The sequence below is a fragment of the Tamandua tetradactyla genome, chromosome 7, assembly GCF_023851605.1.
Source record: "Tamandua tetradactyla isolate mTamTet1 chromosome 7, mTamTet1.pri, whole genome shotgun sequence".
In the NCBI taxonomy this organism is placed as follows: Eukaryota; Metazoa; Chordata; class Mammalia; order Pilosa; family Myrmecophagidae; genus Tamandua; species Tamandua tetradactyla.
In genome coordinates this window covers 97,838,425-98,895,425 of record NC_135333.1, presented here as the reverse complement: position 1 = coordinate 98,895,425, position 1,057,001 = coordinate 97,838,425, and the positions used below count along the sequence as shown (strand labels likewise).

The window sequence follows — 1,057,001 nt, the reverse complement described above, 5'->3', positions numbered from 1 at the left end:
TTTGACATTTTCAGTTCTGCCATGCTAGCAAGGACATTTTACATTATCAATAAATGTAACCATTTCATGTAAAGGAATGCAATATAAAATCATAATGAGTATGTGTCCAAGGTTTCCTGTTAGTATCTGTTGGCTACTTATTTATTCATTTTGTCAGTTACTACTAGTTCCCATTTTAAAAGTGAGGCAGGTATTAAAGGCTTATGAAAAAAAGTATAGACCCGAAACTTGAACTTGAGAAGTATTATCCATCCATCTTAATTTCTCTATTGGCAGTCGTCTGCTCAGTTTATACAATTACGTTTTATACAATACTGATGTAAAGGGAGAAATCGGAGACAAGGTCTTAAGTTAACTTTTAAAGATAGAAGAAAATGAAAAGTCTTCAATTAAACATGTGCATAGTTTTCAAGCCGTAATTTTCATAACAAAAAGTTCAGGATTTGATATAGTATGTTTTGAGGCTTTTGATCCTTTCGATGAAAATGATGCCAAAACAAATATTAAATGTGTAATTAAACCCTTATTTAGTATATCGTACCAATGAGCTGAAGTAAGATTCATTCTTTATTATATACAGGATCTGGATTATTTAAAATTCTATATTAAAAGCTACACACACTGCAATTTAAATGTTAAGGTTCTAAGGGAAGCATATTTTTCATGTGCTTTTGTGTACCAATTTGTTTTCTGAGTTTTCTTCCAGGTCAAATATCCTCTAACTTCAAGGGGAAAAAATCTGTTATTTGAATTTATATTTATGTACCTTTTAACAGTTTACAAAATCATCCAATAGGTATATCATATTTTACTATTTCTGCAGGTATACCTTAGATGTGGAAAATATTGAGAAACTAAGTAGCCATTTTGGAAAAAAGCAAAAAATAGATAAGGGAAGGAGGAAAAACGATATTTCAATTTTCAAACTACTTTTACTTTTGTTATCTATTTGCACAAACTATCATCCTTTATTCTCTTGGTAAGACAAAGCTATAAGTTTATGGAGCCTGATTTTTGAATGCATATCATTTTTTTGTTGACTCAAACTTGGAAATTAAGCTGCATTATATGAAAATGTTGCATTATATTTCTACAGCATGTAGTGTTATGCCAAGCATGAATCTAAAATAGCGTGTGTTCTTATAAACAGGATAATGTGTAAAAATCCCTTGAGAATAATCTCAAGGAGAATGATTTATCTTGAAACTCAACCCGATCTTACACTTGTTTACAGTTAGAATGGTTTTCCCTTGATAGTAATTTGGTTTTTGTGGCAAACTTTGGTATGCCAGCAAAGGTAGAATTGAAGATGTTAATTTTTTATTTGAGATTTTGTTTCCATGTATAATTTCATATTTGGCAACAGGTTTAGCATATTATAATCTGTTTGGAATAGTTTTTTTATTCCATAAACCTAGAAAAATTTGTTACACCTTAGAACCCAAATCCAGAAAAAGTTACACACTTGTGAAATGTGCAGAAAATGGTAAAGGCTATTAAATAATTGATATAAGAGATGTCTTTGACACAATTACTTTAAGGGCAAAAATTATTCTCATTTAGAAGTGTAAACTACTTTCACACAATCCAGGGTATTTTCAGTCCTGCTGATATACATTCACGTATGTCAAATATGTTTTGGAGTTACACATTTTAATATTTGCCACATAAAAACTTTCAGGTGAATGTATAAAATATTTTTATTAAAAACAAATTCCTTCTTCATTACTGGTGGCTTTCATGATTACCAAGGACAGAGCTGTTTTGTAGTTTTATTGTGAAATTTTCAAAACAACATATCTACTCCTTATAACCTGGGGTTGTGTTAATGAAAGTGAATGGGAAAAAATGTCCTTAATATTAAAAATCACTATGTAGCTAAATTAGAATGTGGCTTTGTGTGAATACATTATAATATATTCTCCATCCAATATACAGTTACTTGAGCTCAATATTCCTTGTGAATTCCTTAATCATGAAGATTTAATTCATGAAGGGAATTACAAATTTTCCCAGTGGTGGAAAATGCCGTATTATTATACTTCAAATGCCTATGTTGGGTAGATGTCTACACATACAAATTGTATGACACACAACCTCATATAGTACTATACACAATAATCACCATAGATGCTTAGATATATACGTTCTTTATTAATTCACTACATGCCTATTAATTAAGTGCTACCTATACCAGTCACTGTACTAGGTTTTAGAAACAAATTAAGACTCCAAAGACCATATGCGGTCCATTGAAAATTAAAATGAACATCTCAGCCAGAGAAAAAGTCAAAAGCTACTGTTTATTATTGACCCAGTAGGCACGAAGGATTGCATATATATTAACTCATTAAATCTTCACAAAACTCTAATAAAAGAAAGTGAGGCACAGAGAGGTTAAGTAGGTCATCCAACCTCACTCAGCTTCCAAGCTGAAATTTTACCCTAACAATATTTGACTACAAAGCCTATGCAACTCCACATGGCCTTTTAATTAGTTGAGGACTTTTTCTGTTACCACTATCTATTTGTTTTTTTCTTTTTGTTTGTTTGTTTGGTTGTTTTTTTGTTTTTGTTTTGTTACCACTGTTTTTAACTCCAGAGTTTTAAGTATTTTTTTAATTAAGTTTTCTGACTAACTAAAATTTATCTTTTTCATCTTGAAAGAGAATTTATATAACAAAAGTTATATTTTTCATTGTTTTTTACACTAAATTATAGAAGTGTTCCTATGTGAAAGGGAGAACAAAAGACAAATTTTCAAATGTTTTGAGGAAGAAATGTCCAAATTAGTTATCATTCATTTATTTAGTAAGCATTTATTGACATGCTCAGGGTGGCAGTTGCTGTGCTAGGGATTCAGTGGCAAACAGACTTGGTCTTAACCTTCATACAGTATTTAATACATCTGTATTAAGCAATTTGACCAAACGTGTTGTGAACCCATATAAAGGCGTAGTTATTTTGCAGTATCTTCTCTACTGTTATATTTCCTGCCTAAGACAATGCTGTGCAACATTTGAGGAGTAAGTATTTTCTGACAGTAGGATTCCCTTGGTTATACATTTATAGACCTCAGAAACCCCTCCAATATTTAAATTACAAGGCTCAATAAAACGAGTTCATAGGACTGTATCTTTCTTCACCAGTAGGTGCTCCCATACATTTAGCATGTTATCTTGAAGCCTGAGATATGTTAGGTTCTTAAATTAAGGTTGTGTAAAATGAGCCAGTATTGTACACTCAAAAGTATCTCTCTCATGTTAATACAAAATGCAGATAACTACAGCAAGAGAGTTTTAAAAAGCAAAAAACAAACAAGAACTACAATATTAGAAAAGTGAATAAACAAGGCTTCCAAAGTTAAACATAGTTTGAATTACATGATCTATCCCAGTACTTGTGACCATATGTAGACCCCAAGGTGAATTAATTGTTTGCCTTATGTGCTTTTGTGTGATTTAATACCTATGAAAAAGATTAGACAGCAATAGTGCAATGAAATATTGCTAATCACTAAATAATATAGATTTGGCTGTATCGTAAATTTATCCATATGAAATAGGGAGTGCCTTATATAATCAATATATTTTACCATATTTAATATATTTTATTTAATATATTTTATATATTGAATATGTTAAACATAATAATTAAAATTGATAGGGGCTAACAAACAAATGTACAAAACTAATTAGTCTCAGGAATCACATAAGATATAGGCAAAAGGGCTCCTGAAGTAGCATCTTATTGAGAAACCAATATAATGGATTTTTTTCAACATACAGATGTTGATAATTACAGGGTGACAAAGACTGACAAAACAAGTGTCAAAGTCCCTTGGTTAGGCTATAGGCCCTTGTGGTTGCACAATATAGGACAAGTTTCCAAGATCTCTCATAGGTGGGATTTAAATAAATGAGATTAATGTAATGTATGCCAAAGCAGATACATGTATTTTCCTGAAACAAAAATATGCCCTTAATAAGGCATACTTATTAAGTCAACCTAAAATGTCACGTTACACACACACACATCCAACCCTGTAGAAGTTTAATCCAAAAATAGTGTTTTGTTTGTTAAATGCTGCCAGAATGCAATATATCAGAAATGGAATGGCTTTTAAAAAGGTAATTTTTTACAGAGTGAAGAATGATATTATCCATATTTTAAAACCTCAACTTCTGGGTGACACCAAAGGGAGAGATGTTTATTTGATGCAAAATTTTTATTTTGAGTAGTACATTTCTTAATTTAACTTGTATGGCCAGTTTAGTTAACACCGTAAGTACATGGAATCTTGAATGGGGCATGAGATTTTGTTGGTTTGTCCTGGTAAGTATAATGTCCCAATATATCCCAGAGTAATTTGGGCAGTGAATAAAGAGGTATTTGCAAAGTCCCCTTGGGGGACTGGTAAGAAAGGAGGAAATATTCAACTTCCTCATTTGGAGAATTTCTGATGTTCCTACAAGCACTGGAGACAACCAAATCGATAGACTGAGCCCTTGATGTTGGGGTTTGCCTGTATGAAACTTATTCCTGCAAGAGATAGGCTAAGCCTACTTACAATTAAGCCTAAGAGTCACTCTCAGAGAACTTCTTTTGTGGCTCAGATGTGGCCTCTCTCTCTAAGCCAACTTGGCAGGTGAACTCACTGTTCTCCCTCCTATACGGTACATGACTCCTAGGAATGTAAATTTCCCTGGCAACGTGGGACAGAAATCCTGGGATGAGCTGTGACCCAGTATCAAGGGACTGAGAAAGACTTATTGGCCAAAAGGGGGAAGAGAGAAATGAGGCAAATTAAAGTTTCAGTGGCTGAGACATTTCAAACAGAATCGAGAAGTTATCCTGGAGATTATTCTTAGCATTTATATAGATATCCCTTTTTAATTTATGGTATATTGGAGTGGCTGGAGAGAAGTACTGAAACTGTTGATCTGTGTTCCAGTAGCCTTGATTCTTGAAAACGACTAATAAAGATATAACTTCCACAGTGTGACTGTGGGATTGTGAAAACCTTGTGTCTGTTGCTCCTTTTATCCAGGGTATGCACATATGAGTGAAAAAATAAAGATTAAAAGTAAGTAAATAATAAGGAGGACAAAGATTAAAATAAATTGGGTAATGGAAATACTAGTGGCTAATAAAAGGGAGGGGTAAGGGATATGGTATGTATGAGTTTTTTCTTTTTTCTTTTTACTTCTTTTTCTGGAGTATGCAAGTGTTCTAAAAAAATGATCATGGTGAAACTATGTGATGATTTGTGAGCCACTGATTGTACACCATGTGTGAAATGTATATGTGTGACTATTTATTCATAAAATATTTTTTTTTAAAAAAGAGAATTAAGTTGCAAGTTTACTGTCCTAAGGCCATAAAAATGTCCAAACTAAAGGATCTAAAGAAGGATACTTTAACTCAAGAAAGGCCAATTTCTCACAAAAGAAGGCATGTGGCTGGCGTCTGCTGGTCATTATTCTGGGTTCCATTGCTTCCAGCTTCTGATACCTGTGGTTTCCTCTCTAAGTGTCTGTGGGCCTTCCCTTAGCTCCTCTGGGACACAACTCTGGGTTCTGACTTACTTGGAATCTCATGGGAAGGCACATGGCACATCTGCTGGGCTCTGCATCTCCAAATATCTCTCTTTACATGTCTGCTCTCTCTGTTGGCACTCCAAGCATCTCAAATGTCTGCAACACTGGAAGCTCTGAACTTTCTCCAAAATACTTCCCCTTTTAAAGGACTCCAGTGAACTAATCAAACTTGTGATTAATTGATTATGTCTGATGCTTTTTTTATCTAGAGTATGAACAGATGAGTAAAAAATATAGATAAAAATAAACGAATAATTGGGGGAACAAAGGTTAAAATAAGTTGAATAGATTGAAATACTAGTGATCAATGAGAGGGAGGAGTAAGGGGTATGGTTTGTATGAGTTTTTTCTTTTTTCTTTCTTTTGCCGGAGAAATACAAAATGTTCAAAAAAAGATTATGGTAATGAATACACAACTATGTGATGATATGGTGAGTCACTGATTATACACCATGTATAGAATGTTTGTATGCTAGGAATGTATGTTTGTTGTGTACAATAAAAATATTTAAAAAAGAAAAAAGAACCATCTTGAATGGGCAGAATCACATCTCCAGCTAATCAAAAGGTCATACCCACAATTGGGTCTGTCACATCTCCATGGAAACAGTCCAATCAAAGCTTCCATCCCACAACATTGAATCAGGATTAAAAGAAACATGGCTGCCCCACAAGATTCAATCAGGAAAAAGGACATGGCTTTTATGGGGTACATAGCAGCTTTAAACTGGCACAAATAGTATAAAGATTTTGAGGGTTAAATAAATGAAGATTTTTTAAAATTCTTGTTTCATGGTGTTCAAAGCCCACCATGATCTGGCCCTAATCTATATCCTCTGCTTCCAAACAGCTGTCTCCTCATGTCCCTTCTTCCAGCCCCTTGCACCTCCTATGCTGAACATAACAGATGTTCCTTTACTTTACCTTTAATTACTCTGTTAAGTCAGGATATTCTTACCCTACCATCTGTATCTGTCAAATCCTTATCTAGTTTTAAGGACTTTTTAATTCTTTCGTTATATCACTTTTTCTTCTTTTATGCTTGCACAGTGCCCTATTTGAAACCCTGTCATCATGTTTATTATATGCAAACTTTTCTTATTTATACGTATTACTGTCATGGTCAGGCTCATGTGTCAACTTGGCCAGGTGGTGATACCCAGTTGTGGTAGTTAGATTCACTTGTCAACTTGGCCAGGTGAAAGTACCTAGTTCTGTTGCTGTGGACATGAGCCAATGATACGTGAACTTCATCTTTGGTTCATTACATCTGCAGTCAGTTAAGAGGTGTGCCTGCTGTAATGAATGATGTTTGATTTAATTGGCTGGTGCTTAAATGAGAGAGTTCAATGTAGCACAGCCCAAGCAGCTCAGCATACCTCATCTCAGCACTTGCAGCTCAGCCCTTCAGAGATGCAGAAAGAAATCACCCCAGAGAAAGTTGTTGGAACCCAGAGGCCTGGAGAGAAGGCCAGCAGAGATCATCCTGTGCCTTCCCACATAAGAAAGAACCTCAGTTAAAAGTTAGCTGCCTTTCCTCTGAAGAACTAACACATAAATCCCCTTTTATTAAAAACCAATCCATCTCTGGTATGTTGCATTCTGGTAGCTAGCAAACTAGAATACTAGTCATCTGGTTGGGAGAGCTCTGACCTGTCTGTTACCATGAGGACATTTCATGAACTTAAATCATGATTACCTTGGCTGCACCCACAGCTAATTGTGTTTGTAATCAGCTAAGGGGAGTATCTCCTGCAATGAGTGATGTTTAATCTAATCACTGGAAGGCTTTTAAGGAGGATTCAGAAGAAACAGTCACTCTTCCTGCTTCAGTTGGCAAGCCTCTCCTGTGGAGTTCATCCAGACCCTTCAATAAAGTCACCATCTTCACAGCCTGCCCTATGGATTTTGGACTCTTCCATTCCCATTGTTGTCTGGCCAGCCTCTCTTGAGAGTTTGTTGAGGAATTTCATCAGAGGTACAGCTTGTGGCCTGCCCTACAGACCTTGGACTCTGCATTCCCATGGTTACGTGAGACACTTTCATTTATTTTATATCTACAGATATCTCCTGCTGATTCTGTTTCTCTAGAGAACCCTAGCTAATACAATAACTATGTTCCCTACTCACTTGTTCATTCATTCATTCAAACATTTATTCTTTTGACACATAATCACAGAGGTCTTTTCAGACTGTTCAATCTGAAATAGTTCCCTAACCACTCCCTCTCCATCATATCATCCAGTTTTTAGTTTTCATTTTAACATCTCCTTTTATCTTACTTATCTGTGTATTAATTGGTTCTCCCTACTACCACTCCTATCCTCTTTAGACTATAAACTCTGTAGGCTAGGAATCTTGCTTGTTATATTTACTGCACTATGCATATCATCTAAAACAATACGTGGCACATAAATGCTATTTAAAATATTTGCTGAATAGGTACATGAATGACTGAAAGAATGAATAAAAATTGAGCAAATATGTGAATGAAAAAATGAGAATGAATCTATGAGAATGAATGAAATCACCAAGGGAGCACTATAGAAAATTATACTCTCTCTCCTTCACATGCTTACAGATTAAAACCATGCTGCTACACTGCTGTTTATAGTGGTAGTGTTCCTGATTATCAGTGGGTTGAGTTGACCTAAGGGTATGTCAACTGAGGAATGGAATGGGGAGCTGTGGTATATACATACAATGGATTACTGAGTGGTTGCAAGAGGGAATGAAGCTATAAGGTTTGCAACTAAGTGAATAAATCTTGAGGACAGTACGTTGAATGAAATGTCAAAAACAAAAGACAAATTTTAGCATGGTTCACTTATATGGACTAGCTATATATACACACTTGGAGAATTGAAATTGAGAGGATAGGTTATCAGGTTAAGGCCTATTTTGAAGATTTCTAGATGGTAAGCACTTACAGCAGTCACATCTATTCCTCAGTTGTAATTCTTATTTCTAAATTCTGAGATGCTGAGCTGTTTGTGTATAAGTTGGTTGACCCCTATAACTTCAGGTATTTGTGTAACACCTGAGACTCAGAGTTAGCGCTCTGAAGCTATAAAAGTCAGCATTACTCCTTACAGCAACCGTTTAAAAAGTTGAAAACATAATCAGACTTCAAGTAGAGATACGAATGAAGCTGATCTACTTAGAACTAAGGTAAATCACAATACAAGGTAAAGGATGATGTAGTCTATATTTCAAAATTTCAAATTCTACGTGAGACCAAAGGAAGAGATGTTTATTTCATGCAAAATTTATATTTTTGGCAGCACATTATCTAATTTAACTGGCATGGTCAGTTTATCTAAACACTATAATTACATGGAATTCTGAATAGGGCCTGAGATCTTGTTGGTTTGCACAGGTTAGTGTGATTCCCTGATACACCCCAAAGTAATCTGGGCAGAGAATAAAAAGGTATTTGCAAAGTCCACTTGAGGGACTGGGGAGAAAGGAGGAAATATTAAACTTCTCTGCCTGGGAACTTTCTGATATTCTTGCAAGCACTGAGGACAACCAATTTAATAGGCCAAACCCTCGACCTTGGGGTTCAACCCTATGAAACTGTTAGGCATGGGGTCGTTGAAGGATTCCACATGAGACAGTGAGTTAAAGCTTAATAGGTTTATTGAGAGAGAGAGAAACAGACTGACAGCAAAAGGCAGAGCAGGCAGGTGGGAGCAAGCAAAACCTGCTAGTGAAAGGAAAGGAAAAATTTCTCCAACTCTCTTTCGACAGCTTGTGGTTTTAAAGGAAAAAAATGCACCAAGAAGGATGAGGGGTGACGTATGACTGCAGGCATCACTGGGAGATATCAGGCAGGTGCAGATCATGACTCCATGCTCAGGGTTATCTGCTCTGTCCTCTGGCAGGTGGGGCATTGGTATGTTTGTGCTAATCTATCTTGTCAATACATCAGGTTCTGTCAGAGGAACTGCTGAGGCAGAGAAACTGAAGGGGCCCCCATGCCACAGAATCCATTTTGTATGTCAAGTTTTACTTTCTGAGACCTGACAGAAATTTATTCCAGCAAAGGAGAAGCTAGGCCCACTTATAATGTTGCCTAAGTGTCACCTCCAGAGAACCTCTTGTGTTGCTCAGATGTGGCTTTTCTCTCTTAGCCAACTCAGCAGGTGAACTCACTGCCCTCACCCCTGCATGGAACATGACTCCCAGAGGTGTAAATCTCCCTGGGAATATGGGACATGACTCCCAGAGATGAGCAGGGACCCGGGATTGAGTAAGTCTTCTTGACCTAAAGGAGGAAGAGAGAAATGAAACAAAATAAAGTTTCAGTGGCTGAGAGATTTCAAACAGAATTGAAAGGTTATCCTGGAGTTTATTCTTATGCATTATATAGATATCCTGTTTAGTTTTAGTTTATTAAAATAGCTAGAAAAAAACACCTAAAACTGTTGTATTATATTTCAGTAGGCTTGACTCTTGAAGGCAATTGTAAAATTATATAGCTTTTACAGTATGACCGTGTGGTTGTGAAAACCTTGTGGCTGATGCTCCCGTTATCCAAGGTATGGACAATTAGGTAACAAAATAAGGACAAAAATAAAGTAAATAATGGGGGGAATAAGGAGTAAAAAACTATTGGGTAGAATGCAATACTACCCAATAAAAAGAGGTATGAAATGTATGGGTATTTTTATTCCTTTTTCTGGAAGGTGATGCAAACATTCTAAAAATGATCATGGTGATGAATACATAACTATGTGATGATATTGTGAACCATTGATTGTATACTTTGGATGAACTATATGGTGCATGAAGAAATCTAAAAAAAAATTTATTTTTAATTGTATATGGTGCCTGCTTCTTTTCACTACTCCCTTCCCATTGAAAGTTGTACCTGGCTGCATTTGTTTAGCAGAACTTATGTCACTTGACTACAGTCTAGATGTCTACTTTGGGTAAGCATGTGTGTAGATGATGAAGGTCATCTTCCTGGCCTGTTTCAGATTGGATTTATTCCTTTGTGTTAAATATCTTATTCAAAGTACTAAATCATCTTTCAAATGCAAATACCATTGAAGGGTTAACAAATAGTCATATACAACTTAATGTATTTTCTCCCAGTATGCTTGGCTCAGATGAGAAGTTCTAGACTGTGTAGCAGCAGAATACATCTGAGAAAGGATGCAGACACATCAACTGGTAGAGAATGAGAAGTGAGGAGGTACCCAAGGTACATTGAGACTTCCCAAATTGCCTGGAATCTTGGATTCTATTGATCAACTGAATCAATACAATCTTCTTCCCCATATCACACCATAGAACAAATAATTGGATTACTTGACGATAGTAATATCTTGAAGAGTCCTCTGAGTGATACTGGTCCTATAGTCCTAAACCTTAATAGCTATAAAATTTAATAACTGCATTAGCAGTGAGGTCTCCATTTTTCTAGGAAACCCCTGAAAGAGGTTCAGGGCCACAGTTCAATTTCCCCAGTTCAGGAAACCAAGAGGAACCAAGAATAGCATGGGAAATACTGTGTCCTCTAGTGCTTTCATCTCCTTTTCTGCATCTGTAAATCCCAGAGAGATTTCTCTTTATTCATCTCAAGCACCCAGTGCCCTTTCACAAATCTCTCAGCCACCATCAAAAACACATTTCAGAGACAGCCAGGGTACAAGCTACTGTGGGAGAAGGGGCTGGGGTATCCGCATGGCTCCCTCTGTCACACACATGAGATTGGGGCTTGGGGGCCCTGGGCACCTGCCCTGAGGTAGAGGTCAAAGGTGGTCGGGGAGGAGGCCAGAGAGAAGGAGCTGCAGAGCACTGGGCACCAGGCGGCTGGAGGAGGTGGTGCCGGTACCACCACACTGTATTGTGCTCCCTGCTACAGCTCAGTCAGCAGAAGCTGGCAGAGAAGCTCACTATCCTGAAGGACCTGGGTGTTGGCGTGCTTACCCACCTCTATGACGTCAAGAAGTTTCTTCATTTATAAGATGAGTAGGACAGTGATTCCTAGCCAGCCATACACAATGGAAGGTTCTGAAAAATATACACATCTGGATCCTGAACCAACTTGCTGAATCAGAAAAAAACCTCTAAAGTGGTTCTGAATATAAGAACTACTGAAATGTGTAAAAGGCACATGGTGACCCGAAGACAACTCGTCTTTATCTTATTAACAAAAACCTGGAATCTGCTGTGAAATTCAGTCAGAAAATTCCCTACTGTAGAAACCCACAACAACAGTCAACGGCCTGCACAACTACAGAAAGAGGAATCAGGCATTACGTTATGGAATTTAAGGACAATGTCTATGAACTGCTGAACACTATTGTTGTTTGCCAAGTCTTCTTTGATTTAACAAATAACTACTTAGATTTGATCGTAACCTATACAACATTAATGATATTGCTGTCTCAAAGAAAGGAAGACAGTATTTGGATTATACAACTATGCTCACAAAAATGCCCCATGGAGCAAGTGACTGAGCATATCTACACCTTGACCAGATGATTGTAGATTATGAAGACCCTTTAAAGAAGCTGATGGAAGAATTTGTACCTACCATGTACATCTCATTAATGTACTTTCAGATATACTAATTTCTCTTCAGATAGTATATCCTTGAAGGAATCTTTCAGTTAATCATTGGAGAAATGCCCAGTTATTGAGTTTCAACAGTGCAACCAGTACAATGCCCAGTCCTGCACAGTGTGACACCATGACTTGTAAATTTCTGTCTTTGGGAGCAATGGAAAAATGGATTATCTTTGGCTTTATTTTGTGCTGTGGGATCCTAAATACTGATGCAACAGCACCAAACCTTTGGAAGCTAGCTCTTCTAAGTAGTTCTTGTCTCTCTCTCTTTCAGAATGAAGTTTTCTATATTCACGATGCTGCAGAAGACTTATTTGTAAATATTTGAGGCTATAATAATCATATTAATGACATAAGAGAATGACAAGAGGCAGTTGTGTTCCATGCTGGTTCAATGCCTCCCAGTAGAGAAAGGTACATGTTTTTAAGGTCTGCACTGAAAGAATTGGTTACTGTCCTTTCTGTTCAATCCAGCTTGCTAGGTTCCAAGGTACTTTTTGTTTTTATGGCATTATCCTTTGCCCATGATGAAATTATCTGACTACTTCATCATGCAAATGACTTCATAGATAAGCATATTGCTGAGTTAATATTTTACATGGAAGACCCTAGAGCAAATGTAAGGAAATATGGACCTGTAATGCAGAAGTATTATGTGCAGTACCTTTCTGGCTTTGATGCTGTCATTCTCAATGAAATTGTGCAAAATCTTTCTATTTGCCCGAAGATAATTCAAGCATCATGTCCTTTTTTTTTTTTTAACAATATGACTTCCCTAAGTGTTAAACAAGTTAAAAATGGGGAAATATTTTATTTCAGAGGAAAGAGATTAGATTAGTTTAGGTTACAGGCATATACTAGTGTCTCTAAGGCTTCACTTAGTCTTGCAGATCACAGAGAATTTGGAAGGTTGGAGTACAATCATTGTTCATACAAAAATGGTAGATTCCTTGCTGGAAATGTTGGTAGAAACATCAGATTTCTCTGTATTTTGCTTGTACAGTTATGATTTTAAGAAGACGTTTCAGCAGTGTTTGGAGCTACCCTCTCAGTCAAGATACTCCTTGCATTTCCACTGCTTTGCACTCATTTTCTGAGTTGCACACATGAATTGTGTCCTGAAGAGCAACATCATATTAGAGATCACAGCCTTTCCTTGTGTAATATGTTCCTGGATGAAATGTCCTAACAAGCTTGAAATCTCATTCTTAATATTTTCACAGAAATATGTACTGTTAGTGAGTGGTTATTGCCCAAGTATTGTGCCAAAAACATCAGTTGAATAGTGGACAAGACATCAAAGAAACAGACTGGTAAGAAAAAGGAAACTAAGAGGGTCAGGAGTTGAAAGCATGATTGAACACGCTGGTAGTAACCAACCTTGACAAATTGTACACTGTACTCTCTGAGTTATGTTTCTCTATAAATTGTTTATCAAATGTGATAGTTTGTGAACATACCTTTACCCCAAGAGAATATTTGACTTTACATCTGAAAATCTACTAAGTCTATTGTAGGGATGACTATGCATAATCAAGCCACACAGGAAATTGCAAAACCATCAGAGCTTTTAACAAATGTGAGAACCTACATGACGATGAGTCAATAGAAACTATGTGCAAATTGATAGTACAAGAGCATTCAATAATGTTATTCTTCAACAAACACAGGATTTAGACAGTCATGGAGAACTAACTGTTCTAGTTTGCTAGCTGCTGGAATGCACTATACCAGAAACAGAATGGCTTTTAAAAAGGGGAATTTAATAAGTTGCTAGTTTATAGTTCTAAGGCCGAGAAAATATCCCAATTAAAGCAAGTCTATAGAAATGTCCAATCAAAGGCATTCAGAAAAATATACCTTGGTTCGAGAAGGCCGATGAAGTTCAGGGATTCTCTCAAGTGGAAGGGCACATGGCAAACACAGTCAGAGTTTCTCTCTCATCTGGAAAGGCACATGGTGAACACATCAGGGTTTCTCTCTCATCTGGAAGGGCATGTGGTGAGCACGGTGTCATCTTTTAGCTAGCTTCCTCTCCTGACTTCCTGTTTCATGAAACTCCCTGGGAGGCATTTTCCTTCTTCATCTCCAAAGGTTGCTGGCTGGGTTCTCTCTGCTTCTCGTGGCTGTCATTCTTTTCTGCTCTTTCTGAATCTCTTTCTCCAAAATGTTTCCTCTTTTGTCGGATTCCAGTAAACTAATCAAGACCCACCCAAATGGGTGGAGACACGGCTGCACCTGTTCTGGTTTGCTAGCTGCTGGAATGCAATATACCAGAAGCAGAATGGTTTTTAAAAAGGGGAATTTAATGAGTTGCTAGTTTACAGTTCTAAGGCCAAGAAAATGTCCCAATTTAAACAAGTCTATAGAAATGTCCAATCAAAGGTATCCAGGGAAAGATACCTTGGTTCAAGAAGGCCAGTGAAGTTCAGGATCTCTCTCTCTCTCTCATCCGAGAAGGCACATGGTGAGCACAGTCACGGTTTCCCCCTCAGCTGGAAGGGTACATGGCAAGCACAGCTTCACCTGCTAGCTTTCTCTCCTGGCTTCCTGTTTCATGAAGCTCCCTAGGAGGCATCTTCCTTCTTCATCTCCAAAGCGCTGGCTGATGGACTCTCTGCTTCAAGGTGCTGCAGCATTCTTTGCTCTCTCTGAATCTCTTTCATTCTCCAAAATGTTTCTGCTTTTATAGGACTCCAGAAACTTATCAAGACCCACCCAAATGAGTGGATTCATGTCATCACCTAATCCATCTTAACAACCACTCTTTTTTTTTTTTTTTTTTTTTAAAGGAAAGACAGAGAGAAGGAAGGAAGGATAGAAGGAAGGAAGGAAGGAAGAAAGGGAAACATCTTTAAACATTTTCTTGTTTTATTGTATTTTGTTTTTTCCGTTTTTTTGTTACATGGGCTGGGGCCGGGAATCGAACCGAGGTCCTCTGGCATAGCAGGCAAGCACTTTGCCCGCTGAGCCACCGCGGCCCGCCCTTAACAACCACTCTTGATTAAATCACATCTCCAGAGAGATGATCTGATTACAGTTTCAAACATACAGTTTTGAATAGGGATTATTCTACCTCTATGAAATGGGATTTAGATTAAAACATTGCTTTTCTAGGGGACATATATCCTTTCAAACCAACACACCACCTAATCCATTTTAACAACCACTCTTGATTAAATCACATCTCCAGGGAGATGATCTAATTACAGTTTCAAACATACAATACCGAATAGGGATTAGAAGAAATGGCTGCCTTTACAAAATGGGATTAGGATTAAAACATGGTTTTTCTAGGGTACATACATCCTTTCAAACCAGCACATCAACCATTACAAGTTTATACACAATTGGTATTTGGAAGCCTTGCTAAGACAGATCAGCAATGGCCATTATAGCTTAATTCCCTACAATGAAAGCATTCGTGAACCTACCTACAGAAAGTGAATTAATATTCAATGCAGAGGAATACTCTGATTTATCAGAAATTAGGTCATTATCAGAAACTACTAGGCCCATATGGTGTGAAGTTCCTGAGTGAAAGCCTCATTTGGCATATTTCATCACAAGTTGCTGAACTTAAGAAACTTGTGGTGGAGAATGTTGATGTCCTAACACAAATGAGGACCAGCTTTGACAGACCAGAACAGATGGCTGCACTCTTTTAAAAGGCTATTATTGGCTGACAGTGTCTTGAAGAGGGTGACAATAATTGGCGTAATTTCATCCTTCTGATTCTTGACGCAAACAATGCCTTGTCCTACCATGTTCCTTTTCTTATAAGTTTACTTGAATATTTTAAGGATCATATTCCATGGGAAACTGATATGAAACTTATGATGAATGTGTATGAATAATCATTGCTGCTGGATTACCTAGGGAAATCATTCCTGCCTTGGTGGGAGCTGTGTCTTTGTACAAATCAGAAAACACTATTTCATAAGAAGAATATAAAATTACCTGCCTTGGGCGGGCTACGATGGCTTAGCAGGCAGAGTTATCGCCTGCCATGCCAGAGACCCGGGTTCAATTTCCAGTGCCTGCCCATGCAAATAGATAGATAGATAAATAAATAAATAAATAAATAAATAAATAAATAAAATAAAATAAAATAAAATTACCTGCCTTTGTGGCCATATTCTTGTCTACACTGGCCAGTTATGTGATGTCTCAGTAGAGTCCTGCTATAGAAAGGCACTGTGGCATCTTATGTTGCTTGGCCAAAGCCATCAACCAGATGGCTGCAGCTTTGTTTACAATTCACAAAAGGAGCATTGAATACCATCTTAAAGAATTTCTGGCACTTTCACCCTCTAGTCTACTGAAAATTGGCCAGGAGACAGATAAAACTGCAATAAGAAATAGAGAATCTATTTATTTCTTGCTAGATATGCTTGTTCAGGAATTCTCATTCCTGACAATAGATCTTTCAGATTTTCATTTTCCTTAATGTCTTGCTGAGAAATACACACCATGCTGTCTACAAGCAAAATGTTATATTCTGTGCATAAAATACCTAGGCATGCATTTTTGCTTCGATTTTACCTTTAAACGGTGGAACTATGTTGTCTTTAAGGCCTGAAAAACAGTTTCATGGGTTATAAGTTTCTTTCATACAGTTGTATTTTCTGATCATTGGTTTCTTTATGGTTGTGCAACAAAAACTTCGTTAATTTAGGTTGTACATGGAATTTTTTTCTTGATTTCTTCTTCTAATTGTTCCTTGCTGATGCATGTAAACAATACTAATTTTTTGGTATTAATCTTGTGCCCCACCACTTTCCTGAATGCATTTATTAACTCCAGGAGCTTTCTTGTGGATTTTATGGAATTTTCTGTAGGTAGGATCATCACAAACTGCAAACAGGGAATACTTTACTACTTCCTTTCATATTTAGATTTGTTTTATTTCTTTTTCTTCCCTAATTGCTCTAGCAAAACTTCCAGCACAATATTGAGTACCAGTGGTAACAGTGAACATCCTTGTCTTGTTCATGATATTAGAGGGAAATCTTTCAGTCTACCACCATCAAGTAGGATGTTAACTGTGGGCTTTTCATATATACCCTTTATCATGATGAGGAAGTTTCCTTCTATTCCTAGTGTTCTAAGTGATTTTATCAAGAAGAGGTACTGGATTTTGTCAAATGAATTTTAGTCATCAATTAAGATGATCATGTTGGTTGTTTTCCTTCATTGTATTAATGTAGTGTACTACATTGATTAATTTTCTTATGTTGATCCAAACCACCATGCCAGGGATGAATTCCACTTGATCATGTACATAATTCTTTTAAAGTGCTGCTAAGTTTGCTAGTATTTTGCTGAGGACTTTTGCATCTAAATTCTTAAGAGATATTGGCCTGTAGTTGTTTTGGTTTGCTAAAGCTGCCAGAATGCAATATTCCAGAAATGGGTTGACTTTTTCAGTGAGGATTTGTTAGGTTACAAATTTACAGTTCTAAGGTCATGAAAATGTCCAAATTAAGACATCGAGAGTAAGATACCTTTTTTGAAGAAAAGATATAGGAACCCAGGGTTCCTCTATCACATGAGAAGTCACAAAGCAATGTCTGCTGACCCTTTTCACCTGGTTCTGGTTCCAATGGCTGCCTCCAAAATGTCTCCGGGCACTTCTTTCTTTCTTAGTTTCTCCCAGTGTGTTTTCTTCTCATGCTCTCACTCTCTCCCTGTGTTTCTTTTTCTAGTTCATCCAGTTTTGAGATTAGGTCTCTGATTTGAAATCTTTCTTCTCTTTTAATATAAGCATTTAGAGATATATATATTTACCTCTTAAAACTGCAGTCACTGCATTCCATAAGTTAAGGCATGTTGTATTTTTATTCTCATTTGTCTCAAGATATTTTCTAATTTTGCTTTTGATTTCCCGTTTAATCGATTGGCTGTTTAAGGGTATGTTGTTTAATTTCCACATTTTTGTGAATTTTCCATTTCTCCCTTTGTTACTGATTTCTAAGTTCATTCCATTGTGGTTATAGAATATACATTGCATGATTTCAAAATTTTAAAATTTATTAAAGGGTGTATTCTAGTTTGCTAGCTGCCGGAATGCAATATACCAGAAACGGAATGGCCTTTCAAAGGGGAATTTAATAAGTTGCAAGTTTATAGTTCCAAGGCCGAGAAAATGTCCCAATTAAAATAAATCTACAGAAATGCCCAGTCAAAGGTATCCAAGGAAAGATACCTTGATTCAAGAAGGCCAATGAAGTTCAGGGTTTCTCTCTCAAGTGGAAGGGCACATGGCGAATACAGTCAGAGTTTCTCTCTCATCTGCAAAGGCACATGGTGAACATGGCATCATCTGCTAGCTTCTTCTCCTGGCTTCTTGTTTCATGAAGCTCCCCGGGAGGCATGTTACTTCTTCATCTCCAAAGGTCACTGACTGGAGGACTCTGCTTCTCATGGCTATGTTGTTCTGCTCTGCTCTCTCTGAATCTCTTCCATTCTCCAAAATGTTCCCTCTTTTATAGGACTCCAGAAGCTAATCAAGACCCACCCAAATGGGTGCAGACACAGTTCCCCCAACCCAGTTTAACGACCACTCTTGATTGTGTTACATTTCCAGGGAGATGATCTAATTACAGATTCAAACATACAGTATTAAATAGGGATGATTCTGCCTTTACGAAATGGGATTTTGATTAAAACATGGCTTTTCTAGGGTTCATACAACCTTTCAAACCAGCACAGGGTGTAAGGGTGACTCAGTGGTAGAATTCTCAACTGCCATGCGGAAGACCCAGGTTTGATTCCCAGCCCATGCACTTCCCAAACAAACAAACAAAAGAAACAAACAAACAAACAAAAATTCAACAAATGGTGCTGCAATAAGGGGATGTTCACATGGAAATGAAAAGAATGAAATGTGAGCCCTGCCACACAGTATATTAAAAAAAAGTTATTGATATTTGTTTTGTGACCTAACATTAGGTCTATACTCGAGAATTATCCATGTGCATTCAAGAAGAATGTGTATCAGGTTTTTGTTGGCTAATATGTTCTATATAATTCTGTTAGGTCTGACTAAATGTTCTATCCATTATTGAAAGTGGAGTATTAAAATCTATTGTGCTATTTTAACCCTTAAAGAGTCAGAGAAATATCAAAGGTGATGGTGGAGTTATACAGAAAAGGTAGGATTTAACAAGTGAGCATGATTGTTGAATCATTACATTGATTTTTTTTAGTGTTCTGTATCTTAGAGCAGCTAGAAATAAAAACCTAAAATTGTGGAACTGTAACCCATACCAAGCTCTGTAATCTATTCTACAACTAATTGTTGCAATGTGCTTTTAAATTTATTTTTTTGTATATATGTTATTTTTCACACAAAAAATAAACAAATATTTCTTCTAGCCTCCAGTGTTTTGGACTAGACAGAAGAAAAAAATGTGAAATAATGGAATCGTAACCCATAACAAACTCTGAAATCTGTTCTGTAACTACTCGTTGAAGTGTACTTTGAAAATCATCGTTTTTTTCTTTTCTTTGTATATATGTTATATTTAACAATAAAAAAGTTAAACAAAACAATTGTGCTATTTTGAAGTTGTTATGTACCCATAAAAGCCCAATTTCTTTTTTTTTTTTTCACTTGGGCAGGTCCCAGGAATCGAAACCAGCTCTCCAGCATGGGAGGTGAGAACTCTCCCTGTTGAGCCACCATGTCCCACCCAAAATCCCAGCTTCTTTTAATCCATTTTGGTGGGTGTAGACTTATGGATGGTAGCTTTTGGTTAGTTTATTTCAATTGAGATGTGACCAACCCATTCAAGGTAAGTCTTAATCCTTTTTATTGGAATGCTTTATGAGAGGATAAAGAGCAGAAAAAGCTGAGAGAGTTTGGTTAGGAAAGCCCTGGAGATGCTAAGAGAGGACCCACAGAAGCTCAGAAAGACGGTCACTGGAACCAGGAGCCAAAAGCAATGAAATGCAGGCGCAAGGGACCAGCAGACACCAACTATGTGATTTACCATGTGACAGAGGTATCCCGGCTGCTGGAAACCTTTTTCAGAGTCAGGTACCGTTTTGTTGATACTCTATTTTGGAAATTTTCATGGCCTAAGAACTATAATCTTATAGTGCTTTGTCTCTGCCTTCAAGTTCTTGTCTTCAAGTTCACTGACTCTTTCTTCTCCCAGCTCCAACGTACTCTTGAAATTCTCCCAGAAATTTTCCATTTCATTCGTTATGGTCTTAAACTCCAGTAATTCTGTTTGGTTCCTTTAAAAAATTTCTATCTCTTTCCTAAGATACTCATAGTGCTCGTTCATTGTTTTCCTAATATCTGTCCGTTCTTTCTCAGTATATTCCTTGATCTCCCTCAGCATTTCTAAGACCACTTTTTTTTTTAAGGCTTCATTCATTGTCCGCATCCTGGTCTTTCTCACTGGTGTTTTCTGGGTTCTTATCCTCTTCATTTGGATGGCCAAGAATATCCATATTTTCATTTGTCTTTCTTATATAGTATACTTTACATTTTAGTATTGTAAATGCTAACTGTGGGACTTACTCCCTGAGATGTCTGTTTCTTGGTTTTCTTACTAGCTGCTTCTAAGACAGAGATTTTCTTGAGCTTCTGCATACCTATCAGGAAAGTTTCTCCAAGGCTAATTCAGTGTACAGGGTTTTCTCTGACTTCCTGAGCCTGTGTCTTGTCCTGAGCTTTTTCTTGTTAGTTGTTTTAGAGTTCCCCTGTTTACAGGAGTTTGGCTGTTCCCTCTGTATTCCAGGAGGTCTGTCTCCCTCTCCCAGAAGTTTAAAGCCACTTTTGGTCCAAATTGTCTGTCTTTATAATTTCTTACAGTCCTTTCCTTGTCTCAAGCTGCTTTTGCCTGGATGGCCAATTCTGGGAGAAGGGCACACCCAGAGAGATCTTTTCCAATTTAATGTTTCTAAGCCAGCCCAAACAGGGCCATGGTCCCATGAAGAGAGTGCGGACCAGCTCCAAAGTGCTCTGGGAAGATGACAGAAAGGACTCTGACAGCTTCTTCCATGGCTCCCCAATGCTGAGCTTTCTTAGCCTGCCCAGCAAATGCAGACTTTCAACTGTTTCCCTAGCCCTCAGGAACTTTAGGGTCTTTAACTCTCCACAGCAGCCACTGTCTGGGATGGATTGAAACAATGGCTGCCCTTAAAGTCATGCTTTCAGCAATCTGAAGTTGCTAATTAAAAGCCATGATCAATGATTAGCTGTGCTCAGCCCTGGTCTTGAGGAAGAGGATTTTTACATCCCTTTCTGCCACCAGTGAGGTAGCCATGGGCTGGAAGCCACAGTGTGGGAGGTGCTAGTATCCAGTGCTAGAAGAGAACACTTTACTGGTCATTAATTTAACTTATCATCCTCTTCCTCCTGTTCTCCTTTGGATGCTATACAGTGTTTTTCTGGCATCTGGAATTTCCAAATAGCTGTTTCAGATAGTTCCCATCTGTTTAATAGTTGTTTTGAGGATTGAGTCCTGGAGCTCACTACTCCACCATCTTCCCATGAGCAATTTTTTTTTTAGTGCAATTGTATTTAGATATATTCACCCAGCTATTAATCTTTTCAAAGTATACAAACAAAGGCTCATAGTTCTGCATTCATCACAACAGTCTATTTTAGAACATTTTCAATACTCTGGGGAAAAAAGAAGAAAAAGAAAAAAAGGAGGAAGTCCCAAATATCCCATACCCCTCATCCTCTCTATCACTGTTCCCTAGCATTGGTGTGGTATGCCTGTTACTGTTGATGAAAGAATATTAAGAGATTACTGTTAACTATTTCCCATAGTTTGCAATAGGTGTGTATTTTTTCACATATACCACTCTATTATTAACTTCTTGGAAGAAATTTTTTTATATGTGAATTGTTAATCTCAGTCATTGTCCAAAACAAGATTTACTGAGTTACACAGTCTGTTCTAGTTTGCTAGCTGCCAGAATGCAATATACCAGAAACAGAAGGGCTTTTTTAAAAAAGGGAACTTAATAAGTACCTAGTTTACAGTTTTAAGCTGAGAAAATGTCCCAATTAAAACAAGTCTATAAAATCATCCAATCTAAGGCATCAGAGAAAGAGACCTTGGTTCAAGAAGACCAATGAAGGTCGAGGTTTTTCTCTCAACTGTAAAGGTACATGGCAAACATGACAGCCAGGCTTCTTGTTTCATGAAGCTCTCCCAGGGGCATATTCCTTCTTCATCTCCAAAGATCTCTGGTTGTATAGGCTCTGAATTTTGTCATTCTCATCATGGCTCTGTTCTCTCAAAGCTTCTCTCTGTTTGGAAGCTTTCTCCAAAATGCTTCTTCTTTTAAAGGATTTCATAAACTAATCAAGACCCATGTGGAATGGCCAGCACATCGCCCTTGTGATGATCCAATCAAATTGATTGGGTTATCTCCACTGAGATGGGACACACCCAGTTGTGGGTGTAAACTTTGATGAGAGGGAGATGTGACTCCACCCATTCCAGGTCTTGATTGGTTTTCTGGAATCCTTTGGAAGACGGAGCATTTTGGCAAGAGCTGCAAGAGAGCCACAAGAACTATGAGAACCCACATAGCCGGAGACCTTTGGAGATGAACAAGAAAAATGTCCCAGGGGCATTGTCTTGCTTCATCATGAAAATGAAACAAGAAGCCTGGAGAGAAAGCTAGCAGAATGTCTCCATGTTCGCCATGTGCCCTTCCAATTGAGAGAGAAACCCTGAACTTCATCGGCCTTTCTTGAGTGAAGGTAACCTCTTGTTGGTGCCTTAATTTGGACATTTTTATAGACTTGCTTTAATTGGGACATTTTCACAGCTTTAGAACTGTAAACTTGCAACTTAATAAATTCCCCTTTTAAAAAGCTATTCTAAGGGGAACAAATGTTAAAATAAATTCAGTTTGAAGTAGTGGCAAATGAAAGTGAGGGGTAAGGGGTATGGTATGTATAGTCTTTTTTTTCTCTATTATCATTTTATTTCTTTTTCTGTTGTCTTTTTATTTCTTTTTCTAAACCGATGCAAATGTACTAAGAAATGATGAATATGCAACTATGTGATGATATTAAGAATTACTGGTTGTATATGTAGAATGGAATGATATCTAAATGTTTTATTTGTTAATTTTTTTAATTAATAAAAAAAGTTTTTTAAAAAAAGCTACTCTGTTTCTGGTATATCACATCTGGAGCTTGCAAACTAGGACAGGGGTCAAGGATCTGTACATTTAAAATACTCTGCTTTAGCTGCTTGCATGGGTCTTAAGGGTCAATGACACAGATCTCTCCTTAGCAGCTGGACCATCTGTGTAGAGTTCAGATTTCAGAATTTGATGACATTTGAAATGCAGTTGATAAGGGAGTATCAAAGCCTTCCTCAAAGCTGTCACATATCCTTCACAAGCCATTAAGAAGGGTGTGTGGAAGAGAGTGTGACTGCTGAGCAATGATCAATAATCCAGTACTCATTGCCCTCAGTGATGGGAGTGGTGTGTGGAGGTATGAGCTGCCTCGGTGGTTGCATTTAGAAGTTCACATCTATTTTAGCATCAATTGGTATTAAACCTCCTACTCTTCCAGCTCACTGCCTCACTGAGTTGCATTCTAACCTCCCTATCTGTGGAATGCTATGTCCCCTTTCAATGTTCAGACTTCAAGTAATCTCTCAAACGGACTGTATCAACTTTACTTGCAAATTGGATCCCAATCATTGTTGCTGCTAAGTATCTGAAAATTTATTTGGGCATGCCAACTTAGCATTTTATTACATTGATATATGAGAACTGCATCTTCTGTGGGCCTTGCAATTCCTTATAATCTTGTATCTATCAGAAAAGAGATGGTTTCTTTTGAGATAGAGATGAATAAATAGAATTACAGTTAGGGAAAAAGCTAGAAAACAATTGTCACAGAAGAGAAAATGAGGTTAAATAATATACAGCATTGATAGAGCAATGTTAGAATGGAAGGGATTTGAAGCACATACTTTCATTTCTTTATTTATTCATTTGCTCATTTATTGACTCAACATTTATTAATTAAACATAAAGAATCAGACTGCTACTCACTAGGAAGTCAACAATCCTTGAAGGCACTCACAGTCTGAAAAATGGACATGCAATATTTCTAGTTATATATAAAATGAGAAGTGGAATAAAATGGCTGATATGTTTTTCAAATGTGGTACCTTGAAGTGTAAGCCTCAGGTTGGAATTGATGAAGTTGCATGGTTAGTGAGGAGCTAGACTGATGAAGTGACATGTGGCAATGACTGAGTTGGCTGTGCTGTACACTGGAGATCCTGGAACTGTATCCTAGAACGACATTTGGGATGTATGCATCATATGTGCTCACAGAGTTAGAACTTTATAGCACTTTATGGATATGCCATTGAACCAAGTATCTTTTGCAACTTTTGTCTAAAAATACTCTGCTTGTTTTGTGCCCAAAGGAGGCATCCACAACATTTTTTAAAAATTGCAGTGCTATAATAGAAAATAGGGACTCAAAGTCACAGTAGTAGCAATATACATTGTAATAGCACCTTATAATTTACAATCCTCATCTACATTTTCTCATTTAATTATGCCTTGATTTCATGAAATTTATAGTCAATATCTGTGGTCATTGGAGAATCCAAAGAAGAGTAGAAGATGGGATTTATTTGAAGTTTGGCAAATCATTGAAATGTAAACGTGATACAAGATCTCTTAAGAGAAGTTATCAGAATGGGTTTGGCCCAGTTGAGTTTATTCCAGAAGCCACTACCTAGAGCTATATAAAACAAAGAGTTGAGACAACTACCTTAGGTAAACTGGTAATCTTTACTTCTTAAATTTCTCAACAATTCCTCCAGAGAAGCTGTACATCTTGTTTGAAAACACAGAGTATGATGGTTAGTCATCCTGGAAAGGATGGCAGTGATAAATCAAAGGAAAATGCAACAAATATTTGCATTACAAAATTATGATAAGCAACAGATTGCCCAGTAGTGATTGTGCCACCAAACCCCAGATACCGAAGAGAAAATCTGGTATCAGTGAAGCTTGTGAGGAAGCACAGCAGGCAACTGAATTTTTAAAAAATATTCATTAAATCCTTCTTTTTGGCAGTTATCCCACCCTAGTTTTGTGAGCATTTGAATGTGTCTAGCTATCTCAAAAAGTTGGTTTGAAATTCTGTAGATAAAATTAATTTACTAAAATAAAGAATTAGATACCGGAAAACATACCTGACTGGAAATGATAAGATCTGGATTCTAGTCTTAATTTCTCTGACTATTGTTAATTTGAGCAAATCAATTCTCATTCTGATCCTCAATTTCATCACTTTTAAATTAGGGGATCTGACCAATTTATACAGCCCCATCTAATGGTATAACTTTTTCCTTTTGCATACCTCGGGGCCCTATATACATATATATGAGTGTGATAGGGGAGTGATATTAATGATTGGGACATCAGAATTTTATCATTCTCCAAAGCTGAGCACTCATTACTGCATACTGAGTAGCCTCACACTTTCTTTGGGGGAGATAAATGATCAATTGCCTTCCAGCTGGGAAAACCTAAAATACTCAGCAGTGATCAAGGAAAGGGAGGAATAACACGTATTGGATCCTTGTGGGCAGCGAAGATAGTAGATTGGCCAAAGAAACTCACAATAGGGACTTTTCCCACCTACCTTGTTATTTACTATGAACCACTCTTAGTTTTTTTTTTCTACAGTAATATGTGGCTTAACAAAGTACCAGCATGCTGACTTGTTAGAATCTTGTGATGCCTGAAGTCATGTTGCCAATTGCCCTGCTTTAGCCTTGGCAGAAGCAGGCACCAGACTTCTGCTTTTATATGGTTTGCATCTGAACAAAGCCTTTTGTTTCTCCCTACTTAGTTTTTCACAGGAAGAACAATTGTTTTTTTTTTGTTTGTTTATTTGTTTTTGTATGTGTGTGTTTCTTTTAATTTGAAGAAATCGTTCTGCGCTGCAGTCAACACCCATCCAGACATGCAGAGTCAAGTGCTTTGTCAAGTGCTTTGGCCAGTGAACATGTCAATTGATAGGGGAATTTGAGGCTAGGTAATTAAATGGAGAGGAATTCAGATATTTCACCTACTGGATTTTAAAAGAATTACTTGTTATGAAATACTTAAAAGAAATTGTGGCAAGAAGTGTGTATAAATGTTCAGGTTGCCACCACTTCAAGCGGTTGCTCACAACACAACCAAGGTGTGGCTTTTGTACCACAGAGGTCCTATCCTGCTGATTATTTATAGTTATTACACAGGAGGTGAACCCACAGTGCAAGCTGGAAAAATAGAGATTGTGAGAGTTTAAGGCAGGGAAAAAAAAGGGGGAGAGGCAGGGGCAGTGAATAAAAAAGGTGTGGTAGGGTACATGTGTAGTTCAGTGGTAGAATGCTCACCTACCATGCAGGAGATCTGAATTCAATTCCAGGTGCATGCACCCCCCAAAAAAGATAGATATGTCTACTTTCCAGAAACCTATAACCTCCAGATAATTGCTAGACCAGATAAATCCTGATACCCAGAGGGCCTAGCATCTCCAAGAACATCAACTAGTTCCATCTCCTGATCCCATATGATTGACACCCCTTTTCAATACGAAAAAGTTAGACTGGGCATAGCCCTAAAGATTGGGAGAAAGATCAAAGTAGAAGGTGGAGTTATAACAGAGAAGATAGGATTTAACAATTAAGTATTACAGCTGAATCACTTTATTAATATTTCTTTTTAGTCTCGTGTCTTGCAGCATCTATAAGGAAAAACCTGAAATTATGGAACTGCAACCCATACCAAACTTTGAAATCTGTTCTAGAATTGCTTGTTAAAATGTACTTTGAAATTTATTGCTTTTTGTATTTATGTCATATTTCACAATCAAAAAAATTTTTTTAAGGTGTGGTAAGCGTTCTGGTTCTGAAACATTAATGTCTGTGAACTATGCAGTAGATAAGATCTCTGTATCATTAAAACTTCCAGAAATCCTGTTCAGGTTTTTGTTCCTAACGATTGCTCTTGAAATGCACACCCTTAAGTATGCATTACCACAGACTTTTTGTTTTCCTACGTGTTTTAGTTTTCTAAAGCGGCTGGACTGCAATATACCAGAAATGGATCAGCTTTTATAAAGGGAATTTATTAAGTTAGAAGTTTACAGTTGGAAGGCCATAAAAATGTCCTAACTAAGCCATCCAAAGAAAGACATCTTGACTTCAAAGAATGGGCTGGATGATGTCTGGGTTTACTCTGTCACAGGAGAATGCATGTGGTTGGCATCTGCTGGTCTGTTCTTAACTTCTCACCGGATGAAACTTTGGATTCTGGCTTGCTTAGCATCTCATGGGAAGGAATATGGCAATGTCTGCTGAGCTCCTTTCCCAGCTTCTGATTTCAGTTTTCACAGATCCTGTGGATCATTCTGGTGTTTTCCTCTACATCTCCAAACATCTGCATATGAGCTTTGTGTTGGCTCTTTTAAAGACTCCAGTAAACTAATCAACACCCACTTTGAATGGGCGGAGTCACATCTCCATCTAATCGAAAGGTCACACAATTGGTAGTCTCACATCTCCATGGAAACAATCTAATCAAGAGGTTCCACACTAAAAAATAGGTCCAGCCCCACAAGGTTGGATTAGGATTAAAAGAGCATGGCTTTTCTGGGGTACATAACAGTTTCAAACCAGCACAACATGTAAAACTAAAATAAGCTAATTTGCAGTTTCTTGTAGCTGAATCCTTTTATATTAATCAGAAACACTGGTATGTTATACTATCATTAGTTGTTATTTCCAACATTTTAACTTCTTATTATATGATTTTTGCCATAAGAGGAGTCTATCAGAAAATAAATTTTGTTTTGGAAATACCATTGGACATCTAGATGGAGATGTTTGTAAACAGGTGGACATGTAGATTGGGAGCTTGAGAGAGCAGTGGAAGGGAGTTTATTGAATGCACATAGCAAGGATTTATGATTCAGGTCTCCTACAGACTTCCTTCCCCTCCCTTCATCGCAGCTCTATAGGGCTGGCCCACCCTGGATCTGAATTTTAGGGCCTATCATACCAAATAATCTTTCAATTTAACATGTAATATCATTAGAAGTAGAGAGGAGGAAATGAGTGAAGGCCAACCTATTAAAAAAGGTACGAAAAGCTACTTTGTCACAACTCATTCTATGGAGATAGCATAAGCATCAGAAATAAAAAAATAAGTAAGACATCGTCCCTGCCTCCCACCTGAGATGGTGGTCCTTAGAAGCCATGTTTTTTCCTATCATACCCCAGTTGGACCAAGAATGGCACTCAACTCCAGGTGCTCCAATTTGATGCTCTGGAAAATTTAAGACCCGAATTAATCTCAGAGCACCAGATGGAAAGTCAAAGGATGCTTGCTGCAGTGTTGCCTTGGTTTCAACATTCTTGCTGATGGTTGTTTAATTCACCCTGAATTCTGTGGGATAGTACTAGTATAATGTCCATAAATTCCTGTTTAAAATTGGAAATATCCTAAATGTCCATCAGTACAAGGCCTACAAGGCAGGCCTCTACTTTACTCTTTAATACTGTCTGAAAGTTGTTCATTAAATGAAAAAAAAAATCAAGAGAACAATGAAGATGGTAGCATCCCATGTGGAGAGAAAATTACTATGCAGGTGTGTGCATGTATGTGTAATGACCCACACTCTTCCGGAATCAGAAATATACAATGAGTATTTAATATTTTTTTCATTTAAAAAAAGCTTTAAAGAAATTTTCTTTTAACCTAGTTTTTGTCGATTTCTCTAACTTGTAGGTAAAGAGTTTTCACACAATGGTTGAAACGTGGGGCTATAAAACATCAAGCAGCTTTATATATATCATCTGTTTAGTAGGACATTGGACTAGCAAAGCATTAAGTTGAAAGGGCATTAATTTTAAAGAGTATGCAGGCATCAGATCCTGGGGGTTCTGGTACATATCCAGGTTCACTTCCTTATATATGAACAACCTCAGTTTCTAGGAATAATTGAATATAAATCATCCTCTTTGCTGTACAAATAGCTCTTCTGGTAATAAAACCTCTAAGGAACTTCCAATTTATAATAGCATAAAAGATTGATTGTTTTCAATAGCTAAGGCACATTTTCACCTGAAAATTTTTAACTTAGTTTGGATTTAATGGGATACGTGAAAGTTTGTGCTAACTTGTCCTTTATAAATGCCTCTAACTAATCAGTATCATTAATCTTTTATTTGACATGACAGAAGAAAATGATAGCAAGTTCAGCAAAGATATTTAAAACACCTAGCTACATATAGAATTAAAAATGTGTCATCTAGTTTATTCAAACCCCCAGGGAACTAGAAAATGATCTTATTTTTGTTTAAGTGTGTTTATCATACTCTACTGCCAGCATTTTTAAATTAAGGATTTCCTTTCATCACTAAAAGGCAACACTTGTGTCTAAATTCCATGTAGTTTTGAATAATACCTTAATAATATTAGTTTTTTAATAATTTTATATTTCTAAAGAAGTGGGCCAACTCAATTAATTATGATAGTCATTTTTAGTCTATTTCTACTGCAAAAAATTATACATTCTATACATGAAAGGCTATAGAGAAATGTATGATGAAATGAAAAAAAAAACAGAGTAAATACTATTGTTATCACACAGATTAGGAAACAGAATATCTCCAGCATCTCAGAAACCCCCTATATGTTCCTTCCAGATTGCTTCCTCTCCCCTACTCATAACTATTAATGTGACTTTATGATAACCACTTCCTTGATTTGTTATAGTTTCTTATTTACCACTTATGTGTGCATCCCTAAATGACCTAGTTTAGTTTTGCCTGTTTCTGAACTTAACATAAATGGATATACACTAATAATTTCTTTTGCATCTCAATTCTTTTACGTTTATCAGTATTTATGTATATCCATTTTTTTGCTCATTTTCTTTGCTGAGTAATGTTCCAGTGTTTCTTGGTTGTACTCTTGATAAGAAAGTATAAAGCCTCTTACAATCCTAAGAGGAAATATAACTTGGTGTGATCCTAATGATTGTGTCCAAAACTTTATTTGAAATTGTATTTTTATGAAATAGGAAGCTCTAGATCAGCATTGTCCAATAAACTTTCCATGTTGATGGAAATGGTTCAAAAATCATTTCTCTGTCTCTCTTTTTTCTCTAAGTTTTGCCTTTTTTCTTAATTTTCATTCTGTGAAATATTTCTGAAAGTTTTCTGGCCTTTAGAAATCTGCCACTCTTAATTAATTTCCAAAATTAAGAAAGTGACAGACAGAATAGAATCTCTCACTTACATAAAAAATACGTTGACGATATTGCTTGGCCTGATACTTCATATGGAATTCTTGAAACAGCAAAGCATTTACACTTCATATGGGAGAAATAACTGCTGAGCGCACACCCAGTATGCTTTGTTCCTGTTAGGCTGTCACTACAGCTGTGCAACAGGTGCACAGACTTTTTTTTTCTTTTTTTAAACAATTGAAAATATCCTTCCTGCCATCACCCACTTTCCAGTAGGTGGTCCTGATCCTTAAACAAAGCAATGTAATGAGGAAATTGTCTCTTTGGTCTCTGAATTCTGCTCATTAAGAATGATTCCTTTCCAAAATTAATTCTACAGAAGCAATTTCCATTTTGTATCATTGCAATGTTGAAACATAATCTACCGCTCGGTGCTTGGGCGAAAGAGTGTGAACAAATGTTCACAATTTTTAGAGGATTTTGTGAGATGTAGTTTTGAGAACATTAATAAAAAAAATTGAGGCAAACTTAGCAACAAATATAACCTAAAATGTTTACCTAAAAAGTTCAATTCCTTAACAGTATAAGGTGCAAACATAGCAACAGATTATTCTCTACATTAATTATGTAGGGAAGAATTTTTTAATTGATTTTTTAATTTTTTAAAAATAACAAACACAAACATTCTTACCATATGATCATTCCATTCTACATATATAATCAGTAATTCACAATATCATCACATAGTTGTATATCATCATCATGATCATTTCTTAGAACATTTGCATCAGTTCAGAAAAAGAAATAAAAAGAAAACAGAAAAATATTCACACACACCATACCCCTTACTCCTCCCTTTCATTGATCACTAACATCTCAATTTACTCAATTTATTTTAACATTTGTTCCCCCTATTATTTATTTTTATTCCATATGTTTTATTCACCTGTCAATAAGGTAGATAAAAGGAGCATCAGACACTGGTTTTAGGGAAGAATTTTAAAGTCAATGTATAACAACATTAAATAATAAGTTGTATTAGTTAGGGTTCTCTAGAGAAACAGAATCAACAGGAAAAATCCATAAATAAAATTTATAAAAGTGTCTCGTAACCATGGGAACAGAGAGTCCAAAATCCATAGGGCAGGCTGTGAAGCTGACAACTCTGAAGGAGGGTCTGGACGAACTCCACAGGAGAGGCTCGCTGGCTGAAGCTGGAAGAGAGACTGTGTCTCTTCTGAATCCTCCTTAAAAGCTTTCCATTGATTAGATTAAACATCACTCATTGCAGAAGATACGCCCCTTGGCTGATTACAAATGCAATCAGCTGTGGATGCAGCCTATGTGATCATGATTTAATTCTATGAAATATCCTCATAGCAATAGATAGGCCAGCACTTGCCCAACCAGGCAAATGGGTATTACCACCTGGTCAAGTTGACACATGAACCTGACCATGACATAAGCAGATACAGACAATTCCAAAATTAGTAAATACATGAAGTAAACAAGTACCTCCTCTCACATGGGCCCCTCCCCTGCTTAAATTAGAAAAATCTTGGGGAATGACTGCTATTAGCCTGACGTGGTCTAAATCACTGGGATAGAGTTGAATTGATACTACAATTGGCAACTCCTACTTGAAACAGGTAGTCAGGAGAAAAGTTCTACGAAATAAAGGATGGTGAATTTACCCGAAGTGAGATTAGAGTGTCAGGTATACAATGCTATTAATGTATTAAAAGTTGGGAGCAATGTAAAATTAACTTGCTTAATAATAGCAGATAATAAATTTGATTGGAAACAATGAGGCTATTAGCTAAGTGTGGTTTCCAAAACTTTGTACCTCTATTAATGTGAGTAGCTAAGAATTTTGGGCAACTATAAAATTGTGTCTCATCTTACAAGAAGGGATTTTAGAAGATTGGTAGCAAAAATGGAAATTTAAATTAAAATTTCAAGTTCTATTGGTGTGAAGATACAAAACATGAAAAATTTTAAAACTTACAGCGTAGAAAAATAAATATTCTTAATTTATAGAGAAAGAGCCAAAATGTTTTATCTTTTGGCATCTAGTGAGTCTTACCATTTGAGCTTTAATTCCACTACAGTATTTGGAAGCCATTCTTACTGAGCTGGCCAATTCTTCTTGTAGAGGCTGAATAGAATGATCTCAACCCTGATTGAGAGCACAGTGATTTCCAAAACAGGAAACAATCTGACTGGGACATATCAACATCTGACACAGCAATTTCCTTTTCTGAATACATGTATTTGTATTGAACTGGGGAACATTTCTGAACCGAGTTAGCTAGCTAGAAAACCATGCTTTTGGTAATTTTTCATAGTTTGATAGCATTAAGTGAGAGAAAGCATGAGCTGTAAGGACCTCTATTTTAACTTGATTCTCTTTCCTAACCTTTATTATTGTAGAATTATCAAGGGAAATGTTTGTGGTATAATGCATGCTGGAGCTCATCACAAAAATTAAATATGCACAGGAATTCTGTGATTTTTTATTAAATATATATCTGTACTAAGAACTGAAATTGATTATATATTAGAATGGGTAAGTAAGATAAGAACCTCCCAACCACTGAGCATTAATAGAGTTATTTCTAGATTAAATTCTCTCTTGTTTCCAGGATTGAAGATGAACACATTAGAGCTACAATGTTTGAATGATTTTGCAAAGCAAAGTGCCAACCAAGCTGAAGATTTGAGGTGATAAATGATAATTGTAGAACAGCACGAATTATGGTTCATTTTTCTATTTATCTCTTCTCTTTTAAAAATGCACATTTAACAATGTCTGAGTATATACCTGAAGAGAAAATATTTTTAATTATTGTACAGTTCAAGTTCTAAACGACCAGAAAACATAACGTAAACCCTTGCTGGTATGATATCTTCATAAGCAATCTATGTCAGAGGATTAAATTATGCCTTTATTTGAGATTTACCTCATCCCTTATATATATGATAAAATGGATAGTTAAATATGTTATGTTATATATATTGTAGTTGATAGCATTGAAAATTTTTTTCTTTAAACAAATATAACTGTGATTAATATCTTTCAACTATTCAAATATTAAATTCATAATTTAATAATTGATTAATAAGCAATAATTCATTCAGGGCTTTGGCACAAAACTGTGTTATTAAAGTAAAGCACAAACACATTTATTAATAAAAGCATTTATTGTCTCTTCCCTTCAGCCTCCAGGAGAAAGCAAAAAAAGAAATCACTGTATTCTAAAGAACAGAGAGACATTTTCATTTATGTACCAAGGGACAATATATTGAACCTCAAGTCCAATTACTTATTACACTAATGATCTGGAAAAACAGACAAAATTAAGTTATCTAATAAAGCTAAATTAAATTGGATAAATGTTAGCTAGTTTCTTTCTAAGTAGGCAACCTACACCATAAACATGCAAAGGTTAAACAATATAGACAGAGGCTATTGAGATAAGAAACCTAGGAGTAAGAGTAATTGTCACTTCGGTTCATTTGCCCTTCTTAAGTAGTGTGCCAGGCTTGCCTTCTCTACAGGTTGGGTCATTGGGGAATTGTCTGCATCATATCGCAGTACCGGAAGGCGCCGCTGTCTCTTTGAGCTGATTCTCACTAGGGTATTGTTGAAACCCCACGAAGAGGAAATCGGTCAATGGAAGTGTTCGCTCTGTATCACAAAGAACTGGTAATCAAGCTTGTTGGCTTCCATGCCCAGATTTCCCATTGATTGGCTCAGTGCAGCAGTCTAAAATAAAGGAAGCTTTGGCGCAGTATGCCAGCAGATTTAATTAATCTTCTTATGGGCTCTGAAATCCCTGGTTATGTGGCAAAGAGAATAGTATATAATGGTACATAACTGAGGTTTCTGGTCTCCAAGGGAAGAAAAGCCCCAAACTGGAAAGTCTTAACCCAGTGAGTGCATGTCTCAGTGATAACAGAGGATTATATTTAAAAATTTAAAAGGAAGGTAAATTAGCCTAGAAAATAATACTGAGAATGTATAACCGCCCGATGATCAGCATTAGGTTTGGCCATTTTAATTGTGAGAATCTGTAATTACCTAAAGGATTAGAAGTCATGAGGGTCTTGTTTGCAGGGTAACAATATTACTACCATTTCTACAGAACCTACCTTATTTTAAGCATTCTGTGGGGCAATGTACACACATTATTTTGTATAATTATTACAACAGCCTTGAAAGCTAAGTATGGTTTTCTTCTTAACAGATGAGCAAATCATGGCTTTGCAAAGTTCCTTAATTTGCCCAAGGTGACCCAGTTATTAAGTAGGAGAGTCAGCATTTAAACCCACATGTATCTTAACTCGAAATGTGACAGTTGCCACTGTGGGTCACCGAAGATTTGAAGTAGTGTGTTGACAAGAAAGAGTTGCTTTTTATATTAAAAATTAAGAACCAGTGTCAGGCAGTGGAAAGAGTAGGAGACCTGGGTTTTAGTTCCAGTTCTTTCACCAACTTGATATTGGATAAGTCACAAAAACAAGGGGACTGGAATGGTGCAGCTGCTGTGAAAGCAGTTTGGCAGTTCTTCAAAAAGTTAAGCATAGAATTATCATGTGACCTGGCAATCCCACTTTAAGGTATATACCCAAAAGAACTGAAAGCAGTAATTGGGAAGGATATTTATTCACTAATGTTCCTAGCAGTATTACTCCCAATATCCAAAGGGTGGAAGCAACCCAAGTGTTCATCAAAAGATAAACAGATGAACAAAGTGTGCTATAGACACACAATGGAATATTATACAGTCATAAAATGGGATGAATTTCTGATACATGTGACAACATTGATGAACCTTGTAGACATCATATTTTGTGGAGTAAGTCAGACACAAAGCAACAGATATTGTATGGGTCCACTTTTTGAAATAGCTATGTATGCAAATTCACAGAGACAGAAAGCGGAGTACAGGTTACCAGGGAGAGGTCAGGGTGGGGCCAGGAAAGGAGAATGAAGAGTTAATGCACCATGGGTGCAGAGTTTCATTTTGGGTTGATGAAAAAATTTTGATCATGGATGGTGATGATTGAAGTACAGCAATTAATGCCATGGAATTACATGCTTGAAAGTAGTTAAAATGGGAAATTTTATGTTGTACATGTTACCATAATAATAAAAATAATTAAAAAGAACAGGGTGCTTGGACACAGTGAGTAGACACAGCTGCTCAAATATCTTGTGCAATTCAAAGACTCAGTAAATTTAAATTTCCAAAGACCAAGAATATTACAAAATATTTTTCCCAGCAAGGGTAGGATCATTGTTACTTGAGTCACTGAAATGCTCACTGGGCAACCTACTTCTGAAGGTCCATATGAGAAGATCCTTACTTGGCTCAATGTGTTACATATGACGTAATGTTTTAACAGGCCCCACCTTGTCTGATGGAATCACTTTACCATCTGAGTACTGAGCTGACAGCTCTAAGAGGAATAGGAAAGAGAGCTGTACATGAAAGTTAGGGTCCTATTATGTCCAACACATCGATAATGAAAAATAACACTATCTATCCCCATTTCGCTTATGGTACTAACAATAGCGGGGTCTGTACTATGTAAAACAAGCAGCTATGCAGATAAAGCTCTATTTAGCAAGGAATTCTAAATCAATGAGGTGGTAAATCCAAATTATCTTAGAGCTCTTACTATCATCAGGCATATTTACACAGTGACTTAATTTAAGGAAGACTTCTTAAAACTTCTCCCATACAATGTGGATATGTTGGCATTTAGCCATGGTTAAAGAATGCTCAATGTTTTCTTTTCTATGTAGGTGGGGGAAATTGCTTTTCTACACAAACAACTAGAACATGCCCTCAATGTAATAATAGGGTGAACAGAAGTAAGTAAACTTCAAGTTTCTGTGGCCCTCCCCTCTCCTTCTTCCTGGTTATCTTTCTTTAGCTGTATTACTTATAAAATCAAGAAGCACATGCAAGGAAAAGACAGATGGTTGACACACAGGTTTCCTTGCCTAGTTTTAGCTCAAACTTCAGTTTTCTCACTTTGAAGTTATAAGTCAATTATTTCCCTTATAAAGAGTCAGCCATTTAAGTTTTAGTTTAGAAATACAGACCAGTTGATCAATATTTGCAATTCACAGTCTGCCTAAGAAATCTTCCCTAATCCCACCTAAGAAATTAAGATGAATAAGGAACATTGACCCTTTACATTTTATCTGTAGATTATAAACATAATTCAGCTCCACAAATATGTGCCCGATTCTGTGATAGGTACGTGGGGGCACAAAGCTAAAAAATGATGTTTACTGCTCTCACGAAGCTTATAGTTAAAGAGAAACAAGTCTCTGATAGTAGTAAAATTAATAATAATGCCTAACATTTATCTAATGATTCCTACGTTGCCAAACAGCACTATACTGTTTGAGATGTATTATCTCATTTAATCAATCCTGTTGTCCTGTGTGGTTGGGACTGTCATCCCCATTTTACAGATGAGGAAATTTAAAATTGGGGGAGGGGGGTTTAGTAACTTGTCCAGGATCACAGATGTAATGAATGGCAAGGACGGGTTCAAACTTGGTCTGCTGACTCCAGAAACCGTTTTCTGACTCAGTATCTTAAACCTCTCTGAAAGAGGAGAAACGTGAAGACCTTACATACAAGGACCCTTTGGTAACCTATGATTCTGAAAACATTGCCCCTCAATCCTATAAGGGGCACTCCAAGAAAGACAGAGACCTCTAGGCCGTCAAACAGAGTTGCACTGAGCTTTAATTTTTTAAAAAATTTTTCTTTCCTTTCATTTTATTCTCTAATTCAGGTATTTACAGAGCAAGGTGAGAAGCTGGAATTTCAAAAAATGAACATGGTCTCTGTCTTCACAGAGTTTAAACCCAGTAATTCATACCTAATCCAGAAACTTTGGATTTCCAAGAATTAAAAAAAAACCAAAATACAAACAAACAAATAAACCCTGCAAATATCTAAGCAAAAAAACTCAAGCATTAATATCCTTGCTGCTATGTTCATAATGTTGGAGTTCTTTGGAAAAACAAAATTGAGGCCATGGCACAGAACAATTAAGAAATAGATTGAGACAATACATTTTAACAGGTTCTAAAGCACTAAAAAAGAAAATAATAAGTAATTGGGAGAGACTAATCAGAATCTAGCCAGAGATTAAATATTTTTAAAATTTCTAGAGATTTAAAAATGTTTCAGTTTCCTGTGTGTCACAATATTTTCAAGGTATATCAAGATTTTACTCAAAGGAGTCTATGGGAAAAGCTTGACAGAGAAACATTGTCTTTCTTGAGATGAGATGCTAAAAGGTTGAAAATTCAGGGATGGAAATTAAGAATAAAGTCCAAGAATGAAGATAGAAAAAAGACTTACTGAATAGATTTTTGTTGCTATTCCCAGTAGAGAAGACGCAGCTTTCATTTTTTTAATGATGACTCCAAGTCATTGAGAGTTTTGTAAAAGGTAGAGAGAAAATTCTGCTTTATCTACAAGTTCCCTCAAGTAGTATTTAATGTGCTATCTGAGCACAATTTGCTTTATTTTTTATTTGATCCAAAAGCAAAACTAATAATGAATTGTTCTTTATTGTGCATAGACATCTCTGAGATATTAAAAAAACAATGTATTCTTTTAAAGTCAGTGGGTATAAAATTGCTTTTTCTTAAACCTATCAGAATATAAACATTTATATATATATATACTGTTCTCTTTGGCAGGCTCACTATATTATAATCAAGTTCAATCATAATCTCCTGAAGCCAGGACAAATAATTTTAGAAATGCTGTTTTGAGAACAGCCTTCAAATTCTGCATTATATATTTTTAAACTTATTATTTTAATTCAAGAGGGAAGAATTTGGGTTTAATTTTGGGAGTAGGACTGATGTCATTGAGCAAAGTCTTGTAAATAAGAAGAATTGCTTATAATACAAAATGAGATGTCTCTGAGGTAGTAAGACTAATTCTGATACGAGGCTTACGGAAAGTAGAGGAGTGATGATAGCAGAGACATGTTGCAACAAGGATTTGCTTGGTTAGCAATCCTGAAAGGTTGCCTACTGAGGGTACGTGATATCTGAGTAACCTGCTCATGGTGTACTCAGCAGAATATATAGTCGAATCTAGAGCCGAGCTTTTATTTAAGGATGTGCTCACCTAGGTGGAGCAATCACTGCTTGTCTGGGCTGGACAAACCAAAATGGCAGGTTTTATAGTGGGACAAAGAGAAAAGAGAAGAACGAGAGATTATGGTGGTGGGGCAGAAGGTTCTCTATATTTTTAGATTAAATGGATAATGTAAAACCCCATTTTCATTGAAAGGACTGAGGCCAAAAGTATTCTGTTAAAATAAATTGACAACTTACTCAAAATATATTTAATTTTGAAGAGAAATAAAGGATGGAACCATTTTTCCCCCTGTTTCACCTTTGTTATTGAATTAAGATCTCCAAAGTTAGTAATAAAAGCAATTGTTTATAAGCACCCTTCAACTCTCCCCCACTACCTTCCCTTTTGAAAAGTAGCATTTCTGCTGAAACTGTTAATGATAGATGCATTTGCTTTCATCAATTTAAAATACATACTTGAGAAACATTTGGGATGGTACTACCTTAAATTGGTACAGTGCTTTGAAAGCAAATTTCTTTCCTATTTCTCTGGTATGGAAGCACGACAAATATTTTCTCGTTTGTCACATGAAGAAATAAAGGTTCAGTAAGGGTAAACAACCCAATGAAGTCACCCATCTGAGAACTGACAGAAGCCAGATTAGAGTTCATGTTTTCTGCCTCTTAGGTAGGGGCTTCACCCAGTCCACTGTACTGCCTCTCTCTTGAAAGTTTGCACCAGGGACCATAGTTCTTAATATGTTACAAAGTAATTATTTTTTCCATCATGTTTTTTTTTTAACGTCTCATGATTATTTAGCAAGCACCATTTTGTTTTTTTGGTTCTTGATTGAAAACATCATTTTCTTAGCTGTGTCATTAATTCTTTCATTTATTCCTTTAACAAATATTTACTTACTTAACCTGAGTTATATGATTCCAAAAGGTTCAATGAAAATTGGAATTCTCCTTGTAATGTGGGGAATTAACTTGTTGTGAAGATACATACCAGGCAAGCTATCCCATAGGTCACTGAACAGAAAGCCTAACAGAACAAATTAAAATACTCAAATTAAGTTATTAAATTATTTTAAAACACACAGGTTGAAACTGGGGATAAGTAGGTTAACACACTTACAGTAGGTTACAAGCAGTAGGACCACACACCCGGATCCCTTATGCAATATTCATATGTTCTGTCTCTGTCTTTGCTGCATCAGGTTTCCCTGCTTATGATGTGGTTATAAGGACTAGAGTTGATTTTTCAGCTAGGGGGCCCACAAATGGAAGATGTGCAGGGCTAATGATACACACATGCTCTATCAGAAAAAGCAGGGGTGAGTAAGCCCGGCCACAATTGTAACTTGCCAATTAGCTTGCAGAATCACTATGGTTTTTATTTGTATTTTTTCAGAAGACCTCATGTGGGCCAGAATGAGATTATAATGCATAACATCATAATCCAGAGTGTCTCTATAAGTTTTGTTGCATTATATTTTCCATTAATTCTGTCTACCTCTGGCATGTGTTTTAGCTTGCTAAAGCTGCTAGAATGCAATATACCAGAAACAGAATGACTTTTAAAAAGAAAATTTATTAAGTTGCAAGTTTACAGTTCTAACACCATGAAAATCTCCAAATTAAGGCACAAACAAGAGGTTACCTTCACTCAAGAAAGGCTGATGCCATTCAGAACACCTCTATTAGCTGGGAAGGCAAATGGCTAATGTCTGCTGGGGTCTTTGGCTTCTGGACACCTCCATCATCTAGAAAGGCACATGGCAACATCTGTTAGTTTTTTCTACCAGCTTCTTCAAATGGCTTCCTTGGGGGCATTTTTCTTTCATCTTCAAATGTCTCTGGCTGTGTACTTTTTCCAAAATAGTTGCCTCTTAAAGGACTCTAGAAAGCATCCCCACCTTGAGTGGGTGAAGAGACATCAAAGGTACCACCCACAGTTGGTTAGGTCACTTCTCCATGAAAACAATAAAAAGATCCCACCCAGCAATATTGAATGAAGATTAAAGAACATGGCTTTTCTTAGGTACACAACAGTTTCAAACCGCCACATTCCACCCTCTGGACCCCAAAAAGATGTGTTCTTTCCATATACAAAATACACTGGTTCCATTAAAATATCACAAAGGCTTAACCCATTTCAGTAACAATGCAAAGTCAGAAACAGTACAAAATCTCATCAAAGTTAGCCACAGGCATGGTTTGTCCTAAGGCAAAATTTTCTTCTGGCGCTGGACCTCTAAAACTCAGAAAAAGTTATCAGCTGCCAACATAGAAAGGAGGGACAGTCATAAGAGTCATAGGATAAGTGTTTCCATTTCCACAGGGGAGAAGTTGGAGGAACACAGGGATCACTGGATCTAAACAGCTCTGAAAACCTGCAGGGCAAACTCCATTAGATTTCAAGGTCTGAGAGTCATTTATCCCCCGATTTAGAAAGTGGCACTCCCACCCTTTCCAAGGGTTTATGCAGTGCCCCAGCTCTCTCCAAATGCTGGGGTGAGAATTGCAACCTTGTAGACATTGGGGAGTCCACCTTTTTCTCACTTGACCCTCTCCATTCATCTGGGTAATACCTGGGCTTTCTGCCAACTCAGAGGCACATGCTCAACCCCCCTCAGAACAATGTGGTAGCAGCCAGATTCTCCCCATTCCCAAGGAATATGCTCAACCCTCTCCAAGACCTGGGGCGTTGAAGTGCCTGCTCTCTGCCTTCAGGGCAAGCTCATCCTCTTCAAGTACATAGGTGGGTCTGCTCTCCTGGCTTGAGGTTTCTTGGCTTCAGACATAGCATCCATGGTTCTGCCTTTGAAGTCTCTTTTCCTTCAGTCTGTCCCTTTTAGTCCAAATTGGCAGTGGTTCTGTTTATACAGATCCCACAAACAACACTCTGTTGGTTTTCTATGTAGCATGCATGGATCATAACCATCAGAAAATAGGACTTTCCACAAATCATGTCTGGATAACTCCATTTTCAATCTTGGCTTTTTCTGAAATGGCTGACTGTTCCATGTTCAGTTAAATCCTCACATGGGGCAGTATTCTTTGGGGTCTCCCTTTCTGGAAGCCTAGAATTTCTTAGACCATCAATTTCTGGCTTCTTTGTACTCAAAATTTCAGTTTTCAACTTATCTCTTTCTTGTCACATTTCACCATAAGCTGCAAGGAGAAAGCAGGCTGCACTTTCCACATTTAATTTGGAAATCTCTTCTGCTAAATCTTCAAATTTATGGCTTTTAAAGTCTGCCTTCCATGCAAACCAGTAGTCAATTTTGCTTAATTTTCTGCTACTTTAAACCTTTGATTGCCTTCCTTCCAGTTTGCAATAACATGTGTATCCTTTCTGTCTAAGGCCTTATCAGAAACATACTTCTTCTGGAGTCCACATTTCTGCCAACAGTCTCTTCAAAGCATTCTAGGTCTTCTCTATCAAGCTCCTCACAACTTTTCCAGAATCTTCCCCCTTATCCCTTTAAAAAGCTGTTCCAACATGTTTTATATTTGCAAACCACAGAAGGACCTTCTCTAATACCATGATCTGTTTTAATTTGCTAAGGCTGCTGGAATGTAATACACCAGAAACAGAATGGCCTTTAGAAAAGGAAATTATTAAGTTGCAAATTTACAGTTCTAAGGCCATGGAAATGTTCAAATTAAGGCACCAGCAAGAGGTTACCTTCACTCAAGAAAGGCTGATGCCATCCAGAGCACCTCTATCAGCTTGGAAGGCATGTACCTGGCATCTTCTGGTCTTTGTTCCTAGTTTTGTGACCTCCAGCTTCTGATGCTAAGCATCTGTGGGCCTTCAAGCATCTCCAAATATCCATGTCTCTGTCAGCTCTGAGACAACTGTTCTCTAAGCATCTGCATCTGCTCTCTCCAAAATGTTTCCTCTCTTAAAGAACTCTATTCCTAATTAAGGGTTATTAATTTACTCTCAACATCTCACATATTTATGACTTTTGCATATGTCACACATATTACTTCATGTGTTATGTATAAATAATGAGTAAAAGTGTTATGTGTTGCATGTTTGTGCTACAAGTGTTAAGACTCATAGCATGTGTTATGCATAAATATCATAAACTATTAATTTACTACTATCTCTGTTTTACACTTTTTGTAAGTTTCATCCATACCATCTGTTTCATTTTATACAGGAATTTGCATGTTACAGATTTAGAAAATATAATCACAACTTTTATAAATGTAAGATCACTAGGGAAGCAGATTCCATTATGGAATTTTGCATATAGCATCATATCAAATGAGATTTTCATAATGGTGAAAGGGGTTGTATTAGATAGGGTTCTCTAGAGAAACAGAATCAGTAGAAGATATCTATAAATATAAGATTTATAAAAGTTTCTCATGCAACCATGGGATGTAGAGCCCAAGGACTGTAGGGCAGGCTGTGAGCTGGAAGCCCCAATGAAGTTCCTCAATGAACTCCCAGGAGAGGCTGGCTGGGCAACCATGGGGATGTAAGAGTCCAATATCTGTACAGGCCATGAGCTGGTAGCTCCAATGAGGTCCTCAACAAACTCTCAAGAGAGGCAGCTGACTGAAGAGTGATTGTCCCTTCTGAATCCTCCTTAAAAGCCTTCTGGTGATTAGATTAAGCATCACTCATTGCAGAACACACTTCCCTTAGCTGATTGCAAATGCAATCAAATGTGGATGCAGCCAGTGTGGTCATAATGCAAGTCCATGAAATATCCTCATAGCAACAGACAGGTCAGCATTTGCCCGACCAGACAACTGGGCACCACTATCTGGCCAAGTTGACACAGGAACCTGACCATGACAGTCCACCCCTTGTCAACTTGGCAGCTATACACATCACCTTAAACCACACTTAATCTCTAAATAGAAAACAATAACAGATACATTTTTTTTCCTCGCCTAACAATACTCAACTGTCCCACATGCAACCTGAAATGCATTAAATCTCTCCAGAATAGGGTACAAATCCTTGGGTAATATTCACTTTTAAACTAGATGTCTTACAACTTAAATACTATAACATGAACAAAACAGCTATATCATATGATAAAGAAGATAAAATAAAGATGAAAACAAAGATATTTTATTTATGTGCAAGTATACAGATACTAATTACAAAGCAAGGAAGAAATGGTCACACCATTACAGTCCTCATTTCCATAAATGATCATGTGGTCATAATTCATATTTACCATTGCCTTCTTCCACCACCCATTCCATGTTCCCTTTATCCTCAGCAAGCACCTTAGCTGGCCATGGTTCTTTGCCTGGTGAGGTGGCCCAAATCTTCATTCCTGAAGTTTCAGAGCCATTAGTAGTCCTGCCTAGATTGGGTTGCAGTTTTTATTTATTTTAATCATGAGGCATGGTAGTACTAAGAGATACTCTAGGGGATCTCCTATATTCCAGGAAAACTCTTCTTTACCTCCATTATGCAGTTGCAGTCCTATTTCTCCCTGATAGTAAGGGCCAATCACTCCAGCCAATAAGGTAATTCCCTCTTGGCTTGTTGATTCAGGGGCATGAGTAGCCCAAAGTGACAGGTGGCAGTCTTGGATTCCAGTTCAATGGAATCATTGTTGTTTCTCCTACTGGAAGCACTCCTTATTCTGGAACTAAAACCTGTAGACCAGCAAAGCTCAAGACCACAGGGACAGGAAGGAAAAATTTCCCTAGTGGATCATTAGTGGTAATAGTGAGTGGTGCCACTCCCATTTCCATCCTTTAACTCCTGGACCCATAATCCTGGCTTTGGGAAAAACAGCACCATACAGTGGACAATGATTCAGAGCATACAAAGTCTCCTGGAGAACATCACCCTAGCCCTGCAAGGTATTGCCATCTAGTTGGCACTGTAATTGAGTTTTCAAAAGGCCATTCCACTGTCCTATTAAACCAGCTACCTCTGGATTATGGGGAACATGGTAAGACCAGAGATTTCCATGAGCATGTGCTCATTCCCACACTTTATTTGCTGTGAAGTGGGTTCCTTGATCAGAAGCATTGCTATAAGGAATACCACAACAATCTTAAGGGATTCTGTAAGTTCATGGATAATAGTTTTGGCAGAAGCATTGCATGCAGGGAAAGCAAACCCATATCTGGAGTATGTGTCTATTCCAATTAGAACAAATTGCTGCCCTTTCCATGATGGAAGTGATCCAATATAATCAACCTGCCAACATGTAGCCAGGTGATCACCTCAGTGAATGGTGCCAAATTAGAGGCTGAGTGCTGATCTCTGCTGCTGGCAGATTGGGCATTCAGCAATGGTAGCCAGGTCAGACTTGGTAAGTGGAAGTTCATCTTGCTGAGCCCATATATAACCTCCATCCATATCACCATGACCACTTTGTTCATGTGCCCATTGGGCAATGACAGGGGTTGCTGGGGAAAAAGGCTGACTGGTATCCACAGAATGGGTCATCTTATCCATTTGATTATTAAAACTTTCCTCTGCTGAAGTCACCCTGTGGTGTGCATTCACATAGGACACAAATATCTTCATGTTTTTAGCCTGTTCAGAAAGATCTATCCACATACCTCTTCCTCAGACCTCTTTGTCACCAATTTTCCAATCATGATTTTTCTCTTTCCCTGACCATCCAGCCAAACCATTAGCAACAGCCCATGAGTTGGTATACAAATGTACCACTGGCCAGTTCTCCTTCCAAGCAAAATGAACAACTCATTTTATTGCTCAAAATTCTGCCCACTGTGAGGATTTCCCCTCACTACTGTCCTTCAGGGACATCCAGGAAAGGTATTGTGCTGCAGCTGTCCACTTTTGGGTGGTACCTGCATATCATACAGAATCATTTGTACATCAAGCCTAAGGTTCTCTTCCTCAGTGAATTCACTATAAGGAACTCCTCAAGAGGCCATAGCTCTGGTCTGGGAAAGAGAAGGTAATATGGCAGAGTGCAGACCATGGGCATTTGGGTCACTTCCTCATGTAACTTACTTGTGCCTTCAGGACCTGCTCTGGACCTATCTTGTACATACCATTTTGATTTTGTGATGGAGTGCTGCTGTGCATGCCCAACTTTATGGCTTGGTGGATCAGACAACATCCCACTCATGATAGGCTGCTTGGGTTTCATGGTAACTTGGTGGCACATGGTTATGGTTAAACATTCAGTCTCTACTAAGCCCAGTAGCAGGCCAAAAGCTTTTTCTCAAAAAGAGAGTAGTTTTCTGCAGCAGATGGTAAGGCTTTGCTCCCAAACTCTATGGGTCTGCATTGTGATTCTTTCATAGGGGCCTGCTAAATTCTCCAGACAGTACCTTTATTTGCCACTGACACTTCCAGCACCATTTGCTCTGCTGGATTATATGGTCCAAGTGGGAAAGCAGCTAGTACAGCAGCCTGGACCTGTAGCAGAGCCTCCTCTTGTTCAGGTCCCCACTCAAAATTAGTAGCTTTTCTGGTCACTCAATAAATAGGCCATAATAGCACATCCAAATGAGGAATATGTTGTTACCCAAATCCAAAGAGACCAGCTAGGTGTTGTGCCTCTTTTTTTGGTTGTAGGAGGGGCCAAAATGCAATAACTTATCCTTCACCTTAAAAGGGATATCTCATCATGCCCCACACCACTGGACATCTAGAAATTTCACTGAGTTAGAAGGTCTCTGTATTTTTGTTGGATTTATCTGACACACAAATTCCTTACCAATAAGTCTAGAGTAGTTGCTACTTCTTGCTCACTAGGTCCAATCAACATGATATCATCAATATAATGGAACAGTGTGATGTCTTGTGGGAGGGAAAAATGATCAAGTTCCCTGCAGACAAGATTATGACATAGGGCTGGAGAGTTGATACACCCCTGAGGTAGGACAGTGAAAGTATATTGCTGACCTTGCCAACTGAAAGAAAACTGTTTCTGGTGGTCCTTACTAACAGTTATCAAGAAAAAAAGCATTTGCCAAACCAATAGCTGCATACCAGGTGCCAGGGGATGTATTGATTTGCTCAAGCAATGATACCACATCTGGAACAGCATCTGAAATTGGAGTCTCCACCTGGTTGAGTTTATAATAATTCACTGTCATCCTCCAAGACCCATTAGTTTTCTGCACAGGCCAAATAGGAGAGTTGAATGAGGATGTGGTGGGAATCACCACTCCTGCTTCAAATCCTTAAGAGTGTCAGGAATCTGGTATTGCTTCTGATTTACTATTTTGCTAGGTAGGGGCAGTTTTAGTGGCTTCCACTTGGCGTTATCTACCATAATAGCCCTCATGTCACAAGTCAGAGAGCCAATGTGGGGATTCTGCCAGTTGCTCAATATGTCTATTCCAATTATGCATTCTGGAACTGGGGAAATAACTAAAGAATGGATCCTCTGTGAGATAGACCTGAGCTAAATTCCACCAATCACCTGACTTCCATAAGCCCCCACTATGGTTGGGGACCAGAGTGAGGCTTTGGGCCCCCTGGAATTAATGTCACTTCTGAACCAGGGTCTAATAATCCCTGAAGTATCTGATCATTTCCTTTCCCCCAACACACAGTTACCCTGGTGTTCTAGTTTGTTAGCTGCTGGAATGTAACACACCAGAGATGGATTGGCTTTTAATAAAAAGGGATTTATTTTGTTAGTTCTTCAGAGGAAAGGAAGCTAACTTTCAACTGAGGTTCTTTTTTACATGGGAAGGCACAGGGTGGTCCCTGTTGGCCTTCTCTCCAGGCCTCTGGGTTCCAACAACTTTCCCTGGGGTGATTTCTTTCTGTACCTCCAAAGGCCTGGGCTGAGCTACGAGTGCTGAGATGAGGTATGCTGAGCTGCTTGGGCTGTGCTACGTTGCGCTCTCTCACCTGAGCACCAGCCAATTGAATCAAGCATCATTCATTGCATCAGGCACGCCTCCTAGCCGACTGCAGATGTAATCAGCAACAGATGAGGCTCACATGCCGTTGGCTCATGTCCACAACAACAGAACAAGGTGCTTTCACCTGGCTAAGTTGACAACTGAATCTAACTACCACATCTGGTAAAAGGCCATAAGTCTCCTTGAGGAAGGCTTGGAGGAATACTAACAGTATAATAAATTGTGGCAGTGTAACAGGGTCCTCCCCCAAAGGACCCTAGTCTCTTCCTCATTCAGGGGGCTCTGGGTCTGTAAACTCTCTCAAATCTGGAAATTGATTAAGGGGCCATGACTCTCTGTTTCTGTAATTCAAGTTAGACTTCTATTCACTTGATCTAGAACTCTTCTGCTTATAAGCTCTATAATAATACTTCTAAGTACCCCATGATCTACTAGCCAATGTCCCAAGTCTCTGCAATTGAGATTATTTTGTCTCCTGCTTTGAGTCTGCTGTCCATTATGATAGCCATGCCCTCCTTGTTTTTGGTGTTAAGTGCTGCCACCTGGTTTCTGCCAAATCCGGATCTAATCATCCCCATTGTGTTTTAGGATTCCAGCCCAGTGACAGCAGTTCCTTACAGTAACATCAGACCTACAGAGAAGGGCAACTACAGAGCTCTTTAGGGATAATGGAGCTAGTCTTACAAATTTATTTCTCACATTCCTGGTAAGAGGTGCATCCTCTGGACATTCCTGGAGTACATGAGCAGGCTTTCCATGATACATTCACTCTAACATTCCAATCTCTCTAAGTCATTGGATCCCCTCATCTGCATTATACCAGGGCAGTTCTAACATTTCAACCTCAAGTAATAATGGCCACCTTTTGATCCATGTTTCAGCCAACCATCCAAACAAATTGTTAATGCCTTTTCTAACCCCTCAAGCTATAACATTGAAGGCAGAATCTTTGCTTAGTAGGCCTACATCAATAAATTCAGCCTGAGCCAGCTTTATATTCTTCCCACCATTATCCCACAACCTTAACACACATTGGCACACATATTCCCTTATTTCTGTCTAAATAAATTGGAAAACTCATGCAGTTCTTTTAGAGTATAGAGTACCTTGTCATGGGTGACACTTTATAGCTCACCTTTTAGGGCCTGTTGGGACTTTAGTCTAGTTTATAGGTCTGATAGAAAAGAGGTTGTGGGGGTGGGTCATGAAAAGAATTAGGAAGTATCTTCCAAGCCAATTGCTTCAGGGCATTAGTTTGCAGTTTCATCTGATGAAACAAGATTTAATCACTCCAGGCAGAGGAGCAAGGGCTATTTCCCTGTGGGGGGTAATTACATGTTTCACAGGCACTGAAGGGTTAATACCTTCAAGTGGAGGTTGGGTGGCCAACTACTCAGGGCAGACTGGAGGTGGGGCTTCTATGTCCTTAGGGCAGAGTATTGCAGCATTATTTAGAAAAGGCTCAGCATGATCTAGGGTTTCCACAGCCATCATTATCAATCCATATATAACCAAACATTTTTCAGGGTCCCACTTATTTCCAATCAATGCCCTCACTTTAATGGCAGACACAATGCAAGGTTGAGATTTCCATTTACTTTGTAAAGTTGCTTCTCTAACAATGAGACTCTGAGTCTAATTTTCAGAGATCTCAAGTCTGCGGCTACAGGAAATAAAATTTTCCTTCAATACACTCAGAGACACTTTTACATCTGTCATAAGCTTCTCATTTAAAGCCTTTCCCTCATCAATGTATAGAACATATCTAACAACAACCAGCCAAAATCTCTATACCTTTTAATTCCACAAAACTCTGCAAAGGTGTCAAAAACATTATCGCCCAGAGCCTGGCTTCATATAAGCAAACAACCAGCAGAATCGAATAGTGATATTTTGACTATTTCTTTTGCCAGCTCACCCCATGGATTGGTAGTGTCATTCTGATTACAAGAAGCAGAGTGGCTTTGAGTCTAGTCAGAGTAGAAAACCAATTGAAAAACCATTTTTAAGATTCTGTTTCTTAAGAATCACTCCCAGTACCAAGCTGTATTAGCTAGGGTTCTCTAGAGATACAGAATCAACAGGAGATATTTGTAAATACAAAATTTATAAAAGTGTCACATGTAACCATGGGGATGTAAAGCCCAAGGTCTGCAGGGCAGGCCACGAGCTGGTAGCTCCAATGAAGTTCTTCAATAAACTCTCAGGAGAGGCTGGTTGGCTAAAGCTGGAACATTGTGTCTTTTCTGAATCCTCCTTAAAAGCCTTCTAGTACCTTACCTTCATGGAATCCCATGATACTGTGTCAAACTTTAGAGACATCCAAATCAATAGGCTATGCCCTCAATCATGAGGCTTACTCTTGTGAAGCTTATGTAGGTAGTGGAGAAGCTTAGACTACCTATAGGCATGCCTAAGAGTTACTTCTGGAGGACCTCTGTGGTTGCTCAGATGTGGCCTCAGTCTCTCTAAGCCCAACTCTGCACTGAAATCTTTGCTCTCCCCCCTATGTGGGACATGAGATCCAGGGGTGAAAGTGTCCCTGGCAATGTGGGAAAGGACTCCCAAGGATGAATCCAGACCTGGTACCATGGGATCAACAATTACATCCTGACCAAAATGGGGGAAAGAAGCATAATTAGTAAAGTAACAGTGGCAGAGAGAGTTCAAATAGAGTCGAGAGTCTACTCTGGAGGTTGCTCTTATGCAAGCTTTAGGTAGACCTTGCTACCTATCAAAACCTGCCAACTCCCAACCAGGACCATTATAGCCAATCCTAAAGACCACCTAGGGCAATATTTTAGATTCCACAAGGGCTCCATGGATTACAGTAACTCTCCAGAAACCTACAACCTCCAGATGGGTCCCTGGCCCAGCCTCTCCAGAACATCAGATAGTTCCATCTCCCTACCCCATTAGTGACAGATCCTTCCAATATCAAAAATTTGGAATTGCAATAGCTTAAACAACCCTAAAGAGAGATACAGAGAGATCAAAGGTGATGGTGGAATTATATATAGAAGATAGGACTTAACAAATGAATATTAATGCTGAGTCATTAAATTGATATCTCTTTTAGTCTCCAGTATTTTAGAGCAGCTAGAAGTAAAACCCTGAAATTGTGGAATTGTAACCCATGTCAAAGTCTGAAACATGTTCTACAACTAATTGTGGTGCTGTGCTTGGAAATTTATAGCTTTTTTGTATATATGCTATTGTTCACAAAAAAAAAAAGAAAGGAAAAAAAGTCTATTGTGATGATAAAAGAATATTAAAGCCCTCTATCCTACTATATTCTGGAGCAGCTAGAAGGAAAAATATGAGAGGATCGTATGGTAGCCCATGACAGACTCTGGGTTCTGTCCTGCAACCATTTGTTGAAGAGTGCTTTGAAAACTATTGCTTTTTTATTTCTTTGCTTTGTATATATGTTATGCCATACAATAAAAAAAGTAAAAAAAAAAAAAAAAGCCTTCTAGTGATTAGATTAAGTATCACTCATTGCAGAAGACACTTCCCTTAGCTGATTGCAATCAGCTATGGATGCAGTCAATGTGGTCATGATTTAAGTCCATGAAATGTCTTCATAGCAAAAGACAGGCCAGAGCTTGCCCAACCAGACAATCAGGCACCACCACCTGGCCAAGTTGACACATGACCCTGACCATGGCAGGGGTGCTTATAACATTAGATTGGCAGAAGATGCCAGGCTTCCCCTGTGTCTTTGTTTCCTAGAGCTGTAGTAAACAAAAGCCAGGTGGCTTAGAACAACAGAAATTTATTTTCTCACGATTTGTGAGGTTAGAAGTCCAAAATAACGGTGTTGGCAGGATCACACTTCCTTTGAAATCTGTAGAGAATAATCTATTCCATGCCTCTGTTGGCTTCTGGCAGTGGTTGGCAATCCTTGGCCTTCCTTGTCATGTGGCAGAGCTCTGCTTCTGTCCTCACAGAGCTGTTTTCTCTGTGTCTATGTCTTTTCTTTCCTTCTTATGAGGATGCAAATCATATTGTATTAAGAGCCCACCTTTCACCAGTATGATCTTAATTAAACTTGTCTAATTTTATCCATAAAAACCCTGTTTCCAAATAAGATCACATTCTGAGTTACTGGATATTAGGACTTCTACTTTCCTTTGGGGAGACACAATCAACCCATAACACAAGAATCAATTCAATTTCTGACATATGTGTTTTTTAAAGTGCAGTCTCATGACTATTATTACTGAGCTCTTTTTACCATATGATTTATATTTCAAACCAACACAAATAGAAATATGAAAATGATGTGGTCTCTGAATTTGAGTAACTCCAAGCAGAGGGAAATGAAAATCTATAAATAAGTAATTACTACCAGTATAAACGATGTCATAAAATAACAGAAGAGGAAATTTTATCCCTAAGAGAACAGCAAAAACCTGCTAAGAAGGGTCATTGAGATTGGATTTGATGAGTAGAAGTTTACAAGATGGTTGATTGAGGAGGAGAAAACAGGCAATACAAATCATGCAGTAAAGATATGGAGGGATAAAATAAGATATGGACAGGGCATGAGAGTGGTTAGAGTGTATATTGTCATAGGATTGGAAGTGAATATGAAAAGGTAACTTGTGACCATAGCAAGGAGGGACTCATATGACTTTGTTAAAGAGTTTTATCTTTAGAAAGTGAAGGATTATAAAAGAATTTGGGCATGGCATAATCAGATTTGTCTTCCCACATATCTTTCAGTTTGGGCCACAAAAATCAAAGTCTGTTCTTGGTTTCGACCTTGAAGCTTTGGGTAACCATATAAATATTTTTTCTATACACTCTCTAGCTCTGTTCAACAAGCATACATGACTCCCTATTAAGATCTTTTTATAATACCCAGACAGCCCTCCCTTTCTTCTGTCACATAAAGAAGCACCATTTGGTTATACTGCAGGTTGAAGTGTTCCCTCTTATATGTGCAAATCTCAATTATCCCTTTACATAGCCTGAGCCATATTTTTTCCATTACATCCTTGTGAATTAAAATATAGAATTTTTGAAGCATTAGCATAGAGATCATCAAGTCCAAAGTTTTCACTCCATTCCACACTAATTTCTTGTACACTTTTGAAAATGTTTTGCTTTTTTAGCTCTTAGTTATCTATTCTTATGTACAGATCTTTCATAGTTTTGTAAGTCTTATTGTCATGATAACGTTTTTATAACCATATACTTTTAGTATACTTACTTAATTTGAGAAGCAAAATGCTAAGAAATAATATCACTAACTTCCTATGCACCATGAAATGTCATAAGCATTAAAATTCAAACCACGCTTTTTTCCCTCATAATTATAAAAAGATTCATAAACAGTGGCTGATTTCAATTATTCTTGTCATAATTTTTGCAGCATATGGCATGGAATGAAAAACAAGAAGAAGCAGAGTTCTGGTAAGTTAGTTGAACCGAAATTGTAGGCAGTTCTGTACATTTCTGAAAAGGTCCTCTGTTTCATCCCCTGCCTGAACACATTGAAGCTCTCCTTTTGTTCTGAATGACATGTATTGAAGTGTCAATCAAGGTTGGGAAACACCCCTTTCACTGGTGCCTGGGAAACTTTAGGGCTTCTGAACTGAACAAAAGAGTTCTCTCCAAGTAAAAAGGCTCAAATGTTTGTTGTTATCCCATTCAGCAAGTCACTATTATTCTACCAACAATTTTTTTAAACACTTAAGTATTGTTAATGAAATAGTAAGAATTACGTAGAATTTGTCAAGTTTCAAACTTCATTGTACATTGGCTTTTTTCACTAGTAACATGTGTCAAACTAATTTTTATTTTAAGCTTTGAATTAAAAAATTATTATTTAAACAACCTCTGATGGAAGACTGTAAAATATGAAATTGAAATTGAAAATCAACTAATGATTTCAGGCTTTTTATAATCTGAAGTACAGAAAAAAAAAAAGGATTTTCCAGAATTCATAAAAAAAGTGAATAGTAAAATATACCACATAAACATTTTAAACTTCTGTTTAACTAAAATCCTGTAAGGAAATTTGGAAAAAAAAAATGAGAAAAAATTTATATCCTATATAACTGACAGAAAGCAACTTTTTCTAACATAAAATTCAAGAAGAAGCCTGCTTTGATTTGATGGTAGAGTGAGACAGATACTTTGGGGCTTTATCCCCCCCCCCCCCCGCCCCAGGAACTTTGAACAACCAGTAAGAATAGGCAGAAATATACTTCTCAAAGCTCAAAACAAACAAACAAACAATTAAAGTACTGCAGTAGCCAGGTGCATGCCAAATCAAGAAAGAGGCTACTTAGAAGTAGTAGGATCTTGTTGTGTCCTGGCTGGCCCCTCCTCATCCCTTACAGACTCAGTGCGGACCTGGCCTGCAAGGCCAATGCAGATCCCTTGGTCTGGTTCTGGAGGGAGCAGAGTAACCCTTGTGCACATACTAGGAGAATGTGTGCCTGGTCCAATATGTTTTCATGATGGCCTAAAGGACTTACCATCTCAGAACTTGCTCTGTATGTAGAAAGCAGCTCACAGAAGTCAAGTAGTTGCCTGGGGCAAGGGATAGCTGGCTGTAGGCCAAACCAGTGTGGTAAGGAAACAGTTTTTTAGGGAAGAGAGAACTTTCACATCAGTGTAAAAGGGGCAATTCCTAAGGCTACATGCATAAATGCCCAAGACAAGATAGATGCATGCACAGAAAGGATTAGGATGGGGTCCCTAAGCATGGGTCTCAAGCTATTCTTCAAACTCATTGTATAGATAAGCATTCACACAGGTCAATTTGCAAAGACTGGGAAAGTTGTTTTCTTTCATTCTCTCTCTCTCTCTCTTTTTTTTTTTTGGTTAGTTCCTGGCATTCAAGGAAAGCTCAGTCATAATGCCATTGGATATAAGTTTGAGAAACAGAGCCTCAGAGTTTAAATTTCAGGAACAACACCTTAAAATACTAACATGTCCAGGTTTCAACAAAAGATTATAAAACATATAAAGATTGTGAGGCATGCAACTAGGTTAATGGAACTTGAAGATAGTAAGTTGAATGAAATGTCAGAGACAAAAAGACACAATATTATCATGCCTCACTCATATGGACTAATTATAATATACAAAATCAGAGAATTTACATTGAAAGGATGGGTTATCAGGTTGGGGCCTATTGTAAAGGCTCTTAGATTGTAAGCTCGTACAGGAGTTACATCTATTCTGTACTTGTAACTGTTATTTCTAAATTCTGAGATACTAAGCTAGTTGTGTATAACTTGGTTTTTCCCTGGAACTTCAAGTATTTGTGGGACACCTGAGACTCAGAGTTAGAGCTCTGAAGCTATGAAAGTCAGCATTACCCCAGACACTAACTGTTTAAAAAGTTGAAAAAGTGGATTGCATATGTAGAATGGAATGATTTCTAAATGTTGTGTTAGTTAATTTTTTTAATTAATAAAAAAAAAATAAACAATTTGCATATAAGAAAAAAAATAAATCATTCCATTCATTTCCCAGAGCCTGCCCATGCAAAAATAAAAAAAAAAAGTTGAAAAAGTGATCAGACCTCAACTAGAGATATGAATGAACCTGATCTTCATAGGACTAAGGTAAATTAGAATACAGGGTAAAGGACAATATGGTCTATATTTTAAAACATCAAAGGAAGAGATGTTTACTTGGTGCAAAATTTATATTTCTGGTAGCACATTATCTAATTTAACCTGCATGATTAGTTTATTAGAACACCGTATTTACATAGAATCTTGAATAGGGAGTGAGAACTTGTTGATTTATACAAGTTTGTGTGATGCCCAATACATTCCAGAGTAATTTGGGCAGAGAATAAAAAGTATTTGCAAATTTCCCTTCAGAGATTGGGGAGAAAGGAGGAAATATTAAAATTCCCCACCTGGTGAATTTCTCTCAAGTACTGGGGACAACAAATTCAATAGGCTAAGCCCTCACTCAACCTTGGGGCTAGCCCTTATGAAATTTATTCCTGCAAAGAAAATGCTAAGCCTACTTATTTATATGCCTAAGAATCACCCCCAGAGAACTTCTTTTGTTGCTAAGATGTGGCTTCTCTAAGCCAGCTTGGCAGGTGAACTCACTGCCCTCCCCTTTACATGAAACATAACTTCCAGTGGTGTAAATCTCTCTGGCATTGTGGGACATGACTCCCAAGTGAGCTGGGACTTGGCATCATGGGATTGAGAAAAACTTCTTGACCAAAAGAGGGAAGAGAGAAATGAGATAAAATAAAATTTCAGTGGCTGAGAGATTTCAAACAGATTTGAGAGGTTATCTTGGAGGTTATTCTTATGCATTGATATAGATATCCCTTTTTAGTTTATGGTGTATTGGAGCGGCTGGAGGGAAGTACCTGAAACTGTTGGATTGTATTCCAGTAGCCTTGACTTTTTTTTTTTTTTAATTTTTGTATTAATCAAAAAAAAGAAATTAACACAACATTTAGAAATCATTCCATTCTACAAATGCACTCAGTAATTCTTAGTATCATCACATAGATGTATGATCATCATTTCTTAGTACATTTGCATCAATTTAGGAAAAGAACTAGCAAAACAGCAGAAAAAGATATAGAATGTTAATACAGAGAAGAGAATTAAAATAATAATATTAATAATATATATATATATATATAAAAAGGAAAAAGAAAAAAAACAAAAACAAAAGATACAAACACGCAAACAAACAAACAAAAAACCATATTTCAGGTGCAGCTTCATTCAGTGTTCCAACCTAGTTACATTACACTTAGGTATTATTGTGCTGTCCATTTTTGAGTTTTTGTATCTAGTCCTGTTGCACAGTCTGTATCCCTTCAGCTCCAATTACCCATTATCTTACCCTGTTTCTAACTCCTGCTGGTCTCTGTTACCAATGATATATTCCAAGCTGATTCTCGAATGTCGGTTCACATCAGTGGGACCTTACAGTATTTGTCCTTTAGTTTTGGGCTAGACTCACTCAGCATAATGTTCTCTAGGTCCATGCATGTTATTACATGCTTCATAAGTTTAGTCTGTCTTAAAGCTGCATAATATTCCATCGTAGGTATACGCCACAGTTTGTTTAGCCACTCGTCTGTTGATGAACATTTTGGCTGTTTCCATCTCTTTGCTATTGTAGATAATGCTGCTATAAACACTGGTGTGCAAATGTCCGTCTGTGTCTTTGCCCTTAAGTCCCTTGAGTAGATACCTAGCAGTGGTATTGCTGGGTCGTAATCCATTCTGCCATTCTATGTCTTTTGATTGGGAAATTCAGTCCATTAACTTTTAGTATTATTACTGTTTGGATAATATTTTCCTCTACCATTTTGGCTTTTGTATTATATATATCATATCTGATTTTCCTTCTTTCTACACTTTACTCCATACCTCTCTCTTCTGTCTTTTCGTATCTGACTCTACTGCTCCCTTTAGTATTTCTTGCAGAGCTGGTCTCTTGGTCACAAATTCTCTCAGTGACTTTTTGTCTATAAATGTTTTAATTTCTCCTTCATTTTTGAAGGACAATTTTGCTGGATATAGGAGTCTTGGTTGGCAGTTTTTCTCTTTTAGTAATTTAAATATATCATCCCACTGTCTTCTAGCTTCCATGGTTTCTGCTGAGAAATCTACACATAGTCTTATTGGGTTTCCCTTGTATGTGACAGATTGTTTTTCCCTTGCTGCTTTCAAGATCCTCTCTTTCTCTTTGACCTCTGACATTCTAACTAGTAAGTGTCTTGGAGAACGCCTATTTGGGTCTATTCTCTTTGGGGTGCGCTGCACTTCTTGGATCTGCAAATTTAGGTCTTTCATAAGAGTTGGGAAATTTTCAGTGATAATTTCTTCCATTAGTTTTTCTCCTCCTTTTCCCTTCTCTTCTCCTTCTGGGACACCCACAACACGTATATTTGTGCGCTTCATATTGTCATTCAGTTCCCTGATCCCCTGCTCAAGTTTTTCCATTCTTTTCCCTATAGTTTCTGTTTCTTTTTGGAATTCAGATGTTCCATCCTCCAGTTCACTAATTGTAGCTTCTGTCTCTTTAGATCTACCATTGTAGGTATCCATTGTTTTTTCCATTTTTTCTTCTTTGTCCTTCACTCCCATAAGTTCTGTGATTTGTTTTTTCAGATTTTCTATTTCTTCTTTTTGTTCAGCCCATGTCTTCTTCATGTCCTCCCTCAATTTATCGATTTCGTTTTTGAAGAGGTTTTCCATTTCTGTTCGTATATTCAGCATTAGTTGTCTCAGCTCCTGTATCTCATTTGAACTATTGGTTTGTTCCTTTGACTGGGCCATATCTTCAATTTTCCGAGCGTCATCCATTATTTTCTGCTGGTGTCTGGGCATTTGATCAGATTTCCCTGGGTGTGGGACCCAGCTGGTTGAAAGGTTTTTCTGTGAAATCTCTGGGCTCTGTTTTTCTTTTCCTGTCCAGTAGGTGGCGCTCGTGGCGCTCGTCTGTCTGCACGGCAGTCGGCCCGGGAAACCGCGCGTGGAGGCGGGGGTCGCTGGCCGCCGCGGCTTGGGAGAGTGCCGGTCCTAATTGCCCAGCTGGCCCGAAACGCCAAGCGTGACGGGAGGGCCCCACTATCCAACGTTCCCAGTCAGACCGGGGAGCCACGTGCGTGGAGGGGACCCCAGTCGCTAGCAGCCCCGGCTGGGAAAACGCGCGCCCCTCAGGTATCTCACCACAGCAGATTCTTCCTGCCCGTTCAGCTGTTCCAGAATGGAGTACGCTGTCTTTTTGGTCTCTGTCGTGACTCCGGGAGCTGTTTCGTATTGTTTCTGTTTCTTTAGTTGCTTTTCTGGAGGAGGAACTAAGACCCGCGCGTCTTACTAAGCCGCCATCTTCTCCGGAAGTCCTAGCCTTGACTTTTGAAGATAGTTGTATAACTATATAGTTTTTACAATTTGACCATGTGATTGTGAAGACTTATGGCTGATGGTCCCTTTATCTTTTGTGGCACACACAGAAAACTTCTGGAAGCGCAGTTTTTCTCTACCACTGCAGGGAGACTTTCTTATTCGGTTTTTAGATGCTAGCCTTTCTCTTTTAACCTTAAAATTGTGAAATGTAGCTGTTTTAGTTTCTCAGCTGCAAATATTGTACAGTGGTTGGTTTAAACAATGGGGCTTTATTGGCTCAATGTTTTGAGGCTAGGAGAAGCCTGAAATGGAGACATCAGCAAGGCGATGCTTTCACTCAGAAGATTGTCCTTCTGGCACTGGCTGCCAGGTATCCTTGGTCCTTGTGTCACATGGCAAGGCACATAGTAGTGTCTTCTTTTTCTTCCAGGTTCCATGAACTTTCAGCTTCTAGCTGCTCTCTGTGGCTTCTCCCTCCATCTAATTTTCACTCTGCTCATAAATAACTCCAGTAAAGGTTGATTCAGTTTGGCCACATTTTATACTGAAGTAACATCTTGAAGATATCTAAATTACAGTGGTCTACTCCCATCAGAATGCAGACCAAGACCAAGAACACAGCCAAACTGGAGTTCACCGTTCAAACCCTATCAATAGCATACACAAGAAAAACTGTATATTTCAGAGAATAACAATTAACATCCGCATTCAAAAAGAAAGAGATCATTGCCAATTTCTTTGAATCCCTCTTTGTTTCTCTCCCAGGTTACAGTCCCTTCCCTTCTCCTACCACAAGTAGTTGTGAATTTTGCATTCCTAATTTTTCTCACATTTTAAAAAGAGGTTTTGCCCCATGTATATAAAAATAACAATGTGTGTGTGGGGGGGGGTTTCTTTTTTTTCTTTTTTACATGGGCAGGCACTGAGAATCGAACCCAGGTCTCTGGCATGGCAGGCAAGAACTCCGCCACTGAGCCACAGTTGCCCACCCATCAATGTGTTATTTAATTGTGCCTGTTTTCAAACTTTATATGAATGGAATCACACTCTGTATTGTAGAGCTAGATTGCCTGGTTTCAAATCTGGCTCCTCCCCTTACTAGATATGTAAACTTGGGCAAATTACTTAACCTTTCCATGCCTCAGTTTCTGCATCTGTGAACTGAGTTATGAATAGTGTTTGCATCATTGAATTGTTAAGAAGATTAAGTGCACTCTTAGTCCTGTTCCAACGCTAGTGATTTTTTTTTTTTATTAACGGAAAGAAAGAAAAAAAGAAAAAATAAAAATAAAAATAAAAAAAAGAAATTAACACAACATTTAGAAATCATACTGTTCTACATATGCACTCAGTAATTCTTAACATCACATAGATGCATGATCATCATTTCTTAGTACATTTGCATCGGTTTAGAGGAACTAGCAACACAACAGAAAAAGATATAAAATGTTAATATAGAGAAAAGAAATAAAAGTAGTAATGATAGTAAAAAACAACAACAAAAAAAACCCTATAGCTCAGATGCAGCTTCATTCAGTGTTTTAACATGATTACTTTACAATTAGGTATTATTGTGCTGTCCATTTTTGAGTTTTTGTATCTAGTCCTGTTGCACAGTCTGTATCCCTTCCGCTCCAATTACCCATTATCTTACCCTGTTTCTAACTCCTGCTGGACTCTGTTACCAATGACATATTTCAAGTTTATTCTCGAATGTCTGTTCACATCAGTGGGACCATACAGTATTTGTCCTTTAGTTTTTGGCTGGACTTACTCAGCATAATATTCTCTAGGTCCATCCATGTTATTACATGCCTCAAAAGTTTACCTTGTCTTAAAGCTGCATAATATTCCATCGTACGTATATACCACAGTTTGTTTAGCCATTCTTCTGTTGATGGACATTTTGGCTGTTTCCATCTCTTTGCAATTGTAAATAACGCTGCTATAAACATTGGTGTGCAAATGTCCGTTTGTGTCTTTGCCCTTGAGTCCTTTGAGTAGATACCTAGCAAAGGTATTGCTGGGTCGTATGGCAATTCTATATTCAGCTTTTTTGAGGAACCGCCAAACTGCCTTCCACAGTGGTTGCACCATTTGACATTCCCACCAACAGTGGATAAGTGTGCCTCTTTCTCCGCATCCTCTCCAGCACTTGTCATTTTCTGTTTTGTTGATAATGGCCATTCTGGTGGGTGTGAGATGATATCTCATTGTGGTTTTGATTTGCATTTCTCTAATGGCCAGGGACATTGAGCATTTCTTCATGTGCCTCTTGGCCATCCGTATTTCCTCTTCTGAGAGGTGTCTGTTCAAGTCTTTTTCCCATTTTGTAATTGGGTTGGCTGTCTTTTTGTTGTTGAGTTGAACAATCTCTTTATATATTCTGGATACTAGAACTTTATCTGATATGTCATTTCCAAATATTATCTCCCATTGTGTAGGCTGTCTTTCTACTTTCTTGATGAAGTTCTTTGATGCACAAAAGTGTTTAATTTTGAGGAGCTCCCATTTATTTATTTCTTTCTTCAGTGCTCTTGCTTTAGGTTTAAGGTCCATAAAACCACCTCCAGTTGTAAGATTCATAAGATATCTCCCTACATTTTCCTCTAACTGTTTTATGGTCTTAGACCTAATGTTTAGATCTTTGATCCATTTTGAGTTAACTTTTGTATAAGGTGTGAGATGCGGGTCTTCTTTCATTCTTTTGCATATGGATATCCAATTCTCTAGGCACCATTTATTGAATAAACTGTTCTGTCCCAGGTGAGTTGGCTTGACTGCCTTATCAAAGATCAAATGTCCATAGATGAGAGGGTCTATATCTGAGCACTCTATTAGATTCCATTGGTCGATATATCTATCTTTATGCCAATACCATGCTGTTTTGACCACTGTGGCTTCATAATATGCCTTAAAGTCAGGCAGCGCGAGACCTCCAGCTTCGTTTTTTTTCCTCAAGATGTTTTTAGCAATTCGGGGCACCCTGCCCTTCCAGATAAATTTGCTTATTGGTTTTTCTAATTCTGAAAAATAAGTTGTTGGGATTTTGATTGGTATTGCATTGAATCTGTAGATGAGTTTAGGTAGGATTGACATTTTAATTATATTTAGTCTTCCAATCCATGAACACGGTATGCCCTTCCATCTATTTAGGTCTTCTGTGATTTCTTTTAGCAGTTTTTTGTAGTTTTCTTTATATAGGTTTTTTGTCTCTTTGGTTAAATTTATTCCTAGGTATTTTATTCTTTTAGTTGCGATTGTAAATGGGATTCGTTTCTTGATTTCCCCCTCAGCTTGTTCATTACTAGTGTATAGGAAAGCTACAGATTTTTGAATGTTGATCTTGTAGCCTGCTACTTTGCTGTACTCATTTATTAGCTCTAGTAGTTTTGTTGTGGATTTTTCCGGATTTTCGACGTATAGTATCATATTGTCTGCAAACAGTGATAGTTTTACTTCTTCCTTTCCAATTTTGATGCCTTGTATTTCTTTTTCTTGTCTAATTGCTTTGGCTAGAACTTCTAACACAATGTTGAATAATAGTGGTGATAGTGGACATCCTTGTCTTGTTCCTGATTTTAGGGGGAAAGTTTTCAATTTTTCCCCATTGAGGATGATATTAGCTGTGGGTTTTTCATATATTCCCTCTATGATTTTAAGGAAGTTCCCTTGTATTCCTATCTTTTGAAGTGTTTTCAACAGGAAAGGATGTTGAATCTTGTCAAATGCCTTCTCTGCATCAATTGAGATGATCATGTGATTTTTCTGCTTTGATTTGTTGATATGGTGTATTACATTAATTGATTTTCTTATGTTGAACCATCCTTGCATACCTGGGATGAATCCTACTTGGTCATGATGTATAATTCTTTTAATGTGTTGTTGGATACGATTTGCTAGAATTTTATTGAGGATTTTTGCATCTATATTCATTAGAGAGATTGGTCTATAGTTTTCTTTTTTTGTAATATCTTTGCCTGGTTTTGGTATGAGGGTGATGTTGGCTTCATAGAATGAATTAGGTAGTTTTCCCTCCACTTCGATTATTTTGAAGAGTTTGAGGAGAGTTGGTACTAATTCCTTCTGGAATGTTTGATAGAATTCACATATGAAGCCGTCTGGTCCTGGACTTTTCTTTTTAGGGAGCTTTTGAATGACTAATTCAATCTCTTTACTTGTGATTGGTTTGTTGAGGTCATCTATTTCTTCTTGAGTCATAGTTGGTTGTTCATGTCTTTCCAGGAACCCGTCCATTTCATCTAAATTGTTGTATTTATTAGCGTAAAGTTGTTCATAGTATCCTGTTATTACCTCCTTTATTTCTGTGAGGTCAGTAGTTATGTCTCCTCTTCCATTTCTGATCTTATTTATTTGCAACCTCTCTCTTCTTCTTTTTGTCAATCTTGCTAAGGGCCCATCAATCTTATTGATTTTCTCATAGAACCAACTTCTGTTCTTATTGATTTTCTCTATTGTTTTCATGTTTTCAATTTCATTTATTTCTGCTCTAATCTTTGTTATTTCTTTCCTTTTGCTTGCTTTGGGATTAGTTTGCTGTTCTTTCTCCAGTTCTTCCAAGTGGACAGTTAATTCCTGAATTTTTGCCTTTTCTTCTTTTCTGATATAGGCATTTAGGGCAATAAATTTCCCTCTTAGCACTGCCTTTGCTGCGTCCCATAAGTTTTGATATGTTGTGTTTTCATTTTCATTCGCCTCTAGGTATTTACTAATTTCTCTTGCAAGTTCTTCTTTGACCCACTTGTTGTTTAAGAGTGTGTTGTTGAGCCTCCATGTATTTGTGAATTTTCTGGCACTCCGCCTATTATTGATTTCCAACTTCATTCCTTTATGATCCGAGAAAGTGTTGTGTATGATTTCAATCTTTTTAAATTTGTTAAGACTTGCTTTGTGACCCAGCATATGGTCTATCTTTGAGAATGATCCATGAGCACTTGAAAAAAAGGTGTATCCTGCTGTTGTGGGATGTAATGTCCTATAGATGTCTGTTAAGTCTAGCTCATTTATAGTAATATTCAGATTCTCTATTTCTTTATTGATCCTCTGTCTAGATGTTCTGTCCATTGATGAGAGTGGTGAATTGAAGTCTCCAACTATTATGGTATATGTGTCTATTTCCCTTTTCAGTGTTTGCAGTGTATTCCTCACGTATTTTGGGGCATTCTGGTTCGGTGCATAAATATTTATGATTGTTATGTCTTCTTGTTTAATTGTTCCTTTTATTAGTATATAGTGTCCTTCTTTGTCTCTTTTAACTGCTTTACATTTGAAGTCTTATTTGTTGGATATTAGTATAGCCACTCCTGCTCTTTTCTGGTTGTTATTTGCATCAAATATCTTTTCCCAACCTCTCACTTTCAGCCTATATTTATCTTTGGGTCTAAGATGCGTTTCCTGTAGACAGCATATAGAAGGATCCTGTTTTTTAATCCATTCTGCCAGTCTATGTCTTTTGATTGGGGAATTCAGTCCATTAACATTTAGAGTTATTACTGTTTGGATAATATTTTCCTCTACCATTTTGTCTTTTGTATTATATATATCATATCTGACTTTCCTTCTTTCTACACTCTTCTCCATACCTCTCTCTTCTGTCTTTTCGGTTCTGACTCTAGTGCTCCCTTTAGCATTTCTTGCAGAGCTGGTCTCTTGGTCACAAATTCTCTCAGTGACTTTTTGTCTGAGAATGTTTTAATTTCTCCCTCATTTTTGAAGGACAATTTTGCTGGATATAGGAGTCTTGGTTGGCAGTTTTTCTCTTTTAGTAACTTAAATATATCATCCCACTGTCATCTAGCTTCCATGGTTTCTGCTGAGAAATCTACATATAGTCTTATTGGGTTTCCCTTGTATGTGATGGATTGCTTCTCTCTCGCTGCTTTCAAGATCCTCTCTTTCTCTTTGACCTCTGACATTCTAACTAATAAGTGTCTTGGGGAACACCTATTTGGGTCTAATCTCTTTGGGGTGCGCTGCACTTCTTGGATCTGTAATTTTAGGTCTTTCATAAGAGTTGGGAAATTTTCAGTGATAATTTCTTCCATTAGTTTTTCTCCTCCTTTCCCCTTCTCTTCTCCTTCTGGGACACCCACAACACGTATATTTGTGCGGTTCATATTGTCCTTGAGTTCCCTGATACCCTGTTCGAATTTTTCCATTCTTTTCCGGATAGTTTCTGTTTCTTTTTGGAATTCAGATGTTGTATCCTCCAAATCACTAATTCTATCTTCTTTCTCTTTAAATCTATCATTGTAGGTATCCATTGTTTTTTCCATCTTTTCTACTTTATCCTTCACTTCCATAAGCTCTGCGATTTGTGTTTTCAGTTTTTCTATTTCTTCTTTGTGTTCAGCCCATGTCTTCTTCATGTCCTCCCTCAATTTATCGATTTCATTTTTGAAGAGGTTTTCCATTTCTGTTCGTATATTCAGCATTAGTTGTTTCAGCTCCTGTATCTCATTTGAACTATTGGTTTGTTCCTTTGACTGGGCCATATTTTCAATTTTCTGAGCGTGATCCGTTATGTTCTGCTGGCGTCTGGGCATTTAGTCAGATTTCCCTGAGTGTTGGACCCCACAGGTTGTAAGATTTTTCTGTGAAATCTCTGGGTTCTGTTTTTCTTATCCTGCCCAGTAGGTGGCGCTCGTGGCACACGTTTGTCTACGGGATCCACCAGTAAAAGTTGCTGTGGGTCCTTTAACTATGGAAAACTCTTGCCGTAGGGGAGGTTTGGCAGCTGAAGTGTCTTGGAAGAGTGCCAGCCGTCCCGGGGGTCCGAACGCGGGGAGGGTCGCCGGCCACCACAGCATGTGAGAGCGCCCGACCAAATTTCCTAGTCGGCCCGGGGCGCCAAGCGTGGTGGAAGGGCGCCAGCTGTCGCAGCCCGGGAGAGTGCACTGTTCCCAGGTGGATCGGGGAGTCACATATTTGGAAGGGACCCCCTGGTCACCATTTTCCGCAGTCTGGGGATTTCTGACCCAACTCCTTCAGTTGGTCCGGGGGGCCTGGCGTGGTGGGGACGCCAGCCGCCGTGGCCTGAGGGGACCACCTGCCCAATTCTGCCAGCTGGCCTGGGAAGGAGGAAGGGAGGGACTCCGGCCGCTTGCCGTCCCGCCCAGGAAAGCTTGCCACCGCGTCCCTCGGTGTTCTCACCGGAGCTGGTTCTCCCAGACAGTCAGCCGTTCCAGGATGGGGTACGCTGTCCCTTTGATCTCCGTCGTGGCTCCGGGAGCGGCTCTGTATTGTCTCCACTCCCCCAGTAGCTGTTCTGGAGGAGGAAAGGTGAGGGCGGCAAGGCTGTCGAGGCTGGTGGTGGAGGAGCCCTTGAAGGCGGGGGAAGAGGGCACCGTGGTGGTTGGAGAGCCGCCGGAACAGGAGGGGAAGACGGGAGAACGCGGCGGGCCGGCGGAGAAAGAGAGAGGAGAAGGAGTGCGGGCGGGTCGGCTGCTGCGGGTAGTGATTGTTTTTTAAAAGTACTTGTTAAATAAAATAAATCCTATAACCTTCTGTGTTAGTTAGATTCAGTTGTCAACTTGGGCCAGGTGAGCATACCTAGTCTTGTTGCTGCGGACATAAACCAATGGAACATGAACCTCATCTGTTGCCAATTACACCTGCAGTGAGCTAGGAGGCGTGTCTGCTGTAATGAGTGACGTTTGACTTAATTGGGTGGTGCTTAAATGAGAGATTGCAATGTAGCACTGTTAAGCAGCTTGGCATTCCTCATCTCAGCACTAGCAGCTCAGTCCAGGCCTTTGGAGATGCAGAAAGAAGTCACCCCGGGGAAAGTTGTTGGAACCCAGGGGCCTGGAGAGAAGACCAGCAGAGACCATCTTGTGCCTTCCACGTAAGAAATAACCTCAGTGGAAAGTTAGCTGCCTTTCCTCTGAAGAACCAACAAAGTAAATCCCCTTTTATTAAAAGCCAATCCGTCTCTGGTGTGTTGCATTCCGGCAGCTAGCAAACCAGAACCCCTTCTATTTTTCATTTAACATTATTTTAGTTCACCAAGAGTGTAGTCTATTAATTTTCACTTCTCCACAACATTCTAGTGTATTATAATTCATTTATCTAGTTACTCCCATTGGCTATTTGAGTTGTTTCTAGATTGAGGCTATTATGAACATGCCTTCAAGAATTTTGCATGGCTTCTTATACACAAGCTCAAGAGTTTCTCTAAAGCATATACCAAGGAGTAGATATGTATGTGCATATTCAGATTTACTGCAAATTTGATTTTCAATTTACACTGCATTAGTAGGGTATTAGCAGACTTGAGTGGATATAAAGTAGTATCTTGTATTTTTCATTTGAATTTCTCTGATTGCTGAAATGGTTAAGAACCTTTTCATATATTTATTGGTCACTTGTGTTTCCTTTTTTATGAAAGAATTAATGTATTTGATGATTTATCAATTTATCATTTTAATATCTTTATTCTGAATAATTTATAGAAATTCTTTCTGTAATTTGTGTACTATTTGTTAATTTTAATTGAGCAAATAACTTTTCCTGAATGTTTGTTTTCTTCATTTTTTTGATGGTGTGGGTTTTTTTTTTACTTTATTAAAAAAATATTCTAGACACATGTGCAGTGTTTTGACAGAAGTTCTAAGTTTCAATGTAGCCAAATTTAACTATTGTTTCCTTTATGGTTAGTGCTTTTGTTTTGAAATCAAGATAAAATTCATATAAAATAAAATTTACCATTTGAAAGTGTACAAGTCAGTGATATTTGCTACATTCACAATGTTTTCCTTTTTTTTTTAACATGGGCAGGCACCGGGAATCAAACCCATGTCCTCTGGCATGGCAGGCAAGCGTTCTTGCCTGCTGAGCCATGATGGCTTGCCCCACAATGTTTTCAACCATTGCATCTATCTAGTTCCAGAACATTTTCATTACCCCAAAAGAAAATCCTGTACCCATTAAGCAGACAGTCCCCATTCCTCTTTCCTTCCAGTACCTAGAAACCACCAATCTGCATTCTGTTTTCATCCATTTATCTACTGTAGTTATTTCATATAAATAGAATCATTTACTATCTGGCTTCTTTATCTTAGCACAATGCTTCCAAGGCTCATCCAAGTAGCATGTTTCAGTACTTTTCCTTTTTATGGCCGAATAATATTCCATTGTGTGTATACACTACATTTTGTTTATCTACTCATCTATTGATTGACATTTTGGCTATTGGTTAGTGCTTCTGTGTGTTATTGAAGAAAGCCTTTCCTATCTGAGGTCATGAATGAATACCATCTCCTATATTATCTTTTATAATCTTCATGGATTTTTGTCTCTTATATTTAGGCCTTTAATCCACCTGAATTTCTTTTTTGAATAAGATGTGAAATGTTTGTCTTATTATGCACTTTTCCTGGAGCTGTTTACGAGAAAGTTCTTCCTTTTTTCACCTATCTCTACCTCTGTCACAGATCAAATTTCTACAAATGTGCGGGTCTGTTCTGAGGTCTGTCCTCACAGCTTTCTTTTTCCTTACATTTATATCTGTTTGATGCTAGTAAGTAGAAATGCAATTCAATTTTATATATTGATTTCAAGATGAAAATCTTGCTAAATTCTTCCTTATTATTAATAATTGGCCTATAGATATTTTAGTTTTTCTATATCAATAATCATCTGCAAATAGTGATGGTTTTGCTTCTTTCCAATATCAGTATTTCTCAATACATTTTATTTCTTTTTCATTTTTTCCCCTTGTTGCAATGGCCAGCACCTGCAGAACAATGGTAAAAAGAAGCACAAAAAATGGACATACTTTTCTCTTTTCTGAAAATACTTCTGCAATATCAAGTATATTTGCTTTATTTTGTGTGTCTGTGTGCACACGTGTAGATATCTTCTAAAAAAATTAAGTGCTGCATATATTCAAAAACTGTCTCCTCTTATTTGCCTTGACATGCCCGGACATGTCCAAACATCTCTTGTTCTTGCAAGCCTTGCTAATCTAACCCCCTCCCTAGCAACTCCTGAGCATATTTCACCACACCCCCTAACCAATCCACATCCTACATGGCTCCATACCAGCCGTCCATCAAAGTTTCCCCGCCCCCGTTACCTCCCCTTCACCAACCCTATATATTCCCTGTGTTTCCCCCTCTCGGGAGCCTAGCCTGTAAGCCTTGCCAGCCAGCTAGGTTCCGCGAGCCACCCCTGCAATAAACTGCTGCAAATATTCATTGCTCTCGGTTTATTGTGCTCGTGCGCCCTCCAGACCTTCGAGCCCCGTGGTTTTGGCTGACGCCGCTCTCCAGCCGACCCACACCCAAGGACAAGACCCCAGTGCGGTTGGGCAAGGCAAGCCCCGCGCCGCAGTTAAGGAAGCTGACTTCCGGGCCAAGATGGTGGCTTAGCAATGTGCGTGTTTTAGTTCCTCCACCAGAACAACTACTAAATAACCAGAAACAATACAGAACAGCTCCTGGGGCCACGTCAGTGACTGGACACACAGCATACCCCAGTCTGGACCAGCTGGACTGGGCTGTGAGCCCCCCCAGAATCGTGAGTTCCCCAAGCCACTGCGGCTGGCACCCCTCCCCAACAGGCTGCTTCCCAGAGGGGAAAGGAAAGCGACTTTACCAGCAGCAGGGGCTAAGCACAACCAAACATCAATTGTGGAATTAATTAACAAATTTTGACTACTAAAAAAGGCCCCCAGCTCAGGTGAACCTGGTCAAAGTGGAGGTTGCTCATTTTTGCCCCAGCACCAAGGGGACAGGGCTGACAGAAAAAGAAAAAAAAAAGGAAGCAGAGGTTTTTGTGGCTGTGTTTCTACAAAAGCTAGACGGCCTTTTGATACAGCGGCAGGACTTCTCAGGCTTCAACTGCCCCAGGCATAGGCAGAAACAACCTTGTTTGAGGGCTTGTCTGGAGCCTGTGCCTTCCCCAGGGGAGGGGTGAAGCCAAGCTCAGGTGGAATACCTCCCTGAAGGAATTCAGACACGAGGGCTTGGCAATTTGAAGCCATTAAAACCAGCCTACAATCTCTCCTCTGTCTCCACCATGCCCCCAGCAGGGAGAGTCTGCCAAAGTTAAAGATACTGCATCATCTTATGCTGGTGGAACCTGCAGGCAGACAAGTGCCACATACTAGGCAAGATAAGAAAAACAGAGCCCAGAGACTTCACAGGAAAGTCTGTCAACCTGCTGGGTCTCACCCTCAGGGAAAACTAATGCAGGTGACTCTTTCCTCCTGATAGGAGGCCAGTTTGGTCTGGGAAAATCTGGCTGGGGTCTATAATAACTACATAGACCCTCCTAAGGGTGGGGGGGAAAGGCACCATACAAGCAGGGTAAGAAACAAAAAAACAAGAACTGAAAAATTCTCCTCTTTTAAACAAAACCTAAGCTAGAGGTCCAGAAAAAGCTGAACTGAATGTCAAAGAACAGATAGACAACAAATTCATCCAGCAAGAAAACCCTAGGTAAAAGAAGTGAAAGCAATCTCCAGAATAAACTAATTAAGGTAATTAAATGCCTAGACACCAGCAAAAAATAACAAAACACAGTAGGAAAATTGAAGATATGGCCCAGTCAAAGGAACAAACCAACAATTCAAATAACATACAGGAGCTGAAACATTTAATTCAGAATATACGAACAGACATGGAAAACCTCATCAAAAACCAAATCAATGAATTGAGGGAGGATATAAAGAAGGTAAGGAATGAACAAAAAGAAGAAATAGAAAGTCTGAAAAAATAAATCACAGGATTTATGGGAATGAAAGACACAGTAGAAGAGATGAAAAAAACAATAGAAACCTACAGTGGTAGATTTCGAGAGGCAGAACATAAGATTAGTGAACTGGAGGACGGAACATCTGAAATCCAACAAGAAAAAGAAAATATAGGGAAAAAATGGAAAAATATGAGCATAAGTTCAGGGAATTGAAGGACAATATGAAGCGCACGAATATACATGTTGTGGGTGTCCCAGAAGGAGAAGAGGAGGAAAAAGGAGGAGAAAAAATAATGGAGGAAATTATCACTGAAAATTTCCCAACTCTTATGAAAGACTTAAATTTACAGATCCAAGAAGGGCAGCATACCCCAAAGAGAATAGATCCAAATAGACGTACTCCAAGACATTTACTAATCAGAATGTCAGAGGTCAAACAGAAAGAGAGAATCTTGAAAGCAGCAAGAAAAAAGCAATCCATTACATACAAGGGAAACCCAATAAGACTATGCGTAGATCTCTCAGCAGAAACCATGGAGGCGAGAACACAGTGGGATGATATATTTAAATTATTAAAAGAGAATAACTGCCAACCAAGAATTCTATATCCAGCAAAATTGTCCTTCAAAAATGAGGGAGAAATTAAAACATTTTCAGACAAAAAATCACTGAGAGAATTTGTGACCAAGAGACCAGCTCTGCAAGAAATACTAAAGAGAGCACTAGAGACAGATATGAAGGCAGAAGAGAGAGGTGTGCAGAAGAGTGTAGAAAGGAAGACTATGAGTGAAGGTAAAAAGAAGGAAAATTAGAAGGACATATAAAAGCCAAAAGGCAAAATGGTAGAGGAGGGTACTGTCCATGCAGTAATAACACTGAATGTTGATGGATTAAGCTTCCCAATCGGGGCACATGGACTGGCAGAATGGATTAGGGAATGGGACCCATCTCTATGCTGCCTCTACTCAAAGGACATGAGGGCAAGGACACAAATGGACATTTGCACAACAATGTTTATAACAGCATTATTTACAATTACCAAGAGATGGAAACAGCCAAAATGTCCATCAGCAGACGGGTGGCTAAACAAACTGTGGTATATACATACAATGGAATATTATGCAGCTGTAAGACAGAATAAAGTTATGAAGTATGTAACAACGTGGATGGACCTTAAGGACATTATACTGAGTGAGATTAGCCAGAAACAAAAGGACAAATACTGTACTGTCTTACTGATATGAAGTGACATTAGTGAATAAACTTGGAGAATTTCATTGATAACAGAGACCATCAGGAGATAGAAATAGGGTAAGATATTGGGTAATTGGAGCTGAAGGAATACAGATTGTGCAACAGGACTGAATGTAAAAGCTCAGAAATGGACAGCACAATACTACCTAACTGTAATACAATTATCTTAAAACACTGAATGAAGCTGAATGTAAGAATGATAGAGGGAGGAGGGCTGGGGGCACAAATGAAATCAGAAAGAAAGATAGATGATAAAGATTGAGATGGTATAATCTAGGATTGCCTAGAGTGTATACTGACAGTGACTAAATGTACAAATTTAAAAACTGTTTTTGCATGAGGAAGAAGAAAGGAATGTCTTACTGCAGGGTGCTGAAAATAGATGGTAATTAATATTTTAAAATTTCAACTTATGTATGAAACTAAAGCAAAAAGTGTTTATTTGGTACAAAATTTGTTTTGACTAGTGCATTTCCTAATATAACTTATGTAGATAGCTTGGTTGAACAACATAAGTACATAGAACCTTGGGTAGGACATGAGATTTTGTTGGTTTGTCCAGAGTTATGCCCTGATGAATCCCAGAGTGATTTGATCAGTGAGCAGAAAAGTATTTGCAAAGTCCCCTTGGGGAATGGTGAGAACTGGGGAAAATTCAACCTCCCCAAGTCGAATTCTTGATATTTTCACAAGCAGTGTGGACAACCAAAGCTAGAGGCTGAGCCCCCAGTCTTGGGGCTTAACCCCACAAAGGATAGGAAAAGCCTACTTAAAATTAGGCCTAAGAGTCATCCCCAAGAGAACCTCTTTTGTTGCTCATATGTGGCCTGTCTCTCCAGCCAACACAACAAGCAAACTCACCACCCTCTCCCTGTCTACGTGGGACATGACTCCCAGGGGTGTGGACCTTCCTAGCAACATGGAACAGAAATCCTCGAATGAGTTGAGACTCAGCATCAAGGGATTGAGAAAAACCCTAGAATGAGCTGAGACCCAGCATTATGTGATTGAGAAAACCTTCTCGACCAAAAGGGGGAAGAGTGAAATGAGACAAAGTTTCAATGGCTGAGAGATTCCAAACAGAGTCGAGAGGTTATCCTAGAGGTTATTCTTACGCATTAAGTAGATATCATCTTGTTATCCAAGATGTAATGGAGAGGCTGGAGGGAACTGCCTGAAAATGTAGAGCTGTGTGCCAGTAGCCATGTTTCTTGACAATGATTGTATAATGATATAGCTTTCACAATGTGACTGTGTGATTGTGAAAACCTTGTGTCTGATGTTCCTTTTATCTACCTTGTCAACAGATGAGTAGAACATATGGAATAAATATAAATAATAGGGGTAACAAATGTTAAAATAAATTTAGTTTGAAATGCTATTGATCAATGAAAGGGAAGGGTAAGGGGTATGGTATGTATAATTTTTTTTTCTGTTTTCATTTTATTTTTCTGTTGTCTTTTTATTTCTTTTTCTGAATTGATGCAAATGTTCTAAGAAATTATCATGATGATGAATATGCAACTATGTGATGATATTATAAATTACTGATTATATATATAGAATGGAATGATTACATATTAAGAATGTTTGTGTTTCTTTCATGTAATTGTTTTTCAAAATTTAAAAATCAATGAAAAAAATTTTTAAAAAAGTTAAGCAAGCTATTTTCAATACCTTGTTTATTAAGAGCTTTTATCAAGAATGGTTGTTAAACACTATACAATGCTTCTTCTGTATCCATTGTGATAGTATAGTTTTTCTAGATTAAATTTTAAATATGAATTAGATATTCTAATATTGAGCAAAACTTATATTCCTTGGGTAAAACGTGAACATGACTTATGACCTTAGTTATTCATTGCAGGACTTAGTTTGTTAATTTTCATTTAGAAACATTTGATTCTTTATTCATAGGGATCCAGCCTTATGGGAAAAAAGAAAACAAAATTCTGACATATTTATTTTCTTCTAATATTGTTCGGGGTACCCTTTATTTTTTTATCAGTCTTGCCAGAGTTTGTCAATTATTAATACTGCAATTTTGACTTTGTTAATACTCTACTATATCTTTCTCTTCTATTTTTATTTTTTCTGCTCTTGCATTTATCATATCTTTCCTTTTACATTTTTAAGTTTCTTGTGTTGTTCTTTCTCTACTTTGTTGAATTATATACTTATTTCATTAATTTTAAACTTTTTGTTTTCATAAGCATTTAAGATGATAAATCAGACCTTTATAAGCTCTGATAAGTTGTATTATATTATCCTTCAGTTCTAAGAATTATATTTCCTAATTTCCATTAGATTTTTTTTTAATCTTCCAAGAGTTTGGAATTATTTTAAATTATCTTTTTATTATTTTCTTCTTCATAGCACTGTAATCAGAGAATGTGATATAAGAATTTCATTCTATCTTGATTTTTAAAATCCCAATAGTTAGCCATCTTATTGTTCTTATATTTAGTTTCAACTATGTTTATCTTTTTCCTTTGTTCACCATTACTCTTGTACTCAGGCATTGCTGGGATCATTTTCTTTCTTTTACTTTCTTTAGTGAGTGTCTCTAGAACACCAAAGATAAACTAATGATGTTAAAAGTAGATAAAGAAAACCCAGATCACCCACCAAGGAATGAGAATTAGACTGACAGGTGACCCAACAGTAACGATGAGAGCCAGAAGACATTGCAATGACATCTTCAAAATGTCGTTAGGCAATAACTATAAAAATTAAAAGTCCATATCCAGTAAAACAATCTTTCAAGAAGAAGGTATTTGCATTTCAAATAAATAGAAACAGAAAATTTACTGTCAATAAATTCAATATTTTAAAAGATAATTTTCATGAATTAATGAAGGATATAAATTTTCAGAATTAAGATCTGAAAAATATCTAGTAAGATAAAAAAATCAATCCATAACTTCCTCTTTTTCACAGATCATTTGATAGATGTTTTTGTGTTTAGAATGCCTGATTTGTAAGAAGTCATGCTTGGACAAATTTAATGCAGTCATTGATAAGTGTGGCCACTATTTATATAGACCACATCTCTGAATTGACATTGAAGAATGTACAAATACTTTTTCTGTAAACTTTTTATTTTTATTTAATTTCAAACTTACAGGACAGTTGTCAAATAATACAAAACACATACAGAAAACTCCAACATAACCCTATTCCCTCAGACACCCAGATTTATCAACTTTCAATACTTGCCACAATTACTGTATCTTTTCTCTCTCTCTCTCTCTCTCTCTCTCTCCTTCTATCTATCTATTCATCTTATTATTTTCTAAACATTTGAGAGTAGATTGTATACATCATACTTCTTAAACACTGAACCCTTCCAGGAATGCATACAATTTTAACATGGGGAAGATATTTCACACGGTTGAAATGGTGTGAGCAAAAGCAGAGAGGCAGGACATCACAAGTTCTGCCCTGACAAGCTTGATTAGTCCAGAGTGACTGAAGGTCGAGTGTGTGGAGTGAAAGCAGAAAATAAGGTTGGAAGGATCGGCTGGGGTGAGGCTGTGAAGAATCTCAAATGCCATTCTAAGGAATTTAGACTTCATTTGAGAAGCACTGGAGAGCCAAGGAAAATTTTTGATCATGAGTGTGACATGATCAAGACATTGTGGTTTATTAGGTTGATTTGACATTGATGTGTGGGATGAATTGAAGAGAGGACAGGTTGGAGTCAGAGGCACCTTTCTGGGAAGATAACGAAATTCCAACAAACGCTTGAAGTTTGAGCTAATAAGGTTTTTTGATTTATGTGAAAACACATAAAATTTCTATCTTTAATATTTAACATTAAATAAACCAAAATATGTAGGCACTTTCAAAAAAACCTACTGAAGTTTTATGTTCTTTCCAAAATTCTACCATTTGTAATGAATAGCTATCCTTATTCTCCTGTTTATTTCAGTATGGACACATGGATATTTATTTTATTTTATAGGTTATAAATCTGTTCATTTGTAATATAACAGAATATGTACTTTTCGTTCATAGCTTTTTATAGTTTATAATGTGTGAGATATTAGTAACAGTGACTTTTGGGCCTTGTCACCAATATTGTGAGGAAAAGGAGAATTGTTCTTCCTTCCCTCCAATTCTTCTTTCTTCTTTTCTAATGGCTTATAACCTGTAAAATAAAATAAATATCCATGTGTCCATACTGAAATAAACAGGAGAATAAGAACTGCTATTCATTGTAATAGAAATCCAATAATAAATGTAGAAGGAATGATGGAAATTGAAAATCACTACTAGGCAACACCCAGTAATAATTCTTGCAGGCAAGGAATCACTGATGGACGCTAAAATCAGTGGGTATAAGGATGATGACAAAAAGATAGTTTGAAACGCTCAATGTATCCCCCCCATATTAACTACAAAGGATATAATAATAATAATAACAGTGAAGAAGTCTGGCAGATATCACCTCAACTACGTGATTGAAGTTAGTTAGCATTATTGGTCATGAGATATATTGCTATCATATAACTCCAGATATGATTCACTGGGAATGAAACAATACCACTGCTATGATTTCCCTGTCAGAAATACAAAACCTCAATTAAATCTTGAGATAACATCAGACAAACCCAAATTGTGAGACATTCTGTAAGTAAAAGGTAAATACTCTTCAAAAGTGTCAAAGTCTTGAAAGGAACAGTCACAGATTGGAGTAGATTTAGGTGACATTACAGCCAAAAATGTGTAATTCTGGACTGCATCCTCTGAAACACAAGAAGAACATTATAGGAACTAATATTAATTTTCTGATTTTGATAATTATACTATATTACATAAGTTGTTATATTAAGGGAAGCTGAGTATACAGGAACTCTGTTCTATTTTTGCAACTTTTTTGTCATTCTAAAATTATTTCCAAATGAAAAGTTAAATAGAAACAAATACACACAAATGTGTGTGTACCTACACATGCATCTATATTTACATCTATCTATATAGCTATATCCAGAATTTGACCACTTCTCACTACATTTATTGCTACAAGCCTGGCCTAAATCATGGAATCTCCTGACCAGCATCTTGCAGTAGCTACCCAACCAAATTAATCATTTTTAAATCCCACCTTTATCATGTTTCACTTTTATCCTCTATTCTACTCTACCAGTCTAAACTTTTCTTTCAAGGTCCTACCCACCTTTTCTCATTGGCATCTAGAGGTGCCATCATTGTGGTCTATGCAGAAGCAGGCGTGTTTAGGTGTGCCGTTGCAGCCAAGAAATCAGGATTTAAGGGATCATTTTGAATATTGAATCACTATATAGATATCCTTTCATGCTTCCTGGTATACTAGAGTAGACAGAGGGGAACTCCTGAAATCTCTGAATTGTAATCCAGCTGCCTTGATCTCTGATAATGGCTGACTAGCCCTTCTTCTGCCCCTGTGACTGTAAAAACCTTGCGACTAATCTTCATTTGTACCCAATTATCCAGTTTTTCAACTTTATAGTCTTGTAATCACTAAAGACGGCCCCTCATGTTTATTAATGAAGGGTCTTGGGTCAGCTCAGAACTAACCCACCCCAAATCTAAAGTTATCTTGATGACTGAGACTGGGTCTAACCAAAGTGGGCCCACCTGACATGTGCAGCAGCTTAGACTTTAATCTACAAGTCACTTATACCTCATTCCAGATTTTCTTTCATATGTTCAGTGACTAAGCATGAAATCAATTAATCTGTGCATGCGCAATAATCAGACCCCTTGGGGCCGCGGTGCTCATTATCCTAAACCCTGCCCATCTTTTCTCCAATAAAACTACCTGAATTACTGCAGTTCAGGGAGAAGGATTTTGGGCCACTAGGACATCTGCTTTCCTACTATGCCCCTAGTAATAAACTCTTTTTCTCATTGAAACCCAGAGTCTCAGGAATTGGTTATTGAGCACGTTGGGCAAAAGAATCCATGACTTTTGTCTGATGACACCATTATCTTGTCATTAGTTTATAGCCCATTAACATCTTCCTGTGTCCACATCTCTGTTTTAATCTTTATTGTTAATGTCAGCAGTTCAGTGATGTCAAATTAGGCCTAAAATAGACAGTATCTCAGGAAAAAAAAAGTATAGTCAACTCTTTTTCTTTTAAACTTTTTAACCACTTTAAAATATATAATTCAATAGTATTATATTCACAATGTTGTGCTACCATCACCACCATCCATTACCAATAATTTCTCATTACTCCAGCCAGAAACTCTGTATCTTTTCCCTTGACAATGCCACCCACACCCACTCCTGGAAACCTGTAATCTACTTTTTGTCTCTACAAATGTGCTTATTCCAGGTTTTTCATGTATGTGAAATTATACAATATTTGTCTTTTTGTTTCTGGCTTATTTCACTCCATATGATATCCTCAAGGTTCTACCATGCTGTCACATGTATCAGAACTTCAGCCTTTTTTATGGCTAAATAATATTTCATTGTAGGTATATACCACATTCTAGTTATTCATTCATCTGTTGATAGAAATTCGGGTTGCTTCTAACTGTGAATAATGCTGCTATGAACATTGGTGTACATGGTCAAGTCTTAATTGTTGTTTGAAATTCAAGAACAATGTTGCCAGAAAAGATATTTTTAGGTCAATCCTGAACATTTACTGAGAGCCAAATATTATGCACTGTGTCTGGAGGTGCATATATGGTGCATAAGACATGCTATCTACTTTCAAAGAGTTGAGAAGCTAGTGGGGAAGACATGTTTAAATAGGTAAATTCAAAGTAAACTAATAACTTTAGTGACATACCAAAAAATGCTCTGGTACAATGGGATTATATAAAAAGAGTCCTCCGTCTAACCTAAGGGTCAGGAAGTCAGGAAAATAATTTAGGATTGTCTCAAAGATTGGGTAGAATTTAGCTAAACAAGGGGTAGAATGGTTATAAGCTAATATAAGTGGGTAAAATATGATGTCATTTGCCCAACTGAGTCTCCTTGATCCATCTCATGGACTTAGATCAGACTTATTATCCTTTTTAAGATTTTATTTTCATTATTTTGAGGGATTTGGGGAATAAAAGGTAGTTTAATAGTATTTTTTCTACCAGAATTGCTTTTTCCCTTTGCACTCCTGCAGTAATTGTAGGAGTAGCTTGGCTTCAAAAACTAATTACAAATGTCACCTTTTCCTCCTGTCTAGAAAGCCTCTCTTGGTGGAGTCAACTGTGAAATAACTGTTTTCAGATCATGTCAAGGAGTCGAGAATGGAACATCTTACAAAGATGTGTGTGTGTGTGTGTGTGTGTGTGTGTGTGTGTATATATATAAAATGCCCTGATTCTACCAAATGGGGATCTCTGCTGGCAAACTGAAGTATCTAGATGTCCTATTTTTTACTGTAGCTATTTTACAAGGGAGGTAAAGATGAGCATATATCCATTAGAGAAGTCAGTGAAATATTCATTATATTGTTCCCAACTTAAGAAGACAACTTTACATTCATATTTTTATTGCTACAGGTTTTTTTTGAAATAGAATAAGGATGAAGAATCCAGAGCATCACTAATCTTTTGACTTCAGGCTATCTAGAGCTAAGGGAATTTGAAAAATGTCCACGTGGAGATAACAAGAAAAGAAAATGCTTGGAAAAAAAAAATAAAGATAGATAGTCGAAGGAAGAAACTCTAATCAACAAATATGGGGTGAGAATGTGCGTTGATAAATAAATAAAAGAGTATAGGCAGAAAAAGGTGAAACGTTCTCTAGTAAGAATAACTACTAAAGTTATATTTTGGTGATTCACTTCTATGATATTCAAAAAATATACACACAAACACACACAAAGAATGAGGTCCTAATGAATGACTATCCCAAATTGCCTATCAAGTTCAGTCCTGCACATTGAGAAAAAACACTCCTCTTGGAACTTGGCTCAAGATTTTGGCTTAAAACCAGCATGACTTAATAGTTGTAATTTGCATTTGAATGCAATTAACTGGGCCACTACTTTGGGGTGGTTAAGCTGTCTACAATATGCAAACGCTGCAAGCTGAACAAAAGTCTACAACACTGTAGGGAAGAAGTCTTTTTTACTGTGAATTTCCCTTAGTTATGGAACTCAGGTCCATTACCATAAATGCAAATTTAGATTTCACACTTTAGTTTTGCTAAGGGTGAACAATAAAATCTAGCTTTTATGCAATTGTTCATTCTTAATAAAGAAAATTTAGCTACCCATCATTTTCTACTTCGAAGAATAACTTCACCATTTTTGTAAAAGTGATTTGTGTTATTGCAAGAATTTAAATAATATAAAAAGATAGAAGAAAATAGAAAACTTCTTAAATTCTTTCCATTCAGAAATAACTCCCTCCAATATTCAAAATAAAAACAAGGAAATGTGAACAGGTAGTTGCATGTATATAGTTAAAAAGTTTGATTTTCTAGTAATGTTGTAAGGGGTTAAAAAAATAAGTTTACAAAGTCTAAACAAACTTCTTTTATTGTAAGGTATATTAGTACCAGAAGTATTTAAGTCCACCTTGTTCCTTTTCTGCATATATTCTACTATATGCAAACATGTACAGTGAAGGAAGAGATTTTCTGAGCCCAAAGGCAGATAAAACTCACCTTGGAGAGCAAAGAGCCCAGAACAGGGGCTCTGATTTCAAATCAACGTTGCCACTAACTTGCTCTGTAATGTGTGTTTGCGGGTTGGGTTGGAGAATGGGGAGATACGGAGGTGGTCAATTTTCTTCTTGGACCTAATTTCTTTATATTTAAGATGAAGAGGGTAGACTAGAATAGTTGCAAAATATCTTCAAATCTTCTAAATTAGAGGAGCCTGGCTTACGTTTGCTGGTTTACAGAAACTCGGGTGCTTTGGGTTCCTTCCTGATGTTTTAGGAGGCATTATCGTGTTGAAACATTCTGAGAACTATTACCAGTGGGCAGCAAATTATCTATAATGGAAATATCTTTTGTGTTGAAATCAAAGCATTGCATGTCTTTCTTCTGGTAACCACTGATTTATTTATTCAATAAATAAGCGTTAGCTGCCTTCTCGGATTTCCACAAATTCTCCCCTTTAGGAATTTACTACCTACTTGAGGAGTTAAAATGTGATAGTTACCACAATAACAAAAACATGAGCAAAATGCTATGGAGATTTGGCAGAAGGAAAAGTCGTGTGTCTGGTTCAGGGAAGAAATAAAATTAGGAAAATGTTGAAGAAAGGAGTGGTTTTTAGCTGAGTCTAGGAATATAGATATGATTTTAACAATACAAGGTTTTTAGGAAGGCATTTCACATGGAAGAAAATATGACCGTAACTGCACAGGTGCATATAATTTATGAAAATTAAAATAAATCCAATTTGATTGAAGCCTATGGTATATAATTGGAAGCAATGGCAGACTATACCAAAAGGTATGTTGGTGGAAGATTATGATGGGGATGGTGGGGGAACCGCAAGCCCAGCAGGAATATTTGGATTTTATAAATTTAGAATCACTAAGGTTTTGTTGAATAAGGATTTGGTGTGATGATCTAAATTTTGGTTTTGGAAGATAAATTTATTCTGTGTATATAAGGAAGCAGATGTTTTAAAATTAGGACACTCTAAATCATGAACAAAAAAGCCAAATCATTAGTGCCTGGCACTAATTATTATTATGAATGAACTTTGTGAACACCCGACACAGAACTTCAGCATTTGGGTTGGAGGACTCGTTCCACAACTTACTTGTTATTTGACTTTTCTCTTATGTAAAATGGAGATAATAATTGCATTTCTAGGGTCACTGAGAGAATTAAGCACAGCACATTGGCATGGCCCTACGATCATACCTCAATTTCATTCTCGGGGAAATTCCATGAGACAGAAGGAATCACGGAAGAATGGACATTTCTGACTGTGGCATTCAGTAATAGCTTTCTAAAGATTTTTTCAGAAAGATTTCTTAGGCAGTGGTTGTTGTCTAGGCATGCTCTTCCAAAGCCAGTTGTTTGCATTTGGGAGTGTAATCAGAACTTTTTTCTTTTAATCTTTCTCCTAGCAGCAAAAAGGAAGAGGCAAATAACTTTTAATGACTGATTAGAATGGGGAAACCAGAAAAACACAGGGTAGATGGCCTAGAGGGAGAAAACTGATGAGATAGTTGCCCTAACACACCTGGTGGCTTTGTTTGTGCTGCATGTTTAGGGTGTGCAAGGATATATCCTTCTTCCAAATGTACCTGACTTAAGCAGGTGCAGCTAAAGCATCAGTTATCTGCTTTTTTTTTTTTTTTTGGGTGCATGGTCCGAGAATCGAACCTGGGTCTCCCGCATGGAAGGTGAGCATTCTACCACCTGTGCACCCAGTATCTGCTTTTTATAACACTCTAAATTTACAAAGATATTTATAATAGAACTAACTTGTTTTAGCAAGCTCTATCATTAACATATGATATGCAAAGCTCGTTCAATCCGCAAAACAATGCAGTGAGGTAGAAAATACATTATTTATGGATAAGAAGGTGAAATATATAATAGTCTCATACCTTATTAACTCCCTTAATATTTAATGGCCCTTACTCTGCGTCGGACACTGTTTCGGGAGCTACAAATACATTAGTGAATAAAACAAATAAGATCCTGTTATTGTGGACCCATTTCTTTTTTTTTTTTCCTATATATATATTTTTTATTTCATGTTTTTTTTGTGTGGACCCATTTCTTATGGAAGAGGCAGACAATAAACAAAAACAAGAAATGAGAACTATATCAGCTGGTAATAGGGCTATGAAGAATTAAAATAACAATGTAATAGAGAGTAACTTGGGCTGCAGGGTCAAATTCATGGGCCTGGGACCAGTACAGTGACAGCTTTACTGTCCCTATTTTGAAATTCTTAGTTTTAGTTTTGGTCTTGGTTTTGTAAAATGAGACAATGTGCCATGTGCATGAGTAGAGGAGATAAGTGCAATATGTGTGTCTTCTGTTCCTTGCCACCACATTCACATATAGTGTTCAGGAGATCCCAAGAGCACAGAATTTGGGTGAATCCATGATATGTGGGAGTTCAGGGAGATTCAAAGCTAATATTGAGCAGGAGGTAAGTGTGGGATGTTTATGATTGATAAATGGGGATGCCGACAACCATGAGAGGCCATGCTTTCTTTAAAACCAGGAATTGTTTCAAATGCAGAAAGAAGGTAGTGGTGCTCCACAAAATACAATGACCAATGAACCCCATCATATCCTTTCTTACTTGTGCCGCTTGCATGTACTAGTTAACCATTGCCACTGAAAATGATGACATAAAAGGAAAGGCAAAGATAGTTCTTTTTGCTTTTTTGCTTTCAATTCTTTCCTACTCAACTGCGAGCAAAAGTAGAGAGTTCAGGTAGAATGTACATTTACTAAGAAGTGGAATAAAAACAGTTGGGTTAGTTTTGCATAGTGTTTACATCATTGAGAATGAAGTGCATATGCATGTATAAGTTCTGAAATAGACTGTGTAGTTTTGATCAGTTCACATAAGTTAAAGGTTCTTCTAATCACATTTGGAAGGCTCAATATGAATGGTGAAATTCATGCAAATAATTTAGAAGTTTAATTTTTCTTCACTTTGAGTGACATTGAACAGCAAATTAAAAAACACCATAAGTTGAGAGAGTGCACAGAAGAAAGGAAAAAAATCATTATATTTTAGTACGTTTAATAGCACTTTTATCCTGCTTTTCTAACAAGATGCCTTGCATTTTCATTTTGCACTGCACCCTGCAAATCAAAATGGCCCTTGTGGGGGTACTATTTCAGACTGGGTGGTCAGGAGAGGCTTCTCTGGGGAGATAACATTAAAACAATGCCTGAAGAACCAAAAGGAGGCAACCATGGGAATATCTGGGGAAAAAATATTCCAGATAAAAGGAGTAGCTAGTACCAAAGTCCTAAGGCAAGAAAGTCCTTTAAGTGTTCAAGAAATAGAAAGAAAATCAGTGTCACCAAAAGGAGTGGTTAAGGCATAGAATGCAAAAAATGAGGTCAGGGTTGGCAGGGGCCAGAATTTAAAGGGCCTTAAAATCTAGAAGAATTTATGCTATTTCATTTGGAAGCAACTGCAAAGTTTCAGGCAGAGGTATAACATAAAGTGATTTGTGCTTTAAAAGGTCATTCTTCCTGAGGTGGGGAGGCAAGAACAGATACAAGGAAACTACTTAGAAAGCTATTCTTTAATCCAGATGAGAGATGGTGGTTTGGACCAGGGTGATAGTACTGAAGACACAAAGAAGTCTTAGATACAGCTTAGAGTTCCAGTTGATAAAATATATGGAAACAACAACTTTGATAGCTGCATATTATTCCAACATGTATCATAATTTTTATAAACATGCTTTTGTTGAGAATGGCTACAATTTAAGTTCATCCTAAGTGAAGTCTATATCAGAAGAATTCCTCACCTTTCCAGGTGGAATGCAATATATTTTTACCAGTTTCTATTACTACACTTACGGATTTTCATATTTGTCACCCACACTAAAGTGTAAACTCCATGTAGGCAATGACAGTGTCCTAATGGTCTCCATATTACTAGTGCCAATCATTGTTTGCATATAGTAGGCACTCACTAAATATTTATTCAGTGAATGATTAGAATAAGATTTAAACTACTCTTGTGCTAAAAGTTCTTCCCTTGCAGTTTTCTTCAAATTAAGATAATTAGATGAGTTATAAGGAAACCCTTTTTCTTACACCAGTTATAATGGAATCTGAATTAAATAAAAAAAATAGGTAGTCAATTTTACAAATTTTGAAATTTGAATGAAAAATTACTGACACTGGGAATTTGAATTTTTGTAAATTCTAATTCAAATTACTGTTTCTTCCTGAAACAATGCCATGCGCAATATGTACCCAAAGCCACCGACAGGAATTATTCATCCTAATGTTTTGGCCAGAAGTTGTAGCTGGGAAGTTTAGGACTAAAGTTGGCTTGAGACTATTTTTGATTGATTTGTATAGTATGTAAATATTGTGCTGATTTAGTTGTTGATATTTAAAACTAAGGAGGCTTCACATAAAGATCTTATTTTCCCTTTCTCTTGAGAAGCAACAAACATGTAGCAAACAAGAAACCTGGCAGCACTGGGTCTGCATTCCAGCCGGGCAATACTCAGATGACCTGTGTCTTTGGAAGGGGCTTGTATTCTCAATTTTGACAGTCCTCACCCTTTCTGCTCCACTCACTTATGTTACCCACCTAGCTCCTATCTGCATTTGCATTTGTGATACCTCCTACTGAGAAATGTCCAACAGTACTATTTTAAATGAAAAAAAATGTTTTAAAGGACAAATAATACAAATTTCTCTTTAGTTTTCTTGACAAATTTGCTCAGCTTTTCTTGCCTTCCCTGCAGCTGTTATCAACTCAAGAGGCCAAATGTCCAGTCCAGATCCACCCAGGTATAGGATGGTCAGGACAGGATGAAATGCAGCTCTGATTTGTCGATGGATAAATATTGAGGTGAGGAAAGTCTTCCCCAAAGGATAGCCAGAGGAGAGTTTTGCCACTAATTTGGTCTTTAGAAGGATAGTCACCATCTCTGCCCACTTAACCCCCACTGTGTGTCTATAAGATTCAGGGCTAGCAAGATTGAGGGAAAGAATAAGTTTAAAACATATCTATATATATTCTGTCGGCCTTCGTTTATGATAAATACTTCATTGTTTGTCCAAAGTGTGTTGCTGTATCTCTGCTGAGTAGGATGATTAGATATGTGATTTTAGATAGGTATTTGGCCAATGCCTTTATTTTGATAGTGTGACTTAATCTATTGTACTGTTTTGTACGAACCCACATGTTTATATATAGAAATGTATGGCGCAGACCACAAAAGACACTTTTTGGAAAGCCAATAAAGCCCGTTTCCAAGAGCTATCTAATGGCATGTAGAAGCACAATAGTCACAAGCAGAAACCGGGTTTCTCTGCTGATAGAAACCCGGGATTGGCCGCTTTTTGAAGGCTGGCCAGACGGGAAAGAAAGTCACTTTAGGATTTACTACACAGCAGGTCTTGTTGGATATTCAGTTCTGGAAACACTTGGCAGTGCCAGGGTGCAGTTCATTTACCGGTGTACAAATGGTTTAACAGAAACGCATTGAGGAATTTCCGAGTAAATCATTTCCATATCCCACACCGCCTGGTAAATGGGCGATGACTGCAGAACAGCCCAGCTGCCAGCCCAGCGACAGTAGACAAACCGGGGAGCTAGTTTAGCATGAATGACTGACTCCTGGGAGGGAGGACGTTCAGTGGGGGTCTGGGGTTGGGGGGTCAAAGTCCAAGCTGGAGAGAGGACAATGAGGCTAAGGGTGGAAACAAAGCCGAATCAGAGCAGCAGCTGGCTGGTTCCTGGGGCTGCTTGGGAGAATTAAGCATTGATTTTAAAACGGACACAGGCACCAGGGCCAGCATTGGCTGCTTCATTCTTACAGGAGAGCCAGGAGGGCGCACGGGCTCCTCGCCCTCGGGCGTGGGCAGCCGCTGTCGGCATCCCTCCCCCCACTTGCCTCCCTGCCCAGCAGCGCCAGGCAGTGCCCAGCGGAGGGCAGGGCGGCGCGCAGCTTGGGGGAGGGCGAGGTGGGGCCTGGCTGTGCGGCCGCGGCTGACGCAGAGCGGGCAGAGGAGCCCTGAACGCCCCGGCGGGCGTGGAGTCCCCTCCGCCGCAGTTGTGAGGCCGCGTCCTCACCGGAGGGGGCAGGGCACTCTTACCGGGCCTCCGGGAGGCCGCCGGCGGCCTGCTAGTTCCTCCGCAGTCACGCTCGCCATTCAAGCTCGCCTCGTCTCCGCCCCAGATCTTGGTGGGTGAGCGGGGGAGAAGGGGCGGGTGCCCGCGAGCCGTGAATCACCTCCTCCTCCTCCTGCCTCAGCGCCGCCGCCACCTTTCCATTCAGTCGCCCAATATGGCTGGAGCGCGGCGGAGGTGAGCCGGCCGCCCCTGCAGTCCCAGCCTCCTGTGCTAGAGCGCCGCGGCTCCGGCAGCGCCTCAGCTCGACAGTGCCCAGGCCCAGGGGCCCGGCCGTCGCCCGCCGTCAGCATGTGGGGCACCCCGGACGAGAGCTCGGTGCGGGTGGCTGTCAGGTGAGGACGGACGCGGCGTTCGCGCGCGGGTTGCGGGCGCAGGGTGTGGGCTGGCAGTGGGCTGAGGGTGCGGCCACGACCTGCTGCGGGCCAGGGGCACTGGCTGCTAAGGTGGAGAGACCTAAGGAGCGGCCGGGTCGGGGGCCGGCGGCTATGGAAACTGCGGCAGCGGGCCTTGTGCGCACGGTCGACAGCTCCCTGCGGGACCCCGCCGCCCTCCAGCTGTCGGCGTCTGCAGGTGACCGGCGGCTGCGCGGCGCCAGGTCCCGGGGTGGGGGTGTCGGGACGTCGTAATTTCTCCCGGGGGAAAGCAGTCGCAGCTTCTACCCGCTGGGTCTCATACCCGAGCAACAATCGCCCCAGGTTTGGCCGCTTTGAGCAACCGCTGGTCCGGCTTTGCCTGGGGAGCTGCCTCTCTGCTGGGCTCTCTTTTTCTTTTTCTCTTTTTATAGAGTGTTGGTCATATGCGTACATGCACCTCCGGCCTTCCGAGCAGGAGACAAAGCATGAGACTGACAGCGCTTCTATCCGCAGGGCCTGCCATTTGCCTTGTTGGGTTCTAGACGTCTGTGCAAATGAAATGACTTAAGTATCAGGGTGAACTAGAGACGCACACGCGTGTGGGTATAGGAGATAGATCTGGTCTCTCAGATGTTGGCGTGGGGTTTATATTTAAGATAAACTTCATTGATAGCAAATATACAGAAGAAAGAACACTCGTTAGCAAATGGAAAGAAAGGGTAGATGGGTGGCTGGGTGAAAGAAACATCCTGAGGTTAAGCGGGTGGATACAATATAATAATAATGTTATATATGCCTGGGTATGAACTTTGAAATACTAGATACAAAGAAAATTGTTTTTTGGTCAATGACAGATACACAAGTATCGAATGTAATTTACACATTTTGATACATATGGAGAAGCAAAGCTCTGACAGTTGCTCCTGGAAAACTGCAACATCACCACACTGAAAATTTAATGAAGCATTCGTGGTAGAATAAGTGCGTTGCTTTCGTAGCTCTGGTAGTCCCTTGCTAGTTTACTTCTATTTATTTATACTTTCAGGATTATAAAAATAATTTGTCCTACAAAAAATTTGAAATTATTAAAAAAATCTTCCTCCTTTATAGTCTTTTGGAAAAATTATTTAAAAAATTCTATTATGGAAGCGTTTCTATGGGTATTATTATAATGACAAGTCTTGGTTAGGCCTAGAAATGACGTTTTATATATGTTGTGTTTTCAATCAACTTTAAGAATAAAATGAATTTGGAAGATTTTTTTTTCTTTCTCTCATTTTACAGATGAGGGAAATTACCACCCATAGAGGTGACATTTTTATGACTGTTTAGGATCATCTGTCATAACTTTTGAAGTTTTAATTTGGCATTCGTGCTTATTCTGAGGCTCCTTATCAGTGTTGCTGCTGCTTTTTAGGACTATTAATGCTTACTAATGACTGCATCAGGGCAGTGGTAGGGGAAGGTGAAAGACAGAAAACCCAATAAGGGGCAATTTTGTTACTCATTAGCAGACCTGGTCAGAGCAAATGAAGAAGGAACATAAAATATGAATGAAAACAGAGAATTTGCTATGGGAAAAGTCATTTTTACACTTTAAATATTTTTATCTGTGAATTTTCTAGTGTATTGATCAGTTTTTGATCATGCTACTAAATCTAATACTGCTTGCAATAGAAGGGAGCAGAGCCATTGATGAACCTAAAGTGATGGTAAATAAAAAACTTATATTTGGTTTTGGTATGCATGCTAGCAGTTTTAAAGTGAACGGTTATGTCTGGTTTTGGAGGGAAGGCCTTAGGAAAATTTTTATAGAACTTAGTAAGCCATGTTGTGCAGATCCAATTTGGTGAAACTGGGCATTTTTTCATGAAATACAGTGTTGTCCGAGGAGAGCTAATTTCTAAACCTACTATATAAGATAAAAATAGCTGATGTTCATATAGCACTTAAGTATTTATAAAGTGTTTGAACAAATACTGTTCATTTGCAAACAAATGTTTATTAGGCATATGTCCTTATCACTATTATCCCAATTTCTGATACCATCTGCCAGAATCAGTGTTGTGTGTTAAGATGTTTTATATCATGGAAAATCTAATTTAATCCTCACAACATTCTTGAAGTTAAATTCTGTTATTATTATGACCATTTTAACCAATGAGACATTGAAGGATTATGTAATCTGCCTACAGTTAAACTACAGTTAGCAAGTGGAAGAACCAGGGTTCCAACCTGGAAAGCTTGACTCTTCAGCCCACGTTTTTAACCATTAACACAGGAAAGAAGAATATGCTTCACAGAGATACAGCTTTAAGTCAATTAACTTTCCTCATTTTGTACTGGTTCAATTATAAGTGAATGGCCTTAACAAGTTGTTCATATCCTGAGATTGCTAGAAAAGTCAGAACTCAGAAAGAGGACCTGAATCTCAAATGTCTTAGAGAAAGATATTTAGAAGTCAACTAAATCCAACTTCCTCCATCCTACCCTCCAGTTTTCTATAGGCTGCAGCAGTAGAATAAATAAAGCAACACATAAACACAAAATCAACAGAGGATAAAAAATCAACAGAAGCATTTGACTTGCTTTTTCCCTTCTCTGAATAATGTAATAATAGGAAATGGAGTTGATTCTACTTGTAAATGCACAGGTGCTCTAGAAGTGCATGTGTTTTATTAGATGTAGAGATTTATCAGTATGTTAAAGCTGATGATTCTATTGTAGGTTCCTCTAAATAAAGGTGTGGGTCAAATAAAGCTTTGGGGAGAAGAAATTGAGCAGACAGTTTTTATTTAGGGAGAACAATTTTTATTCAATTTCCAAAAATTCCTTTTGGCAGGGTTTATCTGAGGTGTTCTACATCATTATGGTAGGTATGGATTTAGTCTACCCTAGTGCCCCTTTATCCAACCCCATGTAGTTATTGAGCATTTGAACTGTGACTAACCCCTCTGAGGAACTGAATTTTTAATTTTATTTAATTTTAACTAATTTAAATTTAAAAATTGGTCCTCAATTCAGCTACTGGAACACTTTAAATTTAAGTATTCTTGAAACAACTTGGTTATGTAAATCTACTTTTTCATCTGTACAGTTTATGATATCTCAATACTGACTAGAGTATTTCTGATGAAAATCTAGCATCCAAAATGAGATGTGTTGTAAGTCTAAAACATTCATTGGATTTTGAAGACTTAGTCTGAAAAAAAAAGAATGAGAATCTTTTCTTTGGATTCACTGATTTAAATAAATTATTAAAATTAATTTCTTCTGTTTCTCTTTCCCTTCATAAAATTTGGCTACTAAAAGTTTAAAAATTGCACATATGGTTTATGTTATGTTTCTATTGGATAGCACTGCTGTATAATTTAAAATCTGTGAGAAAGAAGTATAGAGTAAAACTATTCACAGCCACCTCATCATAGGCTAATCACATCAAGAAAATACCAAAATATCAGTGTCTGTTTTAGAGGAGTGATTTATATGTATGTGTATATGTTTAAGATATTTAACAGCAACTACCCCTCTCCCCCTTGGGATGCATAGGTGTAGAAAAGTACTGATTACTTTTGAATGGAGTTGAATGGATGGCTTAGATAGCTGTCATCAACAAAAATGCGCATTACAATATACTATATATTATATTCTTATTTATCTGAGTATGTGGTTGTGGACTATTCAGATAACTCCAAAGTATAACAGTGCAACATTTTGAATTCTAAGCTAAGACATGAGATGATGTCTTTACCCTTTCCTGTCACTGAAAGCTGACAACGAATTTCAAACTTTTTCCTTTTCAAGAATTAGCAACAGGAATTTTAGCTTGCAAAATGTGTAAAGTGCTGGATGAAAATGGAGATATAAAAGGGACCATTGTGTTTTCATGACATTGTTTGTATGTTGTTGTGAACTAGGATTTCTTTGCTTGACTTTGGCAGAGAACTCTAGATATCTTTGACAGTGAATTTGAATTAGAATGGAATATGGTCTAATTTGTGTTTCAATTTTACTGTATTTTCACCTTACTAAAACTCTTAAAAAGTGGCATTGTTCGTTAGGATTAAAGGTTGGATGTATAGTAAAGAAGCTCAGTTTCAGGGCTGTCTTGTGGCCTCTGTACTTTCTTATGCCCCATGTTTAGATGCCCACCTAAAGGTATTAAGTATTATAAAAACTTTGCGTGCACAGTTTATTATGTCTGTGATTTGTTTTAGTTGAACTCCTGGCACCATCTATATTGACAGGAAGGAACTATTAACATTTCAAACTTGACTTTCTCAATAATATGTTTGTTTTGGCTACTCATGTTACTAAAGAAGGAGCATTTGGGCTTTTGTGGTCTCCTTGTCCCATTCTGGTTATAATACAAATGTAGAATATTTAATCTATGTAAAAAGCCCTATGAGGTAGGGTGGACAGTTATTATTATTCCTAGTTTACAGAGGAAAAATTGAGTCCCAAAGAAGCAAGGTGACTTGTTCAAGGACTGAAACTGGAGTGCAAATTCAGGTTTCTATTTATTTCTATCACCTTGAACATACTTCAAAATGTTTTAAAAACATTTCACTTACTAATTTCAATGTAATAGGTGTCTTTCACACTGAACCATTAATATACATGTGAGGCAAATTATATGAAATGACTTAATTTTAGATAAGCAAGACCTTTTAGAAGCATTTATTTTATGAAAATTGGTGGATATCTAGTATTGGGTCATTTATTTTTCCTTCCTTCCTCTATGTAACAAATATTTATTAACTGCCTACTATATGGCAGATATTTTTCTACCAGTGGTGGTAGTAAATAACAAACATGACACATGGTTCCTGCTTTCATGGAACTTAGAACTAGCAATATGAGATTTGAGATTTTGAAATACACAAAATATGATGGAACTAACGCAAACTGTAATCTGTCACACAAAGTAGAAATGAAAAGCTATTGTTGTAGTTTTTATTTCACCCTTATTATTTTTTTTGTCAATAGTATTTTTCCTCAAGGACAATGATTAAAAAAAGTCTGTTTCTAAATATATTTCATATAGAAATTAAACTCCAAAACCTATGCATTAGGGACCTATCTATCTATCTATCTATCTATCTATCTATCTATCTATCTATCCACCTATCTATGTACACACACACGTATATATATGTATATCAGATCATACTTGATAAAACACATGCCCACTTGTATGTCTTTGTGTTTGGATCAGGAAGTAATGAAAATGAAAGAGAGGAGGCTAAAGAGCTAGCAGACAATGTTAGTTGAAAGTCAGTGCATTTATTCTTTTTATAAAATATGTTGATGCTTCTTCAGATACTGTTTATTAAGTTTATAAAGTATGGTAGATGTGTTTATTATTTGGAAGTTCAGATTTCATGTCTAATTATTACTACCCCTTGAGCTTTTACCATCTTACATGCTAATTGGTTAATATTTTGATGCATAATTATGGGGTAGTGAATGATGCACTAGAAATTCCAGTTTAGTGAAGCCACGAAAATAGGAATTATCTTGCCGTAATAACATAATTTGCCCAATCTTCCAATTCTCATCAATTTATCCTCAAGGAGGATGACTTGGAACATTCATTATTATGAATTTTTTTCCCAAGACCTGTTAAAACTCACCTGTATGACTATTTTATAAATGACTATTTTCCCTCAAAATTAGAGGTGAACAGACATCATCTGAGTTTCACATTAGGAAGAAAAATGTGTAAATGGAAATGTATGGACAAATAATAATAAAAAATATTTGTATACAGTGAGTGTATCATTAAAATAATTTTATTCAAAAACAAAACAAATTTATTACTGCTATTTTCGATGCTTCTCTCTGGGAAGCGAATTTATGAATTTTGTTTTTTAACTTGGTTTCCCAGTGGATTAACTATTTAATCTTCTTAGAGTGTTAAAATAGCTTGCTTGTGGCTCAGGCATAATTTGAAGGAAATGCCAATGAAGTGAAAGGGACAGTTTTCATGACACTCTACAAATATTATGAGATCTTTCTGAATGTTTAATAATTATATTTGAGAATTCCTTTGTGTTTTGCTGTTTGAAATTATTGAAAATTTATATACTGAACATAATTTTTAGTATCCTATATTTATTGAAAAATATATTTTAAACTTGAAGGAACCTGTAAGAAACTACTGGTCTAGGTTTCTGTAAGGTAGTTGAGACAATAGAGGCCCAGAGAAGAAAAGGGGATTGATAGTTTGAGGTCGCACGACTGGCATCACTAGTCTTCTGATGATTAATGCTGTAGATTTTCTAGGATTTCATGTTTTGTTTTCAGACATCCCAGCAATAGAATTATTAAAAACTAGTTTTAATCCCTTAAGGTCTCATTATAAAAGTTTAATTTGGCATTTTGATCAGTTCTCACCCTCCAACCCCATTTCAGTGCCCGTTACTTTGGCTTTAGGATTGCTTCAATTCTAGAAACTAAATTTTAATAAGCATCTCTTAGGGGCTGAAAGAGGGACATCAGTGATAGGAACATAGGTATATGTTTTGAGGTTCCTGGAATATTAAAATATGAAGAAATGCCAGAGTTGGTTTACAAAAAATGTGTAGACTTTTCAACATTTTCTTTTAACACATTAATGTTTTAACAACAACCACAAGAATAAAATGCTTGTATAATCTAGTTTGGAAGCAGTGTAAAACATCAAATTATGAGGTTTTGTTATGTTAGGTCTGAGATAGGTGGCTTTCCTGCCTCCCTTCCCCCTTTGGTTCTCAATATTTTTTTTTTTTTTCTGTTCTAACAGATTGGAGGATTATAGCAGATGCTGGTAATAATGGTAGCTTCACTAAAGTGTAGGTGGCTGGAGAGTCTGGGTGAGAGTGGGATGGGGTGGTGGGAGGTAGAAATTTAAGTGGTTTATAAAGATCCTCTTTTGATTATTATTTCAACTGATTAGTGATTCTAAAGCTTTTAAGTAATATCCTAGCCCTTCCTTATATTAGAAGCCCATTCTGGTCTGAAGGAAATAAAGAATGCAACCTGCTTTGACCTTAATTGAAGCCTGTGATCCCAAGAGTATCCTATACCCCTCTACACAAAGCCTTTCTAGATTACTCTCCATCAGGGAAATGTCTCCTTTTGGGGCTGTAGACCTTTCTGACATGATTCTTCTCTCTTTCCCTCTAAAAATTCCAATGGCAGAGACATATACAATATGATGGTTTTCACTGTCTGGCTTGAGATTTTCACAAAACTCAAAGAATATTTAGTGCTTTTCTAGATGGTGCTGATACACTGACAGAACACATGGAGGACATTGACATCATTGGATAGAAACAAGGAGATGCTTAAATGGCAGTCTGTAGTTTCTCACAGATAGGAGGAGAAGAGCTTGAATATCTGGATTGGAATGAAAGTTATTCAGGATTTAACCCCAGGATCAATCTACTTCCATGACACTCCTTCCACCTCCATCTACTTCTGTTAAGAGTGAGGAACCGAGAAAAATATTCAAACTTATTTGCCAAACTTTGGAAAACTCACCTAGGGGCTCAGTCAAGGACAGCTCAAGTTTTATTCCCCACTCTTCAGATCTCTACCTGGATAAGATTTTAGTTTTTGAAAGTGGATTTGACATTGTTCTCAACCTTGGGGAACTGTGCCTGTCAATTATGCACGATGACCTCACAGATCTTCGAATATGATGAAAGGATTGTATATTTTTTCAGAGTCTCTAGATATTCACTTTCCTTGAGATGTTTACAAAGTCACTTTGAAGTTGAAATAAGAAACTTTTTCTTTTGGCAGGCAGAAACAAGAGACATTGGGAAAGGTTAAGCTGTAGTTAATTATAATAAGGTAACACATAGGTATGTTTCTCCTCTCAGCTGTATTCCTTTTAATCTTATTTAGTTCTTTGGATCAAAATTCATTCATTTGTTATACTTATTGAATATCTACTGTAAATTCAGTCACATAAATGGGAGACATTAAAGTAATTAGAGGTGATGTGAAACGCTGGAAATATATCACAACCATTCTGTGGTTGGAAAACTATTCTGGTGAGAAAGCCACTGATAAACTCAGCCTTGGGTAGGTCATTGTTTCTCGGTTCTCTACCTACCTAAGTGGATTCAGGAAGGTATCAAAGAGACAATTATTTGAAAGCATTTGGAAAACTGTTTTTACACAAACATAAGACAGTAATATTATTAGAAATGATTTTGTTCATAATTGGGCATGTTGGTTTTATTCCAAACTAGCAATTAGATTAGTCATTCTCTGGAGTGCAACCTAAATAACTTCAGTTTGCAAAGTGCTTTAAAGGTGTTCGTTTCTGTTCTTTTGCTTTTTGAGTATCCATTATTTCTACCACTGTCAAGATTCAAAAATGTATATAAATACTTCCTAAGACTTTACCCTACCTATTCTCCCATTTTTCATTTTGTATTCAATATCTAAATTACATACCAGCCTATTCTGTTTTACCAAATTCCTCCTTTTTTAGGTGAATAGAATCCATCATTTCTATTCTTTACTTTTTCCAGTACTTCTCCTTACAGGGCTTAAATGGTGTGGTAGTTAGAGTCAGTTGTTAACTTGGCCAGGTGAAATTTCTGTTGCTGTGGACTTGAGCCAATAGCATGTGAACCTCATCTGTTGCTGATTACTCCTGCAGTCGACTAGGAGGCTTGCCTGCAGTGAATGACGTTTGAGTTAATTGGCTGGTGCTTAAATGAGAGAGCTCAACCTAGCACAGCCCAAACAGCTTGGCATGCCTTATCTCAGCACTCGCAGCTCAGTCCAGGCCTTTGGAGATGCAGAAAGAAATCACCCTGGGGAAAGTTGTTGGAACCCAGAGGCCTGGAGAGAAAGCCAGAAGAGATTACCCTGAGCCTTCCCACATAAGAAAGAACCTCAGTGGAAAGTTAGCTGCCTTTCCTCTGAAGAACTAACAAAATAAATCCCCTTTTATTAAAAGCCAATCCGTCTCTGGTGTGTTGCACTCTGGCAGCTAGCAAACTAGAACAAATGGATTATAGCCATGTACTTTGTGTGCTTAACAGTTTTGAGTTATACTTTCTACCAGTTGTTTAATCTAATATAAGAGGATGGTGACCAAACTGGATAATAAAAATGTGATTTTTCCGTCCAAATTAGCTTGCACCAGAATTCTGATACTCTGTTGTTGCTAAATACTTTTGCTTCCTTTCACCTCCCTTTGCAACAAGCTACTAAACCATGCTATGGATTAAAGAGTGCTTTAAGGGTGAACTGAGTAAAGGGACCAGAAGTAATAATTTATGACACGACATTTTTTAAATGAATTTACTTTTTCTATAAAAAATTTTTCTAAGACATTCTGCCGATTGGGCCCTGGCCTGCCATACTCATTGGCAGGACTATGTAAAGACCTAGCTGAAGGCTGTAAAGTGGAAGCACTTTGTTTAAAAGCTTGAAAGTTAGAAGCAGGAAGTAAAAGACTTTGCATGCCTAGCCTAATTATTTTGAAATCAGCTTTTAATTTTCTATAGAAGTTATTTTATTTAATCTTTTCCTATTATTAAAATAATATAGTCACATTAGAGAACATATTGGTAAAAGATAAAAACAGTCAACCATAACTTCAACCTATTATAATTATTCATGTTTTGGTATATATTTTTTCCGTCTATTTTCATATGTGTATGTATATTTTAAAAGTTCTTATACTCAGCAGGTGGCTGTACTTTTATGGTCAGATTTTTACCACTTTAGAATATAACAAGAATTTTTCCATGTCTTAATATTAAGGAATTATGTTTTGAGTAACATGCTTAATATTAGAAATCATCTGCTTTATTTTGATAATTCAGTTCAAAAGATCCTGGCAAGGGTGGTCCATGGTGGCTCAGCAGGCAGAGTTCTCACTTGCCATGCTAGAGACCTGGATTCGATTCCCAGTGCCTGTCCATGCAGAAAAAAATATATATCCTGACAAGCCTTTTTAAAAAATAAAGATATTGATTTCTTTTTTCTAAGGGTTTTTCCTGTCTCTTAAGATTCTTGGCAATGTTTCATTTCCACTGATGAGCACTGACTCCACATCTAACTATTGCCTGGAATTTTGGAGGGTGGAGCAATGTTTCTCACCCAGAATATGATTGTATGTTTTGGTACTGAGGATGCTTTTCAGAAAAAAGATTTAATGATATTTAATTTTAACGTTTCAGCTTTATCTGTATCAGGATATGTTAGAATAATACAAACATTTACCCAGCGCATTAGTCTTAAGACACTGATGGTAAAATCAAACTCAGGTATATAATCATGTCATGTTCCTTGAAATATCAGTGCATTTCTAAGTTCACAGACATTTTATGCAGACATTTTATTTGATTAACTTGTGGGTCATGCTTATTTGCATCTGTTCTGCCCTAAAATGGATGTTGGCAATTGCCGATTAAACAAGAGATTACAGAGTTCATGCCTGGTTTTTTGACCTTGCCATTTAAGGTTCCTTAATCCTAATGTGACATCTATGACATTTTAAAGTCTTGATTTAACTACTATATGTATATTTTAAAAATATGATGCTTTTGAATCTTAGTTTATTAGTTTGCCCTTAGATTGACAACAGATTACATCTGTTCATTATATTCTTACTTTTTCAACTGAGATATCTTCCTGTACCATATAGTCCATCCTAAGTGTCCAGTCAATGACCCACAATACAGTTGTGTATTCCTCACCACGATCAGTTTTAGACATTTGTCTCACCCTAGAAAAAAGAAATAAAAAGAAAAAAGATAAACCCCATACATTCTATACCCCTTACCCCTCCCTCTCACTGGCTACTAGTATTGCAATCTACCCAATTTTTTTTTACCCCTTATTGCCCAGCCTTATTTATTTTTTTATTTTGTCCTTATCTTTTACTCCTCTGTTCATGAAATGGATAAAGGAAGTATCAGCCACAAGGTTTCACAATCACATAGTCACACTGTAAAAGCTAAATGGGTATACAGTTGTCTTCAAGAATCAAGGGTACTGGAATACAATTCAACAGTTTCAGGTATTTCCTTCTAGCTACTCTAATACCTTAAAAACTAAAAAGGGATATCTATATAATACATAAGAATAAACCTCTAGAATAACCTTTGACTATTTGAAATCTTTTAGTCACTGAAGCTTTGTTTTGTCTCATTTCTCTGTTTCCCCTTGAGGTTAAGAAGGCTTTCTCAATCCCATGAAGCCAGGTCCCTGCTCATTCTTGGAGTCATGTCCCATGTTGTCAGGGAGATTTACACTCCTGGGAGTCAGGTCCCATATACTGGGAAGGGCAGTGAGTTCACTTGCTGAGTTGGCTTAGAGAGAAAGGCCACATATGAGCAATAAAAGAGGTTCTCTGGAGGTGACTCTGAGGCATAATTATAAGTAGGCTAAGCTTATCCTTTCCAGTAATAAATTTCATAGGGGTGAAAACCAAAATTGAAGGCTATTAAATTGGTTGTCTCCAATGCTTGCGAGAATATCAGGAATTTCCCCTGTGGGAAAGTTTAATATTTCCTTCTTTCTCCCTTGTCCCTCCAGGATACTTTACAAATACTTTTTTATTCTCTGCCCAAATTACTTTGAAATGTATTGGGCATCACACTAACCCATACATACCAAGAAGATCTCCTTGCTACTCAAGATTCCATGAAATTATGGTGTTTGAATAAAATGATGATACAAGTTAAATTAGATAGCGTGCTACCAAAAATGTAAATTTTGCACCAAGTAGACGTCTCTTCCTTTGGTCTCACAGAGAAGTTGAAGTTCTAAAATATAGACCCCATCATTCTTTACCCTGTATTCTGATTTACCTTAGTTCTACCCAGATCAGCTTCACTCATATTACTACTTGATGTCTGATCCATTTTTAACTTTTTAAACAGTTGCTGAATGGGTTAATGCTGACTTTTGTAGCTTTAGAGCTCTAGCTCTGCGTCTCAGGTGTGACGCAAATACCCAAAGTTCTAGGAAACAACCAAGTTATACACAAAGAGTGCAGCAGTATCTCAGAATTTAGAAATAAAAGTTTCAGAATAAATGTGACTGCTTACAATCTAGGACCCTTTATAATAGGTCTTAATCAGATAACTTATGCTCTCGATTTTAATTCTTTGAGTTTGTATATTATAGTTAGTCCATATGAATGAGACATGATAATATTTCTCTTTTTGTTTCTGACATTTCATTCAACATACTGTTCTCAAGGTTCGTTCACCTAGTTGCATGCCTCACAACTTCATTCCTTCTTGCAGCTGCTCAGTAATATGTAAATACCACATTTCCCCTTCTCCTCAGTCACTGTACCCTTAGGTCACCTCCTTCCATTGAAAATCACAAACACTGCTGTTGTAAACACCAGTGCTACAAATGTCCATTCCTGTCCCCACTCTCAGGTCTTTGAAGTATACACCTAGCAATGGGGTTGGCAGGATCATACGGCAACCCTATCCCCTAGCCTGTGGAGCTACCATGTTGCTCTTAGAGGGGCTGCAGATCTCAGCTTCCCTACCAGCAGTGACTAGGTACATCTCTTTCCCTACATTTTCTCCAGCACTTGTATCTCTCTGTTCATTTTAAACAGTTTTATTCACACATCTATAATCCAACCTATGTAAAAAATCAATAGTTCCTGGTGTAATCACATAGCCATGCTTTCACTACCACAGTCTATATGAAGACATTTCCTTTTCTTACACAAAAGGAAATTCTTACACTTACTGACATTTAATTTTGGCATAATGCCTTTGTTGCATTCAATGGAAGCATATTACAATGTTACTGTTAAGTATAGACCCTAGTTTGCATTGATTCAATTTTTTCTTGTGTACCATCCCATTTTCAACAACTTGCAATATTGACATTTGTTTGTTCTGCCTTGTACAAAAATATTTAATATATTTGTACATTTAATCATTATCATTGTCCATTCTAGGCATCACTAAGTTAAACCATCTCAATCTTTATACTCTATCTTTCCTTTTCATGTCATATGTACTCCCAGCCCTCCTCTCTCAACCATCCTCACACACAGCTTCATTCAGTGAACTTATGTTATTGTACTACCACCAGATAGTATAGTACTAACCATTTCGGGATCTTTACAATCATCCTGTTGAACATTCTGTACTCCTTCAGCACCAAATGCCCAATCTTGACTCTTTTTCTATCTCCTGGTAACCTGTGTTCTTAACTTTAATTCTCAAAGTTCATTTATTAATGTTATTCATATTAGTGAGCCCATATAGTTTTTGCCCTTTTGTTTCTGGCTGATTTCACTCAGCATAATGTTCTCAACATTTATCCACATTGTTACATACTTCATGACTATTCTGTCCTTATAGCTGTGTAATATTCCATTGTGTATATATACCACAGCTGCTTTAGCCACTCATCCGGTGATGGACATTTGGGCGGTTTCCATTGCACCTCTTGGCGATGAGGTCCAAATGTCTGTTTGTGTCCTTACTTTCAGTTCCTCTGAATATATACCTAGTAATGGGATTGATGGATCTATATGGCAGTTCTATACTTAGCTTCCTGAGGAACCGCCAAACTGCCTTCCAAAGTGGTTGTATCATTTTACATCCCACCAACAATGGATAAGTGTGCCACTTTCTCCACATCCTCTCCAGCACTTGTCATTTTTTGGTTTTTTTGATAGTGGCCATTCTAGTGGGCATGAAAGGATATCTCACTGTGGTTTTGATTTGTATTTCCTTAATAGCCAGTGAAGTTGAGTATCCTTTCATGTGCCTTTTAGCCATTTGTATTTCCCGTTCTGAAAAATGTCTGTTCATATCTCTTCTAGTTTGCTAGCTGCCAGAATGCAATATACCAGAAAAGGAATGGCTTTTTAAAAGGGGAATTTAATAAGTTGCGGGTTTATAGTTCTGAGGCCAAGAAAATGTCCCAATTAAAGCAAGTCTATAAAAATGTCCAAATTAAGGTACCAGTAAAAGGTTGCCTTCACTCAAGAAAGGCTGATGAAGTTCAGGGTTTCCCTCTCAACTGAAAGGCATATGGCAAATATGGCGATGTTTACTAGCTTTCTCTCCAGTCCTCTTGCTTCATGAAGCTCATCCAGGGACAGATTCCTTTGTCATCTTCAAAGGTCTTTGGCTGTGTAGACTCTCATGGTTCTCTAAAGAGGGACTCTTCCTCTTTTAAGGGATTTCTGTAAACTAATCAAGACCCACCTGGAATAGGTGGAGTCAAATCTCCCTCTATTCAAAAGTTAATATCCACAATTGGGTGAGCCACATCTCCATGGAGATAATCTAATCAAATTTCCAATGTACAGTACTGAATAAGGTTTAAAAGCAATGGTAGCTCCCACAAGACTGGATTAGGATTTAAGCATGGCTTTTCTAGGGTACATAAGTCCTTTGAAACCACCACAATGTCTTTTGCCCATTTTTAATTGGGCGGCCTTTTTGTTGTTGAGTTGAAGAATCTCTTTATATATTGTAGGTACAAAACCTTTATCTGATATGTGGTTTCCAAAAATTGTCTGCTATTGCATAGGCTGCCTTTTTGCATTCTTGACAAGCTCTTTGTTGCACAAAAGTATTTAATTTCGAGGAGCTCCCATTTGTCTATTTCTTTTTTCAATACTCGTGCTTTGGATATAAGGGTTAAGAAACCATACCCTATTATAAGATTTATAAGATATTTTCCTACATTTTCTAAAGTTTTATGGTCTTAGCTCTAATATTTAGGTCTGTGATCCATTTTTTTTTTTTTTTAGTTCATGCAAAAATTTATTTAAAACTGTAGAGTTAATTGGTGGGATACATGACTCTGTACAATCCCTTTCAATGATGTTTGAAAGGTTTAGGAGGCGAAAGGGTGAGAAAGAAGAAAGGTAGACCAGGAAATTTAAAGTGGGGGGATTATTTCTGTGCTCCCAGGCAGAACTCACCGAACCCAAGATGGAGGGAGGTGAGTGCGCGTGTGGGCTTTGGCGCCGGCCGCTTTTAAGGATGGAGGTCAGGTGACGTCTGGAAGGGGCAGTTCATTAGTTCCGGAAGTCAGGTTGGGAGGGGTGACAGCCTCCGCAGCTCCAGTTGCAGTGCCCTTCCCTGTTCCCCCGACCTAACATTCCAGCCTTTTTTGTGATAATAGGGCACCGAGATCTTTCTGGCTACTTCCTGCTGTAATAGGGCGGCATGGGGTTATGGCCGGAACCGTCATGGCCAGGGGAGTGGGGAGGCTGGCTGTAGGAATCTGGTGAGGAAGGCAGGTGATGATAATGATGCAGGAGCATTTGGTTGACTGCTACCCAGGATAGTTTCTTCATGCATCCCTGAAGGAAGTTGAGGAGGCAGGGAGCTAGGAGGAAAAAGAGACAGATTAGGATAGCTGGTCCTAGTAGTGGGAGGAGCCATGTCACCAGAGGAGAAGAAAACCAGCTTAAGGCAGAGTTGGTTCCTTGTTTTCTGTGGTAGAGATCGTCTCTTAGTTTGTTTAGGGTTTGAATATTTTGTTCCACCAGACCCGACTCGTTGACGTAATAGCAGCATTCCTCTTGGAGGAATATACACACTCCTCCTTTTCCGGATGTCAGCAGGTCTAAGGCCCGTTGATTTTGAAGAGTTACCTGGGCTAGTGAGGTGAGTTGGTGTTGTAGAGAGAAGAGGGATTCTGATATTGATTCCAGGGCTACCTGTAGTCGAGTTTCGAAGTTTTGAGAGGTTAAAATATTGTGTCCCAGCGCCTCTCCTGCTGTGGCTGAGGCTGTGACCAAAGCAGTTAGGCTGATGTCTACTAGGATAGGAAGAAAGGCAGCCCTTTTTTGAGCGAGGAGAGGACAGTAGCCAAGTTAGTTTGGACTCCCCATAGAGGGTCAGTTGAGGAACAATAGTTACCAGGACGCATGGTGTTCTAGTTTGCTAGCTGCCGGAATGCAACACACCAGAGACGGATTGGCTTTTAATAAAAGGGGATTTATTTTGTTGGTTCTTCAGAGGAAAGGCAGCTAACTTTCCACTGAGGTTCTTTCTTACGTGGAAGGCACAGGATGGTCTCTGCTGGTCTTCTCTCCAGGCCCCTGGGTTCCAACAACTTTCCCCGGGGTGATTTCTTTCTCCATCTCCAAGGGCCTGGGCTGAGCTGCAAGTGCTGAGATGAGGAATGCCAAGCTGCTAGGCTGTGCTATGTTGCGATCTCTCATTTAAGCACCAGCTAATTAAGTCAAACGTCACTCATTGCAGCAGACACGCCTCCTAGCCGACTGCAGATGTAATTGGCAACAGATGAGGTTCACGTACCGTTGGCCTATGTCCGCAGCAACAAGATTAGGTATGCTCACCTGGCCAAGTTGACAACTGAATCTAACTAACACACATGGTCCTGGGGCAGTGGAGTTAAGGTACTTGGTAAGAGTTCCATTACCCCAGAAATATTGTCCGTTGGGGGCATGGGTGGTGTTGTGGATAGTGACGTTAGTCTGGCACTTGCTATGAAGTTTTGTTTGAGGGCTTTTTATCCAGTGTAGTGAGGCTCCTAATTTGGCAAGAAGATCTAGCCCCATTAGTGGGCTGGAGCAAGAAGGCATTACTAAGAAAGAATGTATAATGGGGTACCCTTCTATTAAACACGTAAGCGGTCTAGTAGTTAAGGGGTGTGAAGGATGGCCGTCTAGGCCCATAACTGTGACCTGGGAAGGAAGGAGTTAACCTGAGTAAGGGGGGAGGACAGAAAAGGTAGCCCCTATGTCCACTAAAAAGGAGGTGGGCTTACCCGCTACCTTGATTGTTACCCTGGGCTCGACGAGGGTGATTGGGGTTGCTGAGGCCGGGGGTTGTCAGTCGTCGGTGGCCAGGCCCAGCACTGCCAGTAGTGGGTTAGGGGTTGGAAGGACGGCCCCTCCTGTGGCGCCGAGGCGAGTCACTTTTCCAATGTCCCTTTGTACCACAGAGAGGGCATGGTCCCTGGGCAGTTGAGGATTGGGGCACTGGCGGGACCAGTGTCCTTCAAGGCCACATTTGAAGCACTTTCCTGGTGGTGGATTAGTCGTAGCTGGCTTCTTCTCCGTTGAAGTGAGCCACAGAGCCGCAAGCAGGGATTGGGTTTGTAAATTCGCCTTTCGGCGGTCCCGGGATTCCTTTTCTGCCCTCTCCAGTTCATCACAAGCATTAAACGTTTTAAAGGCCGTGTTTACCAGGTCACGGATAGGGACCTGAGGACTGTCCTTAATTTTTCTGAGTTTACGCCTTATATCTGGAGCCGATTGGGATATAAAGTGTGTGGCTAAAACAGTTTTACCGCCTCCGAGTTGGGGTCTAGGCAGGTATATTGGGAGAGGGCTACTGTGAGCCAGTATAGAAAAGCGGCCCGGTTTTCATCAGGACCCTGGGTAATTTCCCTTAGCTTATGGAGGTTTACTACTTTATGTGAAGGTTTCTACATGCCGGCTATGAGGCAGGTAAGCATTTTGTCCCGTCTAGTCTGCCCGTTCCTCCCCGCTGGAGTGTCAACCTGATATTCCCACCGTGGCTCCTGGTCTGGCACAGCCTCGGCCCCTACCGGCATGGTGTGGTCGGTTATATGCACCTGGTTAGCATGAGCCCTGGCTGCACTGAAAATGCGGTCCATTTCGTCTGTAGTGAGGGAAGAAGAGCAGATTACATGAATGTCATGCCAAGTGAGGTCGTAAGCATTAGCTAGATACTGGAACTCTTTAGTATAGGTAGTTGGGTCGTTGGAGAAGGAGGAAGAGAAAGGCAGGATGGTGGCAGGAGTGCCGCGGGTGCGGAAGGGGAGAGAGGAGGGCAAGATGGTGGCTGGGATGTCGCCAGAACAGAAGGAGGAAGAGAAGGAGAAGATGGTGACTGAGATGTTGCTGAAGCAGAAGTGGGGAGGGAAAGACAAGATGGCGGCTGGAGCGCTGCTGGAGGGAGGGGAGGGTAGAGCGAGGGAGAGGAGGATACAAAGGGAGGGGCGGGAGTGCAGAAGGAAAAAAGCCTGGACATAAGGAATTTCGGCCCATTTGTCATTCCTGTGGCAAAAGTTGCGGAGGTTCATAAGGATATTAAAATCGAAAGTCACATCCTCAGGCCCATGAGAGAGGACCTATTGCCCATACTGACGGTCTCAAAGGAGAAAGGACTGGCCCAGGGGGTGTCGGCATCCCAACGCCCTGAGAGAGTTCTTGGAGCTCTTACGAGCGGGGGATTCGTCTCCCCAGGGGACGTCTCACCCTGGTTTGAGGCCCTTTCAGGTCCTGGACCTGAATTTGGGAGGGAAACGAGAAGCGGGGCATCCCCACAGCTTTTTGAGTCCCAGGAAAGGGAGTGAGGCTTGCTGGCGTCCCCGTTCACCTCAGCCCTCGGAAGAGAACCTGACGTGAATTCACGATTTTCAGAGAGTAATAAACGGACAGGCTCTCTTGGAATGGTGAGACCCGGCAGCAGGGCTAGGAGGGAGGGGACTTACCCAATCTGTGGTGGATGTAGTGGTCAGCCAAGAGATTCGCTGTCACTGGCCATGTGGAGGAAGGAGGAGAGAGGAAGCCGGGGTGCCTCTGGCCAGGCGGGCGGCACCCGTGCTCCTCTCCCGGGTTTCTGGCACCAGATGAAAGGTTTAGGAGGCGAAAGGGTGAGAAAGAAGAAAGGTAGACCAGGAAATTTAAAGTGGGGACGGGGGGATATTTCTGCGCTCCCGGGCAGAACTCACCAAACCCAAGATGGAGGGAGGTGAGTGTGCCTATGATCCATTTTTGAGTCAATTTTTGGGTGTAAGATATGGATCTTCTTTCATTCTTTTTCGTATGGGTATCTAGTTCTCCAAACACGATTTATTGAAGAGGCTGCTCTATGCCAGGTGAGTTGGTTTGACTGCCTTATCAAAGAGCAATTGTCCATAGATGAGAGGGTCTATTTATGAACACTTAATTCAATTCTATTCGTCAGTGTATCTGTCTTTATGCCTGTACCTTTGCCTTCTGTTGGTATGTACATTAATGGAATTACATTATTTTCCTTTTTATCTTTAAGAAAATAAGGGATACTTATTGATTTCTGGCTGCTTGTCTGGGTTCGTGAGCTGACTGATATGTTAATTCCTAAGCCGTTTAAATATATTGCTTGGTATATCATTAACTGAGCATACCTGTACTTATACCAACAATGTTTTTCCTAAGACCCCGAAAGTGATCAGAAGCATATTACATATATGTAATACCACATATATTTTATATATAACCTGTAAGAGAAAGTCTCACTATTTCCATGTGACAAATTATTTGAAGTAATTTTTTTTTTGTATGCTGTATGGTAGGTTCAGATTTCATTATTTTTCCATGTGACTATCCTGTTATTGCAGCACCATTTGTTGAATTTTTGTTTGTTTGTTTGTTTTTGGGAAGTACATGGCCCAGGTATTGAACCCGGGTCTCCCACATGGCAGGTGAGAAATTCTGCCACTAAACTACCCTTGCACACCCTTGAAGTAATTTTTAAAGCTTATTGAGGTGACAGAATTTCTTTGCTAATTTATAAAAGACATTTGATAAACTGTGCCCTTCTTTGTAGTTCATAACACAAGTTATTTTGCATGTTTTTTACTCATGTTAACATATTAAAAAAGAAAAATTCAATACACAGGCATATCTGTGGCTCTGTTAATTTTGTAGGACCTAACTCAATGGGACCTTTCCTGTTTACAGAGTGTAAGCTGCTGAAATCTTTCACTAGATGATTAGGTTTGTTTGCATTGAAAAACAAATTTCTGAGGGATAAATCAAAGTCTGAAACTTAAATGATTCTGAAAACAAGCTTCAGTTTTTAAAGCAAACCTTCACAAGTTAATTTCTGTGAAATGAAACACTGTGGTGACAGATGAACCTAGAAAATATGTGATAAAAAGTTGTGGTCTATTGGAGATGACTAAGAGAACCTTATTTGATTTCTTTGACAAGCAAGAGGCTCTGCTAAATAACAGCTATTAAATAATGAATAAATGTGGTAGAAATAGAATAATATAACTGAAGATGACTATCCTCCAAAATCATCAATTATATTCCCTAACTTTGTATCACAAAACAGATGCTTTGAATCGATTTGAGCTGTTTTTTATACGTTCTGATAAGATCTATATTCTCTATTTACCTGAAAAACAGATGTGACAACAGGAATTTGCTTCCAAATGCTCTCATCCTTGTTCCTTTTTTTGACTGTTATACATGTATAATTTCACATTATTTAATTTTCCTTTCATGATAGAATCTTTTTTTAATTAATAAAACCAATCAACATACAACATGAACATTCTTAATGTATGAACATCCCATACTTTGTGTGCAATCAGTGGCTCACAATATAATCACATAGTTGTATATTTATCACATGATCATTTCTCAGAACATTTACATCACTCTGGAAAAATAAATAAAAAGGGAAAAGAAAAAACTCATACATACCATGCCCCTTACCCCTCCCTCTCATTGACCACTAGTATAAACCTCTACCCAGTTTATTTTAACATTTGTCCCCCCATTATTTATTTATTTTTAATCCATATTTTTTACTCATCTGTCCATACCATAGATAAGGAGCATCTACCCAATTCATTTTAACATTTGTCCCCCCCATTATTTATTTATTTTTAATCTATATTTTTTACTCATCTGTCCATACCATAGATAAGGAGCATCAGACACAGGTTTTCACAATTACACACTTTGTGAAAGTTATATCATCACACAATCATCTTAAAGAAACATGGCTACTGGAACACAGTTCTACAGTTTCAGGCACTTCACTCTAGCCTCTCTAATACACCTTAAACTGGAAAGGGGTTATCTGTATAATGCGTGAGAATAACCTCCAGGATAACCTCTAGACTCTATTTGAAATCTCTCAGCCACTGATACTTTATTTTGCCTCATTTCTCTCTTCCTGCTTTCAGTTGAGAAGGTTTTCTCAGTCTCTTAATGTTGAGTCCCAGCTCATTCTAGGATTTCTGTCCCACGTTACCAGGGAGGTTTACACCCCTGGGAGTCATGTCCCACATAGAGAGGGGGAGGGCAGTGAGTATGCTTGCCATGTTACCTGAGAGATAGGCCACATCTGAGCAACAAAAGAGGTTCTCTGGGGGTGACTAATTTTAATTAGGCTTAGCCTATCCTTTGCGGGGATAAGTTTCATATGAACAAACCCCAAGATTGAGGGCTCAGCCTATTGATTTTGTTGTCCTCACTGCTTGCAAGAATATCGGGCCTTCTACAAATGGGGAAGTTGAATTTTCTCTCTTTCTCACCATTTCCCCAAGGGGATTTTGCAAATACTTTTTTATTCATTGTTCAAATCACTCTGGGCAAACCTACAACATGCCCTACTCAAGATTCCATGTACTCATGGTGTTCTGTTATATTAGGAAATGCACTAGTCAAAATATAAATTTTGTACCAAATAAACATTTTTTGCTTTAATCTCACACGTAAGTTAAAGTTTTAAACTGTGAATTACCATCTATTTTCAACACCCTTCGATGTTAACATTCCTTTGTTCTTCCTCATGCAAAGACCTTTTAAAATTTGTACATTTAGTCACTATCATTGTACACTCTAGGCATTACTAGATTATACCATCTCAGTTTTTTTCATGATAGACTCTTTTAAAATGAACTTCATTGGTGCAAGTAATGCTATTGGACTTTGAATTCAGATCCCTTCTATTCCACTGAGTCATTTCTAGGTAGTAGCAGTATAAAATTAACCCAGTGGAAAAATAATGTGATACCTCTTATTACTCAGGTCCAACTAGAGTAAAGTGGATGATACTGTTGCTGAGTTCCTTACATACACGTTGTAAAGTGTGACTAGTAAAAATGTAAAAAGAAAGCTGTTACATCAAGCTTTTTGTAATTAAATCAGAAGTTCCTTAAACAATATATTCTGATCTCTAAAGTGGAGAAATAGAAATGAATTTGTGAAGATAATAAATAGCTCCCATCCCTGATTATTCCAGTTTAGTTCAGTTCACGTCACTTCAGTGTATTTCAGTTTAGTTCAGTTCAATTGAATAGTTATTGAGCCCCACCCACTAAGATCAAATGCAATCAGTACACTTTCCTAGGCCCTGGGAGATGCAAAGTGAATCAGCTATGGCTTTTGCCCTCAAGAAATCACAGATGCAAGGTGAATCAGCTGTGGATTTTGTCCCTGAGGAACTCACGGTGTAGTTTCTTGTATGTCTACATAAGATCTCATGACTTGCCCATGAAACATACCGAAATGAAGTATGAATACGTTATATGTAATATTGGAGTTGTCTACCTCTACAACCATTGTGATCACCTTAACTTACTTTCTAAGAAGGAAAAATGACTCTTTATTTTCCAAAATAATAATGTAAACTCTTCTTAATGTTTAAAGTCCCATGACATCTAATTTTTCCACTCTCCTAATCTCTAACATAGCTCCATTCATTTATTTACTCTCCCTTCTTTCTCCTCTATTATCCTCTCTAATGCTTTCCTAATCTCCATGCTCATTCCATTTCTTTTAATCCTTCTGTGTGGATTCCATCCTGTTTTCTGTCAGCGTATTGGGAAGATTTATTGACAACTGCTTACTGACGCACACACGAGAGTGTGAGTGCATACATACACACATACGTGTGTACTCTCACACACATTTACATATTCTTCTTCCACACAGTTAATGGCTAGTTCGTTTAGAGTGGCCAGTTTGGATCTGAGTGAGGCAGGAAACTACTGTGGAAGGTTACCTAAATATGTTCCATTTCTAGGAATATTTTGGATAAATTTTAAAACTCCTTTTTAAACTGCATATCTTCTTATTTACCCATTTCGTCAATCCCAGTTTCCTTTGGGTACCAGGTCTGTTTTTACTTAGTGGGCAACTAATCTGTTTTATCATTCAAAGAACCAAAATACTTTGAACATTTAATATTGGTTGGGTCCTGCTATTATTATATCTTGCATGGACTTCTGGATGTCCTTGACAGCTCAATTTGCTGTGATCCAATCTTATTTCCATTAGCTGTACCTTCCAGAGAAGCCAGCTTTTATCTTAAGAAAGCAGGAGAAACCTGATTTTCCAAAAAGAGAATGGACTTTAACATCAGGACACTTATTCTAATCTGGTTCTCTCCTAGTTTTTGAAAATTGTTTAATCTTCCTGAGCCTATTTCCTCATCCATGAAAATGTGATAATAATAAATACCTCATAGAATTATTTCCTCCTAATTGTATTTTTCCTGATTAATTCTACCATGTTCTCAATTCTACAGTCCTTCAACAGATGTAAATATATTTATGTTACTTTATATTATACTTATAAATTGCCTTGTAAAAAGTTGTCTTTAATGTTTTGGATATGCTTTGTTTATTTTCTTCTTTCTCAAATGAATTTTGAATTATTTTAAAGAGCAAGTGTTGACCCTTTTATTTTGTCTTTGTCCTTCTCTGTCAAGTGCTTAACACTTCAGCAGGTGCATAAGATTTAGTTCTCAGCGCAGAGGAGAAATATATATAGTAAGCCTCTGATTATTCTTATGGAGACTTAAGTCAGCCTGTCAAGAAATGTTTGACTGCCTTTCATGTACCAGAATGGTGTTCTAGGTGTCAAGAATAAAGATGTGAACAAGACAAGTTTCCAAGTTCAAGGAGCTAACATTGGGTGAGGATAGAGACAGTAAACATCAAAATAAATAAGATAATTTCAGATACTGACAACTAATATGGAGAAGATGAAACAATATGCTTGCAAGTGATTGACTTTGATCAGAAGGAGACCTTTGAGTTGAGACCTGAATATTGAGAAGTGAGCCGTGAGAGGATCTGAGAGAAGAACATTCTAAACAAATCAAGACATGTTAACAGAATGGTGAGAAGAGTAGTATAGCCAGACAGAACAAATGAAAAACAGGATGGAGTCAGGTAAGTTCCGAGAGGTAGGCAGGAGTCAGAGCAGGGGTTTTGTAACCCAGGGCAGAAAATTTAAACCTTATTTTAATTTTAGTGGGAAGCTATTAGAGGGTTTTAGGTGAGGATGTGACATGATCTGGTTTACATTTCAGAAAGATAGCTCTGGTTGCTATATAGATGCTGAACTGTAGTTTAAGAATTAAAAAAATGTAGGTGGGTAGAGCAGTAAGAAAGCTGTTATTGTGTTCCAGGAGAGAGATGGAAGTGGCTTGGACTAAACAATAGTAATACAGATGGTGAAAAGGGGTTGGATTTGGGACAAGATGAAGGGGGTGAGGAAAAGAGAAGACTAAAGTAGGTTCCCAGGTTTGGGGCCTAAACACTTGGTGCCATTTTTGAAATGGGAAGTCTTTGAGGGAAAATCGAATTTTTGGATGGGATCAGTAGTTCTGCTTTGGCTGTGTTGATGTAGCAATGCTTACTGGACTACTGAATATATGAATTTGGATCATAGGGCAAAATGTCTGGGTTGAAGATAAAGTTTTGAGTGTCAATAGCATTTCGATGGCTGAAGCCAAGGGAATGGATGAACTCACCCATTCATCCATTGGAAGAGAGAAAATGTAGAGCAGACTTGTGGGGAAAGAGCTGTGGGGTACTCAAGGATGTAGAAGCTAATGAGAGAAAATCCAGCCAATTATACTGGAGCAGAACAGTCAGTGAGGTAAAAAAAAAAAATCAGGGAGAGGATATTGTTTTAGAAGTTGGTCAACTGTGTTGAATGTTGCAGAAAAGTTAAGTATGATTTGAACAAAAAAAGTTGACCATGGGCTCTGATGAAAGATAGATTATTGGTGACCCAGATAGAGCTCTTTTAGTGGAGCATTTGATTGGAGTGGATTAAGGAGAGAAAGTAAAGTGAGGAGGTAGATAGTGGAATCAATAACTCTTTTAAAAGACTTTGCTATAAATGAGGAGCAGTGAAATGGGGTGGAGAAGGACACAAGGTTAAGGGAGGATTATTTTCGTGGATAATAATGAGTAATGCTTCTGCCTTATAGAAATCCTGGAGAGGGGAAATTGATAATAAAGAGAGATCATTGTAGGAGTGAAGCCCTTGAGAAGGAAATGGCATGAGATTGAAGAGAGAAGTGCAGAGAATGGCCTTACATAACAGCAGGGACACTTCTACTTTAACAAGAAAAAAAAAGCAGAATCTGTGCATTTAAGTGTAGGTAGTTTGGTAGATCTGAGAATATGAAGATAAAGCAGTTCTCTTCTGTTTGCATCTATTTTACCTTTTTTTTTTTTTCTTTTGAAATGGAAGCTATCAACTGAGAGTGAAGGGTAACTGAAGTGGAGTGGAAGGAAATATTGGTTTTCAGAAGGCCAAGGAACTGAGAGATCATGGTGTTAGATGTGCCACCTTATGGGAACTTGAAATTGCCAAAAATGCTGATGGGAGTAGTGGTGGAGGAAAATAATTGAGGTCAGTGGAGGAGGCAGAATGACAGGGAAGGTGATAAAGAGGGCTTAGGGGTAGAAATGTCTGAGGCATGTGCTTCAGAGATGGGATCTTTGGAGAAAGAATGAGGAGATACAGCTTGGAAACTGCACTAAGGAGCAAGGAAGAAGCTTACTCCAAAGCACTGACCTATATGTGGTGTAGTAGGAAAAATAGCCATATTGAGAGTGCCAGTGAAAGTGTAGCCGCAGGGGCACATACAGGTAGGGGTTTAGGGTGAAATATTAGGAGAGTTTTCTAGTAAAAATAGTTCATATTTATCAAGCATTCACTGTGTATCAGAAGCAACTGTTCTAAGTCCTAAAACATATTAACTCTGGTGATCTTCACAATAATCCTATAATATAGGTGGTTTTGTTAGTTCTACTACGTGAATGAGGAAATAGAGAAATTACAGAGTCATACAGCTGGAAGTGTCAGGGCTGGAAATTAATCCTGGCAGTCTTGGCTCCAGCCAGTCTTCCAGGCTTCAGCACTTGATTATATTGCTGTTGAAGGACTGTGATTTCCAACACACAGTAGAGGTGCTCAGGAAGGAAGGGAGAGGTAGATGAGGGACCAAATTGGAGAATATACAGAATAGTATGAAATGAACATTTTTGTAAGATGATATGGGAAGCTGGAACTTCTGATGATGAGTTTGGTAAGTAGAAGTTTGAAGAGTTTTTCTAAGATGGAACAAGAAGCAAGTTGAAGATCTTAGATGGCTGGTTTTGCTTGTAGCTAGAGATGTTTTGTTAACTGGGATCAAGTAGTTAATGAAAATTTTGAGATAGCTAATGACCCTACTGAGATAAGGAAGAAGGTTGATAGATTATATATCTTTTGGTAGGAGTGACCTGTCGTTTATTGTCCTGTAGAGAGCTTGATGAACAGTCCTGGGTAGTGAACATTATATTGGTTAGTTTGTCTTTCTCACCCTAGTGTTCAAGAGTTGTTGCAGTTTTCATCATCTGATAATAAGACTACTCATTTGGCTGAAAGATTTGGAATCATATAATGGCACTAAACAGAAGATGGAAGTTGACTTTGATTGTAATACTACCATTTTCTTTTTTTTCACAGACTATTTGCACTAATTTTTAAAAATTTTTTATTTTGAAAATATTATCTGTTCACTTTAGAAAAAGAATCCACCATTCAGATAAGTAAAACCATTATTTTATTTCTATTATATGATAATATAATCTTGTATTATTTAAGTAATTTAATAAAAAATTGAATCATGTTGTATATAGTTTTCTATCATGTTTTTTCACTTCATATTTTTTATGAACATTTCCCTTAATCATTAAATTTTCTCTCAAAACTGATCCTTGATAGCTGGTTGTTGAGTGGACTTAATTTGGTAGGTTACAACTAGGAAATTTTGTTTTATGCTTCATACAGGCTTTTCTGATTTCCCTTTCTGATCTGTTGATTGCATCTTGAGTAGATCCCATTATTTTCAGGTTACTTTCCACTGTAAGCATGGCCTCATTTTCAGAAGTCAAAGTCCTGCCCTACCTAAAACAAAAGAGTCTGAACAATTCAGTGTTCTCTTTCTGTCCAACTCAGTCCTGACTGAAGACTTCCTGACCTACAGTGGAGGCTCATCCTGCCCACCTGACTTAGTCTGCCCAGATTGCTCTTCCAGGTCTTGGGGAGGCCTCTGAGGAAAAGAGTAAACTCTTTTTACTTGGTGCTCTTTGTACTTTTTTCTTGGCTGTCACTAGCTGGTCATTATGGCCAAAGCTCTGTGGAGAGATTCCTGAGGGGAGAACCTTCATGTTACATCCTCTGTAAAGAGAGAATCCCCTAGCTCCTGTATCTGCCTTACTCTCTCCTGTACCTCTAGCCTCTTACAGCTAATGTCCGTTGCTCTTGGTGGTTAACTCTTCTCGGTAGGATTTATACAAGACGGCCGCTCTTTATTCACTTGGGCAATGAGGAGGATCGTGTATCTGTGACCTGCCAACCTCAGAAATGCAGCTTGCTTGCTTAGTTAATGCCTTCCCTCTCTTTCCCTCCCTCTCTCTCTCTCTCTCTCTCTCTCTCTCTTTTTTTAAAAACTTCCTATCATCATACCAATTCAGTGAAAAACAGTCACCATTTCTTTGTGTTTATATAGAAACCTAGACTTATGATTAGGATTCTCTCACCCCTCCTCTCTGAGTATGGACCTGTCCTCTCTAAGATGGACATTTTGAAATTGTTCACTCTGAGTTCTGCAGAAGTAAGATGCCAGAATCTCTTTCTTACAGCTTTAAGTGGTTTTCCTGGACAACTCCCTCACTTGTCTTGATAAGGGAATACATCGTATTTCCTCATACTTAGGGTGCAGAAAAGAGAAAACAGTTTTCTTTATACCTATGAATTCCCTTTAAGGTATCTCCTTCGTCATTCTTTGGTCTTATCTTATATAGCACAAAAATGAGTGGTAAGGGTTGATAGTTGAAAGACCAGTTCAGCCACCCCTTGGTAAATCCTGTGGGGATGTATCTAGCAACATTTTTTTTCTTTTTGAGTTGAAATTTGAGATAGCAAGAAAGGTCTCATTCCTGTTACATGTTGTAACTGTTAGTATTTTATTTTATAAGTTAATGGTTTGAAAGATTTTTTATTTGTTTGCAAGACATAGGTCATATTTATTGCTTGAAAAGGATAAATCTTTTTATAATTAAAAATCAAAACAAAGCATAGCCTTGCATCCTTCTCTGATGCGTACAATTGTAAAATAGAAAAACCAATCTATTTAACTTAGTAAAGTGTAATCCTTGGGGGTCTGGGGGACAGAAACCTTTCCTAAATATTGAAGTTCCTTTTCTTCCTGTTCACCAGGGATGGTGTGGTCCTTTTTATAAATTTTGATTTGTTAATTTTTAATGTTTTTATTGTGAAAAATAACATCTATACAAAAAAAGGAGTAAATTTCTTTTTTTCTTCAGTTTTTTCATATGTACTATTTTAGTTTTCTGTTGCTGCAAAGCAATTTACCATAACTTAATGACTTAGTACAACAGACTTAGTACCTCAGGCACAGCTTGACCTGGTCCTCTGCTTAAGGGCTTATAAGCTCTCATCAATATGTCTATCAGGCTTTGGTCTTATCCAGCTGTTCAGTTGAGGAAGAACATACTTCCAAGCCATTCTGGTTGTTGACAGTATTCATTTCCTTGCTGATGTATGACTGAGGGCCCCAATTTTTTGCTGGCTGTTGGCCACTCTCAGGTCCTAGAGGCCTCCAGCAGTTATCAGAAGCCTCCCTTAGCTCCTTACCACGTAAGCTTCTCCAACATGGCAACTGCATGAAGCCCAAAAGGAAAGCCTCTAAATCTTGTCTGCTAGGGCAGACTCTTATTAGATAATGTTATGTAACCACAGAAGTGACATCAGATCATCTCTGCCATATTATAACAGTTAAAAAGTAGGTTATGGGCAGTGTGATGGTGGCTCAGGGACAGAATTCTTGCCTGCTGTGCCAGAGACCCAGCTTTGAGTCCTGTGCCTACCCATGCAAAAAAAAAAAAAAGAAAAAAAAGCTAAGTTATAGCTCCTGCCCATACTCAAGGGGGAGGGGATTACACAAGAGTGTAAACACCAGGAGGCCAAGGTCATTGAGGTCAGTTTAGAGTTTGCCCAGTACATGTATACAGCCATGAAATCATCACCACAATCAAGACAACAAATTATTTCCAAAGATTCCTCATGACCCTTGGCAATCCCTCTCTCCCCAGGGCAACCACTGATTTATTTTTCTGTCACTGTAAATTAGTTTGCATTCTCTGACATTTTAAGCCATATACTTTGTGCTCTTTTTGTCTGGCTTTCATTCAGCATAATTATTTTGAGGTTCAACCAGGTTGTGTGTATTAATCATTCATTCGTTTCCATTGAAAAGCAGTAAATTTCAAAGCACATAACTGCAACAAGTAGTTATAGAACAGAATTCAGAATTTGGTGCGGATTACAGTTCCACAATTTTATGGTTTTCCTTCTGGCTGCTCTAAGACATTGGAGACTAAAAGAAATATCAATATGATGATTTAGAAGTCATACTCATTTTTTAAATCCTATCTTCTCTGTTATAGCTCCACTTTCTCCTTTGATCTTTCTCCCAATCGTTAGGTGTATTTGAGCTTTGCCCATTCTAACTTTTTCATGTTGGAAAGGGGTTAACAATATGGGATGGGGGATGGAACTAGTTATGTCTAGTTATGTTCCAGAGGGGCTGGCCCCTTTGAGTTTCAGGACTTTTCTGGCCTAGGAGCCCATTTGGAGTTTGTAAGTTTCTGAAAAGTAATCATAGTACATGGAACCTTTGCTGAATCTCTGATGATGAGAACCCTATGTGTTCTTTAGGGTTGGCAGGAATGGTTTTGATGGGGTTTACCATGATAAATAGCACTATCTAGCTGAAGCTTGCATAAGAATAGCCTCTCCATTCTATTTGAAATCTCTCAGCCACTGATACCTTATTTGTTACAATTCCTTTACCTGTGTGATCAGAAAAGCATTGTCGATCCCATGGTGCCAGGGCCAGGCTCATCCCTGGGAATTATATCCCTTATTGCCAGGGAGACTTTTACCCCTGGATGTCATGTCCCATGTAGGGAGCAGAGTAATGATTTCAGTCGCAGAGTTGGGCTTAGAGAGAGAGAGAGAGAGAGGCCACATCTGAGCAAAAAAAGAGGTCCTCTGGAAGTAATTTTTAGGCATAACTCTACCGTAGGCTTTGTTTCTCTGCTTCGTATAAGGGTCACAAGAGCAAGCTTCAAGAGTAACAGCTGGGCCTATTGACTTAGGTGTCCCTAATGTTTGAGGCAGTATCAGGGGTTTCCTTGGTGGTAAAGTTTAATAGTTCCATATTTTTAATTTGAATGATTTTGAAGCAAATATTGTTAGTGCAATGTACCTCCTTCACAAAGGAGCTCGAATTACACCTCAAGGGAGTGACAAAAAAGAGGAACTGTTTATACTACAGAAATAGAGGTTAGAAGACCTGTTGCTTAGTCATGGTAGAAGGACTAGATGAATTAGTTGAGGCAAATCGTATGTTTCCTCTTGACCTTCTGTATAAAATCAGAGCTTCAGACTAAAGGATCTTCTGCAAGATTCCTTCTAGCTGTAAACTGTATGAATCAGTTTCCAAGCCATTCATACTATTAGAACTATACCACTCTATACCACAGATTACCCATGAAAATGTAGCTTTCAGAATAGATCCAGTATCATGCTATTCCATTTCATTCATTCATTTCTTTATCATTAATTCATTCACTTAACTAATACTCTGTTTATGGATATGAATCCCATATTGTACCAAGTTCACATATGAGGTAAATAATGTACCTTTTTTTTTTTTCAAATAAGGCAAAATCCCATGATTTGTTTGAGGAACTATTGTTGAGCAAATAGCAAATAAAATAATATATGTAATATCTAAGCACAGTAACTCTCACAAAGTTGATTCTTAGTAACTATTAGTTCCCCATTTGAAACAGTGCAATTAATCCAGTTGAACATAGCCAGGAGGCTGAACTGATTATGCTAAAGTTTTGGTGATTTGTGGGACCTCTAAATGCATTTTTAATATAGGACCATCATGTAATAATCACCATTTCTCATAGACATTTAGAAACTTGCTCATGTTACAAAATCAGATTTTCCTTTAACTTGTTAATGGCATGTCCTCATTTATGCTACTGTAGATGCTTGATATTTACCACTCATTGAGGAACAGTCTAAATTAAATGGCTTCAGTTTATAATTTCTGTTGCTCTTGTAGTTTTCCAGTATTTTCAAATTATACCGATATTTCTGTGTCCAGGTGAGGTACCATGATCAAATAATGGGATGAACAGACTGTGAACTGATGGGGAACTTCATAAAGCCCTATGTCATTTTTGTATATTAAGGATCCAAATAAGAGAAGGGGCATTTGCATTATTAGAGATGATTAATCAGTAATATGTGCTGTGTTTGTCATCATTTAATCTGTCACTTCACATATATGGGTCATTCCTACTGAAATGCTAACGGGAGATTTCAAAACTTTTCCCAATCATCTTTGTCCAGAGATAGATTGGACATTACAAAACTACTGTTTTTTTTTTGGACGCTATTCTAACCTTTGCTCATTTAGACCCTATGATCAGAAGTGGGACCAATTGGATTCCCACCAGTAGAACTGAAGTGCTACAGCCCTTGTCCTTCCATATTTGTGGTAAGATGTGTTGTTCCTGTCTTTTGTATCTACACCATTTTTTCCCTTCTGTCATCACCCTAGTACAGAGTTTTAATTATTTAATGCCTGAATAGTTAACATCAGTCCTTTAACTAATGATGTAGACCATGTGAAATGACCATTCCAAGAAGGAAACCTTCCTTGCAGGATAATATCACAATCAAATCTAGAGCCAGTTAGGATTGCTTTGTTTTCTATAGCCTTTCCCACCTTCACAGGTGAGAGGATGAAGGAAGCAATACTTTTTCCTTGTTCATTATATTTGCAGAGTAATGAAAAGAAGCCTCGCGGCACTGGTTTAAAAATAGCCAGCTTATTTGTTCTTTCCATAATATAGTAAATGCAGAGGAAAATTTAGTAAAATATGAAAAGTTACAATTGCCAGTATCTTTGATATTAGGAAATATCATTTTGACTGAAAAATTTGTATTTCTTGAAAGAATTTTCTGTCTTCTTCACTTGATTTTAGTATTAAGTGTTGTATTCATATTTCTTTTTTTAAATTTAGTCCTGTAATATTTTTAAATCATTCTCTCCCTTAATATTGTATCTTTTGGTGAGAAAAAACTTAAATTTCTCTCTTTTCACCCACCACTAGTTGCTGCCAAATATTGCTTCTTTCTCATCACTGCCTCTTATACTGCACTTCTCTCAAGTCCCTAGCCATTTACATTGCCTTCATTCTAATCTTGTTCTTATTATTATTTAGTGACTGATCTATTCATATGGTCTCTTAACTAATTATAGCAATAATTAACATTTGTATCACTCCTTGCATATTAGAAAGTGAATCCTTATGATTTTAATTTGAGCCTTTTAGGCAGCTGGTTGGTATTCTATTTTAAAGATGGTGAAACAGATTCTGTGAGAGTATAAGAGAATAATAAGTAAAAAAGCAGAGAATAAAATCAGATCTGACTTCCAATCACATGCTCTTTCTGTTATGCCATTCTGCTTTATTTTATGTCCTTCTCTAATCTATTTTGTTTGCATATCAGATTATTTTTTCCTAAAGCATAACTTTGAACATATCTGTAGTGATTGCTTTGTCTTTTTGCCCTTGTATATCTCTGCAACCTTGTAAACAACCTAACTTTGAAGTTAGGTTGTTTAGCACTTTTTCTCAGACTCCAGGACAGATGCTGTCTTTAAACACCATGCCCTTCTGAGGTCCATAGGCTCAGAAAGTCAGGATTGTTTTGTATTTTTTATTTTTCCATCTCTGGTATTTATAAACATCTTTTGCTAAATGAAATTAAACTTTTATCACTGGACTTTCAATAATTTGATTCCAAGAATTGAACTTTTGACCCTGCTTTTATTACTATTCCAATAATTTATACTGTCTTGTCATTCTCTATGCCTTCGTTACAGCCTTTACTAATGATGCTTAGTTCATCATTAAATTTTCCACTGAACAACATCAACAGCAAAACAACACTTGTAGTCATAGACTATTTAGCATACTCTTTTATTCAATTATTTATTTATTTATTTTTTATTTATTTTATTTATTTTTTAAATACCAAAAAACACCAAATGCAAACATTTCTATTTTGATCATTCCGTTCTACATATATAATCAGTAATTCACAATATCATCACATAGTTGCATATTCATCATCATGATCATTTCTTGGAACATTTGCAGCTACTCAGAAAAAGAAATAAAAAGAAAACAGAAAAAAAATTTATACATACCATACCCCTTGCCCTTCCCTTTCATTGATCACTAGCATTTCAAACTAAATTTATTTTAACATTTGTTCCCCCATTATTTATTTTTATTCCATATGTTCTACTCATCTGTTGACAAGGCAGATAAAAGGAACATCAGACACAAGGTTTTCACAATCACACAGTCACATTGTGAAAACTATATCATTATACAATCATCTTCCAGAAACATGACTACTGGAACACAGCTGTACATTTTCAGTCAGTTCCCTCCAGCCTCTCCATATACATCTTGAATAACAAGGTGATACCTACTTAATGTGTAAGAATAACCACTAGGATAACCTCTCGATTCTGTTTGCAATCTCTCGCCATTGACACTGTCTTATTTCACTCTTCCCCCTTTTGATGAGAAGGTTTTCTCAATCCCTTGATGCTGAGTCTCAGCTTATTCTAGGATTTCTGTCCCAAGTTGCCAGGAAGGTCCACACCCCTGGGAGTCATGTCCCATGTAGACAGGGGAAGGGTGGTGAGTTTGTTTGTTGTGTTGGCTGGAGAGAGAGGCCACATCTGAGCAAGAAAAGAGGTTCTTTTGGGGGTGACTCTTAGGCCTAATTTTAAGTAGGCTTGACCTATCCTTTGTGGAGTTAAGTTTCCTATGAACAAACCCCAAGACTGGGGGCTCAGCCTTTAGCTTTGGTTGTCCACACTGCTTGTGAGAATATCAAGAATTCAACTTGGGAAAGTTGAATTTTCCCCTGTTCTCACCATTCCCCGGAGAGGACTTTGCAAATACTTTTTAATTCACTGTTCAAATCACTCTGGGATTTATCGGGGCATCACTCTGGACAAACCAACAAAATCTCATGTCCTACTCAAGGTTCCATGTACTTATGGTGTTCAATTAAGCTGTCTACATAAGTTATATTAGGAAATTCACTAGAGCATAGACTCTTTTAAAAAAAGAAATTTATTGTGAGAAACAACATATATACAAAAAAAGCAGTGACTTTCAAAGGGCACTGCAACAATTAGTTATAGAACAGATTTCATAGTTTGGTATGGGTTACAATTGGACAATTTTATGGTTTTCCTTTTGGCTCCAAGACACTGGAGACTAAAAAAATATCAATACAATGATTCAGCAGTCATACTAATTTCTTAAATCCTAACTACTCTGCTATAGTTCTACTTTCTCCATTGATCTTTCTCCCAGTCTTTAGGGTATTTGGGTTTCTCCCTATTCTAAATTTTTATGTTGGAAAGAAGTGTTCGACAATATGGGATAAGGGGATGGAACTGGTTTATTATCTGGATTTCAAGATTTATTTGGCCTAGGAACCCATCTGGAGGTTGTAGTTTTCTGGAAAGTAATCATAGTGCATGGAAACTTTGTTGACTCTCAGATAAGCCCTAGGTGTTCTTTAGGGTTGCAGGAATGGTTTTGATTGGGGTTTGGCAAACCATGATAAATAGCAATATCTAGCTGAAGCTTGTGTCAGAATAGCCTCCAGAGTAGCCTCTTGACTCTATTTGAACTCTCTCAACCACTGATGCTTTAGCTGTTATAATTCTTTTCTCTGCTTTGGTCAGGAAGGTATTATCGATCCCACAGTAGCACAGACTCTTGTACATAGTAAGCAGTTCTTACTTTATTCATAACTGAATCCTCAGTGTCCAACACAGTGGTTAACTCAGAAGAGAGGTTCAATAAAAATTTTCTTGATTGATTCTCTACATTTTTGTTATAAATCAACACAAATCTTTGTAATAGAGTTTCTGATACCTGTTGACAATATTTCTTTAATGCTGGCTGAATTGATTTGCAAGCTGCCGGAATGCAATATACTAGAAATGGATTGGCTTTTAAAAAGGGGAATTTATTAAATTACAAGTTTACAGTTCTAGGCCTATAAGATTGTTCAAACTAAGGCATCAAAGTAAAGAGACCTTATATCAAGGAAGGCGGATGGGTCAGGAGCACCACTGTCAGCTGGGTAGTCACGTGGCTGGTATCTGCTGGTCCCTTGTACCTGGGCTCTGATTTCTTTAGCCTCTGTTTCTGTGGGGGTTCTTCACTTTGCTTCTCTGGGGCTGGCTTTCATCTCTTGGCTTTCCTTGGCTCTCTCCAGGTTCTGACTTGCTTAACATCTCATGGCAATGTCTGCTGGGCTCCAAGCATCTCCAAACATCCATGTCTCTGTTCTCCAAGTGTCAACATTTCTTCCATTAAGGGATTCCAGTAAACTAATCAAGATCCACCTGGAATGGGTGGAGTCACTTCTCCATCTAATCAAAGGTCACACCCACAATTGGGTGTGTTGCCTCTTGGTGGAGAGAATCGACTCCAAGGTTTCCAACCTACAGTATTGAACCAGGATTAAAAGAAACAGCTGCCCCACAAGATTGAATCAGGATTAAAACATGGCTTTTCTGGGGTTCATGATAGCTTCAAACTGGCACGCTGACCTGTACATCAAAAGACAGTTGCTTGCTCTCATATTCCTGTTCTTGCTCTCTGCCTACTGTGAAGTCTCCCTTTCCTTTTTTAAATTCAATTTTATTGTAGTAACTTATATATATAACATAACATTTCCCAGTTTAACTTCTTTCAAGTTTAAAATTCAGTGGTGTTAATTATATTCAAAATGTTGTGCTGCCATCACTACCATCCGTTACCAGACGGAAAATCCGTTTTCCCATTAGGCATGAATTTCTTCCTTATTGTACAGTGCTGTCAGGACCCCTGATTGTCAAGACTAAATGCATCTATTTGGTCTTTGGGTCTGTTTCAGTTTGTTAATACTGCTAGAATGCAGTATACCAGAAATGGGTTAGCTTTTCCAAAGGGGATTTATTAGATTACAAACCTATAGTTCTAATACCATAAAAATGTTCAGTGGCATCCAGAGTTCCTCTGTCACATGAGAAGGCACATGGTGTTGTCTGCAGACGCTTCTCTCCTGGGTTGGTTTCAGGATGGCTCTGTTAGCTCCTTGGGTCCTTCTGATTTTTCTTGGGGTGTTTTCTTTCTGAGATCTCTCCAAAAAGTCTCTCACTTTTAGGACTCCAGCAAGGGGCTGAAGACCCACCTTGACTGGGCGGAGTCATATTTCCATGGAAACAACCTAATCAAAAGGTCCCACCCACAATAGGTCAGCCCCACAAGATTGAGTAAAAGAACTTGGCTTTTCTGGGGGTACATAACAGTTTCAAAGCAGCATAGGGTCTTAATTATATTTATCTGGATCAGATAAAACTGCAGAGAATAAAGCTTAGATTCTTTGAGAGGCTTTAAAAGTATTTTTATTGTGTTTTAAAAAGTGATTTTCTGACTGTGTTTGCAGTACATAGGCATCAATCAAATATCAACTAGGTCTTTTGGCAATAAAGTACCAGTGATGTATTAGCATAGTGATAATTTTGGTATGCTTTCTGCAAAGCTGCACTTTTGTTGTTGAATAAGCTGTAGAAGAGAGAGTGAAAAGGACAATTGGATGAAACATAATCTTTATATTACTATCTCTAGCAACAGGAAGAATAATTTTATCTAAATCTTTGAAATATCTTAAGTAGAATGCTTTTGAATGTTTCTGCTAATATCCAAAGAAAAATAAAATATCAGATCAAATATCCATTTTTATTTTTTAATTTTAAAGGAGGTTAAAACATACAAGCCATGCTCCAGAAGCTATGCCAAGTTTTAAGCTGGTACAAAATGCTAGTTACTTTATTAAAGCGTTGTTCAATTCATTGTACATAACATATTTGTTTTCTTTTAAATTGCTTGTATAGTAGAGACATTTAAACTAGAGTACATCTGAACTCTTTGTGAAATAAATACATATAGTATGTTTTTGCCCATTTTATGGGTGTCTATGCATAGTTTACTAGCTTCAATAAATAGATTTATTAGTTTTCCCTTTATGACATTTGGTTTATCGTATCTGTCATTACTGTAGTCTTACATCTTTCTGTGGGAAAATAATTTTATGAGATTAATATTTACAGTTTAATATAGCTTTAATTCCATGTGTAACATTTGATTATCTTATTTATCATTATGGCAAAAAAGAGGACACTATCTCAGTACATCTTCATATCCTATGCTGTGTGTATGATTTTTTAGTTCCTATTTCAGAACTTGTCTTGAAGTAATTTAAATTATTGATTTCTTTTAGGACTTCAAAACTATTATCTGTCAGGATTGACTGTATTCTCTAGCAAAGAAGTAAGGTCTGACAGTAGGCATCTGTCTGGGACACATTTTCTTCTTGTCCCAGAAACTTCTTTTAAGTATTTTGCCTGGTCAAAAGGGACTCAAGTTATTAGGTACTGATGTTTAGTTTAAGTAGAAAAGCATTGAATAGGTAGGGGCATGAGGGAAGAACTGATAGATTGTTTTAAAAATCAGGGTAAGAACTGGGTATGTAATATAAGCTACTAATTTATTTGTGTAAACTAGAAACAAGGAATTTTAGGTAATAAACTCCTACAGGGTCAAGGTAATAAAATCTTAGTTATTATTTATGGCACCTTCTCAGGTGCCATATTTTTTTTTTGTATGCTGAACAGCAGGGGTCACATTTCATTCTTTTCCCTTGTGAGTATCCCTTTATTGCAGCACCATTTGTTGAATTTTCATTTTTTTCTTTTTTGGTTGTTTGCTTGCTTGTCGTTTGTTTGGAAAGTGTATGGGCCAGGAATTGAACCTGGTGTCACCTTCATGGCAGTTGAGAATTCTACCACTGAACTACCCTTGCACCCCCATATTCATTTGTAAAAGAAGTTCAGATGATTAAGGTTAAGATTGATGACTGACCTGAAAAATAGAGGACACATTCTTAAAGTACTTGCCAAATATCAGTCTTAAAAACATTTGCCAAACAGGTGTTTTCTAATTAAAAATTAAAAATCATTATGCAGGTCTCAAAAATGACTGAAGGGTGAATTTATATTTTACCTGAGAAATCATTTTTTCCTGGCTTTGTAAATGTGACCTTTTCAGCACTCTGGTAAAAAGTATGGGATTTATTAAAATCTAGAAGTGGTTTTTAGATAGCATTTTAAAGCAAAATTAAGCATCAAAGCAAAATTGAGGGCTTCCTGCAGGTCTGAGGCAGTTTTGAAATGAATATTTTTTAACTGCTGCTTGAGCTATTGCTTTATTTATGCTAGAAACACTAGTTATAACAAAAATATCTCTAATCGATTTTTGACAAATAAGTCTTTTCCATCAAACTGATGATAGAGAAGGCTTAAACATCATCTAGGTTTGTTTGTTTTCTTCTTCTTTCTATTATGGGTCATTATCCCTTGTCAAACATTTAAATATCTTAGGCAGAATGTGTAGGCAACAAGAAGGAGAAACACAAACCTTGATTTTCATGGGCATGTCATGTTGCAGTGTATCTGCAATTTAGATGTATCTATTAACATCCATTAGTCATTTTCATCTCTGAAAATATTTTTCTCTGACCTTAAGTTTATTGTATGATCTATGGATGTTAAAAATATAGTAGCATAAATATTATAGTTCTAGATAAATTTAAATGGTATTTGTTGAATTGCTTCTGTGTGAAATTTACTTCAGTGAATTAAAGAGAAGCAATGAAGGGCTGGGCATTTCACACTCCAGAATGCATTCCTATCACCTGAGGATATATATATATTTAAATATGTTTACTGAGATATCTTCACATACCATACAGTCCATCCAAAGTGTACAATCCATGGCTCACAATAGCATCACATAGTTGCATATTCATCATCATGATCAGTGTTAGAATATTTGCATCATTCCAGAAAAAGAAACAAAAAGAAAAATCCCATACATCCCATGCTCCTTACCTCTTCTTCTCATTGACAACTAAAATTGTAATCTCAATATTTTTACTCCCTAGCCCCCCCTTATTATTTATTTATTGTCCTTATTATTATTTTTTTTAACTCATCTGTCCATACCATGCATAAAGGGAACGTCAGCCACAAGTTTTTCACAATCATACAGTCATACTGTACAAGCTATATAGTTATATAGTTATCTTTGAGAATCAAAGCTGCTGGAATATGGTTCAACAGTTTCAGGTACCTCTCTCCAGACTCTCCAATACACCATAAACTAAAAAGGGATGTCTATATAATGCATGAGAATAACCTCCAGAATAGCTTCTTGACTCTATTTGATAGCTTTCAGCCACTGAAACTTTATTTTGTCTCATTTCTCTCTTCCTTCTTTTGGTCAGGAAGACCTTCTCAATCCCGTAATGCCAGGTCTCGGCTTATCCCCAGAAGTCAGGTCCTATGTTTCCAGGGAGATTTACACCCCCGGGAGTCATGTTCCACATAGAGGGGAGGACAGTGAGTTCACCTGCTGCATTGGCTTAGAGAGAGAGGTCACATCTGAACAACAAAAGAGGTTCTCTGGGTCACCTAAGGATCTTGTTAAAATGCAGAATTTAAATCAGCAGGTTTGGGATGGCATCTGAGATTTGTGCATTTCAAACAGTGATACCCATGTTGCTGGTCCATGGACTACACTTTGAATAGCAAGGCTATGAGATATAAATTCTATCATTAAATAACTGACATTTTAATTGAAGGATTAGCATGTACACACATAAAATATTTTAATACTTAAAGATTAGAAGTTATTGAGAGCTAAAAGAGACACAGAATATATATGTAGTCTGAAAGGTAGAAGGAAGTTGAGATTCTTATGGCTGGAAAAGTAATAGGGACTGAAGGAACAGTATAAGCTGAGTCTTGAAAGGAGGCAGGAATTGGTGGGAAGGCAAAAGAGTCACAAAGATAAGCCTCAATGAGAATAGGGTAGGGAGTACAGAACCGGGCAGAGAAGAGCATTCACCCTCTTACCTCCAGAGTATGAGACTTTGGGGGAAAGAAGGGGAGGGTGGGAACTCTGTAATTTGCTTAATTTTCTAACATTGAGGGATTTTTCTACTTATTTCTTTTGTTTATTTCTACTGTGGTGAGAGTACTGAGTACTGTTAAGTGCATTGTACGTACTTGGTGTGATTTCAGTTCCCTGAACTTTTTTAGAGACTAGCTTTATGACCCAGTATGGGATTTGTTACAGTAAAATGCACCATATACACTTGAACAGGCTATGTCTTCTACAGTGATCGTGTTCAGTATTCCATAAATGCCATCTAGGGCAAGATATTTAAAGTACTGCTTAAATCTTGTGTATCTTTTCTGAAATTTTTTTTGTCTGTTTTATCAGTTACTGAGAGAAGAGAGCATTTTAGAACTCTAATAATGGATTTATTGATCTTTGTTTTGTTCTGTTGACCTTTGTTTTATGTTTTTGAAATTGTATAATTGGGTTGAGACAAACTCAGTATTATTATTGATACTGAGCATACTTAGTATTCTCTACCCCATGTGCATAAGAGCCAGTCTGCGATGTTCAGGTTTCAAAGAGAAAAGTTTATTGCAATGTGAAGGAAGACTATCAGATGGGCAGTCAGCCTAAAATTTGTCTCCCTGAACTGCAGTAATTCTGATAGTTTTATAGCATCAAAAGATGGGCAGGTTTTAGGATAATGGGTATAATGGCTCAAGATGACAAATTTAGAAATGATCTAATTATTGAGCACGCACAGATTGATTACGTGCTCAGTCACAGGACATGGGAAAGAAAATGATGACATTAATATGATGATGGGCATGGTTTTTTGTATTATAATAATGTATAGGTCATTATATGCCTATATATTAGATCTAGTTTAGTCTAGTATGATAGTTTAGGGATTGGGAAGGGTTAGTTCTGGGCTAACTCAGGTTCCTTCATCGATAAACATTAGGGGCTGTCTTTGTGATCATAAGACTCCAAAGTTGTGAAACAGGATAAGGGAGTACAGGCGGAGCCAGGCACGAGGTTTTTACAATCACAAGATAGAGGTTATTTAGTTATATAATCATTATTAAAGATCAAGGCATCTGGGTTACAGTTCAATGAGTATTAGTAAATTCAGGTATTCCCTTTTGGCTATTCTACAATATACTAGAAAATAAGGAAAAGATATCTATATAATGCTTCAGTCATCCTTATTATTTATTAATTCTTAATTTCTTGGTTACATTATGTTTTCACGTTAATTGATTCTTGTATTAGTTTCCTATTGCTACTGCAAAAAAATTAACATAATTTTAGTGGCTTAAAACAATGCAAATTTCGTATCTTACAGTTTTGGAATTAAGAAGTCCAAAATAAATTTAACCAGTGTGACACCAAGGTATACTGGAGGCTATATGGGAAAATCTGTTTTCCTCGCCTTATCCAGCTTCTAGAGATTTATTCCTTACATTTCTTGGCCCCTTACTCCTTATTGAAAAGGAGTAGCATTTTCAAAGTTCTCTCTGTGTCCATTTTTACATTACTTTTTCTTTTATAGGGCCCTTGTGATTATATCAGACCCACTTGGAAAATCCAGGATAATCTTTCCATCTCAAGATCCTTAACTTAGTCACATCTGCAAAGTCTCTTTTGCCTCATAAGGTAACACGATCACAGGTTTTAAAATTTAGAAAAGGGACACTTTGTCTGTCTGTTACAATCCTTTTATCATTTTGAAATATTCCTGTGCGTTTTAATAATATTTCTTGCCGTAACTCTTTTTGCTTGAGATTCACTGAGTTTCTTAAATCTCTAAGCTAATAATATCTTTCATCACTTTTGAAAATTTCTCAGCCATTGTCTTCTCACATATTCCTTCTGTCTCATTCTCTCTCTTGCTTCAACTCCAACTAATAAAAAGAGAGTGTCTCATATCTTCCTATGCTCTGTTATTGTCTTTTCATTCTTTTTTGTTCTGTAATTCAGATAGATTTTCTTTTTTGTTCTTTATTAGAGAAGTTGTGGGTTTACAGAACAACCATGCACGAAACATAGGATTTCTATATACAACCTCACCAGCAACATCCTGCATTGGTGTAGAATATTTGTTATAATTCATGATAGAACATTTTTATAATTGTACTATTAATTAAAGTCCATGGTTTAGTATAGTATTCGCTATATTTTAAATCTATGGATTTAAAACAAATTTTATTCTGTTTCCATATATGCATTCTAACATTTCCCCTTTTAATCATATTCAGATATATATTTCAGTGCTGCTAATTGGATTCACAATGTTGAACTGCCATCACCATCATCCATTACCAAAACATTACCTTTATTCCAAATAGGAACCCTGCACATTTTAAACCTTAAATTCTCATTTCCTATCCCTACCTTGCCGTTTGATAATCTGTGTTCTAGATTCTGAGTCTATGAGTTTGCTTGTTCTAATTGTTTCAAACCAGTGAAATCATATGATATTTGTCATTTCGTGTCTGGCTTATTTCATTCAACATGATGTCTTCAAGGTTTGTCTATGTTGTTGCCTGTATCAGGACTTCATTCTTTTTGTGACTGAATAATATTCCATTGTATGTATATACCACATTTTATTTATACATTCATCTGTTGATGGACATTTGAGTTGCTTCCATCATTTTGCAATTGTGAATAATGCTGCTTTTTACATCAGTGTGCAAATATCTGTTTGGGAAGTTCTCTACCATTATTTCTTGACTATTTCTTCTGCTCCTTTCTCTCTTTCTTCTCCTGCTGGGACTCCCATGACATGTATATTGCTGCACTTGATGGTGTCCCATAGCTATTTTCACTTTTTTTTTTACATGGGCAGGCACTGGAAATTGAACCTGGGTCCTCTGGCATGGCAGGCGAGCATTCTTGCCTGCTGAGCCACCGTGGCCTGCCCACAATTTTCACTTTTAATATTTCTTTTCTCTTGCTGCTCCTCAGCCTGATTTATTTCAAGTGTCTCGTTTTCAAGTTGACAAATTCTTTCTTTTGCCAGCACCATTTTGCTCTTGAAACACTGCTGGGCATTTTTCATTTCAGTTATTGTGATCTTCAACTTTGCTAGTTCTTTTGGTTCTTTTGTAAAATTTCTATCTCTTTACTTAGACTCTCATATTGTTCATTCATTGTTTTCCTGATATCCTTTATTTCTTTCTCTGTACTTTCCTTCATCTTCTTAAGCATTTGTAAGGTCATTTTTTAAAGGCTTTGTTTGGTATGTCCACATTTTAGTCATTCATTTGTGTTTTCTGTGTTTTTATCTTCTCCCTTTGGATGGGCTGTCATTTTTCTGTTTCTTTGTTTGCCTTATACTCTTATTGCACACTGTGCATTTTAATATTTTAACTCTGGGGTTTACTCCCTGGGATGTCTCTCTCCTGGTTTTGTAACCAGCTGGTTGGTACTAAGACAGATTTTCTTGAGCTTTAGCCTTCCTATAAGGAGAGTCTGCCCAAGGCAAATATGGTTTGCAGAGTTCCTTTCTGTGCCTGTGTCTTTTCCTTGTTAGTTGTTTTGGAGTTCCCCTGTTTAGAGGAGTTTGGTTGTCCCCTCAGTTTCACAGGGGACAAGTCTCTCTCTTCTGGGGTATTAGAAGCTGGCAGGCCTCTGTCCCAGACTGTCTGCCTCTGTATATTTTTACATTCTTCTCATTGTCTCACACTGCTTTTTCTGGGAGGGCAAATTCTGGGAGGAATGTCACCCTGTTCTTTCCTAGGTAAAACAGGGCCAGGAACCCATACAGGGAGCACAGACCAGCTCCAAGGTGCCTTGTGGAGGAGGTCAGGAAGGGTACCCAAAGCTTCTCCAACAGCTCCCTAAAGCTGAGTTTTCTGGCCTGTCCAGCAAATGAAGCCTTTCAGCTTTCTGTCCACCACAGACCTGAGGAGACCTGCATCATTTGATCTCCACTGCCTACACCCCTGTCTGGGGAGAGGTAGGGTTGAAACAATGGCTGCCACTACCTTTGTCCACAGTGGGTTGAAACAATGGGAACCTCAGAGCCAGGACCCACTTATCTGAGTTTGCTAATCAAAAAGCCATGATCAGTGATTGGCTGTGCACACCCCTGATCTTTGGGAAGGAGATTTTTAGTTCCTTTCTCTCAGCAGCAGCAGGCCAGGTACTCTACCCTGAGGCAACTTGCCACAGGAATGGGGAATGGGTATTGGTAGGTATCACATGGAGAGAAAAATTTATATTTTTTACGATAATTTATCAGTTCTTCCCTCTGCTCTTCCCTGAATGTTATACAGTATTCTCCTGGCCTCTGAGGTTCCAAAATGGTTATTTCAGAGAGTTCCTGTGTGTTTAATAGTTGTTTTGGTAGAAGGACTGAGTCATGGAGCGCCCTACTATGCCTGGAACTTTCCAGATGGATGTTTTTAGTTGACCTGTTTTGGAGTTTCTTGACTAAGCTGCTATTAAATCTATTCAATGAGGTTTTTATTTTAGCTATTGAAGTTTTTTAGACTATCCATTCAATTATTTATTTAATATAATTTAGAATAGTTATTTTATAGTTCTTGTTCGCTAACCAAAACATCTTGATCATTCGTAGATCTGTTTCCATTATTTTTTTTCTCTTGATTATTGGTCACATTTTCCTGCTTCTCTATTTATCTTGAAATTTTTGATTCTATGATAGATATAGTGTATAAAACACCAATAAAGGGAGATTTTTGTTTGCTTTTTTTTTATAATGAAGTATGGGTTAGGCGAGCTTGGTAATCACTGTGAGTAGTATAGTGAGGCCATGGCCTGCTGCCTGCTGATTGTCAAGAGATTATGTAGGGGATAGTGTTAAAATGATCATTAGAGTACAGGCAGATTGTGGGGAACCTGGAACTGCCAGAGGGAATGAGTAAACTGTATAACCTTGAGCAAGTTACTTGGTGCCTAGGTTTCCTCTTCTCTAATGTGAAGTAATTATAATATGTAGGTTATCAAAACTCAATCAGTAACTGCCAGGACTGGCCATTCAATTCTGGTTTTAACTACTCAGAGTTGGGCCAGATCCCACAGGTTAAGGACAGTCCTCTATAAGATTGTACTTTAGGCGACAGTCACTGTTTTGGAGGCCACCTGAATTTCTGGTCAACTGGCTACAAATTTGGAAATTCCCACCACTCCCTTTGGTTTGATAATTCACTAGAACAACTCATAGTACTCATTGAAAGTGCTATAATTACAGTTATACTTTTTTTTATAGTAAAAGTATGCAAATAAGAAAAGCCAAAAGAAAAGATGCATTGGGAGAGGCCTGAGATGGTGTTAAATGTAAGCTTCTTTGGAGCAGAATCTATCACTCTCCTGACATAGTAATAATGTCTTTTCTAAACCTTGGAAACTCCTTGGATCTTTGAGTGTCCTGAGTTTCAATGGAGTCTTATGTATAGACCCATTAGAATAGAATGTATAGACCCCATACAATCAATGTCTAGGTGATGGGGCTCAATCTGTAACCTCCCACTCCTCTCTGAGGTTGGGGAGGTGGGCTCATATGAAATGGCTCAAAGCCTCAACCCTCTAATGACATGGTTAGTATTTCTGGTGGGGCCAACCTGTTACCTGACAAAAGTGGTAGATTCTTTTGCCTGATGTGCTCAAATGACCAATTCCTGAGACCTCAGAGTTTCAAAGAGGAAGTTTATTGCTGGGAGTGAAGCAGGAGATCAGATGGACCTATCGGCCCCAAACTCTGTCTCCCTGAATTATAGTAATTCTGATAGTTTTATAGTTTCAAAAGATGAGCAGGTTTTAGGATAATGAGTGCAAAGTTCTAGATGATATAATTAAGGGTGATCTAATTATTGGGTATGTGCAGATTGATTACATACTTAGTCACAGAATGTATATAAGAACATGGCTGCCTTGATATGATGATGGGTGTGATTTTTAGTATTATAGTGTGGTATAGTCTTTACAACTTAAAGACCCAATGTTCAAGCAACTGCGTATGTCAGGCAGGCCCATTTTGCTTAGATCCAATTTGAGTTATTGAGATAATTTTGGACTTGGAGTGAGTTAGTTCTGGGCTGACCCAAGACCCTTCATTAATAAACATTAAGGGGTTGTCTTTAGTTATCACAAGACTCTAAAGTTGAAAAACTGGATCATTGGGTACAGGGGAAGGTTAGTCACAAGGTTTTTACAGTCACAGGGGCAGAAGATAAAGGCTATACAATCATTATCAGAGACCAAGGCAGCTGGATTACAGTTTAAAGAGTTCAGGTATTTCCCTCTGTCTACTCCAGTATACCACAAAGCAAAAAGGAATATCTATATAATTCAGCAACCATAATCATCCCTTAAATCCTAATTTCTCATTTACAAGCCCCAACCTAGACCACAGTTGTATTTGGCTTCTTCCAGGCATCTTATTAGCATATGAACTATCAGGTATGGTTCTGGGCCTACCATAAAGAACTAGACACTCCAATCACAGGAAATTGCAAAGTTTCAGAGGTTACTTTTCCAGTTAATAACTGAGGACAAAGATAAACCAAAGTGTTTCATTATACTACACTAGCCCACAGAGTTATTATGAAGATTAAATAAATATGCCTGGCAGCTTATTAAGTGTTTAATATGTATTGGCTGTTATTAATTTGATGACCGAGAATAGCCTATTCTCGTGGTTACATGGTAGTTATTAATGTCTTTGATACACAGGTTTTCAGAGATGTGATGGCAAAAAACATCTGAGTGAGGTTTAGAGAGAATGAAGAATTAGAGATAGCAAGAATAGGCCACTCTTTTGAGATAGTTATAAAGAGGATTAAAGAAATGTGGTAGCCAGAGGGGACATGAGGTTAAGAAAGGGATTTAAAACATTATGATAATAAATAGTATTATAATGACAGTTATCTTCACAGTAACTAAAGGAGGTAAGTACTATTTTTATCCCTATTGTAAATATGAGAAATCTTAGAAATATAGAAAGGAATGCAATTATAAAATGTTTGTATACTGATAGTGGCTTAGTGAGGAGGAAATAATTGACAGTGTAGGAAGTGAAAAGGATAATTCCAGTAGCAGAATTTTTAAATAGGTGAGAAATGATTGAAGGCAGCCTACACATGGCTAGATTGAACAGGAAATATATATTCATTTAATAGAAGTGAAGTCAAAGTATGTGGATAGGTTTGGGAGTAGGTAAAGTTTTTTTCTGACAGCTTGTACTTTGTCATTGAAATAGAAAGCCAGGTAATTAGCTGAGAGTGAGGTTGGAGGTGTTGGAAGACAAAAAGTGAAATAGCTATTTTGGAGACCATGGGAGTTGATTAATTTGGGACTTGAATGGGCCTTTTGGTAGTGCTCAGGGCCCGTTTGACATTTGTGATCCTAAATGGAGAATGTGGAGGTGGAGAGGAGAGGCAGTGTGGAGCTCAAAAACTTTGAGAAGGTACAAAAGATGAACAAATTCAGGATGCATTAACATTGTAAAGTTAAGAAAGAAATAAAACAGTCTTTTCTCTTAAGTCTACTTGCCAAATTAAGTTATAGACACCTAGAAGGACACATAGCAAATGATAAATGACAAATGGGTCATCCAGAGTGCAGCTTTTTCCTTTCAGAGGAGGGAGTGAGCACTTTGGGCCACATGGGTGGCTCTAGTAAAGTGTGTGCTTTGATTGGTTGGTAAACCATGATGGATACAAGAAAGAATCTTTTGGTATTTCCTTGGTTTCAGCTGGGTGCTATTTTTTTAATTTAATCCAGAATCTTTGAACTCCCTAGCTGTTGATTCTGCTTCCCGTGTAGGTGGGTGGATAGCAAATGCTGATTTGTCTATTTCCCTCTGAAGATAAAGCAACACTACACTACAGAAAGGAATGAAGCTTTGAGGCATGCAATGTGGTGAATGAACCTTGGAGACATTATATAGTGCAAAATAAGCCAGAAACAGAAACAAATATTATATGGTCTTTTTAGAATATATTATAAGAAAATTGGGTGTAGATTGTAAACTCATAGCAATCACGTTTAGTCCAGAGCCATTAATGTTCTTTCTAGATTTTGAGATGCTGTGCTATACATAGGTATAATAACCTGCCATTTCCCTGACTTCCACTATCTGTGTGACACCTGAGACTCAGAGCTGGAGTTCTGCAGCTCTGAAAGTCAGCATTGCTACATGCAACAACTTAAAGAAACCAAGAAAGAGTTCAGGCTTCAGTAAGAGATAAGAATGAAGCCAGTAGGGTTAGGACTAAGGTGAATCAGAATAAGGGGTAAGGATGACGTTGTCTCTATTTTAGAACTTAACCTACTATATGAGACCAAAGGAAGAGAGGTTTATTTCGCCCCAAACCTAAATTTTCTGTAGCATATAATCTAATTTAACCTGTCTGGATAACTGATATTAAACAACCCAAACACTTGGAGCTCAAAAGGGAAATGAGGACTTGTAATTCTGTATAGCTTAAGATAATACCTGAATACATCCCAGAGTATGTTGGACTGTTAATTAAAAAGTATTGGCAAAGTCCCTTGAGGGGTGGGAAAAAATATATATGGAGTTATTAAGCTTTACTGCTGGGGAAATCCTTGATACTGCTTCAAATATTAGGGACTCCCAAGTCAATAGGCCAAGCCTTGATCTTGTGGCTTGCTTTTCTGAAGATTATTTGGGTTGCAGAGAACGTAAGTCTACCTGTAATTAATCCTAAGACTTACTTCCAGAAAACCTCTTTTGTTGCTCAGATGTGGCCTCTCTCTCTCTAAGCCCAACTCTGCAACTGAGATCATTACCCTCCCCACCCCACATGGAACATGACATCCAGGGTGATAGTCTCCCTGACAATTGTGGGACCTGACTCCCAGGGACGAGCCTGGCTCTGGCACTGTGGGATGACAGTGCCTTCTTGACCAAAAAGGGGGAAAGATATGTAACAAAATAAGGTATACTGGCTAAGAGAGTTCAAATGGAACTGAGAGTCTATTCTGGCAGGTACTCTTACACGAACTTTAGCTATATATTGTTAATTACCACCGTTTGCCAACCCCCAACCAAAACCATTCCTTTTAATCCTAAAGAACACCTAGGGCTCTATCTGAGAGTCTACAAAAGTTTCACATACTAAGATTATTTTCTAGAAGCCTACAACCTCCAGATGGGTTTCTAGGCCAGATAAGTCCTGAAACCCAGAGGGGCCAGCCTCTCCAAGAACATCAACTAGTTCCATCCCCCAATCCCTTATTATCGACACCTATTATTTCTAAAAGGTTAGAAAGGACAGAGCCCAAATACCCCTAAAGGTTGGGAGAAGGATCAAAGTAGAAGGAGGAGTTAAAATAAAGAAGATAGGATATAACAAATGGGTATGACTGCTGAATCATTATATTGATATTTCTTTTACTCTCCAGTGTCTTGGAGCAGCTAGAAGGAAAACCTAAAATTGTGGAAGATCTCCGATTCCGAACTCTGAAATTTGTTCTATAACTATTTGTTATAATGTACTTTGAAAGTTTTTGCTTTTTTGTATCTATGTTATATTTTATAATTAAAGATGTTAAAAAATCAACACTACAGTTATGCTTAAATGTGATATAATCACATTTTAATGACCTTGAAATGTGTTCAGTTTTGTTTTAGGTACCAAATATGTTGCATATTGTTTGAAAATATGTTGAAATTTAGCTATGGGTCTCTTTTTGGGGACAGAAGGAAGGGAAAAGTTAGAATGTGCAGTAATAATATTTTTTTACAGGATATGAACTTCAAATTTCTCTTAGACTTTATACAAATATTTGGAGTATTTTAAGCTTTCTTTGACTTGAACATGAAGGGTGGCCAGGAAGGGAATATGTAAAAACGTGCTTTTCATATGAACTAAAGGGGAGGTTTTTTCTGTATACAGTAGTACAGAATAAAATGTTTAGTCATACATATACAGTGGTGGGTTTGTAGTGTCCTGTTACTATTTTGTCCACTACTGAGTGAATTATTATTTTTCTTACTGCGTATTTTTTTTCCTATGGCCTATTTAAGAATGACCAGCTCCATGTTTTCAGTCATTTCAGTGAACAGGCCATCTTTTGTTTCAAACAGAGAAATGTCTGTTAGTAAGAAACATGTAAAAATAATGTGGGGCTTTTCTTAGTAGTTTATTTTGGAACTTTGTATTCTCTTTTATAAAGCAGTTGCAAGGAAAAATGTGTGTAGGTTTTGTTCCTTAAATGTTAATGTAAAGAATATTTAAAGAAATGTGTGATGCTCTTTCAACATTGCTTTGTTTGTTGACTGTTATGCATTAAATTTTTTCTGCATTTTGATGTTATTAGAAGACCACATTTTTTAGATATTTTTTACATAAACACTTTTTTACATAGATATTCTTAAAAACATAGCAATTATTTTGGTAAAAATACTTTTTTTGAAAATTGATGGGATATTTTTCTAAATCACCTTTTAATTTTTAAATAGCATTTTAATATTAAAGAAAGTAAAAAGTAATCTCATCTATAATTTCACCACATATGTACAATATGTACAAAATAATTTCACCACATATGTACATATGTACAAGTGTAAATTCTCCATTATATCTTTTAATGGCTAATCAATACTTTTTTAAATTTGAAAATTAAATTTTAATAAAATTTAATTTCCATAGGCAGATAATACAAACACTGTACATTTCAAATTTGTGTTGTTTCAGTAAGGAATGTACAATATTTTGAATACTACAGGTATTGCTGAAATAGTTTGTGGTATCTTATACTTAAATTGCCAAGAAAACTCTTTAGAATTACACTATTTTCTTGATTTTTTATTTATATAAAATTCATCTTAGGAACATGAAGGAGTCTATTCTGTTTTTGAAATTGTCAAAAATTTACCTGCAGAACTGTTTTGCATTGCTATTTATATCATGAAACTTGATAGTGGAAAGTACATTTAAGAAGAAGGTAATGTTAATGCTAAATTATGTTACCTCAAGGGAAAGAAGAATTTTTGTATTTAATGGACTGAGATGCCTACTGCATACTTCCCAACTGGTTGTAGATGTGGTTTTTAGTTAAGAAAAATAGTAACAACTCAGATTATTTTTGACACTACCTAAGGTAGTAACACTAATACTTAGAACATGTTTGTCCCTTCTTAAGTAAAAAATATCTTTTAAAGGAGCTGAAAAATGCCTTAATTATTCCATGTGATTTTTAATTTTCTAGTCTTCACCATTTTTCTGGCCTTGTTAACTATTAAGGTCAGAAATATAGGGTGATCTTTCACCATAGGTCGGTGGCTTTTATACATAGTGTTCAAGAATCTCCTAAGTGCTTGATAAATATGTGGACTCTAAAGCCCGTCCTTCTAGGAGTTCATATTTACAAATCAGCCTGTTTAATGTGCCTCCCAGGTGATTAAGATGCATGAGGTCCTTTGAGAAACTTTGGTTAGGTGGCTATTTTTCAATGTCAATTCAATTTCGTTATTATTCAACTTGAATTTCAACATTAACTTGACTTTCATTAAATCTTAAATAGTAGTCTTAATGGGTGTAAGACTTTGATGTTTAAGCTGAGATAGTTTTATTTAAAAACTTACATGAAAGTATTTTCTTTTATTATCTTTAGAAGTTAAAATAGTAATGGTCTCATTTTGAATTATAATAACATTGTACATTTGTATAGAGTTCTGCAGTTTGATAGTTACTGTTACATCTATTGCCTTTTTATCCTCATTACAAATTGTGAGGTAGGTAGGTATTATTGTTATTTTCATTTTATCTATTGGGAAACAGGCTGATGAAAATTAAATGTCCTGACCTAGGTCATGTCGTTATTAGGCAGCTGAGTCTGACTTGTACGTAGGTCTTCACTCCAAGATCAGTGCTCTTAAATGATATCACACTATTTAAACTCTTCAGAATTGAAGAATTAAAAAAACCCAAAAAATAAAACATATGTATATGTGCATGTGTGTTTCTGTGTAGACACACACACATATGTATATACATAAATCTCATTAGGGATGGTGTATAAGTTTTCTCATTAGAAAAGGTAGGATGCTAATTAGGTTTTAGCATATTTTGACAGTACGTGTACTTTATCTTACAAGTTCTAGACTGTGATTTCTGTTAGGGCATGGATTGCATTATTTATCTTTGTTTTCTGTTTTCTCATTGTCTAGCCTACTCTTTTGCACAGAGTACCCAGGTATTCACTAAATGTTTGATGAATGAACAATCAGGTAAATGAATGAGTTTTAATCTTTTGTGTGGAAAAGGAATGTTTGATGCTTTTTGATACGTATTCTTGTCTCAAAATGGGAAAGGCTCATAATATTGGGCTTCTGACTTTTAGGTGGGGATGACACACATTCATGAGTCATGATATATACGTAGTGCCAGTTCTCACGAACACATAAATGTTGAATAGTCCTTTGTGAAGAAACACAGCAGCCATAGCCAGATGGTAGCTTTATTTACTTGTTGTAATACATTGTGAAATGTTCTATGGATTTTAGAGCATATATAGGTTTCTTTTTTCAGTAACATATTGTATGTTACCAGGGCAGAACTACATTCTCAGTGAAGGTGAAATGGGTTCCTTTTATTTCAGAAGTTTTTCAGCACCCTGAAGAGGAAAATCTAAAGAAAATGTTTCTAAACCTAATGAACCTCTACCAAGTGGTCTGGTAGTTCAGAAAGATTTCCAACAAAGATTCCTTGGTGTTGTATTAAAGAAAATTTTTTAAATGTCTCTTAACTAAACAAATAACTCTCCTAAAAGGCACAGCCAGCTTCTTTTCTAGAGCCAGATTATTTCTTTTTGTCCATTTTTCAGAATGTCCACTATTTTAAAAAAATCAATATATTTAATTTTTCAGTTTTTTAGGTGTAAGAAGAATGAATGATTCAAATACGCAGTTTATTTTTCTGCATATTTGCAGTTTATAACTAGGTTGGCAAAGAAGTATATTGATAATGGTTCAAATGAAGTTTTAGATTAACTGGTTTTCATGTATTTGTGCAGTCTTTTTCAATATTGTACATAAAATTGATAAATGCATTCATTACTAATCCTGAAATCCCATTTTCTAAAGGTAAGTGTCTATGGAAGAATTTTTATTGTAAAAGATTTGAGAAGAATTTAAAAAGAAATACTTTAAACAATTCCCACAAAGACATGCCATTAATTGGCATTCTGGACACTGGTTTTGATAGTTTTAGGCACTTAGCCAAGAGTTCCTCCCGTGTACTTTCAGGTTTTCTGGCCACACTGAATTGCCTCAGTAAGTACCTATCTATATAACCATGGGAAATTAGCCATCACTTTCATTGATAACATTTTATTGTGAACACCCTTTAATCCTTGGTTTACTAAATTTTCATTTAAAGTTCTTCTTTCATTATTGGAAATCTTTTTTTTTAAAGACAGAAGTTACTGGGTAAAGAATTTACATTAAAAATTTATTTTCCTCATCACTTTCCAACCTACTATTCTTGTTTCTTTCGTTCTGGAAACTAGTCACATTCCTGTAATCCTTCTCTACTCTTGAGCTCTTCTGAAAACTGTGGTTTCCTAATCTAGCAATTATTCCTTGGAAATTTTCTGCTTTTCATACCTTACTATAACCTCTGGTCTTTTCCCGATTTCCTGTTGACAATTAATAGCTCCCTTTATTGTACTGAGAACATTTAGGATCCCTTTTGCAGAACTTTTTTTTTTTTAAAATCTTGTATTATTTTAGGAACTTGTCTCTGTTCTTTGAAATACAAGCTTCATAGGGTAAATTCTTGTCTTTTTTATCTTTGTTTCTCACTCATTGTGTTAATTATAGAACTTATCAAAAAGTGGGTTGCTCAATAAACATTTATTCTCTTGGATTAAATTAAAATTTTAGTCTAGTTTTCCATTAATATGATTCTATAAAAACCAATTTTTAAAGGCAAATGTCAGAAGAAACTTTCTAGGCAGAAGATAGTTTTTTTCCTTTGGTATAATTAGCCATTTTCTGTTTTAGATTTCTTTGGTCCTGAATTCTTCTGATGAACTCTCAGACTGCACGTCTCAGTTGTACAGTTCTCTCTTGTTTTCAGTCAGGGATAAGATAGTTCCCAGAGCTTCAGCCTGAGTCATCTTTTCTCTAATTCTGTACCAGTACTTGTGCTTGCCACTGTTAGCACACTGCAATAAAGTAGCAGCAGTGAACAGCCTCCCCTTCTAGCATTTAGAAGATTTTGAAGTTTCTACTCTCTTCATCATCTAAAATAAGGGATGAGCTTGCTTAACATCTAGATATGAATAAAGAAAGTTGTGAGCAGTGGAAAATAACTGTAAAGCCTTGGGGTTAGGAGAGTTTCACTATAATTAGAAGAGCACTTTTTAATATCAATTTACTTTCTTATAACTGTTTTCATTTATTAGCAAAGGAGGTCAATGTTGCTCTTTTATGTAGGAGGTGCAAATGAAAAATGAAATAAGTAAATAAATCTTTGCCTTTGATTCCATTAAGATTTGGCATAAATCAGTTGGGTTGGAGTCACATAAGAATATATTTAAATTCCTTTTACTACCAGTAAATAAATCCTTTATATCCCTGGTGTAAGAAATGTGAAATCCATCTTTTTCAAAAGGGCCAATTAAGTACTTCTAGGTTGTTATTAAGAAAAGCAGTATGATTTTCCATGCCTTTTATACATCAAGCATCTCAGCCTAATTCTGTCCTAATAGAAAATTTTAATATTTTAATTGCTGAAGTTACTGCAGTTTTCATGAAACGTATTTCAAGATCACGGGTGAAATCTTTGTTGGCCATGTGATTAAATAATAAATGACTTAATCCCAAAGCTTCGGTTTCCTCATTAGTAAATTGAGGGTACCCAGCTTGGGCTTTGTGAAGGACCTGCCTTTTCCTAGCCTAGGCTGATTTCGCAGCTCTCTTGGTTGGCTCCAGTAATGCTTCCCACCTGCAGGCTCAAGCATTCCTGTTTCTTGTTCAGTTGGGACTAATATTTCTATCGTGTCTCCCATTCTGTACTGTTCAGAGCAGATTAGGGTTAAATCATCTCATGACTGCTAGGCTCCCTTTTAGTCCTTTTGGCCATTTCTGCAGTTGAAGGCCTCAGTCTTCCTTACTTCTCTCTTCTGCTTTGTATGTTGCTGGTTTGGCTTTTCAGCTGCTAAAAAAAAAAAAGAACCTGTTGTCTTAAACAATGGGAATTTATTGGCTATGGTTTTAAGGCTAGAAGCCCAAAATTGAGGCTTCAACAAGGTTATGCTTTTTCCCTGAAGACTGGCCTTCTGGAGCTGGCTGCTGGTGATTCTTGGGTCCTTGGCTTTTCCATATACATGGTGACAGCTTCTTTCTCTTCTATGTTCTGTTAGACTCCAGCTTCTTGCTGCTACTCCCTGTGACTTCTTTTTTCTATGTCTGGATTTCATTTGCTTATAAGGACTTCAATCATATTGAACTTCATTCAGTTTATGCACACCTTACCTCATGATATCGTCAAAGGTCCTGTTTGCACACCCACAAGGCCAGAGATTACAACTTGAACATGCGTATTTTGTGGGGGGCATGATTCAGTTCCCAATAGTTGCCTTAGGCTGTCCCTGACTTTTAGCCTGTTTTATAGTGAATATGTACATGCAGCTAATCCTCTTGAGAGACAATGGGATATTTACTGCATTTTCTAGTTCCTTTAAAAATATTTTTTAATTAAGAAAGGATAAACATGTTCTAGTTATTAGTGTCACTATTAAATGGTGCTGAAATAACTGAGTTATTACTAGTTTTCATAACGAAATAAACACCAAAAGCAATTGGCAAATATGCAGTAGACATTTTTGGCCATTAAATATAAAAATTTATCTTTCCAATTCCATTTTCTACTTTATTTTTCTTCATTGCACTTATCCACTTTGAGTATACTATACATTGACTTGTTACCTGTTAGGCGGTAAACTCCTTGAGAATAGGTACTTATTTGTTTCATTCAGTTCTTCTCTACTTTTTGGCAGAGTAGGTGTTCACCAAATGTTTGTGGAATAAATGAATGAATGGGGCACCTAGATGGTGCCTTGGAGATATACTTACAATAGTGAGACTCTTACTTTTTCTTCATTAAAAAAATGAAGTAGAGGGTGCATGGGTGGTTCAGTGGTAGAGTGGTCGCCTTCCATGTGGGAGACCTGGGTAGGATTCCCAGACCATGCACCTAAAAAAAAAGAAGTAGCCGTAAGGAGAAGTTTTGATAACCTGGTTGACAAGAAACATTTTTAATGTGAGAGAGTTAAAAATATAGTAAATACAAATGCAAGATGCTAATAATTGGGAATATTGTATTTTACGTATGACTATTCTGTAAACCCACAACTTCTCTAATAAAGAAAAAATATTTAACAAATACCATTTCTTGAAGTTTATTTAACAGCAATAAGGTGATTAACTTATACTTACCATTTTTGAGCCTGCGAGTCTATGATAAAAATCAATTAAAGGATAATTTTTGCAATAGTTGCTTCTATTTCAACAAGTATTTATGGAGTTTATGGTGTTTTCAGACAAGGTAAGAAGAATGATTTTGGGGATTAAAGAGTTTAACTTCTAAATGGGAAATTAGATATATTTAAAGAAACAGTAAAGAACAGCGTATGGCAAGATAGGATTTTGCACAAAATGAGTCAGAGCCAATAAATACTTGGGAGATCAGAGAAGGAAAAAGTCAATGTGGACTGAAATGTTTGGGCGGTCACTGTCTGGACTTTGGAGAATGATGATGGATTGGATTTGTGGAAAAGGAAAACCTGTATTCATTATAGGTAAGGGAAAAAAGATGCTGAGGGCTTGGATAACCTGATAAGGCCTTTGGCTTTTATCATATTAAGTTGATGGTGAACATTGAAACATTTGTAGTAAGGAGGCAATCTGATCAGATAAATGTGTTAGCAATACCATAATGGGTGTTGTGTTGATAATGGATTGGGGCAAAGGGAGTGGCTGCAGCCAGACTGTAAGAAAGGAAAATAGAGAGGGGTGTTGTAGTAATTAATGAGAGAATATGGTGTTTTGAACTCAAGTAGAGTTAGTGGAGTTTTTTGTTCTTTTTTTTTTTAACCCCTTTTTCATGCTGTTTGTACAGTTTATTACTCTCTCTCTTTTTTCTCACCACTGATAAGCTTCATGCAGATCTCTATCATCACACATATCACACAGTGTTGCAATCATTTCATTTCAGGCTTCTACATTCTACTAGATTGTAATTGTTTTGTGTCTCTGTGTTCAGAATACGTAGGACTTGTAAATGAGTTAATGAACTCCTAAGCTGTTGGTTAACATGGGATGCCTCTGAACTATTTTCTGTCATAAATTGAGCTCTCAGAACATTTGATTACAGCCTTAAATATGGGGTTGGTTAATGGCTGTTCACATAAATATATTATCTGGTTCAAATGACTGTTACAAAATTAAAAAAAAATTTACATCTTGATAGTGTTTGTAAAAGCATATTTCCCACGTTTAAACTTCCAAGCATGTCTGTTCTGTTTCTTTCTCTCAATAGTTCATTTGTGCATTATTGTGTTTCTTGCATCTTAGTATCATAATGAGGTGTAAATATTCAGATATAGAGAGCTCCAAAATGAGCAAAACACAAAATTCGATGTTTAAGTATAATGGAACGAAGGCAAACATCTTACAGAAAGAAAAAAACCTTCTTAGTATTTTATCTTGGAATTCCGTCTCTATCAAAATGTTTCTTTCATGGTTTTCACTTCATGGAGCATCCATAGGTGTAGCAGTTTGTTTAGTCCTTAAGATTCAGAGCAAAGATGAGAAAGAGCCACTAACTACAAGATGTCTCAAAGGATAGACAAGAGGTGCATATCTGAAAGATACATTATAATGATGAAATATTAATATATTTTGGGGGTCTCTTTAAGTACTTCCAAATGATCTCATCTTAGCCTTATTACAACCTGTGTAGATAGGTAGAGCAGAGACTTGTATTTTTGCTGCCAGAGAAGGAAACATGCTATTGTCCCCCATCAGGAGCCTGTTTTTCCTTGTTTATATCTTTATGCATGAGTTTGTAAAAGAACTTCCTTGTGAACTATCATTTGATACTAAAAATAACTACTTTCAACTGAGAATAAATAACTTTTTTTGCAGTGGTATCTTTTGAAATTAAGAGTATAAGTTCCTCAAATCTTTTTGGAGTGCATATTTTGAGTAGTGTGTCAGTTACTGAGTTTGCAGCTACGATTCCAGTTAAAAGAAACCGTTTTTAGTTAATTTGACCTGTGGTTGCATAGAGACCCTTGGGAATAAATTTAAAAGTAAGAATATCCTATTAAATTTGTGTGGGTGGTTGCAAAACTTTGTATTATATGTCATGCTCAAAAACTGAGCAGTTTGTTCACTTCATCTAACATTGTGTTAAGTCTATAAGCTGAGCACTCAGCTATGTATATCGTTGTGGATGGTGTCTGCCTTTAGATTATTTTTGTTACAACTTGGTTAGATATGGCAATGTTGGAAGGGGTGGATTCCCTGTGGGCCAGTCAATCTTAAATGTTAGTGTGCCATGATTTGGGGAGGTGGGAAGATGTAGATCCCATTGTCCTACTTCAGGAGTTTATTTGGTAGATCTGCAATGAAACCCAGGAACCTAAATTTTACTCCATAAGCAAATGTTTATTGAGAGCCTAAAATACATGCTAAGAACTCCTCTGGGTATAGTATATCAATACCTGCTGTTTTGGAGCTTTCTTGCCGCTGACATGTTTGGGTATGTGTGTATTTGAGTGTGGGGGCACTGATGGGAAAAAGACAATAAGGTAATAAGATAATTACACAGTATGTGAGAAGATGACAAGAATTATGGGGAAATGGAGCTTGGTAAGGTGGATCTGTGTGTGTGTGTGTGTAGTGTTAAGAATAGGAGGTAGAGATAGGAGTGCAATCATTCCAAGCTGTCAGTGTCATTCTGCTATCCGTTTGAGCACATTTTGGGAAACATTGCTGTAGACATTATAATTAAAAATGGAGATTTAATGTGATTTTTCTTCAGTGGTCCTTCTTCAAATTAAAAAAAAATCCTTATTAAACACAAACATTATATGGTGAATTATAAAGAACCAAAGGATAAACTTTAGCAACTTTATTAGAATATAATCTGCAGACCATGCAATTTACTCAATGTAAATGTATAGTTCAGTAATTTTTAGTAAGTTTATGCAGTTGTGCAACAGTTGCCACAACCCAGCTTTTATATTATCCCCTCCCCCCGTTCCCTTGTGCTTGTTTTCATGCAGTTCCTGCTCCCATTTCCAGACATAGGCAACTACTGTGTGATCTTTCTGTCTCTATAGTTTTGCCTTTTCTTGATATTTTATATAAGTAAAATCCTATAATGTTTGGTCTTTTGAGTGTGGTGTCTTTTACTTAGTGTAATGATTCTGAGATTCATTCATATTGCATATTTCAGTGGGTCATTCTTTTTTATAGCAGAGTAGTATTTATTATATGGCTTTGCCTACTTTGTTTATCCATTAATGGATATTTGGGTTGTTTCTAATTTTTAATGATTATGGATAATGTTGCAATGAATATTTATCTTTTTGTGGACATATGCTTTCATTTCTCTTGGGTAGACATTTAGTGGTAACTGCATGTTCAACTTTTTAAGTAATTACTGCCAAAGAGTTTCTCATGTGACTGTACCATTTTAAGTTTCCACTAGCAATATATGCAGGTTCTAATTTCTCCATTTCCTTTTAACACTTGGAATTGTTAGTCTTTTGATTATATTATGGTGGGTATATTATGGTTTATCTCTTTGTGGTTTTAATCTGTATTCCTTAATCACTGAGGATGCTGGGCGTACTTTCATATGTTTATTATTCATTTTTATATCTTCCCAAAGAATACATTTTTTTCCTTTAAGGGAAACAACACGTATAATAAGGCCAAATAGGCAATAATTTCTAGTTTCCAATTAGGGTGACTCTAATCCTAGATCATCTCTCCTTGGCAGCACCCTTCCCCCTCCATGCCCTGGGCTTGGATAAAAAAACTTCTCTCACAACTCCTCTCAAGTTTTTTTTTGAAGTTAACCTACTCTTGAGGTGATTTCAGGAATTAAAATATAGTGGAGTCAATGCTTTTCAGACAGCATGTTCTAAACTATTCAGCTGCTCATGTCTTTCTGTCCCTTATCAAGAAGCAAATAACTTCCTTAAATAGATTGATTTATCTATATGAGGCAATGCCTTATAATATCCTCTGGTTCCTTTCCTCCAGATTTTCCAACCTGATTGATTACTTCTATAGGTCTAAAATCCCTTAACATTATATTTTTTCTTTCTGACATTTTATCTTACTTGAAGTGGAGATAATATATATATAATCCCCTACCTTGTGGTAGGCAGAATAATGCCCCAAATGTCCACATCCTAATCTCCAGAGCCTGTGACTATGATGTTTACATAATACAACAAAAGGAAATTCAGATAGATGGAATTAAGGTTGCTAAGCAGCAGATAAAAATAGGAAGATTATTTGGGTGGGCCCAATATAGTCACAAGGGTCTTTAAATGGGGAAGAGGGATGCAGAAGAGGAGGTCAAGTGATATGATTTGAGAAGAATGTGATCTGCAGTTGCTGGCTTTGAAGATGGAAGAAGAGGGCCATGAGCCAAGAAATGTAGGTTGCCTCTAGAAGCTAAAAAAAGCAAGGAAATGTATTCTTATCTAGAGCCTTCAGAGAGGAGCCCTACCAACACCTTGCTTTCGGCCCAATGGGTCACATTTTGTACTTCTGAAGTACAGGCATACAAGATGATAAATTCATGTATTTTTAAGCCGCTAAGTTTGTGGTTATTGCAGCACCATTAGGTAACTAATCCCTTATTAACTTCTATCAGATATTGGTTTGTAGCTATATAACAACATATGAATCACCGTTCTAAGAATCTAATTTACAATTTTCAAGGTTATTTTAAGATTGCTTATTTTTAATTTTCATCATATCAACCTTTGTTTATTGTGGTTATTAATTGGAAATGAAAATGAACTCATCACCTCACTCATATTTCACTATTAGCTCTTCAGTGTTGTTCCAAATGTAATGAGCCACAATCTGCAACCACCACCACCCCCAACCCCTCAAAAAAGGAGCAGTCTTATCTCAGAAGTAATCTATCCCTGAACTGGGGTAGATATCCAACTTTGAGACCTTGGTTATGCCACTTAGATGTTCCTGGCTTGAATTTTCTTCTCTGTAAAATGAGGGGATTATATTTTATGCCTTCTTTACCCTCACATTCTATGACATGATAATTCATTGCAGTTATATGCATGTATTTCTGTACAAAATCAGGTAAAATCCTTTACCTTTTTAATTCATAATTTGAGGAAAGGATTAGCTCTTAAGGATTTAATATAAAATTTTGTTTAGTAAGATAAATTGTTGAATCGTTCGTTTAATTCCATATTTATTGAATTTTTACTATTGCTTTACACTGAGGATAAAACATGAAGGCCCTTTCTCATGGTATCCATAGAGAAAAAACAACTGGGCAGAAAACTCTAATTAAAAACAACTGGGCAGAAAGCTCTAATTAAAACACTATGTATGGTATGCTATGGAAGCATAGAGTAAAGGGACTTAACATTTAGGAGCTCAGGACTGGCTTCCTAAATGAAATGGTGCTATCAAGAGGAGGGAATAGAGTAGGATAGATGGAGTGAGAATAGGCATTTTAGGATAAAGACAGAACATTTCTCAATCAATGGAGAAGGAGAGAGATTGGAGTGTTTGAGGGTGGAAAGATGTCAGCCAACCTCTGAAACTTTTGAGAGGTTTTAAATAGGGTAATAGTATTTTCACATGGATGTTTGTAAAAGATTGCTCTGGCAGGCATGTAGAAGACAGTTTAAGTAAATATAAATATGCTAGGAGAAAGAGGGATGGGAAGACAGGAAGTAGTGAGAGAACAGTAAGAGGATTGAAGGTGAGAAGTGGTATTGACCTGAACCAAGGCAGAAGCAGATGAAATGGACAAAGTAGCTTGAGAGGTGTTGCAAAGCTAAAATGAGCAGATCTTGATGATGGATTAGATGTGAGATAGAAGAAAGGAGTTTAGGATGACTCTGCATTTCTCATTAATGGAGCTCAGGAGTGGTGTGAGAAGAGCAGAGGTGTGGGGAGGACAATATGAGCAGCAAGGGCCTGTTGAATTTCAAGGTGATGTGGGACATCTGGGTAATATGTGGGCCTAGAACTCAGGAAAGACATTGAGAGGGAGATAAAGCTTTGGGGGCTGTTAACTCTCTCTCATCTCTGTCTATCTCTATCGCTATCTCTATCTCTATCTCTATCGCTATCGCTATCGCTGTCGCTGTCGCTGTCGCTGTCGCTGTCGCTGTCGCTGTCGCTGTCGCTGTCTCTGTCTCTGTCTCTGTCTCTCCATCCATCTAGTCATCCAGTTATTGTGAGAATCAAAGGAAACAGTACATGAAAGCACCACACAGATATTACTAAATCATCTGATGAGCAAGTGGTAGACCCAAATCTCCCAATTTCAGAATATGAGTTTTCCACTTAATGTTGTCTTAGGACAACATTGCAGAGGGGATTTAAGTAATAGATGGGAGTTGGACTTCCATGACCTTTGAGGTCTTTTAAAACAATGCATAGTGTATAATTTTTTGCTATTAACTTCTGTAAATTTGTAGAATCTTTGTGAACTTTGTTAATTTTGGATATCAGTGCTGTTTAGGTATATCAATATTGTTCTATTGTTAGATGTTTACAGAAAAAAACAGAATTAAAAAAATGCAAGCCAATGTTTTATTTTAATAGAATTATTTGCAAACAGGTTTGCCAAAAGGAATAAGGGGAAATTCTGGTATAGAAAGACATGAAATTTCCTTAAACATCTGGTTAAAGAAAGTAAAGTTTGAATTAGTTGAAATTCAATAGAATTGCTGCTTTAGAAAGGTAAATAGACAAAGACTGTGACATTTGAGGTGAAGATGACATCTGTATTGTGTTTACTCTGCCAAACGTACAGAAGAATTGACTTAAAAAATGGGGTTGCCTGACAGCGCCTGAGTATTGATTAGCATCTGAATAGGAGAATGAAAGGAGGTGAAATCAAGCATTCTAAATGAGGAGGACAAGAGGACTAATGGCTTTCTTGCTGATTGGTTTAAATTGTGGATGCTCAAATTTAGAATATGCCTGAACTGATCTGGGGACTGCTACACTTAATCCAATGTTATGTTACCTGTACTTGCTATACTGAGCTCAGTGTGTTACATGTTAAAAGCTCAGCGACTTTAAAAATATTTCCTGGTTCTGCATTGATAAAGTTGGATGGTTCAAAGTGAGGATTAAAGGAGATTATTTTAAGTAACATGAAAACCCAGTATGGTGATGAGCACATTTAGGTGTTTAACTTGTATCAATTCCATTCCTTCTCTGCCTTCTCTGTTATTTATTTGGGGAAAACATAAAAAAATTGATGTAATGGATTGCGTGGTGTACTCCCAAAATTCATGTCCACTTGGAACCTCAGAATGTGACCTTATTTGGAAATAGGGTTTTTGCAGACGTAATTAGTTAAGGTAAAAAATATATATATTGGATTACTGTGGGCCAGTGATTGGTGTTCTGATAAGAAGAGAAAACAGAGACACAGTCAGACACGCAGGGAGACCATCAGGTAAAGAAGGAAGCAGAGATTGGAATCAGGCTGCCACAAGCCAAGGACTGCTAAGAATTCCTGGCAACCATCAGAAGCTAAAAGAGGTAAGGAAGGATTCTTCCCTAGACTCTTTGAGGGAACATGACCCTGAGACACCTTGATTCTGGACTTACAGTCTCCAAAACTGAGAGGCAATAAATGTCTGTTGTTTTAAATCATCCAGTTTGTGGTACTTTGTTATGACAGCCCTAGGAAACTAGTACAGTTCCCTCAGTTAGTTTAATATTGCCTGTTTTAGCCTGGGCTTCCTAGTCAACAGCCAGAGGCAATATTTTGGAGCTAATAATTTACCTTGGTTACTATCTCAAAGTAGCAAAGGATGAAGAAAAAGGGAAGCAAGGCAGAAAAGATGGGATGGCAAATACAAGGTGATATGTCACTGAAGAGAAAACATAGCTAAGTCACCAGGGATGTCACTGGACAAGCCATATGGAAGTACTCATTTCAGAACAGTCTGCTGAAGGGAGGAAAAGAGACTAATTTATCTATATCTTCCTGTTTCTTGCCTTTCATTGGTTAAACATTTGCCCTCTGCCCTACTGAGTTTGGCTTCCCTGCCTCTCTTGGCATCTACTGGGAAGCTAGATCTTACAAACTACGAAACAGTTCTTCATCTGATTCTAGAAGTGATGGGAGGTGCCTGGGCCTCTGTGTGTCTGGTCAGGCCAGATTTGGCGCCAGAGCTCCCAGTGCTGGGAGTCCAGCCCTCCCTCCAGGCAAGGCTGAGAGGTTAGGAGATGATGTAGGTGGAGCTGAGAGAATCTGTAGATGATACCATGGATTCTTTATAAAACTATTTGTTTTGGAAACATTTTCCTTTAAAATATATAGTGATCTTTATATAATGAACATCTGATAGGGTTCCCTTGTAGTGTATCTATTTTTCCAAGATCTAAATTTTATTTTATGCTCTTACCAAAGAGTGCCAATGCAGGCTGTGCTGAATTCCCTCAGCTCTTCCTGCAAATGCTGTCAGCCAACCAAAGCATGAACTGCCTCCCTGTCCTGAACTGAGGATGTTCTGGAAAGAGTCATGCACTTCACTTTGGCCTTTCTGGTACCATTTTTTTTTTTTTTTTTTTTTTTTTTTTTTTTTTTTTTTTAATTTTTTTATTAATCAAAAAAAGAAAAGAAATTAACACAACATTTAGAAATCATTCCATTCTACACATGCACTCAGTAATTCTTAGTATCATCACATAGATGTATGATCATCATTTAGTACATTTGCATCGATTTAGGAAAAGAACTAGCAAAACAACAGAAAAAGATATAGAATGTTAATATAGAGAAGAGAATTAAAATAATAATACTAATAAAATATATATATATATAAAAAGGAAAAAGAAAAAAAAATAAAAACAAAAGATACAAACACACAAACAAACAAAAAACTATATTTCAGGTGCAGCTTCATTCAGTGTTCCAACATAGTTACATTACACTTAGGTATTATTGTGCTGTCCATTTTTGAGTTTTTGTATCTAGTCCTGTTGCACAGTCTGTATCCCTTCAGCTCCAATTACCCATTATCTTACCCTGTTTCTAACTCCTGCTGGTCTCTGTTACCAATGATATATTCCAAGCTGATTCTCGAATGTCGGTTCACATCAGTGGGACCATACAGTATTTGTCTTTTAGTTTTGGGCTAGACTCACTCAGCATAATGTTCTCTAGGTCCATCCATGTTATTACATGCTTCATAAGTTTAGTCTGTCTTAAAGCTGCATAATATTCCATCGTAGGTATACGCCACAGTTTGTTTAGCCACTCGTCTGTTGATGGACATTTTGGCTGTTTCCATCTCTTTGCAATTGTAGATATTGCTGCTGTAAACACTGGTGTGCAAATGTCCGTCTGTGTCTTTGCCCTTAAGTCCTTTGAGTAGATACCTAGCAGTGGTATTGCTGGGTCATAATCCATTCTGCCATTCTATGTCTTTTGATTGGGAAATTCAGTCCATTAACTTTTAGTGTTATTACTGTTTGGATAATATTTTCCTCTACCATTTTGGCTTTTGTATTATATATATCATATCTGATTTTCCTTCTTTCTACACTTTACTCCATACCTCTCTCTTCTGTCTTTTCGTATCTGACTCTAGTGCTCCCTTTAGTATTTCTTGCAGAGCTGGTCTCTTGGTCACAAATTCTCTCAGTGACTTTTTGTCTATAAATGTTTTAATTTCTCCTTCATTTTTGAAGGACAATTTTGCTGGATATAGGAGTCTTGGTTGGCAGTTTTTCTCTTTCAGTAATTTAAATATATCATCCCACTGTCTTCTAGCTTCCATGGTTTCTGCTGAGAAATCTACACATAGTCTTACTGGGTTTCCCTTGTATGTGACAGATTGTTTTTCTCTTGCTGCTTTCAAGATCCTCTCTTTCTCTTTGACCTCTGACATTCTAACTAGTAAATGTCTTGGAGAACGCCTATTTGGGTCTATTCTCTTTGGGGTGCGCTGCACTTCTTGGATCTGTAATTTTAGGTCTTTCATAAGAGTTGGGAAATTTTCAGTGATAATTTCTTCCATTAGTTTTTCTCCTCCTTTTCCCTTCTCTTCTCCTTCTGGGACACCCACAACACGTATATTTGTGCGCTTCATATTGTCATTCAGTTCCCTGATTCCCTGCTCAAGTTTTTCCATTCTTTTCCCTATAGTTTCTGTTTCTTTTTGGAATTCAGATGTTCCATCCTCTAGTTCACTAATTGTAGCTTCTGTCTCTTTAGATCTACCATTGTAGGTATCCATTGTTTTTTCCATTTTTTCTTCTTTGTCCTTCACTCCCACAAGTTCTGTGATTTGTTTTTTCAGATTTTCTATTTCTTCTTTTTGTTCAGCCCATGTCTTCTTCATGTCCTCCCTCAATTTATTGATTTGGTTTTTGAAGAGTTTTTCCATTTCTGTTCGTATATTCAGCATTAGTTGTCTCAGCTCCTGTATCTCATTTGAACTATTGGCTTGTTCCTTTGACTGGGCCATATCTTCAGTTTTCCGAGCGTCATCCATTATTTTCTGCTGGTGTCTGGGCATTTGATCAGATTTCCCTGGGTGTGGGACCCAGCTGGTTGAAAGGTTTTTCTGTGGAATCTCTGGGCTCTGTTTTTCTTTTCCTGCCCAGTAGGTGGCGCTCGTGGCGGTCGTCTGTCTGCGGGGCAGTCGGCCCGGAAAACCACGCGTGGAGGCGGGGGTCGCTGGCCGCCGCAGCTTGGGGGAGTGCCGGTCCAAATTGCCCAGCTGGCCCGAGATGCCAAGCGTGACGGGAGGGCCCCGCTATCCAACGTTCCCAGTCAGACCGGGGAGCCACGTGCGTGGAGGGGACCCCAGTCGCCAGCCGCCCCCGGCCGGGAAAACGCGCGCCCCTCGGGTATCTCACCGCAGTGGATTCTCCTTGCCCGTTCAGCTGTTCCAGAATGGGGTACGCTGTCTTTTTGGTCTCTGTCGTGACTCTGGGAGCTGTTTCGTATTGTTTCTCTTTCTTTAGTTGCTTTTCTGGAGGAGGAACTAAGACCCGCGCGTCTTACTAAGCCGCCATCTTCTCCGGAAGTCCCCTTTCTGGTACCATTTATTTCACTTTTGGCAAAAATAAATGGCTGACAAAAGGTGTGCAAATGCTGGGTTTGCTACAGAGAAACCAAGGAGTAACCAGTGGATTGTAAATGCAATTTTCCAGTGAGAGATCCTTCAAGGAAATGTTGAACCAACCCAAGGTCCCCTCCATTAATGCAGGAATAAAGGCACTCTACACATCGCTGCAAGTTGAAAAGGACTGACCAACAGTTGTATGAACTGGTGCCGGGGGAACGGTGGCTGAGGCAGTGTGAAGTTCCAGACATATTTATGTCACTGTTCTCTTCACTTCCATAAACACGCTCTGTTAATTCCCAACTACTTACTCACGACTGTGAGTTGGAAGTGCCCTTGTTTTTCCCCAGGTCCTGCTGATTCTTCTTTCAGGAGCCATTGTATCTTACCCTGTGACTTGAGCTTTTGTGGTTATTCCTATCTTTACCAATCTCTCTTTTAAAAAGTTACTGCATTTTATTTAGCATTTCATACACTCCTATGGATTTAGTACGTGTGTTTACATGCATCTGGGTGTGACAGACTTGTTTCTACAAGTAGATTGCAAATTCCTGTGAAGCAAAATTCATGTCTTAAATCTCCTCTGTATCCCCCACTGAGTTTAGTACTAGACCTATAGCAAATGCACTATAAAACATATTCAGATGATATCTTTTATCAACTGAACTCTCATTTTCTGGACTCAGGACCTGAACAAATATTTGATAAATTTTCAATGACTCCTTCAGTATCCAAGCTTTTGCTTATTTACTCTCCAAAACTTAAGAACCAAATGGGTTTGGAATTCCTTGCTATCAGAGCTTGTTATCAGAGCTTGCTATGGGAACTCTGTATATCCAAGCTCAGAAACTGAATTGATTTAGATAGCAAAGGATACTTGTCCTTCCGATTCATGCTGTGTTTCAGTGATGGGATCAGCATGGACTGTGTTACACTGAGATTCTAGCTTTGACTCCTCCCACCTAGACTCTAATCTCTAAATGTAACAATCATATTGTATCCCTGCTGTGAGGGCCATCAATGGCTGGGCAATACGTGTGACTGAGGAAACACTCATAGGTTTTGGAATAAAACATGCATTGGCTCAAATTCTGACTCTGGCACATAATTTCTCTCTGTTTCACTTTTCTCATCTGTAAAATTATGAAAATTATATTCACCTCTTATGATTCTTGAGCATATATGGTAGGAATTTGAATGATAAAAATCATCATTATCTCCATTAATACTATTAATTGTCTCATTCAATCCATATGAATGTATGCTTTCTTCTTTAGAGTACTTGGTCGGCTAGTATTTATTGAATAACTTCCATGAATTAGACACTAAAACTGTCAGACTTTATACATGGTCATTGTTTTGGTACTCTTTTTGATTTAGGTGAGTCTACGATAAATGCAATTTTTACCACAGTTTTGTGGAGGAACAAGGTTTAGATCTTGGGATTTCCTTGTCTTTACTGTTTTTCTTTGACTAAATCATAGTCTTGTAAAGACTACCTTTAAGAAAAGAAAGTTTAATATCCAGTAATCCAGTTTGTTGCTGTTTCCCCACCATAAACTTTAGTCTCATACCTCTTTCTTGTTAGCTTAAATTGAATGCTGTTGTCTGATTAAACCAGAATTTCTCCTTTCCATTAAAATTATATTTGTCATTAATTTATGTGAAAATGTAGGAATGCTCTGAATACCCATATTCTGTAATGGTTGTGTGGTAAGTGGATTGCACTGTCCTAAGAACCTGCCGTGTGCTAACATGATGGTAGATGTAGGAAGTGTGTGTCTGGGAGAGGAGATATAATTCGATGAACCAGAGATGCTTTGATAGAGCTCTGATACACAGTTTGGTTGGAAGTGTGTGCAGGAGAGAGATAAATGTACCAAATGAAAGTAAGGTGGGTGGGAGTGGGAATGGGTGAGATAGGGGAGAAAATGGAGGTGTTAAGCTGTCGAATCCAAGATTGTGTGACATCCCAACAAATCCAGGGGCTGAGAGATAGGCCACGTGGTGGAAACCACTTAAAATCTCTATAGTGTATAATCATCAATATGAGCTGAATCAAGTTATTTAAACTGCTGTGAATTAAAAATTTAAAGGGTTCCATCTTCACAATAATAGATACCTCAGAAAAAGTGCTTTGTGTTCCAAGAAGAATAATGGTAGGGATATGCTGGGAATTAACTGTCCCAACCAGAAGGAAATCATTCTCCCACTTGTCCCACTGGGCATATCTGGAAGCTAATGGAAAAGACACCTGATTATAGTAAATGTGTCTTACCCCTGTAAAGTTCTTTCATAGTTCAAAGTTCTTACAGATGTTATTTGGCTTATGGGGATCCCATGCTTGTTGCAATGGCAAGCAGAATCAATGAAAATAGATCCCTGGGGAACCTGTATTTTAGCTGCCAATTAGGACATCCAGCCAGTGTACCATGAAACATATTATTTATTAATTTATATCACATCTTGTTCCTTTGTAATTGATGATACTATGCTTTCTTAACTCTTGAATAAACAAAGGAAATTTCTGCATGTTAGGGATACATGAAATTCATTATTTGAATTGTGAAACATTGAAGACATATTAGTTATTATTTTGTGAACTATTTCTTTTTCTTTGTTGTTGGGCTATCAGGAGACTCAATATGTACAGAAATTTGTTTGTTTGTTTTTCTGTTTCCACATCTGCTCTTTATTGAACTCATCTAGCAGGTTGGCTCCAGGCCCTTCACACTAAGTTCTCAGACACCACCCATAGAGGTTTAGGAAGGTGTCATCATTCTGTGAAGTCCCAGAGCCTACCCAAGTCTCAAAGCCCTAAGTTTTATTCTCAAACCAGAGGGTTGAGAGAGGGAGACAAAACAGGCAGGCAGGAGAGTCAAGGCTCTTCAATGAAGGGTGCTGATCTCAAGAGAAAGCTCAGGTCTGGTAGTGTCTCCTGAGGGCACACAGAATCTGAAGGAAGGGTACTTAGGGGCTGGGTGGAGTGGAGCCCTGTTGGGATGAACAGCTCCCATCTATGTGGAGAATTTGAGGAGGCACTTGGTGTCAGGCTCCATGTTGCTGGTGGGGAAGTTGTGTCTGTAACATGGAAAGGGCTCCCCCTCTGCCCTGTAAGGAACTTCTTTGAAGTTCTAGTCTGCATCTGAGCGGTGCACAGGGCTCCAAAGGATGAACTTGAGGGAAAATGGGTCATCGTAAGGGTAGGGGAGCTCATCCTGCAGGTAGGTGAAGACAGGATGCTCGGTGTGACTATTCACCTCACACTTTTGGGCAAGGGTAACAGTGGACTGGAAGCCATTCCCAGTGTGGACATACTGGAGACTGTTGAGTATCTCCTCATACTGACAGTTCTCCTGATGTCCAAATTGGTTGCAAGGAAAGCCAAGAACTACCAGGTGCCTGGGAACGCGTCAGTGCAGCTCATTGAGCTGGGTGAGGTCCTGGTGTTTGTGCCTCAGAGCGAGGCTGCATTCTCACTCAGCACAGACCTATGCACTGAGATCTACCTTCTCCTCCTCCAGGCTGATAGTACTAAGGTTGTAGAAGGACTTGGCGGTGTAGGCCATGGTGAAAGGGCAGAATGAGTGTACATAGTTTTTAATTGAGTAAATATTGAGTGAAGAGAGTGAATTATTAGACATAATTTTCATTTAAAGTTATGTTTTGTCTTTTTTTTTTTGAGTGCATGGACCAAGAATTGAACCCAGATCTCTCACATGGCAGGGGAGAATTCTACCACTGAATTACCCTTGCCACCCCTTGAAGTTATGTTTTTAAAAATTGAGGAAAGTGAACTGATGAAAAAGTCTCAATTCTAACCAACTTAAAAGCACATAAATAATATACAGTCTGCATATTAAGAAATTCCACCTTTAAAAATTGGTTTAAAAATTCCCAAGTTCTACAGTGCAAAGCATTCTTACTGCTTACAAATTTCTATTGAAAAATGCCTTTCATTTCAGTATGTTTAGAGTTTTCCTAATTTTTTTAACTGGTAATATACCACCTTATTTAAAAAAAAATTTTTTTATTAATTAAAAAAATTAACAAACAATACATTTAGATATCATTCCATTCTACATATACAATCAGTAATTCTTAATATCATCACATAGTTGCATATTCATCATTTCTTAGTACATTTGCATCGATTTAGAAAAAGAAATAAAAAGACAACAGAAAAAGAAATAAAATGATAATAGAGAAAAAAACTATACGTACCACCTTATTTTAACCCCTATTATTATCCTGTAATGATTTTATAGAACACAGAATTATCATAGTGAGTCACAGCCTAAATTAGGCAGCAGTTTAGTTGGAATAGAATAGGGTTTTAAAGCCATTCTTGATTTCTTTACACATGTGTGTACATTAAACTTAAGAATTTCTTGTCATAGTTTTATAAGCATGTATAAATTGAAATATAGACTTGGCTGCTGTAGCAGATTCAAAACAACAGTTGCTTAAATGAAATATAAATTATTATGCTAGTCAAGGGCTAGTAAGGAATCTGCACAGTTTTGGTGACCTGGGCTTCTCTCTTGTTGCTTTGTTGTTCCTAGGATATTGATCTCATCTGTATGGATGGAGAATCCTATGTTTACATGCCTCTTCCTTTAAGAGTACTGACCTGGAAGTAACATGCATCATTTTTCTCACATTTTTTTGGTCAGAATTCTGTCACACAACCACAAGCAGCAAAGGATACTAGGAAATTTAGGAAGTTATTCATCCAGCTAAACTTCCCATTTCCGTGGGAGGAGGAGAATGCGTTTCTGGTGACACCTAACAGGCTATTTCTACATATACTCTTATTTCCCACCCCTGGAAATACCCACCCTCACCCCAAATCTCATTTATCACAAAGTTGTTATTCCTGGGTGATGCCAGTTCTCTCCTCCAAATCCTGATACAGCTTCTTATGGTTGGCATTCCCAGTTTAAAAGCAAATTCATCTGCCATCTGCCAACCCCCCACATACATATACTATAAATGGTGGGAAAGTCTAGTCAGGGAAACATATCCAATAGATGGTGGTGGAGAAGTAACATCAGACACCTCCGTTTGGAAAAGGAGAAGGTAAGAAATGCACCAGTCACTAGTTGATAACAATGGTTAAATCCTGCCTGTAGGAATCATGAGGATTTTTATCTTGGCAGTAGAAAAAGTTCTTTGTTAGCCTTTCTGGCAAGCATGCCCCCCTGCCTTCAGAGAGGAAATCCCTTGCTCTCCACGGCTTTGTCCTTTGGGAGGTTCTTTATTGTCTATTTATTATCCTCCACGGCCAGATGTAAAGTGGGCATTGGAAAGTTCGCCCTTTTCTTGAGGGTGGACAGCTTTCAAAATTGATTTCCTGCCGGAGCAGGTAAGGAAGCCTCAAAGGTTGTCTTTGGTTTAAACAATCCTAGGCTTATATAGTCCAAAATTTTGTGTAAGTAATAAAATTCCCTCAAAAAATTATTGATCTTTTATTTATTCCATTTAGCTCCAAGAACAAGAAACTCAGCCAAATGTTAATGTAGACATTGTTTATTTTGTTTTCTTGTCCTCCCTCCCAGCCCCCGGCTAAAAATGTGGTCTTTTGATTGTTGTCCTTTGTCCTCTGCAAATCCCCAGTTTCTTAATCAGTGACACTGACCTTGAGGCCATCTGAGATAATTTCATTGTCTGTCTGAGAACTCTTGGGGTGCCAGGCTTGTAGGCAGAGGCTGCATAGGCTGTGTCTTCTGAACTTCCTGTTTTAACTGTTTTATTTGGATGACAAAAAAATTTGACTTTTCAGTCCTATGAAGTCCCACGTTACCAAACTCAGTCAATTTAGATTTCATGCTGCAGGTGGTGTGAGCTTTGTTCAATAGAGCTGAATTCCTTTCCACATCTATTTGCTGGCTGTTTGATTTAAGCTGAGTTTTTCTCTCTTGAAGGACTTGGCTGAAGGAGCAAGAAGCAGTATATACTTACCAACATTCTGACTTTTTCCAATGACTTCCCTTTGAGCTAGAGCCTTGATTAGTACTTTCAAGGTCAGTTTCACTAAGTGTTTTATAGTGGCATAACAAGAGTCAGCAGCTTTTCATCGTGCTCTCTCTGTTTCTTCATTGTTAACTGCTCAACCTCTAAGACAGTGGTTCTGTCTGGGCAGCAACCATTTCCAGCTATCAAATTCTGTGTTAACTAGGACATAATTCCAAGGGCGTAAAATAGGAATTTACTTCTACCCCACATTACAGATGAGCAGTCTGGAGTTGATATGTTCATTGTGGTGGGGGACCCAGGACTTTTGTTGCTACATCATCCTTTGTGTTACCCTTGGCCACATGATCTAAAGTCATACACTACTGCCATTTCTGTATTCCAGCCAGTGAGAAGGGAAGAAAAAGGGAAGGCCCGTCCCAACTATTTAAGAACTCTACTATTCACGTTGACCAGAACTTAGTTACATGACCACGTCTTGCTTCGATGAGGCATAAAAAAATGCACAGGGTGACCAGGTAAAACTGTTAAAATGGGAGAATAGATACTGGAAAGCAATTAGCAATTTCTGCCATAAACATTTGGCTCTTAAAAAAAAAATCAAAATATAAAGTAGAACTTAATACAAATAAACCAAAAACCTGATTACCACACCAAACATGAGTAGTTGGATTGGATAATTGCAAAGTATAATATCCTGGGCATCAAAATATGTATTACATATAAAATTAGTTGCCTTTATAGCATTTTAGTCTGGTTTGAATAATTTGCCTTCCATTGAGGCTACCGTGGATATGCTTATGTATGTTACATTTGAAATTGTGTGCTTAAATGTTATTTCATCACCTGGGAGTCCCCCCACCCTCCATTAATAAATAATGAGATTTGAAGTACGGAGTAGACCTGAAATAGCACTGTCTCAAGATTTCCATCAAAGTTCCCCTAACTGAAGAGAGAAAAGGTACACTGTACTCTCAAATTAGAAATTTCTTTACAACCTCAAGTTTTATCTAAAATGTTAGTGGAAAGTTTGTATTCTACTACATTTTGCACGTCCATTCTATAACCATTTTTGTTTTTGATATTTAAAAAGTTTAAATTACTAATTTTACCAAATTAGTTGACATTCCTGCAATATTTTCTTGTGTCTTTCTTTCACATTGATGCATACTTCTTTGGGTATGCAGGAAATAGTTGAGAAGATTGTGTAAAACTCACACTACACTATATACTTTATTCACATTCATTAGTAGCCAGTGTTGAAATTAAAAGATAACAGAAAGGGTGGCAAGAGTTCTAAGAGCTACCTCTTTCCTTTTGCCCTCTTCCCTTCCTCCCAGTGGTTGCATGGCTCCTCAGCATACTGACTGGCAGACAGACTCTAAGGTGTCCCTCAGTGATCCTTGCCTCCTGGTGTTCTCCCCTTTTTGTAATCCCCCTCTGTGTTTGGGTAACACCAGTTAACTTGCTTTTTATCAGTAGGATATGAGAAAGGTGACGAGATGTCACTCTCATGATTGCATTGCATTATATGCGACTCAGTAGACTGTAGAAGAAATTTTCCTGCTGGCTTTGAAACAGAAAGCTGCTATATTGTGAGAGAGCCATGTGGCTAGGTACTCAGAGCGACCTTTAGTTCCTGAGAGCTGGCCAAGTAAGCAATGATCTCAGAACTGTAAGGAACTCTGACAACCTGAATGAACATAGATGAGGACCCTGAGCTCTGTTGAGAATGCAGCTGAACTGAAACCTTGACTTCAGCCTTCTGAAACTAAGTTGAGGACCCACCTATGCCTTGCTTGGACATCTCACCAATGTAAACTCTGAGATAATAGACGTGTGTTCTTGTAAACCATTAATTTAATAGCAATTTATTAAACAGTGATAGAAAGTTAGTACAGATGTTAAAGGTTCTATGTTGCGCATGAGGAAAAAAATCCACATTCCATGCTAACTGCTCCTTCCCCCCAGAGTATGACTGTCAACATTCAGGTCCTTTTTGTCCAAGGGTGGTAGAATGGGGATACAATCCAGAATCAGGTCTACAAGCTTTAATTTCTCTTGAGCATTCTTGTTTGGGCTCATCCTGTGAATCACTTATTCAAATACGATAGCTATGTGAAGCTGCTTGACCTTGACTATCTACAAACCTAAATGATAAGAAATGGTATTTTAATAGAATTCTGTCAATTGTGTCTGCAGGTAATATATCTCTTTTAAATTAATAGCCCTAGTAATCAGTATTAGGATTTACCTTAAGTTGAAAACCACTGCAAGTAAAAAAAAAAAAAAAAAAAGGAAGCATGTTTCTTTGTTGGTCACTTTATGTTTTATTCCTTTTTCCTTAAAATCCCAACTATTTTTAAGCAGTCTCTGAAAATACCATGTTCTCTGTCTTTATCATGACTATAATTTCTTACCTTTTTTTTTTATAAGTTGAGGCAATGTCTTCACCCTATTTTACTTTAAGGCCTTACAACTCAAAGGGCATTATTGACATCACCTGTAGCTTATTAGAAATGCACATTTTCAGCTTTCACTCAGGCCTACTGCATCCCAATCTGTATTTTTATAAGCTCCCCATGTGATTTGTTATATACACAAAAGCTTGAGAAGTACTGCTCTATGCTTCTCTTATGGTGTTTAAAAGAATCTGAATAAATTCACGTTGAAACATAGTTATATTTATATTTGCCTCATTTCCTGAATTAGGTGCTAAATTCCCTGGCATCAGGAATTTGAAGTTTATTAATCATTTCCCCTGCAACACCTACCATGATACCTTACAAATATAAGGGCGTGGTAAATTGTTTGAATCACCGCTAGAAGGATTTTTTTCTTCTGGAAAATTTTGATTTTCTAAGTTAGTCCCAAATGTCTGTTATTTAAGACATCATTTTGTTGATAAAGCAGGAACCTTTGTAATCAACTCATTGACATTCGATCTTTGCCGGAAATGGGAAGCTAATGGTTTAGATAATTTATTGTGGTTCAAAAATATCTAATGATATTTTTATTCAATTCCTAACACTCAAGTTATTTTCTCAGAACCTCCAAATGTAGTTCCTGACTCTTTCGTATTGTATCCATGCTAATGGATGTGATTTGTCGATTTCCTCTGACCTTTCAATTCAAGAAGAGGATTAAATGCGTTCTGTGCATTTACCGAAGATGCTTTATTTTCTGATGTTTCTCTGGTACAGTCATACACTAAAATGTCTTACAGAAAGCCAGATTTTCCTAGGTTCCTGCTCTTGACCACTTGGTAGGGGGATCTTTTCACTTCCCTCTGACTTCATCCTATGCCTTCTTATATTTTTCCCATTTAAAAACAATTTTAATCCAGTAGACCAAATTAATGAGACTTGCATGAGTGCATACAGATATGCTGCCTGACTCCTTATACTTCATGAAATAATATAACGCTCCATGAGTGATGTTTAGCTGAATTTCTAAAAAGCAAACTTTTTAATGTGTGAAAAGCAGGGCAAATGTACCGAAATTTAATGATTAGAAAGACAATTTTATTGATAGGTCATTTCATCCCAAATTATATTGTGTGGTGTATGTGTGTAGTGTGGAAATAAAATGTTTCAAATATCAGTCATACTTTTATTATTCATTCATTTTTATTGGGTAACATATATACAACATAAAATGTCCCATTAAACCACTTCCAAACATACAGTTCAGTGGCATTAGTTACATTTGCAATGTTGTGCTACTATTACTGCTATTCATTACCAAAACTTTTCCATCACCCCGAACAGAAACTCTGCACCTATTAAATATTAACCCCCCCCCATACCTGCCAACTCATGTTTTTATTTTGGCAATGAGATTACCTACAATTGTTCTTATGATCATCGCAGTATGACATTTTTAGAATTTTAGAGCTGGTATTTGTTGTAGATTGAATGATGTACCCCAGTTTAAACATGTTGCTAATATTAATCCACATTCCTGTAGGTATGGACCTATTGTAGATAGGATCTCTTCAAGACGGTGTTTTTAGTTAAGGTGTGGCTGACCTGAATGAGATGGGTCTTAATCTGGATTACTGGGGGCCTTATAAAGAGAACCAAGAAGTCACACCACTTAGAAAGGTGAAGACAAAACAGTGTGATGAGATGCAGAAAAACAAGCCAAGGAACCCTAATAGGTGGAAGCCAGTCCTAGGAGAAAGCAAGCCTTACTGATACCTTAATTTTGGACTTCTTGAAACCATGAGCCATTACATTCCCATTGTTTGTAATCCACTTTGTGGTATTTGTCATAGCAGGCTGGCAAATTAAGACAATATGTAAGGAATCTTTAGGATTATCTAGCTCTGCTCTCACCATACACAGGAATTTCCGCTACAACAATGGTTTTCAGACTTCTCCTTTTTTTTTTTTTTTAACATGGGCAGGCACCAGGGATCGAACCTGGGTCCTCTGGCATGGCAGGCAAACATTCTTGCCTGCTGAGCCAACTTTGGCCCGCCCAAGACTTCTCCTTTGGAACATAAATAAAAAAGGAGCTGAACTTGCCATTATTTAGATTGATGAAAGACTTCCTATACCTTCAGGTGACCAAGTAAAGACCAAAGAAAGGTAATTTGGTACAAAGTTGGAAATCAAGGCCAAACTGCACATATTAACTGAAACAAACCCCAAAATATATCATTTTAAAAGCAGGTTGCTGCTTTGTATAGGTAACACACAATATGGACATAATGAAGCTGCTCATTCCAATGCTGTAGAAACTTGATTTTCATAGGCTTGTCCTCAACAGAACCCTGGATTTCATGGATGGGCCTAGGGGACTGCTGGAGAGAGGAGAGTTTAGTGGCGGGAATTCTCTGTGCCATCTCCAGTAGACTGACTTTGTTTTATATTTTTTGTACATTGGGTTTTAGGGTTAAGTTTGTGTTTGGGGGGAAAGCAGGTGTTTGTAGGTAGTGGTATTATGTGTGTGTATTATGGTGGGAGGGAGCTGAGGTGAGAGGAGGCTGCAATGTTATGTTCGTTTGTTCAGCTGCTGGAATGCAATATACAAGAAATGGAATGACTTTTAAAAGGGGAATTTATCAAGTTGCCAATTTACAGTTCTAAGGCTGTGAAAGTGTCCAAATTAAGACACCAACAAGAGGTTACCTTCACTCAAGAAAAGCTGATACTAGTAATTCTTAACATCATCACATAGATGCATGATCATCATTTCTTAGTACATTTGCATCGATTTAGGAAAAGAACTAGCAAAACAGCAGAAAAGATATAGAATGTTAATATAGAGAAAAATAATAATAATAATAATAGTAAAAAAAGACAAACAAACAGACAAACAAACAAACAAAAAAAAGCTGATACTGTCTCAAACCACACTGTCAGCTAGAAAGGCACATGACTGGTGTCTGCTGGTCCTTGTTCAAAGTTCATTGCTTCCAGCTTTTAATGCCAGTGGTTTCCTCTCTAAGAGTCTGTGGGCCTTCACTTAGCTCCTCCAGGACACACCTAGGTTCTGGTTTGCTTATCATCTCATGGGAAGGCACATGGTGATGTCTGCTGGGCTCTACCTGTGCATAGGCATCTGTCAGCACTCCAAGCATCTCCAAACATCCATGTCTCTGCCAGCTCTGAATTTCCAAGTATCTGCATCTTAGGTTTCTTAAAAATGTTTCCCCTTTTAAGGGACTATAGTAAACTAATCAAGACCCAGGATGAATGGGTGGAGGCACATCTCCATTTGGTCAAAAGGCCACACCTGCAATTGGGCACATCACATCTAAACAAAAGTTTCCTCCCTGCAATGGTGAGTCAGGGTTAAAAGAAACAGCAGCACCCATGGGATTGGATCAGGATTAAAACATGGATTTTCTGGGGTACATAATAGTTTCAAAGTGGCGCAAATGTAAAAATAAAGTATAAATATCACTGCTCACAACTGCTTACAAAATTTGGTGTCAGGCTGTTGTTGCTATGCTAGAATCACTTGGAAAGCTGATTAAAAGTATAGATTCTAGGGTCCAACACTGGAAATTCTGATTCAGTAAATCTGGAGTAGGGCCTGGGAGTATGATTTAAAAACATAGCAAAACAAAATAAATAAACACACTGAAATTTACCAGGTGATTCTGCCAGGAAAAGAGGATGGGTCAATCAGTGACTTGCTTGTGAAGGATGAGAGAATTATGGAGAACTTCATGGCATTGTATTCTGGGTCAATATGGGTATCAGTAATGAGAGTGAAAGAGATAGTAACTGTGGTAGTTTGAATTTGTTATGTACTCCAGAAAAGGTATATTCTTTTAATCTAATCTTGAGGGGACAGATCTATTTTTTAGGTGGGGCCTTTTGATCAGGTTGTTTCAATGGAGATGTGACCCCACCCATTCAAGGTAGGTCTTTTTTTTTTTTTTTTGTATAAGAATGTTGATAGCAGCTTTCTTTGTAATATCCATGTGATGAATGCTACATAGCAATGACAAGGAACATATTACTGATAAAAAAAAAACGAATATGAATGAATTACAAAATCATTATCCTGAGTGAAAAACAAAAGAGTTCATTGGGAATGTAAAATGGTGCAAACACTGTAGAGAGCAATAAGATGATTCCTCAAAACATTAAATATTGAATTACCAAATAATCCAGCAATCCCATCCCTAGGTATACACCACCTAAAGAAAGTGAAAATAGGGTCTCAAATACACGCTCACACATCAACATCCATAGCAGCATTATTTACAAAAGCTGAAAGGTGGAAACAGACCACGTGTTCATCAAGAGATGAATGGCTAGACAAAATGTGATACATGCACACGATGGGACACTATTTGGGCATGGGAGATAATGAAGTTCTGAGACACGCTGCAACATGGGAGAACCTTGAAAACTCTATGCCCAGTGAAACAAACAAGACACGTAGGGACAAACATTGTATGGTGGCACTTATAGGAGACATTTAGAAATAGTAAATTTGCAGAGAGAGAAAGTAGAATAGAGGTTGTCAAGAGATGGGAAGGGGGAAAGGGGTGTATATGTTTGAATATGGAGTGTGTAAAAACAAAGGAAAGAGATATATACTAATGTATTATTGCATTGTGCTTCTGTTTATGCACAATTTAGGAAATTGCAGACTAATCTGTAGGGGCAGAAAGTAGATTGGTGGGAATAGGAGTGGTGGGAGGGATGGATTACAAAGGAGCATAGGGTGGGTGCATTTGGGGATGATGGAAATAGCCATTTTCTTGATTGTGGAGATAGCTTTACAGGTATATACGTGTCAAAATTCATTGAATTGTACTCTTTAAATATGTACAGTTCATTCTACATCCATTGTACCTCAATAAAGTTTCTTTATGAAGAAAGAAATGGTCTACTCCAACTTAAAAATCAGAGATTCTCAGATTAGATAAAAAGGCAAGATGCAACTGTATGCTATTGAAAGGACACCCACTTTAAATGAAAATTCCCAGAGAAGTTAAAAAGCAAAAGGGCATAAAGAGATATACCATGAATGTTCTGATAAAGAAAAAGCTTGAGTGGTTACATTAATTAGTATTACACAAAGTAGAATTCAGAACAGGAACAAAGAGGGGGCATTTCATGGTAAAGGAATCAATTCATAAAGAAGGCATAATATTCCTAAATATTTCAAAATACAGAAAACAAGAAATGATAGAACTGAAAGGAGTAAAGGACAAATCTACAAATCTATAGTTGTAAGTAGATATTTCAACTTTCCTCACTCAATAACTGATAGAACAAGAAACAAGAAATCAGTAATAATTGGTAAAGATGGAGCAACTGAACACTCCTGTTTTGCTGGAAGGAATGTAAAATAGTGCAATCACTTTGCAAAATAGTTTGTCATCCTTTTATAAAGTTAAACCAACACCATTACAGTCATAGATATCTACTTAAGAGAAATGAAAACTAGTATCCACACAAAAACTCACTGCTTTTATTCCTAATAGTGCAAAGCTGGAAACAGTCGAAGGTGAGGGGATAAATAAATTGTGATATATTCATACAATGCAATGCTACTTAGTAATAGAAAGGAGTGAATTAATAATCCATGTAGTAGCATAAATGGATGAACCACAGAAATATTATGCTGAGCAAAAACAGGCAAACAATATATACTGTATGGCTCTCTATATGTGAAACGCTGCAAAACACAAATCTAATTTGTAGTGCAGAAATCAGATCATTGATTCCCAAGGCCACAAGTTGGGTCTGGGAATTATCTGGAAAAGAGATGAAGAAACCTTTCAGTATGATGGAAATAGTTTCTACCAGGGCCATCCAACCGAACTTCAGTCAGTGGCAGAAATGTTTTCTAAGGTATACTGTTGCATGCATTTGAAATGTGAATAGTGCAGCCAAGGAATTGTTTGTAATTTTATGTAATTGTCATTGGTTTTAATTTAAACAGTCACTTGTGGCTAGTGGCTACTGTACTGAAGAGTGCAATATCCACCTCTTAATTGTGATGGTAATTACATGAATGCAAAACTTCTCATAACTACATTAAAAATGGGTACATTTTATTGTATGTAAATCATACCTCAATAAAGTTGACTTTAAAGAAAAGTAGAACATTTCCCAACTATCCTAAATTTCCTTTTTTTTTTTTTTATCAACATTCCAGCAAGGTACAGAACCATTGGTAGGCCCAAAGAAAAAGGTCAGAATCAGAAAGTGTAGCTTTTTAAACCTGTATGAGGCCACTGCTTTAGAGGCTGTGCTGAACTTGATTATGATCCACCAGGAAGACAAATGTCATTTCTTATCCCCCACCCCCACCCCCTCCGGTCAGTAAAAGCTGGTCTGGAATTCAAGGTGGGTCTTACTCAGCCTGCTGGAGTCCTTTAAGGGAAAGATATTTTGGATACAGCTGAGAGAAGTTAAGAGAGAAAGAAATCCCTCCAGGAGAAGCCAGGACCCACAGGAGATGAGAGAGCCATTTTGGAACCAACTCAGGAGAGAAGGGCCAGCAGACATGGCCAAGTGCCTTTCCATGTGACAGAGGAACCCAAATGCCATTGGTCTTTCTTCAGTGAAGATGTCCTCTTGTTGATGCCTTAATTTTTATGGCCTTAGAGCCATAAATTTGTAACCTAATAAATCTCCTTTGAATGGTCAACACATTTATGGTATATTGCATTCCAGCAGACTTAGCAAACCAAAAGAGTAGTGCTGAAACAAAAGGATTGTTGCCATTTCCTGAGGCTAACCCTGATCCAGTCTGTATCTTGTCAGGAAAAAGATGGCACATTCAGACAAGATAATTGGAAAGTGGTAGAGTGGTAGAGGTGGGCAGTACTATGGAAAACTACAGGGGATAATCAGCATTCTGGCACTAGCAACAATGAGGGGCCCCACTATACCACCTGGGTATAAGAAATGGCTGCCTGGTAGGTGCTGTGGCCTGACAGAGGAACATAGCGGCCAACAGGACAAGGAAACGGACCAGAAAATAAATGCCTTGACCTCATTCTGTTCATACCCTATAATATTTTCCTGATTCCTCCCTACAGACTAAACCAACTGGAAGCCTGGGGGCAAGATAGCCCACTTTTGCTGCTCATGAAAGTCAGTCTCCTAGAGCACATAATAAGAATAGATAAAAATCCATTTGGAGTGGAAACGGTGAAAATATTTTTGTAGGGATCTCTTCTGTACTTTTTGGTGTCATCTTTTATCTTGGGGGATCTGTGGGTGTTCATTCTAGAGGACAGTGTCTTAGCTTGGATGCCTAATTAGTTGGTGTCATAGCATTCATTCATAAAACATTAATAAATTTTAGGAACTCTTATGCTGGTGCTTCTGCCCAAGAGGATTACTGCATTAACAGAAGACAAATGCATTTCAAATGTCTTTACCTTTGTTTTGCCTGAACTGACCTTTTCTCCCTTCTCAGCCTGGAAAATTCTAATCATCCTTCAAAATCAAGATCAAATATAATTTCCTTTGTGAAGCTTTTCCTGTATCTCTCCCTTCCCCTCTGGCTTATCTTTTTCCCATTTCTTCTTTATAAATAATATTCCATTTAAACATCTAGTTTTCTTCCAACTATTTTTTTCTCTCTCTCCCTTAGCTACATGCCTCAAGGTTTTGTTTTGTCTTCTTTTAAATCTTTGCCTTACACATTGTTTGGCATTTCGTCAGTGTCCCACAGGGTTTTGTTGACTAAATGAAGCCTTTCTAAGGGCCTTGGCTAATGGATGTGCTGCCCCGAATAGCCTGGCAGCAACGGAAACTATATGAACACTTTGGACAATGGGCAGGTAGATCAAATAATCACTTAAAGTATTCCCTTTCATCGACCCCTCAGTTTTTGCAAGAGAAACTTTTCTGTTTCTGGGAGAGAGGCTATAGACCAAAGCTTTTAAGAGTTTCCAAGAGGTTTAATTACAGTGATGTGTATGATTGGACTTTTCCCTAAATCCCAAATTTGACTACTACTTAATTTTTTTCAGTCTAACTATACTATTTCAATGTAGTCTTCTGAATATCTGGTATTCGCCAGAGGCAGTGGTGTGATACCATCCCTTTGTGAAAGATATAAGTTTCCGCAGGACCAGACACCCTGCCTCCATCTTTCCAAGCACCGGGGCGAAAAACCACAAAGGAAAGGAAGAAAATTTATATATATATAATATAAAATCACTTGGTGATTAAAAAAAAATAACTGCTCCATAAATAAAACTCCTAAAGTCAAAAAAAAAAAAAGATACTAGTTTCCTCACTTGAGAGTTCACTCAATGTACTGCATCGTTAATTAAACTAAGGGAATATAAAGGTAGGACACATGTTTAGAGAAGTCAAGTGAAAATGGTACAACACCCTGTAACCTCATGTCTCCTGCTTCCTTTTCCTAGTTATCACAGTGGAATTGCACTTTAGGGAAATAATTGTTTTTTTCCCAAGTGGTGCTGCAAATGAAAGACTGAGCAGCCCAATTGTAACCACAAATTTTAATTATATATACTGTGTATTAAGCACTTCAATTGAAAATAGACATGTAGATGAATATCTTTTGGTGTTATTGGGTAAGAATAAATTTGAATCAGGTGGACCACTAAGGGATGAGGCAATAAAATGCATAGCAGTTATATAGATTAGGATAAGATTTATGGGTGTGTTTTTAAAAGTGTTTCCTCATTAATGGATTAATAAGTGAGATTCTCCTCTGTTACTTGTCTCCTCTGTCATTCACTTCAGTGTGTGCTTCCTGGTCACTGGTACACACTGCTATGCTTTATTGTTCTTAGGCTTTTTACAGAATGAGTAATCTCCTTAATAGAGTTACTGAGATGTGTTTCTTTCTTGAATGTCTTGAAGAAATACTTTTATTCCCATCAACCTTCATTATAAAGATCTAATTAAGAATAAAGGAGTTTCTTTTTGTGAACCTAAGTTATTATTTATGCAATGCTTGATCTCTTAGGAAAACAATTCAACAAGACCACAAATGCTCTAACAAGTTTCTGTGGTGTGTCAAAAAAACTCTTTTCCAAAAGAGAAGTTGGAGGATTAAAGTAGGGCAGATGCTTCCTTGATTTGGTGTCATCTAACTGGGAGGAACTTGAGGAGGGTCAAAAAGGGGACCAGAAATGCTGGTAATTTGGCTGTGGTGACAAAATGATCACTGTCCTAATTTTTAGGGAATGGAAGGAGGGAAATTTGTAAGATATAATTAACATTAAGAACTCAAATTGAGCACCTAATATGTAGCATACAATGTAATGGTCATTCAAGACAAAGGATAAAGAAAGGCAATGGATTTTACAGAGAACGGATTATTGCTGTTATGCAGAAAGAACAGTGGTGTTAACAAGATGCCAAGTGCTCTAGTTACAGATAGTTGCAAGTAAAAGAACCACACAAAGTGTGAATCAGGTCAGATTATTGAGTTAACTAGAGAACTACCACAATCTCATGGGGATGAGATCAGAATAACTCATGCAAAAAAGAAGATACAGTTCACAAAGATATGTAGGTAATGGACAGTTTGTCACATCTATGAAACTGTAGGTTAAAGATGATAGTACTTTCTAGCAGGACAAGAGGTCAGCAGAGGTCAACTACAAAAAGGAAGATATTTTGTAGTTACCCTTCTACTTGTGAGGAAAAATAACCTGACCAATAAATTAATGAAAGATAGACCTGCTTCTTGTGATGTTTTTAATAAAATGAGAAACAGAGAGATGAGACGGGTGAGGCTGTGAGAGAAAATCTGGAAAGTACTATAAAAATGACCTGTATTTAAAAATATAGATTTGATTGCCTGCATGCTTGGAATTAGATTATTTAGTGCTAGTCTAACTAATTTAGAAAAAAATATATAAGTGGCTGGACAAATCCTGGGAGGCTATAAATTACAATGACATGCATTTGTTTATTTTCCTTAAGTCAACATTTCTTTGGTAATTACAAATCATTGATTAGTCATTTGTCAACATTTTGGTCATGAGCTTTTATTTTATTTTTTTTACATGGGCAGGCACCGGGAATCGAACCCGGGTCCTCGGGCATGGCAGGCAAGCATTCTTACCTGCTGAGCCACCGTGGCCCACCCAATGAGCTTTTATTTTAATTTTAATTCAATATAAGGGCAAACTGTACCAAAATAAATTAAATCTGTTTTCTTTTTTAAGAACCCAATACTCAGGAACTTGTTTCTGGTCTTTTCTGAATGATATTTTCTTACTGGCTATGTGGAGATGGTAAAGATTATAATAATATTGAAAGAGTAAAAATTCTTATTTTGGGTCCTGTTGTACTCTATACTTGTACAGAGAGCAGGATATCCTTAAGTTAAAACTCTACCACTGGGCAGACAATGGTGGCTCAGTGGCAGAGTTCTTGCCTGCCATGCTGGAGACTGGGGTTCGTTTCCTGGTGCCTGCTCATGCAAATAAAAAAAAAAAACAAAACATTACAAAAAAGGTAAATGTATCCCTACCTTTGGAAGTGTAGTCAGCTTCCAACTATTTACATATGGAGAGCCATTCCCTCCTAGGTGGGAGTTTCTCAGGCCTGTTGGGTAATTGCCTGGATTCCATAGAAAAGAGCGCCACTCACCTTGTTGGCTTGTAAAGCCACTCTCCCACCCACACCCATGCAAATGGATGGATTTGTACATCATTCATGCTTCCAACATTATCCTTTCCATTAGCAAGGATAATAAACAAATGTGTAGAAGTTAGGAGATTAGTTTAAAGATATTCTGATTAAAACTGGCATTCTAAAATCCTCAGTTATCTCTGCAGTTCAAGTGGCACCCCCTTCTTCATGTTGAAATGAGAAGTATCTTAATGGCCAAATATGTTAGCCTCTGATTATAGTAATTTATTTAGAACTAATGAGGGACTGATTTCAAACAGTAGCCCTGTGCTCTTTTTTAGATAGTTGTATTTATTTTTATCTGTTCTATTACATAGGATTTGTTAAACTTCACAGAGTTACATGTGGTTTAGCAGCTATAAAGAAGGTAGAGTTCCAGGGTTAATGAAATAGCTTCCCAGACAGACCAGCATGAGTTCAGATATGAATTATGTTTGAATGTATACAGCACTAGGTTCTTGGGAGACCTGCATTCTAGGCCTGGTAATACCAGTTGTGTTACCCTAGGCAAGACTCTACCTCTCAGGACTTTAGTTTCCTGATCTGTAAAATCAATCATCATCTACTTATAGAATTGTTGTGAAAGTTGAATAACAAATATTTAAGTGCATCTAGCATATCACCTGGCACGAAGTAAGTTTGTGAATGTCAAAGTGCAGTGTAGTTTAGCAAAGGCAGGATATCTTTAAAAGTCAGATAAATAGTAATATGTACATATTCTGATCTTAAAATAATATTTTAGTTCGCTTATAAAAAATTCCATGAAGTTTATTGTATGATAGATATAAAAAAACATTAGATCCGTTGATATTAAGCAGCTATTTGTGTGGTTAAGACTTTTCTTCTCTTTCTCAAAGTAGGGAAAGACCTCAAATCAGCACTTTAAAACTCAAGTGTTTTTTACCTTTGAGTATAGTCTTTCTGTGTTGTAAAACTAAACTTGTTATTTGGGAATTGCTATTTTTATCATGCCAAATTGTGTAGGATCGTGATGCTCCCGAGAAGGACTGGGGTTTTCTTACAGTTCTCCCTCCCCAGCCCCACCATGACTGGGTCAGATAAGGTAGAAGAGAAGTTTGGAAAGAAGAGAGTAATGGTAGAGAGAGACCACTCATCACCAAGAACGTGTGGAACCAGACAGCCGAAGTTGCTGTTTTTATAGACCGTGGGTATAGCTTCATATGAGGAACCCTTTGTTTTATTTGTTATGATAGTATTTTGACACTTACCAAGCCAGAAACCAGAGAGTCAACTTTGATTCCTCTCTCCTGTATTTCCCATATGGAATCTATGTCAGAGAGCTATTAATTATCTCTGAAATAGCTCTTAAACCCACCTATTTCCTATCTTCTCATAGACCTTTTCACATTCTGATGAATTGAAAGGATTAAAGTTCAGGAAATCTAGATTAGGTAAGATTTATCTCTAAAAGATGAACTTGTTCCACATCTTTGGACCTCAGTTTCTTTCTCTCATAAATATGGATGTGGCATCAGGCTCTTTTAAGACTATTTCTTTGTTCTGTCTGTCTTGATCATTTTAAAGTTTTCTTCCCTTGTCTCCACTTTATCTCCTTCTCCATATAGGAATTTCTTAAAAACCTCGGTACAGTTAATAAGGGTACATATATCCTGGATGGTTCTCTTTATACTATGAATTGAATAGGACCAAATTTTTATTTGTCCTGTTTTCATTGTATTGCTGATTTATTTTCCTGCTTTGAAAACAGGTCTTGAAATTAGGAAGAGAAGACTGAATAGAAAGACCTGCAGATTCTGGCCTAGATAGAGTATAATGCTTCAGTCTTCCAAGTGTTGGGAGAGCTCCCAAGATGATATGCAAGATAATTAGCTGGGAGAGAAGAAAATAAACTTCTGTTTGTATTTATTTCTGTACAAAATTCAGTTTTGGGTTATAGTTCATAGTATATGACAAATCAGTATAGTAATACATGTATATCATTTACAAATGAATAAATATACGTATATATTGTAGGAGCATGCTTAAACATGCCAAACTGGCAGACGGAAATGATCGACAGTTTGTAGGACCACTGTTGAAAGGTTTTCAAGAAAACAGTCAAGATACATATTTTGTCCTTATGTTTTCATTTTTGCATATTATCATCCCTGGAAATAAAGAAAAAAACTTAAAACAACAACAGCAACAAACAGTATGCAGGTAGCAGAATGCATTTAATTTAGTGTCGGTTTCTTAATGGAATTGAGAAAAAGTATTGTTTGATCAGAGTAGGTTTATTTCAAGATTATTATCAATATTATTATATATATATTTTTTTCATAGCCAGGCAATAGGAATCAAACCTGGGTCTCCAGTATGGCAGGCGAGAACTCTGCCTGCTGAGCCACTGTGGCCCGCCCTAATTTCAAGATTCATTTTATTGTTCATGATTTTTGGGGATTGTTAAGTAACTCATATTGAAATTGATTCAATTTATTTAAATTTTTCAACTGAAGAAGCTATGGTTGATTATTACTTTGTTGTTCTTCAAAGATTTGGCCAGAAATGTTTAAGTTGTAATTCTTGTGGATTTTTTCCCATTTAGTTTATTTTCTGTTTATTTCTCACAGAATAAGACCACAGCTTGCCAAAGAAAAGATTGAAGGATGCCATATTTGTACATCTGTGACACCGGGAGAGCCACAGGTCTTCCTAGGAAAAGATAAGGCCTTTACTTTTGATTATGTATTTGACATTGACTCCCAACAAGAGCAGATCTACCTTCAGTGTATAGACAAGCTAATTGAAGGTTGTTTTGAAGGCTACAATGCCACAGTCTTTGCTTATGGACAGGTGAGTGTCAAGTCACTATGGTATGAGCTGTTACTTTTCAGAAGTGTCATTTTGACTGCTCTCTGATTTTTGATTCTTAAGATATGTTATTAAGGTTGAGCATTCATCTTTCTCTGTTCTTTAATTTAGACTGGAGCTGGCAAAACATACACAATGGGAACAGGATTTGATGTCAACATCACCGAGGAAGAGCAGGGTATTATTTCTCGTGCCGTTAAACACCTTTTTAAAACTATTGAAGAAAAAAAACATGTTGCAATTAAAAATGGGCTTCCTCCTCCAGATTTTAAAGTGAATGCCCAATTCTTAGAGGTAATAGTCTAATTATATCATTAGTTTCCTTTAAATCTTGTCCTTAAGACCAAAGGCCCTTATGATTATATACTCCCCACTTTCAGTGTAATACCTAATTTAGTACCTGGTACTCAATCTAGTACATAGTAGTTGATCAATGTTGTTTGAATAAAATAATGTAAATAATAAGAAATAAGTAGTCTTTACTTATAAGTGATGTTGGCATTGAAGATTATAAACACTTGCACAGGGTCCATGGACTAAAAGAACAATTAATATTGTTTACTTCATTATTTCTTTGTTTCCTATAATTACTGTTATAATTCAGGCAGGCTCACAAAGTGTTGGGAGCTCAGCAACTAAGACCAGAAAGGAGTGGGGGGGGGGGGGGGGACGGAGAACAGAAGGAATAATAGGATGAGGCTGTGGCACTAATCCATCTGCGGAAGCTTGTATCTCTGCAAGGGGAGCCAGGTGATCTGATGCAATGTCCAAAGGTCAGGACAGGCTTGGGTTAATTTAGGGCAGTCTCTTCTGGTGGGAGGGATATGAGAGGAAGAGGACAACCAGGATTTGAGCAATTTTTCAGTTAGGTGGTGGCATTCTAATTCTGGGTCGTTCGTCCAAAGAGTTAGATGAATTAATTATGTTGGTCATTGAGAAACATTTTGTTAAAAGATATATAGCACAAAATCTACAACAATTCAAAGTAATACTAGCATTGGTTTTAATGGAATCCTAGTTTGGTAAAAATCAAAGGGAAAGGACTATGTTTCTGTCAAAAGGAAGGTAAGTGATGATAGAAAAAGATAAGAAACAGTGTCCTTCCATCTTCCCTTTCTCTTTCCAAAAGGTTGTTGGTCATTGTGACTTTAAAGTATATTGGTAGAAAAATAGGTATGTGCATCTTCTTCTAAAGAGGCAGTTTGATTTTGTCAGCCACTATTAATACAGGAATATAAATATCATTGCTAACCTTACAAAAATGCTAACTATTAATTTTTAGATATAGTACTAAAAGTTGAAGGATAATAGGGAACATATTTTATCTCAGCTGGTAAAAATTCTTAAAATCTCCATTAGGTTTAGGATTTGTCTACATTTGGGACATATTTCTTAGCATTTTCTTGTATTTGTAAATATCTGCTCATCTCTTGTAAAGAGCAAGTAGAGCATTTTAGTTAGTCCTCAACCTATCAGTCATGAGTAAGCCATTTGCATTCTTACCCTTATACAAAATCTGTCATTTATTTACACTTGTGATATTTTCTCGTTACTTTTGTATCTTATTTTTTTTATTTTTTAAACTTTTTTTAATTAATTAAAACAAATTAACAAAAAAACATTAAGATATCATTCCATTCTACATATACAATCAGTAATTCTTAATATCATCACATAGTTGCATATTCATCATTTCTTAGTACATTTGCATCGATTTAGAAAAAGAAATAAAAAGACAACAGAAAAAGAAATAAAATGATAATAGAGAAAAAAGGACTATACGTACCATACCCCTTACCCCTCGCTTTCATTTACCACTAGCATTTCAAACTGAATTTATTTTAACATTTGTTCCCCCTATTATTTATTTTTATTCCATATGTTCTACTCTTCTGTTGATATAGTAGCTAAAAGGAGCATCAGACATAAGGTTTTCACATTCACAGAGTCTCATTGTGAAAGCTATATCATTCTTTCACCATCAAGAAACATGGCTACTGGAACACAGCACTACATTTTCAGGCAGTTCCCTCCAGCCTCTCCACTACATCTTGAACAACAAGGTGATGTCTACTTAATGCGTAAGAATAACCTCCAGGATAACCTCTCGACTCTGTTTGGAATCTCTCAGCCATTGACACTTTGTCTCATTTTACTCTTCCCCCTTTGGTCGAGAAGTTTCTGTCAATCCCTTGATGTTAATTCTCAGCTCATTCTAGGGTTTTTCTCAGTCCTTTGATGCTGAGTCTCAGCTCATTCCAGGATCTTTGTCCCACGTTGCCAGGAAGGTCCATACCCCTGGGAGTCATGTCCCACACAGAGAGGGGGAGGGTGGTGAGACTGTTTGTCATGTTGGCTGGAGAAAGAGGCCACATCTGAGCTACAAAAGAGGCTCTCTTGGGGGTGACTCTTAGGCCTAAATTTTAAGTAGACTTGACCTATCCTTCGTGGGGTTAAGTTTCATGTGAACAAACCCCAAGGCTGGGGGCTCAGCCTATAGCTTTGGTTGTCCACACTGCTTGTGAGAATATCAAGAATTCAACTTGGGGAAGTTGAATTTCTCCCTACTCTCACCATTCCCCGAAGGGGGCTTGCAAATACTTTTCCAGTCACTGATCAAATCATTCTGGGATTCATCGGGGCATCACTTGTATCTTATTTTGAAGACAGTATGTGTCATTTTGAAGAAACACAGAACATTTTAATGTTTGAAAGATAACCCTATACAGTTTGTGTTATGACATCCCTCGAGGCAATTCCTGCTAAAATTAATATTTCTATTTAATAGCTCTACAATGAAGAGGTCCTTGACCTATTTGATACCACTCGTGACATTGATGCAAAAAATAAAAAATCAAATATAAAAATTCATGAAGATTCAACTGGAGGAATTTATACTGTGGGCGTCACCACACGTACTGTGAATACAGAATCAGAGGTGACATTTATTATATAGTTAAAAATAGAGATTATTTGACTTTATTTATTTATTTATTTATTTATTGGCTTTATTTAAATTGTCAGCTTTGTTGGTAGTTTCTTAAAAGCAAGATATGAAATTTGTGTCCTTAAACATAAATGGAATTAAAAGTCTTGCCTTCTTTTCCTTATATTGTTTTATACTAGATTTCATTTTTTTTAAATGTAAGGGTTATGATAAAATCAGTATATGTGTAATAGCATCAAATAACTTACATGTTTCTTTCACGGCTAGAAAGAGTTAAACAGTTAAAGGTAAAGAATGAGAAGCACAATTTTTTTTAACCTTTTGCTGTCACCGAGGACTATCATAACTCCAAAATACTGTTAAAAAATTACAAAAACATATGTTTCAAAAGAGCCTGAGTAATTCAAGTTACTGTTCAGTTTGTACCAAAGTGTTCCACTGTACCAGTTTTGGAATGGAAGCTGCAAATGTCAGCAAATAGCAAACAAAGGAATCTCAGTGTTTTCTCCTATTTAAAAAATAATACACTATTGTATTGAGAAATTCAGCTCAAAAAGTGCCTGTAACTAAATAATAATATGAAAATCCATATCTTTTATATCTCTTAATATGATAGTTTTTATCTACTACGTCAGGGTCTTGATTAGGTTGAATTTTGTTTAAATATATTCCAAGTAAGGCGCTTCCTTTTTCCCCTTTTCCAGATGATGCAGTGTTTGAAATTGGGTGCTTTATCACGGACCACTGCTAGTACCCAGATGAATGTTCAGAGCTCTCGTTCACATGCCATCTTTACCATTCATGTGTGTCAAACTAGAATGTGTCCACAAATAGATGCTGTGAGTAACTAGTTCTAATTTTTAAGCATTCAGGCTTCATCTCCCTAAAAGCACATTAATCCCAAGAGAGTACATTTGAACCAAATTCACTTTGATCAATCATTCCTTTTGCTAATAAGATCTTCTCCTATTTAAATGTAACTGGCCAACTACATAAGATTTTGAAATAAGAAATTGGATTTATATTGGATGCCCCCAGAAAGCATGCTGTGGCCATATGGTGACAGAGTCACCTGAGGCCCTTTGCTTTTGGGGGCCATGTACTCCAAGGTGTCCTATCATAGTCATAAGCAAAGCCTCAATTGAAAGCAGCGGGTTCTGATCTTCCAGCTTCTACATGACTTTGTCTTAAGGTTCTAATTGTGAGCAGGTATTTTTGCATTTATATTTATTTGGCTACATGCTTGTTTCTTTGGCTGCCTGTATACATGGGATGAAGTCAAGATAGGGTTGGAGAATATTTATTATTACATTAATAAAACATTTTCAATTATTTCCTTCAATTGCAGGAAAATATGACTGATAATAAGATGATTTCTGAATCATCACAAATGAATGAATTTGAAACCCTGACTGCAAAGTTCCATTTTGTTGATCTCGCAGGATCAGAAAGACTGAAGCGTACTGGAGCTACTGGCGAGAGGGCAAAAGAAGGCATTTCCATCAACTGTGGGCTTGTAAGATTAAGGCTTTGTGCTGATAATATATTAGTGTTTTCTGTTATCCTGTTCTCTTTTGTAATGAATACCTCAAATGGAAATACTTCATGCACTGAGTTGAAAAATTAAAGTTCCAGTAAATTTATGAGCAATGCATTGAATTTCTGATCTCACTTTGCAGATTTTCTTCCTTTCACCTTGTAAGTTTTCTTCACATGTGCTAATTTACATGAACTCAATTTTCTGATACATGCAAAAAATTATATCTAGAAATTATTTAAAAAATTCTTTCCACATTAAAAAATATACCATCAAAATAAGCATTTAATATTTTACGTTTTCTATGGTATAAAACTTTTAAAAAGGAGCTTTTGGTTAACATTTTATGTCAGCTATTGATTGAATTTAGGAATATAATAAAATGTTTTTTCGTAATGATTGTTTCAAAATTGAAAGTTTTCTAGATTATATTAGCAGTTAACTTTAACAACATGCCACCTAGTGGTTGAGTGAACATGAAACTTTTGTTATATGGAAGAAAATATCCATGTAATAAATCTTTACTTCTTATTGTTTTCATTTAAAAGTTAGACATTTGTTCTTGCAAAAAGATCAATAGAATTCCTAAATTTCTGTGATGCTGACAATGTCAGGCATGAATTTTCTGCTTTGCTTCTCTCCCTCCTCTCTTGGGTCCTCTCCTGGATCTAGTCCTTTTTTGTTATTGCCTAATATTTGCTCTTATATGATTGCAACCCTTCTGTAGGGAAATTATCAACTGAAGTTGATTAGAGAGAACCAGACCTCCCAACTCTAATACTCATCTTGGTGCTCCTGCCACATGTTCAAATGTTGTGTCAAAGGTTGTCATTTTGATCCTGGACTTTGTGTGTTGTTTTGAATTTCTTAGGAGATAAAATCATACATTTATGCTATCAGGAAAAGCCATTGCTCCGTTTTCTTTTTCGGCATTAAAGTGTGTTGAGATATGTCTGGTCGAGTTTCACTGTGGCACTTCTTAAGGCTGTGGGCTTTCTGGAAAAGGAGACCGAGGTGCAGAGTGTTGCTGCTCCCACTCCCTGCATGATCCATTCTCCCTGGCAGAAACAAGGCTGAGGTGTTTGCATTACCGAAGGCTAGTGTGACCAACATTTAGGACCATGCTCATGCTGCAGGTGCTAGCTAGTTCAGTGACAGTGGGAAGAACAGGGGCGTGACAGATTGGATTGACTAGAGTTGTATAATTTCACTTAGTTTTAAAAAATGGGATGCTTAGAACATGGATTCACTGTATTTCTAAGAGCAATGCATTTGCATAGGATTATCCCCATTCAAAGAAACATACTGATATTTTTTATGGTTAAAGGAAACCCTGTTTTCCCACAAGGGAGCTCTGTTTTAAAGAGAAAATTTCATGAAGCTGTTAAACTATTTAGACATATTATTTCTTCTTTGTTTCAGGAGAAGAATTAGCAACACGAACTGAAAGTTTACCAGGGACACATATTGATGCCCTGATAATTACAGGAATGTTTAGAAGTTGTCAATATTATAACATTTCTATTTATAAAGAAAGTGTATGAATAGAAGTTTAAAAATATTTGTGAGTTATGGATCTATATACAATACTAAATTTTGAATAAGTAGCATCGATTTTTAGTAAATATAGACAACTTTGAAGTTTACTTTATATTGAAAATACAAATATGAAACATAACCAAACACAAATGTTCTCAGCTTCTGACATGTGTCTATGTTATTTTCTATAAGCTTCCTTTCTTTGAAAGTGTTGCATTTTGTAAATTTTTATCATTTCCTCCTTCTCTTTTAGCTGGCACTTGGCAACGTAATAAGTGCATTGGGAGACAAGAGCAAGAGAGCCACCCATGTTCCTTACAGAGATTCCAAGCTGACGAGACTACTACAGGATTCCCTTGGGGGGAACAGGTATGTATAAGTGATTAGCCTTCATATTCCTGAGTTCCCATTATTCATAAGTTTGTAAGTAACTTTGTAAGGTGATTCATAAAAGCTGATTTTATTATGATGTAAATTAATAGGATGGGAAACTAATTATTAAGTATCTAAAAATTTGTGAGTCATTTTGTATATTACTTCACATAGTCTTTATAACCTCCTTTGAGTTGGCTATGATTATCCCTGCTATAGCTAAGGACATTGGAATTCTAAGAGGTTGAGTAATTTCTTCAAAGTCACTTTATAAATGAAGTCCATACCATATACTCTTTCTACTGTGCCATGTTTTTTGCTTTATTCAAATTTTGGCAAAGAGTAGACAACAAATAAAATTTTGCTGAAAAAACTAAGTGCTATCTTCTTCATAACTGCAAAGTAATTTAAACCTTATGATACTTTCCTTCAATGTCTCCTAAAAATTTAAACAGTTTTTAGATGCTGAAAAACTTCTATTATTGTGAGTTGAATGAAATATGGGGTGTTTACAGTTTATTTACTTTGTTAGTTCCTCCTTTCCCATACTTAGCATAATTCTAATATGTCTCACCAGTTAAGCACATCTTTCTGGTAACACAATCTTTCCTATAAACATTAACGTGCTGGCTTTACAAGCAGAAACTGTTTTGGGATTTAAATTTAATCATAGAAAAATCCAACAAGTTATAAACCGTCACAGAGAATCTATTCTATAATATTTTCAACAGTATAATGAATCATTCTTACTTAAAAAAAGGTCATTAGATGCTATATAATGCTCTGGTAAGTAACTTGCAAACTTTTTTGAAAACTATTATTATTTCAGATATTTGAATAATGTTGAATCTATTTAAGTTTAAAATCCTTTGAGTTTAAAAATAAATTTTGCTTTATAAAATTCAGTATCACTCTTAGGTTTCTTCCTTCTATATAATTTTGGCATTGTTTCAACTCATTTCTCTTTTAGCATAGCCTGTGTATGGATTATTTTCCTTCCATCATTGCGTCATTCTTTTGTTTTGCTTCCATCATTCAGTCATTGTTCTTTTCAGTCTGGTCTTCAGTATCCCTGAGTCTTATTATAATACAACAAAAATTTCTGTTTTCTTTTTTGATCCAAAATACAACTTTTTCAAGCCCTTTCATGTATTTATTTCTTAACTGTAAGAAAAAGCAGAGATAATAAACATCTTCCTTCCTCCTTACAAGTCTCAATACTTTTGAAAGGTTGCTAACCCTGTAACCAGTTTGTGTAGCTAACCCTGTAATCAGTTTGTGTAAGTTATGTTCACTGTGGGTCTTGAATTACTCTCTTTTAGATAGGCTGCAGCTAAATAGTCTTAGTTCCACACCCATTTCCTGAATGGTATCCCCTCAGAAGAGATGCTTCCTTTTACTTCCCTCTTTAGTGAACTTTAATTCCTGATTAAAATTTTAGGATTGAACTTCTAGTTCAAAATCATTGTACTTTGTATAATCCCTGGAGAGCAAAATACATTCATTTTTATAAAGTTTTGACAAATTAAACAAGAGAAAATTTATCTGATATACTTTTTGAATTAAGCTGTATATATTTATATACATAATTTGCTGACTTTTTTATAACCTGTCTGGTTCTCATACATTCACAATATTTAAGATAGTCACAAGCTTATAGCAAAAATTTTGAAAAATATAGAAAAATATGAAGCATAAATTGTCAGTATTATTTCTATTACATAGAGGTATTTACTGCTAATATTGTGATGTATTTCCTTCCACATATATTGTATTTTATAGTATACTATAATATATAATATAAAATATAATGTATATAGCATAATATAACATTACTCATATTTAAGTGATATAATTTTGGTTTTTAAATAACCTTCTAAAATAAACTTTTAATGTTTGTTTTCTTTAATTTCCCATAAATTCAACTGTTGTTGAAATTTATATCTCTCTGGTTTTGTTTGTTTAATATATGACCTTTTTCCCTACAAGGGCTGTCTTGACCAGTTCCTTTCATTTATCACTTCATCATTCTCATTACATATTTGCTACTAGTCCATCTCAATGTATTATGAAAGACAAGCTTTCTTCTCCCTCCAATTTGATATTGTGCATGACTGTACTTGCACCATTTGTATGTTACCATGTGAATTTAAAACACCTGAATTGTCTATTTAATGAGATGACTTCATTGAAACTACAGCCAGATAAATACTATAAATATTTCTAAAATGCCTACTTTCAATTTCTGTACTTATTATAAACCAATACAAATAGTTTACAGATTGGCACTGGTCTAGGGTATGCACTTTGAGTTGCCTGGCTACTCTCATTTGACTACCTTGTCTTAATCAAAAGAGAAAGCTAAGGGTGCATGGGCTGGTTCAGTGGTAGAATGCTCACCTTCCATGTGGGAGACCCAGGTTCAATTCCTGAACCATGCAACCCCCCCAAAAAAACAAATATAAAAAAAATAAAATAAAAGAGAGAGCTAAAGAGACATAAATTAACTTTCTGATCCCCAGTAAATAAATATTATATGTGCAATTATCAATGACCCAAATACATGCCTAGAAGTATACTGATGAATAAAACTTTATGGTCACTTTTGTCTGGGAGTTTAGGGTCTGAGGCCAGGAACTAGTAAATTTCAATACAGTAATAATAATGATAATTATAATATTGCCCATTGGAATTTCATAGACAGACGTAATAGCTGGGGCATTACTACGTAGTCCAGTATCTTTGATTGATAGAGCCGTTTATTATGACCATAAAGTAGTGCTTCTCATTTTACCTGTATAATCTGGTCCAAAACATAATAAAAATGTCCTTTTTTACACTCTGGAATTTGGGTCATTCAATCACAAATGATGTTATATAATGGAACTTTAGGATGTAATAAATATTCTTCTTGTTCAGATGTGATTTGATTTTGTGTAGTTCTTTACTGACACTGAAAAGTCAGGATTCAAATGATTAACTAATAGGAAGAAGAATTTTATTATCCAAAATAATGGGTAAATAATGAAAGAAATACTTTTAGATATTCAATCTATCATGTTCTAGGTAGATTAGATTTTAGAATAATTATTCTGTGTGTACCATGTCAAAAATTTTATAAAGAGATGAAAAATAAATGTGCTTGTTATTTTCACAAGGCTTTATGGGTTAAAAAGGATAGTATAAATTCATTTTCCCCAGTTTTACCTGAGTAAACATACATTTTTTCCTAGAGATAGTTTTAAAGCAGGGAGGCTTTAAAATTTGCTTTTATTTCTAAGTTAGTAGCATCACTTTTGGCATTTTGAAAATATGCTGTTTAAAGGGCAGGATTTTTTTTAAATTTCAGTATTATTTATTTTAATTTAAAATGTGTTTGTACATTACTTCAACTGTAGAATAATTTGTTTTCATACATAAATATTTGGGGAAAAAACCTTTTAAAATTAAATCTTACCTCCGAGCAAGGAAACTTTCAAAGTGAATTACAACTATGAGATCTGATAATAAAGCTCAAGTGGTGATGGGCAAAGACTGACTAAAGGGCAGAAATTTAAGTGATTATTTTCAGTGTTTTATTTGCTTTTATCTGTAAACCTAATTATTCTTTGTAACTTTCAGCCAAACAATCATGATAGCATGTGTCAGCCCTTCAGACAGAGATTTTATGGAAACTTTAAACACCCTGAAATATGCTAATCGAGCTAGAAATATCAAGAACAAGGTGATGGTCAATCAGGACAGAGCTAGTCAGCAAATCAATGCACTCCGTAGTGAGATCACACGACTTCAGATGGAACTCATGGAGTACAAAACAGTAAGCCAATGAGTTTGACTTTGCATTTTGTGATACATCTAAGCCTGGCATGTCATGCACACAATGGCGCCTTTTGTGGTGGCTTGCATATATGTATCTCTGGAATCTCTTGGTTGATGAAATAATGGCCTATTTCCTTTTGGAGTAGCATTATCTATTTTTCCTTGTTGGTAGCCTTTAATGATAGTTGGTCTACCAACCCGACCAACCTCTTTTTCCAAAAGGCTTCCTATACAATCAGTTCTTTAATGATGAATACACTACAGAGGGCTGAAATAAAGGGAAAAAAAGATCTTTTTTTTTGCTTTGGGGCTGGTAAGGTAAAAGTGCTCTTCGTTGTAGAATTGCGTAGTTCTGTAATATCCTTAAACAAAAGTCATGTATTTTAGGCTCTTCTACCAACAGGGAAATATTTTCCTTTTCTAGGGTAAAAGAATAATTGATGAGGAGGGTGTGGAAAGTATAAATGACATGTTTCATGAGAATGCCATGCTACAGACTGAAAATAATAACCTGCGTGTAAGAATTAAAGCCATGCAAGAGACAGTTGATTCACTGAGAACCAGAATCACACAGCTTGTTAGTGATCAAGCTAATCAAGTTCTTGCCAGAGCAGGTATGTTTGTAGGGTGGGATGAGTGGGGGATTAACTTCCGGAGGGCAGGAAACATTCTTTGTCCTCACTAATCATTTTAGTTTCTTAGGCTGCATAAAGCAGTTACCATGAAATGGATTGGCTTAAGCAATGGGAATTTATTAGCTTATAGTTTGAGGCCAAGAAAATGTCCAAATCAAGGCATCACCTAGGTGATGCTTTCTTTCTAAGGACTGGCTGCCTGTGATCCTCGGCTACCCTGCGACATGGCAGGGTAGTGGCAGCATCTGCTGGTCTTTTCCTTTTTTTTCAGGGTTTTGTTGATTTCAGCTTCTTGCTTCCATGGCTTTCTCTCTTTTTCTCTGTATTCATTCTGTTTATAAAGGACTCGAGTAATAGGATTAGGACCCATTCTGATTTAGATGGCTCACACCTTAATTTAAATAGCCTCATCAGAAGTCCCATTTACAGTGGGTCCACACCCATAGGAATGGATTAAATTTGAGGACATGCTTTTCTGGGGTACTGCAGTTCTAAACCATTATACTAATCACCTAGAATAGTTGAAGCAACTCCTCAAAAAGTAGAATTGCCAAACTACACAATTTGTGATTTTATGTTAAATACCTAATAGTTTTTGTAATAGATTCTTATATGAATAAAACTTGACTTTTGCTTTGTCTTACTTTCTGCTCATGTAAATAAGGGTAGGAAATTCATTGTGAGAATTGTGTTTTAAAACATTTTATTATAATTCTGTTCCTATAACTTTGTGTTTTGTCTTTGGTTTTATTCAAGTCTTATTAATTTAAAGGAAATTCTTAATTTTATATTTTATCTTGCAGGTGAAGGGAATGAGGAGATTAGTAATATGATTCACAGTTATATCAAGGAAATTGAAGATCTCAGGTATAGTTCATATTATATATAATGTGTGCTTGGTTTTGCAATGCAGTAACATTGGGCTTATTGTTCAGTGGATCTTCACAATGGTCTTCAGCCTTTTGGTCTGGTTATCTTTAGGGGAATAGAGAGTTGCTTTTCCCATGATGTCACATTCCAAACTTCTCTTCTCCTCTCTCTTCCTATATTATCCTCCTACTCTTATTATTATGTACCTCATCAGGAGCTTACCTAACCTGACATACAGGACTGGCATAATTAATGTTGGTGAAGTTATCTTTGGTATTTCACTATCCTTTACCTCTCCTCCTACCATTTGGGAATAGATCAGTATCTACAAGTGACTTCCAGTGTTCTGTTCCCTTATGCTTCTTCAGCTATTCTGTATGGGTGGCTTATTGCATTCCTACCAATTTGCCTGCTTCTCTCTGGTACATACAGAGGTTCATTCATTCACTTGCACTTCTTGCAACATACCCTGAATGCTCACTTTGTGTCAAGCACCTTGCTATAGGCTGGGGGCAACCGTGACGTAAACAGGAGTTTACAGTTTAAGTATGGAGATATACAGAAATAATTACATACAGTAAATGGCCATGCCTTGTGCACAAATGTGGAGATCACTGAGCCCAGCCTGGAAAAACAGAGGTGGGAAAGGGTCTCTAGGACACTAATCTTTTCTGTAATATTTTCGAATTCCAAAATTTGTGTTGATGTTGAGGTATTTTATCTTAAGTAAAACTGTAGTAAGCTCCACGGACAGTATCTAAGTAGCTAAAATCTTACTTCTGCTATCCACTGTCAGAGGCTAAACAAGTGGGGAAGAGATCATCTTTCTGAGCTACCAGAACACTTCCCCATCTTGTATTTGTGTTTTTTTTCCCTCTCTCTTCCTCTGTCTTAGAGGTTCTTAGACTGAAATGGGTACTGTCTCTACAGTTTATGGCTCCACAAGGCCCACTGGATCCTTAAATGTTTAAAAAAGTACAAGCAAATACACAGACACCATGATGTGGATGATAAAGTTACCAAATAATGAGTTTCAGTTTTGCTAAAGCTGATGGAATACAATATGCCATAAATGGGTTAGATTTTTCAAAGGGGATTTATTAGGTTACAAATTTACAGTTCTAAGGCCATAAAAATGTCCAAGTTAAGGCATCAACAAGAGGATAACTTCAGTGAAGAAAAGCAGATGGTGCCTGGGGTCCCTCTGTCACGTGGGAAAGCACATGATGATGTGTACTGGCCCTTCTCTCCTAGGTTGGTTTCAAAATGGCTCTCCCAGCTCCTATGGGTCCCTCTGGCTTCTCTTGGGGTGTTTTCATAGTTTCTTGAAAGTCTCTTGGCTCTGAACTCTCTCCAAAATGTCTCTTCCTTAAAGGATTCCAACAAGCAGATTACGGCCCACTTTGAGTGGGCAGAGTCACATCTCCATGGAAACAACCTAATAGATCTCTCCTCACAAGATTGGATTAAAAGAACATGGGCTTTTCTGGGGTATATAAAAGATTCAAACCAGCATATAATGCTTTTGATTTTTTTCCCCCTCATCTCACTCAGTTTGCCCTGGTGTAGTTGCTGCAGTGCTTAAACCCTTCCTAAACCTGTTTCCCAAGATTTACCTTTTTGACAGAGACCCTTGGAACATTGAGTCCTGGTTCCCCCCAGCAGCCAATCTGGACTTGCAGTTTCTATTCTGTCTTGACAGTGCTCTTACCTGCATACTGCCAAAGCTTTGTTTTCAGACCATGTTTTTCCTCATGGTCATGTTAAAGAGCCCATCTTTAACATTCCTGGTCAGAGCCCATCTTAACATTCCCAGAGACACAAGAGATATCTCTGTTTATATATTCCTAGAGATCCTCTTCCTTTTCCTAGGCTGCTTCCCTTTATTCCTTTTATTTCCTTGGCACTGTTCAGTTGTGAAGGCTGAATGCATGCTCTGGTTCATGTGCTGCATTTCCTCTCCTCCACCTGTTATTCTCAGGCTACATGCAGGCTTGATCTTACTGTTGGAAAGTGGCTTGACTGGTGTCATTGTTTCCTGGAAAACTGCTGAATCATGTCCACCCCTTCTTATGGCGAAAAGCAGCATCTAATGTCTTCCTTCCATAAGATCTTGAGTCAAGATCATTCTTTAAGCCATTTAAAGAGTGGAGATGACACATAAATTCTGAGTTCCATCAGTGATCAGATCTTTCCTGGTGTAGGTTAATAGGTTCCTCCACTTTCCCAACTTTTCTTTGATCATCCTTTAATTATATTTTTCCCACCCCTGGGGAGTAGTCTTCTAGCATCCCAGGACTATAATTTACAATATAAAAATAATTTACATATGTGGTAAGCACAAATGAGCCCTGATTCAAGTTGGATTAGCAGGATTGAAATTCAAGCTTCTATTTATTAATAAGGTTTCTCATCATGGGCAAGTCACTTAATGTCTCTGAACTTCAGTTTGTTCATCTGTAAAAATGAGGTAATACCTGCTAGTCTCATAGAATTATTATAAGGCTAAAATAATAAAAATGTAAAAGGTCTTAAATTGAAAAACGTTTTAAAGGCCTAATGGGTTATTATCCTTTAGGTCCAAGTTCTTACATTCTGTCTTTATTGCTAAATCCCACATATCCATGAAAACTTTGTGTCTTTTTATTTTCAGTTTCTTAAACTTAATGCAAATGTACGTGAAATGGTAACCCTTGTAATATTTATATTTTGTGTTATTCTAATTTAAAATAATAGTAGTCACTTTTTAATAAATTTACATGTCATGTTTGTGAAATAGTAATAGTCACTAATTAAAAATATAATCCTTGTATTTTTTCAGGTTTAAAATTTTGCAGACATTTTTGAAAATATAGGAGAACCTAAAACTAAAATTAAATCACCCATATTCCCACCATTCTAAGAGTTAGTATAAACATTTTTGTGTATTCTTCACTATTTTTTCAATACATAGTTTGTAGCAAAATTGACATCAGAATGCATAATACTTTGCTATCTGTTCTTTGAAATGTAGTAACATGTTATGAGAATTTTTCATCATTATTAAATATTTTTGTAAAATGATTTTTTAATGACTCCATATAGGACTATTGTGTGGTTGCAATTGGTTTATTTAACTAATTCTCTTGTTATATAATTATATTGCTTCTAACTTTTTTATGAGAACAGTTATTTGTTAAATATAGTATCTAGTCAAATGAGCTTTAAATTCATTTTATCACTGATCCTCCTAACAATCCTAAGGAAGTATATATTTTCATCTCCATTTTTATTAAGGAAAGAGTGGAGGGTTTTAGAGACTAATGGCCCAAACCTCCAGTGAGTGACAGAGCTGAGATGCAAGCCCTCGATGCACCTCTTCCCCAGGAAGTCTGTGCACATCCCCTCCTCCCTCACTGTTTTGTCTCCTATTAAGTAAAATGCAGCATTTCACACCAAGTGGGTGGATGAGTGAGTGGGAAGAGAAGAGAGAGAGAGAAAGCCAGAGGGAAAGAGAGAAGTTATCTTTACAAAGTCTACAGAAAAGCAGGTTCTGCTACTGTAGCTTGGACTTTGTGGAGGTAAGCTCCAAAGTTTTCAGCTTTTATCAGCATCAGGATTAAAGAAGTATTGAATATGCTTCTGCCAAATGCGAACTTTTACAATCAGGTAAAAACATCCTCCCCTTCTCCCCAAAACTAAAAAAAATAACTATCAGGTTATTATATTAATGAGCCAATTAAAAGACAGGACATACTTGTTTTAACTGATTTATTATACTTTAATTCAATTATAACATTCCCTATATACTTTATTATGTATCCAGGCTTTGTACTAGACATTGAAAATATAGAAAAATATAAAGTATTGTTTGCACTTTGCTATTTTTGATAATTGTGAATTTTGACTTTGAGTTTTTATAGGTAAGCTTAGTTTTTATACTTAGGCTGCCCTCTTGATATAAAAAAACCACAGCATTATATTCAGAATTTTCTTTAAAACAATTATTAACTACACACAGTCTACACACAGCTACTTAAGCATTCAGAAATAATGTAATTGTTGTTTTACTCACATATGATACAAGATCTACGATAAAACAAATCATTAAATGTATAAGACATGGATCTGAAACATATATTCACTGATTGTATGTATAATACTCTATTTCTAGCTGATATCAAGAATGTCATTAATTGGTAGACAATGAACAAACACTGAACTGACTGTATCTTCCAGAATTTAGTAGCTGCAAATATTCCAGTATCTTCCTCTGAAATATCTGAACATACGGCAAAAGTGCCTAGTAATATAGTATTCAGGCAGATACGGCAGATATTATTTACTCCTTATACCCCTCTTTGAATCATCCTTGTGCCAAATTGACATTGAAAATACTTTATATTTAAGTTAATAATCCTGATTTTTGAAATTAAATAGAAGTAAAGGGATTGACCTAGAGGACTTTATGAATACCCTTTAGTCCTAAGAATCCTGCCCTTTTTAGGAACTCATCAATCTGTGTTCTCTAATATTGCTGACAGTCCATAGATTATTCTCCTGTCTTTATTAGGTCTGATTGAGCAGACAAAAGAATATCTTCAATGATCAAACTTAGGTTTCTTTATAGACATTGTCTTTTTCCATGCCATATTCAGGAGCCAGATGTCTGCTAGCTAGTTAGGGGCAAGGTAGACTAACTATTCCTTGCAAAGTTTTGGAAATGCTGTTATTGCATGACGAATGATGAAGTGAAAGAAGGGAACCATGCTGCTTGTGTATTTTATGTTTAAATAATGGGCTTACAGAGCAAGGGCAAGTGATGCACACTGTCTAGAATTGAAGTAACCTAATTATCACTGACACCTGAAGATGTAGTATTTTGTGCATTGAAGTACTAGGTTGATAATTATTCATTCAGGGAATTATAAAAATATACTAAAAATTAGTATTTGTGACTGCCTGCAGCAATGTTGAAATACATTTCAGAAAACTTTTTAGCATGCAAAACAGCTCATTTTAAATGTTCCCTGTTTAAATATATTTTACTTACTAGGGCAAAATTATTAGAAAGTGAAGCAGTGAATGAGAACCTTCGGAAAAACCTGACAAGAGCCACAGCAAGATCACCATATTTCAGTGGATCATCAGCTTTCTCTTCTTCTATATTATCCTCGGACAAAGAGACAATTGAAATTATAGATCTAGCAAAGAAGGATTTAGAGAAGCTGAAAAGGAAAGAAAAGAAGAAGAAAAAAAGGTAGTGTTATAAAATTTCTACTTAATAAATCCTTACTTTTTTCTTCCTTTTAAGGATATTTTAAGTTGCAATTAGAATCAGTATTCATAGCCTCATAAGTATATTAGTAAATGAAATAAATTATTTAAATCAGCACACAGTTACAACTCTACATTGTTTAAAGGTTTATCTTTTTTTGTATGTAAGAAAAATCAGTTTAATTGAAATAATAGTGATGAATTTTATTCAGGCTATTAAAGGGTAAAATTACCCATAGAAAGTATTGAATATTTCTTCATATAGCTGCTTTTGCATTCCATTCATCTTGTTTTCTGCAAAGCTTGCTGTTTCATTGCTAATCAGTGTTTTCTCCCTCTCCCCCTGCCATTTTCTAATGCAATTAAGCAGTCTCATGAATCTTCTAATTCCTGTCTGAATTAGTTTAACTAAAGGCTAAACTAATCCATCAGAATGTCATTTAATACCATTTGGCCTCTTCAGCATTTTCTGCTGGGCTTCTAACTTAGTTATGTGGAAGTTGTTTCTGTTGTTTGAGGCTTTCTGAATCTTCCAACAAGGAGTTACTCAGCACTCTTCTAGGCTTTCTCTTCCTTGCATCTGAATAGCTCCCTTTGAAATCACCTGGGTGCAAAGAAGAAGATGAGAATTTTCCTCATATATTTCATATATGAAAATATATGCGTGGTTATATATTCACAAATTCTTTATATGTTGATGTGTTGAGTCTATGGTGCAGTCAAATTACTAACTGAGACTATTTTGAACATGCCAGCCAAATTAAATTTAAGCATTTTTGGCTAGATATTCAAAAGGAAGCAGAGCCATCTTATTTGCCACAGGGGTAAAGCATTGTAGAATTGTAGTTGGTATTTAATATACCTGCTGCTTTTGCTCAGTTTATTTAGAAATTTATTTAGGCAACCAGGCATGTTTTCCTTGAACAGTCAGTTGATAGAAGTCTGCTATGTGTCCTTGAATTAAAAGAAATGATTAAAATAATTTAAACATGGAGTTACACATCTATGCTTAGGAGGCATTGCAATTGTAATTGCATGCTTAAGATATTAAAGTCTTAGTAGGTGTTTTTCATGGATGGCTGATTATGGCAGCACTAAGAAATGCTTAATGATTAGCTCTCCCCTTATGGAGGGCAATTATTACTGAAATAATGATCTCAGAAAAAGTTGTGATTAGTATTGTTCAACATACTGCCTTAATTAATGTGAGATTTTGCACATAACATCATTTACTTGTAAAATTCAATTCTGTAGCTGGTCAAAATGTCAAGAGATATGACTTGTTTTTAAAGGTTTAGGTCCTTTATGTTCATGAATAATAAGTAAGTATAAGAAAGGGTATAATTTTCAAGGTCATGAACTGAATCTGCTCATTGCTTTGAAGTTAAATTTAGAGATGTTACCTTAATCAGCTGTGTGATGTGAATAATGAGAAGTAAATAGAGATCCCAGTAGAAATCCAGAGGCTGTTTTTGACATTTTTATAATGGTGACTGGTACCCCAAATTAATACCTTTGATTCAGGTTATTTTGTATAATAATACAGTGCTGTAAGCATTTTTGACTGATAAGCAGTACTAAAGAAAAAAAAATTAATTAAAATTTATTCTTATTGCATTATTATAGACTCTTTATCATTTTAATTAAAACAAGTTATTTCAAAGTAAAAAATTATGACTATTTCATAAATAATGGTAGCTATAATAATTGTTATGATAAAAATAATTATAGTTATTTCTACTAAGAAGAACTCACCAAACAACTGTATTCAAATGTAACAATCTAAGTTAAGAAAATAAATTATCTCCTAAAAAAAATTTTTGAGATAAAAAATTTTTTGAGAAAAGAACAAGCCTAGATAAGAAGTGAAAAAGCTTAGAATGAGAAAAAACAAATGAATACTTCCTAAAAATGAATGCTTCATAAAAAATGCTTTATAAACCATTTTCACAAACATGCTGTACTGTATCTTTACAAAATGGAAACTGTATACTATAGACTATAACTATAAAAGTCTTTAGAGCCAGTTTATGAATTTGTTGCTATGTATATATAATACATATAATTTGTTTTACTACAGACTAGGCAAACGTTTTGCATTAAAAAATGAAAATCTGTAGTTTTTTACTCAGCTTGATAAAACATTTTGTTCATCATGCTTAGATTCCAGTAATTTTTAGCAGAATACTTTGATTTCAATTATGAATTTTTCAAATGTAGATAAGGTCTCCTTAGTCAAAGGGTTTGCTGCACGTTGAAACTAGCAAACTACAGAGTTCCACAAGTGTTTAGAATGACAATAGCTTCACTAAACTTAGCATTCAGTTTTCTATAGTAATTTCCTGGAGGCAATAGCTCCTGTCTGAATGCATTGATTCTGGTTGAGCTGTAATGCATGCTTCATTTTATCTATTTTATTTATCAGAGAGGGCATTGCAAAACTTGCTTCTGCCTCACCAACTGTACACATCCAACTAGTTCAATTAAAAATTAATTGTTTAGAACTTGGGACTAATTTTTCTTTAGAAATTGTTGCAAATAAATACATGGTGACTAGGATTTCTAGTTTACTCACTGAAATAATCTTTATCCATTTTATAATTTTAGGGATGAGAAATTCAGGAGAGAATAGAAAAAGGCAATTCAAAAGGGAGTAAGAAAAGGCAAAAAGGAGGAAAGAAACCTTCCTTCCCTATCATGGGTGTAGGCCAGCCTTTCAGGAAGAAAAAAAAGTGAATTTCTCTTAGACATTCTTGTCGCCGTCTCCTGAGGTGTTCCCTGATACTTTGATCAGTGCCTCCCGATGCGGTGCAGTTGTCCTGTAATTTTGCCCTGTCCCAATGTACTCCCAATTTTAAAATTATCTATCTTCTTCTCTTATCTCCTTAAATTCATACCTTTTTTTTTTTTCAAAACACTTAGATGATGGGGACAAAACCATCTGACTAAAGGAACTTTACCAATGAAAATGACTGAAACGAATAAGCTTCCTTTCTAGGGATGTTTGCAATTTTGAAAAGAGATTGACATTAATCTAAATGACAAAATCCTGCAGCATAACCTAATGAAAAAAAAAAAAATCAAGCAGTATACGGAATAGCCACTTCTTGCCTCTGTCCACCTCCCCACCTTTTTGCTGAGATTTACGAAACCTATCTGGGGCTTTACCTTTCAGTTTAGCTCTCGTAAACTCACCCATCTTTCATGGCTGCTTCCTTTCCTTCCCACCAAAACCACACATTCTTTAGAAACACTATGTGTTTTCATTTACTTTGTTTTGTGCTGGTGTTGATTTTTAGTTGTCATGCTACAGGGCCTCTGACAATGTAAGAGTTGGTAGAAGAGTGGCAGCTGAGTCATATATGTAAGTCAGAAACTACCCTTGTGTTTAAGGAGGTTGCCACAAATCCTGTTTTGTACCAAATTTCAACCTCTTCTGCATCTAAATCTTTGTCAGCTCTACAACCAGTAGCTTATATGTGGAGCTTTAAGGTTTGCTCTTCTACCTTTCTGTCCTTATTTTCTGATTAGCTGTTAAATAACCCAAAGGTGTAGAGAGTAAGAAAATAAAGGAGCATCATGGATCATGGATGACCTCCCTGGGTTATCTGTCTCTGAATAATTAGATAGACACATTGCTTCTTTTTTAGTTACATAAATGTTAGAATCATTGGCAAGATTTGTTGTAATCACTCTTTCTCTCTTTTTCCCTATGTAAGAAGCCTTGTAATAGAATTAAAAGAAATAAAACTGAACTCCTCTAGGTTATGGAGAGTTTATTATTAGTTTCCTCCTCTGCCTCACCCACTATCTTTTTGAACTATTGATTGCAACGTTTTTAGAGGCAATTAGGGAGGCAATTGTTTTCGTTTGTAAGCTGTCAAGATGCAGTATACTTAAAACAGAACAGCTTTTAAAGAGGGAATTTATTAAGTTGCAAGATGACAGTTCTAAGGCCTTGAAAATGTCCAAATTAAGGCATCCAAAGAAGGATAACCTTAACTCCAAAGAAAGGGCAGATGAAGTTCGGGGTTTCTCTCTCAGCTGGGAGGGCACATGGCAAAGTCTGCCAACTTTCTCTTCTCATTTCATAAGGCTTCCCCAGGGCTGCTTTCGTTCCACATTTCCAAAGGTCTCTGGCTGTGTGGACTCTGTTAGCACTGAGCTTTATCCAAAATGGTTCCCTCTTAAAGGGTTGCAGTAAGCAGCCCCACCTTGAATGGGTGAAGACACATCTCCATGGAAACCATCTAATCAAAAGTTACCACCCACAACTGGGTAGGTTACATCTCCATGGAAACAATAAAAAAGATCCCACCCAGCTATATTGAAGGAAGATTGAAAGCATGGCTTTTCTGGGGTGCACAACAGTTTCAAACCAACATAGCATCTAAAGTTTTAAAGTAGTGTCTACTTATCAGCTCATGTCAGCTAGCTATACATTTTATATAGCTTTCTTGTGTAAGATAAAAATTTTTCATACTGAAAATAAAAAATTTTGGCTCTTTTCATAAAGTCATATCCTTTGAGCCATTGTAGCTCAGTATCATTGGTATAAGCCTAGACAGCATACAAGTTTTTTCTATTTGCTTTATGGATAAAGAAAATTTACCATTCATATATTAAATCCCAATTTTTGGATATCTAGCTTTAAATGACTTGTAATATTAAAAAACCTCACACATCCATCGGACTGCACTTTATTTTGTATTTAGTGGCTTGGGATTGAAAGTCTAGAAACATACTGGTTTTTTAGCCATTAACTTTACTTTTTTTTTTTCCAGCAACTATACTGAGCTTTTTCATCCCTGGTGAATATCACTCTTATAGATTATTTCCCAGAGATTGCTAGTCTCTTCTTCTAATTGCAGTAAATGTAAACTGATTTCAGTAAATGAAAACATTCACAGACCAACAAACAACAAAAATTACATGTGAGCAGATACGTTGTAAAATGAAAATGAGAACTGGCTGGATGAAATAATTCCTACCTTGGACTCAATCTCTTCATTTTAAAACGTTAATAATTTTGAAAAGTACTTTTGGAATTCTGGGCAGAAGTGCATTGTATCAAGATTGCTATTACACTTAATAGAGCCTAATATATCTGTCCTTTCTTCCATATAGCGAATATTGGTATCAGTACATTCCATTGACTAAAGATCCCCAAGTTTGTATATTGAATATTTCAAAGTCCACACTGCAGATTTATAGTTTTTCTTATACATTTCTGCTCAAAAAAACAATCTTTCTATTGGAAAGTACTGCATTTCCTATATTATTGCCACCCTTGCCTTTGATTTGTCCTTTTGGTAGGTAGTTTTTACTTAATAAATAAAGTAAAACGTTTAATCCCAGTGCAATGAGATTTGATTTTTGATTAAACAAACCATATTCATCTGCCTGTTATACCATTTCATGTATAATTTTGAAGTAGGATTTCTGTTTTTATATTGATGTTTACATATAGTATATTAAAGTAGAAAGCAAGTTTTTAAAAAGTAGTGTTCTAGTATATAGTGTTAGTGGTATTTTCATATTATGGTATAAAGGCATTACTTTTTGAAGTTCTTTGAATGATGCCATTAAAACATCTTTTGAAAAGGTTTAAAAGGAAAAAGGATATTAATGAAAACTATCTTTTGGGGGGGAAGCTAAGAAAATTTATTTCAGATTTTAAAACTCCTACTACTTATCAACTTATATAAACAAAGATTGTACATTTTACTGCTGAATAATTTGAACTGATAGGCTGTATACTCTTCTTAGATATAATACTGCTTGTTTTTCTACTTACTTTTACTCATACAAAATGTATTGCCTTTTTACTGTGTATTGTCCTTTGATGATATCTTTTAACATTTATTTTAAAATCTTCAAGCTCATGTATCATTTTTACCTTCTTATCACTTTCACTTTTTACTGTCTGGTTTGTCCTTCATTGGCTTGTCCTTCCAATACTGTGCCTCGTGATTTGGAAGGCTACAGAAACTTGAGGAAAGCAGTCGAGAAGAAAGAAGGTTTGAATATTTTCCAGGTTTTTAATTAAAATGTCATTTAAATACTTAGTTGCCATTCACAAAAAAATGTGTTATATAATTATAGATTGTTTCAGACTCAATTAACTGGGTGCTCCTGAAAATAATAATGATTTTATAAACATAATGTCAGCAACAAACCATTACTTTTTAAGAATAAAAACCTCACTTGTTATGTGAATTAAAATTTAGGCAATTTTATGTGTTTTCAGAAAAAACTAACATAATTTTGATAGTGACTTACATTTTTTTTAAAGCTAAAAATGACCACCAAAACTTACCATTTGACTTATTACAAAAACGTCGATAATTTCCTATCTTTCAGAAACTTGTGAGCAGACTGGGAATTATGAATTGGGTGGGGATTGTTATTTTGTGGCCCTCTCTCTTCTCTCTCCTTCCTTACTTGGGATAACTTCGGTGGGAAAGCAGCATTAAAATGGCAATAAAGCAAAAGGAAACCGTGGCCTTACTATAGATAAGATTTAAAAGGTTTTCTCAATGTTGATTTAGAAAAACGTTTTTGCATTTTAAAATGTATTTGAAAGAAACATCAGAATTAGGATATTTTCCTTTTCCTTCTTTGAAACTTAAGCAAAATTTAGAAGCACATTTCTGAACTCCGTATATAATACAAATTTGTATTTTGCTGATTTGAAATTGTGGTTATTTATAGATCTAGTAGATTTCTACTTCTTATAAGAATATCTTTTCATCAGTTTTTCTAAGCAAATCTTTAGATTATAGAGTCAAAATTAAGAGAAAAAACCATTTTCAGAATAATATTATAGTATTTAGACACACCACTTTCAAAGTTTTCTCTCTTACTTAAAATAAGCCCTTTGAGAACCTTACTGAGTAACAATTAGTTAATTAATATTTTACTTTAAATATTAGGAAATGTAAAATTATATATATTTTAACTATTTTATAAATTATATTCTATAATTATATTCCATAATTCTATAACTTCTTTAAAGTATTCTATAATTAGAATATAATTTTAATTGTCTGTAGGTCACACCAAACCTCACCTAATTAGTAAACATTTGGGACATTATGTTTATCATTGAATTTAAAATAAGGCAGTGAAATTCTGAAATGTCTTCAATTTTGAAAAGTCAAAATAAGATTTATAGTTAAATTAGGGTGTACGGAAAGATTTTCCCACCTTGAAATATTCAAGTCCTTTTAAGTATATTTAGTAAATTGAGTTTACTTCTAAATTTTTTTTTTTTTTTTTGGTTTTCAAAGCACTCTTTAACAATCAGTCATAGGACAAATCCCAGAGTTTGTCATGGGCTACCATATCATCATCTCAGATTTTTCCTCCAAGTCTTCTAAATTTTATATGATCCCTAAAAGATAGCAAAAGCAGAGCAGTTTGGTATCTTGAGAGTGCCTCTGAAACGTAAATGTGCATGCAGATTGTCTGGGGATCTTGCCAAAATGAAAATTCTGATTCTGTAGGACTGAGGTGGAGCTTAAGAGTCTTCATTTCTAACAAGCTTCTGGTGATACTGGTGCTTCCCAGTCTGTGGACTGGACTTTGGTGCGGGATCTAGATCACTGGCCTGGGAGTCAGGACGCTCATTCTAGTCCCCTTAACTCAATTAACTTTCCCAGGCCACAGTTTCTTTTTTGGTTCTCAAATGAAGGGGATAAACCTCATGATCGATAACGTTCCTTCTGGCTCCAAGATTCTGATTCAGTGTATATATTGATATGGAAACTTAGATATCTTCCATTGCTGTTTAGATAGTTACTTAGGTATCAGTTTGTCAGAGTTTATTGAGAAATCTTGAATATTGGTGGTACAATGGTTACTAAATATCAACTTATATTTTAGAGTCATATGTCTTAAAAGTGATGTGTAAAGGTAAATTAATAATAAAGTAATAAAAAAGTCCTAAAGTTAGGAACTAATGATTTTTCTGCTTCAGATAGTGGCATGAACAACTTACAATATATATAAGTTAGCAACTTAATATATAAATTAACAACTTAATGAATAAAGGAAAGGCAACATTTGTTAAACTGGGTATTACTTGTAGTGTGTGGGGAAGTGGGCTGGGTCAGTGTTCAGAATAAGATGGTTGTGTATAGCTCTAAACTTGAATAAAAGGGGATTTGGGTTTGGAACTTGTAGTGTATGAACCAATAGTACAGAAAATTGTATGCTGCAAGAGTAGTATTGAGAAAGAAAAATCACATAGGGGATGGAATGGAGAGAGCTGATGGGACATGAGATCAAGGAGAAGAGCAAAACAGTGTCTAGTGCTTGCCTTTCCTATTCCTATGGCCGAACACATTCTCCTTCCTAGCTCTAAACCACAAGGGTAGCACTGTTTGAGTGGATAGTGCTGGCTTTTTAATGAGATGACTTTCTAAATTTTCAAGTTGAATTGTGTAATGATAGAAGATCAGCAGCCCTAGTATATTGTAAGTGATCTCAGAGAAGTATTCAGTACGTCACATGAAATTATGTGTGTGTGTCATAAAGATTCTCATTAGGATGGTTCCTAGTTTTCCTCAAATTCATTTTTCTATAACAAACTGATTTAACAACACTCATACCAACAAACCTGCTATGAGTTACTTGATTCCTCTCCAATTAGAGGATTGCTTTAGTGGTATTCCCATAGGTACTTTCTTCTCACTTCAGAGCTATGCTGTCTTCTGTGCAACTTTATCCATCCTTCAAATTGTGACATTCCATTCCAATATAACTAGGCTTGAGACATATGCATGTATGAAGTGAGGTGCTTATGCACAGTTACATGGATTTATTAATTCAACAAACACTTACAACACATTGTTAGGTGCCAGGTCCTGGATGTGAGTGATGTAATGCTGAGCTAAGCTGACATGGTCCCTGCCTTCATGAAGTTTACGGTCTAGAGAGGAAGATAGATGTTAAATAAATAAGCACATAATAAATGTAAATTATAAACTTCTGTTAGGACTGACAAAGGAACAGTACTTATATTCATTTTGTTTTCAGTACAAAATATCTGTGAGAATGGAGACCCAGAAATTAATATGAGAATTTGTTTGAAATATGAGAAAGTGTTTGATAAAAGCCATGGAGTGCCTCATTTAATATTGTGTCAACATTATTATATTTCTTTACGTTTGTAGGGTGCTTAGAATTCAACAAATATCTTTACATGTGAACCATTTTGAAAGGCCTTCAAAGCAGCATAATATATGCACTTTAGTGTGTGTGTTCAGCAAAGGATGTATCACCTTTGTAGGTGATACAGTATCAAGCTAATTGCTGAACATTTCCTTAGCAAAAAAAGTATAAATGAAATAGATTTATTCTTTCCTAAAATAGTTAAACTGATTGCAGCTTAGCATTTTAAGACATATACTATCCAAGGGAAAATGAGATAATATGTATACCTTTGCAGGCTACTTTTAATTCTTGAGCATTGCTTCCCAGGTTGTATTATCTACCACCTTGGGACATGTTCTTGTGCATTTTCTTCACACTTTATATGAGCTATTACTTTAAGATTAATATTTTAAACTTTCCAAAGGCTATGCTTAGTAAGTAAAACCACCAAAATTATTTTTTTTAAAGGAAAGAATAAGTAAAAAGAGCAAGTAAATAAGATTAAGTTCTTAGCTTAGAGGCTAAAAATAAGTTCCTCTATTAGGACAGTTATTTAATGTAGCACAGAATAGATGAAAGAAGTGGTAGCTGTTGTGAAACTATTCTGATAAAGCTTTTAAGCTTTTTCTAGGGAAATTTTATTCAGAGAATATTGCCTTGAGTATTCATTTTATTTTTAACGATTTTAAATGTTTTTATAGCACAAAAATAATATTTTATGTACAGATACATTTAAAGTTCACTTTTAAAATATTATTTAGCTTGATTAAATATTCTGTTTTAGTGAACCTTAGCGTATCTTTTGTGTATAATTGATCACGGTTGCTAAACTCAACAAAGAAACAGCATGATTTGGGTATATAAATGCTTTGCTCACTTCAAAGTCTTATATCTTTCCTAGGGCTGCCAGGGCTGAAGTAATTTAGACATAATCATTACCTGACACCAGGTGAAGAGAAGGGCTTCCAACTTTAGTGAGTCTGGTGGCAGGCTCTGGAACATCCTACCCCATTAAAGTTCAGCCTGAACTTAGGGCAGTTTTGGTGTGCAGAGATCCATTTCTCTGAGACCCTAATGGGAAACAGCCCAGCGCTGCAGGGATGGCCAAGCAACTAGTGAAAAGGAACCTGGGCACCATCCACTGATGGGTACAGCGAGTGTAGGCAAATTGATTGTGACCAGATTTATTCTGAATCTTTAAATTTATTCTTAAATTTATTAGGATATCGATAAGAATGCAATCTTTGTATCTTTGCATTTAGATGAGGAATGTTTTATGTATTCTTTGTTTTGATGTTTTTTTTCCCCTTTGAATTTAAATTGTCTTAGGTTTTCAATTAGTTATTACTGTGACTGGTTCTTAGTTCTCACCAGGTCTCATGCTTCAGTATGTAATCTATTCCTCAGTATTTCTGAATAACCTTTCCTTTCATGATATAAATTGCTATGTGATTGATTGGTGATTTTTATTTTCTTCTGAAGCATCAGACATTATTATGCTGCTCGGTGAAATGATCAACTCTTTTAGTTTGTTTTCACAAATAATTGGTGTTTATAAAAAAATCTGGGAGGAAAAAAGTAAAAAATTTTCTTCTCTGACTTACCACCAAACTCTTATGTTCCTTTTCTAGTGTGGTTGGTAAAGAGGATAATACAGACACTGACCAAGAGAAGAAAGAAGAAAAGGGTGTTTCAGAAAGAGAAAATGAATTAGAAGTGGTAAGTATGAAAAAATGAACCTACAAATCTTGGTGACTGGGTTGGATTGTTCTTGGTTGCTGATAACTGTGAACATCTACTTTGAAAACGGAAATGGTTACCCTGCAGACAGTATAAACTGATTCCATGAAGGCCTCTTTTCTTCAGAAACATGAGCCCTAAAATACTGAGAACTCTTTTCTTTTTTTTTTTAAATTTATTTATTAATTAAAAAATTAAGAAACCAAATAAAACATCAACATATATAATCAGTAATTCACAATACCATCACTTAGTTGCATATTCATCATTTCTTAGAACATTTGCATTAATTCAGAAAAAGAAATAAAAAGACAATAGAAAAAGAAATAAAATGAACACAGGAAAGAAAAAAAAAAAGATTATACCTACCATACCAATACTGGGAACTCTTAATGTTATGCATTGTGAAAGCATTTTGTGGGGGGATGGAATGCTATGAGAGAGAAAGTACTCTTTAAGATAAAATTATTTTGTAATAACTTTAAAATCTTGGAATGATTTTTGAACTTATTAAAAATGAGAGTTTTATGTTTTGGTATTTTGCCCTCAGAAAGTCCTTCCTAGTGAGGTGGTCAGTTTGCTTTGCCAGTATTGTGCTGTGAATTGTCACAACTCACATTTTAGGAAGAAAATCAAGAAGTAAGTGACCATGAGGATGAAGAAGAGGAGGACGAGGATGAGGAAGATGACATTGAAGGGGGTGAAAGCTCAGATGAATCAGATTCCGAATCAGATGAAAAAGGTACTTACTTTCCCCTTAATACATAAAATTCATTTTGAGGGAACTTGTTTAAACCAAACAAAGATTCTTAATGTTCTCCATCTCATCCTCGATGAGAGAATCTTTTATAACTGCTGACCTGCATATGCTCTCCATGACTCATGTGCTAAGAAATGGAGAGTTCCTTCCCTTACTGGATGTAGCCATCATGTGATTGCCATTTTTATTTAGTACAAATAACATCTGCAGTCTGTGACCATTGTGATGGTCAGATTAGAGAGTGAAGATACTCTTTATCTTGTTCAGATTTTTAATTTTCTGGTTTATCCAGAGCAGTTTCCTTATAGCTGCTTAGAGAATATATGTTATAAGAGATAGTTTTCAAGCTCTTGCTTGAAAGGTAGAATTATGATATTTGAACTACCCCTAAAATTTTCATTTTTCCTTTTATCAATAGCCAATTATCAAGCAGACTTAGCAAACATTACTTGTGAAATTGCAATCAAGCAAAAGCTGATCGATGAACTAGAAAACAGTCAGAAAAGACTGCAGACACTGAAAAGGCAGTATGAAGAGAAGCTAATGATGCTGCAGCATAAAATTCGAGACACTCAGCTTGAAAGAGATCAGGTGCTTCAAAATTTAGGTAAGAAATGAAAATGAAAGTTCCCACTAGATTGTCAAGATAGGTCTTTATATTTTCTTCCTTCAGAATAAATAAGTAACATTAGAAGCTACGTTGAATGTTAATTTGTATCATTATATTAAGTATTGTTATTTATTTTACTTTCATGCTGGTACTTATCTAAGCTATTTAATTATTTTGTCTAAAGTTGTGGTTAATTGTTACAATGGTCTTGATTTAAGCATGGACCATTTTTTAATTGAAAAACAAACAAAACTGCAATAATCGTTAAGCAGATTAAGTGTAGAATGATCAAAGATACCCGGGCCTTCTGAGTTTTGTATCTGGGGAGTAGTTCTTCTCTAAGGTTATGAGATACATAACCTTGAATAAAAATCTGTCTTTCATAAAAAAAAAGAATATATATATACACACAAATATCCTTTGATTGTTTAGGCTCAGTGGAATCTTACTCAGAAGAAAAGGCAAAAAAAGTTAGATCTGAATATGAAAAGAAACTCCAAGCCATGAATAAAGAATTGCAGAGATTGCAGACAGCTCAAAAAGAGCATGCAAGATTGCTAAAAAATCAGTCTCAATATGAAAAGCAATTGAAGAAATTGCAGCAGGATGTGATGGAAATGAAAAAAACAAAGGTATCGATTTTATTTTCCATTAAAGTTTGGTACTATGGATGCTTGGCCATTTGGGAAAAAAAGCAATTATTGTACTTCTTTCCATATTCAATAAAAAGGTAACCTGGTCTTCTTGCAAATATGCACTTTCTTTGGCAATTAGAGGTTGTTTCCTGTAGTCGTCCATCATCAAAACCTTTCTTCAGAGTAGCTGAAAATCATGTGGTTCAACAGGGCTTCTCTGACTTTGATGAATATTTCTCCTTTTGCAACATTTGTATAAGTTTAACAAAAGTGTAAAATCTATTTCTAACATGCAAAAAGCCCAAGTAATAGCATAATAAAGGCTTTATCCACTATCCAGCTATACTGAATTTGGTGTTTCTTTTTCCTATACTTAGAAAAGTACAAATTTTCCTTTCCTGATCAAAGAAAATATATGAATCTGAATCTGTTATCTGTTTTGTTTTGTTTTTAAGTGAGATCTTTTACTCTTAACACCTAACATTAAAATCAATGCAGTTTCTTTAAAATTGCAAACCTGGAAATGATTTAGGAAGTAAGTAGATTCTAAAATTTTGTAGTTGCTGATAATAACAACAATAGTTAACATTTGTTAAGTGCTTATTGCTACATATTAGGCACTATTGTAAGCACTGTACATATATTAGCTCATTAAATTCTCATAGTACTTCAAGAATCTATAGAATCTCCATTCAAAGTCTAGAGAGCTTAAGTAATTCATTCAAGGTCACATAATAAGCACCAAAAATTTATCCAAGTTATGGAAGATCTGAACATTGGCTATAAAATACATAAATAGAACACTAAACAATTAGATAGAAATATATTAGAATAAGTATTCTTATTATTTTATATAAAATTTATTTGTTCTATAAATTTATTATAGAATTCTATAAATTTATTATAGAATTTGTATTCTCCAAAAATAAGAATTGTCATTTAAATGTGCAGAAAAATTCCACATACTTCCATGTTAAGCATTCAGAATTCTAAGAATTTGCTTCCATTCATGTTATTTAATGAATACTGTAATAACATAATTCCAATATATGTATATGCCTAATTTTTTTAGGTTCGCCTAATGAAACAAATGAAAGAAGAACAAGAGAAAGCCAGATTGACAGAGTCTAGAAGAAACAGAGAGATCGCGCAATTGAAAAAGGATCAACGTAAAAGAGATGTGAGTAGATGTAAATTGTTATACAGCAATGATGTATACTGAACAACATTGTTTAATAAATAGAAGAAAGTTTCTCTATAACTATTTCATATACATTAAAGATGAAAAGTAAGCATTCATTTTATAATACGGCATTTTTTATAGTACATGGATTATAATAAATATAAAATTTATGAGTGTGTAATATAAATTTTATTAGAGGTTTACTTCCTAGATGGCAGGATAGAAGGAAATAGCAAGAAGAAGTCTGAGGAGAGTTTCATCACTAGAGATACTTAGAAATGTTTTTACAGACTTCACTTGAAGTTTTATTAAGGACGATAAAATTTTCATGTCTTTTGACTCAGGAATTCCACTTCCATGAATTCTGGCTAATAAAATAATCTCAAATAAGAAAAAAATTACTATGTATTAAAATCTTCACTTCAGAAGTATTTGCAATAGTAAAAGCTGTTTAATGGCTAAATACTATTGCATTATGTGGATATACCATGTTTTGTTTATCCATTCATAAATTGATGGACATTTGGATTGTTTCCAATTGTTAGCTATTTATATTGTTTTCAGTGATTACTTTTGAATGCCTGGTATAATTTCTTCATAATGTATGCCAGATTTTTTTTATTATCAATTCATATGAGATATAGAGAGACCAAAATCTTAACAACAAAACACTGGGTGGGACTTTTGAATTTTAGTCATAGCATTTGATGTCCATGTACTAATACAAAAATTTGAGTCTGGCTATTATACAAAGATGCTTATGTTCAGACTTTTTCTCTCTTTCATTTGTGCTCTGTGTGCAAACTGATGTTCTTTTCTAAGTTGGTCCTTGTCATACACAGCTTCAAATCCTTAGAGAACCAAGTTTGTGTATCATAGAAAAATGTGAATGAGCTTGAGATTTGATTTTTAAAAGGAATAAATTTAATGTGGTAATAAGTTTCAAACTATCTATTAGTTTTGGGTTTTGGTAGGTTCTTCTTTTTTTTTACTTATTAATTTTGCCTCTATGTGAATCATTGTGGCAAGCAATGGGGATATAGCCACAAGATAGAATACTTGTCTCTAAGAACACAATCTCATGAACTCCATGCATAAATATGAGAGGAATGATTTGTTTGAATTTGGGACACAAAAAGCCTGAGGGATTGTTCATTATATCTCAGAATTTAAGTGCTTGAAAGGGGTGACTGGGATCAATTCCAATTCATAACCCTTTCCCAAAGTCCAAGATTGAATAAATGACAGAGCCAGTGTTTATGTTTTTTCCCATTCCAGAATTCTTCCCTTAATTATATCCCTAATATATGGCTTAAAGTAACCCACAGTTAGTTATCTTCATCATTAGACTACCTGGAAACAAACTGATGGTCAAAACTATTAAACAGAAATGTTGTATTGTCCATTTACTTTACCCATGATAGTAGTATTTCTAGTTATTTTAAAGTGCTAGCACAATTAGTATATATTTCTCATTATAGTTAAAAGAATTTATGATTATTGTATATGATGTAGGATGCCTCTACTGAAAATATTCTAAACTGTATTTCTCCCAACAGTATGACTGACATTGATGGAATTGATATTATTTTCTTTGTCATCCTATTTGTGCCTCAGCCAGCAACCAAAACAATTTGTCTAAGAAAAATTAAATGAGACAATATTTGTACAGCACTTAGAACAGTGCCTGCACATAGTTAGCACTACCTAAGTGTTTGATAATATTGTTTGACCAGAGAGAGATGGCTATACCAATTTTTCAGAGAAAGAGATGGCTATACCAGTATTTATTCAAGTTTGTTGGAATAAAATAACTGTATCTGTTGCAATAGATCCAAGTTTACTGTTAACTCGGACGTGTCTAGGAACCCCTATAGACTTTGCAGGGGATGGGGTTGGGAGAGGGGGAAAAATGTTAATGTGGAGTAGAAAGTATTATGCCTTTCAGTTTACTTTTCAACTTATTCAATGTTATTTTGTAGCACCAATTAAGACTTTTGGAAGCCCAGAAAAGAAATCAAGAAGTGGTTCTTCGTCGCAAAACTGAAGAGGTACAGTAATCAAGTTGATCATTTGGGGAAAATGTTCTGATGTCAAAATAAATCATGTATTTTTATAGTTTAAGTGCATGAGTCAACCTCATGCTGTTTTTAGGTTACAGCTCTTCGTCGTCAAGTAAGGCCCATGTCAGATAAAGTGGCTGGAAAGGTCACTCGGAAGCTGAGCTCATCTGACACCCCTCTTCAGGACGTGGGCTCCAGTGCAGCTGCCACAGAAGCAGATACATCAAGGGCAGGAACCTCGCAGAAAATGAGAATTCCTGTGGCAAGGGTGCAGGCACTGCCAACGGCCACCACAAACGGAACCAGGTCACACGATTCTTCTATTTCCCCTGAAACAATCTTTATGGGCATTATAACTGAATACTGCACTTAAGTGAAAAACTGCTTATTATTTGGCAGTGCATAAACAAGTATGTTAAGTAGTTATGTTTTTTGTTTTATATGATTGTAGAAAAAAATATCAGAGGAAAGGATTGACCGGCCGGGTGTTTACTTCCAAGACAGCTCGCATGAAGTGGCAGCTTCTCGAACGCAGGGTCACAGACATCATCATGCAGAAAATGACTATTTCCAATATGGAAACTGATATGAATAGACTCCTCAAGGTGTGAAACATTGAAAGTAGACATCCCTCACCCCATCCAGCTGACTTAATTTTATTCTTCCAAATTGACTAAATTAGTATTTGCTAAATTAGTATTTACTGAGTTATTTTCTTTGTTTTGATTGTACTTTTTATCAATAGACAAATGTCATTTCTCAAAATCCAACCTGTTTTCTTAATAGCAACGGGAAGAACTCACAAAAAGACGAGAGAAACTTTCAAAAAGAAGGGAAAAGATAGTCAAGGAGTATGGAGAGGGAGATAAAAATGTGGCTAATATCAATGAGGAGATGGAGTCATTAACTGCTAATATAGATTATATCAATGACAGTATTTCTGATTGTCAAGCCAACATCATGCAGATGGAAGAAGCAAAGGTTTGTAAAATTAAGAAGTAAAAGTTTAATACTGTAATGGAAAATAGTTTTGAATTGTTTATCATTAAAAGCACTTTGAATTGTTATATGCGGGGACTTTTTCTTTATCATTTAAATCTGATTCTTAGGTTTTGCATGTATAGAACTCCCAACATGCTCTCCAAGGATTTAGAAAAATTTATACATTCCTAAGCAAGCTCGTGTTCTGCCAGGAACATAATCCTACAACTCTAGTTCCTCACCCCCAACATCACTGAATGCCCTCATCATATAAGGCAAATTCAGGAACCTGCCTTCGTCCTTCTTTCTGCCTAAAACAATTCTTTTTTACTTAACGCCAAGAGCATTGCCCTAACTGTGTTAGCCTAAAGTATAGCTGTCTCTGCTGATTTTGTGATAGTGTTTATTATTTGTACAATACATACCTCATTACGATATCCTGGTATCTTAATTATTAGGCTGTATGTTTGTTATGCTTAGCCATGTCTTATACTTTTCAAAATAGTCTCAATAGCTAATCTAACATTGTCAAATAAATACCTGAGTAATTTCTTTAGAGGCTTTTCCCTTTTGTAAAAGCATCTAGCTCAATGTAATGAACATCATTTGCTGGTTTGATGTAGGAAGAAGGCGAGACGTTGGATGTCACTGCAGTCATCAGTGCTTGCACGCTTACGGAAGCCCGATACCTGCTGGATCACTTCCTGTCAATGGGCATCAATAAGGTAAGATTTAACTACACTATTGTTTAAAACCTAAGTTTTGACTATTTCATCATAGTTTTGTTTATCTTTCTCTAGGAAATCTTCCCTCTGTAATGAGGAAGAAGGTTTATTTGGAAAAATATTCCTTCTACTTTTCAATAGTGTTAAGAAAAGTCAGCAATATTTAGATCACTTTTTCCAATACTTGTTTTGTTAGTTAGTCTTCTGTTAAGCTTATGTAAAGAACAGATTAACAACCTTAAGAAGAAATAATTCCCCTTTTGGTTTAACAAAAGAAAGAAAATATCTCAAAGTACAGACATACTTAGTGCTATAACCTTGGTTTAATACTGATTCTTTACAACTCAAAAGAAAATCAGAAGGGAAAAATACAGTTACAATCCCCCCTTTTGAATGTAAATGCTTTAATCTGCCTTATCTGGGTGATAATCATTTCTAACTCTTTTTCCCACGACTTTGGAACTGCATAGACCCTTCATGTTATGTTCTCTCATTTAATCTGTACACCATGGTAGGAAGTCGGTATTATTCATGTCGTTTTATGAATGATGAAATTGAGTATCAAAAACAAAAGGTAACTTGCCCACAGTCACCAAGCTAGTAAGTAGAGTAGACGGAGTTTGAACATAGTTGTATTTGATATCAAAGTCCATAAATCATATGCATTTGCCATTTGATATGGATCTTTGTGTGGTAGATTGTGAGTGTATAACCTAGATAATTTTTTTTTTTGGTGTTTTTATAGGGCCTTCAAGCTGCCCAGAAAGAGGCTCAAATTAAAGTACTTGAAGGTCGACTTAAACAAACTGAAATAACCAGTGCTACACAAAATCAGCTCTTATTCCATATGTTGAAAGAGAAAGCAGAATTAAATCCTGAGCTGGATGCTTTACTAGGACATGCTTTACAAGGTAATTGGACTAAGCTTTAGTTAAATAAATTGCATGGTAGCTTTGTTCTTTGAGCATGTTATACTCTACCTTTTTCCCCTATAGACTGATTGAATAGATGCTGTATTTACTTATGCTTCTAATAATTATTGTAATTATTCCTTCTTCAATTTGCATGTGTAAATTTTGGGGGAAGTAGTGATTGTTGTTCCTAGAAATAATTACTAACTTAAAAAGGCTTACCTAATCCCTTTAAGCAATTAGTTTTTATGGATAAAGAAAATCAATCAAATTTCTGAATTGGTTGTTTGAATTATTTAAAATATTAACCATTTCATTACTGTACTTTGCCTAACTGCCTTAAGAAATAAATTGATAAATGTTGCTATGGCATCTATTCTATGTATTTTATAAGTGGTACATAAGCTTGTTTTATGTGGGAGTTCTTGACACTGGATCCATTTTGATTGGAGTGTTGCTTTTTGTTTCCTTTTTGCTGTTATTTATACAGATCTAGATAGCGTACCATTAGGTAAGTATGTTTAGCTTTCTGTGTACCCTACAGCTGCATGAATTACTAATTGTTCATGTACACTAATTGTGGTACATCTTATTTAAGAAAAAAAACTTTTTTTGGTAGCCAACTGTTTTTTGCATGATATATTTTCAAATGTATCCATGACTACAAATATACTAAGTCTTTCGTCTTTATTAAAAATTTCTGATTTAAAAATCTTTATGTGTTTAAAGACGTATGCTTTAGTTAATTGTCTTTCAGTATTTGTGCTCCAGTTATGGCTCCAGTTTTATAAACTTTCTGAGTTCTTTCTCTTTCGTATAGGAAAAAATGGAATATATGGCCCTTTTTAATTTTTAAAAACTCTTAATTTGCATCTATTATTTTGACCTCATAAATAACTGTGAAATCAATTGAGTGTCTTCAGTATATATTTGTTCAGATCTCATCTACTCTTCATTTTTGTAAAATTAGGCACAAGTATTTCTGCTATAGTAAATTTAAGGAAACTTTCCAAAGGATTTTCTCTGATCAGATTGAAATAATATTTATAATAGCAGAGTAATATTTTCAAGTTAGAAGGGGGTTGGAGCTCATTGGGTATAGAGTTTTTTAACCTTTTCTCCTTCTCTGCAGCATTCATATAACCCACCACCAGTGGCATCTTTCCCAGTCCTTAGCGATTACTAGAAGGGACTGGGAGTATCCAGGGAATTTCATTGTTTGCATTTTTGTCTGAATGCTTATTTTGGAGAAGTTCTTATTTAATTAAAATTATTTTAAAATAATTTTTTTCTCTAATCACTCAGCTGTCAAAAGTTTTCCAAATTCTTATACTTAAGGAGGAGTGGGGGAATAACTGAAAGATGAAACATAATTGCCTATGTATAGTTAGAAAACTAATCTGCATTTCTTTTACATGTCAAGATGTTACACAAATAAGATATGAGCTGTTTGAAGTTTTTGATATTTATACTACATATTAATCTAAAAATAGCATCTCCTTGAGATAAGCTGAATGATAAAGATTTCGGAAAGTTAATTACTTTTGAGTTGCTCAAGCTATACCAGGGAGGTAGAAGAACTAGGATTGGTTACATTTAGAAACGTAGTTAGGCTGCTCAAACACCTGGCCTGAAGACTATAACTTTATTTTTTAAAAACCTTACATTATAAGCAGTGTTTTTCCATTCCATGTGTTATCAAGCATGTTTATTTTCTCCTTTTCCCCTTCCTTCTTCTCTTTCTTATTAGTAGCTCAACTTGTATTCTTAATTCAATCCATGATCTGTTTTAATTTGGAAAAAAAATTCACTGCCCTTTCTGTTTTCCTTTTCTGCAGAAAAGTATTAAACTGCTAATTTGATGAGCACTATTATTTTTCTCCAGTAGTTAGAAGCCCCACAGACTCATTGCAAACAAGTTTGAATTATATATAGCTAAAGAAGGGCTAAAAGCTGAGAGTGGTAACTCATTCGCCTGATGTAACTAATGTCTGATGGCAGAAATTTGCCCTTGGGATTGATTGGATCCATAATCCAGACTAGAGGAACTAGAGGAAAGTCATGGAAGGAGGGGGTAGAAAAAGGGAAACTATATCCACTGCTAGAAAGTCATAGATATATTGCTTAAAAAAAAAACCAACTACACATTTATTTAGCTCCAGTTTTATCTCAAGCATTGAGCTGGTCCTGGAATTCAGAGATTAGTAAGACACAGACCTTGCTCTCAGGAACTCGATGCCCTTCTGAGGGTGACAGACCATGCACAAGAGTATGATACATGCAGCGATGGCAATGCTTGAGACATACTCAGGGTAATGGGAACACAGATGTGGGGCCATCTATAGAAAATATAGAGTTGGTGATGGCTTTCTGGAGAAGGTGATATTTGAGCTGAAAGGAAAGAAATTAACCAGGTAATAGACTCGGTTGAAGATGGGGTGGGAGAGGAGTCACTCCTGACAGAGGTTCACCAAAGCCACTTCCATGTTTGCAGAGATGCTAGGAAGGCACACGGTACTCAGTTTATAATTGTTCTCAAACTAGGATTTACTACAGTGATGAAGTATGAGTGCAACTGAATCATAAGGAAAAAAGACACAGATGGAGTCTTGATGCAGGCTTCTTTATGCTCTCTCTCCCTTGAAAGTGAAGTGACATGTGTGATGTTTATGTGTAGGGAAGCTATTAGAGATAGCAGTCAAAGTTTTTATTGGAGACGGGTCATGTAGGACCCCTCTGCATAGCAGAGACAAGAAACCCAGACTCCCAGAAGGAAAGCATGTATTCACCATAAGCCTTACTGTTTGCACAGTCTAGGCACAGTAAACCAACTGTATCAGTCATCTGTTGACTGGGAACACCCTGAGAGCCAAGTTTCAAATGCCAACCAAAGGTCAGCCATGCAAGCAGACCTTCTGGCGGTAGCAGTTTCAGGGCTGGTAGGTTAAACTTGTTTTGCACACTACCTCCAAACTTTTAAAAATGAACCATTTTGCTTAAGTTCCAGTGAAGTTAAGGCTGTCAAACTTTACATTGGTATGGATGAAGCTTATGGTATTTAGAAGTTTTACGTTTCTGCCTTCATCTTGAATGCTGCTGTGATGAAAAAAACAGTTGTCCATGGGCTAGTTATATTCTCAGAGTTGAGAGTAGAACAGTGAGGTGATGGTGTGTCTAGATGATCCCTATGCTTCAGTCCTGCTGAGGGGTCTGACTCAGTGACTGGGTGGGGGCCTCAAAGCTGTGGCCAGGTTAGTTAGGACAAGACATAATTATCTCTAAACAAAGCATACATGCATAGGCAGGAGGGAAGTAATTTTTTTATTAAGCCTTCACATAGAATATTCAACTATCCAGCTTCATCATTCTCTATAAAAGAAAATACTGGCAAATCTTAGCCCACTGTTTTTTTCTTTTTTTTCTATTGTGAAATACAACATATATGCAAAAAAGCAGTTAATTTTCAAAGCATACCACAACAAGTAGCTATGGAACAGATTTCAGAGTTTGGTATGGGATACAATTCCACAATTTTAGATTTTTACTTCTAGCTGCTCTAAGATACTGGAGGCTAAAAGAAATATCAATTTAATAATTCAGCAATCATATTTGTTTGTTAAACCCTACCTTCTCAGTATAACTCCACCATCACTTTTGATCTTTCTGTCCCACTTGTTAGGGGTATTTGGGCTATGGCCATTCTAACTTTTTCATGTTGGAAAGGTCTGTCAGTAATATGGGATAGGGAGATGGAACTAGCTGATGTTCTGGAGAGTCTGGGCCCTCTAGGTTTTAGGACTTATCGGGACCAGGGACCCATCTGGAGGTTGTAGGTTTCTGGAAGGTTACTCTAGTGCATGGAACCTTTGTAGAATCTTATGTATTGCTGTATGTGTTCTTTAGGATTAACTGGAATGGTTTTGGTTGGGGTTTGGCAAGTTATGATAGGTAGCAATGTCTAACTGAAGCTTGCATTAGTATGACCTCTATAGTAGCCTCTTGGGTCTATTTGATCTCTCTTAGCCACTGATACTTTGTTGGTTACACTTCTTTTCCTCTTTTGGTCAGGATGGCATTGTTGATCCCACAGTGCCAAGGCCAGACTCATCCCTGGGAGTCATCTCCCACTCTGCCATGGAGACTTTCATCTATGGATGTCATGTCCCACATAGGGGGGAAGGCAATGATTTCACTGGCAGAGTTGGGCTTAGAGAGAGATAGGCCACATTTGAGCAACAAAAGAGGTCCTCCAGAAGTAACTCTTAGGCATACCTTTATGCTACCTACATAAGCTTCACAAGAGCAAGTCTCAAGATAAAGGGCTTGGCCTATTGATTTGGGAGTCCCTAAAGTTTGACACAGTATCAGGGGATTCCCCAGTGGTAAAATTTAATAGTTCCATATTTTTTCTCTCATTCCTTCTCTCAAAGTCCCTTGAGGGACTTTGCCAATATTTTTTGATTATCTGCTTACTATATTCTAGGATATATCCAGTTTAGCCCACTTGCCATTATTTTACGAACTTTTTTTCTCTCACACTGACTAATTCAGTCACTTTAGCACTCAATCACCCATCTGTGGAGCAAGTCCTTGAGCCTCCCTTTCAGGCTGGGCTTTGAGATTCACACTGCGTTCACGACCACCATCTTCTTCACTTCAGAAAGTGAACTCCCCTTGTGTAGGGTCCTCTGTGGCTCTATTTTAGATGAGACTGTCAAGTATTAATTAATTCGTATAAAATTCCTGCTAAACAGTGTGGAAGAAAGTAAAAATCAGTCAAGAATAAACAATTAGTTAATCATATGCACAATCCACCTGTATGAGACAAAATTTAAATATGAAAGGAGATCAATCTTACAAATTTTTCATTAATATTATTTATAATATTGTCCTTAGTTTTGTGGATGATTTTATAATAAAATGTATATGTTTTAAAAACCTGAGCCACTGATATTTTGAATAGTTTACCTTCTTGTGATGGTTTTATTTATGGACTTCCTACTAGTTTTATATGTTAGCTGTTTTTTTCTTTCCTTTTTACTAGGCTGCTAGAATTATGCTGAAATAGCAGTGACTCATTTGTATTGGTTCACAAAGCTGTTGCATGCAAGACTATTGTTTTTGTCTTCTGTGTACTTGTGAATGAGCTGCATGCTGATGTCTGACTTCTGAATACCTTCACATGTACACGTACACACACAAACACACACACACCACTTGAAGGCATTTTTCCATTTAAATAAGTTGGAATAATTGAGAAGTACATAAAAAACATTTATATTTATACAATTGTCATAGTTGGCTTGGCACGTGAGAGGGAGCTCATGTAACATTACTTTTTAATCTTATATAATTTTACTCAGTGGATTTTCTTGTGCTTGGATGGCATGAGATAAATGTATAACTGAAAAATATATATACAACTGTATAGGTTCTGATAAATGCATGACCTCATTCCCATCCTAAGAATGCTATTCGTTGTTTTAAATTCGTTGTCCTATTTTGACTGTGTTTTTCTATGACATATACCCAAAGGTGTTCCTCAGTAATATTTTTTCTACAATTCTGTCCATTTCCATTCAGTTACTAAAACCAAAGTGTGCATATTGAGACTTTGGGCTGATGTTTAGTATAACAGAAGGATTACGATCACCATTTGAACTCTTGATACATCAATAGTAATTATATTTTGGGCATTTTTTTTTTTATAGAAAATGTAGAGGATAGTACTGATGAGGATGCACCTTTAAACAGCCCAGGATCAGAGGGAAGGTAATAGAATTGACTTGTTTCTGTAATTCATTTAATATTTTTATGTTGTTGCATAAAGCAATTATCATAAAGTAGAAATAATTTTGAGTTCTATGGCAAAGTGAATTAGCACTAAGAGCAGTAATCTGGAAAACAAAGTCGTGCTTAACTATCCCAAGTATTTTAGAATAAAATATTTGGGATAGTTAAAGAAAGAAAAAAGAATAATTTTTTAATTAAGAAAGTGACATTTGATTTTATATATTGTCTTTCTGTGTTTTCCGTATACATATAACTTTTTCTCATAGCTGTAAACATAGAGGAGATGCGATTTTCTATAACAAGTCCCCTTTTAATCTTGTGGTTAATTATTTATTTGCTTATAGCACACTGTCTTCAGACCTTATGAAACTCTGTGGTGAAGTGAAACCTAAGAGCAAGGTAAGGAGAATTGAAAATACCAAGCAAACATTCTTTTTCACTGTTCTTTATTACTATTTAACTCAAAGGCCTTAAGTTCCACTCCTAATAGATTAGCAAGCAGGTATTCTTTTTAACAAGTTCTCCCATATGTAAGAAATTTAAATCTTTATCATATTCCTCTTTAATTGGTAATTGAAGAAAAGTTAAATTGAGAAACTCCTCCTTAGTGAATTTAGGCTTTAGTGTATTCTTGCCTTTTTTCACTAGGTAAGTTGTGATTAAGGAGACTGGTTCTTAGGCTGTTGTTAACTAAATGATCAACCCTGTAGTGGCATACAGTTGCATACAATATCAAATCATTTAAAATTGGCAGAAGATTTTGAAATTTTATAATTTTAATGTCTCTTTTTTTTCAACTTGTATCATGAAGTGATTGAATAATAAGTCAACTCTTGATCATCAAGCTATGTTGAAAACTTGTAAGAATGTAATGCATATCTGTGGGATTTAAAAATATATAAATGATACATGCTGCTAAACGTGTAAGATTCATGGTGCATGTTTCAGTTTGAGCACGCTAGCACTTGATGCTAGATGAATTAACTATGCATCTTAAGATGTTTGAAAATAAAGAATTCTTAAAGTGCTTAGTCAGTATTTGTTGAATGAATGAATAGACTCAGGCCCTGAAAGAATACTACTGGCAAATGGATGGGATAGATTTAAGACCTATAGTGGCTAGTCAGATAATGTAATGAGAATTTGGTTGTATGTAGACTACTGAGGATAAATGTAGTTAGCTGGACAGTACTTGCCTCATCTAAAACAAATAGCCACCACTCAACTCTTGCTTATTTTTCCATGGGCAGTTGTGAGCTTAAGGCTACCAGATTTTCTGGTTTTTCAAGAGAAGCTAAGGATTTTTACATAGAACTTCCCGCTCTTTAAAATACTTTTAAACTGCAGATGCCTGAAGGAATTTCATATATATACATTTACTCATTGAAGAAATGAAATTGACTCTATATTTTAAATTTTATTTATTTTTAAAACTTTGACTTATATATTTTAAAAATAGGTTTGTACCAGCCATGTTAAATGCAGGAGATACAAAGTTGAATAAAACAGCGTCCCTATTCTCTTAGAGACATAATTTGGTGAACACCTTGATTATCTATCACCTTAGTGATTTCACCAACCAACTTTAAGCATTAACAGAGTAGTTATTTTGTTTTTAAGAGTGAGGAAAAAGTATGCTTATAATGAGTTTTAGACTCTAAGAAAATAACTTTTACCTCCCTCACCATGCTGCCTTGTGCTGTCTGGTGTGGAATTATCCAGCAGGCAAAATAAACACATAGTTAAGGCATCAGGGGAACAGGGTCAAAAATTGAGAACAAAAATTAAAAAACTGATATTTAATAAAGCATCTAAATATAGGAAAAATCAGAATTTAATTGAGCTTTCCCTGCAATTATCTTTTTTAAAAAATATTTTTATTGATAAAACTTAATGTACAAAAATGCATTGTTAACATACAAACATTCCATACATGGTGTACAATCAATGGCTCACAATATCATCACATATTTGTGTATTCTTCACCATGATAATTTTGAGAACATTTGCATCACTTCAGAAAAAAAATTAAAAATACAAAAGAGAAAAAGAAAAAAAAAAGGAAAAACTCATACATACCATATTCCTTACCCCTCCCTCTCATTGACCACAAGTATTTCCATTTACCCAATTTGTTTTAACCTTTGTCCCTCCTATTATTTATTTATTATCCATAATTTTTACTCATCTGTCCATACCATAGATAAAAGGAGCATCAGATACAAGGTTTTCACAATCACACAGGCACATAATAAAGCTGTATAAAAGCTTTATCATTATACAGTCATCTTCAGGAAACAAGGGTACAGGAACACAGCTCTACAGCTTCAGGTACTTCCCTGTAGCCACTCTAATACACCATAAACTAAAAAGGGATATCTATATAATGCATAAGAATAATTTCCAGGATAACCTCTCAACTCTGAAATCTCTCAGTCACTGAAATTTTATTTTGTCTTATTTCTCTCTTCCCCCTTTTGGTCAAGAAGTTTTTCACAATCTCTTGATGCTGAGTTCTGGGTCAACCCAGGATTTCTGTCCCACATTGTCAGGGAGATTTACACCCTTGCAAGACATGTCCCAGTGTGGGGGGGTGGGGAGGGCAGTGAGATCACCTACCATATCAGCTTAGAGAGAGAGGCCACCTCTGAGCAACAAAAGAGGTTTTCTGGAGGTGACTCTTAGGCCTAATTTTAAGTAAGCTTAGCCTATCCTTTGCAGGAATACGTTTCATAGGGGTGAATACCAAGATTGAGGGCTGTTGATTTGGTTTTCCCCATTGCTTGCGAGAGTATCAGAAATTCTCCACATGGGGAAGTTGAATATTTCTCCCTTTCTTGCTATTCTCTCAAAGGGACTTTGTAAGTAGTACTTTATTCACTGTCCAAAACATCCTGTGATCTACTGGGGCATCACACTAACCTAGGCAAACCAACAAAATCTCATGCTCTATTCAAGATTCCATGTACTTAGGGTATTCATCTAAACTGACCATACAAGTTAAATTAGGAAATGTACTACCCAAAGTATAAATTTATCCCTGTAATTATCTTTTCGTTTGATTTCTTTTTGTTTTGTGTTTAATAACATATTGAAGGAGCTGACCATGAGTGGCAGGATAGCACAGTAATGTTGGAGGCAGATTGCTTTGAATCTGGTTTTACCACTTACTTGCTGTGTGACCTTGGGCAAGTTATGTAGCTTCTCTGTACGAGTTTCCTTATCTCTGATTCGGGATAATGATAGTGCTACATTTATGCTAATATGCTTAAGTGATGATTAGCGGCTGGCACATAATACATTCGTACAAATGTTGGCTATTGCTATGTCCTCTTAAGGTCTTAATCTGGATATAGCTCTGCTTTGTCACTATTTTACATGCTATGTTTCACACACTTGCTAGAAAAGACACACTAAATGTTTTCACCTATTTCAAACTAATATTAAATCTCTGTTCCTTAAACATCTTCTTATGCGAAAGTTTGCTCCTGATTGCTTTTCCTTTCATTCTCTGACTAGGCGCGAAGGAGAACCACTACTCAAATGGAATTGCTGTATGCAGATAGCTGTGAACTAGCTTCAGACACTAGTACAGGAGATGTCTCCTTACCTGGCCCTCTTACACCTGTTGCAGAAGGGCAAGAGATTGGAATGAATACAGAGACAAGTGGTACTTCTGCTAGGGAAAAAGAGCTCCCTCCCCCATCTGGCTTACCTTCTAAGATAGGCAGCATGTAAGTCTGGCCCAGCTACACTAACTTCCTTTCTTTTGGCTTTTTAAAAAAATATGCATTTTGCTCATTTCTTATTTCTGTTTTTTAAAACTTATGTAAATGAGATTTCTGGTTTTCAAAGTAATTTCTGTTAGGTGTTGTCTCCCCTAATTTTTTAAATATACAAAATCATTTTAAAATGAGATGTTTTGTTGAATTACTTGTCTTGAGTCTAAGTTTTAGGATCATACTTAGGTTTATGATTTTTTTATAAGGGCTGAATTATGAATTCCAGACAGAAAGTTTATTTAGAAATACCTAAATTAGATTGCTGTGAAAGCCATTATATTAGACAGACATTTTGAAGAGTTACATTTTCTCTAAATTGCATCTGTTCTAGTTTTAAGAGCCTGATTAGGATAGTAAAACTTTGCTGTCCCTTTTTTTTTTAAAAAAGAGAATTATCAATTAAAAATTTAAAACATTTTGAAACTTTCCTAATTCTATACCTAAGCACAATATTTGGGATGAGGGTGTGTGCAAAGTGTTTCTACTGGTATTATTAAAGACTTGAAGGAGGGAATAATCTCTTTCCCATTTTTGTTAATATGAATTAAAACATTCCATTCAAAACAAATCTTATTTAGAATTTTTCTCATTACTGTCTTGAAGATTAAGAAAGATTTCCCTACACAGGCCAGTGTGTTTGTATATGTTCTATGGGTGTGATAGTGTGTGTACATGTGTGTTTATGTGTGCATATTTTAATAGTTAAAATTAGGTCATTCACTCAGAGAGAAATTTAATGATATTTTTCAGACTAACCCTCAGGTATGCTCTAGCAGATGATTTATGGAATGAATATATTGCAACATTGAAGAATAAAAAGAAAGTAGGACATACTGTATGACCCTACAAGTTAAAAAAAATAACAAACTTTTCCCACTTGAAACATTCTCTGTTTCCCATAGTATTCTTCAGTTTATGAAGGTATTTCTGTTGTCTTCCATTCAGTGATTCCATCTGCTACCTTTAGTTTCAAAATTAATTTTAATTTTAATGATGACAACTTCCTTGCATGTGCTTGAGGTGGCCTATGTAATTAACTGTTGGATTTGCTGTTAGAGACTGCTAACCAGTGTAGCTTATGGCTTCAGTGCTTTTCTGGTAAGATGAGCATAAAAGAAATTGTTTTGGTGAAGTCAGTGATATAGAAACAAGGACAGAATTTAGGAACCCGCATGTGTTCAGCATTAGTCTGTCAGGTGAATAGAGACTTTTGGAGCCTCAAGACTTAATCTATGGCCTGGAATCCAGAATCAGGTAATACCTTCTTTTTTGCCTTTTGTCATTTTAGAAATATACTCCTCAGATTGTAGAAATATGTTTTAGACTTTGTATTTTCATATGTCTTATTTTGGAATTTTCATAAATTCAAATGCTTGTGTGATTCTCTACAAATTTGAGAGTTGGCCACAAGCTTGGTGCAGTAACTTTTATAAGCCATTTTGTGCTTTGCTTTTATTGCATGAAGTAAATAATGTACTGAAATGGCCCTAATTTAAATGATTCAGAAATTCTAAAATGTGATTTCTTCTGTTTAGAAAAATAAGTCCACAAAGTTTATAATTAATTTTCATTTTTTAAAAGAAATCATCATGTAAACCCATTCTGGGGATCTTTCTGATTTCCTTAATTATTTTATCATATTAATATTACTAGCCAAGAAGAGCAAAGATATATATTTTTTTCAGTTAAAATCCATTAGCATCATACATGAAAATTATAATTTTACATTTTATATAAGACTCTTCCATATTTGTAATTTATAATAAGATAAGGATAGTTTTATTATTAAAATTTACATAGTTACTAATAATACCTAAAGCCTAGAAATAAAGTAATTTTGTGTTACCACTTATAATACTGTTTTTTATTATTTCTAAATGTTAATTCATTAAATCTTGTTTCTCATATTCTGATACTTTAATATTTTGTTCTTGAAAACTAAGGACAATTTTTTGTCAACTGAAGCAATTTTAATCAAACTTAAATATAACTGTTTAAAATAAAATACTTATTATAGCTGTTTGGTAGTATAGGTTTGATGTTTACATTTAAATATAATAATTTTCCCATATTTAATTAGATTGCTAATTTAACAATAAGATATATAGTTGTCAAGATTTTATCAGCTAAAAATAACATATTTTTCTATCTTAGCTATTTTTTGCTCCCAGGTAAAACTTTCTTAAGTTCCAGTTATAAAACTATTAAAAATTTTTGTTGAATATATTCCAAATGAAATTATATGAATAAATCTTAAATTGAATGATTAAAGAATTTCTTTCTATTTTAGTTCCAGGCAGACATCTCTATCAGAAAAGAAAGTACCAGAGCCTTCCCCTATATCAAGGAGAAAGGCATATGAAAAAGCAGAAAAATCAAAGGCCAAGGAACAAAAACAGTAAGTTACTAAAGCTTTTTATCTACTAGCCTGACTAGAATGTCTACTGTACTTAGATGCTAAAGGACAATAGTGGAATTATTTTCCAGATTTAGTCTGGCACTGTGGTTACAACTGATTTGACTATTCAAGACAATCAAGTGAGCTGTTGATTTGGATAAGTGATTGTCTAATTTTCTTGGTCACACATATACCTATAAAAATATTTGAGCAATTTTCCCCATTCATGTATACTTAATTATTTCTAAATTGTAAGTGTACATTATCGTATGGGTCAAGACACACTTGAGATGAGGCTTTTTGTTAAAGATAATGAATTAAATCTACATTTCAAATAGTCTTCTGGAAAATTTTGAAATTAATTTGACTGCCATCTGATGAAGTTGTCATTGACTTTACCTATTTCAAGTGACGCATAAAGCTCCTGTTAGTCTTAAGGTGTCTTAGCTGTGTAGTTTTCACACTGTTCTCTTATGTTTAAATTGTTGGTATTATCCTCATTTGTATCTTAGTAGCAATCTTTTAAAAGCCATTTTTGTGTTTTGTGAGGATTAGTTTATTTAATACTAGCTACATAATATAGTCTGATGATTCACTTAACTGGGCCACATGTGAATTGCAGCGATGCGACATGCAGAAGGTTGAATGGGTTGGAGCCACTGTCATGCTGTCCTGTGGCACACCCTCTCCTCCCTCAGCTTATCTAAAGTGCAGCCTCTGCAATGTGTATCTCTTGGCATGTCCCCTGAATGCGAATATCAATGCCAGTCTGCATATAAACATTAGTAAAGCTAATTTCTCTAATTTTAAAGTAAATATAAAAGTTCTCATATCTCCTCACTCATGCCAAAGCACACACAATCCGCTTTGACCTCTGGTTTTGCTCACTTGAATATTGTGGAAATGATCCTTCTTATCAACCTTTCTTCTTTTGTTTAAAGATGCAGTTTGCCTGTTTGTAGTGAATCAAATGTTTTAAGACTGTTTGGAAGATTTGGGATGGAGCAAACGAGTAATTTAAACATAAATGAAAGACTCAACAGAAAACAGAATAGTCAAATCACTCTTGAGCTCTTAGGGTGTCTTTCTCTGTAAAGTAGTAGCTTGGTCTCAACTCTAAAATTTTAGAATTTTAAATTCAGCTTCCTTTATTCTGACTTCCAATTTCAGCAGGCACAACTTTTTCTTTAGTGCCATCTTGTGGCCAATGTAATAAAATCCAGAGTGCATTTTCCTTTAGTAAAAAAAAAGGAGAGGAAGGAAGGAGTTCTCTAATGAAGTTTTTTTTTCTTTTTAAAGCATGTTTCTTGTAGCCTTCCTAACAAATCATAACTAATTAAAGCCACCTATTTAATGTTCTCTTTTTCTTGTAGCTCAGATTCTGGAACCTCAGAGGCTAGTCTTTCACCTCCTTCTTCCCCACCAAGCCGGCCCCGTAATGAACTGAATGTTTTTAATCGTCTTACTGTTTCTCAGGGAAACACATCAGTTCAGCAGGATAAGTAAGTCAAAATGGAAAATAGTCTCAACTATTTATACAATACTCTGAGCTTTTCCATGCAGTCTGTAGAAAACATTTAAGCATCTCTTTGTCTGGGAGATGGAATCTGACATGTGAACTCTTGTCATATTTTATGTATTTTTTTCCAATGGGAAGTGAACCATATAGCCAAAATTAGAGAAGATTATTTTCCTGCTGAACATCATTCCCTGTTGTAGATTTACATTCCTATGCTTTCAGCACTTGTCGTGCCTTTTCTTTTACAAGTAAAATAGAATTGAAATATCACTGAGATGGCCTGAATTTAATTTTCTGGGATCCATCAGCATCTAAGAGCCCGCAAATGCTTCTAATCCAGAGTGCCTGTGTTGAAAGAGGCAAATTAATTTACCTTTGATGGATATAACATCTTACAAAGATAATTGTTTTGTATGTAATATGTGATCACTTGGTTATTCTAGTAAAATATACCACAAAACTTCAATAATTCTGTTCTTGGAATAAAAGACCATCTTTAGTGGGGAGATGATGGGTTGTGGGAGGAAAGAGGTTGGAGGGCTATGGAAAATGTAATTTTCATTAAATTTAAAGTAAAAAAAAATATTCCCGCATCAAACCAGAATCTCTTTTGCAAGAATTCAATACTGATAATACTACCATAAGATATTTATTAATTCTCACCTGTGTACTTTGATTTTGAATTGTAACATTGTGGGTGTACGTACTTGATCTTAGTCCCCCTCCCCATTGTTTGTTTTTTGTGCTGTTCTCTCCCTCTGTGTTTCAGTGGTGTCTGAAATGTATAGGATGCCATTTAGGAAACTGTCTGGCATGTTTAGATCTTGCTAAATGGCTTCATAAACTTAGAAAAATATACTATCTTTTTTTGTTCTTTGCATGGCAGTTTCCAAGAATCAAACCTGAGTCTCCAGCTCGGCAGGCGAGAATTCTTGCCACTGAGCCACCATTGCACTGCTCACTATCATTTTGAAAGAATTTTTAACCTATTTAATTTATGGCTAAAATTGTTGACTCGATTTTAATCTATTACATAGTAGATGACATACCCTTTTAAATTGACATGACTTTTTAAATTGATATAGATGGGTAAATATTTTTGTGTGTTATTGAAAAAAAGGCTCTTTAACATTGTTCATTTAATTGGGAAAACAGAACAACATTACAAATGTCTCTGGGAAGTCCATTTTCATTAATTATATCAAGAATTATTAAACTTTGTCTATCTTGCAGTCACAGTTATAAAAATTTCCCATCAGTCTTTTGGTAATATGGACAATCTAGTCACAGTTCCATAACTTTTACTAAAATATTTTATGAGCTATCAATAAATTGACTCGTCACCTTTATAAGCTGAAATTTAGAATGATTGCCTCTTCTATACCTTTCAAAACTCCCCTTCCTCTTGTAACACTATCTTTGGGGCCCCCTTTAAAACCACATTTTTTCCCAGCAAGAATTAGATACATACATTGTTCCTGCTCATATTTCAGACTGGCACTCATTCTATCCTCATTCTACTCAAGCCTCTTATGGAAACTAAATGGATTTTCTTAATAACCAGACTCACAGCTAGTCTTGGAGACCCTAGGGTAAGTCTGACAGGAGTGGCACACCTATTTTTATAATCCCATTAAAGTCCCCCAACTATTGCTGAGGGTTCCCTAGTCAAATGAACTCAATGTTTTTTAGGAAAAGTTAAAACCAAAGGTTATTAAATTTTGAGTAATCTTATTTTCTATGCAAACATATGTTATATCCATATGACTTTCACTTTAGAGCCTAAATCTAAAGTAATAATTAAGATGAATAAAATTTGTTAGTAATTGTTGAAGTAGGAAAATTTTTCTAGTACCAGTCTGATTAAATATAAAGAAACTCAAAGTAATATATTTGATGTGCTCAGCATTGTTTCCCTCCAGGGTTTAACTTTTACAGGTGAGGATAGGTTCTGTGTATCGGTAAGAGTTGAAAAGTCCCTCTCCTGCCGCCTCAAGTCTTGGTTGAAAACATAAGAATCAAATATTTCACCTGACTTTAGATACATTTAAAAATTGCTAATATCTAGAGGAAATAGAAAAGCAAGACACTATAAAGGAAATGTTTGTTGTATTTCTGTACTCATACTGTTTTGATTTTCGGTTCAAACTCAGTGTCTTTACCTACTGACATCTGTATTCTGTCTCCTCATAATTCTAACTCTTTCACTGTAGGTCTGATGAAAGTGACTCCTCTCTGTCGGAGGTACACAGGTACTTTCTATCTTTCCTACATTCTGGCCTTTCATTGATGCTCTAAAATGCCTTCCTAGAAATTCTAAGCCAGTCTCATTTTTGTTGCATGCATTTCTTGTTGTAAACCATATAGATGCACTAATATTTTAAACATTAAATTTAATAGATTTTTGTGATCATGTCTTTTCAACAAGAAGCGTTGGCAAACATTTTGTGTGTGATAGTACTAAGAGCTGTGATTTTTGTTTTCTGTTTGTAATCTAAATGTTTTCTTTAATAGAAATTAAGTTCTGTAAACACTGATGTCCTAGGAAGGTTGTACCTTAATAATTAAGTATTTCCATTGTCTCAAAGTGTGGAAGATGAATAAAGTACTTTTTGTTGCTGGTTTAGCAATTTAAAATTAAAAAGTTTATGGCAGTTTATATAACGAGAAAAAGGTGTGCTAAAGAATAAAAGAATATTATTGTACCAAAAATAAAAGGAATAGAGAGTAAAGGGTTTTGGTTTTTTTTTTAATAGTGAGTAACTTTTGCTGATAGATTTTTTAAAATAATGTTATTTTTTCATGTCATGGATATTTTTTGGACCCTTATTTTCTCTCTCTCTCTTTTTCTCTCTCATTCCCTCTCCCAACTTATCATTTTGTCGCCTCCCTCTTTGCATTTGTCTCCCCTGTTTTATGGCCATTTTGCTGATCATCAGCAGATCCTCCCGAAGGTAGGCAGGGGAGGGAAAGCAAATTAATCTCATTCACAATATTGTAGAGATTTGCATGGAACAAAAATGTGTGTTTTTTTCCCTTTTTGGATCTGGTCTGTTTTGCAATATTTTATCCTTAACTTAAAGAAACTATTTTAAAGTTGATTTCTATATTTCAACATATGAATAGGTTAATTCTAATAGAGAAGAAATACCATGGAGGTATATTTTCAATTTCAATATTTTCCATTATCTTTGATATAAGACAATCTTTATAAAACATTAACCCTAATATTCAGAACGTTTATAAACATTTTCAGTAGCTAATTATTAAAATGCAGCAATTGAAGTTGAGATTGTTTTTCTTCAGAAGACTAAATAATTAATGATATTAAAATGCATGAGAATGAAAAAGAGCTATCTTGCACTCCAGAAAATGATTGTGCCCTAAGTCACTGGAAGCAAATGCTTATGTATTATTAAGACCTTTGATACATTGACAGAATTTTGTTGGATGTTATATCATCAGAGGCACATTTAAAAGATTCTTAAGATAAAGCTGGTAATCTAAAGGAGGGATATTTTTGCAAAGTATTGCATAATTGCATAACTGTTCAGCTTTTTCCCTTAGGATTGTTTGCGTCATTTAATGCAGATCAAAAACATCTCTTAGACCATTAACATGAATTTTTTCTTTATAATCACCTTCTTGAAATATATATATTTTTCCTGTTTGAGAAGTTACAATAGCAACTGACTTCATTAAATTAGATCTTTTCAACATTTGAAGCAATAATTGCAAATTTGAAGTCTTTTCTTCTTAGCTATGACCCTTTATGTCTATAGGATTTCAAAATGGCAGATGCAGAGTTCTGAGCAGGGTTTGCTCCCATTTCAATTTTAATCTGGTTAAATTCGTAAGATTACAAACGAGTTACTAAGCATTAATTTCAAGAATCTCAAATTGACATATATATGCAAATAATAGCATTGTACTTTGTAATTATATATCTAGTCATCAATAATTTCTTTGCTTTTTATAATTATTTTAACTAGACTAAAAATAAAGCTTCTTTTAAAAAAATTTGGACCTAAATTTACCTCCTTTATTCATTATTCTTCTATCAGCCCTCTTGATGTACATCAGAATTAGTCTAAGAACTCTTTTTTTGTGACAGCCCTTTAAATATTCAGATTGCTATTTTATCCTCTCTAATTAGTGTTCTTTTATCTACCCAATAGTTTTTGTTTCATCATCTGTTCCTTTCGTAATATAGTTTAAGTCCTTCATTCTGCTTCCACTTTGTTTTGGAAAGGCTCCAGCTTTTCAATATCCATCTTAAAATGTGGCATCTAGAACACATTGTATGGCCTAGACAAAATACAGTAGCTCTATTATATCCTTCCTCCTGAAATATTTATTTTCACTGATGAGATCTTTGATAGAGTTGGTGAAGGAATCAAAAATTGCCGATTTATTGACATTGTATTCAATGAACAAAACCCTTTAGGTTTTAATCCTAGGCTACAATTGAACCCTATTCTTATTTGGAGTATTGCTGTCTATCTTTGACTTAAATTTCATGTTTAAACTATGTTCAATGACTATTTTAGTGCTAAATAGGTTCTTAAAATGAATTGAGTTTGTTTCAGTCATTTTTTCCAGGTACAATATAATATCCACCTCTATATATCAATTTAATAAGCATGTTGCCTCTGTCTTTAGGGCTAGGAATAAATTGATTGCACATTGTAGATCTCCTTCCAGATTGACATGACTCTTGAGGTATGATTCTTTGGCCACCTGTGGAACTATCTTACTGCAACAGTTCCATAGTTACCCGTGTCCATTAGGATAGCATTTGAAAAGCTTTTTGGAGTCAACATATACTGTGTAAATGACATTCCCTTAATTTGCTGCCTATTAACCTAAAAAGGGCTCCCTCTATGAGGTTGGTAAGCCCATGTTATCTCCCATTGATGAGCACTTTTAAAAAGTGTTTATAATGATTTGTTTAATATTTTTCTCTATGGGAATCAACATGAAGTTTCACTGATCTGTAATTTCTGGAATCCTTTTCAGAACATTGAGTCACATGTTTTTGTCTCCTTTTAATCTTTGTGATTTCTTAGAGTACTGACAATGATTTTGCCTTCACGATGGCATATAAAAACTCTATAATTATTAAAAAATGGAAATACTTGAACTCATTGAATATGTCTCCATTACTGTCTCTGACACATACTTTGGGCTTACATTTCTTCTTAATCATTTCTGTCCCTTGTTTCTTGAAGATTATTCTCTCTCATCCAGAAGATGGAAACAAAACAGTTTTTACTGTAACCCTTTACTTTTCCTAATATGATGCATTCTATCTTATATAATGTACATATTTCAATATAATTTTTCTTCCTACTCTGAACACAGGTATAAATGCCTGATATATTTATCATGTCTTAGTTCATTCTCATCTCTAGACTTCCTAACACAATTATTTCCTTTCAGATCCTGTCTTAAACTCTTTTAAGGGTAGGAACACTGTTTTGATGATCTTGATATTTTGATATTTCCATAGTACATAGCTCAGTGGCATAAGGCAGCAATTCCAGAAATACTATATTTATATGAAAGCTCCCTTTAGAGCCTCAGGGTTTTTAAAAAATTCTCTTTCCTTTTCATCATCATTGTTAGAATTTTATTCTTTGAGTTTTTAATCTTTTTGAACTATCCTTTCTTTAAAATTTCTGTCCATGTAATCATTCTTATCTTTTGTTTATATTTTGTTTGAAATCTGCTTTCTTAGTATTTAGGTGCTAAGTGTTATATTTTATTCATGTCCTTTTTTTTGATATGGAATCACAGTTTGTAGTATCCACCATTTCTACTTTCTTCTTTGTCACAATTCAGTACAAACACTCCCAATATGCGTCATTAAACAGTGGAGAAATAAAATTGTTAATATGAAAATCCAGAATGCATCATATCTTTGCTCTTTGCAGAATGCAGCTGCCAGCAGATGCTTAATTAGTTGATGCATCCATCAGTACTATTATTGTTTCATATCGTGGCTCTGTCCTTTTGCTTAAGAAAGAGACTGTATCGCTTAAGGAGCAGTCTGTATTTTATTACTGTTTACTCATAAATATTCTTAGAGTCAGAAAAGATAAGTAAAATTAGTCTCATGTTATAGCTATTAATATGCTTCTGATGTGAATCCTATTTTTGTTTGCTTGTTTTTCACCCATCTCAGGGGCATAATCAATCCATTTCCTGCTGCAAAAGGAATCAGAGCTTCTCCCCTACAGTGTATTCACATAGCTGAAGGGCATTTAAAAGCTGTGCTCTGTGTAGATGCTACTGATGATCTCCTCTTCACTGGATCAAAAGGTACTAATCATTGTCAAATGTGGATATTTCACAGTTTTCTTTTTCTTTTTATGATTACATTTTTAACAGACTTAAAAAAAAGTCATTATTTATGAGCTGGTAAAAATCTGAGAGATAATCTGGTTCAGTGCCTGATATTTTATAAAATCATTGCAAGGTTGGGAAGAAAGTAAAAGTTCTGTTCATGTTTAACATGACCACAATGTTGAGAGAATACATCTTCCTTCAGTATTTGAGCACCTATTGCACCCAAACCTGGTATTGCAAGTTGTGTAAACATTTATAGAACACTCTTAAAATGTACAGTGTGATAGAGATAATAAGATGGGTTCAAACCACCATTTCTCCATCATTTACTATGTACCAGGGACTGTGTTAGGCAGAATACAAGTTATAACTCATTTAATGCTCAAAACATCTCCAATGAGATACGTGTCACATCCTCACTTTTCAAATGAGGAAACAAAGGATTCAAGAGTTTAAATAATTTTCCCAGTGACAACTAGCCAGTAAGTTGAAGAGCCAGAAGTGGAAACCTAGGTCAACTCATCTCTGAATTTGTACTCTTAACCCATGTGGTACAGTTACACACAAATAGAAATTATCGATAAATACACACAGGCTAAGAGCTTTGGAGTTTCAGAAAAGGGAGAGATTATGCCCAGCTGTGGGAAGGAAGGAAGGCTCTGTCAAGGATGAATTTAGGATGAACCTAATAGTATGGTTTCAAAATTGACAGGTGAGGAATCACAGCCAAGATTACAGAACAGCATTAGCAAAGATGTGGAGGTAAATCTGGAGTATGTTGATTGTGTGGAAAAGTATTATAGTATATGTGAGAGAAATGGTAGACAATGAGACTAGAAAGGTAAGAAGAAACACATGCAGGAATTCGGGAAGTTAATAAAGTTTTTTCGCATTTAGGGATGTTGCAAGATTCAGTTCAGTCAGCTATTTACTGTTCATTTTCTGTGCGGGAAGTATGGCAATCTAGTTAGATCTTAAGAATTGATGGTGGATATGACTGAAAGGGAATGTGTAGTGCCATGTATCCCAACGATTGCATTTATGACTATAAATAAGTTCTCACATGAACTATTTCAGTAGTTCGATAGTGGACAAGGAGTCAATGATAGAGGGATATAGGGGAAAAGTAAAAATGATTGCTATAGCTCATAGTTAACAGGCAATTAGATAGTGCTAATAGTCATAGTTTGCTAACCCCCAGTCACCATTATGCCTATTGTCTCTTAAGAGCACCTGGGGCTCTAAGTGAGCCTCTGCAAAGGTTTCATGTACCAGGGTTGCCTTCGTGGAACATATAATTCCCAGAGAGTTCCTGGGTCAGATAAATCCTGAAACCCAGAGGGATTAGCCTCTCAGGATTATCAGTTGATTGCATTTCCCTGTCCTTCAGTGTGGACATCCCTTCTCAGCATGAAAGAGTTGGAACAGGCATTCTCCAAGGATCCCTATAGGTGTAAGAAGAATTAAAGGAGAGGGAGGAGATATAAGAGAAAGTGGGGTTTAACAAATGAGCCTGGCTGCTGAATCACTACATTAATGTTCCTTCTAGCCTCCAGTGTTTTGAAGCAGCTAGAAGGAAAATTTTGAGATGATGAAATGGTAGTCCATGACAAACTCTGGGCTCTGTTCTGTAGCTACTTGTTTAAATGTGCTTTGAAAATTATTGCTTTTTCCTTTCTTTGCTTATTATATATATTTTACAATTAAAAAACGTTAAAAGAAACAATGGAGAATGTACATGGAAATATTATGTGTTCAAGGGACATGATGTATAAATTTACTCTCAAATGTTTAGAAAATAGATAGATAGATATATAGCCAGATAGATATATGATAGATAGATGGATAGCAGGTAGAATGATGTGGCAAATGGTTGGCAATGTTAAAAGTTGGTTTATCTGGGTATTTGGGGTGGTAATACGTTGGAGTTCTCTGTACGGGTTTTGTATTATTTTGTAGCTGTCCTGTAATTTTGAAATTACTTCAAAATTAAACTTTTTAAGAAATAAAAAAAAAAGAATTGTGAATAATGGTAATGAATTGCCCAGTTAAAAAAAAAGTCAATTCTGTGAATGTAACAGAATTGTCTAATGATTCATATTAAATCATAAGGATAATTAGGTATTTAACATGTCAGAAAGATGCAAGATAATAGTTTTATGGTTATGTTTTTGATTAAAAATAAAAATAAAATCCATTATCAGTGAAAGAACAGTGTATGTTTGTTTCAAAGTGAGGTGATTACTGCGGCAAGCGGTAGTGTGATTAAAGCAGAATGTTTTGAAGAGGCTTATTTGAAATGGCTATTTTAATATGGGGCAGTTTGAAGCAGGACTCTTTTGATATGCCTTTTTGAAAATTTTACATAATTATTGTTGATATCACACAATCTGCACAATAGATATTCCTGACTTTCATCCCATTTTAACATCTTTCATGTACTTGAAGCTGCTGAATTAGGATGCCTGGTACAAGTTAACGGAGTAATTACTCAATTTAAAGTCTCATTTCCCACATGTTGGAGAAAACTGTTTAAATAATTTTTATTGTTTAGAGAATCTAATGTTTATCTTAATGGTATATATATTTTCTAATTTGTTTTAGATCGTACTTGTAAAGTATGGAATTTGGTGACTGGGCAGGAGATAATGTCACTGGGGAGTCATCCCAACAATGTTGTATCTGTAAAATACTGTAATTATACGAGTTTGGTCTTCACTGTTTCAACATCTTATATTAAGGTGTGGGATATCAGAGATTCTGCAAAGTGCATTCGAACTCTGACGTAAGTAACTTTAAGACTAACAGCATAAGGACTGAATAGTGTTTTGTTAAATATAAGAGAAGAAAGGATTGTGAATGTATTTTTATTTATTTGTACCTGTCTATTTCCAAAATGATACTAAATTGTTTATGATAAAACTCATAAAATAAAGGAGGAAAAAATATCGAGAGAATAAAAGATAAGAGCCAGGTATTAAACAGGAAGGGATAAACCATATTAGAAGACTTCAGTCTATGACTCAGTACACATTTCATGTTTTTGCCTCCCAAATAGTAAGGTGTTATTGCATTTTCATACTACTTATTACTGGCTGGAGTTAAATGACTTATATTAGTAGCTTCAAATGAATTCCACTCCTTTGAAATGGCTGAGAATCAGCATTGTAAGCAATTAAAAGGTACTTGTTACCTTTAATTAACAGATATTGAATAACTAAGAGTATTTTTTTTTAGTATTGACTCTGCTTTACTGTTATTACAGATTTCAGAACTGCAGGTTATGAAGGACGATAGAGGATAAGTCTGTTTTCTCTTTATTTGTGATCATGTCTATCTTTAAAATGTAGAGCAAATAATGATTCTTTTGATGAACTGTTTTACATATTCAAAATTGAGGTGACCCCTGTATTAGTTTAGATGAGAGAAGAGAGTATGGTAGAGGTTAATTTTTACTAATTTGTAGGGAGAGATTATTAACTTTTAAGTGCTAATTTATAATTTGAGAACTACTAATTATTTACTGTACTGAACATATCAATTGAGGGAGATTTTATAGAAATACAACACTATAGTATAAGTTAGAAATGTTACAATCCAGTTGGATCACTAAGGTTAAATTGGAAAAGATTCAAGTTAACTTGTTGTTTTAGAAGTTAGCTGAGAAAATGTTTCAAAATTTAAAAAGATTATTTAACATCTAGAATTTATGTGAAGAAATGTAGGTAAGCTATGTTTGTCTTTAGTATATAGTAGATGCACCGTACATGTGATTGGGTTGAAGTAAACAAAAATGGCAAATAATTAAAAAGGTCTCCAGTTGTATTTAATCCAAGGGACAATTCTTATCTATGAAAGGAATATTGGTAGGTTTTTTCCATAGGGCTCTTCCAGAAACTGCAGAAAAATGAATTATTTTTGTGACCCTGTATCACTATATAGCGTTTTCAGCTTTGATGTCTAATCTTTTCTGTTTAGAATGTTTCAGTCATCTCTAACTCAGGACCTGGATGGAATTCCTAGCATTATAATAAAATTAAAATTTTAATAAAAATTAAAAGCTTTAAGCCATTTTGTCTTGTTATTAAAATTCATCTATTTGCTTATTCAGCAGACATTTATAAATGCTGGCTATGTGAGAAGCGCTGTTTTGTGCAGACTGTGACAAAAGGATGCAGTTCCTGATGTTGCCTCGGCCTGTTTTCAATAGGAATTCAAGAGATTCCAGGCATAACTCATGTCTGGATACATGACATTTTTTTGCTTTGTTTTGTCTCTGTTAAGGTCTTCAGGTCAAGTTACTCTTGGAGATGCTTGTTCAGCAAGTACCAACCGGACAGTAGCTATTCCTTCTGGGGAGAACCAGATCAATCAAATTTCACTAAACCCAACTGGCACTTTCCTCTACGCAGCTTCTGGAAATGCTGTCAGAATGTGGGATCTTAAAAGGTAGGTATTTTGAGAAAATGTACTTCTTACATAGCAAGTACAACTTTCAGACATTAAAATCGCATTGATGCTTATGAGATTTAGTTTTTATAAACTGAGTTGGTATATAATCATAGGCTTTCCTATTAAGCTCGACACCAGTAAATATTTCTTCTGTTCTCAGTTTCATTAGCAAACTCACAATTTTCCTTTCTTTTAATCTCCATTGCTGGGGGAAAAAAAACAGAATGAAAACCTTAGATCGCCTTAAAATGTATTTACAAAGTATGTTGTTTACTAAGAAGAGAGGAGGGTTCTTACCGTAGTTTCATCAGTACCCTTTTAAAAAATTGTTTTTTGCAACATAATTCAAACATTTTATATCTCATTTTTCAGTTTATAAATTTGCTTTAATAACTTTGGATAAAAATCCTCACAGGGCTTTCAAAAAACTATTATATCCTAGAAGCCAAATACATCTCTGTATCCCAGCAACTTGATTTGAAGTAGGACTGGGAGCAGAGGTTCATTGTCACCCCAGAAAATTGACATCACCTGTTTTCCACCAGCCCAATACCTGTTCTGGTCTTTTAAATATATTTATGCTAATCGATGAAATGGACTACTATATAGTCCATATGTTCTCTCATATACACACATATGTGTATACATGATGTATATATGTGCACATATATATGTATATGTAAGGATATATGTAACATGAATATTCATGTAGGTGCATAAACATTTATTTCTTGTTGCTGATCTCCTTATTCCTCCTCCCAGGCCTGTTTCTTTTATAAGTGTGTGTGTGTGTGTGTGTGTGTGTGTGTGTGTGTAAAATCTTACTTTCTCCCTTGTTATTGATTCTGTAATTACATTAGCGATACGGTTGTTTTAATCAAATTCCAGATTGGCTCTAATAACATCAGTCATATATGTCTGTCATGTCAGACAATTAGATCTAGGTTTACCTCTACTTAACGTTAGAATTAAAAATTAGTCTTAGCCATTTTTCAGACTTTTGCTACTTTTATTTTAGTCCATTTTGGAATAACTTACCTAGGATTCCCCTCACCTCCGTCATAGAATATGTTAGTTTGACCATTTTGATTCTAATCTGAACAGAGTTTCATAGAGGTGAAGCTAAGTATGTAGACTATTTATGTTATGGCTTAGCCCTAGCATGCAAATAAATATTTTCAAATGAAATTACTATCTTTCTTTTTAAAGGTTTCAGTCTACAGGAAAGTTGACGGGCCATCTAGGTCCTGTTATGTGCCTTACTGTCGATCAGATTTCCAGTGGACAAGATCTAATCATCACTGGCTCTAAGGATCATTACATCAAAGTATGTATAATGGGGTTGTTGGATATATTCTTTTCTCTCTCATTAAATATTAGATTTGAATTATTCAGACTCATCTAGGACCCTGTTAATCAGTTTTCACTTTTCTAACTTTTACTTTTCCTTTCTCATCTTTTCCTCACTCATTTCAAACTATTATTGCCTTATTATTAAATTAGATATTCTCATTTTTCATAGAAAACAGGTTGAGAAGGAGTTTTTTTATTTTTTTAGTGCCATCACCAGCTAATGTTGGTCATCATCTTTTTTTTTTGGCTTTTTATTTTGAAATAACTTTAAACTGACAGGAAAGTTGTAAAAATACTATAAAAACAATGCATAGAATTCTAACATACCCCCCCATCCAGGTTCCCAAATTTACCACCTATTAGATTTTTGTCTTTTGCTTGCTTGCTTCACTCTTTCTCTCTCTCCCTTCCTTCCTTCTTTCCTTTCTCTCTCCTTCCCTCTGTCCTCCCTCCCTCCCTCCTTTCCTCCCTTCTTTCATGTTCTTTCCTATCTATCTGTCTGTCTGTCTGTCTGTCTGTCTACCTACCTACCTACCTATCATCTATCATCTATTACCATCATTTCATATTCACCATTTCTTAGTGATAATATTAATGTCAACAGAATTGTATGAAATTAGTAGATAAAGAAAGGAAAGTTGCATAGTTTGATTCTGTAGATGTTAATCGTGAGACACTGGCATAACATCCACATATAGGCCAGAGCTCAACCTAACTTATGACTAGAGATATAAGTTTGGGAGCTATTCAAATAGAAATGGATGCTCATGGAGTTAGAGTGTGTGACACGTCCAAGGCAGAGAGATATTGACTGATGACTCAACCATGGAGAATATCTATAAGAAACAACAAGAATAAGAAGAGGATACAGTAAGAAAGAGAGACAGAAAGATAGAAAAGAAAATATCTAGAGGAAAGGAGTCATCAATTGTGTCAAGTGCTACTGATAGAATAGAATGAGGACTTGGGAGAACTGAACCTTCCAATTTAGAGGTGGTTACTCAGGCTAAACTTTCTTCAAAATAGTAGGGACTGAAGTCCTTATAAGGAAAGTTGAAGAATGTATGTATTCTTTCTAGAATTCATTAAAAGATGAGAGACAAGTTAACGACTTGAAAATAAAATGGTTAAAGGGAGAGGATTTTGTGTTCAGGAGATCTGAGTATGTTTACATGCTCGGGAAATGGGCTCAGTGGAATGGGAAGAGTGAAGGGGACTGAAGTGGTGACAATTGATGAAAGTGGTAGGAGGAGTTAGAATCAGATTGTAGGTGTGAGTCTTGGAAAGAGGTAAGTACACTTTAGTGTCTGACAAAAAAGGACAGGTAAGAAGGTGTTTCAAGATAACAGGAAAATTCTGACATGGAGTGGAGGATCCAAAAAGTTTATTTTGGATCACCTGGGCGTTTTTAGGAAAGTGTGAGGTCATTAGCTAAGAGAGATGAGAGCAACTAAAGAGAGTGGACAAGGCTTTGAACAGGAGCTTTACAGAATTTGAGGTGAATGTCAGGACTGCAGAACTACCAAATAGTGATTAAATAATTATATTGTTTACTTGAATTTCAACTAGATAGATTATTATTATTATTGAATATATCATTTGTGCACCCATATGTGGAAAAACTGATTGCCTTTTTAAAAAGCCTACAGACAGCTAGACATGTGACATACAAACAAAATTAATGTGAGAATATAAATATCATGCATACTAGATGAATTTAATTAACTTGGTAAAATAGTATAACAAAACAAACCCTGTCTCTAAGATAGATGTATATGTCGGTTTCTAGGAATGTACCCATATAGGTGCTTATTCGTAAGTTAAATGAGGATGTCTGCTTTCTTTTTGCTTTTTTTCAGATGTTTGATGTAACTGAAGGAGCTCTTGGAACTGTCAGCCCCACCCACAATTTTGAACCCCCTCATTATGATGGCATTGAAGCCTTAACCATCCAAGGGGATAACCTATTCAGTGGGTCAAGAGATAATGGAATCAAGAAATGGGACTTAGCTCAAAAAGACCTTCTTCAGGTGAAGCAGAATGTTTTCATGATGTGGAGGGGGCATTTCAAACCACTTAAAGAATATCTGTCTAAATTTTCATTGTTTAGGGACTGTATTAATCAGAGCTTCCTCTTAAAGAGTGTTTCATCATCACCTACCAGAACTACTAATTAGGAAAATGGTGGCCATGCTTTTAATTCTTTCCCTTTTGTGACATGAAGATAAATTCAATATTTTATAATGTCTGCCAGATAAGAGGAGAATAGATACTGACAAGAGTAGAAAGGTGTGGAATTACCCCATTATGCTTACTAAATGAAATCAGATTTGGAATGGAACAGTTGCAGTTTCTCATTTTCTTTTGTTTTTGTGTTATGTGCATGTTCCAAGGAGAACCAAGTTTAGCCAAAGGCAAGAGTAGTGTAAATGCTACAGGGGCATTTTTGTATATCCAAGAGTGATGAGTTTATCATTTCCTGCAGAATAATAGTTGGGTTCAAGTATTGTCAAAAAAAAAAAATCAGATATTGTGATTTTTTTTTTAATTCCCAAGGGAAGAAAATTAGTTGGCAGATGAAATTGTTCTCCCTTTCAAACTTTTCTTTATATATGTATGGGGTTGTATATGTGGCAGCTACTACCATTTTTCTCCTTGTAACCAAAAGATGAAAATAAAATACAGTCATATGGTCTAATCTTATAATTATTGTTTGTTCATTTATGAAAATACATGGTTACCTCTGTTCTCTACCAAAGGGTTAGGGTGGTGAATTTATGAGACAGTTCCTATAGCCTATATACCAGGTTGTAGTTCTCAAACTTGTTTTACTAATAAATACATTCTGGGGAAAGGTGAGATGTTCACCTGGCCATGAAAAAGATATGGCATTTGAAGAATTTGGTATGCTTTTCAGGTCTTTTAGATTATATAGATTATTAACATTGTAGGTCTTTAATACTCATAATGATAATTAGCAAGGCAAATTGAAGAGCTTTATTTATTTCTTTAAACTGTGAGTGACTCTTAGAAAATGAACTTTGATAGTTTGCAGGTCATTCAATATTCTAAATATTGAGGTTTATCAATAAAAGTTTGTAACTTATTTGGTGTGAAAATATCACTTTGGAAGATTTCCTTTAAGCTGCTGATTTCTCTTTTTCCTCTCAGCAAGTTCCAAATGCACATAAGGACTGGGTCTGTGCGCTGGGAGTGGTGCCAAGCCACCCAGTTTTGCTCAGTGGCTGCAGAGGAGGCATTTTGAAACTCTGGAACGTGGATACTTTTGTACCAGTTGGAGAGATGAAGGGTCACGATAGTCCTATCAATGCCATATGTGTCAATTCCACCCACATTTTTACTGCAGCTGAGTAAGTTTTTCCTGCATGATTTTTCCCTATACCGGTTACTTGTGTTTATATTGATTAAATATTGTAAATTGCAGTTATGTAGAAACAAAGCATATGAAATCCTTTTATCACAGTCATTCTAATGTCTCTTTTAAGATATTTATGTTTTCTGATGTACACTGTGGACACTGAATCTAGGCTCCCCAGGTCACATGACAATATTTACACTTGTATTAGGGCTCTACTTATAATAGGAAGTCTGCTGCCAGATCTTGCCCTGGTGCTTTTAATAAAAAAAAAAATCATTTGTGAATGACTGATTTCTAAGGATTTTTTAAAGGAAGGTAACAGATTTGCCATTCTTTGCCTTATAGTCATAGGAAATTAATGATTTAGAACAAATCTCTTTGTACCTCCTTTTTCCTTCATTTAAAGTGTAAGTGCATAGTAATAACCTGTTTCATCCCTATTTTGGAAGGCTGGGTTGATTGATTCATTTGCTCATTTCTTGATTCATTCACAATGATTCGCCAGTGAACCAGGCACTATACCAGACTCTTGGAACTAGAACAGTGATAGAAAATAGATCCTAACCCAGTTTATATTCTGTGAGACAAAGTAGAAAATGAATAAGTAAAATATGGTAAATGGTAATAAGCTCCGTAGAGAAAAATTAAGCATGAAAGGAAGATGGGAGTATCATGAGGTGGGAGAGTATAAATCAGGTGATCTGGGAAGGCCTTGGTGTAGAGGTTATTTTTCATATAATTCTTGAAGGGGTGGAGAGATATTGGGGCCCCCCCCCCAAAAAACATGTATATAAATACTTCCGAAAGGAAAGCATATATTCTATAACGTGAGGTGTTGGTATTATCCAAATAAAATGCAATTTCTCATAAATATCTTTTTTTGATTCAGTCTACCCCAAATGCACAGATACCCTTATTTTATTTGGGAACTTCTGCTTTACTTCTGTGGCATCTCTTATTATTTGTGCTGTTTCCATTCACTTCCCTTTTTCACATAGATTTACTTTAATTTATTTTTAAGCTACATCAAAATCAATTGAGGTTTTTTGTTTGTTTTGCTTTTCTAAAGTACTTATTTTCTGAGCTTTACAGATGCTTTTTTTAAGATGTATTCCTTTGTACACGGTCATCACTTTTGTCTCTTTCCTTCTAAACTTGTTGAATCTTTGATAATTTCCTAGAAATGACTTGATTTCTGAAAATCACTGAAAGATTTGGGACACTCAAAAGAGTTTTGTTAATCATGGAGGCCTGGTGGATGAGATATGTTGTTATTGTACTTAACCTCTCTTCCCTGATGTGGTCTCATTTTAAAGATCTAAATTTTTTTTCTCAGTTTATCCAAGGTGCATCATGTAAATTATTTTCCATATGTTATCAAATATTTATATTTCAAAGAAAGATTTATATTTACTATATTTACATTTCATAGAAAAATAGCCAAAAGAATCAGAAGGGCTATTTTAAAATAAGTTCTATTTATTTGTAATTTAGGAAACATTTGTATAGTGCTTACTCTTTGCCAGGTATTGTTCTAAGCACTTTACAAGCATTTACTCACTTAATCTTCATAATTCTAGAAGGTGAATACTAGTATAATCCCTATTTTTCAAGTGGAAAAACTGAGACACAGAAAGCATAAGTAACTGGCTCGGGTCCCACACCTAGTAAGCAGTAGAGCCAGTATTTGGAACCAGGTGGTTTGAATGTCCAATTTAAAATCTGTACTCTTTATCCCCCTTGCTGCTTCTGCAATATGTGTCTTGGTTCTATTTCTCCCATAATTTCAGCATCTAAACCTACGTTCTGTGTGTCTCATCTGGTAACAGTATCTGGGCTCCTCTCTAAAGTTTATGATTCCACTTGAACACTTCCTCTTCCTTTGTCCTACACAAGGACATTGATCTAGAAATCCTTCTGCTCTTTCTCCTTCATCATCAGTTTCCCCCCTCTACCTGATCATTCCCATCAGTTTTTCTTTCTCCTGTCTTATAAAACATTTTATTGACTCTATTTGCCCTGCCATTCTCTACACCCTCTTGCAATAAAATTCCTTGAGGGAGTTATCTATCTACCCTTTCTCATCCCTTTCTGCATATAGTCCACTCCAAACTGATTTTTTTCCACACAAATTCATGAAATTTGCTCTTATCAAGGTCACCTATGATTTCTAAACTCATGAAACCTACTCTTGTCAAGATGACCTATGATTTCTACATTGCTAAATCCATGGTTTAATTGACATTCCTTTATCTTCTGCGGCATGTGACACAAATATTTACTCTCCTCTTCCTTGATACATTTTGTTCACTTGATTTCTAAGACAACTCCCATTCTCTGATCACTCCTGCTCTGTCCATTGTAGGTTTTCATTTCCCCCTGAGCTTAATGTTAGAGTGCCCTAGGGCTTAGCACTTGGTAATCTTCTCATATTTCCTATGTTTTTCCACTTCTGCTATATCAACATTACTAAAGTTATATCTCCAAGCCAGACCTTTCCCAACCAATGACTCATAAATCTAACTACCCATATCACATTATCTGTTGGATGTCCAATAGGTGTCACATACTTGGGGTTATTTGAAGTCCTTGGATATGTGGATTTGTAGTTTTCATCAAATATAGAAAAATTCCAGCCTTTATTCCATCAAATATTTTTCTGTCATCCTTCTTTCTTTCTAGGACTACAATTATACATATGTTAGACCAATTAATATTGTCCTACAGGTCATTGAAGCTCTCTGTTCTTTTTTCCCCCAGTCTGTTTCATTGAACAAGTCACTTGAAATGGACTACCAAAAGTCTGAAGCACCTTTTAACTAGTCAAGTTCTATGAAAACTCTACTTTTTTTGCCTTTGTTTTTTTTTCCAGAAAATTGGAATAGTGACATTGTGTTTAAGCCATGACAGATGCTTAGTGTGCAGAAACAAATTTTCTCAGAAATACTTTTCTTCTTCCATGTTCTGTGGTGGAGTGTTAGTCTATTTGTTAATAGTCTCCTATCTTTTCTGTGGAAATGTTCTGATTTCAACCAAAGATAATTCTAAAAACTGTTTCCAGATTTACCAACTCTCATCAACAGCCCCAGGCCCCTCTCATCCCAGAGGCCTCAGTGTGACCATGCGCTGGGCTGTTGTACCTGAAGACCTCTGACCATATGGTGTATTTCATGTTGTTTTCGGAAATAATGAATGCAGGCCCAATATAGTGGTTAAGGGATTGGGCTATGGAATCAGACTGCCTGGATTCAAATCTTAACTTTGTGAACTTAAAGTTACATACATTTCTGGGCCTCAATCTGCTGAAAAGGAATAATAGCAGTACCTATTTCTTGTTGTAGTTAAGGAGACTTATGTATGTAGAGGCACACATACGTAAGGTAATGTATGTAGAGGCACACAGCAGTAATATCTCACACATTTTCTCCCTTTTTTTTTGGGTGGGAGAGGAAAGGCAGATTCAAGAGGCATTTGGCAGTTGAAATCAGTGAGATTGGGGACATGTTGGGATGTGGGATGTAAGGGGCTGAGAGATAAGTGATAAGTAAGTGCCATTATTATGTATATAGCTTTGATACACTTATTGGACAATGTCTATTTTTTACTTACATTTATTAAAGACGTCTTCAGAAAATGTTCCCATTTTCTAAAAGCTATTTATTTTTCTGCCTTTGTTCACATCTTCATTTTTAATTTATTATTTTGTAGTGATCGAACTGTGAGAATTTGGAAGGCTCGCAATTTGCAAGATGGTCAGATCTTGGATACTGGAGATCTGGGGGAAGACATTGCCAGTAATTAAACATGAATGGAGCTCATCATAAACTGAATACTGTGATAATATTCTATATGTTCTTTATGAAAAATAGTGCCCTACATTTATTAGGCAAAAACTTATGATTGGGATTAACTGGAAAATATATCTGAATCTAATTGCTGAATAGAAGTCATATTCTAATAAAATTGTATTTATCCTGTGTGCTTAATTTTGATATCTGTTGAAACATATATATCCTACAGTTGAAATACTGCTTGATTCGCACTTTTAGTGTGGCTGGATTTTTGTGTGTAGCTATATAAAACACTTAAAATTATTTAAATTACAACATGTCTGCTGTTGTGTCAGTCAAAAAATACACCAGGAATACAATGCTGACTACTGTTAACTCCTTCCTATGGCCTTTTCAGATGATTAACATATGTAAACATATTAAGAATGTTAGTCAAATTGAGGTCCACTTGCTTGGTATTTAAACTGGCCTATAAAGGGTTCCCAAACATCAAAGCTCTTTTAACGTAATGGGAAAAATAAGATATGAGATTATTATTGAGGAGTTTCATAAAGTGGAATTGACCTTAAACTACTGATAAAGAATGTTAAACAGTTTGTATTAATGTTGGCATTTACATGTATTGACCAAAGTTTTGCAGCTGTGCTCTATTCCATGCTCAGGACTAAAAAGCTGTTAAATTGTTGTTTATTAGTGTTGTGCATACAGTCTGTGGTGGGAAATATTTCTGATGTCCTAACAGAAATATATTTTGATCTGTTTTCCTAAGGAGTTGTTTCTATCATCATCTTTTAATTTCATTTTTTATTTAATAGTAGTGTTTCCTTTCCCTTTTATCTAGTTTTTTTATATGCTGCTAAATATATTTTAAATACACTATGTTTGCAAACCTTGGTAGCTAGGACGAGAACTATATCACCTGCGATGGGAAAAGCTATGTAAATAGGTAGATTGTAAAGAGAAAAAACCTTATGTTGTGCCTGTATGAATTTTTAAATGCTGTAGATTGGATTTTAAAAAAGGATGTATAATTTACTTGTCTGCTCAGAATATTAATTTGTAAATTCTGCAAATTTAATTTTTATGTAGATGGTATATAACATTTGAAAATATTGTCTTACGTGATGTTTTTTCCTAAAAATATTTGCTTGTAAATGAAAGTGTAGCTAGGGCTTAAATAAACGTGTTGCTCTGAATTGATTTTAGTCTGTTGTTTTTTTCCTAAGTGTAAGAAAAGGCCAGTGTTTGTAAAATCATTTTTTTATCTGTGATATAAAAAAGGTAAACTTTTGGGTGCATGGGTAGTTCAGTGGTTAGAATGTTTGCCTTCCATGCAGGAAACCCGGGTTTGATTCCCAGACCCTGCACCCCCCCGCAAAAAAAAGATAGATTTTTTAAATGTCTAACCATTCATGTATTTTACTTTCTTTATTCACTAGACATGAAATAATCTTGAAAATTTTAACCTGTAACTTGATCTTGATGAACCAAGGAATCTTTCTATTTGAAAGAAGTAAACTATATAGTTTATGGATTCAAATGTGGGTGGTAAAATAAAAAAAGGGACTGTTGTCATAAATATTAGGACAGTGTCTACTTGGTTACATCAAGGGGAGAGAGAAGGAATGGAGACTGACAGGTGTCCTGGGAGGTGGGATGGGAAATGGGGCTGGAGGGGAGTGAGTTTGGCATTTCCTGAATGGGAGCAGGGGTGGGAGGGAACCCAAGATGTCAGTCATGGTCAGAAGCACTTGATTTCAGAGGTGTTGTTTGTGGAAAAAAATGTGTATCACAGAATTGATGAAATGTGGTACTATATATTTTGGGGGAGTCAGCCAGATAAAACAAAAATAGTGACAAATGCCTACTATACCACATCGGGTGGGAAATGGGATTCCAAAACCCTCCTCCTATGCTTTTGTGTTTGTTAGATTTAGGAAAAGCAGAGACCACATTTCTCAGAATTTCCTTCAGCTTGGGTTTCATATTTGACCTTACTTTCACCAAGCAAATGAACCCAGACAAGATGTGGAGTGAGGAAGAATTAGTGCACTGTTAAAGAGGCTTTCGTTTTTCTGGTGGTAGCAATTAGAGGGGTCCCAGCAGCTAGGACTAGAGGTGGGTGTTGAGAGGCAGGGCATAGGGCATGTTTTTTTTCTCCTGTTTCACATAAAGGTTTTTTTCTTTTTTTAGGGCAATTATAGGTTTACAGAAACATTATGCAGAAAGCACATAATTCCTATATACTGCCCACTCCCCCACCACACACACAATTTTCTATTATTAACACTTGGAATTAGTAGGTAGCTTTGCTACAATTCATGAAACAATATTGTTATAATTATTTACACTCATAGCTTCATTCCACTATTTACATTAGGATCCACTCTGTGTTGTGCAGTTCTTTGGATTTGTATGCGTGCATGGTGACTTAAATGTGACTTAAGATTTCTCTTTTTTTCCCTTTTCAAATATACAATTCAGTGGTGTTAATTACATACACAAAATTGCACCTCCATCCTCATCATCCTTTGCCAAAATTTCCCATGACCCCAAATAGACACTAACTCCTCATTCCCCTCCCCAACTCGGCCCCTGGAAACCTGTATTTTAATTTCTGATTATATGAATATTCATATCCTTATTCTATATGTGAGATTATACAGTATTTGTCCTTTTACGTCCGGCTCATTTCACCCAACATGATGTCTTCAAGGTATGTCCATGTTGTAGCATCCATCAGAACTTCATTCCTTCACTCCTTTAAATACACTATTGTGTGTGTGTGTGTGTGTGTGTGTGCGTGTAAGCCTTCTTATGTTTTAATAGTCTCCTTAAATGCTACTTTATTATTGCCACTTTCTCTTTCCTCTGGCAGTTCTAACTTTCCAGGAGCCCCCTACTAATAATTTTTATGTTTTGTTATCCTCTGTTTGCTTGGCACCCCTTAGGTGTGCTAATGTTTTTCTTTGCCTACTCATGGTTGTTTACCCTGGGTGGCCAGGACAGGCTGTCCACCCACAAGTGATGGGGCTGCAGCTTTCCCTTCCTGTAATTTCCAGCAATTGCTAGGCATCTGTGAAAGCCTCTGTTGTCCCTTGTCACCCAATTGTTGATAGCTTTCTCCCATATGTGTAGCTATTCCAAAGTCTGCTGAACCGGAATATTTGCATGCCCTCTAGGACAGAAGGCATCTGGAAATGCCACCTCCAAATTACAGATCAGCTATTTCAGACAACGCTGTTAGACAAACAGTTTCTTCAGGCTGGTGTTTCACCCAAGGAAGTTGGAGGGGAGAATATCAGAGATATATTTTCGTGCTTCCTCATCCACCACAGCCATTTAACACAGTCATTGAAAAATACCAAACATTAACAGGGTGCTGAGTAGCAGTTCTAATTTCAGTTCTAATTTTAGGACAAGATTAACCTGCATGATCCAGGAACCTGGCTAGAGTATTTATTAACCTCTGATTAGACTATCAGACAGTTTTTATAATTATTCGGCCTCTGCCAGAGGCAGGCAAATAGTGTCTCCACAAGCCTCCTCAGCCGAGACGTGGCTGGGGAGATTAAAAATGTAATTTATAGCTATTTTAGCCATTAATTGAAGGATCTTAAAATATCTTTTTTTCTTGACTGATGAGTGCCTTGTCCCATCCTGTTCTCATCTCTTTTTCTGGACCTTCTTCTATCTTTTCCGTTGCCCACCTTTGCTTGCCTGCCATTTGGAAAACACCTTGCTGGGTGTTGATAAGGTATCTCCACAGAGGAAATACACTCTGAGCATTATTCTGATACATGGGGTGGGAGAGGGATGCGAGATTTTAACCATTTGAAGCGGCTCATCACCAAGTGAGGGCTGTGTACTACATGTGGCAGAGACTACTAATTTCGTTCTCTACCAGCCCTCTGCCACTTCTTTTGCTAACAGAAGCCCTAGAATTTTAGCTGAACACATGGCTGCCCAGTCAGACTACATTTCCTATCACATTCTGGCCTTCTGATTTGAGTGGAAGTAATATATGCGACTTCTGGTCCAATTTTCTTTTAAGTGTGCTTAACCTCCTCCTCTTTCCCCTTTTCCCTTTTGCGGCCTTGACCATGCAGATGAGGACAACATCCTGGGTATGGATGTTGGATAGTAGAACAACGTGATAGAAGGAATCAGTCCTTGCATGGCCTTGTAGAACAGAGGTAACCCCCCCCACCTTTTCTTTTACATGGGAAGGCACTGGGAATCGAACCCGGGTCCTCTGGCATGGCAGACAAGCATTCTTGCCTGCTGAGCCACCATGGCCTGCCCAGTAACCCCTTTTCTTGGCTCATCACCAGCCTCTACACTTGGGGTCAGCAAACCTCTTCTGGAAAGGACCAAATAATAAATAGTTCAGGCCTAACAGGCCATATATTGTCACTGTCACACCTTCTTCTTTTTATTTCCTCCCCCTGCCTCCCCCACCCCCACCACACCCTTCTCATTTTTTCTCAACCCTTTACATAAATAAAAACCATTCTTATCTTGAAGACTATAGAAAAATAGACTGAAACATACAACAACTGTTAAAGAAATTGAAAAAGAGATCAGGCTTTAATTAGAGATGAGAATTAAGCTGATTTGGTTGGGGCTGAGGTAAATCAGAATACCTGGGTAAGGAGAACATTGTCTGTATTTTAGAACTTCACTTACTTTATGAGATCAAAGGAAGAGAGGTTTATTTTGTCTAAAACCTAAATTCTCTATAGCATATAAACAAACTCAACGTGTCTGGATACCTCATTTAAACAACTCAAAAACATGGAGCCCAGAATGGAAATGAGGGCTTGTAATTCTGTATAGCTTAATGTAATGCCCAGATACATCCCAGAGTATGTTGAGGAGATAATTAAAAAGTATTGGCAAAGTCCCTTGAGGGATGGTAGAAAAAGTATGGAACTACTGAACTTTCCCACTGGGAAAACCCTTGATACTGTATCAAATATAAGGGACTCCCAAGTCAGTAGGCTAAACCTTTGATCTTGAGGTTTGCTCTTGTGAAGCTTATTTAGTGGAGAAGCTAAGCCTACCTATAGTGATGCCTAAGAGTTCATTTCAGAGGACCTCTTTTGTTGCTCAGGTATGGCTTCTCTCTCTCTAAGCGCAACTCTGCAAATAAAATCATTATCTTCACCCCCTATGTGGGACATGACATATAGGGGTGAAAGTCTCCCTGGCACCATGGGATTGACAATGCCTTCCTGACCAGAAGTCGGGGAAGAATAGTAGCAAATTGAGGTATCAGTGGCTGAGAAAGTTCAAATAGAGTTGAGAGGCCATTCTGGAGGCTCTTCTTATGCAAGCTTCAGCTAATTGCTATTTACCATGGTTTGCCAAACCAAAACCAAAACCATACCTGCCAACCCTAAAGAACACATAGGGTCTATGTGAGGTTCTACAAAGGGCCTATGCACTATAATTATGTTCCAGAAACCTACAACCTCCAGATAGGTTCCTAGGCCAGATAAGTCCTGAAATCCAGAGGCACCAGCTTCTCCAAGAACATCAACTAGTTTCAAGCTCCTATCTCACATTATTGACAGCCCTTTCCAACATGAAAAAGTTAGACCGGGCATAGCCCGGATAAGTATAAAGATCGGGAGAAATATCAAAGGACAAGGTGGAATTATAACAGAGAAGATAGAATTTAACAAATGAATATGACTACTGAATCGTTATATTGATATTTCTTTCAGTCTCCAGTATTTTAGGGCAGCTAGAAGGAAAAAGGTGAAATTTCAAAACTGTAACCCATACTAAACTCTGAAATCTGTTCTATAACTTTGAAATTTATTATTTTTTTGTATATGTGCTGTTTTTCACAGTTAAAGAATAAAAAGGCTGGAGGTCGAATTTGGCTTATAGGCTATAATCTGCCAACCCCTGTTCTAGACTGTTATACAGGAGACTAACATTTGTCTAATTTGAGCCACCGAATTTTTTAAAAAGTATTTTTATTGATACATCTTCACACACATACATTCCATACATGGTGTACAATCAGTGGCTCACAATATCATCACATAGTTGTGTATTCATCACTGTGATTATATGTTTAGAACATTTGCATCACTCCAGAAAAAGAAATAATAAAAAAAACCTTATACATACCATACCCCTTACCCCTCCCTCTCATTGACTACTAGTATTCCCATCTACCCAATGTATTTTACTCTTTGTGTCCCCCTATTATTTATTTATTCTTTATCCATATTTTTTTTGCTCATTTGCCCATACTCTGCATAAAAGACACAATAGACACAGGTTCTCACAACCACACAGTCACTTTGTAAAAATTACATCTTTATACACACAATCATCTTCAAGAATTAAGGCTACTGGAACACAGCACAACAGTTTCAGGTACTTCCCTCCAACTGCTCCAATACACCATAAATCAAAAGGGGATATCTATATAATGCATAAGAATAACCTCCAGGATAACCCTCCAGTGTTGCGGAATGTCACAAAAAAGAAACCGAGGTGGACATAGGGGAGGGCCAGATGATGGCTGCTTAGCATGTGTTTGTGACTTCTCCAGAGAAGCAGGTGGGGGTATGTAACACCCTTAACAGGTGTCTGTGATTTCCTTAATAGGCAATTATCCATTCTCCCTGCCTCTCTTTGCAGACTTGATGTCATGTGGCTTAGACTCGGGCTATTACAGGCACTGGCAACTGACTTTGAATTGGTAGCTAGTGACATAAAAATGTTGGCATTTTTATGCTGAATTCCTTTGGTAGGGTGGTGGGATCTAAGACCATTCTCCATGGTAGCAGTGGAAGAAGTTGGAGTGTTGGTGTCAATGTTGTGAGCTGTGTGCCTATTAAGGAAAGCAGCAACCAGTTCTGAGGTATGATTTTGAATATTGTTCCTGGTCCATGTAGTCTCCAAGACCTCATTCTCTGCCTCCTCTGGAAATCATACACATTGTCTAATAAACTTTTCTAAATTACCTTTCTGTTTGAACTAGCAGATTTGGTTGCTGTTGTTTGCAACTAAGAACGCCTACTGATTAACTGAGGCAAAGGCCAAGACAAATGATAAATATCTACTGGAAATTGAATTTCCTTTCCCTAGAAGTGACATAGATAATAGGAAGAAGAGAACAAATGACTATTGACCATTTTCTTGTTTCTTTACATGTTCACTTTAAACATCTCCTTAGATTAAAGCAGCCTTATCTATTTCACATTCCTTTGAGAGATTCACAGAAAAAAAAATCTCCCAAAGGGTTCTGAGATTTCAGGTCCTTTCATGCAAAGATTTTTTTCTAGTAGATTATTAATACATTATTAATGTTTTCCTTAAGAAAGGCATGTTGGAGTCTCATATGCCCATTCCTAGATGACTAGTTTCTTGGATTGAAAATGATTATATCTCAATCCCTTGCTTAAAGCTCCTTTCTTTAGTATTGTTGCTTATTGCTCCACTTGAGTTGTCCATAGGTGAGGAAAATCTTGCCCTTAAGTATCATAAATAATGCAAAGGTTGTAATCAGATTTCTTCTTGAGACTTGTGCTGGTTTGAAAGGATTCATATACCCTAGAAAAGCCATGTTCTAATTCCAATCCAATTTTGTGGAGGCAGCCATTTCTTTTAAACCCTATTGAGCACTGTATGTTGGAAACTTGATTAGATTAGCTCCACAGAGATGTGACCTGTGGGTATTAACTTTTAAATAGCGACATATGACTCCACCCATTCCAGATGGGTCATGATTAGTTTACTGGAATCCTTTCAAAGAAAAAGCATTTTGGAGAGAGAGATAGAGTCTTGAGAGAACCAAGAGAACCACGAGAGCCCTTACAGCCAGAGACCTTTGGACAAAGTCCCTGAGGGAGCTTCATGAAACAAGAAGCTTTCTGGAGAGAAAGCTAGCAGATGTTACTATGTTTGTTTCCAGTTGAAGAGAAACCCTGAACTTCATTGGCCTTTCTTGAGTTAAGGTATTCTCTTGTTGGTACCTTAATTTGGATATTTTTATAGACTTGCTTTAATTAGGACATTCTCACAGCTTTAGGACTGTCAACCTGCAACTTAATAAATTTCCCCTTTTAAAAGCCATTCTAGTTCTGGTATATCACATTCTGGCAGCTAGAAAACTAGAACACCCCCCTGATTTTTGCCTTAGGGAAAGTATTAAATAGGTTGGAAAGACTTCCTCTGTTTTGCAGTATAGCTGATAGTCCCTGCAGGGGCTAGCTAGGTGAAAAATAGCTAATTGCCCCCAGCACTGTGTGAGCAATAACATATTGGGAATTCATTTGAATAATTAAAGATTCCCACCTTCTGGCAGAAGATAGGGAAAAAAAAGGATGGGTGCTATCTGGACATTGATGTGCATTGCACTTGGTAGGGAATTATGGTAGTGAAAACTGGCTGGCCTCTATCTCTTGGTATCCTGAAAATCTGTTTTCTTGCAAAAGAAAAAAAGGAAAGAAAGAAAAAGAATTGAAGTATAATCTAAAGCAGAGAGGGGAGGCAGGCACAAATTGAGCAGACCTTAAATGAAACACACATTAGTCCTCTCTAATTTAATTCAGAAATTCAGCACACCCTACAATGTCAATCTGATTCAGAGAAAAAAAAAAACAAAAACACAGGAATGGTCTAATTAGACTAAGCACATTCACCTGAATGGCTTGTTAAACAGATCACTTGGCCCCACCACAGACTTTGATTCAGAAGGTCTGGGGTGGTGACCAAAAATTTGAATTTCTAAGCTATTCAGGTGATACTGATGCTGAAGAAGGGTCCACACTTTGAGAACCGCTGGTCTAGGTCTCTCCTATTCCTCTTTGCTGTGGTTCAGGAACCCGGTCCAGGAACACAGGTTTAAGCCAATCAAACCTGGCATTCCCTTGACAGTTATGATTGGTCTAGCTCCAAACTCCTGACCTAGCCTCCTGGGTTCCTAAGTCTGCCTGAGAGGAGAAGGATTCCTATTCCTTGACTGGAGCAGTAGCACCTGCTCCTGGAGTGATCAAGTAAACATAATGCTCCAACTGTTAATAGAAACCATCTATGACCACAAAGGAATGCAACTTTGGAATGATTATAACATTGGAACCAGTAAGTCTGCTAAAACCTGGAACTACCCATTATGTAAGACAAAAATATTCTTATTTTAAAATAAAGTATAAAATAAAGTACTCTTATTTTAAAACATGTATGAGCTGGGATTTCTTTCCCAATCCCTGAAAACCCCCTCACAGGCACAGTGTTATCTAGGAAAGATCTACCTACACATGCAGTTCAATAAGAGGCAGAGTTTGTCTGAAGAAGTTTGAGGACAAGTAGAAGCTTCTTAAAGTTACTTTAGTTGGAAAGGGTTGAATTGGCTTTGATTTATCTTAATTTCAGGTAAGCAGAAAACGTAACTTCCCTTTCTCTCTCACAGGTGAAACTTGCATTTCAGTTGATGGAAGTCAGAGTAGGAATAAAAATAGGAAGGAGAGGGAGAAAGAGGATTCTCGACAGAGTAATGAGTGATAAATCAGGGGGCAGATCATTGCAAACCTTGCGTGCTAAGTTAAGAAGTTTGAATTTTTGTTCCCTGTGGTGAAGTCAACAAAGCTTTGACAATTTAGCAGTGACATATTACTATGGAGGCCTGTGGAGAATGGATTGACGGGGACAGATATTGTGCACAGGGAAATTCATGTCAGGCTTTGGCATTAGCCAGGTGAAATATTTCAAGAGTATAAAGTAAGGCAGCCACCTCTGAAATGGAACAGAATTCAGGATATGAGTGATAAGGGGTTCTTTCAAGGATTGTTGGGATGCAGCAATAAGGGAAATGAAAGATCCCATGGATCTATTATGGATTAATTAGATATAGTGCCAGGGTATGAAGAAGATAGAGGTAAAAACCTAGGGGTCATCCTTAATAACTCCTTCCCCTTCATTTTTCCTGTGTTCTATTTTCTACCAAGTTGCTCACATCTCTTAACCTTCCTCCATCTCAACTGCTGCTACTACCCACCATCATCTCTCTGACTTGGATTCTGCCATATGCTACTCTTTAGTTTCCTCTTCTCTACTGTGATCACTTCTCTAGCCTATTTCCCATTGTTCTAGTTTGCTAGCTGCTGGAATGCAATATACCAGAAACAGAATGGCTTTTAAAAGGGGGAATTTAGTAAGTTGCAAGTTTACAGTTCTAAGGCTGAGAAAATGTCCCAATCAAAACAAGTCTATAGAAATGTCCAATCAAAGGCATCCAGGAAAGATACCTTGGTTCAAGAAGACTGATGAAGTTCAGGGTTTCTCTCTCAAGTGAGAAGGCACACGGTGAACACAGTCAGGGTTTTTCTCTCTGCTGGAAGGGCACGTGGCATGGTGTCATCTGCTAGCTTTCTCTCCTGGCTTCCTATTTCATGACGCTCCCCAGGAAGCATTTTCCTTCTTCATCTCCAAGGCACTGGCTGGCGGATTCTCTGCTTTGTGGTGCTGCAGCATTCTCTGCTCTCTCTGAATCTCAAGACCCACCCAAATGGGTGGAGACATGCCTCCACCTAATCCAGTTTAACAACCACTCTTGATTAAATCACATATCTAGGGAGATGATCAAATTACAGTTTCAAACATACAATACTGAATAGGGATTAGAAGAAACTAATTTTGCCTTTGCAAAATGGAATTAGGATTAAAACATGGCTTTTCTAGGGTACATACATCATTTCAAACCATTTCAAACCCAGAATGATCTTATCCAAAACAAACAAACAAACAAACCAGTCACTCTCTGCTTAAAGCAATTTAGAGGATTTACATGTTTCTGGGGAAAGACAGAAGGCTTGGGGTTTTCTATGACCAGGACTCCACACACAGCCATTCCAACCCATCCATCAGATCTTATTTCAAACATGACTGCCTTATTGAGTCAAGATCCCCGATTGCAGAGCAAATTCTTTTTACAACTAAGAGTAGTGTCCCTTTCTTTCACATAAATTATCTCAGTTACTGTTTCTTTGATCTGTGTGCCTTCCCACTTGACAGCCATCTCCTTGAAAGAAAAGATCTGTCTGATTTTGTTCATCCTGTATTCTCAGCATTTGACACAGTCCCTGCCAAATAATAGGAGCTCAATAAATGCTTGTTGGAGGTAAGAATGAATTTGTTTGGGGGCAAGATGATGAGTTTTCTTTTGAATTTTAGGGCATGAGATGCTTACAAGAAATCCAAAGGGGTATCTGGTAGCCATTTTACAAGACGGCAGATTCAAAATGTCAAAAGTGGAAGAAGTTGACAATACTTGGTTGAATATTTGAAATTGAGCTTCATAGCTTTGTTCACAAATAAGCCGTTACCATTATTAACCTAATCTGCCAACAAGATTTTCTACTGGAGATAGGAAAATGTCAAGAGTAATTGGATTATCTGCAAAGAAACATGCTGATAAAGTTGGCAGATATTTCATACTTCTAAAATGTAAAGGAAAAGTTTAAACAGTGTAATTCTGTCATTTAAATGTTTAAAAATATAATGGAAAGGAAAAAGTCATGTCTCTAAAGAATTGCGCAAATAATTGCAAATTGTGGTTAAGGCAAACACTAAGGAAGAAATATTTAACTTTATCCTCTGTACTGGAGGTTATTACTGAAATACTGGGAAGAATTCCAAATGAATTAATTTCTACTCCTTTAAATTATGATATGGCTTGAGAAGAGTGAAGGAGATGGCAAAAGTGTCAAAAATCAAGCAAATGATCTCACAGGAGGATAAAATATCCTGCTTGGAAAAAACACTTTCTGTTCTCTCATGTAAGATTCATGGGAAATGAAAAAGTCAGAGAGGAAATGCCATTTTATCATTACTGACAATGAATACAAAAGAACTGTCAATATTTGAAATCTTTAAAATTATTTTCTTAAAAAAATATTTTCTTCACCAAAGTCATTGCTTGCAAACTGAGAGGGCACTGACTAAGGTTATTTGGTGATGGAATGAGGGCAGATTGGAGTTCAATTATGAAAAATCCCACTAGATCCATTATCCGTTATCAAGATTTAATTATAAAGTATTTTAGTGGAAATTTTCACAATCAGTGGCTGTCACTTAATCAGAGGTATTGATAAAACTTAAGAGTAATCCTTTGATTGGTAAATTATTTGTAAGCACTACACTGCCAGTGAAGAGAAAATGATGTGCTTACAGATAAGATGAGCATAATTTATAAGTTTAGTATCAAAAGTTTCCTATATATGAATATAACTTTTATGTGAAAATTCCATGAATTAAAAGGTTAATTCATATTGGCCTTCTGAGAATGAAGTACATATTCAGTCTGAAATCTTAAAATTTTTGGAAACCATATCCTTTGCTAAATAACAGGGAATAGAAGATGCACTGGAAAAAGAAATAAGACCTTAGGAAGATAAGCTAGATCTCTGAGGTCTGAAAGATTAAAATTAACAGGTGACTCAATAAAAAAAGCCAATATGTAATTTTCACAACATAGATTGCTTCTTATCCTCTTGCCTAGAAACGTACTTACATACAAGATATCAGTTCTATAAAATATTTATAAAGCAACATTTATTAATCACATTCAATATGATTTGTTTCAAGTGTCATAGCTAATTTAAATAATATAGGCAATTCTGTTATAACACCACACAAGCATTCTTAAAGTTCAATAAAATTAAAAGCCTTAAAGTGCAAACAGAGTTGGAGCAGACCATTCTAAACCTATGGGACTTCGTAACCAAAGCAATAACAGAAACAATTACAATCCTAGTAATAAACAGAAGCCCAAGGACAGCTCCTCTGGCATTTGGTCCCAGCATCCTGTGAGTCAAACATGGCAGCATTATACCTGGTGCTTTTGCCTCCTCTTTGAAGAAGTAAGATCTTACTGGCTTTTGCTTCTAATAGAGAGCAGTTTCATCAAAACAGAACAACTGATTTGGGGTGTAAACGTCATCATTCTTTAAAAAATATATAATGGAAAATGTCTCTGTAATGTATTTTGCACTTACAGCTTCACCAAATAACTTGATGAAAGGGTTTCAATTCTTGAAGTCATTAAGTCAATTACTATTGCACCAAAGAAAAGCACTGCTGTGGGATTTGTGACTTTTTCCTTACGTCTTCATATAATGTTAAAGTCTCTCTTTAATTGCGGAAAATTAATTATAAAATATGTGTTAGCCAACACCATTTCTTTGTTATATTGTCATTGTCCCACTATAGGTCCCCTCCCACCAATATGAGACGATGCACATTTAAGGACCGTGACTTACAGCAGAACAGACTGCAGTTGTCATTTGTTGGTTGCTTTCCCGATAACCATACCACTGAAAGCTTTTTCAACTACAATACGTAGTTTTAAATACTGCAAAAAATTACTTGACTTCTTTCCAAAGAAATGATTATAAAACCCTAAATTGGATACAAAATCTTTAAAATTCTGATAAAAATGTGCTTCAAGACATTAACCTTCCTGCAAATATGGGCCAATATGTTCAATATCACTTTCAGATGGGTTTATCATACTCGAGGGTTTTTATGTTCATAGAGGTCTTGAAAACTAATCATCTTGTTTTATTTAATATTAGCCAAGGGATGGTGACATCTAAATCAATATTTTTAAACCTATTCTTAGCTAAATGCTGCAAAGATGAAAACTAAAAATCCTTAATAAACAGTTTAAAAAGTACATAGGTGTTTCCCTTCTCTTTAATATGATTGACTTCATTATATTACAGTTTAAGAAAGAACTCATTTAAAGTTTCAAACATATCTGAAAGATACATCTTATCATGAGATATATCTTATCAATTTTTTTCATTGATTAAATAAAAATTTTGATAATATATCTAATCATGAATGAGATATTTCTAAATAACATTCTTCAGAGAGCCATTTTACCATTATGACCCCAAATTCTCTTGGTTATTGGAGTAATTCAGTAGAAACTTGAGTGGTTTTTCAAACAATAGGTTCAATAGGTTGAAATCAATTTGATGGCTTGAAATGAATTTATTTTTTACAAAGAAATTGGATGTCATCTATTAAGATAGAAACTATGAGAGCTTCTTTCTTCTTAATGGTAAGTCATTTGGTAAAGCCTGTGTTTGGTTTTATCTACAGGTGTGACTAGGTACAGTTGGTATGTAAAATGTATTTCTTACAATGGGTTATGCTCTAAATAATTTTGCTGGACCCTGAGCAAAACGGCACTTGAATACAGCCAAAGACAGCTGATCAGACTCCTGGGAGAAGAAACTTAATCAGATAAATTACTGTTGATTTATTTGGTGAAATGAGGACCCTCAGCTGTCTGGCTTAGAGTCTTAGCAAACTTAGGCCCAGGCCACATTCCTGAGCAGAGAAACCTCACCTCCCAACCTGGGTTGCTGAGCTGATACCAAATTCTCTTTCTGTATTTCTTACTATAAGGATATAAGCCCAAAGTGATACAATATCAGCACCAATGTGCATTAATGAGAACACTTTCATTAAGCCTCAATTAAAAAATGCTTTGCTAGTTTACAGCCTTAGTTTATACAACAAGGAACTATTTGGAATCTAAAGCAATAAATCCTTGATTTATGAAATCATTAAAATGTTCAAAATGTCAACATGTAAGTAATGATTAGTTACGTAATTTTATTAATATTACCATGCAGAAGGTATTTGACATTGACCTGTGAAATTCAATAACTTTGCAACTTATCCATAATGGAGAGTAAAATATATATTTCTATCAATGTTTCTTTCATATCAAACTCAAAAGAGCTTTTTACAAAAGTCTACTAGTGACATCTCTTTTGTAGCCTTTTTTTTTACGAAAGTAAAGAATGCTGGTGTTTTGCTGTTTAATAAAGTTACAAGATTACTAGAGTGATTAAAATGGCACTTCTGTATATAGTACAAACCCTATTATTAATTATGTTAATACTAAGTATTTACCTCATTATTTCTGCCTCTAAAAATAGTACATGAATTCATTAGTTGTGAGGAAATATGACAAGAGATACTTTCAGGTTTTGAGTTCTATGCCGGTTTGAAACTGTTGTATACCCTAGAAAAGCCAAATTCTCTTCATTCAATATTGTAAGGTAAAACCCATTGATTAGATTATATTCACAGAGGTGTGACACACCTAGTTTTGGGTGTGACCTTTTGGTTAGATTACTTCACTGGAGATGTGACATACTCGGTTGTAAGGTATGGCCTTTTTATTAGATGGAGATGTGACTCCACCTGTTCAAGGTGAGTCTTGATTAGTTTATAGAGTCCTTTAAAAGGGGAAACATTTCTTTTTTTTTGAGCGCAGCAAGAGAAAAACAATTTGTTGGATACAAATAAGGTTCAATAAGACCAGTTTCTGATTTCTCATCAGAAACCATGGAGGTGAGAAGGCAGAGGTATGAAATATATATATATATATATATATATATATATATATATATATATATATTTTTTTTTTTTTAGCTTTTTTTATTAATTAAAAAAATTAACTAACACAACATTTAGAAATCATTCCATTCTACATATGCAATCAGTAATTCTTAATATCATCACATAGATGTATGATTATCATTTCTTAGTACATTTGCATCAATTAAGGAAAAGAATTAGCAAAACAACAGAAAAAGGTATAGAATGATAATATAGAGAAAAAAATAAAAATAATAAAAATAAAAAATAGAAAAAATATATAAAAAAGAAAAAAGGAAAAAGAGAAAAAAACAAAAAACACAAACAAAACAACAACAAAAACTATAGCTCAGATGCAGCTTCATTCAATGTTTTAACATAATTACATTACAGTTAGGCAGTATTGTGCTGTCCATTTTTGAGTTTTTGTATCTAGTCCTGTTGCACAGTCTGTATCCCTTCAGCTCCAATTACCCATTATCTTACCCTGTTTCTAACTCCTGATGGTCTCTGTTACCAATGACATATTCCAAGTTTATTCTCGAATGTTGGTTCCCATCAGTGGGACCATACAGTATTTGTCTTTTAGTTTTTGGCTAGACTCACTCAGCATAATGTTCTCTAGGTCCATCCATGTTATTACATGCTTCATAAGTTTATCCTGTCTTAAAGCTGCATAATATTCCATCGTATGTATATACCACAGTTTGTTTAGCCACTCGTCTGTTGATGGAGATTTTGGCTGTTTCCATCTCTTTGCAATTGTAAATAATGCTGCTATAAACATTGGTGTGCAAATGTCCGTTTGTGTCTTTGCCCTTAAGTCCTTTGAGTAGATACCTAGCAATGGTATTGCTGGGTCGTATGGCAATTCTATATTCAGTTTTTTGAGGAACCGCCAAACTGCCTTCCACAGTGGTTGCACCATTTGACATTCCCACCAACAGTGGATAAGTATGCCTCTTTCTCTGCATCCTCTCCAACACTTGTCATTTTCTGTTTTGTTGATAATGGCCATTCTGGTGGGTGTGAGATGATATCTCATCGTGGTTTTGATTTGCATTTCTCTAATGGCCAGGGACATTGAGCATCTCTTCATGTGCCTTTTGGCTATTTGTATTTCCTCTTCTGAGAGGTGTCTATTCAAGTCTTTTTCCCATTTTGTAATTGGGTTGGCTGTCTTCTTGTTGTTGAGTTGAACAATCTCATTATAAATTCTGGATACTAGACCATTATCTGATATGTCATTTCCAAATATTGTCTCCCATTGTGTAGGCTGTCTTTCTACTTTCTTGATGAAGTTCTTTGTTGCACAAAAGTGTTTAATTTTGAGGAGCTCCCATTTCTTTCTTTCTTCAGTGCTCTTGCTTTAGGTTTAAGGTCCATAAAACTGCCTCCAATTGTAAGTTTCATAAGATATCTCCCTACATTTTCCTCTAACTGTTTTATGGTCTTAGACCTAATGTTTAGATCTTTGATCCATTTTGAGTTAACTTTTGTATAGGGTGTGAGATACGGGTCCTCTTTTATTCTTTTGCATATGGATATCCAGTTCTCTAGGCACCATTTATTGAAGAGACTGTTCTGTCCCAGGTGAGTTGGCTTGACTGCCTTATCAAAGATCAAATGTCCATAGATGAGAGGGTCTATATCTGAGCACTCTATTCGATTCCATTGGTCGATATATCTATCTTTATGCCAATACCATGCTGTTTTGACTACTGTGGCTTCATAATATGCCTTAAAGTCCGGCAGCGTGAGACCTCCAGCTTGTTTTTTTTTCCTCAAGATACTTTCAGCAATTTGGGGCACCCTGCCCTTCCAGATAAATTTGCTTATTGGTTTTTCTATTTCTGAAAAGTAAGTTGTTGGGATTTTGATTGGTATTGAATTGAATCTGTAAATCAATTTAGGTAGGATTGACATCTCAACTATATTTAGTCTTCCAATCCATGAACACAGTATGCCCTTCCATCTATTTAGGTCTTCTGTGGTTTCTTTTAACGGTTTTTTGTAGTTTTCTTTGTATAGGCTTTTTGTCTCTTTAGTTAAATTTATTCCTAGGTATTTTATTCTTTTAGTTGCAATTGTAAATGGAATTCGTTTCTTGATTTCCCTCTCAGCTTGTTCATTGCTTGTGTATAGAAATGCTACAGATTTTTGAATGTTGATCTTGTAACCTGCTACTTTGCTGTACTCATTTATTAGCTCTAGTAGTTTTGTTGTGGATTTTTCCGGGTTTTCGACGTATAGTATCATATCGTCTGCAAACAGTGATAGTTTTACTTCTTCCTTTCCAATTTTGATGCCTTGTATTTCTTTTTCTTGTCTAATTGCTCTGGCTAGAATCTCCAACACGATGTTGAATAATAGTGGTGATAGTGGACATCCTTGTCTTGTTCCTGATTTTAGGGGGAAAGTTTTCAATTTTTCCCCATTGAGGATGATATTAGCTGTGGGTTTTTCATATATTCCCTCTATCATTTTAAGGAAGTTCCCTTGTATTCCTATCCTTTGAAGTGTTTTCGACAGGAAAGGATGTTGAATCTTGTCAAATGCCTTCTCTGCATCAATTGAGATGATCATGTGATTTTTCTGCTTTGATTTGTTGATATGGTGTATTACATTAATTGATTTTCTTATGTTGAACCATCCTTGCATACCTGGGATGAATCCTACTTGGTCATGCTGTATAATTCTTTTAATGTGTTGTTGGATACGATTTGCTAGAATTTTATTGAGGATTTTTGCATCTATATTCATTAGAGAGATTGGTCTGTAGTTTTCTTTTTTTGTAATATCTTTGCCTGGTTTTGGTATGAGGGTGATGTTGGCTTCATAGAATGAATTAGGTAGCTTTCCCTCCACTTCGATTTAAAAGGGGAAACATTTTGGAGAAACCTCAGATGCAGATGCTTGGAGAAAAGTTGCTTCAGAACTGACTGAGACACAGATGTTTGGAGATGCTTTAAGTGCCAACAGAGAGAGCAGATGCCTAGATACCTGCAGAGCCTAGCAGTTGTCACCATGCCTTCCCATGTAAAGCTAAGCAAGCCAGAACCCCGAGTTGTGTCCTGGAAGAGCTAAGTGAGGCCCACAGACACTTAGAGAGGAAACCATTGGCATCAGAAACTTGAAGCTGTTTGAAACCAGATGCCAAAGGACTTGTAGACACCAGCCATATGATTTTCCAGCTGACAGAGATGTTCCAGAACCATTGATCTTTCTTCAATCAAGGTATCTTTCTCTGGATGCCTTAGTTTGGACATTTTTATGGCCTTAGAATGGTAAACTTGTAACTTAATAAATTCCCTTTATAAAAGACAGCCCATTTCTGGTATATTGCATTTTCTGCAGCACTGAAAAACTACATCAAACTATTTTCCCTTTATCAGAGCTTGCCATTTTAATTTAAGCATCTTGCTCCATTTCTTCTTGTAGCCCTGCTACTTATTTCAGATAACTATCTTAATTGAATATGTAAACATGCCCCAGGAGGACTCTGTTACCCTGATGGGGAAATTGAGGCTGAGAATTTTTTTTTAAGGCTAATTATGCAAGTCAATCCTATCTCTTTATGGAGAGCTCTACTCATCTGTTACCTGCTGGATTGGGGTCAAATGGGGAAAGAGGTAAGGAATGATAGAGGGCTCATTGATCTTATGGTGAATTCTATTAAGCCAATGCTGTCCATTTTAATTAAGAAAAATTTATAATGGCCACATTGAAAAAAAAGTAAAAAAGATAAGTAAAACTAGTTTTTAAATTTCTTTTCTGTTTTGCATGGGTAGGCACTGGGAATCGAACCTGGGTCTCCGACATGGCAGAAGAGTACTCTGCCTGCTGAGCCACCATGGCCTGCTTGGTAAAACTAATTTTAACAATATATTTTAGCACAATATATTCAAAGTATTATTTCAACATGTAACAATGTAAGATCATTCATGAGGTTAATTACTAACAATTAATTATTAAAATTACATTCTTTTTTATTTTCTTCTAAATTTCTTTATTTTAATTACACAAGTTATATATATATATATATATATATATATATACACACACACACACACATTTTCTTTAACAATGTTAAATATACTGATGAAACTTAACTCCCCTTGAAGCTACCAAATCAAATCCCAGTGTCTGCCCTAGAGGTAGTAACTATTATCAATTTAATGTGTACCTCTCCAGATACTTTTTTTTAAACTTTTTAAATAGACTTGGTGAGTGGTGACCATTTATCAAGAAGCATCATTTCCATTTCCTTTATCTCTTGTGCTAACATTTCACTTATTTGGAGAGTTTTGTAGTGTGGGGCCATAGTAAAGTTTGAGTATTTGGGGTAGTAAGTCATTTACCCTATTTAACTAAAAGAATCAAGTTTGCTTCTACATTATTGTGAGGTAGGAAGGCAAGAGAAGGGGCTAGGAACCCTCTTCTCACTTGAGAAGGCACATGGCGAACATAATCACAGTTTCTCTCTCATCTGAAAGGCACATGGTGAACACAGTCAGGGTTCCTCTCTCATCTGGAAGGGCACATGGCAGACATGGCATCATCTGGTAGCTTTCTCTCCTGGCTTCCTGTTTCATGAAGCTCCTTGGGGGGCATTTTTCTTCTTCATCTCCAAAGGTCACTAGCTCGTGGACTCTGTTTCATGGTGCTGCTGCATTCTCTGTTCTCTCCAAATCTCCTTCATTCTCCAAAATGTTTCCTATTTTATAGGACTTCAGAAACTAATCAAGACTCACCCAAATGGGTGGAGACATGCCTCTACCTAATTCAGTTTAACAACCACTCTTGATTAAATCACATCTCCAGGGAGATTATCTAACTACAGATTCAAACATACAGTGTTGAACAGGGATTATTCTGCCTTTACGAAATGAGATTTAGATTAAAACATGGCTTTTCTAGGGGACATATATCCTTTCAAACCAGCACACTTGCATAAGAGCAATCTCCAGAGGGCGGGCCATGGTGGCTCAGCAGGCAAGAATGCTTGCCTGCCATGCCAGAGGACCTGGGTTCGATTCCTGGTGCCTGCCCATGTAAAAAAAGAAAAAAAAGAGCAACCTCCAGAGTAGCCTTCCAACTCTATTTGAACTTTCTCTGCCACTGATACTTTATTAATTACACTTCTCTCCCTGCTTTTGTTCAGGATGGAATTGTTGACCCCAGAGCACAAGGTCTGGATTCATCCCTGGGAGTCATCACCCACGTTGCCAGGGAGACTTTCACCCCTGGATGCTATGTCCCATATAGTGGGGAGGGCAGTGGTTTCACTTGCAGAGTTGGGTTTAGAGAGAGTGAGGCCACATCAGAGCAACAAAGATCCTCCAGAAATAACTCTTAGGCATGCCTATAGGTAGTCTAAGCTTCTCTACTGCCTACATAAGCTTCACAAGAGTAAGGCTCATGATCGAGGGCATGGCCTATTGATATGGGTGTCTTCAAAGTTTGACATGGTATCATACTGGTAAGGTTTAATAGTTCCATATTCTTTCTCCCATCCCTCGGGGGAATTTGCCAATACTTTTTGATTATCTGCTTAATATGCTCTAGGATATATCCAGGCATTACAATAATCTATATAGGATTAAAGGATCTCTCTCTTATTCTGTGCTTCCTGTGTTTCAGTTGTTCAAATGAGCTATACAGATAGGTTGAATTAGATTATGCATTACAGAAAATTTCAGTTCCAGATCAGATAAAACTTTCTTCCATCGGTCTCAAAGAGTATGTGTGGTTCTAAAATATAGACACTGTCTTCCTTATCCCTATGTTCTGAATTACTTTAACTCCAAACTGTTTGGCTTCGTTCTTATCACTACGTATCAGGTTGTATATATAAAACAACTTCTCAAAATCTTGAAATAATAATCACCACTCTGAACTTAATGTGTCTGCTCTAAAAGCTTACAATCTAGGCCCCTGTTTTCTTATAAGCATTTTCTAAAGGTGACCATACCATTCTTGTTCTTTTGTTTCTGGCTTATTTTGTCTCAGCAAATGTCCCACATGTTCATTCACATCGTTGCATGTCTCAGAAATTTGTTCCTTTTTGTAGCAGCACAACCTTTATTCATAAGTATACACCATCATTCACCAACCTACTTCTCTGTCAGTGCATCCTTCACCCACCTGCATTCATCAGGCATCATGTAAAGGGCCCAAAGTCCACAGACCATCAACATTCTCAATTTCAGATAATTTCATTGTTCCCAAGAGAAAGAAAACAAATAAACACACGTTCGCCAAATAGAAAATCTAAACCTCCTCTTAACTCTTGTCCCTCCCCCCATTATTTACCTCTGCTGTTGCTGTGGTAGTGCTGATGGTTTCCTTTTGAACATAGTTCATAGCATGCAATAGCAGTTTCCCCCTGTACCCTGGACTTAAACACTCTTTGTACAACAATCATATATTTGAAGTAATTCTTGTGGGAACTAATTCATATTTCTAGTGTTAATCAGTGGGACACATAGGTTTATTTATACAACCCCTTTCAATCTTGTTCATCTTTGTTCCAGTTTGCTAGCTGCTGGAGTGCAATATACCAGAAACAGAATGGCTTTTAAAAAGCGGAGTTTAATAAGTTGCTAGTTTACAGTTCTAAGGCCAAGAAAACATCCCAATTAAAGTAAGTCTATAGAAATGTCCAATCTAAAGCATCCAGGGAAATACACCTTGGTTCAAGAAGGCTGATGATATTCAGGGTTTCTCTCTCAAGTGAAGGGTACATGGCAAGCACAGAGTTTCTCTTTCATCTGGAAAGCACATGGTGAACACAGTCAGGGTTCCTATCTTATCTGGAAGGACACATGGCAGACACGCGTCATCTGCTTGCTTCTCCTGGCTTCCTGTTTCCTGAAGCTCCCCGAGGGGCATTTTCCTTCTTCAGCGCCAAAGGTCACTGGCTGGTGGACTCTGCTTCTCTTGGCTATGTTATTCTGCTTTACTCTCTCTGAATCTCCTTCATTCTCCAAAATGTTTCCTCTTTTATAGGACTTCAGAAACTAATCAAGACCTACCCAAATGGGTGTGGATATGCCTCTACCTAATCCAGCTTAACAGCCACTCTTGATTAAATCACATCTCGAGGGAGGTGATCTGATTATAATTTCAAACATACAATACTGAATAGGGATTAGAAGAAACGACTGCCTTTACAAAATGGAATTAGGATTAAAACATGACTTTTCAAGGGTACATGCATCATTTCAAACCAGCACAATCTTCAATATGGTAATATTAGTTATAGATCCACTAGAGAACTACCTTCACTCCTATCTATTCCCTTACATTGGAGTTCAACCTCATTAGCTAATGGTTCACCCATCCCTAACTATCATGTACCTCTAAATACCCTATAATATGTATTATAAGCCTCTGATTATACCTTTATGCTGGTCATAAAAGTGTAATCATACAGTATCCTTTAGTGCCTGGCTAATTTTACTCATCACTAAAAGGCTCATTCACCTTGTCATGTGCTTCAGGACTCATTTTGTCTTACTGCTGCATAATACTCCATATATACGTGTATATATATTATAGGTATATATATATATACAGGTATATATATATACCTGTTCTAGTTTGCTAGCTGCCAGAATGCAACACACCAGAGACAGATTGGCTTTTAATAAAAGGGGATTTATTTTGTTAGTTCTTCAGAGGAAAGGCAACTAACTTTTTTTTTTAGTTTTTTTTATTAATTAAAAAAATAACTAATACAACATTTAGAAATCATTCCATTCTACATATGCAATCAGTAATTCTTAATATCATCACATAGATGTATGATCATCATTTCTTAGTACATATGCATCGATTTAGAAAAAGAAATATCAAGACAACAGGAAAAGAAATAAAATGATAATATAGAGAAAAAATAAAAATAAAAATAAAAAATACAAAAATATATAAGAAAAAAACAAAACAACTATAGCTCAGATGCAGCTTCATTCAGTGCTTTAACATAATTACATTACAATTAGGTAGTATTGTGCTGTCCATTTTTTTTTTTTTTTTTTTTAGAAATCATACCATTCTACATATGCAATTAGTAATTTTAACATCATCACATAGATGCATGATCATCGTTTATTAGTACATTTGCATCGGTTTAGAAGAACTAGCAACACAACAGAAAAAGATATAGAATGTTAATATAGAGAAAAAAATAAAAGTAATAATAGTAAGAACAAAACAAAACAAAACAAAACAAAAACCTATAGCTCAGATGCAGCTTCATTCAGTGTTTTAACATGATTACTTTACAATTAGGTATTATTGTGCTGTCCATTTTTGAGTTTTTGTATCTAGTCCTATTGCACAGTCTGTATCCCATCAGCTCCAATTACCCATTATCTTACCCTGTTTCTAACTCCTGCTGAACTCTGTTACCAATGACATATTCCAAGTTTATTCTCAAGTGTCGATTCACATCATTGGGACCATACAGTATTTGTCTTTTAGTTTTTGGCTAGACTCACTCAGCATAATGTTCTCTAGGTCCATCCATGTTATTACATGCTTCATAAGTTTATCCTGCCTTAAAGCTGCATAATATTCCATCGTATGTATATACCACAGATTGTTTAGCCACTCGTCTGTTGATGGACATTTTGGCTGTTTCCATCTCTTTGCAATTGTAAATAATGCTGCTATGAACATTGGTGTGCAAATGTCCATTTGAGTTTTTGCCCTTAATTCCTTTGAGTAGATTCCCAGCAATGGTATTGCTGGGTCGTATGGCAATTCTCTATTCAGCTTTTTGAGGAACCGCCAAACTGCCTTCCACAGTGGTTGCACCATTTGACATTCCCACCAACAGTGGATAAGCGTGCCTCTTTCACCGCATCCTCTCCAGCACTTGTCATTTTCTGTTTTGTTGATAATGGCCATTCTGGTGGGTGTGAGATGATATCTCATTGTGGTTTTGATTTGCATTTCTCTAATGGCCAGGGACATTGAGCATCTCTTCATGTGCCTTTTGGCCATTTGTATTTCCTCCTCTGAGAGGTGTCTATTCAAGTCTTTTTCCCATTTTGTAATTGGGTTGGCTGTCTTTTTGTTGTTGAGTTGAACAATCTCATTATAAATTCTGGATACTAGACCATTATCTGATATGTCATTTCCAAATATTGATTCCCATTGTGTAGGCTTTCTGCTTTCTTGATGAAGTTCTTTGATGCACAAAAGTGTTTAATTTTGAGGAGTTCCCATTTATTTATTTCCTTCTTCGGTGCTCTTGCTTTAGGTGTAAGGTCCATAAAACTGCCTCCAATTGTAAGATTCATAAGATATCTCCCTACATTTTCCTCTAACTGTTTTATGGTCTTAGACCTAATGTTTAGATCTTTGATCCATTTTGAGTTAACTTTTGTATAGGGTGTGAGATATGGGTCTTCTTTCATTCTTTTGCATATGGATATCCAGTTCTCTAGGCACCATTTATTGAAGAGACTCTGTCCCAGGTGAGCTGGCTTGACTGCCTTATCAAAGATCAAATGTCCATAGATGAGAGGGTCTATATCTGAGCACTCTATTCGATTCCATTGGTCGATATATCTATCTTTATGCCAATACCATGCTGTTTTGACTACTGTGGCTTCATAATATACCTTAAAGTCAGGCAGTGCAAGACCTCCAGCTTCGTTTTTTTTCCTCAAGATGTTTTTAGCAATTCGGGGCACCCTGCCCTTCCAGATAAATTTGCTTATTGGTTTTTCTATTTCTGAAAAGTAAGTTGTTGGGATTTTGATTGGTATTGCATTGAATCTGTAAATCAATTTAGGTAGGATTGACATCTTCACTATATTTAGTCTTCCAATCCATGAACACGGTATGCCCTTCCATCTATTTAGGTCTTCTGTGATTTCTTTTAGCAGTTTTTTGTAGTTTTCTTTATATAGGTTTTTTGTCTCTAAGTTAAATTTATTCCTAGGTATTTTATTCTTTTAGTTGCAATTGTAAATGGGATTCGTTTCTTGATTTCCCCCTCCGCTTGTTCATTGCTAGTGTATAGAAATGCTACAGATTTTTGAATGTTGATCTTGTAACCTGCTACTTTGCTGTACTCATTTATTAGCTCTAGTAGTTTTGTTGTGGATTTTTCCGGGTTTTCGACGTATAGTATCATATCGTCTGCAAACAGTGATAGTTTTACTTCTTCCTTTCCTATTTTGATGACTTTTTCTTGTCTAATTGCTCTGGCTAGAACCTCCAACACAATGTTGAATAATAGTGGTGATAGTGGACATCCTTGTCTTGTTCTTGATCTTAGGGGGAAAGTTTTCAATTTTTCCCCATTGAGGATGATATTAGCTGTGGGTTTTTCATATATTCCCTCTATCATTTTAAGGAAGTTCCCTTGTATTCCTATCCTTTGAAGTGTTTTCAACAGGAAAGGCTGTTGAATCTTGTCAAATGCCTTCTCTGCATCAATTGAGATGATCATGTGATTTTTCTGCTTTGATTTGTTGATATGGTGTATTACATTAATTGATTTTCTTATGTTGAATCATCCTTGCATACCTGGGATGAATCCTACTTGGTCATGCTGTATAATTCTTTTAATGTGTTGTTGGATACGATTTGCTAGAATTTTATTGAGGATTTTTGCATCTATATTCATTAGAGAGATTGGCCTGTAGTTTCTTTTTTTGAAATATCTTTGCCTGGTTTTGGTATGAGGGTGATGTTGGCTTCATAGAATGAATTAGGTAATTTTCCCTCCACTTCGGTTGTTTTGAAGAGTTTGAGGAGAGTTGGTACTAATTCTTTCTGGAATGTTTGGTAGAATTCAGATGTGAAGCCGTCTGGTCCTGGACTTTTCTTTTTAGGAAGCTTTTGAATGACTGATTCAATTTCTTTACTTGTGATTGGTTTGTTGAGGTCATCTATTTCTTCTTGAGTCAAAGTTGGTTGTTCATGTCTTTCCAGGAACCCGTCCATTTCCTCTAAATTGTTGTATTTATTAGCGTAAAGTTGTTCATAGTATCCTGTTATTACCACCTCCTTTATTTCTGTGAGATCAGTAGTTATGTCTCCTCTTCCATTTCTGATCTTATTTATTTGCATCCTCTCTCTTCTTCTTTTTGTCAATCTTGCTAAGGGCCCATCAATCTTATTGATTTTCTCATAGAACCAACTTCTGTTCTTATTGATTTTCTCTATTGTTTTCATGTTTTCAATTTCATTTATTTCTGCTCTAATCTTTGTTATTTCTTTCCTTTTGCTTGCTTTGGGATTAGTTTGCTGTTCTTTCTCCAGTTCTTCCAAATGGATAATTAATTCCTGAATTTTTGCCTTTTCTTCTTTTCTGATATAGGCATTTAGGGCAATAAATTTCCCTCTTAGCACTGCCTTTGCTGCGTCCCATAAGTTTTGATATGTTGTGTTTTCATTTTCATTCGCCTCGAGGTATTTGCTAATTTCTCTAGCAATTTCTTCTTTGACCCAGTCGTTGTTTAGGAGTGTGTTGTTGAGCCTCCACGTATTTGTGAATTTTCTGGCACTCTGCCTATTATTGATTTCCAACTTCATTCCTTTATGATCCGAGAAAGTGTTGTGTATGATTTCAATCTTTTTAAATTTGTTAAGACTTGTTTTGTGACCCAGCATATGGTCTATCTTTGAGAATCATCCATGAGCACTTGAGAAAAAGGTGTATCCTGCTGTTGTGGGATGTAATGTCCTATAAATGTCTGTTAAGTCTAGCTCATTTATAGTAATATTCAGATTCTCTATTTCTTTATTGATCCTCTGTCTAAATGTTCTGTCCATTGATGAGAGTGGTGAATTGAAGTCTCCAACTATTATGGTATATAAGTCTATTTCCCTTTTCAGTGTTTGCAGTGTATTCCTCACGTATTTTGGGGCATTCTGGTTCGGTGCGTAAATATTTATGATTGTTAGGTCTTCTTGTTTAATTGTTCCTTTTATTAGTATATAGTGTCCTTCTTTGTCTGTTTTAACTGCTTTACATTTGAAGTCTAATTTGTTGGATATTAGTGTAGCCACTCCTGCTCTTTTCTGGTTGTTATTTGCATGAAATATCTTTTCCCAACCTTTCACTTTCAACCTATGTTTATCTTTGGGTCTAAGATGTGTTTCCTGTAGACAGCATATAGAAGGATCCTGTTTTTTAATCCATTCTGCCAATCTATGTCTTTTGATTGGGGAATTCAGTCCATTGACATTTAGTGTTATTACTGTTTGGATAATATTTTCCTCTACCATTTTGCCTTTTGTATTATATATATCATATCTGACTTTCCTTCTTTCTACACTCTTCTCCATACCTCTCTCTTCTGTCTTTTTGTATCTGACTCTAGTGCTCCCTTTAGTATTTCTTGCAGAGCTGGTCTCTTGGTCACAAATTCTCTCAGTGACTTTTTGTCTGAGAATGTTTTAATTTCTCCCTCATTTTTGAAGGATAATTTTGCTGGATATAGGAGTCTTGGTTGGCAGTTTTTCTCTTTTAGTAACTTAAATATATCATCCCACTGTCTTCTAGCTTCCATGGTTTCTGCTGAGAAATCTACACATAGTTTTATTGGGTTTCCCTTGTAATGTGATGGATTGTTTTTCTCTTGCTGCTTTCAAGATCCTCTCTTTCTCTTTGACCTCTGACATTCTAACTAGTAAGTGTCTTGGAGAATGCCTATTTGGGTCTAATCTCTTTGGGGTGTGCAGCACTTCTTGGATCTGTAATTTTAGGTCTTTCATAAGAGTTGGGAAATTTTCAGTGATAATTTCTTCCATTAGTTTTTCTCCTCCTTTTCCCTTCTCTTCTCCTTCTGGGACACCCACAACACGTATATTTGTGCGGTTCATATTGTCCTTGAGTTCCCTGATACCGTGTTTGAATTTTTCCATTCTTTTCCGGATAGTTTCTGTTTCTTTTTGGAATCCAGATGTTCCATCCTCCAAATCACTAATTCTATCTTCTGTCTCTTTAAATCTATCATTGTAGCTATCCATTATTTTTTCTATGTTTGCTACTTTATCCTTCACTTCCATAAGTTCTGTGATTTGTTTTTTCAGTTTTTCTATTTCTTCTTTATGTTCAGCCCATGTCCTCTTCATGTCCTCTCTCAATTTATCGATTTCATTTTTGAAGAGGTTTTCCATTTCTGTTCATATATTCAGCATTAGTTGTCTCAGCTCTTGTATCTCATTTGAACTATTGGTTTGTTCCTTTGACTGGGCCATATTCTCAATCTTCTGAGCGTGGACAGTTATCTTCTGCTGCTGGCGTCTTGGCATTTAGTCAGATTTCCCTGGGTGTCGGACCCAACAAGGTTGTAAGTTTTTTCTGTGAAATCTATGGGTTCTGTTTTTCTTATCCTGTCCAGTAGGTGGCGCTCGTGGCACATGTTTGTCTGCGGATCCCACCAGTAAAAGGTGCTGTGGGTCCTTTAACTTTGGAAAACTCTCGCCGTCCGGGAGGTTCGCTAGCCGAAGCAGCTTGGAAGAGTGCCAGCCGGCCTGGGGTCCGAATGTGGGGAGAGTCGCTGGCCGCCGCAGCCCAGGAAAGTGCCCGTCCGAATTTCCTAGTTGGCCCGGGGCACCAGGCTTGGCGGGAGGGCGCCAGCTGCAGCGGCCCGCCTAGGAGAGTGCACGTTCCCGGGGAGTCACGAGTTTGGAAGGGCCCCCCCCCAGTCTCCGTTCTCCGCGGCCTGGGGATTTCCAATCCAGTTCTCTCAATTGGTCCAGGGGTCGCGCGTGGTGTGGGCATCAGCCACCGCGGTTTGAGGGGACCGCCTGTCCAATTCTCCCAGCTGGCCCGGGGAGGGGAAAGGGAGTGACTCCAGCCGCTTGCCGCCCCGCCCGGTGAAGCCCGCGCCCCTCGGCGATCTCACCAGAGTAGGTTCTCTCAGCCAGCCAGCCGTTCCAGGATGGGGTACGCTGTCTTTTTTTATCTCTGTCGTGGCTTTGGGAGCTGTTCTGTATCGTTTCTACTCCCCTAGTAGCTGTCCTGGAGGAGAAACTAAGATCCACGCGTCTTACTAAGCCGCCATCTTCTCCGGAAGTCAAGGCAAATAACTTTTAACTGAGGTTCTTTCTTATATGGGAATGCTCAGGGTGATCTCTGCTGGCTTTCTCTCCAGGTCTCTGGGTTCCAACAACTTTCCCTGGGGTGATTCCTTTCTGCATCTCCAAAGGCCTGGGCTGAGCTGCTTGTGCTGAGATGAGGTATGCTGAGCTGCTTGGACTGTGCTACATTGTGCTGTCTCATTTAAGCACCAGCCAATTAAGTCAAACATCATTCATTGCAGCAGGCAGGCCTCCTAGCTGACTGCAGATGTAATCAGCAACAAATGAGATTCAGGTATCATTGGCTCATGTCCACAGCAACAGAACTAGGTGTCTTCACCTGGCCAAGTTGACAACTGAATCTAACTACCACAATACCACATTTTGTTGATCCACTCATCTGTTGATGGGCATTTGGTTTGTTCCCATCTTTTGGAGATTGTGAATAATGCTGCTATGAACATCAGTGTGCAAGTATTTGTTTGTGTCATTGTTTTCATATCTTCTGGGTATATACCAAGTAGTGCTATTGCTGGGTCATATGGCAACTTGTTATTTAGTTTCCTAAGGATCTCCAAACAGTCTTTCATAGTGGCTGTACCATTATACATTCCCACCAGCAGTGCGTAAGTGTCCCAGTTTCTCCACATCCTCTCCAACACTTATAATTTCCTGTTTGCTTAATAGCAGCCATTCTTAATAGGTGTGAGGTGGTATCTCATTGTAGTCTTGATCTGCATTTCCCTTATAGCCAGTGAAAATGAACATCTCTTCATGTGTTTTTGCATCTGTATTTGGTCTTCAGAAAAATGCCTATTCATATCTTTAGTCCATTTTATAATTGGGTTGTTCTTTTGTTGTTGAGTTGTATGATTTCTTTGTATAATAGGAAATCATACCTTTGTCCAATATGAGATTTCCAAATATTTTCTCCCATTGAGTTGGCTGCCTCTTCACCTTTTTAACAAAGTCTTTTCAGGTGCAGAAGCATTTGATTTTGAGGAGTTCCCATTTATCTATTTTTTCTTTTGTTGCTTGTACTTTGGGTGTAAAGTTTAGGAAACTACCTCCTATTACTAGGTCTTGAAGATGTTTCCCTACATTTCTTCTAGAAGCTTTAAGGTGCTAGTTCTTATATTTAGGTGTTTGATCCACTTTGAGCTAATTTTTGATCAACTGGTGGAGAATTGACATCTTAACTACATTTATCCTTCCTATCCATGAGCAGGGAATGTCTTTCCACCTGTTTAGATCTCCTTTAGCAATTTTATGTAGTTTTCTGTGTACAAGTCCTTTATGTCCCTAGTCACGTTCATTCCTAAATGCTTGATTCTTTTAGTTGCTATTTTGAATGGAAATTTTTTCTTAACTGACTCCTCAGCTAGGTCATTGGTTGTGTATAGAAATGTTACTGATTTTTGCACATTAATTTTATATCCTGCCACCTTGCTGAATTTGTTTATTAGCTCAAGTAACTTTGCTGTAGATGTCTCAGGATTTTCCAAGTATAGTATCATATCATCTGCAAATAATGAGTTTTACTTCTTCCTTTCCAATTTGGATGCCTTTTATTTATTCATCCTGCCTGATTGCTCTAGCTAGAACATTTAGCACAATGTTGAATAATAGTGATGACAGTGGGCATCTCATCCTGTACCTGATCTTAGAGGGAAAGCTTTCAGTCTCTGTCCATTGAGTACAATGCTGGCTATTGGGTTTTCATGCATTCCCTTTATCATATTGAGGTAGTTACCTTTGATTCTTATCTTCTGGAGTGTTTTTATCAGAAAAGGATACCAAATTTTGTCTAATGCTTTTTCAGCATCAATTGAGATGATCGTGTGATTTTTCCCTTTTAATTTGTTAATGTGCTGTATTACATTAATTGATTTTCTTGTATTGAACCATTCTTGCATTCCTTGTATAAACCCTACTTGGTCATGGTTGTATAATTCTTTTAATGTGTCCTTAGATTTGATTTACTAATATTTGATTGAGAATTTTTGCATCTATGTTTGTTAGGGAGTTTGGCTTATAGTTTTCCTTTCTTATTGCATCTTTACATGGTTTTGGTCATAAATGATATTAGCTTCATAAAATGAGTTTGATAGGGCTCCTTCATCCTTAAATTTTTGGAAAAGTTTGAGCAGGATTGGTGTTAGTTCTTTTGGAATGTTTAATAAATTTTCCATGTGAAGCCATCTGGCCCTGGGTTTTTCTTTGTAGGAAGATTTTTGAAGACCAATTGAATCTCTCTACTTATGATTGGTTTGTTGAGATCTTTTATTTCTTCTTGAGTCAGTGTAGCTTATTTGTGTGCCTCCAAGAATTTGTCCATTTCATCTAAGTTGTCTAGTTTGTTGGCATATAGTTGTTCATAGTATCCTTTTATGATTTCTTTTATTTCTTCAGGGTCTTTGGTAATGCATCCCTTCTCATTTTGGATTTTGTTTATTTAGATCCTCTCTCTTTTTCCTTTGTCAGTCTCGCTAATGGCCCATCACTTTTATTGATTTTCTTGAAGAACCAACTTTTGCTTTTATTGATTCTTTCTGTTGTTCTTTTGTTCTCCCATTCATTTATCTCTGCTTTAATCTTTGTTATTTCTCTGCTTTTATTTGCTTTGGGGTTAGTTTGCTGTTCCTTCTCAAGTTCCTCTAGGTGTGCTATTAGTCCTTGATTTTTGCTCTTTCTTGTTTTTTAATATAGGCACTTAGGACAATACATTTTCCTCTCAGCACAGCCTTTGCCACATCTCGTAAGTTCTGAGAAGTTGTATTCTAATTTTCATTCATCTCCAGATAGCTACTGAATTCTTTAGCAATTTCTTCTTTGACCCACTTGTTGTTTAAGAGTGTGTTATTTAATCTCCATATATTTGTGAATGTTCTCATTCTTTGGTGGTTATTGAGATCCAGCTTCATTCCAGCGTGATCTGAAAAAGTGCTTTAAATAATTTCAGTGTTTTAAAATTCATAAAGGCCTGTTTTGTGCCCCAGCATATGATCCATTCTGGAAAATGTTCCATGAGCACTAGAGAAGAATGTATTTCCTTGTGCTTTGGAGTGCAATGACCTATATGTGTCTGTTAGGTCTAATTCATTTATCAAGTTATTTAACTTCTCTATTTTCTCATTGATCTTCTGTTTGGTTGTTCTATCTATAGAGGACAGTGTTGTATAGAAGTCTCCTATTATTGTTGAAACATCTATTGCTCCCTTCAGTTTTTCCAATGTCTGTCTCATGTACTTTGGAGCTCCTTGATTGGGAGCATAAACATTTATGATTGTTGTGTCTACCTGGTGAATTGACCCTTTAATTAGTATATAATGTCCTTTTTAAATCTCTTCTAGTGTCTTTACATTTTAAGTCTATTTTGTCTGATATTAGTATAGCTACTTCTGCTTTCTTTAAGTTACAACTTGCCTGGAAAATCTTTTTCCATCCTTTTGCTTTCAATCTATTTGTTTCCTTGTGTCTAAGATGAGTCTCCTGTAAGCAGCATATAGCTGGATTATGTTTCTTAATCCATTCTGCCAATCTGTGTCATTTAAATCATAAATTTAGTCCATTAACATTCAAAGTTATTACTGAAAAAGCATTTCTTGAGTCCACCATCTTATCTTTTTTATTTTATTTGTCAGATCTATATATTATTTCCCCTCTTTCTCTTTGTATTCTTTAAATTACCCTTAGTGGTACTCTTCAATTCTGTGCCCTCTTCCAGACCTCCCTCTCCTGTCTGTTTTTTTTTACAGCTGACAGAACTCCTTTTAGTATTTCTTGTAGGGCCAATCTCTTGTTGACAAGTTCTTTCAGGACTTCTTTGTGAAAACTTTAATCTCCTCTTTGGTTTTGAAGGACAATTTGGCTGGATACAGAATTCTGATTGGAAGTCTTTTTCTTACAGGATCTTGAATATATCATATCACTGCCTTCTTGCCTCCAGGATGCTAGTTGAGTAGTCTGAACTCAGTCTTATTTGGTTTCCCTTGCATGTAGTAGATTGTTTTTCTCTTACTGCTTTCAGGATTTTCTGCTTCTCTTCAACATTTGACATACTTATCAGTATGTGCCTTGGGGAAGGCCTATTTGGATATATTCTGCTTGGAATTGTTTGGACTTCTTTGACTTGTATATTTATGTCTTTTATGACAATTGGGAAGTTTTCCTCCATTATATCCTCAGCTACTCTTCCCAGCCCTTTACTCCTCTCTTCTCCTGCTGGGACACCAATGATTCTTACAGTTGTGTGCTTTGTTTTATCTATCATTTCCCTGAGTTCCCATTCAGTTTTTTCCATCTTTTTTGACATTTGCTGTTTTGAGACTTCGAAGTCAATTATCCTGTCCTCTACATCACTTATTCTTCCTCTGTCTTTTCAAATCTTGTGTGCCTCTGTCTCTTCAAATGTTGTGTGCCACTAGTATGTTTTTTATTTGGTCAACAGAGTCTTTAATCTCTGTGATTTCTGCTATTTTTCTATTTATTCTTTCAAATTCCTCTTTGTACTCTTCTACTGCCTTCTTGATCTCCTTTATGTCATTTGCTACCCCACTTATTTTATTAAGTAGAGTTGTATGAACATCTTTGATTATTTGTTCCAATGTCTGTGTCTCCTCTGATGCTTTAATTTGGTCATTAGGCAGGGCTATATCTGTCAGCATTGTGATATGCCTAACGATCTTCTGCTGCCTTCATGGCATGTAAATATCTTGATTGATTTACTTTGGGAGTTGATTTCTTTCAGTAGTCTAAGTCCTTGTGTTTGCAGGATGGTTGTACAGCAGGGTGCAGGGTTCAGGGTGGGGCACTCAGTGCAGTGACTTGTTTCAGGGCAGGTATAGGCACAGATTGGGGATGTTACACTGATGGTTGTGAATGTGGGCACACAGTGGCCAGGGAAGATATAGCTGTGCAGGTGACCAGTCTGGGGGGCAAAACCCTGGTGTGCGTTGGTCTAAGGCATGGGGACCTTTCTGTGCATACATAGAGCTGTGGCAGCAGGTCAGCTTTATGCCTTCATTGATTGGGGGCAGATGTGACCTGGCTGTGGAGGTTAGCACTTTCTCAGAGCTGGGAAGTATGGCTGAGGTCCATGTACATGCGCAGTTCTAGGACTGCTGTAAAGTACAGTTCCCAGAGCTGAGTGATGTGATTATTGGCTGTGTGCATGTGTGGGCCTAGGAGTGCCATAAACTGATATGTAGAGCTCAGGTGGGGGGGTGCGGGGTGAGGCTGTGCGACACTATGGGCAGGGGTTGGGGTAGCCTGGGTACGGAGGTTAGTGCCCGCAGCCTTTATGCACTGGCAACAGTCTGCAGGGAGCGGGGAGGGGGAGATAGTGCTCAGGAGGTGTGCAGGAGAGGTGGGTTGGGCTGCACTTGGGGTGGGGGTGGGGGGCAGCTACGTGCACTGGGAGCTGGTGGGGTGGGGGTGCCTGAAGCATGGGGAATGGGAGCAGGTGACAGGGTTTGGGTGCATGGGATGAGTTGCTGGTCACAGGGCTGTGCTGGTGAATGTAGTGTGCCTAAGGGACATGGCCTGGCTTAATTCCTAGTCCCAGGCTCCCATCCATGCACTCCCGTGGGCTCCATGCCTCCGCACCAGACTCCAGCTTTCTGCCTCTCAGTTCCTTGGCCTCTGCAACAAGGGCAGCCCTATGTGGTGCAGAGGCTCTCTTTGGTACACTATATTCCTGAATCACCACCTCAGTTGCCCTCCTGTCATTCTCTAATTTTTAAATGGAGAAGAGCTAGTCTTGAGCTACTCTATTTGCCATATTCCTGGAAGTTATATTCTTTTAGTATTAAAAAATTGTGCAGTTACACTGGCAGTACATTTCAATTCAAATGAAAGTGCCTACTTCTCTGAAAGGAGAAAGGCAGTGGGATTAGAGGAAATTGTCTGACCTAGGCCATTGTGGCCATTAGTCAATAGGCCTGCAGAAGCCTTGGAATCTCATTTCTGCAGCTGTAATGGAGAGTATATAAGTCCCCACTCATGGGAGATTGTACCTATTGAAAAAGGAAGTGCTCAGTAGGGAGCAGTGCTTTTTTTTTCTTTTTCAATTAAAGGGATGAAGGGATGATTTTGTAACTGAAAGTCAAATAATTGAGTATTTTTGTTTTTTCCCTTTTTCTATTTCCACTTTTCCTTCTTTGTAACTTGAGGTTTCCCCAGTAGAAAGGAGGAAAGTATCTGACTTCCTAAATTATCTTAGGGAAGGAGGGACCAGAGAGGTGTTCCAGTAGGGTATCTGCATTTTCTGCCTGCAAAACTATTTATTTTTCATTTTCATCTTCCTGTTTTCCTTTATTTGGGGAAAGGGGGAAACTTTGCTTGATTTACTGTTAAATTATTGCAATATACTTCACTGCCAAAGACTGCTAATCTGAAAAATGGAAAACTGAATTTACTTATTTAATAACGATTATACATCTATGCAGTTGCATGCCAGTATAAATGCATTATGTTCCCAAGTATTTAGGAACCTAGGAGAGCAGTGTTTATTAATTCTTAGTAATTCTGCATTACAAGAGGATAAGCTTATATATAAAATTGATTTACCCATGTATTAGTCAGAGTTCGCTAAAGAAACAGAACCAACAGCAGGTATCTGTAAATATGAGATTTATAAAGGTGTCTCACATAACCATGGGATGCAAGAGTTCAAAATCCATAGGGCAGGCTGTAAAGCTGGCAGTTCTGATTAAGGGTCTCTATGAACACCACGGGAATGGCTCACTGGCTAAAGAAGCTGCAAAAATTCTCTCTTCTACCTTAGAAGTCTTCTACTGATTGGAACAAATCCAACTGATTGGATTCTCTCATTTGCGGGAGACACACCCTTAGTTGATTGTAGTTGTAAATCAGTAAGCCATCTGTCAACTTACTGGTGATTTAATAAACCAGCTTCTGGTTTATTAACCAGCCATGAAATACCCTTACAGCAACAGTCAGGCCAGTGCTTGCCTGACCAGACAACTGGGTAGCATCATTGGCCAAGTTGACACCTGAACCTAACTATCACAGCCCATTATAGGGACATGAAATTGGTATAATCAATCATAGCAAAATATAACTATGATAGAATTAAGGTGATTTATTAATTAATGTAATTAAATAAAGCATAGAATTGCGCTGAATGAAGCTCTCACAGAATCTGGGGGCACTGGGTTAGCAGTGGCTATCCCCAGGGATGGGTCTTCCATTCAAGCTGACCACCCACAGTGGTGTGTGGGGCCAGCAATGTGATCTGTCAGGCCAGGTTACTCTTTTCACTTCCCATCTGAGAAAGGGCTCTTGAGTGCTGATTTTCCCACAAGGTCTGTTTGATCACGTGACTCTTTTTTTTCCTGGTTAAATCTGGAGTTTTTATTCCTTATTGGGATCATGTGACTTTTTAATTAATTAATTTCTTAGTTAGGGATCATGTGACTTTATACCAAGATTTTCTTCAACTGTTTGGCAAAAAATGAGAGTCAAAGGTGAAATCTTGCACATTTCAGGCATTCAGTTCATTTATGTATCCATTCATTCAAGCATACTTTGCTCTAGAGATATAAAAATGACTCAGACATAATTCTCTCACCCTAAAGAAGTTGTGATTTACCAGAGGGCAGTAGATAAGTAAACAAGTACTTGAAGTGCTATAGATAACTGTGGTTAATTCTACCTTGGAAGAGGGAAATGGGAGTGGTCAGGAAGATGCTTTATAAAAGAGGGAACCTTGAGAGCCTTAAAACTTTATAGAAATTTGTTCTGCAGAAAAGGGTAGGGATGGGGAAGGGGCAGGCCGAGAAGTACACCTGCCTTAAGCAAAGGACAAGAGGCTGGAAATGGGTTGCTATGCTTGGAAGAACTGGAAGCTGTTGTTTACAGTGAAACATAGCTTTGTATGTCATGTTAGAGAACACGAGTTCTATCATATACCTAATGGAGAGCCATCAACAGGGTTTATGCAGGGGACAAACAGGGTCCAATTGGGCTTTAGAAATATTCTGAAATTACTGCAGAGGATGGATGGGAAGGTCCCTCCTCTGTCCCCGTTATCTACCATACTCATCTCTTGATGGATTGCATTAATATTAAACTGGACTTTTACACTAGACTATGAACAGTATGAGGACAAATTTTGCATGTCATGCATCTTTGCATTATTAGTGCCTGTCACAGAATAATATTGAAAATAACAACATCTGAAAATTATTTTAGATGTTGAAAATAACATCTAAAAGTTATGATTATGTAGGGGGACATAATCATGATGGTGTTAGTAATAACAATAGCTAATATTTGTTGAGCATTTATTGTTTTCTAATCACTTTAGATGTACTATTTTAATCCTCACAACACACTATAAGGTAGGTATTCTAGAAGGCCATTGATAAATGTAGAATGAATGAAAAGATTATGAATGTGCTAGCCAAGTTCTCAGACAAATACTCCTTCCTCAGGATGGCCTTCTCTGTCTTGTTCTCCTTTCTACAATCATTGTGTTACAATTCTATGTAAGCACTCTTTTTTAAATATTGATTAATCTTAACATACAAACATTCTTAATATACAAACATTCAATCCATACAAGGTACAATCAGTGGCTCACAATATCATCACATAGTTGTGTATTCACCACCATGATAATTTTTTAGAACATTTGCATCACTCTAGAAAAATAAATAAAAAGAAAAAAAAACCTCATGCATACCATACTCCAAACCCCTCTCTCTCATTGACCACTAGTATTTCCATCTACCCAATTTATTTTAACCTTTGTCCTCCCTATTATTTGTTTATTTTTATCCATATTTTTACTTATCTGTTCATACCATAGATAAAAAGAGCATCAGACACAAGGATTTTACAACCACACAGTCACATTGTAAAAGCTATATACAATCATCCTCAATAAACAAGGCTACTGGAATACAACTCAACAGTTTCAGGTATTCCCTCCAGCCACTCCAATACACCATGAACTAAAAAGATATATCTATATAATGCAGAAGAATAGCCTCTAGGATAACCTCTCAATTCTGTTTGAAATCTCTCAGCAACTGAAATGTTCTTTTGTCTCATTTCTCTCCTCTCTTTTGGTCAAGAAGGTTTTCTCAATCCCTTGATGCTGAATCTCAGCTCATTCTGGGATTTCTGTCCCACGCTGCCAGGAAGATCCACACCCCTGGTAGTCATGTCCCACGTAGACAGGGGGAAGGTGGTGAGTCTGCTTGCTGTGTTGGCTGGAGAGAGAGGCCACATCTGAGCAACAAAAGAGGTTCTCTGGGGGTGACTCTTAGGCCTAATTTTTTTTCATTTCTTTTTTTGATGTTTTTTAATGTGAATTATAACATATATTGTAGAGAGCCGCTTTCCGGGTTTGGCCTAGTGGACACGCTGCAGCCTGCTCTAGAGTTCCCCCCGCCCATCGAGTGAGCTAAGATGGCGCTCACATCCTGCTTTTGCAAATGACGCACACGCCCACCAACCCTATCTTCCAATCACCTCTGTATACGTGGCACTAACCTATTGGGTTTGGGCACAGTATATAAGAGGTTACCCGGACGGGGTGGGCGGAGACGACCCACAGGGAGCCGTGCCTGACGGCCGCATAGAGGTCGCTCCCCCGCGGGGTATCCTGTCCCGCGCGGAACCTGTAACAGAGAATGCAAGCTTAACTCCAGTAAAGGTCTGTGCTTACAACTGCTACGTGTCTTGGATCTGTGTTTCTCACCAGCGCGGATTTGTCTGCGTCTGTCTCTCTCTCCCTCCTGTTCCCTCCGCCGGCCGGGGACCAGAAGCTGAGCGAGAAGTCGCGGACAAGTGGTGGCCCGTACGGGGAACCCTTCTGCTGCCTTTTCTCGAGCTGGTGAGGACGCGCATCCTGAGCTCGCAGCGGACTTCCCGCGTTTGATCACCGCGAGAAGGTGAGTGCTTCTTATTACGTGAGAGTTAAGGGCTGTGGGCGTTCAGGTAGCCCCAGTGACTCGGAAGAGCTCTCCGAGTGATTAAAGACAGTGCCGACTGCAAGCATGGGGCAGTCAGGAAGTTCACCTTTGTTAGCTCCCTTAAAGACCCTTTTAGCGGACGGCTCCTGTGAAAGTGAGCCGCCCACTTGCAAGCCGCCAGAGTCAGACGTTAGTTCGGACGACTCTGACTCGGAGTCAGATAGTAATGAGACCGAGGGTGCAGACGCGCCTCCGCCGATCGATTGGGGGAGGCCCCCTGTCTCACCCACGCAGCCTTCCGCTCCGCCAGCGCCCCCGGGGATGCAACAGTTTCCGGTGAATGGTTTTGGTGATCTCGCCAAAAACCCTCACCACGGGCTCCCTCTGGTGGCCGAATCAGGTAATTACAGTGGCCCTCCTTTGCGAGACCCGGAACCCCTTACAGGCTGGTCGGGGGAGGGGCAGTTACAGCCGTACCCCCCGCCTGCGTACGCGAGCCCTCGAGACCTTACGTCACCAAGTGATGGAGGGAGACATTTCTGGAAATGGAACCCCTTTTCAGCCTTTAGACCTTTCGGTATGATGGGTGGTTGCCAGCCGCTTAAGCCAGAACCAGTCTCAGAGATGTACCCGGTTATTATCAATCCCCAAGGTAATAACCAGTATGAGCCATATGATTACAAAATTTTAAAGGAATTGAGGCAGGCTGTCCATCAGTATGGCCCCAATGCCCCTTATACCCTGAACATGATTGAAAACCTCTCCGCCCTGAATCATACACCCGCAGATATTTTTCAGCTGGCCCGTGCTTGTTTACCACAGGGCCGGTATATAGATTGGAAAGCATGGTTTGAGGAGCTAGCTGAGGAACAAGCCGCAAAAAACGCAGCGGGGAGACATGGTGGGTGGAATGCAGATATGCTATTGGGGAAAGGTGCCCACTCCCAGAATCAAACAGGGTTCCCTCAAGAAGTCTACGCCCAGATTTTCCGCTGTTTCGTAGGAGCCTGGAAAAAGCTGACAGGTGAGGGAGAGGCTCAAGCCTCACTCAGCAACATACATCAGGGCCCCACAGAACCCTTCGTGGATTTTGTAGCCAAAATGCAAACTGCGGCTGAGAGAATTTTCTCAGATCCAGGAGTGGCAGAGACTGTAGTTAAACAAATGATATTTGAGCAGTGCAACAAGGAATGTAAAGTTATCCTAGCACAAAACAGAGGGAAAAGCTTGACAGAATGGGTTCGGCTCTGCAGGGATGCTGGTAGCCCGTTAACTAATGCAGGTCTAGCTGCCATGCTAGCCAGCTCCTTACAAGTAGCTGCAAAGAAATCCAAAGACCTAGGAACAAAGCCAAGAGGATGTTATCATTGTGGCCAGTTGGGACACATTAAGAGAAACTGTCCCAATAAAGGCCAACCACCTGCCACTCAACAGTTTGGTAGACCATATGCGGCAACCAGGCTATGTGGCCGTTGCCACAAGGGACCCCATCGCGCAGAAGACTGTAGGTCAGCCTTCAATGCGCAGGGTGTGCACCTTTCTGGCCGTCCTGAACAGGACCCAAAAAACGGGCAGAGGGGGTCCACCCTTTCGGTGGACCCCCCTGCATGCCATCCGGCGACACAACACCCGTCCAAATTCGCGCATCCCCTGGATCAGCAGGACTGGACCTCTGTGCCACCTCCAGGCTTGTACTGACCCCCTCCATGGGTGTCCAGTTGATAGGGACCTCCTTTAAAGGGCCCTTACCAACGAAGACTGTTGGGCTTATAATAGGGAGGGCATCCACAGCCCTGAAAGGACTAACAGTCATACCAGGCGTTGTAGATTCAGATTTCACAGGTTACGCCCAAGTTATGGTACAATCTCAGCAAGGTACTCTGGTCATTGCAAAAGGTGATAAGCTGGCACAGCTCTTGCTCTTACCCAGCTTACATACATTCTTTCCGAGTAGACCCAGACAGAGAAGAGATAAGGGATTTGGGTCTTCTGGAGAAGTTTTTGAGGGCCTCCATATGTCTCTGGAGTCTCGACCCATGCTGACTATTAAGGTACAAGGCAGATCCTTCTTGGGCCTGCTAGATACCGGGGCCGATCGATCAATTATAAGACAACAAGACTGGCCCTCCACCTGGCCGACGTGCAAGGCGGAGGACACCATTAGAGGAATAGGCCAGGTCTCAGCACCCATGCTGAGTGCCACTGCCCTCCACTGGGCAGATGAAGAAGGACATCAAGGCAGTTTTCAACCTTATGTACTACCCTTGCCTGTGTCCTTATGGGGAAGAGACATTCTAGCCCAGATGGATGTTACATTGACCAGTAACTGCTCTCCGGCCTCTAAGCATCTCTTAAAAGGAATGGGATATGTCCCTGGCAAAGGCTTAGGAGCCTCATTGCAGGGACACACCATGCCCGTACAGACTGCTTCCAATTTTAATAGACTAGGCCTGGGTTTTTCCTAGGGGCCACTGAGGGGAGACTCCCACCCACACCTATAAAACTAAAGTGGAAGACCAGTACCCCAGTGTGGGTGCCTCAGTGGCCCTTACCAAAAGAAAAGCTGTCAGCATTGCATACTCTAGTGTCTATACAGCTAAAAGAGAGCCATATCATTCCCTCCACATCGCCTTGGAACACACCCGTATTTGTCATAAAGAAAAAATCAGGCAGATGGAGATTGTTACATGATTTAAGAACCATCAATAACTGTATGGAGCCTTTAGGACCTGTTCAAATGGGGTTACCCCTCCTCTCAGCTTTGCCAGAACACTGGCCCATTATCATCCTAGATCTTAAGGATTGCTTCTTTTCCATCCCACTTCACCCTGAAGATACTCCAAAATTTGCTTTTACTGTGCCCTCTCTTAACCAAGAGGAGCCCTGTCAACGCTTCGAGTGGACGGTCCTGCCCCAGGGCATGACTAATAGTCCTACCATGTGCCAGCTGTATGTTGCTACAAAGCTAGCTAGCACTCGGCAGCAGTTCCCCCAAGTGAAAATCATCCATTATATGGATGACATTCTCTTAGCCCATAAAGACACAGATCTTCTTAAAACAGCTTTATCACATTTAGTCCTTAGTCTTAGAGAAGCCAACCTGGAAGTGGCCCCTGAAAAAATCCAGATGACAGAGATTACCACCTTCCTGGGGGCAAAAATCATGCCTCAGCATGTTTCCCCCCAAAAAGTGTCTCTCAGAGTAGATGACATACATACCCTTAATGATCTGCAAAAGCTTATGGGAGATATCAATTGGGTTCGTCCGTACTTAAAGATCACCAATGCCAAATTAACACCTTTGTTTGATTTGCTAAAAGGAGATTCAGACCTACACTCGCCCCGGTGTCTCACCCCAGAGGCGAGGCAAGCACTACGTCAGGTAGAACAGGCGCTCAGTAGTGCTGCTTTAAAAAGAATAGACCCCCAAAAGCCATTCGAAGCCTGCTTACTGCCAACAAAACTACAGCCCACGGCAGTGCTATGGCAACAGGGACCATTACTCTGGGTCCACCCTGGAATTTCCCCTAAGAAAAGTTTAGAGCATTTTCCTACAGCAATTGCAGAGTTGGCATTGGAGGCCATCAAGAAGGCCATACAGCATTTTGGCCAACAGCCTAAGTACCTCAGAGTACCTTACTCTTCTCAGCAACTTGAGATACTTACTGGATGTATAGATCAGTGGGCCATCCTCCGATGTACCTTTTCGGGAGAAATTGATAACCAATACCCAAAAGATCCCCTCTTACAATTCGTCACCCGTCACCCAGTAATCTTTCCTAAGGTAACTTCATCTAAGCCACTAGTGAACGCCCTCACCGTGTACACGGACGGTTCCAGCTCCGGTTCAGGAGCATATTGCGTAGAAGGAGGTTCTCCTAAAACTGTGTTCTTCCAACCACAGAGACCTCAATGGGTAGAATTACAGGTCATTATTACAGTCCTGAAAGAAATTACCGATCCCCTAAATATTATATCTGATTCGATTTATGTCGTAAATTCTGTAAATATTTTAGAGACGGTGGGCATTATAAAATATTCCTCCTCAGTAAGACCATTCTTTATCAAACTTCAAGAGACAATATGTGCCAGACAACATCCTTTCTACATAACTCACATTAGAGCGCACACAGGCCTGCCAGGCCCCATGGCACAGGGAAATCACGTAGTGGATGTGGCCACTCGACAGCCACACATCTTCCCTGCGCTGACACCGTGTCAACAGGCCCAAGAGTTTCATACTAAATTTCATGTCAATGCAAGCACCTTAGTCAGACAGTTTCACATACCGCGTGCAGCTGCCAGAGATATAGTCAGAGCCTGCAATAATTGTGCAGAACAGAGGGTAGTCCCTTCAGTTGGAGTTAACCCTAAAGGTCTCATCCCGGGAGACATTTGGCAAATGGATGTCACCCATCACTCAGAGTATGGTAAAGTTAAATACCTGCATGTGTCAGTGGATACTTGTTCTCAAGTTTTATTTGCCTCTGCCGAATCAGGAGAAAGAGTCCACCAAGTAATTGCACACTGCCTTGCCGCTTGGGCAGCTTGGGGTAAGCCGAAAATATTAAAAACAGATAACGGACCTGCTTACACCAGCAAAGCCTTCCAAAGATTTTGTGCAAATATGGAAGTGCAATTAAAACATGGTATCCCTTACAACCCTCAAGGGCAAGGAATCATTGAAAGAGCACACAGGTCTCTTAAAGACTTGCTCAAAAAACAGAAAGGGGGAATAGGCCACGGCCTGTCCCCGAAGGCTCAACTGTCTGTAGCCTTATTTACATATAATTTTTTAAATGAAAATGCACAAGGAATGACACCTGCCCTACAGCACACCACTCCGAGTCCTCCACATAGAGGTCTAGTCCGTTGGAAGGATGTCCTGTCAGGACAATGGCAAGGCCCTGACCCAGTGCTCAGCTGGGCCAGAGGCTCTGTTTGTGTTTTTCCCCAGGAGCCAGGACGTCAACCAGTGTGGGTTCCGGAAAGACTGGTGAGAACCGTGACATCGCCCGAGGAGGCCACGGAGCTGTTGCCTAAAAAACCAACAAGCCTTCAACCTGAACCATCAGATCAGGCCTCCAACTCTGCTGATGACGGCGGCGACTGACGAGATAGCAACGAAAGCGCCGGTCACCCTTCGATTGTTTAGAAGGGGGACCAGTTTTAATAACCCCCGTTGCCTTCGACCTTTCCAAACTGGGCGAGACTGTACAAAGTCTGTGGAACCGAGTCACCTCATGGTTCTCTTGGCCCAATTTGACTACTTGGATTCTCGTGGCAGTGGGACTATTAGTGGGCTTAGTCACTGTTAAATGTTTGTTAGAACGCTTGTTCCAGACACAGCAGCAACTACGTGTTTCTACCATGTTAGCTATGTCTTCCCAGTCAAATGTGGGTGTGCGTCCCTCCTCGATAGATAGCCCGTCTGAATCACCTGGGGCAAAGCTCTTGTCAGCAAGGTTTGTTGCAGGCTCCCTGGCCACTACCCGTGTTTAGCTAGGCACCAGAGGCTGTTAATTTTGCGCGCCTAGCCGCCTCGACGGTGGAGCTGCGGCCGCAGTCCTGGCCAGACTGGGCTTGGCTCTAGCCATTGCACCGAGGCCTCCGCAGCGTTTCCTATGCCCTGGCTGTCGCTCTCATAATCCCCGCTTGACCCAGTTGCGAGGCGAAGCACTGCAGGGAGGAGTCACGTGGTATCCAGTTCACGGACTCTCCGGTCTCTATATGAGGTGAGCATTCTGGTCGGTGCCAGAGGTTCAGCCGCAAGATGGCTGGAGCCTAGTCCAGACTCCCCAAAGCACCAAACTATGTTGTGAGCCACTCAGGCCCACGGGAGCACCATCATCAATAGAGACACTGGGTACAAGAATACGGTCTACGGACCATGCCTCTTATAAAAACAAAAAGGGGGAGATGTAGAGAGCCGCTTTCCGGGTTTGGCCTAGTGGACACGCTGCAGCCTGCTCTAGAGTTCCCCCCGCCCATCGAGTGAGCTAAGATGGCGCTCACATCCTGCTTTTGCAAATGACGCACACGCCCACCAACCCTATCTTCCAATCACCTCTGTATACGTGGCACTAACCTATTGGGTTTGGGCACAGTATATAAGAGGTTACCCGGACGGGGTGGGCGGAGACGACCCACAGGGAGCCGTGCCTGACGGCCGCATAGAGGTCGCTCCCCCGCGGGGTATCCTGTCCCGCGCGGAACCTGTAACAGAGAATGCAAGCTTAACTCCAGTAAAGGTCTGTGCTTACAACTGCTACGTGTCTTGGATCTGTGTTTCTCACCAGCGCGGATTTGTCTGCGTCTGTCTCTCTCTCCCTCCTGTTCCCTCCGCCGGCCGGGGACCAGAAGCTGAGCGAGAAGTCGCGGACAATATATTATAAAAGAAATACAAAGCAATATTTTTTAAAGTACACTTTAACAAGTAGTTACAGAATGGATTTCAGGTTTTGTTATAGATTTCTATTCCACTCTTTCAGATCCTACCACTTTTAACTGACCTTTTTATTGATTTAGTGCTTTCCCTCTTACTGAAATTCTTTTAACTGTTTTCTTTTTTTGAGCTTTGAGAAAGATGTTTCTGCCAGTTCTTGCTGGTCGTTCAAAGCTTAGGGAACCAACTCCTGAAGAATCTCACTCCACCTTACTGATCCCATGTTAAGATTTTAAAAAGTATTTGGGGAACAAATACTGATTCTTTTAATCAATGTAAGAGTTTTTCAAAGTTCAGTTTTTTTTAAAGTTATTATCAAACCAAAGCAACATACAAACATGAACATTCTTAACATGCAAACATTCTGTGTATGGTGTACAATCCATGGCTCACAATATCATCACACAGTAGTATATTCATCACCATGATCATTTTTTAGAACATATGCACCACACCAGAAAAAGAAATAAAATAAAAATAGAAAAAACTCACACATACAATGTCCTTTATCCCTCCCTCTCATTGACCACTAGTATTTCCAACTACCCAATATATTTTAATCTTTGCTCCCCCTATTTTGTTCCTATACTCCTTACCACTCCCTTTCACTAGCATTTCAATCTTCTCAATTTATTTTAACATTTGTTCCCTCTATAATTAATTTATTTTTAATCCATGTTTTTTACTTATCTATCAATATCATAGATAAAAGGAGCATCAGACACAAGGTTTTCACAATCACATAGTCATATTGTGAAAGCTATATCATTATACATTCATCTTCAAGAAACATGACTACTGGAACACAGCTCTAGAGTTTCAGGTACTTCCCTCTAGCCTCTCTAATACACCTTAAACTGAAAAGGGGATACCTATATAATGTGTAAGAATAACCTCCAGGATAACTGCTCAATTCTATTTGAAATCTCTTAGCCACTGACACTTTATTTTTGTCTCATTTCTCTCTTCCCCCTTTGAAGTTTTTTTCAATCCCTTGATGCTGAGTCCTAGCTCACTCTAGGACTTCTGTTCCACATTGCCAGGGCAGTTTACACCCCTGGGAATCATACCACGTGGGGGGGGGGCAGTGAGTTTACTTGCTGTGTTGGCTGAGAGAGAGAGAGGCCACATCTGAGTAACAAAAGAGGTTCTCTGGGGGTGACTCTTAGGCCTAATTTTAAGTTGGCTTAGTCTATCCTTTGTGGGGTTAAGTTTCATATGAACAGACCCCAATACTGAGGGCATGGCCTATTGATTTGGTTGTCCCCACTGCCTGCAAGAATATCAGAAATTCCCCAAATGGGAAGCTAAATTTTCCCCCTTTCTTGCCATTTCCCCAAGGGGACTTTGCAAATGCTTTTTTATTCACTGTTCAAATCACTCTGGGATTTATTGGGGCATCACTCTGGACAACCCTACAAAATCTCATGCCCTATTCAAGGTTCCATGTACTTATGGTGTTCAATTAACCTGTCCATGTAAGTTATATTAGGAAATGCACTAATACAAAATATAAATTTTGTACCATCTAAACATTTTTTGCCTTAGTCTCACACATAAGTTAAAGTTTTAAAAATATAAATTACCATCTATTTTCAACACCCTGTAATATTGACATTCCTTTGTTCTTCCTCATGCAAAAACATTTTTTAATTTGTACATTTAGTCACTATCATTGTACACTCTAGGCGTTCCTAGATTATACTACCTCAGTCTTTTTTGTCTATCTTTCCTTCTGGTTTCATTTGTGCCCCCAGCCCTCCTCCCTCTATTATTCTCACATTTAGCTTCATTCAGTACACTCACATTTTTGTGCTACAACTAGATAGTATTGTGCTATCCATTTCTGTATTTTTGCAATCAATCCTGTTGCACAATCTGTATCCCTTCAGCTCCAATTACCCCAAATCTACACTATTTCTATCTCTTGATGGCCTTAGGCCTAATCTTAAGTAGGCTTAGTCTATCCTTTGCAGGCATAAGTTTTGCAGGAGCAAAACCCAAGATTGAAGTCTTGGGCCATTGATTTGTTTGACCCCACTGTTTGTGAGAATATCAGAAATTCTCCAAATGGGGAAATTGTCTATTTCCTCCTTTCTTCCCATTCCCCCCAAGGGAACTTTGCAAATACTTCTTTATTCACTGCCCAAATCACTCTGAGATTTGTCAGAACATCAAACTAACATGGGCAAACCAACTAAATCTCACACCCTATGCAAGATTCCATGTACTCATGGTTTTCAGCTAAACTAACTATACAAGTTAAATTAGGAAATGCACTACCCAAAATATAAATTTTGCACCAAATAAACATCTTTTCCTTTAGTCTCCCACAGAAGTGGAAGTTTTAAAATATCGATGATATCATCCTTTACCCAGTCTTCTGATATACCTTAGTCCTATCCAGATCAGTTTCATTCATATCTTTACTCAATGTCTGATCACTTTTTCAACTTTTTAAACAGTTCCTGTGTGGGGTACAGCTGACTTTCATATCTTCAGAGCTCTAACTCTGAGTTTCAGGTATCACTTAAATACCCAAAGTTTCTGGGAAAGACCAAGTTATATACAAACATCTCAGTGTCTCAGAATTTAAAATTCCACAGTTATACCTCCTAAATATATGTGACTGATGTGAGAGCTTACCATCTAGGGGCCTTTACAATAAGCCCCAACCTGATAACCCATGCTCTCAACTTTAGTTCACCAAATATTCATATTATTAGTCCTTATGATTGAAGCATGATAGTATTTGTCTTTTTGTTCTTGACATTTCATTCAACACAAGCTCTTTCACCTAGTTGCATGCCTCACAACTTCATTCCTTCTGGCTCAGTAGTACATTGCATATATACACTATAGTTCCGCCTTCCATTCCTCAGCTGTTGTACCCTTACACCATCTCCATTCACAGTGGACTAGGAACACTGCCACCAGAAACACCAATGTGCAAATGTCCATGCATGCCCCCACACTCAGTTCCTCCAGTTACATACTAAGCAATGGGATTTCAGGATCATGCAGCAACCCCACCCCTACCCTCCTGTGGAACCATCACACTGCCTTCCAAGGGGCTGCACCTCTTATTTCCCCACCAACAGTGAATAGGTACATCTCTTTCTCCATTATCCCTAGCACTTGTTTCTCTCTGTTCATTTCTTTTTCTGGGGGGAGGGGGGTTGCATGGTCCAAGAATCGAACACAGGTCTCCTGCCTGAAAGACAGGCATTCTACCACTGAACCACCCATGCACCCTCTCTATTCATTTTTAAGCAATTTTATTTACACATCATATAATGCAACCTAAGCGTATAAACATGACTTTGCCACCGTATTCTATCTGAAGACATTTGCTTTCCTTCCACAAAGAATCCATACCCCTTTCCCAATTCCCATGTCTGTTGACATTTAGTTTTGTCATAATATCTTTGTTACATTCAGTGGAAGCAAATATGTAATACACTCTTAAATCACCCTATAATTATCCTTCTTTGTACTTTCCCAATTTAGTGAATTAGTCTGAGAGACCATGCAATAGCCCAGGTACAAGACAATGGTGATATATCAACAAAAGTAGTGGCAACTAGGATAGAGTAAAGGAAATTAATTTTCATGAAGACAGCTATGAAGAAATACAAAGCAAATACTAAACTCAAGAAGTTTAAAGTTTTCTTAGGGACTTTGCTCACTTGTAAAAACAATTTGACTCCCCATCCTTCGTAATCCTGATTCAGTAAGTATGGGGTGGTGCCTGGGAATCTGTTTTAAGCAATAACAACAACAAAGTCTCTAGATGATTCTGATGAGCAGCCAGGATTGGCATACATGGTCACAGAAAAATAAGAGTCTTGTAGTCATTGAGGAAGGCATCCTCTGTCAAAGTCGTGTTTATATTGCTGCTTTTCCACATAGGTAGGAAGAAAAGTCCTGAGACTCACCTACCCCATTCATTTCATATTTCCAACAGGAAAAAAAAAGAAAAAAATCTTAAGCCAACTTTCTTAGTAGCTTTGTGAACTAGAGCTCTGCAAACTCCAATATCATACTAATTGGACTTTATGAATACAAACTTTTGCAATTATTAAATAAGTAGTCCTTAATATAGATAAAATGAAAGTCTATCATTTACTGTTTTGTAAGCCTTGACATTTAGATGCAATTTTAAATAAAGTGCTGTCTTGACATCTTTCAGCTTCACAAGGCCCCAAAGCCACAACCACAAAAAATCTCCCCAGCTCACCAGATATAGCCTTACCCAGAGCAGGAAAGACTCCCCATCTGGCTAAGTCCTCTATCAGCCGGACCAGCTGCATTCCACCTGATCCTCAATCTAATGAGTTTCGCTTCCCTGCCAGCCTGTGAAAACAAGCCCTACCCTCTCATCCTCAGAAGCCTGCCTTCCACAGCTCCTTCTGGTTCCTTCTGCTCTGGAGCACAAACCCCGCATGGCCCTGTGTGGTGTGAAGGGTCCTTCTACCCTGCATTGTGAACATATGTGACTAATGAACTGCTGCCAGTCTCACCTGTCCAGGGTGGGGTGTCTGTGTTGGCCATCTCATTTCTATCTAGCGTGAGAGATCCCTTCTTCACCAGTGGGGTGAGCAGCAGTCATCAGCATGTCTTCTTATAAAAATTGAAGAAAGAACCTACATTTTGAGATCCACGTGAGGCCATCAAGGGAATCTCTGTAGTGTAAACCTGCTCTGGAGGAACCAGACTAGGTTCCTCTCAATGAATAATAATTGAAGGTAGCAGTGAGACGGGGCATGTGAAAAACACAACTATCATGAAAGTAAGTATGAATCTCCCTGTTATGAATTATTTCAATATATAGAAGTACTATGGTAATATATCAAACATTTATGACTCTTCTACCTTCCTGCCAAGTTTTGCTTCAGGATCCCTTCCTTTCATTTTTTAAAATGTGAAATACAACATATATACAAAGAAAAGAAAGAAAAAGCAATAATTTTCAAAGTACACTTTAACAAGTAGTTACATTACAGATCCCAGAGTTTGTCATGGGTTACTAGCCCACCGTTTTGTATTCTTCCTTCTAGCTGCTCCAAAACACTAGAGTCCAGAAGAAATATCAATATAGTGATTCAGCAGTCACACTCATTTGTTAAATCTCATTTTCTCTGTTATAACTCCCCCTTTTCCTTTGATCCCTCTCTCAGTCTTTACGGATCTTTAGGCAATCCATGTTCTGACATTATTTTTTTTATCACATAGTTGTATATTCATCATCATGAATGTTCTGACTTTTTCATGTTGAGAATGGGTATTGCCCTCATAGGTAAAGGGGATGTAATTAGATGATAAACTTGCAGGGGGCTGGTCCTTCTGGGCTTTAGGATTTGTCTGGCCTAGGAACCCTCTAGAACTTATAGGTTCCAGAAAAGCAAACTTAGCACATGAAACTTTTATAGTGTCTCAGTTCAAGCCCTAGGTGTTCTTAACAGTTAACAAGAGTGATGTTGGTTGCGACTTAGCAAACTGTGGCAGTTAGCACTATCTAACCGAAACTTGCATAAGAGTAGCCTCCAGAATAGCTCTCAACTCTATTTGATCTCTCTTAGCCACTGATGCCTTATTTCATTACACTTCTTTTCTCCCTTTAGGCTAGGAAGGTGCTGTTGATTCCGTAGTGCCAGGGTAAGAATAATCACCAGGAATCATGTCCGATGCTGCCAGGAAGACTTTCAACCCTGACTGTCATGTCCCACTTAGTAGGGAGGGTGGTGATCTTCCTTGCAGAGTTGGGCTTAGAGAGAAAGAGGCCATATCTGAGCAACAAAAGAAGCTTCTTGGAAACAACTCTTAGGCCTTGTTATAGGTAGTCTTAGCTTCTTCCCTACAGAAATAAGTTTCCTAAGGGCAAGCCTCAAAATCAAGGGCTTGGTCTAATTTCTTGGGAGTCTCCAATAGTTGAGAGGGTGTGCTGGTTTGAAAGGATGTATGCCCCCTAGAAAAGCTATGTTTTAATCAAAATCCCATTTCATAAAAGTAGAATAATCCTTGTTCAATACTGTATGTTTTTTTTTCAAATTTATTTATTAATTTAAAAAATTAAGAACAAACAAAAACATTAAAAATTAACATAAATACATAATTCTGTTCTACATATATATTCAGTAATTCTCAATATCATCACATAGTTGCATATTCATCATTTCTTAGAACATTTGCATCAATTCATAAAAAGAAATAAAAAAACAACAGAAAAAGAAATAAAACAATAACAGAAAAAAAGATTATACACACCATATCCCTTACCCCTCACTTTCATTTATCACTAGCATTTCAAACTAAATTTATTTTAACATTTGTTCCCCCTATTATTTATTTTTATTCCATATGTTCTACTCATTTCTTGACATGGTAGATAAAAGGAGCATCAGAGACAAGGTTTTCACAATCACACAATCACATTGTGACAGCTATATCATTATTCAATCTTCCTCAAGAAACATGGCTACTAGAACACAGCTCTACATTTTCAGGCAGTTCCCTCCAGCCTCTCCATTACATCTTGAATAACAAGATGATATCTACTTAATGCATAAGAATAACCTCCAGGACAACCTCTCAACTGTTTGGAATCTCTCAGCCATTGACCCTTTGTTCAAAGTTATTTTTTGATTGGCTCAATTCTTTGTGCATAATACTGCATAGAATGAAAACTAGAATGTGATCAACATATTAGATTTTCAACAACCGTGTATGTTGCTTACCTATATGCCAGTACTAACCTATTAATTTAATCTAGCTTTATATCACTGCTTAGCAAATTCATAATTCTGTGTACCCAGGTCACTTCACACTTCCACACTGTTATGCTACATAATTTCAATAGTAATTCTTTTTCAAAATCTTGACTCCCTGTTGAATTTTTAAAGGGCACGTGAAGTATTTCATTTCCATTATAAATCTTCTAATGCATAATCAAGATGCAGATGTTTCTAAAATGACTTTAGGATTGTTTCCTCTATATAAGAATATTAATGTCAAAGAAACAAATGATCACTGAAGACATGCCTCCAATTATGAATCCAGAAAGAATTTTCTATGGTATGAATTTTCACTTACCCTACAAATGCTGGTGGATGAATAAATCATTTTGCATGACTCTTCAAGAATATCATCTACAGCAGTAATTATCTGGGGCTTTCTAAAGAGGCTTTATAGTCTGGTAAGATCCTGTCAGGTGGAGCAATGGATGAAGACACTTCTACTTACATTAAATGTATATCATAAGTTCTCTCACATTGTATCATCAGATTATCTTATGAAATGCTTTGCTGTAAAGGTGACACTGATATTCTCTCCAGTATGACCTGGCCCATATTGAGGAAGTAGTCAGGATGACTAAAAACTCTCTTAGATTTATTGCAAATGTTTGTTCTTCAATGTGAGTTCTCTAGCATGTTTAAAGGATAATTCAAGGGTGGAAATCTCTTCCATATTCAAAACATTTATGGTACGAGTTCTCTCAAGTAATCTAATGTCTGTACTTTGAAGCCTTTCATATATGGCATTTATAGGGTTTCACTCCAGTTAGAATTCTCATGTTGTATAAGTTTACAAAATAAACTAGGATTTCCTCACCTATGTGATATTCTTATGGTACCTTTCTCTTGTGAATTTTCTCATGTTTTCTAAAGCCATAACACCTGGTGAAGCATTTACCACATAGCTGACATTCACAAGGTTTCTCTCCAGTGTGAATTCTCCCATGTTTTCTGAGAGAAGAACTTTCAATGAAGGCTTTCCCACACTGATGGCATTTATAGGGTTTCTCTCCAGTGTGAGTCCTTTCATGAACTCTCAAGGATGAAAAATCTCTATAGGCTTTCCCACATAGATTACATTCATAAGGTTTCTTTCCAGTGTGACTTCTCTTATGTCTTCTCAGGTGAGAATGTTGACCGAAGGCTTTTCCACATAGATTACATTCATAAAGTTTCTCTCCAGTATGAATTCTCTCATGTACTCTAAGGCTAGAGCACTGAGTGAAGGCTTTCCAACATACATGACATTCAATAGGTTTCTCCACAATGTGAATTCTCTGGCTGAAGTGGGGTTTCCTTTCCTTGTGAGTTAATACATGTTGAGCCGCTTTGGAACTGTGAGTAAACTCTTCAGGCAATTTGCTACATAAAATGCCTTTCTTTTGAGTATGAGAATTCTGCTTCTGAATTCTGCATTTGGAAAAATCCAACTCCTTCTTTCCACAGCTCCTCTCCTTGATATAACATGGAAGGTATATCTGTTCTACAGACCTGATATCCTACTGAGAGAAGATCACAGATATTCTCTAGCATCACATCTCTGAACAACTTTATCTGGGATGTGTCCAGCAGGGCCCACTATTCCTTGGTAAAATCTATAACTACATCTTTCAACTTTGTGAACTCCTAAAAGCATCAGAGACATTGGGGTTCAGAGAACGCCATCAGTGACTGCATTGTCAACAGCTTCAGCAGACAACTGTTTTCCTCTGTGTTTTCCTTCACAATTAGGTAAGCAGTGGATGCTGCAGCCCGAGCAGTCCCAGTGCCACGTGGCCGCCTCTGGGGTTCCTGCGGGAAGTGTCTCTCAATACTGTATGTTTGAAACTGTAATCAGATCGTCTCCCTGGGTGATGTGATTTAGTCAAGAGTGGTTGTTAAACTGGATTAGGTGACGACATGTCTCCACCCATTTGGGTGGGTCTTGATTAGTTTATTGGAGTCCTATAAAAGAGGAAATATGTTGGAGAATGGGAGATTTGGAGAGAGCAAAGAATGCTGCAGCACCACAAAGCAGAGAATCCATGAGCCAGCAACCTTTGGAGATGAAGAAGGAAAACACCTCCAGGGGAGCTTCATGAAACCAGAAGCCAGGAGAGAAAGCTAGCAGATGATGCTGTGTCCACCATATGCCCTTCCAGCTGAGAGAGAAGCCCTGACTGCGTTCGCCATGTGCCTTCTCACTTGAGAGAGAAGCCCTGAACTTCATCGGCCTTCTAGAACCAAGGTATCTTTCCCTGGATGGATGCCTTAGATTGGACATTTCTATAGACTTGTTTTAATTGGGACATTTTCTCGGCCTTAGAACTGTAAACTAGCAACTCATTAAATTCCCCCTTTTAAAAGTCATTCTGATTCTGGTATATTGCATTCCAGCAGCTAGCAAACTAGAACAAAGGGCATCCAGGGTTTTCAAGATGGGAAAGTCTAATAGTTGCATTTTTTTTTTTTATTCCTTCTGACCCTACAGGGACTCTTCTAATACTTTTTAATTATTAGCCCACCATAGTCTTAGATGTATCTGAGTATTACTTTAAGCTATACAGAATTACAAGGCCTCATTCCCATTCTCAACTCCAGGAGTTTGGGTTGTTTAAATGCGCTATCCAGACATGTTGATTTAGGCTGTGTGTTATAGAAAATTTAGGTTCTCGTCATAATGAACCTCTCTGCCTTTGGTCTTATATAGTAGGTGAAGGTCTAGATACATACACTATCATCTTTTACCCTATATTCTGATTTACCTTAGTCCCAGCCAGATTGGCTTTTTTTTTTACCTTTAATTAAAGGCTGATCTCGTTTTTGGTTCTTGAACTGTTATTGTCTGTACCTATGATAACTTTCAGGGTCATAGCATTCCATTTCAGGGTCTTAGGTGTCTAAGTTCCAGGTAAATACCAGCTATACACATGTAGCGCAGTGCCTCAAAATCTAGAGATACACTTATAACTTCAGAAGTAAGTGTGGCAGCTATAAGGGCTTACAATTTATGTTTCATAAGTATTTACTTAAAGAGACCTTACCATAATTGTTCTTTTGTTTCTGGCTTACTTTGCACAAGACATTGTCCCCAAGGTTTATTCAGTTCCTTGTGTGGCTCTTGACATTCTTCATTTCTGTAGCCAAACCATAGTCCATCAGATAAATATATCACAGTTCACCATTCTGCTTCTCAGTCATTGTACCCTTCAGTTCCCTCCATCTATTGGGCATCATAGGTGATGTCCAAAATAAAACCATGACTTACATCATCCTCACTTGGATGTACAAGCAGCAGAATTCTTAATTTAGACAATTAGACCCATAGAAGACAAAGAACCATCAAACACAGCCTCATCAGATATCAAATAAAAACTGCCCCTTATCACTTGTCCCTCCTCACCAATTAGTTGCCATGGTATTGCTGTGGTACTGTTGATGTCTTCCTGTTAACTATTGGCCATAGCATACATTTTAGCTTTCACCCTATACTTCCCTACTATTGACTCTTTGTCCAATATCAAACCTTTGAAATAGTTCACACAAGAATTTATTTATAATTGTAGATTTAATCAGTGGGATACATGGCAGTATACATCCTCTTTCAATCATATTCATCTTCCATATGGCAATGTTACTTATAATCCCACTAATTAGTTGCCATGACTTCTATCAGTTCCCTTGCATTTAAGTTCAACCTTATGGGGTAGCTTTTTCCCTATCTCTAGCTTCTGTATACCTCTAGGTCTGCTATACTCTATAGTATAAACTCTGAATTTACCTTTTTCAGAGTCACAACAGCAAAATCATACAGTATCTGCCCTTTTGTGTCTGACATTTCACTCAGCATTATGTCTTTAAGGTTCATGCATGTTGTTATATGCTTCAGGACCTCATTTCATCATACTGCTGCATAATATTCCATTGTATGCATATACCACATTTTGTTTATCCACTTGTCTGTTGATGGGCACTAGGATTGTTTCCATCTTTTGGCAACTGTGAATAATACTGCTATGAACATAGGTGTGCAAATGTTTGTGTTATTGCTTTCAGCTCTTCTGGTTATATTCCAAGTATTGGTATTGCAGTGTCATAGGACAACTCAATATTTTAGTTTTCTGAAGAATCGCCAAACTGTTTTCTACAGTGGCTGCACCATTATACATTTCCATTAAGTGTTCCATTTTACCACATCCTCTCCAGCATTTGTACTTTTCTGTTGTTTAATTGCAGCCATTCTTATAGGTGTGAGGTGATATTTCATTGTCATCTTGATTTGTGTTTCCATTATAGCTAATGAAAATGAACGTATTTTGGGGTGTTTTTTAGCCATTTATATTTGCTCTTTGAAAAAGTGTCTATTCATATCTTCTGCCCATTTTATAATTGGGTTGTTTGCTCTTTTGTTGTGGAGCTTGTTCTAGTCTGCTAGCTGCCAGAATGCAATATACCAGAAATGGAGTGGCTTTTAAAAAGCAGAATTTAATAAGTTGCTCATTTACAGTACTAAGGCCAAGAAAATGTCCCAATTAAAATGAGTCTATAGAAATTGTCCAATCTAAGGCATCCAGGGAAAGATATTTTGGTTCAAGAAGGCCCATGAAGTTCAGAGTTTCTCTCTCAAGTGAAAGGACACATGGCAAACACAGTCAGAGTTTCTCTCTCATCTGGAAAGGAACATGGTGAGCAAGGCATCATCTGCTAACTTTCTCTCCTGGCTTCCTGTTTCATAGAGCTCCCCAGGAGGCATTTTCCTTCTTCATCTCCAAAGGTCTCTGGCTTGTGGACTCGCATGGCTATGTCATTCTTCTCTGGCTCTCTCTGAATTGCTCTCATTCTCCTAAATGTTTCCTCTTTTATAGGACTCCAGAAGCTTCTCAAGACCCACCCAAATGGGTGGAGACATGTTGTCATCTAATCCAGTTTAACAACCACTCTTAATTAAATCACACCTCCAAGGAGATGATCTGATTACAGTTTCAGACATACAGTATTGAATAGGGTTTATTCTACCTTTATGAAATGGGATTTTGATTAAAACATGGTTTTTCTAGGGACATATATCCTTTTAAACCAGCACAGAGCTGTGTAATTTCTTTATGTACACAAGATATAAAGCCTTTATCTGATATGTTGTTTCCAAATATTTTCTCCCATTGAGTTGGCTACCTCTTCATCTTTTGACAAAGTCCTTTGAGGCACAGAAGCTCTTGATCTTAAGGAGTTCCCATTTATTTATTTTTGTTTTCACTGCTTGTGCTTTAGATTAAAGTTTAAAAAGCTACCTCTTATTACTAGATCTTGAAGATATTTCTCTACATTATCTTCTAGAAGTTTTATAGCATTGGTTCTTACATTTAGGTCTTTAATCTATTTTGAATTGATTTTTGTATAGAGTGTAAGGTAGGGGTCCTCTTTCATCCTTTTGGCTATTGATATCCAGCTCTCCATGCCCATTTATTTGACACAGTATTTTGTACCAGTTCAATGGATTTGGGAGCCTCATCAAAAACCAGTTGTCCATAGATTTGGAGGTCTATCTCGGCACTCTCAATTTGATTCCATTGGTTGATATTTCTATCTGCCAGTACTATGCTGTTTTGGTCACTGTGGCTTTATAGTAAGCTTTAAAGTCAAGTGTTAGTTATCACACTTTGCTCTTCTTTTTTAGGATGTCTTTAGCTATTCAGGGTCTTTTTACCTTCCAAATAAGTTTGATAACTAGCTTTTCCAACTCTTCAAAGTAGATTGTTGGGATTTTGATTGGTATTGCATTGAATCTGTAATTTGGATAGAATTGACATATTAACTGCATTCAACCTTTCTATACATGGCATGGAATGCCTATCTATTTAGGAAATTTTAAATTTCTTTTAGCAATGTTTTATAGTTTTCTGTGTACAAGTCTTGACATCACTGGTTGGACTTATTCTCATTTATTCCCTGATTCTTTTGGTCACTATTTTGAGTGGAATTTTTTCTGTGATTATCTTGTCAGATAGGTCATTACTTGCGTATAGAAACATTACTGATTTTTATACATTAATCTTGTATCCCACCACTTTGCTGAATTTATTCACTCAAATAGCTTTGTCATAGATTTCTCAGGGTTTTCTGAGTATAGGATCATGCCATCTGAAAATAATGTAAGTTTTACTCCTTCCTTTCTGATTTGGATGCCTTTTATTTCTTTCTCCTGCCTAATTGCTTAAGATAGGACTTCTAGTACAATGATGAATAATAGTGGTGACAATAGGCATCCTTGTCCCATTCCCAATCTTAGGGGGGATGCTTTCAATCTTTCTCCATTAGGTATGATGTTGCCTATAGGTTTTCATATATGCCCTTTGTCATATTGAGGAAGTTTCCTTTGATTCCTATTCTTTGAAGTGGTTTTAATCAGGAAAGGATGCTGAATGTTTTCATTTTCAATTTATATGATCATGAGATTTTTACCTTTCAATTTGTTAATGTGCTATATTATTTTGATTGATTTTTCTTGTGTGGAATCACCCCTTGTATCCTGGAATAAACCCTACTTGATCATGATGTGTAATTATTTTAATGTATCTTTGGATTTGATTTGCTAGTATTTTGTTGAGAATTTTTGCATTTTTTTTGCATTTTTTCAACTACAGGAAAATTGGCCTGTAGCTTTCCTTTCTTGCACTGTCTTTTTATCTGGTTTTGGTATTAGAGTGAAATTAGCTTTGTAAAATAAGTTAGGTAGTATTCCTTTTTCCTCGATTTTTGGGAAGATTTTTTGCAGAATTCGTGTTAGTTCTTTTTGGAACGTTTGATCAAATTCCCCTGGGAAGCTGTCTGGGGTTTTCTTTGAGGGAAGATATTTGATGACTAATTGAATCTGCTTATTTGTAATTGGTTGTTTCTTCTATTTCTTTTGAGTCAGTGTAGGTAGTTCACATGTTTTTAGGAATTTGCCTATTTCATCTAAGTTGTCTAGTTTGTTAGCATATAGTTGTTCATAGTATTCTCTTCTGAGTTTTAAAATTGCTTCAAGATCCATGGTAACAATACCCCCCTCTCATGTCTGATTTTTTTTGTTTGCATCCTCTCTCTCCTTTCTCTCTGTCAGTCTAGCTAGGGGTCCATCAATTTTATTGATTTTCTCAAAGAATAACTTTTGGTTTTATGGATTCTATTTTTTTTTTAATTCTCCAGTTTGTTTATTTATACTTAAATCTTTGTTATTTGTCTTCTTCTATTTGCTTTGGGGTTAATTTGCTGTCTTTCTCTAATTTCTCCAGGTGAGCAGATAAATTCTCTATTTTTGCTCATTCTTGTTTTTTAATAAAGGCATTTAGGGAAAAATTTCCCTCTCAGCACTGCCTTTGCCACATTCCATAAGTTCTGATATGTTGTATTCTTATTATTATTCATCTGTAGATATTTGCCAATTTATCTAGCAATTTCTTCTTTGACCCACTGAGTATTTAAGAGTATATGGTTTGATCTCTATATATTTGTGAAAGTTCTGGTTCTTTGATTATTATTAATTTCCAGCTTCATTCTTTTGTGATCAAACAAAGTGTTTTGAATAATTTCAATCTTTTTTTAAATTTATAAAGACCTGTTTTGTTCTCCAGCATATGACCTATCCTGGAGAGCATTCCATGTGTACTACAGAAGAATGCATATCTTGCTTTTTTTGGATGTAATGATCTCTATATGTCTACCAAGGCTAATTCATTTATTCCATTGTTTAGATTCTCTATTCCCTTGTTGTTCCTTTTTCTGGTTGTTCTATCTGTAGTGTAGAGTGGTATAAGGAAGACTCCCACTATTATTGTTGAAACATCTATAGCTCCCTCCAGTTTTGCCAATGTTTACTTCATATACTTAAGAGCTCCTTGATTGGGAGCATAATATTTATGACTGTTATTTCATCTTGGTGAATTGTCTCTTTTATTAATATGTAATGTCCTTCTTTGTCTCTTATGACATCTTTACATTTAAAGTCTTTTATCTGATATTAGTATAGTTCCTCCTGCTTTCCTTTGTTAACAGCTTGCATTGAACATCTTTTTCCTTCTTTTCACTTTCAATATATTTGTTTCCTTGGATCTAAGATGGGTCTCTTGTAATAAGCATATAGATGGATTATATTTTTAAATTCATTTTGCCAATCTACATCTTTTAATTGGTGAGTTTAGCCCATTAACATCAAAATTATTACTGTAGAAGCAGTTCTTGAATCTACCATCTTATCTTTTGGTTTATAGTAGTCAGATCTATGTATTCTTTTCCTTTTCTCTCTTTTTATCCTTTAAATTACCCTTACTGGTACTCTTCAATTCTGTGCCCCTTCCAGAACCCAACCCCTGCCTTTTTTTTCTTTTTTTCCAGCTAACAGGAATCCCTTTAGTATTTTTTGTAGAGCTGATCTCTTGTTGATTAGTTCTCTTAGTTTTTGTCTTTGAAGATTTTAATCTCTCCTTCTCTTTTGAAGGATAACTTGGTTGGATAAAGAATTCTTGACTTGATGCCTCTCTTGTTCAGGATCTTAAATAAATTATACTACTGCCTTCTTGCTTCCATGGTGTCTATTGAGTAGTCTGAACTCAGTCTCATGTGGTTTCCCTTGCATGTAGTAGATCGCTTGTCTCTTGCTGCTCTCAGGACTTTCTGCTTCTCTTCAACACTTGACAGTTTGATTAGTATCTTGGAGTAGGCCTATTGGATTTATTCTATTTGAAGTTTATTGGGCATCTTTGATTTGCATCTTTTGTCTTTTATAGGAGTTGGGAAATTTCCCCTGATTATATCTTCAACTAACCATCCTAGCCCTTCACTCTTCTCTTCTCCTTCTGGGGCACCAGTGGTTCTTATTGTGCCTCTTTTGTTGTCCATCATTTCCCTAAGATCCAGTTCTGTTTTTCCCATCTTCTTGTCATTTATAATTTTGTGTGTTCTAGCTCTATTGATCTGTCTTCTAGCTCACTTGTTCTTTCTTCTGTTTCTTCAACTCTGCTGTCATGTGTCTCTAGTATATTTCTAATTTGGTCTACTATGTCTTTTGTCTCTGTGAGATCTGCCATTTTTCTACTTAGTCTTTGAGTTCTTTCTTTTCTAGTGTTTTCCTGATATCCTTTATTTTATTTTATCCTTTTTTATTTTATACGTTATTTGAGTAGCTATTCCATATTCTCTGTCCCCTCGGGTGTTTGATTTGGTCATTTGACTGGACCACTTCTGCCTGGATCTTCATGTGTTTTGTGATTTTCCATTGTGTTTGGGGCATTTGATTAGATTAATAAGGTTATTTTGCAAGTTCATTTCCTTCACTTGTCTAAAGTTTTGTATTTACTTGGTTTTGTATTGAAGGTTCCCTTTTGCATTTAGTTTGTCAGTAATTCCCGGAAAAACCAAGGCCTGAATCTCATGTAGGGGGTACAATTTTACTTGAGGGTTTATTAAAAGCTATTCAGGGATGCGTGGGAGTTCAGGGGCAGAATGCCCACCCAGGGAGCCCCATGTTTGAGTCCTGGCCCATGCACCTCCAAAAACAGATAAAATAAAAAATTGCAGTAATAAAAAATGCCTCAGCATTAGTAGGCACTGTAGTCAGAAGGAGACACCCCAAGATATATTGGGTAAGAACTCAGACTGCTGCCTACAGAAGAGAGAAAATTAAAAAACGAATAAAAATAAGAGTAAATACACACACACACACCAGAATGGCCATTATCAACAAAACAGAAAATGACAAGTGCTGGAGAGGATGTGGAGAAACAGGCACACTTATTCATTGTTGGTGGGAATGCCAAATGGTGCAACCGCTATGGAAGGCAGTTTAGCGGTTCCTCAAAAAGCTGAATATAGAATTGCCATATGACCTGGCAATACCATTGCTAAGTGTCTACTCAAAGGACATAAGGGCAAAGACACAAATGGACATTTGCACACCAATGTTTATAGCAGCATTGTTTACAATTGCAAAGAGATGGAAACAGCCAAAATGTCCTTCAACAGATGAGTGGTTAAACAAACTGTGGTATATACATATGATGGAATATTATGCAGCTTTAAAACAGAATAAAGTTATGAAGTATGTAACAACATGGATGGACCTTGAGAACATTATACTGCGTGAGACTAGCCAAAAACAAAAGGACAAATACTGTATGGTCTCACTGATATGAACTGACATTAGTGAATAAACTTGGAGTATTTCATTGGTAACAGAGACCATCAGGAGATAGAAATAGGGTAAGATATTGGATAATTGGAGCTGAAGGGATACAGATTGTGCAACAGGACTGAATATAAAAACTCAGAAATGGACAGCACAATACTACCTAACTGTAATACAATTATGTTAAACACTGAATGAAGCTACATGTGAGGATGATAGAGGGAGGAAGGCTGGGGGCATAAATGAAATCAGAAAGAAAGATAGATGTTAAAGATTGAGATGGTATAATCTAGTAATGCCTAGAGTGTATAATAATAGAGACTAAATGTACAAATTTTAAAAATGTTTTTGCATGAGGAAGAACAAAGGAATGTCATTACTGCAGGGTGCTGAAAATAGATGGTATTTAATATTTTAAAATGTCACCTTATGTGTGAGACTAAAGGAAAAAATGTTTATTTGGTACAAATGTATATTTTGACTAGTGCATTTCCTAATATAACTTATGTAGATAGTTTGATTGAACACCATAAGTACTTGGAATCTCAGGTAGGACATGAGATTTTGTTGGTTTGCCCAGAGTGATGTCCCGATGAATCCCAGAGTGATTCGATCAGTGAGTGGAAAAGTATTTGCAAAGCCCCCTTCGGGGAATGGTGAGAATGGGGAGAAATTCAACTTTTCCAAGTTGAATACTTGATATTCTCACAAGCAGTGTGGACAACCAAAGCTATAGGCTGAGCCCCCAGTCTTGGGTTTGTTCATATGAAACTTAACCACAAAGGATAGGTTAAGTCTACTTAAAATTTAGGCCTAAGAGTCACCCACAAGAGAGCCTCTTTTGTTGCTCAAATGTGGCCTCTCTTTCCAGCCAACACAACAAGCAATCTCACCACCCTCCCCCTGTCTACGTAGGACATGACTCCAGGGGTATGGGCATTCCTGGCAGCGTGGGACAGAAATCCTAGAATGAACTGAGACTCAGCATCAAGGGATTGAGAAAAGCTCTAGAATGAACTGAGACTTAGCATCAAGGGATTAAGAAAACCTTCTCAACCAAAAGGGGGAAGAGGGAAATGAGACAAAGTGTCAATGGCTGAGAGATTCCAAACAGAGTTGAGAGGTTATCCTGGAGGTTATTCTTACGCATTGAGTAGATATCACCTTGTTATTCAAGATGTAATGGAGAGGGTGGAGGGAACTGCCTGAAAATATAGAGCTGTGTTCCAGTAGCCATGTTTCTTGAGGATGATTGAATAATGATATAGATTTCACAGTGTGACTGTGTGATTGTGAAAACCTTGTGTCTGATGATCCTTTTATCTACCTTGTCAACAAAGGAGTAGAACATATGGAATAAAAATAAATAATAGGGAAACAAATGTTAAAATAAATTTAGTTTGAAATGCTAGTGATAAATGAAAGCAAGGGATAAGGGGTATGGTATGTATAATTCTTTTTTTCTCTGTTTTCATTTTATTTCTTTTCTATTGTCTTTTTATTTCTTTTTCTGAATAGATGCAAATGTTCTAAGAAATGATGAATATGCAACTAAGTGATGATATTGTGAATTACTGATTATCTATGTTAATGTTATATTTCATTTGTTAATTTTTTTAAATTAATAAATAAATTAAAAAAGAGTAAATATACATAATATATAAATGAAAATAAAAAATAGCATGACTGAAAAATATATTAGGGTGGGCCACAGTGGCTCAGCAGGCAAAGTTCTTGCCTGCTATGCCGGAGACCTGGGGTTCACTTCCCGGTTCCTGCCCATGTAAAAAAAAAACAAAACTAGGCAGATGGGGAGTTTGCCATTTTGCACTTACCACTTAGTCACAGCAGGTGGCACTCCTGAAGCACCTCATCCCCTCAGGCCTGCCCCTTTTTGCCTTCTGGGAAGATGGCATGCATGCAGGGGGAGCCAATCACAGTGCCTGGCAGAGTAGCTGATCTCAGTGTCTGGCGTCCAGCAGACCCACTGTTCACTATGCCTGATGGGATGGCCATTCTCAGCACCTGGCAGGGCAACTGATCCCAGTGCCCAGGGTTGCAGCTTTGTGCGGTGGACGACTAGGCATGCCTCTGGGTTCCCCATGGGTGCTGCTGGCTTCAGAGCCAAATACAAGTTTTACCCAGCCAGCAGCAGGGGCAGGCTGGAGCAGAGGAATAGTCGGCTTCCTCGGGTCTGCACTGCCCACCCACCCCTAGTGTGGATCGTGGCCCATTAGACCCACCCTGCTCTCCCTGTCCTGATCGCCCAACATCTCTTCTCCCTGAGAAATATTGAAGATCCTCTCTCACCCTCTGGGGCTGCAGTTCTGGTTGTTTTTAACCCCGTGCCCTATCTTGTTCTATAGAGCAGGGGTGAATCCAGCCTACTCTACTCCACCGTCTTACCCAGAAACCTTCCTTTCCTTTATAAAAAAAGGAATACAATATTTAAAATTAATTGCTCTTTGTAACCTTCTATAATTCCATTCCCATCCTTTCTCCAGAGGTAACCGCTGTCTTGAAGACGACATGGGTTTATATCCATAAACTATAGAAAGCACTATTTTGTGTGATTTCAAAGTATTTTTCTAGTTCATGATGTTTTTGAGATGCTTTTGTGTTAATTTATGAAGCTCTAAATTCATTTTCACTCCTGTCTAGTATACCAGTGTATACATATTAAACAATTCATTTTTCTCTTTGAAAAAAATACTTGCCTTGCTTTTAGTCTGCTGGAAATCCAATATTCTGGTAATATAAGTAATGCTGCAGTTACTATCCTTGAACATTTTTTCTTACACACATTAATGAGAGATTCGTTAGGTTATGTATTTTGGGCTGGAAGGAACGCACACATTTATATTTACTAGTTATTACCAAATTACTGTCAGGCATGATTGTATCTCTGTATCGTGCAGCAGTAATAATACTGTTTCTTTTGGAAGAAAGATCAGAGATGTGACAGATATAAATGGCCCATCAATTTTTATTGTGCTTTAAGTTTATGGGTTTTATATATAAGAGAGCAAATTGAGAGATAACCAAATATGAGATTTACCTTTACTCACTTAAAAAAATTTTGCTTCCTATTTCCTTTTTTGTTGACAGGGCATAATAAATAAATTGTTGATTTTTGAAATTGTATCAGGCACTGAGCTAAAATTTACACTTACTTATATGACCCTTGTAACAATCCAAGCGGTGGGTCTGGTTGAGTTAAAAGGTGACAAAAGTGAAGCTCAGAGAAAGTTAAATAAATTGCTCAAGATGACACACATGTTAGTTTCAGAGCCAAGACTAAAATCTTGGGCTGTCTGACTCTGAGCTCTGTGTCCTTCACTACTGTGCAGGAAACTCAGCTAGCTAGCAGATTTTAGAGACATTTTTAGAAATCGGAGCTGCCCCATTTTGGCTGAAGAATTTGAATCTAGTTTATTGAAATCTTTGTATTCGATCACTTCAAATGCTGCCTGCATGATGCAGTACCCTTTTGCTGAGTACTTACTATGTGCTAGGTACTCTGCTAAGAACTTTATATGTATCTTATTGAAACTAGTCTTCAAAACAATTTCATGATGCTGTCATATAAAAAATAAAAAGAAAATTATACCAGGAAATGTAGAAAAATGAAGCCTAACGTTGAGTTCTTACTAAATTGGATGGAAGGACTCTGCTTCTTTCCATGGATAACTGCTGTAAGAAGTTAGTAGAGCAACTCCATTGTTATTATGCAGGTAATTCATGTATTCAGTGAACAATTCTTGAGCTTTTACCTGTGGTGTGTGTGGTGTTTGAAACATGAATGAAGTATTGTATTGTGGTGATTTGAGGCTGTATGTACCTGAAAAAACATGACTTTAAATTTAAGCAATTCCTGTGGGTGCGGACCCATTGTTGGCAGGACCTTTTGATGAGGTCACTTCAGTAAAGAAGGTGTGGCCCACCTCAAGCAAGAGGAGTCTTAATCCTATTACTGGTGTCCATTATAAGAGAATGAAATTCAGACAGAGAGAGAGAGAGAGAGAAAGCCAGGGAAGCCAGAAGCTGAGATCAAGGAAACCTGGAAGGAAGGGAGAGAACAGCAGATGCTTTGCCATGTGACAGAGGAGCCAGGGTTGCAGGCAGCAGTGCCAGAATACTGGCCTTCGAGAAGAAAGCATCAGCTTGATGACACCTTGATTTGGAGTTTCTCTTAGCCTCAAAACGATGAGCGAATGAGTTCCCATTGCTTAAGCCAATCCATTTCATTTGTTTGAGCAGTCTAGGAAACTAAAACAGGTATGAACTCGTACAAGATATTTTAATAGAGTTGATAAATCCTGAGTCCTTAGAGTCAACTCTAAGAGAAAGAACAAGGTACTGAGAGAGTTGTGGGAACAACAAGGATCTCAGTCTTACTGGGGAAGTCAGGGAAAGCTTTATAAACATAGGGAGTCTTGGGCAAGAAATTGAAAGTATTGTGCCAAAGGGTTATGGAAACATACCACAGCATTTTATGGTGCAGGTATTTTAAAGCATTTCTTAGGGAACAACTTACTGCATGCAATCCCCTACTCTCTCATTGTCCCACAGCTTTGGCCAAATGCCAGATTGCCTACACCATGGCCAGTGTTCAAGTAGAAAGGGGTTCTAACCCCATAACTCTCTACATTTTTATAGGGTCAGAGGAGCAGAGGAAATCCTTGTGACTATATAACAATATTTGTTATAACTATATCAAAGTGGCTGGGGAAATGACTGTATTAGACAGAGGTGCCTCTGAAGCCCAGCAGCAGCTATCATTAGGTTTCTTTTGAGTTGACTCAGAGCTGCTGAGCCAGCTCTCTACTCCTAGGGGAGGGAGCAAGCCTGAAGGTCCATTGAGATCTATCCTGCAATGGAGGAATGGGAGTTTAGAGGGGTTCAAAGGGCCTTCCTGATAGAGGGGAAGTCATGTAACAAGAGTATAAGGGGAACTGCAAGTGCTTTGTCATGTCTAAAGTATATGGCATGAGGTTAGAGAGGAATAGGCAGCTGAAGGTAAAGGGGCATGTAGAAAGGTCATCCTGTAGAAGCATATCCAGAAGGCGATATATGCCTTATTAAAGTATTTGGAATTTACCCTTTAGGTCAGTGGATCCTCTTGTGTAGTCTACATCAATGACATGAGCTAGGGTGGGCTCTGGTAAACTGGAGCTCAGGGCATCCCCAGCCCACCAGAAGTAGGTGGTATTTGGCTTCATATTGTTGCCATGTGGAAATTTGTGTCTAGTGTCACTAAAGCTTTGGGCTTTTCAAGAGGAGCCAGAAATCTGGATTGGTGTGCAAAATATCCCAATAATAAATGTTGAAAACTAATTCACCTTTACTTTAGTCTTGAATGTATGGACTAAACAGACTGGATTTGTCTTTGTTTCTGATCCCTGTGTAGGATTGAAGAGGTCATGTGGTATTTTAAGAGAGAGGCTGACGAGCTCAGTTTTGCCTTTTATTTTGGTAAAAATGAACAGAATAGATAGAAGGAGGCTAAATATAGTCAAGAAGAGCAATTTTGAAGCTTTTAAATTGAAAACTGAGCAGCTCAACTAAAACAAAGGCAGCAGGGATAAACTTGAGGGATGTTTAGGAGAGAGATTTGACAGGAATTGATGACCAATGGAATGTAGATATTGAAGAAAAAGAACTTTTAAATTTCCAATTTGGATGACTAGTTAAGCAATCTTTCCAGAGTCCAAATAGGAAGTGAAGGATCAATGCTGGTTCTTTTTGTATATAGTGAGTTTGAAGTGTCTGTGGGACTTTCAAATGAAAACCCTATAGACAATTGGATGAATTCTGAAGTGCAGGAAAGAAATCCAGCTTGGAAATATAGTACATATTGGGAGTCATCAGTGAAAGGCTCATAGTCATTCTTTCAATAAATATAAATATTTTTCCTCAATGTGCCATGCCAGTCCTTATGCTGTGGATCCAGTGGTTAACTAGACACAGTTGGTCTCTGTGCTTACAAAATCTGCAGTATAGTGAAGCAGGCAGACAGAAAAACAAGAAAGCATACACATATAATATATATAAATTATGATAAATGTTAAAGAGGAAATACAGTCCATATGAAGACCAGAGATGATCTGGGAAAAGAGTAGAAGTCACAGTGGTCACATGAAGCCTGGAGCTGGGAGGAAGGCAAGATGAAAGGACAGAATGTTGAATGATGTGCTGGGTGGGAGGAGGGTTGAGGACAGAAGGTAAGATGGAAGGACAGAACCTGGCGATCACCAGGTTCTGAACAGGTGAAAGAAGAAGGAGCAGAACTTCAAATTGGAGTGTTCCAGAACTCAGTGCTTAGACTTCTCCTTTCTGTCTATCACCATTCCCTAAGTGATCATTCAGTTTCATGTATTGAAATACCAGGTAACCTTATGATTCCCAAATTTGTATCTCTTGCTTAGACATCTCCCTTGAATTTGAGACACATGTACCCAGTTTTCTATGATGCATCTCCAACGTATGTCTGAAGGCATTTCATATTTAGCATCTCCAAAAGCAAACTTCCAGACATTCTGTAATCCCCCCTTTACTTGATCCTATTTCACCTGCCATCTTCTCAAGCCCAGTAAATGGTAGCACCTCTCTTCCAGTTGCTTAGGCCAGAAGTCAGTTAATCCTGACAATTCTATCTTCAAACACATCCATAATCGGTCTAATTTCAAATTACCTCCACGACTAACCTGTTGGTCAGAGCCCCTAAAATTTTCATCTGGAATATTCTGATGGCTTCCTATCTGGTCTTCCTGCTTCTCCCCATGAATCCTTCATTTTATTCCAATACAGCTGCCAGAGTTATCCTGTTAAAAGACAAGTTGAATCAAGTCACTTTTCTGCTAACTCCCTTCCCCTCACTAATGGTTTCTCATTTCAGTCAGCATAAATGCTAAATTCTTTCCACTGGCCATCAAATACCCATGTGATTTGTCCCTGGTTACTTCTGTTTCCTACTTCTCTCCTCCTTGCTCACTTGGCTCCTAATTTGTCCTGGACGTTCCTGTCTCAGGGCCTTTGAGCTTAGTGTTGTCTCTATCTGGATTAATTGTCCCACAGAAATACACATGACTTAGTCCTTTTCTTCCTTCAGGTTTTAATTCAATATCCAGTATCACTTTTCTTTTTTTTTTTTAATCTAAAATCACAACCCCAAACTGTTTAAACTCCTTGTCCTAGCTTCCCTGATTTACTTTTTTTCTTCTTATCAGTTATTTTCTAGTGTACTGAATATTTTACTTATTTCTCTATGTCCTCCTTTAAGATGTTAACTCATGCAAACAGAGATTTTTGTGTTTCATTTCCTGCTGTATTCCCAGAACTTATAAGAGTGCCTTGGACATGGTAGGCCCTCAATATCTATTTTTCAAATGAACGAAGTTAGAGTTAGAGGACCAGTGGATGAGAAACCAAGCAAAGAGACAATTTCAAGGAAGGATGGTTAACCATCTCAAATGAACACGAATGTCAAGTAAGATAAGGACTTAAATGTGGATTTTGGATTTAGCCGGGAAAAAGCCACTAGCAACTTAAGTGAGAGTAGACAGGGGAGGTTGTTAGTTGTCACAGTGATCTGAGTCATAAAGAGAGGTGAGGAAGTAGAGGCAAGGCAGGTAAATGTTTGTGAATCAAGTCAGAGAATTAGGGCAATAGCTAGAGAGAGTTAGTGAATAGAGCAGAACACAAGAGACTTGAGAAGGTCTTTATGTTTCTTACACATGGTGAAATGTGGTCTGTCAGCTTTGATTGTGCTGGATTTTATAATTGCTCACATTCTCTGACTTGTATCTGTGGTGTAGTAAAGTGGAGTGAAGTTCTTGTGTCAGTTCTCATCTCATTCCCATCTCTTGCCCAGTATTTCAGAAATAGGTGCATACGTCTCAAGATTTTAAGGCTTCCATTTAGGATTTTGTCTTTGATTGTTCTCCAATTTTGTCATCATATAAATGTTATCTCAATATACTCTTTAACCCCTTAAACTGTTTCTTATGCTCATTTTTGTGTGTTCCCTGGTCGAGGCTTAAGTGAATTGCCTCTATAATTCTTTGTTCAATTGAAGGACTTGGGTTGATTTGACACCTAATCAAAAAAAAAATTACTTACTGACAATTGCTCTTTTTGGTCTCTTGTGCCAGAGGATACTTATTTTTGCCTAGATTGATCATGAAAAGTTATTTCTAAATGTGGACATATGAAGATCGCATACTAAAATCAGATCCGACTGCTTTTGTGGTGTATAATATTTTCATTGAGAGTTTCATTGACTTTTGTCTGTTTTGTTTGCTCTTTTACTCTTTTATATGTCTAATACCCCATCTGTGCAGCCAGGCTGTAGTGTTGATAATACTGCTCTAGATAATAGAAATCCATTACATTCATCAAAGGAAATAAAAAAAAAACTGCTCTCTGAGCTATAGAGAGGAACACAAGTAGGAATTCAGTCTCTGACTAAGAATCAGCATGCATTTTTTTTTCCAAAGAAAGAGAGAAGAAAATAATACAAGTCAGAAAACTTGACCTCAGAAATGTGTCTCGTGCTGTTGCATAAAATAAAGCCCCCACAGCTGGAAGAAAGGCTGTCAATAATCCTACAGAGCAGATGGATTTTGTTCTTTCAAGGGAAAATAGAACCTGCATCTTTATTCCTAAAATATCCTGCAGTTGAAGTAAGCAGGGTTTATTTTCACCATCACCGTTTTCTATTTCAGACTGATATTTCTAACAAGCACTCGAAGTCAGCAGGGACCTCTTAAAGAAATTAGCATTAAAATGCAAAAGCTCTGTGTCATCCACCCCATAGGAAACAGTGATTTTTTAAAAAATTCAATCCATTTCCATTTCCTTTTTTCCTTTGGGCTGCTTTAAATTTTTAAAATTTTAATTCTTTGTCACAGTAATATATGTACATTAACAAATCCTATTTCACAGAGGAGCTTATAATGAAAACTAATAAATTCTTGTCTCTCTCTAGAGCACCCCCCACTCCCTCCCCCCAGTCTCCAAACATACTCAGAGGCACACTCTTGACAATTTCATAATTTCTGTTTTCATCTTTTGGTGATTACCTCAATGACACTATATATATGATTATATCTTATTTTTATCTGTTTATTGTTATGGGATTATTTTATATGTTTACATTTTTTATACTAAAACTTTGATTTCATAGTAGGGTTGAGGAGTGAACACCGATGAACTGCAAGTCCACATGTGGAACCATAATATTTGTTACATTTAAATATGTTTTTGAGTTGCTGCTTATGTTTATTATACAAAATGTTTATATTCCTCAAAAATTATGCTAAAAAATAAAGCAAGGAAATCATATGTCACTCTTCCAGCTTATTGGGTGTTCATTTATCTTAGTCATTGGCAGTGATACCAATCAAAAGCAATAGGTTCTCTGCCCAATTCTCTCAAATGACCAATTCCTGAGACTTTGGGGTTTCAAAGAAGAAAGAGCTTATTGCTAAGCGTGAGGTAGGAGATCAGATGGCCATTTGGCCTAAAAATCTCTCTCTCCGAACCGCAGTAACTCTGAGAGTTTTATAGTATCAAAGGATGGGCAGGCTTTAGGGTAATGAGCACAATGGCTCTAGATGATGTAGAGGTGACCTAATTATTGAACATGCGCAGATCGATGACATGCTTAGCAAGATAGTGTAGGAATTGGGATGGGTTAGTTCTGGGGCTGACTCCAGTTCCTGCATTAATAAACATTAGGGACTGTCTTTGGTGATCCTAAGACTCTAAAAGTTGAAAAACAGGTTAAGGAGGTAAAAATGAGGGCCAGTCACAAGGTTTTCACAGTCACAACATAATGGCTGTTTGGTTGTAACATCATTATCAAGATCAAGGCAGCTAGGCCATAGTTCAGTTATTTCAGGTATTTCCCTCTGGCTATTCTAATATACTAGAAAGTAAAGAAGAAATATCTATCTAATGATTCAGTAATCATAATCATTTGTTAATCCCTAACTTCTCCTTTACAGCTAGAAAATATTCTAAACTGTTGTCAGAAGCAATTTACGGAAAGGAAAGTATTGCCCTGAATAAATTTGCGTGCCAACATTCTCTTCATCCATTTAGCCCTTTACCGTCTCATAGACTGACCTACTGGGTTTAGAAATTTTCTCTGTTAATCTAGCATTATGTTTTCCAGAAAAGGGGTGGGAGACATAAACCAAAGATTTATTTTTTTCTAATTTTTTAACTTTAGAGATAATATAAACAAGACCGTTCTTCCCTGATAGGTGATATCTCAATTCTGCAGTTTCCCTTAAATCATGTAGATTTTTTTAAAAAGAGGAAACCTGCTTGCAAAACAAAACAGAAGCATAAGAGAAGTAGATTAGTATCCTAAAGGAAGCAGAATAGGTGGTTGAAGATTTAAAGCAAAACCAATAGGATATCAGCAGATCTTTAGACTTAATATGCCAACTTCTGATTGATGGTTTAGATTTTTTTTAATGTGTTTTAAACTCGCCAGTGCAGAACTGGTTGAAGCAAGAGAGACTGAATTCTAGGAAACCCAACCAATTAACTTCATTTCCATTTACTTTCTTGTTTTGTAGACAAAAGTGATATATAATAAGATACATACAGTTAAATAAATATATGAGTTATTTTGACACCCATAAAATAACAAACCTTCTAGATGATAAAAATTTTGTATTATAGTTTTGTTGGCAGCAGTTTTTCTTTTTTAATGGTGCATAAAGTATGGTGCATCTTACAACTAATGGTATCTTAGAATTGATACAATATATAATTTAAAATTTTTCTTTGTATCTGTGTATATATATATAATAATGTACTCATTCTAATTCCTAATATAATTTATTTGTGACTTCTTACTGTAAGTTTATATATTTTATTGGTGCTTATGCTGTATCCCAGAAAAGCCATGCTTTAATACTGAGTCAATTTGTGGAGGCAGATGTTTCTTCTAATCCTGATTCAATGCTGTAGGCTGGTATCTTTTGATTAGATTATCTCCATGGAGACGTGACATGCCCAGTTGTAGATGTAACCTTTTGATTAGATAGATGTAGGTGTGACTCCACCCATTTCAGGTGAGTCTTGATGAGTTTACTAGAATCCTTTAAAAGAGGAAACATTTTGGTGAGAGTCAGAAATGACAGTCTAGAGAAACAACGGAAGCCTCAGAGCCACAGAAACTTCACAGCAGAGCTGACACAGATGCAGACACATGGAGAACAGAGACACGGATGTTTGGAGATACTTGGAACCAAGCAGATGTTGACATGAGATGTTAAACAAGCCAGAACCTGGAAAGAGCCAAGGGAAACCAAGAGATGAAAGTCAGCCCTGGGGAAGCTAAGAGTAACCCTGACAGGAACAGAGGCTAAAAACATGGAGTCCAGGAGCAAGGGACCAGAAGGGGACCAGCGTACCTTCCCAGCTGACTGAGATGTTGCAGATGCATTAGCCTTTCTTGAATTAAGGCATCTTTCCATGGATGCCTTAGTTTGAACATTTCCATAGGCTTGGAACTGTAAACTTGAAACTTTTTAAATTCCCCTTTTGAAAAGCCATTCCAGTTCTGGTATATTGCATTCTGGCAGCTTCCAAACTAGAACAGTGCTTTTAAAAGATCTTTGAGGGTTCAGTTTTTATTGCATTTCACTTCTGTATTTATTCTTTTTCTTTGGACTCTGTTATTTTTCTGGGGTCTTGGACTACTCTGTACTTTTTCTCTATTATATAATAAATACATTTAGGGCAACATAGTTTTCTTTATGCATTAGTCTGACATAATCTACTGACTGATAAATACCTTTGAAGTGAAGAATGAAGAATTTCTTATTTTTAAGTCTTCATAGTTTTCAATTTTTTTTGTTTTGTCTTCTTCTATATTCAAGAATTTTTATTTAGAAGGTTTTCCCCTGGTGGATAGCTGATGATGATAATTGGAACATTTGTTACAGATAATTTTGTTCAACCCTTATTCTCATGCTAGAATTAGTCCTCCCACATTCTGTCCTCCAAGTTGCTAGGGATCCAGGGTAGTGATAGGAACCTCATCTGGCCCTACTTTCAAGGCTTAACAGTTGAGATCCTACTTTATGCTAAATACTGTCTAGGGTCTGGCACATTCCTTCTGGTACCCAGACTATGAAATATTAGTTTCCTGGCCCTATAGAAGGCAGAGCACTTGTGGTGGGGGGGCATCTGTCTTTATACATTATTAAATGTACTATCTCTCTGGAGGCAATCAGACTCTGTTGTTCTAAGGCTGTGAAAATGTCCCAATTAAAACAAGTCTATAGAAATGTCCACTCTAAGGCATCCAGGGAAAGATACCTTGGTTCAAGAAGGCCAACGATGTTCAACGTTTCTCTCTCAGCTCGAAGGGCACATGGCAAACATGGCAGCATCTGCTGGTTTTCTGGTGGCTCTACCAAAAAGGGACTCTCTCCAAAATGTTTCCTATTTTTTTTTCAGCTTTTAAAAAGGGGAATTTATTAAGTTGCTAGTTTATAGTTCTAAGGCAGTGGAACTGTCCAAATTAAAACCAACGTAAAGAAATGTCTTATCTAAGGCATCCAGTGAAAGATACCTTGATTCAAGAAGGCCAATGAAGTTCAGGGTTTCTCTCTCAACTGGAGAGGCACTTGGGGAACATGGCGACATCTGCTAGCTTTCTCTCTAGGCTTCTTGTTTCATGAAGCTCTCCTGGGGACGTATTCCTTCTTCATCTCCAAAGGTCCCAGCAGTGTGGACCCTCTGCTTTATGGCTCTTGCCATTTGTCATCATTCTCTGCTTTCCCAGAATCTCAAGGCTTTTCCAAAATGCTTCCTCTTTTAAAGGATTCTAGTAAAGTAATCAAGACCCACCTGGAATGGGTGGAGTCTCATCTCCCTCTAATCCAAAGTTAATACTCACAATTGGGTGAGTCACATCTCCATGGAGATAACCTAATCAAGTTTCCAACCTACATTATTAAATAGGAATTAAAGGAAATGGTTGCTTTCACAAGATTGATTAGGATTAAAACATGGCTTTTCTAGGATATATAAATCAAATCAGCACAGACAGTATATACTTTTTTTGTCTGTTATACCTACTCCAATTAAGTTTATTTCTCACTTTTTCCTATCTTACAGAAATAAATTTAGTCTCTTTTTAATTCTGTAAATACTAGATTGTATTCTAGTGTACCCCGTACTCTTATTCTTTCATTTCCTTATATTTCTTATACAGATTACCTTTTATTTTTTTATTGTGGCAACATTTATATACTATAAAACTTGCCACTTTAACCATTTTAAACTGTATAATATAATGGCATCAGTTATATTTACAATGTTTTGCAACCATCACCAACTCCATTACCAATTTTTTTTTTAATCAATCAAAGCAGAAACCCTATACTAATGTAGCCCAAAACTCCCCGTTCCCTCACCCCCAAATCCTTGGTAACTTCTAATCTACTTTCTGACTCTATGAATTTGCTCATTCTAGATATTTCATATAAAAGAAATCATACAATATGTAACCTTTTTGTTTCTGGCTTATTTAATTTAGAATAGTATTTTCAAGGTTCATCTATATTGTAGCATGTATCAGAACTTCATTCCTTTTTATCACTGAATAATACTCTATTGTGTGTATAAATCATATTTTCTTTTTTCATTCATCAGTTGACAGGCACCTGAGTTATTTCCACCTTTTTGATACTGTGAATTACTCCACTATGAACACTGGTGTGCAAGTATCTGTCTGAGACCTTGCTTTCAATTTAGTTGGTATATGCCTAGGATTAGAATTGCTGGGTCATACTATGATGGTAATACTATGTTTAACTTTTTGAGAAATTGCCAAACTGTTTTCCACAGCAGCTACATCATTTTACATCTCTCCCAGTACTGAGGGTTCCAATTTATCCACATCCTCCCCAAACTGCTTTTTTGTTGTTATCTTTAATACTAGCCATTCCTGGTGGATGTGAAATGGTATCTCACTGCAGTTTTGATTTACATTTATTTAATGACTAATGATGTTAAGCATCTTTAATGTGCTTATTAGCCATTTGTATATTTTCTTTGGAGAAATGTCTAGCAAAATTCTTTGCCAAACTTTTAATTAGATTTGTTTTCTCTTTTAATGTATTCCAGTAAGCAACTCCACCTTCAGTGGTGGAGACACACCTCCATGGGAATCATCTAATCAAAAGTTACCACCCACAATTGGGTGGGTCACATCTTCATGGAAACAATCAAAATGCTCCCACCCAGCAATACTGAATGAGGATTAAAGGGCATGGCTTTTTTGGAGTCCACCACAGATTCAAACTGGCACAGACTCCTATCCGTCAAAAAAAAGAAACTTTAACAAAGCACAACAAATAAAGTGGGAATCATATGCCCATTCCTTTTTTAGTATGTAGATCATGTTTTCCCAATTTGGGCTTGTATTTTTTAAGTATAAAATTATCTGTTTTATTGTCTGTTCATTTGTTTTGTTTTGTTTTTTTCTCTCTGCTTTATTTTGGATAGTTCATATTCATACAGTAATACCAGAGTAATACAAATCGTAATGTGAAATTAGCATTGGGTCAATTTTATGTCTTTCATTTCTCTCCTTATCAGATTTATATTTTACTTCACATACTTGAAAATTTGGAACATCTTTATAATATGTGTTAATGTCCTCCCTAGTTTCATAATTGCTCTAATTTCTGGATATGTTTCCATTGATTTATGATGTCTTCTTATAGGTAATATTTTTTTGTTACTCTTTACACTGTTCTGATATAGTTTTTGAATGCCGGACATTGGAAATTTTAAGGTGGTGGTGGCCGTATATATATATATATATATACTTTTTTTTGGTGCATGGTCCAGGAATCAAACCTGGGTCTCCCACATGGAAGGTGAGCATTCTACCACTGAACCACCCATGCACCTGATATTGTTTAATTCTGTTGTATATAGTGGGTTTTTTCTTGCATAAATTAAAATCAATTAGAATCAGTCAGATCCTTTAAGAGTTGCTTATAAGCTTTGTTAGGGTAGGGCTGAGCTGCCTTTAGTGTAGGGCCAGTTCAGCCCCATTACTAATGCTACATCTTTTGAGGGTTATCCCTAATGCCCCATGTGTTGCAAATCTGTCTTTCCACACTAGCTGGCCTTGTGTGGACTCTGGAGAATGTTCTACCTACTGCTTCGCAGTGATTCTTTCCCTGGCTGCAGATAGTTTTTTCTGATGCATACATAGTTCAGGCAAAAACTTGAAGCAATTCAGACTTCCAAACCTCTTTTCTCTAGCTCCCTCCTCTTTATTATGTTGTACTACAAACTCTAGCTGTTCTGACCTCTCAGATCTCTGATCTCTGTTTCCTCAATTCAGCGGGATTGCTGGACTCTGTTTGGGTTCCCCTCTTTATGCTGTGGTGTGTACACTGCCTCTAGGCAGTATATTGATGCATTTGTAAGGTTTATCTTGTTTGTTTACCTTCTCTGAGGAATCACTGTCTTGTGCTCATTTCGCAACATCTGAAAACTGATGTCTCATGTATTCTGTCTGTTTTTCTGGTTGGTTTATGATGGACAGAGGATTTGGTCCCTGTTACTGTGGACAATAGAGATTCAGATATGTTTACTAATTCAATTTTAGCCCCAACTTTGAATTCAAGCCACATCTACCAACTACATAGTTAGAAATTGTTTCTATGCTTAATCTAAATTTCCAGAATTTTTTTGGTGTTTTGGTAAAATTAAAGGATATTCTGAGGCAGTTATTTCAAAATGAACTAGGAGTTATCCTCAGCCACATTCAAAACTGCAAGTAAGGACTGCTATGTGACAGAGAATCACATAAAGGGGCTATGGATACTAGTAGGAGATTTCCCTTTCAGAAATGTACTGACAGCTACTCTCATCTATGAACCTCTCATGAAACATGCAGACTTAACAATGAGATTGCACAATGCTGGCCAAAGAGTCTCAGGGTTTTTTTTTTTCCTAGCAGATGGTGGAAATAACCACTCTGAATGGTCAACCCCACAAGACAGCAAGAGAAAGGAAACGTTGTTTCTAGAATTTTTAGAAGCAGTCTTTCCCTAGTATGGTTTTGGTTCAGACCTAATGTTATATTCATATTATTTTGTTTTATTTGCTATTTTCATGTCTTATTTACTGAGTACCCTGTGTACTTTATATTGGTGTGGAGACAAAGCAAAAAGAAAAATGTGTTCTTTTTTCCACTCTATCACTTTGCATCTTAATCACTTGACTGAAACTCAGCAGTTGAGGAAGAAGTTACAACTAACTTTAATTGTCCTTTATCATTTGTAAGGTCCCCTGTCTGATATCCAGATAATACATATTTTGTATAATAGGGTGTTTCATTGTAAACCAGTATTGAAAACAAATGCTATTTGATGAGCATTTTTTTTTTGAATTATTGTTAGAACATTTTTTTTGGAATTATTGCTCAGCTGGTAATCACTGGTCTGTTTTCATCCCTACAGAGTTGTGTTTTCCAGAATGTCATAAAATGGAAGCCTGTAGCCTTTTGGAGTTTGCTTTTTTCACTCAGTACAATGCATTTGAGATCAATTCATGCTATTGTGCATATCAGTAATTCTTTCCTTTTTTTTAATTGTTGAGTAACATCCTAGCGCATGTGTATCATAGTTTGTTTATACATTCCTAACATTGTCTATTATTAATATCAGCACTTCAGTTTTCATTTGACTAGTGTTTGTACATCTTTAGATCTGTATATCTTTTCCCATCAATTTCCTTTTTTCTTATATGGGTTGTTTGTTTAATAATGGGTTTCTTTGTAAACAGCATATCATTTTTTTCTGTTTTATCTTATCTGATTATCTCTATTACTTAATCGGGATTTTTATCGATCAGGTTTCTACTTGGAAATGCTCAAAAATGCAATCAATGCCAGGCAAAAAATAAAGATAGAAAGAAAGAAGCAATAAAAGACTATTCCTTTATTTCCCCTTTCTTCTGAGGCCTTAAAATTCTCCAGATTGGGAATATTCCTCCAGTAAACTTTCTTCAATTTAAACTAGAATTAAAAAAAAGAATGCAATTGAATTAAACTCAAATGACATGAATCATTTATTTAGAATTTAACCTTGTCTTAAATTTTCTTGGGCTTTATTCAGAGAACATTTTAGAAAATGTATTGAATGCAAATTAGAATCTTACATTTTAGAAAATGTGTTGAATGCAAATTAGAATCTTACTTAAAAAGAGCTTAGAGAGAATTAACATAGCAGGGCATAGGATTGAATATGATACAAATTTACAATTTATAAATTATATTATAACCAAACCAAAATCTGACTAAGCAATAGAGGACATACGCAGCTCCTGAAAAACAAATAGAAACTGCATTAGACCTAGGATGTGAGTGTTTTCATGCCCTGCGATGCAACTAGCAAATTCATATTGTGCCGAAAGCTGTTTGCTATTCACATACCTTGGAGTTTTAGTTTAACTCCTTTGTTGATCCTCCCTGACATAATCTTCATACAGTTTGCTTCAAAGATTGGTAGTATTTGTATAAACATTATTTATAGTCAGGGTCAGAATTCAGTGATGGTCTATACTGGGTTTACATGTGGAAGTAATTCTGGGCATGGAAGGTGTTACCATAATTGGCATGGAAGGTGTTACCATAATCTGCTAAGGCAAATGGTTAAATTTTTTTTTCTCATACAGATTGCCTGGGATGGAGAGTATATGAGCTTCTTCCCAATTCTAAACTCTAAATGGCACTCCATAACTGTTTTATGGGTAGTAATTTATTTTTCAACTTGATCTTCATTTTCCTTCATTAGCACATTGTCATGCTCCCAATTAAATGACAATTCTTGATATACAACCCTCTCCACATAAATGCCTTATAGAAAGAACAGCTACATTAAAAAATATATGTATGTAATATATTATATTTTATATATGGTAGCTAATAAAGTATGTTTAATATAGAAGGTAATTTTTTTAAGTGACACTATAAATTGATTTAAAAATGACAAATCTTTAATTACAATGCAGAAAAAAACTAAGGACAGATTATGATTTAAAAATAGGTATACAATGCATATTAATTGGAGTCTTTAATTGTCACATCACTTGTTGACCAAACACCTCTTAATTTCTTGTTCTAAAGTTAAATACATTTCTTCATTTCAATGAACAGCAGATTGAGAGTTGTCATATCCAACATTAACCCTTTCTGATTTGTTTTAGATTTATATTCTAATGATCAGTGATTTGAAATTCCATTTAAAATTTCCTTCTACTGCAGTTGCTGACCTCAACAATGACAGTGAATTTTTAAGTAGTTTATTACATAATGAAAACTCAAGAATAATATTCTGCATTTAAATAATCTTTCCCTATTTAAAATATCTACTTTATGTTCTTTATTTTGGTCCTTGGATATATTATATGTTTAGAGAAAGTATATAGTCAGAAAAAACAGAATCATTAAAAGAAGATTTTTTCCAAAGCTAGATTATATCAAGATTTTTAAAATTAGCTCCATGCATGCAGATGGTTTGAGTTGTGTTTTTTTTCCCCCCCAAATCCTGGTTAAAACAGTTGTGTTGGAGACATCTGGGGAAGATGGCAGATTAGGGAGCTCCATGACTCAGTCCTTCCAACAAAAAAACTTAAACTTGCAGGAATATGAAACAACTATTTTGACACTCTGTAGGCCTTTGGAACACTGTACAGCATCTATGGAAGAGTGGGAGGAAGAGGCTGATAAAATATGGACAGGAACAATAAATTGCTCTTTTCTTGTGGCAGCTACTGGTACCCAACCTGATTCTAACAGCAGGCCAATGAGGACTGCAATCCCTGGCTAGCTCACTGGTGACAGGGATGTAAAAATTCTCTTCTCCTAGAGTAGGGTTGGGTTTTTGATTAGTAAATGTGTATCGCTGGGGCCCAGCCCTGAGGGCAGCCATTGTTTCAATCTACCCTTGACAGGGGCAGAGTTGGTAGAGATTTAAATACATAGCACTGCCTCAGGGTAGCAGAGGACAGTTCCCTGAAGGGCTACATTTTCTGGGCAGGCCAGGAAAGCCCAATTTTGGGGAGCTGTTGGAGAAGCTCTTGGTGCCCTTCCTGATCCCTCCACAGGGAATTTTGGAGCCCATATGGGCTTCTGTCATGGAGCCCTAATGGGAAAGACTGATTTGGGAAAGTCTTCTCTGGGGTTACCTTCCTCCCAGAATTTGCCTTCAGGCAAAAGCAGCATGAGTGTATGAAAGGAGTGTAAAAATCTATGGAGGCAGATAGTCTGCAGCAAAGGCCTGCTGGTTTCAAACAACCAGGAGAGAAAGGTCTGTCTTTTGGGAAACAGAGGGGAGAAGCAAACTTGTGTAAGCATGGGAACTCCAAACAATTAACAGGTAAAAGCCTGGGACTAGTCACAGGTCCAGAAGACAGAGGAAACCCTGCACATCGCATTCACCTTGGGCAGACTTTCCTTATAGGAGGGCTGAAGCAAAAAACAAAACAAAACAAATAAAATAAAAAGCCAGCTCTGCCATCATCAACTGGTTACAAAATAAAAAACCAGACCTCTCAGGGAATAAATCCTAGTGTTAGCATTTTAAAATATTAAAATACAGAGTGTACAATGAAAGAGTGCAAGACAGACAAATAGGAAATGAAGACCCATCCAAAGGAAAAGGATAAAATACAGGAAACACCAACAAAGAAGATGAAAATGTGGGCATACTAAACAAAACCTTTAAAAAAATGATCTTAAAAATGCTCACTGGGATGAAGGAAAGAACAGAGAAAGAACTTTCAGGAAAACAATGAATGAGCAATATGAGAAACTATGTAGAGAGACAGAAATTTTACAAAGGAACCAAACAGAATTACTGGAGTTGAAGATGATAATAACTGAAATGAAGAATGACCAGGATGGTTTCAGAAAGAGCAGATTGGTACTGGCAAAAGAAAGAATCAGTGGTCTTGAAGATCAGATAGTTGAAAGGAGTCAGGCTGAGGAGCAGAAAGCAAAAAGAATTATGGAAAGCAGAATACCCTAAGACACCTCTGGGACACCAAGAAGTGCATCAATATATGGATTATGGGAGTCCTAGAAGGAAAAGAAAGAGAAAAAGGGTCAGATGGGATATTTAAAGAAGTAATGACAAAGAACTCTCCAAACTTAGTAAAGGCATGAATAAGGAGCCCAGAGAACACCAAACAGGATAAACATGAAGATTTATATACCCTGTCATATATTGGCTACATTATTGAATGCAAAGGTCAAAGAGTTCTGAAAGCAGCAGGAGAACAGAAACAGGTTACAAGGGAGTCCCAATTAAATGGAGTGCAGATATCTCAGAAACCATGGAGTCAAAAAAGTGAGTGAGTTGAAATACTTAAAATACTGAAAGAAATAGACTAACAGACTACCATTCCCAGTGCCTGCCCATGCAAAAAAAAAGAAAGAAAGAAAGAAAGAAAAAAGACTACCAGCCAAGAGTTTTATATCTGGCAAGACTCTTTCAAAAATGGGAGAGATTAATATATTCTCAGATAAACAAAAGCTGAGGGAGTTGATCACCACCAGATCTGTCCTGCAAGCAATGCTAGCGGGAGTTCTTCAGGTTAAAAGGAAAAGACAATAGGCAGTGGTTCAAAGCACTAAAATAAATAAAGACCTATGGTAAAGATAACCATTTGGGTAATTATAAATGCTAGTATTACTGTATTGTATTTTTTGGTATGTAAATCTACTTCTTAATTTCTACAGATGCTAGAATGCAAATACATAAAAAGTAATGATAAATCTATGCTTTTGGACATACAATGTACAAAGATATAAGTGGTGACAAGTACAAAAATGGTGGGACAGAGGAGTATATGAAATGTATATGTGCATGCTATTGAAGTTAAGTTGGTATCAAACCAAATGTGATCATTATATATTTAGGATGTTAAATTTTAACCCTATGATAACCACGAGGAAAATATATGGAAAAAAATCCAAATAGATATAAGAAGTTACTCAATATGGTACAAGACAAAAAAAGCAAGTAAATATAAAAGTAGTCATTAGTGGAAAAGAGGGACAAAACAAAGGGTATGACTAAGAAAGCTTAAATGGCAAAGGGCAGAAGAAAGTCCTATATTATTAGTAGTGACTTTAAATATAAATGGATTATACTCTCCAGTCAAAAGGCAGAAATTGGCAGAATGGGTTAAAAAAAAACAGACCCAACAATATGCTCTCAGTGAGAGACTCACCTTAAATTCAAAGTAGGTTGTGAATAAAAGGATGGGGAAAAAAAGTACCATGCATGTAGTAATAAAAAGAGAGCTAGGGTGGCTATACTAATAATAGACAAAAAAGACTGTAAATCAAAATAAATTTTGAGAGACAAAGATGGTTATTATATACTGATAAAAGGAACAATTCAACAGGAAGATATAACCATTATAAATATATATGTACGTAACAGCCGAGCCCCCAAATATATGAAGCAAATATTAACAGATTAGAAGGGAGAAATTGACAGTTCTACATTAATAGTAGGAGACTTTAACACAGCACTTTCATTAATGGATAGACATCTAGTTAGAAGATCAATATGGAGGTATAGGACTTGAATGATACATTAAACCAAGTAGACCTGGCAGACATATACAGAACACTGCACTCAATGTAAAAACAGAATACACATTCTTAATGCATATTCTCCAGGATAGATTATATGTTAGGTCACAAAACAAGTCTCAGTAAATGAACAAATACCAAAATCATACAATGTATATTCTCTGACCACAACAGAATGAAGCTAGAAAGCAGTTAACAGGGAGAAGAGGGAAATTCACAAATACGTGGAAATAAACATATTCTTAAACAACCAATGGGTTAAAGGGAAATCTGAAGTGAAATTAGGAAATCTCTTGAGGTGAATGAAGATTAAAATACAACATACCTAAATTCATGCAGAATTTTGATGCATAGAAGGCAGTGCTGAGAGAGAAATTTATAGCTCTAAATGTTTACCTTAAAAAATAGGTTGACTTGAACTCTGAGACCTAATCACAAAACTGGAAGAACTTGAAAAAGAACAGTAAACTAAACCCAAAGTGAGCAGAAAGAAGAAAGTAGCAAAGATCAGAATGGCGATAAATGAAATAGAAAGCAACAACAACAAAACCCCAATAGACTCAACAAAATCAAAAGTTCTTTTCAAAGCTCTTTTTCAAAGAACCAATAAATTGACAAACCTTTAGCTAGACTGACAAAGAAAAAAGGGAAGGGATAAAAAGAACAAAAATCAGAAATGAAAAGTGGGGACATTAATATTGACCCCACTGAAATAAAAAGGACTATAAGAAGACACTGTTAACATCTATATACCAGTAAGTTAGATAACCTAGATGAAATGCACCAGTTCTTAGAAACACACAAACTATATACACTGACTCAAAAATAAATGGATCTCAACAAACCAATTACTAATAAAGGATTTGAATCAGCAATCAAAAACCTCTCCCAGAATAAAAGCCTAAGATCAGATGTCTTCACAGAGGAATTCTGTCAAACATTCCATGAAGACCTAACTCTAATTCTGCTCAAACTCTTCTAAAAAACTGAAAAGGAGGAAACAGCCTCATTCATTCTATGTGGCCAACATCACCCTCATACCAAAACTGGATAAAGATACCATAAGAAAAGAAAACTACAAACCAATATCTCTTATGAATATGGATGCAAAAATCCTCAACAAAATACCAAACTGAAGCCAAAAGTTTATTAAAGAATCATGCACCATTATCAAGTGGGATTTATCCCTGATATACCAGTTTGGCTCATATAAGAAAATCAATTAATGTAATATAAACATTAACAGAATGAAGTACGAAAAAACACATGATCATCTCAATAGATGCAGAAAAGACATTTGACAAAATACAGCACCCTTTCTTGATAACAGCACTTAGAACACTAGGAATAGAAGGAAATTTCCTCTACATGATAAAGGGGTTATATGAAAAATCCACAGCTAACATCATACTCAATGGTAAGACTGAAAGCTTTTCCTCTGAGATCAGGAACAACTCAAAGATGCTCACCGTCACCACTGTTATTCAACGTCATACTGGAAGTTCTTGCTAGGGAAATTAGTGAGAAAAAGAAGTAAAAGGCATACAAATTGGAAAGGAAGAAGTAAAACTTTCCCTATTTGTAGATGATAGGATCCTATATCCAGAAAATCCTGAAAAAAATCCATAAGAAAACTTCTAGAGCTAGTAATTGACTTAAGCAAAGTGGTGGGGTACAAGGTCAACAGCCCAAAATCAGTAGTGTTCTTATACACAGCAATGAACAATCAGAAGAAGAAATCAAGAAAAAAATTTTTTATTCACAATAGCAACTAAAAAAATAAAATATGTGGGAATAAATCTAACCAAGAGTGTAAGGGGCTTGTACACAGAAAACTCTAAAGTGTTGCTAAATCAAAGAAGACTTAAATAAAGGGAAGGGCATTTTGTGTTCATGGATTGGAAGACTAAATATCAGCAAGATGTCAATACTACCCAAAGCAATTTATAAATTCATCCCATCAAAACTCCAACAATGTTCTTGGCAGAAATGGAAAAGCCAATCATCAAACCTGTTTAGTAGGTTAAGGGGCTCCAAATAGCAAACGCTATCTTGTAAAAGAACAATAAAATTGGAGGACTCACACTTACTGATCTTAAAACTTATTATAAAGCCACAGTAATCAAAATATAACAAGGTACTGGCTCACGGACAGGCATATAGATCTATGGAATTGAATGGCCAAATGATTTTTGACAAGGTGGTGAAGAACTCAGTTGGGAAAGAAGAGCCTCTTCAACAAATGGTGCTGGGAAAACTAGATTTTCATTTGCAAAGAAATAGGAAGAGGACCTCTACCTCACACCAATAACAAAAATCAACTCAAAATCTACCAAAGATCTTAATATAAGAGCTAGAACTGTCAAACCCCTAGAAGAACATGTAGGGAAGCATCTTTAGGCCCTTGTGTTGGTCAATGGTTGCTTAGATTTTACACCCAAAGCTCAAGCATCAGAAGAAAAAAATAGAAGAATTGGACCTCATCAAAATGAAAAACTTTTAGGGTAGGTCTCGGTGACTCAGCAGGCAGAGCTCTCCCAGGTTTGATTCCTGGTGTCTGCCCATGCAAAAAAAAAAAAGTGAAATAAGACAGAAACAAAAGAGAAATATTGTATGATCTCACTGTTTTGAAATAATTAGAATAAGCAGACTCATAAAGTCAGAATCTAGAATATAGGTTATCAGGGGATGGGGCGAGGATAGGAAATGGGAAGTTAAAGCTTCAAATATACAGGGTCCCTACTGGGAATGATGGAAATGCTTTGGTAATGGATGGCGGTGATGGTAAGACAACATTATGAATGCAGTTAAAGCAGTGAATATATATATATATGTCTGAATATTAATAAAAGGGAAATGTTGGATTATATATATGGTAACAGAATTTTTTTTTAATTCATGAAACTACATAAACAGTAAACACTTAGTTAAACCATGGATTTTAATTAATAGTACAACTATAAAAATGGGTTATCATCAATAGTAACAAATGTTCCACAACACTGCAAGGTGTTGGTGGTATATGGAAATCCTGTATTTTATGCATGATTATTCTGTAAAACCACAACTTTTTAAATGAAAGGAAAAAAATTAAAAAACCAGCTGTGTTACTATTTTCATTTCTATTTGGGGCACTTATGTGAATGTTTCTCACATTTTCCTAAATATGATAACATTTCAAAGGTATCATAACAGCGGCATGACTATAATTAACTGATTAAATTATGGTAATTCATTTCATAGTTATTTTTTATAATGTTTTAATTCAGCCTCTCACTCATCCAAGCTCATTTATTGCATGCCTAGTTTGTCACTGACAATGGGATAAGGAAAACCAGTTTTTTTCCAAAAGAATTGACAACATTTTCCACACTTCTGTTGCTCTTAGGATTACTAGATAAAATATATGACAAACCCAGTTGAATTTGAATTTCAGATCAACAATGAATAATTTTTTAGTATGATTAGTCCTCAAATATTACATGGGCATACTAATTGAAAAAAACAGTTGTTTGTATTTGAATTAAGCTAGGTGTCCTGTGTTTTTATTTGCTAATCCTGGTACCTCTACTTGGTCCAATTATTTAGGTCCAATTATTTAGGTCATCAGCAGTTTTTAGGGAAGAACAGAATTGCATGGTGATTTAGAATTTGGATCAAGCTCTGGATTTTTTATTTGTGAAAGCGTGTCATTTTTTAATTTATGGGAACTTGAGGGGAATTACTTTCCTCATGTATGAAATGAAAATAAAGATAAATACACAGGGTTGTTGCAAGGGTAAAATAATCTGTATAAGGTTCCCATCATAGTGACTGTATTCATTAAACAATGTTTTAGACCCATGATTTAAAACTACTAAAGTGCATATGTATAAACACATGTATAACAGAAAATCTAAGCAATACTTAATAATCACATCCTAGTTTCTCTTTTTTGGGTTTTCCCTTGACAATCTCTCTCATGGCTTTCACTGTCGTCTCCATATCAATGACCCTCAGAAGCTTATCTTAACCTGTGACTTCACTATTTCAGTACAAGATTTTCAACTTCCTATTGTGTGGCTTCCAGGATTTTTTTTAAACCTAGGATTTTCGACATATTGTATCTAAACTTTCCTTACCACAATTTTGCCAAGAATCTATTCCTTGTTAAATTTATAGCCTGTCACTCCCATTTACGTATCTTATACTTCAGTAAAACTAAGCAATTTACAGTACAGTCCTGTCCTTTCAGAAATGTTCCATCTTTATAATCCCTTTTAGTCCTAGCTTTTCCATTAAATACTCCTCCATCTCCTCAGCTGGAAGTTATCTATAGCACCACCTAACCCCCAGATATTTTGCCTACATCTTCATTATAGCTCATCATTTTTTTTCTTTCATCACTTTTATAATATATATAATTTATCTATATAATATATTATATATAAATATATAAAATTTGTTATATTATATATATATATATATATATATATATAAGACAAGCAAATCCTGCCTTCCCATCCTGTCTATAAGCTGCCTATGGGGCAGAATCTGTTTCTTTAATACTTTTTATCCACAAAGAAGATAACATAGTTTCTTTCATAACATAGGTACTTAACAGACATTTATTAGTAAATATGTGGCAATTGTCAGTCAGTGCATTTAAGGGATGCTAAGTGATGACAGACAGATATTGAAATATAAGGTGTGAGGATTCTATTTTGTGGTTAAAAGCCAATGATTTTAGGAAGATGTCAACATGAGTACTGTCTGTGATGCCTTCTTTTTCTTCCCTCCCTCTCAGGTTGAGGTAGGAAAACTGGCAACCTCTGGTGTGTTCAATTGAGGCAGTAGATTCTATTGAGGTATCTGGAAAGGAGAGAAGATTCAGAACTTTATTCCCCTTTGGGTTAAACAGAACCTGAGGAACTAGTATAAGGAGACTAAGGAGAACACCTGGACTGCCTGCTAGAACAGAGTAGGTGCTCCAAAATGCTTTCTATTTCGTTTTCACATGGGCAGGCACCGGGAATCGAACCCAGATTTCTGGCATGATAGGTGAGAACTCTGCCACTGAGCCACCACTGCCCAAAATGTTTTTTTAAATTGAATTTTCTCCTTGATTCTTCCTTCAAAGTCCATCGGATCACTGTTTCTGTGGGTGAAATTGGTGTGTTATTTGTAGTGTTAATTATAAACATTGCCATCACAAGGTTCACTGTGTTATACGAGTCTATATTTTAACCTCTAAGTTCCCTTCTGGTGATATACATGACTCTAAACAATTCCTCTCAACCACGTTCATCTCTAAATCAGCACTATTACTTCTAATCCCAACAATGAGCTACTGTCACTTCTATCCATGGGAAGACAGGCTTGGGCTCCACTATCAAACTGTGACTCCCAGAGGGGAGTATTTGTGTCTGATTAATGAGCCCCACTTTCCTTGCCCCTCTGCTGAACTTATAAAATTATTTTTATAGAGAAATAAAAAAAAATCTTCCTAATAGGAATCACCAGTTGCTGATTTAGATTTTACTGATATTTGTGTCCTTTGATCTTCAAGGTAGCTAGCACTGTGATACAGAGTCCATAGTTACAAAAATTTCCATTTATAGCAGAAACTTTTGTTTACTAAAAAGTTAGAATCCCTTCTAGAAAAATCCAATTATTTCTAGAAAAATCCAATATTTCAACAGAAGCATAGCTTTAAAAAAGCTATAAAATTATTCTGCCACAATGCAATTACATACTACAAGCAATATATTATTAGAGACTAAAGTTTGTTTCTCCATGCAGTTCTAAAGTTCCAGGTGATTCCCTTTTTAGAACAAAATAGAATTGGAAAGAGAGGAAAACACTCTCACCACCACTTGTTAACTTGTTTGAATTGAGTTTATAGTATCGCTGGAGCTAGAAGCCTCTGTATTGCTCAGCTATACATGTTAGAGTCTTAGTCATAGAGAAGGGGGTTGAGAGCTCCCTCTAGAGGCCATCTGGTTCAGCCTTTTCAGTTTACAAATATAAATACCAAAGTCCAGAACCACTATAGAGACCTTGTCCAAACAGTGAATTGTTAAAACAAGAGTAACGTCCAAGTCTCCTGACTTCCAGTTTTGAAGGAACTTCTACTATTCCAAATGGCCTGTGCTGCTTTATGACCATATGGAGAATGTTCTAGCAGAGTACATGTATGTTACTTTAGCCATTGCCCAGCTTCTGACTGGCTAAATGGAGCTTGAGTCATGCTTGTACTGTGTTTCAGTCTAGTCATTTTCATGTGCTGTCATGTTGTTCAGGAGCATATGACAGTGGCATTTTCTTTGATATTTTCCCCTTCCAAATTATAAAGCTTTTGAAGCTTGCTACCTGTGAGTTTTGAGTGTTCATTCACAAACATGGAGGAAATTAATGGATTCCTATATACTGCACATAGCTTTGTCCTTATGTAAGATATCTCATTAATATGTGTTAAATATCCTAGGTTTTCATCAAGTTTATAGAAAAAGATTAGATTCAATGGCACACATGGAGTATTTGCAGTGAGGAATAAGGTTAAAAGTGACAGTGCCACTTCCGGAGAAGATGGCGGCTTAGTAAGATGCGCGGGTCTTAGTTCCTCCTCCAGAACAGCTACTAAAGAAATAGAAACGGTACAGAACAGCTCCTGGAGCCACGACAGAGACCAAAAAGACAGTGTACCCCATTCTGGAACGGCTGAACCGGCAGGGAGAATCCGCAGCGGTGAGATCACCGAGGGGCAGGCGCTTCCCTGGGCCGGGGCGGCTGACGGCCAGAGTCCCTCCCTCCTTCCCAGGCCGGCTGGGAGAATTGTACAGGTGGTCTTCTCAAGCCGCGGCGGCTGGCGCCCCACCCCCACGTGCGGCCCCCCGGACCAGCTGGGAGAATTGGATTGAAGGTCCCCCAAGCCGCGGAGACCGGTGACCGGGGTCCCTTCCACACACATGGCTTCCCGGTCCAGCTGGGAACATTGGATAGGCACTCCCCCAAGCTGCGGAGGCCGGCGACCCTCCCCACGTGCGGATTCCCGGGTCGGCTGGGAGATTCGGATCGGGACTCCCCCAAGCCGCGGCGGCCGGCACCCCCCTCCACGCGCGGATTCCCGGGTCGGCTGGGAGATCCGGATTGGCACTCCCCCAAGTCGCTTTGGCTGGCGACCCTCCCCCACAGCGAGAGTTTTCCAAAGTTAAAGGAGCCACAGCATCTTTTACTGGTGGGACCCGCAGACAGACGAGCGCCACCTATGGGGCTGGATAAGAAAAACAGAGCCCAGAGATTTCACAGAAAAATCTTTCAACCTGCTGGGTCCCACACCCAGGGAAATCTGACTAAATGCCCAGACACCAGCAGAAAATAATGGATCACACTTGGAAAATTGAAGATATGGCCCAATCAAAGGAACAAACCAATAGTTCAAATGAGATACAGGAGCTGAGACAACTAATGCTGAATATACAAACAGAAATGGAAAACCTCTTCAAAAACCAAATCAATAAATTAAGGGAGGACATGAAGAAGACATGGGCTGAACAAAAAGAAGAAATAGAAAATCTGAAAAAACAAATCACAGAACTTATGGGAGTGAAGGACAAAGTAGAAAAGATGGAAAAAACAATGGATACCTACAATGATAGATTTAAAGAGACAGAAGCTAGAATTAGTGAACTGGAGGATGGAACATCTGAATTCCAAAAAGAAACAGAAACTATAGGGAAAAGAATGGAAAAATTTGAACAGGGGATCAGGGAACTGAAGGACAATATGAAGCGCACAAATATACATGTTGTGGGTGTCCCAGAAGGAGAAGAGAAGGGAAAAGGAGGAGAAAAACTAATGGAAGAAATTATCACTGAAAATTTCCCAACTCTTATGAAAGACCTAAAATTACAGATCCAAGAAGTGCTGCGCACCCCAAAGAGAATAGACCCAAATAGGCGTTCTCCTCACTTACTAGTTAGAATGTCAGAGGTCAAAGAGAAAGAGAGGATCTTGAAAGCAGCAAGAGAAAAGCAATCCATCACATACAAGGGAAACCCAATAAGACTATGTGTAGATTTCTCAGCAGAAACCATGGAAGCTAGAAGACAGTGGGATGATATATTTAAATTACTAAAAGAGAAAAACTGCCAACCAAGACTTCTATATCCAACAAAATTGTCCTTCAAAAATGAGGGAGAAATTAAAACATTCTCAGACAAAAAGTCACTGAGAGAATTTGTGACCAAGAGACCAGCTCTGCAAGAAATACTAAAGGGAGCACTAGAGTCAGAAGCGAAAAGACAGAAGAGAGAGGTATGGAGAAGAGTGTAGAAAGAAGGAAAGTCAGATATGATATATATATTACAAAAGGCAAAATGGCAGAGGAAAATATTATCCAAACAGTAATAACACTAAATGTTAATGGACTGAATTCCCCAATCAAAAGACATAGATTGGCAGAATGGATTAAAAAACAGGATCCTTCTATATGCTGTCTACAGGAAACACATCTTAGACCCAAAGATAAACATAGGTTGAAAGTGAAAGGTTGGGAAAAGATATTTCATGCAAATAACAACCAGAAAATAGCAGGAGTGGCTACACTAATATCCAAAAAATTAGACTTCAAATGTAAAACAGTTAAAAGAGACAAAGAAGGACACTATATACTAATAAAAGGAACAATTAAACAAGAAGACATAACAATCATAAATATTTATGCACCGAACCAGAATGCCCCAAAATACGTGAGGATACACTGCAAACACTGAAAAGGGAAATAGACACATATACCATAATAGTTGGAGACTTCAATTCACCACTCTCATCAATGGACAGAACATCTAGACAGAGGATCTATAAAGAAATAGAGAATTTGAATATTACAATAAATGAGCTAGACTTAACAGACATTTATAGGACATTACATCCCACAACAGCAGGATACACCTTTTTCTCAAGTGCTCATGGATCATTCTCAAAGATAGACCATATGCTGGGTCACAAAACAAGTCTTAACAAATTTAAAAAGATTGAAATCATACACAACACTTTCTCGGATCATAAAGGAATGAAGTTGGAAATCAATAATAGACGGAGTGCCAGAAAATTCACAAATAGGTGGAGGCTCAACAACACACTCTTAAACAACGAGTGGGCCAAGGAAGAAATTGCAAGAGAAATTAGTAAATATCTCGAGGCAAATGAAAATGCAAACACAACATATCAAAACCTATGGGACGCAGCAAAGGCAGTGCTAAGAGGGAAATTTATTGCCCTAAATGCCTATATCAGAAAAGAAGAAAAGGCAAAAATTCAGGAATTAACTGTTCACTTGGAAGAACTGGAGAAAGAACAGCAAACTAACCCCAAAGCAAGCAAAAGGAAAGAAATAACAAAGATTAGAGCAGAAATAAATGAAATTGAAAACATGAAAGCAATAGAGAAAATCAATAAGACAAGAAGTTGGTTCTATGAGAAAATCAATAAGATTGATGGGCCCTTAGCAAGATTGACAAAAAGAAGAAGAGAGAGGATGCAAATAAATAAGATCAGAAATGGAAGAGGAGACATAACCACTGACCTCACAGAAATAAAGGAGGTAATAACAGGATACTATGAACAACTTAACGCTAATAAATACAACAATTTAGATGAAATGGACGGGTTCCTGGAAAGACATGAACAACCAACTTTGACTCAAGAAGAAATAGATGACCTCAACAAACCAATCACAAGTAAAGAAATTGAATCAGTCATTCAAAAGCTTCCTAAAAAGAAAAGTCCAGGACCAGATGGCTGCACATGTGAATTCTACCAGACATTCCAGAAAGAATTAGTACCAACTCTCCTCAAACTCTTCAAAAAAATCAAAGTGGAGGGAAAGCTACCTAATTCATTCTATGAAGCCAACATCACCCTCATACCAAAACCAGGCAAAGATATTACAAAAAAAGAAAACTACAGACCAATCTCTCTAATGAATATAGATGCAAAAATCCTCAACAAAATTCTAGCAAATTGAATCCAACAACACATTAAAAGAATTATACATCATGACCAAGTAGGATTCATCCCAGGTATGCAAGGATGGTTCAACATAAGAAAATCAATTAATGTAATACACCATATCAACAAATCAAAGCAGAAAAATCACATGATCATCTCAATTGATGCAGAGAAGGCATTTGACAAGATTCAAGATCTTTTCCTGTTGAAAACACTTCAAAAGATAAGAATACAAGGGAACTTCCCTAAAATGATAGAGAGAATATATGAAAAACCCATAGCTAATATCATCTTCAATGGGGAAAAACTGAAAACTTTCCCCCTAAGATCAGGAACAAGACAAGGATGTCAACTATCACCACTATTATTCAACATTGTGTTGGAGGTTCTAGCCAGAGTAATTAGACAAGAAAAAGAAATATAAGGCATCAAAATTGGAAAGGAAGAAGTAAAACTATCACTGTTTGCAGACGATATGATACTATACGTCGAAAACCCGGAAAAATCCACAAAAAACTACTAGAGCTAATAAATGAGTACAGCAAAGTAGCAGGTTACAAGATCAACATTCAAAAATCTGTAGCATTTCTATACATGAGCAATGAACAAGCTGAGGGGGAAATCAAGAAACGAATTCCATTTACAATTGCAACTAAAAGAATAAAATACCTAGGAATAAATTTAACTAAAGAGACAAAAAACCTATACAAAGAAAACTACAAAAAACTGTTAAAAGAAATCACAGAAGACCTAATTAGATGGAAGGGCATACCGTGTTCATGGATTGGAAGACTAAATATAGTTAAGATGTCAATCCTACCTAAATTGATTTACAGAGTCAATGCAATACCAATCAAAATCCGAACAACTTATTTTTCAGAAATAGAAAAACCAATAAGCAAATTTATCGGGAAGGGCAGGGTGCCCCGAATTGCTAAAAGTATCTTGAGGAAAAAAAATGAAGCTGGAGGTCTCACGCTGCTGGACTTTAAGGCATATTATGAAGCCACAGTGGTCAAAACAGCATGGTATTGGCATAAAGATAGATATATCGACCAATGGAATCAAATAGAGTGCTCAGATATAGACCCTCTCATCTATGGACATTTGATCTTTGATAAGGCAGTCAAGCCAACTCACCTGGGACAGAACAGTCTCTTCAATAAATGGTGCCTAGAGAACTGGATATCCATATGCAAAAGAATGAAAGAAGACCCGTATTTCCCACCCTATACAAAAGTTAACTCAAAATGGATCAAAGATCTAAACATTAGGTCTAAGACCATAAAACAGTTAGAGGAAAATGTAGGGAGATATCTTATGAAACTTACAATTGGAGGTGGTTTTATGGACCTTAAACCTAAAGCAAGAGCACTGAAGAAAGAAAGAAAGAAATGGGAGCTCCTCAAAATTAAATACTTTTGTGCATGAAAGAACTTCATCAAGAAAGTAGAAAGACAGCCTACACAATGGGAGACAATATTTGGAAACGACATATCAGATAAAGGTCTAGTATCCAGAATTTATAAAGAGATTGTTCAACTCAACAACAAAAAGACAGCCAACCCAATTACAAAATGGGAAAAAGACTTGAACAGACACCTCTCAGAAGAGGAAATACAAATGGCCAAAAGGCACATGAAGAGATGCTCAATGTCCCTGGCCATCAGAGAAATGCAAATCAAAACCATGATGAGATATCATCTCACACCCACCAGAATGGCCATTATCAACAAAACAGAAAATGACAAGTGCTGGAGAGGATGTGGAGAAAGAGGCACACTTATCCACTGTTGGTGGGAATGTCAAATGGTGCAACCACTGTGGAAAGCAGTTTGGCGGTTCCTCAAAAAACTGAACATAGAATTGCCATACGACCCAGCAATACCATTGCTAGGTATCTACTCAAAGGACTTAAGGGCAAAGACACAAACGGACATTTGCACACCAATGTTTATAGCAGCATTATCTACAATTGCAAAGAGATGGAAACAGCCAAAATGTCCATCAACAGACGAGTGGCTAAATAAACTGTGGTATATACATACAATGGAATATTATGCAGCTTTAAGACAGAATAAACTTATGAAGCATGTAATAACATGGATGGACCTAGAGAACATTATGCTGAGTGAGACTAGCCAAAAACTAAAGGACAAATACTGTATGGTCCCATTGATGTTAACCGACATTCGAGAATAAACTTGGAATATGTCATTGGTAACAGAGACCATCAGAAGTTAGAAACAGGGTAAGATAATGGGTAATTGGAGCTGAAGGGATACAGACTGCGCAACAGGACTAGATACAAAAACTCAAAAATGGACAGCACAATAATACCTAATTGTAATGTAATTATGTTAAAACACTGAATGAAGCTGCATCTGAGCTATAGTTTTTTTGTTTGTTTGTTTGTGCCTTTTGTTTTTTTCTTTTTCCTTTTTATATATATATATTTTTTATTTTTTCTCTATATTAACATTCTATATCTTTTTCTGTTGTTTTGCTAGTTCTTTTCCTAAATCGATACAAATGTACTGAGAAATGATGATCATACATCTATGTGATGATATTAAGAATTACTGATTGCATATGTAGAATGGAATGATTTCTAAATGTTGTGTTAATTTCTTTTTTGTTTTTTTAATTAATAATAAAAAAAAAAGTGACAGTGCCTGCCTTCAAAAAGCCTACCATAATATGAGGTAGAATGAAGAAATGTTTAGGTAGAAGATATATAATGTGCTTTTGTAGCTCAGAGGAAAGAAGGAAAGATTAATTTCAAAGAGAGGATCAAGAAAACCTTCCAAGCGGTGAATTTGGGAGGTCTTGTCATTTGAGAAAGATTTCAAAAGGGTTAATGGAACACATTTTAGTTTGGGGAAATAGTCTATATAAGCAAAAAATTTCATTAAGTTTTTTAGGAAGAAAACAGATCAGCATAGCAAGAAGTAGATGAAAGAAGTAGTTTTATAACACCCATGCGCGCACACACACACGCTGCATACAGTTTCACATGGAGAGATGCAGTGGTGTGCCTGGGACAGGCAGTGGTTGCTGAATTTTCAGGAATTTTGTGAACTGGTTTTTAAATATAGTCATTATTAAAATTATATTATCTAAACAAAATTAAAACATTAGAAACAAGGTTAGTGTGCTGGTTTGAGAGGTTGTTTGTACTCTAGAAAAGCCATGTTTTAATCCTAATCCCATTTTGTAAAGGGAGCTGTTTCTTCTAATCCCTATTCAGTACTGTATGTTTGAAACTGTAATCAGCTCATCTCCCTGGAGTCTCATCTTGATGTGATCTTGACGTGATCTTGAGTGATCAAGAGTGGAAGGTAAAATGGATTAGGAGGAGATGTGTCTTGGGTCGGGTAGGTCATGAATAGTTTCTTGGAGCCCTATAAAAAGAGGAAATATATTAAAGAAAAGGGAGATTCAGAGAGAGCAGAGCAGAACAACATAGCCATGGGGAGCAGAGTCCACCAGCCAGTGACCTTTGGAGATGAAGAAGGAAAATGCCTCCTGGAGAGCTTCATGAGACCAGAAACCAGGAGAGAAAAGCTAGCAGATGATGCCATGTTCACCATGTGCCCTTCCAGCTGAGAGAGAAACCCTGAACTTCATTGGTCTTCTTAAACCAAGGTATTTTTTGGATATCTTTGATTGGACATTTCTATAGACTTGTTTTAATTGGGACATTTTCTTGGCCTTAAAACTGTAAACTAGCAACTTATTAAATTTCCTTTTTAGAAAGCCATTCCATTCCTGGTATATTGCATTCCAGTGGCTAGCAAACTAGAACAGTTAGTATATTCTCAACATGAATCAATTTCTAATCATCTTACTACATCTTGCTATTATCTATAATTTTGAAGTTATTTTTATCTATTGTATCTCTATGCTGGAAATACTACACGATGGTATGCCACCACGCATCTCTTCCCAATTCAGTGTTCAGTGAAGTCATGTCAGTTGCTTAAAATCACCCATGGCAGGAATATTTACATCATGAAAATTGGCAAGGCTACAAATCAGGGCTTGATTTATTGTTTTGTTGAATCTCGACTTTTGAATGTGATGGAGAAAACATAATAACACAGATTAAGCTTAGAAGTATTTTGTTTCTTAGCCATTATGTTGTGAATAGCACAAAAATTGAGAAATTATTCTTGTTTTTCTCATCCAGTTCAGGAAAGCTGACCAAATCATTGATGAAATGAGAGAAATATCAAAACAAGTTTTTGTTCTTTCACTTTCTTCTTACTCTTTAGCTAAAATGGAAACATCAACCAATACATATGTTAGAAATATACTTATCAATAATATGAGTGACCTCTGCTGAATTCAACAGCAGTCAACTATTTATTTGTAACCTGAAGTTGTCAAAATTCATTGAATTACAAACATTGGCTGGCTATGGAACCAAGATTTTGGGAAAAATCAATGAAACTAGTCTTTGAGAAGAAACTTGCTTTAGAAATGACAAAATATCATGTAAATTATTTGCAAATCATGTGCTAACATCCAGTAATTCAATTCAATTTATAATAAACTTATGCATGTAGATATGTGTATGCATTTCTTTTTGAGAGCTTGTTGTTAAACACTTAACAGTGATCACTGGCAAGAGGAGCAAATTAGAAAAGTAGCATGTTTTTCTTCATTTAATCAGCAACCTTTCAGCCTTCGTATGGATCAAACATATCAAACAGTAGTAGAAATTTGTCTCCCTTCTCCCATGACACAGTTTCAAGTCATTTATAAATCATCTAGCAAGTATTTATTGATCACTCATCATGTTTCAAGTTTTTAAAAAAATGTAGGGAGACAGTATTTGGACCAATAAAATATTCATTTATTTACAGTGCAAATGAGAAACTTGACTGTAATAAAAGATTCTTGTCAGTATTTGGAAACTGATTTTTCAGGAAGTGGAAATGACATTTAGGTGAAGGTATGGAGGCTCACCAATGACAACAATATACTATCATTTGGTAGTCAGTGTGCATGTTTTTGGGGGAAATTTTAAGACCATTTACTGAGTTTAGTTAGTAAATACAGCTTTTAAAGCACTCTTACCTCTTGTGAAAGTACCAGTAGATCCAATTAGTCAGATGAGGACACTGAACACTGACTTAAAAAAGTTTTAAGGAAAATTTTAAATATACGCGAAGCTAGGCAGAATAGTATAATGATTCTGCTCACCTCCCCATCATCTAGCTTCAATTTTAAAACTCATGGCTGATATTCTATCTATAACCCATCTTCTTGTAGTAGAACAGAAGAAAAGAAAACCTTTCACAAGGTCTTTTCCAGCATTCTAATGGTGTATAATGGAACCTACTGTTCAAAGTAGGTGATGCTTGATAATAATAAAAAGGAGTTAAAATGCTTTATGATATAGCTCACATTTTCAAAATAGGCCAGTATAAAAGCATATAAAATTTAGCAGATTTTCTTACATACTTATTTGGATTTCAGAACTCAGCCTACTATTTAAGAGAAATCAAGGATAAAACCCTTCTGACTAGCATCTAAGGAGGTCCATCCATACTTAAAGAGTCAAAATAGTGGCTAATTTACCGTCATAAATATTTCCTCATTGCTTTTGAGGCAAGTTTAATATTGACATTGAACCTAATTAGTAAATGGAAAACTGCAATGACTTTTGCTCTGTCTTTGCATTACAATTCACACGAATGGCCAGTGGCTAAATAACATGCTTTTATCAACAATCAAGAAGCAATGTGCTCAGAAAATCTGTGCACTTTGGGCTGCAAATACTGAGATGCCGCTTCCCTTTGTTCTCCAAAGGGAAAGCCTTTTAATAATCAGAAGAAGAAAGATTAAATAAGCCTAAATAGCTATTTACTTTTACTTTGCTAGAAGACCAAGGGGAAAATACTGATGAAGATTTGTTTTTTTAATTTTAGATTTAGGTTTTAAAATTTAGGCTTTCCTAGATGTTGCCAAGACACATCTCTCTGTACTTTATGAACAAGACTGGGACCTCTGATATGGTAGGTACCTTTTCTTATTCATTTAGGCATCTCCAGAAAATGTGAAAGGATATAAAGATGAATAAATGATGCTGGATGTTTCATTCGTTGAGCTAAGGAAAGACTCTCATGCATTCTCCCCAGCTGGCTTAACCTACAGTATCTCTTCATTCTAGTTTCTTTCCCAGTCTTCTGGGATGTAGTGTGGACTGCTAGCAGCAGTCCCATTAAAAGGGTGAGCTTGTGAAGTGTGGATACAGAACCGTGACTTCTCCCAAGGCAGAGGGCTGGCCTTTGGAGAATAATAGAGGCTATGCTGGAAGCGGCATCTCAGTATTTGTAGCCCAAAGTGCACATCCTCATCCCCCACACCTAAAGACTTCCCTTCTCTCTTAAGTGAGCCTGTAGACCACTGGTTCTCAAACTGTGGCCCCTGGACCAGGAGCATTAGCCTCATCATCTGAAAACTTGCCAGAAATGCAATTCTCCACTCCCACCCCAGATCCACTAAATTTAAAACTCTGAGATAGGGCCCAACAATCTGTATTTTAACAAGCCAGGCAATTTCATGCAATCTAAAGTTGAGAACCACTACTTCAGAGCCTTATGCCATGATCTAAAATGGGAACCATTTCCAAATAGGTTGGGTAAGGCTACAAATTTGTATGCTCAATTGAAAACCATGGAGCTCTTTAGCAAATTAAAGGCTAAGCTTTCTTTAATAGGAAATGATAAACCGAACATTTCTGTTTCCTAACTTTATTTGACCACAGAAACCACAAGGATTTTCTTTTCTCTTTTTTAAAGACTGGCAGAAATTGTTCACCAAAACCCACTTATTTTTCTTCTGGGTTATAAGGTTTGACATTTTCTAGCCATTCTCTAGTGATCTGACTAGGTTTGATCCAATGAAATGTTGGTGGGTTTGCTACGTTCTACTCATAGGTCTGGTTCCCTAATATTTTTCACAAATTATCCACCCTGTTCTCTCCTTTGGGCCAATACCCTGAGAAACTTTGGAAGCCATCTATTAAAAATGGTTTAGTCTCTGTCAGTCTGAGTTCCTGAATAGGGCTATGAAGACCCCACTCCAATACCTCTCTGGAAATTGTTTTAGATGGTTTGAATGAAAAATAAACATGTTGTGTTTGAGGTATAAAAGGAAAATTTTCCACTGATGGCAATACTTGACCTGGAGATATCAAAACTGGCAGCTGTGTTTCATTGCTATTAGTTCTAACAAGCTGAAGCATATGAAAAAAATCATGAGATCTTACTGCAAGGGAGGGCAGAACTTTAGTGGGCCTAATTGAAGATTCTTGACCGGTGGGCTTTATGTTAACCAACTACATATAGAGTTATGGACTTACTCCCTCCTGTCTAGAATGCTGGCTTTCAATGCTTAATTACTGTAACCATAATGAATGCCCTCTTTGTAGGAATTGAAACCCCCTGACTTTTCTTCTTAATGAACTTCAAATTTCACTGGTGTGTGATTTCTTGCCTGGTATGTTAACAGACTCAATTTTGGATGAATTTATTTGGTTAGTTGGTTCTTATTTCTTTGTTTACTTATAGTTCTGATGATCTTTTTTTTTTTATCTGAGCATTGTATAATTTTGGATCAATGTGCTGCAACAATTAACTTACACTAGCCAATAAGAAGTCCTATTGCTATCTCATTAGGACACATGAGGAAAACTCTGCTCTGGGTATTGCCACACTTACGTATGTAACTAGGGGAAGAGGACAGACAGAATCCTGAGTTTGAATCCCTGCTGTGTTGTTGTTAACTGTGGGACCTCGAATAACTTACTTAATAGTTCTGAACCATAGTTTTTTTCTTTATAAGAAGAGATAATACAACTTCATTGGTTTGTGGTGAGGCTTGGAAGAGCACCATATGCTAAGAGCCTAGCACAGTAATTTGTACTTAGTAGGTGCTTAAAATGTTAGTACCCTACTTATCTCTCTGATTAACCCGTTTAAAAAGAATTTTATTGAACCAATGCTGATCTTCTCAAAGGTAGGGCTCGGCCAATGTAGATGTTTACTTCAAGTCTTATTTGTAAAATGGGATTCATTGTTGAGAGTCAAATGATCAGCTTCTTCTTTTGGCACTCAGTACATTCAATGAAGAATTGATGTTTTTCTAGACATTTTGAATGAATCCTAACAACTGCTGTACTGTTTACTCTCTTTTTTAAGTGCAATTTTTGTAATAATGAACATCCAAAATAACCCATCCCCCCATTATTTATTTATTTTTTGTCTTTATTTTCTTCCTCATCTGTCCATATACTGGATACGGGGAGTGTCAGTCATAAGGTTTTCACACTCACATGGTCACACTGTAAAAGCTGTATAATTAAACAATCATCTTCAAAAATCAAGGCTACTGGATTACAGTCAACAGATTTAGGTATTTCGTTCTAGTTATTCTAATACACTAAAGACTGAAAAGGGATAATTTATACAATGCATAAGAATAACCTCCAGAATGATCCCTTCATTCTATTTGAAACCTCTCAGCCACTGAAACTTTATTTTGTTTTCTTTCTCTTTCCCTTTTTGGTCAGGCAGACCTTCTCAAACCCATGATGCCAGGGCCAGGCTCATACCCAGGAGTCATGTCCCATGTTGCCAGAGAGATTTATATACCCCTGGGAGTCAGGTCCCACATGGTGGGGAGGGTAGTGAGTTCACTTGCAGAGTTGGCATAGAGAGAGGCCACCCCTGAACAACAAAGGAGGTTCTCTGGGGGTGACTCTTAGGCATAATCATAAGTTGTCTTAGCTTCTCCTTTCCAGAAATAAGTTTCATAAGGGCAAGGCCCAAGATCAAGAGCTCAGTCTATTAAATTGGTAGTTCCTAAATGCTTGTGAGAATATCAGGAATTCCCCAGGTGGGGAGGTTTAATATTTCTACCTCTTCACCCAGAACCTCAAGGGGACTGTTCTAGTTTGCTAGCTGCCTGAATGCAACACACCAGAGATGGATTGGCTTTTAATAAGAGGGGATTTATTTTGTTAGTTCTTCAGAGGAGAGGCAGCTAACTTTACACTGAGGTTCTTTCTTATGTGGAAGGCACAGGATGGTCTCTGCTGGTCTTCTCTCCAGGCCCCTGGGTTCCAACAACTTTCCCCGGGGTGACTTCTTTCTGCATCTCCAAAGGCCTGGGCTGAGCTGCAAGTGCTGAGATGAGGAATGCCAAGCTGCTTAGCTGTGCTAAGTTGCGATCTCTCTTTTAAGCACCAGCCAATTAAGTCAAACTTCACTCATTGCAGCAGACACACCTCCTAGCGGACTGCAGATGTAATTAGCAACAGATGAGGTTCACATACCATTGGCTTATGTCTGCAGCAACAAGACTAGTTGACAAGAATAGAATTTGTCAACTGGCCAAGTTGACAACTGAATCTAACTAACACAGGGACTTTACAAAGACTTTTTTTAATTTTCTGCCTAGATTTCTCTGGGATATATTGGGGGATCACATTAACCTGTGCAAATGAGCAAGATCTCACTTCCTGCTCAAGTTTCTGTGGAATTATGATGTTCAAATAAGCTGACCATACAAGTTAAATTGGATAGTGTGCTATTGAAAATACAAATTTTTGCACCAAATCAACATCTCTTCTTTTGGTCTCACATAGAGATTGACGTTTAAAATGCAGTCAATATAATCCTTTATTATATTGTCTTTTTTTAAAAAAAATCTTATTTGCCTTAGTCCTAACCAGATCAGCTTCATTCATATCTCTAGTTGAAGTCTGATATCTTTTTAAGCTTTTTGAAAATTGCCATGTGGAATAATGCTGACTTTCATAGCTGCAGAACTCTAGCTCTGAGTCTCAGGTGTCACGCAGATAATTGAAGTTCTAGGGAATGACCAGGTTATACACAAGGACTTGATATCTCAGAATTTAGAAGTAATTGTTACAACACAGGAATAGATATGACTGCTGTAAGAGCTTACAGTCTAAGAATCTTTACAATAAGCCTCCCCCTGCTCTTAAATTCTATTCTCGAGTTTGGACACCATAATTAGTTCATATTAGTGATACATTATAATGCTTGTCTTCTTCATTTCTAGCTTATTTCATTCAACATATTATATTCAAGGGTCATTCACCTAGTTGCATGCCTCACAACTTCATTCCTTCTTGCGGCCACTCAATATTCCATTGTACGTATATACTACAATTTCCTCTTCCATTCATAGTCGACCACTCAATATTCCATTGTATGTATATACTACAATTTCCTCTTCCATTCATCAGTTGATGTAACTTTAGGCCACCACCATCCATTGCAAATCCTGAGTGGTGGTGCCATGAACACCAGTGTGCAAGTGTCCATTCATGTCCCTGCCTTCAGTTCTTCCAAGTGTAAACCTGATAATGGGGTTGCAGGAACATATGAAACCCTATACTTAGACTCTGTGGAACCATCTCATTGCCCTCCAGAGGTGCTACTTCCCTACCAACAGTGAATAGGTTTCCTCTCTCTCCACATATTCTCCAGCACTTTTAACTTTCTGTTTATTTATTTATTTGTTTGTTTATTTATTTACATGGGCAGGCACCAGCAATCGCACCTGGGTCTCCGGCATGGCAGGCGAGAACTCTGCCACTTAGCCACCGTAGTCCACTCTCTCTGTTTATTTTTTAAACAGTTTTATTCACACACTATGCAATCTCCCCTAAGTAAAAAATCAGTGGCTCCTGGCATAATCACATAGTTATCTATTCACCACAACAATCAATGTGAGGACATTTCCATTTCTTTCATAAAGGAAGAAGAAAAAATGGGAGGGGGGGGGTGAATAAAAAATAAAAAGAAACAGCAATAACACCACTAGGAATCTCATCCCTTATATTCCCCTCTTACTGATATTTAGCTCTGGTGTATTATTGCCTATGTTACATTTAATGGAAGCATATTAAAATGTTACTGTTAACTATTTTATTCCATATATGATCCCATTTTCAACACCTTGCAATGTTGACATTCACTTGCTCTCCCTCATGTAAAAACTATCTTACATTTGTACACTTAATCACCATCATTGTCTACTCTACATTTCACTAAGTTGTCTAGTCCTAGTCTTTGTCTTCTATCTTTGCTTCTGGTGTCATATGTGCTCCTAGCCTTCCTCCTTCAAACATTCTCACCCGCAGCTTAGTTCATTGTATCTACAATATTGTGCTACCATCAGATGAGATTATGCTGTCCATTTCTGTATCTTTATAATCAACCCTTTAGAATATTCTGTACTCCTTTTGCATCAAATGCCAAATCTCTACTTTCTTCTTATCTCCTGATAACCTGTGTTCTCAACTTTAACTCTCAGTGTTCACTCATTAATGTTAGTGAGACCATACAGTATTAGTCCTTTTGTTTCTGGCTGATTTCAATCAACATAATTTCCTCAAGCTTCATCCATGTTGTTGCGTGCTTCATGACTTTATTCTGTCTTACAGCTGTGTAATATTCCACAGTTTGTTTATCCACTAATATGTTAATGAACATTTAGTCTGTTTCTATCTCTTGGCAATTAGGAATAATGCTGTTATAAACACCAATGTGTAAATGTCTGTTCATGTCCCTGCCTTCAGTTCCTCTGCATATATACCTATTAACAGAATTGCTGGATCATATGGCAATTCTATACTTAGCTTTCTGAGGAGCCACCAAACTGCTTCTCTGATTGGTTGCACCATTCTACATTCCCACCAACAATAATTGTGAATAAGTGTGCCTCTTTCTCCCTACCCTCTCCAGCACTTGTTGTTTTATGTTTTTGTGATAATGGCCATTCTAGTAGGTGTGAGATGAAATTTCAATGTGGTTTAGATTTGTATTTCCCACATAGCCAGTGAAGTTGAGCATTATTATTTCCTTTTCAGAAATACATATGTTTTTTTTTCTGTTTCAAAGATCTCTTTATTCATGTGCCATTTAATACATTATATAATTGCACTTAATCTATAGTACTGTTTAATAACTAAGTCTAATATTCTTTCATTATGATCCTTTCCTACAGATATTCCAACTCTTGCATATTTATTATTCACTTTAAATTTAAAATGAACTTTTCTAAGAACAAAACAAAGTACAGTTAGTGATTTCCATAAAATTGATTTAAGAAGAGTTTATGTTTTTACAGAATTGAGCATTCCTATTCCTTATTTCAATTAGTGAAGTACTCTTTTATACTTTTAGAAGTACTTTACATTTTCTTCATATAATGTGTCAGTTAGAAGATGTTATGTAACCCAGAAAAGCTATGCTTTAATTCTGATGCAATCTTGTGGGAGCAGACATTTCTTTAATTCTCTTTCAATATTGCTGGGTGGGATCATTTTATTGTTTCCATGGAGATGTGATCCATCCAATTGTGGGTGGGACCTTTTGATTAGTTTGTTATCATGGAAATGTACCTTCATCCATTCAAAGTGGGGTTGCTTACTGGAGCCCTTTAAGTGAGAATCATTTTTGGAAAAACTTTAGAGCTTTGATAACCCATGACCATAGATCTTTGGAGATACAGAAGGAAGGCATCCCCAGGGAAGCCTTCTGAGATGACAGGAGAAATGTAGCAGAGGTCACTACATATGTTTTTGAGTCATTTGCATTTCCTCTTCAGAAAAGTCTGTCCATGGCCTCTGCCTATTTTTTAATTGAGTTGTTTTTATTTTTTCTTGTTGAGTTGTAGGATCTCTTTCTATATTTTGGATAGTAAACCCTTATCTGAAATGGGGTTTCCAAATATTGTCTCCCATTGCATAGGCTGCCTTTTTACTTTCCTCACAAAGTCCTTTGATGCACAAAAGTGTTCAATATTGAGGAGATCTCATTTATGTATTTCTTCTTTCATTGCTTGTATTTTGGGCGTAACATCTAGGAAACCACTTCCTATCACAAGATCTTTAAGATGGTTCCCTACTTTTTCTTCTAAAATTTTATGTTCTTTTCTCTAATGTTTAGGTCTTTGACACATTTTGAGTTACTTTTTGTAAGGTGTGAGATATAAGTCTTCTTTCATTCTTTGGGATATGGATATCCAGTTCTCTAACTGCCATTAATTGAAGAAACTGCTGTGTCCCAGATGAATTGACCTCATTGCCTTATCAATGATCAACTGTCCATAGATGAGAGTGTCTATTGCTGAACACCCAATTCGATTCCATTGGTCAATATATCTATCTTTCTGCGAATATCATGCTGTTTTGACCACTGTAGCTTTGTACTATTCTTTAAAGTCAGGTAGTGTGGGACCTCCCATTTTATTCCTCTTTCTCAAGACATTTTTAGCTATTTAGGAAACTCTACTCTGAATAAAATAAATTTGGCTATTGGTTTTTCTATTTCTGCAAAGTCAGTTGGGGTTTTAATTGGCATTGCATTGAATCTATAAATCAATTTGGGTAGAATTGACATCTTACCCTTAGCCTTCAAATCCATGAACATTGTATGGCTTTCCATTTATTTAGGTGGTCTTTGAGTTCTTTCAGCAATTTCTTGCAATTTCCTGGGTATGGATCTTTTGTGGCCTTTGTTAAATTTATTGCTGAATGTTTGATTTTTTTGGTTGCTACTATAAATGGAATTTTTTTCTTGATTTCCTCATCACATTGCTCATTATTATTGTATAGAAACATTACTGATTTTTGTGTGTTGATCCTATACCCTCCCTGTCACTTTGCTGTATTCAATTATTAACTCTAGTCACTTTGCTGTAGATTTTTTTTTGATTTTTGACATATAATATCATGTCATCTGCAAAACAAAGAAGTTTTACTTTTTCCTTTCCAATTTGGATGCCTTTTATTTTTTTATTTGCCTAATTGCTTTACCTAGAACTTCCAACACAATGTTGAATCACAATGGTAACAGTGAGTGTCCTTGTCTTTTTCCTGATCTTAGAGGGAATGCTTTCAATCTTCCCCCATTAAGGATGATGTTAGCTGTGGGTTTTCATATATCCCTTTTTTTATTTAGGCAGTTCCCTTCTATTCAATCCTTTGAAGTATTTTTATCAAGAAAAGGATGTTGAATTTTGTCAAATCTCTTTTCTGCATTAATTGAGATGATCATATGGTTTTCCCACTTTGATTTATTGATATGGTATATTGCAGTAATGAATTTTCTTGTGTTGAACCAGCCTTGCATATCTTGGATAACTCTCATTTTGTCACGGTGTATGATTCTTTAAATGTGCTGCTGGATTCAACTTGTGAGTATTTTGTTGAGGATTTTTGTATCTATGTTCATTAAAGAGATTGGATTGTGTGCTGGTTTGAAGCTATTATGGACCCTAGAAAACCCATGATTTAATCCTGATTCAATCTTTTGGGAGCAGCCATTTCTTTTAATCCTGATTCAATATTGTAGGTCAGAAATTTTGATTAGATTATCTCCACGGAGGTGTGGCACCACCCATATTAGATGGAGATGTGACTCCACCCCTTCCAGGTGGGGCTTGATTAACTTATGGAATCCTTTAAAAGAGGAAACATTTTGGAGAGTTGGGAACAACAGATTTCTCAAAGCCAACAGAGAGAGAGCCTACAGAAATGACAGAGCTGACAGAAACTTCAGAGGAGAGCTAACACAGGTGACAACACTTGGAGAACAGAGACATGCATATTTGGAAATGCTTGGAGACCAGCAGCCATCACCATGAGATATTAAGCAAGCCAGAACCTGGGGAGATCCGAGCAAGGGAAGCCACGAGATGAAAGCCAGCCCCAGAGAACCAAAGTAAGGAACCCAGACAGGAACACAGGCTGAAGCAATGGAGCTCAGGAGCAAGGGGCCATCAAGGGACTAGCATGCCTTCCCAGCTGACAGAGGTGCTTCAAACACATTGGCTTTCTTGAATTAAGGTATCTTTTCCTGGATGCCTTAGTTTGGACATTTCCATTGGCTTAGAACTGTAAACTTGTGACTTATTAAATTCCTCTTTTAAAAAGCCATTCCAGTTCTAGTATATTGCATTCCAGGAGCTTTCAAACTACTACAGTCTGTAATTTTCTTTTCTTGTAGTATCTATGTTTGGCTTTGGTATTAGTGTAATGCTGCCTTCATAGAATGAATTATGTAGCTTTCCTTCCTCTTCAAAATTTTTCCTTCCTCTTCAAAATTTTTTTTGAATGCTTGGTAGAATTCACATGTGAAGCCATTTGGTTCTGGAATTTTCTTTTGGGGGGAGTTTTTTGATGATTGATTCAATCTCTTTACTTGTGATTCATTTGTTGAGGTTTATTTCTTTTCAAGTCAATATTTATTGTTCATGCTTTTCTAGGCAGTTGCTCATTTTATCTGTGTTGTCTAGTTTGTTAGAATACAGTTGCTTATTGTATCCTCTCATTTTCTCTTCATTTCTGTGGTGTCAGTAGAAAACCATTTCTGATTTTATTTATTTGAATCCTCTCTCTCTTGTTTTTTTGTCAACCTAACTAAAAGTCCATCATTTTTATTGACTTTATCAAAGAACCAACTTCTGGTTTTGTTGATTTTATTAAGTTCTTAATTTAATTTATTTTTGCTCTGATCTTTGTTATTTCTTTCCTTCTGTTTGCTTAGTGGTTAGTTTGCTGTTATTTTTCTAGTTCCTCCAGGTGAAGAATTAACTCCTTGAATTTTGCTCTTTCTTCCTTTTTAATGTAGGCGTTCAAGGCAATAAATTTCCCTCTTAGCACTGTCTCTGCTGCATCCCATAAGTTTTGATATATCGTGTTTTCATTTTCATGTGCCTCGAGATATTTACTGATTTCTCTTATGGTTTCTTCCTTGACCCACTGGTTGTTTAATTGTGTGTTGCTTAGCTTGCATATATTTGTGAATTTTCCCATCTTCCAACTGTTATTGATTTCCAACTTCATTCTATTATGATCTGAGAAGGTGTTTTGTGTAATTTCAACCTTTTAAAATTTATTAAGATTTAACATATGGCTCAACATGTGGTCTATTCTAGAGAGTGATCCATGAGTACTTGAGAAAAATGTGCATTCTGATTTTGTGGTGGGTAATGTTCTGTAAATGTCTGTTAAATCCAGTTCATTTATTATGTTATTCATTATCTCTGTTTCCTTATTGATCTTCTGTTTAGATGTTCCATCCATTGATGAGAATAGTGTATTGAAGTATCCAATTAGTATTATAGAGTTGTCTACTTCTCCTTTCAGTATTGTCAGTGTGTGCCTCATGTATTTTGGGGCACTCTGGCTCAGTGCATAAATATTTATGTTTGTTATGCCTTCTTGATGAATTGTCTCTTTTATTAATACATGTGTCCTTCTTTGTCTCTTTTAATTGTTTTACAAATTGAAGTCTAATTTGTCTGATATTAATATAGCTATCCCTGCTCATTTCTGGTTGTTGTTTGTATGAAATATTTTTCCAACCTTTCACTTTCAACTTATTTTAATTTCTGGGTCTAAAGTGAGTCTCTTGTAGACAGCATATAGATGGGTCCTGTTTTTTTGTTTTTTTTTTTGCCAGTCTATGGCTTTTGATTGGGGATTTTAATATATTAAGGTTTAATGTTATCACTGTAAAGGAAGTACTTTCTTCTACCCATTTTGTCTTTTGAATTTTATATGCCATATTTTATTTTCTTTCTCTCTATTTTTACCTTTACTAACAATATTCATTTCTACACTCCAAACCATTCTCTCCAGTCTTTTCCTGTGTGCCTGTAGTGTTTCCTTCAGTATTTCTTACAGAGCAGGTCTCTTGTTCACAAACTCTCTCAGTGTCTATTTATCTGAAAATACTTTGAATGCTCCCTCAGTTTTGAAGGATAGTTTTGTCAGGTATAGAATTTTTGGTTGGGAATTTTTCTCTTTCAGTATCTTAACTATATCATACCACTCCCTTCTTGCCTCCATGGTTTCTGCTGAGAAATCTGTATGTAATCTTATCAAGCTTCTATGTATGTGATGGATTGTTTTTCTCTTGCTGCTTTCAGAATTCTCTCTTTGTCTTTGACATTTGACAATCTGATTAGTGAGTGTCTTTGAGTAGGTCTATTTGTATCTGCTGTGTTTGGGGTATGCTGCACTTCTTGGATCTGTAATTTTTATGTCTTTCATAATAGATGGGAAATTTTCAGTGATTATTTCCTCCATTATTCTTTCTGCACCTTTTCCCTTCTCCTTCTGGGACACCCATAACATGTGTATATTCATGTACTTCATGTTGTCACTCAACTCCCTGTGACCCTGCTCATGTTTTTCCATTCTTTCCCTATCTTCCTTTTGTGTATTGGACTTCAGATGTCCTGTCCTCTAGTTCACTAGTCCTTTCTTCTGCCTCTTCAAATCTGCTGTTATAAGTCTCCATATTGTTTTTCATCTCTTCTATTGTGCCTTTCATTCCCATAAGTTCTGCCATTTGTTCTTTCAAACTTTCAAGTTCTTCTTTATGATCACTAAATTTCTTCATATATCCTTAATCTCTTTTACCGCATCTTCCCTGAACCTGATTTGATTTTTGATTTGATTTAGAAAATGTGGTTGAATATCTTTAATTAGTTATTTCAACTCCTGTGTGTTTTTTGAAGTGTTAGTTTGTTACTTTGAATGGGCCATATCTTTGTTTTCCCTAGTGTGACTTGTAATTTTTTTGTTACTGTCTTGGCATCTGATTTTCTTGATTAGTTTATTCTGGAGATCATTTTCCCTCTTTTATCTAAGATTGTCATGTTGATTGGTATTGTTCTCTATCTGTGCTTTGGCATTCAATTCAACTTATTCTAGACCTCTAGCATAGCTTCTAACCAGTTTTTCAGCTTTTGTTTTCCTGGTTCTTTCCCTGCCTAAAAGGAATCTTTTTTTTGAGGAGGGTTTCCCCAGATATGATTTCCTCCAATCAGACTTTCCCAGACCAGGCAGTCCAGGTCTCAGAAGGAGGGTATAATCAGTATCAAGTTCCCTTGAGGATGAGACATAGCAGGTTGTCAGACTTTCCTGAGAAGCCTCTAGACTTTGTGCTTTTCCTATCCTTCCAAGCAGGTGGCACTTGTTAGCCTGCAGTTCCCCACCAGAGAAAATTTGTGTGGTGTCTTTAATTCTCAGCAGACTGTCCCTGCCAGGGGTGTGGGTGAGATAGAGGCCTGGGTAGAAGGGAAGCTAAGCTGTTTCTATTTTCCAGCCCCTGGGATCTGAATTCTTTGAATGAGAGCTGCCACTTGACCTGGGCCCTGCCTTTTCTTGGGGAAGATGTGCACTTTAGGGAATTATCTTCTTCACTTGACTCCTTACTTTGTCTCTTAGACCTATCTTAATTCTTCCCTTGCCTGGGTCAGCGCTGATAACTGAAAATGCCTGAAACTTTCTTTAATGAGCTACTTAGAATAGTTTTTAAAGAGAGAGAGAGAAAAAAAAAGAAAGCCCTTTTCAGAGCTAGTTCCAAGCCCCAAGGCTTGTAAGTCAAAAGTCAGAGTTAATTCCAGCTCTGTGTGACTCTTTATTTGGCACGCAGTCCTCTTTCCATTTTCTGAGCTGGGCCAACTCCAAAAGCCTCTGTTTCTTTTCTTGTTTTCCCATAAGCCCCACCCCCTCCCTGCCAGGAGAGACCTCAGGGTTCCTTGCCTGCTTGCTCTGGGTTTATCTGTGCTTGGAGGTCATATTCAGCTGTCCAACTGTGTTAATTAAAAGTGCAGTAAGAAGCTAGATTGAGTTATCTTCCCTTGCTCCTAGTAGAGGCTGCTTCTTATTCCCATCAGGAACTGTCTCTAAGACAGTCTGCTGTGCCAGTGAGTGAGGGGTGCCAGCCTCCATAGTTTGGGGCTTTACTTATAGTTCTATGCAGTGATCTCAGCCATTCCACCCATTCCACACTGGTGTATGTTATATGTCAGGTTACAGAGGTGTCCCTAACAGTTGCTCCAGATGTTTCCTGGCCATTTACTAGCTTCTCTAAAGGATGAACTAAATCCCATACCTCCCTGAACCGCCAGGTTCCCATTTACTCTTTCTCTCTCTCTCTCTCTCTCTCTCTTTTTTTTTTTTTTAACATGGCTAGGCACTGGGAAATGAACCCGGGTCCCTGGCATGGCAGGAGAGAACTTTGCCACTGAGCCACCATTGCCCACCCCCCATTTACTCTTATACATGGATTTGATGAACAAGAACATTCATTATTTAAGGAAACCATGGATTTCATCAGAGGTAGGAATTTTTAGAAAACAATCACCAAAGGTTATATATTTAGTAGAGGCCTTTTTCAAATTATGCTTCTAACATTATAAAATTGGCATACCCTGTTGATTACCTACCCAACACAATCACTCCTTTCTTCATTGTGAAGAGAGCTACATTTTTTTCAACAATCACATACGTAAGCATTTATGTGAAGTTTAACATGATATCATAGAAATAAAATTTATATATGCCCACAGATGCACATTGAGTCATAGCACAGATTACAAAGGAAAGCAAAAACAAAGGAAACTAATTGGCAGCTATATACAGTTGGGCACACTTGGATCTTGTAGAAAGTCTTTACAAGTAACTATCTTATATCAACAGAAATCTGATCTCCAATGTTGTCCTACAAAAGGGTTACTTAAGCATCCTCCTAGAGAATGTCTGGTAATTGTTTTGGTGATTGCCACACTCTTTGAATGACTTCCTTATATGCTCTTTTGGCCACTGTAGTCTGTATATCTATGTCCATATCCATAGTTCCCATAGTTATACCTACTATAATCATATCCATTACGGGCACTATTGTTTTGATCACCACTATGGTCACTACTACAGTTTCCACATCCTTGATCATAATAGTTATTAAACTCTTGGTTCTAATTTTGAACCAGATCTTGTCCACCCACTGCAGCCCCTCTTTCTCCTTTCTGTTGTTACTGATGCTGCCTTTATACCTCTTTGGATAGTGACATTTATTATGGGAATTGGCTCACATGACTGTGGGGATTCACAAGTCAAATTCTGTACGGCAGGCTACAAGTTGGTAACTCTGAAGATTTTGAGGAATTCCCCAGGAGAAGCTGGTTGGCTGGAAAGAGCCATCTAATTCTTCCTTCTGACTACTGAAATCATCAGTTCTTCCTTTAAAACCTTCCTCTGTTCGGATAAGATTTCTATCATTGCTGATGGCAATCTCCTTTGTTGATTGTATATAAAATCAGTCATAGATTGAACAAATTGACTAATGATTTAAATCTATGAAATATTCTCACAACAATCAGGCCAGTGGTTGCTTGGCCAAACAACTGGATGCCATATCCTAGTCAAGCTGACACAGGAACTTAACCATCACAGTCTATATATGTGATAAGACAAAATTATCTTTCATTGGTGTTTGTATCCATGGGAAGTTCAATATTTTCAATCCCTCGAAATGCTCCAAAATATTCTCCAATTTGTCCTTCAGAACATGTGGGCTCAATCTGCCCACAAAATTTTTGAAGGGACATTTCTCTCACTTTTGAAGCATTAGCCCCTTTGGGAGTTTACCAACTTGCCATCCAGTTTCTGTGGTTTCAGTTCCAAAACCTTATGAACACCAGCAGCATCTTTGCAGAGCACAAATCCAATTCTATGTGTTCTTTTAGGGATAGGATCTGTTTTAATTGTGTCATCTATAACCCCTCCAAATTGAGATAAACATTCAAATCTTTCTTATTTGTATTTTAGTTCAAGATTCCAGTAAACATTTTTTTTTTTTATGTCTTCCTGCTGTTTCTTGCTTGTCTTGATCTTGGATTCCTCAGTGAATTCCTCTATGTTGCTGTACTTGTTCATGTCCTCCACGGTGCTAGAATAGACAGCAGGGTGGTGCTAGTTCACAGGACAAGTTGGGGCAGCAGTGCTGGCAGAGCATTGAATGGAACTGGATTTAAAATAGCATCAGATGAGAAAATTATACTTTGTTTGAGTGGTAATGTGGCAATCTCATGCCTCTTTCCCCATAACTGTTTGAAAGGAGGGCATGTGTACCTGTTTTGGCAGTAACCTAAAAGAGGAAGCCTGTTAAATGCTTCCAATAGTTTCCCTGATGAAGATATAAGTTTTGGAAGAAAAAGCCTTTTTGCCTTTGCTTTGTCATTCCCGACAGGGATACATTTTATTTGAGCCTTCAGTAGTAATTTTGGCATCATTGGAGAACAAGCCTCAGGAGAACAGCTGCTGTGGTAGGTTGAATTATGTACGGTAATTTAGACATGATCTTAATATTAATCCACATCCTTGTGGGTAAGAACCTATTGTAAATAGGACCTCTTGAAGATATTATTTTTAGTTAAGGTGTGGTCCAACTAAATGAGGTTGGGTCTTAATCCAAATTACTGGAGGCCATATAAAGAGGCCACAGGGAGAAGCTGGAAGCTGAAAGTCAAGGAACCCATTTGCATTTTTAACTTTTTACAATTATATCACTAAGTATTGCTGTTCAAGAAAAGAACATATGCATATTAAAATCTCTTTCATGCACCTATAAAATAGAATACTTATGAAATGTCCGCAACATCTATACAAGATATCGCTTCAGGATTTATTTATCATTAAACATCCCTTCAAAATAAGATTCAGTACCAATTTCAAAAATAGAAAATGTCTATTTGACAATGAGCTTTTAGCAGAATGTTAATAGTATGCATGGTCACAGGCAAACACAGAGAAAACATTAGTGGAATGCTACAGATTTTTACCACGGCTGATTAAATCAAAATACCCTTAAACAAAATGCCTCCTGGCATAGCATTCATGGTGCCTTTTACAAACATATTTCTATCATTGTGCCATATCAGTTGGTTTGTATTGCTTTGGGCATCAAGAAAGGGAAAATTGACCAAAGATGGCTGAATTTATAAGCACATATTGTTTACTTTTCATGAAATTTGGAGATTGTTGACTCTGGAGTTGGTTCAGTGACTCAAGGAGACTGTTTCTTTCTACTCTGCTGTGTTGGATGTTCTTGGCCGTTGCCTTAGAGCACCAGGCTGCTATGATAAACACCACACAATGGGTTGACTTAAAAAGTGAGGATTTACTGGCTAAGAGTTTTAAGGCTAGGAGAAGTCCAAAATAAAGGCAATATCAAGGTGACACTTTCTCCCCAAAGTCTGTATCATTCTGGTGCTGGCTGCTGGCCATCCTTGGGGTCCCTTGGCTTGTATCTCTTCATTGCAATGTCCTCTCCTTTCTCTTCTGGGTTCCTTGACTTTCAGCTTCCAGCTTCTCCCTGTGGCCTCTTTATATGGCCTCCAGTAATTTGGATTAAGACCCAACCTCATTTAGTTGGACCACACCTTAACTAAAAATAATATCTTCAAGAGGTCCTATTTACAATAGGTTCTTACCCACAAGGATGTGGATTAATATTAAGATCATGTCTAAATTACGGTACATAATTCAACCTACCACAGCAGCTGTTCTCCTGAGGCTTGTTCTCCAATGATGCCAAAATTACTACTGAAGGCTCAAATAAAATGTATCCCTGTCGGGAATGACAAAGCAAAGGCAAAAAGGCTTTTTCTTCCAAAACTTATATCTTCATCAGGGAAACTATTGGAAGCATTTAACAGGCTTCCTCTTTTAGGTTACTGCCAAAACAGGTACACATGCCCTCCTTTCAAACAGTTATGGGGAAAGAGGCATGAGATTGCCACATTACCACTCAAACAAAGTATAATTTTCTCATCTGATGCTATTTTAAATCCAGCTCCATTCAGTGCTCTGCCAGCACTGCTGCCCCAACTTGTCCTGTGAACTAGCACCACTCTGCTGTCTATTCTAGCACCGTGGAGGACATGAACAAGTACAGCAACATAGAGGAATTCACTGAGGAATCCAAGATCAAGACAAGCAAGAAACAGCAGGAAGACATAAAAAAAAAAAATGTTTACTGGAATCTTGAACCAAAATACAAGTAAGAAAGATTTGAATGTTTATCTCAATTTGGAGGGGTTATAGATGACACAATTAAAACAGATCCTATCCCTAAAAGAACACATAGAATTGGATTTGTGCTCTGCAAAGATGCTGCTGGTGTTCATAAGGTTTTGGAACTGAAACCACAGAAACTGGATGGCATAATTTGAATGTTAATTTTGCCTTTTTTCTCTTACTATACTTTTTATTAATTAGACCACAGACATGTAAAATTATTTAAAAACTCATATTTCATTTTGAAAAGGAGACTTTTCAGTAAAACCTCTGAATGAAAGTAGCAGCATATTAAGAAATGTTATGATTTTCTTCTGTTTAAAAATAATATAGGACTAGTGAAAATGGAAGTCACTTGAAAATACATATCTCTTTGGAAATACACAGGAATGCAACAGTTTGTTCTTACTTTAATATTTCACATCTAACCAGCAAAGGTTGCCATGGTCACCCATTTGTGTTAGCACAACATCTCAATTTCTGAATTAACTATATAGGACTCATGTAATTTCTTTCTTTTGTGGCTTTTCTTATACCTGATTGACAATGTTCTGCATGCTTAAGTATGTGGCATCGCATAAACACACAAGATTTATATAATTTTATAGGTCATATTTATAAGTGATCCATTGAAATCCTTTGGGGAGAAATACCCTGCACAGTTACAGAGCACTGTTACAGAATGGCCAGATGTCAACAGATTCTTGGACACCAGAGATATTACAATTGGTATTTAGTGTAAGTAAATAAATGAGCTAGTTCCATGTGAATTAATAATAGAGAATTTAAAATATAATGATCTAGTGTTACTGATTACTCCTACTTATGCTTTGATTTTTTTCTCTCATCATTATATATCCATGTCTTTCTATGACTTTTTGGACGATTGCAGGAGTCCTTGTCTTTTACACATTTCTTGGTACCACACCTGAAAATGGTCAGAAATACATGGATGTGATTTATATAATTTGTGTTAGAATTATCCTCAGACTGCTAAAATTTCTCATTATGCTAAATTACAGAATATGGGGGAACAATAAACAAATTCAAAAATTGTGTTCCTTTTTGCTCTCAAGTCTCAAATTAATTTTTTTTGCAGGGGCAGGCACCGGGAAATGAGCCCTGGGTCTCAGGCATGGCAGGTGAGAACTGTCAGTCTGCTACCATTGTCCGCCCACAAGTTAATTTTTAAATGTATTTTTAAAAGTTCCTATCATAAATTCAAAGAGTTGGGGAACTGAAAAATATGATAAAGTGTTTACCTATGTGACAAGTTTTTTTTTGTTTGTTTGTTTGTTTTTTGTTTTTTTTTAATTTTGGTTCCGGAAACATTTTAAATAGACTTGGTGAGTGGTGACCATTTATCAAGAAGCATCATTTCCATTTCCTTTATCTCTTATGCTAACTTTTCACTTATTTGGTGAGTTTTGTAGTGTGAGGGCATAGTAAAGTTTGAGCATTTGGGGTAGTAAGTCATTTACCCTATTTAACTAAAAGAATCAAGTTTGCTTCTACATTATTGTGAGGTAGGAAGGCAAGAGAAGGGGCTAGGTTAATAGTGATGCTATGACTTTGGATGACCAGCAGAATAAGAAATGGGGTTGTTTAGAATGATTGAGGGGAAGAAAATAAGTTGGTTTCAAGTATGTTCTAGAACAGTAATTCTCAAAGTGTGGTCCCTAAACCAGCAGTATCAGCTCCCCTGTTATTTTTTAGAAACATAGGCTCTCACATCCCACACTAGGTCCCCTGAATCAAAACTCTGGGGGTTGGCCCTAGCAATCTCTGTTTTAACAAGGACTATAAGCCCTAAATGTGAGAACCACTGTGCTGGAACAATCAGTGTCTCATTCAGGTGTACATTTTTTGGTAGTTAAGTGGAAATAAAGGTTTAGAATTCCAGAGTGGGCCTGGGATGAGAGATTCAGGTAGCCAAAAATGTCGAGGTAGGTGAGAGCCTAGGGAAAATATCGAGAATGGGAAGAGCAGAGCACCAGAGAAGTACCCCAAGACATCAGCAACTAAGGGGCATGAAGGATGAGTCACTTCTGGATCAGAGCTGGACAGCGGCCCCTATGCATAGCTTCCTTTGGGTTCTAACTCCTTATGTCTTAAGACAGCTTTACCCTCTAAGCCCTAGATTCTGGGTATCTACAATTAAAATAGTTTTAAAATGAGCATATTTGTTTGGAATATTTTATCTCCTGAAAAATTAGGCTTGTGAAGCTAGAATGGGGAGAAGGAAAATTTCTAAGTTTTCATTTCCTTGGTTTTGCCCACATGTTGAACTCATTTATTTTGGATATGCTTTCCAAGCCTAGTTTTGTTTGTTTGTTTGTATGGATTCAACCCCCCCCCCGAAACTGTACTGCATTATTTTTCTAAAATTGTCAAATTAACAAATAGACTCAGTAAAAGAAGACTGTGAAGAAATTTTAGTAATTATCTTGGAGTCATTCTCTACTCACTTCTCTTGTGTTCATTATCTACCCATGAAATAAGTTCATTACTTTTGACTTTTTTATATGGTGAGTATTTTTGTCATATTACCTAGAGGAACATTTACTTAAAAATAAATGTACATGTTTTAAATGAATACTTATACAATATAAATATTCTGGATTATTTCAAGTAAGGTCACTGGCATGTTCCATTGTTATTTATATCAGTCCTTCTCAAACTTTAATTTTCAAAGGAATCATCTGGAGAGCTTATTAAAATGCAGATTCTGCATCTCCAACAAATTCCCAGGTGACCCTGATGTTGTTAGTCCATGGGTCACACTTTGAGTAGCAATGCTTCAGATAAACTGAACTGATGAAACTGACGTAACATACATGAACTTTGACAGTATCACCCAACTCTTCCCTTTCCCACAGGCCCTAAAGAACAGATGTTCCCCTATCAGCGAGGCAGTAAACCTTAGCTTGAGAGAAACAGTAGTGCTGTCAGAAGCTATGGCCAGTAAGAAAAACAACACCATCATACAAAGCTATGCCCAGGAGAAAAACAAAATGTTGTAGAAGCTTGATAGGCCAGTTTGTAATCCTTCATTGAATGTATACGCAGTCAACCACACTGCACCAGTGCCTCAACCCCACCTCCCTTTGTCCTCTGGTCAGTGTGGACCATCATAGAAAGGAATTGCTGCCTGTCCTCCCAGCACTGAGGATGAGGACACCAAATGAGTCCCCAATAAATACTCTATCTTATTTGCCAGGCTGGATTTGTCTGCGTCATTCTTTCGTCTGTCACACACTTCAGTTCAGTGGAAAGCTGTCTTATGACACAGCCTCTTGCCTTACTCAGAACAATTGAGATCTTTCAATTCCATGGAATATTCTGAAGCCATTTAGAAGAATGAGATGGAGGTACAAAATTGGAAAAATCTGCAAGATGTGTTGTTTGAATAAAAAAGCAAAATGAAGAAATGTTTATGTTGTAAATCCATTTGTGTATTTGTATATGCCACGAAATATTCTGGAAAATTATATAATAAACTCTTAATTAGATTTTGCCTTTCAGAAGGGGCAGTGAGGACCTGGGATAGGGAAGGACACTTTCTTTTATGGTGTCTAACTTAACTTTTTTTTCTTGTTTCTATTAAAAAATATTTAAAACATACATAGAAGTGTGGAGAGCATTACAAAGCAAACTAACCTCTCAAATATAACAAATGTTAATATTTGGTCATATTTGCCTCAGATCTCTGTTTTATCCTTAACACATGCTATGTTGATGAAATAATGGAAGCTCTGTTTTTTACCCCTTATTGACCCTGATTCCCAGAGCTAACACCATTGTGAGGTCATTGTGGATTTTTCTCAACTTTATTATTATACTTTAATTCCATTGAAAACCTTAAAATATATTCTAGGTTTATTTGAAAACGTTATATAAATGGGGTCATCCATTTGTTTTCTAATTGTTAACACAGGTGTATTATTCTTTTAATAAAAATATGTGTAATAAAAACAAAAAATCAATAAAATAGGGTCTACCAAAACTTTGGGATATGACCATTTGTGACAAAACACACAGCATCAACAATCAGGGGAGTTATGTTCTTTAAGGCAAATCACCACTAAGCAGCTTGTGACATTGGGCAAGTCCCTTGATATCCTTGGGACACAGTTTTCTAAAATGTGATCTAGATGCTCCTCCATCTCTTTAATTTCTAACAGTCCAATTGTTAAATATTTTGATACAGACTTTCTCTGTCCTCAGTTTATAATTGAGATCTCAAACTCTCATTCAGACTCCAGGAAGCCAGCAATATACTGTGTTTGTTGCCGCTTGAGTGCTAACCAGCTTCAAGAACTGTAGCTTTTGATTTGATCTCTGGAGTAATCCCAGTCAGGTGACAGTCAGACAGACATAGAGGAGGAGATGGTCCAAATGTGAGTGACAAATACACCCTACAATGGTTCTATGAGATGATATCTGTTCAATACTTGATTGGATTTTGTTTTCAAACTTTTTCCAGATTGAGTCATGAGAGATTTTAGTTGTGGCAGCAAGTAGTTTTATGAGCAGCATTATTACCATTGTAAATGTTTAATTTACAATGGTAGTTTTATTATATCGTTGTAAATAAACATGTTGGGGTGTGAGAAGATACAGATGCAATCAACCAGTCAAGGGAGCCAGATTCTAGCCTTGGCTGAAGAGGTAAGAAAAGTAGTGGGTCAGCTATAACTTTCTGCTGCCAGCATTCATTTCAAAGAGAGATATTTACAGCAAGATTATGAAATCAATAAAAGAGCTGAGTGCTTTCAAGAGCAGTTTAAAATTTTGAAAAGGGTGAATGGAATTTATTCCTTTGTAAAATGCAGATCTTACAGTAAATGTTTTCTAGAATATATTCCAAGAAAGAAAGGGTATTTTATGATGTTTTTGCAAGAAAGAATCAGGAAGATAGGCTTTCATTCAAAACAGAAAATGAGACTCTCGTGATGTACATTTCCTTGGGTGAAAGATTTAGTAGTAACACCCACTTTTTTTTTCCTCGGGTACAATGTATTTCTTTTTTTTTTTTTTTTTTAAAGTTTTTAGTTTTATTAATCCTCTGGTGAAATATCTGCACAATCACGGATCAAGTCACTGAAGAATCTTTACTCTTTCTTTTTGCCAGCTCCAACATTGGCCTTTGCAGTACCCCTGACCTTCTTCATTCTATTCTTGCGTTCCTTTCGCTGTTTTCTTGAGGTCTTTTTCTTCTCATATAGGCCATGTCTTGCAAGTCTGTGTTTGGGTTCATTTTTCTTTGCATAATCCAAGGAATCATAAATCATGCCAAAGCCAGTCGTCTTGCCACCACCAAAATGGGTTCTGAATACAAATACAAAGATGACATCTGGTGTAGTCTTGTACATTTTGGCTAGTTTTTCCCGAATTTCTGTCTTAGGTACCATTGCCTTTCCAGGATGAAGGACATCAATGACCATTTGTTTCCTCTGAAGTAGTCGGTTGGTCATGAACTTCCTGGTCCGGATAGTTACCGTGTCATTCATGATGGTGGGTGATCCTCAGGCAGCCAGGGAGAAAAAGAGCACAATGTATTTCTATACAATTTCACCAGTCTGTTTGAAACATAAATGTCAACTTTTCTTTCCCTGTTTTGATGTGAAGAGAATAAAACAACTGTAGTAGTTTTATGTTGCTATGAAACAAATAACCTCCAAAATCAGCTGTCTAAAAAAAACAAACATTTACTATTCCAAGCAGCTCTGAGAATCAAGAATCTGGGCTAGGCTTACCTCCCAGTGGTTCTGACTCAGAGTCTCTCAAGAGGTTGAGAGTCCAGATAGGGACTGGGGCTGCCTGCAGTCATCTGAGCTTGACGGGAACTGAAATATCTGTTTTGAAGATGGCTTGCTCCATGGCTACTGGCAAGACGCCTCAGTGCCTTGATGGCTACTGGCAGGGCAGGTGCCTCAGTTACTTGCCCATGGATCTCTCTATAGGGGAACTGGAGCATGGCATGGCAGCAGGCTGCCCCAGACCAAGCAATGGGAGAGAGAGAAAAAGGAGGACGTTTTATGTCTTAGTCTTGGAACTCACAGGCTGTCACTTCTCCCATACTCTATTCATAGAAGCCAATCACTACCACGTATAGTTAATGCTCCAGGGAAAGTAAATTATTCTCCACCTTTTGCAAGCAAAAGGATCAAAGAATTTGTGGATGTGTTTTTAAAATACTGCAATAGTAAAATTAATGAACAAGTTCTCAGCATTTTAAAATAAATTACAAGATTGCAAAGAAGTACAACTTTTTAAAGCTGTCAACATATTAATTTCCATAGAAAAATTTTAAATTGCTAATAATAACTAATATTGGCTAAACACTACTTGTACCAGACACTGCTTTTGGGTTTGCACATCATCTATTTTATCCTTCCCCCAATTCTAGGAGGGAGGTTCTCTTATGATCATGCTTCATCAAAATTAAAATCCTGTGAATTGTCGCATGCACCATTGTTTTGTCTACCACTAAGAAAGAAAAAAAATGCCAATTAAACTATATCATGATGGCTTTTTATTTCTCAGAATTTGTATTTTGTACTTTATTAAAAATATAGGTTTCTAGACTTATTTGGACTTAAAAAAATTGTATATCACTACTGTGCATACCCAAAATGAAAAACAGAAGTGAAATAAATTGGTATTCATAAAACTTGTTCACATTCATATTCCACTTCTTCTGAATCACTAACAGATCAAAATTATGTCCTCTTTTTCAGGCAGCTTCGTTAAGAATGTTGAAGAATGCTCCACTGTTGCCTTTAGGATATTTTTCTAAGCTGCTAGTGAGTATAAGTTATTTAAAACTACATAGCTGGATAAGTAGTCCATTGTTTTATAGGCTGTGTAATCAAAAGATGTTTCTAGATTTTTAATTATAAATTTAATAATTTAAGGTAACTATCTCTATATTAAAAGCTTTCCCTGCCATGTTCTGAACTAAAATTTGTATTTCTTCAATGTATATTTCTTTTATAGTTTCTGTGGTTCCTTTCTCTTTTTATAAATAGGAAGAGGAACAGGAACAGGGGTGAGGAAGAAGAGCAGGATGTTTTGGCAGAAGTATTTTATAGGCTTTTCTCTATTATTACTTAAATACAATTTAAAAATTTTGAAATAATTATAGGGAAAGTTTATTCAATGTTTTGACATTGAGACATCGGAGAGACACAAGATATTTGGATTTTGTAATACATGAAAATAAAGAACAATAAAAAGAGCCCTTATTTGTTATTGAATTGACATGATCATTCCAGCTTGAATATTAATTATCGAATACCGTCTAAAAAATTACCAATATTTTCATAAAATTAAAGATGAAAACGAGAGTTTATGTCAGGTTGTAGCTATGCAGTCTGAAGATTTAAATTTTGTGTTTGTTTTTATATGTTATGAGTTCTGTTTAGATTTCAGAAGTCTCAGGGTTTCAGTAAAATCATGCTCTTTAAATTATTTTGAGCTTTGCTTTAAATGGAAGGAAAGATTGCAAAAGAAGCCTATGTTCCTAAAATACCAGAGTTAGGAGAGTCAGAATGATTGACATTGCTATGTTCACTACCCTAAATAGTAAAACTGTCCTTCCTCTTGTAGATTAGGAGTTTCATCTGCCTTAGTTTTGTTGGAATTAGTAAAGAACACAGGGAATTTTCTGATGTGGCATTTATTTTGTAGAAAGAAGGCACATGGATTTTGAGTCAGAGATACCTGAGTGCCCATTCTGAGCTATATATTCTTAAGGTGATTTCTGAAAACTTCATGGGCTTCATCATTCTTATATGTAAGTCAATATTGTTAGTATTGGGAGAGGCAATTCTCCATGGGCTCTGAGTGTCTCTGAATACTCTTGCTGGGTATACTAAGAATTCAAGACTCTGAATGCTGTTTACTCAGGTCATTTCCCAGGGTTGGGTTTGCAAAGGACAACCTTGAGGGATGAGGTCATTCTCCCCAGTAAAGAAGCAGACATGCTCATTATTCACTATAAAAGTGGTGGATTTGTCACACTCAGTATTCTCTTCTGTAATATAACCCAGTACATGTGCAGGATTCATGGAGTCCACCTGTGTCCCCACACCCCTGTGGGGCTCGGGAGACACAGTGAACCTATGTAACATGATGCTCATGCTCCTTTCTTTGCCATAATGAAGTCTTTTGTCTCTGATCTAGGAGTTTTATATCTTCTGCCAGTATCCATAAAACAGTACTAGGTTAACTTATTAAGATAAAAATCACAGAACTTGATAGTGAGTATCAGAGAAAATATATCTGTAGCCCATTCAGTGGGTTACAGTTCTTACTATCCTAATTTACTTGATGCTAAATTTTCCCATATTTTCATGGAGGAACCATTCAAGCTGAGTACCTGGCCCTTTCAATACTTCACCATCATTCTCTTAGTACTTCCTTACTTTCCAGTGTGATAAGATTTTCCAAAATCAGCTGAAGGGATACAGATTGTGCAACAGGACTGGATGTAAAAACTCAGAAATGGACAGCACAATATTACCTAACTGTAATACAATTGTGTTAAAACACTGAATGAAACTGAATGTGAGAATGATAGAGGGAGGACAGCTGGGGGCATAAATGAAATCAGAAAGAAAGATAGACAATAAAGATTGAGATGGTATAATTTAGGAATGCCTAGAGTATATAACAATAGTGAGTAAATGCACAAATTTTAAAATTGTTTTTGCATGAGGAAGAACAAAGCTATGTCATTACTGCAGGGTGCTGAAATAGATGGTAATTAATATTTTAAAATTTCAACTTATGTCTGAAACTAAAGCAAAAAATGTTTATTTGGTACAAAATTTATATTTTGACTAGTGCATTTCCTAATATAACTTATGTAGACAGCTTAATTGAACACCACAAGTACATGGAACCTTGGGTACGACATGAGATTTTGTTGGTTTGTCCAGAGTGAAGCCCCGGTGAATCCCAGAGTGATTTGATCAGTGAGTGGAAAAGTATTTGCAAAGTCCCCTTCAGGGAATGGTGAGAACGGGGGAGAGTTCAACTTCCCCAAGTTGAATTCTTGATATTCTCACAAGCAGTGTGGGCAACCAAGGCTGTGGGCTGAGCCCCCAGTCTTGGGGTTTGTTCATATGAAACTTAACCCCACAGAGGATAGGTCAGGCTTACTCAAAATTAGGCTTAAGAGTCACCCCCAAGAGAGCCTCTTTTGTTGCTCAGATGTGGCCTCTCTCTCTCCAGCCAATACAACAAGCAATCTCACCACCCTCCCCCTGTCTGTGTGGGACATGACTCCCAGGGGTGTGGATCTTCCTTGCAATGTGGGGCAGGAATCCTAGAATAAGCTAGACTCAGTATCAAGGGATTGAGAAAAACCCTAGAATGAGCTGAGACTCAGCATCAAGGGATTGAGAAAACCTTCTCAACCAAAAGGGGGAAGAGTGAAGTGGGACAAAGTGTCAATCGCTGAGAGATTCCAAACAGAGTCGAGAGGTTATCTGTTATTCTTACACATTAAATAGATATCACCTTGTTAGTCAAGATGTAGTGGAGAGGCTGGAGGGAACTGCCTGAAAGTGTAGAGCTGTGTTCCAGTAGCCATGTTTCTTGATGATGACTGAATAATGATATAGCTTTCACAATGTGACTGTGTGATTGTGAAAACCTTGTGTCTGATGCTCCTTTTATCTACTTTGTCAACAGATGAGTAGAACATATGGAATAAAAATAAATAATAGGGGAAACAAATGTTAAAATAAATTTAGTTTGAAATGCTAGTGATTAATGAAAGGGAGGGGTAAGAGGTATGGTATGTATAAATTTTTTTTTCTGTTGTCTTTTTATTTCTTTTCCTGAATAGATGTAAATGTTCCAAGAAATGATCATGATGATGAACATGCAACTATGTAATGATATTGTGAATTACTGATATACATGTAGAACAGAATGATCAAAAGAGGAATGTTTGCATTTGTTATATGTTTTTTGGTATTTAAAAAAATAAAATTAAATTAAAAACTATCAAGATTTTCCAAGATCATTTCATACATTCTTTGTCCTAGACCAGGAAATTAGTTTTTCTACAAAGAGTCCAGATTCCTTTTAGTGGAAAATGATATTTAAAAATGAAGATTTGTATGTTAGGTGTTGTTGTTTTTAAATTTTTAAATTTTTAAATTTATTTATTTATTAATTAAAAAAATTTAGAACAAATGAACAAAAACAACATATCATTGCATTCTACATATATAATCAGTAATTCTCAATATCATCACATAGTTGCATATTCATCATTTCTTAGAACATTTGCATCAGTTCAGAAAAAAGAAATAAAAAGACAACAGAAAAAGAAATAAAATGACAACAGAGAAAAAAAAAGATTATACATACCATACCCCTTACCCCTCACTTTCATTTATCACTAGCATTTCTAACTAAATTCATTTTAACATTTGTTCCCCCTATTATTCATTTTTATTTCATGTGTTCTACTCGTCTATCTTAGGTGTTGTTTTAGTGAGGGTTCTCTAGAGAAACAGAACCAACAGAAGAGATTGTAAATATGAGATTTATAAAGATGTCTCATGCAATTGTAGGAATGAAAGAGTCCAAAATCTGTAGGACAGGCTGTGAAGCTGGCAGCTCCAATGAAGGGTCTGGATGAATGCCACAGGAGTGGCTTGCTGGCTGAAGAAACAATGAAAGAGTGTCTCTTCTTTCTTAAAAGCTATCACCTGATTGGATTATCTCGTTGTGGGAGATGTGCCTTAGCTCATGTAGAAATAATCAACCGCAGATGCAATCAACTGACTGATGGTTTAATACATCAGCCTTTTGGTTTATTAACCAGCCATGAAATATCCTTGCAGCAATGGTCAGGCCAGTGCTTGCCTGACCAGACAACTGGGCATAATCATTTGACCAAGTTGATGCCAGAACCTAACCATCACAGTCCACTTCTTGTCAACTTGGCAGCAATACATATCACCTTGACACATGCTTAATTTCCCAATAGAACAGCATAGCAGACATATGTTTTGCCTAACAATACTCAACTGTCCTGTGTACAATTGGAAATGCACTACGTCTCTCCACAGTAGGTTGCAAGTCCTTAGGTAACATTCACTCTTAAACTTCATATACTATGACTTAAAAACTATAGCATGAACAACAGAATTTATGTCATATGACAAGAGGAAAACGCGATATTTGCTTATATTCAAATGCAAACATACCCATAACAAAACAGGGAGGAAATTCTCATACAATTATAGTCCTCATTTCTGTAATGGGTCACGTGATTGTAATTCATATTTATCACTACCTTCAACTACCCATTCCCATGTTCCCTTTATCTTCAGCAAGCACTTTCACTGGCGGTGGTTCATTGCCAGATGGGGTGACCCAAACCCTTATTCCTGAAGTTTCTGGGCCATTAGTAGTCCTGTCTGGATTGGGTTGTTGCAGTTTTCCATTGACTTTAATCACAGGACATGATAGTACTAAGAGATGTCCTAGAGGATTTCCTGTATTCCAGGAAAACTCTTCTTTACCTCCATTGTGTAGTTGTAGCTCTGTTTCCCCTTGATAGTCAGGATCAGTCACCCCAGACAGAACATTAATTCCCTGCTATGCCTGTTGATTCAGTGACATGAGAAACCCAAAGTGGCCAGTGGCTGTCTTAGCTTCCATTTCAACAGAACCATTGTTTTGTCTCCTGGTAGGAGTACTCCTCCTTTTGGAACTAAAACCTACAGATCAGCAGAGCTTAAGATTTCAGGAACAGGAAGCCAAAATTTTCCTAGTTGATCACTATGGGTGATAGTGATTCCACTCTCATTTCTACTCCTTGGTTCCTGGACCCATGAATCCTGGCTATGGGAGGAAAAAACACCATAGAATGGATGCTGATTCATAGCATGTACAGCCTCCTAGAGAAGATTTCCCCAGCCCTGCAAGGTATTGCCACCTAATTGGCAGCATAATTGGGTCTTCAATAGGCCATCCCACCATTCTATCAATCCAGCTGTTTCTGAATGATTGGCAACATGATAAGACCAAAGAATTCCATGAGCATGTGCTCATTCCCACACTTCATTTGCTGTGAAGTGGCTTTCTTAATCAGAAGCAATGCTGTGTGAAATAACATGATGGTGGATAATGCACGCCATGAGTCCGTGGATGGTAGTTTTTGTGGAAGCATTGTGTGCAGGGAAGGCAAACCCATATCTGGAGTATGTATCTATTCCAGTTAGAACAAATCACTGCCCCTTCCATGATGGAAGTAGCCTAATGTAATCAACCTACCACCAGGTTGCAAGCTGATCACCTTGGGGAATGGTACAATGTTAAGGCCTAAATGTGGGTCTCTGCCGCTGACAGATTGGGCACTCAGCAATTGACCATAGCCACGTCAGCCTTGGTAAGTAGAAGTCCATCTTGCTGAACTCATGCAAAACCTCCATCACTACCACCATGCCCGCTTTGTTCATGAGCCTATTGGCTAAGGAAAGAGGATGACTTGTATCCATAGGACAGGTTATCTTACCCACTTGATTATTAAAACCTTCCTCTGCTGAAGTCACCCTCTGGTGTGCATTCCCATGGAACACAAATATCTTCATGCTTACTCAGAAAGGTCTGTCCATGTACTTCTTCCCCAGACTCTTTGTCACCAATTTTCCAATCGTGCTCCTTCCAAGTCCCACACCATCCAGCCAAACCATTGGCAACAGCCCATAAGTCAGTCTACAAACACACCTCTGGCCAGTTCTCCTTCCAAGCAAAATGAACAACTAGTTGCACTGCTCGAAGTTCCACCCACTGGGAGGATTTCCCCTCGCCACTGTCCTTTAAGGACATCCCACAATGGGGTTGTAGTGCTGCAGCTGTCTACTTCTGGGTGGACCTTGCATATCATGCAGAATCATCTGTAAGCCATGCCTGAGTTTTCTCTTCCTCAGTCAATTGACCATAAGGAACTCCCCAAGAGACCAGAGCTCTGGTCTGGGAAAGAGAAAGTAAATGTGGCAGGAGTGGGGGCCATGGGCATTTGGGCCACTTTCTAATGTAACTTATTTGTGCCTTCAGGACCTGCTCAAGCCCTATCTCTTATATACCATTTCCATTTTGTGATGGAGTGCTGTTGTTCACGCCCAACTTCATGGCTTGGCAGGTCAGACAACACCCAGTTCATAATAGGCAATTCAGGTTTCATGGTAACTTAGTGGCCCATAGTTAAGTGTTCAGTCTCTACTAAGGCCCAGTAGTAGGATAAAAGCAGTTTCTCAAAAGGAGAGTCATTATCTGTGGTGGATGTAAGGCTTTGCTCCAAAATCCTAAGGGTCTGCATTATGATTCTCCTGTAGGAGCCTGCCAAAGGCTCTAAACAGCATCCCTGTTTGGTACTGACACTTCTAGCACCATTGGATCTCCTGGATCACATGGGCCAAGTGGCAGAGCAGCTTGTACAACAGCCTGGAAAAGTTGCAGAGCCACCTCTTGTTCTGGTTCCCACTCAAAACTAGCAGTTTTTCTGATCACTTGGTAAATGAGCTGGAGTAGTACACCCAAATAAGGAATATGTTGTCTCCAAAATCCAAAGGGGCCAACTAGGCATTGTGCCTCTTTTTTGGTCATAGGAGGGGCCACATGCAACAACTTTTCCCTAACCTTAGAAGGGATATCTTGACATGCCCTACATCACTGGACACCTAGAAATTTTACTGAGGCAGAAGGCCCCTGTATTTTTGTTCAATTTATCTCCCATCCCCTGACATACAAAGGCCTTACCAATAAGTCTAGAGTAGTTACTACTTCTTGCTCATTAGGTCCAATCAGCATGATATCATCAATATAACGGACCAGTGTGATGTCTTATGGGAAGAAGAAAGGATCAGGGTCCCTGCGGACAAGATTGTGACATCAGGTTGGAGAATTGCTATACCCCTGAAGCAAGACATTGAAGGTATACTGCTGGCTTTGCCAGCTGAATGCACACTTTTTCTAGTGGTCCTTACTGACAGCTATTGAGTAAAAAGCATTTTCCAGATCAATAGCTACATACCAGGTACCAGGGGATGTGATGATTTGCTCAAGCAATGATACCACGTCTGGGACAGAAGCTGCAATTGGAGTCACCATCTGGTTAAGTTTATGATAATTTACTGTCATCCTCCAAGACCCATCTGTTTTCTGCCCAGGCCAAATAGAGTTGAAGGGGAAAATGTTGGGAATCAACACCCCTGCATCCTTCTGTCCTTAAGAACGGCACTAATCTCTGCTGTACATCCAGAAATCCAGTATTGCTTCGACTCACTATTTTGCTATGTAGTGGCAGTTTTAGTGACTTCCACTTAACCTTTCCTACCATAAGAGTCATTACTCCATGGGTCAGAGAACCAATGTAGGGATTCTGCTAGTTGCTGAGCATGTTGATTCCAACTATGCATTCTGGAACTGGGGAAATGACCCACTAGACCCACTGTGAAATGGACCTAAGCTAAAATTCTATTGATCGCCTGACCTCCATAAGCCCCTACTCTAGTGGACCAGAGTGACATTTTGGGTCTCCTGGAGTTAGTGTCACGTCTGTGCCAGTGTCCAATATTCCCTGAAATATCTGATCATTTCCTTTTCCCCAGTGCACAGTCACCCCGATAAAAGGCCATAGGTCTTGTTGGGGAAGGCTGGGAAAGGTTAATGGTGTAAATTTTGGGCAGTGCAAAGGGTCCTTTCCAAAGGAAAGGAACCAGCCCTCTCCTCATTCAAGGTGCTCTGGGTCTGCAAACTGTTCCAGTTTGGGAATTGATTAAGGGGGCATGGTTCCGTTTTTGTAATTCAAGCTAGTCCTCTGTTCACTTCACCTGGAATTTGGCTTATATAACTCAAACAAGAATTTAGTAGACTGCCCATCTTTTACTTCTAGGTACCACCCCATGATCTACTAGCCAATGCCACAAGTCTCTGCAAGTCAGGTTATTTTGGCTGCTTCTTTGAGTCTGCTGTCCATTATGGTGGCCTCACCCACTTTGTCTATGGTGATGAACTGTCACCACATGGCTTCTATCAACTCAGGATCCGATCATCCTCATTGTGTTTAAACATTCCAGCTCAGTGACAGCAGTTCCCACAGTAATATCTGACCAACAGAGTAGGGTGACTGCAGAGTTCTTCAAGGATGATGGAACTAGTCTCATAAATTTATTTCTCAAGGCTCTGGTGAAAGATGTATCCTCTGGACATTCCTGGGGTGTATGAGCAGGTCTTCCATGACAAATTAACTCCAACATTCCAATATCTCTAAGCTTCTGGATCCCCTAATCTACATTATAGCAGGGCAGTTGTGGCATTTTGACCTCAGGTAATGTCAACCACTTTTTGATCCATGTTTCAGCCAACCATCCAAACAGTTAATGCCCTTTCTAACCCTTCAAGTTACAACACTGAAGGCAAGATCTCTGCTTGGTGGACCCAAATCAATAAATTCAGCTTGATCCAACTTTATATTCCTTCCACCATTATCCCACACACTTAATATCCATTCCCACACATAGTCCCCTGATTTATGTCTATATAGATTAGAAAATTCATGCAGTTCTTTTGGAGCATAGCATACCTCCTCATGGGTACACTTTGCACCTCACCTTTTAGGGCCTGTTGGACTTTAGTCTGATAATAGGTCTACTACTCTGGTGGGGATTGGTCATGGAAAGAAATAGAAGTGTCTTTCAAACCAATTGCCTCAAGGAATTCCATTGCAATTTCATCTGATTAAACAAGATTAGTTGTTCCAGACATATGAGTGAAGGCTGTTTCCCCAGGGGAGGCGGTTACAGGGTTAGCAGACACTGAACAGTTAATATCATTGGGTGGAGGTTGGATGGCAGACTCCTCTGGGGAGACTGTAGGCTGGGAAGCTGTTTCCTCTTTTTTTTATTAAAAGAATGATATTTATTTAATTATTTAAAGTAAAAGATATTTATGGTTTACAGAGCAGTAAAAATAAATCAGAATTTGAGCACTGGAAATACACTCTGAAAAAAACTCCTGATATGTATTATTTTAAAAATTAAAATGTAAATTAAATCTTAAATTGGTACAGTCAAGATACATTTTCCTAGGACATCATGATGAGTGAAGTAAGCCCACTTCAAAAGGACAAATACTGTATCATGTTACTTATACGAAATAAGTAGAATATGAAAATTCATAGTCAGAAAACAGAATGCAGTTTCCAGGGCCGGGGAGGTGGGGGTGCAGTGCCTGGCGTAGCGGGGCTTGGGCATGGGGCAACGGAAAGGCCTGGGTAGCGGCGGCGGCAGTGCAGCACGGGAACCGCATACCTGAATGCTTCAGGCTCTACGTGTCACCAGAACAAACACTTTAACAAACACTCAAGGTGCACAACACAAACAGTGAACGCGAATGTAAACCATGGACTCCAGTTAATAGGACAATTACAATAATATTGTCTTACCAATTATAACAAAGATGCCACACTAATCAAACTGTTAATAACAGATAAAACTGTGAGTGTGTGCAGAGGGGTAACAGGAACTGCACTCTCTGTGTCATTTTCCTGTGTATCTACAAATCCTCTAATAGAAAAAAGATGCTTCCTGAAGTTACTTTCACTGATGCAATGTAATCATGTAAAATATAAATCTGCAATTGCATGCCTATTTCTATAAAGGTACACAATTTATACCAAACATATATTTTTTAATTTTAAAATTTTTTTAAAAACTAACAACATACAAACATGAACATTCTTACCATATGATCTTGGTATATAAACAATAATTCACAATATCATCACATAGTTGTGTATTTATCACCATGATCACCTCTCAGAACATTTGCATCAATCCAGAAAAAGAAATAAAAAGAAAAAAATCTGTATATACCATACCCACAACCCTCCCCCTCACAGATCACTAGCATTTCACTCTACTAAATTTATTTTAACATTTGGTCCCCCATTATTCATTTATTTATTATTTTTTTTTGACTTTTAGGCCTAATTTTTTTTTTATTAATTAAAAAAAGAATTAACAAAACAATTAGAAATCATTCCAATCTACATGTACAATCAGTAATTCTTAATAACATCGCATAGTTGCATATTCATCATTTCTTAGTACATTTGCATCGATTTAGAAAAAGAAATAAAAAGACAACAGAATAAGAATTAAAACAATAATAGAAAGAAAAAAAAACCAAAAAAAACAAAAACAAAAAACCCATACCTCACATGCAGCTTCATTCAGTGTTTTAACATAATTGCATTACAATTGGGTAGTATTGTGCTGTCCATTTCTGAGTTTTTATATCCAGTCCCGTTGTACAGTCTGTATCCCTTCATCTCCAATTATCCCTTCTCTTTTTTTTTTTTTTTTTAATTAACGGAAAAAAGAAATTAACCCAACATTTAGAGATCATACCATTCTACACATGCAATCATTAATTCTTAACATCATCACATAGATGCATGATCATCATTTCTTAGTACATTTGCATTGGTTTAGAAGAACTAGCAACATAACCGAAAAAGATATAGAATGTTAATATAGAGAAAAAAATAAAAGTAATAATAGTAAAATCAAAACAAAACAAAACAAAACAAAACAAAAACCTATAGCTCAGATGCAGCTTCATTCAGTGTTTTAACATGATTACTTTACAATTAGGTATTATTGTGCTGTCCATTTTTGAGTTTTTGTATCTAGTCCTGTTGCACAGTCTGTATCCCTTCAGCTTCAATTACCCATTGTCTTACCCTGTTTCTAACTCCTGCTGAACTCTGTTACCAATGACATATTTCAAGTTTATTCTCGAATGTCCGTTCACATCAGTGGGACCATACAGTAATTGTCCTTTAGTTTTTGGCTGGATTCACTCAGCATAATATTCTCTAGGTCCATCCATGTTATTACATGGTTCATAAGTTTATCTTGTCTTAAAGCTGCATAATATTCCATCGTATGTATATACCACAGTTTGTTTAGCCACTCTTCTGTTGATGGAGATTTTGGCTGTTTCCATCTCTTTGCAATTGTAAATAATGCTGCTATAAACATTGGTGTGCAAATGTCCGTTTGTGTCTTTGCCCTTAAGTCCTTTGAGTAGATACCTAGCAATGGTATTGCTGGGTCGTATGGCAATTCTATATTCAGCTTTTTGAGGAACTGCCAAACTGCCTTCCACAGTGGTTGCACCCTTTGACATTCCCACCAACAGTGGATAAGTGTGCCTCTTTCTCCGCATCCTCTCCAGCACTTGTCATTTTCTGTTTTGTTGATAATGGCCATTCTGGTGGGTGTGAGATGATATCTCATTGTGGTTTTGATTTGCATTTCTCTAATGGCCAGGGACATTGAGCATCTCTTCATGTGCCTCTTGGCCATCCGTATTTCCTCTTCTGAGAGGTGTCTGTTCAAGTCTTTTTCCCATTTTGTAATTGGGTTGGCTGTCTTTTTGTTGTTGAGATGAACAATCTCTTTATAAATTCTGGATACTAGACCTTTATCTGATATATCATTTCCAAATATTGTCTCCCATGGTGAAGGCTGTCTTTCTACTTTCTTGATGAAGTTCTTTGATGCACAAAAGTGTTTAATTTTGAGGAGTTCCCATTTATTTATTTCCTTTTTCAGTGCTCTTGCTTTAGGTTTAAGGTCCATAAAACCGCCTCCAGTTGTAAGATCCATAAGATATCTCCCAACATTTTCCTCTAACTGTTTTATGGTCTTAGACCTAATGTTTAGATCTTTGATCCATTTTGAGTTAACTTTTGTATAGGGTGTGAGAGATGGGTCTTCTTTCATTCTTTTGCATATGGATATCCAGTTCTCTAGGCACCATTTATTGAAGAGACTGCTCTGTCCCAGGTGAGTTGGCTTGACTGCCTTATCAAAGATCAAATGTTCATAGATGAGAGGGTCTATATCTGAGCACTCTATTTGATTCCATTGGTCGATATATCTATCTTTATGCCAATACCATGCTGTTTTGACCACTGTGGCTTCATAATATGCCTTAAAGTCAGGCAGCGCGAGACCTCCAGCTTCGTTTTTTTTCCTCAAGATGTTTTTAGCAATTCGGGGCACCCTGCCCTTCCAGATAAATTTGCTTATTGGTTTTTCTATTTCTGAAAAATAAGTTGTTGGGATTTTGATTGGTATTGCATTGAATCTGTAAATCAATTTAGGTAGGATTGACATCTTAACTATATTTAGTCTTCCAATCCATGAACACGGTATGCCCTTCCATCTATTTAGGTCTTCTGTGATTTCTTTTAGCAGTTTTTTGTAGTTTTCTTTATATAGGTTTTTTGTCTCTTTAGTTAAATTTATTCCTAGGTATTTTATTCTTTTAGTTGCAATTGTAAATGGGATTCGTTTCTTGATTTCCCCCTCAGCTTGTTCATTACTAGTGTATAGAAATGCTACAGATTTTTGAATGTTGATCTTGTAACCTGCTACTTTGCTGTACTCATTTATTAGCTCTAGTAGTTTTGTTGTGGATTTTTCCAGGTTTTCGACGTATAGTATCATATCGTCTGCAAACAGTGATAGTTTTACTTCTTCCTTTCCAATTTTGATGCCTTGTATTTCTTTTTCTTGTCTAATTGCTCTGGCTAGAACCTCCAACACAATGTTGAATAATAGTGGTGATAGTGGACATCCTTGTCTTGTTCCTGATCTTAGGGGGAAAGTTTTCAGCTTTTCCCCATTGAGGATGATATTAGCTGTGGGTTTTTCATATATTCCCTCTATCATTTTAAGGAAGTTCCCTTGTATTCCTATCTTTTGAAGTGTTTTCAACAGGAAAGGATGTTGAATCTTGTCGAATGCCTTCTCTGCATCAATTGAGATGATCATGTGATTTTTCTGATTTGATTTGTTGATATGGTGTATTACATTAATTGATTTTCTTATGTTGAACCATCCTTGCATACCTGGGATGAATCCTACTTGGTCATGATGTATAATTCTTTTAATGTGTTGTTGGATACGATTTGCTAGAATTTTATTGAGGATTTTTGCATCTGTATTCATTAGAGAGATTGGTCTGTAGTTTTCTTTTTTTGTAATATCTTTTCCTGGTTTTGGTATGAGGGTGATGTTGGCTTCATAGAATGAATTAGGTAGTTTTCCCTCCACTTCGATTTTTTTGAAGAGTTTGAAGAGAATTGGTACTAATTCTTTCTGGAACGTTTGGTAGAATTCACATGTGAAGCCATCTGGTCCTGGACTTTTCTTTTTAGGAAGCTTTTGAATGACTAATTCAATTTCTTTACTTGTGATTGGTTTGTTGAGGTCATCTATGTCTTCTTGAGTCAAAGTTGGTTGTTCATGTCTTTCCAGGAACCCGTCCATTTCCTCTAAATTGTTGTATTTATTAGCGTAAAGTTGTTCATAGTATCCTGTTATTACCTCCTTTATTTCTGTGAGGTCAGTAGTTATGTCTCCTCTTCCATTTCTGATCTTATTTATTTGCATCCTCTCTCTTCTTCTTTTTGTCAATCTTGCTAAGGGCCCATCAATCTTATTGATTTTCTCATAGAACCAACTTCTGGCCTTATTGATTTTCTCTATTGTTTTCATGTTTTCAATTTCATTTATTTGTGCTCTAATCTTTGTTATTTCTTTCCTTTTGCTTGCTTTGGGGTTAGCTTGCTGTTCTTTCTCCAGTTCTTCCAAATGGATAGTTAATTCCTGAATTTTTGCCTTTTCTTCTTTTCTGATATAGGCATTTAGAGCAATAAATTTCCCTCTTAGCACTGCCTTTGCTGCGTCCCATAAGTTTTGATATGTTGTGTTTTCATTTTCATTCGCCTCGAGGTATTTGCTAATTTCTCTTGCAATTTCTTCTTTGACCCAGTCGTTGTTTAGGAGTGTGTTGTTGAGCCTCCACGTATTTGTGAATTTTCTGGCACTCTGCCTATTATTGATTTCCAACATCATTCCTTTATGGTCCGAGAAAGTGTTGTGTAAGATTTCAATCTTTTTAAATTTGTTAAGACTTGCTTTGTGACCCAGCATATGGTCTATCTTTGAGAATGATCCATGAGCACTTGAGAAAAAGGTGTATCCTGCTGTTGTGGGGTGTAATGTCCTATAAATGTCTATTAAGTCTAGTTCATTTATAGTAATATTCAGATTCTCTATTTCTTTGTTGATCCTCTGTCTAGATGTTCTGTCCCTTGATGAGAGTGGTGAGTTGAAGTCTCCAACTATTATGGTATATGAGTCTATTTCCCTTTTCAGTGTTTGCAGTATATTCCTCACGTATTTTGGGGCATTCTGATTCGGTGCGTAAATATTTATGATTGTTATGTCTTCTTGTTTAATTGTTCCTTTTATTAGTATATAGTGTCCTTCTTTGTCTCTTTTAACTGTTTTACATTTGAAGTCTAATTTGTTGGATATTAGTATAGCCACTCCTGCTCTTTTCTGGTTGTTATTTGCATGAAATATCTTTTCCCAACCTTTCACTTTCAACCTATGTTTATCTTTGGGTCTAAGATGTGTTTCCTGTAGACAGCATATAGAAGGATCCTGTTTTTTAATCCATTCTGCCAATCTATGTCTTTTGATTGGGGAATTCAGTCCATTGACATTTAGTGTTATTACTGTTTGGATAATATTTTCCTCTAACATTTTGCCTTTTGTATTATATATATCATATCTGATTTTCCTTCTTTCTACACTCTTTTCCATATCTCTCTCTTCTGTCTTTTTGTATCTGACTCTAGTGCTCCCTTTAGTATTTCTTGCAGAGCTGGTCTCTTGGTCACAAATTCTTTCAGTGACTTTTTGTCTGAGAATGTTTTAATTTCTCCCTCATTTTTGAAGGATAATTTTGCTGGATATAGGAGTCTTGGTTGGCAGTTTTTCTCTTTTAGTATTTTAAATATATCATCCCACTGTCTTCTAGCTTCCATGGTTTCTGCTGAGAAATCTACACAAAGTCTTATTGGGTTTCCCTTGTATGTAATGGATTATTTTTCTCTTGCTGCTTTCAAGATCTTCTCTTTCTCTTTGACCTCTGACATTCTAACTAGTAAGTGTCTTGGAGAACGCCTATTTGGGTCTAATCTCTTTGGGGTGCGCTGCACTTCTTGGATCTGTAATTTTAGGTCTTTCATAAGAGTTGGGAAATTTTCAGTGATAATTTCTTCCATTAGTTTTTCTCCTCCTTTTCCCTTCTCTTCTCCTTCTGGGACACCCACAACATGTATATTTGTGCGGTTCATATTGTCCTTGAGTTCCCTGATACCCTGTTCAAATTTTTCCATTCTTTTCCCTATAGTTTCTGTTTCTTTTTGGAATTCAGATGTTCCATCCTCCAAATCACTAATTCTATCTTCTGTCTCTTTAAATCTATCATTGTAGCTATCCATTATTTTTTCTATGTTTGCTACTTTATCCTTCACTTCCATAAGTTCTGCGATTTGTTTTTTCAGTTTTTCTATTTCTTCTTTATGTTCAGCCCATGTCCTCTTCATGTCCTCCCTCAATTTATCGATTTCATTTTTGAAGAGGTTTTCCATTTCTGTTCGTATATTCAGCATTAGTTGTCTCAGCTCTTGTGTCTCATTTGAGCTGTTGGTTTGTTCCTTTGACTGAGCCATATTCTCAATCTTTTGAGCGTGGACAGTTATCTTCTGCTGCTGGCGTCTGGGCATTTATTCAGATTTCTCTTGGTGTTGGACCCAGCAAGGTTGTAATATTTTTCTGTGAAATCTCTGGGTTCTGTTTTTCTTATCCTGCCCAGTAGGTGGCGCTCGTGGCACACGTTTGTCTGCGGGTCCCACCAGTAAAAGGTCCTGTGGGACCTTAAACTTTGGAAAACTCTCGCCGTCCTGGGGGTTCGCTAGCCGAAGCGGCTTGAGCCGGCCCGGGGTCCGAACGCAGGGAGGGTGTCCGAACGCAGGGAGGGTTGCTGGTCGCCGCAGCCAGGGAAAGAGCCCGTCCGAATTTCCTAGTCGGCCCTGGGCAACAAGCATGGCGGGAGGGCGCCAGTAGCAGCGGCCCGCCCGAGAGAGTGCACGTTCCCCGGGAGTCACGGGGTCACCGTTCTCCGCGGCCTGGGGGTTTCCGATCCAATTCTCTCAGTTGGTCCGGGGGCTGCGCGTGGTGTGGGCGCCAGTCGCCTTGGTTTCAGGGGACCACCTCTCCAATTCTCCCAGCCGGCCCGGGAAGGGGGAAGGGAGTAACTCCGGCCGCTTGCCCCCCCGCCCGGTAAGGCCCGCGCGCCTCGGCGATCTCACCCGAGCTGCTTCTCTCAGCCAGCCAGCCGTTCCAGGATGGGGTACGCTGTCTTTTTTATCTCTGTTGTGGCTTTGGGTGCTTTCTGTATCGTTTCTACTCCCCTAGTAGGTGTCCTGGAGAAGAAACTAAGATCCGCGCGTCTTACTAAGCCGCCATCTTCCAGGAAGTCCTCTTCCAATTCTTCACATATAGCTGAGTGAACAGTGCCAGTAGGTTAAGAACTGCCCAGGATCCCTCAGCGGCAGAGCTTGACGCTGAACCCAGATCTCAGGCTTTCATGTTCACGCGGTCTGCAGATCGGCTGCCTTCTACCCAATTCACGGAGCTTCTGGAACCCTCATTTATTTTTAATCCATATGTTTTACTTGTCTGTCAATAAGGTAGATAAAAGGAGCACCAGACACAATGTTTTCACAATCACACAGTCACACTGCAAAAGCTGTATCATTATACAACCATCTTCAAGAAACATGGCTACTGGAATATAGCTCTACATTTGCAGGCAGTTCCTTCCAGCCTCTTCATTACACTTTTATTAAACAGGCGATATCTATTTAATGCATAAGAATAACTTCTTGACTCTGTTTGGAATCTCTCAGCTATTGACACTTTATCTCATTTTGCTCCTCCCCATTTTGGTCGAGGTTTTCTCAATCCCTTGATGCTGAGTCCCAGCTTATTCTAGGAATTTTGTCCCATGTTAACAGGAAGGTCCACACCCCTGGGAGTCATGTCCCACAGAGGTGGAGGGCAGTGAGTTTGCTTGTTGTGGTGGCTGAGAGAGAGGCCACATCTGAGTAACAGAAGAGGTTCTCTGGGGGTGAATCTTCGGCCTAATTTTAAGTAGGCTTAGCCTATCCTTTGCGGGGTTAAGTTTCATATGAACAAACCCCAAGATTGGGGGCTCAGCCTATTGCTTTGGTTGTCCCCACTGTTTGTGAGAGTATCAAGAATTCTCCACTTGGGGAAGTTGAATTTTCCCCCTTTCTTGCCATTCCCCCAAGGGGACTTTGCAAATACTTTTTTGTTCACTTAAACATATTTATTTCAGTCCATTTCTTACCTCCATCACTGGTGGAGTCACCAGGAGAGGACAGTGCTCCAGCTCCCCGTGGCCTCCTTCAGCCTTCAACCTTCTGCCAGGACCCTCTCCTGCAGGGCTGCTCCTGGGTGCTGGGGCCTGACTGGGGGTTCCCTCAGCACTCAGGAGATCAGAGAGTTGGAGGCCAGGCCCGCAGAGGGACAGCGCAGAGCCTTTCTGTCTCACCACGGGGTCTGCCTCCAGAGTCTCACACCACGGACCAGTCGAATTCTCACCTGAAACACTAGCTGAATGGGTATTAGCTTCTTTTGCTCCTTCCACTGAATTCTTGGACCGCCGTTTTGACGCTTTTGTCATCAGTGACCTGGACGCTTTAGTGGAAACCTCAGTCTCTGTTTCAGCTTTGGAGTCTTTAAAGAATCCATCTGACAGCTTCTTGGATACCTCCCCTGAGCCAGTAGACTTTCTCTCGAACCTCTCACGCTCTCGGCTCTTGTCCCTGTCAGGGTCTCTCGAATCCTCCCCGTTCTTCCCTGTCCATTTGTCCTTCTCTCAGTCTCTTTCCTTGTCATGGCCGTGCTCCCTGTCTCGGTCTTTCAATTTCTCTTTGTCTTTCCCACCCTCGTTTTTCCTCTCCATCTCCTTTTCACGCTCGGAGTCCTTCTCCCGCTCTCTGTTGGCCTTGTCTTTCTCACGCTCTCGCTCCTGCTTGGCCTTGACTTTACTTTTTTCTTTCTCTCCTTCTCTGTGCTTGTCTCATTTGGAATCTTTATGTCCATCTCTGTCATTTTCCTTGGTCTTTTCCTTTTCTTTGTCTCTTTTTCTCTTGGTTTGCTCTCTTCTTTCAAATCTTCTTTCTGTTTTTGATCTCTGCTTGTACTTCTCTCTTTTATTTCAGAGTTTCTTCTATCCTCTTTATCTCTATGAATTCTGGACTCCTCTCCTTTAGCATTCTTATTATCCAGCTCTTGAGATTTCGGCATCAATAAGGATTTTCCTTTGGCATCTCCCTTCTCTCCAGATAAAACTCTCTTTACTGCATCCTCACTGGAGAGCTCGGTGATGGTGATAATGTCGTGCAGGTAGCGGAAGGGGGGCTTGCTCAGTAGCTTCTCCGTCAGAGGCGGCCACCGAATCACCTTCTCCAGCACCTCCTACGTGTGCCTCACCACCGCTGCATTCATGGCGGCGCCCTGCGCCCCTCAGCCGGCCCTGTCGGGCCTCCTCCGCACTGCCCAGCCGCCCCGGCCGGTCGCCGCGGGGGGTCCCCTCCCACCAAGCTGTTTCCTCTTGACAGGGTGGAAGTTGGGAAGCTCTTTCCTCAGGGCAATCCATTACAGGTCTATATTGGTGATATTTTGAGTATCTCTCTTACCAACTAACCCCTTGGACTGTCAGTGCCATCTTGATTATTGGAAACAGAGTCATTAGTGCCTCTGAGTCTAGTCCAAGCAGAAAATCAATCGTAAAAACCCATTTTTAAGATTCTGTTTCTCAAGAACCACTTCTGGTACTGAGCTATGTCAGTGAGGTTCTCTAGAGAAACAGAATTAACAGAAGAGACCTGTAAATATGAGATTTATAAAGGTTTCTCATGTAACCATGGGAATGAAAGAGTACAGGTTGTGAAGCTGGTGACTGCAATGAAGGGTCTGGATGAACTCCACAGGAGTGGCTCACTGGCTGAAGAAGCAGTGAAAAAGTGTCTCTTCTTCCTTAAAAGCCATCACCTGATTGGATTATCTCATTGTGGGAGATACGCCTTAGTTCATCGAATATGTGATTAACCACAGCTGCAATCAACTGACTGATGATTTAATAAACCAGCCTTCTGGTTTATTAACCAGTCATGAAATATCCTTGCAGCAATGGTCAGGCCTGTACTGTCCTGACTAGAAAACTGAGCATAACCATTCAGCCAAGTTGACACCAGAACCTAACCATCATAGGTGTGTTCATTGCTCCTGGGATGTCTTTGTTTCTAGGTCCCATAAGCAGACCAAGATAGTGAGCATGTATACATGTATATCTATGTTATTGTAACTATCTACCTATATGCTATCTATATGTCTCTTTATTTATCATCATCATCTATCTATTCACAGTATGTTCATGCTGAAATCTCCAGATCCATTCCAATATCCCAGTGTTCATTCTAGTTTTTCTCCTTTCCATATTTATAACTCCTTTATCCAAAAGTGAGAAATCTGGTTCCCATTATTTCTAGAATATGTAGTTATATGCTCAAGCCTATAATAATCAAAACCACTAGAAAAAGCAATTCTACTAACTAGCATGCAATGTTTATATATCGTTCATTATTTGAAATAATTTCTATATACAATAAAATGTATATATCTTGTTTGATTCAATGAGTTCTGAAAAATGCACAACTGCTAAGCCACAACATTATCTAGATATGGAACATTTCCATCACTCCAGGAGGTTCCCTTGATCTCTTTTGCAATGGCTAATGATTTTTTTTTCACCATAAATAATGTTATAACCTTCACCACCACCCACAAACTGAAAAATAGAAAGAGAAGGAAGAGAACAATACACATGTCAGCTATCTGACAAAGTTGGCCACAGTCAGGCTTCCTGACGTGGCCCCCCATGAATTTGCAGCCCACCTTTTCTTTTCTGTTTTTATTTGCAGGGGCAGAATCTGATAAACTCAGGAGAGGAGAACAGCTGAGATTTCTGTACTAATTTCATTTTCCCAATCTCAACGACACAGTAAGTTACTTCTCCTCCTTTGGAAAGGCTTAAAAAATCAGAAATAATCCGCTCATATATATTTTCCCTCCCTGGGTATGGAGAGGAAGCTCTTTCCTTTCTATTGAAATATGAAGAGTATGATGAGAGAACTCATAACAATTACTTTCTTCTTCTTTTTTTTTTTTTTAAATTTTTTTTATTAATCAAAAAAAAGAAAAGAATTAACACAACATTTAGAAATCATTCCATTCTACAAATGCACTCAGTAATTCTTAGTATCATCACATAGATGTATGATCATCATTTCTTAGTACATTTGCATCGATTTAGGAATAGAACTAGCAAAACAGCAGAAAAAGATATAGAATGTTAATATAGAGAAGAGAATTAAAATAATAATACTAATAATATATATATATAAAAAAAGGAAAAAGAAAAAAACAAAAACAAAAGATACAAACACACAAACAAACAAACAAAAAACCATATTTCAGGTGCAGATTCATTCAGTGTTCCAACCTAGTTACATTACACTTAGGTATTATTGTGCTGTCCATTTTTGAGTTTTTGTATCTAGTCCTGTTGCACAGTCTGTATCCCTTCAGCTCCAATTACCCATTATCTTACCCTGTTTCTAACTCCTGCTGGTCTCTGTTACCAATGATATATTCCAAGCTGATTCTCGAATGTCGGTTCACATCAGTGGGACCTTACAGTATTTGTCCTTTAGTTTTGGGCTAGACTCACTCAGAATAATGTTCTCTAGGTCCATCCATGTTATTACATGCTTCATAAGTTTAGTCTGTCTTAAAGCTGCATAATATTCCATCGTAGGTATACGCCACAGTTTGTTTAGCCACTCGTCTGTTGATGAACATTTTGGCTGTTTCCATCTCTTTGCAATTGTAGATAATGCTGCTATAAACACTGGTGTGCAAATGTCCATCTGTGTCTTTGCCCTTAAGTCCTTTGAGTAGATACCTAGCAGTGGTATTGCTGGGTTGTAATCCATTCTGCCATTCTATGTCTTTTGATTGGGAAATTCAGTCCATTAACTTTTAGTATTATTACTGTTTGGATAATATTTTCCTCTACCATTTTGGCTTTTGTATTATATATATCATATCTGATTTTCCTTCTTTCTACACTTTACTCCATACCTCTCTCTTCTGTCTTTTCGTATCTGACTCTAGTGCTCCCTTTAGTATTTCTTGCAGAGCTGGTCTCTTGGTCACAAATTCTCTCAGTGACTTTTTGTCTATAAATGTTTTAATTTCTCCTTCATTTTTGAAGGACAATTTTGCTGGATATAGGCGTCTTGGTTGGCAGTTTTTCTCTTTTAGTAATTTAAATATATCATCCCACTGTCTTCTAGCTTCCATGGTTTCTGCTGAGAAATCTACACATAGTCTTATTGGGTTTCCCTTGTATGTGACAGATTGTTTTTCTCTTGCTGCTTTCAAGATCCTCTCTTTCTCTTTGACCTCTGACATTCTAACTAGTAAGTGTCTTGGAGAATGCCTATTTGGGTCTATTCTCTTTGGGGTGCGCTGCACTTCTTGGATCTGCAAATTTAGGTCTTTCATAAGAGTTGGGAAATTTTCAGTGATAATTTCTTCCATTAGTTTTTCTCCTCCTTTTACCTTCTCTTCTCCTTCTGGGACACCCACAACACGTATATTTGTACGCTTCATATTGTCATTCAGTTCCCTGATCCCCTGCTCAAGTTTTTCCATTCTTTTCCCTATAGTTTCTGTTTCTTTTTGGAATTCAGATGTTCCATCCTCCAGTTCACTAATTGTAGCTTCTGTCTCTTTAGATCTACCATTGTAGGTATCCATTGTTTTTTCTATTTTTTCTTCTTTGTCCTTCACTCCCATAAGTTCTGTGATTTGTTTTTTCAGATTTTCTATTTCTTCTTTTTGTTCAGCCCATGTCTTCTTCATGTCCTCCCTCAATTTATTGATTTGGTTTTTGAAGAGTTTTTCCATTTCTGTTCGTATATTCAGCATTAGTTGTCTCAGCTCCTGTATCTCATTTGAACTATTGGTTTGTTCCTTTGACTGGGCCATATCTTCAATTTTCCGAGCGTCATCCATTATTTTCTGCTGGTGTCTGGGCATTTAATCAGATTTCCCTGGGTGTGGGACCCAGCTGGTTGAAAGGTTTTTCTGTGAAATCTCTGGGCTCTGTTTTTCTTTTCCTGCCCAGTAGGTGGCGCTCGTGGCGCTTGTCTGTCTGCACGGCAGTCGGCCCGGGAAACCGCGCGTGGAGGCGGGGGTCGCTGGCCGCCGCGGCTTGGGAGAGTGCCGGTCCTAATTGCCCAGCTGGCCCGAAACGCCAAGCGTGATGGGAGGGCCCCGCTATCCAACGTTCCCAGTCAGACCGGGGAGCCACGTGCGTGGAGGGGACCCCAGTCGCCAGCCGCCCTGCCGGGAAAACGCGCGCCCCTCGGGTACCTCACCGCAGCAGATTCTCCCTGCCCGTTCAGCTGTTCCAGAATGGGGTATGCTGTCTTTTTGGTCTCTGTCCTGGCTCCGGGAGCTGTTTTGTATTGTTTCTGTTTCTTTAGTTGCTTTTCTGGAGGAGGAACTAAGACCCGCGCGTCTTACTAAGCCGCCATCTTCTCCGGAAGTCCAATTACTTTCTTCTTAAATAATAGTTATTAACATACATGGTATTTTAAGGAGCACTCAATAGAGCTTTCTTAAAAGCACAAACTTTTCTTATTCATCTTTGAATTCCCCAGCATCTACTATAGATCCTTGTACAAAGATGCTCAGAATATATTATTTAATGTTTGAATGGATAGAAGAATGAATGAACAAATCTTGCCTTCAGTGTCCTCTGTTCTCCCATTTATTTTCCTTTTTAAGTATTACTCACCTTTGGAAATGGTCTACATAGGTGTGCACCCAGCAATCTTAGTATCTCATCTCAAAATGAGTAAGTTAATTCAAACCCTTTAAAAATGTTTCTATATTGTATAGTAAGCAGTCAGTCCCTTTATGACATCAGCTTATTCACATTTCTTTTATAGTTTTTATACAAGTTGTTTCTAACATACAAGTTGGTTTACAGTGTTTTTTTTTTATGGTTTCCTTTCTCCACTATTTTTTACTTTTTTTGAAAAAAAAAGTTGAATCAAAAAGAAACACTAGAGTTATTGTAGACAAGTATCTCACTCCTCCAATTAAGGATCATAGTTTGACCCATGTGGACCAAACATCTGGAACAATTTTGGCCACAGATGAGGGGATAATCACTCCTTTTTCCAATCCCCAAACTAAGTGTTTGTTTGTTTTTTACATTAGTAAGGTGCTCATAACTCTTAGAGAAAAGGGTTTCCAACAAATTCCCTTTGGTCTACTTGAAATAACATTGCATAATAATTGGATATTATCTGGGCTGTTTTTATAGCCCTCTGCTATTGATGCCCCTTTGCTTGAACTGTTTCATATAGCCTAGCAGCAGAGAACTATCTTGTGGGAGGTGGGGAATGGGAAACAAAAAGTTATTTTCCTACAGTCCCATAGTCAAGCTTTTTGCCAGGACCCAGGATCACCATTCCTCTCTCTTTGTGAAGAGAACACTATTTTTGTGAGGAGAACATCTTTCCATTATACCTGGGATGATGATCAGTGATGACATCCAGTTATAACATTTCATTTCTTGTTTCTCATAGCAAGCAGGCAAAAAGTTCTCATTACTCCGAGCAAGATTTTAGATCATCTCCAGTTATGCATCACTTCATGGTTGTAATTTTCCTAAGTTTCCTTTTGGAATGGTCTGTCTCAAGTCTTGCAGTACCATATTCTTTATGTGTTACCTGTGCTGAAGAAACTATGACCAAATGGCAAATGACCAAGGAGTATCCTGGCCTGACAAAGCAGGATCCTTCAGGGGTCTCCTGACACTTTACTTTCATGCTATCTAATGATAGGGGGAAGATGGATGCCACACTTTAGAAGAATGGTCAATCATTGTATTGATTATCTAATGCAAATTGAATAAGGGGGATGATCTTTCTTTTGCTTGGCAATAACATGGTTGAGGAAAGTAATGACACTTCATATGACAATGATCATAGGTTAGAACTGCCAAGTATGTTGATTTATTCTATACCAGCAGCTTCGAGACCACCATCCACAAGTTTAAACTGGTTAGTTATTTATGTAATATATTTGTCTTTTTACTGAGTTCATTTAACTTTCAACTCTGTGGCTTCTCTATCTTCATTGGAACATTATATAATGGCATAAAGTTTGTTTGATCCTTCGGTCTTCTCTAATTTCCAACCTCTCTACTCTAACTTCATTCTCAGCCATTTATCTTGCTTCCAATTACATGTAAGAAAATTAAAGCAATCAGAGGAAAACTTTCATAAACACCTAGCACCCATCTATACTGTTATCCAATCTACCTTCTGCTCTGTCATTATAGATGGATTATCTATGCTCCTTTCTAAAGCCAGTTTCTCCACCTGGGCACTAGATTACATCTCCTCTCATGTATTCAAGGATATCACTCCAGAAATTCTTTCCTCTTTTTCTTATATCACTAATTTCTCCTCTAGTGGATCGTTCTCTTCAGAATACAAGCATGATATTAATACTCTCCATCTTTAAAAAAGTTATTTTGATCCTACTTTGCCAGCTACTGCCTCATTTCTCTACCCACTCCTCACTTATTCAGTAAAACTTCTTAAAAATATAATTTATATTCACTGTTTTCAATTCCTCTTTCCCACTCTCTTACACTCAGTACAATCTTAATTTAACCCCAGTTCACTACCCATTACCAAATCTGTTCTTGTCAAGATCTCCTGTGATCTCCATATTGCTAAATCAAATGTTAAATTTCAATCCTGTTTTTCACCATTTAGCAGCATTTAGCAATGCTTATTGTCCTTTTTTTTTCTTCCTTGATATGTTTAGTTGACTTGGCTTCTAGGAAAACATATTCCCCTGGTCTGTATTTCAATTTACTTTTCACTCCTTATAAATAAACTTTGATGGTTCAATCCTTCTCTCTAACATTTAATGTTGAAATACTCAGTGACAGTTCTTGTTCTTTTTCTCTTTCTGCACTCATTGCCTTGATATATTCATCCAATCTCAAATCCTTCAAAGTCATCTGTATTGATAAGTCCCTAAGTTATATCTCTTGACTAAACATCCATCCTGACCCTAGATTTTAAAAATCCAACTGCTTATTTGGATGCCTAATAGACCCCTTAAACTTGTCCAAAACTGAACTGATCTTCCCTCTCATACCTGATTCAATTGAAGTCTTCCTTCAAATTGAAACTCTGACCTTACAGTTACTCAGATTAAAACACTGAAATCATTCTTGATTCCCTTCTCTTACATGTCACATCTAATCTATCTAGGAAAGCAGTCAACTTAAATACATTTAACAGATCTCTGCTTTGTATCCCCTCTATTGCTACCTCCATGCTTCAAGATTTCTAATAAGTCTCCTTCCTTGCTTATGTTATTGCTCTCCTTTGGTTTATTTTAAACACAGCAACCAAAGTATTCCTTTAAACAAAGACCAATTCACTCCTGCTCAAACTTTTCCCCTTGCTCCCCATTATCCTCAGAATAAGAGCCAAAACGTTGATCATGACTAACAAGGCTTTATATGATCTGGTGGCACATTTCTCCTCTAACTCTATCTCCTATTGTTACTCCACACTTACTGTGTACAGACACATTGGTCTCTTTGCTCTTTCTCAAACATATCAGAGACTCCACCTTCAGGCATTTTCATTGATTCCCTCTTCTTTGAACTTTCTTGTCTTAGATATCAGCATGACTAACTTCCTCAGTCTCTTTTAAGTGTTTGCCCAAATTTCATCTTTTCAATGAGTCCTATCCTGACCACCATATTTAAAACACAAACTTTCCCACCAAGGAACTCCTATCTCTGTTCTATTTTTATGGCCTTTTTAAGTCTGAAGCATAGCATTTTACTTACTTGTTATGAGTATATTATTGTGTTTTACTCCCACCATGTAATGTCCACGAAGGACGAGGTATTTTTCTCTGTTATATCCAGTGACTTATCACTAGCACCTGGAATGGTGTTTAATACATAGTAAATGTTTAATGAATGAATAAATGAATGAATAAATACCTCAGACTATACAATTCAAAGACAGTGTATTTGTCAGGCTATGCTAAATACTATGATAAATACCTCCAACATTTTAATGGTTAAATAAAATAAATGCTCATTTATCATGCATATCAGAGTCTAATGCATATTTATGGGGGTACTTTTCTCTACATGTCATTCAGGGACCTAGATTTCATTTACACAGGGTCTTTTCCATCTCTAGAACTGCTCTGTCCAATGCAGTAGCCACTAGTCACATGTAGCTATTTAGATTTAAATTAATAGCTTTTTAAAATTAGGAAGTAAGTCATTCAGTACTCCTAGGCACATTTCAAATTTGTGATAGCCACATGTGGCTAGTGGATATTGTATCGGGCAATTGTCTTTTAGAACATTTTCATTGTCATAGAAAGTTCAACTGGACAGCGCTATCCTAGAGCCTTGGGTCTTCTATTAGATCCTTTACATCCAGCTGGAATGAGAATAATAAAAGCATGGAGAAGATATACATTCTTTTTAAATCATCAGCCTGGCAGTGATGCAATTCTCTGCCCACATTTCATTGGCTAATCCCACATAAAAGAGAGGCTGGGAAACTGCTGTCTGGTAATGTGCCAGGAAGTCAGGAACTCAGATTTGGTATGCACTAGCAGTCTCAGCCACAGAAATCCTAGTGCTTAAATTTGGCCCAAATAATATTTATTTGCACTGTTTTATTTCAGCCAGTAAGATGGTGTTATTAACTAGGACTCCATAGACTTGGAGGTCATGGCTCTTACAACATTGCAATTTATATAATTTTAATTCAACTGACACCCATACTTCCTTGACTCGGTATTATAATTGTCCAGTCTCTCTTCTATTCTCAGAGAAGTGGTTTCATGTGATATCTTCTATCTTATTATTTGTTTCAATCTATGGACTGCCTTTTGCTGCTATTACAATGGAACTGCTTAGAGCCATCCATAGTTGAAGATACTCACATATAGTCAAGTCTCCTTCTGCAAATATTCTCCTAGTATGTGGTTGGGTATTTTTAATGATTAGAGTTTTGGTTGCTTTCAATATATGGCCAATTCTGGCATGAACGGAAATTTACATATCTCTGTCACTTGCCAGCAGCTGAACCAGGCTTGCATTCCAGGTCCCATGCTTGTAGGTAGCTGGTGTAATTTTGGGTAAGTGGTTATAACTTCAGCCTTGAACAGTTAAAGCCTTGTAGTGGGATTGTGGGATTTGTGTTGGAAAAGAAAATATCAACTTAGGACCACTTTATTTCAAATAAATATAGGACCTGAAATTATATTTCCTATGCCCCCATTCAACTATATATTCAATGTTTCTCTTTCTCTCAACCCCAAATTCTTCCCTTTGTGTCTTGGATCTTATGTACTTAACTGATACCTTGATCCATACTGGATAAAAGCAAGTTTTCATTTAATCTATCCTGATTTATTCAGTGAGTTATCATCAAATTCTTCCCTAAAATTGTGTCAATAAATGTATGGGAAAGTTTCATTTTCATACTATATGCTTAATTAGTATTTTTCTAATTCATGACTATTATCCCAATAAACTTCATTTTCATTGCTCTTAATACTCATTAATGATAACATCACTTCTGCTAATTTTGCTTTAAAAAAGAAAGTTTCCAGATGCCTTATTTGGATTTAACTTGGTCTTTTCATGGTGGACATGCCCAAATATATACCTCTTCGTTAAGGAATTAGTTTCTATTTACAGGAAAGGATAGAGCAGGGAACTAACATTTCCCGACATTATATTACAGCTGATCCTTAGATGACTAAGTCTGTCTGGTTGGCCATTAGATCTGGTTTTCTTACTTCTCCAAATTTTGCTGTTTTTACAACTAATCAAATGCAATAACAGTTGCTGCAAGCTATAAAAAATTGTGATGATATAATAGAAAAATAAAAATGTCTGGGCAAATAAGAAGTTTCTTCTTGCAAATTGGTTTCCACCATTTAGTTTGAGTCATTTTAGCTCTTTATTTACATTTCCTAAGCAATCACAGCCATTTTCAAGTGCTGTGATTCAGAATACTGATGCAAAGGAAAGCAAAAGAACAAAAAGTAAAATCTAAAAATGGTAAGCTACTATGTTCCACTCACTGGCCTCTCCTCATCAGATGTGTAATGGGCAGTGGAAAATTAAGTATGAAAGCCCTTGGTGTTTTCCCAAAGGACATCATGATGGAGGATTATGAGCACTGGAAATGAGGGCCAGTAGAGATGAAGAGTCCACTTTGCTCTCTAAAGCAGTGTGCTTAAAGCTCCTGGGAGCCGATGGCTACTTTGAAGGTAACTTCAGCCCTCCCCTAAGAAGCAGTTTCTAATAGAAAGGTAGAGAGCAGGAGTGCTGATGCCATCAAGACGGTACTTAGAGTGACAGCATGGCCTAGGGGGAAAGCACAGGCATTGGAGATAGGCATACCAGAGTTAGATTTTTGTTTCAGTCACTTAGATGTTTAAAGATAGAACAGAGCTTCTCAAACTTCAGTGTGCACATGACTCACCTGGGACCTTGTTAAAATGCAGCTTCTGATCCTGTGGTAGAGTCCAAAATTTCACTTTTCTAATTGGCGCCTAGAAAATGCCAACGCTGCTGATTTGCAGACTACCCCTAGAGAAACAAAGGGCTAGAATAGACTGCTTAATCTCCAAGTTTCAGCTTCCTTCTCTGAAATTTAGAAAATAGTATCTAATTACAGAATGGAGGTTTTGATTATAAATAATATATGTAAAGGATCTAGCACAGTGCTTGGCACATAGTACGTATTCATTAAATGGTAGTAATGTGGAATTTTTCCCCAACTAATCAACTTCATGTGCTTTGGCTATTAAAGCAAATAAGCAATTCAAATGTTTGGTCATTGTTATACCAGTGACTTATCACACCAACAGGGATTTGGCGCAGGAAGCTTGCATTGTTAATATACTTAATCGAGTTTATTTTTAAATGAATATCTAACTACCTGAAAACACTAGTTCTCTCTCTCTTTTTTCTCGTGACTAAAATAATTCAGAGTAGGAGAAAAAATATGAAACAAAGGATAGAATTAGCAATTCCCTTGATTAATATCACTATGGGAAACTTTTAAAAGGAATAAATAAGACTGCTTGGGATATTAGATGTGATCTTCAAACAAATTAATGTATAGTGTATTAAAGAAACTTGTTTGTAGACAGGCTGAATAGTCTTGATATGCTAAAAATAAAGACACAATGAAGCACCAGAAGAGCTTCCAGGGTCTCATGGCTATTTTTCCATTGGTACTAAAATTCTTTGTATCTCTTTTACATTTGAAAACTCTAAGATTTTACCACTTTGTGTAATTTCTTTGGTAACTGTTTCAGATTTTATAAAGTTAGACTTTTGAGATAATTAGGAGTTCTATTCTGGGTAAAGTACAGGAGTCCCATAATTACCCACTGAAATCCAGGGTAATTATCTACACTTGTGCCTCTTTTCCCTGTGGCCCAGCAAGCTTGCCTTTTTATGATATGGCAAGTGCCTAAAATGTTCTCTCAGGAGGAAATGGCTATGATGAGGCCTGCTTCTTTCCTCTGCAAGATCAATACAAAATGTCCAGGTTACTTTACCACTGTCTGTACATCCTGAAAATGACTTTGAGTCGATTTTATGAGCAGATGAAAATTTTAGCAATAAAATATGTACATGGTAAAATGATAAGAAGATATTTCATTCATAAAAAATTTAAGAGTTATAATTTGTTTCCTTGAGTGGTAGTTTTAAAAATTAAATGGTTAAAATTTTATTTTTCAGAAAAGAACTTCTCTTAAAAATATAACTAGTTATAGCAACTTGTTTTCTTTACAGTCAATTTTAAAGTAGAATAATAAATTCTAAAATTAATATGAGATAGCATTCCTTTTCTAAGTAGTACAAAGCAATTTTGTGTAAATTTTTGTTCAAAGCAAGTTCTAAGTAGTTCAGAAGCTTTTCTAAGTAGTTCAAACCTTCAAAACATATTTGGGATATAACTAGGAAAATGACATTATTATCTCAATTTCAAATATAGAAGAGAGAGAAAATTTACAATGGCACTAGAGTCTAAAGGTGACTTAGAAGTATTTTTGCCCTGGATTTCTCTACTATCTTACTCTCTTGTCAATGCAGAATTGGTACAGCTAAAATGAGATTGACTCCTTTGATCCTAAAAGATATTTAAGAAGTTGATCAACCAACAAATTTTTATTAAGCAATGTCTATGTGCCAGGCATTTCATTTGGGAAGCAGCAAAATTGGCAAGCAGCAAACCAACATGGTTCTCATTTTCAGGGAGTTTGCAGTCTAGCAGGGAAAGAAAGATGTTAATCAAATAATCATAATTTGGAGCTTACAAGCAAGGACTGACTGATGATCTACACTTTGGAGTTCTTGGTACAAATAGTAATTGAAGCTCAGAATAAATGAGATTAGCTGTACAGTGATCCTGAATCCTGATATGTCAGAACAATTTAGAAAGGTATACAAAAATTCTGAAGATCAGGCTCCAACCTAGACCAGTTAACTCATATGACCCTCTGGGGGAGGCAGAATTTCTTAAAACTCCCCAGGTGGTTGCAAAGGGTAGTTAGAATTGAGAACTACTGGTTGAGAAGAGAGAAAAAAAGCAAATAAAAGTTATTACTAGGATTTTCAAAGAGCAGCTTTAAAGAGGAGTTGGCATATTAAATGTCAAGAAAAATGATTTGATCAATGGAATAAAGGAGGGGTTCTACTCTATCTTGGCTTCCAACTTGATATGCATGGAATTCAGAATTCTGACATTCTTCTCCAAGCATCAGAATGACAAAACAGTTTTACGGGTTTCCAACATGAATACTGTTCTCGTAGTTTTGGCATTATGTACTGAGAAGACATCTCTGTGCTTGAATGTTGCTGCTTTTCTACTACAAAAAGACATCTGGACTTGTCCATATCAATACCTGTCTGAATATAACCCTCGCTCATGGTATGGCTTCTCCTACTTCCCATTTCAGATTTTATACTCATTCTCTAAAGACATTGGTGTTTTTAATTTCAGGGCTAATAGGCATTGTTACCTATGTACAAAACCCACAGTGGAACATAATTTCTGTCTGAATTTAAAGAAACCCAAGTTCAATTCAGTAAGTATTTTTTATTCTGAGTATTTACCACTGTAATAAGTCTAGGAAGTGGAGAAGGATAGAGAAGGGAGGAAAAATCAAACACTGTTGTGTTTGGTGACCTTACACTTTTTATTTTATTTCATTTTAAAAACATTTTTATTGTGAAATGCCACATATATACAAAAAAAGTAATAAGTTTCTAAGTATACTACAATGAATAGCTATAGAACAGATTTCAGAGTTGGTGTGGGTTACAGTTCACAATTTCAGGTTTTTCCTTCTAGCTGCTCCAAGACATTAGGGATGAAAAGAAATATCAGTGTAATGATTCAGCAGCCATTACTCACTTGTTACATCCTATCTTCTCTGTTATCACTCCTCCTTCTCCTTTGATCCTTCTCCCAATCTTTATGGATATTTGGGCTATCCCATTCTAACTTTTTCATGTTGGAAAGGGGTGTTGGTAATATGGGATGGGGGATGGAACTAGTTGATGTTCTTGGGGAGGTTGGCCCCTCTGGGATTCAGGACTCACCTGGCCAAGGAACCATCTGGAGGTTATAGGTTTCTGGAAAGTAATCTTAGTGCATGAAACTTCTGTAGAATCTCAGATACAGCCCTAGGTGTTCTTTAGGGTTAAGAGGAATAGTGTTGGTTGGGGTTTGGCAAATTGTGGTAATATAGCAATATCTAGCAGAAGCTTACATAAGAGTAACCTCCAGGATAGCCTCTTGACTCTGCTTGAACTCTCTTAGCACTGATACCTTAGTTTGTTACATTTCTTCTCCCCTTTTTGGTCAGGAAGGTGTTGACAATCCTGCAGTGCCAGGGTCAGGCTCATCCCTGGGAGTCATGTCCTACATTGCCATGGAGATGCTGGATGTCATGTCCCACGTAGTGGGGAGAGTAATGATTTTCCCTAGAGAGAGAGCTGAGCCTAGAGAGAGAGAGAAGCCACATCTGAGCAAAAAAAAAAAGATGTTTTCTGGAAGTAACTCTTAGGCACATGTTCTAGTTTGCTAGCTGCTGGAATGCAATATAACAGCAACAGAAAGGCTTTTAAAAAGGGGATTTTAATAAGTTGCTCGTTTACAGTTCTAAGGCCGAGAAAATGTCCCAATTAAAGCAAGTCTATAAAAACGTCCAAACCAAGGGACCATCAAGAGGTTACCTTCACTCAAGAAAGGCCTATGAATTCAGTGTTTCTCTCTCAACTGGGAAGACATGTGGTGAACATGGCAACAGTCTGCTAGCTTTCTATCCTGGCTTCTTGCTTCATGGAGCTCCCTGGTGGCCTTCTCCTTCACCTCTGAAGGTTACTGGCTGGTGGACTCTGTGGTTCTCTCATCATTCTGTTATGGTTCTGAGGCTTTCTCCTCATTCTCAAAAGGAACTCTTTCCAAAATGTCTCCTCTTTTATAGGATTCCAATAAAGTAATCAAGACCCATGTAGAATGGGTGGAGACACATCTCCATCTAATCAAGGTTAATACCCACAATTGGAGTGAAGATAACCTAAACAAGTTTCCAACCTACAGTACTGAATTGGGATTAGAAGAAACAGTTGCTTCCAAAAGATTGATTAGAATTAAAGCATGGCTTTTCTAGGGTACATAAATCCTTTCAAACCAGCACATCTATAGGTAGGCTTAGCTTTTCCACTTCAGAAATAAGCTTCATAAGAGCAAGCCTTAAGATCAAGGGCTTGACCTATTGACTTGGGAGTCCCTAATATTTGAGTCAGTATCAGGGGTTTCCCCAGTGGTGAAGTTTAATTGTTCCATATTTTTTCTCTAGTTCTTCAAGGGACTTTGTCAACATTTTAAAATTATCTGCCCAAAATTCTCTGGGAAATATCTGGGTATTACATTAAGCTGTACAGAATTACAAGCCCTCATTCCCATTCTGGGCTTCATGTGTTTTGGTTGTTTAAATGAGCTATCCAGACAGATTGAGTTAGATTATGTGTCACAGAAAATTTAGGTTTTGGATAAAATAAACCTCTCTCTTTGGTCTCACACACTAGGTAAGGTTCTAAAATACAGACAGTGTCATCCTTTATCCTATATTCTGATTTACCTTAGGCCTGACCAGATCAGCTTTGTTCTTGTCTCTAATTGAAGCTTGATCTCTTTTTTGGTTTCTTTAACAGTTGTTGTATGTAGCAAGGCTGAGTTTCAGAGCTGTAGAACTCTGAGTCTTTGGTGACACGCAGGTATCCAAAGTTCCAGGGAGATACCAGGTTATGCATGTATAGCACAGCATCTCAAAATCTACAAATAACATTTTCAGCTCCAGACTAAATGTAACAACTACAAGAACTTACAACCTAGGCCCCAATTTTCTTATAAGTATTTCTAAAAGAGACCATGTAATATTTGTTGTTTTGTTTCTGGCTTATTTTGCACCACATAAGGTCCCCAAGGTTCACTCACCTTGTTGCATGCCTCATGACTGCATTCCTTTCTTTAGCTACATAATATTCCATCATATGTATGCACCAATTGTGCTGGTTTGAAAGTGTTGTGTAAAGCCATGTCCTTTAATCCTGATTCAATATTGTAATGTGGAAACCTTTGATTAGACTGTTTCCAAGGATACTGACCCATCCAATTGTGGGTGTAGCCTTCTGATTAGATGGAGATATGGCTCTGCCCATTCAAGGTGGATCTTGATTAGCTTACTGGAGTTTACTGGGTTCATTTACTGGAGTCCTTTAAAGGGGAAACATTTTGGGGGAAGCTCAGTCATTGGAGAATGGTTGCTTCAAAGCCAACAGAAACACAGACGTGTGGAGATGCTTAGAGTGCTGACAGAGCAAGGAGACATTAGACATGGATGTTTGGAGATGAAGAACCCAGCAGACATCATCATGTGCCTTTCTATGAGATACTAAGCAAGTCAAAACCCAGAGTTGTGTCCCAGAGAAGTTAAATGAAGTCCCACAGACAATTAGAGAGGACACCACTGGCATCAGAAACTGGAAGTAATGGAGCCAGGAACAAGGACCAGAAGAGCCAGCCACATGCCTTCCTATGTGACAGAAATTGGCCTTTCTTGAGGCAAGTTATCTTTATCTGGATATCTTAGTTTGGACATTTTTATGACCTTAGAACTGTAAACTTGTAAATCAACAAATTCCGTTTTTAAAAGCCATTCCATTTCTGATATATTACTTTTCAGCAGCATTTAGCAAACTAAAACACCACAGTGCACCATTCTACTTCTCAGTCAATGTATCCTTCAGCCACCTCCATCCATTGGGCATTATGGATAATGTCCAAAGTAAACAGCCCATGTTTCACATTGTCCTCACTTAGTTGTGCAATCAACACTGTCAATTTTAGACAATTTTCATTGTTTCAAAGAGAAAAATAACAGAAAAACAGACCCTCACCAAATGGAAAATCCAAACTTCCCCTTAACTCTTGTTTCCCCCCCCACCCCCAACTATTTACCCCTAGTATTGTTAGTGGTAATGCTGATGTTTTCAAGTGTGTAAATGTCTGTTTGTATTACTGCTTTTAGCTCTTCTGGGTATATATGAATAGTGGTATTGCCAGGTCATAGGGCAAATAGATATTTAGTTTTCTAAGGAACTGCTACACTGTCTTCCATGGTGGCTGTACCACTATACATTCCCAAGAGCAGTGAATAAGTGTTTCTATTTCTTTACATCCTCTCCAACATTTGTAGTTTCTTGTTTGTTTAATAGCAGCCATTCTTATAGGTGTGGTGATAGCTCATTGTAGTTTTAATCTGCATTTCCATTATAGCTGATGAAATGAGCATCTCTTCAAGTGTTTTTAAGCCATTTGTATTTGCTCTTCAGAAAAATGTCTTAATATCTTTCGTCCATTTTATAATTGGGTTGTTTGCTCTTTTGTTGTTGAGTTGTGTGATTTCTTTATATCTATAGGATATCAAACCTGTACCTCCTTTGAGGTACAGAAACATTTGATTTTGAGGAGCTCCCATTTATCTATTTTTTCTGTCACTACTTGTGCTTTAGTTGTAAATTTTAAGAAGCTATCTCCTATTACTAGGTCTTGGAGGTCTTTCCCTATTTTTCTTCTAGAAGTTTTATGGCATCGGCTCTTATATTCAGGTCTTTGATCCACTTTGAGTTAGTTTTTGTGTAGGGTGTAAGTTAAGGGTCCTCTTTTATTCTCTTGGCTATTTATATCCAGTTCTCCCATGCCCATTTATTGAAAAGACTATTTTGTCCCAGTTTAGTGGATTTGGGGATCTTTTCGAAGATCAATGGACTGTAGATTTGATGGTGTATCTCCACACTGTCAATTCAAATCCATTGGTCAATAAGTCTATCTTTGTGCTAGTACTATGTTATTTTGACAACTGTGTCTTTATAATAACCTTTAAAATCAGGAAGTGTTAGTCCTCCCAATTCGTTCTTCCTTTTAAAGGATATTTTCAGTTATTCGAGGTCTCTTTCCCTTCGAAATGAATTTGATAACTAGCTTTTCAATGTCTTCAAAGTAGATTGTTGGAATTTTAATTGGTATTGCATTGAATCTCTAGAACAATTTGGGTAGAATTTTCATTTTAACTATATTTAACTTTCCTATGCATGAGCAGGGAATGACTTTCCACCTATTTAGATCTTTGATTTCTTTTAGCAATGTTTTGTAGTTTTCTTTGTGCAGGTCATTCACATCTCTGGTTAAGTTTATTCCCAGATACTTGATTCTTCTACTTGCTATTGTGAATGGATGTTTTCCTTAATTATCTCCTCAGTTAGGTCATTGCAGGGGTATAGAAACATTACTTATTTTTGCACATTAATCTTATATCCCACCTGTGCTGGTTTGCGACTATTATGTACCCCAGAAGCCATATTTTAATTCTAATCCAATTTTGTGGGGACAGCCACTCCTGATTCAATATTGTAGGGCAGAAACTTTTGATTAGATTATCTTTCCTAATATCATGCCATCTGCAAATAATGAAAGTTTTACTTCTTCCTTTCCTATCTCTATGCTTTTTATTTCTTTGTCTTTGTCTAAGTGCTGTAGCTAGAACTTCTAGTTCAATGCTGAATAATGGTCATGACAGAGGGCATCCTTGTCTTGTTCCCGATCTTAGGGGGCAGGCTTTCAGTCATTCACCACTAGGTACAATGCTGGCTATAGGCTTTTCATATATGTCCTTGGTCATATTCAGGAAGTTTCCTTTAATTCTACCTTTTGAAGTTTTTTTTTTTTTATCAGAAAGGGATGCTATACTTTGTTGAATGCTTTTTCAGCATCAAATGAGATGACCATGTGATTTTTCCCTTTTGATTTTTTAATGTGCTGTATTACATTGATTGATTTTCTTGTGTTGAACCATTCTTGTGTTCCTGGTATAAACCCTACTTGGTCATAGTGTATAATTCTTTTAATATGTCTTTGGGCTCCATAGCTAGTATTTTGTTGAGAATTTTTGCATCCATATACATTAGGGAGATTATAGTTTTCCTTTCTTGTAGCATCTTTATCTGGTTTTAGTATTAGAGTGATGTTAGTATCATAAAATGTGTTAAGTAGTCCTTTTTCCTTAATTTCTAAGAGTTTGAGCAGGATTAGTGTTGATTCTTTTTGGAATGTTTGATAACATTTCCCTGTGAAGCCATCCGGTCCTGGGCTTTTCTTTGTAGGATGATTTTTGATGACTGATTGAATCTCTTTACTTGTGATTGGTTTATTGAGATCTTCTATTTCTTCTCAAATCAGTGTAGGTAGTTTGTGTGTTTCTAAGAATTTGCTCATTTCATCTAAGTTATCCCCTCGTTTGTTGGTGTATAGTTGTTTATAGTATTGTCCTATAATTTTTTTTATTTATTCAGAGTCCATGATAACGGACCCCCTCTCATTTCTGATTTTGCTTATTTGTATCCTCTCTCTTTTTCACTTTGTCAGCCTGGATAGAGATCCATTGATTTTACTGATTTTCTCAAAGAACCAACTTGTGGTTTTATCAAGTCTATCTACTGCTTTTTTTTTTTCTCCAGTTCATTTATTTCTGCTTTAATCTTTGTCATTTCTCTTCTTCTATTTGCTTTGGGGTTAGTTTGCTGTTGTTTCTTTCATTTCTCCGAGTAGTTAAGTCCTGGGTTTTTGCTTTTTCTTGTTTTTGATAAAGGCATTTACAGGAATAAATTTCCCTCTCAGCACTGCTTTTTGCCATATCCCATAATTCTGTATGTTGTATTCTCATTTTTATTCATCTCCAGATACTTATCAATTTCTGTAGCAATTTATTCTTTGACCCACTGGTTGTTTAAGAATATCTTATTTAATCTCTGTATATCTGTGAAAGTTCTGATTCTTTGGTGGTTATTGATTTCCAGCTTCATTCCATTGTGATCAGAGAAAGTACTCTGAAAAATCTCAATATTTTAAAATTTATTACAACCTGTTTTGGCCCCAGGACATGATCTATCCTGAATAATGTCCCAGTAGCACTAGAGAAGAATGTACATCCCAGTGTTTTGGGGTGTAATGATCTATATCTGTCTGTTATGTCTGATTCATTTATCAAATTGTTTAAATTCTCTATTTCCTTGTTGGTCCTCTGTCTGGTTGTTCTATCTATAGAGGAGAGTAGTGTATTGAAATCTCCCACTATTATTGTTGAAATCTCTATAGCTCTCTTCAGTTTTGTCAGGTTTTCCTCATGTACTTTGGAGTTCCTTGATTGGCAGCATAAACATTTATGACGGTTATTTTGTCTTGGTGAATTGTTCCTTTTATTAATTTGTAGTGTCTTTCTTTGTCTGTTATGACATCTTTACATTTAAAGTTTATTTTATATGATATTAATATAGTTCTCCTGCTTTCTTTTGGTTACAGCTCGCATAGAACATCTTTTTCCATCCTTTGACTTTCAATCTACTTGTATCCTTGGGTCTAAGATGGGTCTCTTGTAAGCACTATATAGAGGTATCATATTTCTTAATCCATTCTGCCAATCTGTATCATTTAATTGCTGAGGTTAGTCCATAAATATTCAAAGTTATTACTGTAAAGGCTTTTCTTGAATCTATCATCTTATCCTTTGGTTTTTGTTTTGTTTGGCATGGGCATATCCTTTGGTTTTTATTTGTCTGATCTATATGTTCTTTTCCCTCTCTCTCTTTTTATTCATTAAGTTTCCCTTACTGGTACTTTTCAATTCTGTGCCTTTCTCCCGACTTCCCTCTCCTGTCTTATTTTTTCAGCTGACAGAACTCCCCTTAGTGTTTCTTGTAGGACAAGTCTCTTGTTGACAAATCCTCTCAGGTTTTGTCTGTCTGTGGTAATTTTAATCTCCCCCTCACTTTTTTTTAAAGCTGCATAAAAGCTTTGTTGGTTATAACTCTCAAGACTGTCTAATTGCATAGCACTTTTGAAGGCAGCTGGCATTTTGGTGGTGACATCTCAGTAGATGGTTGGCATTTTAGGAGCAGCATCTTGGTAGATGGTTGGTATTTTGGCATATTAGTAAGTGGTTGGCATTTTGGCATCTTGGTGGTTGGCATTTTGGTAGTGGCATCTTGGTAGATGGCTGGCATTTGGTATCTCAGTAGTGAAGGCTGTACCTGACTGTGGCTCACTAGATGGGTCTTGCTCCTGTCTGTGTGCCCACCCATGGCCCACTCCCCAATCCTCACTCCTGCACTCTGTGGCACTGTGGAGCAGCCAGCTGACATGCCCCTTGGTTGGGGCTGTGCCTTTGAGACTCTGGTGGCAGTGGCAGCAGAGGGTGTGGGAGTGGCACAGGTAGAGGCAGCAGGGATGCACACACTCATGCACACACCCACTCATGCATGCACCTGCACCAGCACTCTCCCTCACTTTTGAAGGACAACTTAGCTGGATAAAGAATTCTTGATTGCAAGTCTTTCTCTTTCAGCATCCTAAATATATCATATTTCCGCCTTCTTGCCTCCATGGTGCCTGTTTACTTGTCCAAAACTCAGTCTTATGAGGTTTCCCTTGTATGTAGTGAATCAGTTTTCTCTTGCCACTTTCAGGATTTCCTGCTGCTCTTCAGCATTTGACAGACTACTTAGTATGTGTCTTGGAGTAGGCCTATTTGGATTTACACTTTTGGGATTTTGTTGGGCTTTTCTGATTTGCATCATTATCTTTTATAATGGTTGGGAAGTTTTCCCTCATTATCTCCTCAATTAATCTTCTGAGCCTTTTACTCTTCTCTTCTCCTTCCGGGACACTGATCATTCTTATATTTGTGTACTTCTTGTTGCTCATCACTTCCCTGAGATCCAATTCCAATTTTTCCATCATTTTGGTCATTTTTTCTTTTATGTATTTGAATTCAATTGTCCCGTCCTCTAGTTTCCTTCTTTCTTCTGCCTCATCAAATCTGCTGTTGTGTGCCTCTAGTATATTTTTTATTTGGTCTAAAGTATCTTTGATCTCTGTGATATCTGCTATTTTTCTATTTAATCTTTCAAATTCTTCTTTATGCTCTTCTAGTGTCTTCTTGATATCCTTTATGTCATTTAGACAACCCATTGAATATGTTTAGGAGATTTGTATGAATGTCTTTTATTAGTTGTTCCAAATTCTGTGTTTCCTTCAGTCTTTTAATTTGATCATTTGCTGGGCCATATCTGCTTGTATCTTCATACACTTTGGAATTTCTCCTGACTTTGAGATGTTTGATTATCTTCATAGGGTTGTTTTGAAAGTTGAGTTTCTTTAGTGATCTAGGATTTTTATTTGCTTGGGTTTGAACTGAAGGTCTCCTTTTGCACTTGGTTTGTCAGTAATTCTCTACAAACCAAGACCCAGATCTCACGCAAGGGATGCATCTCTACTTGAGGATCTGTTTAAAGTTAAACAGATAGGCAGTCTACTAGACTGCACTTTCTGTTTCTTCCTAGCAGATGGTGCTCTTGGGCCTTTTCTTCCCCTCAGGCCTGCCTCTCCCAACTGTGGCAGCTAGCTGAACTGGATGGAGACCCAGTACAATTCTAGCCAGGTCTGCTGGTCACAGTGCCTGCTGAAAGCCACCAACCCTGGTGCTGGAGGCTGGGCACTGTGTACCTCAGCAGTGATTCTGCTTGTGGGCCCTATGAATCTGGTGCCTTCCAGCCTCCTTCTTGGAATGAACTTGGGCAGTGGGACTGGGTATTTCACCTGCCCACATGGGAGGCATGGGGCACAAGGACATGCAGCTCAGGATAAAGTCATGGGATATGGGGCATGGTGTGGGGTCAGAGCACTGGGGTCAGGGGCATGGCTCATGTGCAGGCTGTGAGGTGGCATCGAGGCACATGGCAGGGGCATGGCATAGGGGCATGGGTGTGGTGTGGCATGGGGGTGTCAGTTGCAGGGGTATGTGACATTGGGGCATACGTGCATGGGGTGGGGTGTGGGGCACCAGATCATGGGGGCATGAGGCACAGCATGGCTTGCTTCTTCATCCCTGCCTCTCTGTCTGTACATTTCTGAGGACTCTGGGTTTCCACGTGGAAAGGGGAGCAGTAGTCTCTGTGTACTATCTGGGTGGCCTCTACGAACAGGAAAAGCATGTCTGCTGGCTTTTGCATTGCCAAAGGGAACCACCTGCTGTAGAGCTGAGGGGGCTGATTTCCCATGCTAACTGTGGGGACAGGTACTTTACTGGGTGCCTTCCCTTGTTCCTAGAGGAGTCATGACTGATTAAACTCACACCATACTCTCTGTCCCAATCCTCCTCTTTTTCTTCCAGGGCCACCCTATATAGTGTAGACCCTCTCAGGTCCTTGCACCCTGGACCTGATCTCCTGGCCATTTTTCTGTCACTTCTCTATTTGTTCCATGGAGCAGGAGTGAACTAGGCCAATACTATCCTGCCATCTTCCTAGAAGTCCTTCCTTGCAATTTTGATTTTATTCTTTTAAGGGTTCCTGGATATTTGGATAAGATTTTCCCATGATATTTTTTCATGTCTATGTAATACTTTGCAACCTAAACAAACATTTGAGGATTTATGGATTATTTTTGAAATGCATATTTACTTTCATTTCCTCCTTAGCTATCACTGATAAATATTTGTATATACTGGTTTTATGCCCAGAGTTTCCTTGAGAAGCTAAGAAACATTCTCTATTTGGCTGGTAACAGACAAAATTTTCTAGAGAGTAGTCCATATAAGTATATTTTCCATATAAATCTCAGCATATATATTCTTTTTCTTTTTTTATTTGAGGATTTTTAGTTTTACTGAAAAATCATGCATAAAACACAGAGTTCCATATACCACCCTTGCATTACTGTGGTACATTTATTACCACTGATGAAAGAACATTCTTATTACTGTACAGTTAACTATAGTTGATGGTTTACATTAGGGTTCACTGTTTTTGTTGTACAGTCCTATGTTTTTTTTTTACAGTACTATGTTTTTTAAAAAATTTATCCTAACAATGTATATACAACCTAAAATTTCCCCTTTAAACCATTGTCAAATATATAATTCAGTGCTGTTAGTTACATTCACAATGTTATGCTGCCTTTACCACCATTCATTATCAAACCTTTTTGATTATTGTAATGACTTTAATGTATTTAAGATGATGGGCAGAGAATGGTAAACTTGCTTTTAAAAAGAGTCCAATTTTCTTATATTTATTATTTTAAATTTATAAGTTCAAAGGAAAATCATTTTCCTTTTCAATGTTTTACTTTAATTTACTGACTGTTGTCTGTAACTTTATTTTCAGCAATCAGTTGTAACATATCAAAAGCATGTAATGACCTTAGTAGAGGAATTAAAAGATTATCTATGATTATAGATTAAATTTTGCCTTTTAGTGAAAGTCAGAATTACAGGAAAAAGTATAACAAGGAGCAAAATTGCTAATGAACTCTTCAGTTATAAAAGACTTTAGGCAGTGCTTGGAATATTAAGGAATATTTGTACTCACAACATTTAAAAATTATTCTACATCTCTTTCTATAATACATCATCTACAAGTAGAGCTATTTTCATGCACCAATAAGTAAGATTGTAGCTCTTCTCATTAGTCAGTAATGAAGAATGACCTGGGCATGGTATTTTCCTAGGAGACATGCAGAGCAGAATTGATGATATACAATTTCTGTTCTGTAGAAATTAACATTAGAGATGGCTTCCTGGGGGACTGAGGGCTACATGTGGCTTAGTGATGGGTGATTTTTGGCTTGCATAATGTTTTATAAATTTGAGATCACTTAAAATCAAATGATTTGAAAATCAGTTACCTGATAAATGGGCAAATCTAGCACAATGTGTTTGTATTTCTTCCTGGCCACAGTAGGTTGGTACTGAGAAGTTGCTGCTCCTTTTAGGCAAGGCCTTTTTGCAATCCCTGTCATTTACACATTGCATTTCTCTGTCCTACCATCTATCCTCTTAACTCACTTAGTCTTCTATCTGATCCTGTAGGCATATACTCTTCTACCTTTCATCCAGGTCCAAATCAGAGATGATCTGATTAATTCAGCATCAGCCAATTACTTGTACAGCCCAGCTGCCCCATGAATCTGTTTTGTTGTATTGTTTTCAATGAATGCTAGCTTGTGTGAACACTGTATAAGGACATTATATATATATGATCACATTCACTCCTTATAACAAACCCATAAGACAAGTTTTGTCATTGCCTAATTTTAGAGGCAAACTGAGGCACTTGGCTCAAGTAAAGTAACTTGCCCAAGATCATACAGGGAGGATGCAGCAGAGCCAGTCCAGGCCTGAGGCAGACAGTCTTTGCCACAGGGGAAATGGAGTGTGTTTTCCAATCGTTTGTTTCCAGAGAACTACCTTCTCACATTCCAATCACCCCAAACCATAAAGCTACTTTCTGTTAACACCAATTCCTAGGTAATGCCTTTAGAATTAATTTTCATTTTAATCAGAGGAATATGTACATTTGTTTAAAACTTAAGTGTCCAGTTTGTACTGCTCTTGGGAGGTTGCCTCTTTTTTCTCTATGTTTGTAAATAATATGCTCATATTTCTATTTCTTCATTTGTCAGTTGTAATCATTATCTATTGACTTCTCTTCCTAGTAGATGAGGATTTAACCTCTTATCCCACCTCCCTTCCACATCCTAGAGCTAACAGTGCCTGTTATTTATTTGCTCAAAGTTCTATTTCTTTGATTTTCCACATATTTGTTCTTTTTTAATGCTTACCAAATCTTTAAGCATCTATCAACTTTTTGTTTCAAATGTTCAAACTCACAAAGTAACCTATCATTTCCATTTTTTCCCCCAAGAGACTGCTTTCCTGCAGCCCTCTGTCTGCTGCTTTAAGGTAGTTGAGCTGCTCTGTAGTCTGGGGTGCAGGTCTCCTCTTCAGCACTTCTGTTTTGCATCATCTCATTCTCCTATTCTGCATCCTTGACCTGAATCCCATGTCCTCCTTTTTTCTGGGTTTATCCTATCATTTTTCTGAATCATATCTCTTTGCAGTTTCCTAGAAAAGCTTTCAGAAGAAATTGCAGGGAATATTATGGACAGGTCTAGTGGCCATCTTCCAGCTCCCCCCTCCCCATCCCACCTCTTTTTCTTTTGTGGGAATATTTTGATGTTTCCCTTCTGCAGCCTGTGAGAGACATTGGATCTAATGGGATGGCTTGTCCATACCTTAAGCCAGAAACCATTTCCAGCTGTTTCTCAGAATGGGAAATGTACACAAAGATTACTTACATGCTTTTTGCTCAATGGTAGGGCCCTTCCAGAATGTATAAATACTCATTCCTGGGCAGTACAGCTATTTTTCATCTCCTATGTGAAGCAGCATTTATGAAACCAGAGCCATCAACCGCTGACCTCGGCCCTCTCTGACCTCCCTAGGAGACCAGTCACAACAGGACATAGCACAAAGGGATCTCTTCCCCTGCTCTTTTGGACCCTTTGTGCTATGTAAGTAACAAAGCAGTCATTTGCTGAAAGTCTTCATTGTGCCTGAACCTGTGTTTCTACAACATACCACGTAGCAACTCATTCTAAGGGAATTTATTTTTTGAATTCTTGAATGTTTGAAAATATCCTTATTGTATCTTCATACTTCCTTTTAAGTCTGCATATAGACTTCTATGTTGGAAAGTTTTCTTTTAGAGTTTTAAAATGATTGCCCTTATTGTCTTTCCCATTCAATGTTGCTATTAGACATCCTATGCTATTATAATTCCTGTTTCCTTTTAGATGACTCCCCTATGTATCCTGTTTTATAGGTTTGGGGATCTTTTCTTTAACTCAGGTATTCTGAAGTTTTCTATTGTGTTTTGGTGTGTGTGCCATACCTTCCAAAAGGTGGACACTCAATGGATTTTTCAATTTGGGCACTTCATCTCGTTATTCTGGGAAGTATTTCTTGTATTATGTTTTTGATAATTTTCTCTCTTTCGTTTTCTTGTTCTGGAGCAGTTATTTAGATGTTAACCCTTTCAGTATAATTTTCTTACTTTCCTTACTTTTCTCCCTATTTTGGAGTGATATTCTTGTTCTTATATTTCAATACTTCTATTGAAACAATTGTCTTATTTAACCATATTTAAGAAAAACAATTTCTCTCTCTTGCATGGTGTTTTTTTTTCCTTCATTAATTCCCATTCTGGTTTTATGGGCATGATATGTTCTCTTACTACTCCAACAATATGATTTTATAGGAGCTTTTCTCTTTTTCGATTTTTTTTTTCTGCTTCAAGAATTGTCATGATTTCTTTTTTTCTGGTCCATTTTTTTCCCTTTTTGTTTTGGTCTCTCTCCTTCAAGTTAGAGCTTTTATTCAAATGTCTGTTGTTTCCTTAGCTGTCTAATCATATTTAAGTGTGAAGTACTAAAAATAACTTTGGAAAAATTGAAAATGGAAATAGGGTTTCTTGACTGGTGGGCTTCACTGTCAACCTCAGGGGACCACCACATACCTGAGGGGCTTCAATTTCACCCCAAAAAGAACTTAGAGTTTCCTGCCTCTTATAGAGAGAATAGCAGTTGTTCTCACAGCAGGCTTGGGGCAGGAGGCTGAGATACCCACAATTCTTTATATAAATACTCTCTCCTTTCCCTTGTTTTCAACTTGTCATCTCAATTCAGTCCTGAATGTTTCCTGAAGTCCCTGGAATGGAAAATAAATTTCCTGTGAAGGCTGTGGTGACAGGAGGGAAAAGGAGAAAGATTTCTCTAGCCAGGTTCATTAACATGGCTAAATATGTGATTGATAAATTCAGACTTTTTCATTTTCATAAGAAGGACCGACACATATTGGGTGTGGTGTTATATAAGTGAGTCATGGTAATCAAGATGGAACTGACTTTTGTGAATACAATTTAGAATTCATTGTTATATAATAATGTGGAATCATGTGCCTAGATCTCTGTTTGATGAATTTCATAAATTCACTATTTGTGATCAATATGAAAGAGACAGAGAGCATTAAATAAGATCATAGGATATGACACTGTCAATTCTATTCACTAAACTGTTTAATTTATGAAATTTACTTAAATTAATTTCATAAATTAAACAGTTTTGCATTTTAGTTTTTTCATGTATTTGGCTTTGATTTGTCTGGAGATATAATGATTATAAACTTTGACTAAACAATATTCTGAAAGTAAAAACAAAATGGAGTACATATAAATAAATCTATCAACTGTACTTTTGGGGGTAAAAAATTCCTTTGAAAGATTTACCTAATGCAGATAAATTCTTATACATGTTACTCACATAAAACACAAAAAAGTGAAGTCTCCCATAATTTTTGCAAGATTTTCTAATAAAAAGCTGTATCCGCTTTCACAATAACAATGCAAGAATTATGATCTTAGTTCCTACTCAGCATTTAAAAACTTCTCCCACCCACATCTGTACTCCAAGAATTTGCTCATTGTATCTGAAGTATGTTGCCAGCTGGAATACTTACAAAAGAATAAAAAGTTTCTTAAGATATGTATTCTTGAGGCGGGGAGGGTGAATGTGGGAAGACGGCAGAGTAGGGAGCTCCAGGACACAGTCCTTCCAACAAAATAACTATTAAATAGGCAGGAACTGTTTGAAACTTCAGAGGCAAAAAGAACACTGTACAGTATCCAAGGAAGCCTGGGAGGAAGAGGCTGATAAATTGTGGCAAAGAACTATAAATCATTCTCAGTGTGGGCAGTTACCGGTGCCCTATCTCACACTCTTGTGTCAGGCTGTTGTGAGGTCCAGCACCCAGCTAGCTCCCTGGTAACAGAAAGGGACATAGAAATCCTCTTTTGCAAGACCAGGGGTGGGCAGAGCCAATCACTGATCATGGCTTTTGATTAGCAAATTCAGATCACTGGGGGCCTGACTCTGATAGTGTCCATTTTCAAATCTGCCCAGACAAAGGCAGCAGCAGCTATTGCTTCAACTCATGCCGGAGAGGGGCAGCAGTAGAGGAGATTTAAGGATGCTGTGTTTCCTCAGGGCTCTGGGGGACAGTTAGCTAAATGGCTGCATTTGCTGGGCAGGGCAGGAAAGCTCAACTTTAGGGAGATGTCAGAAATGCTCTTGGCACCCTTCTGATCTCCTCCCTGGGGCATTCTGGGTTGGTCTGTGCCTTCCGTGGGTCCCTGGCTCTGTTTCAGCTGGGAAAGACCAACTTGGGAATGTCTTCTCTGATACATACCCTTCTGTCCAGAATCTGCCCTCCAAGCAAAAGCATTATGAACCAATGAAAAAAGTGTAAGAAACTATATAGACAGACAGTAGGGGCAAACCCTGCAGGCTTCAAATAACCAGGACAGAGTGGTCTGTCTCATGCTAAACAGAGGGGACTCCAAAAGAAATAACAAGTAAAATCCCAGGATAAGATACAAGTCTAGGAAGACAGAGAAAACCTTGTGCACTGCATTTGCCTTGGATAGACCTTCCTGATAGGAGGGCTGAAGTGCAAGAAAATTGGTCTTATCACCAGCTGGTTACAACATAAAAAAACAGACATCATAGGAAATATATCCCAGAGTTAACATTTTAAAATATTAAAATGTACAGTGTACAATAGTAGAGTACAAGATAAACAAATAGGACATAAAAGCCCATCCAAAGGAAGAGAATAAAATACAGAAAACACCAACAAAGAAGACCAGAAAGTAGACATACTGAACAAAGCCTTTAAAAAAATGATGTCAGGCCAGAGACCCGGGTTCTATTCCTGGTGCCTGCCTGTCATGGTCAGGTTCATGTGTCAACTTGGTCAAGTGGTGGTGCCTGTTTGTCTGGTTGGGCAAGTGCTAGCCTGACTGTTTCAATGAGGACATTTTATAGAATTAGATCATGAGCCATTCAGCTGCAGCTACAGCTGATTCCATTTGTAATCAGCCAAGGGGAGTGTTTTCTCCAATGAGTACAGCTCAATCTAATCACTGGAAGCCTTTTAAGGAGATTCAGAAGAGACAGGCTCTCTTCCTGCTTTGGCTGGCAAGCCTCTCCTGTGGAGTTTGTCCAGACCCTCCATTGGAATCGTTGGCTTCACAGCCTGCCCTGTGGATTTTTGACTCGCCTTCCTGTGGTCACGTGAGATACTTTAATAAATTTTATATTTGCGAGTGTTCCCTGTTAATTCTGTTTGTCTAGAGAACCCTAACTAATACACTGCCCATGCAAAACAAACAAACAAACAAACAAACAAAAACCTCAAAATGTTTAAGGAAATAAAGGAAAACACAGATAGAGAACTAAAGGATATAAGAAAAACAATTAATAAACAATATGAGAGTCTATGTAAAGAGATAGAAACTTTACACAGGAACCAAACAGAACTACTGTAGTTGAAGACCACGATAACTGAAATGAAAAATGCCCTGGAGGGTTTGAAGAGCACACTGGAATTGACAGTAGAAAGAATCAATGACCTTGAAGACAAAACACTTGAAATGAGTCAAGCTTAGGAGCACAAAGAAAAAAGAATGACTAAAAGTGAAAATACCCTAAGATACCTCTGGGACACCATCAAGCATACCAGTATATGCATAATGTGAATTCCAGAAGGAGAAGAAAGAGAAAATGGAGCAGAAGTAATATTAAAGAAATAATGACAGAGAACTTCCTGAACTTCTCAAAAGATTGTGATCATGCATATCAAAAAGCAATGTAAATAAATAAAAAAAAACAACAAATAAAAAACCACAATATACTACATAAAAGGGAGTCGCAATTAGATTGGGTGCTGATTTCTTATCAGTAACCATAGAGGCAAGAAGGCAGTGGGGTTGAATACATAAAGTGCTGAAAGACAACTGTCAGCCAAGAAATTTATATCTGGTAAGATTTTCTATCAAAAATGAGAGGAAGAATGTTTTATTTGGTTTCTTAATTTTTTAATTAATAAATAAATTTTTTAAAAAATGAGAGGAAGATTAAGACATTCTCAGGCGAATAAAAGCTGAGGGAGTTCATCACCACTAAGACCTACCCTACAAACAATGCCAAAGGGAGGTCTCTAGGCTGAAAGGAAATGGCACTAGACTGTGGTTCAAAACAGTGTAATGAAATAAAGACCTGTGGTAAAGGTAACCATTTGGATAATTATGATAATATTATTATTGTACTGTTTGTGTGTAACTCTGATTCTTACTTTCTACAGATGTGAAAATGCAAATACTTAAGAAATTATCAGTGATATTCTATATTTTTTGAAATACAATTTACAAAAATATAAGTGGTAACAAGTACAGAAAAAAGGTGGGTGACAGAGGAGTATTGGCAAACTATATATGTATGCTATTGAAGTTAAGTTGACATCAAGCCAAATATGATTGTTATGTATTTAGGATTTAAATTTTAACCTCAAGGTAACCACAAGGAAAATATATGAAAAATATATCCAGATAGAAATGAGAAGGCATGCAATATGGTATAACACAAATAACTAAGTAAATATGAAAGTAGGTATTAATGGAAGTGAGGGACAAGAAAGGTATCACTGACAAAGGCTAAATGGCAAAAGCAGAAGAAAGGCCTATGCTAATCAGTAATGACTTTAAATATAAATGAATTAAACTCTCCAGTCAAAAAGGCAGAAATTGGCAGACTGGATAAAAAAAGATGACCAACAAATGCTGTCTGTAAAAATGTCACCTTAAATTCAAAGATACATGTAGGTTGAAAGGAAAAAGATGGGAAAAAATATATATCATGCTGTAGTAACCAAAAGACAGCTGGGCTAGCTAGACTAATATTAGATAATATACATTTTACATAAAACAATTACAAAGGACAAAGATGGTAATTATATATGATAAAGGGGACAATTCAAAAAGAAGATATAACAGTTATAAGTATATATGCACTTAACAGCAGAGCCCCAAAATATATGAAGCAAATACTGACAGATTTGAAGGGAAAATTTGATGGTTTTACATTAATAATGGGAGACTGACTGTAGTTTACCACTTTCGATAATGGATAGAACATCTAGTCAGAAGGTCAATAAAGAAATACAAGACTTGGATGATACCTTAAACCAACTAGACCTAACAAACATACATAGAACACTCTACCCAACAAAAATAGAAAACACATTCTTCAGTGCACATGGATCATTCTTCAAGAGAAACCAAAATTCTTAGAACACTAGGAATAGAAGGAAAATTTCTCCATGTGATAAAAAGCATATATGTGAGAATCCCACACCTAACTCTGTACCCAATGGTGAAAAATGGAAAGCTTTCCCTCTAAAATAAGGAACAAGACAAGGATACCCACTGTCATCACGGTTATTCAACATGGTGCTGGAAGTTCTTGCAAGAGCATTTAAGCAAGAAAAAGAACTAGAAGTCTACCAACTTGGAAATGAAGAAGTAAAATTTCCCTATTTGAAGATGATAGGATCCTATATACAGAAAATCCTGAAAAAACAATTTTTACATTCACCTAGAGATAATAAATGAATTCAGCAAAGTAACAGGATCAAGACCAAAACCCCAAAAATAGTAGTGTGCTTACACATGAACAAGAATGATCACAAGAAGAAATAAAGGAAAAAATCCATTCACAACAGCAATAGCAACTGAAAGAATCAAATATCTAGGAATAAGTCTAACCAATGATGTAAGGGACTTGTATACAGAAAACTACAAAACATTGCTAAAAGAAATCAAAGAAGATCTAAATAAAGGGGAGGACATTTTGTGTTCATGGCTTGGAAGACTAAATATTATCAAGATGTCAGTACGACCCAAAGCAATTTATAGATTCAATGCCATTACAATCAAAATTTCAGCAACTTACTTTGTAGACATAGAAAAACCAATCATCAAATTTGTATGGAAGGGTAAAGGGTCCTGAGTAGGTAAAGCTATCTTGAAAAAAGAAGAAGAAAGTTTGACCAATGGAATAGAATTAAGATCTCAGAAGTCAGTACTCACATTTATGGTCAATTGATTTTCAACAAGGGGCAAAGAGCATTCAATTGGGAAATAATAGTCTCCTCAACCAATGTTGCTGGGAAAACTGGATCTCCATTTGCAATACAAAGGAGGAGTCCTACCTCACACCTTTGAAAAATATCAACTCAAAATAGATTAATGACCTAAATGTAAGACCTAGAGCTATTGAACTCTAGAAGAAAATGTAGGGAAGTATCAGTATAGCCAGGACCTTATGTTAGGCAGTGGTTTCCTAGACTTTACAACCAAGGCAAAAATAATAATAATAATAAATAAAAAATAGATAAATAGGACGTCATCAAAATTCAAAACTTCTTTGCATTGAGGGACTTCGTCAAAAAAGTGAAAGGACAACCTACTCAATGGGAAAAAAATATTTGGAAACCACCTATCCAATAAGGGCTTAATATCCAGAATATTTAACAAAATTCTATGGCTCAACAATAAAAAGACAAACAATCCAATTAAAAATGGACCAAAGGGCAGTGTAACAGTGGCTCAGTGGCAGAATTCTTGCCCACCATGCTGGAGATCAGGGTTCAGTTCCCAGAGCCTGCCCATGCCAAAATAATAATAATAATAATAATAAAAGAAAAAATGGACAAAAAAACTTGAATAGACATTTCTTCAGAGGATATACAAATGATAAAAAGCACATGAAAAGATGCTCAACATTACTAGTTATTAGGGAACTATAAATCAAAACCACAATGAGATATTAGTTCCCACCTCTAGAATGGTTAATATTTATAAAAAACAGAAAATTACAATTGTTGGAGAGGAAATGGAGAACTAGGAACACTCATTCACTACTGGTGGGAATGAAAAATGGTGCAGCCACTGTGGAAAACAGTTTGGTGGGTCCTTAGGGAGCTAAGTATGGAACTACCATATGACCTGGCAATTCTACTACTGGATATAAACACAAAATATTTGAGAGCAGGGTGTTGAAAAGTTATTTGTGCACCAATGTTCATAGTGACATTATTTATAATTGCCAAAAGATGGAAACTACCCAAGCATTCATCAACTGAAGAATGGATAAATAAAATGAGGTATATACACAAATGGAATATCGTTCGGCTACAAAAGGAATGATGTCCTGATACATGAGAAAACACAGTTGAACCTTAAAGACATCATGTTGAGTGAAATAAGACAGACACAAAAGGACAGATATATTATTTTGCTGATTTGAAACAATTAGAATAAGCAAACTCATAGAGTGAAATCTAGAATATAGGTTACCAGGTAACAGGGTAGGGATAAGAAATGTGAATGTAAGGCTAAAATGTACAGGGTACCTATCTGAAATGGTGAAAATATTTTGGTAATAGATGGTGGTGATGGTAGCACAATATTCTGAACCTAAATAGGAATACTGTAATTTATATATATATATATATAAATGCATATAAATTTATACATTTATTATATATAAATGCATATATAAAATATATATAATATATAAATGCATATAAAATTGATATATTTATATAAAAATAAATGTTATTAAAAGGGAAAGGGTTATATTGTATATGTGGTAGCACAATAAAAATTAAAAAAAATATTTGAAACTACACTACACAAACATTGATCCCTAAGTTAAAACATGGAATATAGTTAATTGCACAATAATAAAAATGTGCTATCATCAATGGTAACACTCCACACCAAAGCAAGGTGTTAAAATTAGACTAGTAAAGGGGAAATCCTGTATTTTATGCATGTATATGCACAACCTTTCTAATAAAGAAAAATTTAAAAAAGATATGTATTCCTTTTCAGTGTGAAGAACCATATTTTTAAGTTTTTTAAAGCTTAAGGCTAAGAATAACATTACTTTCTTCTAGAAGCTTTATGGTGCTAGTTCTTATATTTAGGTGTTTGTTACACTTTGAGTTAATTTTTGATTAATAATTTATGGTGTAAGATAGGGGTCCTGTTTCCTTCTTTTGGCTAATGATATCCAGTTCTTCCATGCCCATTTATTGAAAAGACTATTTTGAAAAAGAATAACAAAAACAAACAAAAAAGACAGTTTTGCCCCAGTTCAGAGGATTTGGGTGCCTTGTCAGGAATCAGTTGACCATAGATTTGGTGGTCTATTTCTGCACTCTCGGTTTGATTTCACTGGTTAATGCTACTATCTTTGTGCCAATACCACACTGTTTTGACCACTGTGGCTTTATAATAGGTTTAAAGTCAGGGAGTGTTAATCCTCCCACTTCATTCTTCTTTTTTAGGATACGTTTAGCCATTGGTGGTATCTTTCCCTTCCAGAATTTGGTAACCAGCTTTTCCAAATCTTCAAAGTAGGTTGTTGGAATTTTGACTGGTACTGTGTTGAATCTGTAGATCAATTTGGGAAAAATTGACATCTTAACTATATTTAGCCTTCTATCCATGAACAGGGAATGTCTTTTAAATCTACTGTATTTAGATCTTCTTTGATTTCTTTTAGCAATGTTATGTAGTTTTCTGTGTACAAGTCTTTTACGTCCCTAGTTAAGCTCATTCTTAAGTACTTGATTTTTTTAGTTACTATTTTGAATGGAATTTTTTCCCTAACTGACTCCTCAACTAGGTTATTGCTTGTGTATAGAAACACTATTGATTTTTGACATTAATTTCATATCCCACCACCTTGCTGAATTTGTTTGTTAGCTCAAGGAACTTTGCTGTAGATTTCTCAGGATCTTCCAAGTATAATATCATGTCATTTGCAAACAATAAAAGTTATACTTCTTCCTTTCCAATTTGGATGCCTTTTATTTCTTTCTCCTGCCTGATTGCTCTAGCCAGAATCTCTAGCACAATGTTGAATAATCTTGATGACAATGGGCATCCCTGTCTTGTTCCTGATTTAAGGGGGAAAGCTTTCAGTCTCTTTGCATTGAGTACAATGCTGGCTATCAGTTTTTCATATATTTCCTTTGTCATATTGAGGTGGTTACCTTTGATTCTTATCTTTTGGAGTGTTTTTATCAGAAAAGGATGTTTATCAGAAAAGGATTTTGTTGAATGCTTTTTCAACATCAATCGAGATGATTATTTTTTCCCTTTTGATTTGTTAATGTAAGAATAACATTACTTTTACATTTTCAATTTAATGAAATTAAAACTATTAAAATGTTTACCACAAGACATAAAAATTGTTTTTAGTACATATATTAGCACCATACCCCTTCACAAGGGGTAAAAGCATTTACTATTATTATAGGTGGAACTATCAAACCTCAGTCTATCCCATTACTCAACTTTTCCCCTCAAAATGTAGAAAGGTATTTGGGTTGATTCTGCCAGGTAGGTGGTCAAAACAACTGGTCCATACATCGTGTAGATACTTATCAATTTAGGTACAAGCTTGTTATTGGTTGAATTGTGCCTCCCTCCCCAGAAAAATGATGTATGCTGAGGTTCGAACCTCTGGTCCCATGTATTGAATGTGATCCTATTTGGAAATGGCATCTTTGAAGAAGATATTAGTTAGGATTAAAGTTAAATTGGATTAGGTGGGTCTAATCCAATAAGACTGGTGTCTGTATAAAGAGAGGAAATTTTGACGCCAGTAGGAGATATGATGGGAGAGAGATGACTATGTGATAAAGGCAGAGATTGAGTTTTGGATTGCCAGCAAGTCACCACCAGACTCCTGTGGACTTTGGAGGAAGCATCACCCTGCCAACACCTTGGCTTTGGACTTCTGGTCTTCAGAGTTATGAGACAATAAATTTCTGTTGTTTAGGCCAAGTCCAAGGTGTTTTGCTACACCTGCCCTGAAAAATTAAGATAAAGCTACATAATCAGGCTTAACTAGCTGTAGACTACAGTATTTGCTCAACACAATTCACGATGAATGGGAGGTAGTTACTACTATCCCTCCATATGCAAAACACACCATTTTCATATATAGATTACTGCTCTGAATAAGCACAGCAATCCTGTAATGGACATTTCTAGCAAACTAGAAGTCAGAGCTGGTAAGCAGTGTTCTCAAATTAACATGATTACTAAATGATGACACATGGATTTGAGTCTTTGTCTGATTTTAAATACTGTATTCTTTCCATTATTTTGTGCTGCTACACTTGAACATGCTGTAGACTGACAAACTTTTAAAACACTTTATGTTGTCTCTGATTTTATAAAAATATATAAAAGAGAAAGTTTAAGAAATCTGTGAAAATTTCCACATTTGTATTCATAAGTGTAGACTAAAGGGAAATATTCAGAGATTAAAATTTTTAAATGATATTGCAAACATTATGACACAAATCATAAGATGAGGTAAAAAAGAAATGTATTAAAAACCAATTAAAATTTTCTTTAACAGCGGGACAACCAATTCAATAGGCTGAGCCCTAGATCTTGGGGCTCACTCCTATGAAGTTATTCATAATTATGCCTAAGAGTCACCCCCAGAGAGCCTCTTTTATTGCTCAGCTGTGGTCTTTCTCTCTCTCTCTAAGCCAATTGGGCAGGTGAACTTACTGCCCTACCCCTACATAGGCCATGACTTCCAGTGGCGTAAATCTCCATGGCAATGTGGGACCTGGCTCTCAAGGATGAGCCAGGACCCAGCATCCTGGGAATGAGTAAGCCTGCTTGACCAAAAGGGGGAAGAGAGAAATGAGACAAAAAAAAGTGGCTGAGAGATTTCAAACAGAGTTGAGAGGTTATTCTGAAGGTTATTCTTATGCATTACAGAAATCCCTTTTTAGTTTGTGCTGTATTGGAGTGGCTAGAGGGGAAGTACATGAAACTGTTGAACTGTATTCCAGTAGCCTTGATTCTTGAAGAAGACTGTATAGCTTCTACAATGTGACTGTATGATTGTGAAAACTATATAACTGTATAGCTTTTATAGTGTGACTGATTGTGAAAACCTTGTGTCTGATGCTCCTTTTATCCAAGGGATTGATAGATGAGTAAAACAAAAGAAGGGTAAAAGTAAATAAATAATTGGGGGAGATAAAAGGTAAAAACTGGGTAAATTGAAATGCTGTGGGTCAATGAGAGGGAAGGATAAGGGTATGGGATGTATGAGTTCTTTTTTTCCTTTTTATTTCTTTTTCTGGAGTAATGCAAATGTTCTAAAAAAGATCACAATGAAGAATATACGCATATGTGATGATATTGTGAGTCATTGATTGTATACTATGGTTGGACTGTAGACATTTCTCAATAAAATATTTTAAAAATTGGCTTTAAAAAACTCTTTCATAAAATTTGTGCAATAATTTATATTCTCCCGTCCTTACCACATAATTGCATAGTTATTGTATTAGTTTGCTAAATCTGCCAGAATGCAATATACCAGAAATGGAACAGCTTTTAAAAAGGGAATTAATTATGTTACAAGTTTACAGTTCTCTGGCCATGAAAATGGCCAAATTAAGGGCACCAACAAGAGGTTATCTTCACTCAAGAAAAGCTGAGGCCATATGGAACACCTGTCAGCTGGGAAAGCACATGGCTGGTGTCTGCTGATCCTTATTCCTGGTTCCATTGCTTCCAACCTCTGGTACCAGTAGTTTCTTCTTTAAACATCAGTGGGCCTTTGCTTAGCACCCCTGGGACACAACTCTGGGTTCTGGCTTGCTTAGCATCTCATGGGAAGGCACATGGCGACATCTGCTAGTCTCTGCCTGTGTCTAGGTATCTACTTTTTCTGTTGGCCCTCCAAGCATCTCCAAACATTCGTGTCCCTGTCAGCTCTGAAGCAATTGTTCACCAAGCATTTGCATCTGCTCTGAACTCACTCCAAGATGTTTACCCTTTAAAGGACTCTTGTAAACTAATCAAGACATATCTTGAATGGGTGGAATCACATCTCCATCAAAAGGTCACACCCACAATTGGGCATATCTCTGTGAAGATTATCTCATCTAGTTTCCATGCTGCACTATTGAATCAGAATTTTAAAAAGTTGAAAAAAATAAAATAAAAGAAACAGCTGCCCCTACAAGTTTGTATGTAACCATGAATTTTATGTAACTCCTAAACTCATAAACCATTTGCATCAATGTATATGGTAGCAGCAAAAACTATGCTATATTTAATAATTCTAAATAAGCATTTTAGTAATCTGTTAAGTGCTGAATTCGTGCACTGCTAAGATGCAGCTTGTAGTATGGCCTACTCTTTCTTCTTGGCAGAAAGCAGAGCTAGTTGTCATGCCAATAACCAATTCTTTCAGAGTTTGTGGCCTAACCCTATATGGGAAGAAAATAAAAAGAGTGTAGAAATAATCAGCCTTCTTGAAATAATCTGAAATATTACTACAATTCCTAGGTATATAGATTTTCTACTGTGATTCAAAACCTTTATAAACCTTACTTAAATTAGAGACTATTTTCTAGTCTTATGATGGTGCAAAAGAATGGTTAATAATATTGTTGTCATCAAATATCTTTTGTATTGATCAACTATTGTGCCAATGATTAAAATCTATGGATAAAAATATTCAACAATTGTCTAATTAATAAAATATGAGGAAAATATTGACAGGATAAATTCATGCTTTAACCAACCAAGTCCATAAATTTATGAGTTTCAGAAATTCCTTCTTTTTAATAGGAACAAAAGAGACAGTGCTATAATTCCTCACTGAATATTAAAGGTTCAATATTCTCTGCAACTGCATTCTGCCATTTTTGTAACAATAGAAATATAACTTGTTTATTCATGTTGAGTAAGTAACATCAATTTCACTGTAGCCTCATTTGGTTTCTTATAAAATAGGTCTGGATGGCTTTGATTAGTCACCACAGTTATTCAAAGATGGCCCAAAAGCCATCTGTGAAGGTGACTAAATATAATTCACAACCAATAAGCACCGCTGGTACATCAACAGTATAGAAAGTGATGTATAGAATAAAATAGAAGTATTAGATAAGGTCTTAAATTCACAACATGGAAAGAGTAAACTTAACTAACATGACAGAACTGTGGAACACCTTAGAACATGGTGTATGGTTAAGTTATAAACCATAACATAGACCACAAATAGTGTACAGATTCTAAGAAGGGAAAGGTCATTTTGGGCTGAAATAGGATATATTTTATGAAGGAGGGCAGAACTAGCACTGGATTGTGAATGCTGTTTAGAATTCAGTTTGATAGAGGATAAAAAGGGATAGTTAATTTGATTACTCAACACTGCTTTGATCAGATGTACTGTAGAAATTTAGATATGGTTAAGGAACAATTTTTGTTATATAATAAATTATGTATTATATTTTGCCAAATATATGCCCCCCCATAAATAATCATTCAAAAAATCATCAGGTCCTATATGCGAGTCCTTGCAAAGCTTTTCAGTATAGGAACTGTTTCAATTATTTATTTTAGAAGTACAGTACAGTTTGAGAAAGACACAGTATCTTGAAATGACTTTAACCAATGCTGCTTCTCAGTGGTCCCCCTTTAAAATCAGTAAAAAAAAGTACCAAAAAATAGGCTCAAAATCAGCAATTATTTCTGGATGTACGATGCCACATTTATAAGTGTTACATAATTGAAAATAGTAACTGTGGAAATTATGAACAAAAACCTTCAAGTCTGATTTCTTCATAAAGTCTTAACGTTATACAAAAGATTCTTTTGTAGCTTGAGACAGCTTCCAGTGAAGGTATCATATACCAAATCGAAAATAGTTTTATCTCTAACTACTTAAATGAAATGAAAATATACATTCTGAGAAAATGTGTTGGATGTCTCAAAAATTTTATTTTAGCAATGATAAGGGCACTGACAGCAAAGCACAACATTGTGAATTTATTAATATCATTTGAATTGTATACTTGAAAGTGGTTAAAATTGTAAATGTTACCTCAATAAAAAATTTTAAAATATGAATGTTTGAATAAAATTCAAATTAATAAAATTCAAATATCAACATGGAAATCAGTGGGACTTACCAATCAATATTTTACTCTAACCAAATTAGTAAATCTTGAGTAAATATTTGTTTAATTCAAATGGGACATATTAATTTTTTAAAAATGGCTCTTCTCATTGGGAAAATTTGGACTTAGTATCTCTCTCTATGAGAGTTTATGTGATATTCTATAGTCAGCCTCAGTAAATGTCACTTATTCACTGCCAGTATGAAACCAAGACTATGGGATAATGAGTTTTCATTTTTAATTCCAGTATCTTTAATTAATGACTGTATCATTATTCCCAAAACATTCATTGCACCAAACATAATTCTACATTTTTTTGTCCATGCAGCCTCAATTCTTCTGAGCATAATTTAAGAAGACCTAGACATAGTTAGAATTATGTCTATAAACAAAATATTTTATCAGAGCCAGTGATTTCTCACATTAAAAGATAGGTTGATTTCAGACCCTCAAAGTTATGGAATAGACAAGACATTCCTTTGGGGAAGAGCATTAAGAATCAATTTCAGGAGAGTCAAATTTATAATTTTATATTGCCATGATGTGGATTTTATTTAGAGCAGTTTAAACTTATTTTTCTTTGGTACTTAACATAGTCCATGGATATAACCATTATATATACATATTTTACCTTTTGACATTGACTTTGGAAGATGTGGTGGTTTGGAAATGCATATGCCCCAGAAAAATCATGTTCTTAAAGTTAATCCATTCCTGTAGGTGTAAACCTGTAACCTTTTGATGAGGTTACTTCAGTTAAGGCATGGCCCAGGGTGGGTCTTAATATTCTTACTGGAGTCCTTTATAAACAGGATTAATACAGAGGCACAGAGAGAAAGACATGGAGGCAAGCAGCTGAAAGCAATGACACCTAGAAGAGAAGGGAGACTCCAGCAGATGCTGCCATGTACCTTAACATGTAAAGGAACCAAGGATTGCTGGCAGCCGGTCTTTGGGAAGAAAGCATCACCTTGATGATGGTTTGAATTGGTCATTTTCCCAGTCTCAACTATAGGTGAATAAATTCCTATTGTTTGTGAATAAATTCCAATCCATTTCATAGTATCTGTTTTAAGCAGTCTAGGAAACTAAAATAAATTTTGGTCCTGGGAGTGGGGTGCTGCTATTGCAAATATCAAAAATGTAGAAACAGTTTTGGAATTGGGTAATGGATAGAGCCTGGAAGAATTCTTTGTAAGCTGCTTTATAGAAAAGGCCTAGATTGCTTTAAAGTCTGTTGTAGAAATATGGACATCAAAGGTACTTCTGACTTTTTTTTCTAAACAGAAAAAATGAATGTGTTATTGGAAAGTGGAAGAAAAGCAATTCTTGTTTTAAAGTGGCAAAGAATCTGTAAAAATTGAGTTCTGATGTCAGATAGAAGGCAGAATTTGAGAGTAATGAAGTTGGATATTTAAGTGAGGAGATTTCAAAGTTATTTGTGGAAAATGCAGCCTTGTTTCTCCTTGCAGCTTATGGTAAAATGTGAGACAAAAGGAATAAGCCTTTTGAACTCCTGGACACAAAGAAAGCAGAAATTGATGGTTTGGAAAATTCTGAGCATCTGGAAAGCAAGTCCCCAGAGAATAGTGCTCCATGTGAAGTTTTACTTGAACATGGAATTAGTCAGCCATTTCAGTGCAAGTCAGGATTGGAAATTTAGGTATCCAGAAAGGATTTGTGGAAAGTCCTTTTGTCAGATGGTTTGGACTCCTATATACTACATGCAAAATCAGCAAGTTTTTTTCTGAGATCTATATGAATGAACTTCTGCCAGTTTGGACTATAAAGGAGAGAAAAGGGACAGATTGAAATAAAAATCACATTTTAGAACCATAGAAGCTGAAATTTGGGCTGAAGACATCTTCTCGGGTCAATACAGCAAGTTCACCCACGTGTGTGGAAAGTGTGAGTAAAACCCTGGCACTTGGAGAAGTCTGGCCTTCTACCCATTGTTCCAGGACAGTGTTGTCATCCCAGTCTTCAGAGAGGGTGGAGCATATTCCCTGGGGATTGTGGAGGATCTGGTAATCAGCCCAGTGTTCTCAGAAGTTTGAGCCTTCACCCCAGGGTTCAGGGGGAGCATGGCATTGAGCAACCACTTGGAAAGGGTGGAGCTACCTACCATTCCATCAGGCCTGGAGGACAAAACATCATTTCATAGATGACTCTCAGATCTTGGAATATAATGGAGTATGCCCTGCAGGGTTTCAGAATTGTTTGGGACCCATGATCCCTATTTTTCCTTCCAATTTCTTCCTGTGGGAATGGAAATGTTTATATTATGCCTGTCCTTCCTTTTATATTGGAAGCAGATAACTTGTTCTCTAGGTTTCACAGGTCCATAGCCTGAAGGGAATTGTAGCCTGGGATAAACTACACCTACAACTAATTTTGATAAGACTTTGTATGAGTATTGTTACTGAAATGACTTAAGTCTTTGGAGATAGTGTAATGGAATTAACATATTTTTTTATATACAAAGAACATGTCTTTTTGGGGCCCAGAAGGTGGGGTGTGGTGGCTTGGAACTGTACATGCATCAGGAAAACCATGCTTTAAAAGCTAATTCATTCATGTGGGGTAAACCTGTTCTCAGTTGGACCTTTTGATGAGGTTAAGGTGTGGCTCTGGATGGATCTTAATCCTTTTACTGGAATCCTTTATAGATGAGATGAATACAAAGGGAAAAAAGGCCATGGAAGCAAGAAGTTGAAAGGAAGGAAATCCAGAAGAAAAAGGAGATGCCAGCAGGTACCACAGTGTGCCTTGCCATGTGGTAGAGGACCCAAAGATCACTAGCAGCCAGTATTTGGGAAGAAAGTATTATACTGTGATGATGACTTGATTTTGATACTTTCCTGGCATCAACTGTAAGCAAAAAAATTCCCATTGTTTCAGCCAACCCGTTTCATGGTATCTGCTTTATGCATCCTAGGAAACTAAAAAAGAAGATAGCATATTCTATAATTATTTTAACTTATTACCCTATTCAGTATATCTGAAACAATTTAAAAATAACTTTAAGCTCTAAAGTACCCACAAAAGAATTTTCAATAAATAATTGAAATTTATTATTTCAATAATAACTATCTAGAGGAAAAAATAAGACATCTTTCCTTTTGCCACTTGGATTATTTAAATTCTTAGAGCAGTGAGAAAGCTACCTCTGAAAACATTCCAACTGCTTCATCTGACATATTATGAACAAATCTCCAACCCTCTAGCTCAAATCTATTTTATGCTCCTGTTCCACATAGCCATCTTATAATCCTCTGTTCAGAATTAGAGAACAGGGTGTAAATGCAGTTTTGGGGCAAATTAATGATACAAAAGGTGTGTGCAAACAGATAGCCAAGTTTATAATCCAAGCTGCTGCCTGATCTGTGAAGATTTTGGCAAGCAAGGGTTAAGATTCTCAGAAACTCAGAAAAATATTTTCATGGTTGATTTACCACATACTCCTTTTCAAATCTCACTTAGTTTTGAAAAGCCTTATCCCTGGTTTCCTACTGTGGTCCTAGAACTGATTCAGGACTTTAAAGGGGGTTCAATCTGTTTCAGGTATTTGAGTTCAATGTATTGCCTCTTGTATTCATGGACTAAGAAAATTTGAACTGTTAGACATGCTATCAAACACAGGACTTATGCCCCAAAGGATACAAATGGATTCTACATGAGCTTAATGGCCAGTGTATAACTATGGACAATTCCATTCTCATCAAAACTTTTAGTAAAAATAATCAAACATATTTCTACAGTGCTTTTGCATTTTCCAAGCACTTACCACATACATTATCCTGACTAATCCACACAAAAATCCCTGAGGAAACTACTGTATTCAAACTATTTAACCACTGAGTACAGCAAGGACAGAAGAAGAACATGCCAGATAACTGAAGAGAGAGTGGGCATGTGTGCAAGTGCGAAGCTGAAGGGATTAGATTGTGTGTTGGGGGAGGGTCCTGCCAGGTGAGGGGATTTGGACCTAACCTGACAGCAGTGGAGAAACAATTAAGGATATTGAGAAGAGGGGTAATGTGAGGTTACTTATATCATAAGGAAATCACTCGGAGCAATTTATGTAAATAATCTCAATTTTTTATGAACAAATCAACTATTACAGGTGAGAAAAGAAATGTCTGCTTTATTTTTAATTTCTTGAATGTTAATTATTTTTTCACAAGCTCATTGACATTCTAAGAGTAATTTCTTGATTTGCCCTTTGTAGAAAAGCTTGATGAACTTTCTTGAAATTAACTGCTGATTATCTAATTTCATAAGGAAGTGTTGCTATTAAAGATATTACTGAAATATATTTAGTGAATGTAAGTTTTCAGTTATGTAAAGTAAACATTTTAGAAAACTTACTCTGTTCTTTCGTCAATGTATAACCTGACATCTGACCTTCACCACTCTCCTAAAAATTTTCTGGTCAGCACCACAATAACTTTCTTGTTTCCAAAGCCAATGAGTGCTTTCCTGTCATCACCTTAGTTTCTTAGCAAATCTGGCAATTTTCTCTATTTGCTTCTTGAAACCCTTTTATTAAAATGTTTGTAGATTCACAGGATTAGCTCAAGAAACTGGTAACAATGGTTGATTCTGCAGAGTGAAATTGAGTGGCTGGGAAACAGGGGAGGCAGGGAGAGTTACTTTGCACTGTAACATGTATATATATCAACTATTCAAAGAAATCATATTGTTTTATGAAAAGGGAAAAGGCAATTAAGATGTAATTTCTTGAGATGAGATGGTTTTAATTCTATACTGTATATATTTTAGTCATTGTATTGAAGGAATGGAATATAAAACCAATTCTAAAATTTAATATCTCTCTCACCATTTGTTTCATGATTCTGCAACTGACATGCTTATAATAATTTACATCTCTGTATTCCAAATGAAATTCTTTGTTCAGAGTTGCTCATCTTTCTCTGAACATTAGATTTTGTCTTACAAGACAAGAATTCATAAGATATGTAGTCCAACATCAGTTTGGTGACTCCATGATGCTATCAGAGACCCAACTCTTCCTATCTTTCTACTCAAATATCTTTAACTGGAAATTTTTTTGCTCTTATGTTTGTTGCCTCATAGACACAAGATGGTTGCCCCATTTCCAGACATTGTGTATGCAGGAAGGGAGAAGAACAAATCATAAAACACATTCTAGCCAAGTTGGTCCCTTTTTAAAAATTTTACGAGAAACATTGTTGAATAAATTCCATTTACTTCTCATTTGTTAACTGTGCCATGTGGCCTTTTCTTGATACAAAATGACTGGAAAACTGAATATTTTTCTCTGGGCATGTTTCTATTTCCTGAACATCCCCCTCCCTCCCCACCACCTAAGAGAGGGTCTATTATTAAGGAAAAAGAGATAAAAGTTGTGATAAATATAGGGCACAGATGATATGTTATTATTCAATTAATTTATTTATTCACTAGATTTGCATTAAGCAACTACTATGTAAGAATATATTTTTAGGATACACTAGATAGGACAGGAAACAAAACAAAAAGCTTTGCTTTCTAGGACCTTACATACAAAAACATTGAATTGTTTTTGTAGGTAAAAAATAGTTGAATGTACCAATTTCAAATGGCTCAATATGCCAATATTATCTAAGCATTTTACTTACTATGAATACATAATTATTTGAAGGAGATGCTTCTCTATAGCAGAGGTTTGTAGGCATTTTAATTTATCAGGTAGACTATTTGATGGTGTAGTTGAGATACTCTCAAACTAGTTCAAGTAAGATTTATTATAAGGAAACATTAGTAAAAGACATCTATAAAGAGCCCACATTCATAATTAGACAAAGCCTCATGAGGACTAGTGCTGGAAGATGATATTGAATTCAAGGTGGTCCAGGGAATTCAAAAGCAATAGTTTGTCTTCATTCCAATATTCTGCTAAACTCAAATCAAGCAGAAGGAAGGGAAAAAAAAGATTAGAGCAGTGATAAATGAAATAGAGAATAGAAAAATAATAGAGAAAATCAATGAAACCAAAAGTTGGTTCTTTGAAAGAAACATTAATAAAATTGGCAAATTTTTAAGTAGACTGACTGAGAAATGAAAGAGATGGTTTGGTTTACACACCTCAGTTCTTATCTTATTTAGCATCTGGTTGGCAATGACTTCTTTTACCATAGCTTCTCTGATCTGAATAGATACCCTTTATCAGGTTCAAGAAGTTTTCTTATAATCTTATTTTGTTGAGTGTTTTTATCAGGCAAGGGTACTGGATTCTGGCAAAAGTTTTTTTCTTTTTTTCATCTATTGTAATAATCATTTTTTTTTTTTTCCTGTGCTCTATTAAAATAGTGTTTAGTTTCTTTGGCTACTCAAGCAAATAGCACGCAATGGGAATTTATAGGTGCACAATTTTGAGACTGGGTTAAGTTCAAGTGAATGCATTATAAAGGCAATACTTTCTCCCCAAGGACTATAGGGTTCTGGGGCTGGCTGCTAGTGTTGGTCCTCAGTTTTTCTACATTATGGCAATGCACATGGTCGCCTCTCCTGGCCTCTCTCTCGTCTTCTGGGTTCTGTTGATGTTCAGCTTCTGGCTGGTCCCTCCGTGGCTTTCTGTCTTGCTATTCCACTTATAAAAGGACTCCAGTAATAGGATTAACACGTATTCTGACTGAAGTGGGCCACACCCGATCAAAAGTCTTACTTAAAAATGGGCTCTCACCCATGGGAATTGGTTAAGTATAAGGACGTGTTTTCTCTGGGATATATTACTTCCAACCTCACATATAGTCTATTACATTGATTGATCTTTACATGTTGAATCACACTTTAATTTAAATTGGGATAAATCCCACTTGGTCATGGTATATAAACTTTTCCTTATGCTGCTGGATTCAGTTTTCTAGTATTTTGTCAAGGATTTTTGCATCTATATTCATAAGAGATATTGGTCTGTAGTTTTTCTTTTCTTGAAATATTTTTGTCTCACTTTGGTATCACAGTAACATAGTCTTAAAGAATGAGTTAGGAAGTGTTTCTTCTATTTTGTAGAAAAATTTGAGGGTTTTTATTAATTATTCTTTAAATGTTTTGTAGAGTTCAGCAGTGAACTCATCTGGTCCTGGGCTTTTCTTTGTTGGAAGCTCTTTGATTACTGACCCTATCTCTTTATTTATTATTGGTCTATTCAGATTTTCTGTTTCTTCTTGAGTCAGATTTGGCAGTTTATATAGTTATAGAAATTTGTCCATTTCATCTAGATAATCTAATTTGTTGACATAAATCATTCATAGTATTCTCCTATAATCCTTTTTATTTCTGTAAAGTTGGTTGTGATGTCACCACTTTTATTTTTGATTTTAATAATTTGAGTCATCTCTTTCATTTCTCAGCTAGTCTACTTAAAAATTTGCCAATTTTATTAATGTTTCTTTCAAAGACTAACTTTTGGTTTCATTGATTTTCTCTATTATTTTTCTATTCTCTATTTCATTTATCACTGCTCTTATCTTTTTTTCCCTTCCTTCTGCTTGATGTGAGTTTAGGTTGTTCTTTTTCAAATTTCTTAAGGTGGAAGTTTAGGCCATTGATTTGAGATCTTCATTCTTTTTTTCTTTTTAATGTGGGTATTTACAGTTATACATTTCACTCTAAGCACTGCATTCACAGCATGCTGTAAGTTTTGATATGTAATGTTTTTAATATTCATCTCAAAATGTTTTCTAATTTCCCCTGTGATTTCTTTTTTGACAGACTGGCTATTTAGAAATGTGTTGTTCAATTTCTACATACTTGTGAATATTCCAAATTTCCTTCAGTGTTACTGTTTCTGATTTCATTCCATTGTGATCAAAGAATATACTTTCTATTATTTTGACTTTTTAAAAATTTTTGAGACTGTTTAATAATATTTGATGGTAAGATCATAGGTTAATTATGATATTTTTGTTTGAGATAAAATTTTACCCCAAGCCATATTCCTACATATGGGTTTACTTTCTTTCCTTTTCTGATCTCTCAGAAACATTTTTGATATGTGCACACATTTCTCAGGAGTTGAATATTTTACTTAAAGAAAAGTTGTAAAGAAATCATTAAAGGAACCACCTCACAATCATGGGATAGAATTTCTATATATTTAAAATATCAATTTTGTGTCTTGTATGCATTACTGAAATTCTATGGCATTGTCCCTTCTTAAGATTTTACTAGGATTAGAGTGCTACAAATCCCACTCTGTGAAGGGGCTAATGCCCATGCAAGAACTGTGATGATCAGTAATTCTATGCCTTCTTGCTCTATAAGGCCAGACTAGGAAAAGTCTATTCCATGGATATTGTCAAATTTTAAGAGTAAGCCAGATTCTAGTCAAGAAAAGCCTTTTGAAACCAATTCATGAGGAGAATATCACTGATACAATGTAACTTAAAACTTACCTTTATATAATAAGTTTTTTTTTGTAAAAACACATCTGTAGCTTTAATTCTAAATCATCTGACGTTTTAAAAAATAACTTAAAGACATACATTGTGGAAATTAAATAGTTCAGGAGACTTTATGATAAAAAATTCTTCTCCTCATCTTCATTCCCACCACCCAAGGAAATATTTTATTTTCAAAAATACTTTATTCTTTTAAATTTAGAATGATTACTTTCATGACTCCAAGTAACATGCCAATACTTTTATTTTTTTATTCTTGTGTCAACTTTAGAAAATGTCTGATTTCCCATCTATAAAAAATAAAACCTGTATATCACTTATACTACATTTTCACCCTCCCTCTCTTCTGCTTAGTGTTTGAGGGTTAGCTTATTTTTAGTTCTATCGGTTAGCTTTGCTAACTTTTAGTCACATATTTCTACTTATTGTTCATCTATTGTGGCCAAAATCTTGACTCCCTACTCTATAAGAGAGAATATGAATGCAGTGTACCTGTCCTTGCTTCTGTTTCCCCTCTCCTCTTTTAAATTCTTCTTTCTAGCAGTTACAATACATCTTGAAAGTATTTAACATTTATATTATGTTCTGGTCTCACAACTGGGATTTTCATAGCTTTGTTTACTGGCTGACTCAAAAACTTGAAAACCTAAAATAGGCATTTTCATGATTATGACTATGTAAATAGTACTCACCAGCCTTAGCACTATTGATTGTATTTCTAACAAGGTTAAATAGATTCTCTTTTCTTATATTTAGCCACATGCTTAAATTTTACCACATGCTTAAGAATCATAGTTTCATTTGCTTTGTGTTTGAACCAGAACTTTATTGCAAACTTTTACTCTGTTCCATACTAAGAAATTCCTAATTGTCTATTTTCTAACTTTTTTTAATAAAAAATTTTCTCTCTTGTAAATTATACAAATTATACTATTTAATTATATTACTATACCATCTATTATACTTTATTTTTTCTGGGAGAACACTTCCTGAGTAATTTACCCTCTTGAACCAATCTGAATCAGTGGTCCAGCTATGCCTGCTACACAGCTGTCTTCTTAGGACTAGTCTATACTGTTTTCCTGAACTGGATTCCTGGCTTCCTCCTCCTCCTTCTTCCTCCTCCTCCTCCTCTTTATCTTCCTTTCCTTATTCCTACTTTTCTTTTTCTTCCTTTCTGTTAGAAAGGAATTTTGATTTACCCTCTAAATTGATAACTAGATTTGAGTTTTAGGATAATACTTTGTTTTTAAAAAAGTAAATATGGTGTTAAACATTGGCTGAGGTGTAATTCCTTATTTTGAATTTTAGAGAAATATCTGTGGCAGCCTTTGCCAGGCAATACTATTTGGGAATGTGACTTTCTGAGTCTTCATTACTTTTCCTTCATTAAAAAATTTGTTACTCATTTCACTTAATTATATAGCTATAAAACAGATCATCAGTAAAGAATTAATGAAACTTCTTAAAAGTTATCATGAATTGAACTTCTTCTGTTTGCAAGTGTTAATTATTTTGCTCAAGAAAGTATATATAGTTTCTTTCCTCCTTTCCATAAACCCTGAAACTAGGTATTATCTCTGTTTTATATGTAAGGAAACTGAAGGTTAAATAACTTAACCAAGGACAAATGCCTAATAGGTGGCAAAGTTATGATTAAACCCATGTCTCACATGCTCTGTCTTATAGGCAAAACTGCTTCCCTCCATTCGGCTTTTGCTGGGAAAGGGTAACAAAGATGGAAGGCTATTAACTTGGCCTATCACAATGTACAGAAACATCAAAGCATGTTGAGAAATTGCTAACTATTTTACTTATTCTCTAAACTTATAGCTCTTAGAGTTATTTAAGTTTTACTTAGCAACATGGATGACTGAAGTAGTCATAAAAGACACAAATAGATGGTTTAATTTAAAAAAGAACACAAATCTGATTTGGAATATTTTAATCTGAATAAGAAATAAACAAGAACTTTGCATACAATCACCACATGAAAATTGTCATGTCATAGTTTTCATATTCAGATTTAGATCTTCACATTAAATGACCAGATAATAATGTAAAGGGTATTCAGTTTCTTAAATAATAATGGTAAAAATTGATAAGGAATGTTACACTGTGCTTAGTACCCATGTGCTAAATATAAGATAATTTCAATGTGGATTTTCTTGAGACCAGTGACTGTGAATATGAAGTAAGTATATGTACTGGCTCTACATGTGGAAGAATGCTAAAAAAAAAAAAAGATTGTTGATTGTTGAATGTATAGAAATGTAGTTTATGTTATTCATGTATCAGCCTCAGAAATATTGTTCCTTAGGACAAAGTTGTAGGTAATAATGAAGTGAAAGAAAGGAATCTGTGCTTATCGATATTGTGTTTTAGCTTGAAAAGATTAAGCCCAACATTAGGCTACCATATGGAGTTTCTTGAAAAGTAGCATAGTCTCATGATTTTTCACATTGTCTCCCTAGCAGGTATCACCACAGTCAATATTAACTTATTTCCTTAAGTCATCATCAAGCCAATTTCCCATTCATTATGACCTGCTCCAAAGTTGCTATGACAACAGCATCACACTTATAATAAAACGACTGGTTAAAGCTAAGCCTATAAGCAGTATGAAGCACTTGTAGAAATACAGTTATCTATTTAATTTTGAAAGCTTCCAGCTGTTTCCATAATTTGAATGAAACTTATTGAAATCCAGATTGCTCACAGGATTGAATTTGTGAACCAAGAATATACATATCCTATAAATATGGTGTAGAAGCTAATAATATACTCCCAGATGCTCAGTATTCAGATTACTTATTGTAATTTAGAATTCAGTATTTTCATGGCACAAGTTATGGTATATATTCACTGTGGTGAATAAAGGAGAAAAGGAAAAAAATAAATGGTAACACCTTAAAACTCTCAAAAAAGTTGATCAGGTTTTCCAAAGAGAAATTCATCCTATTTAAAGCTTTCTGCCAATAATATGTTATGAGACGCTCTCTTTTCATCTCTACATATCCACCTTTTAAATTTAAGTAGCATAAAGGTTAATTCCTGAAAACCCAATTACTGAATTAACAACACATTTATTTACTCAAGTAAATTTTGAAGTTTTCCTAATATGAAGATAGAATGATAAGTAAGTTATTTTTCTATCATCTAAGAGTTTTCAATTCAGTTAATTTATCTTCCCCAGTTTGTGAAATAAAGCAGAAATGTAGAAAAGAGAGAAGGGATTGTGGCAAAGACCAAGAATCTTATGATTTATCAGTATGCTGGTTTGAAAGGATGTTTGTACCCTAGAAAAGTCATGTTTTGATCAAAATCCCATTTCATAAAGGTTGAATAATCCCTATTCAATACTGTATGTTTGAAACTGTAATCAGATCATCTCTCTGGAGATGTGATTTAATCAAGAGTGGTTGTTAAACTGGATTAGGTGATGACATGTCTCCAACCATTTGGATGGGTCTTGATAAGTTTCTGGAGTTCTATAAAAGAGGAAACATTTTGGAGAATGACGGAGATTCGGAGAGAGCAGAGAATACTGCAGCACCACGAAGCAGAGAGTCCACGAGCCAGCGACCTTTAGAGATGAAGGAAAACACCTTCTGGGGAGCTTCATGAAATCAGAAGCCAGGAGAGAAAGCTAGCAGATGTTCACCATGTGCCCTTTCAGCTGAGAGAGAAGCCCTGACTGTGTTCGCCATGTGCCTTCTCACTAGAGAGAAACCCTGAACTTTATCGGGCTTCTTGAACCAAGGTATCTTTCCCTGGATGCCTTTGATTGGACATTTCTATAGACTTGTTGCAATTGGGACATTTTCTTGGCCTTAGAACTGTAAACTAGCAACTTAAAAGCCATTCCGTTTCTGGCTTATTGCATTCTGGTAGCTAGCAAACTAGAACAATCAGACTTAGATTAAGGGAAGTTATCAAGTTCCACAATGGTTAAACGATTCATCTCTGAGGGCCATACAATTGTTACTTGAAACTTTATAACACCATTTTGTACTGGAGAAGGTTTAGAACTGCCATCACAGAAATTGTACAGGTGAGAATGTGCTTCAAGTTCCATAGGCAATAGAGAAAAAAATACCTTCTTAATAGTGATCTTGTTTGCTTATAAATGGCACAAACTAGTTGTATCAACACTATCTACTTATATTCATTTCACTGTAATGATCACGTCGGTGTCTATCAGAAATACAGAAAGTCTCCAAGATGAAATCTTTCCTATTTCACTTAAGGATTAAAAATGGTGCCTTCAGCACATTTGTTATTCAAAGTACCTAAGGATATTCATTTCATTTTCCTCTCTTCAATAATCAACAATACATAATGTGAACAGTTCCAAATTTTGGGGATTAGAATAAAAGTGCCAAACTCTTATGATCAGATGTTACGAAGGCAATAATGCTTTATTTCAACTGAAAACAAATGTGTTTCCCAGATTCCCCTTGGAAACACATCTGTTTTTTTGCCCCTGTGATTACATTGAATCACGAAACCCCACTTCATAACAGCCTACACAGGCAAATTCAACTCCATAAAGCATCGGTAAAGAATGTGGATTCTACCTGAGGATGTTGTCCGTAGATCCTCTAGAGTCTATAGCACAATGCTTACTGAAATGATTGTCTTATGTTTAGCAAATGGGTATGAAGAACAGAATAACCTTCCTTTTAGGGTGTTCCTTTAGTATAAGAAATTGAACATCTTTCAGTGGGCGAAAGGTGTTATGCTGTACCATACTTAGGACTACCTGGCCAAAAATCCCCATTAAACTTTTCCAAACTCCCTCTCTAGGAATTTTTCTCTAGCTAAAATCTATCTCAACCACATGTCTACCCTCTGTTTCCTAGCTCTCTCCATTTTTGCTGCTTCTAGTTATTTCTGAATTTTATATATGCCCTAGCTCTCTCTTCAGCTTCTCCTCCCTTACATTCTCCCACTAATCACCCAGTTCAGCAAGTAAAGCCTCCTATCCAAAGTCAACCAACTTTATAAGGAAGCAGAAAGCAATAATATACAACTATTTTTGTTGTATTTTGAGAGATTATAACTATTTTCTTGGCATATTATCTAGAAAAATGTGAACATAGGTAAAAAATATGAAAATGACATCAATAAAAATATGAAAATTATATCAACTGGAGCTATTTCTAGTCCCATTTTCTGTAATGCATGATAAATTTCAAGTGGTTTTCTCTGTGGAAAACATTTCAAACCAATTTTCTTCATTTGAATAGCAAAACAAAGTATGTTTTACCTTTCTTCCTGTGCTAATATAGAAAGCAGCCACACTCTATTTTTCAAACCAATAAATATAAAATGATTCATCAATTTGTGGGTAACTTGTACCAAGAGCCAATGCATAACTGTAGAAGTCCTGTATACACTCTTTCATTTGTAAGTACTGAAATAAATTCAAACTAGTTTTAGTGAAAATGGAGAATTGATTAGAATGTTAGTAGGATGGTTCATACAGTTGAAGGACAAGCTACTGGAATCTGGGTAACTCTGAGAAAACTCAGTACTTGAAAAAGGAATTGACCCTCAGCGTTCTTCACATTTTGCCTCCCGTTTATGCCACTCCATGATTGAAATGGGGACATGACTGCTAGGAAATTTGGCATCACATTTTTATAGCTTGTGTGGAAAGCCAAAAAAGGAGGCCCGACCCTGCTAATTCCTCTTTTAAAAGACCAGAGATAGTCTCTGGTTTGTCCAACTCACGTAGCAATCAAACCTGAACCAGTCACTCTGCAGTTAAAGGCAAGAATGTAATGCTTGGCCCGGGCACACTTTCACCCATGCAGGAAGGGAAGCAGGGAGCTGTTACAATCTAAGTAGCGGAGGTAGTTGTGCTAGGCAGACAAAACCATAATTAAGAGAGTGATCACACTTATATTTAGGTTATGATCTTATGCTTATTAATGGCTCAAAGTACATTGTTTTAAAATTTTACAGTATAAGGCAAAAGTACTAGTTTGTGGAAAATGTGGAAGATTAACTTTTTAATGTGGTATATATGACTTTTTTACTTTGTATTCCAAACTGAGACAGATTTGTGTATTTTTTTAATAATGCATTTTTAAATTACCATTATCAAATCACGCTATAATTTACCTTCTTTACTCTGTATTTTCTTGTCAAGAGAATCCTGCTTGTGGTAAAATAGATCATATCTTGAAGTACTAAATGTGTAAATCCATCAGTGTCACTGAAGTGTTCATGTATTACTTTAGGAGTACATACTTGCAACAGTATTAGCTGTCATGCAGACAAAATAGCCTATATTCCTGAATTCTGGAATGATTGTCACTGGTATGGATAAATTTGTAGGTGAATTTAGAAAGATGCTTATATACATAAATTTAGATTCATTTGCGAATGATGATGGGAACTCTGGAATCCTATGCTGACACTATTTGCCAGAAGTAGACATGAGGTGTCTCACATTTGGCCTGGGAATGATTTACCCATGAAGAAGGACTTTAGAAATGACTCAAAGTATAAAAGAATAACAGTAAAGAATTAAGCAGAAGTAATTAAACCTTTATCTGAAAATAGTATTCTACTTCAGTCTTTAATACATTATTAGTTAATTAATGTATTAGACTTGCTTACAACTTAATTACACTTAATTGGGACAGAATTTGGAGAATATTTTGCTGCTCTGAGCAAAATATCACCACTTGAAAGGATTATCTTCATATTTTCAAACAAATTAGTATCATTTTAAATAATAGCTACAGTAACTAAAACAATGAGTTAAGGGAGAAAAGGCAAGTAAATAATTTTTAATTTAACATCTATTCTCCATGCACTCTACTAAGTACTTAAATTTCCTGTCTCAACCTCATATGTATCTAATAGGTATATTTTCATTTCCTACTCAAATATATAGGAATGAAGGCTTTAGAGATCAATTTATCAAAGGGACATACTAAGTGGAAGAGCGAATATTAAAAATATATTTGCAAATAATCTATTTATTCAACTAATATTTATTGAGAATCAATTAAGGGCCATGTAGATTCTAATGGCTAGGCATAGAGCAGGAAAAAAGAGACTGAAATCTTTGCCTTTGTGGAGCTTAAGTTAGAATTTCATCAATAGAGCCTTAGTTATGATGTTTGTTTAGTATGGACATATATCAACTGATATGCCATCTCCTTCATCAAATCACTTCCTAGCTTTTTACTAGATTAGTCCCAAACTGAGAAATCCCATGCTCATGTCTTCTGCGCTGATTAATAGAGCTCTTCCATTTCTTTAGCATCTATTTAATTTCTCTCCTGGCTCCCAATAAGAAATGAGAAACAGAACCAGCAAGCACCTATTTGGTCAACCTCACTAATATTCCTGCTGAAGGTCTGATTCTTAATTTAAACCCTCCTAGTTTTGAATGAGTCCTGTTTTATAATTTCACTAAGGTGAGTTGTAAATCCTAATTTTGGCTAAAATTTGAACAAATAATAAGCCCAGTTTGATTCTATGAATTCACCCCAACAGAGCTTATTTAGCATAGTTTTAGAAGAGGCTGATTATTTCTTAAGGTAAACTGCAAGAAGAGGTCCCTTTAATTCTAGTTTATAGTTTTCCTTCAAGTTTAATGAAATCATACAGATGTGACCAAAAACTTCTGAAGGAATTGGGGAAGTAGATAAAATGCAACATGTTGACCAATTCTGCCTTGGGGAGAAGAGAAGTTTTCCCAGTGACAACTCTAAATGAGTGGGTAAGGGTCTGACTCTGGAGGTGGGGTTAAGGGCATTCCAGGCAGAGAGGCTAGTGTGAGCAGAGCTGAAGATGATGAATACTGAGTACAAGAGGAGCTGATCCAATGAACAAGATATAAAAAGGTTAAATTACTTGACAAGAGTCACATAGTCAAGTCATGGCAAAGTGGTGAGTAAAACCAATCTGTTGATTCAAAGTTTAGTGTTTTTTTCCTGCTAACCCATTAATTTTTATGTGATTTTTTTTTTAGTGTTTAAATTATCTAGGAATTTCTAATCCAATAGCAAAAAATAAAGCAATTCCCTTACCACCATTAGTTTCTCCAATTTAATTATAGTGCTGTTAACTAAAGGGATGCTAAAACAGTATATTACTTGGAATTTAATTCATACGGCCACTAAGTTTCTATTAGGTAACTGTGAACCTCTTTAGGGTATTTTCTAATAGACTGTTTAAAACTTACTTAATCAGATACATTTTTAAATGACATTTAAGACCACCACTATGAATGTAAGATGTGATTCTTTCTTATTGGGTATATAGGTTAAATACTATACTCTGGAAACAGATTGTCTGAGTTTGAATTCTGACTCTGACCCTTGCTGCCTGTTTTAGTTTCCTAGGCTGCTTAATGTAGATACCATGAAATGGTTTGGCTTGAGCAGTGGGAATTAATTTGCTTACGGTTAGAGTTGGGGAAAATGTCCAAGCATCATCAAAGTGATGCATTCTTCTTGAAGACTGGTTGATGGCTATCCTTGCCTCATCTGCCGCATAGCAAGGCACATGGTGGTGTCCGCTAATTTCTTCCTTCTCATCTGGGTTTCATGCTTTCAGCTTCTTGCTTCTGTGGCTTTCTCTCTCTCTGCATTCCATTTATGAAGAACTGCAATAAGAGGATTAAGACCCATCCTGAATAAGGTGGGTCACACGTTAACCGAAGTAGCCTCACCAAAAGTCCTACTTCTAATGGGTCCATACCCACAGGAATGAATTAACTTTAAGAGCATGTCTTTATGGGGTACATACAACTTAAAACCATCACACTGGCTTTTTTACATTAGACAAGTTACTTAACTTTCTGTTCCCTAGAGTTCCAAACCAGCTGTTGGAGGGCTTGGGTCAGGGCAACCCAAGACCAAAGAAAACATCAGGCATGGCATTAGACATGAATTTTATTGGGACTTACAAACAGGAGAAGATTCTTTCCAATGGTAGCTTGCAGGGAAATGGAAATTAGTGCTCGGTACTACCTAGTAAGTTTCCCCCAATAGTGATGAGAATTTTGCTTGCTTCATGTCCTCACAAAATTTTTTGGAGTTTATGTTTTGAATTTTAGCTATTCTGGTTGGTGTTTAGTGATATTTCATTGTAGCTTTATTTGTATTTCCCTGATGACTAAATTGAGCATTTTAATGTTATTGGCCATTTGTTACCTCTTTTATGAAGTACCTGTTAAAATCTTTGCCCATTTTTATTTTGATTGTTTTTCTTATTATATCAATAATTTCTTTATAAATTCTGGATATGAATCCCAGTTCTTTGCTGGATATATGATTGCAATATTTTCTCCCACTCTAGGTTGCCATTTCATTTTCTTTATGGTTATGTTTTCAGAACAGAATTTTGAATATTTTAATACAGTCCAAATCATTAATTTCTTCCTTTGTGGTTAGTACATTTAAAAATCTTTACATGTCCCAGGTTGTGAAAATATCCTATGTCTTCTAATAGCTTTATTGTTTTACTTTTTAGATTTAAATCTATAATCTATCAGGGACTAATTTATGTGTATAATGTGAGGCTGATGTCTAGATTATATTTTTCCCAGGCAGCTATCCAATTTAGTGAAAATTATCTATTGAAAAGGCATTATTTTCCCAAATGTGTTGTACTGTCACCTTCACCATAGTTCAAGTGACCATATATGTAATGTGTTCTATTAGTCTGTTACTCTACTATTTTTCCAATATCTTACTACTTAAATTGTTGTAGCTTTGTAATATATCTTCATATCTGGTAACATAATTTCTTGAGCATTTTTGTTCTTCAAGAATGTCCTGATTTGGGCCCTTTGCATTTTTATGTGAATTTTAGAATCAGTTTGTCAATTCCCATGAAAAAACCTGTTGATTTCACATTGAATCTAAAGATCAACTTGAGAGACACTAGATACAAACGACATATATTATAAAATTCTATTTATACGAAATGTATAGGTTAGGTCATGGTGTCCAGTTATTTAGTCAGGCAAGCACTGGCCTGATTGTTACTGTGAGAAAATTTTGTGAATTTAAATCACTAGTCAGCTGATTGCATCTATGGCCGATTACATCTACAATCAGAGAAGGACATTATTTTTAGCAATGAGAGAAGTCTCATCCAATCATCTGAAGGCCTTAAAGGGAGAACTGATTATTTAAGCATTCAAAAAGAAGATATGCTATCTCTACTTCAGCCAGCCATCATCTCCTGGGGTATTCATTGAAACCTTCAGCAAGGTTGCCAACTACCCACCTGCCCTACAGAATTCAGACTTGCCATCATGAGTCAACCCTAACTAATACCAGTTGTAAGTAGTAAGAGTTTTTTATATGTTCTAGAAACAATACTCTTATCAGTTACATATTTTCCAAATATTTTCTTCCTTTCTGTGAATTGTCTTTTAACTTTCTTGATGGTATCATTTGACAATCAAAAAAATTTTTAATTTTGATATTGTCTAATCCATTTTTATTTTTTTCTTTTGTCACTTGTGCTTTGCATAGCTGAGAATCTGTTGCCTAACCCAAGGTCATAAAAAGTCATCCTATGTGTGCTGGTTTGAAAAGATTATGTACCCTAGAAAAGTCATGTTTTAATCCTGATCCAGTCTTGTGGGAGCAGCAGTTTTCTTTTAAACCCTATTCAATGCTGTATGGTCAGAGCTTGATTAGATTATCTCATGGAGATGTATTTTGGAGAGATTGAGAATGTGAGAGAGCCATAGGAACTACAGACCCCACACAGCCGGAGACCTTTGGAGATGAACAAGAAAAATGCCTCCAGGGGAGCTTCATGAAACAAGAAGCCTGGAGAGAAAGCTAGCAGACATTGCCATGTTCGCCATGTGCCTTTCCAGTTGAGAGAGAAACCCTGAACTTCATCGGCCTTTAGTGAGTGAAGGTAACCTCTTGATGGTGCCTTAATATCGACATTTCTATGGCTTTGCTATAATTTGGATATTTTCACAGTCCATACTGTAAACTAGCAACTTAATAAATTCCCCCTTTTAAAAGCCATTCCAGGGCAGGCTACGGTGGCTCAGCAGGCCCTGCAGTGTCCGAGAACCCGGGTTCAATTCCCAGTGCCTGCCCATGTAAAAATAAATAAATAAATAAAAATAAAAGCCATTCCATTTCTGATATATCACATTCTGGCAGACTGTAAACTAGAACACTGTGCTTTCCTATATGACTTTCATAGTTTTAATTCTTACATTTAGGTCTATGGCCCATTTTGAGTTAATTTGTGTATGGTATGAAGAAGGGTCCAACTTCATTCTTTTTCATGTAGCCCTTCAATTGTTCCAGCTCTATTTGTTTTAAAAACTATTTTTTTCCTTATTAAATTTTCATGGCACACTTGTCAAACTAATCAGTCATAAACGTGACAGTGTATTTCTGTATTCTTAACTATACTCCATTGATTTATATGTCTATCCTTATACCAGTACTCTCTTGGTTATTTGGTCATTGTAGTAAGTTTTGAAAGTGGGAATTGTGACTAGTTTGTACTTTTACACAATTATTTTGGGTATCGTATTAGTTTGTTAAGCTGCCGAATGCAATATACCAGAAATGGAATGACTATTATAAATGGAATTTAATAAGTTACAAGTCTATATTCTAAGACTGAGAAAATGTCCAAACTAAACCCTAGCAAGAGGTTATCTTCACTCAAGAAAGGCTGATGATGTCCAGAACACCCCTGTCAGCAGGGAAGGCATGTGGCTGGTATCTGCCGGTCCTTGTTCCTGATTCTGTCGCTTCCAGCTTCTGATGCCAGCGAGTTCCTCTTTAAGCATCTGTGGGCATCACTTAGCTGCTCTGGGACAAAACTTAGGGTATCATCTCTTAGCTTAGCATCTGCTGGGGCCAGAGATATCTTCTTTTCAGGTTCTTGTTATTTGTTTGTCTTTGCTTAGCAGCCAGATTATTTCTGTCTCAAAATCCAGATGTCTACATCAGCTCTGCTCTATCGGCTCTGAAGCTTTATCCAAATGTTTCCTCTTTTAAAGGACTCCAGTAAATTAATCAAGATGGTCACATCTCCATTTAATCAAAAGGCCACACCCACATTGATAATCCCATCAAAACTTTCTGGCCTCTGAGTGTCTCTCTTAGTTATAGGCAAATTCTGTTTGTTCTAATATTCCTTGGCTTGATCCTATTACCCTTAAGGCTATTTTTGGTCTGGTAGGCCAAAGTTATTTTATCCATCACATATGTTGCTGTCAATGTGTGCCTAGGCACAATTGAGAAACATTTCATACCAAAAATGTCTTCCTTGAAGACAAAGTCATATACATAGAGGTTACTCCTAAATGTATTTTTGTGTGTGCCAGAGGGCCTCCGGTGGTGGGGGTGGGGGTGGGGGTGGGGCTTCTCCCGATTTTAAGAGTTATAGAATCTGGTACAGGAACCCACCCTGTGATCCTTCCCATGGACTGGGTATTGCCATAACCTACTTTTTTTTTTTTTTTCATTTTCTTTAATGTTTTCATCCAGAAAAACAAGGTAAGAAACTGTTTTGGCATATATACTATAATATGCTGGGTGAGTACTAGATAGCTTTCTATCTTTATAACCTTCATTATCAAATTTATAGTTGATAATGATTCTCAAATTCAATAGAACAGGGTTTTTAGGGTTGATCTGGGGGCGATGGGAGAAATGTTCATAGCTAACCTCCCAAAATGGGTTCCTGAAAGGAACTGTAACCTATAAAATGAAAGCCAAAAGACATAGCCACGTTAGTGCTCTTCCATTTAACCACCATGAGGGTTTTGGTTGTTTCACTAAAGCATATGCAGTTAAATCACTCCTCTAACTGTGGTGTCATGTTTCTTGTCTCCCAGGCCATGGCATTTTTCCTTTTAGCTGCTATTGGATAAACTACTTCTATTTGAAGATTTAGTAGAGTGAACATTTTTTAATTAAATGGTTTGTACTTATGGGGAGAACAAAGGAATACACCTAACCAAGGAGTCTTCATGCTAGTTCAACTCCAGACACCAAGTATGGTTTTAAAAATAAACACAACCACTGATCTAATATTAAAAATAGCAAATTTGGGGTGCACGGGTGGTTGAGTGGTAGAATGTTCGCCTTTCATGTGGGAGACCCGGGTTCGATTTCCAGACTATGCACCCCAAAGAAAAAAAGCAAATTTGTACATTTCTGAGTATTCAATGAAAGAAACATTGGTTAAAGTACCTGGCACACAGAACGCACCTAATAAATGTCAGTTGATTCTCAAAATGAATGATTTTGTCAAATAAAAATGACAACTATATCCATATATAACCACTTTATAACAAATGCATAAATTATTTCACAAGTCTTTTTAATGAATAGTATTTCATTCTTAAGAAGAGTTTTCTTAGCAAGATTGCTTTCAAAATACTTTAAGGCACTGAAAAAGATACCAACATATCTTATTTTCAACACACTGAAATTAATGAAAAGTATATCAAATAAATATATAAAATAAATAAGATTACTTTCATAACAGCTTATATAATTTTTTTGAATGCTCTATGGCGGGATCACATTTCATTATTTTTCCATTTAGTATCCCATTATTGCAACACTATTTGTTGAATTTTGGTTTATTTGTTCGTTTTATGGGAAGTGCATGGACTGGGAATCAAACCTGGGTCTCCCACATGGCAGGTGAGAATTCTACCACTGAACTACCCTTGCATCCTCTATGTATAGTAATTTAATAAATAAGTTAGAATGTCTAAAATTAGAATTGCATTTCTATCTATTATCCCTAGCAACAACTTTCAGGAAACGGAATGATGACAGTTTTGAAACAACTGTTTAGTTCAAAATGTTATCCACACCAAAGATGAGTATCTTCAAGTTTTTCCTCTTTGGGTAAATTCAGTTTCTTTTCCAAAGTCAACATGTCTTGAATATTACAAATATTTAATTAACGTATATATATATATTGTTTTTTCACTAGATTTACAACTTTTTAACTTTCAGGCAAAAAAAAAGCTTTAGAGGATGATGCTCATTCAGGAAAACTTTGAAAATATTACTCACGTTAATGAAAGTTTTTAGTTGCAAAGCTGAAGTTTACTGCTGATGACAACTTTTTATAGCGCCCTCTCCTTGGGGTCCCTATAAAGAAACACAAGAAAACCTCAAAACCCATGTCTGATTAAATAATTATAACTGGAAAATTCACAAAGGAAGCTTTTCTGTATGTACACAGAGACCATTCCCAATGAGAGGTCCCTATACAGAAATATATGGAGTCATGTATTGATTACATTTATGCAAGTGAAAATTGTAAAATGCTTCATGACAGGTCTTTATGAAACATTTTCTTAGAAATTCCTGCACATACAATCATCTCATGTTATTTTCTATACCTGAAGGATAAGTTCATTGATTTTATCCTCCCCTCATGTTTTTGTAAAGAACACAATTATTTTTATTTTACTATAGAGAGGGATCTAAGACTGCTGTAAATATTACTGACAATACATATTGATTTTCTATATGAACCTGTTTATTTCTGAGGGATCAAAAGAAAGGACTTTCCTTTTTCCTCCCTTCCTTCCCAAAAAAAGGATGGACTTCTGCCATGTGGAAGGTTGGGAGCTAGGAAAGGAAGCATTCTCAAAATGAACTGCAAATAAAAAAATACACTTTTAAGCTAGGTTCTTCTAGTTATGTGTATATTTCCCTTTCGTTATTCCTGAGCCTGTAAATAAAAACCTCATTTAAATATTCCAGCCTTGTCTCATCTGTGCTATAGGAGAAAAAGCACAGGGCTATGTCATGATTAGTTCACAGTTAAAAGGGAACCATCTTTCTACGAGGAGATTATGAGAGTGAGGATCAAAACTTAGAGGTCTAACAGACCCATTTCAGCAGAGAGTCTTCCATGATGGCATTTTGTTTTAATAATTACAGATTTGACAGACAAAAGTGCCTTATGGATATATGAGTGAAAGCTAAAAGGGAAAATTCTCCTCTTCCTCTAAGTTTCTCTTAAGGCATCAACATTTTGTTTGATTTTACATTTTGAAGAATCCATTTGTTAGCTCTTTTGGCCTTCAATTATTTCACTTTCCTTCACCAACTAAGCACATCATGTTCAGCCACTGAGCTGGCCCATATTGCTGTAATATCAAATACCTCAACAATTTCATTTTTATGAATTTAGCATCTGCTCTTGGGAAGGCAACATCATTATAAGAGAGATTGGTCACTTGATTAAGTTCAAAGAACAATGAAGACTGTACCTTGGCTACGTACTAACCAGAGTGACTACAATATTCTAAAATAAATATAGTAAAGTAATATAATTATAAGGAATCATAGCTCTTAGAGAACCAACTTCATAACTATACTAGTCATCAGTCAAGGTTTTCGAGAGAAACAGAACCAACAGGAGACATATTATTATTATCATTATTATTATTCTTCAAGACATGTTTTGAGTATTTTGCAGCAAAATGCTCTCTAATTATTGGATGATTTTTGTTTATTGAAAATAGTCCAGAACTCTTTATTGCTGAGGGCTTATTTTTATTGTAGATGGACTTTCCTATTAAGAGACTTTTTTACAAATTTTTCTTGTCATACTATTGTTAGGTTTTTCTAGCATTTTTGCCAATAACATATTTTAGCACAGTGTCTGGACTTGAAGTCAAAATTCTCCAAAAAGTTCTAATTATTTTAAATGGAGAAAAGAACAAGGCATGACTGATGGCTTCATGTCCTAAGATAAGTTGTTACATTATATTAATGAAATTTAGAACAATGCAAGTGTTTAAAAGTTATCTACTCCTGTTCTTAAACGTTAAGCTGCAAAAAAAAAAAAGAAAAAAAATTCATACTTTTTAAGAAAATTAACATTCAGCATTTAGCTTTATTGACAGTGGTCTCCTGATAATGACTTCCCAAATCACCATCTCACAGGAAATTCAATGGGATAGTATTAATTTGCAGCTACTTAGAATATTTCACTAATTACTGTATGTTACTATGGAAACATATATTCCTGGAGGGAAAAACATTCTTTTTCATTTAAACATTAAGCTTATGTCAATCTGCCTGTCTTTCTGAATTCTCACTGTCAAGAGCACAAAATCAGTAGAGGCTCTGTGGCATATTATGGAATGTAATGGTTAGTTAGGTGTGTTTCCAATTCATATTTTCTATTGCAAGCTCTACCCAGCCAAACTTATATGCTTTTCAATACAGAGAGTAATAACTGTGTTAGAAAGAAAATATGTTTTAATCATTAATTGACAGCAATTAAATAAGGCACAATAAGCAGGACATCCTGTGTTCATCTTGCACTAAGGAGAAGGTTAAGAACAATTCATATATATATTTTTTACATGTACTACTGTCACAGTGCAGTGGTCCTGCACAGGTCAAGGAAGCATGCAAGATGGGATTCTTGTATGGGAAAATATTCAAGTGAATTCTTCCTGGAATTTAAAGCTCACTGTTTGGGAAGAAGTTAGATATCTAGACTTTAGCATTATAGATCATTATTTTAGGATACTGTGCTGGTTTAGAGGACGTTTGTACCCTAGAAAAGCCATGTTTTGATCAAAATCTCATTTCATAAAGGTAGAATAATCCCTATTCAATAGTGTATGCTTGAAACTGTAATCAGATCATCTCCCTAGAGATGTGATTTAATCAAGAGGGGTTGTTAAACTGGATTAGGGGAGATGTGTCTCCACCCATTTGGGTGGGTCTTGATTAGTTTCTGAAGTCCTATAAAACAGGAAACATTTTGGAGAAAGAGATTCAGAGACAGCCAGAGAAGAATGACATAGTCAAGAGAAGCAGAGAGTCCACTAGCCAGTGACATTTGGAGATGGAAAAGGAAAATGCCTCCCGGGGAGCTTCATGAAACAGGAAGCCAGGAGAGCAAGCTAGCAGATGATGCCTTGCTCGCCATGTGCCCTTTCAGCTGAGAGAGAAACCATGACTCTGTTCGTCATGTGCCTTCTCACTTGAGAGAGAGACCCTGAACTTCATCGGCCTTCTTGAACTAAGGTTAAAACGTGGCTTTTCTAGGGGACATACATTCTTTCAAACCAGCACAGGCCCCTATTTCTACTAAAATGAAATCACTCTACTTGTGCTCTGGATCCTATCTTTTCTTTCTTCTTCAAAGGTTTCTGTCTGTTACCTCCTCTAGTTCCTCCATCAACTCTATAGTGATTAATTTTCATCAGCACAGAAACATCCTACAGTATCACCCATCTTAAAAAACAAACTCCTCCCTTGACTCCCACAATGATGTCTTTTTTGCTTCTCAAACATGTCAAGGCCCTTCTGCCCACCACTTGCTCAAATTCATCTATCTTAGCTTGGAATGCTTTCCTTAGTTCTTTGCTTGGTTGATCTGTTCTTCTAGCTCATATGTCAGCTCATGTTTCCCAGAGAGGCCTTCCCTGATCACCCTCTCTCTCATGTGCCTGCTTCCTTCAATTACTATCACTTAACATTGTTTATTCTGTTTTATGAAATTTTGATACTGACTTACTTAGGCATTTATGAGTAACTTCCTATCTAGTTGTTTACTCCACTAGAATGTAAGCTAATAGGGCAGGTATGCTCTAAAGTCTTATTTACTTCTGTATCCACAGCCCATAGCACATTGCTTGGCACACAGTAATACATTACTCAACGTTATGTACCAGGCAGGAAGAAAGAGTAGGGATGGGGATGGGGGGGGGGGGTAGGAGAGAAACATCTTCCCTTCCAATTTCCTTCCTTTTTTTGTGAAACCTCACAAAAAGGGGTACTTTTCCTGCCTTGCTCAAGTGCTGCTCTTGCCACTGTGAGAAGAGTTCCTGATATTACTGTGCCCTACACCTACCTTTCAGCTCCTGTAGCATTTCTTTGATTTCTCAGTTCACATATAAGTTCTGTTTTTAATAACTTCTCTGATTTATGGAAAAGTATTTCTTTATAATTTCACATGCTTTCTGGTATAATTTTTCAAGTGTCAGTTTTTCAGTGCCTGTTTATTTTATTTTTTAAAACCAGGCTGTTTGTTTATTTTTCTTTTTTGCAATCGTTTTTGGTACATCCCATATTGTTTCTTTCTGTTTAAATTCTTGTTACCTATATTTCAGTGGGGTTTATTTTTCTTGAACCAATTGTTTGCTTATACCCAAATGCATATTCTTTTCTGTCTCTTCTCTTGCCCTTTTTGGAGAGTAAGAATTTAGTATTCCTTCATTACTTTGTCTTATTAAATTCTATATCACTGACTCATTTGCTGGTCCATTTTACTAACCAAGTGCTCCTGAAGGAAAGGAAAATAAAAATACATGTTTAGGCTTAAAGTCCATTTTGGTTAATAAGATCACCTCTGATATCACAGATTAATACAATTTCAGAATTAAATAAGATCTTAGACATCAATTACCACAAAACATTTCCAGATGTGTAAACGTCTTCTAATATGCTACAATAGTGTAAGAATAGAATTAATGCCTGTTGGCTGCTCTATCTCCCATGCCAAGCATGATGCCTGGCATATAGTAGATGCTCATTAAACATCTGTTGAATGAATACATGATAATTTCCGTTTGGGTAATACAATTTTTAAGTTTAGAAAAATAGCATATTTTACAACCAATAATTCCAGTCTTAGGGATATACTCTCAGAAACATTTGCAAATGTCCCCGGAAAGACAAACACAAAAATGTTCATAGAAGCCTTTTTTTTTGAAAAACAAAATACCGGAAACATCCACAGTTGGAGAATGGATAACAAAGTGTTATATATTAATTTCATGGAATGCTATATTACAGTGGTAAAAGTAGATGAATTATAGATACTTCATTAACATAGGTGAGTTTCAAAAATATAATTTCAAGGGAGGAAAAGCAAGTCGTGGAGGACTGTAAAAGAATTACCCCATTACAGGAAGTTAAAAATAAAATTTATGCAGTGGGACCCATACCTATACATAGAAAATGTATATACAGGTGCTTAAGAATGGTAGACAACAAATTCAAAGTTATGTTTTCCTGCTGATGGTGGGAGTGAGTGCTAAGAGTTCATTCAGGAAGACTAAACGGGTTTGATGATGTTACTTTATTAAACTGTGTGCTGGGTAGAGATATCTGTTATATATTTTTATATTCTTCCATCTGCCTTAAATATTTCAGAATAAATGTTTAACTCCCATGGATTGAAATAAAATTGAACAAGAAAGAAGATATTCTTCCTAAAAGAATTTGAATAGGCTCATTGTATATTAAATAGATTCCTCAAAGACATGTTATTTTAATAATATATGAAAAATAATTAAGTGTTGATAAAATCTTAGATTTCAATAGTATAATCTGCTATTCAATACTTTTTTCAAAATTATTGCATTTACTGAAAAGTTCAGTAACTGATGATTAAGTCCCTGTAATTGCTTGTTGAAAGAAAACAACTTGAAAATGTTTAGAGCAAAATGCAAATGTGCTTGAAAACCGTAGTAAGGAAGTTTTTTTCTGAGAGATTTGAATATAATTTGAATTACAAAAGTTCAGGTTAAAGGTAAGTTTTACATTTTTTAAATGTCTATACATTCAATAGTAGGTATTCTAAATTAGCTAGAAATATTAGTCTCATTTAGTCCTCATTAACAACTGTCATTATCACATTTTACAAATGAAGGAGTGAGCAAGGGCACACATCCTTCAACAGGTGAAGCTGCTCACTCTTAAAGCCCATACTCCCAACACTGCGTTAAACTTCTAAGAGGAGCTGTGAGTTTCCCTCCCATCCCTGATAATTCGGCAGAATAGAAAACGTCATTTTAAAGCTGTTTCAATCGTGGTTTTCTGACAAGGAGAGAGTACTGCGTATTCACTATGTGTCAGAAAATTGCCTGTGGCATCTCACAAAATTTTCATAAACAACTTCATAAGTACTGTTGTTATCCTGCTTTATAGATGAGGAAAATTAGACACACTGAATGGAGATAACACTCCCAACGTCTCATACCCAAGCAGCAGTAGAGTTAAGTCTATAAAACTGGATTGGAACCTATTCAATTTGTCTTTTAAACCTTGTACGTCAGCCCTAAAACACACGGCTTCCAACAAGCAAAAGGAAAACAAAGCAAAAAAAGAAAGAAAAACTAAATTGGGGGAAATGGAGAGAAATGAAAGAGCTCCTCCTGTACGGAGTGGCAGGTGGCAGTTACCACGATGGTTAGACTTAATGGATACCAGTTAAGCTGCCTGCTCTCCATCGCCCTCCGGAAACCGCGCCCGCGGCCTTCGGGGACTCGCCGACGCCGGGCGGCCGAGAGGTTAAAGGGCGCGCGAGACGGCCGGAAGGGTGCGCTTTTCTCAGGATGGAGCTGACGCAGTACCTGCGTTGTACGAGCCCGGCTCCGACCTCCTAGACTGGACTCTGGCAACTTCCCGTTCGGTTTCGCCCTACCCTTTCGGCGCTGGGTCCTGTTCGTGACTCTAATAGAGTGTGCTGCTTCTCGGTTAGAGGCCAAGGTTCCAGGCACTTAGGACGCACACAGAAACGCGGCTAGGGGACATTAGAGGGGTAGCTGGAATCTCTTCTATCTGCGCTGGCCTGGTCGGGTCGTTTTTAAGTTGCAGACTCTGACCTCGTGGCCACGAGGCAAGTGAAGGCCCCGCCCGTCCGGCACTTCCGGTGGGTCCCACTGGGGCCTTCCTGGGCTGGAGGTGGGGGGGAAGGTGGAAGCGGAGGTGGGAACTGGGCAGGTAGAGTTCCTACGGTGGCTGGGCAGTGGAGGTGGGGTGGGATAGAAGGTCGGTGCCTTTTGCTTCCACTCTTATTTGAAAAGAGGGAGTCGCGGGTTGGAGGTGTGGGGGCAGGCGAGGAAACCCGACGAAAGTGCGCAGAGCGGGTGTGGGACTCCCGGAGAGTCCACCCGGGTTCAGGCCCGCCCTCTGCGGGGACTGACTCGGGCCCCTGGCTCCCTGCCCGGGACGCCCAGGCCCGTCGGTTCTCCAGGTCTAAGCGCGCGGGAGTTGGGACATGGGGCAGCGCGGCACGCGTGGGAGCCTTCTGCACCCTTGTCATCTGTCCTTCCTACCTTCCCGCATGTGCATGGCAGGCCGAAAGAGGGACGTCCCCACTCCATTGCAGAGTCCCATTGGGGGAGAGGATAGACTTTATGCCCAGAATAACAATAAGGCTGGTGGGGACCCCAGCAGCTGCCGTCTCTCGATTACTCCGGGGCAAAGGCGAGAAAGATATTGCGTGAGTGGTCAGTTTCTGGAAGCGGGGAAAGTTCCAGGAAGTATAACCCAACTCCAGGAACCCGCTGCTCAATCTCCCTTTCTGGCTTTTTAGATCCTCTTTGAGTTATCTCACATCTGATGCTTTTAAAAGTTATGCGTCTTCCATGTAGGAGACCCGGGTTCTATTCCCGGACCATGCACCCCCCACCACCACCACCAAAAAAAAAGTTATGTGACTAACTAATGAAAAAAACGAGCCACAGACTGGGAGACAATATTTGCAAAACACGTCTGATAAAGAACTTGTTCCCCAAATAATCAAAGAATTCTTAAAACTCAACAATAAGGCACAACCCAATTTAAAAAGTGGTTAAAAGAGCTGAACAGAATTTCAGAAAGAAGATGGGCAGATGGCAAATGAGCATATGGAAAGATGCTCAACATCTTTATCATTAGGGAATAGCAAATTCAAGCAACAGCAAGACAAACCTCTAAACATCTATTAGAATGGCTAAAGTAAAAAAAAATTGACACATCACCTGCTGGGGATGTGAAACAACAGGAGGTTTCTGAGGAAGTCACAGACACAGCAGCTGGCTCCCAGCAGTCGCCCACCCTACCCCTTCCTTTTCTATTGTGTGCAGATGTTTCATTTCTGGGGGTTGGGGAATATTAGTACTAGTGTAAACTCTACTGGGCACAAGTAGCCAAAGCTGCTTATCCAGATCCTCTCCCCCTAGGTTGTATAAATACCCTGACTTCAGGCAGCCCAGATTTGTAGCTCCTTTTCCAGGCAAAGTGGGGCATACAGAGCTGCCATCAATGGGCCCTGACCTGAGCCATTGACCTTCGGAGGAGACTGGCCACATGGGATCTCTTCCTGTGTTCTTTTGGATTTTTTTGTGCTGTGTAAATAATATAGAGGCCATTTGTTGAAAGTTTCTGTTGTTCCTGAGCCTGTGTTTTCACAGTGTACCATATCTCATTCCATAGCAAATACTCAGAATGATACTGACACTTTGGAAGACAGTTTGACAATTTCTCACAAACCTAAACATAGACTTACAATATAATCCATCAACGTTCTCCTCCTTATTTACTTAAATGAGTTGAAAACTTATGTCCATGCAAAAATCTGCACACAAACGTTTATAACAGGTTTATTTACAATTGCTGCAAGTGGGGAGCAACCAATATGCCCCTCATTAAGTGAATGCATAATCTCGGTATAATCGTGCAATGGAATATTAGTCAGTGATAAAATTCAAGGTGGGCCTTAATCCTTTTACTGAAGTCATCTATAAAGAGAAGAAAAGGCAGAAAACATTGTGAGAGCTCAAAGCCAATACAGAAAGAGCAGAGAGATGAAACCAAGTGGAGAAAACACAGATGCTTGGAGGCAGAAAATGCCCACAGAGATGCTAAGTGATGATATCTGGAGTTTGCCCTGGAGAAGCTAAGATGCTAAGAGAGGAAAAAACATCCCAGGAATACCCAGAAGGACCCACAGGAACTGAGAGAGCCATTTTGGAAACCAACCCAGGAGAGATGTCACCATGTACCTTCCCATGTGACAAAGAAACCCCAAGCGATAGGCCTTTCTTGAGTGAAGGTGTATCCTCTGTTGATGCCTTAATTTGGACATTTTTATGGCCTTTGAACTATAAATTTGTAATCTAATAAACCCTCTTTGTAAAGGTTAATCCATTTGTGGTATAGTGCCTTCTGGCAGCCTTAGAAAACCGAGACAGTTACTAATAATGTATCTATATTGATTGATCAAATGTAACAAAAATACCGCACTAATACAAGATGTTAATAGAAGAAGCTATGTGTGTGTGTGTGTGTGTGTGGGAGGTATATGGGAACTTCTGTAAGTTAAAAAATGCTCTAAAATAAAGATTATTATTTTTTAAAGTTATGTGATTTTCTCACCTTCATTTTTGGAATCTGAAAATAATTGACAATTTAATCTTCAGTCTAAAGCATTTTCCTGGTAAATGGTTAAAAGTATGTATTTACTCACTGAGCACTGGAATGACACTCATACATTGCACGTTGTGGAAGATGCAGCTAGAGATCTTTTTTCAGAAACCAAATATAGCTGAGAGGTGTGCTGAAATCCATTAAATGGCATATATTAGTATGTGATTAAGTCAATGAAATAGGGGCAAGGAAGGAAGAGATTATGATGGTTTCCTGTGCTTTGAGAACATGCCAAAAAAGGCAGGGACTTGAACACCAGGACAACTGGAAGGATTTATATGGTAGAAGTTGATCCAAGCAAGGGGGAAGATGGCCTAAGCTGAGAGGTGGCTGAAAGTATAGTGTGCTCCAGTGGCCGTGAGGAGTCTGGTCAGAGCTTTTTCTTGGAGGTATAGTGCAGACACAGGTTCTGCCTCTTCTCTCTGCTCCAACAATTATTTATTTTTTTTTGTAAACCTTTTTGCTCTGTTCATTTCTTAATAGCTATAATCTCTGTCCAATCAATAGTAATTTTTCATCAAATCCATAATTACCTGCATGGTTATTTATAGATTTTGTAAAAGTCAAATTGTTAATCCTTATACAATCTGCATTATTTCCTGATACAGAAGATAAATGTAGTAAATGGCTCACCCTGAGCAAAAGTGTTTATCAATATTCTCCTAGGAACCTGACTTTTAGTATTTCTTTCTCAATATTTTCCCTCAGTATTCTTTATGGTAATAAGGTAATGCTGTGAGGAGATAGAAGCTAACTAGAGGAGATTCCTGCTTTGGAAGACCTTTTGATTGATTTGTGAGACATATATACACAAAGGAGAAAAATTTTAAGTCATACATTCACAATAGTATAGTGTAGATTGAACATTAAAATGGTGAAGTAGAATAAAAAAATAATCAGAGGGAAATGGATTTCAGGATGCTAAAATAAGTCCTGTATATGGCTTTCTTTTCTATAACATGCATATTGGCTCTCAAATAATTTGAAAAATTCAAGGTAGTTTGTGTCAACAAAAGTTTTAAAATGAAGTTGCCTCCCTGAATCAGATCAATAAAATCAGTAGGCTGACTTAGAGCTCAGCTGTTGTTAAACAGAACTCAGCTATTGTTAGTGAAATGTGGTAGAATGGAATTGGAGAGATTTTTTTCAGACATTTCTTAAGGCAGAAAACAGGCCAGCTGAAGTAGGGTCTGAAGGATACCAATCAATTACGTGACTAACAGGTGCATTACCCCAATATTCAGTAATATTTCCTACCTGCTCACATTTAATCACTCTTTTTTTATAGGCCCCCATCCCAATTTCCCTCAACCAACCATCAAGGTCAGTAAATCCTCAGGCTATAATGTAGGCCATGGTATTTCAAGATATTTTATTTTTTTTAATTGTGTGACAATGTGATGTTTATTCTTTATTTGCTACAAGCATCTTTTTGAGGAAATTATAAGGAATACCATGAAGCGATACACTATTACTATCAGTATTTGAGAAAAATTTCTGTTGAATAGGCTGGAGGTTTGCAAAGTGTGGTCCTTGGACCAGCTGCAAATTATTAGAAATTTGTTAGAAATGTAAATTCCCAAGCCCCACTCTGTTCCTACAGAATAAAAATTCTGGGAATTCTACAAAGGTATTAATATTTCTCTGTGATTCTGATGCTGTATAAAGTGTTAAAACCACTGAAATAGGCCATAACCAATGGAGAGTTCTCAAGATGTGGGCTGTTTACTATTGCAACAGAATAATCTTGGATGTTTGTTTAAAATGCATTTTCTGAACCGTGCCCTTTCTTCTTCACCCATGCTGAATCTGAATCTTTTATTTTGGGGCTTGTAATCTATACTTACAACTAGCCCATCAGCTGATTCACACAAACCCTAAAGTTTTATAATCCTTATTACAATAGTCATCTATTTATGTAACTGTATAGATACATATACGTGTATGTGTATAAATACACATGTATATTTTCAAATGATGTTATCTATCATTTGTTGAGACACATATTACATACTCAAAAAATAGGCAGAAGGATGGAATGCAAATATTGGCTTCATATCCCCTGGGAATAACTGAAGATTAGGCTCATCCTCACCTTGGTAAGAAATAGTTTTTCAGTTGCAAATAATGCTGCTTCCAGGTTTAATGTGCCATCAGTAATACTCAAGAACCTAGCTCTATTTCTTACTAGGTCTGTTACTTAAGCCTCAGTTTCACCATCTGTAACATGTAGTCCAACAATTATCCCTCACTGAATTTCAGGTTTTAGCTTAAATGTCATCTCAAAGAGATGTTATCCTCACTATCTATCTACTCTGAAGAAGCCATCTATAAGCTGCTTAGGACTTACTATCTGCCATTTACCTTATTTATTTATTTATTGGTTGGTTGTGGATTGAGTCATATCCCTCATAAAAGATATGTTTGGATCCCAACCCCTTGGTGCTGGGGGTGTGAACTCATTTGCAAATAGGACTTTTGAAGATGTCTTTAGTTAAGGTGGGCCCCAGCTGAATGAGGAGTGGGTCTTAATCCTATATAGTTGAAGTCCTTATAAGCCAAGCAAATTGAACATGGAAGGAGAAGCCGTGGAGAGCAGCCAAATGCTAGAAGTTAATGGATCTTGGAAGAGAGAAAGGAGAAGACACTGCCATGTGCATTGCCCATGTGACTGAAAAGCCAAGGAAACCCAAAGATGGTCTGCCAGTTAGAAGATACTGACCCCAGAAGGAAGCAAATCTTCTAACCTCTGAAAGTGTGACCCAAAAAATTCCTGTTGTTAAGCTATACCCAATGTCTGGTATCTATTTTAGCAGTAGTAAAGGAAACAGTTGGCATTATGGTTTCTGCTGGGACATATGATGCATGCTGGAAGAGACTTTGCTTACTTTTTCATTCCTGTATAATCAAATTTAGAGCATAGGAGACATTAAATAAATAATTTTTTGAACGAAGGATTCATTAATGAGATAACAAATAGCCTGGTTCAGAGCCTGGTTATGGTAATAGCTCAACAAGGGATTGGACAATAATGAATGATACTGCAAGTAAATGTGAGGTACCAAGGGGCACAATGGAGTTACCTGGCTATGGTGAGACAGAGAAGCTTATGTTTGCTTTTATGCAAGATTTAGTTTCAAAATATATTTCATTTTCCATTTGTGAAGCTTTCTTGTTTTCAGCTGTGTACATTCTTTTTTCCCCTCATAAATTGTAGGTTGGTGAAATGTGATTTTTTGTTAGACTTATTTTGCTAAACTAAATTTTCTACATATGTGCGTATAAATACTTTGTGAATGAATGATGACGTGAATGTACAGACTTTTGATGATATTTAAATTGCATCAGAATTACTTCTGTTGGGCTTGGAAGTTCCTCCAAAAACACGCATTTTTTTTCTTTATATTAAGAAAGCTCTTAAAAACATAAACACTAATGATATTTAGATCCTCATAATACTTATTAATATAACAGCATAAACTTTGTTAAAGAAAACAATCTGATAGATGGGAGAGGGGGAAGTTGATGAAAGATAAAAAGAGGAGAGTTGTTGAAGCCATGTCCTTGCTTAGGAAAGAGAAATGAATTAGTACAGAAGTAGAAGGATATACTTTAGATTGGAATTGAGAGAGTTCATCTATAGTAATAGGAAGGAAGTTAGAATGTGTATCTGTGTCAGAAAGTTGGCCTAGAAATGGTGGCAAGGGCTAGAGAAGTTCTCTTCTGCCTTCTTTGCTGCAACTTCCTCTTCTTTTTGCAGGTTTCCCCATGATTGTGAGTTTGGAGAAGGATATATTGAAGATTTGAAGATAGAATAATTGTCTGGGATAGTGAGACTGTGGTTGACATGGAGAAAATGTTTGACAGGCAGCATTAGGACCTACTTGAGGTTTGGGTGTCATAAATTTAAGGTAAGCTGCTGGCTCATCATGGCTTTCTCCATCCCAGTTCAACTGTATGGATATAGTTTAGAGTGGTAAGTGAATAGGATTGAATAAGATGAAGTGAATTAGGGGCAGGAGAATTGAGATTTCATAAAATATATAAGACTAAGAAGATTTTGTTACCCCAAAAATCATCTGTGTTGATCTCCTTCTTTTGTATAGAAAACCATTGCCTCATATTTTCAATTAAAAAACTATAGTCCATCAGAAAAAATATTTTAAAGCCACCTTATTTAATTTTCAAGTGTCTTTTATTATAGATTTTTTATCATACACAAATAAAATACAAATTTGACATTCTATGTGTGATATGTATTAAAATCTTGAAAAAATGAGTTTAATTTAAACCATCAGAGTACACTTCATGAATGAGCTGAAAAAATTTGGCAGTTTGTGTTTATATGAGAGAAGAATATTTGAAATACAAACTATATTAATTTATTAAATAGGAAGAATTAATTATACTTTTTAAAAACTGTAGATGCCACCTGCCATGCTGGAGACCTGGGTTCGATTCCTAGTGCCTGCCCATGCAAAAAAAGCCCAAAAAAAACCAAAACTGTAGATGAAGTTATGATGTCTCTTTGTTCCTTTGAAGAGTTCACTGTCAAAGATTCTTTGAATCTGATGAAAATGAGTCTGACCCTAAATATAAATTATTCTTTTCATATTCTGTCATCTCCTTAAGAATTTTTCAAAATATAGTCTCTCATTTCATAATCTAGGACATATTCATTCCACTGTGGACAGGAAATAAACTTTGCATGATTTTAATCCTTTTAAATTTATTGATGCTTGTTTTTTGGCCTAGTGTATGATCTATCCTGGAGAGTATACCATGTGAATTTAAGAAGTATTCTGCTATTGTTCAAAGGATTGTTCTATAGATGTATGTTAGGGCTGTTCATATATAATGTTGTTCAAGTCTTCTGTTTTCCTGTTGACTTTCTGCTGACTTGTTCTATCTTTTATTGAAAGGAGAGTATTGAAGTCTAAATATATATATTTTGAATTGTCTGTTTATCTCTCCAGTTCTGTTGGTTTTTCCATTATATATTTTGGGACTTTGTCATGAAGTACATACTGTGTTTATAACTTTTATCTTCCTGATGAATTAACCTTTTTTATCATGAGAAATGTCCTAGAGACTCTTAAGAATGGACCTGCAGGACATAGAGAACTCAAAGAAGTGTCCCTGGTGGAATAAGCAAGGACTACAGATATTCATAGAGAAAGCCACTGGATCAGAAGCTAAAAGCGACTAAACCTGAGAGCAAGGGACCAGCAGATGCTAGCCACGTGCCTTCTCATGTGACAGTGGAATCCTGGATGCCATTGGTCTTTCTTCAGAGTCAAACTTTAGCAAACAGAAACAGATTTTGGTGCCAGAGAAGTGGGTTACTGTAATTTGCAAATACCAAAAGTGCTGTAATGGTTTTATGAATGGATAAGGGGAGGGTTCTGGAAGAATTGTGAGACGGTTCATAGGAGAGGCCTGGATTACTTAGAAGAGACTGTTGGTAGAAATATGGACCCTAAAGATACTTTCCATCTGCCTTAGACAGAAATGATGAAGGTGTCATTGCAAACTGGAAGGAATGTGACCCTTGTTTTAAAGTGGCAGAGGATTTGGAAAAATTGAGTCCTGGTGTTGAATGGAAGTTAGAATTTGAAAGCTATGAGCTGGGATATCTAGTTGAGGAAATGTCTAAACCAAATGTGGAAAATGCAGCCTGGCTTCTCCTTGAAGCTTATAGTAAAATGCCAGAAGAAAGGAATAAGTTGAGAATTGGAGTCTTGTACAAAAAAACAAACAAACAAAAAACCCCCAACAAAACAGAAATTGATGGTCTGGAAAGGTCTGGGCTTCCAGAAAGTGAGACCCCACAGAATAGTGCCCCACATGAAGATGTAACCAAACATGGAACCAAAAGCCATTTTAGTAAAGCTAGGTTTGGAAATGGAGTTATCCAGGAAGGATTTGTGGTAAGTCCTATTTTCTGATGCTTGGGAGCCTTGTATGCTTCATGGAAAACCAGTAAATTTGTTGTGGAATCTGTATAAACAGAACCACTGCCAGTCTGAACAAAAAGGGACAGATTGAAGGAAAAATAACTTCCAAGGCAGAATTGTGAAGGCTGAGTTCTTGAGCCAAGAAACCCTCAAACCAGGAGAACAGACTTACCCATGCATATGGAGAGGGTATTTTCCCTGGAGTTTGCAGAGGTGGACCTTCCATTCCATTGTTCAGAAAGAATGCTGCTGCCCAAGAGAGGGTGGAACACACACCTTGGGAATGGGGGAAAGCATGGCCATTGTTCTAAGGGGGTTGAATGGGTCCCACCCATATGTTTAAAGAGGGTAGTGCTAAGAACAAGGTGGTCTCACAAATGAGTGAAGAAGTTTGAACCCTTACCACAGTGTTTGGAGAGACCAGGGCTGTTTTCAGGAGTAGTTTTGAGGCTAGACTTTGAGGCTCATCTCAACCCTAGGAGAAGTCTTTTTGGCAGCCTCTTTCCCCGGTTGTCTTTGGTAAACTTCTAGTTGGTTTGCTATTTAGGTTGTTGCTCTCATGGAGCTTTCAGGCTCCTCTAATTGTTTTTCCCCAACATCTTCCTCGTTTCTGAGATTTCCTTTTATTTTGAAATTTACCACACTCTGTTCCAAATAAAAGTCGGTTCCCTTGGGGAAAGCTTCAGAATTCTCTTACAGTCTGTCACTCTCCTGGGCAAAAGCTCTTTACTGCTGCTCTGGAGCTGAGGGTTGGTGATAGTGGCCTGCTTCCACTGGAGTGACACATCAGTTTTATGAATAGGGCACTAAGTGGCAGCAATAGCTTCTCATCTTCTCAGGATACCTCAGGATGTGTTGAACCTCCCACCATATGAACAAGCTGGGGTGAAGGCTATCAGTGTCCCAGTATTCTCACTGTGCCACACTTGGGATGGGGCTCCCTCTTTACAAATAAGGGCTGGGTAGAAGAAAAGAGCACCATACCTCTCAATTTCTTTTGCCTGGACTGGAGATTCTGCTACACAAATACAGGGAGAATGAGAAATTCTCCTGGCTTGCGCCTTCTTGGGAGAACCTGTAGCCCTATACTGAGAAACGGAGGGAGAGTGAGAAACGGGGAGAGTGAGAAACAGGGAGAGAGAACTGAACTAGTGGGATTTGGGATATGGAAGGAGCAGATCATGGTTCAAATGACATGGACTCTATATGTTCTCATTGAGATTTAGAGGATTTTCTTGAATAATTTTTCTTCATTTGTTATATGCTCTTAGGAAAATGTTCGATACTATAATTTTTTTAAAAATAAAATTCACCAGTTAATGATTGTTTCACTGGGAGAGAGTCTTCAGAGCTCCTTACTCTACTCTTAAAGATGTTGACCCATGGATGACGATTTTATAAGGAGAAATGGAGATGATGGCATGAAATAGAAAACATGATTGTAGATATTTATTAACTAAATATTGACAGATCATATATGTGTGTGTGTGTATATATATATATATATATATATATAAGATCAAGAAGAAAAATTTGCCAATTGAAACCCTCAAGTGATATGTCATTTTAGATTGCAAATTTTTTTAAACAGTTTAAATCACCATCATTTTAATACTTTAATCCTTGCAGGCATGGAATTTTCTTAAATGTATTATATAATTCCAAGCCACATTGAATAGACCATACTATATTTAATTTTTCTTTATGATTAGTGGTTTTTCATTATGAATATAAAGTATTGCAGAGTACAATAACACAGTAATATTCTTAGACTTACTGAAGGGATCCAGGCACTTGTGCTTATATGAGATAAATTTAGACAACTTGGCACTTTGTCAGCCAAGGGCATACAGCCCTCAGATATGTTATAGAGATGTTCTATTTGACTTACATGTGTTGAAAAATTTGAGTGTGTTGTCTGAGTTTAAAAGTTGGGAGATTTCATGTAAAATTTAAATTCTAACTTCTTTGAAATATCTAAAGATCTGGATAGTAATTAGTTTTCATTTTCATTTGGCTGCAGTTGGCTAGTGCTGAGCCATAGTTATCCTCTGTTTCAGTTTGCTAGCAGCTAGAATGCAATACACCAGAAACAGAATGGCTTTTGAAAAGGGAATTTATTAAGTTGCAGGTTTACAGTTCTAAGGCCGAGAAAATGTCCCAATTTTTAAAACAGGTCTATAAAAATGTCCGATCTAAGGCATCCAGGGAAAGATAACCTTGGTTCAAGAAGGCTGATAAAGTTCAGAGTTTCTCTCTCAAATGGAAGGTGAACACAGTCAGAGTTTCTCTCTCATCTGGAAAGGCACATGGTGAATATGATCAGGGTTCCTCTCTCATCTGGAAGGGCACATGGCAAACATGGCATCGTCTGCTAGCTTCTTCTCCTGGCTTCCTGTTTCATGAAGCTCCCTGGAAAGCATTTGCCTTCTTCATCTCCAAAGGATGCTGGCTAGTGAACTCTGCTTCTCGTGGCTATGTTGTTCTGCTCTGCTCTCTCTGAATCTCTCATTCTCCAAAATGTTTCCTCCTTTATAGGACTTCAGAAACTAATCAAGACCCACCTAAATGGGTGGGGACACACCTCTACCTAATCCAATTTGACAGTCACTCTTGATCAAATCACATCTCCAGGGAGATGATCTAATTACAGTTTCAAACATACAATACTGAATAGGAATTAGAAGCAATAGCTGCCTTTACAAAATGGGATTTTGATTAAAACATGGCTTTTCTAGGGTACACACATATTTCAAATAAGCACATCCTCTTTAGATGGGGCATGTTTTTCACTTTGCCACCATTTCCACCCCTTTTACTGCTTATACAGGTTTCCTTCACTCATTCACTTGCTGTGATAGGTTGAATTATATACCCCAAAGAGAGACATATATATTTTTAAAATTTTATTTGAATATAACTTCAAATGTACAGGAAAGCTGTAAAGATAAAAGCCTCTAAGTGAGGCCTAAATTTTTTTCCCATGAGTAAGTATATACTTTTTGTGATTTTTAACTTGGCCACTTAGAGGCCTTTTTACAATTAACTTATGCCTTTTGTGTATTACATATATTTTTATTATTACAACTTATACCTTTTTTTTTTTTTTTTTTTTTTTTTTTTTTTTTTTTTTTTTTAAAGGAAAGACAGAGAGAAGGAAGGAAGGATAGAAGGAAGGAAGGAAGGAAGAAAGGGAAACATTTTTAAACATTTTCTTGTTTTATTGTATTCTGTTTCTCCGTTTTTGTTACATGGGCTGGGGCCGGGAATCGAACCGAGGTCCTCCGGCATAGCAGGCAAGCACTTTGCCTGCTGAGCCACCGCGGCCCGCCCACAACTTATACCTTTTTTATTACAAACCTCAATGAGGTTCTAGATTGCTGAGTTCTTTAAAAGGTGAAGTGTTAATAGGCTTATGATTGATACCTTTAAAACAATGCTATTGATAAGTTAGACACAGTTTTTCCACTATATTAATAAATTTTAAAAGGTGGACATCTTGATGTTTAAGAGTGGAAATTTATAAGAATAAGATAATTTGCATTTTATCAGGTAGCAAATTTATGGCCATTTTCTGCCTCTCCACTTCTTTTCCACCATGGTTTAGCTACTAGACCTTCTTTAGGGACTAATATTATAGCTTCCCCATTGAACTTCCTACCTCTAGCTTTCTGTCATCAGTCTATTTTTCATGCTATGGCTACAGCGCTACTTCTAACCCCAAAAATCTGATTAAGGTAACTCATTCTGGGATTCTGTGCTGCCACATCTTCAAGAGCTATAACTGCAATTCCTTAACATACCCTACAAGATATGGTTCATGATGCCCTTTCACCCTTACCTACTAGTAAATAAGAGATCATCAAATAAATTTTCTGTGTTCCTCTTAAAATTCTTTAATTCACTAGTTCACTAACTCTCCATCAGTGCCCCACTTCAAAATAAATATTGAAGGGCATTTTGAGTTATTTTCATGACATAATCCCTAGCTTAAATTTTATGTTTATTAAACAACAGAGATTTTTTTGTATGGAGATATGTTTCAAACATCTTATTTAAGTATCCATGGCTGTGTTTTAAAATTACCTAATCATGTATTGTTTATGAACATTTCACTGGATTCTTCACTTTTATTTATGTTCAAGCAAAATAATAAGAATAAGGATGGTTCTAGTTGCTTATAAGCTCATTTTTCTGAGGACTTATAACATTGCATATACATTAAATACCTTGGAGAACACAAGATTCAAATGACTTTTGAAATTGTAAGCTACTATGCTGGTTTGAAGCTGTTATGTACCCCAGAAAAGGCTATGTTCTTTTAATGCATTCTTGTGAGGGCAGACCTATTGTGGGTGGGATCTTTTGATTAAGTTGTTTCAATTGAGATGTGACCCATCCAATTCAAGGTGGGTCTTAATCCTTTACTGGAATCTTCTATGAGGATACGAGAGAGATGTTTGGGGAGAGCTCAAAAATGCTAACAGAGAATGCACAGATGCTCAGAGAGAATGCTACTGAAACCAAGAACTAAAAGCAATGAATTCTGGGTATGAAAGATCAGCAGATGCCAGTCATGTGCCTTCCCATGTGACAGAAGTACCCCAGATGCCATCAGCCTTTCTTCAGAGAAGGTATCATCATGTTGATGCCTTAATTGAAACATTTTCATGGCCTTAGAACTGTAAATTTGTAATCTAATAAATTCTGATTGTAAAAGCCAACCCATTTCTGGTATATTGCATTCTGGCAACTTCAGCAAACCGAAATACTTAACAAAAATTTTTATGTGCTAAATCTTCGTCAGGAAGTATAGGCTCAGATCTGTTTCTGTAACTGATTATGAGGTCTTAACTGATATTAATGACTTTCTTTCTCTACGATCCCTTCTACATTTGCATGTCTTTAGCCAGGAGATCAGTTGGTCAGGTTTCTTGCTTGATGTCTTTTTGTACAGGCTGGCTAACTTAGTCTTCCTTAATCTTAATCATCAAGGAAATTTGTATAAGAAAAGCTGTGGGGAAATGAGACAAAATAAAGTTTCAGTGGCTGAGAGATTTCAGACACAGCTGAGAGGTTATCCTGGAAGTTATTCTTATGCATTATATATATAAACCTTTTTAGTTTATGGTGCATTGGAGTGGCTGGACAGAAGTACTTGAAACTGTTGAACTGTATTCCAGTAGACTTGATTTTTGAAGATGATAGTTTATATAGTTTTTAAATGTGACTTTGTGATTGTGAAAACCTTGTGTCTAATGCTCATTTTATCCAGGGTATGGACAGATGAGTAAAAAAAATAAGGGAAAATAAGTTATGGGGGTGGTGATGATGGAAGGGAGTAAAAGAAAATTGGGTAGATTGAAATACTAGTGATCAATAAGAGGGATGGGCAAGAGGTATGGGGTGTATGAATTTTTCTTTTTTCTTTTTATTTTCTTTTTCTGGAGTGATGCAGGTGTTCTAAAAATGCTCCTGGTGATGAATACACAACTACATGATGATATTGTGAGCCACTGATTGTATACTGTGGATGGACTACATGTGTGTGAAGATTTCTCAGTAAAAATAAAAAAAAAATAGCTGTTGGCTTTCACCTATAAAATCCCTGATTCAAATTGTATAGTAGTAATCCTGTTTCTCAGAGGTCATAACTGAAATTGCTCCATAAAGCAAGACACATAAAGTAGATTGAGGAGAGAGTATTGTAACTAGGAAGGGACATGCCTTTGAATCATAGCTTTTTCTGAAAAGAGAATATTTCTGGAGGAACTTCTCCTTCCTCAAAAAACATCAAGGGTCTTAGATGTCATTTTCCTATTGTGGATTGCTATAGGCTTCATATACCATTCATATATATCACTGACACTGCAAACACTACTAGATTGGCTTGGACATTAAGGTCAAGCAGCAGAAGCATTTTCATTACAGCTTGGACCAGCTGCAGGTCCTTTTTTTGTTCCACAAGAGATCCATAATAAATGAACTTGAGTATGTGACCCAAAAGTGTTATATTATGTCTGTAAAACCCCAAAAGTCTTCTAGGCTTTGTGCCTTCCAGATGGTAGGGAAAGAGGGGCCAAGATACAGCTAATCATCCGTTACTTTGCATGAAATAATCTAATATGACATAGCTCACTGGGTCCTTAGGAAGTGGTAGGGCTTAAATTTTGCAGGATTTAGTTCTCAGGTATTGACTAAGATATCTGAAATACCTTCTTTTCCCCCTGTTTTTCTTAAAAAAATTGTTTTGTTTTTTAGGTTCTATTAGTATGCCTATCAGCATTCTCAATGTAATGAGCCAGTGAGATGTTAAGTGGGATGGTGAAGTGGTCTATGCGATAATATGAGTAATATGTGTATTGCTTTCCTACTTCCATTTTCATTTTGACTTTAACCAGAACTTAGTGGTCATTATTCAGGCTTGATATTCTCTTTGTGAGGTTGCTATGTATTATATTAATCTATACACTGGGCATAGTAGTATTAGAAGGAGTCCTTGAGTTTAGCTTACTCTTTCTGGTTCTTATCTTGTTTTATCTTATAGTATGCTGGTGAAAGCAGAGTTATTATTATTCTATTTTGGTATTCAATGCTAATTCAGATGCATTAGTCAGAAGGACTGTGCATTCCTCGTATTAGTAATTACATATCATTTGCAGGTCATATATTGATTTGTTCCAGTAAGATCACATCTGAAGTTGAAGTCACAACCTAGTTTAGCTTATGGTTATTTGCTCCTATTCTTCCACACCCATATATCTACATATGCTAAACTGGATAATTAATGGATCTAAATCACAAGACTTACATCCTTTTAAGTTTTTATGATGGCACAAGTCCCTACAGTTCCCCAAGTAATGTTGTATTGTCATTTTGTTTACTCAATTATAGGCAAGAGGAGTGGCAGTGGGTTCTATATGGCCTTTCCTATCACAATAGCCTTTACTACATGGAAGTTAATGTGGAGGTTTGGCCACTTGCTGAAAATATAATTCAAGCCTTAAATTTAGGAACTAGAGTCCGAGTGAAGCCTGCGAGTCGAGCGGTTGTGTGGTTGCGTCTGGGAGACCGGTAGCGCTTGCAGCATGGCTGACCAACTGACTGAAGAGCAGATTGCAGAAGCTTTTTCACTATTTGACAAGGATGGTGATGGAACTATAACAACAAAGGAATTGGGAACTGTGATGAGGTCTCTTGGGCAGAATCCCACAGAAGCAGAGTTATAGGACATGATTAATGAAGTAGATGCTGATGGTAATGGTACAATTGACTTTCTTGAATTTCTGACAATGATGGCAAGGAAAATGAAAGACACAGACAGTGAAGAAGAAATTAGAGAGGCATTCCGTGTGTTTGATAAAGATGGTAATGGCTATATTAGTGCAGCAGAGCTTTGCCATGTGATGACAAACCTTGGAGAGAAGTTAACAGATGAAGAGGTTGATGAGATGATCAGGGAAGCAGATATTGATGGTGATGGTCAAGTAAACTATGAAGAGTTTGTACAAATGATGACAGCAAAGTGAAGACATTGTACAGAACGTGTTAAATTTCTTGTACAAAATTGTTTGCCTTTTCTTTGTAACTTATCTGTAAAAGGTTTTTCCCTACTGTCAAAAGAATATGCATGTATAGTAATTAGGATTTCATTCCTCCATGTTTTCTTCCAGTATCTTACTGTCATTGTCCTAAACCTTATTTTAGAAAATTGATCAAGTAACATGTTGCATGTGGCTTACTCTGGATATATCTAAGCCCTTCTGCACATCTAAACTTACATGGAGTTGGTCAAATGAGGGAACATCTGGGTTATGCCTTTTTTTAAAATAGTTTTCTTTAGGAACTGTTAGCATGTTGTTGTTGAAGTGTGGAGTTGTAACTCTGCGTGGACTATGGACAGTCAACAATATGTACTTAAAGTTGCACTATTGCAAAATGGGTGTATTATCCAGGTACTCATATACTATTTTTTTGTACTGCTGGTCCTGTACCAGAAACATTTTCTTTTATTGTTACTTGCTTTTTAAACTTTGTTTAGCCACTTAAAGAAAATCTGCTTATGGCACAATTTGCCTCAAATCCATTCCAAGTTGTATATTTGTTTTCCAATAAAAAAAATTACAATTTACCCAAAAAAAAAAAAATTTAGGAACTAGAAAAATAACCAGTGAATGGGATTAGGGTATTCCTAGAACTACTATGAGGCACGTTCAGGTTAGAATACCATTTATCATTTGGACTATATAGCCTCCACTCTGACCATGCTATGCAGTGACCTTCTAAAACCCTAGGCATTAGTGCTAGGTTAGAGCCTATATCTATAATTCTCAAAAGAATTTGAAATATTTTCCTTTTTTACCAAGATATAGTTGCACAGATAAATGGCCACAAATCCCTTTGGGAAAGATTGAGTTATATTAAATGAATTTGGGATCATCTCTCAGTGATATCCAGCCCTCCCTCTATTCAAGGGGCTCTGGATGTTTGAAGTGACTCAGGGCTTGGAATTGTGTGAGAGGCAATGAAATAAACATCATAACTTTGTCGTGCTGCTGTGCTCTAGACCTGAGTTCTGTTTTACAAGTCAATATGACCTTGGTGATTCCTTATTGATTTCATTCCTGAAATTTCATATTTTAACCATCATAGAGAACTTTTAAAGAATGTCTTCATGTTCTCTGTGATCTGATTACCACATCTGTGCTACTGCCTATTATGTTGATTATGCCACCTGGTTTCAGCCACTTTGGGCTTCAGTGAAGATTAGAAAACCCATTTCATTTACTGCAAATCCTGAATAGATAACTGGTCTAGAAAGAACGGCCAGTAATTAGCATTTAAAGATTCTGATGTTTTCTCACCAATGTCTTTTTACAGCAAGGGTGAAGGGAGAGCCATTTGGGTTCTAATGTATTAAGAATGAAGGGGTGAATGGGTGAGATGCACAGCCTGTTGAGCATTCCAATTTTCAAAAGAGTTGAATTCCTTCCTCTGCATTGCACCAAGACATATCTGATTTCTCTGTGTTATTTGGCATGCGCAATATTATTAGACAAGCTGATAAAATGCATAAATAGGTACATTGAATACAGTACCTTAGGTGCTTGCATTCGTGCTAATTCAACTCTCCCTAAATTATATTTGGATTAAGACCAATCCAAAATTGTCCAGATCTTTCATAAACCATTCCTATAAATATTTGTTTAGATTTAAAAAAATGAACATCAGTTAATGGAGTTCTTTACTTCCTTTCTCCTCTGTCTTTGTGTTTATTACCCATCCCATGTTGAGTTCTTATCCTGAGTACTGGAAGCAAAAATGAGAGAAGGGGCATGAATCGATTTATGTATTTCTCTTCTTAGACTGAGAGTAAGCGTAGCCCTCAGACAAAGAAGACTCTGTGGTGTTTCTTAGAGATTTGTGATTTTTGAAGTTTCCCTTTTCTTCCGATTTTTCTTAGATAGCAAGGTTAAAATTGTCAGTCTTTTACTTCTTCCTGATCAGTGCTCTAATGTGGACATAAGTGTTCTGTTGAGATGGTGTGAACTCACTTGGGGCAACTTAGAAACCCACAGGGTTCATTTTTTTTGTTTCATTTTCCACAATCTCAGTCAGTGAGAGATTTGTCAGCAGGTTATCTGAGGCCCTGAGTTATATCACGTTCCTTTAGGGAAAGGTTTTTGGATTGGAACATTTCATAAACTTCCTTGAAGTTATTCAGAGCCACTATTTTCCTTAACACTCTAAAAAGTCTGTATGCCCTGTATTTTTGTTAAAGGAGCAGCTATTTGTTCTGGCAGAGTTTCACCATCTCTGTGCTCATGGTCTGAAATGGTTGCACTTGATAGCCTAAGTAGTTGTTTCTCCACTTCATAGCAATAGCTGCTAGGTCCCCTTCCTAGTGTGATAAGTGGATTTTTATTTCCATTGGAGCAGTTCACATCAGTAAATAAATCCAAATCCCACATATTTCCCTCAGGATTCTTTTCCCTGAATTTGTACCCTGGTACCATTTTCTCTATTTGTAACATCCTTTAGTTGCAAATACTGGAAACCAATTTTTCTAACTTAGGCAAAAAGCAACTTATCCAAAGAACACCTGTTTGTTCCTAGAATTGAGGAAATCTGGGCTACCAGGGAAGATTAGGGAACCAAGTAACAGAAATTTTTAAACTACTAGGACTTATCTTTTAGTTAAGTCCAACTGCTTTCTGTTTCTATGAATCTTTGCTCCAAGTTCACATTGGCCTTTACTGAGTCATATCTTCACCTATCTTATGGCCATGGCAGGGGAGGAGTGGTAGGGGAATGGTCCAGTGATGAGAAGCCCCTCTAGACACATGTACTTTAGGAGTGGATCACATCTCCAAAGTGAAGTTACCAGGTAGAAAAACAAACAAAAAAGAATAACCACTCTATTGCTTCTTAGGGCTGCTATAGTAAAGTACCACAAATTGAGTGGCTTAAAAAATGGATATTTATTCTTTGACAGTTCTGGAGGTTATTAGGCTGAAATCAAGGTTTTGGCAGGGCTGTGCTCCCTTTGAAATCAGGGTGTTGGCAGGGCCATGCTCCCTCTGAAGTTTCTAGGGAATAATGTTCCTTGTCTCTTCCAGCTTCTCAGGGCCTGAGGTATTCCTTGGCTTCTGGGAACATCACTCCAATTTCTCTCTGCCTCTGTCTTCACATAGCTGTTTTCTCTCACCTGTGTCTCCATCTTTACTTGGCATTCTTCTCTTCTTATAAGTACACCAGTCATACTGTCCCTTTTCTTCTAAGGATACCAGTTATACTGAATTAAAAGCACCTCCCTCCCACTCCAATCTGACCTCATCTTAACTAATTACATCTGTAACAAACCAATTTCTAAATAAGGCCACATTCTGAGGTACTAAGTCTTAGGAGTTCAGCATTTTTGGTGAGGAGCCTCAATTGAATCCCCACTAACAAATGATTCAGCTACTCATAAAGCTTATTTTTAAGAAGGCTACAGTGGTATTTAAAATATGTGGATCATATAGTACATCAACAAGAATTTTCTTGTTGCAAACTGTGGTCAGTTCCTAAATAGAATTGTTGAAATGTGAAGAATGTCCAGAAAAATGGAATCCATGTCTATATAAAAATTACATAATTAATTTATGAAAGAGAATGTGTGGTTCAGCTAGTTTCTTTAAGCTTTAGAGGAGATGAAGCAAGGTGAATGAAATTAGGAACAAAAGTAAATGCTCTTGGGCGAGCTGTGGTGGCTCAGTGGCAGAGTTCTTGCCTGCCATGCTAGAGACCTGGGGGTTCAGTTCCCAGTGCCTTCCTGTGAGAAAAAAAGAAAAAGTAAATGCTCTTGCATTATAGGGAAAGATTTTTGTTAGACATATTTTTTTTGAAAAGAAATTCCTAAGGTTATTAATGGAGAAGAAAGAAGCTTCTCAGCAGGCAGATATTGAAAACAACAATAATCACAACAGGAGCTTCCAAAGGCATATAATTAGCTTATGGAAAAAAATGGTTTATACCAGCGATTCTCAACCCTGCTGGGTATTAGAATCATCTTTTTTAAATTAAAAAAGCCCCATAACTATCCCCAGAAATTTAATTGTAGGACCTAGTAGGACTGCTATATTGTACAATTTCATGGGACTTAATTCAAATTGTAATTACGTGTATTGTGCCTCTTGGAGTTGTGCAGTGTACAGCCAGCACAGCTAGAAATAGTGGCCTTGCATCAGCACTTTTAAAAGCTCTCTGGATTTTTTGTTTTTGAGTGCTCAGCCATTCTTGCCAACTACCCAGTCACTCTTAATCCTACACTCAGCTTTAGAGTACCTTTTTGTGGTTACTTTTCAAAGTTCTCTTTGTGTTAGATGTGATCTCACTTGTTTACAAATGCAGAAAGTAGAATTAGGAGTATTGAATAAAATTATTTGCTTCATCCTGCACCTCTGATGGATGACTTTTTAAGGGCAAGTGTAGAAAGAGGTGGATGTGGAAGCAAGTTAGTAATATTGAAATATACAAATCTGTTATTGGAAAACCTCTAATTTTGATTTATCTTCATTAAAAGCATATGGAGGGGGTAGGCAATGGTGGCTCAGTGGCAGAGTTCTTGCCTGCCATGCCAGACACCCTGGTTTGATTCCCAGTGCCTGTCTTTGTAAAAAAAAAAAGTCAGATAGAGGGCGCTGTGACGGTGGCTCAGTGGCAGAAGTCTCGCCTGCCATGTTGGAGACCTGGTGTGGTAGTTAGATTCAGTTGTCAACTTGGCCAGGTGAAGGCACTTAGTTCTGTTGCTGTGGACATGAGCCAGTGGTATGTGAACCTCATCTGTTGCTGATTACATCTGCAGTCGGCTAGGAGGTGTGCCTGCCACAATGAATGACGTTTGACTTAACTGGCTGGTGCTTAAATGAGAGAGTGCAACATAGCACTGCCTCAGCAGCTCAGCCTACCTCATCTCAGCACTTGCAGCTCAGCCCAGGCCTTTGGAGATGCAGAAAGAATTACCCCAGGGAAAGTTGTTGGAACCCAGAGGCCTGGAGAGAAGGCCAGCAGAGACCACCCTGTGCCATCCCACATAAGAAAGAACCTCAGTGGAAATTTAGCTGCCTTTCCTCTGAAGAACTAACAAAACAAATCTCCTTTTATTAAAAGCCAATCTGTCTCTGGTGTGTTGGATTCCGGCAGCTAGCAAGCTCGAACACCTGGGTTCATTTTCCAGTGCCTACTCATGCAAAAAAAAGCAGAAAACCTCGTATGTGTCCAGCACAATGCATAATAATACAATTATCATCTTGATTTACTTTATTTTCATAGTTTTTAAGGATAGATATGTATATTAATTTAGAAAAGGCAGGGAAATATGAAAAATACATTTTGATCGTTCATAGTCATTTTTTTTTTTTTTTTGGCATGGGCAAACACTGAGATTCGAACCCAGGTCTCTGGCATGGCAGGTGAGAATTCTGCCACTGAGCCACCATTGTACCGCCCTGCAGTCAAATTTTTTAAAGAGAGATTTATGGTTTTTCCATTTTGAGTTTTGAAATGTGTTTTATATATAATGCATTTGAAATAGACGATGAAGTGATACCACCAAGATATTGGGGTGAACCACTCCAGGGTTCCTTCCTACAGGAGAAACTTTAAATAACAGAATCTGGCAGAACCATCTTTCTCAAAACTCTGCAGTGACTGGACGAGAGCTGAATCAAGAAAAAGGCAACTTAGAAATGGGAGGAAAATTTCATGGTGCCCTTTCTGGCCCTTCTCCCTTCACCTCTCTGGTTTGGTATAGGGTCAGCTTGCACTTCCAGTGCTGTTCCAGTCTCAGTTCTGGATAGAGCAGAGGAACTCTTGTGGACATCCTAAGATTCATGCATATCTGTGCCAGTGTATCTGGTGGCAGCCTGAAGGACTGAACCAGGATGCTTGCTGTCTCAGAAGTTATTCTACATGTAAAGGTAGCTGGAATCCTGAGCAGCAGGAATTCTGTAGAACAGTCAAGTCACAGCTGCCTGGGATAAAGTGTTAACAAGGCTGTTTGACATATAGTTGAGCACTCAGGGCTGAGAAGGAAGAATTATTTCCTAGGAGAAAAGTGCCATTCAGATCTATATACATGGAGTAATTCCTGGAGTCACATGTGCATGCCCAGAACAACATGCATGTTTAGAAAAGACCAGGAAGGACTCTTCACTTTTGTTTTGCACTGTCATTTAAACTCATTGTTAGACATTTGCACAGACAAATCGCAAAGACTGGGAAAGTTTCTTTTCTTTTCTGTTTTTTTTTTTTGGTCAGTTCCTGGCTTTTGAGGAAATTTCCAACATAACTCTAGCTGGTCATGAGCTTAAGGAACATATGCCTCAGTGACTAAATTCCAGAGATAACACATTAAAATATCAGAATGTCCAGTGTACAACAAAAGGCATGCAGAGAAGCAAGCATGATGGCCCATTCAAAGGAGCAAGATAAAGCATTGAAAACCATTAAAGAGGATCAGACCTTGGATTTACCAGTCAAAGACTTGAAAAAAATTATCCTAAATATGCTTGCAGAGCTAAAGGAAAATGCAGGCAAAGGATTGAAGGAAAACAATAAATGAGCATGAAGAGATTATCAAAAAAGAGATAGAATAAGTCATCAAAAGGAACCAAACAGAGCTGAAGGCCACAGCAAGAGAAATTAAAACATTTTCTAGAGGGATTCAATAGTTCAAATTAGAGCTAGCAAAATAGAAAATCAGTGAACTTGAAGATAAAACAATCTAAATTATTCATCGGAGAAGCAGAAACAAAAAAGAATGAAGAAAAGTGATCAGAACCTGAGAGATCTGTGAGACACCATCAGGTGTACCAATGCACAAGCAGTGTGGGAGTGGAAAGAGTGAAAGGGGTAGAAAGCATATTCGAAGGAAATTACTGAAACTTTCCAAATGTAATTACGAACATTAATATACCCATCCAAGAAATTCAACAAACTCCTAACCGGGTAAACCCAAATAGGCTTATACCAAGATACTTTACAACCAGACTGTTGAATGTCAAAGAAGTAAATGATGAAATGAGGTCCAATATTTGTTTTTTAAAATTTCCCTTTTCCTGCAAAGAGGAAAGAATTTATCAGTCTAGGAAGAAATTGAATGAGTCCTGAATTGCAATGTTAACACTTATTCTAAAGGTAACATTTTATTTCAAATGTATAAGGTTTTCTTTGTGTGGATTGGGATGTTTGTCTCATTCTTAAACTTCCTGTAAAATGTGCCAGTTGCTGATTTGGATTTTTCCCAAATATTAATTAATTTTTTATCTATTTTTGGTTCTGCCTCTGAATTTATTATGTGCTTACGTTGGATCCTTAATATCTTGTTTTACAGAGGGCTGATTGTAAAAGTGTGGAGAGCTTACAGTTTGTGAGGTATTCAAGCTTCTGTCACAGGGAGTATGTATGAAGATATTGATAGTAATCAAACTCAACAGAAAGTAATCCTGAATACTGTAACACCATTCTATATGTGCTATGTAAGATTGACTTATTTTATAGGCGAACTGAAATGACTTTATTCTTAGTTAGGGAATCTCTGGAAGTCTGATACTGACACCTGGGCAAGATAAGAATGAGATATACTGGTTAGTGATTTACAATGTTCTGTTTAGTGTTTGTAATGGTCCTGGAGACACCGAAGCTTGGCAGTCTACATGGACTGATGTTTCACAACTTGTGTAAAGATTGGTCAGCCTGATTTGGTGATGTTGAACAACAGGGCATCAAAGTTCCCACTTAAATTTTTGCCTAGTCTCTCTAAAGTCTAGATGCATCCTGTACAACTAACTGAATGTCTTGCACCATTCAGTGATTGCTTGTGCTTTTTCTCCTGCCTTACCATGTTATTTACTTTTATTAAAGGCTTATATGAATATACTTTGGGGAGTCTTGTAAGTCTTTTTGATTTTTCTGACCCTGTATAATCCATACACATACTACTTGTAATTTTCTCCTAACTTATTAGGCCATCATGAATGAATACAACAGTTTACACAACAATTTACTTGTCTGTGTTTAAATCCATATTTTAATATTTGTATGCTATTTGTTTTTCATTTTTATTATTGCTAGACTTGTACTTTTGTCTATCAAAAGTATCTTATACTTTTTGAACTATAAGTTGTCTGTTTTTGTGTGAAATAAAGACAAATGAAGTATAATATAAAATACTAATATCTTTCATAGAATAACTGTATATGATTCGCATATTATAACAAATTGGAATAGCATTCATCTAGCATTAAATCAACTTTAACTTGGTTCCTGATTCTAAAACCTCCTTTTCATATTATAATGAAAACAAAGGAGGTAAAATAGTTTTATTGGTAATACTTCATAAAATGAAATCGGCTTTAATCTGCTAACAGAGAATGCTGATGAGTTTGTTACTATTACATTTAAACTTGTATTTCCAGACTTGTGCAGCTGCCTGCATTCTATGCTAAAATGTTATAATTGATCGATTAACTGATTTTTAGTGCTATGCATCAATTTAGTGCTGAGATTTTTTGTATTATCATAGAAATATATCTTAATCTTTCTTTCCTATAGAGTTGTTTCCATTTTTATCTTTAAATTTCATTTTTATTTAATGGAAGGATATCTTTCTCTTTTTATCTAACTTACTTGTATGCTCCAAAATTCTTAGCATCACATTATATTAGCACATTGTATGCTGCTAAAAGAACTTTGTCACCACTAATGAAAAAAGCTATAAATTGGGGGGAAAAAAAAAACTCTTTTGAAATAGGATGCTTAATTTTTCCACTTATCTGAAATATTATTTTGTAAATGTTGCAAGAGAAATTTTTTCTATAGACTGTAAACATTTGCAAATACTGTAATTTTTTGTCTTAAGTATTTATTTTCCTATGAAATTGTATATGGCTTAAATAAATAGGCCAATGTAGCATCTTTGCTTCTGTTTTACTTCTGAGTATATGATAATGTTCTGGGAGATTAGAATCTTTAAACATTGTTTTACCAGTGAATGATATAAGGAAAGGCAAGTGTTCTTATCTTGCAATTCATGGGTGTTCTTCCTTGCTTACTCAATATATATAAAATATTTGGAAAAGTTTGAATTAGCCAAATTAATTTTTTCTAACTTTTTTTATTGTGTGATATAACATATATACAAAGCAAAGAAAGAAAAAAGCAATAGTTTTCAAAACTCTTCAACAAGTAGTTACAGGACAGATCCCAGAGTTTGTCATGGGCTACCATATCATCCTCCCAGATTTTCCCTTCTAGCTGCTCCAGAATATAGGAGGCTAGGAGGAATAAATGTTTTTTTATCATCACAATTGACTTTTCCTTCTTTTTTATGAAAAATAACATATTCAAAAAGCAATAAATTTCAAAGCCCAGTAAAACAATTAGTTGTGGAACAAATTTCAGAATTTGGTATGGATTACAATTCCACAATTTTAGGTTTTTACTTGTGGCTGCTCTAAGATATTGGAGACTAAAAGAAGTATCAATTTAATGATTCAGCAATTATATTCATTTGTTAAACCCTACCTTCTCTGTATAACTCTACCATCATCTTTGATCTTTCTATCCTACTCTTTAGGGGTATTTGGGCTATGGCCATTCTAACTTATTCATATTGGAAGGGGCTGTCAGTAATTTGGGGTAGGGAGATGGAACTAGCTGATATTCTGGAGAGGCTGGGCCCTCTAGATTTCAGGACTTATCTGACCCAGGGACTCATCTGGAGGTTAGGTTTCTGGAAAGTTACCCTAGTGCATAGAACCTTTGTAGAATCTTATATATTGTCCTATATGTTCTTTATGATAGGCTGGAATGATTTTGGTTGGGGTTTGGCAAGCTATGATAGGTAGCAATATCTAACTAAAGCTTGCATAAGAGTGACCTCCAGAGTAACCTCTTGACTCTATTTAAATTCTCTCAGCCACTGATACTTTATTAGTTATACTTCTTTTCCCCCTTTTGGTCAGGATGGAATTGTTGATCCCACAGTGCCAGAGCCAGACTCATCTCTGGGAGTCATTTCCCATACCAACAGAGAGATTTTCACCGCTGGATGTCATGTCCCACATAGCAGGGAGGGCAATGATTTCACTTGCAGAGCTGGTCTTAGATAGAGTGAGGCCACATATGAGTAACATAAGAAGTCCTCCAGAAGTAACTCTTAGGCATACCTATAGGTAGGTTTAACTTCTCAGCTACCTACATGAGCTTCACAAAAGTAAGCCTGAAGATCATGGGTTTGATCATATTGATTTAGATCCCTAAAGTTTGACACAGTATCAGGGCATTCCCTCATGGTAAAGTTTAATAGTTCCATATTATTTCTCATTCCTCAAGGGACTTTGTCAATACTTTTTGATTATCTGCTTAATATATTCCAGGAGGTATCCAGGCATTACATTACGCTATACAGGATTAATGGCCCTCATTGTTATTCTGGGCTTCCTGTTTCAGTTGTTCAAATGAGCTGTACAGACAGGTTGAGTTAAATTATGTGCTACAGAAAATTTAGGTTCTCACAAAATAAACCTTTCTTCCTTTGGTCTTAAAGAGTATGTGTGGTTCTAAAATATAGACAATGTCTTCCTTACCCCTGTGTTTTGAATTACTTTAATCCCGACCTGATTGGCTTCATTCCTATCTCTGAATACCAGGTTATAGATATATACAACAGCCTCTCAAAACCCAGAGATAATAATTACCTCTCTGGACTAAATGTGTTTGCTATAAGAGGTTACCATTTAGGCCCCTGTTTTCTTGTAAGCATTTTCTAAAGGAGACCATACAATAATTATTCTTTGGTTTCTGACTTGTTTTGCCTCACCAAATGTCCAACAGTTTCATTCACGTTGTTATATGTCTCCTGATTTCGTTCCTTTTTGTAGCAGCACATTATTTGATCATATATACCACCATCATTCACCAGTCTACTTCTCAGTCAGTGCGTCCTTCGGCTACCTGCATTCATTAGGTATCATGTATAATGCAGAAAGTCCACAGTCCATAAACACTCTCAATTTTAGATAACTTCGTTGTTCCCAAGAGAAAGATAACCAATAAATGTACCCTCACCTAATAGGAAATCTAAGCCTCCCCTTAACTCTTGTCCCTCCTCCTATTATTTACCTCTGCTGTTGCTGTGGTACTGCTGATGTTTTTTTGTTAAACGTAGCAGTTTTCTGCCTACCCTGGACTTAAACAGTCTTTGTACATGAATCATACCTTTGAAGTAGTTCTTGCAAGAAATAATTTATATTTCTAGTGTTAATCAGTGGGACACTATAGGTCTATATAACCTCTTTCAATCATGTTCACCTTCAATATGGTAATATTACTTATAGACCTACTAGAGAACCACCTTCACTCCTATCTATTCCCTTACATTTGAGTTCAACCTCATTAGCTACTGTTCACCCATCGCTAGCTTCTGTGTATCTCTAGGTCCCCTATATTCTGTGTTGTAAATCTCTAATTTTACCTTTACTATGGTCATAAAAGTGGAATCATACAGTATCTGTCTTTTTATGTCTGGCTTAATTCAAACAGCATTTGTCCTCAAGGCACATCCATCTTGTCATGTGCTTCAGAACATCATTTCGTTTTACTGCTATATAATATTCTATCATATGTATATACCACATTTTGTCAATCCATTCCTCTGTTGATGAGTACTTGTATTGTTTCCATCTTTTGGTGATTGTGAGTAATGCTGCTATGAACATTGGTGTGCGAATGTCAGTTTGTGTTGCTGCTCTCAGCTCTTCTGGGTATATACCCATTGATGGTATTGCCAGGTCATAGGGCAACTTGATATTTAATTTCCTAAGGAACCGCCAAACTGTCTTCCATAGTGGTATACCATTATACATCCCCATCAGCAGTGCATAAGTGTCCCAGTTTCTCCACATCCTCTGCAACATTTGTAGTTTCCAGTTTTTTTCATAGTAGCCATTCTTGTAGATGTGAGGTGGTATCTCATTGTAGTCTCGATGTGCATTCTTTTGAGCCATCTGTATTTGCTTTTCAGAAAAATGCCTATTCATATCTTTAGCCCATTTTATAATTGAGATGTTTGTTCTTTTGTTGTTGAGTTGTATGATTTCTTTATGTATACAGGATATCAAACCTTTATCGATGTGTGATTTACAAATATTTTCTCCCATTGAGTTGGATGCCTCTTTACCTTTTTGACAAAGTCTTTTGAGGCATGAAAGCATTTAATTTTGAGGAGTTTCCATTTGTCTATTTTTTCTTTTGTTGCTTGTGCTTTGGGTGTTAAGTTTAGGAAGCTATCTCTTATTACTAGGTCTTGAGATGTTTCCCTACATTTTCTTCTAGGAGCTTTATGTTACTGGTTCTTATATTTAGGTGTTTGATCCACTTCAAGTTAATTTTTCTATAGGGTATAAGGTAAGGGTCCTCTTTCATTCTTTTGGCTATTGTTATACAGTTCTCCCATGCCCATTTATTGAAAGGACTATTTTGTCCCTGTTCAGAGGATTTGGGGTTCTTGTCAAAGATCAGTTGACCATAGATTTGGTGGTCTATTTCTGTGCTTTTGATTTGATTTGATTGGTCATTACTTCTGTCTTTGTGCCAGTACCATGTTGTTTTGACCACTGTAGCTTTATAATAAGTTTTAAAATCAGGAAGTGTTAATCCTCTCACTTGATTCTTCCTTTTTAGTATGTTTTTAGCTATTTGGGGTCTCTTTCCCATCCAGATGAATTTGGTAACTAGCTTTTCCAAGTCTTCAAAGTAGGTTTTGGAATTTTGATTGTACTGCATTGAATCTGTAGATAAATTTGGGTAGAATTGACATGTTAACTATATTTAACCTTGTTCACTATGAGCAGGGAATGGCTTTCCACCTATTTAGATCTTCTTTGATTTCTTTTAGCAAGGTTGCATAGTTCTCTGTGTACAAGTCCTTTACATCCCTAGTTAAGTTCATTCTTAAATACTTGATTCTTTAAGTTGCTATTTTGAATGAAATTTTTCCCTTAATTGTCTCCTCAGTTAAGTCATTGCTTGTGTATAGAAACATTACTGATTTTTGCACATTAATTTTATATGCCACCACCTTGCTGAATTTATTAGCTCATGTAACTTTGTTGTAGATTTCTCAGAATTTTTCAAGTATACAATGATATCATCTGCAAATAATGAAAGTTTTGCTTCTTCCTTTTCAATTTGGATACCTTTTATTTCTTTTTCCTGCCTGATTGCTCTAGCTAGAACTTCTAGTACAGTGTTGAATAATAGTGGTGACAGAGGGCATCCTTGTCTCATTCCTGATCTTAGGGGGAAAGCTTTCGGTCTCTTTCCATTGAGTAAGATGCTGGTAGGGTTTGCCATATATTCCCTTTATCTTATTGAGGAAGTTACTTTGATTCCTAATTTTTGAAGTGTTTTTATCAGAAAAGGATGCTGAATTTTGTCAAATGCTTTTTCAGCATCAATGGAAATGATCATGTGATTTTTTCCCTTTTGATTTGTTAATGTGCTAAATTACATTAATTGATTTTCTTGTATTGAACAGTCCTTGCATTCCTGGTATAAACCCACGTGGTTGTAGTGCATAATTATTTAAATGTGTTGTTGGATTTGATTTGCTAATATTTTGCTTATTTTTGCATCTATGTTCATTAAGGAGATTGGACTGTAGTTTTCCTTTCTTTTAGCATGTTTACCAAGTTTCATAAAATGATTTAGGTGGAGTTCCTTTTCTTCATTTTTTTTGGGGGGAAAAGTTTGAGCAGGATTGTTATTAGTTCTTTCTGGAATGTTTGATAAAATTCCCCTGTGAAGCCATGAGGCCCTGATCTTTTCTTTGTAAGAAGATTTTTGATGACTAATTGAATCTCTTTACTTGTGATTGGTTTGTTGAGATCTTCTGTTTCTTCGTGAGTCAGTGTAGCTTGTTTGTGTGTCTCCAGGAATTTGTCCTTTTCATCTAAGTTGTCCAGTTTCTTGGCATAGAGTTGCTCACAGTATCTTCTTATGATTTTTTTTTTTTTATTTCCTCAGGTCTGTGGTAATGATCCCTGTCTCATTTGTGATTTTGTTCATTTACATCCACTCTTTTTTTCTTTGCCAGTCTTGCTAGTGATCCACCTATTTTATTGATTTTCTCTAAGAACCAACTTTTTGTTTTATTGATTCTTTCTATTGTTCTGCCATTCAACTCTGCTTTAATCTTTGTTATTTCTCATCTTCTGTTTGCTTTGGGGTTAGTTTGCTGTTCTTTCTCAGATTCCTCTAGGTGAGTAGTTACGTCCTCGATTTTTGCTTTTCTTTTTAAATACAGGCATTTAGGGCAATGAATTTCCCTCTCAGCACAGCTTTTGCCACATCCCATAAGTTCTGATATGTTTTATTCTCTATTTCATTCGTCTCAGATAGCTACTTATTTCTCTAGCAATTTCTTCTTTGACCCACTGGTTGTTTAAGAGTGTGTTATTCAAACTCCATTTATTTGTGAAAGTTCTCATTCTTTGGTATTTATTGATTTCCAGCTTCATTCCATTGTGATCAGAGAAAGTGCTTTGAATAATTTCAATCCTTTCAAATTTGTAATGACCTGTTTTGAGCCCCAGCATATGATCTATCCTGGAGAATGTTCCACAAGCAGTAGAGAAGAATGTATATTTTGGTGTTTTGGGGCATAACAACTATGTATGTATGTTAGGTCTAATTCATTTATCAAATTAAGTTCTCTGTTCCCTTGCTGATCCTCTGTCTGGTTGGTCTATCCATAGAGGAGAGTGGATGGCTGGTTTGAATTTGATGACCCCAGAAAAGCCATGTTCTTTAATCCTCATTCATTATTGTTGAGTTGGAGCTTTTTGAGTGTACTCATGGAGATATGACCCACCCCATTATTAGTGGTACCTCTTGATTAGATGGGTTCCATGGAGATGTATCTCACCCCACTCAAGGTGGGGTTGCTTCCTAGAGCCCTTTAAGAGGGAACCATTTTGGAAAGAACCATGGGAGCTGATAGCCATGGAGCCCATGCAGCCAGAGATCTTTGGATAAGAAGAAGAAAACTCCCCCTGGGGGATCTTCATGACGCAAGAATCCTGGAGGGAAAGCTAATAGATATTGCCATGTTTACCATGCACCTTTCTAATGAAGAGAGAAATACTGAATGTCATTGGCCTTCTTGAACCTAGGTATCTTTCCCTGGATGCCTTAGATTGGACATTTCTATAGCCTTGCTTTAATTTGGATATATTCATGGCCTTAGAACTGTAAACTTGCAACTTAATAAATTCCCCTATTTAAAATCTGTTCTGTTTCAGGAATATTGCATTCTATCAGTTTGCAATCTAGAAGAGTGTTAGTGTAGTCTTCTACTATTATTTTGAAATGTCTATCGCTGCCTTTAGTTTTGCCAATTTGGTTTCATGTACTTTTCAGTTCCATGTTTGGGAGCATAAATATTTATGATTGTTATTTCTTCTTGATGAATTGAATTGATCCTTTTATTAAAGTATAGTGTCCTTCTTTGTCTCCTATGATGTCTTTACATTTAAAGTCTATTTTGTCTGATGTTAGTATAGCTACTCCTTTCTTTTGGTTAAAGCTTACGTGGAACATCTTCCATCCTTTCACTTTCAATATATTTGCATCCTTGAGAGATGAGTCCTCTGTAAGCAGCATATAGCTGGATTATATCTCTTTATCTATTCTGCCAATTTGTGTCTTTTATTTGGTGAGTTTAGTCCATTGACTTTTTATACTTTAAGTCACCTTTACTGGTACTCTTCAATTTTGTGCTCTCTGTTAGACCTTCCTCTCCTGTCTATTTTTTTTTTTTTCCAACTGGCAGAACTCCATTTAGTATTTCTTGTAAGGCCAGTCTCTTGTTGACCAGTTCTTTCAGGACATGTTTGTCTGTGAAAATTTTAATCTCTCCCTCAGTTTTGAAGGACAGTTTGGCTGGGTACAGAATTCTTGGCTGGAAGTCTTTCTCTTCCAGGATCTTAAATATACCTTCTTGCCTCCACAGTGCCAGTTGAATAGTCCAAACTCAGTCTTACATAGTTTCCCTTGTGTGTAGTAGATTGATTTTTCTCTTGCCACTTTCAGCATTTTCTGCTTCTCTTCAAGGTTTGACAGACCAATTAGTATGTATCTTGGGGAAGGCCTATTTGGATTTATTTTATTTGGAGTTTGTTGGACTTCTGTGATTTATATATTTATGTCTTTTAATAAGGCTTGAGAAGTTTTCCCCCGTTACATTCTCAACTAATCTTCCTAGCCCTTTACTCTTTTCTTCTTCTTCTGGGACACTGATGATTCTTATATTTGTGTGCTTTGTTTTGTCCATCATTTCTCTGAGATTGAATTAAAATTTTTCCATCTTTTTTGTCATTCTCTTTTTTGTATGTTCTAAATCAATTGTCCTATCCTCTAGTTCACTTATTCTTTCTTCTACCTCTTCAAATCTGCTGTTGTGTGTCTCTAGTATATTTTTTATTTAGTCTACAGCATCTTTAATCTCTTTGATAACTGCTATTTTTCTATTTATTCTTTTAAATTCCTCTTTATGCTCTTCTATTGTCTTCTTGATATCCTATATGTCATTAGGCATCCCACTGGTTTTATTTACTAGAGTTATATGAACAACTTTGATTAGTTGTTCCATGGTCTGTGTCTTCACCAGTATTTTAATTAGGTCGCTAAGCTGGGCTATATCTGTCTGCATCTTGATATGCTTAGTGATCTTCTGGCCTTCGAGGTATGTAAATATCTTGATAGGGTTACTTTGGAAGGTTTCCTTCAGATTCTAAAGCTTTGTATTTGTGGAATGGATGTGCAGCAGGGTGCAGGATGTGGGGCAGGTCAAAACAGTGCAGTGAGGAGTAGCTACACTAATACCCAAGAAATTAGACTTCAAATGTAAAACAATTAAAAGAGACAAAGAAGGACACTATATTAATAAAAGGAGCAATTCAGCAAGAAGACATAACAATCATAAATATTTATGCACTGCCAGAGTGCTCCAAAATACATGAGGCAAACACTGAAAACACTGAAGGGAGAAATAATAGTTGGAAACTTCAATTCCCTGCTCTCATCAATGGAAAAAACATCTAGACAGAGGATCAATAAAGAAACAGAGAATTTGAACAATACAATTAATGAACTAGAGTTAACAGACATGAACAGAACATTATACCCCATAACAATAGGATACACCTTTTTCTTACATGCTCATGGATCATTCTCAAGGATAGACCATATGCTGGGTCACAAAGCAAGCCCAATAAATTTAAAGAGATTGAAATCATACAAAACACTTTCTCAGATCATAAAGTAATGAAGTTGAAAATCAAAACAGTCAGAGGGCCAGAAAATTCACAAATATATGGAGGCTAAACAACACACCCTTAAACAATCAGTGGGTCAAGGAAGAAAGTATGAGAGAAATCAGTAAATATCTCAAGGCTAATGAAAATGAAAACACAACATATTAAAATTTATGGGATGCACCAAAAGTGGTGCTAAAAGAGAATTTTATTACCTTAAATGCCTATATTAGAGAATAAGAAAGAGCAAAAATCAAGGAATTAACTGTTCACTTAGAAGAACTAGAGAAAGAACAGCAAACTAACCCTAAAGCAAACAAAAGGAAAGAAATAATGAAGATCAGAGGAGAAATAAATGAAGTTGAGAACATGAAAACAGTCCAGAAAATTAACAAAGCCAGAAGTCGGTTCTTTGAGAAAATTGATAAAACTGATGGACCCTTAGCTAGGTTGACAAAATGAAAAAGAGAGGATGCAAATAAATAAAATCAGAAATGTAAGAGGAGACATAACCACTGACCCCACAGAAATAAAGTAGATAATGAGAGGATACTATGAACAACTAGACAACATAGATAAAATGGACAGTGAAAAGGGATGAGCAGCCACCATTGACTCAAGAAGAAATAGACGACCTCAACAAACCAATCACAAGTAAAGTGATTGAATCAGTCATCAAGTAGCTCCCCAGACAGAAAAATCCGGGACCAGATGGCTTCATATATAAATTCTACCAAGCATTCAAGAAAGAACTTGTGCCAATCCTGCTCAAACTCTTCAAAATGATTGAAGAGGAGGGAAAGCTGCCTACCTAATCCTATGAAGCCAACATCACCTTCATACCAAAGCCAGACAAAGATACTACAAGAAAAGAAAATTACTGACCAATTTCTCTAATGAATATAGATGCAAAAATCCTCAACAAGATTCTTGCAAATCAAATCCAGCAGCACATTAAAAGAATTATACACTGTGACCAAGTGGGATTTATTCCAGGTATACAAGGATTGTTCAACATAAGAAAATCAATTAATGTAATACTGTATCAATAAATCAGAGCAGGAAAACTACATGATCATCTCGATTTATGCAGAAAAGGCATTTGACAAGATTAACATCCTTTCTTGATGAAAACACTTCAGAAGATAGGAATAGAAGGGAATTCTTCAACATGATAAAGGGAATACATGGAAAACCCACAGCTAACATCATCCTCAAAGGGGAAAGACTGACAAGCTTTCTCTCTAAGAGCAGGAGTAAGACAAGATATCCACTGTCACCATTGTGGTTCAACATTATGCTGGAAGTTCTAGCCAGAGCAGTTAGAGAAGAAAAAGAAATAAAAGGCGCCCAAATTGGAAAGGAAAAAGTAAAACTTGCACTGTTTGCAGATGATATGGTACTATATGTCAAAAATCCTGAAAAATCCACTATTAGAGTGAATAAATGTGTGAGCAAAGCAGCAGGATACAAGATCAGCACCCAAAAATCAATAGTGTTTCTATACACTTGTAATGAGCAATTTGAGGAGGAAATCAAGAAAAAGAAATCCATTTACAATAGCAACCAAAATAATAAAATATTTAGGAATAAATTTAACCAAGGATAAAAAAGACCTATACACAGAAAAGTGTGGTGATGGGTTACAGTACATTATAGCACAGGTTGGAGATGCTACGCTAGTGCCTATGAGCATGAGATGCGGGGTTGGGTTGTGGAGGTGTGGTGCGAGGTCCGTGGGACAGGTGCAGCTCAGGCAGTCTTTGGAGAGCAGGAGCAGGGTGCAGCATGAGGGACACAGACATAGGGCGCGGCAGGAGGTATATGAGGGTATGGTGCAGATGCACGAGGGCTGATGCACAGACAGGGTGTGGGTGGGCATGTGGAGTGGGGGGTCATCGGTATCAGAATGTGGAGTAGGTGTTATAGAGGTTAGGGCACAAGGAGGGTAGGGCATGGGTGTTTCCTTGTACGGGTTCAGGGGGCCCGGAATGCAGATGTGCAAATGTGTGGAGGCAGGACATAGGTCACGGGGGTTGTGGGATGTGGGTTAGGGGTAGGTGATGTTGGGTGGGCAGAACCCTGACGCAGGTGTGCAGATGTGGGGGATTGGGGTAGGGGTGCATGCCTGTGCAGGATGGGGGCTGTGTAACACAGATGTGTACGTGTGCACCTGCCAGGTGTGGGAGCCAGGCGCTTGTGCTGGGGGTAAGGCAAGGGCATGCATGTGTGGGGGGCAGGGATTGGGTTGTAGGGATTAAGAGGTTGGTGCTTGGATGCATGGGCACCCGACAGAGGGAATGTGGCTTTGCACATGCAGAAGTCCGTGTGGTGGGGCCCTGGCATGCGTGTGTACAGAGCTCAGGGGCAGTGGGCTAGGGCTGCCACTGTGTGGACTGTGTGTGGTTGTGGCCCAGATGTGCAGGTCAGTGGTTCGTCAGAGCTGGTGGGTGTGGTAGGGATGCAGGGTGAGCATATGTGGGTCTGGGAGGGCTATATGCTAATGTACCAGTGTGCAGAGCTCAGGGGTGGGCGGGGGGAGGGCTTTTCTAACTGTGCGGACTGGGGGTGGTGTAGCCTGAATATGAAGGTGAGCCCTGCAGCCCCGATACACAGGTGACTTATAGATGGCAGAAAGGGGGAGATGGAGGTCGAAGGGCTGGGAGCAGGTGCATGAGTTTCACGAGGGCCAGGGCAAGATGTGCGCCTGCGCGGGAGAGGTGCGTCAGGCTGAAGCAAGCAGGGGGCATGGTGCGGGGATACGGCAGAGGGTTGGGAGATAGGGGCACTTCGAGCACTGTGGGGGTGTCTGGTGATAGGGTTTAGGTGCATGGGGTGTGGGGTAAATTGCGGGGCGCTGCGTGGGGTGTAGGGTAAATCGTGGGTTACTGCATGGGGCAGTGTGCATGAGGGTAGTGCATTCAAGGAATGAGGGTTGGCTTATTTCCTTGTCCCCATCTCCCTGTCTGTGTACTCCTGAGGGCTCTGGGCCTCTGTCGGAAAGGGGCACGTTAGGCTGTTTGCACTAGGTGGACTGTCTCCGGCTCTCGCCTCTCAATTCTTCAGCTTTTGTAACCAGGGCTTGCAAATCCCTGCTACGGTTTCTAACACCCCCTGTTCTTGGGTGACTGCATTGGAGGTCAGAAGGAAGCGGGGCAAAGAATGAGTCATCTAGCCTAAGTCCGCCTTCCTGGCCTGCTTGCCTCTGGATGTCAGCCCCCTCCAGAGCTAACTTCTCTTTCCTCCTTTTTAATGTAGGTGTTGAGGGCTATAAATTTCCTGCTCAGCACTGCCTTCAGAGCATTCGGTAAGTTTTCATACATTGTGTTCTTGTTCCTACTTGTCTGGAGATATTTACTGATGCAATTTCTTCTTTGACCCACTGATTAAGAGTTTAACCTCCACATATTTGTTTATTTTCTAATTCTCCATTTGTTACTGAATTCTAGCTTCATTCTGTTATACTCAGAGAAAGTACTTTGTATAATTTCAGTCTTTTGAAATATATTAAGATCTGTTTTGTGCCCCAGCATATGGTCTATCCTTGAGAATGTTCCATGAACACTTGAGAAGAGTGTGTATCCCGCTGTTCTGGGATGCAGTGTTTTTTTATGTTAGGTCTAATTCATTTAGCTTTTTTTTTTTTTTAGGTCTAAATCCATTAAGCATTTTGTTTAGGTTCTCTGTTTCTTTATTGATTCTCTGTTTAGTTCTATCTATTGCAGAGAGTGGTGTGTTGAAATCTCCAACTTTTATGGTAAAGTTGCCTATCATTCCCTACAGTTTTTTTCTGTGTTTGCCTCATGTGCTTTAGGGCACCTTGTTTAAGAGCTTAGATATTTATGATTATTATTTCTACTTGTTGAATTGAACCTTTTGTTACCATATAGTACCTTTATCTCATAATATTTTTACATTTAAAGTCTGTTTCATCTGGTGTTATAGCTACCCTAACTTTCTTTTGGTTAATACCTGTGTGGAATATCTTTTTCCATCCTTTCATTTTCAACCTAAGATGAGTCTCTTGAAAATAGCCTATAGAGGAATCATATTTTCTAATCCATTCTTTGTCTTTTGATTGGGAAGTTTAATCCCTTAACATTCAAAGTTATTCTGTAAAGGCATTTCTTGGTTCAGTCATTTTATAATTTGGTTTTTATTCGTCATATCTGTTTTTTTTCTTTCTTTTTACCCTTAAAGTTACCCTTACTAATATTCTTCAATTCTGTACCTTCCTCTAGACCTCTTTCTCTCAGGTCTTCTCAACCAGCAGGACCCTATTTAATAGTTTTTGTAGGGCTGGTTTCTTATTAAAGAACTATTTATCTGTGCATATTTTAAACTTTTATTCATTTCTAAGAACAGCTTAGATGGATGGAGAATTCTTGCTTGGCAATTCTTTTCTTTCAGTATCTTTAATGTATTGTACCACTGCCTTCTCACCTCCATTGTTTCTGATGAGAAGTCAGCATGTAGTCTTATTTGGCTTCTCTTGTATGTAGTGGATTGCTTTTCTCTTGCTGCTTTCAGAGTTTTTCTCCTTCTCTTTGGCATTGACAGTCTGATTACTATGTGTCTTGGAGTGTATCTATTTGGATTTATTTTGTTTATAGTATGTTGGGCTTCTTGGATTTACATATTTTTGTCTTTTATAAAGATTGAAATATTTTCAGGCATTATTTCTTTGAGTATTCTTCCTGGCCCTTTTCCTTTCTCTTCTCCTTCTGGGACACCCATGATGCCTATAGTTGTGTGCTTTGTATTGTCAGTCATTTTCCTGAGACCTTGCTCAAAATTTTTCATTTTTTTCCTCCATTCTTCCTTTGTTCAAGTTTGGTTGATTTGTCTTCTAGGTTGCTTATTCTTCTGCCTTTTCAAATCTGCTGTTGTGTATCCTCAGTATATTTTTAATTTCATCTACAGTGTTGTTTTATTTCTGTAATATCTGTTATTTTTCTCTATATTTCAAATTCTTTATGCTTTTCTGGTGTCTTATTAATATTGTTTATCTCTTTGTACAGATTTTCCTTTATTTCTTTGAATCAATTCAGTTTTGTTTGCATATCTTTGATTAGTTGTTCCAGATACTATATCCCCTCTAACTTTTTTAATCTGTTCCTTCAACTGGGCTATTTCTTCTTGAGTTTTAGTATGCTTTGTGATTTTTTTGCTGATATTTGGTCATCTGATTATCTTGATGGGTCTACTGTGCATGTTGATTCCTCTCTCTTGTTTAAGGGTTTAATAATTTAGTGTTATATTAAGGCACTGCTTTGACAGTTAATTTGTCCATATTTCTCAGCCAAAACAGGGCTGGGTACCCATGCAAGGGGTATAAACCAGTTCTAATGGGCCTGGAATAGGGTCTCGAGAGGCTCTGAAAAGCCCTGCCTTTCCCCTGCACTTTCCTTCCTGCTCAGCAGATGGCACTGTTCAGTGACTTAATCGTCCTCAGAATTTGTTTACCTCCTGGAACCCTGGTATTGTCTGACTGGGTGGGGCTATAATGTAGGGTTCCTGTACCCTCAAGTCACCAGCCAAAATCTGCCCAATTTGGGGCTGTTTCCTACTTTACTTGTGGCAGAGCATTCCCTAGCTATCCCAGTCTGCAGCTATCCCCAAGGCAAGGATCAGGTCTACAACTGCTGTTTCCCTCAAGGGTAGGGGAATAGATACCAGGACGAAACGGCTAGAAACACAGTCTCTGTCCATGTTTTCATGGACTTTTCATCCCTTACTGACCTGGACTTTGAAATGTTATCCCCTGTCATCTGGGTCTCCAAATAGTTGAGTTGAGTAGTTTCTCCCTGACAACTTCCTGTTTTTAGGGAAGATTTTGTGGTTCCCTCCCTGAACTTCCATGTTGGAAGCTCTTCCTTGCTGTCCTTTTGTATTCCACCCTTTCCAGCAGCTTAAGTCCTGCTGTGGTCCCTGTGGGCTTGGGGCTCTACATCTGGATATAGGCAGTGATCTGTCTCACTGCTGTGAGGGATTTTATAATCTGTATCCCCAGTAGAAGGTAGGAGACATCTCGGCTGCTGCCTTTGGTAACTTCATGAGCTGGGTGGGACCAAATGAGGAGGAGGGGAAAGGACTGGCCTGTCTGGGATGGAAGTTTCCTGGCTGATATTTTTCTCTTTTTTTAATTCAGCATTTGTGTATACCTTCCTCCAGAATTCTGAACAAGTGACAATTGTCCTTTATTTTTGGCTTAATCTCTGGGGAGAGGTTTTCAGTAGCTGTTCACATCATCATGTTGATGATGTCACCCTCTGGAATATTATTTTTAAGATATATTAACCCGAGCTAAGGAGACCTGAGCTGAATCTGGAAGTAATCTATTTTGCAGGGTAAGAAAGAGGTATTCCGCATCTATATAGGCAGTGAAGTGGGAATAACATGACTTATTTGGGTTTGGAACGTAGTTTTATACTTTCAAATATCTATTTAAAATGAAAATGGAGGGTGGTGAGTTGGTGACTCAGGGGCAGAATTCTTGCCTGCCATGCTGGAGACCCAGGTCCAATTCCAGCTGCCTGCCCATGCAAAGAAAGAAAGAAAGAAAGAAAGAAAGAAAGAAAGAAAGAAAGAAAGAAAGAAAGAAAGAAAGAAAGACAGAAAGACAGAAAGAAAGAAAGAAAGAAAGAAAGAAAGAAAGAAAGAAAGAAAGAAAGAAAGAAAGAAAGAAAGAACGAGAGGGAGGGAGGGAGGGAGGGAGGGAGGGAGGGAGAGAGAGAGAGAGAGAGAGAGAGAGAGAGAAAGAGAAAGAAAGAAAGAAAGGAAGTGGAATATAAATAAATTAATTAAAAGACATCCTATATGTTTGGAGCTAGGATCTCTATTGGGGAGTAGAAAGGATAGTGATCAGATCTCGTGAAAGGGTTGTTGTGAGACTTAGGACAAACTGATCACATTTTAAACAGGGTAACAACATGTTTTAGAAAAATCCTTGGAATGACTTCCAATTAAAGAAAAATGGAGTAAAGGTATGCTTTGCTGCTCTAATAATTGGATTCAACCAAAATTTATGAGAAGGACTTCCTAATGCAGCTGTATTGAGGCAGGTGGCTGAGAGTAGAAATTGTATCTCAGCAGATGTTTAAAAGTTGTTTGCATAAACTCAGGGAATGCATCAACAACACTTCCTTTGAAACACTCAGATCCTAGAAATGAGAAAATTGTCAGAATATTACATGAACTCAATTTGTCATCTATGCTTGTTTGAAACTGTTATGTACTCCAGAAAAGTGGAGTACATAAGCCCTTCTTGTGAGTGCAAACCTATTGTGGGTAGGACCTTTTGTTTGGGTGGACCTTTTGATCTTCCATGGAGATATGACCCATTCAATTCAAGGTCACTCTTAATCCTTTATTGAGAGACTTTTGGAGGCAGAGAAAGAAATGCCCCATGAGAATCAAGCAAGGACCCACAGAAGACTAGAGACATTTTGGAGAGAAGGATCAGCAGACATCACAGTTGTCTTTCCATGTGACAGAGGAATACCAGATGCCTGTGACCTTTCTTGAGTGAAGATATCCTCTTGTTGATGCCTTCATTTGTTTATTTCCATGACCTTAGAATTGAAACTTGTAACTTAATAAATCCCCATTGTTAAATGTCAACCCCTTTCTGGTATATTGCATTTTGGAAGCCTTAGAAAACTGTAACAGCATCACTCTACAGATTGACTGATAAGGAAGATGAATGAGAAAGTATATAATCGGATCCTTTTTTGCAAAAATTGAACTGTTGATGTTATAGTTTGTAGAAGAAAAATTAGGTGGTGTAGCTAGTGATGGGGGTCAACTGCTAAATCAAAACGCACACACACACATCTCCTAAGGAAGGGGCTTCACTTAGACAAAGGGAGACTGTTAGCTGTGTGCTGAGTAAGCCTTGGGGAGAGTATTGAAGGAAAATATTTGGAAACACAAACAAAATGCAAGCTACTCTCTGACGCAGCTTCCTTCTAGCATACCTCCCTCACATAATCAACCAAAAGCTGGCCTAGAAAAATCAGTCCCCATTAAAGAACTTGATACTAATCAGTAGAATATGGCGATGGATGATCACTCCAGTGATTGCATTATGCATATTACATAAAACTCCATTTTCTTGCAACTCAATCTAGACACTATTTTTTGCTGGTTTTGAAGAACCAAGATGCCATGAGTCCTACAGCTATAATGAAATCAATTCTGTGAGCAACCTGAGGGATGGTAGAAGTCGATCCTTTCCTACTTGAACTTTTAAATAAGAATGCAGCCCAACTGATACCTTGATTGCAGCCTTGTTATACCCTAAGCAGAGGACCTTTTAAGTCATGCCAAGATACTTGACGCAGAAAAATGTTGAGATAATAAGTGTGTATGTTTTAAGCTGCCACGTTTGTGGTAATTTATTATATACAATAGAAAACTAATACAAATGTGGACCCAGTTCCCAATGTCTGAAGTTTTCAGCCTCATGGGAGACCTAGACAAATAAAACAGTTAATTGAAACAGAATGTGGTAAAAGCCATGCTTGGGAAAGTTTAGGGATTTGTTCCCAGAGAAATGAAAGTTATTCAGTTTTACAGATCTCATTAGTGAAAAAATCTCTAGAGGGAGGTAAGGAAGCAGATCAGGGAGTTTTGTGATCTTTCCTCCAACATCTTGCTTCCCTTGGGACAGTGGGGAAACAATGAAATGTTTTAAGCAGGGGAGTAGTCAAATCTAATTTGAATGTTAAATTGATCTCTCCAGTACTTTTGAGAAACTTAGATTTGTAAAAGAAAGATTGGAGTTGGGAAGATAGACATAAATAAAATAGAAGATGAAGCCTAGAATTAACAAAATGGAAGTAATGATGAAAAGGTCACAAATGTACCTGAACACCTACTGTGGATACAGAATTGATTGGTTTTGGTGGCTCACTGAATTTTGGTGTTTGAGAAAAAGAAATGACACCAAGAATGCTGACCTATGTAACAAGGTGAGTGATGGTACTGAAATAAAATTTTCAAAAGGTGAGGGTGGGCCATGTTGGCTCAGTAGGTAAGAGTGCTTGCCTGCCATGTCCGAGGACCCAGGTTCAATTCCTGGTGCCTGCCCATGTGAAAAAAGAACTCAAAATTTTCAAAAGGTGAAATCATAACTTTCATATAGATATAAATGAGCACTTGTCAAAGATGTTTAAAGACTTACTGGCTCATTTAACTTGTTAACTTTTTAGGAAAACAGTAAGGTATTATAACTGTTTGAAAGGATAATCTGAAGAACAGAAACATGCAGGTAATCAGGAACACTGAAATAAATTTGCTAATAGATACAAAACCTATATAATATCCTACAAGTCTTAGTTTGCCAGAATTTTTATGACAGATACCATATGATGGGTTAGCTTAAACTGCAAAGGTTTAGTTTCTCATTATTTTGAAGACTAGGCAGCCAAAGTCAAAATGTTGACAAGGCCATTCTTTTTCTCAGAATTGGTAGCTTTTGGTGATGGCAATCTTCCATCACATGTCAGTCTCTTTCTCCTTTCTGGCCTCGAGCTTCTTCTTCTGGTTTCTGGTTTCCCCTGCTTAGTTGCTTGAATTTCCTCTTTTAGAAGGCCTCCAGCCATGTGGATTAAGGCCCACCCGATTCAGCTTGGACACACCTAAATAGGATCTTCAAAGATCATATTTACATGACTCCACACCCTGTCTCACAGTAACATATTCAAAGATATTTAAAAGTGGGTTCACAAAATAGGGATATGGATTAATACTTGAACATGTCTTTTTGGGTTATACGATTGAATTTCTAGCACCATAGTACAAAATATTAGTTTCCTTGGGCTGTCATATAAACTGTCATAACCTGGATGACTTAAAATGACACAGGTTTGTTCTCTGAGTTCTGGAGGCCAGAAGTCCTGTAAAGTTTTGGGTAGAGCTATCTCTGAAGGATTTAGGGAAGAAGAATCTTTCCTTGCTTCTTCTAGCTTCTGGTAATTTGCAGCAATCCTAGACATTCCTTGGCTTGTAAACTCATCACTGTAATCTCTGCCTCTCCTGGCACATAGCACTCTTCCTATCTGTCTTTGTCTTCATATGGTATTCCCTCTCTGTGAGTCTGTGTTTCTATGTCCAGGTTTTCCTGTTTTTATAAGAACACCTGTCACATTGGATTTAGGGCCTACCCTAATACAGTATGACTTCATCTTAACTTGATTAAATCTGGGAAGACTTTATTTCCAAATAATATCACGTTCACAGGTTTCACATAGAAATGAACTGTTGGGGGACACTATTCAACCCTATACACTAGTAGATGCAAAATTTATGATGGCCCATAGTATAATAACATATAATGTTGGGAATAATTTTCAATTTAAAATAGAAATAAAATGGGACAAAATCTAATTGTAATTCTATGGGCCAAGAATAATTACTAACAGTTATAGAATTCTAAGATAGTCAAAGTCAAGGGCATAGGCAAATGTACAGATCCCTGCAGAATCAGAAAACCCCAAAGGTCCATCCAGCTTTCCTTTAAAAGGATGCTCGGTAATGTTTTGAGCATTTCAAGTTTTTCAAAATTTCTCTTGGTGCCAAAAATGAGTAGGGGAGAAAATTGTATTCAGAAAGAATTTCAGAGCAGGAAAACCCAGGGTATCATAGTGACAGAAACAACCTTCCTTTTCCAGCAAATAAATGAGAAGGAAAGTAGGGTACATCTTATGTTTTCATTTTTTCCTCTCTAAGGTTCAACTTTATATGTGTTTGATGTGCTTGAAACTCCAAGTAGGTATGAGAAAATTGGGACCACTTAGCTTAAACATTTTGAAATGAAACTTATGAAACATTTTCCTTGGCACAGCCTGAGGGGGGTCTCTCTACAGGAGAATTTGTGCATTTGGCTCAGCACTACATCTAATATTAATGGAGTGAGATTGCAGATTGGAGGAGGAAAGAGGCTAAATATATGAGCCTGAGGCTATACTTCTAGCTCCTCATGGCCTGCAAATGGACTGTAGGGGATAGGGAAGTGACTTCGGCTCTCGTGAAAAGGTGCTTAGAAGATGAGGGGAGTAATGGAGACCCTAGACTACAGATGTGAGAATTTCAAGACAAGAGACCAATGCTATACCACCTTGATTATTTTATGGCACACTTAAGTGTTCTATGAGTAAAACTTGCAACTTAATTTCAATAAAAGTTAAAATAGAGCGCTATGGGAAAATAACAGCAGGTATACTTGCACACTCATTCTTTCATTAGGTATTTATTGAACGTTTACCTTGGTTAGTCTGTGGGCTTGTATTCTATCCCCTTTAAGAAGAATAACTACAGGAAAAAAATATTTTTGGCAAAATTATGTACCCATGTCCCTAACTTCTCCCTTTCTTAGTAGGAACACATTCCTGCACTATTACAGTTCACAGAAATTTCTTGAAAAAATTCAGCCATGTAATTCCTGCTAAATGTCAGGAGTTAGTCAACAAGAGTGACAACATAGACATGGTGTTCACCTTCCTTCCAGTCTAGTATGGAGAAGAAATCATTCAACATTGTAGTATAGCTTCATAGTGCTATGATAAGGTACTTACAAATGTGCTGGAGGAGCGTCTATGGCAGGCATTGAACCCAGACTTATACTCTACTGCGGACTCAGTAATATTGCCATTAGGGTACCAGCAATTTGCTTAGAAATTTTACACTTATGCAGCGGATATAATGTGCGGAATATTTAGATTAAACTACAATCCATTCAAAATGTGAAGTCTCAGTCCAGGTTAATCAGTTAACATGATGTAGGAAAGGAAACACTTCAAAGGTAGTGGCTCAAGCAAGTCTATAATCTCTAACTTAACCAATGTTTGAGGCCTTACTAATTAGTTTACCAATCTCAGGAATGGGATGTTGGTGGTGAAATTGATGAGTTGATAATTTGCAAGATAAAATGTTATAGAATTAAATGTATTCAAGATATGAGGATTGGCTAAAATATTTAGAAATATTCATGCATGAGCAGAGAGTAATAATGTAGCAACCCCTGTAACCTAGACCTTTAGGAAGTTTGAGTTCTAAATAGTCCTGGGTTTAGTCATTGACGCAGAAGGATTTCTTTTTATCTGATGCTGATTCTAAGGCAAAAGAATCTTTGTATTTTTGTGAGTGCCGTAAGTAAAACTTTCATGAAAGGAGGTGGTTGTAAAATTTACAGAGTCAGCAGAGATGTGGGACTCCCTTGAGTTTAAAAAACAGGCTGTATGAACTGTTTTGTTCCTGTTTGCTAAGGAGTGTTGATTTAATAAGTATGGCAGAATTTGGTCTGAGATTTGCTTTCCTTTATAACCTTGTGGCAAGGTTGTAGAGCAGTAGCTCATTCTTAGGCAGCCACTATTATTTTCTAAAAGGAACTTGTGTGAGTTAAGGGTAACACTAACTGATGTAGCAGATTAACCTAGAAATCTGTGAGTTAACACCATAGACATTTGTTTCTGACTCATGTAAAGTACAAATGGTAGTTGGAAATCGGGGAGGCTCCTGCTCCAGTCACTGAGGCATGCAGGGTCTTAGAGCAGGTGGCTTTCAAAGTTGCTCTTGGTGTCTTCATCCAGCAAGTAGAAGGCAGAACCTGTGTGAGGTTTTTAGGGCTTGGCCTGGTAGTGCCAAACATTATTCTGTCTGTATCCACTGGCCAAAATTCAGTTATATGGCCCCACTCAGATGTCAGGGGGCTAGAAAATGTAATCTCTGACCAGGAAGTTGCCTCCAATACCCTCTCCACTGTGAAAGGGAAGCACAAAATCTTTGCTGGGTAGGTATCCCTCTGTGTCACAGAAACTGATTAACTGCTTTAAGTCAGTACTCAATATTGACCTTAGAACTGTTCATTCTTGTGGTTTACCACAACACAAAATGTAGAAGAGCCCATTTCGTTTTTTTATATGATCAAGAAATATTGATGTCTGAAGCATAAGTGTGATATAACTAATAAAATTTAATCTATAAATGTGGCAGCCCCACCAAAGGGAGGGTTACCTTTTGAAAGAGATGCCTATTAACGCCAATGAGCCTATCCAAGAATTATTACAAAATAATTCTTATAATACAATTGTGTTTTTGATTCTTAAATTTAGGTAGTTTCCGTTTTATATGAAAATTTCATATAAAATTTTTTTCAAGAAGAGAAGTATGAATTCCTGATTAAGACACATGCAAGATATGACATTGTGCTCAAGTACTTAAAAGTAAATTATGGAGATTATAACTCCTGCAATGGTTAACATCCTAGCCTACTTGCTGATGAGTGTCTCACTGAAATCTTCCAATATTCCTGGTCAATTCAGCAACATGGTCCCATATATAAAAATGAAGAGTTATGTTACTGCTACCCCTTCAAAGCAATGAGAACATTTACAGTAATTCATTCCAAAATTTTTCTGGTTACTTTGCACTCATACTGATTAACTCATTCATATTCTAAAGAAGTAAAGTCTTGGTTTTTAAAATGGTCCAGTATTCAATATATCAAAGTATAGCATATATTTAATTATATAATTTGATTAATAGTGCTTTAGAGAGCATACTTGACATTTACTTGGGAAATTTGATTCCTTTGGGAAATGTTCACCACTTAGAGCGAAATATTACTTGATGTTAATGTTAAGTCCCAAAGCCAAAATTGCTTTTTCTTCAATAAAAAAATCATGCTAATTTTTATCCATTTTAAAAACTGAGAAATGATGAATGTTTGTGTGTGGTTGTTCAGCAAAGTCAGATATGATGTGGGATGCCCGTTTCACTGCTCAAGATAAAATGTCATCTCAGCATGGGGCAAAATTGCAACTGAAGTTTTGGGAAACTTTTATTGATATCTTTGTTTAAAAGGCAACTTCTTAAAATATACCTAGCTTAGAGTACTTACCAAGTTTTTATTTCCTTATTTTTTGGTAAGAGTAGTAATAGGACTTATTTTATTACATTTGTAGTGAATTGTCTTCAATTCCACAAAATAGTTTTCTCCTTACTAGATTTTATTAATGGAGTTCAGGAATGCCCATCCTTCTTGTGCATTTATTCTGCTATGTATCTCAAATGATAGATTGTAATTGAATTTATAAATATTCCTCAGAACATTGTCTTTATCACTGATGGAGGACAAGACAAAGAATCATTAAGTGAGACTTATTAATGGATGAAACACTGACTACGTGTGACTAGTTCTGCTGACCAGTTAGATGTGGACAATTAAATGGAGAGTTGCCAGATAAAATCCAGGATGGCCAGTTAAATTTGAATTTCAGATAAATATCCCATGATTTTTATAGTAAGTATTGACCGAGTTGACCTTAACTTCCCTTTAGTTTGACTAAACTTTAGACAGACTTCTCACTGATGCCAGGCCCCTGACCTCCTTCTCACTCATACCTTACATTATCCAGATTTTTTTTGGGGGGAGAGGGAAAAATTATTTGTAATTTCATGCTTCAAATTCATATAGGTATATTAAGTACTATATAAATTTATCATTAGGAGATCAGTATTAGACTTGGGGCAAAGTATTTCATCTGCATTTATTTGGAGAAATATGTCTTATCCATTCTGCTTATAAATATCAAAAAAGAGCTGCAAAGTTAGAAAATAGGGTATTTATAATCATTTTTAATCTAACCCCCCTACACACATTTAAACTCACTATTGGGTTAACTGTTTAGCATTTATCCTTAAGAAAGGTCAAACATGTTACTATTTGTGTAAGTGGTTCCCTGGGTTGTACTTATGACAGAAAAGAAAATACACTGGCATCGTGCAATAAATTATAGTAGTATCATAGGTTACAAAAATAGGTGTAAGTCAAAATGGATCTTTAAAGTTAGAGGGACCCTTTAATGTTCATCTTTGGGTTTAATTAAAAAAAAAGTCGCATACTGCATTTCACGTCTCTTAAAAACAGGAGGTATTTTAGCAGTTTAAATCCTTTTCAATTAACAATGTAAAACTTCTTATGCTAGGATTTACCTTGAAAAATAGTTTAAAACCAAGCCAGTTATAACATACATACACTGACACTTTAGCACAAGGGCAAACTTTAAAAGCAAATTAATCTGGACCTTTAAAATTAGACTATAGTATGGGTACAAGGGTAGTTCAGTGGTAGAATTCTCGTGTGCCATACAGCAAACCTGGGTTTGATTCCCGGTCCTTGCACTTCCCAAAAAACAAACAAACAAACAAAAAACCCAACCAAACACAAAAAATTCAACAAATGGTGCTGTGATAACGGGACACTCACATGGAAAAAGAATGAAATGTGACCCCACCATACAGCATAGAACAACAACAATAAATTAGGCTATAGTATAAAAAAGTCCATGGTTTTACATTCAGCAAATTCATACTAAAATACTCTGTTTTTGTGGAATAAAGGCCAACAACATTTTGCATATGCTACAAGTTTATTACATGGCTTTCTTCCCTAGATACATAAAACTTTCACATTATACAATTTGCCACTTAATGCTAACCTCTACAGGGATAATTTGAAGCCAGATCACTGTCACTAGTTTATGCAGTGCTAGAATACAGAACATGTATTTTGAAAGCCAGTCAGTGGTCACCAAATACTGTTTCTATAAAAAATGGTTTTTGGAGCATTTATTGGTAGACAGTTATTTTCTGTATGTAAGAACATTGGGTTATAGCGCACATCATTCTAGTAACCCCCTAGTGTCCTTTCCATGTGAACCATTGTAGAACTTATTACAATGTACTTAACTATTCATTAAGGAAAATTCACATTTTCTCTTGGCAGTGCATCATCAAGTAGTTCACATATTACTTGTTTAGCTGTTTGTAGGACATTAAACTTTAAAATATTGAACTAGTTTTCAATCCCTCTATGTCTTAGCTAGATGTCTGTAATCTAACTAGTTTACAAGTAAATCTACTGTTCCATGAATGTTAATTCTCCCAAAAAGCATTAGGAAAAGATTTCTTTGTCATTCTCCAAATCTAAACTTCAACAGTTTCACTTGAGTTATTTAGTTAAGAACAATATCAAGTATAATCATTAATAATCTACTTATTTTAAGTTGCACTGATACTACTGTTACCTCATAATACCCACTGTGCTGGTTTGAAAGGATATATGCCCCCTAAGAAAGCCATGTTTTAATATAAATCTCATTACTTAAAGGTAGAATAATCCCTACTCAGTACTGTGTATTTGGGACTGTGATGGGATCATCTCCCTGGTTGATGAGATTTAGTTAAGAACGGTTGTTAAACTGGATTAGGGGATGACATGTCTCCACCCATCTGAGTGGGTTTTGATTAGTTTCTGAAGTCCTATAAAAGAGGAAACATTTTGGAGATTCAGAGAGATTCAGAGAGAGCAGAGAATGCTGCAGCACCACGAAGCAGAGAGTCCACCAGCCAGCGACCTTTGGAGATGAAGAAGGAAAACGCCTCCCGGGGAGCTTCATGAAATAGGAAGCCAGGAGACAAAGCTAGCAGATGACGCCGTGTCTGCCATGTGCCCTTCCAGCCAAGAGAGAAGCCCTGACTGTGTTCGCCATGTGCCTTCCCAAATCAGAGAGAAACCCTGAACTTCATCGGCCTTCTTGAACCAAGGTATCTTTCCCTGGATGCCTTTGATTGGACTTTTCTATAGACTTGTTTTAATTCTCGGCCTTAGAACTGTAAACTAGCAACTCATTAAATTCCCCTTGTTAAAAGCCATTCCATTTCTGGTATATTGCATTCCAGCAGCTAGCAAACTAGAACAGATTTTGGTACCAGGAGTGGGGTGCTGCTGCTGCAGTTTGCAAATACCAAACATGTTGGAACAGCTTTTTAAATGGATATGGGGAAGATTCTGGAAGAGTTGTGAAAAGGTTGATAGAGAAGGCCTAGAATGCTTTGAAGAGACTGTTGGTAGAAATGTGGACTCTAAAGATGCCTCTGATGAGGCCTTAGACAGAAATGAGGCACGTGTTATTGTAAACTGGAAGGAAGGCGATCCTTGTTTTAAAATGGCAGATAATCTGGCAAAATTGACTAGTGGCTTTGGCTGGAAGGCAGATTTTAAAAGCCATGAACTTGGATATTTAGCAGAAGAGATCTCCAAATTAAATGTGGAAAGTGCAGCCTGGTTTCTCCTTGCAGCTTATAGTGAAATGCGACAGGAAAGAGATAAGCTGAAAAGTGAACTCTTGGGTACAAAGAAACCAGAAATTGATGTCCTAGAAAATTCTGGGCTTCCAGGAGAGGAGATCCCAGAGAATAGAACCCTGTGTGAGGATTTAACCAAATGTGAAACCAGTCAGACATTTCAGAGAAAGCCAGGATCGGACATGGAGTTATCCAGGAAAGATTTGTGGAAACTCCTTATGTCTGATGGGCATGATCCAAGGCTACTGCATAGAAAGCCAACGAGAGTGCTGTGGGACCTGTATAAACAGAGCCGCTGCCAGTCTGGACTGAGGGGTTCAGAGAAGGGACACATTGGAGGAAAAATAACTGCAGAGGCAAAACCGTGGAGGCTGAGGTCTGAAGTCAGGAAGCCTCGGGCCAGGAGAGTGGACCCACCCAAGCCCGTGGAGAGGGTGAGTTTGCCCCAAAGGCAGAGAATGGGCCTTCCACCTCATTGCAGTGGAAGAGTCATGCCGCCTCAGGCCTTGGAGAGGGCGAAGCACGTTTTTTGGTGTTGGGGGAGAGCCTGGCTGCCACCACATGGAGGGGCTGAGCGTGTGCCCCGGAGATGGCAGAGAGCCCGGGTGCGGCTCCAATGCTTGGAGAGGGTGGAGCCGAGAGAAAGGTGGTCTCCCCAATGTCCCCCAAGGTTGCATTCAGAGAGAGGCAGGCGTAGGCATTTGGAAAGGGTGGGACTGCCACTTTCTAAAGCCCTGAGGATAAATGAGTCTCAGACTTTGAAATCTAATGGACTTTGCCCTGCAGGTTTTCGAAACTGTATGGGTCCAGTGACCCCTGTGTTCCTTCCTCCCTATGGAAATGTGTACATGTATCCTACGAATGTTCCTCCTTTATATGTTGGCAGCAAATAACTTGTTATGAGTTTTCAAAGGTCCAGAGTAAATGGAGAGAATTTTGCCTTAGGACAGACCATGCCTGTAACTGATTTGATGAGATTCTATACTGTCTCTAACTTGATACTTTGTTTGTATTGCTACTGAAAGGTTTAAGGATATCTGATATTGTTATGAAATTAATGTATTTTGTATATGGGAAAAACATGTCTTTTTTAGGGGCCAGAGGGTGGAATGTGCTGGTTTGAAAGGATATATGCCCCCTAAGAAAGCCATGTTTTAATATAAATCTCATTACTTAAAGGTAGAATAATCCCTACTCAGTACTGTGTATTTGGGACTGTGATGGGATCATCTCCCTGGTTGATGAGATTTAGTTAAGAACGGTTGTTAAACTGGATTAGGGGATGACATGTCTCCACCCATCTGAGTGGGTTTTGATTAGTTTCTGAAGTCCTATAAAAGAGGAAACATTTTGGAGATTCAGAGAGATTCAGAGAGAGCAGAGAATGCTGCAGCACCACGAAGCAGAGAGTCCACCAGCCAGCGACCTTTGGAGATGAAGAAGGAAAACGCCTCCCGGGGAGCTTCATGAAATAGGAAGCCAGGAGACAAAGCTAGCAGATGACGCCGTGTCTGCCATGTGCCCTTCCAGCCAAGAGAGAAGCCCTGACTGTGTTCGCCATGTGCCTTCCCAAATCAGAGAGAAACCCTGAACTTCATCGGCCTTCTTGAACCAAGGTATCTTTCCCTGGATGCCTTTGATTGGACTTTTCTATAGACTTGTTTTAATTCTCGGCCTTAGAACTGTAAACTAGCAACTCATTAAATTCCCCTTGTTAAAAGCCATTCCATTTCTGGTATATTGCATTCCAGCAGCTAGCAAACTAGAACACCCACAAAGCATAAAACAAGTGAGATGAAGCCTAATCATATTTTCTACATTAGCAGTTTTACACAAAAATATAGATAAAATAAATGAATTTTTCTCAGACCAGTTGACAACTAGTCTTAAATGTGATGCCTAAATTTAAACGTTAGTCATTATTTCCTTCTCAGAAGGGTTAAAGGAAACAGGAACCCAGTGGCTTGGTGGTTTAGGAAGAACACTTGGTGATGGTGGCTCACTATATTTGGCTTCAGCATGGTTCTGACTAGTTAAATTTTAAAAGTAAGCTGAAACATGATAGACTATAGTTCCAATTTTCATTATTTGGAAAATGTACTTTGTTCTTCCCCCTATTTTGCGTGGCCTGCCATACAGCTGTTGATATGTTATAACTATGTCCTCTTTCTTTTTTTCTTATGAGCAATATTCATCTGGGAATTCTGCTCCTTGGTCTTATAATAGTTATTGTTGGTTCTTGCTAACATTTCTAGATTGGGGAACTGGAATATGATACCTCTCTCCACCACCCATCCTTAGGCTCTTTGTCACCTTTCAGTCTGCTTTTCATGTTGCAGGATTTCTACTACCTGTCCTCTTCCTTGCTGCCAGGCCCCAGGATGATAGGTGTTGCCTTCTGACAGATCCTTCTTTTGTCTGAATACAGAAGTTTTCATGATCCCATCTGCTGAGTTCAGCCTAGGAGCTGAGGCCAATTTCTGAGTTTCCTCAGCACACAAGTTTGAGAGATATCTTAGCGACTTCAAACTGTGACAGCAGTGTATTCCCACTCGACAAGGAGGCCTCACTCCCCTCCAGGGAGAGGTGAGGCAAGGAACGAGCAAAGCCCAACAGCCTTGACAAACAGCTACTGAACACACCAATGTCCGCCGACCCGACCACTCTTTTCTGCCTCTACGGACAAAATATCCAGGTTCTTGAGAGCTCTTAACTAGGGAGCTTCTTCTCTCCCTTTCAGAGTCCAGCTGGCCTAGTCACAGTAAAAGAAAACATTCTGAGCCAAATTGTCCTAATTGCAAACTCAGTAAATAACTCACTGATCCCAGTGGTTCTCTTTTAACATCCCCAAGTAGTTTCCCAATAGCCCACCCCACCCCTTAAAAACCCTGCTGTCTTTTGTCTAAATGAAGTTAAGTTCAAGTCTTCATTCCTTGCCGCAGTAGTCCTTGAATAAGTTCATCCTTGTCTGTTTTACATCGTCTGGTGCAATTTTTTCCTTTGAGAGTGTGTATGTAAGGATGCATGTGACATGCATTTTTTCTTATTCGTTCTTTGTCTGAAATACCTTAAATTGTTCCTTATTTATCTGAATTCAAACTTAACTAGACATCTGTATTTTTATTTGTGGACTCTGGCAACTCTAAATTATGAGATTAGCAATATGGAAAGTCCATATTCCAATTTTTCTTTTTATGTGCATATTAAATACTGTTTAAAAAAGGTGGTGATCTTAGGTGAAACCTTCTTCAGGACATAATTAATTCTGAACTGAGAATTAGAATGGTTTGGTATTACCAAGGTTTTGTGAATTTTTTTCTGAAGTCTGTAACCCAAAATGTTGAGACACACTTCTGTTTGGAAATGAGAAACTCAGGGCACTTAAAGTGGGGGTGGGGGAGGGATTGGCATGACCCTAGATCATTGGTTGTTGATACTGTTTGTAGATTGTTGGTACATGGCTTAAAATTTTAGAGGTTTCACATTAGTAGCTCATAGATCAGGCTTAAAATCAGACTTGAGTCAAGCTACAAAGCTTATGATATGACTTTGGGTGTTAGTCTTACCCATAAAATAAGAAAATGAATATAGCAATGATAATCCTATTCTGAGGATTAAATTAATACTTGTAAAATTCTTAGCATAATACTGAACAGATTCAAAATGCTGAAATAATGGTAACTTTATTCTCTGTAGATTTTCAGAATCAAGGGATCAAATTTATGTTTTGTACTAAGTTGCATATTTATTTACTTAAAAATAAACATGCAAAATCTTGATCTACTAAGGTAATTTCAGGGAAATATTTTATTTGCTGGATAAATTAGGCTAAGAAATAGGGACCAAGAAAGCTATTTTCTATTCTAGAAGAAGGAAGACCACTAACAATTTTGCTTGCAAGGTTTTTTCTTCCCTTTAAAGTGTTCTCCCCTCTATTATTGCCAGAGCTCTGTATTTTTACCCATACCACTTTTGAATATTCAATATATGTCATCAACAAATGTTCATGGTCCATAGGCTAAAATGTTGAATTTATGTCATCAGTAATAATGATAAATATAGAGATCTATGGTGTTTCATTGCAAAAGAATTGCATTTCCAAATATTCAGGAAACTGTGAGAGTTTTCATCTTCTAATTCTAATGGTATACTTTAAATATTTAGCTATTTTAATGGGATTTAAACAATTATTTAAATTGTATTGCTTTAGACATGAAAGTAATATATTTATTATAGAAATATAGTATTATATATGATGATTGTAGTTAACCATAATATACACTTGCAATAAAATTGATATGTTATGCTTATGTGTTTTTTCAAGTATTTCAAGCTATAATAATCTGATGACCCAAAGTCTTAGAATCTCAGCATATGGAATTGCTTTTCTCATAGTAGCACCCATTGGGTTCTGGTTGGATTACGTGGTCACATTGATTAAGGCATCATTCTGATTTGTTGGCTGAGATTACTCATTTCATAACCCTCGTTTTGGGGGGTGAAGAGGCTCGATGACTCAGAAGAAGCCAAATTCTCTTTAATTTCATAATTGAATCCTTCAGAGATTTTTGTCACCTAATTGGCAAGGTAGAAGATTTCCTTTCATTTACGGGAAAGTGTATTCATTAATTCATGAGCTAGGTGCTGAGGATAGATGGACACAATATTCACTCAAACAATTTACAGTTAGAGGGAGATGAACCACTAGTGTATATGGTGTAGGAAATAAGTGTGAATTTGGAAAGGGAGGAGAGATAAAGGAGAAGGCCAGGGAAGTCTTCTGAGTGGTCAAGCTTGAGCTGAGACTTGGAAGTGAGAATAGGCAGTGTGCCACAATGCAGTGCCAGTCACTTTCAGAGGGACACGAAGGACTGGAGCAGGTTGAGGGATCTCCATAAAGAATGACGCTTTTAGGGCTTAAAATAGAACAAATGGATGAATTTTGCTTAGATCAAAAGAGTTAGAATTTTTGGATCCATTTAAAATATATTCCATCACATCATCTTTTTTAGCTGATTAGATATAAGGTTAGCAAAGATACATGTGTCAGCATTTAATATGTACTAGGCACTGTGCTTGAGCTTTACGTGTATTATCTCATTTAATCCTCGCTATAGGTCTTTGAAGTATGATTATTCTCATTTTGCAGATGAGAAACTTGAAGTTTAGAGATGTTAAGAACCAAAGTCAAGATTGAAACCCAGGTCTGTCTGACTGTTTGACGTATAATCTGATTTGCCCATTTTTGTATAACTTTTCAATTCAGGGATGGTCGGTTGGTTTTCTTTACATTAAGAAAGTAGAGTAGATTTAAAAAACCAACAGAAGTTCTTAAACATTGAACTGTCAGCATTGTCTTCTAATCTCTTTCACCCAAAGGAAGAAAATATATGCACTGAGTCACTTACTTAAAGCAGGCATATAATTTACTCATATCCACTGTTTCAATGGAATTATCCTATAGAGAGGAGAAAAGAACAATAGAGTCAAATATTTCTCTATTGTCATAGTCGCAGAAAAAATGAATTCACATGAAGTGCCAAAGTACAAATGGTTGGCCAGTACAATCCATTTTTTTTAAATTTACTACCACATCTTTTGTTTTGTTTTGTTTTCCTTTTTCCCCCCCATCCCAAGAGTTTGGAAGCTTTGTTATTAAGCATGTTTTATAGACTTGTGAGTAGCTGAAGCTGTTTGCAATAAAGATAGGAGGTCAGGGAAGAAAAATGGGAATTCGATAAATACATAGCTAATTGAATGTTAAGACCCAGAAGCAAGGATAGTGTTCTGATTTAGTTTTTTACTCCATAAACTGCATTGTGAGTCCATCTGTGAAAATTTCATTCTTTGGTTGATATTCTTAGAGTAGTCTTCGCTATTTCCACCAGAGGGCAGTAATGACTTCTATTAAATCTTTGGTTATGATGAATATTCATGAGGCTGATCAAACAGTGAGAAGAGTGATTAACCCAGTCTGCCCTTAGAGCAGGATTCATTTGCTATCAAATCCCAATATAATACAAAGCAGGGGCATTATAACAACAAATGTAGAGGTACAAGGGTTTTAAAATTAAAGTTATAGATGGAATAATACAACTCCTATAGTTTATTGAATTGGAAGACTATTCAAAACTCTGTTATGACTAATTCTGAAAGAAGCCATCAACAGCCTTCAGCGAGATTTGTAAGTTGGCACAAATTTTGCGTCCCATGAAACCACAAAGAGATCATCTTTCAAACCAGAAAAACAGGTAGGAATATGGCATTATATCTGAGGAGCTCAAATATCTAAATTGCTTTGCTTTGTGCTATGGAGTAAGAAGTCTCTTGTTCATAATTCCATTTGCCTTTAATTCCACTAATGCAGACTGGTTTATCTGGAAGCAGACATTGAGATGGAATTGTAGGTACGAGATGCAAAAATTGGGCAGAACAAGAAGTTGAACTGTGATACAGGCCTGGAAAAGTTTTGGCCACTGGCTGCAAGGTTTGGAGCAAGAATTGTCCATCAGTATCCTGTGACAGGTTGAATGGATGAGGTGTCCTCATGAATCCCTTGCTTGGGCTGAGGAAGATCCTTGAAGGAGCTGTTGGGTGAGGATTGTGCTGACCAAACTTCCTCATTTGGTTGGCAAGTTCTTCCTTGAAGAAAAATTGAGGTGGTGCATCCCTGTATCTACATCACTCAGCTTAGTTCATCAGTGGAACGTTACCTGTTGAATCAAGTTAAAATGTATTGTCATTAGAGTGATTGCAAAGGACATTTTACAAAGTTAAACTACAAAAATTACCAGTATGTTATAGTGGCAACAGCATAGGGCTGAGAAATTTAGGTTAGTTGTCTGTTTAAACTGGATAAATCCCTTAATGTCTGTTTTTTTTTCTTTTCCTCATTTGTAAATCGATGAGGAGACTAAACTAAGTAACTTTTAGGATCCCTTCCAGATCAAATGTACAATTTTTAAATGTACTTTTCTTCTCTATTGAGTACTGGAAAGAAGCCTCTTCCAATCATGACAGATAAATCTAGATTTTTGGATGTCAGAAAAAGTTGGTAAAGGGGCTCCCTTTATGTCATTCTGAAAGACTTGCCTTCAATGGAGCCATATGCAAGCTTCTTAGATAATAGTTCTGTTTTGTCATGGGGATAAGTTTGCTTTTTAATAAAATTACGTAGCTTAACTGGGCAAATCTACTCATTTTGTGTATGTGGAATGAGAAGTCTAGGTGAGTTAATTAATTTACTGAAAATTACACAAATAAGTTAGTGGCAGAGCCAGAATTCAGATCCCATGATTCCTAATCCAGTCACATTTCATTTTGTCAACGTGTCAGCCAGGCCACATACTCTTCCCAGATATCACCTGTAGTCAGCAACATCAATACAATACTAACGTCTATAGAGAAATATATGACAGTGTTTATCAAACACATCAATTTCTTATTTGTAGTAATATTTTTTATGGTAATTTGCCCTCAACTTTTCTTTCAACTAATTTCTCTTATTCACTATACTCTCTGCCCCACAAATACCCATTCTTTCAGCAGGTGATGACTCAATCTAGAAATCCACCCCATTTCTGACTGTTGGCTCTTTGCTTCAAGGCCCAGCTCAAATTGCTGTTTCCATTCTGTTTTCCTTTATCTGGTGAGAAAGAAAGTTTTAGGTGGTGCATTTAAAGTCACTCTAGAACAGATTTAATGGAACTCTGCATGAATACTATTAGTGTGTGAGGGAAAGGGGAGAAAAATAGGAGCTAAAAGAAGGGAGCTAGGTAAGAAGGTAGATAGTTAGGGAAATTTTGAGTTTTACCTCAAACCCACAGTGTTTATAATAATTAACTCTTAAATAGGTTATTATGTTATACACTGTGCCTAAATGATCACATTTAATCATAACAGCCTCCCACCGAGGTGGGGCACTGTGTCCCATATTACAGATCAGAAAACTGAAGCTAAGTACTTTGTTAAGTACTTTGAGCCAGATGAAACAGGACCTTCCTTCCCCTCCCTCCTTTGCTCCCACTCACTCTCCCGACTTCTGTCCTTCCTCTTCCTTTTTCTTTCCTCCTCCCTCCTTCATGTTCTTCTCTTCATTCAATATTTAAATACATATTCTTTGCAAACACTGCAATGAATATCTGACCTATATTGGATTGTGATGTGTGGGAAAGAAACTTTAATTTCTTAAACCACTGAGATTTGGTGTGTGTGTTGTTGTGTGTATGTGTGTTTTATGACAGCCTATTCTTGACTCATAAAAAAAAATGGTTAAAAGTCTGTCCTGTGACTTAATACATCATAAAATTAATATACAGGAATTCATTTTTTAATATGAAAAGCACATTTGAAATGGTGTCGTTATGTGATACATGACAGCTCATTGCAGTATTCAAAGTTCTAAGACATTTCCTATGTTATGTGTTTACATATAAATTGCAATTTATTTTAATCTGATACTTTTATTTGTATTATATAGACAGCTTCAGACTTCTCATTTCTAATCATTTTTCTCTTTCTATCTGGACTGTCTCTTAAAATTGTCTTACTGTTTCTTTTAGTCTTGTAGCTGTTTGATCTTAATGTTTCTTTAATTTTTCTTCATGATTTTTAGAGTTTTTAACCACAGGTTAGGCATTTTTATCTTTCTTAGAACTTGATTAAGTATACGCTTAACATGAATACAGTTTTTCATTGAATAAATAAATGCTCTGAAACTCATATTCTTTTTTTTAACTTTTTTTATTGTATAGTATAACATATATACAAAGCAAAGAAATAAAAAAAGCAATAGTTTTCAAAGCACTCTTCAACAAGTAGTTACAGGACAAATCCCAGAGTTTGTCATGGGCTACCATATGATCCTCTCAGATTTTTCCTTCTAGCTGCTCCAGAATATAGGAGGCTAGAGGGCTTAAATATTATTTTATCATCACAATTGACTGTTTCTCCTTTTTTTTTTTTTGAAAAATAATATATATACAAAAAAGCTATAAATTTCAAAGCACAGCACCACATGGGTTACAATTTTACAATTTTAGGTTTTTACTTCTAGCTGCTCTAAAATACTGGAGACTAAAAGTGATATCAATTTAATGATTCAGAATCCATATTAATTTGTTACATCCTATCTGCTCTTTGTTACTCCACCATCACCTTTGATCTTTCCATCCCTCTCTTTAGGGGTGCTTGGGCTATGGCAAGTCTAAATTTCTCATATTGGAAGGGTCTGTCACTAATATGGGGTAGGGACATGGAACTATCTGATGTTCTAGACAGGCTGAGCTAGGTTTCAGGACTTATCTGGACCAGGCACCCATCTGGATGTTGTAGGTGTCTGGAAAGTTACTCTAGTGCATGGAACCCTTGTGGAATCTTATATATTGCCCTAGGTGTTCTTTAGGATTGGCTGGAATGGTCCTGGTTGGGGATTGGCAGGTTATGAAAGGTAGCAATGTCTAACTGAAGCTTGCATAAGATCCGTCTCCAGAGTAGCCTCTCAATTCAATTTGAACTCTCTCTGCCACTGATACTGTATTCATTACACTTCTTTTCCCCCATTTGACCAGGATGGAATTGTTGCTCCCACAATTCCAGGTCTAGATTCATCCCAGGGAGTCATCTCCCACGTCGCCAGGGAGACTTTCACCCCTGGATGTCATGTCTCACATAGTGGGGGAAGGCAATGATTTCACTTGCAGAGTTGGCCTTAGTGAGAGTGAGGCCACACCTGAGCAACAAAAGAGGTCCTCCAGAAGTAACTCTTAAGCATGCCTATAGGTAGTCTAAGCTTCTCCACTACCTACATAAGCTTCACAAGAGTAAGGCTCATGATCAAGGGCATGGCCTATTGATTTGGGTGTCCCTAAAGTTTGACACAGTATCAGGGGATTTCTTGATGGTAAAGTTTATTAGTTCTATATTCTTTCTCCCATCCCTCAGGGGACTTTGCATATACTTTTTGATTATCGACTTAATATACTCTAGGATGTATCCAGGTATTACAATAATCTGTACAGGATTAAATGACCTCTTTCTTATTCTGGGTTCCCTGTGTTTCAGTTGTTCAAATGCGTTATACAGATAGGTTCAATTAGACTATGCACTACAGAAAATGTCAAATAAACCTTTCTTCCAATGGTCTCAAAGAGTATGTGTGCTTCTAAAATATAAACAATGTCTTCCTTACCCTATGTTCTGAATTACTTTAACCCAAACCTGTTTGGCTTCCTTCTTATCTCTATATATCAGGTTATATATATAAAACAACCTCAAAATCCAGAAATAATAATCACCACTCTGGACTTAATGTGTCTACCCTAAAAGCTTACAGTCTAGGCCCCTATTTTCTTATAAGCATTTTCTAAAGGTGATCATACCATACTTCTTCTTTTGTTTCAGGCTTATTTTGTCTCACCAAATCATTGCATGCCTCACGACTTTGTCCCTTTTTATAGCAGCACAACCTTCGTTCATAATTTACACCATTGTTTGCCAACCTCCTTCTCCGTCAGTGCATCCTTTGGCCACTTGCTTTCATCAGGCATCATGTAGAGGGCCCAAAGTCCACAGTCCATCCACATTCTCAATTTTAGATAATTTTATTGTTCCCAAGAGAAAGAAAACCAATAAACACACCCTCGCCAAACAGGAAATCTAAACCTCCTCTTAACTCTTGTCCCACCTCTCATTATTTACCTCTACTGTTGCTATGGTAGTGCTGATGGTTTTCTTTTGAACATAGCGCATAGCATGCAATAGCAGTTTTCCCCCTGTACTCTGGACTTAAACACTCTTTGTACAAGAACCATATCTTTGCAGTAATATTTGCGGGAACTGATTCATGTTTCTAGTATTAATCAGTGGGACACATTGATCTATACAACCCTATCAATCTTGTTCATCTTCAATATGGTAATATTACTTATAGGCCCACTAGAAAACCACCTTCACTCCTATCTGTTCCCTTACATTGGAGTTCAACCTCATTAACTAATAGTTAACCCATCTCTGGCTCCTATGTATCTCTAAGTCCCCTTCATTCTGTATTATAAGCCTCTGATTATGCCTTTATGCTGGTCATAAAAGTGGAATCATACAGTATCTATTCTTTTGTGTCTGGTGAATTTCAGTCAGCATTATGTCCTCAAGGCTCATCCATCTTGTCATGTGCTTCAGGAAGTCATTTTGTTTTACTGCTGCATAATATTCCATTGAAGGTATACACCACATTTTGTTGATCCACTCATCTGTTGATGGGCATCTGGTATGTTTCCATCTTTTGGCGATTGTAAATAATGCTGCTGTGGACATCAGTGCAAATGTCTATTAGTGTTGTTACTTTCAGCTCTTCTGGGTATGTACCAAGTAGTATTATTGCTGGGTCATAGGGCAACTTGATATTTAGTTTCCTAAGGAACCACCAAACAGTCTACCATAGTGCCTGCACCATTAAACATTCCCACCAGCCATTCATAAGGGTCCCAGTTTCTCCACATCCTCTCCAACATTTATAGGTTCCTGTTTGTTTAATAGCAGTCATTTTTATAGGTGTGAGGCGGTATCTCATTGTAGTCTTGATCTGCATTTCCCTTATAGCCAGTGAAAATGAGTATCTCTTCATGTGTTTTTGAGCCATCTGTATTTACTCTTCAGAAAAATGCCTTTTCACATCTTTAGCCCATTTTATAATTGGGTTTTTTGTTCTTTTGTTGTTGAGTTGTATGATATCTTTGTACGTACAGGAAATCAAACCTTAGTCCAATGTATGATTTCCAAATATTTTCTCCCATTGAGTTGGCTGCTTCTTCACCTTTTTGCAATGTCTTTTGAGGTGCAGAAGCATTTTATTTTGAGGAGTTCCCATTTATCTATTTTTTCTTTTGTTGATTGTGCTTTGGGTATAAAGTTTAGGAAGCTACCTCCCATTACTGGGTCTTGAAGATGTTTCCCTACATTTTCTTCTAGAAGCTTTATGGTGCTTGTTCTTATATTTAGGTGTTTGATCCACTTTGAGTTAATTTTTGTGTAGGGTGTCAGATAGGGGTCCTCTTTCGTTCTTTTGGCTATTGATATCCAGTTCTTCAATGTCCAATCATTGAAAAGACTATTTTGTCCCAGTTCAGAGGATTTGGGGGCCTTGTCAAAAATCAGTTGGTGGTCTATTTCTGCACTCTGAATTCTATTGCACTGGTCAATTCTTCTACCTTTGTGCCAGTACCATGCCATGCGGTTTTGAGCATTGTGGCTTTATAATAGGTTTTAAGTCAGGGAGTGTTAATCCTCCCACTTCATTCTTCTTTTTTAGGATGCTTTTAGTTATTTGGGGTCTCTTTCCCTTCCAGATGAATTTGGCAGTTACCTTTTCCAAATCTTCAAAGTAGTTAATTTTGATTGGTACTCTGTTGAATCTGTAGATCAACTGGGAGAGAATTGACTTCATAGCTATATTTAGCCTTCCTATCCATGAGCAGGGAATGTCTTTCCACCTATTCAGATCTTCTGTGATTTCTCCTAGCAAAGCTATGTAGTTTTCTGTGTACAGGTCCTTTACATCCCTCGTTAAGTTCATTCCTAAGTACTTGATTCTTTTAGTTACTATTTTGAATGGAATTTTTTCCTTAACTGACTCCTCAGGTCATTGCTTTTGTATTGAATACACAAAATACTGATTTTTCCACATTAATATTACATCCTGCCACCTTGCTGAATTTGTTTATTAGCTCAAGTAACTTTGCTGTAAATTTCTCAGATCTTCCAAGTATAGTATCATATCATCTGCAAATAATGAGAGTTTTTTACTTCTTCCGTTCCACTTTGGATGCCTTTTATTTCTTTGTCCTGCCTGATTGTTCTAACTAGAACTTCTAGCACAATTTTAAATAATAGTGGTGACAGTGGATATCCTTATCTTGTTCCTGATCTTAGGGGGAACTCTTCAGTCTCTCTCCATTGAGTATGATGCTGGCTATCGGTTTTTCATATATTCCCTTTATCATATTGAGGTAGTTACCTTTGACTGCTGTCTTTTGGAGTGTTTTTTGAAAAGAATACTGAATTTTGTTGATTGCTTTTTCAGCATCAATCGAGATGATGATGTGATTTTTCCCTTTTGACTTATTAATGTACTGTATTACATTAATTGATTTTCTTGTGTTGGAACATCCTTGCATTCCTGGTATAAACCCCACTTGGTCATGGTGTATAATTCTTTTAAGGTGTTATTGGACTGGATTTGCTGGTATATATATATATATATATATATATATATATATATTTTTTTTTTTTTTTCACATGGGCAGGCACCGGGAATCGAACCCAGGTCCTCTGGCATGGCAGGCAAGCCTTCTTGCCTGCTGAGCCACCGTGGCCTGCCCTGATTTGCTAATATTTTATTGAGAATTTTTGCATGTATGTTCACTAGGGAGAGTAACCTGTAGTTTTCCTTTCTTACCGCCTCTTTACCCAGTTTTGGTATTAAAATGTTATTAGCTTCATGTAATGATTTAGAAAATAATTTTTTTTGGAAAAGTTTGAGCAGGATTGGTATTAGTTCTTTTTGGAATGTTTGATAAAATTCCCCTGTGAAGTCATGCAGCCCTGGGCTTTTTTTTTTTTTTGTAATAAGATTTTTGATGACTGATTGAATCTCTTTACTTGTGATTGGTTTGGTGAGGTCTTCTGTTTCTTCTTGAGTCAGTGTAGCTTGTTTGTGTGTCTCCAGGAATTTGTTCATTTCATCTAAGTTGTCTAGTTTATTGACATATAGTTGTTCACAGTATCCTCTTATGATTTCTTTTATTTCTTCAGGGTCTTTGGTAACGCATCCCTTCTCATTTTGAATTTTTTTTTTTTTTTTTTATATCCTCTCTCTTTTTCTTTGTCAGTCTCGCTAGTGGCCCATCACTTTTCTTGATTTTCTCAAAGAACCAACTTTTGGTTTTATTGATTCTTTCTGTTGTTCTTTTGTTCTCCCATTCATTTATCTCTGCTTCAATCTTTTTTTCTCTTCTTCTATTTGCTTTGGGGTTAGTTTGCTGTTCTTTCTTGAGTTCCTCCAGGTGTGCTCTTGAGTCATTGGTTTTTGCTCTTTTTTGTTTTTAATATAGGCATTTAGGGCAATAAATTTCCCTCTCAGCACAGCCTTTGCCACATCCCATAAGTTCTGATAAGTTGGATTCTCATTTTCATTCATCTTCAGATAACTACTGATTTCTCTAGCGATTTCTTCTTTAACCTACTGGTTGTTTAAGAGTATGTTATTTAATATCCGTATATTTGTGAATGTTCTCATCCTTTGGTGGTTATTGAGATTCAGCTTCATCCCGTTGTGATCAGAGAAAGTACTTTGTTTTGTGCCCCAGCATATGATTTTTCCTGGAGAATGTTCCATGAGCAGTAGAGTAGAATATATATTCTTGTGCTTAGGGGTGCAGTGACCTATATATGTCTATTAGGTCTAATTAATTTATTAAGTCAGGTAACTACTCTATTTCCTTGTTGATCTTCTGTGTGGTTGTTCTATCTATAGAGAGTAGTGTGTTGAATTTCTATTACTATTATTGTTGAGACATCTGTGGTTCCCTTCAGTTTTGCCAATGTCTGTCTTATGTACTTTGGAGCTCCTTGGTTGGGAGCAAAAACATTTATGGTTGTTCTGTCTTCTTGGTGAAGGTGAATTGAACCTTTAATTAGTATATAGTGTCCTTCTTTGTCTCTTATGATGTCTTTACATTTGAAGTCTATTTTGTCCGACATTAGTATAGCTACTCCTGCTTTCTTTTGATTACCACTTGTGTGGAAAGTCTTCTTCCATCCTTTCACTTTCAATCTGTTTGTATCCTTGTGTCTAAAATCAGTCTCTTGTAAGCAGCATGTAGCTGGATTATGTTTCTTAATCCATTCTGCCAATCTGTATCTTTTAACTGGTAAATTTACTCTGTTAACATTCAAAGTTATTATTGGAAAGGCATTTCTTGAATCCACCATCTTATCTTTTTATTTTATTTGCAGATTGATATATATATTTTCCTCTTTCTCTTTGTAGTCTTTAAATTACCCTTAGTGGTACTTTTCAATTCTGTACCCTCCTCCAGGCCTCCCTCTCCTGTCTTTTTTCAGCTAGCAGAACTCCTTTTAGTATTTTTTGTAGGTCCAGCTCTTGTTGAGATTCTTTCAGGACTTCTTTGTCTGTGAAAACTTTGATTTCTCCTTCAGTTTTAAAGGACAGTTTGACTGGGTGTAGAATTCTTGACTGGAAGTCCTTCTCTTTCGGGGTCTTGATTATATTATTACCACTGTCTTCTTACCCCCAGGGTGTTAGTTGAGTAGTCTGAACTCAGTCTTATTTGGTTTCCCTTGTATGTAGTAGATTGTTTTTCTTTTGCTGCTTTCAGGAGTTTCTGCTTCTCTTCAACATTTGACAGACTGATTAGTATGTGTCTTGGGGAAGGCCTATTTGGATTTATACTGTTTGGAGTTCATTGGGCTTCTTTGACTTGTATGTTTATGTCCTATATGAGGGTTGGGAAGTTTCCCCCCATTATATCCTCATCTACTCTTCCTAGCCCTTTACTCTTCTCTTCTTCTTCTGGGACACCAGTGATTCTTACATTTGTGCACTTTGTTTTGTCTGTCATTTCTATGAGATCCAATTAACTTTTTTCCATCTTTTTTGCATTTGCTTTTTCTTCAAACTCAGTTATCCTGTCCTCTATATCACTTATTCTTTCTTCTGTCTCTTCAAATCTGGTGTTGTGTCACTCTAGTATGTACTTTATTTCATCAACAGTCTTTAATCTCTGTGATATCTGCTATTTTTCTATTTATTCTTTCAAATTCCTCTTTATGCTCTTCTACTGTCTTCTTGAGCTCCTTTATGTCATTTACTACCCCACTTATTTTATTAAGTAGAGTTGTATGAACATCTTTGATTAGTTGTTCCAATGTCTGTGTCTCCTCTGGTGTTTTAATTTGGTCATTAGGCAGGGCTATATCTGTCTGCATTGTGATATGCTTGTGATCTTCTGCTGTCATCATGGCATATAAATATCTTGGTTGGTTTACTTTGGGAGTTGATTTCTTTCAGTAGTCTAAGGCCTTGTGTTTGTGAAATGGTTGTATAGCAGGGAACAGGGTACGAGATGGGGCACTCAGTGTGGTGATTTGTTTCAGGCCAGGTATAGGTGCAGGTTGAGGATGTTACGCTGATGCTTGTGAATGTGGGTGCCCAGTGTCCAGGGAGGATGTAGCTGTCCATGTGCACTGGTCTTGGGGGGGTGGGGTGTAACCATGGTGTGCACTGGTTTAGAGCACAGAGCTGTTTGTGTGCATGCATAGAGCTATGGCATCAGGTCGGCGTTATGCCTTTGTGGATTGGGAGCAGATGTAACTCAGCTGTGCAGGTCAGCACTTTCTCAGAGCTGGGAAGTGTGGCTAAGGGCCACGCATGGTTCTAGGACTGTTGTGAAGTGCAGTTCCCAGAGCTAAATCACATTATTGGGGGCCTGTGCACATGTGTGGGCCTAGGAGTGTCTTAAGCTGATGCGCAGAGCTTGGGAATGGGATGTGGGGCTTTGTGACACTATGGACAGGGGCAGGAGTAGCCTGTATATGGAGGTTAGTGCCTGTACCCTTTTTTGTGCTGGCAACAGCCTACAGGGAACAGGGAGGGGGAGGCAGTGCTCAGGAAGGGTGCAGGAGCAGTGGGTTGGGCTGCACTTGGGGTGGGGTGTGGGGCAGGTATGTGCAGTGGGGGTTGGTGGGGTGGGAGCACCTGGAGCATGGGGAATGGGAACAGGTGACCAGGTTCGTGTGTGTGAGGTGTGGGCTGAGTCACAGCTCATGGGGCTGTGCTGGAGAGGGTAGCACGGCCAAGGAATGCGGCCTGGCTTATTTGCTAGTCTCTGGCTCCCATCTGTGCACTCCAGTGGGTTCCTGCCTGTGCGTTAGGCCTCCAGCTTTCTGCCTCTCAGTTCTTCATCCTCTGCAACCAGGCTGCCATATATGGTGCAGAAAGCTCTCCTAGGTTAGCCGCACTCTGGAATTGCTGCCTCAGTCGTCCTCCTGTCCTTTCTCTAATTTTTCCTTGGAGCAAGGCTAATCCCAAGCTACTCTATTTGGCCATCTTCCCAGAAGTGAAACTCATATACTTTTAATAAGCTCTTTATTTTGTGCATTAAGTTCCAAATCAGTGATGTATGTTTAAAATTATATGGTTTGGGCATTCCAAAAATTGATGTAAAATATTAAGGAAGTGCATGCTCAGAAATGAATTCATTTTTTTAACCTGAGATTGCCAATATCTATACTTTTTGAGGAGTGACTTTCATGTTACCACTGGGAACTTACCATTTTATTGGCAGGTGTGAGCATATGAAAACTCACTTGATTTAAGTTGGTTATTCAATAGCTCTATGAGATTTTTACATGAAGAAGAAATAAAAGAACAAAAAGTGGAAACACTGCAAACTATACTGAATGTTACTTTCAATGCTTAATAAATAGAAGAATAAAGGACTTTAGAGATTTACTGGATGACTAATTGTCAGAGTAAATGGTTTCCAGGGCAAATTCCACTGACTTTGTTCATTTAATTCAGGTATTGAATAAATTATTATTGATACCTACAGTTGTGTTCTAGGTATTGGCAATGTAAAGATCAATAATACACTGAGTCCAGCCTCAAGGCATTCTTGGATGGAGTTAGTGGGAGGCAGATTTGAAAAGAAGCAATTACTATAGAATAGCTAATATTTCTAGTAGAGGAAGCACAGGTGCCTTATTCAAAGAAAAAACACTTGAGCCTTCTTGGGATTAACAGGGAAGCTTAACGAAGGATGGCCTGATGACAGAAATGTTAATAGGGAGTTTTAGAGCAGCATGTACATCTTAGACTGATAAAGCGATATGAATATCTGTGTGCAAAACCAGAAAGCATTGAGTGTTTAGGAAACTCAAAAAGTTGTGCTTGAAGTATAAAATAAGAAGTGGGGAGAGGATGCTGGGTGTAAAGGTTGAAGATGGAGAAAATATAAGACTTTGTAGGTAATACTGCAGACATAGAGCTTTTTCCTAAGGATATGGGATGTTATTGTGTGGTTTTAAATTAGGAAGTCATGAGATCAGAGATGCATTTCAGGAATATGATTCTGTCAGGGTGTACAGGATGGATGGAAGGAGCCAAGGATGGAAGCTGGAGGGTGGATTAGGAGGCTTTTGACCTAGTCCAGGTAAGGAATGAAGGTCTAAGACAGGGACAGAGGAAAAAAAGAGGAGGGGCTAGAAAGAGGACATATTTAGGAGATAGAATTGACTGGATTTGGTATCTGATTGGATATAACTAGTAGGAAGGAAAAGTAATCCAGAATAATTGTCAAGTTTCTGGATTGGTTAATTGGATTATTAATCTTTTTATTTATAATAACAGGATGCTGGGAACATGGTAGGTTTAAGAGTTTGAATGTTTCTTTTCTAAGACATTTGAACCAATCTGAAGTTCTTTTGGAACAACTAAGGGAAGATGTCTAGTAATCAGATGGACAGATTTGTTGTAGTCTGGGGGAAGTTCTAGGCTGGAGATAAGAATTTCAGAGTAAATAGTAGCTGAAGTCTTGAAAATGGATGATATGTCTCCCAAGTTAACATGCTCATTCACTCATTCAACAAATAGTAAATATTTAACACATTCTGGGAATCCTTCAGTCTACTTATAGAGTCAGTAAAACAGAGATCCCTGAGCTTTTAAAGCTGGGAGAAAGATAGTATACGATAACTATGATATGTTAATAAAATGTATGGTGCATTAGAAGATAAGTTATGTGGAATAAGATAAGTAGATCTGGATAAGAGGGATGGGAAGCTAGAATGGGGGTAGGGTACAGTTCACAATATCTTACAGGATGGTTAAGTAAAGACGATTTCAATGGGGGAAGGAGGCAGGCAAAGTGATTAAAGGGGTGAAGAGTGTTCTGGGCAGAGCCAATAGCTGGTGCAAGAGTTTAAGGCAGAAGTTCGTCCAATGATCATCAAGTAAAGTGCAGAGAGCAAGGAGAGTGATGGTAGAAGAGATCATAGAATTTGGTGTAGAAGTGTGCTCAGATCAAGGCCCTATGTAGGCCAAGAACCTGGACTTTGAGTCTAAGTGAAATGGGATATCACTAGAGTTTTTAGAGAGTGATGATATGATCCAACTTATGTTTTAAAATGATAACTCTGGCTTCTTTGTTGAGACCATAAACTGTAGGCAGGTCAAGAGTTGAAGCAGGAAAACCAGGTAGCAGGCTATTTCAGAGTTTCTGATAGAAGATAAAATTCTGGCAGTAGAAATGGAAAAATCTGACAGTAGAGATGGAGAAGTGATTGGATTCTGGATATATTGTGAAGGTAGAGCCAACATAATATGGTGCTGGATTTGTAATGTAAGAGGAAGGGAGGATTCCAGGATGACTCCCAGCTTTTTAACCTTAGCGTGAGGAGAAATGACATTACCATTTACTGAAATGGAACAAGGTTGCTTTTTTTTGGTAAGGGGAGCAGGGGGTAGGGGAAGAAAAAGGAGTTTGTTTTGGACATGTTAAGTTTGAAATGTCTATTACACATCACATGTAAATGTATGAAGGCAGCTAGATAATATAATCTGGATTCAGAGGAAAAGTATGTTCTAGAGTTCCAAATTTGGAAGTTATCAGTATATAGGCGGGCTTAAAGTCATGAGGTTAGATGAGCTGACCAAAGAAGGGATTATGGATAGAGCAAAGGATCAAGGCATGAGTTCTGGGGTACTCTAATATTAAGAATTTGAGAAGAAGTAGAAAACAGTAAAGGAGATTGAGAAGGCAGGACAAGTGAAGTATAAGAAAAACCAAGAAAGCATGGACCCTGGAAGCTGAATGAAGAGGTATGTAAAGGAGGGAGTGATCAGCTGTGTCAGCTGCTACTGATTACTGTAAGAACTGAAACAGATTACCAAACTTGCTTGGTTTATATGACCCTTAGTGTATTAGTAGTTTTTTTAGTGTCTCCCCTAGGCCAAAAGAAATACTTGATATTTTTGTTTGTTAGGTGGTCAAGTCTAAACAGCTTATTAACTGTCAGTGTCCTGTCAATTTAGTAGCCATTGGCTACTACAAATAACCACAATTACATCTTAATGTGATGTGTGCATCTTTTGGGTACTGCACCAGCTTCTTAAACCTTGGAATCTTTTCGAATACCATGACCCTCATTTCCTGTTTCACATTGATTTTTTTTTTTTTTTTAACATGGACAGACACGGGGAATCGAACCCGGGTCCTCTGGCATGGCAGGCGAGAACTCTGCCTGCTGAGCCATCGTGACCCGCCCTTCACATTGATTTTTGCATAGTACTTTTTTATCCTCACAAACACCTAAAACCCAGCTTTGTAAAGATACAGTGTCATAAAAAGAATGTAGAGCAATCTAATGTTGAAATTGAGTTACCTTGAGCTAGTAGTTTATGGAGTATAGCAGTTAAATGTGTTTTCTCCCCAAAATTTCCAGTAGCCCACAAGGTCCCTATAAATTTGCTGTGGTATCTTGGGTTGCCTTAACACACAGTTTGATGTGCAGAGAGTTTACCATTGGATTTTGCAATGGGAGTCATAGATAGGGAGACCATATATTTTTATTGTCCAAACTGGGACAACAAATGTAAAAATGGAAGGGGATACTATCATTAAGCTGAGACACCTGGTATAAACTCAGATTGGGGTAGAGGTGACAGGGAACTCTTAGTTATGTAGTAATTTAGGTAGGATAGTGGAGTATAAACCTTTGAGTGGCTTTAAGAAAAAAAATGGGAGAAAGGAGGTGGAAATAGTGAATATCAAAGAAAGCAAGCTGAGACCACACCCTAGTATTTATGGAGCTGATGGATGAAGAAAAAACAAAAATGGCCGAAAGAGAGAAGCAGGAAGAAACCAAAGGAGAAGAAAATTGCAAAGTGAACATATTTGATAATATCAAATGCAAGGTGCAATAAAATAAATGAAATAATTGAAATATATACATTGTATTTGCCATCCAGATAAGAACAGTTTTCATAGAATTTTAGGAATTAAGCCAGGATTCAGTGGATTGAGATAGATAGAAGAGGTAAGGAAAGGAAGCAGTGTGTATAAAGATTTCTCTTTATGGAAGAGGAGACTCAGGCAGTAGATAGAAGAGGTTGCTTGAAAGAGGTCTGCATTATTTCAGGATGCAAGACAATTGAGAATCACCTAACTTTTCTTTTCTTTTTTTTTTTTTTTTAACATTTAGTGGAATGTGATTGCTCATCTTTGAAACTGCTTCCTAACTTTAAAAGTGCTTTGGATCTTAGGATTTATTCCCATGGGAAGAGTAATAAAAACATTTCAAGGCCCATTTAAACTCTCATCTCTTCCATAGTGCTTTCAGAAGTCCTCTGAAATTTTCACTTTATTTCATTCTTTTTGAGGCTTGATCATTTTTGTTTTCACATTTAGTCTTTGATCTCTATTTTTGTAAGTCTGGTCTTCCAGTAACTTTGGAGACCTCCTGAGTTGGGTTCCTCTCAGCATATGCCAGGAAAGCTCTAACCCAGGACATTTGTACTTGCTGTTCACTCTCCTGAAACCCTCCCCTGGATATCTGGAGTACTCCCTCCCAGCCCCCACTCCTACTTCAGATTGTGTTTAAATGCTTCTTCTTAAGGAGATGGTAAGCTTATTTGAAATTCAGCTTTCTCTTCCCTCACATACCTATATCCCCATCACCCTTACCCTGTTCCATTTTCTGCTTTAGCCTTTTCTTTTTCTGGCATATTGTATAATTATTTATTATGTTTAGTGCTCATATTCTGTCTTATTTCAAATAGAACATAACCTCTACCATGCAGGGGTTATTATTTTTGTTCTGTTTTGTTCATTGATGAATCCTAAGGGCCTGCCACATAGAAGATGCTCAAGAAGTCACTTGCTGGGTGAATTAATTTGTTCATTATGCATCTTCTTCAGGCAGTAATTCTGTTCTGCAGCCTCAGTGAATCCTTGTCAGTTTCAAAGAACTGACATATATAGGTTCAAAATCTTAAAAGTTCCATAAATTCTCAAGGCAATGACAATTGTTTCTTTTATCCTTTAGTGTCAGGGTACACTTTTCTGTCTAGATTGACTAATCAATGGCTTTTCTTTTTTATAAGCCTTAAATGTAATGCATGTTGAAACTACATTGACTTCTTTCATGTTCCACATTTTTATTTAGCATTTCTTTCATTTTATCTTTGTATTTGTTCTTCATTGGTCTCCTTATACTTTTCATACACCTCGTTGCTTCACAATTCTACTTGAAGATACTGGATTAGAAAATAAATTAAAGTAAATCAACTTGTTTTTCTTTTCCCCAAAGAAATGGACAACTTTCTGCTGTACTCCAAGGGGTGTATAGCAAGAATACAAGTATGAATTCAAAGCTAACACTAAGAATCAGCATGTTCTTTTAAAAGTAGAGGTCAGAAATGCTGTTTACTGTGCCTGAATCATGTGAAACTGCATGAGAAAATAAAGGATGTCAACAGTTTTACAGAATAAGTAAATTTTTTGCTCTTTCTTATAAGGAAAAACATCCTCACCTTTATTTTTAAAATGTCCTGGCTTGAGGTTAACAGGATCTATTTTTGCCATCAAAAATATCTATTTCTGTCTGATAGTTTTTCACAATCAATGGAAATCAGTAGGGCACTCCTAAAGAAATTAGTGTTAAAATGTGAAAGTCCTGTAACATCTCCTCTATGATAGACATTGATTTTACAAATTCAATTTAATCTGTTTTTCTCTTTCATTTCCTCAGTTTATTTCTGGTTTCTGCTTACAGTTCAAGACATTAAATACTTTTGTGTGGTCTTGTTTTTGTATGTATATATATTTTAATATATTAAAGATAAAACATCTGGTATATGTTTTTTTAGTCACTTGCATAAACATATTTTACATGGCTGTCAGACCTGCTTAGTCAGTAGAATATGTTAGCTACTGTTTTCACTCACACCACATTCTGCATATCCTTTTTAAATCATGAGTTTTGTAGTTCAGTCCATCATTTTTTAAGCTTTTTTTCTAATCTCATGTTACGATTTCCAGGAAAGAAGCAAGAGTCATATGCCAGGGATCATCATTTTTTCCCTTCTTCTTGAGAGAAAGTGGGGAGAGAGGGAAAGGGAAGAAAATGGAGGGGAAAAGAGAAAACAGGAATGAAAAAGTTCTTTCCTTTATCAGATGTCACTGTTCTGAGGTTTCCCTGGAATTGTATATATCATTTTAGGAAAGAAAACCTACCCACAAGATTAATAATTATAAAGAACATTTTAAAGAGGATAATCAGCTAGCAAATTGTAAATTTTTGGTTATGTCAGCAAGATTTAATAGTTGTCAGGTTTTAGACGGTAGCTGACTGAGAAATCAGAGAAACTGAGTCCGAGTTTAAAATTTTATTGTCCTGGGGCGAGGTTCCCCAGCCCAGGTGCTCAGGGTGTGAGCCAAGGAAGTCACGCCCCGCTAGGAGCGGCAGGGTTAGATATAGGCTAGCTAGTGGGGGTGCTGACGATGCCTACAGGACCTCCTGTGGTAGGTTAGGAGTTTCACGTGCTTTAGGGCCGGGGGCATAGCTACAGGCTATGGCCAGGGGGCATAATTATGGGCCGTGTGCAGTGGGGGCCCTTTGTTTGTCAGGGCAGGTCCTGATTGGCTGAGTTTGAACAGCTGTATGCCTGGATATTCACAGGTTTTAGTTCAGGTGGGGGCCTTCCAACCAGAGGCTACCGGGCCAGGCCTTACATTCCAGCCTTTTTGATATAATAGGGCGTCATAGTCTTTCTGGCTACTTCCTGCTGAGTGGGGGCGTCGTTGGGTAGGGGGTTTTAGCTGGCCGGTGCTTCGACTGGAAGGGGGGCATAGAGGTGTAGCAGAATCTGATTGACTGTCACCTGAGAGAGTTCCTTGAAACGCTCTTGTAGGAACCTTAGAACAAAAGGAGTAAGCATTAACAGTAGGCAGATAACTAAAAATGGGGTAAGTATTGGGGTTAGCCATGACAGGACAGGGGAGTTCCACCAGGAGGATGATTGGACAACAGCCTGCTTTTCTTTAAGGTCTTTTTGCAGTTTCGTCAGGACATTGAGGTTCTCCTCTACTAAGCCACTTTTGTTGATGTAACAACAGCATTGTTCCTGCAGAAATAAACAGGTTGCGCCTTTTTCAGCTGTTAAAAGGTCAAGTGCTCTTCGGTTTTGTAGGGTTACCTGTGCCAAGGAAATGATTTGCCTTTGAAGGGAGGCAAGGGACACCTTTGAGGCACCGGTGGCTGCATTCAGTTTGTCCTCAAGGTCTGCCATGGCTGTCAAGCTATGGCCTAACACGCCCCCTCCTACACCTGTGGCAGCAGTTGCAGAAGCAAGAGACAATCCTACAAGTACAGGTAGAAAAATCGCCCACCTGCTACGAGGATCAGGGAGAAGAGACAACAGCTCAGCTTCCCCATAGAGGTTTAGCTGGGGAACTAGAGTTGCTGGGATGCAGTGTAGGGGAGAGGAGGAGTTTATGGTTTTTATAAGGGTACCGTTGCACCAGAAGAAGTGTGTTTCCACATGGATTGTCTTTTCCACCGTGATAGTTGTGTTACATGTGAGGTTTGATTGTGCTGCAACATAACAAATGCTGAAGCTAGAAAAGTGGCTTTTGAGCAGAGGGACTTGAAAGGAGTGAAATTGCTGGTTGTGCCCATTCTGTGCACTGGTATTAAGGGCTTCTGGTAACAGGGCAGCTGCCCAGAGAGGCTTTTCAAGGGAGGCACAAATGAAGCAGATAGAGACATTAAAAATGTGAGTGGTATTGAGTGTGCTTGTAATTAGGTGCAAAAAAATTTTTCCAGGTGAAGGGGTTTCAGGGTTTTGCAGATTGCAAGATTTGTTGGACCTGGGTTTCGCCTTGCTGGATTATATCTTTGATTTCCAGCAGAGTGTCTACTGGCTCAGCAGTTATAGGGCAATAGCTTTGGACTATAGAGCCATTTTCCCTGTAGGCGAGACCACCTGAGATCTTTATAGACCGCTGCCACTTCACCCTTTTCCCATCTGGGATTCCATGGGTCTCCTATTCTTAATTCCAGGGATTGGTTGGGGTGGCGGGTTAATGAGCAATCCGGGTTTGGCAGCAGTACGGGCCCCCCATACTGGCTACCCTGGTAGCATCTGTTACCTGCCCAGGGTATGGTTATTCTGCAGGAATAGTAAGGACACCCTCCATATGTTTCCGGCCACCTGCGGCAGTAGCCATGTTGGTGCTTATAAAAGAAGCATAGCATAGGTGTGTTCTTTGTTCCCTGATTGAGGCGGCTTTTACCCTGATCAATGATAATAGGAATAGGCTTTTGATACCCTTCTACTGGACAAGTAGCTTGGGCAATAATTTGACAGTGTTCTGTGGACCCTGTGACCCAAATTTCTTTTATGGTGAATTTCCAGGCATACACCTGCGTGTCGGGTCAGTGGGGCTTACGGATGGTGAAGAGGAGAAGAGTGAGGAGAAGAATTGTGTGGGAGCCCATGATGGCGTGTGAGGCGAATTCGGGTGGGGGATAGCGTGGTGGTCTTCCACCGGTCTGATGAGGTCAGTGAGCAAAGCTTAAGACGAGACAGATGGATCCACACGCTATGTCCCAAGAGTTTTGCTGCTCTAGGGGTGGTTAGTAAGACTATATATGGGTCTGACCACCTAGGTTGTAAAGATTGCAGCTTTAATTCACGGAGTAGGACGCTGTCACCTGGCCATAAAGTTTTGCTGGGCAGACGTGTAGAATTACCTATTATAACTGGTAGGGCTCGGTCCGCATGCTTCTGGAGCAGTTCCCTTAGTAGGGAGAGATAAGGTAGGTATGTTGCTAGGGGAGGTGGATTAGTAAGAAGGTTGGGGAGAAGAAACGGCCTGCCATACAGGAGTTCAAATGGGCTGAGGCCTGTGGGCTTCCGCGGGGCAGCACGAATGAGAGTTAGCACCAAGGGAAGAAGTTCGGGCCAAGAAAGTTTTATCTCAACTGCTAGTTTGGTTAGGTGGGTTTTGACGATCTTGTGTGCCCACTCTACCTTTCCTGACAATTGTGGGTAGTAGGGGATGTGGAGCTTCCACATGATTCCCAGTGACCATGTTACGTGCTGAACGATGCAAGAGATGAAAGCCGGCCCGTTGTCGGACTGGATGGTGTTGGGTAAACTGAACTGTAGAATAATTTCCTGGAGTAGAAGGAAAGCGGGTGTTTCCGCAGTCTCCTTGGTGGTGGGAAAGGCTTCAATCCAACCTGAGAAGGTATCCACAAAGGTTAAGAGGTAGTGGAATTTTTTGTGAGTGGGCATGTAGATGAAGTCTAGCTGCCAGTCTTGTCCAGGGAGGTGGCCCCATAACTGGTGAGTGGGTAGGCCTGGTCGGAGGGCACCTTGGGATGTAGTTTTAAGGCAGGTAAGACAGGTCTTGTGTGCCCTCCTAATAGCCTGTAGTAAAAGGGGGGAGGAAAAGAGCAGTTAGAGAAAGCGGTGAAGTGCCTTTGGCCCGATGTGCAGAGACTGGTGGATTTCAGTAACGAGACGTAGGAGTTGGAGCTGAGGGATAGCAATCTTTCCCTGGAGGAGGATCCACCCTTCCTGTGATATAGTGCCTCCCTTTTTTAATAGGTTTTCTTTTTGAGATTCAGTGTAGTGTGGTTGTGTTTTTGTTTGTAGAAAGAGTATAGTAAAAGGTTGGGAGGGTGAGGTAGTAAGAGACTTGGCTATTGCATCAGCTTTAGCATTACCCCTTGATACTGGGGAGGTTTGTGCCTGATGTCCTCAGCAATGAATAATTGCCGCTGCTCCTGGGAGTTGCAGCGCTGCGAGCAAATCTGAGATTTGGCTAGCATTTATTATGGGAGATCCTCTTGTGGTGAGAAAGCCTCATTCTTTCCATATAGCTGAATGACAGTGTGCAATAAGGAAAGCATATCTCGAGTCTGTGTAAATGTTTACCTTTCTCCCTTTTGAGAGGGTAAGGGCATGTGTGAGTGCAGTCAGTTTTGCTTTCTGTGAGGTATATCCTATTGGGAGTTTTTTGGCCTCTATTATTGCAGAGTCTGTAATAATAACGTAGGCAGCTATTCGTTGTCCCTTGGCTGTGATGTTGGCACTGCCATCTATATACAAGGTAAGGTCCAGATGGGGAAGAGGCTGATCTGAAATATCTGTGTATGGTTTGGCTAGGCTGTCTGACACTTCTACACAGGAATGGTTAGGAGGGGATGCCATAGGCAGGTCCGGGAAGAGGGTAGCCAGGTTAAGTCGTGGTGAGGTTAAAAGGCTGATGGCTGGGTGTTCTATGAAGAGGAGGTGAAATGTTTGGATGCGTGAGGGTCCTAGGTGTTCTAAAGATTTGTGTGTAAGCAGATCGGCTAGCTGATGAGGTGAGAAGATGGAGATTGGTTGGCCAAGGGTGAGTTTAAGTGCCTCATTGGTAAGGTCTGCAGCCACCACAAGTGTGCATAGACACGGTTGCCATCCTCTAACCATGGCGTCTAGTTGTTTGGACGAGTAGGCTGCAGGTTGGTGCTTTGGTCCTAGGGTCTGTGCTAAGACCCCAATAGCTATTCCCTGTTTTTCAGTTGTAAAGAGGTAAAAGGGGCATTGGGGGCTCAGTAGAGACAACAGTGGAGCCGCTGTTAATGCCACAACCAGAGAGCTGAAGGACAATGGTTGGTTGAGAGAGCGGCCCAGTTGGTGTCTCCCTTGCTGCACCATAAAGGGGCTTGGCTAGGAGTGCAAAGTTGGGGACCCATTGATGCAAGAATCCCACGAATCCAAGGAAGGATAGGATTTCATTAGCCATGGTGGGTAGTTGCAGAGCCATAATGGCTTTGCGACGGTTGACAGTGATTTGCTTGGTGGTAGGAATTATTGTTAGCCCTAGGTAAGAGACTGAGGCTTGGCTTATTTGGGCTTTGGCAGGAGAAACCTGATACCCTTTTTTGCCTAAAAAGTTTAGGAGGGTAGCTGTTTGTTGCTGAGAGTGGGATAGGGAGGAGCTGCAAGGAAGAAAGTCATCCACATATTGCAAGAGAGCACTCAGTTGAAGTTTGCAGCTGAGTAAATCAGATGCAAGAGCCTGCCCAAAAATATGGGGGCTGTCCCTGAATCCCTGGTGGAGGAGGACTGTCCAAGTGAGTTGCTGGGACAGGTTCGTGTGGGGATCTGTCCAAGTAAATGCAAACAGAAAAAATGAGTCTGGGTGTAACGGAATGGTGAAAAAGGCATCCTTGAGGTTTAGGACCGTAAAGTGAGTAGTTTGGGGAGGAATCTGTGACAGTAGGGTGTAGGGATTAGGAACAATGGGGTGGAGGGGGACCACAGCTTTGCTAATGAGGCAGAGGTCTTGGACTAGATGGTAGTCCCCATTTGGTTTCTTTACCGGTAAAATGGGGGTGTTGCATGGAGAGTTGAATGGAATAAGAAGTTTGCACTTCAATAGGCGGTCAATGATAGGTTTTAGTCCTAACCAGTGAGCTTTGGAGATTGGGAACTGGGGCCATGATGGAAAACAGGAAGACTGTTTGAGTTTAATAATAACTGGAGCATGATGTGTGCCACTATAGGTTTTGAAGTGTCCCAGACCTCGGGGTCAACTATGTCTGGTGGGAGCGGTGGAGATAGACCTTTTTCTGGGATGAGGGCTGCTAAGAAGAGTCCCGCCCCTGGGGAGGGGGAAGGAGGGCCAAATTGGACTGAGGCTCCCAATTTTTGAAGAATATCCTGATCTAGTAACGGAGTTGGGCATGAGGGCAAAATGAGGAAGGAGTGAGAAAAGGGGGTTTGGTTGAGGCTGCATGACAGCAGTGGCATTTGCCGCGGTTGGTAGGGTTTGCCATCAATACCAATCACCGAAACCTGGGAGGGGTTGCTAAAACTGGAATGAGAGGGCAAAACTGAATAGGAAATGAACTTACCTGCCACCTGTAGCGTTACCCTGGGCTCGGCGAGGGTGATAAGAGATGCTGAGTCTGGGCTGCATCAGTCGTCCATCAGGCTGAGGAGTTCCAGCGCTGGTGCCTCGTCTGGTTGGCCAGCTGGCACTCTGCATTGAGGTTCCAAGGGCGAGCCAGTTTGCCGGTTTGGGCAGTCACTGCACCAGTGCCTGTGCTGCTTGCACTCTGGGCACCGCTTGGTGGGTGGCCTGGGGTGTGGACACTGGTGGGACCAGTGTCCCTCCTGGCTGCACTTAAAGCATGCTCCCGGTGGAGTGTTTCTAGCTGCTTTCGGTCGACCCCTTCTTCCTGGTTGCTGAAGCTTTGCTGGCCTCAGGGCTGTTACTAGGGCCTGGGCTTGTAAATTTACTTTTTGGTGGAGGTGGGCCTGCCAGGTGGCTTCGGCACTGTCCTCCTGGCTGTTAAAGACTTTAAAGGCCATGGTCACCAGGTCACGGATGGGGGTTTGAGGGTCATCCTCGGCCTTTTAAAATTTCTTTTTAATATCTGGGGCAGACTGAGTTATAAAGTGGGTAGCTAGGACCATGGCTCTGGCTCGAGATTTGGGGTCTAGCCTAGTGTGCTGAATCAGAGCTTCAGTAAGACGATTTAGAAAAACTGCAGGGTTTTCTGAAGCTTCTTGGGTAACCTCCCAGAGTTTATCATAGTTAACAACTTTTTGGGCTGCCTTTTCTAATCCTGCTAAATACATTCAACCATTTTGTCCCAGCGCTTGTGGCCAGCCCCTCCCACCTGATAGTCCCAGTTAGGCTCTTCCATGGGAACTGTGGTCTCACCAACCGGCATGTTAGGATTGGACAGGTGCAATTGATCCACATGCACATGGGAGGCAGCTATGATACAACTGCACTCATCCGGGTGAGAGTAGAAGACAGGATTACATAAATATCATGCCAAGTAAGGTCATAAGCCTGGGTTAGTTGATGGAATTCTTTAATATATGCCATAGGATTTGCAGAGTAGGACCCCAGGTGTTTTTCTATAGCCGCCAGATCAGAGAGAGAGAAAGGAACGTGAACGCAGACCATGCCCTCAGATCCCGCGACTTCACGAAGGGGACAGAGAAGTGCAGAAGATGACGCCGGGGCAGATGGTGGCACTGGAGGGTCATGTGATAGAGGACAACAGAGTGTGGAAGATGGCGCCAGAGGTCACATGGTTAGGGGGGCGCTTGGACCATGCTTTCGGCATCTGCGGCTTTACGTGAGGAATTAAGGAGCGCGGAGGGTGGCGCCAGAGCAGAAGACGGTGCTGGAGGGTCATGTGACCAGGTGTGGGAGCTGACTGGGGAAGCGAAAGGTTCCAGGCATAGGGAGGGGGTGGGGGTTAGTAGGAGGGGTTGACGGAGAGGCAAGCTCTTCCAGCTCATTGGAGAAAACAGAAGCCGAGGATGAGGGAGGAGTAAGGGAAGGAGCGGGTGAGGGTTTCTTTGCTACAAGAAGGACTTGAGCAGTATTGCAAGTAGCGCATAAATGGGTCCGGGATCTTCGATGCCAGAAAGCCTGGACATATGGGACCTCCAACCATTTGCTGGTCTGTTGGCAGAAAGTGTCCAGATCAGAGAGGACCTTGAAATCTAAGGTGTCTTCGGGTGGCCAGGCTGACCCGTTCGGGAGAGGGTCTTGGGGCCAGACTATAGTAGACAGAAAGATAAGCTGTTTCGTTTTTTCATTTAGCCAGATTGTGGACTAAACATCCGAGCGGGGTTTTTGGGTCCATACGAGACTCCTGGTTGCCCATAATTTAAGTCAAGTCCGAAAATAGGCAGACCAAGTCGTGGCATCCCAAGGCGTGGCCGGAGTATTGGAACGGGGTCCTGCTGGGGGACTGGCAGGGAGGAGTGAGAGTGAGGACATCTCCACACCCCACATCCCTGGAAATGGCAGGAAACTGAGAGGACCTCCAGGCATCCCCGGAGGAAAACTCAGTCAGAGAGGGGTTCCTGACGAGGCCGCGATTATGGACAGGTCCCTTCAGATGGCAGGGACAAGACTGAGGTATGGGCAAGGGATGACTCATTGACTCGGAAGGCACAGGTCAGTAAAAGTCCACTCAGAGAACAGGCTAGCCGATGGGCAGTGGAGGGGGTCCCAGGTCCATCTGGCAAGGAGGAGTCAGTTCCCCCGGGAGGAGTTTCACAACCCCTCCCGGGTTTTCGGCACCAAAATGTCAGGTTTTAGATGGTAACTGACTGAGAAATCAGAGAAACTGAGTCCGAGTTTAAAATTTTATTGTCCCAGGGTGAGGTTCCTGGGTCCGGGTACTCAGGGTGCGGGCCAGGGAAGTCACACCGCCCTAGGAGCAGTGGGGTTAGATGTAGTCTAGCTAGTGGGGGTGCTGATGATGCCTACGGGGCCTCCCCTGGTAGGTTAGGCATTTCCCGTGCTTTAGGGCCAGGGGCATAGCTACAGGCTGTGGCGGGGGTGGGGGGGGGGTGGTTGTGCATAACTACGGGCCGTGTGCAGTGGGCATAGCTATGGGCCGTGTACAGTGGGGGTCCTTTGTTTATCAGGGCAGGTCCTGATTGGCTGAGTTTGAACAGCTGTACGCCCAGATGTTCATGGGTTTTAGTTCAGGTGGGGGCCTTCCAGCCAGAGGCTACCAGGCCAGGCCTTACAATAGTATTTATTTTTCAATATTGAATTAGAGCTATAAACTTGACTGCATGCTCACTTCTGCTATTTGCTATTTTTTCTTTCTATTATAGTAGCACTCAATTTAGATACTAGCTTTTGGGATATTCACCATATCTTATACCAATATTCAAGTTAAATTGATTAAATAGCCTAATATTTAATTCATTCGCTCCCTACACATCCTTTACTGTTGTTAAAAAATAATAATAAACAACACATAATTTCACAACCCAAATAATATAAATCTATTATTTTGCAGTCTCCTGTCAATGTGAATGTAATTATAGCACTCAAATTCTAAAATGTACTTACTGGGGGAAGTGGTGAATTTCATTAAAAATACTAAACTTGAAAAACACGTAGTCAGGACACCTGGTTCCCATGTGGGTCCAGTCTAGGTGCTGTCTTTGGCAGATCTAAGGGCCTAACAGGCAGGGGTGGTGTCTTGGGAAGCCTCGAGTTTTCACTTGCTGAATCATAAATCCACAGGTCTGTTAACAGAGGTTCCCATGGATTCATGGATTAAACATGTGTTTAGTATCTATTTAATTTCTAGTGATAAAAAATTAACGAATAAAATGGTTATTGAAAAGTTGTACTCCCTTTTAAATTGGAACAGTGTGATAACCTCTGTACTGAGTGGATGATGAAAAATAATGAGAAGTCAAGATCAGAGTTGATTAGAGGAACAGGCTTAGGAATTGGATGCTTGGTCAATTTATCACTCAACAGTGGCTTTAAGCATTTCAAAAAGTTTTTATTCTCATATTTTTGCATTTATACCCATAAAACATTATTAATTCACATCAGAGGCAAAATAAATACAGATGGTAAAATGCAAAAAAGAATTGTAATAATTATAATTCTTCACACTCACTTAAATATATTTCCTAGATCTGTGGATTGCATCCATCAGATCAAATTCTTATCTAACTTTAGGATCCTTTGCCCAAAATCAGTTGATCATAGATATGTGAGTCTATTTCTGGACTTTCATTCCATTTCACTAATCTATTTGTCTGTCTTTGTACCAGTACCACACTGATTTGATTGTTGTCATTTTGTAGTACAGTTTGAAATTGAGAAGTTTAAGTCCTCCAAACCCATTCATCTTTTTCAAGATTGTTTTGTGCACTTGAAAAGTATGTGCAATCTGTTGTTGTTGGGCGAAATGTTCTTCAGACGTCTATTAGACCTAGTTGGTTTATACTGTTGTTCAGGTCCTTTATTTCCTTATTGATCCTCCAGTATTGAAAATGTTGTATTTACATCTCCAGTTATTATTGTAGAACTGTTTATTTCTCCCTTCAGTTTTGTCAATATTTGCTTTGTAAATTGGGGCCCTGATGTTAAGTGCATATAGGTTTATAATTGTTCATTTTTCTTGTGAGTTGACCCAGCTTATTGATGTATAGTGTCCTTCTTTGTCTCTTGTAACAATTTTGACTTAATATCTGTTTTTTCTGATATTAATATAACTATTTCAGCTCTCTTTTGATTACTATTTGCATGAAATATTCTAGCATATCACTTTCAACTTTCATGTGTGTTTGCATCTAAGATGAATCTCATATAAACAGCATATAGTAGGATCATGCTTCTTTACCCATTTTACTGTGTGTCTTTATTTACATTTAAGGTAATTATGTATAAAACATGATTTACTTCTGCCATCTTGCTAATAATTTTTTTGTAAGCCATATCTTTTTCTTGGTCCCTCCTTTCCACCATTACTTTGTTCCTTTTTATATAGATGATCCTTTGTAGTGAGTCATTTTGAATCACTTATCCTTTCCATTCATGTAGATGTTTTATATATTTTCTTTATGGTTGCCATGGGGATTACATTTAGCATCCTAAGTCTGTTGCAGTTTGGTTTGTGTTGACTCCATCCAACTTGACTTCAATAGTTGATGTATTTACTATACCTATATACATTTGTCCTTCCATTTTATGTTGTTCTTGTCACAAATTATATCTTTCTGCATTGTACAACCACTAAGAAAAGTTTTCTCTTGTTTTGTATGCATTTGAATTTTATGCCTGATAGTAAGTAAAAGACAGCATTACAGATGAAAAAAAAATGCAATAATGATGACATTTATATTTACCCTTGCTTTTATTTATACCAGAGATCTGTATATCTTCATGCAGTTTGGAATTACTATCTAATGTTCTTTCCTTTCAGTATAAAGGAACTTGTTTAGAATTTCTTATAAGTCAGGTCTAATGGCAATGAACCCTCTCAGTTTTTATTTGTTTGGAAATGCCTTTATTTGTCTCAATTTCTTCCTCATTTTTTGAAGAACACCTTTTCTGGGTATATTATTCCTGGGTAACAAATTTTATGTAATCATGCTTTAACTATATCCTTCCACTGCCTTCTGGCTTCCATGGTTTCTGTTGAGAAATCAGTTTTTAGGGATCCTTTATATATTATGCTGTGATGGTTATGTTCTGGCATTTACTTGGCCAGGTGATCATGCCCAGTTGTCTGGTCAGGCAGGCCCTGGCCTGACTGATCCTCCAAGAATATTTCATGGCTGGTTGGTAAACTGGAAGGCTGGTGTATTAAATCATCAGTCAGTTGATTGTGTATGTGGCTGATTACATCTGGGGTCAACTAAGGGGCATCTCCTTCCAATGGATGATCCAATCAGCAGAAGACTTTTAAGGGAGAAGAAAGACTTGTTCATTGCTTCTTCAGCCAGCGAGCCTCTCCTGTGGCATTTGTCCAGACACTTCATCAGAGCTGCACAGCCTGTCCTATGGATTTTGGACTCTTCCATTCCTATAGTTGTGTGAAATACCTTTATAAATCTCATATTTACAGATCTCTTCTGTTGATTCTGTTTCTCCAGAAAACCCTAATACAGCTTGGTACCAGGAGTGCTTCTTTAGAAACAGGATGTATTAGTTAGGGTTCTCTAGAAAAATAGAATCAACAGGAAACACTCACAAATATAAAATTTGTAAAAGTTTCTCATGTAACCGTGGGAACACAGAGTCCAAAATCCACAGGGCATGCTGTGAAGCCGATGATTCCGATGGAGGGTCTCGATGAACTCCACAGGAGAGTCTTGCTGGCTGAAGCAGGAAGAGAGCCTGTCTCTTTTGAATCCTCCTTAAAAGTCTTCTAGTGATTAGATTAAGCATCATTCATTGCAGAAGACACTCCCCTTGACTGATTACAAATGGAATCAGCTGTGGATGTAGCTGATGTGAGCATGATTTAATTCTATGAAATGTCCTCATTGCAACAGACAGGCCGGCACTTGCCCAACCAGATGAACAGGTACCACCACTTGGCCAAGTTGACACATGAACCTGACCATGACACAGGATCTGAAAAATGGGTTTTTACAATTGGTTTTCTACTCTGATTAGACTCAGAGGCACTAATGACTGTTTCCAATAATGAAGATAACACTGACAGCCCATGGGGTGAGTCGGCAAGAGAGATATGCAAAATATTACCATTAGATTATGCTAATTGTGTGCTTATATGAGGCAAGTCTCTGAGAGAGTGTTTTTGACACCTTTACAGAGTTTTGTGGAATTAAGTGGTATAATGATTTGGCTGGTTGTTTTTAGATTTTCTGGATACAGTGATGAGGGAAAAAGATGAGCTGAAGGTGAAAAATTGGTAACTTAAGTGGTGTATGAATGATGTAAAAGTTTCCATGTTTGCCCTGAAAGAAAATCTTATTTCCTGAGGTTGCAGACTTGAGATTTCTTTAACACAGAGCCTCATTGTTTGATTTGCAGATTTACAATGTAAAATAAAATTTCAACCTTGCAGGGTGTCTACTATTAAAATGAAGGCTTTGATTGGAAAAAAATGTGGAGAGCCAGGAGCAATCAATCAGGCCCAAGCAGGAGCAACCAATCAGGCCCAAGCAGGGAAAGTCTCCACAACATTGGGGTGGAATGCCCCCAAGAGTTAAACAATAACCAATGTTAGGAAACTGGGAGAATGGGATGTTTTGGCAACAGCTAACAGCATTTTTCTGCTTCTATGATATACTTGCTTGCTAGCAACTGCAAAACCACAACATAATTTTAGCCTTTATAAGCACACCTTGAAATCCTCTAGGTGCTGCTCTCTGAATCTTCCTTCTTGGAAGTTTCTGGGGCAGTCGCTGGCCGGCTAATAAAGACTCCAAATTGGCTTGCAGTTTTGAATTATGTGGTCTCTCTTTCGATGCACCCCACAACAAAAAATGGGCTCCTGAAATGTGGGATAGTGATATATGACTTGATAATCATCTGGTGGGGAGATGGAATCCCTGAATCTGCTGAGCCTTTGCTAGATAGACCTGTAATGGACTGCCCTGAGGAAGGAGCTTCCCAACCTCCAGCCTGCCTTGAGGAAACAGCTTCCTGGCCTCCAGTCTGTCTAGAGGAGCCTGCCATCCAACCTCTACCTAAGGAGATTACACCTTCACTGCCTGCTAACCCTGTAACCACCTCCCCTAGGGAAATAGCTCTCACTCCTCTGTCTGGACTGACTATTCCTGTTTTACCAGATGAAACTGCAATGGAATGCCCTGAAGTAATAGGCTTGACACCTCTTTTTATTTTCATGACCCAACCCCATCAACCCTCTTTTCTTCAATACCTATAACTAGACTAAAGTCCCAACAGGTCCTGAGAGGTGAGGTACAAATTGTGATCCACGAGGAGGTACACTATACTCCAAAATAACTGTATGAGTTTTCCAATCTATATATATAGACAGAAATCAGGGGAATATATGTGGGAATGGATATTAAGGATATGGGATAATGGTGCAAGGAATATAAAGTTGGGTCAAGCTGGATTTATTGATATGGGCCCACTAAGCAGAGATTCTGCCTTCAATGTTATAGCTCAAGGGGTTAGAAAGAACAGTAACAGTTTGGATGGTTGGCTAAAACATGGATCAAAAGGTGGCCAACATTATCTGAGGTCAAAATGCCAGAACTGCCATAGTGTAATGTAGATGTGGGGATCCAGAGGTTTAGAGAGATTGGAATGTGTGTTAGTTACATTCAGTTATCAACTTGGTCAGGTGAGCATACCTAATCTTGTTGCTGCGGACATAAGCCAATGGTACGTGAACCTCATCTGTTGCCAATTACATCTGCAGTCAGCTGGGAGGCGTGTTTGCTGCAATGAGTGATGTTTGACTTAATTGGCTGGTGCTTAAATGAGAGAATGCAATGTAGCACAGCCTAAGAAGCTCGACATTCCTCATCTCAGCACTTGCAGCTCAGCCCAGGCCTTTGGAAATGCAGAAAGAAGTCACCCCGGGGAAAGTTGTTGGAACCCAGGGGCCTGGAGAGAAGACCAGCAGAGACCATCTTGTGCCTTCCACGTAAGAAAGAACCTCAGTGGAAAGTTAGCTGCCTTTCCTCTGAAGAACCAACAAAATAAATCCCCTTTTATTAAAAGCCAATCCATCTCTGGTGTGTTGCATTCCGGCAGCTAGCAAACTAGAACAGAATGTTAGGATGGATTTATCATGAAAACCTGCTCAGACACCCCAGGAATGTCCAGGAACGTCTTTCATGAGGATCTTGAGAACAAAATTCATGAGACTAGTGCCATCATTCCTGAACAGCTCTGTAGTCTCCCTTCTCTGTATGTCAGATATTACGTGGAAACTGCTGTCACTGAGCAAGAATCCTTAAACAGAATGGGGATGATTGGAAGCTAGGTTGGCAAAGCCATGTGGTGACAATTAATCACCATAGTCAAGGTGGGCATGGCCATTATAATTGATAGCAGACTTAATATCTGATTAATATCAAAATAATCTGATTCACAGAGATTTGTGGTGTTGGCTAGTAGATTATGGAGTACCTAGAAGTAAAATAGATGTGAAGTTTACTAATTCTTGTTTGAGCTGTATAAGCAGAAAAATTCTAGGTCAAGTGAACAGAAGTCTAACTTGAATTATAAAAACAGAGAGTTATGGCCCCTTAATCAATTCCCAGACTTGAGACAGTTTACAGGCACAGAGATCTTTGAGTGAGGAGAAGGCTGATACCCTTGGGGAAGGACCCTTTTACACTGTCTAAAATTTACACTGTTAACCTTCCTCCCAGCCTTCCCCAAGGAGACCTTTTACCAGAGTGACTGTCCATTAGGGAAAATGATCAGATATTTTGGGAATTATTTGACACTAGTTTAGAAGTGACACTAATTCCAGGAGACCCAAAATGTCACTCTGGTCCACCAGTGAGAGTAAGGGCTTATGAAGGTCAGGTGATCAATGGAGTTTTAGTTTAGATCCATCTCACAGTGGATCTAGTGGGTCCTTGGACCCATTCTATGGTCATTTCCCCAGTTCCAGAATGCATAACTGGAATCAACATATTCAGCAACTGGCGGAATCCCTACATTGGTTCTCTCACTTCTGGAGTGAGCACTATTATGGTAGGAAAGGCCAAGTGGAAGCCTCTAGAACTGCCCCTATCTGGCAAAACAGTGAATCAGAAGCAATACCATATTCCTGGAGGGATTGCAGAGATTAGCGCCACTCTTAAGGACTTGAAGGATGCAGGGGTGATGATTCCCACTACATCCCCATTCAACTCTCCTATTTAGCCTGTGCAGGAAACAGATGGGACTTGGAGGATAACAGTGAATTATTGTAAACTTAACAGATGGTGGCTCCAATTGCAGTTGCGGTTCCAGGGGTGATATCATTACTTCAGCAAATCAACACATCGCCTGGTACCTGGTATACAGTTATTGATTTAGCAAATGCTTTTTTTTCTCAATAGCTATCAGTAAGGAATACCAGAAGCAGTGTGCATTCAGCTGGCAAGGCCATCGGTGTACCTTCACTGTCTTGCCTCAGGGATATATCAACTCTCCAGCCCTATGTTACAATCTTGTCTGCAGGGACCTTGATCATTTCTCCCTCCCACAAGACATCACAGTGCTCCATTATATTGATAATATCATATTAATTGGACCTAGTGAGCTCAGAAGTAGCAACTACTCTCACTTACTGGGAAGGCATTTGTGTGTCAAGGGATGGGAGATAAATTGATAAAAAATACAGGTGCCTTCCACTTCAGTGAAATTTCTACATGTCCAGCGGTATGGGGCATGTTGAGTTATCCCTTCTAAGGTGAAGGAAAAGAGGCATAATGCTTAGTGGGCCTCTTGGATTTTGGAGACAACATATTCCTCAACTGGGTAAACTACTGCAGCCCATTTTTCAAGTGACCAGAAAAGCTTCTAGTTTTGAGTGGTGACTGGAATAATAGGAGGCTCTATAACATGTCCAGGCTGCTGTGCAGGTAGCTCTGCCACTTGGGCTGTATGATCCAGCAGATGCAATGTGCTGGAAGTGTCAGTTGCAAATAGGGATGCTGTCTGGAGCTTTTGGCAGGTCCCTATAGGAGAATCACAATGCAGGATTTTGGAGCAAAGCTTTACCATCTGCTGCAGATAACTGCTCTTCTTTTGAGAAACAGCTTTTAGCCTGCTACTGGGCCTCAGTAGAGACCAAAAGCTTAACTGTGGGCGTACACAGCAGCACTCCATCATAAAATGAAAGGTATATAAGAGGTAGGGCTCAAGCAAGTTACATGAGGAAGTGCCCCAAATGCCCATTCCAGCCACATTACCTTCTCTTTCCCAGACCTGAGCTATGGCCTCTTGGGGAGTTCCTTACAGTCAGTTGACTAAGGAAGAGAAAACTCAGGCATGGTTTACAGATGGTTCTGCATGATATGCAGGGACTACCTGGAAATGGACAGCTGCAGTGCTAAAAACCCTCTCTGTGATGTCCTTAAAGGACAGTGGTGAGGGAATCCTCCCAGTGGGCAGAACTTCAAGCAGTGCACCTGGTTGTTCATTTTGCTTGGAAGGAGAACTGGGCAGAGGTGCATTTGTATACTGACTCTTGCACTATTGCTAATGGTTTGGCTGGATGGTCAGGGACTTGGAAGGAGCATGATTGGAAAATTGGTGAAAAAGAGGTCTGGGTAAGAAATATGTGGATAGACCATTCTGAGTGGGCAAAGAACATGAAGATATTTGTGTCCCATGTGAGGGCTCACTGGAGGGTGACTTCAGCAGAGGAAGGTTTTAATAAGTGTATAAAATGATCCATCCTGTGGATACAAGTCATCTTTTTTTCTCAGCCACTCATGCCACTGCCCAGTAGGCTCATGAACAAAGTGGGCTTTATGCATGGGCTCAGCAACATGGACTTCAACTCACCAAAGCCAAGCTGGCTATGGCCACTGCTGAGTGTACAATCTGCCAGCAGCAGAGACCAACCCTCAGTCCCCGATATAGCACCATTCCCCTAGGTGATCAGCCTGCTACCTGGTGGCAGGTTGATTACATTGAACTACTTCCATTCCATCCGGTATGGGTTTGCCTTCATTGCACACAGTGCTTCTGCAAAAACTACCATCTGTGGACTTACAAAATGCCTTATCCACCATTATGGTATTTCACACAGCATTGCTTCTGATCAAGAAACCCATCTCAGAGTAAATGAAGTACAGGAATGGGCACATGCTCATGGAATTCTTTGTTCTTACCATGTTCCCTATCATCCAGAGGCAGCTGGGTTGATAGAATGGTGTAATGACCTTTTGAAGACACAATTATGGTGCCAGCTGGGTGGCGATATTTTGCAGGGCTGGGGCAGTGTTTTCCAGGAGGCTGTGTATGCTCTTAATCAGCATCCACTGTATGGTGCTGTTTTTCACAAAGCCAGGAATCAAGTGGTGAAAGTGGGAATGGTACCATTCACTATTACTCCTAGTGACCCACTAGGGAAGTTTTTGTTTCCTGTCCCTGAAACCTTAAGCTCTGCTGGTCTACATTTCTTAATTCCAAAAGGAGGAGTACTTCTACCTGCAGACACAATGATTCCATTAAACTGGAAGTTAAGACTGCCACCTGGCCACTTTGGGCTTCTCATGCCACTGAATCAACAGACACAGAAGGGAATTAATGTTTTATATGGGGTGATTGATAGTGATTATCAAGGGGACATAGAGTTGCATCTACACAATGGAGGTAAAGAAGAGTTTTCCTGGAATACAGGAGATCCCCTAGGGTGTCTCTTAATACTATCATACCCTGTGATTAAAGTCACGGAAAAACTGCAATAACCCAATCCAGTCAGGACTACCAATGGCCCAGAAACTTCAGGAAAAAAGGGTTAGATCATTCTACCTGGCAAAGAACCATGGCCAGCTGAAGTACTTTCTGAGGGAAGAAGTAACATACACTGGGTAGTAGAAGAAGGTAGTGATAAATATGAACTATGACCACGTGACCATTTAGAAACAAGGACTGTGATTGTATGAATATTTCCTCTCTGCTTTGTTATGACTATGCTTCATTTGTATATAAGCAAATATCTTGTTTTTCTCCTATCATATAAGTTGCATTATTCATATTTTCGTATTTAAGTCATAGGATATGAAGTTTAGAAGTGAATGTTTAGAAGTTAATGTTACCTAAGGGCTTGTACTCTTCCCTGGAGAGATGTAGTGTGTTTCTGGTTGTATGCAGGACAGTTGAGTATTGTTAGGTGAAACATATGTCTGTTATTCTGTTCTGTTTGGAAATTAAGCATCTTTCAAGGTGATGTATATGGCTGTCAAGTTGACAAGGGGTGGGCTGTGATGGTTATGTTCTTCAGCTTGGCCAAGTGATGATGCCCACTTGTCTGGTCAGGCAAGCACTGGTCTGGCCCTTGCTGTAAGGATATTTTGTGGCTGGTTGATAAACTGGAAAGTTAGTGTTTTAAATCATCAGTCAATTGATTGCAACTGTGGCTGATTATATCCGTGATCAACTAAGGCACATCTCCCACCAGTGAGATAATACAATCAGTTGAAGCCTTTTTTTAATTAATTAAAAAAAATTAACTAACACAACATTTAGAAATCATTCCATTCTACATATGCTATCAGTAATTCTTAATATCATCACATAGATGTATGATCATTTCTTAGTACATTTGCATCAATTTAGGAAAACAACTAGCAAAACAACAGAAAAAGATATAGAATGATAATAGAGAGAAAAAAAATAAAAATAATAATAAAAATAAAAAATAGAAAAAATATATAAAAAAGAAAAAAAGGAAAAAGAAAAAACACAAAACACAAACAAACAAACAAAAAAACTATAGCTCAGATGCAGCTTCATTCAGTGTTTTTACATAATTACATTACAATTAGGTAGTATTGTGCTGTCCATTTTTGAGTTTTTGTATCTAGTCCTGTTGCACAGTCTGTATCCCTCCAGCTCCAATTACCCATTATCTTACCCTGTTTCTAACTCCTGATGGTCTCTGTTACCAATGACATATTCGAAGTTTATTCTCAAATGTCGGTTCACATCAGTGGGACCATACAGTATTTGTCTTTTAGTTTTTGGCTAGACTCACTCAGTATAATGTTCTCTAGGTCCATCCATGTTATTACATGCTTCATAAGTTTATCCTGTCTTAAAGCTGCATAATATTCCATCGTATGTATATACCACAGTTTGTTTAGCCACTCGTCTGTTGATGGACATTTTGGCTGTTTCCATCTCTTTGCAATTGTAAATAATGCTGCTATAAACATTGGTGTGCAAATGTCCATTTGTGTCTTTGCCCTTAAGTCCTTTGAGTAGATACCTAGCAATGGTATTGCTGGGTCATATGGCAATTCTATATTCAGTTTTTTGATGAACCGCCAAACTGCCTTCCACAGTGGTTGCACCATTTGACATTCCCACCAACAGTGGATAAGTGTGCCTCTTTCTCCGCATCCTCTCCAGCACTTGTCATTTTCTGTTTTGTTGATAATGGCCATTCTGGTGGGTGTGAGATGATATCTCATTGTGGTTTTGATTTGCATTTCTCTAATGGCCAGGGACATTGAGCATCTCTTCATGTGCCTTTTGGCCATTTGTATTTCCTCTTCAGAGAGGTGTCTGTTCAAGTCTTTTTCCCATTTTGTAATTGGGTTGGCTGTCTTTTTGTTGTTGAGTTGAATAATCTGTTTATAAATTCTGGATACTAGACCTTTATCTGATATGTCGTTTCCAAATATTGTCTCCCATTGTGTGGGCTGTCTTTCTACTTTCTTGATGAAGTTCTTTGATGCACAAAAGTGTTTAATTTTGAGGAGCTCCCATTTCTTTCTTTCTTTCTTCAGTGCTCTTGCTTTAGGTTTAAGGTCCATAAAACCGCCTCCAATTGTAAGTTTCATAAGATATCTCCCTACATTTTCCTCTAACTGTTTTATGGTCTTAGACCTAATGTTTAGATCTTTGATCCATTCTGAGTTAACTTTTGTATAGGGTGTGAGATACGGGTCTTCTTTCATTCTTTTGCATATGGATATCCAGTTCTCTAGGCACCATTTATTGAAGAGACTGTTCTGTCCTAGGTGAGTTGACTTGACTGCCTTATCAAAGATCAAATGTCCATAGATGAGAGGGTCTATATCTGAGCACTCTATTCGATTCCATTGGTCGATATATCTATCTTTATGCCAATACCATGCTGTTTTGACCACTGTGGCTTCATAATATGCCTTAAAGTCCAGCAGCATGAGACCTCCAGCTTCATTTTTTTTTCCTCAAGATACTTTTAGCAGCTTTGTCCGCCGGCCCGCCGCTCGGCGCCCACGCCCCGCAGCAGCCGACCCGCCCGTCCTCCTCCCCCCTCTTTCTTTGTCTGCCGGCCCGCCGCGCAGCGCCCACGCCCCGCAGCATCCGACCCGCCCGCACTCCTCCCCCCTCTTTCTTTGTCCGCCGGCCCGCCCGCCCTCCTCTCCCGTCTTTGTCCGCCGGCCCTCCTCTCCCCTCTTCCCCCTCCTGCTCCGGCGGCTCTCCAACCACCACCGTGCCCTCTTCCGCCTTCACCAGCTCCTCCGCCACTGGCCTCGACAGCCTTGCCACCCTCACCTTTCCTCCTCCAGAACAGCTACTGGGGGAGTGGAGACAATACAGAGCAGCTCCCGGAGCCACGACGGAGATCAAAGGGATGGCGTACCCCATCCTGGAACGGCTGACTGTCTGGGAGAACCAGCTCCAGTGAGATCACCGAGGGGCGCGGGCTTTCCTGGGTGGGACGGCAAGCGGCCGGATTCCCTCCCTTCCTCCTTCCCAGGCCAGTTGGCAGAGTTGGACAGGCAGTCCCCTTGGGCCATGGCAGCTGGCGCCCCCACCACGTGAGGCCCCCCGGACCAACTGAGAGAGTTCGGTCGGAAATCCCCAGACTGCGGAGAACAGTGACCGGGGGGTCCCTTCCAAACACGTGACTCCCTGGTCCAGCTGGGAACAGTGCACTCTCCCGGGCTGCGACAGCTGGCGCCCTCCTGCCACGCTTGGTGCCCCGGGCCGACTAGGTAATTCAGCCAGATGCTCTCCCGTGCTGCGGCAGCCAGCGACCCTCCCCACGTTCGGAACCCTGGGCCGGCTGGTACTCTTCCAAGACGCTTTGGCTGCCGAACCTCCCCTACGGCGAGAATTTTCCAGAGTTAAAGGACCCACAGCAACTTTCACTGGTGGAACCCGTAGACAAACATGTGCCACGAGCGCCACCTACAGGGCAGGATAAGAAAAACAGAACACAGAGATTTCACAGAAAAATCTTTCAACCTGTGGGGTCCAGCATCCACGGAAATCTGACTAAATGCCCAGACGCCAGCAGAAGATAACGGATCACGCTCAGAAAACTGAAAATATGGCCCAGTCAAAGGAACAAACCAATAGTTCAAATGAGATACAGGAGCTGAGACAACTAATGCTGAATATACGAACAGAAATGGAAAACCTCTTCAAAAACGAAATCGATAAATTGAGGGAGAACATGAAGAAGACATGGGCTGAACAAAAAGAAGAAATAGAAAAACTGAAAAAACAAATCACAGAGCTTATGGAAGTGAAGGATAAAGTAGAAAAGATGGAAAAAACAATGGATACCTACAATGACAGATTTAAAGAGATAGAAGATAGAATGAGTGAATTGGAGGATGGAACATCTGAATTCCAAAAAGAAACAGAAACTATCCAGAAAAGAATGGAAAAATTTGAACAGGGTATCAGGGAACTCAAGGACAATGTGAACTGCACAAATATACGTGTTGTGGGTGTCCCAGAAGGAGAAGAGAAGGGAAAAGGAGGAGAAAAACTAATGGAAGAAATTATCACTGAAAATTTCCCAACTCTTATGAAAGACCTAAAATTACAGATCCAAGAAGTGCAGCGCACCCCAAAGAGATTAAACCCAAATAGGCGTTCCCCAAGACACTTACTAGTTAGAATGTCAGAGGTCAAAGAGAAAGAGAGGATCTTGAAAGCAGCGAGAGAGAAGCAATCCATCACATACAAGGGAAACCCAATAAGACTATGTGTAGATTTCTCAGCAGAAACCATGGAAGCTAGAAGACAGTGGGATGATATATTTAAGTTACTAAAAGAGAAAAACTACCAACCAAGACTCCTATATCCTGCAAAATTGTCCTTCAAAAATGAGAGAGAGATTAAAACATTCTCAGACAAAAAGTCACTGAGAGAATTTGTGACCAAGAGACCAGCTCTGCAAGAAATACTAAAGGGAGCACTAGAGTCAGATACAAAAAGACAGAAGAGAGAGGCATGGAGAAGAGTGTAGAAAGAAGGAAAGTCAGATATGATATATATAATACAAAAGGCAAAATGTTAGAGGAAAATATTATCCAAACAGTAATAACTCTAAATATTAATGGACTGAATTCCCCAATCAAAAGACATAGACTGGCAGAATGGATTAAAAAACAGGATCCTTCTATATGCTGTCTACAGGAAACACATCTTAGACCCAAAGATAAATATAGGTTGAAAGTGAAAGGTTGGGAAAAGATATTCCATGCAAATAACAACCAGAAAAGAGCAGGAGTGGCTATACTAATATGCAACAAATTAGATTTCAAATGTAAAACAGTTAAAAGAGACAAAGAAGGACACTATATACTAATAAAAGGAACAATTAAACAAGAAGACATAACAATCATAAATATTTATGCACCGAACCAGAATGCCCCAAAATATGTGAGGAATACACTGCAAACACTGAAAAGGGAAATAGACACATATACCATAATAGTTGGAGACTTCAATTCACCACTCTCATCAATGGACAGAACATCTAGACAGAGGATCAATAAAAAAATAGAGAATCTGAATATTACTATCAATGAGCTAGACTTAACAGACATTTATAGGACATTACATCCCACAACAGCAGGATACACCTTTTTTTCAAGTGCTCATGGATCATTCTCAAAGATAGACCATATGCTGGGTCACAAAGCAAGTCTTAACAAATTTAAAAAGATTGAAATCATACAGAACACTTTCTCAGATCATAAAGGAATGAAGTTGGAAATCAATAATAGGCAGAGTGCCAGAAAATTCACAAATACATGGAGGCTCAACAACACACTCTTAAACAACAAGTGGATCAAAGAAGAAATTGCAAGAGAAATTAGTAAATACCTAGAGGCAAATGAAAATGAAGACACAACATATCAAAACCTATGGGATGCAGCAAAGGCAGTGCTAAGAGGGAAATTTATTGCCCTAAATGCCTATATCAGAAAAGAAGAAAAGGCAAAAATGCAGGAATTAACTGTTCACTTGGAAGAACTGGAGAAAGAACAGCAAACTAATCCCAAAGCAAGCAAAAGGAAAGAAATAACAAAGATTAGAGCAGAAACAAATGAAATTGAAAACATGAAAACAATAGAGAAAATCAATAAGACCAGAAGTTGGTTCTATGAGAAAATCAATAAGATTGATGGGCCCTTAGCAAGATTGACAAAAAGAAGAAGAGAGAGGATGCAAATAAATAAGATCAGAAATGGAAGAGGAGACATAACCACTGATCTCACAGAAATAAAGGAGGTAATAACAGGATATTATGAACAACTTTACGCTAATAAATACAACAATTTAGATGAAATGGACGGGTTCCTGGAAAGACATGAGCAACCAACTTTGACTCAAGAAGAAATAGATGACCTCAACAAACCAATCACAAGTAAAGAGATTGAATTAGTCATTCAGAAGCTCCCTAAAAAGAAAAGTCCAGGACCAGATGGCTTCACATGTGAATTCTATCAAACATTCCAGAAAGAATTAGTACCAACTCTCCTCAAACTATCAACATAATCGAAGTGGAGGGAAAACTACCTAATTCATTCTATGAAGCCAACATCAACCTCATACCAAAACCAGGCAAAGATATTACAAAAAAAGAAAACTACAGACCAATCTCTCTAATGAATACAGATGCAAAAATCCTCAATAAAATTCTAGCAAATCGTATCCAACAACACATTAAAAGAATTATACATCATGACCAAGTAGGATTCATCCCAGGTATGCAAGGATGGTTCAACATAAGAAAATCAGTTAATGTAATACACCACATCAACAAATCAAAGCAGAAAAATCACATGATCATCTCAATTGATGCAGAGAAGGCATTTGACAAGATTCAACATCCTTTCCTGTTGAAAACACTTCAAAAGATAGGAATACAAGGGAACTTCCTTAAAATGATAGAGGGAATATATGAAAAACCCACAGCTAATATCATCCTCAATGGGGAAAAATTGACAACTTTCCCCCTAAGATCAGGAACAAGACAAGGATGTCCACTATCACCACTATTATTCAACATTGTGTTGGAAGTTCTAGCCAGAGCAATTAGACAAGAAAAAGAAATACAAGGCATCAGAATTGGAAAGGAAGAAGTAAAACTATCACTGTTTGCAGACGATATGATACTATACGTAGAAAACCCAGAAAAATCCACAACAAAATTACTAGAGCTAATAAATGAGTACAGCAAAGTAGCAGGCTACAAGATCAACATTCAAAAATCTGTAGCTTTTCTATACACTAGTAATGAACAAGCTGAGGGGGAAATCAAGAAACGAATCCCATTTACAATCGCAACTAAAAAAACAAAATACCTAGGAATAAATTTAACCAAAGAGCCAAAAAACCTATATAAAGAAAACTACAAAAAACTGCTAAAAGAAATCACAGAAGACCTAAATAGATGGAAGGGCATACCATGTTCATGGATTGAAAGAGTAAATATAATTAAGATGTCAATCCTACCTAAACTGATCTACAGATTCAATGCAATACCAATCAAAATCCCAACAACTTATTTTTCAGAATTAGAAAAACCAATAAGCAAATTTATCTGGAAGGGCAGGTTGACCCGAATTGCTAAAAACATCTTGAGGAAAAAAAACGAAGCGGAGGTCTAGCGATGCCAAATTTTAAGGCATATTATGAAGCCACAGTGGTCAAAACAGCATGGTATTGGCATAAAGATAGATATATCAACCAATGGAATCGAATAGAGTGCTCAGATATAGACTCTCTCATCTATGGACATTTGATCTTTGATAAGGCAGTCAAGCCAATTCACCTGGGACAGAACAGTCTCTTCAATAAATGGTGCCTAGAGAACTGGATATCCATATGTAAAAGAATGAAAGAAGACCCATATCTCACACCCTATACAAAAGTTAACTCAGAATGGATCAAAGATCTAAACATTAGGTCTAAGACCATAAACAGTTAGAGGAAAATGTAGGGAGATATCTTATGAAACTTACAATTGGAGGCGGTTTTATGGACCTTAAACCTAAAGCAAGAGCACTGAAGAAAGAAAGAAAGAAATGGGAGCTCCTCAAAATTAAACACTTTTGTGCATCAAAGAACTTCATCAAGAAAGTAGAAAGACAGCCCACACAATGGGAGACAATATTTGGAAACGACATATCAGATAAAGGTCTAGTATCCAGAATTTATAAACAGATTATTCAACTCAACAACAAAAAGACAGCCAACCCAATTACAAAATGGGAAAAAGACTTGAACAGACACCTCTCTGAAGAGGAAATACAAATGGCCAAAAGGCACATGAAGAGATGCTCAATGTCCCTGGCCATTAGAGAAATGCAAATCAAAACCACAATGAGATATCATCTCACACCCACCAGAATGGCCATTATCAACAAAACAGAAAATGACAAGTGCTGGAGAGGATGCGGAGAAAGAGGCACACTTATCCACTGTTGGTGGGAATGTCAAATGGTGCAACCACTGTGGAAGGCAGTTTGGCGGTTCATCAAAAAACTGAATATAGAATTGCCATATGACCCAGCAATACCATTGCTAGGTATCTACTCAAAGGACTTAAGGGCAAAGACACAAATGGACATTTGCACACCAATGTTTATAGCAGCATTATTTACAATTGCAAAGAGATGGAAACAGCCAAAATGTCCATCAACAGACGAGTGGCTAAACAAACTGTGGTATATACATACGATGGAATATTATGCAGCTTTAAGACAGGATAAACTTATGAAGCATGTAATAACATGGATGGACCTAGAGAACATTATACTGAGTGAGTCTAGCCAAAAACTAAAAGACAAATACTGTATGGTCCCACTGATGTGAACCGACATTTGAGAATAAACTTCGAATATGTCATTGGTAACAGAGACCATCAGGAGTTAGAAACAGGGTAAGATAATGGGTAATTGGAGCTGGAGGGATACAGACTGTGCAACAGGACTAGATACAAAAACTCAAAAATGGACAGCACAATACTACCTAATTGTAATGTAATTATGTAAAAACACTGAATGAAGCTGCATCTGAGCTATAGCGTTTTTTTTGTTTTTTTGTTTTTTGTTTTTGTTTGTTTGTTTGTTTGTTTTACTATTATTACTACTTTTATTTCTTTTCTCTATATTAACATTTTATATCTTTTTCTGTTGTTTTGCTAGTTCCTCTAAACCGATGCAAATGTACTAAGAAATGATAAGCATGCATCTATGTGATGATGTTAAGAATTACTGAGTGCATATGTAGAATGGTATGATTTCTAAATGTTGTGTTAATTTCTTTTTTTTTCTTTCCGTTAATAAAAAAAAAAAGATACTTTTCGCAATTCGGGGCACCCTGCCCTTCCAGATAAATTTGCTTATTGGTTTTTCTATTTCTGAAAAATAAGTTGTTGGGATTTTGATTGGTATTGCATTGAATCTGTAAATCAATTTGGGTAGGATTGACATCTTAACTATATTTTGTCTTCCAATCCATGAACACGGTATGTCCTTCCATCTATTTAGGTCTTCTGTGATTTCTTTTAACAATTTTTTGTAGTTTTCTTTGTATAGGTTTTTTGTCTCTTTAGTTAAATTTATTCCTAGGTATTTTATTCTTTTAGTTGCAATTGTAAATGGAATTCGTTTCTTGATTTCCCCCTCAGCTTGTTCATTGCTAGTGTATAGAAATGCTACAGATTTTTGAATGTTGTTCTTGTAACCTGCTACTTTGCTGTACTCATTTATTAGCTCTAGTAGTTTTGTTGTGGATTTTTCTGGGTTTTCGACGTATAGTATCATATTGTCTGCAAACAGTGATAGTTTTACTTCTTCCTTTCCAATTTTGATGCCTTGTATTTCCTTTTCTTGTCTAATTGCTCTGGCTAGAACCTCCAACATGATGTTGAAATTTAGTGGTGATAATGGACATCCTTGTCTTGTTCCTGATCTTACGGGGAAAGTTTTCAGGTTTTCCCCATTGAGGATGATATTAGCTGTGGGTTTTTCATATATTCCCTCTATCATTTTAAGGAAGTTCCCTTGTATTCCTATCTTTTGAAGTGTTTTCAACAGGAAAGGATGTTGAATCTTGTCAAATGCCTTCTCTGCATCAATTGAGATGATCATGTGATTTTTCTGCTTTGATTTGTTGATATGGTGTATTACATTAATTGATTTCTTATGTTGAACCATCCTTGCATACCTGGGATGAATCCTACTTGGTCATGATGTATAATTCTTTTAATGTGTTGTTGGATACGGTTTGCTAGAATTTTATTGAGGATTTTTGCATCTATATTCTTTAGAGAGATTGGTCTGTAGTTTTCTTTTTTTGTAATATCTTTGCCTGGTTTTGGTATGAGGTTGATGTTGGCTTCATAGAATGAATTAGGTAGCTTTCCCTCCGCTTCGATTTTTTTGAAGAGTTTGAGGAGAGTTGGTACTAATTCTTTCTGAAATGTTTGGTAGAATTCACATGTGAAGCCATTCCAGAATGCGGTACGCTGTCTTTTTGTTCTCTGTCGTGGCTCCAGGAGCTATTCTGTACTGTTTCTGTTTTTTTAGTAGCTGTTCTGGAGGAGGAACTAAGACCCGCGCGTCTTACTAAGCCACCATCATCTCCAGAAGTCCCAGCCTTTTTTAGGAGAAGAGAGACTTGTTCACTGCTTCTTCAGCCAGCAAGACTTTCCTGTGGAGTCCACCCAGACCTGTCTTTGGAGCTGCCAGCTTTACAGCCTGCCCTCTGGATTTTGGACTCCTCCATTCTCATGGTTGCATGAGACACCTTTATGAATCTCATCTTTACAGATATCTACTGTTGGTTCTGCTTCTCTAGAGAACTCTGACTACTACAGATGTGTTGCTCATCTCTTGATGTTTTTAAGATCATCTTTATCCTTGGCATTTAACATTTTGATTATAATGCTTATCTGTGTAGATCTCTTTTGTCTCATCTTACTTGGCATTCATTGAGTATCCTGGGTTTGTATATTTGCATCTTTCATCAGATTTGGGAAGTTTTCAGCCATTATTTCTTCAAATCATCTTTCTACTTCTATATCTGTCTCTTTTGATACTCCTATGAGAAATATTAGTATGCTTAATTATGTCTCATACTTTCCTCAGGCAGTTATTTTTCATTTTTTTTCTTTTTGCTCCTCAATATGAACAACATAAATTGTTATATTTTTGGGTTCACTGATTGTTTCTTCTTTCTCTTCCAATTTGCTCTTGAGCCCTTCTATTGAAGTTTTTCATTTCATTTATTTTGTTTCTGAGTTTCTGAATTTCAAATATTTAGTTTTTCTTTATAATTTCTATCACATTATTGAAATTTGTCATTTTGTTCCCTGAATTCCTTAGTTCTTCATCCACTTTCTATTAGCTCATTGATATTTATGAAAGTTGTTCTCATGTCTTTGATTAGTAATTTCAGAGATTGAGTTTCCCTTGGAACATTTTCTGTAAAATTCTTTTTTCCCTATGACTGTGCCATACTTTCCTGTTTCTTTGTATGTTTTGCAATTTTTTTTTGAGAACTGGACATTCTGAATATTATTTTATAGTCAGTCTGGTAATCTAGTTCTCATACCCACTCATTGTTTTGCCAGATCAAGAACAAAAGAAAGAAAGAAAAAGGAAAAAAAAAAACAAGGAGAGAAATAGAGAAAAAAAATACTATTAGACAAAACATCCACACCCACTCAGAAGGAAAAACTAAGAAAAAAGAAAAGCAGGTGCATTTCCTCAAAGTCTCTTGTTATGCACCAGTGGAAAGCAGTGTCTGCTGTTGTCAAGGCCAAAACTTTGACCAGTGTCCATGTTCATCCCTCAGGAAGTCACAAGACCACCCCCCCCCCCCAAAAAAAAAGAGAGAGAAAGAAACTGACTAACCAAATAGAAAAACAAAACAAAACCCAAAGGATTTGCACTGGCTCTTGATGTCCTGGTAGATGCTGTGTAAGGCCAGAAGCAGTAGCAGCAGCTGCTGCTGCTGCTGCTGCTGCTGCTGCTGCTGCTGCTGCAGAGAGCCCTGAAACCAAGGCCAACATCTCTGCTGGGCTGTCAGGGATCTTCCATACCAGGAAATGGCCATGCATAGAAATTATGTAAATTGCCAACAAATGTTCACTAATTGTTTATATCTTTGTGGCTGCTAGTTGGCAGATGGAAGCTGCTGCCACCACCTAAAGGGCCAAAACTGATGCTAGCTTCCATGTTCATCTCCCAGGAAGTCCCTTGCCCCCCAGACCAATCTGGACCTTCAGCCTCATCTTTTGGAGGAGAAGGTTTCTTCTGCCTGCCCTGGCCCCAGCCAATCACACTTAGGGTCTGGGCTGTGTTGGCTGTAGCCACTCCTGTTTCTGCGCTAGCTGCCACATGGCTGAGGACTGGGGACTGGTCAGTGGTTTGGGCTTTCACTTTCAGCAGTTTTTTGCTTCCTCCGATAATTGTTCTAGATGCCCATTCTGATTCTAGCATTACCACCTAGTTAATGATGATCTCTTTTAAAGCTCATTTTTCAAGTAGAAAGAGATATATGTAAAATTCCTACTCTACCACTTTGTGCCTGCACTCCTGTTTTTTGAATAGTTGCCATTCTAGGGGGTGTGATGTCATATTTCATTCTGGTTTTGATTTGCATCTTTTCATGTGCTTTTTGGCCATTTGTATCTGTTCTTTGCAGAAATGTCTATTTAAGCCCTTTTCCCATTTAAGAATTGGGTCATTTGTATTTTGTTTTGAGTTGTAGGAGTTCTTTATAGATCCTGGACATTAAACCCTTATCAGATACGGTATTTCTAAATATTTTATCCCATTCTATAGGTTGTCTTTTTGCTTTCTTGACAATATCTTTTGATACAAAGATTTTTAATTTTGATGAAATCCTATTTATCTAGTTTTTGTTATTGTTGCTTGTGCTTTGGTGAAAATCTAAGAAACTATTGCCTAATATGAGTTCCTGTAGATGTTTCTGTTTTAGTTTGCTAAAACTGACAAAACACGATATATCAGAAATGGGTTTGTTTTTACAATGGGTATTATTAGCTTGCAAGTATACAATTCTGAGGCTATAAAAATGTCCAGATCAGGGCATCATAAAGATGATACCTTTTCCTGAAGGAAGGCTGTTGTTAATCTGGGACACCTCTGTCACATGGGAAGGCAGATGGCAATGTCTGCTGGTCTCTCCCTTTTCTCCCAGTTTTTGTTGCTTCCAGTCTCTGGCTTCAGTAGTTTCTTCTCTGAGTTACTTTATAGTCTCTCTTTTTGCTTCTTTCTCTCAGCTGCTCTGGGGTCTATTTTTCAGTTTCTTATCCTTGTCTTTTATTCTCTTATAAAGGATTTCAGTAAGAAGATTAAGACCCACCTTGAATGAGGTGGGTCACAACTCATCTAAAATAACCTAATCAAAAGGCCCTAGTGGCTGGGAGTGGGACAAGATAGTTACCTAGCGAGTGGGGAATTTAATTTGTCCTCTAGGACAGCTAGTAAATAGCCAGGAATTATCTGGAACAACTGTTTGGCGGACATCTGTGATGGGACACACATCATACACCAGTCTGGAACAGGTGGAAGGGCTGACATCACAGCACAGAAGTGTAAGTAAGTCCAAACCATGGAGGTTGGTGCCCTGCTCCCACTGGTATGGCAGGTTGTTTTGGTGCTACTTCCCTGTGGAAAAAAGAAGCAGTATCTAATAGGAGCATGTGAAGGTTTCTCATTCAAGCTCCATTTGCAGAAGCAACAGATTTGGACTGCTGAATACAAGCTCCAAGCACAGATAAACCTGGAACAAACACAAAAGAAACTTGGAGGTTTCTGCCCAGAAGAAAGGAGCAGGGCTAATGAGAGGGATGGGGTGGGAAGAGGAGAAACAGAGGCTTTTGGAGTTTGCTGAGCTCAGAATACTGGAAAAGGGCCATGCCCCACAGAAAGGAGCACATGGAGCTAGGAACCAACTCTAGTTTTTGATTGGCAAGCCTGGGGGGCTGGAGTCCAGCTCTGGAAAGAATTTTTTTCTTCTGCTGCTTCTACTTTTCTTTTTTACTTTTTTAGCAGCCCATTAAATAAAGCTGCAAGCATTTTCAGGTTTCAGCATTGCCCCAGGCATGGGTGGAGTTAAGATATATCTGAGAGACAAATTAACTAGCCAGGTGAAGGAGATAAAGGACATATCTTCCCCAAGAATGGGAGAGGGGGGTTGTGGGGAGGGGAGTAAGGGGATGGGACCGGCCCAGCATAAGAGGCAGCACTCATTCAGAGAATTCACACTCCAGGGGCTGGAAAACAGAAACAGCTTAAGCCAAACTTCTACCTCAGCCTCTGCCTCAACCACACCCCTGATTAAGGACAAAATCTACTCAGAATTGAGGTGCCATACCATTTTATGCCAGTGGAGAGCTGCAGGCTGAACGTGCCACCTGTGGGAAGGATAGGAAAAACAGAATCAAGAGTCCTGACAGGAAGGGCCAGCAGCCTGCTGGGTCTCATCCTTAGGGAACCTTGATACTGGTCATACCCTGTTCCTCAGTCCTGGGCCTTTCTTGTCTGGGAAAATCTGATTGGGGTTGATCCTATCTAGTAGAGCAAGAACTAGAAATAAAACAGCTGAAAAATTCTGATCAGTTAAACAGAAGCCAAGCTAGAGGTCTAACATAAGTTGAACTTAATTTCGGAGAACAAAACTCACCAATAAGAAAACCATAGGTAAAAGAGTGAAAATGACCTCCAGATGCTGAGATACCAGCAAGAAATTATGAGTTGTACTAGGAAGAACAAAAATATGGCCCAGTCAAAAGAACAAACTAACACCTCAAATGAGATACAGGAGTTGAAACAACTAATTAAGGATGTTCAAACAAATCACATAAAAAATCAAATCAGTGAGGTGAAGGAAAAATATGGCAAAAAAGATGAGGGATGTAAAGAAGGCACTATATGACCATACAGGAAAACTTAAAAGTTCGAGAAAACAAATGGCAGAACTTATGAGAATGAAAGGCACAATAGAAGAGATGAAAAACACAACAGACATACGACAGCAGATTCGAAGAGGCAAAAAAAGGTGTAGTAAACTAGATGATAGGACCTCTGAAATCCAACACACAAAAGGACAGATAGGGACAAGAATGAAAAATATGAGCAGTGTCTCAGGGAATTGAATGACAACATGAAATGCATAAATACGCACATTGTGGGAGTTCCAGAGGGAGAAAAGAAGGGGAAAAAGGCAGAAAGAACAATGGAGGAAATAATTACTGAAAATTTCCCAAATCTTATAAAAGACATAAAATTAAAGATCAAATAAGTGCAGCATACCCCAAACAGAATGGATTTGAATAGACCTACTCTAAGACTTTTACAAATCAGATTGTCAAATGTCAAAGACAAGGACAGAATTCTGAAAGCAGCATGAGAACAGTGATCCATCACATACAAGGGAAGTTTAATAAGACTGTGCAGATTTCTCAGCATAAACCGTGGTGGCAAAAAGGTAGTGCTATGATATATATATATTGAATATATGCCTAAAAACATTTCTTTATGGCTCCTTTGCTGAAGTAGAATAAGGAGTTACTTACAGTGTTTGGTTTGGTGGTGTGCTTGTTTGAAAGGATGTATAGACCCTAGAAAAGCTATATTTTAATCAAAATCCTATTTTGTAATGGAAGAATAATCCCTATTCAATACTGTATGTTTGAATCTGTAATTAGATAATCTCCCTGGAGATGTGTCCCAATCAAGAGTGGCTGTTAAGCTGGATTAGAGGAGATGTGTCTCCACCCATTTGGGTGGGTCTTGATAAGTTTCTGGAGTCCTATAAAAGAGGAAACATTTTGGAGAATGAAGGAGATTCAGAGAGAGCAGAGAATGCTGCAGCACCATGAAGTAGAGCGTCTGTGAGCCAGCAACCTGTGGAGATGAAGAAGGAAAATGCCTCCCAGGGAGCTTCATGAAACTGGAAGCCAGGAGAGAAAGCCAGCAGATGATGCCATGTTTGCCATGTGCCCTTCGAACTGAGAAAGACTGTGTTCATCATGTGCCTTCTCACTTGAGAGAACCCTGAACTTCATTGGCCTTCTTGAACCAAGGTATCTTTCCCTGGTTGCCTTAGATTGGACATTTCTATAGATTTGTTTTAATTGGGACATTTTCTCAGCCTTAGAACTGTAAACTAGCAACTTATTAAATTCCCCTTTTAAAAAGCCATTCTGTTCCTGGTATCTTGCATTCTGGCAGGTAGCAAACTAGAACAAGTGGGGATCAGGGAATGTTTCAGACTATAATCATAGTTATACTTTGGGGCTAGCACTTCTCCTTAATTTAAGATGAAAGATTGTTAAGAGGTATAACACACATAAACTCATTCAGACTTGTTAATGGTTTGTCAAGAATACATTTATCATCTGTCTCCTATTTTTACCAAGAATAGAGCAGTAGGACATGGAACTGGTTAACTGTGGTTGGAGGAAATGCTGGAGCATTGGTGGCTTAGGGTGGATGAGATGATTGAGTCCCCAAGATAAGGCTTTGGGTAGAGATAGAAGTAATAAAATGACTTAAGTGGAGGACTAGAGTGGCACTCTGCTGGTTTGAAACTGTTATGTACCCCAGAAAAGTCATGCTCTTTTATTACAACCTTCTGGGTGCAGACCTATTATGGGTGGGACCTTTCGCGGGTTGTTTCCATGGAGATGTGACCCTGCCCATTCAAGGTGAGTCTTAATCCTTTACTGGAGCTCTTTAAAAGAAATCATGGCAACAGAGAAAGCTAAGAAAGAAAATGCTTAATGCAGAAGCAAGAAGGACTCACAGATGCTGAGAGAGCCATTTGAAATCAGAAGCTAGGAGAGGATAGCAGATGCCACCATGTACCTTCCCGTTTTGACATAGGAATCCCAGCTGCCAGCTGCCTTTGCTCTGAGAAGGTATCCTCTTGTTGATGCCTTAATTTGGACATTTTCACAACTTTAGAATTGTAACTTCTAACTTAATAAATCCCCTTTGTAAAAGCCAATCCATTTCTGGTATATTGCATTCCAATAGCTTTAGCAAACTGAAATAGGCACTATTAGAAAATAAATGAACAAATATAACAACAACATGTGAATAATTGGAAGTTAAGTAGACTTTTTGCAGGAACATTAGTAACTCTCAAGTTTGTAAGTTAGCAATATTCATGGGCCTGGTTAATTTTTAGGAGTGGGAATAAATATTTGTTTGGTTTGTCAGTTGTTACTTTCCCACTCAAAAGAATAAAAATATACATTGAATTAGTTTGCAAACATTAAGATGATAAGATGGATAAGTGGCAGGTTGATATGGGGATGAATACTGGCAAAAGGATATGATATTCTCCTGACTTATTGTACCTGGTGTCACAAAATACATTTTTACTTTAAAAATGATTTTGACTCCTGTTGTATGAAATATTCTTGGGGAAATGATCTCAAATATTTTGGGAACTTATACGTTCTTATAAGTTGTGAGTGATTTGATCCAGAAAAGGGGAATACCATAAGTGTTAGCTGAAGTTTGACTTGTGGCTCAGCAAAGTTTACTATTTATACCCATGTGTTGGAAAACAGAATAAAAGATTAACTAGGAAAAAATTCATTGGTCTGAGGGGGTAGACAATATATTAAAAGCTAGATCTGGAAGGGGCATTGACAGGTTTGAAGCAGTAAAGTAAAAAATATTCTGTCTGGTGGTGCAATGGTAGCTCAGTGTTAGAATTCTCACCTGTCATGCCGGAGTCCTGGGTTTGATTTCTGGAGCCTGTAACCCCCCCCCAAAAAAAAGTTCTGTGTGACCTTACAGGATGGTTCCCTTAGTGACCCCAAGTCTTGGTGGTAATTTAAACAGTGTTTGAGGGTGTTCTTTTTGTTTCTTTGGGTTTTTTTTCTTTATTTTTTAAAAAACATTTCATTAATTAACTCCATTTTATAGTTAAAATACTAATGCAAATTTAATACAATTGATCCTTTAGCAGCAGGTAAAATGTGTAAACATATATGTGACATAAACTAATTACACTAAATTTAGCATATAAAATTAAAATCTAAAAGAAAAACTTAAACTTTAAAGTTTAAAAATACCAACACCATTTAATCCTGTATAGATTATTGTAATGCCTGCAAACATCCTAGAGTATATTAGTCAGATAATCAACAAGTATTGGTAAAGTCCCCTGAGGGAGGGGAGAAAGACTATGGGACTATTAAACTTTACCATCAGGGAATCCCCTGATACTGTGTCAAACTTTTGGGACACCCAAATCAATAGGTCATGTCCTCAATCATGAGGCTTACTCTTGTGAAGCTTATGTAGGTGGCATAGAAGCTTAGACTACCTATAGGTATGCCTAAGAGTTATCTCTGGAGGACCTCTGTTGTTGCTCAGATGTGGCCTCAGTCTCCCTAAGCCCAACTCTGCAAGTGAAATCCTTGCCCTCCCCCCTACGTGGGACATGACATCCAGGTGTGAAACTCTCCGTGGTGACCTGGGAGAGGACTCCCAGGGATGAATCTAGACCTGGCACTGTGGGATCAACAGTTCCATCCTGATCAAATAGGGGAAAAAAGTGTAATGAAGAAAATATCAAAGGCAGAGAGAGTTTAAATAGAGTCAAGAGGCTACTCTGGAGGTTGCTTTTATACAAGCTGCAGTTAGATCTTGCTACCTATCATAACCTGGCAAACCCAAACCGCAACCATTCCAGCCAATCCTAAAGAACACCTAGGGCAATATATAAGATTCCACAAGGGCTCCATACACTAGAGTAACTTTCCAGACACCTATAACATCCAGATAGGTCCCTGGTCCTGAAACCTAGCCCAGCCTCTCCAGAACATCAGATAGTTCCATCTCCCTACCCCATATTGGTGACAGACTCTTCCAATAGCCAAAATTTAGAATTGCCATAGCCCACACAACCCCAATGAGATGTATGGAAAGATCAAAGATGATGGTGGAATTATACATGGAAGATAGAACTTAACAAATGAACATGAATGCTGGATCATTAAATTAATATCTCTTTTAGTCTCCAGTATCTTAGAACAACAAGAAAAACCTAAAATTGTAGAATTGTAGCCCATGTTAAACCCTGAAATATGTTCTACAACTAATTGTGCTGTTGTGCTTTGAAATTTATTGCTTTTTTTGGTATATATGTTATTTTTCACAAAAAAGAAAAAAAAAAGCCGATTGTGATGATTAAAAAAAAAAGTGTGCCTTCTAACCTCCTATATTCTGAAATAGCTAGAAGGAAAAATCTGAGAGAATCATATGGTATCCCATGAAAAACTCTGGGATTTGTCGTGTAACTACTTATTGAAGAGTGCTTTGAAAACTATTGCTTTTTTATTTCTTTGCTTTGTATATATGTTATACTATACAATAAAAAAGTTAAAAAAATACCAACACCAAATGTTCAGTTACGTTCTTAATTATTTATTAACTTGATCTTTACTTTACAAAGCTTACACTAATATCGTAATTATTTTGATCACTTCCTAGGGTTACATTAATTTCACAAGGCACAAAAGGAAAAAGAATACTTTCTTATACCAATCAAGTTTAAAGCATAATTTTGATGATGGATTTGTGATGAGGACAGTACATAGAGTCTGCTTCTAAGGCTATTCAAACTAAAGTTTGTTGCTCATTACTCACTGGGCCTTTATAAGTGTAAACTTTTATCATAGATTTTTACTTTCCCCCAAATAATGTAGCCTCCAATTTTTCCTTGGCTAGCTTCATGTAATCAAATGTCCTATCATTAGTATTGATTTGGTCTATTAACTTTATTGAAATACACACACATTATTAGTATAGTCAGCAAGATAATATTAGCATATTATAATTACTAAGATCTTCTAGAAGTTCCAAATCTCAGGAGGCAAGGAAAAGATTCTTCTTTGTTTTTTTAACTTTTTAATTGTATAATGCAACATATATACAAAGCAAAGAAATAAAAAAGCATTAGTTTTCAAAGCATTCTTCAATAAGTAGTTACAGGACAAATCCCAGTTTGTCATAGGCTACCATACGATCCTCTCAGATTTTTCCTCCTAGCTGCTCCAGAATATAGGAGGCTAGAAAGCATAAATTCTTTTTATTATCACAATTGGATTTTTTTCTTTTTTTGTGAAAAATAACATATCTACAAAAAAAGCAATAAATTTCAAAGCATAACAACACAATTAGTTTAGAACATATTTCAGAGTTTAACATGGGTTACAATTCTACAATTTAAGCTTTTCTTGTTCTAAGATACTGGAGACTAAAAGAGAAATTAATTTAATGATTCAGCAATCATATTCAGTTGTTAAATCCTATCTTCTCTGTATAACTCCACCATCACCCTTCATCTTTCTGTCCTTCTCTTTAGGGGTGTTGGGGCTATGGCCATTCTAAATTTTTCATGTTGCAAGGGTCTGTCACTAATACGGGGTAGGGAGATGGAATGAGCTGATGCTCTAGAGAGGCTGGGCCCTCTAGGTTTCAGGACTTCTCTGGTCCACGGACCCTTCTGGAGGTTGTAGGTTTCTGGAAAGAACTCTAATGCATGGGACCCTTGTGGAATCTTTGCCCTCGGTGTTCTTTAGGATTGGCTGGAATGGTACTGGTTGGGGTTTGGCAGGTTATGATAAGTAGCAATGTCTAACTGAAGCTTGCATAAGAGCAACCTCCAGAGTAGCCACTACACCCTATTTGAACTCTCTCTGCCACTGATACATTATTAGTTACACTTCTTTCCCCCCTTTTGGTCGGGATAGAATTGTTTACCCCATGGTGCCATCCCTGGGATCCCAGACTCATCCCTGGGAGTCATTGCCCACACCACCAGGGAGGCTTTCACCCCTGGAAGTCATGTCCCATGTAGGGGAGAGGGCAATGATTTCATTTGCAGAGTTGGCCTTAGAGAGCCACACCTGAGCAACAAAAAAGACCCTTCAGAAGTAACTCCTAGGCATACTGATAGGTAGGTTAAGCTTCTCTGCTACCTACATAAGCTTCACAAGAGTAAACCTCAAGATCAAGGGCATAGGCTATTGATTTGGGTGTCCCTAAAGTTTGACACAGTATCAGGGGATTCCATGATGTTAGAGTTTAAAAGTTCCATATTTTTCTCTCATCCCTGAAGGGACTTTGCCAGTTTTTTTTGATTATCTGCTTATCATACTCTAGGATGTACCCAGGCATTACATTAAGCTATAAAGGATTAAAGGACCTCTTTCTTATGCTGGGCTCCCTGTGTTTCACTTGTTCAAATGAGCTATACATATAGGTTGAGTTAGATAATGTGCTACAGAAAATTTTAGTTCCAGACCAAATAAACCTTTCTTCCTTTTGTCTCAAAGAATGTGTGTGGTTCTAAAATATAGACAAGGACTTCCTTACCCCTGTGTTCTGAATTACCTTAACCCCAACCTGATTGGCTTTGTTCCTATCTCTCTGTATATATCAGGTTAAACATGTATATAAACAGACTCTCAAAACCCAGAAATAATAATTACCACTCCAGACTAAATGTGTCTGCTATAAAAACTTACAATCCAGGCCCCTGTTTTCTTATAGGAGACCATACCATGACTGTTCTTTTGTTTCTGGATTATTTTGCATCAGCAAATGTCCCACATGTTCATTCACACTGTTGCATGCCTTATGACTCATTCCTTTTTGTAGCAGCACATTTATTCATAAGTGTACACCATCATTCACCAATCTACTTCTCAGTCATTGCATCCTTCAGCCACCTTCATTCATTAGGCATCATGTGTAGTGCCCAAAATCCACAGTCCATCAACATTCCCAACTTTAGATAATTTCATTTTTCCCAAGAGAAGGAAAAGCAATAAACACACCCTCACCAAATAGGAAATCTAAGCCTCCTCTTAACTCTTGTCCCTCCCTCCATTATTTATCTCTGCTGTAGCGGTAGTGCTGATGTTTTCCTTTTAACATGGCCCATAGCATGCAGTAGCAGTTTTACCCCTATACCTTGGACTTAAACACTCTTTGTACAAGAATCATACCTTTGAGGTAGCTCTTGCAAGAACTAATTTGTATTTCTTGTATTATTCAGTGGAACATGTAGGTCTAAACAACCCCTTTCAATCTTGTTCATCTTCCATACAGTAATATTACTTATAGGCCCACTAGAGAACCACCTTCACCTCTATCTATTCCATTACATTGCAGTTCAACCTCATTAACTAACTGTTCACGCGTCTCTAGCTTCTATATATCTCTAAGTCCCCTACATTCTGCATTATAAGCCTCTGGTTTTACCTTTACCATGGTCATAAAAACAGAATCGTACAGTATCTATCCTTTTGTGTCTGGCTTATTTCACTCAGCATTATGTCCTCAAGGCTCATCCATCTTGTCATGTGCTTGAGGATGTCATTTCGTCTTGCTGCTGCATAATAGTCCATTATATGTATTTATGACATTTTGTTAATCCACTCATCTCTTGATGGACATTTGGTTTATTTGCATCTTTTGGCGATTATGAATAATGCTGCTATGGACTTCAGTGTGCAAATGTCTGTGTCACTGCTTTTGGCTCTCCTGGGTATAAACCAATTAATGCTATTGCTGAGTCATAGTGCAACTCAATATTTAGTTTCCTAAGAAACTGCCAAACTATCTTCCATAGTGACTGCACCATTATACATTCCCACCAGCAGTGCATAAGTGTCCCAATTTCTTCACATCCTCTCCAACATTTATAGATTCCTGTTTCGTTTAATAGCAGCCATTCTTATAGGTGTGAGGTGGTATTTCATTGTAGTCTTGATCTGCATTTCCCTTATAGCCAATGAAAATCAACATCTCTTCATGTGCTTTTGAGCCATCTGTATTTGCTCTTCAGAAAAATGCCGATTCATATCTTTAGCCCATTTTACAAATAGGTTGTTTGTTCTTTTGTTGTTGAGTTGTATGATTTCTTTATGTATTCAGGATATCAAACCTTTGTCTGATGTGTGACTTCCAAATATTTTCTTGCATTGAGTTGGCTGCCTCTTCACCTTTTTGACAAAGTCTTTTGAGGTACAGAAGCATTGATTTTGAGGAGTTCCCAATTATTTCTTTTTTCTTTTGTTGATTGTGCTTTGGGTGTAAAGTTTAGGAAGCTACCTCCTATTACTAGGTTGAAGATGTTTCCCTACATTTTCTTCTAGAAGCTTTATGGTTCTAGTTCTTATATTTAGATGTTAGATCCACATTAAGTTAATTTTTATATAGGGTGTAAGGAAGGGGCCCTCTTTCATTCTTTTAGCTATCAATATCTAGTTTCCCATGCCCATTTATTGAAAAGACTATTTTGTCCCAGTTCAAAGGATTTGCGGGCCTTGTCAAAAATCAGTTGATCATAGATTTGATGGTCTATTTCTGTGCTCTTGATTTGATCCATTAGTTATTGCTTCTATCTTTGTGCCAGTACCCTGCTGTTTTGACTGCTGTAGCTTTATAATAAGTTTTAAAGTCAGGGAGTGTTAACCCTCCCACTTTGTTCTTCTTTTTTAGGATGCTTTTAGCTGTTGGGGGTTCTTTCTCTTCCAGATGAATTTGGTAACCAGCTTTTCCAAGTCTTCCAAGTAGGTTGTTGGAATTTTGATTGGTGCTATGTTGAATTTGTAGATCAATTTGGGTAGAATTGACATCTTAACTATGCTTAGCCTTCCTATCCATGAGCAGGGAATGTTTTCCCACCTATTCAGATCTTCCATGATTTTCTTCTAGCAATGTTATGTAGTTTTCTGTGTACGAGTCATTTACGTCCCTAGTTAAGTTCATTCCTAAGTACTTGATTCTTTTAGTTACTATTTTGAATGGAATTTTTCCTTAACTGACTCCTCAGCTAGGTCATTGCTTGTGTATAGAATACACAAAATACTGATTTTTGCATGTTAATTTTACATCCCACCACCTTGCTGAATTTGTTAGCTCAAGTAACTTTGCTGTAGATTTCTCAGATCTCCCAAGTATAGTATCATGTCATCTGCAAATAATGAAAGTTTTACTTCCCCCTTTTCAATTTAGATACCTTTTATTTCTTTGTCCTGCCCAATTGCTCCAGCTAGAACTTCTAGCGCATTGTTGAATAACAGTGGTGACAGTGGGTACCTTTGTCTCATTCCTGATCTTAGGGGTAAGCTTTCAGTCTCCATTTTGTACAATGTTGGATATCAGTTTTTCATATATTCCCTTTATCATGTTGAGTTAGTTACCTTTGATGCCTGTCTTTTGAAGTGTTTTTATCAGAAAAGAATGTTGACTTTTCTTGAATGCTTTTTCAGAATCAATCAAGATAATCATGTGATTGCTCCCTTTTGATTTGTTAATGTGCTGCATTACATTAATTGATTTTCTTGAGTTGAACCATCCTCTCATTCCTGGTATAAATGCCACATTGTTGTGGTGTATACTTCTTTTAATGTGTTATTAGATTCGATTTGATAATATTTTGTTCACAGTTTTTGCATCTATGTTCTTTAAGGAGGCTGGCCTATAGTTTTCTTATAACATCTTTACCTGGTTTTGGTATTAAAATGATATTAGCTTCATTAAATTATTTAGGTAGAGTTCCTTTTTTCCTCATTTTTTTTGAAAAGTTGAGTGTGATTGGTGTTAATTCTTTTTGGAATGTTTGATAAAATTACCCTGTGAAGCCATCTGGTCCTGGACTTTTCTTTGTAGGAAGATTTTTGATGACTGATTGAATCTCTTTAATTCTGATTGGTTTGTTGAGATCTTCTGCTTGTTCCTGAGTCAGTGTAGCTTGTTTGTGTGTTTCCAGGAATTTGTCTAAGTTGTCCAGTGTGTTGGCATATACTGTATGTTCATAGTATCCTCTTGTGATTTATTTTATTTCTTCAGGGTCTGTGGTAATTCATCCATTCTCATTTCTGATTTTATTTGCATCCTCTCTCTTTTTTCTTACTAGTGGCCAATTGATTTTATTGATTTTCTCTAAGAACCAACTTTTTTTTCTTTTTTATAATTTATTTTATTTTATTTTTTTAAATACCAAAAAAAAAAAAATGCACCAAACAAATGCAAACATTCCTATTTTGATCATTCCGTTCTACATATATAATCAGTAATTCACAATATCATCACATAGTTGCATATTCATCATCATGGTCATTTCTTGGAACATTTGCATCTATTCAGAAAAAGAAATAAAATGAAAGCAGGAAAAAAAAATTATACATACCATACCCCTTAGCCCTCCTTTTCATTGATCACTAGCATTTCAAACTAAATTTATTTTAACATTTGTCCCCCCTATAATTTATTTTTATTCCATATGTTCTACTCATCTGTTAACAAGGTAGATAAAAGGAGCATCAGACACAAGGTTTTCACAATCACACAGTGACATTGTGGAAGCTATATCATTATACAATCATTTTCAAGAAACATGGCTACTGGAACACAGCTCCACACTTTCAGTATTTCTCTCCAGCCTCTCCATTACACCTTGAATGACAAGGTGATATCTACTTAATGCATAAGAATAACCTCCAGGATAACCTCTTGACTCTGTTTGGAATCTCTCAGACATTGACACTTTGTCTCATTTCACTCTTCCACCTTTTGGTCAGGAAAGTTTTCTCAATCCCTTGATGCTGAATCTCAGCTCGTTCTAGCATTTTTCTCAGTCCCTCGATGCTGAGTCTCAGCTCATTCTAGCATTTTTCTCAATCCCTTGATGCTGAGTCTCAGCTCATTCTAGGATTTCTGTCCCACGTTGCCAGGAAGGTCCACACCCCTGGGAGTCATGTCCCATGTAGACAGGGGAAGGGTGGTAAGTTTGCTTGTTTTGTTGGCTGAGGAGAGAGGCCACATCTGAGCAACAAAGGAGGGTGTCATGGGGGTGACTCTTAGGCCTAATTTTAAGTAGGCTTGACCTATCCTTCGTGGGGTTAAGTTTCATAAAAACAAAGCCCAAGACTGGGGGTTCAGCCTATAGCTTTGGTTGTCCACACTGCTTGTGGGAATATCAAGAATTCAACTTGGAGAGGTTGAATTTTCCCCCATTTTCACTATTCCCCGACGGGAACTTTGCAAATACTTTTCCACTTACTGATCGAATCACTCTGGGATTCATTGGGCCATCACTCTGGACAAGCCAACAAAATCTCATGTCCTATACAAAGTTCCATGTACTTAAGGTGTTCAATCAACTATCTACATAAGTTATATTAGGAAATGCACTAGTCAAAATATAAATTTTGTACCAAATAAACATTTTTTGCTTTAGTTTCACACATAAGTTGAAATTTAAAAATATTAATTACCATCTATTTTCAGCACCCTGCAGTAATGACATTCCTTTGCTAAGAACCAACTTTTTTTGTTTGTTTTTGTTTTTTTTGTTACATGGGCAGGCACCGGGAATCGAACCCAGGTCCTCTGGCATGGCAGGCAAGCATTCTTGCCTGCTGAGCCACGGTGGCCTGCCCAAGAACCAACTTTTGATCTTAATGATTCTATTATTCTCCCATTCATTTAACTCTGCTTTAATCACTGTTATTTCTCTTCTTCTGTTTACTTTGGGGTTAGTTTGCTGATCTTTCTCAAGTTCCTCCAGGTTAGCAGGTAAGTCCTTGATTTTTGCTCTGTCTTGTTTTTTAATATAGACATTTAAGGCAATAAATTTCCCTCTCAGCAGAGCATTTGCTGCATCCTATAAGTTCTGGTAAGTTGTATTCTCATTTTCATTCATCTCCAGATAGCTACTGATTTCTCTAGCCATTTCTTCTTTGACCCACTGATTGTTTAGAAGTGTGTTATTTAATCTCCATATATTTGTGAATGTTCTTGTTCTTTGGTGGTTACTGAGATCCTGCTTTATTCCACTGTGATCATAGAAAATGCTTTGAATAATTTCAATGTTTTTAAATGATAAGGACCTACTTTGTGTGCCAGCATATGATTTGTCCTGGAGAATGTTCTATGAGCACTAGAGAAGAATGTATATCCTTGTGCTTTGGGATGTAATGACCTATGTATGTCTGTTAGGTCTACTTCATTTATCATGTTATTTAACTTCTCTCTTTCCTTGTTGATCTTCAGTCTGGTGGTTCTGTTTATAGAGGGGAATGTTGTATTGAAGTCTTCTACTATTATTGTTGAAGCATCTATCACTCCCTTCACTTTCGCCAATGTCTGTCTTATGTACTTTGGAGCTCCTTGATTGGGAGCATAAACATTTATGATTGTTTTTTCTTCTTGGTGAATTGTACCTTTAATTAATTTATAGTTTCTTTCTTTTTCTCTTATGGTATCTTTACATTTAAAGCCTATTTTGCCTGATATTAATAGGGGTAATCCTGCTTTCTTTTGGTTATAACTTTCATGGAAAATCTTTTTCCATGCTTTCACTTTCAATCTATTTGTATCCTTGTATCGAAGATGAGTCTCTTGTACACAGCACATAGCTGGATTATATTTCTTAATCCATTCTGCCAGTCTGCCTCTTTTAATTGGTAAATTTAATCTGTTACCATTCAAAGTGAATACTGAAAAGGTGTTTCTTGAATCCACCATCTTGTCTTTTTTATTTTGTTAGATCTATATATTCTTTCCCTTCTTTCTCTTTTCATCCTTTTTATCCTTACTGGTACTCTTCAATTCTGTCCCCTCCTTCAGACTTCCCTCTCCTGTCTTTTCTTTTCAATTGGCATAATTCCCTTTAGCATTTCTTGTATGGTCGGTCTCTTGTTGACTGATTCTTTTCAGGATTTGTTTGTCTGTGAAAATGTTAATCTCTCCCTCAATTTTGAAGAAAATTTGGCTGGATACAGAATTCTTGGCTGGAAGTCTTTCTCTTTCAGGGTCTTAAATTTATCATACCATGCCTTCTTGCTTCCCTGGTGCTAGTAGAGTAGGCTGAACTCAGTGGTTTCCTTTGTATGTAGTAGATTGTTTTTCTCATGTTGCTTTCAGAATTTTCTACTTTTCTTCAACATTTGAGATTGATTAGTATGTGTCTCAAGGAAGGTCTATTTGGATTTATTCTGTTTGGAGTTTGTTAAGTTTCTTTGACTTATATATTTATGTCCTTTATGACATTGGAAAGTTTACCCCCAATATATCCTCAACTACTCTTCCTAGACTTTTACTCCTCTCATCTTTTTCTGGGACACCAGTGATTTTTATAGTTGTGTGCTTTGTTTTGTCTATCATTTCCCTGAGATCCAATTCAGATTTTTCTATCTTTTTTGCCATTTGCTTTTAGAGTATTCTAATTCACTTATCCTGTCCTCTAGTTCACTTATTTTTCTTCTATCTCTTCAAATCTGCTGTTGTGTCTCTACTATGTGTTTTATTTGATCAACAGAAACTTTAATATCTTTGATATCTGCTATTTTTCTGTTCTTTCAAATTCCTCTTTATGCTCTTCTGCTATCTTTTTGATCTCATTTATGTCATTAGCCATCCTACTTATTTTATTTAGTAGAGTTATATGAACATTTTTGATTAGTTGTTATAACATCTGTGACTTCTGGTGTTTTAATTTGGTCATTAGGCTTGGTTATATTTGTCTGCATTGTGATGTGCTTAGTGATCTTCTGTTGTTTTCATCACATGTATATATCTTGATTGATTTACTTTGGAAGTTGATTTCCTTCAGTAGTCTAAAGCTTTGTGTTTGCAAGATGGATGTGGAGCAGGATACAGGGTATGAGATGGGGTACAGTAGTGCGGTGATGGTTGAAGTGCAGGTACAGGTGCAGTTTGGGGATGTTATGCTGCTGTTTGTGAACGTGAGCGCCCAATAGCCAGGGAGGATGTAGCTGTGTGTGTACACATGTCTGGGGAGTGTAACCCTGGTGTGCACTGGTCTAGGGTGCTGGGCCCTATGTATGCCTGTGCAGAACTGTGTCAGCAGTTCAGTGTTATCCTTCATAGGCTTGAAGTGGATGTGCCCTGTCTGTGCAGGTCCACACTTTCCCATAGCTGGGAGGTGTGACTGAGAGCCATGTGCATGTGCAGATCTAGGAGTGCCATAAACTGATGTTCCGAAAACTGAAGGGCATAACTGTGGGCCATGTGCATTCACAGGCAAGGTGTGCTATAAACTGATGTTCACAGGGCTAAGGGTCATGACTGGTAGCCAAGTGCATGCATGGGTCTAGGAGTGCTGTTAACTGATGTGCAGAGCTTGGGGGTGGGGGTGGTGTGAGGCTGTGTGACACTATGGGCTAGGCATGTGTGTAGCCTGGTATGGAGGTAAGTGCCCGCAGACTTTATGCACCAGTGACAGACAGCCTGCAGGGAGTAGTAGTGGGAGGTAGTGTTCGGGAGGGGTGCAGGAGAGGTGGGTTGGGCTGCACTTGGGGTAGGAGGGTGTGGGAAGCAAGTATGCACACTGGGAGCTGGTGGGTGGGGATGCTTGGAGTGTGAGTAGTGGGGGGTCGGGTGATGGGGTTCAGGGGCCTGGGGTGTGGGGTGAATCGTGGGTTGTGAGGCTGTACCGGTGAGGGTAGCACATTTAAGGAGCGTGGCTTGGCTTACTTCCTAGTCTCCATCTCCCTGTCCGTGCACTTCTGTGGGCTCCAGGCTTCCTCGTTAGCTTTCTGCTTCTCAGTTCCTCAACTTTAGCAATCAGGGCCACCCTGGTTGCAGAAGACTCTCCCAGGTCGGTTGCACTCTTTAATCGCTATCTCAGTCGCCCTCCATTCCCTTCTCTAACTTTTCCTTGAAGCAGGGCTGAGCTGGATGTACCCTATTCTGTCATCTTCCTGGAACCCACTGATTTTTGTTTTGTCAATCTTCCAATATATTGAGTTGTGTATATGTGTGTGGGGGGGGATTGAGGTAGTAGTGGGGGGGGGTATGGGGAAGTTAAGCGATCTTTCCTGTATGATTTTTCTGTATATAAAATATGTAAGTTAAAATGTTAAGTGGACCCCATTTTCCTTTAGCTGATGGAGTTTGTGAAACGCACATAGTTTTCCAATCTGCTGGAAGAGCGGTTCATGGCCCATCTCTAAACAGCCCAGCAATAGAGGGTGGGGTGTAAATGCTGAAAGCTTGGCTGTTGGCGAATTTGCTATACATATGAATGACTCTCGGATTTGTATGCTTTCCTTCTGGTTATGCCCCATCTTTGGAAAGTATGAGAATGATGCAGGATATGCTTCATAAAAAAATGTTTTTAAAAACCCAAACTCAAAACAGAGTAAATCCTACAATGGATTCTCTGTAATTTTTTTTTCTTTGTTACATCTTGGAGTTTTTCTCTTTTGCTTAGTAGTACCTCCTCTTCAGGTCAGTATAAGCTGCTTTAGGGTATTTCTTTGTAAATTTTTAAAGTATGTTCCAGTATGTGTATTCTTCCATCCTTTTCCCCCCACATTAGAAATTTGGAATGAAATTTGTAATTTGTGTTGGAAATATAGTTCCTTCTTCATTAGGAATTGATAAATGATGAGTTAATTTGCTTTCCATCACTGACATTTCCTTCTATTTGGCAAAATAATTTACTTCTTTTGGAAGATAATTAAACCAACATACAAATAATACCAACAGCTGTTGCCTACTATAATTTACACTTAAAGGCAATAGGAATTGTAAGCTATGAAATGGAAGTTTTAGTCTGTCTTTATATACATTGATTTAATGTTAAAATTTTTGAGTGTTACCTGAAAGTGCTTTGCCTTGTGGGTAGTGTAGATCTCCTGTGCATTCTTACTTCTCCCTGGAGGTTCTCGTTGACTGCCCTTATCACCTGCTAGGCCTGGAAAGGCAGAATTGTGTCTGTCTAAGGCATGGTTATGGCCTCAGTACATAGGTAGTGTCTGGCCTGCAGTAGGTGCTCAGAAAATTTTGTCCAGTAAAGTTTTCTTAAATGTACCCTTTAGAAATTTTTCTGAGCCGAAATATCTATAGGAACTATGCTGGTTTGAAAATATAATGTACCCCAGAAAAGCCATGTTTTAATTCTGACTCAATCTTGTGGAGGCAGTTGTTTCTTTTAATCCTAATTAAATACTGTAGGGCAGTAACTTTTGATTAGGTTCTCTCCACAGAGATGCAATGTGCCCAATGGCGCATGTGACCTTTTGATTACATGGAGATGTGACTCCACCTATTCCTGGTGGATCTTGATTAGTTTACTGGAATCCTTCAAAAGAGGAAACATTTAGGAGAGTCAGCAAAGAAAGGGATGTTTGGAGATGCTTGGAGCCCAGCCAACGTTGCCATGTGCCTTCCCAAGAGATGTTAAGCAAGCCGGAATCTGGAGAAAGCCAAGGGGAGCAAAGTAAGGAACCCCCACAGAAACAGAAACTGAAAGTAATGGAATCCAGGAGCAGGGAAGCAGCAGATGCCATCCACATGACTTCCCAGCTGACAGAGCTATTCTAGATGCATCAACCTTTCTTGAATTAAAGTATCTTTTACTGGTTGCCTTAGTTTGGACATTTTTATAGGCTTACAACTGTAAACTTGTAACTTATTAAATTCCCCCTTTAAAAAGCCACTTCAGTTCTGGTATATTGTGTTCTGGCAGCTTACAAACTAAAATAGAAGCTAACATATGCTAGGAAATATCTGTGGTGGAAGATGTGTATAAAAGTGATATAAAAGGATCTTGGAGTTGTTTAAGAGTCTGGAAAAAGAGAAGCTTGCCCCTATAATTCTACATATATAGTTTTAAAAATTCCCTGACTGATTATATTGTTTAAATTCACCTGATACATAAAAAGCTGCCACCTGCTTGCTTTCTCATTTCTCTATCATCAAATCACTCACATATCAAAGTTGAAGTTTGGAGCTATTACTGATTTAGCTTTGGTTTTCTTTCCCCATATCCATAGTATTATGAGATTCAGCTATTTTCCTCATTAGAATATCTCCTGAATATTCCATTTCATTTCTTTCTTATTTAGGTTTAATATCCAGAATGCTCTCACAAGCAGGTTTTCCTACTTAAATAGGCACAACTCTATGAATTAATATATGTTTCTGATCTATATGTCAATGTGAAAAATGAGAGATCATATTAGGATTTCAGTGTTAAAAATGAGAGAGCATATTGGGATTTCTGTTTATATACACTTAAAATAGCAATTCACTGTTAACTTGTGAAACAAATATGGTGCTTTATATAACCAGCATAAATTGTTAATGGAATTTTCAGAAAGGGGTGATTATAATCAAGTTGGTAAATATGTACCACAGTAAATTTTTAACATATTAACTTTATTTTAATTGGAATATTAAGATAAGTTATTTTAATAAAGTTTTGGGGAAGTATCTGATTTGCCCTAGGCTTTCATATTATAAACAGTGATTTAACACAGTCTACCAAGCTTGGCATTTGCAAAACCATACAATTTTTTATCCTAAGGAATTAGAGAGAGATTATCACAACCAATTAAGGATGATAACAGTATAAATTTTGCACAGCTGTCTTTCCTCTGAATGTATTAAGCAAATAGAAGTAAATATTTAAAATATGTAAATTCAGCTAGGAATTTTTAAGTACAAATCTAGCAGTTAAGATATTTGTACATATAATTTTTTGCTATCTAGTGAAAATATATGAGATAAATATTTATGGGAATCTTAAGTTCATGACAGGAAATTTGAATGAACACATATTGCAATTCATGCATTATTTTGTTTTCTTAAACCTTAATATTTATACATATATATAGTACCAAATATGCAAGTATTATTTATAGGTATACTCCTGAATTTCAGCCTTAGTGGAGATTTTCAAAAATTCATTTCAAAAAATTCATTTTTGAAAATACAAAGTTTGACCCTAAGACAGACTTAAATTTTTAATAAAATATGTGCTGTGATGAAATATATAAGTTCCTGCCCATTTCCTACTTCGCCATACTGAGCATAAACCAAGTGTAAGATTTTCCCATTCTATCTGAATTTTAAATATCTTATTTCATTTCCTATAAATTCAAATTTGTTACATTGTTCTAATTTTGATTCAGAAACATGGGTACCACAGATATATAAGTATTTGACATATTTTTAAATATGTAGAATTTTTTATATGAATAGTTTATTGCATTTCCAAATTTATGTAACTGAAAAGTAGCTAAAATATAAGTTCCTTTACTTCATTTATACTGTGCGCACACATATTTGCATTATCTTTATGAGAAGCTGTGCTTTGAAGCTCAAAGTGTATAATAAACCTGTAGGCCATGTTTTCAAGGACCCTGATCAGGTCTATCACAGTTATAAAAAATAAGTATCATTGATTTACCAATCAATAGTCAACTGGACAATAAATGTGAAGGCTATGCTTAAATTTTAAAATATATCTGTCCTATGAAACACATCGTTCCTTTAGAGAAACTATGTTTTATGTCCTATAGCAGAGTATTTAGATCGTACATTCATATCTCCATCACCAAAGACTCAGTGTTCTTGAGGCATTTTGTTGTTAAAAGTTTTGTAGCTAGAATTAGAAATGGATAGGCAGTATTATAACATAATACAAACTACAGATTTCCTCCAAGCCACACTTCAGCAGCTCATTTGAATCATGGGGTTGTAGTTCAGAAATGGTTCAGATCTTGGCCTTGCTGTTTAGTGCTGGGATTCTGAACTGCTGTATTACATTCTAAATTCCACAGTGTCCAGGCAGAATTTGTCACAAGGAACAAATTCTTGGAAAATTGCCTGACAAAGGAAGTATCACTGCATTTGCCAACAGAATTAGTTTCCCACTTCAGGTGACTAAGAGATTCTTGCGTAAAATTGTGAGACAGCAAGTGTTGTCTTTGTTTTTTGTTTTTCCTCTCTGATGCTTTTTATTGATTTTGGTGTCAACTGCCCCCAACTTTTCCCCACCCTTATTACTAGATTCTTGAGCCCCACCCCTGGTGTTCTGAGTGTCCTCATTCCCTAGGTACCAGAGTTCATTGTTGTCCTCTTATTCTGTACCTCAGCCATTTGGGACAAGGCTTCTCCTGCTGATAATTTGACTAATTCCATAGAAATTAGTATAAATGGACTAGTGAAAGGTTAGTCCTTCTACTTTTCCTCCTGGAATCCTTCCTTTCTACTTTTTAAAACAATTTAAATAAAGGTTTCCTTTCTACTTGCTTTGCTAAAAATAGTCAAGCTAATTCCAACAAAAATATAACTCTTAGCCCTTGTAACTAAAAAGTTGGGATTTCCTGATTTAAAGAAAAAGTCTTATGCTGTGGTTTGTTATTGTAGAAGAAGTATACTAACAGATACCTTCCTATTTTTGCTATACAGAGAGTTGCCCATTTACTTATATATAGTATGATCATCCTTCATTTACTATTGATGGTTAAAAATCCATTATCTCATAACTTTGGTTAACTTGAGTTGTCCTCTAGGTCAACTCTTTCTCCTAATCTTACTATGCTAACGCCCAGAGTACAGTGGTTGAAATTTTGGCCAACTGGGAATAGTTTACTCACAGAACTGGCAATTATAATATTCTGAAAGAAAAATTATAATCCATTTGTAATTTTTCCCATCTAGTCCTTAATTTCTTTAGTAGGCCAAGGCCCCTAGGTCATGTCCAATGAGAAAGTGGTTGATTTTTTTGTTGTTGTTTGCCTTCTTAGAGTACTGTTATATCTATAGTCTTCATCTCAATCCAGTGAGATAGGCAGGGCAGGTGATATATCCGATTTACAGCTGAAGAAACCTTGTCTCAGAGATTGAATGACACACCCATGCTACCCCAGTCAAAAGAAAGCTGGGTTAAACCCCTGGCTATCTGTATTCTAATCTCATATCTTTCTATTACATAGTGCCAGCCACTGGTTATCTTGGGAAGACTTTCAAGGATTCGTTGTTGGCCTGGGTTATACCTCATTCCTCTGTAGAAAAAAATTCAAAGTCAAAACGATCTATCAAATTTTCCCTTACAAATACATCACAAGTGTCACTTTTCTGAGACCATGAAGGCCGTAATACTCCTCCGTTTTTGTTCCATGGTTCTAGCAGGTAAGTGAGTTACCTTTTGAATAATTTCTTTTAACAAATTTTTACTCAAAGCCTAGTACAAAATAAAAAGAAAACAATTAAATGAACTGATTTTTAGTGTTTAATATCTCTTTTCCTTGATGGATTTCCAAAAGGAATTTAAGGATATTATTTATTAATAACAAGTTACATATTTCTAGTGCATGCCAGTTTATTGTTTTAAACATCATGTATATATGAAATGTCGTATATATGTAAAATATAGATAATATGTAAAATATGTGTGGAAATTAACAGCTAACATACAAAGAAGGATCACAACATGCCAGCTGCTGATAAACAATTTTTACATGTATTAACTAATTTAACCTCACAAAATAAAAACTTGAGGAAGGTGCCATATTGTTCCTGTTTTACAGATGAGCAAACTTCAACAGAGAGAGATAAAAGATAAAGTACTTTGTCCCAAGACATAGGTAGCAAGCATTAGGGTTAAGATTTGAACATGGATGTTGTGGCTCTAGAGTCCATACTGTTAACCATGTTATCTATATAGTATATAATACTACTTTTTCTTTTATTAGCTTGGGCAATATTCATAAACTTATAATAAGCTTTATCATTGCCATCTTAAACACGATGGAACTGAAGCTTAGAAAGTTTGAGTGGCTTACCTAAAGTCATACAGCTAGAAAGTACTAGAGCCATGGTTGATGTTGGCACCAGAGCAAATCCTTACTGTTGATGCAGAACAAGGAAGGAGAGCTAGGGAAGGGCAGGGATGGGCAGCAATGGGAAGTTCAGTGATAAGCAGGAAAAATTACAGCAGAAGCTCTGATGTACAGAAGATAGAAGAAATAATAACCTGAGTACAGAAAGAACTAACAAGCTCATGAGGTTAAATTATGAAGATGCCTATGCATGAAGTTGTCTATTACATGGTGTTATTTGTTTGGTTTGAATTTTGAGATAAGGAAGTGAGAGAGTGTACTTCTATAGTTGTTGGAGGTGACATTTTGTATTGTAGAGAACTGTAAAGGTAAACATTCCCAATTCAATAATGTGATTTACAGCAGTGTTCTTCTAACTGCAATATCCATACTACTAGATATATGTGATGGTTTTCCTGTGGTAGGTGGGCACAGATGGTTTTATAGAAGTTCTGAACATTTGTATGTATGAGAGAATGTGTGTGCATGTAGTGCATGTATGCATGCCTTAGCAGTCTGGTGACACCTAAGGACACTTTCTCAGAAGAGTTTTTAAGTACATAAAATAAAACCCATCATCTTCCAAAAGGAACTAATTATATTTAGAAATTCTTATCAAAATATTTAAAGAAGTTTGTGATAGACCAATTATTATTTTCTTCATTAATGCATTAAGTTACAAGGTCTCATAACTACCATAATTTCAAAGCTGTGGTGAACTTAAACAATGTTTTGTGATATCTGCAAGAACTGTAATTTGATACAAAATATCTGATTTATATTTGTTACAAAGACATGTGTAGTGCCAATTCTGCTATGGTTTGCCTACTTTCATGATTGAAGGAAATGATACATTTTAGTTAGAATTAGTGAAAATACATATGATATTTTTCCCTACATGTTCATAAATCCCCTCATTGTATTTGGTTGTTCAAGTTTTTCAGCCTCTTTTATCCTACAACAGTTAGTTCCCTTCTCTTTTTTCCATGCCATTGAATTGTTGTAGAAATAAGGTATTGATTTTGAAGAAAGTCCCATATTCTGGACATGATTAATTACTTCTTTGTGGTGATATCATTTAAGTGTTCAACTATCTCCTATACTTCCTGTAAGTGGTCATTGGTTCTAGAGACTTGAATAGTTTCATGTTTGTATTAGTTTGCTAAAAGCTGCTGGAATGCAACCTAGTAGAAATGGAATGGCTTTTAAAAAGGAAATTTATGAAGTTACAAGTTTACAGTTCTAAGCCATAAAAATGTCCAAACTTAGGATACAGAGAACAATACCTTGACTCAAGAAAGGCTGATGTCTGTCACATGGGAAGGCACATGGCTGGCATCTGCTGGTCCTTGCTCCCAGTTCCTTTGCTTCCAACTTCTAATGCCAGTGGTTTCATCTCTAAGCATTCATGGGCCTTCATTTAAAACCTTCGAGGCACAACTCTGGGTTTTGCCTTGTTTATCATCACACGGGAAGGCACATAGTGTCATCTGCTGGGCTCTGTATCTCCAAATGCCCATGTCTAGACGTCTGCTCTCTGTCAGTGTTCCAAGCATCTCCAAATGTCTGCATGTCTGTTGGCTCTTAAGCAACTGTGTTTTTCTCCAAAATGTCTCCCCTTTTAAAGGACATCAGTAAACTAATCAAGACCCACCTTGAATGGGCAGGGTCATATCTTTATCTAATCAAAAGGTCACACCTACAAAATTGGGTGTGTCACATCTGCATGGAAACAATCCGATCAGTTTCCACCCCAAAATATTGAACCAAGATTAAAAGAAACATGGCTGCCCCTACAAGATTGGATCAGAAAAAAGGACATGTCTTTTCTGAAGTACATAACAGCTTCAAACTGGCACACTGTTCAGTAATTTTTTATAAGAATACTTCACAGGTCATACTGTGAACTTCCTACTCATTATATGAAGAGAAATACGACTTTGCTTCTTTTCCACTTTCAGTGATGCTAAGATGATCAGTGGGATCATAGGTGTCTGACTGACTCTTCCATTATAAAATTCTCCTTCAACTTCCATCTTATAGTTTTTTACCCTATGGATGATCATTGTCTATATAGACTATTTCACCAGGAGTTGCAAAATAGGAATTTTCTAATTCTATAACTTCTTATATATTGGCTAGAGTTCTATTAAAAACTTTGTTTCATCAACTATTTGGTGACCTTCTAATAAGAGTTTATATAAGAAAGTGGTTCTTTTTCTTCTGTGATCAAGTTTTTTGTTTTTGCTAACACACACACACACACACACACACTTTATATCTATATGTCTACTATCTATCTATCTACCTACCTACCTGTTTATTTATGTATCTATCTATCCATCTATCCATCTATATCTAATCTGTCTCTTTTTGTCTATTTAATTCAGACATTTATCTTTTGTATACTCAAATTGTACCTCCTTCTGCCATTATGATTCCCTTCCAGTTGATGCCATTAGAGTGTGATGTTTTCCTTCATTTTTTGAACATAAAGATGTCCTGGAACTTCCATTATATATTCCTTATCTTACATCTAGAATCAGTCATTTTCCCCAAGGAATCTTATTTCCTTTCCAGTGTGGCTGTGAATGGTAGTTAGAAACAATAGCTTGCTTGCTAGAGGAACTCATTGTTATTAGTTTGTCTTTATTTCTAGTTTTTTTCAGTAGATAGAGCTAGGGCATATGTTCATAAAAGAGAATGATAAATCATAGTTTCATGCTAGTGTTTTCCAAATCAAATTAAGATTACAAAATGTTCATTATTTTTTTAAAAATTTATACTTTTATTTCTTTTCTCTTAACTGAAATAGTTTTAAGGACATTAATATAGTTACTCAATTGCTCTTTGCTACTATATATTTGTAAGAATCTCAAAATCAAATACCAATATAACTAATAGCAGTAAGATCACTGGATTAAGGCCAAGATTTCTTTGTAGATTGCCCTCTGACTATCTAATATTAGAGATATACAATCAAATGTTTGCTTTCAATTCACTGTTATTTAAATTCCTTTTATTGTATGGGTATGCCACCAATGTAATAAACAAAGTGCATTTGCTTTAGTATGTGTTTAATTTATAGCAATTTTTTTCTTTAAAATTAATTTTGTTTTTAAATTAGGTGAAAATATTTACATTGCTTCAAAGTAAAAACTATATAACAAGATGCAGACAAAGAATGATCCTTGTCTTCATCTGTTTTCTCCATCCCCAGATATGTAACCATTTTAATAGTTTTTGGTTTATTTTTCTATTGTTTCCATTAAAGTTATGGACAAATACAAATATTTTTTACCCCCTTCCTTTCTTACAGAAAAGGTAGCATTCAAAAAACACACTGTTCTGAAATTTTAACTAGGTTGAATTTAAATGAGTGGAAATGGGTAGAGGTGATGGTAGCACACTATTGTGAGTATAATTAACAGTGCTGAATGGTGTATGAATGTGGTTGATAGGGGAAGTTTACAGTTATATTTGTCACCAGAAGGAAAACCAGAGGTTAAAGCCTGGGGCTATATAATACACTGGTGGTAATGATGACTTTGATTAACGGTATAAGTGTAAAAAATATTCTTCCATGAATTAGAACAAATGTACAAAGCTATTTACAAGGAGTTAATAAAAGAGTAGAATATGGATGAAAACACATCCATTAGAAAGATGGTGCAAACCATAGACTATGGTTAATTGTAATATCTTAAAATTATTTCATGAACAGTAACAAATGTACTACATCAATGCTAGGGGTCAATGATGGGAGAGATGAGGAGTATGGGATGTGTTGGGTTTTCTCTCTCTCTTTTTCATTTTCCCTGAAAATGTTCTAAAATTGCTTGTGGTGATGAATGAACAACAATGTATTGATACTGTGAGCCACTGAATATATACTTTGGGTGGATTATATAGAATGTGAATATATCTTAATAAAATTGCAGTTAAAAAACACCATTCTGAACCTTGCTTCTTTCTTACTTAATATCATGGAAATCACTTCATAATTAATATATAGACATTTTCCTCATTCCTTTTTACAACTATAGAGTCCATAATTTATTCAGTTAGTCCTTTGTTGAAGGACATTGTTTATCAATGGCATTAGCAAATAATGTTTCACTAAAGAACTTGTATATCTTTGGATAAATTCTTAGAAATAAGATTTCTGGTCAAAGAGTAAAAACATATTAGCTTGATATTATCAAATTTCTTTCTATAGGCCTTGTGTAACTTTGCATCTCCACCAGCAATGTACATTTGAGAATGCCCATTTCCCAAATGGGGTATGTTTACCAAAATTTTAAGGCAGGTGTTCCGTGGACCTCCCTTGCAAAAACATAGTTAGAAACCTATGATATAATCAAGAAAAGATAAAAACCTTGCTCATTATTGCTATTCAAACTTATTAAACTGTATCTGTTGAATTTATGGTTTTGTAGTTGCCAAGGTGAACTATATCTGTATTTAGAGGTTTTATTTAATTTTTGGGAAACAAAGATTAGTAATCTGTGAAATTGATTAAATTAGTATAAAAAAGTTCTTCCCAATACCAAAGTGAAGAAAGCATCACCATCTGTAGCACAAACTTAGGACTCTTTCTAAAGTAGAAAGGCACAGAAGAAAGGGGATGAACAAATATACCAGTATAATGCATTTTGAGGGTTTGATATCCTTTATGTTGGAGGAAGCATGTTTAGACATTTCTGAGGTATTATTGTTGGAGACTTGGCAACTAGTATTCAGTCTATAAATGAAGGAAAGGATGGAAAACAAGAGAAATAATTATTTTGACTTCTATGAAATTTGTTTGGTATTATTTAGAAGATGATTATGAGCAGATGTTTAAATTTGTGAGAAAGATAAATTATGTGCATGCTGAGAATAGTAGGAGTGATTAAATAAAATGTTAGTGGTGCACTTTTAAGGGACAGGTTTTGCTTTGCCTTGTTTTACAGAGGCTGACTAAATTTATAATAGTTTTTAGTATCCACCAATTATTCCACTCATAATCTAAGCATTTTGAGAGACTTATTTTTAAGTTGAGAAAATGTATTTTTATTATAATGATGTTTGCTAGATATCTTTTCATTTATCCTCCTCTGCTTTCCCTCTTGGTTCATTTCTAGCCCAGACTGTTAATTCAAGTTCATGTTCCGCATCTCTACGCTCCCAGTTCCGTAAGGACTGTCACCCAGAACCTGAAGCTTCTGAGGACATCTGTCTGGCCAGGAGTTGCTGCTGGTCTCCATCTAAATTCCCAGGCATCCCTTGGTGTTTTGAAGCTATTGATGAGTGTTCCATAGTTGCCGCTGAACGAATTGACTGTCATCCAGAACCAGGTGCAAATGAAGCTACCTGTAAGAACCGTGGATGTCACTGGTGTGCCAATGAAAATCCCAATGTTCCATTTTGCTTCTCTATCAGCAAAGAAGAGTCTGATTGTACCACAAAATTTCCCATTAACAAACGTGTTGACTGCCATCCTCAACCTGGAGCCTCTAAAGAAATTTGTGAAGCTAAAGGATGCATTTGGTGTTCTGAAATGATTGCCAATGTACCCTGGTGCTTTTACTTAGTGGATGGTCCATATGGCTACACTTTAAATGATCAGCCTGAAAAGACAGCTCAAGGATGGAGGTATACATTTCCTAGAGGTTTTAATAAGCAATTTTACCATCTAAAATTTCTGATTCAGCCTCATGGTTTTATTTGATACACGTCACTTCAGAGATTACATTCTACTTTTTTTTTGCTGTATCCTAAGAACTCTGAGTCTTCATGGTGAATCAAAGCCTAGAATTCATGGCTTTTTTGCTTCCTAATCATTTTTACATCTAAATTATTGTCACAACTTACCTTTTGAAGAGGAGGTTACATCTCTCTTGTTTCTCTGTCCATCATGTGGGCCCTGCCAAATAGCCAGAAACACCAGTTATTTTGTCTAGTGAAATGATTCATTGTAAACGAGCTGGATTAAGATGAAACTCTTTTTTATGCTATTGGATACATCTTTTAGAAATGAGCTTCTCCTTTTTGTGGCATGTCTTTTGTGAAGCATTGCACAGCAGTTGATTTTCAGTGATATAAATCTTACAATGAAAAACTGCCCTTAACAGGAACTATTTCATGAAACATCAGAAATACTTTAAAGTGATCAGAGTCCTTACTCTAATTAGTAGGTGCAAAAATAACTCAAATACAAATAATATGCTTAACTTTTATGAGAAAAAAGGAGTTGTTTTCCTTTAATTAAGATTCTCAAGGGAATAGCCAGATATAATGGGCCAAATTTCACTTAAAAATTTATCCATGGGCTAATTTTTAGAGACTAGATTCTTTATTTTGAAGTGTTGGATATTTTTTTCTGGGAAATATATGAAATTGTGCCATTTACTTAGTTGAACTCAGCAGAGTGTTGTGAAAGTTGACTTTATTTCAATTTCTGTTTGTAATCTATGATCTACTTCCTCTTTAAACTAGATAACCAGGACTCGAAAACTGTGTCAAAATCTATTTTCTAGCTACATTTCTTATCAAGAAATAATGTAAAATACAATGACGATGCTTAGGATTGAGATTTGGAGGACAAAGATAAAAATGACTAAAGAGTCTAGCAGGGAGCAGCAGGTGAGAGTCTGGGCTGAGAGGAGCTGATTTATGGCAAGGTGAGGCAGGATAGTCTCAGAAATACAATGAATTCCAAATTGAAGGGAAAGAAGAATAAAGGTCATTACATTCTGTTTTTATTGCTTCTGGACCTTGAAAGTGCTCTGACTTGAAGAAATCAGACTATTTTTCAGGCTCAAAAATAGAACTTGATTGAGCTAACTTAGATTATTTGTTCTTTAATGCATTCTAAATTTGTGTTTGGTTTGAGTTTTTACAGATTTTAGCAGAGACCATCTTAGAAAATGTTTTGAATACAGGTTAAAATCTGAAATTAAAATAGAAAAAGCTCAGAATGAATAAGAGCAGTGAACCATAAAGTTGAATATAAATAAATGCATATCAGATAAATGAAATTATAACCAAATTAAATTGTGAGATGCTATGGAAAGAAGAATTGTCTGAGAAGCAGAAGGACACTGGACAATTCACTAAGAATCCAAATGTCAGTGACTTCACAGTCTGGGATGCCCCAGCATATTTATTTTACCAAGCATTTACCTGAGTGACAGTAGTGTAGAGAAGGACATCTCTTCCTGAACCTGACCTTGGGAAGCTTGGTAGGTGGTGGTAATGGTGGTAAAAGCAGTGTAGAACTGGAGATGCTAATAGCTGAGATATGTGTGGTAGGCTCTTATACTTGCGCAGAATGAGTAAGAAGGGCAGAAATGGGAGGAGAGTGGCTCTGCCTGGGGTTTCAGTGACACCCATGACTGCTCAGTGATACTTATGAGCCTGGTTTTCAGAAATCTAAAACAGTCCATCCTAACTGAACAAGACTAGAGGAAAACCTTCCGTTAGTTATTTTACTCTACCAAGGGGATGACTATATCCGTATCAGTTCTTTCAGATGACCACTTACTTGTTATTTTGATTATTACAGGTCTTTTTCTTCCCAGAGATGTACTGGCAAATAACTCAGCTGATTTTCCTTATTACTATTATAGTGATTCACATCTATTGCTCAGTGTTTCTGCTCTTTTTTCAATTTTCCTTTCTAGATTAGAGTACATTTGTTTTGTCTATGTATTAATCAGCATTCTTTTTACCCAAGGAATTCCATTACTTTGTGAGAATAACATTTCATTTGGGCTAATAAAATTTGGTTTATCTTATAGGTTAATGTTAAACAAACATGATAGCATAAGCCTGTTTGGAAATGACATTTCCCCAGTTGCAATGGACATAGAATTTCATACCAAGAATCGCATCCGATTTAAGGTGGGTATAATTGATGGTCTGTATTTTTCAGGAATACAGTATTTATCCCTGGAGAGTTTTAAATATAATATTTTTTTAATCAAATATCTCATAATATCTTGTTCTGGAGGTAACTACAATTTTCCTATTTCACTTACTGCTAACGTTAGGTCTAGAACATTTTGTTTCTCTAATTAATACAGTCTTTACTCTTTTAATCTATTTTAGGTCTATGATCCTAATAATAAAAGATTTGAAGTTCCACTCAATATTGATTCTCCCCCAAATGAAGCTGTTGATCCTGACTATGACATTGAATTTTTAAATAGTACAACCCTTTATTTCAGAATAATAAGAAAGACCACGGGAACAATATTGTAAGTACTATTCATGTTAATATTCTCTTAGTTTTGTCTTTGGAAACTTCACATGTGTGGAGAACTTATGGGTTATGGAGTTAGAGAAGCTAAAATATGTAGTTTAACTTAAAGCTATCTGGAGGGTAGGGATATTCTTTAGCTAGCCTACTATTAAATTGTGTATGCAAAACAATTGAACTGGAATGATGTTTACTTTTATAGTTTTTAAGTTCTGGATTCTCTTTCAAAAAGTCTAAATAATTGGTACTTAGTAGGTATTCAGTAAATATCAATTATTATTATTTCACTGTTATTGTTAATCAATGATGATATTTTTGAGCATTGTGATAATCAAAAACACATAATTAATAATCCAAAATAAGTAATCCATTGTAATACTTATTTTAATTAATTTAGGCCAAGTTGTCGTTGTTATGCAGAAGAACACAAAGTACCAAACTTGGATTTCAAAGTCTTACTTATTGGATGCTGTAAAGCAGGGAAAATACACACACACACCCATATACACATTACCATCCAATTCCTCTCACTATATGGCCTTGAATTATAATGCTGTTATGACTATGTGGAAAATAAAGATATCCTTAGTTCAATCATCAGATGATCAGCTACTAGTTCCGATAAAATCAGCGTTCCAGCTTTCAATATTTATATAGAACACTTAGTCTTCTTTATCCCAAGGAGTATACTGACTTCATAACTATGATGGATTAAAAATGGCCACAAATCCTTTGTAGCATCACCTATCAAGAGGTGGAATCTATTTCCCTACGCCTTGAATCTAGACAGGGAATTGATCCCAGTCTCCTTCATGGCAGGTGAGAATTCTGCCACTGAGCAACTATTGCACTGCTCAGTACATCTTTTTTTTTTTAGCACTAAATTTTGGGGTTGTTTTTATGCAGGAATTGATGACTGATAAAGAAAATTGGTACTTAGAAGTAGGGTGCCATTGGTGAGGAGTTAGTAAACAAAGGCTTATGTGATGGTGAAAGCCGTAAAGATGACCCATGCTTTGTACTATTGCCTACAATAATATGGAATCTATGAAACGTACCTTATGTGTGTATCTGGTAAAGGAGATTTCCAGGCAGAATATTGAAAAGATTAATTGACCACTATTAACTGAATATAATAAGTCACAGGAAGAGAGGCAAATTAAACGGGGAACGATGTAGGTTTTTAGAAGACTTTAAAAAACACTATGGAGGACCCAGGACTTCCTGGGTTAGAAAAGAAAACTGTTTCTCATCCTCCGTCTCTCTAGCCATGCAAAGATTCCCAGAAAAAGAAATGGCCTTAGGCAAAGAAACACAGGGTCTGACTATAAAAGCCTTTATAGACCATCTAAACCAAACAAAGGGGCCTTTAAGGTTCCTGAAGGCATTGTCTTATAGCACTGTGCCCATGATAAAGAGGGATCTTTCTGCAAAAGAATTATGAATATGACTTTGGGGCATGCAGTAGACCCCAGTGATATCTATAGGCAACTCACAAAGATTTTTCAACTTGGGCTAGAAGGAACAGAGACTGTTAAACATGAAAAAATACCTGTGAGACCCCACTTTCTATTGATTGCAAGTAGTTTAAGAAAGCTATACAGCTGTTGACATGGGCCATTTCTTGTAATAAAGGATCTCTCAAAGGATGACGCCAAGAGTCCAGAAGGGGGAGCCAGAAGTCATAGAACAGTACATTGGGGATTAATTCCCAGGGAGCAGAACTGGGCCCTAGTCAGCAAACATTTTCTATACCCAGAGTAGTGCGGACCGTGGCTACATGTGCCTGGGTGGATTTCAGAATTGCCATGAACCAGATATTGCTATCTACCTCCTCTTCTTGTCCCCTTTTAGTAGCAAATGATTATTGCAGTTTTCCTGTGTTTATGATATGTTGTATGTGTGTGGGGAGATATTTTTTCTTTGGATCAAATGGAACTGTACATGAGGAGCTGTACCTGATGAATCCCATCGTGATCATGAGATTGTAGATGCTGAGTCAGATGCTTAATGGATTAAAAATAGCCAAAAATGCTTTTCGCTTCCTCCCATCAAGAAATGAAATCTGTTTTATCATTCTTGGACTCTAGGCTGGCCCTGTGTCTTGCTAGAAACAATAGAATATGACAGAAGAGATGTATGATTTCTGAGTCTTACTTGCAAGAGACCTCATAGATTCTGCTCTTCTGCTCTTGGAACACTTCCTCACTATGTCCAGAAGCCTGAGATGAAAAGCCATGTGAAAAGGGAAACCAAGTTATCCTATTTATTCGACCCTAATGGAAACCATCCTTAGTCAAGCTGCTAGCTGACTCAGATTCAGAACCTAGGCAAGACCAGCAGAAGAAATGCCTAGGCAATTATGAGGAATAATGCATCATTGATATTCTAAGCTGCTAAATATTGGGATGGTTTGATATATAGCAATAGAAAAGTGGTAATAATCGTGCCTAGTTGGCTTTCAACTGCATGTCCTTGGTCATAGTCGGCAGGGTAAAAGAGAGTTAGTGGTTAACAAACTCATCATCATAGAAGGAAAACAAGCTCAAAGCACATGTCTTGGAATGTGGAAATGATAGTTTAACCTTCTCAGAAATAAAGCAAATATTGAGAAGGAAGAAATTCACAATAGTCAAGAATATAGATGAACCTGGATTCAAATTGTTGCTTTGCCACTTAGGTTACTATGTAGTTTAAATTTCCCTAAGCCTAGCTTATTTTCCTGTAATTTTTTTTAAACTAAGGCTTGAATGATACAAAATCAGCAAAGCATATGTTCTCCATAAATGGTGGTTGTTATTTAATGGCTAAAAAGTAGCACTACCACTGCCCTTCACTCTGCACTATAGGTCCGTATTTTATCTTATCATTTCTTGAAACTTACAAATTGTTTTTTAGTTTTATGTGTTTATTATTTTCTGCTAGAATAATGTTCCTTGAGAGTAGAGACTCCATCTTTTTTTTTCTATTTCAGCATCCCCCAAAGACAGAATAATTTGGTGCTCAATAAATATTTGTTGAGTGACTAATAATGAATTTGAATATACTGAAATTTCCATACTCACATGTTTGTAGGAAGCCATATAAAATAACAATTATCAATAATTTCACCTTTACTCCTTATATCTTCTGTTTGCACTTTTTTTCCAGGAGAATAATGATAGCTTTTCTAGCTACCTCTATTCTGAAAACTTCTAAATCTTCAACTTAAGCTTTGACTCACTCCAATTCCATATTCAGTTTCTTGTTGGGGAACTCCACCTTGTCTGTTAGTCCCTCAACTTTACAATGTTCAAAGTTTAATTCATACCTCCATACCTCATACAAGTTTTTTAGAGCTCCTTTAATGTATATCCTACATTCCAGCCAAAGTGAGCTATTTGCTGTTTCTGAGACCTGTCCTACACTTTTCTTCCTTTCCATGTTTGTTCAAATGCCTTTTTCTCCTGACTCTGCATATCCACATTTCCATATTTAATTATACCTTCTTTATGGAGTATTGCTTGATCCTCTACATGGAAGTAATCTCTCTTCTTAACTACAATAGCATGGAATCTATATTTTTCTTTAAAATTTGATATTTATATCTTGCATCATATTTATTCACCTGATTGTTTTTTCTCTCCCTCTGGACTTATTCTCTGCAGTAGCATCAGTGTCTGGTTGATTTCTGCATGTTCCACATATCCCAGCCTGTAGTAAATGTTCAGTAAGTGAATAATACTAATTATCTTGTAATTACATTTTAGGAATGGTAAGCTGTATTTGGACTAAAATAAAGAATATGTGGCATTTTGTCATCTAATCTACCCTGAATAAAATGCAGAGTGTCTCAAGAAGTACAGAGTGATTGATTCTAGCAAATGCTGCTCATAGATTAAATAAGATGAATGCTGAGAATTGTACATAGGTTATAGTAATGTGTACTTCATATTTTTTTACCTTGTTAAGAGCGATTCTAGAAGGCTGGTAGAGATAAAACATGAGAGGAGTATTTTCAAGAGAGTGGGGAGAAAAATTGAAAACACTTTTGGGAAATATGATTTTCTTTTTTTGGCTTAAACAACTAGAATTTATTGTCTCAGAGTTTGGTGGCTAGATGCCCAACATCAAGGAATTGGCAGGGCTTGCTTTTCCCCGAATTTGTAGCGTTTCATTGATCTTCCATCACATGACAATCTCTCTCTCATTTTGTTTGCTCCTCTGATTTTCTCTGGCTCCTGGCTTCAGGCTTCTACTGACTTTTAGTTCCTACAGTTTAACTGCTTTCAGTTTCCATTGCTTATAAGAACTCCAGTCATATGAATTAAGGTGCACCCATATTCAATTTGGCCTCATCTAAGCAGTATCTTTGGAGATCCTATTCACAAACAAGTCTATACCTTAAATATTAATAGCATTTCAAAGGTCCTATTTACCAGTAGATTAAGAACATGACTTGAACATGTCTTTTGTGTGATACATTATTAATCTCCAACCAAGATCCACAGAAGCCTGGATTCCTTCCATCCTACGCTATCCCCACTTGTCACAACTCAGGGCCTGTAAGCCAGAAATACTCTTCTGTCTGTGAAGGGACTGGCCTTCCTGAAGTCTTTGGCATTTTGGATGGAGCATCAAGTATAGAATCAACTATCGTATTGATATGGGTCACTGATACCTTTGTGACTCAGGTAAACTGTGGATATTATCTTGGGGAAAATGCACATAATTGTACCACAAATATTTTTTCATACTTTTTAAAGTTTTCTGTTGTTTTTCAATTCTATTAACTTATATACAACCTAAAATTGCCAATTTTATCCATTTTCAGATATACAATCCAGTGGTATTCATTGCTTTATATAGTCTGGATAGTAAACTCTATCAGATATATGGTTTCCAAGTATTTTCTCACTTTCTTTATGTTGTTTTACAGTTTCTTGATAAAGTCCTTTGCACAAAAAGTTTTTAATTTTGATGATGCCCCATTTATTTATTTATTTATTTTGTTATTTGTTCTTTGGTGTGAAGTCCTGTATACCATTATGTAATACATGGTCCTGAAGATGCTTTCCTATTTTTTCTTCTAGGAGTTTTATATGTTGGTTTCTTATTGTTATGTCTTTGGTCCATTTTTTTAGTTCATTTTTGTATATGGTGTGGGGGAAGGGTCCACTCCATTCTTTCGCATGTGACTATCCAGTTTTCCCAGCCCCATTTGCTGAAGATATTATTCTATGCCCCACTGAAAGGACTTGGCATCCTTGTCAAAAATGAGCTGGATGTAGATGTGAGGCTAATTTCTGAACCCTCAGTTTGATTCCATTGTTCTTTTTGTCTGCCCTTGTACTAGTATCATGCTGTTTAGATTTATTGTAGCTTTCTAATAGTTTTGTAGTAAGTTTTAAAATTAGAAGGGCTTTGACTATTTGGGACTCCTTACCCTTCTATGTAAATTTGATGATTGGCTTTTCCATTTCTGCATTGAAGGTTGTTGGAGTTTTGATTGGGCTTGCATTGAATTGCTTTGGGTAGACTTCACATCTTAATATTTAGTCTTCCAATCCATGAACATGGAATGTCCTTCCATTTATTTAGGCCTTCTTGGATTTCTTTTAGCAATGTTTTTTAGTTTTCTGCATTTAAGTTATTTACATCCTTAGAGTTATTCCTAGATATTAAGTTAAAATTATTATAAATAGATTTTTTTCTTGATTTCTACTCCCAGTTGCTCATTACTAGTGTATAGAAACACTACCAAGTTTCACTTGTTAACCTTGTACACCACTATTTTGTTGAATTTGTTAACTAGTTCTCATAGCTTTAAAATTTCAAGATTTTCTTTATAAGATGATGTCATCCACAAATTGGAAAACTTAAACTTCTTCCTTTCCAGTTTGGTTGCTTTTTGTTTCCTTTTCTTAATTATTCTGTCTATAACTTCCAGTAGAAAATTGAATCACAGTGGTGATAGTGGGCATTCTTGTCTTTTTCCTTTTCTTAAAGGGAAAGTTTTTAGTCTTTCACCACTGAATACGATGTTAGCTGTGGATTTTTCATATATGCCCTATATCGTGTTGAGGATGTTTCTTTCTATTCCTAGTTTACTAAGTATTTTTACCAAGAAGGAATACTGGATTTTGTCAAATGTCTTTTCTGTATAATTTCAAATCACTAATTCCTTCATTCTTTTAATGTGGTTTATTACTTTAATTGATTTTCTTATATTAAACCACCCTTGTATACTTGGGATAATCTCACTTGATCATGATCTATAATTCTTTTAATGTGCTGAGTTCAGTTTGCTACTATTTTGCTAAGGATTTTTGCATTTTATCCCTTATGCAAGGGATATTGGTCTGTAATTTTCTTTTGTTGTGCTATCTCTATCTGGCTTTGGTATTAGGGTCATTGAAAGAGCTAGGCATTGATTCCTCCTCTTCAATTTTTTGGGAGATTTTGAGCAGGATTGTGTTAATTCTTGGAACGTTTGGGAAAATTCTCCAGTGAAGGTATCTTGTCCTGGGATTTCTTTTGTTGGGAGGTTTTTTTGATTACTGGATCAATCTCTTTACTGTTATTGATCTGTTGAGATATTTTATTTCTTCTTGATTCAGTCTAGATAATTTGTGTGTTTCTGATAATTTATTCATGCCAACTCATTATATAATTTGTTGAGTACAGTTTTTTCTAGTATCTTCTTATACTCCTTTTCTCCTCTTATCATGCCTTTCATTTCTGATTTAAATTATTTCTGTCCTCTCTCTTTTTATTGTCAGGTTGGCTAAAGTTTTGTCAATTTTGCTTATCCTTTCAAAGAGCTTATTCTGTCAAAGAAACTTTGGTTTCAATTCTATTTTTTTTTATTCTCTATTTCATTGATCTCCACTCTAATCTAATATCCCTTCTGCTCACTGTGGGTTTAGTTTGCTCTTCTTTTTTAGATCCTTCAGTTGGACCAAATCAGAGGGTAGGTCTCTGATTTGAGATCTTATTTTCTAATTTAAGGATTTAGAACTATATATTTTCCTTTCAGCAGTTCTTTCACTGCATCCATAAGTTTTGGTATATTTTCATTTTTATTCACGTCAATAAAATTCCTAATTTCCCTTGTGGTTCATTATTTGACCTATTGGTTGTTTAATAGAGTGTTGCTTAATTTCCACATATTTGTGAATTTTCCAGTTCTCACCCTGTTATTGATTTCTAGCTTCATTCCATTGTTTTTGGAGAAGATGCCTTGTATAATTCCAATATTTTTAAATCTATTAGATTTGTTTTATGACCCAACATACGATCTGTCCTGGAGAATGATCCATGTGCACTAGGGAAGAATGTATATCTTCTGCTTCTGGGTGAAATGTTCTATATATGTAGTAATTCTATTTGGTTTATAGTATTGTTCAACTTTTCTTTCTCCTTATTGGTCTTCTGTACATATGTTTCATCTACTATTGAAAGTGGTTTATTGAAATATCCTCCCTTTAATGTAGTGCTGTCTCTCTTCCAGTCTGCCAATATTTTCTTCATATTTTTGGAGGATCTGCTGATCTATTAAATGTTATTAAATGTTACATTTTCTTGTTGAATTGACATTCTTCTTTCCTCATATCCTATTGTATTTTCTCTGTGTTTTTCTTTAGCTCTCTGTGCATATTGAAGATTAATTTTTAAAAAGTTTTTGGTACATCCAAAGTCTTGTCTTTTCAATTCATGGTTTCTGAATTTTTATGTTTTTCCTTTGTATGGGCCATCATTTCCTATTTCTTAGTTTTTGTCTTGCAACTTTTTTTGCATACTGTATATTTTAGCATTTTAATGTGTTAACTCTGGCATTTTGTCCCTGAGTTGTCTGTTTCTAAAGTTTGTATCCAACTAATGATATGACAGTGATTTGCTTGAAGACCAGTTACTGACAAAAAACAAACATATATAGGAGAAATATCTTTCACAGTTGTTGCATATTGGCTCTGTGTTGGCTAGTGTGCTCCTTCAGAGTTTAGTTCTTCTACTAAAAAGATCAGCCTGAGGCAAAAGACAGGATTCTCTGTTCCCTCTATTCCCTTTATAATACAAAACTTCTAGGATACTCAAATATTTTAAGTCTTCAAGGCTATAATCCTTTGCCCCAGCCTGCTTCAATCTGATTGCTTCTTATACGCTTTAGCTGCGAAAAGCAGTTCTTCTGCCTGCAGGGAAAGTTCTGGGAAGGGAAGCCAGAGAAGAGTACCCTGGTTCAGTCATTCATGCAGCCACCTGTCAGATTGACACTAACACAGAGGCTCCTCTATATACACATAGAGGTTACTTTTCTCCCTTTGAAATAGAGCTAGGAACCACAGTGAGAATGCAGTTTGGCTCTATCCTGTGCAGGAGTGGGTGTGTGGAAGGGGTCAGGAAGTGTGCTACAAGTTTCTCCTACTGTTTTTAATTTGTATTTCTTGATTTAGTGTTCACTCAGTTAACTGCAACTCTTTAATTGCTTTTTTTGAGCTCTGAAGAAGATGGCTCTGCCACTTTTTGTTAGTTTTTAAAGATTCTGTGGGGGAAGAGAATCCTGGAGCATTTTATACCACCATCTTCATTGACTGGAAATCTTAAGAAATTTGATTTGGGGGAAGAGAGAAACAGAGTATGAAGTAAGGTGAAGAGAAGGAAGATAAATTTTTTTCTTAAGATGAAAAGAATAACAACATGTTTGTAGGATGATATAAAAATTCCCAGAAGAGGAAGAGTATTATGATACAAGAGAAACAGGAGAAAAAAGGCTAGAGATAGTGAACAGCTAGAAGAATTAATCATAGGAGCACAGACAAGTCACCCACCATAACCGAAGAGAAGGTCAAGTCACAGTTCAAGGGCACAGCAGCAGCCAAATTGGCATCTGACCTAGGTTCTAACTGAAATTCTGGATGTGATGGCTTTTGCAATTGTTTGGCAACCCGATGTCGGGGGCTCTATACATTTAGACTGAGGGGCTAGAAAAAGCAAACTGGGTCCATCCCATTCAGCTCTTTCATTTTATAAAAACAAGTCCAGGAAACCTAAAGAATGTACCTGTATCAACTAATAATAGAAATGAGACTAGAACTCAGTTTTTCTCACTTTCTATTTAGGAAGCAACTTCACCATATTGCATTGTTGGAGCTAAACTTTTAACCCTTTAGACAAATGTCCCAGCTGCCTGCAGATCTGCTTTTTATAATTGAGAGGGGTGAGTGTCATCTCAGTATCCTTTCTGGCTAAAGGGGCTTGTGGAGAGGTATTTGTTCTGGCATCCAATGCTTTCGTGTTGTGGTGCAGTTCATTTGTTTGTAGTAAATACATATTTTATCTCTTCACCCTGCTCCCATTAGACAGCTTTGTAGGCTTCCTCCATGGATGTGTGAGTTATCATGTACTAAAAGAGTAAATGGAAGGATTGAGATTTCTATTAATCTGTATAAACCTTTTCCACAGAGATACCAAATACATGTTGTGGTACCTGGTGTTTTCTTAAGCATGTAAAGAAAAATTATACTTTCTCAAGTATCACTTGATGTTTGTTATTGGGAATAAGGAATAATAAAGGTCATACTACTTTTCTCAAAAGGGCTAAACAGGAGAGCTGATGGAATGAAAGAAATGAAAAATGGAAGTGAGAAAAATGTAGAAAGAAATTTTGTTTTTTACAGGAAGGATAGATAATACTTTAAGGATGAGTTGGTTGTAGTGAGGGCTTTTTATTTTGAGGAAAATAGATAAGAAAGGCTAAGAAAACCAAAAATACCCTTGATGTCTTCTGTTTATTAAAAGACTAGTATGATAATTAATAAAAAGAAAAATATGAAAATGGTTTTATAATTTCTATCAGTACATAGCTCACCTGAAAGGAAATGTGGAAGTAGAGGTGGTAGGGGTCTCCCATACTTTGTTACCTTGTTTTCCTTAACCATTACTGATTCATCAAATACTGGCCTTATAGTTTCTTGTGTTTTTTTTTTTTGTTTTTTTTTTTCCATATGGACAGGCACTGGGAATCAAACCCAGGTCTCTGGCATGGCAGGCAAGAACTCTGCCTGCTGAGCCATCATGGCCCGCCCTGGCCTCATAGTCTTTTTATGAACTACTTTAACTCTCATAGAAACAGTGCATGTTAATTTTCCTCCTAGGGCATAGTATACAACAAGTCCACTTTTCTCTCCATTCTCACATAGTAGTGCCTATTATGTGAAGACATATTTTTTTTATTAATTAAATTTTTTTTAAATATGACAAAAAACACAAACATTCTTTTTTTAAACTTTTTTATTGTAAAATATAATGTACATACAAAGCAAAGAAAGAAAAGAGCAAAGTTTTCTCATCACATAGTTGTATATTCATTATCATAATAATTTCCTAGAACATTTTCATCAATTCAGAAAAAGAAAACAGAAAAATAATCATACATACCATACCCTTTACCCCTCCCTTTCATTGATCACTAACATTTAATCTACTAAATTTATTTTAACATTTGTTCCCCCTATTATTTATTTATTTTTAATCCATGTGTTTTACTCATCTGTCCATAAGGTAGATAAAAGAAGCATCAGACACAAGGTTTTCACAATCACACAGTAACATTGTGAAAGCTGTATCATTATACAATCATCTTCAAGAAACATGGCTACTGGAACACAGCTCTACAGTTTCAGGCAGTTCCCTCCAGGCTCTCTATTACATCTTAACTAAAAAGTTGATATCTATTTAATGCTTAAAATAACCTCCAGGATAACTTCTTGACTCTGTTTGGAATCTCTCAGCCATTGACACTTTATTTTGTCTCATTTCTCTCTTCCCCCTTTTGGTGGAGAAGGTTTTCTCAATCCCTTGATGCTGAGTCTCAGCGCATTCTAGGATTTCTGTCCCACGTTGCCAGGAAGGTCCAGACCCCTGGGAGTCATGTCCCACATAGATGGGGGAGGGTGGTGAATTTGCTTGTTGTGTTGGCTGGAGAGAGAGGCCACATCTCAGCAAAAAAAGAGGTTCTCTTGGGGGTGACTCTTAGGCCTAATTTTAAGTAGGTCTGACCTATCCTTTGTGGGGTTAAGTTTCATATGAACAAACCCCAAGATTGGGGACTCAGCCTATAGCTTTGGTTGTTCCACACTGCTTGTGAGAATATCAAGAATTCAACTTGGGGAAGTTGAATTTTCCCCCTTTCTCACCATTCCCCAAAAGGGACTTTGCAAATACTTTTTATTCACTGTTCAAATCACTCTGGGATTTATTGGGGCATCACTCTGGACAAACCAACAAAATCTCGTGCCCTATTCAAGGTTCCATGTACTTATGGTGTTCAATTAAGCTGTCTACACACGTTATATTAGGAAATGCACTAGTCAAAATATAAATTTTGTACCAAATAAACATTTTATGCTTTAGTCTCACATATAAGTTAAAATTTTAAAATATTAATTACTATCAATATTCAACACCCTGCAGTAATGACATTCCTTTGTTCTTCCTCATGCAAAAACAATTTTTAAAATTTGTACATTTAGTCACTATCATTATACACTCTAGGCATTCCTAGATTATACCATCTCAGTCTTTATCATCTATCTTTCTTTCTGATTCATTTGTGCCCCCAGTCCTCCCTCCATCATTCTCACATTCAGCTTCATTTAGTGTTTTAACGTGATTGTATTACAGTTAGGTAATATTGTGCTATCCATTTCTGAGTTTTTACAATCAGTCCTGTTGCACAATCTGTATCCCTTCAGCTCCAGTTACCCAATATCTTACCCTATTTCTACTCCTGATGGTCTTCTGTTATGAACAAAATATTCCAAGTTTATTCACTAATGTCAGTTCATATCAGTGAGACCATACAATATTTGTCCTTTTGTTTCTGGCTAATCTCACTCAGCAAAATGTCCTTAAGGTCCATCCATGTTGTTACATACTTCATAACTTTATTCTGTCTTACAGCTGCATAATATTCCATCATATGTATATACCACAATTTGTTTAGCCACTCTTCTTTTGGCTGTTTCCATCTCTTTGCAATTGTAAATAATGCTGCTATAAACATTGGTGTGCAAATATCTGCTTGTGTCCTCGCCCTCATGTCCTCCTAGTAGATACCTAACAATGGTAATTGCTGGGTCATATGGCAATTCTATGTTTAGCTTCCCAAGGAACCACCAAACTGCCTTCCACAACATTTGTGCCATTTTATATTCCCCTCAACAGTGTATAAGTGTGTCTCTTCCTCCATATTTTCTCCAGCATTAATTTTTTTCTATTTTATTGATAATGGCCATTCTGGTGGGTGTGAGATGATATCTCATTCTGATTTTGATTTGCATTTCCCTAATAGCCAAGGAAGTTGAACATCTTTTCATGTACCTTTTGGCCATTTGTATTTCCTCTTCTGAGAAGTGTCTGTTCAAGTCTTTTGCCCATTTTGTAATTGGGTTGTCTGTCTTTTTGTTGTTGAGTTGAACAATCTCTTTATATAATCTGGATATTAGACCTTTATCTGATATATCATTTCCAAATATTGACTCCCATCATGTAGGCTGTCTTTTTACTTTTGACAAAGTTCTTTGATGCACAAAAGTGTTTAATTTAGAGGAGTTCCCATTTCTTTCTTTCTTTCTTTCTTCAGTGCTTGTGCTTTGTGCGTAAGGTCTAGGAAACTACCTCCTATTATAAGATTTATAAGATATCTCCCTACATTTTCTTCTAACAGTTCTATGGTCTTAGATCTAATGTTTAGGTCTTTCATCCGTTTTGAGTTAACTTTTGTATAGGGTGTGAGATATGGGTCCTCTTTCATCCTTTTGCATATGGATATCTAGTTCTGTAGGCACCATTTATTGAAGAGACTGTTCTGGTCCAGGTGAGTTGGTTTGACTGCCTTATCAAAGATCGATTGTCCATAGATGGGAGGGTCTATATCTGAACACTTGATTCAATTCCATTGGTCAGTATATCTATCTTTCTGACAGTACCATGCTGTTTTGACCACTGTAGCTTCATAATATGCCTTAAAGTCAGGAAGCATGAGGCCTTCAACTTCATTTTTCTTTCTCAGGATATTTTTAGCTATTCGGGGCATCCTGCCCCTCCAGATAAATTTGGTTATTGGTTTTTCTATTTCTGAGAAGTAAGTTTTTGGGATTTTAATTGGTATTGCATTGAATCTGTAAATCAGTTTAGGTAGAATTGACATCTTAATTATATTTAGTTGTCCAATCCATGAACACGGTATGCCCTTCCATTTATTTAGGTCTTCTGTGATTTCTTGTAGTTTTCTTTGTATAGGTCTTTTGTATCTTAAGTTTATTCCTAAATGTTTTATTCTTTTGGTTGCAATTGTAAATGGAATTTTTTTCTTGATTTCCTCCTCAGATTGTTCATTACTAGTGTATAGAAGCACTACAGATTTTTGAGTGTTGATCTTGTAACCTGCCACTTTGCTGTGCTCATTTATTAGCTCTAGTAGTTTTGCTGTGGATTCTTCAGGGTTTTCAACATATAGTATCATATCATCTGCAGACAGTGAGAGTTTTACTTCTTCCTTTCCAATTTTGATGCCTTGTATTTCTTTTTCTTGTCTAATTGCTCTGGCTAGAACTTCCAACACAATGTTGAATAACAGTGGTGGTAGTGGACATCCTTGTCTTGTTCCTGATCTTGGGGGGAAGTTTTCGGTTTTTCCCTGTTGAAGATGAGATTAGCTGTGGACTTTTCATATATTCCCTTTATCATGTTGAGGAAGTTCTCTTCTATTCCTATCCTTTGAAGTGTTTTCAACAAGAAAGGATGTTGAATTTTGTCAAATGCCTTTTCTGCATCAATCGAGATGATCATGTAGTTTTTCTGCTTTGATTTGTTGATATGGTGTATTACATTAATTGATTTTCTTATGTTGAACCATCCTTACATACCTGGGATGAATCCTACTTGGTCATGGTGTATAATTTTTTTAATGTGCTGCTGGATTCAATTTGCAAGAATTTTGTTGAGGATTTTTGCTTCTATAATTCATTAGAGAGATTGTAGTTTTCTTTTCTTGTAATATCTTTGTCTGGCTTTGGTATGAGGGTGATGCTGGCTTCATAGAATGAGTTAGGTACCTTTCCCTCCTCTTCAGTTTTTTTGAAGAGTTTGAGCAGAATTGGTACTAATTCCTTCTGAAATGTTTGGTAGAATTCACATGTGAAGCCATCTGGTCCTGGACTTTTCTTTCTTTTTTTTTTTTTTTAACATGGGCAGGCACCGGGAATCGAACCCGGGTCCTTGGGCATGGCAGGCAAGTGTTCTTGCCTGCTGAGCCACCGTGGCCCACCCTTGGGGAGCTTCTTAATGACTGATTCAATTTCTTTACTTGCGATTGGTTTGTTGAGGTTGTATATTTCTTCTTGAGTCAGTGTTGGTTGTTCATGCCTTTCTAGGAAGTTGTCCATTTCCTCTACATTGTCGAATTTATTAGCATAAAGTTGTTCATAGTGTCCTGTCATTACTTCCTTTATTTCTGTGAGGTCAGTGGTTATGTCTCCTCTTCCATTTCTGATTTTATTTATTTGCATCCTCTCTCTTCTTCTTTTTGTCAACCTCACTAAGGGTCCATCGATCTTAAATTGATTTTCTCATAGAACCAACTGCTGGTTTTGTTGATTTTCTTGATTGTTTTCATGTTCTCAATTTTATTTATTTCTGCTCTAATCTTCATTATTTCTTTCCTTTTGCTTACTTTGGGGTTAATTTGCTGTTCTTTCTCTAGTTCTTCCAAGTGGATAGTTAATTCCTTGATTTTTGCTCTTTCTTCTTTTTTGATATAGGCCTTGAGGGCACTAAATTTCCCACTTAGCACTGTCTTTGCTGCATCCCATAAATTTTGATATGTTGTGTTTTCATTTTCATTTGCCTCGAGATATTTACTGATTTCTCTTGTAATTTCTTCCTTGACTCACTGGTTGTTTAAGAGTGTATTGTTGAGCCTCCATATATTTGTGAATTTTCTGGCCCTCTGCCTATTATTGATTTCCAGCTTCATTCCTTTATGATCTGAGAAAGTGTTTTGTATGATTTAAATCTTTTTAAATTTATTGAGACTTGCTTTGTGACCCAGCATATGGTCTATCCTTGAGAATGATCCATGAGCACTTGAGAAAAAGATGCATCCTGCTGTTGTGGGGTGTAATGTTCTATATATGTTTGTTAAGTCTAGCTCATTTATTGTATTATTCAAATTCTCTGTTTCTTTATTGATCCTCTGTCTAGATGTTCTGTCCATTGATGAGAGTGCGGAATTGAAGTCTCCAACTATTATGGTGGATGTGTCTTTTCTCTTTTCAGTGTTTTCCTCATGTATTTTGGAGCATTCTGGCTCAGTGCATAAATATGATTGTTATGTCTTCTTGTTGAATTGTTCCTTTTATTAATACATAGTGCCCTTCTTTGTCTCTTTAAACTGTTTTACATTTGAAGTCTAATTTGTTGGATATTAGTATAGCTACTCCTGCTCTTTTCTGATTGTTATTTGCATGAAATATCTTTTCCCAACCTTTCACTTTCAACCTATGTCTATCCTTGGTTCTAAGATGCGTTTCCTGTAGACAGCATATAGATGGGTCCTGTTTTTTAATCCATTCTGCTAGTCTGTGTCTTTTGATTGGGGAGTTTAATCCATTAACAGCGTTATTACTGTATGGGCAGTACTTTCTTCTGCCATTTTGCCTTTTGGATTTTATGTCATATCTCATTTTTCTTCTGATTTGCTGATAGTCTTCATTTCTATACTCTTCTCCATACCTCTCTCTCCTGTCTTTTCTTATCTGTCTCATCTCTAGTGCTCCCTTTATTATTTCTTGTAGAACCAGTCTCCTGGTCACAAATTCTCTCAGTGAATTTTTGTCTGCAAATGTTTTAATATCCCCTCATTTTTGAAGGACAGTTTTGGTGGATATAGAATTCTTGGTTAGGGAAGGCACAGGCTCCAGACAAACTCTCAAACAAGCCTGTTTCTGCTATGCCTGGGGCAGTGGAGCCCAAGAAGCCTTGCAGCTGTATCCAAAGAGTAATCAATCCATAGAAACACAGCCACAAAAGAGAAAAAGAAAAATCCTTTTCAGAGCAGGACCCCATTCCTCAGGTTTGCCAATCAAGAGCTTAAGTTGGTACATTGCTTTGTGTATCTCCAGGTCCTATGTGCTCCTCCTTTCCTGCAGGGCCCAGACCTTTTCAGATCCAAAAAACCTGTTTTTTTTCTTTTTTCTTTTTTCTTTTTCTGTTAGCCCTGCCCCCTCTGTGCTGGGGCAAAACCAGTGACCTCCGCTTTTACTCAAGGTTCAGCTGAGCTGGGGGCCTATTTTTAGTAGTCAGAATTTGTGAATTAATTCCACACTTGAAGCTTAGTTGTGCTCAGCTCCTGCTATTAGTAAAGTCTCTTTCCTTTCCCTCTGGGAAGCAGCCTGTGGGTGAAGGGCACCGGTCGCCACAGCTTGGGGAACTGACGGTTCTGGGGGGCTCACAGCTGGTCCAGCTGGTCCAGACTGGGATACACTGTGTGTCCGGTCACTGACGTGGCCCCAGTGGTTGTTCTGTACTGTTTCTGGCTATTTATTAGCTGCTCTGGAGGACAAACTAAATCCCACACCTGGCTAAATCACCATCTTGGCTCCTCTCCCAAGACATATATTTTTTAAAAAGATATACAGCAATTTTAATAGTTTGTTAGTGAAAAGGTATATTCCTATTTTATAGCATAAATCTTGAAATAGAAAATTATTTAGATGTATTAGAGAGGTTTGGGGGTGAGGTGGAGATGTAACACTATTGATAATTCTTTTTAAATTTTAGGGAGATACTCCTTTTTAGAATTAGAAAAGATAACTTCTGAAAGTTTTTCTCATATAAACAGCTTTCATAATAAATAGATTTGAGCACCCTGACACCAACTTGTAATAAGCTGCAATATTTGAGCAAGCTTGCTTTGCATATTGAGCATTATGGAAAATGAGATTTGAGAGATTTGTAGTATATTCAGCAATATTAGTGATATATAGTATTACTAATTAGTGCAATACAAGTGACTAGAATCCTATCATCCATTGAGACATGAAAAGATGTATCTTGCATAGAATCAATCATTTTTTTATATCTAAAATAGTATTACATATGTAAACCTTATAAAATATGAAATAGTCATCTGATATTTTAATTATATTTTAAATTAAATTTAATTATTTTGTTCCATTTAACAATGGGTTATGCTGTATTTGAATATCATTTTAAAATTTGATCAATATTGTTGACCTATTACTACTTTTCTTCTTATGTCACTCTATCATTAACTCCTTGTAATAGTTTCATAATTTGTTCTGGTTCATAGAGGGAATTTTTTTGTATTTGTACTGTTATTCACAGTCTTTGTCCACCACAAGATTTACTAAGTTTTACGGTCCCATGTTTTAAGCTCTGGCTTTCCTTCTGTTGACATATATGGCTATAAACTTCCCCTATCAACCACATTCACACGCAATTAAGCACTGTTAATTATATTCACAATAATATCCATTTCCACTATTTTATATTCAACTTGGTTAAAAATTCTGTGCATCTTAAGCAACTGCTTCCCATTCTCTTGCCTCCTTCTTCCTGCTGATAACCTATAATCTAGATTCTATGTTTATGAGTTTACATATAGGATAATTAGCAAGTTATTCAATATTTGTCCTTTTGTGTCTGTCTTATTTCACAGAACATAATGTACTCAAGGTTCATTCATGTTGTTGCAAATTCAGAACATCATTCCTTCTTACAGTTGAATAATATTCCATCGTTTTATTTATCCACTCATCAGTTGATGGACACTTGGCTTATTTCTGTCTTTTTGCAATTGTGAATAATGCCACTGTGAACATTGGTGTGCAAAAGTCTGTTTGCATTCCTGCTTTCAGTTCTTCTGGGTGTACACTGAGTAGCAGGACTGGCATATGATAGGGCAACTCTTTATTTAGCTTTCTGGGGAGCTGTCGAACCATCTTCCATAGAGGCTGTACCATTGTACATTCCTATTCACAGTGAATAGTGTTTCTCTTTCTCCAGGTTATCTCCAATGCTTGTAGTTTCCTGTTTGTTTAATAGTGGCCATTCTAATAGGTATGAAATGATATCTTGTTCTTTTGATTAGCATTTCCCTGTTAGCTAGTGAAGATACACGTCTTTTCATGTGAAATTTAGCCATTTATATTTCCTCTTTGGAAAAACATCTATTCATGTCCTTGCCCATTTTTTAATTGGTTGTTTGTCTTTTTGTTGTTGACTTGTAGTATTTCTTTTTATATTCTGGATATCAAATTCTTATCAAATACATGGTTTCCAAATATTTTCTCCTATTGAGTTGGCTGCCTTTTCACCTTGAAAGCACAGAGGCTTTCAATTTTGAGGAGCTCTCATTTATCTCTTTCTTTCATTGCTTGTGTTTTAGATGTAAGGTCTAGGAAGCTTCCCCCATCAGTAGATCTTGGAGATGCTTCCCTACATTTTCTTCTAGGAGTTCTATGGTACTGTTTCTTATATTTAGGTCTTTAATCCATTTTGAGTTAATTATTGTATAGGGAGTAAGATAGTGGTCCTCTTTCATTTTCTGGATAAGGGTAGGATCCAGTTCTTCTAGCACCACTTGTTGAAGAGACTGTTTGGTCCCAATTGAGTGGACTTGGGAGCCTTATCAAAAAATCACTTGACCGTAGCCCTAAGGGTCTGTTTCTGGGCTCTCAATTTGATTCCACAGATCAATATATCTATCTTTATTCCAGTACCATGATGTTTTGACCACTGTGGCTTTATGATATGCTTTAGTCAGAAAGTATGAGTCCTCCCACTTTGTTCTTTTGTTTTCAAGACATTTTTGGCTATTTGAGTCCCTTTTCCTTCCAAATAATTTTGGTACTTAGCTTTTCCATTTCAGCAAAGTAGGCTGTTGGAATTTTAATTGGTATTGCATTGATTCTGTAGATCAGTTGGGCAGAATAGACATCTTAATGACATTTAGCCATCTGTTTAGGTCTTCTTTGATTTCTTTTAGCAATATTTTCTAGTTTTGTACATACAGATTCTTTACATCTTGGTTAAATTTTTCCTAGATGTTTGATTCTTTTAGTTGTTATTGTGAATGAATTTTTTTCTTGATGACCTCTTCAGATAACTCATTACTACTATATATAAACACTACTGATTTTTGCATATTGATCATGTTTCCTGCCACTAAGCTGAACTTGTGTATTAGCTCCACTAGTAGATTTGTTGTAGATTTTTTGGGCTTTCTAAGTGAAGGATCATGTCCTTGCAGAGTGAACATTTTATATCTTCCTTTTCAATTTGGATGCCTTTTGCTTCTTTTTCATGCCTAATTTCCTTAGCTAGAACTTCCAGTTCATTGTTGAATAACACTGGTGACAGTGGATATCTTTGACTTATTCTTGATCTCAGAGGAAGAGTTTTCAGTCTCTCTCCATTGAGTACAATGTTAGCTGTGAGTTTTTCATATATGCCTTTTATCATGTTGAGGAAATTTCCTTTGATTCCTACCTTTTGAAGTGTTTTTCTCATGAGAGGATGCTGAATTTTGCTAGATGCCTATTCTGTGGCAATCAAAATGATCATGTGGGTTCCCCTTTTTGATTTGTTAGTTAATAAATCAATTAAATTGATGATTTTTTTGTGTTGACCTACCTTTGCATACCTTGGATAAAGCCTACTTGGTTATGGTGTATAATTCTTTTAATGTTCTGCTGGATTTGATTTGCAAAAATGTTGTTAAGGATTTTTACATCTTCTTCATGAAAGATGTTGCTCTGTTGTTTTCTTGTATACATCAAGCGTTGGTATTAGGGGTGATGTTAGCTTCATAGAATAAGATAAGTAGTGTTCCAACTTCTTCAATTTTTGGAAAATTTTGAGCAGGAATGGTGTTGATTCTTCCTGGATCACTTTGTAAAGTTCACCTATGAAGCCATCTTATCCTCCTTTTTGCTAGGACGTTTTTTGTTGACTGATTCAATCACTTTACTTTTGATTGGTTTGTTATGATCTGTCTCTTCTTGGGTCAGTATAGGTTGTTCATGTGTTTCTAGGGGATTATCCATTTTATCTTAAGTTGTCTAGTTTCTTGGCATACAGTTATTCATAGCATCTACTTTTGATTTTTTTTCTTTCTTCAGGGTCCATGGTAACGATTCCCCCTCTCATTTCTGATTTTATTAGTATCGTCTCTCTTTTTGTCTTTATCAGTCTAGCTAATGGTTTGTTAATTTTATTGACCTTCTCAAAGAACCAATTTTGGTTTTATTGATTCTATTGCTTTTTTGTTCTCTATTTCATTTATTTCCACTTTAGTTTTGTCACTTCTTTCCTTCTGCTTGCTTTGGGATTAGTTTATTGTTTTTTTCTCTAGTTTCTCCAGAGTTTCAGTTAGGTGTTAAGTCTAGCTCTTTCCTCTTTTTAAGTGTATGTATTGAGGGTTATAATTTTCCCTCTCAGTATCACTCTCTCTGCATCCCATAAGTTTTGATATGTAGTGTTCTTATTTTCATTAATCTCATGATATTTACTGGTTTCTTTCATTTTCTTCTCTGACCACTGATTAAGAGTATGTTGTTTAACCTTCATATATTTATGTATTTTCCATTTTTCTAGCTTTCTTCCATTATGATCGGAGAAGTTGCTTTGAATAATTTCAATCTTTTTAAAATTTATTAAGGCCTGTTTTGTGCTCTAGCATGTGATCTATCGTGGAGAATATCCCATGTACATTTGAGTAGAATGTATTTCCTTTTGTTTTGGTGTACAGTGTTCTATTTATGTCCGTTAGGTCTAGTTCATTTATCCTATTATTTTGGTTCTCTGTTTTCCTTTTTGATCCTCTATTTAGATGTTCTATCTATTGAAGAGTGTGGTATATTGAAGTCTCCCACTATTATTGTAAAGATGGCTTTTATTCCCTTCAGTTTTGCCAGTGTTTGTTTCATGTACTTTGGGGCAGTTTGATAGGTGCATTGAAGAGTAGTAGAGGATGTACTGAGCTTATGGGCCTGGAAGCAGCATGGGCTTCCTCCCACCAATGTGTCCATCGGAACTGTAACCACCTCTACCATTATTCTCTGTCTTTCCCTTAAAATGATTTGACACTGACTTCCACAATGTCAATAGATGTTCCAGGACAGAAGTTTCTGTAATCAATTACATTTAAAAGATGTTATATGTGATAGCCATCTCTTAATGATTCATTATATATTGTTTCTTATTAAAAACTCTGAAAAAGTCCTACAGAAAAGGAATCTAGTTAGGTTTGCATAACCCAACACTTCTCAAATTTATTTGAACACAGACTACTTTAATTTCTACTTACATCTCAACAGATAAAATGTATCACAAAGATTTAAGCAAACAAAATTGACTTTGAATCCTAGCATATTATTTATGTAATTTTAGACAACTTACATAACTTTTACTCTTTTTTGAGTTTCAATTTTTTCATTATAAAATGGAATAATAATGCCTTCCCATAGAGTTATTGTGAAGTTTAAATAAAATACCATAGATAATGTGTATAATTTAGGGGCCAGCATCTAGAAAATAGTCAATAAACATAAATTCCTAGCCCTTATATCCCCTCATACTGCTTTTATTTTCTTATTTCCCCTTTAAGCTAACTTTACAAGATTTTTTTGACCAGTGCATACTGAAGAAAAATGTTCTTTATTAAGAGCTACCCAGTCACTGTATGTCTACTTTTCTGTCTGATGCAGGTGGGATACATCTCTTGGAGGCCTGATTTTTTCTAACCAGTTTTTACAAATGAAGACCACTGTCCCATCCACTTTAATCTATGGATTTGGTGAACATGAACATCCATCCTTTAAGCATGACATGAATTTTGTTAAATATGGAATGTTTTCCAGAGATCAGTCACCAGTGGTAAAGTGTGAATATAGATTAATACTAGAAATCTGTTTATTGAAAGGAAAAAGAGGCTATGAATGATAAGAATGACTTTCTATAAGGTGCCATAAATTTGCTCTCAGAAGTCGTTTTGGTTTATACTTAATCAGTCATAAGGCAAGTTCAAAATTTTATACCCACTCTTGTTTTTTACCAGTTTGCCTTTTACCCTCACAATATAAATTACACATTTTTTCTTTTTTTGGCATATCATGAATTGCTACTAGATCTCATTGAAATAGGAAAATAAAATGTTAGTAAACCATCAGGAAACATAATATTTCTTCTTGATGTTGCAGGCATTTAGCAACCTCTATGGAGTTCATCCTTTTTATATGTGCATAGAGAATGATTTTAATACTCATGGTGTTCTCCTCCTGAATTCCAATGCCCAAGGTAACCTGATTGTCTGGTTAAATCATAAAGAACCAAATGCACAATTTAAATATTAATGTTACCTTTTTTTCCCTTAAAGTGTTATTGGTTTTTTCATGATGGAAAACTTTTTAGCAAAACATATAAACAATTGTAGTAATATATTGCAAAATACTGATACCTAATACTAAAACCATTTAGACAAGTACTATCTATTAGAAATTTCACCATAATGTAGTATTTTAGTTTGCTAATGCTGTAGAATGCAATATATCAGAAATGGGTTGGCTTTTATAAATGGGATTTATTAAGTTCTAAGGCCATAAAAATGTCCAAACTAAGAAATCCAGTAAAGGATACCTTGACTTAAGAAAGGCTGAATGGCATCTGGTGTCTTTCTGTCAGCTGCAGAGACACATGGCTTGCATCTCAAGTCCTTGCTCCTAGTTCCATTGCTTCCAGCTCCAGATTCCAGGGTTTCCTTTCTAAGCACCTGTGGGCCCTCACTTAGCTGCTTTGAGGCAAAACTCTGGGTTCTGGCTTGTTTAGCATCTCCTGGGAAGGCACATGGCAATGTCTGCTGGGCTCTAGTTCTTGTCCAGCTCTGTCAGCTTTTTCAGCTATTGGTGTTTCCTGGGACTTCTGCATTTCAAAACATCTGCATCTCTATTGGCTTTGAAGCAATTGTTCTCCAGGTGTCTGAGCTTCCCTTGAAATATTTCCCCCTTTGAAGAACTCTAGTAGACTAATCAAGACCCACCTTGAATGGGCGGAGCAAACATCTCCATCTAATCAAAAGCTCGTACCCACAATTGGGTGTGCCACATCTCCATGGAAGTTATCTAATCAAAATTTCCACCCTAGATAATAGGTCTGTCCCCACAAGATTGGATTGGGAAAGAGAATATGGCTTTTCTGGAGTACATCACAATTCCAAACCAGCACATGCAGTGTCCCCAGATTTGCCAAACCATCACAGCAAATTTAATATTGCAAAGGCTACCTTTTTTCACTCTCATGGTTTGTGTGTGTGTGTGTGTGTGTGTGTGTGTGTGTGTGTGTGTGTGTGTGGCAGGGGGTATAAATGCAAAATATAACTGATTTGATGATCTCTTTAGGAAATAAAATTGTGAATGCACAGAATGAGCAATCCTGGCAGATACTTAGATCTTTCACAAATATGAATTATGCCTAATATAATTAGATAACCAACTTGATAGAAATATGACAACTGTGATCTTTGCCACTTATTTCTGCTTATTCTGTACTTTGCTTCTCCTCAGATGTCACTCTGAACCCACAACCTTCTATAACATTCAGGACCATTGGAGGAATACTTGACTTTTATGTATTTCTTGGACCTACTCCTGAAAATGTTGTCCAGCAGTACACAGAGGTACTATAATTAATGCTTAAGTTTTCATTGTCCTGGCTCTGGGGTAGAAGGAGTAATTAGTGTATCTATTAATTACCTGTCCTTCAGTCATCTAATATAATGACTAATTGTTTCTACATTTAAGCAAATGCTTCTGACCTGATTGTAATTTTATTAAATAAGGGTTTTAAACCCTGCTTTGAAGAGACCCTTGGAACAATTTCACCAGAATTTTCCTGAAATAAAATTATATTTTCCACAAATATTCTAGACTTCTAGATTGAAGTAATTTTTTTCTCTAGTCACACCCAGTAAGCTCAGTTCCATTGTTTTTGCATCATCATGCCTTAAGATGTGCTTTGACACCTCCCAAAAGTATATAACTCACTGCTACTTGGTTCAGTAGGGCCTGCTGGAACTAAGTTTTGAGAGGTCACTATTTAGAGGGAAATTTCCTGGTAGGACACAACCTGTGGGAAACTGTGCAGCAGTGATGTAACTTATTAGCTGTGCTGTCCTCCTTTTCCATCCTTCTTCTTGATCTTTTCTTATGTATGCCACCTATTTAGCCCTCCCTTATATCTACCAGACATTCTGCACACAGATAGTACCTAACATAATACTGTCAATTTTTTGTTCCTCTTGAAATAATCTCTTCCTTTAGGGTGAATTGCTCAATGCCAAAATTCACAGGGATATTTGCTGCTCAAAATAGGATGCTTGCTAATGCTAATGAACTCCTGTCTAACAATAGCTTTTAGCCTTTATACTAGGTGGATGGGAGATGTGCAGATATTTTGTGGGCCAAGGTAGGGCCATGGCAGAGCGGCTTAAATAATAATTACAAGAATTCTTTTCGCTATAATAGGACTGTCACTGGATCTGACCAACAAGAACTTGAAAACTTAATGAGAAAAGCCTTTGTTCTGATAACCATGGGAAGAGAAGAGGGGCCTTTCATACTAGGGAATTTTCTTAGTTCTCTTAGAAACCCAGTGGTGACTGATGGAGGTTACTGGGCTAAGCTGGAAACAAGGCCTGTACCAAAGTTTGTGGCTTCAGGAGGCCCTGTAATAAGTGCCTTGCTTCACTTTCCCAGAGTCTACAGAAACTTCTACATATGGTATAGAAAATATGGGATTCATTGTGGAGAGTTGAGAGAGTGTGGAGAAGGCTATATAAAGCTGCAAGTGTCAGTCATCCTACTGCCTCATTTTGCTTTCTTGTTTCAGTCCTTCCTACTCCTGACCCCACCTCCCTACTGCTGATACCTACAGCAGGAGTTTGGATGATTAGAGTGGTGATACCACCCACCCATTCTGTCTCCCTAGAATAGGTTACTTTGATTGTAAAACCTTTTGAGTAGCCAACAAGAGTAGTTGACAGAAATAAAGAAATAGCTATTTCCATTTACCTTGTCTGTTGGGCAATCCCTAACTTTCCTGAAGAACTGATCAAAAGTGACAGTTTCACAAAAGAAATTTTTATCGTATTGTTGATAATACAAACTTCCCTTCCAGTACCTAGAGACCTAGAGTTGAATCCTGTCTCTACCACTGATATGTTGTGTGATCTTGGGCAAATTACTTACCCTCCCTGTGTGTCTTATTTTTCTTCTCTGTGAAATGGGGGTAATTATAGTACTTACCTCATAGCATTGCTGTGAGAATTAAATTAGACATTACATGTAAAAATGCATGTAGATCACCGTGAAGCTCCAATAAATTCCACATAACAGGCAATATTCTTATCTTGAAACTTTCTATACCTTGTTGACTATTCTCCTTGTAACTCCATTTGCTTGGCTTTTAGAACATTATCTCCTGGTTCTCTTCTAATCCTTCTGGCTTCTTCTTCCTAATCTCTTGACAGATTTTTTACTCACCTAATAACTATAGTATTCCTCAGGGTTGTGTGCTGTTTTCAAAAAAGGAGAATTTCCCGCAATGATATCTACCCACTATGATTCTACTAATGAATAACTAGTCCATATCGCCAATCCAATGATTTTTCCAGAACTCCAATATATTTCTTTCTATCTACTGAAAATCTATACTTCAGATACCTTAGACATCTAAAACATAACATATCCTACACTGAATTAATCATTTTTTCCTAAACTTCTTATTCAAACCAGATTTTCCTCCTATAAATTCTTCTAGCTTAATGGAATCATCAATAACCTAATTATCCAAACAAAAAAACTTGAAATTTATCTTATTTGCTTTTTGATCCCTTACTCCCTACAGCTGATGGTTGAATCTGTCTCCTTTTCATCTGCAGCATTCTACCCTTAACAAGCTTTTATCTTCTCTTCTCCAGCTGTTAATGATAGCTTTAGAACTGTTTTTCCTATATCCTATCTGGTTTTCCTATAAACCATCCTTCACCCTGTAGCTGGGATTGTTCTAAAATATAAATCCCACCTAACACTCCTCTGCAATATATCTAACCATTTTCCAAAGCAGCATTGCTAAGTAGAAATATAATGCAAGTCGCATATATAATTTTAATTTTTTAGTAGCCACATTTAAAAAGTAAACAAGCAAACAAAAAAACAAACCAGTCAAACTATGTTCTTTAATATATTTCATTGAAACCAGAATACCCCAAACATTGTCATTTCAACATGTAATCAGTATAAAAAATAACAATGAGGTAATCTGCATTTTAAAATATTAAATCTTCTAAATCTGGTCTATGTTTTATACTTATAGCACACCTCAGTTCATTTTTACCACATTGCAGGTGCTCGATAGCCACATACGGCTAGTGAATCCCATAAAGGACTGCACAGGACTAAAGGAAAAAAGTCCTAATTCATTTGCTCGGCTTATGAAGGCCCTTCATGATCTGCTTCTGTCCTCCATTGTCAGCATTATCTCCCACCTCCTTGTCTGCCAGCTCTATGCTGCAGCTCCACTGAAATTTTTAGAAGTCCGTTACATTCTTACCATCCACGCTTCTGCACATATTATTCCCTTTATATGGAAGAACACTCCATCTTATCTACTTGGCAATCTGCTTCTTTATAACTGTACCTGGTGATCTGTTTGTTCTTTTCTCCACCTTCTCTGTTAAGTCCAAGTCTCTGCTGCTGAAGACGAGACACATGTGCTGTACTTCCACCCTTCCTGGTTCATACCATGATCTACATGGAAGTTTTCCTTATCCACTACCCTTCTGATTCTAGCTTTCCAGTGAGTCACAGACAAACACAAGTCTCATCTCCACTCCTGTGAAATCAGGCATTGTGAATTTTATTAGTTGGTATAAGGAGGAGGCATATTTGAATCAGTTTTTATTTCCTTAGTTTTACCTTCATCCTGAGAAATTTAGTTTTGTTTTGCTTTGATTTACAAACCTGCTTTTTAAAAATGTAAACATTCAAAGCCTCACGAAATTATACCATCCATAGTTGTTTATATTGCTTTTCAAACACTAAAACCCAAGAAAATTAATCTTGAAAAAAGTATGAAGAATTTTAGTTAATTTGCTAATTATTCTTTATTTAATTGGTTTATCTTTATTCTTTAGTCATGACACAACTTATAATCGAGTTTCTAGCATAGTGGAAATTTAAAATTTTCATTTATATTATTAAAAAGGACATCTGTATTTCTAAGTAAGTATGCCCTTTGTGAATATTCCAGATAGCTTACAATGAGGTTAGGAGATATTTTTCCAAATATGTTTATTTTTAATTACTCAAATATTATGGAAATTTGTTCTCTATGTATAAGTGCCAAATGATGCAGAAGTATATCCCAAGTTCCCCTGCTTTTAACAGAAACAACTGCTTTGAACAGTTCTCCAAATATCCTTCCAGGTGCATCCCATGAATTTACTTACACGTATACACACATTTTCCTCTTCTGCATAAATGGAATCATACTATCACTATTTTTTGTGACTTGGTTTTTATGTTTACCTCTACATATTGGAGCTATTTCCATATCCATTCTTATGGGTCTACTTCATTCTGTTTAAAGGCTGTGTTGATTGACATGTATGTTGATTTCAGTTTTTCACTATCACAAACAATGTAGCAACAAACTTCCTTGTTTGAATATCTTTGTGCTTGTATGTATGTATGTAGGATAAATTCCTATAGGTGAAATGAATGAATCAAAAGTATGTCCATTTAAAATTTTGATAAGTATTGCTAATATCTCTCCAGTCAAAAAAAAAAAAGAAAGAAAGAAAGAAAAAAAACCTGCTAATTTCAACTTGCATCTAGAATATAAAGAATAAGACCTGGACCTTAAAACACTGAAATTTGTTAGTGGGACAAGCAGTGGGTCAGGTGTTGCGAGAACTAGTTCCTTTTCCCTTTTCTAATGCTTTAATTAGCTCTGTGATATGGCACGTGTCACTTAACCTTCTAGTCTTACCAGGTCCTTTAATCTGGTAGCTCTAAAAAAAATGCTAATAGATACAGTTCTTTGCCTTGGCTTTCACGCATGTAGCAGAATTAATTCTACATACTCAATATGCAGTCTCTGAAGACTGTATTTCTGATTCGGGGGATAGAACTTCCACTTGCCTAAATTCTTTTAGAATGTGGCCAAACACAGAGAAAGCTAAGATCTCAAAGACCCATTCAGATTCTCGGAAGCCAGCACTGCATTCAGTACTTTGCTGCCCAAATGCTGCTTTGGCTCAGAGATCAGCAGTTGACTGGGTATCTAAACCCAAGAGACATTCCAAGCAGGCAGCAGACCATCAGTTAGAAACAGATAAGAATCTGTTTTGAACTTTGCTTTGGGGATGTGATGCTACATGGAAAGTAGTAAACTCTTAACATATACCTGCTAGATTTTCTGACATACCTACTATTTCTACTCTAAATTCTCAATATTTCTTCATTCTTTTCATTATTTGATGTGTGTAGACTCAAGAAGACTTGAGTCTTCCATATTTCACAGTTTTGCTTTGCTTGCAATGAGCATCTGGAATTTTCTGAGATGCAAATCACAGGGCAGTTTAAAAAGCAGAAATAAACTTTGGGCTCTGACAGACCTCAGTTGTCCCATCTTGGCTTTTCAATGTACTGTTCACATGCATTTGGACAATTTCATAACTGTTCTGAGCTTCAACTTTCTTCATCTCTAAAACTCAGGTTGTAACTCTTCCTTATGTAGTTCTTCTCTAGATTAAAGATATCTGTCAGAGTCTAGTATGGGGTTATATATTTAGTAGATCAGTGAATGGTACTCATATTCTTATTATGAGGTAAAGGTTTCAGAAATGCAGAAGATACTGAGTATGTATTTTTTGGCTGAATGACTGGTGACACTGTATAAGGGAGAGGCAGTTTAATGCAGGAAACTGACTCTCAAGCCAAAGTGTCTAAATCCAGATATCACAGTTCTGCCTACTATTTGTAGGACATTGAACAAGTTGTTTTTATTTGTTTGTTTGTTTGTTTATCTCTCAGTGCCAGTTTCTTTACCTGTAGAAAGGGGTTAATTGTAATACCTACCTCATAAGGTTGTAAGTTAATACATATGAAACACTTAGAACACAGTTATCAACCCAGAGAAAGTCTATGTAAGTATATGTTCATCCTGAGCACATTTTAGATACTCAATAAATGTATTATTATAGAATTGTGACATGGTCAGAGACAGCTGTGACTCTAGGATGGAAGTGGCAGTTTTGGGGAAAAGGGAGAAAGGCTTTTGAATTTCCTTAGGATACCAAAATGTATCAGATTATGAGAAGTCAACAGTACCTGGATTGGAATGATGAATATTGTTATTCAAATTAAAGAAATAATCTAACTTGTATTTTACAAACACTTTTATAGGTATTTTATGAGTTGATTCCTATAAAACTTTTAGAGATAGCCTGGACAAACATATCGTCTCCATTTTAACAAAAGGGAAACTGAAGCTTGAAGTTGTTGAATCTGCTATATGAAGAACAGATAACAGAGGCAAACTGCAAAATCATGGCTCTTCGTTCTCAGTTTTGGTCATTTTTATTGTTATATCATACTGTCTATATATGAAATGAAGTTGGCAAATTCCTATAAGTATTTCCTGGATTTTCTAACATGTTAATTTACATTCCCTTCTCAAAGGAATCTTCCTCAGGGGAACTTTCCCTCAAGGAAAATTATATTTTAATATATTCAGTCTACACAGATTTATTTTGGGAACATTTTAATTAAGTACTAGATTTTCAGAGCTATAGTTTTAAACCTTGACTAACCTAGGAGCATTTTTATTAATGACATTTTTAAAGCAAATTTCTTGGGCACATACTTTTTTTTTTAATTAACATCTTCAAATAACTGGAGTGTTGATGCATTCTAGGTGCTTCTAAAATCTATTTTAAATGGCAAACATCATTGTTTTCTCTGAAGCCACATTGGCCTCTAAGATAATGACATTTTTCTTTTGTACAGCATCAACAGTGTATTAGTTTTTTGCCTTTATTTGAAAATTTACACAAATTATATTAGGATTCTTTCTACCTTTGTGGAGAAAGCCTATAACCAATTATCATGAAATAATTCTTGCTTCTTGAAGTTTCAGGAGTTATGGATTAGGTTTGTATTCTTTAAGTATATAACAACCTAAAAATCAGATATTTCATGTTTTGCCTGTGTAGTGTTTTAATTTCGGCATAATTTCAGAATATTACTAAATTGATTTTATTTACTTTGCATTTATCTAGTTAATCTGTGTCTATATCACAGGATTTTTGGATGCTGTAACCTGAACTGTCAGCATTTGGCCTGTAGCTGGTCAGACTGCAGGAGCACCCTAAATTTTTGTTGCCATTTGAGTTTGAAATAAAGTCTTGTCTCTTATACAAGCAACTGTTTATAATTTGCTGTAAGGGTACACTTCAGTTGCTAAGCCATTACTCAGAAACCATATGAGCTCAGAATCACAAGGGACTAGGTAAAAGGATTGAAAAATAATCCAGTTCTTATTTCCTACAACTTAAAAGCCCAAAAAGACTTAAAAATTTAATTACATTTATATTATTTTATATTAAAGGTTTAATAACATTTGTTGATTTCCCCTACACACTCCTTCAAGAGATGGATTGACCCATCTTTGCAGAAGTTCTAACAATCCTCCTGTGTGATTCTTTATTTAGTGCTAGACTGTTCACACAGTTATTTTTGGCCCCAGCAAATCAAATATTGATTTCAAAAGCCCTTAGGTTAAGGCCAGTTTTTTGTCCAGTAAGGCTCTTTTAAGTTCATCTTGTCACTTATCAACACAAAAACATGTGATGTTTTTATTAGTTAGAGCCCATTTTAATCCACTGAACCTTTGCCCAATGGCATTAATTCACAATGTCTAGTGGTTTTCCAGTGCAGGGGTTGCAACTGTAGTGCATAAAGGGCCAGGCTGATAAAATAAACAGAGTGGGTGTTTTGGGGATTGCATTCTTGGTAGTACTTCTGCCAAGAATGAGAGGGTAGGATGGGGTTGGGGAGAATGTCTTTCTGCATAGAATGCTCTGTTAGCTATTTTTTTTTACTATTCTTTTAGACATATGGTTCCTCATGCCTCATGAAGGTTACCAGTCATCTGGAACCTATCTTGCTTCTCCTGCCCACATTCCTACCTGAGAACAAATAGCTTGTGGCTAATGTGAGTTATTTTTTGTTGATAGAAAGTAGAGATGTAGAAAATTTAATCCATCTGGTTTCACTGAATTGTCCACTTATTTCCCTTACTGGTGGCCCCAAAGCCCAACATCTGATCTGTCATGCTCAGGTCATCCTCTGGGATTTTGGTTTGGTTATTGTGCACCCCTTATAGTTTTCCAAAGAATAATTGAATTATCTTTGGAAATATCTATCTTATTTTTTAGAGATTTGGGGTGTAAGATAGAGACTACAGCAGATCTGACATTTTAATCAGAGATCACCTACTTGTATTTTTTAGGAGACAGTTAAATTATTAAAGAATAGGAATATTCTCTGCATGGGAGTGTGGTCTGTTTTAAAATAATCTTTATTTTTCATTTTTAGCCAATGCATGTAGACTATTTTGTTTTAGTATAGTGCAAAAAAAAAAAAAAAAAAAAAAACCCACCACACATTTACTTATAGGAAGCTCCTAATTTTGTGGTCAACATTTTCCTGTAATTGCTACTTCTAAGCTGCACATCATATGAAAGCTCCTAGTGATTTATTTTTTTACTTTTTTCCTAAGCTTATCCTCAACTTTGGTGTCTGAGATTTGACAGAAGTACAGCACAGGACCAATATTTCAAAGTTAATTTGTGACTCATGTTGATGTAAGAGAATTGAGTGAATAGTCATAAAACTCATTTATACAGACAGAGAAAGAAAGAGAGAGAGAGATTAAATAGAAAGCATACAAGCAAAATCCAAGAGTTAGATCAAGGAAGGTGACAAATTTCTGGCCTCAAAGCAGATCTAGCTATTTTCCACCTTTAATTTCTCAACTTTGAAAATCTGAGACCATGAAGAATATAGAGATAAACATCTTATGGCCACAGTTCATATCTTTGTCTTATTTTTGTCTCTTAAGTGTTCATTACAGCTACTGACATGTAAATGTCATAGTAAAGATGATGAGCTATAATATATTTCAGAGAATTAAATGATCTGAACATACAGAAACCTACAAATATATAATTACTAGAATAGCTAATATTTATTGGGCACTTAATGTGCCATGCATGCTTAATTACTTTTCTGATTATCTTTTTTTTCATTCTCTCAATGACCTCAATTTTCAGATGAGGTCTAACTGACATTTAGACAGCTGGGGGCATGCAGGTTACCAGTGGCAGAATAAAGACTTGAATCTAGGGCTGTTTGACTTCAGAACGCTTACTTAAAACTGAACCACTTTTCAGCGAAACTGAGGAGTTCAAAGCCATATCTGCAGACTAACAAGCCAACAAATAATTACTTGGGTCGTTCAGGTAAATTCTCTGGTTTCCTTGGAGATGTGCATTTTAGATCATAGTGTAAGAGAGCAATTCCAAGCTTAGGAAACAATGTTTCTTTTAACTCAATGATTACTTTTCTTCCATTCTTTGTTTTTCAAATTGTTATAAAATAAGTTATTCATATAATAATAAAAGTCAAGGTATACATCTGTTTAAAATGAATAGAAAAGATCATTCTTCATCCCTACATCTCTAGGAGTCTTAATACCTCTAGCCTCACCCTTCTGAGGGAAGTACTTTTTTTTTTTTTTTAATTTATTGGCCTTTATTGTGTTGTTATTTTCTTCTTAGGAAAATAATAGAAGTTTCTGTCCTTTATATATTTAAACTTCTAATTGTACCTACAAAGACCAAATATATTTATATAATGGAAATGGGCTTCTTTTGGGACTCCTATTTTTTTAAAATGCTTTTTATTGTATGATATAACATGTATACAAAGCCAAAAAAGAAAAAAACAATTATTTTCAAAGCACTCCTCAACAAGCAGTTACAGGTTTACAGGACAGATCTGAAGGAGGTACTTTTAACTATTTCTGTTTATATTTCATCTAGTAATTATTTCCATACCACTAAATAATAGTTTTACAAAGTGCTTCTTCTGTACTACCTCTGTTCTAGGGGTTATGAGTATAGCAATAACCAATAATTAAAAGCATTCTTCCTGTGGAATTAACTTCCCAGCAAAGAGACGTTCAATAAACAAATAATTAAGCTGCATAATTTCAGACAGCAGCAAATGCCATGAAGAGAATGATACGGAAAACTCATGAACTGGTATGGAAAGGTGGTCAGATTGTTCTTCTTAGAATTTTGTGTCTTCTTTCCTCTTGCTGTTAGATTTTCTCAAATAGCTTCTGATCTTTGCATGTTGTTTTAGTTTGCTAGCTGCCAGAATGCAAAATACCAGAAATGGAATGGCTTTTAAAAGTGGAATTTAAGAAGTTCCTAGTTTATAGCTCTAAGGCCGAGAAAATGTCCCAATTAAAACAAGTCTATAGAAATGTCCAGTCATTCAGAGAAAGAGACCTTGGTTCAAGAAGGCCGATGAAGTTCAGAGTCTCTCTCTCTCAAGTGAGAAGGCACATGGTGAACAGGGTCAGGGTTTCTCTCTCATCTAGAAAGGCATATGGTGAACACGGCGTCATCTGCTAGCTTTCTCTCCTGGCATCCTTTCATGAAGCTCCCCAGGAGGTGTTTTCCTTCTTAATCTCCAAAGGTCACTGGCTGGTAGACTCTCTGCTTTTCATGGCTATGTCATTCTCTGCTCTCTCAGAAATCTCTTGCATTCTCCAAAATGTTTCCTCTTTTATAGGATTCCAGTAAACTAGTCAAGACCCACCCAAATGGGTGCAGACAGGTCTCCACCTAATCCAGTTTAACACCCACTCTTGATTGGGTTACATCTCCAGGGAGATGGTCTAATTACAGATTCAAACATACAGTATTGAACAGGGATTATTCTGCCTTTACGAAATGGGATTTTGATTAAAACATGGCTTTTCTAGGGTGCGTACATCTTTTCAAACCAGTGCAGGTATCTAATCTTTTTATTAATGAGGAATCAAGATGAATTATTAGAGGTCCCCTCTACCCTTCTCTATGGGAGAAGCAGACTTGGGTTTCTGGAATGTTGATACATCAGCTTGATAAGCAGCCTTCACAGTCTGTGGTCACAAAGCAGGGGTCAGCTGTCTCCTCCCCACCACCAGGCCAAAATGAGGAGGGATTTACTCTGAGGTGCCTACCAACAGTAGAGACACATTCAAAGGTCTTTGTTAAGGTAAATAAATGAAGCTTCCTGGTGAGAGAAGTTTGCATTTATTCAGCCCCATTGGGCTGTATCCAGGTCAAATATTCCTTTTTTTTTTTTAATCCCCTAGGAGGAAAGGAAGATCCAGATTTTATATGCAACTTCATTATTAAATTCTGAACCAATATTTTTCAAACACTCTGTGGACAAACTACACATACCTCAGGGCCATGATTATTTGACTTCTGTTTCAACTCAATGTTCCCTATCTTCTTTTTTCTACTTCTCCTTTTATTTTATTTTTACATAACAGAAATAGAAAATCAGAAGGTGGCACATTGTGGTAAATAGATGAGGCGCCTCAGCCTGGTGCCTGGGGCCTCTGATTGCCTCGGAACCCTACCAGCTGCCCCCATTGTCGAGAGGATCAATATCTCAGAATGACCATACTCATGGGTTTGCCCTTGAAAGTCCCAGATTATACCTGTTGTCCTAGCATAATTAATAATAAAACCCCTGTCTTAGTTTCCTGGGGCTACAATAACAGATTATAACAAACTACGTGGCTTAAAACAGAAATTTTATTGTCTCACAATTCTGGAGGCCAGAAGTCTGAAATTCAAGTGTCTACAGGACCATGCTCTCTCTGAAACCTATAGAGTAAAATCCTTCCTTGCCTCTTCCTGGCTTCTGGTGATTACTGACCATCCTGGCATTTCTTGGCTTGTGGCAGCATCACTCCTATCATTGCCTCCTCTGTTTTCACATGGCTTTCTTCTCCCCTGTGTCCGTCTCTGTCCTCTTCTCATAAGGACACTGTCATACTGGATTAGGGCCTATCCTAATCCATTTTGGCTTCATTTTAACAAACACAGTCAAGGACCCCATTCCCAGGAAGGTCACATTCATGGAACCTGTAGTTGGGACTTGAACATATCATTTTGGAGAGCACAGTTCAACCATAAACACCCCTTTCACTCTTAAAAGTGTTTTGTTTTGGACAATAAATCATGTAGTCACCCTGCCTTTAACCCATTCATGGCACAGAATTGTTGGAGAGTTCTGAGAGTCTTTTAGGGCTCAGTTACATTTTTTTAGAGAGAAATTCTGCCTGGGTATAAGTTGTTTAACTGCTCATTAAAAGAGGATGAGGCAGGGGCAGCTCAACATTGAGTAACTTTTCCATAAATTGTTCTTGATTAAATACTTTGAATTCTGTTCCACTCTACTCTTCCATCTTTGTGTATGCCTCCTTAGAGTTTGAGTCTCTAAAAAAATCAGCCAGAAGAAAGTCTCCTCTCCACTGGAGCATTCCTCTACCTCCACTCTAGGTAATACCTCCCTCAGCTCTGGTTATTCATGAATAAAATCCCATCTACTTTTTATATTACATAAATGTTTTAAATCATGGGCTTACTGACATGTCAGCCTTATTTTTCAGCAACATTAGTAATATATTCTTTTTTGAACCTTTTCATTGTGATTTTATACCTATGGAAGAGAAATATAGATACTCAATTCAACATCTTGATCCAAAAGATTTTACCATTTCTTCTTATTGATCAAATTGAAATCAGAAAAAACATTTTGTTTTCCCTCTTGTTTTCTTGGTAGTGCTTTGCATGTTTCATAAGGGCAGGTCTTCTAGCTGTAAGATTCAACCTGCTTTCTCAAGATTACTGTTCAGATGCTTTTGGAGGTCTCATGTGATCTTGGCATGTGGCAGTGGGGTCATCCTGCTACTTAGATCCTAGGAGTATTCAGGCTATTCAAATAATTAGATGGTGACAAAAGTCCATATTTATTATCCGTGCAGCATGACTTCTATGCTGTTTAGTGTTAGTTCTGCCCTTGAATCTTTGCTGGAGATCAGTTTGAGACTATCCTTAATTAGGTTGTTCTTTTTATTTACCCTTTGAAGGTAGATTTTGAGTGAATTATTTTACAAAGTTGGCAGTGCACTTACTCTGAAATGCTCTAAATCGAGAGCCCCAAATAGACATTATCAAAAAGATTACGGGCAGAATGCTAGTGACATTTTGTGATCAATGGTTGCCAGTGTTTTTGAAATTAGGAGAGGGAGAAAGGGTAAAAATTAGAAAACCCTCATTTAAACAACAAGGCTTTGCCCATCTCTGATAAGCTGCTGCTTTTTTTTCCTGGGAGTCTTCTAGGAAATAAGCTGCCTGTGATGCAGCAGAAACAGCAGCAGCTTTATCTTTTTGCCTCATGCTTCAGTGAACAGGCAGTGCACAAGTCAGGGCTACTAGTAAATAATTTAATTTTGTTACTTAGGCTGGAGAGTTTATCTCATGAAATGAAGCCCTTTAAAATGATCATGACATCAGTCACATACAGACACTGCAGGAAGAAATGAGAAAATAGTTAGGAAAAATCAGACTTGTAAAAACAGGAAGAGTAGTAGCTTGTAAAAACAGCAACAGTAGTAGCTCTTGTTTCATATTTTAGAGCCCAGTTACTTGGGAGTTCATTTTAATAGTCTCTCCTTATTCAGCTTCTGGAATATATATTTTTATTATTCTTTCCCTGACCAACATTATTGCTACATTAAAAATTCCAGCATTACATCTTCTAATAGTAGCTTTTGTAGATGGATGGAAATTTAAAGTGAAGCCACCTAAATGGGAGTGGAGCAACCAAAGAGACATTGCAATTTTGGTCACTATATTAGTTTCCTTAGGCTTCTGTTACAAATTACCACAAACTGAGTGGCTTAAAACAACAGAAATTCATTTTCGTACAGTTCTGAAGGCTAGAAGCCCAAAATCAAGGTGTCGGTAAGGCCATGCTCCCTCTGAAGGCTCCAGGGGGAGAACTGTTACATTTCTTTCTCTTTAGCTTCTGGTTTTGTTAGCATTCCTAGTTGTTCCTTTGTTTGTAGATGTGTCTTTCCAATATCTGCCTCCTTTATCAAATGACTTTCTCTCTGTGTGTATCTCTATGTCTTCTCTTAGCACCAGTAATACTGATTTAGAGCCCACCCTAATCCAGTATATGACCTCATCTTAACTTGATTACATCCTCAAAGACCCTATTTCCAAATAAAATAACATTCACTGGTACCAGGAGTTAGGACCTGAATATATCTTTTGGGGGACACATTTTAAGATGGAACAGTAGCTATTAAATCTTTTTTTTTTTAATTTAGCAACAGGATTGAACCTTCAAAAACATATAGTTAATTACTAAGTACATGCAAAAAACATAAAACAAACTGCTCAGATGAGTTGATCTTAAAGAACATATTCTAACTAAATCATTTTTGGGAATTAAAGCAGAAAGTTTCCTTAACTCAGAAGGTGTGGGTTGGAATGCCACATCTCCATCTTACTAATAGTATGAACTTGGTTAAGATGCTTAACCTTTTCTGAACTTTAGGTTTCTCACATGCAAAGTGGGATGATGATACCAGTAATTCCTAGTCATAGAGTTTCTCACAAGAAAATAAATAAAAAGTCCTCTGTAAAGCTCTGAGTTGCTATTGAATGTGAGATAGTAGTAGTGGTAGTATTTTTATATCTTTTTCAGAAAACTGATGGCTAAGGTTTGTTAATCCTGTGCCAGAAAGGCTTCTCTCTTATATAGGCACTATCACTTGCCATTTAAGCTGACTGAACTGGTAGTTATCTCAGCTGTAGCTGAATGCAGATGTCTGTAGAAATTGATTCTCTTTAATCCCAATTTCTTTTATCATTGACTAGTTGATTTCATTAGCTTAGCAATGCAGGGAAATATTTAATAGCAGCAATATGATATTGGTAAGAGTTAAGTTTTTTGCTTATATCATATTTTACTTGGACATCCCTGGTTTCTTTTACTTGACCATGATAAATATATATATATATATATATTTTTTTTTCCTCATAGACATCGGTTTTCTGATTCAAGGGAATTTACAACTAGTTTTCTGTCTTTTACTCAAATTCTGTTCTTTTAATTTGCCTCATGCACTTTGAACATGAAGGTATTATTTACATTATAAGCAAGAAAGCAATTGGCCTTGTCATCTGCTCTGTCCAGTTTCAACAAATGTGTAGAGTGTTGCTTCTAACTGCTATGTAATTTAGGTTTCCTGTGACTAACCAGTACCACTACTGAAGCTAATTTTAGAACATTTCTCTCACTCAGATTTTTATAGCTCCCTCCTACATTTCTTACTAAGAAAAAAAATTAGGCAAATATCACATCCTAAATCATAAGGTATGTGTCTCATTAGGAGTCCTTGAATTTCAAAGGAAACTTCAGAGTGAATCCACACCTTTAATCCTCCCTAAGGTTTATCAGGCTGCAAAAATGAAAACCATTTACACAGCTTTTGAACTTTGAATTAAAAGGCTTTGTTTTTTCAAGGTCTACAGATGACTGACAGAAGACTCACTGTAACCAATCATAAAGGATGGAGAGAGAAATTTAGTGAGAATCCCCTTCTCCTACTTTTGATTGCAAGAAACAATTGAGTTCTGGAGAGAGTTCATGGCTTTCTTAAAGTCACACAACTGGTCCTTGGAAGGCAGAGCCAGAACCAGAGTGCAGGTCTCCAGTACACTCTAACACCCTTCCAACTACTTCATGCAATCTACTTACATTTTTTGTTACTCCCTGTGTCAAGCCTTAAGAAAGCTAAGAAATGCAAGAATTTTGCTCATTTGGATACTTCTTTTCCAGACAAAGTCTGGTCTACTTAATTACCGTGTAAATGTTAATCAATGAAATGTGACTAAATTGGCTTCCAGCTCTTAAATTTAGACTTTTTGAAGTCTAAACACAAACTGAGAAATATAATAAAATTTTATAGATTATCAGATCAAATGAAGGGAAAAATCCCTCCCCCCCCAAAATAAACAACTATGTTGAGAAGTGTCAACCTGAAAATAAATTTGTTAATGGGTGAAAACCAAATTATTTCTGGTTCCCATAAGTGACTTCTTTAACCTCTTTATTAAGTCCACCCCATTGAATGACCTTGGATAAGCAATTTGGTGATTGGTTTAGTGAGGAGAATTAGCCAGTATCCAAGTCCTTGCATATTGGTTAATAAGAAAATGCTTCATTTCTAATCAATGAATTCAGAATTATGAGAGTAAAACATACCTCAGTCAATGAAAACCAGAGAATGACTTTGCTGAACAGTTAATGTGCTATTGTTTTCAGTCGTCCTTAGCTCCTTATTTACTGTTTATTCATGGCTCTGGCCCACAGAAGTTTGAATATAAGAATTTTTCTAAATATATTGAAGGATTATTTGGAAGGTAATTTTTACCTCAACTTCTCCAGAAAGGACAGGTTAATAATTTAGGAATGTGATTCCATTTTGAAAATTAAGATTGAAAAGTTACTTGAGTATTTGCAAAGACCCCTTGATGGACTGGGGAGAAAAGAGGAAATATTAAACTTCTCAATCTGGAGAACTCCTGATATCCTCACAAGCAGTGGGAACAACCAATTCAGTAGGCTGAGCCCTCGAGCTTGGGATTTGAGTCTATGAAACTTATTCCAGCAAAGGAGTAGCTAAGCCTACTTATAAATATGCCTAAGAGTCAACCCCAAAGAACCTCTTTTGTTGCTCACATATGGCCTCTCTCTTTAACCAACTCAGCAGGTGAACTTACTGTCCTCTCTCGCTATGTGGGACATGACTCCCAGGGGTGTAAACCTCTCTGGCAACATGGGATAGGACTCCTAGGATAAGCCAGGACCTGGCATCATAGGATTGAAAAGGCCTTCCTAACCAAAAGGGGGAGGAGAGAAATGAGACAAAATAAAGTTCCAGTGGCTGAGAAATTTCAAACAGAGTCAAGAGTTTATCCTGGATATTCTCATGCATTATATAGATATCCTTTTTTAGGTTATGGTGTATTGGAGTGGCTAGAGGGAAGTACCTGAAACTGTTGAATTGTGTTCCAGAAGCCTTGATTCTTGAAGTTGATTGTATAATGATACAGCTTTTACAATGTGACCATGTGATTGTGAAAGCCTTGTGTCTGATACTCTTTTATCCATGGTATGGACAAATGAGTTAGAAAGTAAGGAAAAGAAGTAAATAAGTAATAGGGGGATACAGGATAAAATAAATTGGGTAGGTTGAAATACTAGTGGTCACTGAGAGGGAGCAGTAAGGGTATGGGATGTATGCTTTTTTTTAAAAATATCTTTTTCTGGAGTGATGCAAATGTTCTGAAAATGATCATGGTGGTGAATACACAACTATGTGATGATATCATGAATCACTGATTGTATACTGTGGATGGACTGTATGTGTGTGAAGATTCCTCAATAAAAATATTTTTTTTAAAAAAGAAGTTGGTTGAAGCAGATTGGTAATAAATTTGAAATCTCATGTAATAGAAGCATAATGTGAAGTAGAGAGTAATGGATTTGAAATGAGAACACCTTATTCAGCCTCTCATTAGCTAAGAGATCTTTGGAAAGTTCCATAAATTCCCTGTGCTTCAGCTTATCTGTTAAATTGAGTTAAAATTTTTATTGTGTAGAGTTGTTGGGATGATTACATGAAAGAAGGTTTCTAAATAGGTATAATAGGATCAGGGGCACGGTAGGCATTCACCAAATGAAAAGACATTTGAATATGAAAGTTTTAATTTGATATAAAGTAAGGAGAGCATGATATGATTAGGATCAAGTAGGTAGTAGAGGCAAGTTCTCAACTTTCTTTATTGCTTGTTTAATTTCTGTTTAATGAAGCTCGATCAAGGTTAATATTCATAATGTAATTATTTTTTCCTGGCTAACCTGGTATCCATTAAATTTTTGCTTTAATTAAATGTCTTAGCCCATAAGAGTGCTAACTATTGAGCAGATCAAAAGGGAAAGGGTACAACTGACTTAATACCTGAGTAAGAAAATGTCATTTAACCTGTGCTGTTTCCAGGTATACCTGATTAGTAACAATTATCACATTTCTAAGAGTTTTTCCAAAGCAAGTCTAAAATGGATATTTAGAACTAAGATGTGAGAAATGATCTTTTATTTATTTAAAAGAAAATATGAAGATTAAGGTCAGAAAAAATAAAACCAACATTGGTTTTATTAAGCAAATATCAAAAGCTGATCTACCATTATTTTAAGTGTTAGCCTTGCTGGCAGGGTTCCTTTGCAACGGAAGAGTGATGCAGTGATCAGAGAGCTGGCCCTATGCATGTTACATATGCTCAGTTGTTAGTATTTTTAAGAAGCTCTTTCCTTAATAGTTCAAACCTAAGCTCCCATGCCACTAACCCAAATTTACCTTCTATTAATTTCCAGTATATATTATCTACTGTGGTCAAGCCTGCCTTTTGGCATGTATCTTGCTCTTTTCTTCCTATTCCCCTTGGTACGTATTTCTGTTTGTTTCCCATCCACCTACCTAAAATTACCCTTCCTAGTTCTTCTAGGAATTTCTCAGCTTTTTCCAGCCCAAGTGAGACCTCTTACTTTTCTTATTCCCCGAGGCACTTCCAATTTGTTCCAGACATTTTGATATATTATCATCAATTTATCCTAGAATTTGCTATTTGTGTAATAGAAATCTTTACACAAATCTTTACTCTAAACAACTTGAGGGCAGGAATCCATACCATATATTTAATTCATTCTTATTGAATTATTTCTGTTGATCTGGATAAAGTCGACAGTTGTATCTCAAAAACAGGAATATTTATTTTTAAATTTTTATCCCTTATTTACCCCCCAAATTCTAACATTTTGAAAGATGTATCTGCATGCTAAGTTTTCATGAGATGAAATGAGAATCTTCTTACATCTTATTGGAAGTAACTATATCATCAAAAGATGGAAATTTCGTGTGGATTTTATTCTTTTTTTTTCTGCTTCCCTCCTCTTGGACAATTTATATGTGTATTTCCAACATATTATTCATTTTTTACACAACTTCAACATGTCTCTAACATTTTCTAAACCTTGACTCTTCCACTATAAAGTGGAAACTGTATTATCTCACATGGTTATAGAAGGATTAAATGAGACCATGCCATTCACTGCACTTGAGATCTATAAAGTATAATCATCCTACTCTTGTACTCTCTCTTGTTTAAATGGTCTTTTACCTAAAAGACAAATGAACAATTTCATAAAAATGCAGGCATCTCATGTGGCATGAGATATATTAATTTTCTCCTTGTTATTTCATAATCCTAGAGAGATTTTTGAAATCTGACTTCTATATAGTTTAGCAAACTAAATTAAGGATTTAATATTTTGCATATAGGGAAACAGCAATGTCATTTTATAAAATTGGATACTGTGTGCCAACTGTGAAGGTAAAATTATTCATGCTTCTGCCAAGGCTATGCCCTGTAAATGTAGCATGCTTCATCTTTGTATTTTGAGTATCTATTAGAACATAGGTAAAAATGAATTTAAAATATAATCTATTTTTTCTCTTTTTCATATACCACATTGATTTTTAATATTGTTCTCAGGAGATCTTTGACTTTTAGACTTTTCAACCAATTTCACAACTAGAGAAGACTCAGAGAGGGATCATCCCTGTTTTTAAAGACTTGAAAAGAAGACCTTTACTTCTTAAAAGGGTGATTGGTAATGCTGACATGGCAGTTTCTTTTTTGAGGAGAGATGTAAGAGTTCAGGCTATGGCTAATAGCCCTTCCTACAGAATGGTGTAAAATTTAGACAGCAGCTATTCCAAGCAATTTCTTTTTAGAAAAAAAAGTTAGAAGATATTAACCTATCTTCATTAAATTCTTCTGCCTGCAATAACATCCTGTTTAGTTTGGGTTTGCTAAACCTGCGCAAATGCAATATACCAGAGATTGGTTGGCTTTTACAATGGGGATTTGTTAACTTACCATTTACAGTTCTTAGGCCATGAAAATGTCCAACTCAAGGCATCAACAGAATGATATCTGGACTCTGAAGACAGGCTGCTGGCATCTGGGACACCTCTGTCATGTGGAATAGCACATGGCTAGCATCTGCTGGTCTTTCTCTCCCAGTTATAATTGCTTTCAGTTTCTAGTTTCAATTACTTCCTCTCTCACCTTCTCTGGGTGTTCTCTGAAAATCACCTCAGCATGTGTACATGTTTTATCCTATTATAAAGACTCCAGCAAGAGGATCAAGACCCACCCTGAATGAGGCAGGTCACATCTCAGTTGAAATAACGTAAATTAAAATGTTCCACTCACAATAGGTCTATGTCCACAGGAATGGATTAAAAGATGACCTTGGGGGTGCGACAGTGGCTCAGTGGCAAAATCCTCATGCTGGTGACCTGGGTCCAATTCCTGATGCCTGCCCATGCAAAAAAAAAAAAAAAAGAAAAGAAAAGAACATGGCCTTTTCTTGGGTACATAACAGCTTAGAACTACCACACATACTATCCTCTCATTTTTCCTGCTACATAGGTGTGTACATCAAGAATATAGTTCCAGTTTTACTTCTTTTTTTTAATAATAACATATATGATACATATATAACAAAGCAAAAAAGAAGTTGTATTAATCATGGGAAACATGAAAAACCTGAAAAGTAAAGTTGCAAAGTTAGGTAGTATAAATATAACATTTTTATCATTAATAGCTGTTGTAATTTACTTATAGGTCATTGAGATCACTAATGAATTAATGTTTTTTATATTTTCCTCACTGTAATTTTTCATGTATATATTTATATTTCATTTTCATCTATGTTCTTCAAACTCTATTTGTTTTACATCAGATTAAAATTTAACTATAGCAATTGTGGAAAAGCAAATGTAGTTTTTAGGTTGCTTTTCTGAGAACAAACAAATACTGCCATTTTGTAGTATGCTTGAATTGTTCTCTACCTTTCATAGAGCCTCTCTTCATATTTGTGGTGGCCCTTGGTTGTTTTTTTTTTCACATTGAAATTGGAAACTTGGAGATGACTGGCAACTTTGAATACATGAAGCCTTCAGTGTGGCTCTCATGCTGGGGTGCTTTGTCTGGGCTTGTCCTTGAGGAACCAGTGACATAAGTCTAATTAGGTCTTAGGTCACAGAGGCAACACTGGAACATCATTTAAATTGCATGCCTCTTGTTATTTAAGTAGTAATCTGTTTTGGAGTTCTACATTTTGTTTAAATTAACTCTTCACAATTGTATAATGTATTAGCAGTAGAGTGTGCAAATCATAGAAATTCCATCTAAGATATAGAAACTTAAAAGAATGAATAATTTAAAGGAGAATTTAACACTAAAAAGGGTGTTGATAAAATAAGATACTTATGATCATGATTTGAATATTCGTGGACTGATATTGATCTGTTGCTCTTGAAAAATGTTTGACTATCCATTCATCTATTGCAGATCTGGCAGAGCTTTTTTAATGGGGAGCAATTAGATAAAATAAAAGAGATAACCTCAATATATCGAGAATGCACACAGTTTTAATAGCTAATCAGATGGTATTTAAGATTCTGTTTAATATTTAGAGTTCAAGTAACTGATATCTGCATTTGTAGATTTCCTTCCTTGCTTTAATTTTTAAAATTTTTATTGTATAGTATAATATATATACAAAGCAAAGAAATAAAAAAAGCAATAGTGTTCAAAACCCTCTTCAGCACATAGTTACAGAACAGATCCTAAAGTCTGTTATGGGCTAATATACGATCCTGTAAGATTTTTCCTTCTAGCTGCTCCAGAATATAGGAGGCTAGAAGGCTTAAATATTTTTTATCATCACAATTGACTGTTTTTCCTTCTTTATTTTTGTGAAAAATAACATATATAAAAAAAAGCAATAAATTTCAAAGCACAGCACCACCATTAGTTGTAGAACATATTTCAGAGTTTAACATGGGTTACAATTACACAATTTTCGGTTTTTACTTCTAGCTGCTCTAAGATACTGGAGACTAAAAGCAGTATCAATTTAATGATTCAGCATTCATATTCATTTGTTAAATCCTATCTTCACTGTCTAACTCCACCATCACCTTTGATCTTTCCATCTCTCTCTTTAGGGGTATTTGTGCTATGGCCATTGTAACTTTTTCATATTGGAGGGATCTGTCAATAATATGGGGTAGGGAGATGGAACTATCTGATGTTCTGGAGAGGTTGGGTCCTCTAGGTTTTAGGACTTATCTGGAGGGACCCATCTGGAGGTTTTAGGTTTCTGGAAGGTTACTCTAGTGCATGAAACCCTTGTGGAACCTTATATATTGCCCTGGGTGTTCTTTAGGATTGGCTGGAATGGTCCTGGCTGGGGGTTGGAGGTTATGATAGGGAGCAAGGTCTAACTGAAAGTTGCATAAGAGCAACGTCCGGAGTAACCTCTCGACTTTATTTGAACTCACTCTCCCACTGATACTTTATTAGTTACACTTATTTTCCCCCTTTTGGTCAGGATGAAATTGTTGATCCTACATTGCCAGGTCCAGTTTATCCCTGGGAGTCACCTCCACACCACCAGGGAGACTTTCACCCCTGGATGTCATGTCCTATGTAGGGGGGCAGACAATGACTTCATTTTCAGAGTTGGGCTTAGAAAGAGTGAGGCCACATCTGAGCAAAAAAAGAGGTCCTCTAGAAGTAACTCTTAGGCATGCCTGTAGGTAGTCTAAGCTTCTGTGCTACCTACATAAGCTCCAAAAGAGTAAGCCTCAGGATCGAGGGAATGGCCTATTGATTTGGGTATCCCTAAAATTTGACACAATATCAGGAGATTTGCTGATAGTAAGGTTTAATAGTTCCATATTCTTTCTCTCAACCCTCAAGGGACTTTGCCAATACTTTTTGATTATCTGCTTAATATACTCTAGGATGTATTCAAGTATTACTTTAATCTATACAAGATTAAAGGACCTCTTTCTTATTCTGGGCTCCCTGTGTTTCAATTGTCAAATAAGATATACAGATAGGTTGAGTTAGATTATGTGCTACAGAAAATTTCAGTTCTAGACCAATTAAACCTTTCTTCCTTTGGTCTCAAGAGTATGTGTGGTTCTAAAATATAGACACTATCTTCCTTACTCCTGTATATGAATTACATTTATCCCAACCTGATTAGCTTCATTCTTATCTCTAAATATCAGGTTATATATATATATATATATATATATATATATAAAACAGCATCTCAAAATCCAGAAATGACAATCACCACTCCAGACTTAATGTGTCTGCTATAAAACTTACAATCTATGCCCCTGTTTTCTTATAAGCATTTTCTAAAGGAGACTATGCCATTGTTCTTTTGTTTCTGGCTTATTTTGCCCAACAAATGTCCCACATGTTCATTCACATCATTGCATGCCTCACGACTTTGTTCCCCTTTGTAGCAGCACAACCTTCATTCATAAGTATACACCATTGTTCGCCAATCTACTACTTATTCAGTACGTGCTTCAGCTACTTGCATTCATCAGATCATGTATAGTGCCCAAAGTCCACAGTCTGTCAACATTCTCAATTTTAGATAATTTCATTTTTCCCAAGAAAAAGAAAACCAGTAAACACATCCTTGCCAAATAGGAAATCTAAACCTCCTCTGAACTCTTGTCCCTCCCCGCTATTATTTACCTCTGCTGTTGCTGTGGTAGTGCTGATGTTTTTCCTTTGAACATAGCCCATAGCATACAATAGCAGTTTTCCCCCTGCACCCTGGACTTAGACACTCTTTGTACACAAATCATATCTTTGAAGTAAAACTTGCAAGTGCTAATTCATATTTCTAATGTTAATCAGTGAGACACATAGGTCTATACAACCCCTTCGAATCTTGTTCATCTTCAATATGGTAATATTACTTAAAGACCCATTAGAGAACCACCTTTACTTCTCTCTATTCCCTTACGTTGGAGTTCGACATCATTAGCTAACTGTTCACCCATCTCTAGCTTCTTTGTATCTCTAAGTTCCCTATATTCTATGTTAGAAACCTCTGATTGTATCTTTATGCAACTTGATATTCAGTTTTCTAAGAAACCACCAAATAGTCTTCCATAGTGGCTGCAGCATTATACATTCCCACCAGCAGTGCATAAGTGTCCCAGTTTCCCCACATCGTCTCCAACATTTATAGCTTCCTGTTTAATAGCAGTCATTCTTATAGGTGTGAGGCTCATTGTAGTCTTGATCTGCATTTCCCTTATAGCCAATGAAAATGAGCATCTCTTCATGTGTTTTTGAGCCATTTCTATTTGTTCTTCAGAAAAATGCCTATTCATATATTTAGCTCATTTTATAATTGGGTTGTTTGTTCTTTTATTATTGAGTTGTATGATTTCTTTCTATATATAGGATATTAAGCCTTTGTCCAATATGTGATTTCTAAATATTTTCTCCCCTTGAGTTGGCTGCCTCTTCACATTTTTGACAAAGTCATTTGAGTGCAGAAGCATTTGATTTTGAGGTGTTCCACTCGTATATTTTTTCTTTTGTTGCTTGTGCTTTGGGCGTAAAGTTTAGGAAGCTACCTCCTATTACTGGGTCTTAAAGATGTTTCCCTCCTCTTCTTTTAGAAGCTTTTGGTGCTAGTTCTTATATTTAGGTGTTTGATCCATTTTGAGTTAATTTTTGTGTAGGGTGTAAGATAGGGGTCCTCTTTGATTCTTTTGGCTATTGATATCTAGTTCTTCCATGCCCAGTTGTAGGAAAGACTGTTTTGTCCCGGTTCAGAGGATTTGGGGGCATTGTCAAAAATCAGTTGACCATGAATTTGGTTGTCTACTTCTGCAGTCTAGATTCAATTCCATTGATCAATGCTTCTACCTTTGTGCCTGTACCATACTGTTTTGATCACTGTGACTTTATAATAGGTTTTAAAGTCAGGGAGTATTAATCTTCCCACTTCAGAAAAGAAAGATGCTGTTCTTCTTTTCCAGGATGTCTTTAGTTATTCAGGGTCTCTTTCCCTTCCAGATGAATTTGGTAAATAGCTTTTCTAAGTCTTCAAATTAGGTTGTTGAAATTTTGACTTTACTGTGTTGAATCTGTAGATCCATTTGGGGAGAATTGACCTCTTAACTATATTTAGCCTTCCTATCCATGAGCAGGAAATGTCTTTCCACCAGTTAAGATCTCCTTTGATTTCTTGTAGTAATGTTAGGTAGTTTTCTATGTACAAGTCCTTTATGTCCCTAGTTAAGTTCATTCCTAAGTACTCGATTCTTTTAGTTGCTATATTAAATGGAATTTTTTCCTTAACTGCCTCCTTGGCTAGGTCATTACTTGTGTATAGAAATGTTACTGATTTTTGTACATCAGTTTTACATTCTGCCAACTTGCTGAATTTGTTCAAGTAACTCAAGTAACTTTGCTGTAGATTTCTCAGGATCTTCCAAGTATAGTATCATGTCATCTGCAAATAATGAAAGTTTTACATCTTCCTTTCCAATTTGAATGCCTTTTATTTCTTTGTCCTGCCTAATTGTTCTAGCTAAAAGTTCTTGCACAGTGTTGAAAACAGTGGTGACAGTGGGCATCCTTGTCTCATTCCTGACCTTAGGGGGAGAGCTTTCAGTCTCTCTACATTGAGTATGATGCTGGCTATTGGTTTTTCATATATTCCCTTTATCATATCGTGGTTGTTGCCTTTGATTCCTATCTTTTGGAATGTTTTTATCAGGAATGCATGTTATATTTTGTCAAATGTTTTTTCAGTATCAATCGAGATGATCATGTGATTTTTTCTTTTCAATTTGTTAATGTGCTATATTACATTAATTAATTTTCTTGTGTTGAACTATCCTTGTATTCCTGGTATAAACCCCATTTGGTCATGGTGTATAATTCTTTTAATATGTTGCTGGATTTGATTTGTTAATATTTTGTTGAGAATTTTTGCATCAATGTTCATCAACAGAGATTGGCCTGTAGTTTTCCTTTCTTATATCATTTTTACCTGGTTCTAGTATTAAAATGATATTAGCTGTGTAAAATGAGTTAGGTAGTGTTCCTTTTTCCTCAATTTTTTGGAAAAGTTTGAGCAGGATTGGTGTTAATTCTTTTTGGAATATTTGATAAAATTCCCTTGTGAAGCCATCTGGCCCTGGGCTTTTCTTTGTAGAAAGATTTTTGATGACCAGTTGAATCCCTTTAAACTGTGATTGGTTTATTGAGATCTTCTATTTCTTTCTGAGTCAGTGTAGGTTGTTTGTGTGTTTCCAGGAGTTTGTTCATTTCATCTAAGTTGTCTAGTTTGTTGGCATATAGGATCCTCTTACGATTTCTTTTATCTCTTCAAGGTCTGTGGTAAAGAATCCCTTTTCTTTTCTGATTTTGTTTATTTGCATCCTCTCTCTTTTTTTCTTTGTCAGTCCTACTAGTGGCCCATCGATTTTATTGATTTTCTAAAGAACCAACTTTTCGGTTTTATTGATTCTTTCTATTGTTCCTTTGTTCTCCTATTCATTTACCTCGGCTTTAATCTTTGTTATTTCTCTTCTTTTTTTTGCTTTGGGGTTAGTTTGCTGTTGTTTCTGAAGTTCCTCCAGGTTAGCAGTTAAGTCCTCAATTTTTGCTCTTTCTTGTTTTTTAATATAGGCATTTAGGGCAGTAAATTTCCCTCTCAGCACTGCCTTTGCCACATCCCATAAGTTCTGATAAGTTGTTTTCTCAGTTTCATTCATCTCCAGTTAGCTACTTATTTCTCTAGAATTTTTTCTTTAACCCACTGGTTGTTTAAGAGTGCATTATTAATCTCCATGTATTTGTGAATGTTCTTGTTCTTTGGTGGTTACTGAGATCCAGCTTCGTTCCATTGTGATCAAAAAAAGTGCTTTGAATAATTTCAGTGTTTTTAAATTTATAAAGACCTATTTTGTGCCCCCAGCCTATGATGTATTCTGGAAAATGATTCATGAGTACCAGAGAAGAATGTATATCCTTGTATTTTGGGGTGCAATGACCTATATATGTCTGTTAGGTCTAATACATTTATCAAGTTATTTAACTTCTCTATTTCCTTGATCTTCTGTCTCGTTCTATTTTTAGAGAAGAATGGTGTATTGAAGTCTCCTACTATTATTGTTGAAACATCTATCACTTCCTTCAGTTTTCCCAATGTCTATCTCATATATTTTGGAGCTCCTTGATTGCGAGCATAAACATTTATGATTCTTATATCTTCTTGGTGAATTGATAGTGTCCTTTGTCTCTTATGATATCTTTACATTTAAAGTCTATTTTGCCCAATATTAGTATAGCTACTCCTGCTTTCTTTTGTTTACAACTTGCTTTGAAAATCTTTTTCCTACATTTCACTTTCAATCTATTTGTATTCTTGTGTCTATGGTGAGTCTCTTGTAAGCAGCATAAGCTGGATTATGTTTCTCAATCCATTCTGCCCATCTGTATCTTTTAATTGGTAAACTTAGTTTGTTAACATTCAAAGTTATTACTGAAAGGTGTTTCTTGAATCCACCATCTTATCTTTTTTATTTTTTGTCAGATCTATATATTCTTTTCCCTCCTTCTCTTTTTATCCTTTAAGTTACCCTTACTGGTATTCTTTAATTCTTTGCCTTTCTCCAAACCTCCCTCTCCTGCATTTTGTTTTCAGCTGCCAGAACTCCATTTATTATTTCTTGTAGGGCTGGTCTCTTGTTGAGAAATTCTTTCAGGACTTCTTTGTCTGTGAAAACTTTAATCTCTCCCTGAGTTTTGAAGGACAGTTTGGCTGAGTACAGAGTTCTTGGCTGGAAGTCTTTCTCTTTCAGGATCTTAAATTTATCATACCACTGCCTTCTCGCCTCTATGGTGTTAGTTGAGTAGTCTTAACTCAGTCTTATGTGGTTTCGTTTATGTGTAGTAGATTGTTTTTCTCTTGCTACTGTAAGAATTTTCTGCTTCTCTTCAACATTTGACAGACTAATTAGTATGTGTGTTGGGGAAGGCCTATTTGAATTTATTCTGTTTGCAGTTTTCTGGGATTCTTTGACTTGTATGTTTATGTCCTTTATAAGGGTTGGGAAGATTTACCCTAGTATATCCTCAACTACTCTTCCTAGCCCTTTATTCCTCTCTTTTCCTTCTGGGACACCAGTGATTCTTATATTTGCATGTTTTGTGTTCTCTGTCATTTCCCTGTGATCCAATTCAAATTTTTTCTTTTTTTTTTTTTTTTTTTTTTGCCATTTGCTGGTTTCAGTGTTCGAAATCAGTTATCATGTCCTCTCTATCACTTATTTTTTCTTCTGTTTCTTCAAATCTGGTGTTGTGTGCCTCTACTGTGTTTTTTATTTGGTCAGAAGAGTCTTTAATCTCTGTGATATCTGCTATTTTTCTGTTTATTCTTTCAAATTCCTCTTTATGCTCTTTTACTATCTTCTTGATCTTCATGTCATTAGCCATTCCACTTATTTTATTAAGTAGAGTTATATGAACATCTTTGATTAGTTGTTCCAACATCTGTGTCTCCTCGGTATTTTAATTTGGTTGTTAGTGCTATATCTGTCTGCATTATGATATGCTTAGTGATCTTCTGTTGTTTTCATTGCATGTAAATATCTTGATTGATTTACTTTGGAAGTTGATGTTTTTTTCAGTAGTCTAAGGCCTTGTGTTTGTGGGATGGATGTGCCTCAGGCAGCAGGGTACGGGGTGTGGCACAACAGTGTGCTGATTCATTGCAACACAGGTTTAGGTGCAGGTTGGGGATGTTACACTGGTGCTTATGAACCTGGGAGCCCAGTGTCCAGGGAGGATGTAGCTGTCCAGGTGCACAGGTCTGGGGGTGCATAACCCTGGTAGTGTGCTGGTCTCGTACAGGGCCCTTTGTGTGCATGCATAGAGCTGTGGCAGCATGTTGGTGTTATGCATTCATTTGTTGGGGGCGGATGTGACCTGTCTGAGCAGGTCAATACTTTCTCAGAGCTGGGAAGCATGACTAAGGTCTGTGCATATAATGGGTCTAGTAGTGCCATAAACTGACATTCCCAGATCTGAAGGATGTGATTGGGGGCCCGTGCCATATACACGGGTCTAGGAGTGCCATAAAGTGAAGTTCCCAGAGCTGAAGAACATGACTGGGGACACATGCATATGCGTGGGTTTAGGAGTGCCATAAACTGATGCACAGAGCTCAGGGGAGTGGGTACTGGGTGAAGCTGTGCAACACCGTAGGCAGTGGGCAGGGGTAGCCTGGGTATGGAGGTTAGTACCCTTAGCCTTTTATGCTCTGGCAGCATACTGCAGGGAACAGAGAAGGGAAGGTACTGCTTAGGAGGGGTGCAAGAGAGGTGGGTTGGGCTGCACTTCATGTGAGGGTGTGGGGCGGATATGTGCGCTGGGGGCTGGTGGGGTGGGAGTGCTTGGAGTGTGGGGAATTGGAGTGGGTGACAGGGTTTGGGTGCATGGGGTGTGTGGTGTGGGTGAATTGCAGGACATTGTGCTGCACTGGTGAGGGTAGTGCATTCAAGGAATGTGGCTAACTGCCTAGTCCCTGGCTCCCAGTCCATGTACTACCACAGGTTCCACACCTCTGCATCAGGGTCCAGCTTTCTGCTTCTCAATTCCTCGCACTCTGCGACCAGGGCCACCCTATGTGGAGTAAAGGCTCTCCTAGGTCAGTTGAACTCTTGAATCACTGTCTCAGTTGCTCTCCAGTCCCTTCTCTAACTTTTCCATGGTGCAGGGCTGAACTCGAGGCTACTCTATTTGGCCATTTTCCCTATGGCTCTTGCTTTACTTCTATAAGCAATAAGAACTTTATGGTTTATGGAAAAATATTTGTGTTGTGCACGGAGTCATTAAGGATTCCACACAAAACGGTGAGTTAAAGATTAACGGATTTTTTGAAGGAATAAAGCAGGGAAGAAGCCGGTAGGAGAGCAAAAAGGAAAAAGCAAGTAGGAGCCTGAAATTGGCTTTTGCCTGGGGAGCTAGCAGGAAAAAAAGAAAATGACTCTGACTCCTTGTTCTGGGAGCTGTGTTTTAAAGGGACAGTGATGCCAGGAGGGGAGGGTGCCCACTAGGTGGTGGGTTGTTTCCTGATTGGATGGGAAGCTTGTAACAGTTTTATATCTGGATCCTTGGACCTGCCTAGGACACAGAGTAGGGGGACAGAGTGGGGCTCTTCGTCAAGAGTTCCTTTTGCTCTTAGAATTTTTTTTCTGAAACCTAACAATTTGCAAATTGTTATGTTGTTAAAATTTAATCATGTTGATAAAAATGGGAAAAAATGGCCTTGAAATTAAGAATAAAAGATTGTTCAACTCATGATTCAAGAGAAGAATGTGAATGGAAAATCCTGTGTTTGTTTCCTGTCTCTGAATCTGCCACTTATTATATAGGTACCTGGGGCAAGTTCTCTCTTTTTTCTGAGCTTCAGTTTTCTCTTTTGTAAAACTGAATTGATACCTTATAAGAATTCAATTACACAATGAATGGCAAGAGACTGTACGTAGTAGACCCTCGATAAATGTTAGTTGTGTCTTCTAACCAGGTTTCACTAAAATGTCTCCTGTTTAAATTGATTATTTGAAAAGTCCCTGTAATTTTTATATTTCATTACTTTTAATAGTAATAGTTTCCAAGAATAAGGGGTTTGGGACCTGTCTTATTTGTACTCTCTGTCCTGAAAAAAATAAAGCCAAAGAAATTTTAAGACCTTGGGGACCTCATTTTTTTCCATGCCTGAGTCTGACAATGTAGTGTTTCAGAGACAAAATCCATCAGGTTCTATGAGAGTACTCACTTATAACTGAAGGCTCATTCAACTTACCCAATAACTTTGATGAAGGATTTGTAACCTTGGGTGCATGGATGAGCTTGCTCTAGAGCCTTTGTAAATCTCCTTATTGTATTGTTTAGGCAAAATTTTGAGAATATGTGCATTTATTTTCGGGAAGGCAAGGCCCTTAGTTATCAGACACTCAGTGAGTCTCTGAGCCACAAGCCCCTTAAGAATACTACTGCTTTATGTTTTCAAAATTATGGGTTGTGTAAGAACTTCAGAAGCTGGCACTCAAAATGCTGAGTCTAATTTTAACAAAGCTGTGATAAAATAATTTAAGGAAAACAATTGTGATTTTCAGAGCACGGAGTGAACAAGTTAACACAGAAGGTAGACTATGAGGTTGACCAAGGTATGACTGATTAGGAACAAAACGTCTTTGTAAAACTTGACAAGTAGTCCACAGTCTGTGATGTATGTTGAAAATAAGATGGGTGCATTGCACTTTTCCTAAAATCTTATCATGGAAGATTCATTCTTTCTATTAATAAAGTTGGATTCTGAAAATCTAGATTAAAATGCATAAAAGTCTATTCTGTAAGATCTGTCCTAAATATGTATTAGTCACATACTTTACATGGTCTCTACCTGACAAAGAGAAGAGCATAGAAGAGGTGAAATAGTTATATAAAAGTATTTAGTCAGATTATGAAGTGGCAAATGCTGTAAGACAGGCATAGATTAACAAAGTAGTACAGAGGAAGGAGAAATTACTACTGCTAAATTGGCAGTGGGATTGAAGTTTTAAGAGAAGGGAAAAAAGACTAGGAGCACAGACAGGATCCTGTAGAAGAGGCTGCATATGACCAAGATATTTGATTATGTTGATATTGAGTAAAAGGGACTTCCAGTAAAAGGAAACTTTGATTGTCATAGGACCTCACTGTTTAGAGTTGAGATAAGGTTGGAAAAGTTCTAGTTTGGCTGTGGACTACTGTAGAACTAAAGATACACTTTTTGCTTTGGACTTTGGTGTGCAGTTTAAATATGGACTAAGAGATTTCCCTTAAAGGAACATCATTGGCTTTGTCTCATGAATTAGGCCATTTACTAGAGCATGAAAGGACATAAAATACCTAGAAAACCCAGTATATAGCACCATTAAATTGCTGGTCAGGTTATGGTGAACAATCATATATATCTGTCCTTGGTACTCTTTTTTAACTTGAAAAATAGCATATACAAAAAAGTAACAAATTTCAAAGCACACCGCAACAATTAGTTATAGAACAGATTTCAGAGTTTGGTTTGGGTTACAGTTCCACAATTTTAGGTTTTTCCTTCTAGCTGCTCTAAGACACTGGAGACTAAAAGAAATATCAATGTAATGTTTCAGCTGTCATACTCACTTGTTAAATCTTATCTTCTCTGTTATACCTCCACCTTCTCCCTTGATCTTTCCCCTAATCTTTAGGGGTATTTGCACTATTCTAACTTTTTCATAATATGGGATGGAGATAGAACTAGTTGATGTCCTGGAGAGGCTGGCCCCTCTGGGTCAGGACTTACCTGGCCTAGGAACCTGTCTAGAGGTTATAGGTTTCTGAAAAGTGATCATAGTGCATAGAGCCTTTGTAGAATCTCAGATAAAGCCCTAGGTGTTCTATAGGGTTAGTAGGAATGGTTTTGGTTGGGATTTGGCAAACCACAATAAATAGCAATATCTAGTTGAAGCTTGCATAAGAGGAATCTCCAGAGTAGCCTCTCAACTCTTTTTGAACTTTCAGCCACTGATACCTTATTTGTTACAATTCTTTTTCCCCTTTTGGTCAGAAAGGCTTTGTTGATCACGCAGTGCTAGGATCAGGCTTATCCCTGGGAGTTATATCCCACCTTGCTGGAGAGACTTTCACCCCTGGATGTCATACCCCATGTAGTGGGGAGGGTAACAATTTCACTTGTACAGTTGGGCTCTGAGAGAGAGAGAGAGGCCACATCTGAGCAATAAAAGAGGTTTTCTGGTAGTAACTCTTAGGCATAACTGTAGGTAAGCTAAGCTTCTCAGCCACATAAATAAGCTTCACAAGAATAAACCTCAGGATCAAGGGCTTGGGCTGTTGACTTGGGTATCCCTGATGTTTGAGACAGAATCAGAGGTTTCCATGGTGGTAAAATTTAATAGTTTCTTATTTTTTTCTTCCATCCCTCAAGAGACTTTCACAATGCTTTTTAATTATCTGCACAATATACTCTGGGATGTGTCTGGCCATTACATTAAACTATTCAGAATTATAAGCCCTCATTCCCATTCTGGACTCCATGTGTTTGGGTTGTTTAAATGATCTATCCAGACAGACTGAGCTAAATTATGTGATACAGAAACTTTAGGTTTTGGACAAAATAAACCTCTCTTCCTTCGATCTCATACAGTAGGTTAAGTTCTAAAATGCAGACAATATCCTCCTTACTCCTGTATTCTGATTTACCTTAGTCCTGATTCAATCAGCTACATTCTAATCTCTAGTTGAAGCCTGATCTCTTTTTCAATTTCTTTAACAGTTGTTGTATGTGCTCTGCTTACTTTAGAACAGCTGAACTCCTACTCTGAGTCTTAGGTATCACACAGGTACCCAAAGTTCCACAGAAATACATATATAGCACAGCTCCTCAAAATCCAGAAATAACAATTACAGCTCCAGAGTAAATGTGACTGTTAAAGAGTTTACAATCTAGGCCCCAATTTTCTTGTATGTATTTTCTAAATGAGGCCATACAATAATTACTGTTTTGTTTCTGGCTTATTTTGCATCACATGATGTCCCACAGGTTCATTCACATTGTTGCATGCCTTTGTCAATCTATTGAAGGGGGTGAGGAATTCTTAAGACTGTAGTAAACAACCTTATTTTTTCTCCATTGTCTTTCAGTAAAAGTGGAAATGACCTTTTCAAAATGTTATATAATTATTCAACAAAAGAAAAAGTATCCAACCTAAAACTACATAATTTATCAAAACAAATCTATTTTATAATACACACACCACTCACACATTTCGTAGGGTAGAATAACCTCTAACTGGGTGTCTGCAATGGTCTATTCCTTGTCTTGTATGTATAAATGTTCTCTGTCTCTCACCAAGGCTGCTTAGGCCATTAGTGTTTATCTGATCTTGTAGGTGAGCCCTCATTAAAGAAAGGTCCAGAGCTTATGTTGGGAGAGCTTCAAGTGTTGGGAGAGCAAAGAGCATGCACCCCACAGTGGGAGAAAGTGGCATTCATGCCATGAAAGCTTAAGAGTTTTTGTATTTACTGAATTCTAATATCTTGGTTCTAGATTTGATTAGTGCACATCTTGGCACTGCTACCCCCTCCCAACTGATACAGGTTTTACATAGCTACTTCAGTAGAAAAAATTGATTTGTTCAGGGTTTGTAACTTTTAGTGACTATTTCTGGGTTTATCACTGCACATTTGCATATCAGAGAATGGTATCTATTAGAATTTGTGTAATGTACACAAGTTATGGAAAACAAGTTTCTGTCTTTTCACCCACAGACCTAAGTGGTGCTCTGTAAGACTGTACCATCCCAGGTTTTCATATTTGGTTAAAAATTAGAGATAAACATTGGGGTTCCCAGTATTATCAGTTGCTTGTAAATAGATTTCTGATAATAGCCTGACTTCAGTCACCTTTGAGCAGATGAATGAAATTCACTAATATCTCATAATAAATACTAGTTCTGGATAGGCTAATATATATAGACTAGTCCAGAAAAGACAATGCAGTTTTGTTCAGAGTTTATAGTCATGGTACATTAATTCAAGACTCACTTTCATTTAGCTTTGATGTATATTTGTGAAGACTTTCCCATTATTTCTGTCATTAATGGATGAAATAAAATATTATGTTATTGTTGAATTTTGATAAACTGGGCAGGGTTCAAGGTATTGGGTAAGGGGAAAAGAAAGACATCAGAGTTTCAAGCTCTGTGTCCTTTCTTCATTTGGGATTCAGGGTCTATAAGATCTTTTTTTTTCCCCTAAGAGAATATCTTGAAATAGCACAGAGAATGATTTGGCCATCAAATCTGAGAGCTTAATGAGTTTTGACTGCATGAGAATAAGACTTATTTTTCCCTTGAAGCATTTTCTGAGAAATCTCAGTTTGCAGAGCACTTCCTATTGGAGTCCATTAGTAATTCCCCATAGAAACCCATGAATTAGGCCAGGACTTTTTTACTCATGTTGGTTAGAATAAGTAATTGATGTAGAAATGATAGTTGAGTATTTATTGGATTAGTAGCACAGTTAGAAAGAAAGCTTTCAAATCATATGTGATTTTTGTCTGTTGCTTAGATTCTTGAGCACTACTTCCTTCCTTTCAAAAGTTCCTATAAAATATACATAAGGATTAAAAATAATTATGTCTTCAGTTGCTATAGCAATGGCAGTTTCTTTGTTTTTTTTTTTTTGCATGAGCAGGCACCAGGAAACGAACCCCAGTTTCCAGCATGGCAGGCAAGAATTCTGCCTGCTGAGCCACCATGGCCCACTCAGCAATGGCAGTTTCTTAATACATCCTGTGCTCCTTCATGCCCTTCTAAATTATTTAGCACAAAGCAGCTCAATTTTAGAAATAAAATCTTGGAAAATAGATGTTTTTGTGGTTTGCTAAAGCTGCTGGAATGCAATATACAAGAAATGGAATGGCTTTTATAAAGGGAATTTATTAAGTTACAAGTTTACAGTTCTAAGACCATAGAAATGTCCAGTCTAAGGCATCCAGAGAAAGATACCTTAACTCCAAGGAAAGGCTGATGTCTGGCACATGGGAAGGTATGTGGCTGGCATCTGCTGGTTCTTGTTCCTGGTTCCATTGCTTCCATCTTCTCATGGCAGTGGTTTCTTCTCTGAGCATCTGTGGGAATTTACTTAGCTCCTCTGGGAGACAACTCTGTGTTCTGGTTTGCTTAGCATCTCATGGGAAGGACCTGACAATGTTTGCTGGACTCCAAATGTCTAGGCATCTGCTCTCTCTGTTGGCACTCCAAGCATCTCCAAGGTCTCTGTAGCAACTATTCTCCAAGCATCTGCATCTGAGCTTTCTCCACAATGTTTCCCTTTTTAAAGGACTCAAGTAAAACTAATCAAGACCCACCTGGAATAGGTGGAGTCACATCGCCATCTAATTAAAAGGCCACACCCACAACTGGATGTGTCACGTTTCCATAGAAACAATCCAATCAAAGTTTCCTACCCTAAACAATAGATTTGGCCCCACAAGATTAGATCAGGATTAAAACCTGGCTTTTCTGGGAGTACATAATAGTTTCAAACTGGCACAGATGTCAGGTATTATTACAGGGGGTTTGTGGAATATCTATGGACTCACTGTGTTGTGGGGCTCACCGAAAGAGAGACCACATAATTCAAAACTGCAAGCCAATTTGGAGTCTTTATTAGCCGGCCGGTGACTGCCTCAGAAACTTCCAAGAAGGAAGATTCAGAGAGCAGCCCCCAGAGGTTTTCAAGGTGTGCTTATAAAGGCTAAAATCATGTTGTGGTTTTGAAGTTGCTAGCAAGCAAGCATATCATAGAAGCAGAAAAATGCCATTAGCTGTTGCCAAAACACATCCCGTTCCCTCAGTTTCCTAACATTGGTTATTGTTTAACTCTTGGGGACATTCCACCCCAATGTTGTGGGGACTTTCCCTGCTTGGGCCTGATTAATTGCTCCTGGCCCTCCACAACTGAGGGACCATAGCCTTGTGACTAGGATTGGAAGATAAAGGCTACACCTCCACTGTGTCCCTCTTTCCTTCTATGAATGTTCTCTATCAGGAGCAACCAGTGGGAGTTCAAATTAAGAAATGGGTAGAATGATGTTAGAATCCATTTTTAGTAATCAGATACCAACAAATGGATTCAGAGACTCTGTATTCCTCTCCCACCCTACCCCCCACACTAACAGCATTTTGTTATTCTTTGAATTATTCTCTTTTCCTGATTATGCCTAAAGGGAAAAGTAGAAAAGGTAAAATAATTTATTCAATCAAATTTCTAAAGTCCTGAAAGGCAACAGTTATCTGGTCAGCACTTGATGTAAAGTAAGTAATGGGTCATCTGACCATTCTGGAAGATAAGTACCTTTTTTCAGTTCCTAGGTTTGTTCTTATAGTTGTCTGTAATTGCATTGATATTTTAAAAAATACAGTAAAATGTTTCAAATCTGTTCATGTATTTATTAAGAATGATTTATTAATTTAAAATTTTAATAACTTAAGAAATTAGTAAATTTTTATTCCTTAGTGAAAAACAGTTTAACAGTTTGTAAAAAAAAAAACTAGAAAACTAATATAATTAATTGAACAAATACTGTATTCTTTCCCTGAGTGACCATTTGGATTTATCCACCCAAATTTTGATTTAACTATGAGTCATCTTTTTTTTAAAATTTATTTATTAAATAAAAAATTAAGAAACAAAATAAAACATCAACATACATAATCAGTAATTCACAATATCATCACTTAGTTGCATATTCATCATTTCTTAGAACATTTGTATTAATTCAGAAAAAGAAATAAAAAGACAATAACTATGAGTCATCTTAATGAATGAAATGGAACCTGGTAATAGAGTTCTAATTCTTAAATAAATAAAACAACTTAAGGAATTCAACCCACTTGGTTCACTCAGTTTTACCATATGTCAGGATTCAGTCAGAGAAAACAAGGCCATAGTCTTTGTGCCTAATGCTTAAAATTCAAAAGTCAGGCAGTCAAAAGGGAAGACAGATATCAAAGGGGGAGCATAAGAATGAGGGGATCACACAAACATGAGTGAAAACCAATAAGGAAGAGCTAAAACCATGTCTGTTCTTGACTGTGATGGTATGGGTTTGCTGCAGAAGCTGGAGTCCTCTGTTACAGAGTTAAACACATCCCACCTTGGCCAAGAATTGGGAGGTGGCAGGAAGACCCAAAGGAGGGGCGAGCAATTGCAGGCAGGCACAAACCATGATATGTGTCAGCTATGAAATGGCTGCTGCTTCCCATTTGCCCTCCAAAAATCCCATAAGAATCTTTGTTGCAGTCCACTCTAACTGGAAACTCACAGTAAAAAGAATTCTGGGAAATGGCTATCGAGCTAGCTACATTAACACATGACAAAGCCATGTGAGGTTTGAGATTTAAATTCTTCCTTTAGGCTTTCAGAGATTAAAAATATATATATATATATATGTAAAATGCCCTAAATATACGTCAAGCTTCTTGCAACTGATCTTTTTTTATGTGATTTTTAAAAAATCAGTCATGAGAACTATAATTAATATAGGTTGGGAAATGTTATAACTTTTGCCAAACAAAATACTCTTAAAATATATTTCACATATAAATGTTATTATTAGACAATATAATATAATAAATAAAGAGCCTATCTCTGAAATTAAACGTTGGAGAAATTTGAAACTTGGCACTGCAGGGTGCTAGTTGAGTGAAATGAATCTCCATTTCCTCATTTACAAAGTGAAGACAAGAATATCTATCTTTTACAATTTTGGGGAGGTTAGTTAGATAATGTATGTAAAACTCTTTGTATAGTGCATGGGACATAGTAATTGCTTAATAATTTATAATATTATTGATGACAGAATATTTATCTTTGTTTTGAAAGTAAATATCTGCTTTTATTTGTAAAACGGTGATTGATAGCTTTGACCATATTTCGTTCAAATGAAATTCCTAACAGACTCTCCCAAAAGATGAACATAGAGAACCAAGATGTATTTTTGATACCTGACTGATTTTTCAAGTCTATGAATTTTAGATCTCTAGTGCTGAAATGAGCTTTCTGCTCTCACTCATTCTATTCAGGCTGATTTATTTCAAATTCAGTGGGCAAGGAAGGAAAGCACCTGGAAAGTGGCGAAGCAGGTAGAAACTTCTCTGTTTACGTGGACAGCAGCTATTTCCCCTCACATGTTTTTTCTTGTCAGCATTCCTGTGCAAAGCAGCTTTTTTTGCAGATGGCCAAGAGCCTGAAGCCAAATAATAAGCAAGTGCAGCTAGGAGAAATGAGTGAAATTCCCTTAGTAAGACAGACTTGTTTTCACTCCACAGGCTGCAGGAATTGTGATTGTTGGTAGTAGGAAGGAATAAGAGCAAGGAAAATTATTCTAGTGTTGTACTACTAAATAAGTAAAACAGGCAATTGATAATTCACAGTGGACTTGTTTCATCTGTGGTGAAAAAATGTTGTGCTTATTTGGCCTTCTAAGCCATGAAGACGAACTTATATCCCTCTCTTTTCTGTCAACAGTATCTATTCTGGCAAAGCCATTCCACTCTAAGAATACAAGTCTAAAATTTGGTTAGGATAGAAATAGATTTCATGAAACTTCTTCTTATATTAAGGCATTCTAAGAGCATGGAGCTCTACAGTATAAGGGGTAGAGTGATGAGAAAATTTCCCCTTACCTTTTCAGCGACTCATCAGGTGTTCCTAAAGAAATCATTTTAAAAATACAGAATGGTATTTAAAGGGTTTTGGAATTTATTAGACTTGGAATCAGAAAATTAAAGCTTGAGCTATGATTGCCACCTACTATTTCTTAAACTTGTACTAATCATGTGTGATCTAGGCTTATAGAATCCTCACTTATAAAGTAGGTAGAGGATTATAACATTTGTTCTGCTTACTACATAGTATTACAGGGAAATTTTTATAATGTAATCAAATGTTATAAAATATGTTTACCACTGCTACTACTGTCCTACTATTAAATTATCAGTTTGATATTTATGTTTTTGAATATATATATATTTGACATTTATATATTTGAACATATATATGTTCAAATATATTTGAATAATTTCAGGGGTTTTTTTTGCATATGCTTAAAGAATATAATGTTATTTCTTCTATGGAAATAATTATATTATTTATAATGAAATTGCTTAGATGATGAGAGAATTCTGAAGAGAATACATGGTAGGTGACTGCCCTATATTCTTAGATTAGTATGAGAAAGTGTTTCTTGACATATACTGGAACCTATGGCATAGGGAAACTGGAACATATATAATTTCAGTTACCATGCTCAGTGAAAATTGTATTTTCTTATTTCCTTAAATGTTGTATATCATTTCACATTGCTCAGTGTACATTTTCCTTTTTATTTGATTCTCACCACCAATCTGAACTTGATGCTATCCGTGGCTATGGTTTATAGTCTTTCAGGCATACATTGCTGTTCTCAGGCCTTGTATCCTGGCTGCCTCTTTGTCCTCCAGTTTCTTCACTGTCTTTTTGGGGGAGTATTTGCTGAGCCATTAAGAAGGTAAAAATAAAAATTCACCACTCATTAAAAGGTGAGAATGAAAGAAAATGGATTTAAAAGACAGCAGCTGAGACTAACATTAAACATGGTTGTAAACAAGCACTTGTCCAAGTTTTAGGAGATTCAGCCAATAAAGTAACTATGAAAATTTAAGATGAGGCAAATTCTGGGTCTGGAATGGCATTAAAGTGGATTGACATAGTCTCTCCTTCCCCAAGGGCTACTATAGTGTTTAGCATCTAGTTAGATCCTCAAACCTGAACCAATCACTCAGAGGCATTTAGATGCCTGGGTCTTACCCTTAGAAACTCTGCTTTTATTCTAGGGTGGGTCCTGGATAGAGTATGTATTTTTAAAATCTTGCCACATGATTCTAATACTCAACTAGGTTTGAGAACCATAGTTCTAATCAGTTCTGATTTAGGCAGATCATGATATCTATTATTGACTCACTATCCCCTGCTATAAAACATGGATGATATATCTATCATCTGCTCTTCATTTATGCGTATAATAAATAAACATCGATGGGTTGCATATTCTGGGTTAGACATTTGGGTAGAGTCAAAGAGAGAAATAAGTCACTGTATCCACTTTAAAGGAGTTTATGGAGAGTAAAATTATATCTGAACAGCACAATTTTTCAGGGCTTTTGACACCATTTTCTGTATGTAGTAGACAGCAACTTTGTGCCAATTTGTAGATTAAATTAGTAGAATGTTTCTGGCATGCAATCATGTGGATGTGCTGATCATCCTCCCTTTAATTTAATTTCCAAACATATTACACTGGCTAGCAATCCCACTCAATACCCTTGTTCTAGTTTGCTAGCTGCCAGAATGCAATATACCAGAAATGGAATGGCTTTTAAAAAGGGGCATTTAATAATTTGCTAGTTTATAGTTCTAAGGCAGAGAAAATGTCTCAATTAAAACAAGTCTATAGAAATTTCCAATCAAAGGCATCCAGAGAAAGATACCTTGGTGCAAGAAGGCCGATGAAGTTCAGGGTTTCTCTCTCAAGTGAGAAGGTACATGGTGAACACAGTCAGGGTTTCTCTCTCAAGTGGGAGGGCACATGGAGAACACGGCATTATCTGCTAGCTTTCTCTCCTGGCTTCCTGTTTCATGAAGCTCCCTGGGAGGCATTTTCCTTCTTCATCTCCAAAAGTCACTGGCTGGTAGACTCTGCTTCATGGTGCTACAGCATTCTCTGCTCTCTCTGAATCTTTCTCATTCTCCAAAATATTTCCTCTTTTATAGGACTCCAGAAACTAATCAAGATCCACCCAAATGGGTGGAGACACATCTCCTCTAATCCAGTTTAACAACCACTCTTGATTGGGTTACATCTCCAGGGAGATGATCTAATTACAGTTTCAAACATACAGTATTGATTAGGGATTATTCTGCCTTTACAAAATGGGATTTTGATTAAAACATGGATTTTCTAGGGGACATGCATCCTTTCAAACCAGCACAGGCCTAGTCTAGTGTATTTAGAACCCCACTCACAGTGACTTTTATTTCACACTTTCTCTTCTCACATCTCCATCACTGCCCCCACCAAACTTTAAGCTGTTGGCATGGTTTATTATTATTTCACTGAGAAAAATAGAAACAATTAAAAAAGAATCACATTGTTTTCCCAGTATCAAATCTATCAGTTTACTTGGGCACATACCCATATGTTCTAGTTTGCCAGCTGCTGGAATGCAATATACCAGAAACGGAATGGCTTTTAAAAAAGGGAATTTAATGAGTTGCTAGTTTACAGTTCTAAGGCCAAGAAAATGCCCCAATTAAAACAAGTCTATAGAAATGACCAATCAAAGACATCCAGGGAAAGATACCTTGGTTCAAGAAGGCCGATGAAGTTCAGGGTTTCTCTCTCAAGTGAGAAGGCACATGGCGAACACAGTCAGGGCTTCTCTCTCAGCTGGAAGGGCACATGGCAAACACGGCATCATCTGCTAGCTTTGTCTCCTGGCTTCCTATTTCATGAAGCTCCCCGGGAGGTGTCTTCCTTCTTCATCTCCAAAGGTCGCTGGCTGGTGGACTCTCTGCTTTGTAGTGTTGCTCTCTCTGAATGTCTCTGAATCTCCTCTTTTATAGGACTTCAGAAACTAATCAAGATCCACTCAAATGGGTGCAGACATGTCATCCCCTAATCCAGTTTAACAACCATTCTTAACTAAATCACATCAACCAGGGAGATGATCTCATTACAGTTTCAAATACACAGTATTGAATAGAGATTATTCTACCTTTATGAAATGGGATTTATATTAAAACATGGCTTTTCTTAGGGGGCATACTTCCTTTCAAACCAGCACACCATATTTTCTGCCTTTCTTCCTATCCCTCATTATAGCTAAGCCTAGCAGTTCTTCCTGTGCTGTAAATCCACCTGTGCTGTCAACTATTGAAGCATTTCAACAATTCTATCATTATTTTATCTGTCTGCCTGATTTTTCCCATCAACAAACATGCATTAATAGCATTCACCTGAACAAAACTAAACTATAAACAAGAATATCCTTCCAGGAATCCACGACCTCCCCCAGCTATTAATCCCATTTCTCTGCTCCTCTTTTCCTGTAAAATTTCTTTGAAGTGTCTATATCGCTTATCTCCACTTTCTCACCTACCATTTTTCAGCATCTGATTGGGCTTTTATCCCCACTCTTCTCTATAAATATTTTTATCAAATTCTCACCATTCAGAGGTCGATTCTATGTTCTATCTCATGCAGCCTCCCAGTGACATTTGACACAGGTTGCCACTTACTTCTTGAAATGCTCCTCTTCTCTTCTCTTTTCTCGTCTCTTGGTGTTCTCTGATACCAACATTGTCCTGGTTGTTTTCCTGTGCAACTAATTTCTTGTTTTCAGTCTCCTTTGCTAATTTCTCATCCTTTAGATGTTAGTCCTGGGCCCTTTTATGGCATCTATCTGACCTGTCTATCATAGCTTCTAATTCCATGACTTTAAGTTCATCCATTAGTGGATAACCACGAAAAGTATATATACCCACTTCTTTCTTATCTCCTGTGTTCTGTAACCACAACCTACTCTTACTTCTCCTTCAGTCTACCACATCTCAGTTAATAGAGCCACCGTCTATCCTGTCCTTGAACTCCAAAATCTAAATGTCACCCCCAATTTCTTTGTTTTCTTCATCTCACCAGTCAAATCCATAAGAAAGTTGTCTGTAATATCTTCATGATATATTTCAGTCTATTTCTTACCACCCTGTGGCCTTCTTTGTGTCACTGTAATCTCTGCCTTGATGATACAGCCTCCTAAGTGGTTTCCTTGATACTGTCTCTGTCTTCCTATAATTTATTCTCTTCAGAATTGTCAGAGTGATATTTTAAAAAAGAATGTAAATCAGATTATATTACTCATTGGATGATTCCGACTACAATTTGAATATAGTCCATTCTCTTTTTAGACAAGCCGACTGTAACAAACATCTTTGTTTGAGAAAATTAGGAAAATTTGAATGAGTATTTGTAGGTTTAGGGGGTTGTAGTCAAGTTTGCTAAGTGTGGAAATTATACTGAGGTTATGTAAAAGATTGTCCTTGCTTTGGGGATTGTATTAATGGATGCAACGATGTAATGGAGGAATTTGCTTTAAAAGACATATAGGACTACCCCACCCATCCACCCCCTCCCCCTTACCACAAAAAGAAAAAAAAGGAAGAAAAGAAAAAATGGATAAGTGGGCAGGCCATGGTAACACAGCATGCAGAGTTCTCCCCTGCCATGCCAGAGACCTGGGTTCGATTCCTGGTGCCTGCCCATGCAAAAAAAAAAAATGGATAAGTATAAAGATTACGGCAAATGATATTTATTGCTTCTGGTTACATGTTTAAAATTTTTCATAATGTAAAGTTGTAAAAAAGTTTTCAGCTCTTTGCTGTGACTTTCAAGATCAAGCAAATAGTAAACTCACCTCCTTCCCTGACCTATTATTCCACTCCCCTTTTGTTTACTGTAGTTCAGCTATGCACACCTTCTTAATCTGTCTAAACACTTCAAGCCTTTGTACCTTCTGTTCCCTCTTTGCATGGCTGATTTATTGAGGTCTTACTGTTAGTGTGTATCTCCCTCACCACCCCTCTGACTTATCCGCACACACTCTATTTTTTTTCTAATTGTGCTATTTTGTTTGTTTCCGTGTTTACTGTTTGTTTTCCTTTACTAGAATTTAAGATCCATGAGCCAGGGATATTAGGTCTAAAACAGAACATAAAGGGCACTCAGTAAGTACTTATATATGAATGAGTTATTATTTACCCAGATTTTAAAGATGTGAAAACTAAGGCTGCCCAAAATTTCATAAGCATCATAGATATTAAGAGGCAGAACTGGGATGTGAACCCAAGTTTATCTGAATCAGGAGCACTTTAATCTTCTATTATATTATCTCTTGGTGAAATGAATTAATTGCAGAGCAGAAACCCCATTCACAAAATTTTGAATGAAAAATTGTTTTGATAAGTAGATTGCTTTGGGAAGAAATTCCTTAAATTTGTATAAAATTTATAAAATGTATAAAAATTGTTTTGATAAGTAGATTGCTTTGGGAAGGAGTTCTTAAACACCCAATTTTTAAGAATTATTGTTTCTTTGGTTGCTACCAGGGGCAACCAAATATTAGAAGCTCAGCATAACCTGGGAAGTTTAAACTGTTTGCAAATTAAAAGTTATACAGTCATGAAAACCAACTTTTATAAATGCTTCAGTAACTTTTTGCATTTAATACATTTTTATAGGCTATTGGACGTCCATATTTGCCTCCATACTGGTCTTTGGGATTTCACCTGAGTCGATGGGGCTATCATAACATGAATGTGCTGAAAAATACAATTGAACGTTTAAAACATTATGATATTCCTCATGTAAGTGTACCTTAAGTAATATGGTGGGAATTGAGAGGAGCAAGGAATTTAGAAAGTTTAGTAATTATTCTGTAACATAAAAATATATATGCATAAATATGTGTGTGTGTATAGGCATATATATTTATTCATATTTATTCATATGTATATATACAGATATGGAATTGGCATCACTTTTGTGTAATTTTTCAGTTTCCAATAAAGGAATTATTCTCATTCTCTTTTTCTTTTTACATTATTTGAAACACACACCAGTATTTACATTTAGATAGTCTCTTATTAGTTACCTATAATCTTTGAAAATATTTGTTTGTCTATTTTTCTAATGTTTTAAACTTACACCTGTGTTGCTTCTTTGTGTAGGATGTTCTACATGGTGATATTGACTATATGGAACGTCAGATGGATTTCACATATGATAAAATCAACTTTGCTGGTCTGCCTGAGTACATTGAGGAACTGAAAAAAGATGGAATACATTATGTCATTATTTTGGTAAATTTCTTTTGCGGATCAAACAAGATATTTTAATTCATGTTTTGTAGGCACTTCAATAAATATGTTACCATCAATTTATCCAAAAATAGAATTTCCAGCACCATCATATTTGAAAGAACACAATTTTATATAAGATTTTATGTTAAATTTTATATTTTACTAAAGATTAATAAATTATAACTGAGTTTTATATTAATCAGAATTTACAGAAATGTAATCAACAGGTGTTGAAGGAAGTCATAAGGTTTTTGAAACCCAGTGTTCTTCCTAAAAGAAAATTGAGTTATAAATAGGAGAAAAAATACATTTTTCCATAGTTTGTCGGGATTTAGACACCTGGCCGTAAAGTCCTACACAAAGAATAATATAGTTATTGAATGAATGCAGTGATTCTCAGGCTAAAAGAAGCTTTCTCCATGTTGAGAGTTAACATTATTCACTTTAATGCATTTATAATAGAAAAGAAAAGTCATGTCTGTGACTACTTCTAAGGAGCATGAATGTTCTAAAAGTTGGTTCACAAGGAGATGCTAGTCTTACTATAGAAAAGAGAGATTTTAAATTTTAGAAAATAAGTTTTACTCTATTATTTTAATAGAATGGTTGAAAAATGTCACTATGTGTTATAATTCCTATATGACTTAATGGTATTTCAAGTGTATGGACAAAGAGTTTATTTTAATTTTTTAAAGAATAGTTTGTTATAAGTCAAGAAATGTTGTGTTTATTACCGAACTGAGGTACTTTAGCAAAAATGCATTAAGAATAATATTTAAATATAAATATAATGGTAAAATTTTAGCAAAGGAAACAGGTTTGGAGTAGGGCCAATAATTATTTGTGGAAGAAAACAGAATATGGAATCATAGATTTTTTCCACTAGAATCACTGGTTTATAAGAAGAGCAGTTTTAGAGTTCTCTACTACACTTCTTCATTTAATGGAAGAGAAACTTGGGCCCACTCAAAATTAAGTAGCTTACCCAGACTTTTTGTAGAAACATTGATGGTAAACTCCAGATTTCTTGGTGTCTCTTATCTAGAGGGTTTTTTTTTTTTTTTACTATGTCACATCTATATCTCATATAGAAAACAGCAAACAAATAAGCATGACAGGTTGTATGCTAAGGTAGCATGAGTATTAGATTTATGTATTCATATAACTTTTCAATAAAGTAAATTAGAGATTTTAATTAGAAGCAACTGATCATGTTTTTAATCAATATCATTTAGGCTACCTTTGTGGCACTAAATATTAGCACAAATATTTGTATCTATCCTAACATCTTAATTTATACATTATAACGCACCTTGTTTATATGAATATTAGATTCTTATTTCAAATGTTTTTGACACATTCATGTTTAAATATCAGTGTTCCTGGGAATTTGCAGGATCCCTTTTTGACAAAAGATGAACCACGAGGTACTTACAGGCCCTTTGAGCTTGGACAGGAAATGGGAATTTGGATCAATAACTCTGATGGAGTCACACCAGCTGTTGGCAAGGTAAGCACCTTTAGAAAGAATAGATGATGATCTCCTTCTGTACTGACTATTTGATAAACAAGCACAAGTCTCATGACATCAGTGAACTGGTATCACCTGAGTTCAGTTAAAAAAAAAGTGCAACTGCTCCAGCTGTGTTGACTTATGAGCATTTGGAACATTGGTCTGACTGATAGGACATTTTTAAAAATTGGTAAGTCCCAGAGAATTGGTAAGAAATTTAAAGGCAATATTAATACACAGTGAAACACATTTTGAAAAGGTATGCTTTTAATAATTATGCCAAGATAATGCTATTTTAGATTATATTATAAAGTTAAGTTTATTTAGATTGATGAATGATGCATGTATTTCTTAAAGTAAGAGGACACAACTCACTTTTTTCTTTTATACAATAGAAATATTTTAATGCCTTTGATGATTATCAAAGGAGGATAGCATTGTAAAAAAATACACAATACTGATTTATAAAAAGTGGAAAGAGATAGTTCTTCTTTACTCACAATTCCATGAATTATAATTTATCATTTTAGTGTATATTCCTCCAGATTTTTAAATATGTATAATCATATTTTACATAAATGGGAAAATATATTATTAATGTTTAGAAACTTTAAAAAACCATTGTAGACATCCTTCCATTTAGTACTTATAAAACTAACTCATCTTTTTTAATAGTTGGGTATTAATCCACTGTTTGCATGAATTGATTTGACCAATCCCTAACAATGAGCATTCTTTTGTTTCTAATATCTTAATACTCTAAACAATGTGTCAGTAAACATGGAGCACATATGTGTTATATATACTTGTCTAATTATTTCCATTTTAATTTATTTAAATGGAATGATAATACATCTAAAAATGCACATCTCAAATTTTTATACATAGTATATATGCCTCAAATGTACCATTTATACTCATGCCAATTCATACTTATCTACACATTCACCACCATGGGGCAATTAAAAAGCTGAATGTATCTTCTTGTATTTCAGTTTGTTCATTATTAAGGAGACTAAAATATCTTATTTTTAAATAATATTTCTTTGCTTCTATTTCTTTTTGAAAAGTCAGTGCATATTCTTTGCCATTTTCCTACTAGGAAGTTTGCTATTTTCTTATTGATTTGTAAAATATAAATGATTTTCCATATATGACACCAAATATGTCTTCTAGATTATTTGTCTTTTAACCCATTTCTTTTGTATTTGCTGGATAATTAATGTTTTGCTCATTTTTTGCAGCCCAATCTATTTTTTTCAAATTTGTAAAAACAGGTTTACTGTATATTCTTAGAAAATTTAAAGTTTTTTAACATTAAAATCATGAATTCATGTCATTTATTTTTCTGTATTATGTCAGATTGAATATAACTTAATTTTTTCCAAATGGAAGGTAATAGATAAAATATTACCTATTGAATAATTTAGCATTTCCCTACCACTTTGAAATACAATCTCTATCATATAATAAATTCCCTCATAGAATGTATCTGTTTCTTATCTCTCAGATTCATTGTATTGCTCTGTTTATTCATTCCTGTATTCACTGCAGTTTTTATTTAATATGAGCTTCCTATATGTATGCCTAGGCTTCTTTTTTTCCAAAACTCTTGCCATTGCCATTGCCATTCATTTATACTTCTAGATGAAATATAGAACACAGTTACAAATATTCTATTGGGATTTGTGTAGGAATTGATTTATATCTGTAGATCAACTTGGAGATTTGACATCCATACAACACTGATTTTTCCTATCCCTGTCCACATTGTATATCTCTCAATTCTCATGTTTTCTTTTATAGTCTTCAAGAATGTTAATTTTCATTACGTTATTTTATGGCTGTTGTCAAGCTTTTTTGTTGTAAATGTAACTTTTACATTCCTACTCACTCATCTGTATTGACATAGATTTATTTGTGGAGAAGAAGGGGTGAAGTTATAATCGATAAATAAGAAAATATTTATTTCATGCCTAATTTCATGTTGGAAGAGCACTGTACTAGGATGTGGGATTCTATTTCCATTCTACCACTAACTTGTTTTATGTACTTGGTTAAGGTATTAAACTTCACTGAGCCCCAGGTTTATTTGTATGGCTCAAAATGAAAATTAAGATCCAAATATAGAGGTTTATATACTATATTAGATAATATGCACTACTTAGTTTCACTTATTTATCCATTGTAGGGTTGGCCTCCAGGAGATTCAGTGTTTCCAGACTACACCAACCCCACAACAGCATTATGGTGGATCCAGATGTGCATGGAATTTAAGAATGTTCTTGATTATGATGGGATCTGGATTGTGAGTCTTAATTTATTATTTTTCAAAACTTTTACATGGTTGAAAAGTGAAATGCTTAACTGCCTTTCTTTTTTCAGCTTTATAGCAAGCCTTCAAAAATGGAAATTCTTAAATGCTCTGCTTTAATTCTTCTGATGCACCAGTAGAGGGGAGAACTACTTCCTCCAAGTCTGGCAGCATATGTGTCTGCCAGCTGGACTCTTGCTTCATCTTATTCTGAATGAAGCTTGCTTATATATTCGTTATTGCTTATGTCTACTCTGTGCAGGGAGTGGGGATGCAACAGTTGGGGAGATTGGCTGATAAACTGTTTTGTGGCCATGATAGGGCAGGTACTGATGCAATGAGAGCACAGATCAAAGGCAGTGAACTCAGATCAATTGAACTTAGGTCTAGGGAAGTCCAGGAAAGCTTTCTAAAAGAGGTGATGGCTAAGATGAGGCTTTATCAATGAATGGGATGTAGTTAAGTGAAGCAGGATGTGAGTTTGGGTAGAAGTATTTCAGGTAGTGGGAAAAGCACGTAGAGGAAGGGAGAGGACTGAAGAGTCCCTAGTGTGGTGCTGATCTAGTACTATTGGACAATTGCCATTTGTGTTTCTAATAGGCTCTGCTCTGCTAGAGAGACACTTGCAAATAGAATCATGTGGCCAGAAGACTGAGTAAAGATTATATAGCACCTGCTACTTACAGAGGGACACTCCTCCACATACAACCGAGATTGCTGTTTCTGTGCTTTTGCTCATGCTTTCCTTCCCATTTCTCTTCATTTCCACATGTTCAAATTCTATGAACCCACTGACCATGAGGCCTCCATACCTACTTTCCCACAAAGCCTTCAATGGTACTCTTACTAAAAGAAATCCCTCCTTTCTTTTATTTCAACAAATATGTATTGAGTGTCTACTCTGTGCCAAGAGATTCACTTTGAAAAATTCTTGCCTTCATTGAATTGGATTCTAGTGGGAGACTAAACAATAAGCAATATAAATAAGTAAAACATATAGTATATTGGATAATAACTGCTAAATTTGAAAAATTAATCTGGGAAGTAGTACAGGAAATATGGGAGTTTAAATGAGTTTGGAATTTAAAAAGAGTAGTTAGGAAAGGCGATCATTTACTAACAAGGTGAGAGGCTAAGCCATGGGAATATCTAGGGAAAGAGCAGTCCAGGCAAGGAGAACATCAAGTACTGAAGGCCTGAAGCAGAAACATGCCTAGCCTTTTCCAGAGACAACGAGGAGGGTCATGTAGCTAGGAGCAGAGTGATCAAGGAGGACGATCTAGAGGAAAGAGTCAGAGGAGTGTCAGGTAGTGTCACAGAAGGCATCATGGACTAATTGTAAGGTTTTTTGCTTTTACTTGGAGTGAGATGGAAAACCAGTGGAGGGTTTTAAGGAGAAATTTAGAAGGATCCCTCTGGTGGCTACATAGAGAATAGATTATAGAAAGGCAAAAAAACAGTAGAAAGCAGAGGCAAATCCAAGTCTTATAGAACTTTATACAATTTGGGCAGCTCTCTTTTAGAAAAAAAAAATAGAAAATTAGATATAAACGTATGAAGGATTCATGCAAATACTAACTGAAGTAAAGTTTTTTTAAATTTCCACATCAATCCACCTCTGGGCCCCTGTGGAAGAGGGAGACTTATTAAGAGGCCGTTGCAACAATCCAGGCAAGAGACAATAGTGGTATAGACTGGGACAGTAGAAATAAAGGAAATGAGACGTGGTCAGATTCTGCATATGTTTTGAAGGTAGAGTTTACAGGATTGATTGACAAATTAGAGGTGAATTACAAGAAACATAAAGAACAATTTGTGTCTACAGCCATTGGAAGCATGGAATTGCAATTTACTGAAACTGGTGATATCTATTTCTGTTTTATAGCATTTAAATCCTTGTGAAAATATTGCTGTCTTGACAGTCAAGTATCTTTGAGATCAGCATCTATATTGTTTATTCTATATCTTGTAGAGTTTCTATGTCACCATCTCCCACATTTAGACACTCAAAAATCCTTGTTGAATTAATGATCTGTACATGCTTTGTTCCCCTAATGTGAAGTAAAAAAATTATACCCATTTTACTTATTGAGTTCCTATTTTTATGTAAGGATATGAATGAACCATCCAGCAGTCAGCAGTCAAGATGTGCAAAGAACAATCTAAACAATCCACCCTATATGCCCGGTAAGTACATTGAGAGTGCCAGGCAAATTTTTTTTAAATGCGGTTTTATTGAGGTATAATCACATGCCATATAATCATCCTAAATGTACAATCAGTGGTTCACAGTATCATCATATAGTTGTGCATTTATTACCACAATCAATTTTTGGACATTTTTATTACTCCCCAAAAAATAAACAGAAAAGAACACTGAGAACATCTATGCCCCTATTATTTTTTTCATTTATTGTCCTTTTTTTTTTTGTTACTCATCTTCTGTACACTGGATAAAGGGAGTGTCAGCCACAAGGTTTTCACAAGCACGTAGTCACACCGTAAAAGCTACATAGTTATACAATCATCTTGAAGAACCAAGGCTACTGGATTATAGTTCAACAGTTTCAGGTATTTCCTTCTAGCGATTCTAGTACACTAAAAACTAAAAAGGGATATGTGTACAATGCATAAGAATAACCTTCAATAATGACCTCTTGACTCTATTTGAAATCTCTTTAGCAACTGAAACTTTATTTTATTTCTCTTTTCCCTTTTGGTCATGAAGGCTTTCTCAATCCTATGATGTCAAGTTCAGGCTCATCCCTGGGAGTAATGTCCCATGATGCCAGGGAAATTTGCACCCACGTGGAGGGGAGGGCAGTGAGTTTACCTGCAGAATTGGTTTAGGCCATATCTGAGCGACAAAATAGGTTCTCTGAGGGTGACTCTTAGGCATAATATAGGTAAACTTAGCTTCTCCTTTGTAGGAATAAGTTTCATAAGGGCAAGCCCCAAGTTTGAGCCTTTGGCCTATTAAATCGGTAGTCCCCAGTGTTTGCTAGAATACTGGGAATTCTCCAGGTGGGGAAGTATAATATTTCCACCTTTTTCCCCAGTCCCGCAAGGGGACTTTGCAAATACTTTTTTATTTTCTGCCCAGGTAAAGCCTTCTTGACCAAAAGGGGGAAGAGAAATGAAATAAAAAGAAGTTTCAGTGGCTGAGAGATTTCAAATAGAGTCGAGTGGTCATTATTGGAGATTATTCTTAGGCATTATATAGATGTCCCTTTTTAGTTTTTAGTGTATTAGAATAGCTAGAAGACTATTGGTGTCGGATATCACAATAACCTGTACAAACCAACAAGATCTCACTCTCTATTGAAGGTTCCATGTAATCATGGTATTCAAATAAACTGATCATACAAGTTAATTAGATAGAATGCTGCCAAAATTGTAAATATTACCCCCAAATAAACATCTCTTCCTTTGGTCTCACACAGAAGTTGAAGTTAAAATACATCCAGTATATCCTTTACCTTTTAGTCTGATTTACCTTAGTCCTAACCAGACCAGCTTCATTCGTATCTGTAATTGAAGTCCAATCACTTTTTCAGTTTTTTTTTTTTAACAGTTTCTATATGGGGCTAATGCTATTTTCATAGTTGCAGAACTTTAGCTCTGAGTCTCAGGTGTCACATAGATAACTGAATTTCAAAGGAGTGACCAGATTATACACAAAGAGCTCAACATCTTGTAATGTAAAAATAACTGTTAGAATTCAGGAATAAATATGACTGCTATAAGAACTTACAATCTAGAAACCTTTATGATAAACCTTCCTCTGATAACTTATGCTCTCAAATTCAATTCTTGAGTTTGCACATTATAGTTAGTACATAGTAGTTAGATGCTATAAGATTTGTCTTAATTTCTGGCTTATTTCATTCAAAATACTGTTCTCAAGGTTCATTCATCTAGTTGCATGACTCACAAATTCATTCCTTCTTGCAGTAGCTCAATATTCCAGTATATGTATACACCACTGTCTGCCCTTCTGTTCATCAGTTGATGTACCCTTAGGCTACCTCCATCCATTGCAAATCGTGAATACTACTGCAATAAACACCAGTGTGCCAATGTCCATTCATGTTCCTGCTTGCAGTTCTTCCAAGATATACCTAATAATAGAGTTGCAGGATAATATGGCAACCCTATACTTATATTTCTGTGGAACCACCATACTGCCCTTCAGAGTGGCTTATCAATTCTGTTTCCTTACCAATCTCTCTCTCTCTCCACATCTTCTCCAGCTCTTGTATCTTTCTGTTTATTTTTTGAGTAGTTTTGTTCATACACCATGCAGTCCATCTTAAGTAAATAATCAATGGCATAATCACATAATTATGCATGCACCACAACAATCTATATGAAGACATTTCCATTTCTTCGCCAAGAAAGAAGAGGAAAAACAAAAGAATAATAAAAATAAAATGAAAAGGAGAAACACCACCACCAAGAATCCCATGTCTCTCCTTATATCCCCTTCTTTAACTCTGGTATATTACCTTTGTTACATTTAATGGCAGAATATTACAGTGTTACTGTTTATTATAGTTTGATTGATTGCATTTTTTCCATGTACCATTCCAATTTCAACACCTTGCAATGTTGCCATTCATTTGTTCTCTCTCATGTAAAAACATTATTTGTACATTTAATCACCATCATTGTCTGTTCTAGGTTTCACTAAGATATATAGACCCAATCTTTATCTTCTGTCTTTCCTTCTGGTATCAGGTGCTAGCCTTCCACTTTCAATGATGCTCACGCTCAACATAGTTCAATGTACATACAATATTGTGCTACCTTTGGATAGTACTGTGCTATCCATTTATGGATCTTTATAACCAGTCCTGTTGGACATTCTGTACTCTGTCAGCATCACATGCCCAATCTCTACCCTCTTTTTAACTCCTGGTGACCTGTGTTCTCAACTTTAACTCTCAAAGTTCTCTTATTAATGCTAATTCATACAGTTATATAATAGAGTATTTGTCTTTTTGTTTCTGATTGATTTCAATAAACATATGTCCTCAAGGTTAATGCATGGTGTTGCACACTTCATGACTTTATTCTTTGGAATGCTACACTGTATTCCATTGATGTATATACCACAGTTTGTTTATCCACTCATCCACTGATGGACATCTGGGCTGTTTTCATCTCTTAACAATCATGAATAATGCTCCTATAAACGTGGGTGTGCAAATGTCTGTTCCTGTTCCTACTTTCAATTTCTTTAGATATATATACCTGGTGTATTAGTTAGGGTTCTCTAGAGAAACAGAATCAACAGGGAACACTTGCAAATATAAAATTTATAAAAGTGTCTCACGTGACCGCAGGAACGCAGAGTCCAAAATCCACAAGGCAGGCTGTGAAGCCGATGAATCCGATGGATGGTCTGGATGAACTCCACAGAAGAGGCTCACCAGCCAAAGCAGGAATGGAACCTGTCTCCTCTGAATCCTCCTTAAAAGGCTTCCCGTGATTAGATTAAGCATCACTCATTGTAGAAGACACTCCCCTTTGGCTGATTACAAATGGAATCAGCTTTGGATGCAGCTGACATGATCATGATCTAATCCTATGAAATGTCCTCATTGCAACAGACAGGCCAGCACTTGCCCAATCAGATAAACAGGTACCACAACTTGGCCAAGTTGACATATATCCCTAACCATGACACCTGGTAATGGAATTTTATACCTACCTTCCTGAGGAAACACCAAACTGCCTTCCAGAGGGGTTGTACCATTCTAGTGGTTTGATTTGCATTTCCCTAATAGCTGGTGAAGTTGAATATCTTTTCATATGTTTTTGAGCCATTTGTATTTCCTCTTTGGAAGTGTCTGCCCATGTATTTTGCTCATTTTTTAATTTAGTTGTTTGTCTTTTTGTTGTTGAGTTGTAGGATCTCTTTATACATTCTGTATACTAAACCTTATTTGAAATTTGGTTTCCAAATAATGTCTTCCATTCTGTAGACTGCCTTTTTACTTTGCTGACAAAGTCCTTTGATACACAAAAGTGTTCAATTATGAGGAGATCCCACTTTTCTATTTCTTCTTTCATTGCTTATGCTTTGGGTGTAAGGTCTAGGAAACCACTCTTATAATAAGATCTTTAAGGTACTTCCCTACATTTTCTCCTAAAAATTTTATATTCTTAGCCTTAATGTTTAAGCCTTTGATCCATTTTGAGTTAATTTTTATATAAAATGTGAGATAGGGGTCCTCTTTCATTCTTTTGGTATATGTATATCCAGTTCTCCAAGATCCATTTATTGAAAAGTCTGTTCTGTCTGATTTGAGTTAACTTGACCACCTTATCAATGGTCAGGTGTCCATTTGGACATTATCCATGATGCCTAGTGGATGGAGGTGGCTGAAGGATACATTGACTAGAAGCAGAAAGGTAAATTGTGGTGTATGCATATGATAGAATATTGTGTGGCTGCATATAGGAATGAGGTTGTGAGGTATGCAGTGAGGTGAATGAACCTTGGGGACATTATGTGGTGCAAAATAAACCAGAAATAGAGGAACAATTATTGTATGATCTTTTTTAGAAAATATTTATAAGAAAATTGGGACCTAGATTGTAAGCACTTAATAGCAGTCACATTCTGTCCAGAGCTGTAAATGTTATTTCTAGATTTTGAGAAACTGTGCTATATATGTATAACCTGGTATTTCACTGGAATTTCGGGTACCTGTGTGATACCTAAGACTCAGAGTTGGAGGTCTGCAGCTCTGCTACTCAGAATTGCTATGTACAGCAACTTTTAAAGAAACCAGAATGGAGATCAGGCTTCAGTTAGAGGTAATAATGAAACCAATCTCATTGGCACTAAGGTAAATCAGAGTTCAAGATAAAAGATGATATTTTCTGTATACTAGAACTTCAGCTACTTTTAGAGACCAAGAGAATAGAGGTTTATTTTTTCTAAAACCTAATATTTTTTATAGAATGTAATCTAACTCAACCTGTCTGGATAACTCATTTAAACAGCCCAAATACATGGTGCCAGAATGGGAACGAGTGCTTGCAATTCTTTATAGCTTAATGTAATATTTGGTTATATACCAGAGTAGGTTGGGGAGATAATTGAAAAGTATTGGTGAAGTGAGCTGGTTTGAAAGGATAAATGTTCCCTAGAAAAGCCATGTTTTAATCTTAATCCCATTTCATAAAGGCAGAACAATTCCTATTCAATACTGTATGCTTGAAACTGTAATTAGACCATCTCCCTGGAGATGTGATTTAATCAAGAGTGGTTTTTAAGCTGGATTAGGTGAAGACATGTCTCCACCCATTTGGGTGGGGCTTGATTAGTTACTGGAGTCCTATAAAAGAGGAAACATTTTAGAGAATGGGAGATTCAAAGAGAGCAGAGCAGAACACAGAGACGCAGAGTCTACCAGCCAGCAACCTTTGGAGATGAAGAAGGAAAATGCCTCCCAGGGAGCTTCATGAAACAGGAAGCCAGGAGAAGAAGCTGTGTTAGTTAGATTCAGTTGTCAACTTGGCCAGGTGAGCATACCTAGTCTTGTTGCTGAGGACATAAGCCAATGGTGCATGAACCTCATCTGTTGCCAATTACATCTGCAGTCAGCTAGGAGGCGTGTCTGCTGCAATGAGTGACGTCTGACTTAATTGGCTGGTGCTTAAATGGGAGATTGCAATGTAGCACTGCTAGCAGCTTGGCATTCTTCATCTCAGCACTTGCAGCTCAGCCCAGGCCTTTGGAGAAGTCACCCCGGGGAAAGTTGTTGGAACCCAGGGGCCTGGAGAGAAGACCAGCAGAGAACATCCTGTGCCTTCCACGTAAGAAAAGAGCCTCAGTGGAAAGTTAGCTGCCTTCCCTCTGAAGAACCAACAAAATAAATCCCCTTTTATTAAAAGCCAATCCGTCTCTGGTGTGTTGCATTCCAGCAGCTAGCAAACTAGAACAGAAGCTAACAAATGATGCCTTGTTCACCATGTACCCTTCCAGATGAGAGAGGAACCCTGACCATATTCACCATGTGCCTTTCCAGATGAGTGAGAAACTCTGACCATGTTCACCATGTGCCCTTCCACTTGAGAGAGAAACCCTGAGCTTCACTGGCCTTCTTGAATCAAGGTATCTTTCCCTGGATGCCTTTGGTTGGACATTTCTATAGACTTGTTTTAATTGGGACATTTTCCCAGTTAAAGAAAATCTATAGATTTGACTTCACTGTTCTAGTTTGCTAGCTGCCAGAATGCAAGATACAAGAAATGGAATGGCTTTTAAAAAGGGAAATTTAATAGGTTGCCAGTTTACAGTTCTAAGGCTGCTATTTTGCTGTAGTCATTTATTAGTTCTGAGATCTTTGCTGTAGATTTTTTGGGATTTTTCTACATATGATATGTTATCTGCAAACAGTGAAAGTTTTATTTCTTCCTTTCCAATTTGGATGCTTTTTATTTCTTTTTCTTGCCCAATTGCTCTACCTAGAACTTCCAACACAGTGTTAAATAACAATGGTGGCAGTGGGCATCTTGTCTTGTTCATGATTAGAGGGAAAGCTTTTAGTCTTTCCTCATTGAATATGATATTAGCCATGGGTTTTTCATATATTACCTTTGTCATATTGAAGAAGTTCCCTTCTATTCTGATCCTTTGAAGTGTTTTCATCAAGAAAAGATATTGAATTTTGTCAAATGCCTTTTCTGCATCAATTGATATGATCATGTGGTTTTTCTGCTTTGATTTATTGATGTGGTACTTATATTAATTGATTTTCCTGTGTTGAACCAGCCTTGCATGACTGGAATAAATCCCACTTGGTCATGATTGATAATTCTTTCAGTGTGCTGCAGGAGTCAATTTGAAAGTATTTTGTTGAGGATTTTTGTATCTATATTCATTAAAGAGACCGGCCTATAATTTTCTTTTCTTGTAGTGTCTTTGTCTGGCTTTGGTATTGGGATATGTTGACTTCATTGAATGAGTTATGTGACTTTCCCTCCTCTTCATTTTTTTTGATGAGTTTGAGGAGGATTGCTACTGATTCTTTCCTGAATGCTTGCTAGAATTCACATATGAAACCATCCAGACCTGGACTTTTCTTTTTTGGGAGCTTTTTTATAAAAAATTTTTATTGACAAAATTTCATACACATACAGTCCATACATGGTGTACAATTAATGGCTCAAAACATCACCACATAGTTATGTAGAGATCACCAAGATCAATTTTAGAACATTTGCATTACTTCAGAAAAAGTTAAAAGTTTTAACATACGAACAATATCATCCTTTATTCTATATTCTGATCTACCCCAGTTTTATCCAAATCAGTTTCATTCATTATCTCTAGTCAAAGTCTGATTTGGGGAACTTTTTGATAACTGATTCAGTCATTTTGCTTATGACTGGTTTTTGAGGTTGTCTATTTCTTCTCAAGTCCATGTTGGTATTCATGCTTTTCTAGGAAGTTGTCCATTTCATCTATATTACCTAGTTTGTTAGCATATAGTTGCTCATAATATCCTCTCATTATCTCTTTTATTTCTGTGGGGTCATTAGTTATGTTCTGTGCTGGTTTGAAAAAATTATGTATGCTAGAAAACCCATGCTTTAATCCTGATCTGTCTTGTGGGAGCAGCCATTTCTTTTAACCCCTATTCAGCAGTGTAGGTCAGAGATTTGATTAGATTATCTCCACAGAGATGTGACGCACCCAATTGTGGGGTTAATACCTTTGATTAGAGGGAGATGTGACTCTACTCATTCCAGGTGGATCTTGATTAGTTTACTGGAATCCTTTAAAAAGGAACTATTTTGGAAAATGCTGGAGAGCAAAAGAACCACAAGCATCTCGCCTGTGCAACGAGAGCTACCTTTGGAGGTGAAGAAGAAATATGCCCCCAGGGGAGCTTCATGAAACAAGAAGCCTGGAGAGATAGCTAGCAGACATCACCATGTTCACCATGTGCCTTTGCAGTTGAGAGAGAAACCTTGAACTTCATCTGCCTTTCTTGAGTGAAGGTAACCTCTTGTTGATGCCTTAATTTGAACATTTTTATAGACTTGCTTTAATTGGGACATTTTCATGGTCTTTGAACTGTAAACTTGCAACTGAATAAATTCCCCCATTTAAAAGCCATTCTGTTTCTGGTATATCACATTCCAGCAGCTAGCATGTTGGAATGGCTTTTTAAATGGATAAGGGGAAGATTTTGGAGGAATTGTGAGGAGCTTGATAGAGAAGGCCTAGAATGCTTTGAAGAGATTGTTGATAGACATGTGGATTCTAAAGATACCTCTGACAAGGCTCTAGACAGAAATGTGTCACATGTTATTGCAAACTGGAAGGAAGGCAATCTTTGTTTTAAAATGGCAGATAATCTGACAAAATTGACCAGTGGCTTTGACTGGAAGGCAGATTTTAAAAGCCATGAACTTGGATATTTAGCAGAAGACATTTTCAAATTACATGTGCAAATTTTAGCCTGGTTTCTCCTTGGAACTTATAGTGAAATGGATTAGGAAAGAGATAAGCTGAGAACTGAACTCTTGGGTACAAAGAAACCAGAAACTAATGTTCTTGAACATTCTGGGCTTCCAGGAAGGGAGACCCCAGAAAATGGTGCCCCATGTGAGGATTTTACCAAATGTGGAAACAGTCAGCCATTTCAGAAAAAGCCAGGATTGAAGATGGAGTTATCCAGGAAGGATTTGTGGAAAGTCCTTCTCTCTGGTGGCCATGATCTGAGCCTACTGCATAGAAAGCCAACAGAATTGTTGCAGGATCTGTATAAACAGAACCACTGCTGGTCTGGACTGAGAGGGACAGAAAAGGGACACATTGGAGGAAAAATAACTTCAGACACAGAACTATGGAAGCTAAAGTCTGAAGTCAAGAAACCATGGGCCAGTAGAGCATGCATACCCAAGCACTTGAAGAGGGTGAGTTTGCCCTGAAAGCAGAAGCATCATTGCATTGGATGAGTTGGGCTGCCTCAGGCCTTGGAGAGGGTGGAGCACATCCCTTGGGGCTTGGGGAAAGCCTGGCTGACACTACATGGAGAGGTTGAGCATGTGCCCCAGAGATGGCCAAAAGCCCAGGTGTGACCCCAATGCTTGGTGAGGGTGGAGCTGAGAAAAAGGTGGTTTCCCCAGTGTCCCCCAAGGTTGCATTCAGAGAGAGGCTGGCTACTGTGTAGGCCCTTGAAAAAGGTGGGCTGCCGCTTTCTAAAGCTCTGAACCTTAATGACTCTCAGACTTTGAAATCTAATAGAGTTTGCCCTGCTGGTTTTCGAAACTGCTTCGTCCAGTGACCCCTGTTTTCCTTCCAGTTTCTCCCTATAGAAATTGGAATATGCATTCTATGATTGTCCCTCTGTGCTGGTTTGAAAGGGTATATGCCCCCTAAGAAAAGCCATGTTTTAATATAAATCTCATTTCTTAAAGGTAGAATAATCTCTATTCAATACTGTATATTTGAAACTGTAATGAGATCATCTCCCTGGTTGATGTGATTTAGTTAAGAATGATCGTTAAACTGGATTACGGGATAACATGTCTCCACCCATTTGAGTGGGTTTTGATTAGTTTCTGAAGTCCTATAAAAGAGGAAACATTTTGGAGAATGAGAGATTCAGAGAGAGCACAGAATGCTGCAGCACCATGAAGCGGAGAGTCCATTGGAGATGAAGAAGGAAAACGCCTCCCTGGGAGCTTCATGAAACCAGAAGCCAGGAGAGTAAGCTAGCAGATGATACCGTATTCGCCATGTGCCCTTCCAGCCAAGAGAGAGAAGCCCTGACTGTGTTCGCCATGTGCCTTCTCACTTGAGAGAGAAACCTGAACTCCATCGGCCTTCTTGAACCAAGGTATCTTTCCCTGGATGCCTTTGATTGGACATTTCTAGTTGGGACATTTTCTCGGCCTTAGATCTGTAAACTAGCAACTCATTAAATTCCCCCTTTTTAAAAGCCATTACGTTTCTGGTATATTGCATTCTGACAGCTAGCAAACTAGAACACCCTCCTTTGTATGTTGGCAGCACATAACATGTTCTAAGTTTTTCAGGTCTAGAACCAGAGAAGAATTTTGCCTTAGAACACACCATTCCTATAACAGACTTTGATGAAACTTTGTACTGGTTTTAACCTTGCATTGTATTTGTATTGTTACTAATATGCCTTAATGTTTTCTGATATTGTGATGAAATGAATGTATGCTGTATGTGGGAAAAACATGACGTTTTTAGGGTCCAGAGGGTGGAATGTGCTGTTTTGAATCAATTATGTACCCTAGAAAAGCCATGTTTTAATCTTGATACATCTAGTGGGAGCAGTCATTTCTTTTAATCTCTATTCAGCACTATAGGTTGGAAATGTGATTAGATTATCTCCCCAGAGATGTGATGCACCCAATTATGGGTATTAACCTTTGACTAGAGGGAGATGTGACTCCACCCATTCCAGGTGGGTCTTCATTAGTTACAGGAACCCTTTAAGAAGGAACCATTTTGGAAAATGCTAGAGAGGTACAAGAGTCCATGAAGCCAGAGACCTTTGGAGATGAAGAAGGAATATGCCCCCGAGGGAGCTTCTTGAAACAAGAAGCCTGGAGAAAAAGCTAATAGACGCCATCATGTTTGCTATGTGCCTTTCCAGTTGAGAGAGAAAACCTGAATTTCATCAGACTCTCTTGAGTGAAGGTAACCTCTTGCTGCTACCTTAATTTGAACATTTTTTACAGACTTGCTTTAATTGGGACATTTTTTCATCCTTAGAACTGTAAACTTCCAACTGAATAAATTCCCCTTTTTAAAAGCCATTCTGTTTCTGGTATATCACATTCCAGCAGCTAGCAAACTAGAACATGTCCCCTCTCCCATTTCTGATTTTATATATTTGCCTTCTCTCTTTGCCTTTTTTTTTTTGTCAGCTTAGCCAAAGGTCCATAGATTTTATTGATATTCTCAAAGAACCAATTTCTGATTTTGTTGATTCTCTTTATTATTTCCATGCTCTCAGTTTCACTTTTTTCTGCTCTAGTTATTGTTATTTCTTTTATTCTATTTGCTTTGGGGTTAGTTTGATGTTCTTTCTCTGGTTCTTCCAGGTGAACAGATAATTCCTCATTTTTTGTTCTTTTTTAATTTAGGCATTTAAGGCAATACATTTCCCTCCAGCACTGCCTTTGCTGCACCCTATATGTTTTAATATGTGTGTTTTCATTTTCATTTGCCTCAAGATATTTACTGATTTCTCTTGTAATTTCTTCCTTGACCACCTGGTTGTTTACGAGTGTGTTGTTTAGCCTCCATGTATTTGTTAATTTTCCAATCTTCTGCCTGTTACTGGTTTCCAACTTCATTCCATTATGATCTGAGAAAGCATTTTGTATAATTTCAATCTTTTAAAATTTATAGAGATTTACTTTATCATGTAAAGTGACATGTGGTCTGTCCTAGAGAATGATTCATGAGCACTTGAGAAAACATGTATCCTGCGGTTGTGTAATGTTCTGTAAGTATCTGTTGTCTAGTTCATTTGTTGCACTATTCAAAATCCTTCCTTATTGTTCTTCTGTCTAGATGTTCTATCCATTGATGAGAGTAGTGTCTCCAACTATTATTGTGGAAATGTCTACTTCTCCCTTCAGGGTTGTCAGTGTGTGCTTCGTTTATTTTGTGGCACTCTGTCTCACTGCATAAATATTTATAATTGTTTTGTCTTCTTGATGAATTGTCCCTTTTATTAATACATGCTGTCCTTCTTTGTCTCTTAATTGTTTTACATTTGAGGTCTAATTAGTCTAATATTATAGCTACTTCACTCTTTTCTGGTTGTTGTTTAAATGATATATCTTTTTCCAACCTTTCACTTTCATTCTGTTTTTGTCTTTGAGTCTAAAGTCTCTTTTAGACAGCATAAAGATGGATCCTGTTTTTAATCCAGTCTGCCAGTCTATATCTTTGATTAGAGAGTTTAATCCATTAAGGTTTAATGTTATTTCTATAATGGCAGTACTTTCTTCTTCCATTTAGCCTTTTGGATTTTATATGTCTGTGCCAGTTTGAAAGTATTAAGTACCCCAGAAAGGCCATGTTTTCATCCTGATCCAATCTTTTGGGATCAGCTGTTTCTTTCGATCCTGATTCAATACTAAAGTTTAGTACCTTTGATTAGATTATCCCAACAGAGATGTGACATGCCAAATTGTGGGTGTGACCTTTGATTAGATCAAGATGTGACCGTACCCATTCCAGGTGGGTCTTGATTAGTTTATTGGATCTTTTAAAAGAGGAAACATTTTGGAGAGAGTCAGAAATTATAGAACTGACAGAAACTTCAGAGCAGAGTTGACCCAGATGCTGACACTTGGAGAACAGAGACATGGATGTTTAGAGATGTTTGGATCCCAGCAGACATTGCCATGAGATGTTAAGCAAGCCAGAACCTGGAGACACGTAAGGAAACCATGAGATGAAAGCCAGCCCTGGAGAAGCAAGTGAGAACCTCCACAAGAATAGAGGCTGAAATCAGTGGAGCCCAGGAGCAAGGGACCAGCCAATGCCAGCCATGTGATTTCCTAGCTGACAGAGGTGTCCCTGACCTATTGGCCTTCCATGAATTAAGGTATCTTTCCCTGGATACCTTAGTTTGGACAATTTTGTAGGCTTAGAAATATAAACTTGTAACTTATTAAATTCCTCTTTTTAGAAGTCATTCCAGTTCTGGCATATCATATCCCGGCAGCTTGCAAACTACAAGTATCATGTCTTATTTTTTCTCTCTCTCTCTTTTTACCCCTTGATAGTCTTCATTTCTATATTCTTCTCCTGTATTTTCCTATCTACCTGTAGTTCTCCCTTTAGTATTTCTTGTATAGCAGGTCTCTTGTTCACAAACGTCTCAGTGTCTGTTTCAAAATATTTAAAACTCTTCCTCATTTTTGAAGGACAGTTTTGGTGGGTAAAGAATTCTTGGTTGGCAGTTTTTTTCTTTCAGAATCTTAAGTATATCATACAACAGCTTTCTCTCCATGATTTCTGTTGAGAAATATAGTGTTATCAAGCTCCACTGGTATGTGATAGGTCACTTTTCTCTTGTTGCTTTTAGAATTCTCTGTTTTTGACATTTGACAATCTGATTATTAAGTGCCTTAGAGTAAGTCTGTTTGAATCTATTCTATTTGGGGTGCAACTTCTTGGATCTGTAATTTTGTCTTTTATAAGAGGTGGGAATTTTTCAGGGATTGCTTCCTTCATTATTCTTTCTACCTTTTCCTTTGTCTTTTCCTCCTGGAACACTGATAACCTGCATGTTCATGCACTTCATGTTGTCATTAGTTCCCTGAGACCCTGCTCATATATTTCTCTTCTTTTCCCTTTCTGTTCTTTTGTGTGTTGGATTTCAGATGTCCTGTCCTCTAGTTCACTAATCCTTTATTCTGCCTCTTCAAGTCAGCTGTTATATGACTCATTGTGTTTTTTTCTTCCTTTTTTTTGTATGCTGTATTGTGGGGTCACATGTCATTCTTTTTCCACATGAGTATCTTGTTATTGCAGCTCTATTTGTTGAATTTTTTTGTTTGTTTGTTTGTTTGGGAGTTCATGGGCCAGGAAATAAGAACCCCGGTCTCCGGCATGGCAGGCGAGAATTCTACCACTGAACTACCCTCACGCCCCTTCCTTCGTGTTTTTCATTTCTTCTATTGTGCCTTTCATTACTACAAGTTCTGCCTTTTTGAGTTTTTCTTTGTGATCATCCACTGTCTTCTTTATATCCTTCATCACTTTTGCCATATCTTCCCTCAACTCATTGATTTGACTTTTGATTTGATTTAGCATGTTTTTTGAAATCTTTAATTAGTTGTTTCAACACCTGCAGGTCATTTAAAGTGTTAGTTTGTTCCTTTGAATGGACCGTATCTTTTTTTTCCTAGCATGATTCCTAATTTTTTGTTGGTATCTAGACATCTAATTTCATTGATTAGTTTATTTATTCTGGAGGTTATTTTCACTCTTTTACCTAGGATTTTCTTCTTGGTTGGCTTTGTTTGCTATCTGTTCTTTGGCAGTCAACTCAACTTATTCTAGACTTCTAGAATAGCTTCTGTTTAACTGATCAGAATTTTCAGCTCTTCATATTTAAAATTCTGCTCTGCATAAATGGAGCCTTTTTTGGAGAGGATTTCCCCAGATATGAGCAATTCCAATCAGATTTTCCAGGCCAGACAGACCCAGATCTCTGGAGGAGGTTGTAAGCAGTATCAAGTTTCCCTGAGGTTGAGATCCAGCAGGTTTTCAGACACTCCTATGAGGCCTCTAGACTCTATGCTTTACCTGGTCTTCTCATCAGGTGGTGCTTGTTAGCCTGAAGTGCCCCACTGGTATAAAATATTGCTATGCCTTTAATTCTCAGCAGACTCTGTCCCTACCAGTGGTGTGGTTGAGACAGAGGCTGAGATAGAAGGCAAACTTAAGCAGTTTCTGTCTTTCAGCCCTGGGTTCTGAATTTTCTCAGTGAGGGCCTCTACTTGTGCTGGACCATGTCCCCTCTTCCTCTTCTTAGAGAAGATACACTCTTTAAAGAATTATCTCCTTCATTGACTCCTTGCTTTGTCTCTCAGACCTCTCTTGACTCCACTGACAATTGAAAATGACTGATCATTTACCTAATGAGATACCTAGAATAGTTTAAAAATGTTTTTTTAAAAAGGAATCCCTTTTCCTGAGCCAGTCCCCAGCCTCCAACATTTGCCAGTCAAGAGCTAGAGTATGTACTCAGCTGTATGTGCCCCTTTTCTTGGGGCACAGCCCTTTTCCAGTATTCTGAGCTTTGCCAACTCCAAAAGCCTTTTGTTGTTGTTGTTGTTGTTGTTGTTTGTTTGTTTTTTTCCAGTCATCTCCACCTCCTCTCTGTTGGGAAAGTCCTCATGGTTCCTTTCTTGCTTGTGCTGGGTTTATCTGACCTCAGAGCTTGTATTCAGCATTCCACATTTATAAATTAAAACTATAATTGGAACTTGGTTGAGCTACTTTCCCTTGCTCCTAGTAGAGACCACTTCTTTTTCCCATAGGGATGTGTCTCCACCAGAGCCTGATATACCAGTGGTGGAAGGTTGCCAACCTCCAAAGTTTGGGGACTTTGCTGACAGTTTTGTGTTGTGCTCTTAGCCCTTCCACCCATTCCATATTAATATGTGATGTGTGTACAGTCACAGATGTCCCCAAAATAGTTTTTTACAGATAGTTCCTGGGTATTTACTAGCTGTTCTAAAGGACTGACAACATCCACAACTCCCTATGCATCTTGCCCCACCTCCCAAATTATTTTGAAACACTTTTTTTTTTATTAATCAAAAAAAAGAAAAGAAATTAACACAACATTTAGAAATCATTCCATTCTACACATGCACTCAGTAATTCTTAGTATCATCACATAGATGTATGATCATCATTTCCTAGTACATTTGCATCGATTTAGGAAAAGAACTAGCAAAACAGCAGAAAAAGATATAGAATGTTAATATAGAGAAGAGAATTAAAATAATACTAATAAAAATATATATATATAAAAAAAGGAAAAAGGAAAAAAACAAAAACAAAAGATACAAACAAACAAACAAACAAACAAAAAACTATATTTCAGGTGCAGCTTCATTCAGTGTTCCAACATAGTTACATTACACTTAGGTATTATTGTGCTGTCCATTTTTGAGTTTTTGTATCTAGTCCTGTTGCACAGTCTGTATCCCTTCAGCTCCAATTACCCATTATCTTACCCTGTTTCTAACTCCTGCTGGTCTCTTACCAATGATATATTCCAAGCTGATTCTCGAATGTCGGTTCACATCAGTGGGACCATACAGTATTTGTCCTTTAGTTTTTGGCTAGACTCACTCAGCATAATGTTCTCTAGGTCCATCCATGTTATTACATGCTTCATAAGTTTAGTCTGTCTTAAAGCTGCATAATATTCCATCGTAGGTATACGCCACAGTTTGTTTAGCCACTCGTCTGTTGATGGACATTTTGGCTGTTTCCATCTCTTTGCAATTGTAGATAATGCTGCTATAAACACTGGTGTGCAAATGTCCGTCTGTGTCTTTGCCCTTAAGTCCTTTGAGTAGATACCTAGCAGTAGTATTGCTGGGTCGTAATCCATTCTGCCATTCTATGTCTTTTGATTGGGAAATTCAGTCCACTAACTTTTAGTGTTATTACTGTTTGGATAATATTTTCCTCTACCATTTTGGCTTTTGTATTATATATATCATATCTGATTTTCCTTCTTTCTACACTTTACTCCATACCTCTCTCTTCTGTCTTTTCATATCTGACTCTAGTGCTCCCTTTAGTATTTCTTGCAGAGCTGGTCTCTTGGTCACAAATTCTCTCAGTGACTTTTTGTCTATAAATGTTTTAATTTCTCCTTCATTTTTGAAGGACAATTTTGCTGGATATAGAAGTCTTGGTTGGCAGTTTTTCTCTTTTAGTAATTTAAATATATCATCCCACTGTCTTCTAGCTTCCATGGTTTCTGCTGAGAAATCTACACATAGTCTTATTGGGTTTCCCTTGTATGTGACAGATTGTTTTTCTCTTGCTGCTTTCAAGATCCTCTCTTTCTCTTTGACCTCTGGCATTCTAACTAGTAAGTGTCTTGGAGAATGCCTATTTGGGTCTATTCTCTTTGGGGTGCGCTGCACTTCTTGGATCTGTAAATTTAGGTCTTTCATAAAAGTTGGGAAATTTTCAGTGATAATTTCTTCCATTAGTCTTTCTCCTCCTTTTCCCTTCTCTTCTCCTTCTGGGACACCCACAACACGTATATTTGTGCGCTTCATATTGTCGTTCAGTTCCCTGATCCCCTGCTCAAGTTTTTCCATTCTTTTCCCTATAGTTTCTGTTTCTTTTTGGAATTCAGATGTTCCATCCTCCAATTCACTAATTGTAGCTTCTGTCTCTTTAGATCTACCATTGTAGGTATCCATTGTTTTTTCCATTTTTTCTTCTTTGTCCTTCACTCCCATAAGTTCTGTGATTTGTTTTTTCAGATTTTCTATTTCTTCTTTTTGTTCAGCCCATGTCTTCTTCATGTCCTCCCTCAATTTATTGATTTGGTTTTTGAAGAGTTTTTCCATTTCTGTTCATATATTCAGCATTAGTTGTCTCAGCTCCTGTATCTCATTTGAACTATTGGTTTGTTCCTTTGACTGGGCCATATCTTCAATTTTCCGAGTGTCATCCATTATTTTCTGCTGGTGTCTGGGCATTTGATCAGATTTCCCTGGGTGTGGGACCCGGCCGGTTGAAAGGTTTTTCTGTGAAATCTCTGGGCGGTTTTTCTTTTCCTGCCCAGTAGGTGGCGCTCGTGGCACTCGTCTGTCTGCAGGGCCCACCAGTAAAAGATGCTGTGGCTCCTTTAACTTGCCAATCCGAATCTCGCAGTCGGCCCGGGAAACCGCGCGTGGAAGGGGGGGTCGCCAGCCGCGGCTTGGGGGAGTGCCGGTCCTAATTGCCCAGCTGGCCCGAGACGCCAAGCGTGGCGGGAGGGCCCCACTATCCAACGTTCCCAGTCAGACCAGGGAGCCACGTGCGTGGAGGGGACCCCAGTCGCCAGCCGCCCCGGCCGGGAAAACGCGCGCCCCTCGGGTATCTCACCGCAGCGGATTCTCCCTGCCCGTTCAGCTGTTCCAGAATGGGGTACACTGTCTTTTTGGTCTCTGTCGTGGCTCCGGGAGCTGTTTCGTATTGTTTCTGTTTCTTTAGTTGCTTTTCTGGAGGAGGAACTAAGACCCGCGCGTCTTACTAAGCCGCCATCTTCTCCGGAAGTCTTGAAACACTTTTTTATCTAGTAGGAAAAAGTCTCTTTAATGCACTAAGTGTGTTTTAGGATAGTATATGTTCCCTATTATAGCTCATTGAACTAGGAATAATCTAGATAGCTCACTGAACTAGGAATAATCTAGAAAACTCAGAATATGTATTTGTTCCCACTGCTTTGATGATGAGTTCTTGGAATGTTTGAGAATTATGTTTTCACTCGTCCAAGGACAAACCAGAAATTCCCTTCCTTGGATATCCTCATAAGTAGGCAGAAACCAGATTTGTTGGTGAGGTGTTGCAGCTGCTTCTTCAATAACTGAGTTCTTCCGTTTGGCTAGTAGGTCTGTACATTTTATAATTTCTACAATTTTTGCTATCTCTGTAACTAACCATATGCAATAACAAATGCTACAAGATGAAAAAGTTGTGAAGATTTAATTGAGAAGTAGAGTTTTGCAATTAAACTAAGAAAGGCTTACTTTTGGCTGCAGACTTCTAGAGTTAGTGATTATACCTCTCCATTTGCATTTTCTTTGTAGTTACAGCCATTTGCATGTCCAGTGATTCATTTTCACTGAAACCGTAACAAAAGGGAAAACCAAAACTGAAATAACAAAACCTAGTTCTTAGACCTATTAAACCATAAACCTCTACTCAGCTTCCTTAAATCCTGGAGATACTGACCTTCCTCCTTGTAATACTTCATGTGACATATGTAACATAGTTTGGATGTTAGGCATACAAAAGAGTGTGCAAAAGTCACTTCTTTCTTTCACTGTTTTATGAAATATCTAAATGAAAATATAAATAGGCAGCAAGATCCATAAATCTGCAGAGAAGAATTCTGGGCTTGATATAAAAATATATTGAATATATTGGGAATTATATGCATAAAATGATATAATATGGTATTTAAATCCACAGAGATGAATGATTTCCTGTAATGAGAGAGTGTAAAATGGAATAGACAAATGGACTGTCTTAGTTTTCTAGGGCTGTGATGACAAGTCTACATGTCCAAGGTGAGGCAAGGTTATGTTCTATCTGAAACTTGTAGGAGAAAATCCTTCCTTGCCTTTCCATAGCTTCTGGTAGTTTTCAGCAACCCTTGGGATTCCATGGCTCATAAATGCATCTGTCTTCATCTTTACATGTTCTCCTCCCCATGTCTGTATGTCTGTCCTGTGTCCAAATTTTTTTTCTTATAAGGACATCTAGTCCTTTTGGTTTGGATCCCTAATCTATTTTGACCTCATTTTAACTAATTACATCTTCAAAGACCCTGTTTCCTAGTAAGGTTATATTTACAGGACTAGGGGTTAGGACTTGAACACATATTTTGAGGGGACAGTTCAACCCATAACAGGGACCCTCCAAACTTGAGACCTTGGGTCCTCCACCCCAACATTTAGGCTTCGGATAAAGGAAAAGTCTTAGCTAATAAAACCAAATGGAAGAAATTGGATAGGTAGCAGGAAAGGTAGGAATTAGTGGTGTCTTGTGTCCTAATCAAAGAGACAGTTTTAAGAAAGATGGCTTATCAGATGCTGCTGAAAAGTCAAACAGCATGAGTGCAGAAGGTCTCCTCGGAATCCAGTACTATAGAGATCAGCAGTATGGACAAGTGTAGTTTCAGTGGAGTAGAGGGAATAGATATCACACTAAAATAAGTTAAGGAGCGAAAAAGAGATGAGAATGCAGAGACAGAAGTGTAAATAAATCTTTAGCAGGAGGTTTGACTCTAAAAAGGAGTAGAAAAATGGGACTGTAGCTGGGGAGAATATGACTAAAGGAGAATGTGTTTTATTGTGTTCATTGTTTAAGAAATGGGAAATACTAGAGCATGTTTGTTTGTTGTTAGGAATGAGCCAGTAGAGTGAAAAGGATGATAATGTAAAAGTATGAAGAGTTATCCAGGAACTGAAGTCACTTGAAAAGAAAGGGTCAGTAGTGAGTGATGTGGCTTTAAAAGAGCAGGGTCATTTCGTTGTTGTTACAGGAGGAAGAGGAGATAACACAAACTTGCACATAGATTTATTAGGTGGTAAGAGGTGGAAGATCTTCCCATCAGATAAACTTCTATTTTAAAGATTTGTTCATCAGCAAAAGTTATATGGGAAGTGAGGTTGAATTTGGGGGGGTGGGAAGTTTGGAGAAAGAGGAGACATGCCATAGTTTTATGACAGTGTGGCAGAGTAAATTTCTGAAAGAAGTATAATGGGATTCTCAGGCAGTGTTGAGATTGAATTTGTGGTTTGTGTTTCTGAAGCAAAAAAGAGGGAAAAAGAAATTTGAATCTTTAGAGATGAAGATGTCAATGCTGTTCTCTAAGCTCTATTTGATTACAATGTCAGCCTAACTCCAGCAGTGAGACACCTATATCCCATAGCACAGAGTGGTATGGAAGAACTCTCCCAGGAAGGCAGCTCCCTGTAAGAGAGGCAACAGCACAGAGGAAGGAGCATGGGCTGAATGTTAGACTGGTTCCAGACAAGATCTTTAACTTCTCTTGACTGTGTAATGGGAACATAAATACTAATTTGCCCTTGTGAGTAAAGGGCTCAAAATATTGTATGTAAAGCAGGTGAACAGCACACTGTAATGGACAAGCACTAGCTACCGTTGTAGCTATAATTTTTTTTAAAAAAATAGAATTTCAATTTAAATAATTCCAAATGCTTTGTCATTTACTGCAAGTAAGCAATGGGCATAGGTAATGATTATTACAATTTTACGTCATCTTTATTCCTCCTGGATATGAAGCCAGAACAGTGGTCTAAGGGAGTCCTGATGAAGGTCTTTCTTTCCCAAGTGATGGTCTAATGCTTAGCTACCTTATTCCTGTTTTATATTCTTTTAAAGAACAAGTCTATCTCTTAAAAAAAAAAAAAAGCAAAAAGTTTGAATCAGCGAAGACACAGTTAATACAAACTTGGAACATGAAAGAAAGTAGCAAGCCTGCTAAACTCTCAGACACATTCTTTCCAAAACATATTATTGTAAAAAGTATTGAAGAAATCTACTTGCAGTCAGGAAAAGCATTACCAAGACACTGAGACTAAAGACTTAAGAGACCTGATGCAAAATGAGATGAATATTCTTATTCCTTGTGCTACTTTTAGGCAATTTTAAATTTCTTTTTTTCTCTTTTACAATTCAACAATCTAGGTTTTATCATTTTGTGAAATTTCTTTGATTGGTAACTGTTTCTGATTGTATAAATTTAGGCTTTGAGATAATTAGGAGTTATATCTCTGTTAAAATACAGAACTCCTATAATTACCCACTGCATTTCAGTGAGTAATTGTCTACATTTGTTACATATTTTTCTTTGAGACTGAGCAGGCTTGCTCTATTATAATGTAGTTAGTACTTAAAATGTTCTCTCAGGAGTGAAAGAATATGATGAGGCAGTTGCCTTCATCTGCAGGGGGTAAGAATATTATTACACAATGTCTAGATTCCTATGCCATTGTTTGCTGTGTCTATGCCTGTTCTACAAATGGCTTCAAATGGAGTTAAGTATTTAGTTAAATTTAAGCCAGAACAGATGGCCAAGGTAAAGTGATATAGCTGAGATATTAATATCTCAAATTTGAAAATCTAAAAGAGAGACATTTAAAGGCAGGAGATTCTAGATTCAAATTGTTTCCTTGTGTAATAGCCTCCTTCAATCCTTACTGCCATGTGGAACAATATAATATGCACTGAAAAAGTCATAAAATCTAAAACTAATGATTCCAAGAGAAAAAGACGAGAAGCTACAGAAAAATAAGGGTAGAGCAGCTCAACATTGTGGATTCCTACAATGCCCCTTTAAAGCTGTTATACTAAGAGCTATCTTCTAGTAGATTTGTTCAAAGTCAAGTTTTTGTGATATGGACTGGCTAAATTTTTAAATTTTTACATGGGCATTCACTGGAAATAGAACCTGGGTCTCTGGCATGGCAGGCAAGAACTCTGCCACTGTGGCCCACCCTGGACTGCTTAAGTTTTGAGAGATATGACTTAACTTTGGAAATATGTAAATCTATTTTTGGGATGTGTACTTGAGAGGACTGTAGAATTCTGACACTCTTGTTTGAATACTAGGAACATCTCCAAGGCTCATGCTTTCCTAGCAGTACCAGCATTACTGCTGCTCAAGCATTCTTAGTGTTTTCTCCTGCATGGGTTAAAGCTAGCCTCTTGAAAGACAAGTATTTGACCAGGAGTTATATTTTTTGCCTCAATTCTGCATTTAGTACATCCTTTTCACCTTGGTCTTTCAACAGTCTTTTTTCCCCCCACATTGTGGATTTTTATATCCATTCTACTAAGGATGCAACTTCAGAGATCTATTAAGAATACATGGCAAGAAAGATCTGTTTGTGTTAGGACTTGGTCTTAGAGTAGGATGTTGTTTGAGTATGATTTTGTTCCAAGTATAACTGAATCTACATCTAATTCACCTACTCTAACTATTTAACATGGTGAAAAGAATCTCGGGAGTTATTGTGGGAAGTGGTTGATTTTCAACTTCAGCATTTGGGGAGACTGGACATACACTGAGTCATTTAGGAAAATAAAAGGAAATAAGGTTAAGTATCAGAGGATATAGCACACCTTTGTGTAATTAGCAAAGTACTTTAAAATAAATTATACTAAGTGCAAAGATACTTCTTTTCATTCAAGGTAAGTACTTCCCAACTCACTAGATGGAAACCAAAAGTTATCCATCAATTGTCCTATAATTGGTACCATCTTATTAGTAGATATATTGGAATATTTAGAACCCATGCCATGTGGATTAATCTTTTTCTTGCTGCCATAAAAATTGGCACAAATTTAATGATTAAAAAACACTAAGATATGGTAACAAATTGACAGGTTCCAAGGATCAGAGCATGGGCATTTTGGGGAACCATTTTTCTGCCTACATGCCCCCCAAGTTTTATTACTATCTAGTCTTCTCTTGATCATTTTTACAAAATGCTTCTTCTGTCTTCCCACCAAGCCTTATAACTTCACTTTTTATTCCATCTCTTCTTTGTATTTCATAAAACACCATCCTCATCTACATCATGGCTATTGAACAAAGCATTGCATTACTTTATTTCCTTGAAAATGAGTAAAATATGATTCTCAATATGTTTCTCACGCTTTCCAGGTGAGAAAAACTTCTCTTAATCATTGCTAGGACATTTTTCTTTTCTCTTCCCAGTGTCGTGCAAAGATCCCAATAGTCCTGGGCAGAGTGAAGCCATTTGAGGAAGTCCTTTTACTCTTTGGTTTCTGCTGAAATACACATTGTCCAAGCCAATGTCTACTTGACAATCAGTCCTGTTGTTTTTTCTCCAAATGTCCACAGGAGATTTTTGCAGAGTCTGAGCACCTTGAATTCTGCAGGTGTAGGTAACCTCCTGAAATGCTCTGCATGCCCGTTTCCCTTCAGAAGTCCTTTCTTTTTCCTTAGGGCATCATTAGGGTGTGGACCAAAGCAGATCTCCAGACTTCTGTTCCTTTCTAGTGTCTTTAAAATTTGTAACCCCAACTCTAGCCTTGGTGAGTTTCCCTGTTTTTCTTCACTGCCTTCATGTGCAAATACCTCTTTCTTTTACCCCCAACACAATTTCCTTGAAAAGATCAGATTTCTGCAAGCAAAATTTAGAAATAAATGTGTCTACTGAGGACTACTGCTTTCCAGCAAGCCTTCACAAACATCAGTTGAAATACAAAAGGAGCATCTTAAAACAATCAGGAGAAAAAGATTGCTAGAAGAAAACATAAGCTAATAATAAAAGATTCCTACATATACAAATTACTTGCCATTACACATCTCTGTCACTCTAGGGCTGATCATATTAGTTCTTCAGCTAAACGTATACAGTGGCTTTACCTCAAGTTGAGAAAAACCCCTTGAGATTAGACTTCATAATTTAAGGCTAAACAAATGAACATATTCAGAGTTCTGGTAGACAGATGGGGTAACCTAGAAGGTCTAAATTGTACAAGTAAAAAATACAAAATATCTTTATATCATATGAAATAATGATATATATTATGAATACTAAGATAATTAAGATGATAAAATTTAATTCTCACAACATACCAATGAAATAAAAATTATTATCTTCATCTTCCAAATAAAGAATTGCAACACAGGTGACAATGTTAGTGAAAGCCTGTGCCAGGAGTCAAGCCCTGGCTATACTGTTTGTACAGAAAGTGTACACACCAGTAAATTTATATCCAGAGGTCCAAGCCGAGCCAGGTCTATCACATAAGTAGAAAGAATGTGGGTTTGAAGCTGGTACTGGAAACTAAACTTGCATATTTGATAGGAATTTCTTTTTTGGTCATAATCCAGTGCAAGCAGGCAAATTGATACACACAATCCTGCTTATCTCTGTAATCTCTTGTCTGTTTGAAAACCTCTCAAATTCATTGCCATTTACATCAAACAGTGTGAAAATTATGAAAGTTAGAACAAAGAAAAAGGCAAATCCTTTTTGACTGTTCTTTGAATTATAGTTAACTATTGTCAAGTTAGCATTCTATATAGTCCAAGGCATGGGACAAAATAATTTCAACCAAATACATACTCCTCTCCAAACTTAAATGAAATGCTATAAAGTTCCTACATTTAAAAAAAAAAACAACAACTTATTTTCGACAGGCTATGGTGGCTCAGCAGGCAGAGTTCTCACCTGCCATGCCAGGGACCCGAGTTTGATTCCTGGTGCCTCCCATGCAAAAAAATAAAATAAAAAACAAAAACAAAAACAAAAAAACCTTACTTTCACAAGTACTTCAAAGGATCTATCCTTAGCGAATATATCTTTTAATAGTTTTTCTGTATTATTCCCAACTTTTCAAATTTTAGACTTCCACGTGGCAAATTTTTCCTTATTGATCTTGCTTTGGCTGTCTAATCCAAATAGCCTTCAGAGGGTGAATAGTTTTTTTTAAGTGCCATTTGGTATGATGCTAAATATATTTATTTGGGCTGCCTACAAGGTGAAAGGCATTATTCTTTATTATTGACATCTTTCTTCACTTTTGATTTCTTTTTCTTGTCTTATTGCCCTGGATAAGTACTCCTGGGCAAGATTGAATGGAAATTATGACAGCAGGGACCTTTGTTGTTTCCAATCTAAATAAACTACTTTTAACATTTTACAGTAACATATGAGAAAATTGGCTATGGGTATTTATTGTAGATAAACTGAATTAAATTAAGGAAGTTTCATTCTGTTACTATTTCACTAAGGGATTTTATCATGATTGAAATTGAATTTTATCAAATACTTTTTCTTTATCTGTTGAGATGATTATATGCTCTCCTTTAATGCATAAATATGTGAATTATGTTGATTGATTTTTTTATATCAAATTAACTTTGTATTTATGAGACATCCAACTTAATTCTAATAGTTATAGCCAACCATATCACACAAGTTCAAACCAAAATTTAAGATTTTATTTTTCATGCCAATGTAATATTATTCCCACTAAGTGTAAAAACATTCCAGTCTTCAAGAAGCTCATAGACTAGTGAAGATAACCAACAGACAAGTGAAATGCAATAAGGCTATTTAAATTATGTTAGGAAAACATGTTTATTTTATTTCATCTTTAGATATCAATGGTAGAATTTTGGCTGAGAAAACATTATGCCCTGATTCCAAGACCTATCTGGGAAATCATTATGATACACATTCTTTGTTTGGCTGGTCACAAGCAATATCTACTTTCTAGTGAGTAGTTTATCAATCTTCTTGAAATATTTTACTTCACTATATACAGATTATTATTAAATATCTCTTTAGAAATAGAAAAAAATTGTTTAAAGTAAATGTTACATTTTATTATATATTTTTAAAATTTTCAATGGTAAGTAATTTTCCACTTCTTAAGTATAATATTGATTTATTATTTTATTGTATTCTTACTGATTTTATAAGTGTTATAACAAACCATTTCAACACCAAAAGCAGAGTAGACTACTACCCTTAGTAGAGCCATAAAAATGTATCTAACACACTCAAACCTAAAATTTTGATTTTGGATAAATGTTAGTGAAAACAGAATTTTGCCACAATTTTATAATGTAGGATGAAATTGTTAATAAATACAACAGTTTTAAAGGAGTATGTGTGTTAATATTGTCTTTATCTCACTTTGATTGAGTCACCTCTTTATACCATTACTCCTGAAGAGAGCTATTTTTAAACATGGGTAAACATGATTGTGTAAAGTCTCTACCATTAGAGTTTTATGTTAGGACTTGTGCAAGGCATTATGCTAAGTGCCATACAAACAAGGTTGGTACACAAACCCTTCTCACTCCTGAAGTTAACAATCCCAGATCTTAAAGCACCCTCTTAGTAACCAGCTAAGTTCCCCCAGTTGCGGGTTTGCTGCATCACGCCATTTCTAACTTGTCATGTGTGCATCTGTTAAGATACTCTTTAACCTGCCTTATTAGAATTAGGTTTATGGGCTAAGGTATAGAACCCTGTGTTTCCATTTACAGCATACTTCTCTGTTGAAAACAGTTCCAGGTCATGTTTAGCTTACTATACCTTAACAAGTTGTCATAAATATAGGCAAAATATATATGACTGTTAGAGTCAGCCTGTTTAATTTATAAAGTGAGTTATCAGAATTGCAGCCTTTGATGTCTGAGGATCAAGTTTAGAACTGATTATTTTAGACATATACAAATAAATAATAAAATAAAATTCTATTTTAATGTTTTGGAATACAACCATTTTTTAGAGCTATGAGTTCAGAGAATTTATTGAAATATTTTGGTGATTATAATAGAAGATTTCAGAGCTGAAGGAGGACATAAAGTTCATTTAACAAGGCTCTCTCCTACCTACCATTGAAAAATTATTAGGTTTTGATTTGACTGAAAACAAAATGCATAAATTATATATTGAACTTGATGGATAAAATTCTGAACATATATTTTACAATATGGCTAATTAAGTAGATCTGCTAACCAACTATTCTTGTACTGATAAAAAAGGAAATTACTTTAAAATATGAAAATAACAATACATAAATAACATAGAATTATATGCCATTGCTACAAAACAAAGAGAAGTTAGGTGGCTCACAAATATTTAATATTTATTTATATGTTCTTTAAATTTATACTATCTCAATTATCCATACCAAATTTTTATTAAAACTGCAAGGAAACAGTTCTTTAGATTTTAGAATCTATCACTCATATCTAGGCTACTCAAGAAACTGCTTATTATGTATAACTCATAAAGGAGTTTAGGATCTTCAAAGATGAAGAAGGAAGAGAGGGAGAAGAAGTAAATTTAGACATGTATTCATCTTCAGTTTTGATAGTTATTTCTCTGAACACATTTCATATTTCAGATTAAAGTTAACATGGCTTCCAAATTCTGAACTTTATGAAATTCAAATCATGAAAATTTATTTCCCAGAAGACATAAAATAGTTTTAAGTATGGGTATTAGCAAGATTCATCTTGACAAGGCAATGAGAATGTTTATTGGGTTTATTAGTAGAGCTGTTGTCATTCTACTTAATCTAAAACTCATTTTTAATGAAAACCATTGTTGTTGTTTTTTTTCATTATTTTACCTTTGGGAGACAAAATGATTGGTCCTAAAGTCCTAGGTAAATAATGGCTAAAACTCAGGTTACAGTTGTTGAAGCAGGATGATGCAGACACAGGACTTTAACTTCTCAACATAGTTTACAACTTAGAGGAATTTACTGAGTACTTGTAATGTGCCAGCTCTTGTGAAAGGTGCTCTTATATTTTGTCTTTATTTAAACATAAAAACAATCTGTGAATTAGTTATAATTAGCTCTAGTTTATAGTAGCTAAGTCACATGCTAAAAGTTACTTAGTTTAACATGGACAACCTGGACAGAGTTTAGATCTCTTTATTGAAATGCCCATCTCAGTTTTTTCTTGATCTCTAGGTTTGATGAAGAAATAAACTGTTAAACACTTAAGTTAAATTGAAACAATAGAACAACCAAAATAAAAATTCAGGCTAATGCTGTGAAAAACACTCCACAAATATTCTTTTTTGTGTACACTTAAGGTTTCACTAGGGAAATGTAATCAATTTAAATTAGTAGCATTTCCAACATCAGTAAAAGTCCCCATGGTAGAATAGCATGAAAGTTTTTAAAATGATGTTGTTCAAGTCTGCTCCCTAGATCATCTGATTTAATTGATCTGGATGAGGCCTTGGGGATGTTGTTTTTTAAAAGCTCCCAGACATTTATAATGTACAACCATTGTTGAGAAACCCTGCATATGAGTATAAGTTATAAGACAGATTTGGTTTAAGAAAATTTGGTTTGGATGCTTAGCATGGGCTTTTAACAGCTTTTCATTAAAATGTATAAATAGTTTATATATACTAAATTCTTTTTTACTGGCTTCATTCCCTCCATTTCATGTTTTTGTGGCTTTATACCTTTGATAAAATATTTGAATTGCATGGAAATTGGGAAATCTGGAATAATTGTACATACTAAATATGATACAGTTATATACTTTAAATCCATGTTTTTTTTGAGAATATAGAAAAATATGGAATCTTTTCAGAATAATACTAAAGTTTTTCTTATGTTTTCTCCAGTGCTTGTCAGAATGCTACAAAAAAGAGAGCATTTGTTTTGAGTCGTTCAACGTTTGTTGGGAGTGGGCAGTACACTGGCCATTGGCTAGGTGATAACTTTTCACGTTGGAGAGATATGCATATGTCAATCATTGGAATACTAGAATTTAATCTCTTTGGAATTCCATATGTAAGTTTTAAATTAAACAATTACATTAAGACCTGTATTCAATCAGTATTATCTGAGGGTGCAAAATTACTTCTCTAAGGATAAAATGTATTCAGATTCTTTTCAGGTGGTTGTAAATAATACGCTTCATTTAGCCACTGTAGAAATTCCTTTAACCTCTGTAGCTCTCAGAAAATCATATCTTTCTTAATTTTTTTTTCTATTTGGAGTCATTAAAACACTTGGCCATTGTACAATTGGAAAAGTTTACTTTCTCTGTCATTCACCTGTACCCTAATCCCATATATTAGTCCTCTACAACCTATTACTTTAAGCTTTTTAGAATAAGTGGGGAAAGGAGAAGCAGGCAATTTGGAAAGAGGGATAGAAAGTTCAATCAAGAGATGCCTCCACAGAAAGAAAGCCACAGATGGAGCAGTCAGATGCTGAAAACAGTGAAACCCAGGAGAGAAGGACCAGGAGATTCTGCATGTGCCTTGCCATGTGACAAGAGGAGTCCCTGGTCTCTGGATCACTTGTTGATACCTTGATTTGGACATTTTCATGGCTTCAGAACTCCTTCAGGAAAAGATTCCTGTGTTGAAAACATAATCTTCCAGATCAACTGAAGAAAGAATGGGATTATGCTACTCACTTTTTTTTTCAATTTACTTTTTGCACTTAAATCTATATCTTGGCAATGACTTTACTATTAAAAAAGAGAGAGATGCCTCCATTTCCTATGACGGGAGGAAGTGAGATTAAATTCCCTCCTATCTGAGAACTAATGATAGACACTTTTTTCTGTTAAAGAATTTGCTGCTATGTTAACAAAATAGAAAGTTTTATTGTAGTAGATTCCCCATATCCCAATGACTTTTTAAAGAAAAACTATAGAGAAATATTCGCCGTATTTTGGAAAACTGAAAATAAAGTTGTCACTGATCTGGTGAGAATTTCATTTGCTGTTCAAGTGATGATTAACTACATTTAAAGAACAATTACTTAGTAAATATTGAAAAAGGAAATACAACTTCAAGTTGTGTCTGGATTAGAAACTGATAAGAAGCAAAACTTTAAAAATAAGCAGCCTTAGAAAGGAAAGGAGTTATGACCTGCTCTTTCTCTGCTGAGGATTTACAGTTTAGCAGAGTATGGATTAAAACATCCATGGTTTGGAGGAACTAGAATTTAATTATAATTGGCATATTTTATGACTCTGTGCTTTACTTCTTTATGACTTTTTAGTCTACAAACATTCAAATTAACCCAACGCTTTGTGATTAGAAGTTATAATTCTGAGAGGCCAAGAGACACTCTGGAATAAAGCAATTTGAGACCCGGACGAAGCCTTCATTAGATAACAGGAAGCAAAGTCTCTGTAATTTATGATGAAAAGGAGAGCATAATCAAGTGTAATCATTCTAGAGTCCTTTGTCCCAGTCTGAGTGGTCAGTTACCAAGGCTTTTTGTTAAAGTTCACTGCATTGTGAATGTCCTTACTTCAGACTAAGAGGCAATCTAGAGAACTGCACTTGAAAGAAAAAGTAGTTTTAAGTGTATTGGATTACCTAAATCCTTACTTATGCCATGATGTAGGCCACAATTTTCCTTTAATCAAGCCTGGACAGGAGGGACTTACCACTCTTTTTTTCCATATGTTCTTCTCAAAGAATGTACTTATTCAAATTCCACAATATGAACATGATATCCAAGTGATCCTAAACATGTTTGTCATTAAAACAGTGCAATCTGAAATAGCTCAGTGTGGATTTTATGGCAAAATAAATAAGTGAAAATTATTGAGATTGCTAAAATCTTCCTCCAGGTTGGAGCTGATATATGTGGGTTTAATGGAGAGCCAACTTATGAACTTTGCCTGCGCTGGATGCAACTTGGGGCATTTTATCCCTTTTCTAGAAACCATAATGCATTTGGAAACAAGGCAAGTAAGAGCCAATTTAAAATTGTGACTACTATACTTACTATTAGCTTGTAACTAGAAGCCAGGGTTAGGAAAAAAATATATATGTAAAATCATAAAAAATGCATCAAAATCAAATTACTCTTTAATATTACTATCAAAAATGTGCGGTTAATTTTTTTAAATTTAATTTTAATTGATTTTATCAAGAGCTATAAGAGAATGACAAGAAATAAATGTTGGAGAAAGAGGTTTTCTAAAATTGTCCTTTAAAGTGCATTGTTTAGAATCAATCTCCAAAATGAAGCATATTTCATCACTTTTAATAACCTGTGAATAATTTGTTCCTTTATCATACAAGGCTATATTTGTAATTATCCTTAATTAGTAGTTCAGTAATCTACCAAATTCCAAGTATTTGTTCTGATGGTGAGCAGATCATAGTGAGATCTGGTACGAAATTCTCCAATTTGATAACAGACTCAAGCAAGTTGCCAGTTTTTATTCCTCAGTCAAATAACTATTGATCCTACCCTCCCTCTTAAGGAGAATGTGTAGCAATGATCTTTCACCTGGAAATGATTTAACACTTTGCTGGTAGCTGGGCATGTGGACTTGCACACTATACTCTATGGTTTGTAAACTTTATAGAGTGTATTTAATTGAGAAACAACTCCATGTTCCCCAGTTGCTAAGATTGCCAATGATCACCTTCCTGTGAAAGGCTTTCAAATAGAAATAATATTCAAAACTTGTCTGCTTTTCTGCTTCTTCCTCACCCATCATCCCACAAACACACCCTCCAAAAAAAATTTTTTTTATAGCACTTTAAGAATCAGTATATTGAAATATTTCTCTTTTACAGGAACAAGACCCGGGGGTGTTTGGAGAAAAGTTTGCTGCAGTTTCCCGTTCTGTTTTAAAGATTAGATACACACTGCTGCCTTACTTATATACCCTCTTCTACCATTCTCATGTCAGTGGAAATACAGTGGTCCGAGGACTGATGCATGAGTAAATAACACTTAATAATATTCTAGACCTCTTAGATTTTGTACAACACTGATCCTAGAAGCCTGGTTCTCCTACCAAAGGAATTATTTTGAGGATGGAAAAATAAGCAAATCAGTAGAATTTTTTTCCTTTGTAATTGGAAATAATTTTAGAAAGCAAACTTGAAGCCCTGCCATGGAAAACTGGGAAGATAACATGTAACACATTTGAAACAAGTAGAATACAATATAGAACATTATATATTAAGTCCTGATTGTGTTGCATTGGCTATAAAGTATGTAAAAAGCCAAAGAAAGGTGAGGTTAATGTGAAATAAAATAGGGAGAGCTTTGCGAAGGAGGCTGGGTTGTACTGTATCCTTGGAGACTATCGGGGATACAAAAAAGGAAAAGAACGATAACGGCAAAATCTAATGTAGACAATTTAATTATTTTTGTGACCTTTGTGTTGATGGTCATTTATTGTTTGGTCAGGGAAGGCAGCTGATACCAATTGCTTTGCTTGATGATGAGAACTTTATTCCCAAAACATACTTTGTACCCTAAACCTTTCCCTGTTTTTTCTTTTTTGGTCTTAGTGTTGATCATCATGAAGCAGAGTCCCTAAGAAGATATGATTAAGACTTTAGTTATTTATACCAAGACACTATTTTGATTAAATTGTTTCTCATCCTAAAACTCTAGATTTACATCAGATCCTCAGACTCATGGAATTGACAAAGCATTCCTTTGGGGACCGGCTTTAATGATTACTCCAGTTCTTGATGAGGCAAGTACTAAAATTTTATATCAGAACAGAATGGTTATCTAGAGCACACTGGTGTCATGTAATAATTCCAACCACTCCAAACTTACAATAATCCCCTAATTTTTACATCATTTTCATCCTTAGATTTGAAAACAATTTATTTATATATGTCTATTTTACCTTGCATTAAATATACCCTGTGCAAAGTAAGTAAGAGAAAAACTGAAATATGTTTCTGCTATTCATAAATTCTGAAATAAGTCTCAAAATAATTTGTAGAAATAGAATATTGACCCCCAAAATATGTCACATGAAAAAGAATGGAGATGGCAGTCCCTTCTTCATTATTATAATGTGGCAGCAAGGAAAGCCTATTATAAGAACATCACTTGCCTCATATAGCCCAAATTCCTGATTCAAATCCATTTTTTTCCATTTCCTACAGATAACTGTCTTACCCATATTTTAAACTCCAATATAAATGCCCTCTGGGAAAACGGGTATGAAAACCACATGTGCGTGAGGATGGGCAAGGTGGATGTTGTAAGAATGATTTGCCAATAAATTAATGCAAATTTGGGAACCAAGTATTATGATTCCTGGGCAGAAAAAGAATATTTTTAAGGCTGCCTGCTTATTACATCAAATTTTTCTAGCTTTGATGAATTTAGCACAGCCACACACAGAGCTGAGATTGGGCCATCATGGAATTCTTCCAAGAAACTATTTTCTATATTTCTGGATTGTTCTTAACCTCACAAGTCTTCTTGAGCTACAAAAAAGGTGGGGGATGGGTGGAGTTGAGATGGAGGGAGTTGGTCTGTTTATGAACCCTCCCTTGGATTGCTTCTACCTTTTGGCTGTTGCGGATAATGCTGCTATGCAGATTGGTGTACAAGTACCTGTTTGAATGCTACTTTCAATTTTGGAGTAGAAGTGGAATTGCTAGATCGTATTGTAATTCTATATTTAACTTGTAGAGAAACTACCAAATTGTTTTCCATAGGAGCAACACCATTCAACAGTTACATATTCCCACCAAAAATATGCAAGAGGTTCCTCTCTTTCTCTGCACCTTCAACAGCACTTGTTTTTTTTTTTTGTTTCTTTTAGTAAGAGCTGTTCTAGTGGATGTGAAGTAATATCTCATTGCGGTTTTTTTTAACGTGTTTTTTTTAACACAATTGTATTCACACACCATACAATCCATGCAAAGTATTAATTTGATGGCTCTCAGTATCATCACAGAACTGTGCTTACATTGCCCCAGTTAATTTTACAATATTTTCATAGCTCAAAAAAGAAAAACCCCATCCTCCTTATTTTCCTCTATTTTATGAGATTCTTTTTTTCCTTTTAATGCAATTTTATTAAGATACATTCACACACCATGCAATCCATCCAAAGTATAATCAGTTCCTCACGTATCATCACATAGTTGTGTATTCATCATCACAATAATTTTCGAACATTTTTATTACTCCAAAAAAAAAGAAAAGAAAACCTGAAACATTCTGTATCCCTTATTCCCTCCATCATTGACCCCTAGCATTGGTGTTACTATCAAAGAAAGAATATTAAGATATTACTTTTAACGATAGTCCACAATTTGCAATAGGGCATTTTTTCCCCATATACCACTCTCTTATTAGCAACTTGTAATAGTGCCATATGTTATTCTAATTCATGAAAGAACTTTTTAAATATTTATACTGTTAATCTACAGTCATCGTCTGCCACAAGATCCACTGGGTTATACAGTCCCATGTTTTAACCTCTAGCTTTCCTTCTGATAACATACACATCTCTAATGTTCCCCTATCAATGACATCCACACACAATTCAGCACTGATAATTAGCCTCACAATAATGTGCTATCATCATCTCTACCCATTTCCACTAATTTAAATTCAACTCTGTTAAAAATTCTGAACACCTTAAGCAACTGCTCCCCTTTCTCTAGCCTTATTCTATCTCCTGGTAACCTATATTCTAAATTCTATGTCTAGGAGTTTACATAAGATAATAATTCATGTTAATGAGATCATACAATATTTATCCTTTTGTGTCTGACTTATTTCACTAAACATAATGTCCTCAAGTTTCATCCATATTGTCGCAGGTTCAGGACATCGTTCCTTCTTACTGCTGGATAATATCCCAACGTATGTATATACCACAAATTTTGTTTACCCTTTCATCAGTTGTTGGACACTTGGCTTATTTCTTTCTTTTTGCAATTGTGAATAATGCCACTGTGAACATTGGTGTGCAAAAGTCTGTTTGCATTCCTGCTTTCAGTTTTTCTGGGTATATCTGATTAGCAGAATTGCCAGATCATAGGGCAACTCTATACTGACTTTCTGAGGAATTGCTGAACTATCTTCCCCAGTAGCTGTACCTTTGTACATTCCTACCCACAGTAATTAAGTACTCCTGTTTGTCTACATCCGCTCCAACATGTGTAGTTTCCTGTGTTTTTTTTTTAATAGTGGCCATTCTAATAGGTATGAAATGATAAATCATTGTTTTAATTTGCACTTCCCTGATAGCTAATGAAGGTGAGCCTCTATTCACGTCTTTGTTTGTTTTTTTAGCCATTTTGTTTCATCTTTGGAGAAATGTCTTTTGCCCATTTTAAAAATTGGGTTGTTTTGTCTTTTTATTGCTGAGATGTAAGATTTCTTTTTATATTCTGTCTATCAAACCCTTATAGATATGTGGTTTCCAAATATTTTCTATCATTGAGGCAGCTGCCTATTCACCCTTTTGACAAAATGCTTTGAAGCACAGAGTCATTCAATTTTGAGGAACTCTTATTTAGCTATTTTTTCTTTTGTTCCTTGTGCTTTTAGTGTAAGGTCTGAGAAACCACCACCTATCACTACATCTTGAAGATGCGTCCCTGTATTTTTTTCTAGGAGGTTTATGGTACTTTCTTATACTTAGGTCTTTAATCCACCTTAATTTTCATATAGAGAATGAGCTCAGGTTCTTCTTTCATTCTTTTGAATATGGATATCTAGTTCTCCCAGCACCATTTGTTGAAATGGTATCCACTTGAGTGGACTCGAAAGCCTTGTCAGAAATCAAATGTCCATAGACCTGAGGATCTATTTCTGAAATCTCAATTTGATTCGATTGGTCAATATTTCTATCTTCATGACAGTACCATGCTGTTTGATTACTGTAGCTTTATAATAGGCATTAAAGATAGGAAGTGTGAGTCCTTCCACTTTGTTTTTCTTTTTCAAGATGTTTTTGCCTATTCAGGGCCCTTACCATTCCAAGTAGATTTGGTAAATAGCTTTTCCATTTCTCCAAAGTAGATTGTTGGAATTTTGGTTAGTATTGCATTGAATCTGTAGGTCAATTTGGATCACACTGATATATTAATTAGTATTAATTAATTGGCATAAAATTTTAATTAATTAGCTTTCCAAACCACAAACACAGGTGTACTTCCATTTATTTAGGTCTTCTTTGATTTCTTTTAGCAATGTTTTATATTTTTCTGAAGATAAGTCCTTTATGTCATTGATTAAGTTTATCCTAGATATATGATTTTTTTAGTTGTTATTGTAAATGGAATTTTTTCTTGATTTCCTCTTCAGTTGGCTCATTATTAGTGAATAGAAACACTACTAACTTTTGCATGTTTATCTTGTGTCCCGCCACTTTGATGTAGTCATTTATTAGTCCTAGAAACTTTGTTGTAGTTTTTTCAGAACTTCTAAATGTAGGACCACATCATCTGCAAAGAGCGAAAGTTTTAGTTCTTCCTTTCCAATTTGGGTGACTTTTATTTCTTTTTCTTGCTTAGTTGCCCTAGCTAGAACTTCCAGCACAATGCTGAATAACAGTGGTGACAGTGGGTATCATTGTCTTGTTCCCAGTATGAGAGGGAAATCTTTCAGTCTCTCATCATTGGATAGAATGTTAACTATGGGTTTTTCATATATGCCCTTTTTCGTGTTGAGGACATTTCCTTCTATATCTATCTTTTGAGGTATTTTTCTCAAGAAAGGATGCTGGATTTTGTCAAATGCCTTTTCTTTACCAATTGAGATGATCATGTGTTTTTTTTTTCCTTTCAATTTGTTAATGTGGTGTGTTATATTCATTGATTTTCTTGTGTTGATCCCACCTTGCATACCTGAAATAAAATCCACTTGGTCATGTATAATTATTTCACAGTGTTGTTAGAGTCAATTTGCAAGTATTTTGTTGAGGATTTTTACATCAATATTCATAGAGAAATTGGTATGTAATTTTCTTTTCTTGTGGTGTCTTTATCCTGTTTTGGTATTAGAAGGATGTTGGCTTTATAGAATGAGTTATATAGTGTTCCCTCCTCGTCAACATTTTGGAAGAGTTTGAACAGGATTGGTATTAATTCTTCTTGGAATGACTGATAGAAATCATTTATGAAACCATATGGCCTTCTTTTGTTCAAAGGTTTTTGATGACTAGTTTAATCTCTTTACTTGTGATTCATTTGTTGCGGTCTTCTATTTTTTCATGGGTCAGTGTGGGTTGCTCATGTGTTTCTAAGAAATTTTCCATTTCATCTAAGTTGTCTGGTTGTTGGTGTACAGTTGATCATAGTATCCACTTATGATCCTTTTGTCATTTCGTTGGAATACAGGGTAATGATGCTCCTCTCGTTTTTTATCTTTTTGCATCTTTTCACTTTTTTTCTTTGTCAGACTAGCTAAGGGCTTGTCAGTTTTATTGATCTTCTCAGGGAGTCAACTTCTGGTTTTGTTGATCCTCTCCATTATTTTTTTGTTCTCCATTTCGTTTATTTCCTCTCTAGTCTTTGTTATTCCTTTTCTTCTGCTTGCTTTGGGATTCGTTTACTGTTCTTTCTCTAGTTCCTCAAGGTATTCAGTTAAGTTGTTAGGTTGTTTCTTCTTCCTTTGTAGTGTAGGCACTTAGGCCTGTAAATTTCACTCTCAGCACTGCCTTTACTGCATTCTATGAGTTTTGATATGTTGTGTTCCTGTTCTCATTCATCTCAAGATAGTTCCTGATTTCTCTTGCAAACTCTCCTTTGATCCACTGGTTATGTAAAAGTGTGTTGTTTACTTCCATATATTTGTGAATTTTTGAATTCTCTGGCTGTTGTTGATTTTCAGCTTCATTCATTATGGTCAGAGAAAGTACTTTGTATAATTTCAATCCTTTAAAATTTATTAATACCTGTTTTGTATCACAGCATGTGGTCTCTCCTAGAGAATGTTCCATGAGCCCTTAAGAAGAATGTATTTCCTACTGTTTTGGAGTGCAATGTTCTCTATATTTCTGTTGGGTCTAGTTAATTTGTCATATTATTTCAGTCCTTTGTGCCCTTATTGTTCCTCTACTTAGATATTCTGTTTATTGAAGAGAGTGGTATGTTGAAATTTCCCACTTTTGTCATAGACATGTCTATCATTCCCTTCAATTCTGCCAGTATTTGCTTCATGTACCTTGGTGTACCTTGATTAAGTGCATAGATATTTATGATTGTTATTTCTTTTTTGTGAATTGCCCCCTTTATGAATATTTAATATCTTTATCTCATAACGTTTTGTATTGAAATTCTATTTTGTCTGGTATTAGTATAGCTACCCCTTTTTTCACTCTTTGGTTTTAGTATTACTTGCATAGAATGTCTTTTTCTAACATTTCACTTCCAACCTATTTGTATCTTTGAGGTCTAAAACTATTCTTTCATAAATGAGTCATATTTTTTATTCATTCTGCCAATCTATGTCTTTTGATTGAGCAAAGAAATCTCAAAGTTAGATAGAGTAAGGAAATAATTAAGATTAGAGTATAGATAAATGAAATAGAGAATAGAAAAACAACTGACAAAATAAATAAAGCAGAAGGTTGGTACTTTGAAAAAACAAATCAGTAAAATTGTCAAACCACTAGCTAGACTGACAAATAAAGAGAAAAGATGAAAACATTGAAAATTAGAAAGGAAAATGGTGATATCACCACTGACCTTATATAAATAAATGATTATAAGAGAATATTGTGGACAGTTGTACACCAACACACTAGATAAGCTAGAAAAAAGGAAAAAAATCCTAGAAATATATCCATTTCACAGACTGACTCAAGAAGAAATAGAAAAACATCAGCAAACCTATAATAAGTACAGAGATTTAATCAATAATCAAAACCTTCCACCAAGGAAAAGTTCAGAATCACATGGCCTCATAGTAAATTCTACCAAACATTTAAAGAAGAATTAACACCAGTTCTGTTCAAACTCTTCCAGAGATCTCAAGAGGATGGAAATCTTCTTAATTTATTCTATGAGGCCAGCACTTTACTCTGATACCAAAGCCTGGTAAAGACATCACAATAAAAGAAAGTTAAAACTATTTCTCTTATGAACATACATGCAAAAATTCTAAACAAAATACAAACCGAATCCAGCAGCATGTTTTAAAAGGTTATACACCATGACCAAGTGGGATTCAATCCAGGAATGCAAGGGTGGTTCGACTTAAGAACATCAATCAATGTAATACACACATTAGTAGAAGGAAGGAAGAAAAAACATATGGTTATCTCAATAGCTGCAGAAAAGGCATTCAAAAAAATCCAGCACCCTTTATAAAAGCACGCAGAAAAGTAGTAACAGAGGGAATTTTCTCAACAGGATAAAGCTCCTTTATGAAAAACCTACAGCTTATATCATTCTCAGTGGTGAATGACTTAAAGCTTTCCCCCTAATATCAGGGATGAGACAAGGATGTTCCCTTTCACCACTGCTATTCAATATTTTACTAGGAGTTTTTGCCAGAGCAGTTATACCAAGAGAAAGAAATGAAAGGTATTCACACTGGTACAGAAGAAGTACAACTATCTCTATTTGTAGATGACCTGATCTTGTATATAGAAAATTCAGAGGATTCCACAAGAAAACTAAAAGAGTTGAGAAATTAATTTTAGCAAAGTCAAAGCGGCAACACACAAAAACAATTTTATTCCTATATACTAGCAATGATTTCCAAAGAGGAAATCAAGAAAACTATTTCATTTCCAATATCATCTAAAAGAATAAAATATCTAGAAAGAAATTTAAGAATATAAACAATTTGAATATGAAATCACAAAACACTGTTGAAAGAAACTAAAGAAGACCTAAATAAAGGGCAAAATATCCCATATTCTTGGATTGGAAGAGTTAATGTGGTATATATGTCAACATTATCCAAAGCAACCTACAAATTCAATGCAATCTCTATTAAAATTTCTACAACCTTGCTGCAGAAATAGAAAACTTATCCTCAGATTTGTGTGGAACTACAAGGGGCCTTCAATAGCCAAACTAACTATTAAAAAGAATAACAGGGTTAGAGGACTCACACTTCCTGATTTCAAATTGTATTACAAGCTACAGCATTCAAAATAGTGTGATATTGGCACAAAGATAGAAAAAATAGATCAGTGGAACAAAATTGAAAGCCCAGAAATAGATCCATACATCCATGACCAGTTGATTTTTGAAAAGGATGCAGTAGGGAAAGAATAGCCTTCTAAACATGCTGTTAGGAGAATGGATATCCTTATGCAGAAGAATGCTAAAACTGTAAAACTTTCAGAAGATAACATAACAGCAAATCTTCAGGATCTTTTATTAGACAATGGATTCTCAGTTCTAAAAAAAGCACAAGACAACAGATAAATTTAATTTCATCAAAATTTAATACTTTGCTTTGATGAAATTTATCAAGAAATTAAAATGACAACCTAGCGAGTTGGAGAAAATAATTTCAAATCATATATCAGGTAACTGTTTGATACCCAGCATATATGAAGAACTTTTATAATGCAACAACAAAAAGACAACCCAATTTAAAAATGGGCAAAAAACTTGAAAAGGCATTTTTTCAAAGATATACAAATGGCCAGTAAACACATGAAAAGATGCTCAACATTTTTAGCCATTAGGAAAATGGAAATTAAAAGCACAGTGATCCTAGGCCAAATAAGTCCTGAAACCTAGAGGGACCAGCCTTTCTAGAACATTACCTAGTTCTGTTCCCCCATCATATATCATCAACAGATTTTTCTAATTAAAAAGTTAAGACTGGTCTTACCCCAAATACCCCTAACAATTGGGAGAAAGATTAAAGGAAAAGGTGGAGTTATAATAGAGGAGATAGGATTTAACAAATGCATGTAACTTCTGAATTATTATATTGATATTCCTTCTACTCTCCAGTATCTTGGAGTAACTAGAAGGAAAAAACCTAAAATTGGGCAACTGTAACCCATACCAAACTCTGAAATCTGTTCTATAACTAATTGTTGCAGTATGCTTTGAAATTTATTGTTTTTTGTATATATGTTATTTTTTTTACAATAAAACAAAACAAAAGCACAATGAGATATGAGTTCATATTCACTAGAATGGCTATTTTTTTTAAAGGAAAATAATAAGTATTGAAGAGGATACAGAGAAATTGGAACCCAAATGCTGTATGGGTGAGAATGTAAAAGGGTACAGCCACTGTGTGAACCACTCCTTGCATCCACAATGATATCTTAAAATTATAAGTCAGATCAGGCTTTTGATAATCTCATTGCAGCTACCATGGCCCACAAGGTCCTACATGACCCCTATTTGGCTCCCTAAATGCAGGTCAGCCTGGGTTCCCTTCAGCTCACTCAACTTCAGCCACACTCAACTTCTTTGATTACTTTTAACAAACCAAGATCATTCACAGTTTAGTGTTCTTTGCCTTTGATATCCTTCTCTGCATCTTTGCATAGTTGGTTATTCTCATCTTTCAAGTCTCAGTAAAAGTATTACCTCCTCAGAGAAGATTTCCCTGACTATCCTATTTACAAAAGGCCCCTCCTTATTATTCTTGGCTCCAGTATTTTGTTTTGATTAGTATATTTTAAATATTTTACATGTATATATGTATATATACTTTATGTGTGTATGCATATGTACATATTTATAGATATTTTCTGCCTTCCTAACTAGATTTTAAACTGCTGAGGGCAAGAATATTATCAATTTTGTTCATCCTTATATACTTAGGGCTCAAAAAGTACCTATACTTAATAGAAATTCAAATAACATTTTGTGGAATATATTCATAAGCATTTTCACATTTAAAATTTTTGCATAACTACATGATAATTGCCATTGAGTTAAAATTCAACAAAGTAATTGTATGATTGATAATGAAATAAATCTATATTGTAGTGAGATATCAATATTTGAAATATAGCAAAAGCACTTAAAATTTTCAGAAAACATAATGAAGAGTATTCATAAATATTTCATAATTTGGGCATGAAATATATTTTTGGATAAATCATGCATGTTACTTGTTTTTATATACATATGCATATCTTTATATTATGTATGTATGTGTATATTTATAGATATTATCTACTATATAATCATATATGTAGATTACTGTATAATCATATATGAGTTGACTAGCATATGAATAATATGGATTCATATCCAGAGAGTCTAATGTATTTTTACTAGAATGTTTTCATTCAGTAAAAAATTTTAAAAAGTCTAAATTTCTCTTTTTTTATCAAAGGGAGCAAGATCTTTGAGCGTGTATTTTCCTGAAGCATCCTGGTTCAACTTATATACAGTATGTATTTTAGCCATTTTATAGGAAAAAAAAGTCTATTAATTCAAAGGTTTATATGGTATCTTTTTCACTTGTTTTTATAAGACTTCTAAATCCTTGGGCTGTGTAATTCTGATAACTTGTTTCTTTGTCCTTTGCTTAGAATTCTTTGGAACTTGAACCATAAAATATATCAGAGTGGGCGTATTTAATTTATACAAACATTTAAATTCTTAAAAGTAAATCCCCACAAGTTTTGTTTCCTTATAGCAGAATGTAATAGAGATTATAATGTATGAGTCAGCATCTTTATCCTACAAGACACAGAAACCCATCCAGGCCAGCTCTAGAATGGTTGTTTTTTTTCAGGGCTACACATGAATTGGCAAAGGAAGTCTCCTGGAAATCCAAGAATAGCAACTATAATAACACTGGATTTCATGGAGACTGGTGTTAAAAATTCTGGATTCAATAGCAGGACTTTGTAAAATTTCAGCATAGTATTCTGCTGGCATTATGTCAATCTGATTTTATTTTATTAACAGCTGGCTTGCAAAGGGTCTCAGCTTGCCATGGACTTTTTGACCCCAGCAAGAAACATGTATCTTTACATATCACTTGTGCTTCTGTGATAAGTGGCAGGTTCTTTCTAATTTTTTATAGTTTAAATTATCAGAAAATATTATCAATCCATCTCATATTTTCTACCCAGACTACACCTAGTCTTCCCAGCAGTGGGACCTATGGCCCGAGGAATGGAAAGTAGAGTTTGTTTCAACTCTAACGTAAAGCAGTTATTTAAACCACTGAGGTCATTTCCCCAGGCTTTCAGTATGGTTTATTAGAATTGGCTAACTCAAAGAAATTTTTATGGGAAAAACTTCAACTATAAAAGTAGGATTAATCTCAAAGTGGAAGAAAGGATATGTGATCTATTTTTTAATTATCGGTTAGTTGTGTCTGGAGGAAGTGATACTATGCATTCTCCATTCTAGTGGTCAGATTATTATGGTATCTTAAACAGTCAAACCAACATATTTTGTTTATTTTTGTTTTTGTTTGGAGTACTAGTTAATTCATTATGATTTATTAGCTATACAACAGTAAATCCTCCTCCCCAGCTTCCAACCCCATTGTATATTTTATTGCAGGTTTCATGTTAGCGTCCTCAAATAATGAAAAATATCACACAGTCCAGCAAAGTAGAAAAAGCATCAACCTAGAGTCTGATAGCTAACTGATGGCCCTCTTAAAAGCAATAACCAGGAGGAAAAAGAGTTTGAAATCAGCAAGACTGGGGCTCTCTAAAAAACACATTTTAAACATATGACGGTTCATGTGCAAGAATCATTTTTTATTGGTTTTGCTTCACATTATTGTATATTTTTTAAACCAATGATTTTCAAAGTATGTTCTGCAGAGATGCTTCATAAGTTTCCATAAATATATTATTTAAATTGAGTTTCTTGATAAATGTAGCTTTTAAAAACAGCATAATAAAAAGCTCACATAAAACAGTTCTTACATCCAACTTTAACCTTTAACTCTTTGGAACCCAACATTATATTAACTCGTAGCCTTTTTTTTTTTTTTTTTACTTTTTACTGAATAAATTTGGTTATAAAATTCAATTCTGGAAATAAACATACACTAATAAATGCTTCTTTTATGTGTTTTACATATTGGAATTCTCTATAAGGTTTTTTTCTTTAATACTGAATCAGACATTTTAAGTCACTCTCCCTGTTTGTGAATACCATGGATGCTTTGCTGAATTTAAACATAGGTTTGGATTTCTACTTCCTAAGTCTCCTGAAAAATATTACTTTTTACCAGTTATGTTATTGGAATGGTTAACTCTAGCTTACTCTATACTAGGGGGATGAAATACCAGTTTCTTGGCTGAAGAAGTTTGTTGACATTCCTGCTCCTCTGGAAATAATTCCTCTTTTCATTCGTGGAGGTTATATTCTTCCAATGCAGGATCCAGCCAGAACAACAGCTTTGAGGTAATCGACACATTCTCTAAAGAGACTTCCAACTAGGCTAGCTATTTGAGCTCTCTGTCAGGGGTTTGCTTGGGAAGCAAAATAGTCAGAAGAGGGACTATGTATGAGCAGGAGACCAATATCAGGAGATTGGCTCAATCAGTAGTGTAAATACTTGTGTATGTTTATATGTGTATATTTCTGAATGAGTTGTGTGCATATGTATATGTGCATGTGAGAGACAAGAGACAGCAGACATGGGATAAGAAAAAGGAAATGAGACAGTTTAGTAGATGATATTCTGCTTGAACATTTGATCCAGTTCCAAGCTATCCTTCCCTAAATATTTTCCTAGTATTATATTTAAGAAAGATAGTTATTTCCAATTCATGAATTCTCTCCTAGATTTTATATGAAGGCTAGGTCAAAGTCGTCAAGTTTTTCCATTTAGGTTTATATTTAATTAATAATTTTCCCCGTAAGTATCATGTAATCAAATATTTTGTCCAGCAAACAAGCACATTTTAAAAAATAATAATTTGTCCATATTTTACATCAAAGATACATAACAGCAAATCAAAACTTCTAATTTGCATTAATTGAAAATAAAATCAGCTAAAACATACATAATTATTAGAGAAATATAAACTTTCGCTCAACATTTTGAACTATTAAAAGGACCCCAAGAATCTTCAGACTATGCACTAGATCTGTCGTTTCCAAGCACTAACTTGAATAATAAATCTATTTGTGTTTCAAGTTATTAAATGACTGTTCATCACCAAACAAAGGAGGGCTGCTTGCCTAACTTTTCATATCAATAGGAAAAATACAATGAAATAAGTGTATTTTATATGAAAACAAAGTATGTCCTTTTAGGAATTCTCCTGTAACTCCTCTAGAAATAAGGTTGTTTAATCACACATGATGCACAGTTTTTCTCATTGTGTGGTTTTCCCTTGCCAAGTGCTTAGGATCAAATCCTTGAGACCTGCCTCCATTGTAGAATCATAAAAAAGAGATATATAGATTATGGCATCCTTGTTCCTGAGATGTTAATACTACTTCCAGCAGTACGAACTCTCCAGATTATCTTCAAGCCTCATTTTCCCTGGAGTTCATATCTTAAAACAGCTCCTGGGATCCCTGGACAACGATTTTGCCAGTGATGTTAAAGCTCTCTCATTGTAGATATGTCAAAAAGACTAAGGGGTGTACCTTCAATTAGTATGTTATAAAATGTCTGATATCTCTTTATCACTTACAAAACCTTGACTTTTCTCCAGTAGAAAGGACGTTGATAATTGAATTAGAGAGTTCTATGTCATTGCTATCAATGTTTTGTCGGTTGTGCTGTTCAGAAGTGAAATATGTTGCTTAAGATTATTGTAACTTTCCTATCACTGGATGTGTTCAGGGATAAACAAAGTGACTATTTAGTAAAGATGTTTAAGAAAAGACTCAGTATATTTCTGGATAGTTCTATAAGATGGTGAGGTTAGGCTCTTTTAACCCTGAATATAAATGTTTATGAAAGAAAAGCAATACCAATTTTCATGTTTTTTCTGCAGCCACCAGAATCCTTTTGGTCTCGTAATTGCTCTAGATGAACAGGAAGAAGCATCTGGCTCCTTTTTCTGGGATGATGGTGACTCTATTGGTAAGCAAACCCATATGTACAATGGTTGAAATGTTCTAGTTTTTCGTACAACTTTGCTTAGAATAAAAATTAGAGATCTAGGCCAACAAACTTAGAATAATGGACATTGTAGCATTATTTTGTTTTCCCCAGCATTACTATGTATGAAACTGAAATTTTCCTTTTATCTCACTACTCTGTTAGGTTAAGCATCACAGGTTGAGAAAATTATCTCCAAGAAGATGCTAACATAGTACATATGGTTACATGAGATGAGAGAGTGTTTCTCTATATTTATTAGCATATAAAATTGTTATTTTTCTTATTATTTTATTCTTATTTGGGGAGGAATGGAGATCCCAGTCTTAAGGATCAAAGCTTCCAATGGACAGTTGTAAGAAATTGGCATTGATGATATAGCTGTTAGGATAGAGCAAGAAAAAATTACTGAGGTCTGTGGTAAAAACCGTGATTTAGAGACTGGTATATAGTGGTAGGAAGGGGTGTGGCTAGGCCCTGAGAAGACATGTGATGTAGAGGATCACAAGTGAGAGGCTTTTGCTCTAGCTCTTTGCGGGCTTGGAGTTTACTTGATCACAACTGAAGTAAAAAATAGTTAAAGATAAAAATTGACCTTTATTTTCTATTGTTAATGCTTGTTTTACAGATTCTGTTGAAAAAGAAGTCTACTTCTATGCTGAATATAAATTCACTGATGTAAGTTGAAAAATTCAGTATTTGTTGTGACATAATATTTCATTTTATGAAAAAAGATGTGTTCCAAGGAGTCTTAAAAATAAAAAATGTCTCAAAGTATTGGCAATTCTCCAAAGTATGTTGTACTGTATACTTTTGCATACTGCTATCATTTGTTTAAAAATGCTTTTCCTCCCTCCTTAACAACAGAGAGAGTTGAAAACTACTATAATTAAACATGGCTACATTGCAATTACTGATCAGTCATATGACACTATACAGATCCTTGGATTATCTGAAAAACCCACTATGATTTCTGTGAATGGAAAATCCATCTCAAGTGACAGAATAGAATATCATTCTAATGGGGTAAGATTTAAGCACTATTGAATTAAAAGGCAAAATTTCTTTTACTATATCCCAAGTGCTAAGAATTGAATTGTCCTTGAATGTTGTATCCTTGTAAAAACCACTGTAGATCACATTTCTAAAATAAAAACTTGCATATTCCTGAAGATTGTGGAAAACTAATAAGCAAAGGATTATATATCCAGCCAAAAGTGTGCCCATGAAACAGATGACATCATGCAATGCCAGTACATTCCCTGGCAAATGTAACATAAAGAAGTACAAATGGGTGGCTAAAATGAATGAGAGAATTGGAACAGAGTCCATCCAGAACCTTCTACCTCCAGCTTTTTATAAATCTTTATTTTAATTTATTTTAGCCACCTATTTATCCTTCTTTTATGCTCCTCAGAAAACTGAGCATTCAGGGAGGTGAAGATAATATCTAAATACCATGCAGAATACTGACATAGAGTTCAAAATACTGAATTGTAATTTTTGAAATTATTTTTTTTTAATTATTGATAACAAGGTCTTTTAAATAATTGCCTATTTAAAATTTGTTTCTCACTAATTAAATGACTTTTCCCCCTGATTGAGGAAATTTTTAAGTTGCTTGATGTCTGTTTTCATTTGCTAAAGCTACCAGAATGCAATACACTAGAAATGGAATGGCTTTTATAAAAGGGTTTTATTTAGTTACAAATGTACAGTTTATTGGAGGAAAGGTAGCTAGCTTTCACCTGGGTTTCTTTGTGACATGGGAAGGCACCTGGTGATGTCTGTTGGCCCTTCCTACTGGCTTCTGAGATCAAATGGCTTTCTCTGGGGCATTTCCTCTCTGCGTCTCCAAACATTTGGGTCTGAGCCCATTTCTCTCTCTTCTGATTCTTCCTTTTAAGCCTCCAACTAATTAAATCAAACTTGAAGCCCTTCCCTTAGGCCTCCACAGCTGTAATCAGTCATAGATGAAAATCACATGCGGATGATTTAAGTCCCCAGCAACAGAACAACTGGGCACCATCATTTAACTAAGTTGACACCTGAACCTAACTACAACAATGTCTTAATCATAATGATACTACTTTACTTGAAGTTTTAACACTAAAAGTGTTTCACCAAGCACTTTTAGTAATATGAATCTGTTTGCTCTCATACTGCTGGGAGATAGGTGTGTATAGCTGACATTACCATAAGGATCTTATAGAAGAAGAACTGATTTGAGAGAAAAGTTCCAGATTAGTAACCTGAGTAGTGGGCAAACTAGCTGGCCTCCTTCGTCCCCTCTGTGCTCTTTCTGTTTTCTAAGCTCTCTGATAGACTTTAAGTCATTGTTCAGGACAAGAAAAAGAAAAATACCTACTTTAGAAAATGTGTTTCACAACTTTTGTTTCCATGTATGCATGTGCCTGATCTTGAATGAGAAAAAAAAAAACAGAAAATCTTCATAACATTCTACAGGATATAAAGATTTTTTTGAATAAAATAAGCTTTTTAAATTGTAGTGTTCTGGAGACTTTAACTGTTCAAATTTGTGTATCACTTAACTGTATTTACTCTAATTGGTAAATATTACCACACTGATTTCTCTAATTTATTTCCTCTCTAATCTGTTACAGAAAATTAATTTATGGATATCTGAACCCCTTTCCCAAGAGCTGACCATTTCAGTGTCTTAAATTGAAAAATTAAAAAATAACAGCCACAACAATGGAAGTAAAAGATATCTACAACTGTTATAACAGCTAAAAATAGTTTATTAATATGTAAATTGGAATAGTGACTCAATTAAAATATTCCAGTCTTGTGTATTGTCTGTGTTATTTAAATTCTCTGACAGTGTCCCTTAAAAAAGCTAGAAAAATGCTTGATAAAACTTCCACCTCATAAGGACTGATATGTGTTGAAGTCCTGAACTGATAAATAAGATTGTTTCCTAGCCCTCAGAGCAAGCCTTTGAAAAAGTCATTGTGTTACTAGTTAACTAGAAGGCTTTGAACCCAATTAAGCTGGGTCTGTCTTCTCAAAAGATAGCCTATGTGTAAAGCTAACTTATTAGCAGAAAACTTTTTTCTTAATTTGGAATATACTTTTGGTTTTCATTTTATATTACCTGAATTTTTTCATAAGAGGAAAATAATAAAATACCATTTATGATTTTTGTGCATTGAACTCTCTAAGCACATGTTTACTAGGGGGAAGCCAGCCATTTCAAAAACTAGTTATTGAACAATTCAAATAACTGACATAACCATTTCCTGCAACAAATTAATTAATTATTCAATGATACCTAGGATATTGAGTAGGAAGAAACCAAGAGATAGCAAGGTCCCAAGAGTCAAGTGAAGGAAATCTTTCATGAAGGAAAGAATAGACCCCTGGGTAAAATACTTTGGTTAGGTCAAGTAATAGGGACACTGGGAAGAAACTACTGGATTGATTAACAATTGAAAATTGTTGGTGAACTTGACAAGAAGGATTAATGTGGCCTGGAGTAGGACCAAGAGAGAATGGGAAGGAAGACGTGAGTATAGACAACTCCTTTCTTTTTTTCAACTTTTAAATTTTTTATTGTAACATCTATACAACTCAAATTTCCCTTTTTAACCATACTCAAGTGTACAATTCAGTAGTTTTAGTTCCATTCACTATATTTACTGATCCCCATTACTCATACTTTTTCATAGCCTCAAACACAAACTCTTCACCCATTAATCTGTAACTCCCTGTTACCACATCAACCACCCTGGCCTGTGGAAACCTATAAACTACTGTCTCTGTGAAGTTTGTGTCTTCTAAATATTTCCCACAAGTGAGATAATAAATATTTGTCTTTTTTGTGTCTAACTTATTTCACTCAACATGCTGTCTTCAAGGTTCATCCACACTGTAGTATGCATCAGAACTTAATTCTTTTCTATAGTTGAATAATATTCTATTGAATGGATATGCCACATTTTATTTATCCATTCATCTGTTGATGGACTTAGGTTGTTTTTACCTTTTGGCTATTGTGAATAATGCTGCTGTAATAATTGGTATACAAATATCTTTTTGAGCCCCTGTTTTCAATTCTTTGGGGGTATATTCCAAGAAGTGGTATTGCTGGGATATATGGTAACTCTATCTTCAACTTTTCTGAGGAACAGCCAAACTGATTTCCACAGTGGTTTGCACCATTCTATAGTGCCACCAGCAATATATAAGGATTCCTATTTCTCTGCATCCTCACCAACACTTATTTTCTTTTTTTCTTTACAATAGTCAACCTAGCAGGTGTGAAGTGGTATCTCATTGTGATTTTTAAAGCAGTTTTACTGAGATATATTCACCAACCAATCAAACAGTGGCTTATATAGTATAATTACAGAGTTGTACATTCATCAAAACAATCAGTTTTAGAATATTTTCATTACTCCAAAAAGTAAAATCCTATACCCCTTAGCAGTCACCTCTTAATCCCTCTATACTTTCCCAGCCCTATATAACAACTAATTTAATTCTTTCTCTAAAGATTTATTTATATTAGTACATTTCCCTAGCCTTATATAACCACTAATCTAATTCTGGCTCTATAGAACTATTTATATTTTTAAAATATTTAAAAATTATTGCTACCTATAGTCCATAGTTTGCATCTGGTGTATTTTCCCCATATACAAACCTATTATAAACACCTTGTCATCATGACACATATTTGTTAAAGTGCTTGAAAGAACATTCTTAATATTTATGCTATTCACCTCAAACATCATCCACCACAGTGTTCACTATGTTATACAGTCACATCTTTTGTCCTCTAGCTTTCCTTCCAGGTACATACACGATCTAAAATTTCCCCTTTCAACCCCATTCGCAACTTAATTCACTGTTATGAATAACATAATACTGTTAATCATACTCACAGAAATGTACTACTATCACCTCTATCCATTTCCAAACCTTTACAATCAAGCTAAATAGAAATTTTGCACAAATTATTCATCAGCTTCTGCATATATTGCTAGATCATAAAGCACTTCTATACTTAGGTTCCTGAGGCACTGCTGAACTGTCTTCCACAGCTGCAGCTGTTTTACATTCCCACCAGCAGTGAATTAGTGTCACTTCTCTCCTACACTTGTAGTTTTCAGTTTTCTATTCTAGTAATATCTCATTGTGGTTTTCTTTTCCATTTCCCTAACAGCTAATGATTTTGAAAATATTTTCATGTGCTTTTTTTCTTTTGCCCATTTTTATATTGGGTTGTCTCTATTGTTGAGTTGCATGACTTCCTTATGTATTCTGGATATTAAACCCTTATTGGATATGTGGCTTCAAATTTTTTCTCCTTGTGTAGGCTGCTTTTTCACTTTCTTGGCAAAATCCTTTGAAGCACAGAAGTTTTGAATTTTGAGGAGATCCCATTTGTGTATTTTTTCTTTCATTGCTTGTGCTTTGGGTATAAAGTCTGAAGAAACCACTGCCTACCACAAGATCTTGAAATGCTTCCTTACATTTTCTTCTAGGAGGTTTATGGTCCTGGTTTTTACATGTAGTCCTAGGGCCATTTTGAGTCCATTTTTGTATAAGGTTTGAGGTAGGGGTCCTCTTTCATTCATTTGGATGTGGATATCCATGTCTCCTAGCACTATTTGTTTATGAGACTATTCTGTCCCAATTGAGTAGACTTGGCATATTTATGGCCAATATCAATTGTCCATAGATGTGAAGGTCCACTTCTGAACTTTCAGTTTGATTCCAGTGATCAGTATATCTGTCTGTGTGCTGGCATCATGCTGTTTTGATCATTGTGGCTTTATAATAAGCTTTAAATTTAGAATAGGTGAGTCCTTCCACTTCATTCTTCTTTTTCAAGATGTTTTTGGCTATTTGAGGTTCTTTATCCTTCCAAATAAATTTTATGATTGGCTTTTCCAATTCTGCAAAGTAAGCTGTTGGAATTTTGATTGAGATTTCATTGAATCTATAAATAATTTGGGTAAAATTGAAACCTTAATGATTTTTAGACTTCCTATCCATAAACATGGAATGCCCTTACATTTATTTAGGTCTTCTTTGGTTTCTTTCAGGAATGTTTTGTAGTTTTCTGTATACAAGTCCTTACATCCTTGGTTAAATTTATTCCTAGATATATTATTCTTTTAGTAGCTATTGTAAATGGCATTTTTTCTTGATTTCCTCCTCAGATTGCTCATTATTACTGTATACAAGCACTACTGATTCTTGCATGTTCATTTGGTATCCTGCCACTTTGATAAACTCATTTATTAGCTCTACTAGAGTAGTTGTAGAATTTTCAGGACTTCCTATATATAGGATTATGTTATCAGCAAATAGTGAAAGTTCTTTTCCAATTTGGGTGCTTTTATTTTCTTTTTCTTCCCTAACTGGTCTAGCTAGAAGGTTTAACAGTGCTGACAATGGGCATCCTTGTCTTATTCCAGATCTTAGAGGGAAACCTTTCAGTCTTTCACTATTGAGTATGGTGGTGGCTGTGGGTTTTATATATACCCATTATCATGCTGAGAAATCTTCCTTCTATTCCTATCCTTAAAAGTGTTTTTTTTTTTTTAAGAAATGCCTTTTATGCATCAATCAAGATAATTGTGTTTTTTCCCCCTTTAATTTGTTAAGATGGTGTATAACATTAATTGATTGTCTTGTGTGGAATCCCTCACTTGCATGCCTGGGATAAAACCAACTTGATCATGGTATTTAATTATTTTAATGTGGTGTTGTATTCAATTTGCAAGTATTTTGTTGAGGATTTTTGCATCAATATTCATTACAGAAATTGGTCTGTAGATTCCTGTTCTTGTAGGATCTTTATCTGGCTTTTTTGATATTAAGATGTTGTTGTTGTCATAGAATAAGCTAGGTAATATTCCCTCTGCTTCAAATTTTTAGGAAGAGGTTGAGTAGGATTGGTACTGATTCTGCTTGGAATTATTGGTAGAATTCATTGTGAAACCATATGAGCATTTCTTTGTTGGGAGGATTTGGTGAGAGTTTCAACCTCTTAACTTGTATTTGGTCTGTTGAGGTCTTCTATTTCTTCTAGAGTCAGTGTAGGCTCTTTGTGTTTTTCTAGGAATTTGTCCTTTTCATCTAACTTTCTAATTTTTTGGCATATAGTTGCTCATAGTATCCTCTTATGATACTTCTTATTTCTGTATGATCAGTAGTAGGGTCCCACTTCTCATTTCTGACTTTATTTATTTGCATTTTCTCTCTCTTTTTTCTTTGTCACTCTAAGTTAAGGCTTTGTCAATTTTATTGATCTTCTTAAAGAACCAACTTTTGGTTTTGTTGATTTTATTTTTGTATTATCAATTTCATTTATTTCTTCTTTAACCTTTGTTAAATAACCTTTGTTATGTATTTACTTCTGTGTGTTTTGGTATTAGTTTGCTATTGTTTTTCTAGTTCCTCCAGCTGACAGGTATTTGATTTTAGCTTTTCCTTCTATTTTTATTGCAGGTGTTAAGAGCCATAAATTTCCCTCTTAGCACTGCCTTGCCACATTCCATAAGTTTTGATATGTTGTGATTTCCTTTTCATTTGTCTCAAGATATTTACTGATTTATCTTGCAATTTCTTCTTTGACCCACTGATTGTTTAAGACTGTATTGTTTATCCTCCATATGTTTGTGAGTTTCCCAGTTTTCCACCTGTTACTGATTACCAGCTTTATTCCATTATGGTCAGAGAAAGTCCTTTGTATAACTTCAATCTTTTTAATTTATTGAGACTTGTTTTGTGACACTGTGTCTATTCTAGTGAATGATCCATGATCACTTGAGAAGGATGTATATCCTGCTATTCTGGGGTGGTGGGGACAATATTCTGTATACATTTTTAGTTCTATTTCATTTATCATATTATTCAAGTGCCCTGTTTCCTTGTTGATTTTCTGTCTAGATGTTCTATCTATCTATTGGTGAGAAGGGTGTATTATTGTCTCCAGATTTTATTATAGAGATATCTATTACTCCTTTCAATTTTGCCATTGTTTTTCTTATGTATTTTGGGGCACCCAGGTTAGGTCATAAATAATCATGATTGTTATTCATGATAAACCCTTTATTAATAGATAATGTCTTTGTCTCTTTTAACAATTTTGCTTTAAAGTCTGTTTTTTAAAACATTAGTATAGCTACCCTAACTTTTTTTGGTCCCTACTTGCATGGGATATGTTTTTCTAGCCTTTCACTTACAACCTGTTTGTGTCCTTGGGTCTAAGGTAAGTCTTCTGTCAATCACATATAGATGGACCTTATATATTTTTTCCATTCTGCCAATCTGCTTCTTTTGATTGGGGAGTTTAATCCATCAACATTCAGTGTAATTACTGTAAAGGTAATATATCAGGCATTTTATCCTTTGGCTTTTATACGTCATAACTTATTTTTGTCTCTTTTCTTATGGTTTAGTTGCCCATTCTGATAATCTTCATTCCTACACTCTCCACCAAGCCTCTCTCCTATTTTTACCTGTCAACCTTTAGAACTCCCTTTAGTATTTCTTGTATGGCAAGTCTGTTGGTGATGAACTCTCAGTTTCTGTTTATATGTGAATATTTTATACTCTCCCTCATTTTTGAAGGACATTTTCACCAGATAAATAATTCTTGGCTGGCAGTTTTTCTCTTTCAGTACCTTTGATATATCATATCACTCCCTTCTTACCTCCATGGTTTCTGCTGTGAAATAGGCACTTAGTATTATTGAGTGTCCCTTGTATGTGGTAAGTCTCTTTTCATTTGCTACTTTCAGAATTCTCATTTATTTATTTATTTATTTTTTGCTTCATGATTTAATAAAATAATTTTAAAAAACATTAGAAAGTTGAAATTTCCCTGGTACCCCACTCCCAACCCTCTCCCCCTCCCCAGCTCCCTGCTGGTGAACACTACCAAAAGTCTGGTTCCAATCCACTATTTATACATTTACATGAACACATATGTTTTCATAAACAATTTATACTATTGTTTTATTTGTTTATTGCAAAATATACATACTGGAATCATAACGGCTTGTATCACTCTGTAACTTGTTCTTTTTACATATCACTATGTTTTTGAGCATGAAATTGAAATATAAAAATCTAGCTCATTCTCTTTAATAACTGTATAGTATTTTGTCCTATGAATAAAATAATTTCTTGTGTCTACTTCTCCTCCTATCAATGAACATCAAGATTGCTGGAAACAATACTGCAATAGAAGTGCTCACATGAGTCTCTAGTCCTCTTAAATGTGCTCTTGTTCCTCTAAATTATCCAGAAGTGAAATACCCAAGTGTGTACTAAGTGCATGCTTAAATGTATTGTATATTGACAATTTCGTTTCTGAAATGGTTGCATCAATTTACACCCTCACCAGCAGTGCACTGCATGGGCAGGCACCAGGAATCGAACCCAGGTCTCTGGCACGGCAGGCGAGAAATCTGCCTGCTGAACCACAGTGACCTGCCCTCTATATCTTTTTTTTTTAATTTTTAAATTAATTTTTAAATTAAAAAAAATGACAACAAAGAAACACAAACATTTTAATATATAATCATTCCATTCTACATATATAATCAGTAATTCACAAAATCATAACATAGTTCCATATTCATCATCATTATCATTTCTTAGAACATTTGCATCAATTCAGAAAAAGAAATAAAAGACAACGGAAAAAAGAAATAAAACGAAAACAGAAAAAAAATATAAATACCATATCCCTTACTCTCCTTTTCATTGATCACTAGCATTTCAAACTAAATTTATTTTAACATTTGTTCCCCTTATTTAATTTTATTCCATATGTTCTACTCATATGGTGACCAGGTAGATAAAAGGAGCATCAGACACAAGGTTTTCACAATCACGCAGTCACATTGTGAAAGCTATATCATTATACAATCATCATCAAGAAGCATGGCTACTGGAACACAGCTCTACATTTTCAGGCAGTTCCCTCCAGCCTCTCCATTACATCTTGAATAACAAGGTGATATCTACTTAATGCATAAGAATAATCGTCAGGATAGCCTCTCGACTTAGTTTGGAATCTCTCAGCCACTGACACTTTGTCTCCTTTCATTCTTCCCCCTTTTGGTTGAGAAGGTTTTCTCAATCCCTTGATGCTGAGTCTCAGCTCATCCTAAGGTTTTTCTCAATCCCTTGATGCTGAGTCTCTGCTCATTCTAGGATGTCTGTCCCACGTTGCCAGAAAGGTTCACACTCCTTGGAGTCATGTCTCACATAGACGGGGGAGGGTGGTGAGTTTGCCTGTTGTGTCGGCTGGAGAGAGAGACCATATCTGAGCAACAAAAGAGGCTCTCTTGGGGGTGACTCTTAGGCCTAATTTTAAGTAGGCTTGACCTATCCTTTGTGGGGTTAAGTTTCAAATGAACAAACCCCAAGACTGGGTGCTCGGCTTATAGCTTTGGTTATCCACACTGCTTGTGTGAATATCAAGAAGAATTCTCGTTTATTTTTGGCAGTTGGCATCCTTTTTTGTAATTCTACTAGGATTTATTCTGTTTGGAGTATATTCCCACTGTTGGACATATATATTTAGGATTTTCATAAGAGTTGGAAGATTTGGGGCCATTATTTTGAGTATTAATTCTGCCCCTTTCCCCTTCTCTTTTCCTCTGGGACACCCATGATGTCTATATTTGTGTGCTTTGTGCTATCATCCCATTCCCTGAGACCCTGCTCAATTTTTCATCCTTTTCTCTGTTCTTTTGTGTGTAAGATTTTGGATGTCCTATCCTCTAGTTCACTGATTCTTTCATCTACCTGTTCAAATCTGCTGTTATATGCCTCTCGTGTGTGTTGTTTTTGTTTTTACATTTTTATTGTGAAATATAACATTTTCAGAAGAGTGATAAATTTCAAAGTACCATTTAATAAGTAGTTATAGAGCAAATGCCAAAGTATGGTGTGGGCTACAGTTCTACAATTCAGGTATTTCTAGCTGTTCTAACACACTAGAGACTAACAAAAAATATCACTATAACTATTCATTAGTCACAATCATTTGTTAAATCATGTCTTCTTTGTTACAACTCCCCCTCTCATTTGAACCTTCTCCCTGTCTTCAGGGATATTTGGGCAATGACCATTCTAATTTCTTCATGTTGAAAAGGTGTGTCGACATTATGGGGTAGGATGATACAACTAGTTCTAGCCTATTTTTAATGTCTTTTATTGTGCTTTTAATTCTCATAAGTTTTATTTTTACTCACCTGTTTCAAATTCTTCTTTATGCTCACCCAGTGTGTTCTTAATATCTGTTATCTCTTTAGCCATGTTTTCCTTCATCTGCTTAATTTAGGAGATATCTTTGAGCATCTTTGTTAGCTCTTCCAAATTCTGTGTCTCCCTCAACTTTTTAATTTGTTTCTTTGACTGGGTCATATCAGCCTGTTTCTTAGTATGGCTTAAAATTTTTTCATGATGTCTTTGCTTCTGAATATCTTATTGAGTTTATTCTGGTGGTCATTTTCTCTCTCTTGCCTAGAATTATTGTTGATTGGCTTTGTTGTTAAGGCTCTTTTTGAATACTTGATTCAATTTCTTCTAGATTTTTAGACTTTCCCATGTTTAACTAATCAAAACATGGCCAGGGACCCACAATGGGACTGCAGACCAGTTCCAAAGAGCTCTGGGAAGAGGTTAAGGATAGTTGCCAAAAGTGTTTTTTTTGTCAGCTCCCTGAAGTTGTGCTTTCCTGGCCTGCCCAGCAAATGACCATCTTTGGCAATCTTTTTCTTACCACCCTAAGAAGGAAGTGTGTTTTCTACCTCCAGAGTCCACCCTGGCTGGGGTGGTTGAAACAATGTCCATGGGGAACCCTGTCCAGGACAGTCAGGAAGCATAATTCAGAACCAAACTTACTGATCAAAGACCATGCTTGGTATTGAGCTATGTCTCTCCCATTCCCCATGAGAAAGGTCTCTCCATCCTAGCAGCCAACCACAGACCATATGAAGGCTGCTTACCTCAAGAGTGGGAAATGGAAACCAGCCACTGCAGCGGTGTGATTCAACAGATGGTCGCCCCAACTTCTCAGTCTCCCCATTCCACTATTTCCTGGACGCTGCTCAGTGCTCCATTTACCTCTGTAGCCCTAGAACTGCTGTTTCAGATATTTGTCTGTCAACTAGATGATTTTGGAGGGGGAATTGTCTTGTAGCTCCTTACTTTGCCATCTTCTCCAGAAGTTCCCCCTTATTGTGGTTTTGATTTTCATTTCCCTGATGATCAATGATGTTGTGTATCTTTTTCACATGATTATTGGTCATTTGTATATCTTTGGGGAAATACTTATTCAAGTCGTTTGCTAATTTTTAAATATGATATTTGTCATTTCATTGTAGCAGGTCTTTATATATTCTGGATATTAATCCTTATCAGATTATGGTTCACAATTATTTGCTCCCATTCTGTAGGTAATTTTTTTCACTTTCTTGACAGTGTATTTTGACCTTAAAATTTTGATGAAGTCCATTTTATCTATTTTTTTCTTTTCTTGCTCATGCTTTTGTTTCATATCTATGAAATCATTATCAAGTTCAAGGTTACAAAGCCTCCACCTATGTTCTCTTCTTGGAGTTTTGTGGTTTTAGCTCTTATGTTTAGGTCCTTGGTACATTTATAATAATAATAATTATTTTTTAGCATGGGCAGGCTCTGGGAATCGAACAGGTCTTTGGCATGACAGGTGAGAATTCTGCCACTGAGCCACCATTGCACTGCCCTATAGTTCATTTTTGTAGTTGATGTCTAGTAGGGATCTGAATTCATTATCTTTCAAGTTGATATCCAGTTGCCCCAGCACTATTTGTTGAAAAGACCATCCTTTCCTCAATTAATGTACTTGACATCCCTGTCATAAATCAGTTAGCCATAGAAATCTGTATTCTCAGTTGCATTCCATTGGTCTATATGTCTGTAGTTATGGCAGGACCACACTGTTTTAATTGCTGTGGCTTTGTAGCAAGTTTGGAAATTGGGAAGTGTTGAGTCCCCCTATTTTTTTCTTCCTTTGTGATATTGATTTGGCTATTTAGGACCCTTGAAATTTTCCCTATGAATTTAAATATTGGTTTTACCATTTTTTTCAAAAAGAACTGCAGAGATTTTGATAGGCATTGTGTTGAATCTTTAGATAGCTTTGGGTAGTACTGACATCTTAATAATATTGTCTTCCTCTCCATGAACGCAGACTTTCTTTTTCACTTATTAAGGTATTTTTTAATATCTTTCAGAAATGTTTTTTCATTTTCAGTGCCTAAGTCATTTACCTCATTGGTTTAATTTATTCTTAGCTAGTTTATTCTAATAAATTCTTAGCTAATAATTCTTAGCACTATTGTTTTCTAATTTACATTTCACAATTTTTTTTTCTGTTGTATAGAATCATGACAGATTTTGCTAATCTTGTAGACTGCAACTTTTTTCTGAAATAGTTTATCAGTTCTAGCAGTCTTCTCTGGATTCTTTACGATTTTCTACATAAAAATTATGTCATCTGCTAATAGATATTAGTAAAACTAATAGAGATGGTTTTAGTTCCTCCTTTTCAATTTGGATGCCTTTTCCCCTTTATCTTGCCTAATTGTTCTGGCAAAGACTTTCACCACTATGTTGAAAGGGGATATCCTTGCTTGTTCATGACCTCCATGGGGAAAGGCTTTCATCTTTTACTGTTGAGTATATTGTTAGCTCTGGGTTTTTCATATATGCTGTCTTTCATGTTGATGGAGTTACTCTCTATTCCTTTTTTTTTTTTAATGTTTTCACATGAAAGAGTGCTAGATTTTGTCAAATGCCTTTTCTGCGTTACTTGAGATGATCATGTGCTTTTTTCTTTCCTCCTATTAATGTGGTATAGTATATTAGTTGATTTTCTTATGTCGAACCACCCTAACATTCCTAGGATAAATCCCATTTGATCATGTTGTATAATTCTTTTAATATGCTGTTGGATTCAGCTTGCTAGTATTTTGTTGGCAATTTTTGCATGTAAAAATTAGTAGTTTTCTTTTCTTGTGTTATCTTTATCTAGCTTTGGTATTAGGTGATGTCAGCCTCCTAGAATGAGTTAGGAAGCATTCCTTCCTCTTCAACTTTTGGGAAAAGTTTGAGAAAAGTTGATGCTAACTCTCCTTTGAATGGTTGGATTCACCAATGAAGCTGTCTGGTCCTTGACTTTTCAATGTTGGGAGGATTTTCAATGCCGATTCAATCTGTTTACTTATCGTTGGTCCATTGAGATCTTCTAATTGAACCTGAATTTATGTAAATTATGGTTTTCTAGTAATTTGTCCATTTTGCCTAGGTTTTCTAGTTAGTGAGCATTCAGTTGTTCATATATCTTCTTATAAGCTTTTAAATTTCTAGTAAGATCAATGTCAAAGCCTCCTTCCATTTTGGAATTTAGTTATTTGCTTTGTCTCTCTTTTTGCTTTTTCCAGTCTAGCTAATTGTCAATTTTATTGATCATTTCAAAGAGCCAACTTTTGGTTTCCTTGATTTTCTCAGTTGTTTTTCTACTCTCTGTTTCATCGACTCTAACCTTTATTATTTCCTTCCTTCTAATTTAAGTTTAGTTTGCTCTTTTCTTCTAGTTCTTCCAGATGTGAAGTTAGTTATTGGCTTAAGATCTTTCTTCTTGTTTAGCACAGATATTCATAGCTATAAATTTTCCTCTGAACACTGCTTTTGCTGCATCCCAGGAGTTTTTGTATGTTGTGTTTTTGTCTACATTCATCTCAGGATAATTGATAATTTTCCCCGTGGTTTCTTTTTTTTCTTCTTTGATTTGTTTTCTTTACATGGTATCAGAATAGTGGCCGAATCATTGTTATATTTCAAGATTTCTAAATTTAAAAATACATGAATCTGATAAACACAATTTAGATATAACTTCAAATTGACAATGATGAAACAAAAAATATTCTATAATCTATTTAAATGAAAAAATTACCATAATTAAGTTAAAAAATGTGAACATTCATTGCTGTCACATATGCATGTTAAGAAATATAAGTTCGTATAGAAACTTATATACATAATTAATATTTACTATTATTTGGTCTACATCTTTCAAACCAGGAGTAATATTTTCATTAAATTTGAATGTAAATTTTGGATGCAGAGTTGGCAGAAAACTGGCACTCAAAGAAGCCAAGTATTAATATTTGAGGATCGAAGTAGTTTTGAAGGGCAGATAAAAATTTCTTTTAAAAAGTTAAAAACTCAACAGGTGTTATGTCTTTGATTATTTTTACTACAATTGCATATATTCATTTTTAAACAAGCAGAGTCTATCTTTTGAATTATCTCTGCTTAGAACAGAACCTGTAATACATACCCTAGGCAATTTTTTTAGAATGAATAACATCTGGGAATTTATTCATTTAGGGAATCAAAATTACAAAATTTTCTGTAAATCATGTATTGAAAATGAAAATATAGCTATTAAAAGTGTAAGTGAAGGACGGGCCATGGAGGCTCAGCAGGCAAGAATGCTCGCCTGCCATGCCAGAGGACCCGGGTTCGATTCCCGGTGACTGCCCATGTTAAAAAAAAAAAAAGTGTAAGTGAAAATTGTTCAATCATTTTAGAGGAGTCAAAATAATATATGAATTGATATCCTGGTGTCCGAAAGCAATCATTTTACCATCTGTATTTTATTCTTCATGTCATTCATTGTAGATTGATGATTAATTAAAAAACTGAACAATTTTTAATCTAAGTTGTTTTCAAACATTGTCATAATGTCACTTTAAAGAGTCATATCAGGGCAGGCCATGGTGGCTCAGCAGGCAGAGTTCTCACCTGCCATGCTACAGACCTGGGTTCGATTTCTGGTGCCTGCCCATGCCAAAAAAAGAAAGTCATATTAATGGTACCAGCCTTGGCTTCTCTCCTCCTCTGCTCTTGTTCTCTCTCCCTTGCTAAATTACATTATTTGAGAAGCTAGAGTTTGCATTTGTCTTGAGTTTCCAAAGACTGCTGATCTTCTTTCAGCTCTTCTCCAAGACACTTGTTTTGCATTTCACTTGAAAAAGATTCTAAAGTAAAGCTGTTACCAAACTCCCGCTGTTTTCTTGGAATACTTTCAGTACCTTTGCATTTTGTTCCACATGTTTTCGAATTAATTCCTGTGTTCAAGCTTTTACATCTTTTTCAATCACTGCTTTTCTAAATTGGTTGAAGAGCTGAACTGAGGATTTCAGTATACCTGATGTTTTGACCGGTTTGCCTAAACGTTTCCAAGAGTCTGCATTCTTAATCTTTATATCCCGCACAGGACCTTAACATTCAGATTCTAACACATTTGTGTCAATATCAACAGGCCGATGGATCACAGTTAGACCATTCAAGTGTTTAGAATCACATGAGGGAAGCAGAATTTGTAAAGATAAAATGTTTTTCACACTCTGTAAATGTTCTAATTCCTGGTGATGAAACATTAACTGGTGATGATTTGGTGTTCCACATGAATGTATGGTTTGATGAATAAGCATAGTTTTCATAGACATATCTTGCACAGAAGACTGTGTCTTTACTTTTTCTTTGAAAGGAGAATCATTCGGTTTTACTCCAGTAAATTTAGTAAACATTTCTGAATCAGAATCACTGCTGTCTGAGGCACTTGAATCACTGCTGCTTTTAGATTCTGATGAACTGCCAGTGCTGCTGCTCTGCTGCTACTGCTTTTATTTAATCAGGAATCACCTCCAACTGCTCTGAGGATTCGGTATTCTCAAATTTTGTTTGACATTTTCTAGAGTTGAACTGATTATTGACATCCAATAACCGCTTATCCAACTCCTGTTTTTTCTGTGAATGAAGTTCTTTAGACTTTTTTTCTTATTTATTTATTTATTAAACATACCAACATACAAATACAAAATTCTTACCATATGATCATTCCATTCTCTTTTTTTTGAATGTTTTTAAAGTATTTGTTTTATTTCATTTGTTACAAGTTTTTTTGTTTGTTTTTTTTTCACTATCACACAGTCACATTGTGAAAGCTATATCATTGTACAATTATCATCAAGAAACATGGCTACTGGTACACAGCTCTACATTTTCAGGCAGTTCCCTCCAGGCTCTCCATTACATCTTGGATAACAAGGTGATATCTACTTAATGCATAAGAATAACCTCCAGGATAACCTCTCGACTCTGTTTGGATCTCTCAGCCATTGACACTTTGTCTCATTTCACTCTTCCCCCTTTTGGTCGAGAGGGTTTTCTCAATCCCTTGATGCTGGGTCTCAGCTCATTCTAGAGTTTTTCTCAATCCCTTGATGCTGAATCTCAGCTCATTCTGTGATTTCTGTCCCATGCTGCCAGGAAGATCCACACCCCTGGGAGTCATGTCCCATGTAGACAGGGGAAGGGTGGTGAGTCTGCTTGCTGTGTTGGCTGGAGAGAGAGGCCACATCTGAGCAACAAGAGAGGTTCTCTTGGGGGTGACTCTTAGGCTTAATTGTAAGTAGGCTTGACCTATCCCCTGTGGGGTTAAGTTTCATATGAACAAACCCCAAGACTGGGGGCTCAGCCCACAGCCTTGGTTGTCCACACTGCTTGTGAGAATATCAAGAATTCAACTTGGGGAAGTTGAGTTTTCCCCCTTCTCACCATTCCCCGAAGGGGACTTTGCAAATACTTTTTCACTCACTGATCAAATCACTCTGGGATTCATCAGGGCATCACCTGGACAAACCAACAAAATCTTATGTCCTATACAAAGTTCCATGTACTTACGGTGTTCAATCAACTATCTACATAAGTTATATTAGGAGATGCACTAGTCAAAGTTTAGATTTGTACTAAATAAACATTTTTTGCTTTAGTCTCACACATTAGTTGAAATTTTTAAATATTAAGTACCATCTATTTTCAGCACACTGTAGTAATGACATTCTTTTGTTCTTCCTCATGCAAAAACATTTTTTAAATTCGTACATTTAGTCGCTATCATTATACACTCTAGGCATTCCTAGATTACACCATCTCAATCTTTATCATCTATCTTTCTTTGTGATTTCATTTATGTCCCAGCCCTCCTCCCTCTATCATTCTCATATGCAGCTTCATTCAGTGTTTTAACATAATTGTATTATAGTTAGGTAAAATTGTGCTGTCCATTTCTGAGTTTTTATATTCAGTCCTGTTGCACAATCTGTATCCCTTCAGCTCCAATTACCCAATATCTCACCCTATTTCTATCTCCTGATGGTCTCTGTTACCAAGAAAACATTCCAAGTTTATTCACTAATGTCAGTTCATATCAGTGAGACCATACAGTATTTGTCCTTTTGTTTCTGGCTAATCACACTCAGCATAATATCCTTAAGGTCCATGCATGTTGTTACATACTTCATAACTTTATTCTTTCTTACAGCCGCCTAATATTCCATCTTATGTAAAGGCACAGTTTGTTTAGCCAACCGTCTGTTGATGGACATTTTGGCTGTTTGCATCTCTTGGTAATTGTTAATAATGCTGCTATAAACATTGGTGTGTAAATGTCCATTTGTGTCCTTGGCCTCATGTCCTTTGAGTAGAGACAACATATAGATGGGTCCTGTTTTTTAATCCATTCTTCCAGACTATATCTTTTGATTGGAGAGTTTAATCCATTAGCATTCAGTGTTATTACTGCCTGGGTATTACTTTCTTCTACTATTTTGCCTTCTGGATTTTATATGTCATATCTAACTTTCCTTCTTTTTACCTTTACTCATAGTCTTCCTTTCTACACTCTTCTCCACACCTCTCTCTTCTGTCTTCGTATCTGTCTCTAGTGTTCCCTTTAGTATTTCTTGCAGAGCTGGTCTCTTGGCCACAAATTCTCTCAGTGATTTTTTTGTCTGAAAATGTTTTAATTTCTCCCTCATTTTTGAAGGACAATTTTGCTGGATATAGAATTCTTGGTTGGCAGTTTTTCTCTTTTAATAATTTAAATATATTATTCCACTGTCTTCTCACCTCCATGGTTTCTGCTGAGAGATCTGTGCATAGTCTTATTGGGCTTCCCTTGTATGTGATAGATTGCTTTTCTCTTGCTGCTTTCAACATCCTCTCTTTCTCTTTGACCTCTGACATTCTGATTATTAAATGTCTTGGAGTACGTCTATTTGGATCTATTCTCTTTGGGGTATGCGGCACTTCTTGGATCTGTAATTTTAAGTCTTTCATAAGAGTTGGGAAATTTTCAGTGATAATTTCCTCCATTAGTTTTTCTCCTCCTTTTCCCTTCTCTTCTCCTTCTGGAACACCCACAACACATATATTCATGCGCTTCATATTGTCTTTCAATTCCCTGAGTCCCTGCTCATATTTTTCCATTTTTTTCCCTATAGTTTCTGTTTCTTGTCGGATTTCAGATGTTCCATCCTCCAGTTCAGAAATCCTATATTCTGTCTCTCAAAATCTACCTTTGTAGGTTTCCATTGCTTTTTTCATCTCTTCTACTGTATTTTTCATTCCCATAAGTTCTGTGATTTGTTTTTTCAGACTTTCAGTTTCTTCTTTTCGTTCATTCCTTGCCTTCTTTATATCCTACCTCAATTCATTGATTTGGTTTTTGATGAGGTTTTCCATGTCTGTTCATACATTCTGAATTAATTGTTTCGGCTCCTATATGTCATTTGAATTGTTGGTTTGTTCCTTTGACTGGGCCATATCTTCAATTTTCCTAGTGTGATTTGTTATTTTTTGCTGGTGTCTAGGCATTTAATTACCTTAATTAGTTTATTCTGGAGATTGCTTTCACTTCTTTTATCTAAGATTTTCTTGCTGGATGAATTTGTTGTCTATCTGTTCTTTGACACTCCGTTCAGCTATATCTTGACCTTTAGCTTAAGTTTCATTTAACAGAGGAGAATTTTTCAGTTCTTGTTTTCTTGTTTCTTGCCCTGCTTGTGTGGTGACTTTCCTCCCCACACACTTAAGAGGGTCTACTTAGATATTATAGACCTCAGCCAGATTTCCCCAGACCAAACTGGCCCCCTATCAGGAGGGAAGAGTCACCTGCATCGATTTTCCCTGAGGGTGAGACCCAGCAGGTTGAAAGACTTTCCTGTGAAGTCTCTGGACTCTGTTTTTCTTATCCTGCCCTGTGTGTGGTGCTTGTCTGACTGCCAGTCCCACCAGCATAAGATGATGCGGTACCTTTAACTTTGGCAGACTCTCCCTGCTGGGGGCGTGGTGGAGACAGAGGAGTGGTTGTAGGCTGGTTTTAATGGCTTCAAATTACCAAGCCCTGGTGTCTGAATTCCTTGATGGAGGGATTCCACCTGGGTGGGGTTTCACTCCTTCCCTGGGGAAGGCACAAGCTCCAGATAAGCCCCCAAAAGAACTCACTTCTGCCTATGCCTGGGGCAGTTGCAGCCTGAAAAGTCCTGCCACTGTATCCAGAGGCAGTCAAACCTTTGTAGATACACAACCACAAAAACCTCTGTTTCCTTCTTTTTTTTCCCCCCTTTTTCTGTCAGTCCTGCCTCCTTGGCACCGGGGCAAAAATGAACAACCTCCACTTTGATCAGGTTCACCTAAGCTGGGGGCCTATTTTTAGTAGTCAGAATTTGTTAATTAGTTCCACAATTGGCATTTGATTGTGCCCAGTCCCTGCTGCTGGTAAAGTCCTTTCCTTTCCCCTCTGGGAAGTGGCCTGTGGGAGAGGGGCACTGGCCACAGCAGCTTTGGGAACTCACGGTTCTGGGGGGTACTCGCAGCCGGTCCAGCTGTTCCAGACTGGGGCACGCTGTGTGTTTGGTCACTATCATGGCTCCGGGAGCTGTTCTGTACTGTTTCTGGTTATTTAGTAGTTGTTCTGGAGGACAAACTAAAATGCGCACATTGTTAAGCCACCATCTTGACCCGGAAGTCCTGATCATTCCATTCTTGATATGTAATCAATAACTCACAATATCATCACATACTTGTATATTCATCATCATGATCATTTCTTAGAATATTTGTATCAATTCAGAAAAAGAAATAAAAAAGAAAACAGAAAAAAAATTCATATATACCATACCCCTTATCCCTCTCTTTCATTGATCACTAGCATTTCAGTCTACTAAATTTATTTTAACATTAATTCCCCCTATTATTTATTTATTTTTAAACCATATGTTTCACCCATCTGTCAATAAGGTAGATAAAAGGAGCACCCAACACAAGGTTTTCACAATCACACAGTCACATTGCAAAAGCTATATCATTATACAATCATCTTCAAGAGACATGGCTACTGGAACACAGCTCCACATTTTCAGGCAGTTCCCTCCAGCCTCTCCATTACAGTTTAACTAAAAAGGTGATGTCTAAATAATGCATCAGAATAACCTCCAGGATAACCTCTTGACTCTGTTTGGAATCTCTCAGCCATTGACACTTTATTTTGTCTCATTTCACTCTTCCCCCTTTTGGTTGAGAAGATTTTCTCAATTCCTTGATGCTGAGTTGCAGCTCATTCTAGGATTTCTGTCCCATGTTGCCAGGAAGGTCCACACCCCTGGGAGTTATGTCTCATGTAGAGACAGGTAGGGCAGTGAGTTTGCTTGTTGTGTTGACTGACAGAGAGAGGCCACATCTGAGCAACAAAGAGGTTCTCATGGGGGTGACTCTTAGGCCTAATTTTAAGTAGGTTTAGCCTATCTTAAAATTTGCAGGGTTAAGTTTCATATGAACAACCGCCAAGATTGGGGGCTCATCCTATTGCCTTGGTTGTCCCCACTGCTTATGAGAATATCAGAATTCTCCACTTGGGGAAGTTGAATTTTCTCCCTTTCTCACCATCCCCCCAAAGGGACTTTGCAAATACTTTTTATTCACTGTTCGAATCACTCTGGGATTTATCAGGACATCACTCTTGATGAACCTACAAAATCTCATGCCCTACCCAAGGTTCCATGTACTATGGTGTTTAATTAAACTGTCCACATAAGTTATATTAGGAAATGCCCTAGTCAAAATTTAAATTTTGTATCAAATAAACATTTTTTGCTTTAGTCTCATCACATGTTAAAGTTTTAAAATATTAACTTAGCATCTATTTTCAACACCCTGCAGTATTGATATTCCTTTGCTCTTCCTCGTGCAAAAAAATTTTTTTAATTTGTACATTTAGTCACTATCATTGTACACTGTACTGTAGGTATTCCCTAGATTATACCATCTCAGTCCTTATCATGTATCTTCCCTTCTGATTTCATTTGTGTCCCCAGGCCTCCTCCCTCTATCTTTCTCACATTCAGCCTCATTCAGTGTTCTAACATTTTTGTATTACTCATTATTTTCTTAGCATGAGATTTTTGGGGGTCTTTTTCATAGACATGCTGCAATGAATTTTTCTAGTTCTCTTAGTATAGATGCTTTCAGTGTTTCAAAGTCAATACCTCATCAGGATTAGAATTTCTCAGTGTGTAGCGCAAAAACCAGGAATGAGGCTGCAGGCCTCCAGGAATGTTCTGCCAAGTTAGAACAGGCTGAGACTAAGGATCTGTAGCTTCAGGAAGCAGGTTTTTTATTTGCTATGGCCATAGGGCTCAGTGAGTAGCCTCTGAAAGTCTGAGCCCCGAACAAAAGGCAACCTTAGCTTTTATAGACTCTGACATGTTAAAGACAAGGTAAACAATTGGCTGATTTAAGTTGAGAATGGCCCAGAGCTGAACCCCACCCTAGGAATGTCTTCTTTTGCCTATGTGCATTTTCACCAGTTCCTGAAGGCTAGGGGAGGGGGTTTCTATACCAGGAAATGTGCCTTATCTCACTTGCCTGCAAGGAGAGGGGGTTTGGGGATTTTCTACAGAGAGCACAACTAAACCAGAAAGAGGGGAAGGCCTGCCTGCTACAAGTGAAGGCTCTCTTGACCGTATTATATGAACTACTCACCCAAATTTATCTTTGGAAGTTTGTTTATATCCAAGCTTAACTGCCTTTTCTCATCATAATTCATGGGTTTAGCATTATCTTCATCCTCAGATTTAGAGTAAAGACCTGTCTTTTCTTCTTTGGTTGATTGCTCTTGGACTTTTCCTTTAATTTCATCTGTTTAAACTCTTTCTTTGGCTTTTTATCTCTGTTATTAAACTTTTCATTTTCGTTTTCCTTTTCCTTTTTTTAGACTTCTTATTATTTTTCTTTAGCTTAAAGACAGGTACTTGGGACAGAACCTGTAGCTGTTGATGAACATCTCTACATTGCTCCTGAAACTTTGTAAGATTTTGATCTCATTCATCTTTGGCATCATCAGAAGTTATCTTCAGAAAAAGCTTTGCTACCACTTTTGTAAGAATTCGAGAATTCGAGAGTTTTGCCACGCAAAGGAGGACTCCAAGAGATGTTCTCTCATGCAACATGCAAGGGGTTTATTTTCCACACATGTGTGGGGCTCATTGAACACACAGGAACCGAGAGGCCCCCGTCTGAGTTTGTAAAAGCTTTTTAAGGGGTAAGATGAGGGGGGTGGGGGTTGAGCATGGGTCACAGGTGCTGTTTTGCAAAAAAGCAGATAAGAACAGTTTTACAATAAGCATTTCTTAACAGTTTTACAACAAGTAATCTTGGCGCCAGGATTGTTTATCTTCAGCCTGATGGGGCCCATAATTCTTTTCTTTATAATTCTTAACTCACACCAAATGCATAGCCGTGAATATAAAATGACACAAATGCTTTTGCTGGATATTTCAGAAGCTAAAATATATGTAAATAGCTAAATTAAGCAGGAAAAATTAGCTACTGTTAAGCTTTATAAAATTCCCTTTTACATTCCCCACTCCTTTTCGTATATATCTCTAATCTTAGAGATTTTCTGGATTATTTAACACTGAGAACTGTTGTCTGATGAGCATTAATTTGACATTTCCAATCTGCCCCTGTAAAAACTGTATAATTTTATTTAGAATACATGGTCCTATAGTTATTATTAAAAGTAACACAATTAAAGGCCCAACGAGAGCAGATAATAGCATCGTTAACCAGGGGGACTTAGTAAACCAAGATTCAAACCATCCCTGTTGCGCCTCTCTTTTTTTTTTTTTTTTCACGAAGGCGCTCTCTGAGTTTTGTCATGGACTTTTTAACAACATTAGAGTGATCCGCATAGAAACAACACTGTTCTTTTAAAGCTGCACATAGTTCCCCCTTTTTAAGGAAAAGTAAGCCAAGTCCCCGCTTATTCTGCAGAACTACTTCTGAAAGGGAGGTTAGAGAGTTCTGAAGGGCTGAGACAGATTTTTCTATTTCTTTTAAGTCTTGATTTATCGCGGCTTGTAATTGACTGGTTTGTTGCTTGCTATGTACAATGGCAGCAGTCCCTGTGCCTATACCGGCAGCGACAGTTACCCCCAGAGTGGTAAGATTACAAGGGGGTAGCAGGAACGAAGGCTCCCCTGCTCCCTCCCAAGTTTTTATAGTCTTCCCATTTTCCCATCTGGATATTGTTCATTTCCAAGGCTTATGCGGGTTGGAATTGGGTTCCCGTGGGGGAGGGAGGAGAAGGAGTAGTAACCCTACGAACCCGCAGCTTGAGAGGATTGTCAGTCCTTTCCAGTTTTCATTGGGACTAAGAGGGCGAAGGCGCAGGTTTGAGATGAGACGCATGGATCCATGATGCGATGCCATCGACCTTGACTGCGGTGGGGGTGGCCAAGAGTACCTGATACGGTCCTTTCCAGCAAGGTACAAGAGTCTGTACCTGGTGGCGGCAGACATAGACGAAGTCTCCCACCTGATATTGATGCGGAGTTCTGTTGTCTCCTGGCTAGTAGGAGGTGGAGAGCTGCCGCCACAGGAACCGCTGGGCTTTTTCCAAGGCTCGCAGCCTGTCAAGCAAGGGGGTATGAAGGGAACTATTAATCTCTAGAATGGAGGACATGTCCTTGACTGGAGTTGGCGCTCCATATAAGATTTTATAAGGGGTTAGATTACACAAGAGAGCAGAGGGGGTATTTCTGGCTCTGAACAGGGCATAAGGCAGGAGCATGGTCCAATCTTTCAAGCCAGTCTCTATAGCTAATTTGGTTAGGGTCTCTTTAATTGTCCTGTTCATTTTTTTTTTTTTTTTTTTTTTACCTGTCCTGAGCTTTGGGGTCTGTATGCGCAATGCAATTTCCAATTAATCCCCAATATCCTGGCCACACCCTGACTTACCTGGGCTACAAATGCGGGTCCGTTATCTGACCCTATTACCTTTGGTAGACCAAACCGGGGAAAAATTTCTTCCATAATCTTCTTGACTACAACCTGGGCCGTTTTTCTCTTAGTTGGGTAGGCTTCAACCCATCCTAAAAAGGTGTCTATAAAAACTAGTAAGTATTTAAGTCCATATTTTGCAGGTTTAATTTCAGTAAAGTTGACTTCCCAGAACTGCCCAGGTTAAGTTCCCCTTAGTCTTTTTCCATTAGGAGCTTTTGTGGGGTAGGCGTTTACAATTTGACACGCCTGACATTCTCTGGCTATGCGATCTGCCAGCTCTTTCCTTTTTGAGGCTGTCAGAGGGTACAATTCCCTCTGGTCTTGCAGGAGCTGCTGTAGTTTCCCTGTCCCCAGGTGAGTGAGCTGGTGGACCTGCTGTATGTAAGCTAGGGCTTCCGATTCTCCTAGGGGTGCAACTTGAGATAGTGTTTCAGGGGGTTGCTGGTTTTCTTTGGTTACTAGGACCAAGTTTATAAGGTCCCTTAAAGCTGCCGCTTTTGCTTCTTCATCTGCTCGCTTATTACCCATGGTTATTGGGTCCAAGCCTCTTTGGTGGCTAGTACAGTGGACAATGGCTAGTAGTTTTTTTTTGGGGGGGGGGGGGAAGCATGACTGCTGCCAGGAGTTTAAGAATTTCCTCTTTGTGTTTGATTTCTTTACCAGCTGAGGTTAATAGCCCTTTTTTTTGGTAAATTGCCCCATGTACGTGGGCAGTAGCAAAGGCAGAACGGCTATCTGTATAGATAGTCGCTCGCTTTTCTTTTGCTAATTTTAGAGCTTTTGTGAGGGCAATTAGTTCAGCCTTTTGGGCAGATGTTCCCTCCAGGAGGCTAGAAGATCAAATAACTTTTGTCCCACTGACTACCGCCGCTCCCGCTCGCCTCTTACCGTGTTGGAGAAAGCTGCTTCCGTCCAAAAACCAGGTTACCTCCGAGTTAGGCAATGATTGGTCTTTTAAGTCTCTGCGGATTCCGGTTTCTTCAGCTAATATCTCTTGGCAAGTGTGCAGCACAGGTCCCGCGGTCTCGTCCGGGAGCAGGGTAGCCGGGTTTAAAGCTGACGGGGCCCCGAAAGTCACCCTGTCTTTGTCTAGGAGGATGCTCTGATAGTGGGTAATTCTGGCATTTGACATCCATCTATCTGGAGGCTGGCGGATTATGCTCTCCAGGGCGTGAGGGGCTATTACGGTCAGCTTCTGTCCTAGAGTGAGTTTGTCTGCGTCTTTTGCCAGGAGGGCAGCTGCCGCGATGGTCTTGAGACAGTGTGGCCATCTGCTGGCAACTGAATTTAATCGCTTGGACAGATAGGCCACCGGTCTCCTCCAGGGGCCAAAAGCCTGTGTTAGGACCCCTCTAGCCACGCCTCTCCTTTCTTTTATGTAGAGCATGAAAGGTTTATTCACGATTGGGAGGGTTAAAGCTGGAGCTGACAGGAGCGCTTTCTTAATGCTGTCGAAGGCTTCCTGCTGTTCTATTCCCCACTGGAAATCAGCGCTCCCTTTGAGCAAGGGGTATAATGGGGCAGCAAGGGCTGCAAACCTTGGGATCCATAACCGGCAGAATCCCGCTGTCCTTAAGAACTCTCGTAGCTGCTTTCGGGTCGTGGGTGGGGGTATTTGTGTTACAGTTTTCTTTCTAGCCTCAGTGAGCCATCACTTTTTATTCTTAAGAGTATATCCCAGGAAGATTACTTCCCTTTTACAGATTTGGGCCTTTTTGGCTAAGGCTCGGTACCCCAGTGCGGCTAGCTCACTTAACAGTTTTCGGGTCCCATACTCACAGTCCTCCTTAGTGTCTGCTGCCAACAGTAAGTCGTCCACGTATTGTAGCAAGGTGACTCTGGGATGCTGAATTCTGAAGGAGCTTAAGTCTCTATGAAGAGCTTCATCAAAAATGGTGGGGGAGTTTTTGAACCCCTGGGGCAAGCGTGTCCAAGTCAGTTGGTTCGAGGATCCCGTCTCTGGATCGATCCACTTAAAAGTGAACAAGGGTTGACTGTCCTTATGCAAGGGCAGGCAGAAGAAAGCATTTTTTTTAGATCAAGCACAGTATACCAAGTCTTTTCAGGATGGAGAGTGCTGAGCAGGTTATAGGGATTTGGCACAGTAGGATGTATGTCCTGCACTCTGCTATTTATTTCCCGTAAGTCTTGCACCGGTCTATAGTCTCTAGTCCCTGGCTTTTTGACCGGCAATAAGGGAGTGTTCCAGGCTGATTGACAGGGCTTAAGTACTCCCAAGCCAAGGAATTTCTCTATATGGGGCTTGATTCCTTCCTGGTCTTCCTTGCTTAAGTAGTATTGTTTTACCCGAATTGGAGAGGCAGTGGGCTTTAGGGTCATTATTACTGGGGGCTGATTGACTGCCAACCCTAACCCGGCAACTTCTGCCCAGGAATTAGGGAATTCTTCAAGCCAGGCCTGAGGAATAGAACTGTGGAGCTGTTCTGGTTTTATATACAGCTGATATTCTTCTTCGACTGGCAAGGTGAGGGCAGTTATTACAGGTTGGCTTACTAGCGGGTTTAAAAATTCCACCTTTGGCCCCTTAGGATTGAAGGTGATTCTCGCCCTTAGTTTAGTTAACAAGTCTCTTCCCATAAGCGGGGCAGGACACTCAGGGATGACTAGGAAGGAGTGTTGAACCTTCCCCTTCCCCAGGTCCATGGTTCTTTTGGTAGTCCAGGCGCAGTAGCGACTGCCATTTGCTCCCCGCACCAAGGACCTTTTTGTAGAGAGCGGGCCTATAGGTTCTTGGAGGGCCGATATTACTGCTCCCGTGTCGACTCCAAAATTAATTGGTACCCCCTCCACATTAAATTTTACCCTGAGCTCGGGGAGGGGTGCCGAGCCCTGACTCCCCTAGTCTTCACTTTCCAGAGCCAACGTGGCCAGTTGTTGCCAGTTCGGGGGCCTAGTACCCCTCCGTTTTTTTCGGACAGTTTTTTTTTTTTTTTTTTGGCCCAGTGCCCAGTTTCTTTGCAGTAGGCGCACTGGTCTGGACTAAGAGGGGTACGATAACACCGACCCGAGGGATTTTCTCTAGCTCGTTCTCTACCTTCAGTGTTTCTTTCAACTACTGTGGCCAGGATCTTTGTTAATTCTTTCGTTCTCCTTTTCTTTCTTATCAACTCTTTTTCCTATCTCTCTTTCTCTCTCCTTTGTTCTTTTTCCTCTGTTTCTCTCTTATAAAACATTTTTTCAGCTTCTTTGATTAAATCTCGCAAGGCTAGGTCCTGCAACTCGTCTAAGCGCTGCAGCTTGCGTCTAATGTCTGGAGCTGATTGACCGATAAAGGCCATGGCCACTGAGGCTCTTTGATCCTCTGATTGAGGGTTAAATGGAGTATACCTACGGTATGCTTTTATTAGTTTTTCTAAAAAGACTGAGGGCGATTTGTCCGCTCCCTGAATAACCTCTCTTACCTTGGCCAAATTGGTGGGCCAGCGTGCGGCTGCTCAGAGACCTGCTATTAGAGTCTGGCGGTAGATGGACAGATGCTCCCTACCTTCAGAGGTGTTCGGGTCCCAATTAGGGCAGCGCAGCGGGAACCGATCGTCGATGACATGCTGGAGTTGGGTGGGTCTCCCATCTTGTCCAGGAACTTGCTTCCTGGCTTCCAGTAGGATTCGATCTCGCTCCTCCATGGTGAAGAGAGTCCCCAGGAGTTGTTGACAATCATCTCAAGTGGGCTGGTGAGAGAACATAAGGGACTCCACCAATCCAGTCAGCCTAGTGGGAGCCTTGGGAAAAGGAGGGTTACTATTTTTTCAGTTATATAAGTCAGAGGAGGAAAAGGGCCAGTATTGTAGAGCGGGCATTTCTCCCCCATGTCCATCATCCACTGGAGGCCTGTACGGTCTGAGGGGGAGAGTGACCGCCACATCAGATGGGCTTAGTGCTCGTCTGCTTCGTGTACTATGTGCTGGTCCTGGTTCATCTGGGATCATCTCTTGGTGAACCTGCAGAGAGGGAATGGAAGAGGGCGGGGAGAGAGAACTAGAGGAGGGAGAAGGTGAGCTAAGAGAAGGGGGGTCCTGTACCGGAGCTGAAGGGTAGAGAGGAGGGGAAGAAGGACCTGCGTTGAAGAGGAGTAGAGCCGATTGGGACTCCGGTAGGACTGCAGGAGGTAAGGAAGGATAGAGTTTCGGAGCTTGAGAAGGACCTGGCACCCTGATTGGGAGTACAGAGGGAGAGTTATGTTGACCACGAGGAGTAAGAAACGGCTTTACCCATGGAGGTGGGTTTTCACACAGGTCCTGCCAAACCATGATGTAGGGCTGCTGGTCCGGGTGACCATACAGACCAGGGCGGAAGATGACTGACTTGACGGCCTGAATCAAGGGTAGATGAAAAGCTCCTTCATGAGGCCATCCCACGTTAAAGGAGGGCCACTCGACCGAGCAGAAGGTCTGCCATTTGCCTTTCTTTACAATAAAAGATAGATTCTGACCTCTTTCCCTGACCTCCGACCAGTGTCTTAAGGTCAGAGAAAGTGGAGTCGACATTCCCTGACCCATCTTCGGTGAAACAAAAAACAATTCCCAACACACAGATACAGACAGACACACACAGAGCCGGCACACCACGTTTACACAGTTTCAGAGACACAGCTCAGACTGGCCTGATGACTGTGATCGAGTCTCCCCCGTCAGAAGGGAAACAGAATCAGAGTCGGCCCTGTAGGAAGCCTCCAGGCGTCCCCGGAGGTCCCCCAATCCTGAGGCATCCCTCGGGAGAGTGACCTGCAACCCCTGGACACGTCTGTCGGTTGCGGTCGGAGAGTGCTCACGCGACTCTTTGACAGTCACTGCCAGTCTGACAGACTAAGCAATCGCACCTAAGAGAAAAAGGCCTCACTTACCCCGAGAGAGAAGGCTGTTGGAGCCTCCCCTTACGAAGACCCAATCTCGGTGGGACCTCCAAATGTAAGAATTCGAGAATTCGAGAGTTTTGCTACGCAAAGGAGGACTCCAAGAGACGTTCTCTCATGCAACATGCAAGGGGTTTATTTTCCACACATGTGTGGGGCTCATTGAACACACAGGAACCTAGAGGCCCCCGTCTGAGTTTGCAAAAGCCTTTTAAGGGGTAAGATGAGGGGGGTGGGGGTTGAGCATGGGTCACAGGTGCTGTTTTGCAAAAAAGCAGATAAGAACAGTTTTACAATAAGCATTTCTTAACAGTTTTACAACAAGTAATCTTGGCGCCAGGATTGTTTACCTTCAGCCTGATGGGGCCCATAATTCTTTTCTTTATAATTCTTAACTCACACCAAATGCATAGCCGTGAATATAAAATGACACAAATGCTTTTGCTGGATATTTCAGAAGCTAAAATATATGTAAATAGCTAAATTAAGCAGGAAAAATTAGCTACTGTTAAGCTTTATAAAATTCCCTTTTACACTTTCACTACCAAGTGTTTTTCTGTTATCTGTTTTGATGTAACATACAAGCATACTCTCAACAGGTTCATCTGGGATCTTTGCAAAATGAATTTCAAAAACATCCTGGAGCATTCTTGCCATTGTCACTATATCATGACCTGAAAGATTGTATTTGTAGCAATTTATGAGCATTAACATCTGTAGTAAATTCATATGCATCCTTATATTCTTGGTTGTCCATATTTCACTTAATCATTCCAAGATCCACTGGATTTTTGAAAATATCATGGCAGTTATGGAGTCCCACCCAAGTCATTAACACCAACAGGGTTATAAAAGGGCCATGCTGATAATAAGTGTTTCTTTGCAAGTATTTCTTTAAGAATCTCACTACAGTGCTGTAATTGTTTGATTACTTCAACACTCTTTATAACTTTATATTGTTGCAGAGAATCTGGCAAAACATTTTTCAGCACATTTTCTTTTACAGGTAGCATTTTCACTGATTTTTTTTTCTATAAGTGTTGGGGAAGATTCACTACTTTCTTTAACTACTGAAGTTGTAGGAGTAGTTGTATCTACTTTCCTCACATCCCTTGTAACTTGGGCCATTGTTTGTGAGGTAGAGATGAGTGGAGGGCTTTGTTTCACACTTAAGTGAGAAGCAGATGTCTCAGGCAATACAGAGGGAATTGCTTGCTCATTAAATACTTTTTGGTGCTTTGGGGGATGGATTTTCTTTAGCAGAAGAGACTACTACATCTTGTTGAGTACCTTTCTTCATTCTTTCCTTACCACCTATAACTTGTTCTTCTTGTGACATCTGAGATAATTTTTATACAAACAGCTTCTCTAGAGCTTCTACCATAAGAAAATTGTCATTTCCTGGCTTGTTATACAAATAACAATTTGAGAACTTTGCATTGAAGACTTCTATACATTGTGAAGCCTTCACAAAATATTTATGCTCCAAGCACTTTTTAATTGTATTTAAATCCATTGGGTTTTTAACAATGGCATAATAATCAGGCAATTTTAGTTTGATGGCATCTACAGGCTGCTGAAATAGCCAAGAAAGACTATGCTTCTATAATGCCTTCAGGACAATTTTTTTGTGGATATTGCAGTTGATTTGTCAAATGCCTGTTTTTCTTAGTATTTATATACCATGGTGGAGGGGGATTAACAATAGCTGTTTGTTGACTTGGCACAGACATTCTTAACTTCTTCAAATCCTGATGTTCTAATGTAGTATACAAATCCATGCCCTGAAAAGAAAAGTTTCTTGTAGAAAAAGTATCTGATTGTGCAGGTTTGAAAGGACTTATGTACCCTAGAAAAGCCACGATTTAATCATAAGCAATCCTGAGGGAGCAGCCGCTTCTCTTAATTCCTATTCAATACTATAGGTTGGAAACTTGATTGGGTTATCTCCATGGAGATGTGATTTAATCAACGTGGGTATTAAACTTGATTAGAGACATGTCTCCACTCATTCTATGTGGGTCTTGATTAGTTTACTGGAATCCTATAAAACAGGAAACATTTCAGAAAAAAAGGAAGATTCAGAGAGAGCAAAGCAGAATGACATAGCCACGAGAAGCAGAGAGCCCACCAGCCAGCAACCTTTGGAGATGAAGAAGGAAAATACCTCCCAGGGAGCTTTGTGAAACAGGTAGCCAGGTGAGAAAGCTAGCAGATGACACTATGTTTGCCACATGCTCTTCCAGCTGAGAGAAACCCTGAACTTCATCAGCCTTCTTGAATCAAGGTATCTTTCCCTGGATGCCATAGATTGAACATTTCTATAGACTTGCTTTAATTGGGACATTTTCTTGGCCTTAGAACTGTAAACCAGCAACTTATTAAATTCCCCTTTTTAAAAGCCATTCCATTTCAGGTATATTGTATTCTGGCAGCTAGCAAACTAGAACACTGATCTTTCTCTTCAGCTTGCAGATGATCAAGCAGTGCAGGAAAGCCATTCTCCACTGATTGTTGATATCACCACCAGCTCTCACTGTAATAGTGGCCCCTTGTAGTTTCTTCTCAAGAGGATACTGTTTAATTTCCACATATTTGTGAATTTTACAGTTTTCATTCAGTTTTTTTCTTCTGAATTCATTTCAGTGTAGTTGGAGAGCATTCTCTGTTTAACTTAAATCTTTTTAAATTACTGGGACTTTTTGTTACCTAACATGATCTGTCCTGGAGAATGATCCATGTGCAGTTGAGAAGGATGAGTACTCTGCTAATGTTGGATGTAATGTTCTGTATATGTCTGTTCCGTCTAGTCGTTTAATAGTGTTGTTCAAGTCCTCTCTTTCCTCATTATTATTTTGTCTAGATATTGTATCAATTGAAGCAAGTGGTATATTGAAGTCTTTTTTATTGTAGAACTGTGTCTATCTCTTCTTTCAGACTTTCCAGTGTTTTCCTCTTGTACCTTGATGCTCTGTGTTCTTATTTTATCTTGTTAAAATTTTTGGTTTAAAGTCAATTTTGTCTGCTCTCTTTTGTTTACTATTTGCATGGAGTATTTTTTCCACCCCCCTTTTTTTCAAGATTCATCTTCTTTATCTCCTTTAGTCCTATATCCATGTATTCCTTTAGTTCATGGAACTGAACTAAAGTTTCCTCTGTTCTAATTTGTTTCTTTGAATGGGCCATCTCTTCCTATTACTTTGTGTGATTTGTAATCTTTTGTTGATACCTGAGCATTTGATTATTTTGACTGCTAACACTGGAAGTCAGTTTCTCCCTCTTATCTAAAGTTTTAGGATAGATTGACTGTGTGTTAAAGCTTTTCTTCAATGCTTTTCCCAGTTATACTGAAACTTTATAGCAGCCTATGGTTTGCAGTTAAATTTTTCCCCGATTTCTCTGAGCTTGTGTGTTGCCCTGGGTGTGCTCGATAATTGTCAAGAATTTTCTAGTGTGTACAACTCCTTCTCTTTCAGGAAAGGAGTTCTTCTCCTAGTATCATCCTCCTGGTGTCGTGGTATATGCTCTTTGTTATTATATAGTTTTTCCTCACCAGCAGCTGTGGTTAGCTCAGCTATACTCCTGCACTCTGGTCCACCTTTTCTGCCCAATATCCATGCTGCTTTTCAGCTCCTCAGCTCCCCTTAATTCATGCAGCTTTTCTACCACCAGTAACTTCTAGGTCAGGGAACACAGAATGTTCATCTTCTGTGGAGCCAAATGGGTCAATATACAAAGACATCTAATATTTTCATTTAGTGTACCAGTAATCAGACTCCAGGGACCAAGACTGGGGACTTGGGATATGTGTGGTTCACCAAAGTGCCACTGTGGGTCAATCTGGCCCTAGGCACCCATGTTTGAATGCACATGGGCTGCCAAACTACCACCATGCGTAGGTGGATTAGTCATCAGGGACCCACACTGGATTGCAGCTGAGACCCTACAGCTGTGAGTTATACAAACTGCAGCATGAATCTGAGAATGGGGTGAAGAGAGTCTGGATCAAATTTGTTTTGTCACCTTTCTATCATTTTATGTGGTTTTTCTTTTTTTTTTCAGTTTACCTCTCATTTAGTTGTTCTATGGTTTTGATTATCTTTCAGAGTTTTGAGAGAACTGCTTTTTCCCCTTTATTCTGCTGTTTTTAAGAGGGAACATTTGGAAGGATACCTTACACTGCCATCTTGATCGAATAAGCTATAGACAATTCTTTAGAGGAGCTTAGCTGATAAGTATAAGACAATATTTGGAAGAAATGTGAGTACAGGGTAGGACTTAATTTTTTTTAAATGGGAGCTTTTACAGTGTGATTGATACCAAAAATGGTAAAATAGAAAAAATAAAAATTGATGACAGGAATGAGAGTTTCAGGTGCTAAGTCCTTAAGTAAGTATGAATAGATGGGATCTAATGTGAAAGTGGTGGATTTGGCATTAAATAGGGCACAAAGAGTTTACACATCCAAATAGGACCAAAGATTGAGCATGTGTATGAGTATATATATGGACTGGCTTGTGGATTCAGTGGTGGAAACATGAGGAATGCTCTTTACTCAGAGACAGCAGGGTCATCAGCTGAGAATGAGGATAGGAAAAGGGTTGTTGGAAGTTTCAGGGGAGAGACGAAGGTAGGAAGGAGAGGAAAAACAAACTGATGAGGAAAATGATGTGATTGCTGCTTAGCTCAAAGGGCCACTTAAACCTATTCAGTATGGTTTGTGAATTCTTCAGTAAAATTCAGCTGCTTAGGTGCAGATAGGGAATAGCAGGAGACTAGAATTTAGCTCCATTGGGGCTTTAACTAGGGGAATAAAAAGGAGGGAATGGGTGACAGAAAGCAAGAGAGTTAAAAGAGAATGATTATAATAATGTATTATTGAATCTAACCTGGGGAAGGTAGAAAATGAGGGCATGCAGGATGTGAGGGTCAGGGGAAAAAATCAGTTCAGTATCAGAAGTCTCCCCAATGAACTTGAAGAATTGTTGGAGATTGGAAGGTTGGAAAGTTGGCAGTGAGATGCTTGAAACTATGTGGGCAGTCATATATGTATATTTCGGGGTTTGTTTTGTGTGTATGTGTTTAAATATAAATGGCAGGTGTGGTGATTTCAAACTGTATGTACCCAAGAAAAATATGTTCTTATGGTTAATCCATTCTTGTGGGTGTGGACCCATTGTAGGTAGGAAATTTAGGTGAGTAGGACCTGAAGATGTGACCCACCTCATTAAGGGTGGGTCTTAATTCTCTTACTGGAGTCCTTTATAAGAGAATGAAAGTCAAAGAGAGACTTCATCACCATGCCCTACAGGTAGTGCTAAAGGGAGTTCTTCACACTGAAAGGAAAAGCTGCTAGACAGAGGTTCAAAGGAGCATGAAGAAATAAAGATCTCCAGTAAGGTAACCACTTGGGTAACTATAAATGACAGTATTATTGTATTTTTGGTCTGTAACTCCACTTCTTCCTACAGATGCTAAAATACAAATGCATAAAAAGTAATTTTAATCTATAGTTTTGGACATACAACATGCAAATATTATATATTTGATAACTGACCGAAAAGTTGGTGGGTAGAGGGGTATAGGAAAAAGTATATGTGTATGCAATTGAAGGCAAGATAATATCTAGCCTAATATGATTATTTTGTATTTAGAGTGTTAAACTTTTACCCCATTGATTCCTACTTAAAATGATGGAAGTGTTTTGGTAATGGATGTTAGTGATCATAGCACAACATTGTGAATGTAACAACATTGAAATATATATCTGAATGTGTTTAAAAGGGGAAATGTTAGGTTGTCTATAGAATAAATGTTATGTTGTACTAATATAAAAATGTTTAAATCCATGAATCTGACCAACAAAAACAGTGGTCCCTAAGTTAGACTATGGGCTATAGTTAATAGTACACTATAAATTGTGATTTTATCAATTGTAACAGATGTACCACACCAGTGCAAAGTGTTCATATTAGAGTAGAATATGGGAATCTTGTATTTTATGCGTGATTGTTCTGTAAATCCACAACTTCTCTAATAATTAAAAATCATTATGTAACTGAAGTAATTTAGTAATGATGTAAAATAAACAGTAGACAAAGCTCTGGTTTTATCCTCCCCCATATATTATTCTCAGTATTAATTAAATTTGTATTTACATTTGACCCACGTGGTATGGATATACTTAATAATACTTACCATTTCTGACTACCTAATATTGTTAGCAAGGGGTAAATAAACTATTCATTGAATAAATGTGTCTCGAACCTCTGTGTGACAAGCATTGTACTAACTGCAGGACTAAAATAGAGAATAAAATCTCTTTGTAGTCTGTCATTTCTAGAGATGTCAGTTCTGGGCCAATTTCAATAGAAACAGTGCCTTGTGAAAACACCAAGCATCTTGCCAAAATTTTTAAAAATCCCAGATGCTGGTCTGAGCTTAGATCCCAGGTCCAAAGGGCATCGGGACAGAATACAGTTTCTCTAGCCTTGTTGCATTTGCTTACCATACATAATGGTTAATGTTACCTGGCTTAGATTGCATTCAAATATTGGCCTAGTCATGACTGTGGAGGTATTTTGTAGATCGGCATAGTATCTACAATCATAATGTGTTGGGGCCTTATCCAGTTAGTTAGATATTAACAGCAAAAACTGAGGGTTCCACAGGTCAGAAGAATTTCTGCCTCAAGGCTTCAACTCTCATCAGAAATTCTAGCCTTTCAACTTCACTTAAAGAATTCAGACTAAAGACTTCATTACCATTGCAGGAACTTCCATCCACAGCCTGCCTTATGGAATTTGGGCTTTCCCACAAATGTGGGAAACCACATGGGCCAATATCTTATCATTTCTCCTGTGCGTGTACGCTCTCTCTGTGTGTATGTATGTGTGCATGTATGTGTATACATCCTGTTGGTTCTGCTTCTCTGGAGAACCTTGATTCATACACCATATCAGGGGAGAAAATAGATTTTTCACAACTAAACTCTGTGTTTAACAACCAAGGGAAGAGGCATCACACATCTCTCACTGTTGAGAAACACTATACCCTGCAGCTTGACCTCCAGAGATGTTTGAAATTTACAGGAGGAGCAGTTAAGAGTTATATAAAATAAATGTTCATTTTTAAGAAGACAGACATCTCTAACATAATAGTGTATTATATCAATTAAAATGTTGTGTTGGCCATTTTCTTGAAAAGGAGTTTGCCTGCTGTAAGGATCTTTCAAGTGACTCCACTGAATTCTTAACTCTTTGAGACTATCAAAATTTTGTCACTTTGTAGTTTCTAAAACAGATGTGATTAAAAAAATGATTTTAAAATGCATTGAAATTAATCCAATTTATTAGCTTTAAAACGCTTATTGAACTGTCCTCTGACACATTTTTAAACCAATCTCCTTGTACTTCTTTAAACCGGAGATGTTTAGAAAAAGCAACAAAATCCTTTTGTATCATCTGTCAATAAAAGGTTGTATGGTTTCTTTGGTTTTTTGTCCCACATACTGTATAAGACTCATGAGTTTAATTTACTAGAAATAAAAATATTCAACAAAACAAAGTTATAATGAAGATATTATAGTTGTTAACCCTACCATAGAAAGGAAATAAGAGATTAATTTATTTTTGACTATATTCTGAATATATTCCCATAGAAAATGTGAATTGAAATGAGGCATATGTCAAAATAATATTACCTGGGATCACTTCCACCCCCACTATATGTAATTATATGTAATTATGTAAAGTCATATGTAATATATAAGTTGGGGGCTGTATCACAAGATGTATTTCACATATTGATTATGAACTAATCTTCTTTATTTGCAAGCAAAAAAGGCCCTCTGCCTGTTTTCCTCCATATATTGATACAGATACAAATTCACTCTGCTTTTTCACACCAAGGAAAACAAATGATATAGCAATGGGAGGGAAATTAGTGCCAATTAAGACAATTGTGCAGCTGTGAAGGGGACATGTTTATACTTAGGTTGTTGCCCTTATGGTATGCTTAATAATGGCAAATCTAACAATATGACGTGTAAATGAAAGCTTATCATTTTCAACAAAGTTTTAACTTTTATTTGACAAATGGTGTTATTTTTATTCTGGCTCACAAATTGGAGCTAATTAGCGCAAATTATTTAAAATGATCCTGGAGTGTTCATTGTGCCATCACATTTTTTCATTTGCTTTCCCCATTCCATCTGTTTTTTTTTTTTTTTTCTGTGAGAGTTCTGTACATGTTAAAATGGATCATTTCTTTAGGTGTTAATTATGTACAGGAGAAAACCCAACTGTGATGGGTTATCATCAAGAGCTTCACAGTTTTAATCTTTAAATGCTTTCTAATCTGAGGTGGCAAATTGTTAAGAACTATGCAGACACAGTAACCATCAGTAGCACAGCATACATTCCCAGGCATTTTGTAGATTTACAGGTGACTTACAGACATATAAACAAAGAAAATCCCAAACCCTGAATAATACATATGAAATGAAATATTTATACTGAGTAAAAGTATAGTATGTTCCCTTGGGTAGTGTGATTGTGTTTTTGAGAGCTCATGTTAACATAGGGGGATCCTTTGGTTGGTTGATTTTGTACATGCACGGAGTTCAGAAGTTTTTCAAATGAAGGAGGAAAGTGATTTTGTTAAATCTAAGGAAGGAATTTTGAGGGGACACACCAAATTTCAGAGTAGAGGTAGAAAGCACTGAGATTTCTAAAAGCAGGGCAAGTGGCTGAACTAAAAGGAAATTAGAAATGAGAGAGTCCAGTTCGATTCAGAAAATGGCTTTAAAGTAGATGGAGAGAAAGTTAGATGCTATTTATAATAAAATGGGAAAAAATATCATAGCCGACTTAAGACTGGATGAGTTAAATTTCTTGGTTACAAAATTCAGCATGATGTTGAGTATGAAGAAGGATCATAGAGAACTGAGAGGTAATAGTGCCAAAACACACAAATAGAAAAGGCTAATAGGTAGACAAATTATTGTGCCTGGATAAACATCACAATGTATTCCATGTTATTGCTCCTGATCCTGATATGTATATAAGTATGTGTTTTTGCATGTGGACATACACACACACACACACACACACACACACAGATTTACTCCCCCACCCCCTCTTCCATACACAAATACAATGATAAATCTGAGTGTGCTTTAATTCATGGATTCTCCTAAGAAGGATAATGTAGATAAGAACATAAAACACAGAAGGAAGTATGACATAAAATAGAATTTGGGGAGATAATGAGAAGCGCATTTTCACTATGCTCAAATCAACATCTTGGTTGAAGTATCATAACATAGAATTAGTCTGAAAATGCAGCGGTGAGTTAGTCATCTGATCCTGTTATGTGTTGCCTCTGAGAAGGCCAAGTCAGATGAAAGCGCACCAAAGCCTTCCCTTTTCTGTCCAAGGTGAATCTTTATGTTCTTTTTTGGCCTGGGCAGGCACCGGGAATCGAACCCGGGTCTCCGGCATGGCAGGTGAGAACTCTGCCTGCTGAGCCACTGTGGACTGACCAGTCAAAGGTGAATTTAAAAGATTGTGTGCTTCTGGACATGATGGGGTTACAGGAACCAGATATACCGTCCCTCCTAAACAAGGGGAAAAGCTCAAAATAAATGAAATTGAGGTTTTCAGACACTGGACAGCAGGCAGTGCAATGCAGTGATCCCTGAGAAATGGGAAACAAGGTGAGCCCCACAAGTATTCCCAGAGAGTTTCCAGGACATAGTGCAGGGAGGGGACCCAAATGCAGTCCGGTGGACTCCCTCAGTCACAAGATAAGAATCCAGGGTGCAAGGCAGCTAGAATTTTCAGAGCAGAGGAACGGAGAGGAGAGAGCTGCCCTATACTTGTATACAAGCCATCTAAGATTATTATGAAGTAGGGAGTGCACGGACCACCCAAGAAAGCACCTGAGCCTCTGAGAAGTGGGCAAAACTTTATTGCCAGCAGGCCCAGAGGACTTCTGTTCAAAGTCTGAGCCCCAAATACTCTTGGTTTCCAGATTATGTAGGCTAGTAAGTAAGGCGGCAGTCACTACGAAACGGGCGGCAAGCACTGGAAAGGTACGGAATTTCTTTTGTCTGAGATGGAACATGTGCGGAGGACCCAGTTCTGCGGAAGTGACGCTACGCAGGGCTTGCAAACGTGACCAGAGGTAGAGTCTGCGGACGTGACCAAGGGCAGACAGATGCCACAGACATTTTGTTTTATCCCTGCTTTTTACATACTTTGGGAGTACATAATTTCATACATAAATTCATAAGGTAATACATATGAATACACAAATTCATAAAGTTATACAGCAATAATACTTAGGTGACACACATGAATTAATAAAGGTATATAGTAATACTAAGGTTAAACTTGTAAACTGCCTCATTCCCCCCTTCTGATGATATTATTCATCACACTTTATTTTATAAGCCAGCACCATTTTCGTTTGTAGAGACTAGCTCATATCCGTGATAATTTGTGGGACTCGGGTTCCTGAGATGAAGTAGGTGAGAGGCAGTTTTTCTGTCTATCATGGCCTCTACTGTTTGATTTACACTTCTTAATAAGCAGGGGACTAGGCAGAGTAAAATAAGTATAACACTTACAACTCCTATTAGTTAGAGACAAAGAAATCAAATATTTTAGAAATCTATTTCTAACCTTAATCTATGAATCTATATACTAACCCAATTCTAATCTAATTCTAAAATAATTCCATCTTTCAAATATTATTAAAAGGTACCATTTCTAATCCACAATAGTTCTTCCTAAAATCCAATTCTCTCACACCCTACAGCTGAACTGGGCCTACAAAATGTCAAATTCTCCACTGTCAACTTCAATTCCCTAAACCCCAGCAAGAGGCAAGAATGATTTTAGCTCTTCTACTCCATTTCCTCTCAAGAAACCTGTCCCACACCCCTCTGGTCTCTCCCTGTCCGTGCTCCACATTCTTCACTGCAATACCCAGGAGCCACTTATGGAAGGTTAAAACTTTCCTTAGAGAAGAAGTTGAGATGGCTGAGAAAGTCTGCTTAGAAATACTGGTGGGAATAAGAGGCAGAGAGCAGGAAACACTTATATGCAAATACATTTTTATCTCCATCACGGAAAGTTCAAATGTCTAGAGATTTCTCATCCTATTTCTCTTGTAGTGTTAAGCTACCTCTACAATGGAGTATACTAAGAGCAAAATAACTGACTTCTGGGTTTTCAGCAGAATGACCAGTGCTGAATCGATCACTGTGACCAAACTGTTAATTGGTTCAGTTCCAAGTACTTCCAATCTTTTTGGAAAAATAAGAAAAAGAAATGAAAAAGGAAATATAAAAAAGAATTTTTATGGCAATTTTCTGGCAAAACCTAAAAGTACTGAATTCATTTGAAGGAAACAAAACATTGTGGAAGACAGGAACAAATTTCAAACCTCTATTGTTTTTTAAACAATAGGTCATTTAATTTAATCAAATTCTATTTTAGAAAGAGATGTCAGATTCCTTGCACATTAACTCTGTCAATAATTAAGGAATTTTCAAATAGCACTCACAACCAATACTAAATGAAAAGTGCAAAGGTGATACTGAGAAGTTGGCATTATTAATATGGTGATAAATGAAAATATATTAAACTCTTGAAAAACTGGATAATCAAATTATATTATTGCCTATTCATATACTGTAGCTAGTAGGTTCTGTGGAAAATTCCTTGGCTGCATTTTTTTAATTGTATTAGAGAAGTTACATAAAAAAAAAATCAGAAAATTCAGAGTTCCTATATACTCCCACTCACCCAGTTTTTCTTATTATTAACACTTTAATGTGATAATTTTTTTATAATTGATGGAACAATATAATTATAATTATACCATTAACTACATGATATCTTCTATTTTTTTTTCTTGAGGTTTGTATGTTTTGAAGAATCTGTCCATTTCACCTAGGTTATCTAATTTGTTGGCATTTCCTTGTACATAGTATCCATTTATAGTCCTTATTTCTGTGTCACAGATAGTATGTGCCCCCTTTTATTTCTGCTTTTAGATATTTGCATTCTTTCTCTTTTTTGGCAGACTAGCTAAAGGTTTGGTTGATTTGATTGATCTTTTCAAAGAACCAAGTTTTGGTTTTGTTCTCTTTGTAAATTTTTTTTGGATGTGTGATATTTATTCCATACAATTCTTTTTAAAAATTTGAGTACATTTTCATTGATCCAAAGAGAAAAATCCCATTTCCCTTGTATCACACTGTTATTGACATTTAACTTTGGTATAATACCTTTGTTACACTTGATGAAAGAATTTTGCAATATTAATTGTTAACTAGTGTCCATTGTTTGTATTTATTGTATTTTTCCTATATACCACCCCAATATTAACACCTTGTAAAAATAACATACTTTTAAAAAATTCATGTAAGAACTTTCTTATATTTGTACAATTAACCACAGTCATCTTCCACGACAGGTTTAATTTTATTATACAGCCTCATGTTTTATCCTGTAGCTTTCTTTCAAAGCAATGTAAATGACCATAGACTTCTCCTTTCAACCATACTCACACTCAGTATTGTTAATTACACTTACAGTGTTTTGCTACCATCACCTCTATCCATTGCAAATGTTTACAATCAACCTTGTAAAAATTATGTACACCTGAAGCATCATCTGTCCATGCTTTACCCTCATTATATCGCCTGATAAACTATCCTCTAGATACTAATTCCCAGAGTTTGTTCATTATAATTAGTTCATCTTATTGAAAAAATACAATATTTGTCCTTTGGTTTCTGACATATCACTCAATATAATGTCCTCAAGGCTCATCCATACTGTCACATGCATCAGGATTTCATTCCTTCTTACAGATGCATAATGTTCCATCATATGGTATAGTGCAATTTGTTTTTCCATCCATCAGCTGATGGACATTTGAGCTGTCTCCATCTTTTGGCGATTGTAAATAATGCTGCTATAAAGATCACTGTGCAAATGTCTGTTCTTGTCCCTGCTTTCATTATATACCTAGTAACAGAATGGCTGGATCATACAGCAGTTCTATACTTACCTTCCTGAGGAACTGCCAAACTGTCTTTGAAAGCAGCTGCAGCATTCTACATTCCCACCAGCAGTGAATAAGTGTCCCTATTTCTCCACATGTTCTCCAGCACTTGTAGTTGTCTGTTTCTGGATAATGGCCATTCCAGTATGTGCTATGTCATTGTGGTTTTTGATTTACAATTCCTTAATAGCTAGTGATGCTGACCATCTTTTTTTCATGTGCTTTTTAGCCACTTGCATTTCCTCTTTGAAAAATGTCTATTCAAATCTTTTGCTCATTATTAAATTGGGTTCTTTGTCTTTATTGTGGGGTTGTATGGTTTCTTTATATATTCTATTTATTAAAAGCTTATCAGATATGTGGTCCAGATATTTTCTCTCATTGTGTTAGCAGCCTTTACACTTTCTTGACAAAGTCCCTTAAAATGCAAAAGTTTTGAATTTTGAGGAGGTTGTAATCATCTATTTTGTCTCCTTGCTTGTGCTTTGTGCAAAATCTAAAAAACCACTGTCTACCACAAGATCTAAAAGACGCTTCTCTATGTTTTCTTCTATTTGTTTTATTGTCCTGGTTCTTTTATTTAGATTTTTTTTATCCATTTTGAGTTTTTTTTTTTTTTTTTTGTATGACTTGTGAGATAGAGACCCTCCTTCTTTCTTTTGGATAAGAATATCCAGTTCTGGGGCGGGCCGCGGTGGCTCAGCGGGCAAGAGTGCTTGCCTGCCATGCCGGAGGACCCCGGTTCGATTCCCGGCCCCAGCCCATGTAAGAAACAAACAAACAAACAAAATATAATAAAAATAAAGATGTTTCCCTTTCTTCCTCCCTTCCTTCCTTCCATCCTTCCTTCCTTCTCTGTCTTTCTTTCCTTCCTTTCCTCCCTCTCTCTTAAAAAAAAAAAAAAAAAAAAAAAAAAAAAAGAATATCCAGTTCTCCCAGCACTACTTGTTGAATAGACTGTTCTGTCCCAGTTGAGGACTTGGAAGCCTTGTCAAAAATCAATTGAGCCAGGTCAAGATGGTGGCTTAACAATGTGCACATTTTAGCTCGTTCTCCAGAACAACTATTAAATAACCAGAAACAGTACAGAACAGCTCCCGGGCCCACGTCAGTGACTGAACACACAGCATACCCCAGTCTGGACCAGCTGGACTGGCTGCGAGCACCCCCAGAACCATGAGTTCCCAAAGCTGCGGTGGTGGGTGCCCCTCACCCACAGGCCACTTTCCAGAGGGGAAAGGAAAGGACTTTACCAGCAGCAGGGACTGGGCACAATCAAATGCCAATTGTGGAACTAATTAACAAATTCTGACTACTAAAAATAGGCCCCCAGCTTAGGTGAACCTGATCAAAATGGAGGTTGCTCATTTTTGCCCCAGTGCCAAGGGGGTAGGACTGACAGAAAAAGGGGGAAAATAAAAAAAGAAGGAAACAGAGGTTTTTGTGGCTGTGTATCTACAAAGGTTTGACTGCCTCTGGATACAGTGGCAGGACTTTTCAGGCTGTAGCTGCCCCAGGCATAGCAGAAATGAGCTCTTTTGGGGGCTTATCTGGAGCCTGTGCCTTCCCCAGGGGAGGGGTGAAGCGCCACCCAGGTGGAATCCCTCCGTCAAGGAATTCAGACACCAGGGCTTGGTAATTTGAAGCCATTAAAACCAGCCTACAACCTCTCCTCTGTCTCCACCACGCCCCCAGCAGGGAGAGTCTGCAGGAGTTAAAGGTACCGCATCATCTTATACTGGTGGGACCTGCAGTCAGACAAGCGTCACACACACAGCACGATAAGAAAAACAGAGTCCAGAGACTTCACAGGAAAGTCTTTCAACCTGCTGGGTCTCACCCTCAGGGAAAATCGACGCAGGTGACTCTTCCCTCCTGATAGGAGGCCAGTTTGGTCTGGGAAAATCTGGCTGGGCTATATAATATCTAAGTAGACCCTCCTAAGTGTGTGGGGGGGAAAGGCACCACACAAGCAGGGCAAGAAACAAGAAAACAAGAACTGAAAAATTCTCCTCTGTTAAACAAAACTTAAGCTAAAGGTCCAGATAAAGCTGAACGGAATGTCAAAGAACAAATAGACAACAAATTCATCCAGCAAGAAAACCCTAGATAAAAGAAGTGAAAGCAATCTCCAGAATAAACTAATTAGGGTAATTAAATGCCTAGACACCAGCAAAAATTACAAATCACACTAGGAAAATTGAAGAGATGGCCCAGTCAAAGGAACAAATCAACAATTCAAATGACATACAGGAGCTGAAACAATTAATTCAGAATGTACAAACAGACATGGAAAACCTCATCAAAAACCAAATCAATGAATTGAGGTAGGATAGAAAGAAGGCAAGGAATGAACAAAAAGAAGAAACTGAAAGTCTGAAAAAACAAATCACAGAACTTATGGGAATGAAAGACACAGTAGAAGAGATGAAAAAAAACAATGGCAACCTACAAGGGTAGATTTTGAGAGACAGAACATAGGATTTCTAAACTGGAGGGGGAAGAGTGAAATGAGAGAAAGTGTCAATGGCTGAGAGATTCCAAACAGAGTCGAGAGGTTATCCTGGAGGTTATTCTTATGCATTAAGTAGATATCACCTTGTTATCCAAGATATAATGGAGAGGCTGGAGGGAACTGCCTGAAAATGTAGAGCTGTGTTCCAGTAGCCATGTTTCTTGATGATGATTGTATAATGATATAGCTTTCACAGTGTGACTGTGTGATTGTGAAAACCTTGTGTCTGATCCTCCTTTTATCTACCTTGTCAACAGATGAGAGGAACATATGGAATAAAAATAAATAATAGGGGGAACAAATGTTAAAATAGATTTAGTTTGAAATGCTAGTGATCAATGAAAGGGATCAGTAAGGGGCATGGCCTGTAAAATTTTTTTTTCTGTTTGTTATATTTTTCTGTTGTCTTTTTATTTATTTTTCTGAATTGATGCTAATATTCTGGGAAATGATCATGATGATGAATATGCAACTATGTGATGATATTGTGAATTGCTGAGTGTATGTGTTGGGAATGTTTGCGTTTCTTGTAATTTTTTTTAATTAATAAAAAATTAAAAAAAAAAAAACACCAATTGACCATGCCAGAGACCTGGGTTTGATTCCTGGTGCCTGCCCATGCAAAAAAAAGAAAACAATGACAACAGCAAAAAAAAACCCCACAATTGACCATAGATTGTGAGGGTCTATTTCTGAACTCTCAGTTCAATTCTGTTAGCCAAATATTTCTATCTTTATGTCAGTACCATGCTGTTTTGACCACTGTAGCTTTATAAGCTTTGTAATATATTTGAAAGTCAGGAAGTGTGAGTCTTCCAACTTTGGTCTTCTTTCTCATAAAATATTTATTCTTGCAATGCATGAACATGGAATGTATTTACATTTATATAGATTTCTTTGATTTCTTTTCGCAATGTTTTCTAGTTTTCTATGTACAAGTGCTTTCCATCCTTGGTTAAATTTATTCCTAGATATTAGATTCTTTTCATTGCTATTATAAATGGAATTTTTTCTTAATTTCCTCCTCAGATTGCTTATTACTACTGTATGGAAGCACTACTGATTTTTGCATGTTGTTCTTGTATTCCTCCAGTTTGCTGAGCTCATTTATTAGCTCTAATAGCTCTCTTGTAGATTTTTCAGGGCTCTCTAAATATAGGATCATGTCATATGCAATGAGTGAAATTTTACTTCTTCCTTTCTGATTTGGATGACTTTAATTTCTTTTTCTTCGCTAATTGCTCTAGATAGAATGTCTAGCACAATATTCAATAACAGTAGTGACAGTGGGCATCTTTGTCTTTCTCAGATCTTAGAGGGAAAGATTTCAGTCTTTTACCATTGAGTATGATGTTACCTGTGGGTTTTTCATATATGCTCTTTGTCTGTTGAGGAAGTTTCCTTCTATTCCCATCTTTCAAAGGATTTTTATTAGAAACATATGCTGATTTTGTCAAAGGCTTTTTCAGTGTTGATCAAGATTATCATATGGTTTTTCCCCTTTGATTTGTTAATGTGGTATATAACAATTGATTTTCTTGTGTTGAACCACCCTCACATACCTGGGATAAAAAACATTGACCATGATATATAACTCCTTTATTGTGCTGTTGGATTCAATTTGGATTCAAATTGATAATATTTTGTTGAGTATTTTCGCATCTTTAGACATTAGAGAAATTGGTCTATAATTTTCTTGTGCAGTATATTGATCTGGATTTGAAGTTAGGGTGATGTTGCCTTCCTAGAATGAATTAGGAAGTATTCCCCCTTCAATATTTTTTTTTTAGAAGAGTTAAAGCAGGATTGGTATTTTTCTTTGGAATTCAGTCCTAGGTCTTTCTTTGTTGGGAGGTTTTTGGTGACTGTTTTAATTTCTTTACTTGTCATTGGTTTGTCATTGAGGTCTTCTATTGCTCATACAATCAATATAGATTGTGTGTTTCTCAGAAATTGTCCATTTCATCTAAGTTGTCAAATTTGTGGGCATAAAGTGTTCACAGTATCCTCTTCTGATCTCTTCTTATGCCTGTGGGGTCACAAGTAAAGTCTCCTTATTTATTATTTTATTTGCATCTTCTCTCTTTTTTTTCTTTGTCACTCTAGCTAAGCTTTTGTCAATTTTATTGCTCTTCTCAAAGAACCAACTTTTGGTTTTGTCGAGTCTCTGTTGTTTTTTATTTTCACTTTTATTTATTTCTTTTTTAATCTTTTTTTCTTTTTTCCCTTCTTCCTGCTTTGGGATTAATTTGATGTTCTTTTTCTTGTTCTTCAATTTTAGCTTTTCTTCTTTTTTCATGTAGCCATTTAAGGTTATACATTTCCTTCTCAGCAATGCCTTCACTGCATCCCATTAGTTTTGATATGTTATGTCCTCATTTTCATTTATCTCAAAATATTTTCTGATATATCTTTCAATTTCTGCTTTGATTCACTGATTGTTTTAAGAATGTGTTGTTTAACCTCTATATGTTTGTTTTAAAAGTGTGTTGTTTAACCTCCATATGTTTGTTCTCCACCTGTTATTGATTACCACCTCCACTTCATTATAGTCAGAGAAAGTGCTTTGTATAATTTCAATCTTCTTAAATTTATTAAGATATGTTTTGTGATTCAACATGTGATTTATCCTGGAGAATGATTTATAAGTACTTCAGAAGAATGCATATCCTGCTATTTGGGGAGCAATGTTCTATATATGTCTTTTAGTTATGTTTCATTTATCATATTATTCAAGTTCTCTGTTTCCTTATTGATCCTCTGTATAGATGATCTGTCAAGAGTGGTGTATTTAAGTCTCCAGATATGACTGTAGAGATGTCTATTTCTTCCTTCAATTTTGCCATTGTTTGTCTCATGTGTTTTGGGGCACCCTAGTTAAGTACAAAATATTCATGATTCTTATTTCTTCTTGATGGAATAACCCTTTATTAATGCATAATTTCTCTTTTTGTCTCTTTTAACAGTTTTGCACTTACAAATAGTCTGCTTTTTCCAATATTAGTATAGCTACCCTAGCTATTTTTCAGTTACTGTTTATGTGGAATATCGTTTTCAAAACTTTCACTTTCAACATATTTGTGTCTAAGGTCTAAGGTGAGTCTCTTGTCAATAGTACATAGAAGGATCATATTTTTATCCATTCTGCCAATATGTGTCTTTTTCTTGCATTTTATAAAAATATTTTATTGACAAATCTTCACACACATACAAACCATATGTGGTGTGCAATCAGTGGCTCACATCACCACATAGTTGTGTATTTGTCACCATGATCATTTTTAGAACATCTGCATCACTCCAGAAAAACAAAAGAAAAAAGAAAAAATTCATACATCCCATACCCTTACCCCTCCCTCTCATTGACCACTAGTATTTCAGTCTACCTAATTTATTTTACCCCTTATCCAGCCCTATTATTTATTTATTTTTTGATCCATATTTTTTTACTCATCTGTCCATACCCTGGATAAAAGGAGCATCAGACACAAGGTTTTCACAATTACACAGTCACACTGTAAAAGCTATATCATTATACAATCATCTTCAAGAATCAAGGCCACTGAAACACAGCTCCGTAGCTTCAGGTACTTCCCTCCAGCCACTCCAATACACCATAAATTAAAAAAGGCATATCTATATAATGCATAATAATAACCTCCAAGATAACCTCTTGACTTTGTTTGTAATGTCTCAGCCACAAAAATTTTATTTTGTCTCATTTCTCTCTTTCCCCTTTTGGGCAAGATGGCTTTCTCAATTGCATGATGCTGGGTCCTGGCTCATATTGGGAGTTCTGTCCCATATTGCCAGGGAGATTTACACCCCTGGGAATCATATCCCATGTAGAGGGAAGAGTGAGTTTACCTGCTGAGTTGGCTTAAAGAGAGAGAGGTCACATCTGGGCAACAAAAGAGGTTCTTGAGGGTGACACTTAGGTATAATTATAAGTAGGCTTAGTTTCTCCTTTGCAGGAATGAGTCTCATAAGTGCTGTGCTGGTTTAAAAATATTATGTATCCCAGAAAAGCCATGTTTTAATCCTGATACAATCCATTTCTTTTAATCCTGATTCAATACTGTAGGTTGGAAACTTCTGTTTAGGTTATCTCCATGGAATTGTGACACACCCAATTATAGGTGTAACCTTTGATTAGATGGAGATATGACTATGACCCCACCCATTCCAAGTGGGGCTTGATTCATTTACTAGAATCCTTTAAAAGAGAACATTTTGGAGAGAATCAGAGCCAAAAGAAATGCTAGTGCCAACAGAAACTTCAAAGCAGAGCTAACCTAAATGCTGAAACTTGGAGAACAGTAGCAAGAATGTTTGGAGATGCTTGGAGTCCAGTAGACATCACCATAAGATGTCAAGCAAGCCAGAACCTGGAGAGAGCCAAGGGAAGCCAAACAATGAAGACCAGTCCCAGAGAAGCAAAATAAGGAACCCCCACAGGAAGAGAGGCTGAAAGCAAGGGAGCCCAGGAGCAAGTGACTAGCAAATGCTAGACACACGATTTCCAGCTGACAGAGGTGTTCCTGACACATCAACATTCCTTGAATTAAGGCATCTTTCCTTGGATGCTTTACTTTGGACATTTTTATAGGCTTAGAAGTGTAAACTTGTAACTTAATAAATTCCCCTTTTAAAAGCCATTCCAGTTCTGATATATTGCATTTTGGCAGCTTGCAAACAAAGCAATGAGCCCCAAAATCATGAGCTCAGCCTATTGATTTGGTTCTCCCCACTGCTTGCGAGATTATCAGGAATCCTTCAAATGGGGAAGGTGAATATTTCCTCCTATCTCCCTAGTCCTCCAAGGGGACTTTGCAATTACTTTTTTATTCACTGCCCAAATTATTTTGGGTTGTATCAGGGCATCACACTAACCTGGACAAACCATCAAGGTCACATGCCCTACTCAAGATTTCATGTACTTATGGCATTCAACTAAACTGACCACAGAAGTTAAATTAGGTGATGCACTTCCCAAAATATAAATTTTGCAACAAATAAACATCTCTCCATTAGGTCTCATACAGAAGTTGTATTTTTGAAACATGAACGATATCCTTTTTTTTTTACTATGGAATGCTTCACGAATTTGCATGTCATCCTTGCAGAGGGGCCATGCTAATCTCTGTATCATTCCAATTTTAGTATATGTGCTGCCGAAGCAAGCATTAACGATATCATCCTTTACCCTATATTCTGGTCTATCCCAGTCCTATCCAGATCAGCTTCATTCATATCTCTAATCAAGGTGTGATTCCTTTTTCAACTGTTTAAACAGTTCTTGTTTGAGCTACTGCTGACTTTCACAGCTTCAGAGCTCTAACTCTGATTCTCAGGTGTCACTTAAATACCTGAAGTTTTTGGGAAAGACCAGGTTATATACAAACAGCCCAGTATCTCAGAATTTAGAAATAAGAGTTACAACTCCTGAATATATGTGACTTTCTATAAGAGTTTACAATCTAGGACCTTTACAATAGGCCCCAATCTGATAACCCAGTTAGTCCATGATAAAATCTGTCTTTCTGTTTCTGACATTTCATTCAGCATACAGTCTTTAAGATTCATTCACCTAGTTGCTTGTTTCACAACTTCATTCCTTTTTGTGGCCACTCAATAGTCCATTGTATGTATACACCACAGTTCCTCCTTCCATTTCTCAGTTTTTGTACCCTTTGGCCATCTTCATCCACTGTGAATCACAAACGCTGCCACCATAAACAGGAGTGTAAACACAAATGTCCATTTGTGTCCCCATAGTCATTTCCTCCAGGTATATACTAAGCAACAGGGTTGCAAGAACATATGACAACCCCACCCAGAACTCCTGTAGAACCACCACATTACCCTCCAAGGGGCTACACCTCTCAATTTCCCTACCAACAGTGAATAGGTACATGTCTTTCTCCATATTTTCTCTAGGCTTTGTTTCTCTCTGTTCATTTTTAAAGTTTTATTTGCACATCATACAATCCAACTTAAGTTAAAAGGCATGCCTTCACCACCATAATCTATATTAAGACATTTCCTTTCCTTCCACAAAGAATCCTTACCTCTCCCTCATGCCTCCATCCTGTTGGCATTTAGTTTTGGTGTAATACCTTTGTCACATTCAGTGGAAGCATATTACAATCTTACTGTTGACTGTGGACCCTAGTTTGCATTGACGGCATGTTTTCCTGTATATCATCCATTTTCAACACCTTGCAATATTGACATTCATTTGTTCTCCTTCATGCAAAAACTTTATTTGTACATATAATCACCATTATTGTCCATTCTAGGCATTGCTAAGTCATACTGTCTCAGACTTTATCCTCTATTTTTCCTTCTGGATTCATATGTGCCCCCAGCCCTTCTCACTCAATCATACACACTTTCAGCTTCATTCAGTGTAGTTATGTTATTGTGCTACAATCAGGTAGTATTGTGCAATCCATTTCTGAATTTTTACAATCAGCCTTGATGCAGAATTTGTATTCTTTCAGCATCAAATGTCCAAACTCTACCCTATTTCTATCTCCTGATAACCTGTGTTCTTAACTTCAACTCTCAAGATTCACTCATTAATGTTAGTTTTTTTGTGAGACTATACAGTATTTTTCCTTTCAATTATGGCTAATTTCACTCAGCATGATGTTGTCCATGTTGTTATATCTTCATGACTTTATTCTGTTTTACAGCTAATTAACATCCCATTGTATGTACATATGCAGCTTGTTTAGCCACTCATTCATTAATGGACATCTGGGCTGTTTCCATCTCTTGGCAATTGCAAATAATGCTGCTATAAATATCGATGTGCAAATGTCCACTTGTTTTGCCTTCAGTTCCTCTAAATGTATACCTGATAATGATAATGGGATTGCTGGATTAGACGGCAATTCTATACATGCTTCCTGAGGTACTGTCAAACTGCCTTTCAGAATGGTTGAATCATTTTATATTTCCACCAACAGTGGATAAGTGTGCCTTTCTCCACATCCTCTCCAGCACTTGTCATTTTCTGGGTTTTTTGATAATGGCCATTTTAGTGGGTGTCAGATGATATCTCATTGTGGTTTTGATTTCTTTTCCCTAATAGCCAGTGAAGTTGAGCATGTTTTCATATGCCTTTTAGCCATTTTTATTCCCTCTTCTGAGAAGTGTCTGCTCATGTCTTTTGCCCATTTTTTAATTGGGTTATTTGTCTTTTTGTTGTTTAATTGAAGAATCTCTTTACATATTCTGGATATTAAACCCTTGTCTTGTCTCCCATTGCATAGGCTACCTATTTACTTTTCTGACAAAGCTCTTTGATACACAAATGTGTTTCATTTTGGGGAGATCCCATTTATCTACTTCTTTTTTTCAGTGCTTTGGCTTTGAGTGTAAGGTCTAGGAATCTGCCTCCTATTACAAGATTTATAAGATATTTCCCTACATTTTCATGTAAAAGTTCATTTCAATGTAAAAGACATTAGACCTTAGCTCTAATGTCTAGGTCTTTGAACCATTTTGAATTAATTTTTGTATAAGGTGTGAGATATGGATTCTCTTTCATTCTTTTGCATATGGATATCCTTTCTCAAAACATTATTTATTGAAGAGGTACTCTGTCCCAGGTGGGTTGGCTTGGCCACCTTTTCAAAGATCAATTGTCCTTAGATGAGAGGGTCTGTTTCTGAACACTCAATTCTATTCCATTTGGTCAGTATTTCTATCTTTATGCCAGTATCATGCTGTTTTGACCACTGTAGCTTTGTAATATGCTTTAAAGTCAGGTGGTGTGAAACCTCCCACTTCATATTTCTTTCTGAAGATATTTTTAACTGTTTGGCGAAACCTGCCCTTCCAAATAAATTTGGTATTGGTTTCTCTATTTCTGCAAAGTAATTTGTTGGGATTTTAATTAGTATTGCATTGAATCTATAAATCAATTTGGGTAGAATTGAACTATATTTAGTCTTCCAATCCATGATCTATATGCCCTTCTATTTATTTAGGTTTTCCATGATTTCTTGTAGCAACTTCTTGTAGTTTTCTGTGAATAGGTTTTTTTGTATCCTTAGTTAAATTTATTCCTGAATATTTGATTCTTTTTCTTTTATTGTAAATGAAATTTTTTCTTGATTTTCTCCTCAGACTGTTCATCACTAGTATATAGAAACACTACTGATTTTGAGGATTGATCTTGTACCCTGCCACTTTGCTGAACTCATTTATTAGCTCTAGTTACATTGTTGTAGATTTTTTGGGGACTTTCAACATATATTATCATGCCATTTGAAAACAGTGAGAGTTTTATTTCTTACTTTCTAATTTGGCTGTCTTTTATTTCTTTTTCTTGTCTAATTCCTCTGGCTAGAAATTCCAGTGCAATATTGAATAACGCTGGTAACAGTGAACATCATTGGCTTTCTCCTGCTTTTAGAGAGAAAGTTGTCAGTCTTTCCCTATTGAGGATGATGTTAGCTGTGGGTTTTTCATATATTCCATTTATCATGTTGAGGAAATTATATTCTATCCTATCCTTTGAAGTGTTTTCATCAAGATAGGAGGTCGAATTTTTGTCAAATGCATTTTCTTCATCAATCAAGATGATCGTGTGGTTTTTCTGCTTTGATTTGTTGGATATGTAATTTTATGTTTTCCATAAGTGATGGGAATATTCAGTGATTATTTACTCCATTAGGCTTTCTCCTCCATTTCCCTTCTCTAATCCTTCTGAATATACACAACATGTACATTCATGTGCTTCATGTCATCATTCAATTCTCTGAGACTCTGCTCATATATTTCCATTCTTTTCCCTATGTTTTCTTTTGTGTGTCAAATTTAAGCTGTCCACCTAACTCATTAGTTTGTGTCTCAGACAAGCTTAATTCTGCCCTTGCCTAGGGCAGTGCTGGAGTCTGAGAGTGCTTCTAGTTCCACCTAATGAGCTGTTAAGGAGTAAAAAAGAAGCAGGGCCAGACTCCTGCTTCTCTTGTTTGACAGTCAAGAGCTTGAGTTGGTACATGGCTCTGTATCTCCAGGCTCTCTGTACCCCCTTTGCTTAGGGTCAAGCCTTTTTTCAGTATTTTGTGCTGTCCAACTCAAAAAGCCTGATTTTTGTTGTTGTTTTCCATCAGCCCTGACTCCTAGTTCTTTTAGTGCTTATCCCAGTTTTATCTGTGCTGGGGACCTGCTTTCAGTAGTCAGAATTTGTTGATGAATTCTGCAATTGGAGCTTGTTTGAACTAAGTTCTTGCTGCTAGTAAAATCTGTTTCTTTCCCCTCAGGAAATTAGTTGGCTCTGCCCATGGTGGAGGACCCACCAGCCTATGCAGCTTGAGAGACTTACTTCTGTGGGGGATCTCAGCCATTCCAGCTGGTCCTGTCACTGATGTTCCCCCAGAATTTTTCTACCATTTCTGGGCATTTACTAGCTGCTCTGCAGGATGAACTAAATTCCACACCACACTAAGCCACCATCTTGCCCCACCTTCCAATATGTGTCTTTTGACTGGGGAGTTTACTCCATTAACATTCAGTGTTATTACTATAAAGGCAGTGTTTAGTTTAAACATTTTGTCCTTTGTCTTTTCTATATCACATCTCATTTTTGTCTCCTTTTCTACCCTTTTATGTTGCTTCCTGTGAAATGGAGCTTGAAGGATATTAAGGAATGATAAGAACGAAAGAATGAGAGAAAGAAAGAAAGAGAGGGAGGGAGGGACGGTAGGAGGGAGGGAGGGAGGGAGAGAGAGAGAAAGAAGGAAAGAAAGAAAGAAGAAAGGAAGGAAGGAAGGAAGGAAGGAAGGAAGGAAGGAAGGAAGGAAGGAAGGAAGGACACAGACAGGCTCAGGGGGTCTGAAGCTTGAGTTTACATCAGACAGACTTCAGACAATTTTATTCTTAACCAGATCCTGGTTATATACTGCAGGATGACAATAGTCGTGCATGCATTTCCTGAGGGAACAAAGTTTTTATCTTTCAGTGTTCTTCCTTCCTACTTAAGATAACCATTTGGGGTAAACAAGCATTCTCTTCCTCCTAGACTGTCTTACATAAATCAGATAACATAAAGCAATTTACTGCGCCGCGACCCTAATGCCATCTACTTCCAAGTAGTTCCGCAGGTCTTATGTTAATCCTATCTCCTACACTTTTAGTTACCCATTCTGATAATCTTCATTTCTACACTCTCCTCCAAGCTTTTGTCTCCTGTCTTTTCCTGTTAGCCTGTAGAACCCCCTTTAGTATTTCTTGTACAGCAGGTCTCTTGTTGGCAAATTCCCTCAGTTTCAGTTTGTTTGTGACTATTTTAAACTTTCCTTCTTTTTAGGAGTGGGGGGGTGCACGATCTAAGAATCAATCCCAGGTACCAATCATACGGTAGCCCCTGACAGTTTCTGGGATCTGTCCTGTAACCACTTGTCGAACAGTGCTTTGAAAAGTATTTCTTTTTTATTTCTTTGCTTTGTATATATGTCATACTATATAATAAAAAAAAAGTTAAAAAAAAAAGCCATTCTGTTTCTGGTAAATTGCAATTTTGTAAGCTTCAGCAAACTAAAATACTTTCAGTCCAAAGAACACTCTTTAGCATTGCTTGTAGGGCAGATTTAGTGATGTTGAACACCCTATGCACATCTTTATCATCCCCTCATTTTTCAAAGACAGTATCAACTGGTATAAAATTATTGGCTAGCAATTTTTTTTAGTACTTTAAATATTTTGTCCCACTATCTTCTTGCCTCCATGGGTTCTAATGAGAAATTGGCACTTAATCTTATTGGGGCTCCCCTTACATAACACACTGATTTTTCTCTTACAGCTTTCAGAACTCTATCCTATCTGTGGTGGTTTGGAGCTATGTATACAAAAAATATGCTCTTAAATTTAATCCATTCCTATGGGTGTAGATCCAATGCAAGTAGGACCTTTTGATGAGGTTATTTCAGTTATGATGCAGTCCAACTCAATCATGATGGGTCTTAATCCTGTTGCTGAAGACTTTAATAAGCAGAATGAAATTCAAACAGATAGAGAGAAAGACATGGGAAGCAAGAAGCTGAAAGAGAGTGGATCCCAAAAAAGGAAGGAGAGACCAGGAGAAGCCACCATGTACATTGCTGTGAAACAGAAGAACAAAGGACCAAGAATCACTGACTTTAAGCCCTTGTACACCAGTCTTTGAGAAGAAGGCATTGCCTGGATGAAGCTTTGATTTGGAGTTCTCCTATCCTCAAATTCATGAGCCAATAAATTCCCATTGTTTAAGCCAAACCATTGCATGGTATTTTCTTTATCAATGAGGAAACTAAAACATTGTCTTTTGCTTTTGACAGTTTGACTACTATGTGTCTGGGCATATTTTTCTTTGAATTTACCTGTTTTGGGCTTCTTGAATGTGCATATTCATGTCTAAATTGTGGTACGTAATTCAACACTGCCATACCAGTCATGAAAGCATTTTGTTATTCATCATTCTATTCTTCTGATAACTATAACCCTGGCCCTTCAATGGATCATAAGTTTTTTATTTTGTTTAATATTGTGTTTTCATTTGTTCATTTGTTTTACCAGGTTCTGTAAATTATGCATTAAACATTTTTTCCATGATACCAGTTTTCACCCCTATAATTCTGTTGTTGATTCATAGGATATAAAAAAAGAGATTGTGACTATGCTAAAAAGGAATGACAAAGAGACAGACAAAGTGACATGGGAATTTATGTTCCTTTGCCAATAGGGTTATGTTATTTTCCACCATGAAAGACAATCATGAGAATTTAAAACGAGAGAAGGAAAAAAAACATTATTCTCTGGCAACTGCAAAACTCATAGATATTGCTCATGATTGAATCATTTCCCCCATAAAAGTCATGTACAGATACAACTCCAGGTCCTGAGGCTGTAAACATATTTGCAAATAAGACTTTTGAAGATGTAATCAGTTAAGGTATGCTGAAATTGAATGAAATTGACCCGAATCCATTATGGTTGAAGTCCTTATGGTCAAAGAAAATTGACATACAAAAAGAAGGGAGGGCAGTGTGACGGTGGCTGAGTGGTCAGAATTGTTGCCTGCCATGCTGGAGACCTGGGTCCAATTCCCAGTACCTGACCATGCAAAAAAATAAAAAAATACCAAGATGAAGATGAAGATGAAGATGAAGACGACGAAGGTGACGACGAAGAAGAAGAAGCAGCAGCAGAAGCGGAAGCAGAGGAGGAGGAAGAGGAGGAAGAAGAAGGAGAAGGAAGAGGAGGAGGAAGAGGAGGAGGAAGAGGAGGAGGAAGAGAAGGAGGAAGAGGAGGAGGAAGAAGGAGAAGGAGAAGGTGGCAGCACAGGAAGCTGCCAGAAGTGGAAGTCAACAAAACCCAGAAGAGAAAAGAAAGCACTGCTATGTGCAATGCCATTTGATGGAAAATGCAAGGAACCCCAAAGATCACCTACCAGCTTGAGGACACTGACCTAGGAGGCCTCTGAAATCATAAGCAAATAAATTTCTATTGTAAACCAACCAACCCATTGTGCCATTTGTTTTGGCAACTGGTAAACTAAAACAGGTATCAACATATAGCATTATCAAGAGCTATGAAGTGTCTGAGATTTTATCCTGTTTGCATCAAGTTAGACTGCCTCAGTTTTATAACAAGTTAGCCATCCTTGGCTTCATAAATGCTGGTAGAAGACATGAGAGTCCTGGGTCAAAGATAAAGAGGATTTTTTAACTTCTTATTCTCTGTGCTAAATCTTTTCCTACTCAAATTACTTTCATTTTCCTAGTCAAATCCTGAACAACAGTATTATTTTGGGAAACACTAGCCAAGAACAAGAAAATACAAACTAGAGTTAAGCAAAATGGGGAAAAATCATTTGAATATCATATAATTGCATTCCAAGAATATAACAGAGAACCCCTTGAAACTATTTAGAATTACTAGTTAATTAAAGTGAACAGAAAACAATATACACCTATTTATAATTATTAGATCCACTGTTTATCAGTAATAAGCTGTGAAAGCACCTCATTTTAAAAACTACCAAGTTCATCACAAAACAACTAGGAATAATTTAAATTAAGGAAAAAAATGGAAGAAAACTAAAAATTTGTTTTATTAGATATAGAAGAAGGATTTAATAAATGAAGAGAAATATAGAGCTGGGTTGTGGTATTTCATTAGTTTAACCTCAGTATTATTTCTGTATAAATTTATGAATTTATGTGTATCACTTTATGAGCTTATGTGTATCACCTTATACATTTATGTGTATCACTCTGTGCCTTTGTGCACTCACAAATGTGCACTCACATGCAAGTTTTTTTGAAGGAAGTAAAATATGATGTCTGCCATGCCTGTTCCTAGTCACATCCAGGGCTGCCTGCATTTCAGACAAAAGAAATCCGCTATGGGCCAGATAGTAACTCCTGCCCTGCAGGTTCTGTTTCTGTACTTTCCCAGTGTTTACTGCCTATTCCCATAGCAACTCCCTCCCTGCTTGGTAGCCTATATAATCTGGAAACAAAAGATATTTGGGGTCAGAATTTGGACAGGAGTCCTCTGAGTCTGCCACAGCAATAAAAGTTCTGTTCACTTCTCAGAGGCTCCAGTGCTTTCTTGTGTGGTGCTCAGAGTTTTTCCCTATTTCAGTATAACTGAATGATAGAAATATTTAAATTCCTTCTAAATTAAATTAAAGCTTTAGTACAATGTTTATCAAAATTCCAACAGCCAGAATAAAGTCTCAAGCAATGCAAAAGGAAACTATGGATGAAGATCAAATTGTTAGAACATCCAAGAAGAGAGGAAACCCAGGTTCACTTGTCTTAAGTAAGATTAACAAAAGAAAAAATAAAGAAAATCCCCTGATTCAAAGTCCATTACATTCTTTCATTCTAAGTCCATTTATGCTATCATTTTGAAAGTTAACATTTTTTATACATTTCTATCACAAATCAGATAAATAAGTAATTATTTCCTCTCTGACCAACAAAATTTCTTCAATTATAATCTCAATATTTTTAATACAAGAAGTTCTAAAGCAGCGCATTAAACGTTTTAAAACTATATATGAATATATTATCACCAGAGACTAAAGTCATGTTTGGAAGACTTTTTAATGTGATTTTTTAAAAAGTCAGCATTCATTTTCCTGTTTTTGGTAACAGTCCCATAATCTTCCCTTGGGAAGTAAATTTTACCCCATTATTATACCATGTGTTTGGTGTGTTTGACTCTTCCCAGGTGCCGAATGTGCATGAAACCCGGGCCTAATCAATCAACATTTTAGACACTGTGATTGAATCAAAGTTCTGCATGGATCCAATCAAACCTAATGAAGTAGAATATGATAACTTTTTCCAAGACTATTGAGGGAGCGGCAAGTTTTCTTCTCTATTGTATCTACCATATTTATAATGATGTGAAGCTAGAGATAACTGGGAAGATGCTAATGAAGCCAGTTGAGTGGAAGAAAAGAAACATTTAAATTCCTGAAACAAGTCCAGCTTTTTAAAAATATTACAACTGGAATTTTCCAGGTTTTGATTAAATAACCTTCATTTTTGTTTAAACAGTTTGTTGGATGTTCTGTTATTTGCAGTGAAAAGAGTCTTGAGTCAACCAACTCTTTAAAATTGGTAGTGTGAATACATTTTTCAGAAAGGCAGTGGAACAGTTTTATATATTGATATAACATGCAGAATGTGAATATTTTACAGGGCATCTTTAGTGACAATAATTTTTAAGAACTGTGAAATTATATTCGTAAAATACCTATAGCTTCTGTTAAGAGACATAGTCCTTTTGAGAGACATCTTCTTTTGTATGCAAATTTATTTAATAATTAAGATGTAAATAGCTTCATTTGAAGAGAGGGCATATATAGATGATACTCAGATAAGTATCTAATCAAACTTATTAGTTGTGAAAAAACCATAAATCATTTGTATAAAAATACAAGTGGATAAGAGTTGACAAAATCTGGCTTACTGCTGAACTACTGAACAAGTAGTACGTGGCTATAAAATCTTCTCTTTTTCATTACTGACTTCTACATATTTCTGAAAACTCCTCACATACCTAAAACTTTTGTTTAGTTTGGGGGACCTCAACACCCACATGGGCACACATTCAAAACCTGGCAGCTCATTACCTTGCTCTCATTATACCCTATTCATTACAATTTACAATGGATATTTATCAAGCTCCTAGTCTTTCTTTGCAGTGACTCAAACAAATTTTCTGCCCCCAAGAAGCTTACATCCACCACAGAAGACCTAAAAACAACAGCTAATAATATAATATGTTGTCAGGTAGTTAAGTGGTATGAACCAAAATAATGCAAAGTCACAAGGCATGCTATTTTAGGTGAGTGGGTTTGAAAGGACTCTGATCTGCTTTCGACAATGACTGCACCATTTTATATTCCCACCAGCAATGTACTAGAGTTCTAATTCCTCTGCATCCTCCCCAACACTTGTTATTTTCTGTTTTTTTCTTTTTCCCCATAATGGTTATCTTGGTGGGTTTGAAATGATATCTCATTATGGTTTTGATTTGAATTTTCTGATGGCTAATGAAGTTGGGCATCTTTCCATATGCTAATTGGTTCTTTGGGTATCTTCTTGGAAAAATTTGTATATGAGTCTTTTGGCCATTTTTTAATTGGGTTGTTTGTCTTCCTGTTGTTTTCTTGTAAAAGTCCTTCATATATTCTGGATATTAAGCCCTTATCTGATATATGATTTTCAACTATTTTCTCTCATTCTGTAAGTTATCTTTTCACTTTTTAAATGATGTCCTTGGATATTGTTCTAGTTTGTAAGCTGCTGGAATGCTATACACCAGAAATGGAATGGCTTTTAAAAAAGTAATTTATTAAGTTGCAAGAGTATAGTTCTAAGGCCATGAAAATGTCCAAATTACGGCATCCATAGAAAGATACCTTAACTCTAAAAGAAGGGTCAATGAAGTTCAGGGCTTCTCTCTCAGCTGGGAGGACACACGGTGATGTCTGCTAGCTTTCTTTCCTCATTTCAAAAGGCTCTCCTGGGAGGCTTTTCCTTCTGTTCCAAAGACCTGGCTGTGAGGGCTCTGTTGGTTCTGATGCCTTTTCCAAAATGGTTCCCTCGTAAAAGGCTCTGGTAAGCAACTCCACCTAGAATGGGTGGAGACACATATCCATGGAAATCATCTAATCAAAGTTTACCACCCATATAGGGTGGATCACATCTCTCTGGAAACAATAAAAAAGATCCTTCCCAGCAATATTAAATGAGGACTAAAGGACATGGCTTTTCTGGGATATATAATAATAGCTTCAAACTGGCACAGATATACACAGTATTAATTTTGATGAAGTCAAAATTATCCATTGTTTCTTTGTTGCTCATGCATTTGGTATTATACCTAAGATTGCATTACTGAATCCCAGGCTATAAAGATTTGCCCCTATGTTATCTTACGAATGTTTTATAATTTTATCTCTGACATTAAGAACCTTGATCCATTTAGAGTTAATTTTTTATATGGTGGGTGATATGGGTCTAACTTTATTCTTTTGCATGCATATATCCAGTTTTCTGAATAGCATTTGTTGAGGAGATTATTCTTTCCTGATTGCATGTATTTAGGTCTCATGGCTGAAATCAGTTAACTATAGATGTGTGGGTCTATATTTGGACTTCCAATTCTGTTCCAATGGTCTATACATATGTCTTTATGACAGTACCACAGTTTTGACTACTGAAGCTTTGTAGTAAAATTTGATATTTGGAGTGTGTGTTCTCCAACTTTGTTCTTTTTGTGTGTGTGTGTGAAGTTGTTTTGGCTATTTGGGGCCCCTTGTAATGTCATATGACTTTGAGAATCAACTTTTCCAATTCTGCAGAAGAGACTACTTTTTTTTTTATAGGGATTGCATTGAATATGTAGGTCAGTACTGATACCTTAACAGTATGTTTTCCAATTCATGAGATGCTTGCCATTTCTTTAGATAATATGTATTATTATAAATAAATAAATAAAATAATTATTTTTTATTTAGTTAAATTTATCCCTAGATATTTTATTCTTTTATATGCCACTGTAAATAGAATTGCTTTATCAATTTCCTCCTTGGATTGCTGATTTCCAGGTGTAAAAATATAATTGATTTTTATGTGGCTCTTGTGTCCTACAACTTTGCTGAAATCATTTATTAACTATAGTAGTTTCCTTGTGGATTGCTTTGGGGTTTCTATATATGAGACCATGTCTGCAAATGGAGATAATATTACTTTTTCTTTTTCAATTAGGGCACTTCTATTCCTCTTTATTTTTTGCTTAATTACTCTGTGTTGAACTTTTAGTACAATATTGAACAGCAGTGGTGAAAGCAGGGCTCCATTGTCTTGTTCCTAGTTTTAAGGGGCTTTAGGTCTTTCACAAATAAATATGATGCTAGCTGTGGGGTTTTCATAAATGGCCTTTAACAAGTTGAGACTTGTTCCCTTCTATTTTCCATTTCCTGATTTTTTTTTATCAAGAAAGAATGTTGGATTTTTCCAGATGCCTTTTCTACATCAGTTGCGAAAATCATGTGGTAATTTTCCTTTGTTCTTCTATTAATGTGCTGTACTACATTGCTGATTTTCTTTCTTTCTTTTTTTTTTTTTTACATTTTTTAAATTGTGAAATATAACATATACAAAAAATCTATAAATTTTTCCAAGTACATTTTAACAAGTAGTTATAAAACAGAATTTGAAGTTTGGTATGGGTTACAGTTCCACAATTTTTAGTTTTTCCTTCTAGCTGCTCCAAGACTCTGGAGACCAACAGAAATATCAATGTAATGATTCAGCAGTCATATTCATTTGTTAAATCCCATCTTCTCTGTTATATTACTCCTCTTTAAATAGCATATAGACATAAAAGCAATAAATTTCAAAGTACATTGCCACAATTAGTTGTAGAACAGATTTCAGACTTTGGTATGGGTTACAATTCCACTATTTTAGGTTTTTTATTTTTAGTTGCTCTAAGTGGTTGATTTTCTTAAGTTTAACTAGCCTTGCATTTCTGGAATAAATCCCACTTGTTCATAATGAATATCCTTTTAAAAGATTTAAAGTATTGTTGAATCTGGTATGCTAATGTTCCATTGAAGCACTTTATATCTATATTCAAAAAGTAAATTGGTCTATTATTTTCTTTTCTTGTGATGCTTTTATCATATTTTCATTGTAGGGTAATGCTGGCCTCCTGAAAAGAATTAGGAATCATTCTCTCCTCTCAAATTTTTTAAAACTGCTTGAAAAGGATTAGTGTTAACTGTACTTTTTTTCACTAAAGAAGTTGCAGTTTTATGGAAACATCATAAAGAATATATAGTCCCCAAATACTTACCCCATTTTTAACATTATGTATTGGTGGTATCTTTGTTACAAATAATTAGAGACATTTCTATAATTGTACTATTAAATATAGTCCATAATCTATATTAGGGTACAGTGTTTATGTTTCACAGGCCTATAGTTTGTTTTAAATTTTTTCCAGCAACTATATATCATAGAATATTTCCCCTTGAACTATTTTCTGATATATAATTCAGTGTTGTTAATTACATTCACAATGTATTACCACCACCATGTATCACCTCAAACAGAAATTCTGCACCAATTAAGAATTAATCTCCATTCCTTGTATCCACTCTAGCCCTTAGTAATCTATATTCTAGTTTTTGACTCTATAAACTTCTTATTCTAATTATTTCATATCAGTGAGATCATAAAATATTTGTCCTCTGTGTCTCACGCATTTCACTCAAACTGATGTCTTCAAGATTCATTAATAATGTTTCATTTATTAGAACTTCATTGCTTTTCATGGCTGAATAATGAACCCATTTTATGTATATAACACAATTTGTTAATCCATTCATGTGTTGTTGGATACATGGGTTGCTTCCACTTTTTGACAGTTGTGAATAATGATGCTGTGAATATGGGTGTGCAAATATCTGTTTGAGTCTCTGCTTTCAAATGGAATGGGTATATATCTAGAAATAAGATTGCCAGTTCATACAATAATTCTGCACTGAACTTTCTGAGGAAATGCTAAAGTGTTTCCACAGCAGCGGCCCATATTATATTTCCACCAACAATGAACAAGTGTTCCTATTTTCATACATCCAAAGCCCTGAAGAAGCTTTGCTACATTTTCTTCTAGGAGTTTTATAGTTTGCATTCTCATATTTATGTATTTGATTCATTTTGAATTAATTTTTGTACATGGTGTGAGGAAAGTTGGAATTTTGACTTGGATTGCATTAAATCTGTACCTTGTAGGAGCCTGGGTTAATAGAAAACCTGTGGAATTTATTGAGAGTTAACTGGCTTCAAAGTGGCATTGGCAGTAAACTGTGGAGACTGTTATCTGCTTACTTGGAGGACAGTCTGAGAGGGAGAGGATGTTTGTTTTTTCTTAAGCCTCAAGGTCTTGTTAGCTATCTCTTGTATGTAGGGAGTAATACACTGAAAAGTAGGCTCTCTGTTTTACCATGAAATGTATGCATGCTTTTAGTCACATAAACCCTGCAGTATATAAGCAGGAAGTAGTTAAGAATAAAGTTGTCTGTTGTCTTTACTGCTAAAGCTTCAGACCCCCTGATCCCTTTCTCTCTTTCACTCTAAGGAGTTTAACACTCCTCAGGGTCATAACAGCAGCCAACAGTACCTTGCTTAGTCTTCATGCCCTTCCATTTATATAGGCCTTCTTTGGTTTCTGTTAGTAATGATTTGTACTTTTCCATGTATAAATCCTCTACATTCTTAAATTTATTACTAGATATTTGATTCATTTAGTTGCTACTGTACATGAAACTTGTTTTTATTTACACTTCATATTATTCATTATCTGTATACAGAATCACTACTGACATTTTGCACTCTACCACATTGCTCTATTCATTTATTATCTCTAGTAGATTTGTTGTAGGTTTTTGGGATTTTGCACACATAGGATCACATAGTGGTCCTATGTGTGCAAGTAGGTTAAATTTTCCTTCTTACTTTCCAATTTGGATGCCTTTTATTTTTTTCTTGCTCTGGTTAGAACTTCCAGCACAATGTTAAAAAACAGCACTGGCAGTGGGCATCTTTGTTTTGTTCCCAAAATTAGAGGGAAAGCTTTCAGTCTTTACTATAGAGTATGATGCTAGCTGTGAGTTTTTCATCTATACCTATCATGTTGAGAATGTTTCCTTCTAATCTAGTTTTCTAAGTGTTTTTATCAAAAAGTAGTGCTGGATTTTGTCAAATGTCTTTTCTGCATCAAATGAGATGATCATTTCTTTCTTTCATTTTTTTCTATTCATATGGTGTATTACTTTACTCGATATTATGTTGATAATATCAACAAGATATACCTTGCATAGCTGATATAAACCCACTTGATAATGGCTGTATAATTCTTTTAATGTACTATTGTATTCAGTTTGTTATTACTTTGTTGAGGATTTTAGCATCTCTATGAATAATAGATATTAGTCTGTAAATTTCTTTTCTTGCAGTTTCTTTATTTGGTTTTTATAGCAGGATAATGCTGGCCTCATAGAGTTATCTGAGAAGCGTTCCCTCTGATTTTTAAGAAACATTTGAAAATTGTTGGTGTTAATTCTTCTTGGAATATTTGGTAAAAGTCAGCAATGAAGCCATATGATCCTGAGCTTTATTTGGTGGGAAGTTTTCGATTACTGGTTGAGCCATTTTACATATTATTAGGCTGTTAAGATCATCTACTTCTTCTTTAGTCAGTGTAGGTAGTTTGTGCGTTCCTAGGAATTTGTCAATTTCATCTAAGTTTTCTAATATGTAGACATACAATTGTTTATAGTACCCTCATACAGTCCTTTTATTTCTGTGGGGTGACCTCTTTCATTTCTAATTTTAGTTATTTGGTTCTGTTTTCTGTCAAAAAAAAGCTAAGCTTTCATTGATTTATTGATCTTCTCAAAGAACCAACTTTTTTGTTGTTTCTCTCAATTGTTTTTATCTTCTCCATTAAATATATCTCCAATCTAATCTTAATTATTCCTTTTTTCTGCTGACCTTGAGTTTACTTTGCTTTTATATTTCCAGTTAATCAGATGTTAATTTGGTGATTAATTTTAGTTCTTTCTTCTTTTTTAATGTAGTCATTAATAGCTATAAATTCTCATCTGTGAACCTCCTTCTCTTCATCTCATTAGCTTGGGGATGTTATACCTTCATTTTCATTCTCCTGTAAGTTCTTTGTAATTTCCATTGTAATTTCTTCTTTAACCCATTGTTTTTAAATTGTGCTATTTATACACACATTTTAATTTTTTTCCAGTTTCCCAACTGTTATTGATTTCTAGTTTCACTCCATTATGTTCAGAGAAGTTACCTTGTATGAGTTCAATGCTTTATAAATTATTTCATCTCCTTTTATGCCTGTCTTAACTTATGGCCTATCCTGGAGAATGAACCACACTATACTTGGAAAAAGTGAGTATTCTGCCAGTGTTGGGTAAGGAGTTCTCTACATGTCTATTATATCTAATTGCTTTAATAGCATTGTTCAGGTCTCCTATTTCATTATGGCTCTTCTGTCTTGATGTTTTATTCCATACCTAAAGTGGTGTATTGAAATCTCCACCTATTTATGTAGAACTGTGAATTTCTCTCTTCATCTGTTAATGTTTGCTTCATGTATTGAGGGACTGTTCTTAGATGCCTATATGTTTACAATTGTTATATCCTTGCTGGATGAACCTTTTATTGCTATATAATGCCTTCTTTGTCTCTTGCAATAGTTTTTTTTAGTTACAGACTATTTTGTCTGATATTAGTATAGCCACCCCACTCTCTTATGATTGCCATTTGTATAAGTATTATTTCCATCCTTTTACTTTCAACCTGATTGAAATCTAGGATGAATCTTTTCTAAACTGCCTGTAGTGGGATCATGGCTCTTTATACATTCTGCCAATCTCTGTCTTTTGATGGCAGAACTTAGTCCATTTACATTTAAGATATTTCCTGAGTCAAGAATTACTCCTTCCATTTTGCTGTTTTTTTTTTTTTTTGTAATTCTTGTACCTTCTTTTGCCTCTCCTTCCATTACTGCCTTCCTTTTTGTTTAGATGATCTTTTTAATGAACAATTTGAATAACATCTCAATTCTTTTTTGTAAATTTTTTGGATATTTAACTTCCTAAATCTTTTGTAATTTACTCTATATCCATACCAACTTAACATCTATAGCCTATATGAAATCTTTTTCTATGTTCTTCCACCCCTTGCCTTTATGTTCTTCTTGTTGCATATTATATATTTACAATATTGTGTGCTCAGTAACAATGGTTTGGACTTATTTTTTATGCATTTAGAATTTAATCCATAAAGAAATAAAACAGCATTACCAATGAAAAATGCAATAATTTACATTATTGGCATTTACATTTTCCCACAGATTTATTTGTACTGGATGTCTTTATTTCTTCATATGATCTCGAGTTTCTACCTTCTGTCCTTCCCTTTCAACATGAAGGACTCCCTTAAGCATTTTTTTGTAAGGCAGGTTTAGTGGTAATGAACTCCCTCTCTACTCTTGTTTATAGAGAAGTGTTTTAATTTCTCCCTCATTTTTGAAGGACAACTTTGCTGGATGTTTTATTCTAGAATGACAATTTTTTTTTCATTCAGTACTTTATATATGTCCTCCCACTAGCCCCTGGCTTCCAAAGTTTCTAATGAGAAATTATATGTAAATCTTATTAAGGATCTCTTTATATGGCATACCACTTCCCTTATAGTTTTCATGATTCTGTCTTTCACATGTGATGTTTTACTTTAATGTGCCTTCATGAAGATCTCTTTGGGTTCATCCTGCTTGGCATTCATTGAGTTTCTTGGATTTGGGTATTTGTATCTTTCCTCAAATTTGGAAAGTCTTTAGTCATTTCCTTTAATAATTTTTCTGTCCCTTTCTCTTTCTCTTTTCTTTCTGGGCTTGTATGATGCATGTATATTTTTATGTTCAATGGTGCCCCACTGTTTCCTCTGGCTTTGCTCACTTTTTTTCATTATTTTTCTTTCTGCTCCTCCTTGGACAGTTTCAATGATTTTACCTTCAAATTTGCTGGTCTTTCCTCCTGCCTCCTCCAATCTACTATTGAACTTGAATATGTATTGAATTTTAAATTTGTTATTGTACTTTTCAGTTCCAGAATTTCCATTTGGCTTTCCTTTATACTTACTCATTATTGAAATTCCCATTTTGTTCATATATTGTTTTCTTGACTTTCTTTAGTTCTTTGTTTATATTTTATTTTAGTTCATTAATCTTAAGAGAGTTGATCTAAGATCTCTGATCACTTACTCCAGAGATGGGGCTTTCTGTCAAATAGTTTCCATCTAATTACTTTTTTCCCTATGATTGGACCATTCAACAAATGGTGCTGCAATAATGGAATACTCACATGGAAAAAGAATGAAATGTGAATTCCACTGTACAGCATACAAAAAAAAAAAAAGAGATGAAATGCCTTTCCATGTCTCTTGGTAGATGCTTGTGGGAAGCCAGAAGCTGATGACATCAAAAGAAAGCTTAGGCCAGCTTCTACCTGGGTCTCTCAGGTATTCACCAGACCATAAATAAAAAAGAAAAAAAGAAGCAATATAGGGAAAAAATTAAAAAATATATATACATTGGTTCTACATCCTAGTAGATGTTGGTGTGAGGCCTGAAGATGTTGCTACCCAGCAGGCCAAAACCAAGGCTAAGCATTTGTGCTGGTTCACCAAGGATCTATCAGAGAAAACAACACAAAGGAAAGAAAGGAACCCAGTCAAAAAAGAAGTATGCTGAAACTTTATATTCTGGTGGATGCTGGTGGGGGCCAGAAGCTACAGGTATCAAGGGCCAAAATTGGGGCCAATATCTACACCAGTCCCTTGAGGGACCCCTAAACTGACTTCACACTTCAATTCCAACTTTTGCAGGACAAGGCTTCCTCTGTGTTCCCTGGCTCCAGCCTACTGGTCCTGGGACCTGGATCATGTTTCTATAATCACTGTTTCAATAGCTGATGTCACTGTCTTAGCAATTATGGTCTGGTTGCTAATTTGAGCTTTCACTTAAACTTCATCTTGTAATCTGATAGCTGTTGGAAATGTCAATTCTGGTTCCATGGTTACCTCTTTAATCAATTCCAATCCCTTTCTCCAGCTCCTTCAGTTTTCTGGTGGAGGGAATATCTGTAAAATTTCCTACTCTGTCATTTTTACATCTGCTATACGGTTTAAAAAATACATAATACATAAAATATATGTGCATCTTTCCTGTAATTACTTTTATCTCCTTAAAATAATAATTAGCATAAAATCTGAAAGCTGGTATAAATTAGTTTATTCTCTTAAATTGTTTTATTTTATTGTTTCTTATTTTTTTAAACTGATTTATTTTAATGAAAAGTATGAATGCACTCTTGTTTTAACTATTTCCTCACTAACAGATATTTAAGTTGTTTCCAGCATTTGTTTACAAACAGAATAGTGCTATATATCTTTGTGACATATAATTTTGTTGACATGTGAAAGTATTCCCATAAGATAAATGCATATTTCTGTAGGATTAATTCCTCAAAGGGGAAATATTGGGTCAATGGGTTTTTATAAAATTGTCCTCAGTACTAACTGTGCTTTATGTATGGACATAAAGGATGTATACCCCCTAGAAAAGCCATGTTTTAATCTCAATCCCATTTCATAGAGGCAGAATAATCCCTATTTGATACTGTATGTTTGAATCTGTAATTAGACATCTCCCTGGAGATGAAACCCAATCAAGAGTGGTTGTTAAACTGGATTAGGTGATGACATGCCTCCACCCATTTGGGTGGGTCTTGAGAAGTTTCTGGAGTCCTATTAAAGAGGAAATATTTTGGAGAATGAAGGAGATTCAGAGAGAGTAGGGCAGAACGACATAGCCACGAGAAGCAGAATCCACCAGCCAGCAACCTTTGAAGATGAAGAAGGAAAATGTCTCCCAGAGGACTTCATGAAACAGGAAGCCAGGAGAAGAAGCTAGTAGATGATGCTGTGTTCATGATGTGCCCTTCCAGATGAGAGAGGAACCCTGACTGTGTTCACCATGTGCCTTTCCAGATGAGAGAGGATCTGTGACTGTGTTCGCCATGTGCATTGTCACTTGAGAGAGAAACCCTGAACTTCATCGGCCTTGTTGAACCAAGGTATCTTTTCCTGGATGCCTTTGGTTGGACATTTCTATAGACTTGTTTTAATTGGGACATTTTCTCGACCTTAGAACTGTAAACTTGAAACTTATTAAATTTCCCTTTTAAAAAGCCATTCCGCTCCTGGTACATTGCATTCTGGCAGCTAGCAAATTAGAACACTAACAAAATGCCCTCCAGAGGGCTATAAAATTTACTCTCTCACCAGCATTGAGTTTCAGGGCCCATATCCCTATACCTATGGTAATAATTGACATAGTCACTCCACCTAATTTAATTAAATTTTATGTGAGAAAATTAGCAACTCATAAATTTTCCAGATCTTTTGTCAGTTTGTCATTTATGGATTTATGGGTCATTGTACTTCCTTTGCAAATTGCTCTCTAGTTTTTTCTGGTAAATAGGCTTTTCATTTTTTGTCTTTATGCACTCTTTTATATAATGGATATTAATTTTGAACATTAATTTCAGGTATTCTCTTTCAGTTCTTTGTCTTTAATTTTTATTGTGGTAACTTTTGACATAGAGAGGTTTTAATTTTTAGGAAATATTTTAGTTTATAAGCTATAGTGTTGTTTCCTCACCTCAAACTTTAAAATCCATATATATGTATATTTTAAATATTTTATGTGTATATACATATACGTTTAGACATAACCTTTGATGTTTATAACTAGCACTATTAGAGACTAGTTTTGTACATTTTGGCCTATAGCTCATTTGCAATTTATTTTTTCATTCATTTATATTGTAAGAATCAATTTTATTTTTCCAAATTTGAATGTTAATTTTCTCAAAAGCATTCATTAAGTAAACTATCCTTTCTCTAATTATTCAAAATGTCTACTTTACCATAAACTATATTTTCATTGAAGGATAGGAATTTTTCCTGATTTTTTTGACGTACTGGAATATTTTGTTTTATTAGCATAGCTTTGGATGTATTTTGATGTATATTCTTCACATATATCATATATATATAGAATGCAATTATATAAATAATATATATCTTATGAACAATTTTCCAAAGGTTTGGCAATTCATGCACATTTCCTCTTTGTAAAATTTAGAACCCCAAATATTTCATATATTTTATCTAATTGCATTGAATTTATAGAGTAATTTAAAATTTTTAATTCTGTTTCAGTGGTAAATATATATATATATTTAGTTGCAGCTTCTTTTATGTCTTTCAGTCAAATTAATTTTTTTGCAAATTCTTTTCTTGTTTGATCTTTATTTTTCCTTATTAAAGATGTTGAAATACAGTATTCCCATATATCATCAATCCATCAACACCTTGCATTGGTGTGGAATATTTGTTACAACTAATGACAGAACATTTTTATAATTCTACTATTAACTATAGTCCATGGCTTAACTTAGGATTCACTGTTTTTGTAGTGTGGTTCCATGGATTTTTTTTTAAAACAATTTTATTCTGTTACCATATACAATCTAACATTTCCCCTTTTAATCACATCCAGATATATATTTCACTGCTGTTAACTGCATTCACAATGTTATGTTACCATCACCACCATCTATTACCAAAACATTTCCATCTCTCCAAACAGGACTTCTGTACATTTTAATCCTTAACTTCCCATTGCCTATCCACAGCCTGACCCTGGTAACCTATTTGCTAGATTCTAACACTGTGAGTTTGCTTATTCTAATTGTTTCAAATCAGTGAGACCATGCAATGTTTATCCTTTTGTGTCTATTTCATTCATCTTGATTCTTCAGGGTTGATTCATGCTCTCAAACGTATCAGGACTTCATTTCTTATTATGGCTGGCCAATACTCTGTTGTAGGTATACAGCACATTTTATTTATTCATTTCACCAGTTGATGGATATTTAGTTTGCTTCCAGCTTTTGGCAATTGTGAATAATGCCCCTTTGAGTATTGGTATCAGATTTTGTTTGAGTCCCTGCTATCAGATTCTTTAGGGTATATTTCTAGCAGTGGGATTATTGAGTCATATGGCAATTCTATTCTTAACTTTATGGGAACTGGCCAAACTGTCTTCCATAGTGGCTACACCATTTTACATTGACACCAGCAATAAATGAGTGTTCCTATTTTTCCACATCTTCCCAACGCTTGTTGATTTTCACTTTTTAATAATAATTATTCTAATGGATGTGAAACAGTATCTTATTGTGGTTTTCCATGTGCATTTTCCTAATGGCTAATGATTTTGAACATCTTCTCATGTGCTTTCTGGCTATTTATATATCTTCTTTGAAGAAATGGCTGTTCAAGACTTTTGCCAACTTTAATTTTTTGTGTCTTTTTGTTGTTGTTGTTATGTTGAAGGATTTCTTTATACATTCTGGACATCAAACCTTTATCAGATATGTGGTTTCCAAATATTTTCTCCCACTGTATAGGTTGCCCTTTTATTTTCATGATGAGGTTCTTTGAGGTGCAAGCGTTTTTAATTTTGAGGAGGTCTCATTATCTATTTTTTCTTTTGTTTCCTGTGCTTTGGATGTAAAATCTAAGCAACCATTGCCTAAAAAAAAAAAATCCTGAATATGCTTCACTACATTTTATTTTAGGAGGTTAATATGTGTGGCTGTTATATTTAGGTCTTTGATCCATTTTGAGTTATTTTTATATAAGGTGTAAGGTAGGGTCCTCTTTCTCTTGCTTTACAAATGGAGAGCCTGTTTTCCCAGCACCATTAGTTGATGAGACTATTCTCTCACAATTGAGTGGTCTTTGACCCCTTGTCAAAAATCTGTTGGCCATAAATGTGAAGGTTGATTTCTGAGCTCTCAATTCAATTCCATTGGTATCTATGTCTGTGCCTGTGCCTGTACTATGCTGTTTTGATTACCGTGACTTTGTAATAAGCTTTCAGATTAGAAGTGCGAAACGTCCAACTTTTCTTTTTTCAGCATGGCTTTAAATATTCAGGGCTTCTTACCCTTCCATACGATTTTGATGATCATCTTTTCCATTTCTGCAATGAAATTTGTTAGGATTTTTATTGGGATTGGATTGAGTCTTTAAATTGCTTTGTGTAAGATAGACATCTTAATGATATTTAGTCTTCCAATCACGTACACAGAATGTCCTTCCATTTATTTATGTCTTCTTTGATTTCTTTAAACAATGTTTGTAAATTTGTGTGTACAAGTCTTTTACATACTTGGTTAGATTTATTCCTAGATATTTGATTCTTTAGCTGCAATTATGAATGGAATTTTCTTCTTCATATCTTTTTTATAAGTTTCATTGCTCATGTATAAAAACCCTACTGACTTTTGGGTATTGATTTTGTACCCCACCACTTTGCTGAACTGATTTATTAGATCTAGCAACTTTGCTTTTCTGGATTTTCTCTATATAGGATGATATCATCTGCAAATATAGACGGTTTAATATTTTCCTTTCAAATTTCCTTTTCTTTTCTTGCAAAATTGCTCTGGCAAGTACTTCCAGTATAATGGTTAATAATATTGGTGAAAGTGGGCACCCTTGTCTTTTTCCTAATCTTAGAAGGAAAGCTTTCAATCTTTCACTATTAAATAGCATATTAGCTCTGAGATTTTCACATATGCCTTTTATCATGTTGAGGAAGTTCCTTCTATTCTGAGTGATCTTAGTGATTTTATCAAGAAGTGGTGCTGGGTTTTGCCAGTGCCTTTTCCACTCAATTCAGATAGTCATGTGTTTTTTTGTCCTCATTAAGTTAATGTGGTGTTTTACATTTATTGATTTTATTATGATAAAACACACTTGCATACTATGGTTAAATCCTATGTGATTAGGGAATAAAATTCTTTTAGTATACTGTTGGATTTGGTTTGCTAGTGTTATATTGAGGATTTTTGCTTCATTTTCTTGTGAAGCCCTTTGGTACTGGGCTTTATTTGTTGGGAGGTATTTTGATTATTGAATTATTCTCTTTCCTAGAAATTGGCTTGTTGAGATCTTCTATTTCATATTGAGTCAATGTAGGTAGTTTGTGTATTTCTAAAAATTTATCCATTTCATTTGGGTTATCTCATTTGGTGACATACAGCTCTTTACAATATCCTATTATAATCCTTTTTATTTCAATGAGGCTGGTAGTAATAGCCTCCTTTTCATTTCTGACTTTAGTTATTTTTATCCTTTCTCTTTTTTTCCTTTATTGGTCTAGCTACAGAGAACCAACTTTTACTTTGGTTGATTCTCCCTAGTGTGTTATTTCTATTTTATTTATTTCTGCTCTAATTTTTATTTTGTTCCTTATGCCTGCTTTGGGTTTAGTTTAGCTTATTCTTCTTTTAGTTATTTTTGTTCTCTTTTAGTTAGTTAGTTTTTCTTTATCTTATTTTTCCAGCTTTGGGATTAGCTTTGCGACTTGAAGTCTTTCTTCTTTTTTACTGTAAGCACTTAGAGATATAAATTTCCCTCTCTGCTCTGCCTTCACCACATCCCATAAGTTTTTTCTTCGAGGTTTTTTTTATTATTAATTTTTAAATTGAAAAAAATTACAAGAAAGAAACACAAACATTCTTAACATATGATCATTCCGTTCTACATATATAATCAGTAATTCACAATATCATCACATAGCTGCATATTCATCATCATGATCATTTTTTAGAACATTTGCATCAACTCAGAAAAAGAAATAAAAAGACAACAGAAAAAGAAATAAAGCAATAACAGAGAAAAAAAGAATACATACCATACCCCTTATCCCTCCTTTTTACTGATCACTAGCATTTCAAACTAAATTTATTTTAACATTTGTTCCCCCTATTATTTATTTTTATTCCATATGTTCTAATCATTTGTTGACAAGGTAGATAAAAGGAGCATCAGACACAGTGATATAGTTTTCACAATGACATAGTCACACTGTGAAAGCTATATCATTATACAATCATCATCAAGCAACATGGCTACTGCAACACAACTCTACATTTTCAGGCAGTTCCCTCCAGCCTCTCCATTGCATCTTGGGTAACAAAGTGATATCTACTTAATGTGTAAGAATAAGCTCCAGTATAACCTCTCGACTCTGTTTGGAATCTCTCAGCCATTGACACTTTGTCTCATTTCCCTCTTGCTCCTTTTAGTTGATAAGGTTTTCTCAATCCCTTGATGCTGAGTCTCAGCTCATTCTAGGGTTTTTCTCAATCCCTTGATGCTGAGTCTCAGCTCATTCTAGGATTTCTGTCCCACGTTACCAGGAAGGTCCACACCCCTGGGAGTCATGTCCCATGTAGACAGGGGGAGGGTGGTGAGTTTACTTGTTGTGTTGGCTGGAGAGACAGGCCACATATGAGCAACAAAAGAGGTTCTCTTGGGGGTGACTCTTAGGCCTAATTTTAAGTAGGCTTGACCTATCCTTTGTGGAGTTAAGTTTCATATGAACAAACCCCAAGATTGGGGGCTCAGCCTATAGCTTTGGTTGTCCACACTGCTTGTGAGAATATCAAGAATTCAACTTGGGGAGGTTGAATTTTCCCCAGTTCTCACTAGTCCCCAAAGGGAACTTTGCAAATACTTTTCCACTCACTGATCGAATCACTCTGGGATTCATCGGGCCATCACTCTGGACAAGCCAACAAAATCTCATGTCCTACCCAAGGTTCCATGTACTTATATTGTTCAACCAACTATCTACATAAGTTATAATAGGAGATGCACTAGTCAATATATAAATTTTGTACCAAATAAACATTTTTTGCTTTAGTTTCACACACAAGTTGAAATTTTAAAATATTAATTACCATCTATTTTCAGGACACTGCAGTAATGACATTCCTTTGTTCTTCCTCATGCAAATTTTTAAAAAATTTGTACATTTAGTCACTATCATTATACACTCTAGGCATTCCTAGATTACACCATCTCAATCTTTATCATCTACCTTTCTTTGTGATTTCATTTATGCCCCCAGCCCTCCTTCCTCTATCATTCTCACATTCAGCTTCATTCAGTGTTTTAACATAATTGCATTACAGTTAGGTAGTATTGTGTTTCTGAGTGTTTATATTCAGTCCTGTTGCACAATCTGTATCCTTTCAGCTCCAATTACCCAATATCTTACCCTATTTCTATCTCCTGATGGTCTCTGTTATCAACAAAATTCTCCAAGTTTATTCATTAATGTCAGTTCATATCAGTGAGACCATATAGTATTTGTCCTTTTGTTTCTGGCTAGTCTCACTCAGTTTAATGTCCTTAAGATCCATCCATGTTGTTACATACTTCGTAACTTTATTCTGTCTTACATCTGCATAATATTCCATCATATGTATATGCCACAGTTTGTTTAGCCACCTGTCTGTTGATGGACATTTTGGCTGTTTCCATCTCTTGGTAATTGTAAAAAAAGGCTGCTATAAACATTGATGTGCAAATGTCCGTTTGTGTCCTTCCCTCATGTCCTTTGAGTAGAGACAGCATATAGATGAGTCCTGTTTTACAATCCATTCTGCCAATCTATGTCTTTTGATTGGGGAGTTTAATCCATTAACATTCAGTGTTATTACTGCATGGGTAGTACTTTCTTCTACCATTTTCCCTTTTGGATTTTATATGTCATATCTAATTTTCCTTCTTTTTACCTTTACTCATAGTCTTCCTTTCTACACTCTTCTCCACACCTCTCTCTTCTGTCTTTTTGTATCTGTCTCTAGTGCTCCCTTTAGTATTTCTTGCAGAGCTGGTCTCTTGGTCACAAATTCTCTCAGTGATTTTTTTGTCTGAAAATGTTTTAATTTCTCCCTCATTTTTGAAAGACAGCTTTGTTGGATATAGAATTCTTGGTTGGCAGTTTTTCTCTTTTAATAATTTAAACATATCATCCCACTGTCTTCTCACCTCCATGGTTTCTGCTGAGAAATCTACACATAGTCTTTTTTGGCTTCCCTTGTATGTTATGGATTGCTTTTCTCTTGCTGCTTTCAAGATTCTCTCCTTCTCTCTGACCTCTGACATTCTGATTAGTAAATGTCTTGGAGTATGTCTATTTGGATCTATTCTCTTTGGGTATGCTACACTTCTTGGATCTGAAATTTTAAGTCTTTCATAAGAATTGGGACATTTTCAGTGATAATTTCCTCCATTAGTTTCTCTCCTCCTTTTCCCTTCTCTCCTCCTTCTGGGACACCCACAACATGTATATTTGTGCACTTTATATTGTCATTCAATTCCCTGAGTCCCTGCTCATATTTTTCCATTTTTTCCCTATATTTTCTTTTTCTTGTTGGATTTCAGATGTTCCGTCCTCCAGTTCACTAATCCTATCTTCTGCCTCTCGAAATCTACCATTGTAGGTTTCCATTGATTTTTTTCATCTCTTCTACCATGCCTTTCATTCCCATAAGTTCTGTGATTTGTTTTTTCAGACTTTCAGTTTCTTCTTTTTGTTCATTCCTTGCCTTCTTTATATCCTCCTTCAATTCATTAATTTGGTCTTTGATGAGGTTTTCCATGTCTGTTCATATATTCTGAATTAATTGTTTCAGCTCCTGTATCTCATTTGAATTACTGATCTGTTCTTTGACTGGGCCATATCTTCAATTTTCCTAGTGTGAGTTGTTATTTTTTGCTGGCATCTAGGCATTTAATTACCTTAATTAGTTTATTCTGGAGATTGCTTTCACTTTTACCTAGGGTTTTCTTGCTGGATGAATTTGTTGTCTATCTGTTCTTTGACATTCAGTTCAGCTTTTTCTGGACCTCTAGCTTAGGTTTTGTTTAACAGAGAATCTTTCTGTTCTTGTTTTCTTGTTTCTTGCCCTGCTTGTATGGTGCCTTTTTCCCCCCACCCTGAGGATGGTCTACTTAGGTATTACAGACCCCAGCCGGATTTTCCCAGACCAAACTGGCCTCCTATCAGGAGGAAAGAGTCACCTGCATCAGTTTTCCCTGAGGGTGAGACCCAGCAGGTTGAAAGACTTTCCTGTAATGTCTCTGGGCTCCATTTTTCTTATCCTGCCCAGTATGTGGTGCTTGTCTGCCTGCAGGTCCCATCAGCATAAGATGATGTGGTACCTTTAAATTTGGAAGACTCTCCCTGCTGGGGACGTGGTGGAGACAGAGGAGAGATTACAGGCTGGTTTTAATGGCTTCTAATTATGAAGCTCTGATGTCTGAATTCCTTGAGGGAGGGATTCCACCTGAGTTGGGCTTCACCCCTCCCCTGGGGAAGTCACAGGCTCCAGACAAGCCCTCAAATGAGCTTGTTTCTGCCTATGCCTGGGGTAGTTGCAGCCTGAGAAGCCCTGTCGCTGTATCCAAAGGGAGTCAAGCCTTTGTAGAAACACAGCCACAAAAACCTCTGTTTCCTTTTTCTGTCAGTGCTGCCCCCTAAGAACTGGGGCAAAAATGAGCAACCTCTGCTTTGACCAGGTTCACCTGAGCTGGGGGCCTATTTTTAGTAGTCAGAATTTGTTAATTAATTCCACAATTGGCATTTGGTTGGGCTCAGCCCCGACTGCTGGTAAAGTCTCTTTCCTTTCCCCTCTGGGAAGCAGCCTGTGGGGGAGGGGCACCAGCTGCTGTGACTTGGGGAACTCATGGTTCTGGGGGGTGGGGCTTGCAGCCAGTTCAGCTGGTCCAGACTGGGGTACGCTGTGTGTCCAGTCACTGATGTGGCCCCAGGGGCTTTTCTGTACTGTTTCTGGTTATTTACCAGTTGTTCTGGAGGATGAACTAAAATGTGCACATTGCTAAGCTGCCATCTTGACCTGGAACTTCTCATGGTCCCCATAAGTTTTTGGTAAGTTGCATTTTCATTTTAATTTTCCTCAATATATTTCATACTTCTGCTTCTAATTTCTCTTTAACCCATTGGTTGTTTGAGAGTTTGTTGTTTAATTTCCACATACTTACAAAATTTCTATTTCTCCCTCTGTTATCAATTTCTAGTTTCATTCTATTGTTGCTGGAGAAGACATTTTATGATTTCAATATTTTTAAATTTTGAGACCTAACATATGTACTATCCTGGTGAAAGATCCATGAGCACTCAAGAAGAATGTGTATTCTGTCTTTGTTGGGTCTAGCTGGCTTAGAGTATTTCAAGTCTTGTATTTCCTTACTGATCTTCTGAGTAGGTGTTTTTATTCATTATTGAACTGTGTAGTAAAGGATCCACTATTAATGTAAAACCATCAGTTTCTCCCTTCAAATCTGTCAGTATTCGCTTGATATATTTTGGTGCTGTACTGTTAGATGCTTATATATTTATAATATTATATATTTTTTGTTGAATTTATCAGTATATATGACCATATTTCTCCCTCATAACTGTTTTTTACTTAAAATCTATTTTATCTGATATTAGTATAGATGTTCGCGCTCTCCTCTGGTTAGAACTTGGATGGTATATTCTTTTTCCATCTTTTCATTTTCAACCTACTTATACCTTTGAATTTAAGGTGTGTCTCCTGCAGACAGCATAGAGTTGAGTTATGTTATTTTATCCATTCTGCCTTTTGACTGGAAAGTTTAATCTAGTTACATTTAAAGTCACAGTTGATGATACATATCTTCCTTCTGCCATTTTGCTAGTTAGTCTTTGTAAGTCTTATAGTTTTTTTGTTGCTCATTTCCATTAATGCCTACTTCTAAATTAATTTTTTTGGGAACCATATGTAGTACTTTCTCATTTCTATCTGGGTATGTTTTTCACCTATTTTCCCTATGGTTACTAAGGCTGTGGTGGCTTGAAGCTGTATGTAGCCTAGAAAAACTTGTTCTTAAATCTAATCCATTCCTGCAGATGTGAACACTTTTTAATGGGACTTTTTGACCAGACTACTACAGCTAAATTTTGACCCACCTCATTCAGGATGGCTCTTAATCCTCTTATAGGACTTCCTAATAAACCAAATGAATACAGGGAGAGAGAGAAGGAAAGCCACAGAAGCAAGAAGCTGAATTTAACAAAACTTGGAAGAGAAGGGAGAGACCAAGAGATACAGCCATTTGCCTTACCACATAGCAGAGGAACAAGGGTCATTGGCAGCTGGCCATAGGGAAGAAAGCTTCATCTTGATGATGCCTTGATTTGGATATTTTCCCAGATTCTAACCATAAGTGAACAAATTTCCATTGCTTAAGCCAAACCATTTCATGATGTTTGATTTAAGAATCCTAGGAAAGTAAATGTGTTCAAAATTTAACATCTAAAATATATAACAATCATATTTCATTTGATATCAACCTAATTTCAATAGCATGCACATACATTTTTCTTTCTTTCAGTAAAATTTAATAGTTTTCTTTCCAAAGGTATTAGAAAATTCTTATCTTGTTTATTCTAGTTCTGGGACAAGACATTTTTTCATGCCTAGAGGCAAGGAGCTATCAATGATCAACACAGTCATGTCACAAAGGACTCAGGAGCCAAGTTGGATAGGCTTCTAGGCAGATGATGGGAAAAAGTAGTTAGCAATAATGATAGTGACTGCGATGGCTTACAACACATGCAATATGTTTAAATCCATACATTTATAATGTTACTAAGCAAACTTTTGTTACCTTTGTAGAATTCCAAGGAACTCTGTCCTGGTTTGAAAATATTAAATACCCCAGAAAAGCTATGTTTTAATCCTGATTCAATCTTGTGGAGGCAGCTGTTTCTTTTAATACTAATTCAATATTGTAAAGTAATAACTTTTGATTAGGTTATCTCCATGTAGCTGTGACATGCCCAATTGTGGGTGTGAGCTTTTGATTACATGGAGATGTGACTCTACCCATTCCAGATGGGACTTGGTTAGTTTACTGGAATCCTTTAAAAGAGGAAATGTTTTGGAGACAGTCAGAAATGACAGAGCCAACAGAGAGAGAGCCAACAGAAACTTCAGAGCTGACAGAAAGAGCAGAGACATGGTTGTTTGGAGATGCTTGGAGCCCAACAGACATTACTGTGATGCTTTTCCATGAGATGTTAAGCAAGCCAGAACCTGGAGAGATGAATGCCAGCCCCAGAGAAGCAGAATGAGGAACCCACACCAGAGCAGAGGCTGAAAGCAATGGAACCCAGGGGCAAGGGACCAGGAGATGGCAGCCACATGATTTTCCAGATGACAGAGCTGTTCCAGATGTATCAGCCTTTCTTGAATTAATATATCTTTCCCTGGATGTCTTAGTTTGAACATTTTCATGGGCTTAGAACTGTAAAATTGTAACTTATTAAATTCCCCTTTTTTAAAAGCTGTTCCAGTTTTGGTATGTCACATTCCAGAAGCTTGCAAAGCAACATAGACTCATTATTTGGATTAATAGCAAATAAAACGAAAGACTCAGGCATTTTTGTCATCCCTTTCCTATATTAATGGCACCTCAGGGTAACCAAGTATTTGAGAAGGGGAGGCTACCTTTTTTAAAAAGCATTACTGGTAATAACCAAAGAATTATTGTCATCTTGAAATATCTAATAATGTATCCAGGTAATTTAATCAGTGATTGCTAACATTCCATGCAGACAAAGAGCAATTACGTACATCCTAATGAAATCTGCAACCCAACTTATCTCAACTTAAGTAGTCTTTCCATGAAAAACAAAAGAAAGAAACTCTAATCAAGCCACTAGATCTAAACTACCATTTTCCAAGAAATATAAGGTACAGAAGAACATATTACTAGATAAAGCAGAGATAAATCACAAAACAAAGACTGGGAGAAACTCTATAGTGCAAAACAACCCAGTTCTTTCAAATAACATCAACAAAAAAATCACAAGAAAAAATGTGGAAGGAAAAATTACAGATTGCAAGAGAGTAGAGTCTTATCAAACAACTAAATTTGGCCATTTTTTTCCTGATACAATCAAACTGAGACGAACATATGACAATGGGTAAATGGGAACTGACTCAATGTATAATGATATTAAGAAATTATTGTGAACTTTCAAGTAGCATAATGGTAACATGGTTATGGTTTAAATTGCATTCTGGGAGAATTCATTTACTCCATCTTGCAGCTCAATGATGTTATCTTCAACTATATTTATAGTGGTAGTAGATCAATTTGTTGAGCTTTTCTCTATTTCAACAATCACTTATTACATTTTCTCAAGCTCTTTCTTAAAATTTCATTAAAGTTTTATGGATATACTAATAGCCTTTTCCACCTTTTTTAAGGATACCATTCTTATTTTATTGTGTTTTAGTGTATTTTTCTGCTCATCTTTTTTCCCTCAATTATTGTTTTGTTGGATTAAATCAGTGATTCTCTTTCATAATATTGGTTTTCCTTAAGCTTTTAGCACTCCTTACCTTTTCAATTTTTCGAGTATTTAGGACTGATGTCTATGTTAATTCCTGAAATATTGATAGGAATTGATTAGATATGACAAGGAGGATAACAGAAAGGGTGATTGAGGTAATTGAAAAGTCAGGACTAGTACGGAAATGCACATTGTGCAGTATGGCTGAAATAAAATTGTTAAAGGGATTCAAGTATGGTAGATTAATCCAGACTGCTAAAAGTGAAGTGAGAAAAGGCTTTATGTACTATGCTAAGACATTTTGGACTGTGTAGAGCAGCATTACCAGCTCAGTGTTTCAAGTTCCGTCTTACCAGCTCAGCGTTGCCAGCTCAAAGTTGCTAGCTCAAGTTAGTTCTTCAGATGCGTGGAGTCCACCATCCCTTACAGGGCTTATTCTAAAATAAACGGGGAATAATATAGTCATATTTGTGGTTTATAAAGGCCACTTTGTTAAGTGGTTTGCAAGGAAATGTAAGCACTTGCTCAAGAAAATGAGCTTTGGAGATAAGTAGGTTTGGTTTGATAGTTGGTCCATGACATAACAAGCTTTGTTTACTCAGGCAAGTTTTGTTACCAAAGCTCTCTGAACTTGAGTGCTTTTCAGAAATTGAAACTAATACTACTCACTTTAAAGAGTTGTTGTAGAAATTAAACGAGATAATCTTGCATTTCACTTATGAAAATAACATATAAATGCTCAAGGAATGTTAGCTATTATGTTTATTATTATGATGGCAAATCTTGTTTTGGACATTTTGAGTTGCTATAGGATATTATTAAAAGCCAAGCAATTGGCATATTAATTTGGACAGAAACTTGTGGGCAGACTCTTATTGTACAGTAAATATTAATGAGTTCCCCTATAATTCCTAATCTCCCTAGCAGCAAGTTTGGGACTAAATGATTAGTTCTGGCCAAAGAAATCTGAGTAGCAGTGACAAATGCCCCTGCCACAAAGAACTTGTAGGTCATGTTTTCCATATGCATGACTGAAAATAGAAGTAGGCCAACCAATTTGCATAGGGCTGTGCTGTGAGGAAGAAGTAAAACTTTGTTGTGCAAAGCCACTGAGATTTGAGGGTTTGTTATTGCAGCCTAGTCTGTCTTACTCATATTCAGATATGGTCAAATGATAGTGGAACCTAGGCAAATTTCCTAACCCCCTGGAATATAGACAAAATGTTTTAAGAGAAAGTTTATGATTTGACTGTGTGAGAAAAAGAAAAATTGGACACAAAGGAGAATAAAACTTAGAACGTAGTGTTAGGCACGGGGGTCATTAAAGGATTCCACATTAGACAGTGAGTTAAAGCTTAAGGGATTTATTGCTAGAAAGAAACAGACAGAAAGCAAAGGTAGAGTAGGCATGTGGGAGCCAGCAAAACCTGCTAGAAAGGAAAAATGGCTCCAACTTTCTTTCTGACAGCTTGTGGTTTTAAAGGAAAAACCATGCCAAGATGGGTGGGGGTGATGTGTGGGTGCAGGCACCGGAAGATATCAGACTGGTACAGGTCATGACGTCACACTCATGGTAATCTGGCCTGGCCTTTCGCTGGTGGGGTGTTGGCACATTTGAGCTCACTATCTTGCTGTCACATCAGGTCCTGTCAGAAGAGCTGCTGAAGGAGAGAAACTGAATCCATTTTGTATGTTAAGTTCTATTTTCTGATACCTGACACATAGGAAATGTGTTGAATGGGTAGATTCCAAGGCCCAACCAGCCTCAGAATTTTGGGGAGTGACACTTTGGATGTTTTACAAGTGACCCAGATAATTCATACTCCATGCTATAAAGTTTGAGAATCCTCCTTCCAGAAGAAGGCTGTAAGACATTACCCATATAATTAAAATAGAAGACAGAAGACATAATAATGACATGTAACAAGTAAATGAAAAATGTTAGGAGAGCTGAGAATACATTTCTAAGATGTATTTGTGTCTGTATGTTCATTGGGCACTTGGAAGCTACAGAAGAAATGGTATTTGAGATGGGAATTAAAAGGATGATAAGATTTTGATAATTATACACAATTCAGGCAAAGGAAATGGTACAAGCAAAAAGAAATAAATAATTGCTATTGAACTAAGATAATAAATAGCTAATATTTATAGAATGCCTACCAGCTTCAGACAAATGATTCCTAAATCTGGTCTCCAATGGAAACCTTCCCCTTAAATTCACGTTCTGAAGACAAATGTTAAATTTTTTTGGTTTCATACAGATACTCCCATGCTTGGATTTATACTTTAATTCTTTAAAAATACTTCTCTGAATGGCAATTTCATATTTTTAGAAGTAATATTTTTCTGCTAATATTATAGGCTGAGTTTTGTCGTAAATTTATAATGCTCTACTAGCATGACTTACATTTATTACTTGTTCAGATTTCTTTCCATAAATGGATGGATTACTAACCCTTCTTGCCATGACAACTGTTGGGTTTTCCTCGCCCTTCCACCAAATAATAGTTTTTAGGACTCTCCTTAGATTCTGAGTCATAAAAGATCTCCAAGATGTGTTAATTAGTGACTTCCAATGGAAACAAAGAAGGAAGTTGTGGGGGAGTGATTGATATTTACATCCTGTGGTAGTTGAGTTCAATTATACCATTGAAATCTAGAACAATGCAATGCGTTAAAGACCAGTTTCTCATATTCTTAAATGTTCTGTGCCAACTTTTTCTGAAGAACTGTGGGTTGCCCACAGACCCTGGAGGCGGGGAAAGGCCTTTATGTTTTAAGGTGAGAACTCAGCGTTTTGAGTGTGTTATTTGTGATGATACCTTGTCATCTACAGCTACCACTATGGCACTTACACAATATTTTTCTAACTCCTGCTTAGTATGTTACTATAGAAACACATGTTCATGTGAAAATATCTCTTTTGATTTAAAGATTAAGTTTAGCTCAATTTCCTCATTTGAGGAGGTTCCGGAGTCAAAAGCATGAGATCCTCTGGAGCAAATATCATAGCACGGAATATAGTAGGAAATATTTTTCTAAAGACATTTTCCCTTAAAACTGTGTGTTAATGATACATACCTTTTAGAACAGAAAAAATGTCTTGTGTTTTAAAAAGGTACAGTGAAAACACTTTTTCAAGTCACCATCTTATAATAAAAGTAAGTCTTAGAATAAGGCATATTCTTTCCATCTAATTTTAGAAATAGTTACATGTTGCTACTTAATGGCAAAATTCAAAGCCAAGAATAAGAAATAGCATCTTGTTTAGCAGGAAAGACAGCGAGTTGGTGGTCCCTGGCTTCAACTTATAGGTCATTAGGCCACCATTTCAGAGGACTAGAATTTGTGATTCCAGCTTTTTATGCCAAGTAGCCCAACTGGTTATATTTTCCTGTCTAAATTCTATTCTTGCTAAAAAGAAGTAACTTAGGAAGTGGAGAGAAAGGACTTTGACTTTAGTTTGATTTTATAAATGCTTTTAATTCTAACCAACTTAATTTTCCCTAAGTAAAAGTATGTGTGTAAATAAGGGATGGGCAGAACAGATCATTACTGTTGATATTGTGCAACTCACGAACAAATCTGCTCTTATATGCCTTTCTTACTTTATTCATTCATTCATTAAACATTTTTGAGCATTTATTCTATACTAAGCACACTATCCTAGGTGCTAAGACTAAATAAAGAGGTGAATAAGGCATAGTTTCTGGTCTCAAGAAACCAAAATAGTCTAGTGTGAGTTAAATATTATGCTTGCATAACAGGGGGAGATTTTAAATCATGGTTTATTGAATTTTGATGTTTGCAACTGACTAAATATATATTTGAAAATAATTGTGGAAGTTTTGTCTGTTAAGTAGGCGTCTTATTCCAAATTGCTAAAACAGCTGAAACACATTTCTCATTCCACAAAACTTGTGTCCCAAAAGGTAGCTTATTTTTCTATAACTAAACTTAGTGTCAATCTCAAGTCCCTATTCTACCCAGTAATGAAACTTAATCTTAGAAATTTAAGGAATATTCAATCAATGTATGGTTATTCTTTTCCAGAGCCATTTCCTGAGGTTAGCATTTAATTTTCTTGGAGCATACGTATCACCATGGTAGCATGTCTAAAATCCAAAAGGTGGAATGTCTACTATTACTATTACCACTAAGGATCCATGCATGCTTACTCCCTGCCCCTGAATTTCTGGAATATAGGATACTATTCTTTGCTGTAAGGTAAGCTCTTTGGACCAAAGTAATGTGATGTGGTATACCTTTAGAGTGATGAAGGTTTGGATGAATTAGTACTCATGGCAGGAATGTTTTCACCTTGTCAACAAAGTAATTGTTCTGTTGAATTAAAAGCTGTGATTATAAGCTGCATAGATGCTTCTTACCTGGCTTTTTGAGGCTATGCAGCCAGTCAGTAGTCAGTAAATGCATGTTGAAGGCACAATGGGTTGTTTTGCATGGCATTTCCTGGGTTTACCATATGCTCTAATATTAAGAATGCTGCTGATCTTACAAAACTTAGGTGCAGTGCCAGCAGAGAGACAAATCCTTGTGAGATTGAGGTGCTTTCCTATAGGATGGCTTAAATGCTATGAACTCAATGAACAGCACATTTTCTCTCACAGTCACAGTATGTTTGTCCTACGCATACAACCGGGTGGGGTTGTTCTTTTGTTTTGCAGTCTCAAGTATACCTATGGAGCAACGGAGGAATGCTCTCTGGGAATACTATAAAAGTTCAATTGAATTAGAAGCTGAGACTGCTCCCTGACAATTTTAGGTTCTTTGTGCCACTTAGTAAAAGGTAAAAATATCCTGATTTATGGAGTTGGCTTGGGTAATTTAGCCTGACTCTCAAAAGGAAATAGATTAGCTGCTACCTAAAAGGTACAGAAAGGAATATTGAGCATATTGAGAAAACCCAGTAGACCTCAGGTAGATTCAAGTGGATTAAAAAGCATCATGTACTAAACTACTTTGGCAGGGCTCCAGGGTTATAGAGGCAGGACTGTAGAGGTTTCCTCAGAAATGAAGGTTAAGGCCAAAAACTTAAGACAGGAAACTCAGGCCAGATTATTATTTGGCTGAAAGTCAAGGAAAAGGAAATGAATAACTGATGCATATGAAAGATGTAGGTCATAAATACCAACTATAGCCTTATAACCTGCATTTTTCTCAGGCAGAGTCATGTGTACATATATATATGTATACATATATATGTTTTTAAATGATTTTCATTTTCTTTTCTTCACTCTTGCTCTCTTGTATTATTTATATTAGGTCATACCTTATGGTTTATTGATACATGATTATGTTGGAATAAGAAAAGTAAGGGCATCATCTAGAGATCTTGAACCTGGCTATGGCAAATGATAGTCTTTGTGGGTAGGAATGAGTGTATATTTGATGCATAAGTCATAATTATGATATGTTATATAGATATGTGTATATATAAATATATACTTGGAAGTTTTCATAGGGAAGAACCTCTTTGGATATTTTTTGGCTGCCCATGGTCAGAATTCTTTTCTATATTGGGGTTATTCTTATTTTGTGAGTTTTGGTGGGAAGCATTGTTACCAAACAAACTATGGATTCTTTTGCCCGTTGCGCTCAATAATCAATTCCTGAGACACAGGGATTCTAAGAGATAGTTTATCATTAGGCACATAGTAAGAGAGCAAATGGCCTAGCAGCCCAAAATCTATCTCCCAGAACTGCGGTAATTCTGATAATTTTGTTAGAGAAAAGTGGGCAGCGTTTAGGTTAATGAACACATTGGCTCCATATGATGTAATTAGAGGCGATCTAATTATTGAGCGTGCGCAAATTGATTACATGCTTAGTTACAGCAGAATGAGGTCTAGATGACTTGTAGGTTAAAGTCCAAGCTACTGTGTAGGTCAGGCAGGCCCACTTAGGTTAGATCCAGCCTTGGTTATCAAGATAACTTTGGATTACAAGTGGTTAATTCTGGGTTCACCCAAGACCCTTCGTTAATAAACATTAGGGGCTGCCTTTAGTGATTACAAGACTCTAGAGTTGAAAAACTGGATAACTGGGTACATGTGAAGGTTAGTCACAGGTGATTATAATCACAAGGGCAGACGATAAAGGCTATACAATCATTATCAGAGATCAAGGCAGCTGAACTATAGTTTAGGGATTTCAGGTATTTCCCTCTGTCCACTCTAATATACCAGAAAGCAAAAACGAATACCTATATGATGATTCAGTAATCAAAATCATCTCTTAAATCCTGATTTAAGGATCTGTTCCTTGTTATAAACCTAATAAACTCTGTATGCTTATTTTCCTAGTCTTCCTTACATCTAGGCATTGTGTACATGCTCTTGGCTTAGTATCGCAAAGGGGAAAAGATTGGATTAGTCTCTCTTTGCTAGCGATAAGTGGTGGAGGTGGTGGTACAGGTAGAGCTGGCAGCAGTGGTAGCAAATGATGGTAGTTTGGGTTGTGGTGCTGTGTGCAGGTCAGTTTTCCAGAGACAGCAATGAACATGCCAACAGGGGCAGTAGTGAATAGCCGATAAGGTAATAGCAACAATACAAGGGCAGAGTCTACTGTTCACTGGAAGCAATAATGCTCTACTCATTAGATCAGTTTTTTAAAAAAATATTTTTATTGTACAGAATAAACAAAAATGCAAACATTCTTAACATACATTCTATACATGGTGTACAATCAATGGCTCATGATAGCATCACATAGTTATGTATTCATCACCATGATTATTTTTTTGAACATTTGCATCTCTCCATCAAGAGAAAGAAAAAAGGAAAAACTCATACATATCATACCCCTGACTTCTCTCTCTCATTGACCACTAGCATTTCAATCTACTCAATTTATTTTAACCTTTGTTCCCCCTATTATTTATTTGTTTTTATCCATGTTTTATCCATCTGATCATACCGTAGATAAAAGGTACTGTAGATAAAAGACACAGGGTTTTCATAATCACAAAGTCACACTGTAAAAGCTACATCATTATACAAACGTCTTCAAGAAACATGGTCACTGGAACACAGCTCTACAGTTTCAGGTACTTCCCTCTAGCCGCTCTAATACACCATAAACTAAAAAGGGATATCTACATAATGCATAAGGATAACCTCTAGGATAAGCTCTCAACTCTGTTTGAAATCTCTCAGCCACTGACACTTTATTTTGTTTCATTTCTCTTTTCCCCCTTTTGTTTGAGAAGGTTTTCTCAATCCCTTGATGCTGAGTCCCAGTTCACATTAGATCAGGTTTAATGTGTGATTTTGGGGCATAGTTTCTTACTTCATTGCCTTTGAGACTGGTTCTCTTGAACTCCTGGTATTTCTTGGTGCTTCCAATTAATTAATATTATTAATTAATTAATTTTCTACTTAAATTTACCAAAGGCAGTTTTAGTTGCTTGCAATTAAATGACATGATGGATAAGACCTGTTAACTTAGAGCTTTCCTCTAAGAGAGGAAGGTTTATGAAGTCAGGGAGGGGGTTTGTCAATTCTTTAGGCAACGAGGATTTCTTCATTTTTACTTTGAATATGATCCTTGGTATTTCTACTCCACCTCTCAATTGAATCCACAAAGAACTTGTCTCCAATAACATATTTAAAAAAATGTTCATCATTTAGGTGTACCCAAATATTTGATGGCCTTTTCCTACCCAAAATGGTCTATAAAATCTTATTTTTATCTAAGATTTTGGCTCAATATAAGAGAACAAAAATCAAGAAGACTGTTTAAATAAAATTGATTAAAGGACCTTTAATGGAAGGCAGGATGCCTGGAAATTATGAAATGGCTATATTTAACATGAGTTTTAAAGAAAGGTAAATGACTATGTATTTATTCCAAAAAGGCATCAATGAGAATTACCCAAAGTCAGAAAATGCTGGATACCTTGTTTCAAGAAATTAACTTGGTTTTAAAAGAAATTCATTTAACGAAAGAAAAAAATTACATTTTAGAGGCACTATAAATGAGGAAAAGAAAAGAATAGTGGATGTTCGTGTTCTTCATGTTTAAATTAGCATTCACTGTAATTTAAAGAAATTGTATCTATCTCTACATCCTGTATCAATTTTTTAAGTGTATGTTTTTCATTAGAGAATTTAATTATAAGTGCCATACTCCTCTCCAGAAAAACACTCCCACAAACAACATTTTGTACATAATTTTAGTGGGTTATGGACCTCTTAAAGTCCATGCATTAACTCTTCCCTGGAGTCCTTGGTTATTGTGAAAAATCTCTGTTCTAATGTAAATAATCTATAAAGAAGAAATTCAGTCAATTTTCCTGCTAATTAGTTGTCAATTTAATAATATTACATTACAGATTTAATCGCTTTTTAAGAATTTAAAATCAGGTTGATTCAAACAACTTGATCTTATTACAGTGCATATCTTGAGAGTAGAGTGTGGGGAAGCATAATACATTGAAGAATCAATGCCATTAGCTGTTTTTAAAACATAATCTAACTTCTGTTTGACTCAAGTAAGATTTTAAGCAAAAGAAAGGGCAAAAAAAAAATCTTTAGAAAAACAAAAGTAATTAAAGAAATGTGAACCTGATCAGCTGCAGCTGTTCACAGCAGCAGGCGGAAAAGGCACATCGTTAATGCAGCTACAGGTTGTTCGTGCTGGCCGGTAGTTAGGCATGTGCCACCTGCTGGCGAGACAGTTTGAGCTGCGGCTATTCCCAGCATAACGCATGCGTGAGTTAGCCTGCGAGTGGGGATACATTTTGACAGAGGGAAACCTGTTGGTGAATGCCAATTTTTCCTACGGTTCTAAAAGGAGGTATTATATTGTGAAATAATCCTCACATCAGATTATCGATGCCTGTTGATTTAATTTATGAAGCAATAACATTAGTTACATATTTGAGCTGAAATTGACTTTGTGCATAAACAAACTCTAGTATTGAAGCTATTATATTTCCTATTTACTGAATCTCCCTTTTCTCCAAAGCAGGTTTATTATAGGGATTTATTATGGGAATCCACTACAATAAATATTTAGTTTATTTCAACTGAGATAAAGAAATAATCCATGAAAAAAGACTTATCTACTTATCCATAATTGTATGAGGAATACAGACTAAGTGACCTATCAAGACTGTTAGGTCGGGGGAATAAGGGAGGGCTCTATGGCTGGAATCATGAAGTCACTCTGGAACGTGAATCATTACAACCAGGGTCTTTATGCAGCAAACATCGGCTCACTTATTGCTCAATGGACATCTGACCACCCGTTGCTCAACCCACTAGCATAATAATACTTTGTTTAACGTGCTGCCACCCCTTTCATGTCATCACCTAACCCCTGCCCTTAAACACTGCACCGGCCAAAGCCCGGTGTGCGGACTCACCTCACTCCATCTTGGGTTCAGTGAGCTCTGCCCAGGAGCACAGCCAATAAAGCAGGCTCACTTAAAATCATCTCGTCTACTTTCCTTTCTCTCAAATACCTCGTATCTTAAAACCTTTCAAAGTCCTCTTATGGTGATATGCAAAGATTTATGGATGACTTCTTAAGATGAACATGCACCAGACAATAAAAGAAGTCTTTACAAATTCTAGACTGTTGTCATATAAACCAAGTTATATGCCAATATTGCAATTAAATCACAAATCAATAATTACACTGTTAAAAAAGCTCTGAAGAAAAAAGATAGATTCCTAAATAATCAATTGGATAGATAAGAAATGAAAATGAATTTACAAAATATTTGCAACTGAACCATGATCAAAGTATTATATATCAAAACTTGTGAAATGTAGGTAAAACAGGGTAAGAGGGAAATTTATAGCTTAAAACTATTTATTAAAATACAAAAATATTAAATAAATTGGGCAGTGAAGCTAACTCAGAAAAATTTATATACCAAAGGTATATAAGAAATGACATAATAATAAAAAGAATGGAAATTGATAGACTAGAAAACAGATAGCATGGCACACAAAACATGCAGCATCAGCCGAACAAATCATTAGGAGTGACAATAAATACAATGGGAGTTCAAAGGAAGTACCAGTTGACTATGATGGAAGATGAGAAGTAGCCAAAATTCGGAGTTATTTGATTGGCGCCAACTGTCATTCACTCTAGATCACTGATCTTAAGTTACTGAGCTTCCCTAAATCTAAATTTTCTCATCTGAAATGAGGAATAATCATTATCTATTTTAAACAATATCTATTCCAACAGATTTTGGTGAGGATTACATGATGTCAGCTGCTTAGGGCCTGGCCGATGCAGTCAGATGTCTTGGCTCACTCTCAGCTGACGGAAAGGCACAGTCCTGGAGAACCTGGCCTAAGTATTTCTGTTGGCCATTTTGTTTTGGGAAAGGTGGTTTGTTTTCACAATGGTGGCTGGGGAAGGGGGCGGGAGGGGTGAGGAGGAAAGATCGATTTCAGTGAAAAGCTGTGAGAGGGTTTATTTGAGGTTTTAAGTGTCAGTTATTTATTTTTTTTGTATTGGTTCCATACAACTCTTTGTTTTCTTAAATAAATCTATTTGTGTGAACCTTTTACATGGTTCTTAAACAGCCATCTGGAACTTTTCAGTTTCCTTGCAAATAGTGGCACTATGGAGCCTCCACTTGAGTAAGATAAGCAGGTTTATGAGAAAGGATTCACACTGAAAAAATACCTAATATTCCCACTGTTGAGGTTACATAATCTCCTGATATTGTTTGGCTATATTTATAATGAAAACAATGTGTCAGGGTGAAGTTCTTGAACAGAGTTAAAAAACTGGGTCCTTCCAACCTGTGTTTCCTTAAATGTTAACATTTATTCAGGAAACAAAAGAAACCTGATTTATTTTTTAATTTTGTAAAATCAGTGTAGTTGTCAATTTTAGTAGCCGGATCAACGAACTATCCAAACAATACAATGAATTACACTAGAAGTATTTCCTAAAATAAGCACATAACCGTCACCACCACTAAGAACAAACCCTGAGATTTAATGGATTATTTGTTGTTAATGGCCCCATAGTAAAGGTAAGCCATTCTAAGATATACATAGAATCAACTAACAGACAACTTAAATGTTATGTCCATTGATATAAATTGGGATAAACATGAGCTTATTTGTATAAATTATACAAGATCCTAATAGTCAGAATATATAAGGCTTTCAGAGACTACAAATATCACGTAAAATGAAAAAAAAAATCTGTCATTACTCTCTCAGTGCTAGTATACCCAAAATACAGAGTATCCCACAGGCCACTAAAAATCTTGTTTTATAGTGTGACACTAATAATTTATGAAAAGGAAACCAAAGGAATCAAGAAACGAATAGCAGGAAGGGAAAGTAAAGAGCACACACTGGCAAACAGCTTGCTTATATGGTCAGTTTGTGGTCTGTTGAGTTGGAAACATCACCAGTAAGGAGTGAAAAATGAGCAAGAGTTGGTATAACTGAATTGCTTGAAGAGATATTTATTAGATATTTAAAGAAATAGGAGTTTCAGCTGAATTAGTGTATCATGACAAAGATTTTGGCCTAAAAGCTGTCTTCCTTTAACCTCGATAACAAGGTCAGTCAGCCATATAGTAGTCATGATATCTAAACTTCAAGGATGAAAGCCTCTGGAGCCATGAAGCCTTCCGCCATTTTACAGAAATTTAAAGAGTCCTAACTATTCTGGTTGTCTTTCTGTCACTATGTCACCTGCCATCATGGATACTCTCAACTAATAACTATGGAGCTCGAGTCTAATTACACCAAAATATTTGCTCAACTAGGAATGCAGGAAAATAATTACAAATGACATTTCAAGCAATACGGAGTATAATCTCTGCTAAACTCTAGGCCTTTGCATTTTAGTAGTGGTATGCAATATACAAAGTTAAAGATGTCTGAAGGGCATAAGATACAATGGCTAGATTTGATATTATATAGGGGTGGCACTGGAAGGAAATCAACAACATTCAGAAGAAATCAGTGGGTACACAGTGAAATGTCTGTCTCATAGTTCTGTCCTCAAGTAATCTACATTCTGGACTATGAACCCATGGCTATTATCAATTTTTTTGTGAACCTTTCCAGAGGTGTTTTTTAAAAATACATGCTAATATAACTACATATATGTTCCATTTTTTAAAAAATACAAAATTAGCATAACTCACACTGTTCTGCATCTGATTTTTATTACATGATATATTAAATATTGTACCAAATCAGTGGAGAAAGAACTTGTTCTTTATTATGGCTGCCTAATATTCTATTGAGAAACATGATTTATTTGACCAGTTCCCTACTGATAAAAATTTAGTTTGTTCCCAGTGTTTTGGTAGTATTACCTATGGTGTAATAAATAACCTTAGGCAGATGACATTTTACACATTTGAAAATATTTCTGGAATGCATTCCTAAATTGGAACTGCCGGATGAATTTTTTAAAGCTTTATTGAGACATTATTGACATACAACAAATTGAATATATTTAGTGTTATATTTGATAAGTTCTGACTTTTGTATATAACTGTGAAACTATCACCACAATCAAGAAAATGTACATATCCAACACCCACAAATATCCATCACCCATAAAGTTTCCTCCCTTTCATCTTTCCTCACTCTGCTTCCTATTCGCTGGTCCCTAGGCAACCATTGACCTGCGTTATGTCACTAGATTACTTTGCATATTTTATACTTTTATATAAATGGAAACCTATTCTTTTTGTCTGGCTTCTTTTACTAAGCAAAATCATTTTGAGTTTCATTCATTTTGTTGCCTGTATAAATAGTGTATTCCTTTTTATAGTTGGTTAGTATCCCATTGTATGGGTACACTACAATTTGTTTATGCACTCATCTTCTGGTAAACATTAGGGTGCTTCCAGTTTTGGGGTTATTACGAATAAAGCTGCTATGAACATTCATGTGTACATCTTTGTGTGGATATATTTGAGCTTTCATTTATCTTGGGTGATTACCAACCAGTAGAATGTTTGGATCATATGGTCAGTTTATGTTTAACTTTTAAGAAACTGCCAAACTGTTTGCCAAAGGATCTGTACCATTTTGCATTCCCACTGGTAGTGTGTGAGAGGTCTGGTTCCTTCAAATCCTTGCCAATTCTTGGAATGGTCAGTGTCTTTAATTTCAACCATCTTAAAGGGTGTATAGTGTTATCTCATTGTGGTTTTAATTTGCACTTCCCTAATGATTAATGATGATGAGCATTTTTCATATGCTTACTTTCCATCTGTTTATCTTGAGTAAAGTGTCTATTCAGAAGTTTTGTCCATTTTTCAAATTGCTTTGTTGATTTTCTTATTACTGAGTTTTAACAGTTTTTTAATAGATTTTAGCTGTAAGCCCTTTACATGTATATTTTGTTTTGCAAAATATTTTCCCCATCTATGACTTGTCTTTTCATTCTCCTGTCTTTTGAAGAATGGTTTTTAATTTTCATAAAGCCTAGTGTATCAATTTATTCCATTATGGATCATGATTTTGGTTTATATATATGAAATCTTTGCCTAATTTTCTCCTATATCTTCTAGATGTTTTACAATTTTAGGTTTTATGTACAGGTCTATGATCCATTTTGAATGCAGTTTTGTATCTGTTATGAAGTATGGATCAAAGTTCATTTTCTTTGGGTGTGTGAGGGGGCAAATAGACATCCTGTTGTAGCATCTTAAATTTTGTTAAATGTTATAAGTATTCTGGTAATCTGTAATCCATAGAGTTTATACCATTCTACATTTCTACCAGCAGCATATCTCTTTCTCAAATGTTTGTTAAAAATATTTGAACTGTAACACATTAAAACTGCTTTTGAAGGAAGTTTCACATTACTTCATTAGAAAACTATTTCTGAGTTAGATGTGGGACTCAAAGTCACCTAATTCAACCCCCACCCCAATATTCAAATCATCTAACTCACTGACAAAGTTTTCAATAACATGTAATTGACCAGAGCAGGATTTTGAAAGTCCAGAGATACAGTGAAGCCATGTAAATAAACTACTTTGATTTTAAAAGACTGAACTTTTAGTTTATTTTAATTTGTTGTTGCAAAACAAAACCACATACTGTAATACAAAAAATTAGCTCCAGTCAATGAAATATGTCTTTAACAGAAGGATTTCCTACTGTTACTCTCAGTGACACCATCAATGAGGGAATTTGGTCATTCAATATTAGCAGAAAAAAAAAGGAAAGATTTTATTATGTTGAAATTCAGGGATAATTGTCCCTTTGACAGCTCTTGGTAGATTAATTTTAGCTAAAGAAGAGCTTAATAAATGTCATAAATTCTCCTTTTGTTAAAGCAGAAACTAAACAGATGTGAAGAAACCTCAACAAGTTCACCTTGAATAAGTAATCCAGGTTCTTCCTTGGATTTTCCCCAACATCTAAAAACCTAATTTATTTCTATAAATCTTACAACATTCTAAGGCACTCAGCTGGGAAACATGATTTAATTATTTGGACTTCAATAGAAAATACTCCATCTACTGAGAAAAATCATGGTAAATTTAACAGCAATTATCATGGTTATGAAAAACACTTGTAAATTCCAAAGATCTTTTGGACAGTTATAGAAAGGTCCTGTAGCATTTTAACATTCCCCATTAAAATGCTATTTTTAAATAAAACAAAAGACTAGGTCTTCCCAGAAGAATGTTAATTTCACCAAGTTATTAAATACTCAAGATTTATATTCTTTTCTCTCTCTGTGTGTCTCCTGTTTTTAATGAAATTTTTCTACTTCTGCGTGGTTGCACATTCTAATTGTCCAAGCAGGAAAGAAACAGGGTAGACTCTGACCACACACTAATTAACACTTTTCTCCTCTGTTCTAGCAGAGAACTAAATCAAGTTTGAAATTAGGCATTACTTCCTCACACATCATGGTTGTAAAATGCCAGAGGGGGTTGTTCCTGCATGAGGTCTTCAGCAATGCAATTGTTTACTTGAGTCCTATTTTCAACATTGATGACTTGTGAAGTAGGGTGGGCTTTACACTCAAGACAGTAAAGTGGGGGCTAGTGTTGAGCTTCCAGCCATTTCAGCAGAAGAATCTGAAAGATAGACCTGGAATGATAATAGAAAACACTTTATAGGGTTGTTCAACATTTGTAGCTGCCTCAACAAAGTGTGGCAACCCACAGAGGCAACAAAATCAAGGAGGTGATGTGGTCTCTGTGGCACCTGTTTCTCCTTAGAAATTTCTTCTTCCTAATTCTTAGTGTGTTTATCCTTGCTTTCCCTCCCCATATCCCTATTTGTATAAGAACCCCTCTTCCACCTCTCTTACCTTGGTGGAACCCCTCTTTGGCCTTCTTTCTCCAGTGATGCTTATCAGACTTGACTCTCATTTTGATTCTTCTTTCATTTTTCCCTGGAGTATTGCTCGAATGCTTGACTCCTAACTCCAAGCTCTTGATTTCAACCTCTACTGTCTTGTCCTCTCACCACAGCCCCAAATTCCAGCCTAGGATTCTTTATTTAGGACATTCCATCTGAGTGCTCTGCTATCACCTAAGCTCAGACTATCAAAATGAATTCAGATAATCTGAACAATCACTGACCACCTGGACTCATATCAGCCTGCATGCTAGGCACAGGAGTTACCACACTGAACCTGATGGATGGGTCCCTATGCTCGTCTATCTGGAGAAATAGGTGCTAAGTAAATTATCAAACGGTAACTATTAGATTTACAGTTGTTAAAAGTAAATGGTGCCATGACCCAGACTATTTTGGGCATTCAGTAAGGTTTCTATAGGAGCAAAATATTTGAGACCTCATTGTTCTTATATAACAATACATCTTTCCTATGTTCTTTTGATAAATCCAGAATTCTTTAGGCCTGCCCTTTCTGATACATTCTAGCAAATGGATTTCTGTCAGCAGCCTTGAAAAATCAGACTTTCTGAATTAACAACTACTTAGAAGAAAGTTTAGATCAATTTGGAGGCTATAAACGTTTCTTAAAATGAAGTTCTGTTTTGTGTTTGATAACCATGACAAAATGTCTTTGTAAAATTTTTATGTTAGGGCTCTTTTAAAGATATCTGGATTTTAGTAGTACAGACTTTATTCTATGAAGTTCTTTGATGTTAACTGTACTCACTGGGTAATCGTATTCAACTAAATGTCCCTAAGTCATGAAATATAAACGTCTCTTTTTCTTTGTTAGACAAAATAACTTTGGAATTTCATCTTTGTCTCTTTTCAAGGCATAAAGTATGTAAGACTTCCTGTTAGATTCAATTTTAAAGCAATGCAAATAGGGATATTTATTGGGCACTTCTATGTGAAAGTCAAATTTTTGGATGGGGTTTAGAGAGGAGTTTGGCCACATAAAGATGGAATTAAGAAGATATAGTTTCAGAACTTCGAGGAGGAAAGGAGTGTAGTTTAGTAGTGTAGTTAAGTCAATGTGGTTGAATTGTAGTGAATGTGGAAGAAAAATGAACATAAAGGGACTGACAGGGGTCTGATAAGGCAGGAATTTGCCTGACCCCCAATTTTCCAGCCCAAGTCTGCTGATGTTAAAAATGGCATTATTATTTCCGCAATCATCCATACTTGAAATATTAGAACAATATAGCGCTCATTCCTTCCAGATATTCCTGCCATATTGTAGTCCCAAATGGCTGCTGAAATATTTTGAAATATTAATAATAGTTGTATAAAATAACATTTCTATTATACCCTAGAGTTCAGAGACTCTATTCTATCATGAATAACACTATTCATTATATTCATTATGACATTACAGCCCTATGGGCTAAGAAAAATGTGGCAAGAAAAACATTTTAAAGTTGAAATTTTTCTAAATCCAGCTGCTCATCCCTCAAGAAAGTCTTTGCCAGACGTGCCAGACCTATGTCCTTTCTCATGCCAAAAGGGGAGAGGGGAGGAATGAGAGATCAAAAGGTAAATGGTGGAGAAAAGACGTACATAAGGAACCAAAATCAATCTGAACACACTAGGAAGAAACAGATAGGGACCTGGATGAAGAGCCCCCTAGACTGGTTTAGGAAAACAGAAAAGAAAGAAAAAATCTTTAATTTGATTTTCAGTAGCTCAGAGGTAGCTGCCCATTGTGGAAGAAACAGGCAAGGGTGCTATGACCTTTTGAAAGGAAATGTTGTAGGTTATACATTGAATCCCCTTTAATAATAGCAGTCATGCAAGTAACTTGGCAGATAGGTTGCACTGCTTTGGATGCTACTCTGGGCAGCTTATCTGAGAATATAGAGCCAAGACTTTAAATCATCATCATCAAATTATTATTATCACCATAATAACCATTACTGCTTGAATTTCAAGAGTGAAGCACTAAATCAGTTACATACGCTGTATCTAATTCTCACAAACTGTTGTATCATAGATGATAACATCATTCTATAGATAATACCAAGGTCCAGAGGTATCTGAGAAGGCTGAGTACGTGACAATACGCAGCTTGACCTGAAAAATACCCAAGTGCCAGCTAGGGAAAGGGGAAGAAAGAAATATTCCAAGCAAAGAGAATGGCATGAATGATTTATGTGCAGGACTTTGACAAGGCCAGGTTCATGTTTTATAAAGCATATTTTAGCTGCAGAATGGAGAGCAGAGAAATAAGCTTAACAAGAAGGGCATATCGAGAAGCAGGGGGACCAGGTAGGAGAATATTGCATTAATCTAGGTGAAAGTTGGTGGTAGTCTGAATTAATTGTGGTGGCAGAGGAGGGGAAGAAAATTGAATAGATTTCAGAAAAATTTAGTGAGCAGAACAGATTGCTAGCACTGTTACAATAGAACTTTACAAGGTAATGGAAACAAAGCTATTACAAATGAGGAAATAAATGCACTTTAAATTTTATTTAATATTAATTTGAATTTAAATAGCCACTTGTGGCTCATGACTACCCTATTGAACAGTGCAGAATTGGATAAATTTAGCTTACTCTCTTTTTTCATATCCTCTCTTTAATTATAAGATTTTTAAAGATCTTCACTCAGTCCCAATTAATTGCCCTTAAGCACTGGACACTTCTGTGGCGAGTCTGGTCTTTTCACACTCTACAAATATATGGACTACTTATTCCTACTTCTATATTTGTTCATATTTCCCTCGTCATGTATATTGTTCTGATTCATTTATCTATTGAAAAATGTCAAGTCCCATTTTTTTTGAGGAAAGGTTTTTGTTTTTGTTTTTGTAAATCCCAGGCTTATTTCTCTTTGTCTTATCATGGAAATGATTTGGAGGGGCAACTCTGATTTGAAAGGAATTGTTCCTTGGGTGTGGGATGGGAGAAGGGCTGAGAGAGACCTCTCTGCTCTCTGACCAGTCTTGAAGTAGCAACTGATAGTACAATCTACTCATTAGTCTCACACAGACCCTGAAGGTACAGGTGGGAGTGTTACTCTTTCTGCTCTTTTATTCATTGATTCACTTATTTATTTATTCACATTCATTTATTTTTGCAATTTTTATTTTAATTAGAGCAGTTGTAGATTTACAGAAAAATCGTGCAGAAAGAAAAGAGTTCCCACAACCCACCCCCAATAGTTTTCCTTACTGTTAACATTTTGCATTAGTATGGTACCTTTGTTATAATTGATGAAACAATATTATTATAGTTATACTATTAACTGTAGTCATAGTTTACGTTAGGATTCACTTTTTGCGTTGAACAGTTCTATCGTTTTTTGTGTTTTTTTTTTATCCTGGTAACATATACACAACCTAAAATTTTCCATTTCACCTACTTTCAAATATATAATTCTGTGGTACTAATTACATACACAATGTTGTGCCATCATCACCACCACCTATTACCGAAACTTTTCCATTACCTTAAATAGAAACTCTATGTGATAGTTAGATTCATGTGTCAACTTGGCCAGGTAATGTTGCACATTTGTTTGGTCAAGTAAGCACTGGCCTAACTGCTACTGAGGACATTTTGTGAACTTAAATCATTAGTCAGCTGATTGTATCTATGACTGATTATATCTATGATCAGCTGAGGGGAATCTCTTCCACAAGGAGAGACATTTAATACAATGATCTGAAGGCTTTTAAGAGAGGAGTGATGACTTCAGCTGTCGGAAGAGAGAGCTTTCCTTTCTATTTCAGCCAGCCAACCTCTTCTGGGGAATTAATCGAAGACCTTCCTCAGAGTGCCACCCTGCACTATGGAATTTGAAATTGTGCATCCCCACAGCTGCAGGATACACTTTAATAAAATCTCATACTATTTACAGATATGTTCTATTGGTTCTTTTTTCCCAGAAAACCCTAATACACTCTGTATCAATTAAGCATTAACTCTCCATGAAAGTTTTAATGACTATTCTTTCTCATTAATACGTTTTCCTTAGAGTAACAGTCACATTGGTCTATGATATCATGATGTCACTGCTTATTTCTTGATCTTTCGTATTGTTTATTGGTGTGATAACTTGAAGCAGGGTCTCACACTAAACTATAAGATGCTTGAAGGCAGGGAAAATGTTCTTCCTGTTTTCTATATCTCCTTTTCCACTGCTAAGCATATAGTGAGCATTAAATCAATTCTTGAAGTCAATTCCTTGATTACTATTGTGATCCTACTCATTACAATTATCCCCAAAGGTTTCTGATTCCTCATACAGATTTGTTTTTTCCCTGAGAGAGGGGAAACAAACAAGTTGATGTTATAGAGGTTTACTGCTTGCAGAGGAGATTCCAGCCTGCAAAATTGGGACTAGAATGCAGACAGTTGCTGGTGGTCATCCTGAGGTGAGGACACAAAATCTGAACCTACAGAGAAGAAGAACCTAAATATGTGTGCAAATAAAAAAATATTTTAAAATTTACTTTAAACTTCTTTAAAAGATAGCTGACTTTTTAAAGCAGAAATCATAACAATGTATTTTGGGGCTCATAGTATATGAAAATATAAAATGTATGTCTTACTTAAATGCCAGAAAAGAAGAAATGGAAGTATATTGTTGTAAGATGCATATACTGTATATAAAATGGCATAATATTACTTGAAAGTAAATTAAATATTAAAAATTTATGCTATAACCCCCTTAAAACATTCACTAAAATACACAATAAAGAACTATAGCTGTTCAACAAAAAGTGATAAAACAAAATCGTAAAAAAATGCTCTCAAACCAAAAGTAGGTAGAACAAAAGGAAACAGGGAACAAAAGAGAGGAATAAAAGAAAATAAATTGCAAGATGACAGATTTAAACCTAATCACATCAATCATCACATTAAATGTAAATGGTTCAAATGTCCCAATTAAAAGGCAAAGATTATTAGATTTGCTTAAAAATAAAATATTTAAAGTTGTCTTCAAAGAAAACCACTAGGAAAGGATGGAAAACGATATATCAACTTAACACAAATGAAAAGAAATATGGAATGGCTATATTAATATCAGATGAAGTATATTTTAGAGCAAAGAATATTAACAGATGACAATTCTAAACATTTATGTTCCTTAATAGCAGAATTTCAAAATATATAAAACTAAACTTGATATAACTGAAAGAAGAAAAACACATCCAGAATGAGTCAGAGATTTGAGCACCCTAATCTCAAATATTGATAGAACAAGTAGACAAAAAAAAAATCAGAAAAGATACAGAAAACTTAAATAGTACTATCAAAATTTGATTTTATTTATATTTAGAAAACATTCCACCCGACAGTGAAATACATGTTGTTTTCAAGTGTACATGAAACTTTTACCAAGATATTATATCCTGGGTTATACAAGTCTCAAAAAAATGAAAGTGATTCAAACACAAAATCAGTCCTCTGATCACAACAGAATTAAATTAGATATTAATAAGAGGGAGATATCTGAAAAATCTCCAAATATATATAACTAATTGTTATAGTCAGATTCATGTGTCAACTTGGCCAAGTGGTGGTACCTGTTTGTCTGGTTGGGCAAGTGCTGGCCTGTCTTTTGCTGTGAGGACATTTCATAGATTAAATCATGATCACATCATCTACATCCACAGCTGATCCCATTTGTAATTGGCTAAGGGGAATGTCTTCTATAATGAGTGATGCTTAATCTAATCACTAGAAGCCTTTTAATGAGAATTCAGAAGAGACAGGTACTCTTCCTGCTTTGGCGGGTGAGTCTCTCCTGTGGAGTTTGTCCAGACCCTCCATTGGAATCGTCAGCTCCACAGCCTGCCCTACAGATTTTGGACTCTATGTTCCACAGTTATGTGAGACATTTTTATAAATTTTATATTTATGAATATTCCTTGTTGATTCTGTTTCTCTAGAGAACCCTAACTAATACACTAATACATTTAAAAAAACGACAAAGGTCAAAGAAGAAATAAAGTAAATTGAAAGTGGTTTGAAGAAAAATGAAGATATGACACATTAAAAATTGTGGTAAGCAATTAAAGCAACAGAGGGAAATTTATAATCCTACAAAACCTTTTAAGAAAAGGAGAAAGGATTCCAACCAATGACCTCACTTTCCATCTTAAGAAAGTAGGAAAAGAAGAGAAAATTCAATCCTTAGTAAGCAGAAGAGGAGTAATAAAGAAAAGAGCTGAATACAAAAATATAGAAGACAGACAAATGATAAAGAAAATCAGTGTAAAAAAAATTGGTCTTTGAGAAGATTGGTATAATTGATAAATCTTTCACCATACTGATAAAGAGAGAAGACACTACTACAAATATTTGGAATGTGAGAGGTGATATCCCTAAAGATTTTACAGATATTATAAGTGTCATATGGGGATATTATAAATATTTGTACCAATGAAATTTACAACTTAGACTAACAGATGAATTCCTTGAAAGACAAATTACCAAACCTCACTGAAGAAGAAAAAGATAATTTGTGTAGCATTCTATCTGCTGAAGAAATTGAATTTAGTTAAATTTTTTTCCATGAAGAGAATTCCAAACCCAGATGGCTTCACCCATATCTTTTATTAAATATATAAGGAAGATATAATAAAAATTTTACAAAACCTTTTTCTGGAAAATTAAAAGGGGGGGATACATTTCAAGTCATCCTATAAGGCCTACATCATCCTGATACCAAAACCAGACAAGTTTTTCTATCATGGGAAAGGAAAATCAGACAAATTTCACTCATTAATATTGATGTAAAAATTCTTAAAGTTTTATCAAACTACACTCAAAACATAAAAATGTATAATACATCACAATCCAGTAGGGTTTATCCCAGGAGTGTGCGTTTGATTCAACATTAGAAAATCAATCACTACAATTTACCATTTTAACAGAATTAAAAAGAAAACAAACAAGTGATACTCAATACATACAGAAATGTCATTTAATAAAATCCAAAATCCATTCCAGATAAAAACTCTCAACAACTAAGAATATAAGGGAACTTCCTCAACCTGGCAAAGGACATCTGTGTAAAAACTACATAGCATCAAACTTAATGGCGAAAGAGTGAATGCTTCCCCCCTAAGATCAGTTACAAGCCTAGGATACTGGCCCTCAACAATTCTATTCAACATTGTCCTGGAGGTTCTAGTCAGTGCAATAAGGCAAGCAAAAGAAATTCAAAAAGCATCCAGATTAGAAAGGAAGAAGTAAAACTGTCTTTCTTCAGATGACATAATTGTCTATATAGAAAATCCTACAGAATTTACCAAAAAAACAGTTAGAAAAAATAAGCGGGTTTCCTAAAGTTGGAGGATTTAAAAATAAAATACAAAATTTAGTTATATATTTTAAATACTAGCAATGAACAATAAGAATTAACATTTAAAAATCTATGGCATTTTAACAGCATAATAGGAAATACTTAGAGCCAAACTTAACAAAAGATGTCCAAGATTTGAAAACTGAAAGCAACAAAACATTGCTAATAGATATTAATGCAGATTTAAATACATGGTGAGATTTATGATGTTCATGGATCAGACAACTAATTTTGATAAGATATTAACTCTTCTTTAATTGTCCTTTAGAATCATTTCAATCCAAATCCAAGTTTCAATGAGATTTTTTGTAGATATTGTCAAGTTGTTTCTAAAATTTCTATGGAAAAGCAAATGATTGATAATGACAAGACCATTTCGAGAAAGATCAAAGTTGGCAAAGTTATGCTACTTGATTCCAAGGTTATTATAAAGCTACAGTATTCAAGACTCTGTGGTATTAGTTTAAAGAAAGAAAAATAGATCAATGAAACAGGATAGATTCCAAAAATGGACTCACATATATCTAATAAATTGATTTATGACTAAAGTATAAAGATAATCAATGGAAATTCAACAAATGGTGTTGGGGAAATTTTATGTCCATGTTCAAAGTTAACTTTTGATTTGAAAAGAAAACTCAAAATGAATCATAGATCTAAAACATGAAACCTGAAACTATAAAACTTCAAAAAGGAATCTTTGTGAGCTTAGATTAGGCAAAGATTTCTTAGATTTGATTTCAACATTGTGATCTATAGTAGACAAAGTAGAAGAACTAGCTTCATCAAAATTAGAAACTTGTGCTCTTTGAAAGGACAGGTAAGATAATGAAAACACAAGTCAGAGACCAGCGGAAAATTAAATATGTGTAAATTATATATGTGAGCAGAAGATGTGAAAAAGCACTTCACCAATGAAGGTATATGGATAGCAACTAAGTACATGAAAAGAAGTTTGATATCATTAGTCATTAAGGAAATACAAATGAAGATTACAGTGAAATTCTACTACATACCTAACAGAATGGCTAAAATTTAAAAGACTTACAATATAACGAGTGTTGATAGGAAGTGGAGCTATGGGAACGGAAAATGGTAGAACTATTTTGGAAAACTAAAAATCGTGTTTCCTATAAAGATAAATATGTACCTTCGATATGATCCAGGTATTCTATTTCCAAATATTTACCCAAAAATAAAGAATGCACATGCCCACATAAACACTTGTACACAAACATTGATAGCAGTTTTATTTAGAAACAACCCAAATATCTATCAACAGGTGAATAAGTAAATTATTTGTGGCACATTCATACAATGGAATACTATGCTGCAATAAAAAGGAATGAACTACTGATATGTTCAACAACATGGATGAATCTCAAATGAATTTTGCTGAGTTAAAGAAGTCAGACAAAAAAATAGCATGAGTCCAAATATATAATTATGGAAAATGTAAATGACTCTATAGTGACATAAAGAAGATTACTGATTGCCTGGCAGGTTGTTCTAGGGGGTGAAAGAAGGGATTGACAAGAAAAGGGAGGTGAGGAAACTTGGAGTGATAAGATGGTTCATTTTGATTATGGTGTTGGCATCACAGGTTTATACTTATGCCAACATTTATCAAACAGTATACTTAAAATATGTGAAATTTATGTCAATTATACCTCATTAAGGTAGACAAAATTAAGGGTTAAGGATCATATGGGTTACTTTTTACTATTTTAAAGTTCTCATCTTTCATTTCTTCAGTAGGCTTTCATAAAATAAATCTGGTTTAATTAAAAATCTAGGCCTCTCACCCTAAATCAATTAGGGACAGCATAAAAGAAATGCCTAGGGGTTTTCGGTCAATTTCAAGTCGTAATAAACTCACTTTGTAATAAAAAGAGAGGGCGCAAGCAGAGGACCTCTGAATTTAGGGGCTGACAAGTGTTTGGTGGGGAAATAAGGAAAGGAAACCAAGAATGAAATATGGGAAGTACACCTGACAGAGGGAAGCAGTAAGACCGCGCCCACACGTTCACCCACGGCTCTATAAATTCTCTAGGCAGCTGTCTCCAAGTGGATTAAAATGTTACGGTGTTTGGCAGGTCCTCAATTACGAAAAACACTTCCACCTGAGTTAGCTCTGCCAGCTGGATACTCCGTGCTCGGAAGGTTAATGTCCAGGCAGTCGCTGGCCTTTCCTCCTCCACGCTGCGCTGCGTCTTATTCTCGGTTGCCCCCTGGTGGCGAGCGCCCAGGGATCCGCAGGCGCACGGGTGAGGCGAGAGGAACAGGAGGCATGTTTATTTCTGTAGTTCTTCTGTCAGTCCATTCTTGCCGGGTGGGAGTCGCGGCGAGGGAACCGTGGTGTCTGGTTATGACCTCCCAGTTTCAAGGCAGAACTTCCTGCATTTAGAAGCGAGAGGCGCAGAAAAAGCCCTACTTGTAGGAGGACTGCTACCACTAGACCCCCCCCCCCCCACCATGCGCCAAAGAACCGAGGGGGAAGGGAAACCAGAAGGGTCCCCTTTAATCACAAAGTAGTTCTTGTTTTTTTTCTTTTTCAATGTATTGTCCACTGCCATCCCCGCCTGTTCCAGATATTGATCTTCCCCTTCATAGCCGCGTAAAGAAGACTGGAGATCGTCCCTGTATCTCACTGTCCCCAACCCTCAATTGGCCTAGGGTGGGCAGTTCAGAAGCTGGGATCCGAGCGCACAGCGGGAGGGATCCCGTGGGCTCCAAGAGTAAGGGGATAGGGGACTTAGAGATGGGCAAAGGCGCCCACATCTTCGGCTTCCAACCCCAGGTGAGGAAACCGCGTTACTTTTCCGTCCACATTTGATTGACAGGAAGAGGTAGTTGTGATCCGAGGGCGGGGGTGCGTGTGTGGAGGCGGAGACCAAGCCCAAATCGCACCAAAAGCCCGAGAGGGTTTTCCCTTGTAGACGGCAGGGCTTTGGGTCTGGTGTCACACACGCCGCCAGGCTGCTCGGGAACCCGTGGAGCCTGACGCCCTAGCCAGGAGGGGGAGCGCGAAGTGTCCCCCGTCGGAACGGCTGACTACAAGGAGGGGCAGGGTAGCCGGGAGCCCCGCGCGTTACTCCTTGGGCAGTTTCAGGTTCACCCGAGTCTGGCGTGCGGCTCCCCCGAGGCTCTGAGCCGAGGTCCGCCTCCCGCTTCCCTCCCCTTCCCGTGCGCTGCCTCCGCCTCCTTCCTCTGCCTCCACCCTCACTCCCCATCCCTGTCTGCCGGGAAGTAGGCTCCGAGCCCTCATTCGGCCGGAGCTCCGGATGTGGGTGCCGGACAAGTACACGGCGCCTCCACCCAAGATGGATAGCCGCTACACCAGCACTGCGGGCATCGGGGACTTGAACCAGCTGAGTGCAGCCATCCCGGCTACGCGGGTGGAGGTGTCGGTGTCCTGCAGGTGAGGACGCAGCCCTTCCTCTATCTCCTCCTCCCCTGTGCTGGTGGATAGTGTTTGGCAAGCGCTCGAGGTCCCCCCAGGCTTTGCGCCCGGAAGAAGTTGCGCGATGAGTAGGGAACACCCCAGTTATGGGGCTGGAGTCATCCGCGGCTCGAGTGACACAGAGTGGGGAGTGGGAACTAGAAGTGAGGGGTGGGCTCCGGGACGGAGACTTTTATTTTCTCTTTGGGAAATGCTATAAAAGTTGGCTGGGCTGTGACTCAGCTGCGGGAACCCCGGCTGCAGCCCACTTTACAGGACCTCTTTACGTCTCAAAGCCTAACTGGGTGGTTTGATGACGGGAATCGAAGGAGACCACGCTGTCCAAAGCGCTGACCGCTGCGTGTAGTGCCCCGGGACTCCCTTTGCTGGGCGTGTGCAAACCTATTACCAGGGTTGGCTCGAATCTTGTAATTTCCTCCCCACCCATTTCCTGGAACCATCCAGCTTGCTTTCCCCCCCACACTTCCTTGCTTTTTGCCTTCTGCCTGGGGGATTTCAGCTCCAGCCCTCTTTGCACCCGAGTCTGTGCCGTACCTAAGATCAGGGAAGTCACGACTTGGTGCTTGCGGATGAGCATATTTGAATGCCGCGAAACTTACCGACACCCTACTCAAGAACTGTATATTTCAAACTCCTTTTCCTAATGTTCAAGTTCCGTGTAAATAAAATAACAGAATTACAGGATTTTGCGAAGGAGATGGGTGGGCTCCAATAAATTGATAATGGCAAAAGGAGAGGCAGAATTTGCGAATTAAATGTAGACTCGGCAGCCAGCCTCTCTGGGAGGCTACCCCTCGTCAGTATTTGATTTCTCTCAGTGAAAAGCTCTTTCTTCCTTTATCCACTTTTGCCCCAAATTATTTTTATGCCTTCAAATCCTATTCCTTCCTTAGCAAAATTTTCCTTGAAGAAATTAATAAAAACATGAGTAATCTTCCATGTAAACACGGGAAGTTCTGTATTGAAGTATGCCATCAACCCTGTGGTACGTGATTTTACATTTTCACGAGACTAAGGAAGGAATTTCTTTTTGTGGAAATTTAAGCACTAGCAGCCCCAGTTGAGGGTTTGTTTAGGGGTGGGGTCAGTTTATCCCCTGAAACTGTATCACATGAGCACTTGCTTCCTTTTAAAGCTGACCTCAAAGTGGAAAAAATAATGCTGATAATGGTAGTTAATGCTAAGCTTTTGCCCAATTACAGGCACTGCTTCAAGTTTTGCTTGAGAACTCTGTGTCAGTTGAATAGGTGAAGCTTCATGGAAAACTTATTCTAGATATTAGTCCCTAGGTCTTTTTCTTCTGAAGCTAGCTTTATATGCTAGAGGGAGGTTATTGATATATACAGATAATACAGAGCCAAAAGCCCTAGAATAACATTTTCTAGAGTTATCATCGTCTGTTGAATGTCCTGCAAAGTCTGAATGGCATGTAGTCACCTGGAATAAATATGAAATAATGCTGTAAATCAAATCTGAAGTTCCCATAAGCTTCTTTAGGCTGGTGGGGAAATTGTATTTAACTAGTCTTTCTGCCAATTGGCTCACATTAAGTGTCTTTTTTCTAATGTGGGTGTGAGAAGTCAATTAGTTTCAGCTTGCTGCCTCTGAACCTGGAGTTCCCCTTGTTCTAGCCTTTTTTCATAGTTTTGCTTTGGTGTTTTTTTTAATTTTCAAAAGAAAAAAAAAAGATCCTGAAAGAGAACATAAGTACGTGTAATGTCAGATGTCTCTGCTGGGGCCAGGAGAGATTGGTTTATTTTATTCTGAGTTGCTTCTTGGTGATTTTGATGTTAAAAGCATCATTTGGGCAAATAGAAGTATAATTAAATTTCCAAGTTAGTACCTTTGGAATAGGTTCAGTAATTCCCAACAAGGTTGGGCTAATTTTAATTTTATATTGTTGAGAATCGAATCTTGTAACTAGAGGAGGTGGTGTAACAGGGGCTTTGGCATCAGAGACCTGGATACAAGTTCTGGCTTTGTGACTTTTGTTACCTTGGAATAACTTCTTACTTAACCTCTTTAAACCTCCTCTCTAAAATTAGGGTAATTATGGTAGGTTGCCTTATGTTATCAGGGTTTAATGAGATGGTGTGTGACAGGTGTTTACAAAGTGCCTGCACAAAAGAAAGTGCTCAAAAATGTTAGCTCTTATTATAATAGGGCAAATAGTTGTTGAATAAATGTATCTCCTATGATTCAGTTGCAGAATTCTATAAATAGTCCCTTTCTTGTGAATTTCAGTAAATTGGTTAAAGAAGACAAAGATAGAAACAATTGTGCATGCCTCTTCCCTAATTCTGTGTCTTCTTTGATGTGACTAAAGGGCATATTCTCTAGGATGTTTGTGGAAATTTCACTTAGCTACATGTTGTGATTATGGCCCCCTCAGTCTTATTATGGACACAAGGAGAGCAAAGATTTCCCTTGCTTTACTGTATCAGAGAGCTCAGCTGATTTCCTGACACTGAAGCAACTCAGAAGGAATAGGATCCTTTTTGATAACCCCCTTTCAGCTGTCTCTAATATGAGATTTTTAAAAAGCCTTCCGTTGGCTTCATCTTTGTCAGGGGGGAGTGAGAAGCATCAAGTGAAGCTTGAAGCTAAATATATTTCATGGAAATCCTGTTTTTGAGCATCTTTTATAGGTCTAGTATTATGTCATGTACCATGGGAAATGCAGGAGAAGTTCTCTGAATATGTAAAGTCTGGTTAGGAGACCATATGACATGTGGTAACTGAGGACTGTATCCAGTGGTGAGGCTTATGCCTAGGGAGGGAAGATATTCTGGAATAGTCCTCTGGGAATGTACTACAAAGAAGAAATAGGGCTTGAGCAGACACAGGGAGGATGGGCATTGTTCGGATTAGAGAAGGGCCAGTATAAATGGAAGTTTGATAGTCGCTGCAAGCATGGTGTGCGGTGTGCATTTATGTACAGGCATGCTGCTATTCTTTGACTTCACTTCTCTTCTATCCAGTACCTAGCTCTTCTTGCATTCACTTTATTTTTTTACTTGATCAGTCTGTAGATTTTAGATTAGTTAGATTAAATAATTAGTTGAAAAATCCATAGCTGAAATAATACAGCCTTAAAAATGTAAAAATAACATGACATTACCATTTTATACTGAGGTACTGAGGTGTTTCCAGGGGAAAACACCATGCAGTAATCACCTGTTTTTCTTGGAGACTTGCCTTTGTTGCACTGTATCTAAACACTGTTTTGGTGATTTGTCATATTCTCTGAGAAATTTACCAGTTTTGAAAGCAGTGAGACCATTACATATGTCTAGGCTTTGTACATTATTTATTAAATGCGAGTCCTTCCACAGTAATAATCCTATAATGGTGAAAAGTCTACTTTTTAACAGGAATGTAGAAGGTAGAATAATACTAAATAAATGCCAAGTTTTCTGCTCAATGAGCATAATATCCAATCCATGACACCAAGGTCTCAAAGACAGAGAATTTATTACTGTGTGCAGAGCAGGAGATCAGATGGCCTATGGGCCCAAAAACCTGTCTCCCCCATTCTAAGGAGTTCAGAGTTTTTATGGATTCAAACAAGGGGAGGTGGAGTTGTTAGAATTACATCACGTATACACAGGGCTGAGACTAGGCTAGAATAACCATTACGATAGTAAGTACGCACAGTGCTGAGACTAGTTGAGTTTCAACAATTTCAGGAATTAACTTCTGGTTATTCTACAATATAGAAAGAAAAAACATCTATATAACAGTTCAGTAATCATAATCATTTGTTGATTCTTAATTTCTTGGGTACAGGAATACAGAGTAGAAATTTATTCTACTAGTCTTTCCTAGCCTAACGGTAAGTCTCTTGCCTTGCCTCTCATCACTCTTCAGGTGACCTCTGTGCCTGAATATATTCCGGCGACCTCTGTGTGTTGCCTGTTGAGTATATGCCCAAACCCATGCTAGATGTACATGGATACAAACAGCCCCAGCAGGTACTAGAGTACCAGTCTTTTGTCCCTGAGACTGGGCACATGCCTCCAACGTTGTTTTCTCTCTTCTCTTGAATAGATTAAGTTCCTTCTTTAAGACTTGGGTCAAACGTCATCTTCTCTCATGTCCCCCTCCCACATGTTGCCACCAGTGTGTACTAGTATCATAATTATATTGTAATTTTTGGTCTCTGGATATTCGAGGACAAGTTCTGTTGTTTTCATATGTATATATTCTGAATTTGGCACAGAGTATGTAGTCAATATCTATTTGATGGTGTGGTTCTCTGGTCAGCTCATATGACACAGAGAGGGGGTTTGTCTGCTAAAATACAAGACTCAGCCTCCACACATACCAGCTCTACTGAATCTCTGCATCTGGGTCCTAGGAATCTGGATTTTCCCATGTGTTCATTTTACATGCTGAAATTTTGAATCTACTATTTGATGAGCAAATGACTGACCATAGTCACTGGATCTGGGTAGTGATATTTGTTAAAATATCAATAGAGCATAGCCACTAGTTAAATGTAAAATATAGAGGAAATGATAACTGAGTGTTTCTTAACTTTGTATCTCACCTGTGAAACTGTTATATAATAGTGTATAACTGCCCGTATTTTTCCAACGACATGTCCGGTGATGCCGTATTGGTAGCTCGAAGTTGGTCATGGGAAGAGTGTTTACACCATGGAAATTGGCAAACACTACAAATCTGGGTCTGATTTATTGTTTTATTATTGACTACATTAAGAAAGCATTCTGTGGGAATTAATTTGGCTACATAGAATTTAAAATAAGAAGTTTTATATTATTTCTAAATTGTTTACTCAGCTATACAGCATTTATATCAGTAAAATTTTTAATTTTTACACACACAAACACATAGGTGTTTTTTTTTTTTTTTCGGCGAGCTTGTTAAACATATACCAATCAACACATCAATGTTTATTTCTTTTGTACAAGGTAAAGTGCTATGTAAAGGAAAATTTATTGTTACTGTTAGAAGTGGTAGTATCAATTTTAGCACTTGCGTCACTGTTGGAATAATGATATTACATGATTTTTATAATTCATGAAAGGTTGTGGAAATGTACATGGATAGTGTGAAAGAAACAGGAAGACTTGTATACTTTTTTCCTTCTTGTATGGTCCTTTGAACATCTTCTTTATTCTTCTACTTTGAAGATTTTTTTTTTATTGCTTCTCCATCCACTGGTGGCATATGCTTTGCAAGTATACATGTTTCAGTTCTACTTACACTTTTAGCCATTAACTAGCCACTTGTGAAAGCAAAATCCAAATTCCAAGAGATTGGCCCCATTGAGGTTGGCCCAGCTTGAAGCAGATACCTCTGCTCTTCTATTTAGCTATGGTGAAGGAGAACCATTGTTCAAACACAGCAATTGGGGTTCTTTCCCACTCCTTGGTAGTTCATCTCTTACACACATTTTTGCTTTCTTTAATCAGACAAAATTTTGAAGTCAGTGTGTAAATAGGTTTTCAGATGGTATTTGCCATCTGATTAATTGCACTGTTACTATAATCTGGGATTATTAGAATGCTTGCTATCCTGTTAATGGGGCATATGCCTGGAAAATTACAGCTCAAGTTGTTCTTGCTTGGTTCTGCAGTTCTTAAGGTCCCGTGCTTTAGAATTGTAATTGTCACGTCAGGCTTTTTTGGACCTGGATTTGGGTTTGTCTTGGCCCCAGAATTGCAGGAATGTTTGTCCTAGGGGAGTTTCTGAACTATGGCTTTGAAGTCTCAGTGGGGGAGCTGTTCGGCATATGAGAGAAAGCCAAGCTCAGGCACACCCAAATCTTTTTTCCCACCCAGTCTGTGAGTTGTGTTGTACTTTTAAAGATTTTGGGCCTGGGATTTTTTTAAAAAACAAACCTGGAATGTGGAGAAAGTGAGTCTAGTAATATTCATGAAACTGGGCACCTGGTTAGGATCCGGGAAGGGGCAGGGGGTGGATTATGATAATAGCTGTATTCTTTTAGGAATGCTCTTTGCAATTTAGCTGGCTGAAGCCTCTGTCCCCTACTTGAGTTGGCTCTAGGCAGAGAAGAAAACGATTCCTCTCAAGGGGATTCTATTCAGTTGTTAGCCTACTTTGTATTAGTAACACTTGCTTATAGAGCCAGTTTAGCTGAGTTTAACAGATGGGAATTAGGCCAGTTTTACCACTTCCCTTGCTGTGAAACTTTGGTAGCTTACCTGATCTCTCTGTGCTTAAATTTCCTCATCCATAAAGTGGGTCTAAATAGTCCTTACCTCTTATATTTGTTTGGAAAGTTAAATAAATGAGTATGTAAATAAGTTAAACCACAGCTTGTCACATCAGTTAAGCACTCAATTGCAAAAAGATATAAACACAAAAGTAAAAATCAGACTATTCCATGACTCTATAAGAATTCAGTGCATTTCTCTTTCATCTATAATATCACATTTTTGATCTCTCTCTCTCCCTATATATATATATATATATGTAGCATTATAGGCTCATACAATTTCTCTCCTTTACTTTCCTCTTTATATTATATCATGAAGATCTAGCTGTCATTTGTCTTTGAGTATATAACTTTCCATTTCTGTGTAGTATTCTAAGAGTTACTTTATCCTATTTCCCAGCATTTCAAAAAGTTGCTCTTCAAAACAATGCTACATATGAGTGTTTCCATTCGCAAACATTTGATAGGATTTCTGATTTTGTTTTTCCTTAGAATAGTTTTCTAGAACTGAAATTATTAATAAGGTGTCCTCTCAAGGGGATTTTAATAGCTTGTTCTGGTTGTTTTTCCTCTATTCCTCTTTAAATAATCAGTCTTGTCTAAACCACTGGTTGCTATCTTTAAAATCTTTTATTCCTAAGAGAAAGTTGCATTTAGATATTAATGAAAATTTTGGGCAGCAGAGTATAGCAGCAAGAAAATGGAATTATGAATCAAATAGATATCTTTAAATCCCATATTCATCCCTTTTTTGGGATAAATTGGAGAATTAAATGAAATAAAGTCTGTAAATTGCCCAGCATAGTGCCTGTCACAAGAAAAGCCCTCAGCAGCTGTTTTTGTTTCCCACAAGAAAAGGCTGAGTAACTGTTGTTTTTGCCCCAGTTTCTTATGGATATATCACTGTGTGGCATACAAGGAACAAAGAAGAGGTGGTACCTGTGCCTTGGACACATTTACAATCAATTTGAGGAGCCGTAGGAAAATAAAACGCAAGATGACAATTATCAAGCTACATATTAAAGATAATGCATTAAATGTGGAGGGTGGATGGAATAAAAGAGTGGTTAGAAGAAGGTGGGTTTGGAAATGCACACTTGTATTCTACAGCTTCCACCCTTTGTACCCTCCATCCTTACACACACAGACCAGTGGACTTAATGAGATTTGACAGGTAAAAAGTTGTCTATGATAACAAAGTTTTAGAATAAAACTGAACACATTCTTGTATCTGAGTAATAAAATCAATGGACTGACATTTAAAACAGCTCTTTCAAGTTGCATATGTGATAAATTCAAATTTGGAGCAGACAACCGCATAGGCTGAAGGAGGGAAAGCATTTATTGCCAGTAATAAAATGAGATGTATTTAAAAGGTGGTGGGTGCCTTTCCCCATGGACAGTTTTCAAACTTCAGAGGGCAAGTGATGTCTCTCCAGCCAGGAACATTAGCAGTGCTACCAGGAATTTTTTTTTTCAAATTGTGAGACGTTTTGTTGAGTTTATTCTTTTTGCTCCAAATGTCCTGAAGGAATCATTAGTTGATTTCCTGAAATCCTGAAGAAACAAAATATCATTGATATTTTCTGGGAAATATTTCTGTTTATTAGACAGTAAATATATTCAAATATAAACTATACTCATGAGAACAGTGAACATGAAAGCTTTGGATATTTGCTGCCTTTTATTTCAATTAACATAATTAACATACTTTATTTAACTCTATGCAAAACGCTTAACTTATGCTAATTTATCCAGTTTTTACAACAATATTGTACAGTTGATACCTCCCATTGCACAGGTGTAGAAATGGAGGTTCAGAGAGTTTATTTGGCTGAAGTCTCCCATCTAGTAAGTGACAAGGTTGAGTCCTTATTCCATTTATGGCAAGTTTCTAAACCTACTGTGTCACTCTTCCATAATTTCTTTATTTTAGGCTTTAAGAGTAGGTTCTTTCCTATCAGCACTGAGTGTTACTGATGGAAAAGAAGCTATGAAACAGGGAGACACAGTTACAGTAGACAATATCAGCAGCATCAAAAAGGAAATACTTCTTTTGGGAAGGGAAATGTGGAATTCTTTGTATGTGTTTTTCTGTCTTCTGATTGCTGTGAATAGAGCAATTCGGATGAATGGCATCAACTTTTGCAATTTGATGTTTAATTTCCAAGTATTGATTTTCATCTTTCTTTCATTTCTGAGTTACCTAATGAGGCTGTGGGACGTAGTAACGAAGGGACTGTTTAACTAGAAATCAGCAGGCAGGATGAAATGAAAACTAAACTCTAGAGAAATGGGCAAATGAAAGGTAAAGGAAAATTAACTGAACTGACTAAATGTCATTCAACTTTACCAGTTCAGTTTCTTGATAATGGGAAAGTTACTATTAACCTTAGTAGCTTTTCAGTAATCTTGACTGTCGTGAAAAATCAAGTTTGACTTTCATGAAAAACACTCTTCAGAATTCCATGTAAATAAAATACATAGATATTGAAAACGTTAGTAGATTATTCTGAGTTATCTGGATTTTAAATGAAGTTGAAAAAGTCGCTTATTTTCTAACTTGCTGATTTCTGCCATACACACTCACACATGTATACACATGCATATGTAATAAGTAACAAGTGACACATGAGTTTTATTAAGAAGTATCTCAAATATTAGAGTGTAATTGACTAGTTTAAATTATAATTGCCATAACTGCTTGAAACCAACACATTTTGTAACCTTAGTGAGCATAATAGTGGTTTTATATTCATTTTGAGAAATTTGTTTTTCTCTGCCTGCAGATCCTTATTTCCTATCTTTATGTGCATAACACTCTGTAGGTATTCCTATAAACCTCTTATATTAAAACGTACTCCTTTAAAAGAAGTATCACATTATTTCTAGGTTGTTGGGTAATTGAAAGGAGCTCAGTCATTTTTTAATGTCTTCAATTTGTTTTCATGTTTCCTAGCTTTAAAGCAAAGACTGACAGTGCTAGAGTGAGTGCAAGTGTATGAGAGAAGGAAAAAGAGACTCAGTAATACTTGAGGATTAATTCTAGAACAATAACTTTGTTTGCTAATCCCATTTAAGTCACCTACTGTTTTGGATGTAGTGTATTATATATAACAGATCTTTATCTCAGATTTCAAATTGCGGAAGCAGAGATACTAGAAAGTTGATTGAGATTGATTTTTTTGCCAGTGATTTCATTTAAAGGCTCTTTGTAGGCATTGGGAAAAGGAGGCATAATTAATATTGTTAGTGAACTTTTCTCTTCATTGATAATTTAAATTAGAGAATTTCAAAGTATTGTTTGAGAAGTTTTAAATATATTGGCTAAAGGATGTGTGTTAGTTTGTAAGCTGCCAGATTGCAATATACTAGAATTGGAATGGCTTTTAAAAGGGGGAATTTAATAAATTACAAATTATGGCTCTAAGTTTATAAAAATGCCCAAGCTAAGGTATCCAAGGAAAAATAACTTAATTCAAGGAAGACCAATGGGTCAGGAACACTTCTGTCAACTGGGTGGTCACATGGCTGGCATCTGCTGGTCCCTTGCTCCTGGGCTCTGTTGCTTTCAGTCTCTGTTCCTGTGGGGATTCCTCACTTTGCTTCTGCAGGGCTGGCTTTCATCTCTTGGCTTCCCTTGGCTCTCTTCAGGTTCTGGCTGGCTTGACATCTATCTCATGGTGATGTCTGCTGGGCTCCAAGCATCTCTAACATCTCTGTCTCTGTTCTCCAAGTGTTGGCATCTGTGCCAACTCTCTCTCTCTCTCTGTTGATTGTGTCATTTCTGTCATTTCTCCAAAATGTTTTCCCTTTTAAAGACTTTAGAAATCTAATCAAGAGCTGCCTAGAATGAGTAGAATCACATTTCCATCTAATCAAAAGATTATACCCACAATTAGGCATGTCACATCTCTGTGTAGATAATCTAATCAGAGGTTTCCACCCTGCAATATTGAATCAGTATTAGAAGAAATGGCTGCCTCCATAAGTCTGAATCAGGATTAAAACATGGCTTTTCTGGGGTACTTTCAAACCAGCACAGGATGATTGACTTTCAATTTTTGCGACTTGTCTAATTAAAATGAAATGATTCTGATTTCTTTGTTTCACTTAAATCATTTTTCCATTTGAATGTCATTTAAATGGCTCCTGGCTTTCTTATGGAATGATGCAATTCAGCAATGTGTAGTGGAAGAGTCCTGATTTTACATTCTATTTTTGACTCTAACCCTGCAACCTTTTTCACTTGTGCCATCTCTGAGCCTTGGTTCCTACAGAAAAGGTAGAATCCTAGTCTAGATGACTTGTGATGCTAGGGAAATGGGCAAATGAAAGGTAAAGGAGTATTAATTGAATTGACTACATGATACTCAACTTCACCAGTTCAGTTGAGAAATGACGTCAAGCTCCTACTATTTCAGGCCATTGTTTTCTTAATAGTGGGGAAGTTACCATTAAACTTGGTAGCTTTTATAATTTATGAATTATAATTCTATGATTCTAGAAACAGAACTTTAAATTAAAATGTAGACATGCTCCAGTTTAAGGAAATTTTGGGGTTGTCATTGCCCGTTTGCAAACTAGCTAAACCAGGTGACGATAACTGATATTTGATAATTAAAAACCAATGAAAGTTTTTCTCCCTTTCAAAACATTCATATCAGAATATATTTTAAATGAAAATTCCTCTAGTGTATGTAAAATGTTGATTTGTAAATTTTAATCTTAAAAACTTTTCAGTTATATACATGGGACAAAATGAAATATGCTGCTATTTAACGAACAGCTTTAAGAGATGTTTTCTTTTTTATTAAAAGAAAATTTAGTTGCTTAGACAATGAGTAGAAAAAGTGAACAGTATAATAGTATGCAAGGATTTAGAAAATCTTAATTTCTATCCACAAAGTATGAATTTGTTGCTCTTATTACACATGATTTTCTAGGCCAGGCTTCACCATATGAGACTCTGAAAACTTAGGCCTTAACTTTAGTTTCTGAGTGTGTTAAGGGATATTAAGTAAATTATTTCTAATGCCAGCCATTTGATACTTTAAAGTCCTCATTTCATTTAATATTTTCCCAAAAGGATGTCAAGTTCTGCTGTTGCTGTTCTAGTTTTTCCTCTCAACAGGGATCTAAAGCCAGCTTTGCTCATCTTAGAAATGAAGAGCATTTGATATTAATAGATACTGTGTCTTTCCTGCTTGTTGTAATATGCCACTTTTTTACCACTTATATCTTGTGGCAAATGTTTAATTTACAGTAGAGATGGCAAATGGGTTGGCCTGTATGCTAATTCTGACATTACTGAGTGCCTAAAGTAGAGTCTAGGAGGTTTCTGAGGGGACAGCTGGGCTTTGTGGAAAAGAATGCTGTACTGGACTTTTGAAATCAAATCAATCAGTAAGTGTGTCATGTGTGCTATTACTTCTCTATCATAGCCTTTTATTTCCTTATTTCATAAATTTGAGGAAATCATTTCAATACTTTTAAACCGTTGTATCAGACACCAAGGTTTATCTATTTGATTCTTCAAAGTGTCTGTCCCCCTCCTTTCCATTCTCCTCCTGCCATTTGGGTGCATCCCAGGCCTTCTCTGAATTATTCTTTTGTGACTCTAGAATTCACTTCTTAAATTTGTTGTTCACATGTTGAATAGTTAGCTTCCTGACCAGAGTCCAATCATGTGATTTTCTTTTTGAAAAAAATTTCAATGTTTCCTCTTTGCTTACAGGTAAAATTCAAGCACCTTAATGTGGTGCTCAAGGTATTTTCCTATTTCTCCCCAAGCTTGCCCTTCCCCTCTCTTCTAAGTCATGGTCACTATAGCCAAAGTGGATGAGCAGCTGATCCCCAAATCTGTTGTGTTTATTTATCATTGTTTATGCTTCTCATCATTTTTTTTCTCTTTCTATGGACTGTAAAGTTGTCTTCTCATTTCTCTGCCTGTCCTGAGTTGTCAAGGTTCACCTCACAGCAAACCATGATTTTGCATTAGATTCTTGCAGCTACAATGAATCGCTCTTTCCTTTCAGTGCCTATGTTAAATTTCTTGTATTTTTATTTCATTCTTACTTGTAAACTTGAAATTACTTAAGGTTTTGCATGTCTGTGTTGCCCCAACCAACTTTAAGAGTACATATTTGTTTTATCATTTATTATCAAAAAACCTAACTTTGGGCTTTGGATATAGAAGGTTTTCAACATATGGTTGCTGCCTGATGGGAAGGATGAACCTGGGTACTCACTAAGTAGTCTATATATCTACACCTGTAAAAATAACAGTGTATGCAGTTTAAGAGTATTAAAATGACTGATTTTACCGGTATTCAATAAAAAACATAATTATTCAGTCTTAGTGATATAAAACATTCTCCACAGTTTTATATGCGAAGAAATGAGAAACAAATCATTAAGTTAACTTATGTTGTCTTCAAGCAGAGCTAAGCTAATTTTAAAAGCAGACATTTAATACATTTTAAATACTGACAGATACTTTGCTTAATCTGGGACAGATACTGTGTATTAAAAGAGAAGTAGTAGAATTTGCCTGAGTGGAGTCCTATATAGCATTTCTAAATAGGAACAATAATGAGCAGATCTTTCATCCAAGAAAAATTTTGTGTTGGGGAAAAGATCTAATGAATTAGTTTATGAGTTGCTAGACCACAACAACACATGGCGGTTTCATTTGGGTAAAATCTAGGGTAAGAACAGCTGTTTGGTGTTCTAGCCTTTTCAGGAGGCAATAGGTTTCTTTTGTGCTATATTTCCCAGGGTTGCCATAACAAAGTATTGCAGACTGGGTGGCTTAAAACAAATTTAAAGGATAGAAGTCCAAATTCAAGGTGCTGCCAGGGCCATGCTCCCTCCAAAGGCTCTAGGAAGTAATCTCTTCTTGCTTCTTCCAATTTCTGGTGGCTCCTCATGGTTTCTAGCCATCCTTGGTGTTCCTTGGCTTGAAGATGCAAACTCCTGCTCTGTTAACACTTGGTGTTCTTGACGCCGTCTCTTTTCTTCTTATGAAGATGCCAGTTGTATTGGATTAGCACCCACTACAATTCAATATAACCTTCTCTTACATTGACTATATCTACATAGACCCTGTTTCCAAATAAGGAAATTCATGGGTTCCGGGGCTTAGGACTTAAACATGTCAATTCAACCTTAGCATGTGCTAATGTGCTTTTTTCCATACCCTGTTATTGTTCTACTAATTTTAACTTTGTGGAACAAAGTAATAACAAAATTTTAGAAAAGCCTGACTTGTGATTCTTTCATTGTCTTAACCATAGATTCACCTAAAACTTAGTCAAGAATGAGAAGATGGAAAAGAAAATATTGCTTTCTGTATTTTAGATTGTAAAATCCAACTATATATTTTTGAGGCTAATTTAATTAGGACAGCTGGGAATTGGAAAAAAGAAAAAACAACTTTATTTCCTATATACAAGTAAAAGATGAGCAAATTTACTTAAGTAACTATTCATAAATCATGTCATTTCTTACACTTGTCTGATTATAAAGCTTTGTTGGATTGTCTAAGTAATTTCCTAAGTGCTTGTAACACTGCTAATGTATCTTAAGTACTCAATTGATTTTATTTAGCCTAAAATATTATGTCTTGCTTGATTACATCAAATCTTTGCAGAGACACAGACCTCATTAGCAGTTGTAACTATAGAATTTTTTTTAAGATGCAAAATTATAAAACAACTTTATTTCAATGAAGGCAGTACAAAAGGGAATTAGTTTAAAACATTATGATTGGATATTTCCAGCCTGCACAAAATGCAATTTCTAAAATGAAATTATCGTGTATTTGTATCATTATCATTTGGGGGACCTGGTTTAAACCAGTCATTTTCAACAAGGGGTATCATCAGAACAGCGTCAAAGATCTGTAAAGGTATTTGTGGGCACTTCTTAAAATTCCAGTTTGTTTCCCTATAAGGGACTAACTCCTCTCTGCCATCTCCTCTATGTCCATTTTAATAACCCAGTAAAATTTCTTTTGGTTGAGCCTCAAGCACCGACATCCTCTATGGCCTCTTTTCCTTCCACATCATTTCTGTAACATGGCTGATCACTGTGCTTCTGATGGAGCCTCAGCTTTGTTGACTAAGTGCAGGGACCATGGCACAGTTTCTTGATTCTTTCAACTTCATGCCTTGCTTTGGCCAACCCCCACCCCATTGCCATCAGTCCTGCACATTGGGCTGCTGAAAGTCCCATTCTAAAGGGGCAAATACCATACTGCTCTCTGATTTAAAACCCTTCAATTGCCTGTGTAACCTGAACTTGGCCTAGCTTTTCAGGCTTCTTTCTCTCCTTCTGTGTCCCACCCCCTCACCTTCCCCATGCTCCCCTCTAAACTCTCCTAAATTCTAAGCCACTTCAGATCATTTGCATTTTCTGAGCATATCCTGATGCTCACAACTTGGTTCTCTCTGGTGGGAATGGTTCTGCTTCTCATTTTGTCATGTTGCTTGATGAACTCTACTGATAGTTCAGGCATCACTCTCTCTCTAAGACTTTTCCTTTTCCTTCATAGAGAACTGACTGCCATCCCTTTCTACTGCTGTAGTCTATACTGAATTTATCACGCACAATGCTCATTTTACTGCACATATTTATTTACAAGACTGTCCCCGTATGGAATATAAATAATCTGGGGCCAGGAGTTTTTGTGTTCATAACACATTCTCCAACACCAAATCCCTTTTTCTGGCAGTTAGTAACCTATCCCTGCTGAATAAACATTCAAAAGGATGTCAGACACTACTGTACTATAAATTCTTATAGGACAGGAATTGTCTTATTCACCTTTGTATTGTGCTTAGAACCTACTTCACTGTCTTGCATATAGAAAGTGCTTAGCAATTAGTCAATGTATAGTTTGCAGAAAGGAAAGTAGAGACAAGTGGTGAACGAGAAGGCATAGAGGCCAGAAAGAGTGCAACATCAATTTTTTAAAATAAAATCACTTATATAAGATAGGAGGGAGAAGATGTGTTTGGGCAGTTACCTATGCTTGTTTCATTTGGTTAACATTGACGATTTGTAGACCTGTTTGTAGCCTGGGTTCACAGTTGCTACTGAACCTTAAAAATTTTTAGGGGGCCTTGTAGATGAGTACCTTGGAGTCAAGAGCCCATTTCTGGTGAGATCACCTGCAGCAAGGATGACAGAAACCTGTTAGGAAACTATTTTAAGTCTCCCTATCCCAGCTGATCATTTATGTTTACAAACAAATTTCCTTTACATATTAATTCCTCCTTCTTCTAAATTCCATCATTGATTCTGCAAAACTCACAATTCTCTTAGGTAAGTCTGAATTGTCCAGTGATCCAAACAAATTATAGAAGCTGTTGCTTAAAGGCTAAAGGAGAAGAAATAAAAAATGCTGACAATTTAACCTTACCTTTATAGCCGTAGTATCAGTCTCCTTGTATAGCCTGTGTATTGATTGACTCCAGACAACCCTGCCTTTAGAGAGTTTCATTTGTAATGTTGAGCCTGGAAACTAGGATTACTTTGTTTTTCCCTGAAGAAGTAACATTCAGCAGCTGCTAGACAAAGAGTTCGAGAACCTAGTCATGTGATTGGGAGTAGTGGCTAGAAGGCAGGAGCATCTGAGTTGACATCGGATCGAGTAGTTTTAGCATCTGTTTTCTCCTCTGTGGTGATTTGTGAACCTAGCACAATCATCAGCTTTTGCTTCGTGGACAGATGATCAGCATTACCTTCAAATCATGCTTCATGTGCTAGATTGACAATTGTCTCTAGAGAAACAGTAAGCTCTGCAAAAATTGCCATGCTACTAATTGTTTAAAGTATGTGAAACTCTTTGCCTACTTAGCTGTTAGCAGGTGAGCTGAAATGTTGTTACTGCTTTCAGAGTGGGCGGGAGGAAGTATTGAAAAAATAACACACTAATCTCAAGCTTTGCAGCATAATTGTGGGAAATGGTATAATTTACTAAGGGGCAGAGTACAGTTTTAGAGCTAGAAAGATCTGGATTTAAATTGTAGTTCTGTATATTTTCTTACCAGCTATGAGAGTTTGGATAAATTAGTTAATCCCTGTGTGTTTTGATTTATAAATTCCTTCTCATGCAGTTGCTATGAGGGTTATATGACATACCATTGATAAAGTGTATGGAAAGTTTCTGTTACTTAGCAAGGGATTCTTACTTATGTACTGGCATTCTGTGAAATAGTTGGAAAACCATGGATAACAAAGAGTATGAGGTTCCAACCTCATACTCTTTGGAACCATTCTGCATGCTCATTGTATGCCCCTTTCCAATCCTGGTGTCGCTTCCTTGGAGAGCAGGAATTTGAATGCACCTGTCAAAGAGTGACCTTTGCCAAGCTCAGTAAACTCTTCTTTTTTTTCTCTGCGGTCTCACAGAATCCTTACTGTTGTTGTAAAAGATGTCACTATTGACATGCCACTGGCATTTGAGTCATGCCTTTTTGCTACAGGATCTGGCTTGTACTCTTGCTGTCTGTTTCCCTGGACTCCTGCTTATTAACTCCTGGGGCAGGTCTCTATTGACTTACTGGGTATTTGTGGTTCTATGTGATCTATCCAGGGTCATTCCCAGTCAGAAGCCCCTTGGTAAGACTGTCTGGAAGTAGTCAGCTCTTTGTATCCATATGCTCACAACTTTTGCTCCATGGCACATACTTCACATTTCTAGCTCCAGGAATTCTGTGTTGGGTCCCTGTTTTTGGATCTAGGTCTCCAGTAAGGGTTTCATCCTCTTTTGGGAAAAGGGTCCTTTCAGGGACTTTTGCTGTACTTTTCTGCCATCACAGATAGCTGGGGCCAATATTAAATTCTCAAAAAGAAATCATGAGGATTCCATTTTCATTTTTTCACGAAACTCTTAGGCCCTATTGATAATGCTGCCAGAATGCAACATACCAGAAATGGATCACCTATTGAAGGAGATTTATTTGGTTGCAAGTTTATATTCTAAGGCTGTGAAAATATCCACATTAAGGCACCAACAAGAGGTTACCATCACTCAAGAAAGGCTCATGCCATCTGGAACATCTCTGTCAGCTGGGAAGGCATCTGGTTGACATCTGCTGGTCCCTTGCTCCTGGGCCCCATTGCTTACAGCCTCTGTTTCCTGTGGGAGTTCCTTACTTGGATTCTCCAGTGTTGGGTTTCATCTCTTGGCTGCCCTTGGTTCCCTCCAGGTTCTGGCTTCCTGATCATCTCATGGGGAGATACATGGCAATGTCTCTTGGGCTCTGAATCTTCAAACGTCTGGGTCTCATGTGGGCTCTGAAGCAGTTGTTCTTTAAGTACCTGCATCTGAGGTTTCTCTGGAATGTTTTGCCTTTTAAAGGACTCCGGTAAACTAATCAAGACCCTCCTTGAATGGGTGGGGACAATCTCCATCTAATCAAAAGGCCACATTCACAATTGGGGGTGTTGCATCTCCGTGGAAACAATCCAGTGAAAGTTTCCCACCCTGCAAGATTGGGTTAGGATTAAAACATGGCTTTTCAGTTTTAAACTGGCACAGGCCCTTTTGAATTTCATGGATGTAAATAGGAATTTGGAGGAGTAGTAATACCCAGCAGCCATGGGAGCATTAGGCCATTGTCACCCCATGTTATTCTGCTCCTTGTTCCCCTAGACACCTTGTCTCATGTTTACCCCATACTGGTTGCAGCTCTGAATACTTTGTACACATTAGCTCACTGATTCCCCAAACAACTCTAAGAGATAGATGCTATTATTATCTCCTTTTACAGATGAAAAACTGAGGCATGCAGAGTTTTTGGTCACATAGCTAATCATGCTTGTAATTATGCTTGTAAGTAGTAGAGCTGGTGGTTCCTAAGTCCATACTTGTAACCACTGTAGTATGCTGCCTCTTCAGTGTTAATTACCATTGAATTGGTTCATGGCATTATGTGATTGAAATCTAATGTTGTTAATCAGTCTTCATTTTATGGATATTTAAGTTTTCTAGAGTTTTAAAAATTATAAGCAATAGTAAGAAGAATGTAATTGCGTATACCTCTTTTTTTTTCCAACTTCTATTCTTGATATCCTAGACTGTATTTCCAGATACAGACTGGCATATCAAAAAGAATATGCATATCCCATTTTGGTAAATGTTTTTAAACTCTAGAAAATGTACCAAAATAGGACCCTATCTGGTTTCATGAGAATGCCAATTTCCCCACAGACTCTCCAATATTAGTAAAGTGGATATCAGTATTTTTAAAACTGTGCAAGCCTCCTTCTTCAGGACACTGATTGTCCTCCACAACATTCACAAGATTTCACCCTGAATTTTACGTGTTACTAGGATTAGTGGGTTCCATCTCCTCTTTACCTCAGTTCATGTGAGTCTACCCACTTTCTCACCCTGTCTCTGGGCCTTTGCTTTTGCCATGCAGTCTGCCTGGAGCACTCTGTAACCAGATCTTCACCTGCCTACAATCTTTCATTCAGTTCTCAGGTCAAAGGTCCCCTCCTCTGAGAGGCCTTTATGAAGTGGGCTTCTGAAGTAGTCATTCACATCCTTCTATTTTTTTTTTTTTTAACTTTTTTTTATTCTATAGTATAACATAGATGCAAAGCGAAGAAATAAAACAATAGTTTTCAAAGCACTCTTCAAAAAGTGGTTACAGGACAGATCCCAGAGTTTGTCATGGGCTACATATAATCCTCTCCTATTCTGTAGCAGCTAGAAGGAAAAATATAGGGGGCTAGAGGGCTTAAATATTTTTTTATCATCACAGTTGACTTTTTTTCCCTTCTTTTTTGTGAACAATAACATATATACAAAAAAGCTATAAATTTCAAAACACAGCACCAAAATTAGTTGTAGACTGTATTTCAGAGTTTGACATGGGTTACAATTTCACAATTTTAGGTTTTTACTTTAGCTGCTTTAAAATACTGGAGACTAAAAGAGATACCAATTTAATGATTCAGCATTTTTTTTCATTTGTTAAGTCTTATCTTCTATGTATAATTCCACCATCACCTTTGATATTTCCGTCCCTCTCTTTAGGGGTATTTGGGCTATGGCAGTTCTAAATTTTTGATATTAGAAGGGTCTGTCACTAATATGGGGTAGGGAGATGGAACTATGATGTTCTGGACAGGCTGGGCTAGGTTTCAGGACTTATCTGGACCAGGGACCCATCTGTAGGATGTAGGTTCCTGGAAAGTTACTCTAGTGCATGGAACCCTTGTAGAATCTTATATTTTGCCCTAGGCGTTCTTTACAATTGGCTGGAATGGTTCTGGTTGGGGGTTGTCAGGTTATGATAGGTAGCAAGGTCTACCTGAAGCTTGCATAAGAGCAACCTCCAGAGTAGCCTCTCGACTCTATTTGCAACTGATATTTTCTTAATTACACTTCTTTTCCCCCTTTTGGTCAGGATGTAATTGTTGATTCCATGGTGCCAGGTCTGAATTATTCCCTGAAAGTCCTTTTCCACATTGCCAGGGAGACTTTCACCCCTGGATGTCACATCCCATGTAGCGGGAGCCAGCAATGATTTCACTTCCAGAGTTTGGCTTGGAGAGACTGAGGCCACATCTGAGCAACAACAGAGGTCCTCCAGAAGTAACTCTTAGGCATGCCTATAGGTAGTCTAAACTTCTCCGCTACCTACGTCAGCTTCACAAGAGTAAGCCTCATGATCAAGGGCATGGCCTATTGATTTGGATGTCTCTAAAGTTTGACACAGTATCAGGGGAGTCCCTGATGGTAAGGTTTAATAGTTCTGTAGTCTTTCTCCCTTCTCTCAGGGGACTTTGCCAATACTTTTTGATTATCTGTTTCATATACTCGAGGATGTTTCTAGGCATTACAATAATCTATACAGGATTAAAGGACCTCTTTCTTATTCTATGCTTCCTGTGTTTTATTTGTTCAAATGAGCTATACAAATAGGTTGAATTAGATTATGCGCTACAGAAAATTTCAGTTCCAGATCAAATAAACCTTTCTTCCATTGGTCTCCAAGAGAATGTGTGGTTCTAAAATATAGACTTTGTCTCCTTACCCCTATGTTCTGAAATACTTTAGCCCCAATCTGTTCGACTTCATTCTTATCTCTAAATATTAGGTTATATATATATATAACCTTTTATTTTATCTCTAAATATTAGGTTATATATTATAAAACAGCCTCTTGAAATCCAGAAATGATAATCACCACTCTGGACTTAATGTGTCTGCTCTAAAAGCTTACAATCTAGGCCCCTGTTTTCTATAAGCATTTTCTAAAGGTGGCCATACCATTGTTTTTTTGTTTCTGGCTTATTGAATGAATACGTCCCACATGTTCATTCACATCATTGCATGCTTTACAACATTGTTCCTTTTTGTAGCAGCATGACCTTCGTTCATAAGTATACACCATCATCTGCCAGTCTACTTCTCCGTCAACCCATCCTTCAGCCACTTGCATTCATTGGGCATCATGAATAGTGCCTAAAATCCACAGTCCATCAATATTCTCAATTTTAGATAATTTCATTGTTCCCAGAGGACAGAAAACCAATAAACACACCCCCACCAAATAGGGAATCTAAACCTCCTCTTAACTCTTGTCCCTACCCCCATTATTTACCTCTGCTGTTGCTGTGGCAGTGCTGATGGTTTACTTTTGAACATGGCTCATAGCATACAATACCAGTTTTCCCCTTGTACCCTGGACTTAAACAGTCTTTATACAAGAGTCATATCTTTGAAGTAATTCTTACGAGAACTCATTCATATTTCTAGTGAGTCAGTGGGACATTTAGGTCTATACAGCCCCTTTAAATCTTGCTCATCTTCAGTATGGTAATATTACTTCTAGACCTACTAGAGAATCACCTCCGCTCCAATCTATTTACTTACATTGGAGCTCATTAGCTATCAGTTCACCCATCTCTAGCTTCTGTGTATCTCTAAGTCCCTTGTATTCTTTATTTTGAGCCTCTGATTATACCTTTATGCTGGTCATAAAAGTGGAATTATACAGTATCTGTCCTTTAGTGTCTGGCTGATTTCGCTCAGCATTATGTCCTCAAAGGGTCATCCATCTTGTCATGTGCTTCAGGATGCCTTTTAATCTTACTGCTGCATAACATTCCATTATGTGTATATATCACATTTTGTTGATCGACTCTTCTGTTGATGGGCATTTGGTTTGTTTCCATCTTTTGACGATTGTGAATAATGCTGCTATGAACATCAGTGTGCAAATGTCTTTGTGACTTTGCTTTCAGCTCTTCTGGGTATATACCAAATAGTGCTATTGCTGGGTCATAGGGCAGCTTGACATTTAGTTTCCTAAGGAACCGCCAAACAGTTTTCCATAGTGGCTGCACCATTCTACATTCTCACTAGCAGTGCATAAGTATCCCAATTTTCCCACATCATCTCTAGCAGTTATAGTTTACTGTTTGTTTTTTCATAGCAACCATTCTTATAGATATGAGGTGGTATCTCATTGCAGTTTTGATCTGCATTTCCCTTATGGCTAATGAAAATGAACATCTCTTCATGTGCTTTTGAGCCATCTGTATTTGCTCTTCAGAAAAATGTCTGTTACTATCTTTAGCTCATTTTATCTTTGGGTTGTTTGTTCTTTTGTTGTTGAGTTGTATGATTTCTTTGTATATACAGGAAATCAAACCTTTGCTGATATGTGATTTCCAAATATTTTCTCCCATTGAGTTGGCTGTCTCTTTACCTTTTTGACAAAGTCTTTTGAGGTGCAGAAGCATTTGATTTTGATTAGTTCCCTTCATCTATTTTTTCTTTTGTTGCTTGTGCTTTGGCTGTAAAGTTTAGGAAGCTACCTCTTATTACTGGGCCTTCAAGATGGTTGCCTACATTTTCTTCTAGAAGCTTTATAGTGCTAGTTCTTATATTTAGGTGTTTGATCCACTTTGAGTTAATTTTTGTGTAGGGTTTAAGGTAAGGGTCCTCTTTCATTCTTTTGGCTATTGAATCCAGTTTGTCCATGCCCATTTATTGAAAAGACTGTTTTGTCCCAGTTCACAGGATTTGGGGGCCTTGTCAGAAATCAGTTGACCATAGATTTGGTGGTCTATTTCTGAACTCTTGATTGATTCCATTGGTCAGTGCTTCTATCTTTGTGCTGGTACCATGCTGTTTAGACCACTGTGGATTTATAATGGGTTTTACAGTTAGGGAGTGTTGATCCTCCCACTTCGTTCTTCTTTTTTAGGATGCTTTCAGCTATTTGGGGTCTCTTTCCCTTCCAGGTAAATTTGGTAGTTAGCTTTTCCAAATTTTCAGAGTAGGTTGTTGGAATTTTGATTGGTACTGTGTTGATCTGCAGATCAATTTAGGTAGAATTGACATCTTAACTATATTTAGCCTTCCTATCCATGGGGAGGAAATTTCTTACTGCCTATTTAGATCTCCTTTGATTTCTTTTAGCAATGTTATGTAGTTTTCTGTGTGCAAGCCGTTTACCTCCCTAGTTAAGTTCATTCCTAAGTATTTGATTCTTTTGTTTGCTATTTTCAATGGAATTTTTTCCTTAACTGACTCCTCAGCTAGCTCATTGCTGTGTATAGAAATATTACTGATTTTTGCACATTAATTTTATATCCTGCCACCTTGCTGGATTTGTTTATTAGCTCAAGTAACTTTGCTGTAGGTTTCTCAGGTCTTCTAAGTGTAGTATCATATCATCTGCAAATAATAAGAGTTTTACATCTTCCTTTCCAATTTGGATGCCTTTTATTTCTTTGTCCTGCCTGATTGCTCTAGCTAGAACTTCTAGCACAATGTTGAATAATAGTGGTGACAGTGGGAATCCTTGTCTTGTACCTGATCTTAGGGCAAAGGCTTTCAGTCTCTCTCTATTGAGTACAATGCTGGCTATCAGTTTTTCCTATATTCCCTTTATCATATTGAGGTAGGAATCATTTGATTTCTATCATTTGATTCTTATCTTTTGGAGTGTTTTTATCAGAGAAGGATGCTGAATTTTGTCGAATGCTTTTCAGCATTAATTGAGATGATCATGTGATCTTTACTTTTTGATTTGTTAATGTACTGTATTACATTAGTTGATTTTCTTGTATTGAGCCATCCTTGCATTCCTGGTATAAACCCCACTTGGTCGTGTTGTTTAATTCTTTTAATGTGCTGTTGGATTTGATTTGCTAATATTTCATTGAGAATTTTTGCATTTATGCTCATTGGAGAGATTGGCCTGCAGTTTTCCTTTCTTATAGCATCTTTGCCTGGTTTTGATATTAAAATGATAGTAACTTCATAAAATGAGTTAGGTAGGGTTCCTTTTTCCTGAATTTTTTGGAAAAATTTGAGCAGGATTGATGTTAGTTCTTTTTGGAATGTTTGATAAAATTGCCCTGTGAAGCCATCTGGCTCTGGACTCTTCTTTGTAGGAAGATTTTTGTTGACTGATTGAATCTCTTTACTTGTGATTGGTTTGTTGAGATCTTCTATTTCTTCCCGAGCCATTGTAGCTTGTTTGTGTGTCTCCAGGAATTTGTCCTTTTCATCTAGGTTGTCTAGTTTGTTGGTGTATAGTTGTTCATAATACCCTTGTATGATTTCTTTCATTTCTTCAGGGTCTGTGGTAATGCACCCTTCTCATTTCTGATTTTGTTTATTTGCGTCCTCTCTCTTTTTTTCTTTGTCAGTCTTGTTAGTAGCCCATTACTTTTATTGATTTTTTGCAAAGAACCAACTTTTGGTTTTATTGATTGTTTCTATTATTCTTTTATTCTTCCATTCATTTATCTCTGCTTTAATCTTTGTTGTTTCTCTTCTATTTGCTCTGGGGTCAGTTTGCTGTTCTTTCTCATGTTACTCCAAGTTTGTTGTTAAGTCTTCGTCTTTAATATAGGAATTTAGGGCTATAAATTTCCCTCTCAGTACAGCCTTTGCTGCATCCCATAAATTCTGAGAAGTTGTATTCTCATTTTCATTCATCTCCAGATAGCTAGTTATTTCTGCAGCAATTTCTTCTTTGACCCACTGGTTGTATTAGAGTATGTTATTTAATCTCCACATATTTGTGAATATTCTTATTCTTTGGTGATTATTGAGATCAGGCTTCATCCCATTGTGATCAGAGAAAGTGCTGTGAATAATTTCAATATTTAAAAATTTTTAAAGACCTGTTTTGTGCCCCAGCGTATGATCTATCCTGGAGAATGTTCTGTGAGCAGTGGAGAGGAATGTATGACCTTGTGCTTTGGGGTGCAATGACTTGTATATGTCTGTTAGGTCTAGTTCATTTATCAAGCTATTTAACTTCTCTATTTCCTTGCTGATCTTCTGTCTGGTTGTTCTGTCTATAGAGGAGAATGGTGTATTGACGTCTCCTACTGTTATTGTTGAAACACTTGTCACTCCATACAGTTTTATTAATATCTGTTTCATATACTTTGGAACTCCTTGATTGGGGACATAAACATTTATGATTGTTTTATCTTCTCAGTGAATCAACCCTTTAATTAGTATATAGTGTCCTTCTTTGTCTCTTATGATGTCTTTACATTTAAAGTCTATTCTGTCCAATATTTGTATAGCTACTCCTGCTTTCTTTTCATTCACACTTGCATAGAAAATCTTTTTCCATCCTTTCACTTTCAATCTATATCCTTGTGTATAAGATGAGTCTCTTGTAAGCATCATGTAGCTGTATTATGTTTCTTAATCCATTCTGCCAATCTGTACCTTTTAATTGGCAAGTTTAGTCTGTTAATATTCAAATTTATTACTGAAAAGGCTTTTCTTGATTCTACCATCTTATCTTTTTAATTTTATTTGTCAGATCTATGTATTCATTTCCCTCTTTCTCTTTGTATTATTTAGATTACCTTTTGTGGTACTCTTCAATTCTGTGCCCTCCTCCTGTCTTTTTTTCAGCCAGCAGTACTCCTTTTAATATTTCTTGTAGGGCTGGTCTCTTGTTGACAAATTCTTTCAGGACTTCTTTGTGAAAATTTTAATCTCTCCCTCAGTTTTGAAGGACTATTTGGCTGGCTACAGGATTCTTGGCTGGAAGTCTTTCTCTTTCAGGATCTTGAATATGTCATATCACTGCCTCCTTGCCTCCAGGGTGCTAATTGAGTTTAGTCTTAACTCAGTCTTATTGAATTTCCTTTGTATGTAGTAGTAGATTGTTTTTCTCTTTTTGCTTTCAGGATTTTCTGCTTCTCTTCAACATTTGACAAACTGATTAGTATGTGCCTTGGGTAAATCCTATTTGGATTTATTCTGTTTGGAGTTCTTTGAGCTTCTTTGACTGGTATATTTATGTCCTTTATGAGGGTTGGGAAGTTTCCCCCATTATATCTTCCACTACTCTTCCTAGCCCTTTACAACTCTCTTCTCCTTTTGGGACACCAATGATTCTTTTATTTGCATACTTTGTTTTGTCTATCATTTCTCTGAGTTCCCATTCATTTTTTTCCATCTTTTTTGCCATTTGATGTTTTGAGTCTTCGAAGTCAATTATCCTGTCCTCTATATCACTTATTCTTTTTTCTGTTTCTTCAAATCTAGTGTCGTGTGCCTCTAGTCTGGTTTTTATTTGGTCAAGAGAGTCTTTAATCTCTGTGGTTTCTGCTATTTTTCTATTTCTTTCAGGTTCCTCTTTATGCTCTTCTACTGTCTTCTTGATCTCCTTTATGTCATTTGCTACCACACTTATTTTATTAAGTAGACTTGTATGAACATCTTTCATTAGTTGTTCCGATGTCTGTGTCTCCTCTGGTGTTTTAATTTGGTCATTAGGCAGGGCTATATCTGTCTTCATTGTGATATGCTTAGTGATTTTCTGCTGTCTTTGTTGATGTAAATATCTGGATTGATTTGCTTTGTGAGTTGATTTCTCTCAGTAGTCTAAGGCCTTGTGTTTGCAGATGGTTGTACAGCAGGGAGCAGGGCATGGGGTGGAACACTCAGTATGGTGATTTGTTTCAGGTGCAGGTATGGGTGCAGTTTGGGGATGTTATGCTGATGTTTGTGAACATTGGTGCCCAGCGGCCAGGGAGGATGTAGCAGTGTGGGTGCAGTGGTCTGGGGGGCATAATCCTGGTGTGCGCTGGTCTAAGGCACAGAACCCTTTGTGTGCATGCATAGAGCTGTGGCAGCAGGTCGGTATTGCGCTTTAGTTGCATAGGGGCATATGTGACCCAGCTGAGGAGGTCGGCGCTTTCTCAGAACTGGGAAATGAGGCCGAGGGCTGTGCGCATGCACATAGAATAGATCTCAGAATAGTGCCTGGAATATAGTAGATATTCAGTCACTATGTACTGAAAGAATAATTTCGAAGAATGAATAATTTTGAATAAATGTGACCTTTCTCCTTGATTGCAACCAATACTCCAGGGAAGGGAATTTAATTCAATTTAGAGAAATAATAGTGTTTTACACACTTAATCACAGTTGGTTATTTCAGCAGTGGGCATCCTATCAAGCTTGTCAAATTCATGAAATTTTCTAATTGTAATGAAGTTTAAAAAAGATGACAGTCTCTTCTTATGTGCCAGAATTTTACAATGTAAGGCTTAAAAAATCTGGGCATCCATGTTTCCACCGTATGCCCCATGGAAGTAGGGGAGGCAATTAAAGAAAATAAAGATGATTGAAGTAGATAGTAGGTGCCTACAGAGAAATGGAGACTTGCTGTTTCTGCCCCTGTTTTGGCTCTTTCCATAGATGTATTCCTGAATCTGGGCTCTATAAAACATCTCTGAATTTTTATAACAATTTTCCCTCTTTTCTTTCACATAACCAGATGAGCTGTAATGTATAAAGTTAATAATTGCCTTTATCACAGGAGAATACCATGTTAATATTTATTTTGTTTGCATATCATTGCTTATCACTAAGTATGATCTTCTATGCTCAATGAACAATTCTTATGAAATGCATATTCATATCTTTAGTCCATTTTTCCTTTGGGGTGCTTATATTTTTTCTCATTAGTTTTACAGAATATTTTGTATAGTTATAAGCTTAAACTTTTATCTATCATGTGTACAACAAATACTGTATTTTAACTTTGTCGTATCATTTTCCACATAGAAGTTTAAAATGCACTCATTAACAAATCACTTATTCTTTTCTCCTGGCTTTTTGTAAAGTATAGCAAGTATTAATCCATGCCAAAAACAGGATTTTATTTTAGCTTCCAGTCTTTTCTACTTGGTTGTTGTTAGTGTTATTTTGTCTATAATTTACTTTGAAATATTTCAGTAGCGAATATGTCATATAGATATGTATGTTAGATTATAGAGTTAAATCTTAAGTAGAGTTAAATTTGAAGTATTCCTGTCAGGAGTGCCATCTCTGGATGTGGTGAGGTAGCATTTGAAGTCTAATCAGGATTCCACATGCCAGCTATGGAGGGTTTTATGTTTACTATTTTTGATGTTAGAAATGACTTTCTTTCATTGGCATAATTTGTGGTGATCTGATATGTGGTTTAACCGAGTAGGTGGTTATATTAAAAAAGACAGACAATAAGAGTTAGAGAGGGTGTGGAAAAATTGGAACCCTCATGGGAATGTAAAATGGTGTAGCTACTTCGGAAACAAGCTTGGCAGTTCCTCAAATGCTAAAAATAGAGTTTGCATTTGACCTAGCAAATCTAATCCTTGGTATTTACCCAAAAGAAATGAAAACATGTCCACACAAACACTTGTACACGAATGTTCGAAGTATCATTATTCATGATAACTGAAAAATAGAAACAATGCAAATATCTATCAACTGATGAACAGAATGGTATATTTATATTATTATATTATTTATTATATATCATTTATAATATATTAATATATAATATATTATATTATTTATAATATATTATTTAGCCATAAAAAGGAATGAAAGTACTGCTACATGTTACAACATGAACGAACTGAAAAAACATGCAATATTAAAGAGCCAGTCACAAAAGTCAATGTATTGTATGATTCCATTTATATGAAATGTCGGGAATAAACTCAGAGAGACAGAAATTAGATTAATGATTCCCAGGGGACTGGGAGTGGAGAAAGGAAAAGGGAGGGACTGTTCATGAGTACAGGGTTTCTTTAGAGGTGAAGTTGTAAAATTAGGTAGTGGTGATGGTTATACAACTCTGTGAATACATAAAAACCACTGACTTTTATATTTTAAAGTAGTGAGTTTCATGGTATGTGAAATATATCTCACTAAAGCTGTTATTTAAAAAGGATTTATGGTTTGGCTAGAAATATTGGGAAAGTCAACAGGCCATGTTTATCTAAAATCCTGTGGTTATGCTGTTAGGGGTGCTAACACTAGGCTGCTAAGCCTAAGAACTCCTGGATCCTGGGAGCAGAGTGCTTAGAGGATTCTCTAAGACTAACCTGGCCAGAAGGTTAGATAAGTCTTGCCACCAGAATATGGTCAGATCTGCCTTAAGGTGCTGTTGGAGTGGAACAGGATGAAGGGAGCTGGAATTTTTTGTCATTGTCTGGGTCCTGCTTGCTGATGAATGTTGTTTTGGCAGACTGTGGTCTGAGATTTCTTTCATGGTAACATAAGTTCTGAGAGTGAAGTTATTGTGTCAGAGGGCTGCACAGACCTCACTTCAGCAACCTAAGGCAACAAGATAACTGCTCTGGACAATTTGGTCATTTTTAATTATCAGTTAATGCACAGGAAAATTATTGCCTTTATATTTATATATATCATGCCTCCAGTCACTTTAGTGAACTATCTTAATTTCAAAAGCTTTTGTTCTCTTGTTTTTCTCTCTAGGTACAAAATGAAATCTTATAAAAGTAATGATAATTGAATTTTTTCTTCCCAATATTGTCTCTCATTTTTATTTTATGTATTATTTTCTATAGCTTCCAAAATGATGCTAAATTATGACATTATTTATAGGTGATTTGATTTTTTTGTCTTCATTAATGTAAATAGTCAGTATAACCATCAGAAATCAAAATTAAAAATCAGTGAAACAATTACAAAATTACAACTCGACCACTTACTATTGCTGTGATTTGGACCACTCCATTTAACCTCTCTGAATTTATTATCTCATTTGGGAAATGGAATCTAATAATTATTGCAACTTTCTAGGATTTTGGTAAGGGTTAATGAAATGGTTTATGTAAAGTGCTCAGGACAGGGCTTGGTCACTGGCTCAGTAAATAGTGGACATGGGATTTGTGAAGGGAGTTCACACTGGGCATGATGAGGGGAAAAACAGGTTCTACCTCCTAAGGCACAGCAATGGGGGAGAGGCTGAAAGATGGACTCACAGTTCCTAGAAGATAGAATATGGTGAGGAAATTTCAGGGAATGGAATTGTCGGTAAAATGTGAGTATGGAAAGATGAGGTGGCACGGTTAGTTTGGGGGACTGCAAACTGTTTGAACTATCTGGAGCACAGACTATTAAAAAGAATATGAGAGAGATACAGTGGAAGACGTGAAATCCTGGTGGTCTTAAAGAAGAATGGAGATATAATAATGGTCAGAATGAGGCATGTTTTTAATGCTTAATATTAAGCATTTGCCGTTTCTGTAGGTAATGGATTTTATGCTAGGGCTCGAATTGGTCAGATTTTTACTAGAAAGGATCTATGGGGGCAGCATTGTGGATGAGCTTGGAGATGGGAGGAAGGAAGACCAGTTAAGAGATCTAAGAGCTGGAAAGTAGTTGGGACATGGAAGCAGATGTCAGTTGGTAGAAACATTAGGGTTGAGGGAGAGAGAAAGGGGAAGGTAGCTTCCAGGAGGCTTGCATGGAATAGAGGTTGAACAGTGCTGCTGTGCATTAGTTTCCTATGGCTATTGTAACAAATTACCACAAACTTGGTGGCTTCTAACCACAGAAATTTCTCTCTCATGGTTCTGGAGGCCACCAGGCTGAAATCTGTATCACTCCACAGGAATTGAGGTGTTGCAGCGTGGCTCTCCTCCTCCTGGAGACTCCAGGGATAATTCGTACTTAGCCTCTTCCAGCTTGTTGTGGCTGCCAGCTTTCTTTGGCTTTGGCTACATTGCTCTAATTTTCAAGGCCAGCATCTTCAAATCTCTCTCTTCTCTAACTCAGGTCTCCTTTTCTGTGTCAAATCTCTGTCTGCCTCCCTCTTCTAAGGATCTGTGCAACTGCATTTAGGGCCCACGCTGATCTGATAATCTGTGGTGATCTTCCCATCTTAATGATCCTTAATCAGAATCTGCAAAGACCCTTTTTCCAAATAAGGTGACATTTACAGGTCCCAGAGATTAGGACATGAGGTATTTGGGGTGGGGGGTGCATTATTCTGCCCCCCATAGCTGCCATTCACTAAGGTAGTAAATAGAAGAGTCACCAGGTCTGTGGGAAAGATAGAGTTTAGTTTTGTATAGAGTTTTAGGTTTTTAAGAAGACAGACTTCCTGTTCTCTTTTTAGCCTGTGTTTGCTAACATAGGTGCTTTGTTTCTTTTCTTCAGCTGCGACCAGGTATTTTGCTCTATACCTTTCTGAAAGCTTTTATCTCCTTGAATTAACCTACATTATTTCAAACCAGTGAGTACTTCTATTTGTGTCAGTTCAGGCAAACCAGAGCTCTAAAAGTGTCAGATTCTGATAAAGCCTGGGCTTCCTTTTAAGTAATTTCTAAGACTATCAATCACAGTAGAAAGCCTCAGAAGAAACATAAAGTTTTTCACCTTTAATTATCTTACCACCAAATTTCTTTCAGTGTGTAAACCGGATTCACCCATGCAAAGATGGAAACTGTATTTTTTTATACTGACCTTTTCAGCTCAATGGTACTTACTTAAATAAATATTTTAAACAACCAGCTTCAGCAAAAAACTTGAAGAATAACTTATTTTATTTTATCCCATCCTAGCTTCTGAGGGGTAATATCTGTCATTTATAATAAAGTTCGACCTGTAGGCTCAGTCAGTAAGAGGATGCTGCTGAGCCTAATTTTTAAATTCTATTTGCACAGCATCAAATTTGAAAGTCTGTTCTTATTTTCTTCAAAGCGAGATAATCCTTTTAAAAACTTTCCGATGCCCCTATCCTTCAGTATTGTTTGATTCTAGCAGGCTTTGGCTTTTCAGTAAGTTTCAGTTTCAAAATACTTCCATTTTTTCATTTCTAAAGCTTAACATTTTGTTTGTGCACAGTCTGTTACCCCTTGCCATAGTAGTCTGGGGAAAATACTTTTTCCTTTACTTTGTATGCTATAAATACCCAGAGATAATGTTTTCAATGAATAATGCAAAAAAAAAAAAAAAGTGAGCCAGAGAGAATTAAATACTGTATTCAAATCACTTCTAAAGATTGGGTAAGCTTCCTTTTAGTTACTTGGAGATAAGCTTTGATTTCCATGCCTTTATGCAAAAAAAAAAAAAAAACCAAAAAACTCTGAAAACCATTTTTTATGTATTAGCATTATGCTACACACACCCCCACACAAACACACACACCAAGAACGTCTGAATTCTAGTTTATAAGACCATTTAGCACCTAAAATTAGAACCCTGGACATGGCCCAGTCGCATGGAGCTTGTTTGTATTCCTAGAGTGTATTCTTAGTTGGTTTTTTCTCTTTTTTGCAGTTAATGGATTACTTATGAGGGCAAAGGCCCCAAGTGCCACCTTCCTCTTCTACTCTGCTTTCCATAATAAAACCCCTCATCCTAGCTAAAGGGAAGAAAGGTGTTGCTTTTGAATGGATATTAAAACTGCTGATGCATTTTACAGGTGCTTATTGAACTCCTGCTTATATGAAAGCCTGTTTTAGGTTCTGTGGCTGTTTAAGAAATCTATTTGGTAAAGACCTTATGGCTGTCAGTGGTCCTGAGATTACACTGAATAATAAGTAAATAAAAGGGCCCTAGCCATTTCCTAAAAATTTTAATGAAACCCAGAATTGTTTGGTATATTGATACAGGACAATTTGCATAAGAGATTATGAAATATAGAAGTGTTGCTCTCTGTTCACATGGGGAAAATTTATGCTGGGCAATGTTTTTAAAATGATAAAACATTGTTTGACTGTATAAATTTTCCTGTGGAAAATTAAATAGAGCAGTTCCATTCAGCTGTAGAGGTTGAGTCACTTTATGTGTTGTTTAAGCTCTGCTGACCATAAGTGGAAGTGGCAGAGGTTTTTTTTTGAACAATATATTGTATATTTATTAAATTAGCATTTAGCATCACAAATAGTAAAACTTGTCTTTACTCTGAAACTGTTAATTCTGAATTTCATGTGCAGACCAAGTAGATTTTCTTTTCCAAATTGCATTTGTGGTAAGATGTTGATATTTGTTTCCTTTTTAAAGAATTAGAATTTTTTTTTTTAACATTTGCTACATGACTAGCGGATAATATTTTGTTAGATTATTTCATTTATTAATTAAGAAAGGATAGTTAGCACTCAACCTGCACCCTTTGGATTATCTCACTTACAAATCACTTTTCACATTGAATAAATAATATTCTGTGTTTATTTTACGTATGGAGAATTACGTAAAATAATTCTCTTATAATGAGGTTTCTCTTATAATGAACTGCTACTTTATATACCATCCAGTATTGCTGTTGAATTATTTGTTAGTTTTGTCTTTCCAGCAGAAAAATCAGGTTTCTTGAAATAAGAGAACAAGTATTTATTATTTATTGTATCCTCAGTAGTGCCTAATTAGGTGTTAGGTACAGAGTATTTGCTTGAAAAGTACTTGTAGAATTGTACTGAAGTTTAAAGAGGGATTCTATTTTCTAGATAGACAGAGACAAACCTGAGAAGTCATTTTGAAATGGCTAGCTTGCTGTTTAGTATGGGTCTTGGAATGCCAGAAGACAATAAATCTACAACAATCAAGAAAATTTTAATATTCATGTTGATCATTCAGTGTCTGAGTGTTTGAGCTAATAGCTACATGGGACTCCATCTTCCAATTGAAGGATCCCTTTTTGAACATAAAATCAGAACGGTCAGATTTACCTGATGAGCTGTTTCACTACTGACATCAAGGGAGATTAGCTTGATATACCAGTCTGTATTAAAAAGGAATAATACCCATGAGGATTGAAAAGTAAAAGGGGGAGGGAGGGAAGTTTTTCTCCTGGTTGGTCCTAGAAATTCTGAATTCTTGTTTATGCTCGCCTAGTTTAGGCTTCAATGCAAAATATGCCTGCTTGCGTAATCCACTATTTCTTCACATAGAGTTGAAAGTAATTGGTTAGGCCTTGGCTTTAATTATGCTACTCCAGTTATATTCCTTTAAGTCTGTGGTCCAGTCATGTTAATTGGAATTTGAGGCCAAAGCATTCCTAGACAACGCGGTCAATTTATAGATTATGGTTCTGATAAGGTTATTTCTTTAGGTAACTTTTCTAACTCATACGTTGTGTTTTTCAATAATTTCAGTATTACTCTCTTGCCTGTTTTGGCTATATCTAGATTTGTAGGATAGAAAGGAACGTTCAGAATTTTTAAACCAGTGGAGAAGTTCAACATCATGTTATAAAATTCTTGGCTCCCCAACTCAAGCTTTCCCACATAAAAACTGATGATGAGGGGTGTATGCATGTGTGTGTGTTATTTTTAAAGCAACTCTTATGGAAAACAAATATGTTTTTCTGTGAAGAAGTATGATTAAGTTTGGCCTCCCATTTGGGTACTTTCCCCTCACTCTGTAGGCAGCATCTCTTTCCATGCTCATCTGTGAATAGGAATCTACTATTTCATACTCTCGTGGCTCAACCATTAGGTATAATTGGTGGCCTTCCATGTCTTCAGCACTTGTAGGAAAATAGGTTGTTTCTACTGGGCTTGTTTAGACAGTATGATATTTTGCAAAAAACAGGGGTTTTGTATTCAGGAGGATTGGTTCCATTTGGTTACTCTATTTGCTCAGTCGTTCCCTCAACTTCTCTGAGCCTTAGCTTAGTTGCTCTTTATAAAACAGCCTTCACAGCAATATGTATCTCATTTTACTTAATGCAAGCGTACTTCGTTTCTAGGGTAATATTGGGAAGATAAAAATCTTGCAGTCCTACTATAAATCCAAATTGGATGATGCATTTTAACAATCACCATATATTTAAAAAATCACCTTATACTTAAGAATATTTTCCATTTCCACACTGCTTTAGTCATGTCTGTTTGGCTGAAGCAGTCTTTTCAGAACTGACTGTGGTTGGATATAGTCCGTTCTATTCATGTGACCAAGGTATAGATAAAATTGTCAAATAGCAATTGGAATATTAAATTGCAAGTTTAAGGTAATAAGTTATAAAGAAGTTTGATGGAGTTTTTTATCATATAAAAAATCCAAGGTATTTTTTTTAAAACTTCTTATTCTAAAATACTTTCAAGTATAGGACAATTACAGAAATAATACAAACCCCATAAGAGAACATCATTATTCCCTCATATATCCAGATCTACCAATTTTAACATTTTGTAACATTTCCTGTATTATTCTGTCTATCCATCTGTCTATTCATCTATTTATTTATCACTCCATTTGCTGAACACTTGAGAGTGGGTTGTATTCAGCATGTTCTTTGAACAGTTAATACTGTAATGTGCATTTCCTGAGAAGAAGATTATTCACTTATGTAACCATTTAAGTACCAGTTATCAAGTTTAAGGAATTTAACACTGATGTGAAACTCAGTCTGTTCCAGGTTTTTCATATGTCCCACCCTTTTCTTCTCCCTTGATAAATTCTATCCAGGTTGATGTATTGCATCTAATTACATTGTCTCTTTAGTTTCTCTCTCATTCTTTCTTTTCTTAAATTGTGAGAACATACATACAACATTAACTTTCTTATCTCAGTCAATCCCAAGCATACCTTTTAGTGACATTGCTCATATTTGCAAACTTGCAGTACCCTCATTTCACCCGCTGCTGTTAAAACTTTCCCCCCTTCACCAGCAAAAATCCTATGCGCATTATGTGTTAACTCATTGTTCCCTCTACCCCCAGGGCCCCTGCCAACATCTACTCTAATTTCCAGCTCTACGAGAAATTAGATATTTTCTTTGTAGTTACAATGGGACTTAGATTTTACACCCTAAATCTATAAGCACCTTGTTTACTTAGAGAACAGTTGTGTTGTATGTTCCTGTACTCCTGTCCTTCTACCATTATGTAGTTCTTATCATAAATTACATATTTACAAACTGAGTCTAAACCCACTGGTTTATCATTATGTTTCATGTATTTGTGTTTTAGATCCTGTAGGAAGTGGAAAGTGGAGTTAAAAATAAAAAACACAATAGTAGTATAACTGGAGCCCTGCTGGCAGTTGTACCAGCTGAGCCCCAATCCAGGTTCTATAGCTTTGAAATTTAAAGAATTTAGAGATGAGAGGGCCAGTAGGAATAAGTAGTAAAGTTTATTAAAAAGAGAAGTTGATTGAAAAGAGAGAGTACAGGTTAGAGAGGGTAATGAGGATGTGTCCAAGGGAGGGACACAGACTGAGTGTAGAGGGCCAGCTTGTTTTATAGGAAACTTTTGTTGGTAGTAAGTTTCCATAGTAACCTTTGAATACTAGGTATAGTCCTTGTTCTGGGAGGAGATGGCTAACAGATTATGGTCTGTGTCACATACCTAAAATTTGTCTTTGGGCAACTGGTTAACAGTCTTTATGACCCTGTGCTTCCAGTCATACACCAAGAGTTTTCTTTGGGCCCAGAATTGTATAGGTGTTTATGGTTTGTGGAAGCTTCAGTAGTTTTGGGGAGGTTTGGGGCTTTAGGGAAATTTTTTGTCCAAGGAAGTTTAAGCTCTGTATTACTTCCTTTGGAGTTAGTTAAGAAACAAGGGACTTGGAGTTGTCTGTTAGTCTTTTAGAGCGGAATAGGAAACCAGGTTGTCTTATTTTGTCTGGCTTAAGTAGTAGTGTTTATATTTACCCTCATGTCATTAATTTTCAGTGGATCTTTATTTCTTCATATGGCTTCAGTCACTTGTCTAGTTCCTTTCCTTTCAACCTATAGAATTCCCTTTAGCCAGGCAGGTCATCACGATATCCTACTGCTTTTAAGTTGCCTTTTTCTTGATTTGGCACTCACTCTCTTAATGCAGTCCTCTAACTTTTTTCTGGGACTTTGAGAAAGATGCTCCTACCAGTTCTTGTTGGTTGTTCAAAACTTCTGTGGAAACACCAAGCCTTGAAACCACTGTCTTGACTGGGGTGGGTTCTAAGAATCTGAGACATTTTTGTTTGTTTTGTATTATTGTTTTTAACCTTACCATTGTGTATTATGGATCATATGTTTGAAAGGACCACTGTGACCAGTAGCGTCTATGATCATGAATATTCATCTTTGTCTATATTTTTAGAAACCCATTATTGTATACTTGTAGTTAAAAATATAGGTTTTTATTTTTAGATAAATAAAACACTGGATTCACAATATATTCTTTTAAATTTGTTTATAACGTAGTTTTTGAATCCCAGCCACCCTCAGTATTTCCCACTGTCATTGTTCCTTGATTTTTATGCGCTCTGAAATAAAGAGCCTAATTATGTTTTCTTAGGATACTTAATGAGCAAAGGCTGGATCCACAGGTATGGCTGTAGAATTTCCATTTAAGTGGAAGAACTATGTTTACAATTGCAGTACACAGTAATTTCTCAAATGGGAATGTTTTAGCTTACTGTTTGACAGCCATTGCTGGAGTCTTGATGTCTGCTTATAGGACAAAGTGGGTTATTTTAATATGATCTCTAACTAGTGGTCTTTGAATCTGACTTAATTCCAAATATAAATATATCTGATATCCTCTTTTCTTTCTAGGAAGCTTTCAAGACGTGATCTCGATATTGTCTATGCTGCATTATTCTGTTGAATATGTTTTTATGTCCTCAGTGTATAACAATCCTGTGGAAGCATCTTTTAAGGAACTGAAATACAAAAGGACATCATATTTATATTAAAAACCTTTTTTCAAATACCAAGAACAGTACAGCTAAATGTCCTTGAGTAGTACTCCAAGCGGAGGAATAGGATTGCTTGAACATGAGAATTTTATTATCAGTATTAAGTGTAGAAATGTAATTTAGCTTTATAATTACCAGTTTGTGGAAGAGAAATATGAAGTACAGATTTGAACTTTGGAACCTTGAAGTAATCATCCTAGATAGCCAAGTTATTCAGACAAAGATGCAGCTTCAAGTTCACTTTGATAAAAAACAAAAGCTATTTTAGATGAATTTTTTTCTAATACTTGCCTGGTTTATTAATCAGAGCCACCTGAACATATTTTAGTTTTTTTTTTTTTTTTTATGGCTCAGGATCATTGTTATGAGCATAAAGTATAGGAATGCATTTGCTGCTATTGGGGGTAACAGGATAATCTAATACTAGAGGGATCAGCCTTTCTCAATTTCTGATTTTCTTCTTTTTGTTGCAAATATGGAAACATCTGTAAAAAAGAATAAATAAGTGCTAGTAATGTCCCTGTATACCTTTTTAATCTTATCCTTTGTTGGAAAGAATCATCAAGCAAGGTCTGTACATTCCTTTTAGATTCCCAAATCACAGTAGCAACATTAACTCATCAAGGCTGATGTAAAACACCTGACAGTAGGTGGTGCTTCACTATTATGTTCTAATAATAGGGACTATTCTGGTCATATACTCCAAATCCAGGTAGTTTTGAGTTAGTAATCTCATAATTCAATTCATTAAATATTTATGAACATCTGTGTACCTATTAATGAGGGGATAAAAAGAAACCTAAAACACAGTTAATTCTCTCCTAGAGTTTATAATCTTAGAATGTGGAAGTCATGTTATTAGCTAACTGCAATGCAAGGCTCAGCAAATAAGAAGGGCCCCTTGCCCTCCATACTCCAGTGGTGTTCTGTTTTGAATAAGTACAGATGTTTAGCAAATATTTTATTTAGCAAATAATTATTTATGGAACTGTGCATATTTTGGCCTTATTTCCATCTGAAATTTTCTCTTTATTCAACAGAAATCTTCTGGACAGAGACACATTTTCAAAATCTGATCCAAGTAAGTATCTATAACTTGTTTTATGAAGCTATCTACTTATTTTACATAACTTGATTTTTCTAAGTGTTGTGTGAAATTCACTGTTCTTGTTTAAATGTTTGCTTTAAAGATTAGAAAGCAAGAAGGGGGTTGGGCCCAAGTCCTATATATTTATCTGCCTGGGTAGAACTATGGCTAAAGGGATTTGTTTGAGAAAAGATGAGAATGCAGGGGACTCCAGTGTAGGACAGTTCATTTTGAAATTAAATTTTTATGATATGACCATATATAGAAAATGCACATGACCGAAACTTATAATGGGTCAAATTTCAAGTGATTTAGTCACGGAATAGTTTTATTTTTTTAAACAAAATCAGTATATAAAGATATGCACAGTCAAGTAAAATATAAAACATTTTCTATTATATGCTGAATATTTTGGTTCCTAATTAGAGACAGTAAAAATTGGAGAGGTCATGGAAGAATAAAAAGGGTATTTTGAATTAGGAAACAGCAAATTAATTATAAAAATCAATTAGTGTTTCCAAATTTAATATTTGAAAATTGATATCCAGCAGTTCTCCTCCTCTAAAAAACAGATGTGGGAACAAATCTGGTTTAATTACAGGTAAAAGGTTATTATCAGGTGTGAGAAGAATTCCTAAGGCTTTCATTAGGAAAAAAGGGATCATAATTTGTGGGTATTAAAAATTTCTGGTGCTTACAGGCAAACTCAGCTTATTTGACAAATGGATGGGACTCGTTTCATCCCTTACTCTTTACCCACAGCCCTCAATCTCCCATTTTTTGAATTTTCTTTTGTGGTGAAAAGGGTTTGTTACCTATATACAAATATTATAGGTGGGAGTTGCAAATATTAAGCATAGATACTAGAGTACGATTTGCCCCAGGTTGTCTCTGATATAACAGTTCTTAACGCTCTACAGATGTTAGGCTGAGCTTGACTTATTTCTGGTAACATAAATGCTTAAAAAGTATCGAATTGTAGTTCTTCAATTTACGTACATCCACAGCATAATGTAAATGAAGATATTAGCACGTAATTATTATATTTCTTGTAGGCCTAGCTCAGGGCACATTAAAGTCCAATGCCTGATTTAGTTTTCTGTTTCTTCATATTAAATTTTAATCATTTGGTCATTTATTAGCAATTTTCTTGCAGGAGTGATACTAGGAACTTGGCATTCATTTTTGATGTAGTTTTTGGAGAGTCGAAAAAGAAATTGTATATATTTATACCAGATAATTGTAATAGAAATTTATATCTATGTTTCTTTTTCATCTCCCATAGTATGTGTCTTATATGTACAAGGAGTTGGAACTAAAGAATGGAGAGAGGTAAGATTAAAACATTTAACAAAACTGACACTCTGTAGGATGATGTTATAAATTAAAACTTAGTCAAAAAAATACTTTCCTGTTTTTAGTTTATTTTATGTCTTTTTCAACTTGAAGAGTGAGTTTCTTTTTTTTCTAAAAGTTACATTTTTGTTTTGGTTTTTAATAATCCTGAATGTTTAGCTGATATATAACATTACTGTGGAATATTCTGGCCCTGAAACCTGTATTTCCCTCAGTCAAAGGTACGTTTAAAATGTTGCAACCTACATGATAACTTGCATAATTTAAGTGTGTGGACTCAGTCTCACTTTTTGAGGTCAAGTTCTGATTTTCATAAAATACTGCCATAAAGGTTTTTTTTTAAATTCTAGTGCTTTATATCAAATATCACCTGTCTTTTGCAAGTTAGTAACTTATTTCAAAATACTGTATCCTAATATACTGTTTAATAAAGCAAAAGCAAGGAGGCTGAATTACTATTAAGAATGATTATTTCAATGATTTTTTTTTCCCCTGGAGTATTTCCATGATTTAATGGAAAGGTGAGCATTGAGGAGAGAGGTGGGGGAAATATGAAATAAAAGACATTTCCATCTACCCATGGTTTCTTGTTATTTTAGGAAGTTAGTGCACTGTTTTATTAAGGTTACAGATTCTGGCTAGATTTTCCTGTGGGTTTGGAGAAATTCATGCTGTTTCTTACCACAGACTACTTTGCTGCCAGGTATTTTACCAATGTGTTCCATTAGGGAGGTGGAGAGCAAGAATGGATCATTGAAATTTATTCCCAAAACCTGAGGGAAAGAGAAGAACAATTCAAATATTGTACCTACTGATAATGGGTCAGTAGTTGCAGGGATGCTGAGGACTGATTTCTCATACCTGACTGCTTTTACACATCTCCAAATGATGGTCCATAGTTACATCAAACCTCAAATGTAAACTCATTACCCTCACCCCTGTGCTTGTTCTTTTTTTGCTCTAAATATGCTAATAACATCAGAATGTGAAATCATATTTTTTGTGGTCAGCCTGACTTTCTTTCTTGGAGTTTGTTCAATAATCAGTTCACCAGTGCTATGAATTATTTTTCATCATAGAACACTCAGAGGAGCACCTCCTTTATTTGGATCCATGTTATCTTTTTTCTGCCCTGTTGTGACATGGCACTCTGGGCTCCATGCCCTTCTCTCTCTTGTTCATCCACCTAATTATACCTTTATGATTTTACTACTAAAATACATGCTGTCTCTTGCCCTTCACTCTCTAGTTTCCTTCTTCAAAGGCTTCACTCAGGTGAAACTGCTGACTGATCCTATGTGCCAGGCTGGACGTTTACCAGATGTGCCCAGAAATGAAATGGTTTGAGGTTCTAGATAAGAACCAAGATAATTATACGTAAGGTACAAGACCGGGCATCTGTGTCAATGTAAATCCCTAGTGATGGGGAGTTTTGGAATTGTACTGCATGAGGGGATTTTGAGGGAGGACAATGTAAAATGTTGTAGAACCAAAGCAGGTGCTGGGCGCTTGTTCTCATTGGATGCTAAGTGGTGTCGACTAGCTAGTTTTGAAGGCAAGCTCTGTTCAGACTCCCTCTTGCTTAAAAAACTCATGTTTTTCCTATTCCTTAAGCAGTAAAATATAAATTACTGAGTTAATTTACAGAAGAATAAAACTAATAGAAGGGATATAAAAACAAACTGAAAATTGGAAAGGTGATGGGAATTAGCACACAGAATTATGTAGGTAAAGGGCGGATAATAGAGGGAGATAACAATTATGAGGTGATTTAAACAACTTCAAAATAGTTAAAAAGAATTAAAGAACTAGAGAGTTGCTGGAGGTGCCCAAGTGCAAGAGAAACATTTTGGAGCTAAAATTTATTGTATTTAGCAACTAATTTAATTTTCTGGATAAGGGAAGGAGTTGAAAAATGAAATAAACTATATATGTTACTATAACCCTAAGTCATATAACCCACAAAATCATATGAGAAAGGCAGTGCCTTAGTTTTCTGTCTGCTAAAACAGATACCAAACAATGATTGGCTTAAACAATGGGCATTCTTTGGCATGTGGTATCAAGTCAAGGCTAGTAGAAATCCAAAGGAGGTATTTGTGAGGTGGTGCTTTCTCCCTGAAGACTGGTTTTCTGGGGCTAGTTGACTGCCAGTGATCCTTGGTCTTTGGCTTTTCTGTCACATGGCAATATATATGGTGATGTCTTTCCTTTCTCCTCTGGGTCCCCTTGACTTCCAGTTTCTTGTTTCTCATAGCTTTCTTTCTGTGACCACCTCCACAAGGTGTTTCTGTAATGGGATTAAGACCCAGACTGATTATAAGTTTGGCCACATGTTAACTGAAATAACTTCATCAAAAGGTCCTATTTTAGACCCAGGTTCAGTTCCCAGTCCCAGCCATGCCAGAAAAAAAAAAAAAAGATCCTACTTACGATGAGTTCATACCCACAGGAATGGATTAAGTTTAATAACATGTTTTTGAGGGGTACATAATTCAGTCTGCCACAGGCCATTTTTTAATTTTGTGAGCCAGAAAGATACAGGGCTTAAGGGAATGCTCTTGACCTTTCAAGGCCTCTGTTTCTTCATTTGTAACATGGAGAAGATAATAATAGATTCTAGGTCATCAGATTTTTGAGAGAACAGTGTCTGGCACATAGTAAGGATGCAGTTAGGTCTTTGAGAGATTAAAAAAAATTACAAGGACCAAAAAACCAGTAGATGGCAGGTAAAAAAAAAATTTCTGCACTGTAAAATTCTGTAAAACTCATTCTAAAAACCCAGCAGTTGATGGGAAAATGACCTAGGGGATTTACTTTACCTCAGACCTAATATGAAGCCGTGATATTACACAGCTGCTAAAAAGCTAATGCAGTTTGAGGTTGCATTGATGGATGGGCAATGCTTACATCAAGGAAGATAATGCTGTTATGCTGAAATATATAAAATTGTCATTTTTTGTAGGTCAAAAATGATTGAGTATTGGCAATTTTCTGTGTTTCAATCTAAGACTTTTGCATTTTGCTTTAGTGGGTGTGTTACTTTTCAGTTCTACATTTAAGGCCACTGTAAAGCTATGTATGCTTTGAGGAGAGCTGCTTTCTTCAAGAGAGGGATAGAAGCTATGCTATGTGAATAAGAGAATGTTTAACCTGAAAAATACAAAGAATTTGAATAGTCATAGTAATTGTTTTTGAATATTTATGGTATTTGCATGCAGAAATAGGGGTACATTTACTTGATGTTGCTCAGTAGGGAACAGAAAACTTGACTCAAATGTTACAGAGACAAAGAGGCAGTATTTAGTCCACTGTAGGGAAGACCTTTCTAATACTTAGATTATTCCACAGTAAAAATGGATTTACTGGAATTATATGTTAGAGCTATATGAAGTATTCAGAGGCTGGACTGATTAATCAGGAGAAAAGCTGAGCTTGATTAGCTCTAATTTCCTTGCTTATTTGTGATTTTATAGTTCTGTAGAGTTCAAAAAGAGTTTCCTATTTATTTTTTAAAATTCTTCCAATTATTTTTTAGATATTGAATGTTATTTTGCAAGGATGAAAAGTGAAACCAATTTGATAATTGCTGTCAGGTATTTGGCAATCAAACATATAAAATAATAATTCTTTATTGATATTCATATATCCATCCATTTGTCAATTTGACCAACATTTGTTGGATTACTGCTATGTAGCTGACCTAGTGGATAAAATTTAAAATTTGATTGTATTGCTACCTGAAAAAACATGCAATCTAATATAATTGGAGAGTTTTCTCAGCAACTTTAGTGTATTTATACAATCAATTTACTGATTTAGGTATTAACATTATCCCAGTAATAAAACAGTTGTATTTATATTTGGATTCAGGTGTACTGTGGAAAAGAATGTAGTAACTAGCAATATGTTGCATGATCTGGGATGAATTACTTTTACAAAGTAGGGAGTAATAAGGGAAAGAAGAGTTTAAAAATATGTCAAAACAAATGCTACAACTAAATGAATAGAAAAATTATTTGAAATTAATCTTCAGTTGAAATCCGCTACTTTAAAATTATACCTGCCACTATTAGAATTACCTCTGTATCTTCAGTAAATTCTATCTAATGATTGTGAATTACCAAAAGCTCTTGAAATAATGGATTTTTTAAAACGGAAATGATTTCATTCAGTGCATAATAATTTTGGAGCTAGAAATGATACTTAAGTACCATGAATTATGAAAACCTCTTAGTGACAAGTGAAAATATCGAAGTAACATCCCTAAGGGATGCCCATTTACTCTGAGAGCCTCTGAAAGTTTTTCAATTAACTTCTTCAGAGAAGAAGATTAAATTTTAGATACCCATAGATAATCTACCTTGTGAATTACTATTGAAGTATTTAGAATTATAGAGTTGGTTTTGGACTCCCTAAGTTACTATGTGACGAAAGTAAGCAAGCTGCAGTTGCTTATAACCCATAATTATAGTTTGGAAGCAAATCTACCACCAAATGCTGATTACTACAGATTGATATTATTTATGTCTCTGCTCCACTCCTTTGACATTGAACTATTTTAACATTTATTCATCTCTATACTGAGTAATAAATAATATACGTATAACATATACACACATATGCATATCAAGAAAGGATGAAAGAGTTCTTCACAGCTCAGCTAGAAAGTAACTTCATTTACAAGTCTCTCCTAACCTCCACAGCTAGAATTTTTTTACCTTGATCTCTTGAAATCCCATAGTTTCTGTTCTATACCTTTCTTATTGTCCTTGTTACTTTCTATTTTAAATCATTCAACAATGAGCAAGGACTTTTTTGTGACCCTTTAGCTATATTAGTTGTACTTCTTAACCCTGTGCAGCGTTAAGGCCGAGCCCTGTATTGCAGCCCTTGGGAAAGGCTTTGTTTATAGAAGGTGCTCAATTAATATTTGGTGAAAGAACGCATTTGGTAGTATCCCCAAACACAAGCACACATTTACCTATCATGCTTTCCAAATTTATGAGCTGAAAGAATCGCTATAGATGATTGGTTATAAAGGTCACATTTTTCACATGAGAAAATTTACGTGGTTTGCTAACAAGTTATGAGGGCCCTGCGCTTGCTCAGCTGCTCCTTTTTGTGACGTTAACCATGTATTTGGAATTTGAATTATCGCATACATTAAAAACAAGTTGTTTACATCTTAAAGCTTGGGGAATGCTTATTTCATCCTCTGCTTTTTGTTCTAGAGCAAAATTATGGTGAAACATCAACTTGATTTGTATAGAAGAGAGGAAGCCCCCACAATCTTTTGGCAGTGTCTTTTGCTGGCTCTCGAGGGTCCTGTGTGGCTGTAGATGCTGACCTCACTTTTGGATTCATGCCACAAAGCAGCTGATCATTTTTTTTTCTTTTTCTGTTCAAAAAGATTTTTATTGCAATATGCTGCCAAAATTCAGTTTATAGAGATTATATCCCTTTAGTAGACATTGGAAGGATTCTCATGACTCCTCCACTGTAGTTAATTGAAGGGATTGAAACAAGGGGTAAAAATATATTCAGTGAGGGTGGTGCAGTGGTGGCTCAGTGGCAGAATTCTCGCCTGCCATGCTAGAGACCTGGGATCAATTCCTGGAGCCTACTCATGTCAAGAAAAAAAAAAAAAAAAAAATATATATATATATATATATATATATATATATATGTATCATAAGAACTGTTACATGCCATGTGGTTTTTAAACTAGTAATATAAATATATTGTATGAAATGTCTGGCCAGTCTTCAGGCATTGTTATTTTAACAAAAAGATGTATGTATTATTGAGGAAAAATGCCGTATACCAGCTATACCAGTTCTGAAATGATTTGCAGGTTGGTCTTGAAATTCTTCTCTTTAAAAGTGACGTAAATTGTTTTTACAAATGTTTCTGGCCGTGGATATTTAGAAACAGTTTATGTCTTAACAAACTGCCTATAACTCGTAAAGGCTCAGTCGAAGATTGCTTTGTGAATATCTGTAACCAACTGAATAAGAATCACACTTTTGACAGAATTTTGCTGGTTGTTAGCTAAAGAGCAAATCCAGAATAATTATGATCTCTTAAATTATTTTTTTTCCGCATGGGCAGGCACCAGGAATCAAACCCGGGTCTCTAGCATGGCAGGTGAGAACTCTGCCTACTGAGCCACTGTGGCCCGCCTTCAGTATACCTTTTTAATGAAACGAAACGCATGCAAACCAAGGGAACAAATCATGCAGCACAGTGAATTTGTTAGACATGAGCTCACCCTTGTAACCACGACCAGAGATCAAGAAATGGAACATTACTGGCAATTCAGGGTTCCATTTTTTCTTCTTCTTTCCTCCCAAATTAAACCACTATTGTGATTTTAGATACTGAAGAATGGTTTTGTGTATGTTAAGCCTTATATAAATAGGACCATGTAGTACGTATTTATTGTGTCTAGTTTTTGCATGTGGCAGTATTTTTGTTCATATTATTTACTGTATGGTTTTCCATTTTATGATAAATCCCATTTATATTTATTTATTTAATAACTGTCCCAGTTGTAGAATATTATGATTAATGCTGCTTAATTCGTACATAACTTTTGAAGTTATAGTCACACATTTCTGTTGTCTCTGAATCATAAGGTATGCATATGGTCTTCTTTAGTGGATACTGCCTTAGTAGGTACTGCCAAATAGTTATCTTCCATTCACGTTGCAGTACGTACTGGTTAGTGTGTAAAGGTATTTTTAAAAGAAATATTTTTATTAACAAATCTTCATACGCATATGGTCCATTCATGGTGTACAATCCTTGGCTCACAATATCATCACCTAGTTGTGTATTCATCACCATGATCATTTTTAGAACATTTGCTCATTCCAGATAAAGAAATATAAAGAAAAAATACATCCCATACCCCTCCATCTCATTGATCACTAGTATTTTAATCTACTCAATTTGTGTAAAGGTATCTTGTTTGGATTTTAATTTCCTATGATTAATGAAATTGATAGTCCTTTGCTAGGCCTAATGGTCATTTGAATATTTTCCTTTAATGAATTGCCTGTTTAGATGTTTTGCCTATTTTCTTATTGAATTTTAGGAGTTATTTCTGTCTTCAGATAGGAATTCTTTATTGCAGATATGTTGCAAATATCTTTTCCCCTAATGTAGTATACCTTTTCATTCTCTGAATGGGGTATTTTGATGGTCAGAAGTTCTCAATTTGAATATAGTCCTACTTGCCCGTCTGTTCCTTTATGATCTGTGTTTATGCTCTATTTAAAAAATCTTTCTTACCTGAGGCTATAATGTTGTTCTTCAGTGTTATCTTCTAAAAGTTTTATTAGTTTACTTTTCATATTTAGATCTATATATTCCTCTGGGAAATTTTTTAAAATATGCAGATAGGACTTTAATTTGGTTCTTGAATAATGCCCAAGGGATCGGCAACAGAGGAATTCTTAGCCCCATTTTACAGCTGAGCAAAGTGAGGATTAGAGACGGAAAGGAGTTTGCCCAAGGTGGTATAGTAAAGCATGGATGAGAACATGTCTTTTAGATTCTCCTTCAGTACATTGGAAAGGCAATAGAATGGAGAATGAAAGGTCCCTAGCCATGAACACAGTTTAAAATGCTACTCTCCTTTATCCTTCTCTTCTGCCTGTTTATGGTTTGGATGTTGTTTGAAAGAGAGAACGTCTGAAGTCCTTTTAAGTTGGAAGAACTAGTTTTTTTTTTTTTTACATGGGCAGGCACCGGGGTTGCGAACCCAGGTCCTCTTGCATAGCAGGCGAGCATTCTTGCCTGCTGAGCCACCGTGGCCCAGGAAGAACTAGTTTTTGATTCTAAGATACTAATATTCTAAATTCTATGCTCTAAGTTTCTGTGATGCCAAGATTCTGTTATTTGGGTCTATTGTTAGGATGAACAAGTATTTTTTAGTAATTGTGCAGATTGACTAATGAGTAGTGCCTACCTGGATTGTTGTGTCCAGAAGGGTTCTAAGAAGCAGTGCTGTGATTGGTTAGCAATGTCTATCCTGTGTCGGGGAGAATGGAGTATTAGTATATTAAATATTTTCAATCTTACATACTATAAGAGCCTACTGGTAATGAACAAAAATGGTGGGTTCTCTGCCCGATGTGCATAAAAGCCAATCTATGACATGGGTTTCAAAGAGAGAGATCTCAGTGCTATATGTGAAGCAGGATTGCAGACAGCCTATTGGCATAAAAACGTATCTCTAAAACTGCAGTAACTCTGATAGATTTATTGTATCAAAAAAAGGGCAGATTTTAGGATAGTGACCAGAATGGCTCAAGATGATCTAATTATTGAGCATGTGCAGATTGATTACTTGCTAAGTCACAGAATGTACGTAAGAAAATGGCAGTCTTAATATGATGATGGGTGTGCCAATTTGAAGCTGTTTTGTACCCTAGAAAAGCCATGTCCTTTTTTTCTTGATCCAAATCTTATGAGGGGAAGCCATGTTTCTTTTTAATCCTGATTCAATATTGTGGGATGGAGACTTGAATTGGATTGTTTCTATGGAGATATGACTCGTCCAATTGTGGGTGTGGCCTTTTGATTAGATGGAGATGAGACTCCGCCTATTCAAGGTGGGTCTGGATTTGTTTATGAAGTTCTTTAAAAGGGAGAACGTTTTAAAGAAACCTTAGATGAAGATGCTTGGAGAACAGTTGCTTCATAGCCGAATGAGACACAGAAAATACTTGGAGTCCCAACAGAGCAGATACCTAGACATGGACATCTGGAGATGCAGAGCCCTGCAAATGTTGCCATGTGCCTTTCCACAATATGCTAAGCAAGCCAAAATCCAGAGTTGTGTTCTGAAGGAGCTCAGTGAAGGTCCACAGACACTTAGAAAGGAAACCACTGGCATCAGAAGCTGGAAGCAATGGAACTGTAAACAAGGATGTTATTAATTTGTTAAGCTGTTGGGGTGCAATACACTAGAAATGGAATGGCCCCAGAAAGGGGAATTCAACAAGCTACAAGTCTAGAGTTCCAGTGTTGATAAAATGTCCAAACCAAGGCATCCAGAGAGACACCCTAACTCAACAAATCTGATGGGTCCAGAACACCTCTGGCAGCCAGGAAGGCACATGGTTGGCATCTGCTTGTCTCCACTACTGGCTCTGTGGCTCCTAGCCATTTCCTCTGGAATGGCTCCCAGCCATTTCACCCACCTAGCTCTCCAAGGCAAAATTCTGGGCCCCATTTGCCAGCCCAGTATCTACTGGGACTGGAGACCTCCTCCCTTCAGGTTCTGGCTATTTCTGTGAGTTCAGCATTCAGCCTATTTCTGACTCGATCTCCAAACATCTATATTGGCTTTCTCTTTCAGCTCTGAGCTTTCTCCGAAATGTTTCCTTTTTTTTGACAGGATTCTGTAAACTAATGAAGACCCACCTTGAATAGACCATCTAATTAAATGGTCACACCCACAATTGGGCTTGTTATAGCTCTGTGGAGATAATCTAAGCAAAATTTCCACCCTACAGTATTGAATCAGGATTGAAAGAAACATCTGCCTCCAATAAGATTGAATCAGGATTAAAACATGGCTTTTCTGGGGTACATAATAGCTTTAAACCAGCACATGGACCAGTAGACTCAAGTCACATGCCTTCACATGTGACAGACATCAGCCTTTCTTGAGTCAAGGTATCTTCCTCTGGATGCCTAACTAAGGACATTTTTATGACCTTAGAACTGTAAACTTGTAACTAAGCTGTTCTGTTTCTCATATATCACATTCCAGCAGCATTTAGTAAACCAAAACGATGTGATTTTTAATATTATAATGAGGTATAGGTCACTTTTACAGTTTAAAGTTTCAGCTACTGTGCATGTCAGGCCCGTTTTGGTTAGATCCAACGTTATCTATCAAGATAGTCTTGGAATTGGGGTGATTCAGTTCTGGGCTGACTGAGGGTCCTTCATTAGTAAAGGTTAGGGGCTGTTTTTAGTGATCATAAGACTCTAAATGGAAGAACCAGATAAAGAGGAACAAGTGAGAATCAGTCACAAGATTTTTACAATCATAAGGGCACAAAGTAAAGGCTGTATAGTTATATAATCATTATCAGAGATCAAGGCACCTGGATTACAGTTCAGAGGTTTCAAGTATTTCCCTCTGTCTATTCTAATATACTACAAAGTAAAAGGAAATATGTATATAATGATTCAATAATCATAATCATCCCCTAAATCCTAACTTCTTAGTTACAATGCTCTTTATTGTTTCCTAGCTGTTCCCACATCATTTTATCCCTCTCTCAGATTTCTACCCCCACTCATTCCCTGCACCCCAAATATGTTCCCTTCTTTCTCCTTTACAGACCCAGAACAATCCTTCCTGTTTCACTCTTTCTGTTGGTATTTTATCTACCTCCGACTCTTCCAACAATGGCCTATCCTTCTGTAAGTAAGTATGGTTCCCTATCGAGGATCGAATCAGTGGCTGACACAGGAGGGCCTTGAATACCATTCTACAGAGGCAACTGCTTTCAGCTTTAAATTATTTGCTTACTTTGCTACTTCTTAAGTTTTCAGTTTCAGGCATTCTCTTTTTTTTTCTCTGCTCTCACAACGACATTGTATATTTTCTGTTCCTTTCTTTCTGTATAATTTCATTGCAGGTTGGGTTAGAATAATATTCACCGTTTGCATTATTAAGCTATCTGAAAGCTGTTGACGCTGAGCCATGTAGTATTCCGTGATTCCTTTACCTTACCTGCATAACAATTGCAGTTTTAAAAATCTCATTTTGATAGGTTAAAATGCATTGCCCAGTCTACCAGTTTCATCATCTTGAAGAGATCTCTCCCAGAATCTTCCATCCTATGCCAGTCTGGATGAGATGCTTTATATTGTACAATGATTGGCCAGGGAATTCCTTTTCCATCATTAATTTTTATGAATGGTCTAGAGAAAGACTTATTTGAATTTTGTACAATATCTAATTGATTTGGGAGCCTTTATTGAAGGGATCTCTTTTCCCCACTGAAATATATTATCATCTTTGTAATAAATTAAATGATTGTCAGGGCCTTGTTGTAAACTCTGTGTTATACCATGCTGTCATAATAACTATATCTGTGTGTACTTAGAAGTTTTTCTTCTTCCTCAAGATTTTCTAGACCAGGAGACAGGAAACTTTTTCTGTAAAGGCCCAGATGGTAAATATTTTAGGCTATGTGGAGCACATGTTTTCTCTCACCATTGTAGCATGAAAGCAGCCATAGATAATACAGAAACAAATGCGTATGACTATATTCCAATGAAATTTTACTGAAGAATACAGAGGACAGACATTTGCTGTCCTCTGTTTTAGACCATTATTAGCCTTTACAAATTTTAAAATATATTTGTCAGTTTAGACACACATAAACATATGCACGCGCAGAGTGAAGTTTTGAGGAAAACTATGTAACAGTTTCATAGAGTTGAAATATGTAAAATAAAATATATAAAATAAAACTGAGAATATGGATCTCTCTCCATTTACTTAGATTTTCTTTCATTTCTCAATAATATTTTATAGTATGTGTGTAGTGGTCTTGTACATCTGTTACTGGCTTTACACCTAGTAATCTAGTTATCTGATAATTTTTTTATGCTAATGTAAATCATTTTTATTTTGTTTTAAATTTTTTTATTGTATATAAAATATCATTGATTTTTTTTCTCACCTTAGTTATTGGTAATAGTGGATTTTTTGGATTTTCTTTGTAACTGTTCATCTGCAAACAATAAGTTTTTTTTTTTTCTTTTGCAATCATGACAGTTACTGTATGGACAACGACCTCTTATACATTATTGAATAAAACTAGTGGTGGGAAGTATCCTCATTTTGACCATTATCCGAAGGTAAAGGGTTCATATATTTGCACCCTTTAGACAGAATAGACAGAGGGAAATACCTGAAATCTCTGAACTGTAATCCAGGTGCCTTGATTATTTAATTTTTCTTAATTTTTTTTTTATTAATTAAAGAAAAAAAAGAAGTTAACACAACATTTAGAAATCATTCCATTCTACGTATGCAATCAGTAATTCTTAACATCATCACATAGATGCATGATCATCATTTCTTAGTACATTTGCATCGATTTAGGAAAAGAACTAGCAAAACAAAGAAAAAGATATAGAATGTTAATATAGAGAAAAAAATAATAATAGTAAAAAAAAAAGACACAAACAAACAGACAAAAAAAACCTATAGCTCAGATGCAGCTTCATTCAGTGTTTTAACATGATTACTTTACAATTAGGTATTATTGTGCTGTCCATTTTTGAGTTTTTGTATCTAGTCCTGTTGCACAGTCTGTATCCCTTCAGCTCCAATTACCCATTATCTTACCCAGTTTCTAACTCCTGCTGGTCTCTGTTACCAATGACATATTCCAAGTTTATTCTCAAATGTCGGTTCACATCAGTGGGACCATACAGTATTTGTCCTTTAGTTTTTGGCTAGACTCACTCAGCATAATGTTCTCTAGGTCCATCCATGTTATTACATGCTTCATAAGTTTATTCTGTCTTAAAGCTGCATAATATTCCATCGTATGTATATACCACAGTTTGTTTAGTCACTCGTCTGTTGATGGACAGTTTGGCTGTTTCCATCTCTTTGCAATTGTAAATAACGCTGCTATAAACATTGGTGTGCAAATGTCCATTTGTGTCTTTGCCCTTAAGTCCTTTGAGTAGATACCTAGCAATGGTATTGCTGGGTCGTATGGCAATTCTGTATTCAGTTTTTTGAGGAACCGCCAAACCGCCTTCCACAGTGGTTGCACCATTTGACATTCCCACCAACAGTGGATAAGTGTGCCTCTTTCTCCGCATCCTCTCCAGCACTTGTCATTTTCTGTTTTGTTGATACTTAATTTTTTTCATGTGTGAAATTACATACTTGACTTTCAATGCTGAAATAAACTTAAATTCTTGGAATAAATCCGACTGAATCGTGATGATGTACTATACTTTTAAAATACTTGCTAGTATATTTTCAAATTTTCTGTCTGTTTATGAGAGATACTGGTCTATAAGTTTCCTTCTTTTTCATAAACTTGTCACGTTTTGTAGCTAAGGTTATTAGGCGGGCATCAGGTGTGTCTGAAAGTATTCTTTTTTCTAGTCTTTGGAAGAATATGTTTAAGATTGGGGTCATGTCTTAAATACTTGGAAGAATTTGCTGCAGAAGCATTCTGAATCTGGACCTTTCTTTGTGGGAGGTTTTCATTTCAAATTCAATTCTTTATTAGATTTGCAACCCTTCAGAATTTCAATTTCCTTTTGAAATCAATTTTGTCTGATATATTTTTCTAGGAACTTGCCCATTTCATCCCAATTCTCAGATTTATTGACATAAAGTTGCTTGCGATATACTCTTAAATGCTTAATTTCTGTAGGATCTATAGTGTCATGTTTTTACTTTATGATTTTGATAATTTGCATTTTCTCATTTTTCTTGATCCATAGTGATTGGAATTTATCAATATTAATCTTTTCAGAAAATCAGCTTTTGCCTTTATAGTTACCTACTTTCTGATTTTTTCCTTTTTTGCATTGATTACATTTATCTTCATCCTTACCTTTCCACACTTTTAGGGTATAGTTTGCTATTATGTCTTAAAATTCTTGAGATAGATAGTTTAAAATATTTTTAAGCATTTTTCTTTTCCGAAGTATGCTATAAACTCACCTTTAAGGACGCTTTAACTGTATTTAAAAGTTTTGAAATGGTATACTTTTATTAGCTTTTAGACCAAATATTGCTTTTATAAAATTTTTTTTAACAATCTCACACCTAGAGAAAAGTTGTAAATCTAGTACTAAGAACTCTTTTCCCTGAAGCATTTGAGAGTAAGTTGTTCTGATGCCCCATAACTCCCTCATAACTTTAGTATACAAAGGACATTCCTCACTATAATCATAATATAATCATATTATGTACATATTAATATCATAGTAACTGTGATATTTTTCTACTAATTTCTACATTTAATCCTCAAACCCCATTGAGTTTCACCAGATTCCCCGAATAATGTCTTTTGGAGCAAATGGATCCAGTTCAAGACCACTTATTGCATTTATTTGTCATATATTTTTCTATTTCCTTTGGTCTAGAATAGTTTTCTTAGTCTTTCCTTCAGTGACTTTGATGCTTTTGAAGATGGTATGCCAGTTACTTTGTAGAATTTCCCTCATTTTTAGTTTGAGTGGTTTTTTTTTCTTCATATGATTGAGCTTTGAGAGGAATATCATAGAAGTGATGCTGTGTTCTCATTGTAGCCTCACTGGCGGCAGATGATTTTGATTTGCTCCATTTCTGGTTGTGTTAATTTTGATGCCTGGATTAAATAGTGTCTGCCAGACTTCTCTCCAAAAAAACAAAAGTTATTTTTCTTTTTGTAGTTATTATGCATTTGGGGGAGATACATTGGTAGTTAATGAGCATTGGCGGAGATACTTGGAGACTATGTATAAATATATTCTTCCTCATTAAACGTTTAAATTGTTCATTTATTCATCTAAGTGTAGACTCCTGGTTTCCAGTTTTATTCAATGGTTCTTCATGTGTTACCACCATTTATTTTGATGCTCAAATTGTCTGAATTTTTCCAATGGGAACCCCTTTGAGTTGGCTTCTATGTCCATCTAGAATGTCCCTATCATTCTTTGAGCAGTTTTTTATTTTTTTGAGGCAGGGTGTTCCGGTCTCTCATTGTTTTCTGGAAATGCTTCTTGCCTAAAATTCTGCTTTGCATGATATTTGAATAGTTAAACCAGCATTCTCTTGTTTAGTATTTTCATGGTTTATCTAATCAACTTTACCTGTGTTTTTATATTTAAAGTGTGTGTCTTGTAAGCAGCATATAGCTGGGCTTAAAAAAATTCTGATAATCCTTGTATTTATTTGGAGTGTTGAGACATTTTATACTGAATATAATTTCCAATATGTGCGTGTTTTAATCTACCATTTATGATTTTTTTGGTCCACATATTTTAACTTCTTTATCTCTGTTTTATTTTCTTCTTTTGGATTTGGCTAAGTAATTTTTAGCATTACATGTTTTCCCTTGTATTAGCTAGATAATTTTAATTTTTCTTTGTTTACTATTCTTGAAGAATTTACCCTAAAGATTTCAACATACATTCTTGATATTTTAGAATCTGATATGAATTAGTTCTTTTACAACTTCCCAGAAAATATTTGTTCATTTGAATATTGTACTTCATTAACTCCATTCCCTCCTTTAGTGTCATTGTTACTGTGAATTTGAATTTTGCATATAATGTAAACAAGACATTTTATTATTTTTACAGTCAATACTAATTTTTATTTTCCACATATTTACTCTTTCAAGTGCTCTTTGTTTCATCACGAATTTGTGTTTCCTTCAAGGCTTATTTTTAATCTATATGAAGAAATCCATTTAAAAACTCGGGTGCATTTTTCACATTATATTAATAATGAATTGTTTCTTTTTCTCTCTCTTTTTTTTTGGAGAGGGGGTAGTCTTTATTTTGCATTGATATTTTAGATTTTGTTTTTGTAAAAAATACAGAAAAACAGTTCTCACCAGAGAATTTCACTTCAGGGTCCCTTGCAATCAGAGTCCTCTCTTTTTCTCCATGAGTAATGATTTACGTATATATGCTCTTCATGGTTTTATCTCCTGGTATACTCCTGTAAGACACTGTAGTTTAGTCTTGCACATCAAAAAAAGAAATCATTGCATCTTTTATGTAAGTTTTAATCTGAAGCTTTCCCTCAATCAGTTTCTTTTTTTTACAAATCATTTGTAGCATTTGGCCTGTAGGGTTTCCCACAGTCAGATCTTGTTGACTATATCCTTGAGGTGCAGTTCATTATATTTTGGTGTTCTTTATTTTTCAGCAATTTGGCAGAGTGAATATGCATCTTGATCAGATGCACGTTCATTCCTTTAGCAAATCTGTTGTTGGTGGTCTAAACTTTCATCAGGAAGCACGTGATGTCTCATTTGCATTTTTTTTTTTTTTTTTTTGGTATTAGTACCCATTGATGCTCAGTACCTACTAGATCATGGGGATTTTTCATTTATTAGTTGGAAATATGTTAAAGTATGTCTACATTATTAGACCATATGGAAAGTTCATACACGTTTTCTCTTCTAGCCCTTATTTTGTCTTAGATGAGTAATGGCCACCACCACTCCATATGCTAATGTCACTTCTAAATTTTGTAGTCTAAGGCTCAATTGCTAGTATATTCCTTAGAACAATATTCCTTTGGTCCTTGCTTGTTGATAGTATTTTACGTCCTTTTACTTAAAGAGTATTCAATCTTTTGATCATATTTTCTTTCCTGGGTATTTAAAATGTTATTTTATCAGAGTCTGATAAAAATCTAATTTTATTTTTCATTAAGACGTGATCGTTTTGCATAGATGGATGGTGGATTACTTTTCTTTTTCTAAGAATACTCTTTATTTTCCCAAATTATGTTTTGGTATTGGTCATTCTGGATTGATATTCTTAGGTTGATGATATGCTCTTTTAATATGTAGTTTTAAATCTTTTTGTATTTTCAGGTTTTATGAATTATAACTTTGAATATTTATTCTGTCCCTTGCTTTGGTTTTCTTCTTTATGGACTTCTATAATTATTTGTTGGACCCAAGTCACTTTTCCTAGATTCAATATTTGCTACTTTCTCTCAAATCCTTTTCATCTTTTTCTTGATTTCTTTTTTTGAATATTTTTTAGAAATCTCCACACACAAACAGTCCAACCATATTACACAATCAATGGCTAACAGTATCATCATATAGTTGTGTATTCTTCACCATGATCATTTTTAGAACATTTATGTCACTACAGAAAAAACAACAACAGCACATGCATCCCAAACTGCTTACCCCTCCCTCTCACTGTCTTCATTTCTTTTGGGTTCTTCAAAAAGAAGTCTTTCCTTTTGCCTCCTATACTTTCAAGGCATTATTGTTTTTGTTCATTTAATCTTGTGTCCTTTCTAGTTTATTTCATTCCTAAAATGTTTTATTCTATCTCTGTTTCTTCATTGATTTATATCATCTCATTTCTCAGTATTTCTAATTCTGAATTGTTATTCTTTCATGTTTCCCATCATATTCTTTATGTTATCTCCTTTTGAAATGCTATATTACAGTTTTCTTCAGTTTTTTTTTTTGGGAATATCTTTTGCATGCTTTCATTTCCTATGAGGATATGATTCTGCTCTATGATCTCTTATTTTTAATGGTAAATATGTATGTTATTTAACCTTGATGCTTTTAGTTTTCTGAAATTTAAAAAGAGGCTGGGTTAAGATAGCTTTTCTCATTTCACAAAGCTCCTTCTTCTGTTCAGTCACGTTATGCTAAAAAATTTGGCTATTTATTGTTGAAATTACCTGGCCCCATTTTTCTATCCTTTCTCCTTCTTTAATCTAGAGTTTCGCTTTCCGTCATCACTCTTTGTTCCAAGCCAAAGTTGGGCTCACACTGATAAACTTATCTTCTTTTTAGAATTGGGCTGTCAAGTCTTAGCATCTCTTCGATAACCCCAGACAATTTGTGTGGTTTTTTTTTTTAGTTTTATGTTTTTTTTGTTGTTATTAGTGGAACATTGGTTTGCTATAAGCTGCTCCTTCAAAGCAGGAAACAGTTGTCTTCATGCCTTATAATGATGCAAGATATTTTATATGAAAAATCATAAATAATTTGAGGCATCATATGATTTTATCTTTTCCAGAGTAGATTAACTATTGCTTCTGTGGAAGACAGCTAGACTAGGAAATTTCACTTTAACCCTTAGAGATTTGAATGACTCTAAACCGAGCTTCATCCCGTCTCAGGATGTTTTTTTCCTGATTCATCCTTACTCTTCAGTTCTAGCTTTTTGGGGTCTCAGCTTAAACTTTGCCTGGCTTTGCTTTACTTTCAAGAAAAGTAGAAAGGAATATAGAGTGAACATGCATATACTATCTCCCTTTTATGTGGTTATTAACTCTTGCTCTTCGCCCAGCTTGATTATAATGCTGGATTTCTGCTCAGCTCCTCTCTTTTTCAAACACAGGATCCTACAAGACCTCCTCTCTTGGCTTCTCTTTACTCCAGGTTGTTGATTTTACAAATTATAACTTTTTGGTAGTTCCCTAGTACTTTAAAAAGATTATCTTAATATCTTGCCCAGCTTTCCTGGTTATTCTCAGGGGATAGAGTTTGTTCCAAATAACCTAATTTGCCATTGACAGATGTAAAAGTTTGTTCTAATCACTTTTGAATGAAAATAGTTCTCAGACTTAGCTTTCCAGTGTTTCTACTTACCTGCAAAATTCTTAACATAAAATTAACTTAAATGAATACAACTCACAAAAATAGCACTGAAAATTATAAAATGTCACTGCTGAAACTGCCTACATATGAAAAATTTAAAAATAAGCATTAATAAAATTTTTTTTTACAATTCAAAAATATTAGGTTTTATATATAGCAGCTCTAAGATACTGGAGAATAAAAGAAATATCAATTTAATGATTCAGCAGTCATACTCATTTGTTAATAAACCTTACTTTCTCTGTATAACTCCAGATCGCCTTTGATCTTTCTGTCCCACTCTTTAGGGGCATTTGGGCTATGGCCATTCTAACTTTTTCGTGTTGAAAGGGGCTGTCAGTAATGTGGGGTAGGGAGCTGGAACTAGTTGATGTTCTGTACAGGCTGGGCCCTCTAGGTTTCAGCACTTATCTGGTCCAGGGACCCATCTGGAGGTTGTAGAAAGTTACTCTAGTGCATGGAATCTTTGTAGAATCTTATATATTGCCCTCAGTGTCCTTTTGGGTTGGCTGGAATGGTTTTGGTTGGGGTTTCGTAGGCTGTAATCGATAGCAATGTCTAACTGAAGCTCGTGTAAGAGTGACCTCCAGGGTAGCCTCTCGACTCTATTTGAACTCTCTCAGCCACTGATAATTCATTAGTTACACTTCTTCTCTCCCATTTGGTCAGGATGGAATTGTTGATCCCACAGGGCCAGGGCCAGTCTCATCAGTGGGAGTCATCTTCCACTTACCAGGGAGACTTCACCCCTGGATGTCATGCCCCACGTAGGGGAGAGGGCAATGACTTCACTTACAGAGTGGGGCTTAGAGAGAGTGAGGCCACATCAGAGAAACAAAAGAGGGCCTCTGGAAGAAACTCTTAGGCATGCCTATAGGAATGCTAACCTCTCCACTATCTACATCAGCTTCACAAGAGTAAGCCTCAAGATCAAGGGCTTGGTCTATTGATTTGGGTGTCCCTAATGCTTGACACAGTATCAGGGGATTCCCTGATGGTAAAATTTAATAGTTCCATATTTTTTCCCCTCAAGGGACTTTGCCATTACTTTCTGATTATCTGCTTAATATCTTCTAGGTTTTATCCAGGCATTACATTGAGCTATACAGGATTAAAGGCCCTCATTCTTATTCTGGGCTCTCTCTGCTTCAGTTGTTCAAATGAGCTATTCAGTTAGATTATGTACTATAGAAAATTTAGGTTCTGGACAAGATAAAGGTGTTTTCCTTTCTCAAAGAGTAGGTGTGGTTCTAAAATATAGACAATGTCTTCCTTACCCCTGTGTTCTGACTTACCTTAAATCCCAACCCGGTCAGCTTTGTTCTTTTCTCTGAATACCTGGTTATAGAAATATAAACCATCTTCTCAAAATCCAGAAATAATAATTACCACTCCCGACTAAATGTGTCTGCCATAAGAGCTTACAATCTAGGGGCCTGTTTCCTTGTAAACATTTTCTAAAGAAGACCATACCATAATTGTTCTTGTTTCTGCCTTATTTTGCCTTACCAGTGTCCCACAGGTTCATTTACATCGTTGCTGCCTCATGGCTTTGTTCCAGTTTGTAGGAGCACAGTATTCAATCATATGTATGCACCGTCGTTTGCCAGTCTGCTTCTCAGTCAGTGCATCCATCAGCCACCTGCATTCGTGAGGCTGCAGTCCATCAGTACTCTCAATTTTAGATAATTTCGTTGTTCCCAAGAGAAAGATAACCAGTAACCACACCGTCACCGAACAGGAGATGTAAACCTCTTCTTAACACTTATTCCTCCCCCTATTATTTACCCCTACTGTTGCTGTGGTACTGTTGATGTGTTCCTGTGAAACATAGCCCATAGCATGCAATAGCAGTTTTCCCCCTGTGCCCTGGACTTAAACACTCTTTGTACATGAGTCATACCTTTGAAGTAGTTTTGCAAGAACTTATTCATATTTCTAGTGTTAATCAGTGGGACACATAGGTCTGTAAAGCCCTTTCAATCTTGCTCACCTACAATATGGTCATATTACTTATAGACCCACTAGAGAACTGCCTTCATTTCTATCCCTTCCCTTACATTTGCATTCAACCTCATTAGCTAACTGTTCACCCATCTCTAGCTTCTTGTATCTCTAAATCCTCTATATTCTGAATGATAAGCCTCTGATTTTATCTTTATCATGGGTTATAAAAGTGGAGTCATACAGTATCTATCATTTTGTGTCTGGCTTATTTCCTCAGCATTGTGTTTTCAAGGCTCATCCATCTTGTCATGTGGTTCAGGACGTCCTTTAGTCTTACTGCTGCATAATATTCCATTGTATGTTTATAGCACATTTTGTTAATCCGCTTGTCTGTTGATGGGCATTTGGATTGTATCCATCTTTTGGCGATTGTGGACAATGCTGCTATGAACATTGGTGTGCAAATGTATGTTTTTGTCACTGCTTTCAACTCTTCCAGGAATATACCAAATGGTGCTATTGCTGGATCATAGGGCAACTTGATATTTAGTTTCTTAAGGAACCACCAGGTTGTCTTAGTGGCTGCACCATTATACATTCCCACCAACAGTACATAGGTGTCCCAATTTCTCCACATCCTCTCCAACATTTATAGTTTCCTGCTTATTTAATAGCAGCCATTCTGATAGGTGTGAGGTAGTATCTCATTGTAGTATTGATCTGCATTTCCCTTGTAGCTAATGAAAATGAGATCTTTTCATGTACTTCTGAGCCATCTGTATTTACTCTTCAGAAAAATGCCTATTCCTGCCTTTAGCCCATTTTATAATTGGGTTGTTTGTTCTTTTGTTGTTGAGTTGTATGCTTTCTTTATGTATTATACAGGATATCAAACTTTTGTCTAATGTGTGATTTCCAAATATTTTCTCCCATTGAGTTGGCTGCCTCTTCAATTTTTTGAAAAGTCTTTTGAGGTACAGAAGCATTTGATTTTGAGGAGTTCCCATTTATGAATTTTTTCTTTTGTTGCTTCTGGTTTGGGTGTAAAAGTTTAGGAGCTACCTCCTATTAATAGGTCTTGAAGATGTTTCCTTATATTTTTTTCTAAAAGCTTTATGACATTAGTTCTTATATTTAGGTGTTTGATTCACTTTGAGTTAATTTTTGTATAGGGTGTAAGGTAGGGGTCCTCTCTCATTCTTTTGGCTATTTATATCTAGTTCTTCCATGCCAATTATTGAAAAAAGACTATTTTGTCCCAGTTCAGTGGATTCGTGAGCCCCATCAAAAATCAGTTGACCTTAGATTTGATGGTCTATTTTTGTGCTCTCGATCTGATTCCATAGGTCAATATTTATATCTTTGTTCCAGTTCCATGCTGTTTTGACCACTGTGACTTTATAGTAAGTTTTAAAGTCAGGAACTGTTACTCCTCCCACTTTGCTCTTCTTTTTTAGGATGCTTTCAGCTATTCAGGGTCTCTTTCCCTTCCAGATGAATTTGGTAACTAGCTTTTCCAAGTTTTCAAACTAAGTGGTTGGACTTTTGATTGGTACTGCATTGAATCTGTAGATCAATTTGGGGAAAATTGACATCTTAACTATATTTAACCTTTCTATCCATGAGCAGGAAATGTCTTTCCACCTATTTAGATCTTCGTTGATTTCTTTTTGCAGCATTATGTAGTATTCTGTGTACAAGTCCTTTATGTCCCTTCTTAAGTTCATTCCTAAGTACTTGATTCTTTTAGTTACTATTTTGAAAGGAACGTTTTCCTTAACTTACTCCATAGTTAGGCATTGCTTGTGTATAGAAACATTACTGATTTTTGCACATTAATTTTATGTCCTGCCACCTTGCTGAATTTGTATATTAGTTCAAGTAATTTTGTTGGAGATTTCTTAGGATTTTCCAAATATAGTGTCATGTCATCTGCAAATAATAAAAGTTTTACTTCTTCCTTTCCAATTTGGATGCCTTTTATTTCTTTGTCTGGCCTGAGTGCTGTAGCTAGAATTTCTTGTACAGTGTTGAATATTAGTGGTGAGAGAGGGCATCCTTTTCTTCTTCTTGATCTTAGGGGGAAAGCTTTCAGTCTCTCTTCATTGAGTATGATTCCGGCTATTGGTTTTTCATATATGCCCTTTATCATATTGTGAAAGTTACCTTTGATTCCTATCCTTTGAATTGTTTTTGTCAGAAAAGGATGTTGAATTTTGTCAAATGCTTTTTCAGCATCAATTGAGATGATCCTGTGATTTTTCCCTTTCAATTTGTAATGTGCTGTATTACATTGATTTTCTTGTGTTGAACTATCCTTGCATTCTTGGTATAAACCCCACTTGGTAGTGGTGCATAATTCTTTTAATGTGTTGTTGGATTCCATAGCTAGTACTTTGTTGAGAATTTTTGCATCCATGTTCATTAGGGAGATTGGCCTGTTATTTTCCTTTCTTATACCATCTTTATCTGGTCAGCACTTGCCCAGAACTGGGGGGCATGACTGGGTTCCACATGCATGCACAGATCTGGAATAAACTGATGTACAGGTATGCAGAGCTTGGGGGGGCAGGGTGGGGTTGCATGACTATATGGGCTGGGAGTAGGTATAGTGTGGGTATGGAGGTAAGTGCCCACAGCCTTTATGTCTGTGGGGGGCAGAGAAGGGGAGGTAGGGCTTGGAAGGGGCAGAACAGGACTGCAGTTTTTCTGGAGAGGTGGGTTGGGCTGGGGCAGATGTGCATGAGCAAGGTGCTGATGGACCAGGGGCATTTGCAGTACGGGGAAGTAGGGGTGGGTGGTGGGGTTCAGGTGGTAGGGTGTGGGGTGAGTTGCAGGTCACAGGGCTGCACTGATGAGGGCAGCGTGTTCAAGGAATGAGGCTTGGCTTACTTCCTAGTCCCTGTCTGCCTGTCCATGTACTCCTGAGGGCTCTGGGCTTCCACATTTGGTTGTTTGCACCAGCTGTATGGTCTCTGGTTCTTTTCTTCTTAGTTCCTCAGGTTTTGCTGCCAGCGCTGCTCCATGTGGTGCAGAAGACTCTCCCAGGTCACTTATACCCTGGAATTGTATCTCAATCGCCTTCCCATCCCTTCTCTAGCTGATCCTTGGAGTAAGGTTGAACTCAATCTATACGATTCTGCCATCTTCCAGGAACTGCATTAAAATAATTTTTTTAACTTTTTTATTAATTAAAAAAATTAACAAACAAAACATTAAGATATCATTCCATTCTACATATACAATCAGTAATTCTTAATATCATCACATAGTTGCATATTCATTATTCATTAGAACATTTGCATCGATTTAGAAAAAGAAATAAAAAGACAACAGAAAAAGAAGTAAAACAATAATAGAGAAAAAAAAGATTATACATACCATACCCCTTACCCCTTGCTTTCATTTACCACTAGCATTTCAAACTAAATTTATTTTAACATTTGTTCCCCCTATTATTTATTTTTATTCCATATGTTCTACTCTTCTGTTGATATAGTAGCTAAAAGGAGCATCAGACACAAGGTTGTCACATTCACAGAGTCTCATTGTGAAAGCTATATCATTGTTCAATCATCATCAAGAAACATAGCTACTGGAACACAGCTCTACATTTTCAGGCAGTTCCCTCCAGCCTCTCCGCTACATCTTGAACAACAAGGTGATATCTACTTAATGCATAAGAATAACCTCCAGGATAACCTCTCAACTCTGTTTGGAATCTCTCAGCCATTGACACTTAGTCTCATTTCACTCTTCCCCCTTTGGTCGAGAAGGTTCTCTCAATCCCTTGATGTTAATTCTCAGCTCATTCTAGGGTTTTACTCAGTTCCTTGATGCTGTGTCTCAGCTCCTTCCAGGATCTTTGTCCCACATTGCCAGGAAGGTCCACACCCCTGGGAGTCATGTCCCACGCAGAGAGGGAGAGGGTGGTGAGACTGCTCATCATGTTGGCTGGAGAAAGAGGCCACATCTGAGCAACAAAAGAGGCTCTCTTAGGAGTGACTCTTAGGCCTAAATTTTAAGTAGACTTGACTTATCCTTTGTGGGGTTACGTTTCATATGAACAAACCCCAAGACTGGGGTCTCAGCCTATAGCTTTGGTTGTCCACACTGCTTGTGAGAATATCAAGAATTCAACTTGGGGAAGTTGAATTTCTCCCCACTCTCACCATTCCCCGAAGGGGGCTTGCAAATACTTTCCCAGTCACTGATCAAATCACTCTGGAATTCATCGGGGCATCACTCTGGACAAACCAACAAAATCTCATGTCCTACCTGATATTCCAAGTACTTATGACATTCAATCAAACTATCTACATGAGTTATATTAGGAAATGCTCTAGTCAAAATCTAAATTTTGTAACAAATAAACATTTTTTGCTTTAGTCTCACACATAAGGTGACATTTTAAAGTATTAATTATCATCTATTTTCAGCACCCTGCAATAATGACATTCCTTTGTTCTTCCTCATGCAAAAACATTTTTAAAATTTGTACATTGTACATTTCACTATTATTGTACACTCTAGGCATTCCTAGATTATACCATCTCGATCTTTACCATCTATCTTTCTTTTTGATTTCATTTATGTCCCCAGCCCTCCTCCCTCTATCATTCTCACATGCAGCTTCATTCAGTGTTTTAACATAATTACATTACAGTTAGGTAGTATTGTGCTGTCCATTTCTGAGTTTTTATATTCAGTCCTGTTGCACAATCTGTATCCCTTCAGCTCCAGTTACCGAATATCTCACCCTATTTCTATCTCCTGATGGTCTCTGTTACCAAGGAAATATTCCAAGTTTATTCACTAATGTCAGTTCATATCAGTGAGACTATACAGTATTTGTCCTTTTGTTTCTGGCTAATCACACTCAGCATATTGTCATTAAGGTCCATTAATATTGTTACATACTTCATAACTTTATTCTGTCTTACAGCTGCCTAATATTCCATCTCATGTAAATGTCACAGTTTGTTTAGCCAACTGTTGATGGACATTTTGGCTTTTTCCATCTCTTGGAAATTGTTAATAATGCTGCTATAAACATTGGTGTGTAAATGTCCATTTGTGTCCTTGGCCTTGTGTCCTTTAAGTAGAGACAGCATATAGATGGGTCCTGTTTTTTAACCCATTCTGCCAGACTATGTTTTTTGATTGGAGAGTTTAATCCATTAACATTCAGTGTTATTACTGCATGGGTAGTCCTTTCTTCTACTATTTTGCCTTTTGGATTTTATATGTCATATCTAATTTTCCTTCTTTTTACCTTTACTCATAGTCTTCCTTTCTACACTCTTCTCCACACCTCTCTCTTCTGTCTTCGTATCTGTCTCTATTGTTCCCTTTAGTATTTCTTGGAGAGCTGGTCTCTTGGTCACAAATCCTCTTAGTGATTTTTTTGTCTGAAAATGTTTTAATATCTCCCTCATTTTTGAAGGACAATTTTGCTGGATATAGAATTCTTGGTTGGCAGTTTTTCTCGTTTAATAATTTAAATATATTATCCCACTGTCTTCTCGCCTCCATGGTTTCTGCTGAGAGAGCTGCACATAGTCTTATTGGGCTTCCCTTGTATGTGATGGATTGCTTTTCTCTTGCTGCTTTCAACATCCTGTCTTTATCTTTGACCTATGACATTCTGATTAGTAAATGTCTTGGAGTGTGTCTATTTGGATCTATTCTCTTTGGGGTATGCTGCACTTCTTGGATCTGAAATTTTAAGTCTTTCATAAGAATTGGGAAATTTTCAGTGATAATTTCCTCCATTAGTTTTTCTCCTCCTTTTCCCTTCTGTTCTCCTTCTGGGACACCCATAACACGTATATTCATGTGCTTCATATTGTCTTTCAATTCCCTGAGTCCCTGCCATATTTTTCCTTTTTTTTCCCTATAGTTTCTGTTTCTTGTCTGATTTCAGATGTTCTATCCTCCAGTTTTGAAATCCTATGTTCTGTCTCTCGAAATCTACCATTGTAGGTTTCCATTGTTTTTTTCATCTCTTCTACTGTGTCTTTCATTCCCATAAGTTCTGTGATTTGTTTTTTTCAGACTTTCAGTTTCTTCTTTTTGTTCTTTCCTTGCCTTCTTTATATCCTCCCTCAATTCCTTGATTTGGTTTTTGATGAGGTTTTCCATGTCTGTTCGTACATTCTGAATGAATTGTTTCAGCTCCTGTATGTCATTTGAATTGTTGGTTTGTTCCTTTGACTGGGCCGTATCTTCAATTATCCTAGTGTGATTTGTTATTTTTTTGCTGGCGTCTAGGCATTTAATTACCTTAATTACTTTATTCTGGAGATTGCTTTCACTTCTTTTATCTAGGCTTTTCTTGCTGGATGAATTTGTTGTCTATCTGTTCTTTGACATTCCGTTCAGCTTTATCTGGACCTTTAGCTTAAGTTTCGTTTAACAGAGGAGAATTTTTCAGTTCTTGTTTTCTTGTTTCTTGCCCTGCTTGTGTGGTGCCTTGCCCCCCACCACACTTAGGAGGGTCTACTTAGATATTATATAGCCCAGTCAAATTTTCCCAGACCAAACTGGCCTCCTATCCGGAGGAAAGAGTCACCTGTGTCGATTTTCTGTCGAGGGTGAGACCCGGCAGATTGAAAGACTTTCCTGTGAAGTCTCTGGACTCTGTTTTTCTTATCCTGCCCTGTGTGTGATGCTTGTCTGACTGTAGGTCCCACCAGCATAAGATGATGCGGTACCTTTAAATTTGGCAGACTCTCCCAGCTGGGGGCGTGGTGGAGACAGAGGAGAGGTTGTAGGCTGGTTTTAATGGCTTCAAATTACCAAGCCCTGGTGTCTGAATTCCTTGATGGAGGGATTCCACCTGGTTGGGGCTTCACCCCTCCCCTGGGGAAGGCACAGGCTCTAGACAAGCCCCCAAAAGAGCTCACTTCTGCCTATGCCTGGGACAGCTGCGGCCTGAAAATTTCTGCCACTGTATCCAGAGGCAGTCAAGCCTTTGTAGATACACAGCCACAAAAACCTCTGTTTCCTTCTTTTTTTTTTCCCCCTTTTTCTGTCAGTCCTGCCCCCTTGGCACTGGGGCAAAAATGAGCAACCTCCACTTTGATCAGGTTCACCTAAGCTGGGGGCCTATTTTTAGCAGTCAGAATTTGTTAATTAGTTCCACAATTGGCGTTTGATTGTGCCCAGTCCCTGCTGCTGGTAAAGTCCTTTCCTTTCCCCTCTGGGAAGCCTCCTGTGGGGGGAGGGGCTCTGGCCGCTGCAGCTTTGGGAACTCACGGTTCAGTGGGATGCTTGCAGCCGGTCCAGCTGGTCCAGACTGGGGTATGCTGTGTGTCTGGTCACTGAGGTGGCCCCAGGAGCTGTTCTGTACTGTTTCTGGTTATTTAGTAGTTGTTCTGGAGGACGAACTAAAACGTGCACATTGTTAAACCGCCATCTTGACCCCCAATTTTTTTTATTTTTATTTTTTCACATAGCCAGGCACCAGGAATCAAACCTGGGTCTCCAGCATGGGCGGCGAGAATTCTGCTGCTAAGCCACTGTTGCATTATCCCTAGTTAATAGAATTTTATAATTTGAAAAACTAATCAGTAATTTTTGCTTTGGAAGATATTTTTAATAATGAATCAAAATTTAGCTTGAGAGTATGAAATTAATTGTAGCTTGCTTTTAAAATGAATGTCAGTCAACATTTGTTGAGCATATTTCACAGAATCAGTTTTTTGTCTTTTCTCTTTTACATGGGAGGCAACAGGAATTGAACACAGGTCTCCAGCATGGCAGACAAGAACTCTGCCTGCTGAGCCACTGTGGCCTGCCCCAGAACTGATTTTAAATATTGAAAGACTTCAGGATTGGTGTGAATACATTATATTTTCCAAATTTATTTTCAAATAATGTAGTAATAAAATAATTAAGTAGCTTAAAATAATTGCCCAGTTCTTTTGAAAACATTTTCTTACCTAAATGAAAATCTTAGCTTACATTTGATAAAATTAATCCATATTTCCCAATGAGAACATTCGAGAGAAGTTGTCAGCTATTTTTCTTTACAGGGTTAAACGTGCCACTACTTACAGGATTAATAGCAATGACATATTTAAAGCAGTTCCCTAAAATATTTTTATTTTTATAGAATGATTTATGTTTAAAAGTGTTTTAATTAAGGTTCTAAAAGACTGTAATTTATTTTAGAAGTTGATGGAGTTTAGTCCTCACTTTATTTTACAGGTGAAAATTGGAGAAATGATCAAGGTGTCCTTTTTTTTCGGTGGTTAATGATTTAAGTTAGTTCCAAAAACAGAGAAAGATTCTTAAAAGCAATGAAAGCCCCTTATGTGGAATATTCTTTAGTAAGCCAGAAGATTAGAAATAAGTCTCTTGATTTGTGTGTGTGTGAGCATGTATGTGGGTACGGGCATCTATCTACATCTATAGTTACATATACATTGTTCTATAATAATATAAGAGTTACATAGTCTTCAGATTTTCTTCTTATCTTATAATTATGTGAATTTCAAATAACTGATTTGTGAGAAATGTCTTGGTCAGTGACTCACATTACAGATCTATACCTCATTTCCTCAGAAGAAAAGGTGAGCCCATGGTTTGATTCCCACGGGGAATTGTATGAGAGTAGAAATCTTCATTTTTGATCCCTTTCTCCTTGTACTTGGTATCTGTTATGCTGTTGGCTTTTTCTAACCCCAAACTGAGCTTTTTGCATTAAATATCTTACCAGTCTATCTGTATGATCTCAGTTTATCTGCTCTTCTTTCCTAATCTCTGGAGAATTTGTCTTCTGTATATCACAGCCACTAACATAATAATTGAGTTAAATATTGCAGTAGTTCAGAAGACTTTTTTCTATCATTTTCACATCACGATACAGTAAATCTTTCTGAACATTATACTTAAAACAGAATTCATCTGCTTTGTGCCATAAATAGATAAAGCTGCTGAAATGTTCTTTCCAGAACTGCGTCTCTGAAGCAATTAAACAATTAGTTGATTTAGAAATCAAGAATATTTCCATTCGATCATTTTCTGCAAGATTTGTTCCTAAATTGGAAAAGTAAGTATTCATTTATCCGATTAGCTCAAGCATAAAACAAAGGAAAACTTTCAAAGACTTTGATTGTGAATTGTTTTTAGTCTTTTGCTTGAAGTTTGAAAATGAATAGTACTTTATTTTCTAACAAAGGTAGCAGTTTACATACTTTTTCAAGTGACTGAAAGTTTTTACAATTGATGAGTAAAAGACATTTTCCTAATTATGAGATAATGAAAACTTAACATGTATATTTGTGTAAAAGCGCACATATTTGGATATGTTCATTATGCCAAAGGTTATTTTAATCAGATTTGTAAGTATTTCTGACAATCTATTATTGTTGAAATTCAGAAAGTACGTTTTTTAGGACCAAGTCACATTTCTTTTTCTATTGTAGCTGTTTCTGTGTATATTTCATCAACATATATTATTAGTAATTGTCTTTCCTAAACATTTTAAATGCATATTATCTGCATAGAATTATCTGCAACTGCACGTTTTCCAAAGAATTAGACATTTTTAATTTAGTGGTATACGGTGCTAGCTAAAACTCAAATTATATTTCAAGTCAAAAAGATTAATCACTTGGTTGATAGCTAATATGTTCCAGCCTCTAGGAAGGAACCAACATATTTCCCTTGAGCTGAACTAGTTAGAAAGCATCTGTGGATTTCCTATAATTGCCAGTTTTCACTTGTCATAATAAAATGATTTGAAAAATAGGAACACTGCTTAAATTTTTTCTGTTTTTTATTTTTGTAATAAATATGCCCATTGCAAGAAATTAGGAAAACCCAGAAATAGGAGAAAGAAAACAGAAGATAATTGCTATATTCTGCTATACTTTCTTCTGTTTTTGTCTGTAAATACACACAAAAACAAACACTTTAAGCAAATTTTTAAAATTCCCCACATTACTTGACATTTTTTAACTCTGAAAGAATGGAATGATCTCCTATAGTTTACAGTTTGTTCAGTTTTATATAGCTGTAAATTGAACAGATTTGTGTGCCCCATGCCTTCATGGAGCTTACTGTCTAGTGGATAAACATACAGTAAACAAATGCATAATTCCAGTATGTAAGTTGAATGAAGAAAAAACTAGGTGCTTAAGGGAAAACAATGATGGAGTAGGAGACCAACTTTACATTGGGTGTTGAGAGAAAGCATTTGAGTGGATAGAGGTTTTAAGGGTACAGAAAGGTCAGCTATGCCAGTGTGGGGTTAAGAGCATTCTAGGGAGAGGAGACAGTGAGGGCAAAGGTCCTAAAATAGAAAAGGGTTTCATGTGTTATAGGGATCTAAAGGAAGGCCAGATGATGGGGAATTTTAGGCTGGTGAAATGACATGGTCATGTTTACACCTTTTAAAAGATTACTCTGGATGCTATATGGAGGATGAATTTGAGTGGGGGAACAAGAGTAGAAACAGAGTCATTAATCAAGAGATCCTTGGAGTAGTCCATGAAAGACATGAAAGCTTAAGTTAGGCTGATGACTGGAGATACGGATATAAGTGGAGACCTGTGAGATGTGTTTTGGAGCTGGATTTGGCAGTTTAGGAGGTAGTGCTGAACAGGAGTTGGTGTGTTAAAAAGGAGCTGGTGGGTTAAAAAGAAGGAGTTGAGAAGGATGAGTCCTATTTCTGGTTTGAGCAATTAAGAAGATGGTGGTGTCATTTATTGATAAGCAGTAAACTTAGTAAGTACCAGAATTGAGGTCATGGTTATGTTGTAAAAGAAATTGTTAACTTTTGGACAATAATTGTGAGGTGTCAAGCATATACATCAAATACGCCATTGTATGCATGAGTTTATACTCAAGATGGGTTTGAGCTTCTAATACACATTTGGAAGTTATCATCCTATAGATGGGATTTAAAGCCAAAGGAACAGGTTAAGTAGCCTAATAGAAGAGTGAAGATAGAGGGATGAGGGTAGCCTAGAATTGTGTCCTGATATTGAGTTTGAATGCTTAAAAATCTAAGGAATAAAACAGGGGAGCATGATGTCATAAAAAAAACCCAGTAAAGAGTGTTTCAGAAAGGAAGGAGTGAGCAGCTCTGTCAGATGCTGCTGAGAGGTCCAGTCGGATGACTGGCACTGGATGTAGGTCACTGATGGTATTTTCAAGAGCAATTTCAGGGCCATGTGCTGGAAGACACTTTGTAATGGATGTAGTTGTAATTTATAGATGAATAGCTCATGACCACATGTTAATCCTCATTAGAGATAGAAGTGTATACTCAGCCATCCGTGTTGCTGACAAGCCAGAATTCCCTAAGAAATAGGCATGTGGGTATATGAAAGATTCATGGGCTCTGGGGAATTGTTGGCTTGCAACGCAGTTGGGCTTACCCCGGGAATCTCATTCTACCTTCTGAATTTCCCTCTGGGTATGGGTTTGGGGCAAAATCCACCAGAGGGATTTGAGTAATGCAGAACCTGAGTACCAGCTGAGTTTTTGAGAGTGTTAGATATTTGCCAGTTGGGTGCTCTGCTCTGGTGTGGAAACTGCTCTGCCCGTGAGTGGTGAGAAGGCTGGGAGTGTGTGCTCTTTGACTTCTACTCTGTTGTTTGGGGTGCCTGCATGGGTACTGCTTGCCCGTGGTTATTTGGGTATATACTCTTATTCCCACTCCCTTAAAATTAGAAACCATGAAGAAACTCATTGTTGGATCTTTCCCAGGACCTAACATGCTCTACTGAAAAAGAGGAGAGTATTAAAAAAACAAAAAGCAGCTCTTTTAGCCAAAGTGATTTAGGTTGGAATTTTCTTCCTCTGTATTCTTGTCTATAAAGTAGGACTAATACTACCTTCATTGGACAGTTATGATAAGGATTTAAAGGAACGTATTTAAAGAAAAATACTTGGTGCCTGTTATTATTTTGTGTAAAGTAAATGTTCAGTGTTTTTGAAATGGTGAATTAATAACTTGGGTTATGGTTGTCTGTACAGTATTTGTCCATGATATGAAACACTGTCCACTACAAACTGATTTTTCTTTTTTTTTCTCCTGGGCAGGCATCAGGAAATGAACCAGAGTCTAGGCATGGCAGGCGAGAATTCTGCCTGCCAAGCCACCAAGGCCCGCCCTGATTTTTTTTTTTTTTTTGGAGATTAGTTGGCAATAGCTATAGTAAATCCTTTATCACTAATAATTTTTCCATATTTTCGTTATCAAAATTTAGGAAAGCTCATGACCTTCACTTTTTAAGGGATTAGCACAGTTCACTTATTCCTATTTAAAAGATAGTATTTCCATGAACTTTAATAAAAGTTGGTTCTCTGATAAGACAGCATGCTTGATTGTACAATGCTATTCAGAACGCAAATTTAAAATTCCTTCATTAGAATTCTGTAGCAGTTGGAGAAGAATGTGAGTCAAGGACAAAAAAAAAAAAAGAGAGAGTTGAAAAGTTTGTATTTGTGCTTATCTTTCCTTCAGATTGAAAATAAGAAATGGAGACTTGTTTCCTGGTTTCCACTGCCCTAAGATGGAGAAATTTATTTTTTCTAAGCTGAAGTACAGAAAACTAGAATAAAAAATGTGCATAAGAATCGTAGGTTCCATTTTGGCTGTCTAGATTCCATAACAATTAAAGCAAAACTAGACCCTTGTTCTGTCAGACAAATTGTGTAATAGATTATGAGAAAGCTCTCCCAAACCACCTGGCTGTTTTTTCTCTAAAAATTGGGAGAGAGGGTTATGAAAAACTTAACACCTCCAATTGTTAGAATGTGTATTGCTTAGCCTACTTATAAACTAGATAATAAAAAATAATTTATGATAAATTTAAATTTAAGGTAAAAAAAGAGCTTCTTTTGTTTGGCAGGGCTTTCTAGTGGGAATGAGAGGGAAGAGGTATTAAAGTTGGTTGTTTCAGTTTTGAGGAGAAGCTGCTTTTCTAGTAAAGCAGAGTCAACTCATAGCTCATTTACTGAATATCCTGAATGAATCAGAGGGGTGATTTGATCTTTAAAAACTTTTCTAAAGGGCTTTATTTTATCAGAGCATTTGGATATTTATTATATGTTAAAGGAACTGTATTTATACTAAGTACATAATTATGCAAAGCTTGATTTTACTCCCTCTCTCTCAACAGTTTGGAAGAACAGAAGTAATCGATAATACTTTAAATCCTGATTTTGTAAGAAAATTTATTCTGGACTACTTTTTTGAAGAAAGAGAGAATCTTCGTTTTGACTTGTAAGTTCTAGTAAATCTTGCTTTTTCAAAACTAGAATTTTAATTTTAGTAATGTAAGGGGAGGTCTGTGATTGCACTGAATCCTAGATTATTTTGGCAGGAAACCAGGTCAGTTCTCTTCGGAGCGTGGCCTGAGCACAATCCCAGCACTGCTTTGCAGTTTGTAGATTCTTTGCATATGTGCTGGTTGAATGAACCAGTGAAACATCTAACCACACAGAAATGCCCGCAGTATATGCGGACATTCTAACAAATGGTCCTATGCCTCAGTGGCTTTCTTCCAAGTTCCACAGGCCCTCCACAGTCACCTCATCCTCCCATGGCTTGTCTCTCACGTCTTCGAGTTTCTCTCAGCTTAGTGTGATATATGAATCTCTGCCTATCTGTGGCTTCCTTTGATTTCTTGATGGCTCCATATTTCTAAGATGCTATCTAATCCAGTCTTTCCAGGATGCTAGAGCCAGCCCTTTTAATATTCTTGCAACTTGAGGTTCAGTCAGACACATTAAAGTACTCTTCCTGTTCACAGAAACCTGGAATCAGTTTGATTGTAGAGTATTATTAATTCTATAGTTTTTGATCCACTGAGGTAAATTATGGTGATACAGAAGTATTTGGGTTATGTTAAAAGGAAATCTGTTGAGGGGAAAAGTATAACATATGTTAATAGCATTTCTTAATATATCAAACTGGTTCATGAATTTGATTTATGAATATCACAAATATTAAACAATATAAATATTGTTTTAAATAGCTGAAAACAATGAAATCTGTTTTAATTTGATAGCTGCCGGAATGCAATATACCAGAAACAGAATGGCTTTTAAAAAGGGGGAATTTATTAAGTTGCAAGTTTACAGTTCTAAGACCATGAAAATATCCAAATTAAAACAAGACTATAAAAATATCCAATCTAAGGCATCCAGGGAAAGATAACTTGGTTCAAGAAGGCTGATGACATTCAAGGATTCTTTCTCAGCTGGAAGGGCACATGAAGAGATCTGCTAGCATTCTCTTTCAGCAACTTTGTGGAGGTTTTTTCCTTTCTGTTGACTCTGTGAGTTCTGGTAGCTTTTGTGGCTCTAAAACTTTCTCCAAAATAGTTCCCTCTTAAATGGCTCCAGTAAGCAACCCCATGTTAAATGGGTGGAGACACATCTCCATGGGAACCATCTAAACAGAAGTTACCACTAACAATTGGGTGGATCAGCTCTCCAGGGAAACAATAAAAAAGATTCTACCCAGCAGTATTGAATGAGGATTAAAGGACATGGCTTTTCTGGGGTCCATAATAATAGCTTCAAACCAACACATTTACCATTCTGTCACAATTTATAAATACTTTTTTTTGACAATAAAAACTGTCAGTTGTCTAATTTGAGAAAGTCATTGTTTGCCTCCTAATGTTAAAGTTCTCTACTGTTAACAATCTAATTTCTCATTTTCCTTTAAATATATGCAGTAAAATAACCAGCAGTACTTCTGTTTAAAGAAGGAGAATCTCCTATCAGCCCTTTTCCTTCAAGAGTTATAGGCGTACTAAGTATATATCATGACCTTCAAACAATATTTATTGGGCCTCCATTGCTATTTCTTAGAAACCCTTTTCCAAATAATGAAAACAAAACTCAGGAGAAAAAATCCAACGCAGAATGTAATGATTTTTGGACTGGGTTTATCATGGAGACTGCACATAGTGTTGTTAAAAAAACAAATATTTAAATCATGTAGAACATGGTTTAATTCTTTCATTGTTCAGAGCCTTTGTACAATTTGTTTTCAAGAATTTTCCTCCTCTCACACCAGCATGGTACCTCCTTAGTTTTTTCCCTCTGTTTTCAGACTTTTACTTTATCCTAAAGCCAGCTACTAATTTCAGGATTGATTGTTTTCTTTCTCTCTGTATCCTTTTCTCTCTCTCTCCTTTTTCTCATTCAACTGTATTGTTTTCTCTTATTTAAGGGTGCATAAGATATTTATTGTAAACTTTAAATGATGTAAGCATTTAAAAAGTGAAAGTTCCCTGTTCTCTCAATCCGAAAAAAAAAAAGTCCCTGCAAACAATTCAATGAGTATACTTGCAGATCTTTTTCTTTAAAGAGACATGTATGAACATTATTTTTGCATATGGGAATCTCAGTAAATTTATTTTCCTGCAACACCTTTTTTCACATATCATTCCATATATACAGATATCACATTCATTTTAATAACTGAATAATTTCCATTGTTTGAAAGAACTGTAATTTATTTGACCAAACATTTACTGATGGATATTTTGACAGGTTCCATTTTTTACTATTACTGTACTCCTACAGTTAGCATCCTTGATCAAAATCCTTTGTAATATTTTTTGTGTTTTTAGAGGATAGATTACTCAGAATCAATTTGGGATTGAAGGGTAATGGACAAGATTACCCATTCACTGCCTGGTTCTATCTTTGAGATTGACAAAGGGACCATATAACCGTAGACATCCTATAAATTTTGTTAATTCTCTGAACTCATAGCCCATTTTTTAGCTCTGAGTTTTGTAACTACCTCTGTGTTTGGCTCTTGTTGCTGTCTGCTCAGAGCCTCTGTCACCACCATGAGGACTTCTTGCCAGGTGACTCTGTTGATTCTCTTTCCCACATTGCTGCCTCCCTTTGGCCCTCCTTGTATTGGTTTTGTCGTTGTTCTATTCATCATCCATCACCTGAAACTCGTAACTTTGGTTGTTTCAGAATTATACAGGCAGAATCAAAGGAAAGAAAACTATGCTCTCAAAAGAATAATAGTAACCAAATGTTTAGATAGTAATAAGTGAAAATAAAAAGAACTGGAGTAGTCATTTTGGAGAAAAGAGGAAGCTAAAGAAAAATTTACATGTACAAATGTTTCTTATGCAGAGGGTGGTGATCACTTGTCATTTCTACTGTAGATGAGGCAGTGGAAGCTAATGGAATTAAAAAAAAGCATTAATAGCAGTGGAGTATCCAGTTCAAGAAACATAATTTCACTGAATGCAGTGCTTGTCAGGGTGAATAGCTTTTCAGGAATTACTTTTGAATCCAGATGAGAATTTTCTAGATGTTAGGTAGGCACCTGATATTCTAATCATACATTTGTCAAGTTTGCTTGGAATGCTTAGCATGGGAAGGAAACTAGGTATTGCCTTGATAGAAATTAAGGTACTTCTCTCGTGTTTAATGATAAATCAGTTACATTGTTTAATGTCACCTGTAGGTAAGTGTTTCAGAGGATTAAAAAAAACACAGAAAACATTTTAATACATTCATTGGTGATGTGGAAGGAAGGAATCTTTAGATGATTTAACGTATTTCGGTTACTAATTTGCTCCAGTTAATAAGCTAAATAAAACAATTATATGAAATTAGTTTTGTCTTTTGTTAGTATATGTTTTCTGAGGAGAGACAAAAAGAAGTGATTCTGTAATAGAAGTACTATTACTATATTTATAGTTTATAAGAGACTCATTCGCATTTATGATCACATTTAATCCACCAAACAAATTTTTGAGGTTTTTACTCCATTTGTATATGAGAAAACTGGGCTCACAAAGTTTAGCCAATACATTCAGGAATCTGTGCTCTCCAATATTGAGACAAATTTTGAAATGGCTTATAATCAGATGGTTCAAAAATTAAACTTCTAAAATTTTATGAAGATTAAAAATAATTAACACCCAGACAGTTATTTATGTTTTTGCCTTGGTGATCTAATAATGATGGAAATGTATGTTTGAAGTATTCCACAGCACAGTAAATCTAGCACTTTGATGGATTGTATGAAATCTATCTAAATAAACACCATAAAATTGTTCAGGAATTTGTGCTTAACTAGGATGGAGGCATGTTGTATTATTGAATATCTATCTGAGAATTGTGAAAAGATATAAAGTAAGAGTCATTAGTTATGAAAAGATATAAAGTTATGTATTTTAATTTCATCTTGTTCTTATTCTAAATTTATAGTATTTGTCACAGAAGTTTTGTAGCGTTTCAAATGTAAAAGTATGTTGTAAAATTAAGTATCATTTTACCTTTTTAATGTATTTGGTTGAATTCAGAAATTTTATTCAATTTTATATGATCTCTGAAAAAAATTCAAAGTATTAGTGCTGGAAAATGTTACCTGGAAAAGGTTATCATGAAAAGCAACAAGACTTATTTAGCTTCCACCATGTCCATCAGGGTCACTCTGAAGTCCTACAATATGTCTCCCTCAGGGCCTTCAGCAGCTGCTCATACACGAAGGCCTGGCACATGCATCAGCTCTTCTGCTTACTCCTGGGTGGGCAGCAGTGGCAGCAGCTTCCAGGGCAGGGGCTACAGCGGGGCAGGGAGTGCAGGTAGCATCACAGCCCTCACGTTGAACCAGAGCCTGCTCAACCCCCTTCAACTGAAGGTGGGTCCCCGCATCCAGGCATGCAGATGCAGGAGAAAGAGCAGATCCTCAACGAGAATTTGGCTTCCTTCATCAACAAGGTACAGTTCCTGGAGCAGCAGAACAAGATATTGGAGACCAAGTAGAGCCTCCTGCAGCAGCAAAAGATGGCTTGGAGCCACATGAGCAACATGTTTGAGAGCTATATCAACAGTCTTCAGAGGCAGCTGGAGACACTGGGCCAGGAAAAGCTGATGCTGGAAGTGGAGCTTGTCAGCATGAAGGGGTTGGTGGAGGACTTCAAGAATAAGTATGAGGATGAGAGCAACAAGGGAACAGATATGGAGAATGAATTTGTCCTCACGAAGAAGGATATGGATGAAGCTTATATGAACAAAGTTGAGCTAGAGTCTCACCTGGAAGGGCTGACTGATGAGATAGACTTCCTCAGGCAGCTGTATGAAGAGGCGATCGTGAGCTATAGGCCTAGATCATGGACATGTCCGGGGTCCTCTCCATGGAGAACAGCCGCCCCCTGCATCACTAAGGTCAAGGTCCAGTATGAGGACATCGCCAGCTGCAGCTGGGCTTAGGGTGAGAGCATGTACCAGACTGAGTATGAAGAGCTGCAGATGCTGGCCAGTAAACAGTGGGATGACCTGTGCTGCACAAAGACAGAGATCTCTGAGATGAACTAGAGCACTAGCCAGCTTGAGGCTGGGCTCGAGGGCTTGAAGGGACAGAGGGCTTCCCCGGAGGCCACCATTGCTGATGCCAAGCAGTGTGGGGAGCTGGTTGTTAAGGATGCCAATGCCAATCTGGCCCAGCTGGAGTGCACCCTGCAGCAGACCACGCAGGACATGGCATGGCAGCTATGCGTGTACCAGGAGCTGATGAATGTCAAGCTGGCCGTGGACATTGAGATCACCACCTACTACAAGCTGCTGGAGGGCAAGAAGAGCTGGCTGGAGTCTGGGATGCAAAACATTGGTATTCATTCTAAGACCTCTAGTGGCTACTCAAGTCCACTGAGCCCCACCTTTGGGGGCCTTACAGGTGCTGGCAACAACCCTGGCCTGGGCTGGGCTCCTTCCAGTCCAGCTTCAGATCTGGTGTTGAGCTCCTGTTCCTTCAGCTGCATCAACTCTGCCAAGGCCATGGTTGGGAAGAAGATTGAGACCCGTGCAGGAAAGCTGGTGTGTGTGTTGTCTGATCACCTGCCGAAGTGAACTACCACTGCAGCCCCTCCCTGGCCATTCCCCTGCCGTGGATGCCCTAGAGCCAAGGGACAAGTTGCTGTGCAAAGGAATGTAGGGAACAGGAGACCTGGGGTACACCCTTGCCCATGTCTCCACCTAGAAGCCAGTTTTGTCGTTTCCAAAATAAAGCCTCAGTTGGCTCTGCCAACCTCCTGAAAAAAAAAAAAAAAGAAGAGCAACAGCATATTCTCTTAGTTCACATAGTATCCTTGGTATCACTTTAATTCCTTTTGATTATCTATTCATTGAAATATCTCACATAACACTTTTAACCTGTGAGAGCAGCCTTTTTTTAATGTAATTTTCTAGCATATCTACCTAGATAAGTATGTTAGCAGTTTAATAGTTCCCTTGTTATGTATATCTATTAAACATAATTTATTGGTTTTTAAAATTTAACATGATAATGTTTATTTGTTCATTGTAGAACATTTTGAAAAGAAAAATATGATAAAATAAATTTGAAAAAACCAACCTGTAATCCCAACTCCCATCACCCAGAGAACTACTGCAAACTGCTCTAAAACATTTACAGTAACATGTGAGATGGTGTTCCATGTTATTCCAAGAATTTCTTCAGTTAGTAATACTATCTAACATTTTCATATCTTAATGTGCATTTATATTTTCCCTCTTATCAATTGCTTGATTATATCATTCTCTGATCTAAAAGCATAATAGCTAACATTTACCTAGCATTTACTGTCTGCTTGATATTTCTCTAAGCAATATATAATATTATTTCTCATAAAATCTTCAATCTCATTTAATCATCACACAAGCCTGTGAGGGAGGTTAGCATTATTACCCCCATGTTGCAGATGAGGAAACAGTAGATTGAGTAGAAACAGTAGATCTGGAGTCTGCACTTGGACTTGCTTAGTTGTATTGTACAAAAGTTTTCAGTAAAGAGTAGTTAACATTTGTGAAGCCCATACTCTGAAATGCTAGTTCCCTTACTTACCCTGCTCCCTGTGGGACAGAAAAGTTGTGAATAAAATATTTTCTCCACTCCCCTTCCACATCTGCATCCTCCTGCCACTGTGTACCCAACCATGCCAAGATCAGCAGGTGCTTTACTCATACAACTGAGGGAACTTGCTTTTCTTCTAGTGTTTCTGTTTGCATTTCAAGTATAAGCGAACTCACTCAAAGCAAGTCTAATGGAAAAGATGGCTTACTGACTCTTGTACCTGGAAAGGAAATGAAAGAATCAAAAGAAAAATGTTAGGCACTTGGGCCTCCCTTATAGCTAAAAGTCAGTGCTGCCAGGAATACAAATCCTATCCCCCACCTCTACTTTGTTCATTTCCCCCTCTCCCTTCCTTCTCCTTTCTTTCTCTCTCTCTCTTGTCTTTCTTTCCATCCTCTGGCTCTTTCTCTCACTCCTGTCTGTCCTAATGCACCTCCACTCTCTCCGTCTCTCGTGTTTCCTCCTTCCCGGTCTCTTCCCTGCTTATCTCTGATTGGATTCATTTTACAGACAGGTTCTTGCCCTTGCGTACGGAAGATGACTGCTGAAAGGCAGAGATTCACATCCTCCCAATTCAGCAAACCAAGTAGGGAAAAGTACTTTTCTCCCCTAACTTCTCAGAGTCCAAAGGCAGGTTTCTAACTGATGCAGCCTGGGTTCTGTTCTCTACCCTAAGACCAAGCCCTGGTGGTCAGCGCTATGGCTGGCTCATTGGCCCTATCCACGTCCCCCGCCCCCTCCCCCATCTCCCCCCACCCATCAGCACGGGCACCTTGAGCATCTTGATTGGCAGCCCGACCGAGACCAAGGGGCTAAGAAATTATCTTAGTGAGGAAAGAGGTTCTGTTACCAAAAGAAGGGCGTGGAAAAGCATTTAGGGTTGAGGATCAAGAGCTTCATAGTCCATTTACCACTTATCAGGTGAGAGACTGAAAATGGCTCTGACAAAGGATACTTTAGGAGCAAAGGATAGAAAAATGATTTCAGTCCACATCTGTGTGTGTGTATTTTTTTTTTTTTTTTGCATGAGCAGCCACCAGAAATCGAACCCAGTTCTCCAGCATGGCAGGCGAGAATTCTACGTGCTGAGCCAACGTGGCCCACCCCCACATCCTTATTTTATAAAGTTTTTTTACTCAGCTGTATATCCTAAACTGGAAATTAATTTATAATGTTTTAGAGCATACCTGCTGATTTCTATACATGTAGCATTTCAGTGAGCTATTAGAAAGTGATAACTGGTTGAATTCCCTGGGGGAATTGCAAAATTGAGGAGTGCAGCAGTTTGTAAATTGGCCAACAGATACATGTAAATGGTTTTTAGAACTGTTTTTGTTATTTAGTTTATCTGTTGATTTCACAAAATTCTAAAAAACAAGGGAAAAAGAGAAGCTTTGGAAGTACATGATCTAAACAATATATATTATGGAAGGTTTGAGAAAATAGAAGTATGAGTGCTAGTTCAAGTTCCTGCGAATTTTGGTTAATCCATAGTAATTATTCTTGTTACTACTACATGCCTGAGAAATATTTTTAATAGTTGTCCGTAAGCTATGAGTCTTAAAATGATTCCCCAAAATAGGAAACGATGAAATAAGATGCTTTCACTCTTGTTTTTCCATTCAGATCTGAATGCCCCAAAAGATTCCTGTCTAGATTTGACTTACCTAGCAAATTATTTTCCTTCTTGATAAATAAAATGGTGATAATTGTGAAATGTATAATGTTTTTATAATCTATTGCAACACTTAAGAGGAAAATAAGAAATCATTTTCTTTCTTTCAGTACTTCTCCCAACATTGTATTGATTCCAGTTTTCTGTATTGGTTAAGGACCTCTTAACAATGTAAAGCTCTCATTTCATGATCTTTCAGTCACGTTTGTTTATTAGATCCACCTCCTTCAGCTAATTGTTAGGTACTCTTCACTTTAAAACTTTAATCTCATGTTGAATTCACATTTCTTCACTTCCTGTCCCCTCTGTTGGAACTAATGTTGCAACAATTTGCAGGTGAAAAGGGAGGTGAAAGAGTGAAATGGCTGAGAAGAGTGGAAGGCAGAGATGTGAGTCTCCCACCTTCTGAAATCCCTAGACAAAAGCTTCAGGGCACCTACGTTAAGCCCCTTGTATGTCTTTCTCATTTTGGAGGAGGGAATGAAAAGGACATTGTTTCATGTTTCTTGGTACTCAGTAAGTGCTTCTTAGCGCTTTCTCTTGACATTCTTTTCTGTCAGCAGCCTCAGGGTGGGTTCACAGGCTGGTTCTGTAGCTCAGCAGCTTGTAACTAGGGAACCAGATGCTGGGTTCCTCTTCTTACAGGTGCCCAAGGTTTTGGTGCATCTCTTCAGTTGGTTTTGGGAAGTACAAAGACCTTCTCTCCTGCCCGTCCCCCTCCCCACAGTTAGGAATAACATGCCACCTTATGAGCAGACTAATCTCCATAGGTCATGTGGATAAAGGTCTCACCCTCTTGCTAGTGACTCACCACAGTTCTGAGAAGCATAGGGTGATACTTAGCATCTTCTGTTTTCAGTTTTGGGTCTTTGTTGCAGTTCCCTAAATACAAGAAAAATTCCAGTCAACATCTGTTACCCTCTAACAGAAAACATATTCTTTAGGTTCTACCTAAATCAGTTACTGCCAATTCAGTACTCTAGTAATAAGATTTCAATGGCAGAATGAAGTTGTTTACAAAATTCCCATTAGTAGATTTAGGCGTAGTGGCCTGTAGCCTCCTGGATGGAAAAAACTGAGCTTTCTGCCTTGGAATAGACTCTCTTCCTGGAGGAGAAAGTACGGCACTTGTCAGCACAGACGCATACATTTTAAGCATTTAGTATGGAGCATATATGGTCTGACTCGTGTAGGTGGGAACCAGAGGATCTTGATATTTTTAGAAAAGTTAGAAGGAATATTCCATTCAGAGGAAAATCGTGGTAATTTTGAATGCACTATACTCCAACATATTACCTAATGCCTTCAGTGATATTTTATATTTTGCCAACTTTTGTGATAGTTGTATTAAATTTTTTTTGTTAAACACAGTGAAAAAGTGTTGTATTTGAAGATACTTAAGCTCTTTGTGATGAAAGCATAAACTCACTTTTTAAACTTCTTTTTGAATAAACTGTTGTTTTTTCCCAACACACAAAAAACCATTTAAGACTACAGTTTCCAGGGCTGATTCTTGAGAAGGAGCCAGCACAGCTATGCTTCACCTGTAATACTAGTGCGGGTGCTAATTTCAGTCTTCCCCTTAAAAAAAAATAATGATCTTGTATTTTCTTGGATAAGAAATATTTTTTTTTGTACTAATATGTGTAGATCTACAGGAGATAGTGGCAAGTTGGTGATTTAAAATTCTAGCCTATAGCTGGTGAGAGTGACCAGGATGCCCTGATGTGAAGGAAAGTACTTTGTAATTCTTCTCAGGCAGGGAATTGCATCATACAATTATAAAGCCAGGCTATGAGAAACATTCTTTGCTAGGAAATAAGTGCACCTCTGCCCGACATCAGTGTACTCAGTGAACTCTGTTTTTTGCATTTCATTAATAGAGATACTTTGTTTCTTTATGGAAAAATTCTTGTTATGTGAGATTTTAATTAACCTTAAAAACAGGTTGTTAATTTTTGGTAGAAAGCTAGGCACAAAGTATGAAATAAATGGGATTTGGGGGAAAGACTGGCGCCAATATAAATATTTCCCTATTCAAGAATTCAGTAAATGGAGGTTATCTTGACTGTCGGCATGTCAGCAGTCTTTCTAATTCTATAAACTCCTTAAAATGAGGGACTACAGTGTTAGTGAGAGATACTACCACAGAGTATTTCCAAAAAATCATTTATTTCCAGTGCCAATTGGTCAAAAACAGAACTGATAGCAGTCTTGTTTAAATATGTTTTCTTTCCATAAAATATAGTTTCCCCAAGTCCTACATTTAGGGAAAAATAGTAGCTCATTACTTCAGTCAATTTTAGGAGTTATTAATGGCATTTGCAATTTCAAATAAGTACTGAAATGTATACAAATGATAACTTGTTTCCAGGCCCTGTTTATTTTTTAATGGTATCCAGAGAAGAAGTATTTTCAGGTTTGGGGAATTTTGAATTAATTTGAACAATATTAGGATAGTATTGATTCAAGTAAAAGAGGCATTTTAAACCTGTCTTATCAAAATAGCAGAATGAACGACTGTGAAAATAACCAGGACTTCTACTTAAGTTTGTGGAAATAATAGGACACAGGGATATGAATTCTACTATTGCCATATAGGCCATCATTGTGAGAAAATTCTAAATCTGCTGTTTTTCTTTCCTTTGGTGTTATTTTAATTTCATTTTTCCATTATTTATTTAAAATACTGACATTTTTTCCAGCTCTATTCAATGGAAATAATTTGAGTTTCATATCTTAACTTTTTAGGTATGATGTTGACTCAAAGAGCCCCAACTTATCCAAACATGTAAGTTCATATTTTTGTTTTTATAATGATTATATAATATGTTATATTATTATTTATGATTTATTCTTATGCTACTTTATTAATATTAAATTTTTATGTCCATGACTTTCATGTAATGTGATTATGTCATAGAAAATGAATTTCATTTTTAGAGAACTCGAATAATATTTTCAGAGAATTTATTAAAAGAAAGTTTCCTTCAGAAAGTAAAATGGACTTTTCTTCTTTTTTTCCTAAGAAAGGATAGTAGTTTCCTATAATGTGCAAAATGAACTAGTGAGCTTGTGTCTTTTTGGGAGAATTCACTTATGAAAGAATGGGGACACCCAGGTGTGTGCAGAGTGAGTTAAGTGATTTGCTGTTCTGCCCTCTTTAGTGATCGCTTGTTCAGTATTTTCTGGGTACCTCCTTATGTTTGGCGCCATGCAGGTTTCTGAGGATACAATCTGAGTAAGATAGACACAGTCTCTGTTTTAGTCATTTACAGTCTCATTTATGGGGGGAGTGAGGGGTGAGTAGAGGATCCTCATCTCTCCTTCTACTCTCAAAAAATATATATATATATATATTTTCCATTATTTTGATGCTTGATGGGCATATGGTTTCCAGTGTAGCTGGGAGAAAGGGAATGTCGTAAGTCAGAGAAGAGATTTAAGGGATGATCACAAAATATATATATATTTTTTGAGAGAGTAGAAGGTGATGACCTACTAACAAGGCAATGACCATCACATTGGGAAGTTTCCAGTTTCGGGAGCAGTGGGGGTGTCAGAGCTGCATCAGTAAAGAGGTGCGAATTGGAAGGGAGGATGAGAACAAGATGCTCAGGCTAAGAACTAGTAGTCCAGCTAGTGGGTTTATTAACCTGTAGGGTTGGAAAGAGGTCACAGATATGAGAAAGAACTGAATGGAGGTGAAAACAGCACTTTGAAAGGAGTTAACTGAGTTCAGTTCATCTGTGCCAGGGTTAGGAGGAAGGCTGGGCTACTCTAAGTGCTCAGAGGCTCAAGAGGGTGAGATTTTTAGTTTTCCATTGTTGTATGCAATTATGTAGACTCGATGGGCATATGGTTTCCAGTGTAGCTGGGAGAAAGGGAATGTTGTAAGTCAGAGAAGAGGAGATTTAAGGGATGATCACAAATTAGAAGACAGATTGGGGAAAAGGGGAGCCTGGTGTGGTTGTAAAAATGACAGTTTACTTCCCCTCCCCCCACCAAGGGGATAAGTTATTTACTCAGTTATGAAGCATAGAATGGAATCACGTGAAGAAGTATCGGAAGACCACTTCTGAGGGGTCGACTTTTCTGCCAATTGAAAAAATGCTTACAAAGTTCATTTCTCTTGACAAAAAACAAACATTCATTGCCATGCCGCTTGATAAGATTTGGATGGGACTGGACATTTAAACCTTGTTTACGTAACTCTATGTGGAATATTTCCCATATTTCTTTGGAAGAATCAGAAAAGGAACTGCCATTTTCTAGTCAAAATTGTTATTTGCAAGGAAAGAAAATGTATTCACTTATCTCACGTGTAGGGGCTTTGTTAAAAGGATTTAGGAGAACCTCACAAATGTGAAGGACAGCTCGTCCTCAGGGGTGTTGGAGATGGAAATAGGCACGTGGGTGAGGACTCAGCCAGCTGTTTTCTCCAGTTCTCCCTTTCTCTGGGGCCACATAGTCCCTTGACTGTGTCTTTTCTCCAAGCTTTTGCTTCTCTTTGAAAACCAATTTTCTCTATTATTCATCACTCTTCACATAGTAAAATGGCCTCATTAGCCCTGACTGGACATAGATTTTTCAGGTACCTACTCTCTGAATACAAGTTCTCTGTATTTTTTAGTTCAAAATACTGTTCAGAGGGTCTAGTAACTGGGCAATTAAGGACAATTCCCATGGGGTATGATGTTTTCATTGTGAGTATGAAGCTAGTATCAGCGTGGTTGCCTTGAGTTTAGGGCAGAGAATAGTAGATGGGATAAGAAGGTACCTCAAACATGATTAGCTGTATCTCCCTTCAATAATCAGTAATGACCTAAATATCATTATATGAGAGATGTTTCCTAGAATTCATGATTGTATATAAAGAAAAGTTTGCGTTTCCTTCATAACCACATCACTTTCCCTTCTCTCTTCCATTCCTGAATTCTGGTTCTCACTTGTACTTAATCTATTCTGACATAGGTTAGATCAAGATTTCTTGGTCCCTTTTCACCTTTCCTTTGTCTCTTCGACTTCCTGAATCCTGGTTTTCACTTCTACTTAATCTACACTGACATAGGTTAGATTAAGATTTCATGGGCCCTTTTCATTCTTTTTTTTTTTTTTTTTTTTTTAACATGGGCAGGCACCGGGAATCGAACCCAGGTCCTTGGGCATGGCAGGCAAGCACTCTTACCTGCTGAGCCACCGTGGCCCGCCCCCCCTTTTTCATTCCTTACCTTATTTGGCTTCCTACTGTTTTGGACATAATTGATTGCTCTGTTCTTTAGATGCTCCTCTGTCCTCACATCCATGGAAACGTCTCCCTTGCTTCTTTTCTTACTTCTCTGTTATCTCTTTATCTAACATTATTTTGTAGCTTCTCTACTTCCTCCTATCCCTTGATTACTTCTGTTTCTCACAGTATTCTTTTCAGTTCTCATTTCATCTCACTGTAAAGCTCTCCTGGGAATCCTTACTCATAATCCCCTGCCTTGCCCTGTTGACTCCCAAATGTATCCCTCTGCAAATCCAAGTTCCTAGTGCTTATTACATATCAACTAGTAGACGTTCTACAGAAACCCAACACTGGTCTAAAATTTATGCTCTTATCCATCTCAAACTTGCTCCTCTACCTGTATGAGCTATCTTGGGAGTTACCATCAAGCCTACTTCGAAAACTTGGCTGCATCTTTTTTTCTTTTCTTTTTTAATATTTTTATTATAAACAACGAACAGACATACCAATATTCTTGACATACAGTCATTCTTGACGTAAAACATTCTTGACATGGTTACAACCAATGGCTCACAGTATCATCACATAGTTGTGTATTCAAAACCATGATCATTTTTTTGAGCACCTGCATCTTTCCAGCAAAAGAAAGAAAAAAGAAAAAACTCATACATGCCATACCCCCCACCATTCCCCTTCACTGACCACCAGCATTTCAGTCTACTCAATTTATTTTAATCTTGGTTCCCTCATTATGTTAATTTTTTTATCCATATTTTTTACTCATCTGTCCATACCATAGATAAAAGGAGCATCAGACACAAGGCTTTCACAATCACACCGTCACATTGCAAAAGCTATATCATTATACAGTCATCTTCATGAAACATGGTTACTGGAACACAACTCTACAGTTTTAGGCACTTTCCTCCAGCCACTACAATACACCACAAGCTAAAAAGGGGATATCTATATAATGCATAAGAATAACCTCCAGGATAACCTCTTGACTCTGTTTAAAATCTCTCACCCACTGATACTTTATTTTGTCTCATTTCTCTTTCCCCTTTTGATCGAGAAGGCTTTTTCAGTCCCTTGATGCTGAGTCCCAGTTCATTCTAGGATTTCTCTCCCACCTTGCCAGGGAGGTTTACACCCCTGGGAGTCATGCCCCACATAGAGAAGGGGAGGGCAGTGTGTTTGCTTGCTGTGTTGGCTGAGAGAGAGAGAGGCCACATCTGAGCAACAAAAGAGGTCCTCTGGGGGTGACTCTTGGGCATAATTTTAAGTAGGCTTAGCCTATCCTTTGTGGGGATAAGTTTCATAGGAACAAACCCCAAGATCAAGGGTTCAGTCTATTGATTTGGGTGTCCCTACTGCTTGTGAGAATATCGGGAATTCTCCGAATGGGGAAGTTGAATATCCCCCCTTTCTCCCCAGACCCCAAGGAAACTTTGCAAATACTTCTTTATTCACTGTTCAGATCACACTGAAATTTATTGGGGCATCACACCAACCTGGACAAACCTACAAAATCTCATGACTTGGCTGCATCTTGAACCTTCTCTTTCTGTTTCATACACTACAGGGAATGGGGCATCAAATCCTCATCATTCTGACAATAATTGTTGCTCTGTCCGTCTCCTTTTATCCTTTCTTGCTGTTACTGCCTTCGTTCAGAATCTTATTACTGTTCTCCTAAATAGGTGCAGTAGCCTCCTATAGGTTTCATGGTTTAAAGTATGTCACATTTTCCATCTATCCTTTTTATTACTCTCTGTTATATTTCTTAAATGTATTTAGTGGACAATAAGAATTAGTTAATATGTGCTAAGCTGGATGAACATGTAAAAGAGAAGGAAACTTGTTTTTGAGCATTTATAAAAATTGTTAGAGATGAGTGCCTTGAATTTCAGTTGAAAATTAAGCACAAAAAAAGCCCTACACTATTGGAAAGCATCCAAAGTACAGATTTTAGGTAAAAGGGCCCGGAACGTATTCAACCAAAGAGGAATTCATGAGGCATTTGGAAGATAAGAGGAACCCATAAACAAGCTAAGTCTGTTCCCCAAGGATACCAATCTTTAAAAGTATGGTTGTCTACCTGACAATTTTGTAAAGTGAAATGTAACTGGAAGCTTTTAGAAAAGACTGCTGAGTGCCCTAGCTTGGAGTGCAGTGCAGATACTTTCCTCTTACAAAGAGGGATTTTGTGTCAATAGAGATTCCTTGAAAGAGCAAAAATGAAAAATTTTTTCATTCTCATTTCAGATAATTTTGAAAGAAACACTTTTAGGATGACTAAAGATCTTAGGTCATATTCTTTTTTTTTTTTTTTGGAAGTATTAGGGAAATGGGAATATAATATTAAACTCTATCTTAGATTTTAACACTGCACATTAATATGAGGTACGTGGAACATAAAGGAGCAGTATCATTCAGTTGATTCCATTGGTGGCAGAAAAGTTTTTCATGCAAAAGCATTGCACTCCAGGCTAAGACTCAAGGAATCCAGGGACATACTCCCTTTGGGGGATTTATCTCCTTTGTGATTCTCTGAGAAAATAACTTTACTAAATATTTTTCCCTGGAACTGTTAAGTCCTGCGAACAAAACATGGCATTTTGAATCCCACACTTGTTCCCTAACATGCTAGTGAACCCACACATCTTAGTGCCATTAGCAGAACTACGTAGCATACTTTGATTAGCATAATTTAATTGCCATCAGCCAAATCATTAATAAAAAAGATTAACAACAGGCCAATAATTGGTACATTTATGATTCTACTCGGAGTGCTGGACCAGATGACAGCACTGTACTCGGTGTACTCAATTTTCACACCATGAAGCAGTTAAAATGCATATATTCACTGAGTTGATCACAGAAGGCCTGCACTAAAAGTTTTGTTTTAGAAGTGTTAATGACTCATGGGATTATTTTGGCCCCAAAACACTAGTATTCAGTAAAGGTGTGTATGTTATTTAAAATGTCTTCAAATTTTTTTTGCATATAAACTTGCACATATAGATCAGTTATGTTTCACAATTTCATTTGGAAGGTAATTGTTTGGATCATGAAACGCATTTTCTCATGGGAGCAGAATTATAAGTGGGGTGAGTGTCTTTAATTAGAATACAAAGCAAAATTAACCCATATATAACTAAACTGTATTCTAATATTTATATACTTACATTCAGACAGACAATACATATATTCCAGGTACTTTTCTAGTGTTAAGGATATAGCAATGAAGACAAACAAGATCCTTGTTGTAAAATAATTTATGTTTTAGAGTTTTGGGGATAGATCAGATCTTATTTATTCAGGGAACACTAATACAGCTAAAGGGAAAATACATTCTGGGCAGAAGGAAGAGCAGTGGATGACCTTGAGTCAGGAAGGAATTTGGAATGTTGGCCTAACAGAAAGATAGCTGTCATATGTAGAGGAATATGAATAACAAAGAGAGTGGAATGAAATAGTTTGGATGGGTACACAGGATTCAGATGATTAGAGATTTATAGACTATGCTTAAAAAAAAAGTTTGGATTTTTTTTTCATGCAAAAAAGGCTGCTGGAATTTTGATAGGAGTTGCAACATGAATCTGTAGAATTGACATCTTAGTAATATTTAGTCTTCCAATCCATGAGCACCAAGTGTCCTTCCATTTAGTTAGATCTTCTTTAATTTCTTCAAGTAATTTTTGTAGTTTCCTGTGTAAATGTCCTTTATATCCATGGTTAAATTTATTCCTAGATAGTTGAGTCTTCCAGTTGCTTTTATAAATGGAACTTTTTTCTTCATTTCCTGTTCAGTTTGTTCAATACAACTGTCTAGAAATATCATTCATTTTTGCCTGAAATACCCTGTCATTTTGCTGAATTGATTTATTAGCTCAAGTCAGTTTATTGTGAAATTTTCATAGTTTTCTGTATGTAGCTTATGCCCTCTGTAAATAAGGACAGTTTTACGTCTTCCTTTTCAATTTGGATCCTTTTTATTTCTTTTTCTTGTCTAATTGTTCTGTTAGAACTCTAAGTTCCGTGTTGAATAACAGTAGTGACAGTGGGAATCCTTTTCTGGTTCCAGATCTTACAGGGAAAGCTTACAGTGTTTCAGCATTGAGTATGATATTACCTGTGCTTTTTTCATATGTGCTTTTTAACATGTTGAGATTGTTTCCTTCTATTTCTAGTGTTCTGAATGTTTTTATCAAAAAGGGGTCCTGGGGCGGGCCACGGTGACTCAGCAGGCAGAGTTCTCACCTGCCATGCGGGAGACCCAGGTTCGATTCCCACTGCCTGCCCAAGTGAAGAAAAAAGGAAGGGGTGGGGTCCTGGGTTTTATCAAATGCCTTTCCTTCATTAGTTGAGATGATCGTGTCATTTTTTCCCTTTATTCTTTTAATTTGGTATATTACTTTGATTGATTTTTCTTATTTTGAACAGCTCATATTTTGGGAAAATTCCCTTTAATGTGCTTTTGTGGTTAGTATTTTGGTGATGATTTTTGCATCTATATCCACAAGAGATATTGGTGTGTAATTTTCTTTTTTTTGGTAATATCTTTATCTGTCTTTGGAATTAGGGTTTTGCAGTCTTCCTGGAGTGAGTTAGGAAGTGTTCCTTCCTCTTACATTTTATGGAAGAGCTGGAGCAGGATTGGTGTCAGTTCTTTGCCAGTGAAACTGTTTGGTCCTGAGCTTTTCGTTGTGAGAGGCTTTTGATTACTGATTTGGTCTCTTTGGTGGGAATTTGTCCATTCTGTCTAGGTTATCTCCCTTGTTGACATACCACTGTTAATAATGTTCTCTTAATGAACCTTTTTTGTGTGGAGTCAGTAGTACTGTCTCACATTCCATTTTTTGTTTTGGTGTGTCTTCTCTCTTTTGTCCTTGTCAGGTTAGCTAAAGATTTGTCAATTTAATTGATCTTTTTAAAGAAGTAACTTTTGGTTTCATTAATTCACTTTTAGGTTTGTAAATTTTCTATTTCATTTATATCTGCTCTAATCTTTGTTATTTTCTCCTTTTTTCTTACCTTTCATTTATTTGCTCTTATCTTTCTAGTTTCTCCTTTAGGATATTTAGGTCTCTCTTTGAAATCTTCTTTTTTAATGTGAGCATTTACAACTATAAATTTCCCTCTCAGAACTGCCCTTTGTTGTATCCCATATGTTTTTTGTTTTTTTTTTTTTTTTACATGGGCAAGCCCCAGGAATTGAACCCAGGTCTCTGGCATTGGCAGTTGAGAACTCTGCCACTGAGCCACTGTGGCCTGCCCTGCATCCCGTATGTTTTTGTGTGTTTTGTTTTCATTTTCAGTCACCACGCATAATTCCTTATTTCCTTGAGATTTCTTATTTGACCCTTTGGTTGCTGAAAAGTTTGTTGTTTAACATCCACATATTTGCAAGTTGTCCAGTTCTACCTCTGCTGTTGAATTCTTATTTCACTCCATTTTCATTGGAGAAGATACATTGAATAATTTCAGTGTTTTTAAATTGATTGAGACTTGTTTTGTGACCTAGCATATGGTCTATCCTATAAAATGATACATGTGCACTAGAGAAGAATGTGTATTCTGTTGCTGGGTGAAGTGTCCTATGCATGTCTGTTAGAAGTTGTTACCTTATAGCATTGCTCAAGTCTTCTGTTTCCTTATCGATCTTCTCCTCTTGATATTCTGTCCATTATTGAAAGTGGTGTTTTGAATTTTTTACTATTAATGTAGTACTACCTATTGCTTCCTTCATGTCAGTCAGGATTTGTTCCATATGTTTTGGAACTCAGCTGTTAGGTATAAATATATTTATAATTATTATCTCTTCTTTTTGAATTGACCCCTTTACCAGTATATGGTTACCTTCTTTGTCCCTTGTAACAGTTTTTCACTTAAAGTTTACTTTATGTGATATTAGTATAGGTATCCAAGCCCTCTTTTGGTTACTGTTTGCATTCAATGTTTTTTCACCCTTCCATTTTCAACCTACTTCTGTCTTTAAATTTAAGGTGAGTCTCTTGTAAACAGCATAAAGTTGGGTCATGACTTTATTCACTCTTCACTCTCTATGTTTTTACTGTGGACTTCAATCCACTTACATTTTAAGTAACTACTGGTAATGCAGGACTTTTTCATACCATTTGCTATTTGTACCATTTTGAGTCCCTTTTCATTTCTATCTCTGTATATGTTACAGATATTTTCCTTGTGGTTTTCATGGAATTAAAATTTAACATACTAAATACATAACAATCATAATTGGTCTGATACCAACTTAACTTCAATAACATGTACAATGCATGTTCTCATACTTCTCTATTCCCGGACCTTTTTGTTGCACCTGTTACAAATTCTATCTACGTACATTGTGTGGTCTAAAACCATAGATTTATTATTACTTTATGCATTTGCATTTTAGAGTCTGTAAGAATTAAATTACCAGAAATGCAATTAAGTGGCATCTGTGTTTATAATTACCCATGTGGTTACCTTTACTACAGTTCTTTATTTTCTTATGCCTTTTTAATCTGCTGAACAGTGTCTTTTCTTTTCATTCTGAAGGTCTCCCTTTAGTATTGGTTGTAGGGCAGGTCTAGTAAATCTCTCAGGTTTATTTTATCTGGCTGTTTCTTAATACCTCTGTCATTTTGAAAGACAGCTTTCATTGGATAGGAAATGCTTGGGTGACAGTTATTTTCTTTCAGCATTTTGAATATGTAATCCCACTGCCTTTTTGCCTCCATGGTTTCTAATTAGAAATCATAGTTAATCTTGTTGAGGCTCCATTGCACATCACATGCTGCTTTCTTTTGTATCTTTCAGAATTCTGTTTGTATTTGGCATTTCACAGTTTGGTGATAATATGTTAGGATGTACTGCTCTTCATTTTTATCCTGTTTTGGGTTTGTTGAGATTTTTGAATGTGTATAGTAATGTTTTTTAAATTTGGGAAGTTTTCTGTTATTAATTCTTTGAATATTACTTCTGTACCTTTCTCCCTGTTCTCCCTCTGGAATTCCCATAGTGCATGTATTGGTTTGCTTGATTGTATCTCACTGGTCTCTTAAGCTTGGCTCACTTTTCTTCATTACTTTTCCCCTCTTTCCCTCATCCAAAATCATTTCAGTGGTCATTTCTTCAAGTTCCCTGACTCTTTCTTCTGCCAGCTCCAACCTGCTGTTGGTACCTTCCAACAAATTTTTTATTTCAGTTATTGTGGTCTTCATTTCTACTATTTCTGTTTGGATCCCTTTATTTTGGTATGCTGTATGGCAGGGGTCACATTTCATTATTTTTCCGTGTGAGTATCCTGTTATTACAGCACCATTTGTTGAATTTTTATTGTTTTTCTTGTTTGTTTTTTTGGAAGTGCATGGGCTGAGATTTGAACCTGGGACTCTTGCATGGCAGGCAAGAGTTCTACCACTGAACTATTCTTGCACTCCCTGGATCCTTTTTATAATTTCTATTTTTTATTGATATTCTTATTTTTTTTCCATTCATTGTTTTTCTGATATTCTTTAATTCTTTCTCAGTATTTTCCTTTAGTTCTTTGAGCATTTGAAGATCATTATATTTTGAAATTTTATTTTTGGTATGATTTTTTTTTTAAAGTGAGATTTTTTTGCTACTGATGACTTTCAAATTTTTCTCATGTTCCTGTGTGTGAACCATCATTTCATTTTTTGATTGCCTATAATTTTTTGTTCTACACTATATATTTTAATGTATTAATTCTGGAATTTAACTCCCTCACCTGTCTGTTTCTTGAGTTTGTAATCCGTTCAGTGATATGAAAGAGATTTCCTTGCATGCCAGTTACTGGCAAACAGAAAACAAGCAAACAAACAAAAAAACTGATGCCAAAAATAAACTCCTTTCACAGTCTTTCCAAATTGGCTTTGTGTTGGCTGGTGCTCTTTTTCAGATTTTAGCCCTGCAACCAAGAAAATCAGTCTGATTTGTATGCACAGATTCCTTTCTATCTTTTCTGAGCATTCATCTTTTCCTGATCTTGCATTCCTAACCTTACCTATTCCCACATCCACAAGGATCTGAATGCCCCCTTTCCTCCCTCGAAGGTAAACTCTTCCCCTCTACCCCCATTGCTCTGTCTTATGTACTGAAGCAGGTAATCCTTTCCCTCAGGCTGCTTTAATTTGATTACTTCTTACATTGCTTTAGCTGTCTGCAAGCTGCTTCTGGAATCAGGGGCCATAAACAGATATCCTGGTTCAGTCTCTTAGGCTGCCACCTGATAGATTTGCACTGATATACAGAATCACTGTATGCCCTCTGTTCCCCAGGAATAGGGCCATGGACCCACAAAATGGGTGCAGGCTGGCTCCATGCTGCACCAGATGGATTTCAGGAGGTTTGGCAAGGCACCTTGAACTTCTCCTACTGTTTTTAAATAGTGGTTTCTTGCTTTGCCACTCACCTACTTATTGCAAAATTTTAACTGTTTTCTGTAACTCTGAGGAAGATGATGGCTCTGCCAGTTTTTTTTTCTAGCTGTTCAAAGATTCTGTGAGGAAACAGTATCCTGGAGCATGTTATGCCACCATCTTGGTTGAACAGAAGTCCATTGGGTGCTTTAAGTGGGTGAACAACATGATCTGCTTTATGCCTTAAAATGATGATTGTGGCCACTCAGTTGGAGAAAAGGTTTAGTAAACAGGAATAGAATCAGGGAGACCACTTACAAGATTGTTATAAACTGACTAGTTGAGGAACATTTAGAGGTTATAGCCGGTGAAATAAGGCATGGTCAGATTTGGAATGTGTGTTGGTGGTATAATGGCTGATGAATTGGTGATGTAATGGTGAGACAAGAAGTTAGAATGACTCCTAGATTTTTGGTGAGAAAAATGGGTAGACATTTATACAGTTTATTGCAGTGGGGAAGAATTGGGAGGAAGAGATTGAGGCTGGGGAGTGAAGTCAGGCCAAGTTCTTACTAAATTTGAAACACCAAGAATCATCCAAATGGAGTTATTGATGATGCCGTATTTGAGACTTGAGATAAAGATTTCAGAACAATCAATCAGCCTATAAAGTTGGAAGTCAATGCAGTTATTTAAATAGAGAAATATATATGAAGAAGCTGTTTTGTTTTCTTTTTTTGGGGTATGATATTTTTTTAAAGTGTGATTTATTTGCTATTGATGATTTTTTAATTTTTCCCATGTTCCTGTGTGTGAACAGCATCTAGATCTGCTAAAAATCAGTAGAAAAGTATGAGTAATTACTGGAGCAAAGAAGTAATATTTTCAATTATTATAAATGATTGCCATGACTTAATGAAATACAAGGAAAGTCATCAGTATTAGCAGGGTGTACCACCAATAAAATATTAGTAGGTAATTCCAACAGTAAATTTTCATAGGTAATATAAATTTTATTTCCTTACTAGGCTTTTACCACATGGTTAAAATATTATAAAAAATTAAGATATTTTGTCTAACTCATTTTCTCTTGTTCTGACTGCATTACCGTAAATTTGCAAAAAAAAGTCAGTTAAATGGCCACAAAATGGATAGAAGCCCCAGGAAGGAAGTAGTCATGAATCTACCTCATCAAGAAATTGAATGGTTAACCCGGGAATATTTAATTGTTCCCAGTTACTGTGCTATATTAAAACAAGCTATCACGAAGTCTATTTTTTATGTCTTTTAATACAAAATATCAATTAAGGAAATTATATTTTCAGAAGTTCATTGAAACACCTTATAAAACTGGGAAGAGAGTTAAAGATGATCTTTTTGCACTTTTAGGAGAAAGATGCGATCCTGTTGCATGCTTGTGAAATTGTACATGATGATGCCAAATACAAAAAAAAATGTGTTGACTAGTTTTATGAGAGTATAGAAATTAGAAATTTCACTTAAAAATGATGAGCCTCCAAGCTGATCACACTATTGTTTTAATGTTCTTTTATACATATATGTTTGTTAGTTTTTTTTATATATGATGAGTTGGTATATAATCTGATTTTATAAAGACCCTTAAAGTGAAGATTTTTAAAAACAAATATGTATTTAATATGATTGTGAAGTGGTTTTGGAAAAGAATATATATTATTTCTTCAGATAATTATAGTATCCCCAGTACTGGAATCTAGTGGCAAGTAATAAATTCTGAGTATATGGTAATATTCTGTTAACCGTGGGAGGAATAGGGAGATGGAAGGAGGCAGACATTTATTATGTGATCACGAAGCTCTTTTCTGAGTGCTTTGCATATATTATTTAGTCTTCCTGACAGCTTATGAGGTAGATACTATTTATTATGCTTCACTTTTTAGATAAGGTAATTGAGATGGAGACTTTAGTTCAGCCAGACTGTGAATACAGGCAATGCAAACCTTAGAGAGTATATTATACTCGTTTGCTAACTTAACTACATAAATGTATATATGTATGCATGTAAAATATTTTTAAACAAAGGATATATAGGATTCATTAATACTGATACCTCGCAAGCAAGCACGCCAACATACCAGCAAACAACAATACCAGTTCATTTATTGCTAAGAAAGTTTACATTTTATAGGCACTGAATTATTAAAGTATGAAAATAGTAATGCAGATTTTTTGAATATAGGCAACTAGGTTGCAAGCTATAATATAAAATAAAATTAAAAAATCATACATAGTACATGTAGATGGAGGGAATTGATCAGTAAAAATTGGTAAAAATAAATAGCAGAGTAATGAACATGAAGGAATTAGACCATTAGGCTTATGCATTCAGTTAAAGTAGAGATTCCCTGGATATTAACACAAAAAGAGAGAGAAACACACATTTGTTTGAATAGTAATTAGCTTGTTCCTGATGTCCTAGCTATGCTTCCTTAGATTTTTAGCTGGATTATGGTAGCAGTAAATTAGATTTAAATTGTTATTGGAATAATCCAAACAGTCCCTCTAATTTGCGATATTACTTTATTAACTGCCTTTGCAAGGTGAGACTGATATTATTGTTATAAGGTTTTTTATGACTCTGCTCTCTGCTTCTTTCTTGTCCATTCCACCTCTCACTGCTAAGTCTTTCAGCTTTAATACCAGAGTATTAGATTCTGGGTTATTTTTTTAATACATTTTGAGAGTGGTAGAATGTGTCCTATATACTGACAGATATATAGGACATTTAAACAGATTTCAAAACTAAGTTTGTCATTCTATTTTTTAGATTATAAAGTAATGATTCATTCAGCAAGTATGTATTGATCTCATAGTTTGGGGAGAGTCTAATAGTTACAAACTAGATTTGGACTGTATATTTGCTGAAGTTGAAGAAAGGTGCATGGAAATACTATTATAACTTAATCATGAAATTTTACCAAGTAGAACACAGCAGGATAGTATGAAACAGTAAAGCAGTTCATATTATAGCTTGCTTTTTTATTTCCATTTTTATCTAACCATAGTCCAAAATGGCTAAAAATACCTACTAAAGGATACTAATTATGCCACTACTATTGCGTAAAATGTCTCCATAGGAGATACGAATTATTAATATGGCCAAAAAATTGATTCAGATTGCTTTCCAACACAATTCATAGTTGACAAATATTATATGCTGATTTTGGCATTGAGAGTAGTAAGTATGTTGTTTGATAGGAAATATACAAACGCACAGCAGTAAAACAACTGTATAAATACCAAAATTATATGGCAAAGTCTATGATAACTGTAGAAATGTGTGTAGATTCACACCATGTATAAAATGGTTTGCATTTTACTGATTATTTTAATTTTCTTTTGCTCAGCAGTGATGATGTTTGTGTGCTCTCTTTTATTTGCTGTTATGTGTCTATCATAGTATGGACATTCTTATTATTTCTGTCTTGTTCTCCTGACTACATCACAGAACAACATTTAATCACACTTCCTACTCCATTGGCCAAATCCATGTATATCTAGTGTTTGTAGCTGCCCATCAATATATACTTCAAAAAGTTACAGAATCCCTAGAATGTTTTTTTTGCTGGTGACTCAGTAGAGCAATTTTAAATTGCAAATCTTCATTTATTGGCCCCAACTAGCTGCCATGGGACTTACCCATAAACATATTTGTAATATCTGTTTTGAAATTGGTAAAGATATGTTTATACTCAGAAGATTTAAATTAAATATTTAATGCTTTACCTTAAATTCTTGTTTCCTAGTTTAAGAAAAAATTTAAAATTATTCACAGTTTTATGTTGATGTATTTTTAATGTCTGCCACCAACTTCTGTCTGTTCCTCTCCTCCCTTCTCCCACTCCCTAACGTGTAAATACAGTGTATACAAATCCTGTTACTTTTCCTTGCAGTATTCTCTGCTATTTACTACAACCTTATTTTGCACTTTAAGGATTTGCTTTTTATTAACTATTATAGTCTTCTGATCAATCTGGCTTCCAGTTTTTTATTTCCTTCCTCTTCAGTTTCGTTCTGTAAGGTGGTGTCCTGGGTAAATCTTGTGAATGAATGTGCTATTCTCGTGATTTCCCTACATTGCTGAATGGCTTCCAGTTGCTTCTCATTACCCCAAGATTCCCTCTTTTGCCTGGCTGAGAGAGTTGTTCACAGTTGTGGCTGTATGTCCATTTCTGCCCTTTACCTGATCCTTGTAAATTCAAGGTTGGTACACAGTCATTAATTATGCCAAGCCATGTTCACGCATCTCTAGTCCGATGAGAGGGATACAGTCCAGCCACACAAAAGCCTAACAAGCCACAATGGTAAAAATCACATATGATTTTTTTCCTCATTACATTCTTACCCATAACTTTGATCTGTTCTTTAAAACTAGAATGCCCAACTCTGTTTTCTTTTTACCTATCTAACTCTTACCTAGCTGTCAAGGCTTATTTCCTTTGGGAAAATATTTCCCTATCCTAACATGCAGTGGTCTTTTTTCTCTCTTTAGTCTTAGACCCATACCACCCCAACCCTGCCCCATTTTTCACATGTGATTTTTACCATTGTGGCTTGTTAGACTTTTGTGTGGCTGGATTGCATTCCTCTCATCAGACTAGAAGCAAGTGAGCATGGCTTGGCATAATTAATGATTGTGTGCCAACCTTGAATTTACAAGGCTCAGAGCAGTTACTTACTTTCTCTATGCTTCAGTTCCCTCATCTGTAAAGTGGGGGCAATACTAGTCCTTAATTTTAAATTAGGAGCAGTTGATGTGTCCATGTTTAGAACAAATCAAATAGTACTTGGAACATAGCAAGTCTGTCGTAAATGTTGGCTGTTTTCACTTGAGAGCAGTCAGTTCTCTGTAGTGCCCATGGAACTTAAGTACAGTGCTTTGCATGCTTAACAAATAGTTTGTTGGCTTTCATTTTATTTAATATAATTAAAATAACCTTTTGTTTGCCATCAGTCCCTTGTCCATCCTTCTTAGGATTTCTTTTGGGATAGTTCACTGCACAATTTAAGGAGCTCTCCCACCTTCTCCGTTAGGACCAGGAAATTCTTTGAAATATATACAGGCTAAACAGAAGGGTGTGTGTCTCTCTGAAAAACACTTCCATGTTTTCTTGACCCTCATATCCAGATGGTGTCTGGGCCCTTACTTAATACCTAAGTGAAGTTGCATTAAATTGTTAGGCAGCATATCAATCTACAGTCTGGGTTAGTCCTAACTCGGCTGTTTATTAACTGTGTGAAACATGGAAAATCAGCTTACTACACTGTTAGTTTCTTTGTGAAATGCAATATTAATAACAGACCTCTCATTTTGCAGGGTTATTCTAAATCTTGAAAATAAGAATCATCTAGTTGAGTGTGAATGAACTTTATTCTTTATTTTAGTATGCCCATTTATAGGCACTTACTCTGTACTAATACTGACTCATGTTATAACTCAGTGAACACCCAAAACAACTCTTATGAGGGAGGTATTAATATAAGTTAGAATAAGAAAGATTTAGAGTACTTACCTTAAAGTAATTGGTGGTATTGGAATTGATACCTGGTGGTATGGTTGCATAACTCAGCTCTTAGCCACTACATCACCCTGCCTCTATAAGGAATCCTGGTGTCATTAGTCACAGCTGTGGTGTGCTCTGACAATTTGTCTCTTCTGCCAGTGGTGTTTAGTAGTTGTAGAGACATCCAAATTCAAGCCAATTGTGAGTCCAAAAACATGGAACTTTTTCCATTTTTACTTTAGTTTAAAAGATAAAAAAAAAAAAAGAAATGCAGTGTCTGAAAATTCAGAACAAACCAGCCCTGCATTTAAAAGCACAAAAGGCTGTGTAAATTTATGGGAAAATGAATATATATTGAGTTTATTTTATTTTTGGTCATCAGAAAATTCAGTATTCAGCAACAAAAATATTGCAAATGTAATGTACAAAGTATATAGTTGTAAACATAGTTTGAGAACTTATGAGCTTTAATCCTTTTATCTATTTTAGGACTTTCTGGGACAAGTGTTTTGTACGTTGGGGGAGATTGTTGGTTCACAGGGAAGTCGCCTGGAAAAGCCAATAGTGTAAGTATTTTTTAATTCAGATGATGAAATGTTGACACCAGTCAGTTTCTATTTTGGAATTCATCAATCCATGGTCACAGACTAAAAGTGGTTTTAAAATCTTATTCAAGTTTGTTCTTCCAACAAATAGTTTTGACATGTCTGGTAAGGGTGGATTATATTTCAGTTGTTATATGCCATATTAAGAGATGTTCAGAACATGAAATGAACAAATTTAAATGAGGAAATGTGTTGTTTTATTTTTTTTCGCCAATTCTTAGATTTAGTACTTTTTGAAAAAAGAGATTTTATTCTTTTGGATCAGGATCTGTATTGTAGCTGCACCTTTTATACATGCATTTAATGCATTTTTGGTGATTGAAATTTTAATGTTTTTCACCTTCACCTTCAATTCTAAAGCCATGCTCTCTTTTCATATCAATTTCATGAAATGATCCTATTTTCTCTAGTCTGAAATAAGGCAAAACACAAACCCTAGAATTTTTTTCCCTATGTTTTTCCTCTTTCCTTTCTTCTTCCCTCTCCCTCATCTTGCTGGATTATTTAACTTTTTAAAAAATTAGAAGAACTAGGAAGATGAATAATGCAAATGGTTAGTTACCACAATGTCAAAAGGTTTGGGAAATTTTGCAGTCTGTTTCCTCTGTAATCTTTTTAAAATCTCAAATTCACAAAATAAATACCTTGAAATTCACCTTGAAATCTGTTCAGCTCTGAACAAATTTGGTCAAGGTATCATTCTCAGATTTCCTGTATCCAGACTTGAAACTTAAAGTATGTTTAATACTACCTCTTCAGGCTAATATATCTATGAATTCTAACTTATTTTATTTAACTTGATTTTCTTTAAAAAGTTTTACTGAGTGTTAATTTTAGAAAAGAATGTATGATTTATTTTCCCATAACTATATATATATAGGATATGATAGCCTATAGTATATATGATTCAAGTATACTTATGCTCACCTTAATAAATATTAAGTAATCTGTAAAGCAGATACTAACAAGTGTTTATGGTTTTTATTGCATTTTCTAGTCTAGTGACTTAGGCTTACCACAATTTTTGGGAGATCACTAAATCTGTCTTTTTTTGTTGTGGTTAAAAGAAGGATCAGTATACATACAATACCATCTTAAAGATATCTTTAAAAGGAAACAAAAAGTGAAAATTTAGAATTTTCATTCATAGCAACAGAATAGAGATTTCTATGGCCTCAATACCCGTATTTTTGACATTGGTAATTTCACTGAAAATTTTATAGGGTGTTTTTTCTCTAAAAGGAAATCATGTTTCTAATTTCAGAAAACTGTTGAATTGTGTGGAATTTTTCCCAGTGGAAAATCATATTTATACTAGACTTTAAATATGGTAATATATTATGGCAAAATATGCTGCAGTAAATAGAATTAGTGTATGATGCAGTCCTTGTTCAGCTGACTCAACAATTCCCATTAGGCAGGACCAACAAAAACAAAATCATGCTAAGAGGTGAAGATACCTAGGGTAATGGTTGGCAGAATATGCAAATGTTGTGAATATTTGCTGCTATTGAGTCATGGTCACTTTATATAATCAGAAAGGATAAGATGCCCTTTAGATGTTTTCTCAACTCTTGCTGAGGGTGGGGTAGCATAAATGAGGCAAAGCCTTAGAAACTGTTCAGACAATATGTATCTATTGTAACTGTACTCTACCTTGTCTATAAGATGTTTTGTGATTTGTGAAGATTTATTAAATGTGTTGATATTATATTTATCTTGTTGAAAAGTAATTCAGTCAGTTTTCTCAGTATCCATAACTCATTTTTGATGCAGCCCTTGCCCTTTTTGGGGAAGATTATCAGGCAAACAAACATTAGGAAAGGGTTTTTAGAGATGGTCTTACTATTTTGGACCATGGGAAGTTTTTAGGTTTTTTTAAAGAAAGCTTTGCCAGGGAATTGTTAGTACTTAACAGGTAATGAAATGCAGAATGTGACTGGAGCAAAGAGTTTGACTACAAAGGAAAGAAATGAAAACACAAAACTATAGGAATTTCAGAATGGACTCCTGTTAATAGGGAAGAGAAAAGACAGAAGGAAGAGAGGAAAGAGGAAAATCAAATGGGAGAGTAACTGAATGGAATTAGCTTCCTAGTGTCAAGGTATTTTGGCTTTTTTTTTTTTTTAAGCATCTCACAGTATAATCACGTGCTCTCGCCTGAGCAGTTACTCCAACCCAATTGGAAAAAAAAATGTAGTCATCCTTCCTGTTGCTTGAGAAAAGATTTGCTTTTATTAAACCAATAAATTTAGTTTATCAAGCTAAAGTTATGAGAGAGACAAATATCCAGAAGAAGGATAACATGTGGATTGAAAAACAGGTCCTCAGACTTAGTGTGCTGTCCTGGGCTCTTGGAAGTTCATCTGCTTTGAGAGAAGATGCAGCTTCTATGCAAATGGAATTTTTCTCCCTTACCTCAACCTCAAATAAAAAGCGAATAAAGCCATTCACAATTTTTATTTGGAAAAAAAAAAAACACAGCTGGTTTGAGGAAGAGAGTAAAATGCTATTTGCATGGAAGCTTCAAAGTAACCCTTCAGAGCAGCTGTTCCACTCCATCGATTCTTCAAATTCTGCACCCATCCCTACTAATCCCTGCTCAGTGATATCCTTTTCCATGTGCTTTAATTTTTTTCTGAATCGTCTGATGGGCAGATGGTGAGAAGAGATTGGAGGATTAGAAATGTACAGGATATTTCCATGGAGGAGGCAATGGCTTTGGAAGAAATAATGGAGCCAGCGAGAATATTGGAGAAGATGCAAGATGAGGAAAGTGTTTTCTTTTTCACAGGAAGCTCTATGACAAGCACAACTTTTAAAGAATCCATGTTATATCACATAACATATAAAATATTGGAAGATATGAAAGGAATTCATATTAGGGAGATAAGTACATTTAGAGATGTAGTGCTTACATCTGTTCTTTACAGTCTAGTCTTCCTCCCCCACCCCCGACTCCTACCGTAGTTCTGCCTCCAAGAGACCTCCTTTGTGACTCTTCCTGTGTGAGCCTGCCCTGGCCATGTCTTAGCTATCAAGTAAAAGGTAACATTGTAGGATGGTCACTAAACATCCTCCTGGTTTTCATGGCTCATCGCTGAAGATAGAAATAAAATTTGCATACTCTCCTGCTGTAGTCACTACTTTCTGCAGTCTTGTTAAGGGGTTGCATGATTCTGCAATCTGCAGGGATGCAGCGGGGCAGGAGATAATTCACCAATTACCAAATTGACTTACCTTAATAAAAAAAATAATCTTTATGTATCCCAAATATTTACCTGAAATAGCATTATCCAAGTCATTTAGCTCTTATTACTAGTTTAAGATTAGAGATTTATTTTCCAATGAGTTTCCATTTATATCCTAAGTTTTTCAAACTATTCCTTTGTATTCTTTTCTTTAAATGCCCTAGTTTAATTTATTTTTTTTCCTATTAAGTATTCAGAATAATTTGTTCCACCTTCTTGGTTGGCAGTTGTCTATAATATCTCCTGAGAGGTGTTCTTTTTAAATATACGGTATCTATAAGATTTGGGGATTTAATGTTAGAGCTTTAACTCATTTACTTGTAATCCAACTTTTGAAAACAAATTAGGTTCATTGTAAAAAATTTGTTTCTCACCCAGAGCCTCATGCCATATTAAATGATCACAATTCTATGCCTCCTTCAGTTATTTAAAGTAGACTCTTTGTGGGAACTTAGGTGAAGTGTTTTTGAAATTGGTGGTCAAGAATTTTTAATTTACTTTTTTGGGGGGGGCATGTGCAGGCTCCAGGAATCGAACCCAGGTCTCTGGCATGACAGGTGAAAATTCTAACCCTGAGCTACCCTTACCTTGCCTTAATTTACTTTTTTTTTAAATTCAACATAACAGTATACAAACACAAACATTCTTACCATATGATAATTCCATTCTTGATATATAATCAATAATTCACAATATCATCACATACTTGTATCTTCATCATCATGATCATTTCTTAGAGTATTTGTATCAATTCAGAAAAAAATAAAAAGAAAACAGAAAAAAATTCATATATACCATACCCCTTACCCCTTCCTTTCATTGATCACTAGCATTTCGATCTACTAAATTTAACATTTTCCCCCCTATTATTTATTTTTAATCTGTATGTTTTACTCATCTGTCGATAAGGTGGATAAAAGCATCAGACACAAGGTTTTCACAATCGCATAGTCACATTGTGAAAACTCTATCATTATACAGTCATCTTCAAGAAACATGACTACTGGAACACAGCTCTACATTTTCAGGCAGTTCCCTCCAGCCTCTCCATTGCATCTTAACTGGAAAGGTGATGTCTATATAATGCATAAGAATAACCTGTAGGATAGCCTCTTAACTCTGTTTGGAATCTCTCAGCCATTGACATTTTATTTTGTCACATTTCACTCTTCCCCCTTTTGGTGAAGAAGGTTTTCTCAATCCCTTGATGCTGAGTTGCAGCTCATTCTAGGATTTCTGTCCCATCTTGCCAGGAAGGTCCACACCACTGGGAGTCATGTCCCACGTAGAGAGGGGGAGGGCAGTAACTTTGCTTGTCATGTTGGCTGAGAGAGAGGCCACATCTGAGCAACAAAAGAGTTCCTCTGGGGGCGACTTTTAGGCCTAATTTTAAGTAGCCTTAGCCTATCCTTTGTGGGGTTAAGTTTCATATGAACAACCCCCCAAATTGAGGGCTTCACCTATTGCTTTGGTTGTCCCCACTGCTTGTGAGAATATCAAGAATTCTCTACTTGGGGAAGTTGAGTTTTCTCCCTTTCTTGCCATTCCCCCAAGGGGGCTTTGCAAAATACTTTTTTATTCACTGTTCAAATCATCTGGGATTTATCGGGGCATTACTCTGTAGAAACCTACAAAATCTCATGCCCTATTCAAGATTCCATGTACTTATGGTGTTCAATTAAGCTGTTCACATAAGTTATATTAGGAAATGCACTAGTCAAAATATAAATTTTGTACCAAATAAACGTTTTTTTGCTTTAGTCTCACACGTAAGTTAAAGTTTAAAATATGAATTGCCATCTATTTTCAACACCCTGCAATATTGACATTCCTTTGTTCTTCTTCATACAAAACCATTTTTAAATTTGTATGTTTAGTCACTATCATTATACACTCTAGGCATTCTTAGATTATACCATCTCAGTCTTTACCATGTATCTTTCCTTCTGATTTCATATGTGCCCCCAGGCCGCCTCCTTCTTTCATTCTCACATCCAGCTTCATTGTGTTCTAACATTATTGTACCACAATCAGGTGGTATTGTGCTGTCCATTTCTGAATTATTACAATCAGTCCCATTGCAAAATCTGTATCCCTTCAGCTCCAATTACCCAATATTTACCCTGTTTCTATCTCCTGATGACCTCTGTTCTTTAACTGAAATTCTCCAACTTCATTCATTAATGTTAGTTCATATCAGTGAGACCATACAGTATTTGTCCTTTTGTTTCTGGCTAATCTCATTCAGCATAATGTCCTTAAGGTCCATCCATGTTGTTACATACTTCATAACTTTATTCTGTCTTACAGCTGCATAATATTCCATCTTATGTATATACCACAGCTTCAGCTTGTTTATCCACTTTTCTGTGGATGGACATTTTGGCTGTTTCCATCTCTTTGCAGTTTTAGATAATGCTGCTATAAACATTGGTGTATAAGTGTCTGACTGTATCCTTGCCCTCATGTCCTCTGAGTAGATGCCTAGCACTGGTATTGCCGGGTCATATGGCAATTCTATATACTTAGCTGCCTGAGGAACTGCCAAACTGCCTTCCACAGTGGTTGTACCATTTGACATTCCCACCAGAAGTGGACAAGTGTGCCTCTTTCTGCACATCCTCTCCAGCACTTGTCATTTCTGTTTTATTGATTATGGCCATTCTGGTGGGTATGAGATGATATCTCATTGTGGTTTTGATTTGCATTTCCCTAGTAGCCAGGGAAGTTGAGCATCTTTTCTTAATTTACTTTTACTAGCAGTTTAGCATTTTCAAAATTTCCAACAGTTTCTTCTATTGGATTCAAGTTTTGAGCAAACACATTTCTCACATCTTAATTCCATCCTATACTTTTGATCTTTTCCCTGAACCCTCCTAAAATGAGTCTTCTGCTACTTAATTTGTCTGCAGCATTTACTGTGCATTCCTGTGACTCATCAACTCCTCTCTTTAAATTGTCCCATTATTATTTAGCATTATACCCACTCAGCAGTGCGTTTTCTCATGCTGTGAGAATGTATCCAATTTTCTGCATGATGCTGTCAGAAAGTTTTACTTTTTCTATCTTTAGAGATTTCAGTGATGGATTCAGCAAAGCCTTCCAAAATTCTAGAATCAGCATCAGTTTAAGAAAGATTGCCATCTTCTCTGAGAGGAAAGCATTTATTATGTTCATCATGTAATAGACCTATTTGTTCCTATTACTCTCACTCTCACGAGGAGCAGGAACCCCGAGGGTGACTGCACCAGTAGCTCTTTTGCCTAAAGGAGGTTCAGAACAGAACCTGAAGGACTGTGTTCTTTGTAGATGGGCAACAGCGGTTAGGAGATCTGAACAATCAGAAGTGGAGGGATGATAAAGGGACCCAAGATGAATTATGAGTGTCATGACAAGGATGTAGGATATATGGACAGGGATTCAGAGGCTGGTGATAATCGAAAGACTGTTTTGCAGTTGTCTGATGAATACAATAATCCCAGCTCTGAACAGGGTTCAGGGACAGAGTCTGATGGGTGCTGAAGTTCAGCAAGAGAAATGTGGGGATAGGAACAAAGCAGAAAGGAAACTTAAGGCAGAAGACAAGAGAGAATAGGGCTTGAGGGAGAATTGAGACTGAGCCTTAAAAGGATGTCTTAAAGCTGTCACTCAAATGTGGACTTACCTTGAAATCTATGGCAGGCTGTGCCTGCATGTAGAGGTGAGGTGTCATTGTGAAAAGGAAGAAGGGGAGGAGAGCGATAGTATTAGTCTTGAAGGTAAGAAACACAAACTTACTATAAAATATCCTCAATGGGCAGCTTTTTGCACGTGAAAATATAGTCCACTTTGGAGGAAGGTTATCCTTCAAAGTCATCTTGACTTTATTAACTTCCCTGCAAAATATGTTGATATTGCTATACACCCTAATTTACTTAAATGGCAAGAATATTGGGCTAGGAATCAGGAAATGATGTTCTCTGGTCCTATCTCTGCTCTAGCTTGCTATGTAATATTAAATGTTTATGTCTATATTATATTTTTAAATCTTTGGGTCATATTTGTAATATGAAAAATTTGGTTTAGAAATAAATAAATGGCTAATGTAACAAAGTTGTTTAAGAATATTGTTATAAGAAATGATAGTTTTCTGTCATGGAGAACACTAGCATTTAATAAACACTCAAATGGCAATTATTATTACTAATACTATTAAAGATAGCTAATGATGTTTAGGAAAGACCTTTTAAATCACCTAATAAGTTATTACTTTCTCTCTCCCTTCCTCTCTCCTTTCCTTCCTTCCTTTTTTTTCCCCAAGAGAAATGTTTTGCTAGGAATTCAGCTAGCTTAAAGAAAGGGTAATTTAGAATGAAATGTGATTACGTTGATGTAAATTCTTTTATCCAAATGTAAATATTAAAATCTATTTTTTTTTGTTCTCACTATGGAGCTGAACAATCAAATTGGGGAAGTGAGGTAGATTTCTACTTTTAATTAGTTTGGGTTTTATAAGTGTTTTATGTTTTGGAAATGCCCTGTATTTGTAGAGCACTGGATCTATGTTGAAATTTAATTGCAAAAAGTAATCTAGAGCTCAACAGCAATTCAATTTATTTAGGTTCTTTTATTTGCAAAGATCACACAAATTATACACATATTAATAATCTTCATATGATTCAACACATTAAATATTAAACCACTGATTGCATCTAAGGGAGATGTAAAGTGTTTCACAGATATCAGTAAATCATTGAACTGCCTCTGGGAGGAACACTTCTAATTTTCTGATTGAAACAGAAAAATTGTATATTCTTTAAAAGCCAAGAGTAGAGGAAATTTTAGTACATTTCCTCTTGTATCTTGCACAAGAAATTTAATAAATGTTTAGCTGTACCACTTTTTTACACTCATTCATAAATCTGAGCTCATACTCTGGGAGAATCTCCAGGGATGTAATTATTTATCCCAAATAAGCAGACTGTTTACAGCTGCAAGCTCCCACGCTTCTCTGCTCTATTCAGGAATTCCAGGAGTGTCAGCTAAAGTCATATAGATGAACCTCTTCATAATAGAAAGATTTGAGGAGGATATGGTTTGAGAGATATGGATAAGATAATTTTTTTTTAAATAGCCCATAATGTCGTTGTTAGAGATAAGCCTCAGAGTGGTTGGTCTGCTGTTCTGGCTTGATTTGGCATTTCCCTTCTTGACTAAGGCTGGGGAAGAAGTATCTAATTTAAACATACCAGTATCAGAAATTTTGAAAAAAGGCAAAATCGTTTTGTGTTCATACTTACTATATAGACCAGATAATTTACTGACAGGGTTTGCCGGCTGTTCTGACAGATAAACACTGTCTGAGTGTGGTAGAAGTCTTAAGCATCCTTTAAAAAAAAAAAATTGATTTAAGTCAACAAATCTTTACTAGGGGAAACATTATAAACCCGGTATTCTTAGGCTCTAGGTATGCTATGAAGAAAAAGGAGAGTCATTCCTGACTTTACAGAGTTTACCATCTTGTGGAGGAGATAGCTGTTAAATGCATAATCACATAAATGCAGTTAGAAATTGATATAAACCCTCTGAAAATTAGCATATTGGCTTAGACCAGAATATGTTGGCCATGTTTATTATTTTTAATTTTTTCATAAATGCATGAGTTCTATTCAGAGATCAGTTCATTTCTGTGTAAAGAATGGTTATGGGTGGGTAGTAGAAAAAGCAGTAAGATGATTACTGCTGACAGAATGAAATCCAGAAGTGACAGTAGTTTGACTACGAAGATGATGAAAAGTTGGCAGATTTAAGATTACTCTGGAGGTTGATTTCACAAAGATTGTTGATAGATTGATTGATAGTCTGGATTGAGGAATGAAATTTCAAGAGCGACTTCATAGTTCTTACCTGAGTCACTGGGTAGATGGATGTGTCTGAATGCCCAGGAGAAAATCAGGCATTCTGATTTTCAGGCATACCCGAACGGTTCTGTAAATTTCAGGAGTGGCTGGGTCATTTCATCCTTGTGTTGTAGATGGTTGTTTTCAACCAGAGTGTAAACTTTTGGAAGACTTTTCTATTTGTATTTGCTCAAACCTCATTGGGTTGTGTTGAAAAACTGATGGAAACATCATTACTGAAGGAAACACATGATAAGAAATGATCTGTGATGTTTTGGAGAGCAGGTTCTAACTTAAATAACCATTCCTAGGTTCAATTAGTTTTAGCCACAGACTGGTTTCCAAAGGGTTACCATTTTTATAGACAGTATTGAAAAATCATATTGGGATAAACTATTCCAGAAGAAGAATACCCTCTTCAAGAGTGAAATTCATTGCTCTCTTTTTCTTTTTCTCCTCTTGTACATTGCATAATTTAGTACTTCTGGTGTACAACATTCTGGCTAGGAATATTAGTGCTGTATTAAGCAAGCCAATAGACAAAGACCTTTATGGGCCAGTCTTGGAACATAAACATCATTCCCATCAGTGTTTGAGTTCTAACCCACTGATGAAATTAATGCTTGGAGCAAACATCTCGGACTCTGTCCTGTAGTTTCATTCACTTGGTTCTGAGTCATCAACGCAGGTAAAAGGAGTAATACATTGTTCTTTTAAAATAATACTAGTGGGTGGGCCACGGTGGCTCACCAGGCAGAGTTCTCACCTACCATGCTGGAGACCCGGGTTCGATTCCCAGTGTCTGCCCTTGCCAGGAAAAAAGAGAGAGAGAGAGAGAGAAAGGAAAAAAAAAAAATACTAGTGCCTAGCTTGATTGAGTTCTTACAGTGTGCCAGCCATTTTTTTCTACCTGATTTACACATACTAACTTCTTTAATCCTTACAGCCCCATTATGAAGTGTGGGTATTGCTGTTATCCCCATTCATCAGAGGAGGGAACTGAGGCAAAGACTCTGGAGAGACCAAGATTCGTATAGCAATTGTGTGGTTTCCAAGTCCCTGTGCTTAACTACAGTACATATTGCCTTCAGCAACTGAATATGTTCATACATAGCGTGAAAAAAAATAAAGTTTTAAAATTCTGATTCACTTTAGTAATTCAGAGTGATTAAATGAAGAGTCAGGTACGTTTCTGGATGGTGGGAAGAGACTTCAAGGGACACACCCTTTCTGGTCATTTCAAGGACAATCTTCCTTCCCATTGCTTTTTGCCAACACAGCCCTTCCTCAAGCAGTCTGATGCCCCACCTTTTCCTGAGGTAGATGGTGCCTTCTCCTGCAGGAGTTTCTGCATCTTGCTTTTTTCTTGGGTCTTGAAGATTCAGCTACCACAGGCTACTGGAGCCTTTCAAAGGATGTGCAGTGATATTCTTCTCTTCCCTGTGATTACTGAGAGAGGATAGCAGTAACCCTATATGTGATGGGAAATCTGGCTCGCCAGTGCCAGCTAGTCTTCCTCCAGGGGCTTGTATCTGTTCCTTCCGTGGTTACCTATGGTAAAAATACTCTTTTAGCATTAACTTTCTCAGAGCCCAAACAATCTAAATATAGGAAGACTATTAGAAGGAATTTTTAAAAATGAATCTGATTTTGGAAAGACTTTTTAAAAAATTGCATCAATTTTTTTCCTAATCTTCAGGAAAGTCATTGTTTTGAAGCCACAATAGGGAGACAAACTGTAGTTTCTCGTTCTTCCTGGCCCTTCTTTGTGCTTGATAATGAAGTATAATTTGCTCCGTCTCTAACATTACTGAGCTTTCTACAGTTTTTTCCCCTTTCAAAGTCCCTGACTGCATGGCTTGTGTATTCTTTGTAGGGTGGAAATGAGAAAGATTAGAAATACTGTTAATGTCTTTATTCATTAAAAAAATAAAGCCTTTCTGAATATTTCGCCTTGATTGACTGTGGTGCCACTATAGGTTCAGGTGGACTCTAGCAGTGCATCAGACTGTCTGAGAATAAACTCCAGTGAGTGAAAGTATCTCAGTAATCTGTGCAACTCACTGTCTGCTTTGATAAAAGAATTGATTGGACCCTTCCAGTTATCATGGAGTTAGAGCAATTGGATCTCAACACTTTCTCAGCTTGAGTTAACTCTGATAAAAGCCTCTAAATAGTAGAAAGTTTAGCAAACTGACACTTCCAAACACATACAGATTCCAGCGTATATTTGTAGTCATTTGTATGAATATATTTAGTAGTTTTTAAAATAAACTTAGCATCTCCAGTTAACTGTGAATTATCTTCTCCTAGCATTGTAATGAAGGGACTTCACCCCTTTGTTTTGTGCTATTTTTATATGTTTCTTTGTTTAAATTATTTATTGTCCTTTCTTATGTAGGTCTGCTTAAAAACCATCAAAGGAATCTCCAGTAGATGTTCCTGATTCATTCTTATTAATTCTTCTGTGAACCACAACACATGCAAGTTCCACAGTATGCTGGAGCAAAAACACCTGAGCAGCCTTATAAAATTCAATCAAGAGGCTGAATACTAACTTCCCCCCCTTTCTTTATATAACAATTGTGAAAAGGCTAAAAAGGAAAACACTTATCACCAGTATTGCAAGACCTGTTGTTGTGCCTTGCAGATAGTAAGAATTGAATAAATGTTTATTGAACTGAATTTTCCAGCATAATAGACACAATTATATGCTTCTTTTCTGTTAAATACATTAAATGTCTCTCTTGTACATTTTAGCTTTGCACTTTAATTTCCTAGGATTTTGAAGACTATTTTTAGATGGCAATATTTTTGCTACATATGAATCTTACCACATAATGAATGCAAAGCATATTTTTGGTCTTAATAGTAACCTAATTGATCTGTAGATAGCTGGATAGATCTAGCATATCTCAAATGCAGTAATTTCTTTAAATTTTTTTTATATGTATGGCATTTAAGAGCTAGAGTGACACTATTCTGTTCAATATTTTCTTCTAAATAAAATCTCCATCTTCAGAGATTGAGCAATTTATTTTGTTTTTGTTACTGAAAGACTGTGAATCAAGCCAGTTGATTGTGTTCATAAAACTCTGTACCACAATGATAACCACTTGCTTTCCTTTTAATTTCAACATTTACATTCTAACTATAAAACGAGATCATTTTTAATTTAGTTACAATGTTAAAAAATTACAGAGTAACAGATGGATTTCTTGATGAGCACAGTATTTAACATTTTAAACAAAAGTTGCGGTTTCAGTTTGCTAGCACATGACATTTTAACAGTGAATTTATTTCATTTTGTGATAACTGATTGATTAAAATCCTAGAGATGACATTTTGCATATAATTTAGGAATTAAACATACTGCATAGAAAGGTAAATGCATCATCTTTAAATGGAAACAATCATTAGTTTAGAAAAACTGTACTTAGATGGATTTTTTATTTTTGCCTTTAGAAATGACCTATTTTCTTCATGTAATTATATCTCAAAAGAAAATTAATATTCTATAAGTTGGTAGACTGATTGTCACTTGAATGTTATTATTAGAATTTTAAATTATTGAGCTATTTAAATGGCTGTGTTTTTTTTATTTGTTTAATGAAAGGCTTTGGATATGGTATGGTTAAATGTTTGGCAGGCTTACAATTTATGCTTCTTGGCAGTAAGTTGCTGTGGGTGATCGCTACATTTTCCAATTCAGCTGTCACCTCTATGGTATCAATGCTCCTATCTTACGATAGCCAGAATTCTTTCCTTGGATCTAGATCTGTGGACACAACTGCTACTGAACATAGATGTCCCAAAGAAACCTGGAACGGATATACCTCGGAAGTGGATTTATGATTTATACTATCAAACTCTTCCTCTGTTCTCTCACTGTGATAGCTTCGTTAGACAGTTTCCTATGTAGGATAGCTGAGTCACATTACACTCCTCCTCTCACTTTCCTTCCTTTCCCATTTAGTAACCAAGTTCTCCAGATTCCCTTCCAGGTCTTTGTGAAGTGATGCTTCTCACTTAAATACTTGACCCTCCCAACTGGCTGTGCTGTTGAGTCTCATCTGCCTCAGTCCAGTCTGCTTGCATCTCCTATGGTCTTTCTAGGATCTGATCTAAAATTTACTCTCCCTTTCCTTGTTTTAAATCCTCTAATTCTTTCCCTTAACATTTAAAGAAATTTAAAGGCCTTATCATAGTATGTGAGACCTATCAGGTGTTCCCTGATATTTCCAAACACAAAACCTCGGAAATACTCGTATTTCCTTCAGTGGTCCACAGTACCATGACACCAACTGATTGATCCCTTTGTCTGGAATGCATTTTTGTGCATTGTCCCACTGCCAATTTCTACCCCCGTTTTTAGATTCAGGTCCTGTCACTTTCTATGTTAATCTCCTTTGGCTCTGCTGCACTAGGGTTGGGGCCCGATTTTGTGTGTGCTTTTAGCACCTTTATCTTACTTTCCTTGTAACACTCCTGGCTCTGTGTTTGCCTTTCTTCCTTCCCGCTGTGCTTCCTTACGCCAGGGGCTGTGTATTCTTCAACTTTGTGTTGTCACTGCCTGGCAGAATGCCTACAATGGGGTAGGCACTCAAAATATGTTCTTTGGAATTATTAGAGTCTAGAAACATAGAGAATGCTAGTTGCCATGCCTTGCATGTTAGTAGATAACTCAATAAATTTTTGCTTCATGCATAAGCGAATTAATTATATTCTGGTTAAACTGCAATTCTGTCAATTAAATTTTCTTTACTATTTGGACCTACAAATAAATATGAAATATAAAGTTTAATTTTCATTATGTATTTCATTATTATTTCACAGTCAAGAAGCCAACCTCATTATCACTTACATGTTATTACTACCGTAAGACCAAGAAATAAGATCATCTCACAATTCATTTTTGGATTAAAAAAGTGTTGATATAATGATGCTAAGAAGGAAAGACAGTAGTTTCATATTCTTATGTTCCTTAATGTTGATGAGTAACAAATGAATTTTTAAAGTTTACTTCAGCATCACATGCTTTGCACGTCCCTGCAGGGACACATTTAAGTCCAGTATTCATATGACTTATTTCCTTCATTATCTCTAAGTTATATTTTTCCTCACAATTCAAGTATAAATAGAACTCTCATATATTAATTATTTAAATGTCAAATTTGATTACATTATAAATAAACACTTCATTGTGCCACTGGAAAGCTTTGGGAATTACATTAACTTTTTTTTTTTTTTAGTATTATTACATTTTCCCTTAGTGTCTGAAAACTCCCTGTAAATTCTAAGGCAAACAAATCCAAGATGCAAACTTCCATCAATAAAGCAGAATTAATCCAGAGAGTTTGATTTGAGTTGTTCTGGCCTCAATCTAATTAGATTGATTTGGCATGGAAAAGGTGTTGATTTATCTTTCACCCAGTTGAGAACTAGTACTTGGTAAAACCTGTGTTGGGTTCCCCACCCCCTCCAATTTGGGAATTTGTTGCTGTGGTCAAGACTGAGCCAAATCATATGCCTGATTCGTAGATTGTGAATTGAGGTTTAGTCCTCAATTCTGTTACCTTTATATGTAAAATACTTAGAATTTCCATTTTGCCCCTTTAGCAGTTTAGCATTCTCTGTCATTGACTATTCCTTAAATGCATCACTCTCCCTAGCTGCTATTCAGTGAATATACTGTATACTGTCATCTCGGGTACTAAGGTTGTATAGAAGGTATGCCATTGATGGGTTTGTCACTCTTTTTGTAATTCCATCTTACAGTATATTATTTAGCTAAGTGCTTCTGAAATCATTCCCCTAAATCAAATGCAATTCATTTCAACAAACACTTAAAGAACATCTAACTAACTTCAGCCATCTTTGGGTGTAGGAAATGTAGTTGTCGATACATAATCCCGGCACCTCCAAGATTCCACTCTTGGGAATAAGGCAATAAAGGAATAATAAAAACTATACTTCAGCTGAAGACTTACTCTGTGCCACATGTATCACACATGTGATGTTTCAAACTGCATTATCTTTACTTCTCTGAAGAGGAAACTGAATTTCAGGAAGGTTAAACAACTTGTTCAAGGTCAAATGATTTTACTGTTTGGAGCTGGGGTTTAAACTCAACTCTCTTACTGTACCACAGAAGGAGTATCTACAACACAAAGTGGGAGGGGTAATTAACCCCAGATATGGAAGTCAGAGAGATGGCTTGGGCTTTAAAAAATGAAAGTGGATTTACCAGGTGAACAGGCTAAACATAAATATGAGATCCTGAAAATTTTAAATAACAGGAAAGGCTTATGAAGATATTTTGGGGCAGGAAACTTTGGTTACTGAAAACATACCCCTTCGATGATATAACTTATTCTTTACTACTTTTGGCCCAGCATGAATGGATTAATTTTCTGAGAGATATTAAACCGTATAATAACTCCTTAATAACATTACTAAATTTGATATTTCATTTCATAATTTTCAACTTATGTAAATCACGCTGTATAAATTCTTCTGTGACTTCAGTTTTGGTCAAGATGGTGTGTGAAAGCCGTCTTATGTAATGTGTGAAGCTGCAGTTCATGTTTTCCTAGCTATATAGTATCAGTTTTATGGATTATAAACAGATATATCTAATATCAAGTTGATGAACTTTTTTTGTAGGAGTTAGGTTTTTTCCCATATAAACAGTGGAATAAACATCATTATATGTCTCCTGACACATATGTGTAAGGATTTCTCGAAACCTTATTCCTCAGAATGAAATTTTGGGTCATTTGGTATACGCAGTGTAGAGGGCGAAGTATTGGCCCCTCATGACTCTTTTACCCTCTGATGTCACATGCTGCTTTACATGGCACACGGAACTTTGCAGATGTTTTAACTAGTGTTACTCATCAGATGGGGAGATTGTCATGAATTATTTGGATAGACTCCATGTAATCACATGAGCCCATGAAAACAGAGGAAGGCAAGAGAGGAAGTCGGGGAGATGTAGCAGAAGGGGAGGTGGTCAAAGAAATTTGACCTGATTTTGCTGGCTTGAAAATGTTGGGAGCCACATGGATATTATGAGAGGGGGAAAAAAAAAAAATCTGCCACAACTTGAATGAATTTGGAAATAAATGATCTCTCAGAGACTCCTTATAAGAACCCAGATTGGTTGACTCCTTGATTTCAGTCTTGTGAGACCTTAAATAGATTACCTAACTGAGCCTACCAGCATTTTGATGTACAGAACTGTGAGGGAATGAATGGGTGTTGCTTTTAGTCACCAGATTTGTGGTCATTTCTTATGGCAGCAACAGGAAGCTAATAGATATTTTTGGTACCTAGAAGTGTGTGGGGGGCTGCTCTAACAAATGTATAAAAATGTAGAAGTGTCTTAGGAATCAGGTAGTAGGTGGAAGCTGGAAGAATTTTGAAAAGCATAGAAAAAGCCTGCATTGCCTTGAACAAATTGATTTGGAAAATGCTCAGGCTATACAGGTGGCAAAAGACTCTAAAATTTAAGAGATTCACTGTCAAGAAATTGTCCTCTAGAGAAAAGATTGAGTGCATGAATCTGCAATCCTGTGCTAGAATTTCAGGGAGATACAAACATCAGAGTATTTAGTCATGCAAAATGCTCTTGGAAGAGATTAAATATGTGCTGCATAGATCTCAGCAATAGCTAAGAATAGTCATGGGATTATCTAGGAAAGATCTGTGCAGGAGACTCTGGTGTGATGGAGTGAATCTCGATGACATACACAGGAGATTCATAAAGCGCTTGATAATTTTATAACAGCAGAAATGCTGCTAGCTTGGACTGTAAGAGGCAGAGTAGAAATGAAAGAAGACTGTCAGACCCTAAAATTCTACTGCGAGGAAAGAGACTAGTAAGACAACTCAGCTATAAACTCTTGCTACATTATAAAAAAGGAAGAGAGTGGAGCTGTGAACCATAGGGGATTTTTCTGAAGCCTTGAAATATAATGGAATTTGCTTACCTGGATTTCAGAACTGCTTTGTAGTAGTGACCCTGTTTTAACTTCCATTTTCTCTGTGTTTGAGCTGGAGTATCTGTAACTGTTATTCTACCCTGCCCAACCATTGTGTACTGGGAACAGGTAAGTTGTTTCTTTAGGGTAACAGGTCCCTTGATGGAGGGATTAGATGTGGATCATGAGGGCCAGAAGGTGGACTGTGATAGACAAGTTTGCCCTCATGTCCTTTACTCTCGGATGTCTCACTTGTAGTTATGTTACATGGCAAAAGGAACTTTGGAGATACAATTTACTAATCAGCTGGGATTAATATAGAGACATTATCCTAAATTATATAGGTGAGTCTGATGTAATCACAAGAGCACTTTAAGGCAAAAGAGGAAGTCAGAGAGATGTGGTGGAAGAAGATTCAGAGAGATTTTTAGTATGAGAAGAACTTGACCTTCTGTTGCTATCTTGAAGACATAGGGAGCCATAAGGAAACCTTGAGAAGGAGTTTAATTCTGTCAATCTGAATCAGCCTAGAAATACATTCTCTCCTAAAGCCTCCAGATAACAATCTTATTACTGACCTTGTGAGATCATAAGCAGAGTACCTAGCTGGCACTGCTAGACTTTTGAACTATAGAACTACAAGATCATGATCTCTTTCCTTAATGAGTGTGATTTTGTGCTGCTAAATTTGTGGTAATTTGTTATGACAGTTATAGGAAACTAATTCATGCAGTTTCAGATTTGTTAAAAATTACCTTTTTTCCCCCCAAATGATCCTAACCAACTTACTGTCTCACAGTAGGGTAAAATAATTCCACTTTCTTCTAATTCTTCTCAACCCTTGAACATTTCAAGCTTTTTACATTTTTGTTGGTATGCTGTGCATTTCATTGAACATTTTTCTGGTTACCAATGTGGTTGGGACGTCTATCCATATATATATATTTCTTGATATTGATACTTTGTTGATTGGTTGTTTCAAAACATCTTCTCCCAGTGTGTGATATTTTATATGTGAGGTAGAGATCCAGTTTCATTTTTTTTCATATGGATATATAAGGATTTTATTAAATGACTCAGTCTTTTAATAAAGATAAAAGATAGATCTCCATTTCTGTCATCTATCAAGTTCCCGCTCTGTGCATGAGTCTGATTCTCCATGCTCTGTCTGCTCCATTAATTAGCCTGTTTCTTTGACTCTGTGCTAATAATGCCATACTATTTTTATTACTGCAGCAACTACTAATTCATATAATAATTTCTGTGTTGCTAATATATAAAAATCCATTATTTTTATATTAAATATCCTTATATTAAAGGATTGCCTTTAATCCATTTATTACTATATTAGTTGCAAACTGCTAAATTATCTTAATTATGATAATTATTATAAATGTCCTGGGTACATTTAATTATAAAATATGCAAATTGATTACTTTGTTTCTTTTCAAGACTTAATGCCTTTTATTTTCTATCTTTCCTTTTCTTTTTCTCTCTCACTTTTTGGTATTATGTGCTAGAATTTCCAGACCAGAACTGAATAGATACCTGTCATGCTCAGTTTCTGCTTTTAAAGGGATTTTTATATATATGTACATACACATATATATATTTAATCATATGATGTTTGGTATCAGTTTTTGGTTGATACTCTTGATAAAGGAGTTTCACATTTAATCTTAGTTTACTGAGAGTTTTGTTGCATTTTAGCATCTCCTTTTTCTTTTGACACTTGTGCATATGAGTTCCTCTTTTAATCTCTTATATTTCAATTAAATTTCCTAATTTTATAATATTAAAAGTCTTGTTTTCTTAGAATAACCTCAATTGGTCATGTTGTATTATATTTTATTAATAGCCACCTGGATTTTTCTGAATACCATTTTGTTTAGATTTTTGTCTATACTCTAAATACTAAACTACTAAAATCTCAGAGGTGAATTTTCTTAATTGTACAGTTCTAAATACTCTCTTTGTACATTATTTCTTCCATTGCTAGTGAATTTTTCAGAAATGTTTAAAAAATTTTAATTACCTTTCATCATTAATCTCTAACTCAAATTTTGTGGTCAAAAATGTGATATATATTAAGAGGTGTTTGACGTTCTAGTAGGTGGTCAATTTTAATAACTATTACATAAGTTAAAGCAGATTTTGAGGAATGAGTAGGAATTACTGAGATGAAAAACAGTGGTTAATTGGTTAGTGGGATGAGTATCCAGGTGAAGTCAGGGAGAAATGAAAGACCTGTAATGAGTTCATTGAACTAAAATTGTGTATCTGTTGAAAGAATATGGTGGGAAAGATAAAAGTAGAGATTTAAGTGGTGGTTGCATTTTTTTGAGGATCTTGTGTCTTAATAAGTTTGAAATTATTTGGGGACCTATCTAGAGCTACTAAGAGATAGAATATTGCATGATTAGAAGTCATAATGAGATCACTGGTATTAATGTAGAGGACAAATTAAAGGGATTCACACTGAGTCTAGTCAGGAAGAAGAAAATAGCAGTAATCCAAGCAAATGATAAAGGTATGAATCAAGGCAGTGGTGCAGGTAATGGAGAAGAAGAAAGAAGTATGAAGAAATGTTACACTTAGAAACAAAAACAACTGCACCAATCAATGAAGCAAAAGAAACCAAGTCAAACGAAACAACCACCCAGCCTCTTGAGAGCCAATTCACCTTCTTGTGCTCAATTTTGGAAAGGATTACACGTATTTATCTTCTTGAGGAGCATCTTCACCTGTTTTGGGGATGTCTGTGGTTCTTTCTATTTGCCACAAAATACAGAATAGTACAAGTATGAGAAACTATTTTTGAAAATGATTTTGTATAGCTATTTTTATGTAACTTCAAAGGTACAGAAAAGTTGTAAAAGTAGTACCAGAAACTCCTACATACACAATTTATAAGAGTCTTGGGGACATTGTGCCTCTTTCCCCTAAATATGAGAGTATGTATTTTTAAGAACAAACGAATTCTCTTACATAACTACAATATAATGATTAAAGTCAGAAATCAGGAAATTGCACAATGATGTAATGATTTTATCAAAGCCATCCTCCATATTTCCGTACTTCAAATTTTGACGTTTTCCCCAATAATGTCCTTTACAGCTTTCTTTTCCCAGTCTTAAATTGAATCAAGAAGTCTACATTGAATTTTGTTGTCCTGATTCTAGTCTCTTTTATCCTGAAATAGTTCTTCAGCTTGTCTTTTCCTGACTTTTCACTGTTTTTAACAAAAGTTTTTTTTTTTTTTATCTTTTAATAGTTTTAGATGTATAAAGAAGTTGGAAAGACTACAGAAAATCCCTTAAACCGCTCGTCCAGTTTCCACTAACATTAAAATCTTACATTACCATAGTACATTTGTCACAGCTAGAAACCAACATTGGTACATTACAGTTAAATAAACTCCAGACTTTTTTTGGATTTCACTTGCTTTTCCACTTATGTCCTTTTTCTGTTCCAGGATACAACTCAGGGTACCACCCTGCATTTAGTTGCATGCCTCCATTAGCCTTCTGTGGTCTGTGACAATTTCTCAGTCTTGCCTTGTCTTTCATGACCTTGACAGATTTGAGGAGTGCTGATCATGTATTTTGTAGAATGTCCCTCAGATTGGATATGTCTGATGTTTTTCTCATGGGGTTGGTGTAACGGCTTTGGAGGAAGATTACAGAGATACAGTGCCCTTCTCATCACTTCATATCAGTCTTGCATGATACCAACGTGACTGTCCCTGGTTAAACCTTGATCACTTGGCGTAGAAACTATTTGCCAGGTTAAAATTGTTCAGCATGATGGTGTATTTATCTGTTTGTCATTTAGTTTTATCCATTCTTTCTTTGTATATTGTGAGATGTAATATTAGATACATCTAATTTGGGATATTGTATCTTTGCAATTAATACTCATCACACAGTAATTATTTCTAGCAATCCTTTTGAATTTTGAGTCTATTTTGTCTGTTATCATAAGCACTGATTTACATTAGGTTTTTTTCTAGTATGTGTTTCCATTCTTGTTCTTCTGAATCCTTAAATTTTGTTGTTTATTGTAAATAGTTTATGACCGAATTTTATTTTTTTTTAAAATACAGAATACAATCTTTGTTTTTAATTCAGAGGATTTGGTTCATTTACATTTACTTGGTAACTATTCCTGTAGATTTATGTTGATAACATACTTAGTGCTTCTCCTTTGACCCACCCTTTCTTTTTCTTTTTTTTTTTTTTCCCTCCTCTAGTTTCTATTGACTATTTGGACTTAAAAAAAATATCATTCCAGATTTTTCCCTTTTCTAACCTTTAAGTTATAAAGTCCTTTTTTAAAAAAGATTGAGATTTCCTAGAAGTTTTAAAACACACTTCAAATTCTGTACATTCAGCACCTTTACTTTCTTCCTGAATAATAAAATAACATCAAGATTTTAAATTAATTTTACCCCCTGATTAATACTGTCATTATCATTTGCATTTTTACTTAACTTTTAATCATTATTATTATTTATTTATAGTCAATAATTATTGTTATCCCTATTTATCATGTCCTTTTCTTATTCTTTCTAAAAATCTTACACTTTCTATTTGTGATTGCTTTCCTTCAGCTCTGAGTCCATCTTTTAGAATTTCCTCAAACAAGGATGGATGGGTGGCTATATATTCATTTAACACTCATTTGTTTGAAAATGTTGTCAGTTCATCCCTGTTCTTTAAAGGAGATATACACTGGTTATGCAATTCTAGGTTGACAGTTATTTCTTTGAAACCATTGAAGATATTTTTTCTGTGTTTTGGCTTCCTGTTTGTTCTGAGTAATTAGCTCTTAGTTTAATATTCCTATTTTTATAGCTTTGGGTTCCCCCACCCCCCACCCCTTTTGACTCTTTTGAAGATATGCTCTTTATCTCTGGTGATTTGCCATATCACTATCTTGAGTCTAGATACAGATTTATTTTTATTCATCCTGATTGAGATTCATTGAACTTTCTGAATCCGGGCATTTTTTTAAATCAGTTCCAGAGGATTTCCAGCTATTATCTCTTCAAATATTGTATCCCCATTACTCATTGTTTCTTCTTCTAGAACTCTCATGAGACATATTAGGCCTTTTATCTTTGTCCTCATGTATTAAAGCCACTTTATAAAGCTCCCATGGCTCACTCTTTGTGCTGCATTGTGGATAATTTCTTCTTGTCCATCATTCATTCATTTCACTAATATTCTCTTCTGCTGTAGCTAATCTGCTGTTAAATCCACCCATTGAGTGTTTTTGTTTTTTTTAAGTGGCTATTATCTTTTATTTTCTGCTTATTACCTGGATGGAATTTTCTAAAATTCTGTTCAAATAATCAATTACAGCAAGATTATTTAAAATTTCAATTATGGCTACAGAATTATTTTATAATGTAATAGAAATGCATGATGCTTTTAAGAATTTGGGACTTTTGGGGGACAGTGTGGATGGTTAAAGCACGATAAGCTGTGGAGTGAGGCATCCTCAGTTGGAATTCCGACTGTTTCACTCACTAACACCAAATGGCCAATTTGTTACTCAACCACATTGAACTCAGTTCCTCTGCTGGAAATATAGGGCTACTAAAAATCTATCTCACAAGGGTGATGAGAGGATTCAATGTAAATAGTACACATGCAATGCTTCAGACAGTAAATTTCAATAGTTTACTTTTTTCTTCAGATTTTGCCTCTACAAAATCTTATATTATAAAATGTTTAATGTTTACTCTGATATATTTTATAACATTCAGTAGTTCACAGATCTGACTCACTAGCAGTGTGGAAAAAAATGAAGGCATAAGCAGTTTTTGCAGCATAGTAATATTAAATTGTACTTAAAAGTTCTGAAGAGCACTGTCCCATATATGCAAAAAATCAATTTTACCATGAATCTGAAAAGGAAGTTGTAAAACCTGAAAAAAAGAACTACCTCCAACCTCCACTCATTGGTTTAACTTGCCATTATATTCTATTTGTCTGCATAATCTTTATTTTAAAGCAGCATTTTTATTATATAAAAATGTAAAAAATTGAGCAAAACCAGAAATATGGATCTATTTTCCTGGGCTTTCACATTTGTAGATTTTTATTCACAATCTCTTTTTCAACATAACTTACAACCTCATCCCCACTTTCATTCTGATTATACAATACCTCAAAAGAAGAAAATAGACAAAGCTGTGAAGCTGAATGCTGCAAAACTTTCTGTGAAGGTGGGGGAAGTATCTTGGAAATAAAATAGAGTTCAGCAGAGTAACTGTGAGATTTTAGCCAAAATTCTTTCAGTCATCCTTGTCCTTTGCTCTGTGTTTTATATTTCAATAATTATTAATTTATCTCTTGAAGTTCTATTTGGTTCTTTTTGAATATTCTAAGTTACTTTTTATAGTCCTTTGCTAATTATTCATATTTCTAGTCTCTTTAATTTTAGACATATTATATATACTTACATTTTGTGTAACGTGTTTAATATTTCCAAAATCCTAGTTCTTTGTTTGAGTCTATAGCCTTCTGTTTCTGGAGACTCCATAAATTGTGGTGTATTTTCCTTTGAGTGTTTTGTAATAATTGAAAGTGAGCTCATAAATACTTTTTAAAATTTCATTGTAAGAATAGTTTGAGGGTAAACTATTCCAGAGAGAATTTACATTTATCAGGCACCTATGATCGCTTGAATTAAATCGAATTCTTAGTTTGAAGTTTTTGTAACTAGCCAGGTAGTTCTAATTAAGGTAACAAACTTTGGTTGAGGCCTGAATTCTTGGGAGATACTACTTTTTCATTCATTACCAAGTTTTAAGGCAGGGGTTTATTTTTCAGATCCCTCCAAGGTGAATGCTTATGTCTAATTCAGGCTACCATGAGGCAATTGCTGTTATTGGGATACATATTTAAAGCTGCAGGTTGGCCATTTATTGAACTTCCCATCTTGTGAATTTCCCCCCTTTTCTGTGTCTCATCTTTATGCTTTAGCTGTAAAACAGAAGCCCAAGCTCAAATTCTCCAGGATTAAGCTGTGCTTATCTTCCTGAATTTCTACCTTCAGCTTCTGATTGGTCCTTACTTTCTTGCCAGGTTATTACAGCATTTATAAAGACCTCCTACATATTTTATTCAGTGTTTTTAAAGTGTTTTCAGGTACATGTTCAGACTGATGTTTAGTTTGATGTAACACTGGGAATATATATCTTATGATTTATAAATAACCAGGAAATAAAGAAAGATCCAGTTTAGGTGAAAAGATTAGCTAATCGGGGATGCTGGAATGGTGCTAAAGCTGACATATATACATACATCTATATACTATTCTAAGAAAAATTCAAATTTAGATTAATTGTGCCCTTCGACATAAAGACTGACAGAAAATACAGGGTCCTGACATATACAATTATCCTGATGGAGGGTAAAAAAGAAATGTTAGAGGCGAGATTTTTAGGTAAGTAGCTCCCTGTAAAATCTAGGAGGTGGTATTTTATCTTAAGGCAAAAATTCTCCAGAAGAATTTTGAGAATAAGGAGGAAATATAGAGCAGTTTTAGAATGAGTACAGTTCACATGTATATATTAATGGCACAGAATATTTACCTCTTTTTTTTTTTTAACCTTGTTCCAGTCAAGATACCCTAAGATTTCCGTCCCTCTATACTTGGGAAGTACGGGGTTGTGTATTTGCTGGTATAGATTAACAGGAAGGAATTATGTTCTTGAGGGGAGAGGAAACCAACTCTTCTTAGGCTCTGAAGTCCAGACCTTACAGTTCCCAGGAACACTTCGCAGCACACAGAAGCATCTGGGTATGGTTTGTGATAGGAAAAGAACCATGAGTGTATCTTCAGATTGTTGGGGTCACTGTGTGGAAGATCCCCGTGACTTGTCTCTGTGTTCCCTCCGGGTATAACGTAGGGAACCGTGTGCACACCCAGCAGACACCTACTGGGCTTTGTTTTGGCTTCATGTAAAAACTATGTAAACATAAATGTGCCATAGGCATGTGGAAAGAAAATGGAATGGGAGTTTTGCTTTGCTTAATGCTTTTTATAGTATGTATTTGCTTTTCTCTTGCTATTCATAAGCATTTATCTCTGTTGGCTTAAAAAAGTTTTAAGGAATGAATTTTTCTCTGTGGTTGCTTATAACCAACTTGAGAAAGAAAAAGAGTCAAAATAAATTATTGCAGCAGTCTAGGAATAGTTAAATGCTAATTCTTGCGGTACTGACTTTAAATGCGATAGGAGTTCAGAAAAGGCTGAGCTTTGAGTGAAGTTGACTAGGATGAAGTTTCCTGGGAAAATCAACCCTAGGTGGGGACTTGGGATGGGTTGAGGTAGAACAGGGAGCACTTAATCGTCTATGGTGTGTCAGAATGAGCACAAAGAGGAATTAAGCACCATTACTGAATGGGAACCAGCTTGATGAAAGGAGAGGGCAATAATGCAAACCACGATGAAGAATGGGTTTTACTCATAGTAGAAAACTTAGAAACCATGGAAGAAGACTTTGTAACTCACATGGCAGACCACATGCGCTATAGAGGACTTATGGGTACATAGCTGACATGTTGGAAGTTATGTGGAACTTCAGCTTCCTGGGAGGTGGAGATACATAGGATGCACTAAAAAAGGCTGAGACTGGGAGTCTGTTAGGGAAGAGCCCACCTAGTAGTAGTATGCTCTTGGTTTAATGACATAAAAATAAAATATTTATGTTAATATTAATTTACTCTTTATAATAGCAATGCAAATATTAGTGTATTTAAATGTATATATTTTTTTGTTTTAGAGGGATTCCAGGAAGAAAATGTGGTACAATCCTTCTTACAGCAGAGGAATTAAACTGCTGTAGGGTAGGTAAATTTTTTTTTTCAGTTTAACACGTTTTTTTCATGTTTATCTGAAATATTTCTGAAACAATATTTAAATAATTACTTCTCGTGTGATTTAAGAAAAAAATAAAATGGTATTACATAATTCTGAAATTCTAAAATAGCCTTTTATAGATTTAGCCCTTTGGAGAAAGCTACAGTCTATAGTCAAAAAAGGATGATCAGTTATTTTAACAATCTTTTAACAGAATAAAAATTATTAAACATTACTGTTTCTTAGATATTAGTATAAGGAATTGTTCATTGTTATAATCAGCCCAAATCTTAAAAATTTTTTGAAGATTCATGTATGATTCTGAAGGAATGAATATTTCTGGTCACTTGATTCCAGACCTTTTGCATAATATACTTGTTTCTTCATTTTCCAAATTGAATTACAACAGAATTTGTATTTGGTTCCTTCTTTTGTTAGTTGGAGAAGCCCACAAACTTCTCAAACCAGCTACCAGCTACCATTCCAATGAAAGGACCAGCTGTCATTCCAATTAGGAACATGAATACTTAAAGTGTACAGGCTGTATTTTTAGAAAACTACTGTTTTTAATTGTTATTTCCTGATATACCTATTGACTCATGTACAGTGATTTCACTGTTATCAGCAAATGATGTGATCGCTATAGCACAGGAAGTAATGATTGCTCTCCAAATCTGAAGTCAGATAGCCTGTTTAATGTGGCCCAGTTATGTTTAGAAATTATTATTTGTGTGTGTTTTGTGGGGGAAGGTTGTCCAGATTATATCTCTAGGCCTCTTTATTTTCAGTTTTCTACTTGATGATTTTTGGAACAGAAGTTCCAGAGAATACCAAACGCCTAATAGGTTTGACAATGCTCATAAAGTAAAAGTTTTTGTATAGAGCTATAATTAAAACTATAATTTATTTTATTACCAAAGCTTGCATCTTTAATCATCAGAGTTTTTACCTAGACAAGTTCTGTATATTTATATGCATGATATATTTCTGAGAGAGCATGTTCAGAAAACCATATGGTATCACCTGCCGAGAAATGGCAGAATGACTATTCCCATTGATTACATACCTTTCACATTTGGGGCAAAACAATAAAATACTGACAGGTAAAAATAGAAAAGTGTCGGATAGACTGATGGGGAGAATTAAATAAGAATACTAGAATTGCAAAGCATTCAAATTGAAGTTTCCCTCATCCTCTTCCTCCTATTATCTTTGTCCCCTTGGACATGTCACCGTCCCCTCAGTCTCTGTTTTCCTGTCTGTAAAATACCCAGATCCTACCTACAGTTTAGTCCTGTGAAAGGCCATCAGGCTCAAGTTGGCTTCAGCGTTTGCTGTTGATTTATACTTGCCTTATCAAGTCCCATGACTGCAATGAGTTTTTACTTTCCGTATTTGCAGTGGTGGTGGTGGGGATGTGTGAGCTAGTCATTAGAATATTGTAAATTTTTCTTCCAGTTCTGATTATCTATCAGAACATTAAATCTGATAATACGATATATATATATATATATATATAAACATTTTATATAAGATGTTTTGCAAATTTTATAAATTATTTAAATGCAGCAATATTATCTAAGCTCCTGTTTTTCACTTAAAATAACACAGTGTGGGGATTAGGAGTAGTTCAGTGGTAGAGTTCTCCCTGCCATGTGGGACACCTGGGTTTGATTCCCATCATGTGCGCGTCCCAAAACAAGCAAGCCAACAAATAAACAAAAAACATGGAAACAGAATGAAATGTGACCACCCCCATGCAGCATATAATAATAATAAAATGATTTAGTTATTTCAGCTAATCATTTTGTCTCTAAATTTGTATATTTGTATAACAGCATGTGCTTCTTATAAACAGAAGAAAATGAAGGAATTGTTCATGGTCAATAAGAGACCATGTTCTTTATTGTGACATTAACATACTGTTTTGTAAAATCTTGAGTCCATTAAGGTGATTTTCTGTAAACATACATCTTAAATATCTTCCCTTTTAAATTCTATTATTTTGCTTGAAGACCATGTAAAGTTCTTCCAAAGCTTTATATGCAAATAAAGTAGAATCTGTTAATTAGCAATCTACTTCCCTCTCCCTCGCCTGGCCCTTCCTGCTACTAAAGCTTTAAGAACGTCTAGAGTTATCTTTTAATAAGTAAATACATATATCTCAGACATTATATGTAGTCAGAAATTATAAATCTAATTTTCTGATTTCCATGAATTTTGCTTAGAATCTTGAGCTAACTTCTTTTTATGTTTTCTGTGTTCCAGTTCTTAGTTATGGCTTTATTGATCATCAGCATCATTAACACTTATGAACCTTAAAGTAATATTTCATTACTATGCTAATAAAGCAGAATGTATAAGTGGATTCAAAACAATGTTCTTATTTACTTCAGAAGGAAAAATGTATTTACATTTAAGAATACTTTAAAAACATCAGGTATTATCTTTTGAAATTTTGAATGTAATAATTTTATTTACATTCAATACCTTGCAAACTATGTATGTTTCTTTTCTTTAAATCCAGTTTTTTTGTTTGTTTGTTTGTTTGTTTTACATGGGCAGACATCGGGAATCGAACCCATGTCTCCGGCACGGCAGGCAAGAACTCTGCCACTGAGCCACCACGGCCCACCCTGTTTCTTTTCTTTAAACAAGTTGTCAGTTATTAACTAGTATAGTGAGCATGAGCTTTGGAATTAGGACACCTAAATTTGTGTCTTGTCTCTCACTATTCAGCTACTGGGGTTAAGCTCTTAGAACTTTAGTTTCTACATCTGTGAAGTGCTATTCTTAATAGTGTTACCAGACAAAGGTGGTGGATAGTTTTGCCTGATGTGCACAAATGACCAATTCCTGAGACACCAGGGTTTCAAAGAGAAAAGTTTATTACTAAGCGCATAGCAGGAGATCACATGGGCTGTCGGCCCAAAATCTTTCTCTCTGAACTGCACCAATTTTGATCATTAAAAGATGGGCAGGTTTTAGGATAATTACCACAGTAGCCCCATATGATGTAATTAGAGGTGATTCAATTATACTTAGTCACAGGATACATGTAAGAAAATGGTGATCCTAATATGATGGGCATGATTTTTAATATTATAATGAGGTATAGGTGACTTATAGGTTAAAGTCTAAGCTATTGCACTTGTCAGTTGGGTCCATTTTGGTTAGATCCTGTCTGTTATCAGGATAATTTTGGACTTGGGGTGGGTTAGTTCTGTACTGACCCAGCATGTTTGTTATCAGCGATCAAGGCAGCTGGATTACAATTTAGAGATTTCAGCTATTTCCCTCTGTTTATTCCAATATACTAGAAAGCAAAATGTAATATCTGTATAATGATTCAGTAATGAAAATCAACCCATAAATCCTAATTTGTCAGTTACAATAGCTTCTTCAATTGGTTGTGCAGGAAAAAACAACAACAACAACAACAACAAAAAGTCTATTTGAGTCAAATGCCAGAGTAAGCATTAACATAATTTTGAAGTTATATTGGGAAAGTATCTTCATTTCATATTTTGAAAGTAGCTTCAAATTATCCACAGAGAGTATTTTTTAATTCTCATTGATTCAATCATTCATTCATTTAATGTGGCAAAAATGCAGTATGCTAATTACTAGGATGGATGCTAGGAGTACAGTGGTGAGCAAAACAATCCTAGTCCTTGACTTTAATGGACACGTAGTCATGATATGAAGTAAGTGATTCCAATATATTATGAAAGAGTACAGTGAGGGTAGAGTTTATATTGGGAAGGGAGTCATTGCAGGCCTGTTTGAGAAAGTGACTTTTAAGCTGAGATCTAAAGAATGAGAAATGGTTTAACAAACAAAGGGTAAGAATGCCAGGCAGGGTACAGTTTGTGTAAGGTCCTTTGGTGAGAAAGAATCTGTTTCTTGTCTAATGGAAAACAGCTGTGTGTGGGGAGCGAATGAAGTAAAACTTTGCCAGATGAGGTGGAAAAGGCTAGTCAGAGCCTATTTCAGATTAGAATGGTGCAGACTGGTGATAGATTGGGTAACGGGTGAGGGAAAGGGAGAAGGGAAGGACAGCTTCCTTAACTTTAGTAGATGGTCCTGATTAAAATGGGAAAACAGTAGAAGAAGCAAGTTTAGGGATGGATAATTAGAGTTAGTTTTGAACTTGTTAGAAATGCCTGTGAAACAACCAAATGGATTTCTTATTGAGGAAGTTTGTTTTACTGGTTTAGATCAATGAAGAGAGAGGTCTTAAAAATCTATCAGATGGCATTATATGTAAGAGATTAAAAATTCAAGGTTTCTCTCTCAACTAGAAATGCACATGGAGAACATGGTGGCATCTGCTAGCTTTCTTTCTCTACAGGTTTCTTGTTTCATGAAGCTCCCTTAGGTGCATATTCCTTCTTCATCTCCAAAGGTCTCTGGTTACTTGGGTTCTGTGGTTCTTGTGGCTCTGTTGCTCTTCAAAATGTTTCCTCTTCCAGTAAACTAATCAAGACCCATCTGGAATGGTGGAGTCAAATCTCCCTCTAATCAAAGTTAATACCTGTAATTGGGTGTGTCATATCTCCATGGAGATAACCTAATCAAGTTTGCAACCCACAGTACTGAATAGGTATTAAAAGATCCACAAGATGGATCAGGATTAAAACAGGGTTTTTCTAGGGTACATAACCCTTTCAGACCAGCACAGCATGCTTTAATAATATTTAAGCAATTTGAGGTTTTATTCAGATTCAATATTTCATTCTTTGAGTATGCATTTTAAGTATACAAAGATGTTTCTTGGTTGTGTGTTATGGTTTAGCTGTTTTAGGAGAATGTCTTTTAACAATGACTTGCTCTGTGGCAAAAACAATGGCCTTGGAATGTCCCCATGTTCTTAGTAAACATTCTTCCACAAAGACATTTTAATATACATGGAGGTGAAAGGGCATTCAAAAACTGAACCTTTCTTTTCAATCCTGCCCTTTCTTTTGTAGTTTGATCATCTAGGATGATTCTCTCAATGCTTTCCTAATGGATGGTATAGAAATTTTGCATCTTTAAACCCTGCATTTGAAAAGAAGCGCTATCAAGTTTGAGTGCTTTGAGGTGATAGAGATGTCCATATTGTTCTTGCCTCTGGTCTTTCAATTTTCATTAAAATATGTATTATCACTAAGCCTGGCTAAAATTTTCTGCTCATTATGAATAGTCCTCTGACGGAAATTTATGTACTTATATACTAAATAATAGAGTAAAATGACACTATGCCAATGTTTTTTTTTGTTTTTTTTTTTTTTTAAACATGGGCAGGCACTGGGAATTGAACCCGGGTCCTCTGGCATGGCAGGCAAGCATTCTTGCCTGCTGAGCCACTGTGTCCCGCCCCCAATGTTTTTTAAAAGAAGAAATCTATGAACTTTCTAAGCGCAGAAAAAGTGTTATTCATCTCTCTGTTCCCAGAATCTGTTTTGAGTACTTCTTGAGAAATATTTGCTCAGTGAGTAAATGAATGAGTGAATGAATGAATGGAAAGGAGAGATAGCATTATCTTTTCATATACTCTTCTGAAATTACTGAAAGGTCATAGTAAGAATTTTAAGTGGATGCTAAATAAATATTGCTGGACATTGCAAAATAAGGAAGATGTGAATAAAAGAGTGCTATTTTTGGTAATTCTTAACATTCTCACTAAATAGTACTTAAAACTTTGGCCACTTGAATTAATTCAGAATTACTTTCACTCTCTACCTGTTTCTAATTTTTTAAGCATCTCCTTTTAGTTAAAAACCCAAACACTGATTTTGATTTTTAAATTACTATCTATTGTCCACCTCTTTTAAAGTGTGTATCTTACCTAATTGAATAATGTTTAACCTGTTTGATTTATGATATACTGGCTATCTTGACTTGTTTATTTTTAAGCTAAATCATATAGATTACTAGTGCTTGAGTATGTAAATGGGTTAAAATTATTGGTTTTGCATAATAACTTATACAAGGTATAACTTATTCCTTGTGTCGTCAACATCTAAATACATAGTAGAGGTTTAGAAACTATTTCCTGAGAGAGTAAAAATTTAGAAACAAACTCCTGTGTTCTAAAAATGTATACCTGATTCTAGAGGAATGAATGAAGATCCTATATAATAATATTGGGTTCCTAGAGTCATCTAGCTTAATAAGAGGAAGTATTAAAGGATTTTGAAAAATTATAGTTTTATGAAAACTTCCATAATCAATTTTTTAAAGTTCACAGTCCTTTAATTTTACATGGTCTAGAATTCTGGCCTACTCACCTATTTGCATTGAGACAAATTTGTTTTCTTGTCAGTTTTCTTGCAGTTTCTAGTTATTTATAACCCGGGTTTTGAACTATTTTATTAATTTTATTTCTAGGATGCTGTTTTGATGCAATTTTGTGCAAACAAATTGGATAAGAAGGACTTCTTTGGGAAATCAGATCCTTTTCTTGTATTTTATCGAAGTAATGAAGATGGCAGGTAGATTTATCTTTTATGCTTTTGAATTCTGCTAAGGATGATATTTGGATTATTATTTTTAAATTTTTTTCTGAGCAGTACATTAGATTGATAAATGGAATAAAATACCTTGATATTTTAAAAATTTTGATTTTTACATTTGTAATAACTAAATTTATAAGCATTTTGTAAATTTTTTGATATTTAAAAATGAATGCTTTTCAATTTTGTAGAATGATTTCTGCTCTGCTTCTCATAAAATTATGATATTGCTTTAATTGTGTGGAAGAATTATATTTTGTAAAAGCCTAACATGCATTTTATAATAAAATTGAAGTCTTGAACCATTAACTTGGGTGAGGAAAGTAGATTTTATGGGCTGTTTTTTATGCAGTAGTTTTTCTCCCAATAATATCTGAGTCTACTTTTCAGTAATCTTTTTTATTATTATCTAATAATCTGAATATTTTTGCCATTCACAGTTGCATTGGTTCTAACTTGTTTGAAAATGTATCCTTGGATTATAAAGTAGACTCTAATTATATAAATTCATAATATGACTGTAATATTAAATATATTCAACTATTGTATTCTGTGATTGATATTGTACTGTCAGTATTTGTGGGAAAGTTTAGTGGCCAAAAATATGGGCTCAGGTTCTGTTATTGGGGATTAAATCATGACCCTCCTATTTAAAAGCTCTGGGCCCATGGACAAGTTTTTTAAACCTTTTGTATAAAATGGGATAATAATCAAATTACCTTGTCGGGTTTTTGAGAGGATTAAATGCATTACTACGCAGTACACACTGAGAAGCTCACCTGCCCATATAAGTAGAACTTAAATGTTAGCTGTTACTATTATTTCTGTCTAATAGTATAATATTTCCTTTTATTTTCCATATTATTCATAAGAAAGCAGTGGCAGAAATGGAAGTGCTATTTGGAAATTTTATAAAAGTGAGTGAAAAATCTGTGCCACTACTGCTGCCTTATGAATTAAAATATACAGCTTTTTAAATTTAGGTATAAGCATATATAGTTTTGTATAAAAATATAAAATTTGTTATCTAAAGATAATACACCAGTCAGTATAAAATGATACTTTTACTTATTATGGAAATTTTGTTGATGCAACTACAGGGAAACTGTTGGATATTTTTTTTTATGCCATCATCTTGCTGGATTTTGTGCATTTCCCTTCTATTTTGGTGGTAAAAGTGCCAAAGTATCTTTTGCATTTGGAAACTGTTTTTATCCATATGAAAAATACTAGAGAAAAACTCAGGAAAGGTTTGGATTCTCTTGAATACAATATTTTTATCACTACTGCTGCCTGAACTACTTTTTTCCCCCTATTTCTGTTTATATTTATTTAATGTTCTCTATTTATAAACCAATGTTCAGCTACAGAATTTATCACACATTTGATGTTACTATTGAGACATATTTTAAAAGTTGGCAAATTTGATAGTAACTTATTTATTAAATAAAATTAAGTATTAAGAAAAAAGTACCATAAATCCAGAAATCTTTCATCATCTCAAAACAACTATCACCAAAATTTGGTGAATCCTATTTCAGACAACTTTCCATGTATATTTACACTCAGAAAACTAGTTCACTAACTAGATGCAACTACACAGACACACACATATTTGATGAGTTTTGAATAAGTGAAGATGCTTCTATTTCTCATGTTTTATGTGTAAGACTCTATTTCCAACCTCTAACACTTTCAGCTTTACTTTTAACATTTATTTCAACATGGAGCAATCTCAAAAGTCAATTGCTGCCTAGTGTGTATGAGGCTCACTTTAGGTAAATGGCTTCATTTAAAGTACTTTAATTCAGATTATTAAAGGAAAATTTGCTTTTAATATTATTTGTAATATATACATGCACACATTTATATTTATATAGCAATGCTTCTGAATGTTAGAAAACACCACATTATACTACTATCAGAATTTTTCACTATTTATACTAGTATTTTAAGTTTTACTGGTGAGATTTTGCTGTCTGTATCATGTCTAATGCATCACAAATGAGAATGATTAATTGGAGACAAATGACTACCTGGCTCATAATATCTAGCTTAAAAAAGGTCAGTCACTTTCTTAAGGGGAGAAGTTTCAGGTGTCAAAATACTTAATTATTACAGTTGGTGATAGTAGGGATATGACAGAAATTTTGATTTAACCATATGCAAAGAAACCAAAACTCAGACTGTTGAATATGTTGTTTTGAAGTCTGTTTGTTTGTCTCTGTGTGTATGTGTCTGTCTATCTCTTTCCATTCATTCAATCTATCACCATATCAGAGTTACTATATAATAGAATAGGATGTAAGAGAAAAAGACTTTCCCTTTGTAGATCTTTAAGAATGTACCATATTAACTTGTAAAAGGAGGCAAGTCCCTGTTTCTAAAACCAACCAACCAACATATTGCTCCTTCCTTCCATAATAAGGCCCCCATAGGTTTTTCTTAAAACATTTTTGTATATTTTCATGTTTTCCCATTTTTTCCTTCTGTGTTTTTTCTTCGCCTGTTTCTCCCATATCTACCTTGCTTTTCTTCCCTCTAATTTAGTTAGCATCACTGCCTTTTTAAAGGCTCTTTTCTGTCTACATTCTCTCTTTTTAATGCCTTTTTCTCCCAGTGGTTCTTAAATTGCTTTAAGTGAGTGAACTCTGAGAACATATGACCACAGATGTATTCTCCTGAGCCCTATCAATTTACTGACATGAGTTCCTTCGGCAAGTGAGTATATTTCCAGGAAGGGGCTGGCAGTAATGCCACAAGTCTAATGGACACTTGATCCCTGTATAGTGTTTCTATCTTACCTCTTAATAGAAACCAACCCATCTTCCCTAAGAGAAGGCAAATGGACTCAGGCTTTTCAAACTGTGGCTATTTTCTTGTGGGGATTAGATTCCCTGTGGCATTTATATAATATTCTCATGCTGCATGTCTGTTAGAGAAATCCCTGCATTTGCAGCACTTTCTAAGTTCTTGGTGAGGGCTGTGTTTAAGCAATGCTGTAATCAAGATCAGTTTAAGCATTTTTTAGCTCATGAACTGCTGCATAAATTCACATTAGTCAAGAACATTTCCAGGAGCTAATGGATATCTTAAGATTACATAGTTTGGTGGAAACATTCCTAGAATTTAAATCAGAAAACCAACTTTAGACTCCATAGATTCTACCCCTTATTAATTGTGTGCTCTTGAATTGCAGCCTTCCTTCCCTTTAGAAATTCTTTAGGTATTCAGAGCCCCTACTTCACATAAAGAGAGAACCACACACTGAGTGGACTCAATATAAGTTCGTGATGTTAAAATTGAGTCCTTGAGGCTTCCCAGCAATCAATTTTCCCTCTTTCTCAGGTACTTCAGTACCTCTTCCGTCATCCTCCCTTGGCTGATGGTCATGCTTCTTAAAGAAAATGGAAGCAGTTGGGGCACTTCCTCTTGATCCATCACAATATCTACCCATGGTCTCTGCTTTCCTGAATGTTTCTGCCAATGATCCCAAGGCCAGTTCCTTCAGTGATGCCCTAAATCCCGTTCACTTCCATCTGCTCAAGGACAGTGTTCAACCCTTCTCCCCTTTCCACCTTTTCCTTTAACATATAGCCTTGCTGTATGTTTGGAAAAAATATGATCTTGAAAAATATTAAAAAGTAACTAAAAATCAAACCTTACAACTCACTAGTCTTTCTGTTTAAGCTACTCCCATTTTCTGTTTCTCTTTAAAGCAAAGCCCCTCAAAAACATTCAGATACTTTCTGTCTTGAGTTCTTTTCTCTCTCTCTCTTTTTTTTTTGGCATGGTCAGGCTCCGGGAATTGGACGCACGTCTCCCGCATGGCGGGCGACAATTCTGCCACTGAGCCACGGTTGTCCCGCCCTCTTCTCCCTTTTTAAAAGCAATTCCAACCAGGTTTTTGTCCATAACATCCAACTAAACTGCTCTTCTCAGGCTTACTGATGACCTCCATATTGTTAGTTGTTTTTTCATATACATTTTTCTATACCATTATGTCCCCACAGTTTTTATAGAGATTATCTACAAAAGAGCTTTTCAAAATAAATAAATAAATAAATAGGATTTATTGAATATGTGCTGGATTATATCTGGTAAACTTACTGCAAAATTTCATTGCTTTTTAGTACAGTGAGCTAATGTTTAAATTGTTAAAATCATAGATCCCATTTTTTAAAAGATGTGGCAGCAGCAAAGGGACCAGTGCATTTATTCTGCACACACACACACACAAATAGACAGGAATGACTATTAAAACAAAATGCCATGAATCATAAAAATAACTGAAAACTTATATATTTTTTGGCAGTTTTACAATCTGTCATAAAACAGAAGTTGTCAAAAACACTCTAAATCCTGTATGGCAAGCATTCAAGATCTCAGTCAGAGCGCTGTGCAATGGCGATTTTGACAGGTAAAAATTGATGACAACTTTTTGAGGGTTTTGGATGTTTACTGTAGATTTTAGTATCCACTGATCTTTCAGACTTGTAAAAAATTAGGCTTGTTTGGTTTTCTTAGCAATGTAAATATGTATTTACAAAAGCGTGGATGATTTGTGCAGAACTTTTCAAGTAATATCTTATTTATCCATGATGATTTGGAGGGGAAGAGGGAAAATTTGATTAGTTATAATCTGGTAACCTGATTTCGCAAAAATTAAAATTTCCAAAGTGATAAAATATATTGCATGTCAGCTTAATTTTTAAGTTGTTAATTGAAGAGTCACTCCAGAATTTTCATTGCCTCAAGGCTTTCACATGATGTTATCTTTCACGAGTAGAATAAGTGGATAAACTAGAGGGACATGACTGTGACTGTTCATATAGCAGCCCAAGCATAATCTTGAATTGCTGCTTGGCATAACTTTTCTCATGTTTGCTGCTTTACAGAAGTTCTGTAGCTGTTGAGTGGTAAGATTGTAGTGACTCAGGTAGCTCTGATAATCTTTCCACACTATAGCTGAAGATTTCTTAATATAAAAGTTTTTGTTCTCTTATGAAAACTGATTGTAAGGTAATACTACAAAACAACCCCTACCCGTCCCAAATGAAAAGCAAATAAATAAGAAGTAACCCGATTTCTTTATTTAACTTCTCTTGTTGCTTGTATATCAGAAAAATGGGAATTTATTTTGCTAACAAATATTGTAGAAAGGGCTGTTGATTAACAATTTGTCATTAAATTTACGTTAAAATGCACCATACCACTGGATTTGTAATTTTACAATTTTATTCACTTAATAAGATGATACATTTTTTTAAATGGACTCATTATTTGTCTAAGAAAGTGCTTCTCATAACGTGATTCCTGATTAGCAGCTTCAGCATCACCTGTTAACTATGTAAACGTTCAAATTCCCAGGGTCCAATTGACACCTACAGAACCAGAAACTCTGGTCATGAGATCCAACAACCTATATTTGCACAAACCCTCCATTTGATTTTGATCCATGCTAGGTTTCAGAAATACTGCCCTAAGACAGTAGTTTTCTGGAATAGAAAAGTGAGGTGCATACCTTCCCATTTAGAGGTCTGTCAAACTACAGATGCTCCCCTCTTATGCTTTTTAAAGTCCTGTTAAAGAAATAATTCATATTTTAGGGCTATTTTAACACGTAAATTGAATTAGCAAAATCAATTTTAAATTACTTTCTAAACCCTACAAGTGAACACTATTTTATCTGATTAAGAAAATATACAACTGTTTTTAAATGTCCCTCATACATTATTTTAATCTTACCAAGTAACTTTATTTGTGTGTTTATCCCATGGACAGAACAATCAAAGTAGAGGTGTACGACTGGGATCGAGATGGGAGGTAAGATACTTACTTTATCTTTCTGTTCTTGATCTTGAAATTTAATACATTTTAGGAAGCAAGTATACTGAAATAACCATGTTTTTAATTACAGTTTTCACATTGCATATTTTTTCTTGTTTTTTCCAAATACTGCTGAGATGTTTACATGAGATTTTAAGACTGAATGCGTTTTCTAACTCGTAGAGATTCTAGCTTGAGATCGTCCTCATTTCCAGTAACAGCATGTATCTTTCTACTTGGATGTGATGATTTTTTATTGTGCCCAGCTTAGATCTAGTTTCATCACTGCAGTAATTCTCAGATTTCTGCATCTTATAATTGCCCAGAGGAGATACATATTTGCATCCTGCTTCATCACTGGGAACACATGAGAACCGCACACTTACCACAGACAGACAACAAAACAAAGCTCTAGAATACTATCTGACACTTGTCACCAAACAGTAGCTCAGGCTCCATGTTGGTGGGCTCCCTCTACATGTGGTAGAAGGTGTTAAAGATCAAAAGAGAGGAAAGAAATAGCTTTTCCTCCTTCTTCTTTAAGTGTTTTTTCCACATTTCTACTGTTTTAGTAGGATTGATATTAAGGCTTTTTTTAGATGACATTGAATCAGGGGGCCCAGATATGCTCAAAGTGTTGGCCCAGCCGGTTCCCTCTCCAGGTGCTTTCTGAAGGGATGGAACATATGCCGAAGGAGAGTGATAAATGGTAAAGCAAAGAACACTTAACTTTTCACTTGGCTAATGCACTAAGCTCCAACCTCGAGTTCACTGCTAACTGAAGTTGAAGGAGAAGGTTGAAGCTCAAGCTCTAAGTAAGGCCTTTTCCCCCTCTTACATCCAAGCCAGCAGCCAGCCCCGGAAAGATGAGAGTGCTTGGAGGCTAAAGCACTCCTGTGAACACAGGAGTAAGTCCAGAAGGGTGGTCCCGTCCTCAGGGGACATCCCCCTTATCCCTTCTGTATGGGTGGGTCAACATCCGGTGAGAGCCACACCCCAGCCTGGAGATGACGTTTCCCATGTCACGCTGGAACTTAACCCAATTAGTGTTTTCTTCTTTTCAAGAAGAGTGTTAACGAAAGACGGAAGGACAAGGGGTTGTGGGATTTTATGTCACATCTCAGCTGCCATTGAATAGCTAAATAAGGCTTAATGATTTTGAGATTCAAATTAGATCCCAAATGTGATCATGTTAAATAGTCCTAACAGTGGTTTGAAGTTTACTTAGAGATAATATGGGTAATACCACTGATACTCACATTTCTGTCAGGTTATTCACTTAATTATATATTTATTAGATTTCATTTGTAAGAATTCTATGTGTATTCTAGAGAAATCTCAGCAGAAAATCTTGTGTTTTCTCCTATAGGGGCTTATGCTATTATATATTTTATTTAATCCTATATGTGTAAAATATTTCAACATGGAATCAATATAAAAATTATTGATGACAAAATTTTTTATAGTAAGTCTTTGAAAATATTTTACACTTGTGGCACATGTCAGTTCAGACTAGCTGTATATCAAGTGCTTTAGAGTGGCAGGTGGCTGGAGTCTATGCCATTGGACAGCACCACCTAGACTTTAACTGAGGCCCTTACAATATGCATCATAAAGAATTTTATGTAAGATACAGTGTTTTGTCTGCACTTTTATAGAGGCTTGAAAAACTGGAAGACAATATAAGTTTGTTTAAAAATTGAATAGTAGGCAAACATATGGAGTAACTTGACCTTTCACACTAGAAACTTACGTTTATTTTCCTAGCCAGTGGATGTCAGGTAACTGTGGTAATGATAATATTCACAGGCTGAGACCTTCAAGGATAGTGTAATGTGGGTCAGAATTCTGATAGTATTTTTAATCCAATTCATGAACTTGAAATTTATTCTCAATGAAACGTCTCTTTGAGGCATGCAAATAATTTGGTAATGCTGTTAAGCAAGTAACCAGTTGATATTAATTCAGGAATCATGAGCTAATCTAGAATAAAAGAAATATGTCATCCAACCTTTTCTTTCAATTCATTGAGCAGGGTCTGTGAGCAGAGGTATTGCCTGACCTTGGTATAGTAATCATTCTAAATGTACTTAATTGTCGACAAGTTCTAAACCTCTTTCTGAAAGTCATCCCCGTAATTCCCACCATTTCTTCAAGGAATATGAGGGAAGAATATTTAAATTCCATTTTACAATTGAAAAACTAAAGGGCTAAGTCCTGTCTGGGTTACAGAGCAATCAGTTGTGGTATCCTTGGAATGCTTCAGTTGCTTGAAGTTTTTTTTCAGCTGAATTTGTAGCTTCATTTAAAATTCAGGGAGCATTAATGGACCTGCTCTGCATTAAAACCATGTGGTTCCAATGCAAGACTGATTGGAAATGGGCCGTCCAGTAGATAGTTGTGTACCAGGAAATGATAATTTGATGAAAAGGCTGAGCTGCTGAGCTGCCAGTCACAAGATCCAGGCTTGTGAAGTCCACTGAACAGGGAGAGTAAAAGATTCATTATTACCACTATGAATTTTATCAAACATGGTCAATTTATATGATGATACTATGACCAAGTACAGACTTCATTTATCTGTGAAATCCTTTACAAATGCTGTCTTTTTTATTATGCTACCTTTGAAGATAATATTTGATAAATGCATTTGATAATTCCCTTCAGAGATTATTCATCATCATGGTGTGAAATTATAGAGTGTTTCTTAGTCCAGTGTTTCACTTAAGAATTTACTTGTAAGTTGTCTAAGAGACTAGAACTCATTTAGGAAGAGCATATGTAAACCTTTCATATTTTCTTCATTTCTTTTAAATTTCCTCACTTGCTCTGATTAATCATCCCCTAATAATAGTATATATCCTAAATGTGTATCTGGTAGATAAGATTCAGCCTATTCCCCTTGTTCCATTAACTATCATTTTGAGATTTAAAAAAGAAATGTTGATAAATGGAGTTTTATAATCTACATGTTATTCACTGACTTATCACTTGTTAAAATATTAGGTATTGCTTTTTCTTAAAAATAGTTTGAATTTTCTGTCCCCTTCCCCTTCAATCTATAATTCTTACTCTAATGAAAGACTGCTTAATTAGGTATATATATAGATCTCTGAAGTTGTGGTCAGTTTTTAACCTCATATGCCTTTATTTATGACCTCATAGAAATTTTATTATTTAATTTTGGAAAAAATTGTTATTGAGCACTTACTATGTGATAACAGTTTGCCAGATATATGACTTACCACAAATCTCCAATCTTTATACAGCAATATTTTAACTTTCCCTAACATGTATTTACATACATATATATGTATATGGCTCCCACATTAAAATTTTGGATTTTCTCATGTTTCAGTGAAAAGGATTTTTCTAATTTTCAGTAAGACTTTAAACACAATTACATAAACATTTCACATGGGCCTTTTACTAAAAGATATTTTCAAGATCGATTTTGGAAAGTTTTGCTCTAACCAAGCAAGTTAAACCACATTCATTTTCTGAGTTTGACAAAGCCTTTCTGTGCTCATTTTTGCCTGTTGGCTTTCTGTCCAGGCCCAATTTAAATGTTTTCAATTGTCTAAAAGTTTTCCTTGCACATCTACATTTATTTAATCCTTCTTTCCTGTGCATTCACTCTACCATATAGGAATTTATTAGCGTAGCTAACAAATTATGATTTGTATTGAAACTGCTTCTTCTTTATCTTTCATACTAAATTGTAAACTTCCTGAGGTCAAGGGGCTGTTTTGTCATGTTAGACTGTTTAGTCCTGTGCAATATAGTGCCTTTAATGTATTAGCTTCTTGCTGTGGTATTTCATTATTACAGAAAAGAATATTTGAAATAGCTCTGCTGTCTTTCTAATGAAAAGTGAATATTCGGTTAGTGCTTATTTATTAGCACATTTCCACCTTTTATTTGAAATTATGAAATGCTCTTGAATACGATTAGAGCTTTTTTTTCTCCAGTGAAACTTCAGGCAGTGAGTAATTAATTCAGTTGTTGTTTCAGTCTTTTTCTACATTTGTAGATACCTTAGATTTATTTATTTATCTATCTATCTATTTATGTATGTATTTATTTATTTATTTTAGGGTGCATGGTCCTGGAATCAAACCCAGGTCTCTCGCATGGAAGGTGGACATTCTAACCACTGAACTACCCGTGCACCCGATACCTTAGATTGTATATTCTACTTTTGTGATCTCTTGCCATCCAGATTAATCCATTTTTCTGCTTTATTCCATGCCAAAATACTGATAACTTTCACCAATAGTACTATAAAATTTAAATCAATAAGTTTTATCGTGTAAATTTTGGTTTTTAGTCATCTTCCTATTTAATTCATTTGCTTCCATTAGAATTTCAACAATGAAATTTGGAATATAAATTAATCTTTAATTTCAGTGTAAGATAATATCAGAATCCATAGTGTTGGAAGGGGCCTTTAACTATTTTATGCAGAGGAGATTGAACCTATTTTACTATGTTTTGCAAACTTGAACTGAACATCAATCAATTTCACCACAAAATCTGACTTTCTTCTTGAAGATTTATTCAATCGTAGCATTAAGAGGGGTGATATTCAAAATGTTTATCAACCATCAAAATAGATGAGAGCTGTACAGTGGGAGCAGGGTCTTGAAAACCCTTTTCTTTGCCAGGATCAGCCTTTTAACTGCTAGATTATGGGGTGACTAGAGAGTCCAGGGGAAAGTCCTTGGAAACTGGGAAAGTAAGAAAGCACACCAGAGACTGGGTTATGGTTAATTATGAATGGGGGGTAGATAAATGTTTTCATAGTTTTATATTTTATTGGGCTCTACCAATTTATATTCCTTCAGTATTAACTCAAAAGCATTGCTATCATTCCAGGCTTGCAGACTTAAAAGATGGTCATCATTGACCCCTCCCTTGTTCTCATCTACCTTATCTAATCAATTGCCAGCTCTTCCATATGTAAGGACTAAATAGTGAAATGTCATAATTTCTCACTAGAATGAATTCATAGTTTTCCTAAAGTTAATTCTGTAATTATTTATAGTTTCCATTGAGTGAAAACCTGGAATGATATGATTGATTATGAAGAGGGTAATTATCTGTTACTAGGCTAAAATTGTTATTTATTTTGCAACAATATCATAATTTGAATGACAAAGTTGTGTAGATGTTCTTTTACAATATAACCTATGACAGGTGAAAAAAATGAGAGAAGAGAAAGCCTTATCGTAGACATGAAAGAAAGGGAACTTACAAAAGGGGCTTTTGAAAATAAGAAAAAACATTCTACCAAGCTCTGGAATGATGTCAGATAGGTGCAGGGGAGATTTAATTGATGTGTGACTTGGGATATAAGTCCACTTTTTAAAAATAAATCATTTTATTTCTCCAAGGCCACCATTGCTGAATCGGGTTAACTCCTTGACATAATAAAGGGATACAAGTTACTGAAAATTTTATTTATTAATTTGGTCTGTATGGTGCAGTTTGGCATATGGTCAGTATTTCTCTGCTCCAACAATCTTTGTAACTGGGGTTGAGATTTCTGGGGAAGTAGGCTCGTTGAGGGTAACCAAGTTTCCAGTTTTGAATGAAATTATGAAGAAAGATAAACTGGGAAGTAACCAACTGAATCTTTCATATGATTGAAAATTGTTTATATTTAACATGCAAAGTAACCTAAGAAACAGAACTGTTCTAGTTTGCTAGCTGCCAGAATGCAATATACCAGAAATGGAATGGCTTTTCAAAAGGGGAATTTAATAAGTTGCTCATTTACAGTTCTAAGGCTGAGAAAATGTCCCAATTAAAACAAGTCTATAGAAATGTCTAATCAAAGGCATCCAGGGAAAGATACCTTGGTTCAAGAAGGCCAGTGAAGTTCAGGGTTTCTCTCTCAAGTGAGAAGGCACATGGCAAACACAGTCAGGGCTTCTCTCTCAGCTGGACAGGCACATGGCAAATACGGTGTCATCTGCTAGCTTGGTCTCCTGGCTTCCTGTTTCGTGAAGCTCCCCGGGAGGCGTTTTCCTTCTTCATCTCCAAAGGTCGCTGGCTGGTGGACTCTCTGCTTCATGGTGCTGCAGCATTCTCTGCTCTCTCTGAGTCTCTCTGAATCTCCAAAATGTTTCTTCTTTTATAGGACTTCAGAAACTAATCAAGACTCACTCAAATGGGTGGATACATGTCATCCCCTAATCCAGTTTAACAACCATTCTTAACTAAATCACATCATCCAGGGAGATAATCTCATTACAGTTTCAAACATACGGTATTGAGTAAAGATTATTCTACCTTTAAGAAATGAGATTTATATTAAAACATGGCTTTTCTTAGGGGGCATACTTCCTTTCAAACCAGCACAAGAACTTATGCCAATGACTAAAATAATTTCCACATAAATTGAAAATAAACACACAAAAGAGAATAGAAGACTAAAATAATCTCCCAATTTGCAGAGGGCTTTCTAAACATAAGAATAAATGGACTAACAAATACTTATTAAAACAATTGTTAGAAGTTAATTATAATAATTATAATGAGTATACAAAGACCTCACAACAAGTCCAGGGCTACATGGCTTCCCTGGCGAATCCAAACAATTAACATCCGTCCTTCTCAAATTCTTCTAACACTTCTAATTCATTCTAACTCATTCTGTGAGTCCAGCAATACCCGAATACCACAACCCAATAAATGTATCACAAAAAAGAGAATTGCAGCCCAATATCCCTTATAAATATAGTGCAAAAATCCTCAAAAAAAAAAATAGTAAACCAAATCCACTAGCAAATTAAAAGGATATGTACCACAATCACCTGGGAATTATCCCCAGAATGCAGGGCAGTTTTAGCATAAGAAAAATCATTCAGTGTAGTACACACCATGGTGCTAATGAAGGGGGAAAGCAATCACATTTCTTTCCATAGATGCGGGGAAGGCATATAACAAAATCTAACCTACTTTCTTGGCAAAAATAATCAGAAACTGAGAGTCAAAGGAAAGTTCCTTAATAGGAGTAGAGGCATATATGAAAAATCCCACAGCTATCATCATATTCAATGGGGAAAGCCTGAAATCTTCCCCCTGAGATCCAGAACAAGACTAGGATGCCTGCTTTCACCATGGCTGCTCGACATTTTATGGGAAGTTCTAGATAGAGCAATTAGGCAAGAAAAAGAAAGGCATCGAAACTGGGAAGGAAGAAGTTAAACTCTCCCTATTCACATATATCACCTGCGGGAATCTATGCAAAAGCTGCTAGAGCTATTAAAGGAATTTAACAAAGTGGTATGGTTCAGGAACAACAATAAAAATCAGTGGTGTTTCTGTATGCTAACAATCAACAATCTGGAAGGAAATCCAAGAAAAAAATGCCATTTACATAGCACCTAAAAAAAAAAAAAAGAAATCTGGAAATAGATATTTAATATCATTAAGGGGGCGGTGTGATGGTGGCTCAGTGGCAAGAATATTTGCCTCCCAAGCTGGAGACCTGGATTCAATTCTGAGTCTGCCCTTGCCAAAAAAAAAAAAAAAATTATTAAGGTGTCAATACTAGCTAAAGCAATTTATGAGATTCACTGCAATCCCAGCCAGAATTCCAAAACAGCCTTCTTTGCAGAAATGAAAAAGCCAATTATCAAATTCATATGGAACTATAAGGAGGCCCCAAACAGCCAAAACTGATACTTCATGATTTCATAACTTACTAAAAAGTTCCAGAAGTCAGTAATATATTCTAATACTTTACATCAAAAGCACAGGAACAAAAAAAGAAAGAAAAAAGATGATTTGTACGTCATCAAAATTAAAACCTTCTATGCTTCAAACGACATTATCAAGAAACTGTAAAGACAACCAATAGAACATGAGAAATATTTGGAAACCATATACCAGAAAAGGTTTAATATCCAGAATATAGATAAAAAAAAATCTCCTACAAATTAACAACAAAAAGACAACCCAATTTAAAAATTGGGCAAAGGTCTTGAATAGACATTTCTCCTAAGAAGATGTGTGTATTTCCAATAAGGTTATGAAAGGATATTCAACATCATTAACCATTAAGAAAATGCAAATCAAAACCACAATGATATATTACTTCATACATACTAGAGTGGCTATATCAAAAAGGTAAAGGGGAAGGGGAGGATAACAAGTTCAGACAAAACTGTGGAGAAATAGGAACTATTTGGAATATTGTTGGTGGGAATGTAAAATAGTGTAGACATTATAGAAACAGTTTGGAGGTTCCTCAAAAGGTTAAATATAGAACTACCAATGACCCAGCAATCCCACTGCTAGGTATATATTCAAAAGAACTGAAAGCAGTGCTTTCAGTCAAACAGGTTCTTGTACACTAGTGCTTATGGAAGCAACCCAAGTGTCCATCAACAGAAGAATAGATAAACAAATGTGGTATATACGTAAAATGAAGTATTATTCAGTCATCAGAAAGGAGTGAAGTTCTGATAAACGCTACAAAGTAGTTGAACTTTGAATGCATCATACCAAATAACTTAAGTCAGACACAAAAGGACAGATATTGTATGGTTCCATTTATATATAATACCTAGAATATGCAAGTTCATTGAGACGGAAAGTAGAGTGTAGATTACTAAAAGCAGATGGTAATGGTGATGGGGAGTTAGTGCATAATGGGTGCAAAGTCTCTGGGGTGATGGAAATGTTTCGGATGGAAGGTGGTAAAGCGAGTACAGTCATACTCCCATTGAATTGAATCCTTGGGATTGGTCAAGATGGGAAATTTTATGTTGTGTACATGTTACCACAATTTATATATAGAGAGAAATTAAAGAGACAGTTACAATTAAATGCAATTAAACTGGTCCTAGATGGGATGTAGTAATGAAGGAGAAAATACCCAAAAGGATGTTGTTGGGATCATTGAAATATTGGTATATGGACAGTAAGGTTCATATCAATGTTAAATTTCTTGAACTTGATAACTGTGCAAACTTTAAAAAAATCTAAAAGCATGCAGAAATATTAATGTTCAACTTGGTAACTTTGCAAAGTGAATACAGCCATGTAACCAGCATCCACATCAAGAAACAAAACTTACCAGCAATGCTAATGCCATTCTCTTTCGTCAACCCAGTCAGTCTCCTCCTTCCCTCAAAGTAGCCACTGCCCTGACTTCTGTTACCATTGCTTTGGGTTACCAGTTTTTGAGTTTCGTATAAGTGGGAACACTGGGTAGGTACTGTTTTCTCTCTGGCTTTGTTCAACATTAAGTTTGTGAAGATTCATTCATGTTGTTCATTTCCATTGCTTTAGTGTATCCTGCTGTATGAATAAGCCATGAAAGATCCATTCGTTCTACTGCTGATTGGCATTTGGGTTTTGAAAAGTTTTGTTTTGTTAGGATTAATGCTGCATGAACATAACGTATATGTCTTCTGGTTATATGTGGTGAAATTCAATCTAGTTGGATATGTACCTAACAGGTTTATGTGGTATGCATATGTTTAGCTATAATAGATATTGACGAACACCTTTTCAAAGTGGTTTTTATTAATTGCTGTTAATATCAGCAGAGTTCCACTTGCTCCATATCCTTGCCAATATTTGAATCTAACTTTTAAATTTTACCCATTCTTGTAGGTATCTTGTTAAGTTTCATATTCTTTATGACTATTCAGATTGAACACTTTCTCATGTTTGTTGGCAATTTAGTGAAGTAAATTAGTACATAAAATTTTGTACGTAAAATACCATACAATTAGAAGGTGAAAGACTATTGGAAAATAAATTGCAACATATATAGTAATAATGAGATTTCTTTAGTACATTAAGAGTGCTAATAAAAATAATAAGAAAAGCCTCATACCCAAAATACAGTGGAGTGAAGACTTTAACAGACAACATACCAAAGAAACACATTGTTAATAAATATGAATAAAATCAAGTTTACTAGTAATCAACAAAATAGAAATTAAAGCATAAAACTTTTTATATGAAAATAACATAGGGCTTTTAAACCAAACAGCATGTATTTTAAAATATATTACTCACTGCTGTACAGGGCAAAGTGAAGTAGGTATTTTCCTATTTCTAAGGGATAATAAATAGGCACAAAATTTTGGAAACCAGTTTGATTATATGTATTCACATCCTTAAAAATACTTTATAATTTTCATCTGTCCATTCCCTTCTAAGAATTTATTCTACCATAATTATCAGAAATTTGAAAAAAGTTATGCTAAAAAATGTTCCACTCATTTACTTATGATAAAAAAAATTAGAAGCAGCATAAATGTCCAGAAGTAGTAGAATGGTTAATTAAATTGTGGAACATCCATCCAGTGGAATATATGTATCTATTAATAACATTGCTTTCTAGGAACATTTAATTACTTTGGGATGTACTTTATAGAAAATAAGTGAAAAGTTCAGAGTACTTTCTAACAATACTGTCCAATGGAAATATATATATAATAATAATATAAAATAATTATAATATTTTCTGGTAGCCACATTAAAATGAGTAAAAAGAATCAGGTGAAATTAATTTCAATAATGTTTTACTAACTTAAAGATATAAAGTATTAACATTTCAACATGATTAACGCAAAAATTATTTTTCTTTTTTATGCATGTTTTAGTTTGCTTAAGCTGCCAGAATGCCGTATACCAGGAATGCAATGGTTTGAAAAAGGGAATTTTCAAATTCCCTTTTATTTATTAACTTATTAAGTTGCAAGTTTACAGTTCTAAGGCCATAGAAATGTCCAAACTAAGGTATCCAGAGAGATACCGTAACACCAAAGAAAGGATTGATGTCTTTCAGGGTTTCTCTCTCAGCTGAGAAAGTACATGGCAGTGTCTCCTAGCTTTCTCTAGTCAATTCATAAGGCTTCCCTGGGGGTGTTTTCCTCCTGCATCTCCAAAGGTCTCTGGCTGTGTGAACTCTGAAGCTTTTTCCAAAATGGTTTCCTCTTAAAGGACTCCAGAAAGCAACCCTACCTTGAATGGGTAGAGACATATCTCCTTTGAAACCTCCTAATCAGAAGATCGCGCAATTGGGTAGGTCACATCTCCATGGAAACAGTCAAAAAGATCCCATCCAGCAATACTGAATGAGAATTAAAGGACTGGCTTTTCTGGGGTACACAACAGATTGAAACTGACAGATTCCATCTTTAGACCCCTAATTCTTTCTGAATGCAAAATACGTTCATTCCAACACAGTATCATAAAGCCTTGGACCATTTCAGTAATAATACAAGTACAATACAAAGTTAAAAACAGTACAGGGGCAAAGAGATGAAACCAAGAGACAGGGATTATTGGAAATGCAGTAAGAGGCACCCCAGGAGACTCCAGAGCTGAGAAAGCCATTTGAAACCAGAAGCCTCTAGGTTTATAGAAGCAGCCAACCGGTGGCAACCACGAAGGAGAAGGGATTACTCCAATTTCCTGTTAAAGTATCCAAGGAAATTTCGTGTCTTCGGATGCTAAAGATTCGCCAAAACATACACCTACGTCCTGTTCTTGAGGAAGGAAAAATGTATAATAGAAGTATGGATATGGGCAGGGGAACGTTTCCTATATGCTTTAAAAATCAACCGGAGGGACATCCGGAGAAGATGGCGGCTTAGTAAGACGCGCAGGTCTTAGTTTCTCCTCCAGAACAGCTACTAAAGAAATAGAAATGATACAGAACAGCTCCCGGAGCCACAGCAGAGACCAAAAACACAGCATACCCCATTCTGGAACGGCTGAACCGGCAGGGAGACTCCGCAGCGGTGAGATCACCGAGGGGCGCGCGCTTGCCCGGGCCGGGGCGGCTGGCGGCCGGAGTCCCTCCCTCCCTCCCTCCTTCCCGGGCCAGCTGGGAGAACTGGACAGACGGTCTCCTCAAGCCACAGTGGCTGGCGCCCCCCCCCACGCGCGGCCCCCCAGACCAGCTGGGAGAATTGGATTGGAGGTCCCCCAAGCCGCGGAGCCTGGCGACCGGGGTCCCTTCCACACATGTGGCTTCCCGGTCGGGCTGGGAACATTGGATAGGCACTCCCCCAAGCTGCGGCGGCTGGAACCCCCCCGCCACGCTTGGCCTCCCGGGCCGGCTGGGAGATTTGGACCGGCACTCCCCCAAGCCGCTTCGGCTGGCGACCCTCCCCCACAGCGAGAGTTTTCCAAAGTTAAAGGAGCCACAGCATCTTTTACTGGTGGGACCTGCAGACAGACGAGCGCCACGAGCACCACCTACTGGGCAGGGTAAGAAAAACAGAGCCCAGAGATTTCGCAAAAAAATCTTTCAACCTGCTGGGTCCCACACCCAGGTAAATCTGATTAAATGCCCAGACGCCAGCAGAAAATAACAGATCACGCTCGGAAAATTGAAGATATGGCCCAGTCAAAGGAACAAACCAATAGTTCAAATGAGATACAGGAGCTGAGACAACTAATTCTGAATATACGAACAGAAATGGAAAACCTCTTCAAAAACCAAATCAATAATTGAGGGAGGACATGAAGAAGACATGGGCTGAACAGAAAGAAGAAATAGAAAAACTGAAAAAACAAATCACAGAACTTATGGGAGTGAAGGGCAAAGTAGAAAAGATGGAAAAAACAATGGATACCTACAATGATAGATTTAAAGAGACAGAGGATAGAATTAGTGAACTGGAGGATGGAACATCTGAATTCCAAAAAGAAACAGAAACTATAGGGAAAAGAATGGAAAAATTTGAGCAGGGGATCAGGGAACTGAAGGACAATATGAAGCACACCAATATACATGTTGTGGGTGTCCATGAAGGAGAAGAGAAGGGAAAAGGAGGAGAAAAACTAATGGAAGAAATTATCACTGAAAATTTCCCAACTCTTATGAAAGACCTAAAATTGCAGATCCAAGAAGTGCAGCGCACCCCAAAGAGAATAGACCCAAATAGGCGTTCTCCAAGACACTTACTAGTCAGAATGTCAGAGGTCAAAGAGAAAGAGAGGATCTTGAAAGCAGCAAGAGAAAAACAATCCATCACATACAAGGGAAACCCAATAAGACTATGTGTAGATTTCTCAGTAGAAACCATGGAAGCTAGAAGACAGTGGGATGATATATTTAAATTACTAAAAGAGAAAAACTGCCAACCAAGACTCCCATATCCAGCAAAATTGTCCTTCAAAAATGAGGGAGAAATTAAAACATTTTCAGACAAAAAGTCACTGAGAGAATTTGTGACCAAGAGACCAGCTCTGCAAGAAATACTAAAGGGAGCACTAGAGTCAGATATGAAAAGACAGAAGATAGAGGTATGGAGAAGAGTGTAGAAAGAAGGAAAATTGAATATGATATATATAATACAAAAGGCAAAATGGTAGAGGAAAATATTATCCAAACAGTAATAACATTAAATGTTAATGGACTGAATTCCCCAATCAAAAGTCATAGACTGGCAGAATGGATTAAAAAACAGGATCCTTCTATATGCTGTCTACAGGAAACACATCTTAGACCCAAAGATAAACATAGGTTGAAAGTGAAAGGTTGGGAAAAGATATTTCATGCAAATAACAACCAGAAAAGAGCAGGAGTAGCTATACTAATATCCAACAAATTAGACTTCAAATGTAAAACAGTTAAAAGAGACAAAGAAGGACACTATCTACTAATAAAAGGAACAATTAAACAAGAAGACATAACAATCATAAATATTTATGCACCGAACCAGAATGCCCCAAAATACATGAGGAATACACTGCAAACACTGAAAAGGGAAATATACACATATACCATAATAGTTGGAGACTTCAATTCACCACTCTCATCAATGGACAGAACATCTAGACAGAGCATCAATAAAGAAATAGAGAATTTGAATATTACAATAAATGAGCTAGACTTATCAGACATTTATAGGATATTACATCCCACAACAGCAGGATACACCTTTTTTTCAAGTGGTCATAGATCATTCTCAAAGATAGACCATATGCTGGATCACAAAGCAAGTCTTAACAAATTTAAAAAGATTGAAATCATACACAACACTTTCTCGGATCATAAAGGAATGAAGTTGGAAATCAATAATAGGCGGAGTGCCAGAAAATTGACAAATACGTGGAGGCTCAACAACACACTCTTAAACAATGAGTGGGTCAAGGAAGAAATTGCAAGAGAAATTAGTAAATATCTCGAGGTGAATGAAAATGAAAACACAACATATCAAAACCTATGGGACGCAGCAAAGGCAGTGCTAAGAGGGAAATTTATTGCCCTAAATGCCTATATCAGAAAAGAAGAAAAGGCAAAAATGCAGGAATTAACTGTCCACTTGGAAGAACTGGAGAAAGAACAGCAAACTAACCCCAAAGCAAGCAAAAGGAAAGAAATAACAAGGATTAGAGCAGAAATAAATGAAATTGAAAACATGGAAACAATAGAGAAAATCAATAAGACCAGAAGTTGGTTCTATGAGAAAATCAATAAGATTGATGGGCCCTTAGCAAGACTGACAAAAAGAAGAAGAGAGAGGATGCAAATAAATAAGATCAGAAATGGAAGAGGAGACATAACCACTGATCTCAGAAATAAAGGAGGTAATAACAGGATACTATGAACAACTTTACGCTAATAAATACAACAATTTAGATGAAATGGACGGGTTCCTGGAAAGACATGAACAACCAACTTTGACTCAAGAAGAAATAGATGACCTCAACAAACCAATCACAAGTAAAGAGATTGAATCAGTCATTCAAAAGCTTCCTAAAAAGAAAAGTCCAGGGACCAGACGGCTTCACATGTGAATTCTATCAGACATTCCAGAAAGAATTAGTACCAACTCTCCTCAAACTCTTCAAAACAATTGAAGTGGAGGGAAAGCTACCTAATTCATTCTATGAAGCCAACATCACCCTCATACCAAAACCAGGCAAAGATATTACAAAAAAAGAAAACTACAGACCAATCTCTCTAATGAATATAGATGCAAAAATCCTCAACAAAATTCTAGCAAATCGAATCCAACAACACATTAAAAGACTTATACATCATGACCAAGTAGGATTCATCCCAGGTATGCAAGGATGGTTCAACATAAGAAAATCAATTAATGTAATACACCATATCAACAAATCAAAGCAGAAAAATCACATGATCATCTCAATTGAGGCAGAGAAGGCACTTGACAAGATTCAACATCCTTTCCTATTGAAAACACTTCAAAAGATAGGAATACAAGGGAATTTCCTTAAAATGATAGAGGAAATATATGAAAAACCCACAGCTAGTATCATCCTCAATGGGGAAAAATTGAAAACTTTCTCCCTAAGATCAGGAACAAGACAAGGATGTCCATTATCACCACTATTATTCAACATTGTGTTGGAGGTTCTAGCCAGAGCAATTAGACAAAAAAAAGAAATACAAGGCATCAAAATTGGAAAGGAAGAAGTAAAACTATCACTGTTTGCAGACGATACAATACTATACATTGAAAACCCGGAAAAATCCACAACAAAACTACTAGAGCTAATAAATGAGTACAGCAAAGTAGCAGGTTACAAGATCAACATTCAAAAATCTGTAGCATTTCTATACACGAGCAATGAACAAGCTGAGGGGGAAATCAAGAAACGAATTCCATTTACAATTGCAACTAAAAGAATAACATACCTAGGAATAAATTTAACTAAAGAGACAAAAAACCTATACAAGGAAAACTACAAAAAACTGTTAAAAGAAATCACAGAAGACCTAAATAGATGGAAGGACATACCGTGTTCATGGATTGGAAGACTAAATATACTTAAGATGTCAACCCTACCTAAATTGATTTACAGATTCAATGCAATACCAATCAAAATCCCAACAACTTATTTTTCAGAAATAGAAAAACCAATAAGCAAATTTATCTGGAAGGGCAGGGTGCCCTGAATTGCTAAAAGTATCTTGAGGAAAAAAAAATGAAGCTGGAGGTCTCACGCTGCCGGACTTTAAGGCATATTATGAAGCCACAGTGGTCAAAACAGCATGGTATTGGCATAAAGATAGATATATCGACCAATGGAATCGAATAGAGTGCTCAGATATAGACCCTCTCATCTATGGACATTTGATCTTTGATAAGGCAGTCAAGCCAATTCACCTGGGACAGAACAGTCTCTTCAATAAATGGTGCCTAGAGAACTGGATATCCATATGCAAAAGAATGAAAGAGGACCTGTATCTCACACCATATACAAAAGTTAACTCAAAATGGATCAAAGATCTAAACATTAGATCTAAGATATAAGACAGTTAGAGGAAAATGTAGGGAGATATCTTATGAAATTTACAATTGGAGGTGGTTTTATGGACCTTAAACCTAAAGCAAGAGCACTGAAGAAAGAAATAAATAAATGGGAGCTCCTCAAAATTAAACACTTTTGTGCATCAAAGAACTTCATCAAGAAAGTAGAAAGACAGCCTACACAATGGGAGACAATATTTGGAAACGACATATCAGATAAAGATCTAGTATCCAGAATTTATAAAGAGATTGTTCAACTCAGCAACAAAAAGACAGCCAACCCAATTACAAAATGGGAAAATGACTTGAACAGACACCTCTCAGAAGAGGAAATACACATGGCCAAAAGGCACATGAAGAGATGCTCAATGTCTCTGGCCATTAGAGAAATGCAAATAAAAACCACAATGAGATATCATCTCACACCCACCAGAATGGCCATTATCAACAAAACAGAAAATGACAAGTGCTGGAGAGGATGCGGTGAAAGAGGCACACTTATCCACTGTTGGTGGGAATGTCAAATGGTGCAACCACTGTGGAAGGCAGTTTGGCGGTTCCTCAAAAAGCTGAATATAGAATTGCCATATGACCCAGCAATACCATTGCTGGGTATCTACTCAAAGGACTTAAGGGCAAAGACACAAACGGACATTTGCACACCAATGTTTATAGCAGCATTATTTACAATTGCAAAGAGATGGAAACAGCCAAAATGTCCATCAACAGACGAGTGGCTAAACAAACTGTGGTATATACATACGATGGAATATTATTCAGCTTTAAGACAGAATAAACTTATGAAGCATGTAATAATATGGATGAACCTAGAGAACATTATGCTGAGTGAGTCTAGCCAAAAACTAAAGGACAAATAATGTATGGTCCCACTGATGTGAACCGACATTCGAGAATAAACTTGGAATATGTCATTGGTAACAGAGACCAGCAGGAGTTACAAACAGGGTAAGATAATGGGTAATTAGAGCTGAAGGGATACAGACTATGCAACAGGACTAGATACACAATCTCAAAAATGGACAGCAGAATAATACCTAATTGTAATGTAATTATGTTAAAACACTGAATGAAGCTGCATCTGAGCTATAGTTTTTTGTTTGTTTGTTTGTTTGTGTCTTGTTTTTTTTTTTTCCTTTTTTTATATATATTTTTATTTTTTATTATTATTTTTATTTTTTCTCTTTATTAACATTCTATATCTTTTTTTGTTGTTTTGCTAGTTGTTTTCCTTAATCGATGCAAATGTACTAAGAAATGATGATCATACATCTATGTGATGATATTTAGAATTACTGATTGCATATGTAGAATGGAATGATTTCTAAATATTGTGTTAATTTCTTTTTTTTTCTAATTAATAAAAAAACAGTACAGAATCACATAAAAGTCAGTTAAAGGCATGGTGTGTTCTTAGGCAAAATTCTTGTAAAGTTCAGAACAAGTTATCTGCTGCCAACATACAAAGAAGGGACAGTCATAGGATACATATTCTTGTTTCCAAAGGGAGAGATTGAACAGAACACAGGGTCAAAGATCCCGAACAGTTCCTAAAACCTGCATGGCAAACTCCATTAGAGTTCAGTGTCTGAGAATCAGTTATCCTCAGGGCTTTAGAAAGTGGCAGTCCCATCCTTTCCGTGGGCCTACGCAGTGGCCTGCCTCTCTCAAATGCTAACATGAGAATTGCAATCTTGAAGGGAATTAGGGGGACTACCTTTTTCTCAGCCCTACCCTCTCCAAGCATTGGGACAACACCCAGGACCTCCACCACCTGGGGCACAGGCTCAACCCCCTCAAAACAATGTGGTGGCAGCAACGCTCTTCCCAATCCCCAAGGAATTTGTTCCACCCACTCTGAGGCCTGGGGCACTGAAACTCCTGCCCTCTGCCTTTGGGGCAAACTCACCCTCTCCAAGTACATGAGTGGGGTCTGCCCTCCTGGCCAGAGGCGTCTTGGTTTCAGACCTTAGCTTTCATGTTCTGCCTTTGAAGTTATTTTTCCTTCAGTTTGTCCCTTCTCTCTCCCTTTTAGTCCAGACTGGTGGTGGTTCCATTTATACAGATCCCACAGCACTGTTGTTGATTTTCTAATGAGTATGCAAGGATCATAACCATCAGACATTTGCTTTCCACAGATCCTTTCTGGATAATTCCATCTCCAATCCTGGCTTTTTCTGAAATGGCTGACTGGTTCCATGTTTGGTTAAATCCTCACAGGGGGCACTAGTCTCTGAGGTCTCCCTTTCTGGAAGCCCACAATTTTCTAGACTATCAATTTCTGGCTTCTTTGTACCCAAGATTTCTGTTCTCAGCTTATTTCTTTCCAGTCACATTTCACTATAAGCTGTAAGGAGAAACCAGCCTACACTTCCCACATTTAATTTACAGATTTCTTCTGCTAAATACCCAAGTTCATGGCTTTTAAAATTTACCTTCCATCCAAAACCAGTAGTCAATTTTGCTAAATTTTTTACCGCTTTAAAACAAGGATCGCCTTCCTTCCAATTTTCAATAACACGTGCATCATTTCTGGGTAAGGCCTTTTCAGAGGTATCTTTAGAGTCCACATTTCCACCAACAGTCTCTTCAAAGATTCTAGGCCTTCTCTTTTCACCTCTTCCAGAATCTTCCGCTAATCCATTTAAACAGTTCCAACATGTTTGGTAATTACAAATTGCAGCAGCACCCCACTTCTCTAGTACCAAAATCTGTTTTAGTTTGTAAAAGCTGCTGGAATGCAATATACCAGAAATGGAATGGCTTTTCAAAAGGGAAATTTGTTAAGTTGCAAGTTTACAGTTCTAAGGACATGGAAATGTCCAAACTAAGGCATGTGGGGAAAGATACATTGATTCCAGAAGGCTGATGAGGTTAGCGGTTTCTCTCCCAGCTGGAAAGGCACATAGCCATGTCTGCTAGCTCTCTCTCCAGGACATCTTCACTGGCTTCCCTGGGGGCATTTTCTTTCTTCATCTCCAAAGGTCTCTGGCTGTGTGGCTCTGTTGGCTCTGAAGCTTTTTCCAATTTGGTTCCTTCTTAAAGGACTCTAGTAAACAATCCCACCTTGAATGGGTGGAGACACTTCTCCATGGAAACCATCTGATCAGAGTTGCCACCCACAAATGCATGGGTCACATCTCCGTGGAAACAATAAAAAAGATCCCACCCAGCAATATCGAATGAGAATTAAAGGCCGTGGCTTTTCTGGGGTACACAACAGATTCAAATCGGTACAATGTATTTTATACACTTAAAGCACACCTCAGTACCATCCATCTTTCACCTACTCAGTGGCTACATGTGGCTACTGATAACCATATTGGATAGTGTAACTTTATATACTGTATCTGGAATTTGTTTTTAAAATATGTATATGAAAAAGATAAACAAGCCAGCAGAGAGGTTATCTCTGTGGAATTAACCTCTTTTTATTTTTTTTTTATGCATTTCTGTATTCTCAAAAATCTTACCATAAACTCTAAAATTACATTTTTAAAAGGTTTCAGTCAAATTTCTAAAAACATCAAAATTATAAAAATAAATCAATTTGATTTATCAGCTCTCCAATTCTATGATGTGACCAGGGAGTTCAATTGCTTAGCTAATCCATATCCCTTTACATGTGGGATTGAGATGTAGATGATTAAGTAAATAGGCAGAGATTTCACTTCTGGGAGAGAGAGAAAAAGTAACATAAAGGATTCCATCTAGAAAATCTTTGGTAATAACTCCTTTATTGATAATAGGGCTATAACTAAGTACATAATAGTTCAGTTGTTAATAGTATAGCATCTGGTGTTTCATAAATAGGAATCTGTAAGTCCAGGAAACCTGGACCTTCTGAAAAGCATGGGAAAATCAGTTAAGGGGAATTCTGTTTTCCAAAGATAGAGGCTTGGAGTTATTTTCTTAATATATATCACACACCTGTCTTGATTTCAGGGAAAAAAACTACAACATCCCAATCACATGCAAATTCAATCTGTATTTTCTTTATATAGAATTCTAAATAAAGTTTTAAGGTTGAACAACAACATAGATGAACCATTTTATTACACTTCTTCTCCATAAAAACTAAGGTAATAATACTTTCCTGCTGTTTGACATGTAGTCTAAATGTGAGTTATTTCCTGCTGGTGATTTTGATTCAGGTTCCTGTTTATCTCCATGGCCTCTTAATTTTTATCCTTAAAATGAAAATCCTTCAAGTTTTGTTACATTTAAAAAATTGAGGAAGGATTTCTTATAAAGATATTCTCAGCCTCAAAAACAGTACCCTGATTAGAGAAAGCAGTTTTCAATACCGTATTGAGTTAGACTGACATTTGGCATCATTTGGGCTGTTTTATAGCTTGTAATTTGTAAAAAATTAATCTGAAAAAATAAGCTGATTTATATCATAACATGAATGAGAAATGCATTGTTTCCAAAACAACAACAAACACCAAGACTTTACCACTTTCCTCCACTTGTGGTAATTTTTTTGAAATCTAACTTATTGGATACAATTTTGCATTGATTAATATGTTTGTGGCTTTGAGTAATATTTCCAGCTGCAACTGAAGAGATTTTTAATCATTGTTCAAAAGGTCTTGGCTTACATTGAAGAATATTTTGCACATCTCTTTAATGATGTTAAGTGGTATCTCCATCCCATGAAACATAAAATCGTGGCATTTTTAGGCAGTCACAAAGAAAATATATTGAAATTATGTCACTGATTGCAAGAAATATTGTAAACCATTTACAACAGTTGTCTTAACTGCAGGTGTGCATGAGAATCACATGGAATGCTTTTTACCACTCCTGCAGATACTACTTCAGTAGGTTTGACATGTAGTCTAAATGTGAGTTATTTGGAAAAAAAAAAAGCAACAAACTCTCCCTCCCATGATTCTGCTATAGATTCGGGTTGAGTGTCTTTGTTAGAAACTCACTTTGGAATAGGTTAATAAAAAATCTCAATTGGTGAAGCTATTTTTTCTTTTTCTAAGAGTAGGCACAGAAGATTAATTCTATTAATTACAAGTTTGTGGTCCAGTAGACTGTGTTACAATACCAGAAGCAAAATACTTGTTATAGCACAGACAGTGTATGAGAGAAGAATAGCTGGATGTTGAATTTCAGAGAAGGATAAGATCCCATCTGGTTGGAAGTATCCCAGACATTTTCATGGTGAGGTGTGGTGTGAGATTCATCTGGATGGAAGGTTAGGAAAGTAAAGAAGGAGCGATGGTGTGAACCCTGTAAGGAGAGGGTTCACGTTAGGGCGCATGATTCTGTCTGAGGAATTAATAAGAAATACAGATATAAAAAGTTAGGTCATGATCATAAGGTGGAGAGCCTTTTGTGACAGAGTGGTTGGGGATCAAGTATTGAATTCCATTGGAACTTCAGAGTTACTGAGAATTTTTAACCCTAAAATGTCAGGGACATTTTGCCATGATCAGAGTTGGGGAAAGTATATGTAGAATGATTTGGAATTGGAGAGAAACCTAGTGCAAAGACAAGTTAGGAGACCACTAGAATAGTAATGAAGACCTCTATTAGGGGTTGGTAGTGAAGACAATAAAAATAATGTAAGTATTGCCGCAAAGAACAACCAGATTACATTTTGAATTTCCTGGTTTTTCACACTTTTTCATTTGATTTTCACGAGTCCTTATAGGCGCTCATGATTATCATCTTCCTAATTTTGCCGTTAAATAATTTGAGGTTAAGTTTCTTGCCCATGCTTATCTACATGGTGTTGCTAGGATGTGGAAACTTCAGATTGCACACTCATGAGCTTTTCTTTCCTTTACATTAAGTGAGGCTGGATAATGAGGACAGCATTAAAGAAGTGGAATCTGGGTTTATAGCTGCTGAATAGTTTTATTTGAGGACTGGAGTAAAACATGATTCTCAGATTCTAGGAGTCATTGACAAAGGAAATATGCATCATTAATGGAAATAGGAGACCAAGTTCTTGTTAACTGTCAGTGTATGGGGATGGACATGAGTTTGGACTGGGTGAATTTAAACTTCTGACATTAGCTTTCTCTTGGTTTTCCTTTAGTTACATTTTCCCAAATATAAACTTTGTGGATGGTCTCAATCTGGAGAGCACCAGAACTCACCATGACCTCGTGCCAGAGGAATCAAAACATTACAAATCACACCAACCTATTCTCTTTTATCTTTTTATACAAGACTCCTCTTATTCTTCTTAGCAGATACAGGTGTTTGCAAGGACTGGTTGTGTTTCACCCCAGTTCTATTTATCGTCCCTATGATTGCATTGCTAAAGACTTTGCCACTGACTATAAATCCTTTTCTCCTTCCCAACCCTCAAATCCTCTTTTCAAAATTATATATCATGGTGGAGATGTTTATTAAACTATAAGAAATTTGAGACTAGAGAGAGAAGCTGGAGTATAAAATAAAGCTATAAATTGGGGAATTTTCTACTGACAAGTTTATTTAAAACAATAGAAGTATATCTAGTTGCTTAATGAAAATGATGGGAGAAACTCTTTTGTAGAGCTGGCTGTGTAGTGGTCTCATGGGTTAAATGAAATTTCAGGGTGTTGAGTGAGGAAGGCTTTCCTTATACATCCCTTATATAGTAGGATGGATATTAGAATGTGCTACTCACCCATCATCTTTTTTTCTGTGATTCTGAAACACCAACAAACTGTTAGATTTTGTGTTATTAACACGTGTTATGTAGGTGTGTGATGTTTTTCTATCACATATCAGTGTTACACACACACAACGAAGCACAGCAGCAACTACGTATTGGCTAGAACATGGTCATCAGAGTTTAGCAAATGAGGTGTTCGTTGCAGATAGGAATTTGCCAAATACCTTTACTCTGAAATAATTTTAATATCCCATTGAAAAGTGGCCAGAGAGAGAAAGAGAAATAAAAAAATATTGATGGGGGTGGTCGTTTTATATAGATTGTGCCCATAGAGTGTTTTATTAATTCAATTTTTTGACCAGTTGTCATACCATTTTAAAATTTAATTTCATACCGAAAGCAGTTTTACTCATTCCTTTTCAATTCTCAAAATCCAATAAGGAATATTACTGTTTTTATTAAGGCTCGGAATATGAAAATGACTTACTCATTTTACATGACTATTAAGTAGTCACTGGCTTTTAAACCAAACTGCTGCTTACTCCACTATACATAACTGTCTCTCTGAGCGCTGCCCTTATCTTCCATCATCCTTTGCTTTAGTGTAGGGAAAATGGAACATGGTATCAAGAAGTCTAGAATCTTTCTTTTGAAACAGTTCTTAATCTTTGCAATTTGATGATAATGATAATAGATATAATCCGAGAGAATTAAAAGCATATTTCAGTCATTTATTTTTAGTTATAGTGAAATCATGTTTGAAAAAGGAAATTATATAATTCTTGATCTGGGAGAAAATAAGATACATAGAAATTTATCACTACTAATAAAAAAATAGCTTTTCTAAATATTAAAATATATTTGAGTTGATTTTATTGCCTGATTGACTGGATGACTGACACCTGTCTGGTCTGGGTAATAACAAGAATGCCTAAATGATATTTTATGCCCTAAAGTTTGATCTGTTTCTCTCCTCTGTTGAGGATTTGTGCTCAATTTTTGAAATTTAAGCTCTGAAATTGAACTATGATATTCTTAGTTTCAGCCTGCTTGAGTACATAGTTTTGAACACATAATTTTTAACATTTCTTATACATGCAAATTGAAAAGAGAAATGAGAAACAAAACCTTCAAATAGTTTTATTTGAAATATTTAGGTAATTTTATATTTGAATTGAGTAATTGCCTCAGTTTTCTGCTTCATTAGAAATGAAAGCTACAACCTTTTTGGTGTAAGATATTTTAAAATATTTTGAATCATTTCTGCATATGTGATTTAAACCAAGTCTAGACAACATTAAGATTTATGCTACTAAAAATTAGCAGCACTTTAATATTAAGTTAATGCCACATAAAATCTGCATTTCACTGATATTTCAATATCAGCAAAGAATATATGAGAGTAAGCCATTCTCTTGCATTTTTTTAATTTGTATATATTTGTAGATTAAATATATTTAATTTCTAGTAAAGCTCAGCAAAAGGAAGTACTCAGTTTTCTAAGTAGTAAATAAGGTAACTAAGAGAACATGATTTTTTATTTTTTGGTAATACAATTTCTCTTGTGATTGACATTTATGATTTAATGTTTTTTAAGGACGTCAAAATCTTTTTGGAAATTTTCAGCTTAATTATATGTTTGGTATAACTCAAATGGCATGTATTAATTGTATTTTTTGTAGAATTAGTCAGACAGCTTCTTTCTTCAGAAGTCAAAATCTAAAATTCTAAATTGGTACAAACCTAAATAATAAATTATTAACATAAGGGACATGAATATTCATAGAATATGCTATTAAATTGCTTATTAAGTTAAATTAATATGCTATTACATATGCTATTAAATTGTATTACTCTACAGTTATAACTCTAGGATATAGTTGTAAATATATGTTGTATTTTTGGCCTCATGCTTGTGGAGTTTTACATACATAGAATGAAACAAACCTACCAAGCAGGAGAAGATTCTTCTGATGTACCTCTTTTTTTCCCTATGGTTTGTGTTTTTAAATCTAATCCATAATTGGAATTTTTATTTTGATCTATTGAAAAGCATCCATATATATAAATATTCACACACTACTCACAATGCCTATTTAAAGTCATTTCTATTTAATCTGTTCCTTGCTATTATTTATCCTAAAGATATAGAATAAGATATTTAATACATGGGAAATCTGTATCTACTTTATCTACTTAGATCATTTGCTAATTCTGCATATATTAACTCAGTCTAAGTGAATCAACCCACTGGGACACATGTATTATAAATTTATATTTTAACCTCTAAAATTAATCTTAACATGTACTAAGATTATGACTACATTCATGACCATGTTCTTTCTTCAAAGAATTGCCCCCCTCCAAATTTATTGTTCTCTCTAGTTAGTTCAACTTGCTTTTAAAGTGAATGTAAAATTTATTTTATGATTTTGAGGATTGAAAATCATTTTACTAACAATCCTAAGGACTTATCCAAAGGGAAATGTGATAAGCAAACCTTATTTTATTTTTGAATACTTGGATGTTTTTTATCATTTCCATTAAAAATTCATAGAGTTCAATAATGTTTTAACAACAAGATTATTGCTATGCTTATTTTCAAAAAAGGAAGATGGACGAGCAGGCAGAGTTCTCGCCTGCCAGGCCCGAGACCCGGTTCGATTCCCGGTGCCTGCCCATGGAAAAAAAAAAGAAGTTCTGGAAACAAATATCCCGACTGGACAGCCTGAATACTAATCCATCCACTATATTTATTCTTAGGTTTAGAGTCTTAGATTTCTGTTTTTTAGGAACTTAGTAATTCTGAAGTTTTGCTAATTAGTCTCCTGGAGCCTCAGTTGGTTAAAAAAATAAGTATTCAAGCTTCTAACAAAAAACCATTTTATGAAGAGGACTATAGTGTTTCCAATTTTTTTTATTAGTTAGAGGATATTATTTGTATTGTTAAAGCCATTATCATAAATGTAACACCCCTCAGAAACACTTATTATTAAAGCCTTCTAAAATACCTGAAAGGATTGTTTCTCCATATGCAGTTTAAGATATTTATTTTCATTTTGAGGAGTGGAAAGAATAATTATAAGAATTTAAAGAAAACCTTATAAACTTTGAGTGATAGTAAGTAGTATTACTTTTTTGTTTAATAGAAAGTAAATCTTCAACCACCCAAGTGACTAAAAATTCTGTCAAATCTGAAAGGTCTGGGCTGCCAAGTGGCATCCATGTCAAGAATTATAGTGACCTGGCAGCTCTAGATTGAAGTTTCACCAAAGTGGGAAGTTCATTTTTTAATTTCAAAAGGTACAGTTTGACTATCATTGTATTGTCCATACAGCACAAAATAAGTTTTGCACAAAATAAGTTTGTGCAAAAACTTGGTTGGAGCGAAGTATCCTAGGCACTTTGGTGGGAGTTGGATAACTGCTTTTGGAACCTGAATAATCCAATTGTCTATACATATATCAGTTAAAAATGACAATGATAATTCATGTAACTGTACTGGGTAGACATATGTTTTTGGGCTTGTGAAATCTTTGAAATCTAAAACCTTGACACTGATCAAAGGTGGCTGTCCAAAATGCATTGTCCCCCATACATTTGAAAGAATTTCAGTAGTAAGTTAACTTTAATCTCGTCCTATTTGTGACTTTAATCTTTGCGGTTGACCCCTGTTGTCCTTTTTTGGAGTCCTTCAGTCTGTCAGGAAGATAATGGACAGGATGGAGATGGGTGGCCAGAGAGAGCATGGAAACTGGTAGCCGGCTTCACAAACAAGGCTGGAGAGGAGCTATAACATGTGATGTCTTTGGCACAACTGTGGGAGGTGGTGTCCCGACATGCAGAGTAGACGGCGTACATCATCATTATAGAGACCCTAACTGTAGGTAGCAGTGGACTTGTAGTATGCAACTTAACAACTTTTGCTATTTTGGGCTAGAAGCTGTGTGTTTTAGGTTTATGTGCATGTGTATGTGCGTGAAAGAGAAAGTATATGTTAGTCCTGTCAAGATTTCTTTTCCTTCTGCTTTCTTATTTAAAAAAAAAATAGAACCTTGGTTCAAAAAGTTATGGCATCTCTTGGTTTCAGGCTTCATCAGCTGTGAAAAACAAGATAAACTGAGGCAATATTATAACTTCTTAATGACCTAGAGTAGTAGTATAAACTTACAGAGTTACAAACAATACTAGAAATATAAAATCAAATCCATGATAGTTGATGATACTGAATTTTAGCTATGAACTTAGGCAAATTTGAGTGAAAAAAGTTAGACAGTCTCTGGTCTAGATTCAGCCATATCCCAAAAACATTTTATCATGTAAAATGGGTAGTCTATAAAAGCAGTTGATATAGCTAAAGTGAAAAATTTTTACGCTATTAATTGAATTTGTCTCCTTAGGACTGAACTATATATTTTTTGTTTTAAATTAAAATATTCATTATTAATATGTGGGAATGGATGTGATGACCTGAAATTGCATTTGTTTGACCATAGACTAATGACAGAAAGAAAAAAAGGTGCAAAGATAGAGATTTAGTATCCTAAAAGTTTTTAAACTTCTGCCATTTCATCAACATTGAATTTTCATAATTTTATACTAATATTGCTTCTGTTTTGCTGTTTAACTTTGTTGTTATTGTTAATTCTCATTAGTCTGAAAATTACCACTCATTGACTGATACCTTAGATTTTTGAAACAGAATACTATTTGAATACAGACTTTCCTTTTTAGAGGTTCATGTTCAAGCTAAAAACTAGAATTCCATCCCTTTGAAATTACAGAGAAAAAGTATGTGACATGAAAGACAAATATTTAAAGATTCATGAAATGGGAAAATATTTTAACTTCAGACATTATCTTGTTGAACTTTTTCTCAAATTCTAGAAAAAAAATAGTCTAATTCATAAGATCCTAGATAAATATCCAAAGGTCCTGGATACTTTAATGGATTAAATTGCATTTGTGAAGCTATTGCTAGATAGTTATTTCATCCTAAGAATAGTGGACTTCAATAAAATAAAATTTTATTTGTTCAGGCACATTTTTTAAATCTAAATTGGGAGCTTTTGTTTGAAAATATTTTGCTCCATTAAACTTACCGGAAGCAATGGAAAAAGAAATAAAGGGAATTATATAAAAAAATTAGACTTCATGTGAAGTTTAAATTTGATATTATGTTTAATAGATATACATGTAAGCATCTTAAATACTTCTACATTGTACTTAGACTTTAAAAATATGTCCATACTTTGACTTTTAAGAAAAATTTGGAGTAGCTACATGCACATAAAAGTTTGGCTTAAATGTGATAAATCATAATAGTTCCTTAATTGTGGCCTATATCATTTGCTATACCAGTGTAAAACACATTAGAAATATTGTCTTTAGCTGAGCAAATGTGATTTCTACAAGTCTTTTTTTTTTTTTAATACATGGGCAGGCACCGGGAATCAAACCTGGGTCCTCTGGCATTCCAGGCAAGTGTTCTTGCCTGCTGAGCCACTGTGGCCCACCCTCTACAAGTCTTAATGTGGATACAATAAATAAGTAAAAATAATATTAATAAAAGGATTCAACAATCATAATAGATGAAATATTAACATTAAAATGTGTAATTATGTAGATATGATGCACACACATATACACACACACACAAACAACAACAGTAGGATTTACCATGTATATGGTGTCTGTTTCCCTCTTGGTGGCCCATAATTATTATTGTAATATACAATTAGCAAAAAAGTGTTAGCCTCTTGGAATTATTTGAAATTTTAATAGGGCTGCAGAAAAATGATAAGTTCTGCATTTATGTAGATCTTACATATAATAATATCCTGGTAGTGGAGGCATCAAGCAGGACTTTATGAAGAAAAAATTACTTTGCTCACATTGTTCTTAAAATTTCTGCTTACTTGGACGGTTAATTACGTATCAGCTTTAGACATAGACTAGCTCATAATCTAGGAATATATAAATGTCATATTTCTGGATTTTAATTTTTTGACAAAACTAGATACACCATAGGATTTGAGATAGTTACAAAACTTGATAAGAAACATGTGAATTTGATTTTGCTGAAATATTTTTACTAAAACTATTTAAGAATCAATGAAGGCTGGTGTTATCACACAAAAAATTCCTTGATGCTGAAAAGTTGTGTTAAAGTCAAAGGCTTATGCCTAGAAGAAAAGCAAAGAGAATCAGCAGAATCAGGGACAGCTGACATATTGTCACCTGGAGTTAGGAAGACTGCTTTTTGTGGCAGTCATGGGAAATTGTAAGTCCTCTGGTGCATTTATTAGTAATCATGGGATTAGTGGCTTGCTTCCAGTCACCCTTGGAAAAACACTGCTCCTCTTCTTATAGGAATACTGTTTCTACAAGGAAGCAGTAGAAAAGTGCAGCCCATACATTTAATTGGGGTCACCATAACTACATTTCAATTTTAAAAGGTCTGTCATTTTCATGACCACTCCATTTTCACTATTTTCAGAAATCTTGCTATGCTCGCTAGGACTAGAAGAGTTAGTCAGTAGAGGGGGATCTTGGGATGTCACTACACTGAAGTGAAAAATGGGAAAGATAATTTCTAAGGCTGTTAACTACATCAGGGAAGATCATACAAATTTTTGTGCTAAAACTGAAATTTGTTCAACAACCCAATGAGAGAAACTAGCTCTAATATAAAATTTATTCACAAATTTGTATTTGAACTATCCTTCAATTCACACCTTAAATTTCTCATACTGTGCTGTATTCCAGATCAGAAGCATGCCTAATGAATTCAGCATTCTTGCATAGAATAGTACAAGTCATGGTGAGTGTATAACTGCACATATCATGATTCATAAGCCTATTACGTCTTCACAAGCTATTTTGATTGAAGATTCATTATTGATTCTAAATATAGGTGTCTGGAAACATATTCTTAATAGTTAGGAAAATGTATTCTAGTAGCAGTTTTTTTTTTTAAGGGAACACCTTCCACAGAAAGAACAGAATGAATCCTGTGGCTCTACTTTCAAACTAGAAAGTTGACATTGCCTCCAATTTTTAGGTAAAGGCATGGATCCAAAGTCACATTGTAATAGAGGGAGGGATGTGTTGGGATCAATACTAATTTGTCATTTGAACACACATACAAAACTAGCTTAATGGCAGCCAAATAAGCATGATCCAGAAGCTCCCGCAAAAGGCAGGATTTTCTGCCTTATTTTTTTTCTATGCCTTTGGTTTGACTGTGTGGATGCCTATCTGTGAAAAAATAACAATTGTCTGTCTACTCTTGGAGAACGTTTTAAGAAATTAGGGAATAACTCATTAATCTGAAGAGCATATATGCCATTTTTTGGACTAAATAGAATTGATGTGAAGCAAAATTGTTACTACTACTGGCAAGGTAACATTAGAATCTGACTGTGGTATTAACCTGAGTACATTTGTAGTATTCATTCGGCGATATCCATTGTGTGTCGGGTACTAGGTAAGATCCTGAAAATGCTGATGTAAATGTATCACTTTGCCTGCTTTCAAGTATGATACAGGTTAAGAGTGAAGAAATATAAATGGGTATAATGCAATATAGAAAGTGGGATGATAGATATTGGGTTTCTCTGAGAGCAAAGAGGAAGACCATAGAGCAGGCTTAATCAAAAATATTGACAAAACACCTAGAGAAGTAGAGAGATACAAACTAGATAAACAGTCCTAGAGTAAACGCTATTATTTTGTAAATGCTGTCCAGGTGTTTGGGATGTCTAACATAGAATAATTAACTAAATTCACAGGAAACAGCCAGAGAGTATTACTGAATCATAAGGAAATTGTTGGTTGTGATTTATTATCTAAGTACTTTCTATCATATTTCTTTAGGTAGTGGGAATTATTTCAGTATTACAGTATTATGAGGATATAAAATATTAAAGCAAATTAAATATTCTCACTTTTAATCTTACTAAAATCTAGGAATAGTTGATGATAGGGAAAAATAATTATGAGAATCCGTAGAATCTACCTTCAATATTCTCTTTGAAGCACTTACCTATGATATAATACACAGTATTTTAAATAAGTCAGTTTACAAAGGAATCTAGAAAAGTTTCCGTGTAGTCAAATCTATAACAAAATTGACCTCATCATCTCTCCCCTTACCCACCCCAATTTTTCATATATATTCTTGATATGAAACACCTTATATGTAAACCTGGCTATTTTATGACTTTCTCTACTTACTGTTTTGTGTTTACAACCTTTGGAAAATCCTCACTCTGGAGCATCCATTTCCCTGGATGCTGAAGGGATACAATGATGTGTTTTCTTTACCTCACAGAAATGTCTTAGAGGCTAAAATACAATTTGTGACTCATTTAATACCCTTTCTCTACTACAACCCAAGGATAACATTGCATTTATGTGACATGCAAATTTAGTGTTGTATTCAAGATAATCATCATGAACAAGATTCAAAGTTGAGAAAAGCATTTTATTCATTCTTTTTTTATGCCCTCTCTTACTGTGAAAAGGCTCCACAGCAGCTTGTAGAAATGCATGTAATAAGTCATGGAGAAGTAAACTGCATGAGGAAGTTGATGTCAGGGGGAAGTCATTAGGGAGGAATCAGAGGACAGCACATCATGAAGACATAACTTGCTAGAGATATTCCACAAATTCAGCTCAAAGCTCTCTAATAACTAACTCGGAAGGGAAACCTCCTCCATGTCGTGATAAACAGGGCCCTTTGAGGAAAACAGGTCAGCAGCAAGAGAAACAGATTCCTAGAACTGAGACCAGAGAGAATTGCACACACTGCTCCCATCCCCCTTTGTTCATAACTCAGTTCGGTAGAGGATGACACATTTAGAAACGATGAAAAAACTGCATCTTAGAAAGTTCCTCAGTTGGGTTCAACATGGGCATCCCCAGGTGCAGCTTGGTAAATGGAATCATTGTACTTGGAGTCAAATTTGGCACTCTGTTGGACTGGCTTGATCCAGCGTGACAAATTGCATATGGTTTCTCACTACAAAGTTTTTGATAAACATCGAGTAGCAGAAATTTAGTGGTGTTAACAATTAAGAGCTGAGCCTTAAATTTAAACAATTAACCCGAATGGGGGTAAGATAAGTCCAGTCAGAAAAGTACTGTACGGGCTTGAGTAATGCAGGCCTGTTTGCTGCTGCTTTACTGGGTGCCCAGTAGCGTGGGGAGCTCTGGGCTGAGTTTGTCCACACTTAGGGACTTCAGTGTAGTGTCTTCCAAGCACCCTTTATCTCATTAACTAAGGTACCTGAACATGGTAGCAGTGGACGGAGCTAGGTTCTAAACAGAATTTCCATAGCTCAGAAAGGCTTTAATGAGGTGAAAGATACAACTGCTTGCCCTTCTGAAGATCAAAGAAAACTTTTTCATTTTCCCTGATTAAACCCATAATACTAATTTCATAAGAAATATATAGCACTGAAGTACTGTTTTATAGTTTTCCATATATAACGTGAAAAGGTGAGTTCTAGGAGTTTTATAAACACAACACAATCTTCATTCTTCCTTTCTTGTACGATTTTTATCTGTGTAAATCTGCTTCTGAAAATTAAATTTAGAAAACAGTGACTGGTATAAATAATATGTATACAAGTTCTTTTAGAATAGAGAGGCTGAATATCTAAAGGAGCTATATCTTAATATTTTTTTTTTTTTTTTTTACGTGGGCAGGCGAGAACTCTGCCACTGAACCACGTGGCCCACCCCTTAATGTTTTTTAAATTGTAAAAACTCTACTAAAATTAATGGCAGGCAAATCTCATCTTTATAAATCATGTTTTTGGTCAGCTTGTTAGTCACCTGTAACTGGTCATTGGGTCTTATATTTTAGTGAGTCACAACTGAGCATTAAAGTGGCATGGAAGTGTGGAGAAATGAACATTTTTGTGGTAATGAACAACTTGCAATGGCAAAATAAACGGGCCAAGCTTAAATTCTATGATGCATATAGCCCCTGTGACTGATCTTACATTTATTATACTACTTTAGCTCCTTCAGTCTATACCTTTTTCCTCTGATGCATTATATTTCACCAGTGCTCCAAATACTAGCATTATGCATTTATTTCTCAGCAGTGATTTTTAAACCTGGTGTTTGTCATTAAATAAGCTCAAAGTAGTAGAATACCGAGCCCTTGTAAACTTCTGAGTGTATAGTATGTTTTGTTTCATTTTTTTTTGCGTTTATATAAGTCACCTACAGTAGTCACATAGATAAGAATTTTATAGAGAAAATTAATAAATGCATACTAATCCTTACCCCCCACACCTCTAGTATCACACCCATCTGTAGAAAGATCTGTCTTCTTAGGAGGCAGTGAAGACCACTTCCACGTGAAGAAATCCAAAATGACCATGTTAGTATTAGCAGCAGTGGGCATTTTAACTATTTTTATTGAAAATAAGCTTTGGTGACTATTATCTATGTTAACATTAGTTACCCTTTTAAAAATATTTTCCTGTCATATCCTGGCCATGAAGAAGTTTGAAGATTTTCATATATTTGATTATTAACATGGAAAATAGTACATTTTTTGATGTCTTCAGTTTTCATCCTAATAAATTATTTGGATAACAGAGAATGATGTAATATTATGGAAATATGAGTTATAAAGCCTAATATACTGATTTCAAATATTAATACTGATGGAAATAACTGAATATTATTTGAACATTAAAACATAATTTTGGGTTAAAGTACAGTGAACTTATGTGTCAGTCTCTCAAAATATCTTTCACGTTATTAGCTTATGTCCATAATATCAAGAATTTTTAAACTTCACCTTTCTAAAAGCTTTAAGGTATAATTTATGAAAGCTAATACTATATTTTTCTTAATTTTAGTCATGATTTCATTGGAGAATTTACAACAAGTTATAGGGAACTGTCTAGAGGGCAATCACAATTCAACGTATATGAGGTAAGAAGCATTTTAATTCATCACTGCTTTCTTCTGTACTAAATAAATTTGAGTTTTAAAAGTATGAATTTGCAAAGGATAATTGCCAAAGGTTAACCGAATACCAGTATATGTAAGAATATTTAAACTTATTGAGCAGACTTGTTTCTGAGATTAAATAATATTTTTCTTCAAGTAGCATAGTCTTTGAAATCTTTCTGAGAAATTTCTAATTCTTGCCTATGAAACTATTCTTTTCTTATTTTTATATAATTCAGCATGGATTCGCGTTTATTTTTTTCCTTACACTACAGACTTTAAATTTCACCTTTATATGAACTTCTCCAAAACTTTTTTTTAATAAAAAAGAGAAAATATACATTTTGCTTGTGTCAGCATGTTATAAAATGAGCTATGATCTCCTTAACATGTTTGGATATTTTCACTGTTGTTTAGGTGGAAACCAACAGGGATGACAGGGTATGATTTAGTCATTAAAAAACCCAAGTTGTTAAAAGCAGTTATTTCTTCCTTAAACCTACTGTGCTGTTTAATCAACAGATATGTTGGGCATGTAGTAGATTTTAGCTCTGTTAATCCTGGGTCTGTGTTATCTGCATATTCCTTATTTTTTTTAACTTTAATATAGGTGGATAGCAAAGGAGGATATTCAGGCAACTCTTTCCTGCCAGTCTGACATTAAAATTCACTTCATTTGAGAGTGGAGGAGTATTCTTCTGCCACCTTCTTTCTAGACTAAAACAGTTATATTCCATTCACTCATTCATTCATTCATTTATGAATATATAAGTATTTATTAAGTGATGTTGATATTCCATATTCTGTGCTAGGACCTGGGGATACAAAAATAAATACAAATTTATCTCTGTAGGAGAGATAAGCATATAAAATATGTACGGTGTGGCTTGATAAGTGTTATATATATAATATATATATATATATATATATATACACACTCTAATATACATTCATATATATATATATTCGTATACTCAGTAGACTATGAGATTATTACAGATGGGGATAAACTCAGCCCAAAAAAGTTTTTCAAGAAAAAGAAAGACAAAGATGAAGTAATGGATACATTTATTTTATTTAGGTCTTTGAATGAAGGGATTGTAAGGCTCTAAACAGGTGATCAGAGTAGCTTAAGACAGATTGTAATTATGTAAATCCTTGTTTTCTTTGCCCAACCTCTTCTGGGTCCTCAAGGTGAGGAGGAACAGTGCATGTATGCCAATTCTTGTGCTTCAGGTTCATCTTCTGCCAACAACCACTTAACCCTCTAGAAATCAACCATTTTTAGTTTCTTTAGTTTTTATAACATGTTCTACTCTTTGGTTCCAGTCAGTCTTCACTCTGTCTTGCTCAAGAAAGCTTGCTTAATGAGAAGATGGTACCACATCTGATGAGATGGCAAAGCAACTTAGAAATGATTATTCCTTACCTTGTAAAGATATTTGTGCTTTAACATCATATATAAATGTTTTCTCATTATATACATTGTCAGTAGAGGAGATAAGTCTGAAGAAAATCTGGGAAACTATTATATATTATGTACAAATATTTTTAGTTTTTTTAGCATTTCAGCAGACAGCCCATGGTCCTATACATTGTTAACTTCTTATTCTCTACACATGCAAGGAAAATTTTGTCAGGTAACCAAGAGAAAAAGCCTGTTGTAGAACAGAGTTACGCTTACCATAATGTTTGGTAGGAGGCATCACTTTCCCATGCATCCAGATATTTAAGGCTCCCAGACTTACATAAGACAGCTAAATTAACCAGGGAAGAAGGGCCTGAGCATTTGCAAGGCCAGGTGGGGGGCTGGTGAGGGAGACCTGCGATGTTTTAAGATATCTGACTACATCTACAGAATCTATGGTGCTGTAGTCAGGAATGAATGAAATCAATGTGAGTCTTCCATTCCTGGGCATACTAAGAACTAAAAACATCAATAAAATCCAGCACTTTAGACAACCATAATTGTGTTATCTAATATGGTATGATTCTCTTCTCAGTATTTCATGTTTATTCACTGCTGTGCAAAATAGATATTTAAGCATACTTTCATAGTATATTTTCATTGTTTTCCATTAAGGAGTATTTGAGCTAAATTGAGTTTTAAGGGAGCCAGTTCATTTCTTGTAAGTTTTATTGAAATGTATGTTATATACCACACTTCAGTGGTCTTTTATATGTTCACAGGTTGTGAAACAATCATGACTCTACCTTTAGAGCATTTTTATCACCCCCAAAAGAAACCCATTGCAATCACTTTCCTTTCACCCAGCCCCTAGTAACTACTATTCTACTTTCTGCCTTCATGTATTTGCCTATTCTGGATATTTCATATAAATAGAATCATACAATATGTGGTTTCTTGTGACCTAGCATAATGTTTTCAGGCTTCATGCATGTTGTAACATGCATCAGTACTTCATTCCTTTATATAGTTGAATAATATTCTATTTTTTTAAATACCACATTTATTTACCTATTCATCAACGGATAGACATTTGGATTTTTCCCATTTTGGGGCCATTATGATTAAAGCTGGTATGAATCCTCATATACAAGTTATTGAGTAGACGTATGTTTTCATTTCTCTTGAGTATATTACTTAGGAGTGGGTCCTGTGGTAACTCTATTTTAACCTTCTGAGTAACTGCCAAACTGTTTTCCAAAGTGACTGCACCATTTTATATTCCTACCAGCAATGTATGAGGATTCCAATTTCCCCACGTCCTCACCAACACTTGCTGTTATTGTCTGTCTTTTGGATGGTTGCCATCCTAGTGAGTGTAATGTGGTCTCTCGTGTTTTTCTTTTATTTTCATTTATCTAATGACTACTGAGGGGAACATCTTTTCAGGTGCATATTAGCCATTGGTGTATCTTCTCTGGAGAAATATCTCTTCAGTTTTTTGTCCATTTTTTTAATTGGCTTGTCTTTTCATTATTGAGTTATGGGTTTTTTTTTATTATTCTAGACATAAATCCCTTACTAGACATAGATTTGCAAGTATTTTCTCCCTTACTGTGAGCTGTATTATCATATTCTTAATGGTGTCCTTTGCAACACAATGTTTTTAATTTTGATAGTCCCCAGTTCTTAATGATGCTTGTGCTTTTAATGTCATATTTAAGAAACTGTTGCCTAAGCCAAGGTCACAAAGATTTACTCCTGTTTTCTTCTAAGACATTTTAGCTTTAGCCCTTATATTTGTATATGCAGTCCATTTTTAGTAAATGTGTAACTATAGTTTGAAGTAATATAGGTCCAACTTCCTTCTTTTACCTACATATATCCAGATGTCCCAGCATCATTTGTTGAAAAGATACTTCTTTCCCTCATTGAATTTCCTAAGAGGGAAATTTGCAGTCTTTCATTTTTAAGTAACAAGTCATCTGTGGTTTTTTTGTAGATAGTCTCTATCAAGTTGAGAAAACTGCTTTCTTTTCCTAATTCGTTGAATTTTTTTTTGTTATGAAAATGTATTGGATTTTGTCAGGTACTTTTTTTGCATCTGTTTAGAAGATCATGTGTTTTAAGTTTTATTGTCAATTAATTTGTTTTCATTGGTTTGCAAGTATTAAACCAGCCTTATCTTGCTGGGATAAATCTGTTTGGTCATGGTATATAAATCTTTTTTTTTAAAACTTGATGCTGAGATATATTCACTATACTATACAATCCGTCCAAAGTGAACGATCATTGGCTTTTAGTATAATCACAGAGTTGTGCATTCAGCACCACATTCAATTTTAGAACTTTTCCATTACTCTAAAAAGAAAAGCTTCATACACCTTAGCATTAACCTCTTAATTCCTCTATCCTTCCACAGCCCTACATAAACAAAATGTAATTCTGTCTCTACAGATTTGTTTATATTTACATTTTACATAAACGGAATCATACTATATGTTGTACTTTGTGCCTATTCTTTCAGCTTTCATAAGGGTTTTTTTTTTAATTGGAAAAATTACAGGTTTATAGAAAAGTCATGTAAAATGTACATCTTCCCCATATACCCCTCTGTTGTTGACACTTTGCATTGCTGTGGTGCCTTTATTACAGTTAATGAAAATATATTAAAATATCATTAACTGTAGTCCATAGTTTGCAATAGGTGGATTTTTACCATTAATCACTTTATTAAATTTTACACCTTGTTATCGTGACATACACGTGTTATAATTTCATGAAAGAACATTCCATTTGTACTATTACAAGTCTTCATCTACAGCACAGTTCACTGTGTTATACATTCCCGTGTTTTTTCTAACTTTCCTTCTAGCAGCGTACATGACCCAAAACTTCCCCTTTCAAACACATTCACACACATAATTCAGCATTGTTAATTACAGAATAATGTACTACCATCACCGCTATCTATTTCCAAACATTTACAATCAATCTAATTAGAAATTCTGCAAAAATTAAGCTTCAGTTCCCTATTTTCTAACCCTGTTCTATCTCCTGTTAACCTGTATTCTAGATTGTAACTCTGTGAGTTTGCTTATTATAATTAGTTCATCAGTGAGATTGTACAATATTTGTTCTTTTGTTTCTGGTTTATATCACTCCACATAATGTCTTCAAGTTTCATTTATGTTGTCCAATTTATCAGGACTTCATTCCTTCTTACAGCTGAATAATATTTCATTGTATGTATTTACCACATTGTTTATCATTCATTGCTTGATGGTCACTGGGGTTGCTGCCATCTTTTGGCAATTGTGAATAATGCCACTGTGAATACTGGTATGCAAATGTCTGTTCGACTCCCTGCTTTCGGTTCTCCTGGGTATATACCTAATAAAGGGATACTGATCATATGGCAGTTCTATACTTAGCTTCCTAAGAAACTGCAAAACTGTCTTCCACAGTGACTGCAGTCAGTGAGTGTTCCTCTTTCTCTGCATCCTCTCCCACACTTGTGGTATTCTGGTTTTTTGTTTTTGTTTTTGTTTTAATGGTGGCTATTCTAGTGGGTGTGAAATAATATCTTGTGGGTTTGATATGTATTTCCCTAGTAGCTAGTGATATTGGGCATTTTTTCATGTGTTGTTTTTGGCCATTGGTATTTGCTCTTTGGAAAAATGTCTGTTCAAGTCTTTTGCCCATTTTCAAATTGGGTTGATTGTCTTTTTATTGATGAGTTGCAAGATTTCTTTATATAGTTTAGATATTAAACCATATTGGATATGTAGCTTCCAAATATTTTCTCCCATTGCATAGGCTGCCTTTTCATTTTGTTGGCAAAGTCCTTTGATGGCCAGAAGTTTTTAGTTTTGAGGTCCCATTTATCTGTTCTTTCTTCCGTTGTTGCCTGTACCTTTTGCCTACCGCAAGATACTGGAGATGCCTCCTTACAGTTTCTTCTAGGAATTTTAAAGTCTTGGTTCTTATATTTAGATCTTATTCTTTCTTTCTCTGTGAAAACCGTTTCTCCCTTTGTTGGGCTGAGATGAACCAAAGAACTTAAGGCATTTATACATTTTATTTCTCCTATTAGATTGAAAGGTCTTGCTCATCTTTATATTTCCTGTGTTGTGTTCCCCAATGTCATGTACAATGTAGTAGCACAATGAGTGATATATCCTCATGACATAAATGGTAAAAAAAAACAAACAAACAAACAAACAAAAAAAACGCTCTTAATCCACAAATTACACCTTTACCACCTATGATACTAGATGAATATCTGGTGGAAATTATTACCATTACAAAGCAGTAATTAGGCCAATAGATCCTTTAAATATTTACACATTGGGTGACTTGCTGTGTAAGTATTTATCACCTTGATAAAAAAATAAGAGTACTTTTCTTTGGCAACCTATAATCTTTCTACAAAGCAATCACTATTATTTGGGATCTTGTATAAGAAATGTCTCTCCTTTACCAATAAGCAACAGTAAATTGCAGATGGAAGGGGTAACCAATAAATAAAGGGATTAAGATGAATGTGACTGATAAGAGACCTTTATTTTAAGATGATGGTCACTAGTAACTTTTACAGCAAAGTTTCGGCAGAATGACTGTTCCATAGCCATATTGAAGGCATTTATAAATGAATATATGCATAGCAAATGAAGGCAGCAGGTTGAACTACACTTTTCAAAAACATAACACAGTTTAATTGTTTTATCTGCTTTTTAAGGTGGTGAATCCCAAAAAGAAAGGAAAAAAGAAAAAATATATTAATTCTGGAACAGTAAGTTAATTTTTGTGTTTTCATTAAGGGTACGAGTTAATGAGCTAAAATATATAGGGAATTTTGATCAACATAGAAGCATCTAACAACAGTGAGCTGTGTTTCATTTAGGATTTTAATATTAAAGTATATATAAGAAAAATTAACTTCCCCTGGGCATGGTTGTAATGGAGGTCACCTTGGCTTAGCTCCCTACTGGTTGTCTTCCTTTGTAAGACCACTGAAGGAAGCAGAAGTTTTGCTATGAACTCTTCATTCAGTGGAATCAGACAACAGAGAATCAGGCAGACATGAAAAAGTTTACTAGTAAGAAATACTATATTCTTTCTAGGCTACATTTACCAATTAAGACTGATTTTATTGGATGTAGAAGGGTTTGTTTACAACCCATTAAAATGTGTAACTCTTTGGGAATGCTGTACAGAGTCTTATTTTCTAAGAGATTGTAAAGGTGAAAGTCTGAAAATTGTGAAAATTCAGTCATTTTGAGAAAAAAAATGATACTCAAGATTTTTCCTTAAATCCCTTCTCCTTCACAGAAGTAAAACCTACATTTTATCCAAGTGCCTTCTTAAGGATTTCTGTGTATCTGCTAAAGCAACAGACAAAATATTTGGGGGCCTCATTACAAAAAAATGACAAAAACCCATTTTTCTACATCCTAACTTATTGATTTTGATTTTTTGGTTTTAACCATTTCCAACTCCTTTTCATCTTTCTTTTTACTTGTAAAAGGGAAGTAAAACAGGTCTTTGCAGATAATTTTCATGTTGTTCTCCAAAGGATCAAACAAAGAAGTTAATTTTTTTGCCCTTTTCCTTCTGATAATTTTACATGTTAAGAAAAAGAAGTCTTAGTAGACTTTAAGAAAGAAAAACCTCTTTAGTGATTTTCAAAATGCCAGGAAATAGGATTTTCTAACAGATAGAAAAAAAGTCCATTTAGCATTATAATTAGTACGAGTGGGTAATTCTACCTTATTTTTATTTTCAGGTAACCTTACTTTCTTTCTTGGTAGAAACAGAAGTTTCATTCCTTGACTATATTAAGGGAGGGTAAGTCATTTTCTGACAGTTTCATTGCTGAAACATTTCTTTGTACATGTGTAGCAAGTGCTACCAGTAGGTATTGGGCAGCTGACACAATGACCTTCATTATATTTTGATGGCGCATCTGTTGTGTTTCAGACCTACAGATACTTCCATACCAAGAGCTATTACTTATGCCGCAAATTGTAACTTTTCTTGGAATAGGAGAAAAAACTTTTGTGTTATTAATACTTGCAGATAAAGCTATTATGTGCACATGCATAGAACGCTTCCTTTTGCCTAACACATAGGACATTTTAGATGCAGTTTTATTATTTTTAAATGAGAAGAAAATCTTGAGGGCTTATAGTAAATGTAGATTCTAGCTTCAGGATATTAAGGGAATGTATCTTGTAATAAAATCGTAATGCAGAAATGGATTGTGAATGGTCATTTAGTTGCTCCCTAAGCTTTCAGGCAGAAATACGTTTCAGAAGAAAAAAAAAAAGGTTGCTGTAACCATTCTTGAAGTTCCACAGTCCAGACAGAGCCAGTCTTGGTAATGTATTATGGATCCCTATACTTGAATGAATAGGGAAGTCTTCCCAACTTTTTTTCCTATTTGTAACCTGTTTTAACCCAACCAAGCACCTCCAAAGATTGAAAGCAGTTATTCATTACTACGTATCTAAAATATCTATATATTCTAATTTACTTGCCTTAAATTTATATGTACAATATATGAAATATGCTAAGAATGGTGAGTGGCAAATAATAGTAACTTTAAGTCTAATAACAGGTACTAGAAGCATCACTCCAGTAAACCTCTTCCTAATTATGATTCAGAATAAAATTTTTCCAATATGATTCACTGATGTCATCATGCTGAAGAAACAGATTAGGGAATGAGGCAGGCTAAAGGAACAAAGAGAGTTCCTCAGAAACAACAGAGAGCTTGCCTCCTTTTGCTCTAATTAGGAAAACCAAGCAAAAAACAAAAAAACCTACTTGCCATAATGAAGAATTTTTGCTAAATATGGGTGTCTTGATACCTGCCAACTTGCTACAGTCTCAGAAGCCATGTCAGTTGTTTCAATAAAGTTAAGGAGAAAGTATTAATAGAAAAAATGTTTGCTATAGTAGAAAATAGAAAAACTCTCCTCAGTATTCTAATATCTGTGAATATTATCTATAGAAGATTGAAAACCAGGAAGTTGAATTTGCCATAAAACATAGATTTTATTACTGTATAAAATAATAGCTGTAGATAATCGTTGATGGGAAAAAAGGTAAGAAAATGGAGATCCCTTAGCACACCCTTTAAAAGCTTTTCAAAAAATAAAACTTGCTATCTCTGGTTATATTTTGTATATTGAAATCATGATTTTAAGTTTAAAAATGTTAAGAATTGCTCTAGGTTTTGGCTTTGGTTTTTGTTTTTGCTTTGTGAGTTTGTGAGAGGTGTGTGTACATGTTTGTATAAGAAGTAACTAATATGTTTTGTCAGCATGCAAATTCAGTAATATTTTGATGAAAAACTATCCATAAAAAACATTTTTAGTGTCTGTTACCAGCAAATCACTTCTTTTGGTTGTTTGCATTCTCCTTTTGGGGATTCTTAAGGCTTAACAGAACAAATGAGTTCCCCATAGTACCTAGAGCAAAAGATGGGCTTGAACTAAATTGTACTATTATGTTTCTCTTGTACTAATAACCTCCAACATTTTTTTCTTGGTTTTCACGTATCCTACTTATAGCACTACCTATGCTGGTTAGTGACCTTTTTCTCTGCCAGAAGTGGTGAAAAAACAGATCTACAAGTAATGCAGTACACCTTATTCCAATCCCAGCTTACTGAAACTTTAATAAGAACCTATTGTCAATTTACGAATAGGATCTTGGGAAATGGAGTTTGAATTTTATTACATAATTAGCCCCACTGTTTTTATTCTAATTTCAACAGAATCTTGTTATCTGAAAGGAAAAAAAATTATTTACCTAGGATATATTCTTTCCATATGAACAGTCATTTAGTAAATGTATGTGATATATTTTCAAAGTAATGCAAGTACATATTACCTCTTAGTCATCACTGCTTATGTTATTTATGTGTAAACACAAAACACATGATATATTGTCCTTTTGATAGAAGAATCCAAATGAACCAGTAATAGTAAGTAGTTGCATTTGGGTATCTTTGCTCTAAAGACTTGTTAAAAGCAAATGGGCACAAGATTTAAATTCTAATTTTTATCAGTAATATAGTGAGGAGATCTAAATGGCTGTGTCTTGACACTCCTCATGCTATATAACGATGGGGAAATCATTTCATATATCTAAACTTCAGTGTGCTGTAGTTCATGAGCCTCTTTCATTCTGCAGTTCACCTGAAAAAGAACGGTGTTCAAGTAGGTTTTCCAGCTCATCGTGTCCTTAATGATACCTGTTTTATTTTCTTCTGCTCTGAAGTTACTACTTACAGATTTACGCAAACTCATCAACTTACTATACAGTATAATTGGCATGTAATGACAGCTGACATTTGCTGACTCCTTATCTTGTGCCAGGCCCTGAGTTAAGGGGCTCATGGGGATTAGTCTTCCCATCCCTCCATCGGCCCCTTTCTTCTTTTCCTCTCCCACGGTCTCCTTTTCTCTTTGATTTTCTCAAGAGAAAATATTCATGGGGCTAATTTCTTCTTTTTCCAAAGACAATCACAGTCAAGTTCATTTATTTGCTGTAATGTTTACTTTTCAGTCTTTGTGTAACTAGTATTTACCATCTACTTTGCTGCCAGTCAAAAATATAGTTTAATTTACTTAGCGTAAGGAAAAGTTATATCTGGACGTGCAGAATAGATATGAATTTTATTATTAGATTTTTTTTGGAGATTTGAACTTTGTTAGTGAGGGAGATTGGGCAGGATATTCACTGCATAGAACATCTGGTGAACTCTAATCTGTAAGATAAAGGCAATAGAATTTTATGGTCCCATTTTTTAAAAAAATGTATTGGAGTGAAAATAAACTAGAGCAGCTTGAATGGAGAACACCAATATTAAAACTGTTATAGAACAAAATGACTGAAAATGTCTCTTCCAGGTATTTCACTGAGTTTACTTTTCTGGAAAAATTTCCCATCAATTTTTTCAGCTATGGAAGACATTGCAAGTCTTTGAGACTTTCTGCCCTTGATATTTAAGAAACCACAACTTCCAAGTAGATAAATGCATTGCAACAGTGGAAAATTCATATTAAAAGCAAATGCTTACTTAGAATCATAATTTTAAAATAATAGCAATATAAAATATAATGAGCTGCACTCATTTCAAATTAGAACTAATTATTAAAATTGGTGACGAATTTTGTACAGTTGCATGGATACAATTCAGGAGTACTGATAATGGCTATTGACTCCTATATCAGTCAGAGTTTCTAGTCTCTGTAACAAACAAACAAAAAATCCTGAAAATTGCACAACACCTAGGTCATATTCAGTACTCTTCATTATTTTTTTTTCTGAAACACAAAATTCTTTCATTTTAAATTATTAGTGGGTTGTTTTTTCAGGTTTTGGAAGAAGTACTGTCTCCCAAATTTTGAAATAGTGATATTCCATGCTTCACATTATAAAGATCAAATGTAAAATGGTAAAAAGAAGAGTTAGGTAAAATGGAAAGTGTTGGAAAGAAAGCTGTACCTGAAAGAGAATAAACACCCGATTGCGGAAAAGGAAAGAATTTATTAATGATCTTGCAAGAACAGGTACATAACCAAAATGCGGTGGCTGTTGCGCCAAACAACAGGAGGTAGCAACATTAATACCGTAAACCTAACACGTAAATCCCTCCCCTGCTTCCCCAGTGGCTGGGGTGCTCCAGATATTACAGCCTATCCGAGAGGTCTCACTCACAGTTTCGTCCCTTATAAGGAACTGGTGCTGATCCTGTAGTTTATATCAGAGGCCACCCTCCGCTCCTCCCTCCTTCCCTCCCTGACCACGGAACTGGCCTGGGCTGGTTTTGCAGCCTTTGTTTAGTAAGTCTCACTTTCCCCTACTCTGCACTCTGTTTTGGGGTGAAAACTAAATTTTATTCTTACAGAAAGCTTTTGGTATGAAGCTAGAATTTCCTGTAACCACTCTCAAGATTCTCAGTGTTAGATATCAGCTATCTATGCTTCCCTGTTTATTCCTATTATTAGATTCTTTCTGAGGATTTGAACCAAATTTCATTTTTTATAACAATTGGTTCACACTATGTACAATATTATACATTGTATATGTTTTCCATTAAAGATTTTATTTATTTATATATCTGTATTTCCATGTCATTACTTATATATTTTCACAGTTTTCCATCGTACGGATGTACATAATTAGTTGAGAAATTTGCTGTTGATACACACTTTTGTTTCTTCCATTTTTTTCCTTATTATACATAAGGTTAATAGTGTTGTTTAAAGTCTGTAATAATTTTACGATCTTAACATCCTTACTTGTACCGAACAGTGTCATTCTTTTCCATTTTTGCTTTTGGTAGATACATAAGATGTCACTGTCAGTTTTGTTGCAGGTTATTGTGAAACCTGTTTGTTAGTCATTTTGATGTCTTCTGCAAGAGCCCATATTAAACCAGTTGGCTCTTTGGAAACATGACTTTTAAGACACCCCCCCTCCCTTTTCTTTCTTTTTTTTTTTTTTTAACACTCCCTGCACTCCTTTTTCCCCCAGTACCACTATAAAGGTTATAGTATTTTCCACTAAGGACAGTAGATATGTAGCTGGGTGCTGTAACTCTTAGTGTGGTCAAACTAAGGTAAATGCCCATCTTCACACCTTACTTGGTCTTTGATAGCACTCCTCTTCAGAGTCATCTAGAAAGACTCTTATTAACTTAACCTATACCCCCTTGCTTTTTGTCCTCTGATTACATTGAAGAAGGCCAAAAAATAAGTGACCACTTTGGGCCACTATCAACAAGCAATCCAAAAGGAAGTATACTGGAGGTCTTATTAGTGCATTTGGGGATGTCTAGAATTATCAAGGTTAGCTTTTTTGAAGAATTGCTCAAACATTTTTCAAATTGAGTATGATATTTCAGAAGCTATTGGAACAAAGTACTGTTTTCAGTTTGATTTTTATATTGAATAATCGGAATTCATCACTTTTAATTTACAATGTGCCCTTGTAAATTAAAGAGCGCATTGGCTGTCAGCATTTGTTACTGGCATTTGTATATTGTTTCGTTGCTAACTTGGGGTAGCATTCCTTTAGGGACCTTCTCATCATACCCTTTCTAGTCGATTGTTGGGTTACACTTATTGAATCTTAATTGGCAAGTTAAGCTAGAGGTCTCTACAAAGGGTAGAAAATCAGCCTGAAAAATAGAAATAGTAATTAAATTGGTACTTTGGCTAACTCTGGTCCACCCAAAATAAAGTTTTGTTGAGATTTTCCTGAATTCATCTTAACCTCTACATTAATTTTAGAAATGTTGCCCTTTAGACTGGATGCTTTGAAGCATCGGAATTGAGAAACAGGGGTAAAAGAGGTGACTGATGTGAAATCTATAGGGCTAACAGTTAATGGTTGCTGTTGAACTCTTAGAAATTTTTAAATTGTCCTTTAAAATTTCATCTCTCTTATTTCATCCCCCAAGAAATAATTGAACAGAAAATTATAAAAATGTAATTTGCTCATTCATGAATCTGAGTATAAATTATGTGTAGAGTTAAGGATGAACACATTAAATACTAAACAGTTATTTCCATACTCATTTAATATCTTTCATTTCAAAGGGATAGTATTGGATATTCCAGTCTTCCATTATTTTAGACATTATTGATATAGATATGTATGTGAAAATATAATCTTGATTGTTCTGGAAACTATGTTTTTAGCATGTTTCTTTTCCTTCCTTGTCTCAATCCCTAATGCTGTGATTGTGTATAGCAGACAACATTCTAAATCATCCAAGATCTAATTTTCATGCAAATATTCTGTGAAATAAAAATCTAATTTTTAGCTCTTTTGTTATTGAAAAGTATCATGCTTTTCATGGAGCATGAGATACATTTTATGACTTGAGGTAGTAAAGAGTTTTTTTTCTAAATAGAAAAGTAATATCCGTAAAGGAGCTGTGGCTGCAGAGTGATAAAACTTTATTGCCTCTTCTGGATTGTTGACCTTGGGGCTCTCTGTTTTGAGTCATATTCTGCATATTTAGCCTATTGGTTTTTTTATTTCTCTTTATTTGTTAAGAAATATTTTTAAATATTAAATTTCTGATATAATTCATTCTAAAGAATTTTAGTTAATAATCTCTGATTTATGGCATTGAATATCTAAATTATCATTAACAAGGATAATTTCAAATTCACTTCATATCACAGATGTACCTAAGATACTTCCTTAGGTGGCATCATTGTTACAATTATTATCATTTATGAAATAGGTTTATTCACCTCTACAGATTTGTAGAACATATATTTCCAACATTTCATATTGTAAATACCTGAAGGCAGAACCTTACAAATTTCAATCTGTTCTTCATGTTTTCAAGTCCTCATAAAACTCTTCACTTCACCACTATCATGATCAAGTAACAAGTGCCTGTAACCTCTTTCCCATCTCTTTGAATGATGTCAAGGGGAAAGACAGATCACAAATTCTGTTGCATACTTGAGTCCCTGCTAAGCTACCAGAACTCATATTGACATAAAACCTAATATTCTTTACTCAAAAACTGACCGTATTAGAACCCTTACTCAGGTCTACAGCCTTTGACATTTTCTTCCTTGGAGGAAAGTCCAAACTTTCATCCATTGGTTCAGATGAGTTACACAAGCCCCTGCCTCTTACACCCAGTGGTTGCTAGTTTCCCTGATATCATTTTAATTGTCCCTTTTGTATGACTTGTCTCTTTAAAGAGATAGGCAATTTATTCATATATTTTATAAGGCTGAACACATAGCATAAATATGTATTAATTGGAAAGCCATTTTAAGTATGTCTTTCCATCTTTTTTTCGACCAAATCTCTTAGCATAATTTAGATAGTAGAAGCAAATGGGATTTTAAACAAAGAGTATGACAGTTCAGTGAAGTAGCTTACAAACTCTCATCTCCATCTTTCTCAGACTTTGTCTTGTGATCTTCCTCTTTCCACTCCCCATACCACATGCACCAAACAAAACAGATGGGCCAGGCTTCTGGGGATAAAAAGAAATGTTTTTGTTTTGCTTCAGCCATAAATGGTTTCAAGTGACCTGTTTTCATTTCTATGAAATAGGCATTTTTTAAAAGTGCCTATCTCATAGAATGGATATGTGGATAAAATGACATATGTTAGCTAGCTCTGAATAAGTATCAGGTATTATTTTTCTGAATAAACTCAAATTGTTTAAAGTTCTAATTTTTCTTATTTGACTATTATATTTTTGGTTGTAATTGCCCCATTTAGCAGAGGAGAAATTTAAGACATTTAAGGATAAATATATATATTTTTTCTAACTCAGAAAGTCCGTAAACATCATTTTCTTATAGTTGAATTCTCTTTGGTGGAAAGTACCAGACATTCCTGTCATTCTAGTCAATCCTGTTTGTACCCACCCCCAACTCCTGACCTCAAATATAAAAGTCTTGCTCGAAATGATAAGTTAAAAAAGAAGAGAAACGTCTTAAGAAATGGTTACAAACCCATTATAAAGGCAAAAGTAGGCTTCTTGGTACTGCTTATTTTAAAAGAAAGTTGAATATCAATAAGTCCCTTTATCAACAAGTCTCATAAGGATTTTTTTCTTTAAAAATACTTGAAACAATTGCAATGATGCTGTAAATGTTTGCATTTGTTTCATAAAATTGGTGGCTTTACAGTGGCTATGTTGACTCAGGGAGCATATCATGCCAGACATGCAAACTTATAAAGTTTTTTTTACCTGAATTTAATTTAATATTTGCAAACTGAATATACATGTCTAGGATTTTGTATAGTGCTTCTTGTTGTGGCACCCAGGTACTCTGCATTCATCAAATCAGTGGCGAGCTAAACCCTGCAGCGCCGAATGAGTATAAATCTAATAGACATAAAACCAGCCTGCCTCTATAAATGCATTCCCACAGAACATTATCATATTGAAACTAAACTTCTCTAAACTAAGATTCAGTAAAGAAACTTTTACAGATATTAAGGAAACTCTCACAGACATTGGTTTGATTAATGCATAATTTTTATTGTATATTTAAAATGCATGCTTGGAAATTCTAGAAATATTTGGTTGTGTGGTTGTGTCCCTTAAAATGTGATTTCATTGCCAGTTTATGTTATTCTGTAGATGATGATTTTAGAGCTGTCCATTTCATAATTAAGGGTAATTCTACCTGTATGCAAACTAATGCTATTCTGTTAATAAATGTTGACATTCTATTTTGTATGAGGTATTTTCTTAGTTGCATTTCATGACCAGAGAGCACACATAAACCCAGTGAAATGAGGACTAAAAGAATCAAATGATGTAACAGTGATGGGTTTTTTACAAAACTATTGCTCATACTACAAAAAACAACTTTAAATCTTTTTCTACTTATGGCGGGTTAAATAATTTTGTGTTTATATATAAACAGAGATTTTTCTTTCACATATAGGCTCTTGGGTAGGAATACAAAATTTTATCATTTCTTTCTGTGAAATTATTCCATTGTAGGCAATACACTTTGCTATCTCCAAAACAGCTCATCTTGTGGGGCAGTTGAAAATTGGGGGCTGAGGAAAGGAGAAACAGAGATAAACAAGCAACAATAGCTTACCAAAGGCAGGCGGCGGTGGCGTGGGAACATTTATCACTGGCATGGATTGCTGGAGTGTGGTGATATTAAAAATTCAACTACCTGTTAATAGATTACATTATTGTTTTAAAACTTTCCACAGACAATAAATTCTCTGCTGCCTGCAGGGGTTCATTTCCTCACCCTTGGTTCACGGCTGACAAATACAACGGGAAGAATAAATGAAAAGGAATTTATGCTGATATAGAGAATTACCTCTCCTGACTTGACCAAGCAAAGGGTTAGAATAAACCAGACAAGGATGACCTGAGTTGCTTAAGCAAAGTTTTCCTCCCCTTTACAGTATTTGTTATGTTCAGGTACTTTAGAGTTTTACCTTTAATATTTAGACAACTCCTTCAAAGTAGCTGTTACATATTTATATCAATTATCTCGTTTCTTTTTATTTTTTTGATATTTCATTCATCTTTCAAAAAACCATAGAAAGGAAAATAAGGCAGGGAGGAAAAGCTTTCAGTTATTTCCTACAGTGGGACTTTGAGAAAGTACACAGATAGCACCTTCCAAAATGGTTGTGATCATTTGGGGTGTATTTTGTTGGACAGTTCGGAACGTTAGTACCTGGTGTTAAGGAAGTGAAATCCATCAGCGGGATAACCTTATACTCTGGTAGACCCAGAAGTTTAATGCTCCACCATTCCAAGAAATTTGGGTCCTGAAAAGCTAGCATCAATGATGAGGATGACAACTACTTCCTCAGTGCCTACAAAAGGACAGATTCTTTTCTTGTCCTTATAGCAAGTGTCCAAGGAAGGCTTTATTATCCTTAACTTGTAAGGTTCAGAGAGGTTAAATAGTTTTCCCAAGATCACATTACTGGTGGATGGGAGAATTTATCCTTGAATTTACCTTTGTGTATCCAAAAACCTGTCCTCGTTTTAGCAGATTTCATTTCTTTGAGGGTATTTTATCTGTGGGTAGTTTACAGCATGGAAGCAGAAGTTTTGAAGGGCCAACAGTTTGGAGTCAGTCAGCTGTCTGCATTGTCATTCAGATAGTTGAGCTACTTTTAAGAAAGCGGAAAAAGTTAAGATGGAAAAGCGTTCAAGGTTCAGCCCTTGATGACCAGGGTCAGCAAGGACAAGATGATGGTGCCTGAAGCACATGAACTGGGGGTTCAGGAAGGGTTCCAAGACCGAAGTGTGAACTGCTGTAGGTGTCAGTGAACCACAGCAGAAGCACACAGCATTGGCGTAGCGGCAGCACTGCAGGAACGAAAGCTAGGCCTCTCAACTGCATTTATGGATTGTAGATTCCAATAGCTAGTGGATCTGAATTTGTCAAGATTAATTTTCAGATTGATAATATTCATTTTGTGTGTGCAGGATTTGAAATCAGGAAGAAGAAATAATCCTTCTCTACACCCCCAACAGAGTTGTTAGTTCTTGATAATTAACTCACAGTGACAGCTATAGAAAAGTTATCTGAGATGCTATTACTGTGTGTGGTTTTCTTGAAATGCCAGATAAACTTATTCTCTATGCATCTTTGCTGTGCTAGTAAAATCTTCTTGACATGTGATGCTTCTGTCACTCTCAGCTTTTGAAATGGTGATATTTTAAAATAGGGACACTTTCCAAGCGTAGAGTTTAGCAGTACCAAGATATATACACTGGGAACTCTTGTGAGATGTTACTGCTAACTCATGAAACCTGGCAGACGTACCTTTTTTATAGCCTTGGAATATAGTGTTGCTATCTGCATTTCTTGAAATCCTGCTCTTTTCTCATGTCTTTCTAAAACATGCGATGACAGCAAAAGTAATGCCTCCTAAGCAAAATGTTTCAAGGATTCGTATGTGATTGTTTTATGAATATTCCATCAGGAGTCATCTTGTGTGAATTCAGATTTTTTACTTTGACAGATGATTGATATTTTTCTCTAACATTAGGCATCAAGCAACATTAGAGAATGAAAAAGAATGACAGGATTATTGATCAAGATGTTTTGTTTGGTTTACTTTTATGACTAAAGTTTTTAAAATATCTTATATGCCTAAAGTTATACTATTTCTAGGACCTTTCTTTAAAATTTATTTTTATTATTTAATATTTTTCTAAGGACATAAAATGTGATGGCTTGGTATAGTGGTAAGTATACCATAATATGAATGGGAGTGCTTAGGAACCAGGGAATGAACAAGCTGTTACCCACAGTAAACGTGCAGTCGCGTTTTAGGTTCAGATTTCAGCCATGAATTCAGTGATCAAATGTGTATTGTTTTGGGGAGTAATAAATTGTTTTTCAAAGAAATAAATGTGTTGTTTTGTCAGTGTTTATAATAATAGAAAGCTGTGAGTTCAAGGGTAGTGTCTGTTTTGCTCAAGGATGGTGCCCTATTTTTCTCTCTGTTATAGCACATGCATGGCGATTGGAATTGTAGTTGAATTGTGGCTTTTTAATGAAACAATCCAAACGGTATGTTAGTATGCTAAGAGGGCTTCACAACCATGAAATGCTATCCCTAGTGAGCCATCAGATTTTCCTTCTGATTTGAAAACTGCTGTTCAAAACAGTGAAGGAAAAGAATTCTTTCTGACGGGCAAAATGAGGTGAAGAATCAAATCTCGTCATCTGCCAGCCAGCCACCAGATATGCATCAAGGATTATGCCTTACTTGTTGAATGTCTCCATTAACCCTTGTTACCAAATGGTCTTATTTATAATTTAATGCTAAATGCATCAATCTTTTATACATTAGAAGAGTATCCTGGGCTTCAAGTGCATCCCTTGGTGCTACCTTTCTTTAAAAGAACAGTTTTATCGAGATAACATTTACCTACCATACAATCTATCCAAAGTGTGCATTCATCACCACAATCCATTTTAAAACATTTTCATTACACCAAAAAGAAAAGTGCATACACTTGAGCAGTCATCTCACAATCGCTTTGCCCTTTCGCAGTCCTACATAGCCACTAATCAAATTCTGTATAGATTTATTTATATTTACATTTTATATAAATAGAATAATATAGGTAGTACTTTGTGTCTACTTAGCATAATATTTTTATTATTATTTTTCTAATTAGAGAAGTTGTAGATTTGCAGAAAAGTCGGGTAAAATATATGATGTTCCCAGATACCTCCCATTGTTGACACTTTGCTTTAGTGTGGTACCTTCGATACAATTCATGAAAGAATATTAAATTACTACTGCTAAAGTATAGTCAATAGTTTACATTAGGTGTATTTTTCCTCATTTACCTCCCTATTTTAACACCTTGTTATATTGTCATGCATTGTAATAATTCATGAAAGAACATTCTGATATTTGTACTATTAACCACAGTCCAGCATTCAAAATGGGTTCACTGTTTTATATGGTCTCATGTTTTATCTTCTAATTTCCCTTCTAGTAATATACATAATTTCCCCTTTCAAACATTCACATACATAATTCAGCACCGTTTAATTATACTCACACTAATGTGTTAGTATTACCACTATCCATTTCCAAATATTTACAATCAACCTAAGTAGAAATTCTGCACAAATTAAGCATCAGCTCCCTGTAATCTACCTGCATTCTCTCCCCTTATAATCTGTGTACTAGGTTCTGACTCTGCGAGTTTGCTTGTTATAATTAGTTCATATCAGTTTTGTGTCTGGCTCGTATTACTCAACATAATGTCCTCAAGGTTCATCCATTTTGTCACATGCATCAGAACTTCTTTCCTTCTTAGAGCTGAATACTATTCCATCTTATGCATACACCACATTTTGCTTATCTACTTATTGTTTGATGGACATCTGGGTGGCTTCCATCTTTGGCAATTGTGAATGATGCTGCAGTGAACATTGGAGAGCCAATGTCTGTTTGAGTCCCTGCTTTCAGTTCTTCTGGATCTATATCTACTAGTGGGATTACCGGATCCTATGGCAATTCTGTACTTAGCTTCATGAGAAACTACCAAACCATCTTCCACAGCAGCTGCATCATTCTGTATTCCCACCAGCAGTGAATGTGTTGCAAATTCTCTGCATCCTCTAAAACACTTGTAGTTTTTGTTTTTTTATAATAGTGCCAATTCTAATAGGTGTGAAATAATATCTAATTGTGGTTTGATTTGCATTTCTCTAACAGCTAGTGATACTGAGCATTTTTTATGTGCTTTTTAGCCATTTGTATTTTCTCTTTAGAAAAATGTTTATTCAAGTCTTTTGCCCATTTTTAAAATTGGGTTGTTTGTCTTTTTATTAGAATTGCAGGATTTCTTTATAGGTTCTGGATATCAAACCCTTATCAGGCATGTGATTTCCAAATATTTTCTCCCTTTTCACTTTCTTGACAAAGTCCTTTGAAGCTCAATGTTTTTAACTTTTGGAGGTCTCACTTATCTAATTAATTGTTTTGTTGCTTGTGGTTTGGGTGTAAATTCTAAGAAACCATGGTTTACCACAAAATCTTGGAGATGTTCGTCTACATTTCTACTAGGAGTTTTATGGTCCCTAAAAGGTCTTTGATCCATTTTGAGTTCATCTTTGTATAAAAAAGCATGAGATAGTGGTCTTCTTTATATTTTTGCATATAGAGGTCCAGTTCTCCTAAGCTATTTGTCTAAGAGACTATTCTGTCCCAGTTGAGTGGACTTGGGAACCTTGTCAAAGATCAATTGGCCATAGGTGTGGGGGTCTATTCCTAAACTCTAATTTTTATTACATTGGTCAATATATGCTTATATGATGCTGATTTGATCACTATAGGTTTTAGTATGCTTGAAAGTTAGGAAGTATGAGACCTCCAACTTTGTTCTTCTTTTTCAAGAGGTTTCTGGCTCATCAGGGCCCCTTGGCCTTCCAAATAATTCTGATAATTGGCATTTCCATTTCTGAAAATAGGCTGTTGGAATTTTTATTGAAATTGAGTTTAATCTGTAAATCAGTTTGGGGAGAATTGATACCTTAATGACACTTAGTCTTCCAATCCATGAACACAGCATGTCCTTCCATTTACTTATTTTTTTAAAATTTCTTTTAGCAATGTTCTGTAGATTTTTGTGCACATATCCTTTACATCCTTCAATAAATTTATTCCTAGATATTTGATTCTTTTAGTTGCTACTGTAAATGGAATTTTTCTTGATTACCTCCTCAGATTGCTCATCGCTAATGTTTAGAAACAGTACTGATTTTTCCGCGTTGTCTTGCATCCCACCATTTACCTGAACTCATTTATTAACTGGAGTAGCTTTGAGTTTTTATCATGTTCTTTGTACAGGATCATATCATCTGCAAATAGTGAAAGTTTTGTTTTTTTCCTTTCCAATAAAAGTATACCTTTTATTTCTTATACTTGCCTTACTGCTCTAGTAAAAACTTCTAGTGCACTGTTGAATATCAGTGATGACAGTGGACATCCTTGTCTTGTTCTGTATCTTAGAGGAAAGCTTTCAGTCTCCCATTGAGTACAAGACTAGCTATAGTTATTTTTCCCTTAATTCCCTTTATAGTTTTTTACTTTCAACTTAATTTATTTCTGCTCTAATCTTTGTTATTTTCTTCCTTTTGCTTGTTTTGGGATTATTTGCTGTTCTTTTTAGTTCCCTCAGGTGTGCAGTTAGGTCTTCAATTTTAGCTCCTTCCTCTTTTTTAATGCAGCTGTGTAGGACTATACATGTCCCTCTCAGCATTTCCTTTCCAGTATCCCATAAGTTTTGATATGTTCTGCTTTCATTTTCATTCGTTTCCAGATACTTACTGATTTCCCTTGCTATTTCTTCTTTGACCCACTGTTTCGGAGCGTGTTGTTTAACTTACATATTTTTTTAAAAATTTTCTAGTTGTATGCTTGTTATCGGTTTACAGATTCATTCCAATAAGGTCAGATAAAATGCTTTATATAATTTCAGTCTTATAAAATATATTGAAATGTTTTGTTATCCAGCATGTGGTTTATCCTGGAGAATGAGCCATGAGCACTTCAGAAGAATGTGTGTCCTGCTATTTTGTAGTGCGATCTTCTGTTTATGTCTGGTAGGTCTATTACATTTATCATATTATTCAAGTTCTCTCTTTCCTTATTGATCCTCTGCCTAGATGTTCTACCTATTGATGAGAGTGGTCTATTGAAGTCTTCAGCTATTATTGTAGAGACATTTATCTCTTCCTTCAAGTTTGCCGGTGTTTACGTCATATATTATGGGGCATCTTGGTTAGGTGTATAAGTATTTATGATTATTATTTATCCTTGGTGGATTACCCCTTTAATTACTATGTAGTGTCTTTTTTTTGTCTCTTCTAACAGTTTTGCATGTAAAGTTTATTTTGTTCACTATTAGTGCTGCTTCCCCAGCTGTTTTTCAGTTACTGTTAGCAAAGAATATCACTTTCCAACCTTTCATTTTCAACTTATTTGTATCTTGGGTCTGAGGTGAATCTCTTGTAGACAGCACATAACTGGATCATACTTTTTTTTTAAATTCATTCTGCCAATGTCTGTCATTTGATTGGGGAGTTTCATCCATTAACATTCAATGTTATCACTGTAAAGACTGTTCTTTCTTAAACCATTTTATCCTTTGGGTATTATATGTCATATCTTTCTCTTTTTTTGTCTCTCTTTTTATCCTTTTAGTCAGTCTTTCTGATAATCTTCATCTCTACACTCTCCTCCAAGCCTTTCCTGTTTTTTCCTTTCAGCCTACAGAACTCCCTATAGTATTTCTTATAGGGTAGGTCCCTTGTTGATGAGCTCTCTGTTTCGCTTTATCTGTGAATATTTTAAACTCTCCCCTCATTTTTGAAAGACAGTCTTGCTGGATAAAGAAATTCTTGGCTCTCAATTTTTCTCTTCCAATTCTTTGAATATAACATACCACACCTTCTCACGACTCTATGGTTTCTGATGAGAAATCAATACTTGATCTTATTGTAGTTCCCTTTTATATGACATATCAGTTTTCTCTTGCTGCTTTTAGGATTCTTCTTTATCTTTGGCATTTGACATTCTGATCAATATGTGTTTCAGAGTAGGTCTATTAGAATTTATTCTGTTTGGATTATGTTGTGCTTTGAATGAGTTGGGGAATTTTCAGTCATTATTTTCTCAAATATTCTTTTTGCCCCTTTGACCTTCTCTTCTCCTTCTGGGATTCCCATGACACATATGTTTGTTCATTTCATGCTGTCATTCAAATCCCTAAAATCCAACTTTTCTATTATTTTTTCTCTGTTCCTCTGTCTGTAGTATTTCATTTATCTTTTTGTCCACTGTACTGATTCTTTCTTCTACCTGTTCAAACCTGCTGTTGTATGCCTCCAGTATATTTTTAGTCTCTTCCTATTGTGCCTTTAATTCCCATAATTTCTGTTATGTTTCTTTTTATATGTTCAAATTCTCTTTTATGTGCAACTATTGTCTTGTTGATATCTTTTAATTCTTTAGCTATACTTTCCTTCATGTCCTTGAATTGATTTCAGAGACTTGTTTGAACATCTTTAATTAGTTATACCAATTGTATCTCCTCTGAAATTTTAATTTGTTCCTTTAACTGGGCCGTATCTTCCTGCTTCTTAGTATGCTTATCATTTTTTGCTGATGTCTGGGTATCTGATTATTTTGATAAGTTTACCCTGAAGGGTATTTTCTCTCTCTTGCTTAGGGCTTTATTGTTGATTGGCTTTTTGTTAAGGCTCTTCTTTGACACTTGGTTAGCTTATTCTAGACCTTTAGAATAGCCTGTAATCAACTGATCAGAGTTTTTCAGCTCTTCTTCATTTGATTCTTGCCCCAGATATGCCATACAATTTTTAAAATTGCACTATTCTTGCAGTTGTTTCATCCCCAGGAGAAAGCTTTCTTTCCTCTATTCCTTCTCCAGGAATCGTGATCAGTTATGTTTATTTTTGTTTTGCCTCTATAGTTTTTTACACTCCTTTCATTGCCTCTGTTTTTGTCTGGGGGGCAAATTCTGCGAAGGATGTCACCCTGGGGATGACTTTCCTAAGTCATTATTTTCTAGCCAAAACAGGGCCAAGGGCCCACAAAGAGTGCATAAACCAGTGCCAAAGAGCCTGGGGTGAAAGTCAAGAAAAACCTTTTTGATGATTCCCTGAAGCTGCACTTTCCTGGCCATCCCAGCAGATGGCATCCTTCAGCCAACTCTTCCAAATAGCTCTGAGAAGGTGTTGTCTCTCTGTACACATCCATCACCTGCATCCCTGTCTGGTGCAGGGTTTTAAACAATGGAGCTGTCCCTGCCTGGGTCCTGCTGAAAGTGCAGTTCAACACCAGGACCCTGTGATCCAAGTTCACCGATGAAAGACCATAATTCGTGCTCAGCCATGCTCTCCCTCCTCCCCATTCTTGGGGAAGAGGATGTCCACATCCCTTTTCCTCTGCAGTAGCCAGCCAGGAACTGGACTCTGCAGTGGCCTGCCCAACAGTGGTAGAACGGGCACCAGCAACCGCTGCGGAGCAAGCTACACACACTTCTTTACAGCGATTTCCCTGCCTCTTTCTCCCACTGTTTTCTGGACCATGTATAGTGCTCCCCTGGCCTTCGGAGCCCCAGAACAGTTTTTTCGGACAGTTCCTGCCTGGCAACTAGCTGTTTTGGCATGGGGAGTGAGTCCTGGAGCTCCCTATTCTGCCATCTTCTCCAAAAGTTTCTCTGTCCCTTTCTTCTATTTCTTTTTTCTTTTCTTTCTTCTTCTTTTTAAAGTGCAGTTCATTATTTTTTTCATGTCTGATCTACTTGCTTTTGTAATTCATTTTAATTAAGTATATACGGAAGTTTTAGTTAGTTTAATTCTGACTATCTGCTCTTTTTCTTTTGTTTTGTTTCAGGTAGTTGCTTTATTCGTTACCATAGCTTTTTGTTTTGCTGGGCACAACTTTGGCTCTGAAAAGACCTTTATTGTATCTCTCACTGTTGAAGTCTTTTCTCTGAAATGAACGCTTATAAGAAGTTGGTGGTTATGCTACACAATCTGCACAATCCTGGATAGCAAGTTATAAAATACTGTTTAAAAAAACCTTCATATGCAAACACAATGAGGTCCCAGTATGTGTAAATCATTGTTCTAGTCACTGTCAGAAGAGAGAGTTGAATCAAGACAAAGATGTCTATCATTATAGCCTAAAGGAGAGTGAACAAAAGAAGCAGCCCCTAAATTGACCTATATAATGTGCAAACCACATGTGTTTTTAAGACCCAGAATTATTCATGGCTGTTGAGGTCTCATTTGAAGAAAATAACATATGAAGGCACATAGACCAATAGTTTTATGATTTATGTATTTGATAACATTTGTTAGCACAGATTTGCACAAATATAAGGTTATGTTATGGCATTTTTATTAAGAACATCTGTGTAGTGTATTTTTAGTTTTGCAGTGTAACCAAACTATAGCTGAAACCAGGCTATGATTTGCAGACATTTTATAATAATAATCTGCAAATATTTAACTGAAGAAACAGTATTACAGAGATAATGAAAATGATCTTAGGAGTTAGTTGTGAGTTCAGATCCCAGTACTGGCACTTGTTACCTCTGTGGATAGTTGTTATGTTTTGTGACTATAGGTTTCCATGTCTGTAAAAGCAAAATAATACTATCTTCTTTATAAAATTATTTTCCGGTTAACTGAAATAAGCTATATAGACAAACTGTGTGTGTGTATACATAAATATGCTAAAGGAATGGTAATAAATAATATTTTGCATAGTTTTTCCTTCAGTGCCCACTCTTCTGAGGGCATACTATATCCCAGGCAACTGCTCTGCGGGAATTTCAGAATGCGGCTAAGGTCACCAGCTGGGTAGCTGGGATTCAGGCCCAGATCTTTGGGGCTCTTAAGTTTGTCCCCTTGCTACTACATACTGCCCTGACCACATTTACTTCTCTTCCCACCAGCAGAATTATGCAAAGCCATGTGCTGAAACTGACTCATCTTTTCAGTCCTTCAAAAGGGTTTAATTTGAAACTGTTCTCCCAAATGTCTCAGGATATTCTTTCTCTAAACGTTTTCACTCATTTTGGTATATGCTGTTTTGCGTTATGCTCCAAATTAGCCTTTATTCTTAACCTATAAACCTAATTTCTACTCTGAAAAAAAATTACCATACAGCAATGAAGAGAATCTATATTAGATTTTGTTAAATGTAACTCACAAAAGGTTATTCATGCCTTCAGGAAAAAAAAAAGTGTGCAGATTTCTGCTCCAATTGCTGAATAGTATTTAGGGTTTTTCAGGCTGAATTTTGGGAGAAAGAAGGAAATATTACTATAGTTCATGCTAATACAACTACAAGGGACCCTATGCTGTAGCCCAGGCAGTCTATTAGAGGGTTAAATTCTTGGTCTCCAGAGTCAGATGGTTTTATTTCAATCCCAGTGTATCAGTATCGGCATCATCACCCACTACTTATCTGACAGTTGCCAGCTTTGCAGTGTTAAATCAGTTTTTCTGTATGCCAAAAGTAATTTTTTTTACCAAAAACAGTCTAAGCATTCATTTACATTTTCAAATGACATGCTTTTTAAATTAAAAAAAATTTTTTTACTTGGATACAATTCAGGTTTTCCCCGTAGTCATAATGTTCCTTATTTGTATTCTTAGGTCTTCTTTGGTGAAAAGAGGTGAAATTACATAGAAAGACCTTAGGTATACCCATAGGACTGAATTTCACATGTGAATGCCACCTCCTTTGTTTCCATCAGAAAAAAAATTGGGGAAAAAAACCTAACCCAGTAAAATAATTTTGGGTAACTACTATGTGTGGAAATTTAGAAATACACGTACATGTATACACACAAACACACACACACAACATGAACATAGGAATGCCATGAGCACTGAAGCATAGCCTGACATATAAAATACTTCATTTTTTGAAGAAAGCATAAGAAAACTGATGTTTTCAGGCCTATTAATAAGAATTATTTTAAGTGTTGGCATTATTAGAGATGATTTTATCTATGCCGCTCTTATAAGGGCATAATAATTTTACAATGACTACAGAAGAATTTTGAAAAGGCATTAATAATGAATGCTGCTGGCATTTGAGACTAGCAAATGATTATTTGTTGTTTGACTTGTTCATTATGAGCCACTCCTTTAATTACTGTGCTCCCAAATTTGGCTATTTTTATTCCTGAGACTTTATTTTTAATTTTATATTTATAGGATTATAAAGACCCTAGCCAGGTTCTTATCCTGCAAACCTGCTTACCTCATATTATTCAGTATGTGCTGTAATGTATTTACTAGTAGTTAACATTTAAGAAAATAGGTGATGTGAAGAAACTATGATAATGCAAACCAACTGTTTTTATGAGTTTAATTACTAATAATCTTGTTTACTTATATTCTAGAACACAAATCAACTTCACAGTGGCTATTGATTTTACAGCATCAAATGGTAAGTATTATAATCATCACTTGGCAGAAATTATTAGCAATTAAGTGAAAAATAAATTAAAATGCTTGTGAAATTTAGATATTTTGTTCTACAATCATGTATACTTCTGAAGTTTTCATAGAGAATTCATGTGTTTACTTTTACTTTAATATGAAATAGCTCAGATATAAATAGAAAACCCCCCAAAATAACAAAAATATCCAGCAGTCTTTCAGGTTTATAAAATTTTGAAACATTATTTTTATTCACATATTTTTAAGAGACTAAAATTTCAGATATAGTGAAGCCTATTGTGTACCCCTCCTCCATTATACTAAACCTCTTTTCCTCTCCATTCTTAACTATAATCTGAAGTATGTCTAATTAATAATCCTCGTTTATGGTATTTTTAAAATTAATTTATACAACTATAATTCAAAAGTGCATGAACCCTATACAACTTGCTTCATTTCTTCAAATATTTGTTTTTAAGAATTAAACATATAAATACATTTATAGCTAATTCATTCATATGTACTGTCCTATAATACCTCATGTATACATATTCATAACTATATACCTGACAGAGTGGAATATAAATTTTATTTTTAAGTAACTTTGTTTCCAAGTGAGCAACCATTTGAAATTAGTTAATATATATCACAAGAATATTAGCCTCATTATTTAACTTTGAGGTTACCCCCAGATTATATTTCTGTGTTTTTGTTTTTATTTTTTTCAAATTGATTCTGGTTCTCAAATTATGCTCAGTTTGCCTCATACTTGTGCACTGACTCATTTCACAAAATAATAGAATTTTGAGGTAAGAATCTTAGAGATCAGTTATCCAAATCCTCCCTTATGGGGAACATGAGGGAACGCAAGTCTGCAAAATATTTTCATAAATAAATATAGCTTGACTTTGTAGTTCTAGAGATGAGGAAAGCAAATTCTAAATGAGCACACCTTTCAGTAATCTTTTACCTTTATTTCTCAACATTATGGCTTTAAGGTAATGATTTTACTCATGGGTTTATTCAATAAAACATATAGCACAGATATAATACCTGAATTGCAGTGTTAAAATACTAGTTTTCATTCACAATGAATATTAGCCCACCAACTATGAGAAGCAAGAATCTATTCAATAAAAGATACAAATTACAGAAACTAATTCAAGATGAATTCTAATGTGATGATTAGGTTCAGGTGTCAGCTTGGCCAGGTGATGGTGCCCCATTGTCTGGTCAGGCATGCACTGGTTTAACCATTACTGCAAGGATATTTCATGACTGGCTGATCAGTCATTTGCATCTGTGACTAATTACATCTATGGTCAACTAAGGGTGTGTATTCCACAAATGAGGGAATCCAAACAGTTGTATTTGATCCAGTCATTTGAAGACTTTTAAGGGAGAAGAGAGAATTTTCATTTTTTCTTCAGTCAACCAACCTCTCCTGTGGAGTTGTCAAGACCTTTCATCAGAGTTGCCAGCCTTGCTGCCTGCTCTATGAATTTTGCACTCCAAAATCGGTTGCGCAAGATACTTTTATAAATCTCATATTTACAAATATCTCCTGTTGGTTCTGTTTCTCTAGAGAACCCTAATATACCTACCTAACATTTAGGTATTAATACCAGTTATTCACAGGAACAAGACAAGGATGTCATTCCTTGCCACTTCTATTCAATATTGTGACTAGAATTTCTAGTCAGGGCAGTTAGGCAAGAAAGAGAAATAAAAGGCATCAAAATTGGACATAAAGAAGTAAAACCATCTCTGTTCTCAAGTGACATGATCTTATATAGACAATCTTAAGAAATACATTAAAAAACTATTAGCACAAATAAACAAGTACAGCAAGTTTGCAGGATATAAAATATTATACAAAAATCAATTGGAGTTCAATATAGTTGCAATGAAAAATCTGAAATTATATTAAGAAAGCAATTTCACTTACAATAGCATCAGAGAATTAAATATTTAGGAATAAGTTTAACAAAAGAAGTGTGAAACTTAAATACTCTGAAAACTGTAGAACATTATTAAAAGACATTGAAGATGATCCAAATAAATGAGAAGACATCCAGTGTTCATGAACTGGAAGACTTAATATTAAGATGGCATACTCCCCAAATTGAGCTACAGAATCACTGCAATCCCTACCAGAAGTGTCAGCTCATTTCTAAAATTCACATGGAATCGCAAGGGATCTCAAATAGGCAAAACAACCTTGAAAAAGAAGAATGAAGCTGGAAGACTCAGACTTCCTAATTTCAAAACTTATTACAAAACAACAGTAATAAAGACAGCATGGTTCTGCCCTAATGAAAGACATATAGATCAGTGAAAGAGAACTGAGAGTATAGAAGTAAACCTATATGTATAAGGTCAATTAATTTTCCCCAAGGGGGCCAATCCCATTCAGTGGGAGAACAGACTAGTATTTTCAACAAATGGTGCTGGGGCAATGTATTATCTACATACAAAATAATGAACTTGCACCCTTACTTCACACCATATTCAAAAGTTTACTGATATAAGTTCAAAGATCTGAATGAAAATGCTAAAATGATAAAGACAATGCAACATAGGAGTAAATCTTCATGACCTCAGATTTGGCAATGGAATCTTAAACATGACACCAAAAGCATGAACAACAAAAGAAAAAAATCTGAATTTCATCAAAAATTAAAATCATTTATTCTTTAAAGGATACTATCAAGATAGAAGATGAAAAAAAAAAAACCTCCCCACCAAATGGGAAAACTATTTGCAAATCATATTTGATAAGGATCTCTTATCTTTTTATAATAATTATCTAGTTCAATATATAATGCACTCATACAACTGAATAATAAAAAGACAACCCAATTACAAACAGGCAAAAGATATGAATAGGTGTTTCTTCAAAGAATATGTATAAACAAATGGCCAAAAAGCCCCTGAAAAGGTACTCAGTATCCAAATGCAAATCAATGAGAGAACCATTTCACACTCACTAGAATGGCTGTAGTCAAAAAGTCACATTGGTGAGAATGAAGAGAAATTGGAACCCTCAGATATTGTTGGTGGGACTATAAAATGGTGTAACAACTTTGGAAAACAGTTTGGCAGTTCCTCAAAAGGTTAAATGTAGAGTTATCATATGACCCAATAATGCTACTCTTACTTATATACCTGAAAGAAATGAAAACGTATTTCCACACAAAAGCTTATATACAAATGTACATAGTAGTAGTATTCATAGTAGCCCACAAGCCAAAAAAGTAAAAGCAACCCAAACATCCACCCATTGATGAATAGGTAAATAAATGTGGTATATCCATAAACAGAATATTATTTGACAGTTAAAAGTAATGAAGTAAGACATATGCTAGAACATGGGTGATCCTTGAAAACATTTTGCTAAGTCACAAAAGACAGTTTCTTTGGCTTATTCTAGATGGGTTGGGAAAAGGATGATATTCCCTTTTTAAAAAGTTGATTCTAATATTAATTATGTTTACAGTTTATAATACTACAGCATCCCCAAATAAAAGAGTTGTAGTTAAGAATTAGAAATGCCTACATTCGTATTCTAGTTTTACCAATTAAGAATGTGTGATTTTTAGATAAGTTATTTAAACTCTCCAAGTTTTAATTCCCTAATCTGAAAATGGGTATAATAAAAGTACCCAAGTCAGGGCAGTGCAACAGTGGCTCAGTGGCATTTTTGGGTGGATGGGGTCCAGCCTGCTGTGCATGATAGACTGAAGTGTTCAGACATGCTGGTGTAATATTAGGGTTTCTTTACAACGTTAAGTTAAGGCTTTCTAAGTGATATAGAATTAGTTGCCATATTGGCATCACTGGGTCACAATTTACATTTGAGAGTTGTATTAAGTAACCATTTAGACCAGTAACTGTATTGCTTAACTATGTCTCCAGTGAACTTGTAACAAAATCCCTACTTTAGAAGGAAGATACTTTTTAAAAATTTTATCATGTGGAACCAGTCCTTGAATGCTGGTAACCACTTCAACATTTAAAAGTATTTGAGCAACGAATTATGTTCAGGTCAAAATTGTTCTGTGTATATTTATATGTATTATAAACCAAGGGGATCTCTCCCCTATATTTTAGTTCTCTCTGGATCTCAAGTGCTCATTTTTCTTCCTTATCAGGGAAGAATTGTACCCTGAGACTTTTCTTCTTCAGGCAAATATTTAATGTAAATTTGACCTTATATGCTACTAGAAGTCTCATTTAACTTTCTATTTTCACTTAAGAAACTAAATGGTCTTTCGGGCTGCCTTTGTGCTGGTAATTAGAGAAACTCAATGTGAATCTGTGTGAGTGATAGCACATATTACTTTCTTTCTCAAATTCATGTCTGTTCAAATGTAACATTCTACACACTATATCAGAAATTCAGAACCAGTAGATGACCCAGATAATAGCAACAGTTGTAGTTAAACCTTACATTTCTATGATGCTTGTATTGTTAATCACTTCCATGTGCATAATCTCAGTTTGTCCTTCCAGTAAATAGTGTGTAAAATTTATTATAGTCATTTTATAGATGTCTTGCAAATGGCAGGACTCCACTTTGGGCCCTCTGGCTTAATGTCTAGCTTAATGTCTAGTTTGAGAATTTGAATAATTTAAAGATCTAGATATTTAACCAACTTGAATTTGAAATTCCTTATGCTCTCCTTTTTTACATGATAACTTAAAATATTTTTCAAGTCTTTATTTGATTTGGTGATAAAATTTCAGAAAGGCCTTATAATTAATGAAGCCATTATATTAGTCACGTCTTATGACAATATCATAAGGATTCAAGCTAAAGCCATTTTTTAAAACTTAAACATTACAATAAAATAAGATTGATGATAGTACTTTTATATTTATTCTAGAATTAAAACTCAGAATACCCTGTGGTATTGACAGTGTGGAATAATTTCTGAAAAAGTCTGTATATGCTTTTGCATAGCTTTGGGAAACAGTCTATGTGTGTGACATAATGTAATAAATACTTCTATGTTAATGTCAATCTGAAAGAAAGCATTGATAAACTATGGATATAGGCCAAAAGACATAATTTTAAATATTTTCATTCTGAATATACATCAAGAAAAAATATTGTCAAAATAAAATGAGCTCTTTAGCCCTACTGCTGATGTCTGAAATATTTTCTTTGTCATCAGGCAACCCTGCCCAGCCGACTTCTCTGCACTACATGAATCCATACCAACTGAATGCCTATGGTATGGCACTAAAGGCAGTGGGAGAAATTGTTCAAGATTATGACAGTGATAAAATGTTCCCAGCTCTAGGTTTTGGTGCAAAACTGCCTCCAGATGGAAGGATATCACATGAGTTTGCTTTGGTAAGAATATATCTCAAGGATTTAATATTTTGAAAAAAAATTAATACATTGGATCTTTCAAAATTCCTTTACTGTATATGCTTTAATCATTTATGAAACAAGCATTTGTAACTGTAGACTCAGCCCACTGTTGGTAAAAGATTAACTTAGAAGTGTGATTTTATAGGGAAAAAAAAAAACAGCTAAATAGATTGGCAGTTAATCTACCTAAAGTCCATCTGGTTTATAAATAAGGGGTCTTTTCTGCTTATCTGTTGCTGCATAACAAAGCTCCCTAAAACTTGGCATAAAACAATACCATTTCATTATGCTCATGATTTATGGGTCAGGAATTGAAGCAGGATGTAGTGGAAATGACTTGTTTTTCCTTGCAATGACTAGGGCTCACTTGAAGTGGCTTGAAAAGCTGGAATTATTTGACTAAGGACGTATGCCTCTTCAGTTCTAGATGTCAGCTGGATTCCTCAGTTCTTCTCTGTGTCTGTCTGCAGGGTAGACTGTCCCCTAAGATGGTTTCTTCACTTCTGATGCCCGAGTTGGGATGGCTAAAATAGGTGGGGTTGACCACATATCTCCTTCTCTTTCTCCTCAGCTGGCCTGCTCATATGGTTATCTTGGACTTCATTATAGGATGGTGGTCTCAGGGTAGTTAGATTTCTTCACACAGCAGCCAGCTTTCCAGAAGTATGTATTCCAGAAGTCTGGGCAGAAGCTTCAGGGCTCTCTATAGCCTTAGCCTTGGAAGCTTCAGAATGTTACTTCTGCCACATTTTATTGGTCAAGTAAGTCACTAAGGCCCTCCCAGGTTCAAGGGAGGGGAATTTAACTTTACCTCTCAATAGGAGGGATACCAAAGAATCTGTGGCCATCTTTAATCTACCATCTTCTTATATGTCATTGCTTTCCAAATTTAAAGAGCAAGTTAGGGCTATAATTAATTTTATCAAATATAAAGCAATAATTATGACTATAATTAATTATGATTTCAATATATAGGAGTAGCTATGGCTAAAATCAATATTTCTCTAGTTAATGTTTGTATTGGTTTGCTAAAGCTGCTGGAATGCAATATACCAGAAATGGAACGGCTTTTAAAAAGGAAATTTATTAAGTTGCAAGTTTACAGTTCTAAAGCTGTGAAAATATCCAAATTAAGACACCAACAAGAGGTTACCTTCACTCAAGCAAGGCTGATGCTATCTGAAACACCTGTGTCGGCTGGAAAGACACCTGGCTGGCATCTGCTGGATCCCTTGCTCCTGGGCTCTATTGCTTTCAGTCGCTGTTTCCTATGGGAGTTCCTCACTTGGCTTCTCCAGGGCTGGGTTTCATCTCTTGGCTACCCTTGGCTCTCTCCAGGTTCTGGCTTGCTTAACATCTCATGGGAAGGCACATGGTGATGGCTGCTGGGCTCTGCCCATATCTAGGCATTTGCTGTCTTTGTCGGCACTCCAAGTTGATCTCCAAATATCTATCCATGTCTCTATCTTCTCTGAAGCAACTTTTCTCTAGGCATCTGCATCTGAGGTTTCTCAAAAATGTTTCCCCTTTTAAAGGACTCTAGTAAACCTATCAAGACCTACCTTGAATGGGTGTAGCCACATCTCCATCTAATCAAAATACCACACCCACAATTGGGTGTGTCACATCTCCATGGAATTAATCTAACCAAAAGATCACACCCACATTGGGGTGTGTCACATCTCCCTGAAAACAATCCGACCGGTTTCCCACCCTAAACAATAGGTCTGGCCCGGATGAGATGGGATCAGGATTAAAACATGGCTTTTCTGGGGGTATATAATAGTTTCAAACTAGCACATTGTTTAATTTGTGTAGTTCTACTTGAACATTGTATGAATACAGATAAGTAATGTGTTACACTCCACCTTCAAAATAAACCCTGCATAGTTAAGGCCAGTCAGCTTTACTCTCACTTGTACTTTCTAATGAAATATTGGGAAAATCTATAAAGGAATGGTGAACTAGTATCATTGGGGAGGGGGGGAAGCAACAGAAGTGCCAATCTACACTACCCTACATGTTATAGAAGATAAGTTGTCCTATCCTCAGTATTTTTGTAGGTCTTTGTTTTTATTCTAATTATAAAAGCAATACATGATAATTACAGGAAATTTCTCTGAAGTTCTGTAGGCAAAATAGACTAATATAAATAAGACTATCATTTATTGAGTAATTACTGAATGTGAAGCCAAGTATCATACTCTCATCTTATATAATCTCCATTAAAATTCCTGTGTAGTAGGCATATCATGGCTGATACATTGCAGGACTCCAGCAAATACTATTGATGTTGAATATAGTGGGAAGAATGCTTCCAGAAATTGTATAATTGAGCCACAGAGCTCAAAGGTTAACCAGGGGCAGGACTTGAACCTGGATCAGACTTATTTTAGAATCTATGTTTTTAACCATGACTAAATCAATCACATCTTATAAAAATACCAACAATCCTACTTCTCAGAGACATGCTTTATTGACACTGTAATATAGGATAATTCCTGGAGCTTTTGTATGATTTAATTCCATCATCCTTAAATATAAGTGCAGTAATTCTACATTTTTGTCCTTCTACTTATTCTTGCTTCTCTTTTCCATCACACAATTTCAGAAAATGATGCTAGAGGATTTCTTTCTTTCATGAAATAATCCACATGCCATATTCTCAATGCCATATAAAAATGATTACCTTTTGGGATTTTGTTGCATCTTAACAGAATTAAAATAGCCCAGAAACATATAAGACCATGAAAATCATTCATATGATCCTAAGTCTTAAGAGCATCAGGAAAAAGGTCATGAGCTATTTTAAAGCCTAAGAAAAGGAATAATATTAAACTAAATGAAGTTTATTATATTTCTCCACACCCTTCTGTATGATCTTTTTTCTTCCCTTTCTCTCTCCCTCTAATTCTCTCCTCTGCTTTTTTTTTTTACCTCCACATTCATTCCTTATCACCAAACCTACACAACTATCCACTGCTATGTAAGAAAAGTTTTTAATATCTATACCTTATACTGTTCTTTGAACCTAACTCAAATACTTCCAGGATAGGATCTATGAAAAATAGTCTCCCAAATTGATGATGGAAACAATGATAATGCCACAACTTTAATATTAGCTAATGATTATATTACTTTGCTTTTCAAAGCACTTTTGTTTTCTTGGATAAGAGACCCAAGGGTTAGGTAGGTCTTCAATGAAATAGTAGTTGATTAATTCCCAATAAAGTACTTTGTGCTAAACTCAACCGAAGTCACTGCAGTATATGTCTGTAGATATTGGAAATGGTAAAATACAAAAATCTCAATTCCAGGTCAATCTGGAAATTAATGTACTATCTAATTTTAACAGACCCTATGTTGCCATGGTCCTTAGCTTTCCTGTCACATGGCAGTGTACATGGTAGCCTCCCGTGGTTCCACTGACTTATAGCTTCTGGCTGCTTGCTTTGGCTTTCTCTCTCTGTGGCCTTCTCTAAGGTTTTCTACAAATTCAAATTCATTATTTTATAAAGGGAAAAAGTTATTAATTAAAACAGAAATATAAAATAGAGTATTCATTGCCCTCTTCATGAATAAATGGCGAAGTGGAATGTACTTGTTCACAAAAACACCCTGTGTTTTACTTTTGTGCTAGATCCACATATAAGCATGTTCTAATTTAATACAGCAAGCAAAAACTGATTTTCTGAATACTAATTCCCAGAAATGAGCTTTGCAATAGACTTAAAAACTATTTTTATAACTTGTTAAAATGTTGTCATTAAGAAAAAAATCAAATTTTAATAGCTATAGAATAGTTAAAATAATCATATTAATACAGGAGCTATATTAAAAGGAACACATAATTTTAAGTAGTAAAGTATTCTATCATTCAAACATAAGATGAAATCTTAGAGCAGTTTATTACAATAGCACTAATTCAGAAATCAGTGCTTTAAAGATTCCATAATGATGAACAGAACATCCAATATTTATCTCTCTTTTACCAAAAGAGGAATAAGGACCTTGTAATTTAATTCTAGAGGAATAGAGGAAATATTTAGAAAAATATAAATCTCCAATCAAAATGTTGAAATACCCATCAAAAAGCAGCTCAGAGCTATCTTGGTTTATAATTATTCCCTTAAGGCAGAAAAATAATACGTTTTTATATACCCAAAATGGGTAATGAGTTTTAATTTTAATTAGCTTCATACCTTATCAAGGGAAAAGAACACCATAAAATCTTATCTAGAGGAAGGTTAAATAGGTCAGCTCAGATTAACATCAAAACCAACCATTAACTATTCCTGCTGTACATTAAGCTCTCCCTTTCCTTTTTAACTTTGTTAATTCACGTAACCAATTTTATAACAAAAGAGAACTTCTTATTTTTATGTTTTAAAAATTTTACCTGAGGTTTTTAAATAAAAAGTTCAAAATAGACAATTAAAAGGGGGAAAAATCGTATATATCCCTCTCTCAGAAATGACAGAAGTTCAGTGGTCAGTAACACTTGGCTTAGTTTCCTAATATCCCCAGCCTTTTGAAACGCTGGGTATAGGGTTTCATAATAGCGTGTAATAGTGGTGTTTAGGAGTCTGGGCTCTAGTGTAAGACTTAGTTCAAATTTTTATTCTCCACTTGTGTTGTGTGACCTTGGACACAGTATCTAACTCCTCAGTGACTCAGTTTCCTCATTTGTAAAGTGGGGTTAAGAACATTTTACCTCTATTTTAGGTTTACTTTAAAAATGGTATGTATGCACATAGTTGGAATCAAGACTTCTACAAATGCTAGTTAAAATTACCAATCATCTCTGACATTATTCAAGTAATTTACATGTTAAAGTGATTGTTAACTATGTTTAATTATACTTACTGTCTCTAGTGTTTTTAAACGATATGCCCTCCTTCAAGAGGTAGAGTCCTAATTTTCTGCCCTAGATTGTGGACTGGACTTAGAGATTTGGTTCTAATAAATAAAGTAGAAGCAGGGTGTGCAATTCCCAAGACTAGGTGCAAAAGGCATTGGGCTCCCTCCTTGGATTCCCCCTTTACTGGATCACTTACTCTGGACTGGAGCAGGTTGGCTGCCATGTTGTGAGAACTCAGAAGTAGCCTTGAGAAAAGTCCACATTGGCCTACCGTGAACATCCCATGTAAGTGCACATTTTGGGAGCACATCCTCCAGCTCCAGTCAAGTCTTCCCATGACCGCAGCCCAGACCAACATCTTGACTTGAACCTCAGTGAGAGACCCTGGGCCAGAACCACACAGCTAAGCTGTTCTTAGATTCCTGACCCTAGAAAATATATGAGATAATATGTGCTTATTGTTTTAATCTACTAACTTTTAGACTAATTTGTTCCATAGCAATATATAACTAATATGTAACTAATTTGTTGTCTGAAATCCAGACAAGGAGAATTAAATCTAATAATGGCAGAACGTTCAAGGTATGAAAAAGCTAGACCAGGTTTCCAAGTTTAACAAGGCCTTTCTGGGTACCATCCTGTTCTAGTTTGCTAGCTGCCAGAATGCAATATACCAGAAATGGAACAGCTTTTCAAAAAGGGAAATTTAATGAGTTGCTAGTTTACAGGTCTAAGACTGAGAAAATGTCCTAATTAAAACAAGTCTATAGAAATGTCCAATCTAAGACATCCATCCAGGGGAAGATACCTCGGTTCAAGAAGGCCAATGAAGTTCAGAGTTTCTCTCTCAAGTGAGAAGGCACATGGTGAGCATGGTGTCATCTGCTAGTTTTCTCTCCTGGCTTCTTGTTTCATGAATCTCCCTGGGAGGCATTTTCCTTCTTCATCTCCAAAGGTCACTGGCTCATGGACTCTCTGCTTCGTGGTGCTGCAGCATTCTCTGCTCTCTCCAAATCTCTCTCATTCTCCAAAATGTTTCCTCTTTTATAAGACTCCGGAAGTTTATCAAGACCCACCCAAATGGGTGGAGACATGTCATCACCTAATCCAGTTTAACAACCACTCTTGACTAAATCACATCATCCAGGGAGATGATCTCATCACAGTTTCAAACATACAGTATTGAATAGGGATTATTCTACCTTTATGAAATAGGATTTTGATTTAAAGCATGGCTTTTCTAGGGGGCATACATCCTTTAAAACCAGCACACATCCCTAGGATAGGAATTCCTCAGAGGCAAGCTCCATTTCTCTAAAACAACATGGATATGTTCCTTTGATTCTTTTCCTTTTCCTTTCTTTTGCTATCTATAATACTAAATTACATTCCTTCCTACTCCTTCTTTAGTTGAGATGATCAGTGTTGACCTGAAAAGGTGAATGTGTCTTTTTTTTTTTTTTTACATTTTTCCTTCTACCAGGTAAAACTTATTGATATCACTTTTTTCTCCTAATTTTAATATAGAAGCATTGTAGAAAAAATTGGGAAATTTAGAAAAATTTAAAGAACAAGATAAAAATAATCAATTATTTAATCACCCAGAGGTAATCAACTTTATTCTATTTATTATAAATTATGTAATATATTTTAACCTGTTATTGATCACATAATTTACTATTTTTTGCTATTATAAATATACAAATGAATGTTCCTGCAAAAAATATTTTTTAGGGTCCAACGTGTTATTCTCTTCTCTATTTCAGTTTATCTAAATAGAGCCTATTAATTTACTATTTCCTTTTGCCTTTCATTTGTTTACAGAATGGGAACCCTCAAAACCCCTACTGTGATGGTATTGAGGGGGTCATGGAAGCTTATTACAGGAGCCTGAAATCTGTACAACTGTACGGACCAACAAACTTTGCTCCTGTGATTAATCACGTAGCAAGGTAAGTAAAGAATAGGCAAGATGTTCTTCTAGTACTGGGCCACCATGAAATCATAACATCATTTTTAGCATGACTCCACAGATGATTGTTTTCTCTAATTTTGAGTCTCTAGAAAAAGAGGAAAAATACATACAATAGCAAGTGTCTCCATGAAGCTATCATGATTCTTTAAGAACTTTACATCAAAATCTCAAGTAAACAACCATACACTGTGCTGCATTAGGACCTTTTTTCAACTAAGGTAAATGTTGTTGTCTTGAAAAGGCATCCTCGAGAGCAACGGCAGAATATATTATGATCTCAACTGTGTAAAATCATTCATACCTAACATCATCTTCCAAAATAGCTTAATTCCATTAACACGACTACTGGAGGCCTTTCAGTGGTATATAGGCCACATTATTCCATCCTCTCTGAAATTAATATAGCAGCTAATTTTATAAAATTCCCAGAGCTCTACCTGTATGTAGTACATAGTGTTGAGATCAGAGTATAATTGCTATGACTCCAAGTACATGTGGAGAAAATGTTAAAATGTAAAAATTTATATATACATCACTTTTTCCATTAATGCATAAATTTGACTTATAGTCCACTTTTAAAATTTCTAAAACGAGGCTTGAACCTGTTGCAAATCCTATGATCCCTGCCTTATTGTGAAATAATAAAAAAGATGTAGCTCTTGTATCCTTTTGAATATATATAGCCAGAACCTGAAAAAATACTGCATTACAGGTACAATTTGAAGAAACCACTTGTACTTCTTTATGCTTCTGTGCTCCTACTTGTATGTCATTTATCCATTATGCCTTACAAACCACAGGTCATAGTCATGTTAATGGAATTAAGCTATTTTGGAATATGTGATGTTAGACATGAATGGTTTACACAATTGAGATCAAAATCTATTTTGTTTTTACTCTCATGGATGCCTTTTCAAAGAAAACATTTTTCTTGGTTGAAAAAAGGTTCTAATGTAACAGAGTATGGCTCTTTACTTGAGATTTTGATATCAAGTTCTTAAAGTATCATGGTTTCTGAGTTAGTATGCCCATTATCCCAGCCAAGCCTCTAGTTTGTATTTCCTTATTTTATAGCTTACTCCCTCTTTGTATTTTCTTTTCTACTGAACACAGCATCCTCACTCCTGATGAGGTTAGCAGAGTACAAAGGCAGTGCCAAACCCTAGTTAGTTCTCTGTTTGAAGGTGCTTTCCCACCTTCCCTATTGGACATCACCAGCGATTTAAACGTGCTCTACTTCCCATTATCTAGGACACGGACAAGATGCTAAAATACCTCTGCACTCAGGGCTGACCCCTATGGAACTCTACCTCAAGCTGACAGTGATACAGTGTTGACCATTCTCTGAGTGTGATCCTTTAGCTATACTTTTTCAAATATTTTCATCCACAATCTGTACTGAAATATGACTTTCACCTCTCAAACCTATTACATGCAGCTAAAACAAAAAGGTTTTATGCAATTAAACTTATATTTATAATACATTCTCCCTTTATATCTGTGACTCTATTGTTTTCCTTTTTTTTTAAATTCTGGTCTTGACCCACAAAATTGATTTTATAATCCACTCTATGTCATTACCTATAATTTGAAAAACACAGACTAGCTTATTTTACTAGCCTATAAAAGTAGTCTTATTTATACTGTGTCAGTATACTGATGACTGTCAAGCAGAATCAAAAATCATATTAATATAAAATAAATTATACTTTGCTTTCTCTCTCAAACTACCATACAAATTCACTTTTTTCCAAAAAGATAAAAGTAAAATAACATGATTTATTTTGTTAAAGCTCGTGCTAGTTCTTAGGAATGTTTTCATCTGTGTTTTCCAATTAATTTTATGTTTGTCCTGGTTTCTCTAATATAATAGATATAAAATTGCTAAGTGCATTTCTATAAATTTTTTAAAAATACAGGCAGCAAATAGTTCTATTGCCAGTTTATTTTTAAGTTTTGCCCAGCAGTTTGTAAATTCAAAATTGGGGTAATTTTCAGTTAAAACTTGCAGAGTATTTGAAAATTACCCATGATCGAATAATTCTTTCTGGCTAGAAAAAATAAGAAAAACAGTATGAAATGGCTTTTTATCATCTTTTCCTTCCAATACATTAAGAAGTTCCCTGTATTCATTTCTTATTATGAGTCTAAGAAATACCTTTATCCTTTTATCTTTAAGAGCTATGCTTAACTTAACTGAAGCTTTTTTGAGACAATTTCTGTCTCATCTAAAGAAAATTTCAGTGAAAGACAAGATACTATTTGTTTCTGTATCGAAAAAAAGTGCCATAGTTATAGTATCTCCAATTATGTAAAACTGCTTCTACGTTTTGTCACTCTTAAAAGCATTTCTATATTCAATTCCTGGTTCCTGCCCCTGTGGAAAAAAAAAAGCATTTCTATAGTACTTAGCACCATCATATAAGAGGTGAGTATTCAACAAATGGTTAAGAAATGAATTATGCATTATTAAGACAATTATTCAAATTATTTTAACAAAATTAAAGGCAAATACATTTATTTATATATACTTTTTCTCTTTGCTTAATTTATTTTCCTTAAAAAGTAAATTCTCTATGTTAAAAGATTAGTCATTTATAATGATTTTCTATAACCATTGTGAAGAATGCTTTTTCCTTTAAGGGGATCATGATGTTGAGCGCATGCTTATTTTTAGAACTGAAACTTATGTGATAAGACAATTTACCTTGGGGATAATATTAATGGAATGAGAATGCTGTGAAGTGATCAAGACCCAAGGCATCAAATATTCAACTTTTTAAAGTTTTACTGGGTGTTCTGAGAATATTCTAGCCCCCTGTCTAAAATTTCTCACTTTCCCAGGCCTCCTTTCATAGAGTCGTCTAGGAGGTAGCATTTCAAACAGAGTAAAAGCCTACTAAAAATCTGTTGGTGTCTCTTCACAAATTAATTCAGACACTAACTTGGCATTCAGGAACTTCCAATAATCAATACTACCCATCCAACCTCATTTCCCTCGGCACTCCCCCAGCACTTCAGTCACATAGAATCAGTTTCATCTGGTCTGTGGTTTCATTCCATGTATACGTAAATCATAGCAGTTACTCATTTTATCCTACACAGTTGTTATATGTACATCTTTTCCACATTGAAGGCAGGAACTGTGACTTAATCATTTATACATCTCCAATAATATAGGACATGCTACTTTGTATATACTGAAAGCCTCTCATGTTTAACTGAATATTCTGAATACCATACATTGCAGTACAATGTAATAAGCAAAATTATAAGAAAAACTAAAGAAAGTGTTAAATGAGAATACCTAGACAGTCATAAGTCACAGGAAAATGTGATTTATACCTACCAAAGAAAGTCATGTATTATTATCACGTTGCAAATTGAAAGCAAACTTTAAAATCATAGAAATTTGCTTTTAGTTTCATGGTTTTAGAAAACCAGTGCTGTGATACTTATCTGGGAGCTATATTGGATTAAATTTAATACCGTAACAGTTTAAATCTTAGCTAAAATTATTTCCCTTCCAGATATGAACTTAATTATGTATCTAATGCCCATGACACTATTTTGGAATCTTACTAATTAATATCAGTAGGAGATCCTCACAACAATTCCAGGAGGTGAGAGTATTATTATTATTTTTTTAATGGCAAAATGGATATTTAGAGTGGCCATTTGTAATGGAGCTAAAATTCTAGCCCAAAGAACCTGACTCTGAATCAGTGTGCCGTGAAATCTTGCATCCTTAAGCCTTTTATCTCTGCTGCAGAGGTAAAGATACACAAAAGAAAGTTCAGGGAAACTACTTATCTTTGTGTATACAGATGGATATACATGACCAGAAGTAATTTCAGGTGACAACTCAATAACTTAAAAATTACTCTGGAACTTCATGCTGAAACATTTAAATTTGTCCCTATATTATTCAGTATGAAAGAGATTTAATCCATTGTATAAATCACAATTAAACCTTTTAAATAAATCATTCCTTAGTTTCTTATCTTGTCTTCTTCCCCTCTATACTCCTGTGAACTAATAATAAGCTGAACGAGTATTCCACAAATCTGTGCCAGCCAGATTTGTTCTATAAGAACAATTGCAACAATTTCCTTGATAGGGATTCCAAAGAATTCCACCATCCTGACAAAGGTGAAGCCTCTCGCTCAGATATGAGGTAGTAATATTAAAATATAAATTATAGGTTGGCTATCTTTTTTAAAAGCCAGTGTACTGGCTTTTAATAAAAAGAAACTTATTCAATTTGCAAGAAGATTTATCAGATTCCAAGAAGCAAGCTTCTCTAATGCCTTTAAAATATAATTTACACCTATAAGTCTTTATCAAAAGTGTACCTCCCGGTAGAGAGGTTGGGGTTTGATTAACTTTTACTTTCTATTTCATACATTTCTATGGCATTTTTTATTATTTTATTATAAATATATAGTACTTTTAAAATAAAAGGCAGAATTAGAAAGCATGGTGGTACAAAATATGATTTGGGTTGGAATTTAGAATTACTACATACGGCAAATGCCACAAGAAACAGTGAATAATAGAAAAAACTCTTTTATGATACTGATGGTGATAAACACTACACTATTAAGTAGGTCTTTTATAAAATGTAATTTATTTTCAAATTAGATATGGGTAGCAGTAGTGAATGCCGCAAAGTAAACTCATGCATTTTCCTTAGTGCTGAGAAATATAAAGCATAAATAAAAGCACATATATACTATAAAATAAAATACAAAATTCCCATGGATTTTTAAAAATAAAAATAAAACAAACTAGAGAAATTCCAAGTCTACCATGAGCTGCTTCAGGCTCCATCCCCAAATCTCTTGATGGTATGAATACATTCTCCTTTAGATACAGCTGGTGGATGAAAAGAAACTCAGCCAGTTAAGGCACTTGAAGTAGTATTTCAGGTGGCTGCGTAGTATCAAACTTGCTGAGTTGTTTTTGAATCTGGTAAAAACTTGCCATCTTTAAGAGCAGTGATTGATAAGAAAAACATGAAGTCATATTGTTCTACTCATCAAAGCTTTTCTCTCTATTTGTAGTCTTCCGTTAATCACCTGAAATATAAAATCTTACATTTCTAATCTTACTAATTAATATCAGTAGGAGATCCTCACAACAATTCCAGGAGGTGAGAGTATTATTATTATTTTTTTAATGGCAAAATGGATATTTAGAGTGGCCATTTGTAATGGAGCTAAAATTCTAGCCCAAAGAACCTGACTCTGAATCAGTGTGCCGTGCACAGTCATTAGCAAATATGTTTTGCCTCAAATAACAAAAATTAAGTACAGGAGAATAAGTTCATATCAGCTTTGGATTGTTTTCCATTAGTTTTATCATCATCAAATACATAGAAATCCATAATGTACAGGATTAATGGTTCAATACTGTGGGATAATTTTGACTGTCATCTGTGGAATCAGTTCAGTGATATCCTTCCAGGGTTGAGATTTAGAAATACTGTATATAGCAAATGCCACTTATCCTCTTTGTCAATCTGTAAAATTTCCAGCCATTTTTTTAGAAGCAGGAAAAATTATTGGTGTTTCCAGACTATAAAAAAGTTGTAAATACTGTTCTTGTTCATATGATTGTTAATTTTGCTGTCCCAGAAATAAGTTGTATTATGTTTGTTGGTCTGTCTACCATCTTTTCAAATTGGATCACTTCGGGTTACTCAGATCATGAAAGAATTTCATTGGCCAATCAATGAGAGTTTTCTTAAACCCCATTTCTCTGTGATTTATTTCACAATTGTTAGAAATATAGAACACGGTCTTGTTTACTACCCAATCTCCTAATGGCACCATAATGCTTGCTCTTTACTGGACATACTGCATACCTATCATGTACTAGGAATCGTGAAACCTGTCCTTTTTGAGAATTTAATCTAGATACCTGGAGTATAGAAACATTAAACAAAAAGAAATATAACATATTCATAAAACTTCCCTCAAAAAGACTGCATATCATTTGATGAGAATTCTTAAAAAATTCCTTTGGGTACTAGAATATGTTGTAATTATATTCCTAATGTTTGTCCTTGTTTGGTATAACTCTCCATCCCATCCTTCACTGATTTACTATATGTTAAGAACATAAACTGTGGATAATTGATTCCACTTAAAGAACTGTATATTGAGTACCATACTTACAATTTCTTTATTAATTCATTCAACAATACAAAGGTGTTAGTATTATGTCCATTTTAAAGGTAAAAAATAAAATTTAGAGAGTTTAAGTACTTTGCTGAAGATCATACATATTAGGTGGGTTAGCAAAGGATAAGTCTATTTCCAAAACTCATGTTCACGCCTCTGTGCTAAATAGACTGTTATGGAGCTTTCCTCATTAGTGAATGGACTTCTTGGGCTGCCAGGTATTGCATATTATAGACTTCTAGCAGATTGCTTACAGATATTCTTGAGATTCAAAGTTTTGTTGACTGACTATTCATCCCATAGAAAGGAATGGTTTTATTTCCATGATGATTCTTACCTTTTCGTTGCCTTTCAGGTATGCTGCTTCTGTAAAGGACGGTTCCCAGTATTTTGTTCTCCTGATTGTGACAGATGGTGTTATATCAGACATGGCTCAAACCAAGGAATCCATAGTTAACGTGAGTAGAGATCATTCAATTTTGTACTGGCAAAGTGATAGCATGATGATGCTACATATCTGTTGAGACCAGAGTCTACCTTGGTTGACTTAGCAGTGAAATACAGTGTCCACACCTTTGCAGTGGATTGCATCCTTAACCTTACCCAGACAGCTCACCCTCACCTGTACTGTTGATGCATAAAAGGACCAGACTGAGGGCTGTAGAGAGTTGTGTCAAAATTCTTTCCTTTAAAAAAAAGTAAAGATAATAGCATCATCTTCATGTGCATAGGTGAGTATGGCTAACTTCTCTTAGCTGGATCTAGTTACACACAATGTTTTCTTAACATTTACATTTCAGTTACATGAGAACAGTGCTAATGATCATTTCTTTAGAATTGCATAGGGATGGGATTTCATTAAAAGCTCTTACTGCTCATAATTTTTTTATTATATGTATACTTTTTAATGATTACTTAATTGATTGTCTTTTTTACTTAACAGTAATCCTCAAGCAGACAGTCACTACATCTGTTTATACTCACCTTTCTATATCCTGGTTTAGCAATGTTTGGCACAAATATGGATTGCATAAATGGATCATCAAGTCTTATAATTATCAGTAGCACAGAGAGGATATAATATTATGTATATGGTGTGAGAAAATAATTACAGGTGGGAAAAATCAAATGATTAATAGACATAATTTTAGAAAAAAATAATATAAAAAGGGAGGGTAAGGTTTACACATTTGTTGTCTCTAACTAGACATACTTGGGTTTGAAATCTGTAATGCTTTCCTTTATGCTCTGATAAGCGGCAACAGTATGCCCTTTAAAATATGGACTTAATAATTCAGGTTTAAACTAACAGGATGTGATGCACTGAGGAACAATTATTCTTAATTCATTGAACTTCATACTTGAAGATGTTGTTGCCGCAGTGTTCCATCTCTCGGTTTCTGGGGCTCACATTCTTACCATTAAATCATTTGATGTCATACTCTAAGTTAAGTGACATGTATGAATCAAAAAAATGCTATAAATCAGATATTCAGTCTTTACTCACAATTTCATGGCTATTTAATGCATAAATTAATAACAATAATAACTTTCTGTAATGTTCATTTGTATTTGCTCATTTACTAAGAAAACCGCTTTCTTAACTTTGGGTTTAAGTGATGTAGAGTCGAGTTCCATGGTTTCACACATCGGTGCCTTTTTTCCTCTTTGGCAACTGAGACTTCTTGGGGAGGAGGATGAATTGGGAAAGGAACTAAAGATATATATACACTTAACTTTTTAATTGAGAGTAGCAAGTGAACACCAGATGCTCCTTACATTTTATTTTGTCTTTTCCAGGGCTAGTCATTCTTGAGGAAGGTGCCACTGGATTAGCATATCTAGTTAGTTTGGAAAAGATAAGAGTGGAATCAAGTATATTGGTCTGTTTAACAATTTTAAATGTGTTCAGAATGACCATCTGAAGAATATCAAATTAAACTGAGGGTATTATTTTCTTTCCGTTTGCTTCATTGTTCCCATAAAGCTTTTAAATTTGTATATCTGTCACTGTCAAAAATGTTGTGACTCAATTCTGTCTTCTCTTCAAAGGCCTCAAAGCTTCCAATGTCAATAATTATAGTAGGTGTTGGACCGGCAGAATTTGACGGTGAGTAGAAAAACTTCAGTAGTTTTTCTTGGAAATTTATTTCATCTGATGTGTCATGCTCTTAAGCTTTTTGTTCTTTTCTGTGTGTAAGGATGTGGATATAAGGTCCAAGTATAAATAAACCTACATATTGATATCTCATGATGTCTATTAAAGTGAACAAATTAGATGATTCTGTCTTCTTAGTAGGACATTACTTCTCTAGTTTAAAGATTAATCCAATATGTAGCTTTTCTATTTCATTAAAGATAGTTTATACCTCAAAATAATATTTCTTAAGACTGACAGAATGATAAATCAACTTTGTGTTCTAAAGGCAGAGCACACTGAGTTCGCTGAAAACCTTTACGGATGAGGGCTAAATTACTAAACCATTAGGTTGTGAATAGCAGTGTTAACAAGTATAATTTAATGGATTTTCAGATCCTGGCTAGTCAATAGACATTAGTTTTATAAATGTATAAATTCTGTCATGTGAAAGAGCAAGTCATGAGAAAATAACCAGCTGGGATTTAATGAGACTTTATATAATTATGCTAAAATGACTTACTGCATGGTTTTCAGTTTGGGCTCCGGCCCTGTTCAAATGTCAATTAAGTGATAGATATATGTGTCAGTAGTGATCTGGGTAAATCTCTTCAAGTATAGTCTGTTCCTAGGCATCTGGTGAATTCATTTAAGAGAACTCTTAATAGGTAGCAATTACATCACTATATAGTAACTACATGGTTCAGGTATTTTTACTGTAACTGTGTCAGTTTATTTAGTTTGGGACTTTGGAAATGAGAATTGAAGAAGATTTGGAACAAGCTAGGATAAATTACCAGTTAACTTAGGCACATAGTTGGCAGTTTATAGTATAAGTCACTGGTATGATTCCCATCTAACCTTCTGTCCTTCCTCCATAATTTTAGTACACATCTTTCAGTCTGAGGTTAAAGCACTACAGGCAAAGTTTAATCAATGACCCTGGTCTGGAAACTCATTCCTTAGATTCCATGCTTGCCTGATCATCCTCTTCGTCATTATAATCTTCCAGTTTCTAAAGCAAAAGTCATTTACCTGACTACTGCCGCTTCAGCTAATAGATTGTCTTTCTCTGGATTTGCAGTGTATCTCAGGTGTCAATGTGTGACTTGTCTCTGGAGGCAGGAAAGCTGAAACATGTCTTTTTAGTTAATACTTTTTGCACCCAATACTCTGCATTAATCTGTGATGGACTCTGATTTACAGAGCTTCACCAACTGCTAGGCTAAAATAACTTATTTCTTCTTTGACTTCTGTTTGCTTTTGCCTCTCAAGAATGAGTCTTTTGTTTAAGGATAAATTACCAGCTAACTTAGGCACATAGTTGGCAGATTATAGTATAAGTTAAGGTCTGCTGGTTTCCTTAGGAAGCCCACCATTAGTTCTGTGTCTTGAGGATGATAAACCTTAGTTATGCCTTAGTGCTCAAGAGCCCCACTCATGAATACAGAGCCTCTAACTTCTGCTGATGTCTAGTCCTGGCAGATACTTCTATGCAGAGCAGCAGACAAAGCTATTTGGGTACTATCCTCATCCATCACAGCTAATTATTTTCTTCATTTCTTCTGTTTCTAATGAATTTATTTGTTAGGATTTTGAGGGATGATAATTCATCGTACTTTTCTCTCTCTGAGTTCCTGAACTAACTGAAAAAAAATATGGAAGAACCCATCAGTCAGTGACCAGCATATCACCTTTATTACTAACAATACAAAATTGGAGAATGTGGGTTAACCTGGAGTCAGACTTCCCATGACTTTTTTTCTCCCAGTATTAAATGACTTATCTCCATGCCTGTTCTTTACTAGGACCAGAGTTTTGTCCTTTGATGCCCAGGGAGGAATGGGTGCTTTCATATTGAGGACAGGTTGCTCCAAAAGAAAGGATTATTAAAATTAGGAGAAGGAATTGAGCTAATCTTGATCAGTCTCCTCTTTCCATGTGAAAAGTGAGTGAAGATGATACACAACTTTCCTGTGGAATTCCCTCTTGGGAACTGGAGTAAAATTGCCCTCTGGAAAACATGGGGACAGGAAATTAGAGTCCTTGAAACACATGGTTTCTGCTTTCACTGGGGTGGAAATTTTAATAGGGTAGGAAAACTTCCAGGCACAAAGCTAGAAAAGGAGACTTTCCCACTAGGAGACCAAAAGAACTTCTCTAAAGCATTTTTCTTTCTATTCTCTCAAAACAAATCACTTCTCTCCACGGCTAAGAAAAGGACAGACTACTCCTGCTAAATATAGAAAAGCTCTGACTTGCATTCAAATTGTTGCAATCCCATCGGAAAAACCTTTCTTTCAGCATTTTCAAATCTACCAGGTTATATATCACATATATAAATAGACCTAAGTAAAGACCAAACTCAACTTGCAGATCTACCAGTTACCCACATAAATTGATATCCACACATTTTTTTAATCCAGGAAGTCATTTTTTGCCTGAGTAAGAACTGCAGTATTTTGATATATAATGTTTGAAGGTAGAGGATACAAGAATAACCTATTAGATTAATTAGTATTCACATTTCTTATTTCTGTGTTTTAATAAGAACATTAAAAATTCTTTGTATAATTTCCTCCAATTATTTTTACTACTAGTAAGAGCAACTTCATTAAGAAGAAGAATTTGTCAAAGCGTTTCTTTATCTGTAAAAGGCAGCCACGGGGGTGCATGTGTAGCTGAGTGATAGAATTTTTGCCCACCATGCAGGATACCTGGGTTCGATTCCCAGCCCATGCATTCTAACAAAAAAAAGGGAGCAGTCAAAAGTCCGAGTCAAGTCAAATCATCTGGCTTCCTGCTTTGATAACTCTAGAAAAGAAGGGATTCTAACTTCATTATGTCACCCATGGCTAGAAAGAAGTACACAGCTGTCTCTCAGACAACTTCTTCCTAAGTGGAGAGGTGATGGGGAACTAGGGCTCACAATCCCAGCCTCCTTTGACATCAGGCGATCTGAAAACCTGAGGGAGGACACTCCTCCACCACTTCTATATGTTGTCTTTCTTCAACTTGCTCTCAAAAGCATAGTCTCCAGTTCCTGCTGCTTTTAATCCAAATGGCACACAGAAAAGTGAGAGAGATTTTATAGGACCTCATTCTAAATCATTATTACCTGAATAACTGTCATTGTCTCAATTAATTGGAATAAAATACTCACAAAGACCACTGGAGAGTATACACATTGTGGAAAGTCTGAGACCCAGATTATCATCTGATTCTCCTTTCCCACTTGAGAGTAAATGGAGGGTAATCATTGTGAATTATTAGATTAATAGAAAATAAAGGAGGAGCTTCTGTAATGACTGGCATGGGACAATCTAATATGAAAACTAAAAGTAGATCTAGGCTAAAAAAAGAAATTATTTGAGCACAATGAAATCTCCTATTTACATCCCCAAGAAGTAGGGACAAATAGGTTTTTTTGTATTTTGAATAAGTTAGTTACCTTATTATTGGTAATGTACACATTTTACTGAATTATAACACATATATCTAAGGTAATCATTGAATGGTGGCTTTCTATCAATTATGTATGCTAACGGTGCTTCAACCGAAACACTGGCTTTTGAATCTATATAGAAAGGTAAAATCAATGATTTTTTCACCCAAATCAATACAAGAGCACTGAAGAAAATAGTTAAGAGGTGAGGACATATTCTGACTGAGAGGTATTTTTTGGAGGTGAAGAGGCAAACATTAGAATTGCAAGTAAGTCTCTGGAGTCTGATGAATGTCATGTGTTTACAAGATGGATTATCAGTAATAGACTTATACTGTAAGTACACATTAGCATTTCTCATGTAATTATTTTCAGATTTCTTAATAAACTCTGGAAAAATTTCTTAATTGCAGCATAGCATTACTGTATCACCAGCTGTCCTATTAAATCACAGTGTTCCCAAATACCAACTGATTTATATAATATTGGATTTCTTTACCAACAAAAATATACTTCAGAAAAATTATATTTTATCCATTCCCTATAGGGCCTAAATCCCCCTTTGTTATTTAATCTAGTTATGAAGTAAAATTGAGCAGTATGAATATATAACTTTTGATGTAATTTCTCAATAAATATTGCTTCAGTGAAAATGAAGCTAAAATTGTTATGGTGATTGATGCCAAATTGCTTAAATTGGAAAGATAAACGGATTCGTATCTCTTGTAAGCATGCTGCCTGAGGTGAGGACTGGCCAGGACAGGGACTCATACCTAAAGTCTGTTGTGCACTGCATTGGCTCTTCCAAACTTTCAGTGGGCTACACAAGGTTTTGACTCACTTCTTCATCTATAAATGTGCACTCGGGTGGGTTGTGTGGGAGAAAGGATGCATGGATCCACAAGCTTCTGCCTTGACCTAAGATATATTGCTACTCCATAAATACTAATTTTCTTATTTCCTATGTTCTTTTAGTATATGGCTAAAATGTACTGGATAAATGATTATATTTTATTTTTAAGCAATGGTTGAATTGGATGGAGATGATGTAAGAGTCTCTTCCAGAGGAAAGTATGCTGAAAGGGACATTGTGCAGGTAAGAAATTAAACGCAAATGATTTACGTTGGTCACTGCAAAGTGCTTGTATCAGCTCTGATTTGTAAATAAACAATTTATACAGAAATCAGGAGTCTTAATTTCTTTTGACTTAGTGTGTCATTGCTCTGTGAGATGCACATTAAGTAAAAGAACCTCGACTATAGCAAGCACTCAGTTATTTACTTTACCCTGAACTTTAAGTTCCCCTTATATAAAATGGAAACAGTAAGAAAATACAATTAAGATTTTTAGTAAAAAATAGAAGGTGGGACATGTAAATGTTTATTCATAGTCCTCGAAATGACTAACTATGGTTTAAGACAGCTAAAATAAATCATAGATACTTGCATGCTATTTCTCCATAAATTATGGTCAGAAAAGTGGAAATTTTATAGTAGAGCTACATATTTACATATACATAAACACACATATTCACAGTTCTGCTAGGATCAGGAAAACTACTTAACTAAAGCCTACTATTCTGGAGGTGAATTGAAGGGAAAAAGACAGTAATCAATACATTCTAGCTGAAATTCTTTACTTTCAATAACATATTTTAAGTGAAAGCCCTGTACCTTTGTGTCTCCACTTAGGAGACTCTTTTAGGATGTCTGAAAGGAAAAAAGCTTGTGAAATACAGCTTTTTAAATAAGGAAAAGAAGAAGATCTCAGCACCACTTAAGCATGATGTGAAGTTTTTGGAAGAGAAAACAATGGACACATGTATTATTTCCTAAAAATAACCTAAATATTCACCCTATAATGCAATCATTAAATTTGTTTTGAATCCTGACTTGACCATTGTGATAGTTCTGACAAGCTTTCTAAAGTTTAGTGTTCTGGGGATAAATTGCATTGTTGTGATGATTCAATGAGGTAATATATATAAAATGCATTGCTGAAAAAGCACCCAGAAAAGGTTAATCAGTTGCAATAGAACCATCCATATAACAGTATAAAAAAATAACTGAATATCATCTAAACTTTTCAGCCTAAGTACTTGCTAGAGGGAAAAGCATGCGCACACTCACCAATGATTAGGTTAAAAGCAGCTGAGACAGGAAACGTGGTGATGTGGTCATCTGTTTAAGAGTCCCATGTGTTTTGTTTTCATATTTAGATGCCTGATTATGCACCTTAACTTTGTCAGCATAATTATAGGTCCAAGTAATTATGCTTTATCCAAAAGCTGTTTCCAAAAAATCAAATTACTGAAAGGAAGTATGGATTTGAAATCCTTTAGAACGTATGATGTTGCTGGTGTAATGCAGTTTTATAGTGTTAGCAGAGGCAATCCCATATCTCACAGTATCATTTAAATGATGGTTAAGAGAAACTTTATATTACTTTCTTCCTTAGAAGTTAGCTAAGATTGTACACATCATTAGGGCTTCTTTTAGTATGACCGATAAGTTAATGGCAACCCAAGCCTGGTGTTTATTACACTACAGAATGCCATTAATCATATATGAAGTAATTAAATTCCCCTCAATAGATGTGCTATATTGGATGGAATTTTGAATTAGAATAATGTTGTCACTCTGATCAAAAGTCAATACCTTTCACTTAACCTTTTTTTCCTTCTCTATAGTCCTCTAATTCTTTACCTTTGCTCTTTCCGTGGCATTGTTATTCTCAGAGGAAGTTACAGACATGAAGACTCTGTTACTTATCAGCATAAGTTTTATATAGATAACTATACAAGTTTTCTGTCCTTGAAAGTCAGAATCCTGGTGACCAGCCTAATATTAAAAGTAACACCAGTACACTTGTGGACCTGTAGGCAAACATCCAGGGATTCTGCCACATAAACTTGAACCGAAGGGTTTGATTGTCTTATAGACTGAGCAGGAAATTAAGATGTGCCCATGGATTTAGTAGCTCCTGTAATGATGTTGGCATTGTGACTTACATGTTCATATTTAGTTAAGGACATTTAAGGCACTTTTCTCCATTCCCAGAAAAATGTCTCGTGTCTAGTCTTTTAAAAATAATAAACACATAATCATTCGAAAAGGAACTGACATTCTCTCCCTCATCTTGAAAAAGGGGTTTTAAAACATTCCACTATCAAAGTTCTCTAAGTCATACTAGCCACAAAGAAAGTGTTTTTGTTTTTTTATCTGAGCTATTTTCAAGGAATAACTTGCCCTGCCTCTAAAATATTAGTATGGCAAAGGCACACCAAAGACAATACCATCAGTCATTTTCATCATCAAAAAATATATAATCCATTCCTATTAATGGTGTAAACACTACTGGGTAGAACATTACCAGAAAGTAGGGTCTTATTTGGGCTCTTCTACCTTTTCTGTTTTCCATTTCTTACATTTTTGAGGCAAACAGAGTTAAGACACCCTAAATGGAATCCCAGATTTCTCAAATGGGGAAATGCAAAGCCCAAGGCTACAGAATAGTAGGTAACTAAGGTGTAGCAGATAGTTGAGGATGGTAGATAGGGTTTTTATTGTTATTCGGAATCTTAAATAGCTTCCAATTCCTTCATATACTAATAAGAAATGCTTCATGTGTGTGCTGGTTTGAAATGGCATACGTACCGTAGAAAAGCCATGTTTTAATCCTAATCCCATTTTGTAAAGGCAGCCATTTCTTCTAATCCCTGTTCAATACTGTATGTTTGAAACTGTAATTAGATCATCTCCCTGGAGATGTGACTTAGGGAGTTACGTCTTATTTTTATTCAGGAGTGGTTGTTAAACTGGATTAGGTGGAGGGGTGTCCCCACCCATTTGAGTGGGTCTTGATTAGTTTCTGGAGGCCTATAAAAGAGGAAACCTTTTGGAGAAAGAGAGATTCAGAGAGAGCAGAGACTGCTGTAGCACCACAAAGCAGAGTCGACCAGCCAGCAACCTTTGGAGATGAAGAAGGAAAATGCCTCCTGGGGAGCTTCATGAAACAGGAAACCAGGAGAGAAAGCTAGCAAATGATGCCATGTTTGCCATGTGCCCTTCCAGCTGAGAGAGAAGCCCTGACTGTGTTCACCATGTGCCTTCTCACTCGAGAGAAAGAGACCCTGAACTTCATTGGCCTTCTTGCACCAAGAAACCTTTCCCTGGATGCCTTAGATTGGGCATTTCTATAGCCTTGCTTTAATTCAGACATTTTCTTGGCCTCAGAACTGTTAACTACCAAATTCCCCTTTTTAAAAGCCATTCTGTTTCTGGTATATTGTATTCCAGCAGCTAGCAAACTAGAACCATGTGTTAGGCGTGCGAAGAGCTACAGAATTACTTCATTTAATCCTAAATAGACTTTATGCAATAAGTACTTTTATTGCCTGAACTTTACAAATAAGGAAACAAGGCAGCTAATGAGGGATGAGCCGAGTTTCAATCCTTAAAATGTCTTGTTCTAAAATTCTTAACAACTATTCTATATAACTTTGATCCTAAAATCTAAACACGATGTTTAAGATTGCCCATAACCTAACCCCAATCTTCCTCTTTAGGAAGACACACAAGCACACTTTGTCTAGCTAAACAGGACTTTAAACTGTCTTTCCTTTCACATTTCCACAATACTTGCCTTAATTTTTTCTTGTTATTTTACATGGGATATCTGCCTCTCCTCTGTGCTGATCAAAATCCACATTTTGAAGTTTCCCACTATCCAGTCTTTCCACAAAGGCCTCCCATACCACCCCTGAATTAAGTGTCCCTTGCCGCCCCCTTTGTTTGCATACCATTTTCTATCTTTCTGAAAGTGCTAGTCACTTTTTGCCTCATAGTTATTTACAAATAGGGAAACCAAGGCCCAAAATGGGAAGTAAAATAACTTTTGCAAAGCTATTTGAACATAAATTGGTAGATCTACATTTCCCAAAGTTTTTATGATTCTAAAACCTATATTTTATTATAATACATCTATTCTCCTAAAAGGCAAAATTCTAATGAAGATTATTATAATCTATTCCCCTTTTCATATTACTGTAATGATTAATGCATCAGAGTCAGACTAATTTGGGTTCGAATACTGATGGACAATTATCACTGTCTGATCTTGGGTAAGTTAATTAAACTCTTTAAGACTCAGTTTTCTCTTCTGTAAATTCAGTGTATGGATAATTTGTGAAAATTTAATGAGATTTTGTAGTAAATCCCTTAACAGAAGGCCTGCCGCTTGCTCAACAAATGCATTAATATCAGTAGCAGTTGCTGTTATCATTTAGCATGTCAGAATAGTCCAAAGAGAAGGCCTTTTTATGTCACTGTTTCACAGCATCTGTAACTTGTCATATGACACTATGGCCAGTTTTATGTTTGATTATATTGATTGCTTGAAGATTCAGTCTCTTAGACTACAGTATAGACAGCGAGCAGGCTTAGACCCTAGGGTTGTTATGTAACACTTAAATGAGTTATTTCCTAAATCACTACATGCAAAAGCATTCCGTTTGTTTGTGTGTGGAATTGGCTATTGTGGCATAATACAATGTCATCCCTCCTGGTCCATACGCAGACGTAGGCCAACTTATCATTCCCGTAAAATTATATATAAATCCTATCTTCCATTCAAAGCAGAATAATAACCTTGAAGGCTGAGAGTTGAAAATCACTAATGGAGCCTTGCACAGTAGGAACAGTCAAACAAAGTTGAGCAGAACAGCAGCTAAAAGCCTATTTGGCCAAACTGATTCAAACTTGTTTTCACAAATAGCAACACCGGCCTTTAGAGCAGCCATATGAAACATTTTCCAAGCACTGGGGGGATGCTGAGAAAATATGTGGAGCATCGAGGATAACAGTATATTTCTAGAGATCAGAACACATTTACTTCATGTGAATGTGATTAATTAATGCAAAATGAAAAGTGATTTATTCTTCTAAACTGAGCATTTCAAGGGTCCAAGCTAATTCCTAGTGGTGAGAGTGAATGATGAACATGCATTCAAAAATGTGTGGGGATTATTTTGAGCTGGAGAACTCCAGCTTCAGTGATCAGAAGTGAATGATTAAAAAAGACAGTAACAGAATGGTTTGAGAGGTTAAGTGAGTGCAAAATGGTAATGGCAGAGAGATATGAGCAATCTTCCAAGAAGAGGATGCATTTTGTTATGAAATCTGTAAGATTTGAGACTAATTTCAAGTAAAGGAAATGAAGAGTTGCACACCATTTTCGCCTCTCGCTTATGAGAGTACCTGGTGACTGACTGAAGAGATAGATGTTCCTTTCGTAAAGGTTTGGATAATCTAAGTCAGTGAATACAAAGTTCTTCAACATTTTTTTTTCTACTCCCCGTACACATGTGATATATTCCTCTTGATAACAGCGACTTGCTATGACAATTCTCATGAAATTCTCAACCTGGGGGGCAAGGTTACCTAATACTCGAAAGGTCTATCAGAATAACCTAACAAACCTAAGTTAAATGTGATACATACTCACACCCTAAGTTGAAAACTACTCATCTAAGCACTGGTGAATAATAATTCACCAATATCACTAATGATAGTGATAGCGAGCATTTATAGGGCATATTATGCATTGAACACCCTTTTTAAACACTTTATATGTTAACTTAGTTAATACTCATAACAGCCAATGGAGTAGGTGTTAGTACTATTATAATCACTTTACAGATGAGGAAACTGAGGCACAGAGTGGCAAATAACTTGCTGAAGACCATGCAGCTAATAAGTAGCATAAACAAGTTCTGAATCTGGGAAGTGTGAATCCAGAGTTTGTAAGAATAGGGGGTACAATTTACCCAGTTTTCTAATTACAGTTTCACAGTGAAAATATACCTTAACTTTTTTGCACATCTTTGACCTCTTGTTAAAAATGTTAAGCCTTGGGGCGGGCCGCGGTGGCTCAGCGGGCAAAAGTGCTTGCCTGCTATGCCGGAGGACCTCGGTTCGATTCCCGGCCCCAGCCCATGTAACGAAAACGGAGAAACAAAATACAATAAAAACAAGAAAATGTTTAAAAGATGTTTCCCTTTCTTCCTCTCTTCCTTCCTTCTATCCTTCCTTCCTTCTCTCTGTCTTTCCTTTAAAAAAAAAAAAAAAAAAAAAAAAAATGTTAAGCCTTGTTTATAGCTAGATGGTAAGACTTCAAAACCTCATATTCCCATGGTTTCCCATCCCAGCTGAAGATTATATTTGCTCTGTTAGTTTTTTCAGCTGTACCCTGATTTAGCTACCTTCAGACCTCAGAGTAAGATGTGTCACTTTTCTATCACAGCTTTTTAAAGACTGCTCTGAGTTTTCCTCCTGGTAGCAGAGGCAGAAAGGTAAAATTATAGTCACATAGGTATGCTTCTGCCTACAGTATGTCTTATTCTAAAAAGAAAGGAGTAATTTTCTACTCATTCTTTAAAAAAAGAGTGTTTTCACTACACAGAAGGCATGTGACACCTATTTGATTTCCTTAAGTTTGTGACTTGGTTTATTTGCAGCAACCTGACCATTTTAAAGCCTGCTTCCTAATAACACTTTTTTTCTGAAAGTACATCTTGAGTAACTGCTTAAATCAAAAGTAATTTTCTTCAAAATAAATTTAAAACAATTATATTACAGTAGGAGAGAGGAGTGTACTCTCTTTCTCTGGAAGAAAAAGGCTTTAATTCAGACTTTTAAATAATATGCTCAGAAACTGTTCAACATTCTAAAATGTCTTCACTGTGCCATTTGTTTTATGACCTAACATTATTGTGCTCCCAAACTCATATTAACAGTTCCAATCCCTTCCTAGTTGCTTCAAAAATCATGTCCCAAAGGAAATTGAATGCCCACAAATGGCAGTGTTTATTAACTTAAGTAACCTGAGTATGTAATTGGGCAATCTATTGCCAGAATATTTGGTGGTGGGCTGATAAAGACTCTCAAATATTGCTTATATAAAGAGAGAACAATCATTTTTATATGAAATTAAGTTAAGAATAATATTTCAAAAAGAAGTATTGGGCAGGCCATGGTGGCTCAGCAGGCAGAGTTCTTGCCTGCCATGCCGGAAGACCTGGGATTTGGTTCCTGGTGCCTGCCCATGCAAAAAAAAGAAGAAGTAGTAGTATTACAAAATCACACCAAGACTTCTTTTTTTTTTGGTCTTCACAATTAACTTCTGAAAATCAACATCTGGCGCAAAACTGAATGTACTAAATATTTCAGATTCCTTCCAATTTACTTTTTTAAAATAATGTAAAACACTTTACATATTAGCTCTTTTTTTTTTTTTTTTTAGCAACATACGCTATTATTTCTTTAGCTTCACCTTGTTTACATCTTACTCTACACTGGATGATATTTCTGCACTGAACACTGAGTTAGGCATGTAGTAACTCCATTTGGTAGGAAACTAAACCCCAAAGCGGTTCAATATTCCATCCAAAGGATAGGTATGGGACAGAAAACTACAAAACACAAATAGCAACGTGACGGGCATAGCAGGACCAAGAGACATGAATTGCCAGGGTAAAAAAAAACCAGAAAAATTACATCTTTTTTTAGATGAAGGATATATTTGAAAGGTTTGGTCACTGTTATAGTCGTTCGTAGTATATCAACTCATGAAAAAAATGTCTAGTAATTATCATCCATCATACCATGACTCTGGCCTTTCCCACATCCTCTACAAACATGTCCATGTACTGATTTTTATGTCTGTTAAATCGAATTCTAAAAGCCTGTGAACTGCTTGCTTTCACCTGTGTTTTAGTTTGTGCCGTTCCGGGATTATATTGACAGAAGCGGAAACCACATCCTGAGCATGGCTAGACTGGCGAAAGACGTCCTCGCTGAGATCCCTGAACAGTTCCTCTCCTATATGAGGGCCCGAGGAATCAAGCCATCCCCTGCGCCTCCTCCATACACCCCACCTACACATGTGTTACAGACTCAAATATGATTGCGCTCCCAAGTACGTGACATCTCACTACACCCCAGTTGGAACTGCTGAGTCAGTGCTTTGTACCTGGTGCTCTGTAACCAACCAGGGAACGAGATACTTTCCTCACTTTGGTTTCAGCAGTACTAGTTAACGTGCTTTCTTGGATCCAAACTGAATTCTCTTCATAAACCAAAACTGTAAATATGGTTGTTGCATGAGCAACAGAAAACTTGTTTAAATGCTTGAGGCAAAATATGGATGTCTGAATCTTTAATTTTTTGACAGAAAAGGCTAATTTCCAATGTGTTGTTGGGAAAAAGCACAAACTATGTTTTTAACTCAAATATTGTCTTTGGCTGCTGTGTGGATAGGAAAGCAGTCTCTCTGTATCAATGTTTACATGTTACTACTTTTTAAATTTCAATACTTTTATAATTGTTCTTAAGATAAAGCATTTTGAAAAACGAATCCTTTGTCTTCTAAATTGCAATAGCTATAATCACAAGAGCAATATCTCTTTGAATGACTGTCTGGACAAATAGAATTGCAAATAAGAGAAGAGAAAGATACTTTCAATTTTTCAGTAACTGAATTGTCTTATGAAGCCACATCTGCTTAGTAATCAGTTTCTCTGCACAGTTTGCCAAGTGTGAGAGTTTAAGTTTAGCAGATGGGAATCCTGTAAGAACATGCATTTTTCATGGAGTTTGGGTTCTAAATTTAGACTGCAGTCAGTTTATATTTTGTAATGCTAAGTAGAAATACTAAAAAGTCAAACTTTACGAACTGTAAATGCACCGCATATACTTTGTGTAAAAAGTAGCATCTTTATATTATAATGCTATTTAGAAAGATTAAAACCAAGTATATTTAACTGTGAACCATGTAGCGGATGTTTTAAACTTTTTATTCCATTATATCTTGGCTAGAGATTTTAATTCAAAGGGATACTGGCTCTCTTGATTTGGATTCTTTATTACCTTTCCACGTTGCCACACAAGGTGCACAGGCTACAAGTCTTTTGTGAGATCCCGAGTTAAATATACACACACATGTGACTTAGTGCACAACACATTTGTGAAATAACTGACTCCTGCACACTGATCTGCCTGTCCACAATAAATTGTATAGAGTTTTTGCATGTACAGTTTTTACAAGAATTACCGTTTTGTGAAGTTGTGTCTATATCAAAGCATTTCTTTAGAACAAATGGCCTTAAATTCTCACAGAATTCCTGGAAATGATTGTGAATTGCCTTCAAATAATAGAAAAGTGTGTATGTTTTTCCTTGGTGTCAACAATGTAAAGATAGTTTTTTTTTTTCCATACCTATATCCTATTTACTACTTGGTTGATTTCTACTCTATGTCGTTCTCTTGTCCCATGTTGAGTTAGGGTGACTTTTATAAGCATGAAAATATTTTACTGAAAAGAAAAATATATACATCCACATATCTACAGTATAGGTGTTATACAACTATGTAATACTAAATTGTCCATTTTTATGTATTAAATATTTAAGATGATAACTCTTTGCTCTGTAACATTTTATGTATGAATGACATGGAGTTTGATGATCCCCTTTACTGGTCTTAGCTATTTGTGCCAGTATAATTTATTAACCTACAGATTTTTTATTTACCTTCCTCAGTCCTAAATACAAAATAAATGGGCTCAGTATTTTTCCTTCTTGTCAAATAGCAGTTATTTTTTTCTTTGAACTGACCAAAGAAAACAAAAGATATCCATTTCTTGGGTAAGTTGTAATGTGCCCACAGCCTAGCGGGGTCAGATGAGTAGGAGACAAACAACTCGGCTACAAATCCTATCTTCTGTGTGGCTGAGAACAACTGAATCAAAAAATTACATGATGTTAATCCTGGATATAAATACCTAGTCTTGTCTCTTTACTGCATGAATGAAGCAGTCAGGACTGGAGGGCTAAGTGATTTCTCAAATGCTATATTACTATGATATGCTATGATTATCACCATGACAGAACATCAGCTTAGGACATAAAGAGATCTCTCTTACAAGGATGAAAGTTAAGGTGGTTATTTCTTAGAGGGCCACCAATTGCCCCAGATTTTACTGAAGAGCATGCTTCTGCTTTCAGCTTGTATTTTAACTGTTTTATTCGTTTTCTAACCCCAAATGGGAAGATATTTAATTAAAAAGTCAGAGTAAAGAATAACTTTCATGTCATTAGCCCAAATCAGAGGAGACAGAGTT

General features: G+C 36.6%; 3 protein-coding genes, 3 long non-coding RNA genes, 1 other non-coding gene and 7 pseudogenes across 28 annotated transcripts; 6 read left to right on the top strand and 8 right to left on the bottom strand.

The window, feature by feature from the left end:
- Nucleotides 1-10,788: 10,788 nt before the first annotated feature.
- On the top strand, nucleotides 10,789-16,693 carry LOC143690548 (nck-associated protein 1-like; annotated as a pseudogene).
- Nucleotides 16,694-85,949: 69,256 nt separating this feature from the next.
- KIF21A (kinesin family member 21A) lies at nucleotides 85,950-245,671 on the top strand. Of its 5 annotated transcripts, XM_077170505.1 has the most exons (36): nucleotides 85,950-86,413; nucleotides 175,671-175,893; nucleotides 176,023-176,205; nucleotides 178,700-178,849; nucleotides 179,563-179,697; nucleotides 180,207-180,374; nucleotides 182,188-182,303; nucleotides 185,928-186,123; nucleotides 186,550-186,739; nucleotides 187,564-187,627; nucleotides 192,666-192,869; nucleotides 203,677-203,764; nucleotides 204,410-204,527; nucleotides 204,964-205,152; nucleotides 205,588-205,787; nucleotides 206,863-206,970; nucleotides 208,956-209,024; nucleotides 209,128-209,342; nucleotides 209,488-209,641; nucleotides 209,823-210,017; nucleotides 210,641-210,742; nucleotides 211,488-211,653; nucleotides 212,144-212,164; nucleotides 217,365-217,425; nucleotides 217,791-217,845; nucleotides 220,966-221,180; nucleotides 223,519-223,626; nucleotides 225,000-225,128; nucleotides 227,359-227,397; nucleotides 231,333-231,469; nucleotides 234,101-234,281; nucleotides 235,781-235,945; nucleotides 237,158-237,275; nucleotides 239,161-239,331; nucleotides 240,473-240,672; nucleotides 244,389-245,671. In XM_077170505.1, the coding sequence occupies exons 1-36, from the start codon at nucleotides 86,370-86,372 to the stop codon at nucleotides 244,480-244,482; spliced, it is 4,971 nt and encodes a 1,656-aa protein (XP_077026620.1). In that variant the 5' UTR covers nucleotides 85,950-86,369; the 3' UTR covers nucleotides 244,483-245,671. The 5 variants fall into 5 exon arrangements, with proteins under 5 accessions (XP_077026620.1, XP_077026621.1, XP_077026622.1 ...); XM_077170506.1 differs by lacking the exon at nucleotides 212,144-212,164; XM_077170507.1 differs by lacking the exon at nucleotides 227,359-227,397.
- Nucleotides 157,003-157,554, bottom strand: LOC143689960 (glutathione peroxidase 2 pseudogene; annotated as a pseudogene).
- On the bottom strand, nucleotides 244,139-456,545 carry LOC143691684 (uncharacterized). 4 transcript variants are annotated; one of them, XR_013179649.1, is made up of 5 exons: nucleotides 455,921-456,545; nucleotides 449,971-450,048; nucleotides 444,338-444,539; nucleotides 313,987-314,103; nucleotides 244,139-244,455 (listed from the first exon to the last, which is right to left on the bottom strand). It is a non-coding gene; the product is annotated as an uncharacterized LOC143691684 (long non-coding RNA). The 4 variants fall into 4 exon arrangements; XR_013179652.1 differs by having other exon boundaries at nucleotides 244,140-244,455; nucleotides 456,123-456,545; XR_013179650.1 differs by having other exon boundaries at nucleotides 244,141-244,455; nucleotides 456,148-456,545.
- LOC143689889 (small ribosomal subunit protein eS24 pseudogene) lies at nucleotides 366,889-367,434 on the bottom strand (annotated as a pseudogene).
- LOC143691680 (sucrase-isomaltase, intestinal-like) lies at nucleotides 456,243-714,394 on the top strand. 12 transcript variants are annotated; one of them, XM_077170513.1, is made up of 28 exons: nucleotides 456,597-456,663; nucleotides 457,887-458,055; nucleotides 462,893-463,043; nucleotides 574,017-574,052; nucleotides 574,094-574,152; nucleotides 582,230-582,425; nucleotides 588,241-588,751; nucleotides 590,899-591,001; nucleotides 591,209-591,357; nucleotides 613,133-613,301; nucleotides 613,625-613,721; nucleotides 614,984-615,096; nucleotides 659,560-659,685; nucleotides 660,049-660,180; nucleotides 661,577-661,690; nucleotides 663,885-664,001; nucleotides 666,119-666,194; nucleotides 691,457-691,574; nucleotides 694,467-694,635; nucleotides 696,443-696,559; nucleotides 697,404-697,552; nucleotides 698,236-698,320; nucleotides 707,881-707,937; nucleotides 709,795-709,925; nucleotides 711,476-711,564; nucleotides 712,211-712,260; nucleotides 712,450-712,608; nucleotides 714,207-714,394. In XM_077170513.1, the coding sequence occupies exons 6-28, from the start codon at nucleotides 582,380-582,382 to the stop codon at nucleotides 714,264-714,266; spliced, it is 2,937 nt and encodes a 978-aa protein (XP_077026628.1). In that variant the 5' UTR covers nucleotides 456,597-456,663; nucleotides 457,887-458,055; nucleotides 462,893-463,043; nucleotides 574,017-574,052; nucleotides 574,094-574,152; nucleotides 582,230-582,379; the 3' UTR covers nucleotides 714,267-714,394. The 12 variants fall into 12 exon arrangements, with proteins under 12 accessions (XP_077026627.1, XP_077026626.1, XP_077026625.1 ...); XM_077170512.1 differs by lacking the exons at nucleotides 456,597-456,663; nucleotides 457,887-458,055 and adding an exon at nucleotides 456,243-456,416; XM_077170511.1 differs by lacking the exons at nucleotides 456,597-456,663; nucleotides 457,887-458,055 and adding an exon at nucleotides 456,243-456,559.
- LOC143691678 (calmodulin-1 pseudogene) lies at nucleotides 472,104-473,220 on the top strand (annotated as a pseudogene).
- LOC143690547 (proline-rich nuclear receptor coactivator 2-like) lies at nucleotides 509,006-509,395 on the bottom strand (annotated as a pseudogene).
- A 12,948-nt stretch (nucleotides 714,395-727,342) lies between the features above and the next one.
- Nucleotides 727,343-743,424, bottom strand: LOC143690546 (bromodomain testis-specific protein-like; annotated as a pseudogene).
- An 18,948-nt stretch (nucleotides 743,425-762,372) lies between these two features.
- LOC143643010 (U6 spliceosomal RNA) lies at nucleotides 762,373-762,476 on the bottom strand. Its single transcript, XR_013156065.1, has one exon. It is a non-coding gene; the product is annotated as a U6 spliceosomal RNA (small nuclear RNA).
- A 57,918-nt stretch (nucleotides 762,477-820,394) lies between these two features.
- CPNE8 (copine 8) lies at nucleotides 820,395-1,056,454 on the top strand. Of its 4 annotated transcripts, none has more exons than XM_077170499.1 (20): nucleotides 820,395-820,895; nucleotides 859,141-859,181; nucleotides 860,473-860,519; nucleotides 894,013-894,116; nucleotides 905,164-905,203; nucleotides 922,065-922,141; nucleotides 948,096-948,159; nucleotides 954,548-954,651; nucleotides 958,988-959,092; nucleotides 960,457-960,498; nucleotides 994,305-994,380; nucleotides 1,000,548-1,000,601; nucleotides 1,001,595-1,001,656; nucleotides 1,021,794-1,021,840; nucleotides 1,027,014-1,027,195; nucleotides 1,033,902-1,034,029; nucleotides 1,040,596-1,040,698; nucleotides 1,042,293-1,042,350; nucleotides 1,046,845-1,046,918; nucleotides 1,047,515-1,050,831. In XM_077170499.1, exons 1-20 carry the CDS (start codon nucleotides 820,759-820,761, stop codon nucleotides 1,047,656-1,047,658), a joined length of 1,689 nt encoding a protein of 562 aa, XP_077026614.1. In that variant the 5' UTR covers nucleotides 820,395-820,758; the 3' UTR covers nucleotides 1,047,659-1,050,831. The 4 variants fall into 4 exon arrangements, with proteins under 4 accessions (XP_077026614.1, XP_077026613.1, XP_077026615.1 ...); XM_077170498.1 differs by lacking the exon at nucleotides 1,047,515-1,050,831 and adding an exon at nucleotides 1,054,599-1,056,454 and having other exon boundaries at nucleotides 820,397-820,895; XM_077170500.1 differs by lacking the exons at nucleotides 820,395-820,895; nucleotides 859,141-859,181; nucleotides 860,473-860,519; ... (3 more) ...; nucleotides 948,096-948,159; nucleotides 1,047,515-1,050,831 and adding exons at nucleotides 952,999-953,257; nucleotides 1,054,599-1,056,454.
- Nucleotides 828,474-856,090, bottom strand: LOC143691677 (uncharacterized). Its single transcript, XR_013179648.1, has 3 exons — nucleotides 856,004-856,090; nucleotides 836,177-836,321; nucleotides 828,474-828,702 (listed from the first exon to the last, which is right to left on the bottom strand). It is a non-coding gene; the product is annotated as an uncharacterized LOC143691677 (long non-coding RNA).
- LOC143691673 (keratin, type II cytoskeletal 8 pseudogene) lies at nucleotides 898,162-899,792 on the top strand (annotated as a pseudogene).
- On the bottom strand, nucleotides 960,032-1,040,776 carry LOC143691676 (uncharacterized). The gene is made up of 3 exons (XR_013179647.1): nucleotides 1,040,578-1,040,776; nucleotides 960,197-960,254; nucleotides 960,032-960,056 (listed from the first exon to the last, which is right to left on the bottom strand). It is a non-coding gene; the product is annotated as an uncharacterized LOC143691676 (long non-coding RNA).
- Nucleotides 1,056,455-1,057,001: the final 547 nt, after the last annotated feature.

Bases quoted from the DNA above. Each gene is read 5' to 3' on its own strand.
- CPNE8 (XM_077170498.1), top strand. From the start codon at position 820,759: ATGTGGGTGCCGGACAAGTACACGGCGCCTCCACCCAAGATGGATAGC. The intron at 1,000,602-1,001,594 runs GTAAGTTAATTT...TTTTATTTTCAG, and splicing joins AATATATTAATTCTGGAACA to GTAACCTTACTTTCTTTCTT. The intron at 1,042,351-1,046,844 runs GTGAGTAGAAAA...TTTATTTTTAAG, and splicing joins TGGACCGGCAGAATTTGACG to CAATGGTTGAATTGGATGGA.
- LOC143691680 (XM_077170512.1), top strand. From the start codon at position 582,380: ATGAAGGCCGTAATACTCCTCCGTTTTTGTTCCATGGTTCTAGCAG. The intron at 591,358-613,132 runs GTAAGTACTATT...TGTCTGATGCAG, and splicing joins AAGACCACGGGAACAATATT to GTGGGATACATCTCTTGGAG. The intron at 615,097-659,559 runs GTACTATAATTA...ACATTTTTATAG, and splicing joins TTGTCCAGCAGTACACAGAG to GCTATTGGACGTCCATATTT.
- KIF21A (XM_077170505.1), top strand. From the start codon at position 86,370: ATGTGGGGCACCCCGGACGAGAGCTCGGTGCGGGTGGCTGTCAG. The intron at 209,642-209,822 runs GTGTGAAACATT...TTTTCTTAATAG, and splicing joins ATATGAATAGACTCCTCAAG to CAACGGGAAGAACTCACAAA. The intron at 231,470-234,100 runs GTACTAATCATT...AATTTGTTTTAG, and splicing joins CCTCTTCACTGGATCAAAAG to ATCGTACTTGTAAAGTATGG.